Source organism: Tribolium castaneum, chromosome 1 (genome assembly GCF_031307605.1).
Source record: "Tribolium castaneum strain GA2 chromosome 1, icTriCast1.1, whole genome shotgun sequence".
Classification (NCBI taxonomy): domain Eukaryota; kingdom Metazoa; phylum Arthropoda; class Insecta; order Coleoptera; family Tenebrionidae; genus Tribolium; species Tribolium castaneum.
The window spans coordinates 20,919,145-22,072,577 of record NC_087394.1 but is presented as its reverse complement, the minus strand read 5'-3'; the positions used below and the strand labels follow the sequence as shown (position 1 = coordinate 22,072,577).

Here is a 1,153,433-nt window from a genome sequence, read left to right as displayed (position 1 = left end):
TTCCCTCAGTTTTAAAAGGCCACATAATAATTTACATCAATATGATGTCCAAATTAAGAAAAACTGAATTTTGAAGTTTGAAAAAAGTTAGGTTAGAAAAGGATTTATGTGTTCAACTTACAGAAATATTAGCTCAGTTGCTAAAATCTTTAAGAAACGACATTGCATTTTTCATAGCTATCATTTCTCTGTAAAAGTAATGTTCCTACACTTCTAGCATTAAAGAAATACGAAAAACTTTTAAATGCCCATAAGAAAAGCATTGAAAATGGCGATTGTTTAGCTTTAAGGTGCTGACCTACCTCAAATGTCTACGTCACACTGATAGCGCGTATTCTGATTGTCAGAACCGACATAACCTCTACAAAAAGTTCTCCAAGAAAAATTTGAGGAAATGAGTTATTTGAGTTGTTTTAATTGAAATGTCTTCCGCCTTGGTTCAGAAAGCTTTAGAAATTGTAGATCCTGATTTTAGGAAACAAGCTAAAGGTAAAACCTTGCATCTTTTGTTTTATTTTTTTTTACTTTACATTTTAGTTAAAAAGTCGAAGAATAATACAAAAGATGTGTTCAACTTGATACCCGATAAACTAAAAATAACGAAAAATATTAGTAGAAAAGGACGCAAAGGTATAATCACATGATAAAACTGTGTTGTTGACACCATGTATTTTTTTTCAATTTTAGAAAAAACAGGAGTTTTGTCAACTTCAAAGAAACTAACAGTTTTAGAAGCGAAGAAAACTTTTAAGAGCAAGGACGAGATTTTGAAGGAAAATTTGAAAAAGCTTAAAGAAATCAAAAATGTTTGCACTATTGAACTTGATAAAGAAACTACAGAAAAGGTGCAATCCTTCTTACCATATGAAATGTTTATTTAAATATACTTTGTCTTTAGATAATTCAAAGGGCGGTCACTCGAAGGCCTGTGAAAGAAAAGAAAAAACGCAAGAAGACCCAAACAACTGTCTTCACTGAAGAAGATTTTAAGAAATTTGAAGAGGAATACACAGGGTAAAAATGGCAGTGTCAAATAAGGTTTATGGTATAACAATGCTAGGTTTGAGTGTCTTAAGTATTTTTTATATGTTTTTTATGTTAATAATTGTACCAATTTTGCCCCTTAATGAAGACAATATTTTAAGTTCGCTTTCACAAACACCAATTCTGTTAGTGAGTGGAATTTGTGGCCTGATTTTTTGTGGTGGTTTATCAGTTTTTACTGTTTTTGTAATGATGAAAGGAAAATGGAGACTCTTGTGGACAAACAGAAAATAAATAAAGTACAAATTGTAACTAATTTTCTAATTTACATACCTACCGACTGTGCCAAAAAAAAATTGAGGATACGTTCAAATGAAAAAACAAATAATCACAGAAATCAAATGTATTGGAACATTAATAAATACATAAAACAGTACACTTAATTACTGATAGGGGCTCCGGGAGAGGCTCATACCCCACCAAGACCTAAAAAAATAGTCTATCTACATATTGTTTCGAACACAGAAAACTTACATTTGTCTGCAATGTACTGACCGCTCCGATGTAACGAAAGCTCTCCCTCTACTGCCCCGCGCAATCCTAGTCGATGCCAAAAGCTCCCTACTGAACTTATTATACCCTGTCGGCCCAGTTGGCTGTGCCCCACATGTCTCTAAAGCCACAAAATCATCCACATGTAACGAGGGTGGTCTTGAAGTATTCGGCGGCCTTGAACGGAACAAATCCGACCTCTGCTGAATAGTTCTTGGGAAACCACGCGACCTAACCGGAGTAACTAAAAAACACCATTAAACCAAAACCTAAACTATCATCTCAAAAAATACTGAAAGGTTTCTTCGTTTTCGTCTTCTGGTCGTTATCATGGTTTTCCTTTTCGTTGCTATTATCTGAGGGACAGATTCGACACAGTTTTTCGATTTCTTTAGCGATGTTAAAGTCTTGGGGTAGATACTGACGGGCGATTTCGGCTAGGTCACATGATACATTCTCGTTTTCGGATTCGTCATTCGCCATCGATAGCCAATATCTTATTGTCAGTCTTTCGTCACAAACGTCCGAATTGTTGAAAATGAGCCGACCGGAAAACTGGACGAGGAGAGTTTCCGGTTCGGGCAAGATCGGCTCCGTTAAAGCCTCCTTAGTGTCAGGAGAATCCGATTGGAGGAACTTAACCACAGCACTTACTCCTTCCAGCATGCTCTCGAAGGTGATGTCTTCATCTTTGAGTTTCTTCAACACAAAATATTAATTACCACATGAACTATTACTACAAACGAAACGAAATACAAAATCGTATCATTTTCTATCCTTAAAAAATATACAATATCAAAAGTAAAAATGAGGGCGCCAAATTGTTAAATTAATTTAAACTCTACCACTTCATTAATTACTTGAAAAAAAAAAGGTGAGAAAAACTGACTACTGTCATTTTCACGATAAACGCGAGAAAATAATTATTTGAAATTTATAGTTTAAAGACACTCAAGCGACGGTTTCGTTGCATTTTATCGATAGTGTCGTACCGAAAGATTAATTTATACGTAAACCCTTGAAGAAATACTAGAAATAATATGGTGTCGCGGACTTTTTTATAAAAAAATTAATTCTTCTAACACTTTGTATCTTTAACCGTATTTGTAGCATTTTGATAAATATGTGAAATGTTGATGTACAGGGGGTAAACACCCCTAACCCCGGTCTAACTTTTTCTTTTACAGTCAGTATAAGCCTGCTCATCTCAGGGTTCAAGCTACGTCTGTCAAGTTGTAAATGTTAGATAATACTTTTTTATATTGTTTTTAATAAAGTGTTTGTACTAACTTTATCTTTGACTAATCTAAAGATTTTGATTTAAACCTCTTATTTTTGTTGTGTACAGTCACGAACAAAAGGAATGACACCCCTAAAACTGCAGCAACGAATCATTTTGATATGTTACAGTTTATGTATACATTTTGCTAGTTTATAAACTACTTCGACATTTTGTAAGCTAGCTGTAGAGTTTGTAATCTAGCCAGTTTGTTGAAATTTTGACCTAAAAGATGCTAGTCTTGACCTAGAATGGTGTGATGTGAGATGAGATGCATATGAAATGTACACATCTCACCTTTCCATATGGTCAAGAATAGGACCTTTAGTCAGGCTTTTACTATCCGGTCCGGTTAATAGGCGTGTCATTCTTTTTGATTGTGACTGTACATAATAAAAGGGATCCATTTGTAGTTTCAAAGTGCAAATTTTTTTGATTAAACTACATTCAATAAACTTTTATGAAATATTTAATACTCATATTTTTTTAGTATTACTGAGTTTAAAAAACTTGTCTGACTGTAAATTAAGATGTTTATTTACTTTTAACAATTATGTATCCTATTCTGCAAAGTTAAAGCATTCACAATAAATTTTTATCCATCTGCTTGTCGGTGAGTGAAATTTTTCAAAATTGTTTTTTTATATGAACTTTGATTAAATGTGCAATTAGGTAAGAATGTTAATTTTTTACAAAATTCCAATGGCTATTCGTGTACAAATCAAAGAAACAACTAAAAATTTAAAAAAGAATCTAAGTTTAAGATTTAATAAAAATTTACAATCTTAAAATGTAATTTTACAGGACAAAATAGCCTACTATAAAATAATCCCCGAGCAAATAGCTTAGTGACAAAACAGCCTATAAATAGTTCCAAATGCAGTTATTGGACGTTAGTCCTATAAAAATTTATCCAATTATTTATAAAACAACTACAAATTTGTTATAAATGTTAAATATTGGAAAAAAATAAAAATAAATTAAAAATTCAAAAATTATACAAAAACTTGCGTGTTTCTTAGTAGTTAAGTTAAAATTTCAAACGCATAAAAAATATATTGGATGAAAATTTACTTACAGTTCATCAGTTCCATTATGTAATCCCATAAAAACGAGTTTTTTGAGAAGATTTTAGCATTTATTCAAGAGCAAGATCGAGCATGAAAGATTTAGCGCTGGAATAAGGGACAAAGTAGTACGAGTATGCAGTAATTAACACACGTTTGAAAACACTATTGAAAAATTACAATAATAACACTAATATTGTGCGAGGAGTGTCTTATAATTTGTTCGGTTTTTAATCTTATCTTATTTTCCCATTAATTTAATTTTTTTTAATAATATTGTTTGAACATTTTTACTTACTAATAAAATTATAATACTTGTAAAACAGTCTGTTATTTTGTGATTTAACCCTTTTAAGATGTCTTTATTAAGATCCCATTTGTGTTATTAAAAAAATACGTCGTGTCAAGCGTAAAAACGGAAAAATTGTAACTATGTTAATCAGAAATAGTCAATAACTACAATTTCTGTATATTTTAGTGGTAGGCTGTTTTGTTGGTGCGCCATTTTACTTTTTTTAATTCCAACTTTTTTTATTTCTTTTGGATTGCGGATATTTCAATAATTATTATAAATAAAGCCACCGGCACGAATATATAAAGCATTCAAGGAAAAAAATTCAACTGAAATATTAAAAAAGCTACAAGTACTAATGACAGAATAACAATTTGCTTTCCGCCTTGTATTTTTGATAACGCAACAAATACGATTGAAGATACAAAAAAGTTGTAAGAAACAAAGTTGCAAACAATTAAATTTCCTGCAAAGAAGCCCGCAACTCCATATTTCTACCTTCAAGAGTTTAGATCTAAATTAATTTGTCGATTCCTGGTCACCGGTAAAATGAAACAAATCCGTTGTTTGATCGGCTTTGGGACCCAAACGGTTAAAGACAGGGTCTTTTTTGTGGAAAATTTAATTCTCTGCAATACTTTTCATGTATCTTTAGCCGTGTTAGCAAAGTTTTGAAAAATATGGAACTAAGCGTAAATTAGTAAAAATTAAAAAAAAAAAAAATTAAACATAGGTTACGATCAGTGTGAGGAAATTTTATGGGCGAAGGTTAGTGCATGGGCGCGCGCTTGCAGTCAGATAAACCTTTAAATCGAAATGTTGTGGAACAGCTTGCATTGTTGATATAAGTTAGGAAAAAGTATTAAAAAATGTTTAGACAAAGAATTTTTTGTTTCAACCCTCGCGAAGGGGCTGAAAAGACGTTTTAGCTAAAAATTTGGACACATTTTGCGTTTACATACTCATATCTTCCTTCTGGATAAAGCTAGAAACTCCGTTTTTTTTGCAAACAAATTTTCAATAAATGCAGATTTATACGTAGTTTAACAAGGTTGAGTTTTGATAAAGGGAAACCAAAAAAATTACATTTTCTTGTAACGTTGCATATTTTGTAATTGTGTAGTGAAATTTTCGAGATGCGAGAAAGTTTTTTAATTTAAAAGATAGACTCTCACATAATCGAGACGAAATAAAGCTAATACTTGAAATAAATTTTTGGTGCAAGAATCATTTTATTATCTGTAAGACTCACCAAGTTATTGCAATTTAAAATTACTGCAAAATGTGCATGAGGTGAAACCGAACCGTATTTCCCTCTGAAGCGTGTTCATCGCCTTTGATAACATTTCGAGAGCTAAAAATCGTAATTCGTAAATAATTAAAAAATAATTAATGTCACTTATCTATTAATATTATTCCTTTATTTTTAACCGCCCCAACTCTCTGTTAATTTTAATAATATCTAAAAAGTCAAAAGAACATTTTTATCTCATGTACTTATTTAAAAAGCATAAAAGTGACCCAGTAGAACTAAATTACGAAATTGTAATTCATTTCGAAGTATTCTTTGGTGTGACATTAATATTTTTTTAATTATTTACCATTTTTAGCCCTTGAAGTGTTTTCAACCACACCACGTTTCAAAGGGAAATACGCTGCGATTTCACCTCGAGCACATTTTGTAGATAACTAAATAATCCTTCTTTAAAGTCCTTTTTAAAAAAATATACAAATCGTAACGTTTCTGACGAATCAACAATTGTAGTTACAAGCTGGGGTACTTGGTTAGAAGCAAATTTCTAAAAATTTTAATCAATTAAAATCATTTGTTTATTGCTTTAAACGACGATGCACAAAGCATTAAACAATGTAAAACTTTAGTTTTAACCACAAATTTAGTTTCTCAACTTAATTTTATTGAAAACAATTTTTCAAATATTCCAACTACGATCAAATTTCTAGAAACGTAAAATTTAAAATTATCCATTACAGTTGAGAAATTTGAGTCTACGTTGATATTTTAAGATAAGATATTTTAACCGCAAAACGGAATCAGTTTTCGAGAATTTAATAAGAATTACAGTTATTCAAGCGTATTTCTCAGAGAAAATGATTAAAATATTTTTATTTAGTTTTTAATTTTAATTTCCACTGAATTAAAACGCAACATTTTCGTGACTTACGCTCCCCTGTATTAAACATCTTCATTGGTGTCCATGTAAGATTAAGGAAATGATGAAGTTATTTTTTAACGATTATGTCAAATTAGGTGCCTTGTTAGGGTTTGAACTAGCCAATCAGAAGCTGATATTAGCGACTATTTTAAAATTGGTTCAGAAAATAATCTCAACAAATATACCGCAGTCTTAATAAATTAGCGACTATTTTATTGCCACAATTTTTCTTGGGCACTCCGTAATTATAATAAAACAATAATATTTATGTTTTAATTAGATTTTTGTAAGCGACCGGTAACATTAATTGTATAAACCCCAAGTAAGCTACGCCAATGCACACGCTGTAGCGGTCCATTTCATCGATAAATATGAACATCGCGAGAGCGCTACGACGAGTCGGCTGATCGGTTGTGGCCTCATGGCCACCCCGTAAAATTTCCTCATACGATACAATTTTTGCAGAAGCTAATTTAGTGCTCTGTGTTTTTTGTTTGCCTTGTACTCACCTTTGGGTATACAACTACTCAACTACTTTTTTTCAATTCATTGCTTGTAAAACTTAGTACTTTAATGGAACAATTGCGCTCTCTGACGACCTTAACGGAACTATCGTTTTATTTGTATACCGTTTCATATCCTATCCTAATCAATAGTATTCCGTACTAAAGTCAAACATATATTACCTTGAGAATCTCCTCCAAAGTGAACAAAGGATGCTTTTCCTCCACCTCCTCGCTCTTCCAGCCTACAAGATTCTTAATTTCCCCTAAACTCATCTTCATTCTCCTCGGTGTATACAACAGCGCCGCCTCCACTTCCTCGGTCGTCGAACACACACGAATCAATTCCACCAAAGTGTTCATAGTCGACAAACACTCGGCATTATTTTTCGAAAAATTCTTCGCCAACTTATTCAAAATAACGCCAAACAGATCGTATTTCTTATTCATTTGTTCCCTCATATGATAAAAACCATAATCGTGCTCCGTCAACAACAGCAGCGTCCTCACGGCTTGCAAATACGTAACAAACGAATTATCCACTTGCAAATAATCCAAAATCATTGAAATAAAACACAACAAATGCTCCTTAACCGGCAAAGCATTCGCAAGATACACTTCCGACGGCAAGTCTTTCTCAATTGGATTCTGAAGAAGCGTAATCTCAATGTCGCAAAACACTTGAATAATACTCAAAATGCACTCTTGCGCCTGTATATGAGTGGTACCGCCATTATTAATGCGCAAAACTTGCCCAAAAATCTGAATCAAACCGGGATATTTCTCGTCACTCTTATTCGAACTTCGGATCAAGTGAAGTACCGCGCATTTGAGGGTGCTATGCGTAACCAAGCAGGCCAGGAAATTCAACAAGCGGGTCACGTAACTATTACAGATTCCTACTTTACTGTCCTCACTTGGCACCAGTGCTTTGTACACCGAATCTAGGATCCCTCGCGCGATCATAACGGCGGAATTTGCCGCCAAATCGGCCAACTGAACACACACCCTCCTCAATAGATTCAACAATTGTTGATGCGAAGTCGTGCACAGCTTATTGATGAGTTCTTGGATGATTCCACTGTGGGGGTGTAGATGAGCCGACCACAGTTTCCTCAAATTCACGGCCCACGTGACTTCTTCCACCGAGAGATTGTCTCGTGTTTGGATCGGTAACGGCAACGGCAACAACTCGGATAATATCAACAGGCCGGGAATGAATGTATAAGGGGCTGAAGTGACATATTTAATGACTTCGCCACACATTAGCGTCCATAGCGTTTTATTCAACGAGTCTTTCTCGTGGATTTCGTCCGAAATTGGCTGCGTGTAGACCAGAAGAGTGTCAATAATGACCTTACAAGTCTCCTGTGCCTGGTTATAAGCACCTGAGGTCGTAGGAAAGGAATACAGCAGACTGTAAGTCTGTAGGAGGATTGGAACAGCAGTCAAGTCTTTGAAGTTGGTGTTGCGGCACTGTATCACGTAGGTGAGCATTTGTTTGAGGAGGTCGACACAAGGAGTGATCACATTGACGATGAGGAAGCCCTGCAGGGACACATACACTGAGGTATGCAAACTTGGCTGTTGATAATGATCGCAGATTTTTTGCAACAATTTTGTCAAAATCGACGTGCCGTCGAGCGAAAACAATTGCAGAATCACGTGCTTGTACTTAAGCTCGACGTAGTTACTTAAGGGATTCTCCGTAAGTATGGGGGAAGTCCCCAAGTAGGGCGAAATCCCCAAGTAATGTACCACCCTCAAGCTTGTGATAAGCTGGCCCGGGAACGCCGTCACGTTATCAATTTGTTTATTAATAATTTCAACAAAGTGGGAAATGTTGTCATAGCTCAAAGTGACGTTCTCCAGCGGGCTCAGATACGACTTGATTTCGGTCAACTTCTGGCCCACCGAATCATCGAAAATCTCGTGCAGTTCCACCAACTGAAACAACTGCTTGAAGTAAGTTTCGAGGAATTGTATGTTCGCGACCGCTGTCACGGTGAAGTGAATCAAGTCGACGATGTATGCGAGTCCTGGTGATTTCTTGATCTTGTTTAGCTGATTTTCGGACTTGTCTTTGGCGTGTACTTCCCCCAGGAACTGTAGCAAACTTTTGATGTTATCTTGCATTCCCAACACTTCTGCGACGCAAATCCGGCCGATGTGAGTGAAAGTCAAGCAAAATAGGCCGTGTAGTTGATCGACGACTTCCACCGAGTCGTAATCTTTCCCTTCGAGACTTTTCAAACTTTCAACATAGTAAACGGCTTCAGTTTTGTAGGCCGCCTCCAGCCCCAAATTATGAGACTTGATCTCGATGTAATCCTGGTATTGCATTTCCTCATCCATTCTGAGGAGGCACCTGAGCAGGGGTTGGACGGTTTGGTAGTTATCAACCACATACTCCAAACCTTCGGGAGTTTTCAACAGATCGGAGAGGATTTCAAAAATGGGGGTTTTAATCGCTGGTAAATTCAAGGTGTTGGGGCAAGTCAACAGTAGGAAGAAACACTGAAGAGCGTCAAACATTCGGAAATATTCGACTAGGACGTTCTTGGATTCGGTCCGAATCATTTCAAACTGGGCCGCGACCGGGAGAAACCGTTTCGGTTGTGAAAACACAAACTGGCCATTTTGAGTGGCATTCAGAATTTGTTCCAAACACTTTGTAATCAGAGTCACATCATCTGGGCTGATCTCGGATGGACAACTGCGCATTTCCATGAGAATGGAGTGCATCTTGTGAAACACTTCGTACAAATTAATCTTCTTGAGAGTCGAATTTAGGGCAAACTTTAGCCGGACTGAAGGATTTTTTCGTAGTTTTTCCACCAGTGTTTTGTAACCATTGTTCTTCGAAACGGTCAAAGAGTCGTGAAAGCCGTTCTCCCGACAACCATTGGAAGTATTCGAAGAATCACCCAAGAGGAACTTTTCGATTGAAAATTTGTGCAAGAGATAGGTGTCCAATGCCTTGATTATCATTAGTTTGATGGACAAAGCCATGTATTCCTGGTCGTAAAGACTTAAGAGAACTTCGTGGATGTTGAAACCTGACTCCCAGAGAATTTTGACAAATTCTCCGCTGCTGCAACACCATTCTGCCAGTCTGACCCCACACTTAATGTGGCGGATTTTATACACCGGCTGGTCTTGAATATTCGCCATTTCGTAACTAAGCGCGATTTTCAACCAATCAAGAAGAGTGCAAGTGATCGAATTAACTTGCTCGACCAGTTCTTTATCTTCGCGAAAATCACGCGACTTTATTGCAACATTAATTTTGATAATGTCGCGAAAATGGTCAATTGAACCAAACGTATTTATTAGTTTTTCGCATAAGTGTATAAACTCTTCCTTGATTTCTGTGTTAAGTTTCGTGAAATCCTCCAGAACGTATTTAGTGATACTCGACTTGAAGTAATCATCAACAATGCCAATCGTTGTCTTCAAATTCTCGTCAACATTTAAGCCCCCATTCGTGAAACAAAACGATGGAGTTGTCTCAAATTTGCGCAAATTCGTGACCCCCGGTATAAACAGCTTGATCAAATCGTCATTATTCGTGTACGCCCCGAAATCATAGTCCATTTCTTCGTCGACGATTTCTTCATCGCTCAAAATCGGCTCGAATTCCTCGACGTCCATTTGAGCGGTGTCTTCAGTGGGAGGCGTCACAACCTCCTTGGCTGGACTCTTAACCGTGGCTTCATCCTTCGGTTCCTTCTCCCGCCTTTCCTCCTCTTCGCTGAAACTATCCACTTCGGGAGGGGTCGGCTCTTTTCGCTCTCCGTGCGGAGTGTGTGGCCGTTTCGGTGATTGGATGGGCGGCGTCCTCGGCCGTTTCCGCTCCTCTCGCTCGTCTCTATTGTACGACCTTCGGTAGTTTTCGTCGTGTTTGTATGATCGGTCGCGCTCGCGGTCGCGATCCCGGTCTCGTGTTCGGTCACGATCCCATTCCCGGTCATTGCGATCCCAATCCCGTTCCCGACTTACGTCACGACTGTAGTCACGTGATTGCCTGTCTCTGTCGCGGCTACGAGAGCGAGGATAGGTTTTGTCGCGGTCTCGCTCTCTGTCTCGCCTTTCGGGCTCGTTGCGGCTGTGGTCGCGTTCTGTACTTCCAGTCTTCTAATTAAAGAAACAAACAAATAAACAGTGAATGTCAATTAGAAATTTGGGCAATGGCGGCTCGCGAAGTGAAGTAGATGAAGTACCACCAAATCTAAAATTTATACTTATCTAAAGCATATAATTGCGGATCTTGAAAACTAAGACCCCTTATTTGAGGTTTTAACAAAGATTTTAAATTCGTACGAGCAAAAATTGGTACAAATTTTGTGGGTTCGAGAACAGTTAAAAATAAAAATAAAATTTTGGATTTGGCGAAAAGTGTTCTAGTTATCAGGGGCGGTAACTGAACATAATATTGATAAGAAATTTGTTAACAGTAAAATAAAAATACAAAATTAAACACATAACATGGTGAAATTTACTGTCAAAAAAAATCTTTCAGTTTCAATCTTATTTTTAATTCTCTCCCAATGTCGACTCGAGCTTATTTTATAATACCGACAATGGAATCGCCTTGTTGGAGGAAAATTTCGCCAAACAAATTTGTTTTTACCTAAAAATTAGATAATTTTCGATCTAATTAGATGGTTTTTAAGAAAATATGTGACGTTCATGGTTAAAAAAAAATCTGCTAAATTACTCTACACAGATCAGAAGTCCTTGAATTTATATCCAATTTGATCATTTTTTGACAAAAAATGATTTTCTTGTTTGAAAAATAAAAAATCAAACAAAAAGACAACCATGTCATTTTAGACCTTCAAAAGTTTAAATTATAAAAATAGTGAGTTCTAGCGTGCTATAACGTTCTCTAAAAAGGCAAAAGCCATCACCAGCAAATGTAATACTAATTTTGTCCCTCTTGGTATATGAACAGTCTACCGGCTGCTCAAAAACCGACGGTGCGTTGAGTTGGTGCAACTCAACGGTCTGTGGCTTCAATGCAGCTAAAGATAGTAAAAAAATTTTTTAAATTAAAATTATTGATAAATAACGAATTTTAAATAAATGATATGTGGCAACGTTGTCTAACAGTCGTGATCTTAATTCGGAAATAAAATTAACTTGACGTCCTCTGGTGATAACTTTTGAATTATATCGAAAACAGTAACAAAGTTTCAGTAATTACACATTTAATTGATATTTAATGAATTGTTCAACAATTTTGCGTGTATAGTGTTAATTGCTTACATTAGAGAAAATCACTTTAAAAGTGTATGATGGTAAATACTAGCTCTGACTTTGGTTCTGCGGTTTTTCGTGGTATAAAGTGTTTACTGTTGGAATTTGAAAGTGGATAAAAAGTGAAAAAGATTTAAATTTTGATTACAAAGTCTTATTAAACAGTTGTGTAATTAAAGACTATAAGTGATAGATTACAGCGAGCACATGTTGGGCTCAAGAAACCAATAAATTAGTGAAGTGTCTGAATTTTAGGTAGAATTTTTCCACTGAAAAAATCATGAAATACTTCTGTAAATCTACAAAACTACATTTAAGATTAACAACTGCTGATACATTTAAACGTAAATTATGCCAAAAGGTAGGCTTTTCACTGTCTTTGTAATAATTTTCCAATAAAGAAAGTGAACCAAACAGTCATTCGTTATTCGTGTTTTCCTCGTCATCTCTAATTTGTCAACATTCGTTTCTTACACCAAAGATACAATAGTCATTCCGCATAAGCATTGTAATAATTGTGAAGCCTCAAAATTCGTACAACGCTCAAAACATCTAAATAAACATTTTCCCGCCATTTATGGTTACTGTTTTCGACCTAGCTCAGTGGCGCCCCCAACGGTAATTTTACTTCCGAATATAATTTGATCAACAATAAAAATAAATTATTTTTGTAACGGTTTCCCAGGAAATAATTCCCAGTGTTGGCACATCTACAAATTGTGATTTTTTGACAAATTTAATTTTTTTAATTAAAAAAACTACTAAAGTATGATAGTAAATTTTAATATAATTATCCATCATTGTGCTAGGGATCGATTAATTATTATGAAACATAGCAACTTTAAAAAATAATGAACAGTGAAGAGATTAACAAAAGTTTTTAGCTGAAGATTTTCTAAAACATGACTTTAGGATTTTTTTCAAGATTTTTCCCGAAATCTACCCATGCTTCTCAACAACGTAACAGTGAGTTGGTGTGCCAGTTTTTGAACTCCCAGTATTTAGGAAAAATTTTTGAACTTTGGGCATTTAAATTTTGAAAACGACGAAAATACTAAAATAAAATACTTAATAATAAGTAAATTAGTAACGTTATGGTCGGCATTTTGAGGGTTATTTCGTAAAAAGAAAACAGACTCTCACTTATAAACGAGTTAAATTTAATGTAGCAGACCAAAAGAACGCCATTTTCGACACTCAGTAGAAATTTTTCGCCACATTAGAGGGATTATTCAGTAAAGTAAATAAGTTTTTAGCTCAAAATAACGTAATTCGCGACATAATTAACTAATTTTTCTGTCTGTTTTAACGCTGTTTCACAAAAAAAAGTTAGCAGTAAGCTAAAAATCATCCTTAGTAGGTCAAAACACTGACTTTCGTCATTTTTGGCGAAATATCGTAAAATGAGCTTATTACTCAAAAATATGATCTAATGAAAAAGACGAAAATAATGTCGTTGTCAACCCTTCCTTCGTGATTTTTAATACCATTTTGGGCTGAAAAACGTACTAACAAGCTCCATCTCCAAGTGAAGTTTTATCTAATTTGCTATGTTTATCTCATAAAAACACAAAAACCTCCTCAAAACTGCAGAAGCTGTCATGGTCACTGTTAATGTTTACAGCAAGTGGCCCTACACAGAGCGTCACAGTTCGTGCATTACATATTGAGATATTATTGTCTTTAGAATCCCTTACTGCAATCATCAACAATGGGCATGATAATCATTGCGGTTTTAGGCCCCAAAATTTGGGGAGGATTTTATCTTGTTGTGGTAACAAATTAAATAGAACTTAATTTTTGGAATTATTTGAACAAAAAAATATGTTTGAGCATTTGAAAAAGACAAAAATACAGGCTTAGTAGATGAAGGGGCAATGTAACTTTTTTTGAAAATTTTTGAATTTTGAAAATTTTACAAATATAGACTATTTTAATATCGTTTAATTAAAATATGCTTCACACATTCGTATTTTTCTGTAAAATTTCTTGTAAAAGTTAGTTGTTGCAAATTGGTTGAAGGGAGTATATACAATTAATTTGGTATTGTTCACTTACGGATCTAACTGCACACTATAAAAATAAATTAGTCTTATGTATGTTTTTTCCATTTCAAAAAAGATCATGCTCAAAATTTATGTACCTATAAAATAGTGTAACGTACACATTTAACTTAATTTTAACTGAAACTAACTATTTTCTTGTTTAACAAATACATACATGTTTAATAATAAATAATGATATATATATAATTTAGTAAAACCTAGCTAACATAACTGCAAATCTAATAAAGAATTTTTTCGAAATGAAACTTTGAAAGCACGTAAATAATTGTGTAAGTCAAAAAATCACAAATACATAGCCCCTTCAATTATTAAACTAGTTACGTCATTATTCGAGTTTTCGAGGGATTGCACAAATTAATTTCTCAATCTTATAATTTTAAAATTTTGCGGCGAATTAGAGAGAAGTTTCGCATAATACGTGAGTTTACAACTCAAAAGCACATAATTCTCGACTTAATTTGATAATTTTTTCGACGTGTTTCAATAAAATCATTCTGAACAGGACAAAAGAAGGACGATTTTGAGCTAAATTACAGTCAACTTAACTTAAATTAACGCTACAATAATTATTTTACTTTCAACCATTATTTGTGATTTTTACCTGTTCTATGGAATGCATGCAAAATACTACCTGAAATAACTAAACTTTTGGCTAGAAGTCATACCTTCTAACTTTGATCAGAACTTCATGAGAAAAGTAGGTTTTTCCCTTTTTTTTTTTTTAAATAAAAAAATAGTCACTTATAAAACGAGCTTTTAGCAAATTGGCTCAAAATAACATTTAAAAATAAAATTTTGGAAATTTTTAAGATGACAACAACAAAACTTGCTCTAAAAACTACCTCTTCAGTCTTCACCTGGTTTTCAATTCACGAACCGCAATTGCGTTTTGGGACCTACCTGATATCCCTCCCTGGTCCGTTCCCTGTCTCTATCCCGCTCTCTATCCCTGTCATTTTCGCCACTTCTGGGTCTCACCTTCGTGTCCCAATCTCCCTCAGGAGGGTGATGGTAACTCCTAGGGTCCTTAGGAACATCACTATAATACTCGTTGTATTCCTGAGGGTAATTCTCAGGCTGATTATAGCCCTGCTGATACGGGGCGGCATTCTGATTATATTCAATTGGAACACTTGTGATATTTTCCTGACTCCACTCATTTTCAATATTATTTCCTGAAATTATCTGCTGGGCGTCTGCTATAGTATTGGGCTGCGTTGGTAAAGCCGGATTCACAACAGGTTGAATAATTTGTTCAGTAATGTTATTAGTCAAAGTACCATAAACCGCTAGGGTGATGGTCGTGTACCACCCCCTCAAAACCAACCCATCTGTGGGTATTTTTCTAACAGTATCTTCCGGAACGCAGTTCAAATTGATACAACCGTTTTGATTATACTCGAACCCCCCTAAACTCTCAAAAGTACTCGCACCAGGCTTCCCCAAATCATTTACAAAAAACTCGATTTGAAACTGACTGGGGTTTGTAGCCCCCAGGCGGACGCCACCGGGGAAATCCGCTTGGACCCGAGCCCCCAGAGGAATAATACGAACTTCGGTTACATACACGGGTTTGGGGAACTGCACCAGATCCAAGTTTAGCTCCTAATTTACGAAACTCGTAAGCGAGGAAACAAAAGGCCGAAAACTTACCTCGGTGTTGTCGTGGGCAAAAGTGTCGAAAAAGAGCAATTCGACCACGTCTGACATTTTGGAAATGTTAGTTTTCCATATTTTTCACAATTACACGTAAAAACCACCGATAGTTTACAAAATTCGGAGGAAAAATGTGGTTAGCACACACAATAACAAACTTTTAGGTTATGTTTTGGAGACAGGTGCACCAACTTAACGTCATTTGAAAATGTAAATATACAAAAAACTTCTAATTCTATGAGCTTTCTACCGTTTATTCGCACTGTTTGTGTTATTTTCAATATTTAGCTTATTAATTTAGTCATATTTTAATAATACAGAGACGTTTATATAATTTATGTTATAGGTTATGAGATGTTTGGCTAAAAACAACCATCACATTTTTTTCATCAACGAACATGTCCAAAGCTTTAGGCACCGCTCTCGTGGGTTAGTTTCACCCCCTGTACCACGTACATAGTTAATACAGTGTTTAAGGGGGCGGTACGGGCTTCATAGGAAGTCACTTATGTAATGCTTTGAAGTCACAAGGGTATGGCGTTACCGTCATTTCCCGGATGCCGGGTCCCCAACGCATGACCTGGAACGACTTGAACCACGTCGGACTTCCCGAAGGAACAACAGCTGTGATTAATTTAGCTGGACAAAATGTCCTAGACATGAAACAGCGCTGGAACGCCGGCTTTAAACAAAACGTCTTCAACTCGAGAGTCAACACCACCTCATCCCTAGCTAAAGCAATTTCAAACGCGCAAAACAAACCCTCAGTTTTTGTGAGCATATCAGGAGTTGGAATTTACAAAGCAGATAAAGTCAGAGAATATGATGAAGCGAGTGTAGAACCCGAGTTTGATTTTTTCTCACGGCTTTGTCATGAATGGGAAAAGGCCGCCAAGCTTCCAAAAGGGCCTACTAGGCAAGTGACGATCCGTAGCGGCGTTGTTTTGGGGAGAAACGGAGGGATGATCAAACAGCTCTATTTGCCGTTCTTTTGTGGACTGGGGGGCCCTGTCATGCCAGGTGATCAGTACTTACCGTGGATACACATTGAAGATCTTACCGGACTGATTTTATTTGCACTCAAAAATGATAAAGTTGAAGGGACCCTGAATGGAGTGGCTCCACAAAATGTCACAAACAAGGAATTTTCAGACGTATGGCTTTGCAATTTTGGGTAAGTAATTTATTGAGTTTTTCAGGCTTTTGCTAAAGCTCTGAGACGTCCGGCTTTTTTTCCCGTCCCTAAGTTCGTCTTGAATGTTCTGCTTAGTGAAGAAAGGGCTAATATGCTGACTGAGGGACAAAAAGTCTTGCCAAAGAGGACAATGTCGTTAGGGTTTCAGTATAAATATCCTGATATTGCGTCAGCATGCCAGCAAGTTGTTACAAAAGAGTGAAACTTATTTATTGAAATGTTACAAAAATTAATAAAAAATTACAATTTAAGTGCCGTTATGAAATTTTCTCCCAACACGTATAAACAAGTATTTGAAGCATAAATCCCTAAAATTTCCTCGTTTGAAGGTAGACTGAAGACTTGTTGCTGTGCTAATGCGTTTACTCTTTTCCCAGTCGTTCTATTCCTTAACTGATTCAAACCGATGCTTTTATTTTGGCAATAAATAAAAATGTGTTTGGTCGATTCGCAAATAGCGGCGTAACTCAGGTCAGGAGAGGCCACAAAAAACTTCATTTGTTGTTTTGACGCCTAGAAAACCAAATCAGAAACATTATTCAAAGTCGGAGTACTAAAACTACAAGGCGAACCGAAATCAAAATCACCTAATTTTCTATAGCTAAAAAATTATGAATTATGAAATATATTATTATGAAATTATATTATTAGAAAACACCAACAAATTAAAAATTATTGCCCTGAAGAGCATCTCAGATGCAAAAACTAACGAGAAAACGTCGAGAATAAGTACTGTAAAAATGCTGTAATTGTAAAGAATCAAATTTCCTTTGAAAATTGCGCAACACCGAACACTCTATCTTCGACGGTTTTGTTCTTCCATTAAAGGTAGAGGCATTTGTGCGGAACCTTTTTTAAGAAAATTAATTCCATATTTTTATTAACTTCCAAATAAGAGCTAGAGAGTCAGAACGGATGCTCAAACATAAAAATATAGAAAATCAAGAATTAGATGAAAAAATTAAGGCAACAGATAAAATATTAATAATACTCCCTCCGTTCCATAACAAGTGTCCGATTTAGTTAATTAATACATTATTGAATAATGAAATTAAATGCTCAAAGATGTTATTTATTTAAATTAAGCATGGAAGGAAAAAGTAAAACTTGGAGCAGTTGCAATTTTTAAGGCTAATAATTATTATAGTGTTCTTGGCAAAAACTAGGTACCCTAAAAATGAAGAAAAAATACATTTATTAGTATCCGGCATCAAGGATTCTGCAATCTTTGCTCAAGTCCTTCCACAAAACTATAGACATTAAGCACATTAGTGATATATATTTTCATGTATCTTTAAAAACTTTTAATCGTATTTGGAATTTCAAATGCTTTCCTTATCCCTTTGCATATTTTTTATGAAACTGGATACTTATTTTAGAATGGGGTTACAAGTTAATTACGAGAGAATAAAAAAAATGTGTAAAAAAACAAAAATATCCTAATATATCTGAATCCGAGAATGAAGATGTACACAATTACGTGTCTGACAAATCGCTTACACAAATTTATGAGTTTATGACGAATCAAAAGAAAATGAACTTAAAACGATGTATTCTAAAAACCAAAACAAATTAGAAAAACAATGCAGTGCAATGACTGAATTAAAAAAACAGTGTAAGCACCTACAGAGTAAATTTCGGAATTTTTTTATTTAAAAAAATGCAAAAACAGGTAACTTTGCATTTTAACTGAGCTCAAATTTCACTGAACTAGATCAGTTTTGGCGGCCATTGTACCGCCACCATGACGTCATTATATTTTTTTTTTAAATGAAACGGTACCGTTTTTATAATTAGAAGCTCTACTAATAGGCGTTTACAACTGTGCTACTTATTTTGAATATGAGTAAACCAAACGCGGAAAAAAATTTTGGAATTCTAAAATAAAAGCTAAAAGCTAAAATAAAAGCTCAATTAAAGCTAATTACGTTGTTAAAAGTTAACAACGCGAATGGACCAACCAAACTGCTTCAATTTGGTCACGTGATCCGTTAATCATCCATTTAATTGCGAATTAAATTAATGATGTTTCCATAAACCGGTCCTTAGTATTTTAAGTTAAGTTTAAGTTAAATTCTGACCTACCTGGATTAAGTCATAGCATCTAATTCATATGAATTTTATACCTTATTTTAGACTAATAATTTTTTTATTTTTTTTTAAATTATATCGTTTCATTAAAAAAAAATTGATGACGTCATGGCGGCGCCATATTGGCCGCCATGATTGATCCAGTTATGCTCAATTAAAATGCTAAGTTACCCGTTTCTGCATTTTTTTCATTTTTGAACAATAAAAGAAATATGAATTTTATACGTCACTTTATAATGATGATGTCAAAAAAAATTACGTGTTTGGTTCATCCATATTGTAAAGACTTATTAGTAGAGCTTCTGATTTTATAAGAAAAATTATACCGTTCCATTTAAAAATTCTGTGATGACGTCATGGTGCCGCCATATTGTCCGCCATGACTGATGCAGTCAGGTCAAATTTAAGCTCAATTAAAATGCTAACTTACCTGTTTTTGCATTGTCTTATTTTTTAAAATTAAAAGAATTACGAATTTTATGTGTTACTTTAAACTGACTCTGTATAAAAGAAAGACCGAAAGTGAATAACGTTCATGAAAAGGTTAAAATAAAAAACTAAATTACAATCCATATTCTAAAATCACTGTTCGATCAATTGTGCTTTTCGTTAGAAGTTTATGATATCTCAAAAAATTAAATTGTATTATAATTTTCTCTTTAGAATTAAAGCAGAGCTTTATAGACAATTTAAGAGACCATATTTACTTCACAACATTTTAAATTACTAATTAGTAACTTAGTTAAGTTACTTATACACGTATACGTATTATGTGTGATTTTTTTTATACTATATGTTATTAAAATGTATTTAATTCTTATGTGCGATTTGGTCAAGTACCAATTTATTTAACACCTTATAAAACTTCCCTGTTGTTTAGTAAAAATTTGCCTTAAAAAACTTATACACGTATCAGTCGAAACACTAAAAATTAAATAAAATACATCTATTTATTAAAAGAATTTACTTTTCAAAAGTGTTCTCAAATGCCTCATATATTTTACTAAAATTAATAAAAACATTTCTTGATTTCTTGCTCTAGTTTGATTTTGAAGATACTTTTAAGCTTAAAGTGATTGAGAAAAACAAAAGGTCATCAATGCACTACTAAATTATTAAGTTAACGTATTTAATGAAAATATGCTGGTTTTGCCAATTTAAATCTGACGACGTTTAGCTACCTTAAAAAAACATTTTTTGTAATTAGGAATATCGATTAGTAAATCTGTATTTGTTAAATTGTAGAGTTTGTTTGTATTTACCACGCTTTACAATTTTACATTAAATATGTAAATTTTGTGAAATGCTCGATAAAAAAAATTACTTTTGAAAATAATAGCCGTGAGTTTTGTACAGCTGATTAAAAACTAAAAGCCAACATTCCTGCAATTTTTTTAAACAAGTATTTTTGAGCAAGTCATAAATTTAAATTAACTTAATCAATTTGGAGCCGAGTCGGTTAAATTGGGTGATTTTCAAATTCGTTTCGCCACTTAGTTTTAGTCCTCCATATATCTTAACTCACCTGAATATAACCCAGCGCTAGCAAAGTACCCTTATGAACCAATCGAAACTCATTTTCATTAGTCGGCTGCCAGATACACGTATCAACATCACTTCGGATCCCTACAGCCAACGGCTGGTTCTCTTCCAACCCAACACTTAGCAGGACTTGATGTGACCCCAAGTTGATTTTATGGGTGACCTCATGCGAATCGCGCGAAATTCGTTCAAACACAGTCAATTTATCGCACTCAAAGTCACACTCTTCCACTTGTTGGCTGTTGAAAGTGGTCCCTGTGGGCGGCCCCATCTCGGTATCGCTCGTAAGTGGGGCCAATCTCGCCGCAATTTCGCTAACTAAAGCCGGATCTGGCAAATATTCGCCAAAAACGTAGCCACCTTCGACGATTTCTGGCCACATAAGGCCGGATTCACACTTTTGTAAAGTTAGGACGAGAGTGCTTGACTCAATGGTCCAACAGGTCACATCAGGGTCTATTTGGTGATACAATTTGCCGGTTAGGAGAGTCTCATTTTCGTATTTGACCGAGATGTGGGTTGGTTCGGTGGTTACGTGGACTAAATTTTTCTTAAAATTTTCAGGAAGTGGAAATTTAATGGTCAAATCTTCACTGGTTTGGCTCCACTTGTATTTCTTTTCAACTTGAATTTCTTCGGCTTTTTTGATTTCATTTTCCGAATCCAGGGTGAATTTGCAACCATCATCGCTGATTACGTAAACTGCGTCACAAGTGCGTTCGAAATTTGCGTACTGGACGAAGCCTTTAACTGTTAGTTCCCTCAAAGCCACTTGGTTCCACGAATCGCTTTTTTCCAAAGTTATCCAGTGCAAAATTGTTGAATTTCTCTCATTCGCTTCCCTCTGTCTTATACTGGTTAGTAATAAATGCAAATGTGGTTTTGGGGCCTCTTTAAAAACCACATCAGTTACAACAAACTTCTGATCAGGACCTGTCACGTCCCCAGAAAAGAGTATCTTCCATTTATCGTCAATGTCTCTGCAGCCCCTGTCTAATACGTAAAGATAGCCCATTCCATCTGCTACAACGGCAATCTGACTTGAGGCAAATTTCAGGGAAATATTGTAATCCCCAAAGCTCCTTTCTCTCTGTAAAGGTAGCGTCCACACGGTTGTTTTACAGAATGTGTGTGTCAATGATTCAATGCTAAATTTTTGAACGTTCAACTCTTTATCAACAAAATAAACTGATTCATTATCATTTTCGCTAATCAAATGATTGTGAAGAGCAAAGAGTTTTGCATGGAGCAACGAATACTGATTTACATCAGGCACTAATCTGTCCACTGGTACTTTTAACTGCTCGCTAATTGTGGGGATCTCGGCCAAAGACAACTTATAACCGTCAAAATCAGAGTTCAGTAATGATCGATCAGGACGCAATTCCATTAATTTCGGGTGAGACTGCATCTTGTGTAATTAAATACTGTGTGGCACTGAATTTATTATTACAAGACAATTGTTGGAATAAAAATCATAACCTCAATTCGCACTGTCAAAGTATGACTGACGTATGACAGAAATGTGTAAACATAACCTCAAAACTAAAATGTGTTTTCCAAAAAAATGGATAATTTAGCGGAACAGTGTGAGGAACTTGAAGCTTTGAAATCTATTTACGATGATAACTGGCGGCTGGAGACGGACACGAATTGTTATAGCATTCAAATTAATCCCAACGTTAAATTATTCATAACTTTGAATGATGATTATCCGTCAAGCAAGCCCCCAAGTTTTGAGTTATTGGCTCCTACATTAACGTCAGAGCAGAAGCAGCTAATTTCCGATGAATTTGGTAACATTTACGAGTATGAACAAGAAGTGTTTATGCTTCTTACAATTATTTTTGAACTATGATTTCTTAGAAGTAGCCAGGGAAGCCCTATTCTGTTTCAGTGGATTGAAAAGTTAAAGGAAATTGTGGACGAGTGTTCAGAAGTTTTAAGTGCTCCACAGCCAGAAGTTTTAAATGGCGAAGTTGAAGAGAAACAAGTCAGGAAGGAAACTTTTTTACAAGTGATACATGGGGATATTATACAAGACAGAAAAAGTGTTTTTCAGGGTCACATGGCTCGGGTTCACTCATTAGAAGAGACAAGGTATTTTACATGTCCAAATTACTGAATGATATTCTATTTAATTTTTTGTTATAGAGAATTTATGAATTTTTTACTTGATAATAAAAAAATTGCTCAAGCAACTCATAACATCTCAGCTTATAGAATTTTGACTTCTCAGGGAACCATTCTCCAAGACTGCGATGACGATGGTGAAACGCACGCCGGAGGGCGTGTTTTACATTTATTACAAATTTTGAATGTAACCAATGTGATGGTGGTTGTTTCTAGATGGTGAGTGTTTTTTTCTATGTCGTTTGAGTCGAATGGGGTGCGTTGGTAACAATAATAACTCATAATCCTAGCTCATAATGTATTTTTTTCTATAGCAGATGTCTGTGTGCTTTATTCTACTGAAAATAATTATTCATTTAGTTTTTTAACCGCAAAGTGAAGTTTCTTAATGGGTAAAGTTGTTCAATAGCAATGAAGTTTGTTTTTTTGTTAATTCTGCTGTCGAAAAAATAAACTTATTACGTTACATCTTCGATAATCGACAAATCTACATTTAATGTGCTCTTCGCAGTTTGTATAAGTTTTTTCACTCTCATACAAAAGCTTTTAATTCAAATGTTTGAGAAAAGTACTAGCTGTATCAAATCTATAAAAACGCCAACGTCGCATTTTACCGAATTATTTTTTTAAATAAGATTGATAAAAATGTAAAATAGCTATTAATGATTAGATCTCTCATTATCACCTAAATTTACGACGCCAGAAGTAGCAACTCTATAAATAAAAATAATTTTTAAAGTTAAAATGTGAAAGTGTGTTTAATTGGTGGTTTAATTTGGTTTTATTGGTATTTTTTTTCGCTAATTTCGTAAACAATTATCTGAAGTAAATACGCGTAGTTTTGTATAAAATTCAGAATTTGACTTCTTGCTTGAAAATTACATTATTTTAATTTTATTATCTTTATCTGTAACTGGAAAGTTACAAAAAAATTAGGGGAGATGCCTTTCGAACGCACAGTTAGGCATGTTAAATGCATTTTTTTTATTTAATTTATTTAATAAGAAATCGCGATTTTTTTAAGTGTGCCATAAGGTTGCCTCACCTGGTATACAATAATTTTTGAAATATATTATTATAAAAGACATTGAATCAAAGAAATTGTTTTTGACGCCTGAGAAGTGACTTCAAAATTATTCAAAATAGGTAAGAACTAAGAGTCTGAGTTCTAAATAAAAATTGTAAAGCAGAAAACTTTACATAAAAATGTGTTTTTTACTTTTTTGATATTAAACTTAGCAGGACTAGAGGGTGGTTTGAAGTAAAGCATGATATGAAAATTTATCGAACAAAATGTGAAAAATTTGGTGTTTACATTCTCATATCTTTCTTCTAGAAGGTTTTTTGCTAAACATTTCTCATTCAATTTGAATTCTACAGAGCTTTACTCTTCGTAAAAGAAAACTTAGAAAATGAAGTTTTCTTGTAACATGTCATCATGTTTGTGTAGTGATGCGTAGTGTAGTGATTCAAGATGGGAGAATTTTTATTTTATTTCAAAAGATAAATCTCCTACATGTAATCAACATGAAATGAAGCTAGTAGTTCGATTTCGATATCTGTAACACCTGTCGATAGTTATTTATAGTAAATTTACTATAAATATACACAATAATAGTGGGAAAATGCAACATTGTTAAGTTGAAGTTGAAGGAGAACGCAAATATTAAAATAAGATGTGTACGATGAAGAAGCAATTACTGTAAATTTACATTGTTTTTCTAGTTTAGTTTTTCAAAAAAGTAGTAAATTTAGTAAAAAAATTGTTGCAGATTCATAATTTAAATTATTTATTTATTTAACATGAGATAGAAAGTAAACTGAATTAGAGAAGGCCGTGTCTACAGAATTTTAAATTTTTAATGTTAAAGAATAGTGGAAAGTCAATTTCATTATGTATTGTAATTTTTTAGAGTACATGGTGTTTCATGTAATTTTACGAGGCCTGTGCCTGTAAAATGCAATTGAAAATACATATTCGGACGCGATTACATCATCCCTTCAAAAAATTGTAAACGTTTTTAGTTAGTTAGTAATTAAATTAGACTCATACTCATGACTCCTACTGATAAAACACATGAAAATTGATTCTGAAAACAGCAGTTTATGACTATTAATGAGACAGTGATTGTCTGTTGTCAATTTATTGTGTCTTTTTTGTATCTAGTGTGTTGTGACTTTTGTATATTTGGGTGCGTACGTTAGGCGCAGGACTCGCAAAGTTGCGTGAAACACCTTGTATATAAATCTTTAATTGTGATATGTCCGATAATATTGTTTTTTTTTTTCTCTATTTGATATTTAGTTTTTTTTCTTTATAAATAATTGATTTTCTACCAAAGTATAGATTATTAAACCAAAAATTACACCAGTAGCTCCATTAAGTAGCAATTAAGTACCGAAACTTTGAAATAAGTTTATTTGATGCAATTGTGTGGCAAAATTTCGGATAATTGACGTCTTGATCATAATCATAACATTCATATTTAACACCCTTGAGGTTAAATTAAATCTTTAAATCCTCTTAGGTATGGGGGCATCCAGCTGGGTCCTGACAGATTCAAGCATATAAATAATGCGGCAAGACAAGTTTTAGTCCAAGGAGGTGTTTTACCATCATGATTTTTATTGTTAACAAGTTACTACAATACAGAAATAAATTCATTGCTCGTTTAAGATTTTGAGTTTTTGTGAGCTTGATTGTTTGATTGAACTTATTAATTGTTCATTAACGTGTAGTTGCCTTTCCAAATTCTGTATAGCGTCTCTGCTTAATTCTTCATCAGTCGTGTGTATAATTTGTCTGACATCCTCAGGCAACTCATCAAACAGAACAGGTAGATGAGTTTCATACATCTTCTTGAAAATCTCTGCTGTTATTTCATACGTATTGAAGTTTCGCAAGGGCTTTGTTCCAATTATGACCGGAATACCCGGGGTATCGATATTGGGGTACCCGAAGCTCCTATAGCGCCTAAAAGCGCCTTGAACCGAGACCCACACTTCGTAAATAACTTGGCAACAAGTGCATTTGTAGAATTGGTTTGTGGGAATAGTGCCTGTGTCAGTTTGTAGAACTGAGTAGAAATCGTACTTGCCTTTGTGAATATTGACCATTCGGGCAACGCGGCATACGTCGGTCCGAACTGTCTTTACCAAAGATATAGGGGTGTCGCTTCTACAAGAAATTTAGTATTGCTTCAAGAAATATTAGGAAGGTGACCTGTAAATGTCGATTCTTGTCAGAACGAAGATAAGACTTCCGAAATGTAATTTGGAGTGATTGGTAACGGAGCAGATCACTGGTAGAGACTGTCCGGCAGCAATTCCAGAAATCGGCAGCCAAACACTCACAATAACATTTCCAATTGATTTCGTTGTGAAGAAATTGCGCGAGACGTCGACTCTTCCCTCAAACAGAAGGTGTTTTTCGGTAGCTAGGTGTCTCCGAAATTTTACATAGATGAGTTGGGAGTGAGTATAAACATCCAACTCGTTGTCTAATTTAATCGTGACTTTAGCGATATATCTGGAACAATAAAAAAATCATTTACACCTATACTACCGGACAAAAGTAAAGCAACTATTTTTTTTACAAAATTTTATAATACAGGCAGTTTGTAATTAATTTGTATACAATCATAATCGCTTAGGTCCTGCTCAATGAAAATATTTTTAAGATGGCAGCACTTCCGGGTATACCGGAAATCGCTATCAACTTCCTTATTTTAAATGGAAAACTATATTTTGCAATGCGTTTTTGAATTACTAGGCTTATTTTAAGTTTTTATAAACTTTTCCTATACCTAAATTTAGCCGTTTATGAAATATTTATGGTTTTTAATTTTTTTTGGACTTGCACTTTCCAGTTCAAAATTCGATAACTCTGCCATTTTTAAAAATTTGGAAATATTTTTCAGCTTATATGAAAGAGGAAGCCTAGATCGTTCCTTTGGTGTTTTCAAAGTTCTAAAAACGAATAACAAACTCCAAATTTTTAAAGTTAAGTTTGCAGCACCCATAACTCATTTTTTTTAAATGAAATGCCAAAAATTTTATTTCACTAAATGGTAGAGAATTTAATTCTGCATCGATTTGTATTAACAGTTCCTATACTTATGTTTAATAGTTTTAAGTTACTATAACTTTTAGTTTTAGTGCCTAAGCCCTAGTCGTAAAGTTGCCATGGAAGCGAGAGAAAAAATGTGAGAAATTAAAATTTTTTAAACCAACATTCGATGAACTTATTTTGTTTTAAAGAGATGGATAACACAATTTTGAACAGAGTTTATCGTTTAAGTTTAATCAGAAATATTTTTATTTTGAGGCAAAAATGGCTGTGGTTAGTTAGAAATTTCTTTCAATGACAAAAAACCAACATAAATTGAAAATTATCACAGATAGCTAGGGAATACTAATACAGATCGATGTACAACAAAATTCTTCTCCATCTAGTAAAATAAAAATTAGGAGATCCTAGTTGAAAAAACTAAGTTATGAGTACTTGAAATTATCCAAACTTAATTTTTTGGGTTTATTAACTTCATTTTCAATTTTAAACGCACTGGAAAACAAATATAGGCCTTCTTTTACAATTCTCCAAAGATGATTTCGAAATCTTTAAAACTAAGTGAGTTACCGATTTTTTAAGTGACAGGTGCAAATCTAAATATTTTTAAAAAATCCTAAATTTCTCAAAAACGGTTAAACTTAGGTATAGGGAAAGCTGGTAAAAACTTTCTTAAAATAACTCAACTAATCCAAAAATGCAGTGAAAAACACAGCTTTCCATTTAAAATAAGAAAGTTAATAGCGACTTCCGGTATAACCGGAAGTGCCGCCATCTTGAAAATATTTTCATTGAGCAGAACTCAATATTATAGCTGAGTACCAACTTTCAAATAAATATCTTTATTAGAACTTTCAATACTTCTAATATGGGTTTAGACGGAACACCCTGTCTACATATCTCTGTAGTTCCTTTAATTACCAACCCAACTATATTTCTCCTTGTTTTAATATTATATGTAAAAAATTAATTATGTGCGACAAAAGTAAAGCAACTTTTATGGAAACAAGTTTTTAATTTACTTAACTTAAAAAATTTAACATTATGAAAGAATTAACTCAATAATTAACGGGATAACTATTATTTGCCATAGCAAAATTGTCAAAAAGTGCTAACTTTGACAACGACGGCGACGCGTTATAGAAGAAATAAAATTTTGAGTGGTATTAATTAAGAGATTTCTTCAAACCTCATTGATTTTATTTATCAATGATTGCTTATTAGGGAAGTTTGTGATACTAATTCGACGTTTAACCTCTTCCCATGGCTTTTTGAGTGCCGACAATTGTGCCAACCATTGGGTGAGTGGTCAAGGGCCAGGTGAGACGTGTGTTTTGGATCATTATCTTGTTGAAACCTAAAACTGCAAGGGCATTTCTACTCAGCATAGAGCAACAAAACTTTTGGAGTAGGTGTACCAAACTATCCATAGCACAGTCTGTGAAGTGTAAAATGCACCTACTCAATTCTACGGAAAACAGATCCTAAAAAATACACATCCTTGCCCGTCTTTTTTTGTTGGTATAAGGTACTTTGGATTAAATCTGGTGTTAACCGTTCGCCTTATTAGTTATTTCACATCTCATCCAATCAGAATTAAATAAATTATATCAAGTTTTGGCGCAGAATAATATTTTTTTCCAGTTTCCAACTTCCCAGTTCAAATGTCATGCAAATTCAAGTCTGGTACCTTCCGAAACCAATAGTTTCCTGGCTGTATGTCTGCTGTATAGCTTTTTGTCAACAAATCTTAGTTAAACTTTGTTGCACTAACTTCTATTTCAGATTATTCTTGGCCTCAGCATCCACAGATCTTTTTGAAAAATTCTTTTAATTCTTCTATTCATCTAGAATGTTCTTTTTCTGGATTTTTCGGATCTCGTCATTTTTTCTACATATCTTCGTACATTGAGACTTTCTATTTGGGCAAAATAAACTGTCCAAAAGGTTTTTTTTTGTTTTTCGTACCAAAAAAGAGTTAACCACCATGTTTTTTAATTCTAAACATACAGGGTGTTTGAGGAATGCGCTTACAAATTTTAACCACTAAAAGAAAAGTCAATTTGAAGACAAAACAAATTCCGTGCCAAAAAAAATTTCCCATTTTCCCCCCACGATTTTCACGAGTCGTTCAGTGTCTCTCTCCCTGTTAGGTGCCAGTAAAATATGAATGAAAATAAATTGCATTAAACGTTGACCGTGAACGTTTTTATGTACAAAAAAGGAATAACTTTGTGCACCAAAAAATTATCAGGTGTTTGTTTAGACGTTCGGTTAGTCAGTCGCAATCCCGCTTTCGAGTCAATTCAGGTGTCAGTTTGAAATTAAATCATTATGGTCAATTATTCAAACTCCAGCGGGTGCAGGCTCTCCAGATTTAAAAAATCCGTGTGATTTTTTATGGATTCACGTAAAACAACTAGTGCTTAAATTGTGTTCCAATACCGTCAAAGAGCTGACCGTTTGTGTTATGCAAGCTTCAACCGTATCTTTTAGAAATCACGAGGGGATGTGTGCAAGACCGCAAGCTTTTGGCAACATTTTGAGCAATTTTTATAATGGTACTACTGACCCACAAACATTGATACTGATAAGTTTTTTGTCTTTACGCAGTTTACGTCCCATAGTTTTTTTTTGTTTGAATGAATCAAAATATCGGATCTAGACATAGGCGGAGACGGGTTTTTAGCCTCAACTTATTTTTATTTTAACTCAGAAATTACATGTTTTCGGCAAAAATTACAAAGAGAAAAGTTGTTTCTTTTAACGAGGTCTATTAGTGGTTAAAATTTGTGAGCGCAATCCACAAACGGCCTGTATTGGTTTGCCTTTTGGGATATTTATTTTTCCAAATAACTTTGCAAATAAACGTAACCAACCCATCAAAGTATTTTTCTTTAAATTTATCTTAATTGTAGACATTTTTTACACTAATTACATGAATTGTTTTAAACTAATGTATTTGGCTTTTAAAATTAATGTTGTATCGCTTATGACTGTGGCCTATTATGGGGTTTTGAAATAAAAGATATCTGGATTCCGTGATTACCATTAGTATTTTAGACTCTTAAATATTTAATTTTATACTAAAAGTTGCTTTACTTTAGTCCGTTAGTGTATATTGTATAAAAGTGCATACTCAATATTCCCAAAATCGCCAAACCAAGTTCCCGGTAAACGTGACGGCCAATAGCATTTAAATTTATAAGCTTCATTCGGTTTGTGCTCATGTGCTATCTCTCCACCACACAGCGCGTGACGCGTATAATAAAATTGCTGGAAGCCTTTCACAACAGTATCTTCGGGGTATACTTTAGGAAACATGATATAAACTGCATCCAGATTCCAGCTACAAGATGCGAATCCTGTTATCTACAACAAACATTTTGCGGAATCATAGTTTGGCAATATTTGGAAGTTACCTCAATGTATGCATTCTTAATAACAATAACATCAGATGCTATTAATTCGACTTTGCCTTTTAGCATATTATCCACAATACGCCGCTTTAGTTTAATTCTGCACTTGACGTCTACGTAATCGCTCATTTTTTACGTTTATATTTTCCCGCTTCGCCTAGTGATTTCGATCATATTTCGATCTTTGGTCGAAAACACAAGTGATATAAACTTTGAGTTTTGGAAATTATTTCATTTGGTTGATATTCCTAAATAAAGGGGCACATAAGTTTAATTTCTGACCGAGCGTGGTACAAATCAAATTAATTGAAGACGCAGTCTCGTGTATATGTTAAAGAGAATTTTCGATTTCATGCACATTGGATGACATAGTCAGCGAATCAGCTGATTGGACATTGGTCGAGTGCTAGCGGTTGATTTAATTTTAGCAAATGAGGGGACAGACGATCATACACAATAAACAATTACGGAGATTTATGTAAACATTTATATTTATTATTATTACAACAAATACAACAGTCGTAATTAACAGAACAAGATGTTTGCTTTGGTTTTAATCGGGCTTTTGGTGCGTTATTCTGTGGCTTTAAAACCCAATGTTTTGATGGTGATGATCGACGATTTGAGGCCAGCACTGGGGCTGTACGGAGACCCCGATGCCTACAGCCCCAATATCGATAAACTCGCCACAAAAAGCTTCGTCTTTACGAATGTTTTTGCACAAGTATGTATTTGGTGTTGTAATAAACGATTAAAAAATCCATCCTTTGGCCTAGTAACACAATTTACTATATAGGCTGTCCCAAAATTGCCACCTGTTCTTTGGGAATTTGATTCAGGCAGCTAATACAAATCGAAAGTTAAGAGTAACAAATTTTCCAATTGTTCTTCATTATCGAGTTATTGATAAAAATGTAAATAATCACCAATAAGCTTTATGCTGTCTTTCCAATTATTTGTGCAATATAATTCATTAGTTGATGTTAGCGATGTTAATTTTTTTTGAATCGCTCTGTGTAGTGACAAGTATTATTATTAATTTTCTTCGGTTTTGTATGTTTAAAATGATACTACTGCATCAGTGGATTCGAGATTTTGTCGATATGTTAAAAGTTCGGTTATAGCTTATAAGTTAAATGTGTTACAATGGCAATGGCACTGCTGAGGCTAGGACATATGCGGAAAAGTTTCCAAATCGCAAAAATTTTAAATTTTAGTTTCTTATCAGTAACTCGATTACGAAGGACAATCAGACAATTTTTAAAACAAATCCTAAAAGCACGGTTGTAAATTTTGAGACATCTGTAATAATTATGTATTATTGGATATAATAATGCCAGAAATTATTTTTAAATGTTTCCCAATTCTGTAATATGCTGTAGCCAACATACAGGGTGAGCCGAGAGTGCGAAATCGGTCTATAACTTTTTTGTTATTTGAAATATTACCATGCCGTTTTCATTATACGATAGAACGACCTTAAGTACACAAACCAAAAATATTTTTATTATACACAGGGTGTTGTATACAGGGTGGTGAACCAAAGTTATATATTTTTTAATGGAACACCCTATATGTTTTTGTGTAATTAGATTCTACGCAAAAAATAATGTAACTTTTTTATAAATTATTATAGGTCTATCTTTTTTCGTTTCAGAATTATTCAACTTTTCGTTATAAAATACAACAATTTTTGAAAAAATCACTGCGAAGTTGCTTATAAATATTTTTCGATAAGTTTGCAACAGAAAACTTAGAATACCTTGTGGTTTTAGGAAATGGTCGACTTTTAGTTAAGGGGCCCCTAAAGAGGGATGATCTTGGTCGTATATTTTATTAATAAAATAACTTTTTTATTAACAAATGCATTGCGTGTTATTATTACACATCAAATGAAAGCTTTTTAATTATCCTAGTTTACTGTATTGGTTTTTTTCAAATGCGCTTTTCATTTTTGTTTAAATTACATAAATCCCACATTTTTCTTTATTTTCGTTTTTAAATTATGTAAATATTAAGTTGAAACTTTGAAATTTTAGGATACTAATGAAATGATATTTTTGAAGTTTAGTGCATTGGCAATTTTTTTTAAATATATTGCTTTTTTATTATTATTAATATTTTAGAAGTAACATTTGTTAAATTAAGGAACGTTTCATTTTTCGCGAGAAAACATATACACAACGTAAAATGACACTAGATTTAGTACGATTCTAAGATTTAAAAAAAAAGGCCGCCTCTACAGTTTATTTACAATTTTGCAAGACAAAAAAAATGCCGACTAAATGTGTTTACCTGTTACCAATTTTTGAACTTATTTTTCACTTGAAATAATTATTCAGAAGGATTAGTTGAGGCAGTAGGTATATGTACCTATGTTTAAAATTCTCTTATATTTTCCCCAATCTCGACAAATAGGTAAATACGAACCGTAAAGAGCCGCCAAATTTCCAAGAAAGTTTGAACAACAAATTTTTTTAAATGGAACACCATATTTTTTTTACATATTGATAGCATTTTTGATGAGCTTATTCGTAATGATATGGGTTTGCATAGCAAATTTAAAGTATTTTCCGAGATTTTAAAAAAATGTATACAGCGTGCTCAAAAACTGGCGCACCAACTCAATGGTGTGTGGTAGAGAACTGGTTACATATAAAGGTAAAAATACTAAAAAAATTCTTTGTATTAAAGTTATTGAGTAATAACGGATTTTAGATAAATGATATGTGGCAACGTTGTCTAACAGTCATGATCGCAATAGAATTTGAGCAACAATAAAAATAAATCACTTTTGATACGGTTTCCTAGGAAATAATTCCCAGTGTTGGCACATCTACACATTGTGATTTTTTGGATAAATTTTAATTTTTTTAAATTAAAAAAACTGTTAAGTCTAAAAGTAAATTTAAAAATAATTATTCATCGTTTTGTTACGGAACGATTACCTGGTATGAAACATAAAAACATAAAAAAATAATGAAAACTAAAGAAGTTAACACAATAAGTTTGTAGCTCCAGATTTTTTAAAATATGATTTTAGGAATTTTTCCAACATTTTTCCCGTAATCTGCACTTGCTTCTCAATAACGTACCACTGAGTTGGTGCGCCAGTTTTTGAGCACCCTGTATTTTATTTCAAGAAAATTTGTTAGCCTACAATCTGATAGTCAAATCGTAATTGATTTTTTGATATGTACTAATGTGACCAATTGTTACATTAGTCATATTTTTTAAATTTTTTTGAAAACTTTAGGAAATACTGTAAATTTGCTATACAACCTCATATCATTACAAAGCTTATGAAAAATGCTATCGATACGTGTAAAGGAAAACATGGTGTTTCATTTAAAAAATATGAGTTATTCAACTTTTTGCGTTTTGGCACACGCTGTACATTATTTTTATGTCTCAAGTAAAAGTCGAGCATTTCCTAAGACTACAAGGTATTCCGAATTTTTCTGTTGCCGGAAAATATTCATAGGCGACTTTGCAGTGATTTTTAAAAAATCGGTCTTTTTTATAACAAAAAGTTGAATAATTCCGAAACGAAAAGAGATAGACTTTTATACAAAGTTACATTATTTTTTTGTGTAGAATCTAATTATGAAAAATGTATAGTGTTCCATTTAAAAAATATAACTTATAGGTTCACCACCCTGTATACAACACTCTGTGTATTAAAAAAATATTTTTGTTTGTGGACCATGGGATTGATGTATGGGATAATGAAAACAGCATCGCAATATAAGTTATATACCGATTACACACCTTTGGGCCACCCATGTATAACAAAAATTAAACAGATTTTCAAAAATACTGTGCTGCAACCAACAATACACATTACGTTTTTTAAAAATTGGGGAAAAATAGCTTTTATTCATTTCTTGCTATAGCAAGCCCTGTGCGCCCCCAGCCGCAACTCGCTCCTTACAAGCCGCCGTCCAGACTCTCTTCACCTGTACGACTTCTACAGTTACTGGCGCGACTCAGTGGGCAACTTTACCACTCTCCCTCAGCTTTTCAAAGACCACGGCTACTACACCCACTCCATTGGCAAAATCTTTCACCCAGGAATCTCCTCGAATTATACCGACGACTCCCCTTACAGTTGGAGCGACAAACCTTTTCACCCCCAAACTGAAAAGTATAAAGAGGCTAAAGTTTGTGTGACTTCAGACGGAACTTTTGCACGTAATGTAATATGTCCGGTAATTGTTGATGCCCAACCTGGTGGGACTCTACCCGATCTTGAGTCTTTAGCCGCAGCGAAAAAATTCCTAAAAAGCTACAAGGGAGAAAAACCGTACTTTTTAGCTGTTGGATTTCACAAACCGCACCTACCGTTGAAATTTCCGGTGGAGTATTTAGATTACCATCAAGGTGAGGTGGAGCTTCCGGTGAATCGTTGGCGGCCTCCACTCTTGCCGACAGTGGCCTGGAACCCGTGGTTGGATGTGAAAAACCGAGACGATATAAAAAAACTGAACATTTCGTTTCCTTTTGGCGGAATGCCAGACAATGTTACCAAAGAAATTATTCGAAATTATAACGCCGCTACTAGCTATATTGACAGTTTGGTTGGTTCTCTGCTTGATGAAGTTGACTCAAATAATACCATTATTGTCCTAACTAGTGACCACGGTATTAAAACAAACCATTTTTGCATATTAATTTTTACCATTCATAGGCTGGTCAAGAGGTGAACATGGGGAGTTTTCAAAATTCAGTAACTTTGACGTTGCCACACGTGTTCCTTTAATTGTCCACGTTCCAGGATTAAGCAATGCGGAAATAAGGATTACCCAACTAGTTGAATTGGTTGATCTTTTTCCCACTTTAGTTGACTTAACTCAAGTAGCTCCAGCACTAGAAGTGTGTACCAAAAACGGCTCAAATTCAATATTATGTACAGAGGGACAAAGTTTAGTACCAATAATGGTTGCAAATGCGCGGAATCAACTCAACAAAGCGGGAGGAAAAAGAGCCGTTTTTTCGCAATATCCAAGACCTGGCGCTTTTCCTTCTGTAACTCCAGACAGTGACAGACCCCGACTTGAAGATATTAATATAATGGGTTATTCAATAAGAACAACTAGGTACCGATACACAGAGTGGATTAAATTTAATCATACGACTTTTATGCCTGACTGGTCAAAAGTTTACGGTAAAGAATTGTACGACCATCTTATTGACCCTTTAGAAAATATGAATCTCGTTACAAGGAGCGAATTGAGTTACGTTATTGATTCCATGCACAAGCAGTTGATTTTGGGGTGGAGATTTGCTTAAATAAAAGATTTAAAAAATTGGCTCGTTTTATTTAAATTCAAAAATTATCCAAGTTATGCAACCCACAATTCAGCTAGTGACGTAAATCTCGTTATTTGGAAGTGTTTATGTTTTTGCTCGAAAAAGCCTAAATGGAGGGTTTACAAGAATCTGAAATGTTACAATCACCCAACGAAAAGTCGGAAATGTACAGCACATTGTCTCAAAGCCATTTAATTGATGCTTCAGACGTCACAAAACGTCGAAGGTAATTTGAGGTTATGTAAGTATTTGTTTGTTAACATTTTTCACCTCTAGTTCAAATCGCTCGATCAAACGCAAGAAATTTGACGACGAATTGGTGGAGTACAGTCTAGGCTTGCCCGGCATTAATACAGTAAAGGTAAAAGTTGGTCTTTAGTTTACTCCTGTAACCAATTAAATTACAGAGTAACAGAGCGCGTACACAGTCCCATTCCGACTTTTCTGTGGCTAGTCCTTCGACTCCTCCGATCGTTACAACTCCAACTGTAAGTCACACGCCTGAGTTAAAGCGAAAGCCGGCGTCTAAGACTGTAACGAGCAGTTCGCGGCGTAACAAAAAGGGGCGCCAACAGAATCAGTTTGCAACTAAAGATTTGGGCAGGTGGAAGCCTACTGACGATCTTGCGTTAATTATTGGGGTTCAGCAAACCAACGATTTGCGGACGGTGCATTTGGGTACAAAGTTTTCCTGCAAATTTACTGTGCAAGAACTACAACAGCGTTGGTATGCTTTGTTATATGACCAAGCTGTGTCCCGCGTGGCTGTGTCTGCTATGAGGAACTTGCACCCTGATATGATCGCAGCAGTGCAGGATAAGGCGCTTTGGAGTCAAGCCGAAGAGCAGATTTTAAGCACCGTAAAATCAGTAAGTTTAGCTAGTTTTGAGGGGAAAGTTACTTTTAAAAATTAGTCATAATGGGATTTGTTACAATAAATATAAGTAATTAATTAATTATTTTTTATTTTGAATATTTAAATTATTAAATAACAATTAATAGTTACCTATTTCTTAAACATGACTAAAAAGAAATTGTTTATCTGTGACTAAAAAGGCTAGGTTCAAGAGTGATGAAGTCACGAGTGGACTATTTCACGAGTAGATAAACAATCTTTATCTTCGTGTATACTATTACACCATTTTTTCTATAGCAGTATTTCAAGTTCAAGAGAAAAAAAGGTATTGTTGACCTTCAAATTGAGATGTTGTATAAAATAAATGTAAAACATTTTATCTACTCATCTACAGTTGACAAAGAAATAGTTTAATATTTGCTATAGAATTTTTTTTATAAATTTCTTGAAATTACTTTTATTTAAAAAACTTGATTATACAGGGTGCTCAAAAACTGGCGCACCAACCCAGTGGTACGTTGTTGAGAAGCATGTTTAGATCACGGGAAAAATCTTGAAAAAATTCCTAAAGTCATATTGTAAAAAATCTGGAGCTACAAACTTATTTTGTTAACTTCTTCAGTTTTCATTATTTTTTAATGTTTTTATGTTTCACACTAAGTAATCGTTCCCTAACACAACGATGAATAACTATTTTTAAATTTCCCATCAAACTTTAGCAGTTTTTTTAATTTTAAAAAAATTAAAATTCATCAAAAAAATCACAGTTTGTAGATGTGGCAACGCTGAGAATTATTTCCTAGGAAACCGTTTCAAAAATATCAAATTCTATTGCCATCGCGACTGTTAGACAACGGTGCCGCATATCATTTATTTAAAATTTGTTATTTATCAATAACTTTAATGTAAAGAATTTTTTTACTATTTTTACCTTTATTTGTAAGCAATTCTTTACTACACTCCATTGAGTTGGTGCGCTGGTTTTTGAGCACCCGGTATTCTATCATTACTTGAGTACAGTCGAACTCTGTTAAGTCAATCTTCTATAAATCGAATTTTTTTATAGTTCCATAACTACTTCGAGACTAACGACAATTTTTTTAAGTATTTTTTTGAACAAAGTTTTAACATCACTTGTCATAGATTGACATAGAAAATAATATAAAATATTTTTGAAATGTGCTATGCAATATGAATTTTTTTTGAGTTATTTTGATAACACCAATTTCTATTCGAGTTATCAAAGTTCGACTGTAGTATGAAATGAAGTCAAATACTACAAGATCCAGATGAATACAGGGTGAGAGAATGAATTGGCAATATTTTTTATGTGAATGTGTCATGATCATGATATCTAGACGAGTTAAAAACTCTTCTATCATTTTTCCAAAAGGTCCATATTTTCTTCAAAAAAATTATTACCCATTTGTTGAGAACCACTGTGTGGTTTGTGTTAGTTTATTAGTTGTTGATTTTTTGGCTTAAACGAAATGAACATAGTGGTGGAGAGAAGTTTTAAGAATTTTTAAATAATTATTAGCAACATTCATTTGTCTAGTAGGTTCTAGCTTTATGTTATGTTTTTGTAAAATTTAATATCAGAATACAAATTGAAATAGAAGAATTCTGAAGTTAATTTACCTCTGCTGTTTTGTCAATATTTTTATCATTCCAGTACAGCGGTTCCCAAAATTTGGGGCCTTAAGTTCAAAACGATTTTTTGATTAGGACGGTTTGAACTATTTTCCTTTTCACTGTTTTCCTCCTCTCTTTTGTGCAAACGAGCCGGTCGGTGTTTAATAATTAGTTTGTATACATAGCAACTATTTTCATTGTTGTTTTATATTGTTTAAATTAGAGTTCCTGTATTGGGAGAGTTGGGACACTGAATGTCAATAAAGGAACTCTAGTTTAAATTATCCGTTTCTATCACAACGAAAATAGTTCTGCACTCTTGTTTTTGTACCCATAGGCGAGTACATGTTTTAAGTTTCAATGTTTTCTTTTACAAATTTTAAGTAAATTTGCAAAACTTATTGAAAAATTACAAATACAAAAAATGTTTTATTTGTTGAGCTCTGTTACCTGTTAAAATTGACACACGTATTTCTGATACACCCTGTACACGAATGTTACTTTGAGTCGTTTTCACCAACCGACCCTTAGTCGATCTTTAAATTGTTGCTAAACCATTCCCTAACACGCTGTATAAATATTTTAAATGTAAATATGAGTAGGTTACAGAATACTTTTTTTGTTGATTATCCTAATAAATTAGACACTATACCAATTTTATTTAAATAAATGCCTGAAACATTGATACAAAATATGTGTTCATCGTTTTTAAAATGAAGTGTGGGTAAAGTTGAAGATATTCTTAAATTGATTATTTGCTGTATTGGTAAAAATACATTTTTAACATCACCTTTAAAACGATATGTATGTTTAAAAAAAGGATAACCATTTTTTGTATGTTTCAAGTGTTTCTGCCAAATCTATGGATTCTGTCAGTACTGGAGCTTTGTTTTATACTTTCATATCGACTAACACTAGCTTTTATTCACGGTCAGGTCAGGTCAGGTCAGGTCATTTTTTTCTGTTTTCTAGATGAATATTTAAAAAAGATAGATAGAATTCGCAAAGTTACAATAAAACTAGTTTCTTTCTGATATTAGCTGTTTCAAAACTATAAAAACGCCAACGTCACATTTTCTCTCAAAATTAGTTATCATAAAATTATTCATGCACTTCAAAAAAATAATAGTTAATGTAATTAATAGTTTGAATGATTTAAAAATAATTTGGTAAAATGCGACGATGGCGGTTTTATTGTTTTGAAACAGCTAATAGTTATTACTTATTTATTGTTTTTTGCCGAGAACCAGTCATAAGAAACAAGTGTTCACAAAATAAGCAGTCAAACTTCATATTTAACACAGTATTTGAATGTATTTAATTGTAATTACCGAAATTTAACTGGACTTATTAATACATATTTTTTAGCATCTAATCATATTTTTGGTAGTCGCCCGTATTTAGTTATAATTACAATAACAAAATTATTTAAAAAATATAACGATTTAACGACATTTATGATAGTAACTTTCCCCTCAGCTAATTTTTTTAATTTTACTACATGAGAGTTTTTTAGAGCGCCAACCCCACAATTGATGTATTTGCGGAGTTGCTGGCACAAAATCCTGATGTTTTTTATCCTGGAAGAACGGCAAGTGCGTTGTTTAGGCACTGGCAAACTTTGAAAATGTACCATTTGTTGCCTGATCAAATTTTGGGGCCTCTGCCAACGTCGGGACGTCCCATAATGACTTTTAACGATGCTGAAGACATTATTCAAGATTCAGAGTTGAGTGAACCTCCGGATGAGGCACTCGATCGGGAGTTGAGATTACAACAGAGGAAAAATATTAAACAAATCAGACAGTTGGAGAATGAAGTTGGTAGATGGAATGTGCTGGTTGATAGTGTTACTGGAATCTGTCCTGGGGAGTTAGATGGACAAACTCTAGCTGTGCTGAGAGGTAGAATGGTGAGGTACTTAATGAGAAGCAAAGAAATTATCATTGGAAGATGTGCCAAGGGGTATAATGTTGATATTGATCTCAGTTTGGAGGGACCTGCACATAAGGTTTCAAGACGTCAGGGAACTCTAAGGTATTTTTTGTTTGTTGTAGTTGTCTGTAAGTTAGAAGTAACTGTTTTAAATTAAATTAAATTTAACCTGTTCAATGTTTGCTCATAAAACAACGTAAGAGTACTGAGTTTTAATAAATTGAGAGAAACTTGTGATTAAAATTTTTACTAAAAACAGGGAAACAATATTAAAATTTTTCATTCCGAGCTATTTTTTTCAAAACTTTGCGCATCTGGTTTAACGGTATAAAAAGTGCAAGAGGCAATATTTTGGAAAATTCTTATTTTTTCTATAACGGGGTAAGTCCTAAAAAAATTTTAAAATAGAGGAGTGAGGAACACAATTCGACAATTTTGCGGGTGATAAAAAAATTGACTTCTTTTCATCAGCATTATCAACTTTTTAGAAAATAATATACAGTTTTTTTAACGGCAGGCGCTGTATAATTTTTATGATTTAAAAAATAAAAAAGCAAATTTATCTACAGCCAGTCTATTATTAGGTCATAATATTCCTACTAGGAGACGTCTTATGTCAATAAAACTAATAAACTAATAGGTATTATGAAAACACCATAATACCTGTAACAAAATTAAACTGCTTTTTCTACATTTATCTTTATACAGGTGGTCCAGCCCAGCTCCCGTCTTCTGTAGCTCAGTTATCATTAAAGTTGAAGTTTTGATATTTTGTAGATGTTATTTATACTCAGAACACATTTCAGGAAAATGTTTTTGATTATACAGAGTGTCTCAAAAAAGGTGTGACCGATTTTTTTTTTGGTTTTTATTTTTTTTTAGCAGTAAACCCGGAACTGATTTGAAAAGACTTTAGGGACATGTAAGAAGCTAAAAGTATTCCTATTTTAAAGATTAATTTGACAAACGTCAAATGAAAATTTTGAAAAATAATAAAAAAATATTAATTACATAATTAGTATTTAATTAATTAAATTTAAAAAATTAAATAAATTAAATTAAAATTTAAATTAATTAAAAAAAAATTAATTGATTATTAAGAATTAATATTAAATTAAATTATTTAAATAAATATAAACAGTATTAAAATTAATTAATATTTTAATTAACTAATTAAATTATTAATTAGTTACGCATAGCATAGGGATTTTTTTAACAAATTTTGACAAAATTTTAAACATTAATTAAAAAGATAAAAGCTCAAAACTGAAAAGGGTTTCACTTAAAAAAGACCCCCAAGTTGTACGTGTACGTGTAATTTCATCAGTGGGTTGAAAAAAGTTGTTTGGAAAAATACGCAAAAGCGTCTTAATGTTTTTTATGCGTATGTTATCTTTAATTTCCGATTCCTGGGCCATACATGAGGTAAAAAACATGGTTAAAATATTCTTAAAAATACAAAGAAGAAATTTACTCAAATGTTGGTATTTTAATTAACGCCCGAATGCTTTGTTGTCTCGACTTTTGTCTCCAAAAAGCAGTAGTTTTTAGAGATAAAGAAACAGTGTCGCATCGATTAAAAAAAATATTTTCCGACTTTTTATATATTTTGTACCTTCAACTGTATTCGAAACGTTTTGATAAAGGTTATAGTTATTTATGTAGTAAATATTACTAAAAATAAAATAATTTGTCTTAGACTATCTGGTAATATTTCGGATAAGTTTAATTTATACACCATGTCGTGTTAGTGCTCTTAAGTTGTGCTAACAAGAATATTTTTCATTTTTCAGATTAAGAAACACGGGTGAATTCTACTTGTCTTCTGAAGGCCGCCGTCCAATTTTCGTAGATGGACGTCCAATAACAGCCGGAAACAAAGTCAGATTGTTTGACAATGCAGTAGTTGAAATTTCTTGCCTTAGGTTCATTTTTTCTGTAAACCACGACTTGATTAGAACTATTCACGATTCACTAAGGTATAATGGACCAGCTTAATTTAAACAAAGTTTTGTAAAAAATGTATTCTTTAATAAAGTGTTACTTTAAGAATCCCACATCTTGATTTTTATTTGGATTAATTTCACTTAGTGTTTCTGTAAGCGCCTCACTTAGCCTTTGAGCCACCTTCTCACCCATCTGTAAGCACTCCAGTAAGGTTTGGGGGTGTAAAGAACCGGACCCAATTTGTAGCACTGTGCTAAATTTATCCTTTGAAACTGCTATCACAACAGCCCCCACTGAACATAATTCTTCTGCCACGTTTGGGTCTACAATACACTGCTCCCCAATTTTACACACAGTCACCTTAAAACTTTGATTAGGTAAATACAATACGAACTCAATTTTTTACCATAATGGGGGCTGCTGTAACATCAAGCTTCTGACAGTCGTGCAATTCATCAGAAACTTCCATATCTACGTTATTTCCATCAACTGTAACTGACTTAACCAGCGGTATTCTAGTGTCCCAAAGGGCAGCTTTCACAGCTATTGAAACAGCGTCGTATAAATTACCACCACATTCCAACAACTAAAAAAACATTATTTTTTGCTTTGTAAGTGGTGAAAGCACATACAAGGATGTCCACAAATATTTTCCAGCATTTGTGACCTTTCAGAATACACAATTTAGTTAAATCAAACACCTCAGGCGATTTGTAAGCTGCAGACAAGCTGTTTGATATCTCAATAGCTAAATCTTCACCGCCTCTGCCTTCAAAATCCGGAGTTGCATTTGCAGAACTACAACAATGCCATAAAGACACTAAAATTGATGGTTTAGGTATAAAATACCAGTCCACAAAAAATTCCAATTTTCCTTCTTTAGGTCTTTCAGGGTACGGTACATCCACTTCAATTTTGACTGCAACCAGAACGTCTGTGTTTGCTAAACGTAGTCTAGCAGAACCGAAAGCATGTGAGACTATATTAGTTTCAAGTTCGATGGGTCTGTAGTCTTCACGTTCGCGTCCATCAACCCGAAAATTCTCCTACAAGTGATTTTGTTACAGTGAATGATTTATTTATTATGGGCTTACTTCTACTCCGTGCAAGACAAAGGTCTTTTCAGCCTCACACAATGCCATTACGCGAATTTTTAAAATAACAAATAAGTGTGTCTTGCAAGTGTGTTTTCAACATTTCATGATCAAACATAACCTCAAAACTGGGCATATGGAAATTTCTTAAGGGGGAATTTGGCGACCGCATTATTACCTTAAACTTGTTCGTACTCTACACCGACATCACAAATATTTGTCAATTGTTCATTTTGAAAATTTCCCGGAAGAAATCATTCAATTTTCTAATTTAAAAATTTGGCGGGTTGCTCAGGTCGCGCAACGTAACAGATGTAGTTTTACTAAATAAGAACCTTGTTTTTAGAAATTTTTAGGACTTGTGGTTGGTCACATGTTTTGTTATTGCGCATTTTCCCGGTATTTTCAGCACCGCTGTTTTAGGTTGTGTGTTTGATTGTTGTGTAAAAGTGGTTGTTTACGCAAAATAAGTAAAAATGGATCTGCCATACCGGGCAGAATATGCGAAAAGTGGAAGGTCAAATTGTCGTGGGTGTAAATCACCCATTGGACAAGGTACCGTGCGACTGGCGGTCATGGTCCAGGTAACAATCTTGACAAACGTACCTTTTATTTTTAAAGATACGAGTTTTGATACTTGGAAAAGCTGTTCCTGACTAATTTTGTTAGTAATCAAAAATTGGAACTATAATTTTGTGATGTAAGACGTCATGAATGTATGTAACTTTTACGTCTGTGCTTTTGCTAAGCCAAAACAAGTTTAAACTTGTTGACCAGCTGTTGTAATCGATTCTATCAGTCTGGAAAAACTTAACGGGTATTTTATATTTTACCATCGATTGTGCTATGAAAGGTATTTACGAGGGTATTTATTTCGTAGATGAACCTTTTACTTTTACAACAGTAGCCTAAAAATGTTAAACAAATTGCATATTTTGTCTATTCTCAGTTTCATTGATTCATTAAATCATTACTGTACATAATTTATTTTATTACACATTAATAAGATACCTACAGACACAGCTACAGATTTTCATTAAAATACAAGTTTGAAATTTGTGACCAATAGGAATACAATATGCCAATCACATGACAACTTGTGACCAATGGGAATTGGTAATGCGATAGAGTGTCTGACACACAGAATAACATTTGAAACTGTAAATACTGTGATGTGATGACAGTTCAAACTAGTTTGCATTTAAAATCACTGAAAATTCAGGTGAAAATATGCAGAAAGTGACAGGAAATGGAAAATTTAACGCTACCAGGAATAATTGAAAAAACCACAAAGCGTTTATTACATAAAAATGACCAAAACTTACGACTTATTCTGCTTCTGATTTCGGGATTATTGACAAAAAAGGTTGGCAGGTTTTTCAAAAATGACTAAATTGTTTATTTTATTTTTGATTTTTTACAGTTCTGTCTTGTTTGTTGTAAACATCTCTCTCATATAATTTATTACGTACAGGGTGATTTTTTTTTAAAATGACAAGTGATGTAGAATTATTATTTATGGCCCAATTTCTAAAACAAAACAAAATAATGAAATGGCTTTTAATAGTTTTAATGTAGTATAAGCTACTAGCCTACTAGTGTTTTATTTTATTATTTAGTGTTATATTCATTTTTCCTATTTTAGTTGGAACTCATGTATTTTTCAATTCATAATTTGGAAGATATTACTTTTTTCAATACAAACGTATGTACTCGTAATATCAATTCGAAATGTACGGAGGAACTTCTTGGACACATCTTGGATAAAAGGGGTGTTATTCTTCAATTTCGATTAGTTTATGTCGCATGCGGCATATTTCGAATTAATCTTGTACGAAAAGCAATTTTCACAATTTTTTTTATTTAATTTTAAACATGACTGTAATAAACAACAAGAGAAAGAAATTGGTGATAAATCTACAGAAACCCAAAATAACCCAGTTTTTTCTCCAAAGAGGCAAAAAACAAGCAATAAAATAAAATAAAGTGATGGCTGAAACTTCAAAAAGAGACCTTTTCGACAAAGAAAGTGTAAAATGAAATATTGGCCTCATTGGTGATGTTCGTAAAATGCTTTTTTGTCTCGTTTTTTGTATTCCATTATTATAAACTATAAGATTAATTAACTTACATAACTCCATATGTTTTCGAATCTTGCTTAACCACAAAAGGAGCACTTTTTTCTTTTACTTAACTACATAGTAAAGTTGAATAAAGTTTATCTTTTATTATTCCGAAAAACACTTAAAATCTCCACATTTTTAGTGAATTTAACTCATTCGTTAAAAATTTGGAGTGGATTTAAAGCTAGTGTTACTTCGGCTATTGCTCTCGATATTGTGGTTTGTGATAAAAATATTACTACCATCAGGTGGTGGAGGACTTCCTAAGCCAAAACGGTGTAAATGGGTTTTGCCCCAAATAATAAATACGTTTTCTTGACTGCTCTTTCTAGTTGAAACACAAATATTTCTTCATCATTTGCCATCTTTCAAATTTTAATTTTCGTAATTTAAATTCACTCATTGTTTAATATGGTCATTACTCATTACCTAGCACCATCCATTAATTCTCATGCGACTTATAAACTCGCTCGCAATTTGTGCGCCCGACATGAAACCGTACGAATTTCAAGAATACAATAATATTTGTGTGGAAATTACAATATCTCGCATTTAAGGTACACCGCTCGAAATTGAAGAATTCACTCCCAGATTTTTAAGTTTTTTTTTTTGGTCTTCACTTAAAAAATAAAAACGAGAATTACAAATTTCTGTTTTTTTCTGTAATTCAAAAACATACAATTCACATTTTTTCAGATACTTGTTTAGCATAAAAATGCGCAATTTTGACCTAATTTAACCGAATTAGTTCCTTGTTGTTTAAGAAATTATAAAATTTGAAAATAATAAGAGTCAACAAAATCCAGTTACATGGTGTCAATAAAAACTAAAACTATACACATTATTTACATACATAATTTTGTTATTAGGGTCACTTAGTATTAAGTGTTTGGTAATGAAGAAAACTACTTATTTTTTTTGTTACATGTTGTCTTATTTCAAATAATTATTCTAAGGCTTAGTCCAATTTTATTTTGATAAAATAAATGTACATATAAATGTCTCAGGCACTTAAACAATTGTTAAAAAATTTATAGGTAAGAATGTGAGGGCTTTTTTTTTGTTTAATTCATACAGTTTCGTTATAGTAGTTATTGGTATTTATTGGTATAAGTGTTTTAGAAAGTATTTTATCCATACGAGGGCGTCAACCTGAATGCAATACAACGTTTTATCCACAATCATCACATTAACAAAATGGAATTAATCGAAGTTAAATTAGAAATATTCGTATTCGTAACATGAAACTTGGCAGGCTTTGTCTGGTTGTCATAATTACTAGTCGCTATGGCAATAGTGGATAATAGGTCACTTTATAAGCTTCAGAAGTGTTTATAAAAGTCTAATTATAATGTGATTGTGGATAAAAATATTTATGAGATAAAAAAAATTTAAACTAAAGACTTAATGGCAATACAATTTTAATAAAAGGTTCCACATCATGTTTCCAGGCAGCGGATACTGGCGATCGTGTAATGTCGACCTTCATTATGCGCTTTGAAGGTTACGTAAGCTACAAAAGAATATGTGAATTTATCTGTTATTTCTATTGAATTGATCGGATTACAAATGTGTATTTCTGATATAAAAATTATGGTTAAAGTTTAAATGGGACAGATTTTAAAGAATAGAAAGTAGTTTCTGTCAACATGTTTAGAAATCTTATACAATTAACTTGATTTTGTTAAGAAATAAATTATGCTGCAGGAAAGCATAATATTAAAAAGTAATTAAAAATGACAATCATTAAAGTTTATTTGGTATAATTCATTATATTCTGGCAGTGTTGGGCAAAATGTAATCTAATCTAATGTAATTTGTAATTCGATTACTTTGTAACAGATTACTTAAATACAGAGTAATCTGATTACTTTATTTAATTACATTAAACATATTAGTAATTTATTTCTTGAGGAAAGCCTAGATACCAATTTTCATGGCTAACTTAAAAAATGTCGAATTTTTATTTTGCACCTTCTTAGGGGTGGAATTTTCAAAACGTCCAAAACATGAGTTTTTTATCTTTAATCGAAACCTCAAACACCAATTTTTATAAATATACCTAATTTAAAACAATTACTAATTTTTATACAATTTTTGACCTCTATTTAACCACCCTCCTCTCTTCAGGGTGAAATTTATAAAAAAAAAACTGCACACGTGTTTCTTAATTTTTCAGCCAAGATTCCACAGTTTTATTGTATATGCATATTTGACGGATTTTCTGGAATTCAAACTTAAATACCCCATTTAACCTCCTTAGGGGATGATTTTCTAAAATAATCTGGTATAACTTATAATGTAATTAATTACGAAGTAATCGATACTTTTCAATTGAATTAATATGTAATTTGTTACAGCTAATAAAAAAGTAATTCCAATTACAGTGTAATTAAATAAAAAGTAATGAGATTACAATGTAACTTTGAATTCTGGTAATAAACCAGAGAATGATTAAAAAAGATTTTTGGTCTTATAGAAATTGCCAATGTTTAAATTTTGCAGTCTCCTTTCCACGATGGAATGATGCCAAACTGGCATCATCTCCACTGTTTTTTCAACAAACAACGCCCCAAATCAGAAGACGACATTTACCACTTTGAAACTTTACGACTTGAAGACCAGGAGATTATTAGAGAAAAGTTGTGTAAGTTTTTGCTGTTCCCCTAATCTCAAAAAAATTAACAACGAACTGTTGCAGCAAATATGGGGTCAATCATAGTACCCGAGAAAAAAGGCAAAGGTAAAAAGAGAGACGCAACAGCCATTGCTCAGAAAAATGCCGCTCTTAAAGACTTCAAAATAGAATATGCCAAGTCAGGTAGAGCTGCTTGCAGAGGCTGTGAACAGAAAATATTGAAAGACGAGGTTCTACTCCATTTATTTTGAAACATATGGTTGTAAATAAAGTGTTTTTTAGATAAGAATTTCCAAAAAAGATTTTGAAACTGATATTGGTAAGAAATATGGAGGACAGGATATGTGGCACCACGTGACTTGCTTTGCACAGTTAAGGGCCGAATTGGGGTATTTTGAGTCCGCAGACCAACTGCCTGGCTTCAAGTCGTTGAAAAAAGAGGATCAGGCTGAAACTAAAAAAGCATTGCCGTTAGGTTTTGCCATAATTTGCCTGTCGTTGTTTTAACAACATGTTCTTAGTGCCATCAAGCAAGAAGACGTTCCAGATGTTAAAAAAGTTAAAAAAGAAGAGGACGTTGTTGATGGTTTTACAGAAGAACAGTCAAAATTGTACAAGGAACAAACTGAACTTATCTTTAAACACAGAGATCAGTTGGAGAAGAATCTCAGTAAGGAAGAACTTGCTATGTTGTTGCAACATAACGATCAAGAAGTTCCACCGGGCAAAGACAGAGTTTGTTTCATTTTTTTTAAGTTTTTTTTTATTAAGGGAAAATGTTTAGGTTTTGGATCGTCTGGCTGACATTATGACTTTTGGTGCCTTGGTTCCATGCTCCGTTTGTAAGCACGGACAGTTAGTTTTTGAGAAATTTGGTTACATTTGTAAGGGAAACTTGACTGAATATACAAAGTGTCGCACCCAAGTTAAGGAGCCGCCTCGTAAGCCGTTTAAAGTGCCCGCGGAATTGAAACAATACCCGTTTTTGAAAAAGTATAAATACGTGCCCAGAACCCGTGTGGTGAAAAATGCGCCTCCCTCCTACTCTGTGAAAAAAGAAGAGGGCGAGGAAAATGCCGAGTAAGTTTTGTTGTTTGTTAGCTTACATTATTCACACTACTTTGTTTTAGACCAAAAGTGAAAAGAGAGGCCCCAGCGCTGTATAATATGGAGTTCGTCATTTTGGGACAACCTGATATGGGAAAAGAAGAACTAAAAAGACGGATTGTTAAGTTGGGGGGTAAAGTCGTTACCAAAATCAGTGGAACTGTGATGGCTGTGTTTGCTTCAAAGGCTGATGTTGAGAAAATGGGAGCTAGGATGAAAGTGGTTCAAGAGGAAAAAATCCATGTAGTTTCTGAGGATTTCATCGAAGAAGCGCCGCAACATAAGGGGAAAATTCCAGAACTCGTTATTTCGAAAAGTATCTGCGACTGGGGGTCAGATGTAAGTTTGTCAGAACTTATTTAAATGCCTTATTTATTTATACTCGTATTTATAATTACGTCAACGTTTAATCGTTTTTTAACTAGACTAAATTGGACTAAGGCTAGGTTTCTAGTATCTTAGTTGCTAAGGTAGTGCATATCTGATTGGCGATGTTATGTTTAACAGAGGTTTAAATTTATCTCTCCGTTAAATATGTTTCCAGAAACTGGGCCTTAGTAACCCTACTATTTTGAAATATGTATTTTAAAGTCATTTTTGAAGAAGTTTGTAGGGTCTCGAGTGCTCACGTTTATTGAAAACAGATTTTTAAGTAAATTCCTTTGTTGAACTTGAATCCGGACATCGTTTGTTGATTTGGAACTGATTCACTTTGAAAGAGATTTTTGTGAAAGAAAAATTAAAAAAAATACTAAAATTGGGCAATATTTGTGTTTAAAATTTACAGCCACGATTAAAAGGAATGCACCTCAAAACCGCAGCCACAAATCATTTCGATTTGTTACAGTTAATGATTATAAAGTAGCTTGATATTTTGAAGCTAAGTTTGTAAACTAACCGGTTTGTTGAAATTTTGACCTAAAAGAATTTATTCAGACTTTTTGTATTTGGCCCATGTCATTCTTTTTGATCGTGACTGTACATCCACATACATCATATCTTCTACCTAAATAAAAGCAGAAACTGCTTTTTTACAAGTCTTAGTTTTGATAAATGACAACTAAGAAAATTACAGTAAAGTCTAATCTTTGTGTACTGAAACTTTCGAGATTGTAGTTTGTTTTTAATTTACAAGATAGATCTCTACAGAATTGAGCTGAAATTTAGCTGATTGTTCAAATAAATTTTTGGTGGTAAAATACTTTCCATAAATGTGTAATAAATACAATATTACAGTTTAAAATTGTTGCATTCTCTTAGTTTGCTGTAATTTTTTTGCAAATATTTTGATGGTTAAACATAATAAAAGTTAAAATCAATTTTGTTTAATTACTATTTCTATATTTATATTATTTTTGTCGCAAAATCTTTCTCACTTTAAAGCGTTCATTTTTTTTTCAGAAGAACAAATTTGATAATGCTAGACTTGTCGTTCTTTATTGAAGTTATTTGAGTTAGCAGCTCAATGTTTTTAAGTAGATAAAATTATCAATACATAATTGTGTTATCAAATTCCGTGAAAATTTATTTGCTACTAGTACATTATTGATAATTGGATAGTACGGATTTTTATTACGCATTATTCGAAAATATTTGCAAACTTTCTGTACAGTTATGATTAATTACGTAATTTTAACCATTTTCAAGCGATTTTGGTCGTAAATTAACTATTGTAACTCCAAAAAAATGTTTGTAAAATTAAACATTTATTTTTCTGTTATCAATCTAATTTATTAAAATTAGATTTATTAAAAAATTTTAATCGCTTAGATCTTTTTATTGAATAAAGTGCAGAACCAAGGTACAACAAAAGTCAAATTCTTTTAAGTTATACAAATAAACAAAGTAAAAAGAAAAAGAAGAACATGAATGACTTATTCTACAATAATTGGGTTGTGACTGATTTTAAAAATGGATTTTCATTCAGTAGAATACATGGTATTCAAAAAATTTAGGGCCTTTTTTACATAAAGTCAACTAATTTTACAAAAAAAAAATGCAAAAAATAAGGAATGAATTGTGGTTTTTTTACCTCTAAACTCTTAACAAACTCAATATTTCGAGAGATTTTGTGAGAATTTTTAAACTTAAAATCGCAAGAGCAGAGATCTAAAACTACCATTTTTGCTTATTTTATTATAAATTTATAATTTTCTGTAAGTATTGTTTGTCAAAAACAGAAAACTTATACCTAAATTTAGTTTCTTTCTTACGAAAGAGACTAGATTAGAGGAACACTCTAATTGTTTAGTTTACAAACATTTCGTCAACTAATTACAAATTTCAAAAATTTTATCTGGATTTTATTGTTTTTCTCTGTTTTGTTCAACTTGGAGGGTTTTTCACTGAAAATTTTAAATAAAAATTGCTAAATTATTATACTGCCTTTTATTGTTTTTACATATTTGTTCCACTCGCTTTAAAGCGTTTGAAAATTTAATTATTAAAAGAAACATTCGATTGTTTTCATCTTATTCGGGTTTTTCATAATTTCGAGAGATTTATTTTAATTTGTTATTCCTGTTAATTTACAGAATTTTCCACCGTAATACACATTACGTCATTAGTTTTGAAAGATTTACCAAAACAGGTCTCTGAATTTCATATTCAATCAACTCTTCGCTACTTACCCCTATTTTGATGTACGAGTACTATTTGGTGTTTTTTATAGAGGAAATTAATAAATACATAAGTAGTAAATTATAACCAGAAAATTTACTTCTGTAAAAAATTCCAAAATCAGTCAGAAAGTCGCAAAATTAGATCTGGTTTGCGTTTTTCACCGTGTAATTTACAATTTTTTTAAAATTTCATCTTAACGAAAAAATTGCATCGGAATTTGTTTTTTTGTGTAAATTAATTGATTCTAATTCGATATTACACTAATTCGAATAAAGTTTCCATTTACTTAGAGCAATTAAAAATAAATACAAATTAAAATATTAAATATTTCGTAAATCGGTTCTTATTTTGGTAGCAATATTTTACAATAGTAATTGTAACTAGCAAGCTAAGTCTAACTATTAATTAATTCTGGGCTCTAGTGAACTTTTTGGCCATCCTAAAAGTACATTAAATTCTTAAAAAAACTGATTTGTAAATGTCTGGATTTAAGATAATACAGGGTGTCTCAACTAAAACTTTCGAGCTCAATATTCGCCTGTGGAAAGTGTCGTTGGACTTTTTGTGAAATGTTATTTATGAAATTTAAAGTTCAAAGAATCGTCAATAATTTGAAGACACAGTAAGCGTACCTGAACTAAATCGAATAAGGACAAAACACGTCACTGGAAACGAAGCAATAGTTGGGGCTGTAATTCGAGTTTTTGAAGAGAATCCAATCAGCAGTGTACGAATTTTTCAATTGTTGTTCAGTCTTTTAGTCCTTTTTGAAAGAATTAAAGCATCCAGTACCAAAAGTAAGTCAAAAATATTGTTTTTTAACTTTATATGGTTGAGAGATAATTGTGAAATGTCCCTAGCGTGACAGTTACGTTTCTGCGAGTAGGATTGACGAAAATTCAATTATAGTGCTCATTTGTCTCATAGAGATCTACGCTTATACATCTGTATCCACGTTTAACAGTTTGTTTTTTTATTTTTCTCGTGAAACAGACGTCTTCCACGAACGAGTTTTTTCTGACAGTATTTTTTACTGAGGAGAAATTTTTTAATATAAGTCTTAAAATGCTTAACATTTTAAAAAGGCATGTAAAATTACGTTTTTAAGACTTGAGTTGTTGCATTAATTGGATTTTAATCTTTATCTTCTAAAATATCTGCGTTTTAAATTTCATAAAAATCCGTTGACAAATATCTAAGATATCAGGCTCGAAAGTCTTAGCTGAGACACCCTGTATAATATTGGAGTGTTCAGCTCTTACCTATACATACCTATTTTGTTACTATATTTTTCCTTCGATTATGTCTATGAAAAAAATCGTTAAAAAACGATTATGAAAACATAATCATTATTTAAGGAACATTATACTTCTTTCTATTGATGGCTTCGATTTGTTAAATATCTAAATAATAATGTACTCTTATTTTTCCTTCAGCCCACCACTCGTCTTCCTCCTGAACGATCCAGCAGCAAATCGAAATCTGGCAGTATCTACACCAAGTCAATGCCAAGCAAAGTCAAACTGACCGTGAAAGGTGGTTCAGCTGTGGATCCAGACTCCGGTCTGGAGCACAAAGCTCACGTATACACGACCGAACACAACAAATACTTTGCTGTATTGAGCAAAACGGATATACAAACCAACAAGAACAGTTACTACAAGCTCCAATTACTGGAGGCCGATGCCGGTAACAAATACTGGATTTTCCGATCATGGGGTCGCATTGGTACTACCATCGGTGGCAATAAATTGGAACAGTTCTATCATCTCCATGATGCATTGCTCGAATTCCATAAACAATATGAGGAAAAAACAGGAAACAGGTGGGAGAATCGGTTTGAATTCCAGAAAATCCCCGGACTTTTTTGCCCTGTGGATGTCGATTTTGGGGATGTTGATGAGGATCAGAGTAAGAGCATGGATATAACGGATTCGGCGTCGACGTTGCCACTTCCCATCCAAAACTTGATTCGGAAGATTTTTGATGTGAAAGCGATGCAGAAACTCATGCTGGAGTTTGAGTTAGATACTGAGAAAATGCCGCTAGGGAAGTTGAGCAAAAAGCAGATTTCGAAGGCCTATGCCGTTCTGGCTGAGCTGCAACAGCTCGTGGACACGGGCGGAGCTGAGGCCATGTTGGTAGATGCCTCGAATCGGTTCTACACTTTCATTCCACACTCGTTCGGAGTGGACAATCCTCCGACACTCAATGATGCGGAAACAATTAAGAAGAAAATCGAGATGTTGGATAGTTTGATGGAGCTGGAAATAGCATACAACTTGATGAAATCGAGCGGTTCGGAGCACACCGTTGACAGTTACTACAAACAATTGAATACAGAAATTGATGTTTTGAAAACTGATAGTGAAGAATACAAAATCATACAAGAGTATGTGACAAATACGCATGCCGCTACTCATGGCGGTTATTCTCTCAACATTAAAAACGTCTTCACTATTAAGCGCCAAGGGGAGGATAAGAGATTCAGACCGTTTAAGAAACTACACAATCACAAGTTATTGTGGCACGGTTCACGTACCACCAACTTTGCGGGGATTTTGTCCCAAGGGTTGCGCATTGCGCCGCCGGAAGCTCCCGTTACTGGGTACATGTTCGGTAAAGGTATCTACTTTGCCGACATGGTGTCCAAGTCGGCCAATTACTGTTGTACTTCGGTTCAGAATCCGACCGGATTGTTGCTGCTGTGTGATGTTGCGCTGGGAAATGTAAGTATTTGTTACGGTGCACTAAAATTAGAAGGTGAATCGAGATTCATAAACACTACAAAAAAATTCTTAGAAAAAATTTGTTTTAAATTCATTTACATACATTTACTATTTGTTTGGAAAAAATTCGAATGTATTCTTTGAATTCTTGTATGCTGAGAATGACGTGACATAAGATATAAAACGTGAGAAAAAAATTAAACACTAGTTTATGTCCATATTTTTAAAACAATACAAATACGGTTGGTCATACAGAAAAAAGTACAAAAAACAAAGTTGTAGAGAACATTATTATTTTTAGAAAGATGTCAAAATGCATTTTTAATAACGGTTTCGTTTTCGATAAATTTGCAGTAACCGAGTATCTAAGTATGTTTTATGGAGGCTACACTCTATACGTCTTTTTCTTTTTCATTATAGCTAAAATTTCATTCTTTAGGCACATTTACAAAGAATTTAACGCTAAGAAACTGCACGGCTTTTACTCGACAATACAAAACCGGTACAACACATTAACACAACACATACTGGGTGTCTGAATTGGCGAAGTCCGAGTTCAGAGCATTGTAGAGATCACTTCAGCAGTCTACAGGATGCTCAAAAACTGGCGCACCAACTCAGTGGTACGTTATTGAGAAGCAAGTGCAGATTACGGGAAAAATGTTGAAAAATTCCTAAAGTTATATTTTTTAAAAACCTGGAGCTACAAACTTATTGTGTTAACTTCTTTAGTTTTCATTATTTTTTTATGTTTCATACCAGGTAATCGTTCCGTAACAAAACGATGAATAATTATTTTAAAATTTACTATCAGATTTTAGCAGTTTTTTTAATTTAAAAAAATTAAAATTCATCCAAAAAATCACAATGTGTAGATGTGCCAACACTGGGAATTATTTCCTAGGAAACCGTTTCAAAAATAATTTATTTTTATTCGAAAGTAAAATTACCGTTGGGGGCGCCACTGAGCTAGGTCGAAAACAGTAACCATAAATGGCGGGAAAATGTTTATTCGGATATTTTGAGTGTTGTACGAATTTTGGGGCTTCACAATTATTACATTGCCTATGCGGAATGACTATTGTACCTTTGGTGCAAGAAACTTATGTTGACAAATGAGAGATGAGGAGGAAAACACGAATAACGAATGACTATTTGGTTCACTTTCTTTATTGGAAAATTATTACAAAGACATTGAAAAGCCTACCTTTTGGCATAATTTACGTTTAAATGTATCAGCAGTTGTTAATCTTTATTGTAGTTTTGTAGATTTACCGCAGCATTTCATGATTTTTTCAGTGGAAAATTCTAACCTAAAATTCACACACTTCACACTTCACTTATTGGTTTCTTGAGCCAAACTTTGTGTTCGCTGTGATCTATTACTTATAATCTTTAATTAGACAACTGTTTGATAACACTTCGTAATCAAAATTTAAATATTTTTCACTTTTTATCCACTTTCAAGTTCCAACAATAAACACTTTATACCACGAAAAACTACAGAACCAAAGTCAACGCTAGTATTTACCACCACGTACTTTTAAAGTAATTCTTTCTATTGTAAGTAATTAACACTATACACGCAAAATTGTTGAACAATTCATTAAATGTCAGTTAAATGTGGCATTACGAAAATTTCTTTACTGTTTTCGACATAGTTCAAAAGTCATCACCAGAGGGCGTCTAGTTAATTTTATTTCCGAATTGTTGCTCAAATTCTATTGCGATCATGACTGTTAGACAACGTTGCCACATATCATTTACCTAAAATTAGTTATTTATCAATAACTTTAATACAAAAAATTTGTTTACTATTTTTACCTTTATATGTAACCACTTCTCTACCACACACCATTGAGTTGGTGCGCCAGTTTTTGAGCACGCTGTATATAGAAAAAAAAATAAGATTCGGGGATTTCCCATAGAAGTACAAAGAATAATAATGTAAAACATTTTCTAAAAAATTAGCTTTATTTTAGAGTAAAAAGTTCTTAAATTTTTGTAACTTGCGGTTTCATATTTAAGAAAAATTACAAAAATCTAACCTTTTTTTACTCCAAAATAAAGCCAATTTTTCGAGAAATTGTTTTACATTATTATCTACAATCAACAACACCATATGTAACAATGACTCCTCCCTATAAGCTCTGAACTCGAAATTCGCCAATTTTGAAACACCCTGTATGATATTACTTTTCATAGTTCTGCAAATTTTCTTTAAAACGTAGCAATATCCTTAACTTTTTTCGATCACTATGTAGTGACTGTTTCAGAAATTTTCATAGTTAATGTTAACCTTAATAACTTAATAAACTTTTTTCTTACCTGCATAGAGCGTTTTTCAAAATTCGTCGCCTGCGTAGACCTTTGTCATCAGTTGAATGTCTACATATAATTAATTGAATCACTGTTATTAATATGCTTTATTAAACGTTTGAAAACTGAAAAACGACAATATATCGGGTGTGTCAAATGTTGTGGATAAGCTCTTGAGAGTAGATGCTAGTGGTCTTATTGACCGCTACATAAATAAAAAAAAACTCATTGCTCTTTATTTATGTTTCAGCAGCTATGCAAACATTGCATACTTTAATTAGAAATTTTAGGAAAAACAGATCTGCTTTGTTTTCAATGATTTATTTTCATGTTTAATTGATATATTATCTAATTTTTCAAAAAGAATTGCAGAAAAACATTTTCTTTGGTTTTTAAAATGAGTTAAAAACACCATTTTAAAAGTGTAGCAACATTTGTGGCAACATTTAGTAATGTTACCATACTAGTAATACTTTTGCTTAATATTTTTCTAAGCTTGTTATTGATTTCAGCCAAATGAAAGGTTTTGTGATTTTTTATCGAAAATAGTGTTCTGTATAGCTCTATCTAGCACGATCTAGCTGCTCTTAAGAGCCTAAACGCGACTCTAGAAGACACACTCGATATTAAAAAAACTTAGTCATTTTAATAGTTTTCTTCTAATACCACGTTACCAAATGTGAAATTTTCTGTTTAATTTTGACGTGATACAATTACTATCACTTACTATGGTCACTTATTACGTAAATTGTATCTTAAAAATGAAAAATAAAACTCGCATAATTTGCAAAACGTGTTTGCTGCGCTCACTTGTTTTGCCAAAGATTATGCCCGTTAAACATTTTGGGTCTATTCATAAATGAAATAACTATTACATTTTTTCGAGATTTAATTTTTTATAATGGTACAATATCATGCGATCATTCGAAATTATAATTAGAGTAGGCGGTTTTGTGTCTTTGTGATTCATAAACTAATACAAACTGAGATAAAAAAATATTCTAATTGAATATTACCGTTCAAAACATCATTATTGGGCCCTTCATCTTGATTAATTATCACAATCGGCCTTTTCTTCCAAGTTAAAAAACCGATAAAGCCTACTCTAATTATAAAATTAAATCATTACTTGGTATAATAACTCATTGAATGAAAAAAATTGAAGAGTTTGTTGCTGAAAATAGTTCCTACTCTCCTGCTGTAGTCCGGTCAAATCTGGTGAACTAAAAGGTCTGTTTAATAATTTAAAATCTCTCCGACAAGCTTGGGGTAAATTTGAAGAAAAGATGGTGACACATGTCGTAAAATAAGGCGTATTATGAAATCATTTTGTAAGACTGGGCAAATTGTAATTGAATGAATATTTTTTTTTATCTATTATAAAACGCCTAACAAGTTTTCGTCTTACTATAAAATGTTTTAAATTTTGTCAATTTGAAAAATGACTGATTATATTCACAAAAGTACAATTAGACATTATAAAATACCTCTTATAGTCTTCTCACTAATTTGTTTTCCAAAAAATAACAGTTTCTTCAACATTTTACGAGTACCTGAAAGTATCTTCCACTAAAATATTTCCATTTTCTAAATTTAACAATAATATTTAAACTATCGACAAAGGTTTAACGAGCTTGAAATAGCTTTCTGAACTGCATATTATTAGAAATTATAAAATCGCATTTGTCGAAATTTAACATTGTAATTGTAATTTTTTTGTAATATAACGACGTATTTTGTTACAAATAGACCCCTTAATTCCCTATACTTTAGGCTTTCCATTGTTTTTTTTTGTTAATTGAAATTTGTACTATTTCTGGGAAATTTCCACTATTTTTATAAATTTTTTCACTATCCATTATATCGACATTAAAATCCACAAACTAAAAATATTTTTATTGTACGTAGGGTGCTGTAGACAGGGTGGTGAACCAGTTACATTTTTTTAAATGGAACACCTTATATATTTTTACATAATTAGATTCTACGCAAAAAAATAATGTAACTTTATATAAACTATTATGGGTCTATCTCTTTTCGTTTCTGAATTATTCACTTTTTAGTTATAAAAAAGACCAATTTTTGAAAAATTACTGGGAAGTCGCGTATAAATATTTTCCAAAAAAATTGCAATAGAAAAATTTAGAATACCTGGTAGTTTTAGCAAATAGACGATTTTGAGTTAAAGCACACAAATAATATACTGAGTGTGCCAAAACTCAAAAAGTTAAATTTTTTTCAAATGGAACACCATGTACTTTTTTTTTTATGTATCGATAGCAATTTTGATAAGCTTTCTAACGATATGTGGTTTGAATGGCAAATTTAAAATATTTTTCGAGATTTTTCAAAAAAAATATTTTATTACAAGAAAATTTGTTATCCTAGATAATCTGATAAGTCAAATGGTAATTTATTTTTTTTAATGAACTAATGTGACCAATTACCTTAGTCATCTAATTAATAACTGATACATAAATGAATTTTTTTCATGAAGAATTAATAATAAAATAATTAAAATAAATAAAGAAATACATGGCGTTCCATTAAAAAAAATGTAAATAATTAACTTTTTGCTTTTTGGTACACCCTGTACATTACCTGTTTGTTTCAAGTAACAGTCGACTATTTGCTAAGACTACAAGATATTCTGAGATTTCCTGTTTCAAATTTTTCAGAAAATATTCATAGGCGACTTCGCAGTAATTTTTTAAAAATTGGTATTTTTTATAACGAAAAGTTGAATAATTCCCAAACGAAAAGAGATATACCCATAATAGTTTATATAAAGTTATATTATTTTTTTGTGTAGAATCCAGTTATGTAAAAATATATAGGGTGTTCCATTTAAAAAAACATAACTTTGGTTTACCACCCTGTATACAACACTCTGTGCATAATAAAAATATATTTAATTTGTGCATAGCTATATTTCAATTACCAAAAAAGTTATAGGTCGATTACACACCCCTGGTTCGCCCTGTATATTACGAACAGTTGTAATTTCAGCAGAACTCTTGAAATGAACGTGTTTGATTTATTCGTCGTGTCAACCCCTATTTTTATTTTACTTATTTATTCGTTTAGGTGTAAGACGCACATTTTTGTTTTTTGTTTCAGACTTACGAGAGAAACCAAGCTGAGTACGTGGAAAAGTTACCAAAAGGGAAACACAGTACCAAAGGTTTGGGCAGGACTGAGCCTGACCCTAAAGCATCCAAGACCCTTGACGGAATTGAGGTGCCGCTAGGGAAGGGCGTTACTAATGATAATATGCGCTCAGCTTTGCTTTATAACGAGTATATTGTTTACGATGTGGCGCAGGTCAACGTTAAGTATTTGGTTGAAGTTGACTTCAAGTATAAATACTAAAATGTGCTTTCCAATGTTTTTAATGTTTACAAGTTTGAAATTACCAAGTTTACAATAAAAAGTGTTGCGATTACTACGAAAGATGTCTGTATTGATTTACTTCCATTTTTTCCCGTTCCTGGTACTAAAATTGTTGATTTATCACCCAGACTGCCGCTGTTGTTATCGTCTGAAGCTTTTCCACTGCCTCCATTACAGAGGTCTTCTTTACATGCCACAAAATACCACCTGTAAGTGGCGTCTTCCACAATTTCGTTCATATGTTCTGGCGTATCCTCACATCCTCTAAACATTGAAACAACTTTCCCTTGAGGTTCCTAATACATAAATATTGAATTACGTCCCCTAACTGGTGTAATAGCTTACTAATAACTCTTGCCGTTTTGTGGTACAATATTTTTTGTTACAATTTGTTGGTGTCGTTTTTTCAGGCGTATCAATACATGTCATATCAGTGTCTTGCTCACCCACTGAACACGTGTAACATTTTAAAGTTACAACAGAGTGGTAAAAGGAAGCACAGAGTATCAAAAACAACGGTACCTTCATGACTTAAAATTTCCAAATACTAGAAATCTTTAGAATGATTAAAAGATAAGGCGTTCGATAAAAATATTGATAAAATAATTTATTGTCATCAATACCAAATTAGAGATTACACTTACACAATACATGCACACCTTATTCTAACTACACCAGTTTAGAAAACCTATTTTAAAGCGCTCATCATTTGTAAAATGTCATCAACTTGTCCCTTAACATCTTCTAAACTTTCCTGCAATGCTCTATCCACAACTCTTTCAATTAATTCGTTTCTAAAGTCAATAAACTCTGACAGAGTGAGGGATTTCTCGGGCTTGTTCTTCTTGGCAAACGAGCACTTTGGCGAATGCTTGATGTGTTCTGTCCAAGGATCATCATCTTCCGCCCAACAATCTAAGGACTTGTTACACAGGAAGCATTTTACAGAGTCCGGTTCTAATGAATTTCCCACGAAAATAAAGCCCGCCTCAGCTAACTAAAACAACAATCATAACCTCTCTAGAGACTTTGTCCAACAAAAATTACCTTTGCTGCATTGCACATAACTTTGTCGCTGAAAACCCATTTTTTGAAGGTTGATTTACGATTTGCTTCAAAACAATATTCCAAATTGGTTTGAAGCACCTGAAAATTAAAAATCGTTATTAAAGAACAAAACTTAATTATTCAATTAAATTTACATCACAAAGGTTCTGTGTCATTTTTAACGGGTCTTGAAAAATAATTAAGATTTGATGGAAATTGCTGAAAAGCTCTCCAAAACACAACCAACGGTTCAACCGGGTTTAAATTTGACAATTAACAGACATGCGCATCACTTCTGTACAAAATGCCTTCTTAAATAATAATGGCGGTATATTTAAAATAAGGATGTATATTTGGTTGCCTAAAACAATTTTTGATGTGTTTTTCTGAATAAGAGAATTTTTCTATTTCTATTTTTGCATAAAAAGTTGCTATTGGACTCCTAAAACCTCATTTTAAAAATTACATTTTTCTACCCCGGTGGTTGTGAAACACGTTGTTACTTTCACATTTTGCTACTAAAGTACTACGTACTATTATTTAATAGTTCCAAAAATTCAAAAAAGTGATCTTGTTTGGTGTTTTGGAACCTTTTTGGAGCCCAAGTAGTAGAACTAGGCCTTTACCGTGTTTTATACATCACAACATAAAATATGTATTATTGATTAGTTATTTAGGAGTAGGGAGCAGCTAGGTAATGCATTGAATACTTAAATAACTTATTTCTGTTTATACAAGTTTTTGTAAAGTTTAGATATGCAAGACAATGTCATTTTACATTTTTCTTACCTTAAAAAATTACCCCTTTTGAAACACAATGTTGATAAAAATGTACGGGGTGAGTCTGCTAAAAGTATTAGTTACTAATGTGCCTATAAGTCTTTAAACGTTTTTTAAAAGAAAGTTCTTTACCTTTAAAACAGAAATTAGAAAATACTTTTTATCAATTTTCTATATAATTACAAATATTTAACAGTGAAGGCTGGACTCTGAACGATTTTCGTTTTTGAAATATAATATAAGTATACTCATGCTGCAGGTAAATGTTGTGAGTAGCGAAACTAGCTCCTAATTATTGGGTGGGCACATAGGTGGGCCAACAAAATTTTTGTTCGGCACATAACACGTAATATCAGTAATAAATAATCTAATATTTTTTCACTGTCCAGATTTCAATTAATTTTGCATGTTACCAAACTAATAAAACTGATAAAAAAATGATATACTAAATTAAAAAAATCTGCAGCTGCATGAAAAATAATATCAAATGCGTTTTCTTTGAAATTTTCTGTTTTATCGTTTAGAGTTGTACCAGTTTTGTATCTTCCAGCAAAAATTTTCTCGCTTAGAAACGATTAATCTCAAAATGCGTACTTACATCCCTAACTTTTTTGAGCAGTTTAGTTTTTGACTCAACATTTTAATATACTTGGACCTATAGATTGAGTCTTCATTCGCTTATAATACTATTAATTTTTATCAGTTTGTAGTATATGTATTTAAAACTAGTAAATTGTTAATAAACATTAAATAATAAGTTAGATTAGATTATAATTACTCACAATGTAACAAAATTCCTCTATTTTGATTAGAAGAATTAAATTAAACGTTCTCAGAGTTTATAAAGACATCGCTATTTTTGATTCGATTCTATAGGTACTTTACTTAGAATCAAACCAAAAATTAAGTCTTTCGTTTGTCACTGAGTTACACTGGTCTTCGTAATTTAATTCGAATCTAAATCTGATTCAAAATTCTTTTTATTGGTTTCAATACAAACCAATAAGTTTTCTGAACCAGAGAGCATTTTTTTCAAAAATCAAAGAAAACGAAACTTACGTTTTTTTAACATAATTTTTTTACCTTAAAAAACCATGTACCAATAGTGTAGATGATAATAGTGCTTATACAAACAATCTAAAATTTCAGCATCCTCGACTTATTAACGAAAAATTATATTTATTTTGAATAATATATTCTGTACCATTTCGTGTCTTGGTACTGACTGTGTTATCGCGAGCTGAATAAGCTTTTGGTGTCAATAATAAAGAACTTGCTTTACTAATTTCATTTAATTTTTTTTAGGTGGGCACTGGACCACCCGCGCCCACCCCTAATTCCGCCACTGTATGTGATTTTGTAAATTCATTTGAAATAAAAGTAACAATATCGATCGGCCATTATCTCTATAGTTTCCTCATCTGTTGCTGCTTGGGCACTATACGACTTAACACCTGCTGCTTATTGACCAAACGTCCCCAAATTTTCTCCATAACAACCCCTTTGTCACATTTCAAACTCATTCAGTCAAAACTGATCAAAACTAAGCAGTTCCTTCCATAATGTCTGATGAAGAACTTGAAGGGGATGTTGGGAGTCTTGAAATTAAAGGAATTATTGGATTTGATGGTAAAACATTGCTAGTAAGGTATCAAAAAAGAAAATAATTTTGAAACTCTAGGAACTACAATTAAGGGATTTATTATCCATCCTGATGAAAAACATGTCGTGTATCCTTTGGGAAATAAAGTCACCATTCAGGATTGGACCACTAAAGCCCAAGTTTTTCTCAGTGGTCATACTAACACTATTTCTGCCATCGATGTTTCCAGATCCGGAAAATATATTGCTAGCGGTCAAATTAACCACATTGGATTCAAAGTATGGAAATCGTAGAGTAGTAATTTTTTATTTAGTTTTTAAAACACACAATTTAAATCTTTCGCACTATAACGTATAAAAAAACTATACTTTCAAGAACGCCTGAAAATCAATTAACCACCACCATCATACTTTTATTCTGCACCTTTTTTTTTATTAAAATAGAAGAACCGTCAGTGGCCGGTGAGAGTTACTTACAAACCTACAAGATTACTTGCAACAAAAGACAGCATATTCCAAAAATGCGTCCTAAAAGTTTAATGTTTATATTATCGTTCACGTCGTGCAACAAATACGTTTTCAACCGCAGATTGTTATTGTTAATACGATCAAAGTAATTTCTAGTGTAATACTGCATGTTGTTTAATCAAAATTTTTTTAAAAGAAAACAGGGGTGTAAAAACTTTTTAAGCCGTAATGAAACTGTAAACCCCACACTATTGTTGCTGGTATATTTTCATTAGCTAACTTTTGTGACTTTGTGGGTGTGATCACAACATACAGTATTAAATTTGCTGTTATCCACAACAACTTCTAAGACCTAGAAGTCCCAAACGCAAATCTGGATACAACTATTTAGTACACTGAAAAAAGTCTTGCGAATGTTATGACAATAATTATTTTGAGACTTGCAAAACTCAACAATAATATGAAATTCCAGCAACTACTATGCTAACTCGCCAAAATTTTCCTAGAGTATTTTGAAGTTATCGATGAAATAATGATTTATTATTGCTGGCAATGGTTCCGGTCAAAGGAACGACAGCAAGAGCAGAGGTTCGATTTATGGAAACATCTTCAGATCGGTTAGCTGTACAGCTGTACCTACAATATTGGTCTTATTTAGAAAATATTTTGCAAATTTTTTGGAAAATATCCAGGAACTAAAACTTCAGCAAATTTATTTTGTTTGTTCAGTGTAGATATAAATTGGCCACACGCAACAATATTCAATTGATGTCATAATTATGAATTTGATTAAAAAATAATTAAAGGAATTTATATTACTTTTTTCCAGTTTTTTATTGTTATTGTTTTTGAATAATTGTCAGTTGTTTTACATTTTCTATGTTGAATTTATAACTTCATATGAATAAAATACATTATGCATTTGCTAAAAACTACTGTCTTTTAAATACTTATGTACGTAGACAATTTTTTTGAATTTATTTTTGTAATTTGCCGCAATTTTGATGCTCTAATAGGGATTTTAAACTACGCAACGTCATCAAGTCATAATAGTTTTTGAAACTGAATTCGTTTTGTGAAACTTGGTTTTTTATATACTATAATTGTGTTGCAAGTCACTTGTAGTAATCATCTTTTATGAAAATACTACATATGATATTACATGTAAAATTTAAAAAACATTTAAAAAAAAATCGGTTCGTTTAAACGAAATATCGATATATCGATGCATATTGAAAATTACCGAAATCCCGATATACATATCATATCGAAATATCGATATTTATCGATACATCGATAAAAATATGGATATTTATAGATAAATGATAGTACTTAGTAAATGTTACTGTTAAATTTTAAAAAGTTAAAATGGTACCTAATATACTTGAGTTTTGTACTTATAGTTATGTACCTAATGTTTTTGCAAAAAATGTTCGAGCGCCCGACGATTTTTTATTTTAAATCGCCATCTTTATGTGTACATACAAATTTTGTTAGTGACGTCATTTGTCATCCCCAATTTTTTGGTTTGGCAATCCTCAACTGTTTTTAGTTTTTATTACATTTTTCAGTTCTCTATTGAACAATTGTACAAAAAATTAAATCTTGTACGATATTTTTTCTTGAGAATATTATCTATTTTTTTACGTTTCAATTAAAAAACAGATGACTATTACAACACAATTTTTCTACTAAAAGAAAAAATGTTAAAATAAAAACAACAATAGACCAGTTTGGTCGTTTTTTACAAAAAATTGCACAATTAAATATGAATTTAGCTCTTAACTAAACTAAAATGATATTATCGAAATTTGCCGGAATATTGATAAATATTGATAATTATCGATACATATCGGCAAGAAACCCCTACTGACGGAAACTCAATGGAAAAATATGTTTTAATATAACTTATAAGTAATTAAGATGACCAACTGTTATCCAGTACTACAGGTTTACATATTGGCTGTTTTGTCCTGTTTTACAATTATGCCCCGATTTGTCTTGATTTCGATGTCAACAAACCCAAATCTCTCGATTGAAAGATACTTACTCAAATTTTGTCCCAGAGTTTATTATTTTTTTAATAAAACACCTATTAGATATACCTTCCACTAGTAAGGAATAAACATTAAAACACTTAACACAGAGTAATAAATTAAATTAAATTTTAGTTTTACTTACACAGATTATGACAAAAAAAATGCAGAAAACAAAGGCCATCTATTCAGAAAAGAAATATGCATTTTAGAATTGAATATCTTAATTGAATAACAGTAGGTACTACAGTATGGAGTACGTAATTCGAGGTATTTAGTAAAATGTGGTGAAAATACAAAGATTTTCATTTCTAATTTTATATCAGTATGTTTGTTATACTATGTATTTTTGTTATTATTAATGTCCTGATTTTGAAAGATTTTGAAGTTGTTATTTTAGCTATAAACTAATCTAATCACTGCCTCATACTACAGTGGAGTTTAATTATAACGAAATCTATCAAAATCTGTTTGTTAGGTATATCTGAGCTTCGCTATAAGCGATAAATTAAAAAAAGTGGTTTTTTAGCCGTTATTTTTACTTAAGTTGCATTGAAATTTATCAACTAAAATCCTGAAAAATAATATACCGTAAAAAAGCTAAAGAAAAAAGTTGGGGTTTGTGAGATTTTTTTCGGAATTTGAAAACGCCAATTAAAAAATTATGAAGTTAGTAATTTTTGAAATGCGAGGTGCAAATAATTAAGACCTCGAAATTGAAGAGAAAAAATACAGAGTGATTCTTTTAGGGCCTACATTAAAAACTTTTTAACTTATAATAATGCTGGAGTTTTAAAATTTTGTATACGATTCAAGTCGACCATTCTGAATTCAAACAAATTATTTCCAAAATGGCTGAATTTCCGGAACTACGAGAAATTGACGCCAACTTTGGAATTTTAAATAGTAACCTCCAATTTTTATTGCATTTTTGAATTCGCCTCTTATCAGTTATAGTTTTTGACGTATGCCAATTTTTTTTATACAAATTTTTATTTGCAGAGGTTCATTTAAAATTTTACAGATCGTGAATCCTTTAAAATAAGTGAATAATTCTTTTTGAATTTGATAGCCAAAGGTTCAAAAAGCCCTCTCAAGTCTTTAGGATTGTCAACTGTCAAATTGCAAGGCTACTGTGATTTTTTGAAAATGATGTTTAAAAAATGATTATAAAACAGTTTTTTCAAATGGTATGACCCTGTTTTTTCAATAGCAATCAAAAGAACATCAGTTTTTGTGCAGACTTTTACTAACATCTTCTATATCTATCTGTAACAGTTTTTGAAATAATCGCAAAAAGTTGAATTTTAGCTCATTATTTTCATTTTTAATCAAGTAAACTTTGGAAAAATACAATAAAATTGTGCTATTAATTAAAAGAAATGATCGATTTGTTCACCATTTTCATTCAAGAAGTTCAAAATTCGATGACAGACTGACTGGGTTACTTTACAAAATTCACTAAGTTATAATAAACTATAATTAAATATTATTGTTTTATTGCTTATTCGATAATGGACCAGCTAAAAACTTAAAATATTGAAGTTTATAAGTTTATAAAATATTGAAGTTTGACAATTGTTGACCATTTTACAAGGTCTACTTGATTAACTATGAAAATTACAAAGTAAAACCCTTTTTTTTGTGATTTTTTTCAAAAAGTGTAAAAGATAGGTAGGACGTATTGATAAAAGTCACCATAAATATCGATATTCTTTCGATTACCGTTAAGAAAGTTTGATCGTTTCATTTGAAATAGCAGTTTTTTGAAAACCATTGAAAAAATCCTCCTAGCCATAAATAAAACGAAATTAAAAAATTTTGTGTGAATTTGATAGATGTGCAAATATTGTAAGGGGTGACAATAGAGCTCAAAAGAAGTAAAATAACTCAACGTAAAATTATCCGAATACTATGTATAGTTTCTGCGATATAAAGAAAAAACAGTTCGGCACTTTTTATTTTGTACCCATGGACTTATAAGCAGGTACACGTAATAATTTGCGAAACTTGTATTAAAAAAATGAAAATAAAAAAAAGGTTTAATTTGTTCAGCACCGTTAACGTTAAAATTCACACACGTATCACTGATACACCCCTTTTTGGAAAAAATTTCGTTACTTCAAAAATCGTAGGCACCTACATTATACCCAAAAGTTCATTGTAACCGAGCAGTATTTATGCCCTTTTTTGTTAACCCAAGGCCCGCGTCATAATTTGGGACTTCGAAAGCCACACCATCATCTCCCAGCACGAACTCCACAAAGTGCGCGTGGAAGCCGTTGCGTTCTCCAACAACGACAACTACCTCTTTTCGATCGGCGGCCGCGACTGTGGCTCTTTGGTGGTATGGGACGTGACCCAAGGTCAGGTGATATGCGGTTCCGCGGTCGCACACGGAATCCAAGGAGAGGCCACGGCGATCCTTAGCATGAACAGGCGGGGGCCGTGTTTTATGACAGGTACAAATAAACGCACGGTAGACGCGTTCAGAAAAACCCTTTTATAACAGCTGGAGACAATCACTTGGCCGTCTGGACGGTGGACAAGGAAGCCAGGAAGGTCCACTCGCTGGACGTCAGCACCGGCAAAATCAAAAGGGCCATCCTCTGCATGGACGTCAACGAGCGTGACGAGGTGTGCTACTGCGGCACCGCCACCGGAGACGTGCTCAAGATCAGGCTGAATTACCACCACGACCCCGACATCCTCATCCCAGCCAAGCACCCCATGACGGTGGGCTGCTTCACGAGGATCAGCAAGAAGAAGTTGCCGGCGGGAAAGGTGGATTTGTACAGTTTGGGGATTAAGTCGATAAGGAGGCTGTTTGCGGGGCCGCTGCTGATTGGGGCTGGTGATGGGACAATCGAGCTGGTGGAGGAGACCAAGTGTAAAGGGGGTGGGGATAAGGATTCAAGGGTGAAGGTGCCGTCTGTGCCGACTTTGCGTTGTGTAACGGGAGATCCAGTCTCAGAAGGAGTTTTTTAATCAAAATTGGTGTTTCAGTTGAAAAGTACCCACGTTTATTCAGCTGTTACGTCTTTGCAGCTTATGAAAAAAGATACAGTTATACTGGCAGGAACTATCAATTGTGAGATTTACCAAATTGATATGGCGACTTTTGATACAGTGTTGTTTGTTACTTGCCATACATCGACTATCTATGATGTTGCCTTTCCTTAGTAAGTTTGTCTTTTCCCATTTAAAACTGAACATAAACATTACTTCCTATGGACCGGTTTATAGAAGCGTCATTATGTTAATTCGCAATTAAATGCGTGATTAACTGATCACGTGACCAAATTGAACAAACGTGATTGGTCCATTCGCGTTGTTAACTTTTAACAACGAATTAAATTTTAACAACGCTTTTATTAAAGTTATAACTTATAAGGAGGATTCGAGGATGATCTTATTAGATCAGTACTACATAAGCAACAATAGGTAAACGCCAGAGACACTCATGACATTTCAGAACAGGGATAACAAAAAAAAATATTTTTTGCTTTCACCGAGGATACCACCTTAAATGAAATAATTCCTTGCTCAAAAAAGTCAGAACTTGCTCTCGAAAACCTAGAGTCGTTTTATCGTGACGCCCAAAATGACTATTTAAAAGTCACGTTAGCTGAAAACGTTTGATTTTGGAGGATTCCTTGTTTAAAAACGACAAAACTCGTCAAAAAAATTAAATCGCTTTGGACTGTCTGAAACAATCATCAGCTTTGTTGAGAAAAGTTGATTTTTGTAGATTCCTTTATTCAGAAATTTTTAAATTTGCAACCCTGCAAACTTAGAACCGCTTTACTAGGCGCGACAAAAATGACGATTTAAGCTTAGAAAAATTAAAATCGCAATAGAAACACTTAATTTCAAACAATTCAATGTTCAAAAACAATACAACCCGCTCTAAAAATCTAAAATAACTGACAGAAAACGGCAATTAAATAGGTACAATGAATGTTCAAAAATGAGAAAACTCGGTTTCTTCTGACCTCAAAAACGACTACTTAAGCATCTGTTTAGTAGAAATGACATGATTTCGGACTATTATTTACTTAAAAACTGCATAACACGCTGTAGAAAAGACAAAATCACTTTGTACTGGCTGAAAACGACGATTTAAGGACCACTTGACTTTAGACAATTCCTTGCTTAAAAACGGCATAATACGTCAACAGTTCTTTTTTAAATAATTTTTTGTAATTTGCCGCCATTTTGATGCTTTAATAGACATCTTAAAGCACTCAACGTCATTAAGTGCGAAGTCATAATAGTCATTATTTGACGGAACATTTTACGAAAATTTTTATGTTGGCAAGAAGAAAATTCGGGACCGTATTTTTACGAATTTCAAAAAAATTAGAGGACGTTCATGCAAGATTACCTCCATTGTCATCCAAACGCTTGTTTTTTGACAAAACTTTGATAAAACAAAAATTTTAAATCAATTTTTCACTTTCAAATTTAATATATCACCAACTGTCACAAAAATCCCTAAATCGACTGGAATAACAATTTTTGTTTAAAAACGACAAAATGGGGGCAAATTACAAAAAGTAGTATAAAAAACTCGTTTCTTAAGAGTAAGACCTTAAAACACTTATTCTTTCAAACAACTCTAGAACTAGAACTAGAATACGCACACGTTATTAAAACTTTGGTAAAAATGTACTATTACTTTGTGTTTAGCAAAGTCTTATAAAAATAAAAACAAATAGGTCTTCGAACTTTGACTTTTACTATATTTTCTTGTAATTTATCTAGTAATCAAAATGAAATAGTACCGTAATGATTTTTATTTGGCAAGTACATTTATATTTTATAATAAATTGGCATTATGGTCTATGGTCAAGTGATGTTAGAATTTACAAATGAGAGATTTATAAAGCTTTCATCACGCTTTCAATAGAAAAAAAAACGAGTGTTTAAAGTATATATGTTTGTATGACAGAAAAAAAGAGGATAATAATACATTGTACATAAAAGAAATTACAAAACTTTTATGAATTTCATTAAAGCCTCCTTAAAAACTTGTAATTCAGCATTCTTCAACAGTTGAACAGTTTCTTCCACCTGACCACATTGGCAATATGGATTTTCTGTAGCCTTCCATTTAAACAACATTGACTTACATCTGGCATGGCCGTTCTTAGTCTGTTCAATTTCACCCAGACCCAAAGTGGTTGATCCATTCCAGGTACCCATTTGATGGTTCTTTTATTGGAGGTTTATAACCTTGATAGTTTAGAAAATTCAAAGAACGAGCATGTATGATGATGAGAATATTTCAATTAATCCATCATATTTTCAACAAAAATTATGTTCCAAACAATTTTGTGAAAAAAATAAGAAGACCCAAAAACAATAAATAAAATAACACTGTAAAAAAACAAAAAGGAAAACAAAGAAAAGCTGTGTTTCTACAAAAATAATACTTACTGCAAATTGCAGGTTCATAAAGCTGATAAAGTTCAACAAATGTTGGATTCAAGTGTTGAGATAGTTGAAACAATCATTATTTCAACTATCTAAATGACCTGAAATGACTTAGAAACTTTTAAGAAATTAGGGGCAGATTTTTTAAAGGATCGTGATACTAGAGAAATGTGGAATAGATGTTGAAGGAACATAAATATCTACGAGTGTATAAAAAATTGAAATGCATCAAACGTGCCTTTGGATTACGCAAAAATTTCCCTTCGTTGATCAAAATCGCATATAATTTAAATTTTTACAATGCTTAATTTATTTCAATTTTTTGGTGCCTTTTCTATTAATTTTGTACTTTTTGGACTTTCAGCAACTTTTCTGATGTATTTGCCACAGCTAGTAAAAACGACGTCCGTGTTTGGTCGATCAAAACTCACCAAGAACTCCTTCGCATCCAAGTACCAAATTTTAGTGCCTCTAGCGTCTTATTCTCACACGATGGTAAATCGATCTTGACGGCTTGGAATGATGGAATAATCCGATCTTTCACTCCTCTAACCGGAAGACTGATTTACGCCATTCTGAACGCCCACAATAAAGGGGTTTCAGCTTTGGCAATCACACATGAAGGCGATGTTTTAGTTAGCGGAGGTTGCGAAGGACAAGTCAGTTTAACAACTTAATGAGAGTTTTTATCAGAAAAAAAAATATATGTTTAGGTCAGAATGTGGTCAGTTACGCCTTATCGCCAACAGTTGATTTGTACTTTGAAAGAACACAAAGCTCCAGTTTCTGCCGTCGATATTAACAAAGCTGGTACCGAAGCAGTCAGTGCCAGTACTGATGGTACTTGTATTATTTGGGATTTGGTACGCCAATGTCGTCGGCATATTATGTTTGGAACCACGTTGTTTATGTGCGCTCGGTACTATCCCACGGATGTGCAAGTTTTGACGGGTGGTTCCGACCGGAAACTCTCATACTGGGAGGTGCTTGATGGTACTCTTGTGCGCGAAGTGGAGGGTTCCGAGTCTGGTGCCATCAACGCCCTGGACATATCACTAGATGGCAACATTTTTGTGACTGGAGGAAACGACCAAATCGTCAAACTTTGGAATTACCAACTTGGTAATACCATGAAATATACTTTCATAGGTACCAACACCTGGAATTCATTTTTAGGTATTGCTACTCATATTGGAATTGGCCATTCTGCTGTCATTACAGCAGCTCGGTTCAGTCCAGACCAGAAATATATTGTGACGACCAGTGGTTCTGGCAGTATCTTTATATGGAAGTGCCCACAAGATTTGATTCAACCTTCCAAAGTCAAAATTGCAGAAGAAGCCGAACCACCGAAAGAACAAAAGAGTGAAACGAAAGATGAAGTCATACAAGATCTACCAACAGCAAGAAGTGATCATAGTAAGGAAGGTGATCAAAAGTGTGTTTGTCGATGTCCTTGCGTGAAGAAGCCTGTTTGTGAGGAAAATGGCGGAATGGGAGATGGGATCAAGAGTCCTGAAGCTAAAGCAAGTCCTAAGAATGACACAAGTGATAAGAAGAATGGATCAGTGAACGCAAGTCCCAAAAGTGTCTCCTCCAGTGGAAAAAAGAATGGATCAGTTACAGGCTCAGGGAGGAAGAACTGAAATATTTTTTGTTACTGGACCTATTGTTTATTTTTGTATTTTAATATAGTTTTTTTCCAAAATATACTGTTTCTTCTTTTTAAAAATACATAGGGCTGGTTTACAGAACTTCTAAGAAAATCGCGATTAAAAAACCCTTTTTTCTTCTAGACATTTTTTCCCACATAGGATTCCTCATTTACCGTATTTTCAAAATATCTCTCAACAAGAAAGAATACTTTCAAGAAGCAATGGGACATCATTAATAAACAGATAGCGATCAATAATGAAGTTGCTCTTGATTATTTACACAAAATCTTTCATAAATTTAAACACACATGCAGTTCTCAATTACACGTCATCTATGCAACTTGTCCCTCGGTTTTGTTCTCTCACTCTTCCCAGAGATTACCCCTGTCATTCGTTGGCAATATTTCTCTTTTATTGGCTCACATTTTAAACAGGCATGGTATCCACACTTCCTTTAGTTCATCTGGTAGTTTTTCTTCTCTTTTGGTTCACAATGATTGCAACGCGGGCCAAACTGGTACAAAGTTTTTCATTAGAATTAAAGAACATCTTAAATTTACAGAAATAGATAAAGATACCTACCTATATATCAAATACTCCAGATTCCAACTTAAAATTCTTCATATTTATAACAAAGGTCACACTTAAATTTTCTTGAGTCTCTCTAATTTATTGAACTATTAGTTGTTTCAAAACTATAAAAACGCCAACGTCGCATTTTGACTCAAAATTGGCCGTTATACAATATTCGTGCACTTCAAAAGAATAATAGCTGATGTATTCTATACTTTCAATAAGAGATCTAATCAATAATAACTATTTTACAATTTTATGAAACTTATTTAAAAAATAATCCGACGTTGGCGTTTTTATAGTTTTGAAATAAAAAGCTAATAGTGGATGTCCTCATCCTATAAAAGTTTTTCTATGGGGTCGGACCAGATATATTTGTGTTTTTCAGAAATTTTGATCTGTAATTGTAATTTATTTTTCTCTCTGTTAGCAGCCCCTTTGATGGGAAAATTGTAATCCCGAAAGCGCTCTGTTTTAACATTCTTTTCTGAATATTACATTTTTTTACTTGGATTGGACTTTGTTTTTATTTTTCAACATCAAAATAAAGAAAGATAGAAATAAAGATACTACGGATATTAATATCCTATTTTGCGTTTTTTTGCAACCAATTGTACAGTTACGATCAAAAAGTATGTCACCCCTAAAACTGCACCTACAGAACTTTTCGACGTGATATGGTTAATGCGCATGTTTGGATAATTTATAAACTAGCTGAATATTATGTAAACTAACTGCATAGTTTGTAAACTAACCTGTTTGTTGAAATTTATGAGTCGGTTGGTAAGGGTGCCATTCTTTTTGATCGGTGACTATACATTCTTAATCAAATCTGTTCTTTTTTAGCGGACGTGTCAAACAGTTTTACATTGGCACCATCAGCAAGTTAATTCGTAATAATTTTATTAATATTAAAAAGTTGTCAAATTGGGTTTTGGATTTTGATTTATTTTGAAAAAAATGTCAACATCTGCAAAAAATCCTCTATGAAAATTTGAAGACAAAAACACAGAAACAGAGATGCAATAGGTACTAACACATACATTAAAAAAGTGACAAAAATGCAGGATCATCCTGAATTTATGAATGAGACAGACAGCGATAAAAAAAAGTGTCTAATTGCACAGTGTTTGACGAAGGAATTGAAAATGTGCCAATTTTGAAACTAAAGCTGTATGCTTCAGCGAATAACTTTTTTGGTATAAACGCCTTTTTTATTAAACTTTTTGAATGAGAAGTTCATTTTTCACCATAAAATTTACTAGAGTCTAAGTTTTGACAAAACTTTTAACATTAAAACCGTTATGTTAGAAGAACAACAAACACAATTTGTGGCCACAGATAGAGCTGCTTCCAATTTTTTTCACCAAAATTATGACTTGAGCAAGTATGCCTAAAAAAAGAAGCAAGTTTAAATGAGTATGGAAAATGTACGAATTTTGATTGCATCTTATTTTTGTAAGGGTCGTTATTATATATGAATTATTTGTTTACAAACATAATTTCACAATCAGAAATTTAATTGAATGCATGGTATCACAAAACTATATGACATACAGGCTGTGCATTTTTCGAGATCTACCATGGGAATCTCAGGTAAAGGTCGGTTAAATTAGGGCTAAGTTGCGCATCTTTATGCTGAACAATTATCTAAATGAAAATTTTGTCATTTTTAGTTTAGTTAATTTTCCTTTTTATTATTTAAATTATTTGAAAAAAAAAAACGGAAATTTTTAATTTTCGTTTTTATTTTTTCAAGCAAAAACTAAAAGAACTAAACGTTCTTCACTAGGACGTTCTTCAAGCACTTTTCTACAAGGCATCGTCATCGTATTTTCCAAGGCGTTCTTGATGTCATAGTTACAACACTCAACTTTGGTTTTTCTTATGGAAGCCATATTCGCTTTATGTATTTTTCAAAACCGTTTTTATTCCTGATTACAACGGTGTATCACATGATATGATCGAATCTTACATGCTGGTCAAAATGGAGAGAAAACATTTTTGCGAAGAGTGCTTTGGAAAAAACGTCAACAATTTTGTTTTTAAGCAAACTAGATTGAGGTTTAATTGAATTTGGTTCTGGAAGGTTCACTTTTCCGCCAAGCTTACTTATTTAGAAGTTAAACGACATGATAAGCTAGAATTTTATTCTTCGCAAAACAAAGCAAAACAAAGTTATAAAAACTCTGCCCACATATTTATTAGAACTGTTTTGACGTTTTTAAAAAAAAAAACACCAAGAATTTTGTTTAACAAACTTTTTGGTAGTTCTATTAAATATGCGAGCAGAATTTTTATAACTTTTTTTTATTTTGTTTTGCAAGGAATAAACTTCCAACTTATCCTGTCGTTTTTAAATAAGTAAGCTTGGCGGAAATATAAACCTTCTAAATCTAAATTCAATTAAACCTCCAAAATCTAGTTTGTTTAAAAACAAAATTGTTGACGTTTTTTCCAAAGCACTCTTCGCAAAAATGCTTTTTTCTCAATTTTAATTAGCATGTAAGATTCGATCATATTAATTGATATATCATTGTAATCAGGAACAAAAGGACTTATCAAAAATACATAAGAAAAACTAAAGTTAAATGTTGTAACTCTACATCAAGAACGCCTTGGACAAGGTAATGACAGATTTAGATTTGTTGTAAAAATAAGTGCCTGAAGAACGTCCCACTTAAAAACGTCAAGTTCTTTTAATTTTCGCTCAAAAATATAAAAACGAAAATTAAAAATAACTCAATCAAATTTTTTTTGAGATAATTATACAGCATAAAATGCGCAATTTTGCCCTATTTTAACCAACCTTGTATCTCTTATAATAACTGAGATCCCCATGGTGGAACTCGAAAAACGGACACCTGTATATTTGCAGTTCCAGAGATAGAATAATTACAGAAGTATTGTCAAATTTTTCTTGGTGTTTTATTTTTACAGCAAAGTAACTTTTCCTTTTATGTCCACATTTTACCCGTCATTTGTAAAAAACTAAAAACTTGCTTTCAACAAGTACAGAATACTTGACGTAGCTGTGTAGAGTAGAGAAAATCGTAAGTGTTTTTAGGTCAAGTGCGCATTACTTTTATCAGTTTAATCTTTGGATTAGATATCAAGTTTTCAATTACAGATTTTTATCGAATTTTTTTGTCAGAAATAAATCTTTGATCATGATCATTCTTCATACCATTTTTATTATGTCATAATGAAATAAAATTTGTATGAGTCAAATAAAAATGAGTCACATCTAATAAAGTAATAAGACACCCACACTTCTAATTATCTTTTATTAACAAAATTAACAGAAATAGAACTGAATTTCCATTCCTTTTACTGTACACCTTTTACTGTAGGTAAGTACCAGACATGGAAAACTACCAACCCACTATTTGAATTCTCACAACAGGAGTGTTTTCTATCAAAAGGAAGCAGGTGGATGCATAATAAGTGGCTGACAAATTGGGTGACCCAGCGGTAAAGTACTGCGCGATAACAAAGATAAAGCCACTTATCGAGTTACTTTATTATTATTATTAACGTCATAAAAATAAATAGAAATATGCACAATGTGCGTTAATTTTTAATGTAAAATTACCAACATTTATTCTTACGGTCTGTATTTGGATCTGGTGCATGATAGTAGAACGACTTTACACTCGCAAAGCACCAGTAATACGAGGACATGACAATTGTAAAAAGCAGACAAATGAAATTACATCACATCGTTCAGGCTATACCACGAATGAAATCGAATGCCGGCTAAGTAAAACCTGCGTTTGTTGCTCGTTTAGCTTAGTTTGAGCCGATACTTAACTGTGCACAGGTCGAAGTTCGGAACTCTTCCACCATGCCCAACTGTCCAAAATGCGATAAACCTGTTTACTTTGGTATGTCCTCTATTGACTAAATATTTACAAGAACAATAAATAAATCTCTAAAATGGTTTATTTATTTTTTATATAAACTTGTTTATTATTTACTATCATACGCAGATTTGCCCATCTGATTATTTTTTAGAATGTGTCTGGAATTAATTCTTTTAGTTTTTAGTTTCACTTTCTGCATAAAATCGTCACACTTGCAAATACGTGTTCGTGAAAATATCAGTATGTCACTGATGTTTGTTTTAGAAATGCGCTATTGTTATATACTTTCACAATTTTTTGCGTATTTAAGCACTTTCGGGGGAAATTGTTCATGTAAATGTATTATCACTGTAAGAGTGTTTTTTTACTCTCTTCAAATACTTTTATCTTGTTGGTGTTTTTCTGGTGGAGTGAAAAAGTGAAACTATAATGTATGACATCAGGTTTGTCCTCATGTCCCCTACTTTAAATATTTTTTCAGTCGTTTATTGATCACTGGATGAGTAATACTTGGCTTTTTATGACATTTTAAAAGTTGACGTAATAATTTGTATACATAAGAGTGTACTTCCTTTTATTCCAACGGTTTATTTTTCGGTTTCACTTTTTCAAAATTTGATTTGAATATCAATGAGAAGCATTGTATGATTGTACGACTCCATCATTGTCACCTTGAATAGATTGGTCTCAGCACTTTTATCAAAACGGAAATATTTATCTCAAATTTGCGACAATCGTGAATTTTATTTGCCCTTTAGTCAGGGCCGGATTATAGCTGTAGGAGCCCCAAGGCAAATCTTTTTACTAATCTTTAATTTAAAAAAAAATATTATTTTTTTATTACGTAGTTTTTTTAAACAAGGTAAACTGATGTAGAGAACACTAAATAACTTAATAATATTAAAGAAAACAAATCAAAAATAAAGAATAAAAAAACAGAACACTTAAGTCTCCCTACCTACTCTAAAATCGAATTTTACATTTCACACAACAATTCTTAACTGAAAAAAAACTTCTTTCACACAAAACTAAATAAGTTTAAAATGCCTTTTTAAGTTTTTAACGGTTTTTATTGTAATGGATAAATTTTGGTAAAGAACTGATACCAGAGGGGCAGATTGTAATTCTGGAGCTCCGTATATTTTTCTGTGCGCATTCTAAATTTTTTAAGATAAATGTAACACTTTCAAACAAATTATACGTAATTAAAAAAATAAGTTGGTATACCATTTTGTTCCTATACGTCTTCTAGCAAAGAGGCTTCTTGAATTTAAATTTTTGAGCACATAATACCAACTTTATCACTATTGATGGTTTATAAGTACATTAGCTACAATGTGAGTCTGTGAGTAGGTATGTTTTACAGTATCCTAAAAACTAATAATTTCACAGTTCTCTATGCATGTATAGTCCGGGACATTTCAATATGAGATACGTCATAGGGCATACGTTGACGCGAGACTATATAGAGCACAAAAACTAGATAAGAGCTCAAATTTAGGGAACTTGGTTGTTTGATGTGTTTGACAGATGACAAATGTAAACAATAATAAAAATTTAAATATTTCTTTATTGTAGTAAAGTACAGCAAAATGTACCAACTAGAACACTTAAAAACAAATGGAGAAACTTTCAAATGCTTTGAAGTACCGTTGCTGGATTACTGTTGAGGTTATGTTTGACCTTGGTATGACTGTCAGGTTTAAAGTTGAAATTTGCATTAAAAAGGCCATAAAAGCCTCGAAGTGCCTTTTAGGGTAGTCATCGTCATGTTCCAATTGCATGCCCCCTCTCTGCCACATCAGTAAAATTTGCCACAAAAGTTTTAAAAAACGACTTTAAACAACAAAAAAGGCCCTATTTTCATTAACAATGAGACATATCTCGCTGCATGCGGCACGACATAGGCCTCATAGGTCAATCTCATTGTGAATGGTTTTCGCTGAGATCACTTTGAGAGGGTTTCACTCAGACTGACGTTGGCGGAAGACTGAAACCTGCCTCGCGACAAGTCTTTGCACCAACATTCGAAAACGCTGTCAATGGCTTAAAATGATAAACTGTGTCAGTTTTTTTGTGTCTTTGAGGATTAGTCTTTGAGTCCTGTCGCGCCGCATGTAGCGAAGCAGATCTCATTGTGAATGGGTTCTTTAAGAAACAGTTTCAATGTACACCACAAGACATACACTGAGACGGCCTCATGCCTCATATCATGGCTTGTAATTGACAGCGTTTTATAGAATGATTTGGAATCATAATGCAGAGATTGTTGCGAGACAGGCAGGCAGGTCTCAAGCCTACTGCAGAAGTCGCTCTCAGTGAGTCCATGTCTTAGAGATGCAAGACCAATTTAGACCATTTACAGTGAGATTGGTGCCCGAGACCTATGTCATGCAGGAAGCCAAACTTCATCGTGAATGGACCCTTTTCAATGGGGGTGTGCTTTTTGAATAAATTTGAAATGGCCTTTTTGAAAAAAGCAGTTGTCTCTCTTTTATTCATCTATTCAACACGTTTGTATTCGATGCACTAACACCAATTTCATTATCAGTGTCTTGATTATCAGGCAAGGGCGAAGTGGAATTGGGGGCAACCCAGAAATAAAAACACTTTAATTTCCTTTATTAGTAGGCTATATTTTTTATACAAGAGACTACTCTCAGATAGAGACGTACAAAAATGTAAACAAGAGTAAAAGTTGGTTTTTCGCAATATTTCACACTATTCTTCCACACGTCCACAGTAAAATCAGAAAGCGCTTCTTGTTATAAAGCCCTTATTATGTTTTTCAACGATGGCTGAGACTTTGTGACGTATTTGTTAAACGTAAGTTTTCAAATACCCCATGCCAGTGCAAAGGAGTTATATTAACAATTTTACGGGATTATTTTTAACTTTACACCCACTCTGCTTGAAACAAGAGTGGCTGCCAGGAAATAACGAACAAAGTGGACCCAAAAGGCTTCAGCTGCAAATTATAAACACTATCTGTGATTTTTTAAATAATTTTTTTAATAATTAATAAAAAACATGACAATATTAAGCTTTTCGATTTCGTTTGGTTTGAATTTTATATGAAAATAGAAAAGTTAACCCTCTACACCAGAAAAGACAAAAAACATAAAGAAAGTATCTGTAAATGTCGTGAACTTACTTTGAAGTAAACAGGGCTCTCCATCTATAACTCATAATTACTTGAACCGCAATTCCCATCATCAAAAAGTGCAAAACTGCGATAAGTGAGGTTATGCAGTGATGCACTTTCTTTTCCAGTTTTTCACACAAAATATATCACAAATTGCACAAATCGTACAACCAGCGATAGTCAGTACTGTCAGTACTTCACAGCAGCTTTCTCCATCACAATCACTGACTGCAATTCTGTATTGTGCCATTCCCGTCTCATCATATAATCTGAGTAGTTGTTATATGACAAGTAATGTTTCTGCCTTCAAAAATACTTGCGTAAATATGTTATTATCCCGTTAGTACACACTTTTAAAGCAGCCACTGGTTATATAGATTAAAATTATAACATTTCCTTTGTTATTGTGTTATTGTTTACATCAGTCAGCTGTTTACTGTCATTTTCTAATGCTACCAATTTAAAAAATGTCCCTGTTATTAAAGCTCAAGAACCATAGAATGAGAGAGAGAACATTTTTTGTTCACACAGACGCTGAATACACGTATAAATGTCAGAAAATTCAAATTTTTTATGTCCAAATAGAAATGTCCCGGACTGTAAATTGTTTCAGAATTTTTCTACATTTTCTTCTAATTAAGTTAACTAATAGGTAAAAAATAATATTTCATGTAATTCTAAAAAGAAGCGATGCTTAAATGTTGGTTTATGAAAAAAGTATGTTAAACAAAGTGACGCTAACCCTAACATTTAATTAATTAAACAAAAACAAAAAAATGAAAAAGTGTAATATTAAGACTGGCAACGATTTTCTTAAGAATTTTTTGCTCAACACATTATCTAAATAAGCATCGATTTAGAATGATAGTAGAAATTACAAAATTCCAGTTCGTGAATATTAGTATTTTTAATTATGTAATTAATTTTATTTGTGAGGAATCATAAAAAAATTCTAAGAAAGTCACATGCATAGAGAAAATTATTATGTAAGTATTTAATAGCATTAATTGATTTCTGAGTGATTACTAATTTTTGAAATATAATAAAACATATTTTTAGAAGACTCACTTTGTATATTATATACAATTTTGAAACCAATTTCACTGTTTTCTCAGTCCAACTAGCTCACAAGCTCTTTATTATCCAAATTTCGATTTAGTGTTGATTTTAAATATGTTTCTATTAATTTAAATTAAAAAACGATCGTAGACGACCGATCACAACACAATTTAGTTCGTCATGTTTCGTTTAAGACTTATAGTATACCTACTTTCCTTCAAAAATGCATTTAAAGTGATTTCATATCAAGAAAATAAACAAGGCAAGTTTAGGGTATTTGTACATATTTGTTATAATTATATAAATACGTATTAGTAACTTGATACTTTATTTGTATCAAACACGTTGAAATCATTGACAATGATTTTTACAATTGCAAAATGTATTTTTACATTTTACAATTTGCAAAATGTAAGATTGTTTTTTTATTTAAAGTTTTATTTTATTTTAATTAATTTTCTCTTCAACTTGTGTTTGCTGGCGCCCCTAGGCTGCAGCCTAGGTAGCCTAATGGGTAATCCGGCCCTGCCTTTAGTTAAAACTGTGGTTCAAATTAAGTCGCACTTGCCGCGATAACACCTATCGATGTACATGTTGCAGTAATTAACACATTTCTTCTGTAAATAGAGATATAATTGTTGCTCATGTTTATGGCCGATAGTGGTGATAATTCGTGTTATCTTTCAGCTGAACGCAAGACCTCTCTGGGGAAAGACTGGCATGCTGGATGTTTGCGTTGCGAGAAATGCAACAAGACTCTGACTCCGGGCTCGCATGCAGAACATGAAGGCAAGCCCTACTGCAACCAGCCCTGCTATGCAGCCCTCTTCGGTCCCTCGGGCTTCGGACGTGGGGGCGCCGAAAGCTACGTTTACAAATAATGTTTCTTTGGCTTGTGTGCCAACATTCCAATTTACTTCAGTTAAAAGGAATTTGTTGTTACGAGTTTAAAAACCAGTATTTTTTATATCGCAATTGTATTTACTAAAAGGAAAATATAGATTATTTCCATTTATTCTCTTAACGGTGTGCTTATTTTTCGCCAGTGGAATTTTGTTTATTTTGCACCGGAACATTACGTGTACAGAAATTAATTAACTAAAATACCTGATAACTACAAGCGATAAAAACGGTGATAAACTTGCGGACGTGGTGAAAATAGGATAATTAAAAAATTATTTCAGAACCATGGAAATTGAGACATTTTGTGAAAATTATTTAAAAACCCAGTTTACATTTTTCATTCATGTATCACCTTGTAATAACAAACAATTCAAATATTTGTACTTTTCATCAAGCTACAATCATTTTTTTATTTGACAACTCTCTAGAAAAATGAAATAACACCTAAAAATAAACATTTCTGTGAGATAAGAGTGATAAAAAGTAATGAGTTGGAAAACAAACAAATTTTTGCCTCAATTAGTTACAAGCTTTGCGGCATCACAAACCATAACGTCTCTTAACTGTAACTCACTCATACGTGACCACTTAAATATGCAAAAAATTCAAAAACAATTAAATTTTAACAAATGTAAATTCCATTTCAAATCTTTAAGAAAGTGATGGCAACAGTTGTCAAATAGGAAATAAGGACTTTACTGGACCCTATTGACAAATTTACGGATATCTAAAGGTTAGGATATAAAGCGACGTAAAATAAAACGTTCCCGTCCTTGATAGTTCGGTTAATGTCGCCTGAGGGCGCAGTTGTTGCATTACCATCTAAGTTTTCAAAACAATGAATGTAAAAATAATAGTTGTATTTGTATACCGGTTATATCATAGCAAAAAAAAATACAGGTAGATAGAACATTAAATTCTCAATAATAAAACAAAAATATAATGCAAAAATTTTATCGCAAAGTATATTAAAAAAAAAAATCAAACTTTTACCGATTTGCATTCTGTCCCACATTTTTCAAAACACTGCGAATACGGTTACAGATGCAAAAAAAATGTTAGTAAGAAATTTATAGAGAATTATGTTTCCTACAACATATCCCTATCTTCAACCATTTAGGCCCTAAAGCCGTTCAAAGACGTTCAAGCGACGGAATTCCTTCATTTTGCCAGTGGTCAAGTATTGGAAAGTTAATTTATACCTAAACTCTTGAAGATAGAGATATGGTGTCACGGGCTTTTTTGTAGATAATTTAATTCTGTACAACTTTGTTTCTTACTTTTTTTTGTATCTACAGCTGTTTTCAAACCCTTTGCAAAAATATAAGATAAAACGCAAAATAATAATTCTAAGCGATACTTCTTTGCTTACCGTCGCATATTTAACAAAACGCTGGAAATACGGTTGAAGATACAAAAAAAGTGTTTGAAACAAAGTTGTAGAGAATTAAATTTTCTATAATTTTGCACCTTCTACAGTTTAGGTATACAGGGTGAATCAATAGTGGGCTATTTCTCATATGTAACTAACAATACTGGTATAGTAAATACTGATTCCAGCTGACGATTACTGATTCCAGTAATCGTAAAAAATTTCAAAATTAATACACGATTACATTGTACTAAATATTATCAAGTTTGTCTTGCCACTTTTTACTAAATTTCATTATGTGCTAATATTATTTAAAAGATAAAAAACCAATTTTGATTCAAATCATGTTTTTAAAAATCAAATGAAGTATCCAAGTGGTAAGTGCAATTAGTATTTTTGGTTGCATCTTAGGACATGTCAGAAATAACCCACTATTGACCCTATACATTAACTTTCCGTTACTTGACTACTGGTAAAATAGAACAGATCAAAATTTATAAAAGCAAAGAGGTTTTAGCATTTTTTTTTCAAAATTTTGATTTTTGCGGATGAAGTATTTTACGATTTTTTTATCTTTTTCAATTACAGCAAATTGTTCAAAAAAATGGAACAATTTTGTTTTTGTCTGATGAAAAAGGATCCCGGAAATCGGACTGGTTTTAAAAAAATTGACAAATTTCCAATAGTTTTTTAATTATAATTTATTTTACATTTACCCTTTTTTTGAAAAAAATAGATAATAAAAAAACTTTTCAAAAGCAATAAGCTTTATAGGGTTATCACTAATAGTTCGGGAGTTATTGCATGATAAATGTTCCGGATAACGAATATCGACAAAAAACTCGACGAAGAAGGAAACAACTACGGTAAATTTTTAACTCTTAGAGCTTAACGATTTATTCCCTCATAAAGAGCAGATTAAAATCTATACAATAGATTTTTTTTCTCAAAATGTTAAATGTTTAGGAGAAAATATTTACAATTTTTTTCCTCATTTACGGCAAAACTATTCGAAAAAGTAGAACTATTTTGATACTATCTTATATAAAATGATCCGGAAAATCGTTTAACGTCAAGAAAATCGCCATATTCTTAAAAAATCCTGCGATTTTGTACCTAGTTTTTCGTTTCCTAAGTTATAGTCCTCCGTAGTTGAATGGCAGCGTGGATGCACGGGTGTATTAAGAGTTGCATAATGTCTCCGAGCTATTTGAATAAATTTTCCCGAAAGATAAAAGTATTACAATTTATAACATTTATAACCCACGACGAGTTGTAATAATTATTCATCTTATATCTAACAGAAATAACTCCAACCTGTTTGCAGATCCCAATGGTAATCTTTAAATTACTAGTCATTATGCTTACATATTCCGTAATTCCGGTTAATGTTTGATCGTCTAAAACTAAATCCGATGCCAATTAAGTCGGATAATTGTCTGTTCCCTTTTACTACACTAAGAAAATACGTACGAAAGCATTTATTACCGGGAGTTAGCCAATTTGCTTATTAAAATTATTAAAGTAATTAAAACTTAATTAAAAATTAGTTCGACTAAACCACCGCATGCAAAATATCGATTTTAATTTTACAAATTTACAAATTTTGTTAAGAAAACTGAGAATAATTTTTTCGGTAGGTTAAAAATTTGCAACTGGATATTTTGCTTGGGCCAGTTGTACAATTTAAAAATAAACAAATAATTCGTGTTACCTGTAATTAGAAACAAAAAATGTGGTAATGAGCTTGTTGATTGTAAAATTGAGTTAGTTCTTTGTAGCTGAAAAAATTGTTGTTAAAAATGTGATTTTAGTCTTGGAGGTCCCCGTGAAATTCTGGTCACGTCCGTGTTTAAAATGTCACGTGTAATACCGACAAAGCGAGCGTCTTGTATTCGCAAAAAGTTACTCATTTGGCCAGTTGTTTATTGCTTGTTTAATATTCCCGCAAACAATGTAAATATTTGGCTCACGTTTTTCTTAATAATCGCGCCGAAATTTGCGATAGCCAATCTCTCACCACCCCGATAAATATTAATGCTCGAAAAATCGGAACCTATTTATGCGGCCATAAAAACTAATTTCGCAATTAGCATCTGCTTAGGAATTCGGCAGGCGGTCGATTCCTTCCGCTCAGGGCTGCAACTAAAAGTATGCGGTCAGTGCCGGAAGAGCGCATTTTCCGGCTACGGCTCTGGAATCTTGGCCAAAGTGGCTACAAAGAGAAATCGGGCCGGTGTAAACTGGGCGAGTAGGTGGGCGTAAATCTGGCTTCTCCTCGATCGTGAGCCGAGATGACTTAACAAGATACAGCGGGTGGAATTCCTAAAACTCCGTCTCTGTCTGGTGTGCTGGAAGGGGGCTATTGGCGTCTCAAGCTCATTATCTCACCTTCGTCTACCTACCCATTGAGTCTCTGGAACAACTGCCAAACTGGCCCGACCCGGTCCACTTTACACGGACACGCACCTCGCGCGATTCTACCTCTTGGACAAATATTTACATACCAGACTAACTACTAGCCTTCATTTGTAATCATCTACGTAGTTAACACCACCCGAAATTACCAAAAAACGACCACGGAACGTCTACCTGTCACTGCACCGCACGATTCGCCATTAGCCCATCACTTGCGCTAAGTACGTCCGAAATTTCGAAAATTTTCACTGCGCTTCGCTTTGGGAATCGGACGAGGAATGCGTTGTATAAATAATGGAAGTATTTATGTTAATTCGACCACATATTTTGGAGATGTTGTCTATAAGGTAAATTTTCGTGTTTGTGGAATGTTAAAAATAACAAAGATTCTTTTCGAATATTACGTGGTTTATAGGATAATAAAACAGATAAATCCGAAGATCGAACTTGGGCGGTAGGAGACCTTGGACGCTCAAGGAAAAAAACAAAATTTCTAACAACAATGGAAACAAGTCTAGACGGTGTAAACACTGATCGGAAGCTAAGGCTTTTGCTATGGATAAAAATGCATTTTCATTCACTTATTGTATTTCTTCCAAAACACAAACTCAGGTTTCAAAACAAATGTAAACGAACATTTTTCATGGTTTTGATGTAGGTAATACCTATCTAAAATCACGTGAGTGACCAAACTGCATTTTCAAATATGACTTCTACGTTTTTCTTTGTTTGCGAAATTAATTTTTCAAATTGTTTTTCTGATTATACCATGTGAGTTAGGTTTTATTTGCGCCCCATTATTATTCTGTTCAAAACTGTGTAACAAACTTATAAATACAAATTTTTTAAAGTGAAATAATTTCATTTATTTATATTTCATTTATCAATTATCATAGCCGCAATGTTGTGTTATACGAAAGCCCTTTACAACGCAATGTTGTAAGAAACATTTTTTAGTACTTAATCTTTTTCTTCAATTAAAGGATGACCAATTATCTTTCCGTGAGATCAAAAATATATACAATCTTCCTTAAAAACTTAATAATGATTTTTTTTAACATTGAAACTAAGTTTCTTTTTCCCAGTTGTTTCTGCAACACTCTGTACTTATATGAATTATAAAAAAAATGTTAAAAACTGTTTTTGTAGAAGCTGACATTGTCATATCTATACACATTTTTTAATTTAACAAATATTGATTTTTAAAGCTTTAAGGTAAAAATTACGTTTTACAAGTCAAACTAAAGAAAATTTCTTTTTTAATAAAACTTTGATTTGTTATTTTATCATGTGCAATTCACTTCTAATAAGAAAGATTATCAAAAATGTTGAAAAATATGTACTTATACAAAACGCTAAAAACAGAGCGAAGTCAAATTATTTTTCTCTAATTTTTCTCTAAAAAAGGATCATGCAAATGCATCGAACCAAGTGTTGTTTACCTAAAATATTTACTCTATGAAAAAAATAATTAGTACTACCTACATAACATTATCAAGTGAATTGTGTTTCTCTGATTTGGCTGGAATATTTTTTTGGTTTTTAGGTTAAAGATTACCGACCTATGTTCTAAAGATAGCCGTAAAACAAAAGTATTTTTTAAATAAATTATTAAAGTTGCATTTCGAGCTCATCGCGAAAATTTTTCGAACAAAAAAAAATCATGCAGATTGGTGCCAATTAAAACATAAAATAATTGTGTAACTTGAAAACTACAAGAATAAAAAAATACAGGTAGCTCAAAAACTGAAGCACCAACTCCGTGGTACGTTATTGAGAAGCAAGTGCAGATTACGGGAAAATTGTTGAAAAAATTCCCAAAGTCATATTTTAAAAAATCTGGAGCTACAAACTTATTGTGTCAACTTCTTCAGTTTTCATTATTTTTTAATGTTTTTATGTTTCACATTAAGTAATTTTCTATCAGACTTTAGCAGTTTTTTGAATTTAAAAAATAAAAATTCATAAAAAAATTACAATCTGTAGATGTGCCAACACTGGGAATTATCCCCTAGGAAATCAAAACCAATTTCATATTTTTCATCGCATCGATGAAGATGAGACCCAATTAAATACCTTCATTCTTTGTTTGTCCCTGAGGTAGACCATTTTTAAATTTTTGAACACTTTCCGTTAGTCTTTTTCACAGAAACTATCAGAAAAAAATAACGTCTATACATTTTCAATTTCACGCAAAAATCAAGTTTGCTACAAAAACATAGTTACCCTTAAAAAATGTCACATGCGAACTATAACCAAAAAGGTCGCCATTGTGAAAAAGTAATGGTAATTTATTAATATCATCAAACCTCAAAATCCCAAAAACAGTTAAGTACTTAATGAAAACGAGTATATTAATGACGTTTATTAATACATCCTTTTTTAAATAAAATAGTTGTTGATTATTATTAGATCTGTCACTGAAATTATAAATTCCATTAGCAATTAACTTTTTGAAGTGAATAAATAATTTAGAACGATTAACTTTGAAAGAAAATGCGGTGTTGCCACTTTTATTGAATTGGAATGGATATTATATTCGATTTTTTCGAGCAAAAACAGTTGTGATTGTGGTTTTTGGTGTAATGTTACCAAAGAACATATTATTGTAAGTACTATGTAGTTAAATTTACATTCAACATTTTATTTATCGACTTTGAAATGATTAATTGAAGATTTGTTGAAAATAGTATGTATTTTAAGACAGATAAAACAAATCAAACAATTTTCGTTACGACGTTTCTTTATTTATTTACTTTATTGTATTCTCTTCATGTGATGAATTTCCGTTTATTTTGTTTGTGAGGCCAGTCAAGGAAAAACAATTTGCTAATTTGCTTGAATTTCCAAAACGGAAATACCAAGTTAATTTTGGTCAAAGAGCTCTAGGATTCTGTTTTTTTCGATTTTAAGTAATACCTACATGTTTGTACGGACTGTTTATAAAAGAGTGTAGGATCTCAGGTGATTCTGGAATTTGAATTTGTCGCATTTAATTATTTCATTTCCATAAAATTTCTGAAAAGAACCAATTTTTATCTACTCAGCCAACCAGCAAAACAAAATTTTTCATATACTAACATTGTTGTTTTTTTCTGGAAAGAAATACCTACTACGATCCTACAATCATTTATAGACAGATTGTACAAGCGCATGTAGACAGACACCAATTATAAAAGTTATTTGAAAAAAGTTAAATGTTGTGAATGTTATTAGCTATTTTTAGAATAAGATACCCACCTTAATAATAATAATAAACTAAAAGATGTACTTTTCCCTGCACCTTTATATTCTTGCAAATTTATGTTCTTCAAAAATACCCACATAATCCCAGTGGAACTGCAGGTGTTCCAGCTTATAAATTCACCCTAAATGTTGCTTATTTATAGAAATTCGGAGAAGAAAACTCTGTTAGTGCTTCACTGTTAGATAAAATAGTACCATCTGCTCGTTCACAAACATTGAAAATTATTGTTTTTATTTTTCTAAAAGATAATAAAAATGTATAATAAAGGAATCATAAAATAAATACTAGAAGAGTTTGTATACCCAATCTATCCTCGTCAAGTTTAAAAAAATGCTAAACTGCAATCAGTGACGAGATAAAGGAATTATTGCATCTTGCGGTCTATAATACGATTAGCGACTAAAAGCCCATATTCAAAAATGTTACGTATCAGATAAGATAAGCTGTTTGCCAAGTGTTAAGATAACGTCAAAATATAAAATTGGCGATCCATCTAATTACGTATTTATCCGAAGCAAATACGACCCAAAAATCGATTTATTTAGGAAGTCAACAGAGATAAAGCTGGTCTTCGCCACCCCCTCACTGTACAGTTATTTTACCTACTTTTAAGCAGCAGACAGAATTCTTTGTTGGGATGATTTGTTTGGGAAAGGCACCCCATGCAAACATATAATGGCGTGTAAATGGGGGTGGGCATTCCAAGAACATAAAGACCGGTCCTGGCTCCAAACAGGTCCCGGAACCAAATCCAACCCTAGACAAACAATAACTGCACCCTTAATCTGCTGACTTGTGCGTAATTGTCACTCATGATGCCGACAGTAAACAGATGCGGAATTCGTCAAGTGAACAATCTTAGAAAACAAATTACACGCCACTGATTCGGAAAAGGGGCGGCCAACAGGTAAAAAGGCTTGGAAAAATCGCCGAAATCAAGAATTGTAAATTACTTCATTGTGGAAGCACGGTTTGGGGCACGCCGGGGAGCTTTTCACCCGAAACGAATCATAAATAACAATAAATCATAAGATTTTACCTGAGACCCACAACAACGCGATTTTTCAATATTTCACTTTTATAAACGTGCATTTTCACTTTTTAATGGTTTGAGTCTACTGAACCATATTTCTAGTTTTATTAATAATAAAAATGTTTTTCTACTTCGTTTTTTTGTATTGAGGTCATTACGATACGCGATTTGCGTATCGTAATATCCAACGGAGTGCTATAATAATTACACTAAAAACCAGGGTAATTTAATTGGATAATGTTGGCAACCTAGTTTTTTGACAATTATCTGAGAGAACTGTCAATGTCAATCGGCACCTGTTTCAAGTGCATGATTTAATCAAATTAATCAAATACAAACTTGTAGAGACTTTTGTATCAGCCCTGATATGTGGCCCTTTCGAACACTTTTCGAGTAATGTACAAATATAACTTCAAAAGCTAGTGCAAGTAATTAATTTGAGATCTCATTATCCTTCGGCCACGTATTTGCCACAAAAGCTCGTATTTGTTAAGAGATACATTGCAAAACGTCTTGGACATTTTCAGAATACATTTGTACGAATAAACTAATGACGGTCCAAATTATTAATTTCATTTCACTGTCTGCGAACAAATGTTGTCATCTGCCACAAAATTCCAAAAATATTTTTTTTGATACAAAAAGTGCAAAATAAAAAAAATACTATACCGGGTGCTCAAAAACCGGCGCACCAACTCAATAGAGTGTGGTAACGAATTGCTCTGCCGTGCTAAGCAAGAACGTCGTAACTGACTTTTTTGTCAAATTTGAGATAACACAAAATCTGAGATCAATAGTGCAATAACTTTGATTCTAAATAACTTTAATAGATATTATCCAGAAATTAATAACACGAAATACGTAAATAAAATTGACGTATGTGGGGTTTGTGCAATATTACTTAGCAAGAAAGTCGTAACTATAAAATGTATATGAAACCCACTCATTAATGAATCAAAAATTGTATATTTTCTAAAATTAATCAAAAACATTAGGTACCACCAAGTTTGGTTGATTACCAAGTCGAATTACAATTAAAAAAACAAAAAAAAGTGTATGACTTTGACGATTTTGTCAATTCGGTTGGAAGGACGGGTACAAGAACTAAAATTAAACATATAAAATTTGAAAACTTTTTTAAATGGCAAGACTACAGTTCACAGTACAAATTGGCCAAAATTATTAATCGACCTTACCTAAGCGACATGGTTAACGTTACGTTTGAACGAGGAAAAAAAACATGAAATATAGATGCAGTTTTGATAGCGACTTTATAGAGTTAAATTTCCTAACATCAATAACATCATATTCAAAAAACCCACTCAAAAACACACAACAAATGGCATAGATACAGAAAGAAAACAGTAACTCTTAAAAAACTTTAAAAATATTCTACCAGATAACCGATTGATTTTTTGGCAAAATTTGCTTTTATTTCAAAAGTATCGTACGCTAGGTGTAATTTCTTGGGTACATTTTTTTATAAATTTCCTGTTGTTACGTATTATTTCATTTGTTTAAAGCCGTTAATAAATATTTTTGTAGTTACGACTTTTTTACTTAGTTACTTTTACTTAATTAAAAAAATAAATAAAAAAATTAAACGTCGTATGTGGAATAACAGCGATTTGGCAAAATAATGGATACAATTGCATACATATTTCCTTTTTACAAATAAATTGTTAGGTTGACTTCAATATTCCATGTTACTAGCATTTAAAATAACAGTGCACTCTGAAAATGTAGAAAACAAGACATAACTCAAGATTCATATAAAATCAGTTACGACGTTCTTGCTTAGCACGGCAGTGCTTACATATAAAGGTAAAAATAGTAAAAAAATTCTTTGCAATAAAGTTATTGGTAAATAACGAATTTGAAATAAATGATATGTCGCAACGTTGTCTAACAGTCGTGATCGCAATAGAATTTGATCAACAATAAAAATAAATTATTTTTGAAACGGTTTCCTAGGAAATAATTCCCAGCGTTGGCACATCTACAAACTGTGATTTTTTGATGTATTTTAACTTTTTTAAATTAAAGAAACTGCTAAGGTCTGATGGGAAATTTAAAAATAGTTATTCATCGTTGTGTTAGGAAACGATTACTTAGTGTGAAACATAAGAACATTAAAAAATAATGAAAACGGAAGAAGTTAACAAAATAAGTTTGTAGCTCCAGATTTTTTAAAATATGACTTTAGAAATTTTTTCAACATTTTTCTTGTGATCTACACATGCTTTTCAACAACGTACCACTAAGTTGGTGCGCCAGTTTTTGAGCACCCTGTATGATATTTCGTTTATAAGGCATTTTGTCGCACTAACTCTATCATGACACTCCTCGCTGCGCTCGTCGTGCCCTAAATTCGTACGTGCGACAAAATGCGTCTTATAGAACTCATATAATATACTATTATCTATTAGTATCGTTAATATAATCTCGAAACAAAATGCTTAGTCGAGATCTATTTATATTGATTTGAGTCATTGGGTTTTTAGTTTTTAGTCTCGTATCAAAATCAGAGATGGGCGTCTTCGACTTTGACTACAATGTCAACACTAGGTCAACAATGAGAATTTGAGGTTTTGTTGAATTTTACGTCACATTTTCTTATAAAGAAAATATTCTTTTGAGAATGAACACTAAGGGGATAATGGCTGAAGCGTAAAAAAATGAAAAAAAAAAGAATCAAATTGTTTTTATACTTTTTTATATCACATATTTTCACATATTTTATATTTTCTCAAAGTTTTCTTCTACCCTTAAGTTTTATTTTTAACAAATACACCAATTTTATAGTCAAATAGCGTCAGTAAAATGTCAAAATTTATTATTTTTATAATGTTGACATTGTTGACATCACTTCAAATGTTGACGTCTACGTAATTGTTGACAGGTCAACAATTGAATTGTCTACCTGACACGCCCATCTCTGATCAAGAAGAAAGTGTAACAACCGCCAAAAAAAAAACGAAAACGAATGTAAGGAATCCTTGGCGCCGTCTCCATAAATAAAGATTTTCTTAACAGCAATGCTAAATAATTTTTTCCTATACTGAGTGATTACAAGGTGAGAAAAACCAGCCTCCATCACGAACTAAACTAGTTTATCAATTATTGTAATGAGAGGATATTAAAACAACTCTTTAGTTAATATCTCTATTACAATTTAAAATGGAGCAAGTGGACCTAGGCTGTTGATTCAGAAATGTTGTGGCGTGAAAAGTGAGGTAAAAAACAATGTTGACGTGGGGAATGGGCACGCCCTACGTTTCGTCGCGGCTTATCTAGGATTTAACCGCAGAAATTCGGATGATATGTTAAAAGAAGATAAACAGGTACCTACTCAGGGTTGGCACCACTGTGCTGTGTTAACGAGGCGGACGGTAATTGGGAGCGGAAGAGAGGTCAAGGTGAAGAATGGACGCATGATTAGGAGACTTTCGAAAGCTTTTGTTGTATGGAGACAAATTATTTCGTGACAAGCTACATGCTGGAGAAATTAAAAATGTCTTTGTTAGGCCCAGTAGCAATAAAAGAGCTAATAAAAATGCCGTTTTAATGACAAGCTCTCAATTTCAGTTTGTATTAATTTATTCAATTATTGCCTACTAATTTGTTTTTAATTAGGCATTTGTACGCAATTTTTATTAATTATCACATGTTAACATACATCAGTTTGTAACTAGCATAATTACAAATTTAATCTACATCATGTACTTGTCAACTAACTGAATAAAATTATTGATGAATTTTGACCAAAACTACATTTACTTCTTCAAAAAGCTTATCCTTTATAATAATAACTGGATGTTTTACATCTGTGGAGATTATGTGTTATTACTTATTAACAATGTTGGAATAAAATTAAAATTAATAATAAGAAACACCACCTTACCACTTTCTTCTTAATTTACATTTCTGAAGCATGATTTTCGTTCACCTGTTTGAGGGCATTGTAAGGCTGAAAGAGCTAACGTCTTGCAAGGTCACCAGCATGACTGAATGATTGAATGACTATAAAGCTTTGGGGCTTTTAGTCAGTACGGTTCTGTTCCTTGATTAAAAAAAAATCAACAACAAATTCTGGAGATTTATCCCATTGCCAGCGAAATCTTTGAGTTAATTAACTAAGCTGATTCTTTTCTTCAAACAATTGGCAAAATATTGACATGATGTGAGCCTCCCAAGTTGTTTGATGGTTTTTAGGTTGCCAACGTAAAATATTTTTTATTGGTAACATCTTAAGCCTTTTAACATATGAATCATGAATCCTAAACTATAAACACGTTTTCGATAGCAACGTGTTTTCACTATTTTAAAACACGCTTCCCATAGCAACGTGTTTTAAATTAATGTTTATTAATGTCATTAATAACCATAAATAAATTCACATGATCAGTACCCTTACCCTTACCCTTACTTTCTGAAATTCAAAAAATTACTGATATTCTCATTTTTACAATGCCTGTGTTCCGAATTTACAGGTTTTATTATGGTATAGTCAAAGAAATTTTAACATTTTAATAATTGTTTTAAAAAATCACACGTTAAATGTGGTTAAATTTAGTAGTAGGACTAACATTATAGTCATCTTTATCGTGCATCTAAATAAATCCTGATTTCCAATTAAATAAAATTTCTAAAATTTTACATAAATAATAGTAATTATTTACAAAATCACCAATAAAAAATAGCACATAGACAGTTTAAAGCTCAAAATTATTTTCTTTATCATTTTTTTATGACAATGGAAACAGAAATTGGGGTAAGATATGGTACTGTTGTTGAAATGTTGGACTGCAGTGTGCGGGCACTGATTTCTGTGAATTTTATTGCGGCTACCGGTAAAGTGTGTTTAATTAAACATAAAAAGCGATTATTTACCCAACCAAGTAAACAATACGTATCATAGCCTACCCTTATGTCAATTTAAACGAATTCGACTTTAGATTAGCAAGTCTTTATGAATTAGTTATTTACTTATTTAAGTTTTATTGTTCGATAAAAACGTCCTCACTTTGCTCCTCCTGGAAGTAATATCTGGATACGCTACTGGTATCTAAGCTGGACAATACACTGATGCTGATAGTTCTGTGTATAGTTTTTTTAGAATGCAGCAAATTCTTTCCAAGATAATCAACAAATTATGGATCTATTACACCGGCACACAAAAAAGTGGTTGTACATTTGACCAAATTAATTTATCTATTAAAATGTACAATGTTTTCAAAAATGATTGTTCATCAAGTTGACTATGGAAAATTCAAAGTGTTGCTTCGTCTAAATGACTATTCGGAAGTAAAGTTACCGTTGGGGGCGCCACTGAGCTAGGTCGAAAAAAGTAACCATAAATGGCGGGAAAATGTTTATTCGGATATTTTGAGCGTTATACGAATTTTGAGGCTTCACAATTATTACAATGCCAATGCGGAATGACTATTGTATCTTTGGTGGAAGAAACGAATGTTGACAAATTAGAGATGACGAGGAAAACACGAATAACGATGACTTTTTGGTTCACTTTCTTTATTGGAAAATTATTACAAAGACATTGAAAAGACCACCTTTTGGCATAATTTACGTTTAAGTGTATTAGCAGTTGTTAATCTTAATTGTAGTTTTGTTGATTTATCGAAGTATTTCATGATTTTATCAGTAGAAAAATTCTAACCTAAAATTCACAAACTTCACTAATTTATTGGTTTCTTGAGCCCAACCTTGTGTTCGCTGTGATCCATTACTATAGTCTTTAATTAGACAACTGTTTGATAACACTTTGTAATGAAAATTTAAATCTTTTTCACTTTTTATCCACTTTCAAATCCCAACAACAAACACTTTATACCACGAAAAACCGCAGAACCAAAGTCAGAGCTAGTATTTACCACCACGTGATTCTCTCCAATGTAAGCAATTAACACTATAGACGCAAAATTGTTAAACAATTTATTAGATGTCAATTAAATGTGGAATTACGAAAATTTCGTTACTGTTTTCGACATAGTTCAAAAGTCATCACCAGAGGGCGTCTAGTTAATTTTATTTCCGAATTATAGTTTCTGAGTACTGTCATCTTTGTCAAGTCTTTGAATTAACTTTTTAATCACTTTTTAAGCAAAGTTGTTTCAAGTGTAGGGTTTGTTTTGATTTGTATTTTACATTTCCGTAAGTTTTGCTGTTGTGTATTCTTTTGTTTTTAGATTCGAAGCCTTTTCTTATTTTGACGGATCTGTCACTTTGACTGGTGACTTGAACAATCATTTTTGAACAATTTGTATTATTTTGAGTTCAAATCCGTACACTCTCATAATTTTTAAAAAATTGTGAAAAATTAACAGTTTTGAAAACAATGAAAATTTTATTGAATTAGATCAAGTACATATTTTTTATGTAGGTATGTGGTGATTTTTTAAAGATGAGCCACCGTGAATATGTAAAAAATTAAAGAGAGGTCAAATTTTACTTACATGGGGGCACATTTTAATGAATTTTTCAAAGTTATAGCACCAACCCCTCAGAGTTTTAAATGGCATCACCCTTTTTCCACATTTTGAACAACTCTTTAGTAATCAAATTTTTAATTAAAGTATTTTTCACATAATCGTACCTATGTTAGGTATACTACAAATCGATCTAAATGCTTTTTCAATTGGCCGCATGGAGTTTTATCTTTTTAAAGAGTAGTTTTTTACTATGAACACATCCCGGCAAAATCATTCTTGGCATCCAAACTTCCATAAAATTATAAACATTTTCATATCGGGAAACACACTTAGGGCCGTTTTTAGTGTTTCATTATATTCACCGATTAATTGTCCAGTGCTTCAGTGGCGTTTCAAAGAAAACATAAAACTGGTTAATTTGTGGTGTCCCTTGGATCAGATAGACGTCTTATGAAGTTTCCTTGGATGAAATCTTGTATGGATCAGCGACCCCGCCCTTTGTTTCGTGTCGCATTATCTCGCAGTGAACCGCAGAAATTGGTATGATTGCAGAATAAAAATCTGTATAGTCGGAAGATAAACAGAACCGGTCTCTCAGGGTTGGCACTTGGCACCACTGTTGGTCGTTAACAATCGTTAATTAGAGTGGGAATGGAGGTCAAGGTGGGTGCAGTGGTCAGGTGTGGACAGCAGAGGCTTTGCACCCCGTCAAAAATGCAGGAGCTACAAGTGCATGGCTAAAAACTTAAACATACATGTTGTGCTAACAACAGGATTTCTCAAATACAGACTGTTCGCAAAGTTGATGCGTTCCGATAAACAAGTGATAGCATGGATTGTTTTTAAAAGGTTTAGCCTAAAACACCTTATTTCATATCTTGATGATAACAAAGATACAATAACTTATTATTAATTTTTTTTTAAGTTTAAGGGCACACCGTTACAGTAATAACGACCTCACAGACTTGTTGCTATAGCAATGCTATCAGAATGCTACTAAAAATCAACAATAATAGTAAAATTATTGAAAATATGGTATCAATGCAAATGAGATAGATTTTTTTGAATTTTTTTTTTATTTATTTTCAAATTAGGAAAAAGTAGCCTATATTGTATCGGTGCTTAAATTGTGCATTTTTCAAAAAATTTCAAAGAACAAGTGTTTATTTTGACCACAAACGATTGTAATAATTAACACTGGCACAGAGTAATTTCACTGTGTAGGAAATTTCAAATCTGCAGCTAAAGGTTTCATTATGTTATCAACGAAAGAACAAATTTCGGACTTATAGTGTAAGTTTGCCCCAATTTTTTACGATGTTTTTTCAAATAATTTACCGTGCATGTTATTATTCTATTAATTAACAATAGTTTAGCGTCGTTTTATTCATACAAAATCATTTTTAACTTTACGTTTTTTTAGTCTGTAATTTTATTTTTTATAAATGTACAGTCACGCTCAAAAAGAATGACACGCCAACAAACCGGGCTGTATAGCAAAAATCCGATTAAAATCTTTTAGGATATAAATTTTAACAAAAAGGTTAGTTTACAAACTGTCCAACTGGTTTACACAATATCCAGTTGGTTTATAAACTAGCCAAACGTACACATTAACCATATCATATCGAAAATACAGACTGGTCCAGAAATACGGGGTCTGTTGGCAATACTGAATTTAAATTTTAAAAGAATATTCTTCCAGTTAGTAACTATTCAACAATCTTGTGTCAAAGAAAACCGGATCTGGTTGCAGTGTTGCAAATTATGAACAAAAATACTTTCAAATCTGTTGCCAACAGATTCAGTTTTTCTGGATCAGTCTGTATTTGTCACCGCAGTTTTAAGGATGTCATTTTTTTTATCGTAACGTACCACAGCTTGGTTTCTTATTAAATTGTTTTATTATTATACAGACTGTTTCGTCTAAACCGCACATTAGAAGTGGTGAAAGTTGTGACAATGATATTTATCTTATATGAAATTTATGTACGGCCATAACCGGTTATACCGGAAGTTGGTATTAATTGTTTTATTTAAATAGAAAGGTATGCGTTTTTAGATAACTCGAGTTATTTCAAAAAGATTTTCATCAGCTTTCCTTATACATAAATTTAGCCGTTTTTTAAATATTTAGGAATTTAAAAAAAATTCCTTTAATCAAATTTGCCATTTTTAGACTTTTAGAAATCGTATTTGAATAATCGAAAAAATGCCTATATCTTTCCTTCAGTGTGTTCAAAATTAGAAAAAGTTTACAAACTCCAAAATCTTAACGTTATATTTGGACATTTCCCACAAACTATAAGTCATTTTTTTAAAATGAAATTCTTCAGTTTTATTTTACTAAGAGCCGGTTATAGAAAGCTCTATTAAAATTTAAAACGTTGTTATCAAAAGTTAACAACGCGAATAGACCAATAAAAATGCTTCAATTTGGTCACCTGATTATTAAATTGCACATTTAATCGCGGATTAAATTAATGACGCATCTTTAAACCGGTCCTAGGTATAAGAAAATTTAATTCTGTAACGATTTGTGTTAGCATTCCCAATATCTATCATTAATTAATAGTTATTAATAATTAGATCTCTCATTGTAAGTACATTTAACGATTTTTGATTATGAAGTTGCAATTATAAAAATTAAAAAAAAATACAATGTGTTCAAAAATACTTGTTCATAAAATTGGCAATGGAATTCAAATTCAATGTGCCGCCTCGTCCAAATAACTATCCTAGTTTCTCTGTCAAATCTTTGAATTATCTTTTTACTCACTATTTTGCATTTTTTCGGCAAAATTGTTTCAAGTGGAGGGTTTATCTTGATTCGTGTTTTATATTTCCGTGATTTTTGTTGTTCTGTATTTTTTCGTTTTTAGATTCGAAGCCCTTTGCATTTTTTTGAAGACTGTGTCACTTTAACGACTTGATAATTTGAATTAAGCGGCACACTGCGTTAAAATTTCATAGATGACTTGATGAACAACCATTCTTGAACACATTGTATTTAAAAAAAAGTCTAAACTTAGGTTATGGAAAAGCTGATGAAAGTTTCCTTTAAATAACTCAAGTACCCCAAAAACAATACAATATGCCTCTACAGGCTGGTTCAAAAAGATATTCTGAAACTTTAGGATGTTCTAGAGGTCCCTCAGGTAGACCAAAATTGCAAATAAACTTTTGGCCGGAAATGAGCCGTTTTGCTCCTGGGGCAAATCTTCGTTCGAAAATGTAATGCCGACTTGTTCACATTATTAAAAGACTTTAATATTTAATTGATATGGCAGCATGCCTTTTCGTTTAGCAAGATCGGCAAAGACTACAAGGCGACGAGTAAATTTATGTAGACGAATTGGAGAATGCCGTTTTTAATCACAGATGTAAATTTTTGTGTTTATCCTTTTTATCTTATTATTAAGGCAAATTACTTAAATATTAACAAGTTTTTTACTTGCTGTTCCAAAACTATAGAAAAAATGGCAACAGCGCAATAACATTTTTTGGAATCAAACAGGCCACAAATTAAACAAAAACAAACAACAAAAATAGAAAGTAGAAAAAATAGTGTATTACACTAGTTTTATAAGACCTAATTGTGGCACTCATTCCACCATTCGTGTCATAATAGGACGTCTTTTAAAACTCGTTTAATAATATACTATTTGAATCACGGTATTGCAGAGTTACTTTCTCCTATCTTCGTAAAAAACACTTTACTAAGCCGATTTAGGCTAAAACTCTTAAGAATAATACCTCGTGTTAAAAGACAGGCCTCAGCTTTGCGAACACCTGTATATAACAGACTGATCAGTCGAAGATTTTTTTTGGAGGCTCGCGACACAGACACTTTTCACCATCCGTGTAAAGAGCTCACATTATGCAAAGTAATTTGCGCACAACCTCCTAGTTTTATTGTTATATACAGTGTGATTGTGACAAAATTCAAAGAGTTGATTTGATAGTGCAGCTCTAATTTTGAAAACCATGTTTATGTTTATGGGTCGGTGCCCAAGTCGCAGCCTAGTTAGTGTTCTGGGTAATGCGGCACTGTCTTCTCAACAGCCCCAAGAAGTCTTCGGAACAACGGCCCATAAATTAGTAAAATAAACGTCTGGTGGAGGAATTAATCACGGATGTAATGATAGGTGAATGCGCGGGAGTGAGACCGGCTGCGGTCGGCGCGGCTCGTGCGCAGTCGTGCGGCTGCCATTATTGCTCGGCGCCTCCCGAGCGGCTCTGATTGGCGGACGCGGTCCAGAGCCGGCGCTTGCCCAAGAGGAGAGTCAGTCGGTGCCCAGCCAAAGTCGAGGTTGCTGTCGGCGACGTCGAGCACCCCAGCCAGCAGCAGCACCACCACGTGTACGTGTACGCAGTGACGCGCCGCGAGTGTGGACCTGGTGACGACATGTGCGGCAGATAGTGGTGCCATGTAGTGAGCGAGAGCTGTGTGATGCCGCTGTGCCGTGGCCGCGAGTGAACCATGCCACACGTCTCGTCCAGTGGCGGCGATGATCTCGGCAGCACCGATGAGGTTAAGGTGTTTAAGGACGAGGGCGACGGGGAGGACGAGAAGAGGTCCTCTGAGAACCTCACCGAGGAGAAGAGCAGTCTCATCGACCTCACCGAGTCGGAGGTGAGCCGCGACGGAAGCCGACACACGCCACATCCACCCCCGACACATACACTGCTGCTTTCGCGTTTTTCCAAACCGAACCTAAAAGTTTTATTGAAAAATTCGCACATTACTCTTGTTATCTTTGATAAACGGAATGTCGCAGATAAGGCGAGCTGTAAATATGTGCGAAATGAAAGTTTTGTTTTCCTATTTTCCGTATACCACAAGTTCAATGTTTGCTGAGTGACGATACTTGTATGGCGTTTGTTTATCAAAACCGAAAGTGTTTTATATTATTTTAATTTACAAGATCTGGGCAAGAAGACCACCTTTCGATGGTCTACCGATAAATAGAATTATCAGCATCCCTACCATGGAATTACTATAGTTTTTGTTTTGGAATTCGTACGAAAAAATCACGGAAGTGATTGTTTACTATTTATTCAGTCGAAAGTTTTAAAGACCTATTCGAAATTTTGTAACACTGAAATTTGCAAAATTTAATGTTTTACGTCGGATTTTATTTTCAAGTTTTTTTTTCAATTTCTGTTAAGCTCATTTGTACACAAAATAATTGTTTTTATTAATTCTGATTTAACAACAGTTCCCACAAGAAAAGTTGAGGTGTTTAAACCATAGTTAAAGGGGCTTAACTTTTTATACAAGACTAGGCGAAACACTTTTATTTAAATTTTTTGCTGGACTCATACTTTTGTTCTTTTTGATAAATAAGTTATCCGAAAATACCCCATTTGGACTAGATATAGGTAAGGCTGCAGAGGGTAGTTTGAAATCCGTCGTAAAGGAGCTAATCTAGATCTTATTTTACTAAATTATACAAAGTATTCCAAAAAACTAATTTAGGAGCAAGTGCGAGAATACTGACACATTTATGAGGTAATTGTTTGAAAGTGCACGTGTTCTAATAACAACTCGATCAATTAGAAAATTCGAACAGAACACTGATTTTGGAGAAATTTAAGTATTTGCAAAGCAGGGATTCTATTCTCAAATTTTCTTTTGTTCAAATTTTGAACCCACATACATATTTCAGTTAATTGTACTGTAAAAATTAATTGCTCTTATTAATCCTGATTTAGCAACAGTTATGGCAACAAACGTTTAGGGGTTTAATCAAGGTTAAGGGACTTAACTTTTTATACAAGACAAGGCAGACACTTATTACAATCTTCATTTAAATTTGTTGCTGGACAATGAATTAAACCACTGTCTAATAGGACTGTTGTTCTTTTATGATAAATAAGTTATGATGAGAGGACTCCTCAAACGTCCTAGATATAGTGTGCCACAAAGTCTTCAATTCTGTTTTTTTGAATGTTCTAAGGCTGCAGAAGGTAGTTTGTAGTCCGTCGTCAAAAGATCTTGTCTAGATCAGTTTTTACTAAATTAACCAAAACATTTCCAAAAAAAAAAAAATACGCATAAAGTCGCTAGAACATATAAATATTGACTTACTCTCGTATGTATAGCTAAGCTTTTTTGCCGCTTTATGATGTAGCTGTTTGAAAGTACACAAGTCTTGAAATAACGTATAACTGGGTTAATTTGAAAATTCGAAATTTAGACGCCAATACCTTCCGGAAAAATTGTATTTTGCAAAATTTAAGTTTATTTAAGCAGAGCAAGGATTTAAATGATGAATGAGCTTTTCACGCTGGATTATATTTTCAAGTTTTTGTTCAATTTTTGAACCCATATGTTACGGTCAAGTTCAGTTGTGATTTAACACTAATTCTGGCAACAAACATTTGGAGGTTTAATGCAAAATTAAGCGGGATTAACTTTTTATACGAGGGCGAGTCACTATTATAATAATAATTTATTTGTGGTTGTAAAACAGTTACAATATAATTAGTGACGGGAAAAAATACGATAACAAAATTAAAATTTTCTACAAGTTGTTCCTACCACAAATTGGACCAAAAGGCAGCAAAGCTGATCAAGGTTTTGACCCAGACAATAAATGAGAAATAACAAAAAATAAAAATAAACAATGTGATTGAAGAAAAATAAAAAAATATAATAATAAAAAATATCTAATTTTATTTAACAAAATTATAGAGAGGAAAAAAACTCATAAGGAAAATAAAAAAAACATTTTGTATTTGTGTTTAAAATTGCTGATGTCAGAGGAACTTCATTGTAGAATAAGTAAATATTATAAACAAAACCCCGGCGAAATATTGATTATTATAATCTTAATTAAATTTTTTTTGCGGGACAACAAATTTTATTTATCTCTGACTGATCGGACCCTTAGCGTTGTTGTTTGAAGATAAAAAAAGTTGTTAGAGGATGCTTTATTTGGACTAGATGTATGCTACGGGATTTTAAATTCTATTTTTTTGGAATGCTCGAGCTCTAAGGCTGCAGAGGGTAGTTTGAATTCCGGCGCAAAAGAACATAATCTAGTTCTAAAGCATCTAAAACTCACCCTTGTATGTGCAGCTAAGCCTTTTTATAGGTTTAGGAAGTGACTGTTTGAAAAAAAGTACTTATGGCTCGATCAATTAAAAAATTTGAATACACCACTGAATTTGGAAAAATTTAAGGTTTGGCGAAGCTGGGATTCTATTTTCAAGTTTTCTTTTGTTAATTTTTTCTAACTTACTTACTTCAGCAAAATTTCATTTAGTCTGTAAAAAATTTATCGCTTTTATTTTAATTCTGATTTAACAACAGCCCGGGCAACAAGTGTTTTGGAGTTTAAAGTAAGATTAAAGGGGATTAACATTTTATACAAGGGCGAGTCATTTTTATATCAAGTAAGTGAGTTTCATTTAGACTTCTAGATCTGAAAATCCAGTGAAATATTGTAAGACAGTAGTGTGTACTTGTCGTATAAAAAATCCCGCGCAAAAACACTTAATCCTAATTTGCAATTTATTATCAAATAATTCAAATTAAGCAACAAGAGTATATGAGTGTCTTGCAATAACGAATGCTTAACTCGATCAATTAGATTATAGGTTTCATAAATTTGTCTTAAAAATCCTTTCAGTATTTGTTATGCTTTTAAAGTTAGTACGTGTTTAATATTTGCTATGTACTTTAAAATTACAGATTGGTTTTTATTACGTGTAAGAAAGCGAAATTTGTTGATTAGTTAACTTTGGAAGGTTTTTGTCTCACAATGCACACGATTTTAGACAATTAATTACAAAGATGATCGTTTTCATAAAACATAATTTTTGTTCCATAGAGACATTGCGTCTATTACACTTTTGGTGTTTGAAGTGTAAATACAATAAGGTTATTCCTTAGAAATTTGAACTAATTTATGTCTAGGGCACACGACTTGTTAAGTGCATACTTCATTGACTACATAACGTACTAACTTCAGCAACTTGCTTTGTGATAATTGCTATTTCCACATTGTAACTTTAGAATATGCATTTTAGAAGTTCCAGATTGGTTTCATTTACTACTACTTAAGAAATAATTTCAATTTCAGTTGTAAAATATGTATGTGCAAAGTTCCAAACTTTTACCAAAGTTCGAATCACAAAAACTTCACTCAAAAAATTGCCGTTTTAACGAAGTTGGTAGCGTCGTTAATTAAAATTTTACGCAGATTTTACGCCAAATTTTTTTTCATTATTGATGGCATTCAATTCGGTATGTACAAGAAAATGGCGTAAAAAAGTGAGTTCAAACCGTTACGTGATTTTGTGAAAATAAATTGTCATTTCAGTATTTTAAACCTGTAATTGAAACCGTTTGGTAAATCACACATTTGATAGGCGCCAAGTATAATATTTCATCAGGCCTCAATGATCTATTTATGTTGCAAAAATAAATATTTGAATTATAACAGGAAAAATTAATTTGGGGTTTTAAGATCAATGTTTGAGTTGAAATGAGCTGTCTTATCTAACCACTGAGCGTTTCTTGATCATAAATTTTTCTCCATTTTATTACTCTAAGGTACAGATTGGACCACTTACTATTATTGACCATTACACATGTTAACAGCATTTTCAAGAAAGTCGCAAAGTATAATTGAGCATGCATTCTTAAAGAAGTGGTGGAAGTTGCTTGTGTAAAGAAAGATATTTCAATGAGTAATTTCATTGATATTTGCCTAGATGAGTTGACAAAAGCTTTTACACATGTTTGTTATTATCAATGGCTTTTATTTATTTGATATCAAGGTGATCTGTTTGGGTAAATAAAGGAACATCTGTGATGAAAACGTGCACCAGTTTCTCTGCGTTAAACATTTTAGGTCTTTCTTTGTCTGAGACTTGTTTTGTCTCTAGTAGGAATGTTTTTTTCAAGAATTGGACGACATGGTTATGCGTATTGTGTGTATTTTGACAGACTGGTTTTAGTGATCTTTTATTATTAATCAGAACTACGTAAAGTCATAACATAAAAGTTTGAGTTGGTAATAAAGATATCAGCATTATTTACTGTTGTTACAGAAATCATGTTTAGTCAAAGTAATAAAATATGGAGCCTCTTTAACCGCTAATTATTCTACAAAAAGTCAGTCACCAGTACAGATAAAGAAAAAGAAAATTCACTCACAATAAACATTGATGATGTTAAGAAGTTTGTTTAATGTTATTTACGTGCGGCAAAAATGTTGTAATTAACATACCCGTCAGTTGATTTAATTTAATAATCAGGAATCAAATTTACTAACACTTTTATGAAGGTTTATTTTCATGGCAATAACATTGCGTATTAATGTTTTAGTTGAATATTGGTCGTTTTTAGAGCATTCGCAATTACATATTGTTCGAGTGTTTTTATTTTATTTGCACGTTTCAGCATTAAAATGAAATAATAACAATATAAAGATGTTATATTTTTGCGTCAGTAGTGTAATTTCGCGTCATTTATCCAACTTTTCCGTTCAGAGAAAATAATACAGAAATTAGCTTTATTGAATTATGACTTATTATCACGTCAATCATCTAAATTCAATTTACACTTCCAAACAATATAAAATTAATTTTATTTACCTTATAGTTTAGAGTACGTGTGGAGTTGAGATATAACGCAGGTAATAAAAAAATACAAATTTCAACTTGATCATGACAAATAACTTTTGATGCAACCCAAACTATTCTTTGCCAGCACAATAGACGACGCTATTGGTGAATTTATTGCCTTTTCGAGGAAATATTGGAAGTCCTGTGGAGAACTTTAGTGCAAACAGTTCGAGCTCTCTATTGACTGAGATTGAGAAAAGTTTGTAATTATATAACATTTCGGATTCTCGGAATCTGGTAAATGTTTATAGGTGAAATTATTCGAGAGCTGTGAATGAAGGAAAGAATTTGAATGGACAGGACGAGAATGTTGACATGTGCAAAGATCAGCTCTGGCTATCATCAGCTGGCAAATGCCAAAACCTATAAAAATTATATTGCAGTTCCGTGATAAATAATATTATCTAGATCATTAAAAAAGATGTCGAATCTAGCATAAACAAAATGATGCGATGTTTCAAAACAATTTGAACCTTGAAATAATACAGGGTGATTCTTTTAGGTCCTATATTAGAAACTTTTTAGCTTTAAAATTTTATATACGATCCAAATCGACCATTTTGAGTTTAATTAAATTATTTTCAAAATGGCTGAGCTTTCGGAATAGTTTTTGACATATGTCAATTTTTGTATTAAAATTTTTATTTGCAAGGGTTTAGCTAAGATATCACAGTTTTTGAACCCTTTGCGATAAGTGAATAACTGCTTTTGTATTCGAGAACCGAAGGTTCAGAGAGTCTTCCAGAATTTTCAAAATTGTCAACTGTCAAAATTCATGGCTAGTGTGATTTTTTTAAATGGTTATCAAAAAACTGCTATAACTCAGTTTTTTCAAATGGAACGACCCCATTTTCTTAACGGCAACCGAAAGGACATTGATATTTGTGCAGACTTTTATCAATACGTCCTAAACCTATCTCTTACAGTTTTTGAAAAAATCACAAAAAACAGATTTTACTTCGTAATTTTCATAGTTAATCAAGTAGATCTTGCAAAATGGTCAACAATTGTCAAACTACAATATATTTTTTTTTAGTTTTTACCTGGTTCATTATCGAATAAGCACTAAAACAATAATATTTAATTATGGTTTATTATAACTTAGTAAATTATGTAAAGTAACTCATTCAGTCTGACATCGAATTTTTAAATTCTTGAATGAAAATGGTGAAGATATCGAACATTTTTTTCAATTAATAGCACAATTTTATCGTATTTTTTTGAAATTTTTTTTGATAAAAAATGAAAATAAGCTAAAATTCAGTTTTTTTGCGATTATTACGAAAACTGTAAGAGATAGATATAGAAGACGTTAACAAAAGTCTCCAGAAAAATTGATGTTCTTTTGATTGCCATTGAAAAAACAGGGTCATTCCATTTGAAAAAACTGTTTTATAATCACGTTTTAATTATTATTTTCATAAAATCATAGTAGCCTTGCAATTTGACATAATGACAATCCTGAAGATTTCAGAAGACCCTTCGAACTTTTGGCTATCAAACGCAAAAAGAATTATTCATTTATTGAAAAACAAATGAAAATGTATACAAAAAAATTGACATACGTCAAAAACTATGACAGATAAGCACTAACGGTACATTTTATTCAGTTTCAAGAAACAAATTCAAAAATGCTATAAAAATAGGTGGTTACTATTTAACATTTTAAAGTTGGCGCCAATTTCTCGTAGTTCGAAAATTCTAAGTTGAACTCAGAATGGTCGATTTAGATTGTATGCAAAATCTTAAAGCTCTAGTAGCTATATTAGAAGTTAAAAAGTTCCTAATGTAGGTCCTAAAAGAATCACCCTGTATATTTTGTAGGAAATAATTTGAAAACATGTTAGAGGTTTGGGTTTTCTTTATATACGTTGGAGGCCGTTGATCTTGAATTGCATATTTTCATTTCCTACAAATCTCAAATCCACTATAATTTTGTTTAAGATTACTCCCGAAGCCTAAAATTAGAAATTATTTGTTTTTAGACCCTCCTACAAACTATTTTTGTTTTCGTATGTAAAATCTCTACTTGGTTTTATTAATAGTTTCAGTTATTGAAGAGTTAAAATCATTCCTTGATTTCTTTTAACTTGATTTGTTTGGCTAAGTAGGTCGAGTTGTAGCACATTAATTAAATAGATATTTTTATAATCACTATTGATCTCCATTCAAATCGAGAAAAGAGCTACCAACCTTTCGGTGCATAATTTATCATAAAAATATTAAGTAATCATTTACTGTAAAAAACTTGTCAATTTATGGATTGAAATTTTTAGTTCGGGAAATACAGTGCGACCTCGATAATCCGTACCTTTAATAAATCGCATTCTTCAGTAAACCGGACAAGCATTTTAATTGCATTGTGTACTTTGTAATCCGGATTTCAGAGTACTTGATAATTCGGACCTGCGTTTAGAATGAATCAGATGTCTTGTTTTGTAAAAAATTCTTGGTAAAAAACAATAAAATCAAAACAAGTGGTTCCCCGAACTTCTAAAAGCGCACATACATTCGTCCACTGTGAGTTGTTTTCGCTACCATGAAGCCGTTAAAAGTTTTGATCCTTGCATAAAATGGGCGGAGGAAAATAACATTGCATTACACGATGTTCTAGTGCTCCAAAGACTAAAAGAAACTGCTTTCATAATTAATCAAAAATTAATTAAGCAAACGAAAATTACTAATTTCTTTAGAAAATAATTCAATTTTCTTTTCTTTGATATTTTTTTGAGTTAAAAAACATGTATTTTTGTTTTTTTATTATAAAATTGTTCCGCTTCTGTAATCCATATTATTTATTAATTCGGATCATCCTGGTTTTAATTAGTTCGGATTATTGAGGTCGCACTGTAATTTAAATTTGGGGTTCTGGTAAAAAACAGCAAATGTAGCGCCTCTGTCGATCGTAATCACAAATCTCGTTTATCAGAACGGTAATCTGACCGGATTTGAAACTGTTGTACCTCTTATCGCTTGTTTGTACTTCGATATTTTTGTTAAACAAACGTGTGTGTGTGTTTGTTACATGTTGCACATAGTAAACAATTTTTTTCTTTATAGGAAAAGTCTGGTGGCAGTTACTCTTCCAATAAAAATGTCTCCCGAGCGGACCACAGTCCCGTCTTCGGTAAGTTGAGTCTTCTTCTTCCCTTATTGTTTAGTCGTTAATAAGGCACGGACACGTCTCAAGTGGCACTTTGATGGAGCTTTCTGTACAAAGGAGAATTCCAACAACGCCACGAAGAATGTTCGGTCCTGTAATGTATGTAAATGATGCACACCTCTGTCTTTTTATTTTTGGCGTATACAAGCCGTTTTGGGCTCTTGTGCAAACAGCAGACGTAAATATTTATTAGGATATGAAATATCTCCCGGTTGGCAGGCCTGTAATACGAGCCGTGTTCAACATTCTATCATATTGACTCAACTAATCCTTTAGCATCGATAAATTGGCTGAATTGTGGCCGCTTTCCTAGTCACGCACTGCTGTCGTAATTTGGTGTTGGGCGACAAAGCCGTACCCTGGGCGCCAATATTTCGGGTCACGTCCGAGTGTAATAATAATACTGTCGAAAAGTGTGGCTTATTTTGGGTAAATGAGGCGTTGAACAAGATAATAACAGTCCAGGAGGTAATCGAAGACGCGTCCCGTGAAATATCTTTGGAAAAACATTGACCCCAAAGAGCGCGCGCTGTTTGCATAGTCCAGCATCTCGCCCAAACAATAAACAGGAAAAAAGGCTGCTAAACACATGGCTTGAATTTAAACGATGGTTATCGGCGTAATCTTCGAGTGGCCGTCACGTTATGTCATACCTGGAGGTTTACTCCAATTACCTGGAAGCAAATGTAGGAAAAATTCCCAACGGCTGATAATTCAGCCATTCATAGCTCGGTTTGTGAACTCGGAGGAACTGGCTTACGACCTTCAACTCGCCTCTGCTGGGACCGACTGACCAACTCTTCAACAACTCCACACAATGGCTTGGGTTCCAGACTCTCCCAACGTACACGCTGTCCCAGCGAGTTGGAAACGTCCATTATTAACCTTTAAATGTTGGAAAATTAATTTTTTCTCTACAAAAGCTGTAGATACTAAACCCTGCATTCATATATACAGAGTGTTTCAGAAATGAGCTTCAATACAAACTTCTAAATCTTATTGCTTTTTTGGACGTAGCTTTTGATCAGTGATGACTGCACCAGCATATTTTTTTGGTTGGCCGGAACCCGCCAAAGTAGATAATAAATGATTTATTGCCATGTAGGCTACTCTTATGTGAGTATACAGGGTGTTTCCCATAATTTTACGAGACCTGCGCTGTAAAATGCCACCAACAATACATATTTCAATACGAACTCGATTACAAATTGTGAAAAATTGGATAGTATTCTCTAGTTTGTGCACCTGTTCGAAAAATTACAACGTTTAGTTAGTTAGTGATTACGATAAATAGATTAGAATCATATTCATGCCGTCTCTTGATAGAACACAATTGGTTGTGAAAAACATAACAATCATTAATCTAGTGTTTTGTGATTTTTGTATATTGGGGTGCGAACAGAGGTGCAAGCCTCTCGTACAGTTATGTGAAACACCCTGTGCGTTATTGACTTTTGTCGTGTTTCTTGAATCCTGCGTTTGTTTCTGAAGTTCTTTTACACTTTTGGATCCATTTTTGGAAAGGAAACGGCGAAGATAACAGAATACAATATTTTTTTCAAAACAATATACTTGCTCACGCTTCTGAGTTAGTCTTATTCTTATCACCAATGCTAGTAGATTGTCACTTTTTGAATACTATTCTCTAGTTGGAACAGTTTTAATTTTTTAGAAGTGATGCTTGAGGCACGAGGTTCATAATATTGTCATTCGACTTTGTTTTACTATAATAAGAAAATCACTGATAGTTGGGCGCTCACTGTTTTCATTCATCATCAAAAAGTAAAAATATCAAACTTGAACTTCTAGACCAACAGTGTAAGACTTCGTAAATAAACGAAATTTGTCTAACTTAACAATTTCCTAGATTTGTCAAATTCTTGGACGATTTTTAGAAAAGTACTTAATTTGTATTTTCCGAAAGCATTTACAAAAGGAGAATTATTTCTTTTTTTTTGTAAATATAAACAGGGAGGCAAGGAGTATTTTGGTTGGGCGCTCAACTACTTGCTTCCATCCCTAACGCCGCCACTAATTTTGATCTATTGTTGGTCAATTCTGCTTAGTTTTTAAAATATTTTTTTATCAAAATATGCTTTTTGAAAAAATTATTATACAAAAACTAAGAATCTTTGAAATGTGGGGCTTCCCCTACTTTAAAGGGGAAAGTTCAAACTTATATCTTTATCATCTATACCAATTGTTTGAGATGTTAAAAGTTGAATAATTTGAAAAAGTTAAATGGAACACTCTCCCGTTTGTTTTTACTTCTCAAAGATTATTATTAAATTGTCTATTTAATACAGTTAATAATAACAATTGAAAAGACATTTGACTTTAAAAGTTATTTTCAACAATGCAATCAATCGATGATTAAAAAAATATATCATCAAAGTTTGAATTTTCTTCTTATTACAGTGCGACCTCAATAATCCGAACTAATTAAAACCAGGATGATCCGAATTAATAAATAATACGGATTACAGAAGCGGAACAATTTTATAATAAAAAAAACAAAAATACATGTTTTTTAACTCAAAAAAATATCTAAGAAAAGAAAATTGAATTATTTTCTAAAGAAATTAGTAATTTTCGTTTGCTTAATTAATTTTTGATTAATTATGAAAGCAGTTTCTTTTAGTCTTTGGAGCACTAGAACATCGTGTAATGCAATGTTATTTTCCTCCGCCCATTTTATGCAAAGATCAAAACTTTTAACGGCTTCATGGTAGCGAAAACAACTCACAGTGGACGAATGTATGTGCGCTTTTAGAAGTTCGGGGAACCACTTGTTTTGATTTTATTGTTTTTTACCAAGAATTTTTTACAAAACAAGACATCTGATTCATTCTAAACGCAGGTCCGAATTATCAAGTACTCTGAAATCCGGATTACAAAGTACACAATGCTATTAAAATGCTTGTGCGGTTTACTGAAGAATCCGATTTATTAAAGGTACGGATTATCGAGGTCGCACTGTATACAAAAACTAAGAATTTTTGAAAAGTAGGGCTTTCACTACTTTGAAGGGCAAAGTTCAAACTTATATCTTTTTTATCATCTGTACCAATTGTTTAGGATATTAATAGTTGAATAATTTGAAAAAGTTAATTGGAACACCTGTCCTTTTGTTGTTGCTTCTCAAAGATTATTATTAAATTTAATATAGTTAATAATAATAACAACTGAAAAGACATGTAACTTCAAAAGTTAACTTCAACAACAATACAATCAATCTAAGACTAAAAAAATAAATCATCAAGTTTGAATTTTCTTCTTTAAAGTGGTGAAAGTTACTTTTCTACAATTCTTAGTTTTTACGTGGGTAATATTTTTTTATAAAAGCAAGTCATTTCATTCTATTGTTAACGGTAAAATGGCATATTATCTACTGATTAATTTATGGTAAAACGAAATTTTATCGTCTAGGAAAATATGGTTCACAACTAATTTTGGTTTTCTTTTTTTGACATTTTTCTCATTGTTGAATTTTTTGTTTGTAATTGTCAATCAAAATAACTCAGTAAATATTGGAGGATGGAATAGAATAAAATTTTGTATTGTCGATAATATTATAATATAAATATAATATATTTACCATTATGTTCTCAAGCGTTTCAACTTCTAGGCTAAAACCGCTCTCGAAGATAAAATCAAATTTGTATCGTCTAGTACATTAAATAATTACTATTTCGAAAACTAATCAAAATTAACAGTTAACAGCTACATCTAAAAATAAAAAAGTAGAACGTTTTATTAAAAAAAAACATAAGTTTACTTTAATGTACTTCAAAATAATTTTAGGTGAGTCATGGGGTTAGTATTTTTTAGTAAAAAAAGGATTAACTTTCTAGCACTTTCGTTGGGACTCTCGGTATGTAACAAAAATTCGAAACTCGAAAACTTTGTTACATCCGACGCTGGTCGTAAATTTTCCCTGGCGGAAAATGCGACAGGCATATATCCTGTCATCTGGTGCTTATTTGTCGAGTTGCAGTTGAAAAAATCCATGATTTTTAATTGGGGGTTTGTTACAGGCAAGGTGGAGCCCGTGCCCCACACCTCTTCGTTCAACATGGGATATTTGGTGTCCCCCTACAGCTACGCCAACGGAGCGGCTGGCCCCATACCCGTGTCAATGGTAAGTGGAGTTTTTCCAAAAAGAATCTCCTTCGTGCCCGAGTGTCGCCACACGTTCTTCGTCGACGGCCTTATTAGCAACCACTCCACTGTCCCCTTTTCCTGCTCTCTCCGAGCTCCTATCGACGATGACCTTCCCATTGTTTCTCACAGACATGTCGGGAATAATGAGCGCATGAATGCGTGATCTCCAGCACCAGACGTCTTGCGTCTTGCACGTTCCCGACATTTTTCGAAATGACGTCATTCACGCTTTTGTCCCAACTAATGGCGCTTCCATTTGCGGCTCTGCAAGTGCTTTTAGGCGGACTGGGAGAGGGTGGCTTTTGGATTGTTTGAAAGTTTTTAAACAGGGCTTGCTTTGGGTACATCTGGACCATATGCGGCATAGCTGCACCAATTAATTCCGTGATGTTGATACACAAACATGTGGACGGGTATTGAACTGCCAACCTCCGAACTGCATCATCAAAAGCGTATTTGTCAGAATTTAAGACTTTTTCATTCTCCGAGAAATTTCGGGCTCTGGATCGATTATCATGATGCGAGCTCAGATAAAAGAGATTTGTGTACGCGGTTAAAAATAGAGCCAATGAAAGTTCGCTGGTAATAAAGTTTCCATTAATAGCAAGGTTGAATATAAAGAATTGAATTGAGATGCTTCATTTTACTTGGTTGTAAACAATGAAGTTTCAGTTTTTTATTGTTTGAGATTGGAATTGAACTAATTGTCCGAATCAGAGTTTTAATTGTCGTTTTCAATATTTTGAACTAATTTACCTCGAAGAAGCTGTTCTGGATTAATGGATCTGAATTTTTGTGAATCATACAGTATAGGATTGTATTGTTGTTATTTTTCGTGTGGTTTAATTTATATTCCTAAAATCGGATGTTTTTTACTTGTTTGCAAAACCAGAGGTTTATTAGCATCTGTTTACATTTAAATAAATCATCTCGTAATAAAAGTACCACAAATGGTTACATATTATCTTGCCATCTGTTTGGAAAATGCAAATGTTGAGTTAAATAAATTCTCGGAAATAAGGATTAACTACTTTAAAAATGTTACGGATCCAAGCAGTTTAAACATTTTTCATAGAAGTAAACGTAAAAATTATTCGGAAATCCGAATTATTATTAATACAAATACCAGTTTGAATTTACAAAAGTATTGTCAGTTATTAATTTAGGCTATTTATTTTTTACAGTTTTTTTTTTACCAAATGACCTCTTGAAGAGAAGAATTTCTGTTGTAAAAGTAAAGTGCCCTTATTAGACTTTTTGACTTTCGTAATAAGGTACCAGTTCTAAATTGTTACAGGGATTTGTGATGTAAGTTTTTATTGGTACAATTGAGAGTTTTGAGTTTTTAAATGTAGTAAAAACTATCTTAAAAACATTAAAACGTTTTATGCATCTAAATAAATACGAGTAAATGACGGCTAACCACCGCCAAAGTAATAAAGAATTTTTTGCACAAAAAGTAATTTCCATTCTGTTTTAAGAAATAAGAATAATCCATTTTTTCCACAAAAATAAGAGCAAATTTGTAGCAATAGATTTGTTCTGATTAAAAACAAACCTTTTTCTCAAATGTTTTCCATTGATGAAAACAGGATACAGATGTACAGTAAGGCCCCAAATTTTTCCTAAAAATCATTTTTCTTGACTGTCTACAATAACGTTCTGTTCAATTTACTTTATTGTTAGAGGATGTAAGTGAAGAACTTTTTTAAAAATCAAGAAAGAGGTTTTTATTTCTTCCTAAATTTGTACTTTTACCTTTTAATTCAAATGAATCACTGAATTTAGAAAAATTGCTCTTTTTGAATATAACATGCGACCGAAAATATAGTGAATTAGATCAAGCTGTGCTTGCGGAACTTTTAGATGTTTATTTACGGCCGCACTTTTAAGATTATGTTGTCTTATAAATCATAAGACAACATAATCTTAAATGTTATGATAATTTTACACAGCACAAGATGTGGCTAAAGTTACACTTTATTCTCAAGGAAGGCTTGCTCTAATTGAATATATTTTCGTTTTCATGTTATTAAAAGGGATCTTTCGTTTAATTTCGTTTATTTAGAAATATGTATACGAAAGTCATGAACTTTAATTTGATATTATACAGGGTATTAGGGAATGGCTTAGCAATATTTCGTATGTGAATTTGTCATCATCAGACGAGTTAAAAACTCTTATATCATTTTTCCAAAACGTGTGTAATTTCACATTAGCACACCTGTTGAGAGCCACTGTGTGCCTTATGGTAGTTTATTGGCAGTTAATTTTTTCATTAAACATACTAGAGATGGTGGCGCATGGACGTTTTGAGAATTTTTCAAAATTGTGGCTAACATGTTATTTGGTGGAAGGTTTCAATCCTGGTATTGTCAAAAATTTTTTTTATTTTTTTTCGTAAAATTTAACAACAAAACACAAAGTGGAATAGAAGAGTAACGTAGTGGACCAAAGAGTTAATTTACCTCTGCTGTTTTGTCAATAATATTAAAATTTAGGCAAATTTTTATAATTCTAGTTCAGCGGTTCTCAAAATTTTAGACTTTAATTTTAGAAGGATTTTTTTGGGTAAACTATTTACATAAATTTTGCTTAATCGATTTGTCTTGCTATTATCTATCTACCTTAAATTTTTTGAACCATTTCCTGTCACGCTGTATTTTTGGGATGTTTCATAAATGAATTTTTAGTTGGCATATCTCATATGTTTTTGTTGTATATTTTTGGTGTAGTCTTAAAATACTGATGTTTAGCTAGCTAAACTTTTTCTTTGACTAAAACCGCAGTTTTTAAAGAAATTAAATGAAAAACAAAAATGGTCGTAAAATATTTTCGGTGCTTTAAAGAACAAAGCTTAAACTTTGAGATTACAGATTTTTATGCAGTACATATTTGTTAACGGCTAAAAGGCATATAACACAACAAATGAATGTATTATTTATTTAGACTTCTTTTGCGTCAGTAGATGACGGTTAAGGGTTTCATAGAAAAAGATAGTCAAGTTTTTCCTGTTAGAGGCTTTTGTTGTTGTGCTATATCTTATTTTGTTTTGATTTGACTAATACCTCGTGATATAATACCTTCGAAGCGTTCACAAAGTGAGCAAAGTAGCGTGTTTTCATGGTTGATTCTAAAAAACCTGCTGTGTGCGTATACACAAAGTGAAATTTATCAAAAAGTGAAAAATACGGTTACAATTGTTGCACAATACAAAATGCAAGTAGCAGGTTTTCCAGAATCAACGACCATATAATTTTCAAATACCGTAATTGACTTGATTCACGCATGTTTTCTTGAGCATAATTAATAATAGTACAGTTTTTGTGACTTGAATGAGTAACTTTAGTGGAAGTTGTCCATCTTATTTTTTATTTTCGTTGGTAAACTACACAACGCCGCATAGTTCACCTCCCAAAATTCGAAAATAAACGTCTCTGAATGCCTCCAGTCTGAAACCTGAGCCCCATCATGTGATGGAATGATAATAATTCCCCATCACGGTCCGTCCAAATATAAATTTTATATAAATAAAGCAAAGAATGTCCATATTCCAATCGAAAGCGGCCATAAACCCAGCAACCTGCTTTGGGGGTGCTCAGGCCAGGCAGATTGGGGTTCGGGCCCCTCTATAGCAGCAGCCGCATTCTTGAGGTCATTGTCCAACATGACTCGTCAAGACCGGGTCAGGTGCTTCAACCCCAACAAGTGGTACCGCAGGTACCGTCGCAGACTCCCGACATAGCTCTCTGATGGCAAATTGAATTCGGAGAAACAGGGAACGGTAAACAAAGTATTTGGGCATAGCTTAGTGTTCCCGCAACCGTCCTGCCTGCCTGCCATTCGAGGAATTCGTGTGTGGGTATGCGATTTAATGAATAGAATTCGTTGGCGATGTGTTTAATTAAAGATATAATTGGAAGGTGACAGGAATTTTACAACAATTTGTAAATTAGTTTCCTTATTTCGTCGGGCGCTGGCTGGAACTTTTATTGCCTTTTTAATAAATTCGATTTAATTTATGGCCCTCTTAGAATTCGATTTATTTTTAGGTCGCATGGTTTACATTCGTGTCATGGCCTGGCGTTATTTACTTTTTGCTTTGGGTTGGAAACGTCGAAGAATGTCTTTGACGAGATGGGAGCCAGTGTAATGATTAAAAAAAAAATCGGTTTAATTACACATAATGTCATAAAAATTGTAACACCAAGAAGGAATTTGAATTTTTTGACAACTTACCACAAATGGTCGAGTAATAATTGATTAAAATTTGAACTACTTTCATCAAGTGGTAAGGGAGTTTTTAACATTTTGGACTTCATTTGTTTTTTTTTTTAAGTCTGCTTCCTCTTCTGCTTTGTCCTGAATTTTCTCTAATCAATGACTGATAACATCGCATAATGGTACTTGAATTACTATTAAAATAAATAGCTATTTCTCAAAATAAAAAACACCTACCTATTCGTTTCCCAAAAATTGTGCTTCTTTAAAGTTTTTTTAATTGTTGGTAATTTCTTTTTGTCGTACTCTGGGCATATTTTCGTTTTCATAACATTTACAACTAAACGAATTAAAAAAAAATCACTTCAAAAATTGTTAGAACCGCAAAAATTAGAAGAACAACACTAGCTGGTAAAAAGTTAAGTGTTAAAAGCTCCTATACAACTTGATTACAAACGTTCAAATTTTAATTATTTAATACCTGCTAATAGTCTAACATTTGTGCCAAGTTTCATCAAAAAAATTTTATTCTTTCTTGGTGTTGCAATTTTTATGACACTGAGTATATATTTTTAAGAATAAAACTCAGATTTTACGTCAGGCTTCTCTAAAATTTTATTTCGCCTTTTCAGTACTTTTAACACATTTTCAGCCAAAAAACATGTTACCGAAATTTTGTCCAAATAAATCGAAAATTGTGTTAAAAATAACAAATTTACTTATTTTTCGACATATTTTTGACAAATCTTATAACTCTAATAATTGCGTTTCTGGGTGAACACCGTGGGAAAATCTCCAGAAGATGCAAAAACATTTGGCATTTTCGATCTAATTTAGTCATTTTTTGGTCAATTTTTGTGCCGAGTTTCATCAAAAAATTCCTATTCCTTCTTGGTGTTGCAATTTTTATGACACTGAGTATATTTTATTGAAAAATAGCAAAAATTAAATCCATTTGCTTTTTTCGTTTTTGTGTCTGCATTCAAGACAAATTAATCAATTGTCGAAATTTTCTTGTTTTAAATTTTTATTACGTCGAACTGGGGGTCGGTGTAGTAAAATGAAAAATGTAATAAACTGGGATATTAAAGGTATTAATAAATAATTAAAGAGTATTGACGCGACTTCCTGAGCAATATACGCCCACTGCTAATAAGAACAGATGTTCGAATCTGTTTACTGTGAAATTACAGAAATATTGGAGAATGAAACGCGATTTTATTGGTATTTTAAGGTGGGGCCGCTTCAGACGTGAACTGAAGATGCAAATTTGCTGGAATTTTTTAAAGAAATTTCGTATTTTTGCAAGGAATGGAATGAATAAATGATTCTGGAATTCAAAACGGCGGAAATCTGTTTGAATTTTAATAACTTAAAATGTGTTCTTTGACAGGAAAAATAACTGACGGTCATAAAGCATGTAACGCTGTCTGCCCCACTTCCACGAATAAAATTGTTGATTAATTTTTTTATTTTGGGTGATACGATAATCCGTCCTTGTTCGTTTTAAACATTCAAATTGCATTATCTGTAGTTTGACATGTTTGCATTTATGAGAAGAATATAAGAGGATGTCAAATATAATATTGTTTATCTTATCAGCATTATGAGAGAACAATTGCTACATTTACTTTACATCGTAAAGTGCATTTAGCCAAACAGTTCTGGGTTTGGTTTTTAATTGAAAAAATCGGTAATTGGAGCCATGTCTCATTAATTTTTTGGCTTCTTTACTCGCTGGATAAATAAGCAATTGACTTTAGTTGACCGTGAGCCCAAAACAAATTTCTTATCACTTTACGCTCGATCCTATATCTTCGACTCATCAAACTGGACATCTGTTAGAATTAGATCCGACCACCCAGAAACCACAATGATCTATAAGGTTAAGAGGAAACGTCTAGTAAACAAATGAGTAATGTGGAGACAATTAATTAAAGTCCTAAAATGATTACCTTATTGAAATCTGAAACAGACGTCTTCCAACCTTTTTAATGAAAGAGTAGGATAAAAGGCTAGACGAGTTGTTTTCTGGTTTTTGGTTCCGTATAATATGACTATAAATTTCTGAATGTTGGCCATTAATAGTGGCGTTACATATAAACCATAAATTAGTTCAACAATGAACCTGTTGCGTTGATACAAGTTATGATTACCTCTGAAATTTATTCGCTTGCTGCCTCACAGAGCGTAACTTTAGACGCTGCGTCCAAATTTCTTGAAAAATGTGACATTTGACCGGCTCCGGTAGTCGTTGAAATTAATTTTTGAGAGGCTAACGATGATTAGTAGGGGAGACCGGGGCAAGCTGTCGCACATATTGAATATTTTTGGTGTGTGCCCAAGTTGCGGTGTTGGCAGTGGATGTGATTAACGAGGGAAATAATGATAGTTGATAAGTTTGTGTGGTGGTTTTTGGTTTAGCTCTCCCATTGGCTCCGATAACCGAATTAGTCATGAGTTTGGATTGTTCGCGTTCCCGTGGAAACGAAGATACTGTGGGTCCTTATCTGCGAAATAGTATATCGAGCTGGTATTTCGTGTTAGTTGGAATGTTCTTGTTTATGTAACCGCGATTACAAATGGTGTATGGCAACCTCTTGACCCCTCAGCTAGCGCCAGAAGCCTCGTAAACCGTCTCCTCGTCACCCATTCGAAAATAATCTAATCGTCTGTTTACAGTGTCAGTTTTCATTAATTAGATAAACGGGGGCCGGCGCAATTATCCGGTGCGTCTTGTTGCGGATGACGCGCTAATGAAATGTGTGTTTTATAGCCGGCCTAATGACGAAATGATAATAATTTTCGCAGGTAGAAGATCGCCCCCCGGCCTCGGTTCCCATATCGCGGCCTTCTCGCCCGAAATTAATTTACACAACCAGTTCTGTGTTGCCGTTGCTCTCCGAACTCTTTGTTTTAGGTTGGGTCGTGTTTTATTCTCTGTTTTAAAACGACTCTTGTTTATTATTTCCGTGGCGGTCCAGGTGGGAAGTCCGCGTCGGGGAGGCGGTGTGTGCGGCGACGGCTCCGCTGGCCGACTGCTGGGGCATCTCTGTCTGTCCCGGGGAAGGCCTCGGAGTGCCTCTTCGTCGGCTGCGGCCGTCGGCGAGGTTGCCACGTGTGGACTGCTGCATCCAGCTCGGTTATACTAAACGGCTTGAAAACATTTGCCGCTACACGGCACCTATGTCGGCATAACTTATCACGAATTGGCTTCTTTGCCTGTGACGGACTCGTGATTCCGCGGTAGCACCCGGTGCGAGGCTGTGCCGCTGGATGCCGACACTGGGAAAAGCGAACGCCGACAAGAGCTTTACCAATTCAAATTCTGCGCCTCTAATAGAGCCTTTAGCTGCATTTTCCGTAAAAGCAAGTACTTTTCAGATCCTATAAGTAGTACTTGTCATCATGAAGTGATTTTATGAAATTTAGCAAAAATAATCTTCCAAAAAAGTTGATATGTATTTTCATATGTTCGTAAGCTTTAAACGTGTGGTAAATCGTCAGGTGGTACCTTCACCTGATAGGACTAAAATCTTTCGTACCGCCTACAATAACAGCCGAAGCTTTTTAAACAATACAAAAGTTGGCCTATAATTAATTTAGTTTGGATCGTTTGTAATTTTGACCGAACAGTACCTAATGTTGGTGTACAACAAATCATTTGATACCACTAATAATTAATCTTTTTAGAAGTAAAAACACTACAAAGTTTTAATAACACTGATTAAACTACCTTCCATGTTTATGATTTTTTACTCTGATTTGACATTTTGACAAATTTGACAAAAATGGCCCATCACGTGTTACTAACTTCGTCCTGCCACCTATGTTAGTGTAAAAGAGTATTGAAAATAATTCAACTATTTAGGTAAAGAAGTTATATATTACGATAAAAGAGTAAAATCTTAACATTTTCATTTGTTAGGGACGTTATTGTCTTGTTTTAAAAGCTAACACTAATCGCCCATGATGGAAGGGTCCTAGCTCTGATACCGTTTTTCTATCTTTCTGATGTTTTGATGGAACTTTTCTCCTTGTTTCTCACTGATAGTCCCAAATTTGTTACAAAAAAATCCAAGTGGGAGTGCAGAAAATGTATTTTCAGGGAAATTTTTCAAAATAACTTTTACTGTTAATAATCAGTGGTCATTATTTGAAGTTGACAGACTGAAGTAGCCAATAAACAATGAAAAAACAATCGCGTTACTATAGCAACGCATACTAATTTGATCTGAGCTCTTAATAAGTTCGGACCTGGACTTCTATTAAAATTAAGTAAATTATTGGTATAAATTAGTAGAAAATGCAGTAAAAAACGGTACGTATTGGCAAAAACAAAATGCATTTTGTTATTTAGGCAGTAAAAAATTACTATGGACCAAATTTTCATCAATGATACTGTTTGACCTGTGATAGTTTGTGGACAATCCAGAAGTAAAGAAGTTTTAGGTGTTTTTAAGATGTGTAAGAAACCATTCTGACATCCAAAAATACTACAACACTTTGGTTAAATGATTAACAAAGGGGCAAAGCTCATCTCCAACCGTAAATCTTCGTAGTTTGCTCGACACAAGTAGTATACAATTTTTTGATCTTTTTTTGTTTGCTAAATTACTTCTCCATAAAAAAATTGGTGTTACGAGTTGTTCGGAGGGCAGGTCTTTTTGCCAACTGCTTTTTGATTTTTTGAAGGAACACTGTATCTGAAATTTACAAGAATATTCATTGACGAAAGAAATATTGCGAATTGACGGAATCGGTATACATTTACATTTCTAGTAAAAAATTTTTTTGATTGCTACTAGACAATTAAATCTGAATGAAAATGTTAAAGGAGGTTAAACTATAAAGACATTAAGGTTCTGACGTTCTAACGTCCAGACTGGTCTTCAGAATTTATTAAGAGTTGTCATTAAGTACAATTTTTTTGTTTGGACAAAAAATATCAAAATTTTGCTATTCGTAGCATCAAAAATCTATTTCAAAGTATTTTCTAAACATAGAGTGAGTGCATAAAGCAGAAAACATGCTTTGATAACAGTTAATTTTAGTCACTTAGGACCGGTTTATAGAAGTGTCATTAATCTAATCTGCAATTAAATGCGTGATTAACTGGTCACGTGATCAAATTCAACCAATTTGGTTGGTTTATTCGCGTTGTTAACTTTTAACAACGAATTAAATTTTAACAAAGCTTTCTATAAACTTCTCTTACTCATTTATATTTTCACACCATGATCGTTTTAAATCACAAATTTTCAACTGTAGCAATTTGGTTAGTCCATTCGCGTTGTTACAGCTTTTAACAAGGAATTAAATTTTAATAGAGCTTTCTGTAAATCGCCACTAAGGGTCGGTTTACAGAAAGCATAATTAAAATTTAATTCAACATTAAGGGCAGGTTTTCAGAACATTTGTCAATGCATTTTAATGTCGAATTAGTTTAATTCTGAATTAAATTTTAATCTCGCCTTCTGTAAACCAACCCTAAACTAATTCGAATTAAGTTTTATATGTTCTGTAAACCGGCCCTAGGAGTCGCTTTATAGAAGCGTCATTAAGTTAATCTGCAATTAAATGCGTGATTAACTGAACACGTGACCAAATTGAACAAATTTGGTTGGTTCATTCGCATTTTAACTTTTAACAACGAATTCAATTTTAACAAAGCTTTCTGGAAACTGGCCCTTCGAGTTTTAAGAAGTTTAAATTCAATCAAAATTAAAAAAATTCAACTGTCGTTTATCTTGCACTGCTAAACGTCATCACTCATCAGTTATCAGTTAATTACAAAATATTTAGTTATTGTAAATACGTACTCTTGACATTAAAATAAGTAAGGGCTGACATTATTATTTCATTTTTTTGTGTTTTTACCTTTTCCAATAGTGGGTTTTGATGTTCTGGGATTTTTGAGTTTGCCATCCATTTTTCTAACGCTAACATGTGTATGGTAATGCGAAAATATTTTCCGTGTATTATCTCTGTATACGCACTTTAGTATACAAGCACAAAAATACATTTACGAAGCATTAATTGAGCTTATCGCTCATATCATAAGGCAGCTAGCTGTACTACAAACCCATATTGGGTTTTATTATAATAATATAATTAGATTTTTCGTTCTATTCTCAAGAAAAATGATTCCACAAACCTCGCTTTCGTCATTCCAGGGCACACTCTGTCAGAAATTCCTCATTAATGCAAACATAAATAAAGTGTTAACCAAAACCTGCCTTATCTGTGTGTACTCTGGATAATCCACGTTCACACAATCTTTTCAAGGGATTAACTACACGTCGCTGACAAATCCATTTTTATTTTTGATTTAAGCGCAGTCGCCAGAAATAAAAAAGACAACAACGCAAGTTGCCAAAGTGATTTTAAAATACTCGCCGTACACAAACAAATTATTGAGGAAAATTGCTCGCCATGTTGATGAACAAACACGTTTTTTAGTCCGTTGTACAAATTACCTGTTGAGTGGCGTTAATTGTTCGTTTCATGCTAATTGCATGTCAGCACATTTGTATTTGAGGAAATTGGTTGACATCGTTGTGGCTTATTGGCGCCACTTTGGAATTTTGCGTGTTGTTTGCTCTCGGACTTGTTGCAGTAACTCAATCAATCAGCGTCGCGAGATTAATTGCTGACAGGACGAACCATCGAGGGCGCATTTAGTCGTGGGTGCCGTCCCCGTCCTGAGGCTAATCTCGTCTCGCAATTACATTGATACCAACACAACAGTAACAATCACGATTTGAAGTAATCGGTCAGCCGATTTGTGGTTGACGAGTGTGGTTTTCACGACACTGACTCGTTTGCCCGCCTGTAGCCGCACAGTATACGATTACGCCAGTAAATATAGGATCTGTGATGATGATAGATGCCTGGACGAGAGATTTCACTCGCTGCTATATGAGATTTTTAGACTGGTTTCTTCCAATTTGGTTCAATGACATCCGCCACAATACAAGAGAATTACACCTCGTGGTCGGGTTCAGGGCGTCCATTAACAACGTATCGCTGCTCCTCCTGCGGTTTCTCGCCGCTGATTGCTCCATTTCCACGCCAAACTCGCCGGAAGGGCCCATGGGAGGGCGCAAAGGAAGCAATCTCGGCGAGGAAGATGCTCATCTACCCACTCTTCCATTAGTAATCAAGCGGCGTCTTCCACATTCTTGGAAACTGGTAAATAGGCGTCCGGCATAGTAATCGATTGATGGAAATGAGAAATTGCCTTGAAAAGCTGAAAAGTCTGGTGCAGAGTGTTCAGTATTCAAAGCAGTTGCCCATTGTCTGGCCGTTCCAGAAGAGGAGTTGTGGTAGTTTTGGTAATTCGGACACCAATCTCGTGTGGATTACGGATATTGTATACAAACCGGAAGTAGTCGGTGTCCACCCTCCGCTATTGTGACACACGAACGTGTCCTCTATCTAAATTACCTTCATCAATCCGATGCGCCTTGCATTCCAAATCGGGACTCCGCAGATTGCACTCACCTCTGAATTCAATCAGAGTCGTCTCTTCTTTAATTCTTGGTTAAAATGGAACGGGACGTGAGTGAATGCGCCCCGATTGATTGTTTTATTAAATAGCGGAAAGCGTGTTGTGCATGGTTGGGTTATTTGTAGCTGTATCGGCCAAATGGTGTTAGTAAACAGTGGCGCTCTTCGTTCTCCTTGAAATAATACCTCCACGCTGTGAAATTAAACAGCAATTAGGTACAAAGACGCCGCCGACGAGCGTCGTGATTCGTGACCCTGCAAATAGACGCGGACTCCTGAAATAGCTACCGATCACGTGTGGAGTTCGCCGCAGGAGGGGTCGATGAATGAAAGAAACGGACAAGATGCTAAACAATTATTATATTCCGCAAACACAATCATGGTATTTCCTTTGACTTGTCACCAGGTGCAAACAACCACGGTTTTTCACACCAGAAGAATTTTAGACGGGCTAATTTGAGCTTCCGTCGATGTTATCTTCGCTCATCGAGGATATATCTTGTTCAGCTAAATGCCGGAACAGGTTCACTTGGGGTGGGTTAGATTGTTTTCTGCGTGTGAGTTTACACTTGGATGAATTGAGAAGAACGAAACCTCCAAAATGTTGTCGCACTGGCCATAATTCTCAGTCCGGTAGTTGATTTTTTATTACTACATGTACAGTCACCCAAAATGAAAATGATGCCCACAACCATAGCCAGTCATAAATCATCAGAAATCGTAAACTAGTTTTGAGAGAGAAGTCTGATATATCGTTTATCATTTTTTGAAATGTGAAGATAAAACAATTATCTCCACTAATTAAAAAAATAATCGAAAATTGTGTATTTGATTTTTAATAGTATATTATTATACGAGGTTTGTAAGACGCTCTATTGTGGTACGAATGGTTTTGGAGCACGACGAAGGAGAAGTACAAAGGACAGTGATGACTGATGACATCCAGCCCAGCACTGCCAATACAACTCCAAAAAATTTACTAAAAGGAGTTTCACAAAAGTTCTCTTTATGAAACTACTTTCAGTTTCACAATGAACAATTTGTGAAACGAAAGTAAAAATTTAGATAAAAACTAAGTTTTTAAAAAAAAATTCACTAAAAGCATCTAAAAATCAGATTATTTCAACCAGCTTTTAACTAGAGATTTATTTATTATACCTTTTTCCAACAATAAATATTCTGGTCAAATGTAATGTTAGCTATTTTTGCTTTTCTTGGGCCTTTAAGAACATGTTGGAACAAAATTTTCCTAAAATTCAGGGATTTAAATCGAAAATTTTACAGCGTCTTAGGGAATGGTTTAGCAAAAATTTAAAGGTAGATAGAAAATGGCAAAACAAGTCGACTAAGCGAAATTTATGTAAATTAAAAATGCATAGTTTTCCCAAAAAAAATTAATTTGTGTTTTGTTAATAAATTTTATAAAAAAATTTTTTTGCTATTACCGGGTCGTACCTCTCACACAAAGGAACATGTTAGCCACAATTTTGAAAAATTCTCAAAACGCCCATGCGCGACCATCTTCATTTTGTTATTTTGAAAAAATTAACTGCTAATAAGTTACCATAAGCACAGTGGCTCTCATCTTAAAAGGTGGGTTAATAAAAATGTCTGAAGAAAGGACACTTTTTGGAAAAATGATGTAAGGGTTTTTAAAAAACTCGTATGATCATGACAAATTCACATTCAGAATATTGCTAAGCCATTCCCTAACACCCTGTATTATTTTACATGAATATATAGATCGAAATTTGTTAGTTCCTCTTTACTGCGCTCAGTTTTGAACGAAATTTTGTCAAAATAAGCGATTTGAAAATGTTCTTTTTCTGAGTTAAAAGTTGTAAGTTTGGAGATGTCGCTAAAGCAGGCCTGAAAGTAAAAGTAAAAGTAATTAGGCCGAAAATAATAGTTTTTGCCTTGTTTTAGCTAGAAAGGAATATATTCGCAAAATGTTACTCAAACCAAACCCAAGAATCAACATTTACTAAGTGTTTTCTTTCGAACAATTGCGCTAGTACTACTATTAAGTAAATCTTATTTCAGTCAACTTACTTCGCTTTTAAAACTAAAACTCATTTATTTTGTAAGTTCTTGTAAAAACACGCTTTAAAATCACAAAAATTAATTGACATTGATGTTATAATTTGTCTGTTTCACTTGATTTCGTTTGTTTTTAAACGAAATTTCATCAAAAATAAACTGAAAAACGACAGTACTTTTTCAAAAAAAAATAGTTAGTTATTCATTATTTTTCAAGCTTCGTATTTTATTTTTGAATAACTATTTCGCGAAAATTAACGAAAAATTTAATTGATCTTCAGTTATGTTTATTAATCCGAAATAGTAGACGCGTCATTTTTATTTTGGGTGACTGTACCGTGCACCCTTTCCATTAGTAGTGTGTAATAATTAGATTCAGTCAGCCAAAGTCAAATACCGAAGCTGGTGCTTATATTTCCATCAACAATGTAAATAGCTACATCTGGTCGAGCCGTTAAAGCGAATGTTGTTTGCGTACAATCCAAAATAATTGTTCCATTACGTGAAAAAAATAAATTAGAAACAAAGAGTCGTGCTGCATTTTTTGACACAACATACCTTGAGCTTCTTCCAACTTTTCGCACATATTTCAGGCATTAAAAATTGCGATATCTCATAAATCTCAGCGTTCCACATGTGTTTCTTTACTTGGCATACTTGGTTATAAGCTGGCGTAAAGGTGTTTGGCCGCTCCCTAATTATGCGGACAAGTTTTGGAATATTGGGTTTTCTTGTCCTTTATCTGCGTTCAATTAATTTGTTTTATCTGAAGCGTGGACACGTTACTAGATCATGTGTCAATAAAAACTTGTTTGGGGAAAACACTTCGTCATGGAGAAAATTTAACAAGATTTACTCAGACAGCCTTGTAGTCAGTCATCAGCTGCAACCCTGTGTCTTCATTACAGAGCAGTGAATTACTGTGTGGGCATAGAGTCGGTCATGCGGGTACTGACATATCCCTTGCGTTTAATTGGAAGAGCAGCAGCTTGATATGACACGAAAGTGCGTTTGGCAAGTTCATTGTCAAGTACGAAAGAGATTATGAGTCTGCAAAATCAAAGTTCAGCCTCGGGCGAAACTCGCTGCTTGAGTAAATTCATCACAATCTTTGTGGAACTCGTCTGAGAACTACTTTAACGCCATTTATTATAGTTTTTGCCGGAGCGAAAAAATGCCAAGGATAATTAATTTTCTAGTGCTACTAGTTGCTTGTTTACTATGCGCCAATTTGCAGGTATTGTGTACCGAGTCGCCGGAAGTGAGATTGTCAACAGAAGTCGGGCTATATTTAGAGAAAAATTTTATTGCGTTTGGGTGGAAACGTGCTGGAGTCTCGCTGGTTTCCGGTCAAACCTGGTTCGATGGTAATGGGTGAAGCAAAGCGTGGCCGTGGAAGTAGCCACAAATATTTTTTTAAGAAGACGAGTGTTTTCGTGTTGGGATTATTTCGTTGAAGTCGTTAATATTTCAAAGGATTTGGGGCAAGCGCTTTTGTACATCCTTTTTGTTGACAATAGCTTTGTTTGTGGTAAAGACCAATAATTTTTGTTGGCACGCACAATTTGTCCCGGATATATTTATTGAATAAGTTAATGTTTGTGTAATAGTGACGCTTATTATGTTTGAGTGACGGGCCGATTTACCCCTCGGATGACTTCCAGCAGTCATCATAAATATCTTTCACCCCTATATATCAAGAGTTACCCTCTCGAATATATCATAACTCAGTTATTGTGTTATAAGCACGTATTTAGTTACGGATAATCTGGCACTTTGAATGAGGTTTGACCCCCTTTTGGCATGAATAGGAGGACATACCAAAGCTCCGATTAGAATAAACGTGCACAAATAGAAGATCTCCTAAAGAATAACTCATGCGAAGGTGGAGAGTGTGGATGGTTGGACGGACCAGCGGGCCCCGAAACCAACAGAAACGGAACACAAGGAGAACAACAAGAGAGTTGGTGAACTGAAACTGAGACCGGTTTGGTGTAGCCGGGCCGATTATTTATCCAGCGGTTGTTAGCTGCTCATGATTATAGCTGTTTTTACACGTTTATGTGGTTTGCTTGTTGGATTTTATGGGCTGGCATAAATTAATATTCGGTCGTTACGGCCCTGTCGGCATAAATAATCGCCTAACGCGTCGTCCACCTCACCAATGCGTAACTGCCGCCGCAGCCGCCTCCTTAATTTGTCAACGGATTTTACCTCCGCCATTGTCGACAACAACTCTGCCGTTTTTTCAGTTCGTAGACCCCACCAGATTCATCACAACTTGTTCCTTGACTTTCGTTATCTTTATGTGCAATGTTTATACGCAACATGACAGGTTGAATTTCTCTCTCGCATAAAAAAAAATGTTTCTTTAGAAAAAAGCTTTTATTTAAAAGATGCACCAAAAAGTAAAAAATTAGTAGTTTATTATTATACAAGTAAAGAAAAGTTGTCCATTACCTGCTAGTGATGTGTTTGTGAAACAAGTGCGGAGCACGAGTTTTAGAAAGAAATTACGAGCAGATAATGCCAACTTTTCTTTATGTGTATAATACGTTTTCTCTTGTAGGTACTGCGAGAAATTTTTGTTAAATTTTTTCACCGATTGAATAAAAAAATCACTAGATAGAATTTACCAAATGGCTACTTTATTCTATCGAATTTTTGTTGTATGGCTGAAAAAATTTAGAGATGTATTGTTCACCCTAAATCTGGGTCCGTAATGTAAATCTGATTTCTCAATTTTTCCTTTTAAGGCGATATGAACTACTTTTGTACCCGATTTTGACACTGACAATTGTTTATAAAAAAACAGACCATAACTAAATAAAATAATGTACCATAGTAAACACTTGTAGAATAGAGTTCCTTTATTGGGAAAGTTTGACTGATCGTCAAACCGAGCCAATTTTGTATTATGTGGTATACATTTCTATCCTTTTTTATTAATAAAATTTTTGTTAGTAACTTATGTCAGAGGCTTATGTCGAAAATAATTTCAAGGTTATAACTTTTGTCAAATGCATAAAATGACATAATTTTACGTCAAATTTAACCAGGGACGTAGGAAACGTAGGAATTTTGGGATCACTACTTAAAAAAAGAAAATAATTCAATACCTACAAATATTAATGTTCACATTTCTGAAATTTTTCCATATTTATTTTAATAATAAATATATAACTTAAAACATACTTCTATGCTAAAAATGCTTTTCTTTCAGTTACAACTTTTAGTTAAACATCTCGTCCCAAAAATTGGTCATCAAGAACTCTTCATATTTCCCGTCTTCTTTTCCCAAATTTCCCAAAAAATTATATTGAAGGTCTTCTCGTGTGAAAAACGTAACAAAATCGTGCCTTCCAATAACTTTATAATTTTAAACAGAGTCTAAAGTTCACGTAGATGCTAAAGACTAAAGACGGCCAAGCAGCGACAGGTTCATCTTTCCTAAAAATTAGACCCAATTTTGGGTTCAAGTACCAACGTATTTTGTAAATGCATAGACAAATTCCCAAAATCTCATAGATTTTGTACATAACATTATTTAGACAATCCACTTTTCCAAATGCTTGTTAATAATAAATGTAAAACTTGGCAGGAAAGGTTCAATTTCACAATCTTTCATCGATGGTTACCATTTCTTAAAGTTAAGGGAAAACTTTTTATAATGAAGTGTTTAGACGTTAAATTCTTGTACTTTGAAAGAAATTTCTTTTAAAATTTGGAGTTCATATCAAAAAAAACAGTGAATTGACGACGACTCCCAGTCTAAACCATTTCTAAACGCAGTTAGTCGAAGAAAACTGGAAACATTTTTTGACAAATTTGAATTGTAACTCCACTGATTTCTATCCCAATTTGTTTTTTACATATTCTAACGGACGTATATGAAACAAAATTTCGAAAATTGACATTTAGTGTCTTTACTCATAGGTTTATGTCGGTATAAGTTACGGTATGTACAAATCGAGAACCCCTTTGTAATCATAACCTACAATTTTAAAACCACATTTAACCCCTTTAGGGGGTAATTAACTATATAGAATTGCATTGTCACGCAGATTAAGTAAATATACAAAATTTCAAATCATTGGGACAACTAGAACCCTTTCAAATTTGGCTCAGAAAATATGAAAACAGACAGACAGACAAAAGAGTGAGTTAAATAATAGTATATTAAAAAACAAGTTTCATAAGACCAGTCTTAAAGCACGAATTCAGTTTCAAAAACGAGTGGCGTTAGTCACGAGTGCTTTAAGGCCTTATGAAACGAGTTTTTTGTACAATTTTTTGTAATTTGCCCCCTTTTTGTCATTTTTAAACAAAAATTGTTATTTTAGTCGATTTAGGGATTTTTGTGACAAATGTTCCGTCAATTAATGACTATTATGTCATCGCACTTGATGATGTTGCGTGCTTTAAGATGCCTATTAAAGCATCAAAATGGCGGCAAATTGCAAAAAAGCTTTCAAAAATTGGAAATACTATATTGGATCGTTACGAAATTCCAAGACTTGGAGGGGGTAATTGATTTTTGTATGTTTATAACACTACAACTTAAATTCCGAGGAAATATATACACAAGTCGTGAATTTAGAAACATGGACGAGTTACGAGAAACATTTATTGACAACATTACGACTCGGAGAAAAATTAGTTACGAATCTCGATTGTCTACGGCTATTATATCAATTTTTGAGAACATTTGGTGTTTGTGCCGGGGCCAAGAAACGATTTGCGAGATAATTTAATTTAGCACCTGTCATCGATGAAAAAACTTTGGCTCCAGCCATGTCTTCTCTTCAGTTGGGAGTTTAGAGAAGGACTCAAACCAAACAAAAGTCTGACCTTTGGGGCCAATCAAGCGGCCATTCTTTGTGAGATTTTCCGAATGCCGGGAACAATCATTAACTTGTAAATTAATAAAAGTGATTGTATCACGTACAATGGATTGTAAAGCCGTTTAATTGAATTGGTAATATCCAATTTCTGGATTCAGTGGAATGAGATCTTGCTTCTCAAAAATTGGCGGTTGACCCTTGCAACGGTGCCGTAACCCCGTGTTATTAAATGCGGTATAGTTTACGATGCATATATCTGTCCCAGGTCTTACGGCCGAACACTTTAGCATTTCCTTTTATTGTTTTTATGGCGGTATAAAAATAAATAGCGTCTTGACTGGATACCTCCAGCGAACTGGCCCAAAATAGCAGCAACGTGGCCCTTCATGCAAAGTGTTGGCAGGTACGGTTTTCGTCGGCATAATTAAAATTAATGTCGGACCCGGATGAGGCGAGAATTATTTACCGAACCTGTTCAAACTTGGCCACTTTATTACCGAACGTCCAAAATAGGAATTTCAGTAAAAACTACCGCGATACACGCACGTAGCCGACATGACAGCTCGAATCACTACTGGTTTTGAAATTTAATATGCAGATTCTGAGCCGGTGTAGCTTCGACCCACGCTGGGCTTGATCGATTGTGCTGGGTATTTGTTGATTCGGGGAAATTGGTGCACAATGGGGTGTTGGTGTGACGTTCTGGGCACAAAGGAGCCGTGAGAAAGGCCCGGATCCAGCACCTGTCTCGGGTCCCCTGTCAGTGGCGTAATGCGATTTCTTAATTCTTCTTTAATCCACTTTTTGCAGTTTTTTGGGTTCGCGCTCAGCGAGTACGGAGTCAGCTTACGATTGTCGTTGACTGAATATTAACGACTAGCATAAATTGAAGCTGTGTTGGTTTCTGACCTGGCCATTGTTAGGCTGACCTTCGTTCGAAGGGATCTTCTACCTGCTCTCAGCCCCCAGTCGATTTATTTCCAGCTTCATTTCACCGTTTTATGTTTTTGACAAGCTGTCGGATGTGAGGTTTTAGGCAACAGGGCTCAAAAAGCCCCACACGTTTTCACTTGTTGTCTGCCTTGGAGAATAGTCTTTTAATTACACCTGTAAAATGCTAATTCATTGCTGCTTAATCTTTGAACGACAAAATTTTTATTTCCTGGGGGATAATGACGGACTTGTTGGGCTTCTTTTCATTTATTGAATAAATTATTGCCGCAAATGGAGTCTCTACCCTAATGAAATTTCAATTATCAAAGGGATAATCTAACGATGTCCCATCACGTTTTATTAACGTAGTTTGAGTGGTTGGTTCTTCATGAATTATGTGCTGGAAAATCTTTGCTTGTCTTAATTAATTTACAATTGCCAACACGCGGGAACCTGCATACATTTACTTCTTAATGACTTTTTCGCTTTTTGTTTATTTGTGTTGCTGCGTTTTTCTTCACCTTATTTAATATTTTATGACGTAATAATTTCTACTGTCTTTCACATCCTGTAACGTTAATACTTCGCTGGAAATGTAAACCATTTAACCCATAATATGCTCTAACATATACCTACTGGCACATATTTTGTATTACTTTATGGCCTGTTTTATTTGGTTTTGGTCCAGACTATTAATGTTCGACGGTCAGGACCGGACTGGTACCATAGTGTCTGGTTTGTAAGGCAATTAAAAATTTTCATGGCACGGTTATTGTAATTGACGGTTTATACCTCGCAGTGAACATTTCTGCTTCGTTGGCTTTACCATGACAGATGTGAATCGTACGGAAACGCTACCACTAAATCTATAAATAATTTATTTCTCTGTCTTGTGTTGTGGTACCGAAACGGGAAAGTTTGGGAGAAGAGTAAATCAACTGGCTATTTGCGTCCAAAGTTCTTTTTGTAATTTGCCGCCATTTTGATGCTTTAATAGGCATCTTAATATGTGTCATAGTAGTCATTATTTGACTCAACATTTTACGAAAATGTTTAGGTTGGCAAGAAGCAAATTCGGGACTGTATTTTTGTTAAAATTTCACAAATTGCCGGAGGCGTTGATGCAAAATTACCTCCATTATCATCCATATTTTTTTTTGACAAAATTTGAATAAAACAAAAATTTTAAATCAATTTTTCACTTTCAAAATTGAGATATTACCAAAAATCTCTAAGTCAACTAAAGTAACATTTTTTGTTTAAAAACGGCAAAAAGGGGACAGATTTCAAAAAATAGTATAAAAAATCGTTTCATAAGTCATTGAAGCACTCATTCTTTTAAAAAACTAAGACTTGTCTTATGAAACTCGTTTTTTAATATACAATGTGTTTTTAAATAATTTTCATCTAGTGGTCTGTAAATTTCTCATGTAAAATCAGACAATGCCGCTTCATACAGGGTGGGCCGTGTTTGGGGTACTTCTGCACCTTCTACAAAAACGCAACCAAGTGTACACTAAACTACTTGATACAATATTTAATTTAATTCAAACTAGTAATTCAAGTATGTTGTTGAAAACTTTTAAGATGACAGTTAATCAAATTAGGCCAATTAAACGATTTATTTATTGCAAAAATCAATGTAATAGATGTTCAAATTGCCGACCGCTCATGTACACATGTATCGAGTCTGTTAAAAAAAGATTGACGGACGCGTCCTAAAGTTGCTGGCGTAATAGCTCTGCATTCATGAATGTGATTTTTAAGATCCTCAACATTTTAAATTGGTGTTTCGTATACGTTCTCTTTTACTGCACCCTACAAAAGTGTGCGGTGTTAAATCTGGATTTTTGGGAAGCCAAATATTGTTAGATCCTCATCCTATCCAGCGAATTTTAAAATTTTGATTTAAATAATCTCTAACAATTCTGTGGTAGTGTGGCGGCGCACCATCTTGTTGCAATCACAAACTTTGCCGAGTACTAAGGTCCAAGTTTTCTAGCAATAAAGGTAATTCCATTTCGAAAAAATGACGATACATGTTCCCATCAATGGAATGGGGCCGAATTAGGTGCTTACTAATGATACAGCCCTATACGATAACTGAAAAACAAGTCTGGAAATGGGTTTCACGAATTATTATTAAATCTAGCCTCATCAATAAATAAAATTGTGTCGAAAAAATTTTCATCCAAATTTAATTTTTCTGAGATTTTTCTGGATAGTCTCACTGGTTTGGGTTCTTGTACCAAACTAATGTGGTAAGAATGAAATTTATTAGCACACAAAATCCGTCCTAGTGATCTTCGGCTTATTTGAAAGTGTCTTGCTAATGCCCTATGGCTGATACGTGAATTTTCGTCCACTTCCTGAAGAACTGTTACTTCGTTGTCTGGACCAGTAATTGTTCTCGTTCGAATTTTCTTGTGAGGAGGCCACTCTTGACGTAATTTTGTTCGTTCTCTATTCGGATATCTTTGTAAATGAAGATCTGCAGCATCTGTTGCATTCTTGCGAACTAAAGATGAGGATCATGTCCGTTTCTTCGTCATTTGATTACTAGTGCGTCATATGATTTAAAACATAGACAGCGACGAAAGATGTTTTAAAAGTTGCGGATAAAAAGATTTCAGAAATACCCCACTCGGGCCTCACCCTGTATAACTATAGACACCGAATATTATCATTCTCCAGTTTGAAAATAAGCTCCCATAATAAAAGTGTTTTCTTGCACAGTGTAACAATTTAGTTGCATTTTAACCAAATTACAGATTTGACAGATTTGACATTGAGCAGAGCGGCACAAATTTTTTGCATGTAAACCAATTTCAAAGTTAACTAGATGAGAATCATTTTAAAACACATTGTAGTATTAACACATTGATTTATCTAATACGACAAAAAATTCAAAAAACATTTTCAAATTTGTTTAGTTTGCGAAATTGTGTCAAAATTTTGGCTGGGATGGAATGAATTGTTTATTTTCATGGCGTCAGTTCCAATCTTCATCAACGGGTTGTTAGCAACCCTCGCGTGGTAATGATACCCTGCCAGTCGATTGTTTGCAAAGCAAAGCGATTTGAGCTTTTCCAACGTAAAGACAATGGTTTTGTAACCGCACTTGTCATTTCCAGACTGTTATAGTGTTTAATCGCTCGTCCGTCTACCTGTTGGGAAGTGTTAATGAGCGTAAATCAATTAAATCCGCGCTGATTACAGTCTCGTCATAATTAAGAGCGTTCTTATATCGTTTTTGATGTTGGGTTCTTGGTCGAATTTTTGCGTTTGATAATCGGCTTAATTAACGACTGTGGAAAGGCTCACGTTTGTGTGGTCTAGAGAGACATAATCGTAAACAGCAGGTGTGTAATGATGGCAGAAAAATCCATCAAGGCCGCGATTTTCCAATTTGAGCGCCGATGCATTGCGTAGTTGTGGTGGCAGAGCAACTCCTCCAAGACGTCGATTAGCGTAATTAATTAACACGGAGAGCTTGGCCGATGACTGGTGCGGCTAATGGCTTATGTGCGTGTGTGTCCGCCAACAGAACACGCGGACTTGCAGATAAGCCGGTCGTAAACACACATTTATTGCGATTACTAATGCCTAGACCAGACTCACTTGACGTAATTGCAGATCCACTTGCAGTACGCGCTCTACACCGCATTAGGCTTTCAGCTTTTTTCACCACGAGCAGTGGTACATGTTTCGCTCATGGCTAGCCAGCAACGTTTTGATAAATTATCGACCAACATCTAGATGAATTCAGATCGGACGATTACGGCTTTTGCGTGCGTCTCTACACTACACTATTTACCAGATAACTGCTTACCATGTGTGAGAAACGGAAAAATCGTGGCTTTGGAGCTTTTGGGGTAACGACCCGGCCAGAACTCAAAATTTAAACCTGTTGGAGTTGGCTCCCAAATGTTACAATTTATTATGTGCTTGCTACTAAACTTACAAATTAACCTGTCACGAAAAAGTTCAATGTTTTCTTATCTCTGCTAGTGTGATTTGTGAACTTGAGGGTTGCTTGATAAATTTTCTTATTTACGATTGCCACAAGTCAAGAGACAACGCAATAATACACATTTATTTTTATGACTGATGATTATAAGCACTTAAATAAATCAGGCTCATTAGACATTTATTGCAAATTTAATGAAAAGTAAGTCGAACCAGCACAGAATCTTGAAAGAAGCGTTTACACTATTCATGAAAACACAGGTTTTTGGGTTGTAAGTAATTTTTAGAAAACTTGTTTAAAATAATGTAATGTCTGAAATTTTAAAAGCATTTTAGCCAGCCGAATGTAAAGCAGCGAAATGTAATTAAATAGCAGAGCAAAGTGTCGCCAATAATTGCTTGATAAATTGGGTATGAGCCAAATTGTCGTTGGCTTTCGCCAAGAAAATATCAGATTGGTTTAATGAAATATCGACAAGGCCTGAAGTCAAAAAGAGAAAAATATTGATTAAATATAGTTTCCAAGATGTCAAATATTGCGTTGCAATCTCAAGTACTACGTCTATACGAGGGTCTGTCTGAAAATACCGGGACTGGTGATGGCTTTATCTTCGTTCACAACTAGAATTTGATTAAACAAAAAATGTAATTGTAGCAACGTTTTCTTTGTACACCATAAATTTTTTATTATGCTTATTGTGTGATTTATTGCAGACAGGCTGTAGTCATTTAGACGAACCGATCGATATTTTTGGGTCACCCTTGTCAAAAATTGTGCAGGTTGCTTATCTTAAACATTATTATCTGTAGTAAAATTTTATGGTGTGCAAAGAAATGCTACTATACATTAAACAAGTATCCTCAATGCATTTTGATTCAACTTCTGACGTTTACAGGAACTTATTGCTTAATTGTCACTATGTCAGTGCTTTTTTGTTGAAATAGACAGAGGTGGTTCTAAAAGGTACACGGTTCTATTAAAAAATATTCATAAAGATTTAGAATACAATAAGTTCGAAAGACAGAACAGTAGTTTAACAATTCAAGAATGATTATGATTGAGAATTCTGTAATTGCAAATATTTTTCTTTAACTCAACTAGTGAATATTGTATAAGGCAGCCTTAAAAGACCGAAAATTAGTCTCCATTAGAATGAAAATTAGGCTTTCTTTAGTTTAAGACGTATATTGTCCACTTAGTTTTATTTTTCAAAATAGATGTGTTTACAAAAAGTCTATTTGTCACCCTATTTTATATCTTATTTGTATAAAATTTTTGCATAAAAATGTCTAGGTAAAAATGGTCTGTTTTGCCTTTGGAGTAATTTTTGACCAAAAACGTAATACTTATTTTGTTCTCATTGAAAGAGTTCTATATCTACAACAATTGACAATGAGTTTATTTGCTAAATTTCCTATCGCAAAATTTCCAATAACTACTTGAAGTTTGTCAAAAAATTTTTTGAAACATCTTAATTTAATAAGTAACATGGAAAAATTTACATAAAAAAACTAAACAAGAAGTCTCAGTTCAGAATTAAAGAAGAAATGATTTGGCACTAGGATTGAGAATTATCATTTATATTACTCCCTGACTTTATTTTTCGTAGTTTTCATTACTTTCTTACTTTATTCTGTGTCTTTCACTTTTAAAGTTCAAAAAGAATTTGTTTTTTGAGATTTAAGTCGCATTTTTAACTAAATGCCGATGGTGTTACACTAAATCGAACACTAAACAGACTGTCACAAAATGGTTTTATAGAAGTTTACGAAAAACGTAGTTAATCGCATTATGGGACAAGTGTTTTACATTTTAAGAAAAGTTTTGTTCTTATTCTGTAGTTTTAGCCTTGTTATTGTTGCAACGTTTACTTGTACACCATAAAGTTTTACAGCAGATAGTGGTGTAATATACTTTCTGATACACCCTCGTAGTTCTCTCTGAGTCGCTATTAACAGACAAACCTCTGTCTCCTCGTGAGAAAGAAATGTTTCTTATTTCGACGGGCACAAATGTCATCACATTGATTTCTTTGTTAACAAATGAGTCTATTTGTGGCAAAGCCTAAGTATTTCTTTTATGTGCCTGCGATTTTTGTTTCTTTTTTCATTTTGTTTTGCCGTCAGGACTTGTTTTTACACCCACCTTCATTAAAATTACATGAACATTGGTCTTAATTTCCAAATAAAGCTATTTTTGCTCAGTTTCATAACCAGTCGTCTCGCATATCCTAATTTATTAATTTTGAAAGCTTGTAAAGGCTTCCAGCAACGTACACCACGCAAGCAATAATATCAAGTTTAATTTGTAGTCCACTGCCATCCACTAAAGCACCTATCATCATAAAATTCTTTTTATTTTCCGTTTATTTATACATAACTGTATTTTTATTGCACGGGGTATATTGTGGATACACCTTTGAACTCAATTAACATTCTTTATCTCTTCAATAAATATCCCGTGTGCAGTTTGCAGTTTGGCGATGACCTCTTTCTTTTTTATTTCGTTGCATATTTTCCGTCATTTCAGTATTCCTAATTGAAAATCGAACTGATAGGCCGTTAATTCAAGCAATGTGCACTTTGAAGAAACGGGTAATAAAGAATGCCACCAGAAGATAACGAAGAGCATAAAGAGTGACTTGTTTTGAATTTCTCGGTATTGATGTGAGTAATGCCCGTACTTGCATAATTTAGAGCATGTTATGCGTTCATCACCGAGGTTCGGTTTCTTCGAAAATCGCCAAAGCTGCTCAGTCTTCTTGGTCGCTAAATCTTCTGAAGGCGGGCCGTTTAGGCGAAGGAAGATTCGGTGTTAACCTCGGTTCGAGTAATCGAATTCAAACGAAGTAGTGTGTGGAATCAGAGGTTTGAATAATGCAACATGCGACGCCCTGGCATGAGACAGACACGTCGGTATGCGGCCATAGAAAGTTGCAGGCGTTTTAAAGAAAATCCGCACCCGAGGCTCGATTTCCATTTTCATAGCGAGCAATCTAGTTGTCGCTGGCAGTCCTGCAGCAATACGTCACAGCAGGAGACATACAATATGCAACGCACAATCAGTCCAGGAAATGAGCTCGCATTCAAATCCGCCCGTGAAACAAATAAGATGGCTAAATATTGCATGGAGGAGAATGAGGACTCATTGTGGGGACATGACGGGGATGGGAATGGCGCGAATTCGGAGGACAAGCCTCATTAATTCGTTAAGATAATCGGCGGTAAATTGCGGTTGTTTGTCGTGGCTTTTTTTAAGGACGAGGAATTGGTGCGACTTTTCAAACAATTTCGACGGCGCTTGGCACGGGATAAGACACAAATTTTGTTTTGGTTTTCGGCGTCGTAACTTTGGTTGGGAGTTTATGGCCGAGATGTGGTACACTTATTTTCAAATGCAGGATAAAAAGAGTGAATTGTGGTGTTTATATGACATTATTTTACTTCAGAAAGGTTACTTCGCTTTTCAACATGTAGCAAATGAAATACCGGGGATCGAATAGGGAAATAAAAGACATAATTAAGTTTTACTCTCTTCAAAACTTTGGTGAAAGTTGTGCAACAAACAAGATGTTTTTGGAAGACTTATATGTAGAAATGTTTGGGGTTGATGATTCAACACTCAGTTGAACGTTGATGTTAAATAGAGACCTGTGATTCCAATAGGTTCTACATTTTTATTTTTACTTTGCTTGACATTTTGGGTATAATAATTAAAATATCTAGGGTTAGAAGTTCAGTCGAACATCGCTATAGCGAGTTCATATTATAATGACGAATCACCTGTAGTTAGTAAAGTATTAAATCACTTGATCTTTTGCCGTTCATATAAAATGCTTTGTAAAACAATCTCAGTATGATTTTTTTGTGATAATCGCATAGAACTGCGATTCAGATTGTTAAAAAGACACAGACCGTATATTATAACAAAGAAAGTTCTTATGTCTTATTGGCTTATATTACCTGTTTCAAAACTATAAAAGCGCCAACGTCGCAATTTCTCTCAAAATTAGCTGTTATAAATTATTCATGGACTTCAAAAAAATAATACCTAATGTAATTTATGGTACAATGAGAGATCTAATCATTAACTATTTTACAATTTTATCAATTACACTTAACAAAATATTTGTTAAAATACAACGTTTGGTTTTTTATAGTTTTGAAACAGTAAATAGCTAGGAATAATACATACAGTATTTGAATTTTTGGAAAATTTATTTAGTTTATGATCTCTGGGTATATCAGGTTTGTTATTGTATTTGGTGATCAAAAATAACCTTTTTTTTACCTTACGTTTGTAACAATTATTTGTTGGTACAATATTTTGTACTACTAATATCTGGTGATACTGCCACAAGTTTCTGATTTTTGAAGTTTTTAGTTTTTATTAATAGCATAGACCTTGTTTCACTACTACTGATTTAAACACGATCCTCGAAAACAAATCCACTGAACGAACAGATTTAGGGGAATTACAGGGAATTGTCATCTTTTGATAATTGGCTTGTGTTCGAGAGTACATTAATCGGGAATCAACTGAATGTCGAGTTAGTGCACATTTTAACTTTTTTTGTATTCAAGCTGATCGCTAGTTCGATTTCGTTGTGAATCGATCTCTTGTCTATCACCTGCATTATTTTGGTGGCATTTATTTAAGCAGATTTCGATTATTATCTTTTTATTTGTTATTCAAACTTATATGTAACGTTTAAACCAAACACAATTCAGTTAAGCATAAATTTTTAATATATTTATATATTAAATACATTTTTTTATATATTTTTTTAAATTTGTTTTTCTTATTAGTTGATGATTTTTTTTAACAGGTAATCTAAGACGTAACCTAAATATTTATCTTTGAAGATCTATATCTCGTGAAAAAAAGGCTCAAACATATTTTTTCTCATAGGAACTAATCTTAGCTCAGTTTGATGTCATCACATCACTACCCAGAGATTGCCCGAAATTTTTGAATCACTCTGTAAACTATATTGTTTGGTTGGAAAAACATTTGATATTAAAACAATATATTTTTTTAATAACAGGAAAAGTGTTTATCAAATAGTTATTACAATTATTATTAATACAATGTGTTCAGAAATGATTGTCATCAAGTCACCTATGAAATTTGAACCAAATGTGCCGCTTAATTTAATTTGTGAATGCCGTCAAAGTGACATATATGTCAAAATAGTGCAAAAAGGTGTCGAATACAAAAACGAAAAAATACACAACAATAAAAATCATGGAAATATTACACACAAATCTTATCATAGTGCTTGACATAAATAGTTTTGAGAAATTAAATGCATCTAATTTTGGAGGGTTGCAAATTTATTATCAGAAGAGTAGTGGTATTAGTATTAAACGGAATAAAGCTAGAATCTCTGAATGTTTGAAGGGAATTACAGCGTGTACATAGACAATTTGCGGTGGATTAGAATTATTAGGCATTATGGTGCATAATTACGAGTAGGACCTTAGGACTATTTAGCTGTCAGATATTAAAGATCAAAGACGTACTCTTTAGCATTTCTTAACCAAATAATGGGAGAATACTTTCTGTATTATGATTATGACATTTTTGCCCTAAAAAGGATATACCATAGAAAAGTTTTTTATTCTTATATTTCAAATCAAATGGTTTAACAGTTTGTATTATTATTTTTATTTCTAAATTAAATTCTCTTTCTTCTTTTCAGGTGAGTGTTCAAATTTTCTGCCGAGCTTAACAGGTCACCCATTTTGGTAAGTTATCAATCAACCAGAATCGTGTGGTTTTTGAATCAGGAAGACAAACTGGCTCCATTATCTCAAGAATTCAATATAAATGTCCAGCAGTAAATCGTGTTATCATCTTTGCTATGCTTTTCTCGGTGAATCAGTCATTTACATGGTAATCCTTCTAGTTTTCGCCACAGGAAATCGTCGATCGTAAAATGTAAATGAAGTGGTAGTTTTAATTCGCAATTTATACAAAAATTAAATTAATTTGAATTATGAAGCATCATTAATTCAATCGGGTATTGTTCGAATGTAAAATAAATTTAGTATTATTAGTGTATCGTTCCTCAGCTGTTGATTTGCATTGAATGTGGAAGCGAGACCGCAATTGATCGCACTTTTTTCATAAAGGGCAAACGTTTCAAAGTTGCTGAAAGACTTAGATTTGGTTCAAAGGAGAGCAGCTAAAAGTAATCCAAGTGTCATTTTTTTATTTAGAGTTTCCGCTACTTATGTCTTTCAAGTTAATAATTTAACTGTTGGCTCTTTGAAAAATTCAACATATTACAAGGTCGTTTCACTTATTGAGTTCCCACCTTCTTTTGATGGAAAATCGGGACTTTTTAGAATTTTCCGATAAAAACGCACCTATTTTATATGCATGTGCTATACGTCTACAAATCTCCCTAATTACATGCTAATTGCCATAGAACCTGGCGCCGTTGTGGAAGGATTAACAAGCCCTCCGCTTCCAACCGTGAATCATGTAATTTTATTGTCTTGGCCGAGGAGATACACCAACACTTAAGAATGCCGTATCGTGAATTGGCCCCCCCATGGTCGACCCGTTCACGAGAAAATTGCAGCGGAACGCGGCGATTTTCGGACAGAACGAGCCTGTTAAACAACCAATTACTCATTTTCTACACGTACATGATAGATCACTGTCTTCGCTGAAAAAGTACATTGCCGACGTTGGTGTTAAAGCAGATCGAAAGCAGTCTGTTTTAGCTAATAATGAACGTCACAAGCTATGTTGCTTTTTGTAACATTAGCGAATGCTTGTGTCGTGTCGTGATATCCCTGTTGCATACCGATGGCGTTTATTAAAGGACTTTTCTTTGCGTTGCGCTCGTGATGAGGCTGCGAAAGACAGGATAATCCAATTTTCAAGTTTTATTTACGATCTTAGGAACTCTGCTTTAATTTTACGTTTTTTATGGGCCAGACGAACTCTGGGAACTTGCAATTTTTGACTTTTTTTCTACAAAAGTTGTGATAGAAAATTGCGAAACAACTTTCACGCTTCCAGAGTGGACCAATTTATTCTTTTTAAAAGCTTTTATTTAACTTGCTTTGTTGTCTGTCTGTCTGTTTCAAATTTTTGGACGCAAATTTGAAAGGGTTCTCGTTGTCCCAATGAATTGAAATTTTGCATACTTACGTAATCTGTCTGACAATGCAATCCTATGTGGTTAAATACTCCCTAAAGAAGTTGTTATATGGGGTTTTGAAGTTTTGGGTTATGTTTACAAATGGGTTTTGGGTGTGTACATACCGTAAATTATACCAGCATTAACGGTATGTTGGTCTTTGGGAAATATACTCTGTGTTACAAAAATTGCAACATCAAGAAGGAATTTGATTTTTTTTGACGGAACTTGCCACAAATGATCGACTATTAGCGAGTAATAAATGATTAAAATTTGAACTATTTTAGTCAAGTGGTAAGGGAGTTTTTAACATTTAAGTTCTTTTACCAGCAAATGTTGTTCTTCCAGATTTTTGCATTTCTGACGATCTTTTTATGCGTTTTTTTTATATTCGTTTAGATTTAAATGTCCTAAAAGCGCAATTAGGCCTGGAGACGACAAAACAAAAATTACTAACAATTTAAGCAGTTTTGAAAGATGCATGTTTTTTGGACTACAATTAGGGGTTTTTCAAATAGTGAAATTGCTAGTCGTTTGTATAGAAATCGAAGTATCATTAAACAATGTTATCAGTCATAGACTGAAGAAGGCTCAGGACAGTGCGAAAGAGAAAGCATATTTAAAAAAAAAGAAATAAAGTTCAAAAGGAGTATGGCTATCATTTAATTACAAGACAAATTTTTGTCCAATTTTGGGCTTCATTTGTTTTTTTTTTAAGTCTGCTTTCTCTTCTGCTTTAACCTGATATTTCTCTAATCAATGACTGATAACATCGCATAATGGTACTTGGATTACTCTTCAAACAAATTGCGATTTTTCTAAATGAAAAAACACCTATTCGTTTTCCAAAAATTGTGCTTCCTTAAAGTTGGTTTAATTGTTGGTAATTTCTTTTTTGTCGTACTCTAGGCATATTTTTGTTTTCACAATACTTATAACTAAACGAGTTAAAAAAAATTACTTCAAAAATTGTCAGAAACCCAAAAAATTGGAAAAACAACACTTGCTGGTAAAAGAGTTTAAGTGTTAAAAACTCCTTTACCACTTGATTAAAAACGTTCAAATTTTAATCATTTAATACCTGCTAATAGTCTAACATTTGTGCCGAGTTTCATCAAAAAATTCCTATTTCTTTTTGGTGTTGCAATTTTTATGACACTGAGTACATATTTTTAAGAATAAAACTCAGATTTTACGTCAGGCTTCTCTAAAATTTTATTTTGCCTTTTCAGTACTTTTTAACACATTTTCAGCCAAAAAAACATGTTTATCGGAATTTTGTCAAAATAAATCGAAAATTGTGTTAAAAATAACAAATTTACTTATTTTTCGACATATTTTTGACAAATCTAATAATTCTAATAATTGTGTATCTGGGTGAATAACGTGGGAAAATCACCAGAAGATGCAAAAACATTTGGTATTTTCGACCTAATTTAGTCATTTTTTGGTCAATTTTTGGGAAATTCATTACATTCCTAAACTTTAAAAAAAGGAAAAAACTCGCTATTTTGAAACTAAATGAGTGAACTTTCGGCAAATTTTGAAAAGTTTATGTTGCTCTATGGAAAGGTAAAAAAGATCCCGAAATAAAATAAAAGTTAAATTAAACTGATGCCATTTTGATTCATCAATGCAGTAAAAATTCAGGAAAATTTGCAGCAAAATTGTGATTGCAGCTCAAAGTGATTTTGTTCGAAAAAAGCACAAATTTATGACTTTTATGACTGATGACTGAAAAAATGGCACTACGCTATAAGTTTAGGCATTTCTTTTAACACGATACTGTTTAATTTTTTTTTATTTAATTGCAACAGGATGTAGTAGAAGCTCAGCTAACGGTTTAAAATTTTGGATTTCTGAGCTGCAAATGCCGTTTAACACTCGTCGGCGACATGAAATCGTTCTTGTGTCGTCCATCACGCATGTAGACGAAAACCATGGTGAAAAAGCAACAAACCACCAGAATGGCAATCCGGTCCGTTTTTGCGTCCGCTTCGCCAGAAAGCAACTTCTTATAAAATATCTCCCGTTCTGTGAATGAAGAGGAATTCGCGTCTTTATGGTCTTTAATGGCTCGTATTGTGCAATACTTTATCTTTAAATGTACCGCTCAATCGCATAAATTTACATTTTGCAATGATTCGCACATAACATTAAGCTCGCTTTGTAGGGGGAGGTGGGACGCATAATGCATTATCCATCGCTCATCGGAAGGCGCTAACACGCTAAATTACATGATAAATACACATCGACTACACGCACACCTCAAGAACCGCGGTCTGGGTGGCGGTCTGTCCGTTTTCTATTTATAACATCAAAGTGGAACTTGTTAACTATTTATATGAATAATTGCGACGCTAATTGATGGGCGAGGAAGGGTGCCACGGACCCATGTCTAATCCCGTGCAAAATGTGACGATTAGCGACCACAATGCACCCACTTAGCTCTATTCACGACCAATAATCCGACACCCTGGATTCGCTTACTAAACGACATGTGGCTCTTTTACCCTTTGTGTTATTAATATTATATACCGCTTAATAGACTCATCGAGAAGAGGGTCATCCCCAAAAAATCGGGATAGGGAAGACGAGTCGTGTTGAAAGAGAGGAATGCTCGGGAAATATATGATGCTATTAAAACAGAAAGTGGCAAGATATTGAACAGATCACCAATTTGTGAAACTCATTTACAAACTAGAGACGGTTTAAATTTGTAGTAAACAATTTGATTAAAGCAACATTTCATGTTTTATATTCCTATTAAGTGAAATTTAAAACTGACGCTTGAAGGATAATACATTACTTAAGGGGGCCACCTTTATGTTGTTTTCTTTCGGATTTTTTAGATTGTGTCTTTTAAGCTTATTCTTAAATTGTGTTGTAGCAACTAGACGAAAATTCTTTACATCTTAATCTATGGCATTTTTACGAGCACAATGAGGTTAAGAATAATCAACGATTCGAATAATTCTTCTCTAATAATAACTCGCTTTATAACATGACATAATAGCACTTTCTTAACACAATAGCGATGACATGCAGGCGGTGTAACAGTTGTCAGCTGTCATTATCACTTTCAGTTTAAACGTTTAGTTGCTGTAAGAGGGAATTTATTGCATGCTTTATTTTTTAACTCGTCTCTTTGTCTCTTCTGTCCTATTACGCTTACCTACATTTTTTAATTAAAAATTTGGTATTTTTCTGGAAACCAATTCACTCCTTCTGAGATTAAAATGCACGTGGCATACAGCTTTATCGAAAAGAACACCTTAAAAAATTGTTCAAAGACTGAAGGAGCTTGAATTGATCATGATACATTTTTTAGACCAATAAACCACCAGTTAATCAACATCTTATAACGAGTGGTATCATTTTACCCTCTTTTTATATTCCTAACAAAAAATTTTTTTTAACAAATATCTATTTTTGTCTTTGCTTATTGCGTACCTTTTACTTTATTACTTGAAAAGTCTACAGTAAATAACGTTTTATTAGTGTTATTTTTTTATTACTGTAGGAACAACACAGTTCACTATTAATAACTATTACTATACATGTTCACTAGGCGGACATTTTTTTATGAAAACATTCAAATTCAGACGGGGGTAACACTGGAAATATCTAGACAACTATTCGTTCAGGATGTCATAATTTTTCTGGATAACTGAAATAAAACTTTTTTTTAGATTTAGCCGATGTTGAGTTTTTGCAAATCGGTCCAATTGTGATTTTTCATTTTATTTTAAAAACTTGGTGTCAGAACTAAAGTGATTTTATCTCGAGAACTATTCAGAGCCATGATTTTTGACGAAATCATGTCGTCCTTCTCCTAAATAATGTGATAAAGCACCGTCCAAAGCAACAATTTGTAATTTTAGTACCGCGAGTTCAAAAAACATCAATGATGACGCCCAAAAACTGCGTTAATGGAGAAAATATTGCTGTTGTATGAAAGAAATGAAAGAGTTGGAATTAAATGTAATTTTAATATTTTAGTATTTTTTTCCATTGAGTAGGATTTTGGTAATTTATTAGTTTTTGAATAAGTTGTAAATAATGGTCTTGGTTCTCTCAGAGTTCTAAAATGTTCTAAACCGTCTGAGTGTGATTAGTTTATTAGAAAAACAAAGTTGTAAAGTGGGGTGTTCAGTATTATAACGAAATAAGTCCATTTTGACGAATTTGATTTACGAAGCTTCTAACTTTGCTGGTATTTTGAAAATTTGTTTTATGTTGGAGTCGCTGGGTTTTTAGTTAATGACTAAAAGACAAAGTAGACTATACAACAACATAGTTAGAACATTGTAATATTTTGTTTGAAAAATAAATAAAAATTAGTATCAAAGACAAATTGGAGGAATGAAGTACAGAATTTATTTCTTTTATTTTATTAGGACTAAGAAGTAGACCTAAGTTTTTTTCAAATTAGAAGTTCTTTAATTTTTAACCCGTTAAAATTTTGTCCTTTCAATATTAATACTTTCTTTTTTGTCTGTTTTTTTTTTAAATATTACTTCTACATAACTTTAGTCCGAGAGCTCGTGATAAAAATATATATATGATAAGTGTTTTCTCTAAGCTCTAAATTTGGAAACATTATTTTTAATGTAAATAAATAAAATACATATCATACTGAAGTCGGCGTTCTAGCGAATGGGACACTAAGGGAAGCAGCCCTTAATTTTTTTATTTTTTTTTTACTTCCTTCATCAGAAAGTGGTCATAAATTAATGAAATTTTTACAGTTGTATTTAAGAGAGACGTAAACCATTATATACTCTTTTCTAGTTGTTTTTAAATAGAATCACCCTTAACTACAAGAGCAAGAACGAACTACTATTTTAACATTTTTGTTAAGTAAAAACCACTTTTTAAAAAATATTATCTTCAAATTTATGGAAAATACGTAAAATGAAATGTCAGATGTAATTTATAATTTTTATATTACTTTACATTTGAATTAATTTGTAGACTTGTCGAAAAAAAAGATTGATGAGCTTATCTTATTATTGCACTCAACAAATGTTCAAAATTTTCGGTGTTATAACAAAATTGTTTAATAACATCTAAATAAACTAATTTATTGCAAAACCAATAATTGCATTTGAAAGAGAGGATTTTATTACATACGTTATATTTTTCTCAAAATGTCTAAAATTGGACTTATTGCGTTATAGCATTGAACACTCCTTAGTTTTCCCAGAGTTCTAAAATGTTCTGAACCGTCTGAGTATTTACAAGTTAATTTTTCGGAACATCATATTTGTACTAAGGGGTTCTAACGGTTTAAAACAGTGGTTGGAACAAATCTAATGAAGAAAATTATACGTAACTAAATTCAAGAAGAAAATGGTGTAAAGGGCCAAAAACTTACCCAAAATTCAAACTTTTAATTCTTTTGAATATTTTTTACCACTGCCCACGAGATGGTCCAAGACTTTTTTAATCATTCTGTAGATGAAATTGTATTAGGTAAACACAAGTGTAAGTTATGTATGAAACCTTCATCTAAGAGAAATTTAATTTGTAAGGCAGTGTACAGGGTGATTAATTTTTAACAAAAAAAAATTGTTAATGATACATGCATCGTGTGTAAGCAAAAGAGTCTCAAAGTAGCAAAACTGTACCATCTATTATGGGCATGAGAATTTGGCGAGGCTCATAATTCCGCGTGAATCGCCCTGTATGAGCTTGTCTAGTGTGCAACTAGACAGTAAGTTGCAGAAATTACAGAAGCAGTATTATGAAGCAGCCATTTGTTGTGTTAAAGCGCTTATATTATATCGCTGTGTATTTACAGGCAAGCCATTCAGATAAGTATACCCATGCCCAGAAGTGTGCAATTTTGTGCAATTTGAATTTTTCATAAACACGGGACACATTCACGCGACGAATAAATTCTCATAGTCATAAACTTGAACTTAATGAGCATAACACATTTTGCATTCCATTCAGCCTTTGGTAGCCAATATTCCAAATTCCACCTAGAATAGCACGCATATTTGACGGTGCAACAAGTTTTTATTATTACAATTGTTAATTTCAATTCCCCATGTAAATAATAATCGAAAAATTCCGCGTTCCGTGGGAGTCCTGTTCTGCTGAAATGAACGATGTCCATACGAATCGTACCTCCTGCTGCGCTGCGCGTCGCGGACATTAATTTTGATAGCAAGCGACCGTTTGACCAAACCCACGGTATAAATCGTGGCTCCATCGTCTACATTTTGCTACTAGTCTTGCCGGTCATCAACATCTGCTTAATAAAATTCTGATTTATAATGAATGCGCGTGGAAGTCCGCATTATGTATTGGGTTAGGTTAGGTTCGAAGGCTCATGAACGCATTATACTTGGTGATGATAACTAAACACTGTCATTTCGTGCTGTGGTGTGTGGGCTCATCCACATCCGCGTTACGACGAAACTGGGACAGTTGATGTCACAGAGATCACAGAGCGGCGGAAAGCATAGGGCCTGAACTCGCACCTTGAGGGACTCATTCCTCGTCTCAGGTGGCGCTCTTTGTCGCCGGTGAGAAATAATCCGGCCATTGACAATCGATCAGACATAATCTCGAAAAGATTCCGCGCTTGTGTGGGAATTGCTTAAGAAAATCCGTATTTGCAAGTTTTTGCAGCAACAGGTGATTGAGTGTGGTAAATCAGATCGCATTCCCGTCATTTTTCTCTATTCAACTTCGTATTTATATACTCCTAAGATGGTGAAGGCCGGCTTCTACACAATTAATCTTGATTGGCCCGACTTAACTGAGCCGAATCAAAAGGAAGCTATTATCCAACTGCTCGTTGTTTCGACTAGGTGCATACGCGCTGCATAAATTAAAAGTTAATCAACCGAGCGTTGATTACTTGCTAATGGATTAATTTTGTTGACCTCATCAGCAGTAATTGCACTGTCACGTCAATTGACGGCTCTCTAGAGGCTCTTGCTGCTTCCTCCTTCGTGGAACAAAACGCATTTGTCAATTAAAATATTAACCCACTTTTCGGAGATTAACTCGGAATTTTTTCCGTCGGAATTATCACTGACAGGTTATCGATTTGACGACCCAACAGGCGAAATTGTTGATGGGAGCGAATTTGTATTTTCACGCCAAGCTATCAGTTTGCGGTTTTATCGGCACGAACAATGGGAATGTGTAAAATATGTGTTTGACGAATTTTCCTCTATTTTACAAGTGGTGAAGAACATTTTTATTTGCTTAGGTCGTTTCCCATATTGCAATCTTAATAACAGGAGCATTAAAAGGTCAAAATTCAAGGTATTACAGGCTTGTGAGTTTTTCATTATCAGTAACCCCGATTCTGACCTTTCAATTAGTGTTTTGGTTGCCCAGACAAAGTTCATTTTCAATTCTAAGAAACTATGTACAATCATAATAACATGATGCATTGGGATACAGCTCACAGTACTTTAGTCACGTTAATTCAGCCTGACATAATTTCAGTGTGCATGTTGTTGGCAATTAATTGAAAGTACTCGGAGTTCATTTGCTTGACTACGCCTTCTGTCACCTAAAAGTTGTTGTTTTGAAAATTTTTCTGTTGGGGTTTTTTCCTGAGCAATTAATTAGTTATCTGTTTTGAAAGGTTAATGGTGCTAAGAAATTGAAAAGAAAGTAAACAGACATTTGTAAATTTGTTTGGCAGAAATTATCAAAAAATTAATCAGTTTTATAAACATTTTGAAATCGCATTCATATCTAATTTTGTAATATTTTTTGCAAGATGTTGCATTTGTTGATATTAAAATGTAGGTATTGCATTTTCCCAGCTAGGAATTTTGGTACAGTGACAACAAAGACCATGCTTGAAGACTGTTCTTGGAATTGTCTACAAGTGATTATTTTTGATTATATAATTTTGTTAAACTTGTCATAAATGCGAACCATTATTATAAATATTTAATCAAAAGTATAAGAAGAATGGCAAATTTGTGTCAGAAGTTCTTGTACCCAACTGGCTATAATATCTTCTATTGATATTATATCGATGTCACTTCTATGTAATTTAAGTAGTAATAGAAGAAAAATGGAATGAATTATTAGAAGCAATACAAACTATCAGTTATTCATTTATTTGGTAGTCAAAACTAATAATAAATCTACTTTTACTATTATGGTTTAGTCTGCGCTAAAAGGACAGGAAAAAAACTGCGTAAAGAAGGTTTCTATTAAGGTGTAGGTATTTCTGGAAGTAGTAGTATTTCGGATTAATTTAATTTATATTTCAATAAGTCTCAGTAACATCTCACATTTTATTTATAAAATTTATTATTTCTCTTGATACGAGTATGCTAGTAGGGAGAACATTTTTTTAAGCTTTCTGGACACGTTTGTTTTAAATTGTTGTGATCGTTTACAACCAACGTTAAAGTCATGAAGTGGGCTACAAATTGGACGCTGTTATTTGGCTTCTACTGGAAATATTAGTTATTATTTAAAAAATTTTAAGTTTAGGAAATAGAACATTGATAACATCACAAAAAATTTGATGTAAATATTGTGATTAAATTTTTTTCAAATAGAACTGCTTTTAGAAAAATTTATCTTTTAAATTTTTTGTTGGTTTCGTTGTTATCTCTTATTATTAAATTATTATATTATTTTTTCATCCTCCATTTGTTAAAAACAGACTAGAACAGTTCTAGAAGAACAAAACATGATATGTATCAAACATTTCCATTGAGACCGTTTTCTTCATTTAACACATCTGTAGATGTTTTAGAATTTCCGGAATTTCTTGCTTGTAATTTTTTGTTCGGATAATTTTGTAGATGCTATTGATCTACTCTTACATATAAGGAAATTTAAGTTTTTCAGCTCTTTAATTCTCAAATTATGTGACGTAACGGTTTTTGTCTCCTCCTGTTACTACTATAGGTACAGGGTAGTTAGTACTGATAGAACCTGCCAAATAAAATCCAGTAATAGGTGACTATGAGTAGAACTCACATTTTTTTTTAACAAAAGTCTTTTTTGTTGGTAACATTTTAAGTCTTCTTTTTAATGTCTGAATCCTGATAAACACTATTCTAAATCACGCTTCTCATAGCAACGTGTTTTAAATTAATGTTTCCACTATTTTTAAACATGCTTCCCATAGCAACGTGTTTTAAATTAAAATGTTCCAACAAAAATTTTTTTGAATAACACTTTTGCAAAAACGCTTAAAGTTCTCGAACTTTAAGCTTGTTTTCGCACTCGTATTATTAATAACTATTTCGTTTTTGAGATAAAAATAATTGAAAATGCCATTAATTTGATTCGATTTGTCAGATTTGTCACAAATATCGGTCACAAATGATTCAAGTATGGTTGTTTAGATATTGGGCCTTTCACGTGAAGCGGACAACTCAAAAAAATGCGACAACCTGAAATTCGGTTACAATTGCTCTCTTAAAATGTGTGAATGTAAACACGTAATGATTTTTTTGTGAGCGACTTATTTTAAAAATTATTGACTTCTAAAAATTTACCAAATATTAAGCATAACGTTTTTGTAAACTATTATTCTAATTAAACAATATATAACAAAATATTTAATATGGTGCTTTATACACAAAATTAACTGTTCTTTTTAACTATAAAATCGATTTTGAAATTTGAAATTTTTTTCGTATTGAAAACCGAAAGTGAAGTTTCAAATTTGAATTTTAGTAACTCGGACCATTTTTTTTTATTTTTATTTAAAAAATAGCTTAAAGCAAATAAAGTTTAACACTATAAGTCGCAAAATGGGATCTCTATTCGTTTAGTACTGTATCTTCTAAAGAAATAGAGATCCCATTTTACGACTTATAGTGTAAAATCGAGAAATTATAAGCTATTTTTTTAAATAAAAATAAATTCAAAAAAATGGTCCAAGTTACTAAAATTCGGTTTTAAAACTTCACTTCCGGTTTTCTACACGAAAAAAATTTCAAATTTCAAATCTGATTTCAGAATAAAAATGAACAGAAAATTTTCTACATAAAACACTATTTTAAATATTTTGGTATTTATTAGTTTTTTAAATAAAAGCTTCCAAAAACTCTATGTCTCATATTTTGTCAAATTTTTAAAAGTCAATATCTTCACAAATAAGTGTGAAATAATCGTTATGTATTTACAATAATGCTTTCTAGAAGAACAGTTATCCTGAATATGATCGAATTTCAAGATGTCAAATTTTTATCGTTGCTCCCTGTTGTCATTCTTACAAGCACTAACAATTAATTTACGACTATGACGGTGATCAGTAGCGTCGCATGTGTGTGGATAGGGGTTAATTTGTCCTCATTATTTTTAACCTAAAAAAATGGTTTTCCGGACTTGTTGGATGTTTCTAATTAGCCAGAATTCTTTAGCAGGTTATATCGGGACCACCTGTGTTAATAAAAAAAACAGGATTGAACTTTGGTTGTGGGTGAGAATTGAAAAGGGCTTTTTATTATTGCAACTGGTGCTATTTTCCACTCACCTGTTTGATTAATCTGTGGCATTTATTATGTTAGAAAATTAATTTTCTCGTAGAATCCACTTGTTGTGTAGGCACGTCGTCAATATAAAGTGCAAGTCTAGTAGCAGAGCTTTGTTTGCTTGTTATTAAGCTTTTGGCTTGGAAAATCCTTGGGAGCAAAGTTGATGAAGCAGCTTTTAGGTTTAGTCGAGATTGTAACTTTCTCGTATGTTATCCAAAAGACCAATGTGAACAATCGACATTTCCAAGAAGGTGAATTAGGTGATTTTGAGTTTGAGCGAGTAGTAGGGTTAGTTTCCATTTGGGAGTGGTTAAGTGAATTAGATGTGGCGGTTTGGGCGGAACGGGTTGCTGATTTTTAATTGGCATGTCGCTCGCGCTGGCACAGAAAATGCGAATAAGGGCCGCTTTGAGACCTCGCCACACACATGCAGTATCTCGTCCATTATCAATAAGGCAATTTAATTAGCGTCTGGAACAAGGCATCGCTGTGAGTGCGCCTGAGAGTATTCATCGTGATCGCGGAACCTCGACATTAAGAGGGTGTTCGGAGACCGCATTGTGTAAGTCCGTAAGTGCATCATGCATATTAGATGCTCGGCAGCAGAAAGCCGGAGGTGCCCTAAGTCGCACTCAAATATTTACCGGATCCTTAATGGACTTATCGGCGATCGGGCTGAGACGCGCCTCTTCAATCACTCGCGCGACGATTTAAAAACGTCTCATCTATTTTTCAGAAAGGCTCTCAGCGGATTTTCGGATCGACGATCGCTCGAGATCCATCTGACCCACTTCCTTGCATTTTGTGGGATTTAAATTAAATAAACGACGGTCATGAGCGAGACACGACCATTAAATTATTCCAGTATATGAGTTTTATTAATGAGCACAATGAGAATGGCTGTTAAGGCATTGAGCTGCTGACTGCTCCTTTGTTCGGCTTTGCCGGAGCAGGAATCGGACACTCGATCGACTTGCAGACGATGGAGAGACCAGCAGGTGGATTTCCACCGGGTTTCGCCCCAAAGGCTCTCCTACAATGGTCAACAGGGAATAATTTTTTTTTAGAAAAAAGCATTTATTTGTCGACACTGTAAAAAATTATGGTTTTTCTCCTGTGTAAGGAAGTTTTGACAACTGTCAGTACGAAACATCAGATTATTTTTAGCAGATTTAAAGTAATTTTAAGCCTTGTTGAATCTAATTCAAAGAATAAAATGTTGTATTCAACTCGTTTTCGTGTTCATTTTGGTTCATTTATTTCACTTGTGTAGGATAAACCCAATTTACACTCAAACTCATTAAATAATATTATTAGCTGTTTCAAAACTATAAAAACACCAACGTCGCATTTTCTCTCAAAATTAGCTGTTATAAATTTTTTATGCACTTCAAAAAAATAATAGCTAATAGAATTAGTATTTTCAATGAGAGATTTAGAGCCGGTTTACAGAAAATTTTAATTGCAATTAAATTTTAATCGCGATTAACTTGACATTTGTCAGTGCATTTTAAATGGCAACTTAATTCGAATTAGTTTAATTTCGAATTAAATCTTAATTTCGCTTTCTGTAAACCGATCCTTAATCAGTAACAACTGTTTTACAATTTTATCAATCTTATTTAAAAAAATAATTTGGTAAAATGCGACGTTGGCGTTTTTATAGTTTTGAAACAGCTAATATATTCTAAGTGATAGAAATGCATCATTATATGCGAGTGAGAATTTTGATCCCCGAGTGCGCTTGCGCTCCAGTGGGACACTTCTCACGAGCTTTATAATGGCATTTCGATCACGTGTGATATACGACATTTTATCTTATCTTATTTTATCTTATACCATTGTACATTATACCGTTGTTTTCGGTGAGAGAAATTAATTTCTCTCACAAGAGAGATAAAGCTGCCAGATTTAGCTTTATCTCTCTTGTGAGAGACATTTGATTTTTCTCACCAAAAGCAATAGTATAATGTACTTAGAAAACTGCACCTGTAAGATTTTTGCTTACAAATTAGTATTTTAAAATTTAGAAAAGCTTTAAGAACAGTGCTCAATTTTAGAAAGTAATTCTGTAATGCCGTATTGTTATGACCTATAACTGTTCCCAAAGCTTTTATAAATTTTAAAATCCTAATTTGTAAACAAAAATATTCTCCTCTGATAGAAAAACATAATTTTTTACTTTTTAGTGCATTTTTTAAATAAAAGTTTTTTTCTAAAAAAACTTTTTTTAAAAATTATTTTTATTTATTGGTTTTTAATCTTTACTTATTCTAAATATTTTTTTCTCTGAGATTTAGTTTCCCAATATTATTGCAACACAATTTTTTGCTGATTTGTTCAAAAATTTGCTTAGTGGTGTGACAGAAAACAGCTGTTAGCTTTGAAAGCACATCCTATTGTTTGTTCTGTGTCTATAATCTAATGATCTAATGAATTAAAAAAATAGCGACATTTGGTTGTAACGAAACGTAATGAAAATGATTAGGTATTAATATATTCCCCAATGACCAACATACCGTTAATGCTGGTATAAGTTACGGTATGTACACATCGAAAACCTATTTGTAAACATGATCTAAAACTTTAAAACTCCATTTAAGTTCATTAGGGGTTATTTAACCACATAGGATTGCATTGTCATGCAGATTAAGTAAGTATGCAAAATTTCAATTCATTGGGACAACGGGAACCCTTTCAAATTTGGCTCAAAAAATATGAAACAGACAGACAGACAACAAAGCAAGTTAAATAAAAGCTTTTGAAAAGAATGATGGAACAGTGTAATGCAAAAAAACAATGAGAGACTTTATTAGGGAAAGATGACACGAAAACATACTTCCGGTTCTATAGAAGTCTCATTTTTTGAAGATTACATAATGTAAACAATTTCAAGTAAATGTAAAGAACAGTAACAATAGAGTTGTAAAATATTTATATTTATAATTTTATTTATTATAATTTATAATAATTGTTTTAGTCCACTGGAAATTATCATAAAAGGTATAATCTTTTTTGCTTCGTGTGATTTGTTATTCTCAACGAATCTGTTAACGGCGGAATTTATCATTATTTAATAGTCAGTTGAGTTGAAAAACTGAACTCGTTGAACAAGAATTACGAGCTATCAAAAATATGTAATTTATGTGTTGCATGTAATTTTCTAATAATTACTCCACATTAAATGTCTGAGTGGATGATCCGTTTTATGTGCAATCATGTTTTTACGGTTAATATATCTGAACCTATTACTAATTGTAAATGTCATATACTGTACTCGTGTGGAGAACCGGTGAATGAACAATTACTATATTTACTTGAAAAAAATACGAAAATCCTGTCTCGGATTTGAATTTTGTTTTTAATTAACTGCTGGGATTCCGAGCTGTCAGTCATCCAGTTCTAGCGCCCAAATTCATCAATCTTCAGCATCTTTGAGTCAGTTTAGTTTATCGTGTTAATAATCGTCTAAGGTCGAAATTACCGTGTTCCATATTTATTACCAACTAATTTCATAGACAATAATTATAGTACCTGGAGGAAACCTGTCGATATTAAAAAAAATTGATGGTTGTTAAAAACCACCAAAGAAAATAAACTTACTTTCAATAAGAGAAGACATGCAAATTATGAAATCGTAAAATAGATAATAAAGCAATTAACAAAGGTAGTAAAACCACAAACGATAAATTTACTCACTGTCGACGACAGGTACATTATTGTTAAGTTTATTTGCGCACATTTCTAAATTTATTATCGAGCGTTGAAAAAATTCTATCCACGAAATTCCTCGTGGTTTCGTAACGCTACAGGAGATAAAAATGCTTGCGCTGACGAACGTTGACAATATCATTGTTGGAAAAAGATTACGGAAAAGAACCGGAAGTAAAATATGTATTTAATAAATAAACCAAGTTTCGCGTCTTTTAACTTGGTAAACAGCGAGAATTTATTTTCTAGCATTTATGAATTATTGCACTTCTTGTAATCAAACTGTTACTAAAAAAGCATGTTCGCTTACATCCCGGTTAAAACGGAGGTCGCGGTGTACGATGTTGTTTACATACTACTCCATGATAACGACATGCTGATAAGGTGTTATCGGGCCAACAGCCCTTTCTGCCACCCACAGCTCAACCGACTCTACTTTTTTATAAACCCAAGTTCTGACACGATTTTCTAATTTGCCAACAAACATTACATTTAACAATAGACAAAATAATTTGCCATTTATTATCTACATCAAGTCTTGAAGTTATACCATAAATATTTACCCAACGCTTTATTTTATTTTTATATTCTACACGGTGGTTATTAACAATATCGCAAGACAGATATTCCAACGCTTTAATTAATTGTGATTCAATCAATATCTTTTTTTTGTCATGGTATGTTTATTAGGAAAATACGTTATTTCCTCCTGAGGGAAGAAAGTAATTTCTTTTTTTCCTTCGTTTTCCATTCTCGTGAGGAATGGAATATGTGGAAGGTGTAAAGCGATATTTTTTGATGAATTTGTCGAAAAATCATATGTAGGTATAACACTGTAGGGAAGCCTCTTGTTTTCCTTAGAGGCCTTAGATTAATTATTCGGTACAGAATACATGTCTTTCCTCCCTTGGTATACACAAATAGCGTTATTTCGAAGTGTTTATAGGGGAGACCGGGATGGAGTGTAGTAGGGAACTGCTTAGGTATAAAGGTAAAAATAGTAAAAAATCTTTGTATTAAAGTTATTGATGAATAAAGAATTTTAAATAAATGATATGTGGCAACGTTGTGTAACAGTCATAGATTTTGATCAATAATAAAAATATTTTTTTAAACGGTTTTCTAGAAAATAATTCCCAGTGTTGGCATATCTACAAATCGTGATTTTTTTAATAAATTTTATTTTTTTTAAATTCAAAAGACTGCTAAAGTTTGATAGGGAATTTAAAAATAATTATTAATAATTTTGTTAGGAAACGATTACTTAGTGTGAAATAGAAAAACATTAAAAAATAATGAAAACTGAAAAAGTTAAGAAAATAAATTTGTAGCTCCAGATTTTTAAAATATGACTTTAGGAATTTTTTAAACATTTTTTCCGTAATCTGCACATGCTTCTCAACAACGTACCATTGAGTTGGTGCACTAGTTTTTGAGCACCTTGTAATTCACACTACGGCATTGTAATTCAGATATAAGATATTTAATATTTGGGTTTAAAGCTTAAAATTATAAAATATTTACCAGAGAATATTTACCGTTTATTTCTTGACTTACGTTATTGAAAATTTTAACAACTTACATGTCTTCATTTCACTCTGTCTATGTGTGATTTAGAGTTGAAAAAAAAGTGATAATGTGAATTACAACTTATTCTTTTAGAAATACAATTTATAATACATCTTCTGATTACAAAAAATCTTGTCTTAAATCAAAACTGATTTGATGAAATTTTAATAATATTCTCTGAAATAAATACCTACTACTAACTGATCTGAATTAGCAGTGATGTTTTCCTAACCCAAATTAGTTACAGTGATTTACATTTGATCTTATCTGAAATACATTTGAACAAGGTGTAAAATTTCTCAATAGTATTAGATTTGGACACGCATCATGGGAACCAAAGGTTTTTTTTACAATTCCGATATAAAGAATATAAAGTTGTTACCTCTTCTAGAATATTGAAAAATCGTTAATTAGATAATCAGAATTAAATGTGTTGTCGTTTTACACTCTCCCATTATAATTTTTAAATACATACTTGTTTGATAAATTACATCTGACGTTTCCTTTTTTTTTTCACAAGTACCTATGAATCTTTCATACTCGTAGGTGGTAGACCTTTCCCGTATCATTTGTTAGAATAGCAAAAGGGGTTTGCAAATGATGCGCCTATTTAATTTATGGAATTGTTTCTTTTTTCTCTGTCTGTGTATTTGTTGTTTCGTGTTACTTTAGTTGGGGTAAAACAAACGTTCATCTTTCCTCATCGATAAATAATCCATGCAGCGGCGGTAGTAACGCAATTAAAGCTAGATTCCGACTGGGACGTCCGCGGTGGACAGGTTTAAATAATTAATCCATTGATCGTTTCTTTAATTCATGTGTCGTGTAGAACGGGTTAACGAGGTGGGCTACAGGGTTGTCATTGCCCAGCCGTCCATCCATCGAACTGATTATTAAAATAATGACACGCACACACACCCGTTTAATGATATCCTTCGCCACGTAACTCGTTCATCTTTTCATCCGCACGCCGTTTTCACTAATTGCTCGTTCAACCCTTTTTTCAGTAATAACACACTTTGGTAAAATTACCGTGTCGCTGGCCCGTTTCACAGAAATTCAACCCTTTTCCGAGCGCTTAATTCCATGCTTTGCGACGAATTAATAAATAATTCCGGCGAGTGCTAACCCAGCCAGCCCCATGTGTCTGGTCTGATCTCGAAGAAGGGAAAAGGTGCACGTCGTTGCTTTCGGCGCAGTCTTCGATTTGAATGCAGATGACGCGAATACATTTAGGGCGAGGCCGGAACGGGCTCCCGAGGGACCTCATCGGGCATTCCCTTTGATCCTTGCACTCTTGGTACCTGCAGATTAGCGGTGACAGTGTGTCGGCCGACCTTTGGGAATTGCTGCCTCCATCAACACTTAATACAACAACGAGGCGATTGCTCATTTTCCACCATTACTGTAATATTCATGGCGAGTCCGCCGTTTAAAATTTAATCAGCCGGCGATGGTCACGCCGACCACAAAAAACCGGACTTAATGAGATTTAAATGTCGTATCTTCCAAGGGGCTTTATTCAGACATGTCCCATTTATGAAATATAGAAATTACTTGCTCTGGCGCTCGTAAATACTTAATCCAAGTCAAATTTTCCGGTCAATCTATCATGTAAATAACTGTTTTGTGTTCTCGTGTCACGAAATACCTGCAAAGACAAATGTTTGGGGTTGCTTGCCGCAAACGACGCTTTATTACTCGACATGACACACAAATTACGATCACGTACGGTCGAACGTCTTGACCACCAGGAAATTACACTCGGGCTTTTTCATATCAAGGTGGCTCCGACCAGTCCAAATTAATTTCGAACAAGTGCAGTAAATACCACCTTTGAACTACAAAAGGAAAGTATGAATAAGTCAAAGAGACCGATGAATAATGCAGGAGGAAATGAAGAATGCTCGCCAGATTCACACCTAATCTGTGTTCGGATAATGTGTAGGATGTAAGAAAAACGACGAGAGTGTGTGTGGAAGGCGCGATGATCATTTATAAATAATTAATTTACCAATTAAAAATTTATTAAAACTTCGAACAATCATATTTACATGTAATAAGTGACACTTTTAAAGGTTAAAATAATTAGTAAGAAGTCTTAATTCTCATTTTATAATCACTGGTCTTTCTTGCTTACACTTGAATAGGCTTTTGAAGCTGGGCAAATACAAACACTTCAACATAATCAGTTTATAATTCAAACATTGAAGTAATAAATTCATTTATGAATTTCAATTCAAAATACACGTACTAATTACACATTATTATAACGTGAACCCTGACCATTTTTTTTCTTTAAATACAGAGTGAATTAGAAATACGTGTTTTAATTTTAACAGGTAACAGAACTCAACAAATAAAACATCTTTTCTATTTGTAATTTTTCAATAAAAAATTTGGGAATTTATTTAAAATTTGGAAAAAGATAACATACTGAAACGTGTACCCGCCTATGGGTACAAAAATAAAAGAGCCGAACTATTTTCGTTGTGATAGAAATACGGAAAATCTAATGTCAGGTTGACATTATCATAGATAATAAAGTGTGTACCATTTTTGTACCTGCAAAAATAATTTAAATATGCGTGCAAATTTTTCAAGTTGTCTTTTAATAATAATAACCTAACTCACGTCCAAATAGTCAAATATGGTGTGCAAAATATGTCAAACACAGAATACAGCTAGTGTCAAAAGAGGTTGTACATGAAATTTTAGGAAGATACAGTTTTGTCTACCAGAATTTTGCTAAAGACAGTTCATTATAAATAAACTGTGAATATAAATTCAGTTTTTTTCAGTCAGGTCTCGTTTTTAAGGTACACTGAATAACAGGAAATAGCACAAATATAGCCATAACTCACATAAAAGGATTAAAAAATATATGAAAAACAGATATGCTAAAAATTATTTTCTATTTAAATAAATTAAGTAAATAATACCTATATCTACTAAAATCAACAGAATCATAAGACCAAAAATTACAATTACCTTTGAGGATATGATTACCTTTTGTCAAAGAAAATTAGCATACGTTAAGAATTTTTTTTTAGATAAACCAGCAAACAAATCTAGAAAAACGCATCATGATCAAAACTGTAGGCTTTAACTTATTATTCTAAAAGTTTGAACTCCATCCATTTGTAACTGACGACTTAGTTTGAAAAATTGTATCCCCGAAAAACCCTATTTTCAAAATTTATGTACGCGTACCTCCAAAACTAGACCTGATGAAATCAATCGGGTTCCACCAGGAACATCACATTTGTATAAGAATTCAAAAATACATACCTATATTGGTTTCGTCTCACGAAGTGCAATTATTCGAATTTATAAACAACTTTTTGATATGATCATTTGACGATAAATAGAGGAACTATTAATTATTTTATTATTTTATTTTCGTGCTTCTTAGGAAAAAGTCATAGTAGTATATACAGAGCTGATAAAGAAATAATTTAACATCTGTTATTGAAAATTTTTTTTACTAGAATTGTTTTTCACTACATTCGTTGCTATTGGGTATTCCTTAAGTTTATGCATATACGTTAAGACTCACCCTGTATACTATTTTACTTTGATTTTCAAAATTTAAAGTACCACATTCAGGTACATACATACAGGGTGTTTCAGAAATACGTGTTTTAATTTTAACAGGTAAGAGAACTCAACAAATATAACATCTTTTCTATTTGTAATTTTTCAATAAAAAATTCGCAAGTTTACTTAAAATTTGGAAAAAGATAACATACTATGGGTACAATGGGTAACAATGGGTACAAAAATAAAAGAGCCAAACTATTTTCTTTGTGATAAAAACGGATAATTTAAAGAATTTAAAACATCAATGAAAATTGTTGCTTTGAATACAAACTAATTATTTAACACTGACCGGCTCGTTTGCACAAAGGAAAGGAGGAAAATAGCGAAAATTATAATTACATATTTTGAAAAACGTTATATAGAGTTGTTTTATTAAATGAGTTTTATTACGTGGTAAAATTTACGCACGTATTTCTGATACACCTGTATAATTCTAACAGGACACTGTATAGACCCGTAAATTTGAAAGAACTCAAACGGCTGTTGGAAAACATTGGTGGTTGTAGTAGGTTTAAAACCACTAACTTCATAATGAAGAAATTATAATACTATGAACGATTTTAAAATGATAATTTTTTACTAGTACTATAGTTAACACCTAATTACTGCTTTATTTTATTCATTCATGTTGTTATTTTTTATTGTTTTATTCGGGGAAATGTGAATTTTGCTTATTTTTAATTTTTGTTTATTGCTTTTGTGTAACTAAATCGCGGCCATCTTTCACTATATTTTTCTTTGTTCCAATAGTCATTTGAAACTCTGTTACGGAAGCTGATTAGAAACGATGTGATTGGTCTTATAAAGATTTCCATTGAAGAGCAAACAAAAAAACAGCAATGAAAAGAAAATTTTCCAGCGAAGTGCAAACAAGAAAAAATCGCAATGAAATCCTTGACCTTATCTACAATCTCCGATCTGCACTCAAAGCCAGCTCTCACGCTTTTCTTAATCTGTCAATCCATCGCGAACATCTCAATTAAATATTGATTTTGTGGTGAATGTATGAAATTTTGATTTTCCGTCAACGTCTCGTCATAAATCATATCTAAAATGGACTTTGTCGATGCAAGCGGCGATGCTCGTCTTGATGGATGGCGTTCAGTTGGCTAAATATGTAATTTCTGCGCGGGGCGGCGAGATGAAAGAGAATCGGATTTGATAAGACGTCAATTAAGGCAACGCGAGTGTTGGCCAACACATGTAAACGGAAAGCAAACTGATAATTATCTGATTAGCGGGAATCAAAAGCGCCGACAGCGGATTAATTCGCTGAGTAAATACCTGCATTGTGTTGGTGTTTGCTGGCGATTACACGGCTCACGTGTCCTGCTTGCCCGGCCTTAATAAATTATTATGATGAGAGTGTCGAAGACACACGCGATTCCTTTTTTCGGCAGCCAGCCGTCTCGCATCGACACCGCACCACCTGGACGCCATGGCCATACAGCCCCCAAAATTTCGACTCGAGACTGGGAAAGCGCGAGTGTGGCAATTACGCTTTGATTTATTATTAATTTATGTAAATCTAATAATGTAATTTTATTGTTGTTGTTTCGATTGATGTTGCCGCTTCTTTAAAGCCAGCAGTTAATTTGAAACGAGATTGTGAAGTGTGGTAAACATCAATTTCAACCTGCTTAAAATTTATTTAATTGAACAACGACGAAAAGTTGGACGCGCTGCTGATTAGTGAAGAAATTCAATTTGCTTTTTCTTTGCTTTTTCCGCTTAATATTGTGATGAAATTTAATTTTTCGCTCCGGATCGTGTATGCAAATAACGCCGTGTTTAGGCACGGTAATATTACTTTCTTTAGTATGAAAGGAATTGCTAATAAATTTAATGTACACTTTCAGGCACATACCATAATGGACATTTAGACGATGTATTTGTAAACAGGACCTTCAGCGACAGGAAGCAACTTAATAATCGTGCTATAAAATGTCCCATTACTTTTATTTATGACAGCTGCAATAAATTAAATACATATTTTTAAACACCTTTCAGCTAAAGCAATTGCTTTGCAGCGAGAGGCATTTCTGGAATTTCCAAATTTAATTATCGCCACTCTTTCAAACATTTAATTGTATCTGTATGAACAATTTATTTGTTTTAATGAAAGTGATGTTTTTGATACGGAAGTAAATTAAGGTTGACGTTTTTTAATAAAAAGGTCAATTTTTAATTAACTTTTTCGATCCTTGATGTTATAAAAGAAGAGGGCAATTTTTGACCACCGTCATTTTCACAAAAAGCGATTTTGGAGTAGCAATTTTTTCACCTTTTTTTTTGCAGGTATAATGTTAAATTTTTTTAATTATGTAAAAGAAGTTATTTTGGCGGGTTTAGTCATTTTTTCGTCAATACTAATTATTGAATTAGAAAATTACATTTTTACTTTTTTAAATAAACTTTTTAGGCCTGTTATTTCAATAATAAGTCAACTTTAGAGTCAAATAACTCAACCTAGAGTCAACCCAAACTTAATGTTAACTTATAGTTAAATAATGACGGTTCTTTCCTTTCAATTACTACCTTATGTCCGACTTAGAAAAACTTTAAGTTAACTGAAGAGTCAGGTTCTTTTTAAGTTGGAAATATGTTTTTCTTACTAATCTGAAGTTTATATTTTTAACTCGAAGTTAAAAATTAATGTCAATAAAATTAAAAACATTTTACAATTAAATTTTTAATTTTTACTTAATTTTTTTTTGAACTAGCGACATTTTTTACGAATTTTTATTACAAAACAACATTTAAACATCGCCTGTTCTCAGATATCCCATTTACAATCATAGAAAAAAAAATTCAGTACCAAACCCTGGACTCTGTGGGCTTATTTATCTTGGGATAGCAAAAATATACTTATAGTAAACTCACCCTGTATAGCAAGATTTGTATTTATAGTTTATTTTTTCAAATAATCAAGGGTCAATGTAAAAATTCTGATAAAGACCAGACTGTATCACCCTAAAAGTTAGTGTTATTCGCTAATTCGCTAGTCTTTAATATAACTCATTGTGTTGTTGGACGTGTTATAAGTTGAAGACAACTTGAAAAATTTTAAAGTTGAATTTGCCAGGTAAAAAATTACCTGACGGCACTTAAACAGTTGATTAAAAAAAACGACTGTTGGTTGTTTCAAAACTATGTTAACGCCAACGTCGCATGTTACCAAATATTTTTTTAAAATAATATTGATTAAAATGTACAATAGTTATTAATGATTAAATCTTTTATTGAAACTAAATATAAATTAACTATTAACTATAAATTACATAATTTTTTTGTTTTTTGAAATGCATAAGTAATTTCTAAAACTAATTTTAAGAGAATATGCGACGTTGGCGTTTACATAGTTTTCAAACAAGTATTATACAGGTGTCCGCTTTTCGAGCTCGACCATGGGGATCTTAGTTATTATAAGAGATACGAGGACGGTTAAATTAGGGCAAAGTTGCATATTTTTATGCTGAACAATTATTTTAAAGAAAATTTGATGTCATTTTTAGTTTTAAAATTTTTGAGAAAAATCAAAAATTTGTAATTTTTTTTGTAATTGTAATTTTTTTTTAAGCGAAAACAAAAAGTACTAGATGTTTTCAAGTAGGACATTCTTAAGGCACTTTTTTACAAGAAATCTAAGTCTATCTTCGCCTTTTCTAAGACCTTTTTAATATTACACTTACAACATTTAACTTTGGTTTTTCTTCTGGACCTTAAATATTTTCTCCATTTTGATTAGTATGTAAGATTCGATCATATCATGTGATACATTGTTGTAATTAGGAATAAAAACACTTTTCAAAAAAACAATAAACGAATATGGCTTCTATAAGAAAATCCAAAGTTAATTATTGTAAGTCTGATATCAAGAACGCCTTGGAAAATACGATAACGCATTTAAATTCCTTGTAAAAAAGTGTCTTAAGGACGTCCTTGTTAGTTCTTTTGGTTTTCGCTTGAAAATTACAAATTTTTGATTTTTCTCCATAATTCAAAAACTAAAAATTACACTTCAAATTTTCTTTCAAATAATTATTCAGCATAAAAGTCCGCAACTTGCTCTCTTTTAGCTGACATCGCATCTCTTATAATAACTGAGATCCTTATGGTGGAGCTCGAAAAACGGACACTCTGTATACTGTACACACATATCTTCAACTGTGAATTAGTAACAAAAAAGCAAATAACTACAGAGATGCGATAAATAAAATGTATTTTCTTTCTGAAATTATCCTAAGTTTCATGTAACACTTGGATTTTTATGGAAATGGTTTCAAAAATGACTAAATACCAAACACTCATAGGTTTATCTTGTTTTCTTTTCTCCTAAACTGTAAGCTCTCGGAAGACGCCCGAATGCGCATCACAAATTTTTGTGAAACTTAAAATTATTCAAGCTTGACGATGTTAACATTCACGAAGAGATTCCACGAGCTAAACTTGCAGAAACCCTCCAGAGAACACATTAGTAGTTCGAGCAACGTTGGTGATACACTTTTTGCGTAACTTCGCCGCTCTAACTCCATTTTAATGAAGATAGTTTCACACCGTTTGGAATTTAAATTGTTGTCAGTTGTGGAAACAACTTTTGTCACCGTTCGATTCCCAGAGCTTTATTAATCAATAACTCCGATGCAAATAGACTTTATTGGACAAAGCAGCTGTTGCGTTGCATTGCAACAACACTAATTCCTATTTTGACGCTCTTAAGGCTTTGCACAAAACAGTGGCGAGTCATTGCTCCACAATTTGCGTAATGTGTAGTTGTTGGCAGTAATCATTACTGTTGATGTCTCCGAAAACCCACCGAATATTTTCGTTTGGATTTTTCAGCGGTTTGAGCGTTTCCTGTGATATTTGTTCGACCTGCATGCAATTCGCCGTATATAAACCACACATGCAGAGATGATACGGATCGCCGTGAGTGTCGTAGTTATTTATGACGGCGGGAACCCGCGCCTGTATATCTTCACCACGCGCTCTGTCATTTACTTTGTGAAATCTTTAATTTCCTTCTCATTTTCTACTTGTCAACTCTTCTTATTACTCGATATTTACCTCTACTTATCATCCGGCCTTTTAATTTAAAATCATCCATACTTGTTTGTCTCGTTGATTTTTTATTTATGATACACAGTTGCGTTTCAAAATCTGATTAGCTGCACTTGTGCGGTGCACAAATTCGGGCCGTTTGGAGGAAATGATAAACACTCCTTGGTCTCGTTTTCGCTCCAAACAAAGGAGTTTATGTTCTGCATCAGTGACAGTGTTCAGGTGTCTTGATAAATCACGGTTGAAAAATGTGGAAGGTGGTTCTTTCGGTTGAATTACCAACTAATGCACTTAATAGCGGACACGATGGTTGTAAATAGACTGGTAATGGTGTGGCGTTTGTAGTAAGTACGGTCGCGTGCTCGTGTTCTTCGCTGCTGAAGCACGGAAGAGCGAATTTATCGGGGTTTTGGGCCGCTTTTCAGCGCCTGCTTGATGAAAAGGTGTCTCGTTGGTTTGGGGTGGCATCCATCGTTTCTCGGCCTGGAAATGAACAATGTAGCGGTCGATGTCAACAAATCACATTGCACTATTTCGGCATTATCTCTTACACAATCGGCGAGTCTTTAAACAGGTACAAGCCGTCGCACGCCATCCTTGGCACGACAGATCCGTCTAACGCTAATCTTTATAACAATCTTGCACCGTAAATCTGGAACCTATCGCGCCGCCGTTATAAAATCGTAATAAAGCGCCTTGTAAATAAATTCTTTCGGTCTCGCACCCACTAAACGATTTTTCTCTTTTGTTGCAGGTAAGCGAATGAACACATCAGGTGGACCTGTCGGAACTAGCACTTGGAGATCGGAAGTGGGCGGTTTTGATATAAATCAAATAAAAACGATGGGTTGTGTGGGCTTCCACGCCGGTAGGAATCCGCGGTAGAATAAGCGCCAGGCACCGACTTTACATATAAACAAACAAATGCGATTATAAAAGCCATTGATAAATTTGATTAATGACTGCCAGAGCGTAGAGAAACAAAAACGGTTGTTGGCGAGTGGCATTTGCTGCGCGGTTCATTTTTATACACAACAAATCGCGATTTACTACGCGAAAGTTCTACTAAAGGCGAGCTTTGAAGCTTTAAGCTCCAGTCTGAATGAGCTGCTGGAAAACTAATTCAATAAAAATGTTGACGAGTTCATTAATTATGCTCGAAAGACAAAATTGTGAAAAGAGGTGACGATCAACTTTTTCACATTTCTTCTATTCATTAAAGGAAATTTATTCAAGATAAACACGATTGTCGTGCCTCCACTTTTTAAGGGCAACTATCGACGTTTAACGTTAATCGAAAACCATTATCGTAATGGGACCATGGCCAACTGTGGAAGAAGTGGTTCTCCAATTCTGAGAAGGACCAACAGCTTTGCCTGTCAGATTTTGTCTTCGCCTCAGATTTCCTAATCCTAAATATTTGAGAGAACTTTTTCACGTTAACTGTGTGCGTCTCAGGCGTTTTGATACACTCTTTATTTTATTATCAAATGATTTAGAGAGGAATGAGCATGTTTTTTTTATTAATATTGCAGACCACCTATTTATAAAACTGCGCTGTATATTTTTTTTATTTTTTTATAATTCTATCGGTTAGTAACAGTAAAAGGATTCAAGGAACAATTCAAAGGAATAGTTGGATTTACTTATCAATTATGTTTCTGAAAATATTAAATCAATAAAGCAACTTTAAGTTAGAAAAATGGACACATGAAAATTAAAGTAATAAATAATTAAAGTATCAAATAAAGGACGAACATACAACCTTGAGAACATTGCAAAAATGTATGGTTTGGGAAAAATGAATTTAATTTATTTATTTACATATCTTAAACATGAAACAGAAAGAAGCCAATAAATGATGGTTCGAACTTTAATCAATTATACCTACTTACTAACTTTTCAAAACAATCCAAAAGCAAATGCAATTAATCTTCGTCAAAAAAATAAAATATACAGGGTGAAACAGAAATACGTGTGTTAATTTTAAAAGACAGTAGGGCTGAACAAATAAAACATTTTTCTATTTGTAATTTTTTAATAGAAGTTTCGAAAATGTACTTAAAATTTGGAAAAGGTAACATATTTTTGTTGTTTCGGGATAAAAAGCATTTAATGATGCCTGGTAAACGTTAAACGGCTCGTTTACACAAAAGTAGGGAATAAAACAGTAAAAATAATAAAAAACAATTTTGCAAAATCTTATGGATCTTGTCACGGCGTGTGGCTCGGTATCTTAAACAATTTTTGCGAAACTATGGTAAATGTAATGTAGTTTTTCGACATATAATCAGTCCTCTTATAGACCCTAATATTATTTGATTACACACTTACGATTGTTTTTTTTTCATCATAGCGTGAATAACTAAGGGAAGAAGCTCATCCTCATACGCAGACCGTTGTGAACTGACTTATACGAATATACAGGGTGATTCAAAAGTGACGGACAATCTGTCGTATGGTGATAAATGACGTTCAGTTAAGCACGAAAATGAAGTCAGATTTTTTTCGAGCAACCTATTTTTGACATATTTTTAATTTGTTTTTTCTACGGTATCGATTTTTGCTCTTTCTTTTTTGATGTCGGATTTAATTTATTGTCAAATTTGCAAGTATATTAATTCTTTTTTGTACTTCATGGGAGATTAGTTGTTGATTTTTTTCAACAGGTATTTGTTTAATTTTCCAAGAGCTGTCATTTCCGCTAACTAAAGTCAAAAAATATGGTCTGTAGCACCAAAACCTTAACTTAAAAATTTAACTTTGATAAGCTATCTATATCTCTCACCCTGTATATTAAAAGTTATTGTACTTGTTGAGTTTTATTACTCGCTAAAATTATACATGTATTTCCGATACACTCTATATACCTAGATAAATTGGTTATCATAGGCTCTTCATCATTACTTACGTATTGACCTTTTGTCTTTTGATGAGAAAAGTAAAAAAAGTAGAAGATAGAAGTTCAAGTAATTTGTAGGATTCCTTCCTGCTCATTTTAATTTTATTGGTAAGGTCATAAATGGATCTGAACTTTCATAAACGTTACTAAAATATACCTAATGATATAAATGTAACTACTTCCTATTAGAGAGTTTTTTTTTAATATATGGCGAAAGAGCGGAGGTTTATAAAATTATCATTTTATATAAATGATAAATTATAAATTGCTTGTTCTTTTTTTATTTTAGTTGAACCAAAATCTTGGATTTTGTGTAGCGTTAAAACCAAATTTTAACAATAAAATAACTAGGAGTAGAACATAAAAAGGGTTAGGTAGTGTTATTTACAACTCTTGTGCTCTAAACATGATTCACAAATATGTGTTGAATGATTTTCATGAGTATAAACGTGTACTTTTTGAAATCTTTTTTGCAAGAAGTTTTAAGATTAGTATTTTGTCTAAACTTGTAGCCCCTGACGTCTACGTGCGTCAAAATAACAAATGATGAGGTCCAGAACACAGATACTATAAAATTGTTAAGATTTGTCTAGAAACGGTTTGTTTGATCAAATAAAAAGTTGGCGCAAGCGATTATTTCTAGAGTTCAATTTATGTCTTCCGTATTTGTTAGGGGTTCCGCCCGTTACTCCCGTTAGTTAACCGTTCCGGAAATAAAATTACGGCAAGTTGTCTGATTGGATTCGGAGCGGCAGTAGTCGATTTGTGCGCCTCGACAGGCCAATTTGGCGTCTCTAACGATCTAAAAATCGTCTCCGTAGTGAATATTTAATGCGTTCGTACGGTGATTTGTTCGCCGGACCATCGAAAAGAGTTTAAGAAAGGAAAAGACGTGAAATATTCAACGTCGGCCTTCTTAGCACACAAACATACAGCGAGTTCTTCTGAATTATTAAGCAAGCGCAATAAACACGACCATTTGTATGTGCGACGCGGCCTACTACCGATATGGGAACGAAGTCTTGTTAATCGTTAATTTCATTGAGGCATCGGCTTCTTGTTCAGCTCATTTAGCGAGGCCGAGCACTAATCACGAACCAACTGCAAAAAAGACGCGAGTGATTGAGGAACTCCAGGTGCAATGCATCCTGATGGACCTTCTTGGGCTGTCGACAAGTGCGCAAGCACTACTTTGGCGCTTTTACTCTTCATTAGAGCATTCCGCACAGCGATCTGTTATGATTCGAAATTTTCAACCCAATTAAACGGTCAACAAAGGCCGCGGCAGTCCATCAGCACCTACTTGGAGTTACATAATCGGTGGGCAGTCATAAAGCGTCGATGAATGAAGCACCGGCGGCTTCTTTGAACCCACATGGACACGCGAGTCTTCCTCTCGGGGCGATTTGCGCAATTAAGACATTCTTTGATTGGATTTGGAGGTTTGAGCGTGCGTTTTTGGAAACTGGACCTGGATTAATCGGTCAATTGGAGCAAATACAGGCTGTTCCAAGAGTGGCGCACCAACTAATAACTTTGCAATTTGGATGGTCATAAATAATCCATAAAAACAAAAAAACAAAATATTTCACTTTATATTGTGAATTACTTAAGCCCGAAAAAAAATGATGGTTCAAAATCATTTTTATCTGCATCTCAAAAACATGGCAACGTAATACCATTGGGTACTCCTGGCATTAACTTTTTTGAGTTGTCATGGTAACAGGTTAGTTAATTCCACCACAATAGTTTTTTATGAAAGTGAACCGAAAGTATATACAATGTGTTCAAAAATGGTTGTTCATCAAGTTGACTATGGAATTCAAATCCAATGTGCCGCTTCGTCCAAATGACTATTGTAGTTTTTCTGTCAAATCTTTGAATTAGCTTTTTACTCACTTTTTGCGTTTTTTGGCAAAGTTGTTTCAAATGTAGGGTTTGTCTTGATTTGTGTTTTATATTTCCTTGTTTTTTGTTGTGTATTCTTTCATTTTTGGATTCGAAGCCCTTTTGCATTATTTTGACGGATTTGTCACTTTGCCGGCAATCACAATTTGAATTAAGCGGCACACAACGTTCAAATTTCATAGGTGACTTGATGAATAACCATTTTTGAACACATTGTATTATTATTACATTTATTACAATAACGTTTTGAATGTCACCACTGAATTGACGTTTCAAGTAATAAAATAAAATATTGAAGTTGTGAATATTATTTTGTGAATCGATGTTAGATTGCATTTGTTACACACCAATGTTGCCGTCAAGTTTTCAGAGTTAATTTTCGAAATTTCCAATAGAGATAGGTTCTTTATTACTCAACACAAACTGTTATCATTGTGCACAAAAAGTAAACTGGTTAATTACTAAATGATTAACATACAGGATGTAAGCGAAATAAGTACATTAATTTTTACCAGTGGTAGAACTCATCAAGACAAACACTTTTTCTATGTACCATTTTTTCAAAATCGCATTTTTTAAAATCAGTTTTCCTCCTAAAAATTGACGAATCTTTTATAAAATACTTCAACAAAGGGAAGTAATAATAAATAATAGTCGCAACCAACGGTAACCGATTCATACGGTTATCTTGTCGACTATTAGCTGTTTCAAAACTATAAAAACATCATCGCATTTTCTCCCAAAATCAGCTCTTATAAATTATTCACGCACTTCTAAAAAATATTAATTAATGTAATTTATACTTTTATATTTTACAATTTTATTTAAGAAAATAATTAGGTAAAATGCGACGTTGGTGTTTTTATAGTTTTGAAACAGCTAATAGATAACGTTGCTTCCAGTGGTGTTTAAAAAAATTGTGTAAGATTAACTCCAACTCAAAAACTAAAACGTTTTGAAAGGTATGTTATTAGGAAAAATTGTTGGTTCTGACGAGTTCTATTACCAGTTGAAACTATTGTACTTACTTCATTTACAGCCTGTAGATTTCACAATGAAATGCATATTATGTTTGATGATTTTTACTTCTAAAAGTGAAACATTCAAAGACCTCTAGTACAAGAAATGAGGTCAATACATTTTTTTTAACATTCTTCCGTGGCTTATACCAGGTGGGGCAACCTTATCGCGCACCCAAGAAAATCACTTCTGAACCCCGAAATTTTACACACCAGCCTGTACATTGATAAGGACCATTCTCGATTATTATTAATTTTTTTTGTTAAGAAATAAAGTGAGATTTTGGGCATTTACTGTTAATTTAACTACAAAATTTTTAGACTAAGTGAATCTTTACCTGCTAGCCCATGGAACCATAGTATCAGAATTATAAATTTTTACTTGATTTGTTAAATAATCGGTCTTTTCTATTTAGACGCAAACCAGACGCTTGATTTATTAGAAGATGGTAAAATTTGCTAACAAAGGGATCACTTACCAATTGCCGACTTTTTTGAAGCTCTTTATTTACAGTTTTGCAATAAAATTGACAAAAACTGATGCTTGCATTGAAATATCCCAACGAAATCTTTTACAATCTTACCCCAATTACAGTTCACATTGTCACCTAAATTTACGACGCCACAAGTAGTCACTCATAAATAAAAATAATTTTTAAAGTTAAAACGTAAAAGTGCATTTAATTTAAAATCTGATGGGTATTTTTTTGCTAATTTCGTAAACCTTATCTGAAGTGAATACGCATAGTTTAGTATAAAATTCAGAATTTGACTTTTTGGTCGAAAATTCCTTTTTTTCAATTATTACCTTATCTGTAAGTAAAAAATTACCAAAAAATTAGGGAAAATACTTTTTGAACGTACAGTCAAGCGTGTATAATGCAATTTTTTTATTTAATAGAAATTGCGATTTTCTTAGGTGCGCGATAAGGTTGCCCCACCTGGTACTTGATTACTCTATCTAATGATAAGTCGTTGGTGCGCCACTTTTGGGACACCAGTATTTCTATTAAAAGAGTTGGCTCTATTCAGTAATTGCCTGCGTCATTCCGGTCTCATTTAGGAAATGTCGACTCCTACAGTGAGCCGAAGCTAACACGTGTATTCATCTACTCGCCCCGTTATTTACTAAACACATTTACAAATTCTATGGTATAGGCAAACAAAGAGTGGTCTACCTGCACATCTCTAAACAAACACCGGACCCAACTTAACTACAGATTATGGTAGTGGTGCACGCCTGTTCATGGCTTTTTTTTATTACCACCAAATTAACTCAAACGACAGAGACGAGACCCAAGGATGATTGACATTTCAACCACTCCCAAAACCCGGCCAGTTCGTGGAAGGACCATTGTGGGCCCCATGTGGCAGAATTACCTAACCAGGGGACGCAGATTTCTAATCTCCGGCGTGGTTTATGAAAGTTTCAACGGAACTATGCAAATGACTGGACCCATGGTCTCAAACGACCGTGTCCAAATAATTATCAAAATATCGTTTTCGGGCTATAATAGTGTCATTAAGTCGGCCACCCAAAGCCGTGCCCTTCGGAGGGAATGAGTCTTCAAGGGCGACAACAACAAGCTAATCGTTCAGCGCTCGGCGTCAGAAGTCTGTCTGTGTAATTTGTTAATCTACATGTTGCGCTGATAATCGGACGGTTTGGGCCTGCTTTTAGTCAAAACATTCACTGCTTATTTGATAAAAATCCAGATAAGAGAATTTATGGGCGATTCTTGAGAATGGAGCAATTTCCGTCAATCTGGTCAGGTCGCCCAATAACACGTAGTGACATCTGCGTGTCGGCTTTGGGCCACCCACATTTTTATGTGTGGCGGCCACTTGACTGGCCCGCCTGCGAAACTGGGTTTTTGTTCTTTGAGTGCTATTGTGAAACGGTTCATTTTCACTTATTGCGTCCGAATTCGAATAAATCACTTTTTCCCAAAGGCTGAAAACCAACAAAAGATCACCGAATGCCAGCGCCATGTGTATAAAGTTTCAGGCGGGTGTTTCTTCTTGATTAGTCTGTTACGAACAGGAAGGGTTGGCCACGAAGTTGTATGTCTTCACTTCTGTACAGAGCAGCAGCCGTAGGTTATATTACTCTCGAGTTTACTCTTTACTTAAAAATAAGTGCATAGTGTGATTGTTAATCACTACGAAGGCTAAAACCTAAAAGAATGTTTCCTCCAATTTTTCGTAACACGATGTGTGAGCCGTCTAAATCCAAAACTCACTTTTTAACAATGAGTTAGTTTTGAGATATTTGCGAAAAACTATTTTGTAAAGTTGTATTAATATTTAAAGGGCATTTTTCTTTAAGCGGCTTTATTAGGTATTACTGTAAAAAATTAATGCCACTGTACAATTCATAGTTCACGGATAAAATAGGAATTTAAATTTACAAAAAGCAAAAAGAGTGAGATTTGCATAAATAATTGTAATAATCTAAATACCTAATTAATTAAAGCAAACAGAAATTAATTAAAACAATTAAAAAACGATTAAGCAGAAAATAGGGAATACGTTGAAGCAAACTTTCTTTTTAAATTTTTAATTTAGCAATAACAAATATAAGAAAATTCAAAAAGTTACATGATGCCATCCTACAGTTTTAATTGGTTCTAAAAGTAAAGGGCTAGGTTACACCTAAAGTGTCGAACCGAAGAGTGAATTTTGAGCTGAACTCAAAACTTTTATAGAGTTTTACTTTCTTAAAAAATGAATTTTGTAAAAAAAAACAGTAGAATCATGAAGTTGCTGTTGCAATTTTAAATATGAAAGCGCGGTTACGCCATTTTTTGAATTTTCGGAATCGAAAAGAATCAGTGGTGGTTTCTGAACTAACAGTTGTCTAAAAATGATTTCATTGTTTTATACTTCTTCATTTTTAACACCAGTGCTGTGTTACTACAGATTTCCCGATTTTGTTTTTAAATTAATGAACGAGTTGTCGGGCTAGTAAAATAAATTACAAAGAGGGGGAATGTTAGATAAACTTTTAATAGAGGACACCACGTAGATACTAGCGGATTTTTTGTATTTTGTAATTACTGAAATTGGAACGCAAAAGTGAATACACACAAATGAAGTGGCAACTGCTTAATTCCAATTTATAAAACAAATTGTGATATTTTGTGTCGCCATTTGTTTGTTTACTACGAGTTTTTTTGTTCTGTGTAAAGCATGTTGTAGCTTCATCTATAAATTTTTGCGTATTAGAAGGACTGCAACTTTATTTTGGATACCTACCAGTTTGTTTTTTGGGAATAAGTATAAAAGGAAACGAGTTAGCTCAAGAAAAATGCTTTAAAATATTAGAAAATTATTTAACTTTACTTATAATACAATCAAACCAAACAAAAATGGGATACCTTCTCAAAATTTCTATCAATCTCTAACAATTTCTAACAATCTCCGAAAGCGTAATTTTATTTATTAGAGTGTATTTGATATGGAATATTGTTTTCCAATTTATATTTATTTTGACAGTTTTTCTAATTAAGCTACAGTTTTTATGTAGGTAACATATCCTTATGTAATCTTAAAATGAAGTATTTTAAAGACAAATTTAATTTTAAATTCTAGAAATATTCACATAATTAAAACAAAATTATAAAGTAAGGACACTTAATAATTAAACAATTAGAATTAAGGTTTTTACCGAAAAAGTTTTCAAAGTTTAAGATGCTAGCGTTATGTCTATGGCAAACTAAATACAAATAGCTTTTGCTTTAATTGAGATATCATCAGACTGTCTCAAATTATCTTCCTTCTTAAATTTGAAGCAGTTCTTTGTTCTACACTTCTACAGGCAATAGAGGCATGTTTTAAACCAGCTTGTGTATTATTATATCAACAACTATTTATACAGAGTGATTCAAAAGTACCAGACAATCTCTCGGGTGCTGATCTAGGACATCAAACTGAATTAAAATTTCCTATGACAAAAATTTTTTTGAACCTTTTTTCACGGGATTTAACTCTTCAAAGTTCAATTTTTGGTGCTTCAGATCATTTTTTTTAATTTAGTTGGCGAAAACGGCATTAAACATTAAACAAATACCTGTTGAAACAAATCAACAATTAATATCCTATGAATCCTATGATGTACAAAACAATTAAAAAAATTGCAAATTTGACAATAAATTAAATTAGGAAACAAAAAACAAAAATCAATATCGTTGCTAAAGAAAACAAATTAAAAAAATATGTCAAAAAAAATTTGACCTCGTGACTTTGTGCTTAACTGAATGTTAGTCCGTCACTTTTGAATCAGCCTGTATATTTATTTTTTGTTCAATTAAAACACCAATAATTCTTAACTAATGGAAAAAGTTGTAACAAAAATAAAATTTTAGATCCTTGAGTTAAAATAATTCCAACCACATAACCAAATATTCATTCATTTTTAATCATACAGTACAGCAGATTTTTTAAATACTAATGAATTTGGTTGATTTTTGCCATTTTAACCGATTTTACCATTTCCAGTTATTTTCGTGTTAATTTCCGTTTACCTTTCGTTTTGGGTTTAATCACTTTTTTCCACCAACTATCCACCGCATTCGCTATAATGAAACATGAAAACACTCTCGGTTTGTTTTCGATTACACATCGTTTGCCAGAAGCATGTAGCATTTTTGACATATCGAAATTATGCGTTTGCAGCTTTCCAAATTGATTTTCGCCCGAAATGGCGTTTGCCTCCATCAAAAAGCGTTTTAAGTTTTCGTTTGAGGGCACCGTAAAATATTCTCTCCCGCCTTCGTACGCAAATCGTATAAACCGAAATAAAATAATAAAATTTCGCAATGTAAATGGAACGATTTTTCCATTTCGCCTAAACGAGCAAATAAATAACACATAAAGCGTGGCTTGAAGTGTTGCCGTGGCAAATCCATACAACGAGAATGTTTCCTTTTTGAACGCGATTCGAAAGCAATGCATTCGAGGAAATCGAAGCGCTTCCCCTCTCTAAACGGTCAATTTTATATTTAAAAAATTTCGTTTTGAGTTCAGCCACGTGTTCACTTATCAGCACGATAACAGAACGTATTTGCATAATTGGGGATAATTTGGGCAAGGTGGTCGGTTTTGAAGCACTTAATTCATCTCGCTGCCGATCACGCAATGTATGTATGTAATTTTATTATTTAGCTGTGCAAACAATGCGGTCGCAGCGCGAATTTCTATGAATAGAGGCAGAACACGCACGGTAATTGATTTTGTGTAATCTTCCTCCACCTTTTAATTTATTTAATTGATAAATACGCAACGCTGTGGACGCAATCAGCGCCAATTGACCGCTTAATAACATTTTAAACACATTTTCGGTACCACTGGCGCTAAGAGCGTCGATAAAGCGCTATCAAAAAACCGTTCTGACACCAGAAACAATCAAGTTTGGTGACCCGGTACGTAATCGTTTCCACCAGCACCATTATTGTAAACAGATAATCGCCGCTTTATTAAAAATATAACGAGATTGAACATTGGATAGTAAATCATTTTTAAATTTTAATTAATGAGCATTTTTTCATACGTTAACAGTTCTCAATCGATAAAACTGAGCACCAGCGTTGAAAGAATATACAGGGTTAGTCAATAGTGGGTTATTTCTGACATGTCCTAAAATGTAACCAAATATACTAATTGCACTTACCACTTGAATACTCAGTTTAATTTTTAAAAACGATAGTTGGACCAACATTGTTTTTTATCTTTTAAATAATAATAGTCCAAAATGAAATTTTAACAAAACTGTCAAGACAAACCTGACAAACCTAGAACAATATAATCGTGGATTAATTTTGAACTTTTTAACCATTATCGATCTAGTCAGCTGCATATTAAAAAAAAATCAGCAATAACGTATTATTTAGTCACCCTGTACAAGTAAGCGGGAAAATCGTGGAGTATTGGAATAATTGTTTTAAAACTGAAATTTTTAAAAATTGTTCGAACAGGTCAATTTTCTTTTTAATAACTGCGTCATTCTAAAAAAATCAAAATCTGATATCTTTTAGTTTTTGAGTAATGACGTCATCGTCATTTTTTGTTAATGGAAACCCCTAATTTGTTTTGTTATTTCGATAGATCTTTAAATTGTTGAAATGACTATACGTACCAAAATATGACATGTTACATACAATTTTCTTATTTTGACAAAGGATACGGAAGTAAGTTTCAAACAAAATCTTCTTAACTTTTTTGCTAAAAGTATTTTTTTGTTGCAGAACAATTAGATATTTGTTCAGTTTACAAGAGAAATTTCGTTTTTTTTTAAACTGACAATGAAATTTTGAAGAATTAAAAAATATTTGTCCGGAAGTTGTTCATAATGAACATTACAAACAAATTAAACAAGTATTCACAGGTTTTCAGATTGTGGTTGGCACTTTGAAAATAGTATATAATTGAAGTAATGGCTCTTACTTTATCAAATATTTCAATATTGTTTGTTTTTTGTTGATAATAAAACTTACATTTGCCACTTTTTGAATTTTTTAAATTATTCTTATTATGTAGCATTTAATTTTTTGGTATTTTCCTTTTGACAGTTGAAGGATAATTTTTATAAACATAGTTAAAAAGTAGAGGTTTTTATTTAAATAAATAAATGCGCTTAATGTACGCACTCAAATACTGGGTGTATAAGGAAAATGTGTGTTAATAACAGCTTAACATATAATTTTTTTCTCTTTGTGATTTTCAATAAAAATTTCGTAAATTTACTCGAAATTTGGAAAAATTAACATAATAAAGCGTGTACCCACCTGTGGGTACAAAAATAAAAGTGCCGAACTATGTATTTTCGGTGTGATTGGAACGGACTATTTCAGCAATTTAAAACAACAGTCAAAAATTGTTGTTATGAATATCAAAAAAATCTAATTATTAAAGACTGACCGCTCATTTGCACAAAAATTAAAATAATAAATAATGATTTTGCAAAATGTTATTGTATTTGATGAATTTTACTACGATGGATAATTATTAACACACGTATTTGTGATACACATTGTATATAAAAATCAGAAAACATATGATCAAAAAATGGACATTTAAGGCTGGTTTTATAGAAAGCTACATCAAATTTTAATTTGGTGTTATAAGTTAACAACGCGAATAGATGAATCAAAAAGTCTTAATTTGGTCATGTGACCAGTTAATTAAGCATTTAATTGCGATTTAAATTAATGACGCTTCTATAAACCGGTCCTTAGTTATTTAATTTTGTAAACCCATTACAGCAGTTGTCAAACTAATCACTGTTTCATTAATTGTTATGAATTGCTTTTTTTCAGAAACAATTATCATTTGTTCTATCAAGAGAGAGTCTATCTATCTTAACCACCAACTAACTGAAAGTGTTGCATTTTTTTTGAATTCGATATGGTTGATGACAAAGCAGCAAGAGATGTGTTAACTGATTAACTGATTATTAAATTACTAAATAAAAACATTTTGACTAGTGAAAACGTGTGTTTTTTAATCTAATTACAGTGTGAATGAAAAGATAAAATAGCTCAACTTCATTTATGCAAACTTTTTGAGATATACCTAGATATTGCAACCTCTACTTCAGCGTCTAAAAATTGGCATAAAACGCAATATCAACCAAGTTTGCGTCTTGTGAGTACTTTTTTTTTAAAGTTTACATGACCAATAGGCTGTGATTTGAGGAAATGAAATTTGGTGATATTTTTGACAAAAAAAATCTATGCAAAATTTTTACCTTTTTATATATTTTTTTATGACAGGCCTTGTTTTTCTGTCACTGTTTCTGCTAATTTTAAGTTAATGTAATAGATTTTGAAGAAATAAGCTCAGAGATAAAATTTGTTTGAAATTTTTGCTGGTGCCTGATTTATTCGTCGGCCTAAACTCTCTTTCTCATTTTCTGAGTTCGTTATAACTTATAACCGAACACTAATAAACGTAGTGTGTTTCATTCAATTTAGTACAGTGAAAAGTGTAAAGTGAAAACTATTTTTTTTTAGATACATGAAGAAAACATTTGCCTGTGGATATTATAAACATGAGATATGCTTGATACAGTGAGTGCTATATTATCGATATAAGTAATTTTTTTCTTACTACAACGTGTATAAGGTGTAGTGACTAAGAATTTTTTTAATCAATCAAAAACTCAAATTTGTAAGGAATCGCAAAGCTTTGTTCAAGGAGTATCTACATTTCTCACTTCAAAAAGTCCAAACATGCGAACGAATGTAAGTCTATGTATCCGAGTTGTGCGATCCTGGAAGTAAGAGCTCCGCGATGGCGAATTTCTTTGCAGATGCAAAATTCTTTGAACGCCGCGACGTCGTTGGGGCACGTCTCGACGTCAAGCAAAACGGCAGAGAACATAACCAGCTCGTCGCGCCCCAGACGATTCACGCTTGGTCGGGACCAATTCAGAGCCGGAATTTATCCTATCAATTTCTGCTCGTTGAACCGGCAAAGAGCCGCCAACCCCCGCCCCCGTCACTCGTTCGCCTCATTACTGCACAGCCTCGCCGGATGGGCCGCCATCTTGTTCCGTCCGCCGTGATTTTACATGTCGTTGTGTTTGTTTAATCATGCGAGGGTAATCCGCCGTGGAAATTTATAATTGGACATTGGCGTCGTATTAAAAAAACACTTAATGAGCCTTTTCGACGTTCTCGAAAGAAAACCGCAAAAAGAATCAAAACCGTGGCGAGGATTACGACACGCTTGCGTACGCAACTTCGACAACCACACAAATTTGTTAAATCATTTTTTGACCAAGTTTTTACCGGCTATTGTGTAATGTGATAAATGGACCATTTTTGTGCCCCTGTTTGCGGCCAACGCCGACCTAGTAGCTGTCACACCTTAGTTAGCTCACATAGATCAGCGCTTGAGACAACTCCACAGCTCGCTGAAACAATGACGCCCACGCTCTGGACACCTATGCCTTTATCATTTAAATCACGACATTACCAGCGACGGATTTATGACCAAGCAATTGCTAATAACGAGTTTATACCACTCCAGAACAAATAAACTATCAATTAGAAGCGGCTCAAATACCTACTACGGCTAAAAAAATTTGCCAACATGGGTAGGCAACACATCCAACTGAATGGTGGCAAAACGAAATTTTTAGACGTGAGTTTATATTGTGCAGCCAGAGAAAATGGTTTTTTTTTTGGATATGCTAATCTCTATATCTATAGTGTTGTGAATTTCTTTAATAATGTTGTTAAAAACAACAAATATTTAACGTGCATTCTCACCTAAAAATTTAATCAGGACCACATGATTGTTCAGTAACAATCCTACTGCCGCCCAATTTGAAGGCTTACAAAAGGCTTATATTGCTCGCAGAAATATTTACCCCATCAGGAGCTAATTGCATAGTCCAAGGTAGGATCAGTGTGTGAACCTACGTAAGTTGTTGAGAATAATGATGATTTTGTTGTTTGAGATATCAATAACTATTACAGTTATATTAAGATGTAAGTGGGTTTGTGTCTCGAAAAGCTGCACGAATTGTCAATTGCAGTCATTGTTTATTTTGTGAAAAAAATAAAAAAGTTAAGAAGGTTTTTATAAAGCTTGTGCCAGTGTTCATCACATCACTATTATGCAGTTATGCAGAAAAAGTTGTTAAATCATTTGAAATTGTATCTATCATATATCTCTCTTAAATAAAATAATAACTGCTGTAATAGAATTCAATAATATTCCAGAACTTGCCAATGATCCAAATGATCACATTTGGAATCATGATTCATTAAATAATTATTTATTTTTTAATGGATCACTTGTTACGGTTAATTTTTTTTTTTAAATTAGTATTATACTTAACGAGAGTAATTAAGGAGCGAGTAACCTACCACCATTGTTAAAAACAGTTTTTATATTCAACGAGTTTAAGTGTAAATCGGATGATTTATTTCACGTATTAAAAAGTCAAAACTTTCTTACACAGGAAAAAACTTTGAATTTTGACGTGTCCAAGAATAAAATAACGTACAATCCTCAAATAACCGCACAGCCGTAAACTAATTGCACATTTTGCTAACTACATATTTACAGAATCAATGGATAGTACAAAAGTGGTACAATGGTCGTAGGTAAATTATGTATTTAGCAGTTATTTAGAATGACTTATTTATTGTACCATGTGATCATTTGAATTTATAAATAGAGTAGACTTTATCAGTTTTTTAATTTTGATGAAAAGGCCGAATAAATATCTTTTGAACGGTAATATTCAATTATAATACATTTTTTCCTTCAGTTTGTACTAGTTTATCAATCACAAAGACACAAAACCGTCTGCTCTAATTATAAATTCAAATGATCGCGAGGTACTAATATGATTAAACGGTATAATACTTTTATAATTCGGGAATAAAATTAACTAGACGCCCTCTGGTGACGACATATCGTACTTGCCGAAAACAGTAACGAAGTTTTAGTAATTTCTTTTTTAATGAATTATTTAGCAATTCTACGGGTATACGATTAATTTCTTACTTAGATAGAGTCAGTCTAAAAGTATGTGGTCGTAAATATACTAGTCATTCCGTGCAGTAAATGCAATAACTGCGAAGCACCAAAATTCATACAACGCTCTAAACATTCCAACAAAAAGTTTCCCGCTTTTTATGGTTACTGTTTTTAGCCTTACTCAGTGGCGCCCCCAACGGTAATTTTACATCCGAATACTACATTACTTATTGTAAACAAACTAAACTATTGTGGATACATTATTGTCTATTAAAAGTGATTTTTTCACTGTTTTTTTTTATACAAGTTCCAATGCTTTTTGCCACTAATGCGAATTGGTGGTTGCATAACCATGTTGATAACAGCTTTTATTTGCGTAAGTATTAGCCAAGTGCAGTGTATAGTGAGATGTGCTTGGTCATTGGTTCCAAATCCAGTGATTTGGATAGGTATGTCGCAAACGGCTTAAGAATCGCATTCTGGAATAATCTGCGTCTTGGCATCAAATGTTTAATACTTGAAAGACGAGAAGCAGATTTGGGTTTGAAGGTATAAGGCGCGTAAGCGTCTCCCCCACGTCGAGGGGACATTGTCGGGCTTCCGGCAACATAATCCCGCGACCGCAGATTTTTCCGACCGCCGCGCCAAAAGCTCGAAATTACATCAGGCTGAAATTAAAGAGATGCCGGAATCTGCGCGGCTCCGGTTTTGAAAAGTAGCACGTCGTAACGACCGATGTAACGACAACTCCTGTTCTACTCGACATGTTGTTTAATGAGATGCGGATGGTGCATTAAAATTTCAAATAAATCCAGTTGTTACAAGCTATTAAAGCGTCATTAGAAGCCCGTAGGTGTACAAACAGCGTCTCGGTGACACCGAAGTTTTCTTTCCTTCACGGTCAATTGCGTCAAATATTTGTGAAGGCGAGGGAGCGAAGGAGCTCCGCTCGACTTGCTCACAATAAGATTGTCCAGCCAAAGAGGCAAGGGTGATCCGATAGTGTACAAATCTCTCTGGCTCATTACACCGGCCATACGTGACCGCGACCGCCTCCGTTATCACGTTTTGTCTCGAGCCATCATCGTCATTATCGTCCACCAGACACGGAGCCTACGTGAAAATATTGAGATGGGAGCTGCACAACTTGCAACACTTACGATTTATCGACTTTTTTGCCACCACGGCTCGCATAATTGGGATGCAAAAAGACAAGAATGCCGTCAAGGTTTACGGACTTTCTGAGACCATTCATCGCCGGGCTCGAGACTGACTACTCCTTCCTCCAAAACACACAAGCATAAGCCAAACCTTTTATACAAAACTGTTTTCCCAACATAAGACACATTTTTTTCATGAAAGCCCAGTGATAATAGAAAAGGAGCATTTACTACCAATATCCGATTGTTATTAGAAGATCAAGAAAAAAATACCTAAATTGTACAAAACTTTTAAATTATTATTTGCTTATATTTTGAGTTGACTTTAGTATTGAGTAATAAGGTAATAGATTCGCAAGATTATTTACATTTGGATCTTTAAGTACAGCCTCTATAAAGTAACACAATTTTACGTTCGAATTTGCCTAACTACAAGATGCGTTTCATTAAGGTTCGACTGTAGGTACTACTCATTAGATAACACTTTCGTTCCAAAGTGCTTCCTATCGTTTCTTACTGCACAAACAGTATTCAAAGTGTTATGCTGGACTCTTAGTGAAAAATTTTGTGTTAAAAAAGTTTCCAATGAGAACACTGATTAAAGTGTGTTTCATTAGTGAAGTGTTTTATATTCCTACACACTCTACAACACCAAATAATTACAAAAAATAAGTTTAAGACTTAAACTGATTATACAATATACCGAAACCTCTCTTAATGGACATCTCCGAATAACGGACACCTCTTTACAACGGACATTTTTATATGACCTCTCATTAGTGGACAGCTCTCAACAACGAATAATTAAAGATTTCTCATCGGTGTCCGTTGTATTAGGAGTTACCAGAAATAAACATCTCCTAAAATAATAAATTTAAAAAAAGTTCTACAATTATTATATCATATACCTAATATGTTGCCAATTAGGTGTTTAGGTGGTATTATACACAGGGTGGTTCACGCAATTTTAAAAGGTTTATTCAATAATAGATAATACATACAGTGGAGTCCGAACTCCGAAAATGCATCAAAATCAGTTTGTTATATCCAAAGTTCGCTATAAGCAGTGAATTAAAAAGTGTTTTTTAGCATTTATTTTTACTTTACATATGAAATTAGACGAAATAAATAAGTATCTATTTAAAAAACAAAAACATGAATTTTTTGGGAAACAGTAATATGTATTCCGTGTGAATTTGATAGTTGTGCAAATATTGTAAAGGATGATAAAAGACCTCAAATGAAGTGAAAATCACTTATCTTGCATTATCTGAATATTTATAGTTTCTGAAAACAAAAATTTTAAATCTTAAAATAATTTAAATTTTAAAAATTCTATTTAAAAAAAAAGTCAATTACGAGTTAAAATTAGTAAAAACAGCCATAGAAAATCAATTCCTATCTTAAAAAAATTATAGAAACGTAAAAATTTGGCACTGCTTTTTTTGCAAAGATACTACTGAATTTCATTTGCTCATATGGCACCGTCTATTGGTCATATAATCTTTGAAAAAAAGTTCTCAATGGCGCAAACCTAATTGATACTACTTTTTTTTGACGAATTTTTAGCCGCTAAAGTGGAGGTTGCACCCTCTATGTTTCAAAAACTAGTAAAAGTAGTCAAAATTAGGATAAAGTAGTTGATGTATTTTGACTTTCTTTGAGCTCTACTTTTATAAAACATTTGCACAGTTAGCAACTTCACACTGTAATTATATTTAAAAACACCTGTTGTTATTAGTTAATATGTTTTTAATTTGTCATTATCAACCTCACTCAACATATTCCTCAAAATTCGGTGAAAAGTTCGTTACAAACGGAAAATTGTATCACATTTGAAGTCAAATTTAGTTTGTTCTATCCGGAAGTTCGTTATAAGCGGGTTCGCTATAACCATTAAAAAATACATTAGCTTATGGGAAGATTTTCGACGCTTGAAAAATAGTACTTTATAAGTGGGTTCTCTATAACCGAACTCTACTGTATATTTTATTTAATTGTTACCTTGCGAATGATGTAGAGTTGTGGACTAAAAAAAAAATGGGAAAATATTTTTTCGCTGGTGTAACATGTTTTTTAGACCATCATGACTCAAATCATCATAACATGGATTAGAAATGAAATACCCGAGAAAACTCATCTTGCTGTTGATTAGAATCCTTTCTTCTCCAGACCCAGGATTTCTATTGATTGTTTCTTGTTGTCTTCTTTTTTTTCAAAATATTGGAAACGGAGGAAGTTTTAGCAATAAGATTGTTGCGGAGAGCAATCCCTCTTATTAACTAACTGTTTTCAGGTTTAGAGTGTATTTCCCATTTTAACCAAATTGCTAATCGTTTTCATTGCTTTGGATTTTTTTTGATAGGTTTTTTCCTAAGTTCGTTTTAATCAAATAAATTTTATCGAAAATATAATGCTTCGAAACTTGCCCTATTTTTTTGTTCACAACTGTAAATAGTAATAGTAAATAGTAAATATTTTAATCAAATCAAAGAAAGATTAGGTATTGTTACAATTAAACAACACAAGAAATTTATTTTCTCATCAAAGTAAAGCTACTCGTTTGAGTCTAAATGAAAAATGTTACTCTTACGTTAATTCAAAGTTTTTTAAGATGTTATAATTCTTGTCATAAGCAAAGTTTTGTTCTGTGTAATTTTTTCTGTGCAATACACCTCTTATTGGTGTATGGGTTCACGTAGGCATCAGTCATTGCGCCCCTCAACTTTCGAATTTTTAAAGCATAATAACACGGTCCAGGCCACACCTATTATTAGAAAATTACATTTTGAATCCGTGCACTTTTTGTACCCCTCCGATTAATGAAGTTGCAGCGGTCCAGTCCGTTCTCTTTTATCCCAACAGAGAAATAAGCGCGTTCCATCGCTGGTCCACTCATCGAGTTTGTGATTGACACTTTAACTGCGCTGTCTGCCTTTACAATGAGACAGGCTCGAAATTTGTCACCTCCTGATTTAACTGAAAAGCCGCTGAAAAAGAGCAGCAGCCGATCGACGGCGCTGATGGTTTTATTCCCATCAACATCCAATAAGTCGATGTGCGACTTACATCCGCTGGATAATGAAAAATTCCTAAATTCGATTCGTTGAAGCTCCTCACGTGTTTTTGCCCGGATTCCCTGCGGATTTCTTTACTGAGAGGAGTGGGCCGGAGTCTCCCCGGATCCGATAGTATTTCATTATCCGGGGAAACGCAATACGCTAGCCAGTTATTGCATGCAAATTCCTGAAGGCGAGTCGAGATGGCCGGTCGAGAGTCCGTTTCGCCCTCTTCCCGGACCGATGGACGTTCTTTCCAATAAAAGAAAACAAGATCCCTGAAGAATTTCCTACATTTTAATGGCACGCTACGGCGCGACTACTGCAAGCGGAAGCGACATCTTGCTTGCTTGCTGGCTGCCTGCCTCTATCTGCAGCGATGGTATTTTTAGATTTTATGGTGGACTGGATGAATAAACAACTTGTTCGTATTTTTCTTTAATATCGGTTTACGAGTTTCCTATCACTCCACACCAAAGGGAATTAAACTTTGAACGCCGACTTTTTAAAATCAACCCCAGAAATATTGTCAATAGCTTATCTATTTTGAATTATTTATTTGACTACATTTTAAAAATATAAATTTCGTTGGATGCGTTTTTTTTTAGTTAGGTACCATAAGTGATTGTTTACAATAAAATCTAAAGCTGTTTATCCACCAATACTAATCTTTTTTTCTTTCTCTCGTTTTATTATTTTTTTTTGTTGATAACATTTTAAACCTTCTTTTTAATATCTGAATTCTAGATTATACTTAAATACTATTTTAAAACACGTTTCCCATAGCAACGTGTTTTAAATTAAAATGTCCTAACAAAAAAATTAATAACACTCATACTTAATAACACTTTTCGCTCTCGTATTATTAATAACTATGTATATTTGACACGTTTGCTATTACACTGATCTGAAATTGCAAGCTTTACAAAATAAAATTACAGAAATACATTGTCAATAAGAAATAATTGCGTCGTTCTTTATTCTCTATGACGTTTTTTTCTAAAGCTTCTTACCTTACATGAACCGCCTCGTATTTATAAAATTATTTTAAGTTTTTCTGTAATATATCACTAGAACTGAATGAATGGTATGCTTTTTTGACTTATGAGAAGACGCGGTAAGCTAGAAAAGCATGTAGAATAGTAGTTGTAAATATTAGACGTCTCTGAACCAGTATTTTTAAAGGCAATTTTAAATAAAGATTGAAAAAAAAAAGTTCTCTAATTGGAAATAACTCGTACTAGCTAATTTACAGGAAAAATCTGAATAATAAATTGGTATGATTCAGTAGTAGGAGTGGAATGGTATACTTATTACGTATCAAGTTTTGATAAACGTTATGTAAATCACGAGATTTAAAATTGAGTGACTAACAAGTTTATAAAATGAGTTGCATACTATTTTTTTTTCGATGAATTCTTTTTTTATTATTTGTGTTTATAAAAAATCTAGAACCAGATAACTTCATACTGTGACTAAAATGCGATAAGTCGTGACTAAAACTCGACAAGCCGTGACTAAAACTTAGAAGTCCTGGCTTGTCAAGGATGCGTTTAAAAGATCACTTAGCGTCGTGGAAACATAAGAAAAATGGCATTTTAAAGATAGAAAAAAATCTTTAAATCGTTTTTTATACTTTAAATGTGCAAGACATTTTTATGAAACAGTATTTTTGATACATTGTTTATATTAAATATTAGGGGAGTTTTTAAAGCAGTGGCCTCTACGAGTAGATTTGTCTTCTTACCACAACCTTTGAGAAAGAACTAAAGTAAAATACACAATTTGAATTTTTTAATTCCAGTGCCAAAACGGTACTAAATCTTTCATTGTGCGGAAAATTATAGTTTTTTTTATGTAAACGTTTATTTTTTTACTCTGAAGAAGCGGCATTTTGTAAAATTTTAATAAGGTATTCGGCTTTCTACTGTACCTATTTCACTATTAAATGATTTATTAGTTGGTACTTACTAAATTTTAAGATTGTAATTATGCAACAGTTAAAAGTTATTGTAAGTACGTAAGTACTTTGAATTTGTATTAAATCAATACTTTGGCGTGTCAGAATTTTGTTATTAAGGGTTTTCTGTTTTCCAAATCTTCACAATTTCTATTATTTTAATTTGAATCTAGGAGTTTTTAACGAAAAAAAATATTTTTTAAACAAAGATTTTAATAACTGATACATTTTGTTCAGTTACGTTTTGTAATACATACAATTTTACGAGGGCCGCTTCAATATGATGCAATCAACAATACATATTCCAATACGAACTCGATTACAAATTTTGAAAAATTGGTTAGTTCAGCTCGTCAAAAAATTGTAACGCTTTTAGATAATTAGGGAGTAAGAAAGACAAATTAGAATGATATTCATTCTATCGCTCGGTAGACTACATAGTTGTTTCTAAAAACAGTTTTGTAATGAAACGACTGTCATAGGGATACAAAAATTAAGAATTAAATGTGTATTTTTTATATCTAGTTTCTTATGACTTTTGTTAGTATATTTGGGTACGAACATTAGGCATCGGTCTCTTAAAGTAGTGTGAAACACACTGTATTTGTAATGAATGTAATCTTGTAATTGATATTGATATTACATTACTAATTTGCTTAATTTTAATATATTTTATTTGCTTTGTTAAATTTTTATGTAGGAATTCTTGAATATCTTTAAATTTAATTTGTAAATAACATAACTCAGGGGTTGTGAGTACTTGCTTCTCTTTGTCACAGACGGGAAAAACTATTTTCTAACTAATAATTGCATTGTGGCAAAATTTCATACTTTCTGTTTAGTTACACCTATACATCTTGGTACTTAGTTCGCTATTCATCGGTAACTGCTGAAGTATAGTAGCTACATACGGTTTGATATTGACTACCTCATTCGCTGTTTGAGAGCAAAACAATTTTTTTGAACTGTAAATTTTCAACACATTTAATAATTAATTTTTTTATTTATAAGGGCTTTAGACGTATTTTTTAGTTTTGGATAACGCTGTCGTTGTGGTAGTCGCGCTGTAGCGTCGACAACTCGAATTTGAATCCGGCTAGAATTCGTGCTCTTGATCTTTTCGTTGGTCTCGTTTACATCGCTGATTGTGCCGGGAGAGCCGCCATCCACTCACAACTGCCCTCGACAGCGAGCGCACCATTCGAGCTGAAAATAGCAGAAATAACATTTGGTTGCTTGCGTCCAAAAGGCTGCCCTCTCGTCGATCTCATAAATAAACTGCGGCGGCGGTCGATGAATTCTCGCGGCGATGCGGGTGCAGGTACCTTATTTTTCCCAACTTCAGATATGTAAAACATCCCGAGCCCTCTGTCAATATCCTCACATTGGTTAACACGCGCCACTAGTCGCGGGTGGAAGCATCTTATTGTTGAGCCTACTTCCTGTTTACTTATTTGAGAAGTTCTCTTATCTAAACCGAGCTTCTCCTTAATGAATTACATCCAGCGCAAACATTTCGACACGAGACCGAGTAATAACCTCATGACGAAATCCGGGCAAATTGTCGTGGGGGTGCTTGCTATTCAAGCGCCCTGTGTGACATCGCATATGTCGTCCTTTCAGCGGACGGGATTATCCGTAATTACGCTTTTTAAACATGAAGCTGGACCATTGTCGCAATTGTGGGAATGAAGGGGTGGCCGAGGATCTGCTCCTGATCACCAGATCACTGCCGTCAGATAAGATAAACATGAACAGATAACAATGACTTGATAGTACACCACTTGCAAATGTCATGTCATTACGAGCGAGAGGGACCGGGACATATTAAACAATCGCAGAGATGTTATCCTATGGCGAAATTATGGGACGCTCAAAAACGAGGAGTGAAACTGTTCAGAGAAACACGACAGATTTACAGCGTGATTGATTAATAATGGAGCAGATCCGATTTGTACCGATAAGAAAAATTAAAAACTAAACGAGTGCTACATGTAATATTGTGGAGTGTTGTTGAACACATCGTTTCCCCTACTTGAATCTGCTCAACAGATTTTTGTGTTTTCACTGAATCACAAAACTTTTTTTCGTTTGAGGAGAGATTACAACTGCATTTTTCTAACACTTTCTTACTTCATGTTTAGTTAATGTACGAGTATTGATAACTTAGAACTATAATAAGCTATATTTCAAAGCAAATTGTAAAGATATAAGACATAATAATGTAGTATTTAAAAAATAATTCTATTTTTTTTTGCATAACTATAACTATAGCTCCAAAAAATAAATTATTACAAATTATGTATTACAACATTAGCTATTAATTACTTCAGTAATTTATTAAATTTAACTGAAAAAACTTAGGAAACGTTTTTTAATACTTTGGCTTTTTTTTGCAAAATTAATTAATTTTTTTTAAATATGTTAAAAAATAGACAAAACCCTTAGATTAATTATGTGCTCTTCACTAGATTTTTCTTAAAATTCTGTTCTAATACTGTTTATAGATCTCAGATTTGGTCTTTTCTTTAAATTATTTTGTAAAGCCATTTCAAGGTTTTTTTATTATACAAGGTCGCTAAAAAGGATGGATGATACAGTTAAATATTTTCAGAACAATTTAACAGAAAATTTTGAAATTTGGGAAACAGTTAAAAGCGTTTAAATTTTATCATCTGAAAGCTTTTTCAAATTTCTATCGTCATGTATCTTGAAAATTTATGGCTAACTTGATTTTTAAATGGCACGAAAAGCCTAGTTTAATGAATTTTAAAAAAGCATTTTTTTCTGAATTCAGTAAGGTAACATAATACCCACTTTTAAATTTAAATTTGGGATTTCTGGAAAAATACTGTTATTGGCGATCTATCACTTGAATATTATCCAAAAATTAAATTTGGGTGCAAAAATTAGTTTAACAATGATACATTTACGTAAGACTGAGCGAAAAAAATTCTCATTTTAGTTAATCATCGCGACAGAAAGCCAGGTAATTAGTAGAAATCATTTTTAACAACTTTTGCAGCATAAAAATAATGTATTTCGTGTTTAATTATTTTTTTTTAAATAAAGTGTTTTTTTCTCATTTAGAAGTGTTATTTTAACAATTATTTTTGGCTTTTACTTAATTTTTGGTCAATATTTAAGCAGCAAAGGGCTAACAATAGATACTGACAACATTTTCAAGACTAACAAAATTTTATTAGTTCATTTTTTTTAAGTTTCGACTAAATTAAGGTATTTTTGTGTTACACCATAAAACACAGAAAAAAATGCTCTACTTAAAAATATTAACTTTGCACCTTGTTCCTATTTAAAAAAAAATCAAGCTAGCCTTGTATGCTAAGAACAAACAGAAATAGAAATTTGAAAAAATAGAATTTACCTACTCTTAAGCATTTACCAAATATCAATAAGTTTTGATAAATTGTTTTTATAATATTTAACTGTATCCATACTTTTTAGCGACCATGTATAAATACTTTTTCAGATGCTTCTTTACAATTATTTTCTAGAATTTATTAAAAATTCTTTTAGATTTTATTACTCATACTTTGCTCTTTACCAAAACTTTTTTAGGTATAGTTTTGTTTAGATTTTTTTGTATTGTTCTTTACATTTCTTTCTGTGAAAATCTTGACACTCTAAAAAACAAAGATAACTAAGTCAGAAATACATTTTTTCCCATAGTATCCGTTTAATTAAAATATTTGGAATAACATTCTCTAAAAATTCTTTATATGATAACTATTTTAAATTCACCATGTTTTCGAATAATCTCAAACGGGTTTGTTTACAAGTTCTTCAAATATTTTTACAATTCACCAAAATCGAGAAAAATTTACCAAGTTGGCAACACTGCTTATCACAAAACTGTATGCTAAAGTAAATGTGAATCGTACTAAAAAAGTGCAATCTAACATAGGAATTATCACTCAGTTCAAACAATTATTGAAAAAATACTGTAATTTGTATGTGCCATTCTTTACAGTAAATAAATACAATTTGTGACATGAAGGTGGGCATATAGTTATTTATTATGCTCTTTAGTTTATATGCAAATGTAAATCTTTTTGTGACAACTTATGTACATATTTACGTATTATTGTTTAATTTGATTTATGAAAAACCGAAAGAACGAAAACAATTTTTCTTCGATTAACAATGTTGTCGAAAAGCGTTCTGACACTCATTTTAAAATATTTTAAGTTCGATTAATAGAATTGTGGATTTACTTTTAAATGGACTTTTTGTTTTGCCAAAACAGTGAGAAAAGTGATTTTTTGTAACCGAAAAAGGCATCTTACAATTGTAAAAAATTCTAGTTTGTGGTAGCATTTCTCAATGCGACTAAGTTTAAACCTATAAGTTAAGTGCTTGAAGATTCTTTAAAAAAAGATAAGCTTTATTGAAAACGCTTCTCAAATATTCATGATACAAATGTGTACATTTCCAGTTAACTCTTTCACGTCGTATATAATATGTTTTTTTTCTTGTGTGCTTGTCAGGATCATAAACCGACTATTTCCTCTAATACCTGCCACATTTGTCAGCAGGAGTCTTATATGGAAGCAAATAATTGTCGCCATATTAGTTTCATTTACTGCTCCAGATTTCTGCATCTAGTCACGATCAATTTAACACACTGTTCTCTAACACGTTTCACTGTTTCAGCAATATTAAATTAAAACGAAATTGCAGTTAGCTTCCTCGTTTTACCTATGCAATTATGCTGGGATTATTTTTTCATATATTGACAAACTTGTGCAATAATCGAGTTTAGTACGCATATTTCGTCAGCAAACACATTGTCGGAGCAGAATTTCAGATAAGATCTTTACAGAAACTTGATAATAAGTTTGTGATACTTTAATAAGGTAATTATACTAATAAGCGGCATCATGTGGAACGTGCAAATATACATTGTGTCGCATCTTTATGATGTACTCACAACAATGAAGAGATAAAACGTGGTGTGTGCTTACAGCAATCGATCTTCGGAGCAGAATGACCGTAACGCAACTTACAAGTAGCAAATTAACATTGTCAACGGAAGATTTACTACCGTTTTGGAACAATACAACAATCAGTGCTCATTATTTTTTCCAAAAAATGCGATGTTTAATCAGTCGCACTCAATCGGCGGCAAATCGATCCAAATGAAAGGTTTTCATTAAAACGCTCCTCTGTAGGTACAGGGTGTTGCATTTTAAATGAACGAAACTAAGAGGTTTATAGAAAAACGAGTGACACATTTTCTAGTCCGTTTTTTGAGAATATATTTTTGGTCAAAACCGCATCCCGCTATCGTTTTCGACTTATAAACAAAAGTTGACATTTTAGAGAAATCTTAAAAAAAATCATATTTTCTTTATTATAAAAGATACACATTTGAAACACAGACATTGTACAGGCACTTTTTTACAGAGAATTTAATAATGCTATCAGCGATTTTTTTTAGCTATTCGTTTAGCTGGAATAACATAAAGTTTTATTTTTTAAATGGGAATCATAGGCGGCTGTGATATTTTTGAAAAGCTTATTTTTTTCTGATTTGACATGTTTGTGTAATACATTAATGTTAAATATTTGAGAAAAAAACAAAACATTTTGCTTTTTCTTTATATTTATTTAGTAGGCCATGAAAAATTTTTTGATTTTTAATTAAAACTATGAAAATTGTATTACCCAACAAGTATTTATAATTTAATGATTTTTTTAACTCTAATTAGTTCACTTTTTTACAAAGAATTTAAAAATGTAATCAGTGATTTTTTTTAACCGTTCGTTTAGCTGAAATAACATGAAGTTTAATTTTTTAAAATAGAAATTATAGGCGGCTGTAATATTTTGAAAAGCTTATTTTTTCTGATTTGATATGTCTATTTGTGTAATACATTATTTAGAAAAAACGTAACTTTTCACATTTTCTTTCTAGTAGGCCATGAAAAAATTTTGATTGTTGAATTGAAACTATGAAAAATATGTTACTCAACATATATTTATAATTTAATGAGTTTTTAAACACTAATTAATTCAAAAACACATTTAAAATGGCTTACATTGTTGTTCCATTTTCTAATTAAACATGAAATGTGGGAAAAAGAAAAACCTTATTAATTGTATGATTGCCTGCTAATAAAATTTTATTTTACAAAAAGATGTCGATCTAAACACCAAAATCGAATCTGTGGTAAAAAAATATATAACATTATCAACGTCACCTTCATTGCACTCCACTAAATTATAAAAAAATGTTATCAAGTGGTAGTGACACATCGTTTTCAGTTTTCTGCACATTTTTTTATATAATTAAAATCTGCGACTATCGTATGTTTGTTCAATTGAAAATAACTTTAACATAGCTTGTTACACTTTAATAACCGTTCACACAATTTCTATATTATTTACACTTTACGTGAAATAATTTTTTCATGGCCAACTACTTTCATATGTTTTAAATATATTTTTTATCAAAAGTATGTAAAAATATCAAACTGTATTCATATTGTTTTCAGTTCAGAAAAAAATAAGATTTTCGAAAATGTCATAGCCAACTATGATTCCTATTTAAAAAATACAACTTTATGTTATTACAGCTAAACGTAACAACTTTTTGAAAACTATAGACGATAGCGAGATAACTTTTGTTTAAAGTCGAAAACAAAAGACGATAGCGGAATGCGGTTTTGACCAAAATTAAAAAAGCGGATCCGAGAATATGTCACTCGTTTTTCTTTAAACCTTTTAGTTTCGAAGATGTCCTATTCGGAAATCCAAAATGCCAGACATCTTCAACACCACCGTTAAAAGATTCGTTCACTTTTAGAAAACTGTAGAAAACCTCCAGAACATAAAGTTGGAGGCGAAACTGCCAAAACCAATGTTTGGAGGAGTATCATCTAGTTTTTCAGTTGGATAGTGAAATTCGTTAGTTACAATGGTTATAAATATGAATTTCGGAATGAAACGTTTTGTGGGGCTGTGGGGGTGTCGAATGAGCCCGGAGCAGTGAATTAGACGAATCAGGTAGCCCTGTGCACGGTGTAGCCATAGAGGCGAGTACTCGTGACGTTGCCTACAGTTTATATGAAGCGTCAGTTGCAGATCTCTTTGAAGTCCGTCGAGCCCGAGGCGTCGCGAGCGTCGTTCCCCGCTGCCCCCGCCGCCCCCACCTGCATGCAAATACCCTGTCGAAAAACACACCTAGAGCTCGTGCGGTTCTCAAGACGAGCAAACAAATGATCTTCCGATTAACTTGTCGAGTCAAAAATGCGGATAATAATCGGATTCCGGTCGGCTAATTCCATACATCGCATTAATAACGAGCACTTGTGCATCTGACTCCGGCTAACCAAACAATCGGGGAACACGACCGCTACACCCATTTGGGGGGCTGTGGGGTCGGCAGGTCGACTGTGTCTACCAGTTATGATATAATAATTCATAAGTACACACGTTCATATGTTACATGTGACCGATCCGACCCCAACTATTAGCAACCCCTCGGCGCTCGCCCCAAATCAATTTGTGCAATTGGGTAGGGTTGATGATGAGGACGATGGAGATGGGAAATTACGACGTTTGCATAAAGGGGCCGCATGATTAAAAACTCGTATAGTCGAGCCGGGAGATTTGCAGATACTCTAAATTACGCCGAGCTGAAATCACGCTGGGGTGCGCTCGCTGAGGGTTGCAGGGAGGGGCGCGATGGCATGTTGTTTATTGTTGCTTAATCGGTTACGGAGGACCGATGTGGGATACCCACCAAGACGAAATTGGTGGAAGGCTTGACAGCGAAGTTTCGAAACTTGGAAACACCAGATTTTACATTGCTAGGTTGTTGGTAACTTCGACGAACATTTAGACAAAAGACACGGGAGAAATATGAGATTCTAAATACGAGTACGAATAGTTAACGAACGAGGTTGTTTTGGCTTTGTTGAAAGACTGGACGGCGTTTAGAATCAGGAACTGTTTTAAGATTTTTTTGTTTAGATTATGAACACTATTTTAATTTAAAACATGATTCTTATAGCAACGTGTTTTCACTATTTTAAAACACGTTTCCCATAGCAACGTGATTTAAATTAATGTTTTCACTATTTTAAAACACGCTTCCCATAGCAACGTGTTTTAAATTAAAATATCCCAACAAAAAAAATTTCGACTACACTCATACGAAAACGCTTAAAGTTCTCGGGTGTTTAGGTATGCAACTCGCATACGCTGGTTGCATAACGACAGTTCGCTCTCGCATTATTAATAACAATATATAAATTCGAAGGAATTTTTTGATTTATTATTTTTAACCCTCTTATAGTTTTTATTTTAGTTTAGTTTATTTTTTTGGTTAATACATACTCATACATTACTACAGTAAAATATCATATTGTACAACATTCGAAAATCGGTAATGTTCAAGTTTCCATAAAATGTCTAAAAGATAGTTGGAAAAAGGTGATCTATAAGGGCACACTAAAGTTTATGACATTTACATTGATAAAGTTCAGGTTATTAACAAGGTTTTAGCTACACGTTACTAAGTAGCAACATTTAAAAAATGGATTTATAGCATAATAATGTAGCCAAAACTGTCTCCCCGCATCACTACTTGTACGCTTTTTTTGTGAACAGGACTGTATGTAACTTTGAAGTTGATTTACAGTAGAACCTCAACAGTCCGAGCTCAGATTATTATTTGTTTACAAAAATTCGAGTAATTTATAAACAATTTATCTTCTTAAATGTTTCTAATGTTAAAAATAAAAAAGGGTGAGTTAAGTTTTTTACACGAAATTCATTTCGCTGAAAAGAAATTTTTCTCTCGATTTATACCGATGTACACCGTTGGTATTCATTTAAGGGAAAGTTTGCTGAACAGGCACACAGTCTGGACTATATATTTTAAGTATAGTTCATTTCTGTTTATAGTAGAATTTTGCAACATCACATTTGAATTTTTTTGAATGAAATGGAGCACAAATTGGGAGTTTCTGGTGGGTTTTCTTAACTCAAAGTCTGTCGCTGGGATTTATTTAGTTTAACATAGAATTCTTTTCTTTTACAGAAACTATCAATTTGTGCTTTATTTTTTATTTCAAAAAATTTAAATGCGCTGTTGCAATTCTCCTATGAACTGAAATGGGATGTACTTTTTTAACTTAGGTAAATGCGGTTAAATTTTCGAAGTTAAGTCAATTTTTTCTCTCGAGTTTTCCTTAGAGAAATCAGACAAGGCTGTAATAATCATACATAAGATGATGAGTACCTTGTTATACAAGGTGTGTTAAAATGATTGTCATCTAGTCGCCTGTGTATTTCTTAAGTAAAATAAAAATGCCGCTTTATAAAACTAATGACAGGCACTCAGGCATCGAATGTAGCCATTCACCACTTATTAACTAGGCACTTTGGAAATTATTTTCGATAATAAAAGTGTTTTTTTTTGCACAGTGTACATTTTAGTTTTTTTAGCGAAAGTTTCAAAATGATTATAAAAATTGACAATTTGTGAATTTGACAACTGTAGTGGATTCAATTGGGTAGAGCGAGACAATTTTTTACATTAAAATTAATTTCATAGTCAACTAGATAAAAATCATTTAAGCACACCTTATAACACACCTAACTCTTCAGAGTTACATTTTTAGTTTAAGTTTTTATCTTTTCAAATTACGTTGTCTTTAATTTAGTTAGCGGAAATGGCAGACTTTACAATCTTAAATAAATTGTTGTTGAAAAAAAATCACATGTTGTGACTTCTATGGTGTACAAAATATTAACCATCTAACAAATTCGACAATAAATTCAACCCCACCTGAGGAAATAAAAAAAATCTGATAATCTTTTTTATGCTTAGCTGTACATCTTTTATCAGTTTATGACCTTACTAAAATTGGTATGACACTTTCGAATCGTCCTACTTCGATTTTAGAATTATGTATTAATAGGCCGGGTCAGGTCAGGTCAGGTGAGGGTATGCCATTCTATAAAGATAGTGAATATTTTCTTTTTTGATTGAATCATATTGTTGTATCGGTAAATTGTTCTTTGGGGAGAATTTTCATTCGTGAATTGCATTTTGCGTTCAATACCTATAGAAAAGCCAAACTGACCTCGTCGTTTCGGCTCGTCTGGAACTCATCATGATTAAAAAACATCGCCGGATTTAACGACTGCATTAATCTCCCGTGTAGCGAAATCGTTAAAGTTGATAGCAACGTGGTCGCTATCGAATTCTAACAATAAACTACACTTCACGGACGTGTTCATTTTCGTGGAAGTACTAAATCTCGTCGTGGTCGTAAAGACATTCCAGTAATTAATGCAATCTTATCTATTAATTACGAATTTCCACCGAGCGATATTTTTTCCCCTCCTAAAGAAGATGTCTGTTCGTCCACTCTTGGAGGACAGCCGGTCGCTCCGGGAATATCAATGGTCCTTACATGGTCGCATTACAACCAATTAAATCCTGCTAATACAGTCTCGGAGATTTTATCTGTCTCAGATGACGAGTTGCGCTTCCCCATTCAAATAACGCAATTTACCGTCCTGGAGTGTGGCAACGCCGCCGCGCTTCCACTGCCTCTGGAAGAGTTATTTCCGGGCGGCGAAGGGTGATATTTCGGGAATAATTAATATCCTTGCGTAATAGCGAACGCAACAAGGCTTCACACAATGGCTGACGGCGTCGGCAGCGTCGTCGGTGCTTGCGTCGAGTAAGGCGATATGTTTAGTCACGCGCGTTCCTTTGATTTGCATGTCGCTAAACTAGACCAATTACATGTCTCTATCTGTCCGCTTTGAAACGCCGCACTTTTATTTATACATTTCGTTACGGATCGTTAACGCAAAGAGATTTAGGCACTCTCTGGATCCATTCTACACAGTCTTCAAAGACAAATTAGACACGTCATAGTCATTATCGCCACCAACTACTGCCACCATATCGCCTTATACCAAGACGTTTTTCCCTCCTTTAATTAAGGATAATAACATAATCCGGAACTTTTATTACCACTTCATCAAACCCAGATTGCAGCTCTTCAAGCTAGACAATTTGTCAAGATAACGTATCTTATCGGCTCAAAATTTTGGCATTTGCAGGCCAAGCTTCTAGCTCTGGTAATGATTTGCGAAAATGCCACAACTTCGGTGCATCTTTTTGTAGCATCGGGAACAATTCTTGGCAGTCGAACGATGTAATTTATTATATAAACGACACAAAGAAACCTTGTTAGTTCTGAGAAGAGTCGCCTAAGGCCATCGGCGGAGCTTCCGCTCGGACCTATAATTATCAAACCCACACACATCCAAATAAAATAAACCATCCCTAACGAGTTCCTCACCTAATTACCATCGACTTTTGTAATGGTGGTGTCAGCGTCACTTTCGAATGTGCCTTATTAATAAATGCCAATAAGTTGGGAGCGTTCGCGACGCGGACAAAAACTGGCCGTCATAAAGAGCGGCGTTGACTGGCTGCTTTTTTGCGCGACACCCATCATTAAAGCATGATTTATGGGATTTATGGACAATTTTCCAATGGAAAACAAGAAATAAGATATGTTGGGCTGTTTTGGCAGTAGTATTTTCATGCAAAATTGCAAAGGATTACAATAGATGCTTGGTGACTAACAGTCTTGGACGGCTGGATGCAATTTATCACAGGGTTGTGACTGATGGTTAATGTCCCACTAAATGGAAGCAAAATACCGTCATTACGGTCTTGGCGATGCATGCAGGAACGTGAAAATAATTCACGGACAAGAATTGAATTGCTCAGGCAAAGATGGACGCGACTGGATTGTCCAAACCGATGTGTGGTTTGCACCTTCTTTTTTTAATCAACACACTTTTAAAATATTCTCGCAAAAGAATTTGAACCTTTAAGTTCAAATAAAGGCAATTGTTTTTTAAACTAACGGTTTTGTTAAAAGACAACAAAAACTAGATTTTGATATGTTATCCTTCAACGAAAAAGGGTGTATACTTGACATTTTGAGATGATGAATATGAAATCGTAAAATCATACTTGAAAAACGGGTTTTTACGAAATAGTAGGGTGAGACAGTTATTATGAGACAGTTCCTAATATATGAGACTCCAAATTTTTACATATTAAAGCTTGTATAAAAAAATACTCCAATATTTAGTTCATTGTGAAATTCTATGTCAGTAACGAGTAACTGTGCGCGGGTTGCCAAAATTTTTGCAGCTCTTGTACAAATGAATAGAAGAAGACGAAAAATAGTAACAAGTTGGTGTTGTTTACTATTAAAATACAGGGGGGGTCCAGCTCTTCTGTAGCTCAGTTATTACTAAATTTGGGAGTTCTGATATTTTGTAGATGTTACTAGATTCATATTCTGGGACACATTTCAGAAAAAATATTTTGATTAGACAGAGTGTTCCAATTGATGTCATTGATGTCGTAATAATATTTTTTTAAAGGCATGCTATTATTTTTTTTTGTGTTCGTTGGGATACTTTTTTAGCTTCTTACATGTTCTTAAATGGGTTCAGGGATCAGTGATAAAAAAATTAAAACCAAAAAAAATGTTTTACATTTTTATAGTGGGTTTATAGAAAGTTCTGTTAAAATTTAAGTCGTTGTTAAAAGCTAATTGCTGCAATTTGGTCCGTGATCAGTTATCACGCATTTAATTGTAGTTTAAATTAATGACGTTTCTGTAAACCGGTCCTTAGTTTTAAAAATTAATAAAAAATAGAAACCGTGCTTTTTTGATGACATTATTACTACATACATGTTGAATAATGTTTGACTCACGTACCAATTAAGTTCTATTGATCTGAATTACTACAGGGTGTTCACAATTTATTACCAAACATCAAAATTAAAATTTAGGTTCTTTTATTTTGCTTATTTCAAATGACAAATATTTAACTTTTATCAATCGGTAGTGAATTAAAAAACAAAAATTTTTTCATACTTGGACCCTAACGTAAATCATAAATCATAATTTTTTTGATGACATGCTATTATTGTTTTCTATTCGTTACTAACGTGAGTTTTTTAAAGAGTCTAAGGCAATATCAGTAAAACAACCCAAGAAACGTGAAAATAAATGGCATCTTTTTAATGATTTTTTTATTATAATGACCCATCAATTCCATGACAACGAAAAGTAGTATTACGTTACTCCCAATTTTTATAATGTTAACATCAGTATTTATGATTTCAAAGTGTATCAATTAAAAAACATAACGTAAAGTATTCATGGATAACTGGTCTTTAAAACACTTGTTCTATTTCGAGCACTCCGAGTACGCCGTCGTGCTCGAAAAATCGCATGGGTTTCAAAGACCTAAATATCCACTTACCTTTGAATATAGTATTTTAATCGGTTCAGGGATTACTGTTAAAAAAATAAAATCAAAAAAACATATTTTACACCTTTAGTTTTATGACTTAATAAAAAATAGAAACGGTGTTTTTTTGATGACAATATTACAACTTACGTGTTGAACAATGTCTAACTAACTTACTAATAAGGTTTGATTGATATTAGTTGTTACAGGGTGTTTAAAATTTATTTTCAACATTTGACTTTTATTTTGCTAATTTCAAACGATAATCTGCTATTTTTCATTAGTCGGTGGTGTTGTTTTGAAGTCTCTGATTAGTGATTAGTCAACAAAATTTTTCTGAAATGTATCCTAGAAGACGGGAACTGGGCTGGAACACCCTGTAGAACTAACACATGATGTAGTTAGTTATTTATTTATCATGCCGTTTGTTCTGTACATTTTATATTTCAGCCGATTTTTCCAATACTCTTAAAATCTCTTCCAGTCCTAGTATGGGTACATTTGCAATGCTGGGAAATAAATCAGAAAAGTTTCTCTTTCTTTTTTGTTGTGAATGTAAATAAAACCTAAGGTGTTTTAACTAGAAACCTTTTTTTAAATAGGCAAATTTTACGTCAGACAGAATCAAACTTATAAACTAAACAGACAATGTTTATTCTAAATGAAAAATATTTCAATTGAAAAAAATAACTAATTGGGATATTCAGGAATGCAGACACATGTAATTTTGGTGGATTATTTATTTCTACGTTTCGCCACCTTTTTGGGGCTTCTTCAGGACATTAAATAGGAACCACTCCTGAAACGTGACAGGTGGAACCATTTTGTTCAAACTTTAAAATTGTTCACCATTTTTATAAAAAAAAAAAAAGATTTTTAAAAAAAGTGTGTTATTCATTACCTTAATGAGACTGATAGATTTCCAAATCTGAATCGTTTGAATGAATAGACACCACCTATTTTTGACTTTTTTCGAAAAGGGAAATGCTAATAAAAATACGCGAAAACTGCCAAAAAAGGAATTTTTAAAACTTTACAGCGGGTTGTTATCAAAATTTCTCAAAAAAAATAGGACGGGTTTAAAATTCGTATTCAGCACTCCAAAAAAATACAAAGTAACACACCTTTCGGTCTAAAGGAGTATTTTGGCGTTAGACTGTGTAATCGCTTTTCTTTGTGTTTTCGGATGGATCATGTGACGAGTGGTCTGGATTTGGTTGTGTGCTGTTTTTCGTCAGGCATTTAAAAGTGTTTTACTTTCAGCGCTGTTGTAATTTTTCCTTTTGGTGGGAATGCGATTGAAGAAGTCGGTTCTGTGTCGGAACTTTGAAGTGTTTTGCTGGTCGGAGGTGTTGATATCGTGCATCATAAATAAAATCGTCAAAAGGCATATCCTTGGGCCTTGTGTGCGCTCGGCGTCGCAACCTTTCAAATGTAATGTGCGGTTCGAAGAAGACCCGCCAACTAGATAATTACATACCTGCAAGGTATAGCATGAGGAAACAGCACGTCATCACCCGGTAGGTCTTGGCAGTGCCTAATCCTTCGTGTGTATACAACATACCTGTTGTCTAGCGAGAGCATGGTAATGGTAATAATAACAGCGCTGTAATAGGGGTATCGCGTGAGGTGACGAGGTGTGGTTGAAATAATTAGCGCATTAGCCCACTCCGCCCAGGTGGTTCACGCGACGGCGAAATCTCGACGACCCTTTTAAGGGCCCCTGCCTTCTTTCCGCGCGGAAACGGCCGCATTTGTATTGCAGTCGCGTTGTCTCCGGCATTTGCCAAAGTTTGGCCGGTAAAAGTGAATGAGTTTGGGGGTCAGGTGGAGCGTGGGCCCCTCACTCTTCCACGACGCGCTTCCAGGCGGCGGCGCTCAAAGGCTTTATAAATAACATAACACAATCTAGCAGCGACGCATCTGTGGAAATTTTATTAGTTGACGAAGACGCCGACTCTCTTAGCTTTTACAATTCGGGAAAAGAACACGTCACAACAGAAAGAAAATGTTGCGAATTTCGCCGGGCTCGTAATTAACTTCCGTCCGATTTAAAGCCTTTGACAACCAAAACTCCGGTGATCAGTGGAAGACGAGTCCGGTGAAATTTCGCACTAATGTGTGTGTAATTCGGGCAGATAATGTGCATGTGTCTAGTGGCACGGAAGAGCCGACGCACGAATGCAGACATCGTCGCACCGAAAGTATCTAATAACAAGATTCCCACTTTGAAGTTATTTTAATCAGATGGGGTAATTACAATACACTCGAACGGCTCTCCTACGCCGGACTCCGGGTGGGTGGGCTCCGGATAGATAGGCAGGGAGGAAAGCGCGATGCCTTTCCGGTCGCCGGAGCTGATGAAATTCCGAACGATCGCCCCGCCCGAATAGTTACGACTTCCAGGAATTCAAATACGTGCCTGGATATTACACATTGCGCGAATTACTGACCGCCCCATGCGAACCAAATCATACAAATACGACAACTAATTCTACACTTTAATTACACTGCCCGAAACACAAGTCTTCCTTTAGGCGGAGAAAGGTGCACTATTTTTCGGGACTGAATGCGAAATTGCAACCCGTTTTAATTTTTAATAGGGGTTTTTTGGAAGTTCGTCCTGAATATTTTCGAGCTTTATTTTATCAATCATAACAGTCATCTTGCACTACTTTGTATTTTTTTAATGCATATGCCATTTCCTCAAAATTTCATGCGTAACAAGTTTAAAAAAATCATTAGGAAACAATGTTTTTTAGGAAAAAAACTTTTATTTAATAGGTGCACTAAATATTAAAAAATAATGTGTTTCTAACAAAGGAGAATCTTTTTGCTTACAAGTTAGGATTCTAAAGTCTATAAAAACTGTAGGAACAGTGGTCAATTCTGGGATTGTATTGTGGTGCAGGTTACGTAAGTATGAAAATTTTCAATTTATTCGGACAACAGAAACCCTTCCAAATTTTACTAGGACTCTATTATAAATTTTAATTTATAACGCTTCTATACACCTAATGTGGTTCACATTGCGCTGTTTATGCATATTTTCTTAATTTTTCCTGAATTTTTCACTCAACAAATCTAATGGGAAATGACTACACGTTTTATTGCATTTTTTTTTTATTAAAATTAGGCACAGTATAATTTTATTTTTGTTTTAATTATTTTATGATAACAAATTTGTTTTCTTGATTTTAATGGTAGCTCACCTATACCTACATCGATAATGCCTTTTCTTTGAAAAACAATAAATCATTACACTAACCCTCTAATTCTGAAACGATTTTATCGTTAGATTAATTTTATACATTCGATAATTGCTAAACTCGGATGGGTGTTTCTACAGACTGTCTCAAAATTAGCGCATTCTGAGTTTAGGGCGTTCTATAGAATTACTTCAGTAGTCCAAAAAATTAAGATTCGGGACTTCCTCACAAAGATACATAAATCTATAAAATTTATCCAATGATAAACTCTTTCTAGAAACCAATTAGGTAATTAAATAATGCAGTCGTAGATAAAACTTCTATAATATTTAGTTCGTATTCAGGAGTATCAGAAATACGTGTGTTAGTTTTAACACGTAATAAAACTCATCAAATACAACTTTTCTAATGTAACATTTTCCAAAATTTTTATTTATAATTTTCACTGTTTTCCTCCTTTCTTTTGTGTAAACGATCCGGTCAGTGTTTAATAATTAGTTTATATTCATAGCAACAATTTTTATTTTTGTTTTAAATTGTTTAAATTGTCCGTTTTTCTGTCACAACGAAAATAGTTCGGCTCTTTTATTTTTGTGCCTATAGACGGATACACGTTTCAGTATGTTTTTGCGAATTTTTTATTGAAAAATTACTAATAGAAAAGATTTTTATTTGTTAAACTTTGTTACCTGTTAAAATTAAGATACGTATTTCTGTTATACCCTGTATACTCGATAAATTGTTACATCGTTCACTACATTCGCTCGGGTTCTAAATATTTCTAGTGTAATTTACACTTAGTATTAATAGCAATTATACTGTAGGTATTTATTTATTTCTTATTGATTTTTGGTTTAAATCTTTACATTTCCATATTAATTTGGTCTTCTGATTCTCAAAAATGTTACCTACTTACGTAAGACCTGATTTTCTTTAGAGGCAACTAAAATTTTTATAATATAAGACCAGAAACCACGTGATTATACACAACCGAAGGAGTGGTGAAAAAAAACGTGTTTCAAATTTGAATTATATACAGTGTGTTTTTAAATGATTCTCATATATTTAACTTTGAAAAACTTGTAAAAAAATTTATGCCGCTCTGCTCAATTGAATCCTCTGTCAATAAATGTCAAATCTTTTAGTTGAGAAATTCAATTATTTTCTTTTAAAAATTTAGTTAAAATGCAACTAAATTGTTACACTGTACAAGAAAACACTTTTATTTCGAAGCTTATTTTCGAATTGGAGACTTAATAATGGAGAATGGTAATATTCGATGTCTAAATGCCTATCATTAGTTATACGAAGCGGCATTTTCTGATCTTACATGAGAAATTCACAGACGACTAGATGAGAATTGTTTAAAAACACATTGTATAAAACAAAGAATGAAAAGTTAAAATCATTCTATCTATCTTGATTTTTTTCTTAAATAGTAAAGTACTACCTAATAGAAACTATTTTCCGAATAGAAAAAATGCGATTTGGTCAAAATTCGTCAAAAAGGATTTAAATTTGTCCATTTTTTGTGAAAAGTAGAAAAAACTTGGAAATTAGTAGGACATTGCTTTCGGGACGAATTTGTTTTAGGCATTGGAATTTGAAAATTTTCCGAGTACGTAGTTTGGGTTGGTGACGAGGCGTGCGGGTCCTTCTTTTATTTGCTTCCTGCGACACTAACAGTACACAGATGTTGTTTCCTAATTAAAAAGAGCGCATTCTGTGCAACACAAAATGATAACCGACGCGTTCGTTCACTAATTTCCCGTCGAGAACAAAACGAAAAATCAGGCCATGAATTGGAACAAAGGCGCCTCGCCAGCTCTAATTAGGACGCATTGTTGAGGGCTGCGTGCTCAGTTATATTTTAAAAGAACAAGTCTTCAACTGGAGTGTTGAATTTTACCTCGCGCTCTAATGACTTAACTGAATTCATTACATCGCGACCGGCACCCTCCCACACTTTATCTGCCTCTTTAGCGTATGGTGGAGGCCTATACGCGAGCTCCAGTAATTAGCTATCTAGCGTGTTCAAATTAACTTTTTGCCGGCCGTCACTGCTTCTGGCATCTTATTAATCCAGACCTGGCCTCGACGGCAAAAACGAATTTTGGTTCCGACTAAATTTCACCTGCGAGAGGGAGAGCTTTCAGGAAACCCTCGGCGCCGCTCAAACTCTAAACCTGTAATTTACCCGGACGAGCAATCTGTAATTACTGCTTTTCAATTTTCAAAATTGATCGCTGCTATTACAAGGTGTTACGCATTAAACATTTCGCCAAAAGCGCTACTCTAGCTACCGGCTTTATTTTTCGGGTCGTAATAAACTGAACAGTATTCATTGTAATCATTCTAAACGCTTACGGACGAAATTTTTCAAATTACAAATCGGATTTTTGTAAGTCTTAAGTCACTCGAAAGCGACGAATAGTCATTTTTAAAATTACAACATGCTAAGCATTATTAACGATACTTTTCAAGATTTATTGACCTATTTAAAAAGTTTTCTTAGCACTTCTTGGTAGAATTTTCGAAATAAAGAATCTGCTTTTCACAAACCTAGAACAGCCCGTAATATTAACGTAATACAAAAATCGGTTTAGCGTTTGCTATATTTTTTTAAAATAAGTATTTTTTGTTTATTTCCTTCATTCAATGTTGCATTAACCATTGCACACTTTTTGTCGAAAGCCGCTTTATTTATATGAAATTATGATCGGACAAATTTTCTTTAAAGTTTATTGGAGTTCTTAATACGGTAAACATTAGCGTCTTTCAGTAAGTCTAACAAATTGCAGACTAGTTAGTGATTTCATAAGTATATACTGATTTTTGTTAGTAACTTTTCTATTTTATGAATATCGATGTAAGCATATTCTTAAAAAATGTGAGTACAGGGTGATTCAGATAAGATAATGAGCCCGACGTTCTGGCGATGCAACCAAAAAATAAATAAATTTTATTTACGTTTTGGTCTAGTTTTAATTACTATTTGCATTTGCAATTTAAGCTATGTTATTATATATTTATTTTATATACAGGATTGTTTCGTCTAAACCTCACATTAGAAGTACTGAAAGTTTAAATAAAGATATTTATCTGAAAATCGGTACTCAGTCATAATCCGTTGAGTTCTGCCTAGTGAAAACATTTTCAAGATGGCAGCACTTCCGGTTATACCGGAAGTCGTTATTCACTTTCTTATTTTAAATGTAAAGCTAAAGCTATGTTTTTCGCTGCGATTTTGGATTATATGATTTATTTTAAGCGAGTTTTTATTAGGTTTCTCTATACCTAAGTTTACCCGTTTCTGAGATATTTAGAATTTTTTGAAAATTTTTGGATTTGCACCATGCACCTGTCATTAAAAAAATTGGTAACTCGTTTAGTTTTCGAGATTTCGAAATCATATTTGGAGAATTAAAAAAGGGGACTTATATCTGTTCTCCAATGTGTTCGAAATAGAAAATTAATTTAGTAAACCCAAAAATTTTAAGGTTAAGTTTGGACAATTTCAAGTACCCATAACTTAAGTTTTTCAAATGGGATGTTTTAATTTTTATTGTACTAGATGGAAGAGAATTTTGTTCTGCATTAATCTGTATTAGTATTCCCTATACCTATCTGTGATAATTTTCCAGTTATGTTGGTTTTTTGTCATTGTAGGACATTTCTTACTAACCACAACTATTTTTGCATGGTTTGTCATTAAAATATTTCTAATTAAACCTATACGATAAACTCTGTTCAAAATTGTGTTATCCATCCTCTAAAAACAAAATAAATTCTGCCTCAAGACACAGTATGAGAATATATATCTTAAACATAAGTATAGGGAATGCTAATACAGCTTGATGCAGAATTAAGTTCTCTACCATTTAGTGAAATAAAACTTTTGGCATTTCATTTGAAAAAAATGAGTTATGCGTACTTAAAGTTCAGCAAACTTAACTTTAAAACTTTGTTGTTTGTTATTCTTTTTTAGAAATTTAAAAACACCAATGGAAAGATCTAGGTTTTTTTTTCAAATGAGCTAAAAAATATTTTGAAATTTTTAAAAATGGCAGCGTTTTCGATTTTAGCACTGGAAGGTGCGAATCCAAAAAAAAAAATTATAAATATTATAAACGGCTAAATTTAGATATAGGGGAAGCTTACGAAAACTACATTAAAATAACCCTAGTAATTCAAAAACGCATTAAAAATATAGCTTTCCATATAAAATAAAGTTGATAGTGACTTCCGGTAAAACCGGAAGTGCTGCCATATTGAAAATATTTTCATTGAACAGGACCTAAAAGATTATGGTTGTACACAAATTTTCAGATGACAATCATTATTAGAACTCTCAATACTTTTAATGTGGGATTTAAACGGAACAGCCTGTATATTATATTGCTGGGACAGTCTCCTGACAAGCTTTGACATTAGTGCTTAAGTTGAAAAACCTATTCAGAAAATTTTATTTAGCAATGAATCCAAATTTTTTAACAATGGTAGTGTTAACAATCACAACTACTATAACTATGCTCAGGAAAATCCAGTGTGGATACGGAAATACATTTCCAACGAATTGTTTCGGTGAATATTTGGTGTCCCATCTTCGGGGATCGCATAATTGGGACTTTTTTCTTTCAAGAACATTTTGGAGGTTTTTCCCTTTGCACACCTTCTTTAACAATCATTTTTTTGTCTCCCTGCTTATCGATACATTTTATAATTTAGAAAAAAACATTTTGTATTGCAGTTTACACCGAAAAGACTTTTGTATCTTCTCTATCATTCCGGAAAACTGAACGGCTCTAATGATCCAATGATCACATCTTGGAGCGACAATAATAATAACTTGGATTCAACTTGTAAATCCTAATTTAAATTAGATCAAAAGCATAATTGAAGTGAATCATCCTGTGTTAGCATGTTCTACTTTTTATGAATATCACTCAATGGGTGTACTTAGTACCGTTTGTTTGTAATAAAAAACATAAAATAGCGCCCATTTAACTTGCAGCGTTACTTTTCGGGGGCCATATTTGCGATTTTCCCTTGGCGCGCGGAGCCCTAATGTGTATTAACGAATTGGAGTTTGGAGAGGGTCCGATATGGCTTGCATACGCTTCGTGTCCTGCGAGGAGCGATTATAACGGGCTTGGAATGTCTAAATGAGCATTGAGATGTTGTAATGGCGCCCACCCCCTGCCCGATCTGATTTGGGGGGCGGCTTCCTTTGATCTCGCCGCCCTCGCCCTCTCTCTCCCTTCATCCCGTTCTTCAGCGTTGCATCTTGTATTTTGCAAGTGACTCATCAATTTGGTTCAATTGCGCGCGTTTCAGTCTTGCTTAGTTTTAATTTAAAGTTGGACACATGCTGGGAGCTGCCTCTGCCCTTCGAACGGTGCACACAGGATAATTAAGAATAAATATTTGCCATCACTGACATGGGTAAAAAGGACGAGCAAATATCGCTGTAATAGGAAACGACCAGGTTCTTTCATGATCTAATTTATTTGCAAAGCAGAAGCGCTGATTGGCTCCACTTTGGATTTTTTCGCCTATTTTTCAAATAACCTTCCGGATTCTCCTCGTTTGCGCTCACGGACGCGGAGAAAGGAAATTCGGTTTAATCTGAATTATAAACTACGCGCGCAACCGCCTAAAATCCCTCCCTATATCAAAACAGAAGAGTTGTTTATTGCTGCGTTTCGTCGTCTGCCCATTGTATGCTGATCAGGCACTACCGTGGCCACACTACCTGCAGCTTATTTTCATTGTCAAAATATGAACTGTCACATATGCAGGAATACTTTTTGTGCCGCCATTTCCATCTAAACCTAAACAATGGCTTATGCTAATCGGACGACTGGAAGTCTTTTGCGAAGGATGTGTTTGTGCTTTTCCTGTACGCAGTTGGAAATTAACGGTACCCACACATCGATCGGCAAATGTATTAAAAAAGGCGTGTGGGAAGGGAAAACCGGAGGAAGCGGGAGATTTGGACGAAGAGAGCCATAAATGGATTAGGGCGACGAGCGTAAGGACAAGCAATCAGGATAATGGGCCGGACACTTATCCGGGGTCCGGATGTGGTCAAATTCCCGTGTTTACCTTCTTCAATCACTCCAGATCACTTCTCGGATTTGCTCTCTTTCCCGCATCTTTCGTGCCACTAAGTCGACAAATCAGCCAAGAACCAATACGGGATGCGACAAAGAATGGGAGGGTGAACCTGAAGGAGGCGACGTTTACGATTTCCATGCTTGGTTAACAGCCTTACAAAGTTTTTACACTGAAACAAACACTAAACTCACGAATAAACATGAGTTTTTCTTAGCTCACACTGTATACCCTCGTGAAAACTGACTACGAATATGATAATACTTAGAGGTAATAAAAAAATATGGAATTTTATTTGGCAATTTTTTTAATTAAAAAATATGGCACACTACATCGAATGAATCAATGTATGAATGGTCTGGAGAAAAGTTCGATTTAGAAATTCGTCAAAATAAGTGTTCAAAATGTCAAGATATCGTGAAATCTCCCTTAACGGACACCTCCTCACAACGGACATTTTTATAGGAACGTAACAAAGCCCACATTAAAATTTACACCTCCCATTAGTGGACACCTCTCCACAACGGACAATTAAAGGTTCTCTATCGGTTTCGTTGTTGAGAAGTTTTACTGTATTTGACTTTACAATTGTCATGAATATTACTATTTCTTGCTACGGAATTCTGGTTATAAAAAGTTTAAGTTGCCTAAGATCGACATTCAAAGTTTGACTGTATTTCCAAAAGCTCTTTAAACTTGTCTCTAGCGAGCCAACTAGTTTAATGATTTGCAAGATATTATCTATTGAATTTAATGTGTATTAGCTGTTTCAAAGCTATAAAAATGCCAACGTCGCATTTTACCGAATTATTTTTTTTTAATAAGATTGATAAAATTGTAAAATAGTCATTGAAAGTATATATTACATTAGCTATTATTTTTTTGAAGTGCATTATAATTTATAACAGCTAATTTTGTGAGAAATCGGGACGTTGACGTTTTTATAGTTTTGAAACAGCTAATACATACCTACAATTAACTGTTTTGTTTTAGTTTCTGCTTCAGTTAAACATGTTTTTTTTAACACAAAGTTTTTCAGTCTGAATGTTTTAAAAATCTTAAAATTTAATTATTTGGGTCTTTTGTATTAAAAGTGGGATGAATAAGTATATGAACGTAAAACAGGAAAAAAACCTGTCCTGGTCAAATCAGGAGAGAAAGCTTTCTTGATCTTACTAGGACTGGATTATACAAAGTGATCATTTTTTATTCAGAAATGTTTTATTATCGTGTAACTTCAATAATAAATTCTCGCTATTATACAGGGAGTTAAGGGAGTTAAGTTGGAAGTGGAAAAATTTACGGTTGTCCTTTTTTATCGAGTTATTGATAAAAAAACAATATCTTAAAATTTCATTAAAAACGAATATTATGTAGCAAGATATTTACTAAATAATGTTGTCATAAAATATCCAAATAAGATTTGGAAACCTTTCCGCATATGTCTTAGCCGTAGCAGTAGCATTGTAATTATCAATTTTGATTTTTTTGGCTGTTGTAATTTTTTTCGGAAAATATACAAGATGTAACGAAAAGATTGAGACAACAAGGAACCAGAAATTTCTCCACTCAAAACAGATCTATTTAGCCAAAGTTACCTCTATACCAAGTTGCACCGTTTAAAAGTTAGAGGACGCTAAATTTCAAAAATATTTTAAACATATTTTTGTTATACGTTAGCTGAGTAGTGTAATTCTTTTTTTATTTGAAATATCCGTTCTTTTTGAACAATTTTTGTAACGTATAAAATTTTTGTATCAGTTTTGAAATAAAAAAATATTTTAAGTCGATGTATCTAAATTTTAGACCTTTGCTCATTTATTATTATTGGGTTTCAATTTTTTTTATTTTGGCTTTAGTTCTTTTATGTACGTGTATGCTAGATAACAATAATGTAATTCGTTTTAATTTAAACCAAAAAGGCATTTTTTTACAAAATTGTAAATTTCAAAAAGATTTCGATTTCTACCTAACACAACTAATTAAAATCGTTATGGAAAAATTATCACCTACAATTATAATAAGTAAAGTAATAATTAAACAATTAAATTAAATAATTAAACACTTTTTTAAAACCAATAATAATAATTTTGACGAACGTTGAAATGTTGACACTTTTACATACATTATTTTCTTATTCCAAAACCAAGGTCGATACAAAATTTTTATAAGATACAAAAAGTGTTCAGGAATAAAAAAGGTCTTTCGAATAAAAAAAGAATTACAACATTCAGATCGCGTATAACAAAAATATGTTCTAAAATGTGTTCATTAGTTGATAGGTAAGTTACAGTAACATAAACTCAAAAAAAAATAGCACCAAAAAACAAACCGATCAAAACCGATTATTTCATTTAGAAGTTACTAATAAAAAACAAAAATAATTTTTGAACTTTGACGCCTTCTTACATTTAAACGGTGCAACTTGATATAGAGGTAAGTTGGGTTAAATCGTTTTGTTTTGACTTGGAGAATCTCTGGTTCCTTTTTGTCCGCATCTTTTCGTTACACCCTGTAATATCGTTTTCGAGTAAAATAGTAAAATGTCGATATCTGCACAGCCATCAAGTTTTTTTCGAAAGAATTTATTTTTAATGCTTACAATTTACGGTTAACTTACTCAGGAGTCACCTGTATATTTTTGTCTCTTGCTGTAATCGGTTATAATAGTCACTACAAAGTGAAATCACAAGTGATTACAAGTGATTTTGTCTTAAATATTGGGTATTCAAGAGTTGTAGAATACAAAGTGTAAAGCAACTGAAAACTTTGAATTCTGTAAGTTTGAAGGATTTGTTTATTTAAAGCATAAATAGGGCCATCGAACCCTTGTGTATCCCCTTGGATAAATAAAGCCCAGTTAAGCTCTAAAATAGAACATAGTTGAAAAATAGTCCCTGTATGTAGCGATAAAAAAGAGATAAAGTAAATAGCATTATAGCATGCAGATAGAGCAAGTAGCGAAGATAAAGGGTCGTATTGACGGGCATCGCATAATGCCGTAACCTTATGTCAACAGGGGGGTGTATAAAACATGGTTCATTGTATGTCACAATGGTCGGTCCACACAATCATAAAGATCGCATGACGTGCTTTTAGCAGATGAGTGGTCGGTCCCCTCGTGTCTCCACGTTCCCGGTGACATCGGTTCGTCCAGATAATTAATATACTCGCCAAACAGACAAGTCCTCAGTTAGATTAGCTAATGTATGATTCAGACGAAGGATAATGTCGAGCATATTCCTGCAAATGCGCGGAATTAAATTCTTCCCGAAAACAATTTAGCTCGGGCGAGATGGAAATGCCGTATTTGTAATTCCGTTTCTATTTCTCGGCAGGCGAATTATTTTTACTTCTCGAGGCCGGTCCCGGCTTTGTCATCCATTTCCCAGCTCCTCCACGTCCTGCTCTATCTGTTCGCTCGGCGGCAGCTTCATTACGGCGGCCATTTGCATTTAACGAGAGCGCGAGACTAAAAAGAAGCCCCTTGCCTGTTTAAAATGTAAATTTGACGGCTTGATGACGGCAGAGAGACGTCCAGATGAACTGCGGAATTAGGTATTCATCCCCAACGTCAGGTAGATGCCCGACAATAACCCTTCACGACCCCAACGCCGGATTCCTGCAGGATCAATACGAAAAATTTCCCTGTTAATTGCAATTTTGTTATTAGCGAAGCGTTCGGAGGAATATAGAGCCGGGAACGGCTAATGAGCCCCGTTCCACTGTTACGGCCCCATTGTCACGGGACACCTGTGTAATTATAAAAATAATTACTGACAGAGTAAAAAACAGTGGCAGGTAATCAGCACTGGCTCTGTCGCAGACATGAGCTTTGTGTGTTGAAAAACAATGCCTTTGGAAAGTGTTGCGTTTCAAACAGCACGGGCACACGCCCCTTGCGCTTCACCTGCCTTCTTCTTTGTTGCCAGTTTTGCAAAATTTAAACGAATGCGAATCAAAAAACCTAAACGGACACCAATTATCGCATTAAACTGTCACAACTCGTTACGCTTTTGATCCTCACCAAAACGACATAAATGACCCAAAGGCAACCATCCTCGAATGAAAATCCTGCAAGTGTCTTTCTTTTTGAAAACACTTGCAAAAGCCCCATTTTTTTTAATGGAATAATTTTTAGTATCATTAATTATTATTTATTCTGTCGTTATTTTGAAATTAAGAAATGGTTATGTTGCTGTAATTATATATTTTTTCTAGTTCGTTTGTTTTTATTTTTTTATTTCTTGGACTATATTTTGTAATTAAAAAGTTTTTTAATTACATAGTAATTTTTAAAAATGCTCCAATATACATACTGTCCTACTTAAAAACTATTACTATTAGGTATATTTTATTGAATTATGTACTGAAATAGACGAATGTGGACGTGGTATGGACCTATACTCCAAAATAAAAAAATCATCTTTACCAAATTTATTTTTGTTTTGGAATAATTGTGGAATAATTTGAAGTAATTACAGTGTTATTTATTGTTTTCATTGGTGTTAATATAATTTAACAGTGTTGTATTATTTTCTGTCGAAGTAGTATAGTCACGATCAAAAAGAATGATACCCCTATAACCGCAGCCACAAATCTTTTCGATAAAATACGGTTAATGTGTACGTTTTGCCAGTTTATAAAATAGCTGGATGTTGTGTAAACTATCTGGATTTTAGTAAGACTTGCTATCGGCCCGGTTGATAGGGGTGTCATTCTTTTTTATTGTGACTGTTCTTGTCTACATTTTAATGTTTTGGTAAATCATTATGAGTTATTCAAATAACTTTATCATAATTTTCATTTTTCAATAAACTTAAGGCAATTGTAGGTATTGCATATTAATTCTGATAATTTTGGCGGGAATTAAAAATATTTTTTATTTTTCGACGCTGTCAAAATTTCCATTTTTTTTTTCTGTTTTGACAACTGTTTGGCATTTCTCATACGAAACGTCAGATTATTTTCAACAGATTTAAAGCAATTTTAAGCCTTGTTGAGTCAAATTCGAAGAATAAAATGTATTCAACTCGATTTCTTGTATCGTCGTGAGTGATAGATAAATCACTCGTTTTCACTCGTGGTTTGATAATCCACTCGTGAAATAAAACGTCCGATTTACACTCAAAGTCAATAAATAAATAAATAACTATTACTAGATAATAAGAATGAAGTTTTCCACATCTAATATTAAGATTTTGGAGTTAACCTTTTTTTCGAAAATTAAAAATTCCAAATGAAAGAGCTAAAATTTCTTGTTCAAATTCCCAAAAACAATTTCATTTTTTTAATTGAATATAATTAAAAATAATTAAATGAAAGATTTTTAAAGTTGAGGCTGCACATCCAAAATAAGATACGTAAAAAATAAACAAAAGTTACAGAGTTACAGAAATAAAATGTTTTACTATCTTATGTAAGTACTTGTATACCTCGGTATTTTCGTAATTGTATGTGTCTTTCTTTTAAATTATATTAATATTTGATTTCATGTATGTATTCCTAACGTTTGAACTTATTTAAATTGAAAATTATCTCATAATAGAGACAACGTACGCTTAGAACGAACGATCGGATATAAGAAACACTTTATGAAATCCTTTGTGTTTTCGTTATTCCCGAGTTTCACTGTATCTTAACGCAACTCCTGATAACGTTATGACATGAAGTAAATTGAAATAATCAAATAATCAAAGTATCAAAACTATTATTATTTCTAGTCTTATGTATTAGCTGTTTCAAAACTATAAAAATGCCAACCTCACATTTTACTAATTTATATATTTAAATAAGGTTGATAAAAATGTAAAATAGTTATTAATGATTAGATCTCTCATTGAAAGTATAAATTACATTAGCTATAATAATTTATAATAATAATATTGTTATAATATAATAATTTATAACAGCTAATTTTTATAATTTTGAAACAGCTAATACGTACTTATAGTTTTCCAACCGAATTAGTGAACATTGACTAAAATAATAAATCATTCAAGTATGCTGTTGGGGACAAATGATTAGCCTCGAGTAAAATGCAAAATAGGGTTTACACGAATAAAGATGCTTATTGCCGAGTTCCTCTCACTTTTCAGAACAGATGTTGTTGCAATAGGCGGTCACTAATTAAAACCCTAATTTACATTTTACTGCAGACTGATCATCTTCTGTCCTAAGCTGCTTTCTTATATATAATAAATTACTTTAGTCAATCTTCACTATTTCGGTTGGAAGAGTATACCTCGAGGAATTGTTAGCTATGTAGCACAAGATAATTTTACAATGAAGTAATGGACTCAACAGTGGTATTTGAAAAATGTTACATTTGATAAAAACAGAATTCATCATTGTTAAGAAAATATGTGTAATTTGATTAAAAAAGAAAAAATCAAAAAAATTGCGAATCGAGCCAGAAATCGATTTCGGTTTGGAGCGTGTCGTCTCCAATTCACAGCGAGCGCACCTCACGGCGATTACCTCCGATAAATTCCGTCAAAACTTCGTACAGAGAGAATCGCTTTTCGCATTTGCAAGTCTCTTTATAATTTTTCCGTATTCTCTCCATTGTCGCATTTTCCCCTAAGCCGAAAATATGAAATCCTCGTTTAATCCCCGCTTTCTCAAATCTTCCTCTTTTAAAACTGGCACGTTTTTCAAGCGCGCCGATTTTTCCTCGCATAATTTCCCTGCGACCGTTTAAAATAATACGTCGTCGTTTTCTGGGAACAGTCTGTTGGGCGTGCGGTAATGGAACACGACAGAATAAATAAACAGACTATCAGAAAACGCATTACGATTCTCAATTATACAGGAAACAACATATTGGAGAAACAGCATTTCAATATCAAAGGCGGCGATGTGCCCCATCGTACGCATGTGCCAGCCGGAGCCCAGCGCTGCTGGACCAATGACTCCGGTCGATGCGACTCCGGGCTCCGTTCCCCGCTCCGGGCCCGCCCATGTGTAGATGAAGTTATCACGTCGCGCTTTTGATCTCTCCCTGAAAACTCGATGCCCATTTTCCCTAAATAACCTAAGCTGTTCGCGGCCGCCTGCCAGTTTAACACGCCAAAGACGCCGCCGACGGCTGCAGCCCGGAACTGCGCCCCACGCACTCGCTGGATGCGTGTGTGCTTTCTGACGCCGTTAATCCGAGTTTTTAAGCCCGGAGTAAATCCGGGAGACGCTGCTTTTTCCGCCTCCGACGATTTCCTTTAATAACGCCACGGCCCTACCTCACAACAAAACTGACAGATTTTTTCTTGTCACTCTATAAATCACTATAAATTAATAACACGTAGGTTGGAATACTGGTATGATCATTAATTAATAAAAAATAAGTTCGAAGAAACGAATAAGGTAATGGTTCAAATTAAAACGTATCCGAAAATTAATTGCAACTTTTTGTTTACATGACATTTTTATTTTAATATGATAAATGATTTTAGAAATGAAATGTTAATTTTAATGAAGTCAATATACTGTAACAATGACGTCCAACTTTCTTTTTAATTAAAATTCTAACAAAAAGTACATTGATGGGTTTATTGCCTTTTTAACAATAAAATCAATCTATGCTATTGATGGAATCCTAAAAAAAACATTTTTTCCGATAATAGATTTTTAATTTCTAAAACGTTTAAAAAATGAATTGTAGCTGAAATATGAAATCTATGACCATGGTATTATTAACGTGGAAACACGTTAAGTGAATGCTAAATATTTATGTCAAGATTTTACTAGCCACAGATATAAATTTTATTCTCCTGAGTTTTAAATTTGTTTTAGAATATTATCAAAATGTCAAATAATAAAGTCGAGATTTATTTCGTCCTTGATAATTGTTTTACATTAATCTACCACCAAAGCACTAGCAACTTTGCCAACATTTAATTTACATTAGGTTACATTAGTTGACAAATTTGTAATTAGTATCACTACTAAACAAATTTATTACTATAATTAAACCATTGTAAATATTTATTATTTTAATATATTGGCTACCATTTCCGGCGTGTTTAATAATTTCAGTGTAAAGTAATCATTTGAATCATACGAAAGAACTGTAATTATTGATAGGCGTTACAAATTGATTATCTTGAAAAATCCATTGTCATTACGCGCTACTTTAACACTAATTTACCTCCCAATGGGAAAAATTCGTAAATCACACGCTTCAACTTTGAAAATTATTATTTTTAACATGATTATACGTAAAATGTTGGAGTCACGATTCACAATGATTGGACATTGTCTATTTCTTTGTACAGAACGCTTCCAGTGGCGTAGGTGTATTTTTAATCCGGCGAAAGAATGGGAGGTTTTTTATTGATGGCATTATGAAGAGGCAAACCGCGGCCTGTTCGTTACTCATCATTAATAAACCGAAGCGAATCGGTAATGCTAATCCGTGGGTTTTTGCTCGTTTGGAAAACAAACAAGCGAGCGGCAATTTGTTTATTAATCGATGCGGACCCAAGTCCCACCCACCGCAATAATTCCTAGAACCTGTTTTTTGACGCTTCCTGATGACTAGAGTCAGTATTTATAATCATCTGTAAGTACATATTCCGAAACTAATTCAATTAAAAATTTCGTACAGGCTGTCCCAGCGAGTTGGAAAAGTCCATTATTGAGCTTTAAATGTTGGAATAATTAATCTTTTCTTTAAAAAAGTCGTAGATACTAATCCCTTGCATCACCTAAAATTATTTTAAAATACAGAGGGTGTTTCAGAAATGAGCTACAAACTTATGTTTTTTTAATGTAACACCCTAAATTCTTTGTAATTTTGGATGTAGCTGTTAATCTGATGATTTTGATCTAAACTTGAATTAATCGGTTCTGATTAGTTTTTGGAATAATTTTCTTTTGCCATTAACTTCAAAATTAGAAGCTACATTAAAAAATGCAGAACAGTATACAGGATGTCCCAACAATCCGAAAATGCTCCATAACTTGTTTATTATTAAAGATATTGACTTTTTTTAATTATAATAACTGCGTATTTGCTGCATGTTTCTAAAATATTGCGGTATATATACGGGGTGTTCTAAAAAAACACTAAAGTTACGTTTTTTCAAACGGGACACCCTACCTACATTTTATTACATTTTCGGACGTAGCTTTTAATACTGATGATTTTAATCTAAACTTGTATTTGATTTTTTTTCAAAAACACGTTTTTAAAAAAATATTACACAAAAAGTAGGACTTTCACCAATTTAAAGGGAAAAGTCCAAACTTAAATGTGTTCCAATTGTTGCGATTAGAAACATAGAAAAATTAAGAAATTTGTTAAAAGTTGGATATCTTGAAAAACTTAAATGGAACATCCCATTTTTTGTTTTTACTTCTCAAATATTATTCAGTTGTCTATCTAAAAACATAAAGTTTCAAATGACTAAAGTTTATAACTAAAAAGATATTTCACTTTAAATGTTAATTTCATCAACAATGCACACTATTCATACGCATTGTTGTTACTTTAGTAAACCATACCATAACCATAGTAACTCCACCACAGACCATTTGATTTTATACGGGAAATTAAAAATTCGCCATAAATTAAAATTTTAGTTATTTCACTGACTAAATGACGAATAATGACCTAAGGGTAACATTAAAGTTATTATTAGCTGAAAATTCCACTTTTCGACTACTGAAACAATAGTTAATAATTTTTTTGATAAATTTTATGTTAAATATCGTTTGAGTAATCAGCAAAAGACACTTAACTATAAATGTTTTTACATAGACAATTTAAAGGGTTATTAGATGCAAAAATAAAAAAATGGGTGTTTCATTTAAAATTTTATGTTATTTAACATGCAACAAACCTCTTCATTTTTTTTTCTTGACTGCAGTATGCTATTAAAAATAATATATCCTTGAACTTTTAACTTTCTTCTTTAAAGTGTTCAAAGTTCTACTTTTCTGAGATTCTTAGTTTTTGTGTAATGATTTGAAAAAACTTGTTTTTGTCAAAAAATCAAGTTATTTCAAAAACAAAGCAAAATCGACCAATAATAATTTTACTCAAAAACATCAGTGTTTAAAGCTACATCCAAAAATGCAAAAAACAGGTTGTTTCATTTAAAAAATCAAGTTGGTGTAGCTAATTTTGGAAACACTCTTCTGTATTCATGAAAATAATTTTAAGTGAGTCAGGGATTTTCTTATAAAAAAGATTAATTTCTAACATTTAAAGGTCAATAATGGACTTTTTTACATCGCTGAAACACCCTGTAGGTCTTCCATTTAAAAAAACATGAGTTGTAGCTAATTTCGGAAACACTCTATACTTTTGTACAAAAAGATATTAATTTTCTAAAATTCTAAAAAGTCAATAATGGACTTTCCTAGCTCGCTGGGACAGCCTGTATATAAATCCTAGTGATGACATATCATCCCCATTAGCACTCAATTTGCGTTTGCCGCTCGCTGGTTACGGGCATCCGGAGCGGTCTCCTCCGGTCTGTCATTAGCCGGTAAGAAACGCCCCAGTTTTATGCATTTACGTGTAATCACACGCGGTGTTGATGTGTCAAATACGGCATGTCAGAAGTCATCGTAGCACGCACACCTACTATCCATCCAGCAATTACCTCGTTATCAACTCTTCTAGCTGGCATTGCTTCATTAGCAGCAAATGCCGCCACCTCTTACGAACTAAGCCAAGACGCCACTTCCTCCGGCTATTGTTCCGTTAATACCTTAAGTAGTCGCACTAATTGCGGTGTTGAAAAGTCTGATTATTTTTGTGAATTTTTAATAGCCGGCGTCGCCGTCGAGCGGCCCTTAGTAGTTCTAATCCCATAGGGTCGGTGCGCACATGCGCCCTTTTGTACTTCTCGTTGCCATAGAGACTGCCTCCACCGTCGTATTAAAAAGGTGTATGTTTTTGTGAAATAATTATTGTTTTGGCGGCGTTACGAATTTCTCATTCTTGGCAAGTTTTTAATTAATGAAAATTGACTTTGGAAGAGGTTCCTCGACGAGAAATTCGGAAGACGAGAGACTTGAGTTCCACAACGACACTTGAAGATGTTCACTTCGGAAAATTTACCGCCTGTTCAGCCACAAATAAAATTGCGAAGCTCTTGGCTGTTCGTTGTCAATGGCAGCGAAACTGTTTCGCCAACAATGATTTGAGCGCTCTTAAGAACGGGTTATTCACCAAGTCTGATACTAGATGGCGGGGATGTAATTGTAATCCTGAAAAAATATTAAGTTGCAGTGGAAAGGGTGTCTGGTTTATTGTATCTTACAATGCAACTTGGTCCCTAAGGTGGTCCTTTGACATTATTTTCTTTTAATGTTTATTAAGTTTTAATTAATTTCTGAATTCTGACGTTGTGAATATTAAATTTTGATTACGTCTGTTATAGTAAGAATCGGTGGAAGTCACTGATCGGATTAAATTCTGAAATAGGTACAAGATTTAGTCGTTTGGAAAAAATTAAAACGTGCCTGGGACCTAAAAATAGTATCTCAAAATTAAGGTGTATGTTACATTTATTGAAAAAATTTTATTTTTAATAATTTATTTTAGTTTTAATAATTTGATGTAATTTGATGTAAGGATTTTTCTGCGAGTGTTCTTAATCAACAGGAATATACAATTAAGATACGAATTTTTCTTGAAAGATATTTAATATGTATAATAAAATATAACAGAGTGAGCCTTATAAATTGAAAACAATACAGTCTGTCCAAAAATGGTTGTTCATCAAGTCCTCTATGAAATTTAAATATAATGTGCCACATGTCATAAGTGTCAGATCCGTCAGTAAATTGGAAACGTGCTTCAAATTTAAAAACGACATAACTCCACAACTTTGGAGCTAAAATCTAGCAATTGCTATTCAAACTTAGCTCTCGTATCAGAACTAACTAAATGAATTATTCAAAAAAGTAAAACTACCTAGATAAATAAATAATAAATACTGAGAAATGAAATGTATGTAGTGGTGTGTAAAATTGCACTCTACTAAAACAAAAAAAGAAAAACTACTTAAGATAAAGAACAGAAAATAAAAAAACGGATGCAATGTTGGAAAAAACTTATTGCCGAAAATTGTTCACCGGTAAGTCAACAATATTATGCACAGATACATGTTGACAGCAGAAATTTATATTCATACTACACATTTTCTTTTACACTTTGACCAAGAAATTAACGCTTCTTTGAAACTAACCTTCTTTAAACAAACTTTGTTACATATCATGTGTACGAAAAAGTATTTTTTTGTGTTGGTAATCTATTTTGCTTATTTAAAAAACGCTGCAGCGTGTATAATTCCAACTTTCAAAAACGCCAGTGCCCATAGCAACATCAATAACCCAAGAAACGTGAGGTATAAATGGCATCTTTTTAATGATTTTTTATTACAACCATTAATTCCATGACAACGAACCGTAGTATACTGATCTCACATTGCATTATTTTAAATTTTTGTAATATTATGAAAATGTACTAATAAAAAAAAACGGTAAGTTTTCGTGAATAAATAGTCTTTAAAACACTTGCTCTATTTCGACCACTCCGGTTACGCCGTCGTGCTCGAAAGATCGCGCGTGTTTTAAAGACCTCAACATCCATTTATACTTCAACTTACTGTGTAAGCAATCTTTTTAATCTGTCGTAAATTCTTTTTTTGAGGTGATATATGTCACGAATGTTTGATTTCTGTGTTCAAGAAGAATTTGTGCTTCTACTGATTCTGCTGACAAAATGACAAAATTTAAGCTGAGAAACCACTATTTCATGTAGGAGAAAAACATTGAGGAAAGTGGCAAAGTGTCGATAGAAATTGCAGGAATTATACCTTTGGGCTAGCTATATTGCTCAGTTAGAGCGACAGCGCTATAGGGGTTAAAAATATCGCCTGGTGCTTATTTTGCTCACGTAATGGTCGCTTGATTAGAATTTAGATTGGTTTGGATGGTATTGAGAAGGTTGGGGTAATGGGTGAGGTAAATTGTCCCCTTTGAATTACGATAGTGGCGTGGTCAAGGTGGGAGATTAATGCGGCGTGGTTAGACTTTATAACGTGTGAAATGTGATGTTTCATAAACGAGTGCCTACAAAAAGGTGAATGTAACGCATCGCAACAACGTAATTGCAGCGCAAGTAGCAATCTTGGTGAGTAATTAATTGCCGTAATTATTAATAAGTGAGCGGTCATTGTACGTTTACCATTATTTATCATGATATCGTGCGGCATTGCCAATTTAAAGAACTAATTAAAATTAAGTAAATCGTCGCTATTACCATCGCTAGATTGCATATTGGAACGGCAATTTATTACACCTTTTCAATATTCTTCGGATTTTTGCCTCGAGTCTAGATACGGAAACTGGTGCATTAATGAATAAACATTCCGGGGATTTATTTACTCGTGCAAGTTCCGCCCCCACCCCGTTTCCTGTGCAACCCTTTTGTTTATTCATGCCGGCTGCAGTAATGCCACCACTAATCTCCTCTTATCAGGCCGTCTTCGAGTTTATTTGACGTTGGGATTTTTCTCTTGCAGGCTAGTAAGATGGGCCTGGCGCCAACGGGACACCCGGGAGCCGCCCTACCCTTCTTCTGCCACAACGGAGACCCCCTGTCGCAGCCGCCGCCGGCGCACATGGGCATCCCCCCCTACCAGCTGGACAGCAAAACCGCGGGTTCCATGGGTGAGTACGGGGGTGGTACCGCACCACCACAACCCATCAGCCCCGCCGACTGGAGACGACTCGGTCCGTTGCTCGCTGCAGGTACCCATTGAAAAGAGGCCGCCGCCGAGTGGCGGCGGCGTAGTGGTGGAGGGCGTTGGGTGACTGCTACTAATGTCGGGTGGTTTATGGTAAAAACGTCGAGGGGTTGATTGATGAAGTGCCGGGGTTGCTTTCGGGTTTTTTACACTTACTTGGGGGTTATTATGGGCGCTCAGGTGCACCGTTTTTTATAACAAAGGGCTGCTTGTGGCTTTTTTAGTTTCAAATAATTTGTGCAAATGCAAACGCTCAATATCTTATTAGAGGGTTTGGAATTTGCAAACACACGAATATTGGACATCTCGGGTGGTCTTTGTGTTTGTAAAGCTTTGTTGGGAAGTCATTTTCATTTCAGGGCCACAATAGGTGACGCTTTATAATTCAAAAAACTGGACTTATAATACACAAATTGCATGTCGAGTGACACGAACTATAAACATTACAATTTTTAAATTAGTTGCAGGGAAATTTTGCATAGTTTATCTTATTGCGTGATTCGATAAATGCATATTTTGCTTTGCATATACTAAGCTTCGCAGTATAAAACCATTTCTTATTATAAGAAAAAATAATAAGGAACTCTCTCTGTGACTGTATTTTTTAAAAACTTTTAATCTTACCCTAGAAAGTCCAAATTATAGATTCGCTCATAAAATCATTTTCATGTATTCTTATGTTCCAATTTGGTAGGAAAATTACCGTTGGAGGCGCCTCTAAGCAAGACTGAAAACAGTAACCATTAATAGTGGGAAATTTTGTATTCGGATGTTTGTATAAATTTTCAGGCTTCACAATTATCATTGCATTGTCTACACGGAATGACTATTGTATCTTTGGTAAGGAACGAATGTCGACAAATTATAGATTACGAGAAAAACACGAATAATGAATGACGAATGAATTTGTTCACTTACTATATTGTAAAATTTATTAAAGAGACATTGAAAGGCCTACCTTTTGGAACAATTTATGCTTAAATGTATCAGCAGTTGTAAATTTTAATAGCAGTTTTGTAGATCCACCGAAGTATTTCATCTTTTTTCAGTAGAAAAACTTCAATAATTTGCTGTTTTTATATCACTTTATAATCACGAAAAACTGCACACAGAATTGATAAATAAATGAGGAATTACGAAAATTCTGTTACTGTTTTCGGCAAGTACGATATGTCATCACCAGGGGGCGACTAGATAATTTTATTCTCGAATTCAAAATGAATTTGAAGGTTGTACATACAGAATGTTCCGTCTTTAATTGTTACTAAATTAAAGAGGTGATAGAACATTTAATTTTAAGACAAAAGTTATCTTTAAACAAGTGTCGAAAAAGACTTGGTAAGGGAGCTACACTCTTTAAAAAGGGTGCTTTTTTATGGGTTTTCCTAAATATTGCTGAAACCATTACTGATAAAATTACGAAATTTGGTACAATTATTAATCTTTATATACCTAATTGAATTCAAGGTTCAAATGCAGCAATTTTTAGTCAGGGGCGTTCCAAGCTAGAAGGGTGTAGGTCACACATTTTTTTTTCACAAAAATTTTTAAGGAAAAATCGTATCGAAACAACACAAATAATTACTTTTATGTAAAAACTATGGATTTCAAGATGCGGTTGCTGAAAGTGTCAAAAAACTAAAGCTAGGGTATTTTTTATCCTACTGCCCCTCTTCGTTCGAGACGCTCTTGATTTTAAATTTTCTACATTTGATCCTCGAATTCGATTAGGCGTATAAAGATTATATATCTACTGTACCTAATTTTGTAATTTTATGTGTAATGGTTTCTGAACTTTTGAGAAAAATTCGCTAAATGACACAAAGGATGAACAGTAAATAAACTGATTCAAAAAAGTTATAGAATGAATTGTAAAGATTATTCAAATAATAATAAAAAATATAATAATAATAAAAATAATGCATATTTTTTTCTATGAACTTTTTTTTTATCATTTAGAGTTATACTGGTTTTATCCTCCAGTAAAAATTATCACCTTTAGAAACGTATAATCTATATAATGTAAAATGTAGATGAATGTATCAAAATTCTAGATCTCAATGTTTTTCGACTAATTTACATTTAGGGCTTTTATTTCAAAACTGGATAATCTAATATAAATTTTTATTTTAAGTAAATAATGTATTTTCAAGTAAACACAGGTCGATTTTTTGAAGTGTTTTTTGAAAAATTTTGAAAATTTTTGTCTAACTTCATAATTATAAATAACAGTGTCTACTATTTGTTTTTGAACGGTTATTATTTTTACTATACAAGTTGAAATTATATACTGTATTGGTGTACGAATTTTTTACTGGGCACTTTAAACTGAACAAATTTTAATAAAATATTGTGCGTGCTTTACTATCATTTAAATTTTTTACTGTGCGGTCACTTTTAGTTTTTTATTGTGCAAAAATTTATTAAAACTGATAGGTGATCACTAATCAGTAATCAGTAATAATCATTCATTATTTTATACAGATCAAAAGCGAATTGATAACTGATCGCTTTATTGCTACCTTTTTTTCCAAATGACTTACAGAGGTTCTCAAAGAAAAAATAATCAAAAAATCCAAATTTGAAATAATAATGATCCGTAGACAGATATGTTCGGATATGTTTAATATTTCCTTGTTATTTTGTGAGCATGATCGGGATTTCTCCTGGCAGCCATTTCATTTCGTTCTTCTTTTGTTTCCCGTTCTTATTAGCGACACACTTAAATATCCGTGAGGTATATGTCTGTTCGGGATCCGCTACATCTCTCGTTGACTAATTAGGCAATCTTTTTCGACTTTGAAGTGAGTCAATTCCAGCGACGTCGTCTTCGTCTTGCGGTCCACGACAAAAAGACGCTTCGTTACCGACCGCATCGTTAACGCGTCCCGTGTGTCTGAACGCAACCGCAAGGGTTTAACCGCGTCGAAGACGGTTGGTTCGGTTCGCGATATCAAAAGGTAAGAGTCGGTGGGTCTGAACCGTTCTTTCTTGCAGCGTATCAATTAAACCGTAATTGGGTGCGTGTGTTCGAGAGCTCGATTCTTGGCCGTCTCTCGTCTCCGCCACCCTGCATGCGGTCGGTACGCTCTGCAGGAAACGGTAATTGGGTAGCAGTGTATTTGTAATTTAATTGTTCATTATGCCGTATGCGACCGAACATATATTTCTGAAACGGGCTGCTCGACGACCAATTGATTTGTTTTTATGGCGCGTTCTCCATAAAGAACGGAATGGTTTTTCGTCGGACGACTTGCACTGCTCCGCAGGATGACCGCCGGCCTACTCAACAGGGCCCGGAACGACACAGCAAAATCTAATTTTTTTACACCATCAAAAAAGCGAAAGGGAAATTGATTCGAATGATTAAAGGCAACAGGAGGCACTGTGTTACATTAACTCTTTAAGTTTGAAAATGAAACAAAGCTGAATTTTTTGTCAACTAATATCGATTGTAGTGAAATCTGTCTTAAAGGACATCTTCTTTAAGCGGACTCTTCTAACAAAAGGACATTTTTGTTGGTTTCGTTTTGAGCTAATTTTAAATGGTATTGTTTCTCTTTTAACCGGACTCGCCAATAAGCGGACGCGGACGTAAGAAAGATGTTTCCTTTAAGCGGTCATCATGTCATAGACGCGCGTGTTATTAAATAGTTTTTATTATTATTATGACATTCTATCAGTAAATTCGGGGAATCATAGGCGGGTACATGTTTTATTTCAGTGTTAAACCATTGATTAAACTAGTTCAAACCATTGATTAAACTAGTTCTTATACAATGCAATCAGAAAGTCCTTCTATCAAGTAGGCGTATTAGGTACTTGAGAACGAGTGTCGTGTTATTAGTTCAGTTGTCAAAATTTAAACTGAAATTTCACGTAATGATAAATCCGCAGACATACATACGTCTTTGAATTTCTGTGCTTACTAGATAGGACTTTTTGATCGCTTTGTATTTGCACTAAGTCTTGCGGTCTATACAGTAAGGAATTTTTAACTGAAATAAAATTCATAACTTGGATATAGGCAATTTTTGTAAAAATTCTATAAACAGATCGCTTTTTGTTTTTTTGCCTATCATTTGGTGGACATGGTTTTTGTTTATCTGCTGTCAAAACTGCACAGCCACCTCCAATTTTTTTTTTTCAAATGTAACGGTATGTCGTATGACACTTTCAGAAGAGGAACGGTGCCCATTTTGAACAATTGTTGCATTATAAATAATGTTCAACTTTAGTTTTTATTTTTTATCACGTAGGCTTTGAAAAAATTAAAAAAACAAATAGTGCGTTGGAATGCTTGCGAAAAGGTCTTTCTTACGAGTTGTCACTTGAAGCACCATCACATTTAAAAAAAAAAGTTAGAGGTGGCTGTGCATTTCCGACAACAGATAAACAAAAACCATATGCACCAAATAGTAGGCAAGGAAAAATAAAAAACGACTTGTTTCAGGAATTTTACCAAAATCACTTAAATTAAAGTTGTGAATTTTATTTCAGTTAAAAATTCGACACTGTATGAATTCGTTAGTACCTCATTTCATTCTTTTTGATATGGTAAATAAAACTAAAAAAGCATAGCTTATGTTAACATTAAAAAAGTACATACATTCTGGGTTGGTTTACCGAAAACAAACCGACTACAAAATTTCAGCAAAGAAATTTCAAATAAGAAAATTCAAACATAAAAACGTAAAAACCGTAAAAAATGAAGATGAATTGGCATGGAAGTGGAAACGTGAAAGGCAGTTTTTTTGAAAATTAAAAAATTGAAAAAATATTGATCAATTAACTTGTAGTTGGTTTATAAAAGCGTTTAATAAAAATATTCTGCTTTCTGAATCAAGTATTGGGGATAAAAACTGTCAAGTTGGCGGGGACATTTGAAAATCAAGTTTTTAAGGTATCTGAAGGGTGGCTAGAAAAGTTTTCAATATAGGTTTTACGTACATTTCTGGCAAATCTGCCTGTATTGATGAACAAGATGTAGTAAATTTTGAAAAAAAAATTTTTTCAAGAAATAGTTTATAAGTATTGTTGTACCCATAACTAATTATCATGATGCTACCTCCGTAATAAATTATTTTGTAGTTTGTTTTTATGTACCAGTTATTATGTCTCTCAAGAGGACATCTCCATTAACTGGACAAAACTTATTTCATTGTCGGTGTCCGCTTATAGGAGATTTTACTGTATTAACAATACGAATAAAAAACAAAATTTTAATGTCAATTACTATTAAAACAAAACCAAGTTATTTTAGTAGATTTTTCTACAATTTTTGCACATTGAACATAAGCGTGACATGGAAGAAGTATCAAAAAATACGAGATTCTGAATACAGGTCAAAATGGATAAAATTTTAAGAAAATAATCGTTTACAGAAACTGTTTCTTTTTATTGTTGTTCAAACTAATAATAATTAGGCTGTTCTCAATTGTAAGAGTTTTTCTAATTTGAATTGGATTTCACTTTAAAAAAGCCTGCCTCTGAAAAATATTTTCGGAGTGATTTCATCGTTTCGGTGTGCTCGTCTGAAAAGTCAATACTAATAAAAATTTCAGATTTTCGTTTTTTTGTAATGAAAGCTCGTTTTTGTGCCGTTGTCCGGCATGCTGGTCCGACCCTCCCAAAGGGCGAATATCTCGAAAGATCTCAATCAGTTTTGCGGGGTTGTATACAAATTCGTCGAGTAGGGGTTGTCGCACAATAGGAATGCACGGTGCGTTGCTTTTCATTGGAACTTGTTGATCTGAACAACGGATATTGATATACGCACAATCACAACCTCGGGGACCGGCAATATTTAATATATCAATTTGTTAATGGAGCCAGCAGCGCTCGGCCCTTTAATCAGTTTCGGATTAGACGATTATTAACTGAGCGCTGTTCACTTTAATCTCCATTTTCTAGTTTTTATTCGGTTGGAGATTAATTCTTTCATGTAAGCGCACGTTTTCCGTCAAACGGAGTTTAATATCGAGACGCTTTTTCAAGAAACGTTTGCGGGTCCGAGTCAACAAGTGTCGCATTTGATACAAAAACACAAGTAGATAAATTAGGGCACCAAAGGCAAGTGAAACCTCGTAGAGAGGGCAGGTATTGAAGTGGTTGCCATTATCCTAATTATCTTGGTCGTTTGCATATCGCGCGCCTCCTCAAAGGACTCGAGGTGTTTTCATAATTCGCGAGAGGAGAGTCTCCTTTGAACTGGAATCTAATTTTCTCTCATCGCTGCTGTTCTGTAATGTTTAACGTGTTGTTGATTTTTCTTTATCTTCGCTAGGCCGTTTTAATTGTCCTCTTCCGATCGAATCTGCTTTTTTCAATGCCTACATATCACGCCAAATGCGGTTTCATTAGCCCGATAATTGACGAACAAGTGTAGCATCCCTTTACGAGCTCGATGCGCAATGTGCCCTTGGGGATAGGGGATCCTATCATTATTCGCAGCACGTGGCCTCTTGGTCTTTACGCGGTTTTAATGACTAACCAAATATTGCACTTGACGAACTAGCCGACCAAAATAAGTCCAAATTGCAAGCCCTCGTACAGACAACCCAAACAAAATGCACCGTTTAATAATAAATTGAACAGTATTACACTCAATGTCATAATTTTTTCAAATTTTTTGACGGAAATGATCTACTATTAACGAGTGATCGATTTTAATCAAGTGGTAAGGGAGTTTTTATCATTTTAGTTCTTTTAACAACAAGCGTTTTTTTTAGAGTTTTTTTGCTTTTCTGACTACCTTTTTATGTGTTTTTTTGTTGGTAACATTTTAAGCTTTTTTTTAATATCTGAATCCTAGATTATAAACACTATTTTAGAAACAACGTGTTTTTGCTATTATAAAAACACGCTTCCCATAGCAACGTGTTTTAAATATAATTTAAAGCACATTAACTTTAAAATTCAAAATAAATTAAAAAAACATAAAAAAAATAATTTAATTGAATACACGTTTCGTTCCAACAAAAAAAAATTGAATAACACTTATGTGAAAACGCTTAAAGTTCTCGAGTGACCTGACCTGACCTGACCTGACCTGACCTGACTTTAACCTTGTGGTTTCGCACTTGTATTATTAGTAACTATTTTTTTAATTTGTCTAAGTTTAAGTGTTTTAAAAGCGTAGTTAGGCTTGGAGACGACAAAACCAAAATTACTAACAGTTTTTTGAAAACGGCATGACTACGAATAGAGATTTTTTATTTAGAGAAATTATTAGTTGTTTAAATAGAAATTAAAGTACCATTAAGGGCAAGAATTCCTCTGTTTTGCATCTAAACGGCAACTGGCAGGAGAGGGTCCGTCCAATCAGTGGCGCGCAATATAATTAATAATTTATTTGTTATTCCGGTTTGGAGAACACACATTTTTTTTAAACTGATGCTTATGCGAAATTTTCTGCTGACTGCGAATTCAAACTTAGTTTTTTTGATTTGGAAATGCTTTTATCAATTTTATTGTATTTTTCAAAAGTTTACTTGATTAAATATGAAAATAATGAGCTAAAATTCAGTTTCTTGAGATTATTTTAAAAACTGTAAGAGATAGATAGGTATAGAAGTTGTCTGCATAAAAATTGATGTTCTCTTGATTTCCATTGAAAAAACAGGGTCATTCCATTTGAAAAAACTGTTTTATAATAATTTTTAATCATCATTTTCAAAAAATCGTACTAGCCATGAATTTTGACAGTTGACAATCCTGAAGATTTGAGAAGACTCTTCGAACCTTTGGATATCGAATTCGAAAAAAATTATTCACTTATTGTAAAGGGTTCACCAGCCGTAATATTTTACATAAACCCCTGCAAATGAAAATTTCTATAAATATATTGACATACGTGAAAAATTATAACAGATAAGTACTAACAACTAGAGTTTTCAAGTGGCAAATTCAAAAATGCAATATTACATAGGTGGTTACTATTTAAAATTTCAAAGTTGGCGCCAATTTCTCGTAGTTCCGGAAGTTCAGGCATTTTGAAAATAATTTAGTTGAAATCAGAATGGTCGATTTGGATTGTATACAAAATTTTAAAGCTCTAGCTGTATTAGGAGTTAAAAAGTTTCTAATGTAAGCCCTAAAGGAATCAGCCTGTATAGTGTATATTTTCATCTAAGGATGACCACTTTGTGGTTGAAACACCTAGGGAATACCTAGGAAATCCAACAAGGAGCAGTCTAAATAATTAACTAATTCTATGGCAAACAGTCAGAAGTGAAGTACCAGACTTTCGAACTCAACCATTGCTCAGATTTTTTTTTGTACTTGAATTATTGCCATAATCCGAGTTCATTTGTTTTTTTTAAACTTCCTCTTCCTCTTCTGCGTTGTCCTGAGCCTTTCCTAATCAATGACTAATAAAATAACATCGCATAATGGTACTTGGATTTCTATTCAACAAATAGAAATTTCTCTAAATAAAAAAACCGTATTTGTAGCCCAAAAAATTGTACTTTTTTTAAATTTGCTTGATTGTTGGTAATTTCTTTTTTATGCATATCACTTGTAACTAAACGAATAAAAATCGTCAGAAAAGCAAAAAATTGGAAGAACAACACTTGTTGGTAAAAGAACTTAAGTGTTAAAAACTCCCTATCACTTGATTAAAATCGTTCAAATTTTAATCATTTATTACCTGTTAATAGTCAACATTTGTGCCAAGTTTCGTCAAAAAATTGATATTCCTTCTTGCTGTTGCAATTTTTATGACACTTGGTATATTTAGTCGTAAAAATCAAGCCTGCATAAAGTGAGTAATAGAGGAAGAACCTTTAATTAATGGATTCTCACGGAATAATTTTCTGATAAATGCACAATTAGCGATATGTGTGGTAATTAAGCCCGCCTTTTTGCTCTTGACAGTAATAGGGGCTTTATAATGATCTCTTTTGCGCATAGGTTTGACAGGAAAGCGTCTCAGTCCTGGGCGTCAATTGGATAGTTTTTTTTCCCTTGGTCAGTTAATAGCGTCTTGAAGCCCTGGTTTGGGCCGCCACGTGTCTGGCTCTTGGTGGTTGCGGGTTGATAATTAGTGTAGTTTTTGTCATTGTAACCACGGTGGTACCGCACGTGGCATTTTCGGCAATTAGAAACGCGCCCGGTGACAAACAATGGAGCTGCGGTCTCTAATTGGAACAGTGACAAGTGTCGGTTTTTTGATGCAAAACAGAGATGGACTCGTGTTTGCTTAGGTGGACGGTTTGCGAGGGAGAGGAAACAATCAATTCTCTACGATTGAATCCGGGAAGACTATCAAATGACAAATGTAATAAAAGTCCGAGTTCCCCGCTGTCATTACAATAAAACGGCGGGTTTAAGCCGCGTGTAATTGTCAGCGAGAGGGTTAGGCTGGCAGGCAACCAGACTCCTTTGTGAGCGATAATCGATACGGAGGGACTTCCACGTATGTGAATATCTACACTGAGTCTATATGACATTCTCGTCATTTTCATATGGAAGTGATGGGGCGGGTTTTTGCAGGGGCGGACTTGCGTTTTTGCAACTGAAATACAGAGGAGGCAAAGAAAGAAAACGAGCGGCTTTTTATATAAAGCGATAGCGAAAGAGCCATTGTTTGTATTTAGGTCATTATTTTATTTTTTGTAGTACGTAATGCTGATCTGTTTTTAAATTCATTTAGTTATCGGCTGTGGCCCTCAGCAGTCGTCATTATGATTATTGTTTAAAAAATGAAACAAAGAAAGTTGATACATTTATTTTTTTTTACTTTTTAAGTATTTTAATTTTGGAGGCTGTAATTCAGCAATTGTACCTTTTGATCTTTAGAAAGCTACACATGTTTCGTTCAATAATATTTGGTCATCTTCAGGTCAATTCGTTAATATTTGTAAAAATAAATAATTTATTTTTTTAAGTTACAAGTACGGATATCTAAAGGTTAGGATATGAAACGACGTACAAATAAAACGTTCCCGTTCTCGATAGTTCCATTAATGTCGTCAGAGAGCGCAGTGGTTCTATTACAGTCTAAGTTTTCAGAGCAATGAATTTGGAAAAATGGTTGTATTTGTATAACGGTTAACACATAGCAAACGCAAAAAGTACGGACAGATAGAACTTAAAATTCTCAGTAGTAAGATATAAAACATAATGCAAAAATTTTATCGTAAACGACATTAAATTTTTTTTTAAACACTTATCAATTTGCACTCTGCCCCATATTTCTCAAAACGCTGTGAATACTGTTACAGATGCAAGAAAAATGTTAGGAAAAAGTTGTAAAGAATTAAATTTTCTACAAATAAGTCCGCGAGACTAATATCCCTCTAAAGTCTCTAGACTCTAAAGTCGTTCAAAGATTCAAACGACGGATTTATTCTTAATTTTGCCGGTGGTCAAGAAATAAAGATTTAATTTTTACCTAAAACTTTTTTGTAGAAAATTTAATTCTCTACAACCTCGTTTCTTACACTTTTTTATATCTTCAACCATTTTCGTAGCGTTCGCAAAAATATGAGGAACGCAAATTTATAATTTTAAGCGAAAATTTTATGTGCACCATCGCATATTTATCAAAACGCTGGGATTACGGTTGAAGATACAAAAAAAGTGTAGGGAACAAAGTTGTAGAGAATTAAATTTCCCATAAAAAAGTCAGCGACATCATAATTCTATCTTCTATACTTAAGGTATAAATTAACTTTCTGACCACCGGTAAAATGAAACAAATCCATCGATTCAGCGTTTTTGAACGTCTTTAGGGCCTAAACCCTTAACGATAGAGATGTGGTCACGTGAACTTTTTTAAAGGAAATTTAATTTTTGACAAATTTCTTCCAAACATTTTTCTTGTATCTTTAACCGTATTTGCAGCGTTTTGAAAAATACGAAACAAAACGCAAATTTTTAATTTTTGTCTCATGTTTTTTATAAAGTTTAGTCGTCAGTTTGTCTCAGAGTCTGTTAGGAGTATAAAGCTCAACATTTCTGCATTTTTTTGTAAATAATTAGTTAATTGGTTGAATTAAATAAATCTAAAACAATTAGGCGTCGAGACGGTGTAACGCTCATTTTTTACTGTGCCAAAGGTACTATTTTTGGGTTCAGAAAATGTAGCTTATTTCGTCTCCTAACTTATAATCCTCCGTAGTTACAAGCAACAATTCTTTTTTTTATTCACCACTATTTTAGTTTGGTTTGGTTTGGTTTAATTTATTTTTACAAACAAGAAAGAATTTTCTTGTAGATCTAAAAATAATTGAGATAATTATTGGCCTAAAACTTGGTAGCTTTTTAATAAAATCTGAGAGAAAATGACCAATTTATTTTTCCATTGTGTAACTGCAAAGATCTCTCACAAAAATAGGTCACCACACAACAACTAAAAATGTTTGTTCCACGTCTTCAATTAAGATTAAATATCATATAAGTGTTACTTTAAGGTCGCTATTTTGCTTTCCTTTGTCTCGAAATCTCCGAGTCCGCCTCTGCGTCGTCTCTATAGCACCCCTTTCCATTAATTGTCTCGGCTTTTTCCTCATTGAAAAAATAGATTCGAATCTCTTCGTTGACGTGTGCGATCAATTTTTTATAGAACCCTCCCCTCGTAAGTATCACTTTACGCCATGTCCTTATGCAGTATCAACCGCCTCCTCGTTTCCAAATGCCATAATTTCTCCGTTATACCTGCGTTTATGTCATAACGTTCTGTTATTTTCCCGTTAATGTTTGATGTCGTTAAAAAATTATCGCTGGATGGTTATCTCTCCGTCTTTTTGTTTCAAGCCATCGTTTGTTGGAATCAGTGCGGCCATTACTAGTTTTAGGTGCTGTTTATTGCGGTTCCAGAGGGAAGATACATCCGTTCCGATACAAAGCTCTCGCCTTACATTGGACAATAAATAGAGTTTATTTCATTGTTCCAATGTAAACGATGAGTGAATTGAAGTTTTTTTCTTGGATCATGTTCGGTTTCAATTTGTTTACTCGCGACGAGGCCGCAAGAGAACTCCTCCTCCGTAAGTCTCATTTTTGCATCATTACAACGGCTCTTCGTGCAAAATGATACGCTTGACTTTGCACCCCTTACATGTCTAACTTGGCGAAATTTAAATTTTAAAATACAGGTCGACGCCGAGTAATTGCCAATTAGACTATTTTTATCGTTTCAGAGGTGAGGTCAATATTTCAGACGGAATTGTAGACACTTTGCAAAATCTGTGCCATGATTCACAAAGACCGGCGTCGTTATTACAGTCTTGGCTTTTATCGTCCGACTTCCGTTTGCAGTTGCTTTTGGCACACAACCAAAATTACCGATTTTACAAATATTATACAATTTTTCAACCGGAAATTTTCATTTTGCTAATTTATTGGGCTGCCTCGAAGTAAAGCAACCACAACTGGCGCCAAAAAATCACATTTATCTAAGTGATGTACGTAAGACATTCTAATTCGGTTATTTTTCTTGAATAAACCCAAATTCTTCAAACGGCTGGTAAAATTAGGTAATCAGTTAATGCTTGAGCGAAAAAGAGCGAAATAAGAGCTATTACTTTTATGTATTTGAATTAAACTAATTTGCGTTGATTAGCATCAACTCCAGCAAACGAAGAGAAATTGTTAAATAGTTAATGCAAAGCACTAGCACTTATTCATCTCTTATAAAATCTAGTATTACTGTATGTCATGTCTTAAAGGTGCAAATTTATTACTCTTAATGTTACTAGAAGTAGCATTTGAAAAACTAGAACTACATATAATATTGAGTTCCACCATTAGTTTAACAAATAAGCTTGCTACATTTTTATCTAACAATTTGTAGAGCTTTGAGTACAGTTTATTAACTTGGGTTTGGTAAACTCTTTTTTTTATTGAAATGGTTATAATGCGTTTTTATTTATTATGTTTCAGGACTCACGAGACCACCGATGTACCCTTTTCCTGCTGGCCAGTACCCTTACCCCATTCTCAGTCCTGAAATGTCACAGGTGGCGGCTTCATGGTAAGTTGCTTCGTCTAATTAGGTCCCTGTTTTCTATTATGTCGACTAATGTAATAATATGCCTATTAAATCCCATTCGAACATAATTTGCTTGAATAAAAGGCCCGATCGATCGATAGTGGGCAGAAATTGTGGAGCAATTAATATTTTTCTATAAATGGTGATACAAGATATGACATCGTGTTCTTATTGTTTTATTATACATCGCTCTTTGGACTTGTAATTGTAGGAATGTATATGTGTCTATTCACCATGCTCTATCGACGCACAGTGGGACGAACTTGTTGCAGCAGCAGATGTGCAGAAATCTATCATTTTTGTTATTTTTTTAATCTACTTTTTTGATATTTTGAAATGTTTAGTTCCGGCTTTTTGTGCTTTCGCTGAAAGCTGTCTGGTAGGTACAGTCACGATCAAAAAGAATGACACCCCTGTCGATCGTGCCCGATAGTAAAAGTCCAACTAAAATCTTGTAGGTCAGCTAATTTACACAATATCCAGCTAATTTTTAAACTAGACAAACGTACACATTTACCGTATCATACCGAAAAGATTTATGGTTGCGGTTCTAGTGGTGTCATTCTTTTTAATCGTAACTGTGCTAATGCATTTTGAAGAATTTTCTTCATACCAAGGGCTTACAAACAGTGCAGCAATTTCTCTGAAGTATCCACCAAATTTAATTATAGATTTTTTTGGTTTGAAGAGTAGTTATCAAGTCAGGTTATTTCAACAGTAACTTCTAGGTCTTGAAAGAACATTTGCCCATAATGTTACAATAATTGAATTTTCTCTCACTCATTGTTTTATTCTATCCACATGACTTAAGGAATTTATTCTGTATTTCTTGTTTTCTTGTGTTGCAGTTTACAAACTGAGTGGATGATGATTGCGAATTTTTCCAAATAACCTTTGAATCCTTAGAGACATAAAGCTTCATTGGTTCAAATATTCTTAAAAATGTGAAAGAATTTTCAGTTTCTTTAACACCAGCATATTTTTGCTTGTAAATGTTTTGACCTGATGATCCATCACAATTGCACTTAAAAGCCACGGTACTTAAGGTACTTAGGAAATACTGTCATCAATATTCGATTGACTATATGTTCAGAAGAGATTGGAGTTTCATCTCTTTTTTTGTTTTTGTAGGCTTAGAGTAGAATAGTTATTTATTATACAAGAGGATAAAAGGATTGAAAAGGTTAAGTTTATGAGTGACGATGTTACGAGTTGACTTATTTCAAGAGTGGATGAGCAGTCTTTATCGTCGTGTATAATAATAATAAATTAAGAGAAAAGAATTAACCCTTTAAATTAATAAATTATTATGTTGAAATTTGTAAATTTATTAAAATAAAATAAACATTTTTACCTTCCTTTACTTTTAAAGTGCTATTTTATTTAATCTAAAGAGTTTTGCGATTGCAAAAAGAAATTTTATTTAATTCTATATTTTGGCTCTCTTTTATTAAATGTATTGTTGTAATATTTAGTTTGTTCACCATAAAATTTTATTGTGATTACCTATCAATTATTTTTATCGCGAATACTAAAAGACTTTTATTTTATTAAAAAAATTTTGTGTATGAGTTCCACTTATAGTCACCGCTTACTAGATTTTAATTGACGGGTTTTATCGGAACCAACTGTATATTTGTTAAACAAGAAAATAGCCAGTTAGTTAGAATAAAGTTAAGTTTGTAAGTCACTCTTTTAACCATAAATTTTGAACATGATCCTTTTTGAAATAGAAAAAACATATACAAAAGGCTAATTTATTTTTATACTACTGAATAGTACTTTCAAATAAGTTTTTATTATCATGCAATACCAAATTAATTCGATACATCACAGGATACACACATACTCCCTTCAACCACAACAAAATTTATTAATACCTTATACATTTTTAGCACAACTTGAAGTTTTACAAAAAAAATACAAAAATGGGTTAAGCATATTTTAATTCAAAGGTATTTAAAATAGGTCATATTTGTAAAAAAGGCAATTTTCAAAAAAATGTTTAGTAGGCGTTTTTTTTTCTTTGTGATTGATAAACTATTGAAAACTGAGAAGAAAGATGTGTAATAATTAAACACCGTCCTGAATTTTATTATCTGATTCTCCAGCGTGATTAATATTGATAATCAGTGTTTTCACACAAGTTTTCAAAGATATCACAGCCTACTCTAAATATAAATTCATATGATCACACAGTATATTTTACTTTTACCACATCAAAAATTTCAATTTGTTGATCAATATTTTACTCGATGCAACCTAATAATTAAGAAAAAAGCATTCAGACTTATTGTCGACGAAAAAACTTCAGTCTAAATGAAGAAAAATACAGTTTTACACCCAACACAACCAACTTTTTTCTAACTTGACGCATTTCAACCACAATCCTCAGACGAGATTATAACCTAGATTATGTAGAGCGACGTTCTGTTTAACTCTGCCAAGTTCAGTATTACTTACAAAATGTGTTTAGTATCTTCAGAAATCACGAATATCAATTTTTAAGTTTAGTCGATGTATGGAAAAGGCAGCTGTTCGTTCCACTGAGGCGTAGTGTATCAAAAATAAAAAATGATTTTTGAATTCCTTTAAATTACAGGAATTCACACCATGGTGTTACTTATATTTTATGTCCAAATGTGGTGTAATTTTTTCTTGTAGCTGTCTTCAAAGGAGAATGATAATGAATGGCCGGCTATTTCCTTACAAATGTATCTCTAATCGGTTCGCTCGTATCGGAAATGTTCCGTTTATGGGCTGCCATGCCAGAACCGGACACTGTCAATATTTCATTTCAGCGTTTGAAATATTGCCGTATAGTTAATTGTTCGCAATTGCAGGCACACGCCAAGCATGTACCCGCTGTCGCCGGGAGCCGGCTTCAGGAGTCCGTACCCCAGTGCCCTCCCGATCTCGACGAGCAGCCTGCCTAGTGATTTCTACCGGTTCTCCCCCACGGGGCTGATCCCGCCGCACCCGGGCCTGTCGCCGCACCCGCCTCACCTCTCGTCGCATCCGGCCATCGTGACGCCTGGACCCAAGCAGGAGTTACCCGACTTGAACCACAGGTGGGCGCTTTTTGCGATCTTTAGATTGAAATTGGGCTAATTGACGGCGGGGGAGCGATCCCGCTCGGGTCGGGGGCGGCCATGCGAGGAATGAGGTCCAAGATTGGTTATCGGAGGCGCGGCCATTGGCCGGTCGGTTGCCCGGCAACCTCATCTCGTTCGGTGCCCGAAGGGTTGCCGATGTATTCGTCGTACTTGGCTTTGCACGGCGTTCTCTTGTTTGGTTTTCATTTGGTCTCGTTCTGTTTGCAGTCCGCGCGATACGGGATCCAATCCAATTGTTTATTTTTATTGGATGTGTAACCGAGGAGATGCCTTTTCAAATTCTTTTTACGCTTTTATGAAGCACACTTGTCTAAACCTAACATCTACTAAAATACCAACCTACTCTTTTCATCTAGTGTGTGTAGGTATTCATAAAATAGCCAATTCCAAATATACAGTCTGTCCCGTCTTAAACCTACATTAAAAGTATTGGAGGTTCTAAAATAATATAGTATATATACTATATAATATAGTATATAGTATAAGTGGATATTGAGGTCTTTAAAAGACACGCGACTTTTCGAGCACGACGGCGTAGCCGTTATACCGGAAGTCGTTATCAACGGTTCGTCACTTCGTTTTTGGATTAGTCTAGTTATTCTAAGGCAGTTTTTATCAGCATTCCCTTCTATCTACGCTTAGCCGTTTTCGAGAAATGTAATGTTTTTTGAAAATGTTTGGATTTGCACTTTTCACTTCAAAAAATCGGTAAATCTACCATTTTTACAGATTTTAAAATAGTATTTTGAAAATTAAAAGAGAAACCTTACGTTTGTCTTCCAACTCCAACAAAAAGTCATTGTAACTTGAAAACTATTGATGCAGAATTAAATTAAAAATTGTAGCATTTTACTTAAAAATATCGTGGAAGGGGAAACTTGTGGAGAGAAGGTGCCAAATACCGTCAATGTTAGGTTCGTGGCGTTTTTATGGTCTATTCTGAATTTCCCGCCTAAATGTACAGTTGGATGCAATAAAAACGGAAAATTGAATGTTCTTTAGATTGAAACAGATTTTGCTTGTCAATTTGTCAACTGCCAAATTCAAACAATTTTTGCTCTAATGGCACTGAACTGCACTGGCTTAGGTTGGAATGGTTTAATAACGTTATCTTAGGACACTGATGAAAACTACCGGATCAGGTAGTTTGATGACTGGGTTAAATTTGTCAATCTCTGAGTAACTGTCAGTTCTAACTTAATCTTTTAGAAAAAAAAGTGTTCAAATTATGGAAAAATATAAAAATATGACTTTTTCAAGCTATAACATTTTCGTTTTGATTGCAACCAATTTGTACAATCAGTGCGCAGGTCTGAAGCTATTTCTAAAAATCAACTGTCAGATTATTTAGGTTCTTTTAGCTTTAATCAGTTTTTTAATACTTTATAATACTCTCTCCATGTTTCTCTCTCTACGGAAAAAACTGAGTAATGGGTGTTTAATGTTTTATAAACTAGGGGTTTAGTATCCTTTTTTAGAAATTTAAAAACATCAAAGATGGGATCTAAGCTTTGTCTTTTAAATGCACCGAAAACTATTTCAAGTATTTTAAAAATGGCAGCGTTGTCGATTTTTAAGCAGGTGCAATTTCAAAAAAAATAATAAAAAAACCTTAAATATTTCAGCTAAATTTAGGTATAGGGAAAAGTTGTGAAAACTACATATAGCACATTTCAAAACTATAAAAATGCCAACGTCGCATTTTCTCTACAAGTTAATTGTTATAAATTATTTATGCACTTCAAAAAATTAATAGCTAATGTAATTTATAATTTTAATGAGAGATCTAACCACTAATAACTATTTTACATTTTTATCAATCTTATTTAAAACAATAATTGCAACGTTGCCGTTTTTATAGTTTTGAAGCAGATATTACCTTAAAATAACTTCAGAAATCCAAAAACTCATTAAAAGCATAACTTTACATTTAAAATAAGGAAGTTGATTGCGACTTTCGGTATAACCTGAAGTGTCGCCATCTTGAACATATTTTCATTAACTTATAATGGTTTTGTGCAGTTTTTCACATCACTGTGGTTATTAGAACTCCAAATACTTTTAATGTGGGTTTTAGACGGACCAGCCTGTATATCACAAGTCGGGCTTTCCTAAGGGCAGTTTTTGATTGCATCGGTCGGAATTAAAAAATTAATTAAACATCAACGCGCTTTGATACCCTTAAAATTACCCCTTCCTCTTTAATCTCATCCGGAAGAAAATCATTTCAACTCATACATGAAAGGGAATACAAAAGTCGCTGAAATGACGGCTTCATCTGTAAAAAATTAAAAATATGATGCTTCTAGAATATTTTTTACAATAAAAAGTGGCAATTTCTTAAACCGCACCTACGGGACGTCAATTAGGGTAACTTATGTGCCATTTGAATGTTCTTGAACATTATCCTACAAAAATATCGGGAGTTCTTGGTTGTAAATTTCTCTTATTTTGCTGGAAATGGATCGAATAACGACGCAATTTTTATTTTAAATGTCGGCTTGTAGGCATAATAAACGACGGAAATGGAGTTAAAAATATCAAGTTCAGTTGATTAGAGTCACTTGGATTGGTTAAGTCAGACGAAAGGTATTTGATGCTTTGTGGATTTTTTTTATTGGAAATCTTACATGATTATAGTAGAACATCGTTTACATTCAATAAATGCCAATGAAGAACGATACAAAAACACAAAAGTTATAGGTAGGCAGTTATACTAATTTAATACACATTTTGGAATTAACGACGAATTAGATCGCTCGCATGTGAACATCACGGACTTAATTGACGAACATAGAAAATGCGTACCTGTGTAGCTGTGTTAATAAATCGATAAATTCGTGGGATAGTGCATCTTTTCCGAGTTCTTATTATTGAAAAATACTCTAATGCTTATTCAGTAAATTTGCAAATTCAAGTAAAGTGGAAACCAGTATTGTTTAGTATTTAAAGACAATTTAAATGGTTTAATAATAATAGATCAATAGTTTAAACAATAATCATTGTTTTAAATTGATTTTTTAAATCTAATTAAAGTGTACAGCATAAATTATTTAGTGACGAAGATTAGCAGTCACAAGGTGGCTTGCAAAGAAGCAAAGCTTTGCGTTGTTCAAAAGATAACTAGAATAATTGGGTGAATATGTTTGTATCGAAGTTTGCATGTTGTAATTAAACGTAACTAGAACTTAGAATCACTGTATATAATTTGTTGTTGAACTGATCTCACAGACCATTGCAGAAATGCAGTCCGAATCCGTAACTTTATAATCATCAATAAACAGAAAGATTATTCATCATACTCGAGGTGAGCTTTTATTGCACCATGTACATACCTGTAGCTATAACCAAACTCATTGCTTCTAATATCTGCATAGATAATACAGCGTGTTAGGGAATGGTTTAGCAAAATTTAAGGGCCGATAGAGAATGGCAGGCAAAATTTATGTAAATCAAAAATGCATAGTTTTCCCAAAAAATCGTTCTAAAATTACAGTTCCAAATTTTGAGAACCGCTGAAATTAAATTATAAAATTAGCATAAATTTTAATATTATTGACAAAACAGCAGAGATAAATTAATTTGTAGGTCCACTACGTTATTCTTCTATTTCAATTTGTGTTTTGTTATCAAATTTTACAAAGAAAACAAAAACATTTTTGCCTAAATAAAAGACCGGGCTTTGAACCTCCCACTCAAAGGAACATGTTAGCCATAATTTTAAAAAATTCTTAGGACATCCACGTGCCACCATCTCTATTTTGTTTAATGAAAAAAATTAACCGCCAACGAACAATCATAAGCCACACAGTGGCTCTCAACAGGTGGGTTAATAAAACGTTCTGAAGAAAGTACGCACTTTTTTAAAAATGATATGAGTTTTTAATTCGCCTGATCCTGACAAATTCACATACGAAATATTGCTTAGCCATTCCCAAACACCCTGTATATAGTATTTAGTCGAATTGTAAAAATAGTTCATTTATCCGTGTTATCAAAATAACTGAAAAAACACTTCAGCTTGAGGTGGTAACTAAGTTACTACGATTTGATATTACATAGTTTGGTGCACTTTTTTTTCGTTACTTCTTATCAGATTTTAAGGCAAACGATGCTTATATGTTATTTTGTTCTCAAAAATGAGTAAAAAAAATTGTTGTTAGGGTTCGATTTGGAAATGCAAATGCGGCCTAGGAGTTATGAAACTTCGAGTTATCAAAAATGACTGTCGTAATTATCATTTCTCGAGGCACAATTTTAATTAAAAAAATCACCAAAACTAAGTGACTCTTCTTGCGTGCTGCAATCTTTTTATTAATGTGTCACCAACTACACCAACAATAACACTAATTACTTTTCTATTAAAGCGCAGCAAGAGCTTTTTGATACATTTTTTTTACTTGAGGCTCTGCTGAATGCAAATACTTCTACTATACATATAAGTTTTAAATAAAAATTTGAATTAAGTATTCACAATTCATTTTTGTTTAGAATGTTAGGGCACACCAAACTCTTATATTGATCGTTTATGTGTATTGGTAAGCGGTGGTAGCTTAGTTTTAATGAGATGCTCCTTAGTTTAATAAATACTCCAATTTTCGTTTTTCTGACTTCTTCTGAGATAATGCGGTGTAGGAAGCTCCACCTATGAACAAGTGTCCAGATCGAAGTCGGTATGTCAGCGTTTTTCACCCCTCGCATTCGTCCTCCTGCAGAGAACTACCCTTGCACGCAATGCAGAATCCGCCATTTCCCACTTTACCCGGCTTTTGTGTAGACAATCAATAATTCCTTTTGATAAACGCTAAGTCTGTAATGATATACATTTTTTATCGCATTATCCTCAAGTTTCAATCGGCTGCATTGCTAGCTCGACGCGATTTTCTCGGAAAAGCTTCATCATTTATTTTTCTTGGGAAAATGGCCAGATATTTTCATAGAACGTCGACAATATTTCATGAAAAATTTATCAAGGGGAGGTCTCCCGCCGGCCGTTTAATCTCGACGCTTAATGGCTTTCCATGCGATTTTTCCGCGGTATTTTCCTAGCTCTGGCCGCTCCTTGCGATCAATTAGTCCGCGGATCCGCGGCCTTCAGAAAGAGATCTGTGTAATCAATCATTAAATTGGGGTTAACGGCGCAACGACGCTGTCGTCGCTCCGCCAGCAGCAACAGATTTGTCTATTATCGAATGGTGTGTGTTCGGACCTTTGTCAGACCGGTTGCGGCAGGAATTCCTCCAGTTGAAACAATCATAAATAAAATCCGCGAAAACAAGCTGTGCTGTGCGTTTCCTCATCCGACCACGTGTTTTCTGTCTGTTTCCATTCAAGCCAAACAAAGGACGGGCACAGCCATTCATATTGATTTTCTGTGATAAACAGCGAATAAAAAACTTGTTGAATCTCGTCGTATGTTAGTGAAAGGTTTATGTGCGGTGCACGCGGTCCTCTCTCTTTAATCTCCCAGACATCCCATTAATCCTCATTAATGCAATCATGGACACCACCGAAGAACCTTTAAACTTAACAATCAAGAAAATGCCGATTGCCATCGTCGCTCCCTTCACCATCGTCGAGCCCAAACTCAACAAGCACGAAGACCTCCCGCAAGACCTCTCCATGAAGCTCTCCAAAAACAACGACCAATGCTTGGACCTCAGCAAAACCAAAGAAACCAACTTGGAGAAATCCAATCTGAACCACAACGAACAATTGAGAAAATACCTCTGCAAGAACGAGGACGAAACCAAGAACCACTACAGCAAGAACACCTACAACGAGCAAGGCAACAAGCTGGCGGACCTCTACAAGAGCCTGGGCCCCGACTCCGTCTATTCCTTCATCAACAACCTAACCGACCGCAAACTCCTCAGCGCCTGGTACATGAACACCGTGCTCGGCCACCAAAACCCCTACCTAGCCCTCCCTAAAACCGACTCCTCCGACAACCGCATTCTCAACAACCTCCTCGACAAAAAACCCTACTCCACTTACAAATTCCCGACGAATTTTGACGCACTCATCGTCAACGAGATGCGTTCGGAAAAGCCCGAGTCCAAAAAGGACAAGAAGGGGTGACTTGGTGTTTTCTCACGTTCGCCGTTTGACGCTGTGTTTGCTTTCAGGTCACAAGTCGACCACAAGAACAACCTGGGTGACTCGAAGAACAACCAGGACGGCAATAACGGAGAAAAGAAGAAGCCCCACATTAAGAAACCCCTAAACGCCTTCATGTTATACATGAAGGAGATGCGAGCGAAAGTCGTCGCAGAATGCACGCTCAAGGAAAGCGCCGCCATCAATCAAATACTCGGCCGAAGGGTAAGAGAGACGCTTTATCGACTATCGGAGCGAATGGGTGATTGTGGATTTGTGCGGTGAATTTGTAAAGAGTTGCAAGGAACGTGACGGTTTTTTCGCGCGCGGATTTCGTTGGGGACGGAACGTATTTAAAAGTTTTGGATTTGATGTAATTAACGTTAAAACACAAACGGGAAAGTTTGGCCTAACAAAGGTAATTGCCGAAATGAACAAGGGATTATAGTTGTTATCTTGAAAGATTAGACGGATGACATGTTTTAGTATATTTAGAGCTTTGCAAAAATGAGAAATGAAGAGATGAACGCGCATTTGGATGCTAGTTTTTATGTTTCAGATGCGAACTAAAAATTTTAAGGTTTTTAATTTTACGTTGAATGTTTCTGCCCGAACTTGCCTCAACCTATATACTGTTGATTACAATTATTTTAAAATGCAAATACTATAATCCTTACCAGATATTGCAAGGGGTTCTCAGGATTCGAGTTTTCGGTTTATCGAACTAACTTTTTTCGTAATAATAACGAGTATGTATCGAAAGTTCTAAATTGAGTATCTGCAAAAGCCAAATTACAAGAAAATAGGTGTCCTGTTCTTGGTAACTTGGTTGTGAGTTTCGAGAAAATGTCACGGGAGAGTCTGTCGCCAAAATGTTTAGATGCTTATCTTATTACGTAGAATTGATGGCAGAGTTGGCAGAATGAGAGGATTTTTTAATCGCTTAAATGTTTGGAAACGCCGAAGTCAAAAGAAATTCGGGATCATTTCACCAAAATTGCATAAAATGACACAAACATTCCATTAATTACTTCGGAATTCCGATAGGGATATTTTCGGAGTCAGATCATTTTATTTTGTTTTTTGAATTGTTTGGTTTAATAATAAATACACCGGACATGGTGTAGGGCTGTCGCATTTAAGTTATCAACATTTTAAGCGAATTTCTAAATTGTGGCCTCACCAATTATTTTTTTGATGTTAATACGACTCTTGAAACGGATAAATTTTATAATTCGTTGCCGAAAAATGGGTGAACCAAATAGTTTTTACTCTTTTTCACTTACCGAGATTTTCTCTTCAATTACGGTGTCAAGGTTTTTTTTCCAAAAATTATTACTTCTAAATGAGACATTGTTGAAGGTGACAGCACAAGTGCCGAAAGGTTCTGCCGAAGTGAGAACATTTCACCTACTTTCTTCAACCAGGAACTTGTCAGTACTTTTAAAATTTAATAAAAGAAAATACCTCTTATCTAGTAAATCTAAAATTCTTACTGTTGTTTCATTGATATCTATACAAGGTTTGTTAACAATGAATTATTTTACATTAAATGCTTTCTTACTCTAGTTTAAATACGTGGACACAAAACTGTGAGAACTCCAATAAATTTGTGTGTAAGTGTATTGGATTCTAAAACTCTTGTTTATGACTAACATTATCCAGTTGAACAACTTTGCATAAAATGTCTTCTAAAGTGTCCCTAAGATTTACAAATGTGAGTTTGTGCCCAGTGTGCTAAAACCTTCTTGGTCTTGTTTGCTTTATGTGGACTTTTTTAGTGAGTGAAATGCAAGTGTGTAAGTTGATCACAAAACCCAATTGGTAGAAAATATAGCAGTTTCGTTCATCAAAAGTTAGAAAAACAACACGATGATTACATTGAAAAGTGCTGTAAGAAAGGGTTCCTCAGGCTGGGCAAAAGTCATTTTTCTTTAATTGTAACAATTTCTTTTATGTTATTTTCTGTTACTACTAGAAACGACTATCTGGTTTTGTAGGTGTCATGTTTAACCTTTCTGTATTTCGTCGGAGTCTATAGCTTCCAAAATAATCATTTGGCACAGTTATCACTGATCTTGTTTAGCAATTATTAAAAAGAAACTATTGAAACGAAGAACCTGGAAGGAGCACAACCGCCCATATGAGCAGATAAAAGATAACTATCTTCTGTTAAAAAAAACGAATTAATTAATTACCGGTCAGGTTGCTGCAGATTATAGCACAATTTAGCAAAACCTAGCTCAGCACTTGTCAACGTTTCAAAAAAAAGAAATTTTTAACTTTTTGTTTAAAATTTTCGAATTTTTAAAGATCAAAATTCCATTTGAAGTAATGTAGTAAGAAATTGAACATGGAAATTAGGCCACTTTTGTTGAAGTTACAAGGCACAGAGGTTATTTCTTTTGAAAAACATTGTTACTTCAGCAGTATAACGGTATTTTGCGACTTCCATCAAACTATGTACCTAGTTTATAGCAGGGGGTTCCACTTGTAATTCTACTTTGGGCTATACAGGCTGTTCCAAAAAGATGATACAAATTTTTAGGGGCTATAGCGAACATTATTTTGGAACAATTTTGCGAATAAACTCCTCCTAGTCGAAAAGATGCATCTCTTCAAACCTATCTTAGATGTTTAGAAACAAACTTCAATTGTAAACAAAGTTGATGCCAAAAATTAGATGCGCTGAAAATTAAACTTAATTTTTAACACCATCGTGTGTAATAAATGGAGTTGGTAATCTCTTATCTGAACAGATAAACTTCTTTTTATTTAGTTTTAAATCAATTTGCGTCAAATTTAATACAGATTAACCAAATAACAAAGTTTATGATCTGATAATTTTACTTTTTTGGACAATGATGCTCCAGAGGCAAAACGGCTCATTTTTACTGGGAGTTTATATGCAAAAATTTTCTGTTGTAATACTACCAATAACCCCACCAAGTTTGGTCAATACATTTTTGACTCAAAACACCCAGTATTGCCACTTCACTTTCAACATAATTTGTTCATGAACATGGAACACACCATATATGCTGTGACGTATGGGCATTGTAACTAAGGCAATGAGATACAAAAGTGCTGTTTCACTGATTCACTGGATGGTAATGGAGTGGTGGCTCCATTTAACTCAACACCTTTTTAGATCCAGTGGTCAAATGTCAAAATTTTTCTCGTCTCATTTCTTATTGGTCATGAAGGTCGAAATATGAAAGGAAAATGTAAATGATACGATAAAATTGCTGTTTTGAAAAAGTACCGTTCTAGAATTCCGTAGAGGGTGCTCATGTATGTGATGAGCTGAGTGTTGATTTCTCCTTGCGTATGTAGTTGGAGTAGTTTGTGGTATGTGTGGGAGGTATGATGTGCGAAGATGCGTCCATGTCGTTGGGGCCTCGTGTCCCAGTGGATAAAGCGTAGCGCCTGCCGTGTGCGAAGTGTCCTAATGGTGTGGTTGCGCAGTGGCACTCTCTGAGTCGCGAGGAGCAGGCCAAGTATTACGAGAAGGCGCGCCAGGAGCGCCAACTGCACATGCAGCTGTACCCGGGCTGGAGCGCGCGGGACAATTACGGCTACGGCACCAAGAAGAAGAAGCGAAAGAAAGAACGCACACCAGTCGAGTCGGGAGGTACACGCGCACCCTAGAGCGGCCGGCGGCGGGGCCCTGGAGGCGCTCTCGCTCCAGCGCCCCGCCGACGACCAACGTGCATACGCGCCATGGCAGAATGGGTCGGCGGCCGGCTGGCAGGTCTCGGTTCTTGCGGCTTCTCTTGGTGCCTGCCGTGCCCGCCGTGTGACGATGCTGACTCTATAGTTCTGTTTAGTGGCACGCGCTGGGCCGCGAGGAGCAGGCCAAGTACTATGAGCTGGCGCGCCGGGAGAGGCAGCTGCACATGCAGCTCTACCCCGACTGGTCGTCGCGCGCCAACGCCACTCGCGGCAAGAAGAGGAAGCGCAAGCAAGACCCTGCCGATGGAGGTAGCTCTGCCAACAACTCGCAAATTACTCTAACTTGAACCAATATTGTAACTTGCGAGACGTGCATCACCTATTATATCTATTTCTTATATTTGCATGTTTGGGGTAATTCGGTTGGCCGGCCGGGACCTATTCTGCTGAGGGTCGAGCAGACCCCTTGTTGGTTGGACGAGTCGTATGCACGTTTGTCAGCAGCCTGCATGATCATACATTATATTCCCTTCTGTATCTGTTATTATTATTTATTACCGATCACTTGAGACCACAGCTCGCTTAGGCCGAGCACAGCATGCTCCCCCCACGCCCTCCTTCACCCCTTCAAAACATCCCATCCAGTAGCGACACCACACTAGTCTACACCTAGACTCTGGATTCGAACAGTTCCAACCAAGTCACTGTCAAATCCAGATCTTTAGTCATTGTATAGTTCCATTATTAGAAGTAGAACATAGAACGGGCTGATCAAACCATTTCAAACAAACACTATATCAAACGACTAAACCTTGGCTTAATCAGTCCCGTACGCATGAACCATCCCCGAGAAATACGGAAACATGTATTAATGATTTTACTTAAATTTTATCAGGTAACAGCATGAAGAAGTGCCGAGCAAGGTACGGATTGGACCAACAAAACCAATGGTGTAAACCATGCAGGTGTGTACCGTTTTCATTTTTAATTTCTTGGTGTTTTTAGTTTCATTAGCATGTGATTTTATTTTTGTTTATTTTGTACGGAATAACCAACCTGATTTAAAACTGATGGACGTTTGAAGTAATTTGAGCTAACCACACGTTTGATTTTTTCAAGTTGCACAGTAGGTAGGTCACTTGGTCACTTGCCGAGTCTTATTTAAAAAAAAATGGAAAATAAATACCAAGTTCTCATTTTAAGCGCACTAATCTTATAAACGTAACACTAAGAAAAAATCGCATCTCATGAATGATATTTTAGGGACGAATTGGAGATGTTATACAAATATATGGTCAAAATTTTGCAACAGTTGGACTGTTTTGTTATTTGGTTTTGGTGTTAAATGAAAGTGTGTAGACAATAATGCTACAATTTAGGTCTTTTAAAGTTGCAAAAATGTTTCTACACCATTGATTTCTCATGAGTGAAATGGAGCTAATAACTCAAGGAAGTGAAATTTAAATATCTCGTAATAAAGAAACCTTTTCAAAAACAATTAAAGTTTAAACTAAATCAACATTCTGGTGTACAAGGCGTTCGAAGTCAATTTAGCAACATTCTACCGCAAACACACAACCCATTAAGAAGGGCGCTGTTGTCAATTATGAATAATGGTTGAAAAATATGCACTAAAAAATGTCCAATGTTAGTGCAATATGCACTAACAAATAGCACTGATTTACAAAATTTCACGTTTTCTTTGTTGCCGTAAATTTAACAGTTGATTTTATATACTGTTGGAGTACCAAATACGAGTTACGTATATCTCAAAAACTAGAGCTGGTATAGCTCATGAGTTACTCAACATCAGTAAAAAAAAATTGAGTCAACTGGGAAGTAAATGACTAAAAACTGTGCACAATTGTGAATTTTTCTAATAATAAATGTTAACATACAGCATAATTTTTAAATAGACCGACAAACTTCTACCCATGGTAGTATCAAATGAGTACAAAGAGTAACAAAATTCTTAGAATCACCATTTTCAAAATAAAAATATTTAAATTTATATGGGAGTTCTAGCGCACGCCACTGATATATTGCTAAGTAGTATTTCGGAAATAAAATTAACTAGACGCCCTCTGGTGATGACTTTTGAACTATGTCGAAAACAGTAACGAAATTTTCGTAATTCCACATTTAATTGACATTTAATGAATTGATTAACAATTTTGCGTGTATAGTGTTAATTGCTTACATTAGAGAGAATCACTTTAAAAGTACGTGGTGGTAAATACTAGCGTTCACTTTGGTTCTGTGGTTTTTCGTGGTATAAAGTGTTTATTGTTGGAATTTGAAAGTGGATAAAAAGTGAAAAAGATTTTAATTTTCATTACAATGTGTTATGAAACAGTTGTCTGATTAAAGACTATAAGTAATGGATCACAGCGAACATAAGGTTGGGCTCAAGAAACCAATAAATTAGTGAAGTTTGTGAATTTTTGGTTAGAATTTTTCCACTGATAAAATCATGAAATACTTCGATAAATCAACAAAACTACAATTAAGATTAACAACTGCTAATACACTTAAACGTAAATTATGCCAAAAGGTAGGCTTTTCAATGTCTTTGTAATAATTTTCCAATAAATAAAGTGAACCAAACAGTCATTCGTTATTCGTGTTTTCCTCGTCATCTCTAATTTGTCAACATTCGTTTCTTCCATCAAAGATACAATAGTCATTCCGCATAGGCAATACAATAATTGTGAAGGCTCAAAATTCGTACAACGCTCAAAATATCCGAATAAACAATTTCCCGCCATTTATGGTTACTGTTTTCGACCTAGGTCAGTGGCGCCCCCAACGGTAACTTTACCTCCGATTAGCACAATTAGTAGAAACCATGATATTCATTTGATGACAATGTACTTGATCAATGCAACAATGATCAGTATTATCGATATTTATGATGAAAACGAGCACATTTTGTTCTAATACAACTAATTTAAACGTAAGTGGCACGGACTAAAGGTTTTCTGCTCCTACGAAATAAAAGCGTAAATGAGTTGCAGATCGTCTCTACTTATCCTTGGAAAGCTGTGATGAAATTGTGTCGCTCTATTTAAGAATCAGCCTGTATATGAGTTACCTATATGTTTCGAAAACTAGAACTGATAGAAAAAAATTGTTTGCAGTTTGAAATCAGCATCCATTACTTACTTTTTACTTAACAACAGGAAAAACATCTGAGACAATAGATAAACTGTAAACTAGTCTAATTTTCGAAAGATGCAGTAAATACAGGGTGGCTGTTTTTCAAGCTCTGCTACGGGATCTCTGTTAATAAAGAGATACGAGGCTCTTTAAATTAGGAAAAAGTTGCGCATTTTTAATATATCAAAGAAGATTTGATATATCATTTTATGTGTTCAAGCGAAAACCAAAAGACTCAGATGTTTTTAACTAGGTTCAAAATCCTAGAGACGGGCACTCTGTATACACTAAAAAATTGTTAAATATGCATTAAAAATTGCAAAATTATATTCAGATAATTTTTATAAGGAAAAAAAAGGCATTCACAAAAACATGAAACTAAACTAAAAACTAGGTGTAACAGAAGGACTCTCATAATTGTCTTCATTGCCATTCAAGACGTTATGAATCGATTTTAAAACGGTAATCCTCTTGTGTTTTTCAAAACGTCCACAATTTACCTATAATTTTGTTCTCAATTAATCCTCTAGTAGTTTTCTTTTTTCCCAATGCTGCTGATAAAGTTTATAATATCTTCGACACTATCATTTTGGATCTTGTAGCTGTTTAATAGGTACACTATCTAATCACAGGTACAATTGATTTTGAATAGTAGAGTCTAAAAAAAATTCTGTGACATTTTTTAACAGTAAGATAATTTGTAAAACCAAATTGCATTACAACATTCTTAATACAAGTACCTTCATAGTTTTCTGCAAGAAATATGGCAGAATTAATTGGACTCCCTAGAATTTTTATTAATTCAACGAATCTTATCCAGATAATGTGTTGTTGACATTTTTGCCTATTAGGAAAAATCGAAAAAAATTAAGGTAGTTTTCAGAATATTTAAATGTGCCAATACATTTTGTGCATTTTCCATAAAGTCCAGTCTTCAATCATCATGAATCAGTTGAGAAGGGTCGGAGCAATAAAAAGAGACAATATGTTGAAGCTTGTAGTCAGAGATTCAATATCCACTGCAACAATTTCAACTCTGGAGACAATGATTTGCTTTCAGCAGAGTCACGAATGGAAAATCAGTATATAATCCTATAGAAATCATTCTTATAACAAACAATACGTTTTGAAATCAGTGGCCTTTTTGCTTCAATAAGAATAAGAGAACTTATCTTCTCACTGCTCCAAAAAGGGTATTATCGTAGATGGTGTTAGTAATAATAAGAAAATAATCCTTCTTCACCTCTTGGTCCCTGGAGACCATTACTACGTTAATTATTAGGGAATTTTAAGCATTTGCATTTCCAATTCGCACCCAAAACATTATTCATGAGAAGCGATTCTTGTAGGTGTTGCGTTTACTCTTGGTATATTTTTTGAACGGAGGTCCAAACCTGGCGACTTGGTGGATGCATGTTTTGCACAGTTTGGGAAAGTGATCTCGCACAGTAGTGCTCTAGCCACAGTGTTGTCGTCCATCGCGTTTTCTGTCAGTTTGGTTATTGGTGTGCGGTGCTGCCGGTTAGGAGACTACTTACTACCCTGCAGCTCCGTTCCCGGTTTGGTGTTTCTTATCTATGTGGAAAGACTGTTGTTTTATTATTTTGTGTATCAAGAGACACTGTGGCGTGTGACGGGATCAGAAAATGTGTCTTCCCACAAAGAAAAGGACCCATTGGCTTAGTTAATGTGCACTAGACACTGCTGTCGTCTAACGGTCGTTAAAGGGGGCGATTGATCGGTTAGTAATAGACACATTTTCTGATTGGAAGCCATAGGGTGTTGTGTATTTCTGTTTGGATGTGTGGGTGTGAAATGGGCGCCTCTTTGTACAAATAACGATTGTTTAGCCCCGAGAACAGCTCACATGGCGGCGGAACTTCCACGGTCCACACCGGCTTGCTGCACGCAGCAGGAGGTGCTGCTACCACGCAGTCGCCCCAGGAACCGACATACGTCAATCTATAGCCCTCTCGTGGTTAGTTTGCAGCAGTGTTGGTGTCATGTTAGCTCTAGATTCGTTTTTTTTCTATGCAGAGAATTTTTCGTTTCGGGCGACCCCCGATTTTTCTGTAGATATATTATAACCCTCGCATATGTTATAACATTCGCATGATTTTTTATTTTGTTTTATCACTTTAGTGGTCGCATCGCTTAATGGAAAAAACACGCGCGAAAATCGTAGTTTTTTTCTTTGTGTACCCTGCACGGTGCTCTTAATTGCGTTCATTGTACAACAGTTGCGCTATTAAGATCGCGAAATGATAAGTGCAATTAATGTTGACAAGCGACGTAATTGGTGTAGGCTATCATTACCCACCATTAATATTAAAAAGGAGAAAAAGTGTTAAGATTGCGAATGATTCATGTTTTTTCTTACATGGAATATTGCATGAAATTTGAAACGTAGTCGTGGTGTGACCTAGTTGCTTTAAAATAACTGTAGGCTTTGTGGTCGACAGATAATTTTATTTTTTTGCTTTAATGGCGCCATATTGACGCGTCACATCATTACATGATAAAAAGGAACAGTAATCACGCAGTGAGTTTTTCTGGGCGCTCAATTTGTAAGAATTTTTTTTTCAACAGCGTGGAATACACTAATTAGACAAATCATTGTAATTTTAGAGAGGATTTTTTTATCGCCGAGATTAAGATTTTGAGGTCGCTAATATTGTTTTATTATGCTTTAATGATGGGGTTTCGTTGTGTTTACCGCTGAAAGGTTGGGGGAATTGTAGGTGGACAATTATCTGATCGTTTTTACTACCTCTTGCCAAGAACATAAAAATTAATCTTTCTGTAAATAAGATCTCTAATTATCCTAATGGTCAGAAAATAGATTTCTGCTTCAGTTGGAAGGATAATTAGTATTTTTTTTTATTTGATAATTAGGAGATTATTCGATTATAATAATCAATCACGTTCTTATTATTAATCTTTACACATAATCTATTAGGTATTTCTGACAAGTAATTATTCAAGATTGCATTAAAAATCATTTTAACAAAGATCGTCCGGGTTTACTGGACACTTTTCTTTGTTACAAAATAATTATTGTATAATTTGTATACTCGTAAAAATGTGTTATTTGAATCACATGAATTTATAACGTTAAAATGTGAGTAAGTAAGTAAGTAGGTTTGCAACCCAACATACACCTTCTAAATCAGAATTTACTGGGTTCCGAATTACAGTTTTGTTCGAATTTGTGTTTGATTTTTTCAGTAGTTTTTTAATGGTTTCGGTTACAGTTAGCACAAGAATTCAAGCGTTCAATTCAAAGTAATTTTGATAATGAATGAAATTTTTTGGACTACAACAATATTTTGTTTTTTATATTTTATATTATATTTTATTTAATATCTTCAATAAATTAGAAACCAATCAATTATTCGATAATACCCCCAGAAAATAAATTTTAGTTTGTTATTCAGTTTTAGTTAATAATTTCTGAGCTGACCAGATGTAGTTATGCATTTTTTTTATTTATAGTTCTTCGAACTGTACATTGATTGAGGTTGCATTTTGAAGAAGTTAAGACTAGGAGGCGAAACAAGTTACAAAAAATTCCGTTTTCGATACGTACTTATTGAGGGCTCTTCAAGCGTTAGGCGGTCCCGGTGCTAAATGTTTTAAAATAATTGAAATTCAACTAGTTCTAATTGTTTGAAAAAAGCTCTTTTAAGTGGCATAATTGTTCAAGCTACTTACACTAGTAAATTATACTAGTAAGTGGACGCAAAGGAAATGAAACTGTTGTAAATCTAAACGGTTGAAAATTCTGTAGTCTCGGGTTTTTTGAAGGAAATGTAATTCTCTACGATTTTGTTCTTTTTTAATATTGTCAACTACATTGGCACTTTTAAAATGTGAGCCAAATTCGTGTTTAAATTTTTCTATAAGTTTTCAACAACTTGTGGGTCTTAAGCTCACCATAGTTTAAAAGCAGCCTTTTCTTTATTTATTGGTTTAAAAAACGAGCAACTGCGCTATCTAGCGACGCTTATGAAACTTACCAACGCGAGAACATTTAATTTGTAACCCGTGTTACATCCTAGTATTTAGTTATCCATAATTCGTAACAGTAACGAAACTATACAGGCTGTTCAATAAATAATTGAAAATAAAATATCCCCGAAACTACCCTTTGTTAATTGTTTCTCAGAAAGTATCAAATGTATTTCAGGAAATCATTTGTAAATACAGATCGAAAAGTAAACCGCACCCCAAAATTTTCTAACCGATATTTCCTCTAATTTCCGCATGATTTCTTCAGATTGTTACTGACTTTTCCACGCGTATTTTTTTTTGTTTTCCTGAGATTTCCTAAAGATTTTCTCTAATTTCCCCGATTTTGTACACCGATTTCTGTGCGGTTTACCTCTTGGTAACGTACAGTTCATCTTTTCCGAAATTCATTTTACTGTTCTGAACTACGTCTACATTTGATATACAGGGTGATTTAAAAGTATTGCACCATCTGTTGGGTAGTGATAGAGGACGTCAAAATGAGTTAAAAGTTCCTATGACAAAAAATTGTTGGAGTCTTTTTTCACGAGATATGGGTCTTCAAAGTTACCTTTGTAAGTTAAGTTAGCGGAAACCGCAGATATTACGACACTAAAAATTAAATAACATTACAAAAAAACTTGTGTGTTTTATGGTGTATCAAACATTTAATAAATTTGCAAATTCGACAATAGTTTAAATTTGACATTGTTGTAAACAAAAGTACAATTAGGACAGTTGTTATGGAAAACTAATTAACAAAATATTAAAAATTAAAAATCTATTGCTTTGAAATAAATTTGAGTTTATTTTTATGCTAAACGTTCTTATTATTTATCAGTTATCAACAATTGCAATACAGTTGTAGTTCAGACAAGGCGTAGATTAATGTTAGAATTCTAACGTTTCTAATCTGTCATGAATAATACATGTTAACTCGCCATTTCTTTCAATATTGTTCGTATTTCGTTGTTCGTTTTCGTTCTAATTTTTCAAGTAGTTATCGTAAATTCAAAAGTTTTGCATCACCAGATTGTGAGTGAAGACAGCGCCCGTTTGTTGGACTTCCCTGCTTGTTTTTCTGCCTTAAACACCATTGACCACGCTTGTAATATGCTTTCCAGAGTCCTTAGGAACTCAAAAAAATTCTCCTAGAACTCTTACGCCCCAGAAAAATGCCTAATATTCTCCAACAACGAGTATCTGTTCTTTTTAACAGGGTGTGATTGAGTTTTTAAGTTTTTATTGATAACAAAGTAGGAAATACTTTGTACTAGTAACAATTTCTTGTTTTTTATTCTGCTAATGTGTAAACTTGACTAGTTTGTAAACTAGCTGTTTAGTTTGTAAACTTCTTGGCTAATTTACTTGAAAGATAGAATGGAAATTTATATCCACATTTTAATTAAGTCCAAGTTGTCAGAGGTTGGTAAGTTGGTTTACCTATAAACTAAAATCCATTGTTTCAGTAAGTTTATAAATCCGACCCGGTAACCAAAAATGAAACGATCGTAGTCTCATCAGTCTACTATTTATCAGTTTATCGCTAAAGAATTGAATAATCCATAAATTATTCAGCTATTTTATCTTTCAAGTAAATTAGCCAAGATTTTTGGTTAGTTTGTAAACTAGCCACTATTTCAATCGTTTTCTGTTAAAATAGCAAACGATTTGCCTAGTTTACACATTAGCCGTAACGGAAACATGTTAAACAAGCATTTTTATATCAGAAGATTCTTTATTCTTTGTTGTTTAAAATTAAAAAAAAATGGTTTTCAATTACGAATTATCTTCTTAAGCTACTAGTTGTTTTTGTTTTTTATAACTTAATTTAATATCCAAGAAATTATGTGATGCAAAACTTTTGTTATGTGTAGTTCAAAAGATCGGTTCAGACAACATTTAATTTAAATTAAAGTTTAGTTCACTGTAATTTGAGGTAGAGATACGTAAATGACAATATGTAATTCGGATTGATTTGAAATTCTGAATTAAAGTTAATTTGTTGTCCCTTCACGATTTTCTGTAAAAACAAATGGGACACATACATACCGGGTGCTCACAAACCGGCGCACCAACTCAATGGTGTGTGGTACAAGTATTGCTTACACATAAAGGTATAAATAGTAAAAAAAAATCTATTAATACAGTAACTTTAAAATTACTGATAAATATCGAATTTTAATTAACGATATGTGGCAACGTTGTCTAACTATAGTGATTTCAATAGAATTTGATCAACAATAAAAAATAAGTCATGTTTTGAAACGGTTTCACAAATTGTGTTTTTTTTTTGATGAATTTTATTATTTTTTATTAAAAAAACTGCTAAAGTCTGATAGTGAATTTAAAAATATTTTTTCATCGTTTTGTTAGGGAACAGTTACTAGTAAGTGTGAAACAAAAACACTAAAAAATAATGTAAACTAAAGAAGTTAACAAAATAAGTTTGTAGCTCCAGACCTTTTATATGACTTTTTTCGTGATTTTTTTCCGTAATCTACGCATGCTTTTTAACAACGTACCACTGAGTTGATGCGCCAGTTTGTGAGCATCCTGTATATTTCATAGTACAGACTGATCCAGAAATACTGAGTCTGTTGGCAACAGATTTGAAAGTATTTATTCTCAGAATTTGCAACATTGCAACCAAATTCGATTTTTCTTGACAATTATTTGACGTACAACCCCAACAAGAATGTTAAATTGTTGTTAAGTGGAAGCGTACTTAAAAATTTAAGTCCAGTGTTGCCAACAGACTCAGTATTTCTGGATCAGTCTGTAGAATTTTGAATAGCGCATTTGAATTTTTTACAGTGGAGTTACGCACAAATTGAGAGTTTCTTCTGTATATGAAAATAATTCTATGTGCCAAGGAAATCCACCAGAAACTGTCAATTTGCTCCATTTGCTCCATTTCACTCCATAAAGTGCAAATGCGTTGTTGCAAAATTCTTCTATGAACTGAAAGGGAATATAACATCATTTATTAAGATGATGGTGAAGACTGAACACTACTCAGTTCATTAGGGCCACTAGAGAAATATCAATATGTACACCAACTTAACATCTTCGTTTGGGAAGAAAAGAGCTTCCGCCAGAAAATAATAAACATGTTTTTATGTTTTATGTTTTTCGGTTCGGTCACTAATTTTTTCTTTTGTGTTTTTATGCACATTTTTGTTTTTATTATTTTCGCCACAACTGTTCGTTTTATTGAGCTATTTCCTCGGCTATTTCAGTAAGAAAAATATCTGTGGCTCTGTGGTCAAACGTAATTAAGCTGAAGCACTTCCAATCATCTTTTTGCAACAAAACGCTATTATTACCCGCAGATTGTACGCACCCTGTAGAAAACTCCACAATAGCTTTTAGTCCAAATAAAAAAACACACGTGATCAATTATCACGGTCTGAAGCCTCCACAAAGAATTTTTATTTTTAGACCTTTTAATCAAGTGTTGCGTAGTGCTTGCTTGATTGATCATCTCATTTTCGATGCGACCACTAACCAGTCACAGGACAACAAACCACGCTGCATGTTACAGTTTTGTGTGTGTGTGTTTTTTATTTCAGCCGGCATGGTCATTACCCTAATACCCAATAGTTCAACAAGCACTTGTTGTTTTTTACACTTGTATCGCTTTTCGCAGACGCAAGAAGAAGTGCATACGATACATGGAGGCAGGCGATGGCAATGACGGGAACCAATCCGACGACAACCTAGGCAGCTGCGGCAGCATGGGCGACGCGCACACGCCGCCTGAGGACGACGCCGAGAGCCTCAACCAGTCCATCTCCAGCCCGGGCGCCCTCTCGGGCCTCAGCAGCCTGACGAGCCCCGGGGGCATGGTGCTGCCCAGCCCGTCGACGAGCGTCGCCAGCCCCTCGGTGAGCGTGGCCAGCCCCTACATGCTGCAGAGCCCGCTGACGCCGCACGAGGCCTTCGACGTGAAGCTGCCGCCGCCCCCGCACCCCCACCACCAGCCGCCCCGCAACCCCGTCGGGACGAACCCCCACGACATAAACAATCCGCTCAGTGTGAACCAATTGACCGGACAGTGCGTGAGAAATGACTCCTCGGACACGAATGGAAAAGAGACACGCTCCATTATCAGCGTCACGTAGCCCCCCTGAACGGTGGTGGGCCAGACTGTGTTCAGTGCAGTGCGATGATCTCAATTGCTCCCCGTTTGTTTCTGGTTTTGACTCTAGTACTGCACTCGTGGAATTTTATACTATGTAACATAAATGTCATTTGCCAAAATCACCTCTATATCTTATAAATATCCATTTATATTTTCTAGTTATTTATAGTGGTATTTGGATGTTGGAGGCCCGAGCTGGCTGTACTTAACACCCAATTCTAATCAGATTAGAAGGCGCGCTTTTATTTTTCGACGTGAAGGCTCTTCAGAAATTCTAATCCCCCTCATCGTGTAGCTTCTAATTAAATTAGAAGGTTAATTTGTATTTACTATTACGAGAATAGTACTTTTGACTTCAGCTTCTAATTAAATTAGAAGGCATTGCGTTTTGAAATTGCTTCAAAAATTACCCCCAGGCTGTCTCATAATTGGCGAATCCAAGTGCATTACCGAGAATTACTTCAGTAGTCCAAATATAGAAAAAAATAAAGATTTGGGGGTTCCCCACAAAGATATATTGTGTTTTCTTCAAATGCTGGGTAAAAATTTCGTGGATTTTGATTATTTGTGGTGTAGATAAGTATGGAAAATAATAATGTAAAACTTTTTCCAAAAATTGCCCAATTTTGGAGTAAAAAAATAATAAATTTTTGTAATTTTTTTACTTCAAAATGAAGCTTATTGTTGGTGAAATTGTTTTACGTTATTATTTTTAGGCTACATTTGAAGTAAACGCAATTCAAAAACTGACCGCATCTTTCTGAGGAAGCTCCGACTCTGTATTTTTTTTTCTATATTTGGAGTACTGAAGCTATTATCTTTCATGCACTTTAGCCGGAGTTCGCCAATTTTGAGACACTGTGTATCTATGTTTGGATAGATAACGGTTTTAAATTTTGACACTGGTCGAAAACGGCTACATTTACGAATAGGATTTCCGGTACTTAGTTCAAGTTAGCGTTGGTTGGTTTACGTGACCCTTCAACATCCAAGTAGTAATTTAGATAGTTTAAATTTATGTTCCTTGTGCCACAACTTTCGATACTACTTTGTTTTTATTTTAATGATTCCGGAGACAATTGTTACAAATGGAAACAAGAGTAGTTGCAATGAACCATAACCGTTTCGTTTGAAATTACCAGAATAAATGAAATTATTGAGTTGTATATTGAAACAGAATGTAATTACTTTGTACATAAAATGTTATATAAAGTTTATCTTGTAAAATTATTTGAACGTTCTATATTTTATTTGTTAAAATTGTGGCGAGCCATATTATTTTCTAACTATGATTTTGCAATTTGAACGGCCATATTATAAAGACACGATTCCTCAGTCATGTAAATAGTTGACACAAAACAGCGTATTTCTCGAGAGACGCGTGCTATTCAGATTCAAAGCAGGGAAATTATTAGGCGTTCGTGTTCAATACTTTAATTTACTATAATAAAAAAGAGACATGTGATATTTTATACTATTTAATATAAATATATTATGTTTGGCTTCCCTCAGGATTTTGCATTTACTGACTTTCATTTGGCAATGTTGCGCAGCCAACATTGGACGAAACAATCGTCTTGATTCAAACGCCGAGGAGAGATTAATTTATGTGCCATATTCGTTTGAACCACGACCGTTGTTCCAAGCTCGTGACTGTTTAGGTTAAACGGATACCTTTAAGTTTTGGATAAGTGCAATGTAAATGTCTAATAGTTAACTTGAAACTGATAAGAGAGAAACGTCTTTTGTGTGCTGACTGTCCGACTTGTGCCCTTGTTAACGTTTGTTTTTTTTTCATAGTTTGAGTTGGCATGGGTCAGACAATCTGCCGTGCATTCAAGCCGGGTCATTGTGAATGGCCTGGTCGGTGTACCAACATAGAGTAAATGAATATACATATATAAATAAATTAGAGTATGTAGGTGTTAATCGTCTTTGTAAGTAGCATCTGTTCGTAACACCGTCTAGGCTAATAATCATTCAATACAAAACCTCAATATGAACGGAATTTTTATTTCAACCCGGCCCTGCAGCAGACGCTGCTTTATGGTAGACATGTGCTTTACCTAAAACCAAATGACGCAATAGAACATCATCACCATGTTTAGGTGAACACCTAAAGTGAATATAAATACCACATAAACAGTCCATCAACGTTTTTACGTCATTTTCTTACATAAATCGACGTGCGACACGTGACATAAACTGGGAAAGGCTTATTAAAAGAAGAGTAAAGGTCGTTACGTGCAGTTAAATGCACTTTATAAAGGAATTAAGCTGCATGTTTTTTAATGGTTCCTTTTGGTTGTTTCCGATAGTTTACAGAAAGTAAAACGAGTGTAACCATTTGGTATTAGATAAAATACGCATTATTTTATGTAACATCCGTTTTGGGACATGATACTGAGTCAAGGATGACTACCTAATCCAGCACTGTCAGAGTTTTTTTTTTTAGTTTTTATGTAAGCATGATTATTGGTTAAATTCTGATTAATTAAAAGCACACAGCAGTAAAAAGTGCATTTATAAAAACCATTTATTAGTGTAATATAGATATTTATATTTGGGGCGTTAATTACATTGTCAATAATAATTCAAATCACAAGTCAGGAAGTTCTTTCGTCAGGCCGTTCCAGCGGATAGACCAACCAGCTCAGACTTCATTCTGTAATGAAGTAAAAAGGGTTGTTGAGTATTTATGTCAACAACTACAAGACTTAACTTTAAATTTAAATTATCATTAACTCAAGAATAACTCTTAAGAACCATGTATAACCAGATCTCTCACACTGAACTGTACAAATCGTGCAATGGTCAGCCCGCTAAACCCCACCTGGTTAGCCTCCACGCCGACTGATCTTGCAGCTCTTTCAATACTCAATCGTGCAATAGGGTGGAATCCACCATCCCTTGATTAGTATTGGATAACCTCCACCAGATTGTGCAATAGGTCAACTTTACAGTCTCCCTAATCCTGGTCTTCGGATGGCAGTCACTACCCTGACTCCATCCGGGACACACCTCATAACATTACAACCAGATCGTGCAATAGATTGGAATCCACCAATCTGACCCTGGCCTAATGATAACTCACTCTACCAGATTGTGCAATAGGGGTTGGACGTAACCATCCCTAATCCTGGTTTAAACAACACGTGATCGGAGTTCATGATACATGGCATAGTACGCGTTCTAGTTTTTACTACATTACTAAGATTGACTACAAATACTCTGTGAGAACCACACTCACCAAATTTACGCCTTCGTTCTGCTTTGTCAGGATTGAAGTTCGTATAATTTGTTTATTATAATTTTTATATAGTTACGCACAAACTAATGTGATTCACAAACACAAACACATCATTGGTTAATAAATTTAGTATTTAACAAATTATTTTTAATACATTAGTAAGAGAGGAAAACAACAAAATAGCCTAATGAGTAATCTAAATATTTGGATGGAAACTGTGGATTTGAATAAACAATTTGAACATTGGAAAATCTTTAGAGATTTAAATATTTTCTTTAAACCTGTAACATCAGAAAGATAAATGGTAAAAAACCTACATACTAACCTACACAAATGAAAATAATAAGTCGTTGGCGTAGCTCGATTGGAAAATTCAATGAATTTGTATATTTGGTTGCCTACACTTAATGTGAATAGCGAACTGGTGCAATTTTAATAAATCTCGTGCTAGCTTGTATTGTATTGTACTTTTTTTGGAAATTAGTTGGTAATATTTTCTACCCTTATCAACACATGTCTACATGTTCCACAATTCGGAAATTCTAAGATAAAGTATTTAAAATTCAAATTAATTTAATTTATTTAACTAAAAATTTTGTAAGTGTACAACAGGCTGCCGTTGGCATGTTCAACTAATCCTTAAAAACCAAACTCAAAATCAAATCTCAAAAAATCCTCAAATAGGTATAGAAGGTATCTTTTTAAATTACAAGTAGCATTTTAATTTAACTACTGACTACGGAGGACAAGGTATCTTTTTAAATTACAAGTAGCATTTTAATTTAACTACTGACTACGGAGGACTATAACTTAGGAGACGAAACAAAATACAAAATCGCGGGACTTTCTAAACCCAAAAAAATAGTACGGCAAAGTTAAAACGGGGGCGCTTAGAGCGTTATACCGTCTCGGCTTCAAATCGTAATATTAAATTAATTTAATTACAATTTAATTACAACCAATTCAAAAAATACAGATTTGTCTAGCTTTATACTGATAATGAGACAGAAAAACTGACGACTAAAATTTTCATAAGAAATATGATTAAAATTTAAAATTTGCGCTTCGTCCCATATTTCTTATGACGCGTAAGTACGTTAAAGTTAAAAACATGTTAGGAAAAAATTTGTAGAGAATTAAATTTCCTTTAGAAAAGTTAGTGACACCATATTTCTATCTTCAACGGTTTAGGTATAAATTAGTTTTACAATACTTGACACAGCAAAATGAAGCAAATCCGTCGCTTCAGCGTCTTTGAACGACTGTGCCTAGAGTGTTGAAGATAGGGATTTGGTCGCGTGTACTTTTTTTTAAATAAATTTGTTTTTCTACAACTCTTTTCCTAACATTTCTCTTGCATTTGTAACAGTATTCGCAGAGTTTTGAAGTTTTGAAAAATATGGGGCAGTGTGCTCATTGGTACGTTTGATTTTATGTCTTACTATTGAGATATATTATCTGCCTGTATTATTTTCTTGTTTACAACCATTTTTTCAAATTCATTGCCCTGAAAACTTAGACGGTAATGAACAAATGCACTCTCTGGCGACATTATCGGAACTATCGAGGACGGGAACGTTTTATTTGTTTCATATCTGTTAACATTTTTCCATATTCCAACGTGGTGATCTCATTGACACGTGGATCGGTGACGTCAGAGACCCTAAAGATCTGGACAAGGGACGCGGAACGGAGGAGAGGGAACTGCTGCTGGGAGGGATACGAGGTGGCCTCGGGCACTTGCTCTCGATATTCGTAAAAGAGCGATTCATATTAATAATGTTGTTCAATGATTGAATGTAGTGAGATTTTAATAAACTTTAGTTTTTGGTAAAGAAAATTGTTAATATCAGAAGTGGGATAGTACGCAATATAAAGACCCAGTTTAAAAATTAGTTAAGATTTAGTGTTAAGATGTCAAAAAGACTTCGAAAAGAAAATCGTCACTCTTCTGGAAGCGATGATGATTATGAGTATCATCGTCGTCACTCTAAAACAAGAGATCGGTCCTCAAGTAGGGATGTGGAACGGCGGCATCGGCATAAGCAAAAATCTAAGGGCCGGAGTCTAGGACGTCATAGTTCACGGGAGCGCACCTCACGACGCCATAGGCGGCGACGTTCGGAAAGGAGCGACGTCTCGGCGTTAAGCGAAGCACTTTTAAAAGGGATGGGGCAGTTGGTACAAGCGCAAGGTAAAACGGTAACCGAGAGCCACCATCTGGTAAGTGTTACGTCCAATTTAATCGCTGAATTCAACCCGATAACCGACAATGTAAGTGATTGGTTGGACTCAGTCGATGAATATGCAGAAATTTATCAGTGGGACGAAAAGACGACAATCCATTTAGCCCTAAATAAATTGCGCGGTCCTGCGGCCGATTGGTATCGAGGCTTACCCTCTCGAATTTTTGCGTGGTTGCAATGGAAAGAAATGTTAATTCAAAACTTTCTTCCTAAACGGAATTTACACAAAGAACTTGAAAATATGATGACGTGTGTACCCAGAATTGGCCAGAGTTTGTACGAGTATGCTTTTAAAAAGCTGGCTTTGATAAACAAACTCAAATTGGGTATCACGTCACACGATAAAGTTAATCTTATTATTAGTAGTATTCCTGACGAGCAGGTCAAATTTACGATTGAAACAGCCGGAATAAGCGATCCTTCTGTTTTGGCTACACATTTAAAAATGTTGGACGAACAAAAGGGTAATAAAACTAGTACAATAAGTACACCAGGACCAAGCCGAGCGGCAAATACGGGTTCAGCGGCAAATTTTGGCCCAAAACAAACTAAATCGAGTATCCAGTGTTATCACTGTTGGAATTGGGGTCACCTAAAAAAAGATTGCCCTTCCAAACAGCAGAAAAATACAAAAAGGTTGTTGGCAATTGAACCGAAACATGTAAATTTTATAGGTCAAGATGATAATGAAAACAAATTTATAAAAAACATTTTCCTAAACGGAGTTGAAATCAAGTGTTTCGTCGATTTTGGAAGTGAATGTTCTTTAATTACACGTGCGGCAGCTAATTCTTTTGCGCTTAATCAACTTAAGGTAAAGGACGGTATTTTATTAACAACATTAACTGGGAGTATAAAACCTGAATTCTTTACGCGAGTTGAAATTCAAGTTGACGGGGTAAAAAAAAATATTGAGCTGTATGTAGTCGAAAAATGTGTCATGGGTGTTGAAGTACTGATTGGGCAGAACTTTACAGAATTATATGATGTCTCATATCTGAAAATCGGTAATAGTTTACGATTCGAAAACGCCGGAACTACTATAGGACTTTCAATACACTCCATTAGTGAAAAAGTTTTAAATGTGGGAGTAAATGACCCAGAAATTGTAAATTCACTTGTAGAGTTAATAAATGAATTCGAATTTTGCACGGCACAAAATTATTCAGAAATAGGAAAAGCGTCTTCAGTAGAAATGAAAATCCAGTTGACTACGGAAAAACCTGTCTGTCATCGACCGCGCCAATTTTCCGAGTTTGAACGTATCAAAATAAGAGAAATAGTTGATGAATTACTTGCTAATGGCATTGTACGAGAATCGCAGTCACCGTATGCCAGTCCGGTACTTCTTGTAAAGAAGAAAAACGGGCAGTTGCGGTTGGTGGTCGATTACAGGGCCTTAAATAAAATTACCGTGCAGGATAAGTATCCACTACCTCTAATTGAGGAACAATTAAGACGTTTAGCGGGAGGAAAATTTTTTACAAGCCTAGATTTATTTTCTGGGTATTATCATATCCCTGTTTCAGAAGACTCAATTCATTACACTGCCTTTATAACCCAAGATGGTCACTATGAATTTACGCGAGTTCCTTTTGGGTTGACTAACGCACCTGCCGTATTCCAACGCATGATTAACACGGCACTTGGACAATTGCGTTTTTCAAAAGTTTTGATATACCTAGATGATATACTGATACCCGCTCCAACAATAAGTGAATCATTGCATCTTTTGCGAATCGTTTTAAAAGTTTTACAAGATAATGGTTTAACATTAAATTTAAAAAAATGTTACTTTCTGAAAAAAAAAGATTGAATATTTAGGTTACGAAATTACAGAATCAACAATAAAACCAAGTAAGCGAAAAATAGAAGCAGTTGAGGAATTTCCCAAACCAACCAACGTCCATGAAGTCCGACAATATTTAGGGTTGACTGGATATTTTCGTAAATTCATTTCGGATTATGCAAAAAAATCTAGACCCCTGAGTTGTCTCTTATTAAAAGATGCTGAATGGGAGTGGGGTAGTTCTCAGGAAGAGGCCTTTAATAAATTAAAGGTAGCTTTGATGTGTGCACCGATATTGACATTATATGACCCAGGAAAGGATATTATTTTATACACCGATGCTAGTCGGTGGGGTCTAGCTGGTATTTTGGTACAGCTACATGAGGGTAAAGAAAAAGTTGTTGCGTATTTTAGTAGGCAGACGGCTCAGGCTGAACAAAAGTATCATTCATTCGAATTAGAAACATTAGCTATAGTCGCTGCTGTCAAGAGATTCCGTCAATATTTATTGGGTCGGCCCTTTACTATTGTCACAGACTGTGCTGCAGTTAAGAACACATTTAATAAAAGTGAAGTTAATGCGCGAATTGGTCGGTGGGTATTAGCATTAAACGAATACCAATATACAATAATTCATCGTAAAAATGATAGGATGCGTCACGTAGATGCGTTAAGTCGACAACCACTGAGAAACGAAAAATTTGTTTTAATGACAAAGGTAGCAGAAAATGACTGGTTATTGGCAGTACAAGAGTCTGATAAAAATATTAAGGAAATAAAAAAAAAATTGCAGGGACGTGATAGGACACAGAATAAAGATATTTTTTATAATTATTCATTAAAAAATGGTCTTGTATATAAAATTAGTAAATTTGGTTTGCGAGTAATGGTACCACGAGTGGTGCGATATCAACTTCTTCGACTTTGTCATGACGAGTCTGGTCATTTCGGATTTGACAAAACTTATGATTTACTTTCCAGTAAATATTGGTTTAAAGGCATGAGACGCTTTGTAAAAAAATACGTGAGAAATTGTCTAAATTGTTTGTATTTCAAATTACCCGGTGGAAAATCTGAAGGGTTGTTACATCCCATAAAAAAAATACCTAAACCATTCCACACTGTACATATAGATCACTTAGGCCCTTTCATCAAATCCAAAAGTGGAAACACACATATTTTAGTTATGATCGATGCATTCACGAAATTTATTTTAATCTATCCGGTACGAAATACGAAAACGAAATTTTCTGTAAAATGTTTAAAAGACATGATTAAAGTTTTTGGGGTACCACAGCGTCTAATTAGTGACAGAGGAAAATCATTTACAAGTAAGGAATTCCAAACATTTTGCGTTGAAATCGGTACGAAACATCATTTGAATGCGGTAGCAATCCCTCGGGCGAACGGACAAGTTGAGCGTTATAATCGAACTATTTTAAACTCTTTAAGCACAATGGGCGCCTACGAAAATGATAAGACATGGGACGAAAATATTTCAAATATTCAGTTGGGGCTAAATGGGACAGTCAATCAAGCTATTGGTGTTGCACCTAGCGAGGCACTAATGGGTTATCGCGTGATTTCGCAGGGCATGCTGGAACCTGATGACAGGGAGGTGGTTGACGTAACTGAGGTTCGGGCTCGGATGGAAAGGCATAACGATCATTACCAGGCAGAACAAAAGCAGCGGTTTGATTCAAAAAGAAAGCCAGGACATTTATACAGTGAGGGAGATTTGGTGCTCATCAAAATCACAAGTACCCCGGCAACTGGGGTTAGTCACAAATTACTCCCAAAGTGGAGGGGACCATTTCGGATTACGAAAGTCCTGGGTAATGATCGATATGAAGTTGCCGATATTCCGGGAAGCTGTCGTTCTCGGTTGCGGTACAGTGGAGTGGCCGGGGTTGATAATATGCGGCCATGGATCTACTGTGAGTAGGCAGGACGGTCGTACGGCGCCCCTGGCCTGTGACGGTGTAGAGGGTGGTGAGATCCTCTTGTGGGGTGGCCTGTATTGCGTCCTTAGTTAGGTTAAGACAAGAGGAAATTGCATGCGTCCTGTTAGAGAGAGTAAAGGGTAAGACTCTCTTGTGGGCGGTCTCTTGGTCAGGGAGTAGTGTACCCTGGGTCGCTGTCGGTACATGTGCTGGGTGACATTAGATTTAAGTAGATTTATGTAGACTTAAGATGCGCCAATCGAATACTCTATTTAGGTTAAAAATTTGCATTAGGCATATATATTATTTCCTTTGTATATTTAACATATACATAACATGTTTTGATAATTAATTCTATTTGTAACTTGGCCAAGTTCACAAAATTTGCAGGAAGGAAACCCTGAGGCAGTTGAACCAGAGCTTCTCCTGAATTATGAAAATGCATGAAAATTTGTATAACTAATGTTATCACTTCGTTTTGTTTAGACGCTTGTTGAGTTTCAGCTCTTCAGAACTTTGGGGTGACTGAGTGAGGCCACTCAAGAAATCAGGAAAGGCCGAATGTTAACATTTTTCCATATTCCAACGTGGTGATCTCATTGACACGTGGATCGGTGACGTCAGAGACCCTAAAGATCTGGACAAGGGACGCGGAACGGAGGAGAGGGAACTGCTGCTGGGAGGGATACGAGGTGGCCTCGGGCACTTGCTCTCGATATTCGTAAAAGAGCGATTCATATTAATAATGTTGTTCAATGATTGAATGTAGTGAGATTTTAATAAACTTTAGTTTTTGGTAAAGAAAATTGTTAATATATCCTAACCTTTAGATATCCGTAGTAGTGACCAACTAATACAAATACCTACTTAAAAAAAGTCAGCTAAAACCCAATTAATTCAATAAATGGGCCATTATAATTTAATTCACTGTTAAAAGTTACAACGCTAGTGAATGTACCAATTGCTTCAGTTTGATCACATGATCACACATTTAATTGCGGATTAAAATATAACCGAACCAATTTCGTTGGAAAAATTTATTATTTATTTTTAACCAATAATCCCTACAATTTCCTTGTAAAAAAATTGAAGAAAACCCAATTTTTTAATATACACAGATTCGTTTATTCCATTTAAATTTACGAGTATGTCAGGAAATTCTTAGTCTGCCGAAACATTCGACAAAATAGACGACACTTTGGCATTTCCTCAGGACATTGCATGATTTAATTTAATTTTTTTTTCCTCGAAAGGACAAGATTGGGCGTTGATTAGTACATTTATTTAGCAAAAAACGCCTACGTTTAGTAAAATTTTGGCAAAGATAAACCGAAAATTGCAAGAATAGTGCAACTTTTGAATTTTTATGCGTCTAAGCACGTTTTTGGAATATAAATTTTATTTTGTTTATTCGCGAGAGTGATTCATGCGAAATTTGTGTTTTTGTTTCGCAAGAGTTTTTCAAAAATAAACCAAAAATACTGAGTTGGAAATGGTTCCAGATAACATTAGTGAGTCATTGACGATTCACGATAAGCGCCCACCGTGAATTTCACGAAAATAATGCACCGTTAATTCACCGTGCATTCACGAACGAGAAAATGTAAATCACAGTCTGTTCCTGAAAATGATACACCGTGAATAACACATGTTATTTATGGGTTTTTTACATTAATGAACGATTTTAATTTAAAATCTCTATGTCCCATAATTCTGTCAAAGATCAACAAAAAAAATGTCCAAACTGTTTTCTTCGAACAAGTTTTTGAGATATCAACCCAAATATGACATTAACTATGTAAGCAAGAAATGATTAAAGATTTTGAGAAAGTTTAAAAAATAAGTCGAAAAGTCATATAAAAAATTATTAGTAGTAGTATTACTACTTACGATTAGTACATTTTTATCTTAAAAAATCGCCACTAGTTGTGGTGTGTAAGTAAGTAAGTACATTTTACCAAATGTTCCTAATTCTGACAAATAACAGTATATACGAGTTTTATAAGACGTTCTGTTGAGGCACGAATGGTTTTGGAGTACGACGAAGGAGTGTCAATCCTATTAACTCTTAAGTATTATAAAACGAGTGTAATATACTGTTTTTTCTACTTTGTATTTTTGTCGTTTTTTTCTTTTTGTTTAACTTATCAAAATCTGTTCAAACTATTTTCTTTTAATTTTGTTAATTATTCGGGCTTTATCAATAAACGACTTGACGCTGTTGACGGATCACACTCTAAATAACAGTGATATTTAATTCATGAAACATAAGTTTTTGGTTGTTTTTGAGAGCAAGAAAAAATTCGAAAACAATTAGAGCTCCACTTTTGTTCAGTTTTCTGGACTTTTGTCTGAATTGATTGCTACTACAGCCCGAGGAGAGGCTATATTACTATATAGCCTGTATAGGCTATATACCCTGTTATATTTTTTCGGAAATGTTACTTTATTAAAGGGATTTAAAGCCTTTCGACAAATGGCTAAAATTCGGTCCTGTAACTATTTAAACTTTGAATTACTCAGGTACTTCATATTTTGACCATTTTGTCCAAAAAACTACCAAACTTTGATAACAAATTATAACAAAACCAACTAGAGAACCAACTTGAATAAGCTGAGTACTAAGACTTAGTAGAAGTACACATACAGTCACGGTCAAAAAGAATGTACATATTAACTGTATCACATCGAAAAGATTTGTGGATGCGGTTTTAGAAGTGTCATTTTTTGTGATCATGACTGTACATAATAAATAATGTGTTGAACCATGGAAATGCTTCACGGGGCTTGATTCACTTTAATATTGAAACCTCGATTTATTAAGACCCATTGTGCATTTTTCAACAAAAATTATTCAACAATAACTCTATTCCCAAAGCCCCCAGACGCAATCTGCACAATGGCCAATGCAATGACATAATTGCTGCGATGGAGTCGTGAATGAGACTTGGTAAAATATCTCATAACTTTGGACCGTTGTTTAAGTACCAGATGGTGTATGTTACATCAATATCCATTTATGGCCAATGAGGAAATCAGCACTAATTGCTACAAGCATTTGAAGTTCCTAAAGAGTAAAAATATTACGTCATTTGGGAAAAAAAGACTAAAAAAGCCTCTTCCACAATAGAATTGAAATAGAATTTAATACTTGCAGAAACTGCTATGAGACCAAATAAAAATTTTAAAATCGTGAAAAGGTTATCGAAAAAATTGTGCAAGTCAAACAACATATAAACCTGCCTTGACCTTTTCTCACTCTTTTTTCAATTAATAATTTCTGAGTCGTTTTCAATATTTTCTTGATGAAAAAATGCAGCAAATTGTTACTATAGTAGGTAATATGTAATAACAATGAAATGGCTGCAGACTTTCAAGGTTGTCTAAAACTGAGTCTATAATCAATTCCTTGCAGAGAGTTTTAACTCAAACAAAATCACTAAATTCTGCGTATTACATCTGCCTAATCAAAGTTGTGTATTTCAGCAAAGTAAAATAATCATCGCGCCAATGTTAGGTAGCTTCACTGATCTGCGTCATAAAGTGGTATCAATCAGACACAAGCGAAATATTTACTTGAACAACTTAAAATTGAAATAAACAGTGAATTTCCGGAAATTTCACTGAATTTTAGTTTCCTTCCCGTCCTTGATTAAAAACACGTCTTTTGTCTAGTAACAAAACCAATTTAAATACTTATTTAAAATCCAAGTCGTGTCGGAATATGTGCAAATTAGAACCATAATGTCCAATATTCGAATTCCTTGAATTCCCCTACGTTATGACACTTTCACTGCTGAAATAATCTTGTTAGTCCCTTATTTACATTTATATGACCTGAAAGGAAGCCTCACTACCAAAAGTTAGGGGAAAATTATGCCTTGGAGAAAAGCTAAATGTTCTATTGTATGGAAGTCGACGAAAACTTAAATGAAATATGTCCACCATTGTGCTCTAACAAAGTTTCTATGCAGATTTTATTATTTTGGGGAGGGTGCGACATTTTGCCTCATTAGGACACTCACGCAAGGATTTCATAAAAAAGGGGAAACACCCAGACTCCGAAAGACGAAACTGATGAATAGAATGTGTCATTACTTGTAATAATGATGATCATTAGGCATAGATAAACTTTCTTTCTGGAGCTGGATAGGTGTTAAGGCGCTAAAAAGGAATATCAAATAATAATTTAGTAAGTAAAAATTTCTACATCTTCAAAGTAAACACTAACTGCTCTGGACTGAAACAGAGATTAGGCTTAGGTATCTTCTTGAAAAATTAATTTAAATGAAATTTTGAAACTATTAAAATCTGTGGGATTTTACTCACAGGGTGACATTTTTTCTCGGAGTTCAAAGTTGTGAGTCTTCAAAGTGTATTTAAATCATCTTATATTCTTGTATACCTACTAACTTAAATAGATTCTTTAATCTGAAAGTAAATTAATACTTTTTTTGCGTAACTAAATTTCGTCTTTTTTAGGGACTGTTTATAAAAATGTGTAAGTTTTCAGGTGGTTCTGGAATTTAAATTTGCCGCATTTAATTATTTTGTGTCTTTGAAATTTCTGTAAAGTACCAATTTTACCTACTCAGATAACCAGTAAACTAAAATTTTTCGTATACTAACATTGTTCGTTTTTTCTGGAAAGAAGCGTTTAACTTTTTATACGTACCATGGTCCTACATTCATTTATAGACAGATTAAATATTCTAATGGGTCTACAAATATAAATAGCAGCTTATTCCAAGTTTCAAAACCGGCCAACCAAGATGAAGAAGAACAAAAAAAAACATTATTTTGCATAACACTGGTGAACATTTTTTTAACTATTTCCCTTTCCGATTTTGCAGTTTTGGGCTTATTTACGTGCGCTAGTTTTTTAGTCTATCCCCCGTACAGTTTTTTGAGTTTAACTCGATTCTAAATTATTATTTTTGATATGTTTTTGTGTAGCGGTATATTTGTTTTATATTTGTGGCAAATTAGAAATACGTTTGTTAATATTAACATATAACAGAACTTAGCAAATAAAATATTTTTTTATTTGAAATTTTTCAATAAAAGTTTCGACAGTTTACCTAAAATTTGGAAAAGATAATATATCAACGTGTACCCGTCTATAGTTACAAAAATAAAAGTACCGAACTATTTTTGTTGTGATAGAAACGAACAATTTGAACTAGAATTCCTATATTGCGAGAGATGGGACTACGGATATCTAAAATTAAGGATATGAAACGACGTACCAATAAAACGTCCCCGTCCTCTATAGTTCCGTTAATGTCACCAGAGGTGCAGTTGTTCTATTACCGTCTAAGTTTTCAGAACAATAAATTTATAAAAAATAGTTGTAATTAAAAAACGGTTAGCACAAGGTGAATAAAAAAATACAGGCAGGTAGAGCATCAAATTCTCAATAATAAGAGATAAATATAGTGCCAAAATTATATCTTAAACTATATTTAAAAAAAATTGCACTCTACCCCATATTTTTCAAAAACGCTGCGAATACAATTACAGATACAAGAAAAATGTTCAGGGAAATGTTGTAGAGAATTAAATTTCTTTTAAAAAAGTCTGGGAGACCATATCTCTATCTTCAACCATTTAGGCCCCAAAGTTATTCAGACATTCAAGCGATGGATTTCCTTCATTTTGTCGGTGATCAAATATTGGAAAATGAATTTATACATAAACAGTTGAAGATAGACATATCGTGTCGCGGACTTTTTTGTAGAAAATTTAATTCTCTATAACGTCGTTCCTTACACTTTTTTGTATCTTCAACCGTATTCGCTGCGTTTGCAAAAATATAAGAGGGAACGCAAATGGATAATTCTAAGCGATCATTTTTTGGGCACCGTTGCCTATTTATTAAAAAACTGCGAATACGGTTGAAGATACAAAAAAGTGTAAGGAACGAAGTTGTAGAGAATTAAATTTGTTACAAAAAAGTCCACGACACCATATTCCTATCTTCAACGGTTTGGTATAACTTCACTTTCCCATACTTGACCACCGGCAAAATGAAGGAAATCCGTCGCTTGAGCAACTTCGAACGTCTTCAAAGCCTAAACCGTTAAAGATGAAGATATGGTCTCGCAGACTTTTTTATAGGATATTTAATTCTCTACAACTTTCTTCTGGACGTTTTTCTTGTATCTTTAACCGTATTCGCAGCGTTTTGAAAAATACGAAAAAAAGCGCAAATTTTAAAATGTAAATAATTTTTTTATCATGTTTCTCATGAAAATTTTCTTCCTCAGTTCTTATCACTCTATTGAGAATGCAAACATTTCTACACCCATAACTAAAAAACGAATCGACAATTTTTTTTTCTTTGACAGATACGCAAATGTTTTCCCTTTCTGAAAATGTTTAAAATAGTAGGGGGTGCTATTTAAAATTTTAAACTAAGGGTGGCTAACGGTCAAGGGATGAAACCAAAAGTGTAACTAATGTTGGTTTTGAATATTTATTTTATATGTAGTGTTCGGGATTGAAACTGATCACCCAGTATATAATATACTATCAAGCGATTTTTTTAAATTTTGATCTAGTTAACCATGGCATTTACTTCAGCACTGAAATGTATTGCGTAAATAATTTCAGCATGGTTTTATCTGCCAATAAGTAAGTCCAAAATGGTCACTGAAGAACATGGCAAAAAAAATGGCAATGCCTCCGCTGCCGGCAACGGTGTCTGGAATAGCTGCCGGCAGTGAATTAGAATTTGCTGCTAATTTTACATTTTTCTAGAACAAGGCTGTGTTTTCTTAGGTTCAAGTTTTTTTTAAACGATTAAAACTTTCTAAAATATTCATATCTCAGAAATTACGCGTTATTCTTATTGTTTGTTTAACTATATAGTGCACCCAAAACATTCTTATATGATGAATGTTAAATTATTTTTGCTTCTTTGTATCATTTTTTAAAGCTACAAATATATAATATTGTGCTTTAAATTTTCGGGCATAAAATTGAGTCGTTTATTAGTAAAAACATTATTTTGTTAAAAAAAAATTTGACGGTATTGGGTCAAAACAATTTAGATCATAATTCTATAAAAACTAAAGTCGTTTCAATTTCTTTACCAAGATTTGTTTGATTTATAAATTTTATGAACAATCAATTTTCGAATTCCCGGAGGCACTGCCTAAAAAAATATGTGGGAATCGGAATCTTATTTCCGGTATGGCAATAGATATCGAGTTAACGTAACTGTCATGGATAACTAGATCAAAATTTTAGAAAATCGCATGGTACCTACTTGTTAGAATTTGTAGATATTTTAACAATAGACTATTAATACCTGATTTTTGGGTGTTTATTTTAAAAGTGACCATATAATCCGGATATTTCAATAATCCGGATGGGTCCGACTTTAATTAGTTCGGATTAACGAGGGATTACTGTATATCGGAAATTAAAAACAAACATACGAAGGTTAGCATTAAATCAAAAGCTGTAATTAGAAAAACTTTTGTCATCCTCTAAAAGTGAGAAGGCGAAACCCAAACCTGTAAAAGTATAAAAGGAAAAAGTTTTTTGTTTGTTGACCAGTGTATTAATGTTCTTGACCCTTCTAATATTTTAATAAAAAAAGATTGAAAACACAAATTTTAGTTTAACCAGTTTTAACTCGTTTCCAATTGTCAATATAACCATCTAAATAAGAATTAGCTCCGTATTTAGCAGCTGGTGGTCCTTTAATTTTTATGGCAACATCTAATGTTCGACTATTTGCAGGCAATTATACCTAACCATGACTAGACTGTAATAAGTGACAGATTAGCACTTCTTAGAAGGATTTAGGTGAAACCAGAATCTCTCCTTAATTTAATTCTTTAAAGAAGCAAACAATATTGCAATTTGACATCTAACTTAGGCATTTAATAGACTAAACTTGTTTTAAAAATAACTTAATTTTTTCAAGTGTAGACTAAATATTTAGGTTTCGGATAACCGCGAAATGGGTCAAAAAGTTTACTGCTAGAGGTGCCAACGAGAGCGGCGATGTCTTGCGTTCACTTGCACTTTACTTGATTTTTATACTCATTGACTTACAACTTTGTAATTACAAATTACATATCTATTATTACACCCGTAGTTAGGCATAACAGAAATGTATAAGCATGAGCGTCGTTACAAAATTTTTTAGGGGGGGCAAGCCCATTGTTGTTTCAAGATACATATTTTAATATGTTTATTACAAACACAACTCAAGAATACAGTGTACAAAAATAGGAACATAAAACCATATTTTATTATTATAAACCAAACATTGGAATATAATACTTTTATATAATAAATTTATATAAAATAAAATAACACAAAACGGTAAATAACAAAAAATAAAATTGTTATTTTTGTAATTTGCAGCCATTTTGATGCTTTAATAGGCATCTTAAAGCACACAACGTCATCAAGCGCGATGTCATAATAGAACATTTTACGAAAATTTTTAGGTCCGCAAAAAACAAATTCGGGACCGTATTTTTGCTAATTTCACAAATTTCAGGGGGTGTTCATGCAAGATTACCTCATTATCATCCATACAAATTTTTAGGCAAAATTTGGATAAAACAAAAAATTTAAATCAATTTTTCACTTTTAAAATTCACATTACCATTACCAAAAAAATCCAGAATCGACTAAAATAACAATTTTTGTTTAAAAATAGCAAAAAAGGGGCAAATTATACAAAACGTTATATACAAAACTCGTTTCATAATCAGACATTAAAGCACTCATTCTTTAAATGACTGGTCCTATGAAACTTTTTTTTAATATACTATTTTTTAACAAGTTTGAGTGTGAATTAGACGCTTTATTTCACGAGTGGAATATTAAACCACGAGTCAAAACAAGTGGTTTATGATCCACGAGGTGAAATAAATGAACCGATTTACACGAAAACAGTGTCGAGGAATAAAGTACTATAGACGTAACATTTGGGGATCAAAACATAAAATAAAAACTCGTTTTTCATAATATAAAATATCAGTAAATATGTTCATTTCATATACAGGGTAATTCACAAGTGTCGGATAAACTCTCGTGTGGTGATAAAAAACGTTCAGTTACGCATTTTTCTTCAAGCAACTTGATTTTTATATATTTTTGAATTTGTTTTTCTTAGTAACAGTGTCGAATTTTACTCTTTTGTTTTCTATGATGTTAAAATTAATATGTTGTCAATTTTTCAAGTTTTTCAATTGTGTTGAACATCATTAGACATTCAGTGTTAAGTTTTTTAACAGGTATTTGTTTAATGATATAAAAGCTAGCGTTTCCGCTAACTAAAGTCAAAAAATATGATCTGAGGCACCAAAAACTTAGCTTAAAATTTTGACTTTAAACTAACGCCGCTACCGGTCGGTAAATCGGTAATGCTCATCGGCTTGCAGTGCACAGATTTCAGGGTTTATTAAGGAGTTTTAATATAATCTGTCTTAGTGTCATTATAACAAGTGTTCAATAATTGTTCAGGTCGTGGTTTGCTGTGGTTTTCTCTTTCCAGCATGAACGTAGGTTGCGTGATAAGTCCATATGGTTTGCTGTCAACTGTTTAAATGTTGTCTTATTTTTGAATTTAGAAGTTTTTGATAAAAATCACATTGAAAATCATGATAATTGTATGCAGACGTTCAAGAATTTACTTTGCAAGCTCAGTTGAACCTGTGAATTTTTGGCCTGACACTAACAGCACCAACAGCTGTAATCTGTCATTGTTTTGTAATGTTAACCGAAACATACGTTTTTTGTGACAATTGCCACACATAGGCGATCTGACCAGAACAATTATTGAAAACTTGTTAGTAATAATATTTCTAACTTGAGAGTATATGGAAAAATCAGTATACGTTTGCCGCTAATAGCCTAGTTAAATTAGATAAATCGGTGGAAAAAAATTCCTAGATAGTTGGAGTTCTTTTAGAAGCTTCTTTTACACTTGGGCAGACATATATCAAAAGTCCCTAAGATTGGGGGGCGAGCTCGACGAGGGGGAGGGAGTTAACGCAGTCTTTTTTTGGTTTTTTGCTTATATCTCGGAAACTGTTACTCCTATCAATTTTTATGTTATTACCAAAAGTAAAGCAGATAAAATTTCCTACAAACGGTTATAAGCATTTTTCTTGAAGGACTTAACCATAAGCGAGTTATAGGACTGGAAAAGAAATAATCGTTTAACAAAATGTGCTTCAAAATAGAATGTCTTGTGACTTGAAAAGCTGGCAATAAACTGAATTCATTGGGTCCAACACTTCATTAAAGTAGAAAGGGGGTGACATGGGGGTTACAGAAGTCTTTAGAGTCGTTTTTAGATGCTGCATTTTCGTCTTCGTCTCCAACATTAAAAACTGAATTACAGTCTTGTTCTGTAGAATATTAATAAATAGATGATTTAATATAGATGTTTTGAATAAATCTTATAATAAACTGTATGCATTGAGTCCAACAGTTCATTCTATCATATCTTCTGGGTCATCTTCAGATGCTGAATTTTGGTCTTCAACTGGAGAGCCCGAGGGAAGAAAGTACTTTTCTCTCTTATTTCGCACTCTTAGCTTAGTTGGGGGACGCTTTACACATATTATTTCCATATAAATACTTATGATATACTAATGTTTAGTTATACAGTGTCATGTAGACACCAAACTTCAAAAGCTAGTAGTTCGCTTACGGTTAGTCCTACAACAATAGGGCTAGAACCATTTTGTAGGAAATTTTATCAACTTTAATTTTGGTAAGAAGTTAAAAATTGCTCGGATTGACCGTTTTCGAGATATAAGCAAAAAACCAAAAAAAGACAGCTTTAGCCCCCCACCTTCAGGGACATTTGATATATGTCTATCTAAGTATAAAAAAAGCTTATAAAAAAAATTCCCAACTCTCTAGGAATTTTTTCTACCGATCGCCTTATTTTTGTCTAATTTGACTGGACTATAACGAAATAAAATTTATTCGAGAAGATATTTTGTGTTAACTTTCAACGACGCCCATGTGTAAAAGGAGCTTTCATTATTGCGACGAACTTCAATCATAAATGCGTAGAAAAGGCGCTAAAATTGGGCCGAACTTAATTTGTGTTTATGAAGATTAGAGAACAAATAAACGGATTGATTGACATTAGGTGCAACATGTATAAAAAAAATTGAGATTTCATTGAAACTCTTCAAGTTCACAGCACAACTCGCAGACAGTTGTTATAAGAAACGTTTTGCATTTTATTGTAATGGGGGTCTGCTGATAAGATAGGTAGAGCGTCGTGCGGGTCATTAATAAGAGATCAATAATTCAGTCCGAGGCACTTTGCGGTCCGTCTCTTTCTCGCGTTGACCAATTTCCTCATTAGCACCGCGGACGAAGTGCGGCGCTTCCAGCGGATAATTTCGACTCTTGTACATAATTTATCGGCTCGAATCGGCACCAGTGACCCCCGACCTGCCGCCAATTACCGGCGATTGGGGGAAGAGCCGCTTGGGCCCCGGCAGTCAGCGCCAGAAGCCTCGTGGTGAGCAGAGCAACTCTTGGTCAAGCAAGATTTAGTTGGTGTCTGTACTTCGGCCGAGTGTGAATCGAGCGATGTGTCGAGTGTAGACTGTGCCGAACGAATCCGGGACACTTGGTGGACGTCTGCGATGAGGCTGCACACCATCCTGTCCTTCGGGTGTCTACTCGTCGCCACTTCAGCGGTGAGGCTTTGCGCTTCCTCGCGCTTTCCCAAAATCGCAAAAACGCTCACGCGGCCCATTCTACGATTTGGACCTTTTTCGAGTGCTTGACAGCTTCGTACAAGTTTCGCGCATTGTTGTGATGCATATTTAATGAGATGCAACATTCCAATCCTGACTTTGAGAAATGTCACCGCCAATTTCAGACGCTCGCGTTTTTCTGACCCTTCCCGGAATAATAATGCCATTATCGAGTAGTTCGGGTTATTAAATTTATTTCATGTTTATTGCACGTTTCAGCGTCTGGGAAATTTTCCGCTTCATTTTCAAATAAATAAAGTACGACTGTTTAGGTTGGTGATTAATTTTCGCGCCGAGCATAAGCAGAAAGCCACCTTTAACTAATTACCGACTTAAACAGATTGAAAGTTTTTGTGCAAATCATCATCGAAAGTAAACATTTGGTTTATCTTTCCAAAGACTTCCTCTATTTGTGCCACTCTCAGGTTCAATAAAAGGTATTTTAATTAAATTTTGTCACTAAGAAAGCGTTGCATTTACTTTCACTGAAATTCTTTGACCTTTCAGACATTTTCAGTTGCTACACGATTGTACAGGTTTACACATAGAGGTGTCGGGATTTTCTGTTACATTAATTAATTATTAAAAGAATGGAGAAATTGTGAGAATTTTTCCATTAAACAATTAACAAAAGGTTTGTAACCGACATTTCCAGGGTTGATAACCGAACAATCCACACACATCATCTCAGTTGTAGTAATGCAAATTGAATCTGATTCGCGTTACAAGCAAGGTCAAATGCATAATTTTTATAAACTGTTTGAATTTGTCAAAGATTGATCATATTTTATCTGCACTTACAGTTATTCCTTTTATAAATGAGCAGCTTTTCGATTAATGTACGCCCCAGTGTAATAAATCATCTATTTTACGATTTGACAAAGTAACTGCATTAAATGATTACATGCAATTTACAATTCAAAAACTGAGTCATTTATAAACGGATTAATCTTTTGTGTAGCACTGTATCATTCCGGTGCGCTGTTACGCCACTGGTAGACCTTGCCAAAAATCTGAGCAACTCCACCACAGTTTATTTTTGCAATCAAATATTTTATGGCGTTTTAATATCTTTCACAATTTATTAGCCACAGGAAAAATTCCACGTTTTTTGATGTCTCGTTGTGTCCCAACTAAAACTTTTTTGAAGATGACAATTAGGTAAATGGGAGCCAGAAAACGAATCATTTATTTTATACAGTGTGGAATTTTTAACTCGAATAAAATTCCTAACTTAGATATAGGCATTTTTTGTAAAAATTCCAGTTTTTTGTTTTTTCTTGCCGATCATTTGGTGGATATGGTTTTTGTTTATCTGCTGTCAAAACTGCACAGCCACCTCCAACTTTTTTTCAAATATAATGATATCTCGTGTGACACCTCATGTAAAAGAGCACTTGGAAAGCAGTACAACGCACTATTTGTTTTCTAAACATTGTCAATGCTCAAGTGATAAAAAGTCTGTGGAATTATTGACTAAAATAAAATTTGTAACTTGGATATAAGCGATTTTTGTAAAAAATTCTGAAACAGGTCGATTTTTTATTTTCTTTGCACATCATTTGGTGCACGGGGTTTTTGTTTATCTGTTTTCAAAAATGCCCAGCCACCTCTAACTTTTTTTTTCAAATATACCTGTATGTCAAGTGTCACATCATGTGAAAGAGCACTTTGCAAAGAATACAACGCACTCTTTATTTTCTGAATATTTTCAAGGTCTACGCGATAAAAAAATTAAAACCAATTTTTATAAATTGAAATTAGGCCAATCACATTAGAAATGTTACTAAATGTTAGAAATGCATGCTACTATCGTTATGTTATTTCACAAGAGAGGAACGGTGTCCATTTTGAACAATTGTTGCATTAAATAATGTCCAACTTATAAAATTGATTTTTATTTTTTTATCACGTAGGTTTTGAAAAAATTTAAAAAACAAATAGTGTGTTGTAATGCTTACTACGAAAAGGGCTTTCATACGAGGTGTCTCTTGATATACCATCATATTACCATTTGAAAAAAAAAGTTAGAGGTGGCTGTGCATTTCTGACAACAGATAAAAAAAACATATGCAACAAATAGTAGGCAAGGAAAAATTAAAATTGACCTGTTTCACCAAAATCGCCTAAATCTAAGTTATGAATTTTATTCCAGTTGAAGATTCCACGCTGTATGTATTTTTACCCAAAATAATATTTCAAAAATAATAAACAATTCTTTATCAGCGTCTTCATACTATTAATTAATTAATATTTATTATAACGAATTACAGATGATTAGATATTAGTTTTCAGGATACAGTAAAAATATACCTATTAGCTGTTTCAAAACTATAAAAACGCCAACGTCGCATTTTACCAAATTATTTTTTTTAAATAAGATTGATAAACTTGTAAAATAGTTATTAATGATTAGATGTCTGATTGAAAGTGTAAATTACATTAGCTATTATATTAGCCTGAATAATTTATATGCGACTTTTTATAGTTTTTACGTTTTTATAGTTTTGATTTTTTTAGTTTTTTATAGTTTTGAAACAGCTAATAGGTACACAAATTTCCTTGGTATTATATTGATGAATGATAATGTATGTTACTGTATTTTTTATGCGATTTGAAAGTTAAGTTTCTTCATTAAAAAAGTAAAACTTTAATTTGGGAACTTATTTTTTAAATAATTTTTATAAGTTTTTGTAGGCAATTGTAAGTTTGACGTAGCAGGAGGTCATAATTCAAAATAAAATCTGTGTGGGCCGCCCATTTATCAAGTAGTCTATGAAGTGCCCCGTAAAGTTCAGTAAGTGACATTTTTATGTGTGAAGTAGCCCAATAAAAATGAAGCAAGACTGATATTATTTTATTTTAGAAAACCCATATAGTTCTAATTTTAATTAGATTTATTACAGAGCTGCATTAATTATTGTTATTATTATTGTTCACATTTATTTAACGATAATCACTTACTATTATTGTTATTGTTTTTGTAAGCAGGTGGTTTTGTACCCAATTTCGAACAAAGAAATGACTTGTCCAGTTGACTCATATTCTTTTCATTTTCCTGCCGATATCAACTGATACCAATTTGCAAAACAATGTAAGAAAACTCAAACAAAATTGTATCTTTGACCTGCCACTGATAATTTTTCAATCACTGACCAACATTCTATAAATCATTTTTTTCAAAATTATGTTTACCTTTTTTAACATGCGATGTTATCGTGGTGACTAAAATAGAACACTATCGGGATATAGGGGTTTCGAGCCGACCGTACTACAATGTGTTTTACAATCAACAATCAACACGTTATACATGTGTACATGTATACAAACAACGTGTTAGTGAAGTATAAACAATTAGTTGGTTGCTTTTGATGTGAACGTGCATTTACTTCCTTATGGTAATACAAAAACTTTATGCATAAAAGCCGATATATTACGTACCTATAATGTAAATAAATTACTAGCATGTGCCTTTGATCAAAAATATAACTGAGTGGATGGGATTATTGGTATTGTTTTAAACAAGTGCAGCACTCTGTATAAAAGAATTGAAGTTGAATTGAACTATTTTAGATGCAACACAAAGTATAAATAAATTATGGCAATTATCACTTACCAAACTACTTATTATATTTTTTGCTTTTTCGTTAAAAAAAACAGAAGGAAATAACAAACTTTCTCCACTATAAACATTCTGAAATCTTCAAAATTTGTTTACGAACTCCCAAGAAAAGGTAGCTCCATAAAGTTCAGTAACTCTAGCAATTAAGCATGTAAAAATAAAACTTGGATTTATAAAAAACACATCTGACAGCAAAGAGATATACCGAATTATTGAATTCAGAGAATGATGTTCCAGAAAATAGCTCCACTACTCCACAAAACTCTATATCTCAGAAACTATGAATATTCGGATAATGCGAGTTGAATTATTTTCACTTTATTTAAGATCTATCATTATCCTTTACAATATTTGTACAACTATAAAATTCACACGATATACGATTACTGTTTCCCAAAGGATTCATGTTTTTTTACAATTGATATTTATTTATTTCGTCTTATTTCATATGTAAAGTAAAAACAACTTCCAATAATCACTTTTTAATTTACCGCTTATGGCGAACTGATTTTGATGCATTTTCGGAGTTTGTTATAACCGGACTCAACTGTATATTTGTATTTTATCTCTGTATTATGCTACAGTCAGCGAAGACTGTAGCATATAGGAAGTATTTTTATTTTAATATATAAATGAACCCTTTGCACTTGGTGCAAGAAACGGATAAACATAACAAAATGACATTCCTCCTTCTTTACCTTTGAAAACATATTTTTAATTTTAAAAGTTTATATCTTCTAAGCAAGAGCTACGAAAATAAACTGGAGATACTAACGCGCTACTAAAGGTAAAAATTAAAAACTAAAGAAAAAAGTTAAAGCGCTGAAGTCTTCATTTATTGTAATACTCCTTACATAAGGAGTAATTCGGAAGATATAGTGAGAAATTTTTATCTTACATAAATGAGATTTTGTCTTCTGATACTGCAGTTTTGAAATATTCTGTGTAAGCTTTATAGGTATTTTTCTTAGCTTAGCCGTTTTTTTAACTTTTTTCTTCTGCTTCATTAGCAAATAAGCAATGATAAAAATTTATTATTATCAACTATAATGGTATAAGATTGTACCCGTTTATTATATGTTCTCTGTAAATCGATCTATGCCCGAATCGATGGTTTTACAGCCATTTTAACAAAAAAGGATATTTGGAGCTTTTTTACTGTCCCACAACATGTAAAGGAACTTAGGACGAAGGAACAAAACATTTTGTCCTACTTTTTAAGAGTTTTTGAAAGTTTTTTAAGTTTTTATTTAACTTGCTTTGTTGTCCGTCTGTCTGTTTCATATTTTTGGAGCCAAATTTGAACGGGTTCTAGTTACTTAATCTGCATGACAATGCAACCCTATCTGGTCACAGATTAAGGCAAGGTAACCTCTAATCTGGGATCTGTTTAAATACCCCCTAAAGAGGTTAAATGGGGTTTTAAAGTTGTAGGTTATCAAATACATAATAGCAGTCTACAAACACATAGACTTTCGAGAAATAGCAAAAAGGGTAATTATAATGACGTCGGTACCGTTTTAAGTTTAAATTTAAAACAATTTTATGAATTGATGCTAACACAGTACCCTCTTAATGACTAGTTATGAGTACACCGTATCACTATTCTAAACAATGTTTCAAACACTTTGTGTTTCTCTTAGAAGCTTAAAGCAAAGTTTTTTCTTTCATTTATTTGTAGGGCACCCCTGCAATATCGACTGAACGAAAAGTTACGCCCAAAACTAATTTTTTGTTATGGCTCACTATTTTTTCAAAAAATTCCTCAAAGAGGTAAAGACCTATCCATGGATATTTTTAACATTCTCTACTTTGACACCATAGCATCATTTATGAGGACATTTGTTCTTGAGTAATGACGTCATTTTGAAGTTTTTAATAGCAATCGAAATATTTTTTACTGTTTTTGATAGTGCGAAACTCCTTCATCTTTCTGGGAAGTATAAAAAAAAATAAAAAAACGAAGAAAATAAATAACAAAGTGAAAAAAGTTTTTGATAATTTTACAAAAAGGGCTTTATCCTTCTGTTCTGCTTTATTTTATAAAGCCTGATAGTTATTTGTTTATTTCTGTATGTTTAGGTTTCATTTTAAGTGTTTCGATTCTAATTATTAAAAAGAAAAATAGCCTTTTGTGGCCAATTGTCGCTATTTCTTTATTTCATTTTATTAAAATTTTTAATTTTGTTTCTTTCATTTTTTGTATTACTTAGTATTAGCGTAAAGATAAAGAGGTGTACTGTCAAAAACAGCAAAATAAAAAGGTCGGTTGTCATTAAAAAAATGACGTCATTACTAAAAAACCAATGACGTCATACATACTGTGGTGTGAAGCTGTACCATTTAAAAAAATAAAATCGGCCTGTTCTAGGATTTTTTGAAAATTATCTCATACTAAGACCTTTGGCTTAGTCTTTATTATCCTTAACAGGGCCATAGGGTGAAACAACACTTCGATTCTCAGATTAATGTTTTTGCGAAATTGTGTTCCGGTAATAAGAAGGGTCTTTAGTCCCCAGTGTGCAAATCACGCTCCAAAGAGCGGTCTAATTCATAGATTTGCGAGTGTGTAGCGCGTAAAGGGTCGTTTAAATTTGTGACCAGATGTAGATTGTGCACGAGCCGACAGCTGTGCTGTTGACTGACGAGTAAAAGGCCGGATAATCAGTAATTGAACGGCTTTCGACTAACCAGCACTTGTATAATTGTAATTACACGGCGCTAGTTTTAATTAGAGACGGCGGCTCGAACGGCGCTTTTGCGATGGAATTGCGCAGTTTTCGGGCGTCCCGTAGCGAGATGGCGAGCGGTTTTGATAGCAAAGGGCAATTATAGTTAGCAGGTAGATGAGATATGACATGATACAGGTGTGGAATACAATGGGTAGAGCTGCACGGACTGAACACCTGTTCACAATAGCAACAGGAATGCAGACCCAGTCAGTCGAACACCTGGGCAACCGGGATGCGGCGGTATTTGGTACCGTGCCGCACCGTTTTTTACCCAAAAACGAATTGCTCACGGGGATGTGGGCCACTTATTACCAGTCTGACACCTTCCCACGACCGACTTTGCCGACTAATTTTCGGAGCGATGGAAAAGAAATTAGCAAGTTGAGACGATATGGGAAATAATGTTGAAAACTGATCTTGGCGGCGGTATTGTTTCGAGCGAAAAAGTCGGTTTTGTGGCCTCGGCGAGGAGCTTGATTCGAAGTGAAGGGTTGGCGTGGACTCGCCAAAACCAAATAAAGCCTACCCTCGACCAGTTTGTTATCCTACTTGTTTGCCAGACGATTTTATCGAGACGACGCATTAGGATAATCACCTCCATGATGATGTTCTGAAAAGAAAGATCATTTTCTTTGGATACAAACTAAATGCACAGTATTTTATTTAAACGACAAGTATTTTTGATTAGTAAAAATCATAAATGCACAGTTAAATAATAAATGCACAGTAAAAATAATAAATGCCCCAAAAATAATAAATGCACAGTAAAAATAGTAAATGCACAGTAAAAATAATAAATGCACAGTAAAAATGATAGATGCAAAGTAAAAATAATAAATGCACAGTAAATAATAGCATCTCCAAACTAGAGAGTGTAGAATTCCACATTTCGAGTTTACGTTTTCGAGTTTAATCGTTCGAGGAGTATGTTTCCTGTTAGTTCGCTGGGGCGAAGCCCCAGCTTGCAAGCTAATTACTGAGCGTTTATTATTTAAACTGTGCAAACTGACACTAGATACTGTGCATATACAATGTTTTTACTGCGCAAATTTTAATAAAATACTGTGCGTGGTTTACTTGTCATTTAAATTTTTTACTGTTCAAAAATGAATTAAATACTGATCATTTATTATTTTTTACTGATCCAAATCGAGCTTATTACTGATCGCTTTATTACTACCCATTTTCTTTTCAATTTTATATCAATTTGGACATTTACAGACTCAATAAAAACTAATCCACAAAACTCAGATTTTTGTAGTGGGTAATTTTTTAAGTTTGCAAAAAATCCTCTAACAGATAGATTTTATTTTTGTAAATAATGATAGATTATGAGTTATAGAAACAGTTGGCACCCTCGCTCAAGGACCCACCATCTCGACTCCAAATTCTCTTTTTTTTCTCCAGAAGACGTCAAATAAAATTTTAATTTAAAATGTAAAATTTCGTGAATCACCACAGAACATGATATTTTTAATTATTTACCTAAAAAACAGGATATTTTTAATTTTTGTGATATGACAGCCTTTGAACGGTGGTGCGATTTATGGTGTCACTGGTTTTTAAGTGATGACGTCATTTTCATTTTTTTATTTTTTGACTTTCATATTTGTTTTTAGTAGTACACGTAGTACACCCATTTATCTTTATGGAAATAGCACTATGTATTAAAAAAAAATAATACAAAAAATTAGCACAAAAATAATATAAAATTAAAACTATAATATTTAGACACACTTTTTGTTGCCGTGTTTCACAAGAGGCGAATGTTTTTTTATACACATGGTGTAACGAAAAGATGGGGACAACAGGGAACCAGAGATAGAACGATTTAACCCAACTTACCTTACCTATTTACCTCTATACCAAGTTGCACCGTTTAAAAATTAAAGGGTGCTAAAGTTAAAAAAATATTTTCGGTTTTTTATTAGTAACTTCTAAATAAAATCGATTTTGATGAAATTCTGTAGGTATAAGTAATTTGTCATCAAAACTACATGTTTTAGTGCTATTTCTTTAGTTATTGTAAAATACTTGCCTATCAACAATAATTGAACATATTTTAGGACATATTTTTGTTATACGTTATAGTGCTGTAGTTCTTTTTTTATTTGAAAGACCGATTATTTTTAAACAATTTTTGTATCGGCTTTGATTTTGGAATAAAAAAGTGATTTATAAAAAAGTGTCAACATTGTTCGACAATTATTATTATTGGTTTAAAAATGCATTTAATTATTTGATTTAATTATTTAGTTGTTATTTTAATTATTATGATTGTAATTATTAATTTTTCCATATATTGTTATTTAACATGCTTACAAGTATACTCTTCCAAGCTAAACCAAAATTAAAAAAAAGAATTTAAAAATCATAAATAACAAATGGGATAACGTCTTTAATATTGATACGTCGACTTATATTATTTTTCTTCTTCAAAACCAAGGCCGATACAAAAATTTTACAAGTTACAAAAATTATCAAATATAAAAAAACACACCACTCGGGTAACGTATGACAAAAACATGTCTTAAAATGTGTTAAAATTATAAATTATGTTAAAACTGTTTATAGGTGAGTACTTTACAATCACAAAAAAAACAAAAGAAATGGCACGAAAACATATCGTTTTGATGACAAATTACTTGTACCAAATTTCATCAAAATCTGAAAATAATAAAATAACGAAAATATTTTTTAAACTTTGGCGCCTTCTAACTTTTAAACGGTGCAACTTGAGACAGACGTAATTTGAGCTAAATCGCTCTATTGTGAGCTTGGGAATCTCTGGTTCCTTGTTGTCCCCATCTTTTCGTTACCACCTGTATATTTTCAAATAATTATTAGCTGTTTCAAAACTATAGAAAAGCCAACGTCGCATTTTAGTTGTTAAAAAAATTAATAGCTAATGTAGTTCATAGTTTCTATGAAAGATCTTATCATTAATAACTATTTTACATTTTTAACAACCTTATATAAAAAAAATAATTCAATAAAATGCGACGTTGCATTTCTGTAGTTTTAAAACAGCTTACCATTGAAAAATAAAAATAAAAAACTTTCACTCCTTATAAAAGAAAACAAGAACGGTTAGATAAAATCCTTTGTGTACAGAGTGTTCCAAGTTTTAGTGCCAGTCAAAAAATAAATATTTCTAGTTGTCCAAACGAAACAAATTATAACGCATAAACGCAAACAATAGAGTTTACAACACACTTCAATTTAAGGCTTTAACCTTATTCCAAAGCAACGACACGAGCTCAAAAGTAACTAAGATAAAACATTTATCCAATCTTAACAAATTAAAATTGCAACTGCGTAAAACGCCTTGTTTAATTAATGTTGTTTTTGACGCAATACCATGAAAATTTGTGATTACATTAAAGCATCAAATTGAAGCGTGTTAAATCGTTTGCGATATAACTTTTTTCTTTTAGGCAATTAGAAGTATATTTTGGAAGTATATTTATATTTATTTACTAAATACTCTATATACAATTTAATAATTTTTTTTAACATAGGTATTTATTATTTTTTTATTTTTTACTTATTTTTACATTTTTTATACTACTACTCACCAGAAAAATGAAGAAGTGTACTATCAAAAACAGTAGATAAATTTGTCGGTTCTCATTTAAAAAAACTTTTTAAAAAACCTTTAAAAATGATGTCATTATTAAAAAACCATTAACGTGTCATAAAATGCTATGGTATCACAATGTAGATTATTTACAAAATAAAATCGATAAACCGAGCATGAATTTATTATAGAAATTTCAATTTTTGGGGGATGAGAAAATCAGAGGGACCTTTTACTGTTTTGGCACACAGTAACAGAAAACACATAAACAACGAATATGAGTTGAAAAATCCTTCAAGGGCACTATTAAGCATTTGTGAATACTCTACCCATATTTTTCTGATTTTTTTTATATTAATATAGTGGTGTTTTATGTCATTTATGTGCCTAGATAAATAATAAATATGTACGTCTACATAAGTTATATAATTTTTTGTTAAAGAAATTTAAAAGAAAATAAGAAAGGGTAAGTCGGGGACTAATAATGTTGATATGTTCATTCTGGCAGTTACAGTTAGGTATTATTATTTTTTGAATATTTAGTATTTTGACACAAATCCTTTATTTCAATCTTTTTAAATGTTAATTTTCGTAAGAAGAAATATTTTGGTTGCTTAACTGCGTTTACATAAATGTGGAGTAAAATTACTTATTTTATCTTTTTCCCAAAGTAAACGTGACTTTTTATTAGCTTTAGGTAAATCACAAATTAAAGCATATAATTTTGACGAGGCTATTAAAGTTTATAGTTGCATCTACATTTGCATAAAATGTTTTAATGTGAACATTATAAAAACTGTACATTAAAACTTGTGGTAATAGTTCCTAATTCTGGTTTTGGATTTTAAAAATCTGAGTTTTATTTACAGACGATTTAAGATAAAAAAGAAGGGAAAAACGAAGGAAAAAACGAAGGAAAAATAAGAAACCGACTTGAAAATAGAATTTGCGTAAAGAAAGGAATTTTCTTAGATCTCTTAATAAATTTATCCATAATTACGTATTTGCCTCAGTATTTACTTAAAAAAAACACGGTTAGATTGCTTTATACTGCTTTCAACCGTCAGAAGAAGATGGATTAGGCGAATTAATTTCAGGAATCACAAACGATTCATGAATTGCTGCGTTTGAATTTGCATACATATTGAAAGTGCATAACGTGTAATAACTGGTATATTACCTATTACACATACGTAAATGTAACTATTTTATTTACTAATTACTTTCACGGTTTCACTAAGATCAAATAGCAAATACACATTTTACATTTAGAGAATATTGTTTTGACATAAAATAGATAATGTGTACATGTATTATTTTTTCTTTAACAAATAAGGATACGTAATTACTCTGTACTTCGTTCTCACTGATTTTATTATTTAAAGTTATGCACGTTGATTTTATTATTAATTGTATATTTATCTATTTACATATAGATTGAGCAATACACTTTTTATAAAATTCTAAACTAAGTACATATATCGAACGTTTTGTGTCTTAAGATTTAGTTATCTAAGAGTCAAAATAATGTTGTTAGTGTGTTCTTAATTAGCCGTCTCAATTAATCTGACTCTAACTGTAATTTATAACACTCAAGTAATTTTTTATAAATTACATAAGAGTTAATAAATAACTCGTTATAAATGATTTGTAATGTATGTTTTGAATACTTAATTAAATAGCAGACATCTGATATGCATAAATTTTTTACAATAAATGATGAAGGGTTTATACAAGTTTTTGGAAATTTGTATCGTTATGTTCAAAAATAGAGAAAATATTCCTGATGGCTGCCAGGCATTAGTGTCGACGGTCTACCTCCATTAACCTTTTTTTAAACGCGTTTATTTTTTCAAGATTGAATCCATTGATATCTCTTCATTATTCTTTATGATAATTGAGCTATTTTACAGTGTTTGCGTTATAATAATATAGTACCACCACTTTTATTTTATAGTATCTCTCGGCACTTTATCAACACGAAAACGACTGTTTTATTCTGTGAAAAAATACTTAACTAGCCTTCAGGCATCATAAATTTCTTTGGAATTGTTCCATCTAATGGCAGTTATTACAAATCGAAGACAATACAGAGTTGCTTAACGCTTTAGCAGTCGATTAAATTCCCAGCTGTTAAAAAATTTACGAGCGCGTTTTCGCAAACCTCTTGCGGTTTGTTGAAAGAGGATCGGTTTCAAAGTGTCCACTCGCCTTTACCACCGCAACGCACTAAATCATTGGAAGGCATTGTTTCCACGAAAACCGTGACAGCGGTGGATGGTCTTTCGAGGTTCTTTCATTTCTGTGACCCCGTGGGATTTTCAAAGACAATTCACGCCTCGGCCTTTCTAAATCGTATTTACTCCAAATAAACATCACGCCGACCCGTCGAACGGGTTCAAGTCTTTAACCCGTGTCAAACCCTTGTTCCTCAGGGTGTTACTGCGCAGGAAACCTCCTGCTTAATCAAATCAGACGGCATAATGCGCACTGACAACAGTTCCATTAACTGTAAATTTCTATCGGTATTTTTTAATTCAAAACTCGAGGCCAAACAAATAAAACTCTGTTTAGATGTATTTCGCAAGGATTATTGTGATATTGTCACATTTTGTGGCAGATAACGCGACTCCGGCGAGTGATTTATCAAAATGTGACGTGTAAATTGCTATTTACCACCTTAATTACACCTTGCGAGGTAAACCCTCGAACAAGTTGGGCTTTTAATGCATCAATAATGGACTTTATGACTTGTTAATTACTGGCTAATAGAAGCTTGTTTTATTTAGTTGTGAATCTTTGGAACATTGAACCGAGGTTTTAATTGTGGACGGTGCTAATCGTTCTTGTAAAGTTTCAACATTCTTTCGTTCTCGTTGATATTCATCGCGTGTTGGAGATTCTATGTGCGAAACTGGAATCGTTGGAATTTTTCGGTTTTCATCATCGAAATTGAGACATTCTCTAACGTTGCTTTAGCAAGTAATGGCACCACTTCCTCTTTGATTGGATTGCAGCAATCTGGGGAACCCAAGAGCCTCTGGTAACTGTTGCTAATTATCTACAAGGGCAACAAGTTAGCAGATCGATATAGTCGCAAATACTCTTCACCTAATAAACTACTTCTTCTGCAACCTAACTACTAGTTCAAGCAAAAGTTTATTATACTCGTAAATGCGTATTTCTCTAATTTGGCAGCTTTATGTTTATTCTGTTGTTGTGCTGATGCAATACAGGATGTGTTTAAAGTAGGTAACGCGTAAAATTCACACCTATTTTTGTTGTGGATCATTTTTTAAAAACATCCTGGAACAGGTCGATTTAATTTTTGACACCATGGTAACACTTGTGACGTTTTTGGTTCTCGAGTATTTTTGATTGTACTCCTTTAGTATAAAAAAATAAAAAAGACAATAAAATAACATAACCCGATTAAAAAATATAAAAAAAATATTTATTCTTCAACACTGTCAAAATTTACGGTTTTGACAACTGTTTGGCATTTCTCAGTATGAAACGTCGGATTATTTTAAACAAATTTAAAGCAATTTTAAGCTTTGTTTAGTCTAATTCGAAGAATAAAATGTATTGACCTCGTTTTTGTGTAAATTCGTTCATTTATTTCACCTCGTGAATGATAATTCTCTCGTAATCACTTGACGTTTAAAAATCCACTCGGTAATAAAGCATCCGATTTACACTCAAACTCGGTAAATAAATAGCTACAATGTGTTCAAAAGGGTTGTTCATCAAGCTGACTATGGAATTCAAATTCAGTTTCCCGCTACATTCAAATGATTATTGCAGTTTATCTGTCAAATCTTTGAATTAGCTTTTTCGGCAAAGTTATTTTAAGTGGGGGATTTATTTTGACTTGTGTTTTATATTTCCATGATTTTTGTGGTTGTGTATTATTTCGTTTTTGGATTATTTTGACAGATCTGTCATTTTGACTGTATTCACAATTTAAATTAAGCGGCACATTACGTTCAAATTTCATAGATGACTTGATGAACAACCATTTTTGAACACACTGTATTATACACACAAAGTGCTTGTCTTTTTGTTCTTGCTTTATTTTATACAGGGTGTTAAGGAATGGCTTAGCAATATTTCGTATGTGAATTAGTCATGATCAGACGAGTTAAAAACCCTTATATCACTTTTCCAAAAAGTGCGTACTTTCTTCAGAAATTTTTATTAACCCACCTGTTGAGAGCCACTGTGTAGATTATGGTAGTTTATCGGCAGTTAATTTTTTCATTAAACAAAATGGAGATGGTGGGGCATGGGCGTTTTGAGAATTTTTCAAAATTGTGGCTGTCATGCTTATTTGTATGGAAGATTCGAATCACGGTCCTTGCAAAAAAAATTGTGTTTTTTTCCGTAAAATTTAATAACAAAACACAAGTTGAAATAAAAAAATTACAGAGAGGACCAAGAAGTTAATTTACCTTTGCTGTTTTGTCACTAATATTAAAATTTACGCTAATTTTTATAATTTTAGTTCAGTAAGTTCTCAAAATTTGGGACTTTAACTTCAGAACAAGTTTTTAGAAAAACTATGTATTTTTGATTGCCATAAATTTTGCTTAATCGATTGGTCTTGCCATTTTCTATTTACCTTTAAATTTTTGCTAAACCATTCCCTAACAAGCTGTATAGGGCAATTGTTTTTTATTTTATTTTTTTGAAAAGTGAACAATCATGTATAATATTGTTGTTATAACATATTTGTTTTTGAATTTTAGGGTAATAATTTAGTTTTTCGTTGACCGTTTATTAATTTCGATATTAATTAATTATTTTATTTAGAAAAAGATGTATAGGCGTCATTAATTCACTTTTTTTCATTAAGTAACTGTTTTTGGGATTTTGACGTTTTGATGATATTAATTAATTACAATTTCTTTTTCACAATGGTGACCTTTTTTGTTAAAAAGGTTGTTCTAATTCATATGTCATATTTTTCAATGGTAACTATGTTTTTGTAAATAGCAAACGTGATTTTTACTTGAAATTGAAGGTGGAAAACTGCAAAATGGAAAATGTTGAAGAATTTAAAAATGTTTTAATTTAAAAACCTCGAGGACAAAAAAAGGATGAAGGTATTTTATAAGGTCTCATTTTTATCGATGCGATGAAAAAGATGAATTTGTTTTTGATTTGTAATTGATTTCTAATTTTGTCACAAAAAAGATTTTACGCTCAACGAAAAAATATTGTAATAAACTCAACTATTAAAAGCACTCACTCGCTATGGCTCGTTCATGCTTTAAACAGTTTCGTTTATTAATCATTAACAAACTAGTTTATTAAATAACCGAAGTGTATGTGTAAAGAACATTATTTAGTAAGATCGTTACCTATGCCTATCTGTAACATGATCCTTATTACAACTCTGAAAAATATTAGGTACACGAGAAAAAGTACCAAATCTCATCAAACAAAGAGAACAATTAAAGCGTAATTAATTGCATTCATTTTTAACAAGCATTTATTAATGAGATCATATCACCCTTACAGTTTTTGACTTTTGTCTCGGATTTTGTGTATCGGGAAAACCCTTGTTCGTCATACAGAAGTAAGAATTGTTATGGTCTCGACTCGAATAAACTTGAGGCTTCTCCTTGAGCACAATATCCCTGCCCCAACTACAAGAGTGTGTACTTCATTGTCTTTGCACGTAAATTAATTTTATGGGTTCTACAACCCATTTGTATAATTTGAATTTATTACAAAGTTGATGTTTGAAGTCGACATTCTATTTTCGCTGTCTTTTACACCAAATACAATGGCGATTCGGAACATAGGTATTATTTGAACAAATTCGAAGGAATATGAAGCGTAACAGCTTGAAGCTTGCCGAAGCAGGTTCAATTTATCATTCAGCACCTTTAACGTATTTCTTGGATTTTTAGTTTCTCGATAATAATTATTTATTGTGTAAGGGTCTTACAATGTATATCCACAGTTAGACAATAAAGACTTAATCAATATTTTGGAAAATTTCTACTTGACGTTTTGAAGTGACATTTTTCGAATTATTTTTTTATACGGCCAATCACGAGACAATTGTTCCGTAAGACACGCGTGTTTTATGGATATCATAAGACGTCTCCTGGTAGATGTATTATGACCTAATAATAGACTGCCTGTGGATAAAATAATGAAATAATTCTCCTACAGAACGTTTAATTAATTGCAATTCTAATTTTGAATTAAATTTAATTCGTTTTCTGTAAATCTACTTAATTGTTTAATGTTAAGAACAGTGCACTATACAGTGTGGAATTTTTAACTGGAATAAAATTCATACCTTGGACATAAGCAATTTTTGTAAAAATTTCAGAAACAGGTTGCTTTTTGTATTTTCTTGCATATCATTTGGTGTACATGGTTTTGTTTATTTGCTGTCAAAACTGCACAGCCACCTCCAACTTTCAAACTTCCAAACGTTATGGTATGTCGTGTGACACCTCATGTGAAAGAGCACTTCAAAAGCAGTACAACGCACTATTTGTTTTCTAAGTATTGTCAACGCCCAAGTAATAAAAACATTAAAGTAGTGTGGAATTATTGAGTAAAATAAAATTTGTAACTTGCATATAAGCGATTTTTGTACAAAATCTTGAAACAGGTCGATTTTTGATTTTCTTTGCACATCACTTGGTGCATGCAGTTTTTTGTTCATCTGTTTTCAAAAATGCACAGCCACCTCTAACTTTTTCTTCAAATGTAACGGTATGTCAAGTGTCACCTCATGTGAAAGAACACTTTGCAATGAAACAACGCACTATATGTTTTCTGAATATTTTCAAAGCCTACGCGATAAAAAAATGAAAACCAATTTTTATAAGTTAAAATTAGGCAAATTACACTAGAAATGTTGCAAAATATTAGAAATTCATGCTACTGTCGTTATGTTATTTATTTCCCAGGACAGGAAATAATTACACAGGCTTTGAAAGAATTCAAAAAACAAATAGTGCGTTGTATTGCTTGCGAAAAGGGCTCTCATATGAGGTGTCACTTGACATATCATTACATTTAAAAAAAGAAGTTAGAGGTGGCTGTGCATTTCTGACAACAGATAAACAAAAACCATATGCACCAAATAGTAGGCATGGAAAAATAAAAATTGACCTGTTTCGGGAATTTTCACCAAAATCGCCTTAATCAAAGTTATGATTTTTATTCCAGTTATAAATTCCACAATGTATAATCGTTTATTAATACACTGTTTTCCATAAAAATTTACCCAATTTTAGTGTTCCTTCGTGTAAGTAGTTGTACTACCTATCGTATGACTTCTACTTGCAATAAACCAAATGATTCAAAAACACTGTAATTTGCGTATTTAAAACATTACAAAAAAAACCAAAATATAAAACCTGTCAATTACAGCACGTTTTTTAATAAGCTTGAACTCGTGCCATATAGCGAACATTATAAAACTAGTTTTTTACATACATACATATGAATAGGGTGTAATGTCTTTACAAGTATTAAGTGATTTATTAATCAATGTGATAATTAATCTTGACAGGAAATGAAAAAGACATCACTGCTTCATCCATTATTTATAGAAACAATCTAAAAACTAATTTTTATTGGCTTTAATAAGCATGCGACATAAAAATTTCTTAATTAGTATGAAATACAAATGCCTCATTAAATTATCTGTATTTTTTATTATAATAGTAGGAACACTGGTTTTATTTGATACTGGAAAAATAATATTTTTTCTTGACCAGTTTATTGTCTGTTTTTTTTTAAACCTGGTTGTACAAGAACCGACAAATTGGAAATCACGACTAATTAAATAATATTCTGGAAATTCTACAACTAACTAACTGGTCCTACATGTATAATAATTTTTTTCAGTGATTTGTGATTTTTGCTCGAATTTGTGTGCAAAAAAAGAATGTTGCTGACAAAATTTGCTCCTGTATTAGACAAAATAAATATTTTGAAAAATTATAGAGAATTGGCGATAGAAGTGGCACGAGATGTAATAAAAGTCACAATCTTTTGCTTGCACGTACAAATCAGGAGTTTCGAAAAAGAATAAATTTTTGAGATATCACACAAAAAGAAGATAGACAGCAATTTCAAAGCGAACCGTTTTATCTCAAGTATGCTAAAGTTTTATTACTATTGAGGTCATTGAAGATATTGATCTGATTTATTTAAACATTGCGAAACTTTGAGGAAGTGGGAACATATTCTTTTGATAACACAATCGATTCTCAATAAATTTGTTTAGGAGTTTATAAAAAATTATAATATTTGCACGTCCACTCTTCCTCATAAACCCACAGCCTTTCACTTTTTCAATCCATTCCGAGTCTTCACTGCGCACTAGCCCCAAAGCCATCCGCCAAAGATCGGTCCGATTCCCATTCCGTATTATTATCCAGTCATTTGAAATTCCGTATAATTACAGGAAACTCCCTGCAACCCGAAGGCCTGCAGCAAAGACGTGGATAACGAGAAGAACGTTTGCGGTTCCGACGGACTGACATATCCGAATCGGTGTCATTTTGAGAAAGCTCGCTGCGTCAACAAGAATTTAACATTGGCGAAAAGGGGCCCTTGCCGGCAACAGAAACTCTGCCGCGATTGGGAGATCTACAGGCATTCGAACCCCGACTACAAATTTCACGCGACATGTCGCCCAGACGGCAGCTACGCCGCTGCCCAGTGCCACCCTGACACCGGCTTCTGCTGGTGCGTCACTCCTCAGGTGATTTTACCGCTTTGGCCAAGTCTGAAGAACGCGTCTAGTCAAGTCGCAAACAAAATTTTTGACTTCAGGCTTGTGTTTGGATTATGACACACACCAGACAAGTCTAAGGATATTGCTTTTAAATGCCAATTTATTGTAGCAACGTTTTCTTTGTACACCATAAAGTTTTTCAGCAATTAATGCCGTTAATTAAAAAATGACTACCGCGAGTTCACAGATGTTCACAGATGATCCTTTGCTTATAAATAAAAAAAACTCATAAAACACATAAAAAGCTAATATAGCTTAGAAAAATTAAGCGCTAGAGTTTAAGAAAATTTATTACTTATCAATAATGTTATTAATATGATTATTAGCCCACTCAAATTAGACAAATCGGTGGAAAAAATTTCTGGAGAGTTCGAGTTTTAAAAAAAAAATAGTTTTAAATGTTTAAAAGTTATAGGGTTGGAAATAAATAATCATAAAAAAATGTGCTTCAAAAGAAAATGTCTTGTGATTTGAAAAACTGACAATACACTAAATTTATTGGGTCCAACACTTTATTAAAGAAGAAAGGAAGAGACATCAGAGTCGTCTTTAGATACTGCATTTTCGTCTCCGTCTCAGACATTGAAAACTGAATTACAGTCTTCTTCAGTAAAATATTAATATATAATTAATTAATTAATAATTAATTTAATTAATAGTTAATTATTAATTAATTAATTATCCCTCATAATAAGATGTTTTGACAAGGGTGACCCCAAGACATATACGATACCGATCGGTTCATATGAAAGATACAGCCTGCCTGCAATAAATCACACAATGAGCTTGCATGTAATCTAATCAATCACTCAGGCACTCACTATCAGCTTGAAGGATCTAAGCGGGTTGGAGTAATCTCAATAACAATAGAGAGTTTACTTTATTTTATATTATCTGCTGATTCTTAATAAAAACTTCCAAATGTTAATTATAACATCCTGTTCCCTCTAAACCGCATATTAGAAATATTGAAAGTTTTAATCAAGATATTTATTTGAAAGTTGATACGCAGACATAATCTGTTCAGTTTTGCTCAAGGGAAGATGGCGGCATTTCCCGTTATACCGGAAGTCGCTATCAACTTTCTTATTTTAAATGGAAAACTATGTTTTTCACTGCGTTTTTGGATTAGTTGAGTTATTTTAAGGTCCTTTTTGTCAGCTTTCCCTATACCTAAGTTTAACTGTTTTTGCGATATTTAAGGTGTTTGAAAATTTTTGGATTTCCACCTGTCACTTAAAAAATCGGTAACTCTCTTAGTTTTAGAAGTTAATAAAAGAGATTAATAAACCCAAAAATTTTAAGGTTAAGTTTGATAAACTTCAAGTACGTATAACTTAATTTTTTCAAATGAGAAGTACCAATACTTCTAACGTGGGGTTTATACGGAACATCCGGCATAATATCAAACAGTACTGTTTGCAAAAATTTTAATAAAAATCCGTCGTTTTAAAAGAAATATAAAAGTTATATTAATGAAAATTGGTATTTAGGCCTTACGTTAAAAATGAAGAAAAACATTTTTCAGGATTTTCGAAAAACCAACCCCTAAGGGAGTTAAATGGGGTGTTAAAGTTTATTTGAAAATCCGTAATTTTTAAAATTATATCCGTACAAATTCGTGCTTAGGATTTCGGTTAATGATGAAAAACGCATGTTTTAGGTTTTGGCATTTCCACTCCTAAGAGGGTTAAATATAAACTTTCTTCATTTTTGAACTTAAATTCATGAAAATTTTTATTTTTTAAACACGAGAATTTGTATTTGGGCGTTTCATGAAAAATTAAGAAACGTGTGTTTTATCACTGTTTTATAATTTTTAGAAATATCACCCCTAAGGCGTCATTTTTGTACTTATATCCATGAGAATTTGGGCTTTCGGTGAAGAATGTGTTTCTTATTTCATTATTTGTTAAGATAATATTCATGAAAAAATTTATGAAATAATGGTATATTGGGTATTTACTCTTGCAGTAATAACATGCTTACAGATATGTTGATACATATTTTATTAATATTAAAAGTAACATAATTGAAATTCTGATGTTCTTACTCGTAAGAAGATTGCTTATTTAAAGCGCTCATCTTAAAGGGGTAGATAACCAAAAGTGGACTGCAGATTCCATAATTGTTTGGTTACACTTTATTTCAACACTAATTACAAAACTTACAACGTATTCAATTTTTGTTAATAAGCATTTCTGAATTTTGTGGAAATGTGCCTTTCTCACAAAAAGTGCATTATTTATTTTTATTTACATTTAAAAAAAGGTGCCTCCTTGGTTTGAGTTAGCGAAATCATAAAAGTCATAGATAAAAAGCATAAATTCACCATCTCCAATTAAAATTAAAGTTTGTACACTGTTCAGACATATTTCTCTCATTCTCTGTATCGCCATTGGTAAACTCTATTAGGTATAAGCGACAATTCCATCCAAATAACGCTAAAAAGCTTTCAATGCAAAAACAACAATAAAAAAAATGATTAAAAATAATAGCAAAAATGGTTTGACGAAAGGAATAATCATTGTATGATAATTTCATACTCTCTTTGCTCAAAAATATTTAGATGTTTGTGAACGCTGTAATTCTAATAGTGCGCTGTGTCGCTTTGCCAAAATGACTCGGTTGCTCGGTGTTTCTGTATAGTTAAAAAAAGTTAAACAACTTTAGCCATTTATACAAAAAAGAGAAAAAGGTTTCATTATTAATTTTATGCTCAACAAATATCTACAAGAAAATTTGACGTGTTATTTTTAGCCTTTAGATTATTGAGAAAAATCAAAAATTTTTAGTTTTTAAGTGAAAACCAAAGGAAGTAGACGTTCTTAAGAAGAACATTTTTCAGGCACTTTTTTTTACAAGAATTCTATATCTGTCATCCCATCACCTTTTCCAAGGCGTCCTTGATGTCAGAGTTCCAACACTTATCTTTGTTTTTTCTTATGGACGCCAAATTTAATACCTGTATTTTTGTAAAGTACTTTTGTTTCTGATTACTACCATGTATCACATGATCTGATTGAAACTTACATGCAGATTAAAATTTAAAAAAAGCCTTTTTGCAAAGAGTGCTTTGGTAAAAAAACGTCAAAAATTTTGTTTAACTAACTAAATTTGGACAGTTTTATTAGATATACGAGTAGAATTTTCATGACTTTGTCTTGTTTTGTTTAGCGAAGAATAAAATTCTAGATTATCATGTCGTTTACGTTTTAAATAAGTAAATTAAACCTCCAAAATCTAGTTTGTTTTAAAACAAAATTGTTGGCGTTTTTTCTAAAGCTTTCTTCGCAAAAATACATTTTTTCCATTTTGATCAGCATGTAACACTTTTCAAAAATACAAAAAGCGAATATGGCTTCCATAAGAAAAACTAAAATTGAGCGTTATAACCCTGTCATCAAGAATGCCTTGGAAAATACGACAAGAATTAGATTCCTTGTAAAAAAGAGGCTGAAAAAGTTTCTAGTTAAAAACGTCTAGTTCTTTTGGTTTTCGCTTGAAAAAGAAATAAAAACGAAAATCACAAATTACAAATTTTCGTTTTTTTCTAATAATTCAAAAACTAAAAATGACACATCAAATTTTCTTTCAGATAATTGTTCAGCATAAAAATGCGCAACTTTGCTCATGGTGGAGCCTGAAAAACGGACACCTGTGTATCCGTAGACTTTTCTGGTGTGTAGAAACTGGACAACAAACTTATTCTTTGATTTGTTTAAATGTTTTGCATTTTTTATTTCTATAGGGAATCCCTCTGCCGTACACCTCCGTGCGCTGGCGTCCCGACGCCAAGCCGCACTGCGGCCGCAAGAAGAAGTCGACCCGGAGGCGGTCCCCGCCTCGCAAGGGCCGCAACCGCACCTGCAAGCAGCTGGACAAAGCCAAATTCAACAACAACCTCATCAACATCTTCCACACGGAGTGGAGTCGCGACCACGGAGGCGTCATCAAGCCGCACAACAACGAGAGCGACCTTCTGGTCAACCAGTGGAAGTTCGGCACCATGGACGCTGACCGCAACGGCGTCCTCGACAAGAACGAGTACCGGGACCTGAAGCGCGTCGCCAAGAAGGCCGTCAAGCCCAAGAAGTGCGCCAAGATGTTCCCCAAGTCCTGCGACGTCAACAGCGACACCCTCATCACGCAGCAGGAGTGGGCCGAGTGCCTTACGAGGGACGGCATGGACGGTAGGTGTAGCTCTAAATGGCATTAAGTAGCATATCCGGCGAGCAGTGGCCCCGCGTTTCCGCTCGCCTACTCCCCTTTTTATTAAGAACTGGCATGCGCGTCCAAGTTTTGAACTTAAATAGTTTTTTTGCGTGTTTTTTCGTGGTTGGAAGCAGACGGGGGTGGAATCAACAATTCTGAGGATAATGGGGACGATCAAGAGGACTACGCCGACGCCTTCCCTCCGCACAGGCCTCTGCCGCATGGTGAGTGTTGGACACGATAAGTTGGAATTTTCAAAAAAACAGTACAGATAATAATTGATCTTATTCCATACATGAAAGTATAAATTCTGTTTTTGAGCTATGGAGGAAATGAAACCAACGCAAACAAAATATCCAAAAGTTAAAAAATATAAAATTCCATTCATGTACGAGTACGCTAAGTTACACTAAATTAATTTAAGATTTAATTTAATTACACCAATTCCCAAAAAAATTTTTTTTTACACAAAGATGATTTACACTGATTTTGTTTTCCGTTTACTCCCTGATCACTAAAAAACTGCGTGGTTCAAAAAGATGTTGCCAAAGTTTTGATGTTATAGAGGTTCTTAAGATAGAAAAATGTTCCTCATAAACCTTTATTAGTTGGAAATGAGCCGTTCTACCTCTGGAGCCATCTTTCTCCAAAAATGTATCACTGGCTAGTTCACATAAAAGACTTTTTTGCCTTAAAAATAAGATATAAAAAAGATAAAAACAATAAATTTACAACAATGGTTCAAAATGACATTATCTAATTTCTATACGTAAATTTACCCGTAGAATCATGGATCTTGAACCCCTGGTATAGCTTTTGCCGATCTTGGTGAACGAAAAGACTTGCAGCCACCACAATTGTAAATTTAATATTTTTATCCTGTTCTTAAGACAAATTAATTAAATATTGAGTTTTTCATAAAAACAAGTTGACATTACATTTTGGACAAGGATGGCTTCAGAAGCTATTTTGTAAAAGGCTCGTTTCTCAATGACCTTTATAACATCCTAAAGTTTGACAACATCTTTTTGAGCCACCCGGTATATGCCACATTTTTCAATACCGTCTAGTTATTTAAAAACATACAGGTTGTTTTTTAAGTTCCACCATGAAGATCTCAGTTATTATTTAGAGATATGTGGTTCAGATTGGTTAAATTAGGACAAAGTTGACATTTTTATGCTGAATAATTGTCAGAAAGAAAATTTGTTGTCACTTTTAGTTTTTGAATTATTGGAAAAAACAGAAATTCATAATTTTTGTTTATATTTTTTCAAACGAAAGCCAAAAAAAAACTAAAACATTTTTAACTAGAACGTTCTGCAGGTACTTTTTAAAAGGAATTTAAGTCTATCATCGTATTTTCCAAGGCGTTCTTGAAATCAACGTTACAACACTCAACTTTGGTGTTTTTTCTTATGGAAGCCATATTCGTTTTTTATATTTTTGAAAAGTGTCTTATTCCTAATTGCAACGATTACAACGATGTAAGCAGTATGTGACATTTTTGATGTTCCAAAAATTGTCAAATACTTTATAATGAATATTTAAAAAATTTGACGTCCTTTTTTTCAACTTCAGTATCAGACTAACGGATAAAATTATTCAGCCGATACACATTGGTTTCATGTAATATTACTATTATTGAATTCTTTATTTTTTATATAAATGGGTGTCGCCTGTGGTGTCGCTCTTTAATGTTTCATTTATTTATAGAAGAAAATTTACACTGTGAACGGAAAAATTAATTATAGAATAATTTGTTATAGATGTTATATAGGTATATTAATAAAACTAAAAATTATTGTTGCGACAAAAATGCTCGAACAAATCAATTTTCTTTTTAAAAAGTGTACACCATTCCTAAGTAAATTTGAATCTTTTCGGTTTTTGAGTGATGATGATGTTATCGACATTGTCAAAAGCCGTGTCGATAGATCCTTTATTTGTCGAAATGGCAAACTAAATAATTAAATGTTACATGACAATATTTTCAAAAAAAAATCTTTAAGAAGTGTAAAAGCCGTACATTTTCTTAGCGTCCACTCCCTAGTATATCTACATTTCTATACATTTCTAAAATTTTGTTGTTTTAAGTCGGTCTTTAAACAGGCAAAATTGTTCAAAGAACGACATATATTATTAGAGAATTACACCCAAATCATACTAGGTAGCAGATGCAAAAGAAATAAACTGCTGTAGAAATTGTAGAACATAAATTTTAATATCAAAACAGAATTCATACAATTAGCAAAAAAGAGGCAATTCTTCATTTAAGTACAATTTTCAAAGTACCATTCACCAACCTCTTGATAAATAGTAGCCTGCGGACAAATTTTTCTTGTACAGGCCAGAAACCAAAAATTGTTCGTAATGTATGTTCATTCTGAACAAATTACAGACCACTATTTTTTTAATTTACTTCTAAATTTTTATATTGTTGTCTGTTTTAGTGCAACACGAAATAACTGGTTTCCCTCTTAAACTAAATAACTAATATTCAATTATTATTTTGCCATCAAAAATACTTTTAGAAAAAAAATAGTTTTGAAAATTACTTCGTAAATCTTTTGGCAAAATAAAATTGTATGTTTGTTTTTTTATTATTATGTATTGAAATTTACGTTGTTTTACGTAACATTTACCTAGTATTTAGGTACCTAACAATTGTCATTTCGACAATTTTAAGATCTATTGAAAAGGCCACAATCAGTGACATGATTACTGAAAAACCGAAAGGTGAAAAAAGTTGTGTTGGGAATGGTGTAGTTTTTAAAAAGAAAATTGACCTGTTTTTATTATTATTGATCATAATTTTATTATGTGCCCATTGTATAATTACATAAATTTTCTTATTTAAAATGAACAACATTTGGAACAACTTAATTATTTTTTTATATGAGCACAGCTTCCAAAGTCTGCACTTTTAGTTGAGTTTTCTTAGTTGTTCACATTCCATACTCTTAATTCTTGTCCCTTTTAGTATTACACAACTCAAAATCAGAGCAAATTCATCAAAAATAGGAATAGGTATATAACAGTCGGACGTTTTGAAATACATACTCAAAAATCTATAAAAGGAACCCATGAATGACACTGTTTTTAAGTTTAAAGAGCATTCTCGTTTATGCTCATTTTTCATTTTTATTTTTTTATTAAATTTTTATTTTTGTGATATTATGTAGTTTGCAATAATAAATTAATAATAACCATAGTAGATTTTAAGTTAGTTTATGTAAATCTTACAGAAATAAAAATTTACTAAAAGCAGCTATTGCTTAAAATTTATCTTGACTATTCACTATCATTCTGTTTGTGGTTTTTTCCCGAAAGCTTGTAACGTCTTTGGCTAATTGACTGGGTTTGTTTTTTTTAAGAATTGTCATATATTTCTCCAAGAATTTTAAAATTGGGATGTAAAGGAAACCACAGGCGCATTAAAACCGCACTCAAGAATAATTTAATGTCTTCCTCGAGTAGGGCTATACTAATGTAAGGTTTTTTAAACTCAAATGTTTATAATATAAAGCGCATTCTTTGGAATGACGTATTTTGGTCTACATGTCATAATTTTTCCACCCGTCCAATAACTGAATTTCTTGCACTTAATAAATAAACATACTATTAAAAAATTATAATAATAAAGTTTATAACATAGTAGTATAATAATAATCAGGATCTTGCACACATCTCAATTTTAATTTGGAATCATGCAATTATCTATATCTTCATTCTGAAGGTAGTAATGATTTTTCATATTTAAATTTTTGCTTAACTGACCAATAACTATTATGCACTTTACCCTAGGTAGGTAATAGGTATCCAAAAATTCAATATAGGTGTGTGTCTACATTTTTTTAGGATTCATTTTTTGCACTGTTGATTTATTTAGATTATTGTTCATTTAGGTACTTAACAATTTTTTGCCTAGAAAAAGGTACTCGCAAAAGCTCGAATGAAAGTAAAAATATCCCTCGTAACGCAAAAGTTGGAAAAACTTTTAAGATATTGTACAAAATTTCCAAAAGGAAGACCTCAACAACAAAATATTAAAATCCGCCCTTGTCTGTAATTAGGTACATAAGCCTCTGTGGAATCAATAAAAAATAGAACATTACAGACTGGTATTAAACCTATTAAATTAGAAAATATTTTCAAGAGGTACCTTCACTTTATGCCTATTGTTACCTACCTAAGTATTACCTAGTTATTAGCTGATTACAAATGACTGAGAATAAAATTTTACTTACTCGTAAAAATGTGATGAATAAAAAAATAAATAAAAAAGAAAAAAGTACATCTTTTAGATCGCCAAATGAAAAATCAAGTAAAACATTGCGTTTGTTGTTTTTTGCACACAAAGTTTTCTTAACTTAGTGCTTATCTAAAAGTTACACAAATGAGCAATCTTTCCGGGGCGCTTAGTAAAGCGACTTTTTGTGTAAACTGAGAAGCATGAAATAAAGTTGAACTAATGAGGATTTATAGTGCGAAATACCAGATTTCAACTTATTATAATTTGTGACCACAGTACTAAATTGCTGAAGTACCCGGTATATAAATACGTAAGTGTCGTATAATTTAGCTACTTTAGAGCTTGTGCAGAGGCGGCTTGTCGTGTAGTACCGGAGCTTAAGACTAGTTATGGTTTAATGATGAATTTTTTTCTATTTAAATACCTACGAGAAGTGACATAAATCTGAGAATATTGGCGGAAATAAGGAAAAATATTTGGCCATGAAAGTTCCAATTTATTGACAATAAAATAACCTGTAGCATATCTTAATTAAAAAGCTCATTTTCTAGCATTGACTTACGACGACGACTCCTCGGAAATTCGCGACGAAGACCCCAGTGATTGTCTTTCGGACCGGCAAACAGCCTTGAACGACGGCGGCCAATTTTATGTCCCGGAATGCACCCCCGATGGCCGATATAAAAAGGTACATAAAAACCAAGCCCGATAACGTTAAACATGTCATAAATAACAACAAATTGATAAGTAATTTTATTGATCTCTTTTCGTGTTATTTATAATTACGAGACGCCTCCTTTATCTATAATTGAGCAATAAATTCTTTTAATGTCCGACATGCTCTTAAAAGTACACAACATGTGCTTCGCGATGGCCAATATTAATAAATCAGAGAAATTCAGTCGTTATCTCGAGCAACCTTTTGTAGATTCAGTGCTACAAGGCGGCCGGATATTGCTTCTGCGTGCACGAAGACACCGGAAAGAACATTCCGGGCACGTCGGTGAAAAATGGAAAGCCCAAATGCGACCAACTTTCGAACGGAAACCGGCCCATGAAAGGCTGTCCCAACGAGAAAAAGACTATCTTCCTCCGAGATCTCATCCAGTTCCTACATGCTCGCATGTTGAAAGATAACGACACGGTCAACCTATACAGCCTGCCCTGGATGTCCTCGAAAGAGGAGCAGGCGGCCACTTGGAGCTTCGTCGAATTTGACAAGAACAAGAACAAAATGCTGGATCGGAACGAGTGGAAGATTTTCAAAGAGGTCGTCGCGAAGGAGAAGAATTTGAGGAAGTGCGGCAAGAAGTTGCCGAGGTACTGTGATATTAATAAGGACCGGCACATAAGCATGACGGAGTGGCTCGACTGCCTCAACGTGCAGCAAGGTAAGTGAGGAAACGAAGTCTGAAGTGTGTGTTAATTGTGCGTGCTTTCAGGAGCCACAACGAGCGCCCCCAGCTCGTCCAGAGCCGGCAAAAAGAACCCCCTGGATGTACTAATAGAAGATTAGTGATTTTGTGAATTGTTGAAAGACTGGGAACCCCAGCAAACTGACTGGCGCAAGCCTCGACTTTTGTGATTATAGTGTAGTGTATAGCTTTCATCTTATCGTAATAATGCATCGTGCTTATTTATTTTTCAAAAATACAACCAAACCTTGTATTTTATCCCAACTTTGGTTGCTTGACTCAAAATTAAATCCTCTCGGATGCTTGTTGATGTATTTTTAGAGTAATTAAAACCATCTTGTTATTGTCTGACTATTTAATAAAAATAAAGTGAATAAAAATTACATATCACAAAGTTATTTCATTTCCGCAATATCAATAAAAAAAAAACAATCATGCAGTCCACTTGAGGCACCTTGTGTCCATGTGTGTCTCCATGCACTTAATACTACAGTATCTCATCCCGCACGCAACACACGAATAGTGCCCGAAAAACCCGCAAACGGCGCAGAAGTGCCTCGGTGGCAGGTTTGACTCTTCGGCGGCTACGTCCACGTATGAGACGCGCCCCGCTATGTCGGCCTCTATCCTGTCTTCGTCCACAAGTTGTTGGAAGTTTTTCCGAAACTTTGTTTGGTAATATTCCGCCGTTCGTTCCTTTTTCTTGGTCCGCGTCGTCCGCTGCTCTAAATTGTCCTCAAATTTGGGCACTTTTTTGCTCATTACTAGATCGGCATGAGGATCGTCCTGGTAGTTGTCTGATTCCAACAGTTCCATTATTTTTCTGTGTCGGCGCCTCCGCTGGGTTTCGTCTATGACTCGCCGTTTGTCACCTTCTTTGAGGCGGTTTGAACCGCGTAGCTGCGATTTAAACTGTTTCATCATTGTAAAGGGTTTAAGAACTATTAAATTTCTACTATTTATGTAAAAATCGTTTTGTTTTTGGGGTTAGGAGTTCGCGCACGCGCAATTGCGAAAAGTCACTGACGCGAAACATCACAAGCGCCAAAGTATTTTTCACCAGTAATGATTGAATTAAAAATCAAAATTGAGGGATTTTGTGATATTGTTAAATGAATTAAACATCTCCTACATTAAAATATATCAGAAAAAATGATTGATATTTTTTTATAAAAAGGATGTGAAGTCCCCGCGAAGTTTAAAATACAAGGTGATTAAGCATGGCTGTTTCAGTTGGCTACAGAATTAAAAACTACTTTCTTTTAGGGCCGCTAGAGATAAATTTTGAAAAATACACTGTTGTAACGTGGCATTTTCTCTCAAAATCAGCTGTTATAAAAAATGCGACGTCACTATGAGATATTTAATTTTTTTTCCTTTGCATCCACTTTCTATTATAATTTGGGAGTAATAGTGTAGTTAGTAGTGTAATGAATGAGACAAGCGATTTACTTTATTTTTGTGTAGGCACCTATTTTTTAGCGTTAGACAATCTAGTAATACTCGTAATTGTAGTTATTAAAAATAAAGAAACGTGTGTTAAAATTACATTTTTAACTTGAGGTAATTTTTTGTTACTAATTGAAAATTTACCTTCTAAAAAATGTGCATTTTAAATTTCATAAAAACCTGTTTACAAATAACTGTGATGTGATATTAAGCTTGAAGGTCTTAGATGAGACACCCTGTATAAACGAAACACTGCAACTCGTCGTTTTATTTAGAACCTTTGAAGGAAGCTGTCCTAACGTCGTTAAATTATATTCCAATCAATTACTCAAGGACGTCAAAAACTTTCGGCTTGATTTTATTTATTATTAACAGCGTTTTCATACAAGTTGAGAAAGTAACGCCTACTCTATTAACTATTTCAAAACTATAGAAATACCACCGTCGCATTTTACCAAATTGTGCATAAATTAGTTGTGAATAATTGATACACTTCATTTCGAAAATTTAAATTTTTAAAGTTGTGTAAAACTATGAATTTACTTTATAATTCAGCCCATTCCATTTTAACGGACGGGACACAGAACAAATTTTTAGATTTTATTTTCAGTTTTCATGAACTGTATTATTAGAAGAGAGTTTTTCTTACGTTTGTAAAATTTGAAATTCGGACAGGAAAATTGATATAAATACAGAAAAATATAAATTAATGACGGACAGGCCACAAAAAGGCCTCACGTTTTTATTGTTAAACCTTTGAACAATCATTATAAAATCCTGTCAACTTTAAAGGCACTAATTCCAACAATTATTTTTTATGTAAAAGGTGTAAAAGGCGGAAATTGTTGAAACCACGAAACCGAAGAACAAGGCAATGTGTAATTTATTATTAATTTACTTTTGGTTTACACATGACGGATGGAACAAAAAAATCTTGTGCATAAAATTAGGTCTAAAAAATTTATTCCAATAATTTCTTTTTCCATTTTCTAAACTACCAGCAACTACAAAACCATTCTTCAAATATTATTCAATAGTTGTAGTACCTCAGCTGTAGACAGTAAAAGTTCATTTGTCGGGAAATATGTACATTAAATATAAACGAAATTGTGTAAGTAAGTAAAGAACTTTAGATACTTAGATACTAAAATTATTTTGAAAAAATTTCGGTGGCAGGTTGCATTATTCCTGAAATAGCTGAATTTTAGATTTTCAATCAAAAGTTTGGTAGGCAACAGCGCATTCGCATTTTTAAGGTCAAATTGATCACAAATTTAAACTTTCTATAAAAAAACGAACACCAAATAAAAGAGAAAATAATTATGAAAAGTGAGTTTATGTTAAAGGTTTGAAACATACAGGGTGTTTCACACAACTTTACGATGCCTGCACCTAGATATACAAAAATCATAAAACACTAGATACAAAAAATATACATTTAAATAATAATTTAATTTTTAAAAACCCATGACAGTAGTTGGTAAACTAATCTTACTGTTTTATTATTAGTCGTGAAATGCTTTTCTTCAGAAACAATTCTGTACATGCGTAAGTTCAATATTATTCATATTCATATTAACATTAACATATTAAATATTTTTGATGACATTTTCAATTTAAGTGGCTGCTAAATATTTGAAATTACCATTATCTCATTTTCATAAAAAATGGACTTACGCTTCTTAAACTTGCAGGTACAGAATTATCGTTTGTTTCATTATGAGATGGTATAAATATGTTTCTGTTCTGTCTATTTAATCACTAACTACTCAAAAGTGTTGCAATTCTTTGAAGGCATGAACAAGCTACAGGAGTCCACCAAATTTTTCAAAATTTGTAATCGAGTTTGTGACGGAACAAATTATGTGAAACACACTGTATATTATACAGCGTATTAGGGAATGGTTTAGCAAAAATTTATAGGTAGATAGAGAATGGCAAGACAAATCGTTTAAGCAAAATTTATGTAAATCAAAAATGCATAGTTTTCCCAATAAATCGTCTTAAAGTTAAAGTCCCAAATTTTGAGAACCGCTAAACTCGAATTATAAAAATTAGCGTAAATTGTAATATTATTGACAAAACAGGAGAGGTAAATTAACTTCTTGGTCCACTACGTTATTCTTCGTTTTAATTTGTGTTTTGTTATAAAATTTTACAAAAAAATATTGTTTTTGCCAGGAACGGGACTCGAACCTCCCACACAAATAAACATACAGCGTGCTCAAAAACTGGCGCACCAACTCAATGGTGTGTGGTAGAGAAGTGGTTACATATAATGGTAAAAATAGTAAAAAAAATCTTTGTATTAAAGTTATTGATGAATAACTAATTTTAGGTAAATGATATGTGGCAACGTTGTCTAACAGTCATGATCGCAATAGAATTTGATCAACAATAAAAATAAATTATTTTTGAAACGGTTTCCTAGGAAATAATTCCCAGTGTTGGCACATCTACACATTGTGATTTTTTTGATGAATTATACTTTTTTTAAATTAAAAAAACTGCTAAAATCTGATAGTAAATTTTAAAATAATTATTCATCGTTTTGTTATGGAACGATTACCTGGTATAAAACATAGAAATATAAAAAAATAACGAAAACTAAAGAAGTTAACACAATAAGTTTGTAGCTCCAGATTTTTTAAAATATGACTTTAGGAATTTTTTCAACATTTTTCCCGTAATCTGCACTTGCTTCTCAATAACGTACTACTGAGTTGGTGCGCCAGTTTTTGAGCATCCCTGTATAAGCCACAATTTTGAAAAAATTTCAAAACGCCCATGCGCCACCATCTCCATTTTGTTTAATGAAAAAATTAGCCGCTAATAAACCACCAAAAAAAAACAAGCGGGTTAATAAAAATTTCTAAAGAAAGTAAGCACTTTTTGGAAAAATTAAATAAGGGTTTTTAACTCGTCTGATCATGACAACTTCACATACGAAATATTGCTGAGCTATTCCCTAACACCCTGTATTGCTAAAAGTTGTTGTCAGGACCCTGAAATGTATTCAAGTTGTACCATTAAATGTAAAATTCCGAATGGACAACTCAACTTTGATTACTTTACTGCACTAGTTTAATTTTCAACCAAATTCCGTTATTGATCGAAGCAACAAGTGGATATTATGCAGTAACTAAGACACCAAGAATACAAACAAACAAACGATTACAAGAATCGTTTGTGTTACTCGCAGTCACAACAATGTCAATTTCGCAGGTAAATTAAAAAATACTGTTAAAATTTATTCATTTATTATAATCTTGTTAGGATGACATCAGCGAACTGAATTCCCCTATAAAACCAGTACCTAGAAAATCCAAAAATCGGAACAAGGTAACTTCTCCAGTGGAGCAATCGCCCCTTTCCAATCCTTCAAAGAAAGATGTTTTCGAAATGTTCACAATCAAAACGCCCTCAATCCAGGGAAGGGCCAAAGTTTTGACCTCCGACAGCCAAGACACATCCGAATTATCCGACGAAGTCTTCACCAAGCCGAAACCAGTCTCACTTTCAACTCCTAGTAAATCATACCGAGAAAAAATTAACGCAAGGTTCAAAAATGTAAAGGAAAAAGCTGGGAAATCCACAAAGAAGGCAAACGTTTTCAAGGAAGCTGCAGAAAATATTCGGTTAGAAAAAGTGAAGAGGGAAAGTCACGACATCGACGCCGAGCTTGAATTAATGAGAGAGCGTCTTAAACTGGGAAAACCTCCAGATAACAAGCACATTTTCGAGTTTTTTTCTAGTGAAAAATGCCACGAAACTGAAGAGAAAGAAAGTGAAGACAATTTTCAATCAACTGACGATCTGACCGACGACGGACCCGCACTAGTTTTTTCATTACCTAAGCAAATAAAAACGCTTCTAAGGAAATCAGAAGACGCGTTATTTTACACTCCTCAGGCGTAAGTAGCTGACAATACAGGGTGTTAGGGAATGGCTTGGCAATATTTCGTATATGAATTTGTCCTGGTCAGACGAGTTAAAAACCCTTATATCCAAAAAGTCCGTATTTTCTTCGGAAATTTTTATTACCCCATCTGTTGAGAGCCACTGTGGGGCTTATGGCGGTTTATTGACAGTTATTTTTTTATTAAACAAATGGAGATTATGGCGCATGGGCATTTTGAGAATTTTTCAAAATTGTGGCAAACATGTGTGGGAGGTTCGAATTCCGGTCCTGACAAAAAACATTTTTTGTTTTTTTTTGTAAAATTTAATCACAAAACACAAATTGAAATAGAAGAATAACGTAGTGGACCAAGAAGTTAATTTATCTCTGCTGCTGTGTCAATAGTTCTATACAATTTTTCCAAAATCTTTGAATCGATTGTGTACCAACATATATTTAGTTCTGTAAAAAACTTTATTTCTTCTTCGCAACATGGTTTCTTGTATGAAAGATCTACAGCAACATATTTATGTTGCTTTACAGAATACACTTCCTGATAACCATGGTCAAGTAGACGTACTTGATTTATCCAAAGCGTTTGACAAACGCGATCATGGCATTTTAGTCAGTAAATGAAGAGACATTGGTTTTTCTGATGCTTTGATAAAACTTTTAAAGTCATATTTACATAACCGACAATTCTTTGTGTCATACAATGGCTTCGCGTCTAAGAAGTGTAGTGTCCCATCTGGTGTACCACAAGGGTCTAACTTGGGACCACTTCTTTTTTTATTGTTTATAAATGACCTACCGGAAAGTCTTAACTGCGAAACACTCTTGTATACTGATGATGTTAAATTGTATTCTGAAATTAAGACACTACAGGAATGTCTCACTTTACAATCCAAAATTTCAAAATTAGTTAACTGGTGTAATTTAAACAAACTTAAATTAAATATCTCTAAATGCAAAATTACTTATTCTAAGAAAAAACATCCACTTAAGTATGACTGTAAAGTAGATCAATCAGTTTTGGAGCAGATACGGTAGCTGAACTTGGTATTTTATTTGACACAGTAAGCAATGTAATAATATTGTAACTTTGAAAACTGTCTATTTTACATTAATAAGATCAAAACTTGAATATTGCGCTCTCATATGGAATCCTTTTTATGAAAGCCATAAATTACATTTGGAAAATTTACAAAAAAAGTTTCTTAAATATCTATATTTTAAAACCAAGGGGAATTACCCTTATAGAGGTTTTCCATATGAGACGCTTTTGCGAATGTTTAACTTGCCATCTCTAGATATGCGAAGAAAACAACTTGCTTTAACTTTTTTATTCAAACTCATACACAATCAGATTGACTGTTCCTATATTCTAGGTAAATTAAATTTCTTAAAATAAAAATAAAAATCTCCTGTGTCTGCCATGTGTAGGTGTTATAACCAAATTTGTTCAGAGTGTGATATTTTTTGTTGTTCTTTGTCTAACTTGCTGCGTCTTGGCTCTTAATATATTGTATTTTTTCATAACTTTTTTTTTCTTATTATATCGTATGTTTGTATTTTTCTTTATTATAGTTTATATTTAATATTTTGTTTATACTGTTTTGTAATTATTTGGTAATTTCTATTATTGCGTTGTATTATAAACAATAAAGCATTTATTTACTTAGTAATAATAAAATTTACGCTAATGTTTACAATTCTAGTTCAGCGGTTCTCAAAATTTGAGACTTTAATTTCAAAACAATTTTTCAGGAAAACTATGCATTTTTGATTTACATAAATTTTGCTTAATAGATTTGTCTTGCCATTCTCTATTTACCTTTAAATTTTTGCTAAACCCTAATTCATCTAATTAGAGAACCTGTTGACATCACTGATAAAATCGAGACTGAAGAACCCAGATTTTTGGAAGATGAAGGCTTTTATGTCACTTCCAGTCCCAAAATACCTAACAAGCATTTATATCTTTTGGAGCAGCGTTTGTCATGTGACGATAAGTGAGTAGTCATTAAAAGATTTCAATATTTCTCAATTTATTGTTTGAAAGAAAATGGTTCAACTGTGATGGAAAACTAAACATTTTGGAAAATCCCTGTCAAAGAAGCTCATACCGTCCACGTTTGAAGCATCTTCCAGTGAAAGAAATTGCCACTTACTTACCGGCAACAACCGAAAGTAACGAATGTGAAGAAATTGTGGTTGTTAGTGAGAATTTGCTCCAACTACGAGTTTTAAGTCTGAAATTTACTCATCACCCCTTATTCAGTTTAGAACATGTGCTTTGCCAAAAACTGAAGAAGTTGTATTACGAGTATGAAGAAAGTGTCACCAAAAATGAGTTTATGAGACTTTGTGGTAGATTAGAAGGTTTGAGACGTGTTTTGAGACGTTTGGAAGAAAATTCAAGTCAATCAGGCGATCAGTCAGATAGAGAAGATGGCAAAGTGGAAGCTTACAAGCGCGACATACGAACACTGCAAGAACAAGTTTTCGAAGAAGGAAAAAAAGAGAGAGACCGTATCATTGAAATTTTGCAAACGTGGAAAGCTATTAAAAGCATGAGAGAAAATAACAAGTACTCGAACACCTCTCTGAAACTGATAATAAAGAAGGAGAATGTCAATTACGAGACGGAGAAAGAGAATTTTGACAAAAACTTTGAAGAAACCTACGAAGAGTTTCTCCAAATAAATCGGGAAAAACCTCGCCGGAAGAGACAAACTGAAGAAGACATCAGACAAGAACTGGTCGAACGTTTCAAGGAAAGTTTTAGGCCTCCTGGTGAGCCCATCCTACATTTTATCTTAACAAACGAAAATGAAATAACCAAACAAGTGGAAAATTCCAAAGAAGTGTCGCGAAGAACCGCTACTACAACCACCAAAATCGCTCTCAAAATACTTTGCAACAAGATGGAGGTGTGTAAGACAAAATGGCTGGCGCTCCAAGACGATTTCGTTTGCAACTTCAACGAAACCATATCGATTCAACTAACCAACGTTCCGAAATTCCTCACACTTGAGATAATCGAGCAACCAAAGTCACTTATTAAAAGGACCCTCGGAGAGTTGACGGTTAAAATACCAGCTCGAAGTGTTTCAAAAATCGATAAAAAAAACGCCAAATTTGAGAAAAACGAAATCGTTCATTACAAGCATGAGGGGGTGGGAAGCGGCATTAAAGTCGACTCTCTTGTGCAAAATTTGGGCGATTTTGAACTGAACACTTCGGGTTGTTTGACCTATTCATTGTCCTGGGATGCGTCCGTGGCGAATGATAACAGTCCAGATAACAGGGCACAAATTTTGGGTGAGATAATAGACAAGAGTGGAACAATAGATTCGGAAAAACTGGTCCAGTGGATGCAGCAGCACAACCCTGACCCCCAAGATCCAAGAAATTCGATCTTGTACGAATATTCGCTTGACTGTGGCGAGGAAATGGTTTCTGCAAGTAGTAAAAACTATTTCCGGTTGAACGAACAAGAGTGGCAATTTTGCGACCCGAAAATAATTGAGGATAATCTAAGGTTCAAAATCTTGCAACTGCGGAACAAGAATGAACCGGAATTTGACCGAATAGTAGTCCCAAACCGGATCAAAGAAATTCCTCTTGATGTCTTAGCCGATTATAGAAGGAGGGTGGCGATGGAACGGGAGAGTTTGGTTGAAGAGGATGAAGACGATGACGACGAAATTGAGGCAAGAAGGAGCAAAGGGCGGAAGTTGTTGAAGCAAATCCACATCCGAGTGTTCCAAAAATGCAAAAACTCCGAAAATAATCTCAGTTTTGAAGACGTGGTAGATGAGAAATTCATGCCTCAGCTGGAGTAAATCAAACGCGCTTGCTAAACCAAAATTAGTGTGCATGTTTTAGGAAACTGATCAAAGGCTTTGGTGCCAATTTCCTTAGTTGGTTTCAGTGGCGGCCCTTGAAACCGCCGTTGTTTCCCTTAAAAACGCTTCAAGAATCGAAATCAAACGATTACGATTTGCAAAGTCGGGTCAAGATTAACGTTCACGTAATTTCGGGTTTAAACATTCCTCTACGAGAGGGCAAAGCAATGCCTTTTGTTGAGATTCAGTACGGCAATGCTACAGTTCGAACTGTTGCAAGTCAGGGAGCTCACCCGAACTGGAACGAGAAATTGGTTTTGCCACTTGAACCGTCTCATTTGGATTATTTGAATCCAAATTCGCTTAGTGGTAGTTTGATTTTGAACGTTTTCGATGAAAGTGAAGTAGTTTTGATGAAATTTGCGGGGCAGAAAGGCCGCACATGGCTAGGGTATGTGGAAATACCCTTATCAGCCGTTTGTATTGGCGTAAGTTGTCAGTTTGTATTTGTGCCGTTTGGTGAAGTTTGTGTTGTAGATGCAAGGCATGTTTAGGGTCAAGGTGCCTCACATGTTGCTGGGATATCAAGGCAAAACTTTGGAGACAACAAGAAGTAACTCTCAAAGTAATCAACAAACTTACTTGAATCTCCACGTTACTATGGAACCTAATGTTCCTAAACTTAATCCTGCAATAGTTAAGTCTTGTTTTCAATGTTTTCTTAAGGTTAAAGGGCTTATGGGTGTTTCTTAACCGATAGTTGGCGCCGAATTTATTTCTCTGTTATCTTTTTAATCGGTCTCATTATTCAAAAATGAATCTTAATTAATTTTCGCCGACAAAGCACTTTAAAAAAAAACTTTCGAAAAAAATAATGAAAATCGTCATAATAATAAAAGATAAAAAAACTGGTAAGAGGACAAATCTCCATTGTCCACTGATCATAAATGTTAAAAAGGGGTTATTCTGTAGTAAATCTGTTAAAATTTGCAATAAAATTCCTGGATTAGCGATTTTAACCAATGATAAATTCTAACAGTCCATTAAAAAAGTTAGGGAATAAAGTCTAATACAGCTTTTCACTATTAATCAAGTTGTCTTAAGGCCACTTAATAAGTTTGTTCTTAGTTTCATACATTTTTTTTAGTTTACTTTCTTAAGAAAACTATTAAAAAGCATATTTTTCTTTAGATTTTATATAAAATTTTTAGAATTAATGAGCACACATACATACTCTGCGTTATTTTTATCAGTATACATAGCCCAATAATACAGTTAGAGTAAAATATAATGTACATGAACAATTTTATTGGTTTTAGTGTACTCGTAGCTGGTATTAACTTTAAGCTGATAATGTTGTATGAAGTATGAATTTTAAAAATAGTATAATGCAATTTATTCATAATCCAGGTATTAGTTTCCCCGACTAGAGTGTTTTTTAGTCCTTTTTTAGTTTTTTTGTTGAGCTTGTTATTGAAATGAAGAGCAGGTGCTTTCAGATTCAACATATCCGGACAAAATCTTTTGCACTTCAGTTTGACCACAAGTACAAATTTCCGCGATAAATGAAAATATCCAACTAAATGTTCAGAGTACCAGGCCCGAACGCCCATACATAATTTACAAGTATTTTGGAAATGAAAGAAAAATATTTGAATATAATACTCACAAATATAATACGCTAAAAGTATCTTTCATTATATCTCAAAAACTTATAGTCGCACCGAATTAAAAGATTAAAAGGCATGTTCTCTTTAGTAAGTCTACCAAGTTTTGTAATATTTGGTCAAATGATTCCAAAGTTATGGTGCAAAAACGTCTTTCCATACCCCTACTTCCCAGGGCTGTAAAATTCTTACCAGTTTCGATAGGACACGACTTATAATCTCAATTAGCATCATTTTATAGGTCCTTTTTGAGGTTCATTTTTGTCGCACAAATATGAATAACCCTGTATATGACTACTCGTAGGTAGGTAATAAACACAACAAAATTCTTAACAAAAAAAATATTGAAAAAAAAGTATTCCCTTGATGCAAATTCAAATTAAAACCTTAAAGTGTATTTTTTCGTATAATTATTTAATATTTTTAGGACGAGCTTCCTTGTGCCGACGTTCCTTACATTCAGGACTACGTTATGAAATGGAACACGGATTACAACACCACTTTTCCAAACCGTAAATTTTCAGTTTTGGCAATTGATGCAAACGCGACAACTTCATGTATCATCCGCTACATCAAGCCTCTGGAACCTCCCCAAATAAACGTGGAAGGATTTGATGTGACACCTGAACAGTGTGCCCGATTTGTCTCCCTGATTCCCTTCACCGATTGCAACCAGTTTTACAAAAATATTTGGCTTTCAGTTGATGTAATAACTTTTTATTTTAAAATCGTCAACTAACCAAAACTTTTAGCGATTTTTGCATTACATGACTGGCTCAATCATTGACCACGCTGTAGCACTGACATGTTATCTCCTCGCGTTAAAACTGGAGGTTTGGCTTTTGCTAGGTTTTGGTATTCCTCATGGAGCCACTGCTTATGTCCTTGTGAAAGAATATGACAACAATCGGGTCGCAAACTTTTACGTTTATGACGTCGTTTCAGGCAATAAAATCTACTTGACTGATGCTTTTTGCCCCCTTCAACGAGTTTATTGCCTCGTTAATGAACACAACGTAAGAATAATTTTTTTTCTTGGTAACATTTTAAGCCTTCTATTTAATATCTGAATCCTAGATTGTAACACCATTTTAAAACACGTTTCCAATACCAACGTGTTTTCATTATTTTAAAGCACGCTTCCCATAACAACGTGCTTTAAATTAATATGTTCCAACAAAAAAATTTGAACAACACGCTTAACATTTTCGAGTGTTCGACAACCCTCGAACTTTAAGCTTGTGTTTTCGCACTCGAATTATTAATAACTATAAAATTTTAACTAAATTTGAAAAATAATTGTAGGTGTGGGCCAACATTCAAAGAAATGACGATGTGACAGTGATGAGATTTGATTTAACGCGACGTTCTGATTGGTTACCTCTTTTTACCAGTCAAATATCAGCTCCAACCAATTCAATTCATGGAAAAATTACGTACTTGTCTCACACAAATACAGACGAGTTGGAAATTATTCTTGACAGGAAAATTCGGAAGCGTTTCGCCAAGCTGAGGCAACTTGATCGAACTCTTTGGAACCATGACGTTTCAAATACTTTTAAAAGTGTTTTGGGTTCTTTCGAACAGGCGGAGATGTACGGTAAAAGTAATTCAGATGCTTTAGAAAAAATTAAGGAGTGTTTGGCTGGTTTTGAGGTAAGGTTTCGTAACTGTAGTCATGTAATTATTGCATTTTGCGATAGATGAGAGGACAGATTTTCAATTTACCGTTCACCAACTGTGCAGCGATTGTAAAACACGTCAAAACGTTTGGATTGCATTTGGAGGAAGATGCTAACGTACAGTTTGCATGTGCTGTGTATCTGAGGGCTTATCCGAATCAAGTTTTGACTGTTTGGGTCGCTCTAGCTGTGATTAAGAATAAAAAAACTGACGATCCATTACAAGAGGTATTATAATTTTATCCTTTGTAAGGTTCGAACAATAAAATGAAGCTTTTTTAACCAAATTGTATCATTCAAACAAATATCAGATGAATAAAAAGTATGAAACCAAATCTTTTTTGTCTAAACTATTAACTATTAAGTGGTCACTTCGTAAAAAACAATATTCTTCGAACTCTTTTTAGATTTAGAGTTCTATTAGCTGTTTCAAAAGTATAGAAATGCCAACCTCGCATTTTACCAAATTATTGTTTGAAATAAGGTTAATGAAAATGTAAAGTAGTTATTAATTATTATTAACGATTAGATCTCTCATTAAAGATACACATTACATATTCGTCATTAATTTTTTGAAGTGCAGGAATAATTTATAACTAATTTTGAAAGAAAATGCTATGTTGACATATTTACTTAGTTTGGAAACACCTAATACAAAATTTTAAATTATTTTTTAAATAAAAATCTACTACGATTTTTTTGTTTAAAAAAATATGCTCTATTTAGTAGTATTGTCAAAATAATGTATTTTTTAAATAAATTATTAAAGTTGCATTTCGAGCTCCTGAAGAAGATTTTCTTCCGTAAAGGAAGAAAACATTTTGTTGAAAATCACTCCGTATTTTATTTTTTGGGCACTTGTATACAGGGCGAGGGTGAAAGTATAAAAATTCTGAAAAAAATCACATACATCGTGAAAAAAATTAAGTATGTAACAGAGAACGCTAAATTCGGTGCGACTATTAATTTTTCGATGTACAGTTTGAAATTCATGTTTGTGTTATGTCATTTAAAAAAAAAATTCGAATTTTTCAAAAAATATTCATCGAACAGGTTGATTTAATTTTTTAAATGCTACATTTTGACAAAATAGTGACATATCATTCGTTTTTTAGTTGTGACATCATTCTTAATTCTTTTAAATAACAGCCGACATGCTATACTATACATTTCTATACTACACTTCTTTATCTATTTGGTAATAAGTAAAAAATATATAAAACAAAAATAAAATATTCATAAAAAAATGTTGGCATTTAAATATAATGGGTTTTTATCTTTTTGTTCTTGACTTATTTTATAAGCAGCAATTGTTTTTTGTTAGTTTTTTGTATAATTACCATGAAAACAACTAATGTGACACCTAAACACTCAAAAAAATTAACAAAAAACAATCACCCATTACAAAATGAAGCAAGAACGAAAAGATAAAGCACTTTTTGTATTACTCGCAATAACTTTTATACTTTTGTATTTTATTCTAGTTTTAATTTTTTTGCTTAATTTTTGAATTTGTTTTATATTTACCAAAAAAAAGTATACTACCTATCTAAAAGATAAAAATTAAATTAAAAGACGAATTAAAAATGTCAGTTGTCATTTAAGTGTTAAATGTATCAGCTGTTTCAAAACTATAAAAACGTCAACGTCGCATACTTTCAATGAGAAATCTAATAATTAATAACTATTTTACAATTTTATTAATCTTATTTAAAAAATATGTTGAGATCCAAAATATATTGAATTAGAGCAAGCCTTAAAAGTGAAGTGTAATCTCAGCCACATCTTATGGTGTCTAAAACCAAAAGCTAAAAAATTCCGCAGGCAAGGCTTGTTCCAATTCAGAACATTTTCAATTTCATAGTAAAATCGACCGGTTCAAAGATGTTTTTGAAAAATAACTCATAACAAAGATATGAATTTTGTGCGTTATTTTTGGTTCAATTCTAAAAATACTTTTAGAAGACTCAGCCTTTTGGCAAATCCGGGATCATAATTGAGAAGGTAAAGAAAAAAATATTAATCAGTATCAGAAAATACCTATATTAAGACACGTCAATTAGCTCAGTTGTATTGTCTTTCCTTGCATAAAATTTCGCCATTTCTCGCCTCGTCTTTACTAAAATTCTGTGTCCAGCACAGTCTAAATTTTCTAAAAAACATTTATCCTTGCAACATTTCTTGCATAACTGATAGATACATTTTGAACCCTAAAACAAAAAATAATTATGTTAAGAAAACAGTCGCCACAAAACCGTACCAAAGGATTAACGCAATTAGCGCATTTGATTAAATTCCGTTCTAATGGAACAGAATCGGGTTTTTGTGGCCTTCTACTAATGCGTCTTAGTTTTTTCATCTTTTTTCTACTGATTTGGTTCCCCTCGCTGTCTTCATACTGACGTTTTGTTTCTTGCTTCTGAAAAATAGTTAAATTAATAATTTCTTAATTTTTCTTATAAAAACATACTTTCGGACATGAAATGTCTGATAAAAACTTACATTTGAGTTTTCTTCAACTCTCTTTAGATGTTCTTCGGGACAAACCCTAACATAGGGTTGGCACAACCACGGCGGCAGAATTAAATTTTCAGTGTTCCGCTCAGTGGTGTCTTGCCATAATTTGGTCCCTTGATGGAAAGGTTCATACAAGTCTTTCATCACATTGACGATTCGTTTGAACTCTTCTAGTGTATTAGCGGCTCCTAGTTGTATCCTCAAGTCATTATTTTTAGGTATTGATAAACTAAAATGATTTATTTTGGAGTTGTAAGACAACAGATTATTTTCGTATTCTCACACATGGTGAAACAGTTTGAAGAGGTGACCTCTAATGTAGGACAGTGGGCAAGGAAATTTGTCTACGAGATTTAGATATTCTAAGGCTGGCTCCCATGCTGGGGGATTTTGATGCATAAATAAGGCTGGATTATACAAGTTTCCCTCAGCTGTCATTACTCCAACAGCCCCCGTTTCTTCAAGACATCTGTCTACGTCTTGCATACACTGGATATTCCCGTTTGAAATAACGGGGATGTCAACTGCTTCTCTACAATTCACACAACCCAATTTCCACATATTTCTTTAAAATTGAATTACAATGAGAACAGTCGCCTACATTTAAAACTAGTGACTAAACAAAAAATTCAAATTGAATTTTTAACAAGAAGGTAATGATTTCTTCACACTAATTATGTGATTAAAAGTTAAGCTAGGATCACGTTAGGATACTCGCGACATTGTTTTTTGTCAGAAATAATGGGGGTTTCCAATGAATGGTAGAATAAAGGTTTGTTAATAGATATTTAAAGTACATACCCCATAATCTATGAATCTAAAAAAATAAATGAGAAAAAGTTATCCATAGCCGCTACAAAAATTATGAAAAAGCAAATTTTCAACTAACCATTTTAAATTTGATTGTTTCGGTGGCAAAGAGACAAACTTATAAAATTTAGGAAACAAGCCACGTTGTCAAATCTCAACTTGTTATGAACGAATATTTGCCCAAGAAACTGAAGTTAAAAATAAATTACTATGTTCAATGCATAGTATTAGGTGTAAAATACAAAAGCGTATATGTTACGCTAATTTTACGTCGTTTTCTTTAATTTTTCAAGCTTCTAAAAAAATAATTCAATTAAAAAATTTGGCCACACGCTTTTGTACTACGCAAACTAAACCAGGTCTTAAGTCGTCATGACATCGCTTTGAATTCGCCATTTTCCCGCCTTATACTTTTTTGGAGCATTTAGAAAACGTTTTGACAGCTGAAATCTCACATTCGAATAGAATTGCATTAAACTTTAATTTAAAAAAATAAAAAAAATCATTGTAAACCCCCATTCGATAAAAGATATATAATGAATTATAAAATAATCCAATTATAGTATACAAAAATTTAATGAGGACGCTTCGAACAAAAAAATATTAAGCATCAAATTATGAAAAATTTGCCAACTAAAATTTTCATGACAAACGTGAGAAACAAAATTTTAACACATCGAAAAAAGTTAGGAAAATTGTGTGAGCAGCCTGAAAAATGCTATCATATGATTGTGTTTTCTATAAAAATTTTCTTTTGTTTATATCGTCATTTGAGAGTTGTACCACTTTTGTATCCTCCAGTAAAAAATTTTACTGTTAGAAACGCAGATGATACCTTTGCATATTTATTAGAAAATCCCTACTTTTCTTTGAGCAGATTACCTGTACTATAAAATTTAAAAATTGGCGCCCCATCACATCTTTTTCAAAAATATTGTTAAAAGGTAAAAAAAAATCTAGAGAATTAAATTTACAATAAAAAAGACCGCGAGACCAAATCTCGGTTTAGGCTCCAAAAACCTCAAAGTCGCTCATTTTTCCGGTGGTTGCGTGTCGCGGATTCAAACACGGTTGAAGATAAAGATGTGGTTTCGCGGATTCTTTACACGAAATTTTGTTGTCTACAACTTGTCCCTTATGCTTTTTAAATGTTTTAAAAAATACATGGCTAAATGTGAATACAGTTCCCTCTTACTGTTAAGAATGTAATGCGCTATCTGGTTTTGATTAATTTGTTTGCTTTGTGTTCATCGTTATTTAAAGACCCTGTTATGTCAAAATAGATGTTTGTTTCAGATGAAAGTCCGATTTTTTCCAAGAATTCTAGCGAAAACCGCACATTTGTACGACGACAAATAAGCTCGTAATTGAATAAAAACGTAAAGGTGATAACGTCACTCAGTCCCAAGCTGAGCGGCGGACTGCATTAAGGTATAAGTAGTGGCGGTCAGCTCGATTTGCGTGTGCGTCATCAATTTCATTTTTTCATTACCAACACGAAACTGTAAAAAAATTATCAGAAACAATGCAAATTTAAACAGCTAAGGGCTATCTAAGGGTGGTATCCTTGAACATTAATTTACATGTGCACTTCGACAACACCGTCAAGTGTCACGAATTTGTCAACCTGACATTGACAGTAAATTATAGTCGTCGTCGCATGGTTGTCGAAAGTGTTATCGGTGTTAATCGCAACTATTTTCCGTTAGTTTATTGTGTTTTGTGATTTGCGTTTCGTTAGGTTTTTGATTCTACGTTTATTAGTTCTTGTTTTGTGAATCTGTATTTTTTGTAACAACTCATAATTTAAACACTTCGTAACCTCAAAAAATATTTGATAGTTTGTCACCGCTATCCCTGCTATGTAAACGTAGTGACAGAAATGTCAGATGACGCACACGCAAATGGAGCTGAGCGCCACCATAGTGCGTAAACGCTTATTTTGACCGAAGTTTGTGGTCGTGTTTAACCGAAAAAAAATCTAGTTATCCACGGTACAATTATTTAAATATAATTAATCATTGTGTAATTATTTACTTATTATGGTGGAAAGAATTAATATTTTCGACAAGTCAGCTGAAAACATAATTTTTGTTGTGAATCACCTATCTTACGCCTGGTATATTGCACTTATTTTTGCCATTTTAGATTATTTTCTCTAGAGTTTCGTTTATTATTTATTAATTAGGTGCGTAAATTATATAGTTAACTTCAGAGTATTTATTATTATTTTTGATTCGCTATGCACTGCGATTCGTTCGGTTCATTCTGTGTTGCAGTGCGTTTAGCTTAGATACAGCCACAAACACTACAAAACTCTGATTAGGAATTCTTTTCGTGACGGTCTGTTAGTAACTTAGTAAAAATCAGAACTAATATTATTTGAAACTCATTACGAGTATAAAATACGCTGATTGCACCTTACATTTTCATGTGAAAATGCCATAAACGAATTTGCGATTTTTATAGAGCAGGCATGTTCCAAAGCATTATAATAAAGCTGGTCAAATAACCGGATATTTGTAATAATTCAATGTCGACCCTTAAAATTCGGCTTCAACCATCAATAAAACTTGCAATCCTAAACTAATATTGCTGGCTGAAACCTAAATAATCAGTAAAAAGCGTAATAATAAGACGTTCGGGACCAACATTTTTTTCATTTCATTTTCAACCTTTTTCAAATGTATTTCATAAAGGGTAAAGTTTATTTTTGAAAATATGTTAGCTCTAATGTGGTGGTTATTCGTGGAAAAGACGTGACAAAGATCCTTCAAACTTATTTGCTACGTTTCGACCAAGGCCGTTGTCCTCTTCAGGCGGTATATTTCAAAATATGGCTGGATTTGATGTTATCTTCTGAGTATGTCCTTTATTTCCACGACTAACCACCACATTACATATATTTAAAAAAGACACGAATAAACCCAAGTTAGTTTTAATTCAGATTAGTAAACTGTATTTTAGGCAGCATTAAAGGTAATTCAGAATCGCAAGTTGTTTTTCAGAAGCGCACAACGCTTTAGTGTTTAGCTCAACAACTGAGACAGATATCGAAAAACGGTGTTCGACAGTTATTTTCAATCATATTAATCTATTAAAATCAGACAACTTGATATGTTCTCAACCATCTAAAGAGGCCTTTAAGTAATTCATCTTTGTCGGTTGTATTTCAGAAAGTGGTAACTGTAATTTAGATTAAATCATAATTAGGAAAGCGGAACTTACACTGCGTAAATTCTAATTTAGAAATACAGGGTAAGTAAATAATAGGTTACTTCTGATTTTTTTTAAGTATGCAACCAATAATACTGATTCCAGCTGGCCAGATCGGTAACCCTTAAAAAATTTCAAAATTAATCCACGATCACACTGTTCTGCGTATTGTCAAGTCTGTCTTAACATTTTGCTAAAATGTCATTATGGACTATTGTTATCTAAGAGATAAAAATCAAATGTTGATTCAATTAATGTTTTTAAAAACCAAACGAAGTATTCAAGTGGGAAGTGCAATTAGTATTTTTGGTTGCATCTTAGGACATGTCAGAAATAACCCACTATTGACTAACCCTAAACAATTTTTATTATTTTGAGTTTAAAACTAAACTCAAAATACCACAAAAAATCAAAGATGTCCTTGATTATCCCTGCGTTTCTTTGCTTGGTTAACCTAAAAGCTTTATCTTAAATTGTAACATATTTAACAATTTCTGCATTTTGATTTTACTTTGTATATAACATGATGTTTTGTTAAACATTTGGTACGCTAAATTACATGTGAGTTTTTCCTTAATACAGTTGAAAAAAGTGAAATATGAATTACAACTTACTCTTTCTGAAATACAGTTGAAAAAGGTGTACGCCATCTGGCGCAGCTAATGGAACTAACGAAAACGAGGACATTTCTACATCATCGCGCACCCTAGTATTTACATATCTGTACTTTTTACATTACTACATCAAATTCGTGTCTAGCAGCACGTGTTTTTTCCAACCTTTCTGTCGTAATGTAAAAAGCTTATTGACGTTACAACCTTCATTTTTCAAGAAAACTTAAATCAAAGAGACGGTTCTGATCCAAATTTTGGCACAGAATCTAAATACAAACTTGTTTTATTAAAAGACCGTCAGTTTCTAGTTCAATTTTTCATGTAGAAAATCGCGTTTGGTTCCTCAGTGTGACATCATCCCCTATTTTACTCGTATTATGTACTTCCAAACCGTTCAAACTCTTAAAGTACTAATAAAACTAGAAGAAAATATTCAATCTCCAAGGCGTATTAAAATAATACAGAATAAAATTAGAAAAATTTGAAGTATCCATTTAGTACATAAACTGATCTGATATGTTTTTGTAAAGGTTTTTTCGTTGTTATTACTATTATTATTATTATTTTCTGTTATACTTTTAGTAATGTCTTCATTGGGTTATATAAGCTGTTTCAAAACTACAAAAACGCCAACGTCGCATTTTTTCTCAAAACTAGCTGTTATAAATTATTCATGCACTTCAAAAAATTAATAGCTAATGTATGTAATTTATACTTTTAATGAAATTTATTTTACAATTTTATCAATCTTATTTAAAAAAATAATTCGATCAGTTTTGATACAGTTAATAAATACATATTTTACTCATTTCATTTAGTTTTTTTAAATTGTAAACAAACTGTACAATCTCCAAAAATCATTTGCAGGGCACTTTTTTTAATTTATCAAATACCTGTAGAACTCTAGATGATAACGTTAACTCAACCACATATCTAGATTAAAAAAAATAGTTTTATAAGATAAGAGGTTTTTCTTGTTTCCTGAAAAGTTAATAAACTTCGAGGTTTTGTTAGTAGTAAATTACCATTTCTTAAAAAATCAATTTTAATTTTTTCATTTAAATTTTAAATGTAGGTGACCATTCCCCGTACAATTCAACCTTTAAATTAAATTAATTACCTCACTGCCTTAACATAACTCCAGTCTGCAAGCCCCGTCAGAGGACCTTTCTGCTCCCTTGTCCTACCATGCACTGTCAACATCTTACACCCCGCTGAAACCAACATTTTCGCATAATCCACCGTTTTTTCCACACTTTCAAATCTCCTAACTTTGCAAGTAATCGGCACTTTAAGTCTCTGACTCAACAAACTCACTAAAACAACCCCAGTTCAGCTTTTTCTCCGTTAAATCCCTTAAACACCCACCAATTTCATGCAAGAGGGGCCACTCGTCTTGTAGAAATGCCCCATAGTGGCCCCTTTTGGCTATAGCTTGCGGGCATCCTAAGTTAATATCAATGGCACAGCAATGGTCCTGCGCCAGAAGGGCCGCTTCAAGCATCACTTTGGGGTCATTTCCGCAAAATTGCACGATTAAGGGTTTGTCAATCTCGCACGAAGCAAGGGCTTCATTGCGGTACTTTGCATCCCTGGCGAAAATTGCACTGTGCAACATCGGAGTGTAACATAATTGGGCCCCGTATTTTCGGCTCAGTAGTCGCCAAGGCAGTTCGCTGGCGTCCACCATGGGGGCCACAATTTTCGTAGGGGCACCGAGAGTGTCTCTCCAAAAATCCATGTTTTGAAAAACACGTTGCACATAACCTTAAACCTGACAGCTGTCATTGCTGTCAAGATTGATAGGTCACAATTGTCAAATTTCTGGCGCGTGATTTGAATGAATCTTTTTTCAAGATTTGTAAACATTTGAAAAATTCATGGGACTTTGCACAAGCTGGTGTAATTTTACGGTTATATCAGTTTCATGGAAATATGCAAGGTTGGTAAATATTTCGCAGTATTTTACTCATATTTGTATTGTTGCATCATTTTCGTTTAATTTGGTAATTTATAAAATGTGCACAATACGAGATTATGATTGTTCGGTGACTAAATGGAATGTGCATTTGCAACGTGCTGCATAATTTTTATGTGTTTATTTGTTTTTTGTTATTTCATTAAAATAATTTGTATGAAAAAATTAAAAGAAATTGTTAATGCGTCATTGTTCTCTGTAGTAGTAAAGTGTGAGGATTCTCTTTAAACATGAATTTTTTGTTTAGATTATTATTACAGCGATGTCATTCGAATAATCAGCTAAATTTAAATTCTTCGTTATACTATTGATTATTTAGTAAAAGTGCGCACGAACGCCTATACTTGCAGTTCTGGCTCAATGTGAATTCTTTAAGCTCAAATTACAATCCCGATAATCGATATTTTTTATAATAATAGTAATGAACTTTTCATAGACTTGTTGGAACCAGAAATTAACTCTAATCATATTTGTTAATCTAAAGGCCAAAGAGTGCTTTATATTTGGGGGCTAGATGATTTAGAAGGTCGTAAAAAAACAAATTACAAATATAATTATTTATTAACAATAATAAATTGATGAAGCACATTTATAAACATTAATAATAAAATAATTATTCAATAAATAACAGATAAATACAATAAATTATTAAAAAAGAAACATTTGTCTATGGTAGAGGTGCGTTCTAAATCAACATCGATACCACACTAGAGCTGATGGAGATTGATGATTTGTTTGTAACAGGTATTTGTATGCTTTCGATTAAATTTTATAGCTTCAGTAAGTCGTTATTGCTTCGATAATTTTAACCAATACGTATTTAAAAAGTGGACATAGCTTTTCTTGAGCGAGTCAATAAGACGGCAATATTTTTGAGTTAATTCGTTTATCATCGTTTATTTAATTCAGCAATTATCGTATTGACAAAAAACAATTTTCGTAAAATATTTTATATGTTTGTGTTCTAAATTAATTTAATATGCAAACTGTAAACCCTGATTTGGCAAACCCATGTGAAGAAAATCATGATCATATTTTTTACTCTGCTTTTTTATTTTTGTTGAACCTTGACCAACTTTACTGATTTGCCATAGATTTTGGGTTGTTATCAAATTATCGTAATGATGCCGACTATATGTCTTCCTTAAATATTGAATGAAGTTCTATTCAGTTGAACTGTTATATCTAGGTATTAATTATGTATTATTTAAAACTATTAAGTTCTAATTTATAATGATTTATTGTATGAATTTCTCTCGCTATTCATCAAAGAAAAGCCTGGTGATGTTATGGTAAGAACAAAACAGTTTTTTTTCGATTCTTGGACGTAATCAAAACACCATCTACTTATACATACCAATTTTATTCGTCTGGTTTTGTTTTATGACTTCAACGTATTTCAACAAATATTCACTTTTTCCTTTCTTTAGTGTAGAAAAGATGAATATTATGTTCTATGAATGCGAGTAGGAAAACAGTTTCATTTTTTTAAAAGAATTTTAAAATCGCATTTAAATAAGTGCTTTTATTGACAGATTTCTAAATGTACACAAAAATACGAAAATTACAAATGCTAATATACTTTTTTAGGCATAGGGCAATGGTGTTTTTTTTCAAATTGAAGGAATTGGACAAATTGTCTAAATTTTGCTAGAAATTATAGGTAATTTATTGACTAAAAATTACGAAATTAATAAATTTTTATTCTTACCACGATTTTCAGTTACAAAACAAGTAACTGCTAGTACAAACACAATTAAGTAGGGTCGTTTAATAATCTCAAAAATAATCTGAAATACCAGGTTTGATTAAAAATAGGTTAAAAAGGTCTATTTTTTGCATATGGAAGCTGTTTTCTTTCTGTTGGACCTACCTAAGGTGTCATAAATTTTTGCAATTTTTTTTTTCACAAATCAGCCTCACATTTTGTGTTTTTCATAAAAAAGTAAAGATATTTCCTTTCATTGTTAAGTTATATGTTTTTAAAGTATAATGCCTTTTTAGGTACCTTGTTATTTACCTTATTTCTGAATTTTTTTTTCATGTTGTAGAAACAACTACTGCTTTTTTGTGATCATACGAATATATTCTATTTTCACAACCTATTATACCAAATGTCAAATTATTAAAGACCCCAATTGCAAATCGTTTAAAAGTAGATCGACAAAATGTAACGCAATTACGTTTTTGAATTTGTGTGAAATCTGAAATTATGTGGTTTCAAAGCTCACAAACTGTTTGTTCCTAACTTCAAGTGTTTTGTGTAAAATGCTGTTGAATGTTTCACACTCATACCAAGCCCTAAGCCGAAGTGAATTGATCGAACAGTAACAAATCGATCTTCCTATATCACTTATCGTATTATTACAATCCCTCTTCAGTGACAGCAGTTTTTGGACGACTTGCACGGAACTCTGAAACTCGTCTTTAAAAAAAGAACTATCAAACTGAGTTTCATTGTTCCAGCGTTTTATGATTGTCGAAGAACACCCCTTACCCGCATGAATCGACTTAATTTCATTAAAACATTCCATATTAAAACTGTGAAAAATTTGGCATAAAAGTGCTCATTGCACAATTTTATTAAAGTGCTTCACTTTGAAGACATAACTTGACAATGGAAAGAGATATCTTTGTTTTGTTTTTTGTGATAGGCTCACAAAATATAAGACTTATTGAGAAATTTGTGAAAAAAGTTGTGTGCCAAAAAAGAATCAAGGCTCACCGAAAAGAGAACAGTTCTTCAATCAGAAATCCATTATTTGCCTAAAATTCCTTAACATTTATGCAGAAAAAACACCAAGTTGGGTCATCCTCGATTCGGCTCTGATAAGATTAGGACGAAAGCATATTAACAAGGTGGTCTACGATTGTTGTATTGTTTTTAGAAGTAAGAAAGATTACAGTAATAGTATGACCAATAGGAATAGGTACAACGTGATTCAAAAGCACCGTACAATCACTTGCATGGTTTTAAGAACCACTTAGTTACATTTGAAAGTGCAAACGACATATCTCAAAAAAAAATTGATTTGATATCGTTACATCTCTTCAAATTTTTCACTTTAATGTTCAATTTCTCTTAATCTAATAAGGTAAATTTATGTTTTTTTAATTAAAGACGTTAAAACATCAATCTACAATGATAAAAAAATAAATCAAGTATTAAATATTAACTAATTTTCGTAAGAACTTCCTACGCCTTCTTACGAAAATTAATTAATAATTAATGTTGGCTTTACTCGTATATTAGTTGTTTCACAACTATAAAAACACCAACGTGGCATTTTACCTAATTATTTTTTTTAATAAATTTGATGAAATTGAAATATAGTTATTAGTGATTAGATCTTTTATTGAAAGCACAAATTACATTAGCTATATATTTTTGAAGTGCATGAATAATTTATAATAGTTAATTTTAAGAGAAAATGCGACGTTGGCGTTTTTATAATTTTGAAACAGCTACTACCAAGAGGTAATAAGTTTTTGATGTCACTATGGATATATAAGGGACAACAGAGAAACGCAAAAGGGTATCTATGGTTTCAATTTCTTATACTGCCACAAGCTGCGTTACAGCGTTAAAGTGCATTGCGGCGTTGCCAGTATGTGCAATCTCTAAAACTTCGTAATTCGTATCTTCAAACCCATGCGGCATATAAAAATTCTAAAAGCACATCTGTGTTTCTTTTAATGTTTCCTATCACCATTTAAAAAATTGTCCGACCCTTTTGAATCACTGTGTATGTCATAGTTATAAATTATAAAGATACAGAGTGCCATTTTTTAAAAGTAGCCTTTCTGAATATATCGTAAAATTAACAAAAAAATTAGAAAATCCTGAGACAGGTCTATTTTTATTTACAGGGGAGCCACCTTTTAGTGAACTTTTGAAAGTTATAACACCAACCCTCTTTGTAATATGAATAACCTCTTTAAAGGTTTAAATGGCATCACATCCTTCGTGATACCTCAAACGACAGGTATTTTGACCAAGAATACAACTGTGCGTATTTTTTTGAGTTAAGATAATTTTTTATAAAGTTACATGGTGCTCAAATACTTGATAATACCGACTGTAAAACATTTGGTTTTTGCATAAAAAAATCAATAAACACTGCTGGCAGTCTTTTTGGATGCAAAAGTTCTAATAAAATGTTCAAGCCAAGAACAGCATACTAAGAATTTTTTCAAAATTCCCTAAATCTTTTTTTCTTTACGAGAATTATATATGTGTAAAACCTGATATGTAAAAATTAAAATGAATTTTTTTGCCTTGTATCATTTGTATAAATTCAACATTTATATCGAACGCTAAACAGCACTCTAAATTTTGTTACCCAGATATCCTCAAGATTTCCTTTGATTTAATAACGATTTCCTTTGTTTAAAATGATTTCCTCAATTTTGTATACCGATTTCCTCTGCGGTTAACCTCTCATTTTATATGATAAATACAAAGAAAGTAATATATGGGACGGAGGTTTCTTTGTGCGTGCCATTCACGAAAAGATTAATGATAATTGTGTGATACGATATTATGACAAGTTTCTATGATATGGTTCGTCCTGAAAGATATCGATTTTCTTGTATATTCGGAGTAACCAATGAATTGTTTGCATAATCACAGGCAGGTCAACGTATTTTGTAATTCTTTTTTTTTGAAAATTTACTTTGTTTTAAGCATACTGCAGACCGTAACAGCAATTTCAATTAAATAATTGAAAAATGGATAAATTTGCAAAGCTCTAATATGGTTGTACATTAGAAATGCCATCAAAAGCTGCTTTCATAAGAATAATTCCCCAGTCAATCTAACTTGCCACTTAACCCTTAATTGCGTGAGAGGTCACATGATTCCGGAAAGTCATAGGTCGCTCTAAGCATTCTGGATTCCGGCGGGTTATGGTTGATGTTTCTGGGTCATGTCGGTAAATCGTCTGTTGCTAAGGGCGGAAACTCACTACAACTTCCATCCTCGTCAACTAGCTAGTTTGGCACGATGTTGATGAAGGGCACACTGGCGGAGGGTCTTTAAAATGGACGCGTGCACGAGCCGCTGATGGCGGCCACGGTACAGTTCTGGTGGGACGGCGACGCGGGATTGGACAGCCCGCTCTCCCGGATGGGGGAGAGGGCCGGAGTCTTGGGACGGTGCACCACGCTGCGCCTCCGGCGGCGGTACTGGGACAGGGGGCGGCGGCCGCAGCGCTGCTGCTGCTGGAGGAGGGTGAGCGCGTTGGCCAGCTCCATCTCGCTGACGAGGCGCCGCCGAGGCGGGTTGGGCAGAGCGGGCAGCGCGTTCGCCCGCCGGGACACCTCGGGGTACGCCACTGGCACGAGGTTGTTGACGGTTTGGACAGTCTCGGGGGTGTTCGATGATTCATTCGATACAGGCACCACTTGGTTGTTTCTAGCTACGTGGGGGGATTGGCTGCGGCGGCGGTTCTGTCCCAGGTTACCTGCAGGTGCCAAAATCGAACCTTCGAGATCATTCCCAGTTTACTGTTTATACGTTGAATTTATGGATTCGACATATTTTTACATATTTACTCAGTACATTGTACTGGTGTGTCAACAGAAGCACCTAAACTGATCAATATTTAATCGAGCAATAATGATTTACGATTTATCAGAACTTCGCACGTTTTAAACACAATTAGATAAATAGGAGCTTTGTTAAAAATGGAAAATTTTCAATGTTTGCCCTTGATCAAATTGTGTTTTCATACACATATATATTTTCCATTACATCGATAATAAAATACAAACAATTCATACAACACTTAATTTACTTAAGTATTCTTTATTAAAAAACATGGAAAACCTTAAAATAGGTACTTTATAATGAATATTAAAGTAACCAATTTCTGCATGAAAACAACGGGCGTTACGCTTTAGCAGTTAAGCATTTTTGTTTGATAATCTAACTTATTACATAAAATATAAACTTTGCTGACTTTTTTCATTGATATGAACCTAATTATTTAAGTTTGTTCATAAATTACTTTATTTATGTAATTATGAAACTTTTTCCAAATTTATAAGTTTAAAGGCGGTTTTAATTAGCAACATATTTGAGATTAAAACCATTTGTCTTTATCTCTCAAAAGAAGCTCAAAAAAGTATCACAAATACGAAGACGAGTCAGTATTCTGTCGCACTTTTGTTATAATAATGTTGATATACTATACAGGCTGCTTCTTTTAATATATAACTTTTTAACTTTTAATATAAGTAGAGCTTTAAGATTTTGTACACAATCTAAATCGACCATTCTAAGTCCAAATAAATTATTTTCAAAATGGCTGAATTTCCGGAACTACAAGAAACTTTGAAATTTTATAATAGTGATGTTATACTGTCATATTATAACTTTATAACCCTTATTTACAAAAGTAATGAAAAAGTAATGGTACATTATTATTATTGCTATACAGGATGTATCAGGAATATTAGTGGTAATTTTACAACCACTTTTTTATACATATAACATTTTGAAAATTCTTATATACTTATTATTTTTACTGTTTTCCACCTTACTTTTGTATATCAGGGACCAGGATTCATAAAAGACTAATCTCACTCGTTTTTGAAACTTGGATTCGTGCTTTAAGATCTTATGAAACGAGTTTTTTTTAACAAGTTTTTTGTAAATTGTCCCCTTTTTGTCGTTTTTAAACAAAAATTGTTATTTTAATCGATACTCGGTAATGTCTCAATTTTGAAAGTGAAATGTAATGTGAATGCACTGATTTTACGGCTACAATGAGCTAAACAGATTTAATTTGGGCTTCATGGAGAATGATTATCATTCTTAAAAGCTTTAATTTATTTAACTTAGTTCATAGTCTTTCTGCATGTCTGTTGCGAGTTAAATTTAAAAGAATTAAGTGAATGAGCTGAAATTTTGCACACACACGTAATTTTCGTGACAAAACAATAAATTTTAGTTTAAATAATAATTTATAAATAATTTACAATTGTTATTATAAACAATTATCAAGATTTCGGCTCCTAATTGAAGTACGAAAATAAAACCAATGGCAAGCAGAAAAGATCCTTTGGGCTGGTGTCGTTTGTGAAGATAAACTCAACTCCAAGGATATTAACGTCTAAAAGCTTATTTTTTATAGAGGGTGTAAGCGACATAAGTACATTAATTTTAACCAGTGGTGGAACTCACTAAGACAAACACTTTTTTTATGTACCATTTTTTCAAAATCGCATTTTTTTAAATCATTTTTCCCTTTACAAATTGACGAGCCTTTTATAATATGCTCCAACAAAGAAAAGTAATAATAAAAAATAGTCGCAACCAACGGTAACAGTTTCATACAGTAGTCTTGTCGACTAGGTAATTTTGCTTCCAGTAGCGTATAAGAAAATTATGTGCAGTTTTAAATTAGTTTTAACTCAAAAACTAAAACGTTTTGAGAAAAAAGTTATTAGGAAAAATTTTTCGTCTTGACGAGTTCTATTACCAGTTAAAATTTATGTACTTATTTGATTTACTGCCAGTAGGTACATGCGTAGTGTCCGTGGCAATACGATAAAATAACTTTAATAAATGCACAGAGAAGGTAAAATATAAAATATCACGTCGATAAAGATGAGATTCTATAAAACGCCTTTTTTTTTTCCTCGGTTTAAACTACCTTTAAATTTTTGAATTCTAAATTTGAATTTTTCGTAGCGAGAAATGGTCTACACATTTGAGACACAAATAGCAAAACATGAACAAGAGTTGTGAGTGTTAGTAAAATCGATAACGTTATTTTTAATCAAAACATTTAATCTCATGACCAAATTTAAACGTAACATCGATCTAAAAGCATGTACAAGTAAGCATGCAAGAAATAAGTACCAAAAAAGCAGTGACAAGAAATAAATTTCTTACTTAAAATATTAATTTTCTTATTTCATTTTAATAAAATTTAATTAAATGCAAGAAAAACGTAATTATAAAATCAATAAAGGGTAATTCAAAATTGTAATGTTATTGTGTTAAACGTAATTTTTCCCTTTTTTAAAAGCCGGCAATGTTTTCTGTTAAATATATCCAAGAAGGGGGACCGCCAGGGGCCTTGGTAATTGTAACCTTAAGAGTCGGAAATTTTAAATTTTCTTTTCTTTTTCTTTGTGATTTATAATAACTAATAGGGTAAGATTAAATATGGAAGAACGAGCAAGGGATGTGTTGAGAAAGTCCCTGGTAAATTAAACTACTTATCCGCACCTGATTTCGGGCTGGTTTTCTTTTTGAACGTGGTCTGTGAGGTGCTCAGGTTAAAATTTAATTTGCAGAGACTTTGAAAAATTGGACTGATATTTTGAAACACTACAAAAGAACATGCTTCGGATATGATATCACTAAAATATCAAAAAAAAAACAAATCAAGAAAATGCTAATAAATACTGACCTGCCGTTGCACTTTGCAACAATGAGAGAAATTATTGTATTTCATTTAAGATCTTAACTGGGCAATATGAATTTTTACTCGTTATCGGTGGCGCAAAGTAATGTTATAGTTTCTTTGGTTGTGCCATAATTTTTACAAAGGGCGTCAAATCTCAGTGTGCTTTAATACTTATGCTGTTAAAAGTTTTTTTTATAAACTTTCCAAGAAAACAGAACCCATTTATTTCTTTTTTTAACAAAATAGCAGCCAATTTACATTGTGACATTTTTTTGCCCCACTCTATACAGTGCGATCAAAAATCCATCTTTCAGGTCCACTTAAGAACTTGTGTTGCATGTCAGTGTTGACTGCAATATAATTACCTATGTCAAAAAATTATTGTATAAAAATCAAAATAATGATCCAAGCAACTTGAATTATTCTGTGAAACTCTCAAAACATCCTGAAGAAATAACTGAAGAAGTAAAATGTCATTAACCGTGGCAGTGCCGAAACTAGGTATAGGCAAAGTAGGCCCTTGTCTAGGGGCGCAGCCTCAAGGGACGCCAAAGTAGGTATAACTTTGTTTTCCAAATTCCAATTAAACAAAAATTTGTGCAACCTTATAAACAATGATTTTGCAGAAGCGTTTGTTTTGGAAAACTCATTTTGTAAAGTTATACCTTTATACTTTGTTTAGTTGTTAATTATTTTTAGTTCTGATAATTCTTCAATAAGAGATTAAATAGTCTTTGCTGGTTAAGCTACTGGTATACTACAAGAATTAGTTCAGTTTGCATTTCATCGGCAAAATGGCTTTAGGCCTTTTGACTCGTGTGACTGAGTCTTTAGTGTGTTAAATTTGAGTTTCCAATGAACTAGAAAAATTGGCTTAAAAATGTCAAAGAGAATAAATAAAAAACCGTTAGGGCCGTTTTCTAAAAAAATTCCTGAAAGCAGACAATTAGAGCGAGCTAGCGGTGCAAACCGGATGAACCCGGGCAGATAATTCTTATTAAAAAGACTATACTCGTAGAGGTGAGTTTTATTTTTGTTTCTGTACTAGTAACAAGTGCATAATAATAATAATAATAATAATAATAATAATAATAATAATAATAATAATAATAATAATAATAGGCCTTTATTAAAGAAAAATAAAATATAAATAAATAAATATACAAATTCTGTGGAGCGAAGTCTTGCGAAAAATTTTTTTTTCAAAATTAATAAAACTGATGATTAAAAATTAAAATAAGATCGTGTATGGCACGAAGACGTCAGTCAGGTTTAAGCATTATAAACAAAAGTTAAATTAAACTTATGATGAAAAATAATAAATAAGTTTGCCAGGTGTAAGTAAGAAAGGTTTCTTTAAAAATTTCAATATTTGGATTAAATTTAACGGATTCCTACAATATTATTATTGAATTGTTACATATAATCTTATTTTTTCTATTATTTATGTCTTTATATTCAATTATATGCACATAGACTAAATCTCAAATTGGAAATTAAATGCGCACCTATTGTTTAAGTAATTTTAAGTATGCCTTTAATAAGTTGAGATCGGGACCATTTCTCTTTTTTCAGGTTTTCATAGTCTATAATGTCTCTAACAGAAATTATAATATGTAGCAATCTAGTATTAAGAAAATTATGCTTAAAGGCGCCAAACTGAAAACTCGCCTATAGTCAACTAATTACCTAGTGTCGGCACTGAACCGTGGTAAACCTTGGTAATAATTTTCTAAATTAATTTATTTTATCTGATAAAAAATCTTGTAAAAGCACTCCCGCACTTACTTAAAACTCTAAAAAGAACTCTTAGCTTGGCACTGGACCAATGGCCGTGCGTCCTATGCGGGCGGCCCTCGATAGCGGGTATTCCCTTATTCTTCATTTTGTGCTTGCAAATGTTCATTAAACACCTCGGTTCATTGGGACTATCCGGACTGTCCGGCACTGCTAAGCAGCAATTCCACTTGGTCCTGAGTTTTTTCGGTTGGCGAAGTGGCATCTCCGGCGCCACCGAGTTTCCCACGCACACCTGGCAATCCTGGGGCGTGGTGGGCGGCGTCGGCGTCGGCTCCGCACAGTTGGAGAACGTCTCCTCGAAAACGGTGCACGTCACCAGCGTGGTGCGCGTACGGCTGTCGCAGTGCAGGTTGGCCGGACGGTGCCTCAGCGTGGGACAGCGGAAGCCGGTCTCCTCTTCGGACTGCTGGCCCTACGATATGATAACAAAAATATTGATGTTAGCGCATCTTTTTAATTTTTGGGATTTTGTATGCTGGCAAGAAATAAGCATACAGTGTCTAGATCGCGGACACCTCTTCACAGCGGACATTTTTGTAGGAACGTAACAAATGCAACGGTCCTTCTGTATAGCAAACGCTGCCAATAAAACCACAGGTCAATATACAGGGTGCTCAAAAACTGGCGCACCAACTCAGTGGTACGTTGTTGAGAAGCATGTGTAGATCACGAGAAAAATCTTGAAAAAATTCCTAAAGTCATATTTTAAAAAATCTAGAGCTACAAACTTATTTTGTTAACTTCTTAAGTTTTCATTATTTTTTAATGTTTTTATGTTTCACACTAAGTAATCGTTCCCTAATACAACGATGAATAACTATTTTTAAATTTCCTATCAGATTTTAGCAGTTTTTTTAATTTAAGAAAATTAAAATTTATCAAAAAAATCACAGTTTGTAGATGTGCCAACGCTGGGAATTATTTCCTAGGAAACCGTTTCAAAAATAATTTATTTTTATTGTTGATCAAATTCTATTGCGATTATGACTGTTAGACAACGTTGCCACAATTCATTTATTGAAAATTCGTTATTTATCAATAACTTTAATGCAAACAATTTTTTTACTATTTTTACCTTTATATGTAAGCAATTCTTTACCACACTCCATTGAGTTGGTGCGCCGGTTTTTGAGCACCCGGTAGGTTCGGTGACATTGATGAAAATTTTTTGAATAGTAGTCTTTTATTTCCTGAGTAACAAAATGCATTTTGTTTTTTGACAACACGTACCCTTTATTTATTGCATTTGTTACCAATAATTTGTTTAATTTTTATAAAACAGGCTAGTTCCTCTTTATATTAGCGATAAAAGCTCAGATCAAAGTAGTAAGCGTTCCTATATGTTTACATAAATGTTTATTCATTGTTTAGTTGACAATTTATTACCAAATAATTACCACTAGTTACCAAAAGTAGAAGTTATTTTGAAAAATGAACATCAAAACATTACACCGTAGGCGTTTAAATTCTCCTGACCATTTGGTAAAATCGCAAGTAAAATACACCATTTCGCACATAATTGAGGTCTGTCTTGCACATTTTGGTTCTTGCGACGTTTTCATGATGAGCGATTAGTGCAATTACTGCTTACCTTTAAAACGCGAGACTAACGTCTCTAATAAAAGAAAATGTTAATTTTAATCTTTTATCGTAATAACTTGACTTTTTTAATGTTCCTAATGTTGATTTATTAATATATTGTATGATCAAAATAAAATAAAAATTAAACAGTTCAATTATTGTCAGTATTCTTTTGCTTTAACATGGGTATCAGAACGAACTTGGTAACATACGAATGATACGCGTCAGATATTTTTGTGAAAGTTTTTGAAATCTGATTGAAAAATGATAAACATGGAAGGTAGTTACCGAAAAATTGTTCAAATTTGTTGACCTGTGGAATTTTCCCAGTTACTATAATGTCATATCAATTTACCTCTTAAACAGACGGACCGAAAAATTGGAAGAGTAAGAATGATAATTTGTTACACGGATTCCAAGCTCGTTACGAAGGTTTTTCGAACTTGATCGTGGTTGTATTCATGGATGTTCATTTTTGCAAAAAATTTTCCAAATCAAATTACTCGAATCAAAACATCCATGGATACCACCCCTTCGGTCAAATTCGGAGAACCGTCGTAATGAACTCGCAACGCAAGTTTAATAATTTATTAAAAAAAACACTAGTTCAAAAACAAATTTTTGAATTATAAGTAACTTTTAAAGCATAATATTTTACAAAAAAAATCGCCGTAGTAGGGTGCAATTTAAAAAAAATAATTTTTTGAATAACTTGTAAACTAAAATGAATTTCGAAAAAAATTATTTTAATAAATTTTCACATTTTTAAAGTAAAGTTAATGTACTAATTAGTTTTTTCGTAAGAAGCCTAGTTTAGGCACTAAACGCTTGGTTCTATACTTTTCCTAATGGTGCAAATAAACCAATGTGCTTTAAATAACGTTGATAAAAATGTAAAATTGTTGATTATTAGATCGGTCAGTGAAACCATAAATTACATGAGCTGCTAATTTGCATGAATAATTTATAATAGTTAGCTTTGAAAGAAAATGCAATGTTGCTAATTTTATTGAAGTAGAATAGATATTCCTCTTTTATATGGTGCACTATAAAGTGTAACGGAGTACAAGGGGACTATCTAAACTTTGCACTTTGTTGGTTTTGTTTTATAATTTTTTTTTTGGAAAACCAATAGTGTCATTCGATACGTTAAAGTATAGTTTTTTAAGTTTGTATGTTGTATGATAAGTTTGGAGTTAAACTGATGACATGAAGACAAGAAAGCGAACTTTCTTAGATAGAGAGAATTTTGAAATTTTTTGCCACCTGCACAGGAAAAAATAAGATTCGAAATTTTGCTTGGTTTTCGGCGTAAATTAAGACCTAAAGAAATATTCGATGAAGCAAAATTGATTTGGGATAAACGTCCTATCTCTAGTGACTGTTTTCCAAGTAAATCCAAAAAGAATCCAAACTACATATTGTTATATCTGCTTAAAATTGCTAATTAGAAAAATTAACAAGTGCCACACCATGCCTCCTATAAAAAGAAAGGTAGATACGATAATTGTCCCTAGCTTTAATTCAGATTTTAGATACAATTCGAGCCTCTAGTTATCGATTAAATTGTTGACAACTTGCCAGATCCACTATTATCAATAGAGCATTTACTTAATTTTCCGCTAGCCGACGAGAAATTTTTTGAGTCTGATGGAAGAATTAGTGGTACATTGTGCCCGCAAATCTTATGTCCCAACAAAGTTGAATGTTCACCTGAAAGCTGAAAGGCCAATCGCTTTAGAAACACGCTAGGATATACAGGATGTATCAGAAATACTTGTGTTAATTTTATCACGTAATAAAACTCATCAAGTACAACAACATTTCTATAAAACATTTTGCCAAATTCTTAAATATTATTTTGACTGTTTTTCTCCTTTCTTTTATGCAAATGAGCCGGTCAGTGTTTAATAATTAGTTTGTATTCATAGCAACAATTTTCATTGTTGTTTTAAATTGTTTAAATTGCCCGTTCATGCACTCTTATTTTTGTAGCCACAGGAGAGTTTCATTATGTTTTCTTTTAACTAAATATGCAAAACTTTTATTAAAAAGTTACAAATAAAAAAAAGTTTTATTTGTTGATCTTTGTTAGACGTTAAAATTAACACAGCTATTATTTCTAATACACCCTGAATAGTCTAGAGCCACGAATTTTGAAACGCATTCCTTCTGTTTGCTTGCGGAACCACCGTTAATAATTGAAAATGTTATAAAAAATACACAGTCATTATTAACATATTTATCAACACAAAACTGTTTGGTAAATTTGGCAACATCGTTACTACCTACTTGAGTGCTTTTGCCAAACCTATAATTTAAGTGTAGTGAAGTATTTGCAGTTGTAACTAGGAATTTTTTTACTGGGTTGTCAGATCAATTTTTTTAAAAAAAATACAGTTTTAAAAATTTGAAATTGATGATTATTATAAATAATTTTCATTTTGCTGATGTAGAAGAGTAGAAGTCCCTTTCTTGGGAATATCACCGATTAAAAATATTTTAATAAATTAAGAGAAAAAAAATCTGCATTTTGCTTCTAATACTGCTAAGAATAAGCAATTGAGAAGAATTTTTTTAACTAAATTAAAAATTTACACGGCATTTTTCTATACACCGTGTATACGGTGCACTTTGACAAACTATTCGGTAAGTTTAAGTTCAATTTTATCATTACGGTCGTTACACAGAATTTATTTTGGGCTTTAAAAATAAAGTGGTTTTGTCTTGGTCACGTCTGTGTACCTGCGGTGGCGTAGGCTGGGTCTGTCTCTGCTGCCGAATGTACTCATAGGTGGTGAGGCCCAGAAATGAGATGTAGATGTGGAAGAAGCATAGGTGGAGAAGCAGACCCGCTGTTATTGCTGCGAGGATACCCAGTGCGGCTACGACGGCGAGGAAGGCGGCGTCGCCCGTGGGCAGTGAAGAGGTGTGTGGAGCGGCTGTTGAGTTTTCAGCCGTGAGAAGGCCCTAGGGGAAGGGAGTTTAATCGAGTTTCATGCGACGGAAGTAAAAAGAACGAAATTAATTCGATTTCTTGAAGCGAGCTAAATTAAGGACAGGGTCAGGAACTGTCGGCAATAAAAGCGGAAAGGTTACAAGTACACGAGGAATTTCATTAAGGCTCTAAGTGATGAATTTAATACACTAATCACATAAAATTCTGTTCTGTATGTTTTGTTACGGTTTTGTACTGTTTAATTGCAAACTTTTCTTGTAAAATGTAAGCCACCTTACTATTAATAAATCAGTCATTTCATTTATTCACAAACTGTTTTTTTTTATTCATGACTGCCAGTTAGAAAATTCTGTACAAAATTTAGAATCTAGATATATTCTTTTACTATTGATCGTATAGTGATTATTTGGGAACAATCTTTATTTTTATCAGAAAGTCATAATGTTTCAGGTGCGATTACTTGTAAGAACATAATACAGTAACTTCAAAGCTTTGTAACTTTAACCCGAAAAACATACATTGGGTTTGCTCACCCTACATTTTATCAAATATTTGTAAATAAAAATATCTCAAAAAATACGTATGTCACTACTTTTTTAATTAAGAAGAAAACCTGCTCAGTAATTAGTTCGAGTTATTAGGGTTTCACTGTATTATATTTGAAGTATCTGCTGATCAGTTGACAACTGTTTTGTTTCTGGTTTAATGAAATAACGTAAGCAACCCGAAACAAGTTTTTGTGTAAAAAATAAAAATTTATCAAGTCAAGATTATTTGAAGATATCGAGTGAAAATTCGGAGACCAAGCGAGTTTTGATAAAAATGAGTTCAACCTCAAAATATCAAAGTTGTATTTTTTTACACTATTTACGATACCAGTCTTTATGATTAATTTTTGCAAGAAATTTATTTCAACAAATTTGATCCGGGAGTTACACAAATGCATTAAAAAATTCTCCCGGCGCATCCACCATTTTTACATATTTCACATTAATTTAGATCGAGTTGTACAAGGTAAATTGAAAAGCGATTCTTTGTAAAAAGTAGTTAATACACAATTATCCGGTAACTTTGACACTTTAGTGGTCTAATTTGGTGACGTGACTAGTTAATTTAACGTTTAACTGTAATTAATTTATTGACACTTCTCTAAAGCGACCCAAAATTTGTAAAGCATTTAAAGAAAGATTGTAGAATTATTAAAATAAATTTGTGAGAAAAAAACTAAACAAACTATCATTAGGGTGACTCAAAAGAACCACATCATCATTAGGGTTGCTTTTAAATTTACTCACAAAGTAAAATGAAGTATAGTAGCTGTTTCAAAACTATAAAAACGCCAACGAAGCATTTTTTCTCAAAATTATTTGTTATAAATTATTCATGAACTTCAAGAATATAATAGCTAGTGTAATTTATACTTTCAATGAGAGATTTAATCATTAATAACTATTTAATCAACCTTATTTTAAAAAAATATTTAGCAAAATGCGACGTTGGCGTTTTTATAGTTTTGAAACAGCTAATATATACTATTTACCTACCAGACTTACCGACTTTAGACAATAATTGAAGGGAATAGGTAAAAAACGGCCTCAGTCCATCTAAACTAAGATCACAAGTAATCAAATTCAAAGGTTTCTAAAGTGGACACATAAGTTTTTTTCTGTTTTTTTCTTTTTTGCTCTGTACTTAAGACAGTTTTGCTATTTCCCGCTTAAATTATCTAATAGTTTTTTTAAAAACTACAATATTACCTACAACCCTACCTCATTTTCTTAAACAAGTGGACAAAGTCATTTTCCCCCTGTACCCTTCAATAAAATGTCTTCGATCGGTAAAATGTCTTTTTGTACTCATAGCTTTTAGATAGTTATTTCCCACACGCTTCAGCGTGTGAAGAACAAATTTCCCTCACTGCGGTGTTTTTTACTTTGCAACAATGGCTAGGGACATGTAATAGGTTGGTATCGCTACCTTTGAGATAAAAACGATTATTTTTTTACGATACACGACAGCTCATGTCAATTTTTTGATTGTTAGCAAACAAAACTAAGTTAGAAAAATCATTTTTTTGAGAGATTCCTTACAAAAAATTAACTATTACCGTTCATGTTACTCAAATTAAATGGGCTCTAAAAGTAAGATGAATAAGTTAAAATCAAAGCCACATTTGCACTATACCGGGTGCTCAAAAACCGACGCACCAACTCAATGGAGTGTTGTAAAGAATTGTTTATATATAAAGATAAAAATAGTAAAAAAACTCTTTGCATTAAAGTTATTGACAAATAACGAATTTTAAATAAATGATATGTGGCAACGTTGTCTAACAGTCGTGATCGCAATAGAATTTGATCAACAATAAAAATAAACTATTTTTGAAACGGTTTCCTAGCAAATAATTCCCAGCGTTGGCACATCTATAAACTGTGATTTTTTTATGAATGTTAAATTTTTTAAACTAAAAAAACTGCTAAAGTCTGATGGGAAATTTAAAAATAATTATTCATCGTTGTGTTAGGGAACGATTACTTAGTGTGAAACATAGAAATATTAAAAAATAATGAAAATTAAAGAAGTTAACAAAATAAGTTTGTAGCTCCAGATATTTTAAAACATAACTTTAGGATTTTTTTCAAGACTTTTCCCGTGATTTACACATGCTTCTCAACAACGTACCACTGAGATGGTGCGCCAGTTTTTGAACACCCTGTATGAAAGATGGTTTTGGACTTCAAAGTTCATTTTTGGACTGTTTTGAGATTGCACACGGCGGTACGTTACAGTCGTAACTAACCACTAGTATAGCCACTAGTCAGGCACTTTCATACTGAAAAAAAAAGCAAAAAAATTCTTTCATTTAGATATTTTTTTGATTTCGTTGAAATAGTCTATTCCAGTTTACACTGTAGCAAGAACAATGTTAATTGGAGCCGTTATTCATGGTAGTGTTCCACTGAGTATTAGTGAACTCAAAATACAATAAATATGAGCTTTCCAGTGACTAGCTACCTTTTTTCTTTTTATACTTTTTTATAAATTGAAGCACCCGAAATACTGAAACTCTTGCAACTACGGTAATAAAAAAAGATTTTTCTTGGTGCAAGTGGTTAGTGAAGTTAGTGATAATTCTTCAAAGACTGGTCAAATATTGAAACAACACGGCCAAAAAAACACAATCCAAATTTGATTTCATGAAATTTAATTTTCACTGGTATTAAAAAAATCATGCCTTCGACAGTAAACGTTTTTTTAAAATGCATTGTTTGTTTAATTGGGTTATTTTTTTTATGTACAACACTTATTACAAGAATTATTATCTATTATTCCTGAAAAAATTTTTACAGCCACTTCCCAATAATGATGTTCATAATTACGAAATTTTAATTTTAACAAAGCTAAAATTTCGTAAAATTGTATCTAAAATTTTATTAATAAGAAAAATTTATTTTTAGCAATATTTGTTCTGTAAGTCATAATTCACTGACAAATATTTTTCATGGTGGACGGCACTTTTTAGTCAGGTGCAAGTTTCCATGGTTACCCTGCAATAACACTTTACTTACAGTTCGTGGGCTGTAAGTAAATATTACCTGTGATATTACATACTACTAACGTATGTCACTTGAAATATACCTTCAACACAGTATGGAAGCGTTGATTTAAAGTGATGACTTAAAGTGATGTTTTTTTGTTTTGTATTCCTAACACAAATGCCTCACAAATTTTTAATTTCACAACAATCTGACGTTTAATGATTTTTCATAAAAATACATCCAGAAAATGTTTTACTTTTTCGTATTTGTGCGAGTATTGCTAAAAATAGCTTACTAATCTCAAAATGTAAGTTCTTTTTTTGGTCGAAAATGCAATATTAAGAATCTGAGAGTATCAAGGTTTCCTCAGCGTTCGAGACAAAAAAAAAACTTACAGTTTCTGGTACGTAATATATTATTTGTTTTTTGGTTTTTGGCGGTTTTCACTCTGTACCTCGGTCAGTTTGTAGTCTTACGTATAACTAAGGGCGAACTTCTGAAATCCGACTTAAAATTTTTAAGACGTAATTTATTATTTAGAAAGGACTTCTGTGGATAGGTACTGATAACAACAGAACAGGGTTTTTGAACTTTATTTTGCAAAAAAGTAACAAAACCTGTTAATAAGCTTAAAGGACCTATAGTGCACATAGTGTTTGATAATACGAAAAAGGCGAGGCGGTGCAAAACATGCATGAAGCTGCATCAGAAGGCGGTTGCATCGTGCCGTGTTGTAGTACCTGCAACTTATCGGTGTCGATCCAGTGCGAGTGATGCAGCGCCAGTTCGGCTATGGCGAGGATGGCCACGAGCGCGGCGGCGGCGACGGCCGTTGAGACACACATGAGAAAGGGCGCGTAATTGCGTCCGCCCACACAGTGGTTGAGCCACTTGCAGTGGTGGTCGAAGTGCTGCACGCACTTGTTGCACGCGCTGCAGTGCTTGGTCCTGGGGCCGGAGGTGCGGATGGCGCACAGGTGGCAGCGGCCCTCCTCGATGACGTGCGCGTGCTTGGCGCGGTCCAGCTGGGGCACGGGCTGGGGGCGGCGCGCCCGCAGCGCCGGTTCGGCGGGGTCGAGGAGCGCGGCGGCGAGGTGGGCCGCCAGGTGCAGCAGCAGCAGCGCCGAGAGCGCCGCCACACAGGCGGGCTGCGCGTGCGCGGGCAGCGCCGGCACCACCACCAGGAAGCCGCCCGCGGACAGGACGGCCGCCACCAGCCAGCCCGACACCTGCAGGGGGTGCAGCGGCAGCTGGAAGCCGTGCTGGCGACGGAGCCGCGGCACGGCCTCAGCGTTCAGCATCGCTGTCCATGGCGCGGCGGCGGCGTTCGGCGGCGACCTACACTCTGACCTGACACGACGCGCTCTCACGTGCGTACTGCCAGAGTGGAGTGGACGCCGGATTATCGACCGGGGACGTCGCAGGAGCGCCGCACCCGCCACCACCTACGTGACGTCGCCTCGCTGCACTAGCGGACACTCATTCCTGCTGCTGCTGCAACGCTTCAATAACTCAACTGACACGCTTCACACTTGATGGACCCAATAATTCATTGCTGCGGGTTATGGGTGGTGCATTTCCCACATGCCCGTAACTAATCTATGCGGGAAGGAACGCCACATTTACCTACGTGATAAAATACTATTGCAAATCATTGCTCACTGTTTAGATACTGGAACAAACAAATAAGGTTATACAGGGTGCTTTTTTAAAAACGAGCCACCTTAAATATTCCAGAAAAAAAAATTGAGAATCCTGAAACAGGTTAATGTTTATTTTCAGTGGTCACGTTTCAGTGTACTTTCGAAAGTTGTAACACCAAGCCCTTTTGTAATATACTCAGTGTCATAAAAATTGCAACACCAAGAAGGAATAGGAATTTTTTGATGAAACATGGAACAAATGTTAGACTGTTAACAGATATTAAATGATTAGAATTTGAACGTTTTTAATCAAGTGGTAAAGGAATTTTTAACACTTAAACTCTTTTACCAGAAAATGTTGTTCTTCCAATTTTTTGCGTTTCTGATAATTTTTGAAGTAATTTTTTTAAAATTCGTTTAGTTATAAGTATTGTGAAAACGAAAATATGCCTAGAGTACGACAAAAAAGAAATTACAGAAATTACCATCAATTAAACAAACTTCAAAGAAGCACAGTTTTTGGAAAACGAATAGGTGTTTTTTCATTTAGAAAAATTGCTATTTGTTTGAATCGTAATCCAAGTACCATTATACGATGTTATCAGTCATTGATTAGAGAAGATTCAGGACAAAGCAGAAGAGGAAGCAAACAAATGAAGTCCAAAATGGTCATCTTCGAATTATGGCAATAATTCAAGTAAAAGAAAAATTTCTGACCAAAGGTCAAGTTTGAATGTTGTCGTACTTCACTTCTGACTGTTTTCCATCAAATTAGGTCATTTGGACTGTTTTTTTTAGATTTCCTAGGTATGTGAAGAATGAGCAAAAACACAGCTTAATCCTGACACACCAAAACTTTTATTTGGAAAGACAACGTGTTTCAACCACAAAGTAGTTATCCTCAGGTGAGAATATACACTGTATACATTGACCACATTATGGTCGAAATGTGTTGAGTTTCGAAATAAAGGTTTGATGGGTCAGGTTTAAAGAAGCGTTTTTGCCCATTCCTCCCATACCAACAGTCTAAAATGATAAAAGACAACATTTGAACCCACCCATTGGGCAAAAGTTTGTCTTGTAATTAAATTATAGCCATATTCCAAGGACGACTATTTTGGACTTCATTTATTTTTTTTAAAGGTATGCTTTCTCTTTTGCGCTGTCCTGGGCCTTCTCCAGACTATGACTGACAACATTGCTTAATGGTACTTTGATTTCTATCCAAACGACTAGCAAACCCCTATTTGTATTTGTATTTGTAGCTTTTTTGCTTTATTTTGACGGATCCATCACTTCTAACAGAATTCACAATTTCGATTTAGCGGCACATAACGTTTAAAATTCATACGTGACTTTTACAATACCTTGTTCTGCTGAATAGCGAATGTCTAAATTGTTCTGCTTAATATAAATAACAATATTCAGAACTCAAAAAATTTATACAGTCGAATTTTGGTCAAAGTGCCTTTTAAAGGGGGTGGTGTCATTTAAAAATTTGGTGCTACAACTTTTAAAAGTACACTAAAAGGTACCCCCTTTAAATAAATATTGACCTGTCCCGGAATTTTTTTATTTTCTGTTTTTTTTCTGAGATATTCAGGAAGGGTCGTTTTTAAAAAATCACCCTGTATGATATTTGATTAAAGAAAAAACAGTAGGTTATAAACAGTACCAAACTATTAGTAGGAACTAGGAACACATATTTTTCTGGTTGCGCCCAAATTTCATTCTCAGAAGGTTGTCACTTCAACTTCCTTTCTTTTTAGTTAATAACTTAACATCAGACAAACAAATCTGTCTAAATTAAGAGCATCTTCGACGATCGCCTCTAACAGTCGAAGCGGTCGTCACCCAGTTTTTTAGAACAAGCATGACAAGCTCGTTGTAATTAGGTACAGCCACAATCAAAAACACAACCGGGCCGCATAGCAAAGATCCGATTAAAATTTTGTAAGCCATGCATTTTAACAAACAGGTTAGTTTACAAACTGTCTAGCTAGTTTACACAATATTCAGCAGGTTTACAAACTAGCTAAACGTACGCATTAACCCTATCATATCGAAAAGATTTATGGCTGCAGTTTTAGGGGTATCATTCTTTTTTGATCGCGACTATACCTACTTCGTGTTGAATTTTCTTGGTGTGGGAATGACTAACAAAAACACAGCTTAATAACCTAATACACCAAACGTTTATTTTAAATATACAACGCGTTTCAACCACAAAGTGGTCATCCTTTTTAAACTTAAATTTCTCCAATTTTCGACGAAATCGGAGATTTTAAGGGTGCAAATTTTTCTTGGAACACCCAGTATTCACTATGTGTGGCCTCCCATAAAGTGTCCCCACAAAAACATTAAATAATATGAAATTTTCATTTTGATCAATATATTTAAGAGTATTTGAAATGTTTGAAGAAGACAATGAAATCTCGAAACGTCGCCGAATAATTCATAACCGATTTTTTAAATTCCTGTTACTAAATAGCTACTCTATAATTCGTAAAATCTGTTCCCCTTGAGGAAAAAGGTTCGATGCTGCGTAAACATAGCACTTCCTGCGGTTCAGTAATTGGTTTCCTGACTCCAGTCAGAACATTGCATGTAATTTTCTTCGTTCTTCACATTATCGTTATTGTCGTCCAATGACGTCAAATGACCTCGCCTTCATCTTCGTCGTGGACTTGCTACAGGAGCTCTAGGAACCGGCATTACCTAGGAGGAAAGCCCTCGCTACATCTCCGTTTGTTTTCTTGTATTTTTTTCATTTTTGTTCGTATATTTAATTTTCGTTGTATACAAAGTTGTTCAATATAATCCTTAAACTACTGATCCTTCTAAGGGTTTTTTATTTGCTCCAAACCAATTTTGCTCCTATCTAGAGGTACAAACAATCCCAAACCCTTATTTTCAACGTTGAAATTATCTAACAAATTATAAATAACTTTAAAAAAATGGCTGGTTTTGCTTAAACTCCGATTTTGTCTCATTTTTGTATGCGGCCTATCAGTTTATTGGATAATGTGTTGTAAAGGCTAGATGTTTAATGTTTACACAGGTGCAGTCACTCAAAAGTTCATCCTTTCAATACTACTGTTTTAATGCTAACAAAAAAATCGTTTTAATAAACAAGTAAACCACACCCTTCATGAGACACCTGCAGACTGGTTTCACCTTTTTAGGGACTCATCAGTGCAGCGCAGTCTGGTGAATGGTGGAGATTTTGTGAAAAAAATCGTCACTATTAAATTATTTAAACTTGTTCTCACAATTTTTAAATAAACGTATCAGTCTTGTTAGACTTCTAAAGAGATTACTTCTTCATTTAGGCTGCCGATATCTGAAGAGTGATGATGAGACTCTAGCATTTAATTTTTATAACTTCAGTAGATAAAAATTAGAGTTCCTAAATTATTTTAAATATGAACCATGAAATAAAAAATACCAAAATTTTTCAAAGACTCAAAGCTGTTGCTTGTAATATTACCGAATTTGGTAAACTGTTAAGGTTACCCAAATATGAAGAGTCTGTTTAATGTTAATCCCCATTTGTAATGTAATGTGATGTAATGAAATGTAAAGTTTTCCCAAAAAACAGTAAAACTGAAAACTTAACAGAAAGTTTAGCCAACAAAACTGTATACTTTTGTAAATATCTACTTTAAACAATACATTATAATTTTGCTGTATCAGTATATTTGACAATATGTGAGAACACTGTTTAGTAAATAATATTCAATTAAAGTGAACTGTGATATCTTGCTTGCCTTCAAAAACTTGTCAAATTTTTTGGTTCCCGACACGTTCACGACGTTTACGGCAGCAATTCAATTTGTAAATTAATTATAATGTAGACTTGTTATTTCAGTATACCTTGTTACGAAATTATTATCGCAGTAGGTATTTAAATTACAAAGTTTCAAAAATTATTTTATTTGTGATTGCCAACATTTTTTAACTTTTTAGGCAAAATGTCTGAAAGCATTCATAAAATAAGGCTATTGTTATGGAAAAACGGTACTCTGGTAAAACGAAGTTATGAAGCAGTACTTTTGGAATGGTTATACCCTGTAATAATATGTCTGTTTGTGATTTTCTTATTGAGGCCTCGTTATGAGGTTTCTGATGTGAACCAAACAATTTACGAAGGATTTACTCCCAAACCTGGATCCCTCTGCTTTATTTCCAGTAATAAAACAATGTAAGAAAATGGTAATATCTCTCTATTTCACAAATAATCAGGAATTATATTCCTCTGCAAGTGACTATGCTATAAGTCTGACTCAATTTAAGAAAAGATTCAGTTTTATGTACTTATAGGAATTTATTTTAAACATGGTGAATTTCTATATGCCTCATTTGCTTCTTGTCGTTTTGGTTTCGAAAAAATTTGTTACTGCATTTGTTGGTGGTATAGCACTAATAATCTAGGTATTTTTTTAAATAGCTCTATTGCGTATTCGCCAACAAGTCCGCTACTAGAAGATATACTGAAAAAAGTGTGTTTAGATGAAACAAAACCAAAAATAAGTATAAAAAGCTTCAAAAATTCTAACGAACTAAATGCTGCAATAAAAAAAGACAAATTTTCTTTTGCTTTACAAAGTGACGATTTTTTGTTCGGACTTACGGACAGACGCAAATTGCCTGATAATTTAAATATTAATCTGCGGTAAGTTCCACTAGATTAAAATCCATTAAATGATATTTTAATGTTTAATAGACTTCCCTCAGAAAATTATACCACTAATGATATTCAACCATGGTTCACAAATCTACGGTATCCACTTGATCTAACATCAGGTCCAAGAAACTATTGGGAAGATGTTGCTGAAGAACCAGGTAATTGTATTACATTATTATGACACATAACAATTTAATTGTTATGTGAACAGGTTACGAGAGTAGAGGTTTTCTTTATTTACAAACATTTATAACTCTGGCTCTTACTAATAATTCACAAAGTCCTAAGATACTAATAAATCGATTTTCGTATCCAAAATGGTCAGAAGACAAATTTTATTCTAAAAAATCTGAAACTCTAACTGGGTTCCTCTTAGTTTGCGCGTTTACGTATACAGTTAATAACTTAGCAAAGGATATAACAACCGAAAAAGAAAAACAATTGAAGGTACGTTCACAATGTTCTACAGCCTGCTTCGTTTAGAAATATTGAAAGTTCTAATAAAGATATTTATTTGAAAGTTGGTACTCAGCCATAATCCATTGAGTTCTGCCCAATGAAAATATTTTCAAGATGGCGGCACTTCCGGTTATACTTATACCTAAAGTCGCTTCTATTCTTATTTTAAATAGAATGTTATGTTTTTCACTGCGTTTTTTGGATTAGCTGAGTTATATTAAGAAAATTTTTATCAGCTTTCCCTAAACCTAAGTTTAACTGTTTCTGAGATATTTAGGATTTTTTGAAAATTTTTAGATTTGCACCTGTCACTTAAAAAATCGGTAACTCTCTTAGTTTGAAAGAATTCGAAATCATATTTTGGAGAATTAAAAGAAAAAGCCTATATCTGTTCTCCAGTGTGTTCAAAAAAGAAGTTAATAAACCCAAAAACTTTAAGGTTAAGTTTGGACAACTTCAAGTACCCATAACTCAATTTTTTCAAATGGTATGTCCCAATTTTTATTTTATTAGATGAAGGAAAATTTTTTTCTGCATCGCTCTGTATTAGCATCTAATTGAAACTAATTGAATGTTGCTTTATATAAACTTTCTCACATTTTTTCTCTCATTTCCATGACAACCTATGAGAAAAAAGTAAAAAAACAACTTTAAACATTTTGGGTTTTTTATTCTTTTTCAGAAATTTGAAAATACCAAAGGAAAGATTATGATTTCCTTTTTCAAACGAGCTGAAAAATATTTCCAAATTTTAAAAAATGGCAAAGTAATTGATTTTTGAACTGGAAGGTGCAAATCAAAAAAAAAAATTAAAAACCCTAAATATTTTGTAAACGGCTAAATTTAGGTATAGGAGAAGCTCATAGAAACTACCTTAAAATAACTCTAGTAATCCAAAAACGCATTAAAAAATATAACTTTTCATTTAAAATAAGAAAGTTGATAGCGACTTCCGGTAAAATCTGAAGCGCCACCATCTTGAAGAGATTATGGTTGTACGCAAAATTTTCAGATGGTTATCATTATTAGAAATGCCAATACTTCTAATGTGACCTTTAGACGAAACACCCTGTATAATAATTAAAATTCTCCACCAACTTTAAGGAATCTATGAAAGTGATGGGTCTTCCTGGATGGTTACACTGGTTAGCATGGTTTCTACGAGGCTTACTCTTAACACTCGTGACGGTTATTTTAATGACTGTTCTTCTAAAAATTGCCTTTACAAGTAGACCAGTGTTTGTCTCTTCTGATGGTACCATTATATTCGTATTTCTTCTACTTTTTGGATGCAGTTGCATAACGTTTACGTTTCTACTATCCACGCTATTCTCCAAAGGTGATAAAAGCAAGTGATAATAACAATACAAATGATTTACGTTTCCAGCAACTACTGCAGTTATAGTATGTACTATTCTATACATAGTCGCAGTGGTGCCCGCATTTCTGCTGCAAACGCACAATGACGTACCACCACAAGGTGCAAAGATGGGAGCATGTCTCTTAGCTCCTAGCGCAATGTTTTTCGGAATATCAGTTTTGTTCAAGTTTGAAGGAATTGGAGAGGGTAATTTAAATAAAATAAGGCAATCGGTGGAAACAATTCCTGGAAAGTTGGATTTTTTTAAACGCTTTCTTTAGAGTTAAATTAACATATATCAAAAGTTCCCAAGCGTGGTGGGTGAGCTCGAGGAAGGAGAAAGGGTTGGAACTAACATTTTTTGTTTTTTTGCTTATATCTCAGAAACGGTCACTCCTATGAGTTTTTATCTTCTCACCAAAATTAAAATTGATAAAATTTTCTACAAAAAAGTCCTGTGCATTTTTTTGTAGGACTAACCATAAGCGAGTTATAGGGGTGGAAATAAATAATTATTTAAAAAACGTGTTTTAAAAGAAAATATCTTGTGATTTGAAAAACTGACAATAAATTGAATTTATTGAGTCCAACACTATATTAAAGGAGTAATGGAGAGACCTGAAGGTCATTGAAGTCGTCTTTGGATGCTGCATTTTCGTTTTCAATGCAAATATTGAACACTGAATTATACTCCTGTTCAATACAATATTAATAGATAGGTGATTTAACATAGATGTTTTGAATAAAACAACAATAAACTAAAAGCATTGAGTCCAACAATTCATTCTATCAAATCCATAGATAAAATAAAATTTTCTATTTGAACCAAATCGACCATTTGGAGTTCAACTGAATTATTTTCAAAATGCTTTCGGAACTACAAAAAATTGCTGCCAAGTTTGAAATTTTAAATAGTAACCACACATATTTATTTCATATTTAAATTTTCTCTCTTACGCTGAGTAAAACTTACCCAAGTTGTTGATACTTATGTGCCACAGTTTTTGACATGTAATTTTTTTGTCAAAGTTTTCATTTGCAAGAGTCTATCTAAGACATCACAGCCTTGAACCCTTTGCAATGAATGAATAGTTTTTTTGCATTCGATAACCAAACGTTCAAATTGTCTTCTAGAATTTTCAAAATTATCAACTGTCAAAATTCATGGGTATTATGATTTTTTCAAAATGGTTATCAAAAACTTAGTTTTTTCAAATAAAACTGCCCTATTTTCTTAACGACAATTGAAGAACATTTTTATGAAGACTTTTATCAATACGTCCTATACCTATTTCTCACAATTTTTGAAAAAAATAACAAAAAAACGAATTTTACTTCGTAATTTTCATAGTTACTCAAGTAGCCCTTGCAAAATGATCAACAATTGTCAAACTTCAACATTTTATTTAGTTTCAAGCTGGTTCATTATCGAATAAGCAGTAAAAAAGTACTATAAATTCAGTTTTTTGCGATTATTTCAAAAACTGTAAGAGATAAGATTAAAAAATTAAAGATTAAAAAATGTTAATAAAAGCTTACATAAAAATTGATGTTCTTTTGATTGCTATTGAAAAAACTGTTTTATAATGATTTTTTAATCATAATTTTAAAAAAATCATGATAGCCTTGCAATTTGAAAGCTGCAATCCTAAAGATTTGAGAAAACGCTTCAAACCTTTGACAATCAAAAGCAAAAAAATTGATAATTAAAAAAAATCCCTGCAAATGAAAATTTGAATAAAAAAAAGCATTCAAAAAAATCTATTTATCTAGGAATTTTTTCTACCGATTTGTCTAATTTGACTGAGTTATAAACAAAATTTCTCAATCGAAAATGTAAAACGTATGTTTTGTTAAAGGAAGTCAGTGGGACAACTTGTTTAAAAGCACATCGCCAAGTGACAAATTAACACTTGGTATTATTTTTGTATTCCTAATTGTTGACACATTGTTGTATATGGTTCTTGCTCTTTACTTGGAAGCAGTATTCCCAGGCGATTTTGGAGTACCACAACCGTGGTATTTCCCTTTTACGCGAGCTTACTGGTGTAGCAAACCTCCAGTTTTAAGTATAGATTTCTTCAAATTGCTGTAATACTGCTAATAAAATACATAGGGACTGAACAGCCAACTGAAATGAAAGGAAATTTTTTTGAAGAATTTTCGGAAAAACTTCCGGTCGGAATAAAACTAGTAAATCTTTCCAAATCATTCGGAAGTCATACTGCAGTGAAAAATCTAAATTTGGACATGTATGAAGGCCATATCACAGTTTTGCTTGGACATAACGGTGCTGGTAAAACGACCACCATGTCTATGATTTGTGGGATGTTTCCGCCTTCCGGTGGAACAGCCATTATAAATGGGTATGACATAAGGACCAACATCCGCAACGTTCGGGAAAGTATGGGGATATGTCCTCAACACAATGTGCTCTTTGACAATTTAACAGTTCGGGAACACTTGCATTTCTTTGGTGAATTGAAAGGACTGAAGAAGAACGAAATCAATGAAGAAATTGATGACTATATCAAAGTTCTGGACTTGGAAGATAAGGTAATTTTCTGGAAAGAATCAAGTTTATGCAGTCATTTATTTCATTTAGAAAAACACCTATTCGAAAAATTTGTCTGGAGGTATGAAAAGAAAGCTAAGTGTTGGGATAGCACTGTGTGGCAAGTCTAAAGTAGTGATGCTTGATGAACCAACAGCTGGAATGGACCCTTCGGCTCGGAGAAAAGTTTGGAATTTGCTCCAGAAGCAAAAAACTGGTAAAAATCGTCAAAATTTAACCTCATCTTTTAGAACTCCCCTTTAGGACGAACGATTTTACTAACAACTCACTATATGGACGAGGCTGATTTACTAGGTGATAGAATTGCAATAATGACAGCGGGTGAATTGCAATGTTGTGGATCTAGTTTTTTCTTAAAGAAAACTTATGCTTCCGGTTATTATCTAATCTTGGATGTTACACCAAAGTGTAGACCAAGTGACATTACCAACCTATTGAGAGAATACATACCGTATCTACAAGTCCACTCTCATATTGGCTCTGAGTTAACTTACAAACTGCCCGAGGAGTCACACAAATTTGAGGCACTCTTAGGTACTCTAGAGTCTAGAGCTGGAAGCTTGGAAATTCAAAATTTTGGTATCTCACTGGCAACATTAGAAGAAATTTTTTTGAAGTAACCTTATGTAAAAAATGATTACGTAAAATTGTTGTGCTTGTTTATAGAGTTGGTGCCGATAATGATGGTAAAACTTTAAGACAAAATGAAAATAACAAAAAAGAAAGTACTAAAGATACAAGTCGTTATGAAGGTTTTAGCTTACTACTCAATCAGATTATGGCAATGATACTTAAAAAGGTGTTAGCTACGTTCAGATCTTGGATGTTGTTTTTGATGCAAGTCATTATACCGATTCTGATTGCGTTAACCATCATTGGAACAACCGGCGTAACAACGTCATTTCCTCCAAACGCCATGTCTTTAAATTCGTACACCGAACCAATAATATTAATAGAAAATAATGACTGGAGGGCTAAGATGTATGCGAAAGTCCTTGGAACATATCAAGTTAAAACCGTTAAAAGTCTTACTGAAGAAATTTTAACCTTGGTAATCAAAATTCACATTTTACGACTTATTTATGTTAATATTTTTTAGACGAGTGACTCGCCCATAACTGTTAGAGGACATTACATTGTAGGAGCATCTTTCAACAAAACAGCAGCAACTGCTTGGTTTAATGGTGATCCTTATCACGCAGTTTCGCTGTCTCTTGGTCTCGTGTTGAATACAATCTATAAGGAAACTTTTGGAAAGAAAAAATCGATCAATTTCATTAATTATCCGCTACCTCTCAGTACAGATGCCCAGGTTTAAAGTTTAAGCATTTTTTTACGATTTAAATTTTTGTTTGTAGCTCAAAGCGTCGCAAAATAACAACATGAGGTTTGGAATGCAGTTGGGGTTAGCGGGAACAATTGTTGTTTGCATTTTTATATTATTTTATGTTCGGGAGCGCATCACCAAATGCAAACATCTTCAAATGATTTCAGGCGTAAATCCTTTCGTATTTTGGAGCACGTCCCTTTTTTTCGACATCATTCTCTTCTTTGTGATAATCATTTTCTGTCTCGTCACAATTACTGCTGGAGGTGGTTTAAAGGAGTCTACAGACAAAATAGGTTAATTTTTGTGGTTGTGTCGGTTAGAGCAATTGCAGGTTCGTCAACTAGTATACAATTATATTTTTAAACTGTGTAAAAAGAAGTGTAAAAAAACACTTCAGTGCGAACCTGGATAGGCTCTAACTACGTTTAAAGTCCTAGGATACAGGTTGTTCTGTCTAGACACTACATTAGAAGTATTGGTAGTTCTAATAATTATAGTCATCTGAAAATTTGTATACAACCATAATCTCTTAGGTTCTGCTCAATGAAAAATGCTCAAAAAAAATTTCCTGTTATACCGAAAGTCGCTATCAACTTTCCTGTTTTAAATGAAAAGCTATAATTTTAATGCGTTTTTGGATTACTATCACAGTAAAAAATTTTCTGGTGTTATTCACACTAAAATAACACCAAGAGTGTATATATTCAACTATTTATTAAAAAAGAATACAATACCACAAAGAAACAAAATAACAAATAAATTCAAATTACAAACCTATTTAACAAAAATATATTTAGCACAACACATAAGTCCTTAGAACTGTAAAAGGTTGTTACCACTTATATGTTTTTTCATATTTAAGCAACATTAAATCAACACAATATTATTGCTGCCTTGTTGTAAAATAAATGAACTTATATACTGCCTTTATTTAAAACCACTATTCAGTCTTCTAATTTGGCCCCTTCCTAATCCGCGAAAGCTATATTGTTTCCTCACAATTCATGTCATTAAATTTTGTTTTCTCTGTAAAATAATAACATTTTTAACTAGGTATATTTAATAGTTCTACTTTAATACATTAAAGCAAGAATAAAGTTCTTATAATTGAATCAGTAACTTACCTAATTCTGAGATATTTTTGTAAGTACAGTTTTCCTTTACATTACAAGACTGTACGAACTTTTTGTAACGTAATTTGAAAATTATATCAGCCATTTTAACTGTTCCAGTACATACAGAATGTACAGTACAGTTCAAAAATAAAATACCTTTGCTCAAAAACGGGCGCTTATGTGCAATCTGTACGTATGTCTCTCGTTTAAAGTAAGAAAAGATTATTTATTCTGCCGTTGTATTTTACATTATAAACTGCAAACATGATTGGAGAGTGTAAAAAAATGCACTCTAAAAGGTAAACTTCATTTTTTTATGTAATTTCGACACTGACTGAAAATGTTTTTCAATTATAAGATATTTGGTAAAATATGTATGTAGGTTAACAGTCATTTCAAACATAATCTAGTGTTAAAATTAACTAGAAAAATTAACCACATGTCAAAATGTTTTTTACCTTTAGATTTTTTTTTACTCTGCAGCCTGTATCAGAACTTACTCCCCACCCAAAAGGTGCGTATAGTTTGGGAAATTCTGAAACTAAAGTTCCTTTACAAAAAAAATCTAACTCTTTGCGTTACGTTTGAAAATAACCAATCACAAAAGGCCTAGGATCTGGAGGACTAGGGGAACAAAACACGTTGCTAGGAAAACAAAAAAATAGGTAGAATGCACTACATCTAGGAGAGAGCTTCTGGGATTGGTTACTTTAAGACCTCTCTATCTCGCAAACGAAGAATAAAAGACCTACTTTTTTGAATTTTTGCCATTTCTATTGCTGTTACCACTAGCACCTTTCCGGTGAGTTCTGATACACCCTGTATAGAGTTATTTTAAGGTAGTTTTTATAAGCTTTCCCTGTACCTATATTTAGCCGTTTACAAAATATTAAGGGCCGGTTCACAGAAAGCAAAATTAAGATTTAATTCAAGGTTAAACTAATTCGAATTAAGTTGCCATTTATAAAATGCTTTGACAAATGTCAAGTTAATAGCGAATAAAATTTAATTGCCATAAAAATATTCTGTAAACCGGCTCTTAGGGTTTATAATGTTTTTTTAATTTGCACCTTGCCGTTCAAAAATCGATAACTCTGCAATTTTTAAAAATTTGAAAATGTTTTTTATCTCGTTTGATAAAGGAAGCCTAGATCTTTCCTCTGGTGTTTTCAAATTTCTAAAAAAAGAATAACAAACCCCAAATGTTGAAAGTTAAGTTTTCAGAAATTTAAGCATCCATAACTTTTTTTTTAAATGAAATGACTCAAGACTTATTTCATTAAATCGTAGAGAATTTATTTCTGCATCGATCTGTATTTAGCATTGCCGATACTTATGCAGACAGTTTTCAAGTGTTTGTCAATTTCAACATTTAATGAATTTATTTTCAGAAATGTTTTTTGTGGCAAACTATGCAAAAATAGCTGTGGTTAGTAAGAAATTTTCTACAATGACAAAAAACCAACATAACTTCAAAAGTGTCATAGACAGATATAGGGAATGCAAATACACATTGATGCAGAAAAAAATTCTCCTCTATTTAGAAAATAAAAATTGGGAATTCCCATTTAAAAAAATTAACTTATGAGTTATGAGTACTTAAAGTTGTATAAACTTAACCTCAAAGTTTTTGGGTTTATTAAGTTGTCTTCCAATTTGGAACACACTGGAGAAAAGATAAAGGCTCTCTCTTTTAATTCACCGAACATGATTTCGAAATCACTAAAACTAAAAGAGTTACCGATTTTTTAAGTGACAGGTGCAAATCCAAAAATTTTCAAAAAATATTAAGTATCTCGAAAACGGTTAAACTTAGATATAGGGAAAGCTGATAAAAACGATCCTGAAATAACTCAACTAATTCAAAAACGCAGTGAAAAACATACCTTTCCATCTAAAATAAGAAAGTATAACGGTATAACTGGAAGTGCCGCCATCTTAAAAATAGTTTTTTTGTTAAGCAGAACTGAACTGATTATGGCTGAGTATCAAGTTTCAAAAAAATATCGTGGTTAGAACTTTCAGTACTTCTAATGTAAGGTTTAGACGGAACAGCCTGTAATATACAAATTTTTAGGTGTTTTAATTTTAATATTCGCTTGTTTCTGTTTCTTCGTTTTTCCTTTTATTTATTTATTTTCCCTTCTTTTTAAAATCCCGGCTACTGCATTTAGTATTATATTCACGATGGGAATAATGACTGGTAAATTGTAAATATGATTTAATTTACCAAAAATTTCCTTTTTTATTGATTAGGTATGATGGCACTCCTTATAATACAAATAATACGTTTACAATACCAATCATCAAATACAGCGCAAATAATACATTGGATATTTTTTCCTTCTCCTTTCTATATTGTTGGTAGTGGGATTTCCGAAGCAGAAACCAACAGCCTTATAAGAGGTGCATGTGTAAAAGATAATGTAACAGTTGAACAGTCTTGCAACCTCAATAAAATTTGTTGCGGTAAGTTGAAAAAAATCTTAACCACATTGTTATTAATTAAACAATGTCTAGATATTGATTACTTTTCTTCTGAAGAACATGGAGTAAAAATACATGTAATTGTGTCGCTTATTATGTCAATTGTTCTCCTAATCGTTATTTTTATCATCGAATATGGTTTCTTCGATTTATCGTGCGCAACAAATACCAGTCCACCATCTCACGTAACTCTTGAAAGTGATGTTCAGGCTGAAAACCAAAAAATCAAAAATACCCCCGAAGATGTGTTACGACGCGATTTCGCTGTGGTTCTCCGCGACGTCACCAAATATTACAAGAAGTTTCTTGCCGTAAACCACCTCTGCCTAGGAGTCAAACCTAACGAATGTTTCGGATTGTTGGGAGTCAATGGTGCTGGCAAGACCACAACTTTTAAAATGATGACTGGAGATGAACGTATTTCTTCCGGTGACGCTTGGATCCAAGGATTTAACGTAAAAACACAACAAAAGCAAGCCCAGAAGTACATCGGTTACTGTCCACAATTTGATGCGTTACTGGACGATTTTACGGCCAAAGAAACGTTGGTGATATTTGGCCTTATACGAGGAGTACCTTTTGGTGAATGCATCTCTTTGGCCGAACGTCTTGCTGAAGAATTTGATTTTTCCCAACATCTTAATAAAACAGTGAAAACTCTTAGCGGAGGCAATAAGAGAAAGTTGAGCACAGCTATTGCCCTGATAGGAGATCCTCCGGTTATTTTTCTCGATGAGCCTAGCGCTGGAATGGATCCAGCAACAAAACGGTTTCTCTGGAACGGTCTCGCAAAATTGAGAGATGCCGGAAAATGCTTGGTCTTAACTTCTCACAGTATGGAGGAATGTGAGGCATTGTGTACGAGAATTGCGATAATGGTCAACGGTACCTTTCAATGTCTTGGATCCAGTCAACGACTTAAGAGTAAATTTGCACAAGGATATCTACTTACAATAAAAATCATAAAACATGGGGATAAAGCGTTTGTTGAGGATCAAATTGCAGCGATCGATGGTTTCGTTCAAAAGCATTTTCCGGGGTCTGAGTTGAAAGAAAGGTATCAAGAGTTGGTGTCTTATCATTTGGTGAATCCAAGAAATTTACCTCTATCGAAAATGTTTGGAATTATCGAAGCAGTGAAACGACAACTTAATATTGAAGATTATTCTTTGGGACAGTGTAGTTTGGAACAAGTAAGGATAATGCGTATTTACAATTTATGTCAAGTGCATTTTTTGTAGGTGTTTTTAAGTTTTGCAAGGGATCAAAAGGATTAAGTTTTTTCTGTATATGTTGTAATATGTGTATCGTTCCGTTTAAAATAAATAGATCTTTCTTAAAGTTTAGTTATTTATGCTCGCTCAGGAGTTGTGGGATTAAACGGTGCATCTTAGATTTTTCTTTTATCATCTATATATATAAAATTGCTTTTCCTGACTAACCTATCAAGGCATAGCCTAAACGACTAAGTATAGAAAACTGAAATTTTCACAATAGGTAGCTTTCATAACGTAGGCATGTACTAAGAAAGAATTTTTAAAAAATCACCCCTAAGAGGGTTAAATGGGGTGTTAAAATTTGAATAAAAATCCGTCATTTTTAGAATTATATTTTTCAAAATTAGTATTTGGGCTTTCGGTTAAAAAATAAGAAAGAAGTGTTTCAGGATTTTTTGAAAATCACCCCTTAAGGAAGTTAAATAGGCTGTTAAAATTTGAATCAAAATCCGTCATTTTTAATGTTATATTTTTGAAAATAGTATTTGGGCTTTTAGTTAAAAAAGAATAAAAGAAGAAAAACGTGCTTTAGAATTTTCGAAAAATCAACCCCTAAGAGAGTTAAATAGCGTAATAAAGTTTGCATAAAAATTCGTAACTTTTGAATTTACATTAATTAAAGTTGGTATCTGTGCTTTCAGTGAAAAGTAAAGAATAACGTTTTTAATTGGAAGTACAAGGGGGTTGAACAGAGGTTGAAATTTGTATAAGAATCCGTAATTTTTAATTTGTATCCATACAATTGATACTTAAGCTTTCGGTTAAAGATGAAAAACGTGTGTTTAAGAACGTTTGAAATTTCTACCCCTAAGGAGGTTAAATACAAACATTCGTCATTTTTTAACTTATATTTGTGAAAATTGGTATTTAGGCAGTCGGTAAAAATAAAAAACACGTGTTTCATGATTTTTAGAAATTCCACCCCCAAAACTGTTCACTATCAAAATCCGTCATTTTTTAACTGATATCTATAAAAATCATTATTTAAGCATTCGGTGAAAACTAAAGATACAAGTATTTTATTATTTTCAGAAATTCCACCCCCAAAGAGCTTAAACATAAAAAATCGTTATTTCGGAAGCTATACTCATAAAAAAATGGTATTTGGTCTTTTGATTAAAATGGAAAAAGACGTATTTCTGGATTTTGGAAGTTTGACTCCCAAGAGAGTTAAATATAAAAATCAGTCATTTTCGAAGCTTTAACCAAGAAAATTGGTTTATGAGCGTTCGTCTAAAAATAAAATACGCGTGTTTCAGGTTTAATGAAAATTTCACTCCAAGAGGAGTTACCCAAAAAAATCCTTCATTGTTGAAGTTATACATATAAAAAATTCTTTATTGTTGAAGTTATACATATCAATTAATATCTTAGACATATGGTTAAAAAGGAAGAGGCGTATATTTCAGCATCTTAAGAAATTCCACCCTGAATAGAGTTAAATGCAAATCTCCTTCATTTTTAAAGTTGTATTCGAGAGAATTGGCATATGGTTACGGTTAAAAAGGAAAAAAATGTGTTTCAGTATTTTTAAAAATCACATCCACAGAAGGGTTTAACAGAGAATAAGTTTGTTTGCAATTATGAAAAAAAGCAAAATTTACTCAGGTTCGCATTGGGTCACGGTTTTAATTCACACTAAATTTAAAAAAAGTTCACAATAAAATTATGTGTTTCTAGTTTTTGTTATACTAAGTTTTGCATTGTTTTTCTGTGTTTCAAAATGGTTGTGGACATGCGTGCTAAGCTGTGGGCAACTGCTAGTAAAATATAAGTACATACTTTCACCACACATTGTAAATACATCGTTGGGTATGAGAAAAAATAGGTTGATTTAAAAAAAAATGTAATGAAAAACAAAGGCTTCTAGAACTAAATATTTCAAAAATATAAACACTCCCAACTCAAAAATAAATCGACTATACAGGGTGTATCAGAAATACGTGTATTAATTTTGCCACGGAATAAAACTTATCAAATACGACTTATCTGTATAACATTTTGCAAAATTCTTAATTATTACCTTCACTGATTTCTTTCTTTCTTTTATACAAATGTTTCAATGTTTAATATTTAGTTTGTATTTATAGCAACAATTTTCATTGTTGTTTTAAACTGTTTAAATTGTCTGTTTCTATCACAATGAAAACAGTTTGGCTCTTTTATTTCTGTGCCCATAAGCAGGTACACGTTTCAGTCTGTTATCTTTTCCAAATTTTAAATAAAGTAAAAGTTTTATTGAAAAATTACAAATAGAATAAATGCTTTATTTGTTGAGCTCTGTTCCATGTTCAACATAACACACGTATTTCTGATACACCCTATATAAGATATTTTGAGCTAATAAGTATATTTTTGTGGTGGGAATTTGTATTTGGTTAGCTAATTAGTTATGGAAGCTCTCTGCAAACCGAGCGCGTGTTGGGATTATTGATATCATTTACTATGAAGTCTATGATCCAAACGGAGTCTGCAAACTTTTTTAAAATTAACACATGTATTTCTGATACATCCTGTACAGGCTGTTCTGTCTAAACCCCACGTTAGAAATAATGGAAGTCCTAATAGTGATGCTCATCTAAAAATTTGCATACACCCATAATTCATTATAGGTCCTGATCAATGATATTATTTTCAACATATCAGCACTTCCGATTATACCGGAAGTCCTTATCAACTTTCTTATTTAAATAGAAAGCTATGTTTTTTAGTGCATTTTTGGATTACTCGAGTTATTTTAAAAGAGTTTTTGTCATCTTTCCCTAGTACGTAAATTTAATTGTTTTCGAAATATTGAAACTTTTAAAAAAATTAAAAACAGCAGAATTACCGATTTTTGAAGTGAAAGATGTAAAACCAAAAATTTTTAAAAAATCCTAAATATGTTGAAAATGTCTAAATTTAGGTATAGAGAAAGCTGATAAAAATCACCATGAAATAACTCGAGTTATTTAAAAACGTATTAAAAAGCATATCTTTTTACTTCAGAAAGTTAATACCGACTTCCGATATGAACGGAAGTGCCACCATGTAGAAAATATTTTCATTCAACAGGGCCCAACGAATTAAGGCTGTACACCAATTTTCAGATACATATAATTATCAGAACTTTCAACAATGCTAATGTGCAGTTTAAACGGAATATCTTATGTAACTTGTTCGGATCTTTATTAATCATCAATTTTTTAATTTAATTTAAATTTTATGTCAATTTTGAATAATTTTCTTTAAAATATTAGAACATTAGAAAATGTTTGGTACCGCATTGTATACATAAAAATAAACAAATTCAATCAGTCAACATGGCCGATTCAATCCCACAAATCGAGTAAACCAAAAAACAGTAACTTTTCGGTTCAATTAACCCACCTTTTAGGGACCTTATCGACCTCAGGACCGTACTTCCCGACTTCAGTCCCCCCGAACACATCACGGAAACCCTGGCCCTTGTTAGCCAAAGTTCCAACCTTTACCACCAATACACTCGTGACTATGTAAAAAGGGCCGTTTTAAAGGCCCTTCTAAAATTCATTTTCAGGGCCACCCACGTCTCGTAACGGCCCTTGCAGGTCTGTACTCGCAATTTGTGGGCCGCCAAATCGACCCAATGACCGAAATTTTGACAACTGTGGGTGCCCACGAGGCCCTTTTTGTTGCCATCCATGGCCATGTTGATGTTGGTGATGAAGTTGTGATTTTTGAGCCCTTTCTACCTTGTTATAAAAATCTAGTCGAAAGTGTGGGCGGAATAGCAAAATTTGTGACCTTGAATTTGGTACAGGGGCCCAAAAATTTGGGTAATAAATGCATTTTTGATTCGAAAAAACTCGAAAATTGTTTTAACGAAAAGACGAAAATCGTTATTTTAAACAATCCGAATGAATATTTTGGTAAAGTTTTTACGCTTGAGGAACTGGAATTTGTGGCGTTTTTGTGCCAAAAATGGAACGTTTTATGTATTTCGGACGAAACGAACGAATTTTCCGTTTCGGCACAAAATGGTCCAAAAATTGGTATTTTTTTTTTTGAAAAAAATGACCCAAAAAATGGTACCAATGATCCAATTTTAGCGTCTTTGCCCAACATGTGGTCACGAACACTTACCATTGGATCGGCTGAAAGGACCTTTGGAGTCACTGGATGGAAAGTGGGATGGGTTTACGGACCCTCTAACCTACTTTTCAATCTTTTGATGGTACACCAAAATTCGCTATATACCGGAAACACACCATTGCAGGTCCAAATTTGCAAAGAAAAATTGTAGGAAACTGTAGCAAAAGTTACAGGAAACTGTTGCAAGATGTATTGAAAAGAATTTTCAGACTCAGAAACACATAATACAAACGAAAAAACAATACTTTGCTAAGAAATTGACGGAAATCGGGCTAAAACCAATAATACCTGAAGGTGGCTACTACATAATTCTGGATTTGGAAAATCTGGGTACTTTCCCGAGTGGTAGAAATAATTTTAACCAAATGTTGTAGTTTGTCGTAATAAAACGACCAAAGACTCAAAGTTTTGCGAACAGTTGGGCAAAATGGGTTTGTTGGGCACACCCATGAACCCTTTTTTTAGTGAAAAGAACAAAGTGGAAAATTACGTTGCGTTTTCTTTTTTCAAGGTAATTAAATTAATTAAGACCACACAATAGTGAGATTTTTTTCAGAAAAATGAAACTTTAGATCGAGCGATCAATATTTTGAAACAACTTGTATAATTTTCGGGCTTGTGCAGAGGAAAGAATGCACACTTTTCAGTCAATTGTCGCTACTACAATACACTATTAAACACAATTTTTTTCAATAAAATCATTTATTTACCTTGTCCTTGAAAAATCCAGATTAAGAAAAAATACATGAGCTACTGTATCAAAACTATAGAAATGCCAACGTCGCCTTTTCTTTAAAAGTTAGTTGTTATAAATTATTCATGCACTTCAAAGAATTAATAGCTAATGTAATTTATAGTTTCAATGAGAGATCTAATCATTACATTTTTACCAACCTTATTTAAAAAAATATTTGGTAAAATGCGACGTTGGGTTTTTTATAGTTTTGAAACAGCTACTCTAGTTCACTAATTAACAATCTTTTAACAAATTCAAAATTTTTTGAAACCATATAATCTTTTTTTTAATAAAATAAAAAATTTGCACAAAAAAATTTCGGAAAGTCCGAAAAAGAATACAACCTGTCTATATTTTTAATGCCATAAGTAATTTAATTTTTTTAATTTAATCTGTTATTTTGGAATATGTTATTGTTAAGTTTCGGTTAACTTGTTCGAACCTCTTAACCAACTTAGAAAATTGGTTTTATATTTTTTTTACTGTTTTCGATAATACACATCTTTATTTTTCTGACAATAAAAAAAATAAATAAAAAATTAATTAAACAATGAAAAGAATATCTTTTATAATATAAAAAAATATTGATAATTAAACATTAATTTATAAGCAGCAATTGTTTTTATAATCTTTTTTATAATTAGCTCGAAAACACGTTTTAATTTGCACCTAAACACGAAAAAATTACAAAAAATAATCACCCCCCCTTATAAAATAATGCACGAACAAAAAAATAAAGCTCTTTGTGTAATACGCTTTAATTTTTTTGTTTTTAGAGGTTTGTTTGCTTTGTTTTTTGATTTTTTTAAACTTTCCAGAAAGAATAAAATGTGTACCTACTATTTAAAACACTAATCATTTATTTTTGCACAATTGAGCTCTATTTGATTATTTACTACGCTTCTTTCCAAGACAGTATAAATATGTGGTGTTTACTAGTTGCTACGTCCGAAGGCGTCAGTAAGTAAATTAGGTGTTGGTAAGTAATTTTGTCGACGCTTTAAACGTAGCAATCGGTAACCATAAGCTGCCATTTTGACATTATTTAATAAATCTTTAAAAAAAGATAGGGATCGTGCAAAAAACGCGATAAACATCACAAATAAGGATTGTCGATCTCAGACAATAATAAACAATTGTCTTCGATCGATAAACCGTCCTTACCGTTCTTGTTACTTGACATACTATTATCTACACACTTGGGTGTCAATGTCTACACCCTCGAGTCTTCCCTAACCACTCACACACCTCTTGCTTCTTCCTCAAATACCTTGTACACAACAAAGTACATCTTTGTATTTCTACATCTCTTTCGGTAGGCTTAAAACTAACCCTAGTAATAACAACAAAGTCGCATTGACTAAATTCACTTTACTTAATTTGTCTAAATATGTTGTAACGTTAACTCGGAATTTGGTGATTCGTTATGACTTAGTTGTGTTAAAGAAACTAAGAATTTTTAGTAAAGCTTTTTATTTAGTTAAAATAAAATTTTTGTTATCGTATCGATTCTGTATGAGTACGGTGAATAACAACTAATTGGTTTTGTTAGCACAACCTTCTAATTCGTGCGTGAAACCAAAAAAAAATTCTCACACCTGCGCTTTAATAACTCTTTGCATTTTTCTTTCATTTTGTGTTTTAGTGTTGATCGTTGTAGCGTTTTGCTAATCATTGATGTGGGTAAGTTTAATAATCATTTTCATGCTTTTGAAACTCTTCAGGAAATATTTTGTTTGCCTTTATTTGTTTGTTTTAGTGATTTGTTAGATTACAGACCCTGTCGTTATTATCACTTCAGAAATGAATTATACGTTACTTTGAATGATACTAGCTCCTAATTTTGTTATGTTTTAGAATTCTTTATATGTTTGTTTTTCAAATAATTATTTTAAATAATATATAGCTTTATTAAACATGAAAATCTAACTGCTCTTTTATTTTAAAAACTCCTTTAACAACTATAATAATTAATGATTATATCATATCTTATAACATACGTATGGTAGACAAAGTTGGAAGGTAAGTACTATATGATATGATATACAAAATATGGAGAAATTGACTGATGTGCAGTGGAAATGCACATGAAAATTTCAGTTAACATTGCACAATAGTTTTGCTATAGCAACTAAACCAAAAAAGTTACCAACATTATTAAAAAAGAAATAAATTATATTTGTTCATTTAACTATTTTATTCAGTCCTCAGTAGTAATCTTTTGTAGTTGTAAGTGCTACCCTCAACTTAATTGGACTCACAAACGTACAGTTACTAAAACCAAATAGTATTATTTAAATGGACCGAGTAATTTAATGCAAACAAATAATTGTATAGTAAATTGTCGGAAATCAGTATTTTTGTAAGAATAACAAATAATATCTAACTTTTATGGTTGGTATCAACCAATTCATTAGTTGTGCCTATATTAACTAAAAAATTTGGTTAATGTAACTAAAAATTGGTCCTTTAAACAAGGCACTTTCTAAGCGTGGGTTAAATTCTTTTCAAAATCATTGGAACCCTTTGGACATGCTTATAATGTAATAACTAATAACATTTTATGCTTATCCCCTATAGAAAAGATCATTGAAAAAAATAATAAAAACCTAAAATTTTGTTTCAAACCAATAAATGCTAAAGCATGATGGATTTCTTGGCGCTTTTGCTTCTAAGATCCTTTATAGGCATCAGGGTGATACAAAATTGTGGGACCAACTCTTTTGTTACGATGTTGTCGAAAAAAATAAAAACGCACTGATGTCTTTTTCCTAAGAAAATGTTGATTTTTTTAGTATCTTGTGATTACCAAACTAGAGTTTACCGATTGATTTGCAACATGGTATGTATATTAATGACTCAAGAAGATTAATAGAATGTATTTTCAATACATGACACAGACACAAAACAGACACAAAAAAGTACAAAGCTGAATTCCTAGTGAAAATAAATATAGGATGTCCCAAAATTGGCGAATTCCGAGTTCAGAGCGTTGTAGAGAATCACTTTATTAGTCGAAATATAGAAACAAAATAAAAATTCGAAGCTCTATATCTTTCAGGCTTTCAGGATATTTAAAATTTTAAGGTATTTCTCACCAAGGAGAGGGAGTTCAAAATTACAACAAAAACGTTTCTTTTAAAATATTAATTAGATATCTCTGCAATTTCTTTTTTTTTTCTATATTTTTTGAGACATCCATAGTAATACGTTTTAGATATCACCCAGTATAAAATGAATGAGGTGAACTATTTACAATTCCTTTAAAACAGCAATCAACTAATTTCTTAATTAAATTTTCTTCTGAATAATGCCTTTCAAAAAAAGCACAACGATGACATTACTATCGTCCAGTTTAATCACATTTTCGTCATTCCTCCCGAAATAACAGTCTTTAATTAAAGTACCACAACAGAGAAGTGCAATATCACTACATCATGCTGCGACACGTGAAACATGTTTATACAGGCCAATTAAAAAAAATCGATAGCTTTTTGGGTGTTTACAACAAATATTATCACGTGGCCGACATTAGGATTGTTTGAAAGCTATTTCGCTAGTTCTAATTTTTCAGAGGATCTAAATGAGACGGCTCGAGATTTTTAAGTGGTCATAAATTTTTATACGGTGCCAAGGGCAAGGTGTTCATCAATTTCCTCTCTTTCCTGGTGTTTCTTTTATTCATGTTACGATTTTGTGAATTTCAGATAAGTAGTACAATTATGTTATCGTATTAACCTTTTTTATTATCCACCGAACGTTTTTTTTTTTTATTAAGCATTACATAATTCAATTTTAAGCAATAACTTGAAGTTAGTCAAAAGTTTATCACTTTGTTAGCACAGGTGACTGTTTTCTTGTGACGCCTGAGCTATTTTTTTCTGTTTAGATCGACTGTATTTAACACAAACGTATTTTTGTCAGATTTATAAATGCAAATGTTCTTAGAATAGAAAGGGGAAGTTATTTTTGGATGTTTCGATCGGTTTTCGTTTCCGCCCTCATTTAACCACAGAAATGGTCATTTGCATGTTTACGAAAATAAAAACAGATTCCTCATTTGGCAAATTGTACGTCTTATTTATTCGCGGAAATAAATGTTTTATTCAAAACAGGAAAAGCATGGGACAAGATGAGGTGACGGTAACCGTTGTTGCATCTCATAAATTGTAATACAAGACTAGAAAATGTTGTCTTATAAGAAATAGCCCCATAAAAAATCAATTTGAAAAGTGAAAAAAACTGATATACAGCAGGTGCTCTTGTCCTGTTAGAGACTACTTTAAAAGGCAAAGACAGACACATATTTCTGAATTCAAATGAAAAGTAGGTCGATGTTTGATTTATATTTGATATTATCATAAACTTTTACTTTTCTCAGACTGGGTGTGCTCGTCTGTTCTAATTATAATTTTTCAAATAAATTTTCAATCCATTTATTCTTTTCTGCGTCACCAGTCATGTGGTTTGCTGTTCGTTTCTTCTATTACACAAGTCCTGGAGCAGTACATGTGGCTCTTGTAGAGCTTTCCTTGCGTAATTTCTCCCAAAAGCCTCATTTCCATTTAACTTTATTAAAATTACGACTAAATTTAGAGGTTTTGCCCGTACTGTAAGGGTTCTTCCACATGAAACAATCATTTTAGAGCTTCATATGCAAAATTGATCGATTTCAAATCTGGGGAAAACGCACTTACGCTGATTTCTCATCATCACCTAGTGTGATCCTCGTATGTGTCATTAATATTAACGATAGGATCAATGAATTCCACTCAAGGTGAACGACGATGATCGAAACTTGAAGATTTACACTGGATATACCCATTTAGCATTGCTTATTACTACTTATTGATGTAGTTTGCCCTCAAACTAATGGCTTCTTTGCAAGTCAAAGAGGCTGCGAGAGGAAGACAAACTGATAGACACTGTGGTAAAAACAAACTCTTGTTATTGTTTTAATTGGGCATTTTATTTTATTCATAGCATGTTTTACAAATTTTATTTCGTATTTAAATTCTTATTATATAATATGAATAATTAGTTTTTTCACTTTTCAAATTTGTTTACGCGAGACAGTGTTTTTTCCTTTTCATTGTACTCCATTAACATATTTAAATACCACACTGAGATAATTACATAATGAAGCTCGTAATTGAAAAGGATAAAAAGTACTTTTACGCAGTTGGAAATCCAACTTGTTTGAAAAAATGTATTGTTTATTGCGGTTTACGATTTACCCATCTTTTGCAAACATGGAAAAGTTTTAAATGCATTTTCCTTGCATTTTCTTGTGTGTTAATAATACTAGGAAGAACTATAACATAGGAGACGAAACGTGATAAAAAATCGCAGGGATTTCTAAAGCAGAATAAAAATGAGAGGACATCGAGCGTTAAACGTTGTCTTCGACAAATCGTTTTAAATTTATTTAAATCCAACCGTTTCACTAATTACTTGAAAAAAAATGCAAAAATGTTGAGCTTTGCACTCTCAACAGACTGAGAAACTGATGACTAAAATTGTCATGAGAAACATGAGAAAAGAATATTTTTAAGTATAAGTGGATATTGAGGTCTTCAAAACACGCGGGATTTTTCGAGCACGACGGCGTAGCCGGAGTGCTCGAAATAGAGCAAGTATTTTAAGGCCAATTATTCACGAATACGAATACGCAATTTGTTTTATTGATTTATTTTTAAATCAAAAATACTGATATTAATATTACAAAAATTAAAAATAATGTAATGTGAGATAAGTACACAAAGTGTCTCAAAATTGACGCGCGTGCGTTAGGAATTTGACTCAGAAGGTTAATACATGTTGTTTTGTCTTTCGTTTTTGAGTTATTGATAAAAATGTAAATAATAAGCTTTAAGCTGTCTTTCCAATTATTTGTGGAACATAATTCATTAGTTGATGTTAGCGATGTTAAAATTCTTTGGATCACTCTGTCTAGTAAGGAGTATTATTAATTTCCTTTGGTTTTGTATGTTTAAAATGATACGATATTACTACATTATTACATTCGAGATTTTGTCGATTGTTAATAGCTCAGTTATAAGTTAGAGGTGTTTATGATAGCAATGCTGCTACAGAGGCTAGGGCATATACGGAAAAGTTTCTAAATCTTATTGTAGCGTATTTTGTGACAACAAATTTGGTAAATTCGCTTTTAATAAAATTTAATGTTTAAATTTAAAATTTTAATTTCGTATCAATAACTCGACAATGAAGGCCAATCGGACAATTTTCCACTCTTAACTTTCCATTTGTTTTAGTCTTCTGAAGCAAACCCTAAAAGCACGGGCGTCAATTTTGAGACACTCTGTATATTTCGTTTAAAAGCGCGTTTTAGAAAAAGATGGTTTTTGCTTTAAATAAGCAAAATAGATTACCAATAAAAAAATATTTACAATTTTAAATTTGCGCTTTGTGTCGTATTTTTCTAAACGCTGCGAATGCGTTTAAAGATACAAGAACAATGTTAAAAAGAAAGTTGTAGAGAATTAAATTTCCTTTAAAAAAGTCTGAACCATATCTCTACCGTCAACGGCCCCAAAGACTATCACAGACGCTCAAGCGACGGATTCATTTCATTTTACCGGTGGTCAAGTAACGGAAAGTTAATTTATACCTAAACTGTAGAAGATATAAATATGGCATCGCGGACTTTTTCATAGGAAATTTAGTTCTCTACAACTTTGTCCCTTACAATTTTTTGTATTTTCAACCGTATTCCCAGCGTTTCGATAAATATGCGACAGTGCGCAAAGAATTTTCGTTAAAATTATCAATTTGCGTTCCATCTTATATTTTTGCAAATACGGTTGAAGATACTAAAAAGTGTAAGGAACACAGTTGTAGAGAATTAAATTTTCTACAAAAAAGTCCGCGACACCATATTTCTATCTTCCACGGTTTAGGTATAAATTAACTCTTCAATAATTGGCCACCGCCAAAATCAAGCAAATCCGTCACTTGAGCGTCTTTAAACGATTTTGGAGCCTAAATGGTTGATAATAGAGATATGGTTTCGGGAAGTTTTTTAAAGGAAATTTAATTCTCTAGAACTTTCTTTCTATTATTTTTCTTGCATCTGTAACCGTATTCATGGCGTTTTAAAAATGTTGGACAGGGTGCAAATTGGTAAAACTTTTTTTTTAATGTAGTTTACGAACATTTTTTTGTATTATGATTATCTTTTACTATAGAGAATTTAATACTCTATCTACCTGTTTTTATTGTTATGTGTTAACCGTTATACAATCTATTTTTTTCATTTCTCTTAAAACTCAGACGGTAATGGTACAACTGCGCTCTCTGATGACATTAACGGAACTACCGAGGACGGGAAGACGCCGTTTCTTATCCTAACCCTTAGATATCCGTAGTTCATAAAAGTGATAATGATCAATAAGGAAAAATTGCAGTCTATTACAATAGTTTACAGTATATATGTTGCATCAGATTTTTTGCTGTTACTGAATAATAATTGTTGGACACAGATTTCAAAACTGCAAACAGATGTTTTCTATTTGCTTTAGTTTTTTAAAAATACAGAGTGATTCAAAAGTGGCGGCCAAACTCTCGTATGGTGATAAACTGATAAAAGACGTTCAGTTAATCACAAAAATGAAGTCAATTTTTTTTTCATGCAACTTAATTTTGAAATATTTTTTAATTTGTTTTTCTTAGCAACGGTATCGATTTTTGCTCTATTGTTTCCTGTCATATTGAATTAAATTTATTGTTAAATTTGCAGGTTTTTTAATTGTTTTGTATAGGTATCATAAGACATTAATTGTTGATTTTTTTCAACTGGTATTTGTTTAAAGTTCCAAGAGCTGTCGTTTCCGCTAAATAAAATCAAAACAATATGACCTAAAGCAGTGTTTCCCAACTGGTGGTGCGCAAACCGCCGAGGGGTTCGCCCAAAAAAGTATTGCAATGGCGGAATTTTATAAAATGGCTAATGTAAAAAATTACAAAATAATAAATTTAACAGACAAAATTGGCAGCAGCTCATTGTCTCTGAGGACCATAAATTGTTTTTGTTTAGTGTTTTTGCCCCAAAAAATTTCTTTAAACAATTGATTGTTTTTATTTTCATGATTCAAAATTCATCAAAATTTAGACTTTTTACGGATTCTAGATAGGTTTATTTCTGTTTGTTGCGTTTTTATCGAACACCTAAAGACAATTATTACGACTTTGTGCCTACAAAAACAGAACTCAATTATTATTATTAATAGAAACAGACATAATACTGTGGCCAAAAATCAGCATTTCGTGCAAAAAATTTAATGAAAAAGTACGATTCTACTGCAAAACAACTCATTTGTCGAAGGAAACAATAATTATATGTTGTAAAAATTGGCTATCAGTTTTCAGTAATTTATTTGAACCTAAATGGGCTTGAAGTTAGAGCAAGTATTAATTACTTCTTTAGACATAATTCAAAAATTAAATTGGCACTTTTTTATTGCTTTGTATCATTTAATTGTTTTTTGGCTCACATAATTATTTTGCATTTTCGTTACTTTCTTGTTAAAAATAGAAAATTGCAGTGTTAAGAACTTTTTGTCCTCACATTTACATCATAAACTGTTATTTAATAGGGAATTTGACCCAATTTCCTATGTGTTTTCGTATCTACATATTTTAAAGAAATTTTTGCTAATATTAATGACATTTTTTAAAATAAATCAAACACAGGACCCAACTTCTTCTACTAAAATTCCTCCGAATGAATTGGCTATAGAACCAACGTTAAAACTATTTAACATGTCTGTTTAAAGAACACCTCTTGCAAAAGCATTTACTTGTAATCTGTTCCCAATTTTAAAATAAAAAAAAATATAAAAATAGTTATTACATTATTCGTTTTTTTAATTCGTATTTATTAACATACATTCAGTTCCAAATGTGCAACAAAGAAAATAAATGTCCTGTCAAATTTTATTGTCTTAAGGCTATGCAAGGGGTTCGCCAATTTCTGTTGGATGTTAGAAGGGGTTCGCAAGATGAAAAAGATTGGGAACCACTAAAGCACCAAAAACTTGACTTTTAACAACAGATTTTTTCTATCAGCTCTAGTTTTCAAGGTAAAGGTAATTCTTATTAGCATTTATTTCGAACAGTGCACATAGCTTTTTACTTCTTCGTTGCCTCAGAATTTTTTGCTGTTGTTAATTAAATGTTGGATGCTGGTTTAAAAAGTGCAACCAGATTTTTTTCTATCCCCTATAGTTTTAGAGATATAGCTAACTCAAGTTAGTATTTCATTAAAAAAGGACGCAAATTTTAGTTATTTACTTAACTGTTGCCTTAGATTCTTCTGCTGTTATTGAATGACTGATTTCAAGCCAACAATTTTTTTCTATCACTTGTAGTTTTTAAAATGTAGGTAGCTTATATTAGCATTTATTTAGAAAAATTCACCTAGCTTTTTTAGTCATTTACCTCTTTGTAAATTTTTTTGCTTGTTGACTAACTGTTGGACGCTGCTTTAAAAACAGCCAACAGATTTTTTCTAACACCTTTAGTTTTTAAGATATAAGGATATAAGTAACTCATATTAGCACTTTCCGCACTTTTTTAAACTCTAAAATGAAAACTCGAGCTGATGGCTAAATTTGGACCTCAGATTTGAAATCTACACTCCAAAAGTTTGTGGAATCTGTTAAATTTGCGGCAACAGACAAAAATTAGAATTCTGTAAAAAAGTGGTTGCTAAAATCAGCTATAGGCTATAGCCCAGTCAAATTAGACAAAAATAAGGCAATCAGTGGAAAAAATTCCTAGAGATGGATTTTTTTTAAAAGCTTTCTTTACACTTGAGTAGACATATATCAAAAGTCCCCGTGGTTGGGGGGCGAGCTCTAGGAGGGGGAGAGGGCTAAAGCTGTTTTTTTTGTTTCTTTGCTTATATCTCGGAAACGGTCACTCCTATCAATTTTTATCTTCTTATCAAAATTAAAGTTGATAAAATCTCCTACAAAATGGTCCTAGCCTTATTGTTGTAGAACTAATCGTAAGCGAGTTACTAGCTTTTGAAGTTTGGTGTCTACATGACACTATATAACTAAACATTAGTATACCATAAGTATTTATATGGAAATAGTGTATGTAAAGCGTCTCCCAACTAAGCTAAGAGTGGGAAATAAAAGAGAAAAATACTTTCTTCCCTCGGGCTCTCCAGTTGAAGACCACAACTCAGCATCTGAAGATGACTCAGAAAATATAATAGAATACACTGTTGGACTCAATGCATACAGTTTATTATAAGATTTATTTAAAACGTCTATATAAAATCATCTATTTATTAATATTTTACTGAACAAGAATGTAATTCAGTTTTTAATGTTGGAGACGAAGACGAAAATGCAGCATCTAAAAACGACTCTGAAGACTTCAGTGACTTTCATGTCTCTTCCTTTCCCCTCTAATAAAGTGTTGGACCTTATCAAATCAGTTTATTGTCAGTTTTTCAAATCACAAGACATTTTCTTTTGAAGCACATTTTTTTAAATGATTATTTTTTCCAGCCTTATAACTCGCTTATGGTTAGACCTACAAGAAAAATGCATATAATCATTTTGTAGTAAATTTTGTCAGCTTTAATTTTAGTAAAAAGATAAAAACTGATAGGAGTAACAGTTTCCGAGATATAAGTAAAAAACCAAAAAAAGACTGCTTTAACCCACTCCCCCTCTTCAAGCTCGCCCCCCAACCTCGGGGACTTTTGACGTAAGTCTACCCAAATGTAAAAGAAGCTTTTAAAAAAAACACCTCCAATTCTCCAACGAGTACGAATGTACCAATATAGCTAAATGAAATCATATAAATGTATGCCAAAATCAGAAAATATATCACCTTGTTAGAAAATGTCGTTGCGTTTGTTTCAGAAAATCCACTAGTTACACAATTTTAACATTTTCTATAATTCTTTTAAACGGTTTCGTAAAAAATATAAGTACTCGTATTTTTGTTTTTTGACATTGGTTTGAAGGCATAACGCGTTTTTTCCCGTGCATAAAATAGACTGAACATGAATTTGTGGTTACGGATAAAACCACAAAAATATATTTTTTACAGAAAAACACATCAAATAACTTCACCTTCACTTTGTGTCTCTTCTGATGTTAAAAACAATTTCTTGAAAACACATTAAGTAACCTTTAGCAACAACAGACGAATTAGCGAAGATAAAGTGTTCATAAATAATTAGTACCTACATAATATTATATGGATCAAGTTCGATTTTGAGCGAAGTGTTATCTTACGATTTTTCTTGTTTGGTATTTACTAGTGCTTACTGTGCGCTTCGCCTTCCTTTTAATCAGGAAGAGTACAAAATTCAGTGAATGTCACAAATCGCCCATGATTCGTTAAAATATGGCTTTATTCTAATTAAATCTGCTTCGTGTTCCAGTAACATTAGCGGAAGGTCGTCATATTTGATTCATTTTTGCTGACACTTTCCCCGATTAAAAATCGAAAAGTAGGAAAGGAAGCCATAAATCATCGCTATACAACGAGCTCGATTTTAGCACCTTCAGGAATTTTTTCATAAACAGGTCATTGATGTGGAAACTTTGCCGCAGTGTAATGCTCATATTTTCCAACTCATCCTTACCTTCCTCAACTTTCGTAATAATTAATGGCAAAGTTCATTGTCTTTAGTGATGCAATATTAACAACAACAAACATTTTTCTCAATCGTTTCTCGTATGGAAATTTACAAAAGCGTTTTGCAGAAATTACCTCGACTGTTGCACTCGACTTCAGAAATACCCACGACATTTGCCAGGAGTGCCTGAAACGCCCATTTTTTTAACAGTTAACTTTTTTTCGTTTATCTACAATCTCCCAGAAATCCCCAGTTAATTAACTTAAAACGCGCTACCTTGTTGGAAATACCTGACGGCTCATTAAAACAATCAATTGCAACAGATTATTTGCATTAAAAGTAGTTTAAGTCTAGATCGATATTTCAGTTCTGAATGCTGAGTAGATTCGGATTTTTCAGTTCTGCAAGATGAAAAAACGGACCGTTCGGAAATACACAGGTGTTTGGGTGTCATTCTTAATTAACATAGAGATTTTTATTATACGGACAAGGCCATTAAACTGCCGCTGTCTGAAAGAAGTTCACTGGAAATTACACTGCCTAATACAAACTATAAACATTTATGTTGAAAAATTGACGCAAGTTGTACACAAATTGCATAATTTTTACAAGAAAAGAAATAAAATTTTCAAACGGTGCAGTTCAGCTGCTACATTTCTCAGCAGGCAATTTTATTACGAGTGAAATGAAAAATAGACCATGACTTTAAAGATTAGGAAATTTCACTATTAGGTGCGCAAAAAATGTTGAGGGAGTTTTCATCCCCAATTTTCTTAAGGAATAATTTTATTTCTACCCAAAAATAAAAAAATTACCAAACAATAAAATCCCATCACGGACTTGTAAAATTCATGTTTGGGATTAAGTCATCGCTGTCATACACACAAGGTGAAAAAAGTCTCCGTGGTAAGACAAGATTTACACTTTTTGTGTGTTCTAAGGATGAAAAAATTGTAATAGGCTATAAACAAAATGCATTATTCAAGATGGTGTTTGCTTTATTTCCATAGCTCCTGATTTTTAGAAGTGACCTTAGTGGTAACTCAATATTAATAAAATTGGACCACACTTTTGCCCACGTAAATAATTCAGGTACGTTTACATTATACATACTTTATTAATTCTAAAATGGAAAATAATATCTACAGGGTATAATAGTAGTTTGTGTGTTCTATCGTCTAGATAAAACACAACACAACACAGTATGTTTTCATAAATTTGAAAATAAAATAAGAGATTACGAATACAAAATAAAAACAAACAAAACCTTGTGTTCAATGCAGTGTAGGGTTGAGGAAAATTTTGAGAAAGAAGTAGCAGACGAATTCTATCGATTACACACCCTTAGAAGTTGTTCATTATAAATTAAAAAAAGACGTAGTTGTGGACGCCACTTTTTGCTTTTCTGTTTTCGGAATTAAAAAGACAGTGCATTGCAAACAATAAATTTTTGTTATGTTAATACAGTGCGTTTAAAAAGTCTTTAGATCAACTCTTGCTGTGAAAATTTGAACGTAGGTATGTTGATTTCTTTTTCTACATATTTACAAAAATACTGGCGTTGGAGAAAATCGCAAGTAGCGCGTTTGACACTTCAACAGAATAAAACGATAATCTATCAAAGACAATAAAAATCTGTCAATCTAAATTCCACTGCAAGAGTTGATCTAAAGGCTTTTTGAACGCACCGTACTTACCAAGTGTGGGAAATCAGCGTAATGTCAGCTACTAAGGTATCTTCGAAATTGAGGAATTATTTTAATGAACTAAATAAACTCTTTGTACCTAAAAAAGTCATGAGGTATCGTTACTTCAGGACCTGGCGCTGAGGCAATGAAACCCACTACTGTACTACTTCTCCGAGAAAAATCACAATCTTTAGTAAACATTACTAATAGTCTTGCTAATAGTAATTCTTTTACTTTATGAATGAATTGTATTAGAGGTTGTTCCATATCTGGTAGCGAAGTGACTGTGACATAAAAGGCTCTTGAAATGTACCTACTTGGTTAAAATAATGAAATACATGGGCGTGCATTTTTTGTCTAAAGTTAACTTAATTATCATTTCAACATTAATAATCAATTTTGAGGACGAAGATACATACTGATATTACTATTATTATTAATAATTTGTTTATTATTTTTCTTCTTACGTATCTTATTATAATTTTCTAAAGACTAACAATGGGTTCGAAAGACATTTTATTGCGACGTCTACAGGCAATTTTTTTTTCCAATAGTAAACACGTATTTAAAGCCAAAAATTGTCATTTTTGACAATGTCAGTTCACCATCAGATATGGAATAAGCTCCACAAGAAATTAAGATTCCTCGCTTTAAGAAACGATTTGAAAGTTTCTCGTATTTTTTCTCCATGTTTGATATTTTGTGGAGTTTCATAAGTGATTTAAAATCAAAGTGACAAACTCTCGAATAGTGTTGAAAGATGTTCATTTAAGCATAAATATGAAGTCAGATGTTGTTCCAACTAACTTATTTTTTTTATATATTTTTTTAATTTGTTTTCCTTAACAATGATGTTAATTGTGTTTTTTTTTATCAAACTAAATCAAAAAATTGCGATATAAAGCGCATAGTTTTTGAAATCGACAATCTAATATTGATTTTTTTAAATTAATGCAATCAATGCAATATTTCGTAACTACTTAGTGACTTCAGAGGCTTTTTCTCACAAATAAAAATCTTCGTTACCGATGGTAAATGCACTGTGATTTGACAAGGCATTTTTGCTTGCCCTTACCGTCGTTTCCCTTAAATATACAGGATATATCCGAAATCATAACCAGTTTTAATGCGAACATAACGCTTTACATTTCCATACCGATCATACTTACACTTACAAATCCAGGATAATATAATAATAAGTAATATTTTGAATAAGAGAAATAACAATGGAAACCTTAAGGTTAAAGCAATAGTATACAGGGTGTATCAGAAATACGCGTGTTAATTTTAACAGGTAGCAGAGCTCAACAAATAAAAATTTCGACAATTTACTTACAATTAAATAATAGTTATTTATTTAATGAGTTTGAGTGTAAATCGGACGCTTTATTTCACGAGTGGATTTTTAAACCACGACTGAAAACGAGTGGTTTATCATTCACGAGGCGAAATAAATAAACCGATTTACACAAAAACTAGTTGAATACAACATTTTATTCTTTGAAATAGACTCAGCAAAGCTTAAAATTGCTTTAAATTTGTTAAAAATAATCTGACGTTTCGTACTGAGAAATGCCAAACAGTTGTCAAAACTTCCTTACACAAAAGAAAAACCGTAAATTTTGACAGTGTCGAAGAATAAAACAACATATTGAAACGTGTACCCGCCTATGGGTACAAAAATAAAAGTACCGAACTATTTTTATTACGACAGAAACGGACAATATGAACAATTTAAAACAATGAGAATTGTTGCTATGAATACAAACTGATTATTAAATACTGACCAGTTCGTTTACGCTATAAAGAAAAGAGGAAAATAGTGAAAACAATAAATGCAAAATGTTATTCGGAAGTAAAATTACCGTTGGGGGCGCCACTGAGCTAGGTCGAAAACAGTAACCATAAATGGCGGGAAAATATTTATTCGGATATTTTGAGCGTTGTACGAATTTTGGGGCTTCACAATTGCCTATGCGGAATGACTATTGTATCTTTGATACAAGAAACTTATGTTGACAAATGAGAGATGACGAGGAAAACACGAATAACGAATGACTGTTTGGTTCACTTTCTTTATTGGAAAATTATTACAAAGACATTGAAAAGCCCACCTTTTGGCAAAATTTACGTTTAAATGTATCAGCAGTTGTTAATCTTAATTGTAGTTTTGTAGATTTACCGCAGCATTTCATGATTTTTTTCAGTGGAAAATTCTAACCTAAAATTCATAACACTTCACTAATTTCTTGGTTTCTTGAGCCAAACTTTGTGTTCGCTGTGATCCATTACTTATAATCTTTAATTAGACAACTGTTTGATAACACTTTGTAATCAAAATTTAAATATTTTTCACTTTTTATCCACTTTCAAGTTCCAACAATAAACACTTTATACCACGAAAAACTACAGAACCAAAGTCAACGCTAGTATTTACCACCACGTACTTTTAAAGTAATTCTTTCTATTGTAAGTAATTAACACTATACACGCGAACAATTCATTAAATGTCAGTTAAATGTGGCATTACGAAAATTTCTTTACTGTTTTCGACATAGTTCAAAAGTCATCACCAAAGGGCGTCTAATTAATTTTATTTCCGAATATAGAAAAGTTGTTGTACTTGATGAGTTTTATTACATAGAAAATTCAAAAGTATTTTTGATACACCCGGTATTATTAGGAGTATAAGCAAAGCATATAAAGCCATCCTCCAAAAAATATATAGTAAAAGTATATAATAAAATAAATAATAAAATTATAAAAATTATCATAAAGAAATATTTTTTTTTCAAAAGTTTAAAGTTCTAACATAAAAACCATAAAATTAAATAGGAAGATGTGAAGATAGATCTAAGTTAGTTGCTAAAAAAAACACATAGGTACACATTTAAATACTAACTAACATAAGTGGTCAAAATTAAAATGCAAAAAATTTGAAGAAAAATGTAGAAAGAAAACATTTTTCCTCATTTTTAAGTAGTGAACGGTATATCATTTCTTAAAAGTATCTACCATTCTTTGCAAGATATACGAGTAGGTATAAAATTTGCAGAGCGCTTTTACCCACGTTGATTGAGACCTGCTACCAATCATTAATGAGTGAATTAATTTATTTTTTGTTGTCTGTCAATTACAATAATTTTTTTCTACACTTAAAATATAAACAAAAATTAAAGAAAATGGTTCAGTTTTATTTTGGCCAAATCCATTTTATGATTAGTTTTGGAATTTCTCACGTGTTAAATGTATTTTCATTTGTTTCTAAACTTCGTTTATGTCGGAATAAACATATAAACATGTAATAATAGAATAGAAGTCATTCAAGAAAACATAAAAATTTCTCAGATTCTTTGTACATTATGCATCGCCAGAAACCACCGCAACCACAACTTTTTTTACAAAAATCTCTGTCTGGATTTTGTTGTTATTTTGAGTTGAGTTCTTCTGTTGCAGACATCATTTGAAAGTAAAATTGGGTCTGGTCAAGATCAGGTCTCTAAACTCCTACATGAATAAAATTTGTTGTAAAATTTCGCAAATTAGCGTATTATATAAAATCACACGTTAAAAACGCAATTTCAGTAACAGAATGCAAGAATGTTAGCGCTTGATTTGCAAGCAAAACGTGGCAAAATGTATATAATTCGAACGCCACTTATAATTTGCAAATATTTGCGCTTTCAATGTACTCTAAAAAGGATCGACAATGGGAAATATGTTATTATTACGATTTAACGTCGCGCGCGCTAAAAAGTAAAAATCTTGCTAATAATTGCGAATTTTTGTCCGGACCGAGCTTTCTGTTGCTGCGTCTTTGCAAAATAGTAATTACAAAGGGTTTGAAGGGGTATTGCTTGGCACAAATTTATCCCCAAACAATATCCAAACTCGTGCCCTTTGAATAAGCCTACACTCGTAAATGTGAAACTCGTGCACTGAAGCCCCAGGTGATGGTTGTACGTTAGTTTTTATTGGAGATGCCATCAACAGGTAGACTAACAATCGTCAACGTGATTTCATTCATACAGAAATGTGCAAATCTGGGTGTCGCGAATCTAGGGGGGAGTTTTCTTAGCTCGGAAAGAGGGGATAACTATATAAATGTTCGACAAAAATTAATAGCTCGCTATAGTTTCCACCGCCACTCTTCGATAAACAAATGTACAATTAAATTTCCAACTCGAATTTAAGTCCTGCTATGTTTGAAAGTGTTTCGTTTTGGAGGAGATTTCGCTAGTCGGTCTGGACCAAGTTTTTTTGTTGTTTTTCTTATTTGGGGCGAGTGATTTGAAATGCGAATTGCGTTCGGGGTGATTTTCGTAACGGGAATTTTCGGAGGATTCTTCGCTGAAAACGTCTTCGCTCTGCCGGTGGCACGCCATCACGTCATCACGAAAGACCTAGACCTGGACGAGATGTACAAATCTTATACCTCGATTTCGGTAAGTTTTCGAACGAACCTCGTAACACCAAAAATTTTAATAGCATTTCTGATAAAAAAAAATACACTAAATGAGATTTATTAGCTATAATATCACTTATTGGTAAACATAATCGCAAAGGAATGCCAGTAAAATGTGGCAAAATCGTGCGAATTGTTTACTTTTGTAATGTAACGATTTGTAACCGGTCAGGTATTTTTTTACTGTAGATTTTCACTGTTTGGTCCAAATTAATTTAACGTTATATTAATTTTTATAGTTTTACATATTTTTTTGAGTTGCGTCAAATTGCATCACCTTCCACCTGCAAAAATTAGATTTTTAAAAGATTTGCCTCCTGCCTTTACAACCAGTGGAAAATTTTATTTCGGGCAACTGAAGATAAAAGTGGATTTTAAGTGGATTGTAAAAGCCGTCCTTAAACAGCTAATTTCTTATGACTTATTTAAAATAAGGTCGAAAAAGTGTACCTGGACTCATACGAATATTTGTTAAGCTAATTGTGTATTCAACCACGGACTAAATCACAAAACAGTGTCGAATTCTTAATTAATTTAATTCACCATTTTTTTATCTGTCTGATTTGCTTTATACCGCTTTAAATCAACTACAGGTTTGCAGTACGATCTACAACCGAACTGTTTTTTTATCTCGATCACTTTATGCTTAAAAAATTTTTCGGCCCATAAAAACAGCATTTAAAACACTTTTATTATCGAAGCTTATTTCCTAATTGGACACTTAATAATAGAGAATGGTAATATTTGATGTGTAAATGCCTATCATTAGTTATATGAAGCGGCATTTACTGATTTTACATGAGACATTCACAGACGACTAGATGAGAATCATTTAAAAACACATTGTATCTTTTATTATATCTCAAAAAGATTATAGTCGCACCGAATTCAGCGTTTGTTATTAAATTCCCAATGTTTTTCACTATGTATGCGAATTTTTTTAAACAACCACTCTAGGAATAATGCAACCTGTCACCGAAATTTTCAAAATAATTTTAGTATGTGAAGTTTCTTTCAAAATGCATGATGAGTTTCATATTTAATGTATTTTACAACAAGAGTTTTTTTGTTGTGGATTTAAAATGGGAGAGGATAATCATTTAAATTGAAGAAATTCATTGGGTTCTAAAATTTACGTACAATTACATTGTAGGCGATAGCATAAAATACTGTTGACTGCTGACGTACTACAAATGTGTACTAATTTTTTAAGAGTGTTTTTCTATTGTCTGATAGTTGAAAATGTGAAACTCTCTAATAAAATAACCAATTAGAATATTTTTTTTAGATTATTTTCATAAATAATATTTTTTCGTTCCATCCGTCAAACAGTAAATTAATCAGAAGTCGTTACACACTGCGTTGTTTTTTGATTCCGTGGTTTCAAAAGTTTCAACAAGTTCCAACTTATACTTGAAAAATAATTGTGCCTTTTAAATTAACAGAATTTTAAATCGATTTTTCAACGATAAAAATGTGAGGTCTTTTTTGTGTCCCGTCCGTCATCAATTTATATTATCTTTTTCCTGTTCGTATTTCAATTGTAGGTCGCAAACAGATTGACTGGTACTAAGTTTCTATAAAGAAAAATTGACTTCTGTTCATAAAAATTGAAATTAAAATCTAAAAATTTATGCCAAAATGAAATGGTAGAAAATTTAAAATATGAAATTATTGGTTAATTGAAATTTTATGATTTATGTGTGATTCTAAAAGAACAATGCTTATTAAATGATATTTTGTAGCACCAAAAGTATGTTTATTCTAATATTTCTAATGTTAGCATATAATACTTCTCATACTTAATATTAATATTTCTAATTTTTATTTAATTATTTTTTGGGGCTAGTGAAAATTCTTTACATAATTTTATCAGAAAACAGCAATTAAGCATCGTTTGTTCTTAGATAGATCAAGAAATAACAATTTTTTGCAACAATGATTAATAATAATTATTTAATTCAATAATTAATTTTAATTATAAAATTATAAGAAACTATAGAACATTCTAAAAAAATACAGACATTGAGAAAACTACAAAGTATTTATTGTAGCAACGTTTTCTTTGTACACCATAAAAATTTACAACAGATAATAGTGTTTAAAATAAGCAACCCCCATAATTGCGAAGGTTACACACAGATATTCTAAGATTGGGTATAACTTTTCTGTAATTTATAGTGTTTGGATCCATGATGAGAGGTAATTACGTAAAGTTGTTAAATAATTCAGGTCCTTCTTTTTTAAAATTATTAAACGATGCAAGATGACAAAGGTGTCCCGAAAATATTTACGGCACCGATCGTCTGAAAAACTACAGCCTGGAATAAATAAGCTTGTCTGAGTGGTTAGCTTGAAAGGTCCTTGCGGTTTGGAGTAATCATAATAAAAATTTAATGGTGTACAAAGAAAACGTTGCTACAATCAAACGTTGAATTATGTGAGATTATTAAATTTTAAGATATAGTAAAAATATACTTTTAGTAGATTCACCCTGAATATGACAAAAATGAAGCAATTTTACCTTATCTTATGCAAAAGAATTTAAAAATGTTAATTAATTGTATTTACTTTTTTAGTGTTTATTAAAAAATACATTCACCCAAAATTAATAAACTTTTGGAATTTGAACATAAAAAACGCTAGAGGTAAATAATTTTATTGCAAAATTTTCCTCCTTTATTATTATTAGTGTAAAAGAGAAAGATAACTACTACTAGTTTATTATTATTAATTTATTTTACATATTTTATCTGCTTATTATCACTACGTTGTATTTTAGATAATCGTACTTTTTAAACACTCGTACTTGTTTTAAAGATTATCGCTTCCAAATTTGCCTTTTTAACCTTTTGACGGTTTACGCCAGTGTCGTAGCAGCGAAATGAATTCTGAGCTCAGCATAGCCAAGAAAATAATGAAAGAATAAATATTTCGTCAATTTATTTATTTTATTGACAATTTTTTATCGAGCTTTTTTTACTGAAAATAGTAATTATGAAAAAAAAAACAATTAATACATTTTTCCCTTCTTCCCGAAACTGTTTCCCGACCCTGAAGTTAACTTTATCAAATGTCAAAACACGTGCATCAAAAACACAATATCAGAATGAATGTTTCTCATTTGTTGCGTCAGGGAAATTGTACCGTTGAGTATTTAGCGATGATTTCACTAAATTTCCGAAACAAATATTACTAATGAAAATTAAATAATAAGTGTAGTAAACAAGTCCCAACATTTGGTTGTAGTATTTTATGAAACGCAATAACTCTATCAATGACCTTATTGATTAACCCTTCTCCCGTAAACTTATAAATCTTTCGCGCTGACACTTGAGTTTCCATAGATTAATGGTCGTTTTTTTTCAGAATGATCGAGACGATTACAACGATAAAGTAACATCTCGAGTCTACCTTGACAGCCCCCAAATCAGCGTGAGCAAAAATGGTAAGCAGCAAAAAACGAAACAAACTGCCTACTTGCTAGTGAACACAATGAGCCAGAGAAACAAGAGATACATCAGTTGTAAGTAAGAGCCCACATTTTCTCGTTAATTTCGAGCCGAGTGGCGAATGTCGATAATGCAAAAGTTACATAAAGGTGTTTATTGGCGCGTTATGTAAATTGTTTTTGAGCGACATTTGCCACCAGAAATAGCGAGGCGTGTAGGTGGGAGATAACAGACGACGGTGCCATTTGTTCCAGATCTCACGCTCTGCCACTTCAAGATCTGCAACATGGGCCGCAAACGAACCTCCCGATATTTCCACATGATAAGGCAGCTGGACGATAATGAAGCGTAAATTGTCCACTGCTACCAATGCGGATTTTTATTTATATCTCGTCATCGGCACGCAAATTGGGCCAGGTACGGCCTCTATGCCGAAGGGGTCGCTGAAGTCCTGTACCTGGCTCGATTCCCTCCCTCACTGATTTGGAACCGACGTACTCAACTCTATGTTACTGTATTTATAGTATTTATTTATGTAATTGAAACAGTGTTAACAGTATTTTAAATATAGTTTTAATTTAAGCACCACTTAAGCACATTTATAAACAATCATTACAAAAAGTACTCTCATACATAAAAAAGAAATGCCCACACCCTCTCTTACATTTAAATATTTCTTCATCGATAAATCAATTAGTAACATCTTTAACATTATAAATATAAAGCTCTGAGTTTTAAGGCCACTAAACTAAGGTCTAAATCGAATACAATAAGCTTAGAATAATTGAATCGTCGAGTTGTAATCCTGAGCTTAACCAGCTGTTAAAGATACCAATAAATAACTGAGGTCTCCACCCAAATCATCCTGCAATATAGAAAAATAACACGTTGAGTGCCGATTATTGGGACGATTATTTTAAGTGAATGGCAGTATGATGAAGCTATAGTAATGGTGCGTTTTACAGAGAGGTAGTGGTGGATTAGTCAACGATGGCCAGGAGGACTTTCTTGTAGTCTCCGGAGGTGTCGCCCTGGAAAGTACAGATCAGTCACTAGAAGCTCATGCACTAAGACAAGCATTAGTCTACACCACAACCCTGCCAAACGTTATTATCACAGCCAAGCCAAAATTCAACTAATTCTCATAATCTACGTATTTACAAATTTACAAAGTAATCGATCAATAATCTAACGTGTAGCTTCACACTTACTTATACTCATAACTTTTTACTACAAATTGTAATTTCCTCACAGGGTGTTTTTGTATTGATTGATTGATTGAAAACAATTATAGAAAAGAAAAGAAAACTTAAAAATATTGCGAAATAATTTTTATAACTGTGTCCCTTGAGGTAAGTAAAAATTTTAAAAAATGTAGACGGCAGAAAAAGAAAATGCTAATAAAACCGCTTTAATTTTTCCACGCCACACTGTTCCACGCTTTACGTATTTTTTTTTAATATCATTTTTGTATAGTTCAAGATCTCTTAGAAATTAGTCTCTAATTAATTATTAAAAAATTTATACCAAGAGTCGGTTTATAAAGCGTCATTAATTCAATCTACGATTAAATGTGTGGTTAACGGATCACGTGACCAAAACGAACCAATGAGATGCTCTCATTCCCAAAATAACTATTTACCTTCATACAGTAATTTCAATTGAGCTTTCTATAAGTTGCAATTTTGAAGAGCTACGTCTATCTATGGAAAACTAATTATACAACAGTTTGGTTTGCAGTAATTCAATAGTTCTAAAAACCACCTTAGTGATATTACGATCCTTTTTGAGTCAGACTATACATTTACATTTCTAGAAAGACCATTCGAATGTAAACAAGGATTGCCTGTTATAGTAAATAATTTTTAAATCAAAGTCAAGAAAATTTTTAACGTTTTTTTTTGTATTAAATAGTAAACATTTTAACTTAGATTACTATAACTTCCTTCACTCTATATCAAAGAATACATACAACGTATAATTTCTACTTGCGTGTTACGAAAAAAATAAAACAATGTAGATGTTTAGGTATATGTACTACTAATTTAAATGAAGGTCACAAAACAAATAGAAAAATTTGAGGCAAATAAAGCATATCGTACTTCATACTAACAAAAAAATTATAAAATTTTTACCAAAAACAGTAATGATATTTATTGTATGTACAATAAAGCTTCGTCTAATTTTTTTCATATTTTTTAAATCGCTCCTAACAGACCCAAAAAATACGAAAAAAGTGTAATGAAGAAATTAGCAAAGAATTTTTTCAAAAAATCCAGGTCTTTTTAAAATTGAACTTACTATGTAAGAAGTACTCCTAACAAATATAAAAAGATACATATAATGGATACATTAATTTAGACTACTATACATGAAATAAGCTAATTTTCTAGTTACAGTGTGAGCATATTTTCGTACCAACTTTTTATCTAAAACACTAAAGCACTCATTTTTCTTCTCTGTGAATGTGAATATTTTCAGACTTTTTCTACAATTCACTATAATCAAGATTAATTAATTATAATTATTACTTTGTCAAATTCCAATTTGCAATCATAGTTTGACCTTTCCTAAGTAATACCAACTGAATTTATTATCTGTTTCAAAGTATAGAAATGCCAACGTCGTATTTTACCTAATTATTTTTTAAATAAGGTTAATAAAAATGTAAAATATTATTAATTGTTAATTCTTAGATGTTTCATTGAAACTATAAATTACATTATCGATAAATTTTTTGAAGTGCATGAATAATTTATAACAACCAACTTTCAGAGAAAATGCGACGTTGACATTTCTACCTATAGCTTTAAAACATCTAATATTAGCTGTTTCAAAACTATAAAAACGCCAAAGTCGCATTTTCTTTCAAAATTAGCTGTTATAAATTATTAAATAATTTATAAATAGGTATGTAATTTATACTTTCAATGAGAGATCTAATTATTAATACCTAACTATTTTACAGTTTTATCAATTTTATTTAAAAAATAATTCGGTAAAATGCGACCTTGGCGTTTTTATAGTTTTAAAACAGCTAATACTATCAAAAACAGTAAATAAAAAAATGTCAATCATTAAAAAAAATTAAAAATGGGGTCAAAACTTAAAAACGAATAACGTCATAAGTGTCACTATGGTGTTAAAATGTCACAAGAGTCGCCCTCATGCAATGGGTGCCCTATTAAAGACTGGGAAAAATACAAAAAGTCAAAAGTCTCGAAACATTTCTTGGGTAGTGATAAAGAACATCCAAATGAATTAAAAATTTCTATAACAAAGAAATTGTTTTAGGTCGAGGTATAACTCTTCAAATAGTTCAATTTTTGGAGTTTTTGCCACTTCAATTTTAGCTAATGAAATTTATACTTTCATTGAGAGATCTAATCATTAATAACTAGTTTTCAATTTTACCAATCTTATTTAAAAAAAAATAATTCAGTAAAATGCGACGTTGGCGTTTTTATAGTTTTGAAACAGTAAATGAGCTAATTAATACTAAATGCGAGTTGCACAATAAATAAACGATTGTAATTTTTAATAATTTTTTGTGAGGTAAGCGCCAATTTTTTTACATAATTTTTTCACAAAACATGTAAGTGCTGTTTGTTTCAGTATGTCATTGGAAATACTAAACACTTGTTACATTAGTTTTTTAGATACAGTAAAAATATACTTTTAGCTGTACATACTACCACTTGGCACGAATCTCATTTTTCAATAACAGTATAACAGATTTTAATAGTGAACAATAATAAAAGCTGTTTGTTTATTCAGTTTGTTTTGGAATATTTTAAATTTTTTTTAATGTAAAAATTTAAACAATGAGCGCGGGAACACAACTTAAAAAGTAAAATAGCTATCTTCTTGAATAAGTAAAAAAAATTAATAATCAATTTTGTTTATTACTTCCATTAAATAGAATAAATAGATACATTTACAATTCGTGTCCACAATCACAATGTTATTTTACTCATTTTATAAAATTATTAGGTATTACTACCTATTTAGACAATCAAATATGAATGAATTTCATGTCCAGTATTTTTTAAGTAAGTTGTTACATTAAATCATTACGTGGTAGATAGGTAATTAGGTATAAACTCGATACTAAAGTAACACCAAATATAAAAATTTTTAAAAACCGATATAATAGTTACGAAGCTTGTCAAAAATTTAGAAATTTCGAATTTTCCTTATAATTCTAATTCGATATAAAACAAAATAGTACATACAAATTGGTGCTTTATATGTATAGGTAATAATTAAATTTAATGTACCTTTTTATTCTATTAATTAAAATACTAGTATATATTATTATAAAAATCATTAAATCATTATTTTTATCTAGAAATTCCCAAATGTAATAATGTAAAGTGAATAACTTTGAAAAGTATAGCACGCAGCTTATAAAATGCTCACTTTTAATTAAATAAAAAGGCGTCCAAAAAAAATGACCGACTTCAATTTGTTATAAAAACAATCTCAAACTAATTATAATAAAAATGAAGAAAAAAAAAAACAAATAAAAATAATTTATTAATGGTTTTTTAACAGTAGCTGGTCTGTAATATTCGTAACGAAAAATTGATCACTTATTGTTAGTTTAGCCACCAAAGCTCAAAATAATTTTGTAAGTAGTTTAGTAAATAAAGTTCAAGGAAAGTTTTAGTCCAATTGATTAATCTACTAATTTTAATTCATTCCCTAAAACACCTCAAACCCAATACTTACAGAAATCCAACTCTCCAGAGTCTTCCCATATTTGTCCAAAAAGGCCTGTTTAATATCCGCCAGATCAATCTCCGACCTGGACACAATAATGCGAATTAATGTCTTATCAGTGGTGCCCATCCCAGCCATGCTGTCGTGCAAACGTTCAGCGAAATATCCAACTTTGCTCTTCACGCATTTGACTGCAAAAAAAAACCGATAAAAATCGACATAACACATCACCACATTTTACCAATGCCGAGCAATCCTTTCTGAATGCTTCCCGAGAATTCCTTCTTGATTGCGCTCTCAATATCGTGTCCTGCCAGTCTCTCATATTCTGCGAAAGTGGCCCTGAGTTGTTGGTAGCTTCGTGTTATTAAAATTTGATTGAATTGGGATTCTTCCGTCCCCCACTTGCCCTCGCCGGCTGCAATCAAGGCCTCGGCGTCTGCGGTGGCTTGGGCTTCGTTTACTCCTTGATTTTCGTCGCGGTTTGCTTGACACAGGGACACGAGAAGTCGCTTGAAGTGGCCGGAAGTGTCGCCCTTGAGGTCAGACTCGAGGGATTTTCCGTACACTGTAATGGACACATTTGAGTGAAATTTATTACATGCGAGAGCGTGTGTTTTACTGTTTTCATAAAACTGGGCTATCGTCCTGATGCCGTAGTTGGAGAGAGTGCAAAGAATTTCGATAATGGCCTCCTCGTCGGTGCCCAGTCCCTGAACGGCGTCGTGCAGTTCCTTGGCGTAGAACTGAGGCAAGGGTGTCATAAGCGCGACGATGACGTCTTCGAATTTCCCCCCGAGTTCTTTTTTCAGTTCGGAGATTAGGTCTTTGCCGTAGGAGGTTTTAAATGTTTCGGCAATTTCGAGTCGTTGGACGATTCCTCTACGTGCTAGAACGTCGATGATGACTTTTTCGTCGGCTCCCATGCCTTTCATGGCTTTTTTCAAAGTGGCGGCATCTTCAACCGGGTCGAAAGGTTCGGCGGGATATACCGTGGGAGTACACTAGAATGCACACATTATTACGTTACGATGTACAAGGTGTAGGAGGAACGGAAGGTCGATCGAACATAAATGTTTTAAGGCTTAGTCAGCTTTCTCAGTTTTTGCATTTCAGTATTATAATTGTTTACAAAGTACATCATTAATAGTCGAATAGAATTAAAAAGAAACAATGTCACGTCCATTCATTTATACATACTCGTAGTTAAATTACCAATTAAACTTACAAATTATTTTCTTATTGGCTATTTAGTTTGCTAATTGTAAAAACTTCATTCTTTTAATTTATCTAAACGGTGTTCATGTAGAATTTTCGTTGCATTCTAAACATTTGGTCACGTACCTATTGATTGTCACAACTTAATTAACTTACTCCTAACATAACACCAGCATTTAAAGTACCTAATAACTACTAATAATTTTTCTCTTATGGGTATTAATAATGTTGCTTATTTCATAGATACGAGTAGAAGTAGTACACCTTTATTCTACAAATGGTTACTATGGTACATTATTTGATTTGGATTTTTTATCTTACTAATAGAATAAAGTGGCATTTTGATATTTTTATTCTATCGGTGCAAAAGTTTAACAAAAATTTCTCAGTGCACCTATAAGAGAAAACATTGTATTATACAAGTAAAGAAAAGTTGGCATTATCTCTCGTAATTCCTTTCTGATACTACTGAACAACTTTTCTTTACTTTTATAATAAACTACTTACTATTTTTCTGCAGTAAAGAAATATACATTCGTTTAAAAATACAATTTAATTCGAAAATAAAATTACCGTTGGGGGCGCCACTGAGCTAGGTCGAAAACAGTAACCATAAATGGCGGGAAAATGTTTATTCGGATATTTTGAGCGTTGTACGAATTTTGAGGCTTCACAATTATTACATTGCCAATGCGGAATGACTATTGTATCTTTGGTGGAAGAAACAAATGTTGACAAATTAGAGTTGACGAGGAAAACACGAATAACGAATGACTTTTTGGTTCACTTTCTTTATTGGAAAATTATTACAAAGAAATTGAAAAGCCTACCTTATGCCATAATTTACGTTTAAGTGTATTAGCAGTTGTTAATCTTAATTGTAGTTTTGTTGATTTATCAAAGTATTTCATGATTTTATCAGTGGAAAAATTCTAACCTAAAATTCACAAACTTCACTAATTTGTTGGTTTCTTGAGCCCAGCTTTGTGTTCGCTGTGATCTATTACTATAGTCTTTAATTAGACAATTGTTTGATAACACTTTGTAATGAAAATTTAAATCTTTTTCACTTTTTATCCACTTTCAAATTCCAACAATAAACACTTTATACCACGAAAAACATCAGAACCAAAGTCAAACCTAGTATTTACCACCACGTACTTTTAAAGTGATTCTCTCTAATGTAAGCAATTGACACTATACACACAAAATTGTTAAACAATTTATTAGATGTGAATTGAATGTGAAATTACGAAAATTTCATTACTGTTTTCGACATAGTTCAAAAGTCGTCACCAGAGGACGTCTAGTTAATTTTATTTCCGAATAGTAAATTATAAATGGAATGAAATAGAAAAATAGTGTGTATTATTTCAACAGCAAACCAAATTAGTCCACAAGAAAACAGACAAACCTAATTAAAAAAGTCGATTTACACCGCATAATCATTTCAGAAAAAATTAACAACAAATAATAATGCAGAACCGGAGTGCAGACCTAAAAAATTTTTTTGACCATACAGGATGTAAATGAAATAAGTACATTAATTTTAATTGGTAATAGAACTCGTCAAGACCAACAATTTTTTCTAATGACTATTTTTTCAAACGTTTTAGTTTTTGAGTTAAAACTATTTTAAAGTCATACACAATTTTCTTACATGCATCCCACTGGGAGCAAAGTTACCTAGTCGACAAGATTACCGTATGAATCGGTTACTGTTGGTTGTGACTATTATTTATTATTACTTTTCTTTGTTGGAATATTTCATAAAAGGCTCGTCAATTTGTAGAGGGAAAAAATCACGGTTATACGAACTCCGAAAATGCATCAAAATCAGTGTTTTTTGCAGTTATTTTTACTTTACATATAAAATAAGACACAATAAATAACTAACTAATATAAAAAAATATGAATCGTTTCGGAAACAGTAATAATGTATACTGTGTGAATTTTATAGTTGTGCAAATATTGTGAAGGATGATAGTGGAGCTCAAAATAAATGAAAATAACTCAACTTGCATTATCCGAATATTCATAGTTTTTGAGATATTTGAGAGGTCGGCGAATAAATTTGGAACCAACAAAAATTTTAAATAATTCTGGTATCTGGGCTTAGTTCTTCAAAATCTATTACAATGAGTTAAAATTAGCAAAAACAGCTACAGAAAAACAAGTCCATCCATAAAAAATATAAAAAATTAACAAGTTTACACCGATTTTTTTGGCGAAGATACTACTGAATTTTATTTGCTCAAATGTCAACGAGACGCAAATCTAGTTGATATTGCTTTTCTTGACGAATTTTTGGAAGCTTAAGTGGAGGCTGCACCCTCTATATCTCAAAAGGTAGTAAAAATAGTAAAAGTCGGGATAAAGCAAGTTGATTTATTTTGACTTCTGCTGTGCTCTTCTATCATAAAATATTTGCACAACTCTAAAATTCGCACTATAATTAGTAATTATGTTTAAAAACACACGTTATTTTTATTGGTTAAAATGTTTTTAGTTAGTAATTTAATAATATGTTTATCAGTTAACACTTCTCTTGCTGCTTTGTCATTATCAACCCCAACATATTCTTCAAAATTCTGTTAAAAGTTCGTTATAAAGGGAAAATTGCGTCACATTTAAAGTCAAATTTAGTTCGTTATATCTGGAAGTTCGGTATAAGCGCGTTCGCAATAACCAGTAAAAAAATACATTGAGCTTATGGAAAGATTTACGCTATTTGTAAAATATAGTACGTTATATTCGGAAGCTCGTTGTAAGCAGCTTCGTTAGAACCGGACTCTGTCTAAAAATCTGACCAATTAATGAAAAATTCTAAGTTGACGTCCACATAGTATTATGAGAAATGATAAAGGGAATGTTTCGTTGGGAACTACTAACATCTTCAGCCTAGTACGTTAACAATGACAAAGAGAAAATAACTGGAAAAATAAAAAAATACATTGTTAAAAAAAAGCTTGAAAGAAAGAAAGATTAACAAAGTTACACAAAATACTATTTACAAAAATTGAGTACAGAACCATTCTTGAGGAGAATGATGAATCTTCGAATGATGAGTAGTGATAATAACTTTTTTGACATTTTTAATTATCACTCATCTCATTTTATGTTCAATTTTTGTAAAATATTTTATATAATTTTGTTCATTTTTCTTTTTTTCAACCTTCTTTTAACATTGTATTTTTCAATTTTTCCAATTTTTTTAACTCTTTTCCAGTGTCAACATACAAGGCTGAAGATGTTGGTAGTTACCTACATAACTTGCTATGTCTCCCATAAACCAATAAAAACATCCCCAAATCCGCAGTGATGATTTTAGTCATTTTTGATGTTTACAATAAGGAAATGCCTAAACACTTGAAACTATTTTTTGTATGATGCACGCAATTCGTGTTTATAAATTTTGTACAAATTTATTAATTGTGAGTTATAGATTTTACCAATTTATACCGAAAACCCCTGCATTTGTAAAAAAAATATGTAATAAGGTATGTATTAATAAGTTATATCTAAAGTGAAATTACAACAATAGCTTATAACTATAATAACTACAAAAAACTAAACTAAACTAACCAGCGACATAAAAATAATTTCAAAAAGTCAAAAATGTAGTTAGCCTACATTACCAATGTCGCCTTCGATGTGTAGGTATTATTACTATTATTTAACTGCAGCATAATACTCATTTTTCTGACCGCCCCACCGATGTAACCCCTTAGCTGTTTATGGTATTAAAACATAACGTAACTTTATGACAAGTTTGCCAAAACATAATCTTAGTAAAATTCCCTGATGACAAATTATTTCTGAAAATATATATCAAGCTGCTGTTTATACAATTATTAATTAGTTGATTCTTTTTATGTAAACAGTGTGTAAACAATTACGAAACAGACAAATTGTGTAGCAAAATAAACAGGGTTTGTGTTATAAACAGAACATTACAGTCACAATTTTTTTTGTCAAATTATATGTGCCGATAAATTAAGTCCCATTAGACTCTTCTTAAGATACCTCAAGTATACACTTCTCCTCCCATTAAGCAATTTGCTCGATTAACTTTGCTCTGATTACCGTGCCGCATAATTTAATTCTCACAATTACTCCTCCAACTTCTTTCTGTTAGCAACAATCGAAGGTTATTCTGTTTTAGAGGCCGGATGAGTCGGTCGAGGTCATCTGTATATCTCACGATTTACCCAAATAATGCAGGTACCAAAATTTCGTAACAGAAATTCCGGTTTAATCAACCATAGGGGCGAAAACAGGTCATTGCTTAATGATCGAGTGGACGCACCCCTTTACCCCAGATCACACCTTTCAAACGGCTAAACTGTATTGGGTTTGTGCGTTGCCAACGCTTTCAGAGGTGGAGTCCATGAAAAAAATATTTCGTCACATAAAAAATAGGAACCCTCTGCAATAATTTTTGTCTTTATTGATGTCTAGACATTAAAGTCGATCTAAAAATAACTTCACCATAATTAAAAATTATCCATTTCAGTTGAGTTTCCTTGGGCAAAGGTTGACAGAACGAGTGAGTCAGTTGTAAACAACTCACTCGTGACTGATTTTTCGAATAGAAAATGGCAAGTAAAGTAATTAACTAATTATTATAGAATTTAGTAAATATCTGTAGTCAATAACCATAGCGGAATGTACGATAATCAGCAAAACATCCATAATGCATAATGCATGCCATTTCTTGTTTTTATAAGACGAGAATCTGACGATACATTTTTATTACTTTTTCACAAATATGTACGTAGCAACGAGATTACGCTTAACAGCGCCACAGTAATTTCTCAAAATAAAATTTGTAAAAATATCGCCTTTTTTCAGTAACCTTCCCCAAGTTGTTTACGGACTTTTCCGAGGGGTTAAGTTAACTGGCGCCAGGCCAGGATAATGGGGTGAAAACATAAAATGAATCATAGTGTTTTACTATAGGGTGTATTGATTCTTCCGGAAAGCAGGAACGGACGTCAATAATGCAGATTGGTGCATACATCGGTATTCTCACGAAAATAAGGGGGCCATCAGAACGTAAATTTAATTATAAACATGCGAAGAGATGTAGATATTTATAGCTCGTTATGGAAACAGGATTTACGCCCACAAAAATCAGATTTGGAAAGGAAGTGGTTTTAATATCGGAAAAACTGAGATAGCTGAATTAGCAATTAAAAACTGCACTCACCTTGAATGGATAGTACTGTTGTTGGCTCATTTTGGCGTGAAATTCGTGTGACTAGAACAAAACAATTATATTACACAATGGAAACAGGTACGAGGGAACTTGGTTCGGCGCAAAGTTGTGCTAAACTGGCCTACAAAGTCTGACTGATATTATGTTATATAGTCCTGACATCATCGCTGAAAATAAATATTATACTCTACTATGAATGAATAATACCGTTCCCAGAACATTATTACTAATATTTGGTTTATTGCTACAGAAAAAAACTAGCTGATTGCTAATCAGCACCAACGAGGGTCATTTCATTTCGCTCCTCACACACCGAAGAATCGGTTTATAATTAACTCTGAATAAATTGACGGGCTATTTTCGTTCCATCCATGTCATCATCACACTGACCCAAGCGAATCGATCACGGGAATTTTTTCCACTGATCAACCCAAAAGGCTGCATAATTAAAAGCGAATTGTCCGGTTATCATGAGTGCTTGTGGATTCGTTGACCTTTGTTTTGGGCCCGCTGCCAGGTGCCGGTAATGCCGGGGGTTATGCAGGGAAATAAAAACGTGCAAATACAAAAAACCAACTTACCGAACGAAAACAAGAGTAGCAGGAATGAACTGTACTGCTGAGGTCACACCCACTTCGAACTGCTAAGCAGTGAAAGCCGTTTCGATGCCACAGCCGGCTTGCAGGATGCGAGACTATGCGCCAGCGTACTTCCAAAATTTCAACTGGCGCAAAAAGGATTATGAAGGTCGGGAGATTTATGGGACAAGGGCTCTTAGCGGAGGTCTAGTCGAATTAGGTGGTAGAGTTATTTCTAAATTTACTGGTTTGGATGTTTGAAGTGGTGTTGCAAAAATGGTGGGACTCCACTTCCGTATAAAAACGTAAATAGAAAACGCAGTTTTTCAAATTTGATTTTGTTAGTAGTCGCTACTTCCTGCACGTATCTTGATATCCTGTTAAAAAATACTGGGTTGTATTTTAGTAATCAGTGGCTTGCATTATTTACATAGTAATATAGCCCAGGACGGAAGAATTTTACGGCCTGAATATCTTTGGATAAAAAAACAGTAAATGGACTAATGGACTAATTTCACATTAAAATTAAAAAAAGCAAATCAAATTTGGAAGGGTTGCACTTTTTTAAATTCATTGATTAGATTTTTAGTTTTCGTCGTATCCCAGCTTTTACTTCTTCGGTTCTTAATTGTGTGGTTAATAATGACCAGTGTGAGGAAATTTTATGGGCGAAGATTAGTGCATGGGCGCGCGCTTGCAGTCAGATAAACCTTTAAATCAAAATGTTGTGAAACAGCTTGCATTGTTGATATAAGTTAGGAAAAAGTATTAAAAAATGTTTAGACAAAGAATTTTTTGTTTCAACCCTCGCGAAGGGGCTGAAAAGACGTTTTAGCTAAAAATTTGCAAACACCTAAAATTGGACACATTTTGCGTTTACATACTCATATCTTTCTTCTGGATAAAGCTAGAAACTTCGTTTTTTTTGCAAACAAATTTTCAATAAATGCAGATTTATACGTAGTTTAACAAGGTTGAGTTTTGATAAAGGGAAACAAAAAAATTACATTTTCTTGTAACGTTGCATAATTGTGTAGTGAAATTTCCGAGATGCGAGAAAGTTTTTTAATTTAAAAGATAGACTCCCACATAATCGAGACGAAATAAAGCTAATACTTGAAATAAATTTTTGGTGCAAGAATCATTTCGTTATCTGTAAGACTCACCAAGTTATTGCAATTTAAAATTACTGCAAAATGCGCCTGAGGTGAAACCGAACCCCATTTCCCTCTGAAGCGTGTTCATCGCCTTTGATAACATTTCGAGAGCTAAAAATCGTAATTCGTAAATAATTAAAAAATAATTAATGTCACTTATCTATTAATATTATACCTTTACTTTTAACCGCCCTAACTCTCTGTTAATTTTAATAATATCTAAAAAGTCAAAAGAACATTTTTATCTCATGTACTTATTTAAAAAGCATAAAAGTGATCCAGTAGAACTAAATTACGAAATTGTAATTCATTTCAAAGTATTCTTTGGTGTGACATTAATATTTTTTTAATTATTTACCATTTTTAGCCCTTGAAATGTTTTCAACCACACCACGTTTCAAAGGGAAATACGCTGCGATTTCACTTCGAGCACATTTTGTAGATAACTAAATAATCCTTCTTTAAAGTCCTTTTTAAAAAAATATACAAATCGTAACGTTTCTGACGAATCAACCGGTAACATTAATTGTATAAACCCCTAGTAAACTACGCCAATGCACGCGCTATAACGGACCATTTCATCGATAAATATGAACATCGCGAGAGCGCTACGACGAGTCAGCTGATCGGTTGTGGCCTCATGGCCACCCCATAAAATTTCCTCACACTGATAATGACTAATAATGAAGTTATTAGTAGGTACGTACAATAGTTTTAATTCATATTATTAGAAAAGTCACATCATCAGGGAAAAGCATGAATAGCTAGTGCTCAAGATAGGAAAATTATTTCTTTGGAAAAAAGTGAGTAACAACGTAATATTGTACAAATAGTGCACAATTGGCACTTTAATTAAAAAAAAAACGATTTAAATAAATATTAACTACTAAAATAAGTTAATGGATATGTATCTCAGAAAATAAAGAAAACATTTGAAAAACTAGTGCAAGTTTTGGTAACTCGTTTGATAACGTTACAACATTTTCAGATTTTTTTAATTTAGAAATTTGTGCTATATAGATTCGGTTTTATATTAAAATAAACTGACTGAAAAAAGTTGGAAATATTACTAATATTAAAAAAAATTACAAATTTCCGAAGTACGATAAAAATGTACGTCTCCCTGTCAATACTATGGGCGGATCCAGGAAGGGGCCCAGGAGACCATCCCACCTCCACAAACATCAATTTTAATTTTTTTATACTATAAACACCTAATGAACAAATGTTTTTTTAAATAATCATATTACAGATTTTTTAATGCACATTATAAATACATTATTTGTTTCTAATGTGTATCTGTACTCTTTGTTAAGTTTCAGTATAAGACAATGTTTTTTGTCACTAAAAAAATAATTTCTGGCAACGTTTCCATTTTAATTGAATATTTTTCAACCCGTATATAAAAAATAGACGGCCTGAAGAAGTTTAAATTAAAATCGAAAAGTTGCCAGAAACTTGTATTCTTTGGAAAGATACCTTTTCAATAAAATAAATTATTGTCACTTAATCAAATATTGTAGAAAGATTCTCAAAAAGTAAATTGAGGAAGTTGCTTAGAAGTTCTTTTTACGTCCAGAAATGTTTATTACTTAACTATATGTAAATTAACATTGCCTGTTGTATTTTATAGTGTAGTTTTTTTAATTATTAATAAGAGATGTTTTTGTCAATGAGAACTAATTATTTCAAAATCTACTTGTAAAAAAAATTATGATTAACAACAACGAATATCAAAAAAATACACAAAATATAGGGTGTTTTATGTAAAAAAGTATAAATTTGCATTGTAATATTTTTTGGGTAAAAAATTTTTTAGGTTTAAATTTTGTACAATTTTCATTAAATTAAAAGTCTCAATCAGTGGAGCCCTCCCCTCCAAAATTAACTTCTAAACCCGCCCCTGGTCAATACGAATTGTCCTGCTATTTGAAAATTCTTCCTTAATTTTCTGAATTATCCAATATTTTTTTATAGAAAATAATTTTAAGATGGTACGCACTAAAAATACATATTTCTGTAACAAAAATATACAGGGGATTACGAAAAGATGGACAAAAGGGAACGTACTCGACACGATGGGGATGACGTTTAAAAAGTCTCTAACTGCAAACAATTTCTCCCAAGTCGCACTGTTTAAAAATTAGAGGATGCCAAACTTCAAAAATTATTTTCGATTTTTTTAATAACTTCTTAAAGTAATAATCGATTGGTCTGTTAGTAAAAATAACATTTTTTGTGTTTTATAAAATTTCTGTCGGTCTTGGTTTTTTGATTTAAAAAATAATTTAAGTAGGCATGTTAAAACTTCGGACGTCCGCCAGTTATTGTGGAATTTTTTTATATCTTGGTTTTACAGGCTGTCCATTTTTTGAGCTCCACCATAGAGATCTCAGTTATTATAAGAGATACGAAATCGGTTAGATTAGAGCAAAGTTGCGTATTTTTATGCTGAAAAATCATCTGAAAGAAAATTTGATTGGTCATTTGTAGTTTTTGAATTACTGGAAAAAAATTCGTTTTAATTTTTTCAAGCAAAAATCATAAAAACTAGACGTTTTTAACTAGAACGTTCTTCAGACATTTTTTATAAGGAATCTAAATTTGTCCCAGTATTTTCCAAGGCGTTCTTGACGTCAAAGTTTCAACATTCAACTTTGGTTTTTCTTATGGAAGCTATATCCGTTTTTTTGTATTTTTGAAAAGTGGTTTTATTCCTTATTACAAAGATGTATCACATGATATGATAATGATCGAATCTTACATACTGATCAAAATGGAGAAAAAGCATTTTTGCGAAAAGTGGTTTGGAAAAAACGCCAATTTCTTTTTGTTTTTTTTTTGTAAAATTTAATAACAAAACAAATTGAAATAAAAGAATTACAGAGTGGACCAAGAAGCTAATTTACCTTTGCCGTTTTGTCCATAATTTTAAAGTACACGCAATTTTTTATCATTCTAGTTCAGCGGTTCTCAAAATTTAGAACCTTAAGTTCAAAACGACTTTTTAGGAAAACTATGCATTTTCGATATAGAAATATTTTACTTAATAGATTCGTTTTGTCTTTCTATATTTACCTTTAAATTTTTGCTAAACCATTCTATAACAGGCTGTATATCAGCTATCATAACATTAGTATTAGGGCATGTATACATAACGTTAAGTCGCAATTATTAATTCTATTAACTTAACCATTACCGTCTTTATACAAGACGGACGAAGCGGCATATCGAATTTGAATTCCATAGGCAACTTGATGAACAACCATTTTGGAACACAATGTAGAATATCTAGTAAGTATTTATTTCCGGCTGGACATTTGTTGACAAATGAATCCCGTTAGGGCTTGTCTGGGAAATTTTTTTGGCACATACCAGGTGAATTTGATAGTTTGGAACATATTTTAAGGGCTGATAGTAAAGCTCAAAAGAATGCAAAATAACTCAACGTGCTTTTTCCGATTGTTTATAGTTTCCGGGATAGAGCGTTTTAGTCGGAGGATAAATTTCAATTTACGGGACAGCCTAAAACTTTATCAACGAAAATTGATAAAAAATAGTATCTTTGAGCTTAGTTCTTCAAAAACTATTTCATTCCTTTAAAAAAAATTGTAACATCCACGATCGATGAAATCAAAAATTACCACTTTTGTTAAGATTTTGACATAAAATAAAAAATTAATGTGTCATTTATTATTTAAGTCTGTATTTAAGTGCAACCAAGGTCTAAATTTTATTTCAGTGACTCATTAAACCCGATTAGAATGACACGTCCAACATCAATATTCATGTTATTAGAGTTTTAATGAGAAGTAAACACAAACACATAATGATAATAATCCGTTTATTATCCTTCCACATATATTATATTTGTTTATAAAAACAGAAACCTGTAAAGAGCGCCATATAATACACAATATTTCATAACAAAATTTAATCCTCCAAAAAGAAATACTGTCCTGACCGTTTCTGCTCAACATCCTTAACAGACTCTTGCTTGTTTATTCTGGGTCTAAAATTATTAGGATCCCGCCTAAATGTAATCCCTAACAACTCCAAAAATCGGTTCATTCCAGCTAGAAGAGTCTGTGGCGAGTTGGCTGTGGTCTTAACAGATGGCGTACCCTCAAATACAATCACGCGGTCTGCCAGGTAAGTAGCCATGATGAAGTCGTGTTCTACCACAAAACCTGTCTTCTTCGCATGCAAAATAAATCTAGAAGAAAAAAATCACACATCCAAAAACTACATTTTTTGGTGAATGCAAACCTTTTGATTACTTTAGCAGCCATGAGACGCTGCTCGGAATCTAAGTAGGCACTGGGTTCGTCGATAAGGTAGACATCAGCTGGTTTGCCCAAACACAGAGTTAGAGCCACACGTTGCAACTCACCACCAGACAGATTTTGCACCTCTTGGTCGATAATATCGTCGATTTTAAGCGGCTTAGTGACGTCAGCCATAAACTAAATTACAAGATGGTATCAAAGACCACACAAAATAACGCAACAAAATAATACCTGTGGGTGGATGTAAGCGTCCCTGATTTTCTCGTGTAACAATTGTCGGACTAATCCCTGAGATTTCGGACTGATCTTTTGCGGCTTGTAACTGATATGAAGTTGTGGTAATTCCCCGGAACCATCATCGGCTTGTAAATTGCCGGCCAACATTCGAATGAATGTTGTTTTACCGGTGCCGTTTTCGCCGAGTAAAACCAAAATTTCGGAATCGGAAAATTGGCCTTTGACCACGTTTAGTTGGAAATTTCCCATGGTTTTAGTCATCGAAGGGTACTCGTAATGGTTCATACGTTTTATTTCCTCTTCATTGGCAGATTCAGCCACTTTGAACACTAAAGATTCGTCACGGAAACGCAGATTTTCGGTTGGAACAAAACCGTCCAAAAATATATTAATTCCTTTGAGACAGAAATTATAATTACGTTTGGGAGTCATTTTTTTTTAGTTTTTTTTACCTTCACGAACGGAGAATGGCATAGTAACCACACCATACGCTCCAGGAACACCATACAAACAACAAATGAAATCTGATAAATAATCTAAGACGCTGAGATCGTGTTCCACGACAATTATAAATCTGAAGAAAAAAAGAAAAAGTTAAAATTAATTACCTTTTTAAATTCCTTAAGGATAAATGAAAACAAGATACAGTGTGTTCCAAAACTAACAGATGGCGCGGAAATTACAATTTATTCTAGGCACTGGCTAAACGACCACCGGCAGTACTCTTAGTTAATACTAAAAAGACCGCCGTCTGGCGGCTTTATATGCGGACGTATGAAAAAGCCGCTGAAAATCGGAATTAAATTTAAATAAATTAAATTAGTCAAAGCGGTATGATATAAATATAGGTCGGTCGGCGGTTTTTTTAATTGAAAATACCAAATACCGCCGAAATTTTGTCATACCTAACTCTAATTCTAATTATTCCAATATCAACTTTTTTTTTGACAAAAAATTAATTCAGTTGAGGTGGTAATCATCCTGTGATTGCAGTCTTTGTGAAGAAAAATTGTTTGAAGATAGGTTGCTACTTATTTATTAAGCATAACTTATTAGAAACAAAAATTTTCTGTTATAGGTATATCGAGAAATTTTTGTTAGATTTTTTCACCGTCAGAATAAAAAAATCACCAAATGACTACTTTATTCTATAGAATTTTTGTTGTATGGCTTTAATTGACGAAATCTAATCTAATTTACCAATTTTGCTTTTTAAAGCTATATGATCTACTTTTATACCCGATTTTGACACACAATTGTCTTAAAAAACAGACCACAACTAAATGAAATAATGTGCCATAGTAACCACTTGTAGAAGAAAGGTGTACTACGTCTACTCGTATCTATGAATAAGCAACATTATTACTACCTATAAGAGAAAAAAATTTTTTTTACTATTTTATAGTATACCTACTGTACATTCTTCGATTAGTTTTTTCAAAAATTAAATGAACATTTGTATTGTGCAAGTGAACAACAGTCGTGTGGACATACGGAAATGTAAGAATTAAAATTAGGTATGTCATAGTTTTTAAGCGGTACTGTAAAAATGTGATCGTTTTATTTTATATTTTATATTTTTTTATATTTTTTTCGTTTTTAAGTTCAATTTTGTGATCAATTTTTCTGAATAGCAACCTACCATAGAACAATTTTTTTTGGTCTAGACTGCAAACAAGGAATTACAACCACCTCACTTAAATTTAGTTTTTGTCAAAAGACATTTTATTTTCATACTGGATTGTCATTTGAGAAGAAAATATGCATAACAAAATCAAAATAATATTTCATATTTATGTTATTTCTAGCCTTATACCTTTCACCAATTATTATTTTTGAAGACTACTCCGGGTCTATATTTCCTATGGAAGAAAGTCTTTTAATATGCGATCTGTGCTTTATTTAATTCAACATTATTTCCCATCAACAATAAGTGTTAAAAAGAAAATAATTGGTAGTGTAGGTAGTTATTTTTGTACTAAAGGCATAAAGGCAACAGACAAATCCAAGGGCCTTCGGCTCGAGATTTGTAAATTATAAACATTGAGTTATGCTAGAGGTTCATATAATGATATAATTTTTACTTTAAAATTATTTACTACTTATTAGCCTTGATAACAGCGGGCGTTATCATAACACAACGCCCGCTTATTGTGCCCTAGGGCGAAATGAATGGAGTAATGTAACGGGTGTTAAAGATATAAACAACCAATTACAAGTGAAATTACAAGAGAAAAATAAAATCTTTAGCCTTGTAGTGGACTTTTGGAAATAAAGTGGCTCTTGTTTTAACTTAAAATTATCAATAATTAATTCGTAAAACTCTTCATTTTTAATGTTTAATTTTTTTTCAGTAACCATCTTATTGCTCTTTTTTTATTATAATGTTGGCTTAATTTATTGACGAATTCTGATAATAATAAACTTTTTTTATTTTACTTTGTAGTAAAATAGAACAAATTTCAATTCTTGATTAACATTAACATTTCGATAAAAACACAAAAATACATTTCAAATTACTTGATTTTGTCCCACATTTGGTTTAACTATGTCGCTCCCTGTATTTACTAAACGATACATACAGACACAAATCGGTCAAATATACAGGGTGAGTCTTTGATATGGGCGTGCTCGATTGCTCCTTCACTGACAAAGCTATCGAAATAAATCAAATGGCACTGCTAATGGGAAGTCAAAGTATACGTTCTAAAATTATTTTGCCCCATATAGTGTTTCAATTTTACAGTGTAGCCTTTAACAAAGTTTTTTTTATGGTACGTTTTATGGTACGTCGTGTATATTTGTACATATTTAAATTTGCACTTTTTTTCGGCTTAATAAATCCGTTTAAGTTTTGCAATTTACTTTAACCCTTTAGAAATTATTTAATTTTTTCTACAATTTAGTGCGTCTGCAGGCACATTATTAAAAAAATCGCAGTGCCCTTGGTTTTTGGGATATCAAGTTGGGACTTTGTCCGTAGCTAAGCAAATGTCTGAGGTATCTTTTGGTGACAAGACCATACATTTGCATTGTAGCATCACCTTGCTGTGACATTTTAGTAAACTTTGAAGGACCATAATTTGATTTTTTTAAATAGCAAATTATTACTAATTATTATTCAACGTCTCATTTTATATCTTTTTCATCTCTTTATATTTTTTCCAATAGTTGATAGTTAAAAAGATAATCCCGTTTTTCTGAAAAATGCACACAACATCTCTGTAGCGTGCTATGAAGAACAATATATTTTGACATTTTGACCTACTAATGTCAAAATAGAATTTATATTAGTAATGTATACCTAGAAATCTCATCTAGACATAAATTATAATAAAATTTTGACAAGAAATTATTAAATAAAAATGTCAGAAATTTACAATGGAGAAATAAAGAAATAAAAAAAGGCGAGGTATAACAAATCAACAGCGATAACCGATAACATATTACTTGCAGTTACAAAGCTGTTTAAAGTGACGACTTCCTTAAGCAATAAAATAATACAATGTATTACTTTATTGCTAAAGGAAGCCGACCTGACCAATGTCAATTCTTTTTAAAAATTTACCGCTTCTAATGTGCCATGATCTATTCTACAAAAAGCTTTCATAATTCTTTCTTGCATATTTTACCTGGTAGTGTAGTCATTTTTTTCATTTTTATTTAATGATTTCTTATCAAAATTAAAGTTTATATCTCGACGAGATTTGTATGCATTTTACATGAAAAATTCATTTGCACAATAAAATCAAAACGTCACGTACAAAAAACGCCAGTCTGATGTTGTTCAATCAGAATTTGTTTTGCGTTGGTACCCAAGGATTTTATGTGCATTTTTCAGAAAAACCAACATATCTCCGAAACTATCAATTTTTGGAAAAAAAAAAAAATTGAGAGGTAAGATAAAAAAGATGTAAAATAACATGCTGGAACAACCTGTGTAGGGCAAAATAATTTTAGAACGTGCACTTTGACTTCCCATTTGGGGAGGCATTTGATTCATTTCGATATCATTGCCAGTCTAGGTGTAATAGAGCACGCCCATATCAATGACTCACCTTGTATTGTGAATAATTTAACACAAAATGCATCTTAAATATTTCATTTAACCGTGATCAGACAGACTATGACTAGACTCATATTTTCTACTTTTTACTTACTTGTCTGGATGTAACAACGATCTTATAGTTTGGGCAGCATTTAATCTCTGTTTTACATCTAAATACGATGAAGGCTCGTCAAACATGAAAATATCCCCGTTTTGAATGCACACCATAGCACAGGCAAATCTCTGCAACTCCCCACCAGAGAGCGCCTCAATCGCTCGGTCGCGTATATGCTTCAAATCCAACATCTCACAAATCTGTTCCTGGTTATCCAACTCGGTCTTCTTGTCCAAAAGTTGTCCAACCGTTCCTTTTACAGCTTTAGGAATTTGATCAACGTATTGTGGTTTGATTAGCGCTTTCAGGTCGTCTTCCAATATCTTAGTGAAGTAATTCTGCAGCTCAGACCCCCTGAAATGGCTCAGGATCTCCGTCCAGTCTGGAGGGTCAGAGTAGCGCCCCAAATTGGGTTTTTGCTTCCCTGCAAGGATTTTCAACGCGGTGGATTTCCCAATACCGTTGGTCCCCACAAGACCTAGAACTTCGCCGGGTCTGGGTATTGGCAATCTGTGAAGTTTGAAGGAGTTTTTGCCATAGCGATGAGTAGTATCTCTCTCCAAATTACTGGGAAGATTGATGATAGTGATGGCTTCAAAGGGGCATTTCTGGAGGAAAAATTGTAAGTATGACTACACGTGACCAATCGTGGACACGTACCTTCACACAGATACCGCACCCAATGCACAGTTCCTCGGAAATTGCTGCCATTTTGCTGTTGGGGGTCACTTCGATACATAACTTGCCCATGCGGACCACAGGGCACGACTTTTTGCACTCCTGGCGACATCGTTTCGGCTTACACTTATCAGCGTTCACAATAGCGATACGAGTTAATTTGTCTGTTTCTTCGGTTGCCCTTCTTCGTGACATGACTCAATATGTTAGGACTCAGTGACACCTAACCTAAAAGTGATGGCACCAAAAGCAAAATACAAATACTCAGAAGTGAAGCGCAACGCAATTTCACCGACTGGACCGCGTTTTGGCTTTATTTTGCTTACCAGTAATTTGAATTTATGTAAAACAAATTTATTCTAAGCCGCCAGCACGACCGGCCATGAGGAAAGGATAGGTTGCAGAACTGCCAACATTTATGCGAAAAATTTCAAACTTTAAATCATTTTAGTAAAAGAAACAAAACATAATTAAACTACATGTGAGGTTTAATTGGCTGAGAATATAAAAATGCTTCTTAGACTGGTCATAACGTATCAATAATCCAAAAATTATTCGGGTCAAAAATATTTGGGGGTTGGCAGTGATGCTTGTCAACCCAAATTTCCTATTTTAGAATTTTTCATTCTGATTGCCTTAAAGCCGAAAAATACGTAAAAAATGTCTAAAGTCGATATGGAATTGAAAAAGGTAAAATTCCGGCACTCCACGCATTGTCGTATCAAAATTTGTGTGTTTTAGGCTTTCGCAGAGCTGCAGGAGAAGCAAATAGACACAGCCCAAAAACTGCGTATAGCAGACCTCCAGATCGAAACTTTAAAGAGAAATAAGCAACATGCCTCTTTTACGGAAAGGTATTTGTACGACTTTTGTAACTTTGAATAAAATTTCATGGTTAGGGAAATATCGTCGCTAGAAGAAGGCACCAAAACCTATGAATCTGTTGGTCGGATGTTCGTGATGACTCCCATGACTCAAGTAAAAGAAAACCTTCAAAAGAAGCAAGCACAGGCGGAAGAGAAGATTAAGGTCCTTGTAAACAATAAAACCTACCTAGAAAATAGTTTAAAGGATGCCACAAATAGCTTACGTGAGTTAGTACAACAAAAGAAAGAGTCTTAACTTGATTTATAATTTTTATTGTACAATTTCTCAAATACATATTTTACTTGGCAATCGCAGTTTCAAATAGTAAAGGTTCTGATGGTGGATTTTCCTCGATGTGGTGTGGCTTGTGGAGGAGTTTGAAAATTCCGGTTCCTATAGGTGCAGGCATTCCCATTATAATATTTTCTGAAACGCCGTTTATTTTGTCAACCTGGCCGTAATAAGCAGCATCAAACAAATGATCAGCGGTTTTCTCAAACTAAAAAAAAGGGGGTAAAAAATCGTTTTAATAACTTAAAGACTTACAGAAGCCAAGTTTAGTATGGACTGCTTCATTTTGGATAAACCATATCGTGTGATGCCCAGAACTTCCCCCGTGTGTGTCATTTGGGCCGCGAGTAACATAATGTGGCGATAATCCACGCTCATACCATGGTTTTCCATTACCATTTTAATTTCGGACATAATGGTTTCTCTACAAAACATAATAATTTCAATGATGTTGGGCCAAAATATTTACTTTTTATACAGAGTGACCCAGGTGTGTGTAATCGGTTTATAACTTTTTTGATATTTAAAATAGTGCCATGCCGTTTTCATTATACGATAGGCCGAGATAAAGTACACAAACTATTTGTTTTATTATGCACAGGCTTTTGTATACAGGGTGGTGAACCAAAGTAATTTTTTTTTAAATAGCCTATATATTTTTGCATAATTGGATTCTACGCTACAAAATAATGCAACCTTGTAGAAATTATTAAGATTTATCTCTTCGTTTTGGAATTATTCAACTTTTTATTATAAAAAAAGACTAATTTTTAAAAAATTACTACGAAGTCAATAAATATTGTTCTACAAATTTGCCACAGAAAAACTCAGAATACCCCGTAGTTTTAGCAAATAGTCGATTTTTACTTGAAAGACGTAGATAATGTTCAGGGTGTGCCAAAACGCAAAAAGTTGAATAACTAATTTTTTTTCAAATCGAACACGATGTATTTTTTACACGAATCGATAGCATTTTGTATAACGTTTCTTATGGTATAGGGTTTGTATAGCAAATTTAAAACATTTTTCGAGATTTTTCAAAAAAATATATTACTGGAAAACCTATCCTATGGTCAAATGGTAATTTATGACTGATTCGATTAGTAATTTAATTATTACTTGATACATAAATTAATTTTACTCATCAAGAATTAATAATGAAATAATAAAAAAAAATATTTTTTTTGAACACTAAAAAATATTTTTAATTTGCTATAGTACAAACCGCATATCTTTAGAATGTTAAAAAAAAGCTATCGATACGTGTAAAGAAATACATGGTGTTCCATTTGAAAAAATGAGTTATTCAACTTTTTGCATTTTTACACACCTTGTATACTCCTATGTGCTTTAACTTTATCTACGTGTTTCAAGTAAAAGCCGACTACTGCTAAAACTACAAGGTATTATAAGTTTTTCTGTTGCAAGATTACCGAAAAATACTCAAGCGATTCGTAGTGATTTTTCAAATGTTGGTCTTTTTATAACGAATAATGAAATGAAAAAAAAAGGGACCCATAATAGTTTACATTATTTTTTGTGTAGAATCCAATTATACATAAAATATAGGGTATTCAGTTAAAAAAAAATATATAACTTTGGTTCACCACCCTGTGCATAATAGAAATGTGGACTTCAGGTCGATTTATCAGATAATAAAAACGGCATGGCAATATTTCAAATAGCAAAAAAGTTATAGACCGAGTGGGTCACGCTGTATATAATTTTGCAAAATTGTGATAAAAATAAACCAAAGATCGCCGAATTAATTGTACATTTTTCAGACAATACCCAGATTATTTTAAAGAATTCCGTAAGAAACATTTGAAATGGAAACTCAGTTTTTTGTGAGATTTTGTTAAACCGGAAAGAGAATTTAGTAAATTAAGTAAATATCATTTTCTACCCTCTAAGTATTTCATGAAAGTACGTCATTTCCCCCCGAGCAAGGAAAAAATTCTCTCTGGAGAAAATAATGTTCTGTCATGGAATATTTGTAAGGTGAAAAAAGATATTTCAGATGAAGACTTTAAAAAAATCTCCCTTAGATGATTTTTGCCCTCCGCTTAGCGTCGGGTATTCACCTTACAGAGAGAAACCGTGTCTTTCCTCCCTTGGTATACAAATAGCTATTTTCTATTTTATGGATCATTTTTGCGTTCCAGTCCACATATTTTACTATCTATAAAAGCGGCCCTCTATTTACTTTTTTGCAATTTTTGATAAAAACTATAGTATTTCAAAATTAAGTCACAAACCTTGCGGCTTCTATTCCCAAAGTATGGTACACTTCCATGATATTATTGGAGACAGTCTTTGTCCCCAGCACACCATACGTAGCGATAACTTCCCTTAAATTATCACCCTCAACACATAAATTGTACAGAGTTTCGCCTCCTTTCTCCTCTTTGGCAATGACTGCTCGATTTACGGTTGGCAGCCCTTTAACAACAACACTGGGCAATTTTGCCTTAAGCTCATTCAATGAAAAATTAAATCGGTGTGTATGTTTACTACCACTGGGGGACACTGTGATAATTGTTTCACTTTCGACGCGAACTTCGTTTGGTTTAAGTTTCAACTTTGAGGTGCAAATACTGTAAAAAACATGAAAAAATTCAAATTTGAAACTATTGCGTTGGCATACCTGTAACGGACAGTCTCGGCATTTATTTCAAGTTTCAATAATTTAATGCGGTCGTAATTCAATTGAATTAAAAGGAAGCAGTCGTACTGGGTGTAAATTTCATCAATAAATGTTGCCACCTCGCCAAGGGTTGTCCTTTCGATTCGGGCTTTCACTTCCCGAGCAAAACCGATATCTCGTGGGTTGGTCAGGCTGGCGGTAATTATAGGCGTGCTGATGTCCTTACTGGCATTGATAATCTCCTTGATTCTAGAAAAATTAATAATAAAGAGATTGTTTATTACAAGTGAAAAGGTTTAGTTCAAGAGTGACAAAGTCACCAGTGGACTTATTTCATGAGCAGATAAACAGTCTTTAGCGACGTGTATAATACAAATTTTTTTTTCTATAGCAGAACTTTAAGTCTAATAAGAGAACAAAGTTATTGTTAACCCTTCAAATTGATACTATGTGCGAATTTGTAAATCTAAATAAATAAAATAAATTTAAAAGACTTTATCTACCCTTGCAGTTAAAGTACTCTTTTATCTACCCTTCCGGCTAAAGTGCTGTTTTATCTATTCAAAAGAGTTGATAATAGTATATTATGATAAGACACATTTTGTCGCACGCACGAATTTAATAGGGTAAGTGCGACAAAATGCCTTATAAACAAGATATCATACAGTATTTTTTCTACTTCGCGTTTTTTGTAACAAAAAAATTTATTTCGAAATTTAGGGAATTTTGTGGTAGTTGACAACATTTGCGCGCAGACAGTGAAGTGAAATTAATAATTTCTACCGTCATTAGTTTATTCGTACAAATGTATTCTGAAAGTGTCCAAGACGTTTTGCAATGTATCCCTTAACAAATACTGGCTTTTGTGGCAAATACGTGTAATTTGAAAATTGGCCGAAGGATAATGACATCTCAAATTACTTACTTGCACTGGGTTTTGAAGTTATGTTTGTACATTACTCGAAAGGTATTCGAAAGGGCCACATATCAGGAATGGTACAAAAGCCTCTAAAGGTTCGTATTTGATTAATTTGATTAAATTATGCACTTGAAACAGGTGCCGATTGGCACTGACAGTTCTCTCAGATAATTGTCAAAAAACTAGGTTGTCAACATTATCCAACTAAATTACCCTGGTTTTTAGTGTAATTATTACAGCACTCCGTTGGATATTACGATACGCAAATCGCATATCGTAATGACCTCAATACGAAACCGAAGTAGAAAAAGAAATATTTTAAAATCTGCCACAGAAAAAAAGACATTTAATAATTTCCGGTTATTTAAAATGTATACCTCGGAACACCCTGTGTAATATTCATGCTTGCAACTCCAGCAAAATGGAAAGTTTTGAGTGTCATTTGTGTTCCGGGTTCACCAATACTTTGAGCAGCTAAAGCACCAACTGCAGTTCCCGGTTCAATGATAGACCTGGTGTATTTTGAACCGCAAATTTGAAGGAACGTCACCAACTGGCTACATGTTAGTCTTTCTATTTCTTTCACCACTTTTCCGTCCCCGAATTTATTGTATATGTTTTCCACTCTTAGCGCAACCTTGTCCATGAAGTTCCTGAAAACAATTATTAAAAAACAATTGACGACATTAGTCAATGAGGGCTAACTTTAGTTCCGCTTTAAATTCCTCGCTACACTCGTTTAGTGCATCCGTTTCAAGGAAAGTTTTAGTAGCTCGTCTGATTTGAACACTGTTCAGGATCGTTTCGTCTCGGTAAGGACATTTCGCCTGGACATGGCGCAGAACACGGTCAAAATCAACTGGGCAGTCTTTACCTGATAATTATTTTTTATTATAGAATTTTGATCTAAAGATGAGAGGTGATTATGTAATTGGTAAGGTTTATAGATTATGGTCCCTCTCGTTCAAAATGTTTATTCTTTGGCTACATCTTTTGGCGATTGAGTAGGGCCATCTTCAGGCTTCAGGATGTAAGTTACAAGTTACAAGAGAAAAAATGACCATAATCCATAAACCTTTACTTATTTATTATTTTTTAATATTTGGAATGTTGGAAATACACAAACGCACCTTCCATGTAAGTCGGGTCTAAACCATCACCTCCGTAATTCACCTGAACTATATCACCTTCCGCATTTCTGACAGAACCATCGTAGTGCACCACCAAGTCTTCCAACGACTAAAAGAATTTATTGTGCCACTTTACACTTTACACTTTACACCTTTGAAATTAAGTGGGCAACATCCCATGGGCAACACCGCAACACCGAATTAAACTATTCAACAATTTTTGAACTACCACGAGTGCAAACAAGATCATTTAATAATAGACAAGGCAACTAAAATTATTATTATATTTTTTTTTCAAAATCACTTTCCATTGCTTCTACTTCCGTTGAGCCAATAAAAGCTTCACAACTTTCGGCATCAAAGACCTCCTTGATTTCTCCTCAGAGCAATTTATCAGAAAAGTGACAAGTGAATCGATGATGCACAGGGTGCTGCATTTTAGATGTCCGAATAGGGGATCTCCGAAACTAAGAGGTTTAGAGAAAGACCAGTGACACATTCTCGGGTCCGTTTTTTGAGAAAATAATCTTGGTCAAAACCGCATCTCACTATCGTCTTTTGTTTTCGACTTATAAACAAAAGTTGACATTTTAGCGAAATCTTCAAAAATTAGTATCTTCCTTATTATAAAAGATACACATTTGAAACAAAGACGTTAAAAAAGCACTTTTTTTACGGAGAATTTAGTAATGTTATCAGCGATTTTTTTAACCGTTCATTTAAGTTTAATAACATAAAGTTGTATTTTTTTATCATAGTTGGCTATCCCATTTCCGAAAAGTTAATTTTTTTCTGAACTGAAAACAATATAAATACAGTTTGATATTTTTATATACTTTTGATAAAAAATATATTTAAAATATTTTAAAGTAGTTGGCCATGGAAAAATTATTTCACATAAAAGGTGTAAATAATCTAGAAATTTTGTGAACGGTTATTAAAGTAAAAAATGTGAAATTATCAAAATAAGCTGTTATATTTATTTTCAATTGAACAAATATACGATTTTAATTACATAAAAAATGTGCAGAAAATTGAAAATTGAATTGCGTCACTAACTATTTGATGACACTTTTTTATGATTTAATAAAGTGCAATGGAGGTGACGTTGATAATGTTAAGTATTTTTTTACGGCAGATGGGTTTTAATTTTGGTGTTTGGATTGATATTTTTTGTAAAATAAAATTTTATTTACAAGCAATCATACAATTAATAATTTTTTCTTTTTCTCCAACATTTCATGTTTAATTAGAAAATAGAATGACAATGTATGATGACAATGCCATTTTAAATCTTAAAAATAAATAATTTTTATTAATCACAAAAATTTGATCTAATAATAATTTATTATGATGTTTGTGTTTAAAAAATCATTAAATTATAAATACTTGTTGAGTAATACATTTTTCATAGTTTGAATTAAAAATCCAAAAATTTTTCATGACCTGCTATAAAAAAGCGAAATGTTTTGTTTTTTTAATAATTTAAAAATAATGTATTACACAAAAATACATGAAATCAGAAAAAAATAAACTTTTCAAAAATGTCATAGCCAACTATGATTCCTATTTAAAAAAATAAAACTTTATGTTATTACAGCTAAACGAATAATTAGAAAAAATCGCTGATAACATTACTAAATTCTCCGTAAAAAAGTGGCTTTATAAAGTCTTTGTTTCAAATGTGTATCTTTTATAATAAGGATGATATGAATTGTTTAAGATTTCGTTAAAATATCAACTCTTGTTTGTAAGTCGAAAACAAAAGACGATAGCGAGATGCGGTTTTGACCAAGAATTTGTCACTCGTTTTTTTCTAAACCAGTTTCGGAGATCCCCTATTCGGACATCCAAAATGCAGCACCCTGTACAATTACGTAAACTATGAAAAATCCCTTCATTTGAAGATTTTCACTTATTTTTTTATTATCTTTGTGATTGATAAATTAGTGCTAACTCACTGAATGGCTTTAGTTTTATAGATCTAAACTCATTTTCACTTTGAACCAATATTATAGCCAGTCTTTACTTTTTATGAAATATTTTTGAAATTTCATATGCTTTGCAACAGCTTTTGATTCAGTTTTAGGCAGAAGAAACTCAATTTTTCTCCCTACATATGAATGGAGGCAGTTGAAACCGAAAACGTATTTTAATTATTATTAGATTATTACTTCTATCCCACAAATTTCCTAATTTGTGAAAAAAAAAACAAGTTTGTTTTGTAAAGTATCTTTTGTCCTTATGCAAGTTGTTATGTAGTTAGGACAAAAAATAACGTAAAATAAAATAATATAGCTTTTTTAGAGAAAGAAAGAATAAAAAGATGTGAATATAGTTGAGGTGGTATAGTCTTACTGTCGGCGAAAAGGCTGTTTATTTTTAAGTTTTTTATAATCTAGTACCTAGGTATTAAAAATTCAAAATGATGTGATACAAACTTCGAAAACTTTAAATTGTGGACCAGTAAAGTAAACGGTTTAAAGTAAATACTTCACTGCAATAACAACATTATAAAATCTTCAACAATAGTTAACTCAATTCAACATGAATGTTTCAGAAAAAAAAGAAAATTTTTAGAGGGTATAGTACTTAGATCTTGACTTAGAGTAAGTTATTGTAGTGTTTTCCTGTCACTGTATAGTTAAAGACAGATTTGTTGTTGTCACAAATCACTAATGTTAACTTTAATGCACTGTAGAGTGTGATAATTAACAGTTGCCAACTTAATTTCAAACTTGTAGACTACTGTCATCAGCAGTTGTGGTCAACTTACCTTTACCAGCCTTCTCTGCATATAGCCAGTTTCCGCAGTTTTAACTGCTGTGTCGACAAGACCCTCACGGCCGCCCATTGTATGGAAAAAGAATTCCGTAGGTGTTAGTCCAGTGTAAAAACTATTTTCAACAAAGCCTTTAGCTTCTGGTGTTTTCGCTAAACATTAACATGAATATTTTATCGTTTTTTACAAAAAAATACTTACAGTGATGTGGAAAATGTGGCAGAGATCTATTTTCAAATCCATCAGGGACTCGTTTCCCATTCAAAGCCTGTTGACCCACACAAGCAATCATCTGAGAAATATTGATAAAAGACCCCTTCGAACCCGATAACGCCATAATAAGTGGACTATTGGTTGGATGCAGTTCTGCGAGACACGCCTGACCTGCATGTTCACGAATAACTGATAATTCTTTCAAAATAACAGCTTCTAAAGTCTCCTCAGCCGTACATCCCGGTTGGCACTGGAGCCTACCGTCGGCCATTTGACGAATATACTCGTCACATTTAGTATATCTATGAAAGTAATAGATCAGTAAACTAACTCGTAAAACATCAATAAACAAACCCATCCTCTAACAACTTGTTCTTTCGTCTCAGTAACCCTTTACTTGGAGTGACGTCGCCTATCCCGATACTGAATCCACTATTCATTAAATAATAAGAGGTAAGCTTAGCTAATCTCCACATTGATTTTATTGCATATTCTGAGCCAAAGTCTCTCAAAATTACGTAAAAAATGTTATTGCCTTTGCCTCCACTTCCCAAGTGGCTTTTATCCAGCGTTCCAGCGATAAGTTCGGAATTCCTGATCAAAACGTATGAGTCTTTAACGCATAGCTCTCTATTTTTTGTGTAGGCCTTGCCCTTTGCTTCAAGATTTGCCTTGACTGGACATTTCTTATTAGGTCGGAAAATAAGACTACAAATTTGCTTGCCAGACCACAAACGTCTTGGCTAAAAAAAATAAACACAGTCATGTAAGTATTTAATAAACATAACGGGTGGAAAAGTTATCCGAATTTTTTATGTCGTTACTAGTTGTTACACAAAATTTATAACAATTTTAACATAATGGAAAAGAATTTGAAATATACAATGATTCTATCCTTCCCCATTTTTTAAAGGTTTCATCCAACTCGTACACCTTAGGACAACAGTACAATATGGTAAAGTAACGTATAAAATTCATATTATTGGTATGGGTCATTTTTCAAAAAAGAAACAATTGCCATTTATGTAAAATAGAGCAAGAACAAAAAAATAGCACCTTTTGTGTGTAATGCCAATGAAGTAATGCTTTTTAATATCTGAATCCTAGATTATAAACATTATTTTAAAACACGTTTCCCATAGCAACGTGTTTTCACTTTTTTTAAACACGCTTCCCATAGCAACGTGTTTTAAATTAAAATGTTCCAACAAAAAAAATGTTGAATAACACTCATATGAAAACACTCTCGGATATCTAGGTATGTAACAACAGCTCTCGAACTTTAAGCTTGTGTTTTCGCTCTAGTATTATATACTGGGTGCTCAAAAACCGGCGCATCAACAAACGGTTTCCTAGGAAATAATTCCCAGTGTTGGCACATCTACAAATTGTCATTTTTTGCTGAATTTTAATCTGAAATTCTAAAAGTGGTCTAAAATAACTAAATATGTTGTTGTACATGTTTTAAATTGGAAACACCTTGAAAAATTTGGAAGTTGAATTTTCCAGGTAAAAAATTAGACCAACCTTAATTCAAAAAAGTTACTATTTATGACAATGCCAACCTGAGGGCTCTTAGACCGTTGATTATAAAAAAAATCGACTATAGTTCCACATTTTTTTAAATTGAGTTTAAGAATTTTTTTAAGATTTTTCCCATGATCTACACATACTTCTTAACGATGTACCACTAAGTTGGTGCGCCTGGTTTTGAGCACTCTGTATATTATATTTTATTTATGATAGGTACTTTTTATTTTTTATACTTACCAGAAAGATACGAGTGATCAACTTCAAACACCCATACAAAATATTATTATCCTTGGCTTTAAATATTTCTATCTTTCAAAAGTAATGTCAAGAATATTTTTTACCAACAATGCAAATTAAGAATTTACAAAAACAATACAAAACTTCGATATTTCCAAATAACGGTAGGGGACCACTTTTTACTATAAAATACAGGATGTTTCACATAATTTTACGAGGCCTGCACCTGTAAAATGCCACCAATAATACGTATTTTCTAGTTTTTTCACCCCTTCAAAAAATTATGACGTTTTTAGTTAGTTGGTGATTAAGATAAATAAATTAGAATCATATTCACACCGTCTCTTGATAAAACATATAATAATTGTGAAAAATAAAACTTTATAACTATTAATGACAGTCATTAGTCTGTCAACATCTGTCATTGTTTTCCAAAAATTAAATAATTAAATACGTGTTTTTTTGTATCTAGTGTTTTGTGTCTTTTATATATTTGGGTGCGTACATTATGCACAGGCCTCGTAAAATTACGCGAAACACCCTGTAGACATCATAAGAAGATTGAATCTGACACCAAACGAATTAGAAATTGCTAGACGAAATTTTTTTAGTTTAACGCTTATCTTCATAGATTCTCTAAAGAAGGCCTTGAAATACACTCCAGGAGTTATTGGGAAAGAAATGTCGAAGCAACAAAAATAAAAAAACTTCTTTTTCAAAATCTGTTTTGTATTGTTAGAAAACAAAAGATAATCCGGAAAAATGTCAATTCGAACCTGCACTATGCTGTATTGGCTGTATTAGTTCGGATTATTGCGGTTGTACTGTATTTGTTAATTGCTGTAAGCAACAACTAAAAATCTTTGAATAATTGTTAATTTGTTTCATTATTATATGCATTTGCTCCATTATTCTGAGACTATTACACAAACCAAACTAATGAACGAATTTATCTTTTCTTCTAATACAGTTTGGTCCCGATATAACCTGCCAAATAAAATCCAGTAATAGGTGACTATGAGCTGTTTCAAAACTATAAAAACGCCAACGTCGCATTTACCCTCAAAATTAACTGCTATAATTATTCATGCACTTCGAAAGAATAATAGTTAATGTAATTTATACTTTCAATGACAATCAATCATTAATGACTATTTTATTGTTTTTTTTGTTGGTAACATCTTAAGCCTTCTTTTTAATATCTGAATCCTAGATTATAAACACTGTATTAAAACACGTTTCCGATAGCAACCTGTTTTCACTATTTTAAAACACGCTTCCTATAGCAACATGATTTAAATTAAAATATTCCAACAAAAACAAAATTGCAAAAAATTTATGCGAAAATGTTTAAAGTGTCGGGTGTCGCATACGCTCGTTGCATAACGACAGCTCTTGAACTTTAAGCTTGTATTTTCGCACTCGTATTATTAATAACTATATCAATCTTATTAAAAAAAATAATTTGGCAAAATGCGACGTTGACATTTTTAGTTTTGAAACAGTTTATATGAGTAGAACTCATACACAAAATAATTTTCTAATAATAGCCTTTTTGTTTTTGATATAAAAATAATTCAAACTGCCATTAATTTGATGCGATTTGTCACAAATAATTGTAATAATAATTGTGGTTGCTTAGATATTGTCATTCTTAAACGCACTAACAATTGATTCTTGACTAGGATTACGATCAGTGGCGTCGAATATGTGTGGATAGGGGTTAATTTATACCCATTATTTTTGACCTAACAAAAATAGTTTTCCGAACTTGGATCTCTCTAATGACACGAAATTTTTTGGCAGGTTATATCGGGACCATTCTGTATTAAAATCTTTTAATTCGCTGGCTTCTACAATCTCGTAAATTTTTTTGACAAGTTTCTCATTTTCTCTCAGATGCTCCCATTTAATCGTTTTCGTCTCTGTTGCTCTTTTTCAGGGAAAATTTTGTTTTATAGTTCTCAGTAAAAGAAATATCATTGTGTGAGTTTTACCACAACTTTTTTTGTAATTAGTTCAAGTAGCTCAAAAAATGTTTCTTAGGTTGGATATTTTTTTCTGTGTTTAATTAATTCTAAGAATGCGAACATGTGACATTAAACAAATTAAAATAACACTAAATAAGTGGTTAGAAAAATTTTTGAGAACTTTAACCCACCCATTACACAATTTTATTCCTTGATATCATAAGTATTACTTATTCACCTACCTTTAAAATACAGGGTGTTGGTAAATCAATTTGCATATTCGTGTCGTTCTCAGCCAATAGCGTGGCGGCTAATTGAGATGCGTGTGCTAAATCCAGAAACGTATCTTTTTTGGTCAATAAGTAGCCACCGGTCAAAAAATCCTGGGTTGCTGCGATCAATAGTTCACCGTTTCGTGGCGTCACTAGATTATTTTTATTCTAAAAAATATCATAAATAAATGGAAAAATAAAATGTTTCTAAAAGAGCTACCCCCATTAAAATTAACGCTTCCGCTTTAGCCTCTTCAGTTTGAGGCAAATGCAAATTCATTTCGTCGCCGTCAAAATCCGCATTGTAGGGATTACAAACGCACTCGTTGAACCTATTTGTACAAATGATTGCACCAGAATTGTATACAAAATTTTTCTTAAATATACCTGAACGTTCGATGTTGATGGACTTTGGTCCTGTGCGCCATAATCGACAACTTGTGCAAACTCGGTTGACGATTAAATAAGACGACATCGTCGTTGTGAAGGTGCCGTTCAACCAAATCCCCCAGTTTCAATTCCTGTGCTAGTTTTTCTCTGTTTCCGTATTTAAGAAACTTTTTAAAAGCAGAGCCTTTCTGTTGAACGTAATTAGCCCCAGGCCACTTGTCAGGTCCGTTGATCACCAATTGTCTCATAACATCGATATTTGCGTGAATCACCCGTTCAGGAAAAGTCAAGATTTTGGCGATGTGTAGAGGAACACCGACTTGATCGATTTGTAAATTCGGATCAGGGGAAATAACTGTTCTCGAAGAAAAGTCGACTCGTTTGCCGGAGAGATTGCCGCGGAAACGGCCTTGTTTGCCTTTAAGGCGTTGCACAAGACCACGGCCCGGTTTTTTTGGCTAAAAATTACATACGGTAGTTCCAACAAAAAATATTGCGAATCTAAATAAAAGCGCGGGCAAGAGTACTGTACGATTTAACGCAAAACAGGTGTTCAAATTTTGGTACATCTTGTGATTTTCAAGAAATGAAAAGAAATGCTGGAATTACAACAGAACATAACAAATTATTATTTTAGTTTTTCCCTTTTGCATTTACTAAAATTTGCCCTTTTTAATTTTTATATACCGGGTGCTCAAAAACCAGCGCACCAACTCAATGGAGTGTAGTAAAGAATTGCTTACATATAAAGGTAAAAATAGTAAAAAAATTCTTTGCATTAAAGTTATTAATAAATAACGAATTTTAAATAAATGATATGTGGCAACGTTGTCTAACAGTCGTGATCGCAATAGAATTCGGAAATAAAATTAACTAGACGCCCTCTGGTGATGACTTTTGAACTATGTCGAAAACAGTAAAGAAATTTTCGTAATGCCACATTTAACTGACATTTAATGAATTGTTCAACAATTTTGCGTGTATAGTGTTAATTACTTACAATAGAAAGAATCCCTTTAAAAGTACGTGGTGGTAAATATTAGCGTTGACTTGGGTTCTGCAGTTTTTCGTGGTATAAAGTGTTTATTGTTGGAACTTGAAAGTGGATAAAAAGTGAAAAATATTTAAATTTTGATTACGAAGTGTTATCAAACAGTTGTCTAATTAAAGATTATAAGTAATGGATCACAGCGAACACAAAGTTTGGCTCAAGAAACCAATAAATTAGTGAAGTGTGTGAATTTTAGGTTAGAATTTTCCACTGAAAAAATCATGAAATGCTGCGGTAAATCTACAAAACTACAATAAAGATTAACAACTGCTGATACATTTAAATGTAAAATATGCCAAAAGGTAGGCTTTTCAATGTCTTTGTAATAATTTTCCAATAAACAAAGTGAACCAAACAGTCATTCGTTATTCGTGTTTTCCTCGTCATCTCTCATTTTTCAACATAAGTTTCTTGCATCGAAGATACAATAATCATTCCGCATAGGCAATGCAATAATTGTGAAGCCCCAAAATTCGTACAACGCTCAAAATATCCAAATAAACATTTTCCCGCCATTTATGGTTACTGTTTTCGGCCTAGCTCAGTGGCGCCTCCAACGGTAATTTTATTTCCGAATTTGATCAACAATAAAAATAAATTATTTTTGAAATGGTTTCCTAGGTAATAATTCACAGTGTTGGCACATCTACAAACCGTGATTTTTTTGTTGAATTTTAGTTTTTTTAAATTCAAAAATCTGCTAAAGACTTATAGTAAATTTAAAAATAATGAAAAATGAAAAAGTTAACAAAATAAGTTTGTAGCTATAGATTTTTTAAAATATGAAATAGGAATTTTTTCAAGATTTTTCCCGTGATCTACACATGCTTCTCAACAACGTACCACTGAGTTAGTGCGCCAATTTTTGAGCACCCCCTGTATTTTTAGTCAGAAAATCAACTATTTTGCAAAATTTCTTCAAAATAGGACAAAAAGCAGTAAATTAAGACGAAAATGATCTTTTTTGATTTTCTTGTAGTGTTTAAGAACATTTTTGAAATGAAAACGAAGCTGTCTGAAACAATACTAAATTAGATTGAAATTAATGTGTTACTTTTGTTTGCTTCGTTTGATTTGGTGCGTTTTTATCTAGAAATTAATTTATTTTGCAAGATTCGGCTATCTACAGGTCACAATAAAAAATCAAAATTATTTTCAATTCATTTATTTTAATTATTTCAATTCGTTTTTAACTCGTTTTTGAGCGTAATTTTGTATGAAAAAAAAATAATAATAAGCTGTGAAAACACAAATGTGGTACACGGTATTATTTTAAAATAAACAAAGTTTTAAAAAAACCCGACACACCAAACCTTTATTTAAAAAACACTACGCGTTTCAACCACAAAGTGGTCATCCTCAGGTGAGAATATAAACTCTCACCTCACCTCACATTCTCACCTGAGGATGACCACTTTGTGGTTGAAACGCGTAGTGTTTTTTAAATAAAGGTTTGGTGTGTCGGATTTTTTTAAAACTTTGTTTATTTTAGTTTCCACGCCAAGGAAATCCAACAAGAAGTACGGTATTATTTTGTTCTTTTTCAAGCCTTTGAATATATTTTTAAACTGGAAGCACACTGCTTTTTACAAGGTTTCGCTAAGTGGAGCAAAAAACAACAAATTTCCTTTTTCAACCGTTTTAGTGTACGTTTTGCAAACCAAAATACAATTATTTCGCTTAATTAATGCCTTTTTTAAATAGTATATTATTGAAGGAAAACTAAGGGATTTTATGATTTTTTTTCCAAAAAATAGTTGAACAATCAAATTGATTAAAAATTGGTGTTCATTTTTGAGCGAAATTTCGTAACAATAAGATTAAAAATCCCAAAATCTGGGCAATGATGATGTTATGTTATCACTGTTATCAGTGTTATGTTATCCACGTGCCTATGGATCAGCATAGAAGCTTCCATAAGGAATCATTAACAACAATCCCAATATCGAGCTCATCCAAAACTCTGGAGCCCTTGCAATTGTTTATATTACCAACTTAGCAAGTTTAGGGCCGGTTTATAGAAAGCTTTATTAAAATTTATTTCGTTGTTAAAAGTTAACAACGCGAATGGACCAATCAAATTGGTCGAAATTTGATCACGTGACCTGTTAATCACACATTTAATCGCGGATTAAATTAATGACACTTCTATAAACCGATCCTTAATATTGTAAAATTAATAACTATTGTAAAAACGGAATTTATTATAAAAAGTGAAATAATTGTAAAAGTGAAATTTATATTTATAAATAAAATAAAAGTGTAAATTATTGAAGTGGAAATATATTTTTTTTAAATAAATTTGTTAACTTATTTTTCCTTTTTTAATCTAATAAGCACGTTTTTGAATTAAGTAGCAGGTTTTTTTCTTAGAATTTTACTAATGCAGACTGAAAAATTACTAAATTTAATCGGTATTTACATTAAGTTAACCTTCTGCGAGTGTTTTACGAACGTCTATTGCCCAGAAACAATTATTTCGTAAAAATTCCTTCAAAAATAAGTCGAATAGTTACCAAATTTAAATCAAAATTGGTGTTTTTTACGTTGTTTGATTGTTTTTTTTTTTGTAAAACTACCTAAAAATTGTTAAATTAGATATATTTCCTTATTTACTTAGCTTGCTTAAAATTTTCTTTGTCCAAAGACTCATTAATTTTTCAAGATGTAAAAACCCGTAAAACACATCTATCAATCACAAAGATAAATCGAAATTATTTTGACTGTTACATGTAGTTAACCTGTTTTTGAGCGTAATTTTGTAAAAATAAATACGCCAAAAAACACTAACTGTGGCAAATGTTTTTATTTTTACTTAAGTCCTTAAATACGTTTTTGAACTAGAACCTATTTTTTTTTCAAAATTTTGGAAAATCAGAAACTAAAATCCCTTAAAGGATCAACAAATACACTGTTACGTTAGTTTTACAGCCAAAACCAATTATTTCATAAAAATTTAATTAAAAACAAGCCGCAAATTCACTAGATTAAACCAAAAATCGAGTTATTATGTTTTTTGGAAAAAAAATTATTAAAAGTGGAAAATCAAATTAATCGAAGTAATTGCTTTAAATCGTTTAGCTTGTTCTTGAGCAAGAGACTGTTTTACAAGATTTTGTCACAAGAGGACTAAAAATCACAAAAATAATTGTGATGGATGTTATTTTATTGCCTTCTCTTAATTTATTTCGCTAAAGATAAGCTAAGAAATCCCAAAATTTGGACAAATTAATGTTATTTTTACCTGTACTAATTTATTAGAGCAGACTGAAAAATCACCAAATTACATAAGTTGAAAATTACAGGAAAAGGTAAAAAGTGTTGCTTTTACCTTCCGAAGGTCAAACTATCTGAAACATCGCCAAATTAGATCGAATTATTTACTTTTGCTTGTTCCAAACTGATTAAGCAAAGACAAAATGTTTCGCATTTTTTAAACAGTTTTAGAGATGAGAGATAATGGTATTTTACAATTGTCCGCTTCTATGGGCGACGATTTTTATTGGTGGTTATAAAACCGGTACAATTTTCAACAAAAAACAATTTCAAAAAAAATCACTAAAACCTGGCTGAAAAATTAATTACATCAAAATTGTTTCCCTTGAGTTAGTTGGTTTTGGAACCAGAAACTCATTTAGTTAAATGAAAAATATTCATAAAAACAAAGTTATTTAACCCGTTCCTCTCGATTTAACTCGTTTTTGAGCAAAATTACGTTAAGATTAAGCAGAAAAATCCAAAAACTCGGTCAAAAACGATGTTATTTTTACTTTTTCAAGCTACTAAGCACGTCTTTGAACTAAGTTGTCTAGTATTTTATAAGATTTCACTAAAGCAGATTAAAAAATCACAAAACAAGCACCCAGAAACGCAATCACTTTGTAGGTTTTCCTTAGGAATAGGCTGAAAAATCACCAATTTTGGCCAAAAATGGTTGTATTTTTTACACGTTTTTCAGAAAACATAACTCTCCAAATCATCATCCAAGTACTCAAATTAAGTCGAAATCTCGAAATTGATACTATTTTGCTTGAGTCACCTGATTTAGCTTGTTTTGAAACAAAATTTTGTTAAAAATGTGCCCAAAAGGACGAGATTTGGCCGAAAAATAGTCTTTTTATGCAACTTTTTCAGCGCAAATCTGGAGTTATTTTTTTAATCAAAGGATCTGAGTGTTCATGAGATTTACACAGCACTATAGCCCACGTTTTTGTTTACTGACAATATGAGAATGGTTACCATCATTGCTAGGGGAATTCCGGAAAGTTCACTGTTAATATAAAGAGCAGTCTGCAGCTGAAGAAAGTCCCAACCCTCTTGATACATATTAACAGATGCTCCTGACAATTTGTGTTTTTTGATTACATCATTGATAAAGATTATTTCAGATTGTCTCATAGTTAAATCGTCCTCATTGCTATAAAACAAACTCTAATAAAGACACGAAAAAAAAAACAGAAAATACTTACGTCCCAGCCTTCAAGTCCGATACCACAGAGGGGCGAATTGACACAGGAGGGACTAGCATTCTAGTAAAAATTAAATCTTTTGGTTGTGACCTCCTTGAGTCCATTGCCAATAATGGAATATCACTTTGTGGAATTCTCTCAAATAATTTTAAAACATCGATTGGAGTAAGAATTTGCGAGACAGCAGAATTGGCCGTTAATGCATTTTTGATCTCTGGATTAACATCAATCGCTGAATTGAACTTTTCTAAAAGAAATACGTAAAACTAAGAACGAATACGTTTTTCATTAATAAATTTGTTACCGATGTGTTCTTTCAACACTGTTTCCTTGTCACTCCCTCTATTTTTTTCACACACTATCTTTAACACAGATCCCCCAGTGCTCCCTTTACTGGCTGTCAACTTTTTTACAAAGCCATTAGATTCCTTACAGTAGGGACACTTAGTCAACTTTCTGCATTTCTCAATGATTTTCTTCCTTATAGCTTTTTTAGTCATATAACTCAGATGTTCATTAGAGAGACGTATTCGGTATTGATTTTTTTCTTCCTCGGAAAGGAGAACACGGGCACAATTCTTACAAATTGTTTGAAGAATGCTAATAATGCTTCTAAAGTACCCCACATGATACACAGGTAATTCCAAGTCAATGTACCCAAAATGGCCAACGCACGAATTTATGTTTTTCCCGCATGTCTGACAAGGCGATTCTTTCGAGTTTGTGCCCTAAAGTAACTTAAAACTGAAAATAAGCACTCGTATACTTTTACACTTTACCAGTCTCTTGTCTAGCACTCCGTAAGGAATTGGAGTGCGTTGAACATCCTGATTATACAAGTTTTTAGCTACAACGTGAATGTGGGATTGTTGTTGCATCGACTCTGCACTCTCAATCCCGAAACTGATGTGCGAGCTACAAAAAAAGTCCAGAATTCAATACAAGACATGGGAGTTTTCCGACTTACATTTTTCTCGCTACATCAGTTTCTCGGTATTGTTCTTTTGGCATTGTGCTCGCCCTGGTTTACAAATGTTCAGTTGTGTTACCAACGAACTTTGAAAGCAGAACCGCTTAAAAATATAACAATTATGCCTTAAATAACCTCACTTTTTTGAAACACAACATAACCTAAACTATATCTGTGAAGACAGGTGCTGGCACCATGAATATTACAGTCGACCAGACAATCGCTGCGCGCATAGAACTATACAGAGTGACCCAGGGGTGCATAATCGGTCTATAACTTTTTTATTATTTAAAATAGTGCGATTCTGTTTCATTATCCGATAAATCGACTTAAAGTCCACAAATTAAAAATGTTTTTATTGTACACAGGGTGTTGTATACAGGGTGGTGAACCAAAGTTATATTTTTTTAAATGGAACATTCTATATATTTTTGCATAATTAGATTTTACGCAAAAAAATAATGTAACTTCATGTAAACTATTATGTGTCTATCTCTTTTCGTTTTGGAATTATTCAACTTTTTATTATAAAAAAGACCAATTTTTGAAAAATCACTGCAAAGTCGCCTATGAATATTTTCCAGTAACTTTGCAACAGAAAAATTTAGAATATCCTGTAGTTTTAAGAAATAGTCGACTTTTTCTTGAAACACGGAAATAATGTATAGGTGTGCCAAAACGTAAAAAGTTGAATAACTCATTTTTTTCAAATGGAACATCATGTATTTCTTTACACGTATCTATAACATTTTTCATAAGCATTCTAATGATATGCGGTTTGTATAGCAAATTTACAATATTTCTTAAAGTGTGTTATTTATTTTATTAATAATTCTTGATGAGTGAAATTCATTTATGTATCAGGTAATAATTAGATTACTAATGTAATTAGTCACATTAGTACATATCAAAAAATTAATTACCATTTGACTATGAAAAATCTTGAAAAATATTTTAAACTTGCTATGCAAACCCCATACCGTTAGAAAGCTTATCAAAAATGCTTTCGAAACAAGAAAAAAATGCAGGGTGAACCATTTGGAAAAAATAAATCATTCAAGTTTTTGCGTTTTGGCACACTCTGTATATTATCTGCGTGCTTTAACTAAAAGTCGCCATTTACTAAAATTATAAGGTATTCTGAATTTTTTTGTTGCAAATTTGCCGGAAAATATTTATAGGCGACTTGCAGTGATTTTTCAAAAAATGGTTATTTTATAACAAAAAGTTGAATATTTCCAAAACGAAAAAAGATAGACTCATAATAGTTTATATAAAGTTACATTATTTTTTTGGGTAGAATCTAATTATGCAAAAATATATTGGGTGTTCGATTTAAAAAAATATAACTTTGGTGCACCACCCTGTATACAACACCCTGTGCATAATAAAAACATTTTTAGTTTGTGGACTTTAAGTCCATCGATCGCATAATAAAAACAGAATGGTAATATTTCAAATAGCAAAAAAGTTATAGACGGATTACAGCAAACCACGACCAGAACAATTATTGAACACTTGTTATATTATTAAACGAGTTTTAGAAGACGCGTTTTATTGTGATATGAGTGGTTTTGGAGCACGACGATGGAGTGCTTCAATAGAATGAGTGCCACAATTAAGTCTTATAAAACGAGTGTAATATACAATTTTTTCTACTTTCTATTTTTGTTGTTTGTTTTTGTTTAGTTTAACTGATCAAAAACTGTTCAAACTATTTTTTCTTAATTTTGTTAATTATTCGGGCTTTATCAATAAACGACTTGACGCTGTTGACACAGCACAAACTAAATTACAGTAGTGACTGATGATACCCAGTCCAGAACTGCCAATACAGCTCTTAAAAATTTACTAAAAGAAGTTACACACAAGTTCCCTACTTTCAGTTTCACAATGTGAAACCAAAGTAGAAAAAATAATTTATAACAGCTAATTTTGAGTTTTTTGTTTTCACTGTATTAAAACACGCTTCCCATACCAACGTGTTTTAAATTAAAATGTTCTAACAAAGACATTTTTGAATAAAACTCATACGAAAACGCTTAAAATTCTCGGGTGTCTAGGTATGCAGCTCGCATAAGCTCGTTGCATAACGACAGCCCTCGAACTTTAAGCTTGTGTTTTCGCACTAGTATTATTAATATCCATTGGAACTTTGGGCTCCTCCAGTTATTGCATGTTTCGTTTTCTTTTAGTTCAAATATTTCTACATTAAATAATAAATACAAATCTTTGTTTCATACATAGTTAATTTATTTTTTATCCAGTAAACAAATTTTAATTGCGACAAACACAGATGGCTTTATTGTTGCAATATCCCCCGCGTTTCTTCAAAAAGAGGCAATGGGTCGCACATGCGGAATGGTTTAGCTTGACGGAGACGCCTCGGAAGCTCCCTTCGGCGCTGAGGACGTCACAAGTGAAGCGTTTGACTCGGATGTGTTCTGGTTTTGACCAATTAATTTCAAACACATTTTCAAAATTTTATCTTACCTCCATCTGTAGGAAAAGCAGTGGTTTCGAAGATGCAGAAAAGGGCAACTAGAGCGACAATGAGTAGCTTCATTTTGGCGTTGTTGGTATTGTTGGTAATACTGATCTAAGGGGGCCTCGGGTCTGCTTTTATATCGCATTGAAAGGAAACGGTACTTTACCTGATGGATTTTCCGAACAGTGATGAACTCGAGGATGAAGTAAATAAGAGATAAAGGGGTCGTGACTCGTAATTCATTGTCGAGTCTTGTTATCATTTGCAATAATTTTAATCCATTCGAAAAAAATTTAAATTTTACTTCACTTGAAATAATCTTTGGAATGAGGCATATTCCACACAAAAGAAAGTCTTATTTTTGAGCCGAAGGCGAGGGTGGCGGTCCATGAATGTGAAATATGCCATTCCAAACGTGTTGCAGACTATATTTTTTCTACGTCTGCAGATAAGTAAAATCAAAATTTTAAACATTATTTCGATTAAATACAAATTAAGTATTAGTTGTTTCAAAAGTTAAATGTTATAAATTATTCATGCACTTCAAAAAAATAATAGCTGATGTAATTTACACTTTTAATCAGAGATCAAATCATTAATAACTATTTTACAATGTTATCAACCTTATTTACAAAATAATTTGTTAAAATGCAACGTTGGCGTTTTTATAGTTTTGAAACAGCTTATATAAAATACCTACCAATAACAAATATTATTTAAAAGAATAAGATAATTGCATGTTACATAATCTACGACATAAGTAGTAAAAAGACGAAAACGAACAAAAATTGACGAGATAAATCCCATTTAATTTCATAGTAGAATATTTTTGGCAGCGCATTTAGATGTTTTGTAGTGAAATAAAGCACAAATTGAGAGTTTCTGTATAAGAAATGAACTCTGTGTTAGGCTAAATCCCAGCGACAAATTGTGAGCCAAACTCACAAACTCCAAAAAATGCAAATGTTGTTGCAAAATTCTACAATGTACTGAAATAGCATATATTTGTAAACTTTGTACAAATTACAAATAATTAATAATAAACCGTAGCAATAATTGTTGTGGGATTTACCTATAATTTTTATGAAACAAGCTAAAATTTGAACTCATGTTTTAAATACTTTTGCAGCTTTAGCGCTTTAGTTATTATTTAGTTACAAGTTATTGTTATTACTTTTATAGCTACATACTTCACTTGTGATAAATTTAAAAATTTATCAAAAGTGCTATCGATACGTGTAAACAACTACATGGTGTTTGCGTTTTTGTACACTCTGTACATTATCTGCGTCCTGTAACTAAAAGTCGACTATCTACTAAAACTACAAGATATTCAAAGTTTTTTGTGTAAATTTGTCGGGAAATATTCATAGGCGACATCGCAGTAATTTTTCGAAACTTGATCTTTTTTATAACGAAAAGTTGAATCTAGAGATAGACCTAGCATACAGGTTATATACAAATTGGCGCATAAGCTCTTCAGTACGCTATAGCACACGTTTTATAAAACTCTAGAAAAATAATTGAAAAAATTCCTCTCTATGTATCATTCTAAATGGTATTAAAATGTACAGTGGAGATTTTTTCTCATAATTTCTTAAAATATTTTTAATCGGTGATATACCCAAGAAAGAGACACTTTTCTACATCAGCGAAATGAATGAAACTGAAAATTATTTATAATAATCATCTTCATTAAATTTTCAAAATTGTGATTTTTATATCCAGGAAGCTAAAAAATTAATCTGGCAACTTAGTAAACAAATCTGTGGTTACAGTTGTAACTATTCCACACTATTTAAAAAGAGGTTTGGCGAAAATACTCAAGCACTGACAAAGTTTACCAAACTGCGTTTGTTGATAAATTCGTGTATCAGAAATACGTATGATAATTTTACCACGTAAGAAAACTCATCAACTACAATTACTTTTCTATACAGAGTGCTCAAAAACTGGAGCACCAACTCAGTGGTACGTTGTTCAGAAGCATGTGTAGATCACGGGAAAAATCTTGAAAAAATTTCTAAAGTCATATTTTAAAAAATCTGGAGCTACAAACTTATTTTGTTAACTTCTTCAGTTTTCATTATTTTTTAATGTTTTTATGTTTCACAATAAGTAGTCGTTCTCTATCACAACGATGAATAACTATTTTTAAATTTTCCATCAGACTTTAGCAGTTTTTTTAATTTAAAAAAATTAAAATTTATCAAAAAAAAATCACAATTTGTAGATGTGCCAACGCTAGGAATTATTTCCTTGGAAACCGTTTCAAAAATGATTTATTTTTATTGTTGATCAAATTCTATTGCGATCACGACTGTTAGACAACGTTGCCACATCACATATCATTTATTTAAAATTCGTTATTTATCAATAACTTTAATGCAAAGAATTTTTTTACTACTTTTACTTTTATATGTAAGCAATTCTTTACCACACTCCATTGAGTTGGTGCGCCGGTTTTTGAGCACCCGGTATAACATTTTGCAAAATTCTTATTTATTATTTTCACTGTTTTCCTCTTTTCTTTTGTGCAAATACGAGCCGGTAAGTGATTTAAGTTTGTATTTTTAACAACAACTTTTATTGTTGTTTTAAATTATTCAAATTATCCGTTTCTATCACAAAGACTATAGTTCGATACTTTTGTTTATGTATTCATAGGCGAATACAAGTAGAATAGAAATAGGTACACATTTCTGAATAGTATTTGTTCCAAATTTTAAGTAAATTTGCGAAACTTTTATTGAAAAATTACAAATAGAAAAAATGTTATATTTGCTGAGCTCTGTTTTTGATACACTGGGTATTTTTTATTACATTTTTTAGGTTTGCTGAAATGTTTCTTGTAACGTACCAGAGAGCGCTTTTTGTACACACCCGCTATAATAGCTTTTACAGAGTGTCATTATTTTTTTACGTATAATTTAATTATGCAAAAATTTATAGGAAATATGGGACTATAAAAACTATAAAAATTTAGTGACGTGATGAAAGGTGGTTGCAACGTCACGATTTCTTTCTTTCGAAGCGATTAACTCGCTTATTTTCCATCTCAGAGAACCATGCTAGTATAGAACGAATCATATTTACAATTTCCGTTCAGGTGAAATACAGCGTGTTTCAAAATTGGCGAATTCCGAGTTCAGAGTGTTGTAGAGAATCACTTCACTAGTCCAAATGTAAAAACAAAATAAAGATTCGGGGCTTCTCTACAAAAATACATTGGTTTGAAAGTGCACTTTAGACGTACTTTGGATTGCGTTTTCTTCAAATGCATTCAAAATTTTCAGTGTTTATTGCTATTTATGGTGTAGATGTGGATGATTAAAAAAAATGGTAATGCAAAACAATTTCTCGAAAAAGTAGCTTTATTTTGGAGTAAAAAAATCTTAAATTTTTGTATTTTTTTTTAATCCGACGAAAATTACCAAGGTTTAGAACTTTTTTACTCAAAAATAAAGCTAATTTAAAAAATATGTTTCACATTATTATTCTCCACAATCATCTACAGTAATCTACACCATAAATCGCAATAAACACTGAAACTTTTAGCTTGCATTTGAAGAAAACGCAATTCAAAGAGTGATCTTGAAACCAGTGCATCTTTATGGGGAAGCCCTCAATCTTAATTTTGTTTTTTCTATATTTGTACTACTGAAGTGAATCTCTACAATATTTTGAACTTGGAATTCGCCACTGTAAGTTGCGACTGCTTCTAATAGGGTGAAAAAACTGCCAACTAAAATTTTCACAAGAAACATGACAAAACAACATTAAAGGCCGGTTTATAAAAGGGTCAATTAAACTTAATTGAGCTATTATTAAAAGTTGACAACGCCTATAGATCAATCAAATTGGTTCAATTTGTCACGTGATCAGTTATAATGTTTGGATAATTCGAACAGAAAGTTTGCAGACCCCGTTCGGATTACAGATAACTTACATCATCAATTAACCATGCAAATACGAACATATTCCCACCACAAAAATATACTCAGTGGCAATAAAACCTTTATGTATTTCAAAATAAGAAAATACAAAAATTAAAAAATGTATTTCAAACAACTACTCCTTCTGCTTTTTTCTACAAAATAATTAAGTAGAAATAAATAAGTAGTAGTTCGGATTACGGGATTCAGACGTTCTGATTATGGATAAAATTTCACTTAATTGGGGCGTTCGTATTAAGGGGGGTTTGAATTATCCAAACATTATTCTCATATCATATGCTCTAAAATAATTTATTAGTATCATGCTATAGTGTCATGACCGTGTCATGTGTCACTAGTACCTATCAAAATAAGAGCACCGCATTTATAAATGTGCATATTTTGATTGCATCTAGACTCTTTATTGTTATCCTGCAATGAGTAACGTACCTGAAGAATTAGAAAGATCGGAAGACGAACCTGAATATAAAAACCAACCGGTAGAACCCGTAAGCGTAAACGAATGTACCCAAACAAATCAGTTAAATATTTGTAACACCAGATTCATGTATTTCGGGGCGAAAAGCGCTCGGCTCGAATTGCATTACCACAAACAGCATATAAGAGAAAATGTACGGATGTTGTAGTGGGCATTGTTTTCGGAATAGCTTTTGTAAGTCTGGTAAATGTGTACTTATAATTGTGAATTATTATAGTACTTATAAAACTGATATTGATAGATTGGTTCTGCTGTATTTATAGCTATTAGTTCCGACTTCAGAATACTAATGAACGGTGTAGATGCATGTGGTAATGTTTGTGGAGTGAAAAACACTAAACAATACAATAAAACTTGTCCAGGAAAGGACTACACCAAGTACCCGTGAGTAGTACTTGCTTTTGATATACTGTTTGGTAAATTTTAATAAATACTTTTTTTAACTTTATATCGCTTTATACGTAGTACAAATAATTCTTGTATTTTAGAGTTCTAGATGCGAAAGAACAAGAATGCATTACAGCCGATGAGTGCAGAGCTAGAAACATGTAAATATTTTGACCTAGTTCTTGATATTATGCTATGGTCTACTTTTAGGACACTATTTGGCGGACGGTGTATGCCTAATCAAAGAAGATCTTCAACGAAAAAAAAGACATTTTTTTCCGATCGTGACTATTATGTACAGTATCAGTATAATTTCTAATTATTCCGTCAAGCTTTCACATTTTTTTTAATCATACTATGATGATAAATTTATCTTATTTACTATTAAGCAAAAAATTTTTTTTTCATAAAACCTTTTTTAGAAATCAATTGATAACATTATTCCCTATTCCGTAATAGTGCTTATTTTAATGCCAACGGTGGCTTCAGGTACTTTCTCATTTGTTTTGTAACCAACAATAATCGATATTTTCTTTTTAGGATTGTCCTTAGTGGTATATTCCTTGATTCGGTACCATCCAAAAGGTACCTTCTATTTTTTTACGATTCTTGCAACAATTATACTTTTCTTTGCAGCGTGTTATTTTTGGTAAGACTAGCAATAAGCATTTCTTTGGAATATATCTTTGTTTTAAGGTATTTAGTATACGTTAATCATCGTGATAAGGTTGAAATGCGTTTGAAACTTGTAATAATTGGCAACGCTGTCGCTTGCACCATTGGTGGTCTGGTGTTATTTCTTATTCTTGCATGTAGATCCAGCAGAGTTCCTCTTTTAATTGAAATTTATTACGAAACATTTGATGCAATTTGTAGTTCAAAACTTATCTTCCTTGCACCCGTTGCGGTAAACTATTTCAACTATACTCTTAATTTAATTAGTAAATTAATTTTAAAACACCCTGTACAGTACATATAAACTGTATTTATTTAGTGGTTTTTGAGCAGCATACACATTTTAGCTAATATTCTTAGGTAATAGACATCTAAAATAAAATTAGCTGAAAAATAATCTAGCTCGGTACATCAATTTTGGTGGATGCGCCGGGATAATAAAACCTTAATATTCTTTTTTGCCTTCACAACTTGACTAATTGAATTTAAAGCTTATTATATTTTTCAGTGTTTGCTTTCTCAACGTAATAATTATATTTGGTTTGAAAATTGATTACAATGAATTATAATTAATATAAACAGCAAATAAATTTCAACGTTTTTAAATTAACTACCTTATATTTATAGATTTCATTCAATTGTTATCAGGATTTAGATACTCTTCTGTATTTTTACTTAACTGTAAAGTAAATCTCATTGTTTTACCAATTTAGACAATGGCGTTAATATGTCTCCTTGGTATAAGTTGGTTGTTCATGATGTTTGTGACTTCTGCTGTTAAAATTCCACAAGATGAAGGTTTTCCTGCTGACAGGTACTTTTAAATTTATTGTGCTCTCTTATAATACTCGTATTACGATTTAATATAGCATAACGATTCTGGTTTTGACACTCAAAGTATATACAATAATTTATAACTGTCTAACCACTGCTAACAAGGATTTCTCCGATCAAACGGCTCGAAGATTTAAATTTTATTTGACAATTTGACAAATAAAGCCATAACCGTGCTATAGTGGCGGTCGGCTCGATTTGCGTGTGCGTTATCAATTTCATTTTTTCATTACCAACACAAAGCTGTAAAAAAATATCAAAACAATGCAAATTTAAACAACTAAGGGGTATCTAAGGGTGGTATCCTTAAACATTAATTTACATGTGCACTTCGACAACACCGTCAAATGTCACGAATTTGTCAACCTGACATTGACAGTAAATTATAGTCGTTGTCGCATGGTTGTCAAAAGTGTTATCGGTGTTAATCGCAAGTATTTTCCGTTCGTTTATTGTATTTTGTGATTTGCGTTTCGTTAGGTTTTTGATTCTGCGTTTATTAGTTCTTGTTTTGTGAATCTGTATTTTTTGTAACAACTCATAATTTAAACACTTCGTAACCTCAAAAAATATTTGATAGTTTGTCACCGCTATGACCCTGCTATGTAAACGTAGTGACAGAAATGTCAGATGACGCACACGCAAATGGAGCTGAGCGCTACCATAGAAATTTTACCACCTTAGTACGAGAACATTTGTTGTTACCGTAGAAATTTGCAAATAGAACAGAAAAGCTATCCAACTTAGTATCCAACTGAACTTCTGAACTGAACTGACTTCTTTTTATTATTTAAAATTAACTTTCGATTTTCCGCAAAGTGTGTTGATTTTTTAGTATTATAATTTGCTTTATGGATGCTTAACATCCACTTGCTTTCCTCTTGTGCTGTAAACTTCATTTTCGTGAATACTGGATATCTTAAAGCTTGATACAGGGTGTATCAGAAATACATGTCTTAATTTTATCAGGTAACAGAATTTAACAAATAAAACATCTTTTCTATTTGTAATTCTTCAATAAAAAATTCGCAAATTTACTTAAAATGTGAGAAAAGAAAACATACTGAAACGTGTACCCGCCTATGGGTACAAAAAAAGAGCCGAACTGTTTTTGTTGTGATCAACACGTTCAATTTAAACAATTTTAAACAACAATGAAAATTATTAAATATTGACCGGCTGGTTTGCACAAAAAAGGAGGAAAACAGTGAAAATTATAAATAGAAATTTTGCAAAACTTTATATGGAATAGTTGTTTTATTTGATAAGTTGTATTACGAGGTAAAATTAACACACGTATTTTTGATACATCTTGTATACAGTGTATACTGTCTATAGCGCGTATTCTGTAAATTTTTAAGGCGCTGTTCAAATTTAACACTGGTTAAAATCGCAAATCTTGGAATTTTATTGGTTATTGCTATAGCAACAACGATTAACGGCTTTTAAATTTTAACGATTTTATTACAGAATACGTGCTAGTCCAAAAATTTGGGACTTAAATTTCAATATTATTTTACTTTGACTGTACGTATTAGCTATTTCAAAACTATAAAAATGTCAACGTCTCATTTTCTCTCAAATTTAGTTATTATAAATTATTTATGTACTTCAAAATAATAACACCTAATGGAATTTATAGTTTCAATAAAAGATTTAATCATTAATTACTATTTTATACAATTTTACCAATTTAATCAAAATACGACGTGGGCATTTTTACAGTTTTGAAACAGCTAATAAAAGTAAGTAAATAAATTAATAGAGTCAATGAGAGCACTTTTAGGTTAAGAAGCATTGTTTTTTCTATGTTCATTGTCCATCAATTAATTTTTGATTCTGTCAAATGTAATTAATTTTAAAGTTAGTCAACATATCGTCGATAGCTTTTTACAATAACAGCAAAAGAGTGTAATAACTAGTAATACCTAATAGGCTACCGTTACACAAGAACATCCCGCTTATCCGCGCTTCGCATTTTACGAATATTTTTATAACGCAAAGTGTCATAATTACACACACACAATATTTTTAGCAGTATGCACGGTAGTCATATTTTAAATCTATACAGGGTGCTCAAAAACTGGCGCACCAACTCAGTGGTACGTTGTTGAGAAGTAAGTGCAAATTACGGGAAAAATGTTGAAAAAATTCCTAAAGTTATATTTTAAAAAATCTGGAGCTACAAACTTATTGTGTTAACTTCTTTAGTTTTCATTATTTTTTTATATTTTTATGTTTCATACCAGGTAATCGTTCTGTAACAAAACGATGAATAATTATTTTAAAATTTACTATCAGATTTTAGCAGTTTTTTTAATTTAAAAAAATTAAAATTCATCCAAAAAATCAGAATGTGTAGATGTGCCAACACTGGGAATTATTTCCTAGGAAACCGTTTCAAAAAGAATTTATTTTTATTGTTGCTAAAATTATATTGCGATCATAACTGTTAGACAACGTTGCCACATATCATTTACCTAAAATTAGTTATTTATCAATAACTTTAATACAAAGAATTTTTTTACTATTTTTACCATTATATTTAACTACTTCTCTACCACACACCATTGAGTTGGTGCGCCAGTTTTTGAGCACGCTGTATAAAACAAAGGTCATATTATTTAAATAAAAAATGCAAGTTACATGTTATGTTTTCAAAATGTTTGTTTTCATGGCCATTGTTCATTAGAAATTAGAAATTACTCTTATGGTAACCGCGATGTGGCCGATCTCTTTGACGCGGATAATCGGGGTTCTACTGTATTTTGATTCTACTAATTCCATGTTTGATTCAGAATAGTGTACCTATGCTTCTTGGTGTTTATGGGATATTGGATATTTACGTTTGTAGAAGGATGTCAATGTATAATGATCGCTGGAACAATGGCAAGTTATTATTTTTCGAGGTTTGTAATACACAGGGTTCGTCAAATGAAATGTTACAGACATAAATAAGATGAAGTTTTTTTTATTTCTCATATCATTTTTAATTCAATTTGATAAAAAATGTTTGTGTACCTATCCATTCCTCATCATTTTCTGAATGCTATGCCCATACCATAACCAAAGTTGTTTTTTTTAATGGAACACTATATATTTTTGCATAATTAGATTCAAAAAAATAATGTAACTTTATATCGGGTGTGTCAAAAATCGCGGATAAGCTCTTGAGAGTAGATACTAGTGACTTTATTGACCGCTAAAAATAATAAAAAAAAACATTGCTCCTTATTTAAGTTGCATACTTTAAAGTGGAATTTTAGAAAAAGCAGACCTGTTAACTTTGTTTTTAGTGATTTATTTTTATGTTTACTTGCTTTATTATCTGATTTTTCGAAAAGAAAAAAGTCGATTAAAATTACAAGGTGTTCTTTTAAGTTTTTCTGTTGCAAATTTATCGGAAAATGTTCATTGGCGATTTCGTAGTGATGTTTCAAAAATTGGTCTTTTTTTATAACGAAAAGTTGAATTATTCCAAAACAAAAAGAGATAGACCCATAATAGTTTAAATAAAGTTACATTATTTTTTTGCCTAGCATCCAAAATACATAGGGTGTGCCGTTTAAAAAAATATAACTTTGGTTCACCACTCTGTGTACACCACCCTGTGTATAATAAAAATACTTTTCGTTTGTGTTTTTTAAGTATATCTATCGGAGAATTAAAACAGCATAACAATATTTCAGACAAAAATGTTATGGACCGATTACACACTCCTGGGTCACGCTGTATGTTGAATTATTTGATAAAACCTCCCAGTTATAATTAAAACATTGTACTGCTCTTGGACGCATGTTTCACATTTGTAAGCTTTCTTATACGAGATATGAGGTAATTTAGGATTTCAGATAAAATGATACCGAAAATACCAGAATTTGTTGCTTTTTTACGCTAGGCCACATATTTATTTTCAGTAGCAATGTTAATCCCAAAAAAAAGATTGTTGGGTCCATAAATTGTTCGCTAGTAAAAACTAAATACATACGACCATTTTGTTTATTTGGGATTTTTTGGCAATAGCAATAGGTAACTTTCTCGCAAAGGGCTAATTTCTTTAATTCCGTTATTTTGTTAAAAAAATATAGCTGTTTACAAAAAAATAAACTCTTCTTCGGAAATATAGTAGCTAATGCGGCTTATACCTTGTAACGCTTCACTTACTTACGAACCCTGTAAAAGTAAAAAAGATTTTTTCATACGTGCAGTAATTATTTGTGTGTTCAATGGGTAGTTAATTTGTCACTTGTTTTAGTGACAGAGATGAATTCGAGGGCGAATATTGTAAAAACGTGGGAATAGTGATTCGTTTTCATCTGGGAACTGTTGCAACTGGATCATTACTTATTACCACAGCTGCAATGATCAGACTAGTGGTTGATATTCTCAGTGATTGGCAAGAAGCGGCAAATGTGTGGGAAGTGATAAGATATTTAATATTCTGTATACTTGACTGTGTCGGAGAAGTCGTATATTATATTAGTCAAAAAGCGTATATAATGACAGGTATACAATATATTTTAACGTAAAAAATACAAAAAACTATCTTATAGCCATTCATGGTAAAAATTTCTGGGTATCTGGCAAGCGGGCTGCGAAATTAATATGGTACAACTTTTTGGACACCATAACAGTTGATGGTTTAAATTCTGCTGTTCGGTTTTCCGCTTCTGTTTTAATTTTGGTGGTCGTATTGATTCTTGGATATGCCGTTCTATCAGTAACAAATCCAACGTTCTTTTTGTAATTTATAGAAAATATTATTTTAGACACAACCATTGGGTTTTATAATCGAGAATCTTTTCATTGGTGGCATACTTGCAAGCGCTGCATTGTACTTATTCTTTTCATTGTTGGGCGTAAGTAAAAATAAAAACTAATTTTCGTTATAAACGTTATTTAAAGACTGCAGTTGGTACAATTTTCTTATGCTATTGCGAAGATGCCATTATGAATGATGGAAGCGACGAGCGACCTTATTTCATGAGTGAAGATCTAGAATACACACTGTATGATGCCTTGGAAGAAGTGGCTGAAAAAAGAGAAGAAAGAGAAGAAAGGAAAGAAATGGATGATGAAGACGATGACTAGAAACTATGTTAAAAATAAATCAATAAAAAAAATTTTCTACTTTGGTTTCACAAACTGTTTATTGTGAAAGTGAAAGTAGTCTCACAAAAAGAACTTTTGTGCAACTCCTTTTAGTAAATTTTTAGGAGTTGTATTGGCAGTGCTGGGCTGGGTGTCCTCAGTCATCACTGTAATTTACTGTGTGATCTGTCAACAGCGTCAAGTCGTTTATTGATAAAGTCCGAATAATTAACAAAATTAAGAGGAAATAGTTCGAGCAGACTTTGATAAGTTAAACTAAACAAAAACAAACAACAAAAATAGAAAGTAGAAAAAATAGTATATTATACTCGTTTTAGAAGACTTAATTGTGGCACTCATTCTATTGGAGCACTCCTTCGTCGTGCTCTAAAACCATTCTTGCCACAATAGAACGTCTTATAATAATAAACTGCAACGATTTCTTTCATTATCATGGTTTACCATGCTCTAAAAATTGTTTCATTAGAGTCTATGATTAGTGTCATTCAGTGTCATTAATGTCAAGGTAGGTTTTCCAAATTTGAATTTACAAAAAAATTTTTGTGCGCGTAATTTATTTCGTAAATATTTTGTAAAATACCGTTTACAATGCGTAACGTGCCACCAAAATTAGTGAGATATGAAGATGATGCTGAATATAAAAAGCAACCAGTAGATCCCGTAAGTAAGTATATCCAGTTGAATAAATGCTAAACTGAAGTTTCTATTGCATAGATTTATATATTTCGGGGTGTAAGTCCTTCGGATTCAATTGCTTTACCAGAAATACCCGAAAATAGAAAATGCACGGATCTTGTTATGGGAGGTATTTTTTTAATTGCCGTTTTAAGTCTAGTAAATATATTTTGGTTCTGTTAAACTATGATAATTGACTTAATATTGATAGATTGGTTCTTCTGTTTATATAACTTCGACTTCTGATATAAAAATCCTAGTAAATGGTGCAGATAAGTGTGGAAATATTTGTGGAGTATCTAACTCTGAATCAGATAATAATAAGAATTGCCCAGAAAAAGACTACACTAATTATCCGTGAGTAGCATTAATCAACTTATAAAACACTTTTTTGTTATCTATTCCAAACATGTTCTTATACGTGAATCTTATTATTGTAAAATAGATTTTATGTTTAGATTTCTAGATGTGAAAGCAGAAGAATGTGTTACAGCTGACCAGTGCAAAGCGAGAAATAAGTAAATATCCTGATTTAGTTTTTTTTTTAATATTTCACAAATTTAATTGAAATTAGAACATTATATGGTGCCCTATGTATGCCTGAACAAAGGAGAACACCAAAGTCAAAGTCGAAACTATTTGCGGGTCGTGACTACAATGTAAGTTGAGTATTAGACGTATTGTTTAAATGTTGTACTGATACTTGTACTATTGTATTTTTTAACGGGCGGTAAGAATTTAACGCTGGTTATAGTCGAAAATCTAGGAATTTTATTAGTTATTGCTATAGCAACAACGATTAACGTTTTCATTAGCGCGTATTCTGTAACTTTCTAAGCGGACAGTTAGAATTTAACACTGGTTTAAATCGCAAATTTAGGAATTTTATTGGTTATTCTATAGCAACAATGATTAACTGCATTTAAATTTTAACGGTTTTATTAATCCATTCTGTAATGAAACCGCTAAAATCTAAATGCCGTTAAACGTTGTTACGATAGCAATAACCAATAAAAGTCCTAGATTTCCGATTTTAACCAGTATTAAATTGTAATAACCTGTTAAAAAAAGTTACAGAATACGCGCTAATAGCTGGTTAAATTTGCAAATCTAGCAATTTTATTGGTTATTGCTATAGCAAAAATATCTAGTTAACGGCCTTTAAATTTTAACGGATTCATTACCGATTACGAACTACTGCAACTTTTTTAACGGACTGTTAAACTTTAACTCTGCTTAAAATCGCAAATTTACGAATTGTATTGGTTATTGCTATAGCAACAACGACTAACGGCCTTTAAATTTTAACGGTTTCATTACAGAATACGCTCTAATGTCTGGTAAAATCTGCTATACATGGTACATTGTTGAGATATTGAGAAGCATGTGTAGATTACGGGAAAAATCTTGAAAAAAATCATAAAGTCATATTTTAAAAAATCTGGAGATGAAAACCTATTTAGTTCCTCAGTTTTTCCTGTTTATTAATGCTGTTATTTTCACACTAAGTAATTGTTCCTTAATACAATATTAAATAATTATTTTTAAATTTGCCACCAGACTTTAGCAATTTTCTGAATTTAAAAAATGGAAAATTTATAAAAAAAAATACAATTTGTAGATGAGTCAACAATGATTATTATTTCCTGGGAAACCGTTTCAAAAATCATTTATTTCTATTGTTGATCAAATTCTATTGCGATCACGATTGTTAGACAACGTTGCCGCATATTATTTATTTAAAATTCGTTATTTATCATTAACTTAAAAACATTTTTTTTACTGTTTGTTACCTTTATACAGTGTGTATCAGAAATACGTGTCTTAATTTTAACAGGTAACAGAACTTAATAAATAAAACATTTTTTCTATTTGTATTTTTTTAATAAAACTTATTTAAAACTTGGAAAAAGACAACATACTGAAACGTGTACTCGCCTATGGGTACAAAAATAAAAAAGCCGAACTATTTTCGTTGTAACAGAAACGGACAATTTCAACAATTTAAAACAATGAAAATTGTTGCTATGAATACAAATTAATTATTAAACAAAATTATAAATAAAAATTTTGCAAAACGTTATATAGAAAAGTTGTTTTATTTGATGAGTTTTATTGCCTAGTAAAATTACCACACGTATTTCTGATGCACCCTGTATGTTTTCCTCTAGCACATTGGGTTCATGCGCCGGTTTTTGACCAGCCGGTATTTTATATTTTAAAAAAGATTCCGTACCATGGATATAAATTTTTATTATTTTTTAGAAATCTCTCGAAAACATTGTTCCATACACAATAATAGTGCTAATTTTAATGCCATCTGTGGCTTCAGGTACTTTCAATTTTTCTATTTTAACACTAATAGTAATCAGCATCTTTTTTTAGGATTGTCCATACTGGTATATCAACTGCTTCGAAGCCACCCAAAGTGTACTTTCTATTTTTTTACTATTCTTTCTACGATTTTCTTTTTGCTTGCGGCTTGCTATTTTTGGTAAGACTACCAAATGAGTATTAATTTGAATTCTCCCGTTCTGCTTAAGGTATTTATTTGCTACCCGCGACCACGAAAATGTCGATAAAAACAGGACACTTGTATTACTTACTAGTGCCGCTGGTTTCACGATAAGTGGTGTGTTATTATTGTGTGTACTTGTGTGTTGTTCTAGAAGAATCCATCTTTTAATAGAGGTCTATCGTGAAACAACTAAAGCAATTTTTCATTCCAAGCTGGTCTTACTTGCACCTATCTTGGTAATTTATTATTTCAATTAAATAATACCCATCATTTATGCCCGACTGTTACATAGTGCCTAGCTTTGCACCTCGTAGCGGCTATACATTGGCTACTGCTATGAACAACCACCAATCAAATTTTATTATTATTTTCGAAAATGATATTTTTTCTGAAATACAATTAATTTTTATTACTGCTAAAAGCTTTCTGTTAAGCAGTCGAACATAAAATCTTGTGTGTAATTCGTATGTAATGCATCTTTATTTGACTCGCTCTAACGTCTTGTGCGCTATACAAACTCGGCTTTATAAACCCTTAGTACCTTTATGAGCCCGTCTGATAAAGAACTGCATTATACAAGATGTTTCACATAACTTTACAAGGCATGCACCTAATGTAAGCACCCAAATACAGGGTGCTCAAAAATTTGCGCACCAACTCAGTGGTACGTTATTGAGAAGCAAGTGCAGATTACGGGAAAAATGTTGAGAAAATTCCTAAAGTTATATTTTAAAAAATCTGGAGCTACAAACTTATTGTGTTAACCTCTTTAGTTTTCATTATTTTTTTATATTTCTATGTTTCATACCAGGTAATCGTTCCGTAACAAAACGATGAATAATTATTTTAAATTTTACTAACAGATTTTAGCAGTTTTTTTAATTTAAAAAAATTAAAATTCATCCAAAAAATCACAATGTGTAGATGTGCCAACACTGGGAATTATTTCCTAGGAAACCGATTCAAAAATAATTTATTTTTATTGTTGCTCAAATTCTATTGCGATCATGACTGTTAGACAACGTTGCCACATATCATTTACCTAAAATTAGTTATTTATCAATAACTTTAATACAAAGAATTCTTTTACTATTTTTACCTTTATATGTAACCACTTTTCTACCACACACCATTGAGTTGGTGCGCCAGTTTTTGAGCACGCTGTATAAAAAAATCACGAAACACTAGATACAAAAAGCACACACTTAATTATTTAATTTTTGGAAATCCATGACAGTAGTTGTCATAAATTAATGTTTTCTACAAACACTTATCTTGTATTCCATGAAGAGACGGTGGCATAAAAATGATTCTAATGTATTTATTTTAATCACCAAGTAACTAAAAACTTTTCAATTTTTTAAAGGCGTGAACAAACCAGAGAAAACTCCAATTTTTTAAAATTTGTAATCGAGTTTGTATCGGAACATGTATTGTTGGTGACATTTTACAGGTGCAGGCCTTGTAAAATTATGTGAAACACCCTGTACAGGATGAGTCTTAACTTAGGTAAGTCTGTACTACAAGTATATTTTTACTCAAAAATATGTTATTTCTAGTATAGTTTGAAAACAAGTGATACTAAAATGTTTTGTAATCAGAAAACTCTAAACAAACGCTGAATTCGGTGCGATTACTAGTTCTTGAGATATCCTATATAGTGAAAGATAGTTTTAGCAGACTCACCCCGTACACATAAACTTAGGAAATGTTAGAATTTGTCAAATGATAATGAATAGTGAATTTTTTGAGTAATTACATCATTATTAATATTTTAAATATTAAAATCCCGAAATTATTATTACTTTAAACAATTTCAGAATACTGGCTTACATGCTGCTCCAAAACTGACGCATCAACTCAATGGTAAAAAAATGTTATGTTCAAAAATGAGTCTCTGTCAAAATAATGACAATATTGGTGTAATTACTTAAAGTTTAATGGCTTAATAGTGTTTTTGTTAAGCAATATCTTGGTAACCAAAAAATTTGTACTAGAACACTTTTACTATTCGTTAATTATTATTACTTTGCAAAGACTATCATTCCCTACGTTTATGCGTGTAAATTGAAACTTACCATTATACATACTTATTTTATAATATAAATAGCTGTTATTTAATTCTAAATAAACATTGTTTCTCATTGTCATTGGATCCATAATCAATAAAATGTATGTATGTAGGTACCTGATATTTCAAGTACAATTCAGTTAGGGGCGGAGTTTTATAAACCCTATATAAACTCGTTATTTATGAAATTACCTATTTAGCCATTCCATTTTAATGGACGGGACAAATTTTTATACATATTTCCAGATTTTATTTTCAGTTTTTATGAACAGTATCAGTTGAAGTGAATTTTTAGTACCTGTCAAACTGTGCAACCTACAACTGAAGTCACATCGTAAAATTTGAAATATGAGCAGAAAAAAGAAATATAAACTGATGACGGACGGGACACAAAAAAGACCTCACACTTTTATCGTTAAACAATCGTCATAAAATTCTGTTAATTTAAAAGGCACTAATTCTAATACTTATTTTTGAAGTAAAAGGTGAATCTTGTAACTTTTGAAACCACGAAACCAAAAAACAAGGGAATGTGTAAACACATCTGATTAATTTACTTTTTGTTTAACATGACGCACGGAACAAAAAAATCTTGTGTATGAAAATAACTCCAAAAAATTATTTAGACAAGTTTTAGTTATTAAAGACCTTACCAATATCAAAATTAGACAGTGGAAATTAAAAATTATTGGTCTTTTTTCACGACGTAGGAAATAAAGGCAACATATGTATGATTGTAATAACGGACGAAACAGCAAAATTTACGAAGATAAAAAACTAACATTACTAACCAATTTACAACATTATGAATGTAAATATTAGAACACAATTCAATTTAAATGATTATCCTCTCCCATTTTAAATCTACAACAAAATCGCAGAATACATTAAATGTAAACCGAATCGTGTATTTTAATAGAAACTTTACATAATAAAATTATTTTGAAAATGTCGCTGTCAGGTTGCATTATTCCCGTAAAGGCTGTATTATCAATGAGGAACAAGGCTCCACTCTTGAAAAGAATTTTTCGAAGAGGTATTCTGTTAATAGAACATAATATTGTTAATTAAGTACCAAGTCACACGTGGTATGATATTTATTGGTATGAATTAAAAAAATAAAAATTAAATTTATCAAAAGCTGTTCCAAATCCTTGGTTTTCTATAAAACCACATAAATGGTTTTATAAGTATAACATATTCCACTCAATTCTTTTTAAGATCTAAATATTGCTATTTAGGTATTTTTAAATAACTGCAAAATAAACCTTTCCTTTTGACAATTTAGACAATGGTGTTGGTAAACTTAGTTGGTGCTATCTGGTTATTTATGATGTTGGTGACTTTTTCCGTTAAGATTCCGGAAGGTGAAACTTTACCTGGTGCCAGGTAATTTAATTTATGAAGCTCTTCTCATATTTTTGTTTTTTTTTAATGTTTTAAATCTGTGGTATTAAGACATAATCCAAATGCCAAAAAACAAATTCTTGAATACTCATGTGTTTTCACATTAAGGTAATGTCTTAGTGTCACCCTCCCTTACCTCTAAAATTTAAATATCTTAATTTGTTCGAAAGAAAAAGTTTGCGTGCGCTTTTTAAAAAGAGTCATAAAATACAATAAGATACACCAGTATCGTTATTGTTGATTTTACTTATAAGTATTTGGTAAAAAATGCCGCAGTACCCAAACTTTTTCGGTAATTTTCACATCATTATTTATAAGTTTTAAATTATCTGACTCCTAAGACGTTTGTAAAATCTTGTAACAACTAGAAAGTAAGGTAAACTCGGGAAAGTGTGATCCTGGGACAAGTGTAAACCTTATTTACTAAAGGTCCATCTATTGGAAAAGTAACTGCATCTAATATACCCCCAGGCTACAAAATTACATCTTTTTCTTTTAACCAGTCTGTATGAGTGAATACTGATTTTTGTATCCCCTTGAATTAAGTTGGATTCTAAGATAAGTTATAATTATCATATGAAACTAATAAACTATGCTATTAATATAATAGATTTTTTATGCAAAATATGGTACAAAATGGGTTTTAGTTTGATATTGTACGAAAAAAAATGTTAAACTTTCTGTAGGAAGTTCATGCACAAAACGCTTGGTTTATTTTTGCCCAAGTCTTTTTACACAGTCACAATTATTTTAACTTTTTCCTGGTCACCCTTTCCCGGATTTACCTTGATTTATAACAATAATTAAGGACGTTTAATACTTATTGCCGTTAAATTAAGCGTCCTTTATAAAATTGTTTAACTGAACGTTTGGCTCAGGACAGGATACTTGATTTTCCTGATATTTATGGGATACTGGATATTTACGTTTATTGAAGGATGTCAGTGTATGATGGTAGCTGGAACGATAGCAAGTTACTATTTTTCGAGGTTTAGTAGATAAAAGAAAAGTAAAAATTTCTTATCATTTACCACTTTTAGAGATCGAGATAATTTGAAGGGTCAATATTGTTATAATGTGAAACTAGTAATTCGCTTTCATCTGGGTAGTATTGCAACTGGAGCACTACTTATTACCATAGCAGCAATGATAAGAATTTTGATTGACTCTCTTACTAGTTACAGTGGGTCAGATACTTGGGCGTGGGAAATTTTTAGATGTATGCTCCTTTGCATAATTAGATGTCTCGAAGAGATAGTGAATTACCTCACTCAAAAAGCGTACATCATGGTTGGTAAGTACTCCATATACAGGGTGAGTCAATAGTGGGTTACTTCTGACATGTCCTAGGAGGCAACCAAAAATACTAATTGCACTTACCACTTGATACTTCGTTTTTTTTTAATAATCCATAATGAAATTTTAGTAAAACTGTCAAGAAAAACTTGACACTACTCGGAATGATGAAATCGTGGATTAAATTTAATTTTTTAACGATTACTGATCTGTTCACCTGGGCTCAGTATTATTGGTTGCATATCTATAAAAATTCAGAAATAACCCACTATTGACTCACCCTGTATTTAAACATTTAAATAAAAATATAAAAACTTTTTAGCCATTCATGGTAAAAGCTTTTGGACATCTGGCAAGCGGGCAGTGAAATTAATATGGCACAACTTTTTGGACACGATATCCGTTGATTGGTTAAACTCTGCTGTTGAGTTTTCAGCTTCTGCTCTAATTTTGTTTGTCACGATGCTCCTTGGATATGCCATTCTATCAGTAAATTTTTTTTTAAACATATTTGTATTTATCTTCGTAATTTGTAATAAATATTATTTTAGGCGCAACATATGGGTTTTATAATCGCAAATCTTCTTTTTGGCGGTGCACTTGCAGCTAGCGCATTATACGTATACTTTTCGTTGTTGAGCGTAAGTAGTAATAACTACCAAAAGTGATTTTTTTAAGCGATCATTTTAAAGACTGCGGTTGGAACAATTTTCTTGTGTTATTGTGAAGATTTATTAATAAATGATGGAAGTAGAGAGCGGCCTTTTTTCATGAGCAAAGAGTTTCAAACCACTGTGTTTCAAGCCTTGGAATTTGTTGTCGAAAAAAGAGAAGAAAGGAAGCGTGAAGACGCCTAGAATCAAACCAAAATTGTTACAAGTTAAATTCGATTCGTTATCTGTTCTGACAAAAAGAATCAATTATTAATTATTATAAATCGATATTATTATCTTTGTATATCCTTTAAAAAAACAAATCAATAAAATATTTATTAAATAATTATTAAATAATAATGAAATAAGTTTCGTAAAAATTTGGGGAATTACGTATGATCTACGGCCTACGCCAATACCATTCGGAAATAAACTGGTAATATTCTGTATTTGACATTTTGAAATCCAGACTGACATTTTTAGTGTTAATCGTAAATTCGTAAGTCTAAAGGTTGTCTAAAATAATTAAATGTGTTGTTGTACGTGTTTTAAATTGAAGACAACATGAAAAATTTGGAAATTGAATTTGCCAGGTAAAAAATTACACCAACCTTAATTAAACAAAAATTACTATTTATGATACTGCCAACCTGACGGCTTTTAGACAGTTGATTATAAAAATATCGACTATAGTTAAAAATCATAAACTTTTGTTCTCCTTAAGCTTAAGACATTTTATGTATGAGTTACACTGGTTATATCCGTAGATGTAACTATATGCAACTAAGTATATGCCAAATTTAAATATTTGATTTAAATCTCTTGGAATAGTTTTTAGGATCAGGTCCCTTTTTGATTATAGTAGTTTCCAATAACACATTTTCAAAATTTTAAACGCAAATAATAAAAAGTAAAAACACTTTATCATTTTATAGTGAACAACAAAATTTAGAATCATCAGTCACCGTATTTCCTGCCATCAGTCCAAATTTTTCGAAAAAAGTTTGAATTGTGTAGAAATAAACTAAGAAAGTGATACAGAGTGTTCAAAAACCGGCACAAGAACTCAATAATATGTGGTAGCACAATGCTTCCTAATAAAGGTAAAAGTACTGAAGTAGTAAAAAAAATCTATGTATTAAAGTTATTGATAAATAATAAATATTAAATAAATTTTAATTTTATGGATCAACGTTCTCTAACAATCGTGATCATAATAGAAGTTGATCAGAACTTAATACCCAACACTGGGTAGGTAGTAGCTATATTAACCCAATGTTGGCACATCTACAAATTTTGATTTTTTTATGAATTTGAATTTTTTTAATTCAGAACACTGAAAAAGACCGATAATAAATTTAAAAATAAATATTTATCATCGTGTTAGAGAACGATTATTACAACATTGAACATTAAAAAAATAATGAAAACTGAAGAAGTTAAAAAATAAGTTTGTATCTCCATATTTTTTAAAATATGACTAGGAATTTTTTTCAAGATTTTTCCCGTAATTTACATATGTTCTTCAACAATGTACCACTGAGTTAGTGCGCCAGTTTTTGAATGCTCGAAGAAGCTTGCTTGTATCTCCAATTTGAACTTTACTTGAGAGGTAAACCGCAAAGGAAATTGGTGTAGAAAATTGAGGAAATCTTGAGAAAATCATGAGAAATCAATGTAAAAAATTAACAGAAATCTTAAGGAAATCTGGTGTAGGTACAAAATTGGAGAAAACATTTTTTGACAGCGACTACGGTGACTACGATGTAATAAGAATCAAAACTATTTCAATAAATGTATAACCTAGTACTTAATTTGCACTATTAATTTTGTAGGTATTTAATATAAAATTTTTAATTACCATGTTGTACACCCACTTACTAAGAAGCTTTACCCTTGTACACATAAAGAGTGATTTACTTTTAGCAAAACAATATTTTAATATACAAGGTGTCTCAGCTAAGACTTTCCAACTTAATATCTCAGTTATTTGTCAACGGATTGTTATGAAATTTAGAATGCACATATTTAGGAGGTGGTCTTTCAATTAGGGGCAAAAATGACCTCAAGTTAAAAAATAAAATTTTAAAACACATTTCTTTTATTTAAAATTAAGTCAAATTACCGTTGGATCATTAAACTTCGAAAAATAAATGGCCACACAAAAAATTAACCAAATCGCTCGGCTGATCCAAGAAAAAAATTAAATTTTGTTGTTAAAAAGTTAATCCAAATTTTGATAGTAATTTGGGCAGTCACCTTTTGAAACAATTAATGAAGCATTTCTATGCGGCATTTTGTATACTACTGAAAAAAAACTGTCAAAAGTGTGCGCGCTGTCAGAAAAGTAAAATTGTTTTAATTTGGAGAAATTACTTTAAGAACCAGCAACAGTGGCTGAAATTTAAGTGTTGTTGAAAGAGGAATCAATATTCGCCTATGGAAAGTGTCGTTGCACTTTTTGTGAAATGTTATTTATGAAATTTAAAGTTTAAAGAATCGCCAATAATTTGAAGACACTGGCTGGAAGCGTTCCTGAACCACAGAATAACAGTCCTGAACTAAATCGAGTGAGGACAAAACACGTCACTGGAAACGAAACGATAGTTGGGGCTGTAATTCAAGCTTTTGAAGAGAATCCAATCAGCAGTGTACGAAACATTTCCAAAGTCCTGAATGTTCAAGTGTCGAGAATTTTTCAGTTGTTGTTCAGTCTTTTAGCCCTTTTTTAAAGAATTAAAACATCCAGTACAACAAATGGGTCAAAAATATTGTTTTTTAACTTTGTATGGGTGAGAAATAATTGTGAAATGTCCCTTGCGTGACAGTTATGTCTTAAAAGGCTTAACATTTTAAAAAGGCATGTAAAAATTACGTTTTTAAGACTTGAGTTGTTGCATTAATTGGATTTTAATCTTTATCTTCTAAAATATCTGCATTTTAAATTTCATAAAAATCTGTTGATAAATATATGAGATATCAAGCTTGAAAGTCTTAGCTGAGACACCCTGTATATTTTTCTGATGACTTTTTAAGGTGTAGAAATTACATCTCCGTACAAAAGTGAAAACAGACCATTCCAAGCGAATTAATTTAATTGGGCATGCAACAATAACTATGACCTTGACTGACATAAAAACTCTTTCTTTGTAAATGAGAAATAAATAATAAAGGTGAAATGAGCTTTCAAATGAGTGATGTTTGAGTTCCAGGAAGGCAAAAACATATTTTAAGTTCAAATAAGTGATTACAAAACTTGCTTTGGGTTATTCCCCTAACACAAATTCATCAGAAAAGATTATGAACATAAATATCGTCCCAACTTGCTATAATTAGTGTCATAGCCTAAACCAACTGAACCTGTTTGTCTGGCAGACATTTCTGCGGATTTATTTTATGTACAATCTGTCAGAACCAATGGATAAACAGACTTTCTATTATTTACGCTACGCCCATGCAAAACCACCCGCTGGCACCTTGTTATGCAAATTAAAATCGCGATTCATGGGGAAAGTTGTCAAGATAAATGGATGATAAAGCTGAAATTATTTTGGCGTTTCATAATCTTGATCAGGATACTTCGGACAGGATTTGTACTTAATAAAGCATATTTTAATAACTTAGAAGAATTTATTGCTACAGTATTGCTGATGAAATACTGAGTAAATTTACACTTAACAATTTAAAACCTACATCTGACTACAAGTAACACCTAAATATTTATAAACTATACTGTACACAATTATCTATAATTATCATCAGGAAAATAAAATAATATAAATAAACTAACAACAAAACCTCATAATGAAAATTTTGGTTTTGCGCTTATGCATAAAAAGCATTGAGTAAATATCTATATATAATAAATTTGTTGCATTCTCAGACCTACAACTGCTAAATTTGTCGCTGAATTCATAAACAAATCAACCGTTTTTTCGACTGTAATGGCACTTAAATAATAAAAAATCCTAAATTGACATGTTCAAGGCTAAAATAATTATCCTGGAAGCCCGTGTTGTTTATGAATAGAGCCAGAACCGTATCCGAAAACAAGGCAAGTTTTTTGGTTTATCATCACAGTTGCAATGATAAATTGATAAAAAACCGCAATCTTAAGTCTCATAAATACGTATAGCTTGAAGAATGTGTTAAAACATATATACAATAATTAATATCTTATGCCAGTATGAGAATGGGCAAATACTGATCCACTACTGCATTTTTTCACAATAAAAAATGACGTAATATATGTGCACTGGTCCCGAAGCACTTGCACTCCAAGCATCTGAAACAAAAAGAAATCAATGAATTGCTGCAAATACGCAAACAAGGTCAAGTTTAATAACGCGAACATTTCCCACGCTGCATCCTGCACTTCATATTCTAATTAAACATCTTCATTGAATAAGTTAACATAATAAAAGTAAATTAGGATACAGTCGTAACGTCAAAATTCCTCAAGGTGAGCAATTACAATAATTACCCTCACGTCACACGTGTCTCAACACGAAATTAAGTCACAACAGATCGCACACGTGCAAAAATCTGCATTCACAACAAACTGAATTAATGCGAAATTGTTTATCAGTTCCGGACCAGATCTGGCCTAAACCCACCATTACCGGCGCTAATTTATGGCCCATCATGAATATGGATCGTATTCTTACTAAAAAACCCAAACAATTTAGCGAATCTAAACGACGCCTCGTGTTTGAAACAGAATTAGTTAATTTTTTGCCTCCAGTTTAACTTTCAACGTTGAAGTAACAAATTTTGAACGTAAAAAATCGTTTAACCATGGCCTCCTTGATGTATGGAGACAACTTCGTTGTTCAGGCCTGGCGGTTTTTTCGAAACTGTAGATGGCGCCCTATTTAGCGCACTGACGTTTATCAGACAAATGGCATTTGTGAGGTTAAATCCGAAAAAATTGAATTTAACAAGTACAAACAGCAGAAGAGAAGGTGCAAAAGAGCCCACATTGTTAATGATAAATTCTAAATACAAAAACTCAAAAAAATTAATAAAGTAGTAGATTTTTTTTCGGGAGTTCGGTCCAGAGACACTCCAGCAGAGAGTAACACAGCAGAGGAACGCTGGATCGAGCTTTTTTAAACCATTTCATTTGAAGAAAAACTACTTTCTTTGTATATTTTAGTAAAACTAAATTAACAATAGCAGGTTTTGAAAATACGTGTGTGCAAAATAATTTCATTTGCCTAAACAATGTATTGCAAATATCTGCTGGTTAAAGGGTTGCAAATACCTTTCAGAAAACTTAAGCCATGTCTTAAAAATCACAGATTTGTAACGCATGCTACCTAAACTATTGGTAAAACCATAGCGCATGCATAATAAATGAAAGGTACTTTGAAACATCGTTTTCTCTGCCTCTGAGTCTGCGTACTAATGATCGTAAAATGATTTCCTGCAAGAGTTACACTATCCAAACGTTCATTCAGGGTATAACTTTGGAATTATCCTCACATTTCCAACGTATTTCACGAATGCACACTTACATCTTTCAAATTTATTAGTCTTTAACCTCAAAAATGGTATTTGTCAAATAAACGTCAGTCCGCTAAATGCATCAAGGAAGCCATGCGTTTAACAAATCCTACTGACTGCGCCAATTTCGGGCGTGCAGCCACACTTGATATAACTTCTTTTGCAAAGTGATGCTCACCTTTCTACAAATGTGTAACGATGATCTCGTCATCAATATCGTCTTTTTCGTCGTCGGTTTCTTCGGGTTCTTGGATGGCCGCCTTGTTGGCGGCTTCGAGTTCTGCGGCCCTCTTCTCCTTCTCCTTCTGCCTCCTGACTTTACGCATGTGGTGCACTTCGACCATGCCGTACATGAGGAAGCCGCTGATGAGGATTGTGAGCTGGATGTAGAGCTTCATGGCAGCGCAAATGTGCGTGGAGTAGGCGTAAGTGATGACGAAGCCGACGCTCTCCCAGAGTCGATAGTTGGAGAAGGCCGGTTCTTTGTTCCTTCGGAAGAGGGTGCCGTAAAGGCCTGCAACCAGGAAACACGTTAATAATGTCCCAGCATGATGTAACCGATGCATTCTAATAACTGTGTTCGAGTGTACAAACTATTCATTATCAATTCGCTCGAAGGTATTCCGTGAAGTAAATTAAGGAAGCTATTATTGACTTGTGAGGGATCTTTGCCTCATAAATTCTACTTTCCGGTTTTGAAAACCGTAAGTGATCTCATGCACTTGGAGGTCTTTGTTTTTGCTTATTGAGATTATAATTAGTGAATTAAATATTTCAGTAAAAGTGTGACTAAAGGTGAAAATTGGCATATTACAAGTTAACAATGGCAATTACTTGAAATAGAAAACATGGGAAAGTTCGCACGTATCTAGGGAGAAAATTTTTCTAAAAGGTGCAATATTGCTAGGTAGGTAACTAATTGACCATTTTTATCACAATTCAGTTAATTAAAGTTATAGCAAAAATCTAGAAATGTAACAACGAAAATTTAGGTCAATACTGTATCTATGAACATATGTTACAAGTTAAGTGTTATTAATTATTATTAATAGCGACATGATAACTTAGCCTTTATGCCCAAACGGTTATTTTAATCAAAGCGAAATATCTCATGTAGACACTCTGTAAGCGCAATAAATATTTCCAATGGTAATAAATATTTAAATAACAACAACATTACATATTTTTTGTCGACCTAAAGAAAATGTAATTGCTTTAATTAAATTACGTCAGGACAAATAAATCAATTAGCTTTCAGTTGATAAATAATTGAAAATGATGCATAAATAATATTATTGGAAGTATAAATGTCCCAAAACACGTGTTTTACGACTTTTAGTTTGTTTGTCCGTTAGTTGTAAAAAGCATCCTTTGCCGGTCATCAAGGCTATGAAGAGATTTGTTCAATTACGAATCGACATTGGCTTACTTTCCGTCCCCATCTTTTTATTATTTATATGAATAACCGAAATTATTGAAAACCATTAATTTAAGATCGTTTAAAAAAGCGCCCACACTGAGGCCACATCAATTCATTAGTCGTATTAAAAAATAAAATTTGCTTGAATAAGGTTAAAAATTACACATCAAGAGTATTTAATATCAGTTATTATCATTACATAATCGTAAAAGTGGGTTATTACGGACAAAATTCTCAAGAACGGCGAAATGAAAATAAAATTCTAAGTTGGCCGAGTCCGGAATTCCCCGGAATCGATCAACTCCAAGAATAAATATTTACAATGATGATTATTATGCCGCTCGGCAACGGTTCAGTTATGCACAAGACTTGCCTCGCCCGGAGCCGAAGAACGAACCAGTTAGGGCCGGTTTGGAGTCTGCAGACCGCTTATAAATAATCCGAGAAAGTACTGCATTTCTGTTTCTGCACCATATCAATATTTTTTAATAACTCTTTTGTTCTCTGAAATGTGTTAAAGGTTTCGCACTGTTTTTACCAAAATTCAAAGTAGTTAAAAGTAGAATGCCTATTTTAGTTGGAGAGTCTAAAAACTTTATTTGCAACGAACTTGACAGTTCTTTATGTCTTTTAGGTATTTTAGTGTAATTCCGTTTATGCCGTCTGTATATGTTTTTTTTAACTATGAAATAGTAAGAATAGATATAAGGAATTTTGTATTTGGTTTAATGCAGAGAAAATTATGAAAAAATCACAGGACATCTTGAGAAATTGATGTAGAAATTTGCGATACCGTTTACTTTTAAGAGTGAACTTGCCTTAATGTATTTTTCTCTAAATAAAAAAACGAAAAGAAACATGTAAAACAAGAGTACGTAAATGGTTTAAGAAAGTTGTAAAACAATGGCTTTGCTATTAGGTAAATACTCATTCCTTGAAAGTACCTAATCGAGGTAGAACGAAATTTAAAACGATTTTTAAGAACAGTAGACCGAAAAACGTTATTAAAAAAACTTTCTATAAAAAATCCAAAAAATAAAAAATTATCACATGATGAAACAATTGAAATCAATATAGTAGTACTGTGTTACGACTAATGTTCAAACTTGGCTATAATTTATAAACTCGCTTGATTAGTTTGCAAACTAGCCAAGCCATTGTTTATTTTAATAGAAAATGTAGTTTCAATTAAAATATCGACTAGTTTAAAAAAATCTTGGCTAATTTACTTGAAAGATAAAATAGTTGGATAGTTTTTAAACTATCCAACTCAGGTTGGTTAATATAAAAACTATACTATTTCGTAATAATACAAAATATCCAATGCTTTAACTAGTTTACAAACTAATTAACTCGCGGACTATTTTAGTAAATAAAGTGATTCTATGAACGTTACCTGCATATCGCTAAAAATATCTCAATATTTTTATTTTTGATTAGTGATACCGAGTCGGGTTTAAAAAACTAACTGAAACAATAAATGTTTTAGTTATTTTATAAACCAAACAACCCTCCTTCTGACTACTTGGACTAAACACTTTAGGGTCTGTTTATAGATGCGTTATTAATTTAATCCGCAATTAAATGCATGATTAACTGATCGCGTGACCAAATTGAACCTACTTGATTGGTCCATTTGCGTTGATAATTTTTAAAAGCGCAATTAACTTTAATAGAGCTTTCTATAAACCGATCCCTAAACGATTAAAATGCGAATATGTAAGGTTCTTTTTTTATAATTGATAAGAACAAAATTATTAAACAAAAATAGAGAATGTTATTAAAAAGTAATGATAACGCTAACGATTATAAAACTAAAAAAAAAACAAAAACTAAAAAAGAACTTATAATTATTAATCGGAGTTATTTTTGTTTTTGTTTTCATTTTTGGAAAAAACAATTGTTTGCATAAATCAAATAAATTTCGGAAAATTAAATAGCTAGAGGGTTTGGTTTGTTTATAAACTAAAATATCCAATGTTTAGTTAGTTTATAAATCCGATACGGTAATCAAAAATAAAAAGGCCTCATAACCTGAGTTTGTTTACTATAAGGTGGCTACTGTGGCCAGCAAGTTGGTCAACTAGCTATAGAAATGGATATATTGAGTTACGAGAAAATATATGGTTTTTACATCACTATCCTGCTATTTTATGTTTCCAGTAAATTATCCAAGATTCTGGGCTAGTTTATAAACTAGGCGGTATTTTAGTTGCGTTTCCTATTAAAATACCCAACGGTTTGTCTAGTTTAAAAAATATCCAGCTAATTTATACTAGCCATGTTTCCAAATTAGCCATAACATACACACTGATATTATTTTGCAACTTATTATGTCCTAAAGGTAGAGCATTTTTGTTGACACGTCGACTGATGTGATAGAATTTATATCTTTGTTTGTTTACAGTGGTACTGCTTATTTTATGATAATCATAAAATATTTTTTGTTTGACAGTAAAAATGCATTTTTTTTAATTAAGCACTTAAAAAGCTTTTTTATTACTTAATTAACAATTTACTATAACATAGCATTTAGTGACTATTTTTGGTTTAGATTTTGGTTAGATAAGTCTTAAAACTTCGAGTTCTTGATAGATATTCATAGGCAACCATTCCAACAATTCTCAAATTCTCAAAAAAGATCTTATTCCTCTGTTAAATCTTGTAGGTATTCTATGTATATAGGTATATTTAATTTTAAAAATTGTGAGAAAGATTAGAGCAGAAGATTCACAATAGCTGCTGCAGATTCATTTTTGACCTAAATAATTTTGATCATGTTTCTCCCAAAATATTAGAACTGCATTAGTTAAAAGTTGAATTTATTGGCATCAGTTGGGTCCCTTCATGTTTAAATTTGAGTAATTCACCTTTCTCTCCATTCTACATTAAGAAAAAATTAGATCGGTTTTCGTGTTTTCATGAACAACAAAAAGGTTCCCCGTGACGCTTCACGAATGGTTCCCTACTTATTTTCATGAAGAAGTCCCAAAACCCAAAAAGGTGGCGAAAAATAGACAATAAATAATCTACCAAAATAAAATCTGTCTCCATTTGTTATCAAAAAAATTAGATGGAAAAAAAATTTTCATCATGTCACTTAAATTTAAAATTTTAAATTTTCCGGTGAATACAACTCGGAAATTACAGAGAATTCTTGTTTTCACGTGACTAACTGTCAGTGTAATATTTCACTCTACGTGCTTTTTGTCTTAAGGGTTTGCTTATTAATTTTTAATTTTACTATTTAATTCACTTTTCCACTTCTGCTAGGTAGTGTTTATTACTTAGTATATAATAATACAAGTTTTATAAGACGTTCTTTTGTGGCACGAATAGTTTTGGAGCACGACGACGGAGTGCTCCAATAGAATGAGTGCCATAATTAAGTCTTATAAAACGAGTGTAATATACTATTTTTTCTACTTTCTATTTTTGTTGTTTGTTTTTGCTTAGTTTAACTTATCAAAATATGTTTAAACTATTTCCTCTTAATTTTGTTAATTATTTGGACTTTATCAATAAACGACTTGACCCTGTTGACAGATCACACACTAAATTACAGTACGTAATGACTGATGACACCCAGCCCAGCACTGCCAATACAACTCCTAAAAATTTACTAAAAGGAGTTGCACAAAAGCAACTACAAAACCAAAATAGAAAAATATTATTATGTTATTTCCTGTGTTTCAAGTTAAATAACTTTCAGCTGGACTTCACCCTATACAGTGTTTTACAAATCTTCATAGTCAAACATGGCGAAGGCTCCAAAGAGCCCCAAACCTAGATATGGCCATGATAAAAACAATCACAACAGAAAAAGCAAAAGACAATTTAAATTAATATATACGTAAAGGGTATTCCAAATTTTGCAGCTCGTTAAAAAACACTATTTCTAATTCCAAACTTTTAAAAACAAATCTTTTAGTGCACCAAATTTCCTTCCGTTTGATGCTTAAATGATGCGAAAAATAATATTGAAAAAAAATTTTTATTTTTAACAATTCTAACATTTAACCATGAAATTTTTAATAATTACATAATGAATAATTAATTACGACTCTGAGAAATTTTTTCTTAATTAAAAATAATTTTGACCTGTCAATTTGATCTTTGTTTTTCACCGTTGTTTTCTAAAGTTGGAACAAATAGTTAAGCGTCTTGAAAATAATTTAAATATAATTTGAAAAATATTTGTTAGATACTTAGATACCTTCATATTGTTTGTTAAAAAAAATAAAGCTAAAAACTTTTCAAAGATCATTTTCATCCTGTGTTTTCATCCTTTTTTTTTTTGACAAATCGTCAAATTAACCCTCCTCTGCGACTTGATTTTTTTTTACTCAGTATTATTATTATTATTATTATTATTGTTGATGAGTTTTGGGTAAAAGAGGCCTTACCGTTGACTTGCGTTTGCCAGACGGCGTCTCCGACGCCCCACATTCCCGCTGCGATGAAGAAGATGATGGGGTTGTCGGGGTGCGGCCGCCAGATGAGCAGCCAGACCTGGAGGGCGGTGTGGACGACCGCCCCGAAGATCATGATGGGCGAGCGCCCGATGTATTTCATCACCGAGCCGAACAGCAAGCAGCAGATGGCGTTCACCACCCCGAAGCTGATCATGACATAGCCGACGGAGGAGATGCCCAGCGCGCAGGAAACGAACGCCTGTGTGAAATCGGCGCCGATGAACGCCTGCTCCATGCCGATCCATACGGTGATGGGGATGAGCAACTGCTGGTAGGGCTTCTTCAACTGGTAGGCAGTGGCGGAGAGCAGCTGAAGACCGGTCAACTCCACGCCGCTGTTGCGACGCTGCTTTTCACCGTATCTGCAATTAGATAGAAGGGATGTCAGAGTGGAAAAACGACTTCGTGATGTAATTTCTGCGACGGCTGCGTTAATTAACCGCAAGTTGTGGGAGAGTTTAATGATGGATCACGACAGTAAGTGATGGATCGTTTGTCGGATGTTTTATTCCGGGAAATTCCGGCTGTGGTTGTAATACAATACTTTACTCATTTGCATGCGGGTTTAGTGCTAATTGATTTTGACTTGATTTCTTTACCCACAGACATATTTCTTCATTTTTTCTGGCATTGATTTAGTACTACTTTAAACAACTCAGACAAGTCTACTTGAGACCAATTAAAAACTTGATTTTAATTCGCCTAAATTCGTGCCTTCAAGGATATTTTTTGCGCAGGATAGATGAAAGAATTTCGAGTCGATATGTAAAATATACAAGGTGGATTTCTAATTTTTTATAACAAGTTTCCGCAATTCATGTCTGCTACTATAAATTAAACAAGAAACATTATGCAACAAAAATAGAAAAATACTAATGATTTAGAATTAAAATATGGGAATTCTAAAAACTGAAATAAATAAAATTTTTAAAATTATACTATAATTCTACAATATGGCTTATTAACAATAATGTACATTTGGACGTTTCGTTATTACCGTACCATCATCAGCTTAAATATTTAAAAACATGAAAACTTTAAACATTCCACAACAAATAGCTAATTTACCGAGAGGCATTGGTAAAGTACACTTTATAATTTTTTAGTAATTTATCGTTCACAAATAAAGCTAAAAAATATAAAAAATGTGTAAAAGATGCCCTAAAAAGTAAAAAATGAATAGTTTTGGAGCACGACGACAGAGTGCTCTAATAGAATAAGTGCCACAATTAAGTCTTCTAAATACTATTTTATCTTCTTTCTATTTTTGTTGTTTGCTTTTGTTTAATTTAACTTATCAAAATCTGTTCAAACTATTTCTTCTTAATTTTGTTAATTATTCGGGCTTTTTCAATAAACGACTTGACGTTGTTGACAGATCACACATTAAATTACAGTGATGACTGATGACTGATGATACCTAACCCAGCACTGCCAATACAACTCCAAAAAAATTACTAAAAGGAGTTGAACAAAAGTTCTCCTTGTGAAACTACTTTCAGTTTCACAATAAACAATTTGTGAAACCAAAATAAAAAAATATTGTTTTTTACTTTTCAATAATCTTTCAAATGAAAACATTTTTCCAAAAACATTTTGCTAATTTTTTTTGCTTTTTAGTCTTTACTTATTCTATTTAATTTTTGTACATATATACTTTTTACACACATGTACTGTTTACATGCACTTTTTACACACATACCGTGACGTCATAATGCTGACATGGCGTTGGTATAAGATGGGGTATATGTACCAATCGAAAATCCTTTTTTAACTTAAGCTAAAACTTTAACCTCCAATTTAATCCCCTTAATGGGTAATTAACTATATACGATTGGATCATCACACAGATTACGTAAGTATGCAAAATTTCAATTCATTCGGACAACAGGAATCCTTTCAAATTCGACTTAAAAAATATGAAACAGACAGACAGACGACAAAGCAAGTTAAATAAAAGCTTTTAAAAAATTGATAGTCATACACTGCAATTGACAGTCTAGTGCCAGACAATTCAAAAAACCTCTACGATCTTATTTATTGCCATTTTTAAAAGTAATTTAATACACAGAAGCCACAATTCGTTGCTTGTGTGTAAGCCTTGGTAACAAAAATGCAGTACTGTTAAGAGTATAAAAAGAAAATATATAAAAATAAAACCAGCTAGCTTCTGTTTTATTTAATTTAGTTTAAGGGAAATAACAGCTAAATTGGCATATATGCTATGATGTGTAAGGTGGTTAAATGTGTGTTTCAAATATTGCGGGAAAAGTTTTTTTGAGACAATAAATTAAAAACTATTTGACTGTTGCTCCTGAATGAAATCTGTCTTTTTATGTGTGTCAGAAAAGATTAAAACTAGCATACCTAACTGGAACACAATTTGACAAAAAAATGCTTGCAGCTATGTAATTTGATATGATAATTTCACGATTAAAGCCATCAGTTAGCCAATTTCATTATTCATCGGAGTAACACATACCTAATTAAAAAGACAATTACAGTAAATAATTGTACAGTACTCATTTCCTTCCACAAAGTGATTACCAACTTTTGCATTGTAATCTACATCTGAATGCAAGTATAGTTCAGCTGAGTTAGCATTAGAATGTATAGTGACTTATTACATAACAGAGGAACACACACTTTTATTGCTCCAAGTTTATTTGCTTCATTTACTACCGGAAAGGCTCTTTTAACCTTTCTCTCATCACCGATACTTTTCCTAATGATGATTCAACAAAAAATGTGTATCAGGAAACACCTCAAGTAACGATGATAATGTAAATTCAAAATTTCAGCGTTTTAGTTAATTCACCCTGTATAACGTTATAAACACAGTGCAACTTTTTGCTTGATTATAAATGCGGTTTATCTAACAGGTGTGCACGTCTCGCACTAACTGGTTCACACACATGTTCAATCATATTCACGTTAATTATAAACAATCAATAATTGGCATAGTTCAAGGGCAAGCATCTTTTTGCCAAGGTGGTTCCAAAAGGAAAGTTTTAAAAGTTGCATAAGTGCATGCCAATTCAGGTGTAAATCAATCTCTTTTTGTAAAATTTGCAACAGTAGCAAAAAGTTGCAGCGGAATAAAACGTACCATGTACATGGTACTCCTTTTGCTCGTTGCAGTCATTAACTGTAACTGTCAATTTGAATACTGGACAGCTTTATTTCTGTAACTAGGAAAGTCGGACACGTCTCGCGTACTTCCTGGCGCCAGAACCGTCTTTAATTGAGGTTTTATGTAACTGGAGGATTGTCTTGTTGGGAAAACTGCGAAGTACCAGTAAATTTGCAGAATCGAAACCGCTTCGAACCGGATGATTTTTCCACATTTGCAAACTGACGCAATTTCTGCCATAAATTCGTCTCGACACAGTGCGAAACGTCCTCAGTGTCAATATTGCTCCTCAGCCTTGTGGGTCGCCTATTGCAGCTTTTATGGCCCGTAATAACAAATATTTGGCGTGCGAATAAATCACGAGCAGCCATAAAACACACCAAACACAATATGGGAAGGTTGGATCGATTAAAAAGGTCGAAAATGCAGCGGATCGTCGGACTGTCGTCGATTAACCAATCGGTAAAACCGTATAATTAGAGAAGCATTCCAGGCGAGTACGCGGCCTTGCCGAAGATAAATAACAGCCTATAGACATTCAAGATGGCGGCCTTCGCCGGAGAAAGGTGGATGCCAAATCTCGATTGGCCATCGACTTCTCTAATTGCTTTCGAATTCGAGTACCTCTGAAGTGCCAAAGGTGACTGAACGCGAGGACTAAATGAACCGGAAGCTGGAGGCGGCAAAGTCCCAAAGTTACGTAAACGCGGCCGTTGTGACCAAAAGAATTGTGCGGTAGGTCAGGTCCGGTAGACCTTTGGGCAGCCTCGACGGAGGTTTTTTGCGCCCGCGGAAATTGCCCAACAAGATGGGCACAATGCTTACAAGTCAAGGTGAAAACTTTATGATTATTATTATCGCTTTTTTAAAACACACGATTATGTAATATAACAAAGAAAATAGCAACTCGATTGCAACGAATAGAGGTATAGATAACACCGAAAGTTACCGCCATATGGGTTGTTTCTCAATTTAAATGTTGGTACTTTTCAAGGCTCCTCGTAAACCGCATGATAACGTTGCCACAATCAGACCAATAAAACATTATCTGCTCGTCGTCAGCAGTTACATGTTTAGCCAAAATTTTTAATTTTTATTACCCAGATGATGTCTCATTGCTATAAAAATGTTTGTTCAGAGGCTGCCTGTTTGATAAATTAATTAACTTCTGGGAAAAATTTCCTAAAAGTTATAAAACAGTTATGAACCGACAAAACAGGTCTAAATTGGTGTTTGTTTATGTTTTTTTCATTTTTTCCCAGAGTTATGATGCATTATCTCGACAATAAATTAATATGTATATTTGAATGACCGACATCTATTTTGCTGAAGTTTATGTTTATGTATCAATAAATGCCTGAAGATATGGCGATTTTTTCTCATGGGTCACCTTGGACTTTGCAATTTGTTACAATGCCTAAACCTGATAGCATTTTTTCGCCAAAAGTACAAACATACAAATGTTGGAGAAACAGAGCTTCTTTATAAAATTATTTTATAGTATAACTAAATTAACTGTTTGAATAAAAAATATATTTGTCAAAAAATATATTGGCAGCACTAAGTTATCAGCATTTCTGCTAACTTGTTACTAGCTATTTCTAAACTATAAAAACGCCAACGTCGCATTTTCTTTCAAGATTAGCTGTTACTAATATGATTTATATTTTCAATGAGATATTTAATCATTAATTTTATCAATTTCATCAATCTTATATAAAAAAAATTCGGACAAATTCGACGTTGGCATTTTCATTAGTTTTGAAACAGCTAATACTATGTGGAGCCGATTCATGTGTCAGCTTTGCCAGCGATCGCCTGCCGGAAGCGAATGACAATTAAGTATAAAATTTTGACTTTTAAATTTGATAGTCAAGATTGACAAATTATGATTATGATTTCAAATTTGTAACCAAACTGACAACAAGAATCGCAGTCTCTTATAGTCACCCTGGTCATTTACAGGGTGATGCAAAAGTGTTGATAAACTCTCGAATGGCGAAAAAAGACGTCAGATTTTTTAAGCAACTTAATTTGGAATTTTTAATATAATATTTTATAAAATTTGATTTTTTTAGCAACGCTATCAATTGTTGCTCTTTTCTTTCCTATAATGTCGAATTTAATTTATTGCATCATCAGATATTAACTGAGATTTTTTAAAGTTTTAATCTTAACAAGAGTTTTAGCTTCGGCTAACTAGAGTCAATAAAATATGATCTAAAGCACCAAAAACTTAACTTAAAAATTCAAGTTTTAAGAGTTATGTGTCGTGAAAAAAGGCTCAAACAGTTTTTTGTCATAGAAACTTTCAATTTAGTTTGATGTACTTTATCACTACCCAAGAGGTTGCCCGACACTTTTGAATATTGATAGGGTATTAGTCATTGTCAATAGTTTAACTGCTTATGAATATTGAGTTCCAACACAACAATAAAAATAATTTACCAAAAAAATTAATATTTGCATAATAAGTTGAATATTATTTAGTTATCATCACTAGTGTTGTAAAAATGTCTACAAATGATAAATGTTTATAGCTCAAACCAAAACCATGCTATAATAACTGAAAATAATGTGATTTTCTGTCATTCCTAAGTTGAATAATGACAGTTTGTGTAACAAATACTTATGATGATCCTAATGACTTCAAAGCTATAAAATCTATTGCTTTTTAACACTTGGATTGTTTTAGTGAAGGTTTTATTTTATGTTTGGTTACGTTTTCTACACTAATTTTTGCTTTTTAAATATGCACCATTAAAAATGTTTCACGAAAAAATAATCAGAAACGACATCAAAATTGCTTCATCTATTAATAAGACATAAAATTTTAAATTACGATTAATTAAACGTTTGGCAAAGAAAAATTTATAAAAAAATTAATTCGCTTTCTGTTGAAAGCCAAATTAGAATAAGAATTAATAATCAGTAGGTACTTTTTTATTTCCAATCAAGCCAATTCAGTTCCACCTATGAGCGAAGGTTCTTGAGATCTTCAAAATTTTTTCAAGGTGTGTATTCCTATGTATAAATATCTATTTTTCAATTTTAGTTTGTTTTGCGATGGCAATAATCGTTGTATTAGCTATATTTCATGAATAAAGTATTTGTTGTATAACAAAATTCCGTCTTTTAATCGAATTAAAGTTCTCTTAATCTTCATCGAAAGAACATAACGGTAATGTGACTGACCTTGATAGAGGATCCACCGAAACGGCGATAAGTAAAACCGCTGAGAAAATGCAGGCCAAGTAAATTGCCGAGATTTCGTAAATTTCTTTATCGTCAGGTCTTGCAAGATTATCATTCTCATTGCCCACCGCTGTGCAGAATTCGGAGCCACACCTGGTGTACGAAATATTGCCGGCTGAGTTTGTAGACGCGCCGCCGCCTCCATGAGGGTTGCTCAAGACTGTAAGAAAAAAGTCATTTGGGTTTTTGCGCGTGAATGGTCGTCTCACCGAGCGACGAAATCAAGTTGCCCCACAATTCGGAGGTCTGCCAAGCCAGGAAAAAGAACCCGAAGAACCTGACGATGATTCCGTCCACGGCCTGGTCGGTGAGCTTGGCGTAGACGCCAGCCACTTGCGTGAGATAGGTGGCCTTGGAGGCCCACATGGGCGCCGCGCCGATGCCCAGCAGCACCCCCGCCGGCACCAGAGTGTAGAACCTGGGGTAGAACTGCGAGCCGATATAGGGCGCGTAACACAGCAGCGAGATACAGAGGGTCCATTTTACTGTTAGCCTCTTAATGAGGAATGTGGGAACGAAAATACAACTAACTACGAGAGCAGCGTAGATCGCGCACAGAGAAACAGTCCCGAGGCCGTCTTTGGCGTTGATGCTGCTCTGCAAGTTGGCAGTGCCTTGGAAGGCCGTGAATTGGATCATGAAGGCGCAGGAGATGCACGACACGTTCTTCAGTATCCGCCATTTCTCCTTGGTCGAGAGTTTGAATTTGCCCTGGGAGGAAGCTTCTTCGTCGGTGATCTCTTTGTTCGGGGGCTTCCCGGGCCAGCCGTTGTCGCCGTCGCCTTTGAAGCCCTTGTTGTCGTAGCCGCCGGTCATCGAGACGGTGTAGACGTCATCCTTGCCTTTGTCGGCGTTGTCGCCACCGGCTACGGTGTTGTTGTCGAGGGACGCGGTCATCTCGCGGCCGCGATCACCCTCCTCGATCTGCAAAAAACCACAAATCAACAAACTCCCAAAAACAGCAACGACATCTCCTCTCGGACCTCGAGAGTCATAACCAGGAAAAATTTTGGGCAAGTAGACGCGGAGCGAATTGTTGCTCAGTCGGCCGAGTGCCACTAGCACAGCTTCGCTCCAAGTAACAGTAAACTTTGGATCTATCAGAAGGAAACGCGTGAGGTCGTTAACGGTGAGGATGGAGACGTGGGTGCGTAGCTTTTGCACTTCCAAGGACGCCGAGTTGCTCTCTTCGGACAACAACCCCGCTTGCCCAATGCAACAGCTGAAATATTGCTGCTGCCTTAAATGGAAATAAAAACACGAATCCTTTAAGGAACAAAAAGGCGCTCCTCGCAGATACAAGACTTCGTACGGCTATTTTTGGAACACGGGCGTGATGCGTGCTAAAATTACAGACACGAAGATGGAATGCTGTAAAGTAGTATATGTTTAAGGTATAAATAAACCTGCAGCGAGGTGCACTTGATTATGATTTACGTTGGTCGAGAGAGTCATTTATTTTCGCAGGACCGGTCGCAAAGAACCTTCCAGACTCCTACTGGTACCTACTTTCCGGAAAAACACGAATTTTGCAACAAAACTGAGGATGAGTTCTGCCATTACATCATCGTAAGCTCGAGGCGCTATGGCGAAAAAATCAACAATTTATCTTCACGCAGCCATGAACCTAGTTCATGAGAATGCAAAAACCGAAGAACAGTAGATAGATACAGCGTGTTCGGTAATTGGACTGCCATCACTTAAGGAGTGGTAAAGGTAACCACCAGGATTCAAAAGCTAGTGTTAAATTTTTCCCATGTTGCTTCTTGTTCGAACAATAGTCTTTCCAGTTTACCCAATCAGACCTGAGGCAGGGATTGTGGCTGAAATCAGGAATCCGAGTGTTCTGAGAAAAAACGTGATTGCTACTGTCAATGTGACAAGTTTGATTAACTGAAATCAGGGGTGTTCGTTTGTTGGGTTTATTTTAGACTTTAGAGTTGTGAAAATAGAAAGAATTTACATTTTCAACAAGTTAGAGCTGCAGATCGTTTCTACGAAGCAGGATTTCAAGATCACCACATTCCTTGTCGTTGTGTATTCGCTAATCTTGTTCATCGCATCCGAAATTTTGAAAATACTTGAATTTAGACCAACGACTGTGGACAGAGGTTGATTTACAGCAGTTAATGCTTTCGTCAGAGACAAGCAGATTGGAATTGACAGCTGTTGGTCCAACTCTTGCCGGATGAAATACGAAAAAATTGTGATCTGTTCGAATATCATTGCTAAGACAAGTCGGTTTGTGAATACACAGCAAGATGGTCACCTGTTTGAGCAATTGAGCATTTCCTATACAAATTTAAGTCGGTAGTACTTGAAGTTTAACAATAAATTCCTTGTGACATCGAAATGATTGTATAATTGTACGCCACTGAGTATTAATTGAAAGTTTTTGTCAGATGTGACAGTTTTTCTTTTTTGCAAATAGACTACTTGATACATCAAAAAGAGTGATACTAAAACATGTTCCCTCATTGGCCATTTTTAGGTTTCTCTAGTTCTTCACAGCATAATAAAAAGAAAAATGCAAATGCAGAATAATATTGTACTTTTCTGATGACTACTGTGAGTTCGCAGTAAAGCGATGGCAGTCCATTTACCGAACACGCTGTATATGTGTTGCTGTCAATTAAAAAGTGCTGAACCGCACCATGACACTCTTAATGAGACGCTCCTGAAGGTTGGGCTAGCATTGAGGTGGATCAGCAGAAGAACAAAAAGCAATAAAAAACGAGCGTTCCCATATTAGTTTGTTATTATTGCTAATTCGAGTGTCGGAAACATGTTATTATAAACTTCCGTACCATTGAGTGACAAGGTCGCAAAGATGCGCACGCAGGCCCAACTTAGATGCAATCTTTAATTACGGCCTAAGAACTCGGAGGACTCTTCAAAGTGATAATAATAAGTCGGCGATTATGTAATAATTAAACGTTTGTTGGAGACCAGTTTGCGACACGATTCCAATGAATCGCCACAAGTGATAATTAGAAAGTTTCATCTTTTTGCGAACAAATTCTAAACATTGGCCTCAAAAACGAACTCGGTCACAATTTTCACTTTTGCGGACCAAGCGATCCCAAAGGAAAATTTATGCAGCATGACTTATGCACCTCTATAAGTCACGGCCATTTCGCATCCACAATTATTGCAAAATAGTTATTTGGGTCAACAAGACTTGTGGGCAAAAAATTCGCAGATACGCGAAGAATGCGGATTGAGGACATCCAAATTGTTGGCGTTGGAACTGATTGGAGCCAAGTCAAAGTCAAACTGAGATAGTTATTTTCGATTCAAAATACAAAGCAACGAATGCTAATGCGATTCCAATGAATAATTCTGCGGTTTGCGGAATAATCTTGTTTAATTCAGATGAGTTCTTTGAACTATTACGATTTTTTGCAAGTCACTTTGAAAACGGCGAAAAGCTGTTCAAAACGGCGAAGCTGTTACGTAACCTTAGACCGAACTGCGTTTTGATCACCTGGTTCAGTTTTCCTTGCAAAAGATGTAATCGAAAACTGCCGCGGCCAAAGCAATATTGAGCAGTTGCAAATCTGATCGAATAAATTTGCAAGAGGGGGCTGAGGTGATCATGAAGCAGAACGAATCGATTGTAATGATTGAAAAAGTGCAGTGTAAGGCGCTGTGGTGTCAAGATTTACCATGGAGTCGATCATGGCCCAATAAAAGCTCCCAACGGACATCCTTCTGGGTTTATGGTCCATTCTGCCGTCGTTAGAATGGATGGAACTAATGGACTTTTTCTTATAATTGGTCGTCATTGTGCTGGCACTTCAACTGTCATCCTAACACTCGGGAAATCACTGTTCTGGGCACTCAAGGAGTTTTGAGCACACTAAATGTTGCATAATGTGAAAAGGATAATTTCATAGTGCAGTTACAGCCTTGAGAAGTAACCTGTATATTATCGTAATGGTGACTATTGTGCAGGAAATTTATAAACGAGTATTAAGGCAAGTGTCGCACGGATCCTTCCATTGTTTGCATTTTTTCCGGTTGAATGTCTTTAAAGTGTGATTATTTATGTCCGCATGCATTCACACACACGTCCGTATATAAATTTATTTATTGGAGTTGTTTGAAAACACGCGCTGTTGCAACATACACATCGAGAAAAATTTTATTTGCATATGGAAAATCACTTCCTCGAGATCTATTGGAATTCTGCCTCAACGTTTCCTCAATTAAAACACGACCAAACAAAGGATTCTGACACTTTTTCGTTGGTGGGATGACGTCGGTGCACGTCAGCCCCTGGCATTGAAAATTCGATTTAAAGTTCAAACGCCTAATTAAAATTAATCAAAAGGAATGGCAAAAACTATTTAGTGCAGCAATTTCTTTCTAGACGTCTATAATTATTACCAAAGCTCAATTAACGAAGATATAACAGCATTTCGGTTTTTGCACGCGACCAGATGCACAAAATGTAATTGCAGGAGGAAAAAACGCCCGACACGAACACATTAAAAGCAATTTTTCATGGAGAATGCCACTTTCGAATAAATTTGCTGGCACGCATTGAATCCGGTATTTACAGGATTTTTTATGATGCTTTTTAATCACCTAATGAATCGAGAAAATTCATCTACTGCTAAGTAGATGGCATTCGGATCTCACTTCACAATCAACAAACTTAACTCACAAATCAGTTGATTAAATTTTATTACTTTATTGTCTTGAATGAAACACAAATTCACGAAAGGAAAAACCAAGAAAAATTGGCATAAAACCCCATTGAAGTTAATATCTCAACAGTGGCGGAACTAAGGGTGGGCCCGGGTGGACCAGTGTCCACCTAAAAAATTACCAATTAATTGTGATTAATATGTGTTTAAAATTTCAAACGGTTTTAAATTAGTAAGTCAAGTTCTTTATTATTGTCACCAAAAGCTTATTCAGCTCGCGATAACACAGTCAGTACCAAGACACGAAATGATATAGGATATATTATTCAAAATAATCTTAATTTGTCGTTAATAAGTCGAGGATGCTGAAATTTTAGATTGTTTTTATAAGCACTATTATCGTCTACACTATAACTCTGGTAATTTTTGTCTGCAGGTACATGTTTAAAAAAATAAATATGCTTACACTTATTGCAGCGTGTAATTTACTTTTTTCATTTTTATTTCGGACGTCACGAGCAATACATACGATATTTTGAATCTTTGCTACTTTGCATAAACATAAATTACATTTATAAAAATAAATAACCGTTAAAAAATTGGTTCATGTTTTTTTTGTAAAAAAAGGTAAAAAAATTATGTTCAAAAACCTAAGTTTCGTTTTCTTTGATTTTTGAAAAAAAGCCCTCTGGTTCAGAAAACTTATTGGTATCTATTGAAACCAATAAAAAAGATTTTGAATCAGATTTAGATTCGAATTTAATTACAAAGACCATCTACATCTTTTTGTGACAAACGAAAGTCTTAATTTTTGGTTTGGCTCTAACTAAAGTATAGAATCGAATCAAAAATACCGAAGTCTTTATAAACTCTGAGAACGTTTAATTTAATTCTTCTAATCAAAATAAAGGAATTTTGTTACATTGTGAGTAATTATAATCTAATATAACTTATTATTTAATATTTATTAAAATTTACTAGTTTTAAATACATCCACTCCAAACCGATGAAAATTAATAGTATTATAAGCGAATGAGGATTCCATCTATAGGTATAAATATATTAAAATGTTGAGTCAAAAACTAAAATACTCAAAAAAGTTAGGGATGTAAGTACGCATTTTGAAATTAATCGTTTCTAAGCGAGAAAATTTTTGCTGGAAGATACAAATCTGATGCAACTTTAAACGATAAAATAAAGTTTCATAGAAAACGCACTTGATGTTATTTTTCATGCGGCTGCAGATTTTTTTTAATTTAGTAAATCATTTTTTGATCAGTTTATTAGTTTGGCAACATGCAAAATTAACTGAAATCTGGACATTATCGTTAAGGGAAAAATATTAGATTATTTATTACTGATATTAGGTGTTATGCGCCCAAAAAAATTTTGTTGGCCCACCTATGTGCCCACCCAAAAATTAGGAGCTAATTCCGCCACTGTATCTCAAATAAACAAGTTCATTATCATAAACTAATCAGTTGTATTTTTACGTGTCATGCTGTATTTAGTTCCAAAGTTTGTTGTACAAATTTTTACAATTACCGTTACAGGTATTTTTACAGAGGCCAAATTATACTAAATTTGCTATTGTCAAATTGAAAATAATAAGCGGCACGAATATTTGATAACAGGTGTACAGAGGCAAAAAATATCATGCATAAATTCGTTGTTTGTTAACGAAAAGGTTATTGTACCAAAAATACAAATGTTAAATATATTCGCTTTTTATAATTTCCTGGTGTTTAAAAATACAAGTACACGTTCAAGTCACAGGTTTTTTGCGAAAAGAATAAGGATTAAAGCTATTACCATTGTATGGATGAGAAGCAAATCCCTTAAGACGAACGTTTATCAGATAGCAGTTTAAGTTAATAACATGTTTGTTGAATATTTAATGACATCCTTGTTAAAATCCGTAACCTTTTCTGGTTGGCAGATTTTCGCATTGAAATTGTCCCAGAATGAAGATGTGTGTATGTTTGTTCGACAGTAAGCTTATATTCATTCGATCGTCCTTGCAAAGTCAGTTGCGAATTTCCCTTTGGATGGGTTTTTCGCACGTGACTTCACTCGAGAAAAGTGCAGTTATTTTATTTAATTGCTTGAAGGCCCACCAACATTGGCAGTGTTGAAGACGCAATTATTGTGTGTTGTTATTTGTATTTACGATGGATGGCTTCAGTAATATTCATGATATAACCCGTGCCATATTAAGCTAATTATTTTAATGGTCTAGTGATTCAAAACCATTAATTAGTTAGGTGGATTCTGTTTCGAGAAGTTGTTAATTATATTTATTTTCGATTGCGGATATGGGAACGTTTAAGGCCCGAAATTTACCAAGCGGATCTATCGTCAAAACAATTTAATTTCACTTGACATTGGATTTTTTCATGTTGTAATTGACATGCTTGGACGAAAATTCTGATAAAAGCGAAAAGGTTTGCTCATGTGGGGGGACAAAGTCAATTTTTACTGCTGATTGTCCATGAAACAAACAAATTACTATAAAGGTTTAAGTGAAAACTGAGACACAATTCCACGAATTCGGTAGTCTGCGTTAAATTATTAATGGCCGGTTATCTAATTATCGAAATTTATTCATAACAAAATTAAAAACAAGTTTTGTGTGGCGAGCAAATTTTTGCACAACTTAAATGTCAATAATGAAAAACAAAGCCGCGGTTAAACATATTGTGTCAATTATACAGTGTGGACTTTTTAAACTGGAATAAAATTCATATCTTGGATATAGGCAATTTTTGTAAAAATTCTAGAAACAGGAAGCTTTTGTTTTATCTTGCCCATCATTGGTGGATATGGTTTTTGTTTATCTGCTGTCAAAACAGCACAGCCACCTCCAACTTTTTTTTCAAATGTAACGGTATGTCACCTCATGTGAAAGAGCACTTGGCAAGGAATACAACGCACTCTTTGTTTTCTGAATATTTTCAAAGCCTTCGCGATAAAAAAAATGAAAATCAATTTTTATAAGTTGAAATTAGGCAAATCACATAGAAATATTGCAAAATGTTAGAAATTCATGCTACTATCGTTATGTTATTGCCCAGGAGAGAAACGGTGCCCATTTTGAACAATTGTTGCATTAAATAATGTTCAACTTATAAATTTGGTTTTTATTTTTTTTATCACGTAGGCTTTGAAAAAACTCAAAAAACAAATAGTGTGTTGTTATGCTTCCGAAAAGGGCTTTCATATGAGGTGTCACTTGACATAGCATTAGATTTGCAAAAAAAAGTAAGAGGTGGCTGTGGATTTGTGACAACAGATCAATGAAAACTAGATGCACCAAATAGTAGGCAGGGAAAAATAAAAATAGACCTATTTCAGGAATTTTTACCAAAATTCCCTAAATCAAACTTATGGATTTTATTCCAGTTAAAAATTCCACGCTGTATATTTCAAGTTTAACGATTCGAATGAACCCGTGGGCAGTCGTGGGTTCCCTAAATGAAATTCCTGGTCCATTTCGCGTGTAATGATGTCAATTTGAGAAAAGGAGTCTCCATCAATCGCTAATCAATTTAAATTTATGCATCTGTGGAGACATCGAGGCATTTTATTTTCTAATTCATGCATAACGGCATTTACAAGATTTTTACACATTCGAAACATGTCTCCGACCATAATTGACACGTACATAAAAATTAATAGACCCACAGACCGTGTTTTGATTGGGAGATTCACTCAATGCGAGTTACATCACCCGTTGCGTGAAAAATTCTCAACAATAGTGTTTAATTATGATTTTAACCATGATTTTTCGATATTGTGCATTTGCGAAATAATTGATTCTTTCATGTTTAATAACAAGAATCGCGAAATTGCTCAATCAGCTGGTTTCCTGGTATAGACTCAAGTGATGTAAAAAAACTATTATTTATTATTAATAGCCTCAAATTCCGTAATTTATGCAAAGTCGCAATTTTGCATTGGCCCCTGGCCGGTTTCATAATAATTACACAATTTTTTCGGTATTTTTTACAGAGACGTCAGTCAAAATACGTTTTTCGGTTTTTGAGGTCAAATCTTTGCAAATCCTTGAGGCTTGCGCTTTGTTCTTCGTTCCACTCATCTTGTTTAAACTGATTACATTTTTTATTTTGTTTATATCTCTGCATAATTAGTTATTTTAATTTGATGAGATAAAGTTAATGACTGGCTATTGTGGGTGTTAAATCAAATCGGAAACTTTTTTAAGGTTTCGGAAGAAATCCTTAATTGTGAGAGCTAGAAACTGTTTTAGCAAACAGGAAATCGTCAGTAATTTGTAATTTATTCCTCCAGTCACATAAATTAGCACGTATCTGAAAACACATTTTTTTATCAGAATTTTCCGGGCCAAATGATGATGATGTACGTAATTAAGCGCAACAAGAAGAAAATAATTTCCAACTAGAGGAAAAAACCCAAAAAGTTCAGTGTAAGAAAACAAAGTGACATCTTCTCAAGGCTAGGCTACGTTATTATTATTCTTTATTTTATTACTTCATAGATCAAATTATGTAATTTTATGATAGGCGTAATTACATAAATATGTCGTTTCGTTTACTTTTCGTAAAAATTTGGTGAATGTAGGTAATTAGTAGTCATACAATTTCCGAATATTTCAAACAAGTGTGAAATGTTTGGCATTCACAAATTCGGAGAACATTTTGCATATCCCAAGCAAATGCCTTGTGGACTTGTAACTCGCCAAAACCAGTTCGTTCTGACCGAAGGAAGCATTATAAATTGTTTTTGACAGATACGAATGTCTAGGTACAGTTTTGTAGAAAAAATCCAACAAGTGGCCGAGTTTTTATCAATTTAACGGAACTCTGTCCTATCAAGATTACTCAGCATCAAGTGTCGGTACGAATTTACTTTCCTTCTGCAAAGTTTGCTCCACTTGACCGCGCCTTGCGGGCTTTACGTGTGTACCCAATATCCTATTTAACGAATATTTGCCAATAAGCATTTGCATAGAGGAAAATCGACGTGGGAACGGTCCTGGCATAGCAAAATTTTCAAAATTTGTTTTGTCTTCTCGATTCAAAAGTAGGTCTCTGCCATACTTTCTACCCGCATTTGCAAGTTTAATTTACAGGCATTTTGCTGACTATTGTTTCGAATAACAGTTTTGCTTTCCGATAAATTCTTGCGGTAGGTAAGCGCTTGGTCAATTAAGATCGTAAATCAGTAGATGGCAGTTCCTCGTCATCGTCTAGTGTTCTCACGAGCCTAATCAAGTGACTTGTTCTATTTACTAACCCGGATGCGATATGCTAATGGATTTTTAAATCTGTACAGGGTGCTGCATTTTGGATGCCTAGGGTCCGTTTTTTGAGAAAATTATCTTGGTCAAAACGGCATCTCGCTATCGTCTTTTGTTTTCGACTTATAAACAAAAGTTCACATTTTAGCGAAATCTTCAAAAATTCATATCTTCCTTTTTATACAGTTGGCTATGACATTTTCGAAAAACTTATTTTTTTCTAACTGAAAACAATATAAATACAGTTTGATATTTTTATATACTTTTGATAAAAAATATATTTAAAATATTTTAAAGTAGTTGGCCATGGAAAAATTATTTCATATAAAAGATGTGAATAATCTAAAAATTTTTTGAACGGTTATTAAAGTAAAAAATGTGAAATTATCAAAATAATCTATGTTAAAGTTATTTTCAATTAAACAAATATACGATTTTGATTACATAAAAAAATGTGCAAAAAATTGAAAACGATGCGCCACAAACTATTTGATGACACTTTTTTATGATTTAGTAATTTGCAATGGAGGTGACGTTGATAATGTTAAGTATTTTTTTACCGCAGATGGGATTTGATTTTGGTGTTTGGATTGATATTTTTTTGTAAAGTAAAATTTCATTTACAGGCAATCATACAATTAATAATTTTTTTCTTTTTTTTCCAACATTTCATGTTTAATTAGAAAATAGAATGACAATGTAAGCTTGCCATTTTAAATCTAAAAACAAATAATTTTTATTATTCGCAAAAATTTGATCTAATGATTATTTATTATGCTGCTTTTGAATTAATTAGTGTTTAAAAAATCATTAAATTATAAAAACTTGTTGAGTAATACATTTTTCATAGTTTGAATTAAAAATCCAAAACTTTTTTCATGACCTATTATAAAAAAGCGAAATGTTTTTTTTAATAATTTAAAAATATTGTATTACACAAATACATATGAAATCAGAAAAAAATAAACTTTTCAAAAATGTCATAGCCAATTATGATTTCTATTTAAAAAAATACAACTTTATGTTAATACAGCTAAACGAATGATTAGAAAAAATCGCTGATAACATTACTAAATTCTCCGTAAAAAAGTGCCTTTATAATGTCTTTGTTTCAAATGTGTATCTTTTATAATAAGGATGATATGAATTGTTTAAGATTTAGCTAAAATGTCAACTTTTGTTTATAAGTCGAAAACAAAAGACAATAGTGGGATGCGATTTTGACCAAAATTATTTTCTCAAAAAACGGACCCGAGAAACCTCTAAGTCAAACCTCTAAGTTTCGGAGATCCCCTATTCGGACATCCAAAATGTCATTACTTTTGTCTAGGGACAATATTTTCAATTTGGTCCATTGCCCAACGTGAACTTTAAAACGACGTGCAATAAATTGCTCAATGAATAAAACGTTAGTTCTAATTTTACAAACATTATTATTCACAAACAACATGTAGCAATAACAGGTTTTCCATATTAAACAATTTTCGATCAAACAGAAAAAAACTCTAATGACAACTTTAATGTTTTGACCAAGTTTATTCACCTCGACAACTGTCAACATGTCAGCCATTCCTGTGGCTTTTTAAAACGATGTTGTTTTATATAAATTATTGCAAATACACGTGTTCTTTTGAAGGACGTGATCACCAATTAATTATTCACAACTTTTCTCTTACTGTTAGTTGCTAGGTCGGTGTTTGACATTTCCTTGACGTCATCTAATAGTTATTTACATTGTCTGATGGGGCGTGTGACCGGCTATCTTCATCGAATTTGAATTTCCGCAGGGGTGCAGTCAATTCACTGCTAATCAGGAAATTAACCCCCAGGAGCATAACGTTTTTGTGACTAATGTTACAAAAATGTTTGTCAAGCTTTAAAAATATATTAATAATAATTTTATTTTGCTTAGTCAAAGTGTATGGTAATTACATTTTAAAGCCTAATTTGTGAGTTAATAAGAGATAAGCCGACATTCCGGGACTTGAAATTTACATTTTTGAATAGATTGATCGCAAATACCTTTGATCTTTTTGTAGACTTGTTGATGACGAGATTAATTAAAAATAGCACAGTTGTGATCTCCACTTGAGATAAGGTTCTAACAATAGACAAAAGGGTTTTAAATCCCGGCAGAATCCAAATTTATTTCTAGACTGTCCGCAAAAAGCAGTAAAACGTTCTAGCAACGGTTATACAACAGTGCGGAAGTACCGATGAAAGTAAAAATATTTTTATTTTCACGCACATATCCTGCGTTCGTTTTCTACTCGATTTTTTGAGTGAATCCCCCCTGCAGTAACCATTACATAAAGACTTCTGCGGGTCTAGTTCAGTCTAGGAAAAACCAGTTTTTCTAGCAAATTTCTTTGTTTTCTCTCGATCGAGGAAAGTTTGCACGGTGTCGTAATGACATCCTTCCAGCATACCATAATTAACACCCATCGAAACAATACCAATGACGTCAGAATTTACCGGTAGGGCTGGTTGTTTAAAAAAATTTTTGAGGTGTGGTTTTGAATTCTTGGTCGATACGTGAAGTTCCGCATCAGAAACTTGTTGCGTCAGTAACGATCAAGTTTGCTCTTTATGATTGAGTTAGTACGTAATGGGTGCTACCACGGTTGTGCAGCTTTGTTAGGATAGGACCACCAAGGTTAACTTGATAAGAATTCAAACAGATTGTGTAAAGATTGTTTAATAGAACTGGTGGTATTGAACTGGGAGCAGGAAAAGCAGGTTTGATTGGAAAATCTGCAATGGTAATCAGCGACTTATCGGGACTGTGCTAAATGTAACGGCGATGATACTTTCACCATATAGAGGTGTGAAGAATTTTCCAGAATGACAAAAATGCTTTGGGCACCTACAATCCAATGGATTTTGCCAATAAAAAGCCAATATAATATAAAATATAATATATAATATAAAAAATACAGGGTGACTCAGGGGTGCGTAAACGGTGTATAACTTTTTTATTATTTGAAATATTGCCATGGCGTTTTCACTATCCGTTAGATCGACGTTTAGTCCACAAACTAAACATATTTTTATTGTACACAGGGTGTTGTATGCAGGGTGGTGAACCAAAGTTACATTTTTTTTAATAGAACACCTATATATTTTTGCATAATTGGATTCTACGCAAAAAAACATGTAACTTTATATAAACTATTATGGGTTTATCTCTTTTCGTTTCGGAATTATTCAAGTTTTCGTTATAAAAAAGACCAATTTTTGAAAAATCACTGCAAAATCGCCTATAAATATTTTTCGAAAAATTTGCAACAGAAAAACTCAGAATACCCTGTAGTTTTAGCAATAGTCGACTTTTACTTGAAACACGGAGATAATGTACAGGGTGTGCCAAAACACAAAAAGTTGAGAAGCTCATTTTTTTCAAATGGAACACCATGTATTTTGTTACACCTATCGATAGCATTGTTCATAAGCTTTCGAATAATATGCGGTTTGTATAGCAAATTTTAAATATTTCTTAGTGTTTAGTTTTTTTTTCTTTTTTTATTTATTTTATTATTAATTCTTGATGAGCAAAATTAATTTATGTATTTAATAATAATTATATTACTTAATGTAATTAGTTACATTAGTACATATCAAAAAATAAATTACCATTTGTCTTATTAAATTCCAGGATAAAAACTAATTTTTTTGAAAAATCTCGAAAAATATTTTAAATTTGCTATGCAAACCCCATACCGTTAGAAAGCTTATCAAAAATGCTATCAAAAAATACAGACTGTTCCATTTGAAAAAATGAGTTATTCAACTTTTTGCTTTTTGGTACACTCTGATTATCTGCGTGCTTTAACTAAAATCTCTTATCAAATTCTAGGATAAAAAACTATTTTTTTTGAAAAATCTCGAAAGATATTTTAAATTTGCTATGCAAACCCCACACCGTTAGAAAGCTTATCAAAAATGCTATCAAAAAAATACAGGCTGTAAAAATGAGTTATTCAACTTTGGTACACTCTGTTAACTAAAAGACGTCTAGTTGCTAAAACTGCAAGGTATTCTAAATTTTTCTGTTGCAAATTTGCCGGAAAATATTCACAGGCGGCTGTGCAGTAATTTTTCAAAAATTGGTCTTTTTTATAACGAAAAGTTGAATAATTCCAAAACAAAAAAAAGAGAGACCCACATAAAGTTCACATAAAGTTACATTATTTTTTGCGTAGATTCCAATCATGCAAAAATATATAGGGCGTTCCTTTAAAAAAAAATAACTTTGGTTCACCATTCTGTACACAACACCCTGTGCATAATAAAAATATTTTTAGTTTGTGGATTTTAAGTCGATCTATAGGATAATAAAAACAGCAAAGTAATATTTCAATTACCAAAAAAGTTATAGACCGAATACACGCCCCTGGGTCACCCTGTATATGTGGTCAAAACTGTTTGCAGATTTCCACGCTTCTCATTCACTCGAAACACTGTGCTGATAAAGTTATCAGCCTACTGTTGAACTTGAAAAACTAATCTCCTGTGTCAGTAGACCATAAATTTTCTCACAACCCGAAATTTCAATTTGCAAAATATTCTGTTTGTGGTTTTTGCAAATAGCGACAAACAAGTGAAAGTGAAACAGGTGTTGATGCCATATATCATTCGTAACATGGAAATTTATATTTGCTACACTTCATAAATACCACAACACCCACCGCAAAATAAATTGTTTTCGTTTGAAACAAATTTCTCGCAAATATTAAAAGTGTCTAGACGTTTTCAGCGCTGCGACCTTAGCTGAAAACCTGAAACGCATGAAGATCCTTTCGCGTGAATAATGTTTATTCATCGTGTGAACAATGAAACCGATCGGAACAAATTGACTATAAATTCAGTTACATAATCGAGCACACATTTTGCATTAGTTAGAGCCACCTTGACAACAATCATTGGAAAGTGCAGACTTTGAAAATGACACTTTCAAAACTAATCGATATGTGATCGGGAAGCTAATACCCAAAAAGGAAAATTCCACTTGAGACTCGGACTCGAGAAGCGGCTTTAAAAATATCTGATCAGGTTATAAATAGACAAGATAGGGATAAAAATAGTCGAAATCAAGATAAAAATTGATTCAGTCCACTTTCTGCATGACTTATTCGGAAATTATTCAAAGAGAGGAATTTTTCAATTATTGCGGTAATGCGGTTGATCACACTTGTTAAACAAGCCGTAATAATAGATTTGCGGTGTTGTACACCATTTCTATTAATTATTACTAGAGACAGGTTATAATCGGAAATCCGATTGTACGGTTATGGCAATTTTGGTACTTCCGCTGCTGGAACGTCCAGTTCTTTATTTACCCAAATCATCACACTTACAGATAATTATCAAAAATTTGAACAATGCTGTGAGTAACCGCTTGTTTCTGTTTATTGATTTCTATTTATAACCGTGGAATTTTGTAAGTGGTGTTTCCTGTGGAAATGGCAGTTTTTATCAAATTCGCACAGACAAACAAATAACAGCGGCAGATTGATCTAAATCGTGGTGCTAAATTTATGCCGACAGTAATAATTAAAATTAATTTAGCCGCGAGTATCTTAATGAGTGACTTGCATACGAAGTGCTTTTTAACCGTTTTAAGGTACCGACCTTGGTTAATTAATTTTTGCACAAAAATATTGTTTAAAGGTTACAAACGGGCTGTGCGATGGAATTGTCTCATTTATCGGTGTTTGTTATTAAACAGCCAATGCCAGTCATGTTCGATGACTCCATTTTAATTGTGAACAGAAATTGGTAAATATTTTCATTCCGTTAACGAAAATAAATAACCAAAGAGTGTGCTTTTGATTAGGTTTTAATTGGTATTACTTTGACTGAATGAGGCTGCAAACCAGTCCACATGTATAAATAGCAAAGCAACTTTTACCTAAGCTGGTAATAAGTACTTATCCTTATTGCAAAATCTTAAAATAGCCACTTTCTAGAATTATCCGCTGCGACTATAATAACTATCTCAGTTTATCCTCTTGGCCTGACATTAATATCACCAAGAGGTGCGTTGATTTACACATTGGGTTTTTTTCCGGAGACTTACTTGTGCGTGTGTAGGAAATCAACCGCCGTTTCGGCGCAGCAGTTGTCGCTTGTTAGTGAATCCCCGGAGTCTCCGCCGTCGTCCCGGAGAGCAGCTCCTGGTGCGTTTCGGTTCGTTGAGGTCTCTGCAAACCACCGCGGAAAAATCACAGCCACTTATGTTTAACTTATTGGTGATGCGCCCCAGTTTCGGACTGGCTAGGTCTTTGTTCGGGGAAATCGGCTCCAATATGTCGAATCGAGGAAACTGAAGAGCCGGTTGTAACTGGTTACGCTCCGTAACGTCCACCACATGCACCGCGAACAAGAGCTAGGTGTGTACTGGCTCACCGACCACAAGTGCCGAGGTTGGAACTGCGAGACCTTTCCCCCAGGACCAGCTTTTACGGAGATAGTTCACGTGCCGGGGATGCTGCTGAGGTGCCGCTCGCAGATGAAGCTGCCGGACTGATAGATGGATCCAGCGCACGTCACGCTCCTGATAAGACCGCTTAATTTACAATGTTTGTGCTCGTCGTTGTGTTTTCGTCAAGACTGCCAAATGGGGGGAAAAGCGACGACGATTTTTGATTTGCCACTTGTGGGCTAGAGGGGCCCTGGCAACAGAAGGGGCTCGCCAAAAAGTACAAGAGGATGGCGTACCGGTTCTTGACGAGGCTTAACCTTGCAGCTCGGATTTTCGGCTGGAGATGCCTTAACAACTGAAATCACTATTTACGAAAGACTTAACCTTACTTAATTTCTGACAGAACTGTACTAGAACGCAATTATAATTAAATTGCTATGTCATTACGGGTAAAGAAAATGACTACTCCTTTACGAATGTCGAAGATAACAGTTTAACAATTAGGACTTATTGGAGATAGGGATAAGAAAGACAAACTTTGTAACCCTTATTATTTGTTAATAAACAGAAAAACCACCCACGGAATTGTAGCCTGATTGATCAGATTAATGCCTAGATAAAATTTAAACCCAACACCTTATGACAATGACTGTTTTTATTTTAAAAACTCATTGTGTGAAAACATTCTAAAACCTGAGGTAGCGCGCTAGATACTGTGCTACTTTTAAATGAAGAAGGAAATGTGAGAGAATGTTAATTACTTCAATCACCGGAACAATCCGGTTTTGCTTCTATCTGATTTGATTTTATTTTTGCAAATTCAAATAAAATGCCATAAAGATAAGAAAAAATCTTGTGTAGACATATACCAAAAAAAAGTTTAAATGTGCATCTCATTACACGTGATGGTCACGTGTGATTTTAGACTAGTTAAAAATCGAAATTTTTATGCGCTTCTCCTGTAAAGCACGCTTTTACTGCAATCAATTTTCAGCTGTAACCGGATTAGTCCGGTTGAAATTCTTACTATACCGGACTTGTATTTCGAATCAAACATCTTACGTATCTTTAGACCGTAGTAGTTATTTATACAGAGTGGCCCACTGAAAACAGTCCATTCCAATTTTTGACTCATTTTACTCAAAAATACTAATAAGACCGGTTAATTTTATACTTATTCGAGGGCGGACACTTAAATCTCTACTTTGCGTTCGCGTCTTAGTTCACTTCACTTCACTTCACTTAGTTTACTTCAACCCCTAAAGGGGGGTAGCATGCAGTTATTTTTTTAATGCGAACAAGATTTAATTGTAATGTCATTTTAAAGTCAGTTTGACTCTCTTTAAAGTAAGTGTTGTGTTTTTTATTTGGTGTAATATTTTACAAGAAATTTCATTTTAAAAATTAGTTTATTTTTTTAATTATTTAATTATAAAATGTTCGAAATAGCCATGAAATTTGTAGTCCTAAAAAACCTTATGGATAGAAGTGCATGAAACCGTAGAAAATTGTCAAACTCGAGTGGACTGTTTTGAGTGGGCCACCCTGTATATCAAGGACACAAAGTACGAAGTTAATATGATTTTTTCGTCTGGCTTTAATAAGAAATGATATTTTGCTATTTTGCCGAATTTGAAGAGGTAAAGTTGATATGTCTTATACTCCCACGGGAGGTAAAGTAGGTGCAAAATATGTCTTCTACTGCCATGGGAGGTAAAATGAGTGCTAAATATAGCTTTTCCTACCGTGGGAGGTAAAATAGATAAAAAATTCTTAGGGAGATAAAGACATAGCTTCTATCCCCAACTCAGCTCAGGGAGCAAAATATAATTTTCTATAAAAATACATCAAATTCATACATTTACGGCCGCATAAAACAATTGTAGCACCTTGTTGCTAAATGATGCCTTGTTGCTAAATGATGTTTTACTAGACTCTCTAATGCCTAACCCTATATTTGCTTCCCTTGTACAATGTGTAGAATTAATGACACTGAATATAACCATTCTCTACTTATTAAGTCTCTAATTTGGAAATAAGCTTCGACAATAAAAGTGTTTTCTTGCACAGTATAACAGCTTACTTGCATTTTAACGAAATTTTTTAAATTAATTAATTGACAATTTGTGAATTTCACAACTGACGGTTTTGACATTTATTGACAGAGAATTCTGTTAAGCAGAGCGGCACAAATTTTTTTACATGTAAACCAATTTCAAAGTTGACTAGATGAAAATAATTTAAAAACACATTGTACGTTTCTGGGGTAGTTACGTAAATAGCTATTACTTATTTTACATATGATTTAAAAAAATAATAAGAAATTTTAATTTATTGACAAAGCATATTTTCTTCAATAAAAGTGCTAATATTGAGAAAACTAAATTTCAAAATTTAGATGTGTTAACATTTAGTCAGTTATTATTACGTTCGATTAGTTAATTTAAAGCAAGAGTTTTTGCTGTATTTGATATTGTATCTTTCTCAGACCGATCCAAGCCAAATGCAAAAAAAATAACTCACTGCAGGAAAAATTAATTGTTATTAATTTGTTCCAAAAAGTATATATCAATTTTTGAAAATTTTTGAAACTGAATGTTTTAACTATTCATCTTGATTCCCAATGAAATTTGAAAATAAGGCATTAATACATTATTCAAAAAGGTAAAAGGTAAAAGCAAAACAAATCAACACACTCTTCGACTAGTAATAGACAAACTGTTACTCTTGTGCACACCATAAAATAACCATAACTATGCCAGAAGAATAAATTAAAAATAAATAAGATGGGAAATGTTTCCACAGGATGGTACTTTTAATAGTAGAAATTTAGTTGGCAGAGCTTTGCCAGAGTATTAGTAACATGATATTATTACACAGCACTTTTCAATAATTTATCTTAATTGCAATTTCAATTAAAAATATTTTTTCACTAGATACTTAGAAATCTCAAGTTTATATTTATTGTTTTTTCCCATTTTGATATCATTATAAACAATAACGTACATAGTAATAATTGTTCAAAATTATGTGTCACCAGTGGGTTTTTCTTAAAAACATCGATTAACCAAAAACGAGACGAAAAATCTTGTTTTTATTTAAACTAATACATACCTGCAAACAAGATTTTAACTATCTGACTGCAAAAGAAGTTAATGTAACTACATAATGAAATTAATGACACTCAAGGACAGCTTTAAAAGACCTGATCCCGGATAATGACTTCGTAATCATTTAATATTGTACTTAAAAAATTGTTGACCGCCAGGTATTTGCAACTAAAACATAATCCTTATTTACAGTTACTCGTACCACAATAATGTAACACTTGGAATTGGTCAAAAGAAGTGAATGTGGATTTCCAAAGGCTTTTTGTAATAGTGTATCGACCGGAAGCTTTTTCATTTCGTTGCTTAATGATGTGGTGAAGCTAATTGCTTCCAATTCTCTTATTAATAAGTAATGGATCAAAGTGATGTGCAGCTGCTTATAACTAACTGAAACCACAGAAAGAGGGTGATCTAGACTGACCACGATCGCAACTGTTTCTGCCGGATTATTCCGCTCGATGCTGACTCAGAAGAGCTCCTTCCAGACATTTTTCAACTAACAGAAACGTAAACAATCGCATCTTTTCGCGCTTGTGGACCATGAGAGGAAAGTTGAAGGTCGGATTCCTTCGTTAACTCATCTTAATTTATAACGATGACCTCTCATAAATATTATATTTTACTTAACACAAGTTCACAGGTACCTAGAAAGTTCTTCAATACGTAAACTTTCTTAAAAAATGGATTGCACATTTTCTGTACGACACTGAGCATATTCCACTTTCACAATGTTTTGTAATTAATAATGCAAGAAAAATCAGATTGTATCTTCATGTTTCTTAAACTCCAGTATTGTATCTCGTTCAAACAGATATTAAAATTCACTTTAGATAACGGATTATGGGTTTTTTCCTGAAGATTTCTTCGAAGGAATGGTCATTGTCTAGTCGTTAAGTTAAGTCGTAGTGTGACAATGTACTTGCTATCAAATGACACAAAAATTCAGATAAAGTTGACGTATCAACACAGAACATATACAGTTACGTTAGCAAGAGCTAGGGTTGAATTTCAGTGGGAAAATAACTAGAAGAACACAAACATTAGGCAATAAAATATTTCCTGCATGCGACACAACAAAGAAATAAAAGCTTTATGGAATATCATCTTGATAAAATCAAGCTTAATCGATTGAGTTCTATCTTATCCAACGATTATAAGTTTTAGATGAGATTTCAAGATTGACTAAAAATAAAAAAGTCTGGTCTAGAGCATGTGGATTAATGTTTTAAGACGTTACAAAGTTTTTTTTTGTAAAAGGCCTTGATGTCTACATCCGGTACAACAAACTAGTTCTCTGCCGATTGAATAGCAATCTAAAAAAAAGTTTGCTGCAAAATTTTTAACAAAAAATCTGCTAAACAAGTTCGAGGTAAGTTGGTATTCAAATTAGACAAAGAATTGTGGGTTCATGTATGTATCTGACGTAATTATTTAAAAATAATTTTCAAAAATTATTTTGCAATGGGAGTAGGAGGTAAGTAGGACCGGTAGAAAGTATTTGAAACAATAGTTTGTCGCTAATTCTGCAAAATTATTATAATTCAACTGATATATAAGAAAGTTTAGTAAATGGGTTCGATTTCATTTTTTGCTTAGTTCGCACTGCTTTAAGGCTAGGTCCACATACCTTACAATTTTTTTTCGATTGATTATAATCGTCTCCTTTTTACCTTGAATGCCTACATACCTTCTGTTGAAATAATTTGGATAATAATTAATTATTATTTTCGATTTAAACCAGTTTTTTTACCTTTTTTATTCAAAAGACAAAAAAATGGTTTATACCAAAAACAGAAAGTAATAAAACTGCATGTTAAGCCATAGTTTAGATTTGAAAAGAATTAAAACGCTAGCTAAAAATCCTTGTATACAAAACAATCAATCATTATAAAATGAAAGGTGCATCTTAGGTGCAAAAAAGTGACGTCGAATAATTACTTTGTAAAAAGTAGGTAGTAACAAACGAACTTATTGTATTCATCAATCAATCAATGTCGAATTATTTGCATCCGCAAGGAGTTTATTAAGATTAGGTAAATCACCTATTTAAAAATTTAATCCAATTCGTAATCTCAAATCAATGGTAAATAAAACTAGGATTTTAATTGCATCAGGATAATCCCTTCAATAAAGACGAAACCTTGCTTCTCCTAACCTACATACACCATTACTTGAATATCTATCTCGTCATAGGAAATAAAACTTAAATCTTGTATAATCCTACCATTAATCTGGTAACATAATCCTTTGATGAACTGAACACTTCCACTTCACGATCTCACTGAGATTTTCCGTCAACTGCGAAGAACCATCTCAAAAAATTTTTTGATAAAATTGTGACGACAAAAAGACTTGGATTTGCCATCGCGATATCCACTGTTTTGCTTATCGTTGTAATTAATGCTGATTCAAAAGACAACAGCGACGTGACATTGTTTCAAATTGCGGAATTTGGCATTTTATTTTTTTTAAATTAAGCACTTTTATAGTGTTGTTTGCTTAAAATCCTGGGCTCAGAATTACAATGTTTTGGTATTAGGCCTCTGATAATGGAAATAGTAAAGAATGGTTGTTATTTTCTTGCGGATTTGCGTTTATTGAAGCCACGCGTTTGTTAAATTTGATAAATTTGCTACTTAACCATACAATGTCACTCTAAATTTTTCCAGCGGTTTACTTATTTTGTAATTGGGTAAATGTTTACTACTCACCGGTCTATTGAGAAGTTTTTTTCCACGTGAGGGAACTTATCAGAAACCACCTTTGAGTCTCTGATTCACTCCGGTTGCAATAACAATGGTATTTCCACTTTTGGGTACTCCAAATTTATCTATTTTTGTAGCAAATACAACTATAAACACACGCACGCAATTATTATATTTTTCCGAAAATTAGTTTTAAAAATTAATAAACACATAAAATTTTGTTTTTCAGATCGTTACTTTTTCGCGTGTGTGACTTCACCATAAATCAGATAAGACAGGCCATAAAATTTTAAATTAACTTTGCACAAGTTTTGATTATAAAACAAAGTAAAACAATTTGCATTATATAAAAACAATATCAAATTTTCCCAATTGTGGACTTTTAGAACAAAAAAGCCTCGACCCAGATTTTCATTGATGTTTATTCATGCTTCATCCACGTATTTGTCTCTGCATTGTTAAGTACCCGGCGATTATGATGCGTAAATTACTACTAAAAGTAAATTTTATAATAATGTTTTATTTATTTTACATTTCGCTTGTAGGTATGACTTGCGTTATTGAAAAAGAAGAATTTTTAATGAAGCGAAAAGTGTCATTTATACGTCACAATTTAATTTGCTCCTTTATTTGACACTAAAGTTAATTTTAATACTGACGTCATCAAAGCCATTGGATTTTAACTAAATCCTTCGTTAGTGTGGTGGGGTATGACATACCCCAAAAAATTTCAATTGCTTGTTATTTTTTAACGCCGCCACTGGTTGGTCGAGGATGTTCAGTACCTTGGGCAAAGACATTGTTAAGTAATTTAACCCATCAATTTGAGACGGATTCTAATCTGTTTAAAAAAATGCAGTGGTTACATGTGAAAATTTTTTTTTCATAGAAATGGTTGCACTTTTTTGTTTTTGATTAAATTTTTATGGAGTTTTTTTATTCGATGGTTTCAACTTTATACTCTTACAAAGTTTTGTTTGTACGATTTTTTATCAAAAAGTAAGATTTTTTATTGAATTTTTAATGTAGCTCTAACATCTTTGAGTTAAGAGATAGATACTCGTAAAAAAATTATAAACTATTTGCAGCATTTGACCTTATTTTACATTTTTTGAGATAATAGGTAAATTCATCCAATTATACCGGGTGCTCAAAAAACGGCGCACCAACTCAATGGAGTGTGGTAGGGAATTGCTTACATATAAAGGTGAAAATAGTAAAAAAATTCTTTGTATTAAAGTTATTGATTAATAACAAATTTTAAATAAATGATATGTGGCAACGTTGTCTAACAGTCACAATCGAAATGGAATTTGGAAATAAAATTAACTAGACGCCCTCTGGTGATGACTTTTGAACTATGTCGAAAACAGTAAAGAAATTTTCGTAATGCCACATTTAACTGACATTTAATGAATTGTTCAACAATTTTGCGTGTATAGTGTTAATTACTACAATAGAAAGAATTACTTTAAAAGTACGTGGTGGTAAATACTAGCGTTGACTTTGGTTCTGTAGTTTTTCGTGGTATAAAATGTTTGTTGTTGGAACTTGAAAGTGGATAAAAAGTGAAAAATATTTAAATTTTGATTACAAAGTGTTATCAAACAGTTGTCTAATTAAAGACTATAGTAATGGATCACAGCGAACACAAAGTTGGGCTCAAGAAACCAATAAATTAGTGAAGTGTTATGAATTTTAGGTTAGAATTTTCCACTGAAAAAATCATGAAATGCTGCGGTAAATCTACAAAACTACAATAAAGATTAACAACTGCTGATACATTTAAACGTAAATTATGCCAAAAGGTAGGCTTTTCAATGTCTTTATAATAATTTTCCAATAAAGAAAGTGAACCAAACAGTCATTCGTTATTCGTGTTTTCCTCGTCATCTCTCATTTATCAACATAAGTTTCTTGCATCAAAGATGCAGTAATCATTCCGCTTAGGCAATGTAATAATTGTGAAGCCCCAAAATTCGTACAACGCTCAAAATATCCGAATAAACATTTTCCCGCCATTTATGGTTACTGTTTTCGACCTAGCTCAGTGGCGCCCCCAACGGTAATTTTACTTCCGAATTTGATCAACAAGAAAAATAAATTATTTTTGAAACGGTTTCCTAGGAAATAATTCCCAGAGTTGGACCATCTACAAACTGTGATTTTTTTGATGAATTTTACTTTTTTTTAACTGCTAAAGTCTGATAGGAAATTTAAAAATAATTATTCATCGTTGTGTTAAGGAACAATAACTACAACTACTAACAAAAAAACTATTTTAAGTAAAAAAAACGAATTGGGGTATGTCATACCTCACCAAACTAAACTCGCCAAAATTTCCCAAAACACTAAAGAAGGGTAATAGGTAATAGGTAATAAAACTATGTTCTTAATAAAAATAAATAAACAGCAAGATATTTTTGTGAAAGGAAAATCGATTAGGTTTTTCTACTCGTAAATCCTGTTCACAATATTTTTCATTAAAACACAGTGGCTTTTTTTGAACATACAAAATTTTTGTGTTGAGGACAAAGCATACTTCAGAAGAATAAATCAACAAATAATAATTATGCAACAATTTAAAAATTGAATGTAAATAAATAAAAGCTCTCGAGATATCCTTACGTCATTAGACATGAATATCATTATGATTTAATACAATCTCTACTAATATTTCCAAAGGATACTAATTTAATATTCTAGTATAGAAGTTGCACCAATAATGTGCCATGTTATGTTGGTTGTTTGTGGCATTTCATAATAATTTAAATATGGAAATTATTTATTTAAGTTTTTTGTTTAAACATTCAAATCTGCAATGTTTAAAATGCGATGCCGTATCTACGCATTCGCGCCCGGAACTCGCCTCGCCACTCGCGTACATTTGCAAGTGACTCGTGATCACAACGCGAGCGTCTGTTTACGCATTCGCCAGATTTTAACGAATACGAGGGTAGATCAGTATTTACGGGCTCTGACATAGAAGGCTTTGCATGATATCGGCACTTATTTTTCTATGAGAAGTATCATTATTAATGAATTGTTGTGCCAAGTTTTGTTTAGGTGCGTGTTGTTCTTTAAAAGTTATTAATAGTTAAGCTGGTCGATGACAGACAATTTTAAAAAATGGAGAAAAGCGAAGTCAGAATGGTGATAGACTGTTTGCAAAAAAAGGATTAACACCAACTGAAATTCACAAGCATATGAGCCTATGATAGATCTCTTAGTAGACTCTCCTCCTTTTTACCAAGTGGCAAAAAGCAAAGTATATAGTATAAGTATGACATCACAAAGGTTTTTCACCTCCATGTAAATTTCGAATTCAAGGGGGGCTGGAAAGATTTTGGTCAGTGTTCTAAGATACAGAAGGAATTCTAATGATCGATTAGATGAAGTGTGGACACACAATAATGGGTTTTATTATGCAGGGTTAATTCTATAGGGTGCTCAAAAACTGGCGCAACCAACTCAATGGTGTGTGGTAAAGAACTGGTTACATCTAAAAGTAAAAATAGTAAAAAAAATTTTATTAAAGTTATTGATAAATGAACGTTGTCTAACAGTCGCAATCAAAATAGAATTTGATCAACAATAAAAATAAATTATTTTTGAAACGGTTTCGCAGGAAATAATTCCTAGTGTTCCAACATCTATTAGTTGTTTTAAAACTATAAAAACGCCAACGTCGCATTTTCTCTAAAAATTAGGTGTTACATATATTATTCATGCACTTTAAGAATATAATAGCTAATGTAATTTATACTTCCAATGAGAGATCTAATCATTAGGAACTCTTTGCGACGTTGGTGTTTTTATAGTTTTGAAACAGCTAATACACATTGGGATTTTTTTGATAAATTATAATTTTTTTAATTAAAAAAACTGCTAAAATCTGATAGAAAATTAAAAAATAATTATTCATCGTTTTGTTAGGGAACGATTAACTATTGAAAAACATAAAAACATTAAAAAAATAATGAAAACTAAAGAAGTTAACGCAATAAGTTTGTAGCTCCCGATTTTTTAAAATATGACTAGGAATTTTTTTCAACATTTTTGTCGTAATCTGCACTTGTTTTTCAATAAATACCACTGAGCTGGTGCGCCAGTTTTTGAACACGCTGTATAATTGCCCGAATGCATCGAGCGTAAAAGACCAGAAAAGTTGGCACTCAAAATTTTGTTCCATCGGGACAACGCTCTGGTCACATGAGCTGCATTGTCGTGACTGCTATACAAAACCTTGGCTTTGAAATCGGAAAACACCCTCCATATTTAACTGACCTGGCACCGATTGATTACTACCTATTTCCAAAATTAAAAGAAAATCTGCGTGATATAATGAAGTTATATCATAATGAAGTCATAATGACCGCAGAAAATGGCTGGTTTGAGGTGCAACCGGAAAACTTTTTCTTGACAGGTACTGAAGCATTGGAACATCGATGGACCAAGTCCAGGGAGATCATGTTGAGAAACAAATAACAAATGTTTTAAAAATTCTTTCTTTTTCTATGTCAGAGACCGTAAATATTGAACTACCCTCGTACATTAGTTTCTATGGAAGCCTTTGACTCGCGCCCAAAAAACCGCTCACAACGAGTGTCGAGGCCAATCACGAGGCGAATAATGAGCGAACTGATTACACGAATGTGTCGATGCGATATGAGAAAACGTACCTAAACTCTCTACTCACTTCTAATAACATTAAAAAAAAGTAACATTATTTTTTATCTGAGTTTCTATTAATGACATAATTTTGGCTTTTTAATTTGTGAGACATTTTAAAAAAAATACACTACAGCGTGGTCCCGATATAACCTGCCAAAAAAATTCTAGGTAATTAAAGCATTCAACAAATCTAAAAAAACCTTTTTTTTGTTAGGTCAAAAATAATGAAGATAAAATAACCCCTATCCATACACATTCGCCGCTACTGATCACAGTCATAATCAGAAATTAATTAAAGTGCTTCTAAGAATGACTGCATCTAAGCAACCATACTTACCTTTTTAAATCATTAGCGCACAGCTAATTTTCAATAATTATCAATTATTTTTATTTCGAAAACGAAAAAACTTATTAGAAATTTTTTTCTACTCATAGTAAATCTATTACAGGGGCGGATCTAGAAATTAATTTTTGGAGATTCCTTCCAAAAAATATATTGTTACACTATTGAATGAAACTTTGAATGTCGGTATGTTAAAATATTTAATTAAACCTTTAAATAAAACCCAAAAGAACTTTTTAACCAAAAAATGTTACAATCCAAATTTATATTTTGTTTTTATATAAAACGCCCTATATTGTGTGCATTTTTTATATACGTAGTTGTTAATCATAATTTGGATTTTGCTAAGTTATTGAAATAATTAGTTCAAACAAACAAATACATAATTAAAAAAACTACAACATAAAATACAACAAGCAATGTTAATTTTCATACAGTTAACTAATAACAATTTCTGGACAAAAAAAGAACTTGTTTTACTTTTTGAGAATCTTCCTATAATATTATTTATTTTATTAAATGACGATAATTCATTATTATAATTATTATTAAGGAAAGATATTTTGTGTTTTTGGAACTATCACTTAAAAGAATACAATTTTCTGGCAACGTTACGATTTTAATTTTATTTTCTTCAGGCCCTCAGTTGTTTTTTATGAACGCGTTGAAGAATATTCAATCACTAGAAAATTGTATTTATTTTTAGTTAAAAAAAACATCAAACACCTTTCCTTATACTGAAACTAAATAGTGGACAGCGAAATACATTAGAAATAAATAATTTATTTATTAATTTATTTATAAATGTGCATTAAAAAGACTTTAATGTGATTATTTAAAAAAATATTTGTTCATTAGGCTTTTATATTATTAAAAAATTAAAATGATGTTTGGATCCGCCCTTGTTATTTGGCATGTTATATCGGGACCACCCTGTATTTCGTGATCAACTAAATATTTGACGTCATATTTCAAATTAATAAAGTAATAAACACGAAGCCAAAACTTCTTGAACACGTAATTTATTTCCAAGAAGTATTTAGCAATTAACAAAGTCATGACAATTATTGTTAACTTCACCTATTTGTAGATGAGACAAATTCTAAAGTAATCTTTAAACCAAGATTTTTGAAAACACTGAAAAGTTACAATTTCCAATAATTTTTATTACGGCTAATTGTTTCAAATAAAAGTTACGTATTTGTTTTGTGCTTTGACCGTTAAATGGTGAATTAAAGAAACTGAATTTAAGAGAAATTAAGCATTAGGTCTGGTTGAAACCAGTATTACGATACGTTAGCAAGTAATTATATTAACACTGGTTTGTCCATCATTATGCCATGTATTTACATTATTTTTGGTAATTTCGCCAAAAAACATTCAGAAGACAAATATAGTTATTCTATGTAAATTAAAACAAACGTGTTTCTGCTTTTTTCCAGATATGAAGATTATGCGTGGCGTCTTAATTAATTATTCAATTATAAAGAGAGTGTATAATTTATTAGAATTACTGTCGCTGCTTTATTGCGAGTAAATCCTGTCAGATGCGTCATGGGACACAATTAATTTAAAACTTCTCATTAAATTAAAACATCGGAAATAAGCAAAATACTTATGGTTGTTCAAAGTGGTGTCATCTTAATTATTTTAATTTGAGTAAATAATGTAAAATTATTATGTAATCGTCCTACTAACACATTTTATTCAACAATTAAAATTAACCTTGAACCGCATCATTTAAATAGTTAATTTCCATAAAAATGGTTGACAGCTTGATCTCATTATCACCTGCATAATAAATATTTTGCAAAATTTATCTAAGTACGATGGGCTTTAAATCAGCCTTTTGTACACAAGTTATTTCAATAACAAATCTTTCGACCTTAGGCATGTCCGTATGTTTCTGGTCATCCACCTATTCCGCAAGGAACGGGTTGTTAACTCGACTTTAAATAAAAATAACAAATTCATATATTTGCCCGTTATTTCGTCGAAGTATGTACATTTACCGATCGCAAAACATTATTTTATTTGAGTTTACTTTGCGGTTTTTAAGTTGAAAAAACCCATTCGATTTAAAAAAATAACCAGGTTTAACCCATGTGTTTCTGTAGATTATCCCAGTGTTCAACACAATGTGTTACCCGTAATTGATATAAATTGGTTTCTATTGTGTTGACGTAAACTACGCGATTACTGGAAACTTTAATCATTTTTGTGCCAAATAATAAAATGACAAAGTTGTACACACACGTAATTTAGTACGTAAATAATGAAGCAACTAATCCAAAAATCATTAGACGTCACATTTAAATGTAACGAGAAGTATGTAGCACTAGCAGCGTCATAAAGATGAAGATTTCATCGATATGAATATAAAATGTCATCCAGTAATCACTTTAACAAACAGCCGGAATTAAGTAATTAACAGTATTAAGTCTGTTTGCTTAAGACTATCACACTTATTCTCAACTTTCTTTTTCTTCATTCAAATAAATTGCTGTTTAATTTTTAATCCAATACATCTGACCGGTCTACCGCCATCTTTTTGCTCCAAGTAGGGTGAGCAATCTGACAACATATTCGCCTTTATTACAATAATTACTAACTGAAAAATGAAACTAAAATAAAAATACATAAAAAATGTTTTAAAAAAAACGCTTTTATTTAAAAGATGCACTAAACAGTAAAAAATAATGTATTTCAATCACAAGAAAATATTTTTTCTTATAGGTTAAAATTCCAAAATTTATAAAAGCTTTGTGGATGTTGTGTATGTACATACTGTAACATAGGTACTGTGAATGTTGGTGTAAAATGCGGTATACAGGTGCTCAAAAACTGGCGCACCAACTCAGTGGTACGTTGTTGAGAAGCATGTGTAGATCACGGGAAAAATCTTGAAAAAATTCCTAAAGTCATATTTTTTATTGGAGCTATAAACTTATTTTGTTAACTTTTACAGTTTTTATTATTTTTTAATGTTTTTATGTTTCACACTAAGTAATCGTTCCCTAACACAACGATGAGTAATTATTTTTTAATTTCCCATCAGACTTTAGCAGTTTTTTTAATTTAAAAAATTAAAATTCATCAAAAAAATCACAGTTTGTAGATGTGCCAACGCTGGGAAACGGGAAACCGTTTGAAAAATTATTTATTTTTATAAAATCCTTTTTATTGATTTCAATAGAAATCAACAAGTTTTCTGAACCAGAGGTGTTTTTTTCAAAAACTAAAGAAAACGAAACTTACATTTTTTTAATATATTTTTTTTACCTTTTTTTATAAAAAAACATGAACCAATCTTTTAACGGTTACTTATTTTTATAAATGTAATTTATGTTTATGCAAAGTTGCAAAGATTCAAAATGTCGTATGTATTGCTCGTGACGTCAGAAATAAAACTGAAAAAAAGTAAATTATACTCAGCAGTGAGGATATGTAAGGATATTTATTTTTTAAACATGTACCTGCAGACAAAGATTACTAGAGTTATAGTGTAGACGATAATAGTGTTTATACAAATAATCTAAAATTTCTGAATCCTCGGCTTATTAACGACAAATTAAGATTATTTTGAATAATATATCCTATATCATTTCGTGTCTTGGTACTGACTGTGCTATTGCGAGCTGAATAAGCTTTTGTTGTCAATAATAAAGAACTTGATTAATTAATTTAAAACCGTTTAAAATTTTAAACACATATTAATCACAATTAAGTGGCAATTATTTGGGTGGGCACAAGGATGGGCCAGAGATTTTTTAGGTAGGCACTGGACCACTCGGGCCCACCCCTAGTTCCTGAACTGTCCCTAAGCTTTTCATTACACTGTGCATCTACGGTGACGTCGAAATGACCATACTGTTGGTATAAGTTACGGTATGTACAAATTGAGAACCCCTTTGTATACGTAACCTAAAATTTTATAACCCCATTTAACCCCTTTAGGGGGTAATTAACTATATAGAATTTCATTGTCACGCAGATTAAGTAAATATACGAAATTTCAAATCATTGGGACAACTGGAACCCTTTCAAATTTGGCTCCGAAAAAATGAAAACAGACATACAAACAACGGAGTAAGTTAAATAAAAAAAAGCTTTTAAAAACTGAAAAATGGAACTAATAATGAATACTTAACACAAATAATTGTGTAGGCTATTTATTTTTTTGTATTAGCGATATTATCAATGTTTCAAAAGGTAATTGCTAAACGTTATCAAAATGCCGAAGTTCTTCTTAAATAAAATAAATACGTTACAAATGCCACAAACCTGTAGATAAATATGATGCATTCATTATATTACTCTGTCAACTGACCTATATTTCGGAATTAGAACATGTTTTCGAATAAAATAACATTTTTACACCTAGAAAAGCAATAATAAATCTTGATATTTTTACTATGGTGCATCACTTTTAGCACTTTCAAATATTTACCGTCCTTTCTGCTGCAACAAGTTATGAATGTGACTGAATCATTACGATAAAACAAATGTCTACATGTGTCTGAATGTAAAATGCATTTATTGTAAACAAATACAAATGATGCAGTTGTGAATTTTGCGGAAAAACTTGAACCGGAAAAAATAGTCGTATGCAACAATTAAATTCTCAATTGTAAAAAATAAAACAGAGCACATTTTTGCAACCAAACTAGGCGGTTGATTGACCTCCCAAACTCAAGTCCGCGGTCCTCGTGTTATTTTTCCTGCAGCTGTCCTTTAAATTAATCCACAATTCAAGAATTTCACAAATGTGTACGTCGAGCATTAAGTTTGTTATTGTTTAAACAAGGAATTGCTGCCACAATTCAAGCAGATCAAACATGTTGCTTTCAGGACTGTTTAAAGATGCGTCTGACGGTAGTCGGGAAGGTCGCCGTTCGTCTCACTGGGCCAAGGTATGTGGGAGACCCTCACGGGAGGCTCTAATGTTTATGTTGCACGTTTAATTAAGCGACAATGATTTTTTTACAGGAATCAACGTTCAAACATGCTTGAGAAGTGATATATAGAAGCAATTATAAAAAGTAATTAAATAACGGTGAATATATTTATGAAAGCTCGAGTGGTCAATAAAGTCCAGTGAAATTAACGAAAATAAGGGAAAAAATCCACAACTTAGTTCAGTTTAGAAAAGTCAAAGCTTATTGAGCTATTATAACAAGTCATTGTAATGGAGAGAAATAGGTGGGTTGGCGAGGTGCAAAGTTGTTTAGATTGGATTGAACTGTCCAATTAAAAATTGAAATTGACTGAAGCATTGTTGATAAATGTATGCGCATAAAAATACTAGCGTATAATGTGATAATTGACTACTCAAAAGATATAATTGTCTTGAAGAAGTATTTAAGACTTCATAAATCTTATTAATTATTTATAAAGTTTCGTTAAAAACGAATTTTATGCTCAATTGATTTCTACATTCTTCGAAGATGCGTCAGAGGGAAATACCACAACAAAAGCAAAAATAATATTAGTGGTTTGGAAACTCTATTAAAAAATAATATCAATGAAGTAACAAAAGGTTTAATGGTAAACAGGACGTAAAACAAGAAAAAATATTACCCATTTCACGATGTCCTGAAGACGTTTTGGGGTTTTGTTACGAAAATACTTCTACAATCACCTTTTAAAGTTAACCTCCGTATATTTTTGTATTCGAACAAGAATTTTCTGTTTTGCTGCAAATTTGATTTGGTATATCATGTATTATTTCTTTGTAATAATATTATATATAATAATAACAATTATGACGTCACTGGTTTCTGGGTAATGAGTTAATTTTTAATTTTTTAACTGACAACTGAGTCAAATGACATTTTTGTTTTCTGTTTTTGAAAAAAATATAAATAAATGAATGAAACGAGGAGTAAATTGCACCCTAATTTTTATACACGAAAATTTCTCAAGGTTTCCTCTGATTTCCTTTGATTTTTTCAAATTTTCCCAAGATTTCCCACAATTTTTTAAATAAGGTGCTAGTGGTAACAGCAATGGGGATGGCAAAATTGAAAAAAAAACTATGTCTTTTATTCTTCGTTTGCGAGAGTCCTAGAAGCTTTCTGCTAGGTGTAGTGTATACAGTAGTATACAGTACACTTTTATTTTCCGTTCAACCTATTTTTTGTTTTCATAGCAACGTGTTTTGTTCCCCTAGTCCTCCAGAGCAAAGCCTTTTGTAATTGGCTATTTTCAAACGTTCTTATCTTCCAAACGCGAAGAGTTAGAACTTTTTTTGAAGAAACTTCAGATTCAGAATTGCCTCAACTGTACGTACTTTTCCGGTGGGGAGCGAGTTCTGATACAGGCTATATGTTACCTACCTTATTTTATAAGGGGCGATTGTTTTGTCATTTCTTTTTTGTGTTTTCATGCTAATTATTTGAAAAAATATACATATTAAAACTTTCACTCCCTATAAAAAAGCAAGAATAAAAACGTTCAGCGACTACCTTTTAATGAGTGTCATTAAGTAATTTTTTGTAATCGGTTCAAATATTTCACCTCGTGGATGATAAACCACTTGTATTCACTCGTGGTATGACAATCCATTCGTGAAATAAAACGTCCGATTTACATTTAAACTTGTTAAATAAATAACTATTTTATTTTAAAAAATGTACTTGTTACTTGAAATATTTTCATAATGGAATAATACCAATAGTTCCAATAAGTTTTTGGTGTAAGAATTATTTCCATATTTGTAATACTCACCAAGTTAAATAGAACCAAAATGTATAATTTTAACCAATTTCAATGGATTTAGTTACTAAATAAACAGTTTTTTTGCTTTTTGAGATGACATGGCCTTAAAGATTATGACCAAAAAAGATTATTGGTTATTTAGGGCAGGGAATAATAAAAATTTATTATTTTTGCGACGTTTCGATTTTTTATTAAATCTTCATCACTATACGTCTTACTTGAAGTTGACATGGCACAAACACTGTTTTTTGACGTGAAAATTATTGATTATTTTATTATTTACCGTTTTTTTGATCCTTGAAATGTTTGTAACTGAAAAACGAGCTTAGTCCTAAATGGTTCTAGTCACTACATAGGGAAATAATAAATGAGCCTCAATCTCACCTAGTGCGCATACTGCAGTAACTTTAAATTGCAATAACTTGATAAAGTATTATAGATATCGAAGTAATTCATTTGAACTATAAGCATAATTTCATATCGATTATGTAGAGGTCTATCGTTTAAAAAAAATCTTGCATCTCGAAAATTTTATTACACAAATATGACAGGCTACAAGAAAAACTGTTATTTTTTAGTTTTCTTTTAAAAAACTTAAGCATCTGTATATACGTTAGAATCTACATTCTGAAGCAAAATATGACGATGTAAACACAAAATTTGGGCAATTTTAATTTTTCAAATTTTTTTAAAAAAACGTCTTTTTCATAATGAAGGTAATTTCAAATCAAAAAGCGCCATACAGATTCGAATTCAGCAGAAAATTTTACATAGGGTTCAGTTTTCAGTAATCGTATAAAATCGAGTCCGGACGAACTTCTTAAGGGGAAAGGTAGACAAGCTTACTTTGGTTATACAAGGTGTGTTAAAATGATTTTCATCTTGTCGCCTGTGAGTTTCTCATGTAAAATTAGAAATGCTGCTTTATAGAACTAATGACAGGTGTTCACACACCGAATATTACCATTCACCATTTATTAAGTTTCCAATTCGGATATAAGCTTTGATAATGAAAGTATTTTCTTGCATAGCGTAAAAATGTAGTTGCATTTTAAAGAAATTTTTAAAATCAATTATTTGACAATATGTGACATTCACAACTGACAGTTTTGACATTTATTGAGCAGAGCGGCACAAATTTTTTTACAGGTAAACCAGTTTCAGTTAACTAGATAAGAATCATTTGAAAACACATTGTATAATTTATTGCCGACGTTTCGCCACCTTTTTTGGGACTTTGTAAAGGCAATAAGTATAAACCACTTGTGTAAAAATTTAAAAATATTGCACAAAAGGCTTTATCTTTTTGTTGTTCTTTTACTTTATAAAAGGCAATATTTTTTAAATAATGATTATAAAAACACTTAATACAAAACGTATAAACACAAAAAAATAAAACACCTACAACAAGAAAAGAAAAATAAAACACTTTGTATACAATTTTCAATATTTTAATACGAATAATACTAATCAAAACGTGAATAATTAATAACAATGATTAGTTAAGATTGAAAAGCACCTATGATGTAAATTTTTTTCACATATTCTCGAAATAGTAGTAATTCCTAATCCATTCTATACTTCCACAATTTTTTACGTTACTGGAGACACCTATTTGTATAGTATTACAAATTTTAAGATTAAGGTTAATAAACTTTTACTCGTATTTAAATTTGTTTTTTAACATTTTTAAATTTTATTTTCCTCTTTTTTATTTGCTTTATTTTTATGAATTTTATACTTACCAGAGACATGACGATGTATACTACCTAAACCACTAATCAAAAATGTCAGTTGTCGTTCCAAAATATTAAAAATGACGTTTATTTTCAATAACAAATATGTTATTATAGCGTTAATATTAGCTGTTTCAAAACTTTTAAAACGCCAACGTTGTATTTTCTCTCAAAATTAGCCGTTATAAATTATTCATGCAATTCAAAAAAATAATAGCTAATTTTCAGTAAGTGATCTAATCACTAATAACTATTTTACATCTTTATCAATCTTATTTAAAAAAATAATTCGGTAAAATGCGACTTTGGCGTTTTTATAGTTTTAAAAGAGCTAATATGTGCGTTTAAAAAATTAAATCGACCTGTTCGAAGATTTTTGTATAAGTAAAAAATGAGCCACAACAAAGACATCAATTATGTGCGTTGCTTTTATTTCAGTCTGTAAAAAATGTTTCTAGGAAAGGACGAATCAGCAACATTATTTTGTTACATAATTCAAGGCTTTTAAAAGTCTAATAAAAACTAAAGGAAATTTGTTTTACCACTACGTACTTAAAACTTAAAATTACACCTCGAATCATGACTTCCAGGTCAATGTATTATCCTTGTATTTTGAGAAAACAATAAAATCAATTGAATGAATGTAGTGGCCACAGAGTGTGTAATCGATAAGCAAATATTACACACGTAGCTTGAATCCTTGCGGTAAAAATTTTGCATTTTAAATGATATTATTCAATTTGGTCCTTGTTGTCCGGTTCGAGGATGGCATGGCAGTCCACTCTCATGTGAACACAATTTATCGTAATTGTAGTTTTGCATCAAAACCCATCGTAGCATGTTAATATCAATCTGCCAACGTGTAATTAATAGTATCAAACTAATTCGTATTTTCGGTCGACATTAAAGGATTATTTGTTTGCGTGCAGCTGCCGTAAAGTCTGTTTTTGAAGCTACAAGGTCAAATACTGTGGGAATTTGACAATGTCAATTCCAGCAAAATTGTTTCTAATTGTGATTCCATTATTTTACGTCAATTTTATGGCGAATGCGGAATAATAACGATCACAATTGTATTGTCACGTATATGGTGAACTTTTTTCGTAATTATTAATCCAATTGTGAGAAATGTGCGCTGACGCAAAGGGCTAATTAACAGGAAATGCATAATTATTTCAGAAGGGATAATATAAGGATTCGTACACACAGGGCGCTCAAAAATCGAGGCATCAACTCAGTGGTATGTGGTTACATACAAAATAGCGTATAGGCTCTCTGATCTAAGAAACGTTTCAGGAAACCTCTAAAAAACGAATTTATCAAAACAAAACTGTTTGGTAAAATTGGTAACATTGTCAGTACAGTAACAGTAGTTGTAACTACAGGCTGTCCCAACTAAAATTTGCACCCCCTGAAAACTCCAATCTCGCCTAAGTTTGGAAAAAATGCTGAAACAGGTCAGTTTTAGTTTACAAGGGGACCAAATTTTCTCTTAGTTTTAATGTTTTTTCTACATCTCTCTGGTGCCCAGAGCTAACCCTTCAAAAAATTTAAATGGCAAGAGTGACACATCATTTTGAAGATGGTTCTATTGTCTATGCAACCATGTACTTTTTCTTTAATTTTGACCAATTTATTGTTGAGTCTCACAAAATTTATTTCATTTTGAAAATCGTTAGTCTTGAACCCTCAAATTTTTTTGCAATTAACGAATTTAGAAATAATATTTGCGCTAATGTTGTTACTTTAAAGTAACAACCCATCCCTTTAAAAAATTAAATAGCAAATACTATGTTTTTTTTAATTTTAAACAATTTCTTTTAGAGAACATGGAAGAGATTGCTGTGAGAGGAAATAAAAGTATTTATGAAAAAACAAATCATTTTAACTAACGTATTGGTAAAATGTCCACCCCCAATTTTCTAAAACTGGCACAATTGCTTTTTAAAAACAGAAATCCAGACAAGATAGCATATCTGAGTCTATACATATCCAGACTTCTCCAAAATCTAATAAGCGAGAGAATTTTTGACTGGCAATTTTGAAAATTGTAATGAGCTTTAAACTTCAAAATTCTCAACAACAGATAGTTCAAAATTGTAAAAAGTACATGGTTGCATAGATAATGCAAGCAGTTTCAAAATGATGGGTCACTAGACTCTTCTTGCCATTTCAATTTTTTGAAGGACCTCTGGGCTCAAGAGGGATGCACAAATAACTTTAAAACTAAGATAAAATTTGGTGTCCCTTTAAACTAAAATTGACCTGTTTCAGCATTTTTTCCAAACTTAGATGAGAGTGAAGAATTCTGGAGGTGCAAATTTTAGTTGGGACACCCCTTACACAGCCTGTTCCGTGTAAACCTCACATTAGAATTATTAAAAGTTCTAATAAAGATATTTATTTGAAAGTTGGTACTCAGCTATAATCCGTTGAGTTCTGCCTAATGAAAATATTTTCAAGATCGCGGCACTTTTAGTAATACCGGAAGTTGTTATCAACTTTCTTATTTTAAATGGAAAACTATGTTTTTCACAGCGTTTTTGAATTAGTTGAGTTATTTTAAGGCTGTTTCTATCAGCTTTTCCTTATACCTAAGTTTTACCGTTTTAGGGAATTTAAGATTTTTTGAAAATTTTTGGATTTGAACCTGTCAGTTAAAAAATCGATAACTTTCTTAGTTTTAGAAATTTCGAAATCATATTTGCAGAATTAAAATAGAAAGCCTAGAAGTTAATAAATCCAAAAATTTTAAGATTAAGTACTTTAAGTACGTACCCATAACATAATTTTTTCAAATGGTTTGCGTTTATAATACGTTTATTAACGTCTATCAGTAGAAATCGTTTATGGCTCATTAAAGTACACTGTAATTTAGGGATATTTAGTTTTCAAGAGTTACATCGATAATGCGTGGAATTTCTTCTTTCATTATTATTTATTATTTATCACCGTTACCAGCTGACACAAAATTCACTAAACGACAAAAAAATTTTTTTAATTAAAATAAGAAAAAAGGGGGCGCAAAGTATAAAAAATTTCATAAAATACTCGTTTTATAAGGGTTTTGGCGGAATCATCCTTGGGATTCGTGCACCAAATCAACCGGCATTAAACTTGTTTTTTGATGTAATATTAATATCAGATTTTTTTCTCGTTTAAAAAATCGTGCGTTCTTAAAAAATCGCATGGTATTTCTAATATGCGGTTTAAATGGAACACGCTGTGTAATTAGTTAATTGCTTTGTTGCCAGATCAATTTTTTAGCTTTCTGGATATGAAAATCACAAATTTCAAAATTTAATATTGATTATTTTTATTAAAAATAATTTTCAGTTTTGTTGACATGGAAGAGTGAAGGAACTTGGTTTGTTTCTTGGTTCTTTTATAAAAAATTAACAGAAAAAAACCTCTACTTTAAGTATTGAGAGAGATTTTTTTATTATTCTTCTAGAATTTGTTTTATAATTCAAGTAAATTAGCCAAGATTTTTGAGTAGTTTGTAATCTGTTTTGCTACTAACCAGCTAGTTTACCAACTAGTCAAGTTTACACATTAGCCGTAACATACAGGGTGTATCAGAAATACGTGTGTTAATTCACCACGTAAGAAAACTTACGTTTTTACGTACAACGACTTTTATATATAACATTTCGCAAAAATCTTATTTATTATTTTCACTGCTTTCCTCCTTTCTATTGTACAAACGACCTGTCAGTGTTTAATAATTAATTTGTATTCATAACAATTTGTTGTTTTAAATTGTTCAAATTGTTCGTTTCTATCAAAACAATAATAGTCCGTTACTCTTGTTTTTGTATCCATAGACGGGTACACACTTCTGTATGTTTTTTTTGTTACAATTCTAAAGTAAATGTGCGAAACTTTTATTGAAAAATTTGAAAAAATGTTGAGCTCTGTAACCTTTTAAATTTAACACACGTATTTCTGACACATCCGGTATAGTGTAGTAAAAAGCATCGTGATCGCAGTAGAATGTGATCAATAATTAAAACCCATTTAGGACTTCTTTGTAAATAATACACAATGTTGCTTTGATAAATTGTATTTTTTTTTAATTAAAAAATGATTGATAGTAAACTTAAAAGCTGTTATTCATCAGTATGTTATGGAACGATTATTTAGTCTAAAATATAAAAACATTAATAAATAATGTGAACTGAATTCTGAAGAAGTTGATGAAAAATGTTTTTAGTTCTAATTTTTTTAAACATCTTTTTGGAGCGCTTTGTATATTGAGATGAGATGAGATTTTATTACAATGGAAAATATGTTGCTTAACAAACTAGGTAATTTTGCAAATATTTTGTCAGTTTTGTATTTACTGTAATGTGCAATATAACAAGAAAATAATCGTAAAAAAGATTTTTTTATTGAAGATTAGAAGATTATTAATCTCTTTGTTGGGTTTTAAGTTAAGTCGGTAGTGACATCATAATTATTAGTAATATTTATAAACCCTTAAATGATATGAAAAGCATAAACAAACATGCGAAATGAAAAATAAATTACAGTGACTGTTAAAATTTCATAATCAGTTAATCAAAACTTACAATAACACGAAGAGAAATTTAATCTATTGTACTCAGATTTTATTTTTATTTCGTTTTTATTCTTACTTTAGGAATTTTCCAGACCAAAACTGATACATAAGTCATCCTACCTCCATCGACGTGAAACTAATTTTTGCTTTAGGTATTTTAATGGTGGTTTAGTAAATGAGCCGTATAATAGTGTTACCACAGAAAATTATTTTTTTTTTTAGGATATTACTTATTGTGGTTTCACCATTATTTATCTGGTAGACTTATTTAGTTTCTGAAAGATAATAATTACTGATAAGTGATTACTTAAATTGTACACGACTTCGTGCCCGTTTTAATTGGTTATAAGCAATTTTATGGAATAAAAACTACGTTAGGTATGTTAGGGAGTAATAAAGAATATTCGCAAATATTAATAGACAATAAACGTTGATAAATAAATTGTTAGAAAGGTAAACCTGTTTTCATAAATACATATAGAGAGATGTACCTAGTCCATATTGGAGCAACAATAAAGGAATATGTATTTGTACAATTAGTTAGTGAAAGAACACTAATTTTAGTATTTAATCTGTTATTGAATGTGGTACATACCTGTTTGATGGTTGTTCCACATCCTCTTCCGACTTTTAAACATTGGGAAACTTCATTATATGTTCAGTTTAGAAAGGATGTATTAGCGCAAATTAATATGCACATTAATGAGTAATTAGTTTAGTGTTTAATGTTACGACAGATTGTATTAATATTAAAGTGCAAAAACTTTAGTACTATTCGATTGTATAGCAAATATAAACTATTATTCAATTTAACAACACGGGTGTTGTGTATACGCATGAAATTACTTTTATTGTTTCACGTACTCAAGATTACAATAAACATATTACATTATAATTTTATAATGTTTGTGGAGGTAAAAGAACATTCTCATACCTAGTGTAAATTAAAAAAATGAAGTATTGAAAATTGGAAGTTGCAGACAGTATAAATGACCACAAGGTCAACGCAGTAAAGCACATCCCGTGACAAACTCGTTGAACTGTCAAAAATAAAAATAGAAATCTTAAAAAGCTATTAAACAGTCATTGTCAAGGGCCACCCAACAAGCGGAAACAATACAACAACATCGAACAAAACACAAGAAAGATTTTAAATGTTTGACAGACATGCCGCGATAATGTGTTCCAGAAAAAAAAACAAAAAGAGGAAAAACAATTTTTTGTGTAATAATCCTGCCACCTGTTGATGTTCCCAATTTCCTGAATTCCCAATTGTCCAATAAGCACATGACGGTCATTAAAATTGCAAAACAATCAATAAAACCATTCGCAAACCGTATTCTTCCACAATCGCAACATAAACAACGATTTCTTTGTCCGGTTCGAGGACGTTCTCATTTCTCCATCCATCCACACCTACTCTTTGTGCAATATATTACTAACAACTGATTTCCTTAACTTCAAGCAAGCAGGATATTATTAAGTGATTTTTTTCCAATCACATCATTGACAGCCTCTGTTTTAACAATTTATTTAAGCCGCAGGCGAACATTTGCACAGGCTAATGGTCATTGTAAGATTAATGATGCAGCCAACGTGGATTAATGACACTAAATTCATGAACCTGTACGAAACAGTTAGCTTCAAAAGTAAATTATCCTGTGGAAGAGTGTCCTGTTACATAATTTAATTTTATGATTGCGTAATCGGTTTTTTATTAAGGTATCAATAAAAATTTTTACTTCTGAATCCGTAGACGTTACGGTCTGAAAATTTAAAACGGTATCTACAGTCTATAAGGTACATTTTCCCATATAAAATGACTTTATCAAAATTTAAGAAGGAAATGGTAAGGTCAACCCTAAAAGATTATCTTTAACATTTTCCACAATCTTCGTTTTGAAGAAATCATCAGGGATGTTCTGTCCTTCTTGAGCAGGAAGGAGGTGGTGGCAGATATTATGTTATTCTTATTTCTAATTTAGTTTCCTGTTTTACAGATTCAAAATCATAGTAACAATAAGCATACCGGGTGTATCAGATACTTATAACGTGTGTAAATTTTAACAAGTAAAATAACTCAGCAAATAAAACATTTTTTCTATTTGTAATTTTTCAATTAAAGTTTTGCAAATTTAATTAAAATTAGAAAAAGATAACATATTGAAACGTGTACACGCCTATGGGTACCAAGAAAACGGTGCGGAACTATTTTCGTTGTGATAAATAAAAAAATAAATATGCGGATGGAGGTAATGCCTCTGTCCTGACTTAACGACCACTAGCTAATAGTGATTCTTAGTGATAGTTGTGATAGAAACGGACAATTTAAACAATTTAAAACAATTTAAAACAATAATGAAACTTGTTGCTATGAATATAAAAATTATACAAACTAGTTATTAAACATTGACCGGTTCGTTTGTACAAAAGAAGGAAGGAAAACAGAAAAGTTGTACTTGATGAGTTTTATTGTGTAATAAAATTAACACACGTATTTCTGATACATCCTGTATACAGGGTGTCTAAAGACAAGGTTAACTTATTAACTTGATTATTTTTAAATACCATGTGGGGTGGAATGCAACACTTTCGAGAAGAAGTTTTTTACAGTTCAATGATTATGACTCCATAAGATCCGTTCTTTCTCTATTTACTTCTTGGCAATAAGAATAAATTTTTATTCATAGTCGTAGTCGTATATTTTTTGTTCAGGTACTGAAATTACTAATTTGCCAAGTTTGTCCAAATAATTAATTAAATTGTTTAGAAAACAAGTTTAGTCATTATTGTTAGGTTCTAAATTGAAATCTAATTAGAAAATGTTTTGATTTTTTCACATTTTTTTTCAACTAAAATGAGTCGAGTTTTCTTCTTCTCGGGCTGTAGAAAAATTCTTTTAAAATGCGATCAGTGCTTTATTTAAATCAGAAAAAAAATAAAAACTGAAAAAAGTGTTATTTGAACATTATTTTCCATTAACAATGAGTGTTAATGAAAAAATAAAATTCTTTTGGATTTGTATGGACTCTTGGACATAAAGTTGCTTACATTTTAACATTTTAAACGTTAGCAATGTAATATTTTTTTCTCTAAGTCGAAGATAATAGCCTCCTGCGTCTCCTAATATAATTTTCAAATACAAAGAGTCTTTCCGAAATTAGCTACAATACAAACTTATGTTTTTTTTTAAAGAACACCCTATATTTTTTGCATTTTGGATGTAGTTTTTAAAATTAATGATTTTAACGTAAACTTTTATTGGTGGATTTTGCTTAGTAAATGAAATATTTTAATTTCTTTAACAAAAACACGTTCTTTTTGAAAATGTGTTACTCAAAAACTAAAGTGGGACTTTCACCACTTTTATGAAGAACGTTCAAACTTAAATCGGTACTACTTGATTAACGCATTGCCATTAAAACGTAGAAAATGTATGAAGTTCGTTAAAAGTTGAATAACTGGCAAAATTTTAGTGGATTTGCTTCTCAAAGATTATTAAATTGTCTATTTCAAAACATACTAATATAACGTTTCAAATGCCTAAAGTTAATAATTAAAAAAATATTAGAATCTAAAATTTAAATTAAGCAACAAGGGAGATTATTCATGAACATTGCCGTTACCGTGATAAACCATATCATAACGCTAGCAACTCCACTTTGGATCATTTGTAGGAGTTTATACGGGAATTCAAAAATTCGCCATTGATAGCTGGTAAAGTTTTAATTATTTCACTGTAAAAAATGGCGAATAACGGCCTACCAGTAACATTATAGTTATTAATAATACGAGTGCGAAAACAGTAAACACTAGCTTAACGTTCGAGGGCTGTCGTTATGCAACGAACGTCAGTTATGGGAAGCGTGTTTTAAAATAGTGTTTATAATCTAGGATTGACATATTAAAAAGGTTTAAAATGTTAAGAACAAAAAAAATTATTATTAGCTGAAAATTTTACATTTCGACTATTGAAACAACAGTAAAAAAAATTAATATTTTTTTTCAAGTTTAAAGTTAAATATCTTTGAACAATTAACAAGAGCTGTTATTATTTTTACGAAGATAATTTAAAGGACTTTTAGATGCAAAAATGTTTTAATGTTTCACACCAAGTAATCGTTCCCTAACAAAACGATGAATAATTATTTTTAAATTTACTATCAGACTTTAGCAGTTTTTTAAATAAAAAAAAATTATGCCCGGTTGCACAAAAGTCAAATTAATCGGCCATCATATGATGGTCCGTCAAAAATTGATGGCTTGTTAATTTTGATTGCGTTGCACAAAACAATTTGCTCATGTTTTAATCGTTCATCATATGATGCTCCGTTAATCATCCATTAGCAAATAACCAATTTGGCAACATGGCCTTACGTCTTGAATTTGTCATTTGATATACATTTGACAGCCTGATTTTTTAATTAATATTGTGTTTTCTCGGACTTCGGGTTGTACTCAGTGCTTTATTTGTCGATTTAACTTGTGTTCTTTCGTCTTCAAAAAGTTCTGTTTGGTGCCAGAAATGGTGTTTGTGGCCTTGTGTTGATTTGTTAATTCTAGTGATATGAGTTTATGGAAAATTTCTAGACCTAAAGGATGCAAGAAGCAAAATTGGCGTTGTGAAATTTTGATGTGTTCGCGAACTCTCCACTTTTCATTTTTCGGGGGTTTTTGCCTTGCCACTAAGTGCCAAGGGGGTACCAAGAAGCGATTTCTGAAGGCAAAACAAGGGAATAGCCCTAAGGGTAGATGAAGTTAGGGCGTAAAGGAATCTACACGTGTTTATTACCAAAATCAATAAACCTTGATTTGAACAATGGGGTTTTATTTCAATTAAAACTAATAAAGTTTTTGCATTTCTATTTTTGTTAAGTTATTCGAACTGTTGGACAATGCTGTTTAAAAGTGAATCATGCGCATTGGCACATTGGGAAGCAATAAAGTGGATATTATATTATTGGTTAAAAAATAAGTTATTCCTCGAATTGTTTCATTGAACAAACGATACAAATTCATGCGTGAGCGAGTTGTGTTGTGACTTTCTGTGATAACCCTTACAAATGTTCTACAAAAGACAAAAAACCAAAAACGCAAAAAAAATTAAAATTTTGTTTGTGCACTGAGAGATTTGATTAGTTGCGTTTTGGTGCAATTCTACCTCTGGCTTTTATTTAAACTAAAGCGCTTTTTACACTCATGGTTAACCAACATTTCAAACAGATCCTCAAGATCTCTGATTTTCTGCACAGGCTTCTCAGACACTTCAGTCATTTGCACATAACCATTCTCATTCAATAACATAAATTCAAGGTTTTCTCCTTTAATTCTTGTTATTGTCTTACCCCTTAGGTAATGGTTCAGTTTAGTTAATGAAATTTTATCAAAAACACCTTAAATTCTCAAACAACAAGTGTTAAAGACTGTTAATCAGAGATTAATCGCCCGTCGTTCGGCCATCAAATTGATGATTCGTTAATCACTGATTAACTATGACATTTGCCTTGATTTGCGTTTGTGCAACGGAAAATGGGGTTAATCAACGATTAATTGACAATTATCTTTGACGTTCATCAAATATTTGATGAGAGATTAATCAGCCGTCAACGGTGTTTTGTGTTGCACAAAATTTTTGATGGACGATTAACGCTTTGTTAATTGTCAATTATCTTTTGTGCAACCGGGCATTAAATTAATAAAAAAATCACAATTTGTAGATGTGCCAACACTGGAAATTATTTCCTTGGAAACCAATTCAAAAATAATTTACTTCTATTGTTGATCATATTCTATTGAGATCACGACTATTAGACAACGTTGCCACATTTCATTTATTGAAAATTCGTTATTTATCAATAATTTTAATACAAAGAATTTTTTTACTATTTTTACCTCTATATGTAAGCAATTCTCTACCACACACCATTAAGTTGGTGCGCCAATTTTTGAGCACCCGGTATTTAAAATCATTAAGTTATTATGTAACTTTTAACAAAGCTCTTAATTTTCTTGGTAGCAGTGAAAAAAAATTATATCCTTAAAGTTTGAAAATTCTTATTTTAAGTGATGAAATCTCATTTTTCCAGTTTTTTTCCTCAGTTTTAAGCAATACATTTTTAAAGAAAAGGTGTTTTTGTTAAAAAAATTGAAATAATCCAAAAATTAAGCAAAATCGATCAATAAAAATGAGATCAAAATCATTAGTTTTAAATGCTACATCCAAAAATTGAAAAAATATAAGTGCATGTTCCATAAAAATAACATAAGAATATATTGTAGCTAATTTCCGGAAGTGCCTCTACCTGTATTTGAAAATAATTTTAGGTGAGGAGGGGAGTTAGTATCTATGGCTTAGAAAAAAATATTTTTCTACCAATTAAAGGTAAATAATGGACTTTAGTTGCTACTCGCGGGGAGGAGTAATGGCTTGTGTAAAAATCGCCTCAGCGTGGAAGATTTTCCCCTTGAAATAAGAAATGCTCTTCACCAAAAAGTTTAATGTAGTCTTAAAAAAGTGAAGATTTTATTTTGTTGAACGTAGTCGTTTCTATGCAACCATTTGCAATGCATAACTCATTACCTTGTAATACAGAAGATCTAACAACTCTTGTAATGCATTGACATTAATTTTTTAAAATTGAACATAGGATTAATGTGTGTTATGTTGATGTTCAATAAAATAAACATCTCACTGTAAATTAGTAATACGAACAATTGTTCTGTTTATACAAAAATTTGGTCCCCGCATGCGACCCACTGGGTCAGACATTAAAGTTTTGACCCGGGAATCTGTTTCCTAACAATTTGAAAGAATAAAAGAACGTTTTTATTGAAGAGACAAGAGGACATTCAAAATTTAAATACGAACAAGATGAATAAGTTACTCATGCTCTAATTACGAGTAAACGTTTGGAAAATCATGGTAACATGTTGTCAAATAATAATTCATCAAGAACAAGAGGAATCGACAACTAACAAATTTTGAGGATTTTACAAACTCCAAAAGACTGGAATTTTTTAAAAGTTTTAATCGAGTTCGTATCGTATGATGTATTGACTTGTGCGTACCGTAAAATTATACCATGCGATCATTTAAATTTATAATTAGAGTAGCTTTTATCAGTCTTTTAACTTGGGTAAAAACGCCGATTGTGATAATTAGTCAAGCTAAAGAGTCAAATAATTAGGTTCTGAACGATAATATTTAATTAGAATACATTTTTTCCTCAGTTTGCCTTAATTTTTCAATTACAAAAACTCAAAACCGCCTACTCTACTCTAATTATAAATTCAAATGATCGCATGGTATAAAACGTAATGTATGAGTATGAAGAAAAAACTTTTTCCAAAATTTTTTCCCAAAAACACGAAACTTAATTTTTATTAACGGACAAACTTCCGTTCTCACCCGGGAATGACCCCTATACAGTCTGATTCTTTGGGGCTAACATTAGAAACTTTTTAACTTTGAATAAAACTTTTGTGTACAATCTAAATCGATCGTTCGGAGTTCATCTAAATTATTTTCAAAATGGCTGAATTTTCGAGAAATTGGCGCTAATTTTGAAATTTTAAATAGTAACCATCTATTTTATGGCATTTTTGAATTTGCCCCTTGAAAGTGAGTAAAATGTACCATAGTTGTTGGTACTTATCTGTCATAGTTTTTGACGTATGTCAATTTTTTTATACAAATTTTCATTTGCAGGGGTTCATTTAAAATATTACAGCTCGTGAACCCTTTACAGTAAGTGAATAATTCTTTTTGCATTTATAGTCAAAGGTTCAAAGGGTCTTCTTGAGTCTTCAGGATTGTTAACTGTCAAATTGCAAAGCTACAATGATTTTTTGTAAATTATGGTTAAAAAGTGATTATAAAAAGTTTTTTAAAATGGAATCAAAATCAATGGCAATCAAAAAAAAGCAATGTTTATTCAGTTTTTATCAACATTTTCTATATCTATCTCTTACAGTTTTTTAAATAAACATAATTTTAGCTCCTTACTTTCATTTTTAATCAAGTAAACATTCGAAAAATACGATAAAATGGTGCTATTAATTAAAAAAATGCCCTATTTGTTCACCATTTTCATTTAAGAAGTTCAAGACTGACTGTGTTACTTTACATAATTCACTAAGTCATAACAAACTATAATTATAAACTCCGATCACTTTTGTAATATTAAACAAAATCGCATCAACTTGAAAATTTTGGCATTGTAAGCTGCGTCATTTACCGCGAATTTAGGCTTTAAAAAATAGGTTACGTTATATGTCAGTGTCAAATTGTACAATTCTTTAAGTAGAAATCCTACAAAATACGTTAAGTCAGTCAAGTTTTCTGCTTATAAGTAACACTGCTTAGTCATTTTATCGATATTTGAGTACATTATTTGCACTTTCAGTCGCTAAAAAGGGACGTTCAGACAATTATAAAACTGCTTCACTCAAGCTTATTTACAGTCAAAACGTAACAAAAACTATCAAAAATATAACACATTTTAATAAGAAACCTAAATAAATTAATGGACAACTAATCAAATAAACCAAATAAACTTGTGTATTGAAAATATAAACGGACAAAAAAGGAGGCCGGTAAAACCTACGTTATAAGTTATTTTAGACACATAATTAGTTATTGTTGGTCCGGAATTGGCAGAAACCTTTGCGAGAAGTAAGTAGAGAAGACTTTTCGGTGTGTTTTATGATGTTTTGTGAGCCGCAGATTGATTTAATCTCTCTCGTCATAATATTGAAAATAACCTTTGTCAGTGGTTGCTGAGTGTCTTGGCGGGCCCCCATGCCAATTTGATGGGGTTACACAAACAGCAATAGGGGGCTAGTTCGTTGCTGCTCGCGTAATTCTTTTAAATTCGTTAATTTTGACAATGCCCATGACAAACTTCAAATTTTCATGACAGTAGTAAAAGCATCGCCAACTGTCAAATGTAGTAACAAAACTTGGTCCGAATGTAACAGAATAAAAATCTCCAATATACCAATATTACAAAAGTGATCCGACTTTATATTATTGTTTTACTGCTTATTCGATAATAAACTAGCTAAAAACTAAATATTATATTGAAGTTTGACAATTGTTGACCGTTTTGCTAGGTGTACTTGATTAACTATAAAAATTATGAAGTAAAATCCGTTTTTTGTGATTTTTTTCAAAAACTGTAAATGATAGGTATAGGACGTATTGACAAAAGTCACCACAAATATCGATATTCTTTCGATTGTTTTAAAAAAAATAGAGTCGTTCCTTTTGAAAAAACTGAGTTATCGCAGTTTTTTAAAAATCATTTTGAAAAAATCATACTAGCCATGAATTTTGACGATAAATTGACAATTTCTAAAATTTTAGAAAACTCCTAAAACCTTCGGTTATCGAATACAAAAAAATATATTCACTTATCGCAAAGGGTTCAAGAAGTGTGATTTTCTAGATAAACCCTTGCAAATAAAAATGCAAAAAATGCAAAAAATTGGCATATGTCAAAAACTATGACAGATAAGTACCAACAATTTGGGTAAATTTTATTCAACTTGAGAAGATGAATTCAAACATGCAATAAAAATGTGTGGTTACTATTTAGAATTTCAAATTTGGCGTCAATTTTTGTAGTTCCGAAAGCTCAGCCAGTTTGAAAATTATTTAGTTGACTTCAGAGTGGTAGATTTGGATCGTATGCAAAATTTTAAAGCTATATTATATAAAGCTATATTAGAAGTAAAGTTTCTAGAGTAGGCCCTAAAAAAATCAACCTGTATATTAAAAATAAAGTTTGATTTTTGATAATAGCGGTAAGAAAATAAAAAAACACATATTTTAGTATGAAAATTCGCAGTTTTATGTAAAATTTTAATCTAAGCAAGTTGAATTATTCTACGAAACCCTACTCAATAAAACCTTTCAAAACAACCTATAAAGTGTTTTGGTGTTAATTTATACAATTGGAACCACGTTTTCCTATCCACAGACACACGTTCTGATATTCTCTATTTGCTTTGATTCGAACTTGTTATTGATGTCCTGTTACTATTTCTAACCGGCGCTCATGCTCCTTCATAATGTAACAAACATAACATCCATAATTAAACAGTCAAACGAGAACTTACCGAAGTTCGACTATAATTGTCCTAGCAGCCTCATCCGAAGAGATAACTTACAGGTAGTTTCACTTGTATCTAGGAATGACCACAAATTTTAAAGAACTCTGCGTTACCGACTCCTACTGGGCTCTATCCAATCCTCTGCTGCTAATGTCATTAAGTTGGAAGAACAAGTCACAACCGACCTATATACGGGGTTTCAAATTTGGGATGGGTGGGAGTTATCTCTTCGGATGAGGCTGCTAGGACAATTATAGTCGAACTTCGGTAAGTTCTCGTTTGACTGTTTAATTGTCCAGCGCAGCCTCATCCTCAAGATAACTTACAGGTAGAAGTTTAAAGAGAAAGGTTGTGACAACGTAGAAAAGGGGCTCAATAACATCAAAAATCTATTTGAGCGTCTACATTGTAAAATTAAAGATAAACAAAACATATATTCTTTTAATAACGAAAAGGAAAAAAGGCACATGACTCATTGCATAATTGCCTTGGCAAAATCGGTCTCTGCAGCTAGAGGCAGATTGTAGGTTTTGGCAAAAGTTTGTGACTTTTCGGACCAACCTGCAGTCTTATGGATTACATCCAATGAAATGCCTTTGCGTAAAGCTGCAGATGATGACGCATGTCTAGTTGAATGAGCTGAGAAAATACTAGTATTAATTCCAGCCATAGATAATGTTGTTTTTATCCATTTACTTAATGTTTGTTTATTAGCTGCTTTATGAGGTGATTTTATTGTCAGGAACAGAGAGTCAACATCTTTACGAATCTGAGCAGTCCTCTGGATATAGTCTGATAAGGTTAGAGCAGCACAAACTCCAGGTTGTTCGTTAAAGAAAAGGGATTTGAAGGCACGGTTCGTTTTTTGTCACTAAAGACGTTTTAATGTTTTCTGTTATTCGGATCTGAATTTTGGTATCCATCTTAAGAATATTTGATAATTTAATCAAGGATAGTGTTTGAACACGATGTCCAGTGATCAGTGCTAACAGCGTGATCAATTTGTACGTGAGTTTTTGCAATGACAGGTTGGTATTAGGAAACAAGTTATTCAAAAAATCTAAGACCTTACTGGGATCCCAAGTAAACTCGTATTTGCGACGTACCGGGCGAAGTCGCGCTATCCCCTTCAAAAATCGTTTTATGTAAATATTAGTTCCAATATCAGGAATGATTAAAGATAAAGCTGAGCGATGGGAATTAAACGTCCCATAACTATAATTTTTTGAGGTAAATATGTCCTGCAAAAATTGTAGTACCTCATTGGAAGTAGCAGTATAAGGACATAGATTGAACTTTGAACAGAAAAGCCACCAGCTGCTGTATGTGCAGTCATACTGCTTTAAAGTCCCGGTCGACAAAGACTGCAACATTATGGGGATTGATTGTTCGGGTATTTTTCTTCTGAGAAAAACTTCCCTGACAAAAGTGCGGCAACCAGGGTAAGCCTCAGAGGGTGTTGTTCGTAACTATAAGGTGAATAAAGTAGGTGAGGATTTGCTTCTAAATTTAAAGGGGCTTGAACCAGCAATTTAGATAGTGAGGGATACCACGGCTGCGATGGCCATTTGGGAACAATTACTATCCCCACTGCTTTATCACATATGATTTTGTTTAAAACTCTTAAAATGAGACTGAATGGCGGAAAAGCATAAAAGTAATAATCACTCCAAGAAATAGTAAACGAATCAGTTGCAATAGATCCAGGATCGCGTTTCCAAGACACATATGTGTCACATTTGGTGTTATAAAAGGAAGCAAATAGATCAATTTCAGGTTGACGAAATTTATTTACCACTTTGGCAAATGCCTCTTGTGATAGTGACCACTCTGTTTCTACAGACAACTTTCGAGATTCCTTGTCTGCTATATTATTACATTCTGAACGAATGTACGAGGCGTGTAACCATAAGTTACGATGTTCGCACCACTGCCAAATGTCACGAGCAAGAGAACTTAATTTTGGATATTGTACACTACCCATTTTATTTATATACGACAAAGCTGTAGTGTTGTCAGTACGAATAAGAATATTCAGATTCGAACAATTTCTCGCAAAACATCTTAGTCCATGAAAGATTGCTAAAGTTCTAAAAAATTAATATGTTCCCGCTGTAAGTCCATTGGCCAGTTGCCACTAGCAGATGTGCCCTTACAGTGTGCTCCCCACCCTGTCAAAGAACTATCCGTAAATATTTCTAAATGAAATTCATCATTCCATATTCTATTCTTAGATGAAGGAATCGTGTTAGTCCACCAATCGAGATCCTTCAAAGACTGGATGGAAAGCTGCATATATGATTCATAGTTGCCCTTAGAGTTGCTTAAGGCAAGGAATTTATCCCGTTCGAGATGTTTGGTGTATAACCAGCCATATGTCACTGCCGGACAAGCAGATGTTAAAGTACCTAAAAGTTGGGCCATTTTCCTAATTTTTAATTTCTTACAAACTTTAATCTGTAAAATTGTCTGTAAAATAGCTTGCTTCTTGTCATGCGGTAATTCTACTGTTAGTTCACTTGAGTTAAACAAAAAACCTAGAAATTTGCAATTTGTGTTTGGAATTATGCAACTTTTATCTTCATTAATAATGAATCCTAAAGATTTTAGTAAAGATAATACCAGGTGAGTATTTCTTAGACCAACTTTATAGTTTTCTGATAAAATTAAAAAATCGTCTAAATAGCTCACACAAAAAACTCCCTCCATACGTAACCAGTTTACAACTGGTTTGATAATTTTTGTGAAAACATAGGGAGCAATCGACAATCCAAAGGGCATGCAAACAAACTCAAATAGGTGATTTCTAAATTCAAACCTAAGATATTTCCTAGAGTTTTCGTCAATAGAAATAGGAAAATAAGCATTTTTCAAATCAATGGATGTCATAACCCAGTTCTTTTTTACGAGTTTGGTAACTGTTCGCATATCCTCCATCTTAAAATGGGGAGGATGCAGGTGTTTATTTAAATTTTTTAAATTCAAGATACAGCGGTTCTTGCCATTCGAATTTTTGACCAAGAAATAATTTGATATAAATTGGTCAGTGCAAAGGTGACACTTACGAATCACGCCTTCACCTAAAAGCGCATCTATGGAAACCTACATTGCATCCATTTCCTCCTTGTTTAATTTCGCAGGAGATGGTGCTCGATTCTGAATTGGCTTGATTACAAAATGGATTTTAAAAGATTTAACCCATTCAAGAACTTTGTGATTATTAGTGATTTTTCGCCATTCAGTCCTGAAGTATGACAATCTACCTGCTATTACCTCTAACGTTTGTTGAGGCGTGAGGGACTGCCACTTCGGTAATTGTTGTAACTCTGATACGGTCGAGGATCTCGCCCTTTTTGTTTCAGGTCCCTCGTTGACCGAAACGAGCTCCTCGAGTTTAAAGACCTGGAGGTGGATGGGTAGGTAATTAGTTGTTCCTCCCCCCCCTCTTTTTTGACTGATTTTAGGGGTTTTTACTATTAATTTATCTGGTACCGCTTTGAGGTCCTGACTTGACTTTTGTAAAGTCTTTGCAGATTTAATGCGTTTAATTTAAGGATTTAAGTCCTCTCCAAACAGAAAGTAACCTGGTGTATCTTTCTGGATTATGTCCTTCATAGACTTATTAAGATTTTGAGCAATGTTGGCTCTTCTAGATCGGGACATATTAAAGAAAAGATCTGTCAAAATTTTTCCGGAGTCTATCAATAATTTCAATAATTCCTCATTTCGGGAACCACTCTCCTTCAGAAGAGGGGTCAAAGCTTCACCTAGTGAGGTGAGACCCACGCCCAATTGAAATTGACCTAAACGTTGATACTTACCCTTCTTGATTTGTATATCGACTAATGCAGGTAGAATTTCTGGGTTAATTTCTGGTGCTTTGAGTAATTCGCAATTGATTGGTGTTTGGTATTTCCCCAATAATGCTGTTTTTACCTGAGCATCCAAACCTCGTGTGAGGTTATAGTTCCAACGCACAGTTAGTGCTTCATGAAGGTGAATCTCCTCAGATTTTTCTGATGGGTCATCCCCTAACAAGGCTAAAACCTCTTTTTCGAGGTCGGGTTCCAAGCAAACAAGTACATCAGCGGTGTCAGGCTCGCCACCGTTGGTTGGCAGAGAAATAGGGGTCGGGCATCGAGAAAATGTGCCGCGATCAAACCCTTCTGACTCCTTGCTGCTGTGAAGAGGACTTGTTCTTTCCCCACGTTCATGTGTATGACGTGGAGAAAGAGATGTGGAACGACTACGCCTGGTGTGATGTTTCCGGGCGTGTCGAGATTTGCGGACTTTCCGTTCCAAATGGCGTAAACGCCTTTCGAGGTCGGATTTGTCTCGATGGCTTCGTCTATGAGCGTCCGTGCTGGAGACAGAACTAGATCGAGAGGAAGATCTGTGCGATTTTCCCATTTTTACACTATGAGTGCATAACGTGATCTAACCTCCAAATTTTTTCAGTACCGATATCTATAAACCGAGTACTTACTGCAACCTAAATGTCTATGACTGTAAAAATAGACCTAAAGCAATTAGGAGAGTAAGAAATTGAACGATATTTTACCTTTTATAAGGGGAAACCGAACGAAAATTAGCAAGGCGTGGTCAATTTCCAAGCACAAGGAAACGAATGACATTAGCAGCAGAGGATTGGATAGAGCCCAGTAGGAGTCGGTAACGCAGAGTTCTTTAAAATTTGTGGTCATTCCTAGATACAAGTGAAACTACCTGTAAGTTATCTTGAGGATGAGGCTGCGCTGGACAATTTCTCTCGGTCGTAAAATTCATAGTAAATGTTTCGTGAAAGGAGAAAAGTTTTATCGTAATTATCACCAGCTTTATCCTTTTTCCTGTATTCTAATTGCCTATGGACACAAACAATTATTACTGAAAATAGTTGCAGCAAATATTGGAATTATAAAACGGAAATAGACATATAAGAGCAATTATGAAACTTGTGTTAATTTATTGTTTGTTGATTTGCAAGTCCGGGTGCTAATTAATTGTGCTACAGTTTTTTCACCTGTCAGCTTCGTAGAAAAATGTGCACATGCCAAACTTTCACTGCTTTTGTCCCTCCGTGTACCACTTTCATTGGAAATGTCGCCTTGAACCAGTTGAAAATGTGTGTATTGTGGTGCATCGCAAAACTGAAAAATGCGGTGCCTCACCGGAGGTCGCTGAAAAGTCACGGACTCGATAGCATAGAATCAAAATGGGTGTAATGACGGCGGTATTAACCAATTGGAGCTTCCGTTCCATCGGCGCCCATTTCCTCCCGCGTCCACGAAAGGATTCCATTTTGCGTTGTTGCATAATTTGGTTTATTTTACAATAAATAAGCGCCGATTTACGACTCGTAAATCTCGCCATGTGCTCTTGACAATGAAAATATGGTAAATCATCGATGAAGTAAATACAGCCGAAATTTTGCAAGCACTTGTGTAAGGACTTGGCTTCTGCGGATCGAAAACAGGTTTCGCACATTGTGCAAGTAATTATTGTTGGGAGATTGTAGCATTGAAAAATCCGTGGCGCACGACTGTTCCATTTGAGAGGCAGCTATTGCTGATTTTTCTCGGCGAGCGGATAAGAAATCCTAGACGAGTTTTTCCCCGTTAGACTGCCTTGTAGAAACGACGGGTTTGTCTATTTTTAACGTTTTTACCGTACTTAGAGACGTTTGACCGGTACGTTATCAGCCATTATAAAATGCAACAAGTGCATCTAAAAATAGTTGATTCGTATTTGGAATTTCTTGTGTCGCCAATTACAGCTTTCTGTCTGGAAATTTTCAACATTAGACAATTTCTTTGTACCACACACAACGGCTCATTACGGCGTTTTTGGACAAAGGATCTATCGAAAATTTCCACTACCGATTTAATTATCCCCCGTTATTCTAATCTGTTTGAAATGATGACATGAGTAATAGGCGGATAACAATAATAATTTAGAACGAGAAGCAAGTAATTACCGATCAAAATGTCGTAATGGATTTTTAAAATGCGAATATGAATTTTAACTGGCCTCGAAAAGTTTTTTCTCAAAGTAATTACTAAGCATCATTTACTGAGTTTATTTGCTAGGTAATTGAAATTTAAGGTAATCGCTGCATTGTTGGTGCCATAGGTGATCGTATATGTGTCATTATGACTTTGAAATATAATATATCAAGAAAAATAACACCTTTATTAGAGTTATATTACACTGACGTAAAATATTAAAATTAAACAAAATATTTTTCAACAGTTGGGTGCAATTATTTGCTCAACTCAAACAAAAGTTTTACAAGATTTATTTATTTGGTATATAATCAGAAAAGGAGTCTTTTTAATAAAATTCAATGAATGGGTCCGCCCACCTGTTGCTTGATTATACCGAAACCTTGTATAATTACGTTTTAATCTTACAAAATCCTATTGTAACAAAAGGTAAGGCTTAAAATGTCGATAATTTATTTAATCCGGTTAACCGAAAACATACCACGCATACATTAACACCATTCAGCCTTGAAACGGCAATTCGGTTCCTATTTTTTTGTGCTTCACCTGGTACAATAAATAATTGGTTATGACGTCATAACAACCCTGACGTACCAAAACCTGAATCAGTGAATTTTAATATTGTAATTAAAAAGAATTTCGAACAATTAAAAAGTGACTCCTTGAATTAAACCTCAACATTTTCGATAATTATTTTGGTTGGTCTTTTACGTCTACATATTTCTCTTTGTCTCACCTTGCCCTTGCACGGCTAATTTAACGAATCGACTAAATGAAGGTGGATGTGAGTAAATTTTTTCCTTATTAGCGACGTAATTGGACGTGGAGATTAAATTTACATAACTGGGTAATAATAGATTTTTTTGTCTATTCTGTTAGTCTTGAAAGATTTTCAAATGTCACCATGATACGAGTACCATGAGTACCTTAATTTTTTAAAACCTATACGACGGCTACAACAGCTCACCCCTACTTGAAACTATTCTATTCCTAAACTGGAAAGACTGAATAACACAATTTAAACAGAGATTCTTTTGAGAATGGTTATTTGACCAGAAAGTACTTTAAAAACAAAGAAGTTCCTATAACCCTTGAAAATAATCAAGGGTTTCTTTTTTTACAACTTACAATGTGTTCAAAAATAGTCGTTCATCAAGTCACCTATGAAATTTGAATGTAATGTGCCGCTTAGTTTAAATTGTGAATGCCGTCAAAGTGACAGATCTTTCAAAATAATGTAAAAAGGCTTCGAATCTAAAGACTAGAGAATACACAACAACAAAAATTACAGAAATATAAAACACAAATTATAACAAACAACTTTGCCTTAAAATGTAAAAAATAAGTAAAAAATTAATTCAATGTTTGACAGAGATGACAGTTCTGTAACTACAATAATCATTTGGACAAAGCGGTACATTCTATAGTCGACTTGATGAACAACCATTTTTGAACACAATTTATATTACTATACACAGATACACGATACTTTTTATGATAAGTGACAGTTCATACCAAATTTTGATTGTTTGACCTGTTACCAATCTCTTATCAAAAAAAACTTAATTATAAAAAATATTAATTTTTAAATTTTTAAGAGATTTGTTACAAAAAATATTGTACCCAACTTGTTTGGAAAGCAATTTCCCACATTCGCACATAATGCAGCACTCGCTGCGCTCGAGCAGCAAACAAAGTACTCTTGTGGGAAATTGCACTTTCCAGACTCGTTAGGTATAATAACTGTTTTTTAATACATAACCTATTTTTTGACGTAGGTACGTACTTGATTAGCAGTTTTTAATTATCAGCGACGACAATTGTATTATCTACGAAGGCATAAAATAAGGCATAATGACGCAAATATATAAATTAATAATTATACTTTAAAACACTTATTCAAATACGAGTAGTAACAATAAAGTTCAAAGTCATATCATGATAAACCGAAGATTGTGGTCAGTCTAGTTTCTTCTTGTTAACATTAGTTAGTTGCTAATTGATTTTGCAATAAGTGACACACACTTCCCTGTAGACCAAGTCTGGCTGCTTTAGAGCTCATTTATAAGCGCCAATTGACCGTTCCCACTTCGCACTTTCTTCGTTGTGGAATAAAAAGCAGAAAATAAATTAAAAACTAATCAATATTTGTTTTGGTGCCATCTGCGTGTGAGAACGCTTCACGTACCTGAAATCCCTCCTTAAGACTATGCAGGGTTTTGGCTACCGGTCGATAGATGGCGCAAACCTAACCTTTTGCGGCAAAATCGAATAAAACCTGTTTGAACTCAACAATTTGAATGGTCTATAACCGCTTCTCGCTGAGTCGGACGACTTGCATCGTTGGGGGCTGTTGTCGTACAACGCCGGTCGTCGAGCGCGTGTTCTTCCATTTCGTCACACGTGAAACAATACAACAAAGCTTACAAACCCAAAATTCTTGTTTTATTTCACCTTTTCCAATTCTCATAAGTTCTGATGATGGTGCGAAATTCTTTTTGCTCAAGTGCAAAAATGACAATTTGATTGTGTTGTCGCCGCAATTGAAAGTGATGAGTGCTTCGAATTAGTAACAATTGGATTGATCAGTTTATTGCCGACTTCTTTATTGAGGTAATTGTCTTTATTAGTTTATTGTTTTTGTGATCGCAGCGACACTTTTCATCACACGTGCAGCTGCAACCACAAATTGTTTTGCTACTAGTTTGACATAAGTGACGAGACCTTTCGAACATACTTCTTAAGATACCAGGGACAGTATCTGGTGAACTACTAATTAAGCATTTTCCTAAAACTCTTTTTTGATTTTCATTTCAGTTTCATTAACACTCAGACGTTGCTCTTTCGAACTACGGAAATAACAATGAATATCCTGTGTGATCATTAAATATGCATTATGCATACTGTTCGTAGTCAAATAAAATAACTTCTTATTATGAGTATACGTATGTTTTCATTGAAGGCCAAATTGCTTTAATATTTTATCTCCACGTTCAATAAAGGAGAGTCAATAACCTGAAACTGCATTTTAAATAATTAGCAGAAACTTGTTAGAAAAAACGCATCTGTTATCTCAACAGGTTTAAGGTCATCCGATTTTTTATACAATAGAATTGATCTAATACGGGAGCAATAAACTTACAAAAGTTAACATGGCACAGCTATTTTAATGGCTAATAAAACGCAGATTGTTGGTAGAAGAATACTTTTGAAATTCCTGCTACACAGAACAGAATTCAATAGATTTGTAATTAATATTCAAAGGATAATGAAGGTGGTAACAATCTCATAAGCAAAATGTGTTCTTATGTTGATTATTTCGACGAATCATGTTGGTTGAGAATGTGAATATCAGGTAATTGGTTTGGCTTTTAATAACAAATCGCAAAAAGGGCGAGCGTCATGTTCCAGGAAAGTTAAGAAAATATGAGGCTTTCAATTCAATAATTTACAAAAGTTTATTTCAGGTGAAACATTGGTAACATTTTCTGCTTGACGAATATACTCGTAACGTCTTTGGATTTCGATTGCGAATAATGGACAAAGCCTCTTGGTGAACTTTTCATAAATAGAATTTTCTTTGCATAACAACGTTCAACAGACTTATAATTTATCTAGCATCAAGTTTGTAACATGAAACTTCTTTTGCTTTATTCCTTCGTACAGTAGCCACCTTATGTTACGCTATCACATAACACTATACACACTAATAAAGATAAGAATAATACGGATAACTTCAACATATAATAACTATTTCTACATTTCAATAAATTATAGGGTTAATCAAGTTTTATTGTTACCCTAAAATTGTTTCAAAGCTTGATTGAAAAGTTATAACCAGAGTTCCGTTTCCTAGCATTTTGCTAATCCATCATTTTAATAAGCAGCGTACATTTTTATGTCGACGTACGCATTTCTGTTCAAATTCACCAATTTTTTAATGCTTATTTGTTAATTTGGCGTTTTTATACTAAAGAACTTTTTCGTGCTATTTTTATGCTAATTTTCATAATTTTCAAGTTTTTGAAGTTTTTTTAGCTTTAATACACAGTATTTTCTAATAGTTTTAAAAAAATTGACGAATGAAATTCGTCCAATTTCCGAAAATTTAAGTAATGAGTTTGGAACGCAAATTTAATAATTTAATTGAAAAAACAATATTTTTGAATTAGGAGTCATTTCTAGAGCAAAATCTTTTACCGAAAAAAATTGCCGTAGTAAGGTAACATTAAAAAAAATGTTTTAATAACTAACTCCAAAAATAAATACTTACGTAAATAGTAGGTATTTAAAAAATATACAGGGTGTATCAGAAATACGTATCTTAATTTTAACAGATAACAGAGCTCAACAAAAAAAACATCTTTTCTATTTGTGATTTTTAAATAAAAACACCGCAAATTGACTTAAAATTTGGAAAAAGATAACATACGGAAATGTGTACCCGCTTATGGGTACAAAAGTAAAAGAGTCGAACTATTTTCGTTGTGATAGAAACGAACAATTTAAACAATTTAAAACAACAATGAAAATTGTTGCTATGAATACAAACTAGTTATTAAACAGCGACCAGCTCGTTTGCACAAAAGCAATGAGGAAAACAGTGAAAATTATGAAAAGAATTTTGCAAAACGTTATATAGAAAAGTTGTTGTATTTAATGATTTTTATTACTTGTTAAAATTAACACGCATATTTCTGATACACCCTGTATTTTTGATTTTTTTTAAATTACTTCATATACTATTTAGTTTTTTCATAATGGTTTGTTTTTGTTAAACATTTGATAAATAAATTTTATTTTAAATAGCGCTGAAGATTTCTTGCTAAAAATTTTAAGTATAACTTTAGGCATATTTTTAGTTTTTGTGTATTTTTATGCATCTTTTGCTTATTTTAGCGCTTATTTCCGTCATTTTTGTGCTAAAAAGTCCACATTTTAGTTATAAGTTATAACAGTTCATAATAAAGGGTTTACTCATTGCTGGTGTGAGGAATATACCATCAAATGTCCGTACAATTTAATTTCAAAAAATAACGACCTTAAAATTTGTACAAAAAATATTTTTAAAGTGATTTTTAATTCAGTTTTCTTTAATTGCAATTTACAATAAAACATATAGCAGTTATTGGTATTTTCATATAACTCGCAATCTGCTTACTTATGCTCTTTTTATAATGTGCATCAACTACATTGGGGAAGTCTAAATGCAGCTTTAATTTAATGTCCAATTCATACAAAAACTGTGATGTATTTTATTTAAAACAAATTTAATGACATCAGTAATTATAACAATCTTTATAGTTGCCACATGATATTAATTAAGTATTAATTAAGTATACGTCGTTAATTTTAATGATTCTAATGAATTTTCTGCTACCTCAGAAACTAGGGAACAGTCACGATCAAAAGGAATCACACCCCTAAAAATCAAAACTATTGCCACAAATCTTTTTCATATGTTACGGTTAATATGTAAATATGGCTAGTTTATAAGCTAGCTGCATATTTAGTAAACTAAGAGGATAGTTTGTAAAACAACCCATTTATTGAAGTATATGACCTAAAAAGTTTTAGGTAGTCTGAGTCTTTTCTATACGGTGATAGAGGGGTGTCAATCTTTTCGACTGTGACTGTACACACGTTTATTTCAGTGAATTAATTTTAAGGACGATTGTTGTTAGGATCATTTGAACTTTTGCATGGTTGCTACCTTAAAATCATCCCTTTCGAGGCCAGCTTCGATGCACACCATTGATGCACACTAATATGAAAAAGTATACCTGACTGCCAAAGTCTGGTTTTAACTGACATATGATCGATAAAAAGAATTAAAGTGCCTATTCCTATAGCAATCATATAGAAACACAACCAACAGTAGTGGTAACTTATGGTCTGTTTTAGTTGAAGTTGAAGTTTCATAGTTAAAAAATGATTCAAGATGCAAATTACACAATTGCACTTATGTACATGTGCCAAGTTTATGTGCACTCGACTGTGCATGACTCAGCCTATTACTGAATTAATCCAATATATTCAGCACATTACTGGTGAATTTGATCGTTATTCTTCAATAACAAAGAACTCGCTGTGTAATAGCCTAATAGCTCATTCATTACTGTTAGAAATATCCTCGGATTATGCTGTTCGCGGAGAATCGTTGATTTTCTGTAAAATGTCGAGCAGCGCTTCTGAACTCCCGTCTGCAAAAATGTCACTTGTGCGTGTTTTGGTTCTGAAAGCACGGCATCTGGGTGCAATGTTCTGCATGCTCTCGAGCATGCAAGTGGCTGCATAAAGCCGTTAAATTAAAATAACAGCAGCGACCTGGTCTTGTCTCCAACTTCCTAGCCATCAATCATTTTAATTGTAATGATCGAATCAGTTTCGGAGAGTCATCTGACGTAACATTCCTTGAACGAGTACGTACGTGGAAAACAGGTGCAATGCGCCTAAACCTTGACAAGAAAGAGGAATGTCCGAGGAAAAAATAAAACGAAACATGAATTGCAGTGCGGTCGCTATCTTGCTGCAGGCGCTTTACGAAGCCTTGAAAACCACCACGGATAAGTTCACTTGCTGCAGAGGTGCAATCTCCCACTTGTTGAGTAATAATAACGTATGGAGGTTTTATACACCTCCAGGATTTGAAAGGACGATGGGAGCGGCTCGAGTGGAGCTGGGATGAAGCTTCCCTCAAATCTAGAAGAAGCTTCGAAATTAGGGATTAATGAATACAGTGTGTTCGCGAAGTTAAGGCGTTCTTTTTAAGAGGTGCTAGCATGCATTGTTCTTAAGAGTTTTAGCCTAAAACACCTTAGTTAAATGTTGGTGATAATAAAGGTACAATAACTTTTTTTTTAATTTTGGAAACCAACCCTGTTTAGATCAAAAAACGATCAAAGGACCATTGGCGTAATCAACAAAAATTGTTACAATGGTCAACTAATTAGTTGGACAAGCTCACTATTACAATAACAATCTTACAGATTTCATGCAATTGTATGGGCAATGCTATCAGATTGCAGCTGCGGCCTTCAGAGAGTACTTATTAAAGTATGAAAAAATTATGAAAGTAACATTACTGAAAATCTGGTATCCACAGTAATGAGGTAGATTACTTTGAAGCGCTCGTCTCAAAACGATAGTTGGACAGGACCGGACTTAAAATTTTAGAAAACGTAAAAATTATCTCCGTTATGAAAAACATTTTATTAAGGCCTAACTGCACCGGTATGGCTTAACTTAAAATTGTATAAAGCTTGGCTTACACTAAACCGTACCTTGGGTACCACTTAAATAGCGCTTAACGCTAAAAAAGAAATTTAAAAGCACTGTTTGTAAACGGATCGATGAGCAATTATTTTATTCTTGACTTATATGATGAAAAAATTAATTTTCAGTGGATTAAAATTCAATACACACCTTCGGTATATTAAAAAGATTTTTGGTCCTTGCTGTCGCTTAAAAATTGAGAATACTTTGGTAATAATTGTTGCGGCAGCTATTCTGTAACAATATTGTCAAAAATAGAGACGAAGGCGGAAGGAAAATTTGGATTGGATGATAGCATGGGTGATGAAGATAAGATAAGTAAACAGAAAATTGTCAAATTTCAGCCATATAACAAAAAAATTATTGATTTTCGAAGTAATAATTATCTTGATAAGTTCTGAAACTTTAATTTTTTTATTAAATTACATTTTAGAATACAATAGCAAAATATATCAATTAACTAAAAAACGGCTATAGCAGCACTGAACTGACTTTTTAATTCCACATCTTTTAAGTTTTTTCAAGAATTGTAAATAATTGCGTTTTTAAAGTTGTAACTTCAGAATACTACTTTGAACTTCTAGGAGTCTTCTACAGGCTTCCGTTTAAACCCCACATGAGAAGTATTGGGAGTTCTAATAATGATAGTCATCTGAAAATTTGTGTACAACCATAATCTTTTAGGTCCTGCTCAATGAAAATATTTTTAAGATGGCAGCACTTCTGGTTATATCGGAAGTCGTATCAACTTCCGGAACTTAAACGGAAAGCTATATTTTGTAATGCTTTTTTGAATTACTACAGTTATTTTAAGGTAGTTTTTATAAGCTTTCCCTATACTTAAATTCAGCCGTTTACAAAATATTTATGGTTTAAATTTTTTTTTGGTTTTGCACCTTTCAATTCAAAAATCGATAACTCTACCATTTTTAAAACTTTTAAAATATTCTTCGGCTCATTTGAAAGAGGAAGTCTAGATCTTTCCTTTGAACAGAGCTTATCGTTTAAGTTCAATTTAGTATCACTAGTAAAATAAAAATTGGCACATCCTATTTGAAAAAATTAAGTTAACTTAACTTTAAAATTTTTGGTTTTATGAACTTCATTTTCAATTTTGAACACACTGAAGAACATATATTGGCTTTCTTTTTTAATTCTCTAAATATAATTTTGAAATTTCTAAAACTGAGATCCTAAATATCTCAAAAACGGTTAAACTTAGGTATAGGAAAAGCTGATAAAAACTCCCTTAAAAGAACTTAACTAGTTCAAAAACGAAGTGAAACACAGCTTTTCATTTAAAATAAGAAAGGTATAATCGGAAGTGCTGCCATCTTCAAAATATTTTCGTTAAACAGAACTCAACTGATTATGTTTGAGTATCAACTTTCAGATAAATTAGTACTTTCATTACTTTCATTAATTTTTTGCCAAATAATTTTGGATTAGCAGACTGATTTAAATTTGTTGGCTTATTCTCGTAGTTTGCCCAATTCCAATTTTGAATTTTAAATTGTTTTGATGTATAGATGGTCCAAGAAAATTAATTATTGTTGGACCTTGCTTTTTGTCTTCGAAATCGAAAGGGCTTTTTCCTTTTTTTAATTGAAATCATGGGTTGGTGTAGTAGAATTTTTTGATCTGAAAAATTATTACGTTTGCATCAGATTTTGTGTTTGTACATTATCATATCTAAACAGGAAAGCTTACACATTTGGCTCTATTTCTGGCTTTAGTTATCCCTGCAGTAAAAATTTTTTTTAAATAAAATTGACTGTAGGTTTATTTAAGAACTCACTAATTTTAATTTTGTTAAAATATTTTACTCTTGATAGCAAAACAAAAAGATAATTCGCTACATTTTCACGTATTTGCAAACTATTGTCATTAATTGACGGAAATTTCGCGGACGACGAAATTAACTAACAGATAAAATATCACCTTATAATTCGACTTACTTAAAATGCACTTAGACCTTAGACGATTTTATAGAAGCGTCATTAAATTAATTCGCAATTAAATGCGTGATTAACTGATCACGTGACTAAATTGAACAAATGTGATTGGTCTAACTTTTAACAACGAATTAAATTTTAACTAAGCGTTCTATAAACCGGCCCATGTTAAGAATAATGCATTGTATCTCGTGTTAAAAGGACCGCCTCAACTTCGCGAACACCCCCTGTATAAGCAGTCATACCAAGTGCCAGGGAATAACAGCAAAGCTGGATTTATGGCGGGGAATGTCCGAAAAACTCTTCGGCTGCACCTGTAAAATCCATTGCTGCAATAACGCAGATAGCTAAGTCTAAAGTTGTATTTTAGTGCGTACGTGGGCGTTCTATTATTAATGGCTTTGTAGCCCTCTTCAAGATATATGACGTTTTATTACAGCTACATAAATATCAGCAAAGGAGGAATATTAACTGGTTTATTTTCTTAGCGGAGTTTGCATACTTGCATGTAATAATTTCGGATAGTTAAGTAAACAAGCATATTTCCCTTTCCAAACCTCTGTCATGTCAACTAATCGATCATCCTGAACTTGCTGTTTAATTAACTCGCCTCTCGCCAAACTCGGGAATTATTTCAGTCGCGATTTATCCGAATTTCTTTCAGAATAACGATATGTAAATATTTGTCCCCTTTTGTGGAAATTGCGAAAAGATAAGAGATTGGATTTAGCGTCGCGAGTAATTGCGGGTAAATACAATTTCGGGGAACATCGTGATCCTCGAGCTGTGAAATTCATCATTTGGTTCAGCCAGAGCCCGATTGAGCAAAAATAGCGCCCGAATAGGGCGTTAAATCCCAAACGCGCGTATTATCATAAGGAGTCGGGGTTCAGTGGGCATTCATCGGAGCGAAGTTTGGCCCAATTTATGACGCCTTCCATCGATCTGGGAATCGCGACTTTCTCCCGTTTGTTTTGGCAACACTATCCCGATAATTAAAGGCCTAATTTTAGAAAAGGCTCGGATTTACGACCTCCACTGCGCTAGAAAAAGCAGCGGCCGTGTATTTTTAATTCGGACTTCCTACAATAAAAATGCAATACTATCCTCCACCAACTCTTGGGAAATCTCGCTCTCGATTGAACTCGGCCATGAACCGTCTCGGAACTATAATCAAAAGGCTGCAATTAGGCTTGCAAGAGCTCGTGGATGCGCCGCAATACTATTATTTACCAAACGCCGAGATCCGAACGAAACCATTAGCTCCGATGCTGTGGAAAATTCAAAACGAGCGGCGCGAATTTTTCGCTTTTAGAACGTTTAGCGACCGGAAATGCGATTTCGGTTTTTACAACGGAGGGATCACAGTGACTCTTTGTGCTTTACGATTTGAAAAAATGTCATTTGATTCGGTCATATCGCGTGATTTTTCGCTACGTTGGCATAATTGGCACCGGGTTTTACTACCGACATTTATCTGTGTACTATACCTAGGTCAAAGTGATTTTTTATAGTTTTTAAAATGCTCGGACGAATGAATGTGTCTCCCTTGAAATGAAATAAAAGTTTCAAATTCTTGTTGGCATAAATGAGATAATGAAAGATTTGGTTTATTACTGAAAAATGGTTTCAGGGAAATTTGAGAAAATTCTCGTTTACGATGCCGGGAAAGTATGAGAAATATGTTACCTCTCTCCAGAGATTCCTCATCTTGATTTAATAAAGCGCCTTTACTTGCGAGGGAAATGCATACTAAAATTCTTATTTTATTTAAAATGTACCAGAAATTAGAGCCATAAATAATAATTTTATCTAAACTGGAAACGCGTAAGACAATACTGGAGTTTTTAACTCCATGAAGAATACAACAAAGTTAACAATTATTTTTGTTAAGAAAAATCCATTTGGAATTGAACAGCTAAAGTCCAAAAAGTGTTACAAGAAATTAAATGATGTTTTTATACTTTGCGTTTATAATTCGTTTATTAACGTCAATCAGTAGAAGTCGTTTATGGATCATTAAAGAGTGTACAGTCGTATCAAGCATTTTGTGCCTAAACTATATACCTTACGAAAAAATGAATTAGTACATTATATTTAGTACATTATTATTAGTATAACTACTTTAAAATGTGATAATTTTTAGGGAATATTTTTTTCGAAATACCTTCTAAATTTCGAGTTATTAAAAAATTTTTTTTATGGCACTCTACTATGGCATTTTTTTGGTAAAAGATTATGTGTCTCTTAATTTAATAATGTTGTTTTTATATTTTGCGTTTATAATACGTTTGTTAACGTCTATCAGTAGGAGTCGTTTGTGGCTCATTAAAGTACAGTGTACTTTAATGAACTTTGGGATGTTTAGTTTTCAAGAGTTTGCTCGATAATGCGTGGAATACACGTACGATCGATTTAATCATTATTTCTGCTTTATTTATTATTTATTACCGTTACCAACCGCCAAAAAATTTCCTTGACGAAAAAAAATTTTTTATTAAAATAAGAAAAAAAGGGATAGAAAGTATAAAAAATAGCATAATATACTCGTTTTATAAAGGTTTTGGCGCCTTATAAAACTTGTTTTTCAATTTACTATTCTGAGATGGAAAGTTTTTTCTTTACCTGATGAACGTTGATTTAATTAAATCTGGAGGATATTTTCATTGTTTCTAATTTAACAAAACTCGATGAAAATTCAAATTCTTTGTTTGTTGCAACGTTCTTATTAATTAATTTTGTTTCAGTTTTATTTTACTACATCTTTTTCAACCGTATTTCGGAAACGGTAAAGTTTATTTCAGAAAATATTAGTTGTAATTGTGAACTGAATTTCAGAAAGCATTAAATGTAATTCAGAATCGTAAGTTGTAACTCGGATTGCGTAAATTGAAATTGAGAAATAATTTTTTTTTAATTATTTTGGGTTTAAAATTACAAAATACCACAGAAAATCAAAGCTATGTTCTTGATTATCGCTGTGTTTCTTTACTTAGATTACCTAGTTTAAAATGAAAAATATTTACCAACGTCTTACATTTTGATATCGCTCTGTATACAGGGTTATTTTCAAATTTACAGGGATGTTTCTAAAATGAGCTATAATACAAACATCTTTTTTTTAATGGAACACCCTAATTTTTTTGCATTTTTTGATGTAGCTTTTACAACTAACCATTTTGACTTAAACTTTTATTGGTCGATTTTGCTTGGTTTTTGAATTATTTTAATTTCTTTAACGAAAACACGCTCATTTTAAAATTCATTACTCAAGAAACAAGACCTCTTGAAAAGTTGGACTTTTACCACTTTAAAGTAGAATGTTCAAATGTATTTTTTGTTAGGTCAATTTGATCCAGAAAATAAAAAGTTGAGAGGTTTGTTAAAAGTTAAATAACTTAAAAATTTTAAATGGAACACCCTACTTTTATTTTTGCTTCTAAAAGTTTTTTAGAACTAAAAAATAATAATAGTTGAGTGTCTCTTGATGATTACTTAAAAGATATTTAACTTTATTTAGTTTAGTTTATATTAAACTTTATTTTTATTTAATATGTTTCAGTATTCGAAAAGTGAAAATTTCAGGTAATAATAACTTTAATATTTCCCTTATGCCATTAGTCGTCACTTTTTTCAGTAAAATAATTAAAATTTTAAGATTTATGGCAAATTTTTAAATTCCCGTATAAACTCCATCAAATGATTTGCTAAAATATAAGATATAAACTAAAATATTTTTTTAATTATTATCTTTAGGCATTTGAAACGTGAAAATGTTTTTATTTAGACAATTTAATAATCTTTGAGGAGCAATGAAAATAACTTTTTCAAGTTAGTCAACTTTTAACAAACTTCTTAAATTATTTACGTTCCTCATTGCCATGCGCCAATTAATTGATACAAGATTCAAGTTTGAGCTCTGCTCTTTAAAGTAGTGAAAGTCCGACTTTTCTAGGTGTCTCAGTTACTGAGTTACACATTTTTAAAAAGAGCTTATTTTTGTTAAAAAAATTAAAATATTTCAGAAACTAAGCAAAATCAACCAATAAAAATTAAGGTCAAAATCATTAGTTTTAAAAACTACATCTAAACGTGCAAAAAATGGAGGGTGTTCCATTTAAAAAACGTAGGTTTGTATTGTAGTTCATTTCCGAAACATTTAAAAATAATTTTAGGTGAGACAGGGGATCAGTAGCTGTGACTTAGGAAGAAAAAGTTATTACTTTTCTAACATTTAGAGGTAACTAATGGACTTTACCAACACGCTGGGACACCCTGTACATTATGGTGTTTTATTAAATATTGGTACACTGATTTACATCTGATCTTTTCTGAAATACAATTTACAAATTCTGAATTTTTAAAAATGTTTTCACAAATCTAAGTTACTAATCTGAAATTCGATTAACATTTTCTGAAATACTAATTTGAGTTACAAGTAATGTTTTTTTAAATGAAATTTACTACACTGAATTACAGTTGACTTTTTCTGAAATACAGTTGAAAAAGGCGTAGATCGACAATGTTTTCACAATTTTTCTTAAAAAATAATATAAAATTGTATTTTTTATTGAGGTAGGCTGCAGATTTTGACTAAGAGTGGACGGAATCATTCTTGCAATCCAATTAATTGCTTTCCCTCAAGGAATAAGAAACGCATTTAGTTAATTAAACTTCACTTAATTCTAAGGTATAATCTGTTAAAGAACAAGTGAGGCATGAACTAATAACAGATTTCTTTTGTTAGCTATTCGTTTATTACAATTTATTGTTATGTATGTATGTCTTTTTGTGAATGAAATGGAAAAAGACTGTAGGAAACTTTGTAATTTCGAAACATTGTAGTATTTACAAGTGTTTGCTCGAATGTAAAAATATTTAAGAACAAACAAGTATTACCAACCTCCTATTTCGATAACGTCTGCGGTCATCGCACTCTTCTTAATTCAGGAATTAACATTTTGAACCAGCGTCAACAGTCTTTCCTCCACCTCATTACAGGCTATAGGCACGCACTCCACATGAATAAATCATTGTAAAACGCTGCTTCAACGTCCCCATGCACCATTAATTAAATTACAATGCACTAAAGTCCTTATAATTTTCAGTAAACCTAATTTTCATAAAGAACAATAGACTATCAAGCTTCCATTGTTAACCAAAGTTAACATATTCCGTAAAATTTTTCTCTCCACATAGCCGGTCTAACTAGAGAATGGTGATCCTCCCAGTGCGATGTAATTCAAGACGGACTTTTCTGTTAAACCAAGCGTGGTAATGTCGACGAAAGCTTTATTACAATATTCAAATGGCAAAGCTGCAGGCCAGCAAGTTTTTGCATCGCCGCCACATTTCAACGAGTTGGCAAAAGTGGAAATTTCTCATTACTGAGATGAAGATTTTTAATATCGCGCCCCAGCTAAACACAAAGAAACATTCTTGGCGTGATATTAATCGCATCCAAACCCGGTTATTGTAAACTAATTTAAGTTTAAGTCGGGAGATAACTGCAAAGGGCGTACTTCCGGAATAATGGAATTACTTCTGGACAAGAGTTTGCCGGAGTTGTTAACTTAGTCATGTTAACACCGCTAAATACAAAATCACACATAATTCGCCTTCGCAAATTAGACATATAGAAACGGCGTTTTATGTCCTATAAATTCTTGTTATAACGACCCTATTGCCGGTGTAGAACGATTAAATGTGCATTTGCTCCAATAATTCGGATTTAGTCGCGCTTCCAAAAATACACAATCCTGGTTACAAAACACGCGAAACAACGGGAAATTCTCGTGATTGCTTGGATGTTTTTTAAAGACTCTCGCCCCCGGAATCATTTTTATAATTTGCTGTGCACTTGAAGGCAGCCTTTTTAATCTGTCGAAAACAGTCGTGCCTTTTTAATGATTACCAAGTTTTATTTTTATAAATTAGATTTAGTTGTTGTTTTCCTTCTAAGTATTCCTTCGCTGAAGAAGTTGAAGCCTATCTTCCATCAATCCTAAGACTCCTTAACTCTGCAACACTGTCCCCCTTATTAAATAACAATGTAGTTGTATTTAACACATCCGGTGCCTTGTAAAGCTTTTTGTTTCAGAAAGTTTTAAATATGCTTCTGTTTCTCTCACGTTTTCGGAAAATGTGTTAATATTTAATGTTCACCGTTTGTACAGTAAATTTGTTGTTTCTGTAGAAACTACAAGTACAAAAAATATTTTATTGGAGGTGACTTTTTTCAACAACTTTTTGAATGACACCTACTAAAAAAATTGGGGATAATTTCGTATTAGTGGGCTTTTATACCCTCAACATACAAGAATCATAAAATGGTGGAAATTGGTGAAAAAAATAAAACTAGCAGTTTGACTGTTTCTTGTGCACAATTGGCTTCTCATATAAACTGTCTTTACATCTGATCTTCAAAAAGACGGAGAAATAACATTCAAAATCATCAGTATTAAAAGCTACAAACTACGAAATACAAAAAAAATTCTATTTAAAGAAATATATCTTTAATGTTTTTTTAAATATTGGGACAACTGTATACAGGGTGTTTCAGATTTAAGTGCCAGTGAAAAAATACATACTTTTAGTTGCCCAAAAGAAAAAAATTATGTAGCAAAAGATAGAGTTTCTAACCCGCTCCAATTTCGTGCTTTAACGTTCTCCCAAATTTTCATAGTATGAGCGTGAAATGCAAAAAACTACATTAAAAAATTTTGTTTCAAATTATCGTTTTTTTATAATAAAATTCTTCCGATTTTGTATTCCGAATAATAAAAGATATAAGGCGTTTTGAGCAATTGAATTTTTTATTTAATTTAGAATACTTAGATCAAATACTTACATATACAGCGTTGAGCAAAAGTGTAGAACCAAGCGTTTTGTGCTTAAACTATGTACCTTACGAAAAAACCAATTAGTACATCATCAAGTATTTTGAAGATGTGATCATTTTTCAAAAATAATTTTTTTCGAAATTCCTTTTAGTTTTCTAGTTAATAAAACATTTTTTTAATTGACATCCTACTACGGCGATTTTTTTGGTAAAAAACTATGCTCTACAAATTATCTTTGATTCAATAATGTTATTTTTAAATCAGTGGTTTTCTGAAAATAAATTATTAAAGTTGCGTTCCGAGTTTATTACGAAGGTTTTTCGAACTTGGCTGAAGTGGTTTTATCTATGTATGTTCATATTTTCGAAAAATTTGACGAAACAAATTAATCGAATAAAAACATTAATGGATACAACCTTTTCGGTCAAATTTGGAAAACCGTCATAAAGAGCTGGGGGCGTAACTTTAATAATTTATTTTTAAGAAACCATTGGTTCCAAAACAACATTATTGAGTTAGACTAATTTTTTAAGTATATTTTTTACCAAAAAAATCGCCGTAGTAGGGTTCCATTAAAAAAAATTAATAACTCGAAAACTAAAGGAATTTGGAAAATTCTTGAAAAATTATCGCATTTTTAAAGTAGTTGACGATAAACTAATTAGTTTTTTCGTAAATTACATAGTTTAGGCACAAAAAGGTTGGTTCCATACGGATGCCCAACACTGTATATGTACCTCAATAATTTTAATATACGCAGCAGAAACGCAGCTACAATCTACAAAAAATAAGAAAAATAAAAAGTCAATATCCCAGATAATAAATAATAATTTCCTACAAATAATTTGCCTTGAATTCGTTCATCTTTTTATTTAGTTATTCAGAAAAAAAAATAAGGTTTGGTCCCCCTGTATTTCAGTTACTGGAGCGGTTGACGACATGGCAATTTTTCCAGGAGTTTTAATATCAAAAGGATCATATCGGTGGCATACTTACGAAAATAGACATTTTTTCTGAAAATTAAAAAAATATCACACTTTAGCTTTTTTCTTATTCTCATTTCGCAAAATGCTCGTAATACTTTTCATGCTAATGTCACAGTCTCTAATTCTTGCTTCCATAAAATCTATCGATTACATTTTCTGTCAGAATTATTGTTTAGTTTAATATTATGTATTTATTGTGCTTTTGGACAGAGACTTATGATACCTATACAGGATGATTTAAAAGTACCGGGCAATCTCGCGGGTCCTGACAAAGGAATCAAACTGAATTAAAAGTTCCTGTGACGAAAAATTATTTGAGCCTTTTTTCACAAGATAGAGCTCTTCAAAGTTAAATGTCTAAGTTAAGTTCAGATCATATATTTTTCTCTTTAGTGAGCGGAAACAACAGCTCTTGCAACACTAAACAAATACCTCTTGTTGTATCTGTTGAATAAGTTTCACTTGTGTAAGTTATTGTATGGTATATAATTTGGTAATAAATTCCAGGTATAACAAAATATTACTTTTTAAAAGCTTTTATACCAGGTGTAGCAATTTTATCGCGCACCCAAGAAAATCAGAACGCAAACTAGACGCTGATTTATTAGAAGATAGTATAATTTGCCAACAAAGGGATCAGTTACCAGTATCCTACCTCTTTGAAGCCCCTTATTTACAGTTTTGCAATAAAACTAATGCCTGCATTGAAATATCCCAACGAAATCTTTTACAATCTTACCCCAATTACAGTTCACATTGTCGCCTAAATTTACGACGCCACAAGTAGCAACTTATAAATAAAAATAATTTTTAAAGTTAAAATGTAAATGTGCGTTTAATTCAAAATCTGATTGGTATTTTTCTTCGCTAAATTAGTAAACAATTATCTGAAGTGAATACGCATGGTTTAGTATAAAATTTAGAATTTGACTTTTTGGTCAAAAATTACTTTTTTTAATTATTATTTTTATCTGCAAGTGAAAAATTACCAAAAAATTTGGGGAGATACCTTTCGAACGTACAGTCGTACGTACAGGCGTGTAAAATGCAATATTTTTGTATTTAATTAGAAATCGCGATTTTCTTAGATGCGCGATTAGGTTGCCCACCTGGTATAATTTGCTTATTTTACGAGTCAAATTTGTAGGGGGTTTCTGTTGTTCTAACAAACTAAAATTTCGCATGCACACCAACTAATTTCCCTGACACTACAATAATTTTCCTTACTGTTTTTCAATAAGTACTCGCAAATGAAAAATAGTAGGTATGTTCAACTCGTAAGAAACATACTTTTTCGCAGAGTTGGTTAGAATTTCTGCATCAACGGTTCTGTTTTCTGCCCTCTGACTCAGTGTTTGTACCGAACTTAATTGTAGCTTTACTGCACCAGGTGTTTTAATCAGTGTGCAGCTGCGAGATTTTTATTAGAACCACCCTATCTATAGGAAATTGTGATGCAACCTCGATGGTCTCGATAATAAACCCACTGTTCATTCAACTTAAAAAAAGTAAACTTGTTCCAGTCCTCTAAAAATAGTCGAAGAATGGTCAAGGTTAGCCTACCATCAGAATGTCTAAAGCATCTCGCACCTCTGGTACAGTTCCATCTACGTACCATCACTGATACACTTTGTTCTTGTGCTTTATTCGGATCCTTTCTTTTCCAGGTGTTGCGTGATTCATGGCCCCCATACGATGACAAATCTACAAAGAAAAATCATCACGGCGCGATTACTAACGTGATGGTTCAAATGGTTCGTTTTCCACGCGGTTTCATAGTCACTCCTCCAGCTCCTGCAGTGTAACACGTGCTCAAAATCCGACAGTATTTTCGGGTGCCAAAGTGTGTTTGTTTGTGATCGGTGCGTGCGTGAAAATGTGATTTGGTGACGATGCCATCGAAAAAGCAATACGATTTAGTGCAAAATGACGATTATGACACGAGAATTCCGCTGCATCCCGAGGAGGCTTTCCACCATGGAATCACGTTCCAAGCGAAGGTAAGGTCGAATAACGCGGGAATTTTTCGACGAAGATTTGATCATAGATTTTACGCGGGATGCGAATAATTGTAGAGAAGTGTTCGAGCTTTGAAAATCGAAGATGAATAATGCATTTTCTTTGTTTATGTTTGAGGAAAGTTCCGATTCGGCTGAACCTTCACCTACTTCAAGCATAATCGGCATTGTTAAAAACTGGAGTAAATAATGAATGAACGGACGGCGAGCGGAATATTTTTAAGTTTTATACTTCTGTTTGGGCTAAATTATGGCCTCAATGAAAAGACGTGAGATTTATAACAAATAAAAATCGAGTTTTATTAATCTTAATGAGAGTAAAAGAAAATTTATTTGATGCGTTTAAACACGTTTACAAATAGATCCGTTGGAACAAAATTATTACAATGGTTTTTATTTTAAATATATTTTTAGCTGCTTTGTTACGTCACTATTTGGCAGTTATTACGCGATTCTTTGGAAGGATCTTTGATTTATTTTTTTATGCTATTTTAATTTTCTGAGCATTTGCTCTTGGATGGATTACAAAATTGCAGGAAGGTATAATCTGTAGTGAGTTTTTTAATTTTTTTTTAATTTTTACTTTGTTAAGTATTATTTTAAGATGGTCTGCTTTAAGATGGTCAAGATTAAAAAAATCTATGTATACTGGAAACTCTCTACAACTCTATAAGTTACTTATAAAAATAATAACATATAAACCGAAACATTTACTACACTTAAAATGGCATGTTTGCTAAACCTAGTGTGTAATCCTAATCAGTAATCACTAATCACACTCAAAAACATAAGATCTAATTGTTAGAGGAGAGTAATTAAATATGGGCAATAAAAACCGAATATTTTCGTTGTTATAGAAACGGACAATTTGAACAATTTAAAACAACAGTGAAAATTGTTGCTAGGAATACAAACTAATTATTAAACATTGAGCGCCTCGTTTGGACAAAAGAAAGGAAGAAAACAGTGAAAATAATAATTGACAATTTCGCAAAATGTTATACATAAAATTTTTTATTACTTGGCAAAATTAACATACGTATTTTTGATACACCCTGTATAATTTTAGAGAGCTAAGTAATAATCTTTATTGTTATTAACACAGTTGATAAATTATATTAACAAAATTGAGCATTAAGCAAAATTGCAAATTATGGGCTATAGATATGAACTTAATTATCTTTTAAGAAATTAGCGATAATACAGACTGTTCAGAAATGTTTGTTCATCAAATCACGTATGAAATTTGGACATAATGTGCCCCTTAATTTATGTTGTGAAAGTGGCAAATCTAAAAACAAAACAGTACACAACAACAAAAATCACGGAAATATAAAAAACAAATCAAGACAAGCCCTACACTTTGCCGAAGAATGCAGAAAAGTGAGTAAAAAGCTTCTTCAAAAATTTGACAGAGACAGAGACAATACTCAGAAACTACAATAGTCATTTGAACCAAAAGGCACAACGAATTTGAATTTCATAGTCGACTTGATGAACAATCATTTTTGAACACATTGTACATGTTTACATTGTGTTTACCTATCATGGCATCTAGTTCACTGTCTGATTCAAGGTGGATATCTTCATTTTCAATAGTCTTTGCTTTATGATTTCTTAGTTCCTTTATTTTATTTGAGTTTTTTTCTTTAGTTTTCTTTTCACTTTTCATTTATCTTCTAATTTTTTTTAAGATTTTTTTACTGAATCTTTTTTATTCCTATTACATGTCATACCCCGAAACTCTTAACCAAAATAAACTTGATCATGTACTTTACAAAACGTACGTCACAAGCAGTGGAAAAAAATAAATTCCTATTCTGTGGGTACCTTACAGCAAATTAATGGAAATAGAATATGGGCGTTCGTAGTGTCTTTAAATTACTTGTTTTCTAGAATTGTTACTAGCCCCATATTAAAGCACTAGCCCACATTTACTTAGTTTTCTCTATTATTAAAATTAATCAGACTTACGTTTTTATAATAGAGTTCTTTTTTATTTTTATTATTCTTTTAGTTATAAAATTTTAATCACTTTGTTGTACAGTTGTAGGTTTAATAAATCATTTTTTCCTACTTTTTAAGTTAAAAAACACTCAAATTGCATTATTATTGGGTGGTTTTATCATCCTTAAGTAGGAAGACTAATTTTGAAATATTTTGATTTTTGCATAATTTTAACTGGGCCCGTATTTAAAAAAAATTCAAAAAATGGGTAAGGAAATGATATTAGGGTTATTATTATTATGTACTATCTGAAAGCCAGAAGTGGTTTCAGCTTCAGCCAACAATTTTTATAAACATTCTGCTTAGAATACGAGTATTACGTACAGTCACGATCAAAAAGAATGACACTCCTGGAACCGCAGCCACAAATCTTTCCGATATGATACGATTAATGTGTACGTCTGGCTAGTTTATAAACTAGCTGAATATTGTTGGAGAGTCTGTAAACTAACCAGTTTGTTGAAATTTATGACCTAAAAGATTTTAGTCGGATTTAGCCGATCGTGACTGTATTTTTGTATTATAAGCCTGTGCAACAACTATTTTTAAACGCGGGAATACGAGTATGTATTGTAATATCGGATTTGGGTATTTAATGAATAAACATATTTTTTTCATTCATGGAATGTTCTTGAAATTGAAAAGGCAACCCTTTAGGGGTGCAATTATCTCTCGTCGATTGTGTCTTGTGATGAAGTTCAAGCCCTCCAGCGCTGGGTCTTTTGATTGACTTTTTGAAAAAGTAACGAAATAAAAAGATGAATCGCTTTCAAGCCCAAGTCTTGCGAAATTACAATTTTCAGCAGAAAACTTGTATAGGAATATCCAATTTCACACTAATCCCTGGTTTCTTTGTCGAGGAAGCGCTGCTGTAATAAGCAAGCAAATTAATTGATCCTCAAGGAGGGAATTCTTCTCCCGAATGCTGGCTCGATTAATCATTTTTGTTTATTTAAATCGCTCCAAGTTTGTTTGAATAGGGGCTCGATTATAAGATTAATTTTCCTCATTTGACAGTAAATAGAATCTACCTGTAATGTTTCATTGCCGTCTAAAAATATCTTGAAACGCTGCCAAGAAACTCAAGATAAAACGAACTCGAATTTTCATTGTAATTCAATATAAAAGCACAAAGTTATTTCGGGCTAAACAATTAGTTTAAGGGCGTTAATTGCAGTGCTTTTAGGGCGTTTGGTGCGTTTTTGTGTGGAGTGCGACCTTCATGAAGTCCATAACGACTTTTAATTCAGTTAGTAGACGATATCAGACCTAGCAGATGTTGCTAACATTTGTAACTTATGTTAGTTACAGTTGCGAAGTGTAATGTCGGCTAATTTAGGATTATTCGCAGCTCGAATCTACTGCAGTGTCAGCTACAAGAAAGCTAATCCCTTTAAAACTACACTTTACTACAATTTACAAATCCCTACAAAATTTCGTTTAATCAAGCGCGATTTGTTCTATTCACGAATACTTAATCAAAATGCAGCAATTTTCCGGAAAACATGCGGGCGATTTTCTATTGGATGATCGGGGGGTCTTTTTTTATTTAACTCACTCTGTTGTCTGTCTGTTTTTATATTTTCGGAGCCAAATTTAAAAGGGTTCCAGTTGTCCCAATGATTTGAAATTTTGTATACTTACTTAATCTGCGTGTCAATGCAATCCTATGTGGTTAAATTCCCTCTAAAGGGGTTAAATGGGGTTTGAAGTTTTAGGTTATGTTAACAAATAGGTTTTCGATGTGCACATACCGTAACTTATACCAACATTAACGGTATGATGGTCTATCACATACCACTAAAGAAGCTTGCACAAATCAGCAAAATAATGGTGTTACAATAATACGGCGAAACTAAATCTCAGAGAAAAAGACGGTTAGAATAAGTAAAGGCTAAAAAGAATATACAGGGTGCTCAAAAACTGACGCACCAACTTAGTGGTACGTTATTGAGAAGCAAGTGCAGATTACGGGAAAAATGTTGAAAAAATTCCTAAAGTTATATTTTCAAAAATCTGAAGCTACAAACTTATTGTGTTAACTTCTTTAATTTTCATTATTTTTTTATGTTTTTATGTTTCATACCAGGTAATCGTTCCGTAACAAAACGATGAATAATTATTTTAAAATTTACTATCAGATTTTAGCAGTTTTTTTAATATAAAAAATTAAAATTCATCCAAAAAATCACAATGTATAGATGTGCCAACACTGGGAATTATTTCCTAGGAAACCGTTTCAAAAATAATTTATTTTTATTGGTGCTCAAATTCCATTGCGATCATGACTGGTAGACAACGTTGCCACATATCATTTATCTAAAAGTAGTTATTTATCAATAACTTTAATACAAAGAATTTTTTTACTATTTTTACCTTTATATGTAACCACTTCTCTACCACACACCATTGAGTTGGTGCGCCAGTTTTTGAGCACGCTGTATAAAAAAAATAAAAAAATGTTTTTTTTTAGATAAAAGCTTTTATTTAATAGATGCACTAAAAAGTAAAAAATTATGTTTTTCTATCAGAGGAGAATATTTTTGCTTACAAATTAGGATTTTAAAAGTTTTGGGAACAGAGCTCAATTTGAGAAAGTAATTATGCAACGCCGTATTGTTATGACTTATGACCGTCTCCAAAGTTTTTATAAATTTTAAAATCCCAATTTGTGAGCAAAAATATTCGCCTCTGATAGAAAAACATTATTTTTTACTTTTTAGAGCACCTTTCAAATAAAACCTTTTTTTTTTTTTAAAAAATTTTATTAAAATGTTTCTCACTTTTATTCCTTCGTTTTGCGCAAATTACCATGCAGCAATTTTCGCAAGAACGCGAAGGTTAAGGCATGAGCCGCATTGCAATAGAAAGTACACAGTTATCTCATTATTGAGTTTCAAGTTCTTTGTTTCCTTCTTTTGTACCAGATAAGGTAATTGCGTCTCAATGACTGATCTTCGAATCAACGGCCACGTGTTATGATGTCAGTTTTCTACGTTAAATGCTAATTAAACGATCGGAATGTTCATTCAATGGCGAGATTTTTTCACACAGCCTTGTAAACGATATTCCTGCGAACGCCGATGATTCTTCAGGAGTGGGCGAGCGCAGATTCAATAACTGAAATGCTGCGAGCAACGTTATCTCTGGATTTGCAACCACGAAAAGTTCCAGCACGAAAACAATAATCTCATAAATTATTTAGTAGTAGTAGTGGAATTTCGTGTCGAAGCTAAGGGAGATCTCCTATACAAATGTCAGGGTTGCATGGGAAGAGAATGATTCATGGCTTATGAGGAAAAACTGACTGAATTATAATTTCTGATTCAATAGTTTCTGAGTGAGATTTTCAAAACTTTGAATTTTACAACTGCAATTAATTTATAGGCGGCTTCTGGTAGGTATGCTTTGAGGTTAGTGCCGAGGCGTTAACGACTTTTAAAATGGTTGAGGGTTTAGAGTATTGTGGGATGCTCCAAACGAAATCATATTTTATGAACATGCTGATTTCAAAGGAATCAGTAATTGCGCTTAAGAACAATAATAATTTAAATACAAAGTGGGAACATATAATTTGTGTATTTTTAGTTACACAGTACCTAATTAATTATAAACATTATTATTTGTTGTCAAACTTCTTTGGTCTCATGCCTTGATACAATGCGGAAAATTAACATGTACTTTGACCGAATTTCTGAAGAACACCGCTGAAGAAAAAGTTGTTTTGGCGCGAATCGTAGCTGTGTCAAAGTTTTACCTTGACATTTTACAAGGCCATGCTCTGCAAAACAGAGTTTCATAGTTTAATCATTTTTTAATCAAAGGTAAACGAATAGAAAAACATTTAATTAGTATGAGGATTTTCATCTCGACAGAAAGGAGCAAATTATAGATTTTCATTTCTTTAGTATAATTGGATCGATTGGCTTACATCTCCATAAGATCCAGGATACAATCCAAACTGATTTCTTTATTAACGTATTTCGTTAAGTTTCTACTGTTTACATATTACTAACAGTTGATATGAAATATAAATACAGAGTGTATCAGAAATACGTGTGTTAATTTTAACAGGTAAGAGAGTTCAACAAATAAAACATTTTTTCTATTTGTAATTTTTCAATAAAAGTTTTGCAAATTCACTTAAAATTTGGAAAAGATAACATACTGAAACGTGTACTTGCCTATTAGCTGTTTCAAAACAATAAAAAAGCCAACTCTCAAAATTAGCTCATACAGCGTGCTCAAAAACTGGCGCACCAACTCAATGGTGTGTGGTAGAGAACTGGTTACATATAAAGGTAAAAATAGTAAAAAAATTCTTTGTATTAAAGTTATTGATAAATAACGGATTTTAGATAGATGATATGTGGCAACGTTGTCTAACAGTCATGATCGCAATAGAATTTGAGCAACAATAAAAAAAAATTATTTTTGAAACGGTTTCCTAGGAAATAATTCCCAGTGTTGGCACATCTACACATTGTGATTTTTTTGATGAATTTTAATTTTTTAAATTAAAGAAACTGCTAAAGTCTGATAGAAAATTTAAAAATAATTATTCATCGTTTTGTTAAGGAACGATTACCTTGTGTGAAGAATAAAAACATTAAAAAATAATGAAAACTAAAAAAGTTAACACAATAAGTTTGTAGCTTCAGATTTTTTAAAATATGACTTTGGAAATTTTTTCAACATTTTTCCCGTAATCTGCACTTGCTTCTCAATAACGTACCACTGAGTTGGTGCGCCAGTTTTTGAGCACCCTGTATAAATTATTAATGCACTTCAAAAAAATAATAGCTAATGTAATTTATAGTACAAAGAGAGATCTAATCATTAATAAGTTAATAACTATTTTACAAGTTTATTTATCAAATTTTATTTAAAAAAATAATTTGGTAAAATGCGACGTTGGCGTTTTTATAGTTTTGAAACAGCTAATATATGACCACAAAAATAAAAGGGCCGAACAATTTTTGTTGTGATAGAGACGGACAATTTGAAACAACGATGAAAATTATTGATATGAATACAAACTCGTTTGCACAAAAGAAAGGAGGAAAACAGTGAAAGTAATAAACAAGAACCTTGCAAAACGTTATATACAGTGTGATCCGTTTTTATTGTTACAAATTTAAACAGGTGATAGAACATTCAATTTTATGACAAAAGTTTTCTATAAACATGTATTGAAAAATACTTTATAAGGGATCTACACCCTCTGAAAGGGGTGCTTCTTTTAGTAGGTTTTCCTCAATATTTCAGAAACCATTACAGATAAAAATACAAAATTTGGTAAAGTTGATAATCTTTTTACGCCTAGTTGAATTTGAGGATCAAATGTAGACATTTTTAATCAGGGGCGTCTCAAACAGGAGGGGAGTAGGGTAAAAAGTGTCTTAACTATTTTAGATTTAGCTTTTTGAGACTTTCAGCAACAAAATCCTAAATTCTATGGTTTTCTACACAAAAATGATCTCTTGTGTTCTTTCGATACAACTCACCGTTTGTGAGTAAAATTGATTTAAAAAGTTCTGGCCGCGAAAGCCTCTGTTCATCCCTGATTTTCGTGCTGTTTTATGGTCTGTTAGACAACGGGTAAACTAATTTTACTTAAAAACGGTGAGTTGTATTGAAACATCAGAGACTATTTTTGTGTAAAAAACTATGAAATTTATGATTTTGTTGCTGAAAGTGTGAAAAAACTAAGGCCAATATAGTTAGGGTAGTTTTTACCCTACACCCCCCAGAAAGGGACGCTCTTGATCAAAATTTTTTTACATTTGATCCTCGAATTCCATTAGGTGTATGAAGATTATTAAGTGTATCAAATTTTGTAATTTTATCTGGATTAGTTACTGAAATATTGAGAAAAAAACACTAAAAGAAGCACCCTTTTCATAGGGTCAGGTCAGGTCAGGTCAATACGAAGTATTTTTCGATACATGTTTATAGAAAAATTTTGTCTTAAAATGGAATGTTCTATCACCTGTTTAAATTTGTATTAATAAAAACGAAACACTCTGTATAATAATAATTAATAATGCTATTTTAGTAAAGATGTCTAAACTCTGCAGTACATTGCTCTATTTGTGATATGCTTGCCACTTTCAAACATCACAGTAAAAAATGATCACAATGTTTTTTTTTGATAGGAAAAACTGAATATTCATTGCAAAACATCAATTTTTAACAGCATACTTCATTACACTATTGCATCAACTTTGTTAGAAACACGAACATTTAATTATAAATATTGATTTAAAAATGCTATTGTGAATAAAATAATATACAAATTTAGTAGATAAGTATACAACGTGTGTTAAAATGATTTTTATCTAGTCACCTGTGTGTCAACTACACCTTTTCCATTTGTATTCCAGAAAGTATCACATGTATTTCAGAAATACATTTGATACTTTCTGAGGCTAGTATGATACATTCTGAACTACAATTGGAAAAGGCGTAGATGAAAATCATTTTAATACGCCTTGTAGTAGAAAGTAGTACTCTAATCATATTGTTAACGTTCAGAGTCTAGTAAACCCCGAGGTTCCGTCCTCGGTTTGATCTCGCGGTAATGACATATTTATTACTTCGGTTTTAATGCATATTTTGTTACTGAACTAATAACTAATCTGTAACAATTGTTTTTCTCTTTTTGAACAATAATACACAATCTTTGAGTCTTTGTTGCAAGATATATTCAACTGTACGTATAAGTGGTCAGTAACTCGGTTGCGAATGACCATAGATTTGTGTCCTGAAGTTAGCTTCCACGCGTTTGCCAATTATTCAAGATTGAAAGCACATTTGCTTGCGTAATTACCCATTTTATGGAGGAAAATACTCCTAATTTCTACCAGTCATTGTTTCTGTTTGAAAATACGAGATTCGGTGCGTAAACGCTATCGATTTTGACTAAACGGGGATGAAATGTAGTGTAAAATTTTTATTCCGGTCAATTATGCGGATTCTTGACACTTCATGAAGCGAGTAGCGAGGAAAATATTTTCCAATATCGTCGCAGCGCGCCACAATTTTTGTTTTCAATGTTTAGGTACATATTTTTCAAGAAATTGTAAACCAGGAATTACTGGAGTGCATTGGTATAATTTAAATAAAACTACTTGCGACAACGAACAATGCTTTTCACGATTCATTGAATTTTGATTGGTTGACTGAGTTTCAGGTTTAATGTCAAGTTGAATATAATTGATTTGGAGCGAATATCTTTGGTGAAAAAGTGTCAACAGTGGCAACGAACCTTGCGATAAAATATACGCGTTTCATCTACTCAAGAAAATGTTGTTCTGCATTTGTTTGGGAAAGTACACCTCTGAGGCCTATACTTATGAGGATCCATTTTTTACAGCTAGACTCTTGTTTCATATTTATTTAAATTGACTGAAGCCATCCTTCAACTTTGTACACAATTTTTTCGGTGTGTACAGGGTGCTGCATTTTGGATGTGTTCGAAATTAAGGGGTTTAGAGAAAAACGAGTGACACATTTCGGGTCCGTTTTTTGAGACAATAATTTTGGTCAAAACCGCATCTCGCTATCGTCTTTTGTTTTCGATTTATAAACAGAAGTTGACATTTTAGCAGAATCTTAAAAAAATCATATCTTCCTTATTATAAAAGATACACATTTGAAACAAAAACATTATGCAGGCACTTTTTTTCAGAGAATCTGATAATGTTATCAGCGATTTTTTTCAACCATTCGTTTAACTGTAATAACATAAAGTTGTATTTTTTTAAATAGGAATCATAGTTGGCTTTGACATTTTCGAAAAGCTTATTTTTTTCTGATTTGATATGTCTATTTGTGTAATACATTAATTTTAAATATTTAAGGAAAAACAAAACATTTCGCTTTTTCTTTATAGTAGGCCATGAAAAAATATTGGATTTTTAATGAAAACTGTGAAAATTGTATTACCCAACAAGTATTTATAATTTAATGATTTTTTAAACCCTAATTAATTTAAAAACAGCATTATGAATTTTTTATTAGATAAAATTTTTGCAAATAATAAAAATTATTTGTTTTTACGCTTACGTTGTTATTCTCTTTCCAATTTTAAGCAAGAAATGTCGGAAGAAGAAAAATCTTATTAATTGTATGATTGCGTATTAATAAAATTTTATTTTACAAAAAAATGTTAATCGAAACACCAAAATCAAATCCCATCTGCGGTAAAAAATACACAACTTTATCAACGTCACCTCCATTGCACTTCAATAAATCAGAAAAAAGTGTCATCAAATGGTAGTGCAATTTTCTGCACATTTTTTATGTAATTAAAATCTGCGACGCTCGTATATTTGTTTAATTGAAAATAACTTCAACATCGCTTATTTTTATAATTTCACATTTTTTACTTTAATAATCGTTCACAAAATTTCTCGATTATTCACACCTTTTATGTGAAATAATTTTTCTATGACCGACTACTTTCACATATTTTAAATATATTTTGTATTAAAAATATATAAATATATCAAACTATTGTTTTGAATTCAGAAAAAAATAAGCTTTTCAAAAATGTCATAGCCAACTATAATTTTCATTTAAAAAAATACAACTTTATGTTATTACAGCTAAACAAATGGTTAGAGAAGATCGCTGATAACATTATTAAATTCTCTGTAAAAAAGTGCTTACATAATGTCTTTGTATTAAATGTGTATCTTTTATAATAAGGAAGATATGAATTTTTTAAGATTTCACTAAAATGTCAACTTTTGTTTATAAGTCGAAAACAAAAGGCAACAGTGAGATGCGGTTTTGACCAAAATTATTCTCTCAAAAAACGGACCCGAGAATGTGTCATTCGTTTTTCTCTAAACCTTTTAGTTTTGGAGATTGCCTATTGGGACATCAAAAATGCCGCACCCTGTACATTGCAATATTTTTGCAGGAAGTATAAAAAGTGGGTATTTTAAAGTATGGTCTAGGTCTTGATCTTGATGTCTGAGCACTTTTTTCCTTTGTTAGCTTCCCGAAAACTTTAATCTTGCTTACTATTCAATAAGATCTCTCATGTCTACACTAATCCTGAAAAAAATTTCGTATGCGATCCGGGTGGTTGACTGTCGTTTATAACTTGCAGGAAATTTGCTCCGTCCCTACCGGCTTTGTCTGGAAGGGTGGATGAACTGAAAATTACAGCGAAGCTACGAAGCCACCTAAAATAACGTGAAATATGGCCACGAGACGCGAACATCTTTACTATCATTTTGTTCAGATTTTACGTTTAGTCATTTGACAAACAAGCTTTCTAAAAATATTAAATTTGTTTAGACAGACACTAATAGGTTTCTTGAGGATTCTCGCAATTGTAATTTTTACTTGGAAAAGTGTAAGAAATTGAAAATTCCTACATTTTGTGTTAACATTTGCATATGACGTTTTGTGTACGTTTACAAGAGTTAAAAAAAAGTATGATTCACTCTCATTGAAATACATAGTTTAAATGAAAGTTATTTTAGAGTGGCCAAGAAACCATTTACTTGATGTATGATGAAATTTACATAGATTTGAAACGGTTCTAGTCCCAGGAGTGTTATTAGTCGAGTATGCACTATCTTAACAGGATGCTTTATTTATTTCCGCCTTATTTTTCAAGTCAATATTTAATATTTATAGACTTTTTCTTAGATGCCGGTAACAGTACACTGATACGAACGCCCCGTTTCACTTCGGCCATATCAGGATACAATACAGGGTGATTCTTTCGGGGCCTACATTAGATACTTTTTAACTTCTAATATAGCTAGAGCTATATTAGTATACGATAAAGTAATTGAGCTTTCGGAACTTTAAAAAATTGGCGCCAAATTTGAAATTTTAAATAGTAAACACACATTTTTATTGCATATTTGAATTCACCTTCGCAATCTGAGTAAAATTTACCCAAGTTATTGGTACTTATCTGTCGTAGTTTTTGCCATATGTCAATTTTTTTGTTAAAATTTTTATTTGAAAGGGTTTAACTAAGATATCACAGCCTTTGAACCCTTTGCGATAAGTGAATAATTTTTTGCATTCGATAAGCAAAGGTTTAAAGAGTTTTCTAGAATTTTCAAAATTGTCAACTGTCAAAATTCATGGCTAGTTTGATTTTTTCAAAATGGTTTTCAAAAATTTGCTATAACTCAGATTTTTTAATAGAACGGCCCTGTTTTCTTAACGGCAATCGGAAGAATATCGATATTTATGGTGACTTTTATCAATATGCCCTATACCTATCTCTTACAGTTTTTGAGAAAAATCACAAAAAACGGATTTTACTTTGGAATTTTCATAGTTAATCAAGTAGACCTTGTAAAATGGTCAACAATAGTCAAACTTCAATATTTTATTTATATTTTAGATAGTTCATTTTCGAATAAGCAATAAAACAATAATATTTAATTATAGTTTATTATAACTTGGTGAATTATGTAAAGTAACTCAGTCAGCTTGCCATCGAATTTTGAAATTCTTTAATGAAAATGGTGTATAAATCGAACATTTCTGTTAATTAGTTGTACAATTTTATCGCTTTTTTTCCAAAATTTAATTGATTAAAAATGAAAATAATGAGCTAAAATTCAATTGTTTGCGATTATTTCACAAACTGTAAGAGATAGATATTGAAGGTGTTAATAAAAGTCTGCACAAAAATTGTTCTTTTGATTGATATTGAAAAAACAGAGTCATTCCATTAAAAAAAAACTGTTTTATAATTATATTTTTAATATCATTTTCAAAAAATCATAACAGCCTTGCAATTTGACAGTTGACATTCCTAAAGACTTGAGAAGACCTTTTGAACCTTTGACTATTAAATTCTTCCTGCGAATAAAAATTTGTATAAAAAAATTGACATACGTCAAAAACTATTACAATACTAGTAACTAGAGGATATTTTACTCAGTTTCAAAAGGCGAATTTTAAAGTGCAATAAAAATAGGTGGTTACTATTTAAAATTTCAAAGTTGGCGCCAATTTCTCGTAGCTCCGGAAATTCAGCCATTTTGAAAATAATTTAGTTAAACTCAGAATGGTCGATTTTGATTGAACACAAAATTTTAAAGCTCTAGCTGTATTAGAAGTTCAAAAGTTTCTAATGTAGGCAATAAAAGAATCAACCTGTATATTCTAAGCTAAAAATAATATTTTGTTTTTAATTGAAACTGCACCAAATCGATATTTTTGGAAACTGAAATTCATGGTTGTTATTTTTGTTATTTTTAAGGTAAACAGTTTCAATTATTATTTTAATGGTTTACTCGTGTTAGCTGTTTCAAAACTATAAGAAAATTAACGTCGCATTGTTTCTCAAAATTAGCTGTTATAAATTATTTATACACTTCAGAAAAAAACTAATGTAATTTATACTTTCAATGAGATATCTAATCATTAATAGTTATTTTACATTTTTATTAATCTTATTTACAAAAATAATTTGGTAAAATGCGACGTTGGCAATTTTATAGTTTTGAAGCAGCTAATATAATGAGAAAAGATTAGCTTGTTAATTTCTAGGCTGTGCAAGTGCGCAGTTTTTTTGTATAACTAAAATTAAATTAGAAACTGAAAATTAGTAATCTTGTTTTTCAAGTACGCAAGAAAATTAATCATCTTTAATTTGTTTGAATCAAGGTTTATTGATGTGTGTCATTAATTACGGTAATACTGCTCATGTCTCACTAATATTTTTTCGAGAAACAAGAATGTAACTAGTTTTTACGAATAGCGTTGCGCGCCTGTAACTTTCTAAGCTCTTTGTATGTTTATTGCAAAATAAATTGCTTACAAATTGCAAATGCACCTAAAGGCTCAATTTTTATTTTGTCAGACTTTTATTAGAATTTATTATCACTGAACTTGGTCAAAGTGTCAGAGAAAAAGGAAAATAAGCAGTTCTCCAAGCTGCATCACGGCAAAAAATGAAGTCGGGAATAAATACAAAGTTGAGGAAATTCACAAAGTTTTATGAAATAGGTAACGTTCTAGTTTGCGTGGGCGAATAAATCAGAAAATAGAGGCACAAAACAGGTCAGGGTTATTTCCACAGTTTGTCAATAAATATTGTCACAACATCGAAACAATTTGAATGACTCGAGGACGCTTTTTCTCACTGTTTAAGAAACCTGAGCTGTGACAACACGTGTCGGAAAACATGAAAAATTAATTTTGCATTTTGCAGCGACAAGTTTATGTCCCGACATAAAATATCTCATTTCAGGTAACAGTGAAAAACGAACATAGTTCATAATTTAGATACTCCTTTGTAGTGAAAGCACGAAAGCCGCACAAGAACCCTTCAATTCGCGGCCGGCTTTGCAAAAGCTTCGAAGATTTCAATCCGAATACCCGGCAATCAAGCGTCGTCTTGACTGATCTTTCCAATGATTTGTTTGACGCAAAGGAGAGCAAAATAAACACGACGTTCATTATTTTTCATGACGTCCATGCCAATATTGAAATGTAACGAGTAACGAATAAAAATATTTTTTCCGCGATTTTACATCAATCTCATAACAAACTATCATTAGCACTCAACAATTTCATATTTCGGGAGTCGTGGGCGAGCTCCTTAGGCTGTCCCTCGTCAGTCAGTTTTGCGTAAACTTTCGCTGGATGTGTTAATTTATTTCGCCGATGACAGTCGAGGGGATATCTGCATAATCGATCATAATAAACATCGGAAAGTATTTTCGCTCGCTTCCGTTATTTTTGGGTCGTATTTTTTCGTAATTGATTTAATTGGAGACTGCCAGGAGTCGCTTCCTGTGAAGAGGGCAAGACCATAAATCAAACGACAATACAGTTCATAACTTTCGGTATATTCATACACATCACCCAAGGACGCCGACCATTATTTACCCACAACGGAAAATGGGTGTGGGCGGGCTATGGGTTGGTTTACCTAAACCGGTCTGGGTACCTGTCTCGACAGCTGATCGCACAATGGAACGCATCCAACCATTATTTCATTTTTTGAGTTATGGAGGCCGACAATTATTAATTTTGTTTAACCGAGATAATAAATTCGGCGCTCATTTTTACATGCTCTGTAAATAAAACGTAAATTTTACAAGTTTGTGTTTATTAATAATAAAGCATCTGTGATTTATGGCGGTACGCAGATGTGGGTGGCTTATGTAAGGGGAAAACAGGATTTTCCACGTGTTCCTTGCACTCTTTGAGTGGATGAAAATTGGCTATTTTCTGTGATATTTTACATTTTGTAATGATAGATCAAATCAACTTGCCTATTTGTGGTGCAGTTTTCATCATGTTTGCGACTTTTTGGTTTTATATCGAGTGATTAAAACTGAGTTACAAAGGCTGTGTTTGAGTTTGACAGCCAACTATGAAGGCTTGATACCTATCAGGCGATCAAAGACGGAAGTTGAGCTTTAACTGAGTTTCAGTTTTTATAACACGCTTCACTCACCATCTACAGGACACAATTTCTTCAAATCGGATTATTTTCATTGCTTGCTATAAGAGACTTTTTATGAATAAAGAATGTTTTACTGAAGAATTTTATAAGTGGCTGCATAATTTCAAAGGAAAATTGTAATGTTACACATGAAGAGTTTTTAAACAAAATCAGATTATATTTTTAACGGTAAATGAGAAAACAGCAACGAAATCATGTTTCAGGCTCAATAAAGCGAACTTTATAATGACAAGCTTCAAACAAAAATACAAGGTGAATTTTTGAAAAATCACTGCGAAGTCGCCTCTGAATATTTTGCGAGAAATTTGCAACAGAAAAACTCAGAATACCCTGTAGTTTTAGCTATAGTCGACTGTTACTTGACAGATAATGTACAGGGTGCTGCATTTTGGATGTCCGAATAGAGGATCTCCGAAACTAAGAGGTTTAGAGAAAAACGAGTGACACATTTTCGGGTCTATCTTTTGAGAAAATAATTTTGATCAAAACCGCATCCCGCTATCGTCTTTTGTTTTCGAGTTATAAACAAAAGTTGATATTTTAGTGAAATCTTAAAATGTTCATATCTTTCTTATTATAAAAGATACACATCTAAAACAAAGACATTATGAGGCATTTTTTTACAGAAAATTTAATAATGCTATCAGTGAGTTTTTTTAAGCATTTGTTTAGCTGGAATAACAAAAAGTTTTATTTTTTTAAATAGGAATTATAGGCGGCTGTGATATTTTTGAAAAGCTTATTTTTTTCTGATTAGATACGTCTATTTGTGTAATACGTTATTTATAAATATTTAAGAAAAATCAAAACATTTCGCTTTTTCTTTATAGCAGGCCATGAAAAATTTTTGTATTTTTAATTGAAACTATGAGAATTGTATTACTCAACAAGTATTTATAATTTAATGATTTTTTAAATCCTAATTAATTTACAAACAGCGTAATAAATAATTATTAGATCAAATATTTGTGTTTAATAAAAATTATTTGTTACATTGCCATTTCATTTTCTAATTAAACATGAAATGTCGGAAAAAAGAAAATTTTTATTAATTGTGTGATTGCTTGTCAATAAAATTTTATTTTACAAAAAATTGACATTTTTTTTTCCAAACACCAAAATCAAATTTCATCTGCTGTAGAAAAAATACATAACCCTCCGACCTACATTGCACTTCAGTAAATCATAAAAAAAGTGTCATCAAATGGTAGTGACACAAGGTTTTCAATCTTTAAATTTTTTTTTTGTAATTAAAATCTGCGATGATCGTATATTTGTTGGATTGAAAATAACTTTAACATAGCTTATTTTGATAATTTCATATTTTTTACTTTAATAACCGTCCACAAAATTTCTAGATTGTCACACTTTTTATGTGAAATAATTTTTCCCTGGCCAACTATTTTCATATAATATAAAAATATTTTTTATCAAAAATATATAAAAGTATCAAACTATATTTATATTGCTTTCAGTTCAGAAAAAAATAAGCTTTTTGAAAATGTCATAGCCAACTGTGATTCTCATTTAAAAAATACGACTGTTTATACAGCTAATTGAATGATTAAAAAAAACACTGATAACATTATTAAATTCTATGTAAAAAAGTGATTGCATAATTTCTTTGTTTTAAATGTGTACCTTTTATGATAAGAAAGATATGAATTTTTTAAGATTTTGCTAAAATGTCAACTTTTGTTTATAAGTCGAAAACAAAAGACGATAGCGGGATGCGGTTTTAACCAAAATTATTTTCTCAAAAAACGGATCCGGGAACATGTCACTCGTTTTTCTCTAAACCTATTAGTTACGGAGATCGCCTATTCGGACATCCAAAATACGGTCGTGGTCGAATTGGTTCCCAATAATCTCTATAAGTATAATTCTGTAAAAGGTAATGGTCGAATTGGTTCCCGGGTGATGGTCGAATTGGCTCCCGCATGAGCAGGTAGGTAAAAAGGATTAAGCCAAATATCTGTTAATATTTTAGATTTAAAGCTTGTAGAAATATTCAAATAATTATTTTCTTGGCACAAAATCCAACAACAAATTTCATTTATTCATGGCTAACTGGTTATTTAAAAAAAGGAGAATGTAATTTTTTAAGCCCAATGCTCTCCTGTAAATTTTGTAAAATGTTTCGTCAAGTAATGACTATTAAGATATCTCACATGGTAACGTTGCGTTCGTTAATATGTCTATTAATACTATTAAATCATCAAAATAGAGACAAATTACAAAAATAATTTTAACATTTTTCGACATAGTATCCCATTAAGTTCTATGCGCCTTCTTCATCGTTTTGGAAGTACTTGAATACTCGAAGAAAAATTTATCCATAGCCTTTAAATTGTTAAAATACGATTTGTTTTTGAACGTTTTGGAACTTGTAAATTTGTTCATACACTTACAAACGCCATTTCTGTTATCATAATACTTTAATCTGTTTACCTGACCTACCTGACCGATGGGAACCAATTCGACCATCCTCGGGAACCAATTCGACTATAATTAGAGAGGATTACAGAATTTGGGAACCAATTCGACTCGTCCCCAAAATACAGCATGCTGCACAGGGTGTGCTAAAACGCAAAAAGTTGAATAATTCATTTTTTTCAAATGGAACACCATGTATTTCTTATACGTATCGATAGCATTTTTTATAAGCTTCCTAATGATACGCACTTTGTATAGCAAATTTAAGTGTTCAAAATTTTTTTTTCTTTTTTATTTATTTTATTATTAATTCTTGTTGAGCAAAATTCATTTACGTATCAAGTAATAGTTAGGTTACTAATGTAATTAGTCACATATATATCAAAAAATAAATTACCATTTGACTTATCAGATTCTAAGATAACAAATTTTTTTGAATAAAATATTTTTTTGAAAAATCTCGAAAAATATTTTAAATTTGCCATGTAAACTCTATACCGTCAGAAAGCTTATCAAAAATGCTATCGATACATGAAAAAAAATACACTGTCTTCCATTTTTTTCCATATTAAATTTTTTGTGTTTTGGCACATTCTGTATATTATCTACGTGCTTTAACTAAAATCAACTATTTGTTAAAACTACAAGGTATTCTAATTTTTTTTGTTGCAAATTTGCCGCAAAATATTCGTAGGCGGCTTCGTAGTGATTTTTTAAAAATTGGTCCTTTTTATAACGAAAAGTTAAATAAGTCCAAAACGAAAAAAACAGTTTATATAAAGTTACATTATTTTTTTTGCGTAGATTCGATTTATGCAAAAATATATAGGGTGTTCTATTTAACTTTGTTATATTTTGTTTTGTGGATGTATCGGATAATAAAAACAGCATAGCAACATTTCATTTCCCAAAAAAGTTATCGATCGATTACACACATTTATAAAAAGACGTTAAAAATTATGTTTATATAAGAAAACGTTTGTAAATGTCATTCCCAGACTTGGGTCGGTCTTGAAAAGGGTTTATGAGGGTTTCTGTCCCAGTTACATTAGCACGAACCGAGAATTAATAAGAAGCAAATAAATAAGACCGGACTAACTGTTAATAAACAATGTTCAGCACATTTAACTCTAAAAGTTTGTTTTCGCGAATCGTTTACAGAAAGTGACAACTTCATACAAACTCTTCGCTTTCGTGACCATCTCAACATAAACACTTGGCAGAAACTGAATTAATTTGATTGTGCAAAGCTCACCAAAGCAGTTTATTTCGGGGAAATTTCCGGTGATTTATGACGATTATTATGAAATTGCGTCCCCTGTTTGAAAGAAAATCGGTCTTGTTTTCAATTTTCAGTAAAGTTTGAGACCGCCGCACAAATTATTTTCAACTTCCCTCCGCATTCCTTTTTACGAAACGCCATGAGAAGCACTATTTAAGGCAAATTCCATCTCCTTAATGATTTATTCCGGGAAAGTTCCCGAAAAGTTTTCTTAATTTTATGCAAAAATAAAAGCCTGAAATCAGAGAGCGGCTTCTGAACCACTCGACAATTAAGAGCTTCCTGGAAAAAAGACCAACTAACAATCGTCCTTTCTCATAAGATCGAATTAGAGAAACGAAGCGCTGGTTAAAGAGGGCGTTTTCCGAGTTCTGTTGTGGCTGTGATTTTTCCGGGACCAATTTTGAATTTAATTAAACGAATTCTGCGCGGAAACGCGTGTTTCCTCGCCGATTAAATATTCAAATAATGTTTATAATATCCTAGCTGGGACACAAAACTTAATCGTCCCTTTAAAATGGAATTGCTAATGTCCGAGAAGATCAAAGCGTTTTCGATTAATTTATTACAAGAAGAGAGAATTTACATCGACTAAATCCTGGATTGTTATTATACCCAGCAAATCCTTTGTCCGTTTTAGACTCGTGGGATTTTCCAAAATAAACCCAACTTTTATGCACGACCGAACTTTACGTAATTTTATCACGGCCGAACGAGAAAAGTGAGACTTGAGATAACTGACATCGAACGGTTTCCTCACTGAGATAAGAAAATTGTGTTCAATTTGCAGATTAGAACTGTTTTGTCCGGAAACTTCCAATATTGCGATCTGGTCTTGATTAGGGAATTGTTCGAAGCTGCCTGACTGGAATAATATCCAGATCGTTAATATTTCACTCGGGAACGGGAGTATCGCTATCAATAAGTTTTTCCCCGTTATTGTACCCGGCGAGCATGCCGATTGCTAGACGATGAAATTTTTCTCATTTCGAGCTAAAGACCAATTATCTTGCGCCATCATCTCCTAATTTCCAACAAGACTTTTTTTACTCTCGTTTCGCACTTCTTTCTCAAGGAGGAAAAGCCTTCACCGACTTAATTTGATTTCTGTTGGAGAAAAAAAATCTATTAATAGCGTTAAAATTAATAACTGTTTAGTTTTATAGGTGGAACAGCAATAAACTTTGTAACTAATTCAACTCTAGATTAATGCTCGCGTCTCAAAGAGATGCAATAATTTGAACAATTAACGGAGCTATAAAGTAATGAAAATTCAAGAGATATAGTCGTAACTACCTACTTCTCTGCTGTATGTTGGGGCAGATAATACCAAAACATTTGTAAATTTAATTCCGCAAATTCGAGTGATGGTTTTAACGAGCAGAGTTACGAGTACCTACAAAGCTTCAAATTCACAAAGTGTGAGATATTAATATTTTCGACTTTGCAGTAACCATTTAGTTGAACAGTTGGACACGATTTAGGGGAAGAATAAGTGGAATTTTTTACAGTGTTAGATATTTTAGTACGTATGTATATGCAAAACCCTTTTTTATACCTTTAAATGTATACAGACTAATTGTTTTAAAACGAGACCTTTGTATATCTCAAAAAATTAGAAAATTTCAAGACTGATTTGTGATACAACAAATGAAAAGAATTTTGACTAGGAATTCGGCTGTGTTGTTTTTTTGGTTTTGAATATTTTCATTTACGTTCCGTGTAACAAGATCTAGCAGAACAGCAGAACAAAGTATTATAAAAGCCACTTATGAAACTTAAAAACGTAATTTGCTGCTAAGTGATGGACTCCTCAAAACATGCAAAAAGGCTTTAAACCAAAAACGATAGGACATTAAATTCAAGATAGCGCGAAAGAAATAAAACACAAATCAAAGCAAACCTTACATTCAAATAATTGTGAACAAAAATGGAAAACAACTAATCAAACGATGACCGTACTCATAAAACTACAGTAGTCATTTCAAAGAAGCGACACATTGAATTTTAATTCCATAGTCGACGTATTGATGAAGTACAATCTGTTTATAAATGAATGTGGGATCGTAGTAGGTATTAAAAGTTTGCCGCTTGGTCTTGCTGATTACTTGGGTAGATAAAAACTAAAACTTTTCAGAAATTTCATAGAAATAAAATAAATGAATGCAGCAAATTCAAGTTCCAAAACCACCTGAGATCCTACACTCTTTTATAAAGAGTCCGTATATTATTATACGAGTTTTATAAGACGTTCTATTGTGGCACCTCCTTCGTTGTGCTCCAATAGAATGGGTGCCACAATTAAGAGTTATAAAACGAGTGTAATATACAATTTTTTCTATTTATTATTTTTGTTTAGTTTAATTTAACAAAATCTATTTTCTTTCAATTATGTTAATTATTGGAGCTATATCACTAAACGACTTGACGCTGTTGACAGCCCACACTTTAGATTACACTGATGATTGATGACAGAGTTGACACCCAGCGACCCAATCTAGCACTGCCAATACAACTCCTAAAAATTTAAAAAGGACTTGCACAAAAGTTCTCTTTGCGAAACTACTTTCGGTTTCGCAATGAACAATTTATAAAACTAAAGTAGAAAATAGTATCAATACGGGGTGTTAGGGAATGGCTTAGCAATATTTTGTATGTGAATTTGTCATGATTAGGCAAGTTAAAAACCTTTATATCATTTTTCCAACAAGTGCGTACTTTCTTCAGAAATTTTTATTAACCCACCTGTTGAGAGCCACTGTGTACCTTACGGTAGTTTATTAACACTTACTTTTTTATTAAGCAAAATGGAGATGATGGCGCCTGGGCATTTTGAGAATTGTCGCTAATATGTTCAATTGTGTGGGTGGTTTGATCTGGTCCTGACAAAAAATTTTTTTTCGTAAAATTTAATAACAAAATAAATTGAAACAGAAGAATAACGTAGTGGACCAAGAAGTTAATTTACCTTTGTTGTTTGGTCAATAATATTAAAATTTCCGCTAATTTTTATAATACTAATTCAGCGGTTCTCAAAATTTGGGACTTTAATTTCAGAACGATTTTTTGGGAAAACTATGTATTTTTGATTTACATACGGTACATTTACTCTATCTACCTTTAAATTTTTGATAAACCATTCCCTAACATGATGTATAATTTTATACGAGCTGTACAAGACAATCTATTGTCGAACGCTTCGCTCGTCGTGCTCCAAAGGAATGAGTTCAACAAGATGTTTTGTTTAACGAATGTAATATGCTGTTTTTTCTATTTCACCTTTATTTATTTAATTTCTTTGTTTAAGTCATTTAAATGATGACCTAGTAACTTTTGAGATTTCGGGTTAGTATGACGTATGAGATGAAGTGACAGTTTATTGAGAATAAATTAATAGTCCGACCATGTTCAGTGGCATTTCTGTGGTACGACATTGAATAGAATTGATATGAATACATGACAGACAGAAATTCATTACCAATCCGTCCCAAAATAAACAAAAAAGTTACTGTTTTCAATGAGACAAAATTTTATTATTTCATTTTGTCTAACTGTTTCCAATGACAACAGTTGCACCAAATTGAATTTGTTTATGCGAATTAGAAAAAATTACTTTTTTGTCTTATAAAAGGCCATCGAAATTCACAAACGGGGTGATGCCATTTAAACTTTTAAAGGGACTGTTTGTATTACAATGCGTGCTTCAACTTTCGAAAATATGTACACTGAAGAAAAGCGTTCCCCTGTAAATAAAAATTGACATGTTTCGTCATTTTTTTATTTTTTGTTTATTTTTTGAGTTCTCCAAGTTGGCTCGTTTTAAAATAATCACTCTACTGAGTGCTTAAAAACTGGCGTACCAACTCAGTGAAAGGTGATAAAGAAATATTTCCTAGTGTTGGAATATTGGCAAAATTTTGTTTTTTAATAAATTATATTTTTTTTTTAATTAAAAAAACCGCTTCGGACTGATAGAAAATTTAAAAATAATTATTCGTCACTGTGTTTAGGGATGATTATTTAGTGTGAAGCGTAAAATCATTAAAAAATAATGAAAACTGAGGAAGTTAACAAAATAAGGTCCAGATTGTTTAAAATATGACTAGAAATTTTTTCAAGATTTTTTCCGTAATCTAACATGCTTCTCAACAAAGTACCACTGAGTTGGGGCGCTAATTTTTGAGCAGCCATATCTACCTCTACGTTTGATATGTAGGTAGTTTTATAGGACTTTTAACACATTTACAAAAGTAATAAAGGAGAGATATGCATTAAAACGCTTCAAAATACATAAATATTAAAGGCGTAATAACATTCTGATGAACTTGTTTATACTGCCAGATAATACTCTTAGGTAAATGTAAAAATATTCAGCTATTTTCTTGTTTGTTGAATTATTTTCATAGATTACATACATACTTTTCAACTTTTAATTTTTTGATTTGTGAAAATTGCCTTTATTAGAGAATTCATAATTTTGAAGACAGTTTTGTTTGCTCCTTCTGAAGACCCAACAGATTTCCCTTTCGTAACTTGTATGTATACTAGTAGGTAATTACCAATTATTTATTATTTGCTACGTTGGAATGAAGTTACTGTTAAATCGGCTTGCATACCTACTTCATCTTCCTAGAAGTCATCCTCGTAAGAAATCCATGCCTTACAGGTTCCATATTAGACGAGACGAGAATAACTACAAGTACGAGCATATTGTAGGAAAAAGTAAAACATCTAACTATTTACTTCAAACTTTGCTCGAAAATATAACATAATTCATGGTATTTTATTATATTTTTCTTTGTGATGTAAAAAAAATGTATAAAACATCCTCAATTTCCATCATTATAAATTGTCGACGGCATAAACAACATGTTCAACACTTGCATCCTCATACATTGCAATGTATGCGGCAGATTTATGCTAACCATATTTCAATTACATGCAGTATTTTTGAAAATCTCTGCATGTAGGTGCATAAGTACCTCGTAATTAATTCTAGTACTTTTAAGTCGTCATTATTTAGTCCCAAATGTCATGTAAATAAAGCTCGCGCAATAATTAAGCATTTAATCGCAACATCAAGTTCAATGATTTTTCCTCTCGAAACTTTTTCTGCATGAGTGCCCTGAACAATGAACTACGATAATTACATCTTTTTTCCCGGTTCAATGGTTCTGTCGAGCGTTTTTACAATCAGCTAAAATTAAAATGGCGGGAATGATAATGAAACTCAAATAAACAGAGTGTCGACAGGCCATCTTCTCCAGCCATAAAGTATTATTAGAATGGAAGTGTATGCCGTTTGTGACGTCACTTGGCAAAATTGTTGTTTTTGATTATACCAACAAGTTAAATATTTCAGTTTTAATACGATCCCTTAATTTCCAGTTGATTAAGAGATCAACCCGGGACGCAATTAAAGTCACGAGATTAAAAAAAACGGCAATTTTCCTCAATTTGTAACATCAAAAGAGGCAGAAACCACGCGAATCGCAACAAAGAGATCATATTGTTTTAAAGTCAACATTGGCTGAAATAAAAGCTGGCCTTTCAGCTCCCATCACAATGGTGTTTAAAATTCCGGGCATTCTCGGGGAGAAGATTTCTCTTTATTCCGGCCGCCAATATTTCAATTCTGTCCCGAAAAAAGAAATTAAAACATCCTACCCTTTATAATCCGATGGACATTATCGGCTCGGGAGGACACCAGCCATGAATAATTTAACGCAGAGAGTGATTAATTAATTGCTAAAGGGATTAAAAAGATACCTTCCTGCAAAATTAAAACCGAGAGCAAGGGTCTGAAAAAATGATCCCATTTTTGGCTAATTTGCTGTGTCCAGGTGGCCCGGAAAGCCATCAATTATGAAACGGTTTCTCGGGATCAACCGACTATAAAAAATATATCGGGAAGCAAAATGCTCGACTGGGATTTTCATCAATCAACAGGCTTCGAAGAAAGGATACAAAGACTTATGTCGCTCCTGCTACATGCTTCGATTTATCAGCATTATTCGCTTTGTTCCATCCTACCAGACAAAAACATCGAAAATATTGTGGTTTACAATCGAAAAATTGGGAAACAATCTTGATTAAAAATGTTTCGTTCGATTGCGGATTCCACATTATCTGCTTCAGATCGGCGGAAAAATTCACTCAGGCCCGGTTGCTCAGTTCGAGCTTTTGCTTACGTAAACTCGGTTTAAATTTAAACTAAGCTTAAACCTTAGTTGTGTTGCTCAGTGGAAAGTTTAGCTAAGTCGCTCTGAACCTGTTGGTAGAACTGTACGCTTGCGCACTTCAAGTATGAGGTTGCTTGGAGATTTTGTTTTGACAGTTCTTATTTTGAAAAGTTAGGTTAAGATGCAATAATATCATTACATTATATATCAATATTTTGGTACATTGGAGGAATAATATCGTTATAATAAAAATCTTAATGTTAAAAATGTATCTCAATATAATTATTAATTAATTACTAAAATGGCTTTTCCTGATTTCTTGGAATTCTTTCATGCGCAGCACTTTCAAATTATCCTTCCTTCTGACAAAGTGCAATTTGTCGTTTTCTGGCTTTTTTCTCAAAACAGCAATAACCTGATTTGCACTGTTTATTTGTTACTTTTGTGCATTTGAAGACTTTTGAAGCATAACAATTTTATACTTGCTAAAAAGTATGGATACAGTTAAATATTATAAAAACTATTCATCAAAACTTATTGAAATTTGGTGTAGGTTAAAGAGTATATAATTTCTGTCGTTTCAGATGTTTATTAAATTTCTATCTGCATTTGTTCTTCGAATACAAGGCTAACTTGATTTTTGTTGAATTGCAACAAGGGTCAAATTAAATATTTTTGAGAAAAGCATTTTTTCCTGGGTTCTAACAATGGTAAAATAACTTTTTTAACTGAAAAAGAACACGCTTTAATTAAAAAAAATAAACACAAAATACTTGATTTTTATTCTACAAAGCTACAAAAGATGTTCAAAATGATTTTCTCTAAGTTCTTGGCTTTCTGACTCCATGATAAAGCAACATGAGATTTTTTTTCGCTCAGTTTTACTTAAATGTAGTATTATTAAACAAATTATTGTACCCAAGTTTAATTTTATTTTTTTACCTTTTAATAAAAGTAAAGGTGGGTATAGTGGCGGTCAGCTCGATTTGCGTGTGCGTCATCAATTTCATTTTTTCATTACCAACACAAAGCTGTAAAAAAATTATCAAAAACAATGCAAATTTAAACAACTAAGGGGTATCTAAGGGTGGTATCCTTGAACATTAATTTACATGTGCACTTCGACAACACCGTCAAGTGTCACGAATTTGTCAACCTGACATTGACAGTAAATTATAGACGTCGTCGCATGGTTGCCGAAAGTGTTATCGGTGTTAATCGCAAGTATTTTCCGTTCGTTTATTGTGTTTTGTGATTTGCGTTTCGTTAGGTTTTTGATTCTGCGTTTGTTAGTTCTTGTTTTGTGAATCTGTATTTTTTGTAACAACTCATAATTTAAACACTTCGTAACCTCAAAAAATATTTGATAGTTTGTCACCGCTATGCCCCTGCTATGTAAACGTAGTGACAGAAATGTCAGATGACGCACACGCAAACGGAGCTGAGCGCTACCATATTATGTAACATCACTGAATTCGGGAATTTTTTTAAAAATGATTAAATTTGACCCTTCATGCCATTTAAAAAAATCAAGTTAGCCTTGTATTTTTAAAATAAATGACGATAGAAATTTGAAAAAGGTCTCAGATGATAGAATTTAAACACTTTTAACTGTTTCCCAAATTTCAGGATTCTCTGTTAAATTGTTCTGAAAATATTTAACAGTATTCACACTTTTTAGCTACCTTGTATGAATACTATAACTGTTTAAACATTTGTGCTATTATTAAAATCACATAATATTTATATAGTATATTTTCACATGGATAACAACCAGCTGTAGAGTTGTTAGGTTGGTATGCCCTGTCTACAGTTTTTTTAAGGTACCGATTGGCAGTACTAATTCGCTTTGAAAATTTGACACATGGCACAAACACAGTAAAAAACCAAAATGAACTGGTTATTTTTTATGAAAACAAATATTACTCGTGATACCCTGATTTTGGACCAGTCTCACAACTTCACAAATTTGATTTAAGTGAATACTTAGCAGATTTTAAAAACTTTCAGAGCTTCTAATCTATTCTTGTAGTCACTGTCAATTCTGACAAGTTTCTCACTATACATTACTAAAAACATTGGCGCTCATTTAAAGACCGAGTTACACAGGCCAAATATAAAGAATTTACACTAGTGGTTTTTATGAATGTGAACCGATAAGAGTACTAATAATTCTAATATCATTTTTCCCCTGACTGTCAGATTTACAATGTTATTGCCATCGCCCTCTACTCATTACTGTTATTGCTAAAGTTTATTTATTTATCACAAGTTTATTTTTTTTAACTAAAACTGAACTGAAATTTATTTAAAAAAGCTGTTTCTGTGCATCATTAGCAAATTCACTATCGAATTCGGTAATTTATTAGTTCTTTACACTAATTATTATCATTAAAAGCCATTTTTTCCACATTTGTGAATGTAAGTAGTTTATGGGCTAGATGGCCCTTCAGCAGTCCGTTTTTTCTAACATTATTGGTCTGCATATTTTATGATTTTTTTTAATTTTCGCCTCTCTACGGGTGTCTGCTGTTACTTTAGTGTTACTTTATAATTTTGAACCCGGGCCTCAGAGTTTCAGTCTTTTCGCATTTATTGTATCGTTTCCGATTCTTTGGTATTTCCGGCATTTTAATTAAATGCGGCATTGGATTCAAATTAAATTAAATTTTTGCCCAGATATAATTTGAAATAAATTGTTATTTATGTGTAATGTTCGCAAATGGTACGGTGCTTTGAATGCAGTGGCATTCTAATGAACTAGGCAAACGAACATTTTATAAACAATATTTTATGCTCGAATCCTGCTATTTACTTTTTCAGCTGTTACAGGCCATTGTTCCTCGCTAATTATTCGCCGATTTTATTAGCATAAAGTCCAACAAATCAAACAATAAATTATCCGTTGACAACATTTACTTAGTGCATTCTGAATTTAATTTTCACATTACGTGTTTTATCCCCAATCCTATTCATTAGTGTGAAACTGTTTTTTGCGTTTCTTGCATTTACATTGCATTCAAAGCAATTAAACTCGCAGTAACGCAACACTTAAAATAAATTTGCATCCAATTTGTGCAGAACAACCCATAAGCTAAGAGTTAAATTAATTTAAGCATCCTCGCTAACTAACCAATACGCAGCACTAATAACAGCCATAATGGCAGCGGAAGCGGACCAAATATAATTAAATTTCTGTAATTGCAGTTTTTGTTTGTGGTCAGAAGGTCGTGCTTCCGACAAATAAAGAAAGTTTGGTTGTAAATAGGACAATCTGTTGGCGAAGCGATAACATAAAATAGATTTTTTGCTCCCATTTTTGATACTTTATGTGCGATCCTTGCAAGACAGAATGCACCCTGTGAGCATTCTCTAATGGTCAGTCTGCTCCCAATCGATCCAGGAAATTTATTGCGAATTTATTCTGCATTGAAAGAGTTATTGCAGGTGGTTATTCCTCACGCTCGAATAATTTTATCGTTAAAAGTGTACGGGTCATGTAATTATTGTCACTGGGATAATTACGCCGAGGACATGATTACAGGACATATCAATCGTAAACCAAAGAGTGTAGCATGTTCATTGTTGGCATTCCGATGAGTTAACTTTGCCGTTTGGAGCTCGTAAATCCTGGACGATATAGTGTGTCTGATTTGGAGCATACCTACAATGAGAAAGTTTCCTTTTTTTTTTAAATTAATACCATTAATAGTCTTCATAATTGTAAAACTAATGGTACTTTTTATTTTTTTATATTCGCAAAAATAAAAAAGTTATGAGAGCTCGAAGTTCGAAATTTGACAGATCGCGCGCTTTACTGTGACGTCACGCGGCACAATTGACTCAGCTGGCCACTGCCGCGCGCAGAAAATTCGATTCTTTGAGGGTCTGTCTGGTTAAAATTAACATGTTTCCAAAATTACTTCGCTGTTCCTCAATTTTTCCTATTTAGCTATTGCACTCCTATATCTTTTATGAATGTTTAATGAACTATTAGCCCTAAATAAAATAAATAAAATTTAGAAATCTCACGTTATAAAACCGTTTGATATCAAAAAATAAGAACATTACAACTTTAAAATACACGAAAATCGTAATTTCATATCTTTGAAAACTGTAGGTTTATAATTATCAACCACATCTACTTATTTATCGAACGTATCTTCAAAAGCATTGACAAATAAAGAAATTGTATTTCTGTTTATGCAACAGTCGATATCTTTAATAAGATGTCGTTTGTAGAACACTTATTTTTTTACATATTTTTTATACAAAACATTTTGCAAGCTTGTTCTAGAAATCATAAAAATTTCCATTTGTTAATAATAATAATAATAATAATATTATGGTCTTTATTTCGTAAGTATATGTACAGGCGAAGTCTAGCCAATTATGCTATTCTACTTAACCTAGTACATACGATCAAAATTCGTACACGAGAAAAAAAAGAAAAAACAGTGAAGAACAAAAGAGAGAGTACATTATCGAAAATAATAAAGGTACTTTAACACTAATAATTTTGTTGTACAGCGGAATAGAAATTTTTGAAATTTATGGAATCTTGGTAAGGCCAACAGTGTAGAGGTGTGACGTAAATTTAAGGGTTCCACATGGAGACTCTTTTTGAACACAAGTTTTTCCCTTAAAGGCATTGGCAACTTATTCTACTTGTTTTATGTTTTAACGGAAATTAAGAATATTGTTCATTCTACACCAGTAGGTTTTTCAAAATTTTCCACAGTGAAAAATAAGCGAGATAATCGCTTCTAAAGGAAGAAATTGTGACGTCACAACCGCCTCTAATCACAGAATCCTCTTATCACTGAACCATCTCAGTCACCAAAAACTTGACAGATATTTGAACATTTTTCACACATTTTCTTCAAAATCAAAAATTAACTACTTTCTAAACTTCTCTGTGTTCTAAATTTTGTCTTGAACTTCGCGAAAATTTCCGACAAATTTTGTCAAGTTTTGATAAACTCTGTCACTGTCACTTATAAGTCAAAAGCCATTTGATCTTAATATTGGACCAAATGCTCATAATTTGAACTTTAAATCGAAATAACTTGAGTTAGAGAGTAGATATAAAGAAACGGTTTCCACTACTGTAATAAGCGTTTCCAGTACTATCATTTAAGACAAAATTGTTTTTTAAGTTGCCAATGCCTTTAAGTATTTTGGAGATGACGTCAGTAAAACTTTGTGAGTAAACGGTTACAATTAAAAATATCTAGACATGGAAAATACACACTTAAACAATAATTTAAAATGGAAAGTACAAAAGTTTCAACAAAGTTACGTTGTTTAAAATTAATTATACAGGGTGCCTCAAAATTGACGCCCGTGCTTTTAAAATTTGCTTCAGAAGACTAAAACAAATCGAAAGTTAAGAGTGGAAAATTATCCGATTGTCCTTCGTTATCGAGTTATTGATAAGAAACTAAAATTTAAAATTCAAACATTAAATTATGCTATTAAATACGCTACAATGCGATTTAGAAACTTTTCTGCATATGCCCTAGCCTCTGTAGCGGCATTGCCATCTCTAACTTATAACCGAGCTTTTAGCAATCGACAAAATCTCGAATGTAATAATGTAGTAATATCGTATCATTTTAAACATACAAAACCGAAGGAAATTAATAGTACTAATCATTAGACAGAGTGATCCAAAGAATTTTAACATCGCTAACATCAACTAATGAATTATGTTCCATAAACAATTGGAAAGACAGCATAAAGCTTATTACTTACATTTTTATCAATAACTCGAAAACTAAAGACAATTGGAAATTTTTTTACTCTTAACTTTTGATTTGTATTAACCTACTGAGTCAAATTCCTAACGCACGGGCGTCAATTTTGAGACACCTATATTTATATATGAATAGAGTAATCTAAGAGACGAATCAGTTTTTCGCACTAAAAGTGCAGTGTTGCTCACAAATCTAATTTCTTCATCAAGGATCACACCTAAACATTTCATTTCACTAATCATATTTAACCTTTGGTTATTTATTTTAACTTTAAATGTATTTTTAACTAGTTGTAACTCTTTTTTGGTGGCAAAACATATAACTTTGCATTGCTTGGATTTAATTTAAGGTTATGTCCTTCGCTGTATTTGAAAATTAAGTTTAAATCGGAATTTAAGTTATTGCACGCATTGTTTATATTTGATAATTTAAAAGATATAGAAACTTGGGTATCATCTGCAAAACCAGTTACTCTTGAATATTTTGCAACCGTAAAAATATCAAAGGAATCTGAAAAAATTCGAAGGCATACAGAAAGAAATAAAGCAAAAAAAATTCGCAAACGCTGATTTTTGTGTGACTATTAAAATGAATTATTATTGATTTATTACAGTATCTACTTTTACAAATTACTTCAATCATCACAAATAACACTTTCTTTCAATATTTATTTTTTTTAATTCAATAAAATTATCCAGAGATCTCAATACAATGCCGAAAGGAACAGTGGTGTGTAAATCGCTCCTACCTTGTGAACAGTTTATGCCGCGTGACGTCATCAGGCTTAAAGTGGGACTGCTGTCAAACCGGCACACAAAAAAGTTTATATTTTTGTTATTTTGAAAGCTTTTGAATTATTTTTTTTGCATTCAATTTCTTGATTTGAGTACTATTATGCTGATAATAAATAATAACATTTTGGAAAATTGGAAACTTCCTCATTTTCAATGATGAAAGTACCTCTCCTCTACTTGAGTAGTTTTAGAGAGACAATTCAGGGTAAAACGCCACAGCGTCCCTCGATTAAAGGCGAATGAGCGACATAAACTGCCTACACCGCTCAACAAAATGTTAATTTTGTGACACGTTCGGTCCGCAATGAGCCAGAAGGAAATTCCTTTTTAGATTTTTATTAAATTCGTTTCAGCAGTGTCTCCAACACAAAACTGCCACTCCCGAATTTAATTGGGAAAAGTGGAGGCAAACAGGCCACTGTTTGCACACGAAATAAACTTTTCACTACGTGATATTTTCTTTCCATTTGGTCGCAAAATGGCTTTTTACAAACTCGAACGTGACGTTACGATTCGAACTTTAGTCTTCGCTGACATGCAAACAAATTTCTTACATGCTCGCAATATTTTAATAATATTCGTTCGTATTTCGTCTCCTGCAGACGGCTTGTACAAATTTAATCACGAACTTCGGGCTTGAAATAAAAAGTTTCTTGGGAAACGTCTGGTTGAGGGATTTTGAGGGATAATTTGAATCGCAAAACCGTTAATACCACATATCGCTTTGACGCAAGCTGAAGGCGGTTTTTCAGGACAATTCCTGCGACCTTTCACCAGTCGATACAGACAGATTAATTAATTAACTTGAATGCTGTAATAAGAGTTGTTCCGTAAATGCTCACACTTGAATCAAAGTTAGTTAATCCCAAGTGTCGTTAATGAAGTTGGCAATGTGAAATTCCAACACTGAACCACTTACAATTTGCTCAAACTTTCGAAAGGTCAAGAATTAGACAACAAAATTGACTCGTCTTGTTCCGAAATATTTCCGGCGAACGAATAAGTTTGAAATGTTTTTTGTAAAGTAAAACAGATTGGATTTACAAGATTTAACTTTTAATTAAAAAAGTTTTCGGCTATTAAAGCGGATAAAAATGATTTTTTCTTGTTTTGGGATTACCCAGCAAATCTTCTTTGACAAAAGTTTGACTGAATTTATACCGAGTGGAAATTTTAATCGGAATAAAATTCATAATTCAAATATAACCGATTTTTGTGAAAATTCCTGAAACAAATTGATTTTTATTTTTTTTTATTCGTAATCTATTATCTATTTTGCTTATTTAAGGTTGTATTATACTCAGAACGTCTGATGAGGAACTGGTCAAGCAAGCGCGTGAACGCAAAATTTGAAATTGGATTTTTAAGAAAAATAAAAAAACAAAATACCTTCTTTGCAACTGTATGTTGTTTTTAAATTCTATTATGACCTCACAGGTCAGTTTGTATCTTATTCTAGGAATTTGTAATTGAATTTAAAAGGGGTTACTATTAAAAAAAAATTATGTTCAAATTGCATGAAAAATCATGCTAACTTTCTGAGGACGTTAGCAACGATATACATAAATTTGAGAAAAAAAAATGATAGTGTCATTTAAAAATAAAATGAAAAAAATTGTTATTTATTTAACGAGTTTTAGTGTAAATCGTACGTTTTATTTTACGAGGTGAAATAAATGAACCAATTTACACGAAAACATTGAAAATGTTGAATATAACATTCTAATCTTCGAATTAGACTCAACAAGGCTTAAAATTGCTTTAAAACTGTTAAAAATAATTTGACGTTTGGTATTGAGAAATGCCAAACAGTTGTCAAAACTGTCTTAAACAGGAGAAAAACCGGAAATTTTGACAGTGTTGAAGAATAAAGACAATTTGTAGTCATTTTTTTTTTTATTAAAAAATGGTACTATGTTTTTGATATTTATATCAACATATTTGATATAAAGTGTACCAATGAAAAAATATCGTAAAATATTCGTGGACAACTGGTCTTTAAAACTCTTGCTCTATTTCGAACACTTCGGCTGCGCCATCGTGCTCTAAAAATCGACGTGTTTTAATGATCTCAATATGCACTTATACTTTAATATACCATTTTCATGCGTACTATTTGGTGCATATGGTTTTTGTTTATCTGTTCTTTAGAAATGCACAGCCACCTCTTAACTTTTTTTTTCAAATACGAACTGTTTATAAAAGAGTGTAGGATCTCAGATGGTTCTGGAATTTAAATTTGCCGCATTTAATTATTTTATTTTTATGAGATTTTTGAAAAGTATCAATTTTTATCTACTCAGGTAACCAATGAAACTAATGTCTTTAGATCAACTCTTGCTGTGGAATTTATTGTCTTTGATAGTTTATCGTTTTATTCTGTTGAAGTGTCAAACGCGCTACTTGCGATTTTCGAATCAATATACATTCAAAATTTCACAGCAAGAGTTGATCTAAAGACTTTTTGAACGCACTGTACTAACATTGTTGTTTTTTTCTTGAAAGAAGCGGCAAACTTTTAACATGTACGATCCTACATTCATTTATACACAGATTGTATAATGGTACGTATGTTAAGTAACATTTCGTGTGAAAGGTCACTTTGCAAGCAATACAACGCATTATTTGTTTTTTGAATATTTTCAAGCCTATGTGATAAAAAAAACAATTTTAAAAGTTGAACCGTATTTATTGCAACAAATGTTCAAAATGGACACCATTCCTTTCCTGGGAAATAACATAAATAACATAGTAACATGAATTCCCATCATTTTGCATCATTTAAATTGTGATTTGCCAAATTTCAACTTATTAAATTGGTTTTTATTTTTTTAATCGCGTGGGCTTCAGGAAACAAATAGCGCGTTGTATTGTTTGCGAAGTGGCCTTTCACAAAAAGTATCATTTGACATACAGTTTCATTTGAAAAAAACATCAGAGGTGGCTATGCATTTCAAACAGCAAATAAACAAAAACCAGTTGCAGCAAATGATGAGCCAGGAAAAACAAAAATCGACCTATTTCAGGATTTTTACAAAAATCTCATATAGCCAAGTGATGAATTTTATTTCGTTTAGGACTACACGTTGGTAATAATTGTTTCTATTACGTAGGCCTTGGCAAAAAAACAAATAGTATATTGTACTTCTTTCAAAATATTTTTCCACACGCGGTGTCACTTGATTTATCATTACATTTGAAAAAATAAAGTTAGAGGTGGCTGTGCATTTTTGACAGCGGATAACACAAGAATTATATCCATCAAATGATGGGCAAAAAAAAAATCGGGAATTTTCACAAAAATCGCCTACGAATTTTATTTTAGTTAAAAATTCCACTCTGTGTTTTTCATGAATTTCTGAAACAAAGCACACAAATAGCAAGTAGTAAGATTCCAAGTAATAAATTAGAAAAGAGAGAGAGTTGTTATCAGGAAGATCTATTGCTATAATTGTCGTATGAAAAAAGTTCAGTTACGTTAGGTATCTATGCGATGACTATCAAGGAAAATTGCTTGAATTCTGCTGGTAATTTAAAATTGTTCTTTACTGTTGTCTTCATTTTTAAACTCTGAAACAATTAATTGTTGGAGTGGCATTACAAGCGTTCATAAAAATCTGGGTTCGGAAAAGTTCGAGTATTTCCTTTTTGGACTCAACGAAACATTATCAGCAACTCGCTTTCAACTAAGACAAAAGTTAATTAAACCACCTCTAGTCTTTGTCGTTTACTCCCCAACCTCTCGCTACTATCTCGGTTTTTCAAAACAATCTGCAATGCAATTTGGGAAACGCAAATCGTCCGCAATCTCACAAGAATGAACTCTCGCAGCCACAGAGGAGATACCGCCTCCAATTCGTAAACCCCTCAGGAGCGTTGAGGAATCTCTCCTATCATTGGCGAATCCACGATTTGTCTCTTTTGCTAGCTACACTTTCGGTCAACGGCCGCCACGGACGTGTCAAGGGCCAAGGGTCCCAAAGGATTTTATCATGATACGTTAGGGCTTTACTCGCAGTAAAATCAGCCAATTTTATGACTTCACAAAAATTTAGCGATAGGTGTGAACTCGATTAGTTCTTTTCGGTGGGAAAACGTGCACGAAAAAGTTGGAGTTTGTGGCGCAGTGGCCTAGAACTTCTTGGAACGAAGTTGAGAAAAAGCTTCATTATTCGATGTAGAGGAAAATTGCTCCGGAGAATTTTACCATAAATAAGTATCTGAATTTTTTCCCGGCTGGATCGTTAGCAGATCTGGAACCATTCGAACTGATGATATAAATCAGCTTAATTTGATTCGTTTTTCCCTTTATCGAAGTTCTTTGAAAGTTATTTAACAGAAAATACAGCTTTACGCAAAATTACTGAAACTGCTGAACCGAACAAATGTCTCACCATCCATCTGCAGATGCAACGTACCGTAATATAACGTTGCATAATCACCAGACAACATCCACTTGGGATGGAAAAAGATTGATGATTATTCAAATGGACGCACAATTTAATTTACTTTTTCATGTTTCCTTTCAAGGATCTTTTGTTCCAACTGGGATTGTAACCGAGGCACGAATAAGTGCTTCAGAATATCTTGAAAGTGAAAATTTAGATCGAATCTCGCTGAGGTCATCGCAACAATCAAATTTTCAAGGACGAGCTTACGCACGTTTTGGATTCTAATCGGCCCTCGATGTGGCCTGAATTCTTAACGAGATGATGCGGAAATACTGGCGTGTTTACAAATTTGTAACAAGTGTTGACTTTTAATACAAATTATATCCCATTTTAATCCATAGTAGAATTTTGCAACCGTTCATTTGTTTTTTTTTTATTGAAATAAAGCACAAATTTATAGTTTCTGTATGAGAAAAGAATTATGTGTTGAATTATTATTAACTCAGCTACAAATTTTGAGCCCAAAAACTTAATTTCATTTTGAAAAGTGCAAACGAGTGTTGCAAAATTCTCCTATGAACTGTAATGGGATATACAGGCTGTTCCGCCTAAACCCCACATTAGAAATATTGAAGGTTTTAATAAGGATACTCATCTGAAAGTTGGTACTCAGCCATAATCCGTTAAGTTCTGCTCAATGAAAATAATGTTAACATGACGGCACTTCCGGTTATACCGGATGTGGCTATCAACTTTTTCATATTAAATAGAAAGCTATGTGTTTCACTACGTTTTTGGATTAGTTGAGTTATTTTAAGGCCGTTTTTATCAGCTTTCCCTATACCCAAGTTCAACTGTTTTCGAGATTTTTTTAAAATTTTTGAATTTGTACCTGGCACTTAAAAAATCAGTAACTCTCTTAGTTTTAGAGATTTCGGAATTATATTTGGAGAATTAAAAAAGAAAGCCTATATTTGTTCTCCGGTGTATTCAAAAGTGGAAAAGAAGTTAACAAACTCAAAAATTTTAAGATTAAGTTTGGACAACTTTATGTACCCATAACTTATTTCTTCAAATGGGATGTTCCAATTTTTATTTTACTAGATGGAGGAGAATTTTTTTCTGCTTCGATATGTATTAGCATTGCCTATACCTATCTGTGATAATTTTCAAGTTATGTTGTTTTTTTTGACGTTGTAGAAAATTTCTTACTAACCACATCTATTTTTGCATAGTTTGCCATAAAAACATTTCTGAATTAACTAACGAAAAACTCTGTTCAAAATTATGTTGTCCGTCCTGTGAACATAAAATAAATTCATTAAATGTTGGTTAAAAAAACTTTAATTTCTCACACTTTTTCTGTTGTTTCCATGGCAACCTATGAGAAAAGGCTCATGGCTAATGAATTTCTCAATCCCAACAAAAAGTTATTGTAACTTGAAAACTATTAAACGTAAGTAGAGGGAATGCAAATACAGATTGATGGAAAATTCAATTCTGTATGATTTAATGAAATAAAACTTGTGGCATTTCATTTGAAAAAATTGAGTTATGGGTGCTTAAAGTTTTGAAAACTTAACTTTAAACATTTGGGGTTTAATTATTCTTTTTTAGAAATTTGAAAACACCAAAGGGAAGATTTAGGCTTTCTCTTTCAAATAAGCTAAAAAATATTTCTAAATTTTTAAAAATATTAAAGTTACCGATTTTTGAAAATTTTTGGAAAGTGCAAATCCAAAAAAAAATTAGTAATCATAATTATGTTGTAAACGGCTAAATTTAGGCAAAGAAAATGCTTATGAAAACTACCTTAAAATAACTCTAGTAATCTAAAAACACATTAAAAATTATAGCTTTCCATTTAAAAAAAGGAAGTTGAGAGCGACTTCCGGTATAACCGGAAGTGTCACCAATTTGAAAATATTTTCATTGAGCAGGATTATTAGAACTACCAATACTTCTAATGTGGGGTTTAAACGGAACACTCTGTACATTCTTTTTGATGATCATTAATGGGTCACTGATCAGTTTCAAACCTAAACATGCAAAACATGACCGATTTATTTTGACTCTATACGAAATATTTTTCCATTGTTTTTGATAACGTGATGTTAGATGTAATCTTAGTTTGCTTTGTTGGTAAAAATATTCGTAACATCACCTTAGAAACGACAGGAATACTTAAAGGCGGGAATAATCAATGAGAATAATTAGATTTTGTATGGGTGTTCGGATTTGAAACTGATCATCCGGTATGTAAAAGTTGTGCAATGGCCAAGTCGGATTAAGCGCCACCAGCACCAGCTCTGAATAATGAATCTGGAAGATAAAATCATCAATATTGCATCCAACTGAATGTTTATTGATGCAAACGAACAAAAATTTGAAACGGATTTCAATGGTTTATAGTTCCATTTCGCTTAGTATCGCGCTTTTGACGAAGAGGATTATTTGACAGATAACTGGCAACCACTTTTCGCACTACACATGTACTGGGTCGTGATGATTATTTAAAATGTGTGGAGTGTAACTGTGTTTTTATTCATTATCAGTCGATTACAAATGTCCAAATCTGGGGAAAAAGGATTTGGCTTTCAGATGTGATGGAATTTTGAGTGAATCTGCGAAAATGGCATTGAAATATTGAAATTCAGAACAGATCAATACCGATGGAAGCTAACTAATACTCGTACAATGTTTTATTTTGTAAACCTGCAAACTAATTCTTCTTTTTAATTAATGAAAACTGTCCAACCGTGTTCAGTCTTGGAACTATATTTTCAGTACAGTCACGATCATAAAGAATGACCCTACCAAACAAAAGACAAAAGTCCAACTAAACTATTTTTGGTCACCCATTTCAACAAACTGATTAGTCTACACACTATCTAGCTAGTTTATAAACCTATATCACATCGTAAAAATTTGTGGATGCGGTTTAATTAAGGGTGTCATTTTTTTTGATTGTCAGTGTACACTAGTGTTCCCAAATTTAATAAAGGACCTGCAGACGATTAAACATATCAGAACAATTGTTTGTGTTTTTTTCAAATTTTGAAATTGCTAAAAACAATCACTGAAGATTAAAATAACTTAGATAATTTTCAGTTCACTTTTACCGATTTTGGAACGCAACTATAGGTATTGTCAGAAATATTAGTTTTTTTACATATTATGAGTAATAACTAATGAGGAGTAGGTATTAGTCATATACTATGAAAGTCTTACTACAACACAATAAATCTATAAGTAGATAATTACTAATTACTAATTATGTGTCACGGGAATTTTTGTTTAATTTTTTTAAATGTTCTTTATGAAATCGAATTCTAACTACAATTGACTATAGAAGTTAAACAATTTTCTACAGTTATAATAATATTAATTGTGTAGCTCTGTTTTATTTCCGAAAAAGATTGAAGATTAATTTTTAAATTCTTCTTACAGTTTCAAAAAAGTTCCACCTTAATTTCCAGAATTTGGTACGCATGAGGCGTATTTTGATATTTCCTGAACAAAATTTATTAAAACAATCTTTACCTTGTGAGAATTAAAAAAAAAATAGAAATTTTAAAATTAAATTAAACGGGGTTTTATTAATTTGAAAATTTGAATCTGATTGGATCACAGAAATTAAAAAAATTTGATTGACTTACATTTTGTAAACCGCAGAAGAAAGCGGTATACAAAATTGGAGAAATCTTAAGGAAATCATTTTTAAAAATTAGGCGATATCTTGAGAAAAACAGTGGAAATTAGAGGAAATCATGCAGAAATTACAGGGAAACCATGAGGAAATTTGGTCTACAAAGTTTGGGGTGCATTTGGGGTACAATTGATGTAGTAACATTTTGTGGTAACTGTCACCGTAAGTTAAAAATATTCAGTAAATCCCTTGTATGTTTGCGAGATATTTCTATTCTCAAGGTGATAGATTTATTACCAAATAAAATAATGAAAATGTATGTTATGTTCTGATATTGTCACCAAAGTAGTGGAAACATTTAGTTCGTTCTCGGTTCGTTTAACCGTCAATATTTGCTGATAATATTTTACTGGAGGATTCCCACAGCAAAATCTTAGGAATTTTTTTTGCAATGAATTTTCGTATGATTTTAATGTAATAATAATAACTTACTTTGCTTACAGTTACATAATGTTCATAAAAAAATGGTATAAAATTACGAAACTTGTATTATATTAATTTATTCTTCGACACTGTCAGAATTTCAGATTTTTCTCCTGTGTAAGAAAGTTTTGACAACTGTTTGGCATTTCTCAATACGAAACGTCAGATTATTTTTAACAGATTTTAAGCAATTTTAAGCCTTGTTGAGTCTAATTCGAAGAATAAAATGTTGTATTCAACTTGTTTTCGTGTAAATCGGTTCATTTATTTCACCTCGTGGATGGTAAACCTCTCGTTATCACTCGAGGTTTAAAAAACCACTCGTGAAATAAAACGTCCGATTTACATTCAAACTCGTCGAATAAATAACTATTAACACCTTTTTAGAACAGACATCCACGTTTAACGTAAATTACAAACTGTTATGTAATTATTAAACAAAACTAATAACTATTACTACCTTCTACTGTGAGGATAAAGTTTTTTTTAAATTAATCGAAATTAATTGATTAGTGATTGTATTTTTGGGTGATTTTCAGAAATAAAAGGAAGCGGGTGAGGAAAAAGCGTTTGTACCTCGGTTTATGTTCGTGTTTCGTAGTAAAATTCGTATTTTATTCATACATTAATTTTCATACTCGAAAACACTTTAGGCACAAAAATATACACTCTAGACTCCTAACAAACTACCAGCGAAGCTTAGAACTAAGAACAGAGGGAATAATTAAAATGAAGTACACGCATAATATGCATAAATAAAAATCTTGAAGAAGCTGGATATGCAATAATTGTAGCTATATTTTAATGCTCTGCTGTCTCGATATCGAATCGCAACTCACAAGCGTGATCTTTTTTGGAATTTATTAGGTGCATGATACGAACTAAGCGTCCTCTGGAGGCAGCTCTTCGTGATGGTCGGCTGGCCACGTCTACCACCGATTTTATGCCGGTCTCTGATCGTCTATAAAAATTTCCTCACATAAAACCCAACATTATCTCAGTTTTCCCGCTCCAGGACTACATTGTTAATAATCGTCCGTGTCAAAGCGGGGCCCCATTTGTTCGAAATAAGCTGCTATAAATTGACGACTCAGTTGATGAAAAAAGCCGACAGCCTAGGTCAAGTTTAGTTGATTATCCGTTTACGTAGCATCCTCATTTCGTCGTTACCGAGATGAAAGACGTGCCAGGAATGCCACGGACAGATTCAGACCGGTGCGGTGGTCGTCGGGTACCTGCTGACGATAGTCAATCGTAACAGAAAACCGGCGATTTTAATTAACCAGAAGTAGCATTTTCCTTCATTTCCACCTCGCTGCAGTGACACCGCGTCTAATTCCCTATTCTCTTTTTGTACCAACGCACGCCTCTCTCTGCAAAACTAGTTCCGTGAAAAAGCGTTCTCCCGTCATAAATTTTCCCGCATGTCGCTGGAAAAAATGACGCTTCGCCCTATCGAACCTTCCGAATTTCGAATGCAAATTCACCCCGCCCTCAGCTGACGGCCCTATTAATTACAGGTAACTTATGAGGGCATCTGCATGTCCTTGATACGAGTTAATGCTCCTCCCGGTTGTATGGATGTCCTTTTCTGACGTTTTCAGACGTGAGAGGCTTTGTAACGATCGTCTGCGAGCTTTGATTACTACTACGAATGCCTATTGTAGACTCGCATAAAACATCCCCGAAGAAATGAATGCTCAAACCTACTCGTAATTTAAATGGATATGGAGCTGTTCATTTCAGACTTGGCTAGCGCGACGTGAATTGTGGCCGCTGGGATAATGGACGTTTTGGGATTTTTTGCACAGGAATAACTCGACTTGTTTATGGATAAAGTGATGTTTGTGATGTTGCGACTTACTAATGAAAGAGGAGTCATCAATATTGGAAAGCTTTCAATACGTAAATGAGGGCTCATTCGTGCTATTATAGTTCGTTGTTTTTTAATTAAATTTTGTGGTGGAGTACGAATTGAATGTAAACAGATACGGGAGATGACCTCTCTTGTTAACAATATTTACAATTTCTCAATAATTTATTTTGTTTTATTGGCTCCAATAAATGTGTCACCATATTTGTTGGAAATAAATTCAATTTAAATTTGTCACCACATCAAAACATTGATGTTTTGTTACGTTTCAGACACATTTGTATTGATTTGTTAATACTGAGTTATTGTAGGTATTATTAGTTAATATTTTTATGCAGCTTTTTTATTACTTTACTTTTAATTAAAAATTGTTGCCACACTGTAAAACTACCAGTCTTGATTTGAGTTTTTGATTACTTAAGTTTAATTAAGTTTGTCCGTAAGGGCTTCATCAAAGTTTGAAAATTTTACAATTTAATTAATATTAAATTATGAAAGCACGATGCATATAGATCGACGCAAGGAACGTGTTTTGTTTTAAAAAAGTACCATTCTGTTTTTTTTTTCTTTAATTAAAAGAGTTTATATTTGGTGTTTCTAGTGTAAAGTATTTGAGAATACAACAAAGTGATTTGAAAAGATATTAATATTGTTTCAAAACTACAGAATGGCCGAAACAAAATTTTATAGAGCATTTTAATTGCAAAATTTTAATTCAAGATTAACTTGACATTTGTCAGTGCACTTTATATGGCAACTTAATGTTGAATTAGTTTAATTCTGAATTAAATTTTAATTTCGCTTTTTATAAACCGACCGTTAGTTCTTCTTGAATTATGACTACTATTTAAATCTTAATCTACGAGATAATTCGAGATTAACTTGACATTTGTCAGGGCATTTTAAATGGCACTAATGTTGAATTAGTTTAATTCTGAATTAAATTTAAATTTCGCTTTCTGTAAACTGACCGTTAGTTCTTATCGACTTATGACTACTATTTAAATCTTAATTTAATTTATCATGAAAACAAGACATGAATATGGAAAGTCAAAGTTTTTCAAACATGAATTTTGTGAATTTATTTTGTAATTACGGAAAACGTATTACAAAACATGTTGTTTATACAGAGATATATCACATGTCATCATCGAATCTTAGATGCTGATCAAAATGGTGAAAAAAGCATTTTTGCTAAGAGTGCTTAGAAAAAAACGCCAACAATTTTGTTTTTAAACCAACTAGATTTTGGAGGTTTAACTGAATTTGAATCTGGGAGGTTCATTTTTCTGCCAAGCTTAGGTATTTACTAGAACTAAAATAAAATAAAAACTAGATGACATGATAAGGTAGAAGTTCATTCTTCGCAAAACAAAACAAGACAAACTTATAAAATTTCTTCTCGCATATTTAATTGAACTGTCGAAATTTAGAGCCGATTTCTAGAACATTTTAAGTCTAAATTCTGAATTAAATTTAATTCTGAATTAAATCTTAATTTCGCTTTCTGTAAACCGGTAAATACAATTTTAGCCGTTTTTTCCAAAGCACTCTTTGCAAAAACGATTTTTTCTTAATTTTAATCAGCATGTAAGTTTTGATCATGTCATGTGATACATCGTTGTAATCATGAACAAAAAGGCTTTTTAAAAATACAAGTATCAAATATGGCGTTTATAAGAAAAATCAAAACGTCTAGTTCTTTTGGTTTTCGCTTAAAAAAATAAAAAGGAAAATTACAAATTTCTGATTTTCTTCAATAATTCAAAAACTAGAAATGACCTCGTATCTCTTATAATAACTGAGATCTCTATGGTGGAGCTTGAAAAACCAACACCCAGTATACTTTGAGAAATATTTTCTTCTTTGTGTAAAAAATTTAGTTTGAATCGAATTTTCCGTAATATAAAAAAATCAAAACAGTTTAAAAATTATAATCAAAGGAATAATATTCCTACTTACTACAGTTTGTGAAGGGGTGCTTGGTGTGAATTAACAAAAAAAAGTAAAGATTATGCATCATTAAACTTTTTTAAGTTAGCATAACAAGTTAAAAAAGGAAAAATTAAGACAGAGAATTTTCAATAAAATAGGTGAGTAGCTGTACAAATATTACACATCTGCTTATTCCTCTCAAATTGATGCTAAAAATAACAAAAATTGAGGAAGTGTCAAATAATAATTTAATAGTATGTAATTTTCGTTCATTTATTTAGCTTATTTAACAAATTGCTACAAATCACTCACATGTGCTTGTATCAAAAACTGCTTTTTGCAGAAAATGACAAAAAATGTCTTGCCTTGTACTTAGTTATGTAATAAAAGATTCAATCGTCTTTACTAATGTTCTTGAAAGCAGGAAATATCCAGATTAATCACTTATTATGAACAATTATTTCACACTGCCAAGATCGCCATTAACGTCAAGATTAATGCATTAAATGTACTTGCATTTCATTAAACTGATTACAAATGGTGCTGTTATTGTATATAACAGAAGACCGTTTATGCTGTATTTATTATTAGAAGTTTACGTACTTTATGTACCGTGTGATCAGCTTAATGTCTTAGCGCCGTCACAGAGTTACAGAGACAACGATTTACATTTAAGAATAATATTTGACAGAAAAACTGTAAACAAGACGGTTTTCCAGACACTTTTTTCTTGGTCGTCACTTTCAGACTTCTTCAAGCTTCAAGCATGATTGGCTTCATTTCGTTTTTCCAAGTGTGTTCAAGTTGAGTATTCCGTTTTTATTTAAATAATTTTTAGTCGAACGAATGGTCTAATGATTTTCACAGGCAAAGAAACATTTGTACCATGTCTGAGACTTTAATGTTGTTTCGATGTTTTACTCTTAACCTGGAATTGCAAAGTTTAGAGCCGTAATTCAGCGGCATAAAACGTGCCCTAAATTCCTAATTACTTAATTATTTCCTCGAAGTAAGTCACGATTGTAGCAAACTGAAAAATCTTGTCTCGGCGTCTAAATCCCTGTCTCACACACGCCATAAAATCGTTGCTGTCCATAACGCGTTAAAGAGCCGCCTTGACTGGATAATTTCTTCATGAATGGTGTAACCGCATATTTATCGCGGCCGCACCCTGAAGCAGGTAACATAAATTGGGTTCTGTGATCGGAAATGAGTCCGACATAATTGGAATTTTTGACTGCATGAAAACCTTTCAGGGTGGAATCCTGAAATCTTTTGTCTAAATAATGGCCGCATCTGGCGAAGGCAAGTGCATCCATCTTCCAAATCACCACACACTGCTGCAGGTGTCAATGATGTCGAACTACGAACGCATGACAAGACAGTTCGTTGATGGCCATGGATTAAAAAGTTTAGATATTTATATTTTATGTACATACAGATCGCCTTCCGGAAATTTAGAAAAATTTTATAACTTTAATAACTTTAAAATAGAAGTTCTTGAACCACACATATCGGATCAAATGGGTGTACAGCTAACTACGAGAATAAAAATTAATACTAACAAAACTGATACAGTGAAACACATTAGAATTTTAAATGAACAAAACAAAATAAAATTTGAAAATGCTATAGCTAAAACGTGTTGGAAAAAACTATATGCATGTAATCGCAATGATATCAATGCTCAGTGGAGCAATTTTATAAATATTTTTAATGATAAATTTAACGAATGTTTTCCTCTAAAACAAATAAAAGAAAAAAAAACAAAAGAATATTAAAAAAACATTCCAAAAGTAAAATATTATGAATATTATCTAGATTTGTTATCTGTGATAAGTAAGTGTGACGATAAATATGTTATTCTTTATAAGTATTTAAAAAAAAAATACATGGCTCTACAAGCGGCACGTAAAAATTACAATGGACGGATTCAAAATGCAGACAATAAATCAAAATGTGCTTGGAATATTGTTAAAACAATATAACAAAACAAAAAAATTATAACAAAATTTGTGGTAGAAGTAAAAAATGTGAAATTCAAATCGAAGGTGATCCTAAGCAGATTGTTAATGCCATTAACCAGTTTTTCAATATACAATATAACAAAAAAATTATAACAAAAAAAATAAAACAAAAAATAATTATAACAAAATTTGTGGTAGAAGTAAAAAATGTTGTGAAATTCAAATCAGAGGTGATCTTAAGCAGATTGTTAATCCCATTAACCAGTTTTTCATTAATTCAGCGCCCTTTGTACGAAGTAAGTCAAATAATAATACGATCTCATCCAATGCTAAAACTATGTACATATACCCAGTTACCACTTAAGAAATTATTACTATAATTATAAATTTTAAAAATAAGAAATGTACAGGCTTTGACGATATATCTAATAACATAATTAAATACTGTGATGAAGAAATTAGCGCACCTTTATCTTTTGTTATTCAAAACTTATTAGATTATGGAATTTTCCTAGAACAATTAAAACGACCCAACATTAATATCAAATTACAGGCCAAATAGTCTGCTGTCATCGTTTTCTAAAATTTTTGAAACTGTTGTATCTTCCAGAATTACTAACTTTTTAATGAAATTTCAGCTACTGATTTCATCCCAACACGGGTATATTATGGGAAATCTGTTGACTCAGCTATATTTAACTTCACTAATGCTATGTTAGATAAATTAAAGAGAAAAAGGTGGTTCTTGAAATTTTCTTAGATTTTTCCAAAGCCTTCGATTGCCTAGATCATAACATCCTAATAAGTAAATTAAAAAAAACGGCATAAGAGGAATTATGTTAAAGTTGATCACATCTTATCTTAATAATTGGTATCAGCAGGTCCTAATAACAAAAAACAGTGCTGTATATACATCAAATAAACTTCTAATTAAACAAGGTGTACCTCAAGGTGGTATACTAGGGCCTTTATTTTTCGAAATTTATATAAACGACCTATTAAACATTTTAACAGCCTCAGACAACAATAATGTAGTTAACTTTGCTCATGACACAAACATATTAATTTGGGGTGATAATATGACAGATACAATGAAAGAAGTAAAGATATGCATGAATAAGGTAATACACTGAACTGCAGAAAATAAATTAGTGTTAAATTTTGAAAAACCTACGGCATTCATTTTGCAACATGTAATCACAAGAATACAGAAAAACCGAATAAAATTGTAATATCATCTAAAGAAATTGAATTAATAGAGAACTAATTTTCTGGGAATATGCATTGACCATAAGTTAAGATGGATTAATCGTATAGATAATTTATTTAAAACATTAAACTCAATACATTATACAATACGTGTTTTAAAAAAAATATATTAACATTGAACAATTAAGAATAGTATACTTCGCAAATTTTCAATAAGCTACGGTATAATATTTGGGGGGCAAAGTGGAAAGATATCAAAAGTATTTGTTGCTCAAAAACAAGTCATGAGAACTATGTTTAACTTAAAATATAATAAAACTTGTAGGAACTTCTTATAAGCAATAACTTCTTGACAGTAACTGGTTTATACATATATAGATTACTTTTATTTTTCTTTAAACAGAATCTACTATTTAATATCACTAACGACCATAAGTACAACACTCGCAAAGTAGACTTAGAGTATCCAAGACACAAAGTTACGCTGACGGAAAAAAATAGTTATTATGCAGGAATAAAAGTATACAACAGTTTACCTGTGCATCTACGCACATCTTGTAATTTATATCTATTTAAAAACAAAATATTTGATTACATTTTGGATCTCCAACCATATACTTTAAATGAATTCCATAATAGACAGGTTTTTTGACTTATGTCTTAAAATTATTTTTATGTTATTGTTATTTCTGTGTATAATACTGACGTTTTTCCGTATCAGTTTTTTTACTACATCTGTATAAATTGATATAAATAAATATTATTATTATTATTGTTATTATTATTATTATTATTATTATTATTATTATTATTATTATTATTATTATTATTATTATTATTATTATTATTATTATTATTATTATTATTATCATTATTATTATTATTATTATTATTATTATTATTATTATTATTGTTTATTATTATTATTATTATTATTATTATTATTATTATTTCATGAGATTTGCCAATTGCCCCAATAAACCGACTTTTCGCTCTGCCAGATGCTGGCAACAGTAACTATCATCACTTCATCACCGAAATACTGAGGTAGAATTCCAAATGCCAAGGTAACAACAAAATAAGCGATTCAGTGTTTATCTTCGATGTGCTCCCGTGAATTATCGTCGCCTAATTCCGGGCAATATTCGCAGATTAATGGATTTATCGACTGAACTCTAGCGCTTTTCCTTCGGCGTATTAATAAGAGAGTTATTTGTTTAGGGCCAGGCACAATTCGCTGGCTTCAAAGTGGACAGGATAACGCCACGAGCCGCAGTTGGGTAAATAACGCGACAAAATCCTGTTAGGTTTGTAATATTTCACGCATTTTGTTCCTTATGTTGTGCATTTATTAGCAATTCAAAGAGAATAATTTGCATATTGAGGGCGAACTCTTTGCCATTTTGCGTTGAATACAGGTCAAGAGATGGCGCTACGGAATTGTCACTAGGAAAAATGCGCGAAATTCGAATTCAAAGTCGCTTTTTGTGTTGGTGATGCAACACAACGCCCAGATTCTTAGTAGTGGCGTCTTACTACAGCGTACACGAGCCAAAATAAAACAATCACCTGTGTATTTCAGCTAAAGTGACGTCATAACACATGTGTGCGCCCGAAATAAATGTGGCGCCGAGACGTGGTGACCATCGCGTATAATTAGTAGTCACATTTCTCCTGTTTCTAGGAATCAGCGGCGTGCAATAACCCCTCCAAGCCTTTGTCTGATATTGAAATGTTACATACCTATTAATTAGCAAGCTGTAATCTCTCGTCAAAATCTTTCTCTTCCAGTGATTTGATTTTTTCTCTTTCAAAATTCTGGTTAATTAAACTGGCACTGAATCCAGTGTAAAAGAACTGGTAGCGTCGGTTTAACTTGAGAGGTTTCTGTGCATCGATTGGAAGAGACAATGGCACGATTTGTTGAATTTTATAATTTGCTTGTCGATTAAAAGTCTGAAAGTTCAGCAAAAGGCGACTTTTTTATTTGAATCGGAATAGCTGCTTAGCTCTTAAGCCGTCGCTTTTTTAGTGCCTGGTGACCGAACATTTGTCGGTTTTATTCTTAATTAGCTAGCGCGGTGTGGATGTTTTATATTCGCCCTCAGTTAGAAGCAATTAAGTTTGTGTGGCTACTTCCGTGTTGACTTGACCCTGGTGATGAGGCTAGTTACGTCAGTGTAAAATTGGTTGCCGACCAGTAGGTGCTTCCGCTACATTGAAACGATCATACACCAGATGGACTTTTCAATCGCTGAAACCTGAGTCCGGGGAATTTCGCGAATTTTCTATTATTCCGGAGTATTGTATTTTCCGAATCTGGTCGCACAGAGAGACAATATTGAACATTGATAATGGAATAACGTATTCCTTAAACCAACATGAAATTCTATGTTTTCGATATTTGAGGAGAGCTTGAGGCTTCGGTGTCAGGTGAATCGTCCCCTGGGATTGCTACCCAGCCATAAATCGAACATCTCTCGGACAAATTTTTGTTCATGTTGGGAAATTCTATTCGCAATATTTATTCATGTGCATTGTAAAGTGGAAGGAGATGTAGTACGACTGTATAAATATTGAATAAAGCTGATATTATCGTCTGAAATATGGCACAATGAAAGCTCGTTAACTCCACAGGGACTAAGTCCGAATTAAAAAATAATTAATTCGCCAAATGTGTTTCACAAATTTTTATACTAAGCTGTACATTAAGCAAATGAAATACAACAGGACGCGTTAAAAAAGGATCTCGTTGACAATTTGTATTCATTACATTTGGTTTTAATTTCGGCGAATTTGCAAGTTTTATTTTTTAAACTAAAGCGGATGGTTTATGATGAGTTTTAGTGCAGGAGTTTTGAATAGATGTTTCCTGCGAGTTGCAGCATTTTTTATTTTTACGTTCATGTTCAGGCACTATCACAAAACACTTTTAAATATTGTATTCGGAAGTAATTTGCTTGATGCATAAACTTATTTTTAAATGATGCAACATACTTAAATATACCGACAAAATTTTTACAACTTTCTAAGTATAAAAAACTTTTAATCGACGGTCTTGCATTCAGATTATCGTTAAATTAATTGGACCTATTGCAAAATGCGAATACTACAGTTACACAGCTAATTGTTTTAAAAAAAATTACAATTTACAACTATATTACCATCGATAAAATTTTGTTGGTCTATTTCAGAATCCCACTTATTACACAGGCTGTTCTATCTAAAAGCCAATTTAGAAGTTTTGCCAGTTATAATGATATTCATCTGAAAATTTGTGTAAATTTGTGATAATGTGTAACACTTTAAGTCTTCTTTTTAATATCTGAATCTTCGATATACAATCACTATTTTAAAACACGCTTCCCATAGCAACAAAAAATAGTTATTAGTAATACGAGAGCGAAAACATTAGCTTAAATTTCGAAGGCTGTCATTATGCAACGAGCGCATGCGAGTGGCATACCTAGATACCCGAGAACTTTAAGCGTTTTTGCATGAGTGTTATTCAAACTTTTGTGGAAGCATTTTAATTTTTATGTTTTATAATAGTGTTTATTATCTAGGATTGAGATATTATAAAGAAGTCGTAAAATGTACCGACAAAAAAAGTTTGATTAACACTTCATCTTCTCGCATACGCTCGTTGCATAACGACAGCACTTGAACTTTAAACCTTCGCTCTCGTATTTTAAAACTATTTCAAGATGGCTGCCTTGATTATTTTGAGTGTTATCCCGAATGTCGGGATTACTTTATTTTAAATAGAAAACTATTTTTTATTGTGTTTTTGCATAATCTGAGTTATTCTGAGGGAATTTTCATCAGCCTTCTCTCTATACCTGTAAGTTTAGCCGTTTTCTTGTACCAATTTACATTAAAGTTTTTTTGTAGACATATTTTACTTCAATAGTGTTTTAAAGAAATACTTTCACAAACCTTTTATTTTTTCCGATTTCCAAAGAAAATTAACAAAAACCAAGTAAAATGCTGCAATTTTTATTTCACTAAAGGGATGAAAATTTATTTCTGTATGAATCTATATTAGCATCCTTTGTATCTATGTTTATAAGATTTTATTATAAAAGGATGTTAATACAAGGCGTTTTTACAAGAATATTTTTTAAAAAGATGAGGCATTCTATTTGATAAAATTGAGTTGTGGGGACTTACAGACTTTTACAAACGTAACATTCAAAATTTAGAGTTTCCTAACTTTTTTAGAAAATTCAACATGTCAAAAAAAATAAACCTTTTTTTCCAAATGCTCATATTTGATTTTAAAATATTTGAAAATGATAAGGTTAGTAATTTTTAAAAAGGGTTGGTGCAAGTTAAAAAAAAGTAAAAAGTGTAATCATTTTAGAAACTGCTAAACTTTCTATATTTAACTTGCTTTGTTGTCTGTCTGTTTCATATTTTTGGAGACAAATTTGGAAGGGTATCCGTTGTACCAATGAATTGAAATTTTTCTTACTTACTTAATCTGCGTGACAGTGCAATCCTATGTGGTTAAATACCACCTAAAGGGGTTAAATGGCAGTAAAAAAATAAAAAAATATGTTTTTAGAAAAAAGCTTTTATTTAAAAGATGTACTGAAATGTAAAATTTAATGTTTTTCTATAAGAGGAAAATATGTTTGCTTACAAACTTGGTTTGTGTTACAAAGTCAGAGCAGTTTCATAAAAACATAAAATACTTTTTGATGAGTACTTACTATCGATCTCGATTAAGATTCGCATTTAAATTGAAGCAATTTATGTTTCAGGACATGAACTTTCATTCGTCCTTCACCATCCTTTTCTACGAAATCATTTGAGTAATAATAATTTAATATTTTTACGCTTCTCTTAATTGCAGGGAATTTTTATACTCCTTTTGTTAAAAAATAAACGAATTCCGTTAACAGTTGTCAAGAATACAGTCACTAATTATATCCGCCAGTTTCTTTAATTATTTCTTTTCACTTTGTTACGTTTACATACAATTATATTTATTTATGCTTTTTTTATAAATACCTCAAGGCTTTTGAGTTTAACAATCTCGTAAAACCTACAAACTGGCATATCTTTCCTGTTAGCATGTACAACATTTTGTCGGCAAATCCCGTCGACACAAATCTTTCAAAGCTCGAATTAGAATGAATGAAAAAATAGCACAAACAGGCCAAAAATTAATAAAAGTAACTCGTCCGCATAAAAATAACATGAAAGCCTACAAGTCAAACACGTGTTAAGATAGCTCGTATCTCAATCAAACAGGACGGGACGGTGCTATAAATCATCAAAGGGCAAATGCATATTTCAGGCAGGAAATTACAGAAATTGCACTGATATGCTGTAATAAATCGGAAAATGTTCAAATTTGACCGCTTGCAGTGCTTTCAGGACTCAATAATACTTCCGTAATTCCGGGATGCCACGCGACAAAGGTGGCAGCGATATCGCGTCAAATTCCCGAAATTTTCCTGGTATAAATTTGGCCTTTTGTTTATTGTCCGTTGTGATCGAAATTTTGAAGCTGTTAATTTAACTAGAAGTGGAGGAGTTTTTATAGCAATCGCTGTGAAATACTCTTACTCCGTTGTTGATGTATTATTCTTGCGAGAATTATCTCTTTTAATTGATGTATTATTGGTAAAATGCACCACTTTTTTATTAGTGCCGTGTATATTATATCTCCTCAAACCTCTTGACATGATGTAGAAATATTTTTGATGCTTTTTCCGCTATTATAAATGGTAAACCAGTGGCAACATTTTTGTGCATTCACGGATTCATTTCAAATAAACATCACCCAAAACTGTCAAGAAAAACAACTTGACGTAGTCTTAACAAATATTATTTATTTCACATTGAACATGACAATTATCCATTTGTTCTTGAAGTTCCATATTATCCAGCTTTATCTATAACTTTTCATCTCAATCGAGTCACAAAATGAAAATTGTTTCCATCGGCAAACAATTTTATATACAAGTTTCCCCAAGCCAACTATTCGCAACTATACAATAATCTTTCAAATGTTAATTGGTCTTTTCTAAAGAATTTTGTTTACGTCAATACTGCTTTTGAAGTGTTTTACAAAAAACTTTCTGAAATTTTAGATTAGTCAGTTCCTAAAGTTAAAGTTCATAAATCTACCTATCCCCCTTGGTTTACCAATTCTATTAAACAGAAACTTGAAATAAAAAATTATTATATAGGAAAAATATTATCAAACTAAAAATCAATATCATCTTAATGATTTTAAAAGGTTACGAGCAATTTATTATTAAGCAAGAAATAAAAGCTGTATATGCAAATTATGTTGTCTCTGTGCAACAAAAAGTTAAATCAGAGCCTAAAGAATTCTCCAGTTATGTACGCTTAAGGCGGCTCCCGAGAACTGTCAAAATGATGTGTTCATACTTTTATACAAATCTCAAAAAATTGACCACTGAGCAGTACCAAACAAGAAGCAAAGTGATTAGAAATTAATTCCCCACAAAACTACACATTTTTTATTTAGTATTTAATACATTTTCGCCTGTTGATCTGAGACTTGAGTGCCAAACGCAAGATACTGCACAGATCGGAAAAAAATACACCATTCATGCACAACATCATTGTAAATATGCATGCAAAAATTGAACCCAATATTAGCAATAGCAAGGAAAAAAGAACCTTTAGAAATTTTTTTTTGAGAATGAGATTTTTTAAACTTACCGCTTTGAAAATTTATTTGCCAGGCGCCACAATGGTTTCCGATTGAAAATTGTTGTCGATTTTGAAATATGCATAAAAGTAAAAAAGGGTAAAAACACATATTTTGTTGATTTGACAGTTCTCGGGGACAGCCTTAAAGAACCGCACAACAAGAATTCCTGGTACTGTCACATTTGAAGATGTTGAATATATTCATCCACAATATATAGTAAACGCGTTTGCTTGTCACCTGTCTAACGTTTATCAATCTCCTACAACCAGTAATAATATTAACATTATAGGGAATAATACAGATCGACCGTGGCCGTCATTTCATACTCAAGTCGTAAATGAAAATTACATTTGCAATATAATGAAAAAATTTTCAAAGTCACTGCAGGTGATCTAATTCCCGCCTTCTTGTTAAAAGACACTGCTTCTGTTCTATCTAAACCTCTGTCTATTATTATAAACTTGGCTATAAAAATTTGATCGTTTTCTGAAAACTGAAAAGTAGGCAAAATCGCACCTATTATTAAAAAAGGAAATGTATCTGAAGTAAGTGAATACATACTTATAGCAATTCTTCCTAATTTTGCAAAAATTTTTGGGATGGTTTTGTATAACTCTATCTTTACTAACGCTTGGAAATATGTTTCTCAATTTCAACACGGTTTCATGCCTAAAAGATCTACGAGCACCAACCTTGCTTCTATTACTCAGTTTATTTCTGAATCTGTTGATAATGCCGGTCAAGTGGATGTTATCTATATAGATTTCTCTAAGGCATTTGATGTTACTGATCATAAGATTTTTCTTCAGAAACTCGACCTCTTTGGAATGTCCTAATCTTTTCTTGCATTAATTAGTTTCTATCTTATGCACAGAGTAAACTATGTTTTCGTCAACAGCTTTGAATCATTACAATTTACAGCAACATCAGGCGTTCCTCAAGGATCAAACTTGGGACCACTACTTTTTAACCTATTTATCAATGATCTAATTGAAACATTTACTTGTAATTAGCTTGCTTATGCCGACGACTTTAAAATCTATAAATGTGTTCACAATGCTATTGATACAAATTTCTTACAGGAAAATTTAAACAAACTTGTTGTATGGTGCAAATTAAAACTTAAAATATTAAAATGTATTAAATGATATATCATATAAAGAACCATTTATTTACAACAAATGAGTGCTACAATTATTTATTAAGTATTAAAAGGCACTTGCTTATTATGCAAAAATCTTTTTCCTTAATAACCCATCATTTTCCATTTAAAAAAGACGAGAATTAAGCAATTAATTATTAATTAACGACTTTATTTAATAAATAACTTATACGAGTATATTAATTAAATTCGTAGTTAATTTAATTTTTATTCGTATACTTACATACTTGCCTTGTGTCTCAGCTAAGACTTTCGAACCTGATATCTCAGATATTTGTCAACGGATTTTTATGAAATTTAAAATGCAAACATTTTAGAAGATAAAGATTAAAATCCAATTAATGCAACAACTCAAGTCTTAAAAACGTAATTTTTACATGCCTTTTTAAAATGTTAAGCCTTTTAAGACTTATATTAAAAATTTATCGTTTGTGAAAAATGCTGTCAGAAAAAATTTGTGCGTGGATGACGTCTGTTTCGCGAGAAAAATGAGAAACAAACTGTTAAACGTGGGTACAGATGCAAAAGCGTAGATCTCTATGAGACAAATGAGTATTACCATTGAATTTTGGTCAATCCTACTCGCAGAAACGTAACTGTCACGCAAGGGACATTTCACAATTATCTCTCGCCCATACAAAGTTAAAAAACAATATTTTTGACTTACTTTTGGTACTGGATGCTTTAATTCTTTCAAAAAGGACTAAAAGACTTAACAACAACTAAGAAATTTTAGACACTTGATCATTCAGAACTTTGTAAATATTTCGAACATTGCTGATTGGATTCTCTTCAAAAGCTTGAATTACAACTCCAACTATTGTGTGATGGTCCGGTGATGGGAAAGAGAAACTCCAGCACTTTACTTCTAACTACTACTATAATTTATTAAAATTTGGAATTTGGAATTGACATTAGGTCGTACAGTAACAACTAACTTATTCTGACTGCCCTATAACATAAAAATGATTTCTTATATATAGAGGGATGAAAGGCGATAAGCGGAAGAATGTACAAATAAAAGTGGACTCGAGATAGTAAAGTAATTAGGTACAAAGTTGAACATGCCGGATGTAGATGATACAAATTAAATTTAAGACGTTTGCTAATGATAATGAAAGATGTTTACTAATGATAATGATAATTATAACGTTAAAGGGATATTTATAATGGGTACATTACACCTCCCTCCGTAAAAGAAAATTAAGAATACGATTTATCGGTTCTTAATTTTGGTAGTGATGACGATGTATTTGGCGCAACCGGACTTATATCTACTGCTGATGAATGAGATTCTGAATGTGAGCCTGCTGAACTATCATATTTTACATTATAAGATGGAGCTGATGATGATTTTTTACATAGATTAAATATCGAGTGATTTGAGTGACGTTTCTTACAATATTTAGACAGCGAATATAATGAGAATATTATGAAAATTACGAAAATCAAAAGAAAAATATGATTAGTATAACTAGTATCCTGGAAGAAAGTTAAATCTTTATTTAATAATAATTCGTCTGTTGATTTGGCAATATCTTGTAATTTATGGCTTGCTTCTTTTAATGTGTCGATGTGAAGATTAGTAGGTGTTATAGGTAATAGATTTAAAGAAAAATTTTTTGTTTTAGTTAAATTAATGCAACAATCGTCATTTAATTTTAACTGAGGTACAACAGCATTGTGTGTACTATTACGAATTGTTTTATCGGTTAAGAAAGTTGCGGAACTTGTGTATAATTTACAATTTGAGTTAAATTTTAAAATTCCAGTATTTTCTAAGAAAAGGGTTATGTGTGACATTTGAAAGCAATTTAAGGTGATATCAGTTCTTTTGGGTAAAATATAAATCCATGTATTCGGTTTATCCAATTTATGCCAAATTTCTAAGCGAGAGGTTATAATTCTTATGTTGCAATTTATTGGGATATTGAGAGGAGATTTTAAAAGTTCGGTTTCACATATAGGTCTAGAATTTGTATAGTAGAAAGGTTCCGAAGTTACACAAATAAAAGTTGATTCATCTAAATTTTGACAATTAGTTAACTCATTTAAACCTAAATACAAATTATGGTTTTCGGAGATTGCTAGATAATTGAATGACGGTAAAATAAATTTATAATAAGAGGTTGAGTTGTCTAAAACCGGTAATGGAATTAATTTATAAAGATTAAATTGATTTCGATTTACAAGAGGTATTGATAGAACATAGCCAATTCTGTTGTCGGTGAAGAAACATTTGATTGTGAGTAATTCTAAATATTTGTGTGCATTTTCGCGGCTAACTGGTAAAGGATACGTAGATGAACTAGGTAAATGTGGAATTGTTTTACTCAATTCTTCGATCAATTGAAATGGTGTTATGACATAAGGGTGTAAAATGTTTGATCTAGAAAGTAAAATCGTGTCCATAACGGTCGTTATTTCGTTTTGTAATGTTGTAATAACTAGATTTAATAAAGAAAAGTGTTCGTCTAAATTTTGTTTTAATTCTAATGCAAGATACCTATTGTTTATTTTACGGGAATAGTTACTTATTTGTATAAGATTTTCTTCAAAAATTTTGGAGTTCTTATTCAAATCTGTGATGGTATTGTTAAAGTTCGCTATTGTCGAATTTACTACCATTATTTGTTGTTTTAAAAGTTTGCCTAAATTATATTCGTTTTTGTTTATCTGATTTATAATTCCATTATAATATTTAGCATCTGCTTCATCAAGTGTACCAAAAGCAGTTTTTAGAGCATCGCCAACGATATTTAACCAAGCGCGTTTAGTTCTCTTATTATTAATAAGATTTTTGAGATCTACTTCTGATTTATGCAAATAAGGTACTATATGTTTTAATAGTTTTAACGATGATTGACATAACGCCATTAATGAATGTTGATTACTTTGGCAAAGATGCAAAGTTTGATTATAAGCATGATCAATGAACGATAACTTATCTTCTAATGAACTTATATCGAGGTAGGATACTATTTGCCAATGTGTCTCTTGAAATTTCACATTATTTATGTGTTCAAAATATATACCAGAGAAATGGTTAATCGGTGTTACGGTGTACTGTTGTTGATCGGTGATTTGTGCGTATTCAAGTGTTGCTAATAAGCTGATAGACAGAATGAGTTGCCTGGAATAATAAAGGAAAATTAGTGATAAAAATTGATAAGTAAAAATAGTATAAAAATGCCTTAAATATAAGCAAGTTTTAATTTATTACTATGAACTTTATGTTTTTTATTTTTAATCAAAATAGTGTAATTTACTGGTGAATTAATTTCTGTAATTTCATAAGGACCTGAATAATTTGGAGAAAGTTTCCTTGACCTATTTAATTTTGATTGTTCGTTTAATAGGAATACTTTGTCACCAATTTTAAAATTTTGGTTTTGACAGTTCTTATCATAATATTTTTTAGATTGTTCTTTTGAATCTAAGATGTGCTTTCTCGCAATTTCGTGAGATTTTTGCAGTTTTAAAGTTAAGTTATCCATGTAGTCATCGTAAGTGTACTTAAATTCAGGAGATTTTGTTATGCTTGTAGGCAAATTTGCTTTAGTTCCGAAAATTAATTCAAAAGGTGTATATTTGGTTGAAGTATGAACTGTTGTGTTGTAGGAAAACATTGCAAAATCTAACCATTCATCCCAGTCTGTTTGGTTTTCTCTAATGTAGTGTTTTAAATAATCAGCTAAAGTGTGATGACTTCTTTCCAATGCACCATTAGATTGGGGATGGTATGCCGTACAGTTTATCTGTTTAATTTTAAACAGTTTTGCAATTTGTTTTAATAAATTTGAGGTAAAATCTTTTCCTTGATCAGTTACAATTGTTGAAGGTATACCGTGTTTGCAAATAAAGTCGTGAACTAATTTTTTAGCAATTGTTCCTGCTTCATGATTTGGAATTGCATAAGCTTGAGAATATTTAGAAAGATCATCCTGCAATGTCAAAATAAATTTATTACCATTTTCTGATAACGGTAGCGGTCCTACTATGTCCAAAAATATGCGTTCAAAAGGAGTTTCACTTGTTGTTGTAATCACCATTGGTTCTTTACTTTTCTTTCGAACCAATTTATTTTTTTGACATGACTCACACGTTTTTATAAAATTCTTGATATCAGATTTCATTCGTGGCCATTTATAATATTGTTTGATTCGATTATAGGTTCTATGAAAGCCCGAATGTCCAGCACAAGGATTTGAATGATATTCCGTTAAAATCTTCTTAATTTCTTCTTGAGTGTTCGGAATTACGATTTCATTTGAAAGTATGTAAATTTTAATGTTAGTTTTTCTAAAAATGTATCTTATCATTGAACGAATTTTGTGAAAATGGAGTTTATCAAAGGAAGAGTTTAATTTAGGTAAGCTTATGGATTTTACGTTATCAGCAATTAATCGGTTTTTTAATTTTTGTAAAATATTAAACAAATCTTCGTATGATATAGATTCCCAATAATGTTCTTTTGTTATCATATAGTAAATATTTTTGTTATTTGCTGAATTTATTGGTATTTTGATTACTTCGTTGACGTTTAAAGTTTCTGTTTGTAACATTTGATAGCTGTTAGTAAATTTCTCTTTTATTTGTATTTGGACTAATTCCTTACATTCGAGATCCTTTGAAATGCATAAACAGATGTTATCGGTTGAGTCGATAATATTACCATTAACTTCTTCAATATTATCATTGGTGATAAGAGTTGTTCTTATTTTTTTTAAGAAATTCGCATATGATTCATCGTCGTCCTCAGTTCGGAAATGATTGACACACAGATTATCTAGAGGAATTCGGCTGAGGGCATCTGCATTTTTATTTAATTTACCTGGTTTGTAGAGAATTTCGTAATCATACTCCTCTAATGCTAGTCGCCAACGTATTAATCTAGAACCCGGATCTTTCACATTAAATAACCACGTTAATGGACGATGATCAGTTATGATTTTAAATTTTCTACCATATAGGTACGGTCGAAAATGTTTTACACTCCAAACAATAGCAAGAAGTTCTTTTTCCGTTGTTGAATAGTTTGATTCGGCCCTATTCAAAGTTCTACTAGCGTAAGCTATTGGTAAATCATTAGGAGGTTCACCTTGCGACAAAACTGACCCGATAGCAAAATTACTTGCGTCCGTTGTCAAATAAAATGTTTGTGTAAAATCTGGATACTGCAATAAAGGTTCATTGGTTAATATTGATTTTAAATTTTCAAATGCGCGTTGTTGTTCACTAGTCCAAATAAATTCTGCGTTTTTTCTTAATAATTTGGTTAACGGTTGTGTTAAAAAAGAAAAATTTGGAATAAACCTTCTGTAATATCCGATTAATCCAAGGAATGTTTTGACATGCTTTTGTGATTTTAGAATAGGATACTCTGAAATAGCTTTAACTTTATTGGGATCAGGTTTAACACCTTGATCAGTGATTTTATGTCCTAAATACATTACTTCGTGACGTAGAAATTCGCATTTGTTTGGTTGAATTTTTAAATTGTGTTCTGATAGTCTTTGAAATACCTCTCTTAATTTTTTATTATGATTTTCTAAAGTATCTGCATGAATTACTATGTCATCTAAATAAACAAAACAACGGTTATTTTGAATTCCAGATAAAACATTATTCATTAATCGTTGAAATGTCGCTGGTGCATTTTTTAATCCAAATGGCATACGATTAAATTGATAGTGACCTGTGTGAGTAGAAAAAGCAGTTTTAGGAGCATCTTCTGTAGACATTTTTATCTGATGAAAACCTGATGTTAGATCTATTGTTGAAAAATATTTTGAATGTCCTAACTGGTCCAAAATTTCAGAGATATTAGGAAGCGGATATGAGTCACCGACAGTTATATCATTGAGCTTACGATAATCGACAACTATTCGCCATTTTTTCATTCCGGAAGAGTCTGATTTTTTAGGTACAACCCATATAGGAGAATTCCATGGTGAATTAGATGGTTCGATAATATTTTCATCGAGCATTTGATTAATTTGCTTATTGACTTCTTCTTTATGAACTTCTGGAAATCGGTATGTTTTAGCGTTAATTGGTACTTTCGATGATGTAGGAATATTATGCGCGATTGTATCTGTAAATGTTAGTTTGTCACCATCGATATAAAAGATATGATTAAATTCATGACAAATTTGTAGTAAAGATTGTTTTTCTTCTGAATTTAGATGATCAGTTCGTAATAAATTTGAAATTTTTTCTAAACGTTCTGATTTGAAATTATTATCAGAGGTACTCGTACGTAATGAGGAAATATTCGCACTATTTTCACTATAATCGATTGGATCTAATGTGACTTCGATATTTTTAATATTAACGATTTTTTCGGTAGTGTTTAAAATTGAGGTTATTATGTTGCTATCTTTGTCAACCTTTACAAAACTTGGACAGAGATAAACGCCTTCAAGTATATCAATATTTGGACAAATGCCTTCTTTTATTTCTCCGTTTATGGCTTTAATTTTTACAATTGTTTCTGTTCTAGGAGCTAGTTGAAATTTTACATTTGAATCAGTTTGATTGTTTTTTATTTTATTTGAAGAAAATTTTTCATTGTAAGCAGGAATGTTCTGACTTAATGGAGGATTAGAATTAGATTGTGAAAATTTTGATTTGTAATCGCGTTGAATTTGCGCACGTATGGGATATTCTAAATGGAATATATCTAGATGTTTATCATTTATAAATAGTTTATCATTTTGATAATCAATTAGGCAGTTGAACGATTTTAAAAAGTCGTTACCTAAAAGACCGTCGAAAGGAATCGGGAAATTATCGGGAACTGCATGAAAAATATGTGTAAATTTCTGATTGCCGATATAGAAATCTAAATAAGTATAGCACAATGTTTTCGTATGCTGAGTCACGTTTATATCAATACCCTTCAGAGTGATAAGATTGTCTTCATAACAATGAGTTTGACCTTTAAGATGAGAAATTTTTACAAGCGAAATGTCAGCACCGGTATCTAAAAGGAATTTACCTGGATGATTTTTTAATTGAGCAATATTTAATGGAATATAACTTGTTACAGCAGCAATGTTTAATGTTGCAATTCGGCGGAAATTTGGTGGGCAGTCCTCGAGTTCTCCGCCAACGTCGAAGAGCCCGGGCAGTTTAAATTACTGCCGTTTGAATTTTGTAGGGACTGTGATGAAGATCTAATGCGGGAATTATTATTTTGTTCCTTTCGCGACTGGTTATATTGTAATTTACGACACTCGTTAATTAAATGACCATTGTTCTTGCAGTAATTACAGAATTTTCTTTGAAAATCATTGTTAGATCTTGGCTGGATTTTAGAGGAAGAATTATTATTATGGAAATTGTTACGATTAAATTTTGAGGAATTACTGGTACTTGGAGAATTGATATGTGTGTGATTCTGAATTCGGTGAACATTATTAAAATTTTTGTTCTGGTTGTGTTGTTGATTTTTGTTCCGACAATTAAATGAATTATGACCCGATTTGTTACAATAATTACAAAATCTACTTGACGAATTATTATTTACGCTTTGATATTTATGAATTTCGTATTTGGATTTAAGTTCCTGTTCCTCGTTAATCGCGATCGAGATTGCTTTTTCTAATGTATCCGGTTTTTGAGCTTTAACTAAAATTGACAAATCTTTATTTAATCCCGTGATAAAAACGTTCAAAGCTTCATTTTGCAGTAAATCAATGTTTCCGTTGCGTACTTCTTCAGTTAAATTGTCACTTAACGAATTTATTAATTTTACGTAGCATGTTTCTACACGATTTGAAAAAGAAACGACACTTTCATTGTGATTTTGCCGACAGGAATTTAACTCCAATTGCCATTGACCGACTGTACGTTTATCTGAATACAAATCTAGTAAATGTTTCTTTAATTGTTTCCAATTTGCAAATTCTCTATTACGTGTTAAAGTTCTCGCGTTATGCGTTAATTTGGTTTTAATAATTGAAAGTAAAAGTGGTTGATTTGCAACTCCAACAAGATTATGAGCTTGATCACAATTATCTATAAATTCGAACAACATTGATTTGGTTCCATCAAACTTAATTAACATTTTTTCTGCTAACTCTAGTGAAATCGACATGTTGGTGAGATTTAAGTTAGGGTTAATTAAATTACTAGATGATTGAATACTTAAATTATTGAGGCTACTTTGATCCGAATTGGGCGTAACGGAATCAATCGTGTTAGTTTCTTCTGAACCGATTGAATGTGGATTAGACGCGGTAGCTCCTTCTAAATTCGTCGTAGCTTCCTTTTTGTGTTTTGACATAGATCTCGTTGTTGGCATCAAACAAATAAATTCACTTACACAAGGGAAGATAACTGCTGGAATCCCATTATGTTACACTGGACCACACGATTTTCGAAAACCTTCACGTCTGGGGTTGAATATCGCCGTTTGTCACCTATGGTAGCGACGATGCAGCAGGTAGCACGAATACACGAACCTTGAAGACCTGGATGTTGCACCACTGGATGATGGACGATAGCCCAAATCGAAGTTTCCCAAACTTGCTGATTGAAATTTCAAATTGAATTTGAAATAAATTTTCCAACCGCACTATTACTATCCCACTTCTGACACCAATTTTGTGATGGTCCGGTGATGGGAAAGAGAAACTCCAGCACTTTACTTCTAACTACTACTATAATTTATTAAAATTTGGAATTTGGAATTGACATTAGGTCGTACAGTAACAACTAACTTATTCTGACTGCCCTATAACATAAAAATGATTTCTTATATATAGAGGGATGAAAGGCGATAAGCGGAAGAATGTACAAATAAAAGTGGACTCGAGATAGTAAAGTAATTAGGTACAAAGTTGAACATGCCGGATGTAGATGATACAAATTAAATTTAAGACGTTTGCTAATGATAATGAAAGATGTTTACTAATGATAATGATAATTATAACGTTAAAGGGATATTTATAATGGGTACATTACAATTGCTTTGTTTCCAGTGACGTGTTTTGTCCTCACTCGATTTAGTTTACGTACGTTTCCTGTGTCTTCAAATTATTGACGATTCTTTGAACTTTAAATTTCATAAATAACATTTCACAAAAAGTCCAACGACACTTTCCATAGGCGAATATTGATTCCTTTTTCAACAACACAGAAATTTCAGCCACTATTGTTGGTTTTCGAAGTAATTTCACCAAATTAAAACAATTTTACTTTTCTGACAGCGCGTACACTTTTGACAGTTTTTTCAGTGGTAGACAAAATGCCGCATAGAAATTCTTCAACAATTGTTTCAAAAGGTGACTACCCAAATTACTATCAAAATTTGAATTAAGTTTTTAACAACAAAATTTATTTTTTTCTTGGATCAGCCGAGCGATTTGGTTAATCTTTTGTGTGGCCATTTATTTTTCGGGGTTTAATGATCCAACGGTAATTTGGCTTAAATTTAAATAAAAGAAATGTGTTTTAAAATTTCATTTTTTAACAAGGGGTGATTTTTTTGCCCCTAATTGAAAGACCACTTCTTAAAATATGTGTATTCTAAATTTCATAACAATCCATTGACAAATAACTGAGTTATTAAGCTCGAAAAGCTACTTTTTTGTTATCATTTTTTTTTGTTGTTATTCACACAGTTATGATTTTGACTTGTTTCCCTATAATTGGATACTTCTGTTGGGCATCCTATGTTTATTATTATTTTTATGTTTATTGAAATTGTGTTTTTATTTTCAGTATATCGGGATGTTGGACGTGCCTCGACCGACCAGCAGGGTGGAGATCGTGGCGGCCATGCGAAGGATACGAGTAAGAAGTGAAATTTATACGGTTTCAGGCTGATTAAACGTGTTCCAGTACGAATTCAAGGCAAAGGGAATTAAGAAGAAGAAGGTGACGGTGGAGGTCTCGGTGGATGGTGTTAAAGTTACGCTCAGGAAAAAGAAGAAGGTAACAGAGGGGAGCCGTTGAAACTTTGTATTCCGACTGCACGTACAAGAAAATACTTTTAACGGTTGTGGCCCCAGCAAATGGGCTGGATGGGAAAGGGGAAACACTAGATTTTTATTAAAGAGTTTTATTTTCCCGGGCTTTCCTTTTGTCACTACACATTTTTCTCCGGGTTATAAGTCGCATTTGTGTTACAGTTGCGAAATATTATCCCCGACTTTTCCACACCGCCGTAATCGCCAATAAACAACTTAATGAGGCGTTCATATTCACAACAAAACGCTTATTGGATTGTTTTCCGATATCTTTCATGCAAATGCGTGCAGTCGGCCAATTTGAATTTTTCCGCTCCGATAACTTTGCCTTTTTTTCGCAGAGGAAACACTGGCTGGACGATGGAAAGCCGCTACTCCTGTCACATCCCATCTATAGAATATTTTACGTGTCACACGATTCTCAGGACTTGAAAATATTTAGTTATATAGCTAGGGACGGAGCTTCCAATGTTTTTAAATGTGCAGTATTCAAATCGAACAAAAAGGTTGGTATGAAATTTTTATGTCATGTCTTTGTGAATTTGCCAAAACTATACGCCTACAGCCTTGTCGAAGCTTAATTGTTAGTTGGACGATATTTGTGGAAATACTTGGTAAACATATTTTGCGTATTATGCCAATCCGATTGCAGAATTCAGGAAGAAGGAAAATATTTGTCGGTGCGTCGATGGGAATATCAGATTAGGGGTTTTGTGTTATCCGCTTTATTGGGGCTTTATGGGAAAACACAATATTTTTTCAATAATATCTACACGATTTTGTGATGTAAAAACCCAGTTTTATTTATCGAAAAATTGTGATTTCAAAAATATAATATAAAACATCTAGCAGCTGTGATATACGACATGGTGTTAGTTTTCTTTATTGTGTATACGAAGAGTTTTATCCGTATCTTTCAGGCGTAGCTGCTAGGAATTTTGATCTACAGTTTCACACCACAAACCCTTTTCAGAGAATTTGGAATTTATTACACGAGTACCTCACCTACGTATAACATTTGTTGTTAAAACATTCTAAAGAAAGCAAATATGTCTTTGTAAATGTTTCAACATTCCCATAATAATTATGATTTTAAACTTTTTCGTATTTTATTATGGGTACACTAGATTAAAATAGTGACAAGTATGTAAATACTACTACATACAGGTGATCCAGGGGTGTGTAATCGGTCTTTAACTTTTCTGCTATTTGAAATACTGCCATACTGTTTTCATTTTCCAATACATCGATCTAACGTCCACAAACTACATCACGGTGTTGCATACAAACTTATATTTTTTAAATGGAACACCCTATATGTTTTTGCATAATTAGATTCTACACAAAAGAATAATGTAACTTTGTATAAATTATTATGGATCTATCTCTTTTCGTTTCGGAATTATTTAACTTTTCTTTATAAAAAAGACCAATTTTTGAAAAATCACTACGAAGTCGCCAATGAATATTTTCCGACAACTTTACCACAGAAAATTCAGAATACTTTTCAGTTTTTTCAAATAGTCGAAACACTTGAAACTTACTTGAAACACGCAGATAATGTACAAGGTGTGACAAAACGCCAAAAGTTCAATAACTAAATTTTTCCAAAGGGGACGCCATATATTTTTTTACACGTATCGACAGCATTTTCATAAGCTTTCTTCTAATGGTATAGGGTTTGCATAGGAACATTTTTGGAAATTTTTTAAAAGAAATGTTTTATTAAATGAAAATGTGAAAATTTATCGGAAAATATATTCATAGGCGACCTGGTAGTGGTTTTCCAAAGATTGGTCTCTTTTATAACGAAAAGTTGAATATAGACCCATAATAGTTTATATAAAGTTACATTATTAAAAAAAAATCCAATTATGCAAATATATATAGGCTGTTCTATTAAAAAAAAAATTAACTTTTGTTCACCACTCTGTATACAACATCCTGTGTATAATAAAAATGTTTTTAGTTTGTGAATTTCACGTGGGTCTATCGGATAATGAAAACGGCATGGCAATATTTTAAGTAACAAAAAAGTTATAGACTGATTACGCACCCTGTATTTTAATTTTTTTGTTCTAATATAAACATTACACTTTTCCTGTATTTTATTTCAATTGGTTCGGATCATAATAAATGATCAGCAAAATATGAAACGGTGGATAATAGTTATTTATATACCAAGGAAAGTATAAGGGTGTTAATGGCAACGGGTTTACAGTACGTTAATTCTCTTAATAGATACATAGAGCCGGTTTACAGAACATTTTAATTGCAATTAAATTTTAATCGCAATTAACTTGTCAATGCATTTTAAATGGCAACTTAATTCAAATTAGTTTAATTCTGAATTACATCTTAATTTTGCTTTCTGTAAACCGGCCCATCATTTTATTTCTTACTTAATTAAATTTCTACCAAAAATAAATTTGTTGTCATTGTCGCTTTAGTGCTACTTCATTTAAAATGTGTACCCATTTTGAGTATAGGATTTTTAACAAATTATGTTAACATATTTCATACCAAGAAAAAGTGTTTTCTTTTTTCAATATAATTTTTTTCTAACCCAGTACCCAATTCAACCTTATTTGTAATAATTCCGTGGTTGGAAATTTTTCGCCTTATTAGAAAATTTCGCAAATTAATTGAGTTTTTTGTTAAATATTACGTAATTTTTGACGTAATATGTGATTTTTTGACTTGTTTAAATGCAATGTTGCGAGAAAAGTGAATTTCTCATTTAAAAAGCGAGTTGCATTACTAGAAACAAGTCAAAAGAAAAATAAAATTTTGACGTAATTTGGTTATTTTTGATAATTTTTTTTGTCACATTTGGCTTCTTCTAGTTTAAGTACCTATGCGAAATAAGTGTGTTTTTTGCTTAAGAAAGTAGCTACTAGGCTAAAAAAAGATAAAATACCTAAATGTCATTTTCAAACTTCTTTTGTAACTTCTCGGTCTATTTGAGTAGAATATCGCGAGAAAAGTAAGCTTGTAACTTAAAAATTTGCTTGAGCATTCGAAAAAAATCGAATACAAACATCAAAATAACGTTATTTTTGACCTACATCGGAAATTTTTTGTTGTATTGTTAGAAAGAAATAACTCACTTTAGCTGATTTCGCGGTGTGTTTCAACGAAATCATGTTAGACAAATCAATACATCGATTTAGATCTATGTTTAGTCATTTTTGAGCCACTCGTTAAAAAACAAAAAATCTAATGAAAAGAGAGACAACATTTCGACCAAAATTATTGTTTTTTTAATTTTTAATTTCCTCAACGTGTTATCGTTAGATAAATTCTATCGGTTCCATAATTTCTATAGAAACACCAATCTGATCATATCTACTTCAACTATTATTCAACCGACAAAATTTATCTTTCGATAAATCGTTCAAGAAACCGGGCTTAGGCATTTAAAAAATGCAAAAACAGTAATTTAGAATTTCTAATTATATTTTTGTGATTTTTCACCATTTTAAAGAATTTGCGTAAAATTAGATATCAGTTAACATATTCTCTGATAAATCGTCTGCATTTTTTTTCGTGTACTTACTTAATAGAATTGATAACATTGTTTAACCTAAAATAATTAAAAAAAGAGGGTCTTTTCTTGTTAGCAATACTTTTTATTTATTCATTCAATTTATTAATATAAATGTTAAGTGTACAATTAAAACGTCAATATTTTATCGCCTACTACGATTTTCTAAAAACGACAAATTACAAATAGATGCAACAAAAATTTTTAAGATTTTTGTGAAATAAATTGATGGTTTGATGTTTTATGTTAATTTTATGTTAATGAAGTACACGGAAAAAGTACGTGTTCAAAGCGTACGAAAATTGAGTCTCCTAGCTCGTGGATACTTGTTATACTGTTTTCACTCACTAGAAAACCATCACTTTTCTTTACTTGTTGAACAATCTACTATTTTACAAGTCCGAACTTCTTCAGTTAACTCCCTATTATTAGAAGGAAAATGAGGTAACTTTAAGTGTTGTTACATGATTTTCGACCTGTTTTTAGAAAATTTCACTCTAATTATCCTCTTGTTTCGTGTTACAGAGATTACAGAATCTCATTTTATACTTATTATTTTTAAAGGCACATTTTAGGTGTAGTGTGTTTTGAATAATTTACAAACTGTTTTCCTGATATATCCTTCCTGTCATTGAATCCTCCTCACATAGCGTGATACAGCAAGCGGCAATATTCATCCAAACACTGTTCAAGTGTTCGGCTTCAGACATGTAAGCGTCCAAGCACTCAAGCTCCTTTCTTGTATTCAGCTCAGTCAGCGAGCTGCCGAAGTCAAATTCCGCGTTTCTCCCTTTTCATAATGCAGCTGTCACATCCTGAAATATACGACTATTGCCTCTCTCGTCAAGCCATTTCCGAATTCCGTCTCTTGATGGATTTGGAATGTTTTGTTTTGGCGTCGATATGCCATATTAGCGAACACCGTGGCTTCACTTGTCGCCTCCTCCTGTCATCATGTTTTTATTTAGTTGACGTTGGCACAATATCGATTCGGGCCAAAAATATGAGTGGCCTATATCATTCAATTATAGATTCCGGACGTCTTTCTTGCACGTGGACCGCGATTACCCATCGTTTAAATATAAAAGCAAAATAAGCAGCACGTCACCGATATGACATCACCCCGTAGCCCTGAAAATGTGCCAAAAATTTAATTTAAACGATGCAAATGCTCTCTTGGCAGAACACTCCCCAAAGACACACGACATTAATTCGGCGCAACAATGGAGCCACTTCCTTGGCGGAAAGCCCGTGAAGGAAGCACGGCGCGAAAGGATAACTACGCTGTATAATAATAAATGGACACTTTACTTAAATTTAGAGTAATTAGAGCAACGCAGACAAACATTTACACGATTAGTTTAAATTTGTCGGGGATTTATATAAATATTGCGGAAAATCTAAGAGAAAATGCTTGTTTGGAGAGTAGGAGGTACTAATTAGATTAGCGATTCGTAGAATACGCACAAAACGACTACGACGTGATATTCCTTTTTGGCTAATTCAACAACTTCTTTCATTCTCTTTGCTTTCCAACTTTGGTACAAGTTAGGGAACTGCGAGCGATTCGTTATCAGATTAAAAGAAAGCAAACTAAAATTATTATTTCGGACAAACTTAGGTACAAAAATTCGTTTCAATTGATTTTCAAGAGTTTACATTTGCATTTCATGGCTTGGCATAAAAAGGCTATTATTTCGTTAATTAATCTGTATTCGTTGTGTGGTAGTTGAACGAAACTTGTTTGGAAAAAGTTTTAGCTTTTAACACTCAACAGGGGTTACTTGCACACAAATTGTGCTTGGCGATATTCATATTGCAGCTTTCATCTGTCCAACTCTGACAAACACAACATGTTCGGAACTAAATTCTGTTTCCGGTTTCCGTTGTCCTAAATTTTACTAATATTCTATTTTGTTTATTATCAATTTTTAATGTGACTTCTTAAAAGCTTTTATTTAACTTCCAATGTTGTCTGTCTGTTTTATATCTATTTTCCGAATCAAATTTAAGTGGGTTTCTATTATCCGAACAAGCTGAAATTTTGCATATACACGTAATCTCTGAGACAATGCAAAACTTTTTACATTCTCTTGAAATTTTTTTGCCGTTTTTGGGCTTTCAGTAAAAAATGGAAAAACACTTTTTATCTTACAGGTGCAGTTTCTTAAGTACAGTCACATTAAAAAAGAATGACACTCTTCAAACCACCGCAGTCACAAATCTTTTCGATATGGTACGGTTGGTGTGTACGTTTGGGTAGTTTATAAACTAGCTGGACTCTGTGTAAACTAACTGTTTGTTGAAATTTATGGCCAAAAAGATTTAAAAGATACACTTTTGCTATCCGATCTGGTTGGTAAGGGGTGTCGTGACTGTACAGTGGGGTGATTTGAAAATGTCATGCCAATAAATTCCGGTTTGGGATCGGTAGGTTCTCAGACCGCAAACATCTGTGGCAATAAACTAAATTTGGGTACACGAAATAATTTTACATTAAAATTTCTATTTTTGATTAATTTTCTTCTCAATACAAATTAAATGACAATTATAATTGGAATTAACTTTATTATTAGTTGCATCAATTACGGATTTCGTCAACATAATGACATTGAAATCTACTAAAAATATCAAATGAAATCTTATTTTAAGTAATTGTATTCAAATTGAAAACTAAAAATTATAAAAATTATAAAGCTCGTGAGAAGTGTCCCACTCAAGCGCAAGAGCACTCGTGGGTCAAAATTCTCACTCGCATATAAGGATCCATCACTATTATATTTTTTTGGAAATTACACTTCCAAGGGGGTTAGTGGTATTTGGGCTTCACTTAGAAGTTAAAAGTTAAATTTTTTATTTAATTTTAATTTTTGAAAATTCGAATTTAAAGAAGCATTAAATTAGTTAGTATAATGTGCTGATTATTATGGATGTGTTGACAAAAATTTCACATTCTACATCAATATTAACTTTGAAAATCCTTTATTTCAATTATGAAACTGGTCTTTAATTTAAAAAAAAACGAAAGTTAAAGGTATTATCTCAAGCTCTTTTAGAAATCTAAGAATTTAATAAACATGATTTGTTTTTTCTAGTCTTCTGTACCTCAGTTATTACTGTTATTAGTAAAGTTAGACTTTTGATATTTTGTAGACGTTATTTATACTTTAGGACGTATTTCAGGAAAATATTTTTGATAATACAGAGTGTCTCAAAAAAGTATGACGTCATAATAATAAGGTTTTTTAATTGCATACTATTATTTTTTAGTGCTTATTTGGATGCCTTTTTAGCTTCTTACATGTCCCTAAAGTTTTTTTTATTGGTTCAGGGGTAACTGTTAATAAATAAAAACCAAAAAAATATCGGTTTTGCACCTTAAGTTTCTCAAAAATTTATAAAAACTAGAAGAGTTGCTTTCTGATGACAGATTTATTAATTAAGTTTGATTAATTTGAATTACTACAGGGTGTTCGGAATTACTCCGAATGTGATTTGCAATAGAGTTGCAATAACAGAAAATGTTTTTTTTTAATTCCTCATCGAATGATGTAAAAATAAAAAGGGTTGGAGTCATCTTCGACTTTTATTTATTAAATATGGTATTAAATTAATTGACAAAACAAGTTTTTGGCAAATAATTCTGAATGTGTTTTAGGATTTACGGTAGGGTTGTAATAAGAAAAAATATTCCTTTCTTAACTAATAATGTCATCAAGAAAGAAACGTTTCTATTTTTTATTAATTTTTAAATCTAAATGTGTAAAACCATTTTTTTGTTTTAATTTTTTTAACAGTAATCTTTGAACCGATTAAAAAAATTAGGGACATGTAAGAAGCTGGAAAGGCATCTTAATAAGCACCAAAAAATAATAGGATGACATTAAAAAAATATTAATATGAGCTCATACTTTTTTTAGGACATTCTGTATAATCAAAAATATTTTCCCGAAATACGTTCCAGCGTATAAATAACGCCTACAAAATATAAAAAGTCCATCTTTACTAATAACTTAGTTACAGAAGACGGGAGCTGAGCTGGGCCACCCTGTGGAACAACTATTTTAGGAGTTATGAATTAAATTTAAAAAAATTAAGATTTTAGCACAATGCTGGGATTTTATTACATCGGCATTGAGGGTTGTAATTGAAAGTCTTAGTCTCGCGTAAGAAGATTTTGCAATGTCTAACCGCTATTATCTCTGGTTATTTGACGTAAAACTAATTTACTTAGCTCTTAGCAATTCAGAAACGATTGGTTGAATAAATTCTTCAAGATTGTTATTTTATTCTAGATTTACTTTCTAATTACAACATTTCCTTCGTTGATCGATACAATTTTCTGAGAAAATTGTACACCTCATTGGTATGTATGTTCGAAATATAATTCATAAATCTTGTAACCAATTCCCTGATGTTTGACCACGTCATTGTTGAAATTACGTAACAAGATCAAACATCCTCAATGCACAGTGGTCATTCAAATCTCTGCGGTTGTTTACAAATCCCATTAGTACATTTCTGGATGGTTTATTTGCAGCAATTCGTTTTAGCGGCTTTGTGTTCCAAACTGCATACAAGGGTAACAAAGATCTTCACAGAAATTATCTGACACGTGTAAGCCTTCAAAAGTTTGTTTATTACGTGAAACACTCATCCTCAGATTCCATTTTTTTTCAACCAACTTGCTTTGGAACACCTGATTCTGTAAACCCGAATGCAGCAACACTTTATTCGTACAAATGGAACTGTCAACGTTTACTTTTTCCTGAGCGTCCTAATTTATCAAATTTGGGAATAAGATAAATCTACTTGTGTGAGGGGATTTGTGAGCAATTTCTCTTTGTGATGGTTTAGGCGTTATCTGAGGACTCATGCTAGATATCTTAAAGTAGTTTTTTCATCGGTAGTTACTGGAGGCTTGATCTGGAAATCCTCTATTCAAATTGTTACCTTCATCCCTCGTTATGCGGGCGAACTAAGGGCATTGTCATGTTCGAGTGCCTGGAGCCTCCTAGTCCATTCTAAATTAATTTTAGAACCGTAGGTGTTGAAACTAATTTACGACAGATGCATATCGATTGAAACCCAAATTATTTCCTCTATTTTGCTGCAACTGGACTCGAAACAGATAAAATCGATAGTCTGGAATGAATTGTGGGACTTTTCAAGGAGGGATTTTACGGTCACAGCGAAATACGATCATAGTTCGCATCATAAATGCATTATTTCGTTGATGTGTGGTAAAGAAATTCCCAAAGGATGGCCATGTTTATGGCTATCTATCCATTCTGGTTGCAGCGTCGCAATTAAATTTGATAAAGGGTTTAGATGCAACGGCCAGTGGCGGAACTAGGGGTGGACCCGGGTGGTCCAGTGCCCACCTAAAAAATTTCCTATATTGCCCTTATATAACTTTTACGTGAAGTTTATTTAAAAAAAACTCATAGTAGATTTTAATACAAATTGAAATTTTAGGTATTTAGGATAAATAAATTGGTGCTTCTATCTAGCCTCCTTAGAGTGCACATCACTAGTGTATAATAAATATTGTTCAGAATTTTGTTGATTTCTTGTTGAAAAATTCCAAAAAATTTTTTAGGAATGACTTCTGCAAGTAAATGTGATGACCAGAACTAACATAACTTAACTACTTATGTTAAGACCGAAGATGCTGTAGGAATAATATGGAAGATGAAATGCCATCTTACGGCATGCCAACTTAGTCAGTGTTTCTGTGTTAACTTTTTTCTCCAAAGAACAAGAGTTTGTCAAACTTTTAACAAATTTCAGTTATCAGGAACTAAAGTATTACTATTTTCAAAAACGTATTGTTTACTGTTTTCTTCATTGTTTTCTCAGCTTTGGACAAATTCTCCGAACCCAGCTTAACATTGTAGGCTTAAAGGGTCGACAGGTAGAAAGTGAGAAAACATTAGTTCTTAGAATAATTTGCTTTGGTTTTGACAAATTAATTTTTTTGTGGTCAAAACTAAAATACATTTAGGCAAGCTTTTTAAGTTTTCAATTAAGTATAAATTCAAATTGTACTCTACTTACATGATAAACAATAAATATAAATGACTATTCAGGTGGTTGCAACACGTAGAAGTAAAGAAAAAGCAAAAATCACTGTTGAATGCATTTTACAACCAACACACTAGATAATTTTCAACCATATAACTAAAAATTTCTTAGATCACTTATTTTGTTTTGTAATTATTATTATGAAATACCGGCGAATATTAAATATAACTGTAACATAACCATGCTTAGATCACCGATATATAAACTGAATCTAGCATACGCTATATTGCATTACATACATAGCAGTTATATAACCGTCACATAACCTTTGCTGTATACGCTAGACATAACTATGGTTAGAACACTGATATATAACCTAAATTTAGCTTGGGCCATATTGCTTAAGAAACATAACGGTTATCTAATCGTAATATAATCATGGTTATAGGCGCTAAACATGGTTACATAACCGTTATATAAAATGAGTTTAACATAACCAATGGTTAGATTTGTGTATTGCGGTTATAAAACGTTATATAACCGAAAGATAACTCAGTAAAACTGTGCTACTAGGAATTATTCAAAATAATCTTAATTTGTCGTTAATAAGTCGAGGATGCTGAAATTTTAGATTGTTTGTATAAGCACTATTATCGTCTACACTATCTCTGGTAATCTTTGTCTGCAGATACATGTTTAAGAAATAAATATCCTTACACTTATTGCAGAGTATAATTTACTTTTTTTCAGTTTTATTTTGGACGTCACGAGCAATACATACGATATTTTGAATCTTTGCAACTTTGCATAAACATAAATTACATTTATAAAAATAAGTAACCTTAAAAGATTGATTCATGTTTTTTTGTAAAAAAAGGTAAAAAAATTATGTTCAAAAACCTAAGTTTCGTTTTCTTTGATTTTTGAAGAAAAGCCTTCTGATTCAGAAAACTTATTGGTTTCTATTGAAACCAATAAAAAGGATTTTGAATCAGATTTAGATTCGAATTTAATTATGAAGACCATCTACATTTTTTTTTGTAACTCAGTGACAAACGAAAGACTTAATTTTTGGTTTGGCTCTAGCTAAAGTATAGAATCGAATTAAAAATAGCGAAGTCTTTATATTTACTCTGAGAACGTTTAATTTAATTCTTCTAATTAAAATAGAAGAATTTTGTTACATTGTGAGTAATTATAATCTAATCTAACTTATTATTTAATATCTATTAACAATTTACTAGTTTTAAATACATCTACTACAAACTGATGAAAATTAATAGTATTAGAAGCGAATGAGGATTCAATCTATAGGTACTAATATATTAAGATGTTGAGTCAAAAACTAAATGCTCAAAAAAGTTAGGTATGTAAGTACGTATTTTGATATTAATAGTTTCTAAACGGGAAAATTTTTGCTGGAAGATACAAAACTGGTACAATTCTAAACGATAAAATAAAAAGTTTTATAGAAAACGCATTTGGTATTATTTTTCATGCGGCTGCAGATTTTTTTTAATTTAGTATATAATTTTTTGATCAGTTTATTAGTTTGGCAACATGCAAAATTAACTGAAATCTGGACAGTGTCGTTAGGGGAAAAATATTAGATTATTTATTACTGATATTAGGGTTATGTGCCCAACAAAAATTTTGTTGGCCCACCCAAAAATTAGGAGCTAGTTCCGCCACTGGCAACGGGTGAAACTCCTCACATTTGCTCTGTTCTCGTCCCATTTTTGTAATCGCTTCAGCCAGGTTGATTTAATTACTTTTCAGTGAATTGTTCTGGTAATTATCTGCACCTTCCAGCCAGATTTATGCTTGTTTGAATCTATTTAATCTCGTGTTACTTTTGCAAGTCTTTATTACAAACGACATTAGAATTCCTAATTAAACTTTCCCCAAATTATGAAATTATACCAAAGTTTCGTAATGAAGCTTTAAAGGGATTCGCTTTTGAAACTCATCGACTCATCATCAAAAATCGGAGCTCAGATGTGATAATTCCATTTTACGACACATTTGAAGAGGCACGGAATGAATGGGAGTGCACATGTTGAAAATTCAATGAACTCCGGGAGTGTTTCCGACTAGGAACAGTTCTAGCACTGTTCTAATTATTAAATGTTATTATTGTGCCACCTGCTCTGTTCCTCGACTTAATTAATCAAAATGCCACCCTCCTTTAATATTAAATTTCTTGCAAGGTGGGTACGTTGTGATTTATAAAACGAAATTTCGTGTTGATTCACAGAAGCCGAAACTTTTTCATCCAATCGATAATTAAATTAGAGCCGAATTGTAGGCCAGACAAGGGATCGTATTTTTAAATTCGTAATGAAAATAACCAAACTGATCGATTTCCTCCGTCGTCTGGATTTGGTATTCCATAATACGGCGTTCATCTTTTATTTTCGCTCTAAAACGAACAATAAAATTTTAAGTGGCATATTCAATTGCAGGGACGGATTTGAATTTTTTACGATACCATTCAAGCTCGAAATGTGGGTAATTCCACGAGTAATTAGATCTGAGGGCACAATGCGCAATGGCTCAATGATTTATCGGTCTGGGTTCGAGTCGGTTCATCTAAATTCCAGAAATCAACCCAAAATGTGTGAAAGTTGTAAAGAACAGATTTAAAATAAATTTGGACCATCTGTGTTTGAACTTGAAGTTTCTACAAGATATTCACACATCACACCCGGAAACAGATGTGGTGATTTACGGATTTTCTTTACAAAAATTGCGATAAATATCGCCCTGCTTTCTGAACAAGGATTTTCGAATAAATTATTGAGACAGTGGTGGTTGCTGAAAACTTACCGCTTCCTCCATAAATAACTGACCGCTTTTTCGCTTTTTCATATTTTATAGTAAATCAAGAAAGCTCAGTTTTGAGAATGGAACGTTTAAGAGACGCTAGAAAGCATCGAATTTTAGCCGTTTTTCTCGGTGTTTGACAGCCGTTTTGAGTAAAGTATTTGAAAGTTATTTACAGGGTATATTTTTCTAATTGGGCTGAAGGTGCAAAAGTGCTTTAAAATGCTGTAAGTGCTTTATTTAATTCAGAAAAAAATCCTGAAAACTGAAAAAAAAATTGATGTACATTGAACATTATTTTCCATCAACATTGTGTGTTAAAGAGCAAATAAATTACTTTTGCACCTGTAGTGGACTCTTGGGAATAAAGTTGTTTTTGTTTTAACTTGAAATTGTTAATCGTTAACTGGTAAAAATCGAACTTGCGGTACTGGTCTATAATATCAACGATCCTTCCATGCATTTGTGCGCTCGCTTTAAATCAGTGTCGTACAGTCACGATCAAAAAGAATGACCCTTAAATCCGCAGCCACAAATCGTTTCGATATGATACGGTTAAGGTGTACGTGTGGCTAGTTTATAAACTAGCTGGATATTGTGTAAACTAGTTGTACAGCTTGTACATTAACCGGTTTGTTGAAATTTATGATTTAAAGAATTTTAGATAGACTTTTGCTATCCGGCCAGGTTTGTGTATCATTCTTTTTGATAGTGACTGTACATTCATTTTTGTGGGTTATGGCTGGGGAGCACTTACCTTAAAAACGGACTCGTTTACTAAACACTTGCTCTTATGCAAAATTTTCTGCTGAATTCGAATCCGAATTTGGTTTCTCGATTTGGAATTGCCTTCATCATGAAAAAAACGTTTTTGTAGAAATTCTTGTAAAACTTAAAATTGTTCAAATATTTTATTTACATCGTCATATCTTTCTTGTGGATAAAGCTATAAACTTATTTTTTTGCACAATATTGCTCAATGAATGTAGTTTTTAACGTAAATACAACTTTTAGTTTTGAGACAAGAAAACTGAGAAAATTGGGCAACACTACGAGTACAAAGGGAAATACGCGGCAATGCCACTTCAAGCGCATATCGCAGTAATTTTAACTTGCAATAACTTGCTGAGTGTTAAAGTATTGAAATGGTTCTTGCACCAAAAACTTATTTAAGCTATTAGCTTCATTTCATCTCGATTAGGCATAGGTACACTTTTTAAAATAAAAAAAATTCTCGCATTTTGAAAATTCCATTACACAAATATGAAGCGTTACAAGAAAAGTACAATTTTTAGTTTTCTTTTGTTCAAACTAAAACTTTAGTCTATTCGTTAGAATCCACATTTACTGAGCAATCTTTTGCAAACAAATAAAGTTTTTAGCTTTATCGAGATGGAAGATATGACGATGTAAACACAAAATTTGACCAATTTTGAGTTTTTTAAAAATCTTCACAGAAACGTCTTTTCATGATGAATGCAATTCCAAATCGAAAATCTAAGTTTGGATTCAAAGTCAGCAGAAAATTTGGCATAAGAGTCAGTTAAAAAAAAACGTATGTCCTCCAAACTGGACGTACAAATAATTATTAATTATATTGCGCCCCACTGACTGGACCCTCTCCTGGCTTGGTAAAGTAGAGTACAGTCACGATCAAAAAGAATGACACCCCTACCAACCAGGCCGGATACTAACATAATTTTAGGTCATAAATTTCAACAAACAGATTAGTTTACAAACTGTCCAGCTAGTTTACACAATATCCGGCTGGTTTATAAATTAGTCAAACATACACATTATCAGTATCATATCGAAAAAATTTGTGGCTGCGATTTTAAGGGTGTCATTCTTTTTCATCGTGACTGTACATAAAATATGTGACAGCAATTGACTTCTTGCCTTAAATCCTGCTTTATAGTTTGTGTTTAGACGGTTTAACGCGCGTGTGAAACTGAAAAACCAATTTCGTGAAAGCGCATTTTTGGTTTAAAACGAATAAAAGGTCTTAATTTAATCACTTCGGCTTGAGCCGATCCTTGTCACGGATTCACAAACTTTAGAAAGACGTTTAATTTTTCTTTTTCAGTTTAATGTCGTGACTTAAATTTGGCTCGTTTAAACTTCTCTCTTTCTAATGACTCTGATGTCGGTGAAGTTTATCTTGGTAAAAATTCACCTCGAATCTTCCAGTGAGCACTTTCGACTTTCGTGGACCTCAGATTGAAAATCTTATTTCATTTGGCGACTCCAGAGTGGATCATTGCATTATAAATTCCTCGCTCAACTTTTCACATTAGCGGCTTTATTGCATTATTAGCTGAAAATAGTGGTTTTTGTTGTTTGAATTGCACGTTACACGGCGATCGTTTTAAAAGCTTTCTGTTTTTTGCACACGTAAACATAAAAATAAAATTTATAACACCGGCGCTAATAAAACTCTTGTAAGTTTTTTATGTTGGCAGTATTTTGATTACTCCTCGAATTTACTGATGTTAAGCGACAAATAGGATGATTTGTGAAAAATGTAGCCAATTAATCATGACTTTTTTAGATTATTGGTGGTTTGGAGAAACACGTTCGGTCGCCGTCACCCGTCAGTTATTTTCTCTTCAATTTACTTCCCGAAAGACATAATTATAAATCATAAATTTTGAAATATTGCCAAGCGATAAATTAAAAGTAGATTTGCTCATTGTGCTGGCTTGTGGATTGGCACACCTGCAAATAATACACAAGTGCATTTCACGTTGCAATTTGGAACGTGGTTCGGAACCAATCTTATTTAAGACGTTGGCAATAGAATCAGCTATAAAGTCAGCGTACTACTGCAAATTATTGCTCGAGTAATATTATTGCTGACCAACTAATTGTCGTGACTAATTTCGCATTTTCGACCAAACGCAGCTTTGCTTTTGCTTTTTTAGTACAATGTGTTTTTAAATGATTCTCATCTAGTCGTCAGTGAGTTTCTCATGTAAAATCAGAAAATGCCGCTTCATAGAACTAATGATAGGCATTTAGACATCGAATATTAGCATTCTCTATTTATTAATCTTCGATAATAAAAGTATTTTCTTGCACAGTGTAACAATTTAGTTGCACTTTAACGAAATTTTTAAAATTAATTAATTGACAATTTGTGAATTTCACAACTGACATTTTTGACATTTATTGACAGAGGACTTAATTGAAAAGAGCGGCACATTTTTTTTACATGTAAACCAGTTTCAAAGTTATCTAGATGAGAATCATTCGAAGGCATATACAGGGTGTCTCAGCTAAGACTTTCGAGCTTAATATCTCAGTTATTTGTCAATGGATTGTTATGAAATTTAGAATGCACATATTTTAGGAGGTGGTCTTTCAATTAGGGGCAAAAAATGACCTCAAGTTAAAAAATTACATTTTAAAACACATTTCTTTTATTTAAAATGAAGCCAAATTACCGTTGGATCATTAAACCCCGAAAAATAAATGGCCACACAAAAAATTAACCAAATCGCTCGGCTGAAAAAAAATTAAATTTTGTTGTTATAAACTTAATCCAAATTTTGATAGTAATGTGGGCAGTCACCTTTCGAAACAATTGATGAAGCATTTCTATGCGGCATTTTGTGTACCACTGAAAAAACTGTCAAAAGTGTGCGCGCTGTCAGAAAAGTAAAATTGATTTAATTTGTTGAAATTACTTTACAAGTCTTAAAAGGCTTAACATTTTAAAAAGACATGTAAAAATTACGTTTTTAAGACTTGAGTTGTTGCATTAATTGGATTTTAATCTTTATCTTCTAATATCTGCATTTTAAATTTCATAAAAATCCGTTGACATATATCTGAGATATCAGGCTCGAAAGTCTTAGCTGAGACACCCTGTAGAAAGAAATATAGTATTCAATATAGCAAACGCCGATTTTTGTGATTATTAAAATGAATTATTATTAGTTATTAGTGATTTATTACAGTATCTACTTAAACAAATTATTTAAATCATCACCAAGAACACTTTAGTTTTTTTTATTTTTTTTTAAGTAAATAAAATTATCCAGACATTTCGACACAATACCAAAAGGAATAATAGTGTGTAAATCGCCGCTACCTTGTGAACGGTTTATGCCGCATGACGTCATCAGGCTCAAACCGGGACCACTGTCAAACCGGCAGATAAAAAAGTTTATATTTTTATTATTTTTTTTACATTTAATTTCTTGATTTGAGTACTGTTATGCTGATAATTAATAATATTTTTTTGAAAAATTGGATACTTCCTCATTTAATTGCATTTTAACGATTGTTTTTTAAAGAAATTAATTGAATCTCACAACTGACAGATTTGACATTTAATGACAGAGGATTCAATTGAGTATGCGGCACAATTTTTTTACATGTTAACAATTTCAAAGTTAACTAGATGAGAATCATTTAAAAACACATTGTACTTTTTATCTCTATTATTCGTCCATCTGCGACTGCCGCTTGTTCAATCGACTGTTAAGACAATAAATATCTTTATTGCTTGCGTCGATGGTGGTCGATAGAAATGCAGCTTCTGCTGCACTGCTGACATTCCCAGCTTCGAAAGCATGTGAACCTAAAGTTTCCAGTAAATTTTTCGGATTTTTAATGTTATTGCTTGAATACGTCATAGCTTTACCCATATGTGCATTCCTGCGGTCATTCAACCTGTAATTTATACGACAAGAAAATCACACGTTGCTTTAATAAAGCTCAGCTCAATAAATTCAGAATTACCAGTAGTCACGTGTAAGCTGAAAGACAAAACCTTGTTGAACTCCATTCCGGTTAATTTAACACATATTTTGCCACATGTAAGGAAATCCGGAATATATGGTTGTTAAAAGCTCTCCATTTTCACTTTTAGAACATTCTCCCAACTGACAAAAATAAATATTAATGTTGTGGTGTCGGTGTAGAGATTCTTGTAGTCAGGATTAGACATCAAAACTCTAAAAGTTTTGTCCAATAAAAAAGAATTTATTAGGTGATACTTTGTGTCGAAGCACTAAAGTTCTCAGAAAGCCGGAAAGTGACTTTCCTGTGGATTCTTGCGGTGTAACGACATGAAAATGTATTCTTGGCCTAATTTTCTCTCCCACGAGTATTTTTAAAAGCTGGCATTGAGATGGTGGGTGCCATCATCTAATAAAAGATGTTACGGTGTGTTTAGTCGATATCGAGTGGAATTTGCGGTTTTGTGAAGATTAAACAAATTGCTTGCGGTTTTTTTGGATTCGTGGTGGGATCCTATATTGGCAACAGTAACTAATTTGCGTGTTTTCGAGTGACTTTTTATTGTGCGTTTTGTTTTTAAAAATATATAAATCAGATTTTAAATGACGCGGCAATTGTGGGCTTTAGTTCAAAGTTTTTTTGTACACATTGTAGGCTCATTCTTTTAGGGCCTAAATTTTAAGGTAGCGCTCTGCGAAAAAATGTGGTTTTTGGTCAGCTTTAACTTTAATTATCTAATAAATTACTGGTGACATGTTTCATTAACCATTTATCAAGTTTCATTAAAGTACCGGGTGTTTGAAGATTTAGTACCAGTCAAAAAATAAATAGTTTTAGCTGCCTAAAAATATAAAAAACATAGCGCAAACGATATAGTTTCAAACACGCTTCAATTTGATGCTTTATCACAGATTTTTATGGTATGAGCGTGAAATGCAAAAAACTACACAACAGAACTTTTTTGAAATTATTGAAATCGTTTTTTTAAATAAAATTTGTGGGAATTTTGAAACTGACATATACTACGTTTTCATGAAGATATAAATCGATTTGAATACGGATCCAACTCATGGAAACCCTTTAACTTGAACGTATTGAGTCCGATCTGAGTCCAAGTTCGATTCGCCTTTGTCATAAAAACGGAGAATTTTAAAAAAAGCTTGGCTTGTTAGACGCTAAACCTTGTGCTATCACTAACTAAACCATTGAATGGGTTAAATTCATTTTAAATCCTTAAAACATTTCTTCCAGAAAGTGTTCACAGTTGAATTTATGTTGCACTTCCAATGACAAGTGACAAAAAAAATTGCCAAAATTTCAAATCCAGATTTAAAACTTGCCATGAAAATACGTTTGAAACTGGATACCAAAACAGTTTTCAGATCGAATGGATTGTTATACTAAAAAATGAAAATTTTTATATGGATTGCCAGCAACAAAATAGGCGACCCATATTTTTTTATTTTAACCAAAGCTCTACCGTTTTTGAGAAAAATAATTAAAAAGGTGAAAATTCCTGGCCTGACGTCAGCAATGTTCCTTTTTGAATCAGCCAGTCACAGAACTTGAGATAGAAAACTTGTCAACAAAGAAAGCTTGAAAGACATATGTCTTTTTTTTATTTCTGCCTCTGTTGGTTTAAGTAAGACTTCAGATGTGCTGCAGGAACAGTCATTTTACTAAAACACAAGCTCCTGCAAAATATTAGCACACAACACAGTCACAATCGACAACTCACAGTTTTAACATTTGTATTTGACGTTTACCAGCCCAAACGTAGGTCGTAGCGTTAATTGTATGCAGCGAATGACTGACCAATCATTAGTCGAGACATTGCTTACGTCACAGCGCAAATTTTCTAAAAACTAAAAAAGTACCGATTTAAAAAAACTCAGACCGATATTACTAGACATCATTTTGTGTCTACTTTCAGAATCTGCAATTTCCAAAAACTTTTACTTCACTCCATTGAAACCTTCATGAAAACGTAGTAATAGTAAACTGAAAGGCGCTTTACGCAAATGAAATTTTATTTTCTTGAAGACTATATAAACGTTTTATCTTAGTCACCTCGCCTTTGAGAAAACAAATCTCGTGTCTTTGCTTGATTTACAACAATTTTTACTGTCATTAACTCACTACTTATACGATTCAGAAAGAAGATTAACTAGACGCCCTCTGGTGGCGACATATCGCACTTGCCGAAAACAGTAACGAAACTTTCGTAATCCCTCATTAATTTAATGAATTATTTAGCAATTCTGCGTGTATACTGTCACTTTCTCACATTAGAGTGAGTCATTTTAAAAGTATGTGGTGGTAAATAACTAGCGTTGCCTTTGGTTGTGCGGTTTTTCGTGATTATAAAGTTTTTTTTGTTGGAATTTTAAAGTGGATAAAAGGCGAAAAATATTTTATTTTTATTACACAGTGTTATTAAAACAATTTCGTAATAAAAGACTTGGATCATAGCGGATAGCGAACACATGTTGTGTTAAAAAAAAACAGTAAATTATTGTAGTGTGTAAATTTGAGATTAGAATTTAAATAAAATTAAGCATAAATTATTCCAAAAGGTTGGTTTTTCAATGTCTCTTTAATAATTTTACAATGAAATAGGTGAACAAACAATCATTCGTTATTCGTGTATTATCATCATCTCTAATTTGTCAACATTCGTTCCTTTTATCAACATGTCCTATACCCATCTCTTCAGCTTTTGAAATAATTACCAAAAACGAGTGTTTATTTTTAGCATGAGTTTCGGCATTAGGTATATTTCATAAAAAGCGGAACTGATATTAAGGCGAATCTTTGAAAAGATTACGTCATAAAAACAGCACCTGACAGGACCTGAAGCCAACCTAATAGGCCTACGAGTTTAAAACAATCTTGAACGGATTATATAATAAAAATAGTTGGTCAGTGCAGGTATTTTGAAAATACTAATCTTTTTAAACTCGCAATCATTGATTTGGGTTGTCTACAAAATTTCAAAGCCATCGTGCAATTAATAAGTTTTTCTAATGTAGGCCCTAAAAAAATCACCCTGTATGTTCTAGAAATTGGATTGTTGAAAAGACGGATTTTGTTAGTCGGTTTTCTGAGCTTAGAAAATTGCTACAGGCGACTGAAAAATGATGATAGGAAACGCTTTAATAAACACTTTACATAACTTTCATTAAATTTAACAAGGCGAACTTTGAAACTACTTTTAAGAATGTTGGATCAAAAAGTATCGTGTCGGAAAGTTCTTAATTAGTTAATTATGTAAATTTCATGACACATTCTGTGTTTTTGATTAAGAATAAGATTGGACTGGCACGTTGGCAGGCAAATGTAACACGTGTCTAGAAATACTAAACATATTTTTTTAAATTTGACAAAGTATCCAATCGTCGGAATTTTTCAACTTGAGCAACTTCTACCAATCGTCAGTGATTAATTTCGAACTTTTTTAAATTCTGGCATAGTTATGTAGTTTAAAGTTTTACGAATAGTGAAATATGAGAACGTTGATAGCATGCTAGCGACATTTCCTGTCTAGTGTCCAACCAATAACAGAAAATTTAGGTTGTAGCTTCGTCTAAAAATTGTCCAACAAAACAAATGCAAAAAAATGTGACAAAAGCAGTCCTGACCTGACCCACTGAACCGTATTGTGGGATCAATAACCACTAAAAGTTTTTGTGTTTATTTTGTTGTGCCAAAAATATCAAGCCCACCGGAAAATTTTGGCGAATTTCTAAGCCAAGGCGATCAATTTGCACCACCAACAAGACAGGCTATTATTTCATATCTTGAACATTACCTTATTTATTGTGTTTTCGCATGGAAAACAGTTTTGGGCGATTGTCAACAAAATTTTGCTTTAGTTTCTAAATTTGCCGCCAATGTTTGCCCCACAGAGCGTTAATTGTTAACAGCCATTTTAGAAGCCATTAATTGTCCGCTATTTGCGGCAAACAATCAACACACTATTCGTGGAATGAAGTCTAAAAAAAGCGAAACCCGTATAAAACCGTCTTCGAAATGGTTCTTAACAGTCCGACCCTCACACATCATCACGCAGCAATCGCCAGTTATCGAAGCGTCAGTTCAAATTCAGTGAAATGCAATAGATATAAATAAGCTCACAAAATCAAGTACAGCGGTCTAGGTGTATATTTGCGAGGCCGAGCGTCGCGACGCCACTTGCCAACTCCATCCTAATCAGTTCGTTAGCGGCCGGCCACCTGAAGCATCGAGTCCGTTGTGTCCGAATAAAATGAAGCTTTTACGCGCCTTCACGTTCTTCAAAATAATGGAGAACTCGTCGAGCGACCATCTAACACGCCTCAAGATGTCTGGAAAGGATGAGTAAGAAGTCACGTTTGGTCAAAGCACGCCATTCCAGCCTGGAAATGCCGGATCCGGAAGTTGTCGTCAAGAAGAAGCAAGACATGCTGACCAAAGCACGGAACAAGTTGTTCAATTTGGGTGAGAACTTGAAAACTCACAAAATAGACGGGGACCACCACAGGAAGACGGTGACTCAAGCCACCATCGACTACATCTTCAAACATTGCCCCAAAGAGAAGAACCACGTTTATGCCAACAGTAACATCCACACCAAGAGGAATCTGCAGAAGCAGAACTCGGTTGGAGCTTATCCGATCAAAATCGAGATCACTCAAGACTCCGATGAGGAAAAGGAGACTATCAAAAGATCAAGACCGGCCACGGTTTGTGTTGACAAAGTGAGTGAAGGGCGGGAAACCGCAGCGTTGGCCCTGGAAAGGCCCCGGAAGAAGCTTTCGTTCCGAGAGCCGGAAATCGTGGGTCGCACCAAGCAAGAGCAGCAGAAGACCCACTTGGAGGTGGTGGGACTGAAGAGGAGTTCGAGCTATTGCAATGGAATCCTGCACCGAAGCCCCAGTTTCGAAGACTCTGACTTGGAGGTATCTCCCATGAGTCTAGATTTAAAATGCAGTTATGTGTCGGTGGTTTAATGCCTTTTTCCTTGTTCCAGAGCCAGGCAATGCGCGTGGTCAGGACCATAGGTCAAGCGTTCGAAGTGTGCCATAAACTGTCGATTAACGCTCCTGAGAACGAAAACTTGGATCAGGACGAACAAGATACGCTTACTCAAGACTTGCTCAGCGACCGGTTAAGTGACGTAACGAGTGATAAGCCGAAGAAAGGTAGGGTTTTGTGTCAAAGCGCGCGAGATTGATTATTTTCAACCAACGCACGATTTTTGTTTTTGTCAAAGGTCGCGCTTAATTAAATTAACAAATGACTCGGCATACTTTAAAATATCTCGGGTAAATTTAGTTCAAGTGCACACTTGAAAAAAGCCGATTTTTGTCTCGGGCGTAAACAGTGCCAATCAAATGGGATTTCTTGTAATTCTTCGATTGTTGTGCGAACGAATCAATCAGAGTGGAATTAGATCCTCGTTGAAACTCTTACTTTGTTTGTTTGAAGACATAACAGATTCGCGTCCATTTGCTTCATGTCTAATAACATACATTAAATTAAGTTTATTTTTTATTGCTATGATGTTGAACAGAAATGGCTTTGCATAATATACATGGAGTTGGTGTTTATAAAGGTTTCGGAATATTCAAATTTAATTTCACTATCGGATGTTACGGTTATGAGAGTTGGCAGGAAAAGTACACATCTTGTTTGTTTTTCCGCTGAAGAAGTCGCTACAGTTGGAGCTTGACACTTTGATGAAAAAATACAGATCATTCTTGTTTTGCAGCCAAGGTACTTCGTACATCTTCTTGCAGTTGATAAAATTAGCTTAGCGACAAACAACTTCAATTTGCAACAAGTTAAAGTGTTTATCCGAGCTTTCAGATTTTTTTAACTACATCTGAGTATGATGTATTTGTGGATGTAATTTGTCAAAATAGGTGGGGATTATTCAGTTTGTAATTAAAATTTCATTATACAACAAGTCAGGTGTTAAGTGACAAAATTTTATTTTTTAAATGTATAAGCTTCCATCAAATGTCTTCGATATTTCCGCATATAAAAACTAGTTATTAAAATAAGATTTACGCAGTTAATTTGGCACATTATACAGGGCGTTAGGGGATAGCTTAGCAATAATTCCTATGTAAATTTGTCATGGTCAGACGAGTTAAAAACCTTTATATCATTTTTCCAAAAAGTGCGTATTATTAAAGGAATCTAATATTCATTCATATTATTTCCTTTGAAGTTGAGAATATAATGCATTCTATGAGATTCTTTATGTAGTAACCAACATTGTTCATCCTAATATCCAAATGAAAATCCTAACTTGAATTAAACAAAAGATTTATTAATAATAATAAATAACAGAAGTAATAAATTTTTGTAACTCGTGGCTGTTAGGTAACTTTACGGACTAGGTTTTATGTTGTATAACACCTGTTAAGGGACGCGGCGTAAAAGCTACTCTAATAATTTTTTACTGTAAAATACTATTGTAATTAAGATAGACATCATCGGCAACTGCGAAGATTTAGGAAAATATTTATCACTTTCTTTTGTAAGAAACTTATTAAAATTAAAATATTATTAAAAAAGCGTAAAAACATGTATTATCTCTAAGTATACGAAAAGTATTACCATGATGTACAATTTGTTTTTGATTAACGGATGATTTTTTAACAATTTTCTAATTGGAGTAACATTAAGCTTCATAAATTTAGTCATAAAATAAAATTTTTATTTTTATTGTTAGAAATTGTTAGAATTTTAACCGATGATAAAACATTCAATTCTAAGACAAAAGTTTCCTTTAAACATGTATCGAAAAATATTTCCTAATGGAGCTACATCCTCTAAAAGGGGTGCTTCTTGCAGTGGATTTTTTCCAATATTTCAGAAACCATGTCATATAAAATTACAAAATTTGGTGCAGTTAATAATTTTTGTGTTCCTAATCTAATTCGAGGGCAAATGTGATTTTTTTTATCAGAGGCGTCCCAACCTGGGGGATGAAGGGTAAAAAAATATCCCAACTAATACCTAATAAAGTTTTTTGGAAATTTCAACAACGATATCTTGAATTTTATAGTTTTTGCATAAAAATGGTCTCGTGTGTTATCTTGATACAACTCAACGTTTTTGAGTAAAATCGATTTAAAGCTTATGTTACAGACCAAAAACAGTATGAAAATTAAGAAGGACGACCAGAACCAAACTGAAATCTATGTCTTTTGTGGTTAGACCGCATAAATTTGTACAAAAATGTCGATATTTGCCCGTTCTTGTAAGGGGTATCTTCAGGATATGTTCTGGTCGCGAAAACCTGAATTTTACTTAAAAACGGTGAGTTGTATTGAAATAACATAACAGACTATTTTTGTGTAAAAAACTATGGAATTTACGATTTTGTTGCTGGAAGTGTCAAAAAACTAAAACCAAAATAGTTTGGATATTTTTTATCTTACGCCCCCCTAGTTTGAGACGCCCTTGAATAAAATTTTCTACGTTTGATCCATGAATTCGATTAGGCATATGAAAGTTATCAACTGTACCAAATTTTGTAATTTTTCCAGTAATAGTTTCTAAAATATTGAGGAAAACCTACTAAAAGAAGCACCCCTTTGAAGGTGTGTAGCCCTCTTATGAAGTATTTTTTGGTACATGTTTGTAAGAAACTTTTGTCCTGAAATGAATGTTCTATCACTGGTTTAGATTGGTAACAATAAACACGGAACATCCTGTATAAGTATGTAATCCAACTTCTTAATAAAAATGTGAAAAAAGTAATATAAATAATTGTCTTTGATAGATAATTTTTTAAATAATGGTGTAAACTGGTCTTGTTAGCCATCGTTAAGAAAAAATAAGGTCTTTCATCGCGACTAGTTAGATTGACAAAACGTCCTATTATTACAGGGTGTCTCAGCTAAGACTTTCGAGACTGATATCTCAGATATTTGTCAATGGATTTTTATGTAATTTAAAATGCAGATATTTTAGAAGATAAAGATTAAAATCCAATTAATGCAACGACTCAAGTCTTAAAAACGTAATTTTTACATGCCTTTTTAAAATGTTAAGCCTTTTAAGATTTATATTAAAAAAAATATCGTCAACGAAAAATGCTGTCAGAAAAAACTCTTTGGTGGAAGACGTCTGTTTCGCGAGAAAAATGAGAAACAAACTGTTTAACGTGCATATATATGCAAAAGCGTGGATCTCTATGAGACAAATCAGCACTACCATTGAATTTTGGTCAATCCTACTCGCAGAAACGTAACTGTCACGCAAGGGAGATTTCACAATTATCTCTCACCCATACAAGGTTAAAAACAATATTTTTGACTCACTTTTGGTACTGGATGCGCTAATTCTTTCAAAAAGGACTAAAAGACTGAACAACTGAAAAATTCTAGACAATTGAACATTCAGGACTTTGGAAATGTTTTGTACACTGCTGATTGGATTCTCTTCAAAAGCTTGAATTACAGCCCCAACTGTTGCTTCGTTTCCAGTGACTGTCCTGACTTTATTTAGACTGACTTGTCCTGACTTTATTTAGTTCAGGTACGATTCCTGTGTCTTCAAATTATTAACGATTCTTTCATAAATAACATTTCACAAAAAGTCCAACGACACTTTCCATAGGCGAATATTAACTCCTTTTTCAACAACAGACATTTCAGCCACTGTTGTTGGTTTTTAAAGTAATTTCACCAAATTAAAACAATTTTACTTTTCTGAAAGCGCGTACACTTTTGACAGTTTTTTTCAGTGGTACACAAAATGCCGCATAGAAATGCTTCATCAATTGTTTCAAAAGGTGACTGCCCAAATTACTATCAAAATTTGGATTAAGTTTTTAACAGAAAAAATTATTTATTTTCTCAGCCGAGCGATTTGGTTAATTTTTTGTGTGGCCATTTATTTTTCGGAGTTTAATGATCCAACGGTAATTTGGCTTAATTTTAAATAAAAGAAATGTGTCTTAAAATTTCATTTTTAAACTAGAGGTCATTTTTTGCCTCTAATTGAAAGACCACCTCCTAAAATATGTGCATTCTAAATTTCATAACAATCCGTTGACAAATAACTGAGATATTAAGCTCGAAAGTCTTAGCTGAGACACCCTGTATTAGCTGTAAGTTCAAAAATGCTAATGATATGAAGGCAACTTCTTTCAGCTACATATTATGGTAAATACTAAATTGTCAAATTCTCTTCTTCGAGTGTTAAAACATATTTGCGTAACACACAATAACTGCGACGAATTAATCACGCTAGTTCAGTTCGCGTTTTCATTACTAAAACTTCCGTCATGGAGGTAAAGTTTTCGCTGCACTCGACAGAATTATGCACATTGCAAAACGCTTTTACCTTAATTGTTCCAATGCATTCCATACGTTCAACCTCCGACATTCCTTAACCACTCAGCAAACTACCGAACTTGGCAAATTAATAATTCGTACATTTCCGCGACCCTAATTCTCCTCCCCTCGCGACAGCCGCCGTATTTGTCCTGGAGGACTCGCCATTAACCAGGATTGTGTTCTCTATTTTTACTCATCGTGTCTCAATGTCCCGTTTTTGAAACTAACACGGGGTTCAACGAACATTTGCGAAATTGTTCTAAATACAAACTTGTCAGCATAAAATTAGAAGCCGATTACGCAAATTTCGGGGCGATTGATAATTATAAGGATAGTGAAACAAGTTAATTGTCTCGTCGTTGTCAGGAGTGACACGATAATGAATCGTTGAGGATTCTTGGCCAAAAAATGCAAGACGTTTGAAAATTGCTTTGGATTACGAAAATGAAAATAAATTGAGTCTTTACGATGGATTGTAAAAATTACGACTTGTTTTGAGATTTTTAAGTGCCTCCAACAATAGTTTTATTTGTAGGTTTAATGCAAGCCTGAAACAATATGGTGGAGAGATTTCTGATTCCGGGTGACGTAATCCAAATTTACATCCGATAGCGAGCTTCCTTCCGTAAACAACGCTTTGTCAACTAGCAACTAATTAGTTCTCACTTACACTGTTGACTTGACAATGTTAACAATGGCACTGGAAGTTATTTTTCTTGAGAGCGATATCGATTAGTTTATTTACTGCCAAAAATAGAGTCCGATTTTGAACGCTTTTCGTGAAGGGATGAATATGAAGAGAAAACTCGGAGCACTATAAGTTAGGAGACGAATCGAGTTACAAAATCGCAGGTTTTTCTGAACCCAACAAAATGGTACGGCAGGGTAAAAATAAGAGAGCTCCGTTTTAAATTAATTTAAATACAACTAATTCACTAATTACTTGGAAAAAATGCAGAAATGTTGAACTTTGCACTCTTAACAGACTGAGAAAAACTGACGACTACAATTTTCATATGAAACATGAGAAAAACATTATTTAAAATTTAAGATTTGCGCCTTGTCCCATGTTTTTCAAAACGCTGGGTGACGGTTAAAGATTCAAGCAATATGTTAGAAAGTTATAGAGAATTAAATTTCTTTTAAAAAAGTCCGCGGGACTACATCTCTAACAACGGTTTAAGTTCCAAAGATGTTCAAAGACGCTGCAGCAACGGATTCCTTTCATTTTACTAATGGTTAAGTAACAGAAAGTTAATTTATACCTAAATTGTAGAAGGTAAAAATATGGTGTCGAGGACTTTTTTATAGCAAATTTAATTTTCTACAACTTCATCTCTTACATTTTTTGTATCTTCAGCCGTATTTCCAGCGTTTTGATAAATATGCGACAAAGAATTATCGCATAGAATTATGAATTTGCATTCCATCTTATACAGAGTCGCTAAAAAGTATAGATACAGTTAAATATTATAAAAACTATTTATCAAAACTGATTGAAATGTGGTGTGTGCTTAGAGTATATGAATTCTATCATTTCAGATGTTTATTAAATTCATATCTGAATTTGTTCTTCGGATACAAGGCTAACTTGATTTTTTTTAATAGCAACAATGGTAAAATTTATTAATTTTGAGAAGAACATTTTTTTCTGAATTTTATGGTATAACACATGCATACCTTAATTTAATCGAAACTTAAAAAAAAACTCGAAATTATTGAAAAAGGTAAAATTTTGTTAGTTTTGGAAATGTTGTCTTTATCTATCGTTAGCTCTTTGCTGTTTAAACGTTGACCAAAAATAAGTAAAAGTTAAAAATAACTGTTAAAAAACGCTTTTAACTGAAAAAGGACACGTTTTAATTAAAAGGTGTAAGGAACAATGTTGTAGAGAATTACATTTTCTACAAAAATGTTTGCGTCATCATGCTTCAGCGGTTTAGGTATAAAATAACTTTCCAATACTTGACCACCGACAAAATGAAGCAAATCGGTCGCTTCAGCGTCTTTGAACGGCTTTGGGGCCTAAATGGTCGTAGATAGGGATATGACTTTTCAGACTTTTTTGTAGAAAATTTAATTCTTTACAACTTTGTTTTTTAAACATTTTTTGTATCTTTAACAGTATTCGCAGCGTTCGCAAAAATATAAGATGGAACGCAAATTGATAATTTTAAGCGATAATTTTTGCGCATCGTCGCATATTTATCAAAACGCTGGGAATACGGTTGAAGATACAACAAAGTGTAAGGAAGAAAGTTATAGAGAGTTAAATTTCCTAATAAAAGTCCACGACACCATATTTCTATTTAGTACAATTTAAGTATAAATTAACTTCACAACCTTGCTCTTGTATCTGTAACCGTATTCGTAGCGTTTTAAAAAATATGGGGCAGAGTACAAATTGGTAATAGTTTGAAATTTTTTTAAATACAAGGTGTCTCAAAATTGTAATTAGTTTTATTTTGGGTAAAGAAATCTTAAATAAATTTTGGTAATTTTTGTCTGATTTTTAAGAAAAATTTCGAAAATTTAAACATTTTTTACTCCAAAACAAAGCTAATTTTTCGAGAAATAATTGTACGTTATTATTTTTCACAATCATCTACACAATAAATAACAATAATCAGTAAAATTTTCTGCCTGCATTTGAAGAAAAGGCAATTCAAAGTGCACCTGAAGTGCACCTTCAAACCAATGTATCTTTGGGCGGAAGTCCCGAATCATTATTTTGTTTCTACATTTGGACTAGTGAAGTGATTCTCTACAACGATCTGAACTTGGAATTCGCTAATTATGAGACACGCTGTATAGTTTACGATAAAATTTTTGCATTATATATGTGTCTTTCTATTGAGAATTTAATGCCTGTATTTTTTGTTTGCTATGTGCTAAGGGTTATAGAAATACAATCGTTTTTTTCAAATTCATAGCTCTGAAAACTAAGACGGTAATGGAACAACTGCGCCGTCTGGTGACATTAACGAAACTATCGAGAACGGGAACGTTTTATTTGTACTTCGTTTCATATCCTAACATCTAGATATCCGTAGCGAAAACCTTAAACTAAAATTTACTAAAGTATAAAATTACAAAGGTACGTATTTAAGTTTTGAGAAATGAGTTAAATTGTAAAGCGAAAATCTGTTTAGGAAAGTAATGATCATGAATTTAGGATTTTTTCGTTGTTCAAAAGGAAGTTTTGTGTGTCTACAGGATACGTTACGTGGTTCTTCATAAACAAGATTTTCTGCACTATGTAACTCTTTCGAAAATTGTAAGTTGTAAAAGTTCTCTTGTTACCAATATCTTTCAGTGGTCATTTCCTCGACACTCTCAGATGTATACAAACGATTAAAAGTAAATGAATCTTTCTACGCTTTGGTTTTGAAAAAAAAACTTATTTGTTTTTGTGCATTAATTAGACTTTTACTGTGAAAAAAATTTATAACTACTGGCTTAAGCTTTTCTGAAATGGTGGCCTTCTTATCCGGGATATTTAGTTCACTGTTTGCTTCACATGATCTATGTCGCTTAATCTTTCCAAAATAAACAAGAAAATATCAGAACACTGTCACTTTCTGACGGGCAGATTTAAAAGACATTTCCGCAATAACTTCCGTGGTCAGTGAACAAGATTAAACACATCTTTGTTTATTTACCGAAAAGTTAATTTTAAATCAGCGGCACTAGAAATATAATCCATTTTACGCTCGCCAAGGCAAAATGACTTTCATTTTTGTGCATTTTAAGCGCGCCAGTTGATGCGATAACGCGATAAGAATTGTGATAAAGTGGTGTCTATTGGAAGCACTCCTTCAGAACGCACTTTATTTTGATGGCCCTTAAGTGAAATAAAATATTCTGGGAGCGAAAAGTTCGGAAGCTTTGTGTTATTGAAAGCCATACCTTCGGCCGTTTGGCCCAACAGCCGGTATAAAAAAGCTATACTATCACGAAAAAACGGGCTAATCCCAACCTATCAATCCCGAAAGTTCACATTTGACGCTAGTTTCGGAAAACTTTCATTTCCATTATCTCGATGTGTTCGAAAAAGCTCGTTGGAGGTAGTGATATATCACTGGTCTTCTTCTCCCGAGCAATTCATTTGTTATCAAGTCAGGCGATTTTAAAGACACTAATGGATTCCCGGAATAAAAACTTTTCAAAAGCTCGTTTCCTATCGAAATTAGCCCAGGAAACAGCTGTTTGATTCTTTCGCAAAATCGCAATTTTCCCTCAAGAATGCATCATTGACGTCACGCTGTTGCAACTTCTTTGTCAATTCTAAATTTGGAACTGGGTCTCCGTTAAGCTCTTTTGATGTTTATATTTACTGTTTAGGCGCAGATGCGCTCGCTGAAAAATTAAGAGACTGGGAAAATTCATTTTCGAGGTGTAGAGCGCTCGCCTGGAGTAGATAAATCAAATCCGGAGCAGAAATAACACTGCACAAAATTTACAATTTATTTATTGCTTTGCTACAAACATAATAAAAATATTTCGCAACTTTACGATTAGTTTATTGGAGGAGTAAGAGTCGAGAAACATTTTCACTTTCTTTAAACTTGGCTATGACTTGCGTTATATAACACCCGATTAGTGAATCATCAAATTGTTGAAGATATTTTTGCTTGCCATTGAAGAGGCTGGATAAGTGCAATCAAAAATACAGCCATGCGTCGCACGCAATTTACTTGAAGTATTTCTATTTATACTGTGTTTTTGCCGCTTCTGCTACTAATAATAGAGTAATTAATTAGCCGGTTTTAGCGGAGCTTTGAAATCATTTAAATCGATCTATCCGATATAGAGGATCAAACAAACTGCGTTCATGCATGAATTAATTCCGGATGTATTAATCTGGGAGAAATCCCCAACTAAATAATACTGATCCAGCTGAAAATTCTGATCGAAAAGTTTATATTCCTAGTGAGCCCGCTATAAATCAGTTTCAGACAAATTTCAGGTCCGGTTGACGTAGTTGTTGTTTTTCTCTTAGATTCGAATGTCGTTAATTTTGTAACGTGGTAATTCTGTGAACCCATGCCAAAAGCACCTCCAGCATTGTTTTGAAGGAGGACGTCATTTGTGTCGGTTTCAGTTTCGCGGACGTTTTTCAGGTGTCTGAAAAGTTGGAACGGAGTGTTGTTACGAGTTCGCAACTTTATCAAAAGAAAGTTGTGCAGCCTAATCCGCCTTGTGAATAACGCAACTGTAAATACTGGCGTAATCAGGTTTTTGGAACTTGTACAAACTGGGAATTCACAATAGGGGGGGTTCTTGATATTCTAAATTGTTAAATTGTTGAACATGTAATTTAATCCTGGGGGTGTTTGTTGGTAATTTTCAACCGGAAGATGTTGTGAGAGATAGAAGAGAATTAGCTCACTGTTTTTGTTTTTGAAGGAAGAAAATTACGGTTGAGTAATCTTTCCTTCATTTTAAAAATTACAATTAGTTTTTTAAATTATAGACAATTTTTCATAATTAGTTGTTTATTTTTGTTAGATGCATTTGAAAGTGTGTGTGAGATTAAAGAAATGCACAGAATATTTTTGAGATCACTGGAATGCTTTGACATTTCTAAAAATATTACGCTTTAGAAATGTTCGCTAGACTTCAAAGATTTTTTTCACTTCAATTAATATAAAAATTTCTTATGATTTATTTGAAAAACAGATTTTAGAGAAAATTTATAAACGTCAACACAAGAAAGGTAAAATAGGATTTTATTTTTTTTATGAAAGGTGAACGGATTTAGAGGTAAAAACTTAAAGGATATTTAAATAAAAGTAGTTCCCTAAATCTTTGCCGTCTCCGGTAGTGTCTATAACTCCTAAGCGTTATTCAAAGTTTGTAAGAAGCGTTTTCTTAAATATTGGAGAAAATTGTATTAAGACATAGACGAAGAAATATTCCGGTATGAACAAATTATCTCAGATTAAGATCTTATGAGTTACAGATGTTATACTGATACAATCAACTAAAGAGTAATATTATTTTTATGATAGATTTATAAATATACAAGGTGCTCAAAAACTGGCGCACCAACTCACTGGTACGTTGTTGAAAAGCATGTGTAATTTTTTGAAAAAAATTACTAAAGTCATATTTTAAAAAATATGGATCTATAAATTTATTTTGTTAACTTCTTTAATTTTCATTATTTTTTTTATGGTTTTATGTTTCACACTAAGTAATCGTTCCCTAACACAATGATGAATAATTATTTTTAAATTTACTATCATGTAAAAAAATTTTTTTAAGCAATTCTCTACCACACTGTTGAGTTAGTGCACCGGTTTTTGAGCACCCGGTATAAAAAGAGTTTCGAACAAGTCTTTCGCGAAGATATTTATTGGCGGGGTGGGGGTTGTGGAGCCCTTTTGTCCAAAATAAATAAAAGGTCCGAGCTCGAAAACATTGAGTTCAATTATTCTCTATTTTTTTAAATCAGATCTAAATTTCATTTTGTTTTAAATAAGTTTGATTTTGACAAACGAAATTTTGTAAAAATACACCGAGAACTAAAAACTAGAATAGTCATTTGGACTAGGCGTCACACCGAATTTGAATTCCATAGTCAACATGATGAGCAACCATTTTTGAACACATTGTATTACCTACAAAGATTACCTACAAATTTTGCATTTTTACCCCTGAAGGGTTGTAATTATGTAAAGAAAATTGGCAAAACATTTTGATTTACAGATTTGAAAGAAGTCAAAGGTTAAACGTAATTAGTAGGTAACGTAAAAAAACGGCATTATAAGCGCATCATCCTTGAAACAATCCGCTTATGTCTTACATTTTCAGAGTTTTTTTAAATCTTTTTATCCATCTGATGAAATATTTTTTGCAGATTTGCTCTCTGAAGGTGCCAGTGACAAGATGTCTCTTCCTCCCGACGATTCGAGTTTCCGGGACTACAACGAGACCAAATCGGCCAAACCTCAACAGCTCGACATTCTCCCGCCTCCACCTACCACCAACACCCGAAAATCACCCTTGGTAAGCCACCCCCAACCATTATCAAATTCTTCGCAATTATTTTCTCTAAAACCGAAAATTCATAATAAAGTTGTCTATTATGAGTCACATATTTATTTAATTCACATTTTTTTTATTTGAATATTTTTCATTGGGAATTACTGTTTTGTGAAGTCGTTTTTCTGATGAAAAACAATTTTACTTTAAAAACTTGATTTTGTCGGGTACGTGAAATTTGCCTGTTAAAATAAAATTCCTAATTGAGACAGGTATGCGTTCCCAGTACGAGACGTCTCATATTAGAGAAGCAAATCAAAAATAACCAATAGTTTACGGACCCATTTTTTAATGAATATAAGGTAAAATATAAACATAACAAACTTTTAAAAACAAAATAACAGTCTTTTTTAAAACAAATTAACATTTTCTTTCAAAACCAAAAATTTCTCTGGAAACATTTAGAAGTCTGACTAGGTTTTACATTCAGAACAAGGGGCACAGATGAATCTTTATGATTTATTTCCCCGCATTATTTTTGCTTATCTTAGTATAAATTAGTTCTATTTCAACTACAATTTTACATTTTCTTATTCACTTGTACGACGAAAGTTGCAAAAATTTTGGCCACCGCTACATACAAAGTTATTCCACAACCAGTGCTTTATTTATATAAGGACTAAATGGGCTATAGCCCATGCTGGCAGAATTTTAGGCACGGCAAATACAGGCTGATCCTTTTAGGGCCTCCATTAGAATCTTTTAACTTTTAATATAGCTAGTGCCTTAAGATTTTGTATATTCTGAGTTTAACTAAGTTATTTTCGGAATGTCCGAATTTCCAGAATTTCGAGAAATTGGCGTTAACTTTAAAATTTTAATTAGTAACCACCTATTTTTATTCCCTTTTTAAATTCGCCTCTTGAAACTGATGAGTAAAATGTACCCTAGTGCGTAGTTGTTAGTAATTATCTGTCATAATTTTTGACGTATGTCAATTTTTTTATACAAATTTTTGTTAAAATATCACTGGTTCTTTGTAATAAGTGAATAATTCTTTTTTCATTTGATAGCCAAAGGTTTGAGGGTCTTCTCAGGTCTCCAGGATTGGCCACTGTCAAATTGCAAGACCACTATGATTTTTTGAAAATGATGATTAAAAAATGATTATAAAACAGTTTTTTTAATAGAATGACCCTGTTTTTTCAAGGGCAATCAAAAGAACATCAATTTTTATATAGATTTTTATCAACATCTTCCATCTCTTACAGTTTTTGAAATAATCGCAAAAAATGAATTATAGCTCATAATTTTCATTTTTAATCAAGTAAACTTTTGAAAAATACGATAAAAATGTGCTATTTATTAATCAAAAGAAATAAAATAAAATAAAAGCTAAATAAAATGTTGAAGTTTGACAATTGTTGACCATTGTGCAAAGTCTACTTGATTAACTTTGAAAATCAGTTTTTTGTGATTTTTTTCAAAAAAATTGTGTGGCTACTACTTAAAATTCAATTTTGACGCCAACTTTATGTAGTTCCGCAAGCTTAGCCATTTTGAAAATAATTTAGTTGAACCTAGAACGGTCGATTTGGACGGTATACAAAATTTTAAAGCTCTAGCTAGAAAAAAGGTAAAAAGAAAAGTTAAAAAGTTTCTAATGTAGTCCCTAAAAGAATCATTCTGTATATCTTTATTTTGATTTTAAAAAAGTAGCTGGTAAATAGATGGATTGCATTTTTTAAATTTTTTTGATGAGATTTTTAGTTCTCGTCATATTTTTTACTTTTTATGCATCATAATTGTTTGATTGATATAATTTGTTTGATGTTAGAATTTTTAGACTTCTTTAACTGTGTGGAACAGTGCATATTAAAATATCAATATCCCTAACATTTTTTGAGGATCTAAGCAGTTTAGCAGTCCATTTGAGGGAGGCGTGTCACAAGAAAGGTGGTACCATTTAAAATTTTGAAAGATTTCTATGGCAAGGAATTAAGTGCCACAAATTTCCAAAGTGCGACAAAAATGTCTTCCTGTCAATAAAAATTGTAAATTTTTCTTTATTTTTTGAACTAACCAATCAATGTTTTTTTTTGTTTTTTAAAAATATGTTGTTATAGGTGAGGGGAGGGGTGGGGCAAAATTAAGTAGCCCAGGGCGGTAATTGACCTAAATACGCCACTGGTCACAGCTAACTGAATTCCAGCGCTGATCCCTCGCTGTTGATATGAACTACTAGTGTTAGACCAACTCTCGTATGGCGATAAGACTGATAAGGGACGTTCACTAGAGCTTAAAAATCCAAGCAACTGAATTTTTAATTTTTAACATATTCTATTTAGTTGTTGTCTTTAGCAACCGTTTTATTAGTTTTTATTTTGGGACGAGTCGAATTGGTTCCCAAATTCTGTAATCCTCTCTAATTATAGTCGAATTGGTTCCCATCGGTCAGGTAGGTCAGGTAAACAGATTAAAGTATTATGATAACAGAAATGGCGTTTGTAAGTGTATGAACAAATTTACAAGTTCCAAAACGTTCAAAAACAAATCGTATTTTAACAATTTAAAGGCTATGGATAAATATTTCTTCGAGTATTCAAGTACTTCCAAAACGATGAAGAAGGTGCAAAGAACTTAATGGGTACTATGTCGAAAAATGTTAAAATTATTTTTGTAATTTGTCTCTATTTTGATGCTTTAATAGTATTAATAGACATATCAACGGACGCAACGTCATTATGTGAGATGTCTTAATAGTCAATACTAGACGAAACATTTTACGAAATTTACAGGAGAGCATTGGGCTTAAAAAATTACATTCTCCTTTTTTTAAGTAACCAGTTAGCCATGAATAAATCAAATTTATTGTTGGATTTTGTGCCAAGAAAATAATTATTTGAACATTTCTACAAGCTTTAAATCTAAAATATTAACATATATTTGGCTTAATCATTTTTACCTACCTGCTCATGCGGGAGCCAATTCGACCATCACCCGGGAACCAATTCGACCATCACCTTTTACAGAATTATACTTATAGAGATTATTGGGAACCAATTCGACCACGACCCTTATTTTTTGTCTCCATTTGTGAGATTATTAGATGTTTGGGAATACCATAAAACAGTTATTGGTGATTTGAACAGATATGTTTAATGTTGTAAGATTTGTCGTTTCCGAGAAACACATTAAAAAAATGATCTGATGTGTTAATAAAAAAGGCTTATTTTCTGCTATAGGAACTTTTAAGTGAGTTTCATGTCCTTTGTCACTATCCAAAAGATGGTGGTCCGACACGTTTGAATCAGCCTGTAGATCAGTGGCGCTATTTTGAAGGGCTTTAACTTGTGAAAAAACTGTGGCTCCTCATATTAGGAAATGTCCCATAATAGGCACCTTTACCCTATTGAATTACATGTTATCCTTTTATTTTCACCGTTTTGTTTGTAGACGTCAGCGGAAACGTACTCTTCGCCGCACAGCGACGTCCTCACCAGCGGGAGCGGCAGCGGCGGCAGCAACTCGCTGCCGCCTCCAGGAAGCGCCCTTTCGGCGCATCACGAGCTGCAGTTGCTCAGAGAGCAATTGGAACAGCAGAGTCAGCAAACGCAAGCCGCAATGGCACAACTGCAACTCGCGAGGGAGCAACTCGCCGCTGAACAGGTATGATGAGTTATGGAAGTTGTCATGGACCATGCGAGATTTCAGCCGCGAACTGTAAACAAACAAGAATTATGCGAGTTTCACTTGTTTAGATTTTATGAGCAGAGAATGAAATTTTAATGGTTCGGGAAAAGCAAAACTGGAATTTTAATTAGAGTTGTGTCTTCAATTTGCACTTTTTGCACTGTCAAATTTATGGTGGAAGTTTTGGATATTGGCTTCAACTTGTCATATTTCCAGTGATAAATATCTCTGCTTTATTGGATTTTTTCAACTTTTGATAAATATCGCCTGTTGTTATATTAAAATATACGTGAAATCATTTTGATCTTCTGGCGCAACTCCAAAAAAATCTGGAAACTGTAACTCGATTGTTATGAAAACAAGAAATGTTGTTAGGCACTGGAAACATTGAATACTAAAATTTATAGCTCTTGATGACTAATTTTATTTGAAATTGTGTAATATTTTAACACAATTAATTTGTGATAGGTAGTGATTTGATTATCTTTTTTTCAGTATTTTTTAGTCTAGTACGCCATGTTTTTTAATATAATTTTAGAAATCAGGTTTTTTCTGCATATAGGAATTCTCGATTCAATCATATTTGAACTGTGCCATTTCTATTATTTATGGAGGAAACTTGCCAAGATAAAATTGCGTGAGATAAAATTATGGATACTTACCTTGGTGACGGGAAATGGTGAAATATCGGCAATTCATTCTCGAAAAGACTTCACAAACAGCGTCTAAAAAAGTCAAAAATAGCTACATATTTTGTCAATAACTTTTCAAAAGTCAACTGGTTATACTGAAATAAGTACACTTTTGTAAAAGTTAAACAAACAAATATACTTTGACTTAAAACTTAAAAGAAAAAATTCTCTGTTACCTCATTGGCTAAAGTAATTTTTTTAATAAAGAAAAGAATGAGCTTAAACTACGGCTTTTTTCATTTATTTCCAGTCATATTCTTAGTAACGAGTATTTTTACTCTCGCGTAAATCACGAAATATTATCACCAGAGTTTAAAAGTAAGTTTTAAAGAATTAGAGCAGGGATTTTTTTTTGGATTTCAATGCATATAACTATAATTAATCAATGTGATGTTTCATAAGAAGACAATTTGCTACAATTTACCACTTTCAAGGAAATACTGTGGTCTGCATTAATTAGATATTATAAAATAATTTAAGTGATCACATGGTGTTAGGTAAATATTTCCTGATGATTAATATTAGTAACTTTTAGTTTTATTAGTTTTACAAAACCTTATTAATTTTATAAATAAATTAATCGTTTAAATGAAAATTGTGCTGAGACACTCGGTATAAATATGTAATAAGTAAATAAGTAAAATTATGAGCTATCATCAACTTAAATTTGTGCAACTATGCAACTCTGCTGCTGTTTCAAATGAGTTTCCATTACTGCTTCAATTTTATTAAGCAAGCGCATTCATTTGGATATTGAAATTATACTCATTTCAAATTCGAGTGTTCTTTGTTTTAGTTTGTTTTGTTTTAGAAATGTGGGTTAATAACTAATACGGTTACGTGTCGTTCATACAATATACGGCGAAAAAAAACATGGAACTTTAACAATAATTTGTATTCAAAAATAATGATGAAATGTAAAAGGTTTTCTAAATACGAGGGTAGTTTTGAAATTATTGTATCTAACATAGAAGTAAACGACTTGAAAAAGATTTTTTTTAAACATTGTCAGTCTCGTCTCCTAAGCCGCTGATAACAGTGATAACTGCTTATAGTGATGACTGATGACAGACAAATTTAGTACAGCGGCTTTTTGCGTTTGTTACCAAGCTCTTGTAGATTTTTGAGAACTAACTCTTGGCAGCCCTCATTTCTGAAACCGTTCCCTAACATTCTAATGCTATAAATACAAAAAAATTAAAAATACAAAAACTGTGTTTTTTTACGAACTACTTACTACATACATACAGGATGTTACAGCAATGTGAAAAATGTTAGAAAATTATTTTGAAGTATACAAAGTGTTTATAAAATTAGCTGCAACACAAACTTATGTTTTTTTAAATGGAACAACCCATATTTTTTTACATTTTTGGATGTAGTTTTTAACACAGATGTTTTTAAATTGTTATTGGTCGGATTTGCTTTGCTTTTAAATAATTTGATTTTTTTTGACAAATACACGATTTAAAAAAAAACATTACATAAAAACTAAGAAGTTCAGAAAAGTAGAACTTTCACCACTTTAAAGAAAAAAGTTTGAACTTCAAAGATGAATTATTTTTATTAGCTTATTGCAATCTATAAGATAAAAAATTAAAATGTTTGTTTCAAGTTATATAATTTAAAAATTTTAAATGGAACACCCAAATTTTTACTTTTGTTTCTGAATGTAAAAGTAGAAGTAATAGTAACTTTAATGTTATTCTTAGACCATTATTTGTCATTTATTACAGTGAAATAACTAAAATTTTAATAAATGGCGAATTTTTTAATTCTCGTATAAACTCCACACCAACAAATGGAATGTAGTGGAGTTGCCACGGTTATGATATGGTTTACTATGGTAACAACAATGCTCATGAATAGTGTGCATTGTTGTTGAAATTAACTTTTAAAGTAAAATATCTTTTTAATTATTTACTTTAGGTATTTGAAACTTTATGTTTGTTGTTATACAATTTAATATTCTTTGAGAAACAAGAACTAAAAATAGGGTGTTCCACTTAAGTTTTTCAAGTTATTCGACTTTTAACAAACTTCTTAATTTTTCTGTGTTTCTAATTGTAATACGCTAAACAATTAGAACCGAACAGTTTGAACTTTTCTCTTTAAAGTGGTGAAAGTCCTACTTTTCTACGAATCTCCATTTTTGTGTAATAAATTTTTAAATAAAACGTGTTTATATCAAAAAAATCAAATTATTTCAAAAACTCAAAAACTAAGCAGAAGTTAAGATTAAAATCGCCAGCATTAACAACTACGTTCAAAAATGCAATAAAAATTAGGGTGTTCTGTTTAAAAAACACAACTTTAGTTTTTTTTATTATTGGAACAGCCTGTATATATATACCGCAACATTTTAGAAATATGCAGCAGGAACGCAACTATAATCTAAAAAAAACGAAAAGTCAATATCTTTAATAATAAACAAGTTATGGAGCTTTTTCGGATCCTTGGGACAGCCTGTATAAAGTATTTTACTTTCATGAACCAAAAACCTCTAAAAGATGAATTAATTAAGTATTGTAATTGTAATTTGTTTGGATCATGTAGAAATTGTTTGTTTAGAGCGCTCGTTTGGAGGCCCAAGCCCGAACACACCAGCTGCTCATCCACAACAGGGAATTGCTCGATCACATAGCCGCCCTCGTGGCGCACCTCCAAGGGGGCGAGAAAGCCAGTCAACAGCAGAGCCCTCCGCACGTGACGATGCCCCAGGTAGGTACCCAAGCATGTCGGAGTGTTGATTTGTTCTCGACAATAAATTGCCTGTTGCTTGCTGAATTGGAAACAACCGGGGCGATTGAATCCCCTCGAAGTGTGTTTGCATGGAATTCCGCGCGGTATTTAATGCGTAGGGTGTTCCAGTAGGAGACTGACGTAAAGCATGGCGCGTATTGTGCTTCCAATGTTACTGTGCAGAAACTAAATACTTGGCGATTATTTTCGCCGCAGCTTTCCGCTGTCGCCAGACGCTCGAACTGAGTGGTTGCATTCTGTTCTGTGTGCAGGTCTTTACAAAATCGTCGGATAATAATAACCATATGCTTCTGGACATATTCACCACGACTAAATGTTAGGTAATAACAAGATATTGCTATTAACTTCTTGCTGTTGTGAGTTGCGTCATTCGGGATGAGCACCGAGGTTTGATGGGCTTTATAATGGTGGGTAGATAAATCTTTTACGTTCTGCTTCCGAGCCGAATAAAGAGCATCAAGTTAAAACGAACAAAAATTATTATTAATGCAGATTTGCATAAAACAAAATTTTCATTAGATGAGCGAGCGGTTTTATATTTTTAATTTTGTTTTATAACGCACTGAATCAACAATGTGTTCTAAGTTAAAGGTTTTCCGTAAATGTGGGCTTTACTAAGTTTTTTATCTTTGCTCACGCACCATCTAATTACTTTTTATAATGTTTGCTCCTCTTTGGGCAATATATTTTTAAGCAGACCCCTAATCATGTACAAATGAGGGTCTCATAAAATTTTAATGGTGTTTCAACACTTTTTTGTCTCATAATTTAAGTTTCGTTTGAATTTTCTCTAACTTTGGAGTACACAATATGTTCCGTCTAAACCGCACATTGGAAGGAATCTGATTAATGATATTCTTTTGTATATTTTTCGACGTTTCTAAAACCCTATAAAAACATTCAATTTCATTCATGTAGTTCTCTTTTTCTCAATCAAATCAAAATTATTGTATAATGAATTCCACAAGAGAAAATTATTTTTTATACTTCGACACTGTCAAAATTTACGGTTTTTCTCCTGTGTAAGAAGTCTTGACAACTGTTTGACATTTCTGAACAGGAAACATTAGATAATTTTGAACAGATTTAAAGCAGTTTTAAGCTTTGTTGGATCTAATTCGAAGACTAAAATGTTGTATTCAACTCGTTTTCGTGTAAATCGGGTCATTTATTTCACCTCGTGGATGATAAACTACTCGTTTTCACTCGTGACTCTCGTGAAATAAAGGGTTCAATTTTCACTCAAATAAATAAATAACTATTTTTTCAGTTGTTATAAAAGTTACCTATATTTTAATGACGGAATAATAAGGCTACTAAGGGCCGATTTATAGAAAGCTTTGTTAAAATGTAATTCTTTGTTAAAAGTTGACATCACGCATGGATCAATAAAATATATTCAATTTGGTCACGTGATCAGTTAGTAATGCATTTAATTGCAGATTAACTTAATGACGCTTCTTTAAACCGACACTAGTAGTTATTTACCACGAGGTGAAATAAATGAACTACTTTACACGAAAACATGTTCAATACAACATTTTATTCTTCGAATTAGACTCAACAAGGTTTAAAATTGCTTGAAATCTGTTAAAAATAATCTGGCGTTTCGTATTAAGAAATGCCAAGCAGTTATCAAAACTGCCTTACACAGGAGAAATACCAGAAATTTTGATCAAGCATCAAATGAACTGGTATAGCACGTTCGTTTTCTGTCACAGTGTTGAATTTATTTTTACTCTCGTAATATTATATTTTCGAAAATTGGTACAAATTCAAATTCATATATTTCTACACGTATCTACTTTTCGAAAAATATCATCAGTTTTTCCTATACCATTTAATTATTTTCGAAGTACTATTTACAGTTTTTTGAAACATTTTTGGATTTGCACGAGGAGTCAGCTCCAAAGTTGGTACATAAAGTTTCCTGTTTTGTTTTAATTTTTTTCTTCAAGAGATTTCCTTGTGATCTCTCCTAAACAATATTCCTGATTTCTTTAAGCTTTCCTCACTTGGTTTTCCAAATTTCGTACACTTTTTCATTCATCCATTGCATTCATTTTCGATTTACGTTTTGGATTTGCATCTTTTTTTTTTCAAAAATTCTGCTACTTTTAAATATTTTGAAATCGTTTCTGGGCCTTTGAAAGAGTAAGTGTAGTTGTTTCTTTTAATGTTTTCAAATTGCAATTTTTTACAAACGCCAAAAGTTTTATGATTACTTTCGGAGAACTTCAAGTACCTATTACATATAGTTTTGCTACTAAACGGGGGATAATTTCATTCTTTTTTATTTCTTTTACCTAAATTTAACAATCTCCATGTTATGTTAACATTGCCATAAATTCATTGCTTCATTGGGTAGTATTTGTAGCTTTTTTATAGTTTGCTATTGAAATAGCATGAGATCGAAAATGAACTGAATTAGAGCAGGTCGTATCCTCAGAATTTAATTTTAGCCACATGTCAAAAATTGACAGATTAAGATTTTTTAAAATTGATTCCTTGTGAAATCTAAATTATTCCGAAATGATGTTTACTACTCAACAAAAAGCCTACAATGTAGCTGTTTCAAAACTATGTAAATGCCAATGTTGCATTTTCTCTTAAAATTAGTTGTTATAAATTATTTATGCACTTCAAAAAATTAATAGCTATTGTAATTTATACGGACTGTTTATAAAAGAGTGTAGGATCGTAGTATGTATTAAAAGTTTGCCCATCACTAACATCAACTATTGAATTATTTTGCACAAATAATTGGAAAGACAGCTAAAGCTTATTATTTACATTTTTATCAATAACTCGAAAACGAAGGACAATTGGAAATTTTTTTACTCTTAACTTTCGATTTATATTAACACCCTAAACCAAACTGCCAAAGCACGGGCGTCAAGTTCGAGACAGCCTGTATACTAAGTTGCATCGTTTAAAAGTTCGAGGGCACCAAAGTTAAAAAATTATTTTCATTTTTCTTTAATAACTTCTTAACGGAATAATCGGTTTTGATAAAACTTGGTACAGGTAATTTGCTGCCAAAACTACATCTTTTAGTGCTATTTTTTGTTTTTTTGGTATTCTAAAGTACTTATCTACTTATCTATCAACAATTGAACACATTTTAGAACATGTTTTTGTTATACGTTATCTGACTGGCGTAACTCTATTTTTATTCGAAAGGCCCATTATTTTTAAAGAATTTGTGTCTTATAAATTATTTGTATTGGCCTTAATTTTCGAGTAAAAAATATTATAAGCAGACGTGTCAAAATTTCGGACGTTTGCCAATTAATTATGTATTAATATTGGCTTATATCTCTCGGTAGAAACCATGAAAATTATTTCTGAAAGACAATTCTGATTAGTTTGACAACTACTGTCATGGCCCATGGGTTTTCAAAAATTAAATGATTAAATCTGAATTTTTTGGAACTGGTGTTTTATGACTTTTGTATATACTCTTCCAAGTGAAATATTGAAGATTGACTAAAGTAACATTTCATGATAACAATACTGTTGGGAACAGAAAGTGATTAGTCTGCAGTAAAATGCAAATTAGGGTTTTGTCGGGTAAAGATGTTTATTGCTCACTTCGTCACACTTTTCAAAACACATATTGCCATGAACAGATATGGGGCCTAAGCCTAAGCCTGAAGAAACCCTGATTTGGATTTTACTGCAGACTTATCATTTTCTGTCCCAAACTGGATTGTTGTCATGAAATATTACTTTAGTCAATCTTCACTATTTCGCTTGGAAGAGTATACATACATGGGTACAGACACTAGGCGCAGGACTAGTAAAGTTGTGTGAAACACCATGTGTGTAGGAAATTTTAAAATATAAATTTTATTTCAGAAAATTGAGGTATGGATATTTGAAGTTTTTCAAACGTAACCACTAATTTTGCAGGTTTTTTGTTTTTTTAAACACTTTCCAACACTCAAATAAAATTTTATAATAAATAAAAAAGGCATCAGGTGCAAATCCATTGTTCAACATTTCAAATACGGCAAAATTTTAATTTTAATGTAGTTTTTTTGCATTGCACGCCCATATTATAAAAATCTGGGATACCATTATTAATGCATCAATTTGTAGCGTGTTAGAAACTTTGGGCATCTATTAACTGTTTCAAAACTATAAAAACGCCAATGTCGCATTTTTTCTCAAAATTAGATGTTATAAGTTTGTTCATGCACTTAAAAAAAATAATAGCTAATGTAATTTATACTTTCAATGAGAGATCTTATCATTTTAATATCTATTTTACAAGTTTATCGATCTTATTTAACAAAATAGTTCGGTAAATTGCGACGTTGTCATTTTTATAGTTTTGAGACATCTAATAGAAGTATTCATTTTTTACGGGAACTAAAACTTAAAACACCCTGTAGGTATAGGAAGTGTCGCTAAAAAGGTTGTCTTATAATAACTCCTGTTGTTTAGAATATTGAAATTGAAGGTAAAAATATTTTCAGTAGACAGGACCGAATATATTATGCGTAGATGCCAATTTTCATTCTTAAAACGCTCAAAATTTGTGTGCAGTTTAGACGGAACAGCCTTTCGATATTTGTTTTTGCGCCGTTTCCTCGATAAACGCTCACCCAAATGACGAAATCAAATCGTCCCTTTCTCACTCTTTCCCTGCACGTAGCAGCAACAGCAGCCGGGGTCAGGCGAAAACTACTCCTCGGACCACCTCTCCGAAACCGCTTCACTGGACAACAGTAGCGCTTTACAAGCCTTGGGCTTAAACCCCCAAGGCCTGATCGAAAACCGAGCAGTAACATCGTGTCTACCACCTTCGCCCCTCCGGACATCCTACAACCCACCCGGCAGCGTGTTCAACTTTTCCTTCCCCCAAGTTGACGCCTGCTACGACCCCCAGCTCCTCCAAAGACTCCAGAACATGGGCGGCTACACCCCTTCATACGCCTACAACTACACCCAGACCCTCCCCTACTTGCCCAACCTGTACAACCAACCCCTCATCAACAACAACTACACCCTGCAGTCGCCGACTCAGAAGAAGCTGCCGTCGTCACCCATGCCCATGAGGCACTCCTTCGCCGGGAGCAGCCCCGCGTCGGAGCGCCGGGTGAGCCCCGCCAGAGGGGGCGAGCCCATGTACCCGGGGAACCACCTGCAGGTGCAGCAGGCGGTGCAGAGACAGCCGAGTCCCGACAGAAGGGATGGCCAGTTCATCAAGCCCCTGTCCCAGATGGGCACCTTGACGGCCACTGATCCCGAGGGAAGGGTGCGGGTGATAGTTCCAGTCCCGGCGAACTCGGCGGAAGACACCGGGACGCTGATGGCCAACTTGAGACTGAGTGACAGTTTGAGGGTTAGTGACGATCGGACTCTGAACGGACCGCCGATCACACGGTCGACGAGTGAGAAAGTGCCCAACAGGAGCGAACTGATGTCGCAAGTGCAGCGCACCATGTGGGCAAGACACACCACCAAGTGATCATGACATATCAGAGTTGCGATCGTTAACTTAAGGACTAATTATAGCATTTTGTTTTGTTTTTCGTCGGTTTTTGTTTATAAAACACGTCCAGAACTGCTACCAGATCGTAGGAATACAAGTAAATTTAGGCTTGTTTATATTAGGTTCTAATATCATTTACTTGATAAGCAGTTGTAGAGGTGTTAGTAGGAAAAATCAGATCAGTGTTCGATATTTTTTCTAGTCAAACTATATTTACTTCAAGGTTTTTCGAAAAACAAACAAAAACGGTTTACGGTTAATACATTTTATTTAAAAATGTTGGGTTTGGTATTGACAGATTTGCATGTTTTATTTTTCCATATGTTAAAATAATAAGGTGCTTGCAAAATTATTATTTCTGTTAGTTGCGATAAAAGTGAAAGGCATTACGAATTTTTTTATTTTGATTTAAACATCTGTACCAGAACAATGATTTGCTCTCAAACACATATTGACATTATCGTCAATCGTTTTAATATACAGAATGGCGCATAAGTACATCGTTTTTGTGAATAGTATTTTAAATAAAAAAAGAAGGTAACGAAAGTCAAAGTTTATTTTCAAATTACTTAAGAGTAAAGTTTCACTTTCTCACCGAAATCAGTATTACAATGTGTTTTTAAATGTTTCTCATCCAGTTTACTTTAAAACTGGTTTAAATGTAAAAAAAATTGTTCCGCTCTACTCAATTGAATGCTCTGCCAATAAATGTCAAATCTGTCAGTTGGGAAATTAAATTAATTTTCTTAAAAAATTTCATTAAAATCCAACTAAATTGCAACAATGTGCAAGAAAACACTTTTATTATCGAAGCTTATTTCCCAATTCGAGACTTAATAATTGGACAATAGTAATATTCGGTGTCTAAATGCCTGCCATTAATTCTATAAAGCCGCATTTCTGATTTTACATGGAAAATTTACAGACGACTACATGATTAAAAACACATTGTATAATCATAAAAGAAATAAAAAAGTGGAGTCCGCTTACAACGAACAAAATTTGACTTGCAACATTATTAAATTTTTCTCTTAAAATGAACTCTTGCCCCCATTTTAAAAAATATGTTGGGGTTGATAATGAGTAATATGACAAAGCAGCAAGAGAAGTGTTAAATGATGAACGTATTATTGACTGAAAACAACCAATGAAAACCAGTATTTATAAAGATAATTACAGTGTGAATTTGATAATTGTGCAAATATTTTATGGGGTGATTATAGAGCTCAAAAGAAGTCAAAATAAATCAACTTGTCTTATATTCATAAGTTATTTATTCAACGAATTGAATTCATTTATTCCACAAGTGAAATATTAAACCACGAGTGAAAACGAATGGTTCATTATCCACAAGGTTAAATAAATGAATCGATTTACACGAAAAGGAGTTGAATACAACATTTTATTCTTCAAATTAGACTCAGCATGGCTTAAAATTGCTTTAAATCTGTTTAAAATGATCTGACGTTTTGTAATGAGAAATCTTACACAGTTATCAAACTTCCTTACACAGGAGAAAAATTATAAATTTTGACAGTGTCGAAGAATAAAATGTTTTTAGCTACTTTTTGAGATATAAATACAGTTACTATACCGTCTAAAAATTCGTCAATAAACTGCAATATGAACTAGATTTGGGTCTTTGGAGTACTTTTTTCCGAAGTTTACATACTTAATTGTCGATACGATATTTGAGAGAATGAAATTCGGTACTATCTTGGCCAAAACATATGAAAATATTTACATTTTTATAATTATGTACGGTTGAACTCATTTTTTGTGGCTGTTTTTCTAATTTTAACTCAATGTAGTTGATTTTGAAGAATTATTTTTGAAAGACATGTTTGTTTAAAACTTTTGCTAATAAAGTATAAAGTTGAGCGCTAGAGTAATATTTATTCTTTGATCAAAATTCCCTATACCTCAGAAACTATAAAAAACTATTGAATAACGTAAGTTGAGTTATTTTCACTTTTTTTGAGCTCTACTAACACTAACACTCTACTATATTTGCACAACTATCAAATTCACACAGAATATGTGTTACTGTTCGTAGAAGGATTCATGTTTTTTTTATGCAATACTTCTTTACATATTTTGTCCTATTTATGTGTAAAGCAAAAATAACTGCTAAAAAACTTTTTTTAAATTTACCTTTTATAGTAAATCTCGCGTATAACGAACATTTTCTGAGTTCGTTATAACTAGACACCACTGTCATTAAAAAGAAAGTTTGAATTTTTTGGTGACCATGTTAGACGTTTTGAAACAAATGCGATTTATATCGAGGTTTTAAAAATTTCTTCTTGTTCAAGTATCGTCGAGCTTAGTAAGTAAACATTGAAACGTTGGAAAAAATTGCTTTCTATTTCAATATTTTTTCTATTATTGTTTTAAATAATTGAAATAATCAACTAGGTATTAGTTCATTTAATTTTGTTTTAGATGAGTTTCAGTTTCGGGCTTTGTGTGGAAATAATTCTTTTGATCGACATAGATATTTATTTTTTCCATTGTAAGAGTTAATTACTTACACTAAAATTATTAACAATTTAGAGTAAGTAACATAATTAATAGTAAATAAGAGTTAAAAGGACCTTTGGCATTTTATTAAGTAATTTTTTTGATGTTAGTTTAATGCAGTAACAAGTAGCTTCTTATACTGGAATAAAATTGATACTTCGAAGACTCTACTAACGGAGTTTTTCTTTAACAATTTTTTGTGATATTTTGTTTGATCAGATTTTTTAGAATTGAAGAAAATCAAAACTCAAGAATGAGCTTAACGCATTTAGAAATCACAAACGCAGAAGTAAATAAATACGTAAATAAAAAATCTAAATACGAATACATAGCTAAAATTGTATATGTAGTATTGATCCTCATGTTTTTTTCTCCTTTGATTATGTATGCATGCTTATGGAACTTTTTTTTAACTTTTAGGGTTGTTTCAACGAAATCTTTTGAAATAATAAGTAAGCTTCCGGATCATAACACTCACAACAGAACAAAATCTATTAGAATATTTCGTTTTACATTAGATCTACTTTTGCGCCATCCTATATTTACGTAGTCTACCACATATTAGGAATTTCGTTATTTCAAAATTTACGTTTAGATTTACGTACAAATGTATCAAGAAATATTAATTGTGATTAAATCAACCCAGTTTAAAAATGCTTATACAGGATGGTTCAAAAATCTTGGTCCATCTCTTGGGTAGTGATAGAAGAGATCCAACATAAACATCCAAGTTAAAATTACCTATCACAAAAATTTGTTTGCGCATTTTTTCACGATATTAATTTTTTCTTGAATCTAACTAGCGCAAATGACAATCCCGGTAACATTAAATAGATACCTGTTTAAAAAATCACCAATTTGTATCTTATGGTGTACAAAACGTTTAACAAATAGCGAACTGAGCAATAAATTAAATCCGTCAAGATTGGAAAAACAGAATAACAATAAAAAAAGATCAATTTCATTTTTTATGCTTAGCTGAATGCCTTTTATCACCATTAGAAAGTTGGTTCGCCACTTTTGAATCATTGTGTATAAAGCAAGTCTTATGTTTTGTAATAGAAGACTAAAATAATTTAATAATTTAAAATATATTGAAACCAAAAATGGTCAATTTAAGTCAGAATTTAAAGAGACTTTAAATTGATGTGGGTTGAAAATATTTTCTCGTTGTTGAAAACAGAATTTGCAACCGTTTACGCTTTTAGCGTACACTTTACTTTTAAAAAAATTCCTTTTAGACTTTTTATTCATTGCCTTCCACTTTGGTTACGTAGCTACATGTAAAACATTTACCAAAAACCTAACCGTATTTTGTAACATTGTTGAGACTTATCCTTGAGCCAGTATTGCTAGATGTACATATTTTCGAAATGTCTCCTGTTTTACTAAAGCGATGTTAGCTGATGTTATTTTTAATGTATTGAAATAAACTTTGTTTTGCAAAATGTAATAATTTATTCCTCCGCACCCGGTCATGTTTCCATTAAAAACGAGGCAAGCAACAAGGCACTTTCGCTAAAAGCACCCTTCAAAAACTAAATTTCTGCATTTAGCTCAGTTCGACGGCCAAAGTGGAGCGCTGGTTCGAGCTGCTGGAGCCGCCTTCCATCTCGCGACCCGAGAGCGGCTTCGTATCCTGTCAGGACCCCGATCTGGAGGAGGACGATGACGAACGAGCGATACTTGAAGGAACGAGAAACCTCTTATCCAAGCTGAGCGCACGCAAACAGAGGAAGTTGTTAGGCTTGAAATTGGGCAAAGTGACGACGTTTTGACGTCTGGAGAAATTCCTTTGAGTTAGTTGCAGTTTAGGGCTTTATCGCATGAAAAAATGCTGGTGAAAAGACTCCTCATTAAACGCTGATAGCGTGAAATGAGATACATTTCACAAATATCTGCTTAGCAAGATTCGCGCGAAACGAAGTCACTAATTGAAACCAGCAGAATAACTAAATTTCAATCAGTCACTCGAAGCGACTTTTAGACATTTTATAATTAGTTCTAATTTAATTATAATTATGTTTATTTGGAGAAATTAGAAATGTGATAACGCTATAACGTAATTATTATTCCAGTGTAATACTGCCATTTATGACGTATTTTTTTACACAATGCGCTAGGTTTGTAGGAAGTTTATTTTTAATACAATTGTTGTTTAATTATCTCGTAAAATAGTCAAATATTAGCGTAAGATAAATGACATCAGCTGCAGTATTGTACAAGGCAATAAATTCTAGGAAATAGAAATAGATTTGTTACTGTACAATAATTTAAAATGTAATTAAAAGTGCTATGTACAAAGCTTAAATTTACGGACGTTGTAATTTATTGTTCAATCAAGGCTGATTCAACAATTAATTTATATCGATATTAGACTAGTTTAACATTTATTGCATGACTGACTTATGATTAATTGGAAAATAAATTTTTGAAATTTGTTTGATCTATTTTTACCATCCACAAATTAAAAACAAGCATCAAAAATCGTTGTTGCATGCGCTATGGCTCCATTGTGTATTGTTTGCATTCATTACTACAAGAAATGTTTTACTAACATCTCTAGAGTAATATTTTGCAACTGCACTTTGTGTCGCTCATTTTACAAATAACAAAGGAACATCTGCTAATGTTTGTTACGTTTCAGCTTATTATTTTTATTTGCATTTCGAGTTCATTTAAAACTTTTTAACTGTTGTACTTTGCAACCGAAAGTGGTAAAAGCAAAATCTGGTTGAATTATTGTAGATAGCGTAACTTTAGCTTTAAATTTAAATGCACTAAACGCTACTTACTACGAGAGAAGGGTTAACGTGGGTTAAAGAGGATAAACACAAAAGCAGCGAAGCGACGGTCAGATATGATTACTGAGAGAAAATTCATTTCAACATAAAAAGTTTGAACGTAAACCATTTTAGGTAATGTGATAGAATAACGAAGAACTAGTAGTTCGACTTTTGTGAGACAATTACAAAAAATTACAAGTCATATTAGGAATCTTCTACTTCTCGTACATGCACTTAGCTATAATGGAATAAATTGTGTGCTTTTACGAGATTATTAATGAAACAGAAATCATCAAATAATGTGTTAAGTTTCACAGTTTTGTTTGACACAGTATTTCAGTCTTTTACTTTTTTTACAAAAAATATATCATAATTTAGTTTAGTTTTTAGGAGTAAATTGTAATCTTTTTTCAAAAATGTAAAAAAAGTGCGAAAAACGAAAAAAAGTTGGTTTTGAAAAATATCACTTACTTGTAGTTTTTTATCATGTGACTATTCTTTTCAAAAAGTAGATAGATAATTTAAAACAAAACTGCTTGGTTCCATACTTTTTATTCACGGGTATGAGTTTTGGGCTACAGGACATGGTTTTGACAACGGGTGTACTTCAAGGTGTCGTGTCAGGTGATAACTTGAGATGATGAAAAAAGAAAATTTACTCTTTTTTGTTTTGTTGTGTTTATAGGTATTTAATATCAGGTAAGTATACAATGAAGATTTTATTTTGCTGAACATTGGCGTTTCTATGGAACTCTTTGCAATGCATTGACATGGATTTTTTAAAACTGAACTTAAGATCATACAATTAATGGTGATATGTGTGTTATCTGGTGTTCAGTTTATCATAAAATACAGAAGATTTTGGAAATAAAGTAATGCATTGATATGAATTTTTTTAAGTTGTTCAGTTTAATAAGAACCTCAATACACTGTGTAAACTTGACTAGTTAGCAAAACTGACGACTATTTTAATAGACTACACAGTTTCAACTAGAATAGCTGCTAGTTTACAAACTAGTCAAGAATCTTGACTAATTTATTTAAAAGACAAAATAGCTGGGTAATGTGTAAACCGAAGTTATAAGCTAATCAAGTCTTGGCAGATTTGACTCAGATTGTTTCATCTAAATTTCTAGAGCAAAAACTTTTACTTATACTTTAAAAAAAGTTTACATTATAAGGCATTTTAAAGACTTACACTTACGCAAGATCAAAATAGTAAGAAGAAAACAAACCGAGATTTTTACCTAAGTATTAATTTGTTAGTTTCCTTAAACAACGAATTGATTCTCGTGGCAATTACACAAAAATAATAAACCATGTAAATAAAAAAATATGTTTTTGAGATTGCTATAATATTATAATAAGCGAGGTTGTAGAAAAAGTATAGTGTTCAACTTGTCGAAATCATTTTTTTTACTTGCAAACATTACCATTCGTTACTTTAGTCACTCAATATAGAACAATATACATATTATGTCTAATTATTACTTCAAATCGCATTTTAATGGCTACTGAAAACTGGAATAATATACACGTTGTACCAGCAATTTAAAAAAGTTTATTATTGATTTTTAAATGTTAGAAAATTATTTTTTTATAAAAACCGTAGATATTAACACACCTAGATATTGACTTATCTAAAATTACATCCAACTATACCAGAAATTATTAGCTGTTTCAAAACTATAAAAACGCCAACGTCGCAATTTACCAAATAATTTTTTTAAAGAAGGTTGATAAAAATGTAAAATAATTATTAATGAATAGATTTCTGATATCTTCTTGAAGTGCATGAATAATTTATAAAAGCTAATTTTGAGAGAAAATGCCACGTTTATTATGTGTTTATTATATGGTTATATAGTTATAATTTTGAAACAGCTAGTAGCTACAACACAAACTTATTTTTTTCTAAATGGAACATTCTATATTTTACTGCAGTTTTGGATGTAGCGTTTGATAATGATCTTAGTTTTTGAAATTATTTGTTTTTCTACAACACTATTCGAAAGATCTCAATTTCACACAATTTAGTAAGCCTGAAAGTTGACAATTTCATACATCTGTTAAAAACCCGTGCGTAATTATGTCGCACAGTTTTAACGTAATTGTTTGCTTTTATCAAGTATGTTACTATTCCGTTTATCTGCAAGGAGAGTTCAAAAGCAAGACAACTGGTAACTTTGCAACTTCCTTAAAGAAATAACCATTTATTTAAACCTTAAAATTTCAGAACTTTAATACGGCGGACCGCCGACATCACAATACTTAAGAACCACGATGAATAGAAATCTACTGCTGTCGCGAAGAATATGGTACTCATGAATCAGATACCAATACAATGTAAAGTGCAGATAAATTTTAAATGAAATTCATCAGAATTTTTTTTCAATAAATGGCTTTTCTTCAGTGTCGTAGGAAAAATAGTGTATAAAACTCTCTGGAAAGTGTTTATCGTTTGCTGATGAGCTTTCCGCACTCAGCTGACTCGTGCGTCATCATTCCCACTCGCACGATGTCACTCACTTTCCACACACTTTATGTCGTATACAATTTTTTTGACGAAAAGATAAAATCGTAACTTCGAAATGTTTTTTCTTATTGCAAAATTTTTTAATTATACCTAACCTTTTGATCTTTTTAAACTTTATTAGGGTTTGTAATTTTTTATATTCGGTTTTTCTCGAGTATACGTAATTAAAAAAATTATCTAAAACAAAGTTTAAAAATCCGACACACCAAAGTTTTACTTGAAACACGACGCGTTTCAACCACAAAGTGGTATTCACACCTGAGGATGAACACTTTGTGGTTGAAACGCGTCGTGTTTTAAATAAAAGTTTGGTGTGTCGGTTTTTTTTGTTTTAGTTAATTTCCAAGCCAAGAAAATCCAACAAGAAGTAAAAAAATCATAATTTTTAAAACGTACATCTGAACTATCTTACATAAATAAAATTTCAATTATTGTGATTTTTTTATTTTCGTTATTAAAGAATGAATAACATAAATATTTATTTCTGCAAATGTAAAATAGTTGCGGTGCTTATATACAAAGTGAGATTAAATAATTTTGGTATTTCTGTTACTAGTTTTAGTATTTTGAATATTTAAGCAACGATTAAAGGTACAGTAATGTTTAGATAATCCGAACCCCCTATAATCCGAACGATTCTATAATCCCAATTGTGTAAAATGGTGTCTTTAATCCGAACGTCTGAATCCCGTAATTCGAGTCACCACTTGTTTTAAATATTGATTACTTTCTAGAAAGAAGCTGAAACAGCAGCTGTTTCAAATACTACCCTCATTTTTTAATTTTTTTATTTTTTACTTTGAAACATATACAACATATACGAAAAAACGAATTAGTACATAATTCCTTCTAGTTTTTGAGTTATCAAAAAAAAACATTTTAATTGGCACTCTACAATGGCAATTTTTTGGTAAAAGACTATGCTCTAAAAATGTGTCCTACTTTAATAATATTGTTTTTGAACCAGTGTTTTTTTTAAATAAATTATTAAAGTTACGTTCCGAATTTAGCCGAAGAAGGTGTATCCATGAATGATGCGTCGCGAATATACACATCCATGAATACAACCACTTCGGCCAAGTTCGAAAAATTTTCGTAAATAGTTCGGAACGCAATTTTAATAATTTATTAAAAAAACACTGGTTCAAAAACAATATTATTAAGTTAAAAGTATTTTTTGAAGCATAATGTTTTATCAAAAAATTGCCAAAGTAAAATATTTTAAGAAGAAAAAATTTTTTGAATAACTCGAAAACTAAAAGAAATTTCGCAAAAATTTATTCTTTATACAATCACATTTTTAAAGTAGTTGATGATGTACCAATTACTTTTTTCGTAAAGTATAAACCAGGTTTAGGCACAAAACGCTTCTTGGTTCTATACAGGCTGCTCAAAAACTGGCGCACCAACTCAATGGTAGGTTATTGAGAAGCAAGTGCAGTTTGTAGTTTTCATTATTTTTTAATGTTTTTATGCTTCACACTAGGTAATCGTTCCCTAACAAAACGATGAATAATTATTTTTAAATTTTCTATCAGACTTTAGCAGTTTCTTTAATTTAAAAAATTAAAATTCATCAAAAAAATCACAATGTGTAGATGTGACAACACTGGGAATTATTTCCTAGGAAACCGTTTCAAAAATAATTTATTTTTATTGTTGATCAAATTCTATTGCGATCATGACTGTTAGACAACGTTGCCACATATCATTTATCTAAAATCCGTTATTTATCAATAACTTTAATACAAAGAATTTTTTAAATATTTTTACCTTCATCTGTAACCAGTTCTCTACCACACAGCATTGAGTTGGTGCGTCAGTTTTTGAGCACGCTGTACTTTTCCCAACGCTGTATAAGTTTTTATAGCCACTGAGCATATATTTTTTTTGGTAGAAATATGCATTTGTATGACTAACTGAATATGTCAGGTATCTGTAAATCGAACGCGTATTCGAATTATTGATATACCTAATTTATTATGAATTCTATAATCCGAACGTTTTCGTAATCCGACTGGTGTCTGCAAACTTTCTGCTCGGATTATCCAAACATTACTGTATAGCATTTTAAAGAGCATTGATTATTTGATCAATTTTGAAAACATGTTTTGAAATATTTATTCACTGAATCCCAACTTTGACTAAATATTTAACTCGATATGTGGTTCATAATTTCAACGCTTTTACTCTTTTTATACCTTTGTGAGCTTCCAATATTACAGAGCAAATAACGTAAATTTAGTCACTTGAGCAAACGTAATAAGAACCGTTTACTTGACTGCAGTTAGCAATTAATCCATGTACGACAGGAGAATCTATTTGGTAATTTTCTCAGCTTTTGCACAATTTAATTACGTTCAAACTAAACCAAATTACCACGTGGATTTTCCGAGGGATTTTCTTAATACAGATTATACAGTGAAGGAAGCAAATGTCCATTTTTAATTGCACCAAATTGGCAATCTTCTTCGGCGTTCCTTCAGTTTGTCCACACCACTTTCCAATTTCCTTCCCTGGCAATAAAATTTCCTTACCACTCAAAGTTCTCCGAGGTTAAGCACCTGTAATTATCACGTGAACTAAGTTTAATTATGCTCGTGCCGTCAGCGTAATGCGGGCATTAAGAGGCCGTCGGTATCAACCCTCCGACGAGATAACAACCACTTAATAAATTATCGATCTTGCCAACATCTCATTCTTCTGAATTTTCGTCCGGACTCACACCTCGCTTTAATTAAATTCGTTTGCTGAAAATCCGCCCAGTAAAAATAATTACTTTTATTACACGCGCAGCGATTAGCTTGAGTAATTCTTTGAACCTGGAGAGCATTAGCATAAGTAATAACACGATGCCAGGATCATATATCACGGCTCTAGGAGCGTTCTATGCAGTGGCGTATTTGTGGGGTGGGTTCTAATAAACATAACAGCAAAGTAAGTAAGAAAGTATATGTAAGAGCTATTTGTACACCAAGGGAAAAAAGTCATGTATTCTCTCTGTAAGATACATGTACGTTACATACAATGTGTTCAAAAATTGATCAAGTCACCTATGAAATTTAAACGTAATGTGCCGCTTAATTTAAACTGTGATTGCCGTCAAAGTGACAGATCCGTCACAATAATGCAAAAAGGCTTCGAATCCAAAAATTAAAGAATACACAACAAAAATCACGGAAATATAAAAAACAAATCAAGACAAACCCCACAAATGAAACAACTTTGCCAAAAATTGAAAAAAGTAAGTCAAAGGTAATTCAAAGATTTGACAGATAAACTACAATTCGGAAATAAAATTAACTAGACGCCCTCTGGTGATGACTTTTGAACTATGTCGAAAACAGTAAAGAAATTTTCGTAATTCCACATTTAACTGACATTTAATGAATTGTTCAACAATTTTGCGTGAAGTGTGTGAATTTTAGGTTAGAATTTTTCCACTGAAAAAATCATGAAATGTTTCGGTAAATCTATAAAACTACAATAAAGATTAACAACTCCTGATACATTTAAACGTAAATTATGCCAAAAGGTAGGCTTTTTAATGTCTTTGTAATAATTTTCCAATAAAGAAAGTGAACCAAACAGTCATTCGTTATTCGTGTTTTTCTCGTCATCTCTAATTTGTCAACATTCGTTCCTTGCACCAAAGATACAATTGTCATTTCGCATAGGCAATACAATAATTGTGAAGCCTCAAAATTCGAACAACGCTCAAAATATCCGAATAAACGTTTTCCCTCCATTTATGGTTACTGTTTTCGACCTAGTTCAGTGGCGCCCCCAACGGTAATTTTACTTCCGAATACTCACTTGAACGAAGCGGTACACTGAATTTGAATTCCACAGTCAACTTGATGAACAACCATTTTTGAACACATTGTAGTTATCATCTAAGGGACAAACGAGACTTTCTTCCAGTGTTAGATAAACATTTATAATTTTTATAGTTTTCTCAAACTTTTTATTTACAATTTAATTTGTTCAAAATTACATGTAGAATGTATTTTGTTATAATACCCATTCCAAATTAAAAAAAAACAATAGCTAATGATTGTAATTTATAGTTTCAGAAACAAGTCTAATAATCAGTAATTATTATTTTACATTTTTATTAACGTTATTTAAAAAATTAGTTTGGTAAAATGGAAAAACTGGACACATTAAGAATGGTTGAAAATCATCCAAAATTAAGCATAATTATGACCTAAAAAACCTTACAAAATCTCTGGCTAAATTCTTTGTTCCTAGACACCCCAAAGTGAGTTTTTATTTCTGGAGCAGACCAATGTGACAACCGAAAAGTCATTGAAAAACGATAGAAAAAGATATGAAACTATCTTAAACATCCAAAATACAAGGCCCTCGAATGTCAACACTTCAAAAAAAGATACTAAAATGGCAACTTAATTCCATTTACTTTAATTCCATATTAAATCTTAATTTCACTTTTTGTAAACCGGCTCTTAGATTTAGAACTTTAAACTGAATTAAAAGTAAAAGATCTAAGATACAGAGAAACCTAGGTAATGAAAGTTGTTGTTGCGTTACGAAAAATAAAGGGAGCACTTTGGGAATTTTATCGTTTATGAAATATTTCTAAGGTAATTGTGTTTAGGATTTAGCAAAAGACGAAATAAAATCGTTGATAGTTAGTATAGCTGTTTTAATCTTAATGAACAATACAAGGTGTGTTAAAATGATTTTCATCTAGTCAACCTTGAAATTGGTTTAGATCTCAAAAAAATTGTGCCGCTCGACTCAAATAAATTTGCTGTCAATAAATGTCAAAACTGCCAGTTATAAAATTTACAAGTTGTCAATTAATTACATTTCAAAATTTCGTTATAAAGCAGCTAAAATGTCACAGTGTGGAAAAAAAACTTTTATTATCGAAGCTTATTTCCGAACTGGATTCTTAATAAATGAAGAATATGGCAATATTCAATATATAAATGCCTTTCATTAGTTCTATAAAGCGGCATTTCTGATTTTTTACATGAGAAATTCACAAATTTACACTTGTATACCAGGTGAATTTATGGGTTGTACATTTATTTTAAGCGGTGATAGTAGAAGTGAAAAGAAGTTAAAGTAACTCAACTTGCCTAAAAATTTGTGAAATTTGAATACTTTGTTTTCATGCTTTCGCCGCTATTAGTTAATGGTTTTTAAGAGAATCAAATTTGATGGTATCTTCGACAAAATAATTGATGCGAAATTTTGACTTTTTTATATTTTTTTAATATAATGAAACTTTTTGCTATTGTTTTTGCTCCATTTTTTAATGTAATAGATTTTGAAGAACTTATTTCAGAGATCAGATTTTTTTACAATTTTTGTTGAAGATTTAAGTCTGCGCCATAAATTTAAGTTTATTCGCCGAATAAAACGCTCTATATATCAAAAACTTATTTTGAGTTCTACTATCACGCCTTAAAACAAATGTACAACTTTTAAATTCACCTTTATTTGAAGCTTAAAATAAGGTACTGGATGCTGTCATGGACAGAGGTACTGCCATCATATGAATTTGACAATGACAGCTGCTTATTGACCTTGAAAATTTTTCTTGTTAAATTGACTATATTGTCAAAAATATATATTTTAGGTTCATTTTTGTGTCAATAAATTGTTACATTGACACAAAATTTTTCAGATCTTGTCACTCTTTTGGCATTTTTTCAAGATCAAAAAGCCGCTGTCGTTATCAAAATCATGTGATGGCAGTACCTCTGTCCATGACAGCATTCAGTACCTTAGTTTAAACTAAAAAAGGATTGGACCCTAAACTGAACCCTGGGGTACACCTGAGGTTATGTGTTTTTAAATAAACAGGAAGTGGAGCCAAAAAAAATTAAATTCTCGTTTTTCGTTTTCATTATGAATACATCATTTTTTTCCATTGATTCTTAGCGGTTTTGTTGGAAAAGTCCGGAGCTGCAAACCCTAATTTTAATAGTAAGAAAAAGTACTTCACTGTCTCGTTTTACTTTACTCCTATTTTCACTTATCTTAATAACCCTTTAGGTCTAATTTCAATGATTTGTATTGTTTTTTTATTGTGCTTTTTGTAATAAAAATTTGATTAGGATTTTTGTTTTTTTTATGTTTTATATCTTTCGGAGCTACGAACCTTAGTTTTAAAAGTAAGAAAAACTACTTCGCAGTCTCGTAATGAGAAACTTTACTCTTTTTTTCAATTATTTTAATAACTTTTTAGGCTTAATTTCAATGATTTGTACTGTTTTTTTAATGTGTCTAGAATTACCCTGTTTTTGAAATAAAAATTTGAATAAGAATATAGAAATATTCATCAAATAATAATTGGTCAACCGTTTTTGGGGTGTCTAAAAAGAAGAAGTTTTGTCCTTGATTTACTTTATTTCTTTTTACTTTATTTCCTTTATTTACTTGATTTTATATGATTATTTTAATCATTTTTCGTGTGTTTAATTTTTAATGGTCTATACAGAGTATTATGACATGACTTACCAATATTTTTTATGAGAGTGTGTCGTGATCAATCGAGTTGAAAACCTTTCTGTATCTTTTCACAAAAAGTGTAAACTTTGTCATCTGTTTAAAAGTCAGTTTAATAAAAAAACACAAATTGCAATAGTGGACTTACGGAGTAGACAAAGAATTTAATTTACGTCTAACGTTTTGTTAATAATTTTAAACTACACGTGTACTTGTAACATCTTAGTTTAGAAGTTCTTAAAACTTGGGACCATAGTTTTAAAACGATTTTTTGGAAAAGTTCTGCATTTTCGATAAACACGAATTTTAGTTTTTCGATTCATTTTGCCATTCTCTATCTAATCTTTAAATTTTTGCTAAACCGTTCTCTTACAAACTGTATATAGCTTTTGGAGTACCTTAACTTGTCTAAAAAAAGGATTTATTTGTCATAACTTTTTTTTGGTCGCTTTTCAATCATTTTTGCAAGCGTCTTAATAAATATTGATAAATTTAATTTAATATAGGTATTTTAATAGTTACTTTTGTAACAAGTCCACAAAATAGAATTTTAGCGGACAAATCGGATTAATGAGATGAGTCCGCTAAAACTATTTTGTGGAAGTGTTGCATACAAATTTTGGGTACCAGCTCTCTAAAACAACAAAATTGTTAAATTCTTTACATTTCCAATTTACCCTCATCACAGGTACAGTCGACCGATAGTCATAGCAACGACAAATTTATTGAAACAATAAGTACTTATCCTTAAAAGTGACATTTTGCGGAGTCAAAGCAGTTCCCAAAGTAACTATTTTAGGGAGCGTGTACCAAAAATATTTTTTTTCATTTGGTAACTGGTCATCATCAGTTGAGAAAAAGGTTTTAAAACAAAATTTTCAGTTTTTGTTGAAATTCATTGTAGTAGAATAATATCCAAAGCAAATATTGGACATCAATTTTAAATCAAAAGATGAGTGTTCCCTGGACGAGATTGCTGTATACGCCACTGGTTGTATGCAAACAGCGTGGATTAGTGAAGGATGGGGGTGGCGACAATGTAGATGTCCAGGTAATGCGCAAGGTGTGGTACGAATAGATAAACCGGTCATGTCAACACACGGGAATATATCACCGGTAATGTACACAGTCGCAGCTGCAACTTAATTTGTTGTCAAAACGTGGAGCTCGAGTGCTGCGAGATGGACGTCAACATCAAAGAGACGGAAAAGATCAAGAGGGAAACGCCGACGGGGATTCTCCGGACTGAGTCGGGGAAGTCCAGGCGCGCCTCGGTCGAATTTAAATTTCTCAAACAGGTAAATAAGATTTAAAGATTCATAAAAGCACTTTTTAATTTCTTTGTGTTTGCCGCTTTTAAACGCTGATTAAACTAAAATTGTTTACAAAGGGGCTGCAGCTAAAGTTAATTGGTCTTACTTCGAGTTCAAAAAGGGACAACAAAATTTATAATAAAAATGAAATCGTATTTTATATTTATGAAAAGCAAACAGTTTATTTCCACATACTGCGTACTAAATGAACCATGATTGTGAAAATAGACATAAATTGAGTTACTAAAACCACAGAAATTATGTTCATTGTTTATATTTTGTTGACACGCATGTCAATTTTTTCGCTGGTATTCCCATAAGTTTATTTAATTAAAACATTAATTTCAACACTTTTAGTTGAATAATAATTATGGATGAAATTTTAGATTGGTATAGATAAATTCATAAAAATGCAAAAATTTCAAAAGCAATCAATTTTTTTCAAGAGCCTTTATTGTAGATTTTCAAAAACACTATCTCACATTTAAAAATGTGATTATGATTAACATAATAATACAGACTGAACCAAGATCAATATTTTTGCTAATGGTTATTTTTCAAAAAAACCTTCTAACAGGCCGATTTATTTTTTTTTTAATGTGACAATTTGACATTATAGTCACATAGTGTGGTGCCATTCTTAATTTTTTTTAATGATAACCGATATTTTTCTTTAATGTTTTAGCATCCTTAATTTTCTGAAAACAAGAAAAAAAGGAAAACAAATATTTAAATAAATTAAATATTTAATAATTTTATTAAAATAAAAATATATTGATAATTAAACATAAGAGGCTTTACCTTCTTGTTCTTGACTTATTTTATAGCGGCAATTGATTTTTACATTTTTTGTATAATTATCATGAAAACACTTAATATGACAATTAAACACAAAAAAACAATAACCTTTTATAAAATGAATCAATAATTTAAAGATAAAGGTCTTTGTAGGTTTAAAACGTACACTTTCAGAAAGGTACAGTAGACAACTTTTCTTTAGATTCAAATTTTCTTATTACATTTTTACCAATTGTAGTTCAGAATGTATCTGATCAATTTTAGAAAATATCACATGTATTTTAGATTAGTCATTTCATTATTGTATTTCAGAAAGTATCAAATCTATTTCAGAAAAGTTGAGTTGTATATACAAATGATTTTCTGAAATAATCGGTCTATAACTTTTTTGATGTTTAAAATATTATATCTCTTTTAGTTTCGGAATTTTTCAACTTTTTGTTATAAAGAAAGCCAACTTTTGAAAAATCAATCCAAAGTCGCCTACGAATATTTTCCAACAAGTTTGCAACAGAAAAGCTTAGAATACTTTATAGTTTTAGCAAACAGTGAACTTTTAGTTGAAATACGCAGATAATGTACAAGGTGTGTCGAAACACAACAAGTTGAATAACTCATTTTTCTAAAGGAACACTATGAATTTGTTTACACGCATCAATAGCATTTTTCATAAGTTTTCTAATAATATGCGGTTTGTATATCTATTCCTAGGTGTTCCATTTAAAAAAATATAACTTTGGTTTACCATCCTGTATACAATACCTTTTGTATAATAAAAATATTTTTAGTTTATGGACATCAAAAAGATCTATCGAATATTGAAAACCACATGGCAATATTTCCAATAGCAAAAAAAGTTATAGACCGATTACACATCTCTATAGGTCAGCCTATATGTAATACAGTTTATTTTTCTGAAATTCAACTGGAAAAGATGTAGTTAGAAACTTAAAATTCTGTTTTTTGTTCAAGTTCGTTATGAGTTCGTAGTTATGAGAAATATGTCTTTAGAATAAACGCTTAGACCTACATACAGTGTTTTTTTTAATATTACTGAACATAACATAATACATAAATTAACACTGCATTTTTAAAGCTGGTAGTTCTTGTGGTCCAATTATATTTTAACATCAACGACATGTAAAAACAATTATATCTAAATGGAGATGAAGATGATGACAAACTACACAAAGTTACATCCTACAAAAAATTTACCAAAATATTATACAGGGTGCTCAAAAACTGGCGCACCAACTCAGTGGTACGCTGTTAAGAAGCATGTGTAGATCACGGAAAAAATCTTGAAAAAATTCCTAAAGTCATATTTTAAAAAATATGGAGCTACAAACTTATTTTGTAAACTTCTTCAGTTTTCATTATTTTTTAATGGTTTTATGTTTCACACTGAGTAATCGTTCCCTAATACAACAATGAATAATTATTTTGAAATTTCCTATCAGACTTTAGCAGATTTTTTAAATAAAAAAAATAAAATTCATCAAAAAAATCACAATTTGTAGATGTGTCAACACTGGGAATTATTTCCTAGGAAACGGTTTTATTTTTATTGTTGATCAAGTTCTATTGCGATCACGACTCTTAGACAACGTTGCCACATATCATTTAATTAAAATGCGTTATTTATCAATAACTTTAATACAAAGAATTTTTTACTATTTTTACCTTTATATGTAAGCAATTCTCTACCACACTCCAATGAGTTGGTGCGCCGGTTTTTGAGCACCCGGTATTTCATAACGAGTGTCAAAAGTGATTGATATATCATGCACGTGTATTTAGACGAGTTTAGACGGATAAAGAAGCAATATCATGGATAAAAACATCCTACGCTATTCATCTGTGTTGGCCAGTTGGCCACGAGTTGCTAGTTCTGTCATTTTGTGCAACGAATTTGGCACAAACGCATTTAGAGTGGAATTTGCAAAGGAAATGGTGTAAAAATTGGATAGTTTATTTACAACAAAACTCAATCAGTGGTTGAAACGGCCAGTTCTGAAGTAAATTATTTTGATAAATTGTGTAAACATGACCACACTAAGTCTTATCATGTACCGTGTCTGATAAATTTTGTTTCCAAAAGAGTCTATGCAATTTTCAACATTTCAAAGTAGGCTCTAACATTGATAAGTGTCATTTTCGAGACAAACAAACCTCTTTGCAATACCTACAAACAACCTCTTTAAAATTAAATGAAACTTTGACCAGGATTTGGGATTTGTGATGTCTTTTGAGTTTTGAGTATTTTTATTTACATTACGCAGCAGAATAGCAGAACAAATTAATATAATAATCACCTATGAAATTTAAACATGATATGCCGCTAAATGGATACTGTGAATTTTCTTATAATATAACTTATAAGTGATGGATTCGTTAAATTAAAGAAACAATGCTTCAAACAACCGCACATAACTCAAGAAAGTACGAAAATATAAAACACAAATCAAGACAAATCCTCCAGAATTAAAACAACGTTGTAGGAAAATGTAGAAAATTAAAAAACAACTAATCAAAAGATTTGCCAGAGATGACAATAGGTACAGTCACAATCAAAAAGAATGACACCCCTGCCAACCGGGCCGGAGAGCAAAAGTCTAACTAAAATCTTTTAGGTCATAAATTTCAACAAACCCTTCAGTTTACTAACTGTCCAGCTAGTTTACACAATATTCAGCTAGTTTATAAACTAGCCAAATGTACACATTTATCGTATCATATCGAAAAGATTATGGCTGCGGTTTTAGGGGTGTCATTCTTTTTGATCGTGATTGTACTCAGCAACTACAGTAGTTATTTAAACGAAGCGGCACATTTCATTTATATGCCAAATCACAGCGACACCCTTTGAGCTAAAAAAACACCAGAAATTATCAGTTTGTGCTTCATTTTACTCAAAAAAATGCAAATGCGCCGTTGCAAAATTCTATATGAACTTAAATGGGATCTAGTCGACTTATTATTGATAAAGAATTTCTAACGTAAATTAGGTTGAAACATATATTTTTTGGTGCTAAATCACAATGGGAATCAATTGCATCTGAAAATGCATAATAAATACACGAAATTTGTTAGGAAAAATAATTAATTCTTGCTCCACCGATCAATTCTACAGGGCTTCCATTTCAAAAGGGCCCAATCTCAATAACTTTTGACATTGAGCAAATGTATTTTTAAGCAAAAACAGGACAATTAAGATCGCGAGGAGGAAGTTCAAAACCAACATTAGTTACATTTAGGTTTCACTCCTTAATCGCTAGTCGCCCCACTTTAAAATTTTAAATAGTACTCCCTACTTTTTTAAACATAGAGTAAAAACTCTTAGGGGGGAGTTTATTAAAATTAGAAATGTAAGTAACACAATTTTTTGGGTTCAAACAACTATTATTTTGAAACGTGTTTTTGGATTTTTCGTTAAATACAAAGTTCAAATTCTTTTAAGAAATGAATTCACTGTTAGCGCCGGCACCTTCTTCGCAATGTCCATAAGAGGTGCTCTGTATTCTGCGCAGTCTAAAAGCCTTTCTTATTGCAATGTTGAATTTAGAGACGATCGGATTTATTTTTTCGTGAGTGAAGCACAAGTTTGAAGGTTTCATGGTATCTGTACACATAAACAGTAATAACCAGGGTGAAATTATAGACGATCACCGAATTTATTGTTCTGATTCACCAATTTTTCAAACGTGAGAAAATCTTAACATTTTTGACGTACGTCGTTCAATTTTGATGGTGAAACCATGTTTAGAGTGTATAATCGTTATTGTTGCCCTGTCAAGGTCCGTGTCGCTACTTTAGTATTCGGAAGTAAAATTACCATTGGGGGCGCCGCTGAGCTAGGTCGAAAACAGTAACCATAAATGGCGGGAAAATGTTTATTCGGATATTTTGAGCGTTGTACGAATTTTGGGGCTTCACAATTATTGCATTGCCTATACGGAACGATTATTGTATCTTTGATGCAAGAAACTTATGTTGACAAATGAGAGATGACGAGGAAAACACGAATAACGAATGACTGTTTGGTTCACTTTCTTTATTGGAAAATTACTACAAAGACATTGAAAAGCTTACCTTTTGGCATAATTTACGTTTAAATGTATCAGCAGTTGTTAATCTTTATTGTAGTTTTGTAGATTTACCGCAGCATTTCATGATTTTTTCAGTGGAAAATTCTAACCTAAAATTTACACACTTCACTAATTTATTGGTTTCTTGAGCCAAACTTTGTGTTCGCTGTGATCCATTACTTATAATCTTAAATTAGACAACTGTTTGATAACACTTTGTAATCAAAATTTAAATATTTTTCACTTTTTATCCACTTTCAAGTTCCAACAATAAACACTTTATACCACGAAAAACTACAGAACCAAAGTCAACGCTAGTTTTTACCACCACGTACTTCTAAAGTGATTCTTTCTATTGTAAGTAATTAACACTATACACGCAAAATTGTTGAACAATTCATTAAATGTCAGTTAAATGTGGAATTTTTACTGTTTTCGACATAGTTCAAAAGTCATCACCAGAGGGCGTCTAGTTAATTTTATTTCTACTGGCTTTGATTTGAATGTAGTGTGATGTAAAATCGATTTATAAATTATGAAACATGTGAATAGTTGATAAACGCTTTGATTAAAAGCTTCCGAATCCAACTTGTACGTTTACCTCTCACACGCACTCTGCGTGTGGTGTACGCCATTTATCATCGGGATGTCACCGTTATATCCCACCTCTTTTATGGTGTAAAACACAGTGTCTTCAGAGACAAACAAAGGCTATAAAAAGCCTGCGTATAAATCACTGATTCCTCATAAGCATGCACCGATAAGTTCCAAGCTTACACCCTGAAGAGTCCTCCCATGATTGCGCTTGAAACAGGAAAAGTTTTTATTACTTTGGCGATAAATATGTAAATTGTTGCATGATGATGCAAGTTCTGTATGTTTAAATTTAATAAAGCCGTGAAATTAATCCGATGACGAGTTTCGAAGTCGGGCAAAAGTGGGTTAAATCTTCAGGAGACACACCCCGGCCGTCAATTAAGCGAGGATGAAAACAGTGTTTAGATTAAAAAAAATAATAATGTAATATCGGCTTGTTGCACGACTGTGGGGCACTCCTCCACATACTACAACACTGGAATGATTATTAATGGTAAAAGTAGCGTGTCCGTGGCTTTGTTGTAAGATTCCTGAAAGCACGAAAATTTATTTTCATTCGAAGTGCAATTTTGTTTATTAACCAAACAACCGATGGGGTGATTAGTCCGCCGGACTACAGTGTCGAAATTTGATGAATTACATCCTTTTTACATTAATTGAACGAGTATCGAGGGAGTTGACTAACCGAAATTAGGCTTGTGTGAATTTAATGACAGAACAAGGATAATTAGATAGTATCGCTGGCTTTATTTGCAGTTTACGAGGACTGTTTTCGCAATAAAATTGCTGAAATTGTATCGATTTTCGACAAAAGTAGTTATACATAGCAAAACAAAAGATCAAACTTTACCAATTATGTTGATTTGTTATTCGGAAACACAAACATTTAATTTATAATTATTGAAAATTATAAGATAGTCATTTGCATTAAAAATTGAATTTCTCGAGAATTTATGTTATCTTAGTCTGTTCTAAAGTAAAAGGTTTGAAAAATTTGAAGCGAATGAATATTATTAAAGCTCATTTTTCATCTCTTGTAATTTTTACATGTTGAACACGGTAATTAAAAACAGCTGAACCATAGGTTATACGATGATAGAAAATTCGAGGGTCGTTGAAATATACACGGTATAAAAATTGGCGCACCAACTCAGTGGTAAGCTGTTGAGAAGCAAGTGTAGATTACGGAAATACTCTTAAAAAATATATTCTAAAATTATATTTTTAAAAATCTGGATATACAAACTTATTTTGTTAACATCGTTAGTTTTACACTAAATAATTTATTCCTAATACAATGACGAATGTTGTTGAAATTTAGAAAAATTAAAATTCAACAAAAAATCAAAATTTGTAGATGTGCTAACACTGGATATTATTTCCTAGGAACCTGTTTTAAAAATGGTAGACAATGTTGCCAGATGTCATTTACTTAAAATTCATTATTAATCATTAACTGTATTACATCGAATTTTTTTACTATTTTTACCTTTATATCTAAACATTTCTATACAGCGTGCTCAAAAACTGGCGCACCAACTCAATGGTGTGTGGTAGAGAACTGGTTAAATATAAAGGTAAAAATAGTAAAAAAATTCTTTGTATTAAAGTTATTGATAAATAACGGATTTTAGATAAATGATATGTGGCAATGTTGTCTAAAGTCATGATCGCAATAGAATTTGGGCAACAATAAGAATAAATTATTTTTGAAACGGTTTCCTAGGAAATAATTCCCAGTGTTGGCACATCTACACATTGTGATTTTTTGGATGAATTTTAATTTTTTTTTTAATAAAAAGACTGCTTAAATCTGATAGTAAATTTTAAAATAATTATTCATCGTTTTGTTACGGAACGATTACCTGGTATGAAACATAAAAATATAAAAAATAATGAAAACTAAAGAAGTTAACACAATAAGTTTGTAGCTCCAGATTTTTTAAAACATAACTTTAGGAATTTTTTCAACATTTTTCCCGTAATCTGCACCTGCTTCTCAATAACGTACCACTGAGTTGGTGAGCCAGTTTTTGAGCAGCCTGTAGATTTAATAACGATCCGAAAAAGCTCCATAACTTGTTTATTATTAAAGATATTGACTTTTCCTTTTTTAGATTATAGCTGCGTTCCTGTTGTATGTTTCTAAAATATTGCGGTATATACATATACAGGCTGTTCCAATAATAAAGAAACACTAAAATTATGTTTCTTTAGATTTTATTACATTTTTGGACGTACTTTTGATATTGATAATTTTAATCTCAACTTGTATCGGACGGTTTTGCTTAGTTTTTGGACAAATTTGTTTTTTATATAAACACGTTTTATTTAAAAAATTACTACACAAAATCGGAGATTCGCAGAAAAGTAAAACTTTCACCACTTTAAAGGGAAAAGTTCACACTTAAATCTTTTCCAAATGCTTAGCGTATTACAATTAAAAAACATTAAAACATAGAAAAATTAAGAAGTTTGTTAAAAGTTGAATAACTTGAAAAATTTAAATGAAACACCTGTATTTTTGGTTCTTGCTTCTCAAAAATTATTAATTGTCTATCTAAAAACATAAGGCTTCAAATGCCTAATGTTAATAACTAAAAAAATATTTCACTCTAAAAGTTAATTTCAACAACAATGCATACTATTCATGAGCATTATTGTTACCATAATAAACCACATTAAGCATAGCAACTCCACCACAGGCAATTTGTTGGGGTTTATACGGGAATTCACTATTGATTAAAATTTTAGTTATTTCACTGTTTTTATAAATGACAAATAATGGTCTAAGGGTAACATTAAAGTTATTATTAGCAGAAATTTTCACTTTTTGACTAATGAAACAATAGTTAGTATTTTTTTTAATGTTTAATGTTTTTAGAGAGGTAATTTAAGGTTCTTTTAGATGCAAAAAATCTCTTCATTTTTTAACTTCTTGATTGTAAGCTAATAAAAATAAAACATCCTCGAAGTTTGAACTTACTTCTTTAAAGTGTGAAAGTTCTAAAATCTTAGTTTTTATGTAATGATTTTTTGAAAAGCGTGTTTTTGTTAAAAAAATAAGTTATTTCAAAAACAACGCAAAATCGCTTAATAACAATTTAGCTTAAAAATATCTGTGTTAAAAACTACATCCAAAAATGCAAAACATCGCTGGGACACCTTGTATGCTCTATCATACTTGTATCTACCCCCAGAAAATAAAAAAAGGGTTCGTTGTATAGCTCACATTTTCCAGAGCACATTTAATTACAGACTGAAATAAAAGTAATTCACAAAATTCGTTATGAATTAAAAGCAACCGCGAACAGGTTGACTTTATTTTAATGAATGTGTCATTTTGAAACCGTAGCAACATATATGTATGTCATTGCTTTTTGAGTAATAATTTTATTTAAAATTGTTTTAAAGACAACCGATACACATACAGCGTGATTCTTAAATAGACCGACAAAGTTCTAACAATATAAGTATCAAATGAGTACATGCTGAGAACAATAGTAGTTAATAGTAGTAGTTCTTTGTATAACCGTTTTGGAAATAAAAATTGTAAAAGTAAAAGATAAAGCATACGCCACTGATGTGTTCCTCAATAGTTGTAACACAGATAGTTCTTTGATAATCATTTGATTTTTGTCTTGACTATAGTTATAAAAATTACTTACGAAGGATGTAAGTGAAATAAATACATTAATTGTAACCGGTGGTAAAACTTATCAACACAAACATCTTTTCTATGTACCATTTTTTCAAAATCGCATTTTTTTAAATGTTTTTCTCCTTACAAATTGATGAGCCTTTCATCAAATGCTCCAACGAAGAAAAGTAATATTAAATCTTGTCGACTAGGTAACTTTGCTTCTAGTGGCGTGTAAGAAAATTGTGTAAGATTTTAAAATATTTTTAACTTAAAAACTAAACTGTTTTGAAAAAAAGTTATTACGAAAAATTGTTGGTTTTGACAAGTTCTACTAATTAATGTACTTATTTCATTTACAGACTGTATAATCTTATTTATATTATAATTATTAAACAATCTGTCTATAAATAAATGTAGGATCGTATTAGGTATTAAAAGTTTGCTGCTTCTTTCCAGGAAAAACGAACAATGTTAGGATATGAAAAACTTGATTTTATTGGTTGTCTGAGTAGAAATAAATCGAAACTTTTCAGATATTTCATAGAAATGAAATAACTAAATGCGTCAAATTTAAATTCCAAAACCACCTGAGATCCTACACTCTTTTATAAACAGTTTGTATTATCTTTATTGTTTTATATTATACACAAAATACACTTTTTTATCTTTCGGTGTAAATAGTAAATAATAAATAAAATTAAAAAAATATTTATAATTACCCACAAAAAGTTTTATTTCTTTGTTCTTAGCTTTTTTGTTTGTTTTTTACAATTTTATTTTTCGGAACGGTCAAAATTTTTACGATTTTGTCCTGTTTAAGGAAGTTTTGACAACTAAAGGCCAGAAAGCAATTTTAAGCCTTGTTGAGTCGAAGAATAATGTTGTGTTCAACTCGTCTTCGACTTCGTGTAAGTCGATTAATTTATTTCACCTTGTGGATAATAAATCACTCATTATCAGTGCTATTACTTGCTGTTTAAAAATCTATTGTAGCAACGTTATCTTTGTACATCATTAAATTTTTATTATAATTACCCCAAACTGCAGGAACTCCTCAAGGTCATCACTCAGGCAAGCTGTGTGATTGTGTGATTTATTGCTAACAGGTTGTAGTCTTTCAGAAGAACCTATCGGTTTTGTAAATATTTTCGGGTCACTCTTGTCAAAGCATCTTATTGTGAGGGTTGCTTATCTTAAACATCATTATCTGTTGTAAAACTTTACGGTGTACAAAGAAACGTTGCTTCAAACTCGTTAAATAAAACGTCCGATTATACTCAAACACGTCCAATAAATAGTGACCAGTATTTTTTAATAATCAGCATGAGAACACGTAATATGAAACCTAGACACAAAAAAATATGGATTCAATGCAATCACTTTTTATTTTTATAAAAATATCTTTTATAAAATATCTTATCTTTCTGTTCTTGCCAAAAGAACAGAAAGATAAGGTGTGAAAAATAAGTGTAAAATTTTCAGTGACTTTTTCATTTTCATTTTTGGATTATCTATTTTTTTTTATTCTTATCAGAAAGGTGGTCGTATTCTCCCGGCGCCGGCAGTTATTTTTTTACCCGTAGTACTCTTACCGACGAGTACACAAGTACTTTTAATTAATTATTCACAATACATTCACTAAAGAAGGCAACCATTTTATCCAAGAGTAAAATCTAGTAAGCGGCACTTGCAAATTATAGTCAATTTTTGCGTTTTTTAAACTGAACCCAGAGAATAATGGATGTGTTTATACTTAAAAAATTACTTTTGGAATAAGAATTATTCGAGTTGTATTCGCTAAAAAGCAACTCACAAGTGAAACCAAATAATTATTATTATCGTTACCGTTACCCAGTATAGAGAACTAAGTTCACTTTCAAAAACATATTTTTAGGGCCGCTTTACAGAGAGCGTAAACGAAATTATTATTTAATTCAGAATTAAAGTAATTCCAATTAAGTTGCCATTTAAAATGCATTAACAAGTGTCAAGTTAATCTCGGATTAAAATTTAATTTCAATTAAAGTGTTCTGTAAACCGGCTCTTAACAAATTAAAAATAACGTTATTACTCAAAAATCCAATGAGGTCATAAATGTAACTGTGGAGTAAAAATGTATTTACATAAATTAAATCAACTTATTCAAGATTGTTTTTGAAAAACGACGTAACAAGAATATCAATTTTGTGCGTTACTATTGGTTTAGTCAGTATTATCAAATTATAATAGGCGATTAATTTAACTTTTGCGTAGTAAATATGGTAACTAAATTGAATTAAACAATTAAAAATTAATTAACGTAAAATTTAACAATAGTGGTGGTTTCAAATTACCTTCACAGTTTTCAAAGGCTATTATTTCACTGTTTATAACACCGGCAAATAAGAGTATGACGTAACAAATTAACATAAACTTGGCCATTCTTCCACTCACTCAACTTTTGACTAAATTTCAAGCCGTTGTTATAGTTGTATCAGCGCAATTCGATGCGATTAAATGCGTAATTAAACACTAATAAGGGCCGGTTTACAGAACATTTTTATGGCAATCAAATTTTAATTCACGATTAACTTGCTATTTGTCAATGCAATTTAAATGGCAACTTAATGCCTAATTCGTTTTCGAACCTCACTTTTTCTCCACATCTTATTATGTTAATAAAATAAACCGTCTGTGTGTACATTTATGAATTTAATAGTGTTTTTCAAAACTGAAAAAGCGTTTAAAAACATATTACATTTTGCATGAAACAAATGTAAACACATTTAATTTCGTTTTAATTAGATGAATGTACCTATGCTATTTTAGAAACAAAAGTGGAAAATTTAACAACATGCATGCGTTTAGTAAAATTATCTACTGCTTTTAGTAATTTAGGCTGGTATTTAAAACATTCATTTGTTGTGTATTTTTCTGAATTATTAAATCTGGCCACATGTGGTTTTTACGTTCTAAATGAAAGTTGGTCAGCAATAAAGAAAATCAAAACGCAAAACAAGCAAACATTTCTAATTAAATTTTGCAACAAATAAATACAAACGTTAATATTTATGGCTGCACATCATGTCGAATTAAATTAATTAAACATCCCAAACCTCAAAAACAATTGCAACAACTGTGCAATTATATCTCTGGATTAAAACACAAAGCGCAATTACTTTTTAATTAGGATATCAGACATCACACATTAATCACATTTCAGCGAGCGTCATTAGTTGTGACAACTTTTTCCATCGTCTATAATTTTGATTAACGTAATCTCAAGATCTCTGTTTTATGCTTGTCTACATCACTTAATTGGATTAGCGTAACGGACGGAAAACATGCAGTCGTGGATATTGATAGCTCCTGTTCAAGTTTTTCATCTCGTTTTGTTCATCGAACTGCGAAGAGACCACATATTGTCACATCACATGCAGTGACAGTCGGCGTAATGACCCTTTAGACAAATGGAAACTGTATCGATCCCTCCCTGAGAGGTAATTACATGCCAGAACCCATTTATGATAGAAACAAACATCAATAAAATGCAGATCTTAATAAGTCATTGCCAGAAATATGGCCCTTTTATTTGAATTAACGAAACCAGGTTGGAGTAAATTACGCCTCTTTTTTCATTCATTTCTTTCCCATCCTTCTTCCTAGCGTTTTCACAGTATAGGGGAAAAAGACGAAGATAGAACCAAGCACTTTGGCTTGAAAAGAATTCGTTTGGTGTTTATAAGGTGTGGTCAAGATTGAATAAATGCGTGCTGCGAATGTTTTCCAGTATTTTGATTAAATTATAACCCTTTTCATTTTCGCCCCGCTTCGTTAATATATCTCAGATCGAATTCTGAGGCAGGGATCGCATTTTCATAGAGCACATCCTCGAGAACGTTTGTCTCTTATCGAGTGATTGCTTTGTGATTTTGTTTTTATTTCTGATTTAGGGCGAACCAACGTCGCCTCAACCTTCCGTCGATCGGTTTTCGGTTACGTTTGCTGAGGATTCGGTAAAAAGTGATAGCTCCAAGTGTAACTACTACAGTCCCAGAGTTGGCAGAATGGATAAGGTTCATTTTCCACAAGGCACAGGTAAAGTTTAATCACTTTCGCGAGTTTGCGAAGTTTTGGAGTGGAGAACGGGATAAGGATGTGCGATGGGAGGTGGTTTTTTGTTGTTTTAGATTTAATAATTTAATAATTAAATTTAATTTATTTAGTTACAATTTAATAATTTGTCAGTTTTGAACTCAGCAACATTGTGGAAATACACTAATATCATATGTTTTTTTACCAGATAAAGATTTTGCTAATCAGCAAACAAATTAATAAACCAAATCTACTATTAATTAACATCGTGCATGTTATTTTTTTACAGTTTTACACCAGTTATTGAAATTAAAAGGTATACCAAGTAACTTTGAAAGTCTGTGGTTCTTCTCAGCATGGCAGTGCCAAATTTTCAAACTGAATTTGAGAACATTTGCTATCAAATTTACATGTCAAAATTTTATACTCAGTTGTCTGTTATTCACTTCTGACGGGCGATCGCTGGCAAAACCGTCACATGAAACGATTCACAAATTAGCAGAAATACTAATCATTTAGTGTTACTTTATAGTTTTTTGGTCAAGCTGTCATCCGGTAAATTAAATAGCATAAAATTGGTTTTATTAGTATTGCAAAAATGGTGGATGCGCCGGGCAAAATTGTTTTTAACTCTTTTTTAATCTATTGTCTGGTTGATGGGCACGTAGTCTAGTGCATATTTTACAGAGGTTAAGTTTGATTTTCTTCTAAAAATAATAAGCAAATTAACAGAAATTTTATTGTAAACATTACAATCTCTTAAAATTTGTTATGTAAAATTAACAAAAGACAGTTGTACCAGCTGATTCAAAAGTACTGGATAAACTCTCAAATAGTAATAAAATACTTTTAACTAAGCGCCATAAATAAATCTTTTTTAATTTGTTTTTTTAGCAACGGTATCAATTGTTACTCTTTTGTTTCATAATGTTGATTTTCAATTATTGTCAAATTCTCAAGGTTTTTGAGGGTACTATTAAATTAATAAATGCTTGTTAGAAATATTTGATATTAATAAAAGTTACTACGTAAATTGTTGTAAATGCTTGGTAAAATAATTTAGTTGCTAAGTGGGGATGTATTTTTAAATAAGATTTTTTATGAAAAAATAATAATACTCCTTATAAAACGATGCATCCACGAATATACATGGTGTATCAGAAATACGTGTGTTAATTTTACCACGTAGTAAAATTTATCAAATAAAACAACTTTTCTATACAGGAATGTTTTTTATTAGTATACATGGCCCTATGTGTACAGTTAAAAAAACCGATTCACTTTTATTGTTACTATGTTATGATAACAGAAATGGCGTTTGTAAGTGTATGAATAAAGTTACAAGTTCCAAAACGTTTAAAAACAAATCGTATTTTAACAATTTAAAGGCTGTGGATAAATATTTCTTCGAGTATTCAAGTACTTCTAAAACGATGGAGAAGACGCATAGAATTTAATGGGTACTATGTCGAAGTAATGTTAAAATTATATTTGTAATTTGTCTCCATTTTGATGCTTTAATAGTATTAATAGACATATTAACGGACGCAACGTCATCATGTGATATATCTTAATAGTCATTACTTGACGAAACATTTTACGAAATTTACAGGAGAGCATTGGGCTTAAAAAATTACATTCTCCTTTTTTTTAAATAACCAGTTAGTCATGAATAAATGAAATTTGTTGTTGGATTTTGTGCCAAGAAAATAATTATTTGAACATTTCTACCAGCTCTAAATCTAAAATATTAACATATATTTGGCTTAATCGTTTTTACCTACCTGCTCATGCGGGAGCCAATTCGACCATCACCCGGGAACGAATTCGACCATCACCTTTTACAGAGTTATACTTATAGAGATTATTGGGAACCAATTCGACCACCACCCCCGGACGAGTCGCATTGGTTCCCAAATTCGGTAATCCTCTCTAATTATAGTCGAATTGGTTCCCATTGGTCAGGTAGGTAAGATAAACGGACTAAAGTACTATGATAACAGGAATGGCATTTTAATTAAGTATATGAATAAATTCACAAGTTCAAAAACGGAATATTCAGGTAAAATCCATAGCCGAATCTCCTCCTAAGTTGAAAAATGTTAAAATTGTTTTTGTAATTTGTCCCCATTTTGAAGCTTTAACATAAGGGTGCATAGAATTTAAAATTGACGGATAATTGAGAGCAAATGATGTAAAACCGAATAAGAACTAGAACCCTAGAGCCAGAACCACATAAAATATAAACATATCTGTGACTTAGTCCTTTCTATCTACTTGCTCATGCAAGATCCAATTTGACCATCACCCGGGAACCAATTCGACCATTAGCTTTTACACAATTATACTTATAAAGATTAACGGGAACCATTTCGACCACGACCCCCAAATCAGTAGCCTCAAGAGCCGTATAACAGAGTGCTCAAGATCTAGCAAATTGTTCAAATTGTCCGTTTCCAACACAACGAAAATTGTTCAGCTCTTTTAATTTTGTACCCACAGGCGGATACGCATTTTAGTAAATATTTGATATGCTAGGCATTGACTAAAACACTTTTTGACATGAAAGCTTGATTAAAATCTATGTGATTAAAAGAAACTAAAGCTTTTTTAGTTAAGGTTTTTTTTAAAAAGATGAATAAATATACAAACCCTTCTTAGTAGACAAAAGGATTTGCATTGATATACAGTTTTTCTTAAAAATAAATTATCTTTAGTACTAGTTTACTTACAGTTATCACATAACGGTTATAATTTTTACCTAGCGATTATTATTTTTACCAACCGTTCACCATTTTTCATCTAGTATTTGTTATATTTACTTAACAATAATGATTTTTACTTTGGGCCATTATTTTAATGTTGAGTTAACTTTAAAATCAAATAACTTTGAGTCAACCAAAATGCATCTTTTCTACCGCTTCTGACACTTGAAATAAGTTAGTTTAACTAATTTTTAATTCCTACCTTAGATCTGAATTAGAAAAAGTCTAAGTTAATTCAAGAGTCAGTTTTTTGAACTTTAACCTGAAGTATTAATTTATATATTGAAATAACGGTCCTTAGAATATAATATTTTCAGCTAAAGTATATTATATTCGTCTAGGGTATATTATTTTACTTAACGTTTATAATCTACATTTAAGATGAGTACTTAGTGTTTAATTTGTTCCGTTTTTTTTAATGTTTTATACATCATCAGTTGGTAGTTTATCTCAAAAGGTATCGATTAATTGCAAGAGCTGTCATTTCCGTTAAATAAAGACAAAAAAAAATCATATGAAGCACCAAAAACTTAACTTAAAAATTTAAGTTTAAGGAACTCTTAAAATTGGCGAATTTCGAGTTCAGTTGTCCATATACAGCAATGTTTAAATTATGCGAACAAAAAGTTTGCAGATTCCTTTCGGGGTCGTTTCGGATTACGTTTCAGATTTTAGAATTATTTCATTTAGAAATTGTTGGAACAGGTCTACAAAGTTCTGCTGTTCACATCATTCTCATAGGCTTGTCTAACATAAAACTAATTTAGTAATCTTATTACGATAGCTTGTTAAAACTGCGCGCTAAATATGCGCAAGGACTATATCTGCGCCATTCAAAATAAACCAAAAATTTTAATCCACTACTATGTATAATAATAAAAAACAATATGTTTTAAAAAATATATTATGATGTAATTTTTGGTATATTTAGATTTTATGTTTTTATTGACAAATATTTAAAACAATATTTACAAACATTTACCAATATTTACAAATATTTATCATTTTTTATAAAAAAAATTTTTCTTGGTAACGTTTTAAGCCTCTTTTTTTAAATCTGAATCCTAGATTATTAGCACTATTTTAAAACACATTTCCCATAGCAACGTGTTTTTACTATTATAAAACACTCTTCCCATCGCAACGTGTTTTGAATTAAAATGTACCAACAAAAAAAAATTTGAATAACACTCATACGAAAACGCTTAAAGTTCTCTGGTGTCTAGGTATGCAACTCGCATGCGCTTGTTGCATAACGACAGCCCTCGAACTTTAAGCTTGTGTCTTCACTCCATTATTATCAGTAACTATAAAAATATTGATGATATTTACAAATACATTTAAAATATTTATTGCCTAGTAAATATACTGTAAATTACCACCCGGTCAACCTCTGAAAATAATGGAGAGTTAGTAGTTATTTATGTATCAAGGGCGTAAAGAAGCTTTTATGACCTGAGGCCTTATTGGCCTGAGGCGCATCCAAAAAAACTTGAAAAAATTAAAACTGAAAAGTATAAAATTTTGATTTTTGTCAATAATTCAAAACTCAAAATTATATCTGACCTGAGGCGCAGCCGAAAAGACTTGGAAAAATGAAAACAAAGATTAAAAAAATTTGATTTTTCTCAATAATTCAAAAACTAAAAATGACATCAAATTTTCTTTGAGATGATTCTCTAGCAAAAAATGCGCAACTTTGCCCTAATTTAACCAACCTCGTATCTCTTATAGTAACTGAGATCCTCATGATGGAGCTCGAAAAACGTACATCCTGCATGCATTATTCTGAAAAGTTTTAGCCTAAATCATCTTAGTAACGAAAATTTTATAGTTTTTACTGTTGTCTAAAATTGAGTCCAGTCTTGTGTATCTCCCATTATGAGATGAGCGCTTCAAAATAATCTATTTCTACCTATTACTGTAACGGTAAGCCATTCCGACTAATTATGCAGACTGATTCAAGAGTGACGGACAAACTCTTATATGGTGACAAAAACGTTCAGTTAAGCACAAAAATGAAATCAGATTTTTTTTCAAGCAACTTTATTTCCACATATTTTTTAATTTGTTTTTTTTAGCAACGATATAGATTTTTGCTCTTTCGTTTCTTAGGATGTCTAATTTAATTTTTTGTCAAATTTGTAAGATTTTTAATTAACATATTTAACATATATTTGTTTAATGTTTCAAGATCTGTAGTTTCCGCTAACTAAAGTCAAAAATATATAGTCTGAAGCACGAAAACCTTAACTTAAAATTTTAACTTTGAAGAGCTATATCTCGTGAGAGAAGGCTCAAACAATTATTTGTCATAGGAACTTTTAATTCAGTTTAATGTCTTTTATTAGCACCCGAGAGATTGTTCGTTACTTTTGAATCTCCCTGTATGCGTATTACAACTGATGTGACGGTTTATTTATTATTGCTAATTATAATGGCCTTATGATTTTTTGGTAATTCACAAATTTCAACAGAACCGGCTTCAGAAATTTCAAGACAATTAATTGTATCTTCATTATCATCAACATTTTATTAAGGTGTTTTAGACTTTTGAACTAAAACTCTTAAGAACAGTGCAATGCTATCACTTGTTAAAAGAAACGCTTCAATTACCCAAACAGTCTGTATAGTTCAACGAGTCTTAACGTATATTGCAACAAATCAATTTTTTGTAAATATTAGTAGACACAGACGATTCCGACGAAGAAGACTACTCAGCAAGCGTTAACGCCATAATCCAAAGACGAGCGTTTTTTTTCTGAGCATTTTTTTTAAAGTAGTGGTGCATGTCTGTTTTAAACAATCGATAAAATGAAGAATTTCGCCGTCATTAAATTCTTTGTTTTGCTTATTGTCATAGCAATTTATCCACAGTTGGTGAGAGTTTATAAAGAGTCAACTTTTTCATATTCCACTGTAAAAAATGACCAGCTGAATTCAATGATGGTCGCACACTTACAATAATGAGTTTTGTGAAAGATGACCAAAAACAGTAACCACGGATGAAAACCTCAAAAAAATCATCCAAGTTGATATTAGATCATGCGTCGCATGAAAGTGAATAAGAAAGGTATGGTCATAGGGATATCTCAGAAAAGGGTGTAATTTATTTTGTACCAAGAATTAGATAAGAAAAAATTGTGTGCAAAGGGTGCCGCATGGGTTTAATGCACTTGTTCACAAAGGCGCTCTGGCAATGGGAAAATTGAGGGATTTAAAACATGAATTATTAGATTATTCTTTATATGTAATATGTAATATGTAATATTAATAAAAATATTGTCGATTAGGCATGCAGTAAGAGTGTTTAAAACCAACATTAGTAACATTTTAGTTTTCATCCCTTAGTCGATAACCACCCTTACTTTAAAATTTGTAATGCCCCCAACATTTCGAAACATTTTATATTGGTTTTGAACGCAAAAACGAATCGAAAAAAGTGTCTTGCTTTTACGGTTAGATAAGCTTTTTATTCCCTTTCCAAAATATTTAAAAAAGTTGGGAGTGCTATTTAAAATTTTAAACTATAGGTTGTTAGAGCTTAGAATATGCGATCTAAAACATACTTTATCTTGGCTTCGGATTATCTCATCGCATCTCTAATTGAAATATTTCTTGTTTAATTTTAAATTGGTTTAAATTAAATTGGCTTCAAATTAAAAATTACTAGGTCCATAAATTTCAAAAAATGAAACCACCCCTAACAAAAAAACGAACCAATTTTTTTTTCTTTGAGAGTTAGATACGTTCCTTTTTTCCTTTCCGAAAATGTTTCAAAAAGTAGGGTGTTTTTAATTTTAATGTAGGGTGGCTAGCAATTAGGGGATGAAACCTAAAAGTTACTAATGTTGGTTTTAAACTCTTTCATCGCCTCTCTAATTGACAATTTTTTATTTAAATTAAATTGTCTTTAAATCATGGTCTACTACGATTAAAAATTTCAAATATATAACCAACCCTAACTAAAAAACGAATCGACAAATAATTTTTTTTTCTTTAACAGTTAGATACGTAATTTTTTTCCTTTCCAAAAATGTTTTAAAAAAGTAGGGAGTGCTATTTAAAATTTTAAAATAGGGGTGGTTAGTAATTAAAAGATGAAACCTAAAATAAACTAATGTTGGTTTTGAACTTCCCTCTCACGATCCTAATCGACCTGTTTTTGCTTGAAAATAGATTTGCTCATTGTCAAAAGTTATTGAGACTGGCCCCTTTTAAAATGAAAGCCCTGTATAAAAAAATAATTGCATATTTGAATTAGAAAACGAAGTTTTTCATATTGCCCTCGTATAGTTCAACGATTATTAACATATATAGCAACAAATCAATTTTTTGTAAATATTAGTAGACATAGACGATTCCGACGAAGAAGACTACTCAGCAAGCGTCAACGCCATAATCCAAAGACGTGCGTCCACAAGAAAATCTCGTCGCCGCAGCAGCCGTCGCGCTAGCTCACCTTTCAGCCCCGACATTTTACTAAGCAATGAGGGCGGCCGCAGACGCTCTTCTGTTTTCACCACTAGTTCCGGAGAGTAAGTCCCTTTAATCTCCTTGAACCCTGCGTAATTCCTTTTCCTAAGCACCGCCATAACAATGGACGAGGGAATGGAGGCCGTCAGTCAGGAGGAAATATTTGAGAATATCAAACTGCATAAGGAGGTCTTAAGCAACGTAAAAATGCAACCGTGGAACATGCGAAAGAAACTGAAACTTGTCGTCCAAGCAAAAGCCTACATTAAGCAACACGAAGGCGCCTTGCAGGAAAGACTGGCGCAAAGTCGATCGACGAGGGATATGTTGGCGAGGTGGAACATTTATCTTATCAAAGTAAGTCGTCGTCAGATGCTGGGGTGATTTAAAAAGAGGGGAGTTTTTAGAAGTGGCAACATTACCGCCGCGAGTTAGCCAATTTGTCCAATTGGCTGGTGCCTTGGGAAAGGAAGATAAAAGAGATTGAGTCGCATTTTGGATCAGTCGTGGCGTCTTATTTTCTCTTTCTGAGATGGTTGTTTTGGGTTAACGTCGTATTGGGGATTGTATTAATTTCCTTCGTCGCTGTGCCAGAGGTAAATTGATATTGATTTTGTGTCCACGCAAAAAATTCAATGCATGTAAACAAAGATTTTTTATTTTCTTCAATTTATTTTGAGTAATTAATAAGTAGGTACATTCTTAATAAATTGAATCATAGGAGTCCAATTTAATAGAAGTAGAAAAACAGGTTAATCACATTTATTAAACAGTTAGAAGATTATACAGTTAGTCACAAATAAATGTTTTCGCTGTCGTGTCGGCAATTTATTCTTAATTACGAGTAGCTTTATTGCTATACATGTGGGACTATTTCACGCCTACTGTTTCATTGTAGGTATCGCTTTTGATTTTTGGATATAGCGTTAGAACTGTTATTACTTATTTTATTACCGAAGGATTAATCATTTACTACATACTCGTAAATATACTACGTGACACATATATTGCAATACCATGTAACCGTGAATATCTTTCGAAACACATTTTTTTATTTTTCGACACTGTCAAAATTTACTGTTTTTCACGTGTGTAAGGAAAGTTTTGACATCTGTTTGACATTTCTCAATACAAAACGTTAAATTATGGTTAACAATTTTATCGTATATTATTAAATAAATTTTAAATATATAAATAAAATATATAAATAATTAAATATTAAAACAAGTTTCATAAGACCTGTCTTAAAGCACGAGTTCAGTTTCAGTTTCAGTGGCGTTAGCCACGAATTTTTTGAAAGAATGAGTGCTGTAAGGTCTTATGAAACAAGTTTTTTATGCTATTTTTTTGTAATTTGCTCCCTTTTTGTCGTTTTTAAACAAATTTTTTTATTTTAGTCGCTTTACGGATTTTTGTGACAGTTGGTAATATCTCAATTTTGAAAGTAAAAGATTGATCTGAAATTTTTGTTTTATCAAAGTCTTGTCAAAAACAAGAGTTTGGATGACAATAGAGGTAATCTTGCATGAACGCCCCCTGAAATTTGTGAAATTCGCAAAAATACACTCCCGAATTTGCTTCTTGCCAACCTAAAAATTTTCATAAAATGTTCCGTCAAATAATGACTATTATTATGACATCGCACTTGATGACATTGAGTGCTTTAAGATCGCTATTAAAGCATCAAAATGACGGCAAATTACTAAAAAGCAATTTAAAGCCTTGTTGAGTTTATTCAAGAATAAAATCTTGCATTCAACTCGCTTTCGTGTAAATCGGTGCATTTATTTCACCTCGTGGATGATAAACCTCTCGTTATCACTCGATTTTTGAAAAACCACTCGTGAAATAAAGCTTCCGATTTACACACAAATTCGTCGAATAAATAATTATTAATTTATAAATTATTAGTGGTCAAGCATTTTGGACATTTATTATTCACTAATTTTTTTATTACTTAAATCAGCTGACAAAAAGTGTTTTTGGCAAATAACTCTGAATATGTTAGAATTTGCGATAGGGTTGTACCTAATGAAAATGTTCAGTTTTTAATTATGCATCAAATGATATAAAAAACTGGAGTTTCTGTTTTAAATAAGAAAAATGAAACTTTAAAATTTCATAGTAAATTGTGCACAGGTATAGTAATTCGGTTCAATCAAACTTGATAAGCATTAAGACTAAAGATGCAAATAGTACTTTATTATACAAGTAAAGATAAGTTATTCATTATCTGTGAGTGATGTGTTTCTGAAACAAGTATCGTGCGCAGATAATGCCAATTTTTCTTTACGTGTATAATACAACGTTTTTTCTTATTTCTTATTTCTTACATTGAGAAATTTTTGTTAATTTTTTACAATATTAACATTATTAATACTTATTAGAGAAAAAATGTTCTTCTGAAAAACATCCTTGACAGTAAATAACATCTACAATATTGCAAAAATCCAACTTAAGTAATAATTGAGCTACAGAAGACGGGAACTGAGCTGAAGGACCTATAGATCAGACTTGAATTTGTTTTCCAATAGCCAATACCTACACAATTATCGCTTGATTGTAGAAACGTTGTGTACGAGTAAGCAGATACAAAAATCACTCGACTTTCGGGACAAATTTGTACATCAGTTTTTTTATTAGATCATATTTTTAAGAAACTTTTTATGTGTTCATTGTCCGTAAGATAAATTTATTGTTAAAACTTTAACTGTTAAAAAAATTATTTTGCCTCTTAACCTCATATACCTACTTTTCTACGAGCTATTTCTTCGATATTTGAAGGTATGTCACAGAATATTAGATACCCGTTGAAGTTTTTCTATTAATTTTTCTGACTGTTTGCAAAATGAAGACTTCTTTTAGTTTCTTATAAGCAAAAAGTTTGACTTTTGCAAATTATCTCTAATATGATGTACATATAGAAATTCTGGGTGATTTTTCTAAAACGAGCCACCCTAAACATCTCAAAAAATGAACAAAAAATTTTAAGACATGTCAATTTTTATTTTCAGGGGGACACTTTTTAGTGCACTTTTGAAAGTTGTAACACTTTGTAGTACAAACAATCTCTTTAAAATTTTAAATGACTGACCCCCTCTTGATATCTCAAATGAAAGGTATTTTGACAGCTGTGTGTATTTTTTTGAGTTTCCATAATTTTTTATAAAGTTACATGGTGCTCAATTAGTTAATAATTTACTTTTTGACAATGGTTTTTTATAAAAAATTCGACAATGAAATTTAAATTTAAGGTGCGGCTTCGTTCATATGACTACTGTATTTCAGAGAAATGTCATCGACTGCTGTGAAATCTCTGATTGGTTGCTTTCTCATGTGTATGCAATTTTTTAACTTTAGGGTTTGTCTTTATTTGTGTTTTACAAATCTCTTGCTTAACTTAGTAGTCTGAGCTGTCGTTTTTCTGTTTTTGCATTTTTGACAGAATTCACAATTTCGATTTAGCGGTACTTCACGTTTAAAATTCATTGATGACTTTTACAATAATTTGTTAAGTCTTGTTCGTCGTAATGTAAATAAAAATACTTAAAACTTACACAGGGGAATTCCTGGTCAAAATATCTTTCATTTGATGCCATTTAAAATTTAGAAGGGGTTGTTTGTATTACAAAAAGGGTTAGTGCCATAACTTTTAGAAGTACACTAAAAAGTGTTCTCCATTAAGTAAAAATTGACCAATCTCGTGATTTTTTTTATTTTTTGTTTATTTTCGGAGATATTAAGGGTGGTGAGTTTTTTTTAAATCACCTTGTATATGGTTCTTTTCGTTTATGAAATAATACCAGATCAGGAATTATGTGTTTGTAAGCATATAATAAAAATTAAAAATTTTATTCAATTCATACGAAAACAAATATAGTACTTTTTAGTGTAAGTAATTGTTTTACTTAAAATTTCTCTTAAATCTCAGAATTAAAAAAAAATTAAAATAACAGGTATGTAAAATGCATACGTAAATAAGGCCAAGGTTACTCGAAATACACGTACCTGGTCGAAAATCATACTTGAATCCTGAACATGAGTTACATCACCATCTTGATTATTATTCGTATAAAAAATAATAGTCAACATTGCTTATTAATTTAATGTTAAGTTGATTTTCAAACTATATTACAGCACAGAGTTGACTTGATGTTTTTTTAAATCAAATCTACAAATATACAAATTTGCAAGACCAGAATATTTCGGTTTTACTTCAACGAGTTGTTAAATTTTCAACCTCAATGGATCATTAACGTTTTTATTTTATTTTTATAATCAACTTTATACAGAGGGATAGACTATTTCGAATAGTTTTTGTTAACAGAAACTATTGATTGTTTAGAAAAATATCTACTCATTATTTTAACAGATCTATTTTTTTAGCTAATCGATATTTTAATAAATGGGGTATCAATGTAAGGATAATAAAAATTTTGGTGTAACAAGGAACAGCCCACTAAATTTAATATCCTGGCTGCTAATAATTTAGTAAAAAGTGGAAATAGAATATAAAGATAAGAGCGGAGGCGTCTTTATTATGGTGCAACTTTTAACGGTCTTCTGACCCATTAAACGTTCCATTTAAAAAATATGACTTATAGTATAGTATGAACGTTATTCTCGCAAGCCCTGGAAACGTGGCTGCAAGCTTGCAACATGTTAGTTTGTACCATATTGTTCACGCAACCTATTATGATTTGAGTCTCATATTGAAATTTATATTTCATCAAAATATGAAAATGTTTACTGTTATTTATTTGTGCTTTAGGAATTGTGTACATAAAACGAATTTGAATTACCTCTCGAACTATTATTTCAATTTATTTTACGGCTAACTGAAAAATTGCATTATTGAGTTTATATGTGCGCTTCATTTGAAGAGTCTTCCTTCGTACCGCATTGTTTTTTAATAACAAATAATTTCGAAACCGCGATGACTACAACGCAATGTCAATTTTCGCTTAGTGAGTATGTTGCCGCAGATCGGCTTACAGCATTTCCTTGCGAAATGTGGTTTAAAATCTCTTTGCTAGTGTGCTGTACTGGCAGAATTAGTGGAGTGTTGTACCCCATTAGGAGCAATTTCAGGGAAGCTGTTAGCTACTCTCCGCCGGAGGACGAAGTGACTTTTCACTTGTATCACCGGTAGGTATTTTTTCGATCAATATTTTCGCATTTTTCAAAGCTCTAAATGAATTGGACTTGAATAATCTGCTTATGTGGGATATTATCTGCAGAAGCAACTTTTCAAAAGATGACCAGCTCTTCATCGGCGATATTGGATCGATCTTGAATTCTCGATTTAATCCGGATTTATCTACCAAGATTATCATTCACGGATGGACTCACGGGAGAGATGTGCCATGGGTGGTGGAGATGAGGGAAGGTAATTTCTTTTTTGGATGGATTTGTGTAAATTTCGTCCTTCACATTTAAGCCAAGCATTTTGGACCTTAAACTGATAACATACTTTATCTTTCTTAAGCTTGACCTCATTTTGGTGGCATAACTCTTGCGTAAATTTTTACACGTTCTTTTTGTATTCTGCATAGCTGCATTTACAAAAAAAAAACTAAAAAATAATAACTTGACTTACGGAAATTAATAAATACAGAATGGACCAGGGGTGCGTAATCGATCTAAACTTTCTTGTTACTTGAAATATTGTCATGCCGTTTTCTTTATCCAACAGATCGACCTAAAGTCCACAAAGTATATTTTATACAAAAATATTTTTATTCTACATAAGGCGTTGTATACAGGGTGGCAAACCAAAGTTATATTTTTTTAATGAAACACCCTATATATTTTTACATAATTATATTCTACGCAAAAAAATAATGTAACTTTATACAAGGTGCTCAAAAACTGGCGCACCAACTCACTGGTACGTTGTTAAAAAGCATGTATAGATCACGGGAAAAATCTTGAAAAAATTCTTAAAATCATATTTTTAAAAATATGACTTTAAGTCAATTTATCATATAATAAAATCGGCGTGGCAATATTTTAAATAGCAAAAAAGTTATAGACCGATTACACAACCCTGGGTCACCCTGTAATATTTATATTATTAAGTAAAGTATATTAAGTAACTTTTTTATAAAACAATTTTTACCCACAATCGCTTACTTACAAATTAATACTAAATAAAGATTCACTGACTTGTAATATAAAAAATACACAGAGACAAACATTTGTTGACCTCCAAAAAGTGTGCCGATTGTTATGTCACATTTAAATAATTTGTTATAAGAGAGTAAATAGAAAGGAAAATGTGTTAAGAAGTTTAGATTAATTTCCATTGTTTTAGCGTTTTTAGTATAGGTACATAATTGAAGGGAATAAAGTGCAAGACAGCTACCATAAAATAGTTGATTCATAAGTGTGGTGACATTTATAAAATGAAATGCTGTTTTCAACAAAATGAAAATAAAGAAAAATTGTTTCGCTTCATAATTGGAGTAAAAACGTAACCTCTGGCAATAAACAAGCCTCTTTGTTTCTTAACAGTTTTCTACTTTCTAAATTTGATTATTAGTAAAAATACAGTGAACACGTATTTATCTGGATGAAATTTGGCCGCTCATTATTTATTCGCTGCTTCGTTGCATTATTAGTGGAAAGCTGAATAATCACTAGTGGGAACACATATCCAAATCCGTATGTATAACATCGAATTCTGTAAATATAATGTAACTATTTGTGCCATAAACATAATTGGAATTTTGTGTAAATATTACTTGATATGTCAATGTTGTAGTTGGAAATGTATCAGTGTTATTAGTTTACAAATGTAGATATGTTTATAATTATTCTGCAAATCCTCACTGAATCTGGTTTATCCCACAGCCACAACTTCTTTCAATAGTCTGAGCACCTTGCTTAAACTTTGCAAACTTTTCAGTGTTAAAGCGCAACTTTGTAAAAAATTAAAGTCGGGTATTCTCTCGTGTTTTAAAATGTACAAAGTTTAAAGACTTGCTTTGTTCTAACCATAACGTAGTGTTAGCTTGACTGTCGAAAAAATACTTAAGGAGATATACAGCTTTAACTTCGTTATTTAGTATCCAATTGTTGCAAAAGGAGTTGGAAAGGTAATTTGTTTTTCTAAACTACTGCTCACATTTTATTACTATCTACAGAATTAATTGTCTTCAATGAGATTATTGAACTGATGTCTGCATTTCGTCAAATAAGATACATAAAATGGCGTAACCAAAATTTCGTAATTTTAACCAACTTTGAGCCATTTCTGACATTAATTGATTTTTTGCCGACCTCAACAGGAAATGGCATTGTCTACCCTCCAAATATCTCATTGAAGTTTATCATTAAGTTCCGAAGGAGAAAAGCGTAGTATGTTATTCTTGAACACTATCAAATTTACAGCATGGATTTCTCAATAAAAAACATCAGATTATTTTTATCAAATTTAACGCAATTTTAAGCCTTGTTGAGTCTAAATTGAAAAATAAAATGCTAGCCAGTAAATTTTGAAACAAAGTACTGAAATGACGGTTTTTTGACGATTTTTTCGATGCCAAAATGAAAGTTGCACAGTATAAATATTTGAATAACTTTTTTTAACTTCTGCTATCATCAAATATGTGCAAAACAATCAAATTTACGCTGTATTTTGAATATTCGAATTTTTATTTATCTTCGTAATTAGAAGTAAGTATTATCTGTTTCAAAACTTCAAAATTTGCTGTTATAACAATTAAATTATTCAGGTACTTCAAGGAAATAATAGCCAATGGAATAGTTTCAATGAAAGATCCAATCATTAATAACTACTTTCCAATTTTATCAATCTTATTTAAAAAAATAATTTGATAAAATACGACCGTTGGCATTTTTATAGTTTTGAAACAGCTAATACTTCTAGTTCCGGTTCCGGTCTGTAATTTTCTTAGTTTTCATACATTCACTAAGGGATGAAAAAAATAAGAAGATACGAGGATGTAAACGCAAAGTGTCCAAATTTTAGTTTTTAAAAAATAGTTACAAAATCGTTTTTTTTATCCTATCGTAAACGGTAAAATAGCATTTCGTTCATTGTTTACTTCATGGTAAAACTGTTTATCGGCTTGAGAAATATATGGTTCACAAACATTGAAGCTTTTCTTTTTTTTAGTTTTTAACGTTTTTTTCATTATTGAATTTTTTGATTTTCATCATCTGGGTTTATGATCGTCAGTCAAAATAACTCATTGTTTTAATCGATATATTGGGGGATGGAATAATAGTAGAATAAAATAATAATAGAATAATCTAGTTTGATAATGAAGGCGATTAATAAACGAAACTCTTTAAAGAGAGCGGATAACCTTTAATAGTTGAGCTTATGAAGTGCCCATTAACAAACGAGTTTATTATAATATTTTTTCGTTGACCATAAACTCTTTTTTTGTAATAAAATTAAAAAGTAATTACAAATCAAAACCAATTGCATCTTTTTCATCGCATCGATAAAGATGAGACCGTATAAAATACCCTCATTTTTTGTTTCCCTTGAGATAGACAATTTTGTAAATTTTTCAACACTTTCCATTCATTTTTCCTCAATGTCTATCTGAAGATACATTTTTAATTTCACGTCTATTAATACATCCTTTTTTAAATAAAATAATTTATTAATATTGAATTGATAAAAGATCAACGAAAAAGAAATTGTACATGACGATAAAATTCACCATTATCTTCCCAATTATAATCTTGGATGTAATAAGAAATTATTACTTTTTACATAATTAAAGGACTAAAATGACTTATTGGAAGAAGGTTTTATTTAGTTAGATATTGTTTTGTTAGAAAAATGTCTTAGGCCCGGTTTCATCAATGAAAGCTATATTTTAGTATTATCGGTTCACATTCATAAAAACCATTTCCTAGTGTCAATTCTTTATATTGGGCTTGTGTAAGTCGGTCTCTAAATGAGCGCCAATGTTTCTAGTAATTTATAGTGAGAAATTTGTCAGAATTGACAGTGTCTTAGAAGCTATGAAAGTTTTTAAAATCCGTTAATTATTGACTTAAATAAAATTTGTGAAAGTCCAGAATCAGGAAAAAATAACCATCTCATTTTAGTTTTTTACTGCGCTTGTGCCAGGTGTCAATTTTGAAAGCGAATTAGTAGTTAGTACTGTCAATCGGTACACTAAACAACTGTGAGCACGGCGTACCAACCCAACAACTCTACAGCTGGTTGTTATACATGTGAAAATATCGTAGTAAAATAAATCTACAGAAACAATTGTTATAATCATATAAGCTGTTTCAAAACTGTAGAAATGCCAAAGTAGCATTTTCCCGAACTATTTTTTGTAAATAAGGTTGATAGAAAAGTAGAATAGTTATTAATGAGTAGATCTCTCAATAAAACTATAAATTATATTAGCTGTTAATTTTTTAAAGTGCATGAATAATTTATAAGAATTAATTTTTAGAGAAATTGCAATCTTGGCATTTCTATAGTTTTGTAACAGCTAATAGTAACGATTGGTTTTAACTGTTTCTTAGATTTAACCAAAGGTTGTAAAGCAGGACCTTAAGTAACTAATTCACATTTCAATTTAAACAATATTGAATAAAACTAAATGTTGATATTTATTATTAGGTAATCATTATTTTATTTTTTCTACAATCGCTATCCAAAATAAATACCTATTTGCGCTTAGAGTTAGCATTGCAAAGTTGGCGTTTCCTCAAAACTATAACTTTGTTGCTTTAACGCAACAAAATGGAAAAAACGTTCGCTCTCCCATTTTTTATTGAAATTAAATGTCAACTGATTTATGTAACTAGTAACAACGAGTAAACTGAAAATAAATAATTTCTGATTTTAATAAATTATTACATCGTTTTGTCCTGAATATTATGGTATAGTCTTATTACCTGCGATCGAGAAAAAATCTTGTATGTGTTACAAGCGCAAATGATCAGTGTCGATTTCGAGGAAATGCCGCACTCCTTCGTCGCGTGTCAACAAATTCGAATTAGTATAATTGTACTACTTTGGGCTCTTAATACAGAAATAGCAAGTGCATTTGATTAACAGTGCATTTGTTTTGCCTCTTAAACATTTCACCACTCAAATATGACGTTACAAAAAATCTGTAAATTTCTTAGTTTTCATATATTCACTAAGGGATGTTTACCAAAGAAAACAATAGGTTTCTAGCTTTATCTATCAGAAAGAAGATACGAGGATGTAAACGCAAAGTCTGCCCAATTTTAGTTTAAAAAAATACAAAATCGTTTTTTATAGTGAAGGCAATTCCAAATTAGAAAACGATTTTCTGGCTCCAATTTAGCAGACCATTTTACATGAGAATCGATTTAATAAATAGTGCAATTGAATGCGGACGAACTTAAATAGGCGTTTTTTGGGACGAGTCGAATTGGTTCCCAAATTCTGTAATCCTCTCTAATTATAGTCGAATTGGTTCCCGTCGGTCAGGTAGGTCAGATAAACAGATTAAAGTATTATGATAACAGAAATGGCGTCTGTAAGTGTATGAACAAATTTACAAGTTCCAAAACGTTCAAAAACAAATCGTATTTTAACAATTTAAAGGCTGTGGACAAATATTTCTTCGAGTATTCAAGTACTTCCAAAACGATGGAGAAGGCGCATAGAACTTAATGGGTACTATGTCGAAAAATGTCAAAATTATATTTGTAATTTGTCTCCATTTTGATGCTTTAATAGTATTAATAGACATATTAACGAACGCAACGTCATCATGTGAGATGTCTTAGTAGTCATTACTTGACGAAACATTTTACGAAATTTACAGGAGAGCATTGGGCTTAAAAAACTACATTCTCCTTTTTTTTAAATAACCAGTTAGACATGAATAAATGAAGTTGTTGTTGGATTTTGTGCCAAGAAAATAATTATTTAAACATTTCTACCAGCTTTAAATCTAAAATATTAACATATATTTGGCTTAATCCTTTTTACCTACCGGCTCATGCAGGAGCCAATTCGACCATCACCTTTTACAGAATTATACTTGTAGAGATTATTCGGAACCAATTCGACCACGACCAAAATGACCGGTTTTTTGAGGTCCGATTAAATACTATAATTATAATTTAAAAAATTAAATTATTAATTATATTATTTTATAATACGAGTAAATCTCTTTTTGTTTGTAAGTGACTCGCATAAGCTAGGGATAGCGATTGTAAGATAACTTTTAAAGCTTCTACACTGATAGAATTTGGTATTATATTTCTTTACCATGGCTTGGCTTTCTCCACCTTTAGAATGATATCTCACAATATAGTAGGGGCTGCAATTTTAAATTTTAAAGTAAGAGTAACTAATGTTCGGGGACGAAACCTAACAACACGTAATAAATAATGTTCGTTTTAAACGTTCTTGGCTTTCTACGTGTGATAATTTTTTTCGCTGCAGAAATGAAGATATTGTTTGAGTATTTCAGCTATGGCCGAACTGGACTTATGGAACATTATTGTGGTGGATTGGGCCCCCTTGTCCCACGCCATTTACACCGAAGCTCGCATCCACACCGGTGTCGTCAGTCGTCAGTTAACCTCCTTTTGCATCTTCATGGCGCAATCAACCGGCATCAGGATGTCATCAGTTCACATGATAGGCCACAGTATGGGAGCCCAAATCGCTGCATCTGCAGGCTACAAACTCCAACTCGTCCTAAATCAAACTCTGGCCAGAATTTCAGGACTAGACCCTGCGGCCCCTTTGTACGAATGGCCTCATGTCGAGTCCCTTGATGAAATTCTGGACCCGGGGGACGCTTCCTTCGTGGACGTCATCCACACGAACGGGAGACACCTCGGGACCATTTTTCCGTCGGGGCACGTCGATTATTACCCAAACGGCGGCCAACACCAGCCCGGATGCGGCTTTTGTGAGTGAATTTAATGATAGTCCGGGAGCAAGCTACCCGAATTCAACATGGCCGTCCGGACTCGACTGCACACGATTACTGAAAACTGATTCTTTAGTAGAACTTCCTGCTGAATTCGAAACTGTAAGTCTCTTTTTGATTTCAAGTTGCCTTCATTATGAAAAAGACGTTTTTCTGAAAATTTTTGAAAAACTAAAATTGCGCAAATTTTGTGTTTACATCGTCATATTTTCCTTCTGACTAAACCTTGAAAATTCACTTTTTTTGCACTAGATTCTCCCGTATCTGTAGATTCTAACGTATAGAAACAAGCTTTAAATTTTACAAAACAAAAGTAAGAAAATTACAATTTTCTTGTATCGTGTCAAATTTGTGTAGTGGAATTTTCGAGATGAGAGAAATTGTTTTAGTTTAAAAGATAAACCCTTACATAAGCAAAATAAAATGATGCCAATAGTTTATATAAGTTTTTGGTACAAGAATCATTTCGATCCCTAGTAGCACACTTGTATAACCGCCAATTCCCAAATGTGACGCTTTTATAAGCTAACTGTTAGTTAACCACTTTATCTAAGCGTGGTTATATTTGGGTTATATAATTTCCTTTACATCTCGCTTATGCTTAGTTATCTAACCATTATATTGCTCTTATATAACTTTTGCCTAAAGTTTATTTAAAAAACTCATAGTAGATTTTAATACAAACAAAAATTTTAAATATTTAGGATAAATAAATTGGTGCTTCTATCCAGCCTCTTTGGGGTGCACAACAAATATTGTTCAGTGTTTTGTTGATTCCTTGTTGAAAAATACCAAAAGAATCTTTAGGAATGAGTTATGCAAGAAAATGTTCGATGACCAGAACTAACATAGAACTACTTATCTTAAGACCGAAGATGGTGTAGGAGTAATAGGAAAGATGAAGTGCCATCTTTAGGCAAAACTTCTAACGTAGTCAGTGTTATCTTTTTCCTCCAAAGAACAAGAGTTTGTCAATCTGTTAATAATTTACAGTTATCAGGAACTAAAGTATTACTATTTTCAAAAACGTATTGTTTACTGTTTTCTTCATTGTTTTCTCAGCTTTGGACAAATTCTCCGAACCCAGCTTAACATTCTAAGATGTAGGTCGGCAGGTAGAAAAAGAGAAAACATTTATTCCTAGAATAATTTGCTTTGGTTTTGACAAATTAATTTTTTTTGTGGTCAAAACTAAAATACATTTAGGCAAACTTTTTTCAGCTTTCAATTAAATATAAATTCAAATTGTGCTCTACTTACATGATAAACAATAAATAAATAAATATAAATATAGATTCATGTGGTTGCAACACGTAGAAGTAAAGAAAGAGCAAAAATCACTATTGAATGCATTTTTCGACCAACAAACTAGATAATTTTCTACTATATAACCAAAAATTTCTTAGATCACTTATTTTGTTTTGTAATTATTATTAATTACAAACATTTTAAGGGTCAAAAAATGGTAAATCATAAAATCATTAATAATTTTTCACGTCAAAACAGATTTTTTACCACCTAAATCTTTTGCAATAGGTTAAAATCATGCATTTTATTCATAAATCATCACTTTCTTAACTTTTTTCGTCGTTTTTTTTAAATATGTGACTATAGCTTAAGAATGAACTAAATTACCCAAAAATGCCTGAAATCACGTAAATGCTTTTTAAATAATGAGTAATAAAGAATCTCCGTTCAATCACTTTTGTGAATACGTAAGTTACAATACAAACATTATTATTAAAGAATTTTCAATTTAACATCATGCGACGTTTGATTTATTAATCAGAAAAAGAAAGCAATTGCCGAGCTTGATTTAAGAGACACAACATCTTATGGTCTTAAAAGGTAAAAAAAGAAATGACTAAAATGTGTAATTTTAACTAATTTCAAGAATTTGTCAACTTGAGTTAACAAATAAACTGTTCTTTGACGAGAAAATTATTAATTATTGTATTATTTACCGTTTTTTGACCTTTGAAATGTTAGTAAGTGAAAAAAATAGACCTAAAACTATGGGGAACATACTAACGACACAGCGCGACATTTGACCTAACGAGCTTAGTCCAGTGGTCCTGTAGTCACTACAAAGAGAGATATGCCGCGATCTCCACCTCGCGCGCATTTTGCAGTAACTTTGAATTGCAATAACTTGATGAGTATTACTGATCCTGAAATTATTCTTGCACCAAAAACTTATTTAAACTATTGGCATTATTTTATCTCGTTATGTAAGGGTCTATCTTTTTAAATAAAAAAATTCCTCGCATCTCATAAATTCCACTACACAAATATGACACGTTACAAAAATTGTAATTTTTTTACTTTTGTTTTATAAAATTTAAAGCTTGTTTATATATGTTAGAATCTACAGATACAGGAGAATGTAGTGCAAAAAAAAACAAATTTACAAGCTTTATTCAGAAGGAAAATATGACGATGTAAACACAAAATTTGCGCAATTTTAGCTTTTCAAAAATTTTCAGAAAAACGGTTTTTTGATAATGACCGAAATTCCAAATCAAAAAGCGACATACAGACTCGAATTCCGCAGGAAATTCTACATAAGAATCAGTTTTCAGCAATCGTGTGCAACCGAGTCCGGACCAACTTCTTAAATAAACGACTTTTGAGATGCCTGCTCCCGGACTGTGACTAGTTTTCGTGAGTAATTAAATTGAATTTGAAAGTGGACGAGGTAATTCCCGGCTTAAAAATCCAGTCATTGATATTTTGAGGGCGCAACAGTATTTTACATGAGTTTTATCGTTGTCGGCAATAAATATCTGTCGCAGGGGTCTGCAGCCACATGCGGTCATGCGAATTCTGGACGGCTTCCGTAAAGAAACCTGATTTATTCAAGGCATATTCGTTCCAGTCCTGGGATGAATATTTAGCAGGAAACACAGATGGACTGATCGCAGTCCCGATGGGAATTGCAGCCAATCCGAGTATACCTTACGGTTCATATTTTCTCGAAACCACTGACGAGGAGAGGGCTTACCTCAACACCACCACTACAATTCTTGACAGCTTCAGAAAGAGGAAGAAAAGACAGAGGAGATAAAATGAATTGCTTGCTTATCCTATATCTGTCACGGTTTTTTATTTATTTAGTGATTTGTATTTTCTCATTTTTGTTACCCAATAAAGTAATTAATAGAAAACTGTTTCTTTTAGAAATCGTTATTTTATTAGATACACTAGATAAGTGTGCAGTGTAACTATTCTTTAAGGTTGAACTATACTCAGAACGTCCAAAGAGGAGCTGTTCAAGCAAGCGCGTGAACGCAAAATTTGAAATTGGAATTTTAAGAAAAGTAATAAACAAAATGCTTTCTTTACAATTGTATGTTGTTCCTAAATTTAGTCACTACCTCACAGGTCAGTTTGTGTTTCATTTTAACTATTTGTAACCGAGTGTAAAAAAGGTTAAAAAGTTGATTTAATTTGTTGTTCTATTGAAAAAATGGTAAGTTCAATTTGGATGAAAAAAGTATAGTGACTTTCTGAGGACCTTAGCAGCAATATACATAAATTTGAAAACATTTGTTAGTGTCATTTAAAAATAAAACAAAAAACCTCAATTTTTAGCCATTTTATTTTTTTATTAAAAAATGGTTTTAGGTTTTTTGATAATTTTTTGTATAGGTCTTTGTATATGACTTACCATAAAAACATTAAAATTATTACGCTGTTTACCCCGTTATAACTTGGTTACAAATATTTAAATCGAGATAAGAACTGATCTGTGAAGTAATAAGTGAACCTATGAATATCATCCAATTATAAAAAAACGATTTTGTGTATTATTTCTATTAAAAATTGAGTTCAAATTAGTGCATTCGCACGCCCGCCTCGACGGTGAGCCCTGTATAGTTCCACGTTAACGTGAAAATATGCCGTTTTATCTACAAAAAATTAATTAATGTAATCATTTAAAATGTGTTCTAAAATTGCCATGTCTGCCCGAACGTGAAATTAGTAGCTGCTTTTTTTTCTTCAACCAATGTTTATGAATTAAACGCTCTTTACAAAAAGTGGGTAATTTCGTTGTGTAAATTTTATCTTTTTTCATAATTGTAGAAAAATATACTTTTACACGATTGAAACAATTTTCAGGTATAGCAACAATTTCTATTTATATCTGCCGGTGAAATTATTGATTTGAATATTTATTAAATTAATTAGTCAACAGCAACCAGGTTGCAACAATAATTGCTATTCGTTAATAAAGAGATATATGAAACATTTATTATTCATAAAAAGAGGGTACACCACTAATGACAGACATAAATATCAATACCCGTATTGCAACTCAAATTTATTTTGGTTCATTGCAATTACTGTTGTAATTGTACTCTAGTTTGCTGCCGCACGATAATAATTATTATCGTGTAATAAGATTCAAAATTACAATTACAAATCTCGTGTCTGTTTACGAATAAAACCTTATCAATAAAAAAAGATATGGTAATACGAAAATTGTGTACTTTACAAACAAAACCTAAAAAATGGGTTTTTCTAAAAAACTCTATTTATCATTTCCAGCTTTTTAATTTGCTAAAAAACTTAATGCTAAAAATGAGTTCCTACTTTTTTTCCAATACAACTAACTCTGACTTGACCGTTACTTTGTACCTAAAACATAATAATTATTTCTGTTATTAATTTTAATTAAATAACCAACCAAGTCATGTGAGCAAACATCAGGATATAAAAATAAGTAGGAATCAATCAACCTTTAAAAGTATTGGGCAAATACTTTACATTATTAAGTGAAAGGATACTTTTGTTGGTTATCGATAAAGAATCACGCAAAATTGCCAGAGCTTTAAATTTAGCTTTTAAAAAATTACACCCCTAGATTTATGCAATTATTGTTAAAGAATTGCAGAGAAATTTACCTTTTTTTTACCAAAATACTTATTAATGTTTATCGAAATTTGCAAACTACAGATATCGAATTTTTTAACAAGTGCTAACTCAAATTCGATCCCTACTGACTGCGCCACTTAAGTTTGTGGAAACAAGATCTGGTTTTGTACAAAATTTAAATATTGAAGTAATAACACTAATAACTAATAAAATAATCCACAGAATTTATCTTTATAATGATAGGTCATTTTCCAAAAAATCCTCGATCTCGTGAGTTTAATTTTTTAAATGTTATTCTTAGTCATTGAGTAATGACGTCATTTTTTTATTTTTATTTTTTTTTATTTAGAAAATAAAATAAAATAAAATAAGTTAAACAAGTATTTGATAATTTTACACAAAGGGCTATATATTCTTGCTATATTTTATAAAGGGTGATTGTTTTTTGTTTATTTTTCGGGTTTAAGTCTCTGCATGCTTATATTTAATTAACTTTAATATAAAAAAGTATTGCCTCTTATAAAATGAAACAAGAACAAAAAGATAAAACCTTTTATATGTAGTCGTTCATATTTTTTATCTTTAATGTATTCTTTTTTAATTTTTACGACCTGAGAGATAAAGAAGTGTACTATTAAAACAGAAAAGAAAAATGTCGCTTGTCGGTTCCCAACTATAACGTCATACATGTTGTTATGCAATAATGTCAAAATGTATAACATCTAAAAAATAAAATTGACCTGTTCGAGGAGTTTTGTGAAAAAAGTCTCATGACAAAGATGTAAATTTTGTGCGATACTTTTGGTTCAGTATGTATAAAAAATTGCTAATCCCATTTTAATAAAAGTGATTCTACCGAAAAACTACGAGTAGATCGAATTCTTTACTTTGCTGCTATGATTGTGTACACAATGTGGAATTTTTTATTGGAATAAAATTCATAACTTGAATATAGACGATTTTTGTGAAATTTCCGAAACAAATTAATTTTAATTTTTTTTGCCCACCATTTGGTGCATATAGTTTTTGTTTATCTGGTGTCTGAAATGCACAGCCACCTCTAACTTTTATTTACAAATGTAATGGTATGTCAAGTGACGTCTCAAGTGAAAGAGTAATTTTACAAGCAATACAATGTACTATTTGTTTTTTGAATATTTTCAAAGCCTACGTGATAAAAAAATAAAAACCCATTTTATTGTATTTTGTTGAATATTATTTAATGCAACAATTATTCATAATAGAGACCGTTTCTTTCCTGGTAAATAAAATAACGATAGTAACATGAATTTCTAACATTTCTAAAAAATTTTTATTAACCCACACACTGCGAGCCACTGATTGGTGGTTTATGGTAGTTTATTAGCAGTTAATTTTTTACTTCATTTTTTCCTTAAACGAAATGGATATAGTGGCGCAAGGACGTATTGAAAAATTTTCAAAATTATGGCTAGCATGTTCATTTGCGTAGGAGGTTCGAACTCCAGGTCTGTTTTTTATAAAATTTAATAACAAAACACAAATTAAAATAAAAAAGATTACGGAGTGGACCAAGAAATTAATTTACTTCTGCCGTTTCGTCAATAATTTTAAAAGACATGCTAATTTTTATCATTCTATTTCAGCGGTTCTCAAAATTTGGGAGCGAGTTCAGAACGAATTTTTGGAAAAGTTATGCATTTTCGATATACACACAAAATTTACTTAATCGATTCTTTTTGCCATTTTCTATCTATTACCTTCAAATTTTTGTAAAACTATTCCTTAACAGTTATATATATTTTTGTTTTTTATTAATTTTTAAAGCCCGTTATTGTTATTTCAATGTCGAGTTGTAACTCAGTGTTTATGTTGAGCCAGAGTTATTTGACTCCAAAGTTAACTCACTATTCAATAACGAGTCTATAAAGCAGCTCGGTAATAATACTAATAAGTAATAAACTCATAATCACTGGGTTTTGGGTACGTGAATTTTTTAACGACTAAAAAAACTAATTTGATGAAAAAAACCGTCTAGCAGTTATTTGCATTTTACCAATATCGTTTTGTAATTCATTTGCTGTTTTAATAATATTTGTAAAGCCTGACATTTTATGTCGTTAATTATGCACAACTACGCATTTATTTCTCCGCAAACAGGCACAAATATTTCGTTAAAATTGTTTCTTTTTTTCGTTCCGAACGGATATTAAACCCAACTCCTACACAAATGTATAAATTTCCGTAAATCCTTAAACAATTTTTTTATCGCTCGTGCAATAAATACGATTTCAGATGTTAACAGCAGTGCCCGACGCTCGCAAACAAATTCTCAAGGAAGAGCGCTACAACTCGACAAACTTTCAAACTTTGTGGGACTTTGGGGGCGTTTTCAAATACTCGCCGTTATTCTACGGCTGGTACACGTACAAAGAATCAAAAAAGAGCGGCTATCGGATGCCTTTTGCTTATTTCATAACTGGCCTGGTGGCCTATGCTTATAGCTTCTTTGCAACTTTGAGAAAGTTTGTATTGAAAATAGTAATGTAGCGATTTATATTCAGCGAAACTTGTAGGATGGCGGAAAACTCTCGTATGTCTAAGCTTTCAGAAAAGGATGATGAATGCATTTTCTCGTGGAAACTCTTCACGGCGTGGGATTACATGATTGGGAACGCGGAAACGGCGCATAATAGAATAGCCTCGATTGTCGTCGGATTTAAGGAAGCTTTGCTCGAGGAAGCCGAGAAGAAGAGGGAGGCTAGAAAGTAATTTTCCACAATTTCTTTGCTTGTATTTGGGATTAATAAACGAATTTAAATTTGCGAATCGCTCTTTTTACAGTTGGAAGATCACAGGATTTAGGATACTCGTGAATACGGTCGTGTTGGGGCTGCTATTCTTCTCGGCGTTTGCCGTCATTTTGGTTGTGAAAAGATCTACGGAACCGGAAGCTAGGAGTAGTGTTTGGAGGAGTAATGAAATCACCTTTGTTATGACGTTTATCTCTATATCTTTCCCTATGATATTTGAAGGGTTGGGATTTCTTGAACAATACCATCCCAGAAAACAACTACGATTACAGCTCGCAAGGTAATAATAAACTTGGTTTCCCTTTGTTTGAGTTTTCTTGTTTCCTTTGTTCTTTATTTCAGACGATTTGTAAAGGATTTTTTTAATCACGAGATCATTTACCTACCTCTAACATTTCGCTCGCAAAACAGAAATATTTTAACGGAATTATTTGTAAACACTTTAAAGCCCACCTGAAAAAACATTGCTTTAAATTTTTGTTTAGACAACGCAAATTGAAACAAAAAGTAAATTATAATAATGTTTCTTTTGGCAGAAATTAAAATAAACGATAGAGTAAAATACCGACAAAAAATTAATTATTTGTTTTAGACTAGCTTACTAACACAGCGTGTGTATGTATAACTGGCTGCCTAGCTCGCATTACAAAATCAACTAACATTACTTCAAATCCTCGTCCAAATATATTCAATAAACATCCTTATGCTACAATAGTTATTACTTAATTACACAAGTCAACGTAATACATATCTTACTTAAAATGTTGTCGATATTTTTTATTAATTCGGCAAAGTTAATTATACAGGATGTTTCACATAACTTTACGAGGTCTGTGCTTAATGTACCCACCCAAATTTACAAAAGTTACAAAAAACTAGATACAAAAAATACATTTAATTATGTCAGACTAATGACTGTTTCATTAGTAGTCATAAATTTCTGTTTTCAGGAAACAATTATCATGTGTTCTACCAAGGGACGACATAAATATGATCCTAATCTATTAATTTAACTTAATCACAAACTAACAAAAAACGTTGTAATTTTTAAAGGGTTAAAAAACGAGAGAAGACTATCAATTTGTTCAAAATTTGTTATCGAGTTGGTATCGGAAAACGGTGGCATTTTACAGACGCTGGCGTCGTGAAATTATGTGAAACACCCTGTATTTTATATTTGATTAAACAATCAGAAAAAAACATTTTCCACACGCCAAATATCCTAAATATCCCGAAGAAAAAAAAATTTTCATTCCTCATCATTTTCGTTTCTCGGGAGAAAATAACGTACTTTTCTCTCCCATTTTTCTCCCTCGAGAAGAAATAACGTTCAATCATGGAATATTTAAAAAATGGAAAACGATATTTTTTGTTGAAGTCGTAAAAAATCATAATAATAATAATAATAATAATAATAATAATAATAATAATAATAATAATAATAATAATAATGATAATAATAATAATAATAATAATAATAATAATAATAATAATAATAATAATAGCAATAATAATAATAATAATAATAATAATAATAATAATCATAATAATGTATAATAACACTGGAGGAAAACCTCTCCTCTCCCTTAAAATAATTACAAACCTTTGCTTCCCGTCGGGCATTCATTTTCAGGAAAAAATACATGTCTTCTTTTTTTTGTTATGCAAATAGTATCCAAATTAACGTGAAAAAATGTGTGCAAATTATTCTCATTTCAAAAATAAAACACATTAATGTTAATTTAATTAATTGCAAAAATTACCACCAAAATTTCAGTAATTGGTATAATAATCCTTATAATAAGTATAAGTAATTCTTGATTAGTTCCAATAACAATAAACTAATTCCTGTACCAAATACCAAGTTAATCCCAGTAATTAAAAAAAAATCCGCCGAATTCCTGTACTTTTCCAAAATGCATACTGATCAAAGGTTAATTCCATTAATTGCATATTAATTTCTGTAATCGTAACATATTTTCCATAATTTTAATTTTGTAATCCAAAATAATTTTTATTTTAAATGAATTCCGACAGCTTTGAGTTTAGAAACCACCCAGTAATTAAAAAAACACATTTTTTAAGGTAATTTTAAAATGTCTCAGTAAAGGCAAAAATTTGTGAGTACAAGCCACTAAGGTGTTATATTGAATTTAAACCTCAGTAGTTATAGTAACCGTTATGACTAAATTTAACATCATTTATTGGCTGCAACTGTGTTCTTATGCTTTCACGTAACTACCATGCTATGTATTTCACAAGAGAGTTTAATTTGTTTTTAAATTTTAATCTTTATTTTTAAAAACTGCGTCCATTCAAAAAAACAGTTATGATACAATAAAATAAGTGGTAATAAATTCGTAATTAATGACAGCAAATAACGAAAGAATGCCAACAGACAGCATTTTAAACAATAACATTTTCTGGGATTTTCTCACTGTCGGTCAACAAAACACGATATTTTAGAAGCAATACTTATGTTAAAAAATGTTTGTTTAGAAAAAAGCTTTTATTTAAAGGATGCACTAAAAAGTAAAAAATAACGTTTTTTATGAGAGCAGAATATTTTTGCTTAGAAATTAGGATTTTAAAATTTATAAAAGCTTTAGGAACAGTGCTCAATTTAAGAAAGTAATTCGTAAATTACTTTCTTAAATTGAACACTTAAATTACTTTAGCCGTATTGTTATGACTTATGACCGTTCCCAAAGCTTTTATAAATTTTAAAATCCTAATTTGAGAGCAAAAATATTCTCCTTTTATAAAAAAACGTTATTTTTTACTTTTTAGTGCACGTTTTAAATAAAAGCTTTTTTCTAAAAAAACATTTTTTAAAATTTTTTATTTTTTGTTTTTTAGTCTTTATTGATTCCAAACGTCTTTTTGTCTGAGATTTAGTTTCGCCGTATTATTCTAACACCATTATTTTGTTGATTTGTGCAAACTTGTTTCGCGAAAATAGATATAAAACAGCTGTTAGCATTGAAAGCACATCCTAACCACTGTTCTGTGTATATACTCTATCGTCCAAGATAAATGAATTAAAAAAAATAGTGACATTGGTTTGTAACGAAACGTAATTAAAATGTTAGAAATTAATTATTTCCCAATGACCAAGATACCGTTAATGTTGGTATAAGTTACGGTATGTACACATCGAAAACCCATTTGTAAACCTAAAACATCAAAACCCTATTAACCCCTTTAGGGGGTATTTAACTACATAGTATTGCATTGTCATGTAGATTAAGTAAGTATGTAAAATTTCAATTCATTGGGACAATGGGAACCGTTTCAAATTTGGCTCCAAAAATATGAAACAGACAGTCAAACAACAAAGTAAGTTAAATATAAATAAATGCTTTTAAAAGCTCAACAAAAGATGTCGTAATAATAATAAAACACTTGTAATTGATATTTTCTCCGTAAATATCTAAATAACTATATTTTTAACATAATAATTTGCTTTACAAATTTCATAATAAGCATACATTCTTTGAATTTTGTAGAAAAACCAGACGTGATAAAAACAATGCGGATATCTCTGGCCTCAAGATATGTAAAATAAAAAAACACTTAAAAAATTCTTGTACATGTTACCCTGTGTTATTAATTAAATTTTTGGCACTATAGTAAACACGTTTTGACTTCAAAGAATAATGAAAATTTATTTCAGCAAATCAGTATTGAAAACGATCTCGTGATTTTTGTTTGCAATGTATTCGCGTCACAAGATTTGTTTTCACTAGTTTTCACTTATGTAAACCTAAAATGGTTTGCGTTATACAGTTTCCGGTTTTTAAAATTGCTTACATTACGTTAAAATTGTTTAAGATTCCATGATAAACAAGATTCTGTTTTTTTGAGACTGCGTCTAATACCTATAGGTAAAAAAATTGAAATCCCCACGAAGTAAAAGTACTTGTCGGTTAACGCCGCTGAAAGAGACAATCGCGTAAAACTTGCAATAAAATCTTTTAAAACTGCCGTTCTTGCATCCAGAACCTATAAACTCACATTCCATATTTAATTAGAATTGCTTAAGGCAATAAACTTTAAAATAGAGTAGAACATTAACATAATATGTATTATTACAGACAAATATTCCGAATTCAATTAATTTTTTCTACGTACACATTTCAGGATCATGGTGTTAAACCTTCTCAACTTGTACTCTTTAATATTTGCCCTGTTCGATAAAATCAACGATATGGTAACAGAAATACCACCGTCTCGTTCGAAACGTGCATTTTTAATTTTGTAGACACCTGAACTGGAAAGCTTCAAGAGAAATTTAACAAGAAATAACACGAGTGTGTTAGCTTATTCAGCGGGAATGCAATGCTACAATAGCTGCAATTCCGAAACCGATACTCTTAAAGCCTTCAATTTAATAGCGGCCGTTGCTACCAATGTTTCATTTACAATGTATCCAGTTATGCAAAAAGCAGTGAAAAACGCAACTACGGAGCCTGATAAAGAAACCATAGACGCGGAATTTACAACTGGAATGTACACAAATCCGATGGATTTTTTAGACAACTACACGACCGAATTGCCTGGAAATTTTTCGAGTGATGATTCAACAACTTTTAAAATAAGTACAAATTTGCCAGACTTTGTAACAAATAGTTTATCTACAAGTGATGGTACCGAAGAAAGTACTTCCGCTAGCGCCGACCTGATACTATCTACAGCCACAATAAACGAAACTTCTGCAGATAAACCAAAACTGCAAGGAAGCGCCGTCAAAAAACGAAATTGTCTCGAAATATGCGAAAATTTCACAGTTACACCTTCACCGATTATAGATGAAAGCAGTCTAAACTATACGACCAGACGTCGATTGAGAAATCTCTGTTGGGAAACAAATTTTGGCCAAGAATTAATCAAACTGACGGTCATGGACCTCGTAATGACAATACTGTCGACCTTGGCTATGGACTTTATCAGAGGCATATTTGTCCGTTTTATGAACCGCTGTTGGTGTTGGGACTTGGAAAAGGTGTTCCCTCAATATGGAGACTTTAAGGTTGCCGAAAACATCCTCCACTTGGTCAATAACCAAGGAATGGTTTGGATGGGAATGTTTTTCTCGCCCGGTCTAGTCGTCTTAAACATCTTCAAACTTTTCGTTCTGATGTACTTCCGCACTTGGATTGTGCTGACTTGTAATGTACCTCACGAAATCATCTTTCGAGCTTCAAGATCTAACAACTTCTACTACGCCCTTTTGCTCATGATGCTCTTTTTGTGCGTTTTGCCAGTGGGGTACGCAATTGTCCAAATACCGCCCTCTTGGAACTGTGGCCCTTTCTCGAATTATCAGAGAATTTTTCATATTTTAACCAAGACTATTAAAAGAAACGTGCCTCAAATCGTAGAGCGGGTTTTGGATTACATAGCGTCACCTGCAATTGTAATACCAATACTTCTGTTATTGGTGTTAATTATTTACTATCTGGTGTCTTTAACAAGCGCTCTTAGAGAGGCAAACAATGATTTGAAGTTCCAACTCAGGAGAGAACGTACGGAAGAACGTCGAAAAATGTTCCAAATTGCAGATCGGAGGAGAAAAGGAAAATCTGGTGGTTCGGGAGAATTCTCCAATACTCCTTTTGCCAAATGGAGGAAATTAATGTCAACAATGCCAAGCACTGGCAAAAGTTTCGATGATACTTCACCGAGGCAAGAAACCAACGAATCTCATCAAAACAAAGAAGATAAAGTTGAAATTGGAAAAAATAAAGGTTTGTAACGATTCTACAGGGTGTCTCAGCTAAGACTTTCGAGCTTAATATCTTAGTTATTTGTCAACGGATTATTATGAAATTTAGAATTCACAAACAGGGTGCTCAAAAACTGGCGCACCAACTCAGTGGTACTCAGAAGCATGTCTAGATCACGGAAAAAATCTTGAAAAAATTCCTAATGTTATATTTTAAAAAATCTGGAACAACAAACTTATTTTGCTAACTTCCTCAATTTTTATTATTTTTTTTTGTTTTTATGTTTCGCACGAAGTAATCTTTCCCTAACAAAACAATGAATAATTAGTTTTAAATTTACTATCAGATCTTAGCAGTTTTTTTTAATTAAAAAAAAAATAAATTCATCAAAAAATCACAGTTTGTAGATGTGCCAACACTGGGAACCATTTCCTAGGAAACCGTTTCAAAAATAATTTATTTTTATTCGGAAATAAAATTAACTAGACGCCATCTGATGATGACTTTTGAACTATGTCGAAAACAGTAACCATACAGTAACGAAATTTTCGTAATTCCATATTTAATTGACATCTAATAAATTGTTTAACAATTTTTTGTGTATAGTGTTAATTGCTTACATTGGAGAGAATCACTTTAAAAGTACGTGGTGGTAAATACTAGCTCTGACTTTGGTTCTGCGGTTTTTCGTGGTATAAAGTGTTTGTTGTTGGGATTTGAAAGTAGATAAAAAGTGAAAAAGATTTAAATTTTCATTACAAAGTGTTATCAAACAATTGTCTAATTAAAGACTATAGTAATGGATCACAGCGAACACAAAGTTGGGCTCAAGAAACCAATAAATTAGTGAAGTTTGTAAATTTTAGGTTAGAATTTTTCCACTAATAGAATCATGAAATACTTCGATAAATCAACAAAACTACAATTAAGATTAACAACTACTAATACACTTAAACGCAAATTATGCCAAAAGGTCGGCTTTTCAATGTCTTTGTAATAATTTTCCAATAAAGAAAGTGAACCAAAAAGTCATCGTTATTCGTGTTTTCCTCGTCATCTCTAATTCATCAACATTCGTTTCTTGCACCAAAGATACAATAGTCATTCCGCATTGGCAATGTAATAATTGTGAAGCCTCAAAATTCGTACAACGCTCAAAATATCCGAATAAACATTTTTCCGCCATTTATGGTTACAGTTTTAGACCTAGCTCAGTGGCGCCCCCAACGGTAACTTTACTTCCAAATGGTTGATCAAATTCTATTCCGATCACGACTGTTAGGCAACTTTGCCACATATCATTTATTTACAATTCGTTATTTATCAATAATTTTAATACAAAGATTTTTTTACAATTTCTACCTTTATGTGTAAGAAATTCTCTACCTCGCTCCATTGAGTTAGTGCGCCAATTCTTTAGCACCCGGTATTTTAAGAGGTGGTCTTTCAATTAGGGGCAAAAAATGACCCCAAGCTAAAAAATGAAATTTTAAAACACATTTCTTTTATTTAAAATTAAGCCAAATTACTGTTGAATCATTAAAACCCGAAAAATAAATAACCACACAAAAAATTAACCAAATCGCTCGGCTGATCCAAGAAAAAAAATTAAATTTTGTTGTTAAAAACTTAATCCAAATTTCGATAGTAATTTGGGCAGTCACCTTTTGAAACAATTGATGAAGCATTTCTATGCGGTATTTTGTGTACCAACAACAATGGCTGAAATTTCTGTGTTGTTGAAAAAGGAATCAATATTCGCCTATGGAAAGTGTCGTTGGACTTTTTGTGAAATGTTTTGTGAACTAAATCGAGTGAGGACAAAACACTTCACTGGAAACGAAGCAATAGTTGGGGCTGTAATTCAAGTTTTTGAAGAGAATCCAATCAGCAGTGTACGAAACATTTCCAAAGTCCTGAATGTTCAAGTATCTAGAATTTTTCAGTTGTTGTTTAGTCTTTTAGTCCTTTTTGAAAGAATTAAAGCATCCAGTACCAAAAGTAAGTAAAAAACATTGTTTTTTAACTTTCTATGGGTGAGAGATAGTTGTGAAATGTCCCTTGCGTGACAGTTACGTTTCTGCGAGTAGGATTAACCAAAATTCAATGGTAGTGCTCATTTGTCTCCCAGAGATCTACGCTTTTGCATCTGTACCCACGTTTAACAGTTTGTTTGTCATTTTTCTCGCGAAACAGACGTCTTCCACGAACGAGTTTTTCCTGAGCATTTTTCATTGACAATAATTTTTTTAATATAAGTCTTAAAAGGCTTTACATTTTAAAAAGGCATGCAAAAATTACGTTTTCGAGACTTGAGTTGTTGCATTAATTGGTTTTTAATCTTTATCTTCTAAAACATATGCATTTTAAATTTCATAAAAATCCGTTGACAAATATCTGAGATATCAGACTCGAAAGTTTTAGCTGAGACACCCTGTATAATTGTTGTTGTGTAATCCTCAATTTTAGATTTTTTTTCAAAATTCATTAAAAAAGCGTTAGGCAAGACTTCTTCAATATCAGAAAACGAAAATCGTGAAAATGAAAATCTGGACGAAGGGACCGACACAGAACAACATGAATCATTACCTGAAGATTTAGTCAGCATTAAAGACAGCAAACCTCAACCACCTTCAAGATTATCAATTTCTTCCAACAGTTTTGACTACCAAAAAGGTTTGCTACAAAAGCAGAGCAGTCTGAAGAGTGTGAGTGAATCTAGCAATAAATACAACCCGGTCAGGGATATTGGAAGTGTCCAACAAAAGAAACAATTACGTCAGGACTCATCTTCGTCCAATTGGTCTGATAATATCCCTGTCATCACGATCAGCAAAACTGAAAGCGCCGAATTTCTTGATGTGGTACCAGAAGCGGAAAAAGCACCAGTGACGGAAAAAGAAATCGTGAAGGAAACGGCACCGGAGGCGGCTAATGAATTTCGATTTAAACCCAAAATTAAATGTGCCTTGAAGAAACAATCTGCAGAAATTGACGAAGAAGTGATTCGTTACTTTAGTAAGGATTTGGAGCTGAAACCGGAGCCGGACGCTGGACCTCCATCTGAATCTTCCGAAGATACGGCACGTGACAGTAGCCTTGACACAGTTTTGGCGGTAAAAAGCGAAGAATCTGCGGAAGAAAGAACCGATGCTCCGAAAGCTAACCCTGAGGTTGCATCACCTAATGAGAGCACAACTGAATCCAGTGCTGAGTACAATGAGAACATGACTTCTTTGTAAAAATATTCCTTGCTGTCGTAAAAACATGAAATATGAATATCTAACTGTGTTTTATTTTAACGAGGCCAACTAATTTGGCTTTTATCGATGTTTCAACATTTTATTCAAACAAACCACCGAAACGATAAGTAAAACGAAATTTTTGACCTCCAACCTCTAGTTATCACGCAAGTTGATGAACTTTTAACTAATTTTAAATTTCGTTTGTATTTGTTTTCCTGTAACGATGAAGCTGATCTAATTTCGGTGTTTATGGTGTTATTATGTCATTAGTGGTGTCAAATGAGATCATTAACACATGCAAATTGTGACTCACCAACAATTAATCAATAAAGCCATTAAATACAATTTTGTACATTCAATAAATGATTATCTGTTCAGAGAACTCGTCTTGTGACCGCTATCAGTGTCTTTAGGAAATCCATGCGGAAATGATGAGATAAAGTATCATCAGGCATCCGCATAAAACATTTTTTCTTTATCGCTAGAACAACACGAACAATCCCATATTTAAAAATTCTTTCGGTTTGAAATACAGTCATCGAGTGACGTATTAAAGTCATTAACTTTTTATCTTGACTTCAAAAGGCAATCACTTTCACGAGAAACTTTTAAGTGGTAAAATTTTTGAAATTTCTTGGCGATACTGAGTAATGTGCAAGAGAATTTCCACATTAATGAGTTTGAGATTAGATACTTTGGTTTTTTCTTAAATTAACTTCAGCGGTAGCGGCATAAAAGAAGAGGATTTTTTATTCTCACTAACCACAACCACAAATTATCTCGCCGCAACTAGAGATGCAAATAATACTTCAAAGCTTGGTGGTCTTAGATATACCAGCTAAAACTCCATAAGTCAAATTAGATTCTGCTGAAAATGTACACTCACCCGAAAAATAAATGTCGCGTCCATAAACTATGCAATCCGTTACCCACAAAATATTGCAAATCAAAATAATTATTATACCGGGTGCTTAAAAACTGGCGCACCATGGTGGTGTGTGGTAGAGAATTGCTTCCAAATTGATCAACAATAAAGATGTAATATTGTTAAAACGGTTTCCTAGGAAATAATTTCGAGTGTTGGCACATCTACGGATTTTGATTTTTTGTTGAATGTTTTTTTTATATTTGAAAAACTCCTAGAGTCTAATAGTAAATTTAAAAACAATTATTTATCGTTTTATTAGAGAACGATTACTTAGAGTGAAAACTAAAAACATTAAATAATAATGAAAATTGAAAAAGTTAACAAAATAAGTTTGTAGCTCTAGATTTTTTAAAATATGAGTTTAGGAAATTTTTCAAGATTTTTGTAGTAATCTACATATGCTTCTCAACAACGTACCACTGAGTTGGTGTGCCAGTTTTTGAGCATCCTGTATAATTAAAATTTGATTGTTTCAAATTGTAACCAAAAATTTTTTATAGCATATTTCTTAAGAATATACTATATTAGCTGTTTCAAAGCTATAAAAACGCCAACATCGCATTTTACCAAATTATTTTCTTAAATAAGATTGATAAAATTGTAAAATAATTATTAATTGCAAACTATAAACTACATCGGCTATTATTTCCTTGAAGTGCGTGAATACTTTATAACAGCTAATTTTGAGAGAAGATGCGACGTTGGTGTCTTTATAGTTTTGAAACAGCTAACGACTTGCAACAAATATTACAATCCAATTGTTGTTATTTTAAATTTCAAGCAAAGACGTTGACCTTCTTAATGGTTGTAATTATTAATTAAACATTTGTTTTTATGAACATTTTCGTTTACACAGGACACGATGTTAAGACACCAAAATTGCAATGAAAGAATTTTCAAATTCTTCTTAACACTGACAAACATTTTTTAATTTTCTTAGAAGAAATATGAGGAGTAAAAAAAATTCATATTCATCGCCACGTTTCGACACTTGAGAGGTCAGGTTAGGTCAGATCAGGTCAGGTCGACACTTGAGAGGTCAAAGAAAATAAATTTGTTTTTTTTGCAAATTTAACTTAATATTAACTTGATGCAAAATAAGTTTAAATAAGTTTATTATAAAATATACACCTAGTTTTATTGATTTTATTTAAAACATCATTTTCAGTTAATGAATAAAATTAAATATTACACGTATAAGTAGTTAAATTTGTATTTGTTGATAATTTGTATAGTCCTTTGTAGTTGAATACAAAAAAATTACAAAGAATGTTACCCTCCTTAAAATTGAATTACGACTCATTTTTGGGTTTTAAAAAATTATTACTATGCCATTTCTTTGCTATAAGATTTTCGTACACAATCGTGTGCTAATTAATGTTTTACTATTAAAATAAAAATGTCGTAATTCAATTATATTTCAAATTTCAAACAAAGACGTTTCAAAAAATTATATTTATGAGAATAAAAGTTATCAATGAACGTTACGGCAATTCATTTGTTGAAATACCCAGATGAAATATTGATCATTACCGCAAATAGGGTTCATTGGAAATAATTAACAAACCCTTACAGCAGGGGATAATTAAAGGGCAAAATTTCAATGAAACATTTTCATATTCTTAAAACTGATAAACATTTATTAATTTTTCTTAGAATACAAATGAGAAATAATAACTATTTATTGTATAAGTGTTTTAGAAAGCATTTTATTCTCGCAAGAATGTTTAATATTCTTAAGTGGATAAAATGCGACTAAAACACAAACCCAATACAACGTTTTATCCACAGTCACCACATTAAAAATGGAATTAATCGAAGTTAAATTAAGATTATTCGGAGGCTTTGTCTGGTGGTCATAATTACTAGTTGCTACGGCAAAAGTGGAAAAAAATTACTTTTTGTAATTTGCCGCCATTATGATGCTTTAATAGGCATCTTAAAGCACTCAATATCATCAAGTTCGATGTCATAATAGTCATTATTTGATGGAAGATTTTACGAAAATTTGTAGGTTGGCAAGATGCAAACGCTTCACAAATTGCAGGAGACGTATACAATATACGGGATGTAAGCGAAATAAGTACATTAATTTTAACCAGTGGTAGAACTCATCAAGAAAAACACTTTTTCTATGAACCATTTTTTCAAAATCGTTGTTTTTTTAAATCATTCCCCCCCCCCTACAAATTGACGAGCCTTTCATGAAATGCTCCAACAAAGAAAAGTAACACATAATACAGGGTGTATCAGAAATACGTGTCTTAATTTTAACAGATAACAGAGCTCAACAAATAAAACATCTTTTCTATTTGTAATTTTTCAATAAGAAAATCGCAAATTTACTTAAAATTTGAAAAAAGATAACATACAGAAACATGTACCCGCCTATGGGTACAAAAATAAAAGAATCGAACTATTTTCGTTGTGATGGAAACGGACAATTGTTGCTATGATTACAAACTAGTTATTAAATACTGACTGCTCGTTTGCATAAAAGAAAGGAGGAAAACAGTGAAAATTATAAATAAGAATTTTGCAAAATGTTATATAGAAAAGTTGTTTCGTTTGATAAGTTTTATTACGTGTTAAAATGAACACACGTATTTCTGATACACCCTGTAGATACTATATAATACATATAATAATATAAGTAAAATAACACAATAAATAATAGTCGCAACCAACGATAACCGATTCATACGGTAATCTTTGGTAATCAAGCTAACTTTGGCGAGTAAGAAAATTGTGTAAGATTTTAAAATAAATTTAACTCAAAAACTAAAACGTTTTGAAAAAAACGTTATTATAAAAAATTTTTGCTCTTGACGAGTTCTATAGCCACTTACTTATTTCATTTACAGCCTGTATATTATTTCACGTTTGTCCTATGCAGACATTTCCATCAAAAAATCCTTAAACATTTTAAAAGACGATAAGCGAAATTTTGAACACTACTCAAAACTAGTTTATGATCTCTGATAATTTATGACGGGGGTTGGTTACGGTCAAGAAATTGGGGTTGCACGGAAGGCGTCCGTTTACTTTTTGGGTGAGTGTACTTGTAAAATAAAAGCTGAAGTACGGACAGGTGTTAACCTTCTTGTCTCTTACCTTAATGAATCAATGATTTATGACTTGTAACCTGAAAAAGCGTTGTGTTTTAATTTATTGTCGACTTTATTACTTTACCATTACATTCATCCGCTTAACCCTGTTCTGTTATTTGTAGAATGCGCTTACATCTGGGTTTCGTTTTTTTTTTAGTTGCATCTGGTAAATCAACTCAAATGGCAGAAAATTACCGACAAATGATTGATCTATTGGCCAGTGGTCCCACGTTTCTTTTCAATTAAAATTCTGTTCTAATCGTTAGTTGCGTTAAATTTATTATAATGCGGCGTAAAATTTCTTTCGTTCTACGGAACACATTGCGCCGTATTGTCGTTTTCTTTTTGTTTGTGTTTCATATTACATAAGTGTACAAGCTGCAAGCTTTTATTTGTCTCTCAGTGCAAGGAATAAGTAACACTTTTATTATTATTTTACTCTCTATATGGTCTTCCGTGGGTCGTCTTACTGAACCGGTTGACGTAATTTCTAACAAGTCGGCATGAGATACAGAAACAACAAGACAATTATAATGATTAATAGTCACGGCTCAACATCAAAGTTTGAAATTTCTGTATCTTCTTCTTTATGACTAATTTTATAACAAATTGCTTTCAGCCAGGTGTTAAGCTTTATCTAATCGTAAATTGAACTCAACATGATGAAGAATGACTCAAGGAGAGTTTATTGACCAACAAAAGTTTAAACAATTAACACAGTGAACTAAATATGAACAATGGAAACTTCAGGCTCACATGACTCGGTGGATGTGCAAAAATAAGTATAGTGGCTGATTGCATGCAAAATAACCCATTGTTTTTTCAATCAATGACAGGCTAAAGCCTGCAATCAACATCTTGTTTATATTCACAGTTCTTTTTGATTACAGACACCTGTCCACAAACCTCTCTGCATGCAACATGATTATCGGATCACCACGCAAAATCTCAATCTTGCGTTTCTCGGAGAGCTTTAATGATGTAAAAGATCAATAAATTTGTTGGTTTATGACGAAGTGAATGCATTTTGATTCTTTACGATCTGCCCATTTTTTCTTATCGTAGTGTCAAATTAAACGAGAAATATATTAATGAATGAATAAATTAAATGCTGATTAATAATTATTACAGCTTAAGCAGTAACGATGTGTAAATATTGAGATATAAACCGACGTTTCAAACCGTAGCCTGGTCTAATTAATATTTCCAAAAAAGCAAATACGTGTTATGACGAAGATAAGCCTTTCGTAGACTGCAAGAATAATAAATCTCGCCGAACATCGCTTCTAGTTATGAACAATTTTTTTGGAGCAAAATCTTCAGCGTCAATGAAGTCATTCACCATTTTACAAACATTACCGTCCCACTCTCGGCGATATTTCTCCCCGGCGGCATAAAAATGAATGATTTCCTCAACAGACGTGTCTATAAAATCTATTTAAAGAGTACCTGTGCCGTTAGAATAGAACAGACGGCCACGTGTTCTACCAGACTAATTAATCCCAGTGGTAATCTGTCGAAAGGATTTGGGGACCACAATATTCAAGCTCGCTCTTCGACTTCTATTCTCTGCATCTGACTGCCTGACTAATGATTGGCTCCGTGTTTAATCGACGTTCACAGAACAACCTTTTACGGAGATGGGGAAACAGAAGACCGTGTTAGATACGGGATTTTTGATTTGGACTAATTGGGGCAGCTTACTTTTTGAACACGTTTATTTGTTTAGTTGGCATTAAATTTAAAGGTTGCATGGATCTTTTAAGTTTCTTGTTTCCCAAATTTTACAGAAAACAAGTCTTCATTTAGCGTCTCTGATAGCATATTCTTGATTAAGTCTTTAAATATTTTAACTCTAACAGACCAGACAGATAATAAATAACCTGTAAATTGTCCAACGATTATAATTTGTTCGAGCAATCAATAATGGCTTCTTCAAGTATGTAAAAGTAATCGCCCCAGATTATAGTTCATCGTTTTGTTTTGTTTACTTTTTTTGTTGGTAATCTATTTTGCTTATTTAAAGCACGCATCAGCGTGTACAAATTCAACTTTCAAAAACGCGCGTTTTTTTAAGTGTCCATGGCAACATCAATAACCCAAGAAACGTGAAGATAAAAAATGACAACTTTTTAATGATTTTTCATTGTAATGACAATTAATTTCATGTCAGTGAAAGGTGTCTGATCTCATATTACATTATTTCCAATTTTTTTAATATTATTATCAGTATTTTGATTTCAAAATAATAAACTAAGTATTCGTGGATAACTGGTCTTTAAAACACGCTCGAAATAGAGCAAATGTTTTAAAAATCTCAATATGCACTTATACTCTAATATACTAGTTTTTCCATGTAGTGAATCGACAGAATAATAAAAATAGTGTCGCTAAAAAGTAAAGTTAAATATTATAAAAACTATTCATTAAAACTTATTGAAATTTGGTATATACTTAAGCATATATAAATTCCATCATTTCAAATATTTATTAAATTTCTATCTCCATTTGTTCTTCGGATACAAGGCTAACTTGATTTTTTTTAATTGCAACAAGGGTAAAATATTATATTTCTGAGAAGAACATTTTTTCTGAGTTCAATGGTATAACACATGCATACCTTAATTTAATCGAAACTCAAAAAAATTTCAAAAATTTTAAAAAATGTAAAATTTTGGTAGCCCTGGAAATGTTGTCATTATCTATTGTTAGCTCTTTGCTGTTTAAACGTTGACCAAAATAAGTAAAAGTTAAAAATAATTGTTAAAATAACACTTTTAACTAAAAAAAATGATTTCCACTAACTTTTTGGCTTTCTGTTTCCATAATAAACCAACATGAGAATTTTTTTCGCTTAGTTTTACTTAAATGTACCATTATTAGACTAATTATTGCTCCCAAGTTTAATTTTTGGCTAATATACAAGTGACAGATACTGCTAATAACAGCATTTTCAAAGCTAACTGAGTTTTAGTATCCCAGAAAATGTTTGAATTTTATTTTTTTTACTTTTTAATAAAAGTAAAGGTGGGTGTTATGTTACATCATTGAATATAAAAAAAATCTTTAAAAATAATTAAACTTGATGCTTCGTGCAATTTAAAAAATCAACATAGCCTTGTATTTTCAAAAAGAATAACGATAAAAATTTGAAAAAGCTTTCAGATGATAAAATTTAAACACTTTTAACTGTTTCCCAAATTTCAAAGTTCTCTGTTAAACACCGTTCTGAAAATATTTAACTGTATCCATTCTTTTTAGCGATCTTGTATATACTACATATTTACTATTTTAATTTGAACCATGATTATTGATTATCCATGTACTTAGAGGAACAACGTCACATTTATTTTGGCAGTATGTTCACAATAATAATTGTTATTGTTTGCATTTCAATTATCTATAATTACCAAGATACTTAATAAAATAAGCAATTTCTATCTAACTGAAATTTTTTATTTACACACAGAAAATTTCAGTAACAGTTTACTAACATTTCTATACAATTCAATTTTTTTAAATTAATCTTATTATATTATAAGGATTTCAGATACTTTTACAAGACTTACACCTGCAAGAGAGCTTTCTAGAAGATATTTTTTTTTGATCTACAGGGTGATTTAAAAGTATCGGGACTAGGGAAACAAAACACGTTCTATGAAAAGAATGGTGGGAGAAAAAGTTCGTTATAGAAACACAAATAATTGCAGTTCAGAACTCGTCAAAAGTTTCACAATGATGAAAAATTTGAATTATCGAAGACATCATTCTTCTTTTAATGGTTAATGCACTACAAGTACTAGAACATAATTATTATTTGCCGCTTTTCTTACGAGATTTATGTTTGTTTATTCTCAAATCAGAAGCAAGATCTGATTGATGAGCACTTGTATACCTGTCTACATTATCCTGTAGTAGTGTAGTAGCATGAGCAAAAAAAATGGAAAATATTTCAGTGGCTTTGCTATTCAAATGAACTTTTTAAAAAATAAAAAATTAACAACATTTATTATGTATGGAGTAATTTGTTCAAAAAAAAAACAAATTTTCATACAACTTTTGCTTAAAAAAATAAAACAAGCAATCGGACCAGCTGTTTGAAAGTTTGAATCTGTTGGTGTACTGATGAATCGCTTCTCAAGCAAATAGGAAAGAGTTTCTGTATAAAATATGCTCTGGAATAACATAGTAGGTAGGAAGATATTGAAAACGTGTTTTTTTTAAGATATTTTGTGTTTGGTTTTTTACAGGGTGTTAGGGAATGGTTTAGCAATAGTTTATGTAAAAGTGTCATGATCAAAGTTCTTCATTTTTCCAAAAAGTGCATATTTTCTTAAAAAAAGTTATTTACTCATCTGTTGACAGCCACTGTGTAGCTTATGGTACTCTGTTTACTTAAACAAAATGGACATTGTAGAGCAGGGACGTTTTGAGAATTTTTCAAAATTGTTTGGTGAGGGAGGTGTGCATTTTGGTTTAGCATTTTTTTTTTGAGTTTTTTGAAAATTGAAAATTGAAAAATAAAAAACATAAACTGAAATGCTGCAATGAACCATGAAATTAATTTACGTCTACCATTCTATCAATAATTTTGTTTCTTACTAAACAATTGTAGTGAAGTATTGTCTTTGTTACGGCAACCATTAAGGTAGTCATAACTCCCTTGGGACTTATAGCAAGAAATTATGAAACCTTAATTTCCTCCAACACAGTTTTTTTAGTTATTCAACCCATATCCTTTTATATTTGTACAGTGTTTCATTGTTTGCAGGAATCAAAACAAAATATGTTTAATTGATTTTTATTGCATTTCGTCCAAGATTTCACTTTTTTAGCTTATTTTCATAAAGCGATAAACCTTTTATAAAAAAAATTGTCAGTACCTGCAGTCCGAGATGCCAAAAAATTGCCAAAAGTTTTATATTTTGTAGAAATTTATGTATTTATTTATTTTATTATTTAAATAAATAAAATTAAAAAAAGTTTGTTTTCTAATTCCTTATCTAATGGTGTAAAAATAAACAGGAGTTGCCATTTAAAATGGTCAAATAGCAAAATAAAAGCCTCTAAAGTTTAAGATGTTTGACAATAAATTGTAAACACCCTGTAGTAATTCAGATCAATCAAACTTAATTAATAATTCTGTTAAACCTTGTTCAAGACGTACGTATTAATGATGTCATCAAGAAAGCACCAGTTCTATTTTTAAAATTAGAAGTGTAAAACCGATTTTTTTTTTGTTTTTATTTTTTAACAGTAATTCCTAAACCGATTTAAAAAAAAAACTTTAGGGACTTGTTAGAAGCTAGAAAAGTATTCTAATGAGCACTAAAAAATAATAGCATGTCATTTAAAAAAATTGTTATTATGACGTCATACTTTTTTGGACACTCTGTATAATCAAAAATATTTTCCTGAAATACGTCCTAGAGTATAAATAACGTCTACAAAATATCATAAGTCCAACTTCACTAATAACTGAGCTACAGAAGACGGGAGTTGAGCAGGTCCATCCTGTAGGTAAATAACGGATTTTAAATAAATGATATGGCAACGTTGTCTAGCAATCATTTTCGGGATAGGAATAGGAATAATACAAATTAATTATTTTTAAAACAGTTTCCTGGGAAATAATACCCAGTGTTGGCACATCTATAAATTTTGATTAATTTTGATTTTTTTTTAAATAATTGATTATTATTGTGTGAAAAAACGATTATTTAGTGTGAAACACCAAATCATCAAAAAATAATGAAAACTGAAGAAGTTACCAAAATAAGTTTATTGCTCCAGATTTTTCCCGTAATCTTCACATGCTTCTCAACAACCTACCACTGAGTTGTATACGATCGGAAAATATATTCCTTAGATGGCTGTATTAACCAAAAATATTTCACAACTTTGAGCTTTCCACGGGATAAATTTTCTAGATCATTATGAAATTTTGTCAAAGATAAAGGCAACTTTAAGTTGGATTAACTGTATTATTATGGTGAGTTTCTCTTTAGTAAGAAATAAACATCAAATTGAGGAAAAAAACTTACAAATAATAATTTAATTCCTTTTACTTTTAATCCATAATTCTTATTATTTTTTTCGTTTTTTATTTTTATGATGATTTCTCATGTTTTATAAAAATTGAAAATAACTGCATATTGTCTATTCACAAAAACGATAGTAATAATAATACAAGAACATAGGGAACTAACTGCTCGGAGCTGGGTGGAGCGTCACGGATAAAAATTAAATTTGTGGATTGTTCTATTTTTAACTTGTAGATATTCTTGAAATAACTCAGTATTATAATTTCCAGCTTTCCTCTACTAAACTTCCTTGTACTTAAAAAATTCAAAACTACGTCATCTATTAATTACTTTTATCTCGTTTTGAAAACCGGCTCACGAAAATCCGATTTTTTTTTTATAAGCAACCATAAATCCGCCAAGCTTTGCGACTTGAGCTTTTTCTGGGAATGGTCACTTTGGTGTAAAGTCTAACCGCAATTGTATTCAAAGCGCTGGGGGTTTTTTCTTCAACTGCAGCCCCGTTACCGAAAAGGCACGTTTCGAGGGCGTAACTTCTCCGGCACTATTGCAAGTGGCCCTCCGGGAGCGTGTCGGCGGGTGGCATTTTCCTAAATGCAGCCCTGTTCAGACGGAAAGTAATCTCCGCACAAGTGTTCAGTCTCCGCGGGCATCTGGAGCTCACACAACATCCGAGGAGAGCATTCTGTGCGGCGTCTGTGTAGTGTTGTGTGACCGAGAGTCGATGATGCGTGAGAGGAGACGTTTCGAATGGTGAAAAGGCGCCCAATTATGAACGGATTTTTGGAAATTGCCCACTGAGTGCAAGATGCGGTGCCAAGTGCCTTTGACTGTGTTTGTTCTGTGCGTTTTTGGACACGCTGGCGGCCAGGAGGCCGATATCACGCCGGTCATAGGCCGGAAGGGGACGAGGTGCTATGACAAGTTCAATAAGCCTCAGGTAAGGGATTGTCGGCGGACTGTTGCCCGCCTGATACCGCCATAAATATGGATATTGTACTGCACTCAGGAATGGTGATAATTTACTCCGGCTGGGTGCGGGCTTACGCCATTTGGTGCCGGAAAGGCACACATACATAAAATTTAATTAAACTTTTTAATTAATTTTTTCTCAGCGCTTTCGGTTACTCGCTCGAATTACTGATGCGCTGATAAAGAATGTAAATGTTGGATTTGAGATAAAGTCTAAATTAAGAGACATAACTGGACTCGTACTGACTCAAATTTGGACCCAATACAAGCTAATCCGAATTTGACTAAGGACCTGATTGTGTTTTAACGAACTGTGAGATTGGGTTTCCAAGGGCGAGTTTCTCGGAAATGTGACGATAGGTGGCTCATCTTTTTTCTAAATGCAGAGTCGACAAAAGTGCATTGGAATTTCTAAAAGCCGCAGTTTTAATTAATGAACGAAACATCATTGCAATAAACGCCATTTCACAATCACAGATTCGTTTTTCACTAACATTTCGAGTGGGAAAACTAGTAAATGTTTCTAGTCAGTCATGTAAAACAAGCTAATTTTGTGATAAGCATAAGTGTACTCAAACAAATCGTTTTGCCTCTTATCGGCATCTTGAGTTTGCCATTCAAGACGAATATCTCTTTTATTTTGAATGAAAAATCCTTAAGGCCTGTTTTTAATTTATTATAATGTATGTGGTTGTAGTAAGTCGTAGTAGTGGGAGTTTATTCGGTCGTCTGGCCTTGAATGACTTTGGTTTCATTATAATAATTATTGTGATTCCATTCATTCACTACCATACGACAAGCAATGCTAATAAATAAGTGAAAGTTATAATTATTCAACAAGCTTCAATTATACCTACCTATCATTTTCGATGCTTTTATGGCCGGCTGTTTGTAAATCGTAATTGCTCAACACAACGGCTTCAATAGATCGATCCGGATAAAATTCTCTTATTTATTTTTCATGAATCCACCTGAGTCTGCTTTATTCTGAGGAGATTTTGCTGTTTTGCGTTGCATCACTGACTAAAGAATTTGTTCACAATGATAGTTTCTGATAATTTTTAGTTTTTAAATAAGTCTTATCTAGTTAACTTTGAAATTTGTTTACATGTAAAAAAATTTGTGCCGCTCTGCTCATCGGAAGTAAAATTACCGTTGGGGGCGCCACTGAGCTAGATCGAAAACAGTAACCATAAATGGCGGGAAAATGTTTATTCGGATATTTTGAGCGTTGTACGAATTTTGAGGCTTCACAATTATTGCATTGTCTATGCGCAATGGCTATTGTATCTTTGGTGCAAGAAACCAATGTTGACAAATTAGAGATGACGAGGAAAACACAAATAACGAATGACTGTTTGGTTCTTTATTGGAAAATTATTACAAAGACATTGAAAAGCCTATCTTTTGTAACAATTTACGTTTAAATGTACTAGCAGTTGTTAATCTTAATTGTAGTTTTGTAGATTTACTAAGGTATTTCATGATTTTTTCAGTAGAAAAATTTTAACGTTAAATTCAGACACTTCACTAATTTATTGGTTTCTTGAGTCCAACATGTGTTCGCTGTGATCCATCACCTATGGTCTTTAACTACACAACTGTTTAATAACAATTTTTAATCATAATTTAAATCTTTTTTGCTTTTTATCCACTTTTATCCACCACATACTTTTAAAGTCATTCTCTGTAATGTAAGTAATAAACACTATACACACAAAATTGTTGAACAATTCAATAAATGTTGATTAAAAGTGAAATTACGAAAATTTTGTTACAGTTTTCGACATATCACCAGAGGGTGTCTAGTTAATTTTATTTCCAAATTGAATTCTCTGTCAATAAATGTCAAAACTGTCAGTTGTGAAATTTACAAATTGTCATTAATTAATTTTAAAAATTTAATTAAAATGCAACTAAATTGTTACACTGTGCAAGAAAACACTTTTATTATCGAAGCTTATTTCTGAATTGAAGACTTAATAAATGGAGAATGGTAATATTCGGTGTCTAAATGCCTGTCATTAATTCTATAAAGCGGCATTTCTGACATTACATGGGACAACTAGATGAGAATCATTTAAAAACACATTGTACATTCTACAATGTGTTCAAAAATGGTTGGTTATCAAGTCACCTATGAAATTTGAAAAAAGCTAAATCAAAGATGACAGTACTCAGACTTTTGAACGAAGCGGCACATTGAATTTGAATTCCATAGTCTACTTGATGAACAACCATTTTTGAACACATTGTATTATTTATTTAGCAATTACTTTGAAAAATGTTAATTAAATTTTCATTTTTTCTCTATGTTTCAAAGAAGTTTTAAAGAGGGGAAAATTTTGTTGATATTGCTTGCCGAAAATCGTAACCTCTTTATCAATTTATTTAACTTTGCCGGTAATCTTCTAAATATTATCTCTTATTTATGATCTGTTATATATCATGCCAGTGGCGGCCCATGCGCCACCATCAGATGAATTCATCAAAAGCTGCAGTAAATTATATTCGCAGTTGGAAATGCCTTGGGCTTAACTTTGCACATGTCCGTCTTGAAACCTGTCTTGTTTTTTATTTTCGATTATTTTTGTAATCTACAGAAAATACTTTTAATTTTGAGTAAAATTTTACGTTTCAGTGAATACGCGCGAGTACATACTTGAGATGTTTTGAACGTCTGCTACGCTTTTAGAAGAGTTATTCCTGTTGTTATTCAAGCCGAGTCGCTTTAAATTAATAAATGATTGTCTTAGACGTTAGCTCAAGTCCAGTATTAATTTATGACAGTAATATAATTGCAAATGATGAATAGCACCAGAACCCGATTAGTGTTGATAACTGGTAGACAACATGTTGACATTGACATTGACAATCCTGCATAAAACGCAACTAATTTTTGGACGGATCAAGCTACCAGCATAAATCAAAATTCGTGGTGAGAAAGAGCTGCTACCATTAATTCGCGTTGGCGTATAAAGAAGCTCCAAAACATCTTTAAAAATGAGTTATAATCTGACAAGTTAAGTACATGGGTGTATTACAAAAACACACTTAAATCACGAAGCGACGTCTGAAAGGGGCTTAACCAAACCCAAGAAAAGCTGAAGACGATGCAAAGAAAAGATTTCAAACACAATGCGGTATAAATTAAGGCAGATGCCACTCGAACACTTGCTAACATAATTCTGAGTGTTCACATGTTCACAAGTGATGTCATATCAAAACATGACGCAAGAGCCACAATGGCTATCAAATATCAATTCCTGGTGGGGAAACGGCTAGTTTATTTTTTCAGGCAATTTATAAGCCGGGGTAAGTTGTTTTCGTAGGCGCATCCGCCAACACCCCACTGACTTTCCCTGCGGGCGGCTCTAATTGAATTCACATCCCGCCAGAGAACGTTTCAAAAAACAAAAGTTAAATAGAAATTCAGTGCCATGAGGCCAGCTAAATAATTTAATTAATGGACACCTCCACGAGCGTTTATTTTAATTAATCCTTTCAATTCAGGCATAATTCTATAGGATTACTATGGTGATCGATCAAGGCATACAGACAAGAATTGCGTGTGTGGAGGAATAAATTAACCGGCGGTAATTATACTTCAAGATTAGTAAACAGCTTATATGAATTGGTTTGAGTGGTTTTGATAAAACGTAAACGGCAACAATCTGACGGAACAAGAAGAAATAAACTTTCCACAATAATCTGTATCATAGTGAACTGTGCAAAGATATCACAGAGCACTTATTGGTGGACGTTTTTGATCAGAGTTGCTATAATATGCATCTAAATCATACTGGGTGTTCCAACGATTAGAACATTAATCTTCTTCTTTATGAGAACCCCCTGACTTACCTTAAAATTATTTTCAGGTGTACAGAATATTTTCGAAATTAGCTATAATTCCTATTTATGTTTATTAAACAAAATTTTTGGCATTTTTTGAGCACTTTTTGCTAAAACGCTTTTTTCTCAATTTTAATCATCCAGTATGATTTCTTCGTGTCATGTGATACCTATTTCATTGTGTTCAGGAACAACAAGACTTTACAAAAAAAGTATCGAATATGGGTCCATAAAAAAAACAAAGTTGAATGTTCTAATTCTGACATCAAAAACGTCTTGGAAAAGGCGATGCGATGACAGATTTATTGTGAAAATGTGCCCAAAGTATTGTTGCAACGTTTTGCTTGTATACCATTAAATTTTATTGAGATTATCCCAAACCCCGAGGACTCTTCGAGCTAAACATTCATACAAGCTTATTGTGTGATTTATTGCAGACTAGCTGTAGTCTTTCAGACGAACCGATCGACATCGTAAATGTATTCGGGCCACCCGTATCAAAACATCTTACTGTGAGGGTTAGTTGTTGTAAAATTTTTTGGTGTTCAAAGAAAACGTTGCTTCTATACGTCTAGTTATTTTGGTATTCATTTAAAAAGAATTAAAAAGTATTAATTTTCATTTTTTTTAAGTTCTCATGTAATAAATTAAAAAAAACGTGTTTTTGTCAAAAATTGTTCCAAATTATATATGTATTTTAAAAACTAAGCAAATTCGACCAATACAAGTTTAGATCAAAATCATCAATAAATTAAAAGCTATGTCTACGGATATCTAAAGCTTAAGATATGAACCAACAGCGACGTACCATCGGAGGACAAAAAACCAGAACATCCAAAATTTGCTCATTGTGAATAAAACTTTTGAATACTCATTGAAGACAAAAATTTTCATAAATTTATGGGTAGCCGCTGGAGAGATCAACTTTGTTACCTATTTAAATAATCTTTGTATAATGTAGAAAGCATTAATGAACTGAATTTTAAAACTTAATGTTTTTGACAACATGTCACAATTTTTATAATCTTACTGGCAAAAAGCCAAAACCCGGTATAAATTTGTGAGCTTTTGACTTATACATTGTCTACCTATGGTACAAAAAATAAAACGTTCCCGTTCTCGATAGTTCCGTTAATGTCGCCAGTTCTATACCGACTAAATTTTAGAGCAATAAATTTATAAAAATGGGTGTGTTACTATAATGGTTAGCACAAAATAATACAAACAAGAAATACAGGCAGACAGAGATAAACATAATGCAAAAATTTTATCGTAAACTATATTAAAAAAAAATGAAACTTACCAATCTGCACTCTGTTCCATATTTTTCAATTGCGGTTACAAATACAAAAAAAGTTAGAATAGTAAATTGTTATACGAGTTTTTATGGTTTTGGAGCATGACGAAGGAGTGTTCCAATAGCTACACCTCCTAAAGAGGTGCTTCTTTTAATGAGTTTTTCTCAATATTTCAGAAACTATTCTAGATAAAATTATAAAATTTGGTACAGAAATAATCTTTACACGCCTAATTGAATCTGAGGATCAAATGTAGAAATTTTTAATCAGGGGCGTCCCAAACTGGGAGGGTGTAGGGTAAAAACTACCAAAACTATTTTGGCTTTAGTTTTTTGACACTTTTAGCAACAAAATCATAAATTCCTTGGATTTTTACACAAAAATGGTCTCACTGTTTTTGCTTAAAATTAATTAAAACGTTGTCTAACAGACCGTAAACAGAATGAACCTCAGGGATGAACAGATATTTTCGCGTTCAGAGCCTGTCCTGAAGGTGCCCCTTACAAAAAATGGCAAAACGTCGACATTTTCTTATTACAAACTGATGCGATCTAACCCCAAAAGACCCAGATTTCAATTTGGTTCTGGTCATCCTTCCTGATTTTCATGCGATTTATTGCCTGTAACATAAATTTTAAATCGATTTTACTCAAAAATGGTGAGTTGTATCGAAAGAGCACAAGAGATCATTATTTTGTAGAAAACTATGGAATTTACGATTTGGTGCCGACAGTTTGAAAAAACTAAAGCCAAAATTGTTAGGGTATTTTTTACCCCACTTCACTCCAGTTTGGGACGTTCTTGATTAAAAATTTTTACATTTGATCCTCGAATTCGTTGCAGCGTATAGAGGTTATCAACTGTACCAAATTTTGTAATTTTATCTGTAATAGTTTCTGAAATATTGAGAAAAATTCACTACAAGAAGCACCCCTTTCAGGGGGTGTAGCTATTAGAGCACTCCCTCGTCATGCTCCAAAACCATAGAATGTCTTATAAAACTCGTATAACAATTTACTATTATAACCTTTTTTTGCATCAGTAACCGTAATTGCAAATTTGTAATAATAAAAACGGAACAGCTGTATATAAGGTGGAAGGCAAATTGATTATTCTAAGCGATAGTTCTTTGCACACCGTCGCATATTTATCAAAACGCTGGGAATACGGTTCAAGATGCAAAAAAAGTGTAAGGGATAAAGTTGTAGAAAAATAAATTTTTAATAAAAAAGTCTGACACACCATATTTCTACAATTTAGGTGTAAATTAACTTTCCGTTAATTGACCACCGGTAAAATAAAACGAATTCATCGCTTGAACGTTTTGATAGTCTTTGGGGCCTAACCGTTGACGATAAAGATATGGTTTCGCGAACTTTATTAAAGGAAATTTAATTTTCTACAAATTTCTTCTTAACTTTTTTCTTGTATCTAACGGTTTTCGCGGCGTCTTGAAAATTACGGAACAATTTTTTTGTCATGTTTTCCATAAAAATTTTAGATGGCTGTCTATTAGATGGCTGTCTATTAAGAATACAAAGATCAACATTTTTGTTTTTTTTTCTAAGTAATTAATGTATTGGTTGAATTTAAATAATTTAATAATTTAAAACGATTTGACGCCGAAACGGTATAACGCTCGAAACGTACTGTACTGTGCTATTTTTTGGGTTTAGAAAATCCTGCGATATTGCATCTCGTTTCGTCTCTTAAGTTATAGTCCTTCGTAACTACGTCCAAAAATGCAATATAATTTAGTGTTCCATTAAAAAAAACTAAGTTTTCTGAAAAGCCTGTTTATTTGAAAATAATTTTGGACTGTTGTAAAATAACAATATTTATTTTTCAATTATTTGAAAGTCAGTAATGGATTTTATCAACTTGCTGGGACAGCATGTGTTTTAAATTTCGGAAAGTGTTTCTTGGTTTGTCTGTGGTTTTGCTCAGGTGCAGATTGTTTTAGTGTCGATAGGTAATTGTGTGATTGGAACGATTTTCTCTGGCTTTGTTTTCCGTTGGCATGCAAATTACTGGAAGCGCTTGAACCCCAGATGTGCATTTTCACAAAGAAGACCGCATGGCGTGGAGAATGTTGCAACTCCAGTTTAAGCCCATGCAAACACGCCCGCTAGCACTTAATCAATAATTAATGCAGATAAATCACACATTGCCCATCTTTGGATGAAATTTGGTATCAGCTCGAGCATCATCGAAAGTCAGCCCAAGACGCCAAAACGAGTAATGGCACAGCGGCGCCCTCAAAGAGAACCTGGAAACGGGCCATTAATCAACACGCTCTTCCTCGTTCGTGGCTCATTAAAGTTGGCCGTAACTGCACTCGGAGCGATTTTTGCGGCCGCCAAAATGGCCCTGGATTCACCACGTGGAATGACAGACGTTCCGAGCTTTTTCAAGACGGCTATTGAGATCCGACATCTGTTTGATATTTAAGATATGTAGTACAAAAGGTTTTATGGGTTCATTTTCTGTTCAAAAGTCGACAGACTGTCTTGGAGTTTGACGTGCCATTAAAACGCCAGTCATTCGCTTTTATTGTCGTTGCTTTAGAGTTTTTCAGCCGACATAGATTAGAATTACTTATTGTCTCAACTGTATTGCATGTTGTACATTTCACTGAGCTTTTAATTTGCCGCCATTAAAATAATATACCCACCCACTGTTGTGACTGGATTTAACAACGATGAAAGACGGCTCGTTAGCTAATAAAGACGGTTAATGGAATCCAGGGGCGTACACTCCAAAAAGTAAACACTCTTATACACTTTAAATTAAAAAAAGAAAATAATTTGAGACTAGGGATGCCACATTTTCGAGAAGAAAATAAAGGGAGATTGGAATTCTAGAATTTAGGTATAGAGAATAACCCAGGGATATGTAATCATAACTTTTTTGCTATTTGGTGTGGTACACAAACATACAGAATTACAGTAGCATTTTTTTTTTAAATGGAACACCGACTAGCTGTTTCAAAACTATAAAAACGCCAACGTCGCATTTTACGGAATTATTTTTTTAAATAAGATAGATAAAATTGTAAAATAGCTATTATTTCTCACTAAAACTATAAATTACATCAGCTTTTTTTAAGTGCATGAATAATGTATAACATCTCATTTTGAGAGAAAATGCGACGTTGGCGTTTTTATAGTTTTAAAACAGCTGATACACATTTTTACATTATTACTATTAGTTTCTACGTAAAAAATAATGGCACTTAGTATAAATTCGTATTATTAGGTAAATCTCTTTCCGTTTTACAATTAATCAACTTTTTGTTCTTCAATGAACCGAGATTTGAAAAGTCACTGCGAAATTGCCATTTTAAAATTTGCTACAGAAGAATTAAGATTTTTTGTAGCTTTGTAGTTTCAGTAAATAGTAGTAGACTTTTAGTGAGAATGTACCTACGCAGATAATGTACAGGGTGTTCCATGACGTAAAATTTAACTAATTTTTTCAAATAGAACACTGCACAGTGTGTTTTGTAATGATTCTCATCTAGTTAACTATAAAATTGGTTTACATGTAAAAAAAATTATGCCGCTCTGCTGAATTGAATTCTCTGTCAATAAATGTATGTCAAAACTGTCAGTTGTGAAATTTACAAATTGTCCAACTAAATTGTTACACTTACACTGTACAAGAAAACACTTTTATTGTCGAAGCTTCTTTCTGAATTGGAAACTTAAATACTTAAATAAAAAAAATTAATATTTGGTGTCTAAATGACTGTCATTAATTCTATAAAGCGGCATTTCTGATTTTACATGGGAAGTCCACAGACGACTAGATGAGAATCATTTAAAAACTCATTGTATTAATTTACACATATACAGAGTGTCAGTTTTTTCGAGCTCCACCATAGAGATCTCAGTTATTATTAGAGATACGAGGTTGGTTAAATTAGGGCAAAGTTGCACATTTTTATGCTGAACAATTATTTGAAATAAAATTTGATGTGTCAATTTAGTTTTTGAATTATTGAGAAAAATTTAAAAAATGTAAAACTAGATGTTTTTATTTAAAACAGTCTTTAGGCACATTTTTACAAAAAATCTAAATCTGTTATCACCTTTTTCAAGGCATTCTTGATGTCACAGTTACAACATTCAACTTTGGTTTTTCTTCTGGACGCCATATTTAATACTTTTAATATTTTGAAAAGTCTTTCTGATTACAACAATGTATCATATGACATGATCAAAACTTACATGCTGATTCAAGTTAAGAAAAAAGCGTTTTTGCAAAGAGTTGTTTTGGAAAAAAAACGGCAAAAATTTTGTTGAACAAATAAAATTTTTACAGTTCTATTCAATATGCGAGCAGAATTTTTAAAACTTTGTCTTGTTTTATTTTGCGAAGAATAAACTTTGTCGTTTAGTTTTTAAAAAGTAATCTTAGCGAAATTATAAACCTTCCAGATCGAAACTCTTAGCGTTTTCGCAAAAATATTTTATTCTCCATTTTAATCAGCATGTATGATTCAATTATATCAAGTGATACATCGTTGTAATCAGAAAGAAAAACACTTTTCAAAAATACAAAAAGCGAATATAGTTTCCATAAGAAAATCCAATGTTGAGTGTTGTAACTCTGAGATCAAGAACGCCTTGGAAAATACAATGAGAGATTTAGATTCTTTGTAAAAAAGAACCTCCTAGTTAAAAACGTCTAGTACTTTTGATTTACGCTTGAAAAAATAAAATGAAAATTACAAATTGCCATTTTTTCCCATAATTCAAAAACTAAAAATGACACTTCAAATTTTCTTTCAGATTCAGCATAAAAATGCACAACTTTCCCCTAATTTAACCGACTTCGTGTCTCTTATAACAGATATCCCCATGGTGGAACTCGAAAAACAGACACTGTTTAAATAACATTTTTGCTCTCTATTGAGTTTGTACATCAAATTTAAATGTTGTTACTTTTTTTGAAAACCTTATAAGAAATTTTTTAAAAGAAAAAAAGCAATCGAAAAATAAAAGGCTTTCGATTTTTGAAATGTGCACAGTTAGCAAGCCTTATTAATGAAACTGCTGGAATAAACATAAAATAAAAGTTCAACACAAGTTTCAAGCTCGCAAAACTACACCATCTAAATAATTGCTTGTGTTACAAGCCGTGGTTACAAATTTTATCACATACTAGTTTCTTTGATCTCAAGTCATAATTTTAATTTTATTTAACTTCGTAAAATATGTTAAATGAGATATTTGATAATTTGCCAACTATCAAAAAGTAGAAAAATTTTACTCAACATATCAATTAGGGAAATATATTATACACTAGACCGAAGTTGAAATATGGCTCAATAAAAAACGACAGATATCCAGTCAAATTATTGTTAATATTCCCAATTAAATTCTAATGCGTTGTGATGACAGGTTCCACATATTTATTAGATGTCTACCGAGCTAAAGAAGACTTCTAAATATTTAAAGTGCTTCGAGCCAAACCATTATCTCAAAATCAATGATCGGGAAGAACAATTTTCCCAACATTATAAAACCAACTTCTTTGTTAATCTGTGTTTCATCCTTACTACATATTTACCAATTTTATCACTGTCTACATTTTGAGAATTAATCCTCTCAGCAGGCCGATCCAAAAATATTTTGATTTAACTTTTTGCACCCCACTGCTTTCGTAATTTATCTCGACAATATCTCCGTTATTTCTATAATTTATTGTTATTTTTGTTATTGGCAACAATGTGACTAATTTAAATTTGTATCGACAGAGTCTCTGTTGGTTTTCGAGGTAGGCCTTCAATAAATTTTCTTGGGACGCTTGGCAATTAGGTTACCTGTTGGGTGAGGGTCTGCGGACTACCCCAAAAAAGTTTGAATGTCGAGGATAAAAGGCAAGTGAATGCCGAAGTGCAGGTACGGTAATTGAGCAATAATTCAGGTGTATGCACGTGCAGGGGTTTTTGACCTGCACCTGTATTCCTGTAGCTCTTACCGCATCGACCAGATGCACGAGATCACCTCTTCTGATGTGACATTTGCTCGGATGCAGGACGGGATTTGCGATAGATTTATGCGAGGGAGTGAGATTATAAAGTTTCAAGCCCAAGGTTGGAAAAAATTGCAGTTGTTCTCAACATGTGACGAAGTTTTTCTTTTAATTTTGACTTTCTGATATTGTGACGTCACCAAAACTAAATGTTCCGGCCCACTGCCATATTTTTATTAAGAAATATCCAATCATATTAAGTCCATTATAAATGCCTAAGGCCTAACTGCACCGGTGTGGCTTAAAATTTAAGCTCTGCTTAAGCCTGTCAAGTGAAGTACACCGTAAATCAGTGCAACTTAAAATTGTATAAAGCTTGGTTTAAATGAAACCGTACCTTGGGTACCGCTTAAATAGTGCTTAATGCCAAAAAAGTACTGTCTGTAAACGGATCGATAATAATTTGAGTTATACTTGACTTGTGTGATGAAAAAATTTGTTCGATTGCTTCAGAAAACATTTTCAGCGGAATAAAATTCAATACATACCTTCGGTATAGTAAACAGATTTCTCGTTCTTGCTGTCGCTTAAAAATTGAGGATACTTTGGTAGTAATTGTTACAGCAGCTAATCTGTACTACAATATTACCAAAAATAGAGACGAAGTTGGAAGGAAAACCTGGATTGGTTGATGGCATGGGCGATGAAGAAGAGATAAATAGACAGAAAATGGTCAAATTTTAGCCATATAGCAATAAAAGTATTGATTTTTAAAATAATAATTATCGTGCTAAATGATGAAACTTTTTTTAATCGTTTTTTATTGTTTTATTAAATAACATCGTTGAACACAAAAGCAAGATTTATCAAATAATTTAAAAAACGTCTACAGCCTGTATCAGAACTCACTCCCCACCGGAAATGTGCGTATAGTTTAGGCAATTCTGAAGATAAAGTTCCTTTACAAAAAAATTCTAACTCTTTGCGTTTGGGAGATAAGAACGTTTGAAAATACCCAATCACAAAAGGCCTTGCTCTGGAGGATTAGGGGAACAAAACACGTTGCTAGGAAAACAAAAATAGGTAGAACGGACAATAAAAGTGGGCACTTGGATTATTTTTTATTCCTTAGTAACGCATCTACTGTATGCAGTACACCTGGGAGAGGGCTTCTGGGATTGGTCATTTTGAGACCTCTCTATCTCGCAAACTAAGAATAAAAGACCAAAATTTTTTTGCATTTTTGCCATCTCTATTGCTGTTACCACTAGCACCTCTCCGGTGGGGAGTGAGTTCTGATACACCCTGTATAGCAGCACTGAAAAGATTTTTTTTTAATTTCATTTTTTTCAACTGAATATGTAATTCCACAGACTTTCATCAATTTGCTTTCAAAAAATTTCAAAAGCATTTGCTTTTACTTGAAGTAGAAGCATTTACTGTAGTATAAACTTTTACATAAAGTAAAAACGTCGGTGCGTAGTAAATGCTACGACTTTCCTAATGTCAACTGATTGTCATTTATTTTTTTATTTTTCGTAAAGTGAAAATAGTGTTAGGAATGGTGTTTGTAGCCTTGTGAGGATTCGTTCGCCCTCGTGATATAGTACTTATTATGGGAAGTGTCTAGGACAAAAAACGCAGGGAAATACTCCCCAGGTCATGAAGTACCAAGGGGATAGAAGGACGGTATTCTGGAGGACGAGAGACAGAAACAGCCCCCAGGGCTGACAAAGTTAGGCAGTAAAAGAGTTCACACGTGTTAATTACCAAAGTGGATGAATCTTGATTTGAACTTTTTGATTTTATTTAACTAATTTTAATAAAGTTTTCTAACAACAGTTAATAGTTATTATTTTGATCATAAGTGAGAGTAAAAACAATGTTGGGAAGCAAATGCAAAGGATTGATCCTTTGTTAAAGGATAATAATTTTTATTATTATTTTAGTATTATGTACAATCTGTAAGCCTTATTGCTCTGGGTCTCTGGGTGTGTGCGCTATCCTTTTTGCATATTCAGATTTATGCACTGGTTTAGAAGAAAGTCACTTTCTTGAAACCCAGAATAAATGACATTTTTTTAAAGTATTTTTATTTTTATTACATTTTCTGATCTTATTTAATTTCCTATGGATTATGGTGGTCCTGATCCATTAACCGTTCTCTGCATTACAGTTATAAAAATTCTGCTTTGTTTTAATCATATAATATTTTACTTTTTTTACTTAGACTATGATTTATATTATAATTGGTGAAAATAGCTGTTTTAAACAGTTTTTTGACAAAATCACGAAATCGAAGTTACTCCTTGGGCAACTTCGCAAAAACTTCAGTAAATACTTCACGATGAAGCAAATACTATAGCTAATTGGAAGTTTCCATAGTATTGTCCTCTATATACCAAAGTACTTAAAGCAAAATCTGAAGTATTTACTTTTACTACTTACTTCAAGTACAGGGTGTCTCAGCTAAGACTTTCAAGCCTGATATCTGATATATTTGTCAACGGATTTTTATGACATTTAAAATGCAGATATTTTAGAAGATAAAGATTAAAATCCAATTAATGCAAAAACCCAAGTCTGAAAAACGTAATTTTTACATGCCTTTTCAAAATGTTAAGCCTTTTAAGACTTGTATTAAAAAATTTATCGTCAGTGAAAATGCTGTCAGAAAAAACTCGTTCGTGGAAGACGTCTGTTTCGCGAGAAAAATGAGAAACAAACTGTTAAACGTGGGTACAGATGCAAAAGTGTAGATCTCTATGAGACAAATGAGCACTTCCATTGAATTTTGGTCAATCCTACTCACAGAAACGTAACTGTCATGCAAGGGACATTTCACAATTATCTCTCACCCATACAAAGTTAAAAAACAATATTTTTGACTTAGTTTTGATACTGGATGCTTTAATTCTTTCAAAAAGGACTAAAAGACTGAACAACAACTGAAAAATTCTAGACACTTGAACATTCAGGACTTCCGGATCTTCAGGATCTTTCGTACACTGCTGATTTGATTCTCTTTAAAAGCTTGAATTACAGCCCCAACTATTGCTTCGTTTTCAGTGACGTGTTTTGTCCTCACTCGATTTAATTCAGATACGCTTCCTGTGTCTTCAAATTATTGACGATTTTTTTAACTTTAAATTTCATAAATAACATTTCACAAAAAGTCCACTCCTACAATATGTGCATTCTAAGTTTCATAATAATCCGTTCACAAACAACTGAGATATTAAGCTCGAAAGTCTTAGCTGAGACACCTTGTATACTGTGAAATAAAAACTACGACGTGGAGTATTTACTTGAAGTAAAAGCAAATACTTTTTTTAATCATACCACTCATTAGCTCGAATTCTTTTTTCTCCTTCTCGAATTCTAAATAATTCTCGAATTCTAAATTGCTTTTTTAATGTTGTAACTTAGAATACTACTTTAAACTGGTATGAACTTTTAGGCGTCTTCTATATCACACTTTTTCTCAAATAATTTTAAATTAGCAGACTGATTCAAATCTGTTCGTTTATTTTCGTAGTTTGTAGAAATAACATTTTCGAATTTTGAAATTGTTGTGATGTAGATGGTTGTTCAAGATGAAAATTCTGAGATAATGCTTTTTTGTCTTCGAAATCAAAAGTTTTTGTTTTTTTTTAATTGAAATCATGGGTTGGTGTAGTAGAATAAGCTTTTTTTGTTATTGGGTTCAATTTTTAGAATAAGTCAATATTCAAGGTGATGGTTAAGTTACTAAATTATTAGAATGCTGACTTTCTTCAAATTTTTTATGTTTTATTCAACTACTTTCGCCTGTTATGCCATTATCAAGAATTATTTTGGTCGGGAATGTGTCTAATATCAAGACATCGGAGAAAAATAATTCTTGATAATGCCGTAACAAGCGAAACTAGTCGAATAAAACATAAAAAATTTAAAGAAAGTCAGGATTCTAATCATTTCGTAACCTAACCTTCACCTTGAATAAGCTTTTTTCTTTTTGGTCTGAAAGATTGTTACGTTTGCATCTTACTTTTTGTTGGTACATTACCATATCTAAACAGGAAAGCTTACACATTTAGCTCTATTTCTGGCTTCAGTCATCACTGCAGCTAAACTTGTTTAAATAAAGTTGACTCAAACTTAAAAACTTAATTAAGTAGGTACTCACTTATTTCAATTTTGTTGAATTATTTTACACTTGATAGCAAAACAAAAAGAAAATCCGTAACATTTTCACGTATTTGTAAATTATTGACAACTAATTGACAGACATTTGGCGGATTAAATTAGCTATAACAGATAAAATGTCACGGTGCAGCTCGACTTATTTAAACTGCACTTTTATCCGTAAGCCTAGTTTTGTTAAGCGTTATTCATAAGCCGAACCGGTGCAGTTGGGCCTAATGATTTAAATAAAGAATGCTTTTTGTGGGTTTTAGCAGCATCACGATGACTTTGGTCTAGCCTGTCGGCTAATTAATTACTCTCTTTTTAACAAAGTTTATTGGTCTTAATCGTCTCGATCGGTTGTTTTCGTTAAGTATGTAAAGTTAAATGTTAAGCAAACAAAATTTAAGTCAACGACCTTGCCCGCAACAAAATTTTACTATCCCGCGGATTCATGAATGAACAGATAACGTTTCCATCCGGATCTCACGGTTTGGTACCAGATGTGGCACAGTTACGAAAAAGAATAGACCCCAGTTTAAAAAGACAGCGGCGTCTCTTCGCCTTAATTCTTGTTTGAGTTTTGTTTAGCGGACCTTAAAATGTAATTCCTTTCATAAAACTCGCTTCACTTGTGACGCCCACTTGCGCGGCCCGGAGAAAGTTTAATTGGAAATTCTTGGAAAATGTTCGAGGTAACTTATGGTTTTTTCTCGACTTGCAGTGGCATTGCAAAGCGACCATCTTTCCTGTCGCGTATAAAGTCAAGGTAACTGAAAATAACCACAGCTTCAAACTTAATTTTAGAGCGAACAGGACTGTAATAGGAGAAAAGTCGACCAGTCATTGTCACTGACTTTTCGTTATCGTTGATTAAATAAGACACGTAGCCTCCAAGCTGAATAAATTCCGGCTTGTCTCCGGAAAAGGAGGCTTTCGAATAAGGTAAAGCGTCGGCTTTCAGAGACGGGGGATATTTAAATCTGCGTCTGTTTATGGGACAGATGTGTTAGCGATTGTTCGTGCTGTAAAACAGACTTGTTTCGAACGTTAAATCTATAAATACGCGGAGGAAATGTTGGCAGCCGGCACAAATCAAAATTACGGAAAGTCGAGCTACAACACGTAACGTAACGAAATTAAATGTGGAGGAGCTATTAATTGCAATGGAGCGAATGAACTCATGTGCCGGAAAATTTTTTGACAGAGACTCACCCACGACCGTTTGACTGGAGCAAATTGCTACAGAGTTAGGCGTAATGAATTATGGGCTTGGGAAGATCAAGTTCTAGGCTAATGAACTGATTGATTTGAACAGGTGGAGCGTTTAGTCTAATTCTAAACCCGCCAATATAAAAAACTACCTCTACAAGAAAATAATTTTAATTGCCACAAAAAACTGCTGCTAACTAAATAGAAAAAATACAATGGAAACCAAATATTTATTATATACAATTGGATTATAGGAAAGTTTTTATTGGTTTATGGTAGATACAGTTATGTGGAACTGTACAGGGTACTCTTTGGATGTCCGGATACGGGATCTCAGAAACTAAGAGGTTTACAGAAAAACGAGTGACACATTTTCGGGTCCGTTTTTTGATAAAATAATTTTGGTCAAAACCACATCCCGCTATCGTCTTTTGTTTCCGACTTTTAAATCAAAGTTGACATTTTAGTGAAATCTTAAAAAATGCATATTTTCCTTATTAATTATTATACACATTATACATAAGGCACTTTTTTACAGAGAATTTAATAATGTTATCAGCAGTTTTTTTAATCATACGTTAAGCTGGAATAACATAAAGTTGTATTTTTTAAAATAAGAATCATAGTTGGCTATGACATTTTTGAAAAGCTTATTTTTTCTGAACTGAAAACAATATAAATACAGTTTAACATTTTTATATACTTTTAATAAAAAATATATCTAAATATTTGAAAGTAGTTGGCCATGGAAAAATGATTTCACATAAAAGGTGTGAATAATCTTGAAATTTTGAAAACGCTTTTGCGGGATGCGGTTCTGACCAAAATTATTTTCTCAAAAAACAGAGCCGAGAATGTGTTATGTCACACACCTACTCCCAACTTACGTTTCTTTAAAAGCATGTAATTACAAATCCAGCAAAAAAGGCTCAGAAAATAGTAAAATTGCTTGGTGTCACGAAAAAAATTATGAAAAATATTATGAGTTAACCGGAAAAGAGTTGAGTAATACTTCTTACAACTTCGGCCTAGTTGACCATGACATTAACCCCGGTTAAAGCACTGAAACATGCCAAACGGCCGCCAAACCAATAAACAAAAAAATAGTAACCTGTTTGTTTTGGATTAACCCTTTTCTGAAATACGAACCAAACAGTTATTTCCGATTTTTTTCAGAAAATCTTTTCATTTACTGTACTTGGTTCAACAGAATTATTTTAAATACAACATTCGTGTTGAGAATATTTCTTATAAATTACATTTGACTGCAAATATGCAATGGGAAATTCAAAGATAATAAAAAATAATTTAATTCATGTTATGGAGTAGAATCTGTATGCAAACTCAACAGGAGGTATTGCGTCCAACAGTTACGAAGTTTACGTTACAGACATTTATGAGAGTTCATTAGTTCACATTCAGTGATTATTTATTAGTAGAATTGAAAGCATGTCTGGAAACAATTTAAAATAGAAACTTTATGGGCGTGGATCAGGAGACCTGAAATTAAACAAATTGCGTAAACATTTTTGTCGTTATACAGGCTGGCTAAAATAAATGTTCAAGTTAGGTATAAGTATTCAGGGTTTTCAGAAATGAGCTACAATACAGTCTTGTTTTCTTTAAGTGACACTTTATTTCTTGATAATTTTGGATGTAGCTTTCAATACTGATGTTTTTGAGCTAAACTCTTATTGGTCGATTTTGCTTAGTTTTTGACATAATTTAACATTTTGACGAAAGCACACTGTTTAAAATTACATAAGGTGGAATACTAAAACTAAAAGTAATAAAAAAAAATAATTAACTACGGGGAAGGATACCCACGCTAAAAAGTGCCGAATCTCAGTCATTTTTCTTGTGGTTTTACTGCCGTTTAAGTAACGTGATTGAAAGTAATTTACAAGATACATTCTTCTATTCAGCCTATAGGGGAGAAAGTATTTTAAAATGCAATCAGTGCTTTATTTAATTTAGAAACGAAAATCCTGAAAACTGAAAAAAATTGTGTTTTTTTAAACATTATTTCTCTTCATCAATGAGTGTTAAAGAGAAAATGAAATACTTTTGGCCCTGTAGTGGACTCTTAGGGATAAAGTGGCTTTTGTTTTAACTTTAAATTGTTAATCGTTAACTCGTAAAACTCTTAAAACAAACTTACGGTATTGGCCTATCCTTATATTGCGCGCTCGCCTCAATTCAGTGTCACAAATTGGGGATCACATACTTCAAAAATGGATTAGTTTAGTAAACACTTAGTCTTATCTTATGTGAAGTTTTCTGCTGAAATCGAATCCAAAGTGAGTTTAAATTTGGAATTGCCTTCATAATCAAAAAGACGTTTTGTAGAATTTTTTTAAAACTTTAAATTGGTCAAATTTTTCATTTATATCATCATATGTTTCTTCTGGATAAAACTAGAAACTTCTCTTTTTTTCAAAAGATTGCTCAATGAATGTTGTTTAAAACGTTAATACAGAACTTTTAGTGTTAAGAAAAGAAAACTGAGAAAATTGGGCAACACTAAGAGTGCAAAGGGATATTCGCAGCATTGCCACTTCAAGTGCATATCGAAGTAACTTTAAATTGCAATAACTTGCTGAGTGTTAAAGATATCAAAACGATTCTTGCATCAAAAACTTATTTAAGCTATTAGCTTCATTTCATTTCGACTATGTACCTACCTATAGGTCTATCTTTTAAAATAAAAAAAAAATTCGTATCTCGAAAGTTTCATTGCACAAATATTAAACGTTACAAGAAAAATGCAATTTTCTCAGTTTTCTGTGGTCCAAACTGAAAGTTGTGTCCATTTGTTGGAATCCACATTCATTGAGAAATGTTTTGCAAAAAAATGAAGTTTCTAGATTTATCCAGGACGATGATATGACGATGTAAACACAAAAATTTTCGAATTTTAAGTATATCAAAAATTTTCGCAGAAAAGTCTTTTTCATAATGAAAGCAATTCCAAACAAAAAATCGAACTTCGTATTCGAAATCACCAGAAAATTTTACATAAGAATCAGTTTAAAAAACGTATATCCTCTAATCTAGGCGGAAAAATAAATGTTTAATTATTGCGCGTACTGATGGACTCTTTCCTGGCCAGTTGACGTAAAGTACATAAAATATGTGACGTCAAATTACTTGTAGATAGTTACTAGTTGAAACACAAGAATTCTCCTCCTTTAGACAACTTAAAAGAAGAAAGTATGAGTTGTAGCGATTCTAACAAAAATAGGGATTCCATCTAATTTTTAAATTATTCAGATTTTAAAATAAAATTCTTCATTTTATTACGTTCTTAATTGCAAAGCGATGTTAAAACCTTTTTCTTCAAAGTACTTGAAGCCTTATTTATATGGTGTTCATTGTTTTTGTATAATACATTTTTAAAAAAATTGTTTTCGTCAAAAAAATAAAACAATAAGTTTCGATCAGGATTAATAAGTATTAAAGCTACATCCAAAAAATGCAACAAAACTAAGGGTGGTGCTGATATAACCTGCCTAATTTTTGTTGAGTCATTAGAAATATCCAGTCCGGATTTTTTATTGTTAGGTCATAAATAATAGGAATAAATTAACCCGTATCCACACAAATTTCACGGTACTGATTACAGTCATAGTCCGGAATTAATTGATAGTGCTTGTAAGAATGACAATATTTAAGCAACCATACTTGAATCACTTGTGACCAATATTATTTTGTAAGAAATCTGACAAATTGTTTCAATTATGTTTATCTCAGAAACGAAAAAACTTTTGCTAGAATTTTTTTGGGCATGACTTCTACTTACAGTCACCTACCTATTGCTGGATTTTCTTTGGCAGGTTAGATCGGGACCAACCTGTATAGTGTTTTACTAAGAAATGTTTTACTGTTTCAAAACTATAAAAACACAACGTCGCATTTTACCAAATTATTTTTTTTAAATAAGATTGTTACAATTCTAAAATAGTTATTAATGATTAGATGCGATGTTGACGTTTTTATAGATTTGAAACAGCTAATATAAGTTTGTACCATAACTTTGTAACTCATTTCTGAAACAAATTTATAAAAAAATTTAGGTGATGTGGGATAACATCTACGTGTATTCATTTTGTATTTTTTTTTAGTTTTTTAACATTTAAGGGTCAATGATGTTAAATATTAAATAAGTTGTTTGTTTTTCAAATACGTAATATTGAGACGGTATGTACTTTAGTTATTTTGGTTATTGGCAAATGTTTTCAAAGGTGCCAATTTGATTAAAGCCGTGGTTAGCATTATTAGTACTGCTTAAATTAAAAATTAGCTCTCATTATCGTTTGTCATCTTCTCAAAGAAGCAACAATTCTTGTAGTTTAATGACCCAATTTAGGATTACACAATAAATAAAATCCTTATTACTCGTACTTACTCTTTTGCTGCTTTAATCCGTCTGTTACTAGGCATCTGAAGTTATGTAAGTCAGCATTTCTCCACAGTAAGAAACCGTAGACATTTACATACCACACAAAGATTTGAATACCGAACTTACATCTAATAATGCAGAGGCAGTAGTCGAGCTGTCAGATAACATTCTAGCAGTTAAAAACCATTTTATTTTATTAAATCAGTAACGACATATCCCAGTGTTGCCTTTCCGAGATCAAATCTTTCAGATAGCTGCTTTTCTTTAATGAGACATTTACTCCTCTCGGGACTCCAGCCTACTAAAAAGTTTTATAGTCAGCCATGCTCATCCAGACTTTTATTCATTTCAAGTTATTAAATCTGACTGTAATGATAACGACTAACATCGATTTTATTTTCAGAGGTGTATACCTGAGTTCGAGAATGCAGCTTTCAACGTTTTAATGGAGGCGACGAATACGTGTGGAGAGCATGGCAAGACGGAATATTGCGTTCAGTCGGGAGTAACAGGACTCAGGAAATCTTGCGAAGTGTGTTACCCCAACGACCACCAAGCCAGATACCTCACTGATTTTCACAACCAGGACCAGCCCACGTGGTGGCAGTCCGAGACGATGTATGAAGGGATCCAGTTCCCTAATCAAGTGAATCTGACGCTTAAACTGGGTAAGAACCGCCTCTGAAGCCCACAGGGCAGTGGCGGAACTAGGGGTGGGTCGGGATGGTCCAATGCCCACCTAAAAAATCTCTTGAATATGTGTTTAAAATTTCAAACGGTTTGGTAAATCAAGTTCTTTGTTATTGACACCAAAAGCTTATTCAGCTCGCGATAACACAGTCAGTACCAAGACACAAAATGATATAGGATATACAGGCTGTATCAGAAATACGTGTCTTAATTTTAACAGATAACAGAGCTCAACAAATAAAACATCTTTTCTATTTGTAATTTTTCAATAAAAAAATCTCAAATTTACTTAAAATTTGGAAAAAGATAACATACAGAAACATGTACCCGCCTATGGGTACAAACATAAAAGAGCCGAACTATTTTCGTTGTGATAGAAACGGCCAATTTAAACAATTTAAAACAATAATGAAAATTGTTGCTATGAATACAGACTAGTTATTAAACATTGACCGGCTCATTTGCACTAGAGTTTCTATATTGGGAGAGTTAGGACACTGAATGTCAATTTTCGAAATTTTGTTTTATATACGTCCGTTGGAATGTAAAAAAACAAATTGGGATAGAAATCAGTGGTGTAACACTTTAAATTTGGTGAAAAGTTACATAAATTTGTCAAAAAATGCTTCCATTTTTCGTCGACTAACTGCGTTTAGAAATGGTTTAGACTAGCAGTCGTCAATTCACTGTTTTTCTTGATATGAACTTTAGATTTTAAAAAAGATTTCTTTGTAAGTACAAGAATTTTACGTCTAAACTCTTCATCATAAAATTTTTCTCTTAACTTTAAGGAATGGTAATCACTAATCATCGATGAAAGAGGGAGAAATTGGAACCTTTCTTGCCAAGTTTTACGTTTATTATTAACAAGCATTTGGAAAAGTGGATTGTCTAAATAATGTAATGTACAAAATCTATGAGGTTTTTGGGAATTTGTCTATGCATTTACAAAATACGTAGGTACTTGAACCCAATATTGGGTCTAATTTTTAGGAAAGCTGAACATGTTGCTGCTTGGCCGCCTTTTGATTCTACGTTAACTTTAGATTCTGTTTCAAATTATAAAGTTATTGGAATTCACGATTTTGTTACGTTTTCCACACGAATGAACCTCTACTATCATTTTTGGGGAAATTTAAAAAGACGACTGGGCATATGAAGAGTTCCTAATGACCAATTTTTGGAACAAGATGTTTAACTAAAAAATTGTGACTGAAAGAAACGTATTTTTAACACTGAAGTATGTTTTAATTTATCTATTTAATATTAAAATAAATATCAAAAAATTTTAGAAATGTGAACATTAATATTTGTAGGTATTCAATTATTTTCTTTTTTAAAATTGTAATTCCAAAATTCTTACGTTTTCTACGTCCCTGATTTAATTTGACGTAAAATTATGTCATTTTATGCATTTGACAAAAATTATAACCTTGAAATTATTTTCGACATAAACCATTGACATAGTTACTAACAAAAATTTTAATGAAAAACGATAGAAACATATACCTTATCCACATAATACAAAATTGGCTCGATTTGACGTTCAGTGTCTCAACTCTCCCAATAAAGGAACTCTAATTAGCACAAAAGAAAGGAGGAAAACAGTGAAAATTATAAATTAGAATTTTGCAAAATGTTATAGAAAAGTTGTTGTGTTTGATGAGTTTTGTTACATGTTAAAATTAACACACGTATTTCTGATACACCCTGTATTATTCAAAATAATCTTAATTTGTCGTTAATAAATCGAGGATGCTGAAATTTTAGATTGTTTGTATAAGCACTGTTATCCTCTACACTATAACTCTGGTAATATTTGTCTGCAGGTACATGTATAAAAAATAAATATCCTTACACTTATTGCAGCGGTTAATTTCCTTTTTTTATTTTTATTTCGGACGTCATGAGCAATACATACGATATTTTAAATCTTTGCTACTTTGCATAAACATAAATCACATTTATAAAAATAAGTAACCGTTAAAAGATTGGTTCATGGTTTTTTGTAAAAATGGTAAAAAAAATATGTCAAAAAAACGAAAGTTTCGTTTTCTTTGATTTTTGAAAAAAACCCTCTGATTCAGTAAACTTATTGGTTTCAATTGAAACCAATAAAAAGGATTTTGAAACAGATTTAGATACGAATTAAATTACGAAGACCATCTACTTTTTTTTGTAACTCAGTGACAAACGAAAGACTTAATTTTTGGTTTGGCTCTAACTAAAGTATAGAATCGAATCAGAAATAGCGAAGTCTTTATAAACTCTGAGAACATCTAATTTAATTCTTCCAATCAAAACACAGGAATTTTGTTACTCTGTGAGTAATTATAATCTAATCTAACTTATTATTTAATATTTATTAACAATTTACTAGTTTTGAATACATCTACTACATACTGATGAAAATTAATAGTATTATAAGCAAATAGGGATTCAATCCATAGGTACAAATATATTAAAATGTTGAGTCAAAAACTAAACTGCTCAAGAAAAGTTAGGGATGTAAGTAGGCATTTTGAGATTAATCGTCTCTAAGCGAGAAAATTTTTGCTGAAAGATACAAAACTGGTACAACTCTAAACGATAAAATAAAAAGTTTCATAGAAAAAGCATTTGATATTATTTTTAATGCGGATGCAGATTTTTTTTAATTTGGTAAATCATTGTTTGATCAGTTTATTAGTTTGGCAACATACAAAATTAACTGAAATCTGGACAATGTCGTTAAGGAAAAAATATTACATTATTTAATACTATTATTAGGTGTTATGTGCCCACTCAAAAATTAGGATCTAGTTCCGCCGCTGCCGCAGGGGCCACATGTGGCACTCGTCATTTTAGTTTCCCACCGTCAATACCAGAAGGAAGTCGGTAAAGAGTGGTAGCGCTCTTTATTCATACCCTCTTGGCCTTATAAACCAAACAATGAGCCGTCCTTTGTTTTGTGCCACGGTGTGTTCCCTTATACGGAAGCATAACCATAACAGACATCCAAGAATTTAAAATGGGCCATAAACATGTAGTGAATGTCCATATAATTTGTGCGGCCGTCATATAGCGCCGTTCGTGATGACGTGCAGACGACAAGCAGCAGTTCTTTCGGTTAACATTTCCATGGTTTTTAGTCGCTGGCGCTTGGCACGCGACGAATGCGTTGACCGTAAAAGGAAGCCGCTGACTTTTGTCGTCTACATTTTTATCGGTTCATCCGCGGATTGTAATTTGAAATTTTCGACTTTTATTACGCCAAAAAGCGATGTCGAGAAAGCCGCGATGGTATTTTCTCACGCGAACTTTGGCGGGTTTGAGAGCAAGCACCAGTGGCGTATCCACAAGAATTATTCAAAGTGATGCAACCAGATAACTTATGATCTTAGGAAACAAGTGCTGCTTACGTAATGTGTGTCTGTCTAATAAGTGATAATCCATGTCTTAGAACAGTAGTGGAAAATGCCTTTATTAAACTTACGCATATTTTGCATTTTTGCAGGAAATTACAATTAGATACTGTTATTTAGTAATCATTATACAGCGTGTTCCGTCTACACCCCACATTAGAAGTATTGATAGTTCTAATAATGATAGTCATCTGAAAATTTGTATACAACCATAATCTCTTAGATCCCGGAAGTCGCTATCAGCTGCCTTATTTTAAATGGAAAGCTATATTTGTGAATGCGTTTTCGGATTACTAGAATTATTTTAAGGTAGTTTTCATAAGCTCTCCCATACCTAAATTTAGCCGTTTACGAAATATTTAGGGTCTTTAAGTTTTTTTGGATTTGCCTCTTTCATTTCAAAAATCGATAACTCTGCCATTTTTAAAAATTTGAAAATATTTTTTAGCTGAAAGAGGAAGCCTAGATCTTTCCTTTGGTGTTTTCGAATTTCTAAAAAAGAATAACACACCCCAAATGTTTTCAAGCACCCACAACTCAATTTCTTTAAATGAAAATCCCCAAGTTTTATTTCATTAAATCGTAGATAATTTAATTTTGCATCAGTCTGTATTAGCATTCCCTACACTTATTTCTATTAGTTTTCAAGTTACAAGAACTTTTTGTTGGGATTGAGAAAATCATTAGCCATAGGCCTTTTCTCATAGGTTGTCATGGAAACGAGAAAAAATGTGAAAAATTGAAGGTTTTTTTAAACATTCAACGAATTTATTTGGTTTTCATGGGATGGATACAATTTTTGTTTGTTTAATCAGAAATGTCTTTATGGCAAACTATGCAAAAATAGCTGTGATTAGTAAGAAATTTTCTACAATGTCAAAAAACACAACATAACTTAAAAATTATCACAGATAGGTATGGGGAATGCTAATACAGATCGATGCAAGATAAAATTCTCCTCCACCTACTAAAATAAAAATTGGAAAATCCCATTTGAAAAAATGAAGTTATGGGTACTTGAAGTTGTCCAAACTTAACGTTAAAATTTTGGGGTTTATTAACTTTTTTTACAATTTTGAACACACTGGACAAGAGATATAGGCTTTCTCTTTTAATTCTCTAAGTATTATTTCGAAATCTCTAAAACTAAGAGAGATTTTTAAAATGAAAGGTGCAAATCCAAAAATTTTCAAAAAATCTTTAATAACTCGAAAACGGTCAAACTTAGGTATAGAGACAGCTGATGAAAACTCCTTTAAAATAACTTAACTAATCCCAAAAAAGCAGAGAAAAACATAACTATCCATTTAAAATAAAAAAGTTGATACCGATTTCCGGTATGCAATCTTGAGCAGAACTGAACGGATTATGGGTGTGAATCAACTTTCAAATACTTCTAATGTGGGGTTTAAACGGAACAGCCTGTATTTTATTATTTATGTTTACGTATCGTACCATTTTTTAATTAATATTTACATTACAGCAAGATAATCTTTGTTTGTTGCAACAAGCAAATTTTATGACTTTTCTCTTCCGCAAACATGAGATCGAATTAGAGCAAGCTTTCAAAGGGAAGTGTAACTTTAGCACATTTCTTTTCAAAACATCGCGTTACAAAAGACAGTGGAGGAGACTAAGGAGGTGTCCAGAAATACTGTTTCTGTATTAACAAATAACCGTTTAAAAAATTCTTAGAGAAATTTAATTCTCCCGAAATTTCTACTACAAAAAAAAAACAAAACTACTACATTGTAGTAGACTTTTTTTTGCCTAGTAAACACCATTTGGGAATAATTTAAATTAAGTAAGGATCAATTTTTGAAAAATCCTGATCCGTTAATTTTTGACATGCAGCTAAAATTTCCCTGGCACGGCCTGCTCTAATTTAAATTAAGCAAGAAATCAGTTTTTGAAAAATCCTGATCTGTCAATTTTTGACATTAAACACATTAAATTAAACACAAAGTTTACATTATTTTATCTATTAATTATTTAAAGATAGAAAACTATTGCAACTGATCAGACCGTTCAGATTGCTCACTTACAATTCGTTCTTTAACGTTCTGTTATTTGTTGCCAAGTTCGAATCCCGGTCCTGGCAAAAAAATGTATTTTTTACGTAAAATTTAATAACAAAACACAAATTGAAATAAAATAATAATGTAGTAGACCAAGAAGTTAATTTACCTTTGTTGTTTTGTCAGTAATTTTAAAATTTACGCAAATTTTGATAATTCAAGTTTAGCGGTCCTCAAAATGTGAGACTTTAATTTTAGAACGATTTTTTGGAAAAACTATGCGGTTTTGATTTACATAAATTTTACTTAATCGATGTGTCTTGCCATTTTTTATCAACTTTTAAATTTTTGCGAAGCCATTCCCTAACACGCTGTATATCAAAAACTAATAATTGTAAAGACTTCAGCGTTAGTTACTCAACGCTTTGTATAGTTTTCTCTGTCTTTGTTTTTTTTAAGTGTTCTACAATTTCTTATAAGTAAAACTGATTAATGAATTAGGTAATTAATTACTAGTCCTAAAAAAGAATTACTAAAGTAAAGATAAAAATTCAAATAAACGTAATTTATGAGCTAGCAAAATTTTTTAAGAATTTTTTGTTTAAAATTAATGTTCTTAATTAGAGGTATTGGAAACTGAAAAAAAACAGCTTTGTCTTGAATGATAGTACTGAAAATACTTATTCTATTACAGTAGTGAAAACAATTTCTGTATGTCTGCTCGCTAACTTTAGCTGCATATTTTGATTTAAAGTTGAAGTTCTGACATCATTTAGTCCAATATTAAGATGTAATATCAAATAGTTTTTGACTTTTAATTAGTCAGAAAAGTAGTTAATTTTTGATTTAGTGGAAAATGTATGAAAAATATCTGCCAGGTTTTCGGTGATTATGATAAAAGGATTCTATGAAGAGAGGCGATTGTGACGTCACACATTTCTTTCTTTCGAAGCGATTATTTCGCTTATTTTTTATCGTAGGAAATTTTGAAAAGAACTTTCTCGTAGAGAACGAATGATCTGTTATAACAAAACAGGTAAAATTAGTTGCCAACGTCTTCAATTAATTTTAATTACAAGGGAGGGTTGAAAGATTCTGAAAAAAATCATATTCATGGAATGAAGTGTAATAAATTTGGTGCGACTATTATTAGTTTTTGAGACATAGTGACAAATAATTTTAGGAAACTCACCCCGTATAAGAATAAACTAAATCTTATTCTTATTGTTAGAAGATTTGATAGTATAACTATTATTAACTGATTAATTAATTAATTAATTAATTAATTGATACTATAAATTCGAAATGCATCAAAGTTTTTCTTGTGAGAGTTCGTATTGTAAAAATGGCACGCCGCTGATCCTGAAACCTGAAATGTCAGCGATTTAGTAACATGCATTGCAATGCCATACATCACGATCTTATCTCTAACAAAGGGAGTTGTAAGAAAGTGCGATTTATTAGAAATAAATACAAACAATTCAACATCCATTACGAGACTCATTTAAGCCCACGTACGTCTGGTCGATCAAAAACGAGATTCTGATTTATGTTTCCTGCTGTTTTCTGCTACTATCGACTATGTGGGTGTCGAACAAATCAGGGTCTTCCTCTCACTATTGCGGACAAACAAACAACCCATTGATGAAATTTACATTCAATTCGATAATACTATTGGTATTTTTCTTTCAGGAAAAGCGTTCGATATTACCTATGTAAGACTGTGGTACTACTCGCCGAGGCCTGAGAGTTTTTCGATTTTCAAAAAAACGGCGGAGAATGGGAGCTGGATTCCCTACCAATATTACAGGTACGTAAATAATAAATAACAATGAGAAATAATTTTATTATTCAATACTTTTATTAATTTAATTACATGGAATACCATTCCTTTGTTAAAGGGATTTGGTTAGATGTTTTGCTTTTATATACATTCCTAGTTATGCTACTGCAGTTATCTTTATGAGTCCATTTACTTTTTTGTAAAAATCTTACATTGTTAGTTAAATCTCTGCCTAATTGGCTTCATGCCTTATTGCCGTTCTACCATCTTAAGCATTTCCTATTTTATTTTATTTTCAATTACGCCTTAGAGTCAGAATTTATACACAATAGCAAAACACAATAAAATTCAACTTCAAAAAAATAATAGTAGAAATATACAGGGTGTTCTGCTTTTATTGTTACAAATTTAAACAGGTGATAAAACATTCAATTTTAAGACAAAAGTTTCTTATAAACATGTATCAAAAAACATTTCGTAAGGGAGCTACACCCCCTGAAAGGGGTGCTTCTTTTAGAGAGTTTTTTTCAATATTTCAGAAACCATTACAGATAAAATTGCAAAATTTTGTACAGGTAGTAATCTTTATATTTTTATGTAAAATTTTTTATTTTTTTATTTTTATGTAAAAAAACCATGGAATTTATGATTTTGTCACTGAAAATGTCAAAAAACTAAAGCCAAAATAGTTAGGGTAGTTTTTACCTCACACTCCCCTAGTTTGGGACGCCCCTGATTTTTTTTATTTGATCCTCGAATTTGACAAGGCGTATAAAAATTACTAACTGTACCAAATTTTGTAATTTTATCTGTAATGGTTTCTGAAATATTGAGAAAAATTCACTAAAAGAAGCACCCCTTTCACGAGGTGTAGCTCCCTTACTACATACTACATACTACATCTCATGGAAATCATCATTTTTAAAATAACTAAATAACTTTTTACGATAAAGTTGTTTAATCTACACCTGCTTTCAATAAACTAATATAAATTAAATGGTTATGAAACAAATGGACTTTTTATAGATTTTCTGAGAAAAAAATTAGTTTTGATTTGTAATCTGAATCTGTTCTGGGTAAATTGTATTTTAACGTTGGATAAAAAATTACAAACAATAACTTAAAAATATTGCCGGTTTTAACAAATATTTTTTTGGGTATTGAATACCGTACTTCGTGAACATTTCGAATTATAATTTTGTTTTTCTTTGAGCACGTTGAAACATGATTATGTAATATATTTTGATTAACAATCCAATTATAAACTCATTAACTTTAAAAATATGTAAAACTCAAAAAAAAATGTTTTAGAAAACAAATTGGTTGGTGTAAAGTCTACATCAAATGGAAATATTATTTAAAAAAAACAACGACAAAATTGTTAGAATACACTTGCTTTCATTAAACAACGTTGAATTAGGAGGTTACAAAACAAATAGAAATTGTGTAAATTTTACGAGGAAAGAAAATATTTGTATTTATAATTTTTTCGATGCAAAGGGTATTTTAACGTAAGATAAAAAAATTATAATCAATAACTTTAAGAGCTATGGGTTTTAAGCAATATAATATCTTGGATATCGACCGTCTTACTTCGTCAAAATTTCAAAATTATAAATTTGTTCTTATTTGGGCACGTTGAAGTATTATCATTTCTATAAACAAATCAATATTGAACCAATTAGACTCAAAAATATGTAATACTCAAAAAAAAAAAAATTGCTTGAGTAAACAATTGGATAGGTAGTAATAGAATGACATAGATTTTTCAAAAATTTACATAAAACATAATAAAAAAATTGTAATGTCCTTAGTATTTTTCGATACATGTTTATAAGAAACTTTTGTCTTAAAATTGAATGTTCTATCACCTGTTTAAATTTGTAACAATAAAAACGGAACACCCTGTATTTGATATCCTTACAGTATAAGTTCTACAAATGATCTTCAATTAAACTTTTTTTCCAAATGACAAATGGGAAATGATTAAAAAATAATTATTTCTGTCTCTTTAAAAAAGAGAATCCTCGTTCAAAGTTATGACTTCGCTTTGTTCAAATTACATCTGTACTAGTCACGTGATGCGTTCATTTTCTCTAATGCCTTTTCACCTCAAATTTACAATTTAAAATAAGTAAAATCAAAGTCAATTCTACATTCACTGATACTAAGTTAGTATTTTAGCCATCATTCCACTAATTTTCTTATTTCCGTTGGCACTTATGTATCTCTTGTTCTAGTGCGACATGCCGGGACACCTACGGTCTTCCAGACACCCAGCACACAACACGTGGGGAAGAAACTAGAGCCCTTTGCACGTCCGAATATTCGGATATCTCGCCCCTGCGTGGTGGAAACGTTGCGTTTTCCACGCTAGAAGGCAGGCCATCTGCTTACAATTTCGAAGCTAGTCCTGAACTTCAGGTAAATCATTATTATTACGTTGCGGTTAGTGCCGGTAAATGCCCTGTTATTTTGCGTCCAAATCTATTAAAGGTGATTTTATGGAAGACGTATCTAGCGGATGCTTTTTAGCCACTAGCTATGGAAAGAGTTTTCCACTGTGACGAGACCGGTGCAAGATGGTCTGGCCTAATTGGGCCACCCAGTCGGTGATTTTTGGTAATTTACATAAATTAAGGTGATTTTGCGCCCAAGTGGGGTCACGCAAAATGGAGATTATTAAATGTCATATGAGTAAATTCCAGGGAAAAAAAACATATTAATTTTAATTTTCGTGCGAAGTTTCTTGGGCCATCCACTGCACTCTTTTATCTTAAGGTCATTTTTTAATAAACCCAGGCACATTCATAAGTCCCAAAGTTAGAATTTCCTTTTATATTTCATATTCTTGCACGGGACAACAATGTTTATTCTATTCCAAAATTATTTTTAACACTCAAGGTCATTCAAAACACATTCATGGTCACAGTAAATTAAAACGTAATGAGCTTCCTACACAAAAGTATTTTCTAATTTTATATTCGTTTGATTAGGGGAAAAAAAGGCAAAAGTGCAAACTTTTAAGGTCACCATCGATATTCAGAGAAGTTTTAACACATACCTGTTGCACCACATAATTTTGCAAAAAACTAAAAGCTTGTTTTATGGATAATTACATCGTTTTTGAGAAAGCTAATAATAGAATGGTCTAGAAATGGTGTCTTGTTTGTTTAAATTATGTATTCGCGTTTCAAATTAAAATGTCAACGTCTTCTAGTGAACGAGTTTTAACTTCTCCAATTCAAAAGATTTTGAACTGAATTTTGTCATTTTTGTTATTTTTTGAGTAGGGGTCAAGTCAGGTCAGGTCACTACAGTCATCATTTTTTAATTGTTACTTTTAATTGTTAATTTTTGGACTCAATTTTGGTATTGTACCGTGTGATTTTGTAAGATCTTGATTTAGTTATCCATGACAGTTACGTTAACCGAATTTTCATTACGGAAATAAGGTTCCAACATAAATTTTGTATGTTCTTCGGTGAAAATTTTGGACATATTGACAGGTAAAGTGATGCTCCTGCGATGCTGAAATCTTTTACGTAATAAATTTCACTGCTGAGGTAACTGTCATGGATATCAAGATGTAAAAAAATCGCTTGATAAAATAATCTTTGACAAGTTTAGTAGTCCTACTCAGAATAATACAGGGTGAGTTAATAGTGGGTTATTTCTGGCATGTCCTAAGATGCAACCAAAAATACTAACTGCATCTGGTCTGCTGAAATAACCCACTATTGATTCACCCTATATACAGACTGCTCAAAAACTGGCGCACCAACTCAGTGGTACGGTTAAGAAGCATGTGTCGATTACCGGAATACTCTTGAAAAAATTCCTAAAGTCGTATTTTAAAAAATCTGCAGCTACAAGCTTATTTTGTTAACTTCTTCAGTTTTCATGATTTTTTAATGCTTTTATATTTCACACCAAGTAATCGTTCCCTAACAAAACCATGAATAATTATCTTCAAATTTACTGTTAGACGTTAGCAGTTATTGAATTAAAAAAAATGTCCTATGAAACCATTTCAAAAATAATTTATTTTTATTGTTGATCAAATTCTATTGAGATCACGACTGTAAGACAACGTTGCCACCTTTCATTTATTTAAAAATCATTATTTATCAATAGCTTTAATACAAAAAATTTTTCTACTATTTTTACGTTTATAATGTAAGCAATTCTCTACCACAGATTATTGAGTTGGTGCGCCGGTTTTTGAACACCCGGTATAATACATCGCATTTTACCGAATTAGGTACATCAACAGTACCTATTTTAAATGACATTGATCTTTTTTGTTGTAGCGATTTAATTCATTCTTAAGCGATGTTTTCTCCTATCTTAACAATGTTATGTTGCTTTTTTTCTCTTGTTGTTATTATTTGTTAACGAACGCTCTGTACTAAATCTTAAGTTTTCAATTTTTCGTATTTGCCTTTTTAGTACTGGGTGATGCAACCTTATCGCGCACCCAAGAAAATCGCGGCTTCCAATGAAACAACAATCCTGAAAATTTACATACTAATTACAGTTCACATTGTCACCTAAATTTACGACGCCACAAGTAGCAACTCATAAATAAAAATAATTTTTAAAGTTAAAATGTAAAAGTGCGTGTAATTCAAAATCTGATTGGTATTTTTCTTCGTTAATTTCATAAACAATTATCTGAAGTGAATACGCGTGGGTTAGTATAAAATTCAGAATTTGACTTTTTGGTCGAAAATTACTTTTTTTTAATTATTATCTTTATGTGTAAGTGAGAAATTACCAAAAAATTAGGGGAGATACCTTTCGAACGTACAGTCAGGCGTGTAAAATGCAATATTTTTTTATTTAATTAGAAATCGCGATTTTCTTACGTGCGCGATAAGTTTGCCTACCTGGTATATTTGTATTTAGGCAATAAAGTTATTATTAATTAATCAATCAATTGTTTTTTTAAATAAGATTGAAAAAATTGTAAAATAGTGTATAAATAATTTATAACAGCTAATTTAAAGAGTCAATGTGAAGTTGGCGTTTTTAGTTTTGAAACAGCCTATAACTAAATAATAATATATAATATAATATAATAACTATAATAAATATATCTATAATAAATAATATAATAACTATAATAAATATAATAACTAAAAGTGTGAAATAGGTTTGAGGTTCTCATATTTTATTTATCACTATTTTCATTGAATCAATTTTAGAATTAACCACTAGAATAACTTATTTTTACAACCCAACATTTTCAATGCTTTTAATATGTATTCTTGGTTGCAGTACTATTACGTACTTCCAGAAAGTTAATAGTGCTTTTTATTGTTTTTACAACAATGATTTAAATTTTTAATGAAACTATACTTCAAAAGTTTAAACAGTATATTTAACTGAAATTAAATAATAAATAATCAATACAATGAAGTGAATTGGCAAGAGAATTTTAATTAATTATTTCATTCCCTATATTAAATTTTAATTCGTCTTCTGTAAACCGAACAGTGGGCCCTAGGCCGGTTTACAGAAAATAAATTAACTTTCAGCCTTCAGGATTACACTAATTCGGTCTAAAGTTGCTATTTATTTTGCATTAATTAATATTAAAATTTATAAATCATGATGCATAAATTAGTAAACTAATCAAGACCAAGATATCTACAAACTCATTGTGAAGCCATATGAACCTTTGTTCAAAGTTTAATGTATTTTCCTTTTTCATTTTTTCACACACTCCTACTAGAGAACCTACTTTAAATGCAAATCGATAGCTTACACAGAGGCTTACATTACTTATTTTTCTTATAAGAGTGGCTTTTACAATTTACAGAGAAAAATTAAATTTATACCAAACTCGCCGAATATGATTAAAATGAAGGTAATGCTTCTTAGAAACTGTAATTCTCTGATTTTATCGATTAATTACTGCTACTTCAAACAGCAGCGTTTACTTAAATTTATTTTTCTTAGATTCTGTAAATAAGCTCACTTTTGCGGATTTAAGTGTTAACAATATTTTGTTTCTGCCTGGAAGTAGAAGCACAGAAAAGAGAGAGAGAGACATTCATGAAAACGTACGTGTATTGGTGGTTGTATATAATGTAGATAGAGGTAAAGCTCAAAATTGAATCCCTTTATTTTGGTTGTAAGTGGAAGAAACGTGAACAACAAATGTACAATGTAGTTAGTGTACAGTTATGTGACAGTTTGTTTTTAATGAAACAAAAGAAAGAAGCGATGTTAATACTCCAAGTATTTAAGAACGTGTTATTAATTTTGGTTCAAATTTATTGTTAGGTTGGCAACTCTCACGTGGGCGACACGGGAGTTGGAGGGGGGTTTTTTGGCAGAGTGAGTTAGTTAGGTTATGTCGCAAAAGGGGCCTGGACGCACCCTCAATGCTCCGGGATATTAGTCAATAAACAGTTATAAGGTTGAATGGTCTAATTACAACTAACCTAACATGGTGTCAGTGTTTTAAAATCCGAATCCCGCTCGTGTTACAAATTGTGAGTGTAAAAAACCACCACAACTATCACGATGGATGCACTTCAGGCACAAGTGGCCGAGTTGGAGCAAAAATATGCGGATCTCGTGGCACAAGCACAGGCCCGGGTTCAGGCGAGTGACACACCGTCAAAGCAGGCTCCAACGAGTAGCATCGTCTTCAGCAACTCCATTCCGATTCCGGAGAAATTTTCATTCGAAAAAGAAGATTGGCAAGTGTGGATTACACATTATGAACGTTTTAGAACAGCAACAAAACTAGACAAAAGCACACAAGCAGAGCAAATTAATAGTTTATTGTTGCATATGGGGGCGAAAGTTACAAAGTTTATGGAGGCTAAGCAGAAACAGGAAACCGATTTTCCTAGTTACAAAGCGCTGAAAGAATTCTTTGATAACGAGTTCAAAGACACTCCTAATACAATCTACGCACGAGCTAAGTTTAACAGACGTGACCAAAGGGAAGGTGAGGACGCCCAAACGTACATCGCTGACGTCATAAGCTTGGCCAAAACATGCAATTACAGAGATTTGGAGGAGGAACTCATAAGAGATCGATTAGTTGTTGGAATTCGTGATGAAAAATTGTCGGAAAATCTACAAATGAATGACAAATTGACACTTAAAACAGCAATTGACAAAATAACTCAAGTGGAGAGGATTAGAACCGAAAACAGAGAACTAAGAGTGAGAGAGGAAACGGTAAACAGAGTAGCTAGAGACAAAGCCAAGAAATTTAACCATAAATCCGTGAAATATGAAGGAAAACAGCGCAGGAGCAAAGATGGAAAGCAACAAAGTGAACATAAATTTAAAGGTTGTATAAGGTGTGGAAATTCGAACACACACAACAGGATGGAATGCCCAGCCAATGGACAAACGTGCCATAAATGTAACTTTAAAGGCCATTTTGCATCCAGATGTAAAACAAAGAACGTAAACGCAGTGGAATCTGAAACCTCAATATCAGATGATACTGATGATAGCTATGATTCGAGCTATGATTGTAGGGAGATTATCAATATTAATCGAGTAAAGTTGGACAAACCTTGGGAAGCGGTAGCGGAAATTTTTAATACAAACATTGTATTCAAAATAGATACCGGAGCCGATGAAACCATAATATCTAGCAAAGAATTCAAAGATAAACTTCAGGGGAAAGTAAAGTTACAAAGAACAAAAACAACACTGTTGGGACCCGGAAAAGGAAACCAGAGAAAATTGGAAATAAAGGGAGAGATAGTAGTTCCTCTTAAATGGGAAAATAAGATAGAAAATGTTAGATGTTTCGTCGTTGATACACCAGATAACTTACTGGGAAGACCAGCCTTACAAAAACTAGACATGATCAAATGGACTGGCAAAGAACTCGTTGCGAGTGACAGTGTTATTAGACATGTAACTAGCAGAAAAGCTGATGAAAAATTCCAACATAAGATGATGGTGAAATATCCAGAGGTGTTCAAAGGCTTGGGAACTCTTAAGAATTTTGAGTACACAATTGAAGTAAAATCAGACGCACAACCTTGGACCTTAAACACGCCTAGAAGAATTCCACTCCCCATGATGGATGTAGTAAAAAAGGAGCTGGACAAGATGATTCGCGAAGACGTTATAGAAGCCATTAATGAACCTACTGAGTGGTGTGCACCTATGGTTATTGCAGCGAAAAAGAACGGAAAAATTCGCGTGTGTTCAGACTACACCGAGCTAAACAAGTGCGTTAATCGCGAACTGTACCAATTACCGTCGGTCGATGAGACAATTTCGAAACTGAAAGACGCGAAGTGGTTTACCAAGTTAGACTTTTCCAGTGGCTTTTGGCAGCTTAAACTTTCACCGCAATCGCGCAAATATACCTGTTTTCTCACACCATTTGGCAGGTATGTCTACAAACGCATTCCATTTGGGATCACCTCAGCACCAGAAGTTTTCCAAAAAACCATCAGCGGCGTAATCGGCAAATTAAAAATGGAACACGTCCATGTTCATGCTGATGACATCCTCATCACAGGCCGCAACGAAGCTGACCATGACACAAACGTGAACAAAGTGTTAACACTCTTATCGGATCACGGCTTGACTTTAAACAAATCCAAATGTGAATTTAAAACGAACAAGACCTTATATTTAGGATACTTAATATCCGAAAATGGTGTTCAAGCCGATCCCAAAAGCGTTGAAGCCATTAATAATTATCCCGCGCCATCGTCGGTAACCGAAGTTAGAACTTTCCTCGGCATGGTTAACTATGTCTCAAAATTTATCGTTAATACTTCGAAAAAAACCCAATCATTACGTGAACTACTGCACAAGGATAAACAGTTTGTATGGACAGATAAACATCAAGCGGATTTTGAAAAACTTAAAAGTGAAATCGCATCATCGCGCGTGTTAGCCAAGTTTAGCACGGACAAAAAATCGCGAGTGTCGGCAGACGCATCGTCTTTTGGTTTAGGTGCCGTTTTAGAACAGTTACAAAGTGACGGAAATTGGAAACCTACTTATTTTTGTTCGCGTACCCTCGAACCATGCGAGCAAGCCTATGCTCAAATTGAAAAGGAAGCTCTCGCCATTACATGGGCGTGTGAAAGACTCGAAAATTTCTTACTGGGCGCTCATTTTGAAATTCATACCGACCATAAACCGTTAACAGTAATTTTGGCCACCAAAGAGCTCAACAAACTATCCAACAGGCTACAAAGATTTCGCATGCGGTTATTGAAATTTAACTATACTATAGAATACGTTCCAGGTAAAACGTTTTTCGTTCCCGATGCATTATCCAGAGCACCAATCCAAGGCAGAATTCGACACCAAGACCCACTTCTAGAAGACATTCAAAATCTCTACATCAATTTCGTGATGCGTGAGGTCGTTACAGAAATTTGTTCAACGGAAGAAATCAAGTCTTACCAAAACAAGGACCCAACGTACAGCAAACTCAAAGAATACGTCAAAAATGGTTGGCCACAGAAACACAAAAGCGACCCGTTAGTCAGTAAATTCTTCTCTCATCAACAAGACTTAAGCATCGCTCATGACATTGTTTGCTACAAAGACCGAGTCGTCATTCCTGGTCCTCTTCAGAAGAAGTGCCTCTATGTGCTCCATGACGGACACTTCGGTATTAATAAATGTTTGGACCGGGCCAAAGCTACTGTGTGGTGGCCAGGTATCACAAGAGAGCTTAAAGAAGTCGTCGGGAAATGTGAAATTTGCATCAAACTACGCAGACCAACGGTAGATCCCATGTTACCATCCGAAGTTCCATCTAGACCGTGGCAAACAATTGGTGCCGACCTCGCAGAATATCATGAGTCAACTTACTTAGTGGTACAGGACTATTATTCCAAGTATCCTGAAATCAGAAAACTTCGCACCACCAAAGCCAAAGTTGTTATCGAGACCTTCAAAGAAATGTTTGCTAGACATGGTATACCCGAAGTTGTCCGCTCCGACAATGGCAAACAATTTGATTGTCACGAATACAGAACTTTCAGCAGAAAATATGGATTTAAGTTAATTACCAGTAGTCCCCATTACCAACAGTCAAATGGACAAGCCGAAAGTGCTGTGAAGCTGCTCAAAACGATATTGAGGAAAAATGAAGATCCATATCTTGCACTTCTTACCTACCGCAATACACCTACTAAATGTGGATTGTCACCTGCCCAACTGCTCTTTGGCAGAAACCTTCGAGACAGACTGCCAAGGTTACCTTCAGGGTTAAAACCTGCAACTATCGACCATGACACTGTCAGACAAACGTTAATCAACAATCAAGCAGAACAGAAGTCCAACTACGACAAACGACACCGAGTAACAAAAGAAGAGAAAAATCTAAAAGAAGGTGATCGCGTATGGATCATAAATATGCAAAAGGAGGGAGAAGTACAACGCAGATGTGAAGAACCAAGGTCATATTTGATCGAGACTGACGGCGGTTGCGTCAGACGAAATCGAAGACATCTTCAGCCCTTACCAGACAGAAATAATGAACCCGAACATGACCCAGAACAACCAGACGAATCAGAGGAACCAAAGAAAAGACCAATCAGAAGACCCAAAAGATACCAAGATTATTATTGTTATTGAAATATGTATATTTTGATACCTCAGGTAGTTAGTTTCATATTTAGCTTAGTTTTGTATTTAAAAGGGGGGATGTTAGGTTGGCAACTCTCACGTGGGCGACACGGGAGTTGGAGGGGGGTTTTTTGGCAGAGTGAGTTAGTTAGGTTATGTCGCAAAAGGGGCCTGGACGCACCCTCAATGCTCCGGGATATTAGTCAATAAACAGTTATAAGGTTGAATGGTCTAATTACAACTAACCTAACATTTATGATTACATACCTAAATTAAAAATTGCAAAGAACTTTAGACAAAAGTTTATTTGTTCCACTGGTCACATACCGAGCACATTAATGCAAAATCATTTTTGGAGATGAGTTCATTTTGCGTCATTTATTATTCTGACGTTAATCCACACATGTTTAAGAATGGAATCTTTTAAAAATGAACACAAATAACTCATAAAACACGATTACTTGTTTAAGCTGTTCTGGTCATATTGAACTGGTTCGTTTTTAAAATATTAAAAAAAATAAATTAAGCTCTAGGTGACACACAAGAGTATACCCAACAAAATTCAAAAAGCGTGTAAAAACATTTTATTTTTTATAAATCGAGTAATACGTAGAACAAGATATTTGTAAGTTGTTAAAAATCTTCACTCACAATTTTCACTCCATCACACACATTTCCGGCAGTCCATAATTAAATCGCGAGTCCAAAAACGGTGACAATACAATACATGGTCTTGTTCTCCCACCTGACCGTGCACGTGCCATCCGTGGTGCTGTCCCAGTAGCAGGAACTGGCGGTGTGCAAGCCAGCCCCTGTCTTCTGCATGATGGAGCAAGTCACCACGTACTTGAAATTCTTCTTCAGTTTACTCAAGGCACTGAGACACTGTTCGGAGACTCTGGCACTCCACTGATTCACTTTTTCAGTCTCGTATGTGGTCCCCGTGAGCAGCCCCTCGATGGTGTCTTTGACGATTTTGCTCACATCGTCGGGCACGAACTGGTCATCGTCATCCATTTTTTTCGAATTTTGATAAGGTTGATTGACGTCTGACAAATGAATTTTGTTTTGAAACATGCCGATGGGTTGATTGGGTGATGGCTAGCCGCGGAATGGAGCTTCGAAGACGCGCTCCACGGAAAGCGTCTGGGAGTCACACACTCGTAGCACGCGATGTTTATTGTTAGCTTAGCGATGTTTCCCGCTGCTATTTACTTTTCCTGCTCGGAATGCAAACTAATTAAGTCTAGTGCTTGGGTTGTTGATCGAGGGAGGTTTCAGACGTAAAACGGTCATTATAAGCCTCGTGCAAGAAAAAATTTGGTAGTCATATCGAGGGAAAATCGATTGTTGTGCCAGGCGTTTCATGACTCCTTTACAAAAGCTGTTTAGGTTTGAGGCTTGATAATATCCATTTTAATGCGCTTATTAAATTATTGTGCTGTGACAAGTTCGTGTCGGTATTTCCGGCGCCTTACTTGGAAAACACCCAATTTCTTAAAATAATTTCCAAGAAGATTTTTTTTGTGTCTAACTAATGTCATGTCTAATATAAAAAAAATGTCATCTCCACTGTGCAATAATTTATTAGAAAATATATTGGCTGAAGGTAGAGTTCCTTTATTGGGAGAGTTGGGACATTGAACATCAAACCGATCCAATTTTGTATTATGTGGATAAGATATATATTTCTATCCTTTTTTATTAAAATTTTTGTTAGTAACTTATGTCAGAGGTTTATGTCGAAAATAATTTCAAGGTTATAATTTTTGTCAAATGCATAAAATGACATAATTTTACGTCAAATTTAATCAGGGACGTAGAAAACGTAGAAATTTTGGATTACTATTTAAAAAATAATTGAATACCTACCAATATTAATGTTCACATTTCTGAAATTTTTCAATATTTATTTTAATATTAAATACATAACTTAAAACATACATCAATGCTAAAAATGCTTTTCTCTTTCAATCACAATTTTTAGTTAAATATCTCGTCCCAAAAATTGGTCATCAAGAATCCTTCATATTTCCTGACGTCTTTTTAAATTTTCTAAAAAATGATATTGAAGATGTTCTCGTATGAAAAACGTAACAAAATCGTGAATTCCCAATAACTTTATAATTTGAAACAGTAGCTAAAGTTCACGTAGATGGCGGCCAAGCAGTGACAGGTTCAACTTTCCTAAAAATTAGAACCAATTTTGGGTTCAAGTACCTACGTATTTTGTAAATGCATAGACAAATTCCCAAAATCTCATAAATTTTGTACATAACATTGTTTCGACAATCCACTTTTCCAAATGCTTGTTAATAATAAACGTAAAACTTGGCAGTAAAGGTTCAGTTTCTGTCTCTTTCATCGATGATAACCATTTCTTAAAATTAAGGAAAAAATGTTTATGATGAAGAGTTTAGACGTAAAATTCTTGTACTTACAAAGAAATCTCTTTTAAAATTTGGAGTTCATATAAAAAAAACAGTGAATTGACGACGACTGCCAGTCTAAACCATTTCTAAACGCAGTTAGTCGACGAAAAATGGAAACATTTTTTGACAAATTTATTTGACTTTTCGCCAAATTTCAAGTGTAACACCACTGATTTCTATCCCAATTTGTTTTTTGATACATTCCAACGGACGTATATGAAACAAAATTTCGAAAATTTACATTCAGTGTCCCAACTCTCCCAATATAGGAACTCTAGCTGAAGGTAGAGGAATAATATCTACACCACTCTACACTACTCTGAGCCAGAGATTGCATAAGTAAAGGTAACTTGTATGTTGGACAGACTACCACAACCAGTGACCACAATGATGCTCAACAGTTAAACATTTTTTTATGTATATTGTATAAGAAGCTATATGTTAGCTTGGGGTTAAGTTAGCATTGTCAGCATGGACGGAACTGTAGTAGGATATTAAATTTTGTATTTACCACCAACCGAGTGTAACTACGTGGGTTGCCTTTTATATTTCGGGAATAGAGCATAGTAAAAAATTCGTAATCGTATATCTGGTGTCCGTTTTTCAAGCTCTACCATTGGGATCTCAGTTATTATGTGAGATATGTGTCGGTTAAATTAGAGCAAGAAAAGTGTCGATTTTAGTTTTTGAATTATGGGAAAAAACGAAAATTTATAATTTTCTGTGAAAATTTGTAATTTTTGTTTATATTTTTTCAAGCGAAAATCAAAGGAACTTGACAATTTTAGCTAGGACGTTCTTCAGGCACAAGAAATCTAAATCTGTCATCGTATTTTTCAAGGCATTCTTGATGTCAGAGTTACAACACTCAACTTTGGTTTTTCTTATGGAAGCCATATTTGCTTTTCCTATTTTTGAAAAGTTTCTTTATTCTTGATTACAACGATGTATCACATAATATGATCGAATTTTACATGCTAACCAAAATGTAGAAAAAGGCATTTTTGCGAAGGGTGCTTTGGAAAAAACACCAACAATTTAGTTTTAAACAAACTAAATTTTAGACGTTTAATTAAATTTGCATCTGGAAGGATTACATTTCGATTTCTGCCAAGCTTACTTATTTAAAAACTAAACGACTTAATAAGCTAGAAGTTTATTTTTCGCAAAACAAAACAAGACAAAGTTTTAAAAATTTTGCTTGCATATTTAATAAAACTAGCAAAATTTAGTTTGTTAAACATCATTTTTGATGTTTTTTTCAAAGCACTCTTTGAAAAAACGCTTTTTTCTTAATTTTAATCAGCATGTAAGATTGGATCATATTATGTACATCATTGTAATCAGAAACAAAAAGATTTTTTAAAAATACAAATGTCAAATATGGCGTCCATTAGAACAACCAAAGTTGAGTGTAACTCTAACATCAAGAACGCCTTAGAAAAAGCAATGACAGATTTAGATTTTGTGTAAAAAAGTGCCTGAAGAATGTCCTACTTAAAAACGTCTAGTTATTATATATCCTTATTATATTAGGAAAAAATGACCTTTAGAAAAATTTCTTTGAGAATGAGATTTTTTAAAACTTACCGTTTTCAAAATTTATTTGCCAGGTAGAGGCGCCATAATGGTTTCCGGTCGAAAATTGTCGATTGTGAGATAAAAGTTTTGAGTACAAAAGTAAAAAAGGGTAAAAACACATATTTTTTTGATTTGACAGTTTGATTTTGGCAGTTTTCTGGGGCCGCCTTAAAAAAATAAAAACGAAAATTTAAAAATTTGGATTTTTTCTCAATAATTAAAAAAATAAAAATGAAACTTCAAATTTTTTTTCATATAATTGTTTAGCGATAAAAACGCTCAATTTTGCCCAAGTTTAACCGACCTCGTATTTCTTATAATAACTGAGATCTCCAGAGTGGAGCTCGAAAAACGGACACCTGTGTAGCTTTAATTTTTTTTAAATATTGTCCATGAAGATTAGTACAATTGTGAATTTTCTTGAACCAATTTTCAAATCTACGTTTCGTCTCCGAAACGAGCCTTTTTGAGCAATTAATGAAATTGTGCTGGTCCCTGGAATACCCAAGGATAAGTCACACTACAATCTTGAAGTCTTATTTCACTCACAGCAATAAAATTTCCGAGAACAAAAATCAATTTTGGATAACTCTCTGGAAGTTCGTCATTAAGACAAATCAAAATCAACTTGAATTAAATTTACCACCTAAATACAGTCGTTTTTGATGGTACTTCTCCAAAAGTCGCATCAAGTTCATCGCAGCACTATTATTGAGATAGTCCACATCGAAAATTGGAAAAAAATCATCGCTAAAAATGTTCACAAGTTAAACCAATTTTTGATCGAGATGGATTTTTAAAATCACAGCAAATCACATAAATACCATTTAATGCCAAAACATCCTGAATAACTTTATCGTAAAAAAAATCGAGTTTTACGATAGGTATACAGACGTTGAGTTTCAGATAAATCCAATTAGAAGGCCCATTCTTGAAATACATTAAAAGGCAACCTCTTATTTTATTAGTTAGGGCGCAAATGTGACTTGGTAAGGCGCGAGACTCCCAGGTGTAGTGAATAAGTAGATGCGTCACTAAAGAATGAAAAATAATTCAAGTGCCCACATTCTACCTATTTTTGTTTTCCTATCAATGTGTCTTGTTTCTCTAGTCCTCCACTGTAAGGCCTTTTGTTGATTGGCTATTTTCAAACGTTTTTATCTCCCAAACGCAGAGTTAAAACTTTTTTGTAAAAGAACTTTAGCTTAAGAATTGCCTAAACTATACGCAACTTTTCGGTGGTGAGCGAGTTCTCATACAGGTTGTATTTATCGGTAGGTGTAGCTACTCCTCTAATAATGACTTTGTGCGTTTTTTTTTCTTGAATGGACACAGCAGTTAATAATTCATGAGATAATTCTTAATTTTGCCAACCAAAGATGACGTTATTAGTTATTTAAGTTCTTGAAAAAATGGCATTTCTTGTTCTTTTTCCTGTACATGCTTTTTAATTAAATTGCACACTGTCGCTTTTAACATGCTTGTCATATTTACCGAGATATTGTGGAGAACTGCAATAAAATAGCACTTGGTTTGTTTTTTAAAATTCCATGGTCGTATACGAGTGCTATGAGAAGTCTGTAAAAACAACTTCAATAAAACTGTAGTCTGTAACACCTAACAGATATAAAAAGGTATACGATACACATCAATGAAAGGTTACTTGTAAACAAATACTTATTTGTTTACTTATTTGTACACGTACTTATTTGTGTAAAGAAATATTATACACTATACAGTGTGTTAGGGAATGGCCGAGCAATATTTTGTATGTAAATTTGTCATGATCAGACGAGTTAAAAACCTTTATATCATTATTTTCCCAAAAAGTGCGTACTTTTTTCAGAATTTTTTATCAACCCACCTGTTGAGAACCACTGTGTGGCTTATGGTAGTTAATTTTTTTTATTAAACAAAATGGAGGTGGAGGCGCATGGGCGATTTGAGAAATTTTCAAAATTGTGGCTAACATATTCATTTGTGTGGGAAGTTTGCATCCTGGTTCTGGCAAAAAAATTGTTTTTTTTTCCGTAAAATTTAATAATAAAACACAAATTGAAATAGAAGAATAACGTAGTGGACCAAGAAGTTAATTTACTGCTGTTTTGTCAATAATATTAAAATTTACGCTAATTTTTATAATTTTAGTTCAGCGGTTCTCAAAATTTGTGACTTTAATTTCAAAACAATTTTTTGGGAAAACTATGCATTTTTAATTTACATAAACTTTGCTTAATCGATTTGTTTTGCTATTCTCTCATCTACCTTTAAATTTTTGCTAAACCATACTCTAACACGCTATATAAAATTTCCTTAAATGCAACCAAAAATACTAAACACACTTACCACTTGACATTGCATTTAATTTTATAATACGTAATTAATTGAATAAATTGTTTTTTTTATTTTTAAATAATTGCAAAACTGTTAAGACAAAATTAAAAATATTCAGAACAATGCAACCGTGGATTAATTTGGTAATTTTCTAACAACTTTATAGATCTAATGAACAACTGGGATTAGTACTATCGGTTGTATCTAAAAAACTCAGAAATAACTCAATAATAATTGACTTATTCCCAGTATCGGTACATAAATGTAGGTCACAAAATGTGATGATAATCAGTCCTTGCTTTTTAGCCTTTCCCTTGCACACATTAGATTCAGGTGTTCACTATTGAGTTGTTAATCTGAAATTTGAGATACAAATAAATTTAACACTTTATCAAAATCTTTATGAGACACCTAATTTCCTGTTTAGATTTATGAAAATCATAGTTTTTATGGCCTGTTTTGCCTATGAAAGTTATATAAAACTTTAAAAGACACCGACTTCAAAAGTTAATTTTTGAGCTTAAAAAATTAGTCAAACATAAAAGACCATACCTCGTAAACTGTGCATTCTCTTTTCAAGGGTTTACAAAGTAAATGCATACAGAATTGGAATTGCAGGTCTCATTTACTTAATTATTTATTTTTTGTAGTCAGGAATATCGCTTCAGACGAAACAAAGCTCGCCAATTATTCCCAGCATTTAAATTCATGTCTGTCTGTAATTCTGTAAAAATAAAACAAACTAGCCTTAATTGCATTAAATCGCTTAAACGAAACTTAATTATAACGTTTTACAGTAATCTCTAACATCTTAATCGTTTTTCCCTCGTAGGTACGTAATCATTGTCTGTAAAATTCTCGTATTTGATAAGATAATTTCGATCGAAGAAGAGATTTTCGTGTATGTAAAAATCGTGACTGACTTAAACCCGACACCGCAACACCCCACCCAAAGTGCTTGGAAATCCATACGTGTAATTAATTATTTTAATATAAACTCGATTTAATTTGCTCGAAGGCATATATCTAACATATCTTTTTACATTCTTTGCCTACACATACATATTCAAATATTGACACAACTGCCTTCAGCTTACTCTCTATTTTTATTTTTATTTATTTCTATGATGTGCTCGTATCTAACACGCCCTAAGGTTGTAAATAAGTTATCCACGCCGCACGCATAAACTAGAGAGATTATTTAGTTGTCACTGTAGACTAGACCAGTACTTTATTGTTTAATAATTTTAGTTGCTGATGGGTGATTCTAAAATAACTTAACTATTCTACAGGGTGCTGCATTTTAGATGTCCGAATAGGGGATCTCCGAAACTAAGAGGTTTAGAGAAAAGCGAGTCACACATTCTCGGGTCTGTTTTTTGAGAAAATAATTTTGGTCAAAACTTCATCTCGCTATTGTCTTTTGTTTTCGACTTATAATAAAAATTTGATATTTTAATGAAATCTTAAAAAATTCATATCTTCCTTATTATAAAAGATACACATTTGAAATAAAAACATTATACAGGCACTTTTTCACAGAGAATTTAATAATGTTATCAGTGATTTTTTAATAATTCGTTCAGCTGTAATATCATAAAGTTATATTTTTTCAAATGAGAATCATAGTTGGCTATGATATTTTCGAAAAGCTTATTTTTTTCTGAACTCAAAACAATATAAAATATAGTTTGATATTTTTGTATACTTTTGATAAAAATATATTTAAAATATAAAATATGAAAGTAGTTGGCCATGGAAATATTATTTCGCATAAAAGGTGTGAATAATCTAGAAATTTTGTGAACGGTTATTAAAGTAAAAAATGTGAAATTATAAAAATAAGCTATGTTAAAGTTATTTTCAATTGAACAAATATATGATCGTCGCAGATTTTAATTACATAAAAAATGTGCAAAAAATTAAAAACGATGTGTCACTATTATTCGATGCCACTTTGTTATGATTTAGTGTAACGGAGGTGACGTTGATATAGTTATGTATTTTTTACCGCAGATGGTATTTAAGTTTGGTGTTTGGATTGACATTTTTTTGTAAAATAAAATTTTATTGATACGCAATCATACAATTAATAAGACTTTCCTTCTTTCGACATCTTATTTAAATTTGTAAAATAGAATGACAACGTAAGCTTGCCATTTTAAATATAAAAACAAATAATTTTTATTGCAAAAATTTTACCTAATAATAATTTATTATGCTGTTTTTGAATTAATTAGGGATTAAAAAATCATTAAATCATAAATACTTGTTGGGTAATACAATTTTCATAATTTTAATAAAAAATCCAAAAAAATTTCATAGCCTACTATAAAGAAAAAGCGAAATGTTTTGTTTTTTCTTAAATATTTAAAATTAATGTATTACACAAATAGACATATCAAATCAGAAAAAAAATAAGCTTTTCGAAAATGTCATAGCCAACTATGATTCCTATTTAAACAAATGAAACCTTATGTTATTACAGTTAAACGAATAGTTGAAAAAAATCGCTGATAACATTATTAGATTCTCTGAAAGAAAGTGCTTCATAGTGTGTGTGTTTCAAATGTGTATCTTTTATAATAAGAAAGATATGAATTTTTTTAAATTTCGCGAAAATGTCAACTTTTGTTTATAAGTCGAAAACAAAAGACGATAGCGAGATGCGGTTTTGACCAAAATTATTTTCTCAAAAAACGGACCCGATAATGTGTCACTCGTTTTCTTTTAAATCTCTAAGTTTCGGAGATCCCCTATTCAGACATCTAAAATGCAGCACCCTGTACACTTTCTACAAAAATGAGTTCAACTTTTTCGTAGAAAAATGGGTAAATTGTCCCATATTTCAGGAATGGGTGACAGCTACGGATATTATGATCGTCCTCGACCGTCTCAACACCTTCGGCGACGAAGTCTTTGGTGACCAGCAGGTCCTCCGCTCCTATTTCTACGCCGTTGCCGACGTCGCTGTAGGAGCTCGATGCAAATGCAACGGCCACGCTTCCGAATGCATCACTTCCACCGGAGTCGACGGCTCCAGAAGAAGGGTGTGTAAATGTGAACACAATACAGCCGGCCCGGACTGTAATGAATGCTTACCGTTCTATAATGATGCTCCCTGGAAAAGAGCTACCGCTCGAGATGCGCATGAATGTAAACGTAAGTAGTCATTTTTATCTCATTAGCGGTAAAAAGCGTCGTAATCACTGCTAATATCTAATTATAATGAGATAATTGCGAGCAATTATTGTCTGATCCCAATTACAAGAGGCAGAACCGGATTGAGGATTTAGCATCGGTATGTCCGTTTTCCAATTCACCCCAGTTTTCAAGGCAAAATTACCTGTAATAGACCGCTCTTTACATACAGCGTGACCCAGGGCTGTGTAATCGGTCCATAACTTTTTTGCTATTTGAAATATTGCCATGCTGTTTTTATTATCCGGTAGATCGACTTAAAGTCCACAAAATAAAAATATTTTTATTATACACAGAGTGGCGAACCAAAGCTATAGTTTTTAAATAAAACTCCCTATACATTTTTTGCATAATTGGATTCTACTTAAAAAAATAATAAAACTTTATGTAAACTATTATGGGTCTATATTTTTTCGTTTCAAAATTATTTATAAAAAAGACCAACATTTGAAAAATCACTGCGCAGTCGCTTTTAATGGTATGGGGTTTGCATAGCAAATTTAAAACATTTTTCAAAATTTTTCAAAAAAAATATATTTTAATACAAGAAAATTTGTTAGCCTAGAATCTAATAAGTGAAATGTTAATTAATTTTTTAATATGTAATAATTTGACTAATTAAATTAGTAATCTAATTATTACTTGATACATTGAACTCTTCTTGAAATTTCTTGAACTTTTTAATAAGAAATACATATTTCAAATTTGCTATACAAACCACATACCATTACAAAGCTTATGAAAAATGTTATCCATACGTGTGAAGAGATAGATTGCGTCCCATTAAAAAGAATAGTTGTTCAACTTTTCGCAACTTTCTGTATATAGGATGTATCAAAAATACGTGTGTTAATTTTACGACGTAATAAAACTCATCAAGTGTAATAACTTTTCTATAGGGTGGTCCAGCTCCCGTTTTCTGTCTCAGTTATTATAAAGTTGGAGTTTGGATATTTTATAAATGTTATTTATACTCTAGGGCACATTTCAGGAAATTATTTTTGATTATACAGTGTGTCTCAAAAATGGTATGACGTCATAATAATGTTTTTTTAATGGTATTATTACTGTTAAAAAAAATTCAAACCAAAAAAATTCGGTTTTACACCTTTAGTTTTAATAATTAATAAAAATAGAAAATGTGCTTTTTTGAAAATTATTACTACATACATGTTAAACATGGTTTAACAGACATATTAAGTGACTTTGATTGACTTGAATTACTACTGGGTGTTTATAATTTATTTCCAATTTTTTTTAGTTGTAAAAGCCTTTTATTTTGCTTATTTTAAATGGCAACTCCTGTATATTTTTATACTATTCGATGCTGAATTAAAAGACGAACGCGTTTTATTATTACAACCTTAACGGAAAGCCTAACACATTCTGAGTTATTTGCCAAAAACTTGTTTTGTCAGCTATTTTATTGATAAATTTAATGAATAAAAGTCGAGGATGGTTCCAATTATGTCTGTATGCGGAATTAAATAACGAACATTTTTTGTTATCACAAACGTAAATCCTAACACATTCGGAGTTATTTGCTAAAAACTTATTCTGTCAATAACAAATGACTAATGATTAGAAGTCGAACATGGTTAAGGTTTTTAGCAAATGACTCCGAATGTGTTAGGATTTGCAATAGGGTTGTGATAACAAAAAATGTTTGTTTTTTAATTTCGCATCGATTACCATAAAAAGAAACGATGTTGAAACCATCTTCGATTTGTATTTATTACAATTGTCATTAAAATGCTTGACAAAAATAGTTTTCAGCAAATAACTCCAAATTTGTTAGGATTTACGTTAGAGTTGTAGTAACAAAACATGGTCGATATTTAATTCCGCCTCACACGATATAAAAATAAACAGGGTTGAAGCCATCCTCGACTTTTATTCATTCAATTTGTCATTAAAAAACTTGACAAAACAAAAATATTTTCTTGAAATGTGTTCTAAAATACAAATACCATCTACAAAATATCAAATCTCCAACTTTAACAATAACTGAGCTACAGAAGACGGTAGCTGAGCTGGTTCACTCTGTATTATAACATTTTGTAAAATCCTTAATTGTTTTCCCATCTTTTTTTGTTCAGACGAGCCGGTCAGTGTTTAACAATTAGTTTGTGTTTCATATCAACAATTTTCATTCTTATTTTAAATTGTTTAAATTATTTGTTTCTAACACAAAATAGCTCGGCAACTTTTATTTTTGTACCTATGTACGTTTCAATACATTTTCCTTTACAAATTATAAGTAAATTTGCGAAACTTTTACTGAAAAATTATACATCTACAGCGTGCTCAAAAACTGGCGCACCAACTCAGTGGTGTATGATAGAGAACTGGTTACATATAAAGGTAAAAATAGTCAAAAAATTCTTTGTATTAAAATTATTGATAAATAATAGATTTTAGATAAATGATATGTGGCAACGTTGTCTAATAGTCGTGATCGCAATGGAATTTGATCAGCAATATAAATAAATTATTTTTGAAAAGGGAATAATTCCCAGTGTTGGCACATCTACACATTGTGATTTTTTTGATAAATTATAATTTTTTTAAATTAAAAAAAACTGCTGAAGTCTGATAGAAAATTTAAAAATAATTATTCATCGCTTTGTTAAGGAACGATTACCTACTGTGAAACATAAAAACATTAAAAAATAATGAAAACTAAAGAAGTTAATACAATAAGTTTGTGGCTCCAGATTTTTTAAAATATGACTTTAAGAATTTTTTCAACATTTTTCCCGTAATCTGCACTTACTTCTTGGTTGGTGCGCCAGTTTTTGAGCACCCTGTATAAAAAACGTTTTATTTGTTGAGCTCCATTACCTGTTAAAATTAATACACGTATTTCTTATACACTCTGTATTATCTACGTGTTTCAAGAAAAATCAATTATTGCTAAAACTACAGGGTATTTTGATTTTACTTGTTGCAAATTTGGAAAATCTTCATAGGCGACTTTTTTATAACGAAAAGTTGAATAATTCCGAAGCGAAAAGAGATAGACCCATAATAGTTTACATAAAGTTACATTTTTTTGTGTAAAATTTAATTATGCAAGAATATATAGGGTGTTCCATTCAAAAAAATATAACTTTTGTTCACCACCCTGTATACCCTGTGTCTAATAAAAGTATTTTTGGTTTGTGGACTTTAAGTCGATTTATCGGATAATGAAAACGCCATATTTGAATAGCAAAAAAATTTTTCAAATAGCACCCTTGGGTCAACCTGTAGGTATTTACCGGAAAAGAGGCGCCGGCGAAGGCACATTTTTACGGTCGTCATAAAGCAATTTGACTCTGTAACCATTAAACTGTGTTCTTACCATTATCAGCACGCTCTTTAAACGCGCTATTATCGCCCGAGCACCTGAGGACCCTTTCATCAGGTGAATTTTCTCCGTTTAACAGCATCTTCAGCAATAAAAAAAGCATAAACCGCACAGGTTGAGCGGCAGTTAAAGCCATCATATTGTGTTTCAATCAAGTTTTGCTTTTGTCGAAGCTTCCAAATGAAGTACCCCGGCAATAATTTTCTCGGCGGTGAAGACGTGTTGTAGTATAGAAGCGAAAAGTTCGATTACTACTTGCTCCAGGTCTTCTCCATAAACAGAAAGGTGAACGGTCTGCTCGCTAAAGCCATATTACCACAACAATACCGCCAATATCGACTTTAAAAGGCTACAAATCGTACTAATTGCCTCTTTTATCTGACTGCTAATTATGCGAGAGTTTAAATAAATTGAATTTATTGGCGGCTTTTAATTGACATGAATTGTTGGAGCACGGTGCACTTACCGCAAGCCGACGTTTAAAAGTACAGATCGGGAACGAAAGCGTGCGAATTGAATTTCATTGTTTTAAGACTGTTTTCTTTAATTTTTTTCGGTGGTGTCTCCAAAGAGATAAATACGCAAGGAAAATACATCAGATAAGAGGGGCCTGTCTGAGCTTAAATTTTATTCCTCCTTTGATCTACAAAAAAGGAAAGGAATTTTGTTTATGGAAGTACAAGTTTTAACGCACTTTGCGAAAAAATCTCAAGCACTTTTACATTTACTCACAGGTAATTTCAGTCTCAACTTTTAAACCAAAGAAAAAACTTCGTTACTGATAGCTTACGCTTTCACTGACTTATAATTAGATAAATCACTAAAACAAGTTTTTTCTTTTGATCGACTTGTGGAGCTTTATCGACACTAAGCTCTTTATAATGAATTTTAATTATAATAAGTGACACTTTTATTAGTGGATTGAAATTGAACATAAGATTGTGATTTTATGGACAACTAATGCAAACTAATGCATTTCCTAAGTAAAACTTTCTCAATAATACTAAAAGCATTTCTTGAATTTTTTTCGTGCCTGAGGGATATTCTGAAACCGAATTTATTGTAATTTTGTAGCGATATTACACACAAGTATGCGAATAGAAATTCTAAATATGAACATTTTTAGAAAAAGGGGCTTGCAATTTGCAAAAATATTAGATATAAACATACAAAGTGATCAGAAAATTCTTCTATCAAGTAGGCGTACCACTTGAGAACGTGTTTCCAGTGTCGTGTATTAGTTCAGCCTGTTGTCAAAATTTAAACTGAAATTACCTCAAACGTAAACTGTTAGATGCTGTGAATTTGTGACAAAAATAACACCCGAACGGTAAATGGTGTTTATGGGACAAAACTGGATTCCAGCAATAATTTAATTTGCTTAATTTTTTTGACATTTTTCTTTTGACATTTGGTTTGAGTTCCGCAGACATACGTCCTTCAATTTCTAAGCTCACTTGATAGAAGGACTTTTCGATCGCTTTGTACTATAGTTTAGGTGTTTTTAATGTCAAAAATTAAAGGAGCACCTATCAAAAATACACATTAAAGTCAAAATTAATTTAATAAAAGTGTGATTGTAGATTTCGACATTACTTATTACCAGTGTGAGGAAATTTTATGGGCGAAGGTTAGTGCATGGGCGCGCGCTTGCAGTCAGATAAACCTTTAAATCGAAATGTTGTGGAACAGCTTGCATTGTTGATATAAGTTAGGAAAGAGTATTAAAAAATGTTTAGACAAAGAATTTTTTATTTTAACCCTCGCGAAGTGGCTGCAAAGACGTTTTAGCTAAAAATTTGCAAACACCTAAAATTGGACACATTTTGCGTTTACATACTCATATCTTCCTTCTGGATAAAGCTAGAAACTCCGTTTTTTTTGCAAACAAATTTTCAATAAATGCAAATTTATACGTAATTTAATAAGGTTGAGTTTTGATAAAGGGAAACCAAAAAAATTACATTTTCTTGTAACGTTGCATAAATGTGTAGTGAAATTTTCGAGATGCGAGAAAGTTTTTTAATTTAAAAGATAGACTCCTACATAACCGAGACGAAATAAAGCTAATACTTGAAATAAATTTTTGGTGCAAGAATCATTTCGTTATCTGTAAGACTCACCAAGTTATTGCAATTTAAAATTACTGCAAAATGCGCCTGAGGTGAAACCGAACCGTATTTCCATCTGAAGCGTGTTCATCGCCTTTGATAACATTTCGAGAGCTAAAAATCGTAATTCGTAAATAATTAAAAAATAATTAATGTCACTTATCTATTAATATTATACCTTTACTTTTAACCGACCTAACTCTCTGTTAATTTTAATAATATCTAAAAAGTCAAAAGAACATTTTTATCTCATGTACTTATTTAAAAAGCATAAAAGTGACCCAGTAGAACTAAATTACGAAATTGTAATTCATTTCAAAGTATTCTTTGGTGTGACATTAATATTTTTTTAATTATTTACCATTTTTAGCCCTTGAAATGTTTTCAACCACACCACGTTTCAAAGGGAAATACGCTGCGATTTCACCTCGAGCACATTTTGTAGATAACTAAATAATCCTTCTTTAAAGTCCTTCTTAAAAAAATATACAAATCGTAACGTTTCTGACGAATCAACCGGTAACATTAATTGTATAAACCCCTAGTAAACTACGCCAATGCACGCGCTATAACGGACCATTTCATCGATAAATATGAACATCGCGAGAGCGCTACGACGAGTCAGCTGATCGGTTGTGGCCTCATGGCCACCCCATAAAATTTCCTCACACTGCTTATTACTCATTGCTCATTACTTACATTACTACATTAATGATGGGTTCATCAAAGAAGAGAATTAATAACTACGACAAAATTAAATTTAGTTTTGAACTAAAAATCTTATTCAACATTTTGAAAAACAATAAATTGTTTGTGGTTGATTTATCTCTGAATATTTGGTTTTTGGGAAACATATTTGCAGTTGAGTATAAATTGTTGAAAATATTAGGTAAATGCAAAAAAATATTTTCTAAATATCTATAGTCAAATTTCCATTACTGTTTTAATATTACGAGTTTAATATGTATTACATATGATTCACATACAATCTTCTTCAGACATAGCACATTCTTAGCATACAGAACAGAACGTGAATATCTTTGTAATAATATCCGGATTATTCAAGTGAATTGCATAAGTTTTCCATTACATAATACTTCTAAATGGTTCTTCATTAATTATCAGCGGGTAGCAATATAGCGGTAATAACATCATGTTCCGTCTTAAACACATTTGTCAATGTTTTTATATACCATTCATAAAAGTGATTCAGTACTCAATCCTTTATGAGTAGAAAAATTCTAAATATGCAGGTATTGCAGGAAGAAAATTGCAAACATTTAATTAATTAGACTATTAACTGTAAATTTTGAAAGGAAATTAATAATTGGAAATAGGATATCATGGACATTTATGTGAAATGTTTTTTTTCTTGTGTTCAAATATCTCTTCAGGAAATGCGATATTTGTTACACTACACTTTAATCAATCAGTCGGAACACTCGGATCTACAATTAGGGAGTTAAATTTTAATACATATCATAACTGAGTATGATTTCCTGCTCAAATTTCAATCACCTCGGAGAGTTTATAAATTACTACAGTGCAGATTTTAGTTTTTTTGCTCTTTCCTTCAAGGATAAAGATATTTGATATCATAGATAACAATTTAATACTTCAACACTTTTTTTGACATAAAATTCCCAAATTAATGTTTACAAACCAACACAATCTAGACTAAAATTTATTAAAAAAATATTTAAAAATTTAATAGTTATTTATTTAGCGAAGTATAAATGGCAATTTTTTAATGATTTTTTATTATAATGACTGTTAATTCCATGACAACGAAAGGTATACTAATCTCACATTATGTCTCAATTTTTGTAATATTAATATTAGGATATACGATTTCAAAGTGTAATAACGTAAAGTATTCGTGTATAACTGGTCTTTAACACACTTGTTCTATTTTGAGCACTCCGGCTACGCCGTCGTGCTCAAAAATTCACGCCTGTTTTAAAGAGTAATTATCCACAAATACTTAACGTTATTTTATCATACTACTATGGGACCTCAAATACTTAAGAACTCAAATGTTTTCAACATTTTTATAGTACAACAAATATATAAGAAAATAATAATGTTCAGGGTGCTGTATTTTGGATGTCCGAATAGGGGATCTCCGAAACTAAGAGGTTTAGAGAAAAACGAGTGACACATTTTCGGGTTCATTTTTTGAGATAATAATTTTGGTCAAAACTTCATCCTTCTATTGTCTTTTGTTTTCGACTTATAATCAAAAGTTGACATTTTAGCGAAATCTTGAAAAATTCATATCTTCCTTATTATAAAAGATACACGTTTGAAACAAAGACATTATAAAAGCACTTTTTACGGAGAATTTAGTAATGTTATCACCGATTTTTTCTAATCATTCGGTTAGCTCTAATAACATAAAGTTGTATTTTTTTAAATAGGAATTATAGTTGGCTATGACATTTTTGAAAAGTTAATTTTTTTCTGATTTCATGTCTATTTGTGTAATACATTATTTTTAAATTATTAAAAAAAACAAAACATTTTCCTTTTTTCTAGTAGACTAAGATAAATTTTTTGATTTTTAATTCAAAATATGAAAACTGTACTACTCAACAAGTATTTATAATTTAATGATTTTTTTAAACACTTTTTCAAAGAATTGAATAAAGTTATCAAAGATTTTTTTAATCATTCGTTTAGCTGTAATAACATAAAGTTGTATTTTTTCAAATGAGAATCATAGTTGGCTATGATTTTTTCGAAAAGCTAATTTTTTTCTGAATTCAAAGCAATATAAATATAGTTTGATGTTTTTATATATTTTTGATAAAAAAAGTATATTTAAAATATTTGAATGTAGTTGGCCATGGAAATATTATTTCGCATGAAAGGTGTGAATAATCTAAAAATTTTCTGAACGGTTATTATAAAGTAAAAAATGTGAAATTATAAAAATCAGCTATGTTAAAGTTATTTTCAGTTGAAGAAATATACGATCGTCGCTGATTTTAATTACATAAAAAAATGTGCAGAAAATTGAAAATGATGCGTCACTACCATTTGATGACACTTTTTTTATTATTTAGTGAAGTGCAATGGAGGTGACGTTGATAATGTTATGTATTTTTTTACCGTAGATGGAATTTGATTTTGGTGTTTGGATTGACACATTTTTTTTGTAAAATAAACTTTTATTGATACGCAATCATACAATTAATAAAATTTTTCTTCTTCCTACATTTCATGTTTAAAATTAGAAAATAGAATGACAACGTAAGCTTGCCATTTTAAATATAAAAACAAATAATTTTTATTAATTGCAAAAATTTGATCTAATAATAATTTATTATGCTGTTTTTGAATTAATTAGGGTTTGAAAAATCATTAAATTATAAATACTTGTTGGGTAATACAATTTTCATAGTTTTAATTAAAAATCCAAAATTTTTTCATGACCTACTATAAAGAAAAAGCGAAATGTTTTGTTTTTTCTTAATTATTTAAAATTAATGTATTACACAAATAGACAAATCAGAAAAAAGTAAGCTTTTCGAAAATGTCATAGCTAACTATGATTTCTATTTAAAAAAATAAAACTTTATGTTATTACAATTAAACAAATGGTTGAAAAAAATCTCTGATAACATTATTAGATTCTCTGAAAAAAAATGCCTGCATAGTGTCTGTGCTTCAAATGTGTATCTTTTATAATAAGAAATATATAGATTTTTTAAGATTTCGAAAACAAAAGATTATAGCAAGATACGGTTTTTACCAAAATTTTTTTTGGCAAAAAACGGCCCCGAGAATGTGTCACTCGTTTTCCTCTAAACCTCTTAGGTTCCGAAGATGCTTTAACCACAATGGGACGACTAGGAGTAATCTTAAAAACTCCTCAAACTGCAACACAATGCTTTTTGATGGCACTGATATATTAGAAACCGTTGTTTTTTTAATAAAAGATTCAATCGGAATTGTAGAGGAAACAACTACAAGAGTTGGTATTTGAACACTTAGCAACAAAATGCTTCAGACGCTGATGGACAAAGAGCTTATAAAAATTAGTACGTTTAAAAATATCTAGGATCAGATATCTAAAAAAAGTTGTATTGAAGAAGTTTAAGAGAAGCGAAGTTGAAGTTCGTAAATGTGAATTATCTAAATAAATACTTTGAACCAATACATACCTTCTTTTCGTGCTATCTGGTTTTTTAAAACCAGAAAGGGTTTAACTGGTAAATGACTCAATTTTATTTCAGAAACCATACAGGGTGACTTGAATATAGTTTATATTGTGTAGAAAACTAGCTAAAATATGGAATTGAGAAATAGTTTTTGCGATGTCAAATCCCTACTGAAAAGATGCCACAAATGAGGGAGGAGTGCTTATTTGTTCGTTTAGTGCAGTGGCGACCAAGTAGTGTAGGTCCTGATTTGAAATTTAAATCAGAACGATTAGAATTATGAAGCATCCTGTGGTCGAAGAAATTTAGAACGGTTTCAATTTAAAATGAAGGCTAAGCAGATTTTGCAGTGTAATTGAAGAGGCGCGTTAAGCGGCGGCCCATTGAGCTGTCATTCAATCAAAAAATCAGCAGCACAATGAGTTAAATGGTGCGCTTATTACTTAAGACAGAGGTGACATATTGATGGTGAGCGCACCAAAGACTAGTCGGAGGACCGCAGCTCAGTGAGTCAGTGTTTGTCGGCTGTCGTGTTCACGTCGATCGCGTGCTTTAGAGCACTTCTCAATCTTTGATGTTGAGTGATAACACTTGCAACTTTGTGACAAACAGCTAGAGGAAAAAATGCAAAATCAGTGGTAGTGGTCTATTAAAAAAATAATGACGGGATTACTAAATGAAATCATTTAATCTGGTTATAAATTAATATAAACCGGCTAATTTAAATACCTGAAGTGTGTAATAGCGTTCTTGGCAGGTGACATGAACAGTTATCAAAATGGTAAAAAATCGCTCCGAATGAGTAAGTCAATTAGCATGAAAATGAATGTAAAATAAAACCGGAGTGATGTAAAAGTGTTGCGAAATGGCCCGGCAATTCCTGCTGATTCTTTTGGCGCTTCCAGTAGTCAAAGAAGCCGAAAGCACCCAATGGGACGGCCTCAAGCCCTGGTTTTCGGGCTCACGTAAGTCAAACATTCGACTCTATTATTACATTTGAACAATGGGCTGCAAGAGAACCGTGATCCATATAAGACCATCGGACGTCACAACCGATCAAACCCACGATTTATTTACCGAATAGTCAGACTTGAGGCGCCGCATTTCGTCTATTTTCTCTCTAAACAGCGACGAATTTTTAAAATGGTCAGCTCATTTGGTTTCGGCGACGTGACCCGTTTACCAATCGGGGCGATTTCGGGAGCAAATCTGCGACTAATTCGTCGTTAATTGACAGTTAGAAAGACATGTGACGAGTCATTGACAGGCCGTTGCTTCTAACCATGAGAACTCAGCTTGTTACATGCATGCGGTAGCTAACGCCGATCATTGTTCGCTACATTCTTCTTGGTATGGCTTTTCGCATTTCACCACGCTAATGATGTCGCTTTTTGGAACTTATACCTTATAAGACCGGCGACTTGCGCGATCGTTAAAGTCTCCGCGGAGTCACTCTGCCATAGCAAGCTATATACCTACTCCTACGAAAGTCCGAGTTAGACGCGTGTTAGCAGTGCCGAAACTAGGTACTTATTGACTATAGGCGAGTTTTCGGTTTGGCGCCTTTAAGCATAATTTTCTTAATACTAGATTGCTACATATTATAATTTCTGTTAGAGACATATCTTAGGAAGATGTAAAAACCAAAAAATTATAGACTATGAAAACCTGAAAGAAAGGAAATTGTCCCTCTCAATTTATTAAAGGCATACTTAAAATTATTTAAACAATAGGTACACATTTAATTTATAATTTGAGATTGAGTCTATGTGCATATAGTTGAATATAAAGACATAAATAATAGAAAAAATAAGATTATATCTAACAATTTAATAATAATAATGTAGGAATCCGCTAAATTTAATCCAAATATTGAAATTTTTAAAGAAACTTTCCTTACTTTCACCTGGCAAACTTATTTATTATTTTTTATCATAATTTTAATTTAACTTTTGTTTATAATGCTTAAACCTGACAGACGTCCTCGTGCCATACACGATCTTATTTTAATTTTTAATTATCAGTTTTATTAATTTCGAAAAAATTTTTTTCGCAATACTCCGCCCCACAGAATTTGTATATTTATTTATTTATACAGCGTGACCCAGGAGTGTGTCCACAAACTAAAAATATTTTTATTATGCACAGGCTGTTGTATATAGGGTGGTGAACCAAAGTTACATTTTTTTAAATGGAACATCTTATATAATTTTGCATAATTGGAATCTACACAAAAAAATAATGTAACTTTATATGAACTATTATGGGTCTATCTTTTTTCGTTTTGGAATTATTCAATTTTTCGTTATAAAAAGATCAATTTTTGGAAAATCACTGCAAAGTCGCCTATGAATATTTTTCAGCGCCTCTACAACAACAAAATTCTGAATACCTTGCAGTATTAGCAAATAGACGACTTTTAGTTAAAGCACGGAGATAATAAACAGAGTGTGCCGAAACGAAAAAATTTGAATAACTCATTTTTTTCAAATGGAACACCCTGAATTTTCTTTCATGTGTCGATAGCATTTTTGATAAGTTTTCTAACGTTATGGGGTTTGCATAGCAAATTTAAAATTATCCTAAAATCTGATAAGTTAAATGGTAATTTATTTTTTTTAATGTACTAATGTGAATTATTACATTAGTAATCTAATTATTACTTGATACATAAATGAATTTTGCTCATCAAGAATTAATAACAAAATAAATAAAAAAAGAAAAAAAAATTTTGAACACTTTAAGAAATATTTCAAATTCGCTATACAAACCGCATATCATTAGAAAGCTTATGAAAAATGCTATCGCTACGTGTAAAGAAATACATGGTGTTCCATTTGAAAAAAATCAGTTATTTAACTTTTTGCGTTTTGGCACACTCTGTACATTATCTGCGTGTTTCAAGTAAAAGTTGACTAATGCTAAAACTACAGGGTATTCTGAATTTTTCTGTAGCAAATTTTTCGGAAAATATTCATAGGCGACTTTGCAGTGATTTTCCAAAAATTGGTCTTTTTATAACGAAAAATTGAATAATTCCAAAACGAAAAAAGATAGACCCATAATAGTTTATATAAAGTTACATTATCATTTTGCGTAAATTCCAATTATGCAAAAATTTATAGGGTGTTCCATTTAAAAAAACATAACTTTGGTTCAACATTTTGTATACATCACCCTGTGTACAATAAAAATATTTTTGGTTTGTGGATTTTAAGTTGATCTATCGGATAGTAGAAACGGCATGGCAAGATTTCAAATAGTAAAAAAGTTTTAGACCGATTACGCACTCTTGTGTCACCCTGTATTTATATTTCATTTTTCTTTAATAAAGGCCTATTATTATTATTATTATTATTATTATTATTATTATTATTATTATTATTATAATTATTATTATTATTATTATTATTATTATTATTATTATTATTATTATTATTATGCACTTGTTACTAATACAGAAACAAAAATAAAACTCACCTCTATAGTCCTTTTAATAAGAATTATATTCCTGGGTTCATCCGGTTTGCACCGCTAGCTCGCTCTAATTGTCTGTTTTCAGGAATTTTTTTGGAAAACGGCCCTGACGGTTTTTTATTTAGTCTCTTTGCCATTTTTAAGCCAATTTTTCTAGTTCATTGGAAACTCAAATTTAACATACTAAAGACTCAGTCACACGAGTCAAAAGGCCGAAAGCCATTTCGCCGATGAAATGCAAACTGAACTAATTCTTGTAGTATACCAGTAGCTTAACCAGTAAAGACTATTATTTAATCTCTTATTGAAGAATTATCAGAACTAAAAATAATTAACAACTAAACAAAGTATAAAGGTATAACTTTACAAAATGAGTTTTCCAAAACAAACGCTTCTGCAAAATCATTGTTTATAAGGTTGCACAAATTTTTGTTTAATTGTAATTTGAAAAACAAAGTTATACCTACTTTGACGCCCCTTGAGGATGCGCCTCTAGACAAGGGCCTACTTTGCCAATACCTAGTTTGTTAGATTTGCATTTTCGTTGTGGTTTGGACGTTAAATGACGAAAATTGTCACATATGTCGATTGGGGAATTTTCGGGGATGTTGTTAACGAATTGTACAAGATTAAATTACCATACGGGATCGTATCTATTACTGCTGATGCAAGTATTAAGTCAAGTCTGATAAAAGTTGACGACCTGCCACACCTGAAAATGCATTTGGAATTAACCATTGCTGTCAATCAGTGCAGGATAGATAGCTAACGGTGGTCGGTATTAACAGCCTCCTTCGGATATGTTACAGAAAGCGTGAACGCTAGTAATCAGAAAATACATACGCCTTATCAACAACAATCAGAAGGAGCGTTTTGTGGCTTGTTAGGCCACGAGGACCGGGTGATTGGTGTTTTGTATAAATTACTGTATTTTCGTTTGCGTCTTCAAAAATTTGTAGATAAAATAAATCACAGAAAAAAAATATTTTAATTTTGCATAAAAAATACCTACAATGTAAGCAAAGATAAATCAACAATTTGACAATTTGGAATAAGTTTTTGGGAACGTTCATAACATTTTAATGAATTTTTCCGATAAAATTAAATGAAAGCAAATAAATAAAATTGTAAAATGGCAAAATATCGTTAAATATTAAAACAAACACCTAGATAATAACACTATTAAATAATAACAATTAAAGGGGATCACGCCAAAACTTTTTATTTATATTTAATGATATTGTGTATGTTACGGAAATACTGTATTACGTTTTAGATGTAGGCGTGAGAATGCTTAGTTGTTGGATTCCATTTATCTTATAGGTTTTTATCTGCCTTTGCTGGGTTTGTTACAGTATAGTCATTTAGCCATGAATTACAATTATTGTATCTTTTTAATAAATAGGCCTTTGAATTTATCGTATTCCTTTTAATAAACAAATTCAACATGCCATGACATCGGAAATGCATTGAAAGGGAAGTGTAACTTTAACCACATTTTTTTTTAAACATTGTGTTGCAAAAGACAGTAGAGGAGACTAAGAAGGTGTCCAGAAATATTGTTTATATGTTAGCAAATAACCGTTTAAGGCGGCCCATGAGAACTGTCAAAATACTTTTATACAAATCTCAAAAAATAGAGGAGTACCAACAAAAAGCAAAATGATTAGAAATCAATTCCCCACAAAACTACACATTATTTATTTAGTATTGAATTCGTTTTCTTGGTCTGCTGATCTGAGCTTTGAGTGCGAAACGCAGAATACTGCACAGATCGGAAAAAATACACCATTTATGCACAACATTATTGTAAATGTGCATTCAAAAATTGAACCCGATACTAGCAATATCAAGAAAAAAATAACCTTTAGAAAAATTTCTTTGAGAACAAGATTTTTTTTTTAATTATCGCTTTCAAAATTTATTTACCAGTTGGAGGCGCCACAGTGGTTTCCGGTGGAAAATTGTTGTCGATTTTGAGATATGTATAAAAGTAAAAAATGCGTAAAAACACCTATTTTCTTGATTTGACAGTTCTCGGGGGCCGCCTTAAAAAACGTTGCAGATCTCGTTCGGATTACGAAATCGTTGGGATTATAGTAGAATTCATAATAAATGGTATCAATAATCCGAACACGCGTTCGGTTTACAGATGTCTTATATAACTAATTAACCATATAAATACATATTCCCACCACAAAAAATATACTCAATCACTATAAAAACTTTATACAGGGTGTATCAAAAATACGTCTGTTAATTTAACCATGTAACAGAGATCAACAAATAAAACATTTTTTTATTTGATTAATTTTTCAATAAAAATTTTGCAAATTTACTTAAAATTTGGAAAAAGGTAACATACAGAAACGTGTACCCGCCTGTGGGTACAAAAATAAAAGTGCCGAACTATTTTCCGTGTGATAGAAACGAACAATTTAAACAATTTAAATGAGAATTGTTGCTATGAATACAAACTAATTATTAAACAATGAAAGGTTCATTTGCACAAATGAAAGGAAAACAGTAATAATATTAAATAAGAATTTCACAAACGTTATATTGAAAAGTTGTTGTATTTGATGAGTTTTGTTATTAAACTATGTATAGTTGTATATAATTGGTATATAATTTAGGTACAAGACTTTTAAACGAAATGTTCTTGTTTTTAACTCCTAGGATATGTTTTGGTATTAGTTTAATAAATTCCATTAATAACTTACGGTATGATTTTTCTTATGGATATAATTTGTGCTTATTCATAATACTAAATTTAGTTTTTCGATAAAGAAAACATGCAAAAATCGTAGCATTTTGTTTCAATGGTCCTTTTCAATCATTCTAAAACATTTAAAATCTTTCCTTCAAGACGATGGTAAGAGTAGACACTAGTACGAAATTGAATGTTAGCTAAATTAGAGTTCCTATATTGGGAGAGCTGGGACACTGAATGTTAATTTTCGAAATTTTGTTTCATATACGTCCGTTGGAATGTGTAAAAAACAAATTGGGATAGAAATCAGTGGTGTTACATTTGGCGAAAAGTCAAATAAATTTGTCAAAAAATGTTTCCATTTTTCGTCGACTAACTGCGTTTGAAATGGTTTAGATTGGCAGTCGTCGTCATTTCACTGTTTTTCTTGATGTAAACTCAAAATTTTAAAAGAGATTTTTTTGTAACTACAAGAATTTTACGTCTGAACTCGTCATCATAAACATTTTTCCCTTAACTTAGTACTGGTAGTCACTAATCATCGATGAAAGAGAGAGAAATTGAACTTTTCCAATAAAGGAACTATAACAAATTGAATAAATGGATAACTTAAAGTCGAACTATAAGCTAAACGTAATGTCATAATGTAATTATGCCATAATTTTTGCAAATGGTGTCAAATATCGTTGTACAATGTGTTCAAAAATGGTTGTTCATCAAGCTAACTATAGAATTTAAATTCAATGTGCCGCTTCGTTCAAATGATTATTGTAGTTTCTCTGTCAAATCTTTGAATTAGCTTTTCACTTACTTTTTGCATTTTTTTGGCAAAGTTGTTTTAAGTGTACGGTTTGGTTGGATTTGTGTTTTACATTTCCGTAATTTTTGTAGTTGTGTATTCTTTCGTTTTTGGATTCGAAATCTTTTTGCATTCTTATGACAGATCTATCACTTTGACGGTATTCACAATTTAAATTAAGCGGCACATTACGTTCAAATTTCGTAGGTGACTTGATGAACAACCATTTTTGATCACATTGTACTTTGATACTTATGTTTTTGACTGATAGAGAATATGATCCATATCACTTTTTCAACTTAACATCATCAATTTTACAATTTTTTATAATCGAGAAATGTATAATTTATAATTATTTATTTATATTTTTTTTCGTTATTTACCAAATCACAGCCAATTTATATTGTGACGTCACTTTTACCTCAACCTGTATTTAAGAAATTGACACTAAATTTCTCTTCAACTTACAATTTTTTTAAACAAAAAGTTATGAGGACTTTCTTTGGGCTTTTGTCTTTGCTTCTGCACGAACTTCTCTATTGTTTTAACTCCTCACTTCATATCGCTAACGATAATCGCAAAGCATCTACACATGCTCGATATTTGTAGACACGGTTTTCCTATCATCTCTACGATACTAGCTTTCGTCTTGAGATAGTTCTCGAGATTTGTAATAAATGGTCTCAGCACGATACCTTTTTACTCGAGCAGTCCTGAACTCTCTCAGCATGATGACCTGTTACTGAATCTAATACACCGATATATTTATGTATACATCTGTATAATTAGCACGGCCCGATACACCAACCGTCGATGTCCCTGTTTGGTGTAACGACTTTAATAAATCACTGTTAAAGCAAAACTTTGTTTTTATATCGCCTAGATTATAAATGTGAGTAAATGGGTTAAGCACTTATTGGATGCGTTGGGCGGGCCCAGGATGGCCCATCACGTCTGGGGCCGCTCCCACGGCTGTGTGGCCCACGCAATAATGTTTCAATTCCGCCAAGACATAGAGCGTGTACCTGTCTCAAACTTCGTCATAAACATAAGGCCTCCAAAACGCCCATTTATTAAACCTAGACGCATTATCTCAAATTGCTCCATTATTCCGGGAGATCTTCATTTCGATAGCACCGTCATTTCCAGCTAGTCGATTAAAACATGATCTCATTTATTTGCAGAATGCAATTGCAACGGGTTTTCTAATAGATGCTACTACGACGAAGAATTGTACCGATTGACCGGACACGGAGGCCACTGCTTGGACTGCACAGCTAACCGAGACGGTCCCAACTGCGAACGCTGCCGGGAAAATTATTACATGCGTGAAGACGGCTACTGTATCGCCTGCGAGTGCAACGAGAAAGGCTCCCGGAGCCTCCAGTGCAACGCCGAGGGCAAGTGCCAGTGCAAGCCCGGAGTCACCGGAGATAAGTGCGACAGGTGCGCTGTCAACTATTACGAGTTTAGCGCCACCGGGTGCAAAAGCTGCGGATGTTCGGAAGCCGGCTCTGTAAACAACGAGCCCAACTGTGATCCCTACACTGGAGTTTGCTACTGCAAGGAAAACGTCGAAGGGAGAAGATGCAGGGAGTGCAAGCCCGGCTTTTTCAATTTAGACAAAGATAACGAATTCGGGTGCACTCCGTGCTTTTGTTACGGACACTCTTCCGAGTGCTACTCTGCGAGAAATTACGCCAAGCATTTAATAGACTCGGTATTTTCAAGAAGTACCGAACGGTGGCAAGCTGAAGATGAGTATGGTCGAGATGTGGAAATTGAACACGTTCCTTTAGCGCACAGTATTAAAGCTGAAGCACGAGGTGACGAGACTGTTTACTTCTTGGCAAATGAAAGGTTTCTGGGCGAAAGGAGGTTCTCCTATAACCAACTCCTGCAGTTCAGTCTTTGGATAGGTGACTACGATCGGCCTATACCCACCGCTACTGATATTATCCTGGAAGGAGGGGGAGCGTCGGTCACCAACACCATTTTCGCGCAACAAAACAAAATTCCAACAAACACGGTAAGGTTTAGATTATTTGGTGTATCTATAATAATTATTCACTTAACGTGTTTGGAAATATTATATTAAAAAATAAATAGTTAAGCATTTTCATTGTGATACGAGTTGTTTCTGACACGATTCACACAGTGGCGCGTGTTATAATACAGTCTGTCTATAAATGATTGTAGGATCGTAGTAGGTATTAAAAGTTTGCCGCTTTTTTCCAGAAAAGAAACGAACAATGTGAGTAAGTACATGAAAAATTTGGTTTTACTAGTTGCCTAAGTAGATAAAAATTGGTACATTTCAGAAATAAAATAATTAAATGTGGCAAAGTCATATCCCAGAACCATCTGACATCTTACATTCTTTTATTCAATTTTGGCATTATAAAGTGACATTATTGATTCCATAGTAACACGCATAAGTAGTGATTTATTCACTAGTGAATTAAAACGGTTTTAATTCACTAGTGATTTAAAAATTATTCCACTATTGATTTAAATAACTTTAATGAATACCAACAAATACTTTTATTCAAAATAAATGTTACAATTCTCCAATTCTACAGCCTCCAAAAACTCCCACAATTAGAACCACTTTTTGCAGCAAATATTCATCATCTAAAGCAGTGTCTAAAAACTTTTCCATTTCTTCGAAGCTGAAGACTTTAGATTTCTTTGGTCTGTGCCCTACAGAGTGTTGTTTTAAGAAAGCAGATACCTGATGAAATCTACAACAATTATTTATTAGTTCAAAGCTTATTATAAACAATATAATCCTCACAAACCTGCTTATATCGATATTTTCTTTAACAGATAACATTTTCTTCAGTTGGGAATAATACGCCCACAATGACGAAGATTTTGCATTTTTGGATCATTCAGATATATAAGCCAAAATTATTCTCTCGTTTACTCCCTTTGCATCCTTCCGCTTCCTCCATTCACAAAAATTTGAATACTATTTTTCGTATAATTGTTTAGATTTTGCTGGCACCACTTTATTTATAGCTTCTGAAGCTTCTTGAATGACCAATTCAGGCACGAAAACCTGGTTTTCCTCTTTAAAATCGCTGATTCTAGCCATTTTTTCCATACGCGTTACAATTCTCGCACTTGTGCAAATAAATAAACAACTCGTTGTTATGGAAATTTGATTCGCATGTGATATGATTTGTATAGACCGAACGGTTAATTTTAAGATTTTCTTGCATTTTTTGGTAAATTTTGGTCAAAATTTAATAAAAAAATATATACGACACCCGAATTAAACCTATTAATTTGCTCGAAGAATTAATCCACTCGCTTGCGCTCGTGGTATTAAATTTTCTTCTCGCAAATAAACAATGGTTTAATTCACTTATTGTATAATATTTATTATAAACAGTGCGTATATGTACGAATATCACTACGAGAGTAATGTACACTCACCGGCACAAAATTCGATCCATCATTTGTAATTAATTTTTCTTAATAAAATCTTGTTTTAAACGGCAACAATGTTTTGGTAACTTTAAAATACACAATTTAAAATAAGCATAAATTAAACAAGGTTTTTTTATTTAACAATTTAACAAAAATGTTGCTAAATTAAAAAAAAATGAAAGCCTTAATTAAAACTAACAAAGTGGTAAACCTAAACTTTAGATAAAATTCAAACTTAATAAGGTGTGTTGCCTCCTCTTGATTGAATTACTGCTGCCATTCTTCGTGACATTCCCTCAATGAGGTTTACAATCGCCTTTTGGTCAATTTCCTCCCAAATTTGAGTAACTACGACATTTAACTCTCTTGGAGTTACTGGAGCAGGAACTCTGCTACGAATTTTTCTTCCCATCATGTCCCAAAGGTGCTCAATGGGATTTAGGTCTGGACTGCGCGCTGGCCATCTCATACGCGAAATCCCAACCTCATCAAGATACGTATTCACGATGTGTGCAGTGTGGGCACGTGCGTTATCGTGCATGGAAATAAAGTTTTCTCCAATAAATGGTGCGTAAGGCCACCACATGGGGTTCTAAAATGTCTAAAATCTATCAGCAGTCATTGTTTCCCTATCTACAATGACTAATTCGGTGCGGGCTTCCAAACTAATGACACCCCACACCATGATGGAACCTCCTCCAAAATTCACTCGTGGGACAATGTTACACTGAGCAAATCTTTCCCCTGAGCTTCGCTAGACTCTTTGTCGTCCATCTGGAGAATGAACTCAAAACTTCGACTCATCAGAGAAGAGAACCCGGCTCCAGTCACGAGTACCCCAATTCTCATGTTCATGAGCAAAACGTAATCGCTCTACTCGATGCTCTCTGGTCAACTTGGGACCATTTGCTGGTGTCCGTGCAAGTAATCCTTCCTCGTTTAGTCTCCTTCTTACTGTTCTTTCGCTGATTGCTACACCTCTTACTTTTTCTAAGGAATTACGAACAGCAACAGCTGTTGTGTCCCTGTTTCTCAACACTTGTAGTGTGAGAAAATGATCATCTCGAGCTGTTGTACATCGCCTTCTTCCGGATCCAACTCTCCTAGTGTAGCTCCCAGTTTCCCGAAACCGTTCTACAGCTCTCTGCACACTGCATCTTGAAACCCCAAGAACTCGAGCTGCGTAATATTGTGATCGTCTATCTTGAAGTAAAGCAATTGCTCTAGCTGCGTCCGTTGAATGTAAAATCATATTTCCTCTCTCATATTTACTTCTATACTTACACAATAGTGACACATCCACAGGTATCACGATAAACGAAGATAAATAAAAGTTAAAAAAAAAATTAAAGTTAAAAAAACTTTTTATCAAGTGCTCATTTTTTTGTTTTTTGGTCTTAACAATGGTTAGAAATATATCTTATTTCTACCTGACTACCTTTCTACCTGAAAGTTCTCTGACTAAAATAAAAAAACCTAATTCGTTTTTGAGAAAATTAATTATGGATCGATTTTTTTGCCGGTGAGGTAATAACATTTGAGAACTCTTTATAGTTCAAAAATTTGTTGCATCAGTGTCAGGTATTTTTTTATCTTCAAGTATGTGTTTGCTGCTTTGCAAAATGATTTTTGAAGAAATAACTTACACTCCACCAGACTTGCACAATATTACCAACAAAGAAATATCTAAATTGCTCCCCAAACAGTACCTACCCCTACCATCAGGACAGAATGAAGTCAGAACTGGTAACTGTGTCGCATAAAAAATTACCAAAAGCGGTGTCACAAAGTTGAATTTTATAGCACGGTTTTTTTAAACGGTGGCGAGCAAAAAATATCCGGCATCTTCGACATTTTGCCGACATAAGTGTGTAGAATCCTCGATACTTTTGACAAGAAATGACAAAAGTTCCCGCAATTTTTTGTTTGTACCATTGCATATGCGAAAGAGATTGATGGCGGAATAAGGCTACTGAAACATTCATTTATAGAATCAAGCTGCTAGGATTTTTAAGATGCTTAAGCAATAAAGTCCTTACATTCCTGTGTAAGGCAGTTTTGACAAGTATTTGGCATTTCTCAATATGAAACGTCAGATTATTTTTAACAGACTTAAAGCAATTTTAAGCCTTGTTGAGTCTAATTCAAAAAAAAGTTGTTTTCAACTCGTTTTCGTGTAAATCGGTTCATTTATTTCACCTTCTGAATGATAAGCCACTCATTTACACTCGTATTTGATAATCCACTCGTGAAATAAAACGTCCGGTTTATACACAACTCGTTAAATAAATAACTTTGATTCTTCGACACTGTCAAAATTTCCGGTTTTTCTCCTATGTAAGACAGTTTTGACAACTGTTTGGCATTTCTTAGTAAGAAACGTCAGATTATTTTTAACAGATTTAAAGCTATTGTAAACCTTGTTGGGCCTAATTCGAAAAATAAAATGTTGTATTCAACTCGTTTTCGTGTAAATCGGTTTATTTCACCTCGTGGATGATAAAGTCCTACTTTTCTGAAATTCTTAATTTTTATGTAAAGATTTTTTTAAAAAGCAGGTTTTTGTCAAAAAATCAGGTTATTTTAAAAACAAAGCAAAGTTGACCATTTACAATTTAGCTCAGAAACATCTGTGTTAAAAGCTACATCCAACAGTGGAAAAAATATAGGTTCTATTTAACAAAACATAAGCTTGTGTTGTAGCTATTTTTAGAAATACCCTGTATACCTGAAAATAATTTTAAGTGAGTCAGGCGGTTAATGTGTACGGCTTTCGTAAAAAAAGATTAATTTTATAACATTCAAATGTCAATAATGACTTTTTCGCATCAAATCTCAATTATTAATTTATTACTCGATGTAATTTGTTTTATTTTTTGCGTTTTTGACTTTTTTTTTGATGAGTATTTCAGAAACACCGTTATATGTATATTAATTTGTTAGAATTCGTTGTTTCTGTTTTTATAAAAGTATTCAGAGCCAAAATATTTATCCTTTCAATTATCGATCTTGGCTTTGGTCGGATAATCGAAGTTGTACTGTATCTTCGGCTCCAACATCCCAAAGTTCCAACGAAAAATTTAGAGATGTTAATTGTATTGTAAAAATAAATTTATACGTGTTGTGTGAGCCTGAAGAGCCCTCTTAAGCAAAAAATTTACAAAAATTTGGAGGTTAACGTTAAAAAACACTATAGTAGGAGCCCTCGAAAAAACATTGTATGCACCACTGCAGCGAAGTGTATTTTTTATCACTTGATTTGCTTAAATATTCGCCTCGCCTTTCCAAACTCGTTCAATAAAGTTCCACTTTACTTCTTTGGTACATAAATAGATACTATTTTCGTTTTTGTTTCACAGAAACAAAAGTACAGTTTCCGTCTCCATGAGCACCCCAACTACGGCTGGCAACCCCGCCTCTCAGCCCGCGCTTTCATGTCCCTTTTAGACAACATCACGGCCATCAAAATTCGCGCAACCTACGCCCCTCAAGGTGTCGGTTTCCTCACCGACGTGAAGCTCGAGACAGCGGCCCAAAAAGTGGCCGGTCCTCCTGCTCTTTGGGTCGAACAGTGCGTCTGCCCCAACGGCTACGTGGGCTACTTCTGCGAGTCGTGCAAGCCCGGCTACCGCCACTTTCCTTCACTTGGAGGCAGATTCATGCCTTGCATTCTTTGCGACTGCAACCAACACGCGCAAATTTGCGACTCCGAGACCGGACGATGCATTTGTGAGCATAACACAGCCGGCGAAAATTGCGAGTTTTGTGCCAGGGGATACTATGGAAATGCCCTCGGAGGCACTCCCGATGACTGCAAACCGTGTGGGTGCCCCGATGGCGGTGCTTGTATCCAAGTGGATGAGGATATAATTATGTGTACGGAGTGCCCGGTGGGTCATACGGGACATAAGTGCGACTCTTGTTCAGATGGGTACTTTGGGGACCCCACGGGGAGGTTTGGGCCGAGACAGCCTTGCACTCAGTGTGACTGTAACTTGAATATTGATCCAAACGGCATCGGGAATTGTAACACGACCACGGGAGAGTGTTTGAAGTGTATCCATAATACAGGGGGGCCTAAGTGTGAAGTGTGTTTGCCGGGGTATTACGGTAATGCCTTGGCGTTGCCAAAAGGGGACTGTCAGCCGTGTGAGTGTAACCCAGCAGGAACTGAATCGAATGGAGGGTCAATCGAGTGTGATCGGATCACTGGGTCGTGTCATTGCAGACCTCATGTTATTGGCAGGAATTGTGATCAGTGTGAGGATGGATATTTCAATTTGAGGAGTGGAGAAGGGTGCCATTCTTGTAACTGTGATCCTATTGGTTCCTATAACCAGACATGCAATGTATACACTGGGCAGTGTTTTTGTCGACCGGGAATTACAGGGTAAGACATAGTTTTTTAATACACACGAGGGTTATTCAGTGGTTCTTAGGTGTAAACGATTAAACGGGTGATACTATCCGAAAATCTTTTACACAAAATTTGACAACTTTAAACTAAAAATAATTTACATGTTTAGCATAGTTCATGTTCTTGTCTCGTCCAATTTCAATTTTAAATAATTTTGCCAAAATATTTGGAGCAACAATTTACAATATAATCTACTCTAAAATAAAACATTTATTAACAGAAAGTCAACATGGTTTTATGAGTGGTCATTCTACAACTACAAATTTGTGTGTTTAACTGAAGTTATCTAAGAAACTCTTAAGGAAAATGGACAGTTAGATGTGATATACACAGATCTTACCAAAGCATTTGACAAGTTAAATCATAATATTTTACTGCACAAATTAGGGAAACTTGGTTTATCTAATAACTTAGTCGAATGATTTGGTAACTATCTGAGCGAACGCAAACAATTCATTACACTTAATGGGTTCACTTCTTCCATTTTAACTCCAACTTCGGGAGTCCCACAAGGTTCGAACCTTGGGCCACTGTTATTTCTAATATTTATTAATGAAGTAACATGTGTGTTTAATAATTCTAATGTACTCTTATACGCCGACGACTTAAAATTATACAGAGAAATTATATGTCAAAACGATACACTTTTGCTTCAAGAAGACCTTGCAAATTTCTCAAATTGGTGGGAACTAAATCAACTTGAATTAAATGTCACTAAGTGTAAAATAGTAAGTTATACTAAACCTTTAAATTATTACCAGTTTGATTATTCTATATATGATTTACACTTGAGAGAACTAATACAATAAAAGATTTAGGAATCGCTTTTGAGTTTTAGTGAACACACATTACAGATTGTTAATAGCGCCTTTAAGGTTCTAAGATTTATTGTAAGAACAACTAATATAACTATTATATAACTACTAAATCCTTTATCTAAGGGCTGGTTACTAGTAAATAAACTCTCGAATAATAAGTAAATAGTAAAGAAAATACTACCTCAATTTTTATGATAACTTTAATTTAAGAAATCATACAGTAGTTTGTAATATTTTAAACAATTAACAACTATTTGTATATTTGGATTTGATGGTTTTTAATATGAAGCAAATTAGGGAAGAATAAGTGTACGCTTTTGCGTCTGTGCAATGGCGAGCAAAAAATTTCGGGCACCTTTGACATTTCACTGACGTAATCGTGTGTAATTGCCTATCCTTTTTGACAACGAAATGACAAAAGTGCCCGAATTTTTATGCTCGCCATTCGGAAGTAAAATTACCGTTGGGGGCGCCACTGAACTAGGTCGAAAACAGTAACCATAAATGGAGGGAAAACGTTTATTCGGATATTTTGAGCGTTGTTCGAATTTTAAGGCTTCACAATTATTGCATTGCCTATGCGGAATGACAATTGTATCTTTGGTGCAAGAAATGAATGTTGACAAATTAGAGATGATGAGAAAAACACGAATAACGAATGAATGTTTGGTTCACTTTCTTTATTGGAAAATTATTCCAAATACATTGAAAAGCCTACCTTTTGGCATAATTTACGTTTAAATGTATCAGCAGTTGTTAATCTTAATTGTAGTTTTATAGATTTACCGAAGTTTTTCATGATTTTTTCAGCGGAAAAATTCTAACCTAAAATTCACACACTTCACTAATTTATTGGTTTCTTGAGCCCAACTTTGTGTTCGCTGTGATCCATTACTTATAGTCTTTAATTAGACAACTGTTTAATAACACTTTGTAATCAAAACTTAAATCTTTTTCACTTTTTATCCACATTCAAATTCCAACAATAAACACTTTATACCACGAAAAACCGCAGAACCAAAGTCGAAGTTAGTATTTACCATCACATACTTTTAAAGTGATTCTCTCTTATGTAAGTAAGTAACACTATACACGCAAAATTGTTGAACAATTCATTAAATGTCAATTTAAAGTGGAATTACGAAAATTTCGTACTGTTTTCGGCATAGTTCAAAAGTCATCACCAGAGGGCGTCTACTTAATTTTATTTCCGAATTGTACCCTCGTTTAACAATTTTTTCTTATTTCATGCAAAACAAACTCCTTTCAAGGATGAGCTTTTTCTTGCAGCATTTTTTATTGTTGGTGAATTTGTTAATATAAGTCTTAAATGATTTAACATTTTAAAAAGGCATGTTTTTAAGACTTGAGTTGCAAAAATCCTTTGACAAATATCTAAGATATCAGGCTCGAAAGTCTTAGGTGAGATGCCCTGTATATGACAGCAGATGACGTATAGCTAGTTATGTTCGAAACAAAGGAATTCTCCCCCTTGATCGGATTTTTTGAATTCTACCAAGGGCCAGTAGGCAATAATAAGAGTATCCTTTCAGCCTCATTACAACTATAGATACGTAAAGATCAACTTTTAAGCGATTATTTTCTTGAATTATGCAATTGAAATTGAGGTTTATACAATTTGGTACTCATGAGAAGAAACAATAAATTGAATAAAAATTATAGGGTTTAAATGAAGTGCGTTATCCTTCATAATAGCAACCTTCACTTTTAGTAAGAGAACGTCGGAAGGTTTTCCTTTTAAACATATTAAAAAATGTTGTTATCGCCTGTGATTTAACAATTTTAAAAAAATTCAAACAGAACACAAATGCGGCTGATTCCATTGGATGGCACACTGCATTAAGCTTCATTTTTATAGGAAAGGCTTGCTTCTGTGAAATGTTAAAAAAGTGAAGTGCCGTTCTTCTTTGTTTTTTGTTTTCGTCTGCAAAAGATACAACACTCTTTGAAAAAATCTTGTAAAACAGTGCAGAAAATGTGGCTGGCTAGTGCTACTTAGTAGTAGTGAGCTTCTGTTTTAAAACAGAGCCTCAGAAAATCTCCGTCAGAAGGTCTCCTGTAACATTAAAAAAAAATGGAATGGCGCCCATTAGTTTCTTTTTGTAATATGTGGAAATTTTAATAAGTATGTTTAGAAAGCCTTCCCTTTTAACGAAATAAAAAATTCTTGTCTATAACATTTTTTTGCAAATTTTTTATTAAGACTTTTTTTTTATAAAAACGTGTAAAAGATGCTTGTGTCAGAGATGCAACGACTCCGTACCTTTTTGATTAAAATACAAAATGTCTCAAAATTGGCGAATTTCGAGTTCAGAGCGTTCTAGAAAATCACTTCAATAGTCCAAATGTAGAAACAAAATGAAAATTCGGAGCATCCTTACAAAGATATATTGGTTTGAAAGTGCACTTGGTATATTGGTACTTTTCAAATGTAGGCTAAAAATTTCACTGTTTATTGTATTTGTAGATGATTGTGGAAAAAACAATTTCTCGGAAAATTAACTTCATTTTGGAGTAAAAAAAGCTAAAATTTTTGTGTTTTGTCTTCAAAATGAAACGGCAAATTCCAAAAATTTAAGAATTTTTTACTCCAAAATGAAGTTATTCTTTTGAAAAATTGTTTTAAAACGCAGTTCAAAGATTGATCTTCAAACCAATTTAGCTTTGTCCTAAATTTTTATTATATTTCTACATTTGGACTACTGAAGTTATTTTTTACAACGCTCTGAACTCGGAATTCGCCAATTTTGAGACATTCTATATAATTTGTAAACCTTGCCGGAAGTCATTCAAAAGTTTTAGAAAAATAGCTCTATTTATTTTGAAATGTTAGAAGCTCATGTTTTACATTTTTTTTACAGTCTTCGCTGTGACCACTGTGAGCCTTTCAAATACGGATTCTCTTCCGAGGGCTGCAAGGAATGCGAGTGTGACAAAATCGGTTCGAGAGACCATCAGTGCGATCCTTCTGGACAATGCCCGTGTTTGGATAACGTTGAAGGACGCAGATGTGACCGATGCAAGGAAAACAAATACGACCGGCAAAGAGGCTGTATCGACTGTCCTGAATGTTACAACTTAGTCCAAGACGCGTCAAAAGAACACCAAGAAAAACTCTCAAAACTCAGCGACATTCTTGATGAAATCGAAAGACGGCCAACTGTTATAGACGATGACGAATTTCCAACAGAACTGGAAAAACTCCAAACCAACATTGATGCTTTCCACGAAAAAGTGAAGAATGCGACTGGAGAGAACAGTATCATCCAACAAGTCCGCGACATAAGAAACCGAGAGAAAGAAATATCACGGACACTTTCCGCCATCGACGAAAATGTCTATCTCGCCAACGAAAAAGCCACCGCCGCTGAGCACAACATCGAAAACACTGACAATCTTTTAGCCGAAACTGAAGACAAGTTGAACGATGCATTCGAAGATCTGGACGTTCGTGGAAGAAAAGCTCTAGACAGTGCATGGAAGCGGGCCCAGATTGTAGGTCAACAATCCGATCGGATGACCCAAATTGCCCACGAAGCTCGGGAAATTGCCGACCAACTTGATGCCGACGCGGACGCTCTAACCCAAAAAGCCAACGAGGCTAAGAACAAATCGAACGAAGCTTACGAAATTGCCAAAAACGCCATCAGAAAACAAAATAATGTTAGCGAAACGGAAAGACAAATACGATCAGAACTAGTAAATACCGAAATCAAACTCAACAAAACCAAGGAATGGACTCAGGAAGTCAGCGACAGAGCGCGAGAAACGAAGAAAGACGCTTTAGCTTTGCTAAACGAAGTCACTAATTTAGTCATTCCCGAAATTGACATTCCGAAACTTAAGGAAAAAGCGAAGAGAGTCAAACAAGAGGCTTTGCAGTTGCGAAACGACACCAATAAGATTCTTTCCGAGAGTAATAAACTGTTGGTGGAGATTGACGAACAGTTGTTCAGAGGGCGCGAACAACTTGATCGTGCTAATATTCAACAAGACGATACTGCCGATTTGTTGCAGGAAATATATTTGTATAAAAGTCACGCCGAAGCTGCCGTTAAGATGGGCAACAACATTTTGAACTCGACCAAAGAAACGTACAAAATTTTGACACGTAAGTTGTTCCCTTGACTGAATTTTTTAGTCCAATCAAATTAGGTAAAAATAAGGCGATCGTTGGAAAAAATTCCTAGAGTTGTAATTTTTTAAACGCTTTCTTTAGACTTGGGAGGGGATTGTAGATGACATTTTTTGGTTTTTTTCTTATAATCTCGGAAACTATCACTCCTATCAGTTTTTATTATCTTACCTAAGTTAAAGCTTTGAAATTTCCTCTTGTAGGACTAACCCAGAAGTGGGTTATAGGGCTGGAAGGAATTTAAAAAAATTTGCTTTATATGAGAATGTCTTGTGATTTGAAAAATCGACAATAAATTGAATTTATTGGGTCTAATACTTTATTAGAGGAGAAAGGGGAGACATGAGGGTCACTGAAGTCTTCAGAGTCGTCTTTATGCTGCATTTTCGTCATTATCTCAAACATTGAAAACTGAATTACAGTTTTGTTCACTACAATATTAACAGATAGATGATTTTTAATATAGATGTTTTGAATAAAACTTATAATGAACTGAAAGCATTGAGTCCAATATTTCTTTCTATAAAAATTTTTGGCCCATCGTCAGATGAAGAACTGTGGTCTTCAACTGGAGAGCCCGAGGGAAGAGAGTAATTTCCTCCCTCATTTCCTTTCATTGGCATACTTGGGGAACGCTTTACACACACTATTTCCACATGAGCACGTATGAATCTTATGATATGCTAATCTATACAGACTCAAAATTGACGCCCGTGCTATAGGAATTTGATTCAAGGGGCTAATACAAATCGAAAGTTAAGAGTAAAAAAATTTCCAATTATTCTTTGTTATCGAGATATTGATAAAACTGTAAATAATAAGCTTTATGCTGTCTTTCAATTATTTGTGTAACATAATTCATTAGTTGATGTTAGCGATGTTAAAATTCTTTTAATCGCTTTCTCTAGTGACAAGTATTATTAATGTCCTTCGATTCTGTATGTTTAAAATGATACTACTGCATCAGTGGATTCGAGATTTTGTCGTTATGTTAAAAGCTTGGCTATAAGTTAGTTGTGTGTATGATGGCAATGCCACTGCTGAGGCTAGTGCACATGCGGAAAAGTTTCCAAATCGCATCGTAGCATATTTTGGGACTACAATTATGGTAAATATGCTTTAAATAAAATTTAATGTTTAAATTTTAAATTTGAGTTTTTTACCAATAACTCGATAACGAAGTCCGATCGGACTATTTTTCACTCTTTACTTTCGATTTGTTTTAGTCTCCTGAAACAAATCCTAAAAGCACGGGCGTCAATCTTGAGACAATCTGTATACTATATAAAATTGCATGTCCTGACTGACTGGCCTATCAACGCACAGCCTAAACGGCTGGGTATAGAAGGTTAAAATTTTTCTTGTAGATAGGTTTTATAACGTAGGCATGAAGAACCCCCAAGCGGTTAAACGTAAAAATTCTTCATTCTTAAAATTACAAATGTAATTCAGTCAAAAAAGAGAAGTGTATTTCAGGATTTTCACAAATCCCTCGAGGGGGTTAGATAGGGTGCTAAAATTTATATGAAAATCCATGATTTAAAAATTATATCTATGCAAATTGATACTTAAGCTTTCGGTTAAAGATGAAAAACGCATGTTCTAGGACTTTTCAAAATCCCACCCCCAAGGGAGTTAAATATAAAAATTCGTCGTGTTTAAACTTTTATTTACAAAATTTGCATCTGGGCATTCAATGAAAAATGGAGAAACACGTATTTCATAATATTTTAGAAATTATTTCCCAACGAGGTTTACTACAGGGTGACCCAGGGGTGCGTAACCGGTCTATAACTTTTTTATTATTTGAAATATTGCCATGTCGTTCTTATTATCCGATAGAACTAAAAATCTTATTATTGTACACAGGGTGCTGTATACAGTCTGGTAAACTAAAGTTATATTTTTGTAATGGAACACCCTATATTATTTACATAATTGGATTCTACGCAAAAAAATCATGTATTTTAATTAATAATTAATACCAATAGTCGACTTTTACTTGAAACATGCAATAAATGTACAGTGTTTGCCAAAACGCAAAAAGTTGAATAACTCATTTTTTTTCAAATGGAACATCATGTATTTCTTTACACGTATCGATAGCATTTTTCAAAAGCTTTTTAAAGATATGCCATTTGTACCTTTAGAAAATTTGAAATATTTCTTAAAGCGTTCAATTTTTTTTCTTTTTTATTTATTTTATTATTAATTCTAGATGAGCAAAATTCATTTATATTATTATATAATAATTAGATTACTTGTAGTCACATTCGTACATGTCAAAAAATAAATTACCATTTGACTTATCAGATGCTAGGATAACAAATTTTTTTGTAATAAAATAATTTTTTTGGAAAATCTCGAAAAATATTTTAAATTTGCTATGCAAACTCCATAGCGTTAGAAAGCTTATCAAAAATTCTATCGATACATAAAAAAACTACAGGCTGTTCTAAGAAAAAAATTAGTTATTTAACTTTTTGCGTTTTGGCACACTCTGCGTATTATCTGCGTGCTTTAACTAAAAGTCGTCTATTTGCTAAAACTACAAGGTATCCTGAATTTTTTGGTTGCAAATTTTCCGGAAAATATTCATAGGCGACTTTGCAGTGATTTTTCAAAAATTGGTCTTTTTTATAACGAAAAGTTGAATAATTCCAAAACGAAAAAAGATACACCCATAATAGTTTATATAAAGTTACATTATCATTTTGAGTAGATTCCAATTATGCAAAAATTAAGGTGTTCCATTTAACAAAATATAACTTTGGTTCACCACCCTGTGCAAAATAAAAATATATTTCTGAAAATTGATAATTGAGCTTTCCGTTAAATTCCCGCAAGAGGGTTAAATGAAAAAATCATTGGTTGCTGAAACTATAATCATGAAAATTGACATTTAGAAAATCGGTTAAAAAAGAGGAAACTCATGATTTTTAGAAATTCCATCTCCAAAGGAGTTAAATAAAAAAATACATCACAATTTGATGTTATATTCCTGAGAACATGTATTTCTGGATTATTGGAAATTACACCCGCAAGGTGGTTAAATAATGATAACAGGAAATAAAAGCTTGTTTGCAATTACGAAAACAACCAAAAGTAACTCGGGTTTGTATTGGATCACGGTTTTAAAGTTCACAATAAAATTTTGTGTTTCTACTTTTAATTGTTACTAAATTCTTGCTTTGTTTTTCTGGGTTTCAAAATAGTTGTGGACATGCGTCTGAAACCGCAAGCGACTGCTAGTGTTTAGTAAATGCAAGTGTAATGTAGACTCCAAACTTCAGGAGCTAGTAGCTCGCCTACGGTTAGTCCTCGGAAAAAAATGCGTATGACCATTTTGAAGGAAATTTTATGAGCTTTAATTTTGGTAAGGTGATAAAAATTGATTGGAGTGATTGTTTTCGAAATATAAGCACAAAAAACAAAAAATTGCAGTTTTAACTCCCTCCTCCTCCTCGAGTTCGCCCCCTCCCACTTTAGGGGATTTTTAATATACAGGGTGTTAGGGAATGGCTTAACAATATTTCGTATGTGAATTTGTCATGCTCAGACGAATTAAAAACCCGTACGTCATTTTTCCAAAAAGTGTGGTTTTTCTTCAGAAGTTTTTATTAACCTACCTGTTGAGAGCCACTGTGTGGCTTTTAGTAGTTTAGTTGCAGTTATTTCTTTCATTAAACATAATGGAGATGGTGACGTATGGTCGTTTTGAGAATTTTTCAAAATCGTGGCTAACATGTTCTTTTGTGAGGGAGGTCCTGGTTCTGGCCTGGTTTGTTTTTTTCGTAAAATTTTATAACATAACACAAATTAAAATAGAAGAATAACGTAGTGAACCAAGATATTAATTTACCTCTGCTGTTTCTGCTGTTAATAACATTAAAATTTACGCAAATTCTTATAAATCTAGATCAGCGGTTGTCAAAATTTGGGAATTTAATTTCAGAACAATTTTTTGGGAAAACTATGCATTTTTGATTTTCATAAATTTTGCTTAATATCTCTTTCTACCTTTAAATTTTTGCGAAACCATTCCCTAACACGCTGTATATCTACCCAAGCATAAAGGAAGCGTTTAAAAAAATCAAATTTTCTAGGAATGTTTTCCACCGATTATAATTTGACTGTTGTTTCAGATTTCGATAAACAGGTGCAGGACAGTAGAGCCGCCTCCGAAGAGGCGTTAAAGGAAGTCGATGAAATCCAAGAGATGATTGATGATGCGTTCGACAAGGCTACAGATGCGGAACTGACGCTTCGGGAAGCCAAAGGCAATGCTGATGCAGCGCTGAAGAGGGCACTCCAAGCGAACGAACTTGCCAAAAACGCCTCAGCTAACGCCGAAAATATCAAAAACGACGCCGATTTGCTGTTCCAGAACGCCTCAGGCTTGAACGAAGAAGCGGATTTGATGGCTGATCGAGTGGAGGCGACCCAGTCGGCTTTACGGACCCTTATTCAGGAAACGAGGTCGAATGATACGCTGATCAACCAAGCCAAAGAAAAAGTGAGTTAGTTGCTGGTGGTTCTTGGTTTTGAATGTGGTGTTTCAGGTCGGACGGGCTGGTAAAGAGACTGAAGAAGTGTCGAAGAAAGTCAGCGACTTGACGAAGAATGTGCAAAGTATTTTAGCCGAATTGGGGAATTTGCCACAAATTGATGACAACGAGTTGGACGTATTGGAGAAGGAGCTGCGGAAGGCTGAAGAAAAAGTCAATGAAGCTAAACTTGACGAGAAACTGAATGACTTGCGGGAGAAACAAAAGGGACAGAACGACTTGATTAATTTTTACAAGACGCAAATTGATCAACTGCAGAGGGAAGTTGAGAACGTTGAACAAATAGCGAAGGCGCTTCCTGATGGCTGTTTCAAGCGACTCGAACTTGAACCTTAAATTCGTTCAGATACTTATCCTTGTAGATTTAGGTTATATACTATATTTTTTCATAGTTTTTAATACCAAAGATTCTATCACAATTTTACACTAAGATATTTTTATTACGTAGTTTCATTACTGCCATATTTTGTGTTCTAAAAGTGTTAAGTATACTCAATTCTTTGTTGTAAATATTGTGTATAATTTGGAACAATAAAATTTCAATTTTATTGGATTTTGTCTTTCGCCGAAACCGGTGCATTGTACTTTTATTAAATCCTTATCAGTAGATTACGAATCTTGTGCAAACAGCGTTGTATTTATATTACTATTAGTTTGCAACACGACACAGAAATGGGTACATTGATATGGATTTTTTGTTGCATCTATTTTTGTGCTGTTGGTAAGCAACAAGCCAAAATTTTTTAAACTCGGTCTCAACTAAATATTTCAGGTGCTGCAAAGAACAGTAAACTCGAACAACAAAAGTGTTATCAAAGTGTAAACATTAGCTATGATGAATTAACTCGACTTATCGATCTCTTTAATTCATCATCTTCTTCGGTTAACGTTTCTAAAATATATGACCTGAATAATCTCGAAAAAAATATCAATGAATTGCAGACAATAGAGGAAGAAACGAGAAAACTGAAAGTGAAGCAAGATAACATTCTTACAAAATTAAATGACACAGAACAAAGTATAAAAAAAGATCAAAACTTGGTCGATGAAATATTGCAAGAGTTGTTAAATTTTTCAAACTATAACAGTTCAGTTAATGAAATTTTGAATGAGGCCGAAAAATACAAAAACAAAATTGAAGACTCGGTTAGGATTGGGAGAAATGTATCTGAAGTGTGCCACCAAGGCCTAAACAAATACAAAGAATTTGAAAGTGTTCTAAATGGACTTGTGAAAAGTTATAATGATGTTGGTAAAATATACGGTGAGGAAATGAATAGAGCCAAGATTGTAAATGAAAGGGTGGATCAAATACTCAAAGAAACAGAAAATGTGAAAAAATATTTTGACGAGATTAAACTTCCTGTAAATCTGGTTGAAAATTACATAAATGACTCGGAAGAAAGATTGAAACATATTATCGAATATTTGAGAAATAATACGAATGTACTAAAGGAGCTTTTAGAAGGTAGGTGCAACAAACTGTTTTATGATTTTATGAAAATTATGTTTTTTACATTTTAGATTCAAGTAAAAAGTTCAATCAACAGTTGATTAATAATGGAAAAGCGGTAGCAAAAAGTATTTCAAATATTGAAAATAATGTCAATGAAATGAATATAGAATTAAACAAATATGAAAACACTTTTACAAAAACAGGATTTCAGCCTACAGTTGATAAACAGTCGGAGAAATTACTCCGTGACATAAATGATGAGCTGGCGAATTTGGAAAAGATATTCGACGATATTGATTTTACTGAAGATGAGAAAAAAACTATATTAAAGTATGACACAAGAAAAGTAAGTAAAAGCAGAATTATTTTTTCTATTGTTTTTATTGCAAATATTCCAGTATTTAGCAGATATTAGAGAAAAAAAGTTGCTTCTAAAAGAATACACGCAGATTCTAGACGTTATACCAAGTGACGAAGAAATAAAAAAAACTAAAAAAGAAATCGAAGACCTGGAGGTGGCTATTGAATCTACTGAAAAGCTACATAAGCTTGAGTCTGAGTTAGATGGTCTTATAGATGTTTCAGAACAAATTAGAAATACGTCTTGTAACGTGACTTCGGGGCTTCCCACATAATTGCATAAATAAACTTTAGCAAATTTAGTTGGGTGTTTATTTTATTCATAAGTGTAGCAAATACTCTGTTTAAGTCGATTTTAATTCGAAGGTTTAATGCAAATCCAATTTATTAAAAGCTGCGCGTAACATTTGAAATACAGGGTGTCTCAGTGGTGTGTAATTGGTCTATAACTTTTTTATTTGAAATATTGCTATGCAGATTTTATTATCCAATAGATAAAATCCACAAACTAAAAATATTTTTATTATACACAGGGTGGTGAAACGAAAGTTATATTTTTTAAATGGAACACCCTATATATTTTTGCATAATTAGATTCTACATAAAGAAATAATGTAACTTTGTATAAATTATTATGGGTCTATCTCATTTCGTTTCGGAATTATTTCACTTTTCGTTATAACAAAGATCAATTTTTGTAAAATTACTACGAAGTCGCCAATGAATATTTTTCGACAAATTTACTACAGAAAAACGCAGAATACCTTGCAGTTTTATCAAATAGTCGTCTTTTACTTGAATCACGCAGATAATGTACAGTGTACAGTTTTATATGTCCAAATCTTGATCTCCGAAACTAAGAGGTTTAGAGAAAAACGAGTGACACATTCTTTAATCCGTTTTCTAAGAAATTAATTTTAGACAAAACCGCATACCGCTATCATTTTTTGCTTTCGACTTATAAACAAAAGTTGACATTTTAGTGTAATCATAAAAAATTATATCTTCCTTATTATAAAAGATACACATTTAAAACAAAGACACTATAAGGCTCATTTTTTACAGAGAATTTAACAATGTTATCAGCGGTTTTTTTTTAATCATTTGTTTAACTGTAATAACATAAAGTTGTATTTTTTAAATGAGAATCATAGTTGGCTATAATACTTTCGAAAAGCTTATTTTTTTCTGAACTGAAAACAATACAAATATAGTTTGATATTTTTATATATTTTTGATAAAAAATATATTTAAAATATTTGAAATTAGTGGGCCATGGAAAAATTATTTCACATAAAAGGTGTGAATAATTTAGAAATTTTGTGAACGGTTATTAAAGTAACAAATGTGAAATTAAAAAAATAAGCTATATTAAAGTTCTTTTATTTGAAGAAATATACAATCGTCGCAAATTTTAATTACATAAAAAATTTGACTGGACACTTTTTTATGATTTATTGAAGTGCAATGAAGGTGACGTTAATAAAGTTGTGTATTTTTTTACCGCAGATGGAATGTGATTTTGGGGGTTTGGATTGTCATTTTTTTGTAAAATAAAATTTTATTTACAAGCAATCATACAATTAATAAATTTTTTCTTTTTTTTCCAACATGTCAATGTAAACTTGCCATTTTAAATCTAAAAACTAATAATTTTTATTAATTGCAAAAATTTCATCTAATAATAATTTATCATGCTGTGTTTATAAATAATTATAAATTATAAATATTTGTTGGGTAATACAATTTTCATAATTTTTTCGTGGCCTACTATGAAGAAAAAGAGAAATGTTTTGTTTTTTCTTAAATATTTAGAAATAATGTATTCCACAAATAGACGTATCAAATCAGAAAAAAATAAGCTTTCCAAAAATATCACAGCCGCCGATGAATTTTTTAAGATTTCGCTAAAATGTCAACTTTTGTTTATAAGTCAACAACAAAAGACGATAGTGGGATGTAGTTTTGACCAAAATTATTAATTCAAAAAACGGACCCGAGAACGTGTTACTCGTTTTTCTCTAAAGCTCTTAGTTTCGGAGATCCTCTATTCGGACATCCAAAATGCAGCACCCTGTACATTACATGCGTGTTTCAAGTAAAAGTCGACTATTGCCAAAATTAGGAGATATTCCGAGTTTTTCTCTTGCAAATTTATCGGAAAATATTCATTGGCGAACTCGCTGTGATTTTTCAAAAAATGGTCTTTTTTATAACGAAAAGTTGAATAATTCCGAATCGAAAGGGATAGGCCCATAATGATTCATACAAAGTTACATTATTTTTTGTGTAGGATCAAATTATGCAAAAATATGTGTTCCATTTTCCATTTAAAAAATATAACTTTGGTTCACAACCCTGTAACAACACCTTGTGTATAATAAAAATATTTTAAATTTGTGGACTTTAAGTCGATCTGTTGAATAGTGAAAACAGCATGGTAATATTTCATGTAACAAAAAAGTTATAGACCTTTGGGTTAATCTGTATTTAATTCAAAACGTGACTGCTTTTGCCACCTAGCGGGCAGAGGCTAGATTAAAGCACAATAAAATAAAACTGTATTTTGCATAAATGAAACCAGATTCTCAATGTTAGCAAACGCTTTTTGCATTTATAACATTTAAAAAAAATAAGAAAGGGGGGTGGGTAGTTTTTAGAAAAATTACAGTGTGACCAACTTCCCAACCTGTCACTTTGACAACCGGACAGAGCTCTATAATACCGATCCGGCAATCTATCAAAATTTCTAAAATGGTAGAAGTACGGTGAAGCAATGGCAAGTGCGGTGTAACGAGAGTGTTTTATGTATTGTTTACATGTGAAAAGTTAGTTTTTTTAAGTCATGGGGGACCTAAACGTGGACATTTCCAAACTACCGGAGGATGTGCGGGAAAAACTAGCCGAACTAGATTTAGAGTTATCAGAAGGTAAGCCTTTTGGGCTTTAGCCCAAAGATTCCCACTTCTCAATCAATAAATGCATTTCGTGTCCAAAATTTGAAAAAGTTGTGGCGAATTTACGCGAAAGGGGCTGTGCCACTTCGCGTGGTACACTTTGTTTACGAACCATTGCACTGGTCACTGCTGGAGGATCAGGTTTGACATACATTTTTTCAATCGAAAATGTGTACATTTTTTAGATTCTTACCATATTTTGACGGTCTTGAACCACAGAAAGGTATTACGAACTGCCATGTCTTTTTATAAATTATTGCAAGGGCCACACCTGGATTTTTCTCAATTCCAAGAGTGTACCTCATTTAACAAGCTTCAAGCACTTGTTTTCCAGTTATGTAATTAATGAATGAGCAATGCTTTAAAATCGCAAGTATTGTGAACTGTTTAATTGACTACCTGTTTTTTAGCGTATGAGTCAGCGTCACCGAAACGAATACAAACATTTGTAGCGACACGTTAAGAAAGATTTTTTATAAAAATGTTTCATTTTAGCATTTTCTATTTTGATTGATTCCCAAAATCAAAATAATTCAGCTCTAGTGAGCCTCTGAGAGATATCCAGTTTCGTGTCCAATCAAATTGCTTTAACGACGTAATTTATAAAATTTCTATAAATTGCATAAATTAGACGTGAGTCATTATTTTCAAGGTTGTATCTTACTGGTGGCCTGTGCAATAAAATCTTTTTTCTCTCATTGTGTTCAATTTCGAGCCTTTGCTGTGGATTTCAGGTGCGGAAGGTTGTCGTTTGTTCTAATTTCGTTATCGTCTATAGATCGTGTCCTGGGGCCTCTTCCAACCCAATAAAATCGATCTTATTGTTTGAGACGTCTGAATAATTTGGAGGAAACAGAGAACTGAGTCGTGAATCCTTTGGAAATAATTAGTCGTGCAGTGAAAGGAAACGTTTTTGCTTCTTGCTGTAAAAACTTGGAGTGTTAGAATAATGATGCTAATAAATGTGATAACTGCCTCAAATTAAAATCTTCAATTTACGTCTCAGTCTTGAGTGCAGTGAACCTAATTATTGTATGATGTGTTATCGGTGGATCTTGATGGTTTAACACTTCCTTTCGCTTAAACGATTTATTTTGTCGAAAACAGGAAGTTGACGTTACCGAGTTAGGTTGGGTCAGGTTTTGATAAAAAGTGAAAAATTTGAATTTTAAATTTCGTCGAACAATGACGCTCACACGTGACAGTATTTTCAGTGGCTTCGTTGTTACCATAAAACCGTCGCTCTGTACATAATTGGGCCCATTTATGAGTCACAGTTGAAGGGTTTATTGACGTGAAAATCGTTATCGTTTACAAGTTGCATCCGATGATCGAGCGTGAACTTTAAGAAATTCTGTTCTACCGGACAATGCCAATTATTATTGTCAGTGCCACTTTAGCTCGTCACGTAATGCATTTAAAATGCAAGTCGCGATTCTAACGACGAGGTTAAGATTTACTTTATTATGATTTATTGCATGTACATAAATAACAGTTGAAGAGACGACGAGTTGAGATGCTTCATTTGGTCTTTTCGTGTCGACGACAATGTGTAAAAAGTCGAAGCGATCTAAAAGGAAGTGACATGATCTTGACTTGCGAAGGACAAGAATTTCTAATGACTGGAATTTTTAGTCGAATTTGGAATTTATTTGCAACTTTACGCGAGAAATAAATATTTTAAGTAGCTTGCTTTTGGTATGCACATTTTTATGGTGCGTCATTGACTTGAACACTTTGGAAACCTACACGCGGAAGAAATGGTGGAATACCAGCTGACTCACTGGAAGTTGCTCACCAAGTTTTTTTTTTCAAAAAAATGCAATAAAAATTAGTTTTATCTCAGGTTTTCTTATTTTTTTTTGTTATATAATAAAATATACATGTTGCTTCAAAAGGTTTGGACAGAGGCTTATACAGGTTGTATGATGTTATTTCTCTCACTAAATTGTCTTCTCTAATGTATTGCACTGTACTTTTGACCAAGTAGTTGATGGATCGTTATAATGAAAAATAAAAGCATAAAATCATTATCATCATCATAAACGGTAATTTTTAATTGGAGAGAAAATACTACCTTTTATCCCGAAATATACGTGCATTTAGCAGTGGTAGCAGAGTGAGAATGAAAATTACTCAAACTTATGTATTTGTGCATTATTTTTTGAAAATCATCAAAAAACGAAATTTTTTTTGGGCTAATCTCACCATTAGTCAAAGGCTGTTTGACTTTGATGAGTAATTTTTATAACTTCTTTGAAATTTGAAGGAAGCTTTCTGATTTTTTTTTCAGATATTTCAGTCAACTATGCGTCGTCATAAGCACGTTGTAGTAGAGCGTTGTTTTAGCGTATTAGCTTCCCATTAGAGAATTTTAATATGTCTCTAGAGTTATTGAATATCATTATTAAAACATGTATTTTTCTACTTTGTTGGAAAACACGTGTTTGGAAGACATTTTGTATGAATGTTCTTTAAAGTTGTTGCAAAAAACAACAATTTGTAGGACAAAATTTAGTGTAGGTTTCAGATTAACTAAAAAGCTGATTACGAGAAAGACATGTATCACTTAAATCATGTGAATAAGAATTTACTGCCAAAACCTTTATTTACTCTGTGCCTGCAACCGAACGATCGTTCCAATTTATTTTAGATAAATTGTTAAAAAATTACACACATGGTGAGTCATTGATATGGGCGTGCTCGATTGCACCTACACTGTTAAAGATATCGAAATAAATCAAATGGCACTGCAAATGGGAAGTCAAAGTGCACGTTCCAAAATTATTTTGGCCTATACAGGGTGTTTCATTTTTAAAGTGCAGCCTTTAACATTGTTGTTTTAAATGGCATCTTCTGTATATTTGTACATATTTAAATGTGCACTTTTTTAGGTTTTATAAATCAGTTTAGTTTTTTCAATTTGCTTTAACCGTTCAGAAGTTTTTTTAAATTTTTTTTATTTAATTTTTTCTACATTTTTTGCGTCTGCAGGCACATAATAAAAAATCGCAGTGCTCTTGGTTTTCGAGATATTGAGTTGGGATTTTATCTGTGTGTAAATAACTGTCGGGGTATCTTTCGGCGACAAGATTGTCCATTTGCATTGTAGTATTACCATGCTGTGATACATTCATTTTGGTAAGCTTTGAAGGACCATAACTTAATTTTTTCAAATAGCACTTTCTATATTTTATTACTGAGTATTATTCAGCATCTCATTTTACATCTTTTTCATCTCTTAAATCTTTTTCCAAGTTGAAGTTTCGGAAATAACCCGGTTTTTCTGAAAAATGCACATAAAATCTCTTGGATACCAACGTAGTGTGCCATGTAAAACAATAAATTCTGATATAACAACATCAGACTAGCGTTTTTTGTATGTCACGTATTGATTTTGTTGTGAAAATGAATTTTTCATGTAAAATGCATACAAATCTCATCGACATATAAACTTTGATTTTGATAAGAAATCATTAAATAAAAATAAAAAAACGACGGCACTACCAAAGAAAATAAACAAGAAAGAATTATAAAAGCTTTTGGTAGAATTGATCATGCCACATTAGAAGCGGTGACTATTTATAAAGAATAACCAATGTTTTACTTTATTGCTTAAGAAAGTCGTCATTTTAAACAGTATCGTAATGTAAGTAATGTTATCGCTGTTGATTTGTTTTACCTCAGTTTTTTCTATTTCCTTATTTCTTCATTCTAAATTTCTATCATTTTTATTTAATAATTTAAGAAAAACCAAATTATCTCTTCAACTATCAACACTTGAGAGGTAAAAAAGATATAAAATAACTAAATAAGACGCTGTAATAAATTACAGGGGGTGCTATTTAAAAAAAATAAGTTGCGATTTTTAGACGCACTAAATATGTAATTAAAAAATTAAATAGTTACCAAACGGTTAAAGTAAATTGCAAAAACTAAGCTGATTTATGAAGCCTAAAAAAGTGCAAATTTAAATACGTACAGATATACAGCAGGTGCCATTTAAAAAAATTATGTTAATGGCTGCACTGTAAAAATGAAATACCGTATATAGGGCAAAATAATGTTAGAACGTGCACTTTGACTTTTCATTTCCAGTGCCATTTGATTCATTTCGATATTTTTGACAGTGTAAGTGCAATCGAGTACGTTCATATCAATGACTCACCCTGTATAGTAGTCTTTCTATTTCACTAATAAAAGAATCACAATGTCTAATAGTAAGTATTCTCGCAAATTTTTCAACAAAATTTTAATTCCTAGAGTCAGTAATAAATAATCACCAACATTCCAGATTCAAGTTGCGTGCGGCAGGCCTAAAAGTTTTGATTCATTTTTTCTGATATTGTTTTATTTGTCGTAATTAGCATGTGTTGGCTATTCGAAGATAACTTATGAGGTAAAAATGTAAAATGTCACGACCGGAATAAATAACATTGTAGTTTCAAACGGAAGTCACAAAAATCTAACATTGGTAAAATAAATATTTACTAGCTGTACTAAAAATAACTGAACTAGAACTGAATTAAAAAACTTGAAAAAGTGAGGTAAAGGTCAAAATTATTATATGAGAGAGATAAGAATTTAGAGTTTGAGTTTTGTTATTCAGCATCGATTGGTCTAAACAATGGTTTGGCAAACTTTCTATCGCAATATCAGTGCTTGAGGGCAAAACCATTGCCTTTCTCTTCTAAAGAAAATGTTTCTTATATAGCTTTTGCCACCGTTTAGTGGTTAAACTTAATTCATTATAAAAGAGCAGATAATAATAGCTCGAACATTCTGCAACATGACAAGTTCAATATGGTTTTGATACGTGCTTTTAATTGTGTTGTCATGGACAATTATATCGCAAAGAAAGCTACTATGACCAGCAGAAGCTTTGTTGTCTGCATTTCTTGCAGATGTCGACTGTATTGGACGAGATTTTGTGATAAAACAGACTAATTAAAATAGTAATTTTTCGCTGGTTGAAAGTGCATCACAGGAATCAGAGACGATTGAGGATAAGGATGCAGTCACGCCCAAAAGTTGAACGCGCAAATCACAGAATAAATGCTGCTTTTTTGGGCGAATCAGACCGTGGCTGGAACAAATAAGTTGATATTTTTTGCATCTTGAAGGGATTGTAAATCTTGAACAGTTTTCTCAGATTCGAGACGATCAATATTCAAAATCGGTAAAGTGATTACAAATTCCTTCGGTTTCTTGCCGTTCGCGCCTTCCACTCGTGCAATTTCCCGGATGATTAATATTGGTTTTAAGGTTCGTCTCCTTTTCAATGTGATTAAAACTCATTACAGTAAAATCAATAATCGTGACGCGATTCAGTTTCCCTAAAATGACGATCTGGTTGATTAAATTTATCAACTACTAATCAGTTCATTATAAAATATTTACTAAAAATCTGAAAAATATCGAATTTATTTTTTGGATAAATTTTGGCACGGTAAACAAACTCTATTGAATAGTATGTGAAAAGTGGGTCAGTTTGAAGCGAAAACGCATTTGCTTTGTTTGCAAAATAAACAATTATTATTTATTTGGTCGTTCTATTATGTCAAGAAAATGGTTTGAGAGATGAGCTCCGAGAAAAATCTTTTTCAAGTCGTAGGATGTCATGGTGCATTTAACATGGAAAATGAAATGCGGGATAGGGATTTTAAAATGCGTTATTTGTGTACGCACCAAATGTTCTGAATCATATTGATAGAAAAAAGATCGAATGTGGTTTTGGAATGTTGAATAAGCATTTGCGGGATTTTCTAGAGAAAGTCATTTATCATATCAGCGTAATCTAAATTAAACACTAAAACGCTTTGTTTAAGATAACGATAAAATTATGGCAGTTGAAAGTTAGGTCGCGTCGGCTGGTTCATATTTACTCCAGAAGACATTCTTTTGTGTTTCGATGACATTTTGTTTCTTTGTCACTTGCAGATAATTTTAGATCTTTTAATGGATCCAGTTTTCAATTTAATCTCTATAAAGGTTAACTTCCTGTTCACGTCACAGTTGTGAGATTACAGTTTTTCAGAATGAGGATGGGACTCTGAAACTTTGTAATAGTACTGTAAATTTTTTTAATATGTTATCTTAGAAATAAATAATCACAAAAAGTGAGTAATTTTAGATGAAATATCACTATCTGTATTGTGACGTGCAACACTGTACTGCACAATTCAGATCTAATCTAAAGTACTTTTCGGATTGCATGTTACAAAGTGGGGAACAGATAGAATGATTTAATAACACGTCATACAGCCCTATGGTTTTCATATGGTATACTGGGGCCCCTTATATTAAAATACAAGTTGATTAGTTCAAGTGTCAAGTTTTCTATTTAGAATTTATACTGGGTGATTCTTTTAGGGCCTACATTAAAATCTTCTAAATTGCTAGAACTTTAAAATTTTGTATACGATCCAAGTCGACCATTCTGAGTTCAAGTAACTTATTTTCAAAATGGCTGAGCTTCCGGAAATACAAAAAATTGGCGCCAAGTTTAAAATTTTAAATAGTAACTACACATTTTAATAACGTATTTGAATTCATCTTTTTAAGCTGAGTAACATTTACTCAGGTTGTTGGTACTTATATCTGTTATAGTCTTTGACATATGTTAATTTTTACCTAAGAGTTTACCTAAAATATCACAGCTCTTGAACTCTGCGATAAGCGAATATTTTTTTTTGCATTCGGTAACCGAACGTCTGATGTCTTCTAGAATTTTCAAAATTGTCATCTGTCAAAATTCATGGCTAGTATGATTTTTCCAAAATGGTTATCAAAAAACTGCTATAACTCAGTTTTTTCAAATGGAACGACCTTATTTTCTTAACGGCAATCGAAAGAACATCGATATTTATGGTGAATTTTATCAATACCTCCTATACCTATTTCTTACACTTTTTGAAAAAAATCACAAAAAACGGATTTTACTTCAACAAATTAACAACAATTGTCAAACTTCCATATTTTAATTTAGTTTTTAGGTGGTTCATTATCGAATAAGTTAGATAGATAGATAAACAATAATATTTAATTATCGTTTATTATAACAGTGAATTATGTAGAGCTTATTCCAAATTTGGTGGCGAACTAACACTGTCAAAAGTGACTGTAACTTTGACATTAAACTTATGTTTACTATTGAAAAGAAAATCGCTTTTTGGCTTCGTAATAAAATGTCTTTCAAACACACTGTTAGTCTTTTTTAAAAAATATAATAGAATACATAAGATGAAGAATAATGAACAAATTATTAACAATAAAAGTAATATTTCTATGTATTTTCGTCCTCAAAATTTAAAATCTTAAAATGACAAATTTTCGAGAAAAAATATGCACGCTTATGTATTTCATTATTTTAACCAAGTGGGTGCATTTTAAGAGTCTTTTATGTCACTGTCAGTTCGCCACCAGATATGGAACAACCTCTAACTAAGTCAAACTGACACCAAATTTTGAACTTCTTGAAAACGGTGAACATATCTAACATTTCTTTTAATTAAAAGCACAATTTTATCGTATTTTCCGAAAGTTTACTTAATTAAAATTGTAAATAATGAACTAAAATTCAGTTTTTTGCGATTATTTCAAAAACTGTAAGAGACAGATATAGAAGATGTTAATAAAAGTCTTCATTAAAATTGATGTTTTTTTGATTGACATTGAAAAATTAGGGTCATTTCACTTGAAAAAACAGTTTTATAATCATTTTTTAATCATCACTTTCATAAAATCTTAGTAGCCTTGCAATTTGACTATTGACAATCCTGGAGATTTGAAAAGACTCTCCGAACTTTTAAGTGTCAAATGCAAGAAGAATTATTTGCTTATTGAAAAGTGTTCACGAGATGTGATATTTTAAATGAACACCAGCAATAGAAAATTTGTATAAAAAAATTGGCATATGTCGAAAACTATAACAGATAAGTACTAACAATTAGGGTACATTTTACTCAGTTTTAAGAGGCGAATTCAAAAATGCAATAAAAATAAGCAGTTACTATTTAAAATTTTAAAGTTGGCGCCAATTTTTCGTAGTTCCAGAAATTCAATCATTTTGAAAATAATTTAGTTGAACTCAGGATGGTCGATTTGGATTGTACACAAAATTTTAAACCTCTAGCTACATTAGAAGTTAAAAAGTTTCTAATGTCGGCCCTAAAAGAATCAGCCTATATATGCTGTTATATATTTATTTTATATACTATACTTTTTTTACAAATAGTAAATTTGTTACCTGCACTAATCAACTTGTATATTCTATGAAATTGGCTCCAGGTCATTTCTTTTTTATTTTACTTTTAATCTGAACATTTTTTTGTTTTGTTAATTATATTTTACTTATCTTTATAATAAAACATGTGATAGGGAAAATAAAAACAAGAAAAGTAAAAAAAATATTTGTTTATTTGTTCTTCCGACAAAAAATTGTTATCAAAATATAAACAGTTGCTTCATGTTAAGGACGATGACTGTGATGTAATAATAATAATAAACGTTCCTTATTCATATCTTTGATGAGATGTGGGATAAAACGGAAATATTTATGTATTTTAATAATAATTAAAAGTGAAGGTTTTCTCCGAAGCGTTAAAACACTATTATCCCGAATGTTTAGTGATTTTAACATAATGTTATCATCGGCTTTTGTGGTCGGCAATCAGAAAGGAATTAAGTATTTCCAGTGTTTCTTTGTAGTACGCGGTTGCAGCTTATCTTGTTGATAAAGCGAATGGATCTTTGTAGTGGAATTACGTATAAACATTTATTATGAACTAAAGATTCATTTTTTGATGTAATTTTTATGTATTTGTTTCTGTCACTATAATAATTATAATTAATACGAGTGCGAAAACACAAACTTAAGTTCGAGGGCTGTCGTTATGCAATGAGGTATGCGAGTGTTATCAATTTTTTTTGTTGGAACATCAATTTAAATTCCGTTGCTATGGGAAGCGTGTTTTAAAAATCTACGATTCATTCAGATATTAAAGAAGGCTTAAAATGTTACCAACAAAAAAAATATTTAAATCGTAATAAAAGACAGCTGTTGAAATTGGTTTAGTGCCACTTTTGTGGAGTATTCGGTGATAATTTGGGGTTGAAATAAAATTGCTTACTTTGTGTGTGAATTTAATCACTGAATGGCCATCTGGGGCAACATTTTAGTGCAAAGAAACATAACAAAGTCTAATGGATCTGAAGTATCGATTATTTCTTGATAGGTTCAACAATGCATTCGCAGACATCTTTCTTAAGTAGTATTTTTTCCGAATAGAAGAATATGGAAGGCTGTTGTTGCCGTTCTCCGGCTTGGCAGACATCTTTCTTAAGTAGTATTTTTTCCGAATAGAAGAATATGGAAGGCTGTTGTTGCCGTTCTCCGGCTTGTCAAAAGTCATAATATCGCATCTGTATTGATGCTGTTCTGTTCTACTTAGCACCGTAGGAACATAATGATGCTGTAATAAAGAACGTCATCAAACTGAAAGCATTGGAGTTATAATGCACCAACAAATTTAATAATGATTCTCTGGGATATTCGTTTCAGAAACAAATACTCCGCATTTTACGTTTCCACGAATTCGGATGCAGATACTTTAATATCGGGAATAAAAGAGAGTCGGGTTAAATTTGCATTCGCTACGCAATTTTATTATGTTACACGGGGATTTATTGATTTTCTGCAGGAAGATGGTTTTTGCGGCCACTTAATCCTACAACGTAAAATTCTATCAGACATAAAAAGTTTGTTTCTGAACGAGCCAAGTTGCGACTAAATTAGGAAATTGGGTTGCACTTCATTACGAGAGCCAGCTATCGATTATCTATTACTCGTCTGCAGCCGAATAACACTATTACAGGGAATTATCTTTGGTGAGATGATTCAACGGAAAAGAATCTTTTGCCTGTTCACCGGTCGTATTCATTCGAAGATACCTGAAAGTGTGCTGAGGTTCGCGTGTCAACATACAACACTGTTGATCTCTTGTTGAACATTTTTCCGGTTTAATCTATTATTAAACATTGATAGCATGAGCTTTTCTCGTTTGTGAACTTTGTCATTTAATTAATGATAACCTTCGGCTAGTTGGTTGTGGCCAGAGTTTCAAACAGGATTCTTCTCTAGCGGCTATGAAAAGAACCCTTTTTGCAATCACAATCCCCGTCATGTTTGCGTTTCGAGGAGACCTCAAACATGTGAGTTAACAAGACGAAGGAGAGGTCGCGATAATTAGTTTGGACCTGAAGTACAGGGGGATACATTGTTGAATTTCTTGAATAGTTCTAGACCGGTCGTCTATCGATCGAGTGTTTGACGAGGTGTTTTAATAATTTTTTAATTACTCAATCGATCATTGCTTTTTACTCAGGAACGGATGAAATAACCTACGTTACGCCCAATTGACGTTGATAAATCTCACCTTGAGAGTTTTATTTAAAGCTGAATTAATTTTGCAGAGGTGAGATTATTACCCAGTCGTGGCACGATTCAGGCGAGATTTTATTCACTAAAGGCAAATTCGGCTTCCAGCAGCATTGATTTGTTTTCCTTTCGACTCCTGCGAAAAGGAATACGTTTGTCCGTTTTTGTGTCTCTCAAATAGGGTTAAGCCAATGTGTTAAAGTTTCTCAAAAAATATACCGTTTTTACAATTATCACTTTCTAATCACTTTATGAGGGACGTGTCAGGCAAGATCGACAAATGTTCAGCTGTTGATCGAGTGGCACGAGTACCGTAATCAGGACCATACTTACAATTTTGTATTTGCAAACAAAGTACATTTGAAAAGCAATAATAACAAGAAAAAATTAGAAATAAAGTTTACTCGATATGATGCTTTTGTTTTAGCACATTCGCGGCTGATCAATGTAGATGTAGCGTTTCTTAAGATTAACGGGGAACATGTTTTAGTGTGTTTCTAAGCCGCAAGGTGGTGCGGAATTTATTTTTCTATAATTTTTTTAACCATTCATTTTTTTTGCAAAATAAAAAAGTTTTGAACATAGTAGAATCTTCATTAAATTTTAGGCAACGTAACACGTTTTTATTTTTTGAATAATTTTTGAAATAAAATTAAAAACATTTATAATACCTTTTTTTTAAACGAAGATAGGGCTGCATTTTTCGCTGATAACAAATGTATTTTGATCATCTATGCGTTTTCGAACAAGGAACACAAAAATTACTAACAAATAAACACTACTTCAAAAAGAAAAAAAAACACTGATGCTTAATGTTTTACTAAATTCAGTTCATAGATGTTTCACATCTGTCTGTCTTTAGTTGATCGAGGTTTATTTTGCTCTCTCTTTCTCTTATCTCGCACTTGACTATTGTAGATTTTCGGCGGCAAATTTTGTCAAAGTAAAAATAACATTCGCGTTTCGTTCAAAACTACTAAAAATTTTGTTTTTTTCTTGGACGCATTCTGTTCTTATCATCACAGTTTTTTAAAATATTATTAATATTTGTTTAAAATTTTAATAAAAAATATCAAATAATTTTTATTTCAAAAAAGTGTTACGTTGCCTCAAATTCTAATTATTTAAAAGATCCAATTCCATTTTTCGATTTAAAATTGGATTACAAATATTGCTAAATATAGTAAAATAGTCTTAATAAGTGCTGTTTCTTAATCTCCTGTGACGGATTTATTGAAGTGGTAGCAAACCCTGGTATATCGTTTGGGAAATTTTACCAATTGTAACAAAATGTGCCAACTTTTCACTAAAAGTTCAATACGTCCGACATTACATGGTATTGTTGGTGTCACTCTAGTTTACAATAGATTCCGAAGAATAGAAATGATTAACTGTCAATTGCACAGCCGCGTAGTGAAGTTATAGTCCGATAATAATAATTTGGAAATAAAATTAACTAGACGCCCTCTGGTGATGACTTTTGAACTATGTCGAAAACAGTAGCTAAATTTTCGTAATTCCACATTTAATTGATATTTAATGAATTGTTTAATTATTTTGCGTGTATAGTGTTAATTGCTTATATTAGAGAGAATTACTTTAAAAGTTGGTGGTGGTAAATACTAGCTTTGACTTTGGTTCTGCGGTTTTTCATGGTATAAAGTGTTTATTGTTGAAATTTGAAAGTGGATAAAAAGTGAAAAAGATTTAAATTTTGATTACAAAGTATTATTACACAGTTATCTAATTAAAGACTATAAGTAATGGATCACAGCGAACACAAAGTTGGGCTCAAGAAACCAATAAATTAGTGAAGTGTGTGAATTTTAGGTTACAATTTTTCCACTGAAAAAATCATGAAAAACTTCGGTAAATCTACAAAACTACAATTAAGATTAACAACTGCTGATACATTCAAACGTAAATTATGCCAAAAGGTAGGCTTTTCAATGTATTTGTAATAATTTTCCAATAAAGAAAGGGAACCAAACAGTCATTCGTTATTCGTGTTATTCTCGTCATCTCTAATTTGTCAACATTCGTTTCTTGCACCAAAGATACATAGTCATTCCGCATAGGCAATGCAATAATTGTGAAGCCTCAAAATTTGAACAACGCTCAAAATATCCGAATAAACGTTTTCCCTCCATTTATGGTTACTGTTTTCGACCTAGTTCAGTGGCGCCCCCAACGGTAATTTTACTTCCGAATTTGCCGAATTTATTTCCTTGTATTTATGTGATTTGATTGAATATTATTATAGTCACAATTTCAAAAACTAACCGCGTATTAAATTCGTGTCATAATTCTAACAAAAAGTGCAGGCTGTCTCAAAATTGACGCCCGTTCTTTGGGAATATGATTCAAAGGGCTAGTATAAATCGAAAGTTAAGAGTAAAACATTTTCCATTTGTACTTCGTTATTGAGTTATTGATAAAAATGTAAATAATAAGTTTAATGCTGTCTTTCCAATTATTTGTGTAACATAATTTATTGGTTGATGTTAGCGATGTTAAAATTCTTTTAATAAAATTTAATGTTTTAGTTTCTTATTAATAACTCCATAACGAAGTCCCATCGGACAATTTTCCACTCTTAACTTTCAATTTGCTTAGTTTCCTGGAACAAATTCTAAAAGCCCGGGGGTCAATTTTGAGAGACCCTGTATTTCACCTCTGTGAAGCTAAAGTGCTATTTTAATGAAGGCATTAGCAAGCAGGTGGCTCCGTGAGCTTTTCTTGGTTGCAAATGTCGGCCGGAAATTAGTTTTTTCCGTTGTAAATTAGAAAAGTAATGGAGATACATTGTTGCATTGAATCGTCGCTATTTTTTGTTAAATGAAATATCCAGGAAGTTCTAAATTTTAGGACGAGGTGTCGTAATTTTCACGACAGTAGTAGTAACAATTTTGCTTGGTGCTTTGTTTCAATTTATTCAATTCGTTAGACAGGTGCACCTTGTTTTTTAATTCCATCAAAGTTCGAAAAGTAAAACGGTATTTGTCACGTCATAATCTTTCGTTTTGCATAACAATTAGTAATTTCCGTGACTCGGTGTCTGTTCACCAAAGTCAAATTGAAATTATTTGTCTTCCGTTCTACATTGTCGCTTAAAGTGTAATAAAACCCATTGAAAAATGCCGACTACTTTTACCTAGAAGCATCTCGTCAACATCTTATTTTCTCGGTAAATCTACAAAGTAGCTAATGACCAGAAACTGGTACAAATGTGGTAATTCAAGCAGAAACAATGTTCCGAGTGGACAACTGGACAACTTCGACAATTTTAAATAAAAGTCACGCTAGTGTTAACCCGATATCAATAATTAATTGATTTCAACCGCAGTTTAAGTACACTTGATATGAGGCGCGAATTAAATCCAGCAATTTGCTACAAGAGAACTTTGCCACTGGAGTATGACTCTACTAACACCAGCATAATTAATGTGAAAACTGGAATTGCGAATCTTAATTAGCAGAAGGAGTGCAATTAATATTTTTATCATGTCATTTATTTTTGTTGTTTGTTTTTGAAATAAATACACTTTTCGCACTTGCCTGCATCTTGGCGATCAATTTTTACGCTTCTGCTAATAGAAATGTAAACATGGTACATTATTCTGGTTTCGTCCTGTCCTAATGAAGAAAATTTTACCGCATTTCTTCAACCAATTGACCTCCATTAAAAGATGAAGGCAAGGCCTGAACGATCCCCAGCAATTCAAACGTATTATTTTAACCCAGAGTATAATAATGAGGCATTGTAAAAGTTTGAGGGTGGGTGTATACCGTTGGTCCAAATTAAGTTTAAATTTACTCTTCGCGGTGAGCCTAGTTTTATTTTTAATTGGATTTTGCCTGCGGTTTAATACGTCGGACAATACAAATTGGTGAAAATACCCAAGTGGTCGTCTAAATTTGTAACTGTTAAAATAAGAATCGCTTCGTTTACTACTAACAACTTGTATGTGGAAGCAGTTAACGACGAAACCAGCAGGAAATAACACGGTTCACTTACGACCTGCGTACACATACATATTACCCGTGAGGGTGCTTATTACTTGACTTATTCCAGTTTGTTTGTGTACATAACTTAATTAGAAAAATTTTATGTGGGTCCGTGTAACGAACCTTTAAAACGTTGCTGGAAAATAAACCTACTGAAGAAGTGTAAAGACACGGAAATAGAATTTAATGATCGCGCACACTGGAACAAATCTGGTCATTGAGAGGAGTATCCTCTTATTCCTAGAGATAAAAATAATCCTATTTTGGCGTGAGCTTTTAAAAATGTGGGAAGCGGTTTTTTATATCTCGTTTGTACTTGCAGGTGCATTTGGGTGACCGCTTTTCCTGCTGGTTGAAATTTTGCTTTGTTACTTTAGCGCCACCTAGGGACGAGTAGCGCCCGGAGTGGCAATAGAACAAACTTCTGTTTTGTCGGTTGAGTAAGTTCGAGCGATGGTCGTATAGAAGGCGCTACCGTTACTAAAGTGTCGTATTTCGTTTTTAAATTTTTATTTTCTGTTTGGTGGAACAGTTCAAATTTATCCAGGATATTATTTCAAAAGCGGTTTAGGCGAGGTGTTGAAGACGTAGTCAGCTTTTGATTTTTTTACAGATCGTAAATCGTGGTCAATGTTTTGTATGCGAACAGACGACAATCTCAGGAACCAACCTGTGATCTGATAAAGCAAACAAAGACATTGTAAAAAAATTACAACGACAATGATAACTCGATGGTGCACTATCATCAGAGAGCATCTCACGAACGTGATTTTTTGTTGCATTGTTTTGAAAAATGGATATGTAGAAACGAACAGGTTTTATGTAAATTATATGGTGGCTGGGTATTGATTTCTGTTTGTGGAACTAAGTGCTGTGTCGTTATTTAGATGTATTTGCTATTCAGATTAACTTTGCTGTAGGGATGTTTATGTGTTTCCGACCAAATAATTTCTGTAATTTCAGGATGATGGCTCTAGTTTTATTTTCAAGTCACAATTCAGTATGCCTTTAAAAGTTTTGGTTAAAGGATTAGTATATTAAAGTATGTTTCAAACGGCAACTTTTTCTGGCACACAAGAGAAAGGACAAATGCCTGAATAACCTTTTGTAACGAATGCTGTATACAATTTTTTTTACTTCGATTTCGTACTGAGGTTATTACGATACGCGATTTGCGTATCGTAATATCCAACGGAGTGCTATAATAATTACACTAAAAAACCAAGGTAATTAAGTTGGCTAATGTTGATAACCTACTTTTTTGACAGTTATCTGAAAGAACTGTCAGTGTCAATCGGCACCTGTTTCAAGTGCATAATTTAATCAAATTAATCAAACATGAACCTTAGAAGCTTTTTGTACTAGCCCTGATATTGTTGCCCTTTCAAACAGCTTTCGAGTAATTTACAAACTTAACTTCAAAAGCCAGTGGAAGTAAGTAATTTGAGATCTCATTATCCTTTGGCCAATTTTTAAATTCCAATGACGGTCCAAATTATTAATTTCATTTCATGTCTGCGCGCAAATGTTGACAACTGCCACAAAATTCTCTAAATTTCGAAATTAATTTTTTTGGTTCAAAAAGTGCAAAGTAGAAAAAATACTGTATGATATCTCTTTTATAAGGCATTTTGTCGTACTTACTCTATTATTGAAATTAAAATTACCTCAAAACTGCTCTAAAACCATTGACAAATCTCTAGATTTCACACACCTCAAAACAGCTTTTTGGAACCTTTTATTTTGCTTACTTTAAATGGCAACCCTAGTTTAGTTTTAGATCATTTAAGGGGTAATTTGAAAATAAACATTTTTGTCTTACCACCCTAATGTAATTTCTTACACATTCGGAGTTATTTGATAAAAACTTATTTGGTCAAGTATTTTAATTACAAATTTAACGAATACATTGCGAAGATTATTTCAACGCCGTTTTTTTATGTAAAAGGTTATGGCATTAAAAAAAAGTTTTGTTATTAGAACGCTTATGTAAATCCTAACACATTCGGGGTTATTTGCTAAAAATTCGTTCAGTTAATGACAAACGACTAATGATTAATAGTTGAACATGGTTAATGTTTATGCCAAATAACTCTGAATGTGTTAGTATTTGCAATAGAGTTGTGATAAAAAATGTTGCCTTTGTAATTCCGCATCAAATGACACAAGGTGTTAAAAAATGGTTGTTCATCAAGTCACCTATGAAATTCGAACGTAATGTGCGGCTTAATTTAAATTGTGATTGCCGTCAAAAGTAATTCAAAAGGGACTTCGCATTAAATTTGTCAATAAAAATTGTTGCCAAAGCAAGTTTTTGGCAAATAACACCGAATGTGTTAATTAGTAAAGTTTAGAAATAAATTGTAAACACACTGTAGTAACTCATTTCCATCAAACTTAACTATAATAATTCGTACGTACCTACTGATGTCATCAAAAATGCACTGCTTCTATTTTTTTTATTAATTTTTAAAGCTAAAGGTCTAAAACTGATTTTCGACGTCATAGTTTCCTGAAATGTGTCCTACAGTATAAATAACATCTTCAAAATATGTAAACTTCAACTTTAATAATTGAGCTACAGAAGACGGGAGCTGGGCTGGACTACCTGTAGCAATAACGCGGCAATGTGACAGAATTTTCAGTCGATGCATTTTGGAAATACTCGGTTTAATTATCATTATAAAGATGGATTTATTCATTTACGATGCAATTACTATTTGAACAACAGCAGTTTTTGTAGTTATAATTTCGATTTATTGATCGCAATTTAGTCAAAATTAATATTTTTTTTGTAATTTGTAGAATTTCTACTACTATTAAAATATTTCGAAAAATGAAATGGTCCTTGATCTATCCTCCTTGCATACCATTCTTGAATATATTTGTTTGTGTCGTGCATTCGTAAAAATATTCATGTATTTGGCATGCACTCGGGATACTACTAATTAATGAAACTAACTACCACTAGAATCGTAAATTTTATTCACAAAAAAATTCAATTCTCGCTAAATAATGTAGAGTTATGGTATGTCATGTTTTAAATGGGCCGTCATGGAAATAAAAACATTCGTAAACAACAATCGAGGCTCGACGTTGACATATTAGGGCTATAGGAAGTCGATGAATTCAATGTGGAGCAAATATTCCCTGCCGTTTCGACTGCGGAATAAAATTTTGTTTTCTGCTTCTGCCACTAACTGGATTTCAATTAAATTTTTTCAGTGCCATCAAGAGAGATGTTTACTCGGTCGAACTAATAATTTTCGTAATTGAAATGTTATTCCTAACCCAGTGTTGGTCTAAAAACCCTAATCTACCTCTCCCACTCACAACCGTGACAATTAATTAAATTTCGTGCAGGTAAACAAGCGTGGTGTGGATTTGGCAGTGCACAACTTTCGAATCTTATTTAACTTTATTACCATCAGCAGCACACATGAAACTTCAGGCGTTTCTTATCACCGAAAATCATCAGGAGGAGATGCAACTTCTTTTTGATACATCCGCAAAATGTAATCATGTTCTAACCGAAAGGAGAGGATATACAGGCTGATTCTTTTAGGGCTTACATTAGAAACTTTTTAACTTTTAATATAGCTAGAGCTTTAAAATTTTGTATACGACCCAAATTAACCATTCTGATTTGAACAAAATTATTTTCAAAATGGAAGTTTTGGAACTACGAAAAATTGGCACTAACTTTAAAATTTTAAATAGTAACCACCTATTTTTATTGCATTTTTGAATTCGCTTCTTGAAACTGAGTAAAATGTATTCTAGTTGTTAGTACTTCTCTCTCATAGTTTTTGACGTATGTCAATTTTTTATACAAATTTTTATTTCAGGGGTTTATTTAAAATATCACAGCTCGTGAATCGTTTACAATAGGTGAATAATTCTTTTTGTATTTGGTGACCAAATACTCGAAGGGTCTTCTGAAATCTTAAGGACTGTCAACTGTCAAAATGCAAGGCTACTATGATTTTTTGAAAATGATGATTAAAAAATTATTATAAAACAGTTTTTAAATGGAATGACCTTGTTTTTTCAATGGCAATCCAAAGAACATCAATTACTATGCTTTTATTAACATTTTTTATATCTATCTTTTACAGTTTTTGAAATAATCACAAAGACTGACTTTGGCTCATTACTTTTATTTTTGACTAAGTAAACTTTCGAAAAATACGATAAATTATGCCGTTAATTAAAAGAAATGTTCGATTTGTTCACTATTTTCATTTAAGAAGTTTAAAATTCGTTGTCGGACTGACTGAGTTACTCTACATAATTCTCTAAGTTATTAAAGCATAATTAAATATTATTGTTCCATTGCTTATTCAATAATGAATGAGCTAAAAATTAAAAAAAATATATTGTAGTTTGACAATTGTTGACCATTTTGCAAGGTCTACTTGATTAACTATGAAAATTATGAAGTAAAATCCGTTTTTTGTGATTTTTTTCAAAAATAGTAAGAGATAGGTATAGAACGTATTGATAAAAGTTACCGTAAATATCGATGTTAAGAAAATAGGGTTGTTTCATTTGAAAAAACTGAGTTATAGCAGTTTTTTGAAAACCATATTAAAAAAATCATACTAGCCATGAATTTTGACGATTGACAGTTTTGAAAATTTTTAAAAACTTCTGAAATCTTCGGTTATCGAACGCAAAAAAAATTATTCACTTATCGCAAAGGGTTCGAGGACTGTGATATTTTTGATAAACCCTTGCAAATGAAAATTTTAACAAAAAAATTGACATATGTCAAAAACTATAACAGATAAGTACCAACAACCTGGGTAAATTTTACTCATCTTGGGAAGGTGAATTCAAATATACAGTAAAAATGTGTGGTTACTATTTAAAATTTCAAACTTGGCGTCATTTTTTTGTAGTTTCGGAAGCTCCGCCATTTTGAAAATAATTTAGTTGAACTCGGAATGGTCGATTTGGATCGTATACAAATGCTCTAGCTATATTAGAAATTGGAAAGTTTCTAATGTAGGCCTTAAAAGAATCACCCTGTATATGTCCGTGCAAAATGCTCTTGACTTTTTTCCTTTTTGTTTCTCGTATAGCGTCGCTTTTTATGTTCTTCATTTCCATTTTTGCTTCCTCAATTAACTCGGAATTGAGTTTATCACAGTTCATTTAGGCGCGTCGTTCATTACACGACCCAAAACGGCGTCTTTTTCGTTTTGTTTCAGTCCAAAATATTGGAGATTAATGGAATGCGATGACGGTTTCATGTATTACGATGTGCGAACCTTTTTGCCGCCTGAAAATCCTATAAATTTCGCGTTTTTATTATTTCTGCAACGAACAGATGATAGTGATTTCCATTTTTAGCCACTGTTTGTATTGCGGGATTTTATTTGTGTTGTACAAATCCATATTTATTGTGGGGAGGGTTCTTTCGATAACGTTATGCAATGGAGGGTGGAGTCCAGACTATCACGAATTCTTTATTCTTGTGATGAACAGAATGGCTCTTGCGACATTATTCTCAATAGACTGAGTCTAATTATGCTATTAATTCATCTCCAGTTGATAGAAATTGCTAAATGCGACCTACCTGGTTCGGAATGAATTCATTTTCTATATACAACAGTTCCTTATTAATGTTAACGATCAATTATTGTTGTAAAAAGTGATTATGTGCAAATTAGTTGCGTTCGCATTATGAATCGTCCTTTCTTGTTACGCAACAGTTTGGTTTAGCATTCAATTGACACCGTTTTGCATTTTCCAAAGCTCGCTGTCAAGGTAATTTTCCTGAAACCTCAAATCACATTTAAAAGAAAATTCTCATAAATAAAATGTGGAAGTGAGTTGTGGAGGACAAAGTCTGCAAGAAAATTTTTATGGCGTTTTAAAATAGAACGAAATGGTGGTGAGAACAGTGTGAGAGCACTTTATTGTCAAATAAATCTGAATTTATATAAAAAATGCAACCTTGAACTTTGCTAAATTGAGTATTATAGAAAGCTTGAATTGGGAAATGGGACTCGATGTAAAGCCAATATTGGAGGAAAAAATACTACAATCGGGAAGCATCCAAAAAGAAAATAGGAAAATACCGAACGTGAAAGCACGAAAGTGGTTTTTGCTTTCGTCATATTGTATGACCTAAGACAATAGTAAGCGTATTGAGTGTTCGAAGGAAAAAGTGAAATTTGATTGATTGATCTAGGTCATGAGTGCCGCTACTGCACATTTAAAAATTAGTGAATAATTAATGAGTTGGTTAATTAATTTGTTAGTTATGTGATTTGGCTCATACGGTGAAATTCTGCGAGGCGGACATTTTATATTTTTGTGATTTATGTCCGTCACATTTTCCTCATTTAGAAAGCTTCCGCATTTAGATTTTCCAGAGCGGTTTTTTGTAATTACAAAAAATTAGATTAGGTCCTGTTTTCTACGTTCATATTTTTTTAATAAACTGACAGTACCCACTAAAATTTGTTATAACTGTTTAAGTGATTCCATCTCCAATATCTCTAGCTCTAATAATGATAGTCATCTGAAAATTTGTATACAACCATAATCTCTTAGGTCCTGTTCACTGGAAATATTTTCAAGATGGTGACACCTCCGGTTATGTCGGAAGTTGACATCAGTAGTAGACTACTAGAGTTATTTATTTAAGGTAGTTTTCATAAGCTTCCTCTATACCTAAATTTAGCCGTTTACGAAATATTTAAGGTTTTTAATTTATTTTTCAGTTCAAAAATCGATAACTGCCATTTTTAAAAATTTGGAAATATTTTGTAGTTTCTTTGGTGTTTTAAAATTTCTAAAATAAATATAACAAATCACAAATGTTTAAAGTTAAGTTTTCAGAACTTTACGCATCCATAACTCTTTTTTTTTCAAATGAAATGCCACAAGTTTTATTTCACTAAATCGTTCTAATTTAAATTTAAATCTACATAAATCTCTATTAGCATTCTCTATACTTGTATGTTTAATAGTTTGCAAGTTACAGTAACTTTTTGTTGGTATAGTGGCGGTCAGCTCGATTTGCTTGTGCGTCATCAATTTCATTTTTTCATTACCAACACAAAACTGTAAAAAAAATATCAAAATTATTATTATTATCATAATAAATTATCATCATAATAAGCATTCACATAAGAGTGATCTTCTAGTTTCTAGATGGTCAAAAATACAAGTTTGATGTTCATACTTTTGCTTCTGGTAGTGGAATATGGACCTACATATTCAGTTTCAGCTTTCAGATCTTTTACTTCTCACCTGCAGAAATGCATAAAAATGATTACAGATTCCAACTATTAACAAAACTTACATCTTGGTTTAGGGCAATCCACACGTTATTTCATTACGAAATTTCTTGACCATACTCTTGTTATGTTTCTATTAAATGTATTTTAAATGTATTAAATAAGATACTTTCGTGTAGCCTATTTTACTCTTACTTTAGATACTGTTCTTTACAATGTCCATCTTCTAAGGGCTCCAAAAATTGTGAGTTTAACTTTACAAAGATCGAACCGTTGAAAAACTTGTTAATTTTATATTGGTGTAATAAACAAGACATCTAGGAAACAATTTCCAATACATTGCACACAATTTTAATTGTATTTAAATGTATTTAAAGAAAACGACACCTTCACCACCAACGAAAAACCTAAAATTTAAACACTATAACCTCAAAAAATATTTGATAGTTTGTCACCGCTATGATCCTGCTATGTAAACGTAGTGACAGAAATGTCAGATGACGCACACGCAAATGGAGCTGACCGCTACTATATAGAAAAATGTATAAGCCACAAGCCTTTTCTCATAGGTTGCCATGGAAACGAGAGAAAAAAAATGTGAAAAATTAAAGTTTTTAAACCAAGATTTAATGAATTTATTTTGTTTTCACATAACGGATAGCACAATTTTGAACAGAGTTTGTCGTTTGTTTAATCAGAAATGTTTTTATGCAAAACTATGCAAAAATAGCTCTAGTTAGTAAGAAATTTCCTACAATGACAAAAAAAACATGACTTAAAAATTATCACAGATAGATTTAGACAGATCGATGCAGAAAAAAATCTCTTCCATCTAGTAAAATAAAATTTAGGACATCCTATTTGAAAAAAATAAGTTATGGGTAATCGAAGTTGTTTAAACTTAACCTTAAAATTTTTGGGTATATTAACTTTTTTTCTAATTTCTAATATACAGGGTATTCCATTTTTACAGTGCAGCCTTTAACATCTTTTTTTTAATAAGACCTCCTGTATATTTGTACATATTTAAATGTGCACTTTTTAGGCTTTATAAATTAGTTTAGTTATTGCAATTTGCTATAACCGTTCAGAAGTTACTTAATTTTTTCTACAATTTTGTGCGTCTGCAGGCATATTATTAAAAAATCGCAGTGCGATATAAACAATTAAAGATAATAATTTTTTTGTTAATAATACATATAGCGGGTAAAGAGGCTTGGGTAAATGGTGTCTGTAAATTCCGAAGTTGGTAAGAGAAGCCGACTATTAAAAGAAGATTAAGGTGAGGGCATACAAAGTACGAAAACTCTAGCTTCGTGTAGTGCAGGCAAGTTGAAAGTTTCGTCATAATACAAGTAAGTTGATGGCTTTTGTTTATAAAACTCGCCGATCCAGCAGGGTTCACTGTCTGTTTAGTTGGAGCTATTAAAACACCTTTGTCATCCCTCAGTCTTAATTTCGACAACTACTCAATTAGCAAGTTAATTTTTATCCAAGTTCCACACCCAGTTCTAGCAATAGTCTGTAAATCGTTGGCGCCTTTTCACCAACCCACGTCTGTCTTGGGGTAATATGCATAACAATTAACACGTTTTATAATGCAAACAATTTTCATATTTTTCTCTCTTCCTGCTTCCGGGCTACGCCTCGAGAATGCGTTTCGCACCCAACGATAAATAACGTCTATCGACAACAAAAGTGGCCTAAGAGAGCTCCCGTCTCTCGGGATTGTCAAGATAGCACCCTCTTCACTAATGTATCAGATCATCGTAATCTTAATCTTCTGAAGAACCGAAGGGAGGCCTCTAATGCGTTATCCTGTTTTGATGTGATTTCAATTAAACAACGAAATTACTGGATTACCGGTTAAACCCATTTTGTTAAATCCCCGACCGATGGATAAACAATAATTGTTTACTTCGGTTAATAGATTATGGGACAGGAGAAGATTTTATGATACGACGTTGCGAAACTCTTGTCTTTATGCTGATTTCGAATTAAGGTTGGTTGCCTCGATGTTGTAACCGTTTACGCATATTATCGTAAAATTGTACCACCTGGAATTGATGGCATCGGTCTAGAACAGTCTAGATAACTTGACACACTTTCCTGTGGTTGATAAGATTTCCTTTTTTACCTGGTGGAACTTTAAGCTAAAATTGAATCCAGAAAATTGTGCATTACCTGTGTACACAATGACTTCATTAACCTTCCTTCCAGGATAAAAGAACTGTAAAATTAAATGTGGAGAAGGAAATAGGCACAATTACATTAGCTCTGAGGACGAGGAAACCGCTTGTTTGTTTTTATTGTGAAAGAGTTACCGATGTCTTGTTGAAAAAATTGAAGTAAAAGCTTGAGTAGAAAAGTGCCGTTTAATTGGCGGCAATTTTTTCTCAGGACATTTTGATATTGAACTGATTTCCTGGCATAATTACCGACTAATCAAAAACTTTCGTTTCTCATAAATATGTTTTTCAAGTAAATTGGCTTCAGGTGTATTTATTAGTTTAATTAAAATTGCCTACATGTGAGAAATAGCAGTCTCGTGTTTTTACGTGCAATTAGTAGCACACTTATGTCAGTTTTTCCAAGGCAAAATTGAGCAAATTATGACGAAAGGTTCTTTGGATAAAGATCCCAGCTACAAATGTAAAAAAATTATATTTCTATCCTCTTACGTGTTACAACAAAACAACAAGGTTGAAGGTCAAGGTAAGTCGTAACAGAGCAAACTTTCTCTAGAATGAGTTGAGCAGGTCAAAAAATATAATACACTGCTCAACAATTGAAGTGGATATTGAGAGAAATTCTAAATTTTGGTAATTCATTGTATATTAAATAACAAAAAACAGTCACAATAAATAAATTTATACTCGTTCACACTCAAAATTAAAAACTGAAAAAAATTGTCCGTGAAAAACCAGAACTAGAAGTAAAACAAAAAATGAATAAAACCTAACGAAACTTAAAAGTTCTTAAAGTCAAATTTTACACCGTCTCTACAAAAACCTAGTACCGTGTAGGTCCTCCCTTGGCTCTTAGCAGGGCTCTTACTCGATTGAAGAGACTCATTATTAAATTCTTAATAAAATCTTAAGGTATCGATTCCAAATTTCTTACAATCCATTAGCCAGTTCTTGTAACGTTTCAAGAGGCTTCTGGAGCTGGTTTAAACACCTAGACATTTCGGCCCAAACATGTTCAATGCAGTTCATGTCAGGCGAACAGGGTGGCTACTCCATTCGTGTAATGCCATGATGTTCTATGCGCTTATTCAAAATTCTGGCGCGATGAGGGCGGGCATTATCATCAATAAACACGAATCTTTCGCCCATTGCACCAAAAAATTGTACAATTATCGGCTGTATTATTCTAGCTCAAGAACGCTCAGCAGTCATTGCTTCATTAATCAAGACCAATAGGTCTGTGCAGCCATTAAAACATATGCCTCCCCACACGCACACTGATCCGCCACCAAAAAGAGTGGTTGAAGCCATCACATTTGCATTGTACCGTTGTCCTCTTTCCTTCCACACTTTTTAGCATTTTGGCTAAGAGAACAACGGTATAATGAAAATCCAACCACTCTTTTTAGTGGCGGGTTAGTTTGCGTATGGGGAGGCATATGTTTTAATGGCCGCACAGACCTATTGGTCTTAATTAATAAAACAATGACTGCTGTCCGCTATCGAGACAGAGTGATAGAGCCGATAATTGTGTCATTTTTTGGTGCAATAGGCAAACGATTCGTATTTATTGACAATAATGCCCGCCCTCGTCGCGCCAGATTTGTGAATGAGCGCATAGGACACCATGGCATTACACGAATGGAGTGGCCACCCTGTTCGCCTGACATGAACTGCATCGAACATGTTTGGGCCGAAATGTCTAGGCATTTAAACCAGCTCCAGCAGTATCCTGACACTTTACAAGAGCTGACTAATGCATTGCAAGGAATTTGGGAAGTGATACCTCAAGATTTTATGAACAATTTGATAATGAGTCTCTCCAATTGAGTAAGAACCCTGCTAACAGCCAGGAGAGGTCCTACACGGTACAAGGTTTTTGTAGGGATGATGTAAAATTTAAATTTGAGAACTTTTAAGTTTCGTTACATTTTATTCGATTTTGTGTTTTACTTCTAGTGCTGTTTTTTTACGGACAATTTTCTTCAGTTTTTAATTTTGAGTGTGAACGAGTATAAATTTATTTTTTGTAATTATTTTTTGTTATTTAATATATAATGAATTACCAAAACTTAGAATTTCTCTCAATATCCACTTCAATTGTTGAGCAGTGTATAATAAGACGAGTTTTGTGAAATAACTATGGGAGGATGGAAATCCAGAAATAGTAGTTTACTATGACTTATTTACTTCAACTCTTGATTATTTTGTAGAAAAGCTGAAGCACTAGCTATTCGCAATACATTTTTTAATTTTGTGTATTTTATTTTGAAATTTTATAGCCACTGAGTACAGGGTGTCTCAGCTAAGACTTTCGAGCTTAATATCTCAGTTATCTGTCAACGGATTGTTATGAAAGTTAGAATGCACATATTTTAGGAGGTGGTCTTTCAATTGGGGGCAAAAATGACCTCAAGTTAAAAAATGAAATTTAAAAACACATTTCTTTTATTTAAAATTAAGCCAAATTACCGTTGGATCATTAAAATCCGAATAATAAATGGCCACACAAAAAATAACCAAATCGCTCGGCTGATCCAAGAAAAAAAATTAAATTTGTTGTTAAAAACTTAATTGAAATTTTGATAGTAATTTGGGCAGTCACCTTTTGAAACAATTGATGAAGCATTTCTATGCGGCATTTTGTGTACCACTGAAAAAAACTGTCAAAAGTCTGCGCGCTATCAGAACAGTAAAATGGTTTTAATTTGGTGAAATTACTTTAAAAAACAACAACGATGGCAGAAATTTCTGTGTTGTTGAAAAAGGAATCAATATTCGCCTATGGAAACTGTCGTTGGACTTTTTGTGAAATGTTAATTATGAAATTTAAAGTTCAAAGAATCGTCAATAATTTGAAGACACAGGAAGCGTACCTGAACTAAATCTAGTGAGGACAAAAACGTCACTGGAAACGAAGCAATAGTTGGGGCTGTAATTCAAGCTTTTGAAGAGAATCCAATCAGCAGTGTACGAAACATTTCCAAAGTCCTGAATGTTCAAGTGTCTAAAATTTTTCAGTTGTTGTTCAGTCTTTTAGTCCTTTTTGAAAAAATTAAAGCATCCAGTACCAAAAGTAAGTCAAAAATATTGTTTTTTAACTTTGTATGGGTGAGAGATAATTGTGAAATGTCCCTTGCGTGACAGTTAGGTTTCTGCGAGTAGGATTGACCAAAATTCAATGGTAGTGCTCATTTGTCTCATAGAGATCTACGCTTTTGCATCTGTACCCACGTTTAACGGTTTGTTTCTCATTTTTCTCGCGAAACAGACGTTTTCCACGAACGAGTTTTTTCTGACAGCATTTTTTATTGAGGATAAATTTTTTAATATAAGTCTTAAAAGGCTTAACATTTTAGAAAGGCATGTAAAAATTACATTTTTAACACTTGAGTTTTTGCATTAATTGGATTTTAATCTTTTTCTTCTAAAATATCTGCATTCAAATTTCATAAAAATCCGGTGACAAATATCTGAGATATCAGGCTAGAAAGTCTTAGCTGAGACACCCTGTATATGTTTTGTGGTGGAAATATGTAATTGCATGGTTAATTGGATGATAAGGCATTTAAACCAAACGCGTGTTCGGATTATTTATATCATCTGTCTGTAAACTTTCTGTTCGGATTATCCAAACCTTATTGTAGTATATTTATCAAAACATAAAATTACATATGTACTATTTTCATCTATTATTTTTGTTTTTATTAATAATTGCTTATTCCACCAAATAAAAATTAAAATTACGTATATTGTGAAAACTGTAAAATTGAATTCTAATCCTATTTTAATTTTACTAAATATAATATGCTCTGGTTAACAAATAAATTAAAAACGAGTGAATGACAAAAGCAAAAAACGCGGACTTTTACAATGAAGTGTGAAATTTTTTTGTAGTAATGATTGAAGTAAATAAAAATATAGTATATAAAACAGACCAAGTTAACTAATTTTGTATGGGTTTTGAATTGTAAAATTTCTTTTTAAACGAACTAATCAACACATAGTGATGCATATTCTTGCATCTATTGCGCTATTCAGCAAAATAACAATATACAATCATATGCTTTAAAAAGTATTTCAGATTTGTAGTGAATTTTTTAAACAATACTTTTCCCTTATTTTTTTTTACAATAGCACTATTGGTATTTGCATATTTTGGAAGTCGGTAAAAGAAGTATAGCACGAAATCACTCTCAGTATTTCTGTTTTTGCAAATATTTGGTGAAATTATTGTAATGCGACAAAACACCTTTCATAAATAAGTTTAATAGATTCGGCACGGTCGTAAAAGCGTTAATTTTCTTCGTTATTCGTCGATTGCGTATACAAGACTTCCTGAGGAGTGTAAAAACGCAAACGCGGATAGTTTTCTAACAATTAAAATTTCACATCTGGAAAGTGGCGATAAGTGAGAAAAACAGCATAGCAGTCTTGTATCGCGGGATGACCTCGTGAAAACTTCAACCACTGGATTTTATTTACGCACCGTAAGCGCTTTTACGACGTTATCATATGTACCTTTCATGGTACGGCATAATGCAGGACTTTATCGTCATAAACTGGCATTAAAATGCTCAGGTTTTGAGCTCATTAAGGGCGCGCAGTAAATATCTGTTTATTGGCAATTATTAAATACCCACATGACAAATAGTCCATCAGCACGGCCCGAAAGAACGTTATTAAACATTTAATTACGTCAAAATATATCTTGTAATGTGGTTAACTGACCCAATTATTCGCGATTAATAATGTCATCATCGTCTGTCTAGACGTTTAAGACGACATTATTAAATTTGCTTCGGAAAAGCGACGAGACGTCAGTCTAGAAAGCTCGCGCTAATTTTCGCAGAACTTTTTCTTGAAAATTCCAATCGGAGCGCAAATGTTTGCTATAATCTATTAATGTCAGGTACGGCGAGCTTGAATACAATCACATTTACACGGTTTCAAATTTCAGCTATTTTCGCTCAATGAAACAAAGAGCATTAAATGCTTTGTTGAATAATGAATATTCGCTAGGATTACGACTGCTAGATGGAACATCGACTATTTTTCATTGTGATGAGTTGATGACATTGTCGGAGTTGTTCCTCTGATTGGCTGAGAGAAACGTGATTTTTTACTAGTCTGGGTAGATTATTAGCATTTCCAATTATCTCAAGTTATCAGTGGATGTAATAATTTAGTCCGAATTTGATGGAATTGTCGATACGGATAATATTATTTCAGATTACAGACAGATACCATGTTATATGATGTTATTCATTAGAAACATTGTGCCTGCAATAAAATTGTTTACCTATTTATTATGGGAAAATATTAAATTTAATTTTCTGTTTAATTGCCAATTATAATACAAAACCACAACCCAAAAATACAATTGAATATTATCTTAACGTTACATCCACGTTTTACTACAACTGCAAAATCCACCCTATAAAACTTGCTGCCAGGCATATACAGGCTGATTCAAAAGTGTCGGACAAACTCTCGAATGGTGATAAAAGACGTTCAGTTAAGCACAAAAATCTAACAGATTTTTTCAAGCAACTTATTTTTTAAGAATCTATTTTGCAACTTGTTTTCTCGATTGAACTCTTTTGATTGCTATAATACCGACTTAAATTTATTGCATTTTAATTTAAATGTTTTGTACATTGTGACATTAATTGATGATTTTTTTTCAACTAGTATGTGTTCACTGTTGCAAGAGTTGTTTCCGCTAGCTAAAGTCAAAAAATCTGAATCTAATCTGAAGCACCAAAGATTTAATTTGAAAACTTAACTTTGAAGAGCTATATCTCGTGAAAAAATGACCAATCAATTTCTTGTTATCATTCAGTTTGATGTCTGTTTTCACTTCTACAAAAGAGATGGTCCGAGATTTTTGAATCATTTTGTATATCAGATAAAAATTTAAAATTGTAAACACAATTTGGAAGGCATTTAGAAAAAAAAATGTTTAAAAAATAAGTGTTGCAACATCTCATTGTGATGATATTCGCACATTGCAACAAAATGAGGGTGTTTGTAACACTCCTTTTTAATGTACCGGTTGCTCAAGAAAATTTGATAAGCCATTTTTAGTTTTTGAATTATTGGAAATACGGAAATTTCTAATTTTTGTTTTTATTTTTTCAAGCGAAAACCAATAGAACTAGACGTTTTTAACTTGGACGTTCTTCAGGCACTTTCTTACTGTCATTGTTTTTTCCAAGGCGTTCTTGATGTCAGAGTTACAACAATCAACCTTTGGTTTTTCTTGTGGAAGCCATATTCGCTTTATGTATTTTTGAAAAGCATTTTTGCGAAGAGTGCTTTGGAAAAAAACGTAAACAATTTTGTTTTGAAACAAACTAGATTTTAATTGAATTTAGATCTGTATGGTTCACATTTCCGCCAAGTTTACTGATGTTAAAACTAAACGACAAGATAAGCTAGAATTTTATTCTTCGCAAAACAAAACAAGACAATGTTATATAAACTTTGCTCGAATATTTAATAGGACTATGAAAATTTAGTATGTTAAACAAAATTTTTGACGTTTTTTTCAAGGCACTCTTGGAAGAAACGCTTTTTTAATTTTAATCAATATGTAAGATTCGATCATATCATGTGATACTTCATTGTTATCAGGAATAAAAAACTTTTTAAAAACACAAGTAAAATCAAGAGCGCCTTGAAAAAGGCAATGACAGAGATTGATTTTTTGTAAAATGAATGTCCTACTTAAAAACGTCTAGTTCTTTTGATTTTCGCTTTAAAAAATAAAAACGAAATTTAATTACAATTTTTTTTCTCAATAATTCAGAAACTAAAAATGACATCAAATTTTTTTTCACATAATTGTTCAGCATAAATATGCACGATTTTGCTCTAATTTAACCGACCTCGTATGTCTTATAATAACTGAGATCTTCATTGTGGAGCTCTAGAAAAGGTAAAAATAGTAAAAAAAATCTATGTATTTAAACAAAACAGTAAATCAATAAAAACATCAGAAAATAAAACTCAAAAAAGAATCCACAATGAAGTGTCCAAACCTCTTTTAAGAACAAACCTCCGCATCTTCCTTCGTACTAATCGCTCTAATTAATTAATTGATTCAAACAGTAAACATTAGATTATTCCAATGAACTGTGGAATTACCAATACGACACAATAGGATTTATACAATGTGTTCAAAAATTGTTGTTTAATTTAAATTGCGATTGCCGTCAAAGTGACATTACCGTCAAAATAATACAAAAAGCGGCGAATCCAAAAATGACAACAAAAATCAGGGGAATATAAAACACAAATCAAGACAAACCCTACATTTGAAACAACTTTGCCGAAAAATGCAACAAAGTTAGTGAACAGCTAATTCAAAAATTTTACAGAGAAACTCCAATAGTCATTTGGACAAAGCAGCACACTGAATTTGAACTCCATAGTCAATTTGATAATTAACTAATCGATAAAACTCGTAGTATACAGAATGCTCAAAAACTGTCGCACCAAATCATTGATACGTTGTTGAGAGCATGGGCAGATCATGGGAAAAATCATGAAGTCTTATTTTAAAAAATCTGAAGCTACAAACTTATTTTGTTAATTTCTTCAGGTTTCATCATTTTTTAATGTTTTTATGTTTCTCAATAAGTTTCCTAACAAAACAATGAATAATAATTTTTAAATTTACTATCAAACTTTAGCAGTTCTATGAATTTAAAAAAAATAAAATTCATTAAAAAAATCACAGTTTCTAGATGTATCAACACTGGAAATTATTTCCTAGGAGACTAAAAATAATTTATTTTTATTGTTGATCAAATTCTATTCGAATAAATCCTATTGTGTCGTATTGGTAATTCCACAGTTCATTGGAATAATCTAATGTTTACTGTTTGAATCAATTAATTAATTAGAGCGATTAGTACGAAGGAAGATGCGGAGGTTTGTTCTTAAAAGAGGTTTGGACACTTCATTGTGGATTCTTTTTTGAGTTTTATTTTCTGATGTTTTTATTGATTTACTGTTTTGTTTATCGTTCTTTTTAAAAAGAGCTGGGAATGGATTTATTTATCTGGATCATTTCTGAGCCGTTGTGGACCCCTCTTATCAATTCAGAGCCCACCGCTGTACCAGCAGCAGCCGGTTCACGGTTGACCGGAAAGCCATGCGAGGATCTGGATTACCTAACCGGGTCTATTTGCCGAATTAATTTGCTGGTGCATGTCGCCGTGAGTGCATGTCGCGTGCAAATTCCCTTCGTCGTCAGCTTACGTTTACCGATTGACCCTCTTCCTTACCTATCCGAACGGGAGCAGCTGGTGCCAACGTGTAGAGTGCACGATTAAAAATTGAAACGTTATCTCAGCTTGACTACGGCATTAAATCCGGTAAACGTAGAGCAGATTGCTGCAATAAAGCCGGATTATTTATCGAGTTGACTTGACGGGATCTGTCCATAAACTCTCTTGTACATTAACTAATGATTGTCGACGGTCCTGCGGATTGTGTTCGTTTAATGTATGCGATTCTGAGAGGAATGAATCAGTGTCGTTTTGGAATCTGATTTGTTCGGAGGTCGTTAATTGCGGCAGTAAACCGCCTCTTCTTCGCCCAATCGACAATTTTTGAGACGAGCTTGGCTTCGTTGCCACACTAGTGGACATCTGGTGCATCACACCCGCGTTCCAGTTTTTTACGATGTTTAATACAACTTTAATAAGCCTATTGTCAGTGAATTTCTCTACGGGAGGGAAAGCAAGATTTTATCAACATTTTTCACTGCACATTGATAATTATTGCCCCACTGTGCGTGCTATGTTGTCCTGGAAAGTGACGATACAATAATAAAAAAAGTTTTTTTGTCTGAAACTATTTTACCAAACTCTGATCGATACGCTTATTGGACTATAAGGCGAGTGCTTTCTTTTATCTTGCTATTGCTTGTTGTTATCTTTATACGACACTTTCTCAACACAATGGTTGTATGGATTGCACAATGTCCATTAAATTAAATAATTTATTACCTTGTGCTCGTTCCCAGTGAAAACGGCTAAATTGACTACGATCGCGTTCATGTATGTGACTCCAAATATGTCCGAGCCATACAAGGATTGATGAAATTGTTGTCTGGCATCATACTACCAGCTACTGGCTGCGTTTGATTATAAATTATGGCGGCAAAAAGAAGTACTCAGTGGTTACTGTTGTGACCTACCATTGAAATCTCTTCTTAAAAAACCGTAAATCTCTTCGAAATGAGGTGGTTGTTTTGAATCTGAGGTTAATGGTCATGCGGTGGCCGGTAATGATATAATCCAAAGAAATGCACTGTGCATTCTGCGAATGGAAAAGCCACATGTAGACTTAAAGAGTGGTTAAGAAGAACCGCATCGATTTAAATTTCAATCTTACTTAGCATGGCCAGTGATGCATGAGAAGTAATGCAATAATAGGCACGAAGAAGAATTTTCAAGAGGTTCGTTCGTCCAGAGCGTTGGTTTTGTGTTGATATGGGATGGTGTCGGCCATAAAATCCACCATGGATAATATCATTATAATAATGGTAAGGGTGTAAATAATAAAAACAAGATTATCACGCACATACAGGCTCGCCACGTAAAAGAAGGGATTTAATGATAGGTACCAGCATGCAGCAACGCATGTCTAGATAATAAATCAGTAATTTCCATGTTACTGCGCCCAGTCTTGTCTTCTTCTCCAAAACGACAACTCAACATTATTTCATACATTTTATAAAGTCGGATCGCCTCCAACACTCACGTTTTCTCGTCTAGACGGGCACAAAGAGCGCCTATATTTGCGCATCTCTTGACAACATTAATAAAGTTTTGCGACATGTTGGCAACCATGCAAATCACATACATGCATACGCAAACAGCTTCTTGAGGGGCCCGACGAGTCTTTCGTAAAAAATTCATCGCCGGCGGCGTCTTGACGTCGCTTTAACATTTTTATAATCGCGCTGAAAAATGTTCCGCTGAAAAGGGCGAGCTGGTTAATTTATTCTGCGGTGTTGCAAAAGCGTTGTTTTGGAGGATCCACTCCGAGCACTGTCTTGGCCTGAAATTTATTCTCTTAATGAAGTTGAAATTAAATTGCGTTAGTTAGCAAAAACACAATTTTAAATTATAATGCCGCTTACGAGTTTTGGTAGTTATTCGGAACAGTTGTCACGGAATTTTCAACGAGGGCTTTAAGCAGATCAGGACTACCACACCTATTTCATCAGGAGTCCTGCTGCATGACACCACATGTATCTCTCAGTTGGAAGGTTATTATCTGCTCTGATTTGTTGCACACATATTTCTCTTTATGATCCAAGATACGGCACTGTGATTTTTACACCTCTTTTGATTTGATTTACAGGAAGCAAACGCTTCAGACGAAATGGACTTGACGGGGATACGCATCAAGTCGTAAAATTATTTTCCTTAACAAGATTCTTCGACCAAGTAGAATATAAGACAATAATTAAGGGCGCCCTGATTAATTATTATTTTGTTATATAAGAACTTCCGATGAACATCAATTGTTTAAATTGCTTCATATATAAAAATATTTGCCTAATTGCTTTATCTTATATATTGCTTTGGAAAGTGTTTCACGCATTGCAGCTTGTCGAAAGTTGCGTACAAAAAAGGAATAAACCAAAAATTAGCATTTCTGCTTATTATCTTCAGCAGGTGCGAGTACTAAATATATGATTAACTCACGATTACAAACGCCAGCTTTTGCGTACTTCCTGTTTCGGCAGCAAGATCAAGTTTGATACGGTCGTTGTGTAATCTGCTCTTAATTCCGGAAAACTTTGCACTAAAAATAGCACACCGAGTCAAAAATTCTTGCCATTCAAACAAAATTTATAATTAAGCAAAAGGTAAACAAAATTAAAATGCGCTTTAAAATTTCAATCCCTAAGTATGTCTACTACAACTTGTGTACTTCTCGTAGCAAATAATAAATAATTCAACGTCACTCATCAGTTTAATTTTTATTTTATTTCCAATCACTAATGTAGTATGCAGGTTACTAACCTTTTAAAAGTTGGAAAACATTAAATACTACGCTCAGTAGTATCATTTCATCCCTTTGCGAGTAATATGCAGGATTGTCAGCATTAAGGTCCGGGAAAGGCTTTCCTTCAAATTGTTAAGTAACTGATTATTTTGCTTACATTCGTTAAAAGTAATTTTTTCGCCACGATTTATAGGGAATGATAATTTGCTCCACAATTTAAAGGTACAAAAGTAAGTGTCTTTTCTTCCCTTGGGAGGTAAAAACATACTTTGTACCCTCAAGTTAGAGACAAAAATATCATTTTCTATAAAACGGTGCGGAAAAATCATATACTTTATCCGACAAAAGTAAAGCAACTTTTAGTATAAAATTAAATATTTTAGAATGTAAAATCCCAATGGTATTCGCAGAATTTAAAAATCTTTTATTTTGAAACATCATATGTAATTGGCTGCTGTTAGTTGCTTTATTTGTGTCCGATAGTGTATAATATACAACGTGTTAGAAAATTTAAAGGTGGTTAGAGAGTGGCAAAACGAACCGATTAAGTAAAATTTATATAAACCAAAAATGCGTAATTTTTCCAAAAAAACCGGTCCCAAATTTTGAGAACCTCTGAACTCGAATGCTAAAAATTACCGTAAATGTTAATATCATTGACAAAACAGCAGAAAATTAATTTCTCTATTTCAATTTGTCTTTTGTTATTAAATTTTACAAAAAAATATGCCGAACCGGGATTCGAACCTCCCACCCAAAGGAACATGTTAGGTACAAGTTCTCAAAACGTCCGTGCGCCACTATGTTCATTTTGTTTAAGGAAAAAATTATCTGCTAATAAACTACCCTAAACCGCACAGGTGGGTTCATAAAAAATTTGAAGAAGATAAGCACATTTTGGAAAAATTATATAAAAGTTTTTAACTAGTCTGATCAGAACAAATTCACATACGAAATATTTCTAAACCATTCCCGAACAACCTGTATTACGGGAGCTAAGTAAATTTTTCCCTCCTCTTGGCGTTGGGCCGCAAACTTTACTTTACTTCTTAATACTGCTAAGAATAATTGAGAGTTTGTCGGAACGTATGCTATAGCGAACTGAAGAGCTTATGCACTATTTTCCGTATTTACTATAATGTACAGTCACGATCAAAAAGAATGATACTCTTACCACCCGGGCCGGATAGCAAAAGTCCGACTAAAATCTCTTAGATCATAAATTTCAACAAACAAGTTAATCTACAAACTTTCGATCTGGTTTATAAATTAGCTAAACGTACACATTAACCCTATCATATCAAAAAGATTTGTGGCTGCGGTTTTAGACTGTCATTCTTTTTTAACGTGACTGTACCTACTATAAAGTTATAGCTCGTTATTTTTTAAAACCATAAGATAATACGATGGTTTCATAACCTAAAAAAACGAAAATCATTATCGCATTGTAAAAGGAAGAACTTTTGACTCACTTAGTAATTTACCAAAGTACCTATTTTACGGAAACTTGTTATAATAAAGCCATTAGTGGAGTATTTCTATTAAGTAAAAAATGAGGATACTATATTACTGTTATATTTTGCTCTTTTTGAATGTTGTGTTGGAATTGTAGAGTCGGTTGATGGCCTAATTAACCAAAATTAAGAGATGTAGACCTGGGTTTTTTCGTTTGGAAAATTAAGCGTCACGACTGGAAGATAACGAGTTGAAAAGCTCGGCATTGCACCGACATCCACCTGGTCAGTGACGGCCTTTGCGGTCGACGACCTTCATTTTGAACATGTGGTCGATGATTTTATGGCGTTGGGATGGCTCTTCAAACTGTTTATTTTTCAAGGGTCTGCAATTTTCAGCAGAAACAGCAGGACCGACACTTGCGATGTTTGATGCCATTAAAAAATTAAGTTTTTTTGCGGACGTTTACTGTAATCTTTTATTGCAAGCTTAAATTTGGAGTTAAATTATTTTGTGGTTATAACTGTAAAGGCATTTTTCCACTCTGGGATTAGGTTTATCTGTATTTGGCCAGTTGGAATAATCATTTTCTAGGTAATTTAATTATTTGGTTATGCACAACGGCAAACATTGCCGGTTCATTCAATTAAGTATTTAATTGTCTACAAATTAGGAAATTTTATTTTGAACGAATTTGTTTCATTGTACTGTTTGCTGCATCTTTTTACACTCTCGGACACAACCAATCAAATTACTGCACTAATTCAGGCAACGGCAAACTAAGCTTCAGTTGTTAGAAAAGTTGTGCAATTTAATTGTGTTAATAGCTTGTGCAGACGCTGCTTTTCAAATCACTCTGGACTGGAACACAACTAAATGAAACAAATATTTTTTTAACTTTAATTTTTAAACAAAAATTGGTTTTTAGTATGCATTAACAAGATACCTTCCCACATTTATTAATTTTTTTCAATATATTGATATACAGGGTGTCTCAACTAATACTTTCGAGTTTAATATCTCAGTTATTTGTCAACGGATTGTTATGAAATTTAAAATGCACATATTTTAGGGGGTGGTCTTTCAATTAGGGACAAAAGAATGACCTCAAGTTGAAAAATGCAATTTTAAAACACATTTCTTTTATTTAAAATTAAGCCAAATTACCGCTGGATCATTAAACCCCGAAAAACAAGTGGCCACACAAAAAAAATAACCAAATCGCTCGGCTGATACAAGAAAAAAATTAAATTTTGTTGTTAAAAACTTAATCCAAATTTTGATACTAAGTTGGGCAGTCACCTTTTGAAACAATTGATGAAGCATTTCTATGCGGCATTTTGTGTACCACTGAAAAAATTGTCAAAAGTGTGTGCGCTGTCAGAAAAGTAAAATTGTTTTAATTTGGTGAAATTACTTTAAAAATCAACCACAGAGGCTGAAATTTCTGTGTTGTTGAAAAAGGAATCAATATTCGCTTATGGAAAGTGTCGTTGGACTTTTTGTAAAATGTTATTTATGAAATTTAAAGTTCAAAGAATCGTCAATCATTTGAAGACACAGGAAGCGTACCTGAACTAAATCAAGTGAGGACAAAACACGTCACTGGAATCGAAGCAATAGTTGGGGCTGTAATTCGAGCTTTTGAAGAGAATCCAATCAGCAATGTACGAAACATTTCCAAAGTCCTGAATGTTCAAGTGTTTAGAATTTTTCAGTTGTTGTTCAGTCTTTTAGTCTTTTTTGAAAAAATTAAAGCATCCAGTACTAAAAGTAAGTCAAAAATATTGTTTTTTAACTTTGTATGGGTGAGAGATAGTTGTGAAATGTCCCTTGCGTAACAGTTACGTTTCTGCTAGTAGGACTGACCATAATTTCAAGGTAGTGCTCATTTGTCTCATAAAGATCTACGCTTTTGCATCTGCACCCACGTTTAACAGTTTGTTTCTCATTTTTCTCGCGAAACAGACGTCTTCTACGAACGAGTTTTTTGTGACAGCATTTTTACTGACGATAATTTTTTTAATATGTCTTAAAAGGCTTAACATTTTAAAAAGGCATGTAAAAATTACGTTTTCAAGCCTTGAGTTGTTGCATTAATTGGATTTTAATCTTTATCTTCTAAAATATCTGCATTTTAAATTTCATAAAAATCCGTTGCCAAATATCTGAGATATCAGGCTCGAAAGTCTTAGCTGAGACACCCTGTATTGTTTTATTGGGCCCGAGAGCGCCTCATGTGAAAGCGTTTGTGTTGCGATGTGACAAAATGCATCGTTTGATGATCCATCAGGTCATTGCCAGGGAAATTCATTCACGCACATATATCCAAACGAGAAAAGTTCACTGTCAAGTCGAAAGAGTGCCGCAGGTGAGGCGAGTCGTCATTTTCTAATAATTGCTATCAGTGGACGGTGTCTTCTAATGAAGCAACTAACTCTTGAGTCGTGCTGTAACCACTTTGATATATGATAGCGGTAAAACGATTTTTTCAATAAGATAATGATTTGGCACAGTTAGTTGTTAATGAAGCGATTGTGTTAAGCGTCGTGATTTTCATGAAATGCACTTTCTGTGTTGTAATTACGGTCGAGAACGCGCCTTGATGATACCAGCACTTTTTTGGAAAAAACAGACGTGAAGAGTTTCACTTTCTAGGCCTGTTGCGCAATTTAGGTAAACGGAACACGCCAAGATTTTATTTAGGGATTTTGCTTGTAATCCCATCTATTATGATGTCATGTTTTGACACTTTTTGATTGAAGAATTAGTATTGAAGTGTGATGTAATTAACGGTAAAAATGATCGTTTGGTAGTCAACAACCGGATTTTCGTTCGAATAATTTGAATGTTGAAATATTTTGTTACTACAACACACCTACACGAATTACAATATTTTACATACTTTTTAGAGAACGAATTGATTTTTAATGCTTTTCTGTTGTTCTGATGTAAACTTTTAGCGAATAATAACGTTATTTGAAACTTATTTTAGTTAATTAAGAAAACAATAATTTAAATAGGTGTTTTGGAATGCACTCAAGTTTTTTTAACCTGATCCAAATCGGTCGAGATATTCTCGTACAGGTTCTGATTGGGGTATTTATCAGATAAGAACGAAAAAAATGGGTGGATCAGTCACCAGTGAAATTCTTAAATTCATTCTTAAATTTTAATTTTAGAGATGAGGTCAGAAACCTTTTTAGAATATCTTTGGACTAATGTTTTTAAGGTACTAAACCATTGATTAAAAAAATGAAATTGTTAACAAAATATCTATGAGAGAAATAAATTCATTACATTTTACAGAAAGACTCCATACAAATTGAAATCTTTGGAATAACTGTACTCGTACCTACCAAAGGGTGTCTTCATACAAACTTTTAGTAAATTAAAACTTTGAGTAGAATGTCTGGTGTGGGTACCTACTGAGATTGTTTTTTTTTAGCAAGAAGTTCATAAATGGAAGTAAGTGTAGCAGGATTTTAATTAAAGTGAAAACATCAAACAGACTTAAATCGGTATAAAAACCGTTCCCAAGTTTGTAGAGTTTTGATTGAAAAATTCCTTTTTATTTTGTATCTCTCGAGCTAGAACCATACCTGCTCTTAATGAGTAAAGTTAAAATTTGTTAGTCAGACGAGACAGATATTTTTAAACTAAGAAAATCGTTTTTGTTTGTAAAGCTTCAAGTATTAGTTGGAATTACGTGCAGGTTTTATTCCTCCATACTTTCTAGTTTCATACATCGTAATCAAAAGTAACCGTGTTACAGTGGCCGATAAAAGCTAATGGAAAAGTAATGGATGAAAACTTTAATTAGTTCCACCTACATTTTTTGTTTCGTTTCTAATGAAGCAATTTACCGTGTAAAACCACCAAGAAGTTGCGAGAAAAGTGGAATATTTAAAGAGCGCATTATGCAGTGGTTGTTTTTCTGATAGCAGCAGCAGAGTCGTATATTTTTGAGAGACAAATATGAGACAATTTTGTTTCAAGCGTGCATTGTTTAGTTTCATGATTAAGAACATAAGCACCAGCATGACCTGAAACGGGAACGAACAAAATAGTGAAAACAAACACTTATCTGTTTGAATCTAAATAGAGTAGCTATAAATTCTCCGTTTCAGTTTCAGCAAAGTTCAAGTTCCTCTATTACATTATCTCGGAATTACATTCATATAACGGGTTTCTAAATATTTCCAATTCGCTGTATACAACCACCATTTGAACAAGCAGCAACGCACACCCACCTATTTTACGTGATACTAAGCCTATTTACACAAGTAATAAATTATCATAATTGCTTTATTAATCCTTAGGCTGGACTACTCAGTTACGTATTTGGCAACAGTGACTGAGTAGAATTCGAGGCTTGAAGAGGCGTTTGAAGATTAATAGATCCGACAGGGATTAAGAAACACAAGTATGTAATTGGCGGAAAGCATCGATTAGTCGGTAATTTGGTAGCAAAAATAAATCAGGCGGTCGACACCAATCTCGTTTCTCGCCTATAACGACAGAAACACAGCTTTTGGACGATAATTAATTCACTGATGTACTTAGGAATATCTGCAAGTTCCACATCCGGCTTAGTTAACTACCACCATTAAGCTCGCACGAAATTGGAGCTTCTTAAACGGTCAGATTCACCAAAAAGGGTTTAGACAAATGAGGCTATACCTCAGTGGTATTTCAAAGTTTTATTACAGGTTTCAGAATGTGATTAATTACAATCAAAACTTTCTATTATTTTCTTGCGGGGGTAAATTCTCTAAATATGGATATGTTGATACAGTCACTATCAAAAAGAAGGAGAGCAAAAGTCCGACTAACATCTTTTAAGTCATATATTTTAACAAACACGTTAGTTTATGAATGTCAAGCTAGTTTACACAATATCCAGCTAAACGTACACATTGACCGTGTCATATCGAAAAGTGTTGTGGCTGCAGTTTTAAGGATGTCATTGTTTTTTATTGCGACTGTACGTGAGATGCAGACATAGATGAAGGAGATACGTGTTATATTTTAGTGCTTTATGCTTTATAATAAACGAAAAATTAAAGTCAATGAAAGAAGTATGGAATGACTCAGCTACTTATTTGTTTCTCTGGGAGATAAAACTGCTAATAAAAAAATTTAATTTTTATTTTTTATTGCGTTCGTGTGATGTTATGTCGCCATCAAAATATAACAGAAAATTAAAATACATGAAAAGAGTAATAAAAAATTACATTTTGATTTAACCATTGCAACTTGTTCACAGTTATACAGGGTGTTTCAGCTAAGACTTTCAAGCCTCAGATATTTGTCAACGGATTTTTATGAAATTCAAAATGCAGATATTTCAGAAGATAAAGATTAAAATCCAATTAATGCAACAACTCAGGTCTTCAAAAACGTAATTTTTACATGCCTTTTTAAAATGTTAAGAACTTTAAGACTCATATTAAAAAAATTATCGTCAGTGAAAAATGCTTTCAGAAAAAACTCGTTCGTAGAAGACGTCTGTTTCGCGAGGAAAATGAGAAATAAACTGTTAAACGTGGGTACAGATGCAAAAGCGTAGATCTTTATGAGACAAATGAGCACTACGTCGAATTTTGGTTAATCCTACTCGCAGAAACGTAACTGTCACGCAAGGGACATTTCACAATTATCTCTCACCCATACAAAGTTAAAAAACAATATTTTTGACTTACTTTTGGTATTGGATGCTTTAATTGTTTCAAAAAGGACTAAAAGACTGAACAACAACTGAAAAATTCTAGACACTTGAACATTCAGACTTTGGAAATGTTTCGTACACTGCTGATTGGATCCTCTTCAAAAGCCTGAATTACAGCCCCAACTATTGCTTCGTTTCCAGTGACGTGTTTTGTCCTCACTCGACTTAGTTCAGGTACGCTTCCTGTGTCTTCAAATTATTGGCGATTCTTTGAACTTTAAATTTCATAAAGAACATTTCACAAAAAGTCCAACGACACTTTCCATAGGCGAATATTGATTCCTTTTTGAACAACACAGAAATTTCAGCCACTGTTGTTGGTTTTTAAAGTAATTTCACCAAATTAAAACAATTTTACTTTTCTGACAGCGCGCACACCCTTTTGACGGTTTTTTTCAGTGGTACACAAAATACCGCATAGAAATGCTTCATCAATTGTTTCAAAAGGTGACTGCCCAAATTACTATCAAAATTTGGATTAAGTTTTTGACAACAAAATTTAATTTTTTTCTTGGATCAGCCGAGCGATTTGGTTAATTTTTTGTGTGGCCATTTATTTTATTTATTAATGATCCAACGGTAATTGGCTTAATTTTAAATAAAAGAAATGTGTTTTGAAATTTCATTTTTTAACTTGAGGTCATTTTTTTGCCTCTAATCGAAAGACTACCTCCTTAAATATATGCATTCTAAATTTCATAACAATCCGTTGACAAATAATTGAGATATTAAGCTCGAAAGTCTTAGCTGAGACAGCCTGTATATATTATATACCATCAAGTGATAATAGTCAATAGTCCAAGCACTGACACTTTTAACATCACGCTTTTTTGATCGTGAACTCGATTGCGATCCACCCTTCATATTGACCATTGTTCTTGGTACAAAGGAAGGGCAAGATTTTCAGTCGTGTTCTGTGGGCGCTCTTTGTTCCGTTCTTTGGTTATTAATGAGGTTTCTCGCAGGTGGAAATCAAACGGCGTAATGATTAACCGCGGATCATAATTTATGCCGATGCGATTGCGAGCAAGATTAGTGGTGTTTGGATCGCCTATCATAGCATCATAATTATTGATAGGATGATTCATTGGTAGATGTGCAACTCACGTCGGATGCCCTGAGAACACTTGGCATTCAGCGAAAAATTATTTTTTGGAGTGGAAAGCTTGTTCTGGCGTGAAATATGAATCCGTTTGCAGCTTCGGATTTTTAATAGGGAAAAAAGGCGGTAAAAAGTCTGGATTAATGAAATTGCAGCATGTGCACCGTGCTGAAAACCGGAGGACACGAAGCAAGGAAATGTTCAGCATGGGAGTGTTTTATTATGGTCCTGGGAAACATTGTGATGCTGACAAAGTAAATTTATTGTCACGAGGAAATTAAATCGACTCTTTTAAACGAAATACGCATGTACCTTGCCTGATTATAATGTTAAACTCGTAGATCTTGGAGTTTAATTAAACGTAAAAGACAGTCGTCTTATATTAATTAAATCCATCGTAGACTGATGTCCTTACTATGCTAATTCATATTTAATCTTGCTAAATAATGGGACGCCTTGGCGGCTCCGTATTCAGATATGGAGCCGTTTTCAGAAGATTCACTTTAAACGTATTTAGTGAGTTGATCCCGAATTGTGTCACAACTCGCGGTTTCTTTGAGCTACAAACGATGTTCGTGTCTTGCATTAGTAAAATGAGCCGCTCGACTGAATACCGAAGCGCCGATGTTGCCTTTTTCACCGAAATTTCACCGTCTTAATATCAATCTCGATATAAGCACCGCCACCATATTTTACGGTTTTATGTGTTTCTCCGGAGCACCGGTAGTTTTCCCGTGAAAATACGAACAAATTCAACCACTTTAAATTCAGAGTTCTCGTTTATGTTCACCGGTGCAGTTGCATCTTGCATTTTCTCATCGCCGGAGAGAACGAAGGTTTTTATTGGACGAACGTTGACTACCGAAAAGCTTTCTCTCTAAAAATATTAATGTTGGCCTTTTTTCCCTATTGTATTTTGTCCCAACAACGTTTTCCTTGAAAAGTAGCAATCCTTCTATTTGACGTGATCTTTCAACAGGACGGGAATCTAAAAAGTCTTCAGTGTTCGAGGAAGTGTGAAAATGCAGGGATTTAGTGGATATTGTGTATAAACAAGAATTGTAGCAATGGGAAAATCCGGATTTTTCTTTACATTTTCTCGTGTGATATTGAATTTCGCGTAAAAATGTAGTATGAAGCAACGTGGGAACCGTTTCCGCGAGGAAAAAGTTGTAATCCAATCAACAAAAAATGTTGCAGCTTAGAGATTGTTACTCAGCTCTTATCTGTTTCAAACCTAGCATAAACTCTCTTTGCATAACATTTTTTTTTCTTTTAATTGGAGTTTTTTTACCCTAAAATGCATTGTACCAAGCCTTTTAATTGGAACTTATGTCCCGGCTGCGGAGACGAAACGAGGCATAAAATCGCGGTATTTCTGATTCTAAAAAATAGTACGGCAGAGAAAAACTGTTTCGGCTTCAAAATTAAGTCAAATCCAACCGATTCATTAATTACTTCGAAAAAAATGCAGAAATGTTGAGCTTTGCATTCTTAACATACTGAGAAAAACTGCCGACTACAATTTTCATAAGAACCAAGAGAAAAAAAAAATTCAAATTTAAAATTTGCGCTTCGTTCCGTAGTTTCAAGACGCTGCAAATACGGTTAAAGCTCGGGAATTTTGATTCCCTACAACTTTGTTTCTTATACTTTTTTTTTAAATTTTTATCCGAATTATAAAATTAATTTATAATTAATTTAAATTATAAATTGAAGACCGCGATGCAAGAAGGGGATGTGTAAAAAATCTAAATTTTACAGGTCGTGGTCGAATTGGTTCCTGTTAATCTTTATAATTATATAATTCTGTAAAAGGTGATGGTCGAATTGGTTCCCGGGTGAGGGTCGAATTGGCTCCCGCATGAGCAGGTAGATAGAAAGGATTAAGCCAAAGATATGTTTATATTTTAGATTTAAAGCTGGTAGAAATGTTCAAATTATTATTTTCTTGGCAGGATATCCAACAATAAATTTCATTTATTTGTGGTTAACTGGTTATTTAAAAAAAGGAGAATGTTATTTTTTAAGCCCAAACTTGCGTTTGCCATTGCATTTCCTTTTTCTCGATTACATTGGACATTAAAGATTAAATTCTCACAGATAGGGTTCTATGTGATCCGAGAAAAAAAGTTTGAGAGAACTTAGATATGTGTAAAGTATCAAACAAAAATTGTGGTTCTGGCTCTAGTGTTCTAGTTCTTGTTCGGTTTTACATCATTTGCTCTAAATTATCCTTCAATTTTAAATTCTGTTTACCCTTATACTATTAAAGCATCAAAATGGGGACAAATTACAAAAACAATTTTAAAATTTTTCAACTTAGCGAGGAGATTCGGCTATGGATTTTGCCTGAATATACCGTTTTTGAACTTGTGAATGTATTCATACACTTAAAATGCCATTCCTGTTATCATAATACTTTAGTCCGTTTATCTGACCTACCTGACCGACGGGAGCCAATTCGACTATAATTAGAGAGGATTACCGAATTTGGGAACCAATTCGACTCGTCCCTTTTACAGGAGAGGCAAAAGAAATGTTTATTTTAAGTTTGGACTTAAAGTTATAATATTGTTTCAATAAATAAGAAAATATATCTAAGTCTGAGTCAAATATATGGAAAAATTAAGAAAATATGGTCGAAAACATTCGTTCGGTGCAAGAATGGGATAAGTTTGTATGAATCTCCACACAATTGCTTTGCTTTTAACATAATTATTATGTAACAATGGGATAAATAGCAAAAACAATATCTTATTTTTTACGTTCAGCACCCCAGACAACAAGAAATATCCCTTGATTTCGATTAGTTTAAGGGACAACTGCAATAGAGCAGTCAAATTATTTGGTGCAAGAACGGGATATGTGACAAGTACTTACCCCGATCTTGCACCGAACGACACAAGGGGATAAGTAATTTTACCTCATATTTTAGTTACCAGTAACATCACAGGTCCGTATTTACACTCATATTTCAAAAAAATGTCACATATCCTCTTCTTGCACCGAGGTTTTCAATTTGCGTTCCACTTTGTATTTTTGAGAACGCAGGCGATTACAATTGAGGATACAAAAAAGTACAAGGAATAAAGTTGTAGAGAATTAAATTTTTACTAAAAAGTTCACGACACCATCTTTCTTCAACGGTTTCTATGATCAACAATTTAGGTATAAATTAACTTTTCAATACTTGACCACCCGAAAAATGAAGCAAATTCGTCGCTTGAGTGTTTTTGAACGATTTTAGGACCTAAATGGCTGAAGTTAGGGATATGATTTCGCAGACTTTTTTTGTAGGAAATTTAATTCTCTACCCCTTTTTTTCTAACATTTTTCTTGCTTCTATAACCGTTTTGAAAGATATGGGACATCGTGCAATTGGTAAAAAAACGTTTTTTTAAATAGTTTACAATAACATTTTTGCATTATGTTTATTCCTTACATTGTTGCGTCCTTGAGGACTCACCGTGTTTATTGTTTAGTTAGGTTAGTCTCTTATCTTTTGGTCTATTATCATTATCATTACTCGTTGCGTTCATGTTCGAAGTTCATCTTCATCCCCATCTTGTTATTATCTTTAGTAGGCTGTATAAGCGACCGTATTGAGATGAATAATATACACAATTATTCTGACATTCGTACACTCCTACATACATTTCTGCAATTAAACGACGTTCTACAAAATCGCAAAAGTGAGTTATTCTTTTGATTTCAAAATCCACAAATGTTTGGTGACAGCGGCCCACAACACTATTGAGAATCTAATGCTTTATCTGCCTGTATTTTATTCTGTATGCTATGTGTTAACCGTTATACAAATGCAACCATTTTTCCAAACTCATAGCTGTGAAAACTTAGGTGGTAATGGAACAACTGCGCTCTCTGGCGACATTAATGGAACTATCGAGGACGGGAACGTTTTGTTTGTATGTCGTTTCGTATCCTAACCTTTAGATATCCGTAGTCCTGAGCAGTTTTGTCATGATCATGAAATAAGTATGCAGTAGGTACATACTCGTAAAAAATATTGCAAAATGTGCCTTGTCACACAGCCATGGAAATTGCATTGCTATTCAGATAAATTTCGTAAATTCGATTTAGTAATGTCTTGATGTGTCTAATTGGATTTTTATTTTTCAGGTAAGCAGTGCCGTTGTTAATTCTTTAAGCTCGGTAAGTAACACGAATTAGATTAAGGATCGTTTATTGTTTGTACAGTTAAATGCGAGATTATCAGCCTCCGGTTTTTGTTATGAATTTCTTCAGCTGCTCGTAAATTTTAATTTTACAAAGGCGTAATAATTACACGCGTTTAGATTTAACTGCTCTGTGAATGTGTTTTCCACCATTTTTCCGGGTGGAGCATAGTTCAAAGTTGTCATAATGAAGTCATACGTAGGTACAACCGTCGACATGGAAAGATTTTTCACCGTTTACTATTTTAGTTGAGCTATTCAGTAATCTGATATCAAAAGTGCTTCCTTGTCGAGATGTGTATTCTACCATAACAATAGACAACAGACAACAGCACTATAATCTCGCGAGATAATAAAATTCCCACATTTTATTAAATCCTTATGTAATGGCGTCTAGTTTTGAACAGAATTTCCTGCATGTCATTTCATCCGATTTACAGTCGGTTTCCACGAAGGACACTAATTCCGTATGTAAATACTAAGTGGACATTTGTGACCTTTCTTATTCATGTTTCCTTAATAAACATGGACACTGGTGGGCGATTTATTTTCCTTCTTAGCAACATCCTTCACGCTGAAAAAACCCGACTCTCTAAGAAACACTCAAGACAGTCTCGAATCAATCAGTTTTCAGTTGATTTTTCACGCTCAACTAACCAGAATTAAGCCACGGCTTCAGAACTGGAGTTACTGAAGTGCTCGCACTAAAATTAGTTTCACTGTTTGAGATGTCGTCAGCATTAGGATTATGCCAAGTTAAGTAATAAAACTGTCGTGTTACCTGTAAGTGCAGTAAGCTTTATGGGTCAAATTATTACGGCGCTTGTGACTCGCTGAGCAGAAAACTTAACAAACCTGCATAATAAATTTCGGACTTTTCTGGCGAGGCCTCGCCAGCTGAGAAAAACTTGACGAGCAAGATGTGTTCATCGAAGAAGTTTTTGCTTATTCTCAATCAGGTGGTGATATCTCACCCATGAATGGAACTATCCGAAATTGTTCGAGACGGATCGATGGTAAAACAATTTTGTTACACGATATTCACCTGCTTTGCTATCTGTGGAACCGCAGACTACGTTGAATGGTTTTGATCAAGGTCGCCCGGATGCCCACTCGTCAGGAATCCGCAAGTTAACAAAGGGCCTGTGGGCCGACAACAACGTGATCTTTTATTCGAAAACGTTACGTCTAGCGGGATGACAGGTTGGAACGAAAATTGATCTCGCCGATGGCATTTCTTTGTTTTTTACAGTAGTTTAGCACAAAATGTCGATGACGAGCGCGATTTTATAGTTTTAGTTTCGGAAAAAGTTTTCAGACCTTTGACTTTTTTCATCTGAAGTTGTCATCGTCATATTTAATTATTCATATACAGTGTGTCTCAGCTAAGACTTTCGAGTTTAATATCTCAGTTATTTGTCAACGGATTGTTATGAAATTCAGAATGCACATATTTTAGGAGGTGGTTTTCATTTAGGGGCAAAAATATGACCTTAAGTTAAAAAATGAAATTTTAAAACACATTTCTTTTATTTAAAATTAAGTCAAATTACCGTTGGATCATTAAACCCCGAAAAATAAATGGCCACACAAAAAATTAACCAAATCGCTCTGCTGATCCAAGAAAAAAATTAAATTTTGTTGTTAAAAACTTAATCGAAATTTTGATAGTAATTTGAGACAATTTTGAAACAATTAATGAAGCATTTCTATGCGGCATTTTGTGTACCACTGAACAAGAACTGTCAAAAGTGTGCGCGCTGTCAGAAAAGTAAAATGTTTTAATTTAGTGAAATTACTTTAAAAACCAACAACAGTGGCTGAAATTTCTGTGTTGTTGAAAAAGGAATCAATATTCGCCTATGGAAAGTGCCGTTGGACTTTTTGTGAAATGTTATTTATGAAATTTAAAGTTCAAAGAATCGTCAATAATTTGAAAACACAGGAGCGTACCTGAACTAAATCGAGTGAGGACAAAACACGTCATTGGAAACGAAGCAATAGTTGGGGCTGTGATTCAAGCTTTTGAAGAGAATCCAATCAGCAGTGTACGAAATATTTGTCTTAAATATTCAAGTTTTTAGAATTTTTCAGTTGTTGTTCAGTCTTTTAGTTCTTTTTGAAAAAATTAAAGCATCCAGTACCAAAAATAAGTCAAAAATATTGTTTTTTAACTTTGTATGGGTGAGAGATAATTGTGAACTGTTCCTTGCGTGACAGTTACGTTTCTGCGAGTAGGATTGACCAAAATTCAATGGTAGTGCTCATTTGTCTCATAAAGATCTACGCTTTTTCATCTGTACTAACGTTTAACAGTTTGTTTCTCATTTTTCTCGCGAAACAGACGTCTTCTACGAACGAGTTTTTCTTACAGCATTTTTCACTGACGATAATTTTTTTAATATGTATAAGTCTTTAAAGGCTTAACATTTTAAAAAGGCATGCAAAAATTACGTTTTTAAGACTAGAGTTATTTCATAAAAATCCGTTGATAAATATCTGAGATATCAGACTCGAAAGTCTTAGCTGAGATCCCCTGTATAGGCTGTTTCGTCTAAACCCCACATTAGAAGTATTGGTAGTTCCAATAAGGATAGTCATCTAAAAATTTGTATACAACTATAATCTCTTAGTCCTGCTCAATGAAAATATTTTCAAGAAGGCAGCACTTTCGTTTATACCGGAAGTCGCTATCAACTGTCTTTATTTTAAATGGAATGCTATATTTTTTTTAGTGCGTTTTTGGATTAGTTGAGTTATTTTAAGCCCGTTTTTATCAACATTCCCTATACCTAAGTTTAACCGTTTTCGAGATATTTAGGATTTTTTAAGTAACAGGTGGATTTACACCTGTAAATGTCTCAATTTTAATTTTTTTAGATGGAGGAGAATTTTTTTATGCATCGATCTATACCTATACCTATCTGTGATAATTTTCAAGTTATGTTGGTTTTTTTTGACATTGTAGAAAATTTCTTATTAACCACTTCTATTTTTAAATAGTTTGCCATAAAAACATTTTTAATTAGACAAAGTGCAAACTCAAAATTGTGTTATCTATCTTGTCCTGTGAGAACAAAATAAATTCACTTAATGTTAATTAAAAAACTCACATTTTTTCTCTCGTTTTCGTGGCTACCTATATGAGAAAAGGCTGATAAATTGTTCAATCCCAACAAAAAGTAAAACAACTCTAGTAATCCAAAAATTTTAAGCTATATAAAAAATATAGCTTTCCATTTAAAATAAGGAAGTTGAAAGCAACTTCCGGTATAACAGGAAGTCACACTATCTTTTCATTGTGCAGGACCTAAGAGATTATGTTATATACAAATTATCAGGTGACTATTATTATTAGAACCTACCAATACTTCTAATGTGGGATTTAGACGGAACAGCCTGTATATTCCGTCTCCAAGCTTTGAAATTTTCATCCTGTCTTTTATCCTTCACGTTGAATGCTTACAAGGTTGAGGGATCACAACAATAAGAGCACAACCTAGCAGCCGATTGCGATTACTGAGTTAACTAGGAATATACCAGTGCGAGAGAATTCGAAATTCACTTATCGAGACCAGAGAAGATTCTCTTTGATGCCGCCTTTATCATCGTCAATTTCACACTCGTACAAGATTAACTGATTTCACGTAGTTAGTAGATTTCATTACGTCGAGAAATTACAAGTAATTGGAAAACGACTGCAGGAATTGTTTCGTTTCGTTCTTGTTACGGTTTCTTTCGTAAAAAGATGAATCGGGGAAGCTTGCCAAGGAATTTCATCAGTGCATTACTGCACTGCAGGCTGCAACAGTGCAGATTTTTATCTTCGTGGACGATTTTCACATCGCACTTCATTTAACCAGTCACGAGGTCACGATTCCATCATTTATTCTAATTTAAATCGAGGGAAAAACATAAACAGCGGATGGAAACGAGTTTTTCTCCAATTAAAATGATACGAGAACCTGTTCGTGTACGAATTTAATCCACTGTTGAAGAGGTAGAAGAGTTGTTTTCGATTTTATATATAGACAGTAAGCTAAGTTTGGGGCATTATAGGAGATTGACCGACGAGGTTTTGGGATGATGCCAAAAAGTTGTATTGACATTTTAAGCGTGCACAAAAAACCTAAAAGGAGAAATTCAAAAACACGACACCATCAATCAGGTTGCAACAGGACTGTTTTTGTTTTAGTCACTTTTGACGGCTCTTGTACAACACCTACAAAGTTTACAAACAACGAAATAATTTCGTAATGGTTTTTTTAAAGCACGAGATACCACTTCTTTAATTTGCACACAAGGAAAAAAGGACAATGGAAAGAAAAAGTTTGTTTTGCAAATCAAGTTCTCATTCGTGACTGAAAATGTTGACGTTACATGTTATTGGTGTAAGAATTGCCGTTTTGAAATGAATCGTAATAGCGAAGAGGCTTCGAACTCTTTAGCTGCAGCATGAGGTCTATAAACATTTGTTTATCCACTAAGTGACTACAGATTAATGTCCACTTTATTAATAGGAATCCAGGCGCAATTTATAAAGGCATTATGTGTGTCTGGAGTCGTTGCATGTGTTTTCTCAATATAAGTGAGCATATTCCGATAAGGAAAGCTGCAGCCGCAGATGTTTCTTCTCGTGCTCACTGTAGGTTCCATGACCGATTATGGACTTATGAGTGCGAGTAGAACAAGGGTATGTTAGTTTTAGGTGCACACCACATCCTACGAGTACTAATTGAAGAATTCCATTGAACGCGTACATGGAATAATGAAGACGCACGTCATGCATTGATGACTAACATCTAACGGTCTACTTTTTTATTAATGGAGTTTTTAACGTTTTTTTGATCGGATTCCATCTACTGACAATATTCCATCAAGTTACCTTTATTAAAATAGAAAACACTTATCTGCGCAAAATGGAAAGACTTGTGAATATTCATAAGGTATTAATTAAATTTCCTTTAAAAAAGGCCGCGAGACTATATCCCTGTCTTCAACCATTTAGGCTCCAAAATCATTCAAAGACGCTCAAGCGATGGATTTCCTTCATTTTGCCGGTGGTCAACTAGGGGAAAGTGAATTTATACCTAAACCGTTGAAAATAGACATATCGTGTCGCGGACTTTTTTGTAGAAAATTTTATTCTCTACAACCTCGTTTCTTTCACTTTTTTGTATTTTCAACTGTATTCGCTGCGTTTGCAAAAATTTAAAATGGAACGCAAATTGATAACTCTAAGCGATATTTTTTTGAGCACCGTCGCCTATTTATCAAAACGCTGCGAATACGGTTGAAGATACAAAAAAGTGTAAGGAACGAGGTTGTACAGAATTAAATTTTCTACAAAAAAGTCCGCTGCACCATATTTCTATCTTTAACGTTTTAGGTATAAATTCACTTTCCAATACATGACCACCGGCAAAATGAAGGAAATGCGTCGCTTGAGCGTCTTTGAACGTCTTTAGGGCCTAAACCGTTGAAAATCAAGGTATGGTCTCGCTGACTTTTTTAAAGAAAATTTAATTCTCTACAACTTTCTTCTTACCATTTTTCTTGTATCTTCAATTGCATTTGCAGCGTTTTGAAAAATACAGGAGGAAGCGCAAATTTTAAATTTTAAATATTTTTTTTCTCATGTTTCTCACAAAAATTTTAGTCCTCAGTGTTTCTCAGTCTGTTGAGAATGCAGAGCTCAACATTTCTACACTTTTTTCCAAGTAATTAGTGAATTGGTTGAATTTAAATTAATTTAAAATGATTTGGCACCGAGACGGTACACGTTCGAAGCGCCCTCATTCTACTCTGCTGTACTACTTTTTATGGGTACAGAAAATCGTACGATTTTGTATCTCGTTTCGTCTCCTAAGTTATAATTATTCGTAGTCTGACTATCTCGATCTTAGGTCCTCACAAGGTAAAAATGTTGCTTCACCAAAGATAATCGTATGGTGGAGGTCTCCTGGTTTTTTCTTGTAACGTGCGTGTAATTTGAGCTTGTTTACAATAGAATTGTAATTACTCATAGATAAACACTATTACTACTATTTTTATCGGATCAAGGTCGTCACGAAGGTGATTTTTTTCCCGTGAAAAATTTACTTCTGTTGACATCCGCACATGTTTTATGCAACGTCCGTGAAATTCCACAAAAATCGGTGTGTCTAAAGCCGCACAAAAGTAGGACACAGTTTACGGAGGGATGTTTTCATCGCCTAAATAGAAAATTGGTTCATCCGGACATGCCAATCTGCAAACTTTTGTTATAAGGAGGCACATAACTAGAGAAGTTTCTGTTTATTCCCAGAATAATAAACTTGTTTTTGCCACGGGTTGGGAAAAGCCATAGTTTAATAACGTGTCTACAGATTCGACCGGAATTATTTTATACGGTTGTAAAAAGGGCGAAGGTATCATAAAAGAGAACCAGGTAAGTTCCGGTTCGAATTTTTGGAAGGGCTGTCACAAAAGCCGGCTTGCATTGTAATTGTTCATTACTTTTATGGCGGGAATACCAAGGTGTCGAGTAAAAACATGTCTGGAATTTCAGGCAAAATTTATCCGCTTTGAGATTAAGTTTGGGAAAGAATTTGTTTTACAGCTTTGCGTATCTGGAGCCTAATGTGTGGCACTTAAACATTCATCGTCCTTTTCTCAAAATCATTTTTTTTGGATATTTATGTAAGAGAAAGAGGGAAAAATCACGTTTTCCTAATTTGGAAGCCGCTAAATATGGTCTGTTTGGAAATCCTTCTGTTCATAAAATTTTGTTGTACGTGTATTCCACCCACACCCACTTTCGATATTTATTTGCTTCAAAACAACAAATCTAATAAATGAAAGAAAAGTGAGGCGGGGGTTTGTAACTTTTTCTCATTCAAATACATGGTCTAAAAATTTATAGGAAGGCTCATGTTCAAAGTCCTTTAATAGACTGTTTCGCTTGTAAACGTGTTCCTGACGTCCCATTTCTTTATCTCTTACCTGAAAGCAGGGCCGGATTACACATTAGGTTACCTAGGTTGCAACCTAGGGGCGGAACTAAAGTTGAAAAAAAATTAACAACTTAAAATAAAATAAAACTTTAAATAAAAAAAAATCTTTAAGAGTTGAGGTGTCTTACATTTTGCAAATTGTAAAATGTAAAAATACATTTTGCAATTGTAAAAATCATTGTCAATGATTCCAACGTATTTGATAAAATTAAAATATCAAGTTACTAATACGTATTTATACATAATTATAACAGATATATACGAATACCCAACATGCCTTGTTTATTTTCTTGATATGAAATCACTTGAAATGCATTTTTGAAGGAAAGTAGGCATAGTATAAGTCTTAAACGAAACATGACGAATTAAATTCTGTTGTGTATCGGTCGTCTACGATCGTTTTTGAGTTCAAATTAATAGAAACATATTTAAAATCAACACTAAATCGAAATTTGGATAATAAAGAGCTTGTGAACTAGTTGGGCAGAGAAAACAGTGAAATTGGTTTCAAAATTCTATACAATATACAAGGTGTCTTCTAAAAATATTTTTTATTATAATTCAAAAACTAGTAATCGCACAGAAATAAATTAATACTATTAAATACTTACTTAATAATTTTCTCTATGCATGTAACTTTTTTGGATTTTTTTATGAACTGGAATTTTGTAATTTCTACTATCATCCTAAATCGATGCTTATTTAGATAGTGCAGTGAGCAAAAAATTTTTGAGAAAATCGTTGCGAGTCTTAAAATTACGCTTTTTTCATTTTTTTGTTTTTATTTAATTAATTAAATGTTGGCGTTAGTGACATTTTTTTAACATACTTTTTACATAAACCAACATTTAACCATCGCTACTTTTTAGATTTACATGAAACATTATTTTTTACTATTAAGTTAGTTTAATTTGGAGAAAATATTGAAAAAATCTGAAACAATTTACATGCATACAAAACTGTGTAATTATGAGTTTTTAGGATACTGTAAAACATACCTACTCACAGACTTACATTGTAGGTACTGTACTTATAAACAATCAATAGTGATAAAGTTGGTATTATGTGCTCAAAAATTTAAATTCAAGAACACTTTTATGCTAGAAGACGTACAGGAACAAAATGGTATACCAACTTATTTTTCTAATTACGTATAATTTGCTTGAAAGTTTTACATTTATTTTAAAAAATTTAGAATGCGCACAGAAAAATATACGGAGCTCCAAAACTACAATCTGCCCCTCTAGTATCAATTACCAAAATTTATCAATTACAATAAAATCCGCTAAAAATTTAAAAGGATATTCTAAACTTATTTAGTTTTGTATGAAAGGAGGTTCTTTCAGTTAAGGATTGTAATTCCAGTGATGTTATTAATGAATATTCTTGTATGAAAAGTCGTAGAATTCGATGTTAGAGTAGGTAGGGAGACTTAAGAGTTCTGTTTTTTTATTCGTTATTTTTGATTTTTTCTTTAATTTTATTAAGTTATTTACTGTTCTATACACGTGTTTACCTTGTTTAAAAAAACTACGCAATGCGAAAAATAATAAATCATTTAAAATTAAGGATTAGTAAAAAGGTGTAGAAGGGGGGCACCGAGTTAGATTTGCCTCGGGGCTCCTATAACTACAATCTGGCCCTGCCTGGAAGGCCAGGATCCGACCATCAAATGTTGCATCCATGAATCGTGGTGCTCAGGTTCGTCGAGAAACCAGCGAGATCACTCTCTCTTTTGCCCCCCTGGGTCTCCGGTGCCCCGCCAAAGTTACCGGTCGGTCCTCCGCAACAAGCACGGCACGACCAGTCGTCCGGTCGCGCGTTCTTCTATCAACATCGAAGAGTTTGTTGTGCGTTAGTTGTGTGTTTAGTGATGTTTTTCACATTTTGGACGGTGTTTGTGACGGAAATTCTTCTTTGTGCGGTGGAATGTGACCGAGGATTGTGCGGTGTGTCTTCAAGACCCTAGATTATGGTAATCGGCGTTTTTGTTTTGTGTCTCTTGAGTGGATAATCTCGGGGTAATCCTGACGGTTGCGTGCCTTCAAATTAGCGCAATAAAGTTATTTTCACGTGCTTTTGGGATCACCTTGAATCGAGGATCTGTACCAGTCTTGTCAAATCACCGGATTTGTTAATTGGAGTCTGTTTATTTACAAGTTGAGTTTTGTGTTACTGGAATAATGGTCGTTTTTGTTACTACAATTTGTTTCGGTTTTGAGGACAAAAAAGTAAAATGGCTTCAAGGATCAAAGTTTAATAATGGAGTAGATCAACAAATCAAAGTGTACCGGAAGGTTAATCATCGGCAACAAAAAAGAAATTATCATACACTGGCACATGTGCGTGTTTGTAATGTAAAATTAATGTTTCTTTGGTTTTGTGGTTATTAATCATTGAGACTTTTAAATAAATATTTGCGCAGGATTTTCATCTAAATTGGTTTAAACCTAAAATTCCCGAATGCCGTAAATTTGCCATTATTGAAGTGGTACATATTAGGAGTGCCATTGTTTTGACAGTCATTATAAATAATGGAACGACATAAGTAGATAAGTATCTATTAATTCTTCAATTTAACTTTCTACAAGGGTGTACCGTCTTACATTTAAGGTAAACGAACGTGGAAATTTATTGTTGCATCATGGCTGCGTGGGTGTATTTTAATCGATAAACAATTGTAATTTTACCTGACCTTATACCTGTATATACAATATAAAAATAAACAAACGGTAACGTAATAGCCTCATTAAACATACCACTCTTTGGCTAACGTCAAGATTTGCGTCTGGGAGTTTCAAAAATGCCTCAATTTGAATAATGTTCCTACAAAGCGGCGATAACTCAAACTTTACTTGACATACAGACCGTAGTTGCACATTACGCGCCTTACATAACTTTATTCTTAACAAGGCAAGGTAGAGAATGTTGTTAATGGCCGGCAAGAAAGTAACAATATCCTCGCAAAACAATGAGTATTATCGTGAAAGTGTAAAGATGAGCGCACAATGAACCATTGAAAACGTAGCATTAAGTGCGTGCACATCTAGTTTATTTTTTACGTTTCGTGGCGTTGGAAAATATTCAGTTTTCATTTCTGGGAAGGAGTGTTGATGGTTTTCAAACGACCGCTTCCTGGTTCATATTGAAATTAATCGTGTCTTAACGGCTCATATCATTTTTTACCGTTCCGGTTTACGTACTCATGGGTGTTCGCAATCAAAACTGTATTTCGTTTCCGGTTTTGAGTCCTAGGGAAATTTCACACCTGTAACTGCGGAGAAGGTGTTAAAGGTTTATCGATGCTGATATCTGATCGGAAAATAACATTCTGAGGAGCGCATGAATTTTGTACGCTGCCGGCGGTTGGAATATTAATCCTGGAGATAGTTTACAGATGAAAGAGCACAAAGTACAACAGAAAGCAAATCCGTAATTTTAATAGTTAATTTCCTTAGAGACATTTTATTTAATTTTTTTGATGTGAGCACCGACTGTAGTTATAGGAATGTAGTACCGTTGTTGCAGTCAGGAACTTTATTCGTATTCTTAGAAATAACGCAGATATTATGCATACTACTATACAAATTATATTTCTGATGTCATGAAAGTACATGATAATTAATTACAATTTGCTTATACAGGGTTGCTAAAAAGTATGGATACAGTTATATATTATAAAAACTATTTATCAGAACTTATTAAAATTTGGTGTATGCTTAAGAGTGTATAAATTCTACCGTTTCAGATGGCTATTAAATTTCTATCTCTATTTGTTCTTCGGATACAAGGCTAACTTGATTTTTTTTAAATAGCAACAAGGGTCAAATCTAATATTTTTGAGAAGAGCATTTTTTCTGAGTTCTATGGTATGACACATGCATACCTTAATTTTATCTAAACTTAAATTCGAAAATTTTGAAAAATGTAAAATTTTGAAAGCCTTGGAGATGTTGTCTTTATCTATCGTTAGCTTTTTGCTGTTTAAGCTTTGACCAAAAAATAAGAAAAAGTTAAAAATAATTGTTAAAATCACACTTTTAATTGAAAAAGAACGTTTTAATTAAAAAAAATTAAACACGAAATACTTGATTTTTATGCTACAAAAAATTTTCAAAATGATTTTCACAAACTTCTTGGCTTTCTGTGTCCATATGATAAACCAATATGAGATTTTTTTCGCTCAGTTTTCTTAAATGTACCATTATTAAACCAATTATTGCACCCAAGTTTAATTTTTGGCCAATATACAACTGGCAGATATCGCTAATAACAGTATTTTCAGAGTTAACTTAGTTTTACTATTCCAGAAAATTTTTGAATTTTAATTTTTTTACCTTTTAATAAAAGTAAAGGTGGGTATTATGTTATATCAATGAATTCAGAAAAAAATGCTCTCTTAAAAATGATTAAACTTGACCCTTCGTGCCATTTAAAAAAATTAAGTTAGCCATGTATTTTTAAAACAAAAGATGATAAAAATTAGAAAAAGCTTTCAAATTATAGAATTTAAACACTTTTAACTGACCGCCTGTGTTTTTATTAAAAGCTTTTATTTAACTTACTTTGTTGTCTGTCTGTCTGTTTCACATTTTTTGAGCCAAATTAATTAAAAAAATTAAAAAATCAAAAAGCCAAAATGATTAAACTTGACCCTTCGTGCCATTTAAAAAAATTAAGTTAGCCATGTATTTTTAAAACAAATGATGATAAAAATTAGAAAAAGCTTTCAAATTATAGAATTTAAACACTTTTAACTGACCGCCTGTGTTTTTATTAAAAGCTTTTATTTAACTTACTTTGTTGTCTGTCTGTCTGTTTCACATTTTTTGAGCCAAATTAAAAGGGTTCCCGTTGTCCCAATGAATTGAAATTTTGCATTCTTACTTAATATGCGTGACAGTGCAATCCTATGTTGTTAAATATCCCCTAAAGGGGCGAAACAAAATCTCAGGGAAAAAGACTTTTACAATAAGTAAAGACTAATAAGCAATAAATAAAAAAAATGTTTTATTTTTTGGAAAAAGCTTGATGAAAAAAAGATGCACTAAAAAGTAAAAAATAATGTTTTTCTATAAGAGAAGAATACTTTAACTTACAAATTAAGATTTTAAAATTTATAAACGCTTTGGGAATGGTCATAACTTCATAAGTCATAACAATAAGGCATTACAGAATTACTTTCCTAAATTGAGCACTGTTCCCAAAGCTTTTATAAATTTTAAAAACCTAATTTTTAAGCAAAAATATTCTCTTCTGATAGAAAAACATTATTTTTTACTTTTTAGTGCATCTTTTAAATAAAAGTTTTGAATAAAATAAGCTTTAAATAACACTTGTAGAATAAAGGTGAATTACCTCTACACGTATCTATACACTAAGCAACAACATTATTAATACCTATATAAGAGAAACATTCTTTTTTGTTTTTATTTTTTTCGTTAAAAGTGATAAAGTTGGAATAACAGCTTTTATTATAGTGTATCAGTTAACCTTATTCTGACATTTTGAGAAGTAGAGTCAGAAAGAGCCGTTCAAAAATTTTTAAACCATGAATCCTCTGAATTTATCTTGGAAATGGAAGTCAGTCATAAAGAACATACTCATAAAAAAATCGTTTTTTTGTAGTCTTTGAAACATCAAAGGATGGACTAAGCGGCCACTTTAGCAGAAAATACTCAAGCTCGTTTATTTGTGTACGAGAATGTGTTACTTCTTATTTATTTAGTCTGGTAGACTTGATCATCTATTAATTAGAAAAAGTTGTAGAACTCTGTTGAAACCAAGGACGATGTAATTTGTGCTTTTTGTGATAAAAGTCTGCTTTTATGATCGCAAAGGTTGCAGTTACAATGGATGAAGGGTGTGTCTAGAAAGAACCGTTTTTTAATTTGCATAACTGATTTGTTGTGTGCAAATAGCGTCAGTAGGTGTCAAAAATCGTCCATCTTCTTAAGCTAATTTAATTGCTTTCTAATCCTTAATCAGTCGAACGTATCGTAAATATTTATACATTTATTGCGTTCGTTTCGTAACAGACGATGGTATTACAGTGTCACGATCGTGAGTACAAGAGATAGGGTATCATCCCGAACTCTCACTTTTTAATAAGCCTCTCATTTCGGTGAATTTTTCGGAGCACGTTCGCATCATTATTTTTTAAATGCCGGTTTTAATAAGGATCTCCTACACGATTCCGACGAAATTAAGAGTGGCACACCTCTGTTTTGGTAGATTTAAATAAATTACGGTACGGTCGGGGTCGGTGGGCGAACTAGTTGCTAGTGGTGTTACGTAGGCATTTTCAATTGATTTATCAAACTGCGGTGGCTATTATACATTTAAATCATTGTTTTATGGTAATTTCGGTACAAAGCAATGTGATATTCAGACACTATTAGTCTTGGTACAGTTGGTAATTTTAACGCTTCGTTAATTTCGACGTTTGGAGAAAAATTGTGGGTGTGCTTCGTGACTCTACCATGATCTGTTATTATGTAATATTGCCCTGTAATTTTTTACTGATTTTTGATGGATGAACGGTCTAATTGTCGTTATTTACATGGCTTGTTTTGCACTCTTGACTTCTCTTCTTTCCATCGTTACTAATTAAATATTCGTAGGGAAAACTCTAATTAAAGTTATACACCTGGAACCCGATAAATTGGAAAATGTCAAAATGTGAACGACTAACAATACGTAATATAATTTTAAACTAGGTGCTTTCACGAATTGGAAATTAATTTTCCAGCTTGCACTAACTCGAGTTCATTGGCTATTGGTATACAGGCTGTCTCAGCTAAGACTTTCGAGCTTAATATCTCATTTATTTGTCAACGGATTGTTATGAATTTTAGAATGCACATATTTTAGGAGGTGGTCTTTCAATTAGGGGCAAAAAATGACCTCAAGGTAAAAAAATGAAATTTTAAATCACATTTCTTTTATTTAAAATTAAGCCAAATTAAACCCCGAAAAATAAATGGCCACACAAAAAATTTACCAAATCGCTCGGCTGATTCGAGAAAAAAATAATTTTTTTTTGTTAAAACCTTAATTCAAATTTTGATTGTAATTTGGGTAGTCACCTTTTGAAACAATTGATGAACCATTTCTATGCGGCAATTTGTGTACCACTGAAAAAAACTGTCAAAAGTATGCGCGCTGTCAGAAAAGTAAAATTGTTTTAATTTGGTGAAATTACTTTAAAAACCAACAACAGTGGCTGAAATTTCTGTGTTGTTGAAAAAGGAATCAATATTCGCCTATGGACAGTGTCGTTGGACTTTTTGTGAAATGTTATTTATAAAATTTAAAGTTCAAAGAATCGTCAATAATTTGAAGACACTGAAAGCGTACCTGAGTACCTGAACGAAATCGAGTGAGGACAAAACACGTCACTGGAAATGAAGCACTAGTTTGGGCTGTAATTTAAGCTTTTAAAGAGAATTCAATTAGCAATGTACAAAACATTTCCAAAGACCTGAATGTTCAAGTGTCTAGAATTTTTCAGTTGTTGTTCGGTCTTTTAGTTCTTTTTGAACGAATTAAAGCATCCAGTACCAGAAGTAAGTCAAAAATATTGTTTTTTAACTTTGTATGGGTGAGAGATAATTGTAAAATGTCCCTTGCGAAACAGTTACGTTTCTGCGAGTAGGATTGACCAAAATTCAATGGTAGTGCTCATTTGTCTCATAGAGATCTACGCTTTTGCATCTGTACCCAAGTTTAACAGTTTGTTTCTTATTTTTCTCACGAAACAGACGTCTTCCACGAACGAGTTTTTTCTGACAGCATTTTTCACTGACGATAATTTTTTTAATATAAGTCTTAAAAAGCTTAACATTTAAAAATTACGTTTTTAAGACTTGAGTTTTTGCATTAATTGGATTTTAATCTTTATCTTCTAAAATAACTGCATTTTGAATTTCATAAAAATCCGTTGACAAATATCTGAGATATCAGGCTTGAAAGTCTTAGCTGAGACACCCTGTATGATAATTTTAACGTGATCCAGTTTTCACAATTTTAAATCAGATTAAATTCTTACTTACTTTAATTTATTCTATAATGCTGTTATCACCAATCTCTTGGCTTTAGGTAAATCATGATGGAATGCTCTCTGCAATGTCCTTCCTGCTTTTCAACTTTTAATTATACTAATTTTTTATCCTCTGTATGTCAAGTTTTATTTATTGGTCTCGCTTTGTTACAACACTTTCTTTTCATGACCCTTTCTCTAATTTCACATTGGTGATTTTTTACGTATGCATTGATTTATATCGTTGTCTTGCATAAATGTTAAAGTGTAACTACTTTAACCAAGCCTTCATGCCGAGTTTCTGAGAATTCACTGCTGACTTTGATGGTACAGGTACAATAATTATATTTTTCCCATACAAATCGCCATCTGCTGATCAAATGTTGATTGACATATGTTCCAAGTAATGGAATTATCATCTAACGGAAATCGTGATTGCCACTGTAATTTTACAATAGAGTTGTATGAATTCCGATAGTTTCCACAATAAGCCACCAGGCTAGGAGTCATTACGTGCGGAGACACTTCCAATCTGTCTTCTTGAAGAAAGATACGTCGCTTAACACTGGGTGGCTTTACTAAATTGAAATAAATTGTGGGTTTATTAACATTTTATCTCTATCTCATTTTTAATTGATGGGTTGTAAATTGAGGTCAGTTTATCGTGTAAAGATTGAAAGATATGCCGTCAACGTGGTTAAGAATGTAAATTTTAATAACTCAGACTTACGTTATGAAACGCGATAGGTGTATCAGTTGAAAAATGTCTGTATCGAAACTGATATGACACAACTAGGTTGTGTTGACTTATCGCTTTTGTAATTTTAAGGTATCTACTAAATGAGTTAATTTACGTGGAAATGTAGTCTTTTTGCACCTATGCGTTTATTTGATTTATAAAAATGAGAGACGAACAAAGTTACAACAGAATTTATAATATGTGCGACGCTACAGTATAACTCACAAAAGATGGAATTGTAATAGGATACTAAAACGAAAAAAATACAGAGATGGGATCGTTGATTTGTATCACACGTCACGTTATTTAATATAAAGACGAGAATGCCGTCGAGTGGGAAGGCAAACTAAAGACAGGAAAGATTTGGAAGATGTAATAGCAGATGAGAGAAAGTATATATCGTTAGTTAAAAGTAAAATTAGGCGTATTATAAAACGCTTAATCAGTTTTCATTTAAACAGGTAAAATACCTATGGTTCATTTACAATAAGACTGAATGTAACCAGTCATTTTCTACGTGGACAATATTGAAAATCATTTTACATTAAGACGAAAACTTGTTAGATCTAAAATTTTCAATCGCATTGTAAAAACTCTGTATTTATTCATTTATTTTCAATTTGCCCAGCCGTTTAGTAGACTTGTTATAATACGCTTGATTTTACTATTAGCCTACGACATACAGGCTGTTCCATCTAAACTCCACATTAGAAGTATTGGTAATAATGATAGTCATCTAAAAATTTGTATACAACTATAAACCATTAGGTCCTAATCAATGAAAACATTTTCAAGATGGTGACACTTCCGGTTATAACGGAAGTCGCTATCAACTTCCTTATTTTGAATGGAAAGCTATATTTTTAATGCGTTTTTGGATTACTAGAGTTATTTTACGGTAGTTTTTATAAGCTTTTCCTATATCAAAAATTTAGCCGTTTACGAAATACAGGGTGGTTCAAAAAGATGTTGCCAAACTTTAGGATGTTATAGAGCTCATTGAGACAGAAAAATTTTGCAAATAAATCTCTAGTGGGAAATGAGCCATTTTGCTTCTGGATTCATCTTTGTTCAAAAATATAATGCCGACTTATTCACATTAAAAAACTTTAATATTTAATTAATTTGCCTTAAAAATAAGATAAAAATATTAAATTTACAACTGTGATGGCAGCTTGTCTTTTCGTTCAGCGAGATCGGCAAAGACTATAAGGGTTCCATAATTCTATAATTCGAGGAAGTAAATTTATGAAAAGAAATTAGACAATGCCGGTTTAAATTACTACTATATATATTGTAAATTTATTGTTTTTATTTTTTTTATCTCATTTTTGAGACTAATTAATTAAATATTAAAGTGCTTTTTTATGTGAATTAGGCAGTGTTTAATTTTTGGACAAAGATGGCTCCAGACACAAAATGGCTCATTTCCGACCAGAGGTTTACATAGAAAATTTTTCTATCTTAGAAACCTCTATAAGATCCTAACGTTTGGCAACATCTTTTTGAACCACGCTGTATTTAGGGTTTAATTTTTTTTTTTTTGAATTTGCACCTTCCAATTCGAAAATCGATAAGTCTGCCATTTTAAAAAATTTGAAAGAGAAAACCTAAATCTTTTCTTTGGTGTTTTCAAATTTCTAAAATGAATAATAAATCCCGAATGTTTAATGTTAAATTTGTAGAACTTTAAGCACTCATAACTCAATTATTTTAAATGAAACGTCACAAATTTTATTTCATTAATTCGTAGAGAATTTAACTCTGCATCGATCTGTATTAGAATTTCCTATACTCATGTTTAATAGTTTTCAAGTTACAATAACTTTTTGTTGGGATTGAGAAATACCTTAGCCATAGACTTTTTCGCATAGATAATGAATTTATATTGTTTTCACAGACGGATAACACAATTTTGAACAAAGTTTGTCGAAATATTTTTATCGCAAACTATGCAGAAATAGCTATGGTTAGTAAGAAATTTTCTACAGTGTCAAAAAAACTTGAAAATTATTATAGATAGGTATAGGACATGCTAATACAGATCGATGCAGAAAAAAAAATCTTCTCACTTTAGTAATATAAAAATTGGGACATCCTATTTAAAAAAATTAAGTTATGAGTACTAAGAGAGTTACCGATTCTTTAAGTGAGAGGTGCTAATCAAAAAATTTTCAGAAAATCTTAAATATCTCGAAATCTGTTAAACTGTTAAACTAGGGGAAGCTGATCAAAACGGCCTTAAAACCCAACTAATCCAAAAAACGCAGTGAAAAACATACCTTTTTATTTAAAATAAGAAAGTTAATAGCGACTTCCGGTATAACCGGAAGTGCCGCCATCTTGAAAATATTTTCATTGAGCAGAACTCAAGAGATTATGGCTGAATGCTAACTTTCAAATTAAATATCTTTATGAGAACTTTGATTTCTTCTAATGTAGGGTTTAGATGGAAGAGGCTGTAGTATACTGGTAGAATATTTATTCTGAAATAATTGAAAACTGACAAAATCAGGTATGCTTTATTGCTTGGCGTAATAGTATGATTCACCGAATCAGTGTAAATAATCCAAAGTTTTGTTTTTATCTATTTTTATAACATTTCTGAAGCATACATCAATCATTTTGGTTAAACAATAGCAAAGTGCAGTTTTATTCAGGAATTTATAATTCAACAGGCTTCATGAAACAAATTACAGTCAAATGAACTGTGATTGAAAATTCCCGTTTTTAAATTTTTCAAATCAGAAAGCATTCCGGTAATAGACGAAAGAACGCTTTTCGTACATTTTCAGGCATCTATTGTTACAGTCGTTGATACGTACAATTCAAGACGTTTTTCGTCTAGACATCATTATTACTTTTTTCCTTCGTCTCTAAGCGGAGATTACATCGATTTTGTGTTAACTTCGATAAAATAAATCGGCTGAAATTTATCCGCAATCGTAACTTTTTGAATTTAAATGCTCGATGTTAGTAACCTTTTACAAGGATAGCAGCATTTTGTGAGTAGGATCCGGACTATGTTTCGCTATTTTTATCTTTGGCATTACATTAAACTTTTATTTATTTCGGATGTGATATTTTTCGTTGAGTGTAATTGAACGCTTTCTATTTTCATAATAGATGCAAGGTTGTATTTGTAATTTTCATTGTTGTTCATTTGAAAGTCGTTAGTGTAATGTGGTGCACTAAAACTCTGAACTAATAGAGTTAAGTCATCCAGAACATGAATTTACATTGTAATTATGCTTTACTGGAATCAGTAGGGGATAATAATGCATTAGTTGCTTTCGCATATCAGATCTATTTTTGCCGTGTGTTATTTTTTGATGTCGTTGAATGCATATGTATGCACAATTTGTCCGATTATTTAACTTTTGCTATTCATTGTTGACGTTGGCCAGTTTGTTCGTTATGTTTTTATCGAGTCAATATCAAACAATAGACACAGCCAATGAACGCTGAAATAATTACCTGAAAATTTGACTGTCACACGAGGGAAAATGGATATTGCAACATTTATCAATCTGCACTAAATTTTTCCAATTGAAACGAAATTTCGCACTCTTTGAAGCCCTTGTTGTGTCGACAAGCCGTCCTTGCGTGGAGGTATTTGCGCTAAATAAGTCCGTTTTGCATACATTTGATTCTTTTAATGAACTGCTAATCAAAGACGTGATTAGCTTCTGGCGCACTTGAAGTTACCGTTACGGTTATGCGACGACGGCACGATAGAGGAACATTCCGCCTTTTCTACAACGCCGCAGCTGGTTTATCGAACCGGCCAGTTATTTTATTACGGATAATCTCATCATCTCTGTTTCCTGGTTGCCTGTGTCGTCTGCAGGAAAGACGGTCAATATTGGTATTTGTTGGCTAATTGAGAGCTTCTTAGGAATTCACAAGTGTTATTAAATTTGGCATAGTGTCTAATTGTGTCGTTCGAGCGCTGAGTATTAATTTGAATCGAGTGATTTTTGTCGTGTCGGCAATTTGCTTCCTGGTACGGTGATGGATGGCACAAGTTCATAAATGGAAGGCTCTTTTCCGTATCAGCTGCTAGTTAAGTGCGAAATCTGTCAGAATCGCAACGATTATGATTGATTTGCTTTGGTTCATGATGAATGTCGACTAATAAGACAGTTTAAACCAAATTAACTTCTTGTAATGATAAGCAGACTCAATTTAGATTTTTGTGACTGGACCGGTACAGGTTCTATTATCCACGAGAAACAAAGATTTAATCGTAAAACGTGTAGTAGTAAAAAATTTCGCTCAGGTTGAGAACGACTGTGCGTTGGACTCTCCAGTCGCAATGAAATTGGAGGAATGGCTGAACGTTGTGCATTCAAATGCAAACCCACCGAACGTGTGGTCAAGTAGAAGAATTCCAGTGTTACTCGAGACCTAGAGCGGAAAGAAGCAAACATGAAACCAATTACGTTCGAAAATCTGCGCCGACTGGTGGGTGGAGGTCGGAAAAAACGCGAAAAAGAATCATCTTTTAAACGAAGTGATTCATTTAAGCGAATATCCATAAGAAAGAGTTACCTAGATAGAGGCAAGAAAAAACACATCTCGAAGTTGGAAGTGGCCACGCAAACAGTCGCCGAAGAGGATCTCTTAAAGTTAATCGAAACAACGAAAGTCGATTCGTGCGTACAAGTGGACAAATCCGACTTGAGTGGCGCCACTTACGAAACCACCAAGTGCACCAAGTCGAAGAAAAGTGATTCGAAAAGTGGACCGGGACAAAGTGTTATCGCGTACGGTCAGTGGTTGAAAGGCATACGCAAAGACGACTCGGCGGTGGTGTCTGGAATCAAGGGCTCTGAACGAACTGTTATTTACGTCCCAGCCTCTGACGAGGTGCAGCCAAGCTCCCCTATCATCCAGCTGTCTTGCTCACCAGTTTTTCGGAAAAAATCTCCCTTGTCGAAACGCAAGAGTAAACAAAGCAGTCCGACTCTGCAGCGGAAGGAAAGCAATGACTCCGCCGTGGAGATGTTTCCGTGGGGAGATTCCTCCGAGGTGAAAAAATCCCCCCTGTTTAGGAGAAAATCCCGACAGAGTCCTGCACCTCTAATGCCCGATTCCGGGACAGAGGAGATGTGTTCCTTGTCGATAAGTTTGGGGAGGATCTGGATGGACGCCCCCCAAGGCATGGCCCCGAGAAGCCTCGAAATGCCGAAAACCTCCGGATCGTCAGCGCCTGCACACCACTCTCTGGACAGTGCCTTGAAGGACTTACGGGACGACCCTATCGTGATCAACCGTCTCCAAAAGAGACCCACTCCTCCTGTTGCTCGGACATTATCATCAACCAGCAACACGACAGTGTCCACCGGTCTCTTCTCGAGCAAAGATTCCGGTTTTTCTTTTTCAACGACAGCTCCTAAATTAAGTGATTTCAATTCGCACGTGCCAGTATCTACATCCCGTGGTTTTTTCCGGAAGAAAAAACCCAAACCGAAGCTCTCTGTCAGCAGGGACGGCTACTTCAAGCGTACAAGTGGCGCTCTAATAGAAACTAAGCGGAGTTCAGTTCGGCGGAGAAGCAGCCGCAAGAAAAAGTCGAAAACGAAGAAAAACCGAAACTCCACCAAGACCGACCTCTATCAAGTGGTCGTTAGCCGTCCGCCCAGGTCGTTACGTTCCTTAAAACTGGACCCCATGATATTCGTTCCGCCAGAAAAGCGAAAAACTTCCGTGACCCGAAAGCAGTCATTTAAGATCGGAATGCGTGAAATAAGGAATTTCGATCCTCTGGATAGTGCGATGTATTCGAGGAGTGTGAACGAGAGCGCCGACGAGGGGCTCTACGAGAGCCTCCCCGGGGAATACGACGACCTCTCCGACGAGCAGCCTCTCAGTGGACGCATATCACGCATCAGCCTACGCGAGGACGACTACGACTTGCCCTCTAATGACTTCGCTCCGGTGTCGGAGGAATCGATCGCCAGCGATGAGCCGAACTCTTCTTCGAGCCCTTATATGGTCCCCGGAGTGTCGCCCGTGCCGAGGAGGCGGCCGGTGCGCCGGAAGAAGTCAGGTTTGACGCATAAGAAGAGTATCACCTACGTGGTCAAGCCTAATATTAAGAGAGTTTCGTCGACGTTGCGCAGACCTGCCAAGAAATTAGGTGAGTAATATTGGAGAATTTCCCGAGCGATCTTTTATTTCTGACACGGATTAGTTCGATTTTAATTAAAAAAGAATTAATCTCCAACAATCTTCCATTCGAGTTAGTCGAGTGGGATGTGCAAGGTTGAAGAAATGTATGTTGGAATGGAATCGCTCGGGGCCGTTTTAACACTGGTTTTATAAGAGATTATTGTAAAACCGGTACGCGCTTAACACTGGTAATAATTTCTCGCTCAAATGAAGATTTTGCTGTTAATTGGACGTGTTTTATGTCTGTCACGGTTTTTGCCTCGTAGTTGACACCTAAAAGTGATCAGATTTTGCTCGAAAGGGAATATAATCTCGTAAGCATAAAAACCGTTTCATTGTTCATTTAAAGCGGACCGATTCATTACCTAGCCATATATTTTAACGAGTAAAATGCAATTTAACCGGGCGAATGCTTAATTTCAGTAATCACAGAGTAACGTTCGCTCTGCGTCCTTCTCTAATTAAGCACTTCGTTATAAGCCGGAGTGAGATATATTAGGCGATAATTCTGAAAGCTATATAAGTTACACAGAGGCAAGAATTTAGGCGAAAGAGAGGGATTTTAAATTCGAGCGATACAATTTGGAATTCAGAGAAACTGAGATCGGTTTCTGAGGTAAAATAAATTTTAAGCCTATATTATATTTGAGGGATCGTGATCGTCGTGAAAAAACTTCACTGTTATTGATTTCACATAAAACTTTAATCTCGATAAAAGTTGATACATTCTTCAAACTCTCTCTCATTTATAAGAAATGATTTATGTTAGACAACTTGGACTTAAAGTTTAACATTTAATATCGTTAGCTTTTTTTTAAACAATAAACTGTCACAGATGTGGGGAAAATTCAAAAAAATTTCGGGCGACGTTTCATATTTTTCTGCGTTATCCCAGACAAAAATTTAACTCGAAAACTTTCGGCCATAAAGAGTGCAATTTAGGTCTTCATATTGTACGTGCGAGTTATCCGGATATCCTTTGGTCTAGAGATTGTGGTTATATATTTTCATGTAAAAACTTTCACTGGAGCATTTCATTCAGAACAGGGCGTGGGAACTGCATCTCATTGCGCATTACTCGGTTTGTGCGATTTAACAAAATGGAATTTGTTAATTGGATCTTTAGTTTAATGTTGAACTATACTCAGATGTCAAAACCTCCGAAGAGGAAGTGTTTAAGCAAGCGCGTGAACGCAAAAGTTGAAATTGGATTTTTAAGAAAAGGAATAAATGAAATGTTTCTATCACTACTGTAGGTATGTTGTTCCTAAATTCAGTCATTATCTCACAGGTCAGTTTTTATCTCGTTTTAAGTATTTGCAACCGAGTTTAAATGGGTTAAAAAATCAATTTAATTTATTGTTTTCTATTAAAAAAAAATGTAAGTTCAAATTGCTTGAAAAAAATATGGAAACTTTCTGAGGACCTTAGTAACAATACAGGGTGATTCTTTTAGCGCTTACATTAAAAACTTTTTAACTTCTAAGATAGCAAGAGCTTTAAAATTTTGTATACGATCCAATTCGACTATTCTGAGTTCAACTAAGTTATTTTCAAAATGGCTGAGCTTCCGGAACTACAAAAAATTGGCGTCAAGTCTGATAGTTACTACAAATTTTTATTGCATATTTGAATTCACTTTCTCAAGCTGAGTAAAATTTACCCAAGTTGTTGGTGCTTATCTGTTACAGTTTTTGACATTTGTCAAATTTTTTGTTAAAACTTTCATTTGGAAGGATTTATTTAGAATACCACTGTTCTTGAACTCTTTGCGATAAGTGATTTTTTTTTGCATTCGATAACCGAAGATTTGAAGAATTTTCAAAATTGTCATTTGTCAAAATTCTTGGCTAGTATGATTTTTTCAAAATTGTTAACAAAAAACTGCTTTAACTCAAGTTTTTCAAATGGAAAGACCCTATTTTCTTAACGGCAATCGAAAGAACATCTATATTTATGGTGACTTTCATGAATACGTCCTATGCCTATCTCTTACAGTTTTTGAAAAAAATCACAAACAACGGATTTTACTTCGTAATTTTCTTAGTTAATCAAGTAGACCTTGCAAAATGGTCAACAATTGTCAAACTTCAATATTTTATTTAGTTTTTAGCTGATTCATTAATCATTATCCAATAAGCAGTAAAACAATAATATTTAATTATAGTTTATTATAACTTTGTTAAGTATGTAAAGTAACTCAGACAGTCTCTCATCGAATTTTGAGCTTCATCAATGACAATGGTGAACAAATCGCACATATCTTTTAATTAATAGTTGAATTTTATCGTATTTCTCAAAAGTTTACTTGATTATAAATGAAAAAAGTGGGCTAAAATTTTGTTTAAATGGTTTAAATGGGGTGTTCAATGTTATAACGAAATAAGTCCAATTGTAGTCATTTTGTGAAAACTATAGAAATGTATGCTACAAAATCCTCTCTTTCAAATGCAATAATTGATTTTGCAATAGATTGGTTTATTGAAATGTTATTAAATATTTTTTATAACATTGAAAATTTGTGAACATTTATTTATTAAGTGCAATAATGAGATAAGTCCATTGATCGTTTTTTTTCTACAAGTCTACAAATTAATATTAAACGTAAAGTAATATAAAAAATTATAAAGTGTTTTCCATAAAATTGAAGACAATATTTTTATATTGTAACGAGCTCCCAGACTTATGTGAAAGTAAAGTTTTTAAAAAAAAAAGGAAAAAGATAGTGTTAATATTGTATGGACAAGACTTTGATGAGTTAAAAATTAAAGAACTCCTAATTTAAAAAAAAACTACGTCCACGTTTTAGTCCTAACAGTATCAAAGAAATAAATTCTGTTTTTAATTCCTCCAATTTGCGTTTTATAATAACTTATTTATTTATTTTTCAAACAAAATAGGGTTTTAACGACATTGTTGTATAGTTTACGTTGCCTTTAAGTTATTACCAAAAAACCATGCCACTTCAACAATAAACAGATTTGCAAATTTGTAACTCAAAACTCGCCTAATGGACTTATTTCGTTATAGTACTGAACACCTCGGATATAGGAGATGTTAATAAAAGTCTTCATGAAAACTGATGTACTTTCGATTACCTTTGAAAAAACAGGGTCATTCCATTTGAAAAAAATTGTTTTATAATCATTTTTTAATCATCATTTTCAAAAAATCATAATAGACAGTCAACAGTTCTCCAGATTTAAGAAAACCTTTCGAACCTTTGGCTATCAATTGCAAAAAGAATTATTCGCTTATTGTAAAAGGTTCACGAGCTGTGATATTTAATCCTAGCAAATGCAAAATTTGTATAAAAAATTGACATACGTCAAAAACTATGACAGATAAGAATTGACAATTAGGGTACTTTCGGTTCACTTTGATAAAAACCATTGTGGTGCAAATGACCAGTTACCATGACAACTCATAAAAGTTAATGCCAAGAGTACTTTATTTGCACTACAATGGTTTTTATGAAAGTGAACCGAATATACATGTTATTTAGTTTCTAGAGGCGAATTCAACATTGCAATTAAAATCGATGGTTACTATTTAAAATTTTAACGTTTGCGCCAATTTTTGTATATCCGGAAAATCAGCCATTTTGAAAAGAATTTAGTTGAACTCAGAATAGTCGATTTAGATTGTATACAAAATCTTAAAGCTTTAGCTATATTACAAGTTAAAAAGTTTCTAGTGTTGGTCCTAAAAAAATCAGTCTGTATACATAAATTTGAAAAAAATTCTTAGTGTCATTTAAAAATGAACTGAAAAAAACCCTCAATTTTTAGTATTTTTTTTAAGTGGTACTTTGTTTTTTGCTATTTTTTTTAATGGATCTTGTATATGACTTACTTGTAATTGTGTATTTTTTCCTGCCATTTGAACTTTAGGTTTTCGATAAAAGCATTAAAATTATTACGCTGTTTACCCCATTATAACTTGGCTGCAAATATTTAAATCGAAATAAGAACTGGTCTGTGAGGTAATAAGTTAACCTCGGAGCAACACCCAAATGTTAAAAAAATGATTTTGGCTATATTTTTTTTAAATTGAGTTTCAAATTAGTGCATTCACTAAAAAGAAGATTGATTCGATAAACTCTAAAATATGTATTAAATGTTACGCCAATCCATAATTTTCAAGTGTATAATTTTATTACAGGGCTTTTTCAGAAATTTTCCGTTTTCTGTTTAATTCTGGGATTATGTTCTGAATTAATGCCGACTATTTGAATTTTTACTACTCGTAGTTGTAAGCAAGGGATATCAGTCTGTGCTTAATGAACCGGTGGAATCGCTAATAATCCTCCATGTACAGTTAAATATCAAAAGCGAATGATCATAAATACATTTATTGTTTTTGTTCCAGGTAAGAGGATCGCTTTTTTCCCCTTGGTGACTAACGCTTGGTACGTATTTAGTAAGCTTCTTTGTTGGCTGTGCAATCGGTTGCATTTTTCACTTAACATTTCTAAAGTTCACTCCACACCTTTGAGTCTTTGAGTCTTTGAGTCTTTGATCCGTTCACTCGAACTGTAAAGGTTTGATTCGATTAGGATCGTGTTAGACCCTCCACTTTATATGTGTATCGGTGTGCGAGCAGTTTTTTCGTTTAGTGGTGAATTAACAGGACCTTATCCTTTCGACCAAAGTCCTGCGGCACGAAGAATGTTAGTGTCAATGCGGCGTCTTGCGCCACCCGCAAAGTTCGTGATTCTTATTATGAGGCAAGCAGTAACCAGACACGCTTGTCGTGAGCTCGTGATGCCTTCAAGAGACTCCCGCTCGGAGCTATGGATGTGCTTTTCACTGCCAATAGACAAACAGAATTACTGCACTCGAACACTTAATTAGATTCATTAACGGTCTAACGTGGAAGTTCATCTTCACGTACACAGAGCATGCCCTTAATCAAGATAAATTCCGAGCGGATTTTTATTTATGTTGCAATTTGTCGAGGGGCAGTTCGGATACATTGTTCAAATTCAATTAGGATAATCGATACGTGGTGTAGTTGGTGCAGCGAGCTTGCATCGATAGCCGGAGGGGCATTTCACGCAAAGCGGACAACGATAAAAATTTGACATCTTGAAATTCGGTCATATTCGGGATAATTGTTCTCCTAGAAAGCATGATTGTAAATACATAATGATTTTCTTGTATGACAAAATATTGACTTCTAAAAATTTGACAAAATATGAGACACAGAGTTTTTGGAAGTTGTTATTTAAAATACTAATGCATACCAAAATATTTAAAATACTGCTTTACATAGAAAATTCTCTGTTCTTTTTTATTCTGAAATCAGATTCGATATTTGAAATTTTTTTCGTGTAGAAAACCGGAAATGAAGTTGTAAATTCGAATTTTAGGAACTTGGACCATTTTTTTAAACTTATGATATCTAGATTTTACACTATAAGTCGCAAAATAGGATCTTTATTTCTTTAGGAGATACAGTACTTTATGTACAGCTTGCACGAGAAATAATATCACAAACTTGAGAGCCGAGAGCGGGCGAGAGTCGGGTCGACCCGATAGTATTGAGAGCAGAGTCGATTGTCGGCAGTTGTCGGTTTTCTCACACTGGGTGTGGATGGGTGGAAGCTGGAAGGTTGTGAAAATTGATAAATATTTCGTTCAAAATATAAAAAATTTTGACTCTCGCAGTTGAATTGTTTAGCGAAAGGAATAAAATAATTAATTTTTGAATTGGAAAGTCATAGAATACACAGTTAAAAACATTAAAAACGAAAGTTGGCTTGATTCTGGGTTTTTGTCCAAAATCAACAGTTTACAAAATACAACGTTTATTAATTTATTTATTAATTGTGTAGAAGTTAAGAGCTGATAAAATTTTTATTCAAAAAATGAGTTCAGGCGTGTTTGCATGCCATCCCTATTAAGATAATTCAGAATTAAATTAATCGTAAATTAAAAATTAATTGCAATTAAATCCGATTTTGAGTGTGAGTCATTGCTTTAATTCCAAGCAAATAAAGGAAGATATGTATAAAATGGATAAGCTCTTGCGCATTGGGTATTTCGAGTAAAAAACTAACAAGTCGAGAGTGTATTTGATATAAAATAATCGTTTATTACAAAAAAATTTAATAATAAATAACCAAATTAATTGTAGAAGTTTACAAAATAATGAAATTTATTATTCTTTTCAATATTAACGGTCGGCTTACCGAAAGTGAAATTAAAGTTTAATTTAAACATTTAAAATGCATGATCAATTCATACTTCTGACTATTGAACGGAAACTTTTATTCCTGAATGGAAACAAGTGGCCTGGAGACATGGTTGAACCTATCAACGTTTTTTAAGAAAAATGTTACCAAGTTCTATTAAATCCTTTATCTCTATTAAATCCTTTATCTAAGGGCTGTTTACTAGTAAATAAAGCTCTCGAATAAGAGCAATAAGACAATACTACCTCAATTTTTATGATAACTTTAATTTAAAAAATCATGCAGTACTTTCGGTTCACTTTCATAAAAATCATTGTGGTGGAATTAACTAACCTGTTACTCATTTAAAAGTTAAAGCCAAGAGTACCCAATTTCCACCACAGTGGTTTTTATGAAAATGAACCAAATGTAGTTGGATTTGATGATTTTTAATATGAAGCAAATGAGAGCATAGTAGGTAAAATGGAAAAAAAGTATAAAACGGAGAAACTCTTGCGTATTCATGATGTGTTTGTCAATGTTATTATCATAGTTTATTCTATTGTGGTGGATTTTACAATCGTCGGATAACTTTATGCTGGGGATAAATTTTGAAAAATACATTGTTGTAACAATTGTAACCATAGTAATTATACAAGGAATAACTTATCCGGAGTTTATCTGACAATCGTAAAATCCACTCTAGATTAAAATTGTTTATACAGGCCTCATTCGCAAGAAATCACGCGCTTTTGAGTACATTAAGTACTATATCTCCTAAACGAATAGAGATCCCATTTTGCTATTTATAGTTTAAACTCTATTGGCTTTAAGCTATTTTTTTAAATAAAAATAATTCAAAAATATGGTCCAAGTTACTAAAATTCGGATTTAAAACTTCACTTTCGGTTTTCAATACGAAAAAAATTTCAAATTTCAAATTCGATTTTAAAGTTAAAAAAAACAATGAATTTTGGGTATAAAGCACCATTTTAAATATTTTGTTATATATTGTTTAATTAGAATAATAGTTTACAAAAACGTTATGCTTAATATTTGGTCAATTTTTAGAAGCCAATAACTTTTTAAATAAGTCGCTCACAAAAAAATCATTACGTATTAACACTCACACCTTTTAGGAGAACAATTGTAACCGAATTTCAGGTTGTCGCATTTTTTTGAGTTGTCCGCTTCACGTGAAATGCCCCCGAAGCGAGATGCCGCTTTATTGGAGTTGGTTTTCCTTCACGGTCACCGGAAAACTTTCACTAGTGCGCGTATTTGTAGAAAGCATGCGTTTGGCCAAATATGGAAGTTGGTAATTTGAGATAAACTTGAGTTATGTAACTGCGTAACCTCCTTTTCGGATTGTTTGTGGAGGCGTGGTCAATGCCGTGACTGGACAGCGACTCCTCCAAACGACCTATTCATATTCTAAGAGAAACATGTGAGAAAGACACTTTTACTTTGCGTGGTGTGAATGGACACAAAAGAAAAAAATGGTACCATAAAGAGACAAGGGAAACTGTGTTACGTAGACAACAGGAACAAAACCGAAAAGCAAATTGTCGAGCGAGTATCGAGAAAAGTTCGTTCTCACGCTTTGGAAAAAGCCTTCAGGCGGTTTGGAAGGAAAGTCACTTAACTTGCGATGTAGCGAGGAAATGATTTAAATAAATCCCTTAATAAGAGGAACTAAGAGGCTCTATTACGAAATTAAGCGAGAAATGTTTAGTAACTAATAGTAATTAAACATTTTTTTTGCATTCTCAGGGCATGGAAATTCAAATATTCCTAAATTGTTTTGTTAAATTCTTGGTTCTCGTATTAGATCCAATTATTTTCGGAATCTATAACGATGCGCGATGGCAGCTGTAATCGATAAGTTCTTCATGCAAATTGATGCTTCAAATTTGATTTACGTCATAAATAAAACATATCGGGAATTACATTCGTAAAATACACAAAACGAACTAACATTTTGCTTGTTGTTTTACTTGAAATGCTTGCTGAAATGACAGCAATATCGTCGACGTAGTTCGCTCGAAATTAATTACAAAGTTACTTAAATTGTAGCAAATTCTCGTTTTTCTTTATTGCCAACAGTCAGGCAACATCTGATAAGATCCGAGCCATTGATAATACGGTGCAGTAATTCGCTGAATTTTAATTAATTTAACTTTTCACTGCCTTTTTATCTTCGTTTTTTGTAAGCTTTAGGGTTTCGTTTCGTGCTGGAAATTGTTTACATGCGAAATTTTCACCAAATCTTGCCGAATAGGGGGGTTTTATACCGGACTATTTCAAATCAGATCAATTTTATTATTTTGCGTTTAGAATTTTAAAGTAAGAGCCTTTGAAATGAAGTTTATGTGAAGTTTTAATAGTTCCAATTAACTTTTTTTTACTATACAGGGTGATTCTTTTAGGGCCTACATTAGAAAGTTTTAAGTTCTAATATAGCTAGAGCTTTGAAATTTTGTATACGTTCCAAATCGACTATTCTGAGTTCAACTGAATTATTTTTATTTATTTATTATTTTTAAAATGGCTGAACTTCCGTAACTACAAAAAATTGGCGACAAGTTTGAAATTTTAAATAGTAACCGCACACATATTTGTTGCATATTTGAATTCAACTTCCCAAGCTGTGTAAAATTTACAGAAGTTGTTGGCACTTATCTGTCACAGTTTTTGACATGTGTCAATTTTTTTGTTAAAATTTTTATTTGCAAGAGTTTATCTAAGATATCACAGCTCTTGAATCCTTCGCGATAAGTGAATATTTTTTTTGCATTCGATAGCCGAAGGTTTGAAGAGTCTTCTATAATTTTAAAAGTTGTCAGCCGTCAAAATTCATGGCCAGTATGATTTTTTTCAAAGTGGTTATCAAAACACTGCTATAACTCAGTTTTTTCCAAATGGAACGACCTTATTTTTTAACGCCAGTCGAAAGAACATTGATATTTACGGTGACTTTTATCAAAACGTCTCTTGCAGTTTTTGAAAAAAAAAACATATTTTACTTTATAATTTTCATTCTTAATCAAGTAGATCTGGCAAAATGGTCAACAATTGTCAAACTTCAATATTTTGTTTAGTTTTTAGCTGATTCGTTAATCATTAACGAATAAGCAGTAAAACAATAATATTTAAGTATGGTTTATGCTAACTTAGTGAATTATCTAAAATAACTCAGTCTGTCTGCCATCAAATTTTGAACTTCTTGAATGCAACTGGTGAACAAATAGGACATTTCTTTTAATTAATTCGGAAATAAAATTAACTAGACGCCCTGTGGTGATGACTTTTGAACTATGTCGAAAACAGTAAGGAAATTTTGGTAATTCCACATTCAATTGACATTTAATGAATTGTTTAACAATTTTGCGTGTATAGTGTTAATTGCTTACATTAGAGAGAATCACTTTAAAAATACGTGGTGGTAAATACTAGCGTTCACTTGGGTTCTGCGGTTTTTCGTGGTATAAAGTGTTTATTGTTGGAATTTGAAAGTGGATTAAAAGTGAAAAAGATTTGAATTTTCATTACAAAGTGTTATCAAACAGTTGTCTAATTAAAGACTATAAGTAATGGATCACAGCGAACATAAAGTTGGGTTCAAGAAACCAATAAATTAGTGAAGTTTTTGAATTTTAGGTTAGAATTTTTCCACTGATAAGATCTTGAAATACTTCGATAAATCAACAAAACTGCAATTAAGATTAACAACTGCTAATACATTTAAACGTAAATTATGCCAAAAGGTAGGCTTTTCAATGTCTTTGTAATAATTTTCCAATAAAGAAAGTGAACCAAACAGTCATTCGTTATTCGTGTTTTCCTCGTCATCTCTAATTTGTCAACATTCGTTTCTTCCACCAAAGATACAATAGTCATTCCGCATAGGCAATGTAATAACACCGATAACACTTTCGACCATGCGACGACGTTTATAATTTACTGTCAATGTCGGTTTGACAAATTCGTGACACTTGACGGTGTTGTCGAAGTACACATGTAAATTAATGTTCAAGGATACCACCCTTAGATAGCCCCTAGCTGTTTAAATTTGCATTGTTTTTGATAATTTTTTATAGCTTTGTGTTGGTAATGAAAAAATGAAATTGATGACGCACACGCAAATCGAGCTGACCGCCACTATATATAACATTTTGCAAAATTCTTATTTATGATTTTCACGGTTTTCCTCTTTTTTTGTGCAAACGAGACGGTCAGTGTTTAATAATTAACTAGTTTGTATTCATAGCAACAATTTTCATTGTTGTTTTAAGTTGTTTAAATTGTCGGTTTCTATCACAACAAAAATAGTTCGGCTCTCTTATTTTTGAACCCATAGGCGGGTACACGTTTTAGTATATTATCTTTTTTCAAATTTTAATTAAACTTGCGAATTTTTTATTGAAAAATTACAAATAGAAAAGGTGTTTTATTTGTTGAGTTCTGTTACCTCTTAGAATTAAGACGCGTAATTCTGATACACCCTGTATAATACTAAACTTTACGTTTTACAAGATTTAATCCTATATGAAAAGACAAAAGAGGTATTAGTAACTTTCGTCTAATTATTCGGAGTGCTCGTCTTGATGCATGATGCGGAAATATCCCAGAATGAATTAGACTGAAAATCTACGTCGATAGTTATTTGTTTGATTATCGGAGCACTCAAATGGTTTTAGTATGAGATGTCGACAGATAATTGTGCGCTCAGAGCGACCTAGACCTTAACACGAATACGAATTACTCCCTCCGAACTAATATCACCGAAAATTAGTATCGGAAAATCGTCAGTAGTTAAGTACCCATAACACCCATCGCATGGCAAGAAAATGGCTAGATCGCAGCCGATAAATTTATTTGAATGCTATAAATGAGTATCGTGTATCGAGACGATACCTTTAACTACATAACGATAATGGCACTGATACCCTATTAGAGGCGCTCGAGCAATAACAGTAAATCAAAATGAAGTGCAATAAAGAATAATCGACGGTCCGCAACCGAGGGCTATACAGCTAGCTCTTTACTTTTGCTGATCGACTATTTAATTCGCTCGGGATCATCCCCAGGCGCATCGCATTTTTTGCGAGTGTTTAGTAAGGCATAAAGTTTTCAATTGCCACAGAAAAGGAACGAACGCTTCCTGGATCGATTCCGACCGATGCTGAATTATGTAATGAGTGTTCTAAAAGCTTCCGTTTCAAATAAGTCGAAAATTTATTCTACGGTGGTGACTTCCGATAATAGAACAATATTTTGCGATTATGTGAAAGCCCATTAAGTGGCAAGAGCATTTTCCCACCCGTGAGCAACATTTCTAAACAAGAAAAATATTTTCAGGAAAGATCCGATAATTATAGTTTCAGAGAACAGATTATAATGATGTGCCGCTGTGTGTAATATATTTGTTTTTCTAATAGCAAAATGAATGTGGACTATAAATATCAGGAAAAAATCGTTGAATCATCAAAATAATAATAGATTTTCGTGTGTGTGGCCAATATAAGTTCAGGAATCGAATTGGTTATTTTCCTCTAGTCAGCACTTTGCTGGATAATTGAGCAATTGTTGATGCTGCAGTGTGATAGGGCCCTTTCAGGAGTTTATCCCATACATATTTAATGGAGTTTTCACGCCAAGGGATTGCCGGTCAGGCTTAATGCGATACGATACCCGTTTTGTTTTTATTTTTATCTTGTAGGAATCACTTTGTTTAGGAAAATATAATTAATAACAGGATATGGTTTTATGTACCTAGGTAATTTTATTAATGCCGTTCTATTTTTTGTTATTTTATTTGCTTTGTTTGTTTTTGTTTATTTGCAGGTTAAATAATAATCATGTTAACTGTTTGATTCATAAATCGTTCGTTCTAGATCAAATATGCATGTCATGGTAAACATTATGTTATTACCTAATAAAAATAAATTGAAACCGTTGCATGAACGTTAAGATATTCTTTCACCCGAGAAGACTCGCGTGTGGTTTCGCTCAGCCGACTCGAGATAAGCCTCGCTGCCTCATATAACATAAAGTGTTAAATACCAGATAATCTGTAGCACTGTTGTCATTCTAGGTACATGTTTTGTTATAGTTCAGTTAATTTTTTTTACTTTAAAGAATGAATTACAGTAATTAATTAAGGGCGAAGAATACGACTGGATAGTTTGTCGCCAAGATCAGAGGCTCTCAAACTGCGGGGCGCAATTTAGCTAGAAGGTGGATGCGAACATAAAAAATATTTTTTTAAATGGACATTAAAGCAAATAACTTGATGGTAATTTACCACCATAAGAAAAATTTTGAGAAACGCTTTGCATTATGAAAGAAAGATTTGAGGAAACGAGTGTCGTCAGTAATGTAAAAGGCCAATAATTCTAATGAATTATCTTCTAAATACTTTTTTCTAAAAGCAGGAACTTTGCCCCAAAAGCTTAGTTTTTTTTACTCAATCCCAAAAACTAATAATTACACAGAAAGGAGCGCTTTTACTCTTATTGTATTTTTTTTTCTATACAAATACATTTTTTCAGAATTTTTTACACTTATTCCAATAAATACTATTTTGTAATTAATTAATATTATTAAAATCTAAATAATTGCTTACAATATTATTATTGGTCCTTTGAGTATTCAACAATTGGTTTTTGGGGCACCTACAACAAAAATATACTTTTAACATATATACTTAATTTGACATATTTGACATATTTTTATAACTACAGGGTTATTTACATATACAGGTAAAAATGAAACTTAAAACACAGTTTACAAAGCATACGCTTTGGTTTTATATTTAAAAGACAAATTATATCTAAGTGGGGTACACTTTTTTATTTGCGATACACGTATCTAGAAAACATAATCATTTGTTATTCTATTTCTTCTTATCAGAATTCTTTCAAATTCAAAATATTTTCTAACAGTGCAGAAACAGAAGTGATATTAATTCCCGGAGAATGTCGATAAATGTCGGCGCTGCAGGCCTGTGGCCAGTGAACGTTATTTTAATGGAAAAGGTGATAATTGGTCTACTTTTGAAAGAGTTAAAATTAGAGTTACCATATGGAAAGAACGTAAAATAGCAGATATTGTAGTAGTTAATAAAAGTTTTCATGTCAGCCAAAATTCTTTAGCACAACTACACAGTGGAAGTGGAAGTCAGTCATTAGTTTTTACTACATTAAAGGGAAACAAATATGTATAACTACCTATTTTATCAGCAAATTGAAAATGTTATTGAATTTTTTACAATTTTATGGTTTAAATATATTACTTTAAAAGCAGTATATGTTTGTATTAAAATGATATCATGTAAACAGGATTCCATAGTATTGTTGCACTTTTTACCTTGTTAGTTTTAAGCGAATGACCCTGTAGTACAGAAGAAATTTTCCATGTACTATGTACAATGTGTTCAAAAATGGTTGTTCATCAAGTAATGTGCCGCTTAATTTAAATTCTGAATGCCGTCAAAGTGACAAATCTGTCAAAATAAAAGGTTTCGAATTCAAAAACGATAGAATACAAGACATCAAATATCACGGAAATATAAAATCAAAACAAACCTTACTCGTGAAAGGACTTTGCCGAAAAATGCAAACGTTGAGTTTGCTCTAAGGTAATTTGACAGAGAAACTACAACAGTCATTTGGTAGAAGCGGCACAATGAAGTCAACTTGATAAACAACCATTTTTAAACACTTTGTAGTTGTAGTAGTAGGAGGTACATTAAAAGAGTAAAGAAAAATAGAATAAGATTCATAAAAAAGCTTTCGAAAGGTGGGGGGGATTGTGTGATAAGTACTGTAATGGAATTTTGGGTTTTCAATATTGGAAGATTGAGAAACGCTGTGAAGAGAATTATCTTTCTTGAAATTTAAATTAGTCGCTTTTTTCTTACGTCTAAACGGCAATTAAACAAATTGCCTTCGTTATTTATCGACGACATTACCGAAAAGTGGAAAATAGAGTAATAAACATTAAAAAATTACGTCTCTCATTTTGATCACGTCGCCTTTTTTCTGTCCTTCCGAGCGTGCTAATGTTTAGAGCCGTAATGGAAATAAATTTTCGTTTAATGCTTCTTCCAGGCGACTTTCATTCGAAACCCGCCGTCATGAAAAATGTATCGTTCTCGGACGTTTAAACGTCCCTTCGGTGCACCATAAACTGATCCCGGTGTTATTAGCGTCGACTACTAACGTCCTCCAAACCAGCACTTTGGCACACTTCACACGTTGCATCATCACAAAAGCCGATCATTAAAAGGCACACGCTACGCTTAACAGGAACAATCGTGAGAAAAATACTCCAAAGGGTTAAAACGCTACGTCCTTGCGGTTGTAAACATGAATTAGTTACGCTTCCGCGAGTTCAAGAAAGTTACACGAAATAAAACAAACCGAATCTCAATTTGCACACAATTAGCCTCGCATCGAGCGCCGCAGCGCAGCAGAGGCCTGGAAGGTGATCCTTGCGGAATGCCGTGTTTCGTGGCCCGCTGTTGCTTTCATTAGAAAATGCATCCATCTTTGGAGTCCGCTTTCATGATTTAAGAACGCACGTTCTGGCCGCTCATCGTGAAAAATGTTGTGAAACAGCAAAGCAACCTCAAAGGCACCAAACAAATAAGTGGAGAGGTCACGACACGAACAAGATAGATGGTAATGCAGTAAATTCCATTTAGAGTGAGCAGCAGCATTTCTCACTGATGTGCAGTGATCCTAGACGGCTCCGGGGCGAGGCAGCGACCGTCAACTCCTGCGATCGCTAGCTTCCTGGTCCCCCTCGGAACGTGCCAGAACATGTGTCGATGTGTCACGCAAAGAACGACTCCCGGTCGTGTACATTCTACGGCCACGGAGCGGAACCGAAGGCCCGCTCCGGTTATTAAGTCCGATCGAATCCAATCCACTTATCAGCGTTTGCATTCGAAAGAGTTTCTTCGAGCAAGGGCCGCGCTTTAATTGAATTCCAGGTGCAGAGCTTGTGCATTTGAGCGGATTGTGTAACGCGTGTTAGTAATAGTACAAGTTGCTCGAATTCCGAATTAATACCTCCACGGATCGACCACTTTAATCAGCGAATTAGGTTAAGGGGTACTTCGTCTCAATATAGTTAGCCGGTCGAGCTAATTACTGACAACTTCGTGCATACATTACGATCAGACTTGGAATTCAATACGATATATCGACATGCTTGCCAGATGTTTGGTTGATTTAGTCGGGGGGAATTTATTGAGGGAGTTACGTGCAAATCTTGGCATGTTGGAATCGAGACAACAGATGCGGAAAATGGGAAAAATCGACTGCTAATGGTGATGTTTTATCGTAACCGAGGAAAGAAAATATATACAGGGTGGCCCAACTAAAATTTACTTCTTGTAAAATCTCCGTACTTGCCCAAGATTGGAGAAAACTCTAAATCAGGTCAATTTTAGTTTAAAGGGGGACTGAATTTTATCCTAGTTTGAAAATTATTTCTGCATCCTTTTTGAATCCAGTGCAACCTCTTCAAAAAATATTAATGCCAAGAGAGGTCGAGTGACAAATCGTTTTGAAGCTGCTCTCATTGCCTATGCCAGTGGTTCCCAATCCTTTTCACTTTATTTTCCTAGTTGGACATTTCGAACTGAATGAATGCTTAATGAGTACGAATTTAAAATAAATTAATAATCTGGTGTTGTTTAGTTATATTTTTTTAATATTTTTTATTTTAAAATTAGTATCAAAGTGCAGTAAATTTTATGTTAGGGATGTTTTTTAAACAAACATGTTAAACAGTTTTATCGTTGGCACGATAGCTAATTCATTCGTGAGAATTTTAGCAAAGGAAGTCAGGTCCAGTGTTTGATTTATTCTGATAAAATGTCGTTAAGTGTTTGCAAAAAATTCTATATGAAAATTTATATACGAAAACACAGAAACAGGGGCAAATTCCGCATTGATAACAGGTTGTCATGTGAATGTGGAGACAAGAAATGCTTTCTTAACTTTGCAATTTCTAATTTTTAACAAGAAAGTAACGAAAATGCAAAATTATGATGTGAGATTAAATGAAGGTAGCTGTTTGCTTCGCACTTTACGAAGGAATTAAAAGAGTGCCATTTTTATTTTTAAACTAAGGGTACAAAAAAGTTTAGAACTTGCTTCTACTTAAGAAGCTAATTAATTTAAGTCTAATAAATTAAAAAAAAAAACTACTAATCTTCATAACATGTAATTATTGTTTACTTCGTCGAATAACCGTTTTCGTGGAATTGATGGTCATTATAATAACATAGTTATTAATAATATGAGTGCGAAAACTCAAGCCTAAAATTCTAAGGCTGTCGTTATGCAACGAGCGTTTGCGAGTTGCGTACCTATACACTCGAGAGCTTTAAACGTTTTCGCATAAGTGTTACTGTTTTTCTTTTGGGATACATTTTATTTTAAAACACGTTGCTACGGGAAGCGTGTTTTAAAATAGCGAAAACACGTTGCTATCGGAAGCGTGTTTTAAAATAGTGTTTATAACCTAGAATTTGGACATTAGAAAGAACATTTAAAATGTTACCAACAAGAAAAATCATTAAAAAGATGTCATTTATAGTTCACGTTCCTTGGGTTATTGATGTTGCCATGGACAATTTAAAAAATGCTCGTTTTTGAAAGTTGGATGTATACGCGCTGCAGCGTTTTATAAATAAGCAAACTATATTACCAATTAATTTTTTTTACAGGAAATGTTTATTTTGTTTATAATATTGTATATTAGCAATTTAAAATTTCGTCATTACAATACTTTTTTTGGAGAATCTTTTTTATGCACATCGCGAACTCCCAAGTGTTCGTGAACCACCGGTTGACAAACACTGGTATATATATAGGCAACCATGTTTTTTCCAATCTTTAACGTTTGGTTATTAAGAAGTTCGAATTTAAGATTTTTAAGATTTGTTTTAAAATATCAATCTGAAATAGTTTTGCTTAAATTTTGAAGAAGTTTTTTGGTATAGATAGTCTCAGAAATGGTGTCTTATCTGCACTACTGTTTTTACGTTTTAAAGTAACAAGAAATTGAAGCTGAAGGTGGTAAAATCACTTTGTCCAGTCTTTTTCACAGTGTCTATAACATATTGTCGATAAATTCTTAAAATGGTCCATAGTACAGAACATAGAATTTAATTATCAGAGAGCCGTAAGAAATGTTTCAAAATGTTTGACAATGTTTTAAAAATCCATTGTACCATTGTATGGAAGTTGGGGGCCAACATTTTAAGCAATAATTTGTTAAATCAAATTGTGTTTTTATAATCACTTTTATTTCTTCTTATAGCAATTTTAAAAGGAATTGATACAAATTGAAAAAAAAAAACGTAGTTGCATAGACAATACAACTAGCTTCAAAACATTGTGTTTCTCGTATTTTTCATTCGACCTCTCTTGCTATTTAAATTTTTTAAAGGGGTTGATTTGTTACTTTATAAACGAGAAACATTTGCGCAGGTAACAGTTCTGAATCAATTTATACCAAAAAACGTTCAAAAGTTGAGTGATAGGGTTCTAGATTAACAATTTTCAAAATATCAATGTCATAAAACAATTTCGTGATTCTCGACAATAAATCGTTCAAAATTTAAAAATGTACATGGTTGCATATACAATGAAAGCATCTTCAAAACGATGTCACTGGACCCCTTTAGCTATTTAAATTTTTTGAAGGGGTAGCTCTAGACGCCAGAGGGATGCAGAAATAACTACGATGAAATTTGGTTTCTCTTTATACCAAAATTGACCTGTTTCAGCATTTGTTTCAAACTCAGACGAGATTCGAGATTTCACCCTGTATAACAATTTATAAGTTTAAGTAAGAATTAGAAGCGTCTAGTAAATTATTCTATTGAGAAAATTGAGATAATTTCAACCGAATAAAAAAAAAAAGGAACTTACGAGTACGTGTGACTTACTGCATTTTCTCCTCGATAAATTTTTGATACACTCACTGGCTCCAAACGTTAACAGTTAAGAGTTGATAGTTTTTTGCTCCAAATATAATAACTCATCCAAGTCAAAATATAAGTTCAGTGTGGGACTTTGCCATGTTTTTCTCCAGACTGCTTATCATTTATCAAAATAGTTATTTATTATTATTTTAAGACCTCAGCGTCGTTTATGACTTTAACATACAATTTATGTCTGTTGCATGAAAATCTATTGTCTGTTTAATGTTGTGAAGTTCATTACAGCGTTATAAATTAATGAAAGTGGTATGGTAAAAATGAGTAAAGTTTTTCTTTTTTATATTCACAGCATTCAGATACGAAACTTACAATTTAGTTGTAATAAATTTAAAAAATGCATTCTTTATTTTATTTACTCGTACTTTTATTTGTCATAAGTGTAACAGACAAATGACACAAGGCAAATACCTGCTGTGGCTCCTTGCACGAAAGTCGCTGGGTTCATTTGCTACTATTCTCTCTAGGTATGATATATGCCGTTTTTGAACCGAACCACGTAATGGAGACATTGTTTGTGAAACTGAACTTCTTGTCGACAAATAGTTCTTCCGCGTACATTAGGTAATTACTTGTTACAATAGTGAGAATCTCGTTCTCCGTTTCCGACCGGATTTATTCGTGCAGAAAGTGGGTTTTGATAAAACGTGTTCCAATTTTTTTACTAATATTTATTATTAATTATGCAAGTGAAAAACCGAAACAAATAAGATTGTGGTTTGACTGGTGTTTTCTCTCGATACGTTCTGTATCATAACACTTTCTTTAAATTGTTGTATAATGGGGTTAGGCGAAAATTTGGCGCGGCAATTAGATCCAGAAGTGAAAAATAACAAATTTCGTTTCGGCATTTCTGTGTGGTCAGTGAACCTGATCGAAGGTCAGTAAGAGTGTATCTTATTTTCCTCAACTAATTTTGTATGCAGCGTCCATTAAGCTTGACACTTGATCGCAAGTATGATCATCGATTTGTTGCGAATAGATTTACGATCGAAATGTCTGAATATTTGACGATTTTAATTTAATGCTCGTGTAGGCGTTGTTATTTATGCATATACAGTTCTTCTCTGTTGTTATTCCTTCATAAACCGTCTTTACAATGAAGCGAATTACGTCATTTGTCTTGTACAATATAAAGTAAAGGGAAAAACTCACATGACCACACCGAAAATAATTCAGAATTGGTTTTGAGGATGCGTGGAATTCACGAAGATTCTCCAGTTTGAATGTGGAGGCTTGAATAAAATTTCCGTTAAAATCAGTGAGCATTCTTGCTGGACATTCTGCTTTATCGGTTAATTTAGCATGTACGCAATGCTGCCAATCCAAAAACACCTGCGTTGTTCGAAAGGAATTTTCGCCAAGTATTTTAATTGAGGCTATGCGATTAGATAAATGAAAAGCTCCAAAAACCATTCCGAGCTTTTAATTAATTCATATAAGCTCGTGTCGATGTTCCGCTCATATTCCCGTTTTATTTCCTCGAACCCGGTAGCATCTTTGAAGCCTCCTCGACCAACCAACTTCGTCGGTATAATAGCCTATCGACAATACGCCGGCCGGATTATGAAAGCCACACAGTGGGCTCTTAAAGTTGCCTCTTGAAATAGCCAAGACTTAATGAACACCGGTTGCAAAGTTTTAAACATCTGGTAACAATGTTGTAATACCAACACGTCCGCCGTGTTAAAGCTTTTTGTCACAACTTTTATTTTCAAATTAGACAAATTGGTAACCGGAGGTTATTATCCGTGGCAGTAAAAGTGCAACTGATTGTGAGCGTTTTTATTGAAGAAAACTATAAAGCGAACTGCTGTTTGTAAAGCAGAACGTGCCTGCGAGCATTCAATTCGCAATGTGACGTGCTTCTTGACTGAAGACATTGCGATATTTTATCATGTGCACAAAGAAGGTTATGGATAAAACCTATGCATATGAAATTAAGTGGTTTAGGGAGAATAAAACGAAATACATCAAGAAAATAGATTCAGGTACGTTTAAGGGAACTCTTAAGTTTTTTGAGACTGAATGTGTGCACTGTTGTGTGATTTATGGCGCTGGGTGTATTTCGAATGTATCGCGCAATTTCCATAATCTGTTGTTATTTATGAGTAATGACTCAAGTTGCACAATTTCAGACTTATTCGTTGGCACGGTGGAACGTTAAAAGTCCAATTTTTTGCGATTTCGGCGTCTAACTCAATTTTGTTTCAAAATTTATAGTTAATAAAATTTTGTTTTATTGCCGATAAATATAGAACGTTTCATGCTGATATTTCACATTTATGAATAATTGATCCCGGCGCATCCACCATTTTTCGCCTAGACATTGTTCCACCAATTTTCTTTTGTACTGAATGTTTAATTTTTATTGGATTTATTGAATGGTGAACATTTTTGAAGTAAGATAAATGGAACTTTTACGAAGCAATGAAATATGACAAGGTCATTGCAGGTATTTATCTCACCGCCGGAAAATTTCCCGAGAAGTTTTCCCACACAGGGCTCTAATGTAGCAGACATGAATAACAACTCAACGTCCACACTAACTGTAAAAGAAACAATGTAAGATAAAGTGCTTTCGAGGCACGATCCTTTTTTCTAACGAGTGCAAGCAATTTGCTTGATAAAGTTAATGGGTGTTGGGACAAACGACAATTCGGATATTTCTCGGAATTAGTTTGGAAACCTTTTTTTATTGCCTTACGAGCATCTGTTCAGATCATCAACATTCAAATTAAGGCTATCAAAGGCAGTCACGTTGCTTAAATCTGAACGTGGTTAGGAAAATTCGCAAAGATACGAAGGGTCGTTTTATACGAGGGTTTTTATGCGACTGGTAATAAACACACACGGAGGACATCGTACTATAAAGTTGCAGAGAAGGCCAATGCGCGGACTGAAATAACGTTTTTCTAGCTAAACGAGTTTTTAAGGGCGTTTCCTACAATAAAGATCTTCAATTACGCCTAAATCAGATTTAATTTTTCTTTCACCATCTACTTCTCTGTTCCCAAAAGGGCATTATCGATAAATCCGCGTTATCCATGAATCTTTCACGGTAATAGCGACGTTGTTAACTCAACTCGTGATAATTTATCCGAACGTTCTTGCTCTCCAAATTCGTAGTAAACATGTCATTTTGCTGGTAAACAGTCCATGTTGAATGTGTCGACGCAAAACTAGACTCAAGCTCAATCAAGCACTGAAGGACGATTCCACATTCACAGTTCGTTTGTTACACACACGCATATGTGGCAAAGATCGCGAAGAACATCCGAGGTGTGCGTGTTCTCTTTAAAGGAATAAAGTTCTAAATTGATGCCGTTGAGTTGAGGTTGGTGCGGGTGAATGGAGTGATGGAGGATTGCCATAATTTGAAGGGGGTTTCACGCGCCAGCAGCTTTTCTGATTATTTATTTATTTTTATTTTGCCTGATTTTTACATAATGGACCAGAATTTGCGATCATTTGGGCTCTTATTTTCTCGTGTTGGAGGAAAAAAGGTAAAATTTAAACATTTATCAGCAAAAACTGGGGCACAATAATTGCATCTAAATTAGTCGATGAATTTTTTAACACGACGAAGCGAGAGACGACACATTATCCTTTTAAAAGCAGGGTAATCACAATTCTGGAAGTCGGGCTCGTTTATAACATATTTTGAATTTAATTTATGGAAGTATTTGTTCAAAATCGAAGTTGTGAGATTAGTCGGACGGGAAACGCGGCTTTCGCCGAATAATACTCTTGTGTGTAAATGCCTTAATTAAGGTTATAATGTTTGGAAGTCTCGTGCAGCAGCCACCTATTAGCTTCAAGATAATGTCTTCATTTCGTAGTGTTATATTTGTAGTAGAGCACATAAGGGTCCGTTGTTTTGAGGATGTTTCTCATTTAAAAGCCTGTTTGCATGCGACGACGAATATGCCGAATGGGCCGTAGCGGGAGAAAGAAGCCGTTAGGAAGTTTTTTATTAACTTGGCAGTACAATGCGTATTTCAACCTGGAAATTTGATAAAACTGAAAAGTGCGTTCCAAGGGAAAACCCTAATGTCAAAATGTTCTTTATCTATCAAGTGGGGACCTTAACATAATAGTTGTGTTTGCGGACGATTTTTAGAAGTAATCCTGAACTAGTCCAGGATTTATTTAAAGCGCATGTGCGGTTTAGAATCATTTACGGATTTCCGACCACCGCGAATGATGATGTATCGTTATTAAGTGCACAGTAAATGTTTAAAAAATAATAAGCCATCTAAACTAAACAAGTTATAAATCCAAAAAACCTTGATACGAAAAGTTATAAAAGTCCTGATAATGTTGGAATTAGAATGAAACTATTCAACCAAAACAATTTTGGTCTACTTCTTGTTTCTGTAACTGAATCTATCCCACCATCATAAATTTCCCAGGAAATAACTTTGTCAAAAAAAAGTTATTTTATAAATAATTTCGAAGGTATTAAATGAATCTCGGTAACTAAAACAGACTATTTCTTTATTATGGTTTAAACCCATTTCCAACCTCAAAAAGCTCAAAAGAACGACAGTAACAGAGACAAACTTGGACTGGTTCTGAACCGATCCGGGACAAAAGATTCTCTATTGCGATCGCCGGACTGTTACTAAAAGTTCGGTGTTTTTTTCACGCGCATGCGATTGATGCCTGAACTAGTTCAGGATCGCTACCGCGAACAAAGCTATTACAAGCTTTAGAGAAGTAATGGATCCGTCTCGCAACTTTTTTTTACTACATTTTTGGAAGATTAATAAAAAAACTAGTTTACCCTTATTTTTTTATTTCAATAGATTTTCAGTATTAAGGCCAAAAAAGGAAATTTTGATCGCGTGATATAGTAGGCCGAGCTACTCCCATTTCAAAGCGGGCATGCGCATTCACTGTAAACGCATACAACTATTTCCAGTATTTCGACGAATTTTGAGGTTCCTCAACGATTAATGAAAAGATTAAAGAAGGCCTGGGCGCTTTTTTTTATGATTTGTCTAAACTGATTTAGGTTAATTTTTGTATTTCTTATGTTGTTTGTGCTGTGTTTGCTTATTGTCATCAGATAATTGCTTACACAGACTACTAAAAACACGCTAAACGTTGTATGAACGTGAACATAACCTAACTTATGATTTGCGCTTGCGTCTAGGATACGCGTTATTTTGTTACGTCATGTTAGTGAACCAATCAAAATGCTAGTGGGCAGTTCTCGGCCTGTGACGTCATGATGACTTAAAATTCATTTTTTAGTCATTTTTACAAATTTTTGGGCATAGGTCTCTAGAAATTATGTTGTTTTACTCTGAAGTTTCATTAGGTATAAAATTAACAAAATCTACGATTTGCGGGACGATCCCATTAGGGACAGTTTTTTATCAAGGCTTAAGCTGCAAAATTATCCATTTTAACATCAATTACTAGTTGGGAAATTTAACGCAACGACGTTACAAAAGGGTTTATAAATAGATAGTGAAGTTTTTTATCGTTGAAGTGAAGTTAGACAAAGTTCTGAAGTGTTTTAGTGTATATCATTAATGATTAGAACAAACAAGCGCGCGCGGCTCATTAATACTGACTCGTTAATTCACTAGAGGAAGAGTTTCGTGCCACTGAAGAAAGTATAACAAGCCACAAACAAAGGAAACTGCTTTACTTCCGTTTATAATAATGATATTGACTTAAATAATCAAATTAGTTCGGTAGTCTGGTTATTCTCTCTAGAGAGAGGAATGTCGACAGATGAAAGGGTTCCGATTTTCTGCTCGTCTTTGTTTAGCAATATATAGTTTTTAGTCGGGGACACTGTTGTCTTGTTAACCTAATTTATGATTGTCGTTTTGCTTGCTGGTAAATGTTTTGTTCCGTTTTCTGCGGCTGGAACAGTGATGAGGGTTCTTGAATAATTTTTCAACTTGAAGCAGTTGGGAATGGATTCAATTATCTGGTAGTAAATACTAAGCGAGTCGTTATAATATCGGACAACTAGTATTTGAAAAGGATTCCCGCACGACAAAACTTTTGTTGTCGGGACAATGAGCTAAATTTGGTCGGATCTAACTTTAACCTTTGTCGTTTTGTTGATTTGATGTCAACCTACATTCGCAGGTCATTTTAAACTGCAAAGATAAATAAATATTTTGTTTGAAGAGTAGCTACTAGTGGAAAATACTTTTATAACTATGTAACCGTCGTAATTCTGTTTGTTGTGAGTTACTGTATCAGGTTCTAACAATGTAATGTTTTAGTTTTGTTAAGGTGTAATTTAATAACGTCTCGTTACGTGAATATTGACACGTAATCGCAAATAGAGGATTTTAAACGCAGGGAAACGGTTTGTTTTAGTTTCCGGGGCAAAATTGGCATTTTAATGATCTTTCTGTTCTGCGGTTGCCCCAACAAGTTCAGATCCCAGTAGACCCTCATGAATCTCTTCCTCAGACTACCTAATCCAACATCTTAACACAATTACTCTTCTACGGCCTCCGAAATTTGTTGCATTAATACACAATCTCTCCCATGTTGACACTCCACCTTTCTTCCGGGTCATTTAGCGGGTTCTAGGACGCGCACAAAGGCATATTTTTAGATGTTTATAATCACGCGTTTCCATTATTAAAATGAAACGGGTGTAAATTTAATGAGTCACTTCTGACTATAGTAGATAATATTTTAACATGCAAGCAGCGGAAGCACGACAGCTGCATTGAATAAAACGTCAGAAATTAGTTTTCTTTTAAATGGTGATTTTGTAAAGTCCGAGATACAGTTGCAAAGTAATTTTCTTAAATGCATTGTCGAGGAGATCAAATCCCTAGTATATATAGCACAGTTTTACTAAGTTATCTTTCGGTTATATAACGGTTATGTTTAGCGTCTATAACCATGGTTATATTACGATTAGATAACCGTTGTTTCTAAAGCAATATGGCCCAAGCTAGATTTAGGTTATATATCAGTGTTCTAACCATGATTATGTCTAGAGTATACAGCAAAGGTTATGTGACGGTTATATAACTGCTATGTATGTAATGCAATATAGCGTATGCTAGATTCAGTTTATATATCGGTGATCTAAGCATGGTTATGTTACAGTTATATTTAGTATTCGCCGGTATTTTATAATAATAATTACAAAACAAAATAAGTGATCTAAGAAATTTTTGGTTATATGGTTGAAAATTATCTAGTTGGTTGGTCGTAACATGCATTCAACAGTGATTTTTGCTTTTTCTTTACTTCTACGTGTTGCAATCACGTGAATCGTCATCTATATTTATTGTTTATCATGTAAATAGATTACTATTTGAATTTATACTTAATTGAAAGCTGAAATAGCTTGTCTAAATGTATTTTAGTTTTGACCACAAAAAAAATTAATTTGTCAAAACCAAAGCAAATTATTCTAGGAATAAATGTTTTCTCTTTTTCTACCTGCCGACCCTTTAATCTTACAATGTTAAGCTGGATTCGGAGAATTTGTCCAGTTCAAAGCTGAAAAAACAATGAAGAAAACAGTGAACAATACATTTTTGAAAATAGTAATACTTTAGTTCCTGCTTACTGAAATTTGTTAACAGTTTGACAAAGTCTTGTTCTTTGGAGGAAAAAGATAACACAAAAACACTGAGTACGTTAGAAGTTTTGCCGTAAGATGGCATTTCATCTTTCCTATTACTCCTACAGCATCGTCGGTCTTAATATAAGTAGTTCTATGTTAGTTCTGGTTATCGAACATTTTCTTGTAGAAGTCATTCCCAAAAAATTTTTTGGAATTTTTGCACAAGGAATCAACAAAACACTGAACAATATTTATTGTGCATTGGTGATGTTGTGCATCCCAAAGAGGCTGGATAGATGCACCAATTTATTTATCCTAGATATTTAAAACTTTAATTTGTATTAATATCTACTATAGGTTTTTTTAAATAAAATTTAGGCAAAAGTTAATAGGGCAATATACTGGTTAGATCACTAAGCATAACCGAAATAAGCGAGATGTAAAAGAAATTATATAGATAAAGACACATATTCGCAATATAACCGAGATATAAGAAGAGTTATATAACCGCGCCTGGATAACGGTTAGATAAAGTGGTTAACTAACAGTTAGCATATAAAAGCGTCACCTTTCGGAATTGGCGGTTATATTGGAAGGTTTCATCTCGGTTATTCAGAGTCAGGCAACCTTATCGCGCACCTAAGAAAATCGCGATTTCTAATTAAATAAAAAAATACTGCATTTTACACGCTTGACTGTACCTTCGAAAGGTATCTCCCCTAATTTTTTGGTAATTTTTCACTTGCTGATAACAATAATAATCAAAAAAAAATTTTTACCAAAAAGGTAAATTTTAAATTTTATACTAAACCACGCGAATTCACTTCAGATGATTGTTTACGAAATTAGCGAAGAAAAATACTAATCAGATTTTGAATTAAACGCACTTTTACATTTTAACTTTAAAAATTATTTTTATTTATGAGTTGCTACTTGTGGCGTCGTGAATTTAGGTGACAATGTGAACTGTAATTGGGGTAAGATTGTAAAAGATTTCGTTGGGATATTTCAATGCAGGCATCAGCTTTATTGCAAGACTGTAAATAAGGCGCTTCAAAAAGGTCGGCTACTGGTAACTGATCCCTTTGTTGGCAAATTATACCATCTTCTAATAAATCACGCGTCTGGTTTGCGTCTAAATAAAAATGACCAATTATTTCACCAACCAAGTAAAAATTTAAAATTGTGATACCAGCGTTCGATGGGATTCGTAAAGGATTCATTTGGTTAGTCAAATTAACAGTTATTGCCCAAAAACTCACAAAACTGTTACGACTTGATTTATTAACAAAAAATTTAATAAAAACCGAGAATGGTCTTTATCAATGTACAGACTGGTGTGTAAAAATTCAAGATTTTTATTTCATTAGAAGTCGCGATTTTCTTGGGTGCGCGATAAGGTGACCTGACCCTGTATAAGTGTGCTACCAGGGAAGGAGCTGAAGAAAATCTTAAATATTGAAGTTGGAGGGAAGAGTACAATACACCTTTCTGAAATGTGGGTCAGGTGTTGATCAAGTTGTGCTAAAACTTGGTGCTCTAGTGTTGCTGAATTATTGAGTGTCGAAACGACACGTGAATTTTGATGGAGGTTCGCCGGACAATTGTCGAAGGAAAAATGGAATGAAGGTCGTTGCGATCTGTCACGGTCCCGTTTTTATTAAATAGGGTAAACAATGGGTTCGAGCACGTATTTAAAATAAGAGTTGCGAGGCGCAGGTCAGGCCTCGGTCCGGGTACGGCGAACCCGCGTCTACCAGTTGAGAGCCAGTCGTCACGACGCCTCTTCCGATCAGCAGCAGGCGGGATGACACACGTTTATCATGTCCAATTGCTGCTGTACATGTGCAGCTGGCACGACAAGACGGTCGTAGTAAAATCGGCACAAAGAAGTCGACGGTAATAAAGCGACTTGTGATCCGTTCGTATCTTTTGAGCAAGTGATCGTTGTTGAGTTTCAATAAATTAAGAAAAGTGTTGGTGTTGCAGTTGTTGAACCTGTTAGAGTAACCTTGTTGAAGCTAAGATAGATTTTATTCAAATTTTATTAGTGCTTAACTCCAAGTGTTAAAGTGTGATTTTTAAGTAAAGTTTTCCTAGAAGCATCGAATTAGCGACACAAAGCAGCATTCTAAATGAAACCTAGTCGAGCAACGCACCCTGGTTACGTGCGCTACTAGTCTTAGTGTAAATAAGCAACAATTCGTTTTTCATCAAATATCGACAACTATCGCCCACCGAGCGGTTCTCCGGAAGGCAGAAAGAATCGACCCAATCCCTCGAGTGTCGTTTCTCATCGTCATAACAATTTGGAAACGTCGAGCGACCTTCTGACCGTGATGAATCTGTCACTCTTGCAGATAATTGCACTGTGACGTCGCAAATTCTCGATAAATTTCACAGTGAAATATTATGAAGTGTCAAGTGTCGATGCGATACACGCTCCAGTATAGCGCCTCGTTATTATCGAATGTGGTGAATCGTATATCGCGATGAAACGACCCACTGGAATCGACTGCTGATTCCGAGAGGATGATGGAGAGCCTCGAGGAGGTGGCCGCCCGCGAGGAGGCCGAAAGGCAGCAAAGCCTCAGGGACTTGGAGCAGCTCTATGAGTGGCTGCAGCAATTCGAGGATCCTCCGCCGACCCCGAGGCCGCCGCCGCCTCACCAGTTCCGCAACGGTGCGTAAAAATTCGAAACAAATTATTTGAACGTGTGCAGATCGGGGTTACAAGGCTTGGAGCCGCAACCGCATGCAACAGCAGCTCTTGGTGCATTTGTTAAGTGTCGGTTAAGTTACTCTAATATGTTACAACAGCTTTGGGGTTTGAAACTTTTGCGCGATTAGCAAGCTTTGGTCTTCGGGGTGTTGCGATTTTTTGGCCTTGTCGTCAAATCGATCCGTTCCATGTTGATACCTCTTAGGGGAGCTTTCGCGAGTTTGATTTATCGAAGTTAATGCAGAAATCCGTTTTTAATTAAATCGTTTGTTTTACAAGATAATTTAAAGTATGATTAATGGAATGTTTGATTTATATGAAGCAGAAAGTTGTACAGCTTATCTTGGGACGAGTAAATGGGAAAGTTTTCGAGCTATTGTTCGGTTTTGTTTAATCACGTACTATTCCAATTATCGCTGTTTATACTTAACTCGAGTTTATGTCAGTGGTAGAAAAATGTTGGATACGAATATGGAAACGAACCACGATTAATTGAGTCATTGTGCCGACGTCAGCACTACAAAAACGAAGTGGGACACATCAATTTTATGTAAATTCCAATATACACTTGTTCGATGAGATTTATTCCTGTTGTTTTTCGGATTGTGAAGGATTTTCCAGGACGAATTTAATTTATTGCGCGTTTACGTTAACATTTTTTTTATTGGCTACAAACCGATTTTAAAGCGAGCGTTTTTTTCAAATTAGTCACTTTCGACCTCGGATTGTGGCAGATGTCAGAGTCGGGCGAGTAGTTGTGCTGAACAATGGGCGACAAATTTAAAAGCATTCAGCTTTAAGTTATTGGGCTATTAGTTTATTCCGCATTGCAGGAGGTTCTGTTCATTGCAGATGCAGCAAGAACGAATCAGGATGAATAATGTTTATAGGCTTTCCTGTGGGATCTAATTTTTGTTGTGTTTGTCAACTTCGTTTACCGTCGAGGATATTTTCGGTCATGCAAATGCCGATGTAGTGGACCTGTAGCCCAAGCTGGTGTCTTTAATTCAATTGTTTATTCTAATAGACCGTTCAAGTGAGTGATCCATCATCAATTTGGGTGCAGGTCATTTCATTCAACTACTGTTGAAATATGCATCATATTCTAAATTGGTTGCGGTTGACGCTGACGAATAAATTATCAATTTTTCGTGAATCAGAATGGCCTGTTCTTGGAACCAGGACATCACTATCGGACAAAAGTAGAGTAACATAACTTAAAAAAAAAAATTCAAAATATAAATACATATCTTTAATCACCGGCCTAATTTATTGTATTTCTCCTTGTTTTAGGATCATATGTAAAATAGAAAAAAGAAAATTGTTAGCATCCGTTATCATTTCGGTTTTGAAATATTTTACTTCTTGAAACAGCAAAATTACGTGCGACAAAAGTAAAGCAACTTTTATGAAAACAGATTTTTACATTACTTCAAAAAGTGCTAATTTTTTGACAACGACTCGACATAGAAGGAATAAAATTTTGAGTTGTATTAGTTGAGAGGTTTGCCTAAACCTCATTTATTTTGTTAATTTTATACCCAATGAAACTTCAGAGAAAAACAACACAATTTCTACGAGATGTATGCCCAAAAATTTGCAAAAATGCTTAAAAATGAATTTTAAGTCATCATGACGTCACAGGCTGAGAACCGCCTTCTAGCTTTTTGATTGGTTCACTAACCTAACGTAACAAAATAACGCGTATCTTAGATGCAAGCGCCAAAACAAGTGCAAATCAAAAGTTAGGTTATGTTTATGTTCATATAATGTTTAGCGTGTTTTTAGTGGTGTGTGTAAACAATTATGTAATGACAATAAGAAAACACAGCATAAGCAACTTAAGAAATACAAAAATTAATTTAAATCAGTTTATACAAATTATGAAAACCAGCGTCCAAACTTTCTTTTATCATTCAATTGTTGAGGAAGGTCAAAATTTGTCGAAATACTCGAAATCGTCGTATGCGTTACAGTGAATGCGCATGCGCGCTTTGAAATGGTAGTAGCTCGGCCTACTAGTCACACGATTAAAAATTGCTTTTTTTGGCCTTAATACTGAAAATCTATTAAAATAAAAAATAAAGATAACTTAATTTTTTATGAATTTTCCCAAAAATGCAGTTAAAAAAATTGCGGGACAGGCCCATAGTGCCGACCACTGGAGAATTTGGGAATTAATGTCTGAAACCATTCCTAGACGAGGTGGGACGTGTATTTTGTATCATTATTATCTTGTTGAAACCTAAATTGCAAGGACATTTTCTACTCAGCATAGGGCAACATAACGTTTCGTTTTTTTTTGTAGCAAGCTAGCTATAGTACTGTCTATGAAGTGTAACACACATTTTTTCCCTAAAAAATACACATTTTTGTCCATCTTTTTTAGGTACTTTGGATAAAATCTGGTATTAACCGGAAGCCTTATACATCTCATTCAATTAGAATTAAAAATTTTATTTGAAGTTTCGGAGCTGAATAGTATTTTTTTCCAGTCTCCAACTCTCTAGTTCAAATGTCGTGCAAATTTACGTTTGGTACGATGATTACCTTCCGAAACTAATAGTTTCCTGGTTGAACATGTGCTGTATAGCTTTTCTTCTCCACAAATCTTAGTTGAACTTCGTTGCATTAACTTCTTGTCCAAGAATTTCATCAATTATGGTTGGTTTTTACATCAACAGATCTTTTAAAAAAAAAATCTTTCTATTCAAAATGTTGTTTTTCTGGGTTTTCCGGATTTGGGCATTTTTTCTACATGTCCTTTTATATTGTAGAGTGAAATTATTTTTGACACACTGTATTTGGGCAAGGCAAACTGTCTAGAACTTTTGTTTTTAATTTTCCCTACAAAAAAAAAAAGAGTTTACCACCATGTTTTTTAATTCTAAACATCTTGGTTTGTTTTTTACAGTAAATGAAAAAGTTGTTTTACTTTTGTCGCGCTAATAAGAGCACTGTTTACATGAATTGTTTTAAACTAATTTATTTGACATGTAAAATTAATGTTATATCGCTTATAACAACAGCCTATTATGGGATTTTGAAATAAAAGATTTCTGAATTTCCTGATTACCATTGGTATTTTAGATTCTATAATATTTTGTGTGCAACTGTCAAAAAAACGACTTTTTTTTCTTGATTTTGAGTCGTGAAATAGCACATTTGTCTATAGTAAAATAAAGCCTTGACAACGTAAAATAAAAGACATTTTTTTACCGACCGAAATTAGCTTTTCTTAGACGATTTGAACGTTAATTATTAAAATGTGATATCAATTATTAGAGAATTTGCGCACTTTCACTATTCATTTTCCTTAAAAAGCACAAAAAACAGCACCACTTTCAATTAAATAGGAATGACAATCCTAGATGACAATAATAAAGAGCTACGCAAGTCCTAGTTACCATACCAAAGCACACCGTTAAATTTTATTTTGTGTGAAGATTCGATCGAATCTTTAGTTTTGGTAATTTTTCACAATTGCACACAAAATTTTGTATGCCACATGGTCGTGAACTATCTTTTTTTTATTCGAATGATTATTTGGCGAGGCGTACACTCTTAGTCTTAGTTCACGGCCTTGTAACATAAATAAGTATAATTTTATACTAAAAGTTGCTTTACTTTTGTCCGATAGTGTGTAATACAATTGCATTGAGCAAAATCGTGCTTGGTCGTATGTACGGTGTATTGTTGTATTTCATAATTGTAATAGTGATAACAAACTAATCTTGAGTTAAAGTGAGCATCTTATCACGCGAGACTGGCGCCTGCATGTCTCTGCTTAACGTTTAATTTGAATTAGTCCCTTTTGCGTTGCGAAACTGAGAACAACAGGCAAGAGCCACTAAGGAGGTCCCTCAGCTTCGAGAAACATAACGAAAACAACGGCAAGTAACTTTTGCCGTGGTAATGTCGTATAGTTCTTACACAAGGTCCCTTGAGCACCATCTCGTCGTCCTTTTTCATCCTGGACGTCTTCCATGAAATATAAATTGAATCGGATATTTTAGGCTAAATTTACGCAACAACAGTCGATGATAATTTTGTATGTAGAGGGTGCGCTCGAGTCGATCATTCTCGGAGATATGTTGGCCTTTCTTCCGTTCTTTCACAGGAGAACGTCACGAACTCTCGTTTTATCGTCTAGTTGGAACCGTACTTTAACGTATATATTCGGAGGCAAATTTGCGCAACAATGATAAGTGTTTTTATGGAAGAGAAGGATTTATCATCTCGACTTGAGCAAGAACGTAGCGTTTTAATGGCATCGGAAGGTTCAAATAAGCGAATTGAAGGTTGAAATGAGAACAACGTATTGTAGTGGAAAAACGGGAACGAGATAATTTTCGGCTTATTGCACCGTGTATTTTTGTGACCCCACCGAAGATAAATATCGTTGATTATAAAAGCAATCTGGAGTTGGCTAAATCGAATCGAGATTTTTTCCCGCATAATGGAATCAGAAACAGACGTAGTCGCGAGAAAAGATTAAAATATCCAATTTATCCGGATGAAATGGCAAATAGTGGACCGGTTTTATCTAAATGAGATTTCTAATTCATCATCGGCGAAAAAATTGCGCTCGGAGCAAACGAACGTTCAATTTCCCGTTTCGGGTGGAAAACTGGAGGCGAACACGCGCACGCTGCTCGAATCTCAATACGTACCGAAATTATTCATTACGTACCTGGATGGGCGAGATAAGTACAATAAGTGATTGTATCGCAAACGTTACTAAATCATCGATGAAATGAAACCCAAACGGCAGCAGGTAGAGGGTTTGATTTATATTTTAAATGGAGCCATCCAGAAATAGTACAAGCGACCCAATTTCACGTGCTTCCAGGAAAACTCAGGAATTGCAACACATAAAGAGCATCGTCTTTAACGTCCCGAAGGTTTCTACGCTCTTCGCTTATATGACCAAGAAGGTTCTGTTTTAAAGCTGTTATGGAAATAGGGGGCGGCGAAATGGCCGCACATGATTTGTGGAAACGAATATCTTGCCAGAGGAAGTGATTTGTACTTAACATTTCGTGAGGGTGCTTTAGACGAGGGTAATTACAACTTTCTGCAACGGACAATGATTGAAAATGATGCACAAACCTTTTTACACTACGAAAGTGATGTCTGATGTGTGATTTACTAATTTCTCTTTAAACAAGCATACTACCTTACATCTGGTAAACTTATTTTATTTGGAATATACTGGGTCATTTTTTAAAAACGAGTCACTCTAAATATCTGAGAAAATAATCAACAAAACAGAAAATCCTGAGACAGGTCAATTTTTATTATCAGGGAGTTACCTTTTAGTGTACTTTTGCAAGTTTCCAACTCCTTTTGTAACACAAATAACCCCTTTAAAATTTTAATTGACATGGCCGTTTTTTATGATATCTCAAATGAAAGCTGTGTGTTTTTTTTGAGTTTCAATAATTTTTTATAAAGTTACATGGTGCTCAGTTACTTGATAATCCTCTTTTCAAAAATGATTTTTCATCAAAAAGTCGACTATGGAATTTAAATTCAATGTGCCGCTTCGTTCAAATGACTACTAGGTTTCTGAGAAGAAATGTCACCGCTCTCAAATTTTTGATTAGTTGTTTCCTTATTTTTATGCATTTTTCAACTATGTTGTTTCAATTGTAGGGTTTGTCTTGATTTGTGTTTTACATTCCCGTGCTTACTTGAGTAGTCTGAGCTTTCGTTTTTCTTATGACACTTCACTTATGACACTTAACAGAATAACAATTTCGGTTTAGCGGCACACCACATTTAAAATTCATAGGTGACTTTTACAATAATTTGTTCTGCTATTCGGAAGTAAAATTACTGTTGGGGGCGCTACTGAGCTTGGTCGAAAGCAGTAAGCATAAATGGCGGGAAAATATTTATTCGGAATTCTGAGGCTTCACAATGATTGCATTGCTTATGCGAAATGATTATTGTATTTTTGATGCAAGAAACGAATGTGCACAAATTAGAGGTGAGAAAAATACGAATAACGCATGACTCTTTGTTCATTTACTTTATTGGAAAATTCTTACAAAGACATTGAAAAGCCTACCTTTTGGAACTATTTATGGCTTAAATGTATCAGCAGTTGTTAATCTTAATTGTAGTTTTGTAGATTTACCGAAGTATTTAATTTTCATTTTTCAGTGGAAAAATTCTAACCTAAAATTCACACACTGCACTAATTTATTGGTTTCTTGAGCCTTACTTGTGTTAGCTGTGATCCATTACTTATGGTCTTTAACTACGCAACTGTTTAATAATATTTTGAAATCAAAATTTAAATCTATTTCACTTTTTATCCACTTTTAAATTCCAACACTTTATACCTCGAAAAACCGCAGAACCAATGTCAAAGCTAGTACCTTTAAATTGATTCTCTCTAATGTATGTAATTAACACTATACATGCAAAATTGTTAAACAGTTCATTAAATGTCAATTAAGTGTGGAATTACGAATATTTCGTTACTGTTTTCGACATAGTTCAAAATTCATCACCAGAGGGCGTTTAGTTAATTTTATTTCCAAATTCTGCTGAATCTTGTTCTGCAAAATGTAAATAAAAATAATCGAAATTAAAAAAATACACAGCCACATTCCTGCTCAAAATACCTTTCGTTTGAGGTATAACAAAAGGGGTGGTGCCATTTAAAATTTTGAAAGGGTTTTTTGTAATAAAATGGGGTTCTTGCTGCAACTTTTAAAAGTACACTTAAGGGTTTCCCCCTTTAAATTCAAATAGATTTGTCTTAAGATTGTTTAATTTTTTGCTTATTTTTGGAGATATTCAGGGTGGCTCGTTTTTTAAAAATCACAGTGTATTTAACATAAACCCTCGGAAAAACCTGGACTTTTGTTTATCTTTAGTTTCTGGCAAATTAATTACCTCATTAGTTGCTGGATTTTATTATTATTAAGGACGCAGATGTTTCGGAGACCTATTTTTAAAAACTAAGCTTTATACAATCATAAATGCGTTTCTACAACAGGAACACTACAGGAAGGACAGGAAAAATTAAAGCATGAGCAAGTGTAAATTGTTCGCTTGTTAACTGATACGCTTAGCAAACAGGCAATGTGTGAAAAATGTTAGTTACACTTAAAGAAGAAGATTAAATTAACGACTTACTCAAAGATACTGCATATTTTTGCCTTTAACATTTATAACTTTTGCATAATGTTGATTGAAAACTGCACACTAACAAAATCAAAAGCAAAAGGTCTTCTTTAAATACAAAAATTATTTTTTCATAGCCTGTTTTTAACAAAAATATATTAGTATGTATAAAATTTGAAACGATTTGAATTATTTGAATTATTATTATTAGATTATGTATCATTAATTTAACATATGCAAGCTGTTCGCAAAGTTGAGGCGTTCTTTTTAACACGAGGTACTATGCATTATTCTTAATAATTTTAGGCTAAATCATTTAATCATTTAATAAAATGTTTTTAATAACGGAGATAATTTTAAGTTTTTCTAAAATCTTGAGTCCGGTCCTGTCTAACTGCCGTTTTGAGATGAGCGCTTCAAAAAAATCTACCTCATTATTGTTGATACCAGATTTTCGAAAATCTTCTTTTTATTTTAATTTTTTCATACTCTAAGTACACTTTGAATGTCACAGCTGCATTCTGATCGTATTACCCATGCAATTCCATGGTGAGATTGTTATTATTGTAATAGTGAGCCTCTCCGACTCATTAGATGACAATTGTAACAGTTTTTGTTGATTATACCAATGATCCTTTGATTTTTTTATCGGTTTAAATTATTAATTAAAATTAAAAATTGGAATTAAAAAAAAAGAAGATACTGTATCTTTATTATAATCGACGTTTTACTAAGGTGTTTTAGGCTAAAACTGTTTAAGTACAATGAATGCTAGCACCTCTTAAAAAAGGAACGCCTCAACTTTATTTTTTAAAGAAAGAAAAGCTACAATATCAGAGGTAATTATGTGGGTCATGTCGTAAAAATCACTATCAGAATGTTTATAATCTTAAACAGGCGTAGAAAATAATAACAATTAGGTAGCGGAAGATACTTTAAAATATTCTCATTTAATTTTCGCTCTAAGCTTCAGAAAATGTTTTTCTTTGTAAACTTTAACTTTTCACCATAGTTTAGTTTTATCGTGTTCGTTAAAGCACTCCAAACTTTATGCATTTGAGACCGCAGATACCTTCTCCAACTTACAGGTGTTCCGTATTTTTCATTTTTTTACTTGAAGGGAAAGAATAAATAACAAAACTGCTACAAATTTTTTGCTTTTATTACGTTGGCAACTTCAGGAGCGTCACAAAAGCGGTGTTTCTCAGTTTTTGCGGTGAAAAACGGAGAAAGATCATCAATCCTGGTACTCGGCTGTTGACATAACTTCCCACAAAAGATTAAGGAATTATTTAAATAAACCTCAAGTTGGTAACTTTTCTTGTTATCCTGTTTATCGAAGGGCACGTAATGAGGTTTTTCATTTGTCGCATCCGCTGCAACTCGGCTCGTTTTCAACGATAGTTTTTGTTAATGAACGTACAGTTTAACGTGTTATTTTCGGAGCATCCATCAATGTCGCTTCTCTCTCCGTACAAAAAGAGTTGAGTCTGTGGAAAAAATCGTTTCGTTGAGAAGAATGCACCGCGTTAAAATTAACAGCATCGGTTTAATAAACACCGATCAATTTGTCAGTTGTATTGAAAGCTCACGTTGAAAGTTTTAAGAGTGGATGTAGAAAAGCGGCGAGTGCCCTCGGCGCGATAAATCATTCGTAAAAAGTTACCGTCTTTCCGGGGGTTAAATATACTCAGATTTTATAATGGAGACTTGCGAAAATGCGATATTTCTCCGTGTCGTGCGAGATTTTAAATGAAATATCAAATACGCATTTGTGGGGAGGACTGAGTTATTTCATAAATCAGTCGGGACGGAAAAAAACGGCGGAAAAATAGAAAAAAATCTGATTAGACGATGATTTACGGGCACGGTGAATATCCGTGGCAATTTGTAGTACTGGCTTCCTGCAGGATCTCCGACATTATACAGTGAACATGACTCTAAATTACGAACGGACCAAGTGATGTCATTGTGGCCGACTAATGGTGATTCAGTAGGGATGCGCTGTTTAACCTCTTTGACCCCAGGCGACCTCGCCAAATGGAGCGTTTCCAAGCAGTGTCAATTGCATCGTTAACACCAAAAATTCTATATCTTCCCAAATGCCAGGAACAAAGTGGTCTCAATGTCAGATAAGCAATTATCGAAAAGCAACTACTCCTCTCGAGGAAACGCTGCTATCGTTTTATTGTTTGTGAAACACGAACGAGTTTCTTCGACCACGTCAATTAATCGAAACTATTGTAACGCTATAAAATGTCACCGACTTGAAAGAAAATTCTTTGCGCTAAATTTAACCCGGGTTATCTTTAGGTACGACATCACCTTTAATTACCCATTTGTTACCCGGACACCTATGCAGTGGGGCTTCCGAGTTAATTGTGAATGTTTTCATCTTGTGTGAGGTCTCCGGTTCTCTGTTTAATTAATAATATATATTTATTTAAGGCTAACTTGATTTTTTTGAAATAGCAACATGGTTCAAATTTAATATTTTTGAGAAGAGTATTTTTTCTGTCTTCTATGGTATAACACATGTAAACCTAAATTTAATCTAAACTTAAAAAAATTAAAATTTTTAAAAATGTAAAATTTTATTTGTTTTGGAAATGTTGTCTTTATTTATTGTTAGCTCTTTGCTGTTTAAACATTGACTAAAAAATAAGCAAAAGTTAAAAATAATTGTTAAAATAACACTTTTAACTGAAAATGAACACGTTTTAATTAAAAAAAAATTAATACTTGATTTTAATGCTACAAAAGATGTTCAAAATGATTTCCATAAACTTATTGGTTTTAGATCTCCCTGATAACCCAACATATACCGGGTGTGTCAAGTTTTACACTCAGGGACTTTATACCTCTTTATAATATATCTAACATTCTAAAAAAATCGTATGTGATTTTATTGTATAGAAGAACGTTTTGCCAATTTTTAAAATGTTTACTTGTATAGTGTGTTTTTTCACTTTCGCTTAGTTAACTATAGTCTAATGTCAACGATTTTTTGTCTATAGGTATATTTTGAAGTAGTGCATCAAAATGTCGAATTAAATTTTCGAAAAAATATGTTGTTGATTTTTAATTTGCGTTTTGATATTGGGGCAGCTTTTTTCCTCTGAATTTTGGTAGAATTGTAAATCACTTCCACAAAAGGTCTCTATCAGGATGGTGATTTTCAAAAATTTATTGCATTTGTCGTAAAATTGGCACGCGATCATTGTTAGGTCTGAAGGTTGAGGCAGCTGGTAATTTTTCAGGTCCGGATTTCAATTAATTTTATCCGTTTATTGTAAATGGAATGATGTTATTCTTTAAATCTTGCGGCAAGGGTTCATGCGAATTGTAGACGAAGAATTCGTTTGTGCTTAGACCAAAATAATCATCAATTTAAACATCTGAGGTAATATTTTAATAAAAACATTTTTAACACGTGTGTGCTTATTCCGGTCCTGGCTTTAAAACCGTCCGATCTTGTCCCTCATAAATTAGACTGAAATTCCCGATGAATAATATCAAAACGGCTTTTAATCAAATTCTAACGATTTTTTTCAAGGCAAATTTTTCTGAATAATTTTATTTCGCATTTTCAATCCATTGATGTCAAATGTTTTTTTTTTCTTTTTTATTGGACAAATAAATTAATAGAAAAAAAGTTTTTTTCCTAGCGAGATTGGATATCAGTTCAGTGGAAAATATTTATTTCATATATTTTTTTCTCTTTTCTAAGAGGTGTAAAGTGCCTGAGTGTAAAACTTGACGAGCCCCGAACTTACAAGTGACATATATCGCTAATAACAGTATTTTGAAAAAACTTAGTTTTACTATTGCAGAAAATTTTTGAATTTTTATTTTTTTACTTTTTAATGAAAGCAAAGGTGGTATGATGTTACATTACTGAAAAAATGATTAAATTTGACCGTTCGTGCCATTAAGAACAAATTAAGTTAGCTTTGAATTTTCAAAATAATTGACGATACGAATTTGAAAAAGCTCTCTGATGTTAGAATTTAAACTCTTTTAACTGTTTTCCAAATTTCAAGGTTCTCTGTTAAACTGTTCTGAAAATATTTAACTCTATCTATACTTTTTAGCGATCCTGTATACACAATTTTATAATATCATTGAAACCGTTAACATATGAATGAAAAAAGAACGAAGAAGCAATTTTAAGCACAAAGGAAAAAATTTGTCAATTTTGTTCTAAATTATAAATTAACTCTGGATCGTAAAAAACATACTTGATTATGTTCGATGAAAAAATGGAGCATGGGTCCAAATTACACTAAGATTTATTGCAACAGCAAACACCTGTAGAGAGGCTGCGACTTTACGAAAAATATGCCACAACTTAAAAAATCATAAAATATGCAGACCAGCAATGTTAGAAAAAACAGACTGCTGAAGGGCCATCAAGCCCATATACTACTCACAAATGTGTAAAAAAATTGTTTTTAATGATAATTAGTGATAAAGATAAAATGTCACCGACTTGAAAGAAAATTCTTTGCGCTAAATTTAACCCGGGTTATCTTTAGGTACGACATCACGTGCCCTTTTATTCAGTTTAATTACCCATTTGTTACCCGGACACCTGTGCAGTGGGGCTTCCGAGTTAATTGTGAATGTTTTATACTGACATCTTGTGTGAGGTCTCCGGTTCTCTGTTTAATTAATAATATGTATTGCTAGTGTCGGATGCTTTTTAGCTTTGAGCAACAAGGACTAATGGATTATATTTCCACACAATGACCAAGCGCACAAAGTAAACATACGATTTAATGTCGGTTTCGGATTATTAATGGAATTTACTAGGGGACTATTTTTACAACAGCTGCCGTAATTATCTCTGAAAAACTGAAAATGATGGATCAGTCAAGTGATTCGAACTATGTGTTATCAATTATTCTGAAAAACGATGCTGTCAAAGCTCTGTATTAACTCCGCCTGATAATAGACCGCAAATCCTATCTAACATTTAAAATTTCATCAATATCTGAAAGCGTTTTCATCAGCGATTCGCTGAAATCACTTTTGTCCGGTCTTAATAACGTATTCAGTGCTTTGCTGGAGTGTTTCAAATAAATGATTTATTAAATCAGCTTTCAGCGTTTTCTTTTGCCTTTGGTAGCGATTTAAAAATGTTACGAGGGACGCGTTTGTGTTATTGGCCAAGTTTAACTCGTTTAATTCTTTTTTCTTTCTTCTCAGCGGGAGTTAATTAAAGGAGATGTTATAATCTAATTTCACCGGCAATTTACTTTGATTGATGCTAAGAATAATAGATGCGTGTTTATTTCATCATTGTCAAAATCTGGACAAGAAGTTTTTATTTTAGATGCGTGTCAGCGGTTGTCACGTCAAATATTGACCTATATGCGGTGTAATTGGAGCGCTTTGATGGAAACCAAAATGCACAACAGGTCCTAATTACCAAATGGAAACTCACTACAACATTTCACCTTTAATCAGGATGACGATTTATCTCCCGACATCTCGGGAGAAGAGCAACGACTTCAAAGCACTGAAAATCCTTTTCAATTTATCAGACTGTTTTCAGAGTTTTCTTCTGGGCATGATAGCTTCAGTCGCAAATTTAAGAATAATTGGTTAAGGCCCGGTTGCACAGTTTGAGCTTAAACCGAGTTTAACTATAAACTAAGTTTAAGCCGGCACCGAGTGTTGCTCAGTTACGAAATGTCGACTAAGCTTAAGCTTAGTATGGTAAGCGGTGGATGTTGGCTACTTAAGCATTGGCTTATCGCTAAACATTTTTAATGTTAACGTTAACAATTTAGGCTTGCTAAAAAGTATGGATGCAGTTTAAATATTACAAAAACTATTCGTCAAAATGTATTGAAATTTGGTGTATGCTTAAGAGTGTATAAATTTTGTCGTTTCAGATATTTATTAAATTTCTATCTTCATTTGTTCTTCGGATACAAGGCTAACTTGATTTTTTTGAAGTAGCAACAAGGGTCAAATTTAATATTTTTGAGAAGAGTATTTTTTCTGTGTTCTAGGGTATAACATATGCATACCTTAATTAAATCGAAACTTAAAAAAACGAAATTTTCGAGAAATGTAAAATTTTGTTAGCCTTGGAAATATTGTCTTTATCTATTGTTAGTTCTTTGCCGTTTAAACATTTCTAAAAAATAAGTAAAGCTAAAAAATAATTGTTATAATAACACTTTTAACTAAAAAAGAACACGTTTTAATTAAAAAAATTAAGCAATTAATACTTGATTTTTATGCTACAAAAGATGCAAAAAATGATTTCTTTTTCACTCAGTTTTACTTAAATGTACTATTATTAAACTAATTATTGCACCCAAGTTTAATTTTAAGAAAATGTACAAGTTTAGTGACAGATATCACTAATAACAAAGCTAACTTAGTTTTACTATTGCAGAAAATTTTTGAATTTTTATTTTTTTACCTTTTAATAAAAGTAAAGGTTGGTATGACGTTACATTACTGAATTTAGAAAAAAATGCTTTTTTAAAAATGATTGAATTTGACCTTTCGTGCCATTTAGAAAAGATCAAGTTAGCCTTGAATTTTCAAAATAATTGACGATAAGAATTTGAAAAGCTCTCAGATGGGCAATAACAGTAATGAGTGGAGGGCCAAGGCATATAAGCTATTAAATTCAAAAAATATAATAATAATAATTTACAAGCAACAAATAAACTGTGCAAATCTGTTTATTGCTGTGTTTTAAAAGAAAAGCCAGAAAACGATAAATTACACTATTTCAGAAAGACGCATAATTTGAAAATGCCGCGCATGAAAGAGTTTCAAGAAATAAGGGAAAGCTATTTTAGTAATTAATAATTATATTGAGATACATTTTTATTTTTAAGATTCTTATTATAACGATATTATTCCTACATTGTACCAAAATATTAATAAATGATGATATTATTCCATCTTAACTACGGATATCTAAAAGTATGAAACTACGTAGAAATAAAACGTCCCCGTTCTCGATAGTTCCGCTAATAACGCCAGAGGCGCAGTTGTTCCATTACCGTCTAAGTTTTCAAAGCAATGGATTTATAAAAATTGTTGTAATTAAATAACGGTTAGCACAAGGCGAATAAAAAAAAATACTGTCAGATAGAGCATCAAATTCTCAATAGTAGGAGATAAAAATAGTGCAAACATTGTATCTTAAACTATATTTAAAAAAATTTCATAGTTTTACCAATTTGAACTCTGCCCCATATTTTTCAAAACGCTGCGAATACAGTTACAGATACAAGAAAAATGTTCAGAAGAATGTTGTAGAGAATTGAATTTTCTTTAAAAAAGCCCGCGAGACCATATCTCTATCTTCAACCATTTAGGCCACAAAGTCATTGAAAGATGCTCAAGCGATGGATTTCCTTCATTTTGCCGGTAGTCAAATATTGGATAATGAATTTATACCTAAAACGTTGAAGATAGACATATCGTGTCGCGGATCTCTTTGTAGAAAATTTAATTCTCTACAACCTCGTTTATTTCACTTTTTTGTATTTTCAACCGTATTGGCTGCGTTTGCAAAAAGAACGTAAGCTGATTATTCTAAGCAATAATTTTTTGGACACCGTCGCCTATTTATAAAAACGTTGCGAATACGGTTGAAGATAAAAAAAAAGTGTAAGGAACGACGTTGTAGAGAATTAAATTTGCTACAAAAAGGTCCGCGACACCGGCAAAATGAAGGAAATCCGTCGCATCTTTGAACGCCTTCAAAGCCTAAACTGTTGAAGATGAAGATATGGTCTCGCAAACTTTTTTAAAGGAAATTAAATTTTCTACAACTTTTTTCTGAACCGTTTCCTTGTATCTTTAACTGTATTCGCAGCGTTTTGAAAAATACGGGAAACAACTCAAATTTTAAATTTTAATTTTTTTTCTCATGTTTCTCATGAAAATTTTAGTCCTCAGTTTTTCCCACTGTGTTGAGAATGCAAAGCTCAACATTTCTGCATTCATTTTTTTCCAAGTAATTAGTGAACTGCTTGAATTTCAATTAATTTAAAACGATTTAACACCGAGACGGTATAACGCTCGAAGCGTCCTCATTTTACTTTGCCGTACTATTTTTTTGGGTTCAGAGAATTTTGCGACTTTGTGTTCTCGTTTCGTCTCCTAAGTTACAGTCCTTCATAATCTTTTCAAAGTTACAAAATGAGAACTGTCAAAACAAAATCTCGCCAAGCAATCTCATACTTGAAGTGCGCAAGCGTTCAGTACTACCAACTTAGTTTAAACTTAATTTAAACCGAGTTTACGTAAGCAAAAGCTTAAGCTCGAACTGGGCAACCGGGCCTAAGCAATATTATCGTAAACGGCTCAAAACAAGATTGATCATAGGGGTGGCTTGTTATTGGCCATTCTTACGCTCACAATTTTGCGCGTAGACTGCGAAAACCATTATCTCTTTATCCATAGGGAGCCATCGTGACGTGTTTACAGGTTCGTAAAGGCGTCCCACTGGGCCCGGACTGGATCTCGTTTATTGGCTAAATTAATTCTAGTCTTTTAATGATTCCGGTTTTCGTGCAAAAAACAAGTCTGGATTTCGATGGCAAACACGAGCGTTCCTCTTGTATCGAATCATAATTTACATATCACTTTGTCGGAGAGGAGTTCGTTGGTATTCACCGTCGGTCCATCCCTTAATGTACGAAAACTGTCGTGCCGCAACACCACGTGCATGACGGGAAAAATAAGATCGCAACATGTCGACCTGAAGGATTGATTTTCTCCATTTTGCGTCATTTTAATCCACCATCCGGAGGATTTCTTCTGATTGATGGCTTCGCGATTGACGCGTGCACGGTTTTAGTACATTTTATTCAAATCCCGGCTGTTTTACGATCGCAATGCTATCTTTCCTAAAAAAGGCTTTTGAGTTTTAAACCTTGTGGCGTACCCTTGAGAAATCCGATGTCGAACTCCGGCGGGATTTGCTCACTTCATCCTAATTGTGATGAGTTCAGTGGATAAAGGCAGGTGGATGGATTTTTATTCTACGAAATTGCGATAGAAATAAATTAATGTGTCATCGGATGTCATAAATGTGCCGAGACGTGCATAAGAAATGCTGGATGAAACGAGATATTCATGTTACTCGACATCGTGGGATCGTCAATGAAAGTAAAAACACACCACACATACCTAATGCAAGTTGTATGGGCGGTTGGTGCTGGCAGATCATTCTAATGGGTCATTTTCATTCTTCAGGGTTTTTTGCACAAAAAATGTCCTCAATTTCAAAATGAAATAAATTTTATCGTTGTTTAGATCTGGAGTAGGTGAAAGCAGTAGCCGATTTTTGCGACTAATTTGTATATTTATATTCTGACAACATCTTTATTTGTTAAGCATTTCTCAGGTGCAGTTTTTTTTTTCAACTTTTTCGGAGATAGGAGCGCTATGTGGGCGACGCTTAGAAATGTTAAGAGATTCGTAGATAAATCACTTGTTAATTTGATTCTTTCATCCATCCGTAAATGAAAGTTGTCTACAATAGTTCTCTAATGAAACAAACGCTGTACTTCCTATTTCAGAATATGACGTCCTTTAATGGAATGCGTGTGCTTGTTACTTTTTTCAAAGCTTCAGACTTTTACTAATCAAGATAGTTTACAAGTTATTAACAGTGGATAATAACAAAATGCTTTCACCGAACCAAATAAATGTCCAAATAATGTAAATTTATTGCCTTCTTTTCTTTTTTCGTTGCTGATAAATGAACAAACTAAAGACAGAAGAACTCCGAAGTGGATTCATTAGGTGAAGCTAATTTATTAAAATTTTGTAAAAGCTTTTAAAAATGGCTAAACATTCGTTATTTACGTAAGTCTAAGCAACAATTCATTATTTGCATAAGATTAGATTAAAGGGAAAGTATGTGTTTTTTCTACGCTTGTTGTGTTTGTGTGTAATTGTTGCACAATTTACACTTGAACTACACACATTGTTCTAAACTCAGTGCAACAGATGTACATATACACTATTAATAGAAGAATATCAAATTTCAACTTGTTATACAGGATGTTCTGTTTAAACCCCACATTAAAAATATTGAAAGTTAAAGATATTTATCTAAAAGTTGGTACTTAGTCATAATCCGTTGAGTTCTGCTCAATGAAAATATTTTCAAGATGGCAGCACTCCGGTTATATCGGAAGTCGCTATTAACTTTCTTATTTTAAATTGAATGCTATGTTTTTCACTGCGTTTTTGTATTAGCTGAGTTATTTTAAGGGAGTTCTTATCAGCTTTTCCTATACCTAAGTTTAACCGTTTTTGAGATATTTAGGATTTTCTGAAAATTTTTTGATTTACACCTGTCACTTAAAAAATCGGTAACTCGCTTAGTTTTAGAAATTTTCTAATCATATTTGGAGAATTAAAGAAGGTCTATATCTGTTCTTCAGTGTGTTCAAAATTGAAAATGAAGTTAATAAACCCAAAAATTTTAAGGTTAAGTTTGGACAATTTCAAGTACCCATAACTTAATTTTTTCAAAAGGGACGTCTCATTTTTTATTTTACTAGATTGAGGAGAATTTTGTTCTGCATCGATCTGTATTAGTATTCCCTGTGATAATTAGTAGTATCTGTGATAATTATTAAGTTATGTTGTTGTTTTTTTCTACAACTATTTTTGCATAATTTGTCACAACAATATTTCTGATTAAACTTAAAAGATAAACTGTGTTCAAAATTGTATTATTCGTCTCCTAAAAACAAAATAAATTCATTGAATTTTGGTTTAAAAAACTTTAATTTCTAATTTTTATTTGTTTTCATGACAAAGAATGAGAATAGACCTATGGCTAATGAATTTCTCAATCCCAACAAAAAGTTATTGTAAGTTGAAAACTGTTAAGCATAAGTATAGGAAATATTAATACAGATCGATGCAGAATTAAATTCTCTACCATTCAGTGAAATAAAACTTTTGGCGTTTTATTTGAAAAAAATGAGTTACGGGTGCCTAAAGTTCTGCAAACTTAACTAACTAACTTAACTTAACTAAAAATTTGGAGTTTTTTTTGAATTTTGAAAACACCGAAGCAAAGATTTTAGCTTCCTCTTTCAAATGAGCTAAAAAATATTTTCAAATTTTAAAAAATGGCAGAGTTACCGTTATTTGAACTGGATGGTTCAAATCCAAAAAAAAAATTAAAAACCATAAATATTTTGTAAACGGCTAAATTTTGGTATAGGGAAAGGTTATGAAAACTACCTTAAAATAACTTTAGTAATTCAAAAACGCATCAAAAAATATAGCTTTTTATTTGAAATAAGAAGATTGATGGCGATTGAAGTGTTGCCATCTTGAAAATATTTTCATTGAGCAGGACCTAAAAGATTATGGTTGTATACAAATTTTTAGGTGACTATCATTATTAGAACTCTTAATACTTCTAATGTGGAGTTTTGACGGAGCAATCTGTATTTACTACGTAAAATACAGCGTGCTCCCGATATATGCTGCCAAATAAAATCAGTAATTGGTGACTATGAGTAGAAACCATACACACACAAAATCTAATAAAATTCTTTTCATTTTCGAAATAAAATTAATTAAAAATGCCATTATTTTGATTCAGTTGTCACAAAGAATACAAGTATGGTTGCTTAGATATTGTCATTCTTACAAGCACTAACAATAAATTCCTGTGATTAGTAGAGTCGAATGTGTGTGGTTATTTTTGCCGTAAAAAAGGTTTTTCGGGTTTGTTGGATCTTTTTTTGTTTTTGGCAGGTTATATATCAGGTCTTTATTTTACTAAAAACAATGAAAGCTAAAATCAAAATTGGGTTTATCAACTGTCACAATATTTAAAATATTGTAATGGAAAATACGAGCTTCACTTTATAAATAAGAATAGAACAGTGAAGACTGCAGGAGAAATTTCCATGGCGGCCTTTTTTTGCCACGGATCTATCCTTTCTCATTATGGAATAACTGCCAAATGCCAGTTTCAAAAAGTAATGTAATAAAAAGTCGACCACGGAGTGATCCAATAACTCGAACATTATCAAGAGATCTCTCAGGGTCGGCTTTAAAAAATTCGTTTGCTCTCGAAACTAAACGAGAATAATCTCATCGAGGATATTTCTTGACGGGGTTGTAAAAACGAGCGATTTAACTTTTAATCTTACTGGTTTTATAACGCATAACTTTAAAGGTTCGGAAAATTTAAAGAACACTTTAATTTCCCTGCGTCTATTGTGAATTTATTCGGGGTCGTGATGCTTAATTACGTCCATAAATAAATATAAACGCCTACGTGAAATCGAAGCAAAGGGATATGAATGAGCGTCCCATTTTCCGACAAAAGCGAGAAGGGTATCGATTTGGACGGGATCCCGTTAAGTCGTTCTATAAATGATACAAGATTATGCCAATAAATAACGAGATTATTAGCTTATTTCCCTCAGTTCGTGTAACGATTTTTCGGGAACCCTTTCTACGCCGAATCTAAGACGAATTTTGGAACTGACGTTCGGAACATTATAACGTCAATATAAATTCGCAATGACGCTCTTTCCGACGATAGATCACGAGAAAATGTCTCGGCGCGATCAATGTTCAATTTTAATTTGCCCTCGAACAGAATACTGAACACCTGAAAAACTTTTTAAATATTTCCGGATCAATCAAAGAACGTTGACCTGGACAAATCGGGTCAGAGCTGTTTTATTCAGTCAGCAACCCTCGTGATTAAGAGCGGACACTGAAACAGCTGTTTATCTCCAAACAACTCTCTAAAAAGAGAAAAAAATCAATTACAGACACATGTACCGCACATTGTAGATTAAATTTTCTGAATGAAGGTAATGGTGCGGAATAAAAATGTCGCCACTTGGAGGAAAATAGCTAATTGTTCGAATTTTCAGCGTCGACACAGGACGTGTATTGTGGAAAATTAAATTTCCTCGAAATATTTCGAATGACCTTTGTTGTAATTGGTGTCCAGGGTCGGAAACTCCAGACAAACAAGCAAGGGCCATAAAGTGCATTAGATCGGGGAACCCGACTTCTCTGTTTAAACAATTAAACTTTCAATAATTTATTGGCGATATAAATTAGAAGTTATCTCGTAAAAACAAATACTGGGAGCGCCTCAGGATCGAGAGATTAATCTGTCAGCAGAAAAAAAAACAAAGGGATCATGACATGGAGGAGAAACCGAAGGGAAGATTGGCATTACCGTTCCTCAAGTTTTACACTCAGGCACTTTACACCTCTTAGAAGAGAGAAAAAAAATATGAAATTAATATTTTCCACTGCACTGATAATTATCGAGTCGATTTATTAAACAATTTAGGACTATGAAAAGGAAAGCTGGAAAGTTTGGCCTCTCTCCAGCTTAATCTCCTAACGTCATCTGGAAAAATGGATCTTGGAAGATACGCTATTTGTCGGCGATTAGACGGCACGAGATGATGAACTATCTTAGGAAAAAGTGCATGGATATTGTTTCTAGTCGCTGATAAAATTTTAAGAATGTAATACTCGACCGTTCTTTACTACATTCTCCAACATATCAGCTATTTCCGAATATAATTGAGTTAGTCGAAGTAAAACGTTTGAAATACCACCTCCAAAGCAAAGAATTGTACGTAATCGAGCTTACTCGCTTCGCTTATCTTTAATATCTTCTAACTTTATGATTTCAGTTTTCAATATCTGGGGAATTTGCGCGATTAGAAGCTTAATTGTCGCATTAGCAGTTATTATACAAGTTCTTTAATGATCTAATACGAGCGTGGGGTCGTCCTTTATGGTTTTAAGCTGCATATTAATTCTCTTCTTGTTGCTCAGAGGTTTCACTGCATTTCCTCTTGCAATTTGTATAACTCGGACTGTTTTCCGTGCACAATAGACATTTTTCAGATAGCGTTTGAATTACATCCACATCGCACACAGACTTGTTATATTAGTCCGGAAGTTTAGAAAACAAAGTAGACAGTATGACGAGGTGGTGCCGGAACAAAACTTCTAAAGGGAATTAGAGAAAATAGGAGGGCTCCTGGTGTTGGCGGCGAAATTACGAAACTATAAACAACATCCTTAGAGCGAATACCATATTATATGCAGAGAGATGTCCCATTACTTACGGCTCGCTCCATTCCGGGGCGGCTTCTTTTCTTTCGGAGAAATTATTTGTGTTTTTCCGGAAAATATGAAACAGTTTTCTTAATTAACCGGCGGGGGGTTGTCGTTTTTATGGCAAACTGTGGGAATAATAAAAGCAATTACTATCACGTTGCTTTTTCTGATAGTAATAACGCGATCAGTAATAAATTCAATTTTGATCAGTAAAAAATAATAAATGATCACTATTTAATTAATTTTTGCATAGTAAAAATAATAATTGCAATTATTATTTTTACTGTGCTTTTACTATTTTTACAGTGCATTATTATTTTACTGTGCATTTAATTTGTACCGATTTTTTTGTCTTGATCAATTTTGACAAGGACAGAAGGAACGAAACGAACTTTAATGTGTGAAGTTTCCCAATGTACATAAATCTGAAGGCACGAAATGACTTTTAATGAAGTTTGAATTGAAAATCCGGTCTATGGGTAGTTTTAGGTTCAGATTTAAGTGAGCCAAGTTTTCGGTTCATAAATTGTGGCCGTGCGGGGCTTGTTGCGGATCGTTACTTCGTTAACCACTACTGTCGAAGACATGCCATTTCATATGGACATTTATTTTATTTAAGCCAAAGGAAACCAATTTCCTCTATAGGCCTCCAAATGGACTTTGTCATTATTTTTGCTCCGAGGCAGTAAAGCAGAATTATATCGGTCCGGAGTAAAAGTCCGTAAAAAAGTGAGCATTGAGGATTTCTGCATCCATCACAAACGTAACATTTTTGAAAAACACATTAAAGTTGCAAAGATTTTAAATTCCGTCAAGGAACTACGAACAGAATCATGTTTACCTTAGAGTTACATAAATAACAAATTTTACGACCTCATCTTCTAAATAACACAAGGACATTTTCCATTTATACGTATGAGGAAACCCTACAGTTCACTAAGGTCAACAAACCAAAATTGTTTATCTGCTATATTGCAGGAGGATTCTTACGGCATTTTTCATTGGTCGCTCTGATCCCTTCTATTGATTTAGTATTTTTCAGAGTTCCCGTTTAGTTAAAAATTCTTTGTTGGTAAGTTATTCTCGTGTAAAGGTTACCACACTGAATTAAGGCTAAAGGGGACGACAGAGTTTAACCAAGTGTGTGACAAAGACAAGTAGTAATGGAATTTATTTTACTATTTTTACGATATTTGTAATCCAATTTCAAATCGAAAAATGGAATTGAGTCTTTTAAATAATTTAAATTTGAAAAAACGTAACACTTTTTTGAAAAAAAAAATTGATATTTTTTTATTATAATTTTAAACAAATATTCATATTTTAAAAATCGTGTAGTGGAAAGATGCACTGTGATGATTCGAACAGAACGCGTTCAAGAAACGAACAAAACTTTTAGTAGTTTTGAATAAAACGCGAGTATTCATTTTACTTTGACTTTACGGGGTACGAGGAAGAGAGGGCAAAATGAACCTCGATCAAAGCTAAATTTAGTAATGCATTAACCCTTTCGAGACGACTTTATTTGCAATTGTTTGATTTTTAAAGTACTATTGGGACACACACGTCACAAACAAGATTTTCAAAAGTTTGGTGGCCCACTAACCGGTTAATTTAGTGTAAAAATATGTCCCATCCTTTTTCCAAGCGTAATAGATGGGTCAATGTTTTCAAATCGCATAATATTGAAAGATCAAACTAACCTGTGAAGTTCGATCTTAATTGTGCGAGGCTCCTCATCCGAAGAATCACTGATTAGAACACTTGTAGTAACGCTTCCGCGGCTACATCACGCACGAATTTTTTAAAGAGAACCAAAAAGCGCGCCCTCTTTCTAGTTATCTCTCAGCCCTACAGTTGGTACCTTTGAATTCGCCATTACGTTTAAAGACTTACCTATAACAATAATAAGCAAAATAAACGGTACCGGGAAATGTTTTATATCAGGGTGTGGTGGGAGTGATTCTTCGGATGAGGAGCCTCGCACAATTAAGATCGAACTTCACAGGTTAGTTTGATCTTTCAATTGTGCTACGGCTCCTCATCCTTTAATCACTGATTAGAACACTTGTAGATGTTTAAAGCTGTTTATTGCTTATTATTGTAAAGAACAAATTCGATTAAATCGAAAAAGATGCTATTGGCCTGAATGTCTCAGGACAGGATAGCATTACAAATGTTGTCCCCTGTTGATAAGGGGCGATTGTAGAAAGTTTCAAAAACACGAGACGTTGCTGTCCAACCAACATTTTGACGAATGATCTCTACTGAAATGCCCTTGCGGACAGCTGCAGAGGTTGCAGCATGACGAGTAGAGTGTCCACTAAAAACAGAAGTGTCAACGCCCGCTTCATGCAGGGTGTTCTTTATCCATCTGCTAATAGTGTTTGTGCTTGCTTTCTTAAACGGCTTCTTCGTTGTAATAAATAGGAAATCCTCCGAGTTGCGTAACTCTTCGGTCCTATTGATATAGGCTTGGATCGCCAAAACAATGCATGATTCGGGCTGAGCTGTAAAGTATTTATATTTCATAACTGGATAAATTCCTGTTCGTAAACTTGTTTTTGTGGGTTCTGTAATTTTGATAGTGATGCCTGATTCTGATATTTGTATATTGGACAATTGAATGAGACTTAAGGTCTGGACCCTATGGGCTGAAATGAGAGCTAAAAGTGTGACTACTTTGGATGTAAGAGTTTCTAAACTCAATCTATCATAAGGGAATAAGGCCTGCAGATATTTTACTACTGGAGCAGGATCCCAGGTTGTTGAATATTTTGGCTTCGTTGGTCTTAACCTCATTATTCCCTTAAGATATCGTTTTAGATCACTATCGTTGCCTATGTTTCCTGATAACAATAAAGATAAGGCAGATCTATGCGAATTAAAAGTTCCGTAGTTATGGGACTTTGTAACTAAAAGCTGTTGTAAAAATTGGATAACTTGATGTGGTGTTGCATTGAAATAGTCTGTGTTGGTTTGTGTACAGTAGTCCCACCAAAGTTTATATGTGGTTTGATACTGTCTGAGTGTTGTGTGAGATATCGACCTAATCATCGTATCTATTGCTTCTTCTGGGAGACCTCTTTGTTGATACGCTTTCCGGAGACAATCCCTGCCATCAACGTAAGGGAATCTGCCAGTGGATGGGTTTGTCTGAAAGGGCATGACAATAAATTATAATTGGGTCCGAGTTGAATTACCCTATCCACTAGTATCTTAAGACAGTAGTGGATACCAGGGTTGAGAGGTCCATTTTGGGACAATAAGAATACCCCTAGCTTCATCAGTTATAATTTTGTTAATTGTTCGTAATATTAACGAGAATGGTGGGAAAGCATAAAAGAAAAAACAACTCCATGAAACTGTGAATGCATCAACTGCCATGGAATCAGGGTCTCTATGCCACGAAATATAATCCCTACATTTGGCGTTAATTTTTGAAGCAAATAAGTCAACCTCTGGTTGACCAAAATGATACACAACTGTATTGTAGTCCTGATTATTTAGTTCCCATTCTGTTTCAGTTGACTGGGTTCGCGATTCCCTGTCGGCTAAGAAATTGTCTTTAGAGTTAATGTAACTTGCAAATACCCAAATATTTTTTGACTCGCACCACTGCCAGATCTTTCGTGATAAGGAGGCCAGTTTGGGGTATTTTATGCTCCCCATTCTATTTATGTATGCTACAGCTGTCGTATTATCAATTCGGAGAAGTATATTGCAACTAGCAGCTTCAGCTGCAAAACACCTGAGGCCAAAAAAGACGGCCTTTAATTCGAGAAAATTAATATGTTCTTTTTTATCTAAGGAGTCCCAAAACCCATGGGTGCCCTGACCCTTGGAATAGGCACCCCAACCAGAAGCTGAAGCATCCGTAAAAATTTCCATGATGTAATTGTCTTTTCGGATCGGGCAGTAAGCATTGCCTATGTTGGCCTCCCACCAGAGGAAATCTTTAAATAATGATTCTGAAATTGTCATCTTCGCGTTATAATTAAGACCTGAGTTTTGTAGAGCAATAAACTTTTCTGTTTCAAAATGTTTTGTGTATAACCAGCCATACTGTACCGCTGGACAAATAGAAACTAGTTTTCCGATGAATTGAGCAAAAAATCTTATTTTGCATGTTTTATTACTTTTAAAATAAGAAATATATCTTAAAATATCCGTTACTTTTTCTCTGGGTAATGATATTCTCATTTTAACACTATCAAAAACAAAGCCCAAAAATTTACATCTTTGTGATGGTTGACAGTTGGATTTTTCAAAATTTATAATAAAACCGAGGTTTTGTAATAATGTAATTACGGTCTTTACATTATTTTGACAACTTTGTTCTGATTTCCCAAAAATCAAGAAATCGTCAAGATAAACAACGCAAACTATATTGTGGATTCGTAGAAAACTAGTAACTGGTTTCATGAGCTTTGTGAATGCATAAGGGGCCGTTGATAATCCAAACGGCATACAAGTGAACTCGTATAACTGTTCCCTGAATTTAAAACGAATAAATTTCCTATCCGACTTTCGTATTGGCAACAGAAAGTATGCATCCTTTAAATCTATAGTTGCCATAAAAATATTTTCTTCAATTAACTTTGTTACAGTTCTTGAATCCTCCATTTTGAAATGAGGAGGCTTTAAAAACCTGTTTAAGTGTTTTAGATTTAGTATGAAGCGTTCTGACCCATTTGGTTTCTTTACCAGAAAAAATGGAGAAATAAATTGGTTTGATGTTGGGATGCATTTTTTGACTGCTCCCTGTGTCATCAAAGCTTGTAAACATTCAGTAATCGTTTTTGATTCCGTATTACTAAATTTTTGGTTGACTAAGCATTTTGCTTGTCTTGGCTGATGTTGAAAAGGTATTGTGTATCCCTTAATCCAGTTCAAGATAACTTGATTATTTGTGATTTCACACCATTTTGAAGCAAAATGTTTAAGTCTGCCTGCTTGCGTTGTAGAACTTACCTGGACTACTTTTTGTACGTTTTCTGAGAGTAGCGCCCTGTTGACTTCTGTCCTACTCTCTGTGGACGAGTCGGGCTCCTTCGGTTTAAAGCACTACGACTTGTGTTTTTATTATGATATCCTTGTGTGCGTTGGGGTTGTTTTACCCCCCCCCTCACTTTTTGAAAACCTATGCTGGTTTTGCGATGTGGAGCAAGGAGCTTTCAGGTCTTTTGCTAACCTTTCTGCTGATTTTGCCGTACGTAATTCGTCTGCCATATTTGCTCCAAAGAGAAATTCCCTGGGCGGAACTTTAAGTGTTAATTCCTTGACCTGTTTTGAAAGAAGAGGAAACAAAAGATGTCTCCTTGTTTGAGACGTCGTAAAAACGAGGTCCGAAATAAGATTTGCCGAATCGGAAAGTAATTTACCCAGTTGTTTTTTAAATGGTTCGGGTAACTCAGTGGTACACGAAGCTATTAATTTTAAGGCCTCTGAGTGGGCTCCTAAGCTCGCTAACATCTGTGTTTGTGAAGCAACTTGGTATCTGTCTTTTTTAACCGAGGTTGTTGGTAAAATTGCTTCAACTTCTGTATTAAGAAGTGGAGGCTTAAAACCGCCGTCTGCGGGAGGCTGATATAATTTTAATAACTGACCTTTGTCCTCTTTTGGCAAACCATTAAACATCACGTGCGTCCAGCGTGTTACAACACTAGAAGGAACTGTGATATGAGTTACTGGTAATTTTGACGGGTCTTCGCCCAAACACTCCAGTATTTCCTCGGGTAATTCCTCATCGTTATGAATCACAAGAGCACTAGGGCTACTAGGAGAAACGAGAGCACTCCTTGCCGGGCTGCCTCGATCAGTACTATGAAAAATACTCCCAGAGGGAGTCGTCATTCGCGTATCCTGAGGACTACGCGGCGACCGAGATCTGTTATCAGAAAAACCTGAGCGCGACCTTGAATACCGCCGGCTCATCAAACGTTCCAACGTTTCCAGACGCTTCATCAGCTCCCGTCGAGAAACGTGTTTGTCCCGTGGCGACGAGGAACGGGAATGGCTTCGTTTATGTTTCCCCATTACCTAGCCTATAAAGGAGGTAAAAAGGTTACAAATTAATTAATACAAACGTGAATTTTCCAAATTTCTACGAGAAACTTGGTCCGTAACAAGCGTGATCGCAGCGCACGAAAAACGTAATGGCACAGAATAACAGGTTTTACAGAAACGCATCTATCCTTGTCCCGATAGAGCGAAAATATCACTAGCACATCTATTGTGGCCAGCGCGTACTAAGTGTTATCGCGGGCGATTTGAATTGCCCGTAGTTACTTTTCTTTTAAAGTGATTGCATTTTTCGTATTGTTTGTAAATATTCACAACAATAGTTGCTAATAACACTTTCTGATGTTAGACAACTATTGTTGCTGAATATTTACAAAGAATACGAAAAATAAAATATGAGAACAAATAAAGACAATAAACTTGTAACAAAAATTTATTATCACTAGTCCAATATACACGATACGATAACTATAAACTAATCATTGATCCATCAAATTATTTATATTCCCACAATAAAAAAGTTCAAAAAAGCACACACACGAAAAAAACCACAAAACAGTACTAATTTCACATAAAACAAAGCCGAAGGCGAACACCAAACAAACCAAGCACAAAATGGCGATTAGCACAATGGCAACTGTCACAGGTCCACTGTTAATTTCTGCCGATATTATAGATAGCTTCGCTAAAATTGACTATACGTGTGTGCGACATCTGCGATGGCAAGCCGAACTACAGTCGATTTTGAATTTGGCGCCTATACTTGGTTTAGTGCATTTAGGTTTCACCACCCTGCGTAATGGCGAATTCAAAGGTACCAACTGTAGGGCTGAGAGATAACTAGAAAGAGGGCGCGCTTTTTGGTTCTCTTTAAAAAATTCGTGCGTGATGTAGCCGCGGAAGCGTTACTACAAGTGTTCTAATCAGTGATTAGAGGATGAGGAGCCGTAGCACAATTATATATTTAAGTATTTACCAGTACGCATGAGACAAATAAGTCCCGATATTACAAAACTGGTGGGACACATATGTCCTAATTTGTAGGTCTTTTTGGAAGTTGATTTTTACTTTGAAAATGATGTTAGCGACATATTATAAGTAATTGAACTTATTCTATATTGAAGTAAACATATTTTTGTAAAAAAAACAAAAGTCGTTTTTTTGAAGCAAATTTTCTGCTGGGACACATATGACCCATTAGGCTTGAAAGGGTTAAGCATCAGTGTTTGTTTTTTTTTTATTTAATGTTTATTTGTTAGTAATTTTTGGTGAAAAATGATCAAAATTTTGGAATACAACAAAAACTGTTTTTACTTACAATAATTCAAATTTTAATTTATTTTCGGTAAAAAATTTTTGTCATGAAGATATCTGGTGATAAATTGAGAAAGCTCAGCAAGATGCAAATAATGTTAAATAACTTTGAATTAGAATTTTTCTGGAATTAAATTCTTTGAAATACCTAAGATTTTCTCGGAGTATGTTGAAGCTGTTAGTGAAGTTCAAGTATACCGGCTTCCCATTCTAAGAAAAAGCTGAAAGGGATCGAACAAGTCGGAAAACAGATAAAAACTACTCGTAATAATCACCAGAATTGAGCGTTTGCTTTTAAATATCCAATTTCCTTCTCAATGTAGGTACTCGTATGTAAATTTCTTTTAAAAATTTTTGTACAAAACATCATTTTAGCATCGTTTGGTTAATTTTGAATTTTATTAATACTAGTATTAATATCTATTTTTAATTTAATGATAATAATTTTATTGTAGAAATTGTAAAAAAATCCGATAACATTCACATGCATTAAGAAAATAATAAACCATTTTTGCAAACCAGATTTCTACGTGAGATTATTAGTTTTTGAGATGCAGAAAAAAATAGCTATTTAATGATAATATTCTAGTTATGTAAACAAGTGTATAAAGAGAGACAAAGCCTTTCATTAATGGTAATAACTAATGACTTTTAGATATCGGGGTTAAATCAGCCTTTTGAGTCCCTAATTTTCATCAAATATAAAAAGTTTATGTATGACTTATTTGTAAAGCGTGTTAATATGGGTAGAGTGCTTTTTCTCATAAGGTAAAATACAAGCAAATACTTCTGTGCCTAAATAGAAAACTCACAATTTTTTTGTCAGTTACTTAAAGTTGAGTTTTTTCTATACCGGGTGCTCAAAAATCGGCGCACCAACTCAACGGAGTGTGGTAGAGAATTGCTTACACATAAAGGTAAAAATAGTAAAAAAATTATTTGTATTAAAGTTATTGATAAATAACGAATTTTAAATAAATGATATGTGGCAACGTTGCCTAACAGTCGTGATCGCAATAGAATATGATCAACAATAAAAATAAATTATTTTTGAAACGGTTTCCTAGGAAATAGTTCCCAGCGTTGCCACATCTACAAACTGTGATTTTTTGATAAATTTAATTTTTTTTAAATTAAAAAAACTGCTAAGATTTGATAGTAAATTTAAAAATAGTTATTCATCGTTTTGTTAGGGAACAATTACTTAGTGCGAAACATAAAAACATTAAAAAATAATAAAAATTGAGGAAGTTAACAAAATAAGTGTATTGTTCTAGATTTTTTAAAATATAACATTAGGAATTTTTTCAAGATTTTTCCCGTGATCTACACTTGCTTCTCAACAACGTACCACTGAGTTGGTGCGCCAGTTTTTGAGCACCCTGTATAACTGAAAATATCTTACTGGTGGCTAATAAGAACACAGCTGCTTCCAAGGAATGCCTTCCTCATTGCCTGACCATAATAGAACAAAAAAATTTACAAAATTCGCGTTTTGATACCTCTCCTGTTATCGAATTTTAAAACCAAAAATACATTTGTGATTCGTCGCTCTACCTTCGTTTTTATTTTTTTTTATTATACAAATTTTTATTTATTTTTTTTTCAAAAATAATTCAAAAAATAAAAAAAGTGTTACGTTGTCTTAAATTTAATGAAGATTCTATGTTTAAAACTTTGTTAATTTGCGAAAAAAAGAATGGTTAAAAAGATAATAGAAAAATAAATTCCGCGCCATCTGACGGCTTAGAAACACACTAAAACATGTTCCCCTTTAACCTTAATTCCTACGTAGGTTGTAGAGATTACTGATAAATTGCACAGAAGCATGTTCCGGTAATTTCGCCCATGAAAACGTTTCTTTCGAAAAATAATTACGCCGACAGTTTACTTAATCTCCGATATCCTCTTTCTGTTCTTTCTCCCGGTACTAAAAAGCTCCTTTTTCCTCATCCACTCAACTCGTTGTTTGCTTTTGAAGCGTCTTGGCTCGTTTTCCAAGGTGTTACTTAACGACTTCGACACGTTTCCATATATTGCCCATTAAAAAAGATGCGGCCCGTAAAAGTTACGGCTTGTAAATGGCCGAATTGAAATCGTAAATTTCTCAGTTTGTTAAGGGTCGGTAGCCGGCGAACGTATTCATTGTAAACTTTTACAGCATTCTGACGTTTATGCGTTTTCTAGAACGCGAATTAAGACGTTACACAATGGAAACGCCTATGGGCATTAGATGTGCAGTGGCGTGCGGTTATCAAACTTCTTATTTATCTCTCTCGCCGAAAAGTCGTGATGTGCCCTGTTTTAACCAAATTCCGGGCCATAAATTTAATTTTGGTAACAATGTTGGAGCGGTTCTTTTTGCCATTCTGAGCGCGTCTGACTATAGTGATGTTGCCGTGAATTATTAGCTGAGAAGAATACGCGTATGGGAGATTTACGACATAATCCAAGCGGCTTCAATGTGGTCATTTGTACTGGTTGCACTTTGCCGATGAAGATTACAGTTTTTGCGTGTGGTTTTTGGATTTGCGATTCTGTGTGATGTTTCGCAGTGGCGGCCATAAATAACGTCAAATGGCGTGAGAGTGCGGTTAAAATTGGGAAGTTCACATGGAAATATAACACCGAACTGCTATTTCGCCGGAATTTACATTTTATCCGACCGAAAACTAAATATTAAATGATTATGCACAATTAAAGCAGAAATTCGTCCCGACTCTGATTATGCAAATGGTATCTGTGCCCATTCATGGGTTATGCTGTCGAGTAATCAACGCTCGATTGTGCGGAAAATTCTCCCATTACGAGGCACCGATGGAATTATCATTTTCGTATGGGGAGGTGCGAAAAACCCCCTCTTACACCAATTAAATTTTACGCTTTGGAAGAATTTCCCCAAGTCGAGTTCCGGACTTTAATTAAAGCATTGTTGGGTGGATTTTTATAATTAAACACTTCGTCTTCCAAGTTTTTTTAGTAAATAAAGGGGCGGCGTTCGATCGAGCGCGTCGTGTTAAGTGTTATTGATGAATTGTTAATGTGGTGATTAATTGCTGCAGTCCATTGTGATTTAAAATTGTCAAAGACCTGGACAGAGAATCAATCGGGCGATCGTAAATCAACACTGCATTAAAATTTGGGAGTGTATTCGGCTGGAGGATTTCTTCCCAATTGCTTAATTAAATTTACTTTGAGGAAAGCAAACTTGCACTGTTCAGGTGCATCGGGAGTTAAACGCGTCTGCACAAAATGTATTGAACTTTTCCGGGATTTCTTGGGAGCTAATTTTCGCAAAGTTTGCTCAAGTTTGCTATGCGAGCAAATAATAGTTTTATTTCGTGTGTTGACTCTCCGACCAAAGGTTTTTGAACAGTGCACTCAATTTTCAAAGACCAATCATAAAACTTAACTGTTTCTGTCAAGTGGAATTGTACTAATTGAATTTTTCTGTTGCAGGTGATATTACACAGAAAGGATATGAAAAGAAGAGAACAAGACTTCTAGCTCCTTATGTGCCTAAACAAAATACAAGTAAGTTGAGTCCCTGACGACATATTTTAGAATAAATGTATTCGAAAAAACTACATCCAAGCGTTCTCTTGAAAAATTTACTCGTTTTGCAGCTGTTTGTTTTTCTCGACCTATAAATATGAAATCGGGATAGATTTTTCAATGGCGGCGTGACTAAAAACAATAGGAATCGATTGAAAATTATATATCGGAAAAGCTTGACATGATTCGGGCCCAAAGCCAGGAAATAATTATTAATTTGTGATGTCACGTGTTTGTTGGAGCATTGGTTTAGAATTTAATTCTGTTTGTGATTTTTTAAACACTCTAATATTTATTCTTTTCTGCGTTTTACTAACCCTGTTATTTGGTGTACGGTTTTAAACAACATGTGACGATTTACTGTTAGTGGGAGGACCGTCAAGAAATTTGATTAATCGCTCTATTTTACGGTACAAAATATAAACTGTAATATATTATACGGACCGGGATCTAGTTTCCAGAATTTGCATAAAAATGGGACATACATCTTGAGGGAGAAAATGAACTAAAATGAACTTGTTTCGTTGCTGAAAGCTTGCCTCCTTATCTGCGACTATTATTAAATGTAAACTGAAGGATAGATTACTTCAGTTTAGATTAACTTGTGTCGTCAACCTAAAAATGACCGCGGGAACAACACCAATAAATCTCAACCACTACACTTTCGAATGGTTGTTGTTACCAAAATTAGTAGCATGAGTGACATTCTTTCGGGGTTTTCCTCGAATAAATTAGTACAGGCTTGTTCAGAAATAAACATTCGAGAAAAGCAAATGCCCACCTGCAGCACCTACCCGTTTGACTTTCTTAATTTACTTGCGCCATGTTAAGGTAACAATAATAATGCAAGAAAAATTAATAACAAAAAATACCCAAATGCAGTATTTCGTATTTTGGGTTTAGAGCCAAGTTCTGATTTTACCTCCCATTGCTGGACATAAAGCAGTGCAATAAAGTTGTGTTTTTGTGCACGGATATTGTCGTAAATTAGGCCGTTTAATTGGAAATAAAACTGTAATCGGTTTTATTTTTAGTTGGCAAATTTGGATTTATGACAAGGAGTTTCTGCTCTCCCATTTCACGACCAGAAAGAAGTAGAAGAGTTTTATCAGCTCGTAAACTGGATAGTGGTTAAAGAATGGGTTCATGCATTATAAAAGAAACTTGTTTTCTTAAACGATTCTTTTAAGATTTTGTGTCCTTAGTTTCAGTGGCTCTTTTTTAGATTGCCTTTTTGTTACTGTTATTTGATTTGAAACTAAAATGAACATTAATTAAATTTCTTTAACTTTTTTGGCTTTTTGAAGATTCTTTATTTGATTTATTTAAAACGTGAATAGTGAAATCATTTATAATATGAAATCAGAATTATAAAAAGTATCTTTTTTTAAGTTATTTTAGGTAGCTTATAATTTAAAGAAAAAATGTTTTGTATTTTTTGGCATATTGTTATACATTATAGTGATATAAAAAATTGTCCTCAAAGAATTTTTAACCTACACTTCAACATAATTGTGAACTCAATGTTCATAATTATCTCAGCTTTATAAAGCTAAATTTGAAACTTCTTTATTATCAATTAAAAAAAAAACGAATGGGGATACAGTGTTCTGTAATAACGAGTCACTTTGAATAACTCCATAATAATAAACAAAAAATTACAAAATTTGGAGACAGGCCCATTTTTATTTACAGGAGGACAATTTTTGTGAACTTTTGTTGTAGCACCAACTTCCTTTGTAACGCAAACAATTTCCATAAAATTTTAAATGGCACGACTCTATTATGGTACCTCAAATGAAAGGTACTTCGACCAGAAATTCGGCTGTGTTTTTTTTTGTTTCGATAATTACACTACTAATAGAATTTTACCAATAGATAAAACCAATGTGTATCGGTAGAATTATTAAATCTAAGTCTGATTTTGAAGTCGGAAAAAATTAAGATGTCAAGTTTTTTAAATATTCATTATAAAAAAAGTATCAGTACTTGAGAATTTTTGCAACGTCAAAAATATTACAGACTGCTTCTTCTTTTGTACTAAGAGGGTCAGTATATCTTAATGTAGACTAGTAATAAAGGAATAACATATTTTTAGCCCGAAAACCTTAATACTTCTCTTCTTAAGACTTTAAATCTTGAAAGAAATATTCACCATATTCATCCCTTAAGCTTCCCAGGTTTTGTTAGGATAATTTAAACACAAATAAAATATTTAACAATTTGTTAATGACGTCAATAACGAATGTTAAACACACCACCAAAAAGATTGATTCAAAACTTTTAAAAAATTAAAAATGACACAGGTTCTTCTTTTTTTTGCACTGATAATTTTATTGTAACCAGCAGTAATCGGCTAACATATTTTTATCCCAAAAACCTTGGTATACCTCTTTTAAATGTTGATGAAAACGTTTACCATTTGATCGCTTAAGTTTCCCAGGTTTTATTAGCATTATTTTACCACAAATAAAACAAAAGTTATTTGGGTTTAATCTACATTTACTTGACGATATTTTAAAGTCAATACAATGTTTAACAATTAATTAGTTTATCACAGAAATAACGATGTCAAACTAGACACCAGAAACACATTTTCAAAACTTTTAGTGAATATAATTTAGTGAATAAAATAATAATAATAATTTAGTGAATAGAAACTAGACGTATAGACAAATGTGGCATATATTTTTGCTATCGGCGAGTAAGCAGAAAACAAAATCAGTATAATCAGTAAATCAGTAAAAATTGTACTCTTGAAAGAATTTTTTTTTGTAAACTTGTGTTATCGATATTTTGTAAGGTTACGTGGTCTTTAATTACTTGATAATTTAAGATGTGATGAGGCTGTGTACCTTGAAATTTACTCACTTGGGCTGTTTGTATAACAAAGGGGGTTGGTACTGCAACTTCCAAAAGTACACTAAAAGGTATCCTCTTTTAAATAAAGATTAATCTGTCTCAGGATTTTTAAATTTATTGTTTATTTTTTGGGATATACAGGGTAACTCGTTTTTTTAAATAACCTTGTATATTTATTTGTTTACATCGAAATTGTTAATACTTTTTAACAAAGGAGTTTGTGCAACAGTTTTTTTTGCAGGGGTTCGCTACATGACTATGGGATTTGGCAGAGCCATAAAAGTACCTTTTATTTTTCGGAACTGTCAAAATTTCTGGTCTTTCTCCTGTGTAAGGCAGTTTTGACATTGTTTGGCATTTCTCAATACGAAACATCAAATTGTTTTTAACAGATTTAAAGCAATTTTAAGCCTTGTTGAGTCTAATTCGAAGAATAAAATGTTGTATTGACCTCGTTTTCGTGTAAATCGGTTCATTTATTTCACCTCGTGAATGATAAACTACTTGTTTTTACTCGTGGGTTAACAATTCACTCGTGAAATTAAAATTAAACTCGTTAAATAATATTATATTAAAAAACAAGCTTCATAATACCCGTCTTAAAGCACAAATTCATACTATTTATACTATTTTTTGTAATTTGTCCCCTTTTTGCCGTTTTCAAACACAAATTGTTATTTTTGTCAATTTATAAATTTTTGTGACGGTTGGTAATCTCGCAGTTTTGAAAGTGAAAAATTGATTTAACATTTTTTTATGCAAGTTTTGTCAAAAACAATAGTTTGGGTGATAATGAATGTAATCTTGCATGAAATAATGACTATTATGACATCGCACTTCATGATGTTGCGTGCTTTAAGATGCCTTTTAAAGCATCAAAATGGCGGCAAGTTACAAAAATAACTACTACTATTATTGTAATAGTGATAGTGGGCCACCGTTATTACATTTGTTTTAACGTCATTTAGAAGATGTATCTATTTAAATTCAATAAATTTGTTGGGTCGTATCATTGTCAAAGATCCCTTTGAAGTCCTTACAATTAGTTGTAATTCTCTTAAACCAGCGACTCGCAACCTCTTTATGCCGAGGCGTAAAACCGTAAAAGCAGAGCCGATTAATCAAAAGGATATGAGAAGTAAATTACTGGCGCAAAGTGTGCCTCGTCACAATCTGGCGCTTCTCATTAAAAATCTTGATCTCACCCAGATGTCAAGCCTTCGCTCCTAACGGCCGTACCTACCTCTAACAGTACTACCGACACCGTCCGTAAACTTAATGTAATTCCCTTGTACTAGAATCACCTAATTCTCTAAAGTGCGTGAACATCTCGTCGTAATTAACCGACAGGTGCGCAATTAAATCGCCAACGCAATTATAATCACGTAGAAGAGTGTGATGATACAAGCGACCACTAATCCAAAATTCACACTACCATTTCCATGTCTCATCTACATTCCCATGTCACTAAATGCTTTATTAACACTCGAACTGGTGGTGTGTTCATTGTGTTGTGATGTTTAGCCGGAAGCGGTGGAAATGACGGAGGCAGCGGCAGCGGCGGCGGCGGTGGTGGCGGAGGCGGAGGCGGTGGCGGCGGCAAACAACACACCAGACGACGCACGCAACGGCGCGTCACTCACAATGAGAAGAGATATCATTCAGGTTCGCTCATCTTCTCTCCATCACGATCGCATGCTTCTTCGTCTGTCGGTGGTTGTGATTGTTAGATGCTTCGCTTTTTTCTCCTCTAGTGGCGACGACACGTGACTTCACGAGGAGATCGACGGCGGGACGAGCAGAATAAAACCAAATCTTTATACTGGGTGATTCTTTTAGGGCCTACATTAAAAACTTTTTAACTTCTAATATAGCTACAACTTTAAAATTTTATTTACGATCCAAATCGACCATTTTGAATTAAACTAAGTTATTTTCAAAATGGCTAAACTTCCGGACTTAAAAATAATTGGCGTCAAATTTGAAATTTTGAATAGTAGCCACACATTTTGATTGCATATTTGAATTCACCTTCTCAAGCTGAGTAAAATTTATTTTTATTTGTTGGTACTTAACTGTCATAGTTTTTGACATATATCAATTTTTTTTGTTAAAATTTTTATTTGCAAAAGTTTATGTAAAATATCACAGCCTTTGAACTCTTTGCTATAGGTGAATACTTTTTTTTGCATTCGATAACCGAAGGTTTCAAGAGTTTTTTAGAATTTTCGAAATTGTCAACCGTCAAAATTCATGGCTAGTATGATTTTTTCAAAATGGTTATCAAAAAACTGCTTTAACTCAGGTTTTTCAAATAGAACGCCCCTATTTTCTTAACGGCAGTTGAAAGAATATCGATATTTATGGTGACTTTTATCAATATGTTCTATACTTCTTCTCTTACAGTTTTTGAAAAAAATTACAAAAACCGGAGTTTACTTCGTAATTTTCATGGTTAATCAAGTAGATTTTGTAAAATGGTCAACAGTTGTCAAACTTTAATACTTTAATTAGTTTTTAGCTGGTTCATTATCGAATAAGCAATAAAACAATAATATTTAATTACAGTTTATTATAACTAAGTGAATTATGTAAAATAACTCAGTCAGTCTGCCATCAAATTTTGAACTTCTTAAATGAAAATGGTGAACAAATTGGATTTTTTTCAATTAATAGCACAATTTAATCGTATTTTTTTAAAGTTTACTTGATTAAAATTGAAAATAATGAGCCAAAATTCTGTTTTTTGCGATTATTTCAAAAACAATAGATATAGAACAATAAAAGTCTGCTTAAAAATTGATGTTCTTTTGATTGCCATTGAAAAAACACAGGGTCATTCCATTTGAAAAAACTGTTTTATAATCATTTTTTAATCATCATTTTCAAAAAATCACAGTAGCTTTGCGATTTGACAGTTGACAATTTTAAATACGGCGCACCGACAAAACAGCCCGCGACAAAATAGCCCACGACTAAATAGCCTGGCGACAAAACAGCCCACCACTAATATTTAAAAAGGTAATAGTATGGACTAAAAAAAATAACTCTAAATGTTTGCAAAGTATTTAAACAAACGGCCTGGTAGGGTTTCTTGGTATGTTCATAAAAACATTTAAGTCAACGATTACAGCCGGCTGTGAATATTGTCAAATATGTACAAAATACAAAAAAGTGCTTATAGTCTACCCTATAATTATATATCATTTGAATTTAACTTTAAATAATTAAGACATTTAACAAATGTTATTTATGAATTTATTTATAAATGTTTCAAACTTTTCAAACATTGTGATTAAGAACAATTTTTATAAACGTCATTATCAAAATTGTAAATTTTAGTTTTTATTTAATTACGTAATAGAATTGAATTTTCATTCAACTAATTTTTTATGTTTGAAATTTTGACTTACTTTTTGCTGTTTCAAAACTTTGTAAACGCCAACGTCGCATTTTATGAAATTATTTTTTTAAATAAGATTAATAAAAATGTAAAATAGTTAGTAATGATTATTAAAACTCATTAAAACTATAAATTAGGTGATTAGCTATTAATTTTTTGAAGTGCATAAATAATTTATAACAACTAATTTTGACGTTGGCGTTTACATAGTTTGGAAACAGCTATAATAAGCTATAATAAGAACAAGTACAAATTTTTGTTTTTTTTTATTTTTAATTTATTTGTTTCCACCATTAAAAATTTAAACAATTTTTTTAGTCGGTTAATAAACCGTATATCAATAGATCGTATAGTTTTTTATGCGATGAACGTCCAACTGTGGTTGGAATGAGCTATTGTATTAATGGACTGTTTTGTCGGGGTTATTTTGTTGCGGGCTCTTTTGTCGGGTCACGCTAAATACTTAAGAAGACCCTTTGAACCTTTGGCTATCAAATGCAAAAAAATATTCACTTATTGTGAAGAGTTCACGAGCTTGTAATATTTTAAATAAATCCTTGCAAATAAAAATTTGTATAAAAAATTGACATACGTCAAAAACTATGACAGATAAGTAGTAAAAACTAGGGTACATTTTACTCAATTTCGAAGGACGAATTCAAAAATGCAATAAAAGTAGGTGGTTACTATTTACAATTTCAAAGTTGGCGCGAATTCCTGGTAGTTCCGTAAATAATTAAAATAATTTAGTAAATAATTTAGTTCAGAATGGTCAATTTAGATTGTATACAAAATCTTAAAGCTTTAGCTATATTGGAAGTTAAATGGTTTCTAATGTAGGCCCTAAAAGAATCAGCCTGTATAGCTTGTAGTACAATTTTTTGGAACGACGAAAGGCAGTCCTGAGTCGGCTCACGTCTGCTCGTCTCGCGAGTTTCTGTTGGTTCCGTTTATTTTTAATTTGGATTTTTCGTTTCGTTTCGCATGGCTGAGTGTTGTTTTGCATGTAGATGTGGGTGATGGGCAGCCCAAGGATGCCAGGGGCGTCAGTCCTGCCACAAGGGCAATGCGAAGGGGTAACCGTAGACTCACACGAAACGAAAGTCGCTACCATTCAGGTAAGAGCTTGCGCCCATTCAGCCTCATTCTTTCATCAAATTCAATCGAGACAATGACGATCTTTCGCGAGCATCAATTTGGGAGTTAACTGGCGAGAATTACGCGCTGTTGAAGCAGATGCGAGGTCGTTATGCTCTTCGGGAGTGAATTGGAGCAGTATGTGCTGTTTAATAGTTATTATCGATCTCGCAATTATTAGTTGGATAAATGGTGGATGCGCCGGGCAAGGGGGCGCTCCGTGTTCTAGTTTTGAGCCGCTAAAATGGCGAAAAGTTTCGATGATTGAACGAAATTGCTAATCACAGCTGCGGGCTACAACGGAAGTGAAACCGTCTACGGCGAAAGAAAGGAGTAAAGTTACGACCAAGTTTTTGGCAAAGTTGGAAGTTTGAAATTGGGCTTGTTATGCCGCACAAAGTCGGCTTCTATGAGACCTCTTATTATGTGCTTTATTGTTTCCTGGTTTAACCGATACTTGGAACTATACCAAAGTTTAATGGGAAATTACGAAAAATTGACGGGAGACTAATGATGATTAATAATCTCTAATGGACTGCACTGGCCGGCTTCTTACAAAATTTATAGTTTAATGGTTTTGTAGGAAGTTGGAGCAACATTAGTTAAAGGTTTATTAATGTAATAACTAAGTTGGAAACTTATTCCGCACCCTTTTTACGTTTCTCTGCCTATATTTTTTCTGCACACTTAGCTTTTAGGTTTTTCGAATCAATCTTATTTCTGTGGAAACATTTTTTAGACATTATCAATCAGGAAATATAAAAACGGGTGGAGTTCCATCCTATTGGAGTCACATGTTATAAATGTATTCGTAAATGGAAATATAAATGTGTTTATACTTAATATCCTTTACTGGATAGTAGGTGTTATATTACTTTGCATTCTTTGCAAATATTTAATGCCGTTTTCGATTAATAAACTAAAAAAAAATAGTGTTCTAACTACATTAAATTCTATGTAAAATTCAGACCTAATCTGGACGTGAGAATGTTTTATATTTTAATGTAAGATATGCTGTACATGTATTTTATTGGATCATATTATACAGGATGTTTCGTCTAAATCCCACATTAGAAGTATTGGTAGTTCTAATTATGATAGTCATCTGGAAATTTGTATGCAACCACAATCCCTTAGGTCCTGAACAATGAAAATATTTTCAAGATGGTGACACTTCCGGTTATATCGGAAGTCGCTATCAACTTCCTTATTTTAAATGGAAAGCCATATTTTTTAATGTGTTTTTGGATTACTGGAGTTATTTTAAGGTAGTTTTTATGAGCTTTTCCCATACTAAAATTAGGCGTTTACGAAATATTTAGGGTTCTTCTTTTTTTTTGGATTTGCATCTTCCAGTTCAAAAATCGATAACTTTGCCGTTTTTAAAAATTTGGAAATATTTTTTAGTTCATTTGAAAGAGGAAGCCTAGATCTTTTCTTTGGTGTTTCCAAATTTCAAAAAACGAATTACAAACCTCAAATGTTTAAAGTTAAGTTTTCAAAAATTTATGAACCTATAACTAATTTTTTTCAAATGAAATACCACAAGTTTTATTTCATTAAATTGTGGAATATTTAATTTTGCATCCATTCCTATTAACATAGTTTGCAATAACTTTTTGTTGAGATTGAAAAATTCATTAGCCATTGCTCTTTTCTCAAAGGTTGCCATGGAAACGAGAGAAAAAATGTGAGAAATTAAAGTTAAAATTTATTTTGTTTTCACAGGACGGTCAACACAATTTTAAACAGAGTTTGTCGTTTATTTTACCGGATTACGTGTACGTTTTTATGGAAAACTATGCAAAAATAGCTATTGTTAGTAACAAAATGTCTATATTTAAGAAAAAACAAAATAAACATAAAAATTATCACAGATAGGTATAGGGAATACTAATACAGATTGATGCAGAAAAGAATTCTCCTCCATCTAGTAAAATAAAAATTGGGACATCCCATTTGAAAAAAGTAAGTTATGGGTACAAACTTAACCTTAAATTTTTATTAACTTATTAACTTATTTTTCGATTTTGAACACACGAAGAACAGATATAGGCTTTTTCTTTTAATTTCCCATACAAGATTTCGAAATCTCTTAAACTAAGAGAGTTTCCGATTTTTTAGTGAATGGTGCTAATCCAAAAATGTTTTAAAATTTTTAAACATCTCGAAAACGGTTACCCTTGGGTATAGGAAAAGCTGATAAAAACGGCTTTAAAATAACTCAACCAATCCAAAAACGCAATGAAATGCAAAGCTTTGCAAAAAAATAAGAATATCTGTTATTATTAGAACTACCAATACTTCTAATGTGGGACTTAAACGGAACACCCTGTATGTGAATAGTTTTTTATATAAAAATTCAATAAACAACTGAAATTTTAACAAAGATAGCTTTTGGTAGTACAATCACCCAGAATGAAAATGACGTTCATAAAAAACACACCCACAGTGCATTTTTTATTCTACAAGATTTTATCAAAAAACGTCTAAAACCCACCAATAACCCTAAATTGGTGGTGTTTCCACAAAACAGACCTCAAATCAGAAGAATAAAATGAAACTGATGTTACTTTTACTCGTTTGTTTTTGGGTCAAATTTCGTCAAGAAAAGGCTGGAAAATGACAACATTTGCTCAAAAAATGTGTTATTCTTACTTTTTAGAGCTTTTACACACGTTATTTAATTTATTACCATTTTATCCTCTTAAGAATTTTTAATATTCTTGCGTGGATAAACTGCTTTCTAAAACACTCATACAATTAATAACTATGTTTAACTTTTTTGTTGTGAAAGAAAAAATCCTCAATAATTTCAAAGGATGATAAACGAAATGTCGAATTTGTCTCAAAGTTACGTTACGCGTCATAGACGCGTCATTTTCATTTTGAGTAACTGTACATCTTTTGCATGAGTCGATATGAATCCAATTAAAGTTTGGTTTAAAATTTGTTCCTAAAATTATTTAATGCACACATCATTAGTATCTTTTCCGACCCTTCACACAATAAATTCATTCTAAAAAAAATATTGGAACAAACTCGCATTTTAACATTCGGAGTTTATACCAGCTTCTTAAGCGAATGCTGTATTAAATATTTAGTGAACCTCGCTAATCTACCATTCAGCTCCGGTAATCGCATTTTTTGCAGTTTGTGCGCTTTTGACGTTTAAAGCAGCTCAGACGCGTCCGCAGAATCCGCTGATCGATATCTGTGCAATATTTTATGAAAGGACTAGTACCGGCGAATTCCACCCGGATTTATTAACTTTGACGATTTTTAATTAGGTCGTTCTATTGACCGTCCTGACCGTTTGAGTTTGAACCGTCAAACCGCGACGGATTTTCTGCTCCCAGCATGGTATCTTGTTTACAGACGTTTGAATAATGGAAGAGTTCAAATGTGGCATTTTATCGTGATCGTTAAAGTTTGTTGTGTCCGTGTTTTGGTATTTTTCGATGTTGGATGTTTTCATGCATTGTCTGATGTTGTAGAGGTGCGACAAGAGGCTGTTCAACAAGCACTCGCCCAGGCCATGCAAAACAGGCACAAACCGTCGATGCCGATGCCGTCCAAACGCACATCCGTTATGGCCCGGAGCCCCGACAGAGACCAACACGATTCCGGTAGGTGACTGACACCGCGAGTATCTTCCTAGATAACATTGTTTAGTACCATCGTTGTGTTGTTGTTAATGGACACAATAAGGGGAGATAACCGACTACAAATGACGATTGCGAGCTTTGCACAGATGCACATTTTCAAAAATATTGACAACAGTCGGAAGTCTTTATGGAACGACACTGGTTCATGTAATTTAGCACCTGGCGGGGCATTTGTCTATTTGCTCATTTGTCACAAGTTTTGTTCGTGTCGGTATGTCTTTTTCGGCGAACAATAGGAATAACCTAATGTTCCAGTCCCAACTTTGTCAGTACGTTTAATACTTAAGTTGTTGACAGAAATTGTTGCATCTTGTATTATTGTGCACTAACAAGCTTGTTATTCTTGCACAAATATAAATAATGGATAAACTGTAAATATTACCTGTTTTCATATCTGGCAGTCTGCACACTTAGCAAATACTCGTAGGAATCAAATCATCGTTGCAATTTATTTATACTGGGTGTATCAAAAACACGTGTGTTAATTTCATCATGTAATAAAACTCATCAAGTACAACAACTTTTCTATTTTGCTAAATTCTAATTTATTATGTTCTTTGTTTTCCTCTTTTTTTCTGTAAACGAGCCGATCAATGTTTTTAATAATTAGCTTTTATTCATAGTACAATTTTCATTGTTGTTTTAAATTGTTTAAATTGTCGGTTTCTATAACACCGAAAATAGTTCGGTACTTTAATTTTTGTACGCATCGGCGTGTACACATTCCGATATGTTGTCATTTCTAAATTTTAAATAAATTGTCAAAACTTTCATTGAAAAATTACAAATAAAAAAATGTTTAATTTGTTAAACTTCGTTACCTGTTAAAATTAACACACGTATTTCTGATACACCCGGTATATTCACTGAAGATTTTATTTTGCTGATCATTAGCGTTTCTATGGAACTGTTTGGAATGCAATCTCATGGAGTTTTTAAAAAAAGCTTTTATTTAACTTGCTTTGTTGTCTGTCTGTCTGTTTCATATTTTCGAAGCCCAATTTGAAAGGGTTCCTGTTGTCCCAATGAATTGAAATTTTGCATACTTACTTAATAAAAAGCTTTTATTTAAAAGATGCACTAAAAATAACAAATAATGTTTTTCTATCAGAGGAGAATATGTTTATTTACAAGTTAGGATTCTAAAATTTATAAAAGCCTTGGGGATGGTTATAAATCATAACAATACGGCATTACAGAATTACTTTCTTGAATTGAGCACTGTTCCCAAAGCTTTTATAAATTTTAGAATCCTAACTTGTAAATAAACTTATTCTCCTCTGATAGAAAAACATTATTTGTTATTTTTAGTGCATATATTTTAGCAAAAATATTGTTCTCTGTTAGAAAAGCAATATTTTTTACTTTTTAGTGCATCTTTTAAATAAAAGCTTTTTTCTAAAAAAACATTTAATTTTTTTTAACTGAACATGACATAATTCATTAATACTGTTATGCATATTATCTAATGTTCAGCGAAATCATGAAGCGAAATAAGCTCGTCACTGTAAAATACAGAACGTCTAAGAATTCTAAAAATGCACTCATATGAAGATTTTATTTTGCTGAACATTGGCGCTTCTACATAACTGTTTGCAATGTATTGACGTGGATTTTTTAAAATCGAACGTAAGATTATACAACTAATAGTGTTTTGTGTGTTATGTATACAGCGAAATAAACTTTTTACCATATACTACAGAAAATCTAAGAATTCTAGTAATGCATTGATATGATTTTTTTAATTGAACATAAGATTAATAGCGTTATGTGTGTTATGTAATGTTCAGTAAAATAAAATCCTCAGTGTATACAGAGTGAGTTTAAAGTAAAGCATTAAATTCGTAATTCTTTTCTTTTTCAAAAATTAAAAAAAACTGGTGACTTAAGCATTTTAATTGGGCTTAGATCTGACCTAACTGGATAAATCTAATAGGTCTTTACAACTGTACTACTTATTTTACATGTGGGTGAGCCGAAAGCGAAAAAAAATGAAATTTTTATAATAAAATCCATATTTTTGTTATTGTTCTAAAATAAAATAAAAATGCACAAAGACATAACATAATATTTTAATGGAGCTCAATTCTGACTGATGTGACTGATCTAGTCAGGTCAGTTTTGAGCTCAATTATAAATTACCTGTTTTGCATTTTTTTATTTTTTTGAAACATTTTAGATTTTTCGAATTCTATGCGTTACTTTAAATTCACTCTGTATATTTTATTTGTATATCTCTGGAAGGAGAATTAACTTAACAAAACAAAAATGTTGTAAAATTAATAATGGTTTTATGCAATTTAAAATTTTCTACATTACAAATATATCCTAATAATGTAGTTTTGAATAAAGAAATCGAAAAGACCATTGTTTGTCATAACAAACTTTCAAAAAACACCTATAACTTTTGTTTAATACGCGCGGAATGTGTTTCGGTCACAGAAGAAAAGACTATTTCATTGTTTTTTTATTCTAAACCATATGATTTTGCGCTTCGATCATTAATGGAAAGTTCTAATTATGGCTTAATAACATATTGCTTCAAACTAAACATTTCTAATATTTTCTTATTTACTGTTAGCTAAACTGTAAAATGTGAGAAAGTCATTATATTATATTATATTATGGACCTAAAATATTTAGTTATTGCTGAGGGTTTGGTAAATTAAAGTAATACATTAACAGAAAAAGCAACGAATACACAGTTATACTCTATATTAGAAAAATAGTATATTAAGTATTAAGAACGGTAAGGATATTTTACCGATCGAAGACAGTTGTCTGAGATCGGTAATCCTTAAAACGTTCGTGATACTTTTTGTACGATCCTTACATTTTTTTACGGATATATTAAATAATGCCAAAGTAATTTTTAAGACAAATGAGCCTTGTATAAAGAAAGTGTGTTTTCAATATGTTTTGAATACAAATATTCATACATTTGTATGTTTACTAGTTGTGTATTTTTAGAGTGACGAAAAATAAAAATTGCGACCAGTATTCCTTTCCGTTCGACTAGCTTATAACGTTTTTTGCACAACAGAAGATGTCCTATCTTTAACTGTTGTTATTATTGATTTCTGATATTTGAATAGAACCAAGCTGTATTACTTTCGATATAGCTCAGCTTCATTTGCTTGCATATGCATGTAGGTCTCCCCTCTTTATCAAAATTGCTCACTGCTTAACTATTTCGGTTCATTAGCGTTTAAGATGACAATTTTACTCTCAGTTTTATTTCTTCATTAAAAATGGTCATGACCTCTTAATTTACAGCGCTCACATGTTTTGTTCTAAAAATATCTGTCATATGTACGTGTTCTGTAACCAATAACCATATTGTAAACCTGTTGGCATGCGTGCGTTTTTTACTAAATATTTTTAACCAAGACGTAATAAAATACAAACACTAATTCAGGAGTGCTCTTCTTCCGTCTTCATTATCGGCATTCTTTGCTTACAACATTTAAAGAAGTTACGTCTTACTATTACGTGAGACTTTCACGTCGCAATGAATTCTCGATGTGAGTCATATCCAGTGGAACAGACCGAAACCAGTTATTTGTACAGTCGATTCCTCCCATTTCTCATTGTCCAGGTGCATCTTTCAATACAAAGACAATCGTTCTCAAAGCATCCAATTTTCAGAATCTTCCTCCGATGAGGACAGCATAGTGAACGAAGAAACCATCGAGAGCACACCGGAACGTGAGAAAGTCAAAGACCGAAACACCCCCCAAATGTTTCCACCGCCACCACTATCCGACACCAGCAGCACAGGATCTCCACCACCGCTACATCACAGGTCTCGAATGCCACCACCGAACAACTGGGACCACAGGAATCGCCAGGAAATCACCGACATCACCGACGTCATGCAGAATTTCCACCCATGTAAGATGTTCATTTTGCTCTTGGTGAGTGCGAGGTTTTATTGGATTCTTTGTAGACTCGCAACCGCCCGATGTCACGCACAATACGGCACAAGGCGGCCGAAGAACGGCCGCTGATAGAGTAAACAGATACGCTTCTTCGGCATCTGACGACACAATGGGGACGGGAACCGGAAGATGGAAAGTCTCTGCTAAAATACAACAGCTACTAAACACGCTCAAAAGGCCTAAGCGACGACCGTTGCCCGAATTTTACGAAGATGACGACATCGAGTTGGAAATCGCTGCCAATCCCAAAGACCCCAACGCGCCCAAACCTGAAGGTAATTCTATTGGCTGCTAATAGAGTGGTAAAATGAAATATTATGGTGCTAGGTAATAGTAATAGTAGATTACGCGTTTAGAAAAATGGAATTTGACTAAACGAGTATAGCATACATTGGTGCATTTGTGAAATCTGGCTGGACAAATCTTAAAATAGTATACAGGGTTTTTCAAAAACTGGCGCACCAACGCAGTGGTACATTATTAAGAAGCAAGTGCAGATTACGGGAAAAATATATTGAGTTCGAAAAACCCTGTATTGACAGTTAAGCATAATGGGCTTTATCTTTTTGTTTTTGATTTACTAACTAACTGGCCATTGTTTTTTTATTTTTTTGTAAAATTAGTATAAAACATTTGTTATGACACCTGATGAGAAAAAAATAAATAAAGAAACCTCACCCCTCATAAAATAGAACAAGAACGCAAATATAAAGCTCTGTGTGATACTCTCAAGAACTTTTATAACTTTTTTTCATTTTTGTTATTAATTTTTTTTTTGCTTTATTGTTTTGAATATGTTGATACAGTGTGCTCAGAAACTGGCGCACCAACTCAGTGGTACGTAATTGAGAAGCAAGTGTAGCTGACGGGGAAAATGTTGAAAAAATTCTTTGTCATATTTTAAAAAAACTAGAGCTACAAACTTATTGGGTTAAATTCAGTTTTTATTATTTTTAATGTTTTTGTGTTTCACACTAAGTAATTGTTTCCTAACAAAACGATGAATAATTATTTGTAATTTTTTTACCAGACTTTAGCAGTTTTTTGAATGTAAAAAATGAAAATTCATCAACAAAATCACAATGTGTAGATGTGCCAACACTTTTTAACAAAAAAATTAAATTCACTATCTAGGGAATTTTGCGACAGTGACGAGAAAATAAAACAATAATTTGGAGCATCATTATTTTATTCATAAAAAAGAATTATGAAAGTGTGGAAGACGTTGCAAATGCTTGCCTCCAGAAATACGGGCTTTGGCGCTCGTATTTGATTTATTTGATTAAATTATGCACCCGGATCAGACGCTGGTTAACACATTGACATTTCGACAGAGAACTGTGAGAAAACTTGGTTACCATCATTATTAATTACACTGGTGTTAAGTATTAATTATCCAGGGTCGCTAAAAAGTATGGATACAGCTAAATACAGACTGATCCAGAAATACTGAGTCTGTATTCAATTTTTCTTGACAATTATTTGAAGTACAACCCCACAAGAATGTTAAATTGTTAACTGGAAGCGTACTCCATTAGTCTCCTTAAAAATCTATATCCAGTGTTGCCAACAGACTCAGTATTTCTGGATCAGTCTGTATTTTACTAACGGTTTAACAGAGCGCGCTGAAATTTGGGGCTCTGTTAAATGTGTTTAATTTCTATCATCTGAGATTTTTTTCATTTTTTTATTTATTTATTTTGAAAATACAAGGCTAACTTGATTTTTTTAATGGTTGAAAGGGTTAAAATTAATAATTTTTGGAAGAGCATTTATTTTTAATTTAGTGATGTAACATACAGCGTGCTCAAAAACTGGCGCACCAACTCAATGGTGTGTAGTACAGAACTGGTTACATATAAAGGTAAAAATAGTAAAAAAATTCTTTGTATTAAAGTAATTGATAAATAACGGATTTTAGATAAATGACATGTGGCAACGTTGTCAAATAGTCGTGATCGCAATAGAATTTGATCAACAATAAAAATAAATTATTTTTGAAACGGTTTCCTAGGAAATAATTCCCAGTGTTGGCACATCTACACATTGTGATTTTTTGGATAAATTTTAATTTTTTTAAATTAAAAAAACTGCTAAAATCTGATAGTAAATTTAAACATAATTATTCATCGTTTTATTAGGAAATGATTACTTAGTGTGAAACATAAAAACATTAAAAAATTATGAAAACTAAAGAAGTTAACACAATAAGTTTGTAGCTCCATATTTTTTAAAATATGACATTAGGAATTTTTTCAACATTTTTCCCGTAATCTGCAGTTGCTTCTCAAAAACGTACCACTGAATTGGTGCGCCAGTTTTTGAGCACCCTGTATACTTACTTTCATTTTTAATAAAAGGCAAAAAAAATTCAATTTTAGATTTCTGCAAAAGTCAAACAAAGTTAGCTTTGGAAATATTGTCATTAGCGATTTGTCACTTGCATATTATTAAAAAATTAAGCTTGTGTGCAATAATTAGTTTAAGAATCATACATTTAAATGAAATTGTATTTCGTTCTTAAGCTTTTTTTATTAAAATGTGTTTTTTTTGGTCAAAGTTCAAGCGGCAAAGAGCTAAGGATAGACAAAGTCAAAGACTAATTAAAATTTTACATTTTTCAAAATTTCATTAGTTTGATATATTTTTTTAAAGTTTCGATTAAAATAAGGTGTGCATGTGTTACCACAAGCTTATACCAAATTTCAATAAGTTTTGATAAATAGTTTTTAAAATATTTAACTGTATCCAACTTTTGAGCGACCCTGTATTAATAATTATACCACCAAAATATGTACGAAAAGTTAAATGGCTGGACGGTAAATTTGACTTTATGGAGCTGAACTAAGGAATCACGATACTTCAACGTCAAGCACCCAAATAAATACTCGTAGGTCGTCCAAGAAAACTTTTTATTCTAAATTAAGTAACAAAGCCAAAGAACGTCGGTCGAAATCTTTAATTCCAAAGACAACATCTGAAGAATTAGTTTTTGTGATACAAAAGAACCTACGCCGCTGAATAAGTAGAGCAAGTAGAAATTACTCTTATACTGGCGAATTAATAAGGGCCGCTTTTACAATCGTCAGATAAACTCCCGACAACTTTATCTTCAGGATAAATTAAAAAACCCGTTTTCCAATCGTCCGATAAACCCCCGATAGGATAACCTACGGTATAAACTACGGAATAAATTATTTGGTCGTTGGACGACAGGATAAATTATGGGATATATTTTTACTCTGCTCTCATTGGTTTTGAGAAATTTAATGGGTATTTTTCTTGGACAACATTGTAGTATAGATACGTACTCTTAACCTGTCCACATACTCGATTCATTTGCCCTCGCTGTCTGATTCAAGTACTTTAACTTTTTGCATTTTTAAGTTGAAAAGTAATTGTCAGAATACTCTCATATATCACATTTATTGCATGCATAAATTATTTGTATTGTAAAAGACAAAAAAGTTATCTGATGGATATCGGCTCGTTATCTCTAGTATAAATTTATACCATAAATAGTTCTTACAGAGTCTGGATGATAAATATAAGCTATTATAGTTTTTCTAATTTCAATTTTCCGACTTCACTCACTAGCATTGATGAAAATTTAATTAGTCTTGTGTTAAGCAATAAAAAAAAACATAAATATGCGTATGGTGGTAATGCCATCACCCAAGTGCCAGAGTTTTCAGGTCGCATCTACAGTCTCTGACCTGACCTAACGACCACTAGTAGTGACCGGGACCGACGGCTTAACGTCTCCTCCGAAAGACGAGTTAGTTGCGATGTTTTGGCATTACATTATCCGGTCATTAAGCAATAGAGCAGTTTAACAACTATTGCGATTTCGAGTATTAACAAATAGTAATCTTTTGGAATATATGCTATGGACTGACACAAGGACACCGAAAAGTTATATGGTTTCATTTTATTTGGTACGAGTTAACTTTATACTGGTATTATACAGGGCTGTCTCAAAATTGGCGAATTCCGAGTTTAGAGCATTGTAGAGAATCACTTCAGTAGTCCAAATATAGAAAAAAATAAGATTGGGGTTTTCTCCACAAAATTACACTGGTTCGAAGATCACTCTTTGAATTGCGTTTTCTTCAAATTCAAGCTAAAAGTTTCAGTGTATCTATAACATTTTTTTGCTTCATTTTTTCTTAAAAATCAAACGGAAATTACCAAAATTTAATTTTTTTTACTCCAAAATAAAGCTAATTTTTCGAAACATTGTTTTACTTTTTTTATTTTTCACAATCATCTACACCATAAATAACAATAAACACTAAATTTTTGTGCCTGCATTTAAAGAAAACGCAACTTAAAGTGCACCTTAAGTACACCTTCAAACCAATATATGCTTATGGAGAAGCCCCGAATCTTTATTTTTGAGACACGCTGTATTAGGCCAGCGAGAGCGTACACAAATTGCTAATTCACGGCAATCAAACAGTTGAGTCTACTTGGTATTCCATCGGTCAGCTTTTTGAAGAATACAGGAAGTCCAAAATATTTCCAGATAAAACACCAACGAAAATCTTATTCATATGTTACTAAAAACATAGGATCTCTCTATCGCTAGATTACACAAGTTATCTCAATCTCAAGGCCAAATAATAGCTTTTTGGATGAAGTGACGACATTCTTCGAATCAAGAAGAAACTAACGACACCTATGGAAAGCTCCGAGGAAAATTTTAGCTCCTCTTTGAGTGACGAGTGCTCATTAGGAATTAAAATCGTTTTTTAGATCTGTAATAACAATATCATTTAAAAGTCTGTTTCTTTAGAGGTGGTACCATTTCATTGATTTGCTTTTGTCCAGCTAGATTACACAAATGGTTCACAGTGGAACATAGCAAAACGTTTGTAACTTTTTTTTACTAAAGAGCGTTTATTATTTTCATTCTATTTTTACCTAGCGCTTAATTTAATCCCAATTCAATTTGCGACCATCATTTTTCCCGCTTTACAAAACCATTAAAATGTCCAATAGGCGGTTGCATGAGTCCCGCAATCGGCGAACAACTCGTGGTACCTTCGGGCCTCCCTCGAAGTCTCGAAGCTGCGATTACAAGATACGGCAACGGCACGTTCAAGGCACCCGTGGCTACAGTTCTCGACCCCAACGGTAAACTAACAAACAGTTTAACTTACGGCAAGCTATTAAGTCGCTCGCACAAAATCGCCTACGCCCTTTTGACAAAAACCTTCAGCAAAAACGGCGACACAAGTCTCAAATCGGGCGATAGGGTCGCTCTAGTCTACCCCAACAACGACCCCATCAACTTCCTCTGCGCTTTCTACGGCTGCCTTCAGGCCGGGATTGTCCCAGTGCCCATCGAAGTGCCCATCACGCGCCGCGACGCCGGTTCGCTCCAAATCGGCTTTTTGCTCGGCAGCTGCAGCGTCCAGGTGGCGCTCACATCGGAGGCTTGTCTCAAAGGACTTCCGAAGACGACGAGCGGCGAAGTCGTTCCGTTCAAGGGCTGGCCGAAGTTGACCTGGTTCGTGACCGAACATTTGGCGAGGACGCCCAAGGATTGGACGCCGACACCGAGACTGACCGACGAGACGCCGGCTTATATCGAGTACAGCACGGACAGGGACGGGTCTGTGATGGGGGTGACTATAACAAGGGCGGCGATGGTGAAACACTGTCGCATGTTGACCATGGCGTGCAACTACACCGAAGGGGAGAATATGGTCTGCGTTTTGGATTTTAAGAGAGAAGTTGGACTGTGGCATTCAGTATTAACCAGCGTTTTGAACGGCATGCATGTCATCTACATACCCTACGCGCTCATGAAGGTGAACCCGGCGAGTTGGATGCAGATGATCACGAAATATCGGGCTTGCGTGGCTGTGGTCAAGTCCCGAGACCTCCATTGGGGTCTTTTAGCTACCAAGGACCACAAAGACATCAATTTATCGTCTCTGAGGATGCTGTTAGTCGCCGATGGGGCTAATCCTTGGTCGTTGAGCTCCTGCGACCAGTTCTTGTCAGTATTCCAGCCCAAGGGGCTTCGCCCCGACGCCATTTGCCCTTGTGCCAGTTCTAGCGAAGTGTTGACCGTTTCGGTCCGAAGGCCGGGTCGAGGCGGCGTCAACGCCACCGGACGTGGGGTCCTCTCCATGCAGGGCCTGAGCTACGGAGTCGTCCGAGTCGACCAAGAGAACAGCCTAACCTCCTTGACTTTGCAAGACTGCGGCCAAGTGATGCCCGGCTGTGTGATCGTCGTTGTCAAAATGGAAGGCCCCACCTATCTCTGTAAAACGGACGAAGTGGGCGAGATTTGCGTGAATTCGGGGGCCACCGGAACCCAATACTGGGGGCTACAGGGCTTGAGCAACAGCACGTTCAAGGTGCAGCCGTTGGGCGCCGACGGGCAGCCGATTTCCGACGCGGAATACACGCGTTCGGGTCTGTTGGGCTTCCTGGGGCCCGGGGGCCTGGTGTTCGTGTGCGGGTCTCGCGACGGCTTGATGACAGTGACGGGGCGGAAGCACAACGCTGATGATATTATAGCGACGGTGCTTGCGGTCGAGCCGATGAAGTTTATCTACAGAGGGCGGATCGCCGTGTTCAGTATAAGGGTGCTGAGGGACGAACGGATCTGTGTGATAGCTGAGCAAAGGCCGGATTGTAGCGAAGAAGAGGTGAGTGGGTGATTTGTGAGGGGTTGTTTGTGATTGTTGTTGTAGTCGTTCCAGTGGATGTCGCGGGTTCTACAAGCTGTGGATTCGATTCATCAAGTGGGGATTTATTGTTTGGCCCTTGTGCCGCCAAATTTTCTGCCGAAAACGCCACTGGGAGGGATACATCTGTCAGAGACCAAGAAGAGATTTATGGAGGGGACGCTGCATCCGGCCAATGTGTTGATGTGTCCACATACGTGTGTTACGAATTTGCCCAAGCCGAGAGAGGTGCATACAGGTAATAAGGTTTTTTTTTATTATTGAGGGGTTTTCTGGCATGAACTACTAGACTTGTAGGATTTTATAAGAAATTGTCTTGACTGTGAAGTCGAGTTTGTAGATATTTTTTTAAGGTTTACTTTGTCAAATATTAATTATAAAAAATTGGAATCAAAACACTGTAAATAACATAAACAAATAATAATAAAAATATCTTAGAATGCGCAAATATAGAATTTGCAAAATTCTTAGAAAACATTTTTTAGTTAACATAGGTGAATTTGATAATTTGAAACATAGTATTTTAAGAGGTGATAGTTGAGCTCGAGCTCAAAAGAAGTCAAAATGACTCAACTTGCCTTATACGAATGTTTTTAGTTTCCGAGATGTAGAGGCGAATAAATTTTTAATATTTCAATTTACGGGGCAGCTTTAACTTTATCAACGAAAAATGTAAAAAAATATTATCTTTAAGGTTAGTTCTTCGAAACCTATTACATTCCTTTAAAGAAATTTTATTAAAATTTGCAAAGACAGTCACAGAAAAAAACTGTTCCCACGTTAAAAAAAAATATAAAAAATGTTAACATTTTGTATCAATTTTTATTTGTCTAAGGTACCTCTGAATTTCAGTCTCTCAAATGTCATTCACTATTAATTATGCAAACTTAGGAATAACGTACTCAAAAAATACCAACTTTACAGTGCATTTTTTTGACGAATATTTTGACGCTAAAGTGGAGGTTGCACCCTCAATATCTCAGAAACTATAAACATTGGATAAGGCTAGTTATTTCAGCTTCTTTTGAGCTCTACTGTCACCTGTAAATTCAACTTGTAGATAGTCCGACTGCATTAAATTTTATTGAAGCTCTCTGTTTATGAGACTTCAGAAATTAGACAAAATATTGTTACGTGAATCCAAGTAATTTGAGCTTTATTTACTGGAAATATTGAAACATTATTGAAGTTGTTCTTTTTTTTTTTAATAATTATATTCAATACAAATGCGTTATACATGGTGATTGAACTCTTGAAAAGGTGGTAAAAAACGTTCATTTAACATAAAAATTATGTCAGATTTTGTTTCCATTGACAGCGAGTTTTGTCGTTTTGAACAAGAAATCGTCTAGAATCAACTTAATTTTTTTTTAATATACAGGGTGGTTCAAAAAGATGTTGCCAAACGTTAGGGTTTTATATTGGTCATCAAGAGTAACATTTTTTGCTTATAAACCGCTAGTCCTAAATGAGCCGTTTTGCCTCTGGAAACGTTTGACAACATCTTTTTGTACCACGCTGTATACTGTTTTTAATTGTGTTTTTTAACATCCGTTTTACTTGTTGTTCTTTGGTTTCGAATGATATCGAATTTGCGAGTTTATTAAATGTTGTTTGCATTATATCTATTATAAGACATCAGTTGGTGATTTTTTCAAAAGATATCTGTTTAATACTGAGAGATCTGTCGTTTCCGCTATCTAAATTAAAAAATCAAGATTTGGAATTATGACGTATAAAACATTTAAAAATCTTGCAAATTTTTATTAAATTAAATTCGACATTTAGGAAACAAAAGAACAACAATTGTTGGACGTTGCTAAGGAAAACAAATTAAAATTAAGTAGGTTGAAATACATCTGACTTCTTTTTTGTATTTAACTGAACGTCCCTCATCAGTCATCACCATTCGAGAGTTTGTTCGTTACTTTTGAATCAATCTGTATAAGTTTATTTTATCCGTGGCATAAACAAATTTTTTTGTTACATTTAGTATATTTTGATAATTAAAAAATAATAGAAAAATTTAACAGCCTTTTTTATTTAAATGTAAAACTGGACTTATTCTGCCACACTCCAGTGAATCTTTTATTGTATATTTAAATGAATATTGCTTTAAAGTAATATTAAAACCCTTTGCCTGATCAAACTTTGCTTATTTTATTTGATTTGCGAAGTAATAAGCTGAGATACAACTGTATAGTATCTAACTGTTTTATTATATCTACTGTGAGTAGCTTGTTTTTAAAGTAAAATTTTGTTTTTTTGTGACTTGGTTAAATATCCGACTGATCACTTCACCTCACTCTCCACCCTCATCGATTAGTAACTTTTCTGTCTAGTCTTGCACAGATCTGGTTTCACTTGTGACTAATTTCTGTGTAACTGAGTGCAGCAATGTTGCATTTATACTAACGACTAGAAGATCCCTTTCGTAATGATACTGGTCCAGGTACACGCTACAACTACATTCTCTCACTCTGTCTTAGTGAATAGTTGTAGTCGGCCCACCTGAACTAACAAAAAAGCTTTTGCTTGAGTGATGCTACAGCATGTTGTTCCTCTGCATTTCAGCAACCGACTGTGTTTCAGACGTGGGTCCGGCGTCTGTAATCGTTGGAAATCTCGTTCAAGGTAATAGACTCGCTAGCGCTCAAGGTAGGGACATGGGAGGACTAGATGAGGAGAGCGACTCCTCCAAAAAGGTACTTCCTACTTTGTTTCACCCAAATCCAAAATATTGCTTTATCGCTTTTCCAGCAACAATTCATCGCCGAAATCCTCCGCTGGAGGGCGCAGTGCACTTCAGACCACGTACTTTTCACTCTCCTCAACAGCAAAGGTGCCGTAGCGAAGGTGCTTTCTTGCTCGGAACTCCACAAGCGAGCCGAAAGAATCGGAAATCTCCTCAATGAGAAAGGGAGGATCAACACCGGTGACCACGTCGCCTTGATCTTCCCCCCGGGTCTGGACCTAATTTGCGCGTTCTATGGGTGCTTGTACATTGGCGCTGTTCCGGTGACTATCCGACCACCCCATCCACAAAACCTCCAAACTACTCTACCGACGGTCCGGATGATTGTCGACGTGTCCAAGTCTGTACTGGTGTTATCCACGCAAGCTGTGATCAAGTTGCTTCGGTCGAAAGAAGCGAGTAATGTCGTGGACATCAAGTCATGGCCGGCGATTTTAGATACTGACGATATGCCCAAGAAGAAATTACCGGTTGTTTATAGGGCGCCAACGGCTGAAATGTTGGCTTATCTCGATTTTAGTGTCTCGACGACAGGGATGCTGGCCGGGATTAAAATGTCGCATGCTGCAGTCACGAATTTATGTAGGAGTATGAAGCTGGCATGCGAACTTTATCCCAGTAGGCATATAGCACTGTGTCTGGATCCGTATTGCGGACTGGGATTTGCCTTGTGGTAAGTGCAGTTAGGTATTAGTTGACGTTATTCTATTTACTTTAACCATAAAGATAACTCAGTTTTAACGTACGAGTACGGAGATACAAAATCGCACGATTTTCTGTTGTGCACTATATTTATTTCTGACTATGTCTTATATTTAGAACTCTTACTTTTCTAGTCCAATTGAAACTAACGTATCGTCTACTTTAATAATTTCTGTTACTTTAATCCGGAAATCAAATTCATTAGACGCTCTCTGGTGATGACTTTTGAACTATGTTGAAAACAGTAACGAAATTTTCGTAATTCCACATTTAATTGACATTTAATGAATTGTTTAACAATTTACGTGTATAGTGTTAATTGCTTACATTAGACAGAATCACTTTAAAAGTATGTGGTGGTAAATACTAGTTTTGACTTTGGTTCTGCGGTTTTTCGCGGTATAAAGTGTTTATTGTTGGAATTTGAAAGTGAATAAAAAGTGAAAAAGATTTAAATTTTGATTACAAAGTGTTATTAAACAGTTGTCTAATTAAAGACTACAAGTAATGGATCACAGCGAACACAAAATTGAGCTCAAGAAACCAATAAATTCGTGAAGCGTGTGAATTTTAGGTTAGAATTTTTCTACTGAAAAAATCATGAAATACTTCGGTGAATCTACAAAACTACAATTAAGATTAACAACTGCTGATACATTTAAACGTAAATTATGCCAAAAGGTAGGCTTTTCAATGTCTTTGTAATAATTTTCCAATAAAGAAAGTGAACCAAACAGTCGTGTTTTCTTCGTCATCTCTAATTTGTCAACATTCGTTTCTTGCACCAAAGGTACAATAGTCATTCCGCATAGGCAATGCAACAATTGTGAAGCCTCAAAATACGTACAACGCTCAAAATATCCGAATAAACATTTTCCCGCCATTTATGGTTACTGTTTTCGACCTAGCTCAGTGGCGCCCCCAAGGGTAATTTTTCTTCCGAATAATATCAGAGATGAAATTTTTGCCCTTGAAATATATGACAGGAAAAGATTTTTGGTTATTTAGGGCAGGCAGTAATTAAAATTTATATTTTTCGCGGCGTTTCGATTTTTTATTAAATCTTCATCAGACTATAATAATGATACGTCTTTCTTGAAATTGACATGGCACAAACACTGTTTTTTATTACTTGCTGCCTTTTAATGACTTCTGTTAAGTTCTTCCATCCGTAATCTTCCGTTTAGAACAATTTTCAAATATTTCTTAACTTCTAAAATAATACATAAAATTTTTAATCATATTTTTTAGTATTGCTGACTTGTCAGACTCTGAAATAAGATGTTATGTGAAATTTACGTCTGGTATTTCAATTGAAGGTTAAACTAAAATATTCTGGTTACCAATTTATTTACTGATTTGGCGTATTTCAGTGCTTGGTTATGGTTTTATATTTAACCAAGTTTAAACTTACGCCCGGTTTTTCAGTTGACAGTTAAACCAAAGATATTTTGGTTACCAATTTATTTCCTGGTTTGACTTATTTCATTACTTGGCTATGAATTAACCAAGTTTAAAATCTTTACCGAAGGAAATGGGTCGGGATAACAACTTTTTTCAGGGTTAGTCATACTCTTCTTTTTTCTAACCTATTTTTTCCGAAATATCACACAATTTTTACTCTTTCTGAGACTCGTTTCTGCCTGCATTTTGGTGGCATTTTAATGATTTTATTCGAAAAATGTGGATGGCTGTTTAAAGGAACAATTAAAAAATCAAAAACTGGTTCCTGCTTTTCAAAGTCGACAACGCATGAGCATTTAAAATCCTAGCGCAAGGTGTTGCCAGAAATCTATGAATTTAACCCAATATCTACTAAAGTATTGAAATACGCATTCATAGTTAAAATCTTGGGAAAGATTTACCGATGAACCGATGGTTACCATAGTTACCAAAGATTTTAATCAAGCACTGAAATACCAGACGTTTGTAACATTAATTTCACTTTACTCAGTGGAAATTACAAAATTTTTGTTATCTAACTTATCCACGAGTTGTGTCTACTGAATTTTAATGTTTTTTTTTTCAAAAATTATCATTTCGAAGCATTGAATCGTCTAAATAAGTAGGTTATTTTTATTCTAAACTATAACATAAATCATTCTCTTGATACAGAATAATGTCAATTTCAAATTGAAATTTTACTTTGTTGACGTTATAACTTTTCATAGTTCTTTTGAAGTACATTCAATAAGAGTGCCTGAATGCAGTCATTTTAATATTTAGTATCAAAAAGACTACAGATGTACTACAATTACAATTTTAAATGTAGTTATGCAAAGAATTATAAGCAATTATCAGTTTTTGAGAACGCAGAGTAAACGGTTGTAAATACAATAAAAGTACATGGAACAAAGTTGTAGTGAATTAAATTTTCTATAAAAAAGTCAGTGACACCTTATTTCTGTCTTCGACGTTTTATATTTAAATTCATTTTCATTTCTTTGAACACTTTTGGTGTCTAAACAATTGAATATATGGTCTTGTGGACTTTTTTTGTAGGAAATTTAGTCCTTTATAACTTTTTTTCAAAATTTTTCCTGTATCTTTAATCGCGTTCTCGGCGTTTTAAAAACTATGAGACTGAGTGAAGTTTGAGATTTTTACAGTACCTTACCTCCTACCATTCAGAATTTAATACTCTTTCTGCCTTCACTTATTTATTCGCCTTATGATAAACAACCATTTTTCTGAACTCTTAAAACTTTGACGATAATGGTACATTTGCGCCCTTTGCCGACATTGACGGAACTATCGAGCATGAGGTAATGCGAACATTTCGTATCCTAATCTATAGTAATCCGTAGTATGACCACAACAATAACTGAATAATAATAATGCCTCTAAATGATGTTATTTTTGCTGAATGCAATTTTCATTTTAATCAAAATGTATTTGGCTTTGTCCCCATGGAACAAAAGCACTTATTTTAAATATTAATGCTTTGAAATTTTATGTGACGGGTCAGTGTCGGACTTTAATTTGCATTATTTTATTGAAATACTCCCAGTCGTATAAATTTAAAGCTTTTACGATGTCGTAAACTCTTTAATTAAATATTTATGCATTAAAATATTATGACGGCTTGTATGATTTAGAGAGCCTGGATATTCTCTCCGGTCGTTAGAGAAAGGGTTGTTTTGCTGAAAACTCGATAAGTTTGCCAGTGAACTTTTAGAGATAGTACTCGTTGTATCGTTATGATAGTCATTTTGTAAGTTTGAACTTTAAAAGTTGAGAACTTGTCTGTTTTACTTTATTCAGTTAGACGCAGTAGTTGCACTTGAATGCCGAAAGTTTTGCTTGAAATAAAAGCAAGGAATTAATTGCTACGTCGTTTACAATTAAGCGCACCTAAGGAATAACTGTCGACAATGATCGGGGAATTACATTTGCAAAATAAAATTTTGGCAACAAATCGATTTTATTATTTTCTTAAGTAAAGCAGCAGGGATAAGAGAGTGCACGATACTGTCTTTAGGTATAATTTTTTTATTTTTATTTTTTTTTGAAAGTAAAGAAAGAAAACCCTCGTACCTTTATGAAAATCGCAACTAATTCTAATGCTATGGAGAGCGTCATCGAATAATTCAATCTGTATATTTAATCGCAAGCTAATAATTGAATTGCCGCTGATTCAAACTTGTCAGCAATATAAAACAATGATAATTTAATTGAAAACTCAACACCTAACAAGTGAAAAATTTTAATTATAAGTTTGGTTTAGCTGCAAAACTTTTAAAGTCGCATGTACTTTCATAAATCACTCAAAAAATAATTTACTTATTTTTGTCCGAGAAACGTATTTTCAAAGTTTCCAATGTTTTAATTAAGTAAAAAAAATATTCATATTGAGTTTTAGCCTTTCTGAAATGAGAGAAGCATTTTTTCAAAGAAAGAAAAAACTTCTCATTTTATAAAAGTGCTGAGTAAACATTCTTTTATGCAAAAACAAAGACTAATTGCGAAAGTTTACCTCAATAGGTCTTATAACAAGACTGCAACCAGTTGCTTTATATCTCATTACGTTTGTGCTAAACTAAATAATTCATTTCACTTGCAACTTTGTTGAAGTTTTCTCATCTGTTTAATGAACGAGGGGGGCTAAGTAAGACTGTAAAATTAAGGCTGTAACGTTTATTAAGGGAATTTTATTTACCACCAGGAGAAAAACTTCCACAGTAATTAAATTAAACGTCATCAACATTCACAGAAAATTGGAGTTTCTGATACAATGTTTCAACAAATTGAAATAAATGAAGTCTGCGGTTAAATACGCATCACCTATAAAAATTTGCGTCTCATGATCATATTTTAGATACGTTTTAGAAATGTTAAGAGCACATGCAATATGATAAACTATTAAACTTTTGTAAAAATCGGACGTTTACATACTAACTACACTTGAAAGTAGGAATATTTGTCATAAAATGTAAAAAAGCCTCTTTTTTATACAGACTGTTTATAAAAGAGTGTAGGATCTCAGATGATTCTGGAATTTGAATTTGTCACTTTTAATTCTTTTATTTCTATGAAATTTCTGAAAGATACCAATTTTTATCTACTCAGGGAACCGATATAACCAAATTTTTCATGTATTAACATTGTTCGTTTTTTCTGGAAAGAAGCGGCAAACTTTTAATGCCTACTACGATCCTAGATTCATTTATAGCCAGATTGTATAACTATACAACGCAGTCTAAAATTAGTGCAGTTACTTCAGACGTACCCTGTAAACAATATCAGACGTAGAAAGATATTTACTCTACCCTAATTTTTACCCTTGTTTTAGGATAGTGAGAAGACAATTTATCATCACACTTAGTTAATAAAATTTTATTTAGTGTAAAGTGTCTCCAAACTTTAGGCTGTTGTAGGAATCGAAAAATACAAACTTACAGAAGTAATTTTTATTTTCTACATTAAATGAAACAAGTTTATATTTAGCTATTTTGGGAACTCTGACAATAATTCAACAGAAAATAGCCAATTGTAAAAAAAACATTAAAGTCAAAGGAAGATATTTACATAAGTTTTTTTTTAAATAATAATAGCGATTATTTTCTTTTAATAAGCCAATCGATCAAATTGTGCCTAAAAGTCTAAATTTGGGACTTATTTTTTGTGTCTATTCATAAAATCTCAGAAAAACGAGCGGGTTTTAATTTAAAAAAAAGCATGTTTTCGCATATTACGTTGTGTAAACATTTTTTATATGTTAATATTAATGCATACTGGGTGTTTCTCATAATTATTTATAAGAGGCTTGCACAATAGTACGGACTGTTTATAGGTGGTTCTGGAGTTTGAATATGCTTCATTTAATTATTTTATTTCTATGAAATTTCTTATCTACTCAGGCAATCAGTAAAACCAAATTTTGCATATACTAACAATGGTCATTTTTTCTGTAAAGAAGCAGCAAAATTTCAATACCTACTACGATCCTACATTCATTTATAGACAGATAGTTTCATATTCCAATAAATACTCGATTTGAAATTTTTAAAAATGATTGTCTTCTGACCTTCTCCCTTTTGTAAACCCTTTCGAAAAATTGCAATTGCAAATTAGAAGACTTACATATTAATAATTAAAAAAAAAAGTATTCATGAATGAGAAAGTCTTTTAAAATGCAAGCAATATTTAATTCAGAAAAAAATCCGGAAAACTCTGAACATTATTATCAAATCGGTTAAGTCAAAGTTGACAATGTAATCGTGGATGACTTGTGGCCGGTTATTTTATTGGAACATTACAACATTCAGCGCGGAAGATTCTCTCCGTTGCAGCAGTGACTAGTTCAAAAAATTCTGGCATGGGTTTCCAAAATTATTTCATTAAATGTGATTTTTGTGTAAAGTGGGTAACAAAACCGAATATCCACAATACTGTATTTTATTTCAAATTTACAACACGGCGACACCGTTTGATGGAAAACAAAATGTTTTTTGGCATTATTAAAATAATAGTTGCTGTTACTTAAAAGTGGATTTCAGACAAAACTTTCAAATATAAATATGTAAAATAAAACACAGTGTTGAGGATATTTGGTTTTGTCACCCACTATATACAGGATGTTTCATACAACTTTACGAGTCCCGCGCCTAATGTACCAGTGGTGAACATAAAAATCGATAAATCCTGAATTTTCTTATTAAAGAATCTTATTGAATCAATTTTTCAAAAACTGTCAGAAATCTATTGGTAGCCTCTGGAGCTCTTTGATCCTAAAGAGGTGCTAGAACAACTGTATTATTTATATAACCTTTGTAAATGTAGAGAACATTAAAGAACTGAGTTTATCTTAATGCTTTTGACAACATGTCATTAGTATGTCACAATTTTTAAACTCTATTCGTAGAAAGCTAAATTTACCCGATTGAAATTTGTGAATTTTTGGATTAAACAACTGTCATGCTTGTACCAGTTTTTTGACCACCGTTGGTACGCACCGAAAATACTGTCTGTTGCCAACACTGGACTTAAATTTTTAAGGATACCAATGCAGTACGCTTCCAGTTAACAACAATTTAACATTCTTGTGGGGTTGTACGTCAAATAATTGTCAAGAAATATCGAATTCGCTTGCAATGTTGCAAATTACAAGCACAAATACTTTCAAATCTGTTGCCAACAGACTCAGTATTTCTCGATCAGTCTGTATATAGGGCGCCCATTTTATCTGTTCCCGCCTTGAATTTTGAAAACAGGCAACCCATTATACAGTTCAAAATAGACTTAGATTTTTAAAATTTTGGTTTTAAGAATTAATGTCTAGTCAACAGTGACCAACAGTGACCAACTACTGTCATCATAACGTTGACTTTGGTTGACTTGTTGTCGTTTAAAAATGTATTCGAATTCCGTAAAAAGCGACATGATAAGGTCTTTGAGAGCATTTAGTTGAAACTATGAACCAGCAGTTTGACTATACGCGAAACAATACCCAGAGAGACAGACTACTTGTACAAATCATGTCAAAATTAATTTACGTGAAACAGGAGACTTTAAGAAAAAAAATCCTCATATCAACCAGAGACAAATCTAAAGGCAACTAGAACTGAGAAAAAAGGTCCGTTTTTAACATTTTAGAGGCTATCAGATTTCACCCCTATCACGTCACAATTGTTCATAATTGTTCATTATTCTTTTGAAACAAATTTTCCCCGCCGTTTGCAATTTTGTGCATTTATATGGTATCAGCTACACAATGATAAAAAGAAAACATTATTTAGTGTTGTTTTTACTGATGAAGAAGGGCAAGAGACACAGGTCGAACACTTATTACAGACCACAGTTGTTTTGTTATTGCAGATCCTTATTGCGTATTTTCATTAAATTAATCCTTAATACTTAATACTTAATACACTTATGTTGTTACACCTACCCACTTTGTTGCTAAATTAAAAAGAATGGAACTTAAAACGAAGTTAACTGTGAAATGTTTATTGTGTTGTCTACGCAAAAATTTTCAGGCGGGAACAGATAAAATGGGCGCCCTGTACAAAAATCACAAAACAGTAGATAGAAAAAACACACATTTAATTATTCTATTTTTGGAAACCCATGACAGTAGTTGTCAAACTAATCACTGTTTCATTAATCGTCATAAATTGCTGTTCTCCAAAACAGTTTTTATGCAACGCAATCAATATGATTCTAGCCTATGTAACTCAATCGCTAACTAACTAAAAACATTGCATTTTTTGAAGGAGTGAACAAACTAGAGAAAACTCTAGTAGTAGGCCTCGTAAAATTACGTGGAAAACCTTGTATTTGGGATCGTATACATTAGACACATGCCTCTAAAAATAGTGTGAGCTCAATCTTTTTTCCAAAGATGGATGTGAATTATTAGCCATAAACATATAAAAAGCAGAAAAATAAGAAAAATTTTTTTCTTTGAACTGAATCTCCACAACGTTGCCTAATTTTCATTAGCAATGAAGAAAAAAAAATACTTTTTTGTGTTCCTCTAGATTATTTTACACAGATTAAGCTAAGTTTTTTATTTTTTCCAATAATTTTAGACCGCTACCCCCTAAAAAGTTTAAAATTGTTAACTGCAAACAACATCCCTAAATTCGTACCCAAAATTATATTAACATGGAAAACAATTACTATTTCAAGGTGTTACATTTTAATTTAATACTTTAATACATTTTTTTATATTTCAGGTGCTTGAGTAGCATATACTCCGGCCACCACTCCATCCTAATCCCGCCCTCTGAGGTGGAAGTAAACCCCGCCCTTTGGCTTTCCGCCGTCAGTCAATACAAAGTCCGCGATACTTTCTGTTCCTATGGCGTAATGGAACTATGCACCAAAGGCTTGGGCTCCTCAGTCAACCAATTGAAATCTCGCGGCGTAAATCTAGCCTGCGTCCGGACCTGTGTCGTCGTCGCCGAAGAGCGGCCTCGCATCAATCTCACGACCAGTTTCTCGAAATTATTCAGCGCTCTAGGCCTGAGCCCCCGGGCCGTCTCCACCTCGTTCGGCTGTCGCGTCAACGTCGCCATTTGCCTGCAAGGGGCTTCCAGTCCCGAACCCTCCACCGTCTACGTCGACCTCCGCGCTCTGCGTAACGACAGAGTGAGCTTGGTCGAAAGGGGCAGTCCGCACAGTCTCTGCCTAATGGAAAGCGGGAAGTTGCTGCCGGGGGTTAAAGTGATTATCGCAAATCCGGAAAGCAAAGGTCAGTGCGGGGATTCCCATCTGGGCGAGATTTGGGTTCAGAGCGGGCATAGTGCCAGTGGATATTTCACAATTTATGGAGACGAGAGCGAGTATGGCGACCATTTCAATGCGAGGTTTGTGCACAATGATGTGATTTGAGCGAAAATGGCAATTGGTGTTTTTACAGGTTGGTTACGGGAAATACCGGGGAGGTGTACGCCAGGACGGGCTACTTAGGCTTTTTGCGACGTACTGAAGGCACCCAAGCCACTTGTCCTAGTGAGGAAACAATTTTGGGCAGGGAGAGTGATACAGAGTCGCTCGGGTCATCACAACACCTAGTCACATCCGATTCTCCGGAATTGCACGATGCTGTTTTTGTCGTGGGGGCGTTAGATGAAACAATTATGCTCAGAGGGATGAGGTATCATCCGATCGATATAGAGAATAGTGTGCTCAGATGTCACAAGAAAATTTCCGAATGGTAAGAATTTTACAAACATTTTCTACTTGCGATTCACATTGTGGTGCAAATGACTAACCTGTTACCATGACAAAAGTTAATGCTAAGAGTACGTTATTTGCACCACAATGGTATTTATGAAAGTGAACCGAATATAGAACTTCTAGAAACCATTTCAGAAAGAGGTCATAAGTACAGTGATATCACAGAGTGATATATGCAGTTGTAACAGAAAGTCTCAATATTAATTTTAATCAGATTAATTCATTTCATAACATTTGAAAAGTTTAATGGGCTATTTAATTTGCCTCAACTATTTGGACCTATTGTCGCCACTGTTTCTAATAAAGTCACTGTAATACAGGGTGCTCAAAAACTGGCGCACCAACTCAGTGGTACGCTGTTGAGAAGCATGTGTAGATCACGGAAAAAATCTTAAAAAACTCCCTAAGGTCATATTTTAAAAAATATGAAGCTACAAATTTGTTTTGTAAACTTCTTCAGTTTTCATTATTTTTTAATGGTTTTATGTTTCACACTAAGTAATCGTTCCCTAACACAACAATGAATAATTATTTTTAAATTTCCTATCAGACCTTGGCAGATTTTTTAATAAAAAAAATAAAATTCATCAAAAAAATTACAATTAGTACATGTGTCAACACTGGGAATTATTTCCTAGGAAACCTTTTCAAAAATAATTTATTAACATTGTTGATCAAATTCTATTGCAATCATGACTGTTAGACAACGTTGCCACATATCATTTAATTAAAATTCGTTATTTATCAATAATTTTAATACAATGAATTTTTTTACTATTTTTACCTTTATATGTTAGCAATTCTCTACCACATTCCAATGAGTTGGTGCGCCGGTTTTTGAGCACCTGGTATACATAATGCGGCTTCATCAGAAAATATCATTTTTCACCTTCCAAATATTCAGAAAGTTGGTTAATTCCAATAAGAGGGAAGAAAGTGAGCGAGAAAAAAACATGCTTTCATGAGATAGATATTTGGAGGGTAGAAGATGAAGCCGTCAAAAAACGATTTTTGCCTACAAAGGGAATTTCACCGAAATCAAAAACAATAAGTTACAAAGTTGCGGCTGCAATTTCACTGCTTTTTTTAAATTAGGAATAAAATAGCCATCTATACCAATATTATATTATTTTAAGAGTGGTAAAGTTGTGATTGCATCGAGAGCAACCTTATCGCGCACCTAAGAAAATCGCGATTTCTAATTAAATAAAAAAATACCGCATTTTACACGCTTGATTGTACTTTCGAAAGGTATCATCTCCCCTAATTTTTTGGTAATTTTTTACTTACAGTTAAAGATAATAATTTTAAAAAAGTAGTCTTAGACCAAAAAATCAAATTCTGAATTTTATACTAAACCACGGGTATTCACTTACGAAAGCGCACTTTTACATTTTAATTTTAAAAATAATCTTTATTTATGAGTTGCTACTTGTGGCGTCGCAAATTTAGGTGACAATGTGAACTGTAATTGGGGTAAGATTGTAAAAGATTTCGTTGGGATATTTCAATGCAGGCATCAGTTTTATTGCAAGACTGTAAATAAGGGGCTTGAAAAAGGTCGGCTACTGGTAACTGATCCCTTTGTTGGCAAATTATACCATCTTCTAATAAATCACACGTTTAGTTTGCGTCTAAAAAAGACCGATTATTTAACCAACCAAGTAAAAATTTATAATTATGATACCAGGGTTCGATGGGCTAGCAAGTAAGGATTCATTTAGTCCAAAAACTCATAAAACTGCTACGACCTTATTTATTAACAAAAAAATTAATAAAAGTCGTGAATGTTTTTTTTTTTTCAACGTACAGTTGGTGTGTAAAATTTCAGAATTTTTGTTTCATTTGAAGTCGCGATTTTCTTGGGTGCGTTATAAGCTTAAAAGTTATAAATTATAAGCCACGTTAAAAAAAATAATACCCCAAAAACTGCAGCCACAAAACATTTCGATATGATACAGTCAATGTGTACGTTTGGCTAGTTTATAAACCAGCTGGATATTGTGTAAACTAGCGGGACAATTTGTAAACTAAGCTGTTTGTTGAAATTTATGACTTAAAAGATCTTAGTTGGATTTTTACTATCCTGCCCGATGGGTAGGGGTGTCATTCTTCTTGATCGGAACTGTACGATTTGATTGGATTAGCTAACAGCTAGCTGTATAAAGAAATTGGTACTCCAAAGAGAACAGTACAGCAGTTTGGACTTTACCTATAGTGAAAATATTGTTCTTAAGAGTTTTATACTAAAACACCTTACTACAATGTTGATAATAACGAAAATACAATAATTCATACAATAATTTTTGAAACCGACCCTGTTTAAAAATTTACGAGTTGACACAAAATCAAAAATCCACAGATTTGTTGCTATTCTAGGAGTACTCAGAGAGTACGCAAAACGGCAAATAGACAGGACTGAACTAAAAATTTTAGAAAAACTAAAAGTTTGTCTGTTTATGAACACATTTTGCAAAGGCCCAGTTTCTGGAAATGTATTTACAGTAAGGAAAATGACAGATCGTCCACGGTGCTAGGAGTCCGCAGAGCGGACGAGTCCATTCGTAAATTTAGGGGAACAGTGGCGTGTATTTATGCATTCGTGCCTAAATAAGAATATTTTAATTTTGTTACTGAAATAATAAAAAATCGTTTTAAAAACAAATGTTTTTGTAAAAATTGCCCTAGTAAATTTGAAACATCAGTTTCAATTGGCTTCAATTGACAGTTGTTGCTAAAGGTTCGCAACAAACCATAGTTTGTTGGTAAATTTATAGTAGAGATGACATTAGATACCTTTTTTTTGTAGTAAACTCGTTTTTACTCGTTGCTTTAAAACCATTTTTTACCACAGAAATGCTTTTTGCTACGCCACTGCTCAATCTTGACGAAGTACGCATTGGCTCGTGGTCGTTTTCAGAGTTTCCGAGCTATAACGGAGAGATAAATTTAAACCTCAGTTAAAACATAGCAACGCCAATCAGATACGCACTGCCTTAGCAACTAAATGAGAGATAAAATTTAACTGAGGTTTAATCGTACCAGAACCAGGGCCTAAAAGTTTTGTCCCAACTCTTAAGAATAATGCATAGTACCAGGATGTTGAAAGGACCGCCTCAACTTTGCAAACACTCTGTATACACCGTATCCCAAGTTTTAGGGCCGGTGCAAAAATAAATAAACTGATCGAAAAAAGTTAGGGATATTATTAAAATTTAAGGAAAATCTGCAAAACAAGAAAAATCATATGATTTGTGTTTTTCTGTGAATAAATTATATTACAGCATTGTCCAATTGTGCAATGTTTAAATATTCATATTTCAAAAAGCTTTTTCTTTAAACACTTTTCTTTATTTTTAGAGATAAAAAAAAATCTGTAATAATTGACCGTACGCCGTAATAATTATTAATAATAATATTATTATTACATTTAGGCCCGATTTCTGGTACGATTAAACTTCAGTTAAATTTCATCCATAAGACCGAAAATGAATTGAATTAAAGCAGGGTGTACCTGCGAAATTTTAGTTGCTTTGCAAAAATTGATTCCTTGCTTAAACAAAATTATTCTGAAATGGTGTTTACTTCCCAAAAAAAGTCTACATTTTGAGTGCTATTTTCGAACAGGTGAAAAAATAAATGGGGAGTGGAAATATTATTTAATTAGGGAATGCGTAACAGAATTTTCGGAGAAACTTCTGTAAAACCTTATTTAAACATTTATTTGCGAACATGGAAACGGAATTTCTGGACACTTAGTATTCTCCACTGTCTTTTTCAACACGATGTTTTGGAAAAAAAATGACGTAAAGTTACACTTTACTTTCAAAGCTGGCTCTAATTCAATACATTTCCGATCTCATAGTACGTGTATTTTCTCGTCGAATATATCATTATAATTAACAGCCACTGCTGTTGTAATTTACATCTTGAGAGTAAATCGGCATTATAAGGCTTTTAATAACTAATTTTTGAACGAACGAGATTGTCATTTCTGTTGGGTGCTGAAAAATGGTGTAAACACAAAAGTAAAACTCTGTCTGAATGTATTTGGTTTGTTCCAGCGCCGTATTCACTTGGACCAATCTATTGGTGGTCGTCGTGGAGCTGGACGGCAACGAGAGCGAGGCTCTGGACTTGGTTCCTCTCGTGACAAACACCGTACTCGAAGAACACCACTTGATCGTAGGTGTAGTAGTGGTGGTGGACCCCGGCGTGGTCCCCATCAATTCGCGCGGAGAAAAGCAGCGCATGCATTTGCGCGACGGCTTCTTAGCTGACCAACTCGACCCCATTTATGTCGCTTACAATATGTAAAACGGTGTTTAGTAGAAAAATTTACGAATGTTTTAGACATATTTACGGAAACATTCAGAGTTATTGTAAGCATATCTGCCATGAATTCGTGATTTTATAATTTAGTGTTTTAGAATTTATGTTAAGTATTATCAAGAAATATTTTGAAGAAAATTTTTACAACTTCGATTCGGCTCAAGTTTCTAACGACGTCTGAACATTTTCACAGTAGGCTTAGTGATAATGTGTAGATGTACATATTTAGCCTGCTCGGCTCTAATGTATAGTTTATTGTAATTCTAGACTGTACAGACAGGTCAGACTTTTGCTTTCACCTTGTGCAATACGTTTCTGTCAATCCATCACTGTGTTTGTGATTGTTTCGTTTTTATTTTTCTTATTGTGATTATGTTTTACTAGTTAAGTTTATGTGTACATATTCGATCCAACTATTATTTTATATTATTTTATGACACAACATTAAAAATGCGGATATAGTACTCTAGTCTCATTTTTTACATATTCGCCTAGCATTTCCCCCTTTTTATATTTATATATAGGAAATTTCAGGTTGTGTAAATTTGATTGAATAACGAGGATATTTTTAAGTCATTTTATTCCACATTTATTTTATGGGCTATTTATTTGTGTTCAGTGCTCAAACTATTAACACAATTATTATGCTTTGTTTGGCGATAGTTTGCACAAAATTCTGTGTCTACAGATCGTGACAATAGATAATTTTATGTACATATTAATGTAGTGTTGAGACTTAGTCATTGTATTTGGACGATTTTTGTTACAAAAATTATTTACGTAAATTGTGGACACAGTTGCAAATAAATAAATGTACCTTTATAAAAATTTCTTTATATCACCCAACCAACAGAGACGGATTTTCCAAACTTATCGTCCCGTCCCACCGCTCCCAACAATTAGTTATTTCAAATTCATAGAACAAGCAGTGAAATAAATCTCTAACTAAACGTATGGACTAAAAAGGGGTATGGAGAGATGAAAAATGAAAAGTCGGAAAAAAGAATGAGGAAAAGAGGAATAGAAAGCCCAGACACATTTGAAATAAGTGAAGTAACTATAGAAAATCGTCAGATTCAAAAACCCTAGAGCCCAAGATGGAGGCGATAAAAGGAATGTTTGCACAAATGCTAAAAGAAAAAAGGACCACAGTAAAAAAATAAAATCAAGAAAAACAAAGTAACAGTTACTTCTTATTGGATTTTCTTGGCGTGGAAAATAAATAAAACAAAGTTTAAAAACCCTATCACACCAAACCTTTATTTTAAACACAACGCGTTTCAACCACAAAGTGGTCATCTTCATGACATTTCACGACATTTCACACGTTCTTGAGTTATTTCGAAAGAAATAACATCCCTTTTAAAAATCATAACACTGAAAATTTCATTACAATTTTTAAGAGCAGATTCTCCAAAAAATTAAAGCATTATTATTCCGAAGTAAAAGCAAGAACAAGGCCGTATGAATAAAATTGAGTAAATGCTTTTACTTCAAAATTTGCAGGTACCTAAATACTCTAAATTGTATGTGTAAAAATATATGTATAAACACATTGGGCAAGTATTTGCCTCGAGGTTTTACTTAAAACAAAATGAATAAAAAAAAAACAAATGCTTTTTTCATTGAACATTTACTTCAAAACTGTTCATACTAATCTGTACTAGCATCACTTTTTAAAAGTAACACCTTAAACTTGAAACGATGGTGGCTGTTGTACAACTAAGGGTAAGAAAAACTTATAGGCAACCTCCTCACGAACCTTAAGGAAGAGATTTTAAGACTAGCCACGAGTTTTTTGAAAGAATGAGTGCTTTAAAGTTTTATGAAACGAGTTTTTTATAAGATATCGAAATGAATCAAATAGCACTGCAAATGGGAAGTCAAAGTGCACTTTCTAAAATTATTTTGTCCTATACACGGTGTTTCATTTTTACAGCGCAGCTTTTAACATAGTTTTTTTAAATGGCACTCCCTGTATATTTGTACAAATTGAAATTTGCATTTTTTAGGTTTTATAAATCAGTTTAGTTTTTGCAATTTTGCAACTTTAGACGTTCAGAAATTATTTAACTTTTTCTACAATTTAGTGCGTTAGCAGGCACATTATACCGCAGAGCGCTTGGTATTTTGGACATTAAGTTGGGACTTTGTCCGTACGTAAACGAATGTCCGAAATATCTTTCGGTAACAAGACCATACATTTGCATTGTAGCATCATCTTGCTGTGACACAATTATTTTGGTAAATTTTGAAGGACCATAACTTGTTTTTTTTTTAATGACGCCCTCGTGTTTAAACATTCTTGCTTGCATATAATGCATATAATATAATTTCTAAAACACTTACAGTACATACATACAATAACTATTATCCACAATCACATTATAATTTGAATTTTATCCACACTTATGAAGCATATAAAGTTATTATCCACTAGTGAAATAAAGTAACTTCTTAACTTACTGTCGCCCTCGTGGTTAAACATTCTTACGTGGGTATGCTTTCTAAAACACTTATACAATAAATAACTATTATAATGATCTAAAGTGTGTATTCTGTAATGAAATCATTAAAATTTAAAGACCGTCAAACATTGTTGCTAGAGCAATAACCAATAAAATACCTAGTTTCCGATTTTAACCAGTGTTTAATTTTAACAGTCCATTAAAAAAGTTACAGAATACGCGCTAATCTATGTTGTTGTATATAGTTTATGTTGTTGTTTTGTCATTACCTAAAAACCCAACATAAAACAAATTTGCAAAATATCAGCAAAGTTCGGAACCGTTGCAGCTTAAAACTAGTCAAATGGACTAATTTCGTTATACAACTGAACACCCCATTTGCAAGAAAAGAAAAAACGTAGAAAGAAGCTAAAACAATATCATAAAATAGAAAGTTATGGAGAGAATTTGTATATTAGAAGAGAAACTGTTGATTTTAATTTTGTTTAAATTGTATTGTGAATTCAAATATTTGTAAATAATCTCTACATCATTGGAGAAAATGGAAATTGAGACCTATAAGTCATTGTATTTGGACAATTTTTAATATATATTTTTAATAAAACTTTTTTCAATCGCAAGTATTAAGAATATACCTACCATAATATTCAGGACAAAACCATGAAATAATTTATTAAAATCAGAAACTGTTTATTTTTCGTTGTTACTACAGTTACCACAGCTAGTTACATCAATCTCTGGACATTTGATTTCAATAAAAAATGATAGAGCGAGCGTTTTTTCACATTTTGTTGCTTTAAAGCGACAAAGTGACAATTTTGAAAAAACGTCAACTTTGCGTTGCTAACTCGAAGCGCAAATATTTATTTTGTATAGCGATTGTAGAAAAAAAATATTTTGTAAATTGTGGACACAGTTTAATAAAAATTTCTTTACATCACTCAATCAACGGAGATGGGTTTTCCAAACTTATCTTGCCGTCCCACCGTTCCCAACTCTTGATTTCTTCAAACAAGCGACGGCCGGGGCTTTCGGTACTTCTGCACTGGCAGTGTCCCAAAAGGGTGTAATCTTCCGAAATGGCCCCAATCTTGACTCCATACCGAATCAACTCCTTGGCCTTACGCAACGCTACAGACGGTGGCAGGTTTTGGATATAACAGCCAATGAAGCAAATGCCGATGGACACAGAGTTGTACCCTTGCGTGTGAGCACCGACGGTTTTCCAGCCGCGTCCCTCATAAACGCTTCCTTCGGCTCCAACAAGAAAATTGTACGAAATGTCGTTCCATTTGCGGCTTTCGACGTGAAATTGTTGAATTAGACGGACAAGGAGGTTGTTATCCGTTTGTGTGTAGGCTTCTTCGCTTGCCGAATGGCAAATTATCACAAACTTCGGCGGTTTTTTGAAGAATTTGACATCGTCGGGATCCAAAGGGGGCTGCGCCAGCCAGGTTCGACGTGCCACAATGGGATAATCTTCTAAAAAATTACTCAATGAATATTTCTTATTCGATGTCAACTTTATTCTAACGTATACCGTCGTTGTTAGTGTTGGTGTTTATTACAATATTTTGATTTATTGTTGGCGTTAGGTGATTTATGTAAACAGGTCCATTTATGTGAGTAACGTCACCGATGTGGACATTTTGCGATTTGTAGATTTGAATATTGTTATACTGGTTTGGTCCTTTGCTTAGAATGTTGTCTATAGTCAAAAAGTCTTGCTGCAGTTGCTGCAAAAATAGTAGTTTATTATACAGGTAAAGAAGTTGTTCATTATCTGTGAGTGATGTTTCATAAAGGAATCACGAGCAGATAATGCCAACTTTTCTTTACGTGTATAATACAACGTTTTCTCTTATAGGTACATTAAGAAATTTTTGTAAAAATTTTTTCACCGATATAATAAAAAAATCACCAACTAGCCACATTATTCTATTAGTAAGATAAAAAAAATAACTAAATCAGATGATGCGCCATAGTAACCACTTATAGAATAAATAAACCTTTACTCGTATCTATGGAATAAGCAACAACATTTTTAATACCTGTAAGAGAAAGAGCATTTATTAATTAATCCACCATGGAGGATCTCAGTCATTATAAGAGAAACGATGTCGGTTAAATTCAGGCAAATTTTGAAATTTTGAATTAAAAAAAACGGAAATTTGTAATTTTCGTTTTTATTTTTTCAAGCGAAAACCAAAAGAACTAGACCTTTTTTAGGTAGGACATTCTTCAGGCACTTTTTTATAAGGAATCTAAATCTGTCTTCGTATTTGCCAAGGCGTTCTTGATGTCAGAGTTACTACACCAAACTTTGTTTTTTCTTACGAAAACCATATTCGTTTTATGTATTTTTGAAAAGAGTTTTTATTCCTGATTTCAACGATGTATCACGTGATATAATCGAATCTTACATGCTGATCAAAACAGAGAAAAAAGCATTTTTCCGAAGATTGCTTTGGAAAAAACGTCAAGAATTTTATTTTTAAACAAACTAGAATTTGGAGGTTTAACTAAATTTAGGTCTGAAATGTTCACATTTCCTCCAAGCTTACGTAATAAAAAGCTAAGGGACATGATAAGCTAGAAGTTTATTGTTTGCAAAACAAGATAAGACAAAGCTATAAAACTCCTGCTCGCATATTTAAAAGAACTGCCAAAATTCAGTTAGTTAAACGAAATTTTTGGAGTTTTTTTGCAAAGTGTGCTTTTTTCTTCATTTTAATCAGCATGTAGAATTTGATCATAACATGTGATAGATATATCGTTGTAATCGGAAACCAAAAGACTTTTCAAAAATACAAGTATCAAGTATGACGTCCATAACCAAAGTTAAGTGTTATAACTCTGACAATAACGCCTTGGAAAAGGCGATGACAGATTTATTTTGATTTCTTATAAAAAAGTGCTTGAAGAATGTCCTACTTAAAAACGTCTAGTTATTATTGTTTTCGCTTAAAAAATTAAAAAGGAAATTAAAAAATTTTGGATTTTTCTCACTAATTCAAAAACTAAAATGAGACAACAAATTTTCTTTCAGATAAGTGCTCAGCATAAAATTGCGCAACTTTGACCTAACTTAACCAACCTTGTATCTCTTATAACGGTTATAACAACTGAGACCTCCATGATGGAGCTCAAAAAACGGACACCTGATATAATACAGGTGGAATTTTTAACATAAAGTTCATAATATAGGCGATTTTTGTGAAAATTCACGAAACAGGTCAATTTTTATTTTTTCAGGGACCCACCAAAGGTCGAATTGGTTCCCGTTAATCTTTATAAGTATAATTCTGTAAAAGGTGTTGGTCGAATTGGTTCCGGGGTGAAATTCTCTTTGGTAGTGGTAAATACATGCAACTAAGTTAATAATAATAATAATTATTATTGTCCATCAGACTTACATACAATTACAGGACAAATTGATGTCAACCCTCGTATTAACTAAAAACTAGAAACCTAGGGTGAAAAATGAAAATAGTTTTCAAAACAACTAATAATATATTTCTTGGTATCACAATTAATTGAAATACATTGAAATAGAGTAAATAATATTTGGATAATCCGAACCCCTTACAATCCGATCTATCACTTATTTATTTTAACTCTTGATCATTTTGAAGAAAGAAGCTGATGAAAGAGTAGCTGTTTGAAGTTCGTCAACAAAAAATAAATTAGTATTTCAAAAACTAAGCACAATCTACTAACAACAATTTAGCATAAAAATATCAGTGTTAAAAGCTACATTAATGCTACATCCAAAGATTCAAAAAATATAGGTTGTTCTATTAATAAAAAAACATAAGTTAAAACTTAAAAATATTTTTTTGTAATTTGCCGTCATTTTGGTGCTTTAATAGGCATATTAAAGCACGCAATATCATCAAGTGCGATGTCATAATAGTCATTATTTGAAGGAACATTTCTTAAAAATTTTTAGGTTGGCAGAAAGCGAATTCGCGACCGTAGTTTTACCAATTTCACAAATTTCGGGGGACGTTTATGCAAGACTACGTTCATTATCATCCATACTCTTGTTTTTTGACCCAATTTGGATAAAACAAAAATTTTAAATCAATTTTTTACTTTCAAAATTGAGACATTATCAACCGTCACAAAAATAACTAAATCGATTAATATCGCAATTTTTGTTTAAAAACGACAAAAAGGGGGCAAATTACAAAAAATAATTTAAAAAACTCGTTTCAACTCGTTTGATAGGACTTCAAAGCACTCATTCAAATTAAATTCGTGCTTCAAGGTGGGTCTTATGAAACTTGTTTTTTAATACACTATTAAGTGAGAGGGGAATAGTAAAAAAAATAATTTTCTTACATTTACAACATTAGACTTTTTCAAATCGCTGAGACACTCAGCATATATCTGCACGGTTAATTGGTTATGTAAGGTGTCTCTACAAGGTGTATCAGAAATACGTGTTTTAATTTTAACAGATAACAGAACTCAACAAATAAAACATTTTTTCTATTTTTAATTATTCAATAAAAAATTCGCAAATTTACTTAAAATTTGGAAAAAGATAACATACTGAAACGTGTACCCACCTATGGGTACAAAAACAAAAAATAAAACCATTTTCGTTGTGATAGAAACGGATAATTTAAAACAACAATAAAAATTGTTGCTATGAATACAAACTAATTATTAAACAATGACCAGCTTGTTTGCACAAAAGAATGGAGAAAAACAGTGAAAAGTATAAACAACAATTTTGCAAAAAGTTATATTGAAAAGTTGTTGTGTTTAATGAGTTTTATTACGTGGTAAAATTAACACACGTATTTCTGATACATTCTGTATATACCGAATGTGTTCGGATTATTGACATGTTGTTGCCAGCGCCACTCGTTTTTGAAATTGAATTCGTGCTTCTTGAATTTGTCTTGTGAACTGGTCTTAAGAAATTTGTTTTTTAATATACTATAAACTATAACAGTCAATTACACCATGAGTCAAATTATACTAGAATGTTGAAATAAAAACAGGGGGTGCGTATCTTCCTTCATATCTATAAATTTTGTATAAATTTATTTGAATATTTCAATATTAATGGTTAGTACAGTTATTAAAATAAAGCGGCAATTGTTAACATCTCATAACAGTCGTAACATCAGTTGTTGAGGATAAATTTCAAGGTGTACCTATAGGTGCAATTTATATGTACAAAGTTACGTGTAATTTGTTTTTATGTGTTGAAAGACAATTAATATTTTTGTACTCGTGTAATGATGAATGAGTAAAATAGTTGCAAATAATTGACATGTTTCAAGTTGTACCACGTGATCATTTGAATTCATAATTAATTAGAGTAGGCGGTTTTTTCCTTTGTGATTGATAAAATGATAAAATATAATCCAATTTAATTATTGTAGTATTGAGGACTTTTCGGTTAATAGAATTATATTTTATTTTACAGTTAAAACCAAGAATGTATTTTTTCTAATAATTATTTTATTAATAATTATAATGAAACTATATCTATAATTTTACTAATAAATGAAAAAGTTTACTAATAGAAGTTTAGAAAAAATTGTAAACACTCTTTAGTAATTCAGATCGATAAAACTTAACTAATAAGTCTGTACATTTTGACGTTTTTCACTATCGTGGTTACAATATTCTTATTTGTTGCAACAATTAAATTTTATTTTAACAAAGAAATTATTCCAGTGACGCTCAAACTCTGTACCAATACTTCGGAGTTAAATAATTTTCTTAGAACTAATAATTCCCTGAGTTTTTTTTCGCAATTACCCTGTTTCTACACTCTTTTAGTACGAGGTAAAGGTTCGACTCCTCTACCGTAAACACCCAGTATACCAACTAATAAGTAATAGTCCATCGACATCTTTATCACAAAAATTTAAAATTATTTAGGATGGATTTCACATCATCAGATAAATACTGTATAAGTTATTCGTGGTAATTGTTCGATTGAGCACAAATTGAGAGTTTCTGTATAAGAAGAGAACTCTGTGTTAAGCTAAATCTCAGCGACAAATTTTGAGCCAAGAAAACATGCAAATGCGTTGCAATATTCTACAATGAACTGAAATGGGATATAGTTTTCTTTTTCGTATTTAAAGGCGAATTCTATTTGCACTTTTCCGTAAATGTGTGTTTACAGATTATAAAAAATAAACTTTGGTATTACACATTACAGGTAAATAAAAGTCATAAATTTCAATGGTGGTTTCGTTGTTTGTGTTTATTTTACGTAATAGAGCGTATACCTATGTCGTATTTCACGACAGTGCTAAAGATAAATGTTTAAGACAGTAATTAAAAAATGCATTAAGAAAGTGTTTGGCTAAAAATAGTATAAGCTTTTCGTATCTTTTGTTTATGATAAAATTAAAAATAAATGTTTCCAGTTACAAACTGCAGATTATGTATTTGTTTAGATAGCATTCGTATAGATTTCAGTTTCGCAAGTTTGTTGTAATCAAAATTCCCATTTGTACCTACTTAGGTTTTTTGCAATACTTTATTTATTGCGTAAAATTAATTTAATAGCTACGAAATAAAATCGAAAATAAAATAAATAAACCTGCCGTAAAACAGCAAAACGAGTTGAAACCACACAAAACTAGCAATTAGCAAACAATAATTTACAATAAAATAAAAAGCCATGAAGGGTAGCGTTTTAGTTCCGTCTAGATTCTAGAATCTGTAATCCGTAAAAATAAAACGGATACTGTTGTAGTGTTTCAGTTTTGTATATTATTGCTACTTTATGTGATTAATTCGAGGTTTATTCATTGAAGTGACACTTTTACCTTCGCAATGAAGACACATAAATTGTCGCTTAAATATGTGACGTTTGAAAAATTTAATCTACCAAAATATTATTCATTGTTGAATTAGGCATACTTAGGCATACAAAAACGCAGTATCTGCTTTTTATTTAATTTTTCACTAGACCCAAAAATAACTTAATTAATTACTTAATTACTTAACCAGCCTCTTTGAATGACTTACTTTTTACCCAAATTGTTTAACTTAAAAGTATCGTTTTCTACAGGCAGTTTAAGACATGAACATTAAAGTATCTAAAACTCTATACGTGAAAAATGTATACTGCCATATACTGTGTTTTTCATTGGTTCAATTTTTACAAATACTTCTCAATACTACTAATTAAATACTAAATGCTACTAATTAAAGTTAAGTAAATACAATTTCAAGCAGTTTTCAGTACAACTACAACAGCAATTAATTAATAAATATTAACATTTACTAGATAAATTTATGTAATACTAATAACCCAAGACAGACATGTGGCCAATCTAACTAACAAAGTTCAATCAAAAGTGATATTATTGTATAAATGTATTCTCTGATAAATAATTAAATTATAAAATATAGCTTTTATTTTTCGATATTGTCAAAATTTACGTTTTTTCTCCTGTGTAAGTAAGTTTTAACAACATTTTGTTTGGCATTTTTTAATACAAACCGTCAGATTATTTTTAACAGACTTAAAGCAATTTTAAGCCTTGTTGAGTCTAATTCGAAGAATAAAATGTTGTATTCAACTCGTTTTCAGTATATTTATTTCACCTCGTGGATGATAAACCACTCGTTTTCACTTGTGGTTTAATATTCTACTCGCGAAATAAAGCGTCCGATTTACACGCAAACCGTTAAGTAAATAACTATTTTACACCTATATGAGTATGAGTTATTGTTACTTACACAAATAGAGTATAAGCGACCGACTCTAAGATAATTTGTAGATACTGTGTTTTACTTTGCCAAGGAATATTCTTTTGCAGTTACTGTTTATGAAAAAAACAATTTTGTGTATTAGTTTAGACAAAAAATTATTAATCAGTATTTTTTTAATTGTTGGTTACTGTGCTTTTTTTAATTTTGGGAATTTGGGAATGATGTCTGAAATCAATTAATTAAACTAATTTAACTAATCAAAGAACACTTACATAATTAAATGGTTGCTCGGATTAAAGACAGCGCGAATTACCGAGATTTGACTGTAGGTAGTACTTCTTAAAACATAATTATTTATACTTACGTTATTGGTAGCTATCATTTTGTTGGTAAAACAAACATTTTCGCTCTTGATGTTTAACACATTTCCTTCATTGTTTTCCTCCAATGTTGATAAATAATCGCTAGATGAATCACTTAAGTTACACTTTTCTAAAATTTCACCACATTTATTAAAAGATGAGTCGTTGAAATTTTCGTCTTTCATGTAGTTTTGGCAAACTTTATTTTTCTTCTCGTCCTCGCTTTGCGTAGCCATGATTATTATTCACTCAGTTTTTAATTTATTTGATTTTAACAAATCGACTCCTTTTCACACATCAGGACATCACCGATTACTACCAATGTTTATTGTTTTGTAAACCGTATAAGATTGTAAGTATGTGACCATAAAATAAACAATGTGTAGCAGGTCGTACTTAGCGCGACTGCGCGAGTTAATTTTGCATCATTGCATTCAAGTGGGAATGCCGATTTTTGATAGAAGCGCACAGAATAACAGGTTTTACAGAAACGCATCTGTCCTTGTCCGGATAGAGCGAAAGTGTCACTAGCACATCTATTGTTGCCAGCGCGTACTAAGCGTTATCGGCGGGCGATTTGAATTGCCCGTAGTTACTTTTCTTTTAAAGTTTGATTGCATTTTTCGTATTGTTTGTCAATATTCACAACAATAGTTGCTAATAACACTTTCTGATGTTAGACAACTATTGTTGCTGAATATTTACAAAGAATACGAAAAATAAAATATGAGAATAAATAAAGACAATAAACTTGTAATAAAAATTTATTATCACTAGTCAATATACACGATACGATAACTATAAACTAATGATTGATCCATCAAATTATTTATATTCCCACAATAAAAAAGTTCAAAAAAGCACACACACGAAAAAAACCACAAAACAGTACTAATTTCACATAAAACAAAGCCGAGGGCGAACACCAAACAAACCAAGCACAAAATGGCGATTTACACAATGGCAACTGTCACAGGTCCACTGTTAATTTCTGCCGATATTATAGGTAGCTTCGCTAAAATTGACTATACGTGTGTGCGACATCTGCGATAGCAAGCCGAACTACAGTCGATTTTGAATTTGGCGCCTATACTTGGCTTGGTGCATTTAGGTTTCACCACCCTGTAGAAGCGTGGCAGACATCCGGTATAGATTATTATAAATAATCTACCAAATTGTGTTAAAAGTTGCTTATTTTTCAGTCATATTGGAGAAACTGGGCCAGCATGAACTCCAAACTAACAGTACATCCACTCAGCGATAAGCCCTCAGCAGCTTAGAAAGAGATTTCAAAAACACAAAAATACTCTCAACTTGCTATCAATAATCCGTCCAATCCTATTGCAAATGACAGTGTTAGAATTGTTTGTATGAGTGATACGCACAGCGAAAATAACAACATAAAATTTGAAATACCAAAGGGCGATATTCTAATAGTAGCTGGCGACTTTACAAGAACTGGGGCACCATCTGAAGTAAATAGATTCAACGAGTGGATGAGTATGTTGCGGTTGGACTTTTGTACAAATTTTGTTCTAATATTTTTAGAATCTTTACCACACCAACACAAAATTGTAATATGTGGAAATCACGAACTGTCGTTTGACCAAACGTGCCAGTACATAAAAGGGTATTACAGAAGCGATATTAAAAACGTTTTGTGTGATTGCATCTACTTGGAAGATTCTGCAGTGACTATATATGGTATTAAATTTTACGGTTCCCCTTGGTAACAAGAATTTAAAAAATAATAAAACTTGTAACATTTGTAAATGTAGGCAGCCGGAATTTGGTGGATGGGCTTTTAATGTCCCCCGTGGAGAAAAGTGTCTTTCCAAATGGAATTTAATTCCAGATGATACTGATGTTCTGATTACTCATGGACCACCATTGGGTTATGGCGACAAAATAACATCAAAGGGAAATATTGGTTGTGTGGAGTTATTATCAACAATTCAAAAACGAGTTAAACCCAAATATCATGTTTTTGGCCACATTCACGAAGGATATGGTTTATACACCGATGGAACAACATTATTCATAAATGCTTCAACTTGTAACCGCTTCTTTGTGCCAGAAAATCTCCCTATTGTGTTTGATTATTCCTTACCAAGTGGCCAAACAAAAGAAAATTACATGTGAGGAACTGTTTGGTTTTTAATTCTTTTATTGGGATAGTATTTTTAAATTTGGCGCCAAATTACAGGCGTGACTACCATTAAGTATTTTTCTGAAAATAGACGAAGTATTCTTTTAGTTTTGCCTTATTTATGGTCAACAACTCCTATATTATCGTATTATGGCTTTAATTATTGTTTTACAAAAAAGGGTGTTCAGCCTTAATAATTATTCGGCTGAAAGAACTATCTTACGCAAGATATAATGTATTTACACTCCTTGGCTATTGATTATGCTATTAAAGAAGAGCTCATCCCAGCGGCGGTGATAGTAAAATTTTATTTTATTTGATAATTACTTAACTTTAAGCATTTTTAGTGGTACATTTCGGTGTTTCGGACAAATCAACACTCCGTCGCAAACACCTTGCCCTTGAGCCCGACCGGCAAATGGTTCCTCAAACAAAAAGAATTCAAGTTTTAATTTTGTTTTTATAAAGCGAATTATGTGTTAAGTAAAGTTGTAATGTTAAGTTAAGTTTGTTTCGTTCCCAAATGGAGTAAATACTACAAAAAACTCATTCAATTCGTGCATAACCTCAAAGTGTGATGTCCTTGTTAAAGTATGTTTTATCGTTTTTCTGGAAGACTTCTGCTCCTACCGAAGCCCCTCTCCCCCTAGATGAGGCCTACAACGTCATTGCGGAATGTGAAGAGAAACTCCCAAATCAAACACCCCAAAATGAGAAAGAAAAGGAGGAGGAAATTGGAAGCTATGAGGTCTTCAGAAAAGTAGGCAAAATCACTCAAATTATTGACGATGCGTTTAGAATAGACGATTTATACGATTTTAAAAGTGATATAGACGGTCTCCTAGTCGGGTCAAAGATTTCGTACCAGTTAATTAAATCTGCCGAGGGTGAAATTAAAATTGTAGACGTCCATGTCTTGGAAAACGACTGGAACGTGGTAGATACGGGGAAAAAATCGTGGCATGAGCGTATTTTAATTTGCAAAGTCGTGAAACGGGACAGTCGGGTGCTTACTTTAAGCCCGGGAGACATAATTGTGAATCTTAACAGTATTTGCACTGAATTTATCCCAATAGAGGGTGACTGGGTTGAATTGGACGTAAAGTGTGAAATTGACGAAAATGTGATTGACTTGAACGGGAAAATCATCGAGATCAATAAATTGCTACCTTTGAGACCTCAAGTTAAACTCGGGCATGTGACCCAATGGGATTCTAAAAATAGGTCTGGTGTGGTAGATAAAAATATTTTTTTCGATAAGGACTCTCTTTATTGCGGTTACATTCCCGTCAGGGGCGATAAGGTTATCGTCGAGATAATCGAAAGCAATCAAGCGGCTTGCTCGTGGCGAGCTTTAAAAGTTCTCCCAGATCACTTACATTTTAAAGAAAATAAAGATACGCTTATCACAAAAGAAGAAACTTGTTACGATACCCACGACAGTGTCAGTATTACCGATAATATTAGTCTTACTTTCACCAAATTGGGCGAAAGTAAGTTATTTGCCATGGAAATAGAGTCTCGAGAGGAAATACAGTTGGTCTGTATTGAAATCCCTAGAGTGAACGGTCAGTGCCGCCTAAGCACCACCATTGATCACTACACCCTGAAACCAGCTCGTCCTTTAACAATTCGGGTGGAATGCAAAGCTAAAAATATCGGCGAAAGCCAGGAACTCCTAATTTTCCACTTCGAAACATTCAGAATAAAACGTTGGATTAGCATTAACGTGGCCTCCTACAGGCCGAAAAATATTAGAGAAAGTAAGGACGTGAGAAAAGAGGTCGTGTCAAGGGACAAGAAGGAGCTAATCAAGGGACAAAAAATCCGCTCAGCTACCCGTTTTCTACCACTTCATATGCCAGATTTTGCTGTCCCTGAAAGACTTTTCAATTTAATCACAGCGAATCGGAACCAAACTAGTTACTTAAAATCGGAGCTTGAAAGAATGAAACCATGCCTTGCCACCACTTTGAACTACATGAATTTTGAGGACAAGTTTCATACTTTGCTTCACTTAGATGAGATCCATGCGCTTTTGGAAATGCAGAATTATGATCAGGAGAGGGTCTGTTTTGTGAAGAGTGGCGAATATTTGCTCCTGCAGATTGATAACTTGGCTGAGAGGAGGCCATCTGTGATAATGGGCGATAGAGTCATTGCGAGGAGTATTAAGGATCCGAATAGTCCGGATTTTGAGGGTTATATCCACAAGATAGGGAAGAATCACGTGTTTATAAAGTTTTCCCAAATGTTTCACGACTCGTACGATGGAGAGGACTACTCCATTTATATAAAGGCATCCAGAGTTACATACAGACGGAAGCACTTTGCTGTTAATTTGGCTGTGAGGAATTTGGGCAAGGATTGGCTATTTCCAACAAAAATTATAGAGAAGGAGCCTCAATTGGATTTCTCTTTTGATAACTACGTTGATTCTTTAAACAATGAGTCGAACAGTTCAGACTCTTCGGACTCCAAACCTTGTCATAATGTGCGGTCGAAGAAAGAGCTTTTGGAGAAAATTCGAAAGTTCAACGAAAGTACTGAAAAACCTCTCCCAACACGCAAATTGGAATGGCATAACAAATTCCTCAATTATTATCAGAAAGAAGCAGTGAGGAACATACTCCTAGGCGTCTGCCGACCATTGCCTTACATTATTTTTGGTCCTCCGGGTACCGGCAAAACAGTTACTGTGGTAGAGACAGTTTTACAAATTCTGAGGTTGATGCCTCATTCTAGAATTTTATTGTGTGCACCTTCGAATAGTGCGGCTGATTTACTAGCTTTACGTTTGATCGATTCAGGTGTTTTGAAACCTGGAGATTTGATCAGGATGGTTGCAATTACCGCAATAGGTTCTATTCCACCTAGGTTAGCTCCGTTTACTGCTACTGCTAACACAGAAAAGGAAGGAACGGAGACTTCTTTGCCTGTAGTTGGCCCAAATGGTCTTGTATTGGGTAAACAAACAAAGAATTTTTCTCTCAGAAAGTATGCATGAGTACTATTTTAGGATGTAGTTCTACAGTATTAGGAAGACACCGACTCACTATTTGCACTTGTTCAAGTGCTGGTTTATTATACTCCATGGGTTTTTCTAAAGGACATTTTTCTCATGTTATTGTGGATGAAGCGGGACAGACATCTGAACCCAGTGTTTTGATTCCCTTAGCATTTTTAGACGTTTCAACTGGTCAAGCGATTTTAGCAGGTAATTTTATTGCAAGTGCTTTTGTCCGTTCGTGAGTTTCCTCTAAACCATGTAAATCTTTATAATAATAGTGGCAAAACGAAGGCACCTGTCTATTTGTCTATTTTTGTTATTGTGGAAAGGGGTCCATACCTACTTGCTATAAGGGTAATCCTAAAAATAAGGTCTCCGATTTGAGAACTAACTTTTGGAACCAAAATGAAGCAAAAGTCGAAAATTACTGTTTTGACGATGCCTGAATCATTTTTAGACTAATACCAATTGCCAATATTTTTGTAAAATCTGTTAAAATTGTAAGGCAATACTTTTAGAAAGTCCGATTTACGTCTGTGAATTTACGGTGCATCATTATTTTCATGCAGACACTCAACGTGAATAAACTGTGATTACGGAAGGTATCTGCTAAGTTCGATTAAGGCGGCCCCCAAGAACTGTCAAAATGATGTTGTTCATGCAAAAATTGAAGCCGATACTAGCAATAGCCAGGAAAAAACAAACTTTTGAAAAATTCCTTTGAGAATGAGATTTTTTAAAAACTTACCGCTTTCAAAATTTATTTGCCAGTTGAAGGCGCCAGAATGGTTTTCGATTGAAAATTGTTGCCGATTTTGAGATATGATTCTAGCAAAAGGCCAGAAATGGATTCTGTGTAAAGGTTGTTAAATGAAATACTACGATGTTATATCTAACGGATCTTGCATAAAGGCTGATATTTTTTTAATATTTCTCAAAACTATTGAAGAGATAACTTTTTTTGATAAAACTTTTTAGGGCTTCACAATATGTAGTACTTAAAAAAAAATATAAAACAAACGATGTGTAGCCATTTTTGATACAAGAAACGCGAAATTGTTTCAGTTGATTTATTAGCTGTTTCAAAACTTTAAAAATGCCAACACGGCATTTTCTCCCAAAATTTGTTGTTATAAATTATTTATGCACTTCAAAAAATAATAGCTAATGTAATTTATACTTTTATTGAGAGATCTAATCGTTAATAACTATTTTACACTTTTATCAAAGTTATTTAAAAAGTTATTTGGTAAAATGCGACGTTTTTGTAGTTTTGAAACAGCTAATATGAATTTATGATTATATTGTGGTGACTATTGTTTTAGTTGAAATTAGTTTTAATTTAATAATAAATAAATATAGTTTTTGCGACACGGAACAAAATGGAAAAAAGTAAATTCTATAATTTTTTATTACATTCTTGACCAAATAAACCAAAATACAAGGAATGAATTCTGTGTAGTAGTTGTTATATAATAGTATTTTATGTACAACCAAGGACATAATGAAGATGTTTATTTGAGGGTAACAGTTAAAGTTGAGGGCCTCCGGTCCGAGATTTTAAGTTTCCCGAGATTTATAAAATCGGGTTTAATTTTTCACTTGGAATATGAAAATTAATTGGTTTATTTTTGTCAGCATTAATATGAATTAGCGGGCGTAATCATTATTCCCGCTTTTTATGGCCTTTATATAACAGGGGTTATACATTTTGAACTGGTGTCCGTATCTTAAATCCTAATTTATAGAGTGTAGGAGATAAACTTTAGGGATATATTGAGAAGTCATTTCAAACGTCGATAACATTTGACGACCGGCTTGATTTATTACGAGTAATTGTCGCTGGAATAATGAACGGTAAAAAGTTATTGTAAACAATCGTATAAAGTCTTAGCAGCTAAGCGCCGCACGTCGTTATCTAATGGGACAAAAAAGCAATTTTATTTGTACGAAAGAATTGGTTCTAAAATAGAGCACTTGCATGAGGATAGGCGGAGACAACGTTCAAAATTTCTTCTTGAGCTTTAAGTATTCTACTCGTATCTTCACGACGGCCAGTTGCGTGAGCATTCGGTTCAAAACGTCCAATATCACGGAGATGTTGCACAACACTTTTACAAACTTGCGACGACATGAAATTTTGACGGTTTGAATATCGCTGCTGATAGGAGTTCGAGCTAATTAGAGTTAACGCGATCCTCCCCATAGAGAAAGACCATGTCCGGTTTTCGGAATTAGAATAATTAATTCATCATTCGCACTTTTCAACTGTCAACGTCGCACTTGACCTAATGGGTAAAATGAATAAAATGTAGCAAAAGCTTTTACTATAGTTTTATCTCTTTCTCTCTCATTAAATATAAATTGGTTCTATCTTTTACTGTTACAAGTAAAAGCATTTACATTACTGTATTCACACGACCCAATCACCTACTGACTAAGCCCTCTGAGAAATTACCCTTCTAAAAACAAACTTTTTTTAGTTGCAAAAACTTAACTCAACTTGTGCACTGACAGTGCGATTGCCAATCCTACGGTTCCAAAACGGTTTTAGCCAAAATTTTAATTATATTTTTCCCAAAAATATTTGGTTTTATTCTTAACAGGTAAAACGGGGTTAAACAAACCCTTTGGTGGTAAAATTGCACACTTTATTAAACCATACCAATCTGAATTATACGTACGAGGTTTGAATATTTTGGTAGGATGTTTAACAGGATAATCATCGTAACATTGTACTGTTGGATATAAATTGCAAATATCTATATATGTCATTTTTTCCCCTTAACGCGCAATTTTATTGCATTCGTTCTTCCTCCAAAGAATGATTTCTAGGACTAAATTCTTCAAATTCCTTAATTTCTTCTTCAATTTGTGTCATTTCTTTCTTATAGTCTTTAGACTTCGTCCACTCACATTTCCACATTTCTATTAAGTTATAACCAGCTTTTTTTAATTCCTCGCTTCTTTCCATTGTTTTCTCATAAAGATCTTCCATAGTTGTTTTATTCTTATTATTAATAAAATCTGAACTATAACATTTAGTACAACCATGCCAAAAACACCCGTGATATTGGTAAACAGTATTGGATTTTTTATCAAACCCGTAACTTTTGATCCACATATTTTCACTTCACCATTGTTTAATGCGTGTTTTATATTTGGATTATGAAAACTATTTAACCATGAAATTGATTGTTGAGAATATTGATCTTTTTTCGTATTATCAACGACAGCTATTGTATCCTTCTTAATATATTTTGATCTATATATAGCCGAACAAACACCTGCAATAGTAATATATTTAAAAGGATCTATATTCGCAATTTCTAGAAACTGATTTCTTAATTCAAGACATCCTCTTCTTAATGTCAACATCAGAATTACAATAATCATAAGGTTCTTTTTTAAAATCAAACAAATAATTTTTTTTCTTTTTTGTTTATGCCATTCTAAAAACTCTTTCTTTTGGTTTCATAGAATTAACACCATAGTATTCTGTATCAGGTATTTTTCCAATATAGTTCTGATTTTCTGTTGTATTGAAGAAATGTGTAAAGTAACCTTTTTAAGTTCTTTTAGACCCAATGTTTTTGAACAAAATTACTACTATCAATAATTCTTAAATTAATTGATTTTATTTCCATTAACATTATTTAAGATCCATTATATACGCAGAAAGGTTTAATACCGTTTTCAACGCAATATTTTAGAATAAAGTAAGAATCATAACTTTCATAAAATACTTGTTTGCGAATCACACAAAAGGGAAAATCGGAGCTGGAAGTGACCAATCTTTGAATACCGTTTTAGCTATAAAATGTTTTTTAAGATTTTTTGTGTATGAATTATGGCATTATTGAATTTTCTCTAGGTCGTGAATTCGAGTATTGTCCGAACCTGTATAATTTTAAAATAAGGTAAATTTTTTGGATCAAATTTTGACTAAATTAAGAAAAGACGGTTTTGAGTAAAAAACAAAGTAGTTTTTTAAGTTTTTGAGGGTAAAGTAATTTTCTGAAAAATCTAATAAACAAGGATCGATCAACTTTAAATCCTGATGACGTTTGACGTATGTTAATATGCCGTACGGGGACATTTTTATCTTGGATTAATTTTTTGATTTAATTTAAAAAAGGTTCAATTTGGACATCTGTTTATAATTGTTTAAACAATTTAAGGACGATTGATAAATACAATCTTCGCGACTGTTTCGTTAGAAATTTTGACCTCGCTTCAAGTTTCAAGATGATGTAAGATGTAACAATATTATTAAAAGCAAACTTTTTTCAGTATTTAAAAAACTAAGTTATTTTAGTTGTCGAAGTACCCTAGATTTGTTATGCTATGTCGCTACTAGTTAGATAAGCCAAATTTTTTGGGTGCTTGATTCTGCCTGGATTTAAGGTTTAGAGGAAGCATCTCCGTGACTGGACAATAGTCAAATCAACTACACTGTGATTTTTAAAGGTGATCCAATGCAATTGGGACCCGTAATTTTGTCACATATTGCTTCCGAATATGGCCTTGAGGAGTCATTTTTGGAACGAATGATCTCTCGCTTTCCCTACATGAAGGATTCACACGGTTTCCCGAAGACTTTCGGTTACGATCCGCGAATGATTACCAAACTGATCTACAATTATCGTTCCTTACCTAATATTCTTAAATTACCCAGTCTTTTGTTTTATAATGATGATCTAATACCAACAGTAAGCAGAAAAAATTGTACCACTCTTGCCTGATATTTGAAGTAGATTTCAGAAGTAGACAGCAATGAAGCGTCACTTTTAACGCAATTGGAAGAACTTTTACCGCGTGATAGATACGGCAAAACTGCATCGTTAATTTTCCATGGAGTGATTGGGGAAAATTTTCAAACGGAGGACTCGCCTTCTTGGTTTAACCCAAACGAGGCTTCGCAGGTGTTTTTCTACATCAACGAACTCTTTAGATTAGGAGTGAAGTCGAGTGATATTGGGATCATAACACCGTATAAAGCACAGGTAATGATATGGTAGTAGAAATCGTTACAATATTTGATTCATTATTTTTTGGCAGATAAAACAACTGTTGGAACTGTTCAAAGAAGCTGATTTTGATTTTCCAAAAGTCGGCACCGTTGAAGAATTTCAGGGGCAAGAATTCAACGTAATTATCCTGTCCACAGTGCGCTCAAACAAAAAACATGTCGCCTCTGATCTCAAATATACCATGGGTTTTGTGGCGAGTCCTCGCAGACTCAATGTTGCCATAACCCGTGCCAAAGCTTTGCTGATTATTATTGGCAATCCCAAATTACTATCAATGGATAGGAGTTGGCGTTCTGTTATCAATTACTGCATAGAGAGAGGGAGTTATATTGGATGTCCCTATGAAAATTAATGATTTTCACTTATATTGTTTTATTTTTTCAAGTTTAAATAAGAATATTTTTATACTTTACGAAGGTTTTTCATATTGTTGTATTGCCATTCAGAGACACCTTTTCCCGGCATCCCATTCACTTCACACTCTATAAATCTTTCAATCAATCGTGCTTCAATGTTGTTTCCTTTAAAATGGACTGATTCATAAATTACTTTAATTCTAGCGTCGTAAGTCTCATTATTTGCGCTGAACGAGAAAGCGTAACTGGTCCCAGGAGTGCCATTTTCACCATGTTGGTATAGAAGTAAATCGCAGGAATCGATGCAATGGATTGACTTGTCAGGTAAAACTATGTATCCCATCTCCAAGAGCGACGTTGTGCAAGGTTGACTTACCACTCCAAAAGACACTCTTGTACCATTTTTTAAGTACAACATGTGAAAAGCGTAACGGTGCATCAAAGTCCAGTCTCTTTTATAACCTAGGGAAAACATTACGAGGGGAAAAAATCTAGGCACTATACCGAAACTATGATCCCGGAAAGCATCCATCTTTAACGTATATGTCTTATTCCCAACCTTCAGAGTCCCGTTAAAGTAACCCATTTGTTCGTAGTGAGTTTGGTGGGCTCTGAAACGTACTAATAAGCGTTTTGTTAAAACTACGGGGGGCTATAGATAACGAGACACAAAATCGCACAAAAAAATTCAGACTGTTTATAAAAGAGAGTAGAATCTCAGGTGGTTTTGGAATTTGAATTTGTCGCATTATTATTTTATTTCTATGAAATTTCTAAAAAGTACTAATTTTTATTTACCCAGACAATCAGTAAAACCAATTTTTTCGTATACTAATATTGTTCGTTCTTTCTTAAAGGAAGCTGCAAACTTTTAATACCTCCTACGATCCCACATTCATTTATTGACACTGTAGTGTGGCAGAGTAATAACGAGCGTTATACCGAATCACAATTTTTTCAATGATCTTAGTTGGTTCATCCTTTCAATTAAAGTTAAACAAATTTACAACCGAAATAGAATATTGTAACCAAAATCGGAATCCATATTCTGATTTTTTACTGTAGGAAGGGCATCAAAATTTTCTTGCTCATCTAGAACCGAAACCGTAACGAAACCCATTTTTTTTCTCATCTGGAACCAGAACCATAACGGAACTCAAAATTTTTACTAATTTAGAACCGGAACCAGAACGGAACCCAAAATTTTTACTCATCTGGAAACGCACCTGAAACGGAACGCTTATTTCGTTTAGGTCCGGTCCCTCTTTAAATTTAAGCAATTCTTTACTTGGAAAAACTACTGAAATGTTGAGCTTTGAATTCTTAATAGGCCGGAAAACATTATTTTATAATTATTGAAATGGTCACTTACGTCCTACTCAGGTAATTCTGAATATACTTCAAAAGGAATACAAGAAATTATAATGTAAACAAAGAAAAATTGCTCTTTAAAATTTGGATTCTTTCTTCAACTTTAGTCCTTTCTTGATGATTTGCCTATACGGTGATAAGTACGTTAAAGCATCTAACGGATACGTTAAATAACTTTTCGATAAAACTAAAGGTTTCCGGTATCAAGAATTTTTTAAGTCTTAAAATTGTGTGTGGTGGCCGTTTTTCGAATGTCACCTTGGAGACCTCAGCTATTAACGTATAAGAAATACGAAGTCGGCTAAACTTGGGCAAAGTTGCGCATTTTTATTGGAAACAGTTAAATGAAAGAAAATTTGATGTGTCATTTTCAGTGTTTGAATTATTAGGAAAAAACGGAAATTTGTGATTTTCGTTTTTATTTTTTTAAGCGAAAACCAAAGGAACTAGACATTTTTGACTAAGACGTTTTTTAGCCACTTTTATCGTATTTTTCAATGCATTCTTGATAGTAGCGTTACAACACTCAACATTGGTTTTTGGCGTTTTTTCCAAAGCACTCTTTGCAAAAACTCTTTTTCACAATTTTAATCAGTATGTACATAAGTTTTGATCATATCTTATTAACTTATTATATATCATTGCCATCACGAACAAAAGAAAAACTAATGTTGAGTGTTGTAACTCTGAGATCAGGGAAGACGATGACAGATTTAGATTCCTTATAAAAAAGTGCCTAGATTGTTCTAATTAAAAACATCTAGTTCTTTTGGTTTTCGCTTAATTCAAAAACTAAGAAGCAGACATCAAATTTTCGTTCAGAGAATTGTACAGTATAAAAATGCACAATTTTATCCTAATTTAACCGACCTCATATCTCTTATAATAACTCAAATACTTGATTTATTTATTTTTTTAAATTTCGATTACTCACAAGCAGATTGATAAAGGATAAGTAAGTAAAAAACATCCTAATTATTCAGCCTGTTTAAGTGAGAATACTAAAAAATATGATTATAAAATATTCATAAATTTTTAAAATTTTATTTAGGAATAAACAAATATATATATATTTGAAAGTAGTTGTAAACGGAAGATTATGGAGGTTCATTTTAACAGAAATTATTAAGGTATACTTTAGTTTCATGTATAAGAATTGCAATGGAAAAGTAAGAGTATTGAATTAAAAATTTAATAGTCAGAGATAAAGATAAGCAAACACTATCGAAAACATAAAAAAATACTATTATCAATTTTCAATCTTTATCAAAACGCTGCAAACACGGTTAAAGATACTCGTACAAAAAAGTATGAGAAATAAAGCTGTAGAGAACTAAATTTCCTAAAAAAAAATCTGCGACACCATATTTCTGCCTTCACCGGTTTCGGTGTTTCCTATACTTGACCAATGGTAAAATGAAACGAAACTGTCACTTGAGCATTTTTAAAACGTCTTTCGATTGTAAACGATCAAAGATTAGAGATACAGGTGTTCCGTTTTTATTGTTACAAATTTAAACAGGTGATGGAAAATTCAATTCTAAGACAGAAGTTTCCTGTAACAATGTATCGAAAAATACTTCATAAGGGAGCTACACCCCCTCATAAGGTGATTCTTTTAGTAGATTTTCTCAATATTTCAGAAACTATTACAGATAAAATTACAAAATTTGGTACAGTTGCTAACTTCTAAACGCTGAATCAAAATGAGGATCAAATGTAGAAATTTTTAATCAGGGGCGTCCCGAACTTGGGGGCGTAGGGTAAAAAGTTTTCTAACTATTTTGGTTTTGGTTTTTTGACACTTTTAGCAACAAAATCGTAAATTCCATAGTTTTTTACACAAAAATGGTGTCTTGTGTTTCGATACAACTTACCGTTTTTTAGTAAAATTAATTTAAAAGTTATGTTGCAGGTCATAAACAGTATGAAAATCAGGAAGCAGCGAGGCTTTCGCGACCAGAACCTGTCCTGAAGATGCCCCTTACAAGACCGGGCGAAACGTTGGCATTATCGAAACAACACACGAGACCATTTTTATGTAAAAAACTGCGAAATTTAAGTTTTCGTTGCTGAAACTGTCAAAAAACGGAAGTCAAAATAGTTGGGGTATTTTTTACCCTCCACCCCCCAGTTTGGGACGCCCCTGATTAAAAATTTCTACATTTGATCCTCGAATTCGATTAGGTGTACAAAGATAATGAACTGTACCAAATTTTGTTATTTTATATGCCATGGTTTCTGGAATATTGGTAAAAATCTACTACAAGATGCACTCCATGTAATGGGTTTGGCTCCCTTAGGAAATATTTTTTGATACATGTTTATCACCTGTTCAAATTGGTAACAATAAAAAGGGAACACCCTGTATATGGTCATGCGGACTTGTTTAAGGAAAATTTAATTGTTTACTTCCTTTATAACAATTTCCTTGTATGATCGGCTCCTTCCTCACCTCGACCTTAATCCGATTCGTCCGCTAAAACTCTACTTTATCAAGTTTTTTGTAAAAATTTTAGTTTCAACCTATTATGAACCTAAAGGATTGCAAAGCTCATCATTTGTGCATTTTTAGTGGTTAGTGAACTGGTTGAATTTAAATTAATTTAAAACGATTTGGCACCGAGACGGTGTAACGCTCGAAGCGCCCTCATTTTTACTCTGCCATACTGTAGATTTTTGGGTACGGAAAATTATGCGCTTTTGGTTCTCGTTTCGTCTCCTAATTTATAGTCCCCCGTAGTTGAAACCATTTGAACTTTACGATTTTAGTGCCTTGAAGAGCTCCTCATTCCAAGTCTCTCTCGCTATGGCCTTAGCCAAACATTTGATATTTATGTCACTCTCAAAGAGAAAATGAGGCAAATTCGATGTCCAGTCGCCGTTGAGTTTAACACTGACAAATTTATGGGGTTCGTTTTGTATTCTAAAATACAATATTAGGCAATTTTTGTTTATTTTGAAGAAGTGATTAGTGATTACCTCATTTTTCCGTTGTAAGCCACGTGCCATTTTTTCATGGGCTCCACCGGTGTGAAAGAAATCCCCTCCGCGCTATAATCTTTAAGTAACAAAACTGACCCCGGGTCAGATTCAAGTAAAGTGCTTGGTAATTTCTCACTTTCCAGGAGCCCCAATTCCGGTACCTGTCAATTCGATGTAGTAATTTTAATCAAAGCTCTGATTATTATTTTACCGCTATATAGAATAACCCATTAGCTTTAGCTCGATGTCGTCGTTCGATACCGCCGCAAAAAAAGAAACCATTCTGGGAAACGGCTTGAAAGAATGTTGCATCAAATGCCTGAAAATTGAATGTAATGTTCCATTAACGAAGTGGGTTTATGGGTATTTGTACCTTTTCATGGTCGGATAACGGTTTCATTTTTTCTAACTCATGGACGGGAGTTCCTTTACGTAATTTCGATTTGAGTCGTCTTGTCCATACGAGGAGGTAGAATGCGGCAAATTTTAAATAAAACCATTTTCCCGGTTGCGAATATACGTTGAAAATTTTTGGTGGGTTTGGTCTTTTGCTGTGGATGTAGAAGGTCGTTACGAGGAGCAGTAGGGCGACTACTATCGGTAGGAACATTTTGTGATGTGAGAGAGCAATTTGAAAACTGAGCGATAACAACCACGGAGCAAAGATAAAAGATAAGTAAGGAGATTAGACAATATTTTTTGGTGTGCACTATTGCATAATTTTTTTTACTCTTTGGATAATTTTTATATTCAAGCGATGCGTTATGCACTATTGCATAATTTTTTTTTACTCTTTGGATAATTTTTATATGCAAGCGACGCGTTTCACGTGTCCCAAATAGCTGAACATATCATATCATTGCGCCAGATCAAAAGTTGGACCACGTTGAAGGGCAGAAGCGCGTATATTACAAATCAGGACAGACTTTGTAAATAATATTTGTAGTTGTAACTACGTAGAAAAAGTATTGTTTATTTGGAGTTTTTTGTTTAACTTGTTTTTTCACTCGTTTTTATTGATCTACCATACCTTTGCATTATTCCATTTGCTGTGATATGCAATCTGTCTATAAATTAATGTAGGATCGTAGTAGGTATTAAAAGTTTGCCAGTTCTTTAAAACAAAACGAACAATGTTAGTATATGAAAAATTTGGTTTTACTGTTTCCCTGAGTAGATAAAGATTGGTACTTTACAAATTCATGTTCAGAACCACCTAAGATCCTACACTCTTTTATAAACAGTCTCTAGTACTCACGACTCAGAATTGTACCACTCTTTTTAATGCGTTTTTGTGGATATTCATGTTTTGATTTATCAGAACTTTCAGGAGTGTCGCGTTAGGGATGGTATTAAAGAAAATTTTTTCCTTTCGCGTTTGTAATTTTAAATTACATTTTCAGTATCTGCACATATTGAAGACACTCCAGTTTACCCTGTATGAATTCATTCCTTAAGGAATTCGCACTTACCCTGTATAACTCCTTTCAAGACATCTTAGGGCATTATAAGCGAGCACTATAACACCCGCTATTATTTTGGCTAATAATAAGTAAAAAATATAACAATTTGCGGAGTTTTTTCACGTGGAGTGATCGTGATTTTTTAGGGAATAATTCTCCAACAGCGTTTATTGCTCGTTCAAAAATTACTTTAAAATTTCTTTTTCTATCACACACGTAACAAACACACTTCATCAGTTTTTTATTAAATAAACAACAGATACAGATACAGTAATCCAATAATCCGAATCGAAGATGAAGATCGGACCTACTAGTTGTTCCAATGAGTACCTTGCAGTCCAGATTTTGAAAAGTTTGGATAATCCGGAGTGTTACATTTCATTTAGAATAAAAAGAATTTGCTTATTTTTTGTTTTCATCAAATTATATTTACATTTTGCTCAATAAGCATGCTTTATTTTGTCTGTAAGTAGCAAAAGAAGTTTTCAAAACGGCTCCAAAAAGAAGATATGCTACTTTAGGTAACATCATGAAAATGTTAGAAATTCGTGTTATTATCGTCATGTTTTTTCCCAGAAAAGGAACGGTGTCCATATTGAACATTAGTTGCATTGTATTAAATATTGTTCATGTTCAACTTAGAAATTTAGTTTTTATTTTTTTATCACAGCTTTGAAAATATTTAAATAGTGCAATACAGTGCCTACGAAATGCTTTTTCACATGAGGTGTCACTTGACATACCGTTCCATTTGAAAAAAAATGAGGTGACTGTGCATTTCTGACAGCAGATAAACAAAAACCAAATAGTGGGCATGAAAAAATAAAAATTGACCTGTTTCGGAAATTTTCACAAAAATCGCCTGTTATGAACTTTATTTCATTTGAAAATCCCACCTGTATTACATCAGGTGTCCGTTTTTTGAGCTCCATCATGGGGGTCTCAGTTGTTATAAGAGATACGAGGTCGGTGAAGTTAGGTCAAAGTTGCGTAATTTTATGCTGAGCAGTTATCTGAAAGATTTGATGTCTCATTTTTAGTTTTTGAATTAGTGAGAACAATCAAAATTTTTTATTTTTTCTCTTTACTTTTTTAAGCAAAAACAAAACTAGACGTTTTTAAATAGGACATTCTTCAGGCACTTTTTTATAAGAAATCTAAATCTGTCACTGCCTTTTCCAAGGCGTTCTTGATGTCAGAGTTACAACACTTTTCTTATGGACACCATATTTGATACTTAAATTTTTGAAGTCTTTTTGTTCCTGATTACAACGATGTAGATATCACGTGATATGATCAAAACTTACATGCTAATTAATATTAAGAAAAAAGCGTTTTTGCAAAGTGTTCTTTGGAAAAAAACGTCAAATATTTTGTTTAACAAACTAAATTTTGACAGTACGTACGTTTAAATATGCGAGGAGGATTTTTATAACTTTATCTTTTCTTGTTTTGCGTTTTAGATTATCATATCCTTTGGTTTTTAAATAAGTAAGCTTGGAGGAAATTTGAACTTTCCAGATCTAAATTTAATTAAACCTCCAAAATCTAGTTTCTTTAAAAAGAAAATTGTTGGCCTTTATTTACAAAGCAGTCTTCACAAAAATGCTTTTTTTTCTACATATTTTGATCAGCATCTAAGATTCAATCATATCATGTGAAACATTGTTGTAATCAGGAATAAAAACACTTTTCAAAAATACAAAAAGCGAATGTGGCTTCCATAATAAAAAACAGAATTGAATGCTTTAACTCTGACATCAAGAACACTTTGTCAAATACGAAGACAGATTTAAAAAAGTACTTAAAGAAAGCCCTACTTAAAAATGCTTAATTCTTTTGGTTTTCGCGAATTTTAATTTCGCGAAAATTATAAATTTCCGTTTTATTCCAATAATTCAAAAACTAAAAATGACACATCCAATTTTTTTCCAGTTAATTGTTCAGCAACTTTGTTTTTTAATTTAACCGATCTCGTAACTCTTATAATAACTGAGATTCCCATGGTGGAGCTCGAAAAGCGAAAACCTTGTACATTCGTTTTTATAAAAAATAAATTCGATTTTTGTCAGCAATAATTAATTTTTTGTTGGTAACATTTTAAGCCATCTGAATCTCATAGCAACGTGTATTAAAATTAAAATATAAAGTAAATAAAAAAATTTAAAAAAACATTTTAATTTAAAACACGTTTTATTCTAATAAAAAAAATGTTGAATAACACTCATGCGAAAACCCTTACTTTTCGGGTGTCAATGCGTTCGTTGCATACCGACAGCTTTCGAATGTTATGAAGCTTGTGTTTTCGCACTCGTATTATTGATAACTATAAAGTGAAAAATAGAACGTTATTATGAACCTCTAACATAACTCGATGTTTATTATTCTCTACTAAATTATAAAATTTCGGTCGAAGGCCCTCGGATTTGTATACTATTGCCCTCGAATAGAAACATCGTCATAGTCATCACATTTTGGGACTAATCCTTATTTATATTGACTTGTCCCATTTTTTAAAATTCTGTATGCCGTATTACGTAATGTGGAGAATTATCTCCTTCTATCATGAAATCTCGCACATGCTATAAGGTAACTTAAGTACGGTTTTAATTTACTGCCAGGAGTCATATGTTGAGCAGATTACTGAGATTAAGAAACTCATAAAACCGCCTTAATCGAAAGTGTTATAATAATGTCAGAAGTTGCACAAGTGATTTTACATGTAGTTTTTAATTATATTATTGTTATTCCGTAATTCTGTATAAAATTTTTGGTTTTATTTAGCAGGAATTTATTTTAAAAAGAAATACCACATAAGTTTATGATTCGTTATTTATTTTTACTTGTTGGTCGCATTTTTCATTGTCGACTGCATAGAAAAAATTGCATTTCCTCTAAGCAGGCAGTATAAGAAAATCCATTACAGATTCGTTCTACATACACACAATATCGACGTAATTATGATCTAATTGAAAGAGGGGTCTACCATTTACTGGTGGCTACAAAGACCGTGAAATTGCATCGAAAGAGGCATTGCACTCAATTTCACGTGCATGTGATTTACGCAGATCGATCGTGATTAAAAGCGACTTTCGTGCATGGCGCGTATCTTTGAGTCTAGTTGCGGAGGAGTGCAGCATGCAAAACAATCGAGGCCGGCTTTCTCAGCATCTTGCAGCGTCTGCGGAAGATGCTGATTTAGGGTTTCCGGCAATAACAAGGAACAGGCACCACCCATCACCAACATCGTACCCATAATTATCAATGGGAGAGTCAGCATATCAGATCCCTTGAATAAAACAGACAGCTTGTCGAACTCGTAAACCCCCTTAAAGACTTACCAGATAGTTAACCAGCGGGATAAACACCGGACCCAGCATTCCCATCATTGAACTCACGCTCATACCCAAACCTCGAACCACAGTTGGGTACAGTTCAGAAGCCATCAGTGGTAAAACCACAAACGAAGAGGAGATTCCCATTTTGCCAATGCAGTAAAGACCAAGAGTGATCACAGAATCTGAAAAGTTCTAAAAACTTTGATTTATTGGCAAGAGTATATGAGTTACCATTTTGCACTAAGAAAGTTGCAAGACAAGCTGAGCCTCCTATTACCATACTAACACACAAGGACCATCGGCGACCCCATTTCTCCATTGCTGGCCAAAGAAAAAGATAAGTTGGTAGTTCCACAGCACCAGCAAGGAAAAAATTCAAAAACTCATCACCGCCAAGAGCCGGGGCATAGTAAGACAAACCAACATATACACTAGTGTTTGTAAACCAAATAAATGTCACAATTATGGTCTTCCACCGGAGATTTGGTGACTGAAATAAGTGTCTAATTCCATAATCAACTTGAACATTATTTTGATTTATGTCTTGGATTGTTAGATTCGAAATAAAATTTTCCGGCAACTTTTTTCCATTGATTCTACAAAACACCACTATTTTTTGTAATAATAGAAGTCAGAGATATTACTTTCCCATTTGAAGGAGAATTTTTTCAGCCTCTTTGATTCTTCCTTGCGCTAATAGCCATCTTGGACTTTCTGGTAAAAGCCACCAGTGAAGGAAGAGAGTCAGAAAGGGTAAAGTTGTAGCTAGAGCTAAAAGTCGCCACTCTCTGATAACCCACACAATTATAGCTAAGCTTACTAATGCTAAGGAATAGGCTATGTTTATCAAAATTGTGACTAAGGTGCGATGTCGAGGACCCACAAGTTCAATGGCTGAAAACAAAGAAGCAAAGTGAAAAACAGTGTCATTGTTTGGATGCGGGGAACCGCATATTTGGTGCCTTTATTATTAATGTACAACTGGGTCCTATTTGTAATTAATTTGTATCAGAACTCGCTCCCCACTGGAGAAGTGCGTATAGTTTAGACAATTTTGAAGCAAACATTCCTTTACAAAAAAGTTCTAACTCTACGTTTGGGATATAAGAACGTTTGAAAATAGCCAATCACAAATGGCCTTGCTCTAGTGGACTAGGTGAACAAAACACGTTGCTAGGAAAACAAAAAATAGGTAGAATTATTTTTCATTCCTTAGTAACGCATGTACTGTATACATTACACCTGGGAGAGAGCTTCTGGGATTGGTCATAGCTCGCAAACAAAGACCTACTTTTTTACTACTTTTACCACCTTTCTTGTGGGGAGTGACTTTCTGATACACCATGTAGATGTTAACACTTTATGTAGCACTCACTGCGCTCGTGCAGTAAACAAAGTGCTCATGTTGGAAATTGCATTTTCCAAATTTATTAGGTAAATAACTATTGTCGACAACGTGGATGTAGCAACCAGTAAACATAATCTACTGTTTTGACAATTATTTTGACATTATTTAATAAATCTTTAAAACAATGTAAAGATCGTGCAAAAAACGTCATAAGCATCACGAATGGTAAGGATTACCGATCTCAGACAATAATTGGAGTCGTTGCTACGCTCCTCCTCCAAACAATTGTCTTCTTATTTATTAATATACTATAAGGGAGTTGGACTACATTTGAGGAGAATCTGTCAATTTTTAACCAACGCTGAAACGGTCTTTTTCTCTCAAATTTTTTTAAATCTCAAAAAAATTGCAAAATGACTAAAACAGCAAACTCATAATTATTAAAGTTTTAAAAAGTAAAGATTAACTAGAAAACGTATACTAAACCTAAAAAGATATAAAGCCAAAAGAAAAAACCTTATGTATGTCTTAACAAATCTACAAAAAGTATTGTGAATACTTTTAATCAAAGACAATATACCTAGGTACTCAAAAATTTAAAACTCGAACTTAATTCTAAAAACTGAAAAAGCAACAAGCGAGGCCAAGTCAAAACTTTACTTAAATCTAAATTCGGATTTGCAACCTCTATTTCACTGGAAATGTGTACTTTTGCAATTACGTATTTCTTAAAAGAAATATCGTTTAAATTTTTCAGGTTTTTCTGTTTCAGACTCGGTTTTAGACTACCTATTGTTTTTAAATTTCCACTTTATTTTGCCTCCAAAGAAAAAATCGTATTATATCCACTGTTTACTTCATGGTAAAATAAAATTTTATCGTCTAGAGAAATCAAGTTTACACAACCATTGTTCTTTTTCTATTTTGGACGCTTTTTAATTATTAAATTTCTTGACGTTTATAATTGTCATCAAAATAACTCATCAGTAGGTCAATCGAAATAATGGAAATATTGTACAGAACGATAAACTGTATTTGGTGTGCCTAAAATTAAACACTAAAAAACTAAGGAAATTCTTAAAATCAAATACATAACTCAATGAAAACTCGATGGATTGAATTAAAACCCTGAAAAAACTTAGTTAAACCGAAAAACCTAAAATACTTACATTCGGTTCACTTTCATAAAAACCATTGTGGTGGAAATTAGGTACTCTTGGCATTAACTTTTATATGAGTTGTCATGGTAACAGGTTAGGTAATTCCACCACAATGTTTTTTAGGAAAGTGAACCTAAAGTATAATTCTAGAAACTTAAGTAGGTTTCTAACTTATGAACCGAAATGAATCAAAAACTAAAAAAAACGAGCAACTGCAACTGAATATAAATAAAAACTAAAAATCCTGTGTCAGAATTAGAACTGAAACTTAAAAAGAAAAAAAGATAAAAATCTAAAAATTTTCAAATAACAGCATCCAAAGTGAAGTGTTTACATTTTACATTTTTCGATTGACGGTCGAAGCCAGATTTTTGATCTGATTTTTGAGTATTGGTTAGAAATATTAACAGGTAGGATTTTTCTAAAGTTTACTAATATTTCGTGATTTTGAAATAAATGAATTTCTTAGTTTTTCAATATTTTAATTGTTCGATTCGCAGTTCAGTGAACACCAGGTAACGAAAACACGATATTATTGTACAAGGTGTGTTAAAATGAGTTTCCTCTAGTTAACTTTAATACTAGCTTACGAAGAAAAAATTGTGCAATTGTCAGTTGTGAAATTCACAAATTGTCAGTTAATTATTACACTTAAAAGTTTCTTTAAAAAACAACGAAAATGTTACACAGTGCAAAAAGCACTTTTATTATAGAAGCCTATTCTCAACTGAAGACTATAATAAGTGGAGAATGGCAAAATTTAATGTCTGAATGACATTAATTCTACAGCGTGTTAGGGAATGGTATAGCAAAAATTTATAGGTAGGTAGAGAATGGCAAGACAAATCGATTAAGCAAAATTTATGCAAGTCAAAAATGCATAGTTTTCCGAGTAAATCGTTCTGAAATTAAAGTCTCAAATTTTGAGAACCTCTGAACTAGTATTATAAAAATTAGCGTAAATTGTAATATTATTGCCAAACAGCAGATGTAAATTAACTTCTTCGTTCACTACGTTATTCTTCTGTTTCAATTTGTGTGTTGTTATTAATAAATTTACAAAAAAAATATTTGCCAGGACCGGGATTCAAAACTCCCACACAAATAAACATTTTGTTTAATGACAAAATTAACTGCTAATAATCTATCATAAGCCATACAGTGGCTCTCAACAGGTGGCTTGATAAAAAAATTCTTGAAGAAAGTACGCATTTTTTAGAAAAATGATATAAGGGTTTTTACGAAATATTGCTGAACCATTCCCTAACACCCTGTATAATGCGGCATTTTACATTAGAAATTTACAGAAAACTAGATAAATATCATCTTAACACACCTTGTACTATCGGCTTTAACAAAACGAAATAAAATCTCACATAGAATTTAAAATAAAGTTCTGAAAAATGTATGGAACCTTGAACCAATTTAACTTAAATACACAATTATTAATTAAACTGCTTAATTAAACCTGCCAATCTGATTTGAGTATAAACAAAAATGTCACCCTACATGGGTGTTTAGGGTTAGGGTGGCCTTAGATGATATAAGCTACATACCTAGGACATAAGGGGTACCTAATATTGCCGGCACGGTAAAGCCAACTCCAATGCGAAAAATGGTCCAAGTAGCAAAATTATTTGCAAAGGCGGTTGCCGTGCCAAAGACGCATTGTATGAAGAGATAAATAAAGAAAGCAGGTTTTCGGCCGATACCATCTTGGACGTAACCAAAAAAATAATTACCAAGAAGGCCACCAAGGCCTAAAAGAACCAAAGCCAGAGTGGCCGAAAGGTCTTTATCGCACACTAAATCCCACTGAAAATTTTTTACATGATGTTGAAGTCATTTTTAGGAGAGGCAACCTACCTCCGTAATAATAGTATTCTCATGACCTTCTTTATCATAAACCCATCCATGTTCGCATGGAACCGTCCTCACGTTGGTATAATTCACCGACTCGTAAAACTCCAAAGAATTCGTGTAATTCAAATCATACATTGTGCACTGACTGAATCTTGTTTGTCCATCTAACAGAACTACAGTCGGTATACTAAAATGTATTCGGTGTTAAAAGATCTTATCGCTCTATTGTTTACATGATTAATTATGGTAAAGTGCCAGACGCTTATTATGTCCAAATCTCAATAACCTTAGCCCACCCGGAAGCGTCTCACGAGGGGTTTGCTTCCACCAAATCTCATGTCGTAGGCTTATTGTAAAATTAGGCGTATCATTAAAAGCCTAGTCATATTGTAAACGACTGGGCAAATTGTAAATGAATGAATAAATGTCGGGTTTTTATAATGCGACTGAAAATTTTAGGCGTATTATAAAAGGTCTAACCAGTTTTCATCTTATTCTAAAATACCTATGGTTCTTTTACAATATGATTGAAACGAACCTAAATTATTTAGGCGTATTATAATGCGCAAGTCAGTACTACGGAAATTTATTTTTTATTTTTTTTTATTCGGAAGTAAAATTACCGTTGGGGGCGCCACTGAGCTAGGTTGAAAACAGTAACCATAAATGGCGGGAAAATGTTTATTCGGATATTTTGAGCGTTGTACGAATTTTGGGGCTTCACAATTATTATTTATTACATTGCCTATGCGGAATGATTACTGCATCTTTGATGCAAAAAACTTATGTTGACAAATGAGAGATGACGAGGAAAACACGAATAACGAAGGACTGTTTGGTTCACTTTCTTTTTTGGAAAATTATTACAAAGACATTGAAAAGCCTACCTTTTGGCATAATTTACGTTTAAATGTATCAGCAGTTGTTAATCTTTAGTGTAGTTTTGTAGATTTACCGCAGCATTTCATGATTTTTTCAGTGAAAAAAATTCTAACCTAAAATTCATAACACTTCACTAATTTATTGGTTTCTTGAGCCAAACTTTGTGTTCGCTGTGATCCATTACTTATAATCTTTAATTAGACAACTGTTTGATAACACTTTGTAATCAAAATTTAAATATTTTTCACTTTTTATCCACTTTCAAGTTCCAACAATAAACACTTTATACCACGAAAAACTACAGAACCAAAGTCAACGCTAGTACGCACTTTTAAAGTAATTCTTTCTATTGTAAGTAATTAACACTATACACGCAAAATTGTTGAACAATTCATTAAATGTCAGTTAAATGTGGCATTACGAAAATTTCTTTACTGTTTTCGACATAATTCAAAAGTCATCACCAGAGGGCGTCTAGTTAATTTTATTTCCGAATTGTATTTTTATTATACAGGGTGCTCAAAAACTGGCGCACCAACTCAATGGTACGTTGTTGAGAAGCAAGTGCTGATCACGGAAAAAATCTTGAAAAAAATCCTAATGTTATATTTTAAAAAAACTGGAACAAACTTATTTTGCTAACTTCCTCAATTTTTATTATTTTTTAATGTTTTTATGTTTCGCACTAAGTAATTGTTCAGTAACTAAACGATGAATAAATATTTTTAAATTTATCTTAGCAGTTTTTTTTATTAAAAAAAAATTAAATTGGTCAAAAAATCACAGTTTGTAGATGTGCCAACGCTGGGAACTATTTCCTAGGCAACCGTTTCAAAAATAATTTATTTTTATTGTTGCTCAAATTCTATTGCGATCACGACTGTTAGGCAACGTTGCCACATACCATTTATTTAAAATTCGTTATTTATCAATAATTTTAATTCAAAGAATTTTTTTACTATTTTTACCTTTATGTGTAAGTAGTGCAAGCAATTCTCTACCACATTCTGTTGAGTTGGTATGCCGATTTTTGAGCACCCGGTATACTATTGAAATTTATGCTCTGAACATTAAATTTATATCGGGTGTGTCAAAAAGGTCGGATAAACTTTTTAGCACATGTTTAGTACTGTTCATAGACCCTAAAAAATATTTTAAAAATTGGTATTATTTTTTTAATGGTATATGGCCTTTTTAGCAGTTACAAAAAAACCGCTTAAACTAAAAATTCGTTTGTTAGATCACTTACGTATGGTACTAGTTATATGGTTTACATTGTCATAAAAGCATTTTATTGAAAATTTGTGTTCTATCTAAAGGAATAGTTTGGTTTTAATCAAGTTAAAGTTAATGGACAAAAGTGCTTCAAATGTGCAGTAGCATATGACAACATTGTAATATTTCTATGGAAACAACTTTGAAGGTATTTTTTGGCAAAGTGTCAAACTTTTTGATGATTTTAAATCATTTATTGTGAAACAATAATGTTTTCGGCAAGAGAATACTGCGACATGTACTTATGGTTTATGGTGCAAGTGAAGGAAATGCTTTAGATGCGGTGAGACAATATGGCATCTGATATCCCCAGCAACGACAACCAGGCATTAATATTTTTCGACGACTCGATCAGAGACTTCGAGAAAATCGCACTCCGATTCCGGAATATAAAGGAATCCATCCTGGAAGGCCTCGCGTAAGAAGAACTGTTGAGACAGAGAAAGCAATTATTGATGCGGTTGCCGAAATCCAAGCATCAGTTGTCGTCAGGTTGGTAGACTGTTAAACATTCCGTTTAAAACAGTTAATAGGGTGACGCGAGATGAAAAGCTACATCCATATCATTATACAAACGTCCAGTCTTTATTGCCAGCAGATTATGAACGGAGAATGGCTTTTGCTCAATGAATACTTGATAAAGATGTGAACTTTTTAGAAAAATTTTATGGACGGATGAATCTTTATTTTCCAACAACGGAATTTTTAATAGGCACAATCACCATTATTACGCAATAAATAATCCATTTTTGAATTTTGAAACGGGACGTCAGCACAGATTTTCGTTGAATGTATGGTCTGGAATAATAGGAAACCAATTAATAGGTCCTCATATTTTGCCAGATCGGCTAGGATTTTTTGCAATTTGATTTAGAAAATCATTTATTGGATGATGTGCCTCTGGCAGTCAGAAGAGAGATGTGGCTACAAATGGACGGTGCTGGTTCTCATTACGCTGTACCAGTTCGAAAATGGCTTAACGAAAATTACGAAAATAGGCGGTTAGGCCGCGGCAGTGCTACTCCTTGGCCGGGTAGGTCTCCAGGCTTAAATTCTGTTGATTTTTTTATAGGGCCATATCAAAGACATTGTATTTACTCCACCAGTGCTGGAAAATCTAGCCACTTTGCGAAAAAGATTTTTTGTAGCCTTTAACTCAGTTACTCTGGACATGTTAGAACGTACCACAAATTCGGTTAAAAGACGTGCCGAAGCCTGCTTATTAGCAAATGGCAGAACATTTCAACATTTATTATAAAATACATTGTTTGTTTTTAATTTTACTGTTTATTAAATTGCTTTGTTCCTAAATTAGTTTTCCCTAATTGTTGTAAAAATATCTATCTATTCCGGTTCCCAAGGAAACATTTGTACCTGATGCTAATTTCGACTATCGCTATTGAAGTAACATAGCACAATGTTGCCGCTTTGGTCATTACTTTTTAAAGAATTACTGGCTACACGATGTCTGCACAAAACAAAATCCTTCAAATTTGCGATCTCTGAACTACTCTCCAGCTGTGCTTAAAAGTTTATCCGACCTTTTTGACACACCCGATATTATAAATTATCGTTTTAAAATGCTGGAGAACACAGAAAGCAATACCATCATTAATAAAGGGTTGTATTACCAAGAAATAACTAATAGGTATAGAAAAAAAATAACCTCAAAATCAAAATATTACAGGGTGAATTGATAGTTGTGAAAATAGGTATTTCAGAGGGTGATAGCCTGATAGCAGTAATACTAGAACTCAAAATAAGTGAAAATAACAACTTGCCTTATCAGAATGTTTAAAGGTGAGATATAAAATGATTTTTGTCGACAAATACATTTAAATTTGGGGTTCAATTTTATTATTTTTTTATTAAACTACCTAATTACATTAGAAGGTGGAATTTTATAAAAAGTTTGATAATTTTTTCCATTCTTTTACAAAACGACTAAATGTCATCAGTTATTTTCTAAGTGGTAACCATTTTACACGAAAACTGGTTAGGCGTTTTATAATCCGTCTAAAATTTTCAGTCGCATTATAAAAACCCGACATTTATTCATTCATTTACAATTTGCCCAGTCGTTTACAATATGACTAGGCTTTTTATAATACGCCTAATTTTACAATTAGCCTACGACATCTACCTTATATTCCGCACTAATCTTGCATCGAATTCTTCCAACTCCTTGACTCTGCACCAGTGGTCAGGTGTTGCCGCCATAAACAGTTGATTGTAAGCGTGAAACCCGCAAGGGAAAACTCCGGGGAGTAAAATAAACCACAAAACTAGCTTTTGGTAACGTCCGAATTCGCCGACTTGTGGCAGGACGTCATCGAGGTCCATGCTTGAGCAAATCGGGCACTTGTGCGACTAAAACTAAAACTAGTCCTGGTTCATAATGTAATAAAGTGAATTAATTAATTGGCTGCATTTACAGACCCATCGGTATTTAGGCGAAATGAGGATGTAAATTTTAATTAAATTGAGGAATTGCGGTGATTATCGTAAGTAAAGAGGCGACCGCTGAAAAATCTATTAATTCGCACTTAAATGCTAATAAATTGTAATTACGATTCAAATCTGTAATAATCGGAAGGCGATTCCAACGCGCTGCTTGCCTATTTAGGCGAGTCTTGAATGAGGCAAAAATCATAATTTAATCTAATTTTTTCCAAGTTCATTTCCGCTCGCAATAATAACCTCTTGGTTAAAAGATAATGTCTAATCTCGGCTATAATTGCGTTCGTTTGTGTCTTTATCACTCCTTTCGTTACGCTCAATAAACCATATTCTTCAACTTTGACTTCAATTATTTTCTGCAAAGAATTCGTGTTTCCCTAAGATTTACCTCTGGCTCGATTTGCAACGGCGTGCGTTATATTATATTACAGAATATGGAAATGACAATTTTCGTTCCGCTTGTCGGAAACGTTTTGCCATCAACAAGTGTTAGAAAAAGTCGAATGGAAGTGATTTACGAGATTGGAGGAATTATTGAGTTGCACGTAAACGTTTTACGTGGGAGGACGTAAATGCGTGTTTAATGTAGGATGATTTACGTTATTTTGCGCAAAGTTCACGGTGTCATTATGAAAACGTGAGTGTATGATGAATACTTACGTGGATAAGATTTGTAAATAAATGCTGGGTAATTTAGTCTAGCATTCTCAGAGGGAAAGTGACTTGTGATAGAAGGTGAAAAAAGTTAAACTAGAAAATTTTTGGATCTTTTCAACAATTTTTATTCATTGCTTTTATACTTTGTTTTACTTTGGTATTCAGCCTGCTATGGAGTGGTTTAACAAAAATTTGATGGTAGCTAGAGAATGGCAAAGCGAATCGATTAAGTATAATTGATGTTTATCGAAAATGCAAAGTTTTACCAAAAAACCGTAGTGTACGTAAAGGTGCACTTTGATGGCGTTTTTTTTCACGGTTTTTCCCGTACGGTTTAACCCGTTCGGATAAAGCTGTCTGTGTAAATGGAAAACTGAATTTTCGTCAACGTTCCAAAGAATCTGTGAGTTTTCATAGCACCGCGCACTTTTTCCAGTGGCGGAGAATGAAAGAATTTAGTTTTATTTAGTTCTAACTAAATAGACAGCTAAATACAAAGCGATCGAAGAGTTCTCCTCTCAAGTAAGTATAGAAATTAAAGCACGTATGTCGGCGGAACTTAAGCCTAATGACAAAGATAAAATGTCAAAAAATTAAGCAAATTAAATATTGTTGGAATTCAGTTTTGCTGAACAAAATAATCATAATTAATTGGTATAAGAAGTCTAAAATAATTCAAGAAAATTTCTACATAAATATTAAAATATTATTCTTTCATCATGTTGTTTCTGTTGTTGTATATTGTATCGGTAACCGCATTTAACTTATTTTTATTTAAAATGCACTTAATGATTTTTACCTCTATACCCGCGATATATTTGGAAAAATTGTTATCATAAAAAATGCAATTTAATTTTTACAAACGCCACTCTCATGTCGATGTCAAAAACAAAAGAACCGTCTTTAAGGTTCCAAATTTTGAGAATCGCTGAGCTGAAATGATAAAAATTAGCGTATACTTTAAAATTGTTGACAAAACAGTAATTCTTTTATTTCAATTTCTGTTTTGTTATTTAACTAAATTTTAGAGAAAAAAACAAACAGAAATTTATGCCAGAATTGGGACTCCAACATCCTACACAAATAAACGTGCTAACAACAATGGGTGATATTAATAAAAAATAAGCTTGCAAGCATCTATTATTTACTATTAGTATTTGCTGAAAACTAAAAGCTTTTGTTAGTTGTAATTGCTTATTTTTATGTTAGTAAACAAATACAGTGTGTTCAAAAAGTCTTTAGATCAACTCTTGCTGTGAAATTTTGAACGTATGCTGATTTCTTACTATTACTACATACGAAAATACTGGCATTTGAGAAAATCGCAAGTAGCGCGTTTGTCACTTCAACAGAAGAAAACAATAATCTATCAAATACAATAAAAATCTGTCATCCTAAATGCTACAGCAAGAGTTGATCTAAAGACTTTTTGAAAGCACCGTACTTTTGACGAAGACGAATGCAATTGCTGGTTGTTAGTTATAAGCTGTTGCGGTCTAGATTGCAGAGTTACATTTTTAATAATGTCGAATTCATTTGAATTGACTTTAGATTCAGTCATTCATGTTCTGATATAGTGCCTTTTGTAAATTTGTCCTAATCATAGATTTGAGCTTTGAAAAAAAGCCTCAGTTATGTTTATTGGAACTCAAATTTTTCGAACTCCTCAAACGCAGACTACTATTGACATTTAATAAAAAAACTATAAATTCAAAGCAGCCAAAATTTAAATTTCTTTAGTCGTTCATTGCTAATTGAATTATACAATCTTTGTCACCACCACTTGTGTTTTTTCAGTACTATTAATTTCAAAAGAATGTTCCGACATCCACTCAACACTTTCTTCTCGAAAACAAAACAACTTTGTTTAGTATACCCTTCTGATGGAATGATTGCGTCTTTGTTTATAGTGTTTATGTTGTTTCGGTCGATGGCACATATTAGACATTTTGTTTTACACACCTCCAATGCTTACCTATGTCGTACATTTTTCACTACAAGCACTTACAAGCTACTTACATCTGAATGTTGTTTTTTCTAGCAAATGCTTACCTCATTTGCAAAATTTTTATTAAAACTTAAAGCAATTTCTTATAAAATTACTAGGAAAAGCATTTGTTAGTGTTTATTAATACTGCCCACTATGTCCATTTTTTAGATGAGCAAATACAATTTTTTTAAGAAACTATCCACTTTTCGGAAAAATAATAGAAGAGTTTTCATTCAACTCGTCTAAACATGACACACTCACATAAAAAATATTGCTAACACATTCCCTATAAGGGACAATACTATGGTATCTACTAATTATTTGTATTTATCATCATCGTGAAGTATATTTTTAATGAAGTTTTTGCGAAGTTGAGCAAGGAGTAACTTTAATTTTGTCACTTCGAAAAACTGTTTAAGATAACTATGCTTTATAACATAAGCATAAGCAAAGCAGAATTGTTTTAGAAATGAGTAGATGACGATGACTAACGAGTTCTTAACAAATTTAAATCAAAAAATGAAACAAAAATGAAACTATTTTTTAGAAGTCTCCGTGATTCTAGCTTTCAAGAAAGTGATGATTTCAAAAATTGTTAAAAAAAATCCAAAAAATGTATTAAAGAAAACTTCTTAGATTTTCTTCTGAACTCGTGCATAAAATTGAATCTGCTAAACAAGGATGACGCACACACAGAGCAATAAGGGTGAGCAAAAATACAAAAAAGTAGGTCTTTTGTTTTTTGTTTGGGAGATACAGAGGTTTCAGAGTGACCAATCCCAGAAACTTTTTCCAGATGTAATGCATACTGTGGATGCACGCACTATTAATGTCCTTTCCATCTATTTTTGTTTTCCTAGCAACATGTTTTACTCCGATAATACTCCGGAACAAGCCCTTTCGTGAATTATTCAGAATTATGCTGCTTTCCGTGGGGAGCGAGTTGTGGACCCTTCTGTACGTAATAATAAAGCTAGCGTCATTTTTTACCGATTTTTTTCAAAAAACATTTAAATAGGTATTGCTTGTTTTTAAATGACACAAGAAAAAACAATTTGTTGCAGCTACTTAAAGTAATTAAATAATTAATTAGTTTTATTTAGTATAAGGTATTGTAGAAAAAATCTGAAAAAATTCACAAGCATAGAGAAGAAAAAATGAAATACAAAGTACCATGAATTTATAATTAGAGTAGGCGTTTTTTTTCTTTGTGATTCATAAACTAGAGCAAACTGAGAGAAAAATGTATTCTAATTAAATATTACCGTTTGAAATTTTATTATTTGACTGTTCACTTTGCCTAATTGTAATAATTAGCGTTTTCATGCAAGTTGGAAAGACATTACAACCTACTCTAATTATAATAAATTCACATGTTCACATGGTATTCGATAGCAAATGCTAAATTCTGTGCGATTATTAGTTTTTTTTCAGACATAGTAAAAATATATTTTTAGTAGACTTTAGTAGAATTTAGCTTAGTGTCTGTAGACACGAATCTAAATTCATGTAGTTGTCGTTTTTTGTTGAAATAAACTTTCGTTTAGTAAAAGTATACCATGAAGTTTTTTAACATTTGACGAAAGCAACCTTTTCTCCATTTGAATAAATATCACGAAATTGTTAATGTATTGTAGTAATTATTGTAAAACTGTTTGTAACTATAAACAGCTGTAAAATTTACAGACTGAAATAATGCATTTTAGCTATAACTACTATAACAGTTTTTGCGTCAAAGTTTTACGACTAGGTCTTTCGTTATTCTATTTTAGTTGTAGCATAAGTTCTTGCACCATTTTACTGCAAACACTCATAAATGGTCATCAGAGATGTTACTTATTTACCTCAAGCCGTTATGTTGCTCTAATTATGTTTCACTAGAAATCTGTAGTGAGGAAATCATCTTTAAATCAAACCTGTGAAAAAATGAATTTTTTGAATTACGGAATTGCGAAATGTGTTCATTTAGTTGTAAAAATAGCGGCTTCGATTTAATCTTACAAGTGGACGGCATTAGCTGTGAAAACTGAAAAAGTGATTATATCTCAGAAATAATTGTAAGTAGAATAAATTACGCTAGTCGCTCGCATATATCATCATTATTCAGTATACTCAAGCCATGCAAAATTAATTACGACCGTCATATAAGTTGCTCCGGAGTCCTGCTGCCAATTATCAGTTGTTAAATATCAATCGTTGCGGTCTTTTTGTTCACGCAATGAGGTACCGCCTATATTTACTGGTTAGTCAGCAGACAATGCCCTTATAAATCGCACACAATCATGAGAGGAGCAATTTAGTATTCTTTTCGAGACAAAGTGCTGTCCTCCGGGGGCCGGTAAGGTGCATAGAACCGAGTTCTCACAGGTTAGGGAGGCGTGGAAGTGCACGCCGCACTTGACCCACGTAATTAGAGCCCCTGCTCGTCCGAGGTCACTCGTGATTCACATGTCTGTGGCCATTGGGAGGGCGCACCTTCGGGCTTTGCCACCCCCGATATTTGGTGTAATCGGTAATCACTGTTTTCGACAGCTTGAGGTTGCCGGAGGGACATGTGCTTTATTGACCGGAGCCGAGGCGTGCGGAGATTTATCTACTCGACAATTGTTTCAACTATTTGTATTCCTATTAGAACTAAAACTGAAAACAACAATGTTTATCATAGATGGTTTTTATACACTTTTCCCGACAGGGCATTTGTTGAGTTCAAAGGGGGGAAAGTTTTTGACACATCTAGTTTTTGGAGCGCGAAGTGTTTACCATAAAAATGTCATCTCTTCCTTGTGTATCAGGTTTTGTTGTAGTAAGTAGGTACCTTTCATTCCCAGTTTTTATTAGTTGCGGTTTTTTTTCACCAATTAATTAATTACTAATTAGCCACATAGCGACTCGTAGTCGCTAACGAAAACTCAGAATTACCGATTCAATGCTTTTTTTTTACACAGGCGGCAATATTGATAGCTACATTTTATCAAAATTGTATTTTAAAAAAATCTTCCTTTGAAAACCACGTATTTTTGTCCACCGTAAAAGTATCCAAAGTTTCTAGTGATCTTTTCAATAATACAGACATGGTAATAAAATAACTAAGTACAAATTGTACCAGTATTTTTCGACCACAAACATAAATGAACTATTAGCGGTTTCAAAACTATAAAAACGCCAACGTCGCATTTTTTCTCAAAATTAGCTGTTTAAAATCATTCATGCAGTTCAAAAGAATAATAGCTAATAATGTAATTTATACTTTAAATGAGAGATCTAATCATTAATAACTAAGTAATTTAAAATTGTAATATTGTATCAATCCTATTTAAAAAAATAATTTGATAAAATGCGACGTTGGCGTTTTTAAAGTTTTGAAAGAGCAAATTTTTTTTTCTAAAAAATTATTTATGATATCCACTCCTTCGTCAGTGTTGACAACATCTAAACATGTTCTTACATTATTGGACGTTTTTACGTTGGACCATTTTGTACGCATCCTAAAAAATGCATAGTTTTCCCAAAAAATTGTTCTGAAATTAAAGTCCCAAATTTTGAGAACCGCTGAACTAAAGTGATAAAAATTAGCATAAATTTTAATATTGTTGACAAAACATAAGAGGTAAATTAGTATCTTGACCCACTCCGAAATTCGTTTATTTCAATTTGTGTTTTGTTAATAAATTTTACAAAAAAAAAACAAAAAGAAATTTATGCGAGAATTGGAATTCGAATCTCCCACACAAGGGAATATGTTAACAATTTTACTTGTATGACGTTAACTGAAGAAAGTTATGAACAAGTTGAATTGTTCACCCAAAATTTTCCATTTTAAAGCGGTGCGAACTACTTTTATACCCCATTTTAGAAATTGACAAAAAATTAATAATAATGTTTACAAAGAAAACGGATAATATTTAAAAATTCTAAAAACGTCTATGCCCCACTATGCCCATTTTGTTTAAGGAAACAATTAAGTGCTAATAAATTACCACAAACTAAATTACCACAAAGCCGCTTTCAACAGATGGGTTGATGAAATTTTTGAAGAAAGTTTGAATTTTTTGGAAAAATGATAAAAGGTTTTCAACTCTTCCGATCATGACACACTCACATAAAAATATTGCTAGCGCATTCTCTAACACATTATGTGTTAACTTACACTGTTGAACCAATTTCCACTTTCTTTCCCTACGTTACAAGAAAGATTGTGTACTTGCTTTCTTTGGAGACTTACATTGATACAAACACGAACAAACGTTAGTGAGCCTTATTTAGTTGTCAAAATTATAGGTACCATAATGATTAGGGAATATTATTTCAAATTTTAAATTAAAAACAATAAATGTTAAAAGGAAAATAAAATACTTTTGGACATGATGTAGACCCTTAGGACTAAAAAATGATTCTTATTGTTGATGGGGAAAAATTTTCAAAGAATACTAGATTTTTATCAGTTTTCAGAATTTTTCTCAGAATTAAATAAAGCAGTGACCGCATTTTAAAAGACTTTCTTCCCTGGAGCCCGAGTGGAAAAATGTATCCTGTAAAATAGTTTCAAAAATTTCACTTAAAACGGCTGTAAATCACTGCGGAAAATTGCTAAAACTTAAATCTTTTTAGCCGTCTTAATCATAGTTTTTTCGGCAACCCATTCGCGATACATTCCTTTGGATTTAGATTTGATAAAAATTAAATTTCATCCGCTAAGCAGATGGGTCCAGGACGACCTTAATTCGGATCTTAGACTACAGGCTGCTGAAAAACTGGCTCACCAACTCATTGGTGTGTGATAGAGAATTGCTTACATACAGACTGTTTCGTCTAAACCTCACATTAAAGGTACTGAAAGTTCTAATACAGATATTTATCTGAAAGTTGGTATTCAGTCATAATTCGTTGAGTTCTACTCAACGAAAATATTTCCGGTTATACTGGAAGTCGGTATCAACTTTCTGATTTTATATGGAAAGCTATTTTTTCACTGCGTTTTTGGATTAGTTGAGTTATTTTAAGGCAATTTTTATCAGCTTTCTCTATACCTAAGTTTAACCCTTTTTGAGATCTTTAGGATTTTTTGAAAATTTTTGGATTTGCACTTATCACTTAAAAAATCGGTAACTCTCTTAGTTTTATAGATTTTGAAATCATATTTGGAGAATTAAGAAAGAAGGCCTATATCTCTTCCTCAGTGTGTCTAAAAATGAAAATGAAGTTAATAAACCTAAAAATTTTAAAGCTAAGTTTGAACAATTTCAAGTACCCATATCTTAATTTTTTCAAATGGGAGGTTCCAATTTTTATTTTACTAGATGGAGGACAGTTTTGTTCTGCATCGATCTGTGTTTGCATTTCCTATACATATCCGTAATAATTTTCAAGTTATGTTACTTTTTTTGTAATTGTAGGAAATTTCTTACTAACCACAGATATTTTTGCGAAGTTTGTGATAAAAATTTCTAATTAAACCTAAACGATAAAGTCTCTTTAAAATTATGTTATTTATCCCCTAAAAACAAAATGAATTCACTGAATGTTGGTTTAACAAACTTTTATTTCTCACATCTTTTTATTCGTTTCCATGCCAAATTATGAAAATGAATTTCTCAATCCCAACAAAAAGTTATTGTAACTTGAAAACTATTATACATAAATATAGGGAATGTAAATACAGATCGATGCAGAATTAAATTCTCTACGATTTAATGAAATAAAACTTTTGGCATTTCGTTTGAGAAAAATGAGTTATCGGTGCTTAAAGTTCTGCAAACATAACTTTAAAGATTTGGAGTTTGTTACTTTTTTTTTTTAATTTGAAAACGCCCACGGAAAGATCTAGGTTTCCTCTTTCAAATGAGCTGAAAAATATTCCCATTTTTTAATGGAGGAGTTATCGATTTTTGAACTGGAAGGTACAATTCCAAAAAAAACTTAAACGGCTAAATGTAGGTAACAACTCTAGTAATTCACACACGCATTAAAAACTATAACTTTCCATTTAAAATAATACAGTTTATAGCGACTTCCGGTATAACCGGAAGTGCTGCATTTGAAAATATTTTCACTGAGCAGGATCTAAAAGATTATGGCTGTACACAAATTTTCAGATGATCAGTATTAGAACTCCCAATACTTCTAATGTGGGGTTTAAAAAGAACAGCCTGTATAAAGGTAAGAATAGTAAAAAAATTCTTTATATTATTAAAGTTATTGATAAATATAAATATAAATTGTTATTGAACATTAAAAAATTATGAAAATTGAAGAAGTTAACAAAATAAGTTTGTAGCTCTAGATTATTTAAAATATGACTTTTTTCCAAGATTTTTCTCGTAATGTGTCCATGCTACTCAACAACGTACTACTGAGTTGGTGCGCCAGTTTTTGAGCAGCCTGTATAATGAGTTCGGAACGCAACTTTAATAATTTATTATACAAGAAAAACACTGGTTCAAAAAACAAAATTATTTAATTAAAAATAATAATCAAAAGTTACGTTATGTCATATTAGACTCTTAGTTATTTTTGGGACTAAATCTACTACACCTACTCGTAATTAATTAGATACAGCGAAAAACTCTACCGTTTTCAGGCTATTTTATCAAAACTCTAGGTAATAAATACTTATTTAGTAAGTACAACCTATCAGTTATATGAAACTTGTTCCTTTAAAAGGATTGGTTAAATTTATTTCTGTGCATTTATACCGTTCGACGAAGTTTGATAAATAGCAGGCATCGATGTGACTCTTCAACTTTCGAAAGCCATGCCATCTCAAGATTCGGCAAAAGCGGTCTGCGACCCGCACTCATAACACTTGCCGGATATGAACTCGGCTTCTGACGAATTCTACGTGACGTCTTGAATCAAGAAGCCAAGCAGTGATCTCTTATCTCATTTTGTTACTCTGATTTTAACGACCAATTACGTTAGTTTCTTTGAGTTATAACGCTTTTACGATCTCTTTATATTTTGACGTTCTCTTGAAACGTTCATTTACATATTGATAGCAGGCTGCGATAACTTAGCAGGAAGAATATTGCCATAGACCTGGTCGCTGTTTATCTTATCTAAACAGCCAATTTGTGCACTCCACATTCAATCATATCCCAATTTCGGTCCATCATCATAAACAGCCGGATTCGGACGAAGTCTCAACTCTTCGATTTTTGACCGGCGCTGAAAGCTCTCTCGACTACCGGATGACAGATCAAAACCATTTGCGAAGCGGATTTTTCCAATCGTGGCTGTGATGGTAATGTTCAAGTTCTTCACTTGACGACTGCGGAAATAATGACGGTGCCAACAAAGAAGCCGTTCTAAAAGGCACGTCAGATACGTGCTGCTAAAGTATTTACTTTATAAAAGAATAAGATGTTCAAATGCCAGAAGTAATACAAATTGTTACATTCCGCTGCTACAAATTATTTCTCTGACTGTATCAAATAGTGCATCGGAGATGAATGCTACACATTAAAAAATCAAGTTTAGTTATTTTGCGTGTTAAGCTAGAGTTTTTAATTAACAGGAATTGAAAAAGACACGAAAAGTTTCATCTTTTAAATCTAGATTGCCAAACGAAAAAACTGGAGTGGCTTGAACTTAAAAAATTTTTAAAAATAAGTTGCTTGAAGAAATTGCGAAAATCGAAAAAAAAAGAATTTCGCGCTGTGATAAAACATTTTATTTGGAAAATTGGACAGCTGTTTAGATTAAAGCAGATTGAGAAGTAGAGGGGGACTCAGCTTCTTCTTTAATAACAATTGCATCAACTGCATTTTGAAGGTTCTCGGAGCTCCAAGATTTTCCTTTCTCGTTTTTTTTTTTGTGAATTTGTAAAAAATAGTATATTATACAGGCTGTCCGTTTTTCGAGCTCCACTATGGGGATCTCAGTTATTAATAACAGTGATAGGAGGTCGGTCAAATTAGGGCAAAGTTGCTCATTTTTAAGCTGATCAATTACATGTGTCATTTTTGGTTTTTGAATTATTGGAAAAAAACGAAAATTTGTAATTTTTGTTTTTATTTTTTTAAAATACTATTTAATTGCACTATTTTATTTACAACTTCACTTAAAAATATTTCACTTTTCTTATAAAGATTACTTTTTCAATTATTATAACTTTTTTTGTAGGTAACATTTTAAGCCTTCTTTTTAACACTATTTTAAAACACGTTTCCGGTAGCAACGTGTTTTCACTACTTTAAAACACGCTTCCAGTAGTAACGTGTTTTAAATTAAAATGTTCCAACAAAAAAAAATTTGAATAACGATTATACAAAAACGCTTAATGTTCTAGGGTGGCTAGGTGTGCAACTCGCATTCGCTCGTTGCATAACGACAGCACTCGAACTTTAAGCCTGTGTTTTCGCACTCATATTATTAATAACTATTACAATATTATAAAAATTATTAAGGGCTCGACTAACAGAAGACTTACTTCTACACTCAGACTACAAACGCAAGACTGAAATGCGTATTTCCCTATCCCGAATTTATAATCTTAAGAGCCGGTTTACATTACATTTTAATTGCAATTAATATTAATTTTACATTTGTTTATTGCGCTTGCAGTGTTGATTATTACAAAGTCTATTAGCGTTGATCGAAAATCTCTAATTATGCCTGTAAGAATGTTTTCGTTCCTTTAGAGCAGTGTTTCTCAACCGGGGGTTCGGGGGTTCGGCAAAAAAAGTGTTGTAATGGCAGAATTTTATAAAATGGCTAACGTAAAAAATACAAAATAATAAATTTAAATAAATTTAACAGACAAAATTGGTTGCAGCTTATTGTCTCTGTGGGTCATAAATTGTTTTTGTTTAGTGCTTTTGTCCAAAAAAATTACTTTAAAAATTAATTGTTTTCATGTTCAAAATTCATCAAATTTTAGACTTTTACTGATTCTAGATAGATTTCTGTTTGTCGAATGCGTTTTTATCAACACCTGATGACAAATATTATTACTTTGTGTAGTATTTAATATTGTATTAAAATATTATGGACAAAAATCAGCTTTACGTACAAAAATTTTAATAAAAAAAGAAACTTCTACTGAAAAAAACAACTTATTGTGGGAAGTAAACAATAATTATATGTTATGAAGATTGGCTATCAGTTTTCTGTAATTTGAATTGAAATGGGCTTAAAGTTAATGCAATGTTCTAAATTCTTCCTCAAACTTAGTTTAAAAATAAAATTGGCACTTTTTTATTTTTTCGTATCATTTAATTGTTTTCTGTTACATGATTATTTTGCTTTTTTATTACTTTTTTGTTCAAAATTGGAAATTGCAGAGTTAATTACGCACTTTTTGTCTTCACATTTACATCAAAAACAGTTTTCGGATACGGAATTTGAGCCTGTTTCCGTGTTTTCGTATTTACATTTTCATCCAGGATTTTTTGCCAACATGAATGACATTTTTCAAAAATGTATCAAACATTGGACCTAACTTTTTTTACTAGAATTTCTCCGAATGAATTGGCTATGGTGCCAACGTTAAAACTATTTAACATATAAAAATATAAAAAATATATATTAAATTATTCGTATTCATTAACATTCATTCTGTTCAAAATGTGCAAAAAAATAAATGTCCTAAGAAATTTTATTGTTTTTTAAAGCTGTACAAGGGGTTCCCCAATTTCTGTCGGGTGTTAGAAGGGGTTCGCAAGGTGAAAAAGGTTGGAAACCACTGCTCTAGAGTCTAGAAAAACACAGAATAAACAGTTTTTTTATATTGGCGTTTAATATATTTTTTCAAATTTAATAATTTTTCCTCTGATTTTCTTAATAATACTAATAATACGACTTTTTCTTGCATCCTCTTAAAACTGACTAAAAATATAGGGTGATTTAGATAAAATAAAGAGTCTGATGATCTTCCGATCATCAAAAACATATTTCATTTACGCGCTTGATCTAATTTAAAGTAGGATTTACAAGTTGAATCCAAATTATCTATTATCTTTGTCACTCTGACATCAGCGCAGAAAACGATTTATTAGTTTCGTTTATTTCTCGCGGAATGATAGAGAAAGAGAAGAAAAGTCTTTTTAGTGTAAACTCCAATACAAAATGTATAAAAACATAAAATATTAAAGGTAGATAAACAGTTTTTTCAAAATCATAAATTACGACAATAAACAGAGAGACGAAAAAATTACTTTTAGCGAAAGAAGTGTTCAAAATGCTTGTCTCCTGCTTTTTTTTCTTGGCTCGATTATACGATTCACGAAGATGCGAGATGCCATACTGAAAGTTCACCAAAACAATTTATTGGAAATGTGCCAAACTGAAGTCTGGCTGATGTCTTTTGGTTCTGTGTAATAGCTTACATAAACTATTACACTAACTTCAATTTTCAAGTCCTAGCAGTGTTTTTTTCCTTTGGAAATAAGCTAATTTCTTCTTAAGTTCCCTTTCAGAACGTTTAAAAATCATGTCAATGTCAAAGCTTGTCAAGAACTGTCAGCATAAGATAACTTTGATGCAAATACAAATTGTAATTAAAATTCAATCAAGACGTAAATGAAATTTGTTTTTTGGGTTGCATCGCCAGATTGTCAGGCCCATTATCTTATCTGAAGCACTCTGTACTTTTGCGAAAAAAAATTAATTTACGAGTAGAGAGATTTTAGAAAAAAAAACTGTGAGTACCTACACACTGGCACCAATCCCAGTGAGAGTAGAATGAATAGATGGTGAAAGTATCATCTATGATACTATCTATGTAAAATTAAAATGTATTTTTTTAAGATTGTTCTCATGAATTTCACTTGTGGACCAAAAACTTACTTAGTTTTTTAACAACTAGTTTTTGGTTCTTAAAGTTTAAAAAACGCAACTTGTTTTGTGACTAGTTGTTAATTTTAATTTTAGTTTGTTGGCTGTACGTAAATCCTATTGGATTTCCAAGAGCCATTTATCTTAACAATGTCTTTTAGGGACTTTTTAAATTTTTAGATACGTAATGATTGTTAAGTTGGTGTTTTAATTTAAATTGAGAAAATTCTTAATGGCTCGCTATATCTCACTTCGTTCGTGTCATTTCGTGACTTCTCTTTAATATATATGCACGCACTCGGATTTATAAAATTTTTTTGAAAGTACCTAAAATTCCTGCGTAATTCAAATTTAAACAAACTAAATAATAGATTAAAAATGAACACTATTTTGAAATGTACTGAATTTAATTTTAAAACAAAGTAGTGTTTTAATAACATTAAATTTTATACTATTGTTTATGTTAATTTTCAACTACAACACGAAGGATTTTAGAATTAAACAATAAAAGTGAAGTGGTATTCGAAAACAAAAAAATATTTTTGAAACTTCCACCGTTCAGTGCTTCAAGAAGTTCAGGATTGCTGAAAGACCAAAAGGTAAATAAAAAAAAATCAAAATTGCAAATATTAAGCAAAAATTAACGAATTCGCATTTTTTAAAGACCATCAAAAAATTCAGGACCAGACTCGAGACCACAGAGGTGTATTTTATTTAAAAAATTAGGAAAAGACACCATTTTTTCAGAAAAAAATTGCAATTTTCACAAATAGTACCTTCACGATAACCGAAAAGTAAAAATGTAGACGAAATTAAAGGATCTAAAAAATCACTGTTAAAATTGAGAAATATTACAATTTTGAAAATATTGCATGTGCCAGAATCAGCGCTAGGACGCATTCAAAAAGTGTCAATTTCAGAATTTGCAAAATTGTTTTCAAACATGACTTTTATATGCTTACTAAAAATAAAATAAAATTTCTTTACTTTTCTTTTTTTAATTCTTTTATACTATCAAAAACAGTAAACAAAAATATTGGTGGCCATTAAAAATACTAAATTCATTTCTCAAAAACTAGTTTCGTCACAAATGTGTCAAAGGGTGTCAGTATGTAGCTATTACAAAAATACAATCGACCTGTTCGAGGATTTTTTTGAAAAATGACCCACAATAAAAATATGAATATTACGGGTTTCTTAAACTCACCCTGTATAATAGTGAGCTATAGTAACTATTCGAAATAAAGTTGAATACTTTTTCATTGAGTTGCATGCCAACATCGACGCTTCTGTTCTTCAATCTAATCTTATCTCAAAAAGGAGTTGGCCGCTTTACAGTTAGCTTTTTAATTAATTAGCCAATTACCATTTTAATTTTTTGGCAAAAAAGGGAATTTTTTCGTTCCTCATCATCAGCTTTACCACTTCTTGGTGTCCAAAAACCGGGCCAATCCAATTTCTCTTTTCCAATTAAATTATGCACTAATTAGGTGAGTATTCTTGTATCTTCACCGCGTGCTCATCCTCCAAGGGCGCATGCGTGTCTTGCACGCTGTTTTGATTCTTGTATGAATCCTCAGCACACGTTGATTGTCAGCGACATATATAAGACGTATTGTTTATCAATCAAACTGCGCGGTTCTTGTTTAATTAAATGTTAAGCATCCGGTGGTTATCGCGAGCAACGGTTTCAACGAGAAAAAATCTCAAGTGTCAAAAGTGCGGCGGATTAACTCGAGTGTTATTATGTGCGCGGATTAGTTCTTCCCGGAGACTTCGATGCGAGGTAATGCGGCGAACCCTCGATTCCTTCAACGTAGCAATTAACATAAATAAATAAACGTGGGAAAGATAATTCACGTCGAAATTATAGTAATTAAATAGATACGCGTTGGGCGCTAACTTATTTAATTACGCCCACAACGGTTCCATTTGAAAATTTTTGGCAGAGTGGTTTATGGTTCGAGGATGGTTTGTCCACGTGTTCATTAAACCTCGCTGGTGATTTAGTGCCGGTTTTTTGAATTAAAAGCCGAATTATGGATCATTATAACCGTTCGTTGTGATTATTTATGGAATAATTTGTGGTTCTTGAGCGGGAGGACGAATTCGTGACATTAGTGTCGCTTTCGAAATCGGTTCTAATGTTGATTTATTGGAACGATTAGTGACACTGGACAAGATTTCGGTTATTAATGGAGCTCTTTGACTCTCTAATAAGAGCGATATTTTATTGTTGGTGCGTGTGAGAGGAGAGGATGAAAACTCTCGATTTGTGCTTTTTCTGCTCGATTACCTACTTTTAGGATCCCACGCTCATATGCATTTTTCCGTCTTCAAGTCTATGTAATTATCTGCTTTACCTATTAAATTTCTTCGTACTATCTTAATGGTGGTTTTTTAATGATAGTCTTTCAGGTTTTTTCTACAGATTGATTTGAATACCGTTTTAAGCAAATAATTTCGGAAGCTGTACCGTAATTTAATTTCGAAAATTTTTGTTTAATCTGATTGGAAATATCTTGGTCTAAAGATGCAAATCTTTAGCCTTGAGCATGGAAGGCCTTGAGGCCCTACTTTATGTCAAGTTTCTAAATTAATTTATAAATTTTACAAGGCAATAAACAAATTGTGACGACATAATTAACTTTTAAATTATTTTTATGAAACTATGTAGAAGAAATTAAATTTTTTATTATATGTCGTATTCGGAAAAACGGTTTTTGAATTTCTATATAAGTTAATTTTTAATGCCATTTTTGCGTCATCAACAGAGTCAAGTTTCAGCAGTTCTGGAAGTTGAATTGTGGGTGATCCTCATTTAAATGCAAAGATAGTATCAGCTTAATAATGAAATAATAATGTACAGCTAAGTAGGGAATGAATTAAACTGTTGTTTGCTTTTTCATAGATTTAAATTGTTTCTAAATAACTAACTAAAAATTAGATAAAAGGTACATTTACATTTTTGGACTGATGTTTTTTACATAGACTTAGAAGAATATAAAATTGTTGGTATTGTCTCTATTTTAAATAATTTAAATAAATTTATTTATTTTTACATATGGTGTGCAATATATTATGTAGATAAGACGATTACTATTTTAATTGAAATTAATTAAAAGTAATTCACTAAAGTTTCATTTATTGTAATTTTTTTTTTCAATAAAATACCTACATAAATTCATCAAACTATGTTGATGGTATGACTGCCTAATCAAGTACATATACAAAAATTTCCTTATTTTATTTCAATACATGCAATTTTTAATTTGAGACTGAGTTCGAGATTATTTTACTTTAAAACCAATTTTTTTATAAAAAATATACTCATATATATGAATTCTATGATCTATACATATTAGCTGTTTCAAAACTATAAAAACGCCAACGTCGCATTTTTGCTCAAAATTAACTCTATTTTACAATTTTATTTAAAAAAATAATTCGGTGAAATGCGACGTTGGCGTTTTTATACTTTTGAAACAGCTTATACGTATATGAAAGTTTTAGCACACCCTTGTTCAATAAATTCAAACACATAGCAAATTGTTAGTTCATAGTGGTATTTTTTTGAAATTTCTTTGTTTTGAAGTCTGCTATATACAACAGAGTTATCAAAGTATTGCTGAAAACATTAGAAAATATAATAGATTTCTATATTATATTTAGTCATATACTGATAACGTGCTTATCTTAACAAAGAAACACACTGAGGGGTAAATCGCAGAACAAATCAGTGTAAAAAATTGAGGAAATCACGGGAAATCATTTTAAAATTACGAGAAATTTTGAAGAAATAAGGAAAAATTCGAAGAAATCGTGATTAAATCTGAGAAACACTTTAAATTTTATTTGGGATATAAAGCTTTACTTCTTGTTCTTGAAAAATTTCTTGTTATGGTACACATTTTCATTTACTATTCATCTGTTTAATGTCTCTTTTCCGTTCCTGTTTTCACTACTTCCATGTAATTAAGTTTTTCACCTTAAATAGTGTCATGTTTTTATTTTAGTTTTCATTCCTTTTTTAAGGTTTTAAGTATATTTTGCGCTTCATATTTTATGTATATTTAATTAGTACTTTATAAATCATCTATCTCATTGCTTATATTCTATTAATGTTAATGATATGCAGCAGTTTTTAGCAGTTATTCAGACTTTTGTTTAAAGTAGCTTTGAACTTTCATATCGCTACCGTATCACCTACCTTTATTATAGTTTAAATGTTTGTTTATGTTTTATCTCGTCCGAGTGTAAGATTCATTATCTTTTTCCTAAATTCTTTTGTAACATAACTTGCGTTTTTATTTGAGTTGATTTTTCCAAAACTGCAGAATGAAATGTGAAATATTTTCAGGTTGCACGGATAAGGAAAATAGAAAGTGCAACACAAGTGGCATCCGGTAGATCCAATGACGTCTAGAACACGATAACTTAATACGAACCATGACGATAATTGTAACGGGCAGTGTAGTGGTTGTGTAATCTCGTGAACTGCAAGTGTCGGAGTGTGGCTAAGCGCCGAAGACGATGCCTCCAGCATGCTTTTGCCGGACGAGACGTACGAGCAGGGCGCCGTGGTCGCGGGACATCTCCTGGCCATGCTGCGGGTCTACGACGACTTCCTGGCCCGCTACCGGATCAGACCCGAGTTCTTCTGCAGGTAATTGTTCCTTGTTCGCTATTTCGCAACAGTCCAGTCAATGAACGCTCGAAATAAAGTGCATTGCTTAAAAGAGAATTTGTGCCTTCTGTTTCAGTATTATATGAAATTTAATTTTTAATAACTTCCTTTCCGCGCATTAGTGTTGTAAACCAAAAATTAAGCACCATGAAGAAAAAAATGTTTATTTAAAATGCAATTTTTATCTGCGGATATCTCGAAAGTTTTTAGGTTCGCTACAAGAAAATTGATACCAGCATCTTGTAGAAAATTTGATTAGTTTTTATGACCATTGTTACAACTTTTTTTAGAGAGGGCCCAACGTTGTTTAAACGTTAAAGGGGAACATGTTTTAGTGTGATTCTAAGCTGCCAGATGGCGTGGAATTTATTTTTTTATTATCTTTTTAACCAATCAATTTTTTCGGAAACTAAAGAAAGTTTTTTACAAAGAATCTTCATTAAATTTGAGGAAACGTAACAATTATAAAATATAAAATATAAAAAAATTATAATATTTTTTTTAAAACGAAGGAAGGGCGACAAATCTCCATTTTTCGATGATCACAAATATATTTTTGTTTTTAAAATTCGATAACAGGGAATTTCAAAAAATTCAAAAGGCTGATTTAACCCCGATATCTAGAAGTCATTTAGTAATGATTGGTGTTGTCTCTCTTTTATAATTTTTTTACATAACAAGAACTAGTATTAAAAAGCTACTTTTTTCTGTATCTCAAAAACTAATAATCTCACGTAAAAATCTGCGTTTTCAAAAAATGATTTATTATTTTCTTTATGCATGTGAATTTTTTCGGATCCTTTTTACAATTCCATACAATAAAATTATTATCAATGAATTAAAAAATACATATTAATACTAGTGTTAATAAAATTAAAATATGAAAACATTAATTAACGAAACTGTCATTCTAAAACAAACGATGCATGGCGATGACATTACTTTAAAGTTTATACACATAAAATTCATACCTTTGTTAGCGCTTATTTTTCAGAAATTTTCGAATAAGTTCGTTTTATTTTTATACAAGCTGCATTTGGTCATTAACTCAAAATGTATGACGTCTTTGGTTTTTAAGTAATTTTCAGTTTTTTTAATGGCAGCTAACCATTTTTTAATTGCTTTATATTTATTGTAGAACTTGATTTGTTATGTCAGAGATAGGCAAATGCTTAAATTTGTCGCTACACTTTATTGTGTCTAATTCAAGCAAAAAAATTTCTGTTTCGTTTGTATGTGAAGCATTACTGTCAAGGCCAAATTTAGTAATTTTCTTATTTTTGTTTTAATAAACTGGGTACTATAATACAATCAACAGTCATTTTAAGGGCGTTGTTATCTTTTTGGTAAATACAAGAAAAATAATAAAAACAATATTATGAATTTAAAAAAGTTATAAAAATTTAAAATAAAATGAAAAATTTGTCGATAAAACAAACTGACTCAGAAAAAAATGTGTCTGTTTTTAAGACTGAATTTACATTGTAAAGAATATCAATGGAGTTCGCTTTCAGTTAACAACAATTCAATCTTGTGGAGTTGTACGTCAAATAATTGTCAAGAGAAATCGAATCCGGTTGTAGTGTTGCAAAGTAACAAAAATATATACGAGGGTGGGATGATTAATTCGTGTTCTCACAAAGAAAACAATAATTTAGGTTAACGTTTTTTTAATACTTTTCATTATAACCTCTTGCTAGGTATATGCACTTGGTCAATCGGTGTTCCGAAGTCTTTATCCCATCCTTCGGCGCCGATTTTTGTAAAACTTTTTTAGCTGTGATTTCTTTAAAATTTGATTTATATTACTTTGCAGTGTTTTTTTTTTGAATTGCTAAAGCCCAATTGTTATAAATGAGCGCAAAAAATCCATTGGTTTACGCTGAAGTAGCTCCAAACATTGCTCAGATCTGATTTTTCCGCTATGCTTTTGTGCTTTGTGTTTTGCGGCCCCACTTTGCCAATTTTTTGTCATATATAAAATTTGTTGAAAGATATGATGTGTTTGCTTTTTTAAAATTTTCAAAGTTTGGACTATCTCATATAACTTTTATTTATAATCTTTTAATACCGTTCTGTGTACTTTTTAACCACATCTACAGGAGAAACACGTTTCGACTATCCTGGACATGGTGCACAAATGAAACTTTGAAATACAGTTTAAATCACGCTAACATGTGAAGGGGTGTATGTAATGTAGAATCTAACGCATTTTTAAACAGTTAAGGTGTTAAACTTTAAATATAAAAATATCTCTTTACAGTTTGAACCTCAGCTTTTACCATTTCTTAAAAAATCGAGATCTTTGGGCACTTGATAAGGCAGCAATTAAAAACCACTTGACCGAATTTGATAAAATTTTAACGTTACACTATAACATAAAAATTAATTAAAAAAAAACAATTGTTTTCTATAAGAAGCCACGAATTAATCATCCCATCCTCATACTTTCAACAGGCTCAGCTTTTCTGGATCAGTCTGGGTAATGAATTTAGGTAAGTAGGTACTCATAGTATCTATTTTGTGTATTTACATCTTATATTAACTGCTATCATGCTATTTAATAAGAAAAAATATTAAAAACAAAACCTTTTACAAAATAACTTGCTTAATTTTTGTTTTATAATTTTTTGTTTATCAAATATTTTATGTTTACAAGAAAGACAGAGAAATGGACTATCAAAATAATTTAAAAAAGTTGATTGAAATTTAAACAATTAAAAATGATTGGTTTAAAAAAAATTCATAATGTACATACATTCACAATACCTACACAATTCACAATACCAAAATAAAGTCGATCCTAGTTATGAGTATTTTTTAAAATTCTTTAAATTCATTCTGTTTTTAAAAATTAAATAACATAAACTAATAAATACTAAAAACATTTCCTAATTAACAATTTGTAGAACAAATTTTTTTGCTATGATATGAATTAAAAAAAAATTAAGAAATAGATATGTCTTAAATTTTGTTTTTTTTAACTATAACTCGTTTATGATAACGAAATAAAAATCATTTGAAAAAAAAGCAAATGACTCACCATGCCCTCGCTAAACAACGCTCATGTCGACTTTAATTTTAAATCACTGTTTTTAATGCTACACGCACCGTTTTTGAAATTAAACGGAAAATTATAATCGGTAATTTTTGGAACTTTCCTTTCTCTCCTTCCTAACTTTTCAAACGCAGCTCTAAAGTCAAAAATATTGTTTCTCACAATATTGTTTTACCTGTTCCTTGACTGAACTGTACAGGGTGTGTAAGTAAAATTTTACCAAGAAACTATAAGGAGTGATTCTATGATTAAAAATAAGCATAAAACTTACAACATATATCAGTAGCAAATGTATCAAATGGGGACGTGTTCATAGATAAAAAGTTCAAAACGTGTTTGGAAAATGATTTTCACGAAGCAAAATGTGAAGTAACATTTTTTTTTCTGTAGGTATTAATAATGTTGTAAAAGTACATCACCTTTATTCTACAATGGTTGCTACATCATTTAGGTATTTAGTAATTTTTTTATTTTACTTGACCTAATATTTTTTGGTGATTTTTTTTGTTCTATAAAATCAATGTAAGTTGGCACTTTCTCCTTGTGATTCCTTTCTGAACACATAATGAACAACTTTACTTTACTTATACAGGGTGTTAGAGACCGACTTAGCAATATTATGTATGTGAATGTGTCATGAATAAAATTACTAAAAACCCTTATATATTTTTTCCAAAAAGTAACAGTACTTTCTTCAAACAAATTTATTTATTCATTTGTTGAGAGCTACTGTGTGGTTTATGGTAGTTTATTAGAAGTTAATAGTTTCCTTAAACAAATTGAACCTAGTAACGCAGTAACGTCTTGAACATTTTTCAAAATTGTTGCTAACATATTTTTTGTGAGGGAGGTTCAAATCTCAGTACTGGATAATTTCTTGTTTCTTTTTGTAAAATTTAATATCAAATTTAATTTCAAAAAAAATTAATTTACGTTAGTCGCTGCTCAATAATTTTAAAGTACACACTAATTTTTATTATCCCATATCAGCGGTTTTCAAAATTTAGGATCATAAGTTCAAAGCACTTTTTTGGGAAAACTACACATTTTCGACAGGGATTTTACTTGATCGATTCATTTTGCCATTCCCTATCCACCCTCAAATTGTTGCTAAACACGCTGTATAATAATCTGCTATTGTTTTATCGCACCGGGGAAGAAACATTAATAATTTTTTCAAAAATGGATGGCTTGACCCCTATTAAGAATTTTATATTTGTTTTTGACACACACTTTATTTTCATTGAAGTTAAATTTTGGAGATTAAAATCGGTCGGCTGAAAACGGCTTTTGGAAATTTATTCGGGATTAAAGCGTCGCTGTGAAATTGCATATAATAATCCAATTAAGCCTTCAGCAGGCACCGAAAAAATTCATCATTTCGCCTGGAATTAGATTAATCTTGAAATCAATTTCTTCGGCATTGACGATTGAATCGTGTATAATCCTTTCATTTCCTTTCCAATGGAAGCGATGATCGAAACTAGACAGTCTGGAAATCCTTACAATGAATTTGTTGTCAAGCTGTCTGTTTCTATTAATCGGGCGTGGAGTGAAGTATTTAATTAACATTTTCTAAGGATTAGAGAAGTCAAAGCGATCCGTAAATTAAAATTTTATTTGGAAGCGAGGTCTATAAACTCGTCGATTGTTACCTGAAATTTGTTTTAATAATGGGAATTTATTTCGGGGCGCTTATAAATCACGCACTGACTTTACAGTTAACGATGTGGTAAATTGTGTCAGCATTTCTTTGGTTTATTAGTGTCTTTGTCTTAAATTGCACTTTCTCGGTATTGAAAATATTTTAACGAACGTAAATTGCGACACTACACATAACTTTTCTTTTGTAATCATACATTTGTGCATAAATAGGAAGCTATCACTATGATAATTTTGCTACCATCAATAATTAAGTTGTAGTTTAATTGGCCGCACATTTTGACACAAATGTAGATTTTCTCGTCATTAATCACCACGAAATGCTAATTTATGATACGTTTTTAAGCGCCAAGAAAACAGAATTTCATTTAACTTTAATTACTTATTATAGAGGGGAAAAAAACGTAACTGTTTCTACCTAGATATTAGCCTTGTATTTACTAAAAAATAAATTACGTGCGGACAATGATAATTATCTCGGCGAGAAAACATTATTTGATTACCTCTCCCGAGGAGAATATTGAATAAGGAGATTTTGTATTTCCGGCTTACTATAAAGCCATCCATCAAAATTAGATACCCTAATTATGTGTCTATCATCCTAACTTTATCAATTAATTTTTTACTGTAAACATTTCACGGGAACGGCCGCTATAATTAGTTAGACATTAGCTGTAATAATACTGGAGTTCAATCCTAAGACTTCAGTTAGTTTGATTTATTGCTGTCGACAATAAAACTCGATTAAATGCAAGTAAACACTAACCCGGCTCTGAAAACGCTTTTTAATTGATTATTACTATTAATGATATGCATTTTTAATCCTAATCCCAGTCTTCCGACTCAAAATTAATCTCTTTTGAGCACTTGTATACAAATTCGCTTTTAATTTCCTCTTCCGTCTATGTAATTTTGGCCTAAAATCCTATGTGAAAATTGTTATTCCCACACCAATGCGAATTGAAATTGAACACATAATAAGTAGTTGTGTTCAGGTGGGCTGCTCCATTCTTAAATCACAGACCGAGAACATACTCTTCACATGCACGTATACACAATTTGTGTGATGGGTTATTGAATAGTTTGAATGGTTTTTTACTTGTCAGCCAAAATAAATATACTTATTCACAAATATTTGGTGTGTTTATAAACGTTTTCCTTCTCTATGAATAGTGCAAGATTTAAAAACGTATAATATAATTTATAAATTATCATAATACAGGCTGATTCTTTTAGGCCCTACATTTTGAAGAAGCTTTTTAACTTCTAATATAGCTAGAACTTTAAGATTTTGTATACAATCTAAATCGACCATTTGGAATTCAACTAAATTATTTTTAAGATGGCTGGACTTTTGGAACAATGAAAAATTGGCGCCAACTTTGAAATTTTAAATAGTAACCACCTATTTTTATAGCATTTTTGAATTCATCTCTTGAAACTGAGTAAAATGTATCTGAGTTGTTAGTAATTATCTGTTATAGTTTTTGACGTATGCTAATTTTCTAAGTTACTATGATTTTTTGGAATGAGTAAAAAATGATTATAATCACAGTTTTTTCAAATAGAATGACTTAGTTTTTTTAATGGCAATCTAAAGAAAATCAATTTTTATACAAACTTTTATTAACATCTTCTATATCTATCTCTTACAGTTTTTAGAATAATTGCAAAAAACTAAATTTTAGCTCATTATTTTCATTTTTAATCAAGTAAACTTTGGAAAAATACGATAAAATTGTACTATTCATTAAAAGAAAAGTCCCATTTGTTCACAATTTTCATTCAAGAAGTTTAAAATTTGATGACAGACTGACTGAGTTTCTTTACAAAATTTACCAAGTTATCCTTATCATAAACCATAATTTAATATCATCTTTTTGTTCTTTATTCTATAATAGACCAGCTAAAAACTAAATAAGGTATGGAAGTTTGACAATGGTTGACCATTTTCAAGGTCTACTTGATTAACTATGAAAATTACGAAGTAAAATCTGTTTTTTGAGATTTTTTTTCAAAAACTTTAAAAGGTAGGTAGGAAGTATTGATAAAAGTCAGCATAAGTGTCAACATTCTTTCGATTGCTGTTAAGAAAATAGGGTCATTTCATTTACAAAAACTAGGTTATAGCAGTTTATTGAAAAAATCATACTAGCCATGAATTTTGAGTACTGACAATTTCGAAAATTCTAGAAAACTTTTCAAATTTACGGTTATCGAATGCAGGACAACTTATTCACTTATCGCAAAGAGTTTTAACAAAAAAATTGACATATCTCAAAAAGTATAACAGATAACTACCAACAACTTGTGTAAATTTTACTCGGCTTGAGAAAGTGGATTCAAATATGTCTGGTTACTATTTAAAATTTCAAACTTGGCGCTAATTTTTTGTATTTTCGGAAGCCAAGCCATTTTGAAAATAATTCATTTGAATGGTCGATTTGGATCGTATACAAAATTTTAAAGCTCTGCCTTTAAAAATTTTCAAATGTAGGCCCTAAAAGAATCACCCTGCATAAAACCTGCACATACTGAATTATACTCCTATAATAAATAAAAAGTTTAAATTGGTTTAAATAACATTTTTAGATTTTTTCGTAGCGTGAGCACTTCGAGAAACAGTTAAAAACATAAAAAACGTACCTACTTATTGGTTTTGTATAATTTATTTTCAGAAAATACAGTTATGTGAGAAGATTAATGCCTCAAAGGTTAAAACATTTGGTTATTTAAATTTTATAATATATTTACCTCGATATTTACAATATATTTTTTGACAACGTGATAAATTTTATAATTAGCTTTATAAAGTGTAAAGCGGCAGAAACTAATACCATGTCATCACATAAATATCCGGTATAATTAACATAATGCTAATATAATAAATAATTTCTTCCAGAAATTAATAATTTTCGTTATAAAATCATTTGCAAGGCAAACGGACGTTGGCGGTAAAGCCGTGGTGGGGTCTCTACCTGTTATAGTCTTTTAAAACGGCTGAGCAAAATAAATGTTTATAGGCTTCCTGAATTCAAAAATTATGCTCGTGGTTAGCAAGCAAAAATGGTGGAGGCGTTAACTTGCAGAATTCCCATTTGGAAAAGAATAAAATCTGGTTTGATCAGTAAAAACCGATGTAACTGGCTATTAAGGCTCTGTAATCGTTGGTGGGTTAAGAATTTATGAACATGAAACATTTTTTGCAGATATCGCGAAAAAGAAGCTTTGCAGAAACGGCTTAGTCGCGTGGTAGAAGCGGCTTCTCGGAGCAGTAGGCGACATTCTAGCTCCCAAGGTGAGTAGCAACTAAATAGCATTTATTTTTGAAAAAATCTCCATTCATTTGGATATCGTTTTACACAATAGCGGTTTCTGAATCTCCCATAATTACAATAATTTGCGACGAGTTGTTCAGCGGACATCTGATGTCAAAATAAACGTCCGCAATTAACTCGAGAATGAGGTGGAATAACAGAAAAGCGCATTCGACGTCGCCATAACTCACCTTTGTCCATTATCAAGTTTCACTTACGAGTCCGATCTGGTAAAAGTTTGAATTATCGTCGAGGCTCTTGAAGTCTACCGTTGGTAATAGTCGTTGGCTGGCTACAAATTACCACTAATTTAAGTATGATGAAGTGTGACTGGCTTTTTGTTTGCGTTAGATGATGATTTATATCTTTTGTGTCGCTGGACGTATGAATTTTCAACATTTTTATTGTTTCTCCAACTAATGAAGTCGGACGGAAGTTTTGCTATCTCGGGTTTATCGTGTAATAAGTCAGCATATTTTATGATATACTCATCTGACATCTCAATGGAAATCTCGATTCCTATATAATAATTAATACATAGAGACAGACGTGTTTACAATCACAAGTGGACACTTGCCGTTTCAGAGCTATTAGAACGGTAAGTAGTGATTTTGCGGCGTTCAATCTGAAAAAACTACCGGCAAATCCTGCATTGGTTCTTATTGATAATTTCAACCAATAAATATCGGCCTTTCACACATTAATCTCGAGACTTTATTCAAATCTTTTTGCTGTGAAACTTGTTCGCTATGTTTCTCCACAACACACATACACAGTGACGACGAAACTACAAACGATATTTAACAACTTTTTGTAAAAGAATTAAACATAAGAAAAAATACTGTTCATATTTTCAAAATAGATACCGGCTGTTTCAGATTAGTATTTGCACCCTTGTAACTTTTTTACTAAAAAAAAGTATAACAAATCATATACAGGGTGCATAGTTCATACGAACTGGTGCAGAAACTCCTCTACAGTAGGTATAGTCACGACCATAAAGAATAACACCCCTATAAACCCGGTCGGCGAGCAAGAGGCTGAACTCAAACCGAGCAATAAATCTTTTGGGTCATAAACGTCAACAAATATTCCTTTGATATGGGTAACTTTGAATAAGGTAAAAAAGACTAGAATGACGAATTTCTGTCAATTACCCAGAATTAGATAAGGGATACTACACTATTTGTTATTTAAGAATTTTATTCACATTTACTTCACTTCTAGATATTTATTTTGCATTGTAAAATGTTAAATAAAATTTTTATTGCTAAATAAATTTATTGTTAAATAAAATTTTTATTTATTTAATTTTAATTGAACTGGACTTCATTAAGTGTCATTCTTTGTGATCGTGACTGTACCTATGCTATAGCACACGTTCCAACAAACTCTCGAAAAATAGTAAAAAAAATTCCTCTCTATTATTCTGACCAGTATAAAGAAGTAAACAGGAGAATTTTTCTTAATTTTTTCAAATAGTTTTAATCGGTTATATAGCCAATAAAGAAATCAAATTCCTCTACTCTTCCATGTGAACGAAACGAAAAATTATTTATAATAATCATCAACATTAAATTTTAAAAGTTGGTCTTTTTATATCTAGAAAACCAAAAAATTGATCTGGAAACATAGTAAAATAAAATTCTATAGTCAGAACTGTAACTACTCCACAATAATTAAATTTGAGATACAGCAAAAACACTTAAAAACTGACGAGATTGCCAATTTTACAAAACGGTTTTGTGTTGCTAAATTTGTTAAAAAGAATTTTTCATTACATTTTTTCTGAAATGTTTTCCATAACTTGCCAGAGAGATTATACGCTATTTTGTATACACGTGGTATTTTATCATTTGTACTATATTATGGTTTGTAATACTTTTTTTACAAAAATAAAAAAGTTGCGAAGGTACGAATACCAAATTGAAACACCCGGTATATCTATATTCTGGTCTAACAATAAGGAAACTGCCTAATAATTAATATATAACAGTTTCTCTTGAGTTTTGTAACTCAGTTTGCGACTGTAGCTTCCCTTAGGAAGCGAAATTTAACACACTTTTGAGAGGTGAATAATAGCGTCTCATTTAAATATTTGATCTCTGATGTCACCCCTAATCAAGACCGTCACAAACATCTGCAAAGCTTTAGCTTTAGCTGAGAAAACTATTTGCTACGTTTCTTCGCAATATACCTACGTACAGTCATGATAAAAAAGAATGACACCTTTACGAACCGGCCCGAATAGCAAAAGTCTGACTAAAATTTTGTAGGTCATAAATTTCAACAAACAGGTTAATTTACAAACTCTCCAACTAATTCACACAATATCCAGCTAGTTTATAAATTAGCCAAACGTACACATTAATCGTATCATATAGAAAAGATTTGTGGCTGCGGATTGAGGGGTGTCATTTTTTTGATCGTGACTGTGCACATCACTGACGATAGAAAATAGAAATGTCTAAACATAAGAAAGAATATTATTGACATTTACAAATTAGAAAAGTACTTCTTCTTGCCAAAATCAAAAATCAAAGTTTTGTTCACCTAATTAATGTAACATTATAATGTTTCTTTTTTTCATTACATATTTAGTCCTCGTGAGCTTTTGCACATTTTGCGGTGTTATAAATTCTGTAAACTTTTGGACTAGATTGTTCGCACAGTTTTGAGAGGTACATAAAAGCGTCTCATTTAAATGTTTAATCTCTGTCATCCCAAATTAGAAGCGTCAGAAAAATTCGTAAAGTTATACTTTTTGTTTTATACCCTTCCTCTTTAAAATAAATCTTTTAGGTTAGAAAATTATTCTCTACGTTTGTTTGCAACATACCTACGTATAGTCACGACCAAAAAGAATGACACCCATACTAAAGTCTGCCTAAAATTTTTTAAGTCATAAATTTCAACATTCAGGTTAGTTTACGAACAGTCCAACTAGTTTACACAATATCCAGCTAGTTTATAACCTAGCCAAACGTACACATTAACCGTATAATATGTGGCTGTGCATTAGGGGTGTCATTCTTTTTGATCGTGACTCTACCCATCACTGACGACAGAAAATAGAAACGATACTTATTACCTAATTTGTTAAACTTCTAGTTACATGGCTAAACATAGAAAAGAATAATTTTGACTTTAAAAATTAGAAAAGTACTTCTTTTTTGCCAAAATAAAAAATTTAAAGTTTTGATCACCTAACTAATTTAACCTTATTATAATGTTTCTGTTTTCATTACATATTTAGTCCTCTTAAGCATTTGCACACTTAGTTTGCTGCAGTGTGTTCTCATTATAAAATCTGTAAACTTTTGGACGAGATTGTTCGCACAGTTTTGAGAGGTGGATAAAAGCGTCTCATTTAAATGTTTAATCTCTGTCACCCCAGATTAGAAGCGTCACAAACATCCGTAAAGTTATGCCTTTATTTGTTTTGTAACCTTTTCTCATTCAAATTTCACTCTCTTTCACTGCGTAAAAGCGCGTAAAATGAAATACCACAAAACGATTCACATTGGGTAAAAAAGGCTGCGGTATGTTTTGATAAAAGAATTCAAGCAGCGTCCGTTGTAAATTGTGTTGAGGCTATCGGCTGTCATGTTCTTCTAAGGAGTGAACATACCGCACGTTGTACTTTGTCTCGTTATCTGTGTAGTGTTATCGAGATTACCCTGTCCCGGATGATTTTAAGATACTGGCTGTAGAACAATGGATTCTATTCCTATATTCAGCAAAGCGCTATTTCGTCTTGTAAAATTCTATAATTAGCTATTGAAAGAGTGATTTTTACATCCAGCTGAATTCCCGCTACAGACATAACGCCGTTTAATGCCCATAACTGTGCATGCTCAATCGAACTGCTTTAAATTGTTAAATGCGATTAGCGACTCTTTCATTTTTCAATTCCCGAAGGTATTGTTTCCTTAACGGTGATTTAATTTACGGGAAGGAAGGGTACGGCAATAATTGATTTTCACCTAATAGAATTTCTTTTGATCCATCAGAATTGAACTGCGGGAAGCGGAAATTATTAAAAGAAAATTATTGCTGCTGAGGCTTCTATAAATCTAAATTTTCAAACGACGTTTTACTTTCGATTAATTTTGTAAGAAATAGTTGGTGATCCGATCATAATAGATGCTATTGTTGGGTTTGCGAAGAAATAAATTAAACAATTAAACTTGAATCAACTGACTATCCCTGACCCTGACAGTGCTTGTTCGAATTTTTCAATATGTAGTATTCAGAATAAAATTATTTCTTTTATGAAATCGGACAATTAGACTTGCTTCTGACGACAGAAACACATGGCTTATGTATATGCATTTCAGTTTGATTCAAAACGGCATTTACAACATATCTGCAAATTAATTTAACAGGCTCTATTAACTACCAATTAAATTTATTGCCTTAAACTGAATAAATAACTAAGTATCAGTTTAGCAGATTGTGCATCTAGCGTATTCTGGATTTGATTAGCGCGTTTCTATCTTCCTTAATATGGTCAAAGGCATATTTTTACCATTAAGAACACTTTTTTCTGTAAGACATAGTTTGCTTTGTAATATAATTATATTTATAAATAAGACAAATTATTTTTTATACCTATTCAAAATCAAACAGAGTGTACGAATAGAACCTACCTAATCTATCTACCTAAAATGTTTTTAAGGGACCTTATCAAAACTGGAGTTTTGGGAATCAAAAGCGGTTGAACATGACCATTTTTCGGCCGCTTTAGGTGACGTTATCTGTCGATACTTTAGATCTTACATATTTATACTTACCTACCGCCTTTAATGTTATGCTGTTATATTTTTGTAAAACCAAAAAAGTTAACAAATACAGTGGAAATGCCTAACTCACTTATTTTCTCACAAATGGAAGAAGTAGGTATTAGCTGTTTCAAAACTATAAAAACGCAAACGTCCATTTTACCGAATTATGTTTTGAAATAAGATTGATAAAATTGTAAAATAGTTATTAATGGTTAGATCTCTCATTAAAACTCAAAATTACATTGGCTATTGTTTTTTTGAAGTGCATGAACAATTTATAACAGCCAATTTTGAGAGAAAATGAGACGTTGGCGTTTTTATAGTTTTGAAACAGCTAATAGATGTCTATTAAAAAAACAATTTTCTTTCTGTCCGAAAAAACAGAACATTTTGATTTTCTTGAGAAAAGTGTTATAGATTATAATTTTTTGGTTTGGTCTCGGGCTTATAGCAATGGATGTATCCCACCGCCAATAAACTAATTAAAAAAAGCTAATTTCTTTTACCCCCGGTTTCTTGATAGATAAATTTTGTCGGTTGCATGGTTTCTAAGGTAGAGATGATCTGATTGGTGTTTCTGTTGAAATAATGGAACCGATAGAATTTATCTATAACTGGGGGTTATAGGTATTAATAATGTTGTTGCTTTTTCAATAAATTCGAACCACTACAAATGATTACTATGGTGGATTGTTATTTGATTAAGGCCCCGTTTCTAGAAACTCTCCTGTAACGGAGAGGTAAATTTAAACTTCAGTTAAAAAGTAGCAACGCCAACGCATTATCTCAGCAATTTAACTGAAGCTTGATCTACTGGCGCAGCGAGGACATAATCAACCAACATGATTTTAGTAGTATAGCAATAAAACAAAAATTACATTTTTGAGACAATCAATGTAAACCTCGATGTAAACATTCCACTTTTTCTACTTCTGAGAATTCTGCGAAAAGCAACTCACAAAATTTAAATTTTTGTTATTTTTCAGAAAAATGATCTGAGAAATATTTTGTAAAATACATTTCTGATACCATGGTAGATGTTGATTTTTGAGTAATAACATCATTTTTTTTATAAAAACCAACTATTTTAATTGTTCACTATTTTTGATAGTATACTATACGTATACGCTCCTTTACCTTTCTGGATAATAATAAAAAATAAATATTACACAATACAAAAAAATACTGACAAGCTTCATCTTGTTGTTCTTTCTTTATGTTCTGAAGCGATTATTTTGTATATATTTTTTTAAATAATTAGCATAGAAACACTTAAACATAAAAATAAAAACAAACACTATCTATAAAATAAGGCTGAAAACATATAAAGTTTTTTGTTTCACATTCTCAATATTTTTTGTAGCTACAAAATGTGAGTTATATAATAATAAACTTGAACTTGAGACATTTTTTTTACATTATTTTTGCACAGAACAACATTTCAGGAAAAATATAGAGATATAAATATTTATTAATTCATTAATTTTAAGTATTGGAAATTGCAGAAAAATTATAAAAAAAATCATATGTACAGAGCAACGTACAGCGTTGGGCAAAAGTTGGTTCCGCCAAGCGTTTTGTGTCTAAACTATGTGCCTTACGAAAAAAGCAATTAATACATCATCAAGTACTTTAAAAATGTGATCTTTTGCAAGAATAAAATTTTTCGAAATTCCTTTTAGTTTTCGAGTTATTAAAAAACATTTTTTTTTTCAAATGGCACCCCATAACGGCAACTTTTTTGGTAAAAGACTATGCTCTAGAAATTACATCTAATTTAATAATATTCTATTTTCAGAGGTTTTCTGAAAATAAATTATTAAAGTTGCATTTCGAACTTGGCCGAAGTGGCTGTATCTATGGATGTTGATATTTGCGCAAAATTTGACGAATCAAATTACTCGAATAAAAACATCTATGGATACCATCTCTTCGGTCAAATTTGGAAAACCGTCATAATGAGTTCGGAACGCACCTTCAATAATTTATTTAAAAAAAACACTGGTTCAAAAACAAAATTATTGAATTAGAAGTCATTTTTAATGCATAATCTTTTATCAAAAAAACGCCATCTAAAAAATTTTTTTTGAATAACTCGAAAACTAAAAGGAGTTTCAAAAAAAATAATCTTGCAAAATGATCACATTTCTAAAGTAGTTAATGAGGTATTAATTAGTTTTTTAGTAAGGAACATAGTTTATGCACAGAACGCTTGGTTCCATACTTTTGCCTAACGCTGTATTTAATAGCAAACGCTCATTTCTCATTTCTGTGTGGTTGTGAGTTTTTATACTGAAAATATACTTTTATAAATGTAAACCCCTCATAAACTCTATCTCTAGCTGCGCCACTTTCAATCGTACCAGACACCGGGCCTTAGTGATCTTTATCTTACACGATATAATAAAGTGGACATTTAGTGATTTTTTTATTCTATCGGTGAAAAAATTTAACATATCTGGTGGCGAACAGACAGTGACATTAAAGACTCTTGAAATGCACCCACTTGTTTAGATAATGAAATACATGGGCGCGCATTTTTTTTTAATTTACTTAGTTGTCATTTTAACATTGATAAATTTGAGGACGAAGACACATTAGAAATAGTTTTGGAAAAGGCTCTACCTACGAGTATATGAGAAAACGTTGTATACCTGTATATTCACGTAAAAAAAAGTTAGCACTATCTATCTATCTATCTCGTAGATTCTGGTCCTACACAGACGTTGCTAATGTGGCAACAGATTTGTCCCAACTACGGACAACTATGACTTAGGATACGAAACAAGATACAAAATCGCTGGATTTTCTGAAACCAATAAAATAGTACGGCAGAGTAAAAATGAGGAGGGCGCTTTGGACGTTATAGTAATTCACTAATAACTTGGGAAAAAATACTGAAATGTTGAGTTTTACATTCTTAACAGATTAAGAAAAACTGACGATTCAAATTTTCATAAGAAGCATGACAAAAAATATTTAAAACTTAAAATTTGTTTTTTGTCCCGTTTTTTTCAAGACGCTGCAAATAAGTTTAAAAATGTGTTTAAAAATGGTTGTTCATCACGTCAACTATGGAATTCAAATTCAATGTGCCGCTTTGTCCAAACGACTATTGTAGTTTCATCTCTGTCAAATTTTTAATTAGCTTTTTACTCACTTTTTTACATTTATCCTTAATATTGTTTTACGTTTATGTTTGTCTTGACTTGTTTTTACATTTCCACAATTTTTTCTTGTTGTGTGTTCTTTCGTTTTTAGATTCGAAGCCTTTTTGCATTATTTTGACGGATCTGTCACTTTGACGGCATTCATAGTTTAATTTAACGTTCAAATTTCATAGGTGATTTGATGAACAATTATTTTTAAACACATTGTACAAGAAAAATGGTAAGAAGAAATTTGTAGAAAATTAAATTTCCTACAGAAAAGTTTGCGAGACCATATCTCTATCATCAACAGTTTAGGTCCCAAAGATGTTAAAAGACACAATTAATGTATACCTAAACTGTAGAAGATGGAAAATTTTAGTGCATTTTGATTATCCATCTTTACCTGGAACACCCCGTAAATTGATCAATGATTATGTTCATTGAATACTTAAATTTAAGATTTCTCATAGGTAGTCCGTTTCAAGATAGATATTTATTATTATAGTTTTTGTGACAGGTGCGTACTTAGACATATCTCTTAAAACAAATATTAATTTTACAATTTTATAAATTCTGATCAGCACTGCACTCGTAAGTTGTGACAATAAAACCAATTAATTAGAAACTTGATGATATTTATGAAGATAATCCGTTAGTATCCAGTATTTAATGATTTTAAGTTTAACTAAAACAGTAATAAATATCATCGACTGGTTTTTTATGACATTATGAGAGTTTAATGTGACTTTATTGCTCCTCAGTAATTTATAGGTTTATCGTACTCTAAGCAAGACAGTTCGCCCACGAAATTCATTACAAACACTTACTTCTCATGGAGATATCGGATTAGTTTAATTAATTAACCAAACATTTACCGAATGGTAATTAAGTGTTTGGATTTCTTCCATTAAACTGTTATCGCCTTCATGTCTATTATGCAGAGCATTTGCACAAGCACATTCAAATCGAACGTTAAATTATCAGCTATCTGATAATTACCATGGTTTCGACCGGATCGACAGCTGGACAAAGATTAATTAAAGGATCTCGGTGTAGACTAGTCTTAACGCTGCACGTACACCTTGTTAAATTAGTTAATCGCTAAATAATAATTAATTCATGTTGGTGGAGACATTATGCGCACCGACAACACTCATCCATATGGATGACTCGCCACAGTTACAGCCACGCTAACGTTAAAATTATAAAGTTTAAGGCATCCCGAACATTTACATACGATCCGGCTTCCATTAACATATCTACCAAGCAACAAACAAACGTCCGTCGGTCTATTTCATGTTATGAGCACACGACATGCGACGACATTCTTCAAGATCTGCACCATCCGAATTCCGATCAAAAAAATTACGACTCCCATACGGCTCCTGGAACAGATTCGAATTTTAAACAAATCGCTTTTTCGGTATGCGAGAAGGTTTAGCGTTTTCAGGCACGCAACAAGAAATAGCAGAGCAATGTTTTACCAAGATTTGCATAAATGGAAGCTAATGCGATTAAAATGATATTAGGAATTTTAGCAGTTTTTGTGGCAGCTTCTGGTATTCCGATAAATAAGATACACTACAGCTTTTAGACTGAATTAGTTGAATTCCTTTGAGATTCTGCATAATGTGTTAGGTAGCTGTAAACACATATTTTAAGGTTTTTTGGTCACTATGGGTGTTAGACTCAAAATACCTCAAATTAATAATTTTCCACTAAACAATTGTACAGATAGGTATACTGGACGCGCACAGGTGTCCCAGCAAGTTGAAAAATCCATTACTGACTTTTAAATATTTGAAAAAAATATTCTTTTATAAAAGTTCTATATACTAACTCCCTGGATCACCTAAAACTATTTTCAAATATAGAGGGTGTTTCAGAAATAAGCTACAATACAATATTATGTACAAAATTTGTATTAATCCATTCTGTTTAGTTTTTGAAATATTTTGATTTTTTTTCATGAAAACGTGTTTTTTTTAAATCTATTACACAAAAATAAGAATCCTAGAAAGGTGAGACTTGAACCTTTTTAAAGGGGAAAGTCCAAACATAAATCTGTACCAATTGTTTAGCGCAGTGTTTCCCAACCGGTGGTTCGCGAACCCTTGAGGGTTCGCCAAAAAAAAGTATTGTAATGGTGAAATTTTAAATCGTCAACGAAAAAATTACAAAATAATAAATTTAATGAAACTTACCTCTAAAAATTTCTTTAAAAAATGAGTTAGTTTTCATGTTGAAAAGTCATCGAAATTTTAATTTTTATGGATTCTATTTTGAGTTCTGTTAAACGCGTTATTATTGAACACCTGAACACAGATTCACCACTTTATGTCTATAAAAACAGAACCCAATGCTTATTAATAGAAACAGGAAAATATTGTACAATAATATGGTCAAAAAAACTTTTCAAAGGTACAAAATCTGCAACGAAAAACGACGCTTCTACTCAAAAAAATTATTCATCAAAGGAGACAATAATAATTAGATATTATAAAGATTGGCTACTGTAATTTATTTGAAGTGATGGGCTTGAAGTTGGAGCAAGTTCTAACTTCTTCTTCAGCCTTAAATTAAAAAAAATTAAAAATACTGAATTATATATAAGTTTTTTTAATTCATATTTAATAAGATTTGTTCAGTTCAAAATGTGCAACAAGGAAAATAAATGCCCTACTAAATTTTATTGTTTTCTTATATTTGTATACAAGGGGTTCGCCACTGGTTTAGCGCTTTGCAGTTAGGAACGTACACAAATTAAGAAGTTTATTAAGAGTTAAGTACCTTGATAAAGTTACAATGTTTAGTGTTTTTGCTTCTCAACGATTACTAATCAATTGTCTACGTAAAACGTAAATTTTCAAATGTCTATAGTTAATAAATAAAAACATTTTTGACTTTAATTAAGCATTGTTATTACTATACTATAGTAAACCATATAACAACCATTTACAACCATTTACAAATTCTGCTTTTTTGATGAATTTTAATTTTTCTAAATTAAAAAAACTGCTAAAGTCTGATAGTACTTATATTTAAAAATAATGATTTATCATTGAGTTATAAGGGAACAATTATTTTGAGTTTTCACTCATAAAAACATAAAAAAATAATGGAAACTGAAGAAGTTAACAAAAAAAGTTGTAGCTTTAGATTCTTTAAAATATGACTTTTTTCAATATTTTTTCCATAATCTATATTGTAGCAACGTTTTCTTTGTACACCATTAAATTTTTATTATAATTACCCCAAACCGAAAGGATCCTTCAAACTAATCTATTGTGTGATTTATTGCAAACAGGATATACTCTTTCAGAGGAACCCATCGGTATCGTAAATCTTTTTGGCTCCCCCTTGTCAAAACATCTTATTGTGAGGGTTGCTTATCTTAAACATCATTATCTGTTGTAAAACGCTATGGTGTACAAAGAAAACGTTGCTATAATACACACTTCTCAACAACGTACCTACTACTGAGTTGGTGCGCCGGTTTTTGAGCAACCTGTATAGTATCTCCACCTTGCATCATTTGTTGGAGTTTATACAGGGATTTATTTAAACATCCGCCATAAATGTTAAAACGTTTGGTATTCCACTGTAAAAAATGACAAATAAAGACTTATTAAATAATAACTAAACTCATTATTGGCTCAACAATTTAAAAGTCTTTTATACGCGAAAATAAAAATAGGGCTTCCATTTATAATTTTTAAGTTATTCAACTTGCAACAAACTTGTTCACTTTTTTATATTTTTGGTGGCAGCTAGCTAAAAAAATCTCTAATGATTGAACTTTTTTCTTTAAAATGGTGGAAATCCTACTTTTCTTCATCAAATTATTTTATAATAATTATATTTCAAAAACTAATCAAAGTCGACTAATAACAATTTAGCCTAAAAACTTCAGTGTTAAAAGTTACATGTAAAAATGCAAAAAATATAGGTTTGTATTTAAAAAAACCAAAGATGGTATCGTAGCTAATTCCGCAACATCGTGTATACTTTTAAATAATTTTAGATGAGCCAGGGAGTTAGTATATATATATATATACGATATTAAAAAAAGATTAATTTTCTTACATTTAAAGGTCAATAATGGACCAACTCGCTGTAACGAGAGCTTGGACGTACGAGTATGTCACTTGTTCTAGGTAGTTTAGTATAACAAAGTTTCAAACAAAAATTATGAACTTCTTTAAGTAAATCCGAGGCATTTCAAAATAATGGTTAGAAGATTAATTTGTCCTACACAGACAGCAAGAGAATAGTCTTATGTTAGACCAAGCCTTATTTCTCCAATTATTTCTCGTTATCTCGACATTTGTGGCTAGAAACTGTTTTTATAAATGCAAATGTGCCTCCTAACTGAAGCAGATACAGATGCTTAACAATTTGCTTTATTAGCTGAATGGAGACATAAAATAATCTGAAAAAGGTGGACGAACGCAATGCATTTTTATTCTTTATTTAAAATAATTACGAAACTATTTTACATTAAGGTAAATTTTCTATCACGAGGCGAAGATAAAATGGCTACTTAACTTTAAGATCGTCTCTAGATGTGTAGACATTAAGTGTTATCCTTTTGTGGCTTAGTCGGTCTTGTAATGGTTCTGAAGAGTAATTAGGCAGTAACAACAAGAAGGCAATTTGTAAGACAAAATACTTTAATTGGCTGGTTCCTCGTTGTTTTGTATTCAAGTTGTGGCAACTGCTATAAAAGCTTTTTCGATGAGATCTTCAGTTCCTACTAAAGGACTAACCGTGGATTAAAAATTTAAAGATATGTATAGTTAATTACAGTTTCTGATTACATTAATTTTAATGTAATTTTAATTACAGAATTAAACAATAGCTACCGCATTAGCTGTACAAAATAGCAGACGAGCTCGTAAAAATTGTAAAAGTTTTTGAAATACCAAGTCAAATAAATTGCCAAGTGTAATTGTAGGTTAGATCTTTATGTGACGAATTAACTTAAATTAATTGAAAGGTGCATGATTATTGATTATTAATTATTTACCATTTTTTGTATACCCATCTTTTGGTTTTCTTGTTGACATAAAAATATTCTTCCTAAACTAGTAAACAAGATCACTCTCGCGTTTATTATGCTCTACCATGATCAAAAATAATAGCAAACACAATTAAAAAAATCAATAAGAAATAAGTAGCAAACGTTATTGTCGTGAGTGGTTTGTTTATTTTAAGACTAGGAATCGGGGAAGATGTATGACAATTTGAATGAGTTGGTGACTGATGTGAAGAGTGATTTCCAAGCAAACAGGAAGCAGTTCTTGCTCGCGACTGAGTGGATGATTTTTCAACTAGGCATTTAAATATACAGGCTGATTCTTTTAGAGCCTACATTAGAAACTTTTTAACTTCTAATATAGCTAGAGCTTTAAGATTTTGTATACAATCCAAATCGACCATTCTGAGTTCAAGTAAATTACTTTCAAAATGGCCGAACTTCCGAAACTACGGGAAATTGGCGCCAACTTTGAAACAGTAACCACTTATTTGTATTGCATTTTTGAATTCGCCTCTTAAAACTGAGTAAAAGCATCTTAGTTGTTTGTACTTATCTGTCATAGTTTTTGACTTATGTCAATTTTTGTAATACAAATTTTCATTTGCAAGGGTTCATTTAAAATATCACTGCCCTTGGACTCTTCAAAATAAGTGAATAATTCTTTTTGTACTTGATAGCCAAAAGTTCGAGGGTTTTCTCAAACCTTCAGGATTGTCAGATGTCAAATTGCAAGGCTACTATGATTTTTTCAAAATGATGATCAAAAAATAATTATAAAACCGTTTTTTCGAATAGAATGACCCTGTTTTTTCAATGACAATCAAAAGAACATCAATTTTCATGCAGGCTTTTATTAACATTTTCTATATCTACCTCTTACAGTTTTTCAAATAATCGCAAAAAACTGAATTTTAGCTCATTTTCATTTTTAATTAAGTAAACTTTGTAAAATACGATAAAATTGTGCTATTAACTAAAAGAAATCTTTGAACAAATCTTTGATTTGTTCACCATTTTCATTCAGGAAGTTCAAAATTCGGTGCCAGACTGACTGAGTAACTTTACATAATTCACTAAGTTATAATAAATCATAATTAAATATTACTAGTTTTACTGCTTCTTCGAGAATAAACCAGCTAAAAACTAAATAAAATACCCAAGTTTGATAATTGTTGACCATTTTGCAAGGTCTGCTTGATTAACTATGAAAATTACGAAGTAAAATCTGTTTCTTATGATTTTTTTCAAAAACTGTAAGAGATAGGTAAGAAAATAAGGTCGTTCCATTTAAAAAAACTGAGTTATAGCAGTTTGTTGAAAACCATTTTGAAAAAATCATACTAGCTATGAATTTTGACTACTGACAATTTCGAAAATTCTAGAAAACTTTTCAAACTTTCGGTTATCGAATGCAAGAAAAATTGTTCACTTTCGCAGAGTTCAAGGGCTGCGACAACTTAGATAAACTCTTGCAAATGAAAATTTTAACAAAAAAATTGACATATCAAAAAGTATGACAGATAAGTGCCAACAACTTGTGTAAATTTTACTCGGTTGTAGTTCCGGGAACTCAGCCGTTTTGAAAATAATTCAGTTGAACTCAGTCAGAATGGTCAATTTGGTTCGTATACAAAATTTTAAGTTGAAATGTTTCTAACGTAGGCCCTAAATGAATCACCCTGTATTTTTTATAAAAAATGATAAAAATGGCATATTTTTGAAAAAAAAAAATGGTGTTTTATTTTAAAATCTGCTTGGTTTCGAGTTGTTGGCTGTGCATTTGAAACTGTGGTAGTACGAGACGTTTTCATTTCTCGTGATTCAGTCACAATGGCGGGCACATCGGGCGATCCCTCGCTGCATTTGCAATTGATGCGTTCGTGGTCCAGGAGTCAGTGGGTTGCCCGGTGAGCCGGTGAACGCCGACCCGGCATTGTTGCTGTTTTTGTGTCGGACAAGTTTCGCGACTTTAAATCAGACAGCTGGCAGGTCGCTCTTCTGCCGCGATCCGTCACTGCCCCGCGTAATGAGACGACGCTGTCATTTCACCTATCGGTGACAGATGCTCCTGTTTTATTATAAGGCTCATTCCGGGCCGATCCTAGATTAGCATCTGCTATACTATTCATGATCTCGAACTGCTTTGCATGCAATAATCCGACGCAGATCCAAGAAATATTGCAACGGGAGCTCTTAATGTGTGATGCCAAGCGAAATCTCACTCAGTTTTTTAACCGAGATATTGTTTTATATTAATGCTGGTTCAGATATAATTATTGCTGCATGAAAAGTCAACGAAACCATGATTTCCGATAAACAGGGGAAAGTTTTAGGAAATGCTCACTTTCTTCAGATTTAAATATGTAGTTTACTTCTAGTATTTGGGCATTATGATTTTTTTGAGTCGCATTTTGGCAGATCCTTAGCATTTTTTTATTCGATATTTAATGCTAACTCATTATACAGTGTGTCTCAAAATTGGCGAATTCTGAGTTCAAAGCGACAATGCGAGAAAACTAGAAACAAAATAAAAGTTCGTAGCTTTCCTACAAAGATACATTGGTTTGCAGCCGCACTTCAGACGCATTTTGAATTGTGTTTCAAATGCAGGCAAAAAATTTCAGTGTTTTTTGTTATTTATGGTGTAGATGATTGTGAAAAATAATAATGTAATACAGTTTCTCGAAAAATTAGCTTTGATTTAAAGTAAAAAATCTTAAATTTTCGTAATTTTTCTTAAAAATTAGACTTGGTAATTAGAAATTACCAAGATTTAAGATTTTTTTACTCCAAAATGAAGCTGATTTAAAAAAAATAGTTTTACATTATTATTCTTCACAATCATATCTACACCATAAATCGCTATAAACACTAAAACTTTTAACTTGTATTTGAAGAAAATGCAATTCAAAGAATGATCTTCAAACCAGTGTATCTTTGTGGGGAAGCACCCCAACAATCTTTTTTTTTTCTATATTTGGACTACTGAAGTGATTCTCTACAATGCTCTGAAGTCGGAATTCGCCAATTTTGATATACCATGTAATGAAAAGTAAAAACATCAAACATTTTTTATTACTTTTACACATGGAGAAACTGTTTTTGTAACATATAAATAAAAGATAGTTAAATTTTAACTTTGCATAACTTTGCGTATCTACGTTATTTCAACAAAACCTCACTTGTTTTGCGTAATTTTTTTAACCGGAACCACTGTTTTTACACATACATCCTGTGTCTAATTTTAAAAAATTCATATCAGTGCGTTTCTATAATTTTTGGACCTTCTGTATTATATGGTAAATAGTTAGACATTACATACCATGCATAATAGGTACTATTAATTGTATTATCCTAAAAGTATATTCAATTTTAAAAAGTTCATGTTAGTGCACTACAAACAGTTCTATAGAAATCCTAATGTCCAGCAAAATATAAAACTTAGATGCACTTTCATCCAAACTATGCAAGTGACTAATATTTCGTGAAGCTTTTTAAAAATAAGTAGATAATTTTCTAAGTATGTCAAAAATGGTGTAATTTTAGCATTTTTTCAAAAATGAAAAATGTTATTTGAGCTAAAATTATTCTTTTGTGATATTTTGGTGTTTTCCCATATCAAGTGTTTTTTTTTTCGCACAATTTCAGAAGAAAAATTTTTCTTAATAAATTAAATTAGGGTTGAAATTGGAATTATTCTCTTACAATACAAATTAGGCGCCTGTTTTTAATAAGAGGTAATAGTGTTCATGCCATTATATATAGGGTGTTAGGGAATGGGTTAGCAATATTTTGAATGTGAATTTCCCATGATCAGACGAGTTAAAAACCTTTACATCATTTTTCTAAAAAGTGCATACTTTCTTCAAAAATCTTTATTAAACCACCTGTTGACTGCCACTGTGAGGTTTAGGGTAGTTTATTAGCAATTAATTTTTTCCTTAAATAAAATGGACATTGGAGAATTTTTCAAAATCGTGGATAGCATGTTGTGAATTGTGTGGGAGGTTCGAACCGAGTTTTGGCATTGTCTTTTTGTTTTTTTTTTGTAAAATTTAATAGTAAAACTCGAATTGAAATAAAAGAATTACGGAGTGGACTAAGAAGTTAATTTACATCTGGCGTGTTGTCAATATTTTAATGTACACGCAAGTTTTTATCATTCTAGTTCAGCGCTTTTCAAAATTTTGGACCTTAAGTTCAAAAAGAGTTTTTGAGAAAACTATGCATTTTCGATATACAACAATTTTAATTAATCGGCTCGTTTTGCCATTCTCTATATACATTCAAATTTTTGATAAACCATTCCCCAACAGAATGCATTAGCTGTTTTAAAACTATAAAATCGCATACGTCGCATTTTACAGAATTCATTTTTTAAATATGATTGACAAAGTTACTTATTAATGATTAGATCTCTCATTGAAAGTATAAATCACATATGCAATTTTTTGAAGTTTATAAATAATTTGTAACAACTGATTTTGAGAAAAAATACGACGTTGGCGTTTTTATAGTTTTGAAACAGTTAATAACTTTTCATTTTTTTTAAAATCCGGAACTAAATTGTTCTCAGTGTTTTATATCTGTTTTATCATACTTTGAGGAGTATGACGATCGCGTTACCTGCATTTTTTAAACAAAAAAATCATCCCATTTTATATGGGATATAGGGCCCACCATTTGCCCACAGTGAAACCTCCCTTAATGGACACCTCTTTACAACGTACATTTTTGTAGAAACGTAACAAAACTTATATTAAAATTTACACCTCCCATTAGTGGACACCTCTCCACAACGGACAATTTATGATTCCCCATCGGTGTCCATTGTTGAGAGGTTGTATTGTACTAAACTTTATTTAACAACCGGATAAGGAAGAACAAAATTTTAAAAACAAAAATAAAAAAATTAATTATGTAAAACAATTAAAACAAAAAGTTAGACAGCTTATTAAAAAAAAGATGGATAATTTATAGTCAAAAAAAATCTTTATTCAATTTTGAGTTGAACACTATTGTAAAAGTGGACTGTGCGAGCTGTGGACAAGAATATAATCAAACATCAAAAAGGAATAACTGGATTGAGTATCTCAACTATAAGAGGTGTTCTATTCTATCAGGAATTGTTTCAAATTTCTGAGGGTATGTGACGAATGTGGCATAGTTTCATGTAAAGAGAAGTAATACGACTTAAAACTGTTTAAATGTATTTGGGCCAAATCTTCATAGTTAGTGTGTTATATCACCATGGCACTGTGGTACAGATGGCCCTACTCCTGATATTTGTGTTATTTTTTTAAGAAAAGTTTTCTATAATTTGTTATTCACCTGTACTCAATAGAACTGTAGTTAGGTAAGTATAAATGCTCTAAATAAAAAATATTATCTCTCTTGTGTCAAAAATAAATTTTGAGTATTTTTTTAAATATATTCGAAACAGTATAATTCATTTAAGCCGGCCCCCGAGACTGTCAAAATGATGTGTTCATACTTTTATACATATCGCAAAAAATAGATCACGGAGCAGTACCAAACAAAAAGCAAAATGATTAGAAATTAATTCCCCACAATACTACACCATTCATGCACCACATTGTAAATATGCGTGCAAAAATTTAACTTACTAGCAATAGCAAGGAAAAAACAACCTTTAGAAAAATTTCTTTGAGAATTAGATTTTTTAAAATTTACCGCTTTCAAAATTTATTTGCCAGTTGTAGGCACCACAATGGTTTCTGGTTGAAAATTGTTGTCGATTTTGAGATATGTATAAAAGTTAAAAAGGGTAAAAACACATATTTTTTTGATTTGACAGTTTGATTTTGGTTCTATTAAAACCAACGATCGGTTATAATGTTATAAACTAACATAAAATATTCTAAAGTCTCTTGACTGTTCATAATAACTTAGTTCCACTCAGTATTTTCCCATTTTCGAGTGTCTTGCACATTTTTCATCCAGTAAGAAGATACTAAACCATATTGCACCTCATTTTTTTTTTAATTTTGCTAAACAGGACAAAAAATCACTAATTTAAACACTAATGACAGTAATGTCACTATTTTTCTGCTTTTTGTGCCTTTTAACGTTAACTCATCTTCCATCCAGCAACACAAGCTCTTTATGTTAAGAAATTTTATCAAAAAAATTCGAAAAATTACAATGCCGAAAAATTCAAGCAGGGACACGCAATTACTTCGCAAACACTTGTCAAAAAAACGCGAAAAATTCCCAAATTTTATCGAAAAAAGTATATTTTTTATTTTTCTATTAGTATCTACCTTTATCAACCAGAAACACTTTTTAATTTCTTTTTTTTTTAAATACATATTTTGATGTTCATTACTCTAATATAATTATAATGTTAAAACAGAAGGTATATGTTACAAATTGTTAAAAAAAAATAACTTTATTTTTTATTTATAAATTACTACGTATTCTTTGTCAGTTTAGCGCCATTTTCAAGTTTACGTGAGACAAGTAGCTTTATGTTCAGTTCGGGTTTGAACTTACGCCTGTACCTGCGAGTTTAAGAAGTGTATGTCCATTTTTTACAAAAATGTGATAATGGTAATTTCAAACATTTAGCAGTCACTTAAATTGAAAATGTCCTCAAAAATGGTAATATGGGGATGTTATATGAAGGACCTTCATTAAACCAAAGTTACAATTAACAGTAGAGTATATTTCAGAAAAAATAAATTTTCTGTTTATCCTGAACATTTCACATTGTATTGGACTTACGCTTGTTTAACTGGCAGGTACAAATTAGTATTGCTACTGTTTCTAGTTTTATCATACAGTTTGGTTAAAAATTGTAATGTATTTTTTCCTGACACGTTTCTATTAACGTGCAATTTTTGTACACACTTTTTATAAAACATAGGGAAAAAAAGATAAAACCTATAAAGCAGTTACAAAGTGCTGCCCTCTGTGACAAAATGCATTTAGAAATCTTAGAAATTACAATTATTATGGCTTTACAGGTTTATAATACATATATTTTTTTCGCGAATTTTTTGAAATCCGAATTCGACTTAAAATGTGTTAGTAAGTTACAAACTTATGGCAACGTTTCAAATACATACATTTTAAACCCAGCGCAGTTTCAATCTAGAACTGGTATTAACACATCCACTAAAACGTGTATAAATCTGCCTCTTGCGGTTTAATGGTATCGGTAAAATGAAGCCCATTTAGGTGCCATTTAATTGCTTATTAATTTACTGCAAAGCGGAGCTACTCTGACACGAGAATTAAATTGCCTACATACCTACCACATTTGCGGAAAAACATTGCGCAAACCTGAAACTGCTGGAAAAGTGACACAACCTATTAGTGTTTTAAAATTGCAACAAGAGCAGAAAAAGTAGAAAGTCGGCAGTGAGCATCGAATGCGTGTGTTGGGGTAATATGTTATAAATCAAATGTCGCTTCTGCACTCCTCGTTACTTAAAGGATTAATTGCTTGCTGCTTATTACTTACAAAGTAACATGATATCTCTATAAACATCGATTTCATATTGGTAGGAGCTTTGTTGGTGGCACACATTTTTCCATGTATACTTGACAACAACACTTGTAATTAAATTAAATTGAGGAAACATTTAGCAAATAGCTTCGACAATTTTCTTTAATTTTAAAGAATAAAGATTGTCGGATAGCTGTAAATAAATATTATTTGCTGTGTAAGGTAATGTAGGTGCTTACTGTTTATGTGTATGAGGTTTTTTACCTGGAATATAATTTTCCTTTGTGCGACTTTACTGAATAAAAATTTGCAAACATTAGTAACAATGTTTGTTCAACCTTATGTCCTGTTTTTTATGTGGCCATTACGAAAATTTCATACACACCTTATACAGAGTGTCTCAAAATTGACGCTCTTCCTTCGTTATCGAGTTATTGATAAAAATGTAAATAATAAGTTTGATGAAGTCTTTCCAATTAGTTGTACAAAATAATTCATTAAGTGGCTTAGCAATGTTAAAATTATTTGAATTGCTCTGTCTAATGACAAGTATTTTTACTTTTTTTCGCTTTTGCATGTTTAGAATGATACGATACTTCTGCATTCAGTACATTTGAGATTTCGTCGATATGTTAAAAGTTAAAAATTAAAGGTTGTGTGTATGATGACGTTTCAAAATCGCATTTGAGCATATTTTGTGACAACACTCTTAAAAACCTTGCTTCAAAATATTATTCGCTTTTAATAAAATTTAAAGTTTAAATATTAAATTTTTGTTTTTTATCAATAACTCGTTAACGGTAGCCAGTCGGACAATTTTCCACTCTTAACGTTCGATTTGTTTTAGTTTCCTGAAACAAAGAGAGCAGGCGTCCATTTTGAGACACTTTGTATACTTTGTCACTTATCCATTTCTCTTTGGTCTTCATAATGGTAACACTCGAGGGATACAGCCAGTTTTCCTCAAAATTTCCTCTCATGTAATCAATATTTCCTCAAATTTGTACACCAATTTCCTCTTCGGTTTAGCCTTTGGTAAAACTGCAATTACTACAATTCATGTTTTGAGGTGAAATAGGTCACAAAATTTTAATTTCTGTACAAAGGATCTCTGCATAACTCAACTATACCATTAACAAAAAAAGCAAGTTACATCTTTATTTCATACAAAAAGGTAGAAAACAAAATTTTTATACAAATGTCACAAAGGGTCGAATTTAAAGATTGATCGCAAATACCTCAAATATTCTTTCAGATGATTTTGAACATCAAAATGCGCAACTTTGTTTTAACCGACTTCGTATCTCTTATAATAACTGAATGGTGGAGCCCGAAAAACGAGCATCCTGTATATGACATCTGTGTTTTTTAAATTCGTGTTTCACACTTTCCTTTGTATAGAAAATTTTAAAGTGGTAAGTTACTTTTAGAATCTTTACTCGTAGCTCTATACCTACTGTATTTTTTCCATTCCCAATCCCATTGTTGTTACCATTAACAAATTTCCGCTGGGAACGCAGTTGTGGACCACATCATCTGTAACAACTACAGAAATATACCTGAATATAATGCAACAACACACATTTAACACAAATTGTCTAAAAAAAATACAAAATACTAAATTAAGATTTGGCAAAAAAAATTAACGATTTTCTTATTCTGAGTGTTATTTATAATTTTGTCTTGAGAGTAAAAGAAAATGTGATCTCCTTTCAAGTTCAAAATGGACCTGTTTCGTCTTTTTTCTTAAAGACGCCAGTTTACATGCAGTGACGTTAAGAACGAATTTGTGTTTTATATTTTTCTGGAATTACTGGAAATCTTTTTGGAAATATCCGAGATTATTTGAATTGACAGGGGTTACGCGTATTTCGGAATTTCGAAAATTATAGCGTTGGACATATGAGAATTAGGCTGGAATTACAGGAAGTAATTTGGAATTTTTGGGACGTAATATGGTATTCCTATCAATTATTGAAATTTCTGGAATTACTGGATTTTTATGTAATTATCTCAATCAAACTGGAGTTAATGGAATTTTGGTAGAATTTTTTTGGAAGTGGAATTAGTTATACAATTGTACATATTTGAGATTTTCTATCTATACAGTGATACAGTGAAATAGATTGAAAAATTTTTATCCATGGTAGTATACCTAAAATGAGTAATGAGGTTGCTGAAAAAAATAGTAAAAAATTCTCCGTGTAATCGTTTTTGCAATAAAGTTTTATAAAAGTAGTAAATTAAAAAACAAATATTATAAGAGCAGTCTTCAAGCACAATTTCAAATTTCAAAAACGAGTGACGTTAGCCTTAAGTTTTTTGAAAGAATGAGTGCTTCAAGGTTTTATGGAACAATTTTTTTCATACTATTTTTTGTAATTTGCTCTCTTTTTGCGTCTATTAATAACAATAGTATATTATGATATGATTTTTATAAGACGCATTTTGTCGCACGCACGGATTTAGGACACGACGAGCGCAGCAAGGAGTGCCATAAAATAGTAAGTGCGACAAAATGCCTTATAAACCAGATATCATACAGTATTTTTTCAACTTTGAAATCGAAATTTAGGGAATTTTGTGGCAGTTGACAACATTTGCGCGCAGGCCGTGGAATATTTTGGACCGTCAACTGTTTATTCGTACAAATGTATTCTGAATGTGTTTAAGACGTTTTGCAGTGTATCCTTTAACAAATACGGGCTTTTGTGGCAAATACGTGGAATTTAAAAATTAGCCGAAGGATAATGAGATGTCAAATTACTTACTTGCACTGGCTTCTGAAGTTATGTTTGTACATTACTCGAAAGGTATTCCAGAAGGCCACATATCAGGGCTGGTACAAAAGCCTCAAAAAGTTTGTATTTGATTTTTATGACATCTGGTAATGCCTCAATTTTGAAAGTGGAAAATTGATTTAAAATTTCTGTTTTACTTAAATTTGATCAAAGAACAAAAGAAAGGATGATAATAAAGGTAATCTTGCACGAACACCTAAAACTGCCAACCTAAAAATTTCCGTAAAATGTTTCCTCAAATAATGACTATTATGACTATTAAAGCATCAAAATGACGAAAAATGACAAAAAGTGAGTTTCGAGATAAAGCAACGCCATTGATGTCAATGAAAATCAATTATTCTAAAAACTATATGCAAAATCGTACAGTAAAAACTAAAATATTATAATTGTATCAAAAAACACACAAAATTAGAGTGTTTTCTTAAAAAAATAAATAATTAAATCTGCATTGTAACATTTACTGGATCAAAAAATTGTTGGTGTTTTGTATCTATAAATTTTGTACAAATCTATTTAAATATTTTAACATATGGACAGTGAAGGTTTCATTCGTAAGCAGCTTCTTTGTATTTCATGAAGGTACGTATTTCCAAAAATATATGTTATGTATTTCTTCAGGAAAAAATATTTTGGGAGAGAGAAAGAATACATGTCTTTTTTCTTTTTTGGTATACATATAGCTATTAACAAATCAATTAAAGCAAAGAAGTAAAAAAATAACAACTGAGTACCTAAAACTAAAACAAGGTATTTTATGATTTTTGGCGCTGAGAACGGATCAAATGCACACGTAGCTGACTGATAGATTTCAAGTTTATGAATTTGGTTTTGTGGTCACAAAAATCTAAAACCGCAGTCTGCAAATCACCCAAGTAATTTACCAAGCTTAAAGATCTATTGCCTGTATAATTTCCTGAGAAACCGGAGATATGGAAATTTATTCAATGAAATTCTACACCTCACCATTATAAATTACCTAGATTTAAATAAATGTGCCTACTTCCGAAGATAAATGATGATAAATCTGCAAAAAAATTATAGAGAAACATTCGTGTAGCATTCATCTTTCTGAAAAATATTCCGGGCGTGTTCTCTAGGCAACCAGTTTTACACCTTCGATTATCTACAGAAATCTCAAGACAAGAACAGACAGACGTTCAACGAAAGTTGCTTTCGGTGGACACAGATGGCGGCAGAAAAATGTTCAACAAACTTGTTGTTCACAATATTTTCTCGAATAATGAATATGTATGGCCGGCCAGTGCGACTGAAATTCGTGCTGGAACGAAAAATTGCCAATGAAAGAAAAATGACCATTTTATGAGAATGTATCGCATGCGACTTTCTTCAAACGAAATTGGATATCTCCCGAGAGACAGCAACTAACATCAAAAAGATAAATTGGGGATTTTGCTCCGCTTCGATTTATACTATGGAATAAATATTTCCTAAATGAAACAAAAACACTAGGAATCGAAAGAAGAATGCTTTAATGGTCAATAAAAACCCATTGGTAATCAAGAACTGTTAACACAAAAAATCTCTTTTATAGCCTTGTAGACTCCACGTTTTTAATAACTTGTTCGATTAATTTTTAGCTTCAATCACGTCCTGAGGTACAAAAAAGCCGTAACAGATTAATCACAAAGAACCTTTTCGACGGATACTCTAAAAGTAATAATTTAACGGATGAGAACTGTAAATTAAATAATTATTAATTAACAGTTGTATTAAACGGCGATAAATCATCATCCTAACACTTTTTTGCAAACTCTGGATTTATGACTGACGCATTTATAATTTTATGAACTCGTGTGCACGAAGAAATCGAGGTCTTCCGCAGAGACTTCAACCAGCGATGAGGCGACGAACTTTGTCTCACCGACCATAATTTGTAAATATAACGAACAAGTCGTTTTCGCTTTCTTAGGTCCGGTTTCCGGGAATTTCTCGGTTTATGTTGTAAGTCGGTTGTAAATTTTATTATAAGATCGAACACGTGTGCTCGTGGGAAACTTTTCAGCTCTGACCTATCGGATTTATTCTGGATTTTGAAGTGTGTGTGGCAATTAATTGACGGCGTTCATTACAGAAATGTTAATGTGATGGCGTCCACGGGATGTGAGAGATTTATATCTATATCTGGCCCAGATGCTTGAGTTAAATCATGGACGAACCATAAATCTGTCGAGGAAATTGTGTTCAATTGAAATTTATCACGATAATGGGTTTATGCGAAACTGGAGGTAACTAGATGATGGGCACTGGAATCGATGTAATGAATGGCATAGTGCAAAGTTCCTGCCTGAGGGACACAAAACTTACAAATGGCTTTGTATATGAACCATTATAAGGGAATAGGAAAAATTAAATTTGGTGTATAGCTTCATGTCCAAAAAAATCCAAAAAATTATCTTTATGTTAAATAAGTAAATAACACAGCCGTAGTAGCGTTATAAAATCAGTCCAACCGATTTTGGCACTTGGCCCTGTGAGTTCACCTCTCTCTTATGAAACTTATGATGCTGATTATTTTTATAAATCTTAAGGGATTAAACAAACAGTTTTGGCATTATCCTTGAAACAATCTTTCTTAAATTAAAATGCAGTTTTTTCTATTTCGATCTCGACTGATAATAAAAAACATCCTGCTAAGCATCAAAATAAATGCAGATTTTTTCGAGCAATTTCATTTTTTATTTTTAATTTGTTTCCGTTAGCAACTGTATTCATTATAGCTCTTCTGTTGTCGAATTTAACTTACTGTTTAATTTGCATAAATCTGTTTAATGTTGCAACATATGTCGTTTCCGCTAATTAGTACAATGTGTTTAAAAATTGTTGTTTATCAAGTTGACTATAGAATTCAAATTCAATGTGCCGCTTCTTTCAAATGACTATTGTAGTTTTCTATGAAATTAGCTTTTTACTAACTTTTTTGCATTTTTCGCCAAAATTGTTTCAAGTGTAGGGTTTGTTTTGATTTGTGTTTTATATTTCTATAATTTTTGTTGTTGTGTATTTTTTCATTTTTAGATTCGAAGCTTTTTGCATTATTTTGACGGATCTGTCGGTTTGACGGTATTTACAATTTAAATTAAGCGGCACATTACGTTCAAATTTCATGGGTGACTTGATAAACAACCATTTTTGAACACATTGTAGATGATCTGAACAACCAAATACTTAGGAACTCAAAGCTCAAACAATTTTTTCGCATGAGCATGGAAACTAAGTCTTTTATTAAAACTGAAGAGATGGTCCGACACTAATGAATCAACCAAAAATAAATAAAAAGTTTTATAATAATATATATAATATAAATAATTTAAATAAGTAATATTTATTCAAGCAATACGAGCTAGCGTTTTGAGTTTTTCCCAATGAAAATAAAACTTTTTTTGTTTACACAGGGTGTACAGGGGCGGCGAACACGAAATTTTGTACACATCTGTCATTTTGTTGTTAAAAGGTATGGAGTATTTCATATACGTTTATGTCAATGAAATGTCATACCTATAAATACAACAACTTTTCTATAATAACATTTTTCAAAATTTTTATTTATTATTTATTTATTGTTTTCCTCTTTTCTTTTGTGGAAATGAGCCGGTCAATGTCTAATAATTAATTTGTAATCGTAGCAACAATTTTCATTGTTATTTTAAATTGTTCAAATTGTCCGATTATACCACAACGAAAATAGCCACAGGCGGACACACGTTTCATTATGTTATCTTTTCCAGATTTAAAGTTTTGCAAAACTTTTATTGAAAAATTAGAAATAGAGAAATGTTTTTGTTGAACTCCGTTACCTGTTCAAACTAACACACGTATTTCTGATAGACACTGTATAATAAAACATACTTTGCTTTGAGTTTATACAGGGTATGTCATTGATCTGGGCACGCTCGATTGCACTTACACTGTCTAAGATATAGAAGTAAATCAAGTGGCACGGCAAATGGGAAGTCAAAGTGCACGTTCCAAAATTATTTTGCCCTATACAGGCTGTTCCATTTTTACAGTACAGCTTTTAACTTAGTTTTTTTGAATGGCACCCCCTGTATATTTGTACATATTTAAATGTGCACTTGTTTAGGTTTTATAAATCAGTTTAATTTTTGCAATTTGCTTTAACCAATTAAATATTTAATTTTTTCTACAATTTAGTGCGTCTGCAAACACATTATTAAAAAATCACAGAGCGCTTGGTTTTTGGGATATCAAGTTGGGACTTTGTCCGTACGTAAACAAATGTCTGAGGTATCTTTCGGTGACAGGACTATAATTTTGTATTGTAGCATCACCTTGCTGTGACACATTCATTTTGGTAAACTTTGAAGGACCATAACTTGATTTTTTTAAATAAAATGTCCTGTATTATATAACAAAGTATAAATGACCCATCCTGTATAATGTACGTTTAATGAAAGATGTTTCTGTTACAATGGTTTAGTTACTTTTTTCGCTTGTATTTTGTAAATCTAAATTTTGACTCTGTTTTTCTAAATTAGCCAGCTTTATTTCATAACGTTACCTAATTATCTTCCCCAATATCCAAACAAAACGCTGATGAGGCCTATATATAACAAAATTTAATTACCTCCCCCATACTTGTAATTTTTAAGACAAACAGCAAAGTTTGCTCAAGTTTTAATGAAGCGGGCTTAATATTTTACTTAAACGCATGTTTTGGAAAAGCAAGTAAACGAGAAACATTATTCACTAATTAATACGCAATGTTGTCCTCAAATTGAACGGTAAAGTGCTCGTATGTAACACAAGAGTTTCTCTGGAAATATTTTAAAACCAGGCACAAGGGGGATTTTCCCTCGTCACAGCTTTTTAATTTTAATATAATTTGTGAGCTGTTTCAGGCCAGTGAAATATGTAAACAATTTTTTCTTTGTTTTGTTTTTTCGTCCTACGCTTCTGTCCCAAAGAGTTGCAATTCCATTTTTGCCAGTGTAGCTTTCCTATCGACCCACATTAGATGTTAAAAGCGGTCCTGTTGGAGCGGCAGCCAATGACCTAACCATACAATAGCTACCAAACCAGCGCCATTACATTCTCTGCGTCTCGACCACTTGTACTTCTCTTTCCAACAACTTTTACGATGACATATTCTTGTAGCAAGAGCACGAATTTGCATTTGTAATAAACACCATTATTAATCAAACGACCCCACCTTGACGAAATTTAGAACAATCGCGGCTCCCACATGGCTTTCCTCCTGGAGGTGCTGTGGGTATGGAGGCACGTATTTAATTTATCCGGAGGATGGCCGACGAAATGTATGTACATACCGTGTGTGTCTTGATGATGAATAAGATGCTATCGTGTATGGTATAACGTAAATTGTGCCTCCTGACAACTTAAAAATTGCTATTTATTAATAAAACTTTTTTTGAGTTTTTTGCACAAGCAGAAAGGAGAGCCAGTCCTGACAGGAGTAATGACTCGTAATTAGTTTGCTTGCGTAATATTCCTCCGGAGGGAGATGCAGAACCTTTTTGTGGTCTATTTTGGCTAATTTGCGACTGGAACATGCACACATTTTCCCGGCTGTCGTCCGCTCTTCAATCACCAATTTTACTTTACAATTTTTTTTATTTCAATATTCCTATTGAATAGACACTCCGAATTTGGTCCAGCATGTTATTATTCCCCTCATCACTTGTAATTGTTATACGTGTAGCGAATTGAAGAATAACGTTGAATACCAAACAATAAAATCATTGAGGCGGCTTTTAAAATTTTGTTTTGAAAGCGTCTATTTCACAATAGACATTATTAAACAAAATTCTATGTACGGAATGGTACACTCACAACTTGGCATCCATTCATTCGCATTAACACAACCGTAAAAGCGTTGCTAATCATAATACAAGATGATTCTTTTAGGGCTTACATACACGTTTTAACTCCATTGTAAGTACTGCTTCAAAATATTGTACACACAACCTAAATCAACCATTCAACTAAATTATTTTCAAAATAGCTGCACTTCTGAAAGTACGAGAAATTTTAATTTTAAATGGTTACATTTTTATTTTTAAATTAGATTTCTCAGAGTAAGTTAAATTTTCCAAAGTTGTTGGTACTTATCTGTATTAATTTTGACATATTGTCGGTCTTTAAATGAAAACTAAATATTTTTTTACAGAAGCCGTAGATACTACATTACGTAAATTATTTACAAATATACAGGCTGTTTCTGAAACAACTTTGGTACGTTTTTTAAATGGAAATCAATTTTTGATCAGTTTTTAGAAGTAACCTTAGTACTGATAATTTTGATCTAAACTAGTACTGATCAATACCCCTTAGTTTATGAAATAATTTGTTTATTTTTACAACATCGTACGTATATTAAAATTTATTACACAAAAATTAAGAAGTTTGTTAAAATAAATTGAATAACTTGAAAAAGTTAAATTGAACACCCTATTTTTTATTTTTGTTTTTCAAAGATTAATAAATTGTCTATCCAAAAACAATTAAATTTCAAATTACTCAAGTTAATAACTAAACAGATATTGTACTTTAAAAGCAACACATTATTTCTGAGCATTATTGTTACCATGGTAAACCATACCATAACCATGGTAACTCCACAATGAATAATTTTTTGGAGTTCATACGGCGATTCAAAGATTCGCCATAAATATTGATAGATGAATAAATATTAATATATAACAAATAGGTTATAGCCTAAGGGTAACATTAAAGTTTTATGATTGGCTTAAAATTTTACACTTCAACTACTATTAAATGTGCTAATAGTTACAGTCGATTTTTTTTATAATCAACTGTCTAAGAGCCGTCTGGTTGGCATTATCATAAATAGTAATTTTTTGAATAAGGGTTGGTGTAATTTTTTACCTGAAAATTTCAATTTCCAAATTTTGCAAGTTGTCTCCAGTTTAAAACACGTACAACAACACATCTAGTTATTTTAAAACACTTTTAGACTAACGAGTGAACGATTAACACTAATGTCCAATTTTCGAAAATGTCAAATCTTGTGTTGAAAATGTCAAATACAGAATACAGCCAGTTTCAAAAGTGGTTGGACATGAACTTTTAGGGTGATACAGTCTGGTCTTTATCAGAATTTTGACACTGACAGTTTATTATTTTAAAAAATGAACTATAGTTAATAATTTTTTTACAGTTAAATAACTTTTGGGTTATCAAGCTGTTAATATTTTTAGAGAAACAGTTAGTTTAAAAGTCTTAGACGTGAATATAAAAAATAGGGTGTTACATTTAAATTTTTTATGTTATTTAACTTGCCAAAAACTTAATTTTTTATCTTCTTGAATGCAAACAGCTAAAAAAATCATATAATTTGAACTTTTTTGTTTAAAATGGTGAAAGTCCTACTTTTCTAAGACTTTTTGTTTTTATGTATTTTTTTAAAAAGCGTTTATATCGAAGTATCAAACTATTTCAAAAACCAATAACAACTTTTATTAAAATCATCAGTGTGTTAATAAAAGCTACGTCAAAAATTCAATAAAAAATATAGGTGCCTCCATAAGCTGGTACTGCATCATATTTCAGAAACATCTTGTATACTTGAAAATAATTTTAGGTGAGTTAAAAGGTAAGTATTTACAGTTTTTATAAAAAAGATTCATTTTTTGATATCTTTAAGGTCAGTAATGGTCTTTTACAAATCTCTGTGACACCCTAAATATAATTTTTTTGCCAAAATTTTTATTTTGAAAGATTTTTTCAAATCATTACTCTTGAATCGTTTGCGAAAAGTAATTTTTTTTTTCTGCTTTCGATAACCGAATGTTAGAAAAGTGTTCTTGAAACAGATTTGTTGTTTGGAAGGTTGGCATTTTCGCCAAGCTTACTTATTTAAAAACTAAATTACATGATAAGATAGAAGTTCATTCTTCGCAAAACAACACAAGACAAAGTTAATAAAATTCCGCTCGCATATTTAATAGAACTGTCAAAATTTAGTTTGTTAAACAAACTTTTTGGCGTTTTTTTCCATCTCACTCTTTGTAAAAAGGCCTTCTTCTTAATTTTGATCAGCATGTAAGTTTCGATCATGTCATGTGTTGTTATCAAGAAAAAAAAAACAGATTTAGACGTTTTTTAAAAAAGTGCTAGAAGAATTCAAATTCAAAAACTAAAATTTTAAATAATTTGTTAATTAAAATCCGTTTTTTGCGGTTATTCCAAAGGATGGTATAATAGATAGATATAAAAAAAAATGTGTCCATAAAAATCGATATTTTTGTATTGCCATTGAAAAAACGGTAATTCCATTTGAAAAAACTGCTAAAATCATTTTTTGATCATCATTTAAAAAAACATACTAGCCTTGTAATACGACAGTTGACAATTCTGAAAATTTGAGAAGACCTTTTAAACTTTTGATTATCAAATGCAAAAAAGGTAAATCACTTATCGCAAAGCCTTCAAGAGCTGTGCTGTTTCGAATAAATCCCTGCAAATGAAAATTTGTACAAAGAAATTGACAAACGTCAAACACTATGACAGATAAGTATTAACTACGGGTACACTTTACTCACTTGAAACGAAGAATTTAAAAAGTAACATAAATGGATTGTTAACATTTAGTATTTCAGTGTTGGCGAAAGTTGTGAATCGTATACAAAATTTCAAAGCGCTAGCTACATATAGAGTGGTCTACAACTCGTTCCCCACCGAAAAGCTGCATTCAGTTTAGACAGTTCTGAAGCAAAAGTTTCTTAACGAAAAAGTTTCTAGGAAAACAAATAGGTGGAACGGACAATAATAGTGTGCTTTTGAATTATTTTTCATTCTTTTATAATTCCTCTACAGTATGCATTACACCTGGGAGAAAGCTGCTGGAATTGGTCACTTTGAAACCTCTGTATCTCCCAAACGAAGAACAAAAGACCTAAATTTTTTTGTATTTTTGTCATCTCTATTGCTGTTACCACAAGCATTGCTGTTACCACTGGAGAATGAGTTGTGGACCACGCTGTAAATTATAAATTAAAAAATTTCTAATGTAGGCCTCCAATAAAGAATAAGCCTGTATCGTCATAGGAAGCGTATGCTGGAAATTGATTAATCAGTCAACTTTTCCACCAAACAGCATCCATCAGCCAATTACGCAACATATTATAATGCCGCAAATACACACTTAAGATCCACTCCTTTGTAATTATATAAATCCAGTCTCGCTTATTCATATTCATTAGAACTTCTTGCACATGATCTATTATGCATTATGATTTACAGCAATTTAAACACTCGATTATGAATGTCGCTGCTGCCATAAGAAGATTCTGAAATGAAGACAAAACCTGAAGACATCGTGACGTGACACCGTTGCCATAAAAAATACTGATTATAATCAAATTGCTTTATTGTCCGGGTTTTTAGGAGTTTTCTCGGAACGGATTCTTTTTAGTGGCCGGGTCGGGAATAAAACTTCGGTTTATGCAAACAAGTCGGATTTTTTATCAATCTTCAGAGGTAAACAATGTGATATTAAACTAACTGTATCGGTAATGCTGGAATTTCACTGGCCTCGAGGTAGGGCATAATCAGATGCGTGTGGTCTAGTCTCAATTTAACACGACCATTGTGAGATACAGGGCGTGTCGACGAATAAGAAGAGCACGTGGATGGACGTCATTTTTTAGATGTACACTGATATTATTTGCAATTTAAATGGGGCATTATGGTCGCGGACGGTGAAGGAATTTTTCAATTAAAGCTTGAGGGATGCAGGAAGAGACACAGAACAAGAAGAGTTGAGCGTTTTCAACTTTAGAGCTTCAGAGTTCTACAGTCTGTTAAAATATGCCAAATTTTCCTGTCCGGTCAACGTGTTAATTACAAAAATTCGGTTAGATCGAGCGATTCTCTCCTCATCAATTATGCATGCAATTAAAACACACTCCCTGCTTAATTTTATAACTCTTAACAACTTCATTTTACCAGATAAAGGATGTTTTATAGTTTTACCCAACATCTGACCAGTGGCGGAACCAGGGGTGGGCCCGGGTGGACCAGTGCCCACCTAAAAAATTTCTGGCTCCCCCCTTGTGCCCACCCAAAAAATTGCCAATTAATTATGATTAATATGTGTTTAAAAATTCAAACGGTTTTAAATTAGTAAATCAAGTTCTTTATTATTGACACCAAAAGCTTATTCAGCTCGCAATAGCACAGTCAGTACCAAGACACGAAATGATATAGGATATATTATTCAAAATAATCTTAATTTGTCGTTAATAAGTCGAGGATACCGAAATTTTAGATTGTTTTTATAAGCACTATTATCGTCTACACTATAACACTGGTAATCTTTGTCTGCAGATACATGTTTAAAAAATAAATATCCTTACACTTATTGCAGAGTATAATTTACTTTTTTTCAGTTTTATTTTGAACGTCACGAGCAATACATACGATATTTTGAATCTTTGCAACTTTGCATAAACATACATTACATTTATAAAAATAAGTAATAACCGTTAAAAGATTGGTTCATGGTTTTTTATAAAAAAAAATTAAAAAAATATGTCAAAAAAACCTAAGTTTCGTTTTCTTTGATTTTTTTAAAAAAAGCCCTCTGATTCAGAAAACTGACTGGTTTCTATTGAAACCAATAAACAGGATGTTGAATCAGATTTAGATTCGAATTAAATTATGAAGACCATCTACATTTTTTTTGTAACTCTGTGACAAACGAAAGACTTAATTTTTGGTTTGGCTCTAACTAAAGTATAGAATCTAATCAAAAATAGCGAAGTCTTTATAAACTCTGAGAATGTTTAATTTAATTCTTCTAATCAACATAAAGGAATTTTGTTACATTGTGAGTAATTATAATCTAATCTAACTTATTATTTAATATTTATTAACAATTTACTAGTTTTAGATACATCTACTACAAACTGATGAAAATTAATAGTATTATAAGCGAATGAGGATTCAATCTATAGGTACTAATATATTAAGATGTTGAGCCAAAAACTAAATGCTCAAAAAAGTTAGGTATGTAAGTACGTATTTTGAAATTAATTGTTTCTAAGCGAGAAAATTTTTGCTGGAAGATACAAAACTGGTACAATTCTAAACGATAAAATAAAAAGTTTAATAAAAAACGCATTTGGTATTATTTTTCATGCGGCTGCAGATTTTTTTTAATTTAGTAAATCATTTTTGATCAGTTTATTAGTTTGGCAAGATGCAAAATTAACTGAAATCTGGACACTGTCGTTAAGGGAAAAATATTAGATTATTTATTACTGATATTAGGTGGTATGTGCCCAACAAAAAATTTGTTGGCCCACCTATGTGCCCACCCAAAAATTAGGAGCTAGTTCCGCCACTGCATCTGACTATAAAAGTGTAAATTAAATCACAGTTTTATTTAAAAAAAGGCTGGTCCTGGTAGTCTGTGACGAAAGAGGAGTAGACACTATTTGTATAAAATAGCAGTTAACTAGAGTTGAAACTTGAATTTCAAATGGCTCCGTATTTACAAAACGTATAATTCATTTGATCAAAGCAGTCCAAAATATCTGTTTTCCACATTTAACATCTTTCAACAGAGAGAACTGAGAGCCAAGCAGAAAACAACAAACAAATCGTTTTTGTCGCGTCCCACACACCACCCACTGCTAAAAAATGTACTATCTGCAGGAGTAGCAGCAAATTATCATACTACAGCAAAAGTTCTGTTGAAAGGATGTGTAAAGTCGGCAAAAGCCGCCGCTAATTAGCCAGTTTTTCAAAAACTTGATGACCGTGTCGCCAAAATCCGCAATCTTAATTAAACAGGAAGAATTTACGGCAAAAACGTAACCATAAAATGTGATAGTTCTCATTTACGTCAAAATCTTGATAATAGTGACGGTTCACAAGCTCGATGATTAATGAACGTCTAACAAAAATTATAAACTTTCTCTTCGATAGGTTGTTGTTTTATTTGAAGCCGTCATGATTAATCTGCAGAATTTTCGGTTGAGTGGCACTATTACCGTTGATTAAATTTTTTTCAAGATAAATCATTAAGAGCTTGGACATAGTTGGAAACTAAATAGTTAAACACATACTGCTACATCCTGGAGCTATTGTAAGTTTCCTATTATAGTAGCAGTGGAAAATCATTAATGGTAATTGGTCCCTTAATTGTAATGTTCAAATTTTCATCTAACTGTTATCCAAATGAGACGGAATGAATTTTTTTATTAACAAAACGTTTCATACTATTGCGTTTCACAGATTAGACTCTGTTGTGTTGAATTTTTGTTTTCGCGATGATGGTAAACATTTGCATCTGCAGCTGTGTCCTATTTTACTACAAACATGCAAATACGCTTTACCGTGTTCTACCTGAAATAAAATGCATTAACAAAATCCCAAAACAAGGAAAAGTGTTTGTAGAAATCAAAATGTAATACTTGTAAATGAACTTGTTAAATACACGTTAGCAACAGGATTATGCCTTTGTCTCATTTCAAAACAAAACATTAAAACAATACACGATATTTGATAAGTATAAAACCCTATTTTATATAACTTTGGTGGTAGTTTCACAAAAAAAAACGAGGAAAAAACATTTGAAAATAAAGATTTCGTTAGGATTTTATTTTTTTCCGAGATTTTTTCAGAGATTTAATACGCAGCATTGCCCAAATTCAACCAACTTCGTATCTCTTAAAATAATTGAGATCCCCAGGATGGAGTTCGAAAAGGGATATTGTTAGAATCAAAATAAAAGTTAAATTGATTTATAGTATTATTTAATACTTATTTGTATATTAAAATTTTAACTAAAAAGAATTCTGTCCAAACTATCTGAATATCGTTTTTCTACATTTTAAGACTATAAACTATAATTAATGATTATAATTAATTATATAAAAGGTGTGTCAGAAATATGTGTGTTAATTTTAACAAGTAAAACATCTTTCCTATTTGTAATTAATAAAAAAAAAATAAAATACTTGTTTTATTTATACATAATTTTTCAATAAAGGTTTTGACAATTTATTTAAAATTTGTAAAAGATAACAAATGGAAACGTGTACCCGCTCATGGGTACAAAACTAAAGGTACTGAGCTTTTTACTAGTGATAGAAATGGACAATTTGAAGAATTTAAAACAACAATGAAAATTGCTATGAAGTCATTATTAAACATTGACAATTGACAACAATGACAATTATTTTTGCTATGAATACAAATTAATTATTAAACACTGATTGGCTCGTTTTGCACAAAAGACAGTAAGAAAACAGTGAAAGTTATAAATGAGAATTTTACAAAATTTTATGTAGAAAAGTTCTTGTAATTGATGAGTTTTATTACCTGGTAAAATAAACACGGATTTTTTATGCACCCGGTATATACAGGGTCGCTAAAAAGTATGGATACAGTTAAATATTATAAAAAATATTCATCAAAACTTATTGAAATTTTGTATATGCTTAAGTATATACAGGGTGTATCAGAAATACGTGTCTTAATTTTAACAGGTAACAGAGCTCAACAAATAAAACATCTTTTCTATTTGTAATTTTTCAATAAAATTTGCAAATTCACTTAAAATTTGAAAAAAGATAATACGCTGACACGTGTACCCGCCTGTGGCTATAAAAATAAAAGAGCCGAACTATTTTTGTTGTGATAGAAACGGACAATTTAACTCCAATGAAAATTGTTGGTATGAATCCAAACTAATTATTAAACACTGACCGGCTCGTTTGCACAAAAACACCGAAAATTATAATTATATCGTTTCAGATGTCAATTTATTTTTAGGATACAAGGCTACCTTGTTTTTTTTAATGGCAACAATGGTCAAATTTAATATTTTTAAGAAGAGCATTTTGTTCTATGTTTGATGGTGCACAAATTTAATATAAAAAAGTGTAAAAAAATGTAAAATTTTGAGTCTTGAAAATGTTGCCTTTATCTGTCGTTGGCTCTTTACTGCTTAAACATTAACCAAAAAATAAGTAAAATTTAAAAGCAATTATTCAAATAACACTTTTAACTGAAAAGGAACACGTTTTAATAACAAAAAATTTTAAACGCGAAATACATGTTTTTTATACTACAAAAGATCTTAAAAATGATTTCCTCTAACTTCTTGGCTTTTTGTCGCCATCACCAACTAACATTAGAATTTTTTTCTAATTATTATACACAAGTTTAGTTTTTGACTAATATACAAGAGATAGATCGATAATAACATCATTTTTATAGTTTAATTAGTTTTGCTTTTCTAAAAATCCAGAATTATTTTTTTAAATTTTCATTTTTTTTACATTTCAATAAAAATAAAGGTGGGTATTATACAGCATGATTCTTAAATAGACCGACAAAATTTTACCCATAGAATATCAAATGAGTACATGCTGGGAAAAATGGTAAACAAATTCCTTGTATATGCGTTTTCGAAATATTTTTTTAAGTTATATTGGAGATGAAACGTACGCAACTGATGAGTTTGTAAGTAGTATTAGCACAGTTAATGGAAAGCTTGATAATTATTTGATGACAATGTATTTGATTAATGCAACAATGATCACTAAGTATTGTTGAAATTCATGATGAGAAGGAGCATATTTTTGTCAATACAACTAATTTAAACTCATGAGCGCCGTAAGTGGCACGGATTAAGGGGTTTCTGCCCCTACGAAATAAAGACGTAGATATGGTACAGTTCGTCTCGCTTATCGTTGGAAAGCTGTAGTAAATCTTTGTCGGTTTATTTAAGAATCACCCTGTATTACATCACTGAATTTACAAAAAATGCTGTTTTAATAGTTATTTATGTAACGAGTTTGAGTGTAAATCGGACGTTTTATTTCACGAGTGGATTATCAAACCACGAGTGAAAACGATTGATCTATCATCCACGAGGTGAAATAAATGGACCGATTTACACGAAAACGAGTTGAATATTTTATTCTTCGAATTAGACTCAACATGGCTCAAAATTGCCTTAAATCTGTTAAAAATAATCTGACGTTTAGTATGAGAAATGCCAAACAGTTGCCAAACAGTTGTCAAAACTGCCTTACACAAGAGAAAAACCGGAAATTTTGACAGTGTCGAAGAATAAAAATTATTAAATTTGACCTTCGTGCCGTTTAAAAAAAATGTCTTTTTTTTGTTTTCTTAAAATAATTGACGAGATTTGAAAAAGCTCTCAGATGATAGAATTTAAACAATTTTAACTGTTTCCCAAATTTCAAGGTTCTCTGTTAAACTGTTCTGAAAATATTTAACTGCAGGTATTCATACTTTTTAGCGACTCTGTATATAAAAATTCTAATAAGGTAATAAGGAAGCAGAAGCACATACAATATACAGCGTGCTCAAAAACTGACGCACCAACTCAATGGTGTGTGGTAGAGAACTGGTTACATATAAAGGTAAAAATAGTAAAAAAATTCTTTTTATTAAAGTTATTGATAAATAACGGATTTTAGATAAATGATATGTGGCAACGTTGTCTAACAGTCATGATCGCAATAGAATTTGATCAACAATAAAAATAAATTATTTTTGAAACGGTTTCCTAGGAAATAATTTCTACACATTGTGATTTTTTGGATGAATTTTAATTTTTTTAATTAAAAAAACTGCTAAAATCTGATAATAAATTTAAAAATAATTATTCATCGTTTTATTACAGAACGATTACCTGGTATGAAACATAGAAACATAAAAAAACAATGAAAACTAAAGAAGTTAACACAATAAGTTTGTAGCTCCAGATTTTTTAAAATATGACTTTAGGAATTTTTTCAACATTTTTCCCGTAATCTGCACTTGCTTCTCCATAACGTACCACTGAGTTGGTGCGCCAGTTTTTGAGCACCCTGTATAAGTAAGGATCAATATTTATTTCTATAGATATTTTGATCTACTTTTGAAGATTTCGAGAAGATCTTACAGTAAAGCCTACTTACCCCAAAAAAGAATTTTTTTAGTGTTGATGATTTAGCTCATCAAAAATTTTAAATTTCCCATCAGAATATTTACAGGTACTATTATTAGCTGTTTCAAAACTATAAAAACGCCAACGTCGCATTTTCTCTAAATTAGCGGTTACAAATTATTTATGCACTTAATAATAAAAATATCGAATGTAATTTATAGTTTCGTTGAAACATCTAATCATTAATAACTATTTTACAATTTATCAATTTTATTAAAAAAAAATAATTTGGCAAAATGCAACGTTGGCGATTTTACAATTTTGAAACAGCTAATAGATCTGTAGGAAGGGTACAATTTGTTAAAAATTAGGGTACACTGAACTATTTTATATTTTTTTTACATTTTCACTTGTGTATTCTTAAAAACACTACACCTTTTCCAATTGTATTTCGAAAAGTTTTAAATAACTTTCTGACCACAGCTTTGAAAAAAGCATATTTAAAAGCATTAGTAGGTAATTCTAATCTCTAATCAGCTTTGAAACTTGCAGCAACAGACAAAAGACTATATTTTGTAAACTATTGTAATTGTTTAAAGTTTAAAATTGGATTTTTAAAAGCATTACAAAAAATTGCATTGTCAAGATTGTGAAACCTAAAACACTCTTAGTTGTGAAGATTGTTTTCTGTGTGGCGAATGGAGATTAGTGCAGATGCGGGAAATATTCTTCTCCTCCTAGTCAGGTAGCTTTGAGTCGGAGTGTGCACAGTCCCCGTGTGAAGCACTTAATAAAAAACGAAGCCTAAGTGAAGACCAGTAAAGATTTGAGTCCCGAAACCAGTTTGTAGCCCTCGTCATGAATGCGGCGGTCTCGTGCTGGACGCACCATTGAAGTCTCCTAATTGCTCCAGCGACGAGAAGCGTTCGAAAGCTCGCCCCCCGGTCCTCCTCATGTAAATGAGCGAGCGCTGGTCGCCGCCATCTCTCGAGAGCTAGAGGAGCGGTTAGGGCCTTTGAGACCCGTGATATCCCGAAAAGCTGCGTACAGGTGTAGCACAGGTGAGCGGGGAGCATCACGTGAGCAGGTCGCAGGTAGCGGCCGTCATCCGAGCCAGTGCACCGAAGTCTTCGCGAGTGATTGTTGGTCGTCGTGTTGTGGTGTGATGTCTGAAATATGGCCGGGCATGCTTTCAGCCCCTGAAATATGGCTACGCTAGGCCTCTCCAAAGTGTTCATTTTGGACAAATACTTCACGGAGCTGCAGAAGTTCTGGGAGACGGAGAAGAAGCTCCAAGGTGTGTTGGTTGTTGCGCTTGCGATAAGCTCTGTGTGGTGCTTTTGTGCTCAGGGTGATGGTTGCCTGAATTCAGGCGTTGAGCCGAGTGCGCCGACCAGGCACCGGATTAAATTGCCGCCGACAGTGGGTGGCTGATTTGTGTCATCAGCGGCTTCCTCCTGTGCCACAAACTGATAGTAATGCGGAAAATCCAGTTCTTAATGAATCTATCGATTCATAATTGACATGTTACACGCACTCGGCTGTTTCTTCTGCTAGCTTGATGGATCGCTTTTAATTAGTTCGCGCCATTTTTTATTTTGAAATTTTTACATTCTAAAACATTGCTAAAACCACTCCGACATTTTTCTTCCTTCATTCAAATACGTATTTTAATTGAGTTTTGTTTGAGATGTTTCAATTTCCTGGAGCAAAACTATTCCAGTTATGACAAATTGCATAAAATCTTATATAAACCTTCCTTCATTTTTAATGTACTTTATGAATGTACAAGAAGATGAGGCAAACGCATATTTTTCTGGAGGATATAAACATCTTCCAAGTATTTTGTTTCAATCAAGTATGTTTATAAACTGCGCTGAGATGCGTTTTTTTGATTTTATTTATTTCTTGTGCTGCGGATGCTTTAAAGCGTATTTCTGAAACGTCAAAAAATGTTATTAAATAACTTCTATCTTATAACTTCTCTTGGTTTATTTAAGAACGACGATATTAGTATAAAATCGGTGTATACAGGATGTCTCAAAATTGAAGCCCGTGCTTTTATAGATTTGTTTCAGAAGACTAAAACAAATCGAAAGTTAATAGTGGAAAATTGTTCGATTGGTCTTCGTTATCGACTTACTGATAAGAAACTAAAATTTAAAATTTAAACATTAAATTTATTAAAACCGAATTTACCATGTTTGTAGTCACAAAGTATGCTAAATTAATAATACTTGTCACTAGACAGAGCGATTTAAAGAATTTTAACAAGAAAAATTTAAAGAATTTTAAATTATGTTGCACAAATAATTGGTGAACACAGCTTAAAGTATATTATTTACATTTTTACCAATAATTCGATAACGAATTATTCGATAATTCGATTAACTTTCGATTTATATTAGCCTCCTGAATCAAATTACTAAAGCTTGGACGTCAATTTTGATACACCCCGTATAGGTATGTGATATTTATGATCGTTTACAAACGTAAAGAGTATTTATACTTATAATAAAATATGATTATCCTTCAACTTTTTTTTTAATATTTCTAACATTAGCGTTAACGTTAAACTGATCACTTGTGCAATGTCTTTGGTGAAAATGCCAAAATAAAGAAACATCATGAATAATGTGTGATAAAACTCGTCATTTTGTGTGTCGTCCTTGAAATGTTAATGTTTTTAATAATTTGCAATTTGTGTTTAAAACAAGGGAATAAAACTATTAAATTCGTTGTGATGCTTGTATATTGTATCATCTTCAAGCGAGAATTTTTTTTGTTGGTTACACTCGTGAGACACATTCAGGTAGAACTCTTTTTTTACTCTTCCTTGACTGTGCCACGCCTTACGAGTGTAACCAGCAAAAATTCTTCGCCTGAATATGACACAATAAGGTTTTTAGACGTCGCGAGCAATTTAATAGTTTTATTCCCTTGTCCTAAACACCAATTTCAACATATTAAAAACATAAAAGAATAATAATCGTTTGTATAAGTACTATAAGTATTCATTTGCGTTTTTTTCTTTTTGAGAGCAAATGGGGGATGAATTCGATATTATTCCATACATTTTAAGGGGTGATGGTAAAGTTCAAAATGTCAGAATTACTCAACTTGCCCTATTCGAATGTTTATATAGCTCCTGAGATATAGAGGGCGCAAGTTCCATATTGCTTATGGAAAATTGGCGACGCTCAGATCAAACTTTCAAATTTTTACAACCTCTTGAAACAGGCAATTCATATCATTGCGTCAATGTAATGGGACTTACGTATCTATAGTTTAGCCGCAATTAATTCTTTAAAATTGTCAATTTTAAATTACATGGATAAACGTAAAGTTTTACAGAAGGATAAAGATAAATCTGCTCCTCTCACCTAATCACTTACACCTTTTCGAAGTTTTCTGTTTAGTTCTAGCTTTTAAAACCTAAACCAATTTTACCACGTACCTAATAAAACTTATCAAATACAATAATTTTTCTACATTTTTATATCACTTTTCCAAAAATGATAAAAAACTTCAGAAATTTTTATTTACCTACCTGTTGACAGCTACTGTGTGGCTTCCAGTAGTTTATTAGCAGTTAATTTTTTCAACAAACAAAATGGAGATGGTGGCGCATGGGCGTTTTGAAAATTTTTCAAAATTGTGGTTAACATGTTTATTTGTGTGGGAGGTTCAAATCCCGGTCCTGACAAAAAAAAATTTTTTTCCTAAAATTTAATAACAAAACAAATTAAAATAAAAGATTAACGTAGTGGAACAATTTACCCCTACTGTTTTGTCAATAATATTAAAATTTACGCTAATTTTATAATTTTATAATAATAATTCAGCGGTTCTCAAAGTTTGGGACTTTAATTTCAGAGTTTGGAAAAACTATGCATTTTTGATTTACATAAATTTTGCTTAATCGATTTGTCTTGCCGTTCTCTATTTACCCTTAAATTTTTGCTAAACTATTCCCTAACACACTTTACATAATGTTTTACAAAATTCTTATTTATAAGTTTCACTGTTTTAAATTATTTAAATGTCCGTTTATATCACAACGAAAATAATTCGGCTCTTTTATTTTGGTACCCACAGGCGGGTACACATTTCAGTATGTTATCTTTTCCCAAATTTTAAGTAAATTTTCGAATTACAAATAGAAAATAATGTTTTATTTGTTGAGCTCTGCTACCTGTTAGAATTAAAACATATACTCTGTATTTTGGAGTACTAACAACTTTCACACAAGATTTCACACAAGCGTTTTAAAAAAACTTAAAAGGGGCCATAGACCTTGTCCAGGAGGTCACGATCAGCTGAAATGTAAGTATTACCATGCGATTTTTTTAAATTTTGATCTAGTTATCCACGACAGTTACAGCAGTGAAATGTATTGCGTAAATATCTTCAGCATCGCTGTATCTGTTAATAGATCCAAAATCTTCACCGAAGAACATGTTGGAATCGTATTTCCGTAATGGACATCGGGTTAACGTAACTGACATGGATAACTAGATCAAAATTTTTGAAAATCGCTTGGTACAAACCATAAAGTCAGTGTTTCAAAACAGGCAGAAGTCGAAACCACCTACTTCCCTGAACACCTTTTAATCCGTAGCAATTTTTTGCAGTCTAAGGGGGGTACTTTTTCAGTTTTAAAATGTAATAAAATATAAATTAACCTTAATTATTGGTTAACATGTTGTCAATTGTAAGGGCATAATGAGGAAAATTAGATTAGGGCCAACGGAAATATTTAAAGCCAGCCATAAGTGACAATAAATACTCGTTTTATCCTATTTTGTCATCAAAAAACTTCAATTTAACTTCTGATAAAAACGTTGATTAAAGGGCATTTGATGCTCGCAGTTACCTCTGATTCTAGAATGATAAAAATAACGATACCTGTACGAATAATTTTTGCTCCGTAAATGTGCGTGATTTTTATCAATGCCTTCCTGCAACTGCTTTTTAAATATTTTCTGCACAATGTAATTGCAGCGCATTTTTGCAAAACTCATTGTATAGATCGAAGATATGCAAAAATTGCAGGAAAGCAGCGGTAAAACCGCCTTGTCCACTTTCTTCCTTTCCGAGCGTGCATTTTTCAATACTCTGTCTAATAATTCTTCATCAGCAGGTCATTAATTACAGTTAGGTGTTTAACACGCAAATGTATTTTGACCGCCATTAAAATATAAGCAGTAAATATTCGGACTTGAGTCTCTCGAGTAATAAAAGCGCACACGTTTCCCAAGAAAAAAAAAATAGAAACTGCAACAGCCAGCATTGTAGCGATTCATTTTTCCAATTGATATTAAAGTTTATAGCATGGGTGCGTATCGTGGTATGGGAAACCGCAAGAATACGACTTTTATTGCACCAGCGTTATTGCTTAAAGTTTTTTTGCATATTATTTGCATATTTTGTGTCTGGTTTAATTGGTTCCGGTGGTTCAACTTGTTTATTGTAAAAGTTTGAAGAAAGTACTGGTGGGCCGATAAGTTCTCACATGACGGACTTTCGTAAAGTTTCTTTCCGAAGTTTGCCACTTAGTCTTGCTCACAGTTGCTGGCGACGTCGATGATTTGATTGCATGAATTATGTACTACTTTTCAACCTGATACTCAAACCGGAAAGCTTTTGTTTTCTCTTAAGGGTTACGATTACGGCTGGAATTTAGCTCATTTCTTGTTTAATGGAAAGATAAATTAAGCCTCGTTTGGAGAGTAAATTCTCGTTTCCTGGCTTAGATATTAAATCTCCATAAGAATTTAAGATCTCGTTATACTCATAAGCCTTGAAAATTTACAATGGTTTGATTGAAAACGTTCAGAATATGTTGTTTCCAATTTTTGCACAAATAAATTGAATTAAAGATAAACAAGAGCTCTCAACACAGAATTACAAATTCTTGCTTTTATTTCTCATGTTTTTAAACTAATTTAATTGTTAATCTGTCCGCTGTTTGAAGTCTTGAAGTGACTTTTTTGCGCGTTTAATTGTTGTAAAAAATCGCTAATGGCTACTAATTTATTGCAAATACTGGTGATAATGATTATTGGCTACATTACGTTCAATCGAAGACATTCTTGTATTGATGTGATCTTCAGCAAGTTGAAGACATAAGATTTAAGTACCTTAATAAATTTATTTATTGTCAACATCCTGTATATTTAATGTGTACACATCCATCTATTGTCGGACGCCGTCTCTGTTAGTCTTCAGAGTTACGAAGTTGTTAAGTACATAAAAAATCAATAACAATTTGAGAATAAGCAATTATTTACTTTGCTGTTTATTCTATCAATATTCTGCAAAACAATAAAGTACAAAACATTTTTTCGCGATTTCGCTTATAAAGCTTCCGAAACTCCATAAACGTGTTTGCATTACGGAATTGAATTTCAGCTTTTAAATGAAAGGAAATATATTATTTCAGTTTCCTTTCAATAAGCAAGAATCGCTGGATAGTTAATAAATCATTCTGCACATGCTACGTCGATTATATCAAAATTAATTATTTATACAAGCGGCCGATATTTGCAAATTACACAAATTATAACACTCTTATGCAAATAGTGAGTTTTAATTGCAATATTTGCCGCAGAGTTTAGAAATTGTGGCACGGCTGCCGCTTACTTTGTCTTTAATTTAGAAGCATTGCAGGAATGGAATTTTAATTGATTTGATCTGAAGAAAAAACGTACACATATACATGAATGGGGCACGATCCAAGACTTGAAGTAAATTGCTCTACATCTGCTCACAAACTCAAGCAAATTAATTACCAATTAAGGGGTTTTTGCAAGCAACTGTTCGAAAAACCGAGTCTTTGTTGAAGCTTTTCGCTTAATCACAAACGCAAGGCCAAACAGTTGATACGTCACCGATGTACAGTTAATCATGAAGAACAGCACGAGCAATTACCGAAGATGAAGGGTTTGTGAGCAGCATTCAAACTGCATGTGTAATTTAAAGCTTTGGTTCTCGGATAGGTCGCTAGTAATTACAAGCCTGTTCCAGGGTAATTAACTTCCTAACTATGGGAGACTTAACATTTCTTCTTGCCTTCTTAAGACGGTGTATAGGCAAACAACGGGCAATTAAATGTGTATATGAGGCTATCGAAATTATAAAAAGACAATAGAATTGTTGGTCGGTCACGACTTTGACTAGAGTGTCAAAAACTAGTTTTGGGAACTAATGAAAGAAGTGGCGTTGGAGAATGAATGAGGTTCTTATCAATGTTGATTTTCCGGTCTTTGCTTTTAGGTTTTTGGTGCTGTTATTTCGAAATTATTGCCACGGATGCTTCAAGGCAAGCTTCAGATTGCTGCTAGTTGGTTCTGGTTTATTTTCCCATAACTATAGATAATAAGTAACCATCGCGAGAAAGACAGTTATTAGAGGAAAAACGGAAACACATGCATTCTCTACATTTTTGTTCCTCATTTTTAAATACAATACAAAAACGTTTATGGTTATCTGATGTTGTTTTGCACAAAAATAAGAACTAACGGGGATTTTAAAATATTATCACAATAAGCAATTTCATTTGCATCCAGTGCTCCTTGGGATTGAATTGAATTGCACTAGTGGGCAATAAATAAGAAAAATTTGTTCCAAGAGAACTTTAATAAAATTTAACGCAAAAATAATATTAAACTTGCTGGGAATAGAAATTGAATTGATGCAATTTTAGTTTCTCGTGTTACAACGAGAAGAAAAACGGTTTGAACTTTGTTCACCGAGGAATAAATGAATCGTATCAGAAAGGTCATCTCTTGTGAGGAAGTTGAGTAGGTGTGGAGACAAAAATCCCACTGAATAACGAATTTTTAAGTTTGTAGAAAGATTCCAGTCACGGCAAAGTCGCGGACACATTCTTCAAAAGAACTAAACTAATAACAAGTGTTAAAATATTTCTCGAATTAATTTCAGGCTTGTGTGGCATTTCTAAGCTATTTTCGAGATACGAGGACTTGTACCAGGTGCTGTAACCTTAAGAAACTCCCAAGAAAATCGCGACTTCTAAATGAAATGAAAATTCTAATTTTTACACCTGTACAGGGTGCTGCATTTTGGATGTCTTTATAGGCGATCTCTGAAACTAAGAGAAAAAGAAACTAAAAGAAAAGAAAAAAAAACGAGTGACACATTCTCGGGTCCGTTTTTTGAGAAAATAATTTTGGTCAAAACCGCATCCTGCTATCGTCTTTTGTTTTCAACCTATAAACAAAATTTGACATTTTAGCGAAATCTTCAAAAATTCATATCCTCCTGATTATAAAAAGAGTCACTTTTTTACGGAGAATTTAGTAATGTTATCACTGTTATCAGCAATTTTTTCTAATCATTCGTTTAGCTGTAATAACATAAAGTTTTATTTTTTTAAATAGGAATCATAGTTGGCTATGACATTTTTGAAGTTTATTTTTTTCTGACTTCATATGTCTATTTGTTTAATACATTATTTTTAAATTTTAATTTTAAAAAACATGTCGCTTTTTTATAGTAGGCCATAAAAAATTTTTGGATTTTTAATTCAAACTATGAAAGATGTATTTTACTCAACAAGTATTTATAATTTAATGATTTTTTGAACACAAATTAAGTCAAAAACAGCATAATAAATAATTATTAGATCAAATTTTTGCCATTAATAAGAATTATTTGTTTCTAGATTTAAAATGGAAAGCTTACATTGTCATTCTATTTTCTAATTAAACATGAAATGTTGGAAAAAAATAATTAATTGTATGATTGCTTGTAAATAATATTTTATTTAAAAAAAAAATATCAATCCAAACACCAAAATCAAATTCTATCTGCGGTAAAAAAAGACATAACATTATCAACGTTACCTCAATTGCACTTTACTAAATTATAAAAAAGTGTCATCAAATAGTTATCGTTTTCAATTTACTGCACATTTTTTATGTAATTTAAATCGTATATTTGTTCAATTGAAAATAAATTTAACAGCTTATTTTGATAATTTCACATTTTTTACTTTAATAACCGTTCACAAAATTTCTAGATTATTCACACCTTTTACATGGCCACCTACTTTAAAATATTTTAAATATATTTTTTTATCAAAAGTATATAAAACTATCAAACTGTATTTATATTGTTTTCAGTTCAGAAAAAAATAAGCTTTTCGAAAATGTCATAGCCAACTATGATTCTTATTTAAAAAAATACACCTTTATTAGGTTATTACACTTAAACAAACGGTTAATAAAATCGCTGATAACATTACTAAATTCTCCGTAAAAAAGTGTAAAATAATGTCTTTGTTTCAAATGTGTATCTTTTATAATAAGAAAGATATGAATTTTTGAAGATCGTATGTCAACTTTTGATTAAACAAAAGACGATAGCGAGATGCGCTTTTAACCAAAATTATTTTCTCAAAAAACGGACTCGAGAATGTGTCACTGTTTTTTCTCTAAACCTTCTAGTTTCGGACATCCCCTATTCGTACATCCACAATGCTGCACCCTGTACAATAATAAGGACCATTCTTAGTTTTTATTAATTTTTTTTTGTTAATAAATAAAGTCGTAGCAGTTTTGTGAGTTTTTGGGCACTAACTGTTAATTTAACCACAAAGTTCTTTTATAATCTTACCCTAATTACAGTTCACATTGCCACCTAAATTTACGACGCTACAAGTAGCAACTCATAAATAAAAATAATAATAATAATATATAAAATAATAATAAATAATTCAAAATCTGATTGGTATTTTTCTTCGCTAATTTCGTAAACAATTATCTGAAGTGAATACGCGTGGTTTAGTATAAAATTTAGAATTTGATTTTTTGCTCGAAAATTATTTTTTTTAATTATCATTTTTATCTGCATGTAAAAAATTACCAAAAAATTAAAGGAGATACCTTTAGTCAGGCGCGTAAAATGCATTTTTTATTTAATTAGAAATCGCGATTTTCTTAGGTGAGCGATAAGGTTGCCCACCTGGTACATACGTGAAATTGTCTTCTTTTATTATCGAAGAAAACAAATCAATTGCAGGCAATGTTTTCTAATAATATTTGTTTTCAATTTAACTATCTGCCTGCCGGGTGTAAACTTTCATAGGCTCAATATCGGCAAAAACTCGGTAGACAAATTGAATAAGCAGATAAAACAACAGACACATTCACTGGATAAATCTGAAATTTTAATCGGCCTCATCTTCATTTTGATGACACGCCAAAGAATGCAGACACAAACAAAAACTGGTTCCGTCTGCATCCAAATAAACTAAACGTTGTCTTTAGCCCGATAAAGGGTCAGAAGCTTTACATAAAAGCGTAAGTGTATCAGACCGTTGTTGTGTAGTGACTTATGGCAGCGTTAGGAAAATTGTTTAAAGCGTGTTATTATCTACTTAAGCCAATGATGGTTTCACTTAGGAAAATATATAGCAAGTTGTGTAGTCCAGTCAAAAGAAACCGCCTCATTTCAAATTCAGACATGGGTTACTTTCCAAAGCGATTTATGTTGCACTGTTAATTTTAGACGGACCGAATTCTTAGAAAGCCACCAGAAAACAACAACTTTTCAGACCAATGTGAATTTTTCACCACGTCGAGACGTACCTTATGGTCGACCCGGAAAATGGTAAAAAGCATTCGGTGATTTGTAAATAATAGGGAAAACGTGGCTATTGCACAAAGAAGATTGATTGACGTGATTGAGTTGCTTTGATGTGGTTTATGAATTACACATTCCGCTTCCTGACAATATTATTTCAAAATTTATTAGAGAGAAGAGAATGAAAGCTCTCTAAACAAAAGATATATATGGTCGTGCAAGAGGAAATTAACAACGAAGGGAAAGCATTCTGACTAATATTTATTGAGCAGAAAATTGAATTGTTTGACTTTGTTTGCCCAGCACTTTTGCAGGAAATTTTACACAGATTCGTCGGATCACACCATGTCGACGTTTTTCCTTTAGTTGCTTTTCCAATTTCTCGTGACATGTGCTCGAAACGTGTAGTAATTAATTTTTCATTATTTTTTACTTGCTTACACGTGCGTATAATAAAACCAATCAAATAATTCTTAATTGCATTAGTTGCAAGTAGGTTATTGAGAAAGTTAATTCACCAAATGAATAAAATATTAATAATTAATTATTTAAGTTGCGTTTCTACTTGTCGTAAGATTAAAATACACCACACGGGGTGAAAAGTTGAATTTCGTAGCACTTTGTGCAGGGCCGGATTATAGTTGTAGGAGCCCTAAGGCAAATCTGACTCGGTGCCCCCCTTCTACACCTTGTTACTAATCTTTAATTTTAACTGATTTATTATTTTTTGTATTACGTAGTTGTTTTAAACAAGGTAAACACATGTATAGAACAGTAAATAACTTAATAAAATTAAAGAAAAAATCAGAAATAACGAATACAAAAAGAACACTTAAAGTCTCCCTAACTACTCTAAAATCGAATATTACGACATTTCATATAAGAACATTCATTAATAACATCACTGGAATTACAATTCTTAACTGAAAAAAACTCCTTTCACCCAAAACTAAATAAGTTTAAAATGTCCTTTTACATTTTTAACGGTTTTTATTGTAATTGATAAATTTTGGTAAAGAACTGATACCAGAGGGGCAGATTGTTGTTCTGGAGCTGCGTATATTTTTCTGTGCGCATTCTAAGTTTTTTAAGATAAATGTAAAACTTTCTAGCAAATTATACGTAATTAAAATTAAAATTAATTAAAAAAATAAGTTGGTATACCATTTTGTTCTCATACGTCTTCTAGCATAGAAGGCTTCTTGAATTTAAAATTTTGAGCACATAATACCAACTTTATCACTATTGATTGTTAATAGGTACAGTACCTACAATGTGATTCTGTGAGTAGGTATGTTTTACAGTATCCTAAAAACTAATAATTACACAGTTCTCTATGCATGTAAATTGTTTTAGAATTTTTCTACATTTTCTTCTAATTAAATTAATTAAATGGTAAAAAATTATATTTCATGTAATTCTAAAAAGAAGCTTGCTTAAATATTGGTTTATGAAAAAAATATGTTACAAAAATTGACGCTAACCCCAACATTTAATTAATTAAACAAAAACAAAAAAATTAAAAAGCTTAATTTTAAGATTGGCAACGATTTTTTTAAGAATTTTTTGCTCAACACATTTATCTAAATAAGCATCGATTTAGAATGACAGTAGAAATTACAAAATTCCCGTTCGTGAATATTAATATTTTTTAATTATGTAATTAATTTTAATTGTGAGGAATCATAAAAAAATTCTAAGAAAGTCACATGCATAGAGAAAATTATTAAGTAAGTATTTAATAGCATTAAAATTGATTTCTGTGTAATTACTCGTTTTTGAAATATAATGAAAAATATTTTTAAAGACTTACTTTGTATATTGTATAGAATTTTGAAACCAGTTTCACTGTTTCCTCTGCCCAACTAGCTCACAAGCTCTTTATTATCCAAATTTCGATTTAGTGTTGATTTTAAATATGTTTCTATTAATTTGAATTCAAAAACGATCGTAGACGACCGATACACAACAGAATTTAATTCGTCATGATTCGTTTAAGACTTATAGTATACCTACTTTCCTTAAAAAATTAAATTCAAGTGATTTCATATCAAGAAAATAAACAAGGCATGTTTAGGGTATTTGTACATATCTGTTATAATTATATAATACGTATCAGTAATTTGATATTTTATTTTTAACAAAAACGTTAAAATCATTGACAATGATTTTTACAATTGCATTTACATTTTACAATTTGCAAAATGTAAAACACCTCAACTTTTGAAGATTTTTTTGTTTTATTTAAAGTTTTATTTTATTTTAAGTCGTTAATTTTTTTGTTAACTCTAGTTGGCGCCCTTAGGCTGCAGCCTAGGTAGCCTACTGGGTAATCCGGCCCTGACTTTGTGTCTCCTCAATCCACTTTTTCAATTCCGTTTTTTTTATCTGCAAAGTCGTTATAAAACAACATACTCAACGTATACAATTAACGCAAGTAAAAAAACCTTTTGTACATTAAAGAATCCTTAAAACCTAAAAGCTTTTTCACTGATGTTTCCCTTTGAAGTGTAGTGGAAATCTCCGGATCAATATTTAAGTAGATTTTGGCGATCCTCCATTTGCTGTAAAACAGTGTTAAAATGGAGGTTAAGATGTTAAGAATATTTGCATTTAGAATAACTTTTCTCATAGTTTTTGTCATCGTAACAAATAGTCAGGTAACGTCCAGTGGAATAATACAAGGAAGTTTGCAATCTGGTTTCTCGTAATAATAACAAATTTTCAAATTTTTCCAACACAAACTACAAATTACGGAACTTCATCTACTTAATTATGTTCTGGCTTTTTTTGTTCCGCTCTTTGCTTCTACGACATTTCTTGCGTGTTCACTCCATCACAAACCTTTTTTTTTTGTTAAAAATTCCTGCAAACATGGCAACTTGAGATTAGCATGAAAATATCCACGCTTTGATAGGTGGTCTCATAATTAAATGAAAGGTTTTAAAAGACAAAGCCGCCATTTAATACATCAATGGTAGATGATGAAAGAGAACAGTTTGTCTTTAATTGTTTTGAGCTTTCTTATTTTGGTGTTTTATCTATTTATAGTACGCTTCCGGCGTAATGTAACCGTTAATTAAAGCTATAAATGCGAGAACTGTACACAAATTGGATTTTCATTCAGGAGCTTCCTGGCCAATCAGGTCCTGTTAAAACACCCGGAAGCAAACATAATTTTTATCTCACACTTTAAACAGCTTTCAGCAACGTTGTTACAAACTTTTAAATTGTAACCATCTCGAAGTCCAATAAAATCTGCAATTTTGAATAAACCCGCGCAAGGCGTAAATTCACAGTAAAAGCTTTATATGATTTCTTGTCATTCTCTATTTATAAGGGTGCGGACCTACTTTCCCGGAAGATCGCTTTCAAGTATCACTTTTTGCACTCAAGTCATAATTCGGGCACAAATGTGGTCATTTAAATTGACCATATGTTACTTGTAGAGAGTGTCATCTTTAATATATTACAGGCAATCGATCAAAACACGTTTATGACCGGCTGACATTGGATTTCCAATTCGAAATATCCAATTAAACAGCAATTTTCTTCGAGAAGGACTCGGGAACGAATAATTATTTTCATCAAAAACTAACGGTCGAAAACGTAAAGAGAATCGGTGCCTGCGAGCAATTTCGCCGTGTTTTTCTGTCGATGCTATTTTCTTTGAGAAACGTTCAATTTAACTTGTGTAAGATTTGCTAAAAAAAGCAATGCACAATGAAGATAAAATAAGTACTTTTCGATAGCGAACGGTTTCAACAGTCGAGAATTTTTCAATTGAATCTAACATAACGTATATACAGAGTACGGATATCTAAAACTAAGGATATGAAACGACGTACAAATAAAACGTCCCCGTCCTCGGTAGTTCTGTTATTGTCACCAGAGGCGCAGTACATTATTCAAGATTTCAGAGCAATGGATTTATAAAAACAGTTGTAATTAAATAACGGTTAGCACAAGGCGAATTAAAAATACAGGCAGATAGAGCATTTAATTCTCAATAAAAGAAGATAAAAATAGTACAAGTATTATATCTTAAACTATATTTAAAAAAAAATTCAAAGTATTACTAATTTGCATTTTGCCCTATATTTTTTAAAACGCTGCGAATACGGTTACAGATACAAGAAAAATGTTCAGAAGAAAGTTTTAGAGAATTAAATTTTAGTCCTCAGTTTTTCCTAGTCTGTTGTGAATGAAAAGCTCAACACTTCTGCATTTTTTCCAAGTAATTAGTGAACTGGTTGAATTTTCAATTAATTTAAAACGATTTGGCACCGAGACGGTATAACGCTCGAAGCGCCATCATTTTACTCTGCCATACTATTTTTTTGGGTACAGAATATCGTGCAATTTTGTATCTCGTTTCGTCTTCTAAGTTATAGTCCTCCGTAATACAGAGTAAATAACAAAGTCAATGCGTTTTGTGCCGAACTATTTACTCTACAAAAAAAAGATCGTTAGTACATCGTCAATTCATCAAGAACTTTAAAAATTTAATCATTGTTCAGGATTTTTAGGGTTACTCAATAGTATGTTTTTCTTATTATGCGACTTTTATAGGGACGTTCTATTGTGGCACAAATGGTTTTAGAGCACGACAAAGGAGTGCTTCATACAATGAGTGCCACAATTAAGTCTATAAAACGAGTGTAATATACTTTTTTCCTACTTTCTATTTTTGTTGTTTGTTTTTGTTTAATTTAACTTATCAAAATCTGTTCAAACTATTTCCTCTTAATTTTGTTAATTCTTCGGGCTTTATCAATAAACGACTTACGGTAATAACAGATCACACAATAAATTACAGTGATGACTAATGACACCTAGCCCAGCACTGCCAATATCTCCTAAACTTAAGAATTTACTAAAAGGAGTTGTTCAAAAGTTCTCTTCGTGAAACTACTTTCAGTTTCACACTGAACAATTTGTGAAACCAAAGTAGAAAAAAATACACTGCGGCTTTATTTTACTAAACATAGCATAACACACATAACACTATTAATCCTATATTCAATTTTTTTTTAAATTAATCAATGAATTCTTAGATCTTCTGAATTATATGGTGAAGAGTTTATTTCGCTGAATATTACATAACACACATAACAGTATTAAATGTATTATCCTTAAAAAGCCCATGTCAATCCATTGCAAACAGTTTCATAGGAAAGCCAATGTTCAGCAAAATAAAACCTCAGGGGTTTACTTACCTACAACCGACGCAAACCGGTATAGTCATAGCAACGACGCAAATCTAGCAATGTCATTCGTTGCTGCTATGCAACTGCGATTCGCGTAACTAAGGGGCTGATTTTTGGTCGCAAAGTTGCGCGGGTCGCTGTTGCTTAGTAACAACCAATGACATTGCTAGCCTCGCGCCGTTGCTATGACAATACCGATTTGCGCGTGTAACGCAACTTTAACAATTAATTAAAAAAATACTGGTTTATAAAAGTTTGAGTGTAAATCGGACGCTTTATATCCGAGTGGATTTTTAAACGTAGGGTGATATCATCCACAAGGTGAAACAAATGAACCGATTTACACGAAAATGATGTCAATACAACGTTTTATTATTCGAATTAGATTCAACAACGCTTAAAATTGCTGACGTTTGAAAAATGCCATGCAGTTGTCATAACTCATAACTTTCTTACATCGGAGAAAAACAGTAAATTTTGACGGTATTGAAGAATAAACAAAATTATTTTTAAAGCATTAACTTTTACAATAAAAATAAAATTGAAACATAAACACATTTTTACATGTATTAAAGAGTTTTTTTTGCCAATACATAGTTTAGATATAAAACGTTTGATTCCCAACTCGGTATCAATAGCTAGAACAACTTAAAAATCATGTATGCAATCACCAAAAACTAAAAATTATTTTGAATCCGTCCGGTCTTTCAAACCAATTACCCGCCTTTTGATGCTTCGAGCCGTCAACTCTACATTTTTTTTTGGGATGACTATGTTTTTTTACATACCGTATATATTTTCATAAATTTTTGAAAACAGAAAAGAAAACACAATACTTTACGATTTTATAAATTGTCAAATTGGGATCATGGCAGGTGGTCATATTTAAAACGACATTATAATTTACATATTTTTTCGATTTTGTTTTGCTTTTTTGTTATTTATTTTTGACTACTGTTGTAAACAATTATGTTTCGGGTCATTGAATTCTAATGAATTTTTTGAGCGTAAATCTGATTAATTAAGAAATATTTGCTAATCCAGAAAGTACAATCATTTATCACTTTCCTGTCTCTTGTCTGCATAGCACACACTTCTAAGAAAACCTGTCCCTGATGAGAGAGTGAATGTAATTTGAGGAATTAACTGAAGTGTAATTAATTTGATGGAATTTAATCCGGCCATGGTATCCAAATTTTTTGAAGTTTTCGGATCAGCTGTAACCCTCTGACACAAATGTTAAACTGACCATTTTAACGTGATTAATGTTAGTTAGTAACGCAGGCTATTGCGTGCTGGTATTCATTAGTTATCTACTTTGTGCTGAAAAGCGCAACAATGGCCCTGACGCCGAGTGAATTGTGCGAACACTTGAAAATTCTTGACTGGAAAATTTAAACCGGAAAATTCCTGAAACGTTTAGCCTTTAACCGGGGCAAACATGCACTGACAATAAATGAAGGTAAAGTTTTAAAATTTGGTGAAAAATGACACTCGGAAAAATAAATACGGGAGCGGTGCTGGGCATAAATCATGCTTAGACCGAATTTTCCGAGTTAACAAATCCTTTGTGTCAATCCATAGCGAACACCTTTTATTACAGGTCGTTCCTCGAGGGTTTCAGCTGTCGGGAGGTTTCACTGTATTACGTGTATCATTATCCCATTATAAAATTCCAGATCGCGTAACTCCCTTCCGTCTTAAGTGTCGGATGATGAATTTTCTCCGACGAAAAAACTCCGGGATCGCCATTATAACTAATTATTGTGCACGCAGCGGAGAGCTCAGCTAGCACGCGACAACTCGATATTACTTAACTTAGAAGAAACGTGCCACTAGCCCATTACGTGCATGCCATGGTATTATTATTCGCACATACTATACCTTGAATTATAGGTGCCATAGCTATTTTCTGCGACGAGACTTGCATAAGAATACGGCCCACATGTGATAGGCAAATGTGCTCCATCCAGAAACACAAAAATTGGAAACATGTACTTAGTAGTAATGAATATTTATAAATCGGTTTTGTCTTCATATAAGGTGACGGGTGGGTGCAAGGGAGTGGCAAGGGGTTGTTTCAGCTCCCACGATTTTTTAACACTGTCCTTTAACATTTGCAAATCTTGAATTAAAATTGTTTTACGACAGCTTAAAATAAACAGCCCGGTCTGGTTGTAAAGTTGTAAAACGGATACAGCTATCTACCAAAGACACTTATTTTGTTATATCTACAGTGGATGTAAAACAACTTGTTTAATCTGTGTTTAATGGATGGGACGGGAATGCCATGCATAAGTGTGCACTTGATTAAATATAGGGTACGAACGGGAAGCTTGGCACAGCATCTTTAAAGTCGTGCACTCTAAATCTGGTGGATTCAAAGTCTTAAGTATGTTAATACAATGTGTTCAAATATGGTTGTTCATAAAGTCACCTATATAGCTTTTTAAGACGCATCGATTGATATAAAAATTATCCAATTTGAGTGGTCCTTAAATTCCCATAAGAAGTGTGCCTAGTCCGTAATGTGCCGCTTATTTTAAATTGTGAATGCTGTCAAAGTGACAGATCCATCAAAATAATGCAAAAGGCTTCGAATCCAAAAACGAAAGAATACAAAACAACAAAAACAAGGAAAAATAAAACATAAATTAAGACAAACTTTACCTTTGAAAGAACTTGTCCAAAAAAAAAACAAAAAAATTTGTTAACTTGATGAACAACAATTTTTAAACACATTGTACATTGATGAGTTTTGAATTAAAAGTTGGTACAGAAGAAAACACATGCTGTTTAAAAATGGTTGTTCGTCAAGTCATCTCTGACGTTTAAATATTTATAATGTGCCGCTTAGTAAACTTTGTGAATGCTGTCGTAAGTGATAGATCCCTCAAAATAATCAAAAAGGCGTCAAACCTATAAACCACAGAAGACACACCAGAAAGCATGAATCTTACATTTGAAACAAAGTTTAATTTTTATTAATCAAAAGATGTGACAGTGGTGACATTATCGGACGAAACGGCACAGTGCTTTTGAATCTCATAGTCCACTTGATGAAAATCCATTTTTGAGCAGTCTGTACATCATGTTTTTTGAAGAGATTTGAAGAGATCAAAATAAGAAAAGATACTTAGCTATACATCTTTTCCAATTCATTGTAGTTCAGCAGATTAATTTGATTTGAGAAGTATCAAATGTATTTGGGAAAAGAAAATGTATACACCAAAAAACATTGACTGGTGGATTTAGATTTTATTTTTCACCAGAGTAGAGGTCGCCGAAATAAGGAAAAATATGAAAAGTAAAAAATGATAATTTTAGTCTGACCTAATTCACTAAAGCATTAGACGACTATATAGCGAGCCTTACGAGAATAAAATACCACACAAAACTCATGCTTCATGGGATTTATTTTGAGAATGTATTGTGTTACATTTTATTAGTTTGTTTACAAGCACCAAAATCGTAACGTTATTTTTGGACAACTTCTACAAGCTATAAGTAATTTTTTTCAAATGGAATGCCCCAATTTATATTTCACTAGGTGAAAAAAAATTTAATTCTGCAATTTATTCTGAGTTATTGAATTTTGAAGTCAAAGATGCAAATTCAAAAGTTTTCAAAAAACCTTCAATATTTCTAAAACAACTAAATTTAGGTGTGGGGTAAGCTGATAAAAACTTCTTTAAAATAACTCAAAGAATCCAAAAATGCAGTAAAAACATATCTTTACATTTAAAATAAGAAAGTTGATATCGGCTGCCGGTATAACCAGAGGATTATGGTTGTATACAAATTTGTAAATGACTATCATTACTATAACTCTCAATACTTCTAATGTGGGATTTAGAAAGAACAGTCTGTATAACATACACAGGGTATATCAGAAATACGTGTCTTAATTTTAACAGGTAACAAACAAATAAAACATCTTTTCTATTTGTAATTTTTCAATAAAAAATTCGCAAATTTACTTAAAATTTAGAAAAAGATAACATACTGAAACGTGTACCCACCTATAGGTACAAAAATAAGAGAGTCGAATTATTTTCGTTGTGATAGAAACCGACAATTTAAACAATTTAAAACAACAATGACAGTTGTTGCTATGAATACAAATTAATTATTAAACACTGATTGGCTCGTTTGTACAAAAGAAAGGAGGAAAACAGTGAAAATTATAAAGAAGAATTTTACAAAATGTTATGTAGAAAAGTTGTAGTATTTGGTGAGTTTTATTACGTGTCAACATTAACACACCTATTTCTTATACACTCTGTTTGTAATTAGCAAGGAGGTGCATGGAGTAATAAAATTAATTTCGAGATAATTTGTAAAGAAAATAAAAATATTTGTTATCCAGTGAGATCATAGAAAATCAAAGGTTTTCAGACGAGTTGCGTATTCATCAAAAAAAAATCCAAATTAAAAATCACCTTTTCTCTTAGTCTACATCAAGATATGTCAAGTTCAGTCAAAATTTAGTTGGCAATTTACTGATACTATTATAAGATCTAAATGAAATCAGAATTACTTCATGTCGTTTATCTCTAACTAAAAAACAATTCGGAAAGTTTTCTGGAAATATTTCTCTTATTAACATTTGCACGTGTTGGTATCAACAAGATGTTGGCTACTAACTAGTAAATTGCATTGTGTTCAAGAACAGCAGCCCACTCTTGAAACAAAAAAACTAAATCAAAGTTCTTTTACATTGTTTTTGACACGATAACTGACGACAAAGATGATTAATTGTAGTTTATTTTTAGTATACATTACAGTGCAACTAAAACACCCTTACTACTTAATTGCTTGTTCATAATTAGTTTCTGCTAAAAAGATCATGTTACCTTACATTTTCTATAAATTGCGCGTTTTAAAGGACTCGTTATGAAATAGATCAAAATATATTAAAACATATTCTGCATCATTTTGCGGCTTTATTGACTAAAAGGGAACTACGACAGAGCAAAGTGTAGGTAGATGTGTAATGCTAATGACTAAATGAGTCTGCAGCAAACGCTAATGTTGGAAAAATCTGTAGAAACAGATCATTTTGCTAAAATTCCACTTTCCACTTCTAAAAATAACAAGAATATCCAATTATTTGCATTCATGAAAACTGGCGAACAGAATTTCCAGTGTGTATCAAATGTTCCATATTCTACTTTTATAAACTTGATTTGGTTAATATGAACATGGTTTTATCCTGTTTCTCAAACATTCAACTTTTTTATTATAATTTTCCTAAATAGCGATTAATTAAAGGTCTGAAAAGAGAGGTAATATCCCTCATTTACTTTCATTACCTAAAATGTTTTAATTAAAGCTGAGCTTTTAAAATAGGGGTTTGAAAAGTCGATATAGATTTTGATAATTAAAGACCCATATGAATTCGAAGCTGAATACCTACATAGTGTGTCAAACTTACAAAAAACCTCTCTTTCATTTAGGAACAAATTTTCTTTCCGGAGTGTTGCAATTCTAAAATTGGTATTTATAGAGAGGGGTGGTCGGGAGTGGTAACATAAGCTTCAAAGGAAGTTGTACGGAACTAAACACTATTTAAAAAAACGCTTTTACTTTATTGGTTAATTGACTAACCAACGGAGACCTTAATTACCATATTTTTTAGAACTTCCAGTGTCACATTGGGAACAAATTGATAATACCGGGTGACTTTAAATAATTGAGACAGAAAAATCTATTGGCAACATTGAGTTATTGGCCTTCCTGCTAGCTTATTATCTGATGCTGTTACATCTGGCGGCCATGTCAGCGATCGTAGGTCGGAAGTGAATGACAATTGAGTATAAAATTTTGACAAATAAATTTGATAGTCATGGTTGCCAAATTAAGTTTTCAAATTTGTCACCAACTTGACTATAAAAATTAATAGTCGCCCGGTATAACTGTTACGGCTAATGTGTAAAATTGGCTAGTTTGTAAACTAGTCAAGCTGTTAGCTATTTTACCTAATAAAAAATTTCAACCGAAGTAGCGGCTAGTATTAGCTGTTTCAAAACTATAAAAACGGTAACATTGCAATATAGCGAGTTATTTTTTAAATAAGGATAATAAAATTGTAAAATAATTATTAAGATCTCTGATTGAAAGTGTAAATAACATTAGTTATAATTTTTTTGAAGTCCATTAATAATTTATAACCGCTAATTTTGAGAGAAAATGCGACTTTGGCGTTTCTATAGTTTTGAAACAGCTAATATGTAAACTAGCTAAAATCCTTAGCTAATTTACTTGAAAAATAGAATGGAAATTTATATTCCCATTTTAATTATTGTTACTCCAAGATGTCAGAAGATTGGTAAGTTGGTTGGTTTATAAACAAGATAAAGCATCCATTGTTTCAATTTTCAATTAGTTTATAAACCCGATCCGGTAATCAAAAATAAAAAGATTTCATAACCTTTATTCTAGTATATACAGGGACGCTATAAAGTATGGATACAGTTAAATATTTTCAGAACGATTTAACAGAGAATCTTGAAATTTGGGAAACAGTTAAAATTGTTTAAATTCTATCATCTGAGAGCTTTTTCAAACCCCTATCGTCAATTATTTTGAAAATACAAGGCTAATTTGTTTTTTTTTAAAACGGCGCGAAAGGTCAAATTTAATGATTTTTATTCTTTCGACACTGTCAAAATTTTCGAATTTTCTCCTGTGTATGACAACTTTGACAAATGTTTGGTATTTCTCAATACCAAACGTCAAATTATTTTTAATAGATTTAAAGCAGTTCTTAAAGGCCTTAGCCTTGAGTTGAGTCTATTTCGAATAATAAAATATTGTATTTAACTCGTTTTCGTTAATTCGGTTCATTTATTTCACCTCGTGAATAATAAACCACTCGTTTTCACTCGTGGTTTAATAATCCACTCGTGAAATCAAACGTTCGATTTACACTCAAATTCGTTAAATAACTAACTATAATTTATTTACTAAGTTAGCTAGCAAGTTGGTTAGTTTGTCAACTAACTAGCAGAAAATATGGATTTAAATATTAACCAGTTATTTTTCTTGAAAAACTTACAAACTATCCAACTATTTTATATGTCAAGTAAATTAGACAAAATTCTTGGCTAGTTTGTGAACTTGCCGCTATTTTAGTTGAAATTGCGTTTTCTATTAAAATAGCCTACGCTTTGGCTAGTTTACATACTAACCAGTTAGTTTAAAAAAGTTTACACATTAGTCGTAACATAACATCTCTGTGATTCAATTTCTTATTAATTTATGTATTTGGCGTATGCGTATGCTTGCTCGTATGAATAATTTTTTTGAAACATATTTACGGTGAGTTACGAGTATAATATTATAACAGTCTCGTCAATTTCTGTTTTTTTAATTTGATTTGAAGGCGAACTTTCAACTAGAATTAGCGCATCTGTCCATCTTGGCAAAACCTAATCATCGGTCTTTGATCCTCGTCGGTGTTAACAAAACGAAATGATTTATAATCGCTCTCGCAGGATAGAATTATTACACATCAGAAAGCACAAGCGTGACTTCTCTTCGATTACACAACTTGAACGAATTAAAACAAAACCGCACTTTGTCGGTTGAGACTTGGAAATAACCATATTGGTGTAGGTTTATCCACAACAGTTCCCTCGACAGCTTTCACAAAGAACCAACAAGTGAGGCGATTAATCCGATTCTTATCGTTGAAAAATCGTAGTATTGCAATCGTGATCAGTCTCTGTGGCCTATTTGATTACACGTTGGAGCAAATTACTTTGCACACACCTTTTGTTAAGTTTTAATGAGCACTTTCGCAACGAGCGCATTTCAGTATTTAACAGCGCCATTAACTTAATCTTGGGATAATTAAAACTTTGTCTGATTTGCTCATGCTAGACTGAACTTGGCAATGAACTATCAGCGATTTAGGTTAGCTGAGTGATTATTAGAAGAATTTCCGGAGCCTCCGGTGAAGGCTAACGCGATCCCAATTACTCGAAGGTTGGAGATGATAATACTGTTCCGTTTAATCAAGCGGAGGAAAAAATTGTTTCTCGGTTCCTTTGTAGTTGTTGAACAAGTTATGAGTTTTCTATTGCCACCTACGCAACGTTCTCACACAGTTGTACCGCTTTTTTAGCCATTGCACATGATAAATTTAGAAAGGTCGTAATTTGCTTCAGACACATTTATCTTTGCAAATTCTGTGTTCGTGAGATGGTTGCATAATTAATGGGGTACAGGTCTTGTAGTGCACCGACATATTCACGTATTTGCGCTTTTGATATTGTAAAATGCAAATTTGTGCCTCGTGGAAAAAGCAAGAAGCAGTTCCCCACAAAACAGTTTATTAAACTGTTAACATAAATTTTGTCGATAATCGTTTTGTCAGACTTTAAATAGGTTCTTTCGTTTTTTTTTTATTTATGAACTTTCTATTTCATACTTTATGATCTGATAAAACAGATTCTATTGAAGTTTAGATGGGCAGTATAAAATCTTAAACTTTTATCGCGCGGTAAAGTAGATTTAAAAATTTAGTCGGCGATATTTCAGGGAAGTTTCAGGAAGGAGCTGTTTATCGATGTGGCGTATTAAATAACAAAACGATTTATTTTTATTTTCGTAAAACTTAACTTTCACTATAAAGCTTGATTTAGTTAGGTTTAGGTCGTTTTATATTATAAAGACGCATCACTTTTTTGAATAAGGCTTTTCTTGGAATTAACTGCATAAAGATCTTACCTACTTTAATGTCTTTTCAAGAACAAGTTTTAGCTGATTTATGACAATATAAATCTACATTTATTACAACTGGATTCAGAATTAATCGGTGGTATTACAACCACAATAATTAAATTTCGTCCAAAAAAGTATCAAGAACGGTAAGAACATTTTACCCGCATCTTTTTAGTACTTTATTCCAAACTTCACATTATTATAAACTAGTCGGTTTAACATTTGAGGTATATAAGGAAATTTTTGAAGAATTTGGAGGTATCTTAATGGTGCATTCTTTTTTCTTTTGATGAGAAGACATTTTTGTGTCTGTTTTGGCTAATTTTAGTTAATGTCAGGACTCAATAACTAAACTTTAGGATAGCCAATTAACTTTCACATCATTTAGTCTGTAATAATTTAGGTCTTCTTGCATTACTATCAAATTTACATTCAAGATAATCGAAAACAATATTTCTAACAATATATATTCACCTATTGATTTGAAACTTAACAGCGATTATACAAGTAAAGTAAATCAAGACCAAATTTCTAGAAGAGGAGCTGTAAAAATGCAAGGTCTTATACGGATATAGGTAAATAAATAGAAACACCTATAATCTTTAGATCTAAATCTGTTTAGTATTACATAGGTATTACATAGTTACTTTTTCTCAAAAAGATTTACAAAAATAGTAAGTAGTAATAAAACTCAAATAAGTCCTTTTGTTCTCTTTTCACATTGAAAGTAAAATAAATAAAAGTAAAATCTCAGAAAAATGGAACAACTCGTAGATAGATACTCCGAATAATGCTGTTATTAGTTTTATCGCTTATTTTTAGAGTTGTATTTTTGACAATTTTGGACCCTTTGTAGGAAATCAACACCGAATCTGTACTGTTTTTGATTATTTTGAACAGCATAAATTTAAATGTCGATTTTGGACCTCATGCTAATATCATGATTTTGTTTAAAGAGACGTAATAGTGTCGCCAACATATTATCAATACGGTAGGTATACGAAAAACCACGAATATTATTGTGCTTAAATTAATTTCACCGACCTACTTATTTAGAAAAATATTAGTTACTGCACAATTTGAAAGAAATACTTAGCGGAATTTTTGTTATCTTAACGTTGGCAGTTTTACATATTACTGCCCAAGGGATGAAATGTTATTACTTCTTATTTTATTACTCATTTTGGGATTTCTTGACGTGTTTCCCAACCTTTAAAAGGTTAGTAATAGGCATATTACACTTGTGGTTGTGAATAAAATTCTATTTTCTCTAAAGTGTCCAAAAATGCCTAAAGTCTAATTAAAAAATTACAATTAATAAGTATTACACATTGAATAAAAATCCACCTACATATTTAAGTAGGTACCAAATATTTATTTTTACATCATGAACTGAAATCACGAAGAGTTCTTAAGAAATATTTTGATTTGTTTATATTTAATAAAACAAACTATATTATATTCATAGAAGATATTTTTCCGATATCTGCAACATTATTACAAGTTGTCTCACCTAAGATTTTCGAATCTGATATCAGTTATTTGTCAACGGAAGTTTATGAAATTTAAAGTGCACACATTTTAGAAGGTAAAGATTAAAATCCAATTAATGTAACAGCTCTAGTCTTAAAAACGTAATTTTTACATGTCTTTTTAAAATGTTAAATTATTAAAGATTTATATTAAATAATGCGTCAATAAAAATGCTGTAAGAAAAAACCCGTCCTTGAAAGACGTTTGTTTTAGAAGAAAAAGGTTAAAAAATTCTTAAACGTGAGTACAGGATGCAAACGCACCACTGGATTTTGGTCACTCCTGCTCGCACATTGGAATTTCTTCAAATACTTTAATTAGGTAAATTTAATTAGATTTAGGTTACGTACGCTTCCTGTGTCTTCAAATTATTGACGATTTTTTTATCTTTATGTAAGTATCATTTCACAAAAATCGAACAAATTAATACAATATTACTTTTTTATCAGCACACACGCTTTCTCAGTGGTGTGCAAAATGCTGCTAGGCTATATTTCTTCAATTGTTTCAAAAGGTGACTACTTTTAGCATTTGGACAAAATAAATTTTTTTCTTTGGATCACACGAGCGATTTGGTTATTTTTTGTATGACCAACTACATATTTTTAGGGTTAACGCACGATATTTCAGTTGATGGTTAAACTAAAAATATTCTGGATACCAAATTATTTCTTGGTTTGACGTATTTCAGTGCTTGGTTATGATTTACCCAAGGTTAAAATTTTTACAGAAGGAAAATTGTTGGGTTACCAACTTTCTTCAGGCTTACGCCCGATATTTCAGTTGACGATTAAACCAAAAATATTTTGGTTACCATTTTATTTCCTGGTTTGACGTATTTCAGTGCTTAGCTATGATTTAACCAAGTATAAAATCTTTACCAAAGGAAATATGTCGGGTTACCAACTTTTTTCAGGGTTAGTCATACTCATGCACAGTGTCCTTATTTTTCTAACCGAATTTTTTCACGAAATATCACGCAGTTTTGCCACTTTCTGCGACCCGTTCTGTGTTTTAATAGCGTTGTAATTATTCTATCTGAAACATGAGGGCTGCGGATATATATTGCATTTAAAAAAAAAAAACAAGAAATGAAGAACAGATCCCTACTTTTCAAGGACAATAACGCATTCGCATTTAAAATTCTTGGGCGCGGTGTTGCCAAAAAGCTGGGAATTTAACCCAATTTCTACTAAAGCACTGAAATACGCCTTCAGAGTTAAAACCTTGGGTAAGATTTACCATAAGTTAGTTACCAAAGATTTTAGCCAAGGACTGAAATACCGGGCGTTAATGATCTAATAGTAAATGGGTTCAATTTTAAATAAAAGAAACGTGTTTTAATATTACATTTTTTAACCTGAGGTATTTTTTTGCTCCTAATTGAAAAACCACCTCCTAAAATATGTGTATTCTAAATGTTATAACAGTTCGTTGAGAAATAAACTGATATATTAAACTCAAAAGCATAGTTAACAAAATACAGCAATTTGATTTTTAGATTATAAAAATATGTAAAACTTTTAAAATTTTAAACATTCTCACTTATATCCTGAAACACTTTTAGCTAAAAAAAACACGGGCCTCAAACTTTTTAAGTATTACTTCTTAAAATCAAACTTCATCGGATACGTATATGAGCTTAGGAAAGGTGCCAATAAAACGGTTATTTCTTTCTAAGAACCTGAAGTCGTTATACAACTTGGATTATGTCGGCCACTCGATCAACTAGTTATACCTACTCAACGTAAGAATAACGATGAAGAGGATTAGTGACTCAATCATTCAGGAAATGCCAGTTTAGTAGTCCCTGTGACGCTAAAAAATTGCTCAAATTTTTTATTCCTTTGGCCACAAACGTAAATTCTAAAGATTGCCAGTTTGGAAATTATGTTGGTGGGCATTTGTAGGTCACGCAACCGTTTTTCACCCACCTATTTCAGTAACATTTTTTGCATCACCATAAATATCTGTCCGATATTCGTTGCAAAACTAGTTAATTATTAAGAATACAATTCAAAAATTTTATGTCTCTTACTCTCTTTTTAATAATAAATTTTCACCGAAAGAATGCAAGTACGTGGAGCTTAGCTATAACGCCCCCAGATACATTTTTCACGCTCTTTTTCATCAAAAATTGAACACTGCTGACTCGAATTCTCGTTCCAGATGCGTCGTCGTCGAACGAAGCCGTCCACCTGCAGCAGCGCCTCCGCAGCCTGAGCACGGAGCTGGTGACGCTCCGCAACCGCCTCCATGTGCAGGGCGCGCCGGCGGCCCCCCTGAAGGGCGCCCCCGTGCCGGTGGTGGCCGGCACGCAGCCGGTGATTCCCCCGCGGAGCGCGCCGACGGCGCCGCTTCCCGTGGTGGCCGTCCCCGACAGCCGCCCCCAGCTGCCCACCGCGGGGGCCGACCTGGACGACCTCATCCACCTGCAGGGGCCTCTCACCGAAGACGCGGTGATGAAGTGCCTCCAGGCGCGATTCAACGCTTCCAACTTCTACGTGAGTATTGGTCATTGAACAGAGGTGACCTTGGGCAGCACCTGTCGCGCTGCCTGGGGCCGGCCCTGTTAACGCCTGACCGTGAACTTGCCAACAAAACAACGACGGTTCCTCCTGCATTTACATACCGCAGCTTCAGCAGCCTCAGAGCCCAACACTGGCCGGTGGCTAAAATCAAAACTCTACAAAGAAGCATTAAATAATTAATAATTATTGTTTAACCAGAATATGATCTTTGAACATACAGGGTGTCCCCAGAATTTGAAAAAACCCCCTGACTTACGTAAAAATACTTTCAAGTATACAGATTTCTGATTTTTTAAATGGAAGACAGCTGTTCGAGTTTTTTTTTTTTTTGTTGAAAAATGTCTCATAAAGTCATAAAACAAAGATATGAATTTTGTATATTACTTTTTGTCTGTATAATTAGCTATAATATTTAGGGCAAATTCCTAAATTCCCGTGTAGACTACAACAAATGATCCGTGGTGGAATTATTATTCTGAAATTTTATTTTTAAAAGCTTTTATTTACCTTACTCCGTTGTCTGTTTTCATTTTTTCGGAGCCAAATTTAAAAGGGTTCCAGTTGTCCCAATGATTTAAAATTTTGTACTTACTTAATCTGCGTCACAATGAAATTCTCTGTAGTTACATTCCCCTTAAAGGGGTTAAATGGGGTTGTAAAATTTTAGGTTATGTTTTCAAAGTGGGTTAAAATTATAAAATTTACAAAAGCTTTGGGAGTTATAATACTACGGCATTACAGGATTACTTTGTTCAGTTGAGAACTCCCAAAGCTTTTATAAATTTTAGAATTTTAACATGTAAGAAAAAATATTCTCCTGTGATTGTAATACATTAATTTTTACTTTTTAATGCATCATTTTAATAAAAGTTAAAAAAAACATTATTTAGATAGACAGTTTAATAATGTTTAAAAAACAAAAATTAAAAAGTTAATATTAAACATTCAACAGTTTTCATATTTTTTTACGTTCCTAATAGTAATGCGCTAAACAAATAGTACAGATTTGAACTTTGCTCTATAAAGTGGTGTAAGTTGCACTTTTCTAGACTTCTTAGTTTTTGTGTAATATAGCGTGTTTTCGTCAAAATAATAAAATTATTTCAAAAACTAAGCAGAATTGACCAATACAGGGTGTTTCAAATTTTAGTGCCAGTCAAAAAACTAACACTTCTATTAGCTGTCTTAAAACAATAAAAACGCCAACGTTGCATTTTACCGATTATTTTTTTGAACAAGATTGATAAAATTGTAAAATAGTTATTAATGATTATATCTCTCATAGAAACTATAAATTACATTAGTTATTAATTGTTTGAGTTGCTTATATAATTTAAAACAGTTAATTTTGAGAGAAATTGCGACGTTGCCGTTTTTACAGTTTTAAGACAGTTAATATTTGTTCAAAAGATAAAAATATATCGTAAACAATAGAATTTCTAACACGCTTCAATTTGATCAAAAAGCTACGTCCAAAAATGCAATAAAATTTAGGTTGTTCTATATAAAAAAACATATGTTTGTATTGTAACTATTTTCTGAAACACCCAGTATATTTGAATATTATTTTAGGTCTAGTATCAACGAACGGTTTTTGTAAAAAAAAAATTGTTTTTCAATTATGGTGAATCCTAGGTGGGACACCTGTATGCTTAGGTGTGGTCAGAGGCGGACTCTGAAATTCGCGCTGAAATTCGATCTACCAAAGAATTGATTGGAACTGCTTTAGTTGGCGGATAAAGTCTCCCACGCACGAACTGATTTATGTGCTGGCGGTTTCTAATTCCATTTAAGAACAAAGAGTGCCTCAGTTAATTCAGAAACTTATAACTTATTTAGCATTATGGAACCGCTACGAGAATGGTAATGAACTATGCGAGTGTGAAATAATATAAAGACGGTTTTTTTGAACATTAACTATATTTACATTTTTAGAAAAGTATGTATTGTATTATAATTGAGAGAGGATGCTGCAAATTCTGTGTTAGTTGATTGAAATTAGATTCCATGTCTAAATATAGGATTTCAGCAAAATAAAAACGTAGACGATAACAATAGTTAGCATTTCTTTTATAAAGAATTGATTTCCATAATTATTTGTGACAAAGTGAGCGAATTCAAATGATAATTACAGAAATTTTATCAGACCGAAAACATTCAAGACTTAAATTGCTGTCTCCAGTCTCTCTAGATTTGCCACGTTCCTGGAATATAAATGAACTTCCGATTCGCCTTTACACTGCTTTGTGAAGTGATAATTTTTTTGATAGGAGAGCTTAGTCTGTAAAAATTTTGGGGAAAATTGCGTTATCTTTATTTATGAGCTTCCCTAAATAGATGCCAATTTTAATTTACATTTTTGGAGGTCTTTGCAGTATACAACGAAGTACGGGTAACAATTTACTCAATATAAAAATACATAAGTATATCAAACTTCTTCGCACCCTTACACGTACAAATCGTTCAAAAGTATTTGTTCAAGTCGATTACAGAATTCAAATTCAATGTGTCGCTTGTTTCAAATTCTGGATTTAAATTGTTAGATGCCCTCTGGTGTTGAGATTTGGAATATTCGAAAGCACTTGGGAAATTTTCTTAATTCGAAATTTCATGAATTTAATTCGGAAATAAATTTAACTAGACGCCCTCTGGTGATGACTTTTGAACCATGTTAAAAACAGTACCGAAATTTTCGTAATTTCACATTTAATTGACATTTAATGAATTGTTTAACAATTTTGCGTGTAGAGTGTTAATTACTTACATTAGAGAGAATCACTTTAAAAGTACGTGGTGGTAAATACTAGCTTTGACTTTGGTTTTGCGATTTTTCGTGGTATAAAGTGCTTACTGTTGGAAATTAGAACTGGATAAAAAGTGAAAAAGATTAAATGTTGATTACAAAGTGTTATTAAACAGTTGTGTAATTAAGGACTATAAGTGATGTATCACAACGAACACAAAGTTGGGCACAAGAAACCAATAAATTAGTGAAGTGTGTGAATTTTAGATTAGAAGTTTTCCACTGAAAAAATCATGAAATACTTTAGTAAATCAACAAAACTACAATTAAGATTAACAACTGCCGATACATTTAAACGTAAATTATGCCGCTTTTCAATGTCTTTGTAATAATTTTCCAATAAAAAAAGTGAAGCAAACAGCCATTCGTTATTCGTGTTTTTCTCGTCAACTCTAATTTGTCAACATCCGTTTCTTTCACCAAAGATACAATAGTCATTCCGCATAGGCAATTGTTAAGCCTCAAAATTCCAGAATAAACATTTTTCCGCCATTTATGGTTACTGTTTTCGACCTAGCTCAGTGGCGCCCCCAACGGTAATTTTGCTTCCGAATAGAATCACTTTAAAAGTACAGGGTGAGTCACTTGCGGGTTATTTATGATTTTCTTCTGATGCTACCAATAATACCAAGTCTAGCTGTTCAGATCTCTAATTGTTAGAAAATTACAAAATTAATCCGTAGTTGCATTATTCTAAGCATTGTTAACTTTGTCTTGATAGTGTTACTGAAAATTCATCATTTCAACAATAAAAAACCAATTTCGATTTGTTTTATTTTTTTGTTGGTAACGTTTTAAGACTTCTTTTTAACACACGTTTCCCATTTCAACGTGATTTTACTATTATTAAAACACGTTTTCTATAGACAATATAAAATTTAAAAAAATTAATTAAAAAAAATAATTTAATTTAAAACACGTTTTGTTAAAAAAATTTTTGAATAACATTCATGCGAAAACATTATTTCGTGCATTGTCAACTTTGTCTTGATAGTGTGACTAAAAATTTCATTACTTCAATAAAAAAAATAATTTTGTTTCATTTTATTTTAAACACTTTTCCCATTTCAACGTGTTGTTACTATTATAAAAACACGCTCTCTATAAAATAAAATAAAATAAAAAATGTATTTCAAACAGCTAGTGCATGCTTCATTTGCTTTTTACAAAATATTCAAGATTAAAATAAATAAGAGGTAGTTCGAATTACGAAATTCAGAGGTTCGGATTATAGGGGATTCGAATCATCCAGAACATTACTGTAGATAGTATGTTGTTTTGTATCTAGTGTTTTGTAACTATTGTATTAGCTGTTTCAAAACTATAAAAACGCCAACGCATTTTCTCTCAAAATTAGCTGTCATGCACTTCAGAAAAATAATAGCTAATATAATTTACACTTTCGATGAGAGATTTAATTATTAATAATTATTTGACAATTTTATCAATCTTATTTAAAAAAATAATTTGGTAGAATGCGACGTTGGCGTTTTTATAATTTTAAATCAGCTAATATGTAATTTAGGGTGCGTGGATACTAGGTGAAACACGCTGTATAATAATAATTATTATTGGTGTTTCCTTCAACTGCATTACAAAATACAAAAGGACTTTTATTACAAAAATAAATATATTGTCCTGAACATAAATCACAAATTTATGGCCATTACTTGCACAAAATGAATACACTAATAATGTGATCACTGTTAATTAATAATATTAATTATTATTTATGTTGACAAAACTACGTCCTGAAAAAGCAAAAATGTGTTAGGTTCTCTTTGTATTTATTTCCATTTGATTGAATAAACTAATTAATAAAATCGCTTCGAAAGATAATACCGATTCATTACAATTTCATTACCGGTCTGTTTTCAACAAGCTGCGGGAATTATATTCGATTCAATTATGCTAACCTGAATAGAATGCATCAAAATCATGCATCGGGCGTGCCAGATAAAATTTTACACTCGATACCTATTGAAGCTAATACAACAAATTGGAATCACCAAATTAAATCAAATGAAAAATGATCTCATGTCAGCTTTCGTATCAAAATTCATTCTTGAATCTGTCCATACCCAGATGACAAATTGATAAATGAGTCTGAGCACTTTTAACGTTACGAACTAATCAAATTTAGATTGCTTGATAATTACGTTCATTCAAGCTGATAATCACACTCCTTCCGGCAATAATTATGCTTTTTCTGATGCAACCAATTGCGGTGCTTAATTAGACATCAGTGCATGGTAATTCGCTTGTTTTTGCCACAATAATATAAATAAATTAGGTACGCAGCGTATGTAATAGTCTTGTAAAAGTAAGTTCAGCAATTTCGTCTGCAACTACGAGCTTGAATATTGGGTACTTTAGGTTTGTAATTAAAAAGGATTAATGAGTATTACAAGTCTAGACATTCCACAAGCAAAATTGCACACATTGGCGCTTTAAAATCCAACCGCAGACAGTTTTTGAGAAGAAACAGGCAAATAAGCCCAGTGAAAACCCAATCATCTTAGATTTTATCAAGAACAATTGCCTGGGTTATAAAAATATTTTCTTCCGTGAATGGATAGAAGAGGATAATAAGGTTTTTACATCTCATCTTAAACACAATAGGAATAAATTTGAATCACAATTCTATAAGAGTTACCAATGACGGTTCTTTGAAAAACGTATTGGAGTCTTGTAAATCGAATAACACAATTATATACAAGTAAAAAATAAAATAAAATTATAAATCAAATACTCCCAAAACCACTTATTATGATAATCACTTTCTTACTGTGTAGTGCAATAATAAAAGTAATAACAGCTTCGTTAGGTCGAAAGAGCGTCCTCTTTCTTTTAATACCGTATAGGAATTAAACCGAGCAAAAACTAAACTAGGTTGGACTTCATTTCCCAAAGTGATCTCAGAACTCCTTTAATCAGTTCCAAGTCGCCTTGATTGCCCTTTCACTCGATGATCTTACATTTTTATTGTACAATAAGGACATTTGCCTAATACAGACTAGTAAAGGGTGAGCCGATTTCATACGGGTATGCAGTTAAAGTAGAATAAATTTTGTTTTATTGGTTGTGATCAAATGAAAAGGGGAAGTGGCAAAGCTAATTTTGCACAAGTTTGCTAAAAGGAATGAAGTGTGGAGCAGACCAAATAAAAAGTAATAATGAGATAGCTACTTGAGTGAAGAGGCAGTTTAATAAAATGGGAAATTATGACTAAAAGTTTTCTTCTTTATTATGTTATAAGAAAAGTTATGTATTTTTTCAGTTTACCCTCCTTTAGAAGTTATTCAAATGGAAAATTATAAACTGGAAGGTATAGAAACGTCTATTTGCTAAACACCTTTGACAGCATAATACACCGATTTATTTATCAAGTTTTTAAAACACACATCTACTTTTATAGTTATTAATGATACAAGTACGAAAACAGAAGCGTATACGAGACACCCGAGAACTTTTTAAGTGTTTTTGTATGAGTGTTATTCAAATGTGTTTTTGTTAATTTAAAACACGTTGCTATGGGAAGCGTGTTTTAAAATAGTAAAAACACGTTGCTATGGAAAACGTGCTTTAAAATAGCGTTTATAATTTAAGGTTCAGATATTAAAAAGAAGGCTTAAAATATTATCAACAAATAAAACATTATCTCAACTTTATTTGTTATTTATTTTCAACTAATGCTTTTCACTTGATCATTTTTTATATACAATATAGAATTTTTAACTGGAATAAAATTCATAATTTGGATATAGGCAATTTTTGTGAAAGATCCAGAAACAGGTCACTTTTTGTTTTTTCTTGCCCATCATTTGGTGGACAAGGTGTTTCTTTATCTGCTGACAAAAGTGCACAGCCACCTCTTTTTTTCAAATGTAACGGTATGTCGTGTGACACCTTACGTGAAAAAGCACTTCGAAAGCAGTACAAGGCACTATTTAAATATTTATTTTTTTAAAATATTAAAAATATTATCAACGCCCAAGTGATAAAAAAATTAAGGCAGCGTGGAATTATTGGCAAAAATAAAATTTGTAACTTGGGTATAAAAGATTTTTGTAAAACATCCTGAAACAGGTCGATTTTTTGTTTTTCTCTGCGCATTATTTGGTGCATGTGATTTTTGTTTAAACATTTTCAAAAATGCACAGCCACCTCTAACTTTTTTTTTTATATGTACATAACTGTATGTCATGTGTCACCTGTCACCTCATGTGAAAGTGCGCTTTGCAAGGGATACAGCACATTATTTGTTTTCTAAATATTTTCAAAGCCTACGCAATAAAAAAAAGAAAACCAATTTTTATAAGTTGAAATTGGGTAAATCACACTAGGAAACGTTAGAAAATGTTAGAAACTCATGCTACTATCGTTATGTTGTTTCCCAGGAGAAGAACGGTGCCCATTTTGAACAATTGTTGCATTAAATAATGTTCACCTTATAAATTGGTTTTTATTATTTATCTCGCAGGCTTTGAAAAAATTCAAAAAACAAATAGCTTGCAAAGTGAGTTTTTATACGAGGTGTCACTTGACATATCGTTACATTTGAAAAAAAAGTTTGAGGAGGACTAGTAGGCAAGGAAAAATAAAAATTGACCTGTTTCTGGAAGTTTCATCAAAATCACATAAATCAAAGTTTTGAATTTTATTCCAGTTAAAAATTCACGCTGTTTTGTATTATACCTACAGGGTTCGGCATAAGTATGGAATGATGCGTTTTTTGTCTCAACTATTCAATTTACGGAAAAAATAAATTAGTACATTAGTCCGTTCTACGAATGTGATCGTTTCTGAAGAATATTTTTTTTCGAAATTTCTTTTAGTTTACGAATTACGTAAAAAGTGTCCTGTAGGATGCTTTTTTAAAAATAAAATAATAAAATGTTGAATAGCTTGAAGACTAAAAAAACTCCGATTAATTTTCTTCTTCAAAAATAGTCACATTTTTAAACGACAAGGGACCGGTTTATAGAAGCGTCATTAATTTAATCCGCAATTAATCCGCAGATTAACTGATCACGTGAACAAATTGAAGCAATTTGGTTAGTCCATTCGCATTGTTAACTTTTAACAACTAATTAAATTTTAATAGATCTTTCTATATACAGGTCCTTAATAATGTACCGTAATATACTAATTATATTTTATTTCGTAAATTAAATACTTTATGATAAAAACCGCTTGGTGCCATACTTTTGTCAGACCCTGGTATTTTAATATGTTTTGGGTATAACAGTTTCAGGCTACGGAAAGGTTAATTTATTACACATGAATAGATTCTTGATGTCTTTACATTTAAACTATTGAAGATATGCTTTAGAATATCATAAATTACTTCGTCTTTCTTGAGATTTAATATTCATGTTGTTTTGGAAAATAATAGGTAACTCCCTATGATAAAAAATCCCATGACAAAGTTTAATTTATATTTAAATGATGAAATAATTTTATGTAATCATCTGTAAATTTTACATATTCATTCATGCATAATTTATACCGTATCTATTTTAAATTAACAGTGGTACCTATTATAGCTCTAAGAAATTGAATAAATTGAATGAGAAAATGATAAGTTTTCAAAGATAAATGACATAAACCTTACTTTACTAACAATCGTTATTGACTGCAATAAATTTAATCAGCATAAATAATTAATAATTTAACTCAATGAGGGAAAATAAATCCTGAATTAAATTTAACTTCACTTTATAGCGTATTGGTATAGTGGATGTAGTGGTCGATTCAGAGTCAGTATCATAAGCAAATACATTAGGTATGTACTTAAGTACACTTAATAATTCACAAGAAAATATTTTTTTGTAGTTGAACGATGAAAACAACTAAGTATTCACAGACAAGTCCATTGGGACCTTCCTTATTATACTTTATTACAGAATTTTCCTCTTACTTGTTTTTCCAGTTCTATTAAACGTCCTCAACTTGAGCTTTATATTCAACGTGCTGTGACGAAAATCCTCTTTAATAATAAAGACCGCGAAAATACGATGCACGAAATTACTACATACTCCATGAGTACCATGCCTCACATACATAAATTTAATACCCACTCGTTGAAAACGCGATTTTGTAATGAGAACGTGCAATATAATGCACTGCCGTAAAACACAAATTTAAAATGTTATTTCGCGTCGTTAGCAGCGAATTTTAACACCGACATGCATTGTTCCTTATACCATGCCATGAAGTTGACAAACGAAAAGAAATTTGCTTCAAGCTCATGTAATTAAAAGATAAGCCGGATAAGGTAATAAAATAAGCTCGACATAAAATGGATAATTGTTGGAGTACGGATTGACATCAAAACTGCATGGATTTAATTAACGATGAAAAATTTATACACTGTTGACACTGATTGGACATCTACGAATGTAAAGTTTTAATAAGGTGCAATTAAGATTCGACGCAACTTCGGTTGGAACTGCAGGAGAGAATTTAATTTACGTATGTTGAAAGTTTTCCCGTGAAAATTGGAAAATTGTCACTTCTAAGGAAATTGTTCCGTTACAATAGTTACCACCGGGATTTCATGCACCTTCTCTATTAAATTTTTATAAGCATTTTTCACGTAGCAGGAAGTGAGTGAGTTAATGCGATGTTATTGTGCGTTATCCTTCGGTAACAAGTATACAGGGTGCCCCAGGGGTGTGTAATCGGTCTATAACTTTCTTGGTATTTGAAATATTGCCATGCTGTTTTCATTATTCAACAGATCGACTTAAAGTCCACATACTAAAAATATGTTTGTTATACACAGGGTGTTGTATACAGAGTGGTGAACCAAAGTTATACTTTTTAATGGAACACTATATATTTTTGCATAATTGGATTCTACGCAAAAAATAATGTAACTTTATATAAACTGTTATAGATCTATCTTTTTCGTTTCGGAAGTATTAACTTTTTGTTATAAAAAAGACTCATTTCTGAAAAATGAAAATGAATATTTTCCGATTAATTTGCAACTGAAAAACTTAGAAGATCTTGTAGTTTTAGTAAATAGCTAATTCTAGCAACTATTTTTGAAGCAAAAGGTGGAACATTTTGCAAATTTTGAAACCACAAAACTGAAGAATAAGGCAATGTGCAACGAATTCTGATTAATTTACTTTTTGTTTACACATGACGGACGGGACAAAAAATCTTGTGTGTGAAAATAGCTCTAAAAAATTTATTCAGACAGGTTTTAGACCTCGCGAACTGTAAGAACGTCCACATTAGGTGGAGCCAATGCGTACTTCATTAAGTGGGGAGATTGAGCAGTGGTGTAGCAAAAAACTATTCTATAATCAAGAAGAGTTTGAGATTTATAATTTTTATTATTTACTTTTCCTGCATTCAATAATAGTATGATGAGATAATAAAAATGATATCTACTGCTAATGCACGTTGATTTCATAGAAATACAAAGCAGAGAAGTCGAATAAATAAAAAATACACAATGAGTAACGAGTAAAAACGCGCCTATTACAAAAAAGGTTCCTACTAGTATCTTTACTGTAACTGTTAATGTTAAAATGTGAAACCTTAAGACGAATTCCCTACACATGTAAATACACGCCACGCCACTGCCCCATGCCAACACCCCTAATTTAAGAATTGGACTCGTCCATGACAAATTTTCACTCCAACCACCGTGGACATTCTGTCATTTCTCGGACTCTAACAATATTGAAATTCAACAGTGGAAATTAAAAATTTTTGATTTTGTTTAGCAACGCAAGAAATACGAAAAATATTTAACGGTTACGGACGGGATAACAAAAGTTATAAATATAAAAAAGTAGTACTTCTAATCAATTTACTTACCGATTTGCATTTTTTAAACTACCAGAGACTAGAAACATATTCTTTAAAAAATATTCAACAGTTGTAGTATGTCAGTATTTTATGTTATCGCCTACAAGGCAATGTCTGTAAATTTTAGAATACAATGAATGACTCCAATTTAAATGATATCCTCTTCCAAAAACTCTTTTGTCGCACAATACATTAATTATAAACCGAATCGTTTATTTTGAAAGAAACGTAACATTACTAAAATCATTTTGAAATTTCAGGGTCACAATGGCTGAATAATAAAAAGTTATAGACCGATTACGCACCCCTGGGTCAGCCTCCTGTAGTAGCAACGTCTTAAATTTAGATGTAATCCCTTGTGAATCAGAGAATGAAACAGGGGATATTGGTTACTGATTTCATTACTAACTTGTAATAATATACTCTTGGCTTTTCTGATAATAATAACAAAATAAATGAAATATTATCGATTTCCGTATTTGGTTTAATGCAATTTCCAGGAAGTTCATAAGTCATCTTATCGACTTTTCCGTCAATATTTTAATAGGAAATTTCTAGGACAAATGTAAAGTGATTGTTGAACGCGCTTCGGTCGTCCTCAACAGCTCTGCATACAAAAAGCGGTGAATGATTATGCACTTTGGTTGTAGACAAACGTGGGTCCAATTCTCTTGTGTGTGAACCCATACAGAGACGTCGGCAATCCATTAACACTGAACAGTACTCGCGGCCTGGCCTTGAGCCCCCAACTAAACAGGGTAGTTCAGGAAGCTGTCCGACAGCAATCCGAAACGGGTTATCCCCAAGCCATCATCCTTTCAGGTACGCGTAAACACCCAAAGACCTCCTCAATCAATTCACCTTTACAGGAACCAGCGGCTCCGGTAAGAGCCATGCTTCCATGTTGCTTCTGCGACAACTTTTTGCCGTCGCTGGCGGAGGCCCCGAAACGGACGCTTTCAAGCATTTAGCCGCGGCTTTCACAGTATTACGGTCGCTGGGCTCCGCTAAAACCGCCACCAACTCGGAGTCGAGCCGAATTGTGCGTTTCCCCTTGTTTCAGCCCAAAATAACGACCTGTTCCAGGGCCAGTTCATCGAAGTGCAGGTCACGGACGGGGCGCTGTACCGCACCAAAATCCACTGCTACTTTCTGGACCAGACGCGCGTCATCCGGCCCTTGCCCGGCGAGAAAAACTACCACATTTTCTACCAAATGCTCGCCGGCTTGTCCGCCGAAGAGCGCAGCAAACTCAACTTAGAAGGTCACACGCCGGCCACTCTGCGGTACCTGCAACACGGCGATACGCGCCAAGACCTGGCCGAGGACTCCTCGAGGTGACTCATCCATTCATTGCAAATCCAAGCCAAACTTTCGGTTTCAGGTTTCAAACGTGGAAGACCTGTTTGGGCATCCTTGGTATTCCGTTCTTGGATGTTGTGAGGGTCCTAGCGGCGGTGCTTCTCTTGGGAAACGTGCAATTTCTGGACGGGAAGGGGCTGGAGGTGGACGTGAAGGGCGACACGGAGCTGAATGCCGTCGCGGGGCTGCTGGGGGTGTCCGGGGCTGCGCTGTTCCGGGGTCTCACCACTCGCACGCACAATGCGCGAGGGCAGCTGGTCAAGTCGGTCTGCGACGCCAATATGTCGAACATGACGCGGGATTGCCTGGCTAAAGCACTGTATTGTCGAACTGTGGCCACTATAGTTAGACGGGCCAACAGTTTGAAGAGGTTAGGCTCGACTCTGGGGACTTTGAGTTCGGATTCGAACGAGTCGGTGCATAATCAGGCAGAGGTTACGAGTCAGCACGCTTCGACGGTGAATGGCAGTACCAACGCTGGGAGCAAGTCCATGGCGGCACTTAACAACGCGGTACGCCATGCCACGGATGGGTTTATCGGGATTTTGGATATGTTCGGGTTTGAGGACCCGAAGCCCAGCCAGCTGGAGCACCTCTGCATCAATTTATGCGCGGAGACGATGCAGCACTTCTACAACACGCATATTTTCAAGTCGAGTATCGAGTCGTGTCGGGATGAGGGAATAAACTGCGAGGTCGAGGTGGATTACGTTGATAATGTCCCTTGTATCGACTTGATCTCGTCGCTGCGGACGGGTCTGTTGAGTATGCTCGATGTGGAATGCTCAATTCGCGGCACCGCCGAGTCTTACGTATCTAAAATCAGCGTGCAGCACAAACACAATAGTAGGCTCTTCGAGCCGAAACCGGTCGACCCGCGCCTCTTCGGCATCCAGCACTTCGCCGGGAGGGTCGTGTACGACGCCACCGACTTCCTGGATACGAACAAGGACGTCGTCCCCGATGACCTGGTGGCGGTGTTTTACAAACACAATTGCAATTTTGGGTTCGCTACTCATTTATTCGGCAGCGAATTGAAGGCTTTGTATTCGGTGGAGAGCGTCCCTCGAGGGGTCAGCTTCCGGATATCGCCGACGTCCCACACTGACCTTTTAAATGGCGACGAACCCGTGTCTACACTGACGCAAGATTTCCATACACGACTCGATAATTTATTGCGAACGCTGGTTCACGCTAGACCTCATTTCGTGCGCTGCATTCGCAGCAACTCACAGGAGACTCCCAACAGATTCGATCGCGGAACTGTTGTCCGACAGATCCGCTCGTTACAAGTACTCGAAACGGTTAATCTCATGGCTGGAGGATACCCGCATAGAATGCGCTTCAAAGCGTTCAATGCCAGGTACCGGCTCTTGGCCCCTTTCGCGAGGCTGCACCGCACGGACGAGAAAGTCACCGATGACTGCCATCTGATCCTCCAATACGTCGTCGACTTGATTTCCAAACAGCACAACACGTTGGTCTCGACGAGCTGGGCGTTGGGCAAACGCCACATTTTCCTCAGTGAAGGGATAAGACAACACCTGGAAAAACTCCGGACGGAAACGCGCCAGAAGGCGGCAACGCTGATTCAGGCCACCTGGAGGGGTTGGCATTGCCGGTACCGATGGGCGGCTTTACGCCGCGAGAAAGAGCACAAAAGTGCCACTAACACCAACACTCTGAATAATCGTACTCCAATAGGGGGCGCTATCGCCAGGCCACGGCCCCAACCCATCGCCGGGACGCCCCCTCCCGACCCCAATGAGAAATGCGACGCCAAAATAATTCAACAGACTTGCAATCTCTTTGGGCTTGATTTGGAACGGCCGCCTCCCGTGCCCCCCAGTCGTTCCTACACCGTTTCGGGCAATACGAAACTTGGTTACCCCCAAACTAGAGTAATGAAAATGTCGTACCCCGAGGATTGCAACGGAGAGGGACAAGTGTTGATGAAAGGAGAGACTGTCTTAGTTGTAGGAGCTTCGCACCGTCGAGGTCATTTGATTGTCGAACATAAACACTGTACTTTCCACGTACCATTCCAGTTCTTGGAGTTGAAACAAAGTGTCAATATTTAAACTTGCCATTTTATCGTATTCTAAGTTGTAAAATAGTAGGTTTAGATAAATATGTTTTATTTCCATACTTATTGAGATGTGTTCATTGTATAGCGAAAATGCCGCCACAGCCATAATTTTGCTGGTACTCTTGATTGTAATTATTTGTCATAAGACACCAACGATTTGTACAAACCGTAATTTAAATATACATAAAACTGTCCTATTTAATTTCAAAATATATTTTTATACTCTACGCTCGCTCTTTTATTTGCACCTCAAGCGCTTACTTTCCGAGAAAGAAAATTTTTATTATGCTGTATTTTTCACTTAGCATTGCAGTAAAATAGAAGAATGAAATAAAACAGCTTTGTATCAGAACAAGAAACATAGTATATATTTAAAGCACTCTTACAAGAATCATAAACACACCAAGAGGAATTTTAAAAATATTTTACTTCAAATTGCAAGTTTGTATAAAGATAAGTTCGTGACTGTTTGCACTTTACAAACTTCATATAGGAGAACTAAGTGTTGAGATAATTCTATTTTACATAACTCTAGAGAGGATTCATACGTATTCAAATTGAGTTTTAAAGTTATTAAGTCATAACTGGCGCAAAAGATGCATCTCCTCGTTATTTTCAAACTGTCAAAGAAGGTTCAAATAACGAGATTACTTTTTAACTTTCTTTACTTACCTGCACGAAGTGGCTAAAGAATCTGAAAAGTATTTATCGCCAGTCAGAAATTATAAACTATTTTTTGACACACTTAGAACTTTTAACAGCCACAAGTTAAGGGCTTATCCTACCTATTCAAAGGTTTTAAATACACGAAAAGTGTAATCATAATAGATAACACTAGTTTATACGATTTATATACCTTAACTGAAAATTATCATTTTTTATAGATTATGCGGCACTAAGTTCAAAAAAATATATATAAAAAAGTCCACACGTCAGATTCAAGAAATATACCAGGTGCACAATTTTATAGCGCACCTAAGAAAATCGCGATTACTAATTAAATAAAAAAAAATTTACACGCCTGACTGTACGTTCAAAAGGTATCACGCTTAATTTTTTGGTAATTTTTTACTTACAGATAAAGATAATAATTGAAAAAAGTAATTTTCGACCAAAAAGTTAAATTCTGAATTTTATACTAAACTACGTGTATTCACTTCATTGTTTACGCAATTAGCAAAAAAATATTAATCAGATTTTAAATTAAACGCACTTTTACATCTTAACTTTAAAATTAATTTTTATTTATGAACTGCTACTTGTGGCGTCGTCCATTTAGGTGACAATGTGAACTGTGATGGGATAAGATTGTGAAAGATTTCGTTGGGACATTTCAATGCAGACATCAGTTTTTGTCAATTTTATTGCAAGACTGTAAATAAGGAGCTTCAAAAAGATGGCTACTGGTAAGTGATGCCTTTGTTAGCGAATTATACCATCTTCTAATAAATCAAGTAAAAATTTATAATTCCGACACCAGGGTTCCATGAAAAAATATATATATATATATATACTCAATGTCATAAAAATTGCAACACCAAGAAGGAATTTGATTTTTTTTGACGAAACTTGGCACAAATGGTCGACTATTAGCGAGTAATAAATGATTAAATTTTTAAGAATTTTAATCAAATGGTAAGGGTCATTACCATTAACATTTAAGTTCTTTTACCAGCAAGTGTTATTCTTCCATTTTTTTGCTTTTCTGCCTATCTTTTTATGTGTATTTTTAAATTCTTTTAGGTTTAAGTGTTCTAAAAGCGCAATTAGGCCTGGGGATGACAAAACCAAAATTACTAACAATTTAAGCAGTTTTGAAAGAGGCATGATTTCTGGACTACAAATAGGGGTTTTTCAATTAGAGAAATTGCTAGTCGTTTGGATAGAAATCGAAGTATCATTAAGAAGTGTTAATAGTCATAGACTGGAGAAGGCCCAGAACAGCGCGAAAGAGAAAGCGTACCTTTAGAAAAACCAAATGAAGTCACAAATGAATTCCAAAATGGTCGTCTTCAAAGTATGGCAATAATAATTACAAGACAAATTTTTGCCCAATAGGTGGGTTTAAAGGTCGTTTTGTATCACTTTGAACTGTTTACCATCGAAATTGATAATTTGGACTGTTTCCTTTTGGTTTTTCTTGGTATGAGAGAAATGGATAAAAACGCATATCTAAGCCTAACCCATCAAACCTTTATTCCGAAACACAACGCGTTTCGACCATAATGTGGTGAATGTATACAGTGTATATTCTCACCTGAGGATGACTCCTTTGTGGTTGAAACACGTTGTCTTTCCAAATAAAAGTTTTGGTGTGTCAGGTTTAAGCTGTTTTTGCTCATTCCCCACATAACTAGAAAATCCAACAAAAAGCCGTCCAAATGACCTAATTCGATGGTAAACAGTCAGAACTAAAGTACGACGGCCTTCGAAATCAACCAATGGTCAGAAAATTTTCTTGTACTTGATTTATTGCCTTAATCCGAAGAAACCATTTTGGAATTCACTTGTTTTTTTCTAAGTCTACTTCCTCTTCTGCTTTGTCCTAAACCTTTTCTAATCAATGACTGATAACATTGCATAATGTTACTTGGATTACTCTTCAAACAAATAGCAATTTCTCTAAATGATAAAACCTCCATTCGTAGCCCAAAAATTATGCTTCTTTAAAATTTGTTGGTAATATTTTTGTGGAACTCTAAGTATATTTTTGTTTTCATAACACTTAAAACTAAACGAATTTAAAAAAATACTCTTCAAAAATTGTCAGAAACGCAAAAAATTGGAAGAACAACACTTGCTGGATAAAGAGTTTAAGTGTTAAAAACTCCTTTACCACTTGATTAAAAATGTTCAAATTTTAATCATTTAAAACCTGCTAAATGTGCCAAATTTCATCAAAAAATTCCTATTCCTTCTTGGTGTTGCAATTTTTATGACACTGAGTATACATAAAAAAATCATCACGTCAGATTTAAGAAATAAATAATTAGTTAAGAAGCAAAAATAATTCTTAAATAGTCAAACAACAAATTAAAAATGAATGCCTTTACTCTCTCTTTTGTACATTTTTGGGTCAGTTTTCCTTATAATAGTCCAACAATAATCTCCTAACATGTTTTCCTTCAGAAACCTTTGTGCCAGTCTTTCAAAACTTTCAAATCTTTATAAAACCATTCGGTCTGTTCATTACTTATGTTGCCTAGGTTTTTCAAAAGAAAACTAAATGAGAATAACGAAAATGTTTCTTTGAGACATATTGACGCCCATCTAATGATAATTATGGAATAAACTCAGCTTGATTAGTTAAGGAAAAACCAACATACAGCAGGTTTGCTGTTTCTAGTGCTTTTGAAATAAGTCTCTCTTTATTTGCAAGTATAAATTGTCCAAATATAACGAAAACAATCAAAAGCTAATCTACATCGTCTATTGGATACGTTGTATCATGTCGCACTCCTGCTGATACTGTATGCCTTAAAACAATGAATCTTAATTCAGAGAGATTCGTGCCGCTAAGGCTGAAAATAATATCTCGCAAAAAAACTGGGACGTGATAAAAAAAATTACCTCCCTTTGTGGATTACCAGAGGGTAAGTAAACATAAAAGTAATAATTTTATTAAAGGTACCTTTAGTAAAAGAGTTATTATTTGTAAACTAGTGTAATAGATACAATCATATTAGTTACCCATACCAGTCAAATAATTTTCTTTTTAAATCAACGCAGAATTAAATTGTTTAATTTCTTCACGTAGGCAGCTTATCGAAAAATCTTGCGAAAACGTCTAAAAAAATTGTTATATCGATAATAGATAAGTATATTTTACCCCAGAATAGGATTATCACACTCGACGTCTTGGCAAGAGTGTTACTTTTAAGAAAAGAAAACTTCGATAATCCGACCATGAATCTGTCGACAAAAAAATCTCTGTTTCTATTGAAAATTGAAAAATGAGATGATCTCTGCGTCTGGTCTATATTACACTTTGCACTTAGGTACGAGTTGGTAGGAAGTCACTTACATGCTTTCTTAAAAAGAAAAATTGTTGATTCTCTTGGTTGTGGAGCTCTATTTTATTTTCGCAATGAGCTCATAAGCCCAAGTGAATTACTCGTGTATGCAACTGATCTTGCAGCTTACGCAGATTCTCTTTTGATGTTCTCTGCTCACGACAAATTGCCACTTGTGTGCATATGCAACTTAATATACAGTAAAGCACCCATTGAATAGTGTTACCTAGCATGCGGAAGAAACGCGTACAATGAACCAAACATTAATTAATTAATCTTATCCTTTGATAAACAATGAAATTAAACCGAATCGATGGTGATACTAACTTACATATTTGACTTTCTGCAGCAACAAAGCCACCATTTCTATGAAACTTGGTAGTTTAATTAAAAAGCCGCAAACTCCGGGATAATAAGAGTAGTTTTTCAAATTGGATTTCTCATGTTTCTGGTACAACCAACCCAACTATTTTAATTAAAGGTAGGTCTAATTAATATAGCAGATATATTTGAACAATGTATGCAATATTTTCCTCTCTGTTTTCAGTTAATCCTTGATAAAGCTCAATCTCATATTGTCTAACTAACGAACAAACGAGCGGAATACAAATTCATTAGCCCGGAGCATAGATTTTACCATAAACATATTTGTATTTTCGCAGAAGCCTGTCGCTTAAGCGTTGTTACGTGTATGTACAGGGCGCTGCATTTTGGATGTCCGAATAGGCGATCTCCAAAACTAAGAGGCTTAGCGAAAAACGAGTGCCACATTCTCAAGCCCGTTTTTTGAGAGGATAATTTTGATGAAAACCGCATCTCGCTATCGTCTTTTGTTTTCGACTTATAAACAAAATTGACATTTTAGTTAAATCTTAAAAAATCCATATCTTCCTTATTATAAAAGATACACATTTAACACAAAGATACTTTTTTTACAGAGAATTCAATAATGTTATCAGCGATTTTTTTTAATCATTCGTTTAACTGTAATAACATAACGTTGTATTTTTTAAATGAGAATCATGGTTGGCTATGATATTCTCGAAAAGCTTATTTTTTTCTGAACTCAAAACAACATAGTTTGATATTTTTATATAATTTTGATAAAAATATATTTAAAATATGTGACAGTAGTTGGCCATGAAAAAATTATTTCACATAAAAGGTGTGAATAATCTAGAAATTTTGTGAACGGTGATTAAAGTAAAAAATGTGAAATTATAAAATAAGCTATGTTAAAGTTATTTTCAATTGAACAAATATATGAGCGTCGCAGATTTAAATTACATAAAAAATGTGCAGAAAATTGCAAACGATGTGTCACTACCATTTGATGCCACTTTTTTATGATTTAGTAAAATGCAATGGAGGTGACGTTGATAATGTTGTGTATTTTTTTATCGCAGATGGAATTTGATTTTGGTGTTTGTATTGACATTTTTTTGTAAAATCAAATTTTATTGATACGCAATCATACAATTAATAAGATTTTTCTTCTTCCGACATTTCATGTTTAAAATTGGAAAATAGAATGACAATGTAAGCTTGCCATTTTAAATATAAAAACAAATATTTTTATAATTGCAAAAATTTGATCTAATAAAAATTTATTATGCTCTTTTTGAATTAATTAGGGATTAAAAAATCATTAAATTATAAATACTTGTTGGATAATACAATTTTTATAGTTTTAATTAAAAATCCAAATTTTTTTCATGGCCTACTATAAAGAAAAAGCGAAATGTTTTGTTTTAAACATTTAAATATCTAAAATTAATGTATTACACAAATAGAGATATCAAATCAGAAAAAAATAAGCTATTCGAAAATGTCATAGCCAATTATGATTCCTATTTAAAAAAATACAACTTTATGTTATTACAGTTAAACGAATGGTTGAAAAAAATCGCTGATAAAATTATTAAATTCTCTGAAAAAAAGTACCTGTATAATGTCTGTGTTTCAAATGTGTATCCTTTATAATAGGAAAGATATGATCTTTTTAAGATTTCCCTAAAATGTCAACTTCTGTTTTTGCACCCTGTACAGACTGATCCAGAAATACTGAGTCTGTTGGCAACAGATTTTAAACTATTTGTGCTCGTAATTTGGTACATTGCAACCGAATTTGATTTTTCTTGACAATTATTTAACGTACAACCACACAAGAATGTTAAATTGTTGTTAACTGGAAGCGTACTCCATTAGTTTAACAACAGACTCAGTATTTCTAAATCAGTCTGTATATGATTCAAATAATTCAATAAACCATACTATACAAATATTTTTTTCTCTGGAAACGTAACATACATCCTACAGGATAACGGCGCACAATTTATTATGTCTTTCACACTGACCACATGAAGCAGCCGTAATTCATTCAGGCTCTTGGTTTGAATTTGAAAGTGACAGGAAATAGATAAACCGAAACAAAATCGTACCAAGTGGCCTTTGAATAATTTTTGTTACAACTAGAAACCCAGAACTAATAACCTCAGACAATAGTGGTATTTTTAAAATTAATTCCTTCAATGCCTTCAATGGAACAAGAAAAGTGTTTTAGTCTTATCCAAAACAAGAAACTAAAAATGAAATAAAGCTGTTATCTCCCTGTTTACAATAGGAAAAACTTTGATTACTTAAAAGCTTTAATTGAACACATTTTTCCAAATCCATTACCGATAATTATTTGTTTTTCTCGTTTTTTGCTACTTTAATTTATTTCAACAAAGACGTTGTTTCTACAAGGAAAACATAAAAATAGAAATATTTCCAGATGCAACTCCTTAATTAATTACGCTGTTTCAAAAAGTAGGTGTTCTAATGAGTTGACAACTCATTTAAACTTAAAAATTTGCTGACGAAATAAATTGACGCAACTTATTGATGGAAGAATGGAACA

At 32.6% G+C, this 1,153,433-nt stretch overlaps 43 protein-coding genes and 8 long non-coding RNA genes across 93 annotated transcripts in view; 27 read left to right on the top strand and 24 right to left on the bottom strand.

The window, feature by feature from the left end:
- Positions 1–344, bottom strand: part of LOC135265385 (uncharacterized) — a 2,370-nt gene extending 2,026 nt beyond the window's left edge. For 2 of the 4 annotated variants that reach the window (XR_010333031.1, XR_010333034.1), the window contains exon 1: positions 1–338. This exon is cut by the window's left edge. Coding sequence is in view for 1 of the 4 variants with exons in the window: in XM_064354849.1 (XP_064210919.1) it covers positions 1–25 (25 nt within the window). In the remaining 3 variants the exon portion in view is untranslated. The other 2 variants (XR_010333029.1, XM_064354849.1) reach the window with 2 other exon arrangements.
- Positions 338–1,296, top strand: LOC655186 (active regulator of SIRT1). The gene is made up of 4 exons (XM_970885.4): positions 338–489; positions 538–630; positions 688–845; positions 899–1,296. The coding sequence occupies exons 1-4, from the start codon at positions 423–425 to the stop codon at positions 1,016–1,018; spliced, it is 438 nt and encodes a 145-aa protein (XP_975978.3). The 5' UTR covers positions 338–422; the 3' UTR covers positions 1,019–1,296.
- Positions 1,297–1,369: 73 nt separating this feature from the next.
- vir (virilizer) lies at positions 1,370–15,973 on the bottom strand. The gene is made up of 6 exons (XM_008192940.3): positions 15,833–15,973; positions 15,080–15,784; positions 7,035–10,988; positions 1,830–2,235; positions 1,519–1,780; positions 1,370–1,470 (listed from the first exon to the last, which is right to left on the bottom strand). Exons 1-6 carry the CDS (start codon positions 15,887–15,889, stop codon positions 1,428–1,430), a joined length of 5,427 nt encoding a protein of 1,808 aa, XP_008191162.2. The 5' UTR covers positions 15,890–15,973; the 3' UTR covers positions 1,370–1,427.
- Positions 15,935–17,281, top strand: LOC655345 (uncharacterized protein). Of its 2 annotated transcripts, XM_001807329.3 has the most exons (4): positions 15,935–16,045; positions 16,182–16,264; positions 16,313–16,989; positions 17,035–17,281. In XM_001807329.3, exons 2-4 carry the CDS (start codon positions 16,234–16,236, stop codon positions 17,230–17,232), a joined length of 906 nt encoding a protein of 301 aa, XP_001807381.2. In that variant the 5' UTR covers positions 15,935–16,045; positions 16,182–16,233; the 3' UTR covers positions 17,233–17,281. The 2 variants fall into 2 exon arrangements, with proteins under 2 accessions (XP_001807381.2, XP_015833638.2); XM_015978152.2 differs by lacking the exon at positions 15,935–16,045 and having other exon boundaries at positions 16,116–16,264.
- Positions 17,216–22,074, bottom strand: LOC655428 (uncharacterized protein). Its single transcript, XM_961973.4, has 2 exons — positions 20,647–22,074; positions 17,216–17,543 (listed from the first exon to the last, which is right to left on the bottom strand). The coding sequence occupies exons 1-2, from the start codon at positions 22,072–22,074 to the stop codon at positions 17,271–17,273; spliced, it is 1,701 nt and encodes a 566-aa protein (XP_967066.2). The 3' UTR covers positions 17,216–17,270.
- Positions 22,075–22,230: 156 nt separating this feature from the next.
- On the top strand, positions 22,231–25,472 carry LOC655512 (protein IMPACT-B). Its single transcript, XM_008192936.3, has 4 exons — positions 22,231–22,472; positions 22,530–22,763; positions 22,818–23,015; positions 25,325–25,472. Exons 1-4 carry the CDS (start codon positions 22,231–22,233, stop codon positions 25,416–25,418), a joined length of 768 nt encoding a protein of 255 aa, XP_008191158.2. The 3' UTR covers positions 25,419–25,472.
- LOC103312401 (uncharacterized) lies at positions 25,458–30,436 on the bottom strand. The gene is made up of 4 exons (XM_008192935.3): positions 30,288–30,436; positions 30,005–30,237; positions 26,020–26,325; positions 25,458–25,974 (listed from the first exon to the last, which is right to left on the bottom strand). The coding sequence occupies exons 1-4, from the start codon at positions 30,411–30,413 to the stop codon at positions 25,458–25,460; spliced, it is 1,182 nt and encodes a 393-aa protein (XP_008191157.2). The 5' UTR covers positions 30,414–30,436.
- Positions 30,437–30,655: 219 nt separating this feature from the next.
- Ids (Iduronate 2-sulfatase) lies at positions 30,656–35,576 on the top strand. The gene is made up of 4 exons (XM_962231.4): positions 30,656–30,762; positions 30,817–31,008; positions 34,181–34,928; positions 34,975–35,576. The coding sequence occupies exons 2-4, from the start codon at positions 30,823–30,825 to the stop codon at positions 35,574–35,576; spliced, it is 1,536 nt and encodes a 511-aa protein (XP_967324.1). The 5' UTR covers positions 30,656–30,762; positions 30,817–30,822.
- A 46-nt stretch (positions 35,577–35,622) lies between these two features.
- On the top strand, positions 35,623–42,080 carry Rcd5 (Reduction in Cnn dots 5). 2 transcript variants are annotated; one of them, XM_008192942.3, is made up of 5 exons: positions 35,623–35,823; positions 35,874–35,952; positions 36,005–36,466; positions 39,605–40,125; positions 41,817–42,080. In XM_008192942.3, exons 1-5 carry the CDS (start codon positions 35,708–35,710, stop codon positions 42,019–42,021), a joined length of 1,383 nt encoding a protein of 460 aa, XP_008191164.1. In that variant the 5' UTR covers positions 35,623–35,707; the 3' UTR covers positions 42,022–42,080. The 2 variants fall into 2 exon arrangements, with proteins under 2 accessions (XP_008191164.1, XP_967408.1); XM_962315.4 differs by having other exon boundaries at positions 35,874–35,958.
- Rrp42 lies at positions 42,033–43,375 on the bottom strand. The gene is made up of 6 exons (XM_008192941.3): positions 43,243–43,375; positions 43,065–43,192; positions 42,820–43,016; positions 42,603–42,768; positions 42,377–42,556; positions 42,033–42,330 (listed from the first exon to the last, which is right to left on the bottom strand). Exons 2-6 carry the CDS (start codon positions 43,110–43,112, stop codon positions 42,064–42,066), a joined length of 858 nt encoding a protein of 285 aa, XP_008191163.1. The 5' UTR covers positions 43,113–43,192; positions 43,243–43,375; the 3' UTR covers positions 42,033–42,063.
- A 97-nt stretch (positions 43,376–43,472) lies between these two features.
- Parp1 (Poly-(ADP-ribose) polymerase 1) lies at positions 43,473–60,055 on the top strand. The gene is given in 9 exon segments (NM_001160242.1): positions 43,473–43,648; positions 47,693–47,834; positions 47,889–48,055; positions 48,108–48,295; positions 48,347–48,560; positions 48,610–48,905; positions 48,956–49,271; positions 52,991–54,283; positions 59,723–60,055. Coding segments are annotated over 9 exon segments (2,976 nt in total). The 5' UTR covers positions 43,473–43,540; the 3' UTR covers positions 59,975–60,055.
- Positions 60,056–60,576: 521 nt separating this feature from the next.
- Det (Deterin) lies at positions 60,577–61,350 on the bottom strand. Its single transcript, XM_001807653.4, has 3 exons — positions 61,198–61,350; positions 61,043–61,141; positions 60,577–60,992 (listed from the first exon to the last, which is right to left on the bottom strand). The coding sequence occupies exons 1-3, from the start codon at positions 61,216–61,218 to the stop codon at positions 60,684–60,686; spliced, it is 429 nt and encodes a 142-aa protein (XP_001807705.1). The 5' UTR covers positions 61,219–61,350; the 3' UTR covers positions 60,577–60,683.
- Positions 61,351–63,304: 1,954 nt separating this feature from the next.
- LOC656084 (uncharacterized protein) lies at positions 63,305–73,077 on the top strand. Its single transcript, XM_015978173.2, has 8 exons — positions 63,305–63,451; positions 63,504–63,703; positions 68,132–68,390; positions 68,441–68,880; positions 68,935–69,110; positions 71,732–72,026; positions 72,081–72,489; positions 72,544–73,077. The coding sequence occupies exons 1-8, from the start codon at positions 63,385–63,387 to the stop codon at positions 73,011–73,013; spliced, it is 2,316 nt and encodes a 771-aa protein (XP_015833659.1). The 5' UTR covers positions 63,305–63,384; the 3' UTR covers positions 73,014–73,077.
- Positions 70,887–77,190, bottom strand: LOC135265640 (uncharacterized). The gene is made up of 2 exons (XR_010333376.1): positions 73,605–77,190; positions 70,887–73,536 (listed from the first exon to the last, which is right to left on the bottom strand). It is a non-coding gene; the product is annotated as an uncharacterized LOC135265640 (long non-coding RNA).
- Positions 77,191–77,322: 132 nt separating this feature from the next.
- Positions 77,323–82,689, top strand: LOC656170 (cysteine-rich protein 1). The gene is made up of 2 exons (XM_962715.5): positions 77,323–77,482; positions 82,353–82,689. The coding sequence occupies exons 1-2, from the start codon at positions 77,443–77,445 to the stop codon at positions 82,544–82,546; spliced, it is 234 nt and encodes a 77-aa protein (XP_967808.1). The 5' UTR covers positions 77,323–77,442; the 3' UTR covers positions 82,547–82,689.
- LOC135265638 (uncharacterized) lies at positions 79,014–81,184 on the bottom strand. The gene is made up of 2 exons (XR_010333374.1): positions 80,616–81,184; positions 79,014–80,429 (listed from the first exon to the last, which is right to left on the bottom strand). It is a non-coding gene; the product is annotated as an uncharacterized LOC135265638 (long non-coding RNA).
- Positions 82,690–84,616: 1,927 nt separating the features above from the next.
- Positions 84,617–86,778, bottom strand: LOC107397560 (uncharacterized). Its single transcript, XR_001574644.2, has 2 exons — positions 86,346–86,778; positions 84,617–86,291 (listed from the first exon to the last, which is right to left on the bottom strand). It is a non-coding gene; the product is annotated as an uncharacterized LOC107397560 (long non-coding RNA).
- A 14,553-nt stretch (positions 86,779–101,331) lies between these two features.
- Positions 101,332–267,317, top strand: pan (pangolin). Of its 5 annotated transcripts, none has more exon segments than NM_001039401.1 (12): positions 101,332–101,726; positions 109,793–109,859; positions 113,933–114,036; positions 227,883–228,030; positions 240,999–241,089; positions 243,951–244,177; positions 249,739–250,300; positions 250,352–250,547; positions 254,153–254,306; positions 254,893–254,962; positions 259,006–259,131; positions 264,820–267,317. In NM_001039401.1, coding segments are annotated over 12 exon segments (2,373 nt in total). In that variant the 5' UTR covers positions 101,332–101,573; the 3' UTR covers positions 265,295–267,317.
- Positions 267,097–336,415, bottom strand: Dus1 (Dihydrouridine synthase 1). The gene is made up of 7 exons (XM_962446.5): positions 335,981–336,415; positions 335,733–335,928; positions 330,256–330,504; positions 329,958–330,201; positions 329,716–329,874; positions 329,496–329,665; positions 267,097–267,979 (listed from the first exon to the last, which is right to left on the bottom strand). Exons 1-6 carry the CDS (start codon positions 336,351–336,353, stop codon positions 329,501–329,503), a joined length of 1,386 nt encoding a protein of 461 aa, XP_967539.1. The 5' UTR covers positions 336,354–336,415; the 3' UTR covers positions 267,097–267,979; positions 329,496–329,500.
- On the top strand, positions 270,147–275,348 carry LOC135265647 (uncharacterized). The gene is made up of 2 exons (XM_064355555.1): positions 270,147–271,624; positions 274,191–275,348. The coding sequence occupies exons 1-2, from the start codon at positions 270,479–270,481 to the stop codon at positions 274,542–274,544; spliced, it is 1,500 nt and encodes a 499-aa protein (XP_064211625.1). The 5' UTR covers positions 270,147–270,478; the 3' UTR covers positions 274,545–275,348.
- Positions 286,046–315,288, top strand: magu. 2 transcript variants are annotated; one of them, XM_962192.5, is made up of 7 exons: positions 286,046–286,244; positions 304,688–304,987; positions 308,772–309,213; positions 309,370–309,459; positions 314,042–314,178; positions 314,419–314,881; positions 314,933–315,288. In XM_962192.5, the coding sequence occupies exons 1-7, from the start codon at positions 286,191–286,193 to the stop codon at positions 315,004–315,006; spliced, it is 1,560 nt and encodes a 519-aa protein (XP_967285.3). In that variant the 5' UTR covers positions 286,046–286,190; the 3' UTR covers positions 315,007–315,288. The 2 variants fall into 2 exon arrangements, with proteins under 2 accessions (XP_967285.3, XP_008199221.1); XM_008200999.3 differs by having other exon boundaries at positions 309,337–309,459.
- On the bottom strand, positions 315,243–315,933 carry LOC655711 (uncharacterized protein). The gene has a single exon (XM_962272.4). The coding sequence runs from the start codon at positions 315,827–315,829 to the stop codon at positions 315,338–315,340; it is 492 nt and encodes a 163-aa protein (XP_967365.1). The 5' UTR covers positions 315,830–315,933; the 3' UTR covers positions 315,243–315,337.
- Positions 319,509–327,777, top strand: Cc2d2a (Coiled-coil and C2 domain containing 2A). The gene is made up of 10 exons (XM_008201001.3): positions 319,509–319,579; positions 319,631–320,268; positions 322,127–322,267; positions 322,318–324,099; positions 324,147–324,594; positions 324,644–324,802; positions 326,201–326,479; positions 326,526–326,789; positions 327,079–327,429; positions 327,477–327,777. The coding sequence occupies exons 1-10, from the start codon at positions 319,565–319,567 to the stop codon at positions 327,690–327,692; spliced, it is 4,293 nt and encodes a 1,430-aa protein (XP_008199223.2). The 5' UTR covers positions 319,509–319,564; the 3' UTR covers positions 327,693–327,777.
- A 717-nt stretch (positions 336,416–337,132) lies between the features above and the next one.
- LOC107397563 (uncharacterized protein) lies at positions 337,133–356,732 on the bottom strand. The gene is made up of 4 exons (XM_064357144.1): positions 355,633–356,732; positions 351,140–351,364; positions 346,802–347,225; positions 337,133–342,055 (listed from the first exon to the last, which is right to left on the bottom strand). The coding sequence occupies exons 1-4, from the start codon at positions 356,191–356,193 to the stop codon at positions 341,628–341,630; spliced, it is 1,638 nt and encodes a 545-aa protein (XP_064213214.1). The 5' UTR covers positions 356,194–356,732; the 3' UTR covers positions 337,133–341,627.
- A 3,563-nt stretch (positions 356,733–360,295) lies between these two features.
- LOC656043 (phospholipid-transporting ATPase ABCA3-like) lies at positions 360,296–371,877 on the top strand. 3 transcript variants are annotated; one of them, XM_064358626.1, is made up of 18 exons: positions 360,296–360,372; positions 360,505–360,739; positions 360,986–361,210; positions 361,262–361,380; positions 361,434–361,669; positions 362,786–363,020; positions 363,069–363,248; positions 364,901–365,110; positions 365,158–365,597; positions 365,647–365,812; positions 365,860–366,232; positions 366,283–366,667; positions 366,716–366,928; positions 366,975–367,239; positions 370,139–370,264; positions 370,318–370,530; positions 370,582–371,741; positions 371,790–371,877. In XM_064358626.1, the coding sequence occupies exons 2-18, from the start codon at positions 360,510–360,512 to the stop codon at positions 371,823–371,825; spliced, it is 4,812 nt and encodes a 1,603-aa protein (XP_064214696.1). In that variant the 5' UTR covers positions 360,296–360,372; positions 360,505–360,509; the 3' UTR covers positions 371,826–371,877. The 3 variants fall into 3 exon arrangements, with proteins under 3 accessions (XP_064214696.1, XP_064214692.1, XP_064214694.1); XM_064358622.1 differs by having other exon boundaries at positions 360,299–360,434; XM_064358624.1 differs by having other exon boundaries at positions 360,299–360,438.
- A 3,246-nt stretch (positions 371,878–375,123) lies between these two features.
- On the top strand, positions 375,124–398,499 carry LOC656125 (kynurenine aminotransferase). 2 transcript variants are annotated; one of them, XM_015978210.2, is made up of 9 exons: positions 375,124–375,153; positions 375,202–375,319; positions 375,364–375,838; positions 375,896–376,062; positions 376,112–376,268; positions 376,313–376,449; positions 376,495–378,357; positions 397,829–397,907; positions 398,166–398,499. In XM_015978210.2, exons 1-7 carry the CDS (start codon positions 375,128–375,130, stop codon positions 376,543–376,545), a joined length of 1,131 nt encoding a protein of 376 aa, XP_015833696.1. In that variant the 5' UTR covers positions 375,124–375,127; the 3' UTR covers positions 376,546–378,357; positions 397,829–397,907; positions 398,166–398,499. The 2 variants fall into 2 exon arrangements, 1 of the variants encoding a protein (XP_015833696.1); XR_010333073.1 differs by lacking the exons at positions 375,124–375,153; positions 375,202–375,319; positions 375,364–375,838; ... (2 more) ...; positions 376,313–376,449; positions 376,495–378,357 and adding an exon at positions 397,510–397,607 and having other exon boundaries at positions 397,829–397,989.
- On the bottom strand, positions 398,462–409,815 carry AnxB9 (Annexin B9). Of its 2 annotated transcripts, none has more exons than XM_962838.5 (6): positions 409,657–409,815; positions 409,067–409,117; positions 403,259–403,640; positions 402,878–403,204; positions 402,646–402,827; positions 398,462–398,942 (listed from the first exon to the last, which is right to left on the bottom strand). In XM_962838.5, the coding sequence occupies exons 2-6, from the start codon at positions 409,094–409,096 to the stop codon at positions 398,892–398,894; spliced, it is 972 nt and encodes a 323-aa protein (XP_967931.1). In that variant the 5' UTR covers positions 409,097–409,117; positions 409,657–409,815; the 3' UTR covers positions 398,462–398,891. The 2 variants fall into 2 exon arrangements, with proteins under 2 accessions (XP_967931.1, XP_008199224.1); XM_008201002.3 differs by having other exon boundaries at positions 398,462–398,776; positions 409,657–409,814.
- A 4,822-nt stretch (positions 409,816–414,637) lies between these two features.
- Positions 414,638–420,630, bottom strand: pix (pixie). 2 transcript variants are annotated; one of them, XM_962916.5, is made up of 7 exons: positions 420,504–420,630; positions 420,160–420,405; positions 419,497–420,107; positions 415,789–415,910; positions 415,331–415,731; positions 415,080–415,276; positions 414,638–415,026 (listed from the first exon to the last, which is right to left on the bottom strand). In XM_962916.5, exons 2-7 carry the CDS (start codon positions 420,370–420,372, stop codon positions 414,744–414,746), a joined length of 1,827 nt encoding a protein of 608 aa, XP_968009.1. In that variant the 5' UTR covers positions 420,373–420,405; positions 420,504–420,630; the 3' UTR covers positions 414,638–414,743. The 2 variants fall into 2 exon arrangements, with proteins under 2 accessions (XP_968009.1, XP_008199227.1); XM_008201005.3 differs by having other exon boundaries at positions 420,160–420,400; positions 420,504–420,616.
- An 81-nt stretch (positions 420,631–420,711) lies between these two features.
- Positions 420,712–421,353, top strand: Pfdn1 (Prefoldin 1). The gene is made up of 3 exons (XM_962990.3): positions 420,712–420,867; positions 420,919–421,031; positions 421,077–421,353. The coding sequence occupies exons 1-3, from the start codon at positions 420,838–420,840 to the stop codon at positions 421,297–421,299; spliced, it is 366 nt and encodes a 121-aa protein (XP_968083.1). The 5' UTR covers positions 420,712–420,837; the 3' UTR covers positions 421,300–421,353.
- Polr3A (RNA polymerase III subunit A) lies at positions 421,301–440,105 on the bottom strand. The gene is made up of 18 exons (XM_963072.4): positions 439,916–440,105; positions 439,728–439,863; positions 439,253–439,676; positions 438,949–439,195; positions 438,719–438,896; positions 433,426–433,886; positions 433,259–433,370; positions 433,009–433,206; positions 429,381–429,769; positions 429,015–429,328; positions 428,808–428,965; positions 426,032–426,140; positions 425,607–425,775; positions 425,279–425,554; positions 423,983–424,231; positions 423,594–423,932; positions 421,591–421,759; positions 421,301–421,543 (listed from the first exon to the last, which is right to left on the bottom strand). The coding sequence occupies exons 1-18, from the start codon at positions 439,957–439,959 to the stop codon at positions 421,343–421,345; spliced, it is 4,173 nt and encodes a 1,390-aa protein (XP_968165.1). The 5' UTR covers positions 439,960–440,105; the 3' UTR covers positions 421,301–421,342.
- A 6,567-nt stretch (positions 440,106–446,672) lies between these two features.
- LOC107397573 (choline transporter-like protein 2) lies at positions 446,673–453,852 on the top strand. 2 transcript variants are annotated; one of them, XM_015978214.2, is made up of 14 exons: positions 446,673–446,850; positions 446,904–447,023; positions 447,082–447,224; positions 447,329–447,388; positions 447,438–447,522; positions 447,650–447,716; positions 447,768–447,876; positions 447,924–448,134; positions 448,616–448,716; positions 451,535–451,645; positions 452,992–453,242; positions 453,290–453,456; positions 453,506–453,595; positions 453,642–453,851. In XM_015978214.2, the coding sequence occupies exons 1-14, from the start codon at positions 446,779–446,781 to the stop codon at positions 453,825–453,827; spliced, it is 1,773 nt and encodes a 590-aa protein (XP_015833700.1). In that variant the 5' UTR covers positions 446,673–446,778; the 3' UTR covers positions 453,828–453,851. The 2 variants fall into 2 exon arrangements, with proteins under 2 accessions (XP_015833700.1, XP_015833702.1); XM_015978216.2 differs by having other exon boundaries at positions 446,677–446,850; positions 446,904–447,014; positions 447,104–447,224; positions 453,642–453,852.
- Positions 453,853–454,313: 461 nt separating this feature from the next.
- Positions 454,314–462,828, top strand: LOC103314593 (choline transporter-like protein 1). 4 transcript variants are annotated; one of them, XM_008201006.3, is made up of 14 exons: positions 454,314–454,508; positions 454,563–454,682; positions 454,735–454,880; positions 454,982–455,041; positions 455,098–455,182; positions 456,789–456,855; positions 456,909–457,017; positions 457,067–457,277; positions 460,401–460,501; positions 461,398–461,508; positions 461,560–461,813; positions 462,138–462,304; positions 462,367–462,456; positions 462,508–462,828. In XM_008201006.3, the coding sequence occupies exons 1-14, from the start codon at positions 454,437–454,439 to the stop codon at positions 462,670–462,672; spliced, it is 1,758 nt and encodes a 585-aa protein (XP_008199228.2). In that variant the 5' UTR covers positions 454,314–454,436; the 3' UTR covers positions 462,673–462,828. The 4 variants fall into 4 exon arrangements, with proteins under 4 accessions (XP_008199228.2, XP_064214649.1, XP_015833697.1 ...); XM_015978211.2 differs by having other exon boundaries at positions 454,371–454,512; XM_064358577.1 differs by lacking the exons at positions 454,314–454,508; positions 454,563–454,682 and having other exon boundaries at positions 454,774–454,880; positions 454,969–455,041.
- A 3,250-nt stretch (positions 462,829–466,078) lies between these two features.
- LOC656709 (uncharacterized protein) lies at positions 466,079–502,085 on the bottom strand. 4 transcript variants are annotated; one of them, XM_008201008.3, is made up of 7 exons: positions 501,954–502,085; positions 496,275–496,983; positions 480,469–481,183; positions 480,200–480,419; positions 473,803–474,233; positions 468,155–468,490; positions 466,079–466,753 (listed from the first exon to the last, which is right to left on the bottom strand). In XM_008201008.3, the coding sequence occupies exons 3-6, from the start codon at positions 481,154–481,156 to the stop codon at positions 468,159–468,161; spliced, it is 1,671 nt and encodes a 556-aa protein (XP_008199230.1). In that variant the 5' UTR covers positions 481,157–481,183; positions 496,275–496,983; positions 501,954–502,085; the 3' UTR covers positions 466,079–466,753; positions 468,155–468,158. The 4 variants fall into 4 exon arrangements, with proteins under 4 accessions (XP_008199230.1, XP_015833677.1, XP_015833676.1 ...); XM_015978191.1 differs by lacking the exon at positions 496,275–496,983 and having other exon boundaries at positions 501,954–501,972; XM_015978190.2 differs by lacking the exons at positions 496,275–496,983; positions 501,954–502,085 and adding an exon at positions 483,928–484,153.
- A 28,874-nt stretch (positions 502,086–530,959) lies between these two features.
- Positions 530,960–535,578, bottom strand: LOC135266929 (uncharacterized). 2 transcript variants are annotated; one of them, XR_010335150.1, is made up of 2 exons: positions 535,149–535,578; positions 530,960–535,107 (listed from the first exon to the last, which is right to left on the bottom strand). It is a non-coding gene; the product is annotated as an uncharacterized LOC135266929 (long non-coding RNA). The 2 variants fall into 2 exon arrangements; XR_010335149.1 differs by having other exon boundaries at positions 530,960–535,093.
- Positions 535,579–538,903: 3,325 nt separating this feature from the next.
- Positions 538,904–671,047, top strand: LOC656793 (uncharacterized protein). Of its 3 annotated transcripts, XM_008201010.3 has the most exons (10): positions 538,904–539,202; positions 555,315–555,647; positions 620,698–620,769; positions 620,818–620,910; positions 621,287–621,451; positions 643,106–643,277; positions 654,301–654,449; positions 657,882–658,094; positions 661,382–661,531; positions 666,237–671,047. In XM_008201010.3, exons 2-10 carry the CDS (start codon positions 555,540–555,542, stop codon positions 667,050–667,052), a joined length of 1,938 nt encoding a protein of 645 aa, XP_008199232.1. In that variant the 5' UTR covers positions 538,904–539,202; positions 555,315–555,539; the 3' UTR covers positions 667,053–671,047. The 3 variants fall into 3 exon arrangements, with proteins under 3 accessions (XP_008199232.1, XP_064211464.1, XP_008199231.1); XM_064355394.1 differs by lacking the exons at positions 538,904–539,202; positions 555,315–555,647; positions 620,698–620,769; positions 620,818–620,910; positions 621,287–621,451 and adding an exon at positions 641,662–643,034 and having other exon boundaries at positions 666,240–671,047; XM_008201009.3 differs by lacking the exons at positions 538,904–539,202; positions 555,315–555,647; positions 620,698–620,769; positions 620,818–620,910; positions 621,287–621,451 and adding an exon at positions 641,663–643,034.
- LOC135265987 (uncharacterized) lies at positions 611,827–619,945 on the bottom strand. Its single transcript, XR_010333903.1, has 2 exons — positions 619,298–619,945; positions 611,827–614,098 (listed from the first exon to the last, which is right to left on the bottom strand). It is a non-coding gene; the product is annotated as an uncharacterized LOC135265987 (long non-coding RNA).
- Positions 671,048–682,118: 11,071 nt separating the features above from the next.
- Positions 682,119–731,776, top strand: Tmc (Transmembrane channel-like). 3 transcript variants are annotated; one of them, XM_064358373.1, is made up of 13 exons: positions 682,119–682,239; positions 682,290–682,458; positions 682,537–682,705; positions 695,779–695,923; positions 703,037–703,223; positions 703,272–703,518; positions 703,569–703,757; positions 722,244–722,473; positions 722,525–722,716; positions 722,793–723,041; positions 726,905–726,974; positions 727,026–728,511; positions 730,960–731,776. In XM_064358373.1, exons 2-13 carry the CDS (start codon positions 682,451–682,453, stop codon positions 731,730–731,732), a joined length of 3,945 nt encoding a protein of 1,314 aa, XP_064214443.1. In that variant the 5' UTR covers positions 682,119–682,239; positions 682,290–682,450; the 3' UTR covers positions 731,733–731,776. The 3 variants fall into 3 exon arrangements, with proteins under 3 accessions (XP_064214443.1, XP_015833695.1, XP_064214445.1); XM_015978209.2 differs by having other exon boundaries at positions 703,034–703,223; XM_064358375.1 differs by lacking the exons at positions 682,119–682,239; positions 682,290–682,458; positions 682,537–682,705 and adding an exon at positions 695,130–695,325 and having other exon boundaries at positions 703,034–703,223.
- On the top strand, positions 708,116–718,251 carry LOC103314594 (pancreatic lipase-related protein 2). The gene is made up of 4 exons (XM_008201011.3): positions 708,116–708,309; positions 708,402–708,550; positions 714,624–715,070; positions 717,887–718,251. Exons 1-4 carry the CDS (start codon positions 708,173–708,175, stop codon positions 718,156–718,158), a joined length of 1,005 nt encoding a protein of 334 aa, XP_008199233.1. The 5' UTR covers positions 708,116–708,172; the 3' UTR covers positions 718,159–718,251.
- A 10,664-nt stretch (positions 731,777–742,440) lies between the features above and the next one.
- LanB2 (Laminin B2) lies at positions 742,441–827,871 on the top strand. Of its 2 annotated transcripts, XM_963539.4 has the most exons (13): positions 742,441–742,757; positions 764,106–764,370; positions 771,507–771,624; positions 773,838–774,021; positions 791,390–791,699; positions 809,541–810,385; positions 815,154–816,184; positions 819,912–821,161; positions 825,331–825,701; positions 825,748–826,474; positions 826,526–827,221; positions 827,278–827,555; positions 827,608–827,871. In XM_963539.4, the coding sequence occupies exons 1-10, from the start codon at positions 742,626–742,628 to the stop codon at positions 826,087–826,089; spliced, it is 4,848 nt and encodes a 1,615-aa protein (XP_968632.1). In that variant the 5' UTR covers positions 742,441–742,625; the 3' UTR covers positions 826,090–826,474; positions 826,526–827,221; positions 827,278–827,555; positions 827,608–827,871. The 2 variants fall into 2 exon arrangements, with proteins under 2 accessions (XP_968632.1, XP_008199234.1); XM_008201012.3 differs by lacking the exons at positions 742,441–742,757; positions 764,106–764,370; positions 771,507–771,624; positions 773,838–774,021; positions 791,390–791,699 and adding an exon at positions 801,877–802,332.
- On the bottom strand, positions 782,760–786,353 carry LOC100142065 (tctex1 domain-containing protein 1A). Of its 2 annotated transcripts, none has more exons than XM_001811293.4 (2): positions 786,213–786,353; positions 782,760–783,410 (listed from the first exon to the last, which is right to left on the bottom strand). In XM_001811293.4, exon 2 carries the CDS (start codon positions 783,265–783,267, stop codon positions 782,881–782,883), a length of 387 nt encoding a protein of 128 aa, XP_001811345.2. In that variant the 5' UTR covers positions 783,268–783,410; positions 786,213–786,353; the 3' UTR covers positions 782,760–782,880. The 2 variants fall into 2 exon arrangements, with proteins under 2 accessions (XP_001811345.2, XP_064212515.1); XM_064356445.1 differs by having other exon boundaries at positions 782,760–783,239.
- A 2,415-nt stretch (positions 827,872–830,286) lies between the features above and the next one.
- Positions 830,287–999,714, top strand: DIP2 (DISCO Interacting Protein 2). 13 transcript variants are annotated; one of them, XR_001574647.2, is made up of 16 exons: positions 886,714–886,911; positions 897,999–899,861; positions 960,462–960,536; positions 964,944–965,084; positions 967,833–967,940; positions 971,457–971,588; positions 975,276–975,521; positions 975,577–975,843; positions 980,573–982,236; positions 982,282–982,513; positions 984,850–984,980; positions 985,036–985,703; positions 993,913–994,545; positions 994,599–994,895; positions 998,983–999,300; positions 999,349–999,714. XR_001574647.2 is itself a non-coding variant. In XM_008201019.3 (15 exons), exons 2-15 carry the CDS (start codon positions 898,148–898,150, stop codon positions 999,233–999,235), a joined length of 6,543 nt encoding a protein of 2,180 aa, XP_008199241.1. In that variant the 5' UTR covers positions 886,713–886,911; positions 897,999–898,147; the 3' UTR covers positions 999,236–999,714. The 13 variants fall into 13 exon arrangements, 12 of the variants coding, with proteins under 12 accessions (XP_008199245.1, XP_064214432.1, XP_064214438.1 ...); XM_008201019.3 differs by having other exon boundaries at positions 886,713–886,911; positions 984,868–984,980; positions 998,983–999,714; XM_008201018.3 differs by having other exon boundaries at positions 998,983–999,714.
- Positions 830,506–831,224, top strand: LOC135266919 (uncharacterized). The gene is made up of 3 exons (XR_010335138.1): positions 830,506–830,667; positions 830,712–830,864; positions 830,937–831,224. It is a non-coding gene; the product is annotated as an uncharacterized LOC135266919 (long non-coding RNA).
- On the bottom strand, positions 830,831–832,219 carry LOC107397565 (uncharacterized). The gene is made up of 3 exons (XR_001574648.2): positions 831,502–832,219; positions 831,191–831,449; positions 830,831–831,137 (listed from the first exon to the last, which is right to left on the bottom strand). It is a non-coding gene; the product is annotated as an uncharacterized LOC107397565 (long non-coding RNA).
- LOC135267109 (uncharacterized) lies at positions 951,733–955,520 on the bottom strand. Its single transcript, XM_064358857.1, has 3 exons — positions 955,356–955,520; positions 954,639–954,731; positions 951,733–952,820 (listed from the first exon to the last, which is right to left on the bottom strand). The coding sequence occupies exons 1-3, from the start codon at positions 955,518–955,520 to the stop codon at positions 951,819–951,821; spliced, it is 1,260 nt and encodes a 419-aa protein (XP_064214927.1). The 3' UTR covers positions 951,733–951,818.
- Positions 999,715–1,002,384: 2,670 nt separating the features above from the next.
- Positions 1,002,385–1,010,196, bottom strand: LOC657369 (peptidoglycan recognition protein LE). The gene is made up of 3 exons (XM_963833.5): positions 1,009,787–1,010,196; positions 1,003,259–1,003,454; positions 1,002,385–1,003,200 (listed from the first exon to the last, which is right to left on the bottom strand). Exons 1-3 carry the CDS (start codon positions 1,010,018–1,010,020, stop codon positions 1,002,656–1,002,658), a joined length of 975 nt encoding a protein of 324 aa, XP_968926.1. The 5' UTR covers positions 1,010,021–1,010,196; the 3' UTR covers positions 1,002,385–1,002,655.
- A 741-nt stretch (positions 1,010,197–1,010,937) lies between these two features.
- On the top strand, positions 1,010,938–1,012,040 carry LOC657443 (metallophosphoesterase domain-containing protein 1). Its single transcript, XM_015978187.2, is given in 3 exon segments — positions 1,010,938–1,011,284; positions 1,011,333–1,011,513; positions 1,011,563–1,012,040. Coding segments are annotated over 3 exon segments (819 nt in total). The 5' UTR covers positions 1,010,938–1,011,010; the 3' UTR covers positions 1,011,927–1,012,040.
- On the top strand, positions 1,011,786–1,020,388 carry LOC657522 (RNA helicase Mov10l1). Its single transcript, XM_008201029.3, has 7 exons — positions 1,011,786–1,011,922; positions 1,012,042–1,012,226; positions 1,012,281–1,014,899; positions 1,014,953–1,015,150; positions 1,019,414–1,019,655; positions 1,019,701–1,019,949; positions 1,020,005–1,020,388. The coding sequence occupies exons 3-7, from the start codon at positions 1,012,511–1,012,513 to the stop codon at positions 1,020,326–1,020,328; spliced, it is 3,402 nt and encodes a 1,133-aa protein (XP_008199251.1). The 5' UTR covers positions 1,011,786–1,011,922; positions 1,012,042–1,012,226; positions 1,012,281–1,012,510; the 3' UTR covers positions 1,020,329–1,020,388.
- LOC103314598 (hypothetical protein) lies at positions 1,020,332–1,025,337 on the bottom strand. Its single transcript, XM_008201028.3, has 6 exons — positions 1,025,062–1,025,337; positions 1,024,900–1,025,007; positions 1,024,686–1,024,849; positions 1,024,468–1,024,629; positions 1,020,837–1,020,943; positions 1,020,332–1,020,794 (listed from the first exon to the last, which is right to left on the bottom strand). The coding sequence occupies exons 1-6, from the start codon at positions 1,025,296–1,025,298 to the stop codon at positions 1,020,379–1,020,381; spliced, it is 1,194 nt and encodes a 397-aa protein (XP_008199250.1). The 5' UTR covers positions 1,025,299–1,025,337; the 3' UTR covers positions 1,020,332–1,020,378.
- A 3,628-nt stretch (positions 1,025,338–1,028,965) lies between these two features.
- Balat (Beta-alanine transporter) lies at positions 1,028,966–1,038,407 on the bottom strand. Its single transcript, XM_964195.4, has 7 exons — positions 1,038,161–1,038,407; positions 1,033,864–1,034,047; positions 1,033,554–1,033,812; positions 1,030,134–1,030,383; positions 1,029,721–1,030,085; positions 1,029,493–1,029,671; positions 1,028,966–1,029,440 (listed from the first exon to the last, which is right to left on the bottom strand). The coding sequence occupies exons 1-7, from the start codon at positions 1,038,358–1,038,360 to the stop codon at positions 1,029,231–1,029,233; spliced, it is 1,647 nt and encodes a 548-aa protein (XP_969288.1). The 5' UTR covers positions 1,038,361–1,038,407; the 3' UTR covers positions 1,028,966–1,029,230.
- On the top strand, positions 1,036,161–1,037,473 carry LOC107397567 (uncharacterized). The gene is made up of 3 exons (XR_010335411.1): positions 1,036,161–1,036,509; positions 1,036,676–1,036,808; positions 1,036,861–1,037,473. It is a non-coding gene; the product is annotated as an uncharacterized LOC107397567 (long non-coding RNA).
- A 15,104-nt stretch (positions 1,038,408–1,053,511) lies between the features above and the next one.
- Positions 1,053,512–1,146,745, top strand: dachs. 2 transcript variants are annotated; one of them, XM_064355736.1, is made up of 8 exons: positions 1,053,512–1,053,683; positions 1,056,258–1,056,563; positions 1,064,514–1,064,602; positions 1,132,070–1,132,404; positions 1,143,718–1,143,889; positions 1,143,937–1,144,109; positions 1,144,154–1,144,404; positions 1,144,452–1,146,745. In XM_064355736.1, the coding sequence occupies exons 2-8, from the start codon at positions 1,056,442–1,056,444 to the stop codon at positions 1,146,508–1,146,510; spliced, it is 3,201 nt and encodes a 1,066-aa protein (XP_064211806.1). In that variant the 5' UTR covers positions 1,053,512–1,053,683; positions 1,056,258–1,056,441; the 3' UTR covers positions 1,146,511–1,146,745. The 2 variants fall into 2 exon arrangements, with proteins under 2 accessions (XP_064211806.1, XP_969433.1); XM_964340.5 differs by lacking the exons at positions 1,053,512–1,053,683; positions 1,056,258–1,056,563; positions 1,064,514–1,064,602 and adding an exon at positions 1,104,912–1,105,113.
- Positions 1,146,746–1,153,433: the final 6,688 nt, after the last annotated feature.

Excerpts from the sequence above, each read along its gene's own strand:
- Ids (XM_962231.4), top strand. The coding sequence starts at position 30,823 with ATGTTTGCTTTGGTTTTAATCGGGCTTTTGGTGCGTTATTCTGTGGCT. Across the intron at positions 31,009-34,180 it reads TTACGAATGTTTTTGCACAA|CAAGCCCTGTGCGCCCCCAG; the intron begins GTATGTATTTGG and ends TTCTTGCTATAG. Across the intron at positions 34,929-34,974 it reads TGTCCTAACTAGTGACCACG|GCTGGTCAAGAGGTGAACAT; the intron begins GTATTAAAACAA and ends TACCATTCATAG.
- LOC135267109 (XM_064358857.1), bottom strand. The coding sequence starts at position 955,520 with ATGACGACTCCCTCTGGGAGTATTTTTCATAGTACTGATCGAGGCAGC. Across the intron at positions 954,732-955,355 it reads AAGACCCGTCAAAATTACCA|TGCTTTAAACCGAAGGAGCC; the intron begins GTAACTCATATC and ends CACAAGTCGTAG. Across the intron at positions 952,821-954,638 it reads ACGTACAAAAAGTAGTCCAG|ACAAACCCATCCACTGGCAG; the intron begins GTAAGTTCTACA and ends ATGCCCTTTCAG.
- DIP2 (XM_008201018.3), top strand. The coding sequence starts at position 898,148 with ATGAAACCAATTACGTTCGAAAATCTGCGCCGACTGGTGGGTGGAGGT. Across the intron at positions 899,862-960,461 it reads CAGACCTGCCAAGAAATTAG|GTGATATTACACAGAAAGGA; the intron begins GTGAGTAATATT and ends TTTCTGTTGCAG. Across the intron at positions 971,589-975,275 it reads CAGAGACCAACACGATTCCG|AATCTTCCTCCGATGAGGAC; the intron begins GTAGGTGACTGA and ends TCCAATTTTCAG.
- LOC657522 (XM_008201029.3), top strand. The coding sequence starts at position 1,012,511 with ATGTCCTTGTTAAAGTATGTTTTATCGTTTTTCTGGAAGACTTCTGCT. Across the intron at positions 1,019,656-1,019,700 it reads ATGATGATCTAATACCAACA|ATTTCAGAAGTAGACAGCAA; the intron begins GTAAGCAGAAAA and ends TATTTGAAGTAG. Across the intron at positions 1,019,950-1,020,004 it reads TAACACCGTATAAAGCACAG|ATAAAACAACTGTTGGAACT; the intron begins GTAATGATATGG and ends ATTTTTTGGCAG.
- LOC655186 (XM_970885.4), top strand. The coding sequence starts at position 423 with ATGTCTTCCGCCTTGGTTCAGAAAGCTTTAGAAATTGTAGATCCTGAT. Across the intron at positions 631-687 it reads TAGTAGAAAAGGACGCAAAG|AAAAAACAGGAGTTTTGTCA; the intron begins GTATAATCACAT and ends TTTCAATTTTAG. Across the intron at positions 846-898 it reads ATAAAGAAACTACAGAAAAG|ATAATTCAAAGGGCGGTCAC; the intron begins GTGCAATCCTTC and ends CTTTGTCTTTAG.
- Balat (XM_964195.4), bottom strand. The coding sequence starts at position 1,038,360 with ATGGACCTCGATGACGTCCTGCCACAAGTCGGCGAATTCGGACGTTAC. Across the intron at positions 1,030,384-1,033,553 it reads AGGTACCCCTTATGTCCTAG|CCATTGAACTTGTGGGTCCT; the intron begins GTATGTAGCTTA and ends CTTTGTTTTCAG. Across the intron at positions 1,029,441-1,029,492 it reads TCCCGCTGGTTAACTATCTG|GGATCTGATATGCTGACTCT; the intron begins GTAAGTCTTTAA and ends GTTTTATTCAAG.
- LOC656709 (XM_015978190.2), bottom strand. The coding sequence starts at position 484,047 with ATGACGACCAATTATAAGAAAAAGTCCATTAGTTCCATCCATTCTAAC. Across the intron at positions 480,420-480,468 it reads CAACTTGATTTCGTCGCTCG|TCTTGAGCAACCCTCATGGA; the intron begins GTGAGACGACCA and ends TTTTTCTTACAG. Across the intron at positions 474,234-480,199 it reads TCGGTGGATCCTCTATCAAG|ATACGGTGAAAAGCAGCGTC; the intron begins GTCAGTCACATT and ends ATCTAATTGCAG.
- LOC655345 (XM_001807329.3), top strand. The coding sequence starts at position 16,234 with ATGTCCAAAGCTTTAGGCACCGCTCTCGTGG. Across the intron at positions 16,265-16,312 it reads TTTAGGCACCGCTCTCGTGG|GGGGCGGTACGGGCTTCATA; the intron begins GTTAGTTTCACC and ends ACAGTGTTTAAG. Across the intron at positions 16,990-17,034 it reads CAAACAAGGAATTTTCAGAC|GCTTTTGCTAAAGCTCTGAG; the intron begins GTATGGCTTTGC and ends TGAGTTTTTCAG.
- pan (XM_008192930.3), top strand. The coding sequence starts at position 101,574 with ATGCCACACGTCTCGTCCAGTGGCGGCGATGATCTCGGCAGCACCGAT. Across the intron at positions 109,860-113,932 it reads GGACCACAGTCCCGTCTTCG|GCAAGGTGGAGCCCGTGCCC; the intron begins GTAAGTTGAGTC and ends GGTTTGTTACAG. Across the intron at positions 259,132-264,819 it reads CGTCAATCTATAGCCCTCTC|ACGCAAGAAGAAGTGCATAC; the intron begins GTGGTTAGTTTG and ends CGCTTTTCGCAG.
- LOC655711 (XM_962272.4), bottom strand. The coding sequence starts at position 315,829 with ATGATGAAACAGTTTAAATCGCAGCTACGCGGTTCAAACCGCCTCAAA.
- LOC656170 (XM_962715.5), top strand. The coding sequence starts at position 77,443 with ATGCCCAACTGTCCAAAATGCGATAAACCTGTTTACTTTG. Across the intron at positions 77,483-82,352 it reads CGATAAACCTGTTTACTTTG|CTGAACGCAAGACCTCTCTG; the intron begins GTATGTCCTCTA and ends GTTATCTTTCAG.
- Polr3A (XM_963072.4), bottom strand. The coding sequence starts at position 439,959 with ATGCCAAAAGAACAATACCGAGAAACTGATGTAGCGAGAAAAAT. Across the intron at positions 429,329-429,380 it reads AACAAGTTGTTAGAGGATGG|ATATACTAAATGTGACGAGT; the intron begins GTTTGTTTATTG and ends TTACTTTCATAG. Across the intron at positions 428,966-429,014 it reads GCCACATTTTCCACATCACT|CGAAAACACCAGAAGCTAAA; the intron begins GTAAGTATTTTT and ends GTTAATGTTTAG.
- LOC656125 (XM_015978210.2), top strand. The coding sequence starts at position 375,128 with ATGGCCGATTCAATCCCACAAATCGA. Across the intron at positions 376,063-376,111 it reads CCGGAAACACACCATTGCAG|GAAACTGTTGCAAGATGTAT; the intron begins GTCCAAATTTGC and ends CAAAAGTTACAG. Across the intron at positions 376,269-376,312 it reads TCTGGATTTGGAAAATCTGG|TTTGTCGTAATAAAACGACC; the intron begins GTACTTTCCCGA and ends CAAATGTTGTAG.
- LOC103314593 (XM_008201006.3), top strand. The coding sequence starts at position 454,437 with ATGCGTAACGTGCCACCAAAATTAGTGAGATATGAAGATGATGCTGAA. Across the intron at positions 461,509-461,559 it reads GCAAGTTACTATTTTTCGAG|AGATCGAGATAATTTGAAGG; the intron begins GTTTAGTAGATA and ends TACCACTTTTAG. Across the intron at positions 462,305-462,366 it reads TTGGATATGCCATTCTATCA|GCGCAACATATGGGTTTTAT; the intron begins GTAAATTTTTTT and ends ATATTATTTTAG.
- Det (XM_001807653.4), bottom strand. The coding sequence starts at position 61,218 with ATGACACAGAACCTTTGTGAT. Across the intron at positions 61,142-61,197 it reads TGACACAGAACCTTTGTGAT|GTGCTTCAAACCAATTTGGA; the intron begins GTAAATTTAATT and ends TTTAATTTTCAG. Across the intron at positions 60,993-61,042 it reads TTATGTGCAATGCAGCAAAG|TTAGCTGAGGCGGGCTTTAT; the intron begins GTAATTTTTGTT and ends TTGTTGTTTTAG.
- LOC103312401 (XM_008192935.3), bottom strand. The coding sequence starts at position 30,413 with ATGAGCGATTACGTAGACGTCAAGTGCAGAATTAAACTAAAGCGGCGT. Across the intron at positions 26,326-30,004 it reads GGCGATTTTGGGAATATTGA|ATATATCGCTAAAGTCACGA; the intron begins GTATGCACTTTT and ends TTATTGTTCCAG. Across the intron at positions 25,975-26,019 it reads ACAAGAATCGACATTTACAG|AAGCGACACCCCTATATCTT; the intron begins GTCACCTTCCTA and ends AATTTCTTGTAG.
- Dus1 (XM_962446.5), bottom strand. The coding sequence starts at position 336,353 with ATGGATTTTTGGAGAGACACTCTCGGTGCCCCTACGAAAATTGTGGCC. Across the intron at positions 330,202-330,255 it reads TTCAAACTGTTTCACCATGT|TTTATCAATACCTAAAAATA; the intron begins GTGAGAATACGA and ends AAATCATTTTAG. Across the intron at positions 329,666-329,715 it reads CTAATTGCGTTAATCCTTTG|GGTTCAAAATGTATCTATCA; the intron begins GTACGGTTTTGT and ends TTTTTGTTTTAG.
- pix (XM_962916.5), bottom strand. The coding sequence starts at position 420,372 with ATGTCACGAAGAAGGGCAACCGAAGAAACAGACAAATTAACTCGTATC. Across the intron at positions 420,108-420,159 it reads GGTGCGGTATCTGTGTGAAG|AAATGCCCCTTTGAAGCCAT; the intron begins GTACGTGTCCAC and ends TTTTTCCTCCAG. Across the intron at positions 415,732-415,788 it reads GCCATTCTCCGTTCGTGAAG|GAATTAATATATTTTTGGAC; the intron begins GTAAAAAAAACT and ends TCTGTCTCAAAG.
- Rcd5 (XM_962315.4), top strand. The coding sequence starts at position 35,708 with ATGGAGGGTTTACAAGAATCTGAAATGTTACAATCACCCAACGAAAAG. Across the intron at positions 35,959-36,004 it reads CCGGCATTAATACAGTAAAG|AGTAACAGAGCGCGTACACA; the intron begins GTAAAAGTTGGT and ends ATTAAATTACAG. Across the intron at positions 36,467-39,604 it reads TTTTAAGCACCGTAAAATCA|AGCGCCAACCCCACAATTGA; the intron begins GTAAGTTTAGCT and ends AGAGTTTTTTAG.
- LOC100142065 (XM_064356445.1), bottom strand. The coding sequence starts at position 786,324 with ATGTGTTTTTACCCTTTTTTACTTTTGTACTCAAAACTTTTATCTCAC. Across the intron at positions 783,240-786,212 it reads GCAAATAAATTTTGAAAACG|ACGTCAATCAACCTTATCAA; the intron begins GTAAGTTTTAAA and ends TTCATTTGTCAG.
- LOC135265647 (XM_064355555.1), top strand. The coding sequence starts at position 270,479 with ATGTCAAAAAGACTTCGAAAAGAAAATCGTCACTCTTCTGGAAGCGAT. Across the intron at positions 271,625-274,190 it reads TTGCGCTTAATCAACTTAAG|GGCATGCTGGAACCTGATGA; the intron begins GTAAAGGACGGT and ends GTGATTTCGCAG.
- LOC655428 (XM_961973.4), bottom strand. The coding sequence starts at position 22,074 with ATGCAGTCTCACCCGAAATTAATGGAATTGCGTCCTGATCGATCATTA. Across the intron at positions 17,544-20,646 it reads TAGCGCTGGGTTATATTCAG|GCGTCAAAACAACAAATGAA; the intron begins GTGAGTTAAGAT and ends TTGGTTTTCTAG.
- AnxB9 (XM_008201002.3), bottom strand. The coding sequence starts at position 409,096 with ATGAGCCAACAACAGTACTATCCATTCAAG. Across the intron at positions 403,641-409,066 it reads AACAGTACTATCCATTCAAG|TGTACTCCCACGGTATATCC; the intron begins GTGAGTGCAGTT and ends TGTGCATTCTAG. Across the intron at positions 402,828-402,877 it reads GAAAGGATTGCTCGGCATTG|TCAAATGCGTGAAGAGCAAA; the intron begins GTAAAATGTGGT and ends TTTTTTTTGCAG.
- LOC656084 (XM_015978173.2), top strand. The coding sequence starts at position 63,385 with ATGTCTGATGAAGAACTTGAAGGGGATGTTGGGAGTCTTGAAATTAAA. Across the intron at positions 69,111-71,731 it reads TATGATGTTGCCTTTCCTTA|CAACTTTTCTGATGTATTTG; the intron begins GTAAGTTTGTCT and ends TTGGACTTTCAG. Across the intron at positions 72,027-72,080 it reads GCGGAGGTTGCGAAGGACAA|GTCAGAATGTGGTCAGTTAC; the intron begins GTCAGTTTAACA and ends ATATATGTTTAG.
- LOC107397563 (XM_064357144.1), bottom strand. The coding sequence starts at position 356,193 with ATGCTGAACGCTGAGGCCGTGCCGCGGCTCCGTCGCCAGCACGGCTTC. Across the intron at positions 351,365-355,632 it reads TCGACACCGATAAGTTGCAG|GGCCTTCTCACGGCTGAAAA; the intron begins GTACTACAACAC and ends CCCTTCCCCTAG. Across the intron at positions 347,226-351,139 it reads CCCAGCCTACGCCACCGCAG|GGCCAGCAGTCCGAAGAGGA; the intron begins GTACACAGACGT and ends ATCATATCGTAG.
- Tmc (XM_015978209.2), top strand. Across the intron at positions 703,519-703,568 it reads GGAACATTTATCTTATCAAA|AAGTGGCAACATTACCGCCG; the intron begins GTAAGTCGTCGT and ends GGGAGTTTTTAG. Across the intron at positions 722,717-722,792 it reads AAGAAGAGGGAGGCTAGAAA|TTGGAAGATCACAGGATTTA; the intron begins GTAATTTTCCAC and ends CTCTTTTTACAG.
- LOC103314598 (XM_008201028.3), bottom strand. The coding sequence starts at position 1,025,298 with ATGTTCCTACCGATAGTAGTCGCCCTACTGCTCCTCGTAACGACCTTC. Across the intron at positions 1,025,008-1,025,061 it reads CGTTATCCGACCATGAAAAG|GCATTTGATGCAACATTCTT; the intron begins GTACAAATACCC and ends TTCAATTTTCAG. Across the intron at positions 1,024,850-1,024,899 it reads ATGGGTTATTCTATATAGCG|GTACCGGAATTGGGGCTCCT; the intron begins GTAAAATAATAA and ends TCGAATTGACAG.
- Cc2d2a (XM_008201001.3), top strand. Across the intron at positions 326,480-326,525 it reads ATATTTGGCTTTCAGTTGAT|CGATTTTTGCATTACATGAC; the intron begins GTAATAACTTTT and ends CAAAACTTTTAG. Across the intron at positions 327,430-327,476 it reads AGTGTTTGGCTGGTTTTGAG|ATGAGAGGACAGATTTTCAA; the intron begins GTAAGGTTTCGT and ends ATTTTGCGATAG.
- LOC656793 (XM_008201009.3), top strand. The coding sequence starts at position 642,450 with ATGAGTAAGAAGTCACGTTTGGTCAAAGCACGCCATTCCAGCCTGGAA. Across the intron at positions 643,278-654,300 it reads GAGTGATAAGCCGAAGAAAG|ATTTGCTCTCTGAAGGTGCC; the intron begins GTAGGGTTTTGT and ends TATTTTTTGCAG. Across the intron at positions 661,532-666,236 it reads CGCACGTGACGATGCCCCAG|CAGCAACAGCAGCCGGGGTC; the intron begins GTAGGTACCCAA and ends CCCTGCACGTAG.
- LOC656043 (XM_064358626.1), top strand. The coding sequence starts at position 360,510 with ATGTCTGAAAGCATTCATAAAATAAGGCTATTGTTATGGAAAAACGGT. Across the intron at positions 366,233-366,282 it reads TTAGAAGAAATTTTTTTGAA|AGTTGGTGCCGATAATGATG; the intron begins GTAACCTTATGT and ends GCTTGTTTATAG. Across the intron at positions 370,531-370,581 it reads CCTCAATAAAATTTGTTGCG|ATATTGATTACTTTTCTTCT; the intron begins GTAAGTTGAAAA and ends AACAATGTCTAG.
- dachs (XM_064355736.1), top strand. The coding sequence starts at position 1,056,442 with ATGCTTTTGCCGGACGAGACGTACGAGCAGGGCGCCGTGGTCGCGGGA. Across the intron at positions 1,143,890-1,143,936 it reads CCAAGCCATCATCCTTTCAG|GAACCAGCGGCTCCGGTAAG; the intron begins GTACGCGTAAAC and ends TCACCTTTACAG. Across the intron at positions 1,144,110-1,144,153 it reads ACTCGGAGTCGAGCCGAATT|GGCCAGTTCATCGAAGTGCA; the intron begins GTGCGTTTCCCC and ends GACCTGTTCCAG.
- LanB2 (XM_963539.4), top strand. The coding sequence starts at position 742,626 with ATGCGGTGCCAAGTGCCTTTGACTGTGTTTGTTCTGTGCGTTTTTGGA. Across the intron at positions 774,022-791,389 it reads AAGCTAGTCCTGAACTTCAG|GAATGGGTGACAGCTACGGA; the intron begins GTAAATCATTAT and ends CCCATATTTCAG. Across the intron at positions 825,702-825,747 it reads TCAACCAAGCCAAAGAAAAA|GTCGGACGGGCTGGTAAAGA; the intron begins GTGAGTTAGTTG and ends GTGGTGTTTCAG.
- LOC107397573 (XM_015978214.2), top strand. The coding sequence starts at position 446,779 with ATGAGTAACGTACCTGAAGAATTAGAAAGATCGGAAGACGAACCTGAA. Across the intron at positions 447,523-447,649 it reads TTTCCGATCGTGACTATTAT|AAATCAATTGATAACATTAT; the intron begins GTACAGTATCAG and ends AACCTTTTTTAG. Across the intron at positions 453,243-453,289 it reads AAAAGCGTATATAATGACAG|CCATTCATGGTAAAAATTTC; the intron begins GTATACAATATA and ends ACTATCTTATAG.
- LOC103314594 (XM_008201011.3), top strand. The coding sequence starts at position 708,173 with ATGTGGTTTAAAATCTCTTTGCTAGTGTGCTGTACTGGCAGAATTAGT. Across the intron at positions 708,310-708,401 it reads ACTTTTCACTTGTATCACCG|AAGCAACTTTTCAAAAGATG; the intron begins GTAGGTATTTTT and ends TATTATCTGCAG. Across the intron at positions 715,071-717,886 it reads CCAGCCCGGATGCGGCTTTT|GGGTCTGCAGCCACATGCGG; the intron begins GTGAGTGAATTT and ends TATCTGTCGCAG.
- magu (XM_008200999.3), top strand. The coding sequence starts at position 286,191 with ATGAGGCTGCACACCATCCTGTCCTTCGGGTGTCTACTCGTCGCCACT. Across the intron at positions 304,988-308,771 it reads GCTGGTGCGTCACTCCTCAG|GGAATCCCTCTGCCGTACAC; the intron begins GTGATTTTACCG and ends TTATTTCTATAG. Across the intron at positions 314,882-314,932 it reads CTGCCTCAACGTGCAGCAAG|GAGCCACAACGAGCGCCCCC; the intron begins GTAAGTGAGGAA and ends GCGTGCTTTCAG.
- LOC655512 (XM_008192936.3), top strand. The coding sequence starts at position 22,231 with ATGGATAATTTAGCGGAACAGTGTGAGGAACTTGAAGCTTTGAAATCT. Across the intron at positions 22,473-22,529 it reads GAATTTGGTAACATTTACGA|AAGTAGCCAGGGAAGCCCTA; the intron begins GTATGAACAAGA and ends ATGATTTCTTAG. Across the intron at positions 22,764-22,817 it reads CACTCATTAGAAGAGACAAG|AGAATTTATGAATTTTTTAC; the intron begins GTATTTTACATG and ends TTTTTGTTATAG.
- vir (XM_008192940.3), bottom strand. The coding sequence starts at position 15,889 with ATGTCAGACGTGGTCGAATTGCTCTTTTTCGACACTTTTGCCCACGAC. Across the intron at positions 2,236-7,034 it reads CTTTGGAGGAGATTCTCAAG|AAACTCAAAGATGAAGACAT; the intron begins GTAATATATGTT and ends TTTGTGTTGAAG. Across the intron at positions 1,471-1,518 it reads TCAGTACATTGCAGACAAAT|GTCTTGGTGGGGTATGAGCC; the intron begins GTAAGTTTTCTG and ends CTATTTTTTTAG.
- LOC657369 (XM_963833.5), bottom strand. The coding sequence starts at position 1,010,020 with ATGGCTACGCAAAGCGAGGACGAGAAGAAAAATAAAGTTTGCCAAAAC. Across the intron at positions 1,003,455-1,009,786 it reads AAATGATAGCTACCAATAAC|CAACTGCAGCAAGACTTTTT; the intron begins GTAAGTATAAAT and ends CTATTTTTGCAG. Across the intron at positions 1,003,201-1,003,258 it reads CACCAACACTAACAACGACG|AAGATTATCCCATTGTGGCA; the intron begins GTATACGTTAGA and ends GTAATTTTTTAG.
- Rrp42 (XM_008192941.3), bottom strand. The coding sequence starts at position 43,112 with ATGGCATTGTGTGAGGCTGAAAAGACCTTTGTCTTGCACGGAGTAGAA. Across the intron at positions 43,017-43,064 it reads TTGTCTTGCACGGAGTAGAA|GAGAATTTTCGGGTTGATGG; the intron begins GTAAGCCCATAA and ends AATCACTTGTAG. Across the intron at positions 42,331-42,376 it reads TTACAGCAGCCCCCATTATG|GTGACTGTGTGTAAAATTGG; the intron begins GTAAAAAATTGA and ends CAAAGTTTTAAG.
- Pfdn1 (XM_962990.3), top strand. The coding sequence starts at position 420,838 with ATGTCTAAAGTCGATATGGAATTGAAAAAG. Across the intron at positions 420,868-420,918 it reads TCGATATGGAATTGAAAAAG|GCTTTCGCAGAGCTGCAGGA; the intron begins GTAAAATTCCGG and ends TGTGTGTTTTAG. Across the intron at positions 421,032-421,076 it reads CATGCCTCTTTTACGGAAAG|GGAAATATCGTCGCTAGAAG; the intron begins GTATTTGTACGA and ends TTTCATGGTTAG.